Here is a 1,153,433-nt window from a genome sequence, read left to right on the forward strand (position 1 = left end):
TGCCAGTTTCCATATGTTACGACGTCTTCCACATTTTTGTCAAGGAGAAACATCGCCTACGTATTTTATTTCTACCAACATGTGTGTTGTGGAAGCTGCATAGTTTATACCATGTGATGTTGAGCTTTCTCTGAGAGCAAAACAATCGAAACATATTACTGTCACTTTAGCAGCTGACACAGACCTCGAAGTCATGGTAGAAAAACATAGTGTATGTCAGTATACAAAGCTGTACTTGTACAGTCCTTGGATGTGTTATAGCTTATAAACAATCTATTAAACAACTTTTGAAGGATCAGTATAGAAATCCTCTCTCGTGATTGATAGTCTGTTGGATATTTTTTCCTCCAGTTCAGACAATGAAACTTTATGCAGACCTGTGAAAGCAAGTTTGTGCACTGGCCATGTCCTCCAGTGGAGCGATATCTGTGCATGTAATATGCCCAAAGTCAACACACAGACGGTATTTGTTGGCTATATCAGAAGAGAGAGATGTGATAAAATCTTATAGGGCGTTGTATTACAAGGAATGGTATAACTAGTTAATGTCTGAATGGAGATAGAGCTCTAAAAACTACATCGATTTTGCTCAGGAAACTAATAGAAATCAGCCATATCTATTCTCATAGAATCATGACCTTCTATTAGTGTTTACAAAATAGGTATTACCTTAAGTACTGTCTTATTTCGTATTTCATAGCCTCTGTCGATAGAGGGCAGTTGTTGTTGTTGTGGTCTTCAGTCCTGAGACTGGTTTGATGCAGCTCTCCATGCTACTCTATCCTGTGCAAGCTTCTTCATCTCCCAGTACCTACTGCAACCTACATCCTTCTGAATCTGCTTAGTGTATTGATCTCTTGGTCTCCCTCTACGATTTTTACCCTCCACGCTGCCCTCCAATGCTAAATTTGTGATCCCTTGATGCCTCAAAACATGTCCTACCAACCGATCCCTTCTTCTAGTCAAGTTGTGCCACAAACTTCTCTTCTCCCCAATCCTATTCAATACTTCCTCATTAGTTACGTGATCTACCCACCTTATGTTCAGCATTCTTCTGTAGCACCACATTTCGAAAGCTTCTATTCTCTTCTGGTCCAAACTGGTTATCGTCCATGTTTCACATCCATAAATGGCTACACTCCATACAAATACTATCAGAAACGACTTCCTGACACTTATATCTATACTCGATGTTAACAAATTTCTCTTCTTCAGAAACGATTTCCTTGCCATTGCCAGTCTACATTTTATATCCTCTCTACTTCGACCATCATCAGTTATTTTACTCCCTAAATAGCAAAACTCCTTTACTACTTTAAGTGTCTCATTTCCTAATCTAATCCCCTCAGCATCACCCGATTTAATTTGACTACATTCCATTATCCTCGTTTTGCTTTTGTTGATGTTCATCTTATATCCTCCCTTCAAGACACCATGCATTCCATTCAACTGCTCTTCCAAGTCCTTTGCTGTCTCTGACAGAATTACAATGTCATCGGCGAACCTCAAAGTTTTTACTTCTTCTCCATGAATTTTAATTCCTACTCCGAATTTTTCTTTTGTTTCCTTTACTACTTGCTCAATATACAGATTGAATAACATCGGGGAGAGGCTACAAGCCTGTCTCACTCCTTTCCCAAACACTGCTTCCCTTTCATGCCCCTCGACTCTTATAATTGCCATCTGGTTTCTGTACAAATTGTAAATAGCCTTTCGCTCCCTGTATTTTACCCCTGCCACCTTCAGAATTTGAAAGAGAGTATTCCAGTTAACGTTGTCAAAAGCTTTCTCTAAGTCTACAAATGCTAGAAACGTAGGTTTGCCTTTTCTTAATCTTTCTTCTAAGATAAGTCGTAAGGTTAGTATTGCCTCAAGTGTTCCAACATTTCTACGGAATCCAAACTGATCTTCCCCGAGGTCCGCTTCTACCAGTTTTTCCATTCGTCTGTAAAGAATTCGCGTTAGTATTTTGCAGCTGTGATTTATTAAACTGATAGTTCGGTAATTTTCACATCTGTCAACACCTGCTTTCTTTGGGATTGGAATTATTATATTCTTCTTGAAGTCTGTGGGTATTTCGCCTGTCTCATACATCTTGCTCACCAGATGGTAGAGTTTTGTCATGACTGGCTCTCCCAAGGCCATCAGTAGTTCTAATGGAATGTTGTCTACTCCTGGGGCCTGGTTTCAACTCAGGTCTTTCAGTGCTCTGTCAAACTCTTCACGCAGTATCTTATCTCCCATTTCATCTTCATGTACATCCTCTTCCATTTCCATAATATTGTCCTCAAGTACATCGCCCTTGTATAAACCCTCTATACACTCCTTCCACCTTTCTGCCTTCCCTTCTTTGCTTAGAACTGGGTTGCCATCTGAGCTCTTGATATTCATACAAGTGGTTCTCTTCTCTCCAAAGGTCTCTTTAATTTTCCTGTAGGCAGTATCTATCTTACCCCTAGTGAGGCAAGCCTCTACATCCTTACATTTGTCCTCTAGCCATCCCTGCTTAGCCTTTTTGCACTTTCTGACGATCTCATTTTTGAGACGTTTGTATTCCCTTTTGCCTGCTTCATTTACTGCATTTTTATATTTTCTCCTTTCATCAACTGAATTGAATATTTCTTCTGTTACCCAACGATTTCTATTAGCCCTCGTCTTTTTACCTACTTGATCCTCTGCTGCCTTCACTACTTCATCCCTCAGAGCTACCCATTCTTCTTCTACTGTATTTCTTTCTCCCATTCCTGTCAGTTGTTCCCTTATGCTCTCCCTGAAACTCTCTACAACCTCTGGTTCTTTCAGTTTATCCAGGTCCCATCTCCTTAAATTCCCACCTTTTTGCAGTTTCTTCAGTTTCAATCTGCAGTTCATAACCAATAGATTGTGGTCAGAATCCACATCTGCACCTGGAAATGTCTTACAATTTAAAACCTGGTTCCTAAATCTCTGTCTTACCATTATATAATCTATCTGATACCTATTAGTATCTCCAGGATTCTTCCAGGTATACAACCTTCTTTTATGATTCTTGAACCAAGTGTTAGCTATGATTAAGTTATGCTCTGTCCAAAATTCTACAAGGCGGCTTCCTCTTTCATTTCTTCCCCCCAATCCATATTCACCTACTATGTTTCCTTCTCTCCCTTTTCCTACTGACGAATTCCAGTCACCCATGACTATTAAATTTTCGTCTCCCTTCACTACCTGAATAATTTCTTTTATCTCGTCATACATTTCATCAATTTCTTCATCATCTGCAGAGCTAGTTGGCATATAAACTTGTATTACTGTAGTAGGCATGGGCTTTGTGTTTATCTTGGCCACAATAATGCGTTCACTATGCTGTTTGTAGTAGCTAACCCGCACTCCTATTTTTTTATTCATTATTAAACCTACTCCTGCATTACCCCTATTTGATTTTGTATTTATAACCCTGTAATCACCTGACCAAAAGTCTTGTTCCTCCTGCCACCGAACTTCACTAATTCCCACTATATCTAACTTTAACCTATCCTTTTCCCTTTTAAAATTTTCTAACCTACCTGCCCGATTAAGGGATCTGACATTCCACGCTCCGATCCGTAGAATGTGCCAGTTTTCTTTCTCCTGATAACGACGTCCTCTTGATTAGTCCCCGCCCGGAGATACGAATGGGGGACTATTTTACCTCCGGAATATTTTACCCAAGAGGACGCCATCATCATTTAACCATACAGTAAAGCTGCATGTCCTCGGGAAAGTTTACGGCTGTAGTTTCCCCTTGCTTTCAGCCGTTCGCAGTAACAGCACAGCAAGGCCGTTTTGGTTAATGTTACAAGGCCAGATCAGTCAATCATCCAGACTGTTGCCCCTGCAACTACTGAAAAGGCTGCTGCCCCTCTTCAGGAACCACATGTTTGTCTGGCCTCTCAACAGATACCCCTCCGTTGTGGTTGCACCTACGGTGCGGCCATCTGTATCGCTGAGGCACGCAAGCCTCCCCACCAACGGCAAGGTCCATGGTTCATGGGCAGTTATGCAGCAAGAATTTCAAATGTTAACGCTCATGCGGTACTGGGTTTCGATGTAACAGAAGAAAGAGAGGGAGATAGATGTGGTAAAATGTCATAGGAGCTTGTATTACAAGACAGGCTGGGTTTCGATGTAACAGAAGAAAGAGAGAGAGAGAGATGTGGTAAAATGTCATAGGAGCTTCTATTACAAGACAGGCTCACGGGATTTGTTTCGTAATAGCAGGTTGTTAAAATGGGGATTGTCATAGAGTACTAAACAGCAATGTCCTCTTGAATTATAGCTTGTTGTTGTCAAATCTGAAATGATTGCGTTTTTCCGACGTTTGAGCTGATGGCCTGAAAGATTGTATTCTCTAATGTTACTTCACATGTATGTACAAATGTCTGTATTACACACGTGAGTGACTGGTTATTTACAAACACTTATTTGAACATAAGAAATGCTCTCAGGTCACGTAATTTGTCCTTCAAGATGAAAGAAATTGCTTAGTATAGAACCTCTTCTTCAGAGTTTTCATTCTCAATTTTTTTACTCCAATGACGGTTTTGAAGTAGCAAGGACATTCTGCAGTGATCGGTAGTTTTTGAAGGAAAATAGTGGAAGCTTTTTTTTTCCAATTTTACCTAGGGTGGACGTTTATAAGAGATGACCACTGAATTTTGCGGTGGTGCACTCCATTGGATTTCGCAATATGATGCGATAGAAATTGTATCCTGCACTTGAACGTAAAAACCATAGCCAGTGTGCTCATAGAATTAAAAGAAAATGTACAGTGCCTATTTTTGTGGAAAGAGGACGTTTAGTATCGTCACGATCGTGTTTTCCTTTTTAATACATACTTGACTATAAGAGAAGCGTTGATTTTAAATACAGTTGTTACAGCGACGTGTTTTCCCCCTCAGAACAGCGTGTGCTTGCTGGCACAGCTACTGGAAGCGTGGTGGGGGAGTTCCGAAGGAGGTGGCAGCTGTCCTTTTAGACAAACAAACCGTGGCCAGGATAGCATTCATTTATATTGGTTTTGTTCTGAGGAATGCCGGCATCGCCTTCTGTCGTGTGTGTAGCTTTTGTCGGCGTCGATAACGCTGACCAGCCACGTGCTCATTGGACCACATTGAACTGATTGCAACCAAATCTTTGGGGCGCTACTCTGGGGTCTGCCCTCGCTTTGAGTTTAGAGCTTCCTATTTTTCAAGCAGTGGACATCTGAAAAAGCGATTTGGAGTGTTCTCTGCAATTTCAATGTTGTCCCAGGAGGGTCCCCTATTTCCGAGAAATACGTGTAATAGATTGAATGAAGTGTCTTGTTCTGGTCTTTAGTCTATCTGTGATTGGTTGCGTCACACTGGAGACAGTATATCAACGCCATCGGAAAGATCTCCTTGTGGAGCACCAGCAGCAAGCGGCAAGATATCCCTGTTTTCAGCGAGGAGCGATAGGGCGCGCGGGAGGGGGTGGTGAGAGTAACTCTTAAGTTGGTTAGCTCATGAGCGCCTGTTGAGGAAGACACAGCTGCAACAGGTGCCCTTGTGGAATCTTCTGGGGTCGGTTTTTGCTATAGTTTTATTATTATGCTGATTTTATCCTATCTCCAGCACAAGTGTTGCATTATCCATTTCCTCATTGGCCCACAAGACCGTGTGGGTGTGGTTTTAAACTTACCGTGCCTCATACACATTACTTTTCCGCATCACTTTGCAATGCAACGACTACGTGGGCTCCCAGCTCGCGTTTGGCAGCAGTTCCGTTTCATAATACGACCTCGAGGGAGCAGCAAATGGCATCAAAGTTCGATGAGAAGACAGAGCCATTTGTCTGCGAAGAAAAATAAAGTGTATTTTCTTCCATTTCATTAATTTAAGGAAATACTGCATTATTGTAGAATGACAATGTTTAACTTAACATGCATAAGGTGTCTAAACAAGTGTATGAAGTGTCAGTTGGATTTTACAGATGTTTATATTTTGAATAGGTTGATCGTAAGTCTCATGTGTTAATAATACGAAGCCTTAATGCCAATCTCACTTTCACTTGCAGATGGTAGAGTAAATATTCGCACTAAGATCTGTGAAGAAATAGTACAGCTTTGGTTTTTATATATAAATTAATTATCCATTTGTCTTTTAATGTTAACAGGTGAAGGAATACTACAACTTATTTTGGAGGATTTCGATTTAAGTAACTCTTCAGTGAAGACAGTGACGACGATTTTCAGCCAAGTACGTCATTGTGCAATATTGTGGGCGACATGCTTGCGGTGGTGAAGATGATCACAAAAGGAAGGAAAAAGAACAGGAGGTGCAACAGAAATTAACTGTTCCCTCTCCAGGCATGAGGCTTCTTTTCTGCAGGCAGAAATTTGATCGAAATCACATCCTCCTCCAAAGGATTACATCGCAATTTAAGTTATTGCCGCTGATGATAGACTGTCAGACCATGCCCAAAATAATAGGCTGCATCAGTTCAGTTAGATTTAACCGCAATTAACTAAATTTGGGCTTGTAGACTTTATTTTCTTGTGCACTGTCAATTGGTGGTTGCAGGACAGAGAAGATTGCAGAGAAAACAAAGTCCCTAAAAGAGTATGTTCGTTTTGCTGAGGTTTAGGATTGCTATTGCATAGTCCCTGATATCAACACCATAGAAACAGATAAATCATGCAGAAAATGACGGTGATAATGAAAACGACCAACTTGAGAAAGAAAAAAGAAAAATTTACGCTCCAATAGCAAAACCAGTTGTAGACAAGCGTTACGATGTTACCATTGGCCCACGTGGATGACATATCTTCATCATCATATTTCGGCTATGAACACTGAAAAAGCAGGATGAAGTCACGTTGCATCAAGTGTGACCAATATTTGTGCATGTCTAAGGAAAAATCTTCTTTCGTTTACTCCGTATTAATTTTTTCAGTATTTTTACCTGATTCCACAGGTTATAGAGGATGAAACTGGCATATTTCAGATAAAGCTTTAAAAAATTTTCTCTCATGATGTAATGGGTTATGACCGACTGATTTTGAGTGCTGTTTCTTTTTGACAACAATTTCGATGTGGATTTAGAAGAGTGATGCATTTTCCACCAGTTGTGGTAGCATGTTTTGGTCTCGATTACCTGGCCTGCAGGGTGATTCTTGGGTAGGAATTTGTAGCGATCTCTGAAGTCAAATAGCGATAGATAGAGTAATCAGCTGTACGCTTACAGGTAAAACATAAACTAAACTTATCGTTGTCCAACACCAGCATATCGTCAGATGAATATCTTTCCCATTAAAAAGAATAATGATAGTACTTTACGCCCTAGCATTTCCTTCTGGCAGCTTGTTGGTGAGGGTAGAGTTTGAGTGCGTCTGCCACCAATTTCGAGCGGTATTGTGAAATATTTTCCCAGCGGGATAACACCGGCTGTACTACACAATCAATTTTTGAGCTGTATTTCGATTTTAGGCACTACTTGTGTAGCGCTATGCATATAGTTGTGTGATTTAGACCGACATTTATGATTAAGTACGTAATTGGGACCAATCTTCACTTCAGTTTCCCAACTAAAATATATAAAGCACGATACCCTAACCTTCTTCCCCCATGAACCATGGACCTTGCCGTTGGTGGGGAGGCTTGCGTGCCTCAGCGATACAGATGGCCGCACCGTAGGTGCAACCACAACGGAGGGGTATCTGTTGAGAGGCCAGACAAACATGTGGTTCCTGAAGAGGGGCAGCAGCCTTTTCAGTATTTGCAGGGGCAACAGTCTGGATGATTGACTGATCTGGCCTTGTAACATTAACCAAAACGGCCTTGCTGTGCTGGTACTGCGAACGGCTGAAAGCAAGGGGAAACTACAGCCGTAATTTTTCCCGAGGACATGCAGCTTTACTGTATGATTAAATGATGATGGCGTCGTCATGGGTAAAATATTCCGGAGGTAAAATATTCCCCCATTCGGATCTCCGGGCGGGGACTACTCAAGAGGACGTCGTTATCAGGAGAAAGAAAACTGGCACATTCTACGGATCGGAGCGTGGAATGTCAGATCACTTAATCGGGCAGGTAGGTTAGAAAATTTAAAAAGGGAAATGGATTGGTTAAAGTTAGATATAGTGGGAATTAGTGAAGTTCGGTGGCACGAGGAACAAGACTTTTGGTCAGGTGATTACAGGGTTATAAATACAAAATCAAATAGGGGTAATGCAGGAGTAGGTTTAATAATGAATAAAAAAATAGGAGTGCGGGTTAGCTACTACAAACAGCATAGTGAACGCATTATTGTGGCCAAGATAAACACAAAGCCCATGCCTACTACAGTAATACAAGTTTATATGCCAACTAGCTCTGCAGATGATGAAGAAATTGATGAAATGTATGACGAGATAAAAGAAATTATTCAGGTAGTGAAGGGAGACGAAAATTTAATAGTCATGGGTGACTGGAATTCGTCAGTAGGAAAAGGGAGAGAAGGAAACATAGTAGGTGAATATGGATTGGGGGGAAGAAATGAAAGAGGAAGCCGCCTTGTAGAATTTTGGACAGAGCGTAACTTAATCATAGCTAACACTTGGTTCAAGAATCATAAAAGAAGGTTGTATACCTGGAAGAATCCTGGAGATACTAATAGGTATCAGATAGATTATATAATGGTAAGACAGAGATTTAGGAACCAGGTTTTAAATTGTAAGACATTTCCAGGTGCAGATGTGGATTCTGACCACAATCTATTGGTTATGAACTGCAGATTGAAACTGAAGAAACTGCAAAAAGGTGGGAATTTAAGGAGATGGGACCTGGATAAACTGAAAGAACCAGAGGTTGTAGAGAGTTTCAGGGAGAGCATAAGGGAACAACTGACAGGAATGGGAGAAAGAAATACAGTAGAAGAAGAATGGGTAGCTCTGAGGGATGAAGTAGTGAAGGCAGCAGAGGATCAAGTAGGTAAAAAGACGAGGGCTAATAGAAATCGTTGGGTAACAGAAGAAATATTCAATTCAGTTGATGAAAGGAGAAAATATAAAAATGCAGTAAATGAAGCAGGCAAAAGGGAATACAAACGTCTCAAAAATGAGATCGTCAGAAAGTGCAAAAAGGCTAAGCAGGGATGGCTAGAGGACAAATGTAAGGATGTAGAGGCTTGTCTCACTAGGGGTAAGATAGATACTGCCTACAGGAAAATTAAAGAGACCTTTGGAGAGAAGAGAACCACTTGTATGAATATCAAGAGCTCAGATGGCAACCCAGTTCTAAGCAAAGAAGGGAAGGCAAAAGGGTGGAAGGAGTATATAGAGGGTTTATACAAGGGCGATGTACTTGAGGACAATATTATGGAAATGGAAGAGGATGTACATGAAGATGAAATGGGAGATAAGATACTGCGTGAAGAGTTTGACAGAGCACTGAAAGACCTGAGTCGAAACAAGGCCCCGGGAGTAGACAACATTCCATTAGAAATACTGATGGCCTTGGGAGAGCCAGTCATGACAAAACTCTACCATCTGGTGAGCAAGATGTATGAGACAGGCGAAATACCCACAGACTTCAAGAAGAATATAATAATTCCAATCCCAAAGAAAGCAGGTGTTGACAGATGTGAAAATTACCGAACTATCAGTTTAATAAATCACAGCTGCAAAATACTAACGCGAATTCTTTACAGACGAATGGAAAAACTGGTAGAAGCGGACCTCGGGGAAGATCAGTTTGGATTCCGTAGAAATGTTGGAACACTTGAGGCAATACTAACCTTACGACTTATCTTAGAAGAAAGATTAAGAAAAGGCAAACCTACGTTTCTAGCATTTGTAGACTTAGAGAAAGCTTTTGACAACGTTAACTGGAATACTCTCTTTCAAATTCTGAAGGTGGCAGGGGTAAAATACAGGGAGCGAAAGGCTATTTACAATTTGTACAGAAACCAGATGGCAATTATAAGAGTCGAGGGGCATGAAAGGGAAGCAGTGTTTGGGAAAGGAGTGAGACAGGCTTGTAGCCTCTCCCCGATGTTATTCAATCTGTATATTGAGCAAGTAGTAAAGGAAACAAAAGAAAAATTCGGAGTAGGAATTAAAATTCATGGAGAAGAAGTAAAAACTTTGAGGTTCGCCGATGACATTGTAATTCTGTCAGAGACAGCAAAGGACTTGGAAGAGCAGTTGAATGGAATGCATGGTGTCTTGAAGGGAGGATATAAGATGAACATCAACAAAAGCAAAACGAGGATAATGGAATGTAGTCAAATTAAATCGGGTGATGCTGAGGGGATTAGATTAGGAAATGAGACACTTAAAGTAGTAAAGGAGTTTTGCTATTTAGGGAGTAAAATAACTGATGATGGTCGAAGTAGAGAGGATATAAAATGTAGACTGGCAATGGCAAGGAAATCGTTTCTGAAGAAGAGAAATTTGTTAACATCGAGTATAGATATAAGTGTCAGGAAGTCGTTTCTGATAGTATTTGTATGGAGTGTAGCCATGTATGGAAGTGAAACATGGACGATAACCAGTTTGGACCAGAAGAGAATAGAAGCTTTCGAAATGTGGTGCTACAGAAGAATTCTGAAGATAAGGTGGGTAGATCACGTAACTAATGAGGAGGTATAGAATAGGATTGGGGAGAAGAGAAGTTTGTGGCACAACTTGACTAGAAGAAGGGATCGGTTGGTAGGACATGTTTTTGAGGCATCAAGGGATCACAAATTTAGCATTGGAGGGCAGCGTGGAGGGTAAAAATCGTAGAGGGAGTCCAAGAGATCAATACACTAAGCAGATTCAGAAGGATGTAGGTTGCAGTAGGTACTGGGAGATGAAGAAGCTTGCACAGGATAGAGTAGCATGGAGAGCTGCATCAAACCAGTCTCAGGACTGAAGACCACAACAACAACCTTAACCTTCTTCTCCTGCATCTGGGCGGTTTCCATGTGTTAGGGGTTGCATTTGGACTTTCCATCCGGACGGTCCTCGGTTCAAGTCCCAGAAAGGGGAGCGCCATTTTGAATTTCCCCCCAATTTCTGGGGGAGCCGTGAGGTTGGACGTCAGCACAGCTATGGGACAAAGAAATTCCAACCAAAATTAGAAATTCCAGCCAAAATTCGAATTTCCGCCAATAGGATAAGCGGGGTGGGGGTGGGGTAGGGGCGGGGTGGGCCTGGTCGTGGCGGTAATTATTTGATAAGTTTAATTAATTTGCATATCACTTTGATATCAAAAGTGTCCTATAAACACCCTTATTCTACTACTCTGAATGACATCGAAAACAAAGAATGGCACTTTCTTTCGTATTAGCGTGAGTTGTGGAAAGTGTATCATAATTATGATAAGCAAGTCCAAGTGACAATCATTAAAACAAAGGCGCTCCTTGTTGTGGGGATACCTTTTCACGGAAATATTTTGTTGTCTCGCTCTTACATAGGGGGAAATGACCGCGCTAAATATATAAGAGAATTTAGAGCCCACACGAAAAGAGTTAGTTGGACATTTTCCTCAAATCATATCCGAAAGTGCATCGGTAGGCAGATTTTTTTGAAAGTGATTCTATGAATCTTTTGGCAAACAGGTAAGTATCAATTGCAGAGTAGCCATGTAGATGTAGACATGTACGTTCTGCCCTCTTCTTTCGTATTACTAGTCCTAGGGAACATAGCCCTCTGTAGATCTATAACTCTCGCTGATACACTCACTTGCAGCCTGTGTTGACTTAATATTGACTTAACTAGTCTTTTACTAGGTACCCAATCACTTGAAATGTAACCTACTGTGGAAGGAAATATAAATCCGTGAGGCGCTCTGATGGACTAATGGAACTGAATACTCACAAACTGATTTTCTACACCATACGTTCTGCTTCGATATTTTGAATTAACCTAATACCATTTTAACTTAATCATACATTCCCTACACCTCAAATGGGAGACGTCAGGCTGTTATCACAGGTCACTGTCGCAGTAACAATCAGGTATAACTCTTCGCAAGCGCTGTAGACAGTATACGCATCGAACCTGAATATCTTCTTCATGTGAAGTCCCATTAAGTTTTCACCGGCAGATATGACGACATCAAGACTGTACATTGATTAAGACTAAACGTTCAACCTTGTCAATGCGTCATTACCTCTCAAACTGGCTTCCAATTGCCGCGGCAAGAATTTATCAGAAGACTTGTTGAACGTGGGGATCAATTTGCAGTGAAATTTCTACCTATCATTCTGAGTAATATATTGATACCTGCGTTTTTCAGAAACTGAGCACCACTGATGTGTGCTCCAGGATAGATGGGGCACTGCTGTACATAGCAGAACGTTGCACTGAATGAGATTCAGGCGCAGTTAATGCTAGCTTCGAAAGAAGAGGACACACGCCGAGCTCAATTTTATGCTTCCACCTCACAGTAGTGTGCAAATTAACTGGAGCAAGACGATTAAACTTTACTGTGACCATCTATTACTGTACGTATAATGGAGAATATTAATAATTAATGTATCCTCCTTTTGCTTTTATGAGCCTCTGAACACGTTGTGACATAGATAGACTCGACCAGTTGCAGGAAATGTTTCGTAGCTCATCGTTATGAAACCACACTTTTAGCACATTTATTAACATGCGTTCTTTTGTTGAACAGTCTGTCTTTCCAAGACGCCTCTTCACAGTATACCACCGATTGAGACTGAAGTCTGGTGAATTACCTGGTCACTGAAGCACTTTGATGTTTTCTTCCATGTTTTCGAAGTATGACACGGGTTGAGAGCATGTTGAAATCTTTCTCCACCATCTGAAAAAATCTTTACGAATAGCTGAGTCTTTCGCCTAAGGATTTGGTTGAGTTCATCATGCCATCAACTCGAACTATCGCCCCAGGGCCACTTGCAGTGAAGGAACTCCAAAACATTTTTTGAGTTCAAGATGCTGCTCAAGATTCTGCTCGAGATACTGTTCAAAATGCTCAGTTCTTACAGCCTCATGGGTGCTTGGCCTAAAAACCATTTATCATTATCCCTGAGCAATAAAATGTAAAGCATCACTGGACATTACACGTTTCCAGTCATTGGAGTTCTAACACTTTTGCCCGTGCCATCCTTTATTCCTTCATGGCACGTCTTAACAACTGCTTCTTTTATTGACTTTCATACCTTCCACCCACAATCGAGAAGCCTAAACTGTACCACTGAAGAGTCAGTTTCAGATCCTGTAGCTATTAAATCCCTCTGAACGTCCTTACTTATCTTCTGAGGATGAATCTTACAGTTTCGATGCACAGTGTTGTCAGCTCTAGTGGTGGTGTTTCGTTTCCGTCCTCATCTGCCTTTTCTCTTTTTGAGACAACGAGAATTTATCTTTAATAAGTCTAGAAACACTAGAATTTCTCACGCCAACAACAGAGGCAATGTGTGTTGACGACGAACAGCTATTTTTTCCAGCTTCATAGGTTAAACGTACATTTTAACGCAATCACAAACTTTCCTATAGAAAGCACATAAGTAACACACGCTATTGCTACACATACGAGCACTCAACTGCGCTGGAGAGGACCTACAATTATCGTCCATAGTCAAGGCAACAATAGTACGCCAAGAGTTCATCAACTGGGAGTATAAAATTGGGCCGGCCGGGGTGGTCGAGCGGTTCTAGGCTCTACAGCCTGGAGCCGCGCGACCGCTACGGACGCAGGTTCGAATCCTGCCTCGGGCATGGATGCGTGTGATGTCCTTAAGTTAGTTAGGTTTAAGTAGTTATAGGGGACTAATGACCTCCGAAGTTAAGTCCCATATTGCTCAGAGCCATTTTTCATACAATTGGTTACAGGTAACCAATTCCTTCTAATAACGAGTATGTCTTAATTAATTTGCACACCACTTCACATCAAACAAGTAGTTCCAAGGTGGACATCCATGAGCCACTCGCACGCTAACACACAGCTCCACTCAACCCGGTATGAGCACAGTACCTTTTAAGGCAGCATGAGTAGAGTGTCTCAGCGATTGCCGCACTCGTCTATAGTCTCCGCCAAGAAGAGCCGAACTGGTAATTTTCACTTGATCACACTCGGTATTCAGTCGAGTGAGAACTAAAGCAGTGTTTAAAGATTCAGCACTGCAAGTGACCATTGAAATACATTGATCCGCACAGTATTCAAATTCCAGCTGAGTATGGTACCGTTTCTGTTAATGAAGTATTGTAAACTTTTGGTAATCGATGTGGCATCACCCTTTGCCGTAATTTACCTTATATATAGTTGCTAGTTGTTGTGTGTAAGCAAGCACCTCGTAAGAGCAACTATTTTCGTTGGAAAGTGGTTCTCTTCCTGACACAGTTATGTTTGACGCCATGTGCATTTACTGAACAAGAATAGAACAGTCCGCCGAGCAGAGATGTGCGAATAGTTCTTTTGCACACGTTCGTTAGGGAGTTCCTGCTCTTCTCAAATCCTCTAAGAGATTACGTCGTTGACTTTCATATCGCAAAGCGAACACACTAATATAACGTGGTTGGGATCTGCGATCTTATTTGGATGTTCTACGTTCTCTCTACGAGTGTAGGATAACAGATGTACCCAACCTGACATGTTATAGTTGTAGTGTGCAGTCTGGATAGCTGTACCTGCGTAAACTACGTTTATGACGGAATGCTTGGCGGTATTGTTATGTAACATAATTCTTTCGACTGATGAGAAATTTGCCACAGCTCAGTCCACTTCTGAAGGTCTTACATTTTAAGGCAGAAACGAAAGCCTCATACAGAAGAAAGGTGTAGCAGATTTGACCATTAATCGCGCTATGGTTCGCCAGACTGATCACTACCTCGTTAGGTGAAATACCAGTGTGACCTTTGATCCATTGCAACTGGATACAGCGGTATATTAATTACCGTACATAGAGCACATTGTGGTTAGTTTTGGTATTTTATTTCGGTTTTCCTAGATTTCTCAAAACGCGTCCGCGTATCCGTGACTAAAAATTCGCCGGCCGCGGTGGTCTAGCGGTTCTAGGCGCTCAGTCCGGAACCGCGCGACTGCTCCGGTCGCAGGTTCGAATCCTGCCTCGGGCATGGATGTGTGTGATGTCCTTAGGTTAGTTAGGTTTAACTAGTTCTAAGTTCTAGGGGACTGATGACCACAGATGGTAAGTCCCATAGTGCTCAGAGCCATTTGAACCATTTTTTGACTAAAAATTCGAACAGAATTTCTGCGTATCGGAGGGCTCCCTGGACCGAAATAACTTCGGTAATGAAGACTGGCTGGATACCAGTTACTGAACGCTGGGTCATATTTTCAGTGGTCCAAAGATGAGAGGCCGGTCAGGGGCCTTAAGATGGCGCAATATATCACCGAAACTGGTAGACTAATAAAATAACAATCTGGAAATTTACACAGCTGAAAGGTGTTAGAGCCGCACGGGATTAGCCGAGCGGTCTATGGCGCTGCAGTCATGGACTGTGCAGCTGGTCCCGGCGGAGGTTCGAGTCCTCCCTCCGGCATGGGTGCGTGTGTTTGTCCTTACGATAATTTAGGTTAAGTAGTGTGTAACCTTAGGGACTGATGACCTTAGCAGTTAAGTCCCATAAGATTTCACAAACATTTGAACGTTTTTTTGAAAGGTGTTAAATTTGATATTTTGTGGTAAGTTCCTATGGGACCAAACTGCTGAGGTCACCGGTCCCTAGGCTTACACACTACTTAATCTTACTTAAACTAACTTACGCTGACGACAACACACACACACACACACCATGCCCGAGGCAGGACTCGAACCTCTGATGGGGGGAGCCGCGCCAACCGTGGCAAGGAGCCTCTGACCTAGCGCAGCTTCATTTGTTATTGTGAAAATGAGAATGTACTACAAAATCAAGCAACAGAAATAACGGATGAAGGAACGTACAGAATGCATATAGTCTCCCAGGCCAAAGTAAAAATAAAGAAGAGGACACCATATCAAGATACAATCCTGATAATGGCGTTAACAGATTTAGACTTTGCATTTAGCAATAATTATCTCAACAACAGCACTACCTATAAAAAATCGTCGAAAGGAGAGTTGATGGTAGCTACAACGTAAATGGTGACAACTTTCGGTGCGGAATGCACATGACTAAGAACGAGGTGTCCCACCAGATTCGCCAACACTTACAAGTCTACTGCCACCTAAATCCGATTATCCTCGTCCAGATGCAATCACTTGCACGCCAGGTTTGAAGGTGCTGTTCCATTCATTTTAGGGCCAAGACATGTGGACGGCGCCGCGTGTCCTTGCACCTTGAGAAGTGCAAAGACAGCGGCGCATTATATGAATATATGGCTCAATGCTGTTGCCCATTACTGTCGCATGGAAGTTAAAATTCCGTGCCGGCGCCACTGGAATGGTGACGTGTCCACCACAGCAAAACTGTATATGTTACACGTTATCAACCCAAAATAACTGATAGTTATGTGAGGTGCAATAGCAAAGCAAAGAACACTAAACATACTAGCACAAAATGCTGAAAAATTTAAGAGTAAATGAAATTTAAAGTAACTCAGTGTCCTGTCAGGTAAATTCTGTTTTTCTTGTTTGAAAGCCGGCCGTTGTTGCCGAGCGGTTCTAGGCGCTTCAGTCCGGAAACGCGCTGCTGCTACGGTCGCAGGTCCGAATCCTGCCTCGGGCATGGACGTCTCTGATGTCCTTAGGTTAGTTAGGTTTAAGTAGTTCTAAGTCTAGGGGACTGATGAGCTCAGATGTTAAGTCCCATAGTGCTCAGATCCATTTGAGCCATTTTTTTTCTTCGAAAATCTTTGGATACTGTAGTGGAAGACTGCTATCGACAGGTTACCTACATAAAGAGTATAATAAAAATCCTCAGAGGTTGTAAGGCATATTTTATTTAAAGTGTAAACGGAATATCATCTTTTGCATATCAAATGGTTCAAATGGCTCTGAGCTCTTTGCGACTTAACTTCTGAGGTCATCAGTCGCCTAGAACTTAGAACTAATAAAACATAACTAACCTAAGGACATCACACACATCCATGCCCGAGGCAGGATTCGAACCTGCGATCGTAGCGGTAGTCCGGTTCCAGACTGTAGCGCCTAGAACCTCACGGCCACTCCGGCCGGCCTTTTGCATATCTCTATATCAGACACACAAGTCATAAATATTCACTGTGAATGAAATACTTGAATAAAAACGTGCGTCATTGGACCAATCAAGGAACATGATTTCCTTCATTGCGCCAGGCCGTTTCGTGAATGAGTTGTAGTGTAAACAAATCTAAATAAGTGTCAATAGATTACATGTTTTCTATTTTTAGGACTTCTTGTTGGCATCTGAGACCAAATAACACGTATACAAAACCAAGGAGACAAAAGGTAGGGCGTCTTTGAAGGTAGAAAGAAATACACATTGCACAGATTATCAAAACAAAAACTAACACAAAACGTATAGGGCCTAACGAAAACTATTACTTAAATTTTATTCTCGATGTATATTTCTGTTAGATCACTGCTTACGATGCGCACCGTCGCATAACTTATCATTTCATTGGCTGTAGTACTGCATTTATGGACGTCAATTAGAGCTGAGAGAAGACAGAAATGATAATGTGGGCAGCGCATTCCTAAGAAACTGCTTTTAAGTAAAGACGGACTAGGAAGAGAGTTGTTGTGTTGGAAATATACTGCCCTGAGAGAGAACAGCGAAGAGGTGGTGATTTGCAAAGATGGAGGCCGCAGAACCCCCATAGTGCAGACAGTGTAGATGGGTTATTGCAGTATGATGGGCAGAAAAATTATTTCAGGAGAGCATCGGGGCAGAACAAGACGAAAGATATTCTTTTTAGTGCAATGTAATGCGCGCGGTCACAAACGATGGTCACACGCCTACCTCCGAAGAAACTTCTCATGGGAAGAGCTGGGGCACCTTTCTCACCTACAAGCAGAGACACTTATTTAATTAACGCTTTTCTAAGGATGTAGGAAGGGAGATGGGAACTTCCAGAAAATGTTCTGAAAGGAGTGTGAACTTCAGGCGATTGGCTGCCAGATTCGTGACCAATGTCATGAGAGGTAATGATTCTTGTAATGGCCGCTAGGATTCGTCCGCTGTGACAAACGTAGATGCCGCGTGTCCAGGAGGGAGCAGGTATATGGCGCGAAGGCAAACTTCCCACGGGGAATCGATGTACAGACTTCAGTGGCGAGACCCACCGCAGAGGATCTGGGGGCTAGATTTTGGGATGTGCAGATTTCACCACAACGTCGTTTCTCTGTGAAAAGAGTAGTTATTCTATTTACTCGAGTGACCATTATTTACCTCTCTGTCGAGTCTGACTCATATTGAGGAAAACTTCACTCGCATTTCCGTTCCTGACTAGTGAACAAACAGAAACCTTGATCCGTGTTCTGTATTGTATTGACGTAATTGTCCTAGGAGTTCGCGAACACCATATTGCGTCCACTGCGTAGGTAGAGAGTTATAGGTATACCAAGTAGATCATTTGCCCAGCGACCGACGCCTCGACGAACAGATCATCAGCGCAGTGTAACAACTGTCTGTACGTCAATAGGAGATATGCGCGCTTCGGTTTGGCGGAGAGGGAAACACTCACAGTAAACGTGTTGAGTTCCAGTTGTTTATCTACTGAAATTTCTCTGAGAGTGACATTAGGATGTAGGTCTTCTGTTTCTCACCGCTATTTTGTATCAATCACCGTTGTGTCCATCTAATAAAGGGGGAAGCGGTGTAAAGTAAGTTTAAGAGAATATGACATTGTGTACTTTATTTCTACAATTTTTGCACTATATATGCTTACTGAGAACAAATCATTTACTGTATAAAACATGTTTTCATTCTGGTAGCATCCTGATAGGCATAACTGGTTTGATTAGCATAACCGAAGTAAACCACAACACGATATTTCGTTTTATGGAAATCCCTAGTTGTAGGTTGTCAATTTCAAGATCGTTTTAATCATCTGAAGGTGTAAGACTTCCTACGTGCACTTTGTCAGTTTCAGGGTCATTTTAATCATCTGAAGGTGTGAGACTTCCATTGCAGTGACATTAGACAACAACACATACACACTATGTGTGTGGCAAACACAAGAGGCAATTACACGTTTGCAGTTCTCCTCCCGTAACCTGTTCAACCCTAAAAACATTCATTCACAGGGAAATGTGTCTGAATAAGCCACTGGCCTCTAATTAAGATGCTTTATTTCTTCATTAAAGTTTAACGGTGTATGCTTATTTTGAAACCATGTCATCTAGTTCACACATCATGATTCGTTTATTCCACGACATGTAACACTAATAGAAGAAGGTTTCTTCGTTACTAGCCTTAACCCTTTCTTTGTTGATTAGACACACACGTTTTGGATGTTGGGACACCTCCTATATCTTTCTGATGCAAACTAAGGAAAAATCGAAGACACCAATGGAGGATACATACAATGCTGTGAGAGATCAAGTGAGGCGGAATGTGTATAAAAACAATGCGCACTGCATCTGCTTTTTTAAACACAAATCAAATCACTACATTTATTCTCTACGTTTCTTTAGACGTTAGTGACACTGTTTTGAAAAATTTCTCCTCAGTATTTACTCAACTATTCATAACATGTAATTGGTGCGACGAATATGTCCCAGCAAAACTTTATTGTAACCATAAAACATCGTTATGTGACATATCAAAGCCACAATTAAATTTTATGTTCAAAAATTTGTACGGGATATTTCATGTGTTTATTGACTTGAGAATGAAAGTGTTTCGATCGTGTTTTGTTATACTTTTCCCGTATTGACCATTCTGATAAGCTCCTTCTACCAAAAAGTTGGAAAATACACACATGAAAAAAAGTTTTGCCCTCCCCCCCACCTGTTCTCAGAACTCCTGAAGATAGACGTTGACTGTAGATATTGTATCACAGACACAGCCACTTTGAATGTTCAGAGATATCACTAAACCCGCTCACAGATGTAAACAACCATGCATGAGCAGCGTCTACTAGACGGAGGGGTTCCGACAGCCGATCAATTCCACTCATTCCACCAGGAAGGAGGTACACGGCTCGTGTTGTCTGTAGTTCAACCACGCCTAGACGGACAATAACGCGGTTCGATCGCGTCCACACTGTTAATTTGTGCCAGGAAGGGCTCCCAACGAGGGAAGTATCCAGGCGTCTCGGAGTGAACAAAAGCGATGTTGTTCGGACATGAAGGAGATACAGAGAGAAATTAACTGTCGATGACATGCCTCGTTCAGGCAGACCAAGGGCTACTAGTGCAGTGGATGATCACTACCTATGGATTAGGACTCGAAGGAACCCTGACAGCAACGCCACCATGTTGAATAATCCTCTCCATGCAGCCACAGGACGTCGTGTTACGACTCAAACTGTGCGCAATAGGCTGCATGATGCGCAACATCATTCCCGAACTTCCATGGTGAGGTCCATCTTTCCTACCGACACCTTGCAGCGCGGTACATATGGGCCCAACAACATGCCGAATGGATCGCTCAGGGTTGGCATATGTCTTCAACCAGACCTTCGTCGGAGACGTGTTTCGAGGCAATCCGGTGAAGCTGAACCCCTTAGGCACACAGTCCAGCGAGTGCAGCAAGGTGGAGGTCCCCTGCTGTTTTGGGGTGGCATTATGTGGGGCCGATGTACGCCGCTGGTGGTCATGGAAGACGCCGTAACGGCTGTACGATAAGTGAATGCCATCTCCGACCGATAGTGCAACCATATCGGCAGCATACTGGCGAGACATTCGTCTACAAGAACGACATTTCGCTGCCCCATCGTACACATCTTGGGAATGACTTCCTTCACGATAACGACATCGCTCGACAAGAGTGGCCAGCGTGGTCTCCAGACATGAACCCTATCGAGTATGCCGGGGATGGATTGAAAAGGGGTGTTTATGTACGGCGTTACCCACCAACCACTCTGAGGGAGCTACACCGAATCGCCGTTGAGGAGTGGCACAATCAGTACCAACAGCACCTTGATTAGCCAATGGATAGTAGCCACGACGAATGTAGGCACGTACCAATGCAAGAGGACGTGCTACTGGGTATTAGAGGTACCGGTGTATACAGCAATCTGGACCACCACCTCCGAATGTCTCACTGTATGGTGGTAAAAAATGCAATACGTGGTTTTCATGAACAATAAAAAGGGTGGAAATGATATTTATGTTGATATCTATTCCAATTTTCTGTACAGGTTCCGGAACTCTCGGAACCGAGGTGATGCAAAACATTTTTGATGTGTGTTTAAGTTTCAAATGATAACTTGGGTTTAGCTACACTCATGAAATACGTGAATACTGAGTTCCATAATCGGTGAACTGAAAAAAAAACTTTGATACTCAAATTGTAATATTAATAATCACAGAAGTCTGTCTTTGATGTTTTATTTTTGAAACATGAGTAAAATGAAATTTAGCCACGGAACTGTTTAACACGATTTCTGTTCAACAAAAGCTGTGAAATCTTTGGAAAGTTGGTGCCCCTTGCGTTGCCCATAATGTCGCAGGAATTGCTGCCTTCTGTGATGTTTCTTCACTTAGTCAGTGGGATATGTAACAATTTTTGCGGTAGATGTTTGAATGCAATTCCGCTCAGCATGGTGTCTTTCCTGCTTACTCAAACATTTTTCTTGCTCGTTCCTTCACCTTTCCGTCAGTATTGACGCCACTTTCACTTCGTCATCGTCAGCAGACATAATTAGGTCAACAACAAGCCGTCGCTCCTATCTGCGAAGTACTTTCCCTCTACCGCTTTCTGTGCATGTACAGAGAAGTAACAAAGCATACTAGTTCCAACGGGGGAGTGGGTGTGTTTAGTAGCGTGACGATTCGTTTTGTCAAGTAATAATTATAGAGTAAGTTTCAAAATACGTTTACAAACTTTGGGGATAGGCTCCTTTCATCAAAAAAAGGAAAAACCATGTAAATTCATGTCCGAAATTAGACCAACAACGTCGCTTGTCTATCCACCCGCTTGTTTCATTGTATCCTGCATGAAGTTGTCTGCCAGAAAGACTTGTTTACATTTGTCATTCGTCTGTCTTCAATGTGTCCATTGTGAAAATGTATTGAAAAATAGAGATTTGGCTCAAAAGGCTCCTTTCAAACATAACAAGATATTGATTTCGTGAAGAGCCAGACGTGATTTTTATATGCGAGTCATCTAACTTTTGATATGTTGCGTTGCCCAAAAAGTATCCATACCACCATAGACTACTGACCGAGGAAGACCACGTGTTGCTCGTACATCTGATCAGGAAGAGAATTTTCCGTGGGCTGTCGAAGAAGAGCCAGATACCAGCGCAAGACAAGTGGTCCTCGCATATGGTACATCGCCAAGTTCCACATGGTGCGTATTTAAGAGCACCTCATGTATCTGTATCACCTTCAACGTGTGTAGGGCCTTACCCCTGACGATCACGCACCACGGGAAAACTTTCGTGGACGGTTTGTTGCACAAACATGTAGTTTACGCATGATGGTGGTCCAGCATACTTTGCCCCCAGTGTTGGCGATACACTGGCTGGTATCTATATGATAGATGGATGGGTAGAGGACCAGTTCCATCGCCTGCAAGTACCCTCGGCCTCAGTCCTTTGGATTATTATCTCTAGTAGCAGCTTAAACAATTGGACTGTGCAGCATACCACCCAGCTGCAGAAATTCTTCATCGAGGTGTCATGTAAGCCTGTGAAACAAATAGTCGACGTATGCATACTTGTTTAAAAGCAAGAGGAGGACATTTCGAGTATTTATTGTGAGTTTACATGTTGATGAATTCCTATCATCTAAATTTCAGTGTTCATTAAAAACTCGAAAATGAAGGATTTTCGGATGATTGTTTAGACATACTTATCTTCTTGCTTTGGTGAAAGAAACATTCCACAAAGTTTCTAAAACAATTTTTGAAACACCTGTATAATCTATCTACTGTGAGACAGATAGCGACCTCTCACAGCTGAGCCCTGAAATGCAGACCTTGATATGACGAGATTTTATTATATTGTTGACAGAACGCATACAGCGATTTCCCGTTGAATTCCCGCCATATTCCGCAAGCCGCATTCTTCGTGCGGCTAAGTACTCGTACGTCTCTTTCTGTCGGAATTCGAATTTATGCAAAATATGTTCAAATGTGTGAAATGGGACGAAACTCCGATTTCATCGGTCCCTGGACTTACACACTACTTAAACTAACTTAAACTAACCTATGCTAAAAACAACACACACAGCCATGCCCGAGTGAGGACTCGAGCCTCCGGCGGGAGGAGCCGCATAATCCGTGACATGGCGCCTCCAACAGCGCGGCCACCCCGCGTGGCCGAACTCATGCGATTTATAGTGTGCATCACTCGTCTGCGTCAGGCAATAATCAATTCGCAATAGAGTATTCGAGTATAAAACGCAACAACATATACGAGACGGTACCAAAAAAAAAAGAAATCACTTTTTAAAATCTATATATTTTCAAATTGTTTCCTGAACAACCGTATCCCCTTCAAAATACTCTCCATTACAACTAATACATTTTTGCTACCGGTGCTCCCACTTTTCGAAACACTTTTTGTAAATATCTTTAGAAATGGCTGACAGCTCCTCCCTAGCTTTTTCTTGACTTCTTAAATGATAGAAAATCGGTGTCCTTTCATGACCCTTTTCATGCGTGTAAATAAGAAAAATCGCACGCAGGCAGGTCAGACGAGTATGGTGCGTGGGGCAGCGCAATCGTGCCATTTCTAGTCAAAAGCTAACAGAGATGGCTGTTAATGATACTGCATTGTCGTGGTGGAAGAACTAGTCTCCTGTCTGCCATAAATCGGGTATTTTTTGATGAACACTGTTGCGCAATCTTCTTAAAACATCCAAATAAAAGTTCGATTGACGAAAAAAAAAGAAAGTCAGCATTGCTTTGCTGTTTGATTTGACTTGACGATATATTTTTGCAAGGGGTAATGATTACTTCTTCCATTAGTTTGACTCTTGCTTTATTTCTGGGTCGTAAGCATAGCACCATGACTCATCACCAGTAATGATCTTTGGAAGAAAATATGCATCTGTTTCAAGCTGTTATTTCAAATCACAAAATGTTTCAACTCGACTTTCCTTTTCAGAACCCGAATAACAAACTTGGCAGCAATCCTTTTTATTCCCAAATCTTGCACTAAAATTCGCTGAACTGAACTGCAAGACAATCAACTAAATCAGTTATCTGTCGACCGTCTGTGAGCACAGGCTCTCGAATGTTTTAAATTTTTCGCATGTTTGGGGAGTTGTTGGACGTCCAGAACGAGGTTCTTCATCAATTGAGATGTCGCCAATTTAAATCGAGCAAACCACACATACACTTAAACCTGCAACCGTATAAAACGAAACAAAAAGACCACAGCGCTTGCAGAAACAACCACTGCAGATGAACAGAACAGGCCAAGTCGACAGCGCAGGCGGCACTGGACTGGGCAATAAGTTGCGCTTTACACGTCTAGCGGCAAAAATGCGTACTACAGAAGCTCCGCCCACAACAATGTTATTCCGGATTTTTTCGGGTTCTCCCTCGTATTAGGAGCAGTGCTGAACTTCTGGTCGCTGTCATAACTTACAAAGCTCTAGAGTTAGCTCACTTGGGCAAAACTATAGAACAGAATCGGTCGTCACTTTGTCAAATTTGCCTGATATGACTTCTGCACCCTATATCCCTCCTCCTAGCGTCCTTAACAGTAACGCAGAGGTTTCCTGTCTAGGCACGTTTGAGTTGAAAATCCTATACAGGCGTAATGGTTTAGCTTTTCAGAATGAAAATATGGTCCAAATAGGATACATTCTTTTGATTATCTGTACAATCGTCCAATATCAACCGTGGGTTATTTTCAAGCCTGTTTCTTAAACTTCCAGCTTGATTTTAGATATGTGGCTGAAAACCACCCAAGGATGAAATTGCCAAACACACGAATAATGAAAAGAATACAGCCTACTTGGACCATGTTTTCATTCTCAAAGAGCATTGGGGCAGTGGACCTCAACAGAAATAAAAATTGAATGTGTTACAGATTTTTTCAAATAAAATAATTTCAGTATGGCTCTTTCAATAGGGACTTCGTTATTGTAACATCTGTATCGATCTAAGAGAATGATATCAACGTCTACAGGGCCATAAATTCTAAAATTCTTCCCTCTAGCCCATTTCTTCCACACGGTAATACACGTAGCTTCTAATTAGATCTGTACTGTAAAGCTCTGCGAACGTTAAACAGGCAAAGTGACTCTTACCACGGCTGAAGCAAACAAGGAGCACCCAACTCAGTTAGGGGCAGAACGGTGAAGATAAGCTGCCACTAATGAAGGCCATAACTACCAACCCGACGGGCACCTCGGGGATTTTTTTGTTTAATCTGCCGTCTTCCAGTCTTTGCCTTGTAATCAGCGAAACGACTTGAATACGCCGTGATTAAGTGGCCGGCGGAAATTAGTCGTGCCGGCGGCCGTCCCACGACGCGGCTTCATCATCGCCTTCTTCACTGTGGCCTAAAAACCGCTGCCAGTATTGCTCTGCGCAGCGTACCTGTATTTCGCCAGATAATTCAAAGACCGTGGCTGTGGACATAGCTTCGTGACACCATGACTGCAAATGAATGACGGAAAAATACTAGTGTTTAATATCCCGTCGACGACGTCGTTAGAACAGAGGACGCTTTTACGAGTCCATGTCATCTGCAAGAACATGATATTGCTTCAAATTTTATTGTGCTAATGGCAATTCGGTCAGAAAAATTCGTTTTATCGCCTCTAGATTGTCCCACTGCCCACACGTAAAGCTAATTAAACCAACCACTATTATATAGGGTGTTACAAAAAGGTACGGCCAAACTTTCAATAAACATTCCTCATACACAAAGAAAGAAAATATGTTATGTGGACATGTGTCCGGAAACGCTTACTTTCCATGTTACAGCTCATTTTATTACTTCTCTTCAAATCACATTAATCATGGAATGGAAACACACAGCAACAGAACGTACCAGCGTGACTTCAAACACTTTGTTACAGGAAATGTTCAAAATGTCCTCCGTTAGCGAGGATACATGCATCCACCCTCCGTCGCATGGAATCCCTGATGCGCTGATGCAGCCCTGGAGAATGGCGTATTGTATCACAGCCGTCCACAATACGAGCACGAAGAGTCTCTACATTTGGTACTGGTATTGCGTAGACAAGAGCTTTCAAATGCCCTCATAAATGAAAGTCAAGAGGGTTGAGGTCAGGAGAGCGTGGAGGCCATGGAATTGGTCCGCCTCTACCAATCCATCGGTCACCGAATCTGTTGTTGAGAAGCGTACGAACACTTCGACTGAAATCTGCAGGAGCTCCATCGTGCATGAACCACATGTTGTGTCGTACTTGTAAAGGCACATGTTTTAGCAGCACAGGTAGAGTATCCCGTATGAAATCATGATAAAGTGTTCCATTGAGCGTAGGTAGAAGAACATGGGGCCCAATCAAGACATCACCAACAATGTCTGCCCAAACGTTCACAGAAAATCTGTGTTGATGACGTGATTGCACAATTGCGTGCGGATTCTCGTCAGCCCACACATGTTGATTGTGAAAATTTACAATTTGATCACGTTGGAATGAAACCTCATCCGTAAAGGGAACATTTGCACTGAAATGAGGATTGACACATTGTTGGATGAACCATTCGCAGAAGTGTACCCGTGGAGGCCAATCAGCCGCTGATAGTGCCTGCACACGCTATACATGGTACGGAAACAACTGGTTCTCCCGTAGCACTCTCCATACAGTGACGTGGTCAACGTTAGCTTGGACAGCAGCAACTTCTCTGACGCTGACATAAGGGTTATCGTCAACTGCACGAAGAATTGCCTCGTCCATTGCAGGTGTCCTCGTCGTTCTAGGTATTCCCCAGTCCGTGCTCCCTAAGACGCCGATCAATTGCTTCGAACGTCTTCCTGTCGGGACACCCTCGTTCTGGAAATTTGTCTCGATACAAACGTACCGCGCTACGGCTATAGCCCCGTGCTAATGCATACATCAAATGGTCATCTGCCAACACCGCATTTGTAAACATTGCACTGACTGCAAAACCACGTTCGTGATGAACACTAACCTGTTGATGCTACGTACTGATGTGCTTGATGCTAGAACTTTAGAGCAATCAGTCGCATGTCAACACAAGCACCGAAGTCAACATTACCTTCCTTCAATTGTGCCGACTGGCGGTGAATCGAGGAAGTACAGTACATACTGACGAAACTAAATTGAGCTCTAACATGGAAATTAAGCGTTTCCGGACACATGTCCACATAACATATTTTCTTTATTTGTGTGTGAGGAATGTTTCCTGAAAGTTTGGCCGTACCTTTTTGTAACACCCTGTATATGACAATGTAGTTGATGAAATGTTGCCTCTATGACGTATGAAAACAATTACAATGTAGTTAACGTTAGTTTGTGGGTCGATTAATACAGCTTTTCTGAGTCAAGTATTACTTGTATCGAAGCTCTGAAGCCGAAAACAGTTATCAGACGACAGATTCGTGTAGGCCTATTTCAAAATTTTTGCCAATAAGTGTAGAATGTGATTTTAATCGCTCATAGGGATCGTGGAAATTTTCCTCGGGTTATTAATAGTGAGCTAGTGATGTGAGAGGTGGCACCTGATTCACAACAGGAGATAAATAATGACGTAGTTTTGGGTTCATCTTCGTACATTTGCAGTGACACTTAACACTAGTTAACAATGTTCTCCAAGCGCAAGTGATAAACTGATAAATACGTTTCGAATGCCAAATATTAGAAGTAAAACTACTCTAGTTTGTTGCTTCTTCCAAACGTAGAGTGTCCACGATGTTTCGGAAGTTCAAATGGTTCAAATGGCTCTGAGCACTATGGGACTTAACATCTGTGGTCATCAGTCCCCTAGAACTTAGAACTGCTTAAACCTAACTAACCTAAGGACATCACACACATCCATGCCCGAGGCAGGATTCGAACCTGCGACCGTAGCAGTCGCGCGGTTCCGGACTGAGCGCCTAGAACCGCAAGACCATGTTTCGGAAGGCACGTACGCTTGTTTCACCTTCTCCACTACAAGACAGGTGGAGATTATGTACCGCAAATGAAGGTGGTAAAGTAACCGAGAGGGGTTGTACTGCACTGACCCGTAGCGAAAAGATTGTTATGTAAATGATAGTAGTTACCGAACAATCCATGTGACCTATGTTGTTGGACGGTGTATACCTCTGCGAAGTAGAAGTAATGGACAGTCCAGCTTAGTGCTCCCCATCCCTAGACGCTGGTAAAAAAATCCACTCCGAAACATACGTCTGCAAGGACATCGATAATGTAACAAAGTTGTCTTTAGAGAATAATAATACATAAAATAATTATAGAATGAAACTTCATTCCATCTCTGATTTTCCGTAGAAATACAAACGTAAACATTGCGAGGGTTAATAATATAAAAAATTTTAATTTTGCAGAGATAGTGGTAAATGGTAGGTATTTCAAATCCATCTCCCAAACAGTGATCCAACTAGAGAAAGTAAAATTGAGATCTGCTAACGAAACGTATATGGAGGAAACATAATAAATCATTAACTGGGCGTAATTCAGAGAAAGAAAATGCAGTAAAGTGGAAAAATATAAGAGCAGAATAAATTACTCGTTTATTACCAGACAAAGTATCACAAAGGAATCACAATTCAGCCACTAATACTCAATTAAGAAGAGCTTAATCGAATATGGTCATCGGTTCTACTGGCTTGTCGTATTAAGGCACGATACCCAACGCACCCGTCCCTCTTTTTCAGGAATCGTGTAACACAGAACAACAAGCAGTGGCGGCTCGTGAGTATACATTTTGGGTGTTAAAAATTTTTAGACTCAGATCAACCTGAATGTGTAAAATAGCATCTGCTGTATAACAGTTGTGATTATGATAAATTTATACAACTCCAGCCACTGTCAATGATAATAGTAATAATAATAATAATAATAATAATAATATGCATAATTTGTCTGACGAAAAAAAGTGGCTTTTGTGAAATTTTATTGGTTTGTACGTAATTAAGTAGAGTTTAGGGCAAGAACGAAATAATGTGCAATCTTACACAACTCTCGGTCTCTTCAAATAAATATTAATACAACTACAGTTTTGTCGATCGCCAACTCTCAGTTTCTGAAGCAGGAAAACGGCATAATCTCTTCTTGAGAGGTGTCCTATCCTTCCGTAGAGTCCACACAAAAGTTACGCTGCCTTGTAAATAAACATTAAAAACAGAACACTGTAGTGTAGGATGACTGGTATTGCTTACTTACAAAGAAAATCCATGTGTCTATTTTTCAATCACGCACACATATCCATCATTCTATGATTGAAGTCTTTAGTATTATTCACCAACGTATTCTCAATTGCAAGCACTGCCATTGCGGAAAGCCTGTTGTCTTTGTGTTTCGAAGAAAAGTTTTTATCCTTTTCAGTGTTGAGAAACAACGTTCAGGTACAGCTGTTGTAAGAGGAGTTGTTATAATTATCCTCATTCGTTCACATACCTGAGCAAATATGTCTAGATCCAAGATGTTGTCTAGCAGAAGCTTCAGCGTTGCAAAAGCGCCACATGTGCGTTGAATGTCTTTTCCGCTCCAGAGTACTTCTAGCTCTGTTCTCAGTTGCGCCTTCGATAACCATGGGTTCATTCCAACAGTAATATCAAGTTTACTCTCAAGAAAATTTGTCGAAAATAGAGAAAATGAGCTCACATCTAACAATTTTGATGCTACAAGCCGATTCGTGAATGAAAATCTTTCGTTCATATGACTTATTTTGGCGTCACCAACTTCCTTCGCGTCTGCTATTTTATTTTCTGATTTTTCTTTCCTCCTGAATTTGTTCTTCACAAGATGACGAAATTTCGTCAGTGGCAGTATTTCTTATTCCTGCAATTACATCTTCAAACTCAAATAAATATTGTCTAGCAATTGTTGCGTCATGATTCCGATGTTGTAGATTCCTAAAGAGTATGTCTGGATGTGGCATGCACCTATGAAAAAATTTCTAACCAAAGTAAGAACTCAGGGTCTTTCAAATTGGAGAGGAGGCCATAACATTTTCGTCTGGGTTGGTCATATTCACGATCAGTGTGTGTCATTTCTTCTAAACGCTAGATCCGACTACTCTTGTTCTCTTTAACTGTGTTGAATGTCCGAATGTTAAACACCCGTTTTGTAGCTGCTATCCGTAATAGTGTAGTTTGCACGACTCTGTCTATCACACTTGTTACATGTGACGACCGGGAGCATAAAGCTGGAAGGCCGAAGATTATAAAAAAATATTTTACCAGATTTATTAATGGATGCAGCTTATTGCAGGAGCACATTAAATTGATGAGCATAGCAGTGAACATAATAAGCCCTACGACACACCTGCTTAATCCTTGCCAGAACACCGTTAATGCCTCCACTCATAACAGCAGCGCCATCACAGCATTGTGCGATACATTTTCCTTCATTCTATCGGCACGCTTTTACATTTCAGAATTTATCACTTTAAATAACTTCCAAGCATCCTGTGCATCAGGGTTAAAGAATCTCCAAAATCTCTCCACAACAAGGCCATGAAGTTTGTGTCCACAGTTAATCACGAATTATTGCATGCTAGACACGTCTGTTGCTTCGTTCGTCATTATAGCCAAATAATGCGACTTAAAATTTCTTGTTTATTTCTCTGCAAACAACATACAATCCAGAAGTTCATTTTGAAGTGGTTTGGATGTATCTTTAAACACATTTGCAGTTTCTAAGCTGTCAATAGCACTTCCTAAATTTACAAGAACACGAAACACTCCTGGGTTTTCTGAGTCTTACCTTTCATCGTAACCACGTAAAGCTAACTCAAAAACACCATAAAATTAATTCAGTCTGTTAACTTGGAGAGGCTATATCGATTCCTGACAGACTCTCTGCATACACTGTCAAGCCTTTTTCCGTAAGTGGGAGTTTTCGTGCTTTTTCATTTTTTCAGACATATGTACAGGATTCAAAACACATGTATTAGTCCATGAATTAACTTCCCAACTGAAAATCAGAGTTGGGAAACAATACAGTGCCTTTCTTACGTTGCACTCACACAACCACTAATGCTTGCTGACCACTTCTTTGTTAAATGTTCGCTTGTAGTCATTCTTATTTGATTTTGTCCCATTCTCAGTCAACAAATCTGGTCTGGGGGTCCTAGTACCTATGTTCGACATCTTGTCCTGGTAATTTAGTTTTCCGTTAGCTCTTAAAATCGATGCAACAGAGTTCATCTTGACACTGCGCCGGCCGCTGTGGCCGAGTGGTTCTAGGCGCTTCACTTCGGAACCGCGCTGCTGCTACGGTCGCAGGTTCGAATCCTGCTTCGGGCATGGATGTTTGTGATGTCCTTAAGTTAGTTAGGTTTAAGTAGTTCTAAGTTCTAGGGGACTGATGACCTTAGAAGTTAAGTCCCATAGTGCTCAGCGCCATTTTAACCATTTTTGACACTTCACACGGAAGCCGATTCACTGTTTTGGGTCCTTAATGTCACCCACACAACAGCCAACCAACTTCAAACACAAACAGACGTTTATGGAAATGATAAAATCAGGTAGTAATGTCTTAATGGTTACGAACATGTCACCTGACTACAGGTTAATGGAACCAAATAAACTGGTGCACTCTCCTGTTAGGAAAACAGAAAGATTAGTAACGATACATCTACATCTACATCTACATCTATACTCCGCGAGCCACCTTACGGTGTGTGGCGGAGGGTACTTATTGTACCACTATCTGATCCCCCCTTCCCTGTTCCATTCACGAATTGTGCGTGGGAAGAACGACTGCTTGTAAGTCTCCGTATTTGCTCTAATTTCTCGGATCTTTTCGTTGTGATCATTACGCGAGATATATGTGGGCGGTAGTAATATGTTGCCCATCTCTTCCCGGAATGTGCTCTCTCGTAATTTCGATAATAAACCTCTCCGTATTGCGTAACGCCTTTCTTGAAGTGTCCGCCACTGGAGCTTGTTCACCATCTCCGTAACGCTCTCGCGCTGACTAAATGTCCCCATGACGAATCGCGCTGCTTTTCGCTGGATCATGTCTATCTCTTCTATTAATCCAACCTGGTAAGGGTCCCATACTGATGAGCAATACTCAAGAATCGGACGAACAAGCGTTTTGTAAGCTACTTCTTTCGTCGATGAGTCACATTTTCTTAGAATTCTTCCTATGAATCTCAACCTGGCGCCTGCTTTTCCCACTATTTGTTTTATGTGATCATTCCACTTCAGATCGCTCCGGATAGTAACTCCTAAGTATTTTACGGTCGTTACCGCTTCCAATGATTTACCACCTATGGCATAATCGTACTGGAATGGATTTCTGCCCCTATGTATGCGCATTATATTACATTTATCTACGTTTAGGGAAAGCTGCCAGCTGTCGCACCATTCATTAATCCTCTGCAGGTCTTCCTGGAGTACGTACGAGTCTTCTGATGTTGCTACTTTCTTGTAGACAACCGTGTCATCTGCAAATAGGCTCACGGAGCTACCGATGTTGTCAACTAAGTCATTTATGTATATTGTAAACAATAAAGGTCCTATCACGCTTCCTTGCGGTACTCCCGAAATTACCTCTACATCTGCAGATTTTGAACCGTTAAGAATGACATGTTGTGTTCTTTCTTCTAGGAAATCCTGAATCCAATCACAAACCTGGTCCGATATTCCGTAAGCTCGTATTTTTTTCACTAAACGTAAGTGCGGAACCGTATCAAATGCCTTCCTGAAGTCCAGGAATACGGCATCAATCTGCTCGCCAGTGTCTACGGCACTGTGAATTTCTTGGACAAATAGGGCGAGCTGAGTTTCACATGATCTCTGTTTGCGGAATCCATGTTGGTTATGATGAAGGAGATTTGTATTATCTAAGAACGTCATAATACGAGAACATAAAACATGTTCCATTATTCTACAACAGATTGACGTAAGCGAAATAGGCCTATAATTATTCGCATCTGATTTATGACCCTTCTTGAAAATGGGAACGACCTGCGCTTTCTTCCAGTCGCTAGGTACTTTACGTTCTTCCAGAGATCTACGATAAATTGCTGATAGAAACGGGGCAAGTTCTTTAGCATAATCACTGTAGAATCTTACGGGTATCTTGTCTGGTCCGGATGCTTTTCCGCTACTAAGTGATAGCAGTTGTTTTTCAATTCCGATATCGTTTATTTCAATATTTTCCATTTTGGCGTCCGTGCGACGGCTGAAGTCAGGGACCGTGTTACGATTTTCCGCAGTGAAACAGTTTCGGAACACTGAATTCAGTATTTCTGCCTTTCTTCGGTCGTCCTCTGTTTCGGTGCCATCGTGGTCAACGAGTGACTGAATAGGGGATTTAGATCCGCTTACCGATTTTACATATGACCAAAACTTTTTAGGGTTCTTGGTTAGATTGTTTGCCAATGTTTTATGTTCGAATTCGTTGAATGCTTCTCTCATTGCTCTCTTTACGCTCTTTTTCGCTTCGTTCAGCTTTTCCTTATCAGCTATGATTCGATTACTCTTAAACCTATGATGAAGCTTTCGGGTACGAATCAGGCATAGTGCGGTAGATTTAAGTGCTGTATATTTCATGTTACTGCATCTATGAAACATTTAACAACGTACAACGAAAAATAAGCAATAAATCAGCATGGTGTCAAAAATTTGGGTGTTTATGTGCTCTAGTGCTCTTCCACAGTAGCTGCCACTGAAAACAAGTATTGGCATAAGACAAAGAAATAAGTTGCAAAAGAATTTTGCGGTAGGACTGATTCTCATAACATTCAAATAGAACGAAATTATAAAGCAACTGTGTATACTATAGTATACATTTTAGGGAATTTTTTGAATCGTTTAAAAGAAACATGGTACAAAAATAATTTTCTAAAATAAAGAGGGGGCGAGAAATGTTCTAAATTAAATAGCAAGAATAGTGTGAGCAGTGAAATTTTCTCATTGTTACCCATTGTTAAACGGGAAACCATTCTAGGTATATTCTTAGGATCCATATTTATCATGGGCAGTCAAAGTAAAACGAAACAGATGTAAAAAAGTAAGTATATTGATTAACTTAAACGTAATCGCTGTAATCCTTAATACATATATTCCACTATTCTTGAAAAAATGAGTGCTGTTGCCTTGGAACCATGATTATACCCATATGTACTTCTTCATCGCAAGCAAATCTACAGTCATAAATGTCTTTTTTCAAAGGTACAAAATTATGTAGTCCCATGGGGAGACATGACGGTTATTTGGAGGATGTGTAACGGCTTCCCAGCGGTTCTTCTGCAGCGTAGTCGAAACAACCTGGATAAAATGTGGATCCATATCACTGAAATGCATATTTGTACTCCTCCCGACATTCTCTATTTCTGCTATAGCTCTGAAGCCCCCATCAGGTATAACACAAATATGAAAAAGCTTCAGTTCATTAATGGTCAATTGATAATTAGTGATGAACAATAGGATTATTTAAAAAGGAGACTCGGTGGGTGGTGCAGGCTTTGGTTGTGATGGAAACACAATATCTGGAACCCATCTCGCAACGTGCGATACATTCTCGCGACACACGCGAAGAGCAAGATGGGTTAATCTTTTGAATTACGAACAAGGTGCAAAAGTTACGTTTTTATGTGTTTAAAAGCAGGTGGAAGCCGACCAACACACGCTGGTTATGAGTCTTATGACTGGTTTGTTGCGGCCCGCCACGAATTCCTCTCCAGTTCCAAACTTTTCATCTCTCAGTGGCAATGTCAACATACGTCCTCAATTTTTTGCTGGATGTAATCCAAACTCTGCATCCCTCTACAGTTTTTGCCCTCTACAGCACCCTCTTGTACCATGGAAGTCATTCCCTGATGTCTTCACGGATGTCCTATCATCATTAAATATAGAAAGACAAACAAAAAACTATATAAAAGTAAAACGTTAAGCTCTACTCCTTGTAAAGTTTTTCACTTATTCTTTTCCTCTCCGATTCTATGCAGAACCTCCTCATTCCTCACCTTATCAGTCCACCCAATTTTCAACGTTCGACTACAGCACCACATCTCAAATGCTTCGATTCTCTTCTGTTCGGGTTTTCCCACAGTACATGTTTCACTGACATAAAATGCTGTATTCCAGACGTACATTCTAGGCAATTTCTTACTCGAATAAAGGCCTATGTTTGATACTAGCAGACTCCTCTTGGCCAGAAATCCCCATTTTGCCAGTGCTAGTCTGCTTTTGATGTCCTCCTTGCTCCGTACATAATTCGTTATTCTGCTGCCTAGGCAGCAGAATTCCTTTAGAATGAGATTTTCACTCTGTTGCGGAGTGTGCACTGATATCAAACTTCATGGCAGACTAAAACTGTGTGCCACACCGAGTCTCGAACTCTGGACCTCTGCCTTTCGCGGGCATGTGCTCTACCATCTGAGCTACCCAAGCACGACTCACGCACCGTCCCCACAGCTTTACTTCTGCCAGTACCTTCATTCCTACCTTTCACACTTTACAGAAGCTCTCCTGCGAACCTTGCAGAACTAGTTTTAATCTGCTAGGAAGTTTCAGAATTCCTTAAGTTCGTCTACTTCATGACCATCAATCCTGACGTTAAGTTTCTCGCTTTTCTCATTTCTGCTAATTATTACTTTCGTATTTCTTCGATTTACTCTCATTCCATATTCTGTACTCATTAGAGTGCTCATTCCATTCAGCAGATCATGTAATTCTTCTTCACTGTCTCTCAGAAAAGCAATGTCATCAGCCAGTCGTATCATTGATATCCTTTCATCCTGAATTTTAATTACACTCCTGAACCTTCCTTTTATTACTATCATTGCTTCTTCGATGTACACATTCAACAGTAGAGGTAAAAGATTTCATCCCTACTTTACACCCTTTTTTATCTGAGCAATCCGTTCTTAGTCGTCCATTCTGATTATTCCCTCTCGGCTCTTGTACATATTGTATATTACTTATCTCTCCCTATAGCTTAGCCCTATTTTTCTCAGAATTTCAAACATCTTACACAATTTTACATTGTCGAAAGCTTTTTGCAGATCGACAGATCCTATGAGCGTGTCTTGATTTTTCTTTAGTCTTGCTTCCGTTATCAACGCAACATCAGAATTGCTTCTCTGGTGCGTTTGCCTTTCCTAAAGTCAAACTAATCGTCACCTAGCACATCCTCAATTTTCTTTTTCATTCGAGTGTACATTATTCTTGTCAGCAAGTTGAATGCTTGAGCTGTTAAGCTGATTATTCGATAATTCTCGCACTTGTCACTCTTGCAGTCTTCGGAATTGTGTGGATGATATTTTTCCGAAAGTCCGATGATATGTCGCCAGTCTCGTACATTCTACACACCAACGTGAATAGTCATTGTGTTGCCACTTCTCCCAATGATTTTAGAAATTCTGATGGTATCTGTCCCTTCTTCCTTATTTGATCTTAAGCCCTCCAAATCTCTTCTTTTACTTCTGATTCTAATACTGGATCCTCTATCTCTTCTAATTCAGTTCCTGTTTCTTCTTCTACCACATCAGAAAAAAATCATTCCCCTCCCCCTCCCCTCCAACCGCTCTCTCCTCTATATATGACAGTGGAATTCCCCTTGCACTCTTCGTGTTACCACCCTTGCTTATTGTGTCACCGGAAGTTGTTTTGACTTTCCTGTATGCTGAGTCATCGCACCTGAAAATCATTTCTTTTTCGAATTCTTCACATTTTTCATACAGCCATTTCATCTTAGCTTATATGCACTTCCTATTTATTTCATTTCTCAGCGACTAGCATTTCTGTATTATTGAATTTCCCTGAACTTCCCTCTTTCATCGATCAACTGAAGTATTTCTTCAGTTACCAGTAGTTTTTTCGCAGTTACCTTCTTTGTACCTAAGTTTTTCTTTCCAACTTCTATGACTGCCCTTTTTAGAGATGTCCATTCTTGTTCAACTGTTCTGCCTTCTGAGGTGTTCGTAATTGCTGTATCTTTAGCCTTAGAGAAATTCAGGGGTATCTCATCATCTCGTAGTATTTCTGTACCCTACTTCTTTGCTTATTGATTCTTCCTGACATATCTCTTGATCTTCAGCCTTCTCTTCATCACTACTGCATTTGAATATGAGTCAGTATCTTATCCTGGGTGCGCCTTACAATCCAGTATCTGATTTAGTAATCTCTCTCTTACCATGGTGTAAGCTAACTGATATCGTCCCATACCACCTCCTCTTTTAGAAGTATAACTTCTCCTCTTGCGATTCTGAAAGAAGAATTCGCTGTTACTAGCTGAAATTTACTATATATCTCACTTAGTCTTTCTCCTCTTACATTCCTTGTCCCAAACCTACATTCTCCTGTCAACTTTTCTTCTACTTCTTCCCCTACAACTGCATTCCAGTCTACCATAACTATTAGATTTTTATCTCACTTTATGTGATGTATTACTCTTTCAATATCCGCATATACTTTCTCTATCTCTTGATCCTCAGCTTGTGACGACGGTATGTATGCCTGAACTATCGTCGTTGGTGTTAGCTTACTGTCGATTCCGATAAGAACAACCCTATCACTGAACTCTTCTGACCAGAAGTCCTTGTCTTCTCTCCATTTCACATCACTGACCCCTACTATATCTACGTTGAGCCTTTGCATTTCCCTTTTCTTATTTTCTAGCTTCCCTACCACATTCAGTGTTGTGATACTTCACTTCCCGAAGCGTAGAACGTTATCGTTTCTTTGATTATTCTGTCTTTTCCCATGGTCACCTCCCCCTTTGCAGTCCCCTCCTGGAGATCGAAATGGCAGATTATTCCGGAATCTTTTACCAATGGAGAGATCATGATGACACTTTTCCAATTACAGGCCACATTTTCTGTAGATACACATTATGTTTCTTTAATGCAATGGTTTCCATTGCCTTCTGCATTCTGATGACATGGATCATTGCTCATGGACCTGTCTTTAGGGGCAGTTACACACCCTGGTTCTCTGTCCACTCCTCCACCCTCTTTGACAAGGCGCTGTCAGAATGAGGGTGAGTTCTTAGGCTGACTATTAATCAAAATTTAAGCGGTGGCGGGTTTCGAACCCAGGACCAAGAACATTTTGATTACTAATTAAAGACGCTACCCCTTTTTTATCAGAATGACTTGGTACTATCGTGACACTTCAGTAGACCATAGTCAAATCATTATGTAATATAAGCTGCAAATGGGAGAAAAAATTAATTGTGATAACATAATAATAAATAAAAAGAGAAAGAAAGGAAAACCGAGAACGTAGCCAACAAACCACCACCAAGTTCACATAATATGTTCTTACAATTATTTTCAATTATTTTTATATGTTTTTAGTAATTTTTAATTTTGTCGTTTTTATACATAAGTTTTGCAATACAATCTAAAAGTAGAGGGAAATGGAAACAAGATTACATTTGAAACAGCAAACTAAGAAAATTCCCACGCTGATTGCAAGGATTGTATACGCTCATGTGTATGTATACGTCACCTATGCACATTTACAATAGAAATGGAGCGATGCTGTATCAAAATAAAAAACAGAACGCACAGGGAAACCAGGAGAGGACAGGCCGAAGCATATCAAACGGGAACAGACATAACAAAGAAAATCACTTATCAGAAAAATTAAATTAACCAACACCCTGCCGACGGGAAACAAGATTCAACATGTTGGCGAAGAGGTCTCGATATCGAGGCATTTACAAGCATGTCCTATAGGCCGGGATCATATACTGCATGAAGTTCATGTGATCTTACCACTCGCCTTCTACAACATAATGAACGAAGTATCCCAGCAACCACATAACGATATGGGTTTTCGACCATGGAAAGAAAAGAAGAATCTGGGCGCAATATGATGTCCGTAGTGTAAGCATTCTCAGAAGATCGTGTAAGGAAGGCCAGTTGTGTCCTGATCCAAGACCAGTTTTCATCGTGACCTCCAAAAGTAAAATGATGTCGTATATTATCGAGAGACGTACAACGACTACATAAATCCGTGTCACTAAGCCCAATATGGAAAAGTCGTTCGTTCGTTGGAATCAAATTATTTACTACCTTATACCACGAGAACGCTACGCGCATCGGCAAAATGAGAAGTCTGATATTGGACTGTAATCCACGTTTGCGGCGATTCCCTTTCAACGAAGTTCGGCCAAGGGACTGCTTCCCAACGAGTCTTTAGGAATTTCATGGTGAGAACAGGTCTCCATAGGATGTCAGCCCCTAAATAGCTCAACACAAGACAGAAGTGACGAATGTGTTTTAACTTATAATTTATGCGACTAACATCAATAGGGGGTTCAAGAGTAGCAGGACGGATACGGAGAAATAAATGAAACGTGAATGTATAAGTTTCTTGAGACACCGTCAGAACAGTACGACGCACATACAGGATTTGATACAAAAGTTTCAAGACTTAACTTAGAACTACAAATTTGTTGGACATTTAAGTACAGCGGACTAAAATTCCTCAAAATATGACCCTTCAGCATTAACACAGCGCTGCCAGCGCGTCTTCCACTGTTCGTAGCCCTTCTGGAAGGCCTCGGGCGTCATGCTGTGAAGGGCTCTCGTCGAAGCCTGCGGGATGGCGTCGATGGAGTCGAATCGCTTCCCTTTTAGGCCTGTCTTGTTTCGGGGAAGAGGTAAATGTCACTTGGAGTCAAGTCGGGGCTGTAGGGTGGCTGCGGCAGTGCTGTCACGTTGAACTTGACCATAACTTCGGCGGTGGCGCGTGACGTGTGCGCTGGCGCGTTGTCCTGGTGGAGATTCCAGTAGCCCTTGATCGCCGGGCAGACGCGGCGAACTCGATCCCTCAAGTGGCGGACCACTCACGTTAAGACGACGGTCATTCTTTAAAAGTTCCCGCACTCTCTCCACACTGATCGGCTCGATGATGGCCTCCCAGAGCGGTCGTCGTCTTCAACATTCCCGCGGCCATCTTTGAAACGTTTGTGCCACGTGAAAACCATTGCATGGGACATGGATTCTTCCTTAAAGGCCTCTTCAGTCATCCCGCGATTCTCCATGGCCGTTTTGTTCAGTCGCCCGCAAAACTTAATCGCACAACGCTGCTCCATTTCCGCCTCTCCCATTTTGCGACCGAGGTCAGCGACACGCACTCACGCTGCAAGCGATGCGCACTCTCCAGGGTTCTGAAGGCAACTGCCGCAGCGTCAGTCCGTTCACTGAGACCCCCCACTACTTCCCTCACCCGGCGGAACCGATCTGCGTGCGCTCCCCTACTCAGAAATGAATCAGTCATGAAACTTCTGAATTACACCTTGTGTAGCGTCAGCAGCTTCCTTCGAATATCAGTCAGTTCCAGCCCTCGAAAGGAGCGAGACTTTGTGATCACCTCATACCGTAAGCGAAATATATGTACTTTCCATAAGAAACGACTAGACAATTGTTGTTGTTCCTTCCCCATTATCGAGGGAAGGGGATAAACTTGGGCCACGTAATAAGCTTTGCATAAGACATATGTACCCAGAATTCGAACTTTATGGAGCAGAATAAGAAAACGCCTTTTATGCTCTAGTATCGCTCCCTGAATTTTTTCCGTAACAGACTTCCAGTTGAGCGCCGCTATTTTGAGTGGACAATCATCAATGATGATACCGAGAGACGTATGCTGATCCACCCCAATAGCCCATGGAACGACCACGTCATCAAAACCTCACACGGGAAGAAGCTTGCATTTATCTTCATTAATTCTTGCACCTGAACTCCGACAAAAATCATGGATGACAACCTTCAGTCGAGTTATCTCAGCAGGATTGTGAAGTAGAACCATCACGTCATCCGCGTACTCACGAACAGCTATAGTCCCGGCGGAAATAGACCAACCTGTCAGCTGGGATGCTAGCATCCGTAGTAGGGGCTCCAGAGAATATACAAAGTCCCTTGAGGCACTCCCCTGCGGCTATTTATGGGGAGCGTCAGTTGGCCATTAACAACCACCGAAGCCGAAACACCCATAAACAGAATTGAGAGCACTCGCCGTGTGTCAACAGTTAAACCAACTGCCTCCAGAATCCGAAGCAGAAAGTCGTGATTAACATGATCAAATGTTTTGTCGAAGTCTACAGAAGCAAGGGCACAAGGGACGGATGTAACAGTAGCAACCCGAACCACGTCACGACACTCGACTATAGGGGTAAGAATTGTACGACCAGGTACGCAGCTTTGATGTTTTTCAACAATAATCTCCATTAGAGCCGCCATCCTACTATGAACTGGCCTCGCCACGGTCTTATAATCAAAGTTTAACAAAGTAAGTGGGTGAAAATTATCCGGGACAGCCGGTCCAGTGCATTTTGGGATTAAAACAAATCTTCCCTCTTTGAACGAGGTCGGGACTTCTCTACACCGTAAAACTTCATTCAAAAGGGAGGTGAAGGCAGCACCCAACAACGGCCAGAAGCGCACGTAAAAGCCCTTTGGAAGGCCTTCTAGACCTGGAGACTTTTGAGAAGGCGACCCCACAATAAGTTTATAAACTTCCTCAGGCTGAAAGGCAGCTAAGAGCGTTGCATTATGTTCAGGTGTAATTGTCGTATCCAAGATGCTCACAAGTGGGCCATAAAAGGTTTGATTGGACTGGTTGGTTCTGAGCACTATGGGACTTAACATCTTAGGTCATCAGTCCCCTAAAAACGTAGTACTTAAACCTAACTAACCAAGGACATCACACACATCCATGCCCGAGGCAGGATTCGAACCTGCGACCACAGCAGTCCCACGGTTCCGGACTGCAGCGCCTAGAACCGCACGGCCACCGCGGCCGGCTTCATTGGACTCATCGGTGTCGTAGATGTCTACATAGCACTGGTGCAAGATACGCACTACATCACAACCTTGCGCCATTACGATACGTCCATCGCGTCGGCGACGGGTCTGATGCTAACGCAAATGAAATAAAGAAGTCAGTTCTTCCGTCACCAATGAACGCGGCTTCGATTGGATTTTCAAATCTTCCATTAAAATTCTCTTCAAGGTCAACAATTCTGTCTTCACACGCCTAACATCCTCAATTCGCAGAGTGGTATGATCCGAGGCAGCATAAAGTTCACCCACAACGGAATAGTAATACCCATAAGTTCTCCGAAAGTCTCGCGCTTTAGCAGCACAGAAAAGTATCAAAGTTTGCCTGAAACTCGGTTTTGCTAGCTGTGTCCACCAGTCAAGGGTGGAAGAATATTTTCCAGTGGACCGTAGAGTACGCTCACACACGACTCGCATCATGTCTTCGAGAAAGGGGTCAGGTAGGTGAGCGACGTTTGGCATCCACGGAGGGCGAAACAATTTGACTGGTAGCCGTTCAAGAATTAGAGTTGCGGCTACAGGACAGTGAACCGTAAAGGAAGCTTCTTACTTCAACAGTAAGAATACTATCGCTCAGGCAGTCTGGTAAGTAAAACCTATCTAACCTGCTACAAGAAGTCGCAGTCAAGTGGGTAAATTTAACTAACGTCGGCTATTTACAAATCCAGACATCTTTTAGGCGTAAGGAGGCGACCTATTCATATAATTCATGAGAGAAGTTAAAATATGTAGATTGATCTTCAGGACGCAATACACAGTTAAAATCGCCACCCAACGGGATACCCCGAGGACTCGTAAGCAACAGATAAACGATATCCTATTTATAAAAACGCGAACGATCCACTGCACATGCATTTGCACGGAACGAATTCCACTATCTGAAATCTGTGTTGAGTAGACCAACGTTCATGACGGACTTTTTTCACGTTACCATAAGGAGTCAATATGACCTTTAGAAAGTTGTCATCCACCTCGGGTGGGAGGTTGAACACTCGAACATTGGTACAGTCAATTTCAGCATCTGCGAGTGACACCATACTAACGGAATTATCGCGATGCTTAAACAGGGCTTGAGAGCCATGCCGCGATAATAATCTTTCAACGTGAAGGGGATCCATAAATTTCACGTAAAACACGTACTCGTCTGCATCAAAGTAAGCGGTGTGCACCTGATCAGAGTTCACATGAATTGTATCGACAAGCCAATCATGGATTTCTAGAGACCCAGGCTGCACATGTCGCATTGTTTTATCGATTGTGAAGCTCACAGTACCTTTCCGTGGAATACACGCAGAAACCATGGTAGCCATAGGGGAGCGGCCAACGCCGCTGCAAGTAGACGAACATAAACAAACAGCAAGGCGGTGCGGAGGCGCTACAACTCACTTGGCAGACAGAACAACACTAACGGGGAAAACTTGACACAAGCGACGCTGCAGCAAGTGAAATAAACAAGAACCTTCCCGCTCGGCGCTCAAAACGGAACTGTGCGTACCTCTAGACCACTTTTTTTTTCAAGTTTCTGTACTTGTCACAACAGATTAGAGTATAATAGCACGTATTACGAAACTCTCAGTAGTGCGAAAGATACATATAAATTATTTCGCGGCCAAAATATAGCTAATTACAGTATTAAAATTCAGTCATTCATATATTACTCATTTTGTCTCTATGAATAATCACAATCGTCTAGTGGCACGTAACGGCTTCCTTAGGGGCACAGCAACACTGCAGCAATTCCAGGTAGTATAAGACCTACACACATAAGTTCACTTCATATTTTTGATGGCAGTCGCAGAGGTTGTTGCAGATGATACGCTGTGTGCCTAATAAATGGCAACTAAAAACACAGGAATCGTGCCGGAAACAATGGCAACAAAGGTAGGAACCATGCTGTGACTTATAGCAAATATACTATTGTGAATGCCGGCCGGATTGACCGTGCGGTTCTAGGCGCTCCAGTCTGGAGACGAGCGACCGCTGCGGTCGCAGGTTCGAATCCTCCCTCGGGCATGGATGTGTGTGATGTCCTTAGGTTAGTTAGGATTATTTAGTTCTACGTTCTAGGCGACTGATGACCTCAGAAGTTGAGTCGCATAGTGCTCAGACCATTTGAACCATTTGAACTATTATGAATCTATTCGCAGAATAAAATACTTCGATTCAAACAGTAAACATGTAATAATGTTTTATAATAATTAAAACGATGCCATTTTTGCATGTTTTAGAATAAAGGAAAAAACCTCTGATAATGGCGTCACTGTCATTGAAACTAGTTTGAGAATGAAAACAAAAAAAGAATAAATAAAAATTTAAGTGCTTCGCATCAAAGCAGACCCACAATCCCATGCTACTGGAAATAATTCCAAGTCATGTTCTGATATATCGAGCACTGGATCAAGAGAACTAGTCTGTTTACCATCTTTGTGATGTCGGTGGTGGATATAGTAGATTGACATTAGTGATTTTCACATTTTTAATTCAAGGAAGTTTATTGAAAATCCCGAATTCACCAAGTGTCTACAACGACGCCATTTATCCATGCTGTAGACTAAAGAAAAACCCACTGCAGATGACGATACTGTAGCTAAAATTAGTCTGGGAAATGAGATAAGATAAATAAAAACAAAAGTGTTTTGCATCAAGGCAGATCCACAATTGCATATTTCCGGAAACAGTGCCAAGTCAGGGATTATCCTTATCAAGACAGTGGATGTATGAATGATTCTCTTTTCAGTTCTTTCTTTCTTCTCTGGTTAACAGCAATACCTGTGTGACTTCTGCGTACCTTAGTTGTTTCTCCAAATGTTGTCGTGACTTTAACGCATCCACCACAAGCTCATAACCCGATCTCGCCAACCTGCATTAATACTTAATGAACGCAACAGTCCTCTGTCTTTGTGAACTTCTGTTTAATTTTAAATCTTCAGGAAACCGTAGTTAACAGGATTTTAAAGTGACCATTGTCTATTTCAGTAATTTGATAAAATCCCTATTTTCATCATCTTAGAACTTACCACCCATGCTTCACGTAAGCTAGGGCGAACCTGTTCAGTAAATTGAATTCATTACGTATTTAAGTTATTGGACACCTGTAGTACAATTCACGTGATCAAAAAAATTGTACATTTGGATTTAAGTATTATGGGACTTAACATCTGAGGTCATCAGTCCCCTGGACGTAGAACTACTTAAACCTAACTAACCTAAGGAGATCACACACATCCACGCCCGAGGCAGGATTTGAACCTGCGACCGTAGCAGCCGCGTGGTTCCGGACTGAAGCGCCAAGAACCGTTCGGCCACAGCAGCCGGCTCGTGATCATATGAGCAGCAATCTTGCTGTTGGTAAGATCACCCAGTACAGATTTTTCTGACATCCACATGGGTATGTCGATAGGTCTACCATAACCTCGCACTTGATATATTTTACCAGCAGCAGAGGTTAAGTCAGTACACAGACACGTGTCCTGATGTACCTCCCTACATGCTGGACTGGAAATCACATCAACATGGATGTGTGTGGTGTCCTTAGGTTAGTTAGGTTTAAGTAGTTCTAAGTTCTAGGGGACTGATGACCTCAGAAATTAAGTCCCATAGTGCTCAGAGTGACTAGAAGAAGGGATCGGTTGGTAGGACATGTTTTGAGGCATCAAGGGATCACAAATTTAGCATTGGAAGGCAGCGTGGAGGGTAAAAATCGTAGAGGGAGACCAAGAGATCAATACACTAAGCAGATTCAGAAGGATGTAGGTTGCAGTAGGTACTGGGAGATGAAGAAGCTTGCACAGGGCAGAGTAGCATGGAGAGCTGCATCAAACCAGTCTCAGGACTGAAGACCACAACAACAGTGCTCAGAGCCATTTGAACCATTTGATTTGTTAAAGTAAACCTGAATACATTTGAGATTACATAAAAATAAGGTGCATTTAGTGACAACATTTTCAGTATCTTTAAAACTACAGAAGTTAATGTTTCACAGTGAGTAAACGTTTTCAGAATGAACTTCTGAATTAACGACTTTTAGGCGCTTTATGCGATTTCAACAAACAATATCTCAGATGGTAGCATTGCACAACAGCCATCATTCCAGAAAACCACTCATCTGATCTGTTTTACGTGTTGACTTATGACGTCATCTATATCCTTTTTATTACACAGTTGTTTGTTAGAACATCGTATTCTCCACAACTACACAACAAATGAATACAATGTGAATATCTCACATGTTGTTATAGTTGTATAGTTATTTAATGAAAAGTTTAGAATTTTGCCAGTAACTTTACTTAAATGTTGATTTATGTACTATTAAAAAATGTGCTAATTTAAAACAGGTCAGCTGCATGTGTTAGCAGACACACGGTCGTCATAGTAAACATGTCCCTGCAGATGCTGCTCGCCGACCGTGGCCCGTGTTTGTTACAACACGCAACTGAACGTCGGTGGTTTCAAGCGTCAACTTTAGGATACAATATCTCCGGATGTAATTAACATTTTACAATGCAACAAACGGCACTGATTACGTATTTGCTTATCTGTTCAGATGTGCTAACAAAACTAACGTGGTTCTATTTAAAAAAAACGTAGGATTGTGTTAAAAAACATACTTCCGTTCATTTTTGTATGGTTTGTATTAAACAATTACACTAGCCCCTCTCCTCACGTTCGGTCTGTAACGTTAGGTGACTCACCCTGTATATTCCCACTTCTCCTAACATTCCTTGTAACACCCATAGTCATAGTTGCTATCATAACCTTATGACCACTGATACGTTCCGTGGGGTTAACTGATTCGATATACTGCTACTATTGCTGACTAACGTATCCCTATGTTAAATATTCCAATATGAACTTTGTCGTTGTTATTCATTTCCGGTATCAATCAACTTTCAGTTCCTAATACTATCTCGGCACTATGTAATTCAATAATTGTGGAACCTTTCGTTGGATGTTCCTGCAATTAAAAATATTATATTAACATTTTCGATATTTGATCTGTGATGAGGAGCACTCTCTGAGAACATTGTTACTCATGCACGATTTTGGCAGGCAAATCATCCCTGATGCCAATGGGAAGGGGGGCTCTCTAACCTAAAACGGCCCCATATGCACACCACATGTACTGTGACAGTCTAGTAGGCACTTCCTGCGTGTAGTGCACGCCTGAAATATTAAAAAGAATCCAAAAATTCTCCGCCCAGTAGCGGAGGTCAAGAAATTTTCTTTCGACTCTCTTCCAGAGTCGTCTGAGCCTCTGGTTTAGAGCTTCGACTCTGCTCCAAACGAGGGGGCCGCGATCGACCCTTGGTACTTTCCAACAAATAGACAGCTTACCCTGCACCCCATATGTGATGCTGCATGTCCTCACTAAATCAGCCATCTATGGGAAAGAGCTGGGGATGACCTCAGAACTCAAGCGGTAGTCGTCGTTCGTGTGGCACTGTTTGCAAGTGGTTGCACTGAGTGCGCCGAACGTCATAGACGTGCTCTCCCTCCCCTCACCCCCCCACCCTCTATTCACACGCAAACATACCGAGTGCACGAGAACATTCTTCTCTGTCCTGTATGCAATTTCCCCTGAGGGGCTATATCACTTGTCCAACGTTGGAGCTCCCACTGACTATCTGACGCTGGAAAGACGAGCCTGTCCTTGTGTCGAGATGGTGTAGTTTAGACAAAAATTTGTCATTCGTGCGGTTCCTAAGGGGGAGAGAATAGATCTTACCATTCTTGTTGATTTGTCCTTGCTGGTGGAGCCTGAAAAAGAGCTGAACACACTCTGATGGGGGATTAGTAAAACTTAATCCCTCAGCAGGTCAGGCCGACGTGTGGTTGGCCTTTGGTGAGGTTGTTGACCCTGTCCTCGGATGAGCCAGTTGTGGGAGTGGCCCACTTTCTCGTAGAACTTCTTGGCTATGGCTCGAATCCTATCTCGGAGAGGCAGGATCCCGGTGTCCTCTTGGATTTGGCACGTCGATTAACGCCTCGAATGATGCATGGCAGTCTTTAGGGAGCGATTCTGTATCCGCTGCAGAGTCACAATGTGATCATCTGCGGCTATCGCCCAGACCACGGTAGCGTACTCCAAGAGTTGGCGGACCAATGGTAGGTATAGCGTGATGCCGTGTTACGGTGGCAATGACGACTGAGGGTTTAACAGCGGATACAGGGCGCGAAGGCGGCCTATTGCTCTCGCTTTGATATCATGGATGTGATGCTTCCAGGTGAGGCTGCGGTCTAGGGTAACCCTTAGGTATTTGGCCGTCCCAGTCCATGGGATAGGTTCTCCCAGGATTTAGACTGGCGCAAGCCCTGACAGCAGAAGTCTTCAGGTGAAGACAACTGCCCCAGTGACTAGCAAATCCACCTTCTACACTTGTCCAGACTGGGCAGGAGAATTGACCGCTTGCCCAACAGTAGAGGCAGCCCATGCTAGCTCAGGAGTGCTGTATTATCAACATTGGGTAGCACCTCGCACATACTCCTAAGGTGTAAGTATCCAGCCATGGGTCCCCACCTCTCCTTCCCCTTCTGCCCAGTGATGCATTGACCCACCATTGTCCGTCACTCGCTTTCTATTGAGGATGGGCCGTCAGATGTTGCGCATTGGAAGACGCAGTGACACCAGGTCATCAGGGGAGTCCAACGCCACCAAAGGTGTCGCAGGTCTCGTCATCCGCACCCTGGTGTCGCCGCAGCTTTGAACATTAGACAGAAGCCACCATTTTTAGTATATTACTTACATACAACTAACGCTTTTCGTAACACAACTTGCAAACGGCTTCCACATACACTACTGTATGTACCTGCGAACTTGCGTCAGTGTAAGAGAAAGTTTATATCATGTTATGAGATTGAAAACTATCTTTTGGTTAAAATGGGACGCATTTTACTCAGGCTACACTCATCTAGCGTTATTAATACACTAGCCGGCCGGAGTGGCCGAGCGGTTCTAGGCGCAACAGTCTGGAACCGTGCGACCGCTACGGCCGCAGGTTTGAATCCTGCCTCGGGCATGGGTGTGTGTGATGTCCTTAGGTTAGTTAGGTTTAAGTAGTTCTAAGTTCTAGGGGACTGATGACCTCAGATGTTAAGTCCCATAGTGCTCAGAGCCATTTCTTTTATTAATACACTGAGGTGAGGAAATTTAGGGAATTCCTCCAAATATCCTGTAGGACCTCTTTTTGTCCGATGTAGTGCAGAACTCGACGTGGCATGGACTCAACAAATAATCAGAAGTCTCCTGTAGACATACTGAGCCATACTGCTCCTACAGCCGTCCATAATAATGGAAGTTTTGCCGGTGCAGAATTTTGTACGTGAGTGGACCTTTCGATTATGTCTCATAAATGTTCTTTGGGATTCATATCTAGCGATCTAGGTGGCCAAATCATTCTTTCAAATTGTCTAGAATGTTCTTCAAACCAGTCACGAACAATTGTGGCCCGGTGACATAGCGCATTGCCATCTATAAAAATTTCATCGTTGTTTGGGACAAATATAGTTCAGATTTGTCCTATTATAATATAGGGCTCATCATCTGGACATTTTTGTCCATGAATGGCTGAAATTGGCCCCAGGTAGCCCAACGTAACTATTTCCATTCAATAATCGGTTCAGTCGGACCAGAAGACCCAATCCATTGCATGTAATCACAGCTCAAACCATTACGAGGCCACCACCAGCTTGAATAGTGCCACGTTGACAACTTGGGTCCGTGGCTTCGTGGGATCTGCGCCCTACTAGAAACCTACTATCAGCTTTCACAAACTGAAATTGGAACCCATCTGACCAGGCCACTGTTTTTCAGTCTTCTAGGGTCCAACATATATCGTCACGAGCCTAGGAGAGGCACTGCATTCGATATCGTGCAGTTAGCAAAGTACTCGCTTCGGTCGTATGCAACCTTAGCCCATTAAGGCAAATTTCGCTACTCTGTCCTAACGGACACGTTCGTCGTACGCCCGACATTGTTTTCTGCCGTTATTTTACGCAGTTTTCCTTGTCTGTTATCACTGACAACTCTACGCTATCGTCGCTGCTCTAGGTCGTTAATTGAATGCCGTCGGCCATTGCATTGTCCGTGGTGAGAGGTAGTGTCGGAAATTTGGTATTCTAGGCATATGCATGACACTGTGGATCTCGAAATATTGAATTCGGCAACGATTTACGAAATGGAGTGTCCCATGTATCTAGCTTCAACTGCCATTCTTCATTCAAAGTCTGTCGATACTCGTCGTGAGATCATAAACACGTGGGAAACCTTTTCAAATGAATCATCTGAGTACAAAAGGCAGCTCTGCGAGTGCACAGCTTTTTGTACGTTGTGTACGTGATACTACCGCCATTTGTATATGGCACATCGCTGTCCTGTGACTTTTGTCCCCTCAGTGTAATGGCACTCAGTGACTTCCAACAAACTTCAAACATAATTTAAAACCTTTTCTAATCATCTTAACGTAGTAACTTATTAGCAAAAGTAATCAGACGTTGGACCTGTTTCATACACGGAAGTTCGATTGTTTAAAGAGTCTTGGTGGGGGTTACCGGTACAGTACTGAAATATAAATACATTCGACGTTTTGGACGTTCTATAGCGGATTTCTTCAGGATGGTGGCAGAGATGAATGTATTATGTGGACATTTGGTGCAGGTTTGCACTCATGCGCCTCTTAGCACACTTCCTCCTCAATTTCCTCGGTTCTGGCAACGGAGAAACAAAAAGGGGCTATAGAGGCCTGGGAAACGTGTTATCTCGGTAGGCGTATGTTGTATCTATGAGTGCGTTGTTGGTGCGAGACACAACGTTCATCATAGATCTTGAGGGAATATAATACGGTACTTGTGCACACGGTGTAGTGTGCAACACGGGAGGATTTCTGACGTTCTCCGGAAACTTCAGCTACATGCGCTGAGTTCTATGTTAGAGACAAAGGCTAGGTCGACTTGAAGGAAAACTGTCCCTTGCAGATACCCCAAAACAGACCAAGGCAAATTTGATTTCGGTCACAGTTCAACATGCATGAAGAAGATTCAGAAGCATTCTCACATCTTGGTTAGGCTGTTAGGCCTTACGGTATGTACCATTCTGGAGATGGTCCAGAACCGTCTCGGGACACGTGTGAAATGCCAGAGAAGTTATCACTACGGTATAAATCTTCTACATCCAAAAATGTGCTGCAGCGAATAGAGATTACCATTATATTTCATGGAGGATAATTACTTTGTTTTTGGGGTGTGTAGTATGCCTGTATCTTTGAATAAAGTGAGTATTTGGATGTGGTCATTATTTTATATCATTGGATGAATAACCACTTGGTTATTAAGGTCTTCTAAATGACAGGAAGTTTATGTAGATCCAGTGTCATAATTGAATATAGTTTGAATTACATTCGGTCTGAAATGTGCTACGTCACAAATTCCACCACTAAAGGTTCATTCTGCAGCGTGACTAGTAAAACCTTTACTGTTCATAGAAAAGTATTCCAAAGTAAGCATTTAAAATTATGCAAGTATGTGTCCCTTGTTGCGAAAACTGAAATTAATTCTTACCCTAAGGCTCAAATAAAGTTGCTAAAACATGTATAACCTGTACTTTGCCAGCCAAGAGGTGGATTTTCTCTGATTTTAAGAGAACACCTTAATAAGAGAAAGGCGAGGCAGGAACGCTTTGCGGAATAGCGACCATCTTTCGCTTGTAGAATGGCCCATTTACCATAGTCGCATTTGGCTTTCATTCCCAGCATGTTAAAGCAATTGTAGGAAATGAGAATTATTATTTATTTTCTCATTAAGCGCGACAGCATTTGCGCTGGATTCATAAGCAATAATCGTTAGCGCTGTACGCACAGTTGGGGCCGAATTATCTGCGCAACGATGCAGAATTCCAGCGGTCAATTAGTGGCTACACGCTCACCATATAGCCGGCATAATGACCCGGCGAATGGGGCGCACGTGACCATACTATTCGCAAGTTTCACACAGTCGTACTTCGCAAGACCCGAATTGAATATGCTTACCATTTCAGAGGATTCGTTTCACCACAAACTCAGGAAAAGCTCTGGAGATCTTTAGTGATGTAGAGGTGAGGATCCGAAGGTCCCATTCTGGCATACCACTTCATTCCTTCCGATCGCATTTCTGCTGTAGAGTACACTGTTCCCACTAGACGGCTGTATATGAATATCGTTAACTTAAAGCAATACATTTCATTGACCCTCTCGACAGAATAACTACGAGGGTAGTTGTACCGGCCTCCTTGGATGTTGTCTTTACGCGGGTTCAGAAATCCGATTACTTCATAGCCCTCTGGTACATGCGTCCTGTCTCAGTTGTACAACTCAAAAACATTTTGAAAAACTTTGGCGCTCTTTCACATTGGGTAACACTACACTCTGACAGCTCGGCTATACGAAATCCTTTCCGGAGCCTTGTGTTAAAATAGTGTTTTCTTTTTTGTCTTCTGCTTCCATACGCATACACGCAACACACGTATTCTTTCATTAATGACATAATATGCGACGTGAAATATACTATTTATTACACTTTCCACGATTACAGTTTCGACATTACGTGGATGGCATCCGGCCAACCTCTACCACTAACACCGCCAAATACGAAAACTGTCATACCGATCCCGTGAAGGTATGAGACAAAGGCCAAGAAAAATGACGCAAATACCAATACCATTTTTCCACATTTAAACACTATAGTGTCGAGTAGTTTCTTTTATCAGTTTTCGCTCAGTAGCTGCATCCAACTTCGAAAGGTGCAGTGGAAATGTGAATGTTCAACTTGTACTAGAGGGGGACAGGGTCATCCCCTCCCCTTAGACGACAACCTGACTTGTTCCCAACCTACATCAACTTTTACTGTATAAAATGGCTGAAAATACAACGACATCAATTGTAAATACGAATAATTTAAGTTAGAATACCGTGACTGTAATGAATATCAAGCTGCTGTAACCAACCCCAACATGGTTCATTTCCATAACGAATTTCAAAGGAATAAACCTCCATCTTCAGATAAACTTACGTCAATTAATAAGACAGGTATATATCGTATGTGTGACTCTTCCTTATCCTGTGAAAGTTTTTTCACTGGTCAGAGGCTCTTTCTCCTGTCGTGTTTTCATCACATACGACATCACATACACTTTTCATACAACACGTGCAGATTGTATACAACTTGTATACAACTTCGTATACAGCTAAGAGTACGCGATGTAAACCCAACAGGAAAAGAAGCCTGCGACCACTGGACGTATTTACGTTTATATTAGCTCTCATTTTGAGCCTTGTGTTAAAATAGTGTTTTCTTTTTTGTCTTCTGCTTCCATACGCATACACACAACACACGTATTATTTCATAAATGACATCATATGCGACGTGAAATATACTATTTATTACACTTTCCACGATTACAGTTTCGACATTACGTCATTTTGAAGTCATTATTGCTGCAATCAATATATACATGAAGACCATAAGACTGATAGAAGTACATAAGCGAGTAATCTGTGAAAACAAAAGATTACTCATTAACCAAAAATTACTTACATGTTTAAAACACAGCAGACGTCAACATTAATAAAATGAATAAACAGGATGTGAGCCTTTATGGCTCATGTCGCCATGAAACTAGTCCGCAAGGAATGTTTCGTTACGATTTCTTTGATGCACGCTGCGTATGCATCACGTTCATTTTCTTGTGGATTATTCAGTTTCTCCACAGACCACTAGTATATCGAGAAGAGATGGGTCGACTTTTTCATTTATGTAGTGGTACACGTTTCCGGTCTTGTAGACCCTTTCTGTTATCATGACTGAATGAAAACGGTTGTATTGGAAGTTGGAATGCTTACGCAGGAACCCATAGACGCATGAGTTCTTGGAGGTCGAGGGGCAACCTAGATTCTTAAGTACCCGTTTGGATAGCTGCAGGGTTAGCGCGGCAGATTGCTAACTAAAGGAGCGTGCGTTAGATTCTCAGCCGGTTCATGCCAGCCGGTGTGGCCGAGCGGTTCTAGGCGCTTCAGTCTGGAACCGAGCGACCGCTACGGTCGCAGGTTCGAATCCTGCCTCGGGCATGGATGTGTGTGATGTCCTTAGGTTGGTTAGGTTTAAGTAGTTCTAAGTTCTAGGGGACTGATGACCTCAGATATTGAGTCCCATAGTGCTCAGAGCCATTTGAACCATTTGAATTTCAGCCGGTTCAGAAATTTTCTCCGCTCAGGGATTGGCGTGTAGTGTTGTCCCTATTTTCGTATCGTCATAGTTGACATGAAAATCGCCTGCATGGCGTTACATTACGTAACTTCATACTAGGATACTTCTTGGCCGTAACGAATGGTCTTAAATAGTCAAAACACACTGCTGTATCTTCCAGTGTTGAGATGGCGGCATGGGAACGTCTCGAAAGCAATAAAATAAAGAAGCTTCGTGAGCAAGTGTACCAATGAACGGTGATTAGGGGATGATTCAAAGATAAACGGAAGGCTAAAACTTTGTCGTACTGTGGTTGGTCAAGCCCAACGGATTCCTTTCTCAGCTGTTTTTCAGTGTTTGCCTTATTTCTATATTCTATCCCCAGTGTGGTTCTTTTGAGAAACAGTCAAAATATGATGTGTCATAATCACTGATTGTTTTACAGGTCTTCTGCAATTCTGTTTGGGTAGCTGTACCAGTATTGACCAACAGCGTCCTTCTCATTTCACTCACTGTTGTGTGTTGTTCTTTTGGGTCAAGGTTTATTCATTTAAACGTGTTTAGGTACTTCTTGCTATCTAAAGACTTATCAGTCCTCAGTTGAGGTTTGATAGCAGCAATAAATATTTCTTCAACGTCATGTTAGGGTTAGAATATTAATATTCGGACCAGCAGCAAGTAAATATACGGAATGAATATTGCCTCGAGACCCGGATCGAAGAGTATTGTATTGTGAACATAGTAATGATTTTATAGAGATCGGGTAGGTCCAGAAGCTTACAGAGGCAGATGCAGCCACCCTTGGGGTGGAAATTATTAATGCAGGTGATAAGATTAAACTGTATGGGAGGTAGGAAAGCCAGGAAATATACAGTATTCCATTACAAACTAAATGACAATGTTGTGCCTGATAATTCAAAAGTTGGATTTACTTTTACCAATCACTTAAAAACATACACCCAATATAGGATTAAATGGTTGAATTGAAGAAGCAAGACAGTATGTAAAAATGTAATTCCACAAACATTAACCAACTAGAAGTAGAACCAACATCCTTCATTGAAATTAATTAAACTAAAAAAGAGGAACTCTAGTGGACTGATGGAATTTCAAAGAGAATTCTGAAAATTTGTTCGTAGTTTATAATTACTGTCCTCAGTGAGATAAGCAATGCATTTAATGGCTGGCACATCAACTGTTAGATCGCTTCGAAAGGAAGATGACAAACAGGCTGAAACAATTATAGTCAAATTTCCCTGCTGACATTATTCCGCAAAATATTCGAAAAAGTAATGTATTGTACTCAAGAGTAGTCGCAGTGTAAACAATTTACTTAGCATATCACATTATGTACTCCAGGAGGGTTGTGCCACTGAGAATGCTATTTATACATTCACTCATCAAATAGTACAAGCCTTAAGAAATAATGTATCGCCAGTTGGTAGTTTTGTAATGTTTCCGAGGCTTGTGAAGAACATGACACTCACTTAGAAAAACTCAAGTTTTATGGAACTGTTGGCTTTTTGAAAAATAATCCACATTATGTTAAAAGGTAAAAAATTTTTGTGACTGGGAAAAAAAATCTCAAAGGAAGTCCTGCAGGATTCAACTTTGGCTCCACTCCTATTCCTCATGCATGTGAAAGCTCTTCCAATTAACATTCAGCAAGTAAAATTGGTACCCTTTGCAGATGATACAAGAGTTATAATAAATTGCATTAGAGCGAAAGCAACATAAGAGTTCGTAAATGATATTTTCCAAAGAATTATGAAATATATCTCAGGAAATGAACTCTGCACATATTTTGGAAGAACGCATTACATTCAGTTCTGATACATCGAACAGAGTCATACCAACAACTGATGTAACACATGAGCAGTAGTCAGTAAGTAGGGTTAAATACTCAAAATTTTTGGGTGTACATATTGACGACAACGTGAGATGGAAGAATCATATTACTGCACTTCTCAAACAGCTAAGTTCAGCTACTTTTGCTCTACGTGTAATTGCTAGTCTTGGAAAAATCTCTTGACACATTTTGCACATTTCTACTGAGTAATGTCGTGCGGAATAAATTTTGGAGAAACTCATTACTTAGAAAGAAAGTACTGATTGCACAAAAGTGAGCAGTAACATACCTTTCAGAATTCTCTTTGAAATTCCATCAGTCCCACTAGAGTTCTTATTTTTTAGTTTAATTTCAACGAGGTAGGCATTTTCACTGCTGCCCTGACAATAGATATATTCGCTAATTATATTCTTTATAAGTAATCCATCACAGTTTGAGAACGGTGATGTCCATATCTACAACACTGGAGGGAAAAATAACCTTTACTGCCCATTGTTAAACCTGTCAGTGGCTCAGAATGGATTTGAATATGCAGCAACAAAAATCTGTAATCAAATACTCAATAACATAAAATATCTTACAGCCAGCAAAGCAGTTTTTAAATCTAGCTTGAAATTATTTCTGCTGGGCACCTCCTAATTTCTATTGATAAAAAACAAGAATTAATTGTTTTTGCGTAAGACTGAAAATAATAATGTGTTCGCTGACATTAGCACTAATCACGTCCACATATCCTCTAAATTGACTCATTCCACATCATTTCAATAAAAGAATCGTTCAAATGATCTGTAGAACATGTGAATACTGAAATAGCTGTCTAGCAGCAGGGGAAGACGTAAGCGAACTTGTTCAGCAGGCAGTTTCTTGATGCCTGAGGATAATTCCAGGACAGTTGGGAGGACCTCCTGAAGTCCTGGACTGCGCTAATAGAGGAGAACTGAACAGTTGTTTGCTACGATGGGGTCGCCGGACAGCGTTCATGCAGAGAGAACAACAATGTCCACTTCAACGCACACTGCGACAGATACATTCGTGCTGCTTTTGCAAAAGTTTAAAGAGGTCTCAAAGAACAGAATTAGAAACTAAACAAACACAAGAAGAGCATTAATAGAAGGTTCAAAAAGCGGAATGAAAGGTTAAACAAGACGGACAAAAAGTATGACGAGGTGTGGGCGAAAATTGATGCAATAGTTGCGGCATATCAGGCGACCACTGAGGTAATTCGGCAGGAGGTGGACAAGATACGTTAGTGTCTTTAAAAAGTGCAAAACAATTAACTGATGAGCTGTTTGATGGCGACTGATGATGGCGTGATGACATGTGTCGGGTTTGTTGAGGCATTAGTGGCGGAAGTTGGTGCGGAGTAACAAAACAGTCTTTGCCTCATTTATCAGCAGGTCCCCCCCATTAACCATGGACCTTGCCATTGGTTGGGTGGCTTGCGTGCCTCAGCGATACAGATAGCCGTACCGTAGGTGCAACCACAACGGAGGGGTATCTGTTGAGAGTCCAGACAAACGTGTGGTTCCTGAAGAGGGGCAGCAGCCTTTTCAGTAGTTGCAGGGGCAACAGTCTGGATGATTGACTGATCTGGCCTTGTAACATTAACCAAAACGGCCTTGCTGTGCTGGTACTGCGAACGACTGAAAGCAAGGGGAAATTACAGACGTAATTTTTCCCGAGGGCTAGCAGCTTTTCTGTATGATTAAATGATAATAACGTCCTCTTGGGTAAAATATTCCGAAGGTAAAATAGTCCCCTATTCGGATCTCCGGGCGGGGACTACTCAAGAGGACGTCGTTATCAGGAGAAAGAAAACAGACGTTCTACGGATCGGAGCGTGGAATGTCAGATCCCTTAATCGGGCAGGTAGGTTAGAAAATTTAAAAAGGGAATTGGATAGGTTAAAGTTAGATATAGTGGGAATTAGTGAAGTTCGGTGGCAGGAGGAACAAGACTTTTGGTCAGGTGATTACACGGTTATAAATACAAAATCAAATAGGGGTATTGCAGGAGTAGGTTTAGTAATGAATAAAAAAATAGGAGTGCGGGTAAGCTACTACAAACAGCATAGTGAACGCATTATTGAGGCCAAGATAGACACAAAGCCCACGCCTACTACAGTAGTACAAGTTTATATGCCAACTAGCTCTGCAGATGATGAAGAAATAGATGAAATGTATGATGAGATAAAAGAAATTATTGAGGTAGTGAAGGGAGACGAAAATTTAATAGTCATGGGTGACTGGAATTCGTCAGTAGGAAAAGGGAGAGAAGGAAACATAGTAGGTGAATATGGATTGGGGGGAAGAAATGAAAGAGGAAGCCGCCTTGTAGAATTTTGCACAGAGCATAACTTAATCATAGCTAACACTTGGTTCAAGAATCATAAAAGAAGGTTGTATACCTGGAAGAATCCTGGAGATACTAATAGGTATCAGATAGATTATATAATGGTAAGACAGAGATTTAGGAACCAGGTCTTAAATTGTAAGACATTTCCAGGGGCAGATGTGGACTCTGACCACAATTTATTGGTTATGAACTGTGGATTAAAACTGAAGAAACTACAAAAAGGTGCAAATTTAAGGAGATGGGACCTAGATAAACTGACTAAACCAGAGGTTGTAGAGAGTTTCAGGGAGAGAATAAGGGAACAATTGACAGGAATTGGGGAAAGAAATACAGTAGAAGAAGAATGGGTAGCTCTGAGGGATGAAGTAGTGAAGGCAGCAGACGATCAAGTAGGTAAAAAGACAAAGGCTAATAGAAATCGTTGGGTAACAGAAGAAATATTGACTTTAATTGATAAAAGGAGAAAATATAAAAATGCAGTAAATGAAGCAGGCAAAAAGGAATACAAACGTCTCAAAAATGAGATCGACAGGAAGTGCAAAATGGCTAAGCAGGGATGGCTAGAAGACAAATGTAAGGATGTAGAGGCTTATCTCACGAGGGGTAAGATAGATACTGCATACAGGAAAGTTAAAGAGACCTCTGGAGAGAAGAGAACCACTTGTATGAATATCAAGAGCTCAGATGGAAACACTGTTCTAAGCAAAGAAGGGAAGACAGAAAGGTGGAAGGAGTATATAGAGGGTTTATACAAGGGCGATGTACTTGAGGACAATATTATGAAAATGGAAGAGGATGTAGATGAAGATGAAATGGGAGATAAGATACAGCGTGAAGAGTTTGACAGAGCACTGAAAGACCAGAGTCGAAACAAGGCCCCGGGAGTAGACAACATTCCATTAGAACTACTGATGGCCTTGGGAGAGCCAGTCATGACAAAACTCTACCATCTGGTGAGCAAGATGAATGAGACACGCGAAATACCCTCAGACTTCAAGAAGAATATAATAATTCCAATCCCAAAGAAAGCAGGTGTTGACAGATGTGAAAATTACCGAACTATCAGTTTAATAAGTCACAGCTGCAAAATACTAACGCGAATTCTTTACAGAAGAATGTTAAAACTGGTAGAAGCGGACCTCGGGGAAGATCAGTTTGGATTCCGTAGAAATGTTGGAACACGTGAGGCAATACTAACCTTACAACTTATCTTAGAAGAAAGGTTAAGAAAAGGCAAACCTACGTTTCTAGCATTTGTAGACTTAGAGAAAGCTTTTGGCAACGTTAACTGGAATAATCTCTTTCAAATTCTGAAGGTGGCAGGTGTAAAATACAGGGAGCGAAAGGCTATTTACAATTTGTACAGAAACCATATGGCAGTTATAAGAGTGGAGGGGCATGAAACGGAAGCAGTGGTTGGGAAGGGAGTGAGACAGGGTTGTAGCCTCTCCCCGATGTTATTCAATCTGTATATTGAGCAAGCAGTAAAGGAAACAAAAGAAAAATTCGGAGTAGGTATTAAAATTCATGGAGAAGAAGTAAAAACTTTGAGGTTCGCCGATGACATTGTAATTCGGTCAGAGACAGCAAAGGACTTGGAAGAGCAGTTGAACGGAATGGACAGTGTCTTGAAAGGAGGATACAAGATGAACAGTCAACAAAAACAAAACGATGATAATGGAATGTAGTCGAATTAAATCGGGTGATGCTGAGGGAATTAGATTAGGAAATGAGACACTTAAAGTAGTAAAGGAGTTTTGCTATTTAGGGAGTAAAATAACTGATGATGGTCGAAGTAGAGAGGATATAAAATGTAGACTGGCAATGGCAAGGAAAGCGTTTCTGAAGAAGAGAAATTTGTTAACATCGAGTATAGATTTAAGTGTCACGAAGTCCTTTCTGAAAGTATTTGTATGGAGTGTAGCCATTCCATGTATGGAAGTGAAACATGGACGATAACTAGTGTCGACAAGAAGAGAATAGAAGCATTCGAAATGTGGTGCTACAGAAGAATGCTGAAGATAAGGTGGGTAGATCACGTAAATAATGAGGAAGTATTGAATAGGATTGGGGAGAAGAGAAGTTTGTGGCACAACTTGGCTAGAAGAAGGGACCGGTTGGTAGGAAATGTTTTGAGGCATCAAGGGATCACAAATTTAGCATTGGAGGGCAGCTTGGGGGGTAAAAATTGTAGAGGGAGACCAAGAGATGAATACACTAAGCAGATTCAGAAGGATGTAGGTTGCAGTAAGTACTGGGAGATGGAAAGCTTGCACAGGATAGAGTAGCATGGAGAGCTGCATCAAACCAGTCTCAGGACTGAAGACCACAACAACAACAATCAGCAGATAACACAACAAGAAGCTTTATTGCAGAAGTAGGGAGTTGAGGACAGCAAGAAGGCTGACATACTGAATGCTCTTGGCAGTTGGTCAGATTTCGCTATGGAGCAAGAGTGATTCAGACCGAACACAAGCAGCTCCCATGGGCTTCTGTGAAGAAGTACTTTCATCATTGCGATTTAACCAAGCACAAGTCGTAATTAACAAGGGAAATTGTGAAGTGTTTGCTGAGCGGCAATGGGCAAGTTCCTATGCTGGAGGCTCACTTGTAGGTACGGTCAATGAAATCGTATACATTAAATGAAGCCAAGAGAACATGGGCAAATATAGTGAATTCGAAGAACGATTATGGAGCATTGGCCAATTTGCAGAAACTGTGGCTACCGTTACTCATAGGAGGGATAAAGAAGATAACGGTGACGAGTGCAGGTGACACCCTATGTAGGTAAAAGACTATTATCTGTTCCAAGATTCGACAAATGACCAGTGTCGTAGGACGTGGGTTGTTCGATGTGATCATGCTCTTTCCTCGTTCTAGGGACTCTTATTAAAGCTGAAATATGTCTGCAGCCATTTGTCAGGAGAGGCGGTTATGAAGATGCAGATTCTGATACGCGAGTGTACTTAATATTATTATATTCGTAGGGCTTTTGTCAACGAGTATTGATAAAACAGGACAGAGACTAGGTGAAATTGAACGTTTTCGTGATAGAGGATTATAATGATACGGATCATCGTAGTCCCACTCCATTTTTAGGGACATGGTAAAACGTAACCAGTATCTGAAAGTCCTTATAATTTGACAGAACTAATCCACATCTGATCAAACAAATTTGAGCTCAAGTTGCTACGGGACACAATAATTGCAAGAAGCAGTAAGGAAGATGTAAACCGTTTCCAAGGTTTCTTGCAGGTGATCCAACATGATTGAGAGTGGAATAACTTCCATCCTGTGAGAAGGTCTGAGGCTACTCTTTTTCTAAACAAGACCTGTGAGTGAAGAAACTGGTAGCCAGATTTCTCAGGAGATAGGAATTTTTGCAGTTCGTAAGGAATCACGTTCGTGGATCACGGGGACAGCGATAATAATAGACAGCGTTTCAACGAAAATGGAACGCAGATGTACCGTAGGGCTTCTCCACAGGTAGAACAATTACGCCCAGTTGACCATCGTCAAAGTGACAACCACAGGCATGAGGTCAATAGTGAGTGACACTGACTAGAAGAAGGGGTAGTGAAATCCGAGTGTGGACTGGAGAAGGGAAAAGGAAAGAGAAGTACTGTATGTAGACAGTGATGATGTGACAATGTGTTTGCCTCTAGAGAATGAAGAGACATTCTCTCAGGTGCCTTATGGTTTGAGTATATATTAATATTATTGTTGTGTCATGTATCATCAATTCAACCAGTCAAGCGTCCATTAGTAAGGAAGAAATTATCCATTGCTATAGCATAAATGGAACATTGCCAGGAAGCAATAGGCTTAGTTGGATTTCACGTGGCAGTCACATACGTTTCAATGTTAACTGCCAAAGAGATTTTTGGTTTAGGTTTCTTAAATCACTACCACGCTATAACACATTTGGAACAAAGATCCATAGTGATGAAAGTAGATGGACGCACAAATTTTGACGAGTGTACGACTTATGAAGTAAAAATATTGAACAAATCAGGAATAAGGCAATGAAGAGGGAACATAGGCTGAAGGGACGGACCGGTACATCAGGTTTACCTGAAGTAGGAGACAAGGTATTAATCAGGTCACGTAGACTGTCGGTAAAATGCCGATTCCTGTGCAATAAATTTTTCAGTGTTTGTGTCGACCCTTCCTTCGTATGGAGAGTAATACATGAAAGCACTGTGAAGATTGAAAAAAAAATAACATCAAAGAAGTCTCGTTTGTGGAGCATCGACAAGAATGTGAAAATCTTAAAAAAATAAGTGATCGTTAGGAATGTGGGAAATAGTTGTGTCTTTAGCACTGTGTTTATGTATCAGAGTTTTTTTGGATGACTAGCACTCCCTTCCTTTTTGTGTGCATTGTTGTACGATAAGAATCTTAAAGTTAAATGTCATTTTGTTGTATGGTTAACTTTGACATAAGCTGATAATGTAAAGTCAAATGTTCAGGAATATGTGAAAGACTATTCAGAGTGAATTTCTTACGATGGGGATCGCTATTGTTAGGCATAACATATAATGTGTAGCTCCGAAAATACAAAGTGACTTGTAGATTGTGTGGTTTCTAACCAAGAGAGCACTGGATATGAGGCACCAGCAGCTTCTTTTTTTGTTGTCTAAGGAGTCTTTCCCATGCTGACAAAGTGCTGGAGACTTTTAGGGCATGTTCTGCTCATATAAATTACTTAAATTGAACAAGGAGATACTGAAGATGAGAGAACTTCAGGATTCTATATTTCAGAGGAGCGGAGTGTGCCACTGCCTCTACTGAGACAGGTTCTCAATAGAAAGAACAACAAAATTGGAATGGACCATAGGACAGGCGTCGTCAAAACAGCGGCGTGAGAGGGAGTATAAGCGATGATTTATTATTTGTCAACTTGAATACTAATTAAGAAGAACGCCATAAGAGGTACATACCTAAGTAAGTGATGTAAATCAGATGTTGTGATACAATAACGACTATTTATATCAACAGAATTATATCTTTTCCGACCAAATGACAGTTGTCTGTAGTTAATAAGCAAAGATTCTTGGTACTTAACTCCCTAGTAGTAAGCGAGGATAGTGGATGGGGAAGAGGAACTGTGAAATTGAGATACCTATTGTTCAAGTATTTTGTCCTACAACGACGAAGGAAATGGTTGCGTGAGAACCCATGAAGACAACTGTAAAAGCGGGAGATAAGGATCACTAATGGCATGGTAAAGTAAGGAAACTGTTTCATGTGTCGAGAAATGTGGTATATGCGAGGGAAACTAATCCTTTTTATTCATTTCTTGCTGTATTTAGAACGACGACTAGGGGTAATCATGTGTAGATTCGCCCACATGAGTAACTCAATCTGTGGAGCCAGTATGAGGTACTGTCCACTGATTTTACAGATATCAGGTAAACTAATGCGTCGCGATACAAGTAGTAGTGAAGGGGTACTAAATTAAAATGCCATCGTACAGGTGTGAAATGAGGTATACAGTTGGTCGCAAGACACCAAGTGCTCTCATTCTCAAATACTGCATACAATACAATACGGGCATTCGCGCATCATGGGCTGCACTGGTTTCTAGCCCACATCCCACCCGTTGGTCGGTATTACACTCACTGTGATTCTTTCCAGACAGCAACTGATATGTGTACCAAGTTTGGTTGAAACCGGTCCAGTGTTTTAGGAAGAGATGTGGAACATATACATACATAAATATACCGTATTTTACGGACTGTAAGACGCTACAAACTATAAGACGCACCTTAACTTCTAAGTAATCGTTCAAAACAACAGCATTTGTACCATTTTGTTAGTAGATTGCAAAGAAAGACTGAAAAGAAAATTATTATTTTAGAATACCCAACTGACCTGTAAAGTCCCTGAAAATCTTCACTTGCACTTTCATCTTCTTCTTATTCTTCGTCATCGTCGTTGTGCTCTTCATATATCTTGAAAGATTTGAAAATAATCTTTACTCTCAGTCTAGACCACTATTGTTTTATAAACTGACCGACTTATTTGACTGCAGATCGTTTAAAAGTTTCCTTCGGAGTGAATTCATGTTATGTTTCATCGACCATCCATTTGTTCCAATCCTCTCCCACACCCACTTTAAATGGTTTATTTATCGACACATCAAGAGGGTGCAATTATAAATACTCCCGGAATAACACCAAGCTCTGTATTACCCTGTCTCAATTACTCTTTCAGAAAACTTTTCAAACAACAACTAAACTGATCTACCACAAGAAAAAAGCCGTTCTTCAAAAAGTACCTTTCCTTCTCTCCCAAACTCTATTAACCCATATGATACCTTAACAAGGATTGCAATAATTTTAAAGAAAGGCACATGGAAGGTGAACCCATATATTTCGTCATTTGTATGTTATGCAATACACTTTATTGCTTAACAACAGTTACTGTAATTACAAATTTAAACCTTGTCAAAATAATAAGAAGGGCACAATAATTTAAAAATTTGAACAAGATAAATTCATTAATGACAAAAAACCTTAACAATCTATACCATTTAGAACAGGGCTTAAAACCAGGAATATGCAAAAGTTGGAAAATGCAAGTAAGAAGTCACACCAACTAGATGTGACTGCAAGCTGGTTCAAACAAACTGAGTTTACCAGTAAGATAAATTAGAAGCGAGTGCCACTAAAGGCACTACCGAGCGAGGTGGCTAGCACACTGGACTCGCATTCGGGAGGACGACGGTTCAATCCCGCGTCCGGCCATCCTGATTTAGGTTTTCCGTGATTTCCCTAAATCGCTCCAGGCAAATGCCGGGATGGTTCCTTTGAAAGGGCACGGCCGATTTCCTTCTCCGTCCTGCCGAAATCCGATGAGACCGATGACCTCGCTGTTTGGTCTCTTCCCTCAAACAATCCAACCCAACCCCACTAAAGGCACTAACAATTTCCAAGCATTGGTAAAACGTTAAAGAACAGTCAACACCCACCAAAAATACAATAATTCTAACATGTCACCCCACTGACTGTGGCTGCTGGAAAGCCCTTAACAACTTATAACCTTAACAAAATTCCTTTAGCAATATAATATAGTCCTCCAAAATACAAGAAAATTTTGAAAGGCATACAATTTAAATGAGTCTTCCAGCTAGTAGACACCAGCATAAACACTGACAATGTCAATATACAGTCCCCCAAAATACAAGATTATTTTGGAAGACATGCAATTTAGATATGACTCCCAACTGGTATACACAAGCAGAAACATTAAAAACGACCCTTAAATAACTATTCAGTCTCCAAAAATACAAGAAAAGGTGGAAAATTACAGCAGACAGCGATCAGAGCCAACAGACAACAAGCAGGCAAGTTGCGCAATGAAAAGAGCTAGCTAATGACTGTGGATAAAAAAGGAAAAACTTAATAATTCATACTCATAAATAAGGGCTTTAAAACTTAACGCACTCCAGAACTAGCTACGAGGGTGCAAGGTTTAAACGAGCAGTTAAAGAGCAGATATAGTGACAAGGAACATACTTTAAAGCTTATGTGCTTGCTGAACTCACATTATTGAACAGATGAATAGTTCCGGAACTAATGGGTGACACTCCGACTTGGCACGTATCAAACGATCAGGATTTACTTAACTTGAGCCAACATGAGGCGGCAGGCAGAGACGGAAGTGTCACCACAGCAGAAAGAAAACACGTTTCTGCTCCGGGCGCAGGAAACAGGAATGCGTCGTCCGCTGCCAGAACTATCCTGCCAGCGCACATCAGAAGCGAACAGTAATCTGCCCAAATAATACTACAAACGAGAATGTCTAGGATGTAGGCAATATTGACTTATTCTGCAAGTGATTACACATACAAGTTACAAGTTTAACACTCCTTAAAATTACTCGATGATTAACAATGTGAAATAACAGCGCTCGCAAGTCCAATTACTAGGGCAAATTCATCTACACTCCTGGAAATTGAAATAAGAACACCGTGAATTCATTGTCCCAGGAAGGGGAAACTTTATTGACACATTCCTGGGGTCAGATACATCACATGATCACACTGACAGAACCACAGGCACATAGACACAGGCAACAGAGCATGCACAATGTCGGCACTAGTACGGTGTATATCCACCTTTCGCAGCAATGCAGGCTGCTATTCTCTCATGGAGACGATCGTAGAGATGCTGGATGTAGTCCTGTGGAACGGCTTGCCATGCCATTTCCACCTGGCGCCTCAGTTGGACCAGCGTTCGTGCTGGACGTGCAGACCGCGTGAGAGGACGCTTCATCCAGTCCCAAACATGCTCAATGGGGGACAGATCCGGAGATCTTGCTGGCCAGGGTAGTTGACTTACACCTTCTAGAGCACGTTGGGTGGCACGGGATACATGCGGACGTGCATTGTCCTGTTGGAGCAGCAAGTTCCCTTGCCGGTCTAGGAATGGTAGAACGATGGGTTCGATGACGGTTTGGATGTACCGTGCACTATTCAGTGTCCCCTCGACGATCACCAGTGGTGTACGGCCAGTGTAGGAGATCGCTCCCTACACCCTGATGCCGGGTGTTGGCCCTGTGTGCCTCGGTCGTATGCAGTCCTGATTTTGGCGCTCACCTGCACGGCGCCAAACACGCATACGACCATCATTGGCACCAAGGCAGAAGCGACTCTCATCGCTGAAGACGACACGTCTCCATTCGTCCCTCCATTCACGCCTGTCGCGACACCACTGGAGGCGGGCTGCACGATGTTGGGGCGTGAGCGGAAGACGGCCTAACGGTGTGCGGGACCGTAGCCCAGCTTCATGGAGACGGTTGCGAATGGTCCTCGCCGATACCCCAGGAGCAACAGTGTCCCTAATTTGCTGGGAAGTGGCGGTGCGGTCCCCTACGGCACTGCGTAGGATCCTACGGTCTTGGCGTGCATCCGTGCGTCGCTGCGGTCCGGTCCCAGGTCGACGGGCACGTGCACCTTCCGCCGACCACTGGCGACAACATCGATGTACTGTGGAGACCTCACGCCCCACGTGTTGAGCAATTCGGCGGTACGTCCACCCGGCCTCCCGCATGCTCAAAGTCCGTCAACTGCACATACGGTTCACGTCCACGCTGTCGCGGCATGCTACCAGTGTTAAAGACTGCGATGGAGCTCCGTATGCCACGGCAAACTGGCTGACACTGACGGCGGCGGTGCACAAATGCTGCGCAGCTAGCGCCATTCGACGGCCAACACCGCGGTTCCTGGTGTGTCCGCTGTGCCGTACGTGTGATCATTGCTTGTACAGCCCTCTCGCAGTGTCTGGAGCAAGTATGGTTGGTCTGACACACCGGTGTCAATGTGTTCTTTTTTCCATTTCCTGGAGTGTATAAAAGGTGCCTTGCATTCGACGTGGACTATGTTGCAATTTAAACTCCATCAATTCAATTTAGAACAGAGAATGCTCATATGCTTGAGTGGAATACGGCCTAGAAAAAGAGATTATTGTCAGTTACACTGACCGATGACCACCCACACAGTCACTCGGAGGCGCGTTATATGACAGGTCAAATTCCACATTAATACGGAGATGGGCTTACGATAGTAAGTACCAATAAAAAACAACACTTAACTCCACTCAGGTGTGAAGGAGCAGTGACTTCCAGGATTTCAAGCAGGGGAGTTGTTGCCTCCAATCTGGGCAGGTGATTGTGCAGGCACCGTAAAATTTAAGCCTGCTGAGTTGGCCCGGAACTTGCAGACTGGGGTGCGAACGGCATCCGCTGATCTTCCCGCAACTCGCCGCTATCAGTCCTTAATGCAACCAGCAAGGCTTGCCTCCGACCGATTTAACCACTCGTGGCTTCTCAAGGCCCGTACCGGGCAGCAGGAGTCCCGCAAAAATAACAGCTTGGCAGAGACGTGCCCTCCAGCTAACTGGCAGTACCAGGGCCCACCAAAAACCAACAACACACACATCAATTAAGACCGTAACCCCCGACATATGATCATGATCGATATCGCAGCCCAAGTAGTTAGTGGAGCCAGCGGAGTGCCACGCCTGCCAAAATTAACGCCGCCACGACTCACCATAATTTCATACAAGCTTCGTCCATTCAACCCTTCTCATGTACATGAAAAACAACACGTGGTGGTATTTAAAAACGTTTTGACCTTGTACTGGGCTTGAAAATGATTACTGGATAAAGTTTACTACCGTCAGCACAACATGAAAGGACAACAGTGTATTGCAGATGGAAGGATGATATTTTCTCCATATACTCTCCTGGCATTTTCTGAGATATTTTGGTTTTGGTTCGCATGCTAAGTGCGTGACGCTTAATAACCTGTAGCAACAACCAACTCTACCCTTTAAGTCTGTTTAGGTCCACTGTAGCGCTAGTTAACGAACATGTATTTGAATTTGTTTTGTATTAATTCCACTGCCGTTTCGACGATGTCCTTGAATCCATTTCAGTACGTCATCTTATAGTTTTGGCCATGTTGCGTTCAGTTCTGCTTCACTAGGCCACTAATCACGACTGGTTTTCTTTTCTGTTAGTGGAGGGCGAAATGCTGCTCAGTTAGTCTGTTTCCATGTTCTTCTGCGTATGCTATAACTTTGAATTTATAGCCCACGTGATATGAAAACCTTTTATTTTTTATCGTTATGAAACTAGCTGCTAACAAAAATATTGTATTGTTGCAAATAACACAAGGCAGTTTCGGTTTAAGTTCACTATCACTGTTGACTGCAGTGACGCATCACAGACTAGACAGTGTTCTGGGCTTGTGATGGAGCGGGAGACAGTGTTAGCAAGCTTGTGAATGCCCGCAATTCATGATCGTCGCATCGGTGCACTGCTGCTGCCAGTTTAATCTGATGTTGCCAGATAGAGACAGATATCCCGCGGCATCGAATATAACTGACGGGAATTTCAATTCAAACAATGGAAATTTTTATATTAATTACAAGTGTAAGATGCACCTGAAATTTTTAGGAAATTTTTCGAAGAAAAAACTGCACATTAACGCTCTTTTTTTTTTTTTTTTTTTTTTTTTTTTGTCATCAGTCTACTGACTGGTTTGATGCGGCCCGCCATGAATTCCTTTCCTGTGCTAACCTCTTCATCTCAGAGTAGCACTTGCAACCTACGTCCTCAATTATTTGCTTGACGTATTCCAATCTCTTTCTTCCTCTACAGTTTTTGCCCTCTACAGCTCCCTCTAGTACCATGGAAGTCATTCCCTCATGTCTTAGCAGATGTCCTATCATCCTGTCCCTTCTCCTTATCAGTGTTTTCCACATATACCTTTCCTCTCCGATTCTGCGTAGAACCTCCTCATTCCTTACCTTATCAGTCCACCTAATTTTCAACATTCGTCTATAGCACCACATCTCAAATGCTTCGATTCTCTTCTGTTCCGGTTTTCCCACAGTCCATGTTTCACTACCATACAATGCTGTACTCCAGACGTACATCCTCAGAAATTTCTTCCTCAAATTAAGGCCGGTATTTGATATTAGCAGACTTCTCTTGGCCAGACATGCATTTTTTGCCATAGCGAGTCTGCTTTTGATGTCCCCCTTGCTCCGTCCGTCATTGGTTATTTTACTACCTAGTTAGCAGAATTCCTTAACGTCATTGACTTCGTGACCATCAAGCCTGATGTTAAGTTTCTCGCTGTTCTCATTTCTACTACTTCTCATTACCTTCGTCATTCTCCGATTTACTCTCAAACCATACTGTGTACTCATTAGACTGTTCATTCCATTCAGCAGATCGTTTAATTCTTCTTCACTTTCACTCAGGATAGCAATGTGATTAGCGAATCGTTTCATTGATATCCTTTCACCTTGTATTTTAATTCAATTCCTGAACCTTTCTTTTATTTCCATCACAGCTTCCTCGATGTACAGACTGAAGAGTAGGGGCGAAAGGCTGCAGCCTTGTCTTACACCCTTCTTAATACGAGCACTTCGTTCTTGATCGTCCACTCTTATTATTCCCTCTTGGTTGTTGTACATATTGTATATGACCCGTCTCTCCCTATAGCTTACCCCTACTTTTTTTTCAGAATCTCGAACAGCTTGCACCATTTTATATTGTCGAACGCTTTTTCCAGGTCGACAGAACCTATGAACGTGTCTTGATTTTTCTTTAGCCTTGCTTCCATTACTAGCCGTAACGTCAGAATTGCCTCTCTCGTCCCTTTACTTTTCCTAAAGCCAAACTGATCGTCACCTAGCGCATTCTCAATTTCCTTTTCCATTCTTCTGTATATTATTCTTGTACGCAGCTTCGATGCATGAGCTGTTAAGCTGATTGTGCGATAATTCTCGCACTTGTCAGCTCTTGACATCTTCGGAATTGTGTGGATGGTGCTTTTCCGAAAGTCAGATGGTATGTCGCCAGACTCATATATTCTACACACCAACGTGAATAGTCGTTTTGTTGCCACTTCCCCCAATGATTTTAGAAATTCTGATGGAATGTTATCCATCCATTCTGCCTTATTTGACCGTAAGTCCTCCAAAGCTCTTTTAGATTCCGATTCTAATACTGGATCCATCTCTTCTAAATCGACTCCTGTTTCTACGTCTATCACATCAGACAAATCTTCACCCTCATAGAGGCTTTCTATGTATTCTTTCCACCTATCTGCTCTCTCCTCTGCATTTAACAGTGGAATTCCCGTTGCACTCTTAATGTTACCACCGTTGCTCTTAATGTCACCAAAGGTTGTTTTGACTTTCCTGTATGCTGAGTCTGTCCTTCCGACAATCATACCTTTTTCGATGTCTTCACATTTTTCCTGTAGCCATTTCGTCTTAGCTTCCCTGCACTTCCTATTTATTTCATTCCTCAGCGACTTGTATTTCTGTATTCCTGATTTTCCCGAACATGTTAGTACTTCCTCCTTTTATCAATCAATTGAAGTATTTCTTCTGTTACCCATGGTTTCTTCGCAGCTACCTTCTTTGTACCTATGTTTTCCTTCCCAACTTCTGTGATGGCCCTTTTTAGAGATATCCATTCCTCTTCAACTGTACTGCCTACTGCGCTATTCCTTATTGCTGTATCTATAGCGTTAGAGAACTTCAAACGTATCTCGTCATTCCTTAGTACTTCCGTATCCCACTTCTTTGCGTATTGATTCTTCCTGACTAATGTCTTGAACTTCAGCCTACTCTTCATCACTACTATATTGTGATCTGAGTCTATATCTGCTCCTGGGTACGCCTTACAATCCAGTATCTGATTTCGGAATCTCTGTCTGACCATGATGTAATCCAATTGAAATCTCCCGGCCTTTTCCAAGTATACCTCCTCCTCTTGTGATTCTTGAACAGGGTATTCGCTATTACTAGCTGAAACGTGTTACAGAACTCAATTAGTCTTTCTCCTCTTTCATTCCTTGTCCCAAGCCCATATTCTCCTGTAACCTTTTCTTCTACCTCTTCCCCTACAACTGCATTCCAGTCGCCCATGACTATTAGATTTTCGTCCCCCTTTACATACTGCATTACCCTTTCAATATCCTCATACACTTTCTCTATCTGTTCATCTTCAGCTTACGACGTCGGCATGTATAACTGAACTATCGTTGTCGGTGTTGGTCTGCTGTCGATTCTGATTAGAACAACCCGGTCACTGAACTGTTCACAGAAACACACCCTCTGCCCTACCTTCCAATTCATAACGAATCCTACACCTGTTATACCATTTTCTGCTGCTGTAGATATTACCCGATACTCATCTGACCAGACCATGCTCTTAGAATACCGTGTACATAGGCAAATCCATTTTTATAATTTGTGTGGATGTTGCGCCACGCACAGTGGGTTCCCGTGCCCCGCTCGCCGCCGCCGCTATAGCGGGTGCAGAACGGACACCACACGCAGCTGCGACCGCAGGCGCGCCCTATAAATCCCGAGATAAAGCGACCCGCAGTCTGGCCCATGTAATCGCGCACTCCATAAAGCAATGGTCCGGCTGACAGCCCCCGCAGCGCCACTCGTTAAACACCCGCCACTGCGTCCAAATGCCAAGAAACGCTAGCGCAGAGCCCAGCAAGCCAACACTGGCCTTATGCGCAGTCCTAGTTCATACACAGAGGTGACAAAAGTCATGCGGTAGACATATGTACGCATACATACGCCGGTAGTATTTCGTACACAGGTATAACAGGGCAGTTCATTGGCATAGTTGCCATTTGCACTCAGGTGATTCATGTGAAAAGGTTTCCGACATGATTATGGCCACACGGAAGGAGTTAACAGACTTCGAATGTGTGACGGTAGTTGGAGCTCATCGCGTGAGACATTCAAATGGATGAAATGGCTCTGAGCGCTATGGGACTTAACATCTGAGGTCATCAGTCCCTTAGAACTTAGAACTACTTAAACCTAACTAACCTAAGGACATCACACACATCCATGCCCGAGGCAGGATTCGAACCTGCGACCGTAGCGGTCACGCGGTTCCAGACTGAAGCGCCTATAACCGCACGGCCACACCGGCCGGCGGGGCATTCAGTTTCGGAAATCGTTAGGAAATTCAGTACTCAGAAATCCACACTGTCAAGAGTGTGGCGAGAATCCCAAATTTCAGGCATTACAACGCAAAACGACCAAGACCAGCGTCTTTTTTCTTAAAGTTGTCAATGCTAACAGACGAGCAGCACTGCGTGAAACAATGTGGGACGTATCCGTTTGGACAGTGCGGCGAAATCAGACGTTCTCCTGCCGGAGGCTCGAGTCCTCAATCGGTCATGGCTGTGTATGCTGTTCTTAGCCTAAGTTAGTTTAAGTAGTGTGTGTAAGTCTAGGGACCGGTGACCTCAGCAGTTTGGTTCTTTACGAATTCACACTCTGAAACCTGTTAGTCAAGGAAGGTAGGATTTGGTTACCATTGTGGACGGGGCCGTAATTCGTTACGATTGGTTAGCCTTTTTTTATCACACACAATTTATTTAAAATCAATAACAAATTAAAGTAATGACAAAAATTTAAGAATTGTTTCACGGCTGAAAGCCTTAATGGGCATAAATTAAGAATGGTTTAAACTTGCTGTAACTTACAATTACAGTTATTAGAATACAAAAGACAAATCACCAACAAGCTTAAAGCTCACTGCTAAAATGCAATTACCAAATTAGGATTTTAAAACAAGTAACCATGCTCATTGCTGAGGGCCTTAAAGGCAATAAATTAAGAATTGTTTCACGGCTGAAGGCCTTAAACGCCAAGAATGTTAATTATTAAAAAATAATTTAACAAGCATACTGTCAAACCGCAATGCAATAGGGAAAGATAATTGAAAAGACAGGCAACTAATCTCCAAACAGGTGAGACAAAATGACAATAAACTTGGTAGCACAATCGTTTAACTTACTGTAACGCCAAGAGCGGCAATTACAAAAACAAATGGACAAATGGCTCTTAGCACTATGGGACTTAACATCTGTTGTCATCAGTCCCCTAGAACATAGAACTACTTAAACCTAACTAACATAAGGACAGCATACACATCCATGCCCGAGACAGGATTCGAACCTGCGAGCGTTGCGGTCACGCCCTTCCAGACTGAAGCGCCTAGAACCGCATGGCCACACTGGCCGGCGTGGCAATTACATTAAAAAATTTAGAAACATACAACAAAACAGCAAATATAATAACGAGGTTAATTCAAAAGAACAAGCAACTGATCCCCAAACAGGTCAGACACATGATGGTGATTTGGTAATACAATAATAAAATAATGACACAACAATAAAACACAAAGGCTAGTCACAGACGATGCTCCACGAACCGACTTCTGAGTAGATCAGACTAAAAACACTTTCTCGAGCAATGAGAAATGCAGCCAAGAGTTGCAATTACATCACAAGATGGTTACTCAGACTAGTGACAGTCTAACGAATGACTAATGATAATCTGCTGAAACTTCCTAACGTCCGATAACCAATGCAACGATGGAAAAACATGGCAAGGTCGAAACCGGTTGTCAGCACTACGTCCTCAGAATGCTGTGTTTAAGGCGTCCGAAAGGAGATAAGAACCACTACTACCAGAGTAGAAGAAACACCAACCGACCTACAAATCAAGGAAACTGTCACAACTACACGCCCTACCGGACAGCAGCGGCAAGGCGAGGAAACGTACACTGCCGTTACATACACCAACCTCCAGGGCAGGCAACTGGACAGTTAGCGGCCACCAGGCAGAAAAACTACGCTCGCTGAACTTCACAAACAGTGACACATAGAATGCAGCAACTAGTAACAAGAAGAGGAGGAAAGCTAATTAGATTCGCCTTCCCCAAGCACTCTACTCGCTGCTCTTCGTCTCGGCGACACTGCGAGCAGCAACACGAACTCAAGTCACTGGAGAATCGCGAGATCTCACAATGGTGGAGGTTTCACTATTCGGATTAAAATCGACTCATCTTAAAGCTTGTTGGATCCGGCTAACGACTAGGTCATGTACCCTCGCGACCACAGTCCTTCCATCCGGCAGTGCATGCGTGCCGCCAGCAGTCCCAGTGTTATCGCACTGCACTCACGGCTCGTGCAGAGTCCCCAACCGAACTACTCACTCACATGACCCGGAAGAGCAACCACGTCACCCCAAAGATATGGCCTCAGATACTACATATCGATAAGGCCGCTGCTGCCACTAGCGGACGGGCAACGCTTGCGAAACGAAGTGGCGCCAGTGGACACAAGAAGAAGACGAACAACCGCACCCATGTCAACTAAACGATACAGTCTGGCCTCCACCAGAGGACGGAAACCTACATCAGCACCAACGCGAGCCGCAGAACGGCTCACGCATATTTGAACATTTTGAACAAATCTGATGTAAACGACCTGTGCTAGCAGATGACCAAAGCGAGTGCCTTTACTAACAGCACTACATCGCCTGCAGTGCCTCTTCTGGGCTCGTGGCCGTATCGGCCACTCCTTAAACGACTGGAAAAGTGTGGTCTGGTCAGATGATTCAAGATTTCGGTTAGTAAGAGCTGATGGTAGCTTTCGAGTATGGCGTAGACCGAATGAAGCCATGGACCCAGGTTTTCAACAGGACACTGTGTAACCTGGTGGTGGCTTCATAATGGGGTGAGTTGTCCTGTGGTCCAACGGATCAGATCATTGAACATGGTTACGATCGGCTACTTCGAGATCATCTGCAGCCATTCAAGAACTTCATGTCCCCGGACAACTACGGAATATTTGTGAATCACAATGTGCAATATCATCGGACCACAACTGTTCGAAACTGGTTTGAAGAACGCTCTGGACTATTGGATGGGGTCGGTTGAAGTGGGGGAAGAGGCCAAACAGAGAGTTCGTCGGTCTCATCGGATTAGGGAAGGATGGGAAAGGCTGTCGGCCGTGCCCTGTCAAAGGAACCATACCGGCATTTGCCTGAAACGATTTAGGGAAATCACGGGAAACCTAAATTTGGATAGCCGGACGCGGGATTGAACCGTCGTCCTCCCGAATGCGAGTCCAATGCGCTAACCTCTGCACCAGCTCGTTTGGTCATTGGACCGTTGCAGCGGATGATTTGGCCACCCAGACCGCCCGACGTGAATCGCACTCAACATTTGTGGAACGTAATCGGGAGTTCTGTTCGTGCAAAATTTCTTCACTGTCGATACTTCCCCAATTTTGGTCGGCTGTAGAGGCAGCATGGCTTACAAGGGAACCTCCCCATCACACCCCCCTCAGATTTAGCTATAAGTTGGAACAGTGGATAGGCCTTGAAAAACTGAACACAGATCAATCGAGAAAACAGGAAGAAGTTGTGTGGAACTATGAAAAAAATTAGCAAAATATACGAACTGAGTAGTCCACGTGCAACATATGCAACTTCAAGGGCGACATGCAGCCAGGAGCGCCGTGGTCTTGTGGTTAGAGTGACTAGTTGCGGAATAAGAGGTCCACGGTTCAAGTCCTACCCCGAGTGAAAAATTTACTTTCTTTATTTTCGCAAAGTTATGATCTGTCCGTTCGTTCATTGACGTCTCTGTTCACTGTAATAAGTTTAGTTTCTGTGTTTTGCGACCCCACCGCAAAACCGTGTGATTAGTAGACGAAAGGACGTGCCTCTCCAATGGGAACTGAAAACATTTCATCGCAAGGTCATAGATCAACCGATTCCTCCACAGGAAAACACGTCTGATATATTCTATACGATACTGTTGACGGCATGTGCGTCACATGACAGTAATATGTTGTCAACCCACCTAACTTGCACGCTTGGCGAATGGGTAAAAAGATTCTTCTACCTTGCCCGATTTAGGTTTTCTTGTGGATGTGATTATCACTCCCAAAAAAGTGATCGCATCGGACGGACAGACGGACAGATAATAATTGTCTGAAAACAAAAAATTAAAATTCTCAGCCGCGGGAAGACTTGAACCGTAGACCTCTTCTTCCGCAGCTAGCCACGCTAACCACAAGACGACGGCACTCCTGGCTGCATCTCGCCCTTGTAGTTGCATATGTTGCACGGGGACTACTCAGTTCGTATATTTTGCTAATTTTTTTCATAGTTCCACACAACTTCTTCCTGTTTTCTCGATTGATCTGTGTTCAGTTTTTCAAGGCCTATCCACTCTGCCAACTTATAACTAAATCTGAGGGGGGTGCGATGGGGAGGTTCCCTTGTTAGTATTTCTTCAGGGTAATTCCAGCGACGTTTTGAGTCCAAGTCACATTGAGTTGCGGCACCACGCCGGACAAGAGGAGGTCTGACACGCAATAAGAAGGTATGCGATGACATTAGTCATCCTAGCGTATTCACCGCTTAACTATAGAAGGGAATAATATCCAGGTTGCCATGAGAACGGATATTCTCCAGCATTCATCTAACAATAAATGTGTGACAAAGTCACCTAGGAAGCTAACTACGATTCTAGTAAATCTGCTTATGCGTGTAGTTAAGCTGGTTAACCCTCTGTTACTCGAGCGAAAATTCGTGACATCGTCACTCACGCGGATGACTGGTGTCATCCACAAAGCAAGCGGTCTATTTGTACACTTTTAACGGTCTTTATGACTGGTTTTATGATTTTTTATTAAATCTAAATACAATACATTTAATATGTGTACATAGTATAATATATTCTAACGTTTGAAACAGCTTGACCATTCGAAGACTAATATCTTCATGTGAATTACTGACACTACATGGTCCCTCTTGTTGCTTACCGTCGTACGGTTGTAAATTCAAAGTGTAAGCTGTTTTTACGTCAACCAAAGCAACCACTTTTAACCCATACTTTGCTGGTTTACTGGGAGTATATTGCCTGAACGGGCAGTTTCCTCTAAATGCCAAAAGCTGTTAGTCAACAGTAAGATATTCAGTAGGTGAAAAATATTTTTGGCAATTGTTCGTGAATAGTACCTTTGTGATAGCTATGATAGCAGCCAACTTGTCACTCTCTTTGCGAACACCTCTACCACGGGTATTATCAAACTTCCGACATCTCAACAGAAACCTGAATCGGTTTTCACTCATGCGTAAATAACATGACTGAAGTGCGTTTCCCTTTGAGTTATCCCACGATTTCGATATACTCTTCCTACAACATCTCAAGGATCCACATGGATACAACAACCCAATGACAGCTCTGATCTCTATTGCATCTGTTACTTTAGCGTCCCTTTCCCTAGAGAAGTTACCGCGAACTTAATTGATGTATATATTAGTGCATGTTGTGATAATCCTTATTATGTAATCATCCAAGAACAAATACAGAATTTCTATTTCTGTCTTTTTTATACGAGCTCATTTTTTGGTCCAGGTAAATGCGTAACAAAATTATAAGATCTGCTTCTAACACTGGTAGGATATTTATTTTTCCTCCGTTTAGCTATTCTATCTTTCCCTAAAAAAATGCATACTCTTGAGTTACTTCTTCCTCTAATTCATATACATCATTTTCTGACACTTCTTGTTCTGTTTCTGAATCACAATCGCTTTCATGAACAGAATCGTGAGTCTCTGAGTCAGAGCTGGCACTGTGAGCATCTTCAGCACTCAGCTCATTGAACCATTCCAGCCATACATTAGGGTCTCTACTAAACTCTGTCCGAGGTTTATCGCCGTTGACATTTCTTCCACAATTTAAAAATAAAGAAAATACTAGGTAACACGGAAGGTAACCGCAATCAATTTCAATACGTCTATAATTTACTCACATGAAAGATTGATTGAATCTAGGAAAGCAATAAAGTAATACAGACTTACTTTGTTTCACATTATGGCAGCAGAGCTCGCGAGGATGACAAGTGTATTCCAGGCTATAATAATGTTTCATAAACAATGTATCTTTTGTAACTGAAAGGCAAAAATGATTGGAGCTAACAGCCGGAGAGTTAGGAGAAAGCTACTCAAACTGGCGTGAACTCAATCCAGCCCTGTCAGGCAAAATTAAGCGGGAAAGTCGTGTGGATGACGAGTGTCATCCGCGCGAGCAACGGAGGGTTAAGTGGCATAAAAAGACATACAGTAGGTAAGGAATACCTTTCGTAATTATTTCCACCGTCCGAAATCCAAGTGCAAAGATAACACAAGAACAAGAACTTTACCAGTTGTGTACGTAACATTATATGACAGATAGATTTCAAAAAATGGAAATAATTCCGAAATGCGTTATGCTTATTTTGTGATCAATGGCGTCATTCTTCACTTGCAGTACGACATTTTGTACTATATAACCAGCTTAACTACAGATTTTCGCACATTCAACGATCAATATTAAGCAGCGACAAGACGCCGAGGAACAGGATCCATTAGAGAATATTGTTTCCACTGTTTCGATAAATAACTCAAAACTCTAAATTAGGCTCTAACAAGCCTTTGGAAGCTGCCATAAGTTTTCCCCTATTACGAAACATTGCTTTATAATTTTGTAATGAGGTTTTATAAATGATGTACGTCCAGAAAATCTTTTGTCGTTTCTATCGACAGCAGCACTATAATCGCAATATGCGCATGCATAGTAGTGCTGTGTGTCAAGGATAAAGAAAATACACCATTTTGAGTTCTCTACGTGTTGTTTCTGCTGTGCTCGTTTAGAACCGTTACGGTGATTGAAAGTACTATTGCATCTCAGATTAGACACATAATTCGATTCCAGGATACAGAGAACACTAGACCAGTCGACATAAACCGACAGAGTTGCGAAGTTTACTGAAAATAGAAACAATCAGATATTCAGTGGTGAGGAGATGGATCAGTCACTTCAGTGGAGGACACGATGAATTGGACGACAACGATGGATATGGCTGTCCGTGTTAGGTTTACGAAAAAATGCTTCGTGCATTCCAGGAACTGGTCAATGGAAAACGTAGATTAAAATATACGATATAATCACTACAAATGTTTTCTGTGAGACGCTTGTGAAACTGTGTAAGTGCCGCGGAATTCTCGGAAACGGCATTGTTTCGCTTCATGTCAATTCCTCGCTGCACGCCTCCTGGCTCCACGCTTTTAACAAGACACAACGAATCTTACAGGACTTTGACCTCGATACAGCCCTGGCCTCACCCATAATGACCTTCTTTTCTTTTTGAATTTTAAAACTTTTCTTGCCAGCCAAAAATTCAACAACGATGACCAGATCAAAGAGGGTGACTGCCAGCAAAAACGGAAAAGTTCTGAGAGATAGGAATGTGAAAACTTGTACTCCTCTATGACAAGTATCTACATAATGTTGGGAGGTAAGTGGATAGATAATATTAATATTTGTAGTCTTGTAAGTAGGCTGTTTAGGTTTTTTTATTGGTAACGCCACCTCTGTATGAAAATCACTGGCTGTGCTGTGTGCAGTCTGTGGCTGCTTTGCATTGTTGTAATACTCGCCATTGTAGTGTTAGGCAGCTGGCTGTGAACAGCACGTAGCGTAGCGCAGTTGGAGGTGAGCCGCCAGCAGTGGTGGATGTGGGGAGAGAGATGGCGGAGTTTTGTAATTTGTCATGAACTGCTATATATATATATATATATATATATATATATATATATATATATATATATATATATATATATATATATGATATTAAGGTAACTACATTGTTTGTTCTCTATTAATATCTTTCATTTGCTAACTATCCCTATCAGTAGTTAGTGCCTTCCATAGTCTGAATCTTTTATTTAGCTGGCAGTAGTGGCGCTGGCTGTATTGCAGTAGTGGGAGTAACCAAGATATTTGTGAGGTAAGCGATTTGTGAAACGCATAGGTTAATGTTAGTCAGGGCCATTTTTTTTTTTTTGTAGAGATTTTTGAAAGTCAGATTGCGTTGCGCTAAAAAAAATATTGTGTGTCAGGTTAAGCCCAGTCACGTATATAATTGTTCTAAGGGGACGTTTCATATGTCGACCCATAGCCTAGGATACCTCACTGGAATCTTCTGATTTTTTTCTTGTAGTTTGCGTAATTAGTGTAGCTATTGTTTATTGCTAGCGCGTAATCATAGAGAGAATTTCCTTTGTAGTTGTAGTTTTTCATTGTTGTACAGTAAAACAGTTGTGGCATGCATGTAGATTTGCACCAAGTATTTCGCAGCTGCAATTAACTAGATATTATTTTCAGTGTTATGTTAATGTGTTCTCTTATTTTTGCTCTTCAAATTGTGCTTTTCTGTGTTGTCGTGTGAAATATTGTGACAATAATGGCGTGTGAAAAACGTAATACTAGGCTCCAAAGTAAACTGAGAAATGACAGTGAAAACGAAAGCAGTGTGTTAGCGCCACCGAGTAATGAATTAACTGATGTTCAAAGTAGTAATTGGGTAATTGTGCATAGGGAAATGGAGCGGGCGGCAAACAATGGCGTGGACAGTGAAACAATTAGTGAAGAGGGAAGCATTATCGATCGATCGGTCGGCAACAGCTCGCCTCCTGAATCGGGAATGACAGGACACAATTTTGCAAATACTGTAGACTCAGGTTTTGGGTTCTCACCGTTTTCTCAAATGAGTCAAGACACATTTTCCGCTTGTCAAAATGTGAATGTTGCCGGTGCAAATTCACTGCCGAAAAGCACTGAGGAACATGTTTCAGACACCAGTGCATTGTTATTACAATTAATGCAACAAATGGGACAAAAGCTTGAAAAATTAGACACAATGGAACAAAATCAGAGACAAACACAGCAACAGTTAGACACAATGGAACAAAATCTTCAAAAGTTAGACACAACGCTTGAACAAAATCAGAAACAAATGGGACAAAATCTTCATAAGTTAGACACAATGGAACAAAATCAGAGACAAACACAGCAAAAGCTTCAACAGTTAGACACCACAGTTGAAAAAACACGTGAAGATTTAACTACTGAGTTACATAACATTGAATCGAAATGTCAAAAAGTCTGCAATGACGTAAAAACACAAATTTGTGAGCATTTTCAGCCTATTTTTTCGCGGCATGAAAATGCATTACAGAATCACGAAGCAGCCATAAAAGAACTGCAAACCATTGTTCATGAAAATCATGAGACCTTGTCGGCTAAAATTGACTCAGTTGCATCTACCGATACGGTTATGCAACTTGCAAAAACTCAGGAAAACTTAAAGGACACAGTAGATACGATTTCAACAGAGATGGACACTCTGAAACTTGGTTCAGAAAAACATACAGAGGAAATAATTTCACTATCGGATAAAGTAGCCGAACTTTCAGATCAGATCACTTACTTATCTACAAAGGTAGATGATGATCTGAATGACACAACACCTGTAGCCTTCACTGACACTGAAGAGTATGAACAAATTAGAAAATTCAAACAAAATCAAAATCAAATCAATACACAGTACAAAAGAGAAATCCGGGAAGTGCAAGATCAGTTGGCACAAGTAGTACAAGAATTACGTATTTCAGGGGACACTCGCGCCCCAATATGGGAAGAGGGACATAGAAATACGGAACAGCCACAAAATAATAACACAGCGCATTTCGGAAATTATGAAACAAATTGGCAAGGTGCACCGAATTTTGAAATGGAACCGCCGAGACGACATAACAATGACCGATATGCGACTCGCCGACATGATGACTTTGACTATAAGCTGTTCATTACTACACGTAAATTCAAAACATTTAAGAATTCTGGCAACGACATTCATCCACAAGCATGGTTTCATCAATTCTCTCATTGTTTTCCTCCCAACTGGTCATTAGAGCACAGATTAGAATTTATGTGTGGCTACTTGGAGAATGAACCAGCTGTAAGAATGCGATCGGTAATTCACGATTGCCACAGTGAAGGAGAGTTTTACCATGCCTTCCTCTCAGCATATTGGTCTCAAGCCACACAAGACCGAGTAAAACATAGCATCATAATGATGAAACGTTTCGAACAATCTGAATTTTCCAGTCTTGTGAAATATTTTGAAGACATGTTACACATGAATCAGTATCTTTCAAACCCATACAGCCCCTCAGAACTCATCCGTATTTGCTTAATCAAATTACCTGAACATTTACGACATATTATTTTAGCAGGACGTTGCAAAGAAGACATTGAGGCTTTTCAGGGACTGTTACAAGAACTGGAAATTGACACTGACAATCGCGGAACGCACGAGCACAACAATTACAGATCACATCCGTCGCAATTCCGCGATGAAAGAAATAATAACTGGACGCGACAAGGCTATTCTCACAACACAAATCGTGACCGAAACAGACACCACCCGTATGACAACCGTTGGCAGAGTAGTAATAATTACAGGGAGAGATCACCTCTCCGCGGTAGTGACTATCACAGAGACAATCAGAGAAACAGACAATTTGGGAACCAAAATAATTATTATCAAGGGAGACAGAATAACTTTAGACGCAACGGTCCAGCGCACAGTTACGATTCAGGGATAAATTCTCCACCATGTGACCGACAAGAAAGAAACTATGGCATCTACCGACATGACGACAGACGATATGATCGTAACGACAGACCTGAATTGCATCAGAACTGGCGGGATTCAAACAGAGCATGGCCCTCTCGAGGAGGTGAATTTGTAGAAGTTAGGTCTCCAAATCCCAATAACGGCGCGCGCCAACAAAGAGACAGACAATGACTTGCACAGCAGGCAGCCGCGTGCTCCCGCTGGCTCCGAGAAAAATAACATAAGACGCTAGCCTTGAGAAAAATTCCAGTATTCTTAACAATGTATACCGCATGATAATTGCGCTCAAGTTGAAACTCTGTGTACTATGAAGAGTAAAGGATTGCACCACATTTCACATGTAAAACCATTTATTGAGAGATAATCTGCTTTTTAACTTTGTCTTTGCCATAAAACTTTTCACTTCACATTTCTAGTATACTTTGTCAGACTTAAGAAACTGTTAACATGCAACAATGTTTGAAGTTAAATATCCAGTCAAGAACCAAGAGAACTTATTTAAACAGAAATTACGAATGCATTGTTATAGTGAACAGACGACACAGTGTTGTTATTTGTACATTCTTGCTTATTAATTACATGATTACGTAACGACTATCAGGCTTACATACTTCGAACATGTACTGGTACTGCTAATGAGATTTTAATGCAACATTTTGGTTTACTTGGAAATACATTATGGATTCAAAGTGCTTTCTAAGAGATACCAGATGACACAGTGGTTAGTTTATTTGACAGCTACACGACTATATCACAACGCTAGTAATGTGTGACACAATTTAAATTGTTGCTTTTGCGGTGTATCTATTTTATATCTGCACAATTTTTCTGAATTCTTCTGGAAAGTAAAACATGTTTTAGTAGTAACTTTTGTGGTATAGCTACAATGAGACAGCGTTTTTCGTATCACAACAAAACGTTACATTCTAGTACCTTCTTGATCATGGTAAGGTACGTAATAACTACGATATCTATACGCAAAGCATTTCACTTTCGTTTATCATGAGGTAAGTACATTGACTTCTGGAGAACTTAGCTTTCGGAGGACGATAACTACGACACTTCCACAGAGATTATGTTGCGACAAGGCGCACAGTTTAGTGCTACAGTACACGCATTTGAGTGATTAATCTTATACTTAAAACATTTATTTTTAAAGATTTTTGAATTACAAAGAAAGTTTTCCGTGATACATTTCATTCCATTGCTGTAATTTGTAACACCTGAGGGTATAATTACATTAATCCTCAGGGGGGTACACGTTTACTTTGTGTACCATGTGTTTGGCAAGCACAAGGAGCCCTAGCTAATATGGTATTTGCTTATACAACTTTACACATCGGTACCATATTTCCCTAATACATAAATTACACAGCTATCTGATCATTTAACTGAGAAACAAACATTTTTTTATTACATCAGTGACAGATGTTTACGCAATTACACAGTTGGATAACTTCACACTTATGAAACTGTATTTTGTCTGTACTTTGTAAACTGTTCATATTTTTTCGGAACCATTGTGATACTATGAGAGCTTTGAATGATGTATTTGGTATGGGGTCATGATTTCTGAGGTGCGTTTGAGGCAGATGACACTTTTGACATGAGCAGTGAATTTTTTTAGGTTTTGAAATTATTGGAGGAAGCTACGACGATTTTGAGATTTGACTGAGGTGTTATGATGTTATTTTTACGACGACGATGTGTATTATGCTGTTGAGGTATGTTTATGATCAATAAGCTGATGCTATATGAGGAATTTGATTATGCTATGTATTTATTATGATAAAGTATTGAAGAAGTGTCGATGAATATGTACATGTGTAATAAGGTAAGGACTAAGGAGTAGTGGTTAGGGATTCTGATTTATGAAAAGAATGTTGGAAACCAAGAATCGTACTTTAAGAGATATAAAATGTGTGTATATGCGTGACTGTATCACAATGCCGGCGAAAATTTTTGGTCACTGTTATATTCATAAGATTTTGTTTCTACACATTTGTAAACAAATTCTCAACCTGTGAATTTTTTTATATGAGACTGCCACTGTAGCGGAAACTGCTGTCGTAAATATTTCAGTAAGAAAGGTAAGTGACCGTGACGTAATGCGTTGCAAGCGGCCAGGTGTGCCAGCCGCCTGGAGAAAAAGCCATTAGGTGGAAAAAAAGAGGCCATTAACCTTGCTTCTGCCATTCCTTTGTAGAAAGCATCGCAAAAACGACACGGTCGAACTTGAAAACATATGATTACACTGTGGAGCTCTTAATTTATGATATTTACAGAAATGCCTAATGAAATGACGAGAAATATTTTTACATCTGCACACCTGATTATGACAAGCGTCTTTCTACGAGAGTTGAGAGATTTTCTGTACTACCTTATGAAATGCCCTATGACTAATGAATGATGTTTCATGCCTTCCTTTGTACATATTTACTCATTTTGTTTAATATCTAGTTTCTAGCTGCACTGCAGCATTGGTTAAAATAAAATTTAATAGATGTACTAATATAAATATTTTATGCCTACAGATCCAGTAAATAATTTTATGATCTATTCAAAAAAAAAACGAAGGAGCATAAAAAGACATTTCCCTTCACAGGAATTGCATACGGAATTTTCTTTTCAACTACTTGGTCATTTTTTGGTAGAATAACTTCTTGTGGTACACCACTTTAATTACATAGACATTAAGATCTGAACAGACATTTCCCTTATCTGCATTGTTGTCTTTAGTGTACTATTTTTTCTGCTTGAGCTTTGTCATGTTTAGATGCTGCTGCTGTTTGCCATGCATAGTGCTACTAAATTTCACTTTGTATTATTCTTCTAAGCCAGTTTACTACTGATTTATTTTTCTTGTTTGCTGCACATTGCCTTATATTAGTTGTAATATTGCAATTGCTTTACTAATTTCTATAATGCTGCTTGGTTCGCAAATCTGCATTTTTTTCATTGCTGTTTGCGTTAATTGTTTTGTGCTGCTGCATTGCCTCGTCCCTTAGTTTAGCATCTGAGCTCAGTAGATTTAAGTTAGCTTAAGAGGGGGTAGAGTATATAAGAAACTGACTATGGAGAATAGGGAAAGAATGCATTGAGAAGTTATATGAAAAAGATTTGGGCCAAAATGAGTATTGTACAATGAGTAATAATTATTTTGAAAGAAATATGAATAGAATACCGGAAGGAGGTATAGATAGGACTTTTTGGGAATAATGATGAATGAAGGGAGATCTCCAAGAAGTAAAGAAAGTTTTGTTTGCAAAATACTGCAGTAAAACAAACCCTGTCCTTTCCTTGTGTTATCCAACTATGGTTTTGTGTACCCTTGCGTATTTGTCTTTTTCCTGTCTTTATGTGTTTAGCTAATAAGATTTATGTTGTAGAATTTTCTGATAATATGTTATTTACTTTGTAAAGATGTTTAGACATTATTTATTCTGTTTTGTTTTAATGCTCATGTGTGAAATTAATGTTTCGAAACTATTCTCATTATTTTATGTATTTACTTATTTCATAATTCCTGTAACACTGATGTATATGTTTATTTCGATTCTTTTGTAAAGCCTGTACTACAAATGTTATCTGTATTGTTATGTTCTTTAATGATGTATTTTGTACCTTTGTAATTCTATTCTTATGTTATAAAATTGTAATTGACACCAGTTCATCATATTATTAACTTGTAAGTTACATTTCACTGCACACGTTTCTGTTGGTCATAGTATATGGACAATATGTGAGAAGTAGGGACTGTTAGTGTTTGCACGGGTTCAGCAAGGGACTGGATAACAGCATTGCTGGTTGTAAGGACAATTCCAAAAACTTTGTGAGTGCACGAGTGGTGGTTTATGGACTTGCTATACTATCCGCAAGACTCTTCAATGGTGATTGTGCACCTGCACAGTCACAACAGATGGCTGCTGGCCATCTCTACAAGGACTGCAGTGGGTCTGCACCTCTGGTGGCCCACCAGTACCGTAATCTCTACAAGGACTACAGTGGGTCTGCATCTTTGATGACCCACCAGTACCGTAATCTCTACCAGGACTACAGTGGGTCTGCTCTGTGATGACCTACCTACCAATACTCTTCAAAACTTCGACTGACTCTGCTGTGGGTTTGCTCTGTTGTGGCCCATTACCTGTCAGCATGTCAAGAGTCAGCACTGTCTTTCCGTTGGAAGGACAACACTACTTCTTCAAGACTGCATGGAAATCCACTACTTCTGTGTGCAATTTCTTTTACTAATGAGACCTTGAGAAAAAAAAACTGTAATTACTATTATGATGAATGATCAGAACTATCTTTATGGACTGTTTGAAAATTTTAGCTTTTGACCAACATTGTGATAAGTGTGTGCATTTGATTTCTTTGTTATTGTAATTACGATTATGAAAAATATTAACAAATATGTATTGCCCAGTGCCCAAAACAATTTGTAAAATTTTTTGTGGGGAGCATGGGGGCTATGTAAGTAGGCTGTTTAGGTTTTTTTATTGGTAACGCCACCTCTGTATGAAAATCACTGGCTGTGCTGTGTGCAGTCTGTGGCTGCTTTGCATTTTTGTAATACTCGCCATTGTAGTGTTAGGCAGCTGGCTGTGAACAGCGCGTAGCGTAGCGCAGTTGGAGGTGAGCCACCAGCAGTGGTGGATGTGGGGAGAGAGATGGCGGAGTTTTGTAATTTTATATATATATATATATATATATATATATATATATATATATATATATATATATATATATAAAGGTAAATACATTGTTTGTTCTCTATTAATATCTTTCATTTGCTAACTATCCCTATCAGTAGTTAGTGCCTTCCATAGTTTGAATCTTTTATTTAGCTGGCAGTAGTGGCGCTGGCTGTATTGCAGTAGTGGGAGTAATCAAGATTTTTGTGACGTAAGCGATTTGTGAAACGCATAGGTTAATGTTAGTCAGGGCCATTTTTTTTGTAGAGATTTTTGAAAGTCAGATTGCGTTGCGCTAAAAAAAATATTGTGTGTCAGTTTAAGGACAGTCATGTATAATTGTTTAAAGGGGACGTTTCAGTCTTTTATAGTCAATATGTTTTTCTGTATCTCTAAACCTCACTACGAAACTTAACTTATTTCTGGTTACACCTCGCAATAACAACCATCACGGTGCACATTGTACAAGATTCACTACTAACGCACTGTAAATAACAGTATGGATTACAAAGAAAAACATTAGAATTTAACTTTTCGTCGAAGTATCAAATGGGTCACGTATGGCTGCATAGAAGGAAAATCTCTGATGTTACTCCCAAATAAACCTTCATGCAGCGTAGACATATCTTCAGGGATTGAATGGTAGAGGGGTTGTGGGCGGGAGGGGAAGAAGGTATCGAAATGGAAGATGTACTGTAGCTCATTTGTACAATGCCAAGATGGCAGTAATGCTGCACATGTCCACTGTAAAATCAGATATTGTATTTCTGTAACCAGAATTGATACGTAAAGTCAGAATATCTAGACACTACCTGTGGGGAATGGATGCAAAGAGGAGCACTTTTGTATCATTCATCTTCAGACAAGGCTTAAAACTTAACATAGAGGTGTTTCCTACGAGATTATAGGTCTTCAACCCAAATGTAGCATCTTTCCAAGGAATGCTACGTTTGTACTTGCTCGAGATGTTTGTGCACATGTGTTGTGTACGTAGTTCCGTGTAGTCAGCGCGTACACAACTTTCCCAATAGAGCGCGCCCCGCTAAGCACAACAGCGCAAGCGCAGCGCTCGTCCGTCTCCGCACTACGAGATGGTGCTGTCTTAGAGACGGACCAAATTCTGCTTCCGCCGATCCGCGTATTAATATGTAACGCAGCCAATGAGATTGCTGCTAACGTAGAACCCTTTCTCCTCGCGAATCACACTCGCGCAGTGATACCTGAACGCTCGAGGTATTATAACGAGTGTACAGAGCTCTGATTAGTCAGTCTGCATTAGTCTGCACCAGTCTGCATTTATCTGCACCAGTCTGCATTAGTCTGCAGTCAAGTTTCAGTCTGCGCCTAATAAGATTATCATATTCCTGTACATAGCCATCAAGAGAAACGTATAGACACTTTGTCAAGTAACAGAGATATGTGAGAATAAGATTAACGTACCAAGACCAAAGGAACTTCAGATTGTCAATTGTAAACGGCGTCCAGAATCAAGTTACGTAATGTCTATCCTCTTCATTATTTTAATAAATGTGTGTAAAAATTAATGAAGTTCTGTTTAAAGTTGGCCACCGTCAATCTGCTAATCTCAGCGTGCAAGTGGCATTTCTATCGTCTGACCTAACGGCAGAAGATAAACACGCCACAATAAGACCACGAGACATATTGCTGACACTCGCCTACTCTTAGAGAGACAAGTTAAATAATCTGATGGTGTGTGTACCGAAGGTCTTAATGGTTCTGAGCACTATGGGACTAAACATCTGTGGTCATCAGTCCCCTAGACTTTGAACTACTTAAACCTAAGGACATCACACACATCCATGCCCGAGGCAGGATTCGAACCTGCGACCGTAGCGGTCGCGCGGTTCCGCACTGAAGCGCTTAGAACCGCTCGGCCACCGCGACCGGCCCCGAAGGTCTTACAGTACACACACCACAACATGTATGATTTAACTTTTGCCTACAATGTTATTCGCATCTCAGAGGCTCAAGCCACATAGGCCGTAAATTTTAAAATATTTTTGCTGCTTCATTTTTCGTATATTTTGCAGACATCACGGAAGCATATTATTACTTCATAATTCGCATTACAGAAACGGAATTTAGAACTCCTTCTCCCTAATTCAGTCCTGTTTATACTACTTTTTATTAAATTATTTTTAATTTATTGTGAAATTACACGGCAGAACGTCACCATCGGAGAGTATCTTATGGCTACAGTATGATTGAATCACAACTGGGTTGTAACAGTATATTGGTACATGAAATGGAACGATCGCACAGTCTCAGTCATAGGTAAAGCGGTTGTTCACTAGTAGAATACTAACAAGGGAACCTCCCCATCGCACCCCCCTCAGATTTAGTTATAAGTTGGCACAGTGGATAGGCCTTGAAAAACTGAACACAGATCAATCGAGTAAACAGGAAGAAGTTGTGTGGAACTATGAAAAAATAAGCAAAATATACAAACTGAGTAATCCATGTGGAAGATCTGCAACATCAAGGACAATATCAGCTCAGCAGTGCTGTGGTCCCGTGGTTAGCGTGAGCAGCTGCGGAGCGAGAGGTCCTTGGTTCAAGGCTTCTCTCGAGTGAAAAATTTAATTTTTTTATTTTCAGTTTCTGTCACAAACTCTTATGTTTTCATCACTTTTTTGGGAGTGATTATCACATCCACAAGAAAACCTAAATAGGGCAAAGTAGAAGAATCTTTTTACCCATTCGCCAAGTGTACAAGTTAGGTGGGTCGACAACATATTCCTGTCATGTCACGCACATGCCGTCACCAGCGTCGTATAAAATATATCAGACATGTTTTCCTGTGGAGGAATCGGTTGACCTATGACCTTGCGATCAAATGTTTTCAGTTCCCATTGGAGAGGCACGTCCTTTCGTCTACTAATCGCACGGTTTTGCGGTGCGGTCGCAAAACACAGACACTAAACTTATTACAGTGAACAGAGACGTCAATGAACAAACTGACTGATCATAACTTTGCGAAAATAAAGAAAAAACATTTTTCACACGAGGGGAGACTTGAACTATGGACCATCCGTTCCGCAGCTGTTCACGCTAACCACGGGACCACGACGCTCCTGTGCTCAATGTCTCCTTGATGTTACCTATGTTGCACATGGACTACTCAGGTAGTATATTTTGCTTATTTTTCCATAGTTCCACACAACTTCTTCCTGTTTTCTCGATTGATCTGTGTTCAGTTTTTGAAGCCCTATCCACTGTGCCAACTTATAACTAAATCTGAGGGGGGTGCGATGGGGAGGTTCCCTTGTAAGGAAATTGAATCAGTCTGCAAAGAAGACTGCTTACAAAATACTTGTGCGACCCATCCTAGAATATTGCACAAGTGTGTGGGACCTGTATCAGCAGGTCTAACAGGGGGTATTGAACGAATGCAATAAAGAGTGCCCGATCGGCCATAGGTTTCTTAGATCCGTGGGTGAAATGATGAAAAAATTGAATTGGTGACCGCTTGAAGATACACGCAAGATATATATTTAATGAAACTCCACTCAGTGTTACAAGAACCAACTTCATGTGATGTACCTAGGAATACACGAGTTGGTTGTAATTAAAGTGCAGATAGTCACGGAGGGCCGGCCGTGGTGGCTGAGCGGTTCTAGGTGCTTCAGTCCGGAACCGCGCGACCGCTACGGTCGCAGGTTCGAATCCTGCCTGGTCATGGATGTGTTTGATGTCCTAACGTTAGTTAGGTTTAAGTAGTTCTAAGTTCTAGGGGACTGATGACCACAGATGTTAAGTCCCGTAGCGCTCAGAGCCATTTGAACCATAGTCACGGAGGTGCATTGTGGGCTGTGATTATAGTATGGCAACGAAACTTGGTAGGTATTATAATGCGTTAACACGGAATCGATTGACGCTTGAAGAAAAATTAGTTCCAGTTTTGACCATCAGATCAAAATCTGGTAATGTGAATGCAATAAAGACTATAGAAATGCTTCCATATGTAGTGAATAAGAAACTCGGTGTGGGTAGAAAAGGTAAAAAAAATGAGAAAGGCATACGGTTGATTTTATTCTCAACCCTCGAGCGGTCGAAGTTTTGTAACATCCTGTTTGCTTGGTTGACTTTGTCAGCCAGCTATCGCCTTACTATTCTCGGTATTGAAAAAAAAAAAAAAAAACTTTATTTTGTTTTTCAAAAACATAAACAAATATTTTTATGTTTGAACATTATTTCTTCTTAATAAGTCGATACAGAATGCAACAATAGTATCCTGCTCTTTTATTTAAAAACAGACGTAATAATTTCACATCACACTTGGCCTGCACTTACTTCGCGACGCACATTACTTCTACAGCACTTTCGGATGATTTAATAGATGTGTTGTTATTGTTATTATGAATACACAAAATTTACTCATACTGCTCATCCAGCTCATACATAGTGTTACATGTGCATTTTTCACGGTCAATTGAAGAATACTTTTCGCTTACAAACGTTTTACTCTGACAACAACGAGCTGAGGTGGCAACATTCTTTTTCCTGCCACACACAATGCAGCGACTCTTTATTCTGTTTTTAGTCTCTTTTATTTGTTGAGGATCTTCCATTGTGTAAGATGCCAAAAATATTAAGCGGTCATTCGGAAGCGTAGGAATGTGGGATCTTGCAACTAAATTAGCTTCCATATGCTGTTAATACGCCTGTTTCAAACATATCCCCTTTGGTTTTTCTTAGGTTTTCTGCACTGAACTAAATATTTGGGCATCGACACCAGCGTTATTTAGTATTTAGTTATATTTGTCATAGTGCAGTCCATGATAACATGTGGGTTATCGGTTCCTTCATCAATTGTGTCTTCAACGTGAATGGTGCGAAGCAGAACAACACTTTTTCTTTGAGAACATAGAATACCATTCCAAAATCTTTGTAGTATCCAAACAGCAAAGACCCAATTAGCCTGGAATTCAGTGGTGAGAATTCCGGACGTATTTCCATTTTATTTGTTTTCAGTGTTTCCAAGTGATTTTTTCTGTAAAAACGAGACTGCCCATATATAACCAGCACACCAGTCATCAAAAGTAATATTCCGAATGGATCCACTCAAAGTTTCTGTCAGTCGATGCTAAATATCATATGGTTTATCTGACCCCTTGCAAGGGCCACCTGGTTGTGTTCGACAATATAGCTTAACTGACGCTGTAGAGAATGTTTTACCGTCGCAAATAGCAAAGGATTTCAAGCCATACTTCGCTGGTGGTTTCGTTGCATACTGCAAAAACGAACACCTTCCCCTAAAAGGCGTCAGCATGTCATCTGTGGTTGCCAACTCTCCCGAACTCTAGGTTTCCTTAAAATTTGTATCAGATTTATCCAAACGTGGCCTAACTTATCTTTCTCACATTGCCATCAAACCTCAGACATCTGAGGAGAAATAAGAACCATTTGTATGACACACAAGCTCTGAGAATTATCATTTCAATGCCATCATTACTCCAAAGTCCTTCAACATTTGTTTTATTTCCATCTTTCAAGCCAGACAAAGTAAGGGTTTCAATACGAGTACAGATCTCTTCACTCGAAGTCTCCTTTACATCACACTCTACAGAATCGTTGTTTTGTGATAATGAGGTTTCTAATATTCAAGTTGGTGTATTCCACAAGTAAATCCATCATATTCTCACTAACAATCTTGTTGGATGCCGTCACTTCCTGTGCATCACCCTTAGCTGACCTCTTTGAGCCAAGAAGAATTTTCATTATATTTTTTGAGGGCGTAGACCCTTAGTTTTACAATATTTACCAACAAAACAACCACAAATAAAGTCAAAATCGTCGTCACCATCATCATCTTCATCATGACGTTGCATTTCCTGTTGACGCGCTTCTATTTCTGATTCACTGTCGTGATTGCTCGCTCACACTTATTCTTCCTCCCCCTTGGACCACTCGAATTCAGAACACACACTGACGTCGGAATCGTCATTAACAAGTTTCCCACTTTCCTCCCCTGACACCTCTTTTTGAAACGAGCGCTTAAAGTAAAAGCAAAAATGAAACTTACTTTATAATGAAAGATTTTCACCCTTAAAACGATTGTATAAATAAGTAATGTAATTTTTTTTTTTTAATTCCATCGCCTTTCGCATGGCTGAATATGTACACCAAACGGTGCGCGCACAAAAATTAACTGGAGTTATTACCAAAGCTTTCTCGCTACAACTCCAGTAACAATACAGATGACTAGCAGACGTGCAACTTGAAGATAGGTGGAAGCGCCTGAATTTGAACAATGTGTCATGAAAATTCAGAGGAAAAGCTTTGTTGATTCAGTCAATCAACGCAACCGCTCGAGCGATAACCGCAGCTTACACAAATTTTTCAATATGAGCACAGACGATATCGACGCGATAATGTGCAGCGCCAGATGTGCACCTGGTGACCAAGATTGGAACTAGCGTTTTTTTCCTGTATAAATCGGTTCCGCTTTAACGTTTTAGCATAATTCCGAAGTTTAGCTTCCGTAGGATAAGTGCAGCCCACACTGGCCGTCCGTGAGTAGCTGCAATTTAATTATAATCACTTGGTACCAAAAGCTCCTAACTAACGCTCTCATAAGTTCGCGAAGACAATATGAGGCTAATTACATTTTGCGCAGAGAAGTTTAAGCAGTCATTCCGCCGGCGCTCCATACGAGAATGGAACATCGAAACGTCCAAGTTGTTGGACCAATGGGAAGTAACCCGTGGCACGTATTTCACAGTGATTTAAGGAGTATGAATGTAGATGAAGATGTAGATCTTGATGTAGATGTAGAATGGCAGTCATTCTGTGGCAGTCTGCAACGTTCGAGGGATCATAAGCAGAGTTGAACAGGTCCGCACGTGGGGCGACTGCAATGAAACCGCAGAGGACAACTATCGGCGATGTAGGTCGTAAAGGAGACTGTAGATGGGGCCACGGACATGAAGATCATACAAGTTATATTTACATGGTGTTTCAGGTAAGGCGTTTCTCTCTGTAACTTACAAATTTATAAATGAATGGAATATTTATTTAGATAGGTTAACGTAAGAGACACTTCAGAATTACGAACATAAAGTTTAGTTATATTTTAGACGTTTATAGCACCGAGTCACATATTTTGAAACAGAACATATGTTTTTGGTGGTGTAGCCGACATCTTTAAACCTTTAAACCAAATGCGCAGGAATCAATTTAAATCAAAATCTATCAGTTTCAGTTAAGGAGCAGGAGACTGAAAAGGCCCTAAATTGTCTCTTTTGCTGCCTGCATCTATCACCACTTTTGCTGGTTAAGGCAGTTTTACAAAAATTTGAGGAGCTTGCAAACCGTCGAAGCACCTTACGGCAGCTCCGAATAAAATGAAATGAATTCCTTCGCCCCACACATACTATTCACTGAGCTGACAAGTCATGGGTCATGGTAGGGTGAGACACCGCTAAATATTGCGTCAGTGCAGCAGCTCCACGTAGCACGGACTCAACAAGTCGTTAAGAGTCCTCTGTGGAAATATTGAGCCAATGTGCCTCTGTAGGGGTTCCTAACTGCGAAAGTGTTCTGGTGTAGGATTTTGTGCACGAACTGACCTTGGGATTATAATTCATAAATGTTCGATGGATTCATGTCGAGCAATCTGGATGGCCAAATCGTTCGCTCGAACAGTCCAGAATGTTGTTCCAACCAATGGCAAGCAGTTGTGGGCCAGTGGCACAGCTCACGGTGATGGGAGCATAAAGTCCACGAACGGCTGCAAAAGCTCTCCAAGTAGCCGAACATTATCATTTCCAGCTAATGATACGTTAAGTTTGACCAGAGGACACAGTTCATTCAGTGTTAACGTAGCCCATACCGTTATGCAGTCAACACCAGCTTGTACACCGCCTTCTTGGCATTTTGCATCCATGGCCTCGTGGGGTGTGTGCCACACTCTAACGTTACCATCAGCTCTTACCAACTGATATCGCGATTTATCTGACCAGGCCACGGTTTTCCAGTCGTCTAGAGTCCGACCGGTACAGTCGTAAGCCCAGAAGACGCGCTGCAGGCGATGTCGTGCTGTTAGCAATGGCACTCGCGTTGGTCGTCTATTGCCAGAGCCTATTAACTCCTATTAACGTTCGTATTACGTCCCATTTTGAGTTCTGTGGTTGTTTCACGTAGTGTTGATTGTCTGTTACCGCTGACGACTCTACGCATACGTCGCTGCTCTCGGTCGTTAAGTGAAGGCCGTCAGCCACTGTGTTGTCTGTGCTGAGAGGCCATGCCTCTCGACACACGCTTGACAATGTGGATCTCGCCACATTAAATTCCCCAATGGTTCCGGAAACGGAACATCCCATGCGTCAAGCTCCACCTACCATTGCGCGTTCCAAGTTTGTTAATACCTGCTGTGCTACCACAATCAAGTCGGAAACCTTTTTACATCAGTCACCTGAGTACAAATGACAGCACCGCCCTTTTATACCTTGTGTACATCTACATCTACATCTACATCTATACTCCGCGAGCCACCTTACGGTGTGTGGCGGAGGGTACTTATTGTACCACTATCTGATCCCCCCTTCCCTGTTCCATTCACGAATTGTGCGTGGGAAGAACGACTGCTTGTAAGTCTCCGTATTTGCTCTAATTTCTCGGATCTTTTCGTTGTGATCATTACGCGAGATATATGTGGGCGGTAGTAATATGTTGCCCATCTCTTCCCGGAATGTGCTCTCTCGTAATTTCGATAATAAACCTCTCCGTATTGCGTAACGCCTTTCTTGAAGTGTCCGCCACTGGAGCTTGTTCAGCATCTCCGTAACGCTCTCGCGCTGACTAAATGTCCCCATGACGAATCGCGCTGCTTTTCGCTGGATCATGTCTATCTCTTCTATTAATCCAACCTGGTAAGGGTCCCATACTGATGAGCAATACTCAAGAATCGGACGAACAAGCGTTTTGTAAGCTACTTCTTTCGTCGATGAGTCACAATTTCTTAGAATTCTTCCTATGAATCTCAACCTGGCGCCTGCTTTTCCCACTATTTGTTTTATGTGATCATTTCACTTCAGATCGCTCCGGATAGTAACTCCTAAGTATTTTACGGTCGTTACCGCTTCCAATGATTTACCACCAATGGCATAATCGTACTGGAATGGATTTCTGCCCCTATGTATGCGCATTATATTACATTTATCTACGTTTAGGGAAAGCTGCCAGCTGTCGCACCATTCATTAATCCTCTGCAGGTCTTCCTGGAGTACGTACGAGTCTTCTGATGTTGCTACTTTCTTGTAGACAACCGTGTCATCTGCAAATAGCCTCACGGAGCTACCGATGTTGTCAACTAAGTCATTTATGTATATTGTAAACAATAAAGGTCCTATCACGCTTCCTTGCGGTACTCCCGAAATTACCTCTACATCTGCAGATTTTGAACCGTTAAGGATGACATGTTGTGTTCTTTCTTCTAGGAAATCCTGAATCCAATCACAAACCTGGTCCGATATTCCGTAAGCTCGTATTTTTTTCACTAAACGTAAGTGCGGAACCGTATCAAATGCCTTCCTGAAGTCCAGGAATACGGCATCAATATGCTCGCCAGTGTCTACGGCACTGTGAATTTCTTGGGCAAATAGGGCGAGCTGAGTTTCACATGATCTCTGTTTGCGGAATCCATGTTGGTTATGATGAAGGAGATTTGTATTATCTAAGAACGTCATAATACGAGAACACAAAACATGTTCCATTATTCTACAACAGATTGACGTAAGCGAAATAGGCCTATAATTATTCGCATCTGATTTATGACCCTTCTTGAAAATGGGAACGACCTGCGCTTTCTTCCAGTCGCTAGGTACTTTACGTTCTTCCAGAGATCTACGATAAATTGCTGATAGAAAGGGGGCAAGTTCTTTAGCATAATCACTGTAGAATCTTAAGGGTATTTTGCGCAATCGGCACATGGAAAAATGAGCGTTTGGCGTCATTGGCGGGGAGGTCCCTTGCGGGGCAGGTCTGGCCACCTTGGTGCAGGTCTCATTACATTCGACGCCACACTGGGCGATCTGCGCGCCAGATGAGGATGAAATGATGATGAAGACAACACAACACCCAGTCCCTGAGCGGAGAAAATCTCCGACCCAGCCGGGAATCGAACCAGGGCCCGTGGGACGGCAATCCGTCACGCTGACGACTCAGCATATGTGCATCACTGTCCTATAAAATTTATCACCTCGGTGTATATTACGATGTACTCTCACAGGTAACGTCTCAGTACACAAGGAAACGCGAAGACACCTCGCTGATCAAAATTTAACTCAAAGGGCCACGCTCTCCTTTCAGATTCGATTCAAGGCAAAATTTTTTTAATCGGAATGACAGCATCTATGAAATTATATGTCGCCTTTTTCTCTTGGTATCTGAGATGATCAATGCTGCACACACGTACGCATCTACAATCACTCTTACAAAACTTTTAATAGAATTCAGTACGTATGTAGGTAAGAATACATCCGTACTACTCAACGTACTAATGACTATGACTACTGTGTAGCTAATGGTTTGTTATTGTAAACCAATGTCTTCGATAGCTACATGTGTCTATTATACATTGAGAAAATAGACAGACTGACTTTTGCTGATGTGTGTTAAAAGATCGATGTAAATAAAGTCAGTTATATCATAATAATAAAATATTAATTATTGTCGGGATAGCAGTATGTATCTTAATTGGAGTTAAATTATTTGTAGTACTGTTCAGTCATAGGGTGGAGTGAATGTTTATTAGCATTTACTTCTTAAGTGTCAACAGTATGCTGTTATCACTTACACAAACTACTCTTCCTTTCGTTATGGTTTCAAACGAATTTACAACGCTCTTGAAATTTCACTCACATTTTCCTCATCACTGCTCAACTAAACTCTTCTTAATCGATCAGCACACCCCAATGCAAGAAATATTTCTTTTATTTCATACATGGACACTTAGGGTAACACCGCTTTCTTGTGTCATGTTATGATGAAGCACCTGCGAGAGAAATTTATGTACTGCAAATGTAATTAGCAGACTTTCGAATTCAGTTGCTTATTGTCTTCAGGGTTTCTAACAACGATCTTTCAATATTATACACTTCCATGTAATATTCCACAGGGAAATCCGTTTTAATATGACGCGCCAACGAAGCCGAGGGCTCATAGTTGACTGCTGAATTAATGATATTTACCTATCACGAGATGGAAGCCGGCGCTCTAACGGCTGAAAAATACACATATAGCACCCTGGGTACTAACATTCCTAACGAAATCGTCAAGAACTTACGGAACAATCACTCTTTTCCGGATAAATGCTGCGAACAAATTGAAATTAGATACGGTACTCAGTCTACCTTACGTCTTCGTGCTGCTTGAGGACTGGTTATAACGTAGTTGTTTCGCTACTAAGCGCAGTTTTCTAACTGGTAAGTTTAGTAATCAGTTTATTCAAGTGACAATTAAGAGGTGTTTCAAAACTTTTTACAGAGCGAGGAAACTTAGATTTATCATCGAATTTTGGGAGTACAGATACTGCTGAAAAATCTCTTTTACCACAGAATGTAATTTTGGGTAAGGTTAACGGAATGACGTTGCGAAATGAGTTTGTGATTGTGTTATAGTCATCAGTTGTCACTGATGCCAATGAGACTGGTATCATATTAGAAATGTACACTCCTGGAAATGGAAAAAAGAACACATTGACACCGATGTGTCAGACCCACCATACTTGCTCCGGACACTGCGAGAGGGCTGTACAAGCAATGATCACACGCACGGCACAGCGGGCACACCAGGAACCGCGGTGTTGGCCGTCGAATGGCGCTAGCTGCGCAGCATTTGTGCACCGCCGCCGTCAGTGTCAGCCACTTTGCCGTGGCATACGGAGCTCCATCGCAGTCTTTAACACTGGTAGCATGCCGCGACAGCGTAGACGTGAACCGTATGTGCAGTTGACGGACTTTGAGCGAGGGCGTATAGTGGGCATGCGGGAGGCCGGGTGGACGTACCGCCGAATTGCTCAACACGTGGGGCGTGAGGTCTCCACAGTACATCGATGTTGTCGCCAGTGGTCGGCGGAAGGTGCACGTGCCCGTCGACCTGGGACCGGACCGCAGCGACGCACGGATACACGCCAAGACCGTAGGATCCTACGCAGTGCCGTAGGGGACCGCACCGCCACTTCCCAGCAAATTAGGGACACTGTTGCTCCTGGGGTATCGGCGAGGACCATTCGCAACCGTCTCCATGAAGCTGGGCTACGGTCCCGCACACCGTTAGGCCGTCTTCCGCTCACGCCCCAACATCGTGCAGCCCGCCTCCAGTGGTGTCGCGACAGGCGTGAATGGAGGGACGAATGGAGACGTGTCGTCTTCAGCGATGAGAGCCGCTTCTGCCTTGGTGCCAATGATGGTCGTATGCGTGTTTGGCGCCGTGCAGGTGAGCGCCACAATCAGGACTGCATACGACCGAGGCACACAGGGCCAACACCCGGCATCATGGTGTGGGGAGCGATCTCCTACACTGGCCGTACACCACTGGTGATCGTCGAGGGGACACTGAATAGTGCACGGTACATCCAAACCGTCATCGAACCCATCGTTCTACCATTCCTAGACCGGCAAGGGAACTTGCTGTTCCAACAGGACAATGCACGTCCGCATGTATCCCGTGCCACCCAACGTGCTCTAGAAGGTGTAAGTCAACTACCCTGGCCAGCAAGATCTCCGGATCTGTCCCCCATTGAGCATGTTTGGGACTGGATGAAGCGTCGTCTCACGCGGTCTGCACGTCCAGCACGAACGCTGGTCCAACTGAGGCGCCAGGTGGAAATGGCATGGCAAGCCGTTCCACAGGACTACATCCAGCATCTCTACGATCGTCTCCATGGGAGAATAGCAGCCTGCATTGCTGCGAAAGGTGGATATACACTGTACTAGTGCCGACATTGTGCATGCTCTGTTGCCTGTGTCTATGTGCCTGTGGTTCTGACTGTGTGATCATGTGATGTATCTGACCCCAGGAATGTGTCAATAAAGTTTCCCCTTCCTGGGACAATGAATTCACGGTGTTCTTATTTCAATTTCCAGGAGTGTATCTTATTTTAGTAAATTGTGTTTAGAAGCGTTAACGGCAGGATCAGTGCTTTTAAGGTTTTCTCTGATATTTGTAGTATCGTGGATTTATTTAAAATCGGAATTATTGCTGTACAGAGGATTATTCTTTAATAATTCAAATGTTTCAAATGGCTCTGAGCACTATGGGACTTAACATCTGAGGTCATCAGTCATCAGTCCCCTAGAACTCAGAAATACTTAAACCTAACTAACCTAAGGACATCACACACATTCGTGCCTGAGGCAGGATTCTAACCTGCGACCGTAGCGGTCACGCGGTTCCAGACTGAAGCGCCTTGAAGCTGTCTGCCACACTGGCCGCCCTTCAATAGTTACTCGTATAGCAACCGACGGTACGGAATGGTGTTTATTCGACCTGCAACAATGTTACGTAACCTGGGCTGTATTCAAATGAGACCAAAAACAATTTACGTCGTGCGAATACTTCTGAGTATGTTAGCAACTTCATACTCAGCCTCCAAAGTTTGAAACCTAGTCTTAGTTGTTACAAAAAATATCACAGATAATTTATACAGTACCCACAAACAAGCAGCTGCATGTGGCAGCACTGCATAATTTTGGAGAAAGATATTCGTAATTCGTGTCTTTTAATGAAAGTGTGTATCGCGCAATTTGAAATTTTATTGTTTGAACACTTACCACAATTCAGAAACTGCACACGATGTCGAAGGCTGGCTGTGTCAATGAAACCAGCTGATAAACATATTGAGGATTATGGGGGTACACATATTCATTATTCTTAAATTTTCTTTGTTGTAGCCAATTTTCATATTTACTTTAATTTCTTTTAAATTTTTATCAGACTGTGTATTACATCATACAGCTATTATCGATATTCCATTGTGATTGACTCATAGCGCACATCGATATTATTGTTGTACTTCTATGACATTTTATTAAATGACTGCACATGTATTAGAACGCAGTGAGCAGATTCTACCAGTACGCGATGTGGTGGGGAAGACGGAAAACCAGTCAGAAGGCAGTACGGCGGGGGGCAGTTGTATCTGGGTTGTGTTCGTATGAAAGTTTTTAGTTTATTCAGATAGTGGTGAACATTTGATAGGTTTTTATGATAAGCAATTCTTAGTTCATTCTAAGGAATGCAGCATAAAATTTTCTATCAGATGTTACAAACACTAGTGTACTTGGAGAGGAATTCGTTAAGTGCAAGCTGATTCATGTCACTGCAGTTTAAAATTCTTTTCGGATTTAAACAATTGTATAAAAACTACAAACATTTATGAGTGAAACTATTTACAATGTAAAAATCTAAAAACTACATACCTGAGACATAATGTTACTTGTGGGTGAGACTGACCATAAAACAGAAGGCAGGGCAGAATTTTCATTTCAGATTGCACAGTATCCTGACTCTGAACCCATAAAAGAGTATTAATAACAGACGGTACCCCTGTGCCATAATCAGCACCTAACATCACAGTATTTACAACGCTCATGAAAAATCATGGAAAATATTCAGTGAATGTTACTATGGATACCAGACACCGAGATGACAAAAGTCATGTGATACCTCCATTTTTCTCAAGGTCGCCTCCCCCCTAGCAATCCCCTCTGAGAGATCTGAATGGATAGCAGAGTTTTTAGCCAACGGAGAGATGATCATTACTATTTTTCAGTTTCAGGCCGCATGTCCTGAGGATATACATTACATGTCTTTAATGCAGTGGTTTACATTGCCTTCTGCATCTCTATGCCACTGATCATTGCTAATTCTTCGCCTTTAGGAGCAGTTTCCTGAACCTTTGTCCACTCCTTTGCACTGTTTGACAGGGCCATTGGCACGATTAGGATGACTTCTTATACCAAACGTCTTCGGTTGCCAATGCTGATTTTTATTAAAAATGTAAGTGGTGGTGGGTTTCGACCCAGTAGTGAGGGCCAAGGAATGAGGACGTATTGGTTAGTAATCAAAGACGCCAAATTTATTCAAAATGGTGGCTGTCTCCCCATCTCCTCTCTGTAGGGGATACATACATGTGGCAATGTCACCACTCCCACACCTGACCACCCACTACTTCCTCTCCCATCCTTTACATGGCCACTCCCCTCCCCCACTTCCCCTTCTCTTACCCACTTGGAAATTGACGGGAGAATGACTCAGCCTTTGCTGAGCTGCTGGAGAAGAAGGACATAAAATACTGTATTCATCTGTGTATTACCCTGTTGTCCTACAACCGCCCCCACTTGCTGTCGCTACCTGTCCCCACTTGGGAATCTGTTGGGAAAAAGTGACAGTCTTTGCTGGAGAGAAAGGACATTAGGTATTTATTTATATATTTTTGGCGGAAAATGCGTTCAATTTGGGAGATGTTGGCGTTGAACAGAGACGAACTTAAAATACCGTACCTTTAATTACGCAGTTGAGGCCTGCACCTATAGCCTCCTACACAAGGAGTGAAAGGAGACAATAACTGACAACTGTTGGGGCGGGGAGGGGGGGGGGGAGGGGATACTTTTCAGCAAATAATGTTGATGCAGAGGGGTGGACTGAAGATACATTTTACAACTCATAGAGGCCATTGCCTGTGCTGGAGGTGTTCATGTTTTTTGAAATGGCCACACTGGAGAAGACTACTCCAGACTGAGTGAAGCAGAGGTCCTGACGTCGGTGTACAGAGCCCAAATGAGGGTGCTTGAAATGGGTTTTACGCCCTTTTCCGAACAAGTGTGTGTATACATTTGCCTCGAAGTTTGAAGAATGACTGCTCTTGTCTGCAATATCGCCACCAGACAGTGCTGGAAACTGTCCTACCGTCGCCCCCACCTTCCCCCACTTTCCGCCGCCATCACCCCCACTTTTGACGATCATATGTTATGTGTTCACCTTTCTGTGTGCTTTAATCGATAATACCACTCGACATTGGCAGGAGATTGCCAAAACGAAAAGTGGAGCAATGCTATAAACTGATCTAAAAATTTACGGAGTGTCAAAAATGAGAACCGCAGCGGTCGGGCTATACATACAAAAACCTCATACTGTTCACGACTTATAAATTGTCATATAAGGAAAAAACGTTTCTGATAATAATGCTGTTTTGAAACACAGGTGTTGAAATTCAATACACTGTGCTAAAAAGGAATGCATATCGCGAGCTGTACATATAAACACTTCGTGTGTAAATTACGGGTGTACCCACACCAAAGAAAAAAAAATTACTACGGAGGTTAACAGATATAAAGGGTCACGAAAAAAAAATATTGCAAATTATAGGGTGCTGCCTCACCGGAAATTAAAAGTGCTGGTGCTAACGCAATATACATAATCGCCCATAAACGCGATCGTGTATTTAAGGAAAAATAACGTGCGGTGTCCTGTCTGCTGGTCGCCACACAAGGCGCTGACATGTTTAGCTTGCTTCACGGACCACTAGCGACTACCGCCTCTTGTGACGGCGTCTGCTGGTCACTGCCCGAACTAACGCCCCGGGATCATTAAATCGTGTTCCCCCTAACTCTTGGCGCCTGTAGACTGCAACCCCTTCCCGCCCGAAGGAGCACCTATCGCGACTTCTCGATACTCACATTATCCATCGGCACGTGCATGTTTTCGATGCAGACGAACACCGCTACTGTATATATGTTACCAGGAAAAACAGCTCTGTCTGAAACAAAACAATATATTTCGATGTCAAAGATAATAACGACTCCTATCTAAGAAGGAGATATTTCCTCACGAAGAAGCCTTGTCCAGACAGGAAAAGTACCTAGTTACTTACTGCATGTGTTAGGACTCGCGGTTTTGTGTGAAAGTCGACAGTTTATCTCGCTGATGATCTTTCTCAAAGGTTTCCCAACCACTCAATAGATGAAACTAGATCAATAGATGTCTGCAGCACTCTGCTTGTCTAAGACGATGGTAACATCTGCACGTTGCCAGGTTCCTGCCTGTGGGCAGAGACATACAATGTGTGCGGTTCAGCATTCATCTGCTGACTTCTCACAACTTGTGTTTGCGTGAGGCTGATTTCCAAAACCACCCAGTTTTTGTGGATCGCTGTTCCTGTATTACTTTTGGCTACACAAGGACAGGGGGTGGAGCTTGGGTCTAAATAAGCTCTACCCCTATCACACTCATCTTCATTCTGCTCTTGTGTCTGACTACGTTCATTTGTCGTCGTCGTGATTGTTTGCGCCTCTGAGGCCAACGTCTTAAAGCGATCCTCATTCACCGAGAGTGTCAGCAGCAGTTATCTGAGTTCAGGTTTAGTATCTGCGCGTGTTTTTTCGCTCAGTACTGGTTAGTTCATACTTCTCGTTAAAACAACTGTGTTTCGTAGCTGTTCCCATGTTTTCCGTTAAAACGAATTTTATACCATGTCTACGTCGGGAATTAGGTTCAAATAGCTTATGTATTTTCGTTAACACGATCACTCTTTGTGAAAGACTGCTATTTGTTCATAGTCGTAAAAACAACTGCTGTGTGTAAACGACAGCTGTATGTTGGTTGTTGTTGAAACGAGTTTCTTACCAGGTTTGTGTCGGGAATTAGAAAGCCGCCTCCACCGCCACCGCAGTCCCTGTCGACTCCCGCCACCACAGCCCCTTCGGCCCCCACCACCCCCACCAAACCCACAGCAACCACCGCCCCCAATGCCCCGACCGACCGCATCGCCTCAACCTCCTCCGCAGTCCTGCCACCGCCGCCACAACTCACGCCACCCCTATCTGGTGTCCACAGATAACACCACCACTGCCAGATCAGACATTTGGAGCTGGTACATCCCGAAGGTCTGCATACCCCCCCAGACTGACTGCTCGCTTAGGAGCAACAACACCCCATCAGCTGGAGCAGGAACTGCTGGTGCAGCCCACCATTCTGCTTCGCCTGAGCCCAGGTGCTCGTGTTGGGGTAATGGAGACCAGCAACAGGCAACAATCAGTCACAGTGTTTCTGTGGTTGCGAGCAGTATTTTTCCCTGTCCTAACAGTGATGAGCACCAATTTAGTAACGCAATGTCAGAGGTGAACTACGTAATGATTGAGGACACTTTTGATAAATGAATCTCATTTTTGCGAATTGAGCATCTAGCAGAGGGGTACAAAGACCCATTAGGGTTCCTAAGAGCATGCCTCATCCAGTTCCTAAGAGCATGCTTCATCCTACTGAAGAGAGAGCTCACTTTCCATTATTAATCATCTGCATACGCCTACATTAACGGCAGCGCAGTGTTGTGCTGCGAGCACATCCACACCCACAAACAAAGTCGTGCTACAGAGGTGACTGGCATTGCGTTCCTTTAGGGGAGAAATGTAGTGGTACCGTGGAACGCCTCAGTTCAAGATTTTACGTTTTCCCAGATGGGTCTAGGGGCCCAGGTAAACCACTCCGCTGGGTAGCACACCTCTATATCCATTCGCATGTCCACAATCCAGTCAATCGGGGGGTCCAGCTACACTATGTGATCAAAAGTATCCGGGCACCTGGCTGAAAATGACTTACAAGTTTGTGGCACCCTCTATCGGTAATTCTGTATGGTGTTGGTCCATACATAGCCTTGATGACCTCTTCCACTCTCGCAGGCATTCGTTCAATCAGGTGTTGGAAGGTATCTTGGGGGAAAGGAGTGCAGCACTAAAGATATCGATGTCGATCGGTGAGGGGGCACGTAGTCAGCGTTCCAAAACATACCCAAGGGTTCTGTAGAATTCAGGTCAGGACGAGACGAGGCACTGGCAGAAGTAAAGCTGTGAGGAGGGGGCGTGAGTCGTGCTTGGGTAGCTCAGCTGGCAGAGCACCTGCCCGCGAAAAGCAAAGATCCCGAGTTCGAGTCTCGGTTCGGCACAAAATTTTAATCTGTCAGGAAGTTTCGTATCAGCGCACACTCCGCTGCAGCGTGAAAATCTCATTCTGGAAACATTACAGGGATGTTATTGTCTTGTAACCACTCCGCCACAGGCCGTGCATTTTGAACAGGTGCTCCATCATGTTGGAAGATGCAGTCGCCATCCCCGAAGTGCTCTTCAACAGTGCGGAGCAGGAAGGGGGAGCAGGAAGGTGCTTAAAACATCAATGTAGGCCTGTGCTGTGATAGTACCAAGCAAAACAAGAAGGGGTGCAAGCCCCCTCCATAAAAAACACGACCACAACCTAACACCACCGCCTCCCAATTTTGCTTTTGGCCCTACACATGTTGGCAGAAGATGTTCACGAGGCATTCGCCATACCCACATCCTACCATCGGATCGCCACATTGTGTACCCTGATTCGTCACTCCACACAACGTTTTCCACTGTTCAATCGTCCAATGTTTCCGCTTGTTACACCAAGCGAGGCGTCGTTTGATATTTACCGGCTTGAGTGTGTTGGTTATGAGCAGCCGCACGACCATGAAATCCAAGTTTTCTCACCTCTCGCCTAGCTATCATAATACTTGCAGTGGATCCTGATGCAGTTTGGAATTTCTGCGTGTTGCTCTGGATAAATGACTGTCTATTGCACATTACGACGCTCTTCAACTGTCGGCGGACTCTCTCAGTCAACAGACGAGGTCGGCCTGTACGCATTTGTGCTGTACGTATCCCTTCATGTTTCCACTTCACTATCACATCGGAAGCAGTGGACCTAGGGATTTTTATGTGTGTGGAAATCTCGCATACAGACGTATGACACAAGTGACTCCCAATCACTTTCGAATTCTTTCTGAGTTCCTCAGAGCGCTCCAGTCTGCCCTCTCACGATGTCTAATGACTACTGAGGTCGCTGATATGGAGTACCTGGCAGTAGGTGGCAGCAAAATGCACCTAATATGCAAAACGTAGGTTTTTGGGGTGGCCGGATACTTTTGATCACATAGTGTAAATCAAGCTTCCTGATGATGTCGCAGCCAAGTGGGCACGTACTAATGTCCAAACTGATGGTTAGTGTCATTATGAATGGCCAATCGTGGCTTTCAAAAGAAATCAGAAGGAAGATGCGCATCATACATCTTGATACAGTGAAGGTATTGACGTTTCTGGGTTTTATAACTCTGATGGTATCGTATTCCCCCTTATACGCCATGACACCCTAATCGGAGGCATGGAATACCGATATATCGGCTCATATGTATCCTTGATAAATCAGACGATGGTCAAGTTTCGAACAGAGTCGTCAGACCCATCCATTTCTCAGAATTTGCAGGTCAGCAGGAGATGCATGTGAACATCCTGTTACTCTCAGACGAGGAAAATAAGAAGGAAGGCAATAATCATTGAATTCACATGTCAGCGTAAGATGCATTTGATCATGCTGTTATTCTCATAAAGAAAATAAGAAGAAAAACAGTTATCGTCACTGACGTATCAAGAACAAGTACCACCTCCTTTCTTTTCAATTGTCAAAAAATTATCATGTACAACAGTTTTGTGTTAGGTGCCTAAATACTTCCTCTACAAGTGACTTTTTAGCACAGCATCAGGTTGATTGTTCTACTAGGAAACCGGTATGTATGCTAATGCCTACTGAGGAAAACGAATTCTTAAAGTTTAAGAATGTCCACCGACAGGAGCGATGTCCCTTTTGCAGTTGACACTGATTTCGAATACTTCCTCCCTCCTGTGACACGCTGTGAAGGCGACCCAACAGTCTCACATACTACTTCCACAGAAAAACACGTACCAATTGTGGAAACGTACCCAGATGCATCGTTTTATGATTCAAGTCTAAGCGATACATATCGTATGCTGGGGATAATTCCTGGGGTGTGGCTTCTCACTGATATTGAAAAACTTTCGTAGGAGGTTTATAAGCTTTACAGCACTAACATTTCCGGGACCAAGTCTAAAGAGAAGAATAGAATAATGATTTGTACATGAAGGCAGTTGACTACCATATTAGTGAACTGCTATTTGATAGAAAAACAGAAACTCTTCATTGGGACCATCTAACAGGTAAATTCCATGGCACAGCTCTCACTCAACACATGCAACTTCAAGTATCAATTACCACGACACATACCTGTCTTTTTCCATAATATAAGTTGGTATGATCCTCACTTCATCATCGATCATTTGGCTAAATACGGTATGGAGAAAGATCAGGTCAGTATCTTGACTGATAGGGTCGAGAAATGAATCTGATTCGCCCAATGAATGACGCCAAGAATTACACTCTGCTTCCTGGACTCGCTATGCTTTATGCACATAACATGAGGTGCATATCTCAATGACTCAAAGTTTCAGCTTGTGACAAGGAAGGGGCTATTCCCAAGTGAATATCTCGATTGTATGAGGAAACTCAGCGAAACCAGATTACCAGACATAGCTGTGTTCTCCAGTAACATTACAGGCTGTGCCATAAAGGATGAAGAGTATGAGCAACTGTGAATGTTTGGCGGAAGTTTATATGGACACATATGTGCTTTTCCAAGTGGATGATTTCGAGAAATTCCGGAGTGTATGCATGGCCGCAAATTCTCAGGACCCTGCCTTCTACTACACAGCACTGGGCTTGGTCAAGAAAACGAAAGCCAACATAGAGCTGTTGACCGATGCTCACATGAATCTTTTCTTTCAGCAAGGTATCCTTGGTAAACTTTGCCCGTGTGTGCACAGACACGTCAAGGGAATAATCCATTTATGAGTGAGAGTTTCAGTGCATCCCTTGATTTGATTAGCGCTACATAAAGCATCTAGATGTGAATAACTTGTACGACCATGCCATGCAACAATCTATGCCAGTTAGCTACTTCCGATGGCTGTTTGGGGAAAAATACATCGGATTAAATGTAGGTTATGTTGTGGGGAGGCAAACCTCACATACCTTAATAGTTCACATGACGCCAGATAGATTTTCCACTTTGTCCAGAGCGATTAGTTCTGCAGGGCCGATCCACCCCAAAGTTGATGACAAAAGCTGGGGAACAAGCAGAGATACATCATGCATTACAGAAATCTCCAGCAATGACTCAGATTAGGGATGGAGCTAATTGCAGTTAGGTATACTGTCTCCTTCAAGCAATCACTTTGGCTGAAGGATTATACTGAACTAAATACCAGAACGACATCACCCGTAAAAAAATATAAAAAAAAACTTTTATAAATTGATACGTAATGCAATTTTCGGCAGGATGGTGTAAAATCTGAGAAAACGTCGCGAAATTGTCATTAGGTTGTGTTGGGATGGATGTTTCGGCGTAATCAAGTGTATTTCCAGACCAAGTTTCAAATGGATCTCTGTCTTCAACAAGAAATTAGTTGCTGCTGAGATACTGAAGACTGCAACAGAGTTTATGAAACCTGTCTATGTGGGGATGTCCATACCAGACCTGTCCAAATTCCACATGTACTGATACCATTATGAGTTTGCGAAACATCATTTCGCTTATCCTAAGTTACTTTATATGGATACAGACGCTTCATCTATTGAGTGAAGAGCTGTTATCCATATGAAGTAATGAGGTACCACAGTGTAAAATTCGACACTTCTTCACGCCTGATAATCCTTATGATATTGTTCTACAGAACAGGAAGGTTGTCAGTCTGATGAAAACCGACGCGAATGGATCACTGACTGTCGAGTTTGTGGGTGTAAGATCCAATATGTATGCGTTTCACACTCTGTAAGATGCCACCCAGAGGTAGGCAAAGGGTGTGCGTCATCGTGTGCGTCAAATGGCATCAGTGGATCTCGGGATTGAACACTATTTACGATGTCTATATAGCGATGTTGGTTGTAACTGACCTACATGCTGCAGTAAACTAGCATTTAGTCCTGGTGGCATGAGATGTACGCTGTGCTGTAATCTAGAATCGCTTTGCCAGCTTAAGACGATAAATGAGTTATTTGTGATGACAGCATTGAAAGACGCCTAGAGGTGTGTGAATGAGAGAGAGAGAGAGAGAGTGGGACCCTGAATGTATGTATGTGGAATAATACGACTCCTCTATCATAGTATAAATATCTGTAATGTAAATACTGGTGGTTGGTGTTCTTGTGTGTGTATGTGTGTGTGTGTGTGTGTGTGTGTGTGTGTGTGTGTGTGTGTGTGCATGTTTGGATAATTTTTTTTTACAAAGCCTGTATGGTCTGAGCCCAAAACCTGTGTACAATGTAAATATAGTAATTTTTAAGTTTCAGTTGCTTAAAACCGTCCAGTCATTAATTTTTAAGGTAGATAGTTCCCAGTCCATCTAATTTTGTAAATATTCTCATCCTGTACTACTGTATTACTGCAAAGACAGTTGTCAATACTCTCAACCTGTGCCCTGGAAAATTGTCAAAAGTATTCTCAATTAACACTACTGAAAATTGCAAATAGTCTCAACCAGTGCTGCTGCTATTAGGTGGAATGTGGAGGAATTTTTTTCAAGTTGTGCTGTGTCAAAACGCACAGGGTACGGGCTTACTGGTGCTGAGCGTCCTGCGTGATAAATCAATGATAACACCTGGTGGTCACGATAGTATGCGTGTATGATGTGGTAAAACCAAAATCAAATTGTGTTCTAGATGATATGAGAGCGTCTATCACATGCGGGCATGCGCGACTGCAGCGATATGCCATATCGCCCTCGCTGCGTCCAGAGATGAGATGCTGCCTGAGCGACACGCAGCAGTTGGCCGCTATTGCGAAGAATCGACAGCATCGATGATTATTACATTAATTGTTAAAAGTTGGCGTGGCGTTGCGTGTTTGTTCGTTTTAAATGGTTCCTATTGTACAACGAAAAGGGTTAGTTAGTTGCCGGATTGACCTCTCACCGACCAAGTGGTGGTAGTGGTGTATATCAGGTCTGATCTTATAGCGTTCCACTGCGTGGTGTAGTGAGGCTACTCAGTTGACACCGATGTCTTGGGAGAGTGCACGGAATTTTGTTGATTATACACTGCTGGCCACCGTAAATGCAACACCAAGAAAGACAAGAGGTAGCACAACAAGATTTATTTTGTAGATAACATGTTGACCAAGTATCAAATGATTACGTTTACAGACGTCTGTGACATGTGGTTCCCGCCAGAATCAGTAGCCAGAGTAGCCGCCATTGTTGGAGATCACCGCTGCCACACGTCTCGGCATTGAGACGTTGGATGTGTTTCTGGGGTACAGCAGCCCAAGCAGCTTCCACACGTTGCCAAAGATCATCTGGTGTGGTAGCTGGGGATGTAATCTGGGTCACTCGTTGAGCAACCATGGACCACATGTTTTCTATCGGCGAAAGATCCGGAGAGCGAGCCGGCCAGGGAAGCAATTCAATCTGGTTATTGACGAAGAACCTTTGGACAATGCGTGCCACGTGTGGTCGCGCATTATCCTGTTGAAATATGGCTGTGGCCGAGCCCTGAAGGTAAGAAAGGACAACTGGCTCCAGCACCTCGGATATGTAGCGCCGGCTATTTAAAGTACCGGCAATGCGTACTAGAGGCGTATTATCCAATACCGCCCCATACCATAATACCCGGTGCAAGACCAGTGTGGCGGTGCATAATGCAGCTGTCCAGCATCCTCTCTTCACGGTGTCTCCAAATTCGAATCCGACCATCGTGGTGCTGCAGACAGAAGCGTGCCTCGTCAGTAAAGACAACGTCATTCCATTCTGCCGTCCACATCCGTCTGTCATCACACCATTGGCGACGGAGACGTCTGTGGTTCTGCGTCAATGGTAGACGAAGCAATGGACGTCTTGCGGACAGACCACTCTGCTGTATACGGCGTCGAATGGTACGCGCAGACACTGGATGATGCGTTACAGACGCAATGTGCTGTGCTATGGTTCGGGATGTCACTGAGCGATCCGTCACTGCCATGCGCACAATTTGCCTATCAGCACGTGCAGTGGTGCACCGAGGTGAATGCGATCGACCACGTCGGTCCGTCGTACCCTCCTGCATCCAACGGTCACATATCCGCATTACAGTTGTTTGGTTTCGTCCAACACGACTAGCGATTTCTCTGTATGGTAATCCACAATCTCGGTAAGCCACTATCCTTCCTCTGTCGAACTCGGATACTTGATCAAAAGATGTTCGCTGTTGTCTACGAGGCATAACTGATCGTCGTGTGAAACAACCGCAAGGTAAACACACGTGCCGAACGTACACTCGTCGAAATCGCCAAGCCTTAAATGGCGCTATGAGGTGGCGCCACAGGCGCGCGTGATGTGCGTCTGCGCTGAAATTCTAATCAGTTGCATATCTCATGGCTGCAAACCCATGGTGTAAATTTCACTTGATTCGGATGCTTCCTTCAGGGTGTTGCATTTACGGTGGCCAGCAGTGTAGTTGGGGGAACAGTTTCGTTCGTAAAATTTGCTGGGGTGAGCCCCGAGTGAGCCTGATTTAATTGAGAGATTGCTTTGTTAGGTGCTGAGTTTTGTGGAATCGGTGTGACCGATATCCCGTCTGCATTGTATGTTGAGTGGTCGCGACGCGCCCAGAGGTAACTTGGTTGCTTGTCGTTTTTATGGAGGTGGTTTGGGTATTGTGCGTGTGTGTAACGAGAAGGGAAGCTTCGAACACCTGTTGGTAGTTGTATTTTCAAGACCACTAGCTTGCAGCAGACAGCGAATTTGGTTATAGAACGACGAACTGTTTCACTATACGGTGATGGTGTGCACGTATCACTGAGTAGACAAGCGATAGTAAATTGAAGGAACCATTTAACGAGCTACACGTAGCTAAACCAAAACTTGATTCATCAAGGTGACGAGTGGCCGATTTAAATGTTAGGGAACTTAGCGGGTCGCGTGTGGTCAAGATTTGCTTTTAAATTGTAACTTAAGGTTAGTTGAAAAGTGGCGGTGACATTTAGGATTTTTGTTTGATATTTTTTATGACTTGTTTCCGTAGTGTGGGGACTGATAATATATTTGCTGGCATTCGTTCACTGGTGATAACCAAAGTGTATTGAGCTACCTAGAAGGAAAATAAATCCAATTTTATTGGGGTTAAAGGAAACTTCCCAGTCTATTCAATTGGTATCTAGTGTGAAAATATCTATATCATTTTCGGAACTATAAAAGAGTGTAATTTAGAGATATTGATACAGTGGAGTCGATATCACGCATAATGTGGTGTTTTTAAATGTGTTTGGTAAAAGGTTCTTGAACGACTGAAATTATAAATAAGCTACTGAAAGTAGATCTTCTCAATAATAAAGAAAAGATTTCAATAAAGGGAAAAAGTTTTCTAAATGATGAATAAGTTAATAATTGAATTATTTACGGAAAGCCCAAAGATTTTTCTACTAACAAAGATTCGTTATTCTGTGACGCATGCGAAGTCTCATGACTTACATATTATTGCTGCGTCGAGATGGAAAAATATTTAAGGCAGAATTAAAAATGTTTTAATTCCTAACAGTAGTGATGGAAGTGTCCATAAACAGAATAATCATTTCAAGACGGTAGACAGATTGGATGTCGCATTTATCAACACGCAAGATAATAAAAAAAAAAAAATGGCTCTGAGCACTATGGGACTCAACTGCTGAGGTCATTAGTCCCCTAGAACTTAGAACTACTTAAACCTAACTAACCGCAGGACATCACAAACATCCATGCCCGAGGCAGGATTCGAACCTGCGACCGTAGCGGTCTTGCGGTTCCAGACTGCAGCGCCTTTAACCGCACGGCCACTTCGGCCGGCGCAAGATAATCGGGTACTGAAATTAAAGTAATTTGTTGCTCTGACTCGTAGACAACGAGAGTGGTTCATTAAATATGCCCATTTATTCACTAGTGCTTAACTTCAGTAATCATTGGCGTGTGAATATTATTAGGCGATTATTCGCAGTTCTGTCGTGGCTTGGTACGATTTCGGCGTCGTCTCTAGGCAGGGTGTTGCTCCCATTATTTGGCAGACAGGCTGTTTGCATGGTCAGCGGTTAAGGTGGCTGCAATATTAATTGTACTAAGGCTGATTTCGTGTCCGATTGGTTCATTGCCAGTGTGAGTGCGGCGCGGGCTAGATTCTTGTCGTCATCAGAGGCTCCTCTCCACCTGGAATCTTCTGCAATTAGATATCGTTCTGCAGTCTTAACATCTAGTTAAAAATAAGAAACTGTACCTAATTAAAGGTGTGGTGGTCGACTGGTGGCCTAAGTACTTTGCGCAACAGGATACTCCGCAGTAACGGCATAGAGACGTTGGTACAGTACGATCCCTTGTCATTGTCACTCGATATTGGGTACTGCCAGTCACGGACCAGTACAAACTCATAGTTATTAGTAATAATAATGGTATGTATGTTTAAAGTATCTCTGCACTGAAAATATTAGTACCAACCTGTATCAAGTATTAGTTAATAGTATGTCTGCATTGAAATATTAGAACAAAATTATATTTTAAGAATCAAGAAATAAACAATGCCTCAAGAAGCAAATCATACCTGAAGAATCAAACTGTATCTGTGAGAATTGAATAAATGAAAAATTCGTTATCATATGCCTTTGTTGTTGTTATTTACAGAAAAGCTATTCCAACTACACACACATCTCAGGGCGGTTACTGGACCCGCAACCAACCGCCTCCACAGGTGGCGGATAGGGGAATGCCTCCTAGATATGGATGGTACCGAGGAAATGAAATATTCGGGGCGAACCAAAGCTACTAGTAGCGTCTGCTCTTACTGTGGGCGGCTTCAAAAGGCGTCTGCTCCACATGTCAGTGGTGGCCTCAACCAACCTCCTGATCTGGAAAGTAACGTTGTACTCGGCCGCATGCCATATATCTAAACTACTAAACATCATGATGGATCAACAAGAAAAATCTCATTACCCTGGGCCCCAGTCAATAGACTGGGATCGTCGTGAGCATCGGATTCCAGGGGCTCATGGACATCATGAGAAGAATCGGAGCTTCTCAAACTTCCTCAAGACCAGACACAAACACTACATCGGCACACTCAACGCGATCACACTGATGAAGACAGGAAAGATGAAACAACTCACAGACACTCTCGAAAAATTTCAAATCAAAATATGTGCACTGCAAGAAACTAGACTCACAGGCGAAGACCATTTCAACACGGAGAACTTTAGAATATACAAAGGAAAACCATCTAAACAACTGAAACACCTGCGGCTTTTTGGCACAGGTTTTGCAGTACACAGGTCCATCACGGACAGCGTAATCGCCTTTTCGTCACAAAATGGAAGAATCAGCACCACCACAATGAAATCAGCCAACAAATCCTACACAATAATCAACGCACATGCACGGACTAATAACTATAACAAGAAAAACCCGGACGAAATTGATGACTTCTGGAAGACAATGGAAGAAACTATCAGGAAAATTCCTGCACATGGTTGTTGTTGCTGTTGTAGTCTTCAGTCCTGAGAATTGTTTGCTGCAGCTCTCCACGCTACTCTATCCTGTGCAAGCTTCTTCATCTCCTAGTATCTACTGCAACCTACATCCGTCTGAGTGTGCTTAGTGTATTCATCTCTTGGTCTCCCTCTACGATTTTTACCCTCCACGCTGCTTTCCAACACTAAATTGGTGAGCCCGTGATGCCTCAGAACATGTCCTGCCAACCGATCCCTTCTTCTAGTCAGGTTATGCCAAAAACTCCTCTTTTCCCCAATTCTATTCAATACCTCCTCATTAGTTATGTGATCTACCCATCCAGTCTTCAGCATTCTTCTGTAGCACCACATTTCGAAAGCTTCAATTCTCTTCTTGTCCAAACTATTTATCGTCCATGTTTCACTTCCATACATGGCTACACTCCATACAAATACTTTCAGAAACGACTTCCTGACACTTAAATCTATACTCGATGTTAACAAATTTTTCTTCTTCAGAAACGCTTTCCTTGCTATTGCCAGTCTACATTTTATATCCTCACTACTTCGACGATCATGAGTTATTTTGCTCCCCAAATAGCAAAACTCTTTTACTAGTTTAAGTGTCTCATTCCCTAATCTAGTTCCCTCTGCATCACCCGACTTAATTCGACTAAATTCCATTATCCTCGTTTTGCTGTTGTTGATGTTCATCTTATATCCTCCTTTCAAGACACTGTCCATTCCGTACAACTGCTCTTCCAGGTCCTTTGCTTCTCTGACAGAATTACAATGTCATCGGCGAACCTCAATGTTTTTATTTCTTCTCCATGGATTTTAATACCTACTCCGAATTTTTCCATTGTTTCCTTTGCTGCTTGCTCAATATACAGACTGAATGACATCGGGGAGAGGCTACAACCCTGTCTCATTCCCTTCCCAACCACTGCTTCCCTTTCATGTCCCTCGACTCTTATAACTGCCATCCGGTTTCTGTACAAATTGTAAATAGCCTTTCGCTGCCAGTATTTTACCCCTGCCACCTTCAGAATTCGAAAGAGAGTATTCCAAGTCAACACTGTCAAAAGCTTTCTCTAAGTCTACAAGTGCTAGAAATGTGTTGTTTGCCTTACCTTAATTTATTTTCAAAGATAAGTCGTAGGGTCAATATTGCCTCACGTGTTCCAATATTTCTACGGAATCCAAACTTATCTTCCCCGAGGTCGGCTTCTACCAGTTTTTCCATTCGTCTGTAAAGAATTCGCGTTAGTATTTTGCAGCTGCGACTTATTAAACTGATAGTTCGGTAATTTTCACATCTGTCAACACCTGCCTTCTTTGGGATTGGAATTATTATATTCTTCTCGAAGTCTGACTCACATAGAGTCAAAATAATACTGGGAGACTTCAACGCTGAACTCGGAAAGAAACGATATACAGACATATCACAGGAAAACATACTCCACACAAGGACTCAAACAAAAATGGAAAACACCTGATAGACTTTTGAAAAAGCCACGACACCGCCATTATGTCAACAAAATTCAAGAAATCAACACGGAAAGCAAGAACAGCAAATAGACCATGTAATAGTCCAGAAAGACTCACAAAAAGTAATTTTGAACATAGACACACGTAAAGGCTACTTCGACTCATACCACCACTTACTACAGATCAGGATTCGTCTTTTATCCAAGAAAAAGCTCCATAAGAACAAAATTGTTAGACCAGATCCAGAATACCTTACTTTAAACCAGACATAAATATTAGACAAAATGGAGAAAATGACAGACTGGACACAGCTTTCAGGAAGAATCCGAGAGGCCATGAAATTAGCACACCGTTGCTGGAAGCACACATGTGGCCAAGCTATTGTCCAACGAATCAGTGCATGGAAAAAATTTAGTAGCCATAAATCCCCAGAGAATTGGATGAACTTCCTGAAAACAGAGAAACAATCAAGCAAAATCATTCGAGTGAGAAACGACAGTATGATAAACGGCAACTGACGGAGATCGAATAGGACTTCACGAAGAACAATACAAGAAACGTTCAGGGAAAATATGACTGTATATCAACCACCCAACTTGTGCTTCAGAAAACCGGATGGAACCCTAGAAACCAATACCAAAAACAATTGTGACATTGAGGCAAAGTACTTTGAAAGACGTCTCAACACGGACCCCCCTGTGGAAGAAATGATGACAGAAACGAGCATGTACAATCCAGATAGTGAACCTCCAACTCTAGAAGAAATTAAAGAAATGATCAAGTCACTTATGAATCGTAGAGCACCAAAGACATCCACAGGATCTTGGAAGATATCTGGGAGACCATGAAAATTCCTGACTGGAAAACTGCCCTGATACACCCACTACACAAAAAAGGTGACAAGACTGACCCGAACAACTACAGAGCAATATCTCTACCACCGGTCACTACAGGATCCTCTCTAAAACTTTACTAAACAGACTACCACTCAATTGGGGAATACAAAGTAGGATTCGGTAAAGGGCGGTCTTGTGCGGAACAAATGTGGTCCTCAGAATGATTTTATAACACAAACAGAACCTGATCATTACCTTTGTCGACTTCAAAAAGGCATACGACTCTATCGACCGGAAAACTCTCTTCAAAATTCTAGCTGAATACAAAGTAGACAACAAAACGAGCTCCAATGTAAAGTTATGTTGGGAACTATCAGAGCCCTTCGAAATTTGCACAGGTGTCCGACAAGGCGATGGCCTCTCACTTCTCCTTTTCAATCTAGTATTAGACAAGGTAATAAAAGAATGGGAAATATCACAACAGGGGATAACCTCAGGAAACCTACAGATTAAATGCCTGCTTTTGCAGACGATTTAGCGATTGTCACGAAAGGTATAAACGAAACAAAAGACGCTATTGAAAAACTACACGACATCGCTTCCAAAACCGGACTACAGATCTTTTACGAAAAGACACAGTTTATGAGAACAAAGAAACTCTCATCTCTGAATACAAAGTACGGCACGATTTACAAAACGGCAAACTTCAAATACCTCGGTGAAACACTACAAATGAGCGGATATAACAGAGACTCAAACGAAGAAAGAAAAACTAAACTGGACAAGGCATACAAAGTAGTGTGGAATCGTTATAACAAGAAGTCTATCTCACAAAAAGCCAAACTACGCCACTAATACACGGTGGTGCTCCACGAGGCACTATATGCAGCAGAGACCACACGAATCCGAGGGCATAGGCGAATCAGACAAATAGAAAAAGTAGAAAGGAAAATACTTAAGAAAATATTTGGCGCCACTAACAACAATGGAATATGGATCAAGAAACCTACAGAGGAACTATACAAACATACGGAGACAATCACAGAAAAGATTAGAAAACGCAGACTACAATTCTATGGACACCTATACAGAATGCCATCACACAGACTGACCAAACAGATCTTTGACTGGGTAACCACTAGAAACAACATATGGGTGGCAGAGGTAAAAATCGACCTGAACCAACTCAACATCACAGCAGACACAATAAACGACAGAATAAAATTCAGAAACATCATTAAGAAAAGTACACTACATGAGATGCACTATGACAAACGAACAGCGGTCCTGTGTGGCCGAGCGGTTCTAGGCGCTTCAGTCTGGAACCGCGCGACCGCTACGGTATGAGGTGCGAATCCTGTCTTGTGCATGAATGTGTGTGATTTCCTTAGGTTAGTTAGGTTTAAGTAGTTCGAAGTTCTAGGGGACTGATGACCTCAGATGTTAAGTCCCATACTGCTCAGAACCATTTGACAAACGAATAGGCGCAAAATGGACCGAAGAACGCAAGCAAAATCACAACCGGAAGATGAAAGAAATATGAGCAACCAAAAAGGCAATCAAGATGAAGTCACGAAGCCGACAAGAAGCATGGACAGATGACCGGAAACAGAAGCACAGCGAGCGAATGAGGGAATCTTGGGCAACAAGGAAGGCAGCAAAAGGGATTGCCCATGTAGTTTAGTTCAACATATATATATATATATATATATATATATATATATATATATATATATATATGGAATAGCATAGTCACGGATGTACTACAACACAAATGACATGTTGACATTTGTTTTAAACCTGAGTGCTATTAATGAGGTGAATTTAAGGTGAGGAATGAAGAACAACAAAATATATGAAATGGTTGCATTGGGTTATGCCTATCATACAACTTGTGTTTTGATACTGGAACAGGTAACACACGACCATCTCTGCTTCCAGAGACATAGCAAACATGTATTTAGTTGTACCTCCTGTGCTGGAGGAGAACCACAAACTTAGCATCTAGGCAAAAGTATATATTGTCAAGGTTGGAGCAGGGTGAAAAGAGATCATACACGGATTGCAAGGTAAAAATTCATTTACTTTTCATCCAAATTAAAACTAATTTTACATTCTCGTTAGCAGACGAAACACTATTTGCACATCTTCTTCTTGAATCAATGGAGAGAAGGGCCCCTGTGGAATCCCAGACCTTGAGTAGCAATATACATGAAGATTCAGCACATCCATGTGATCTTCTCCGCACCTTTGACATAGATGAGGCTATCTGTGTGGTCGAATAATCGACGCGACGTCATCATATCTTTATAAGGATTACCAGGATCATCTCAGTAAATTCCAAAGAGGAAACGTGTTAAACGCTTTGCACTCCTCCATGTTTTATTACACTTCACATCCTCGAAAGACCTCAGCGATGCAGTGTTTGCTGAGAATGATTCTATTATGCTGGCATCTCTTCTGTATGCTATGCATGCAACATCTTTAAATATGAACTGTCTACACTTATCAGCATTGGCACCCTGAACATCCGCAACGATGTTAACACCCTGAGATGCCATTGTGAAATGCTTTGGGTGAGGATCAGTACCTGTTGAGCTGTACAGCTCGTTGCACAACACAAGTGAGCGAACAGCAGTTAATCACATGGTCATGCAGAGCTAGGGCATACGATGAAGTGCGCGTTCTGGGAAATTTGACGAACATTCAAATTCTTTTCATACATCTACCGGTCCAGGTTTAAATATCTCGTTCTGATTTGAGCAGTCTCCTGTGATGAGTACACAAGCTCCTTGAATTTCTGTGGGCTGAGTAGATATCCATCCCCTTCATAGTATCAAGCATGGAACCTCACATGCATGTCATATATTAGACGTAATACATTTTCATTGCAGTACAGCTGTAAACTGTCAGATGGCTAGAATTTGGAGTTCAGGTAGAATATGGCATTAGTTAACCAGCAATTGTCAAAACTGGTGGAATCATTTGTTACATTCCCTCTTCTGTTGTTCTGAAATACAAGTGTGATGAACCTAAGCATCTCCAATTGAGCAGAGATTTTAATGCCCACGTTTGTCTGCTTGCACACAGTAGCCCTGGGTACTCGAAAACCCCCCATGAATCGAAAGATAATGGTAGAAATACACAGCCACTGAGAACTTCTAAAAGCTTCAAACATTGTTCAACCAATACAATGATATGTGTATTTTCCATATTATTTTATTGAGCTCCTTGAATATATCAGTAATTATCTGTTGCACTCTGCACCAGAATAAGTTCCTGTTTAGCACTTGGAACAATTTATTGCCTGTCTTCGAAGTATCCTACAAGGAGCTTTAGAGGTATACATGTAAATCTGTTGCACTCTTCCACTGTTCTACCCACTGGCTCGTCCATGTACCATTCAGAATTTTCTAAAACATTCATATCCGAGTCAGAAGCAGAGAGGTTCACTTCAAGAGTTGATGCTATGCCTACATTGCATGTCCAGTCATTCTGGACCCGGTTAAGTTCATATCGTATCTCATGAAACGGGAACGCTGAAGCATTTCATGTGCGTTTCGATGCCACTGTAGCAGGACCATCCTTTTTCGTAAATGATCCATCAAGACATATGGAACTCCTTCATAGGAGGCTTAAAGAGTCTTGGTGCTGGATGACAGTCTTATTTTCATCTTTCTTCTTAAATGTGGCTCATGCGAGAAGTATTCCTAGTGCATAATACACTCGTCATATTGCACTGTGCTAGTTACATTGAGTGACGCCATTGATATGTTTCAGACCTAATGATTTAAGAAGCTCATAGTTCTCACGTGTTATCATCTTGCTGCTCTGTTGTGAAGGGCCACATTGTGTGTTGCCAACGTTGGTTTTTTACCTTATGCCCATACAGTCTTTGTTGACAATATGAGGACGCTGGGAAGCAGCTGCAAGTCCCGGATAGATGAAGGTCGCCACTGCCGCTTCTGGTCTACCAATAAGGCGGGGGCTTTGCTCTTGGCGAGAGGTTGGGGTTGGGGTGGGTGCACAACGGACCCAGGCCAGTTGAAGGTCACCACTGCCTCCAGGTTTGTGCACATTCAAGGTCACTTCTGGTTCCGCTTTAGATGTAGTTTTACAATGATTTCCTCACCACAGAATGGGTTGGTTATCCTGGACCACAATATGGAGTTCCAGGTAGTCCAATATCTCAGAGGTTTCAGGGTAAATAGGTTTGCTAGGTGCCTCAACGATCTTATACTGTGTACCAACTGACGGAAAGAATGTGTAATTTGTATGAATCAGTCTATTGTTGAGATATGAGTTTGTTGCAATGTCACAGTCGACAGGGATCATGCTGACACTAAGTATATTCACTGACTGGTTGGACCTTTAAAATTTATTAGGGTCCTTCTTCAGTATCGACCATTTTGTGAAACCCAGTAGCCATCTTACTGAAACTTTTTGGTTAAAATCAGTCGCTACATTCTGTGTCTTTATTTTGGATTTAAGCATATTGATGTCTACATGTAGCATGCTACATTTTCCAGGTCGTTTTAAAATGTCATTTAAATCAACAGTATCGTATGCACCAGGGTCTAATTTCACATTTTTTTCTATGATTGATTTCCAGATGAGGTTTATTGTTAGCCTCTGTGATACTCGGAATGCTATTGTATGCCTCTAAGTCAACCAGCGCACTTCTCCACCGCCTATGGCTTAAATCAGTGTGTGGAAAGTAATTCGCGTGTAATACTGTTGATCGTTCAAGTCAGAGTGGTCAAGACTGCATGTGAACCTCAGCTGGTGACTGGATGTTTAATATACCTTCTTATACATCCTTCTTAATAAACGTTAGGAGGAACATGATGCACAGATGCCCACACAAGTAAGTATTGAAGTCTTGGTACTGATGCAAATTGAAGAACACAAGTCTTCCCTCGGTGTAGTATCGTTGTAACTCTTCTGGTGGATGCAGTCTCCAACTGAGTCGAAATAAGAGACTTTATTTGTTTTTTTCTTAACATACGCTACCCAGTGGGTTCCTGGTCCCGAGAAACATCTAAATTCACAATTCCACATTCTCTGGACTACCACATGGTCTTCGGAAATGCATCCCACATAAATACACTACGGAATTTTCAAATGCTGAATTATTTTCCTGAAGAAACGGGAGCAGATCCGTATTTGTAAGCGGTCTATCAGGTAGTATAGCAAAGGACCTTTTTCTTATTTATGAAGAGATTTAAACCTTTCTTTTATGGTTCCAGGTATAGTCATTTGCCAATGGTACTGCTTCCATCATATGGTTATGTCTTCTTGCTTCCTCTAGCTGCTTCTAGGAGTTCTGCTTTCTTTACTATTGTGGCAATACCCGCATCACCATCATCCAGTGAACCGATCGCTGCGAGACTTGCGAGAGCAGGAATTAGAAAGGAGTCAATTTCGTCTGATGTCTTAGGTATCAGCAGATCTCGGAGACCTTAAACCATTACAGCAAATTGTCAGCGTGAATCCAGGTGATTTGTGTTGAAAGAAAACCACGCTATTTAACTTTCTCTATGAGAAACTCATGTGGTTCAGAGCTCTTTTGCATTTCCTCTGTACAAAAGCATCCTGAAATTTCAGTGTCAAAAGTATCCTGTAAGACAAAAGTTCTGCAATTTGTTCTCTGCTCTCTAGAAACTGTGAATGCTTCACTCGACCAGTTTGGAAGCCGTGACTTCATAAACGCTGTCTTGTGCTTAGAAATACATACCATATTACCCACATTGAATTTCTGTTTACGATAGTATACAGTATCCGTGAGTCCATGTACATCGATTGGTTTCGTTTGTATTGGCTATGTTTGGTTCGATTATACTGCGCAATTGTTTCTGGAAGGATATCCATCCATGATTCCCACATATTAAAATGCATTCTCATTTGAGATTTTATTGTTCTATTCAAATGTTGCCTGTTACTCACTGTCAGGTGGGTGAACGTTGAGGAATCGGTACCACCGAATCACAGTTTGGGATTCCCATTGTAAAACACACCACTGTGGTTGGTTTTGAAATTGTCTGGGCACTGATTCGACCCTGTTTGCAACAAATGTTCAGACACCTCTGTAACATCTCTTTCCATTTTGGTTTGAACAGGTAATGCCCAGGCATATTTGGAGTATGCATCAATAACCATTAAAATATATTTTAATCCATTAATTGCGTCAATATTTTCACATACCAACAAGATCAGCCTGCCGTAACTCATCCAAATCAATAATCATAACATGCCTGGGCGGTATGTCTTGCATGCTGGTGTGTGGAGTTGTCGAACTACTCTCCCCAAACTTATTCGTGTATACCTCTGTCTCTACACTCAGAGATTATTGGAAAAACCTCACTCGAATGAGCAGTATAATGAGCAGCATCTGACGCCACAGGCAGTCGCAATCAATCTGTTACCTAAGCTTATTTTATTCCATATGACAGTACCATGATAATCTCAAAACTGTAAATTCTAACAACAATTGATGGGACATACATTTTTCTTGAACTTTGTCATTTTAGAGGAAAAAATAAGTCTGTAACCGATCTCCACTGTCAATTGATAGTCCCAAAAGTGTTGTTTTGGTCCTGTCCTTCAGAATTTCTTGTTGTAACTGTAGTTATAGCGAACAGTTTGTTAATAATTGTTGTAACATGTTTGCAGAACATTGTGGTTGAGTGGCACTATTGGGAAAACCATTAAATCAGTGTGTTCCATGTTGAGCCCTAACTTACGAGAAAATTGATTGTAGCTTCCCATTATGAGACCTATAATATTTGTTGAACAAACCAGAAACTATTTAGACCACAACGTGGGCACATTTCAACCTTGTTAATTCTTATTTACCTTACTTTTAACTAATTAATTTACTTGTAAAACTAAGTGATGCACGTGAGTTGTATCAACCCATGAGGTAATTTTAAATGGTTTTTAAATAACTAGGTGTGTTTTGTCTTTTGCTTCTCTGAGGTTTTCACTACTATTTGGCTGTATTGGCCATTTCGAATGATGTATCCAAGTTCAGGTAGTGACAGCACATCAGATGCTCTCGCTACTTTATGTTACAATATTTACAGAGTAATTTTGACCTAGGTGTAATATTTCACTGTCTTCTTCTCTTACTGTGTGTTCGTATGCATTCCAGTATGCCATGTTTTTAAGGTCGATTGCTCTATGAAGTGATTTAAGATAGTTTAAAGTGAGAAGGTCGCATTTTGGTACTAGATACTTGTCGGTTTTGATGTGTACCCTCTGTTATCCCCTGAATTCATCCGTAATTCCAGTATTTTACAAGAAAACTTTTGTACCTTGTACTTTAACATGAGTTAATGTGGTTAAAGGTCTTCATGTGATTTATGAAACGTTAGCCCTTCAGCTTGCTAACTCCATTTTCCAGTCTACTGAAACGTGTTAATATTTTGTAGCCTGTGAAGCTTTGCGCAACTATTACCTGGAACTAATATGCGGTGGATGTAGCACAATTTTCCGTTTGTTATCACTCTTTTTAAATGTACATCACCCAGTTCTTACCGAATTCATATGTTAACGATTGCATTAAGCTGATTTATTATGTTTTTTACCCAAATAATTTGATTATCCTAGAACCGAGTATTCTGTCATGTTGTTGATGCATTTTATTTTTGGTATTAGTTCCATTATCTAGCAGTGAGAATAATATTTTCCCAAAAAATACAAACAAAACCGAGACAGTTCTGTCCATTTAAAACCGCTGACAAGAGACTCCCTGAGCCCTCTGCTGAAACTGCTAGCGAGTTCACGTCATTGATTTTAGCCAATAGCGTGCGTGGGATACAGGTCATGTGTGAGGACGCTGGAGTGTTCTGCGGTGCAGCACACAGTTGCGTCTCTCTCTTGTAATCCAGACCTCAAGCAGAACAGACGTCTTTCCGGAAGGCAGAGCCTCTGGCTCTGCTTTTCACCACCGGCCACCAACATAAGTTCACACGAACCGCTTCCTCTTCTGCTGCCCATTTCAATTAATTGTTCGACCTCCTTGACTGGCCTAAGCCTGGTAACTTTCGAACCAAGGCGCGCCCCTTGTACACCTTACTTTGAAATATATCTTCTTTATTTTACCTGATTACCTGTTTTGTCATTTAATGGCAGCCCTGGATACCCATTCTCAAATCCTGACGGCTCGACATCATGCAGACTGTCGTGAAGAGGCATATGTAACAGCTCTCTCTCCCCTTCCCTGCCTGCATACATTAACATTGGTGACCAGAAGTGGGATCATCTACATTAACACTGTGGGGGTCGATTGCTGACTCTTTTAGTCTGGATATCAATACCATCAACAATGCTACATCAAGTATCTAATATGGGTTTTATATTGGTGCTGCATTTCGCACTCCGCTGATTTCGCACCTTTCTGTGTACACCTGTCAATTGCAGCATTTCACCATACATCTTCATTATTGGGTGAATAATATGTTTGTGCGATTTAGGAAAATAAGGTTCATTAGATCAGCTATTTTTTTGAAATTCCCTAGCACCTGTTGTTTTTCTTTTTAAACTTAAAGGCAGCGTGTCTAATATGCATGGTTTTTAACCAGTGACACGGCTTGTTTTGTCAGTCCTAGTATCGCTGTGACAGTTAATGAAATCAGCAATGCCATCATCGTTGTGGAATTTCGCTGAGTTCATCGACAGATTCAGTAATTGGTTTAAAGGTTTCGCTCAGTGTCTGCTCTCGATTCAAATGTTCGAACCTTAGCAGCTGTAACTATTCTTGAACAGCCTTCCAAGCCATGATGACCTTATGCTTAGTTGACATGTCGTTACATACTAAGCAGACTTCTTTGCAGGATGCACCTTACATATATTCTGTCCAAATCACTAGTTTTAACAGACAAGTCATGTACATTCTTTCTCAGAATGGTCCAGGAGTACGTGTCTAGTTCCTTGACCTTAGCACCTAAATAGTGGTCATTTATGTTCGAGATGATGAAATTTACCTTCAGAGTATAGACATTTTCTGTCTTTGCACAACTACAATCTCAGCCTGATTGCCAGACACACAGACGTGAACTTGTCCATCGTGTGATGTGTACCAAGGTACTTATCATTTCTTTCGCAGCTGTATATGCTGAAACTCCTGGAAATTCTGTTTGTACCTACTATCATTTTGTTTCCTTGCTTAATCAATAACAAGTAACCTATACTGTGTGGTTCCAACAATCTGTGCATATCTTTACAAAATCTTGAATGACGTATCAGTTCCTCCATGCACCAGGTAAATGTGTTTTCAATTTAAATTTGCTTGTGTGGAAACTATAATGCGATCTTTTTTATCCCCCAACATCTGTCTCGGGATTCTGGAACACATTGGTCAGCAATAACATGACCACTGACCTGCTATCGATATAAACCCATCCAGGCGATAGCAGAGTCACCTGCTGGGGAATGATTGCTAGTCAGACACACATGCATGGTGTTTGTTGTATTAGTAAGCGTGATGTATGTGTGGACAAGGGCTTTCACTGTGCAGATTATGGTGGCTCGGCATAAGCATTTCGACTTGCTGGGTGTTTGAGGAGTCTTGTGGTAAGTCTTCACCAGGGCAGAGCCAAAGTGAAACCATATCCAGAGGTAGGGCTGTAGAAACTGTCGTCTTGCAGGGGAACAGCTCCTTGGTGCCTGTACTGTGGGATGGAGACACGCAGCTGGCAGCTCCATTATGCTCTCGGAAGTATTCAAGTGGGAATCCAGAAGTCCATTGGAGCTCATGCATGTCACCACGATGGTGAAGTAGTAGCATACAATGGTTGCAGACCACATACACTACTTCAAGACGATCATGTTTAAATAGGATAATGCGCCATGTAACAAAGCCAAGAGTGTGAGGGGGTCGTTCAAGGAACGAAGTGGCAAGTTCCAGTTGGTGTGCTGGCGTCCCAATACAACAGATCTGAATACAATCGAACACATCAGGAATGTGAGCACTTGGAGGAATCAGTAGCCTCTCAATTCTCTGTCATTGTCGTAACACTGGAATGTTCTAGGAAAGTCCATTTGTTGGAGACCAGTACCAGCCTACAATGGGATCATGTAGGACCCCCATTACAATTGGGGGTACGACCCCCATTACAATTGGGGCCTCGCTGGTATCTTCTTTACACAAATCGCCAATTTTAATGGGTAACAACAGTTCATGGTGCTGCTTCAACACGCTGGTCAGTTGTGCTATAGGATCTCCCAGCGCTGCTGCCATCATGACAGCCTGGAAGTCGCTGCAGGTCCTGATGAGCCAGGAGCGGATCTTGCTGGCTGAGATTTGCAGGAGATCAGTGCCGGTCTGGACACACTGTAGGTTTCTGTCAGCTTAGACATGCCAGATGAACAAAGAAGAAGAAACAATAGGTATCCACAGACAAAGACATGGAGCTGAACAAAGACATATGCCACATGGGGCAGCCATGCAATCTGAGGCATCACAGTCTGTGAGGCTGCCCCCATCGGAGGTCTGAGTCCTCCCTGGGGCATAGGTGTGTATGTTGTCCATAGTGTGATTTGGTTTAACTTAAATTTAAGTAGTGTGTCGGCTTATGGACCGATGACCTCAGCAGTTTGGTCCCATAAGACCTTACCACAAATTTCCAATTTTCCAACAAAGACATGGAATTAAGCCACATGTACATATTTTACGCTTCTTCTGCGAGGTGGAATTGGATGACAATCTCAGTTGGTATAACTTTCCTGCTGTTTATGCCAGATGAGCTTGATAATGGTCACTGACCGAAATTAGTAGTGAACTGTGCAACATAAATCACAGCTGATTGTCTCACCATGAATTTTAATGATCTCGCTTGCTGTTGGCACTCCATGGTTCTTCCACTGACTGACTGTGACTGAGACTGTATCCTCCTTACATCCGCTCAGTTACATGATAATGTGACCAGATATAGCAATCCTGCATTCCTATTGGTTCCCACCTATTATTCACTCATAATGTCACACTTTTGGCCACCCTCTGGTGGCGGAATCGCCTACTAGATCTCTCAGTCTGAGGCTGCTGAAGAGAATGGGTCATTGCAGATCTATCTGTTTGGTTGCAATATTAACTGTTCTTACTTCAGCATATTACTACTACTGGTGTGGTGTAGCAAAAATGCAGAACATTGGATTGGTAGAAGTCGACCCTGGCCCAGTGGAAGAGGCGGTTGATGAGCCACTGGAAAAGAGAAGATCTGCCTTCCAACCACCAGGAACCTTCTTTGTCAGTTGCGAAATGCAACTTCACTCCATCCCACTGTATTGCCATTATATGGAGAAAAGTATTCTCTCCTCCATTATCTCATCTTTCCAACCATCAAGAAGAATGTTATGGATGCAGTACTTTACTGTATATTTACATGTAATATGGTTGTTGAACTCCGCAGCTCATCAAAATAACACATTGTGCACACACACATAGTATCTTCTTCGGCAACAGCTGAATGCAGACAGAGCTTTCCCAGCAGTTCACAAATGGGGGAAGGGAGGCAGCTGTAGGGAAATCCACGTTTGAATAAATAGAGGCAGTATGTATGTCTCTTCCCTCTCCAGCAGCTCAATGCAGATTGGTTCTTCATCCTGTCAATCCACAAGTAAAGATGGGGAGAGGAAGTGAGGGAGGGAAGTGGGGAAGTGAGTGAGGGATGTGGAAGTTGAGGGGGTGATAAGGGGGGGGTGATGTCATGCACCATGGCCACAACTTCCACCACAGAGAAGAAGGGGGGGGGAGAGGCAGCAGCCATATTGAATAAATTTGGCAACAATGGAGACTGTGCTGTAATGAACATTGTACTCCTACAGGCTTATTAGCATCAATATCTTATCCTTGGTTCCTTACTTCTCTCTCCATACTTCAAGTCGAAATAGTTCACATCGAAACTCAGTGTCCAACAGGCACCACATTTAGGCAAATGACCACATTGCTGTCATTAGGTACCTGATGATGACTATGTGATCCTTTGCTGAAATAGTGTGCACATTGGACACTGACACCCGGCAGGAACTATTTCATAATGTAGTATACCAGGAAAATCTGAAAAATCACATCACATATCTCTACAGGGACGAGATGTATCATAGCATGAAAAGACTTGACAAGCTGGTCCACTGTAGAACACTTATGATGGCAAAGTGAACGTTTGCTGAAATTTTGTCCCTGTTGGATACTGATATCTGGCAGTTTATCCGTGAACTATTTCGACAACTCATTTTTTTTCGAAATGAAATTGGTAAAAAAGGCTAGCAGGAAACATCTTATTGAATAGGTTGTTATTTCAGAAGTGTGGAAGATGAAACAAGAAGAAGAAGAAGAAGATGGGAATTACTTCTAACATTCTGATAAAGAGCAAAAATTGAATCTTATATGTTTGTTGAGGACCCTTATTCTTCCGTAGCCAGTGGTAGTCCCCAGCCTACAATAGATTTTGGAACACTACGATATTTAATGGATGATGGCAATAGTTTGGTTTTCTTGAACAGATATAAAACTGTAAAAAAAAACTTTTTCTTAAATATAATACCTATTTGCCAAGTTCTGCTCCTACTGAACGACTATTTTCTTTTAGTGGAATGATAATGAGACTATGAACGTGAAACATGAAAAGTGGAAGATTAGAACAATTACTGGTGTTAACACGAGTGAAATAAATGGCATGTAAGATGTTCATAGAGATATTGCAATTGATTAAATGTATTTTGAAAACACATATTTTGTATTTTGTACTCGAACACATTTGCTAAAACAATTTTGTAATTACATCTGAAACAGGAAAAGTAAGCAGGTATTTGCATTTTGAGTTTAAGTACTTTTAACAAACCGGCTTTCATAGCTTTGCTTTTCTGCTCAATAAGCAGAGGGCCCTTACAGTCGAAGAACAAGGCAGGATAAAGCCTGTCTCCACAGTGCCAATTGGACAAATGCTATGCTTCAGTGATCCGACTGAGAAACACTGTAACACCCTCCGTACAGCCTGGATGCTTCACATCTTTGGTGACCAAAGAAAGACATGCGTGGACATTGGTTTCAGTCGCATGAGAAAATGCAAGAGTGGTTGCGGTTGTGGATCCATCAGCACCCGACCTGTTGCTATGAAAAGGAAATTGAACGTCTCTTCTCCCAGTGAGATAAACGTCTTACACGTGTGGTGACTATTTTAGAATGGATCAACTCCATGGTCCCGTTGTGGCGGGACTTCAGTTTTCACGTGCCTGTCTCTTATATTGTATATTGGTTTGGAACGAAATACAAATGGAAAAATCGCAAGATATTTCTCTTAACGATAATATGCGCTCTAGAAGATCTCTGAAAAGCCACAGTAGATACAGAAAGCGAAAAAGGGATTATGGGTATGAATCGAGGAGATGAGGTCCCAAAAAAGAGAAGAAGAGGCTTGAAAAAAATGTGCTTTTTTGCCACAAGTGGCAAAATTCGCATTCTGATATTTTTCTGAAGAGCATTAATTTACCCCAGGAGGAAAGGTGTGCACCTAAAAATCCAAACCCTGGCGATATTATCTACAAGAAGAGAAGGCATGGCCATCCAAAGACAATGGATAAGGAGAAAAAACTTTCAATGATGTGTTAAAGGCGGAAGTCCAAGAAACAAGTCGCTAAGAGGAATAGAAGAAAGATTACGGAGGAAAGGACCGACATAGAGGTGTTGGGAAAATGGGAGAGGACGGAGAGGCTTGTGTTCCAGGCAGACCCTGCCAGTAGAGGGAAAGTGATCATCATGATGACAGATTAATTTAGCCATGACGATAAATCAAAAGAGCAATTTAGAGCCACCTTATTGTCTATTTCTCTTCTGTTTCTTCCCAAATTACGCAGTGAGTGGATGGTGAGAGAGGGGACTCGATTTGTGCTACGAGCGAAATGAACGAACATAAACTGGAAGGTGATATTCCACAATGCCAGCTGTTGATTCTTCTCCAACGTCTGCTCCACAGTTGGTGCATCCCAGTAGCTGTTGACTGAGAACAGAGCGTACGTCGCGTGTGCAGACAGAAAATGACGGGGAATCCGTCCCGCACGCCAGCCGCCGCATCACTGCCGGAGTTCGTCTTCTCCATATTGTTGTCACTCCTTCAGACAAAGCGCTGCCGGCGTCTCTTGAATTATTCATGAGCCCTGGAGGATCTGACTCCAGTGATACCCAGATAACTTCCTGAGGAGGTCGCTCCGGCGACCGTGACTGTATTAAGGGGGACGGAAATCCTGGCAGGGCAGTGGAGCCGACGCGTCAGGCGATGGGTCTCGACGCAAACAGATCTCCTTCAAACTTTTTTTCCGAGCTGAGACAAGTACGTCTGAAAGTAGGCCAACGGGGAACCTGAATAAGAAATCTACACACTCATCTCTATTCAAAGCGAAGTTTAAACGGGCACCGCACATCACACAACTTCTGTCCTTGACTGTAGCGTGGTCACTCTGGGTACTAGTTGAGTACTGGAATGTGATTCAATAAAGATTTAAGGCAGTTCTGTACCATGTCTAATAGTTGATTGCTTCCTCAACGATTTGATTTTTGTTTTGCCCATTTCTCTTGTTATAAACAAACACCGCCTGGTTCACAACTTTTTATTTGCCGACAGCTGGTTCCATTCTGCACAGCACATCGTCTTCAGGTCTAAGTTGGAACAAGAAGACAATGAAAATAATGATTTTACAGAAGTGTAATATTAATAACACTTGACTTATGAATAACAGGAAAAGCAACAAAATATTATGAACTCATACATACCTAGCGCTGCCAATTGTAGTTTGTCAACTTTATGTGCAACTAAAATAAAAATCAGGTAGGTGTTGGGAAAACCCCATTAAACAATATTTTACGATAGTAGCTTATTAGTTGTTGAGTGCAGCAATTACTTTTGAATGGGTGGTGATCATTCACATTGCCTTATCTGTCTAAGCCTTCCTAACCACCCAGCATCAGCTAACCAAGACACCGTCTACAATCACTGTTATACAAAACCGAGGCAAAATTAATAACAGTAATGGTGCTTTGGCAGCAGTGCAGCCACACATAGTTTGTTTCGATTACCAAGTGCTACATACTTTGATTTTGATTTTTCATACGAATCTGAAATAACACATACAGAATTGAATATAACCGTATAATGACACTTACGTTGGATTTGTACAGGCGACAAATTAACAAACTAAAAATATAGAGACAAAAAATTAAAAATCGGTGTGGGGAAGGAAAACATTGAGAAACAGAATAGGATTAAAATTAGCATTTCAAATAACGTATATAAGACTAACCTTCGTTCTTTAACAACGAAATTGTTTTGGTATAAGTAAGAATCTCTTCTGTTTCAAATACGAGTATAATATTCTGAAAGCATTTTAGAATGCCATAAAAGCCATTTAAAGAGGGGGATTGGAAGGGGAAGGGACTGGGACAAAGGGTGAAGGGAGAATGGGGTAGCGGAAACCGGATTAATGTCGAAACACACTGAAACATCGTTTAAACTGCCTGTTGTCCTAAGACTACAATTGTTGTATAAATTGACAACTACTAACTAAAATAACGTTAAAGCATGGATAGCTACAGTGGCACTGTTATATGAGCTTTCGACATTTCCCATGCAGCATCAAGCACTAAAGATCTTACAATAATCGGTCGGTGCGCAACACGAGCGTATGATACTATACATATAGTCAATAATTTAGGTTTATTCATCTTCAAGTAAAAACCAAAACACAGGGAAATGACCCTCAAAGATGCATAGCATTGAGGATAAGATACGGGATGGTACAGTGTTTAGAAAAAAACGAATACTGTGTGACGGCAAACTGTAGCGCACTGGCAAACTGTAGCGCACTGCCATCTCCTGAGATCCAGGCTAGCAGTAGAACTGTATCTACAACTGTTCATTGAATGAAATGAAAAACCACTTCTTAGAAAAATCTGTTCGTTCATTTATTATTTCTCGTGAAATTTTGTGTTACTCTGAAAGGTTTCAAATTACTCAATGTTATTAAGAGCTGTGCGTATTTTAAGATCATGTTTAGTTTCACAATGTATGGTTGTTTCGTACAAGAAGCATTTTCATGCAGCCTTCATTGCTTTCATGTATATGTTCTCTAAAATGCTTTTGATGGACCTAATAGTCTGTTCAAACTAATAATGTTTGCAATCACCAATCTTGTGTCTGTAAACAGCAATGCCGTCATATCTGCTGTTCCTGGGCTCAGTCTAATGTCGTAACTTTTTTCCCTATTTACTGTTCGTTTTTAAACAAAAAATCAATAGCACGCTTCCTAAATCTGTTTATTACCCCTTCATTATTAATCTTTGTAGCTTTCTTGAGAGCTGGGTATTTCTGCTACTTATGTTTATCATACTCAGACTTTATACGATTATCTGTACTTTGTAGCCAATAGTCCTTTCTGTTCTAGAATATCGATTTCTTTGTCAATGACATTCGCATTTAAGTGCAGCCTGATTGACCTATATAATATATCCTGAGAATTCTATAGGGTTGCATGATTCCTCTAGTATAAAGTCGTCACTAAACGTTGGCTTTCTGAAAATTCCAAATGACAGCCTATCAGTGGACCTATTTACTGTTAAAACAAGATAATTTATAATTTGTTCAACCACAATATTGAAACCCGGGTCTTCTGCTTACTACGCAAATGCGCTAGATGTTACACCACATTTGCACTACAACTACCACAGCTCCCTCCCAGTCACAAATTCCTACTCACACCTCAGCTCATTGCTGTTCCCTTCTAAAGTCGCATCAGTATTGCTTAGGCTCTCCAGTATTGGAATAGCACCGCAGCGATGAGCGGAAATGGTGTTAATTCTGCCTGTACCTTAGGCGGAGGTGATACATTATATACAGTTGATGTACATATTGTTTTACCTTTAACTATGGTAATGCTCTGGGCCGAAGCAATAAATTAAAATCTATATCGCTTTACTCATACGATCTACGATAATGAGGTATTCCAAAGTCATGAATCAAAAAGGCTGCAGCCTACTTCATTATCATAGATAAAGATGAGACTCATTATATCTCAGGAACATCAAGAGTATATGATTATTATGTCGCTTATCCCTGAGGTACAGGTTGGTTTAATCCAGTGCCACTCATTGCTAAGGAGCTATTGCAGCAATGGAGAGCCTTAGCATTACTGATGCGAGATCAGAATGGGAGCAGCAACTGGCTGAAGTGTGAGCTAGAATATGTATTGGGGAGGGAGACTTATATGGGAAGTTCATGCAGCAGCGATGGCTGCAGCACCAGCGTGGCGTAGTGCATGTGCTTAGTAATGTACAGGATGAGCCAGACAGTAAGAGATTTTACTTTATTATATGAGCTTTCAAACGGTAACTTCATTTTTCTACTACGGCCAAGCCACGGCCGGCAGTGTTAGCTGCCTGTAAATTCTTTCGTCCCACTGTTTAACAACAGGAAGTCAGCACCGATGAAGGACTCCTTGTTCACTCGCTTTTCTCATGTGCTTACGAGGTAACGCCGCCCCAGGCGTCGCTTATCAGGCAACGATCTCGGAAGTTCCTTGCCGCACACACGGATTTCTCGGTCCAGACCGATCAGGGCAGAGGAAGCCGCGTGGTGCGTCGAATATACCCGGCCGCCCGTCGCCGGGCCCCCTCTCTGGTATTCTTGCTCACCCGCGAGTCGGATGCGCGCCCTGTAGCAGTGAACATATCCCGCTTCTCCCGGTACTGCGGCACTGTGGACTTAGTTTCAGCAGACAACTACTTTCGGCAGCTTCGCGAACAATGTTTCGCCAAACTCTAAGCTCTGGCGCACCCCCCCCCCCCTCCCTAGGCATATGTAGCCCCTTTCAAGATGCTTTAGCCAATGAATGGCCTTTCTCTAAAAATAATCCTTATCGTTCCATAACGCCCACCGCCTGCCTATACGCCCGTCCTGTACACTAAGCAAGAGACCCAGGTTTTAATTTTAACTCATTGCTTTGGCCTACCTCACTGTCGCAGATAAAAGTGAGATTCAATATGTCTCTAGAACATCATGTATTTATGAAAAATCACAGTCGTTACATCGAAATCCCTTTTCAAGATTTCATCAGTTTGACTTTGTTGTCATTCTGTTTTTCATTCCATTGCCTTAATGTTTCTAATAGTACTGGGGATTTTTCTCTCCCTCCACCGTTTCTAATTATTTAATTCTTAATTTTAATTTTGCTAATTTATCATATATGTAACATCAGCATACACTGTTGTAAGTAAAGTCATGGGATACCGATATGCACATATACAGGTGGTGGTAGCTCCGCGTACACGAGTTATGAAAGGGCAGAGCGTTGGCGAAGCTGTCATTTGTACTCGGGTGATTCATGTGAAAAGAGCATCGATTCGGACGGGAGGGATTACGCCTAGTCGGTCACACAGGGAATTATGAAAACCGAAACGAGGTATCGTGAACAACATGATGAGAATACACTTAAATAAGGCATGTTTATTCCAGGAAGTTATACCAAAATATGCAAGAATTAAAGAACTTCAACTTCTCCAGACCAGCAGGAGAAATTGAAAAGCAATACGAAGGACCACTAATAAATGTGAAACAAAACATGCGTATAGATTAAGAGACATGTACAGCAGAGAATTTTTCCATCTAGAAACATTCTTTATTAACAATTTTATTGTGTTGATATGCACTACCTTGTTCAAAGCTAGTGGTGATTTGGAGCCGTATGAACAGCAATGTATTTTACAAAAGCATGAAAAGAAAATTTCCGAGCTAACTACACACTTTAGGCACGGGAATAACAATGAAGCTAGGCATGTGTTTGTTAGTAGGGAATCTAATTAGAGTAACATTATTTTAAATAATGATGAACTGACATCTTGGGTTGTCGGGTGTTCTGCCGGATATCAGCGTCGTACTTGCACGATATTTCGGTCACGTAGCTCGTAACCTTCATCAGGTGCGACCTGAGACTGCTCCTCGAGTGGACCTGGTCCAGTATTTATGCCTATGGCCTTCCCCCTCCACCAACGGCTGCAGGCGCTTCCTCTGTGGTCCGCGACCACCAACCCCGCTGCTGGGGGTTTCATCTACGGTCTGGGGTACCAAGCCTTCCCCCTGCGGTCCGTGCCCGCTCACCACGACCTGTTGGAGCGTTGCCGCTCCGTTTTTCGTCAACGCTCCAACAGGTCGTGGTGAGCGGGCGCGGACCGCAGGGGGAACGCTTGGTACCCCAGACCGTAGATGAAACCCCAGGAGCGGGGTTGGTGGGCGCGGACCGCAGAGGGAACACCTAGAACCGCAGCGGACGGAAAACGGAGCAAGTACGCTCCAGCAGTTCGCAGGGAATGGGCGCGGACCACAGAGGAAGCGCCTGCAGCCGTTGGTGGAGGGGGAAGGCCATAGGCATAAATACTGGACCAGATCCACTCGAGGAGCAGTCTCAGGTCGCACCTGATGAAGGTTACGAGCTACGTGACCGAAATATCGTGCAAGTACGACGCTGATATCCGGCAGAACACCCGACAACCCAAGATGTCATTAGATCGCCGGGAAAGCCTGAAGAGTTACAATGATGAACTGAATTTGACAGACACCGAGCGAGGTGGCGCAGTGGTTAGCACACTGGACTCGCATTCGATAGAACGACGGTTCAAACTGGCGTCCAGATATCCTGATTTAGATTTACCGTGATTTCCCTAATTCGCTTCGGGCAGTTGTCGGGATGGTTTCCTTGAAAGAGTACGGTCGACTTCCTTCCCCATCCTTCCCGAATCCGAGTTCGTGCTCCGTCTCTAATGACTTCACATATATGGCATGTTAAACACTAATCTCCTCCTCCTCAAATTGACGGTAAATGAATCAAAAGCACAATTGCTGAGTAAAATCAAATTGAGAATTAGCTAAACGAAACAAAAGTCAGCCGGTAGACATCGCCTTTAACCTAAACAGGGCAACAGGTAAAGCCAAACAAGACACCCATCTACATTATACTCCGAAAGCCACCAAATGGCAAGTGGCTGAGAGTACTTTCTGCACCACTGACTGAGCCTCCAACCATGTTCCGCACTCGAATAGCACGCAGGAAAAATAATTGTCAGTATACCTCTGTGTTGGCTCTAATTTCTCGAATTTCGTGCTTGTGGTCATTATGCGAGACGTATGTAGGTGGAAGCAATATGTTTTCCGACGCTTCCCGGAAAGTGCTCTCTCGAAATTTCAATAGTAGATCTCTCCAGTGGAGTTTGTTGAGCATTTCCGTAACACTTTCGCGCCTGCTAAACTATCCCGTGAGGAAACGTGCCGCTCTTCGTTGGATCTTCTGTATCTCTTCCATCAGTTCTACCTGGTAGGGATCCCAAACAAATGAACAACACTCAAGAATTGGTAGAACAAGCGCCTTATAAGCCACTTCCTTCGTTGATGACTTACATTTACTTATGATCCTTCCTATGAATCTGAGTTTGGCATCTGCTTTTCCCACTATTTGTTTTATGTGGTCACTTCATTTAAGGTCGCTTTGGATAGTTACTCCTAGATACTTCACGGTAGATACTGTTTCCACCGGTTTGGCGTCAATAGTGTAGCTCTAGAGTATTAGATTTCTTTTCATATGTATGCGCTAGGTTTCTTCTCCCATGTATGCGCAGCGTGTTACATTTATCTGCGTAGAGGGTGAACTTCCAGAGACTGTCCCATTTATCAACTCTCTGGAGGTCATTCTGCAAATCATCTCTACCTTCTGACGTTGCTACTTTGTTATAGACAACCACATCTTTTGCGAACAGCTTTAAAGAAGTTGCGTTGCTCAATAAGCTCATATTTTTTTCACTAACTGGCAGTGCGGGACCGTGTCAAATGCCTTCCTGAAGTCAAGGAACACGATATCAACCTGAGCGTCGCTTTCTAGGTGCTGCGAATCTCATGCAGGAACAGAGCGAGCTGAGTTGCACGGAATCCATGTTGATTTTTGAAACGTCCCCTTTGAACAATTATACAAGACTATGCTTGAACTGACGCACAATATTTTTAGCGCAACGCAATCTGACTTTCAATAATCTCTACAAGAGAATGGCCCTGACTAACATTAACCTGTACTTTTCACAAATCACTTACCTCACAAAAATCTTGGTTACTCCCACTACTGCAATACAGCGAGCGCCACTACTGCCAGCTAAATAAAAGATTCAAACTATGGTAGGCACTAACTACTGATAGGGATAGCAAATGAAAGATATTAATAGAGAACAAACAATGTATTTACCTTGATATATATATAGAGCAGTTCATGACAAATTTCAAAACTCCGCCATCTCTCTCCCCACATCCACCACTGCTGGCGGCTCACCTCCAACTGCGCAACTCTACGCGCTGTTCACAGCCAGCTGCCTAACACTACAATGGCGAGTATTACAAAAATGCAAAGCAGCCACAGACTGCACACAGCACAGCCAGTGATTTTCATACAGAGGCGGCGTTACCAATAAAAAAAACCTAAACAGCCTACTTACATAGCCCCCATGCTCCCCACAAAAAATTTTAAAAATTGTTTTGGGCACTGGGCAATACAAATTTGTTAAAATTTTTCATAATCGTAATTACAATAACAAAGGAATCAAATGCACACACTTATTGATACAATGTTGGTCAAAAGCTAAAATTTTCTCACAGTCCATAAAGACAGTCCTGATCATTCATCACATTGCAGTGTTTTTCTCAAAGTCTGAGCAGTAAAAGAAAATGCACACGGAAGTAGTGGATTTCCATGCAGTCTTGAAGAAGTAGCGTTGTCCTTCCAACGGAAAGACAGTGCTGACTCTTGACATGCTAACAGGTAATGGGCCACAACAGAGCAAACCCACAGCGGAGTCAGTCGAAGTTTTGAAGAGTATTGGTGGGTAGGTCATCACAGAGCAAACCCACTGTAGTCCTGGTAGAGATTACGGTATTGGTGGGCCACCAGAGGTGCAGACCCACTGCAGTCCTTGTAGAAATAATGGTATTGATGGATCATCAGTAGACCCACTGTAGTCCTTGTAGAGATAATGGTACTGGTGGGTCATCAAAGATACAGACGCACTGTAGTCCTTGTAGAGATGGCCAGCAGCCATCTGTTGTGACTGTGCAGGTGCACAATCACCATTGAAGAGTCTTGCGGATAATATAGCAAGTCCATAACCACCACTTGTGCACTCACAAAGTTTTTGGAATTGTCCTTAGAACCAGCAATGCTGTTATCCAGTCCCTTGCTGAATTATTAACACACGTGCAAACACTAACAGTCCCTACTTCTCACATATTGTCCATATACTATGACCAACAGAAATGTGTGCAGTGAAATGTAACTTACAAGTTAATAATATGATGAACTGGTGTCAATTACAATTTTATAACATAAGAATACAATTACAAAGGTACAAAATACATAATTAAAAACATAATAATACAGATAACATTTGTAGTACAGGCTTTAGAAAAGAATCAAAATAACATATACATCAGTGTTACAGGAATTATGACATAAGTAAACACATAAAGATCAGAAGAACTTTTGAAACATCACCTTCACATGTGAGCATTAAGCCGGTCGAAGTGGCCGTGCGGTTAAAGGCGCTGCAGTCTGGAACCGCAAGACCGCTACGGTCGCAGGTTCGAATCCTGCCTCGGGCATGGATGTTTGTGATGTCCTTAGGTTAGTTAGGTTTAACTAGTTCTAAGTTCTAGGGGACTAATGACCTCAGCAGTTGAGTCCCATAGTGCTCAGAGCCATTTGAACCATTTTGTGAGCATTAAAACAAAACAGAATAAATAATGTCTAAACATCTTTACAAAGAAAATAACATATTATTAATGCCAATTATAATTGAGGATAACAGTATTCCTCATCATAGTGAATGTAGCTTAGTATTAGAAGAAGAAAAAAATTCTATGAAACTACACAGAGACAGGAAGAAAACAAATACACAAGGGTACACAAACACAAAGCGGAATAATGCAAGGAAAGGACAGGGTTTGTTTTACTGCAGTATTTTGCAAACAAAACTTTCTTTACTTCTTGGAGATCTCCCTTCATTCATCATCATTCCCAAAAAGTCCTATCTATACCTCTTTTCTGTATTCTAACCATATTTCTTTCAAAATAATAATGGCTCATTGTACAATACTCATTTTGGCCCAAATCGTTTTCATATAACTTTCAATGCATTCTTTCCCTATTCTCCATAGTTAGGTTCTTATATAGTCTACCCCTCTTAAGCTAACTTAAATCTACTGAGCTCAGATGCTAAACTAAGGGACGAGGCAATGCAGCAGCACAAAACAATTAACACAAACAGCAATGATCAAAAATACAAATGGCGTAGCAAGCAGCATAAATTACAACTAATATAAGGCAATGAGCAGCAAACAAGAAAAATAAATCAGTAGTAAAACTGGCTTAACAGAGTAACACAAATTAAAATTCAGTAGCACTATGCCTGGCAAACAGCAGAAGCAATAAATTATATCTAAACATGACAAAGCGCAAGCTAGTACACTAAAGACAACAATGCAGATAAGGTAAATGTCTATTCACATCTTAATGTCTATGTAATTAAAGTGGTGCACCACAAAAGCTAATTATACAAAAAATTACTAAGTACTAGAAAAGAAAATTATGTATGCAGTTCCTGTGAAGATAAATGTCTTTTTGTGCTCCCTCATTTGTTTGAAAAAAATTATTATGTACTCGATCTGTAGACAGAAAATATTTATATTAGTACATCTATAAAATTTTATTTTAACCAATGCTGCAGTGCAGCTAGAAACTAGATATTAAACAAAATGAGTAAACAAATACATAAAGCAACCCATATGGCATTTCTCTCGATTAGCAAGACAATAGCTGTGAAATGTTTCTCATCGTTTCATTAGGCATTTTAGGAAATATCATAAATTAAGAGCTCCACAGTGTAATCATATGTTTTCAAGTTCGACCGTGTCGTTTTTGCGATGCTTTCTACAAAGGAATGTCAGAAGCGAGGTTAATGGCCTCTTTTTTCCTCCACCTAATGGCTTTTTCTCCGGGCGGCTGTCGCCCAGCTGGGTGCCCACGACGCATTACGTGCAGGTGGTCACTTAACTTTCTTACCGAAATATTTACGACACCAGTTTCCGCTACAGTGACAGTCTCATATAAAAAATTTCACAGTCCAAGAATTTACGTTGCAAATGTGTAGAAACAAAAATCCTATGAATATAACAGTGTTCAAAAAGTTTTCGTCGGCATTGTGATACATTCACGCATTTACACACATTTCAAAACTCTTAAAGTACGATTCTTGGTTTCGAACATCCTTTTCCACAAATCAGAGTCCCTAACCAGTACTCATTATTCCTTACCTTATTCGTCGACTCTTCTTCAATATTTTATGATAACAGATACGTAGCATACTCAAATAACTCATATAGCATCAGCTTACTGATCATAAACATACCGCAACAGCATAATACACATAGTCATCGTAATAATAACATCATAACACCTCAGTCAACTCTCAAAATCGTCGTAGCTTCCTCCAATAATTTCAAAACCTAAAAAATTTTCTGCTCATGTCAAAAGTGTCATCTGCCTCAAACGTACTTTAAAATCATGATCCCATACCAAATACATCATTCAAAGCTCTCATAGTCCCACAATGGCTCCGAAAAAATATGAACAGTTCACAAAGTACCGACAAAATGCAATTTCATAAGTGTGAAGTTATTCAACCGTGTAATTACGTAAATATCTGTCACTAATGTATTAAAAAAATGTTTGTTTCTTTTTTAAATAATCAGATATCTGTGTAATTTATGTGTTACAGAAATTTGGTACCAATGTGTAAAGTTGTATAAGCAAATACCATATTAGCTAGGGCTCCTTGTGCTTGCCAAACACATGATACACAAAGTAAGTGTGTACCCCCCTGAGGATAAATGTAATTATACCCTCAGGTGTTACAAATTACAGCAATGGAATGAAATGTATCACGGAAAACTTTCTTTGTAATAAAAAAATGTTTAAAAATAAGTGTTTTAAGTATAAGATTAATCACTCAAATGCGTGTACTGTAGCGCTAAACTGTGCGTCTTGTCGCAACATAATCTCTGTGGAAATGTCGTAGTTATCGTCCTCCGAAAGCTAAGTTCTGCAGAAGTCAATGCACTTACCTCATGATAAACAAAAGTGAAATGCTTTGCGTACAGATATCGTAGTTATTACGCTTATTGTTGTGATGAAGGAAGTACTGTACTGTAACGTATTGTTGTGCCACGAAAAAGGCTGTCTCATTGTTGCTATACCACAAAAGTTACTACTAAAACATGTTTTCTTTCCAAGAGAATTCAGAAAACTGTGCAGATATAAAACAGATACACCGCAAAAGCAACATTGTAAATTGTCACTCATTAGTAGCGTCGTGATAAAATCGTGTAGCTGTCACATAAACTAACCTCTGTATCATCTGGTATCTCACAGAAAGTGCTTTAAATCCAGAATGTATTTTCTAGTAAACCCAAATGTTGCATTAGAATCTCATTAGCAGTACCAGTAAGTGTCCTAAGTATGTAAGCCTGATAGTCGTTACGTAATCGTGCAGCTAACAAGCAAGAATGTACAAATACAACACTGTGTCGTCTGTTCACTATAACAATACATTCGTAATTTCTGTTTAAAAATGTTCCCTAGGTTCTAGACTGGATGTTTAACTTCAAACATTGTTGCATGTTAACAGCTTCTTAAGTCTGACAAAGCATACTAGAAATGTGAAGTGAAAAGTTTTATGGCAAAGACAAAGTTTAAAAGCAGATTATCTTTCAATAAACGGTTTTACATGTGAAATGTGGTGTAAACCTTTACTCTTCCTAGTACGCAGAGTTTCAACTTCAACGCAATTATCATGTGGTATACGTCGGATTCTGTAAGGTCCATTGTAAACTAGAAAGAATTTGTGACTCAAGTGTTTCTTCTTATGTGACAATGAATGAGCTTTAATGAGAACTTTCTGACCAATATATAATTTCTTTGCATTTGCTTTAGCGTGTAGTTTTCTCCTTTTGTCTGCTGCAGATTTTATATTTTTAATAGCCAAATCAATTATGTCTTTGTGTCGAAGTTTATGTGTATTCGGGAAAGGTACAAGCTGGTACAAGCTCTCTGATTCTGTTCGGTGGTTTTTCATTCTTCAGTACAAGAGTAGGTGGTAAAGCAGTGGAGTCATGAGGCATTTCATTCAGCACGTTTTGAAATAAGTGTAAATATCTGTCCCAATGCTGATGCTTTCTGTGACAATAAAGTCTGCAAAGCTTATTGATTTCTTTCATAATCCGTTCGGAGGGGTTACAATGTGGTGAGTACAATGAAATAAAAACCGGTTTGATTTTATGGTTGCGAAGCATGCGTGACCAAACAGCAGATCTGAATTGCGGTCCGTTATCTGAAATGACTTTGCTAACGTGTCCAACTTCACGTAAGAAATTTTTAACAAAGGCGTTGGATACAGACCGTCCAGTGGCTTTACGTAACGGTGTGAAAGAAACAAATTTTGAAGTAAGTTCAACAGCGACTAGAACGTACGAAAATCCATTAGATGTTCTGACAAGCGGTCCCAAGAGATCAACAGCAGCAAATTCTTTTAATTTAGAAGGAATGATAGGAAACAGCGGAGCACGATGGGAGATAGTAGATGGTTTCGCCTTTTGACAAACTTTACAAATAGACAAGACTCTTCGAATTCTCTTTTCCATTTTGCTAAAATAACAAGTCGTTCGAAGAATATGATAACATTTTCGTGGACCAAAATGTGCGTAGCTGAAATGAATGTACCAAATGAGCTTATTAACAAAATCGTCTGGAATGCAAAGTACCCATAGCTTGTCATCAACAGTGCAGCGTTTGAAGAGTATGTTGTTTCTAACCAGGTAATAATGCCGAATCTGAGTGTGTGTCTTTTCATGCCATTTACTTTTGATGTCTTTCCAAATCGGATCTTTATCTTGTTCATGAGCAATGTCCTTTAAAGATGTGGTGATGAAGTTTTCAAAGGCGACTTTCTGAATGTAAAGAATACTGAAATTTTTCTCGAGGTTGCCTTCTGTGTTACTTTTCTCAAGCCCAGCCGGTGCGAGTGACAGTGCGTCCGCAACAATGTTCTCCTTGCCGGGAATGTAGACTATTGTGAAGCGGAATTCTTGCAGAAACAATGCCCAACGTTTTAACCTGTCATGATTTAATTTTGAAGACATAAGAAATTGTAATGCACGATGATCACTGTATACTTTTACGTGCTTACCAGAAAGAAAGAAACGGAATTTGTTAAATGCCCAAACGATAGCTAAAGCTTCTAATACAGTAACGGAATAATTTTTTTCAGATTTTGTTAGCACTCGGCTAGCAAAAGCAATGGTTTTCTGAACAGTAATGTCATTTTCTATGGCTTCTTGAAATAAATGGGCACCAAGACCGACTTTAGAAGAATCCGTGCTAAGGCAGAAATCTTGTGACAGATCTGGATGAGCTAGTATTGGCGCGTTAAGTAGAGATTCTTTCAAAGAATTGAATTCCAACTGTGCTTCTTCGTCCCAGTTCCAAATAGTATTTTTTCCAGTGAGAGAACAAAGTTTTGGTGTAACAAGAATTTGCATATTCAGAAAACGACGGTAAAAATTTACGAGATCTAGAAAACTGCGGACTTGTCTTTTTGTGGATGGAACTGGAATGGCTCTGATTGCTTCTAACTTTTCAGGATCCGGTTGAATGCCTTCAGAAGAAATAATATGTCCCAAAAACCTCACCTTTGACCTACCGAATTCAGACTTTTCCAAGTTAACTGTAATTCCAGATTCTGCAAAAATACGTAACAAACTGTTGAGGATGCGATTATGTTGTTCCCATGAAGCTTCTGCTATTAGAATATCGTCCACATATAAGGTGATGTGACGTTTTAAGAACTCAGGTAATATGGAATTTAGCCTGCGAATGAATGCTGCTGAAGAAATGTTCAAACCAAAAGGAAGTTTCCGAAACTGATAACAAACACCGAAACAAAGGAAAGCTGTGTATTTTCTACATTCTGGATGAAGTTCGATCTGATAAAAGCTGGATCTGAGATCAATGGAAGACAACACGTTTACACCATTAAAATTTTGAATAAGTTCTTCCAACGTTTGCGGCCTGCCTGTTTCAGGAATAATGACAGTATTGATTTGTCTCGAATCTAAGACAAGCCTGATTGATCCATTTTTCTTCTCAACAACATGTAATGGATTGTTCTATGAGCTTACTGCAGGCTCAATAATGCCCTCGTCAAGCATAGATTGTATTTCTGTTCTAACACGGTCCCTATAATGCGCCGGAATTACGTATGGTCTAACACAAAATTTAGTATGCTCACGAACACGAAATTGGTATTGAAATCTCTTAATTGTTCCTGTTTTGTGAGTGAAAACTGTGGAATGTGCTTGTAAAATCTCAAAAAGGTCTTGCCTATCATTGTCATTACAATTCTGAATTGTTTGAATTTTATTCTGAATTAACTCATTAGTATCAAATGCGCCGTCGATATCACCCCTGTCAGTACGTGCAGAGTGATTGTTAGTGTCACGTTCCGTGGAAAATTCTGAACTGTTGTCTAACAGGAGGTAAAGCCGATTAATTTCTTCGTCATGGTTTGAGAGCCAATCTTCAAATTTCAAAGCTACTGACTTACCTTCTTTTTCTAAACTTATTTCAGCATCGTGAAAGCTTAAGATTGCTTTGTATTCATTCAAAAAGTCTACTCCCAGTATAATTTCCGTCGACAATAATGAAACAATAAGAAAGTTCATAGAGAAACTGTGGCTTTGACAAAAGAATTCTAAGTTGGTTTGTTGGCGTACACCTACACTTTTTCCAAAGATTGCACCTTGTAATTTAATCTTACGTAACGGAAGTGTGGGGCAATCGTTCGATTTGTTGCATTTGCTAAAGGCTGTTTCACTAATTACTGAAATGGGACTGCCAGAGTCAAGTACTGCCGTAAATTTTACGTCATTTACTGTAATGTGAATCACAGGATATGCAATGTTGTTATGTTTTACGTCGTGTTCTTGGAGTAAGATGTCCCTAATGTCTTCCATTTTTACGTAATTACTAGCTACGGCAGCTGCGTCGTTAGTCTCATACGAACGTTTTGTGGCTGCCTGCGGTATGAGTCATTGCCTATTGTCTCTTTGTTGGCGCGCGTCGTTATTGGGATTTGGAGACCTAACTTCTACAAATTCACCGTCACGAGAGGGCCCTGCCCTGTTTAAATCCCGCCAGTTCTGATGTAATTCAGGTCTGTCGTTACGATCATATCGTCTGTCGTCATGTCGGTAGATGCTGTAGTTTCTTTCTTGTCGGTTAAGTGGTGGAGAATTTCTCCCTGAATCGTAACTGCGCGCTGGACCGTTGCGTCTAAAGTTATTCTGTCTCCCGTAATAATAATTGTTTTGGTTCCCATATTGTCTGTTTCTCTGATTGTCTCTGTGATAGTCATTACCGCGGAGAGGTGATCTTTCCCTGTAATTATTACTACTCTGCCAACGGTTTTCATACGGGTGGTGTCTGTTTTGGTCACGATTTACGTTATAAGAATAGCCTTGTCGTGTATTATTTCTGTCATCGCGGAATTGTGACAGATGTGACCTGTAATTGTTGTGCTCCTGTTCTCGCGTTCCGCGATTGTCAGTGTCAATTTCCAGTTCTTGTAACAGTCCCTGAAAAGCTTCAATGTCGTCTTTGCAACGTCCTGCTAAAATAATATGCCGTAAATGTTCAGGTAATTTGATTAAGCAAATTCGGATGAGTTCTGAGGGGCTGTATAGGTTTGAAAGATACTGATTCTTATGCAACATGTCTTCAAAATATTTGACAAGACTGGAAAATTCAGATTGTTCGAAACGTTTCATCATTATGATGCTATGTTTTACTCGGTCTTGTGTGGCTTGAGACCAATATGCTGAGAGGAAGGCATGATAAAAATCGCCTTCACTGTGACAATCGTGAATGACCGATCGCATTCTTACAGCTGGTTCCTTCTCCAAATAGCCACACATAAATTCTAATCTGTGTTCTAACGAGCAGTTGGGAGGAAAACAATGAGAGAATCGATGGAGCCACGCTTGTGGATGAATGTCGTTGGCAGAATTCTTAAACGTTTTGAATTTACGTGTAGTAATGAACAGCTTATAGTCAAAATCATCATGTCGGCAAGTCGCATGTCGGTCACTGTTACGTCGTTTCGGCGGTTCCATCTCAAAATTCGGTGTACCTTGCCAATTTCTTTCATAATTTCCGAAGTGCCCTGTGTTGTTATTTTGTGGTTGTTCCGTATTTCTATGTCCCTCTTCCCGTATTGGGGCGCGAGTGTCCTCTGAAATACGTAATTCTTGTATTACCTGTGTCAGCTGATCTTGTACTTCGCGGATTTCTCTTTGGTGTTGCGTATTAATTTGATTCAGATTTTGTTTCCGTTTCCTAATTTGTTCGCTCTCTTCTGTGTCATTAAAGACTACCGGTTTGGTGTCATTCAGATTATCATCTACCTTCGTAGATAAGTTAGTGAACTGATCCGAAAGTTCGGCTACTTTCTCTGATAGTGAACACATTTCCTCAGTGTGTTTTTCTGAACCAAGTTTCAGAGTATCTACTGTGTCCTTTAAGTTTTCCTGAGTTTTTGCAAGTTGCGTAACCGAATTGGTAGAAGCAACTGAGTCAATTTTAGCCGACAAGGTCTCATGATTTTCATGAACAATGGTTTGCAGTTCTTTTATGGCTGCTTCGTGATTCTGTAATGCATTTTCATGCCGCGAAAAAATAGGTTGAAAATGCTCACAAATTTGTGTTTTTACGTCATTACAGACTTTTTGACATTTCGATTCAATGTTATGTAACTCAGTAGATAAAATCTTCACGTGTTTGTTCAAGAGTTTGTTCCAATGAGTCTAACTTTTGAAGCTTTTGCTGTGTTTGTCTCTGATTTTGTTCCATTGTGTCTAACTGTTGCTGTGTTTGTCTCTGGTGTTGTTCCATTGTGTCTAACTTTTCAAGCTTTTGTCCCATTTGTTGCATTAATTGTAATAACAATGCACTGGTGTCTGAAACATGTTCCTCAGTGCTTTTCGGCAGTGAATTTGCACCGGCAACATTCACATTTTGACAAGCGGAAAATGTGTCTTGACGTCGAGGATCCCAAACCTGAATCTACAGTATTTGCGAGATCGTGTCGTGTCATTTCGGATTCCTGAGCCGAGCTATTGCCGACCGATCGATCGATAATGCCTCCCTGCTCACTAATTGTTTCACTGCCTACGCCATTGTTTGCCGCCCGCTCCATTTCCCTATGCACAATTACCAAATTACTACTTTGAATATTAGTTAATTCATTACACGGTGGCGCTAACACGCTGCTTTCGTCTTCGCTGTCATTTCTCAATTTACTTTGGAGCCTAGTGTTACGTTTTTCACACGCCATTATTGTCACAATATTTCACACGACAACACAGAAAAACACAATTTTAAGAGCAAAAATAGGGGAACACATTAACATAGCACTGAAAATAATATCTAGTTAATTGCAGCTGCGAAATACTTGGTGCAAATCTACATGCGTGCCACACCTGTTTTACTGTACAACAATGAAAGACTGCAACTACAAAGGAGATTTTCTCTACAATTACGCGCTAGCAATAAACAAAATCTACACTAATTACACAAACTACAAGAAAAAATCAGAAGATTCCAGTGAGGTATCCTAGGCTAAGGGTCGACATATGAAACGTCCCCTTTGAAAAATTTATACAAGACTGTGCTTGAACTGACGCACAATATTTTTAGCGCAACGCAATCTGACTTTCAATAATCTCTACAAGAGAACGGCCCTGAATAACATTAACCTGTACTTTTCACAAATCACTTACCTCACAAAAATCTTGGTTACTCCCCCTACTGCAATACAGCTAGCGCCACTACTGCCAGCTAAATAAAAGATTCAAACTATGGAAGGCACTAACTACTGATAGGGATAGTTAGCAAATGAAAGATATTAATAGAGAACAATGTATTTACCTTGATATCATCATATATATATATATATATATATATAGCAGTTCATGACAAATTTCAAAATTCCGCCATCTCTCTCCCCACATCCACCACTGCTGGCGGCTCACCTCCAACTGCACAACGCTACGCGTTGTTCACAGCCAGCTGCCTAAAACTACAATGGCGAGTATTACAACAATGCAAAGCAGCCACAGACTGCACACAGCACAGCCAGTGATTTTCATACAGAGGTGGCGTTACTAATATAAAAAACCTAAACAGCCTCTTACATAGCCCTCATGCTCCCCACAAAAAATTTTAAAAATTTTTTTGGGCACTGGCCAATACATATTTGTTAAAATTTTTCATAATTATAATAACAAAGAAATCAAATGCACACACTTATTGATACAATGTTGGTCAAAAGCTAAACTTTCTCACAGTCCATAAAGACAGTCCTAATCATTCATCACAGTAAAATAGCAGTGTTTTTCTCAAAGTCTGAGCAGTAAAAGAAAATGCACACGGAAGTAGTCGATTTCCATGCAGTCTTGAAGAAGTAGCGTTGTCCTTCCAATGGAAAGACAGTGCTGACTCTCGACAGGCAGACAGGTCATGGGCCACAACAGAGCAAACCCACAGCGGACTCAGTCGAAGTTTTGAAGAGTATTGGTGGGTAGGTCATCACAGAGCAGACCCACTGTAGTCGTGGTCGAGATTACGGTATTGGTAGGCCACCAGAGGTGCAGACCCACTGCAGTCCTTGTAGAAATAATGGTATTGGTGGGCCATCAAAGTTGTAGACCCACCGTAGTCCTTGTAGAGACTGCCAGCAGCCATCTGTTGCAACTGTGCAGGTGCTCAATCACCATCGAAGAGTCTTGCGGAGAATATAGCAAGTCCATAACCACCACTTGTGCACTCACAAAGTTTTTTTAATTGTCCTTAGAACCAGCAATGCTGTTATCCAGTCCCTTGCTGAATTATTAACACACGTGCAAACACTAACAGTCCCTACTTCTCACATATTGTCCATATACGTACTATGACCAACAGAAACGTGTGCAGTGAAATGATACTTAATTTGAAGAACTGGTGTCAATTACAATATTATAACATAAGAATACAATTACAAAGGTACAAAATACTTTATTAAAGAACATAACAATACAGATAACATTTGTAGTAATAGGGGCTTTACAAAAGAATAAAAATAAACATATACATCAATGTTACAGGAATTATGAGATAAGTAGATACATAAAAGTTCAGAATAACTTTCGAAACATCAACTTCACACATGAGCATTAAAACAAAACAGAATAAATAATGTCTAAGCATATTTACAAGTTAAATAACATATTATTAATACCAATTATATTTGAGGATAACAGTATTCCTCATCATAGTGAATAGTATTAGAAAAGAAAAAATTCTATGAAACTACACAGAGACAGGAAGAAAACAAGTACACAAGGGTACACAAACACATAGGGGGATAACACAATGGAAAGGACAGGGTTCGTTTTCAGTGTAACTTTTCGTACTGCAGTATTTTGCGAACAAAACCTTTTTTGTTCTTGGAGATCTCCCTTCGTTCATCATTATTCCCAAAAAGTCCTATCTGTACCTCTTTTCTGTATTCTAACCAACTTCTTTCAAATTAAATATGGCTGATTGTACAATACTCATTTAGGCCCAAATCGTTTTCATATAACTTTCAAAGCATTCTTTCCCTATTCTCCATAGGTTCTTATATAGTCTACCCCCTCTTAAGCTAACTTAAATCTACTGAGCTCAGATATTAAACTAAGGGATGAGGCAATGCAGCAGCACAAAACAATTAACGCAAACAGCAATGACAAAAAAGTGCAGATTTGCAAAGGAAGCAGCATTTTAGAAATTAGCGAAGCAATTGCAATATTACGACTAATATAAGGCTATGTGCAGCAAACAAGAAAAATAAATCTGGCTTAGCAGAGTAACACAAATTAAAATTCAGTAGCACTATGCCTGGCAAACAGCATAACTTATACCTAAACATGACAAAGTTCAAGCAGAAAAAGTATTACACTAAAAATGGCCATGTCTAATACCTATGTCACATCTTAACACTAGAGTGATGCATCACGATAACTTACTCTACCAAAAAAATTACCAAGTAGTTGAAAAGAAAATTATGTATGCAGTTCCTGTTACTAGTCCCTTCTTATTGTTCTTTCCATTCCAAGAGCTCCTTTTTCGAAGAATGTGGATCATAAAGTAATTATTTAATAGATCTGTTGACAGAAAGTGTTCACACTAGCAAATGCATTTAACTTTATTTTATGAAACCAATGCTGCAAGACAGCTGGAAACCAGATATCAAATGAAATAAGCAACTATGTACAAAGTAAAGCATAAAATAATCATTCAGTAGTCATGAGGCATTTCATAAGTGAGTAGAAATTCTCTCAGTTCTCGTAGACACTTGTCCTAATCAGGTGTGCAGATGTAAGAATGTTTCCAAGTTATTATTAGCGTGTCGTATTTACGATACTTTCTACAAAGGAATGTCAATAGCGAGGATAATGGCCTCCCTTTTTTTTTCTACCACCTAATGGCTTTTTCTCAAGGCGGCTGGCACACCTGGCCGCTCACAACGAATTACGTCACGGTCACTTACCTTTCATACCGAAATATTTACGACAGCAGTTTTCGCTACAGTGACAGTCTCATATAAAAAAAATTCACAGGTTGAGAATTTGGTTACAAATGTGTAGAAACAAAATCCTATTGATATAACAGTGCCCAAAAAAATTTTCGTCGGCATTGTGATACATTCACCCATTTACACACATTTCATAACCTTAAAGTACGATTTCTCGGTTTCCAACATCCTTTTTCACAACCATAGTCCCTAACTTCTATTCATTATTCATATACATATAAACACGTAATCACATTACTTATATAGCATCAGCTTATTGATCATAAACATACCTCAACAGCATAATACACATAGTCGTCGTAAAAATAACATCATAACACCTCAGTCAAATCTCAAAAACGTCGTAGCTTTCTGCAATAATTTCAAAACCCTAAAACATATTCTCTGCTCATTTCAATAGTGTCATCTACCTCAAACGTACCTTAAAAATCATGATCTCATACCAAATACATCATTCAAAGCTCTCATAGTACCACAATGGCTCCGAAAAAAATATGAACAGTTCACAAAGTACTGACAAAATGCAATTTCATAAGTGTGAAGTTATTCAACTGTGTAATTACGTAAACATCTGTCACTGACGTAGTAAAAAAAAAATTTCTTTCTCTGTTAAATAATCAGATAGCTGTGTAATTTATGTGTTAGAGAAATATGGTACCGATGTGTAAAGTTGTATAAGCAAATACCATATTAGCTAGGGCTCCTTGTGCTTGCCAAACACATGATACACAAAGTGTGTACCCCCCTGAGGATTAATGTAATTATACCCTCAGGTGTTACAGATTACAGCAATGGAATGAATTGTATCACGGAAAACCTTTGTATCATTGTACTCCAAATATCTTTAAAAATAAATATTTTAAGTACAAAATCAATCACTCAAATACGTGTCCTGTAGCGCTAAATGTGCGTCTTGTTGCAACATAATCTCTGTGGAAGTGTCGTAGTTATCGTCCTCCGAAAGCTAAGTTCTGCAGAAGTCAATGTACTTACCTCATGATACACAAAAGTGAAATGCTTTGCGTATAGATATCGTAGTTATTATGCTTATTGGCGTGATGAAGAAAGTACTGTACTGTAACGTATTGTTGTGCTACGGAAAACCCTGTCGCATTGTAGCTATACTACAAAAGTTACTACTAAAACCTGTTTCAATTTCCAGAAGATTTCAGAAAAACTGTGCAGATATAAAACAGATACACCGTAAAAGCAACATTGTAAATTGTCACTCATTAGTAGCGTCGTGATAAAATCGTGTAGCTGTCACATAAACTAACCTCTGTGTCATCTGGTATCTCTCAGAAAGCACTTTAATTTCAGAATGTATTTTCAAATAAACCAAAATATTGCATTAAAATCTCATTAACAGTACTGGTAAATGTTCTAAGTATGTGAGCCTTATAGTCGTTACGTAATCGTGCAACAAAAAAGCAAGAATGCACACACACAATAACACTGTGTCGTCTGTTCACAATAACAAGGCATTCGTAATTTCTCTTTAAATAAGTTCTCTTGGTTCTTGACTGGGCCCGCATCTCGTGGTCGTGCGGTAGCGTTCTCGCTTCCCACGCCCGGGTTCCCGGGTTCGATTCCCGGCGGGGTCAGGGATTTTCTCTGCCTCGTGATGGCTGGGTGTTGTGTGCTGTCCTTAGGTTAGTTAGGTTTAAGTAGTTCTAAGTTCTAGGGGACTTATGACCACAGCAGTTGAGTCCCATAGTGCTCAGAGCCATTTGAACCATTTTTCTTGACTGGATATTTAACTTCAAACATTGTTGCATGGTAACAGTTTCTAAGTCTGACAATGCATACTAGAAATGTGAAGTAAAAAGTTTTATGGCAATGACAAAGTTAAAAAGCAGATTATCTTTCAATAAACGGTTTTACATGTCAAATGTGGTGTAACACTTTACTCTTCCTAGTGCACAGAGTTTCAACTTTAAAGCAATTATCATGTTATATACATCGGTAAAGAATGCTAAAATTTTTCTCAAGGCTAGCGTCTTATGTTATTTTTCTCGGAGCCAGCGGGCGCATGCGGCTGCCTGCTGTGCGAGTCATTGTCTGTCTCTTTGTTGGCGCGCGCCGTTATTGGGATTAGGAGACCTTACTTCTACAAATTCACGTTGTCGAAAGTACCCTGCTCGGTTTGAATCCCTCCAGTTCTGATGAAATTCAGGTCTGTCGTTATGATTATCTCGTCTGTCGTCATGTCGGTAGATTTCATAATTTCTTTCTTGTCGGTCATGTGGTGGAGAATTTCTTCCTGAATCGTAACTGCACGCTGAATTGTTGCGTCTGAAGTTATTCTGTCTCCCTTGATAATAATTGTTTTGGTTCCCATATTGTCTGTTTCTAAGGTAATCTCTGTCATATTCATTACTACGGAAATGCGATCTTTCTCTGTAACTATTATTACTCTGCCAGTGGTTGTCATATGGGTGGTGTCTGTTTTGGTCACGGTTTGCGTTGTGAGAGTAGCCTTGTCGTGTCAAGTTATTGTTTCTGTCGTCACGGAATTGTGACGTATGTGACCTGTAGTGATTGTTTTCCTGTTTTCGCATCCCGCGACTGTCTGTGTCAATTTCCAGTTCTTGTAACAGTCCCTGAAAAGCTTCAATGTCGTCTTTGCAACGTCCTGCTAAAATAATATGTCGTAAATGTTCAGGCAATTTGAGTAAGCAAATGCGGATGAGTTCTGAGGAGCTGTATGGGTTTGAAAGATACTGATTCTTATGCAACATGTCTTCAAAATATTTGACAAGACTGGAAAATTCAGATTGTTCGAAACGTTTCATCATTATGATGCTATGTTTTACTCGGTCTTGTGTAGCTTGAGACCAATACGCTGAGAGGAAGGCATGATAAAATTCTCCTTCACTGTGACAATCGTGAATGACCGATCGCATTCTTACAGCTGGTTCATTCTCTAAGTAGCCACACATAAATTCTAATCTGTGCTCCAATGACCAGTTGGGAGGAAAACAATGAGAGAATTGATGGAGCCACGCTTGTGGATGAATGTCGTTGGCAGAATTCTTAAACGTTCTGAATTTACGTGTAGTAATGAACAGCTTATAGTCAAAATCATCATGTCGGCAAGTCGCATGTCGGTCACTGTTACGTCGTTTCGGCGGTTCCATCTCAAAATTCGGTGTACCTTGCCAATTTCTTTCATAATTTCCGAAGTGCCCTGTGTTGTTATTTTGTGTCTGTTCCGTATTTCTATGTCCCTCTTCCCGTACTGGAGCGCGAGTGTCCTCTGAAATATGTAATTCTTGTATTACTTGTGCCAAATGATCTTGTACTTCCCGGATTTCTCTTTTGTACTGTGTATTGATTTGATTTTGATTTTGTTTGAATTTTTTAATTTGTTCATACTCTTCTGTGTCAGTGAAGGCTACAGGTCTTGTGTCATTCAGAACATCATCTACCTTTGTAGATAAGTTAGTGACCTGATCCGAAAGTTCGGCTACTTTCTCCGATAGTGAACACATTTCCTCAGTGTGTTTTTCTGAACCAAGTTTCAGAGTGTCCATTTGTGTTGAAATCGAATCTACTGTGTCCTTCAAGTTTTCCTGAGTTTTTGCAAGTTGCGTAACCGAATCGGTAGATGCAACTGAGTCAAATTTAGCTTGCAAGGTCTCATGATTTTGTTGAACAGTAGTTTGCAGTTCTTTTATGGCTGCTTCGTGATTCTGTAGTGCATTTTCATGACGCGAAAAAATAGGTTGGAAATGCTCACAAATTTGTGTTTTTACGTCATTACAGACTTTTTGACATTTCGATTCAATGTGATGTAACTCAGTAGTTAAATCCTCACGTGTTTGTTCAAGAGTTTGCTCCAATGAGTCTAACTTTTGAAGATTTTGTTCCATTGCGTCTAACTTTTTAAGATTTTGTTCCATTGTGTCTAACGTTTGAAGATTTTGTCCCATTTGTTGTATTAATTGCAATAATAATGTATTAGTGTCTGGAATCTGTTTCTCTATGCTTTTTTGCAGTGCATTTTCACCGGCAACATTCACATTTTGACAAGCAGAAAATGTGTCTTGACTCATTTGAGAAAACGGTGAGGACCCAAAACCTGAGTCTACAGTATTTGCGAGATCGTGTCGTGTCATTTCGGCTTCCTGAGGCGAGCTATTGCCGACCGATCGATCGATAATGCTTCCCTGTTCACTACTTGTTTCATTGTCTACGCCATTATTTGACGCCTGCTCCATTTCCCTATGCACAGTTACCAAATTACTACTTTGAATGTCTGTTAATTCATTACACAGTGGTGCTGATAAGCTACGCTCGTCGTCACTATTATTTCTCAGTTTACTTTGTAGCCTAGTGTTACGTTTTTCACACGCCATTATTGTCACAATATTTCACACGATAACACAGAAAAGCACAATTTGAAGAGCAAAAACAAGAGAACACATTAATATAGCACTGAAAATAATATCTAGTTAATTGCAGCTGCGAAATACTTGGTGCAAATCTACATGCATGCCACAACTGTTTTACTGTACAACAATGAAAAACTACAACTACAAAGGAGATTTTCTCTACAATTACACGCTAGCAATAAAAAAAAGCTACACTAATTACACAAACTACAAGAAAAAAAATCAGAAGATTCCAGTGAGGCATCCTGGCAGGGTCGCCATATGAAACTTCCCCTTTAGAAAAATTATACACGACTGTGCTTAAACTGACGCACAATATTTTTAGCGCAACGCAATCTGACTTTCAATAATCTCTACAAGAGAACGGCCCTGACTAACATTAACCTGTACTTTTCACAAATCACTTACCTCACAAAAATCTTGGTTACTTCCCCTACTGCAATACAGCAAGCGCCACTACTGCCAGCTAAATAAAAGATTCAAACTATGGAAGGCACTAACTACTGATAGGGATAGTTAGCAAATGAAAGATATTAATAGAGAACAATGTATTTACCTTGATATCATATATATATATATATATATATATATATATATATATATATATATATATATATATATATATATATATATATATATATAGCAGTTCATGACAAATTTCAAAATTCCGCCATCTCTCTCCCCACATCCACCACTGCTGGCGGCTCACCTCCAACTGCACAACGCTACGCGTTGTTCACAGCCAGCTGCCTAAAACTACAATGGCGAGTATTACAACAATGCAAAGCAGCCACAGACTGCACACAGCACAGCCAGTGATTTTCATACAGAGGTGGCGTTACCAATATAAAAAACCTAAACAGCCTACTTACAGTTTCTTCACCAGACAACCAGGATTTCGCGATTTGTGTCGTACATCATATTCATAGATGAGGCCATCTTTACGCGGAGTGTTATCTTCATCTTTCATAACAGTCATCTTAGCAGTAGTATGCAGAGCCCCCATGGTATGCTGACAGCGAAACATCAGCGTTGATGCAGCCGGAATGTGTGTCGACCGTATTTTGGGACCAGTCTTCTTTCTACGGCGACTAAAGCGACGGAACTATCGACATTTCTTGCGGGTGACTTTGCCTCCCCTGCCTGAAGAAGTGCCCCTGATCATTCGGAGGGTTATGTGCCTGCTACATAATGGTGCTCCAGCCCATTTCACCGTTAACGTCCGGTCGCATCTGAATCGTGTGTTCCCAGGTAGAAGCATCAGACGACGGGGTCCAGTTGAATGGCCTGCTCGATTCACCGAACCTAAACCCTTGCTGTTTCTGGTTATGTTGCAGTCTCAAAAGTATCGTGTACGCAGAGCCCATTCCAGATATGGAGACACTGGAGCAGTGTATTCATGCTGCGTTTGACACTCTTGGAGCCTGGCCGATGTTAACGTGTGAGACAGAACATGCTAAGGCGGGTACACACATGCGTTGAGGCACATGGAAACCATTTCCCACATTTACTGTAACTGTGGCTGCTTGGCACAGTGCGTATTAGACTGCAGCCTCTGTAAGAACATATGGCTGAATAAATGTTCTCTAGCATGGAAACCATGCGTTTCCAGGCATAAGTTCATTAAAAAATGGTTCAAATGGCTCGGAGCACTATGGGACTTAACATCTATGGTCATCAGTCCCCTAGAACTTAGAACCACTTAAACCTAACTAACCTAAGGACATCTCACACATCCATGCCCGCGGCGGGATTCGAACCTGCGACCGTAGCGGCCACGCGGTTCCAGACTGAAGGGCCTAGAACCGTAAGTTCAATAGACCTTGTTTGATCCGTATCTTCTCATCTATCAATCCCGAAAGTTTATACACAGTGGAAAAAATCACACTGTAAGTCATAATATAACCACAGAATTTCTTAGGGTCTTCCTAATTTCTTGTTTGCTTCTGATATTAAAACTCTATCAGTATTGCATCGTTTTATTCCTTTGTTAGTTGTTCTTCTTTAATGCTCGTTATACTAATACTCCACGCTACTATTTTAAAACTTTTCCAATGTCTTTTATTCTTAACGTTCTTCCTTCCTTTGGCCGTCAAAGGAAGATCAGTTCCATTTTATGTTTGATATTTATGAGCTATGATATGATTCCCATGTTGCACGATGCCATCCTGTAGCGAGGCTAGCTATGTAGTGGAGCTACAACATTTAGGTATCCCAGCGAACATGTCTTTGCCACGCGGAGTTGCCGTGCGGTTTGAGGCGCCATGTCACGGACTGCGTGGCCACTCCCGCCGGAGGTTCGAACCCTCCCTTGGGCATGTGTGTGTGTGTGTGTGTGTGTGTGTGTGTGTGTGTGTGTGGGTGGGTGTGTGTGTGTTGTTCTTAGCACAAGTTAGCTTAAGTAGTGTGTAAGTCTAGGAACCGACGCCCTCTGCACTTTGGTCGCTTAGGAATTCACACACTTTGAGCATTTGAACCTGTCTTTCTGTTTGGATTGCCTACCTTTGATGGTTGCTTTCACTACGACTATGGTTCCATATCTCCAGGTTTTGTAGCGTTTTTGTAATTTGGAGAATTTCAGTACACTTGTTTGACTTTCCTTAGACCATACCTGCCCGCTCCCCTCCCCTCCCCCCCTTTCCTTGCTCCACACACACACATACACACACACACACACACACACACACACACACACACACACATACACAAAGTTTTCTGATACTGATTAGCGATGAGAAACATAAGACCAACACCTTGATTGGCACTTTTAGAAAAAAATCCACTGGACAGAAAATGGACCAGGAATTCAGCTGGAGTGTGCATATCACCTAGTGAAGTGTGACAAGCAGTTGTATTGGGTCTGTGACCTGCTCGTTGAGGGCATTGGCCACAGTGCAGATGATGTTACGTGGTGTACCTGCAATTCTCTACCTACATAATTGGCGCAATATGTCTTCCGCTAATTCCTTGGGCTGAAATTACCTCAGTGCAAGACGGAACACGACTCACAAGTTCTGTTGGCTCACTACCGGGAAACAGATATCTGACTCAATTATTCTCCCACAACGGAGTATTTCAGCGTTTTCCAGACTCCACAAAAAGCTAAGCAATCGTCATACGCGAAAACAGAATAATAGGTTCTTTTCACAGAGAAACCACTTCAGGCATCCCTTGCATCGCAAGAAACATTTCTATTGATACCTAACCGCCAGTTCTTCACTGTCGTTATCACCAGCTAAGTCTCTAGGTCGATCCCCAGAGAGAACTGTCTTTGATCAGTGCCCTCAGGGGAGTGTCTGTCCACGTCATAACCTGTTTTCTTCTGGACATTTGCCGTCTACGTTCGTTCTAGGGCGAAGTATCCCAGCGGCCGTTATAAAAACATTACCCCCTACTAAATGGGTCATGGATCCTCCAGCCAGTCACTTAAAGTTCACACTCATTTCAGAAGATTTTCTGGAAGATTTCATTTCCCTGTACATCTTTAGTACTCCATCAATTTCATACTCATCTCTGCTTTTGGTGGTTAGCGTTTCCTGGAATTTCCCTAGAGAAGAAACCTCTGATTTTTGGTCGCGACCATCATTTGTGACCTCGTGCATTCCCTTGCACTAAAAAGATATTTTTTCGTCTTGTTCCGACACCGAATCTCTTTCTGCAGGTACGCTATTGTGAAACGTTTTTATTACACCAGAGCGCAACCTCCCACCTGCCCTGTGTACACTACGGGGCTTCTGCAGTTTCCAGCATTGTAAACCGTCACCTCCTCGCTTTGCCCTCCCTCTCACAGGTGAATAAACTCCCGCCCCTGCAAAACATGACTACTCTCTTCCCTGTCCTCTTCTGCCGATAGCGGCTTCTGAGGAACGTGAGACCTGCCTCGCTCTTCGTAAGTGCTCAGCTATAATTAAGTCTCAAACATGTAGTAATACAAAAATTGTTTGTATGTGGTGCTAGTCGGTATCAGCAACTGAAATGATTGGTAACCCGATTGTACATTGTGAACAACGATCTAATATAAATATAAATCGAAGAGAATATACACAATATTAAATAAATTTTGTAAAAATCCTGCTGCCTTACGGTTATAAGGCATATTATTGAGGAAAGGAACAATACAAATATGAAATGAGAAGCTCGTCCAAAACCAGTGTCAGGGAAGACAAATGGAAGAATTGGATAAGTTGGAGGTCTTCTGGGAACGTGTGGCGCATCTGCAAAGAAAATCGCATACGAAATGCTACCGAGACCAGTCACAGAACATTTTCCAAGTGTTTGGAGCCATTATGAAGTTGGAATTACAGAAGACATCGAACATTCGAAGACATCGAGCTAGGACTGTGACACGTCTGTATGGGAGAAATTCTGAGGGCATTAAAATGGGAATCCTTAGAAAAAGGATGATGTGTTTCTCGGGAATTTCTGTTTAGTAGGTTTAGAGAACTTGTATTCGAAGTAGTCTTTGTGAGCATCGTGCAAACACCATTGTAAATTCCACATAGCGATCATTAGAATAAGGAAAGAGAAATTAGGCGCCGGCCGCTGTGGCCGAGCGGTTCTAGGCGCTTCAGTCTGGAACCACGCTGCTGCGACGGTCTCAGATTCGAATCCTGCCTCGGGCATGGATGTGTGAGATGTCCTTAGGTTAGTTCTAAGTCTAGGGGACTGATGACCTCAGATGTTAAGTCCCATAGTGTTTAGAGCCATTTGAACCATTTGAAGAGAAATTAGGACCCGTGAAGAGACATGTAGACAGTTTCTCTCTGGCTTAATATGCGAACGTATTATGAAAGAAAACTGGTAATATTATTACGATGTATCCTCCGCCGAGCCCTGTAGAGTGGTTTGCGAAGTATTTATGTACTTGTGGGTCTCAGTATACAGGGAGCGTTTAGTAAGTAAAGCAATTTCTTTTTTTGTCGGTCAGTGTTGGTTCAAAATATAAATACTTTGTTGTGGAACGTAGAGGAATATTTCACATAAGCCTCTAAAGCTACATGAAGTTACGATGGTTGACGGCGCTATACGTGGCCTACAAATTGGCTTCTACAGTGGAGGTGCGTTACAAGCAGAGAGCTGTCACTGAGTGTATTTGGGGCGAAAACAAGAATACTACAGATATTCGTAGGCACTCGCTGAATTCTACGGAGACCTGGCAGTGAATAAAAGCACGGTCGGTCGTTGAGGAAGGTGTCTATTTTCGCAAACACATTGCTCAAACCTGTCTGATCTACCTCCTACCACCCGGCCGCACACAGCAATATCGCTTGCAATCTGAGGACGTGTGGACACTCTCATTCGAGGTGATCGACGGATCACAAACAAACACCTAGCTGCTGTACTGGACTCCTATGTTAGTAGTGCTGACATGATCGTCCACCTGTTGTGGTGCTCAGAGGTGTGTGTTCGTTGCGTTCGAAGCCGCCTATCAGAAGAGCATAAGGACCAACGAAGGACCATTTGTGCGGAATTGCTTGCGGAATACGGGGCTGCGGGTCAGAATTCTTTGTCGAACATCGTCGCAGGCGATGAAAAGTGGTTTCATCACTTCGAAACGGAAATAAAACGGCAGTCCATGGATTGATTCCACACCACAGCACAGCACACCACACCACACCGACGACAAAATGCAAAGCCGCACGCTCTGCTGATAAAGACATGGCGATGGTCCTCTGTGACTCTGAAGTGATTATTCTGTTTGAACTCCTTCCTCATGATGCAACCATCAAGTATGGAAACTGAAGAAATTCAGCGTGTTCGTCACCACAAAAATGCAAACGAACTTATCCTTCTCCATGACAACGTAAGGCCTCACCTACGTCCGCCCACCTGAGAGGAATTCACATAACTTCATTGACTGTTTTCCCTCATCCACCATACAGCCTGGATCTCGCTACTTCAGACTTAGATCTGTTGGGCGCACTGAAGGATGCACTTCGCTGGAAGCACTGCAGGCATACGGGCCCTGACAGTAAAGTGAGATTACGATGAAAAATAGTTTTCTAGCGGAAAGAATGAGGAATAAGTTTACAGGAATCGTGACGAAGCCAACCCTCATTCAGGAAGAAAAGTTTGGACTGCTTATTGAAACCCCCCCTCGTGTCACTGTTTCAGATCGATTTCCTAGATGAATCCTCGTGAAGGATATTGTAAATTTTTTTTCACCTACTTAAAGTACAACAGAGAGGTATCTTCGTGACAGAACATGAAATATTGATTGGCACGTAATCTTATAATGTGGTTTCTACTGCTTTAACGTTATGAAGACGAACGCAGTTGCTTCCAAGAACATTCCGTCTGCAATTCTGTTATTTTCTTGACCCGTCATGTGAAAGGCAGAATTACAATTTTCTTAGGCGCTTATGTAGAAGGCAATTTCTTCTAAAATAAAGGCAGTAGTTCTTGCATGTCCGGTACGCTCCATATCACACCAATTGTATATTAAAACCCCATTACATTGAGCTTAAATTGTATCTCCTGGAGATTTTATTATTGCGTCCTGCAAAAAATATCTAACATTATTTCTTTTTCAAAGGGTACCGAGAACGGAAAGAATTTAGTTCCACTACTCTTTAGTTCATTTTTATTCGAATATCACCGCCCATTCTTTTGACATTTACAGACAGCACGCTATTTTTATTCCGCGGCGGATGTCTCTCTCACCCAGCATCGTTTCCATTCTTCTTTACTGAACTTGCTACATTACGTATGGAAAACAGTCGGCAATGTTTGTGATGGACTTATGTCAGGTAAGAGAATATGCGTGTCAATATTGATTAATAAATGCGAAGAACAAAGCATTATATGAATTACAATTGAACCACTCTTTGCTCGTGCGAATTCTCCAATAAGTTTTAGTGATCGGAAAAATTAGGAAATTAGTTAGTTGAACTGTACTATATTTCACCCCACATGTTAGGACGCATTGGCGACAGCGAACCAAGCAAGTCGGTGGGTGTGGAACGTAGGACAGAGCTGCTGAGTAACCACCTGTCCTGTCAAAGCTGTGCGGGACCCCAAAAATTATAAAAGAAGAGGGTCCAGCTCCTTATCAAGTACACACACGCACACACACACACACACACACACACACACACACACACACACACACACTTGTTCACACATAAGCACGTTATAGAGCAATCAGTCACACACATCCGTGCGGCACAGTGGGCAATAAACTAAAAGCAAATTCAGCTTCCACCTCTGGGTTCCAACCACCGTTTACACAACGTTTCCCTTTTCTGTAAGGAAGATGCCAGAACTGGAAGTCCCCTCTCGTTTACTCCAATTTCGAAACTCCTTTGCCCCACAACCAGTCTGCCTATTAGGAGCACGAAAATAAAAAAGGAGATTCATAATAGGTTGGGTCAAATGGTTCAAATGGGTCTGAGCACTATGGGACACAACATCTGAGGTCATAAGTCCCCTAGAACTTGAAACTACTTAAACCTAAGTAACCTAAGGACATCACACACATCCATGTCTAAGGCAGGATTCGAACCGGTGACCCTAGCGGTCGCGCGGTACCTGACTGAAGCGCCTAGAACCACTCGACCACATCGGCTGGCCATAATAGGTTGGACCCCAAAGACTTCGCCCTACTCTTTACTGTAGATAATGATACGTACTGTAACAAGTGCTCAACATCTGTGCGAGAACGCGTCTCATGAGCACAGTTTATTTTTTTTATCCATTTAATTAACTTTAAAACTGTGTACTTGACCGGGATTCGACACCACAGCCTTCGACTTTCTGGAGTCTTATCTGGATGTCTCTACTGGCTGCGAAAAGCAAAACCTCTGGTTTCGAATATTGGTCCGGCATACTGTTTTAATCTGCCAAGAAGTTTCAGTTCAGCACACACTCCTCAGCAAAGGAAAAATTAATTTTAGAATTTTTTAAAAGGTTGGTATATGGAACCACAAGAATAAAACACGAAATTAATCACCGAAGTGTCATCCAGAACATTAAATAAGTGCAAAATGAGTACAAAGATCAGGAATCCAAGATCACCACGAAAAAATTTAAATTTAGTTCATCAACGTGGTTGATGATAACTCAGTCTAGAACGAAGATAATGAGAAAATATTATGCCAAGTGTTTGAATATTAAATACACAAACGTCGCACTTTATATATTTCCTGACTTTAACGGTCATGCCGAAAACTAAAAGCTTACAGTAGAGCACTCACCAGCGTGCTGAAAATTGTGAGCTACGCCAGACAACTTTCGTGGTCAAATCCACACATCTAATAGGACTACTTTTCTCCTCTCCTTCCTGATCTTGTTACTCTCATTATTAAAGGAAAAGATGAAAATTTAAAGTACGGCACTCCACTGAACCGCTTTACAAAACACCAAATTATCCTCTGTGTCCATTGTCAGTATACGTTACTCTAAGTGCCACTTCCCACTTACTCGTACTTCAGGTGCTACTCTGCCAGTGGTTGTGCATTTTTATGATTATTGTCAGTGAATTCTTTAGGTTGAATGGAGGCAGAATTTAGAGGAACTTTGTTACATGATATACAGCTAAATATAAAATGTGATATTAACACAGACAACTCATACAGCAGAGGAAATGTAGTGAGAGGGAGCACACAAAACAACTTACATGAGGAGGTGGCCACTGCTCGTTATGGAAGGAATTCGCTGGTGTCAGCACCAGCATTCCAGAAAATCGCTGTTATGAAACATCAGCATCCCCAGAATCTGGTTGATTGATTGGTTGATTTGGGGAAAGGGGCGAAACAGTGAGGTCATCCGTCCCATCGGGTTAGGGAAGGATGTGGGACGAAGCTGGCCGTGGCCTTTCAAAGGAACCATCCTGGCATTTGCCTGAAGAGATTTAGGGAAAGCACGGAAAACCTAATCAGGATGGCTGGACGCTGGTTGAACCGTCATCCTCGCATTCGGGACGACGACGGTTCCAACCCACATCTGGCCATTCTGATTTAGGTTTTCCGTGATTTCCTTAAATCTCTTAAGGCAAATGCCAGGATGGCTCCTTTGAAGGGACACGGCCAGCTTCGTTCCAGATCCTTTCCTAACCCCGTCCTTCTCTAACCCTGTGGGACCGATGACATCGCTGCGTGGTCCTCTTACCCAAATCAAACAATCAACAAACCAGAACACCTTCCCTATATCTCCACCCCCCCCTCTCTCTCCTCCCCCTCATGGGCAATGGCATTCCATAATGCCATCATGCGGTCAACCAATCCTTGTGAGGCTCTGGGTTACTAACGTTGCAGCCAATGGCGTACAAGCTCTTCCCCTTAACCTTCAACAGTTTTAATTTTTGTAATTCGACTGCGTGAGTGCCATCGTTTGCTGTTTGCACTTTGCAGTGCCAGCAGTGATCTGCCAAACACAAGAAGACCGACAGAAAATATTTGTCAGTTCCTTTTGTATTAACAATGTGGTTTTTATAAACAAAGTCAACCTATGTGAGAGCAGCAGCAGCTATCTTACTGATTCCATGCAAACCTTAGACAACTATTTGTCTTTTTGCATTGGCTGTGCGTTTTATCTGACATGCTAAATTAATGATGTCGTGGGATTTTCTGCATGCATTATATATTTAATGTGTTTATACGTAGGTGGTAGTATGCACACAAAATCAGTGCTGTGTTAATAAAATTAAGATCAGAAACTTGACAGGACTGGGTTGTTGGTGTTACTTATAGTACATTAATTTTTATTATCACTCTAATTATACGATGCAGTAGTGAGTATCGGGTTTAAGAAATGGCGATGTGAGATACTTGGTTAGCATAAAATGATGCCACCTTAGCACAGTCTTCAAAATGTTAGTCGTGTGCCAACAAATTCCGAAATTGGTAGTATTGCCTGCGCAAATTACAGATACGTAGGACACTGACTCCTGAAATTGATAAATTTGCCGGAACTGATAAACTGAGTGTGAAAGTGTTCAAATGGTAGGATACCAAATCCAGAAATTGCTAAAGCTGGCTGTGAGATCGGCAAATTATTAGGACACCAAATGTAGAAAGTAGCAAACCGGCAGGGAAAACATGTGGGTTAGGCCATACAATTGCTAAACTGGTAGGATGCCAAATCTCGAAACTGGCAACATGAATGCGATATTGATAATTTCTTATGACGTCATGTCTGATTATTGGAAAAATGGCAGTAAAAATAGTGAACTGGTAGAACAGCAAACTTGGAAATGAGTGAAATTGGTATGATAGGTGAAAATGCTGATGTACTAACCAAAATAAGTGAACGTTTTATGCATATACATAAATGGCTCCATTTTTGCAAATATGCATTTAAATTAAATATTCGAACGCTATGCATTAATGGAGAAACTTAAGATCAAAACTGGAAACCACGAAGTAGTTGAAGTTATGGAACTCTGCTGACAAGCCAGTAAAATAACCCAGAACGGAAGGAGCAAGGACGACATAAAAAGCAGACTAGCACTGCAGGGCCTTCCTGGCCACGCGAAGTTTACTAGTATCAAACACATGTCTTAATTTGAGAAAGAAATTGCTGAGAATGAATGTTTGGATCACGGTATTCTATGGTAGTGAGGCATGGACTTGGCGAAACCTGAAAAGAATAGATGCGTTCGAGACGTGATGCTACAGAAGGATGTTGAAAACTAGGTGGAATGATAAGGAATGAGACGTTTCTCCAGAGAATAGGCGAGGAAAAGAATAAATGGAATTCTCTGACAAGAAGAAGGGACAGGAGTGTAGGACATCTGCTAAGAGATCAAGAAATAACTTCTATGATTCTAGAGGGAGTTGTAGAGAGTAAAAACTGTAGAGGGAGGCACAGATTGGGATTCATCTAGTAAATAACTAAGGATGTAGGCTGCAAGTGCTAATTTGAGATGAAATGTTTGGGTCAGTAGAGGAATCCATAACAGGCCGCATCAAACTAGTCACAAGACAGATGATTAAAAAAATGCATTAATGATTGCTGCAGATAGGTTTAACTGTTGGCATCCATATGTTAGAGTATGACTTTGTATAATGTCTGTATGACATCCATGTCAAATAGGCAGCAGCAGCAGACCGAAACTCACATTTTTACAAGTCTCAGCCTGTCCTTACACACAAGAATTCATTTCTACCGAGGCAGTAGTTGCTAAATGTTTTGACTGAATACTTTTGCAAGCCCCATATTGTCAGGACTAGTCGCAGACGCACATTCTCTACCGTTCTTTGTAAACCGGTGCCTATGCCACTGCGCATATGTTGTATCACAGCAACAGGAGCAACATTTTTTCACCACAGTAGCGTCAAATAATGATATTAACTAATTATGCCTGAGTTGCTCAAGCAACGTTGTTTTGTAGATCTTAAGAGAAAGGACCAGCATGTCTAATGCAAACTGTTATCTATCTGTCTATTGTTTTAATTCTTCTTCTTCTTCTTCTTGTACTTCTATTTCTTCCTCCTTTTTCCTGTGCTGAAGTCTGTTTCCTTCTTTAGACGGTCTGTACTTGTTTTACCAGTTCATGATTTATTTCTTACGATTTTCACGATCTCCCATTCGTCCATCCTATCAGTATTCGTTGTGTTCATACATTCTCTTATGTTCCCACACAATAATGGCGTCTATCTTTCATCCTGTTCTAGTACTTCCACTTCTCTATCTGTCAGTGCATTCCCGGCAATCCTTCGCAGAATGTTTATTTCCGTAGATTCCAAAAAACATCTGTTTTTTATGTTTCAGCTCTTGTTTCAGCTGCGTATATCATAATTGGTCTTACTATTATTTTGTTTATTCTTATATCTTATCTTTTACTATACCTTTGTTCTTCCAAATTGTATTATTTGAACACGCTGCCATCGTTTTGTTCCTTTTGCTATATGCTGTAACTTCCGTTTCGACATTTGCATTGTCTGTCAGTTCAATACTGCTTCGATATTTTATTTCTTACACCTCTGATCTACGTTATTCTCTGCATTAATGGGGTTCTATTTTATTTTATGTGCTAATCGTTTCTGAAATAAAGCTCTTGTAGGTTTTATTCCATAGAGACTCTTTATTAAAATTTTATTCTTTTAAGGTTGGTTATTTAGCAGTCTTGTTCTTCCTACATGCAATCTGAGTTTTACTATTAGTGGGATGTGATCACTCCCTATGTTGGCAGACTTTACTGCCCTAACATCTAGGACTGAGTGAGATTGAGTATTCCTATTTGTAACAATGCAATCCATTGTATCTTCATAACCACTATAGTTACGAAAAGTGTATTCATACTGATCTATGAGGTCATACCAGTATTATTTACTGTTAGTTTGTTGCTTGCGCATAGGCTGATCATAGTCTCTCCATTATCATTTAGAAACTCTTCATTGAATCGTTGTTTAACTTCGGGAATGTCACTATTTCCATTAAGAGCATTGAAATCCCCCATTATGACTTTAAGATCGTTTGAAGGTATCAGATTGATAATTTCTTGTAACTGCTCATAGGACCTCTCTTTCTGCTCTGAGTGTATAATCCTCAGGGGTGTACAGAGAGATAATATTGAATTTGTTGTGAGCCAGTTCTTTCAGTGATGTGCAGGCACCTTTCAATAAGAAGTTTGTATTCTTTGTGGATTAGTATTCCTAATCCTACTTCAGCTCTTGTCCCCTTTGCAACTCCGCTATAAATGAATAGGAAATGGTCATATTCCTTGTACAATTTGTCTTTCTTTCTTGTCTCTTGGATACTATATATTAGGATTTCATGATGTTTCAATATCGCTGTAAGAAGTTCGTCTTTGTTGTTAAGGGTTTTATGTTCCGTGTTCCGTTTCTCAGAATATTTTTATTTTTCGACGTCTTCGACCTTGGTGGTAATATTTGTAGCCCGTCCTGTCTGAAATATAGTACTGCTACTCTGACCACAGAAATTACATCTTCACTAGGTGAACGACTGGCTGTTGGCGGGTTCGTTTTCTAGATTTTCCTTACCTTGACTGGCAGCTATCACCACAGCTTAAGAGTACAACCTGCGCCATGAGCCTTTCTTTTGGAGTTCTGGCATCTCGTAGACTTTGGTGTTCCCACAGAATTAATCCAAAAGGCAGCAGGATGTCCTGAAATTTTTCTTCAGGGTTTTCTTTCCTTATCTATAGAGATAACCATGACAAAAAGATTGAATAATCTACGAAAGGATAGCGTTCTACGAGTCGGGGCGTGGAATGTCAGAAGCTTGAACGTGGTAGGGAAACTAGAAAATCTGAAAAGGGAAATGCAAAGGCTCAATCTAGATATAGTAGGGGTCAGTGAAGTGAAGTGGAAGGAAGACAAGGATTTCTGGTCAGATGAGTATCGGGTAATATCAACAGCAGCAGAAAATGGTATAACAGGTGTAGGATTCGTTATGAATAGGAAGGTAGGGCAGAGAGTGTGTTACTGTGAACAGTTCAGTGACCGGGTTGTTCTAATCAGAATCGACAGCAGACCAACACCGACAACGATAGTTCAAGTATACATGCTGACGTCGCAAGCTGAAGATGAACAGATAGAGAAAGTGTATGAGGATATTGAAAGAGTAATGCAGTATGTAAAGGGGGACGAAAATCTAATAGTCATGGGCGACTGGAATGCAGTTGTAGGGGAAGGAGTAGAAGAAAAGGTTACAGGAGAATATGGGCTTGGGACGAGGAATGAAAGAGGGGAAAAACTAATTGAGTTCTGTAACAAGTTTCAGCTAGTAATAGCGAATACCCTGTTCAAGAATCACAAGAGGAGGAGGTATACTTGGAAAAGGCCGGGAGATACGGCAAGATTTCAATTAGATTACATCATGGTCAGACACAGATTCCGAAATCAGATACTGGATTTTAAGGCGTACGCAGGAGCAGATATAGTCTCAGATCACAATATAGTAGTGATGAAGAGTAGGCTGAAGTTCAAGACATTAGCCAGGAAGAATCAATACGCAAAGAAGTGGGATACGGAAGTACTAAGGAATGGAGAGATACGTTTGAAGTTCTCTAACGCTATAGATACAGCAATAAGGAATAGCGCAGTAGGCAGTACAGTTGAAGAGGAATGGACATCTCTAAAAAGGGCCATCACAGAAGTTGGGAAGGAAAACATAGGTACAAAGAAGGTAGCTGCGAAGAAACCATGGGTAACAGAAGATATACTTCAGTTGATTGACGAAAGGAGGAAGTACAAACATGTTCCGGGGAAATCAGAAATACAAGTCACTGAGGAATGAAATAAATAGGAAGTGCAGGGAAGCTAAGACGAAATGGCTGCAGGAAAAATGTGAAGACATCGAAAAAGATATGATTGTCGGAAGGACAGACTCAGCATACAGGAAAGTCAAAACAACCTTTGGTGACATTAAAAGCAACGGTGGTAACATTAAGAGTGCAACGGGAATTCCACTGTTAAATGCAGAGGAGAGAGCAGATAGGCGGAAAGAATACATTGAAAGCTTCTATGAGGGTGAAGATTTGTCTGATGTGATAGAAGAAGAAACAGGAGTCGATTTAGAAGAGATAGGGGATCCAGTATTAGAATCGGAATTTAAAAGAGCTTTAGAGGACATAGGTCAAATAAGGCAGAAGGGATAACATTCCATCAGAATTTCTAAAATCATTGGGGGAAGTGGCAACAAAACGACTATTGACGTTGGTGTGTAGAATATATGAGTCTGGCGACATACCATCTGACTTTCGGAAAAGCATCATCCACACAATTCCGAAGACGGCAAGAGCTGAAAAGTGCGAGAATTATCGCACAATCAGCTTAACAGCTCATGCATCGAAGCTGCTTACAAGAATAATATACAAAAGCATGCAAACGAAAATTGAGAATGCGCTAGGTGACGATCACTTTGGCTTTAGGAAAAGTAAAGGGACGAGAGAGGCAATTCTGACGTTACGGCTAATAATGGCAGCAAGGCTAAACAAAAATCAAGACACTTTAATAGGATTTGTCGACCTGGAAAAAGCGTTCGAGAATATAAAATGGTGCAAGCTGTTCGAGATTCTGAAAAAAGTAGGGGTAAGCTATAGGGAGAGACGGGTCATATACAATATGTACAACAACCAAGAGGGAATAATAAGAGTGGACGATCAAGAACGAAGTGCTCGTATTAAGAAGGGTGTAAGACAAGGCTGTAGCCTTTCGCCCCTACTCTTCAATCTGTACATCGAGGAAGCTGTGATGGAAATAAAAGAAAGGTTCAGGAGTGGAATTAAAATACAAGGTGAAAGGATATCAATGATACGATTCGCTGATGACATTGCTATCCTGAGTGAAAGTGAAGAAGAATTAAATGATCTGCTGAACGGAATGAACAGTCTAATGAGTACACAGTATGGTTTGAGAGTAAATTGAAGAAAGACGAAGGTTATGAGAAGTAGTAGAAATGAGAACAGCGAGAAACTTAACATCAGGATTGATGGTCACGAAGTCGATGAAGTTAAGGAATTCTGCTACCTAGGCAGTAAAATAACCAATGACGGACGGAGCAAGGAGGACATCAAAGGCAGACTCGCTATGGCAAAAAAGGCATTTCTGGCCAAGAGAAGTCTACTAATATCAAATACCGGCCTTAATTTGAGGAGGGAATTTCTGAGGATGTATGTCTGGAGTACAGCATTGAAAGGTGGTGAAACATGGACTGTGGGAAAACCGGAACAGATGAGAATCGAAGCATTTGAGATGTGTTGAAGATTAGGTGGACTGATAAGGTAAGGAATGAGGAGGTTCTACGTAGAATCGGAGAGGAAAGGAATATGTGCAAAACACTGATAAGGAGAAGGGACAGGATGATAGGACATCTGCTAAGACATGTGGGAACGACTTCCATGGTACTAGAGGGAGCTGTAGAGGGCAAAAACTGTAGAGGAAGACAGAGATTGGAATATGTCAAGCAAACAATTGAGGACGTAGGTTGCAAGTGCTACTCTGAGATGAAGAGGTTAGCACGGGAAAGGAATTCATGGCGGGCCGCATCAAACCAGTCAGTAGACTGATGACCAAAAAAAAATCTATTAGAGATCCAACACCCAGTTCTACAAGACAGAAGATTTGAACGTCTGAGTTGAGTACAGGAAAAGAACATTTCCTCCGGAACTCTAAACCTGAAACCGTTTGTGTCGAGAAAACAACAGATGGCTAGGAGAGGCTGATAGGAAGAAAAAAATAGGAGCTTCATACCAGTAAATGAAAGTAATGCCAAATTCATCTCAGCGCCACGGTCGTTAAGCCGAGTGCTTCCAAAATGGGAGACCTCTGTTTCAATTGTTTAATGAGGAAATCTAGATGCTGTTGTATAGAAGGTAATATCACGTCTTGCAGTGTATAGTTGATCTATTGCATGTTCTATCTTCGATTTGTATCTACAGTGTTAGTACTAGACATACGAAAAAGACATTAATCGGACACTGTTACCATTATGACATTTTTTAAACTGTACTCTGCAGCGCGTATTCACACTTTATCAAGTGCGTTCAGCCTTCAAAATTAGAGGCTGCATATAATAGAAGTGAGTGGACTGTGTCCACTAGAAAGAAAGACAAACTTTTTCTGCGTACGAAAGGTCGATGTGACATCCTGCGCTATGCAGGGCAGCCACTATATGAGTATTGAGAATGCTGATAAGAATATTTGTGTTTAAGGATGACATTTCTATTTCTAAATTATTTACTGCTACGTCTTTTCGCAACACATTTCTCAGAATTGATCACATATACCACTGGATTTATCTGTAAAACTATATTACTGTACGACAGATAGTTCAGGAGATACAACATTGTAAACAATGAGCGTGGTGAAAATGAAACTGCAGGGCGAAATTCGCTAGAGGCGCAGGTGAGATATGTGTACAAATATGTGTGAAACATGTTAACTATATGTGAAATATATTTGTTATTTTCCAACGTAGCAAAGACGTGGGCAAAAAGCTCATTCTAAGCCCCTGCAACGATATCAACAAAATTTGGTAGTAAGAATCGCAGGCTTTTATTTAGGTGAGGGTGATAATGCGGAGAGAGAAGGGGGCGAGGCAGATGGATAGAAAAAGAAGGGGAAGCAGAAGATGGATTCAGATACTGGGGGGAAGAGAAGATGGACTGAGAGAGAGGGCAAGGAGGCAATGGACAGAAATAGAGGATAGGAGGGGATAGACAGAGAAAGGAAAGAGGAGGAGATGGGTAGAGATAGGAGAAGGAAATGCTCTCTGCTGGTAGCCACGGAATAGTCTTCCAGCGTGCGCTGTGGACAATGACTGTGCTGCCGGAATCTCCTGCGGTTAAAAGCTGAATTAAATCACAGCAGTGGGTTGCGTCGTGTCATGAATCTGAAGTTCTTGTTTTTCTTGTTTTAATTCATGGCAGCCGGTGCTGTATTCCAGGCGGTGCTTCATTGAAAACTGCATTCCTGTTGATAAGATTGTGCATCTTACGGATATTTATGGTCTCCTTAACAGCACAGTCCCAGAAAGATGACACGTGATAAAATTTATGCATTTTCGTAAAACATGCGATGCCCCGTATCCAAGCAATTCTCCGCCGCCGCTGATTAATCAGGAAGTCCGTGGCATATATGACGATGGTGGTCGACGCAATGTTCTTGCACGGTTCAGCACATATATACCTAATTTAAGATTTTCCACATAGGATCTTAGATACACCACTTTTCCTAAGGGCAATCAATTTTTCTCTTGGCCGAAAACACTCTTGATGTCGTCTCTTTTGGGGATTCTTTCTATTCTTGAACAAATGCTGCGAAAACAGGGCAAGAATGACGTTGTAATGGGTGACCCGCATATTCACTTACATCCCTGCTTTCAATTTGCTTCGAACGGAAAGCATTGCACATTTGTCTATCGGAATAGCCAATCTGTTGGAATACCATTCTTAGGTGTTTTAGCTGAGCAGGTAGACTGTCGGCATCTGAGACCACATACACTCTAAGCACCAAAGAGCGTAATACAATACCGCTCTGTGCAGATTGATGACAACTTGTGGACTGCAAATAAAGCACTGTGTGAGTTGGTTTACGATAGGCGCTATGTTCCAGTATACCATCGACTTTTCGTCTGATCATGTGTAAGCATCGCAAATACGACACGCTCATTACTTGAAAACATAAGATTACACTGTGGAGCTCTTAATTTATGATATTTACTAAAATGCCTAATGACACGATGAGAAACATTTCACGGCTATTGTCTTGCTAATTGAGAGAAATGCCATATGGCTTGCTTTATGTATTTGTTTACTCATTTTGTTTAATATCTAGTTTCTAGCTGCACTGCAGCATTGGTTAAAATAAAATTTAATAGATGTACTAATATAGATATTTTATGCCTGCAGATCCAGTAAATAACCATTTCCTAATCTACTTCAAAAAAACGAGGGAGCACAAAAAGACATTTCCCTTCACAGGAATTGCATACATAATTTTTGTCAGTGACTGGGTAACTTGTTTAGTAGTGTAATTTAAGGTGATGCATCACCCTAGTGTTAAGATGTGACATAGGTATTAAACATGGCCATTTTACTGTAATATTTTTTCTGCTTGATCTTTGCCATGCTTAGGTATTAATTATAGCATTTGCTGCTGCTGTTTGCCATGCATAGTGCTACTAAATTTCACTTTGTATTATTCTTTTAAGCCAGTTTTACTACTGATTTATTTTTCTTGTTGCTGCACAATGGCTCATATTAGTTGTAATGTTGAATTGCTTGGTAATTTAGATTTACTGTAGGTTGCTTTGCAAATTTCCAGTTTTTTTGTCATTGCTGTTTGTGTTAATTGTTTTGTACTGCTGCATTGCCTCGTCCCTTAGTTTAGCATCTGAGCTCAGTAAGTTTAAGTTAGCTTAAGAGGGGTAGACTATATAAGAAACTGACTATGGAGAATAGGGAAAGAATGCATTGAGAAGTTATATGAAAAAGATTTGGGCCAAAATGAGTATTGTACAATGAGCCATAATTATTTTGAAAGAAATATGGTTAGAATACAGAAAAGAGGTATAGATAGGACTTTTTGGGAATAATGATGAATGACGGGAGATCTCCGAGAAGTAAAGAAAGTTTTGTTTGCAAAATACTGCAATAAAAGAAACCCTGGCCTTTCCTTGTGTTATTCCGCTATATGCTTGTGTACCCTTGGGTATTTATGTTTTTTTTCCTGTCTTTATATTTTTATCTTATAAGACTTATGTTTAGAATTTTTCAACTACTATGTTATTTTCTTTGTAAAGATGTTTAGACATTATTTATTCTGTTCTGTTTTAATGCTCATGTGTGAAGTTGATGTTTCAAAATTTATTCTGATCTTTTATGTATCTACTTATCTCATAATTCCTGTAACATTGATGTATATGTTTATTTCTATTCTGTTGTAAAGCGTGTACTACAAATGTTATCTGTATTGTTATGTTCTTTAATGATGTATTTTGTACCTTTGTAATTGTATTCTTATGTTATAAAATTGTAATTGACACCAGTTCATCATATTATTAACTTGTAAGTTACATTTCACTGCACACGTTTCTGTTGGCCATAGTATATGGACAATATGTGAGAAGTAGGGACTGTTAGTGTTTGCACGTGTGTTAATAATTCAGCAAGGGACTGGATAACAGCATTGCTGGTTCTAAGGACAATTCCAAAAACTTTGTGAGTGCACAAGTGGTGGTTATGGACTTGCTATATTATCCGCAAGACTCTTCAATGGTGATTGTGCACCTGCACAGTCACAACAGATGGCTGCTGGCCATCTCTACAAGGACTGCAGTGGGTCTGCACCTCTGGTGGCCCACCAGTACCGTAATCTCTACAAGGACTACAGTGGGTCTGCATCTTTGATGTCCCACCAGTACCATTATCTCTATAAGGACTACAGTGGGTCTGCATCTTTGCTGACTCACCAGTACCATTATTTCTACAAGGACTGCAGTGAGTCTGCGCCTCTGGTGGCCCACCAATAACGTAATCTCTATCAGGACTACAGTGGGTATGCTCTGTGATGACCTACCAAACGATATTCTTCAAAACTTCGACTGACTCCGCTGTGGGTTTGCTCTGTTGTGGCCCATTACCTGTCAGCATGTCAAGAGTCAGCACTGTCTTTCCATTGGAAGGACAACGCTACTTCTTCAAGACTGCATGGAAATCCACTACTTCCGTGTGCATTTTCTTTTACTGCTCAGACTTTGAGAAAAACACTGCAATATGATGAATGATCAGGACTATCTTTATGGACTGTGAGAAAATTTTAGCTTTTGACCAACATTGTATCAATAAGTGTGTGCATTTGATTTCTTTGTTATTGTAATTACGATTATGAAAAATTTTAACAAATATGTATTGCCCAGTGCCCAAAACAATTTGTAAAATTTTTTGTGGGGAGCATGGGGGCTATGTAAGTAGGCTGTTTAGGTTTTTTTATTGGTAACGCCACCTCTGTATGAAAATCACTGGCTGTGCTGTGTGCAGTCTGTGGCTGCTTTGCATTGTTGTAATACTCGCCATTGTAGTGTTAGGCAGCTGGATGTGAACAGCGCGTAGCGTTGCGCAGTTGGAGGTGAGCCGCCAGCAGTGGTGGATGTGGGGAGAGAGATGGCGGAGATTTGGGATTTGTCATGAACTGCTATATATATTATGACTATTTAGGTAAATATATTGTTTGTTCTCTATTAAAATCTTTCATTTGCTAACTAAGCCTATCAGTAGTTAGTACCTTCAGTAGTTTGAATCTTTTGTTTAGCTGGCAGTAGTGGCGCTCGCTTTATTGCAGTAGCTCGAGTAACCAAGATTTTTGTGAGGTAAGTGATTTGTGAAACGTATAGGTTAATGTTAGTCAGGGCCATTCTTTTGTATGGATTTTTGAAAGTCAGATTGCGTTGCGCTAAAAATATTGTGTTTCAGCTTAAGCACAGTCCTGTAAAATTTTTCTAAGGGGACGTTTCACATGGCATCTAAGAATGGTGTAATACCACTTTTTTCCAAATGGCTCTGAGCACTATGGGACTTAACATCTGAGGTCATCAGTCCCCTAGACTTAGTACTACTGAAACCTAACTAACCTAAGAACATCACACACATCCATGCCCGAGGCAGGATTCGAACCTGGGACCGCAGCAGCAACTCGGCCCCGGACTGAAGGGCCTAGAACCACTCCGCCACAGTGGCCGGCACCCCTTTCCACTTCTACTGCGAATTGCATATTCGAGTGCAGTGCTGCCACATCGCAAATGTATTCCATATCCGGAATTCAGAGGACTTCCTAGGCCGCCTGAAGACACTTAAGCTACAGCGGTCGAATCCTTTGGTTAGCTTTGACGCTGTAGCTTCATTTACGAAAATAACTCTGCAGCTTATTAGCAGTAAAGTTGAGAAAGACATTGTGGCAGTGTTTACACATGGGCTTATCTCAACTTCTTTCTTATTCAATGATAAGGATTTTGAACAAGTGGACGGTGTCGCCAGGGGAACTCCTCTGTGGTAAACTATCTTATGGAAGACTTTGAGGAAAAAGCACTGCAGTCGGTAACTTTCGAACCTTTCTGCTTCTGGTGGTACGTAGACGGTACAATTTTGGCCTGGGTACACGAAATAGAGACATTATCTGCTTTTTTTCCCCCGACATCTGAACTTACTCCGCCCGAATACATCCGAATATACAGTTCACAATGCAATTGGAAAAATATGGCATTTACCATTCTTGGCTGTGATGGCCAGAAAACATAAGGTGTATCCTAAACCATCTCAAGTGGGATTATATTTGCAGGCCAGAAGTTGTCATCACCCTGCACAACGTGGTAGTCAATTACGCTCTTTGGTGCTTACAGTAGATGTGGTCTCAGTTACCGACAGTCTACATGGTAAGCTGCAACTCCTAAAACTGGTATTCCAACAGAATGGCTATTTCGATAGACAGATGCTATAAGCATTCCGTTCAAGCAAATTCAAAACAGGGTCGTAAATGAAGATGCGAAGTCACCCATTACAACTGCGTTCTTGCCCTATTTTCGCAGCATTTGTTCAAGAATAGAAAGAATCCTCAAACGACACGACATAAAGTGTGTTTTCCGACCATCAGAAAAATTGATTACTTTATTGTGCGCGGTCAAAGACAAACTTGGCCTTAGGAAAAGTGGCGTGTCTAAGATCCCATGTGGAAAATCTTACATTGAACGGATATGCAGAACAATGCGAGAACGTTGCGTCGAACACAATCGTCATATACGCCAGGGGCAACCTAATAAATCAACGGCGGGGGAGCATTGCCTATATACGAGGCATCGCATATTTTACGAAAAGGCAGAAATTTTATCCCCAGTGTCATCTTTCTGGGGTCGTGTTGTTAAGGAGACCATACATATCCGTAAGAAGGAAAGTCTCATCAACTGGAATGCAGGTTTTCAATTAAGCACCGCCTTGTCTCCAGCAGCGGCTGCCATTAATTGAAACAGGGAAAACAAGAACTTTCGATTCATGACTCAACGCGACCCACTGCTGAGATTTAACTCTTCTTTTAACAGCAGGAGCGTCTGACAGCACAGTCATTGTCCACAGGGCATGGGCGGAAGGCCGGCCGTTGTGGCCGAGCGGTTCTAGGCGCTTCAGTTCGGAACCGCGCTGCTGCTACGGTCGCAGGTTCGAATCCTGCCTCGCGCTTGTATGTGTGTGATGTCCTTAGGTTAGTTAGGTTTAATTAGTTCTAAGTCCAGGGAACTGATGACCTCAGATACTAAGTCCCATAGTGCTTAGAGCCATTTGCACCATGTGCGCTATGCCTTTCTGTAGCTCTCAACAGGGGGCTCTAGGAGCGCCGCTTTCCGTCAACTGCGAGTGCCTTCACGTGCACGCGTATACCCTGGTGCTGGCCTGATAAATTTCGATGCCGCCGCGCGATAATCATCAGTCGCGCCTTGGCAGCAGTGACAGCAGCATATACCACCACCTGAAGATGACGAGAAATTGCATCGATGAAGTACTGTGGATTTACACAATACGATCCGGCGGCAGACCCGAGAAGTGTCTTTGCAGCAGATCCGTCGGAAAAGCCTGAAGAGTACAGCGAAGTACGGATTGTTTAAAATGATGTCTATTTTTGGTTCTTCTGTGGGTGGAACAGAGACGATTTCTACTGTTAAATGACATTTAGAGATTGGGCTATGACGCATTTCCGTAGATTACAAATACTCTGACCAATCCTGATACTACTAGGCATCAAACCATGTGGTGAAATATCGTCGGAGAAAGTATGTCTTTCCCCTATAGGATATAAACACAGAGACCAATAACTAGGTAACCTGGGTAGGTTCGAAGCCATTGGCAACTCCTTTTAAAATAAGAAAAACTTTGCTTATTTTTTTCCATGCGCTTCCCACGCCCGGGTTCCCGGGTTCGATTCCCGGCGGGATCAGGGATTTTCTCTGCCTCGTGATGGCTGGGTGTTGTGTGCTGTCCTTAGGTTAGTTAGGTTTAAGTAGTTCTAAGTTGTAGGGGACTTATGACCACAGCAGTTGAGTCCCATAGTGCTCAGAGCCTTTTTTTTTCATGTTTCTCGTTTTCATTTGACTGCAACTTAGGTATAGGATAGTTTAGTTAATAATTGAGATGTTTGAGAGTGTTGTACACCAACCTAACTCAACGTGGAGTTACATATCTAACTTCTTACTTTTGACAGTGTCTAATGGCATGGTATCTTAAAGTACATAGTACAACAGGACAATATAGACATAGTTTCACGATTGTCAGTTTATGTAGCATTTTAATGTTTTGATTTGTGTCTCCTTGTTTTATAGCGCTTCATAATGCGACAAAGTAGCTCCGACACATTTTGCAGTAAATATTTCACACGTTTTCGACAACTGTGCGTAACATTTTCAGCATCGTTTCTTATGGTGCCTTATTACGAATACCTGAATCAGAAACGAAATGTCCTACACGATTTTGTATACATTCGGAAACGATGCAGCAACCTCAGAGCAGTGTAAATGAGCAAGAGTAGTAACAAGGCACCTTACAAACCGACACTCCTCGATTTCATTCTGAAGGTCAGAGCGCGGACTTGAAAATTTATAGACTTCCGAGCGCAGTCAATTACAAAAAAGTTGTATGTAGCTGTGAGCATAGCATAAAAAACTTTTTAGACTTAAACTCATTGATTGTAGCCTTGTTGGTTGCAACTTATGTTTTAATTTTAAGTCCACTTTTATTAAAAAATGGAAATATTAATGAATCCATACATATTATATAAATTGTGTGCATGCACTCATATGTGTGTGTGTGTGTGTGCGTGTGCGTGTGTGTGTGTGTGTGTGTGTGTGCGTGTGTGTGCGTGTGTCACTTCTCTTCCTAAATCACTGCACCGATTTCATCAAACCTGGTACACTTATCTCTTACTGTCAGGCTTTCGTTATAAGAACTACCTACCTATCCTACCTATCCTAGTGCACTAGATATGACGTCACAAACAGTGAGATGCGCTAGCACTGCTACCACATCATGACGTTTAAATTCATAGCTTCTGTGCTACTAATACTATTCGTAACGTATTTCTCAGACAGTATCCAGACATACTGCTAAATGTACCTACACAAATACGTCACTGCACGACACGTAGCCTAGGTGAAGGTACATAGCGTCATAAACGTTCAGATGCGTGAAATAAGGCCGCATCATGCATGAAGTTTTAATACATTTTCTCTTTACTGGTGATACACTCCTACAGTCGAATCAACTTTAAAAAATCCCTGACACATGGAAGCGCCTTTTACAACTTGCAACAGCGAATAGCCATCTATAAAACTGTTACGATTTCTGCACCACTTGTTAGCAGCAGACACAGTGGCTGCACCAAAGACTAAGACGGGGTGGAGTTTTACAATTATTTATTGAACTTTCTTTACAATTTCTCCCTCGTCGTCGCTGCCCAGTCCTGCGGATCCCTCTCACTGGCTGCTGCTGTGTAGATTCTCCGACAATGCGCGAAACGCACGCCACTGATCGCACTCAGGCCACCAGTGCTCCGCTGAAAGCAGGATGCCCTGTGGTTGAGATCAACTCCTCTCTGCTCGGCGCCACCAGTACGGGCACGCCCACGGAGCCGCGTCACCGTGAGGTCAGCTGTACCGGTCAGTCGCGATGTCCGCGAGGTCCCATCATGGACGGACCAAGCGCCGTGGGGTCGGGTCGCCGCGAAGTCCGGGCGTCAGTCTCCGGCGGCGCCTGTGACCGAGAAGCCACTGCGGCCGGTCCTGCTGCAAGTTCTCGCTGTAGTTAGTCAGTCATGGTGCCGACGGAACTCGGGCCAACCCCCAGACCTGAAGTTGACCTCTGGCGGCGAACGGATGACTCCTGCGAGCTGGAACAGACTTCCGGAATCGTCACCTACGAAGATTGAACATTCGGACACGGACCACGTCCATCCTCAGATCCGAACTGCTTCCTAATGACTTCTGTCTGTTGCTGCCTGCGCTCCAATATTTACACTCCCGGAAATTGAAATAATAACACCGTGAATTCATTGTCCCAGGAAGGGGAAACTTTATTGACACATTCCTGGGGTCAGATACATCACATGACCACACTGACAGAACAACAGGCACATAGACACAGGCAACAGAGCATGCACAATGTCGGCACTAGTACAGTGTATATCCACCTTTCGCAGCAATGCAGGCTGCTATTCTCCCATGGAGACGATCGTAGAGATGCTGGATGTAGTCCTGTGGAACGGCTTGCCATGCCATTTCCACCTGGCGCCTCAGTTGGACCAGCGTTCGTGCTGGACGTGCAGACCGCGTGAGACGACGCTTCATCCAGTCCCAAACATGCTCAATGGGGGACAGATCCGGAGATCGTGCTGGCCAGGGTAGTTGACTTACACCTTCTAGAGCACGTTGGGTGGCACGGGATACATGCGGACGTGCATTGTCCTGTTGGAACAGCAAGTTCCCTTGCCGGTCTAGGAATGGTAGAACGATGGGTTCGATGACGGTTTGGATGTACCGTGCACTATTCAGTGTCCCCTCGACGATCACCAGTGGTGTACGGCCAGTGTAGGAGATCGCTCCCCACACCATGATGCCGGGTGTTGGCCCTGTGTGCCTCGGTCGTATGCAGTCCTGATTGTGGCGCTAACATGCACGGCGCCAAACACGCATACGACCATCATTGGCACCAAGGCAGAAGCGACTCTCATCGCTGAAGACGACACGTCTCCATTCGTCCCTCCATTCACGCCTGTCGCGACACCACTGGAGGCGGGCTGCACGATGTTGGGGCGTGAGCGGAAGACGGCCTAACGGTGTGCGGGACCGTAGCCCAGCTTCATGGAGACGGTTGCGAATGGTCCTCGCCGATACCCCAGGAGCAACAGTGTCCCTAATTTGCTGGGAAGTGTGGTCCCCTACGGCACTGCGTAGGATCCTACGGTCTTCGCGTGCATCCGTGCGTCGCTGCGGTCCGGTCCCAGGTCGACGGGCTCGTGCACCTTCCGCCGACCACTGGCGACAACATCGATGTACTGTGGAGACCTCACGCCCCACGTGTTGAGCAATTCGGCGGTACGTCCACCCGGCCTCCCACATGCCCACTATACACCCTCGCTCAAAGTCCGTCAACTGCACATACGGTTCACGTCCACGCTGTCGCGGCATGCTACCAGTGTTAAAGACTGCGATGGAGCTCCGTATGCCACGGTAAACTGGCTGACACTGACGGCGGCGGTGCACAAATGCTGCGCTGGTAGCGCCATTCGACGGCCAACACCGCGGTTCCTGGTGTGTCCGCTGTGCCTTGCGTGTGATCATTGCTTGTACAGCCCTCTCGCAGTGTCCGGAGCAAGTATGGTGGGTCTGACACACCGGTGTCAATGTGTTCTTTTTTCCATTTCCAGGAGTGTATATATGCGGCAGGAGGACGTTTCTTACCCTCGGTGGTAGTTTTTTGTTTTTACTCCTGCAGTATATTGCAGCATAACTTAGCGTACTGGCCTCACTTCCCCTTACTCAGCACTCTCCACGCTTCCCTCGGCTCTCGGTGTGTGTGCGTCCTTGCGTCAGCCGGTTGGTAGACTGCTGCTGTCAGCGAGATTATCTGTGCGTGCTTACTTCGCAACGCCTCGATCACCGGCGTGCCTCTGTTTTGCCATTCTCCACTGCGTTAAGCAACGCTTACTACATGTGGCCACAACAGAACTATGAGGAGGTGTTCTTTAGAGACATTCACGAAATCGCGTTGTAGCAGCTCCACCAGTTGTAGGGATGTGAAGGAGATCTACTCACACAATTGTAAATTATGCTTATTTTTTTGTACGACTGTTCAATATTTTGAAGATGTTTTCACGGATACATGGAAAAGAAATTTTTTCGATATTACGTTACAAACACTTTTCAATTTTTCTTTATTTATGTTCCAAATAAAGCCAATGGTCTTGCCGCAGTGTTAATACCGGTTCCCGTCAGATTACCGAAGTTAAGCACTGTCGGGCTGGGCTAACACTAGGATGGGCTACCATCCGGTCTGCCAAGCGCTGATGGTAAGCGGATTGCACTCAGCCCTTGTGAGGCAAACTGAGGAGCTACTTCATTGAGAAATAGCGGCCCCGGTTTCGTAAACTGACAGAAGTGCAGGGGAGCGATATGCTACCTACATGCCCCTGCATATCCGCATCGAGTGAAGCCGGTGGTCTGAGGATGACACGGCAGCCGGTCGGTACTGTTGGGCCTTCACGGCCTGTTCGGGCGGAGTTTCATTTGGCTTGGTTTCATATAGAAAGTTAGCGAGTTGAATGCTCAGGTAATGCTGGGTTTGTCAGCTAGTAAATAGTAAAAGAGAAGATTTTAAAAGAAAAATCTTCGTATTTTAACTTACGAATTGCATGAAAATGGCAATATTCACACCTATTTAAAATTTTGGTAAAAATTGCAAAACATCAAATATAAGGTAAGAAAATATTTTATTTCTAGAAACTGAACAGCAATATGGATGTGCACAACTTCTTCATTTCACAAAAAGGCATTCCACAGAGGCCACTTATCAAATTGTAATTTATTTTCATGCAATTAGTAATTACATATAGAAATAAGTTAACTTCACTAAAAATTATGAGTCAACATACATTAGCTTTTCGTTTGTTTACTTACGAGGAAAGTAAGTAGAAGTTATTACAAACTATCCTAGAATCAGTGTGATTATTAGACATCTACACTCCACAATAATAGCAAGGCATGAACCAACAGCTTCACGAGTACAACATTTTTAGGCAGCGCACTCATACCACACACTGATCAACTACCGAGAGATTCGATAGTTAATTGGAAGTATTTTGTACTTAACAGCGGTTGGAAGTCCTCAGATTTTCTGACGCGACTTTTTCAGAATTTTTTAAGTCTTTATCGTGCTGCTTTATTAAATCTATGTCCAGGTTCAAATAGTATTGGTATCTGTGCACTAACACCAACAATGTGCCTACTGTCCACAACCTGAACCTGCTGTAATGGTATAGAATGAAGTATCCGTGCATAACCAGGGGATTATGACTGTTATTTGTACGGGAGCTACCAGATCCGGCGCGTCGAGTCCAGACACGGCAGTAAAAGAGCATTTTTCTTTTCTTGGCCTGCTGCTACTCGGCAGCCTCGCAGAGGATATGAAGGCGCACTCTGAGGGCGGCGCCAGGAAGCAGAGCTGTAAACGCCGCCATTTCCTCGCCGTTTAGGACGGGCGAAAGGGTGGGGTGAGAGCGCAGCTGGATAGCGAATGGCGCACCTTGGACCCACGACTTACAGCATACTTTACAGGACTAGGGGCGCAACTCGCGGCTACGATGTTATTCATCTCAGAGGCGGCTCTTTTTTTACTAAAAACTGTTGCACTGTTCATTGCTAATTACGCGAACCCACCACATCTTCTGGAACCTCAGTATCTCGTGTATTTTATTAATAGCTGAATAATTAAACCTATGGTATGCATAAAGAAATCCACCCTTAGTTGTACCCCACTTGTTACGTACAAGTTTGCTAAAAATGCACCTGTAAAATAAGGAAATGTTGTCAAACAATATTGTAACTATTGGAATCGCGTTTTAAGACAGTTGGTACAATCGGCCGCGAGAAAGAGGTGCAACACCAAAACACGAAAACCGCGAGGTTGGGGAGACGGCAGCCTGGGTAACGATAGTACATAACAGTTCACAAAGGACAGTGGATCGATGAGAACTTGGTGAGCAAACTCAGGCAGCCTGTGGGATTGGACGTGAGAATGAATTCGGCTGATGATATGAGGGAGCTGTATACATATTCAGATATTCAGCAGTTTCAGAAGGAATATCGAGGGCATAAAATAGAAGTGACAGTTTTATAGGAAAATTATTAAACAAGTTTTATTTTTATGAAGTACTGAACGGAGAGAACGAATTTGGTGTAATCAAAGGTAAGGGCGTATGATTAAGGTTGATGCCAGGAACAACGACTGGGGAACAATAAGATATAAGTAAGAAACAAGGACTTGAAGGTCTACTATGTCAATGAAGCAGTTACGTACGAAATAAATGATAGAAAAAATCGATGCACTCAAGATGAGCTCACCATCATCTTAAAGGTGAAACTTCTTGATAAAAATGTTTTCTGCTTATATTGATGAGTGAAATTGACCATACTCTCACTCTCCTATTTCATCATTTCAACACTGACCCACAATATCCTGGCGCAACGCAATCTGATTGCTTTAAAATTGATAAATTGACTTCAGATAATTAGTACAGAAGAATATCCCTGAATTAGAATAAATCCTGACGATAACCTACGCACTTTGTAAGTCACTTACCTCACAAAAATCTTCATTACCCGATCTACAGCAATGCCTCAAGCACTAGTACTGCCAGCTACATAAAAGATTCAAACTACTGAAGGCTCTAACTTTTAATAGACATGTGGTTAGCAAAGGAAAGATTTTGTTGCAGAGCAAACAATGTATTTACCTTAAGAATGTGACAACCAGTTCAAAAATTATATAATCATGAGTAATAAATCTCACTGATGGACATACATTCAGACCGTCTGCTCGCGCTAATATTGCAAACCTTCAACACCGATAATTATCTGACTACTCACATCTAACTTCCATCTCTGCTGGCTGTTCACCTCCAACTGCCGGTCCGACCAGCCACAGAGTCTCTTACAGAGAGCACACAGCGCTGTCAGAGTTATTAATGCAGAACACTACATAGCACTGCCAACATGCAAAAACATAAACAGTCTACTTACAAAGGTAACACGAAGCAGATTATTTTAAGCATACGTTCCAAAGGAATTCTTCCGAGATACTCCAGAACACCTGATGAGAATTAAAAGTTAGCACGCAGCACATTCTTTCAATCACATTTCTGTGGCAGTCAGATAATATCACAAGGGAAAATATGAACAAATAATCATTAATAAAATTTTCTCATTAAATAATTGACATGTAAAAGTGCATAAACAGTTTAATAATCTATACTACTGGCCATTAAAATTGCTACACCGCGAAGATGACGTGCTACAGACGCGAAATTTAACCAACAGGAAGAAGATGCTGTGACATGAAAATGATTAGCTTTTCAGAGCATTCACACAAGGTTGGCGCCGGTGTCGACACCTGCAACGTGCTGACATGAGGAAAGTTTCCAACCGATTTCACGCACACAAACAGCAGTTGACCAGTGAAACGTTGTTGTGATGCGTCGTGTAAGGAGGAGAAATGCGTACCATCACATTTCCGACTTTGATAAAGGTCGGACTGTAGCCTATCGCGACTGCGGTTTATCGTGTCGCGACATTGCTGCTCGCGTTGGTCGAGATCCAATGACTCTTAGCAGAATATGGAATCGGTGGGTTCAGGAGGGTAATACGGAACGCCGTGCTGGATCCCAACGGCCTCGTATCACTAGCAGTCGAGATGACAGGCATCTTATCCGCCTGCCTATAACGAATCGTGCAGCCACGTCTCGATCCCTGAGTCAACAGATTGGGGACGTTTGCAAGACAACAACCATCTGCACGAACTGTTCGAGGACGTTTGCAGCAGCATGGACTATCAGCTAGGAGACCATAGCTGCGGTTACCCTTGACGCTGCATCACAGACAGGAGCGCCTGCGATGGTGTACTCAACGACGAACCTGGGTGCACGAATGGCAAAACATCATTTTTTCGGATGAATACAGGTTCTTTTTACAGCATCATGAAGGTCGCATCCGTATTTGGCGTCATCGCGGTTAACGCACATTGGAAGCGTGTATTCGTCATCGCCATACTGGAGTATCACCCGGCCTGATGGTATGGGGTGCCATTGGTTACACGTCTCGGTCACCTCTTGTTCGCGTTGACGGCACTTTGAACAGTGGACGTTACATTTCAGATATATTACGAGCCGTGGCTCTACCCTTCATTCGATCCCTGCAAAACCCTACATTTCATCAGGATAATGCACGACCGCATGTTGCAGATCCTGTACAGGTCATTCTGGATACAGAAAATTATCGACTGCTGCCCTGGCCAGCACATTCTCCAGATCTCTCACCAACTGAAATCATCCGGTCAATGGTGGCCGAGCAACTGGCTCGTCACAATACGCCAGTCATTAGTCTTGATGAACTGTGGTATCGTGTTGAAGCTGCGTGGCCAGCTGTACCTGTTCACGCCATCCAAGCTCTGTTTGACTCAATGCCCAGGCGCATCAAGGCCGTTATTACGGCCAGAGGTGGTTGTTCTAGGCACTGATTTCTCAGGGTCTATGCACTCAAATTGCGTGAAAATGTAATTATATATCAGTTCTAGTATAATACGAAGGCAGTTCAATAAGTAATGCAACACATTTTTTTTCTCGGCCAATTTTGGTTGAAAAAACCGGAAATTTCTTGTGGAATATTCCCGCTTCGTCTCGTATAGTTTCATTGACTTCCGTCAGGTGGCAGCGCTGTACGGAGCTGTTAAAATGGCGTCTGTAATGGATGTGCGTTGCAAACAACGGGCAGTGATCGAGTTTCTTTTGGCGGAAAACCAGGGCATCTCAGATATTCATAGGCGCTTGCAGAATGTCTACGGTGATCTGGCAGTGGACAAAATCACGGTGAGTCGTTGGGCAAAGCGTGTGTCGTCATAGCCGCAAGGTCAAGCAAGACTGTCTGATCTCCCGCGTGCGGGCCGGCCGTGCACAGCTGTGACTCCTGCAATGGCGGAGCGTGCGAACACACTCGTTCGAGATGATCGACGGATCACCATCAAACAACTCAGTGCTCAACTTGACATCTCTGTTGGTAGTACTGTCACAATTGTTCACCAGTTGGGATATTCAAAGGTTTGTTCCCGCTGGGTCCCTCGTTGTCTAACCGAACACCATAAAGAGCAAAGGAGAACCATGTGTGCGGAATTGCTTGCTCGTCATGTGGCTGAGGGAGACAATTTCTTGTCGAAGATTGTTACAGGCGATGAAACATGGGTTCATCACTTCGAACCTGAAAGAAAACGGCAATCAATGGAGTGGCGCCACACCCACTCCCCTACCAAGAAAAAGTTTAAAGCCATACCCTCAGCCGGTAAAGTCATGGTTACAGTCTTCTGGGACGCTGAAGGGGTTATTCTGTTCGATGTCCTTCCCCATGGTCAAACGATCAACTCTGAAGTGTATTGTGCTACTCTTCAGAAATTGAAGAAACGACCTCAGCATGTTCGTAGGCACAAAAATCTGAACGAACTTCTCCTTCTTCATGACAACGCAAGACCTCACACAAGTCTTCGCACCCGAGAGGAGCTCACAAAACTTCAGTGGACTGTTCTTCCTCATGCACCCTACAGCCCCGATCTCGCACCGTCGGATTTCCATATGTTTGGCCCAATGAAGGACGCAATCCGTGGGAGGCACTATGCGGATGATGAAGAAGTTATTGATGCAGTACGACGTTGGCTCCGACATCGACCAGTGGAATGGTACCGTGCAGGCATACAGGCCCTCATTTCAAGGTGGCGTAAGGCCGTAGCATTGAATGGAGATTACGTTGAAAAATAGTGTTGTGTAGCTAAAAGATTGGGGAATAACCTGGTGTATTTCAATGCTGAATAAAACAATCCCTGTTTCAGAAAAAAAAGTGTTGCATTACTTATTGAACTGCCCTCGTATATTTGTCCAATGAATACCCGTTTATCATCTGCATTTTTTCTTGGTGTAGCAATTTTAATGGCCAGTAGTGTAACACCACATAGCATCTGGCTACACAAGCCAAAATTGTAGCAGGCAGCAAAAGTAATGGCCCCTACACACGCACCAATATGAACGGGGAATTGCCTTGAATAACAAAGTAAAAAAAAAAAAATCGAGAAAATCTGTTGGCAGAGTAGTGGGTAATTCAAGGAAAGAAATTCACGACGTTCATGTGAACGTTATTTATTTATTCATGTGTGCACATAAAATATAACTTGTAAGTTTTAGAAACTTACTTCAGATTCGAAGCAGAAGGACTACACATTATTGTGGTGCATATCATGTAATAAATGAAACAACATATGCATAAGAAATTAAGCATTTAGCAACTGTTTAAGACCTGTAGAAAAAGTCCCACACTTTGCTATTCTGCTCTTCATAGGAGACAGGTTGGACACAGGCTGTAGCTTTTACACGTACAACAAAAAAGCAACTATATTTTATGAGTTAACCTTCATTGAATGTCGATATTTCTGTTTTTAGATTTCATTTCCGATAAGTATCCGATCAGTGACTTCTCTGGCTGGTCAGCTGTTGTTTTCTCCGTTCAAGGGAAGAGCTAGTGCGGGCTGCGTAGTGTGCCTCTAGCAGATGGACACCTAGCGTCGTTTCATGGTTGACAAAGTGCACCTTGGCGGGGACCGGCTATGCCAGCCGTTGTGTACGGTTACAGAGTACTGTCCGTTAATGGTGGTGCTATATGTGTGTGATCGTTCGGATCAGACGGAGCTGCGAGGCAGACTGTGGATGCTTCACCATACACGACCATTGGATTTTTATGGCAGAGAACAAGCAATACTTCCCTGCGTTACGTTCTTTTATAAACAGTTTTGGTTTGCGTTGAAACAAGTGACAGAATTATTTGCTCGATATTGCGGTGCGTTATTATTGTATATTCAGTGGGCACAAGGTGTCTGCATGCTTAGGAGGAGGAGGAGAACGAGATTAGTGTTTAACGTCCAATCGACATTGAGGTCATTAGAGACGGAGCACAAGATCGGACGGGAAGGGATGGAGAAGGAAACCGGCCGTGTCTGTTAGAAGGAATCATCCCGGCATTTGTCTTAAGCGATTTAGAGAAACCACGGAAAAACTGAATCCGAATGGCCGAACGCGGGTTTGAACCGTCGTCCTCCAGCATGCGAGTCCAATGTTCTAACCATTGTGCCATCTCGCTCCCTGCATGCTTAGGAATGTCAGGAAATCTGCTTCGTGTTTTATTATATGTTCTTCATAGTATAATGTTTGAAATTGTTCATTTGCTGGCTCAGTTATTCTTGTGGCGCTAATTTTTCTGTAACAGCCACTCAGGGCGGAAGCAATATGTTTTGAAATTAGTATTACAGACAGATTCTGGCTAAGCTAAAAATTCTGACTGGTTTGTAATGGCTGAATATTTTAAGCTGAGAACACAGGCTAAGAGGCTTTTACGTTTGTTTAACGATAATATTTTGTTGTTGTTGTTGTGGTCTTCAGTCCTGAGACTGGTTTGATGCAGCTCTCCATGCTACTCTATCCTGTGCAAGCTTCTTCATCTCCCAGTCTCTACTGCAACCTACATCCTTCTGAATCTGCTTGGTGTATTCATCCCTTGGTCTCCCTCTACGATTTTTACCCTCCACGCTGCCCTCCAATGCTAAATTTGTGATCCCTTGATGCCTCAAAACATGTCTTACCAACCGATCCCTTCTTCTAGTCAAGTTGTGCCACAAACTTCTCTTCTCCCCAATCCTATTCAATACCTCCTCATTAGTTACGTGATCTACCAACCTTCTCTTCAGTATTCTTCTGTAGCACCACATTTCGAAAGCTTCTATTCTCTTCTTGTCCACACTAGTTATCGTCCATGTTTCACTTCCACACATGGCTACACTCCATACAAATACTTTCAGAAACGACTTCCTGACACTTAATTCTATACTCGATGTTAACAAATTTCTCTTCTTCAGAAACGATTTCCTTGCCATTGCCAGTCTACATTTTATATCCTCTCAACTTCGACCATCATCAGTTATTTTACTCCCTAAATAGCAAAACTCCTTTACTACTTTAAGTGTCTCATTTCCTAATCTAATTCCCTCAGCATCACCCGATTTAATTTGACTACATTCCATTATCCTCGTTTTGCTTTTGTTGATGTTCATCTTATATCCTCCTTTCAAGACACTATCCATTCCGTTCAACTGCTCTTCCAAGTCTTTTGCTATCTCTGATAGAATTACAATGTCATCGGCGAACCTCAAAGTTTTTAATACTTCTCCATGAATTTTAATAGCTACTCCGATTTTTTTTTTTTTTGCTTCCTTTACTGCTTGCTCAATATACAGATTGAATAACATCGGGGAGAGGCTACAACCCTGTCTCACTCCTTTCCCAACCACTGCTTCCCTTTCATGCCCCTCGACTCTTATAACTGCCATCTGGTTTCTGTACAAATTGTAAATAGCCTTTCGCTCCCTGTATTTTACCCCTGCCACCTTCAGAATTTGAAAGAGAGTATTCCAGTTAACGTTGTCAAAAGCTTTCTCTAAGTCTACAAATGCTAGAAACGTAGGTTTGCCGTTTCTTAATCTTTCTTCTAAGATAAGTCGTAAGGTTAGTATTGCCTCACGTATTCAAACATTTCTACGGAATCCAGACTGATCTTCCCCGAGGTCCGCTTCTACCAGTTTTTCCATTCGTCTGTAAAGAATTCGCGTTAGTATTTTGCAGCTGTGACTTATTAAACTGATAGTTCGGTAATTTTCACATCTGTCAACACCTGCTTTCTTTGGGATTGGAATTATTATATTCTTCTTGAAGTCTGAGGGTATTTCGGCTGTCTCATACATCTTGCTCACCAGATGGTAGAGTTTTGTCATGACTGGCTCTCCCAAGGCCATCAGTAGTTCTAATGGAATGTTGTCTACTCCCGGGGCCTTGTTTCGGCTCAGGTCTTTCAGTGCTCTGTCAAACTCTTCACGCAGTATCGTATCTCCCGTTTCGTCTTCATCTACATCCTCTTCCATTTCCATAATATTGTCCTCAAGATTTAAGATCTGTTTTAAGGAAAGTTATCTTAGCATTTACCTATTTCAATAGTTTTAATTTTCTTTTAAAGTTAATGACACTTTTGCATGAAACCCTTTTGCTAAAGGTTATGTCGTTCATTTACTGATTGTAAGTTATGTTAATTGCAGTTTCTTTTTATTATGCCTACTCTGAATTTTTCTTTTGTTTCCTTTGCTGCTTGCTCAATATACAGATTGAATAACATCGGGGAGAGGCTACAACCCTGTCTCACTCCTCGGCGGGCTTGGCCGAGTAACTTTTGTTTAAAGCCGTTTTCTGGTTTCCGAATTGCAACGTAACGGGCCTTTTTTATGTGTAAGTGATAAGTTCTGTAATGATGTTAAATGTGAGTTTTGCTGAGCGTTGAATGTGTCACTTCATTTGTGAAGGAAGATGCTAGGAAGTCCGTAAGCAACGTTAGAGTGTGAATGCTACCCCGTCCGTTGCATCGGCAACGCTAGTCTGATTTGAACTTGTTGTAGACTGTCCATGCTTTGATGTGGTATATTTAAGTGTTGTATCTTACAGATTTATTTGTAATTTATTGTTAAATAAATTTGTGCAATTTGTTTTCCCTCTGCGCTGTGTGTCCGCGATCCTTCAACGTCCGAAGTGAGCGTAGCTGGCAATTTACTTCAGTGGTATTAATTACTATAGCTCATCGGTCGTCATGAAAAAGGGTGCGAGGGGGGGGGGGGTTCATATGCTCGGACCTCGGATCCGTCCATGTTGTGAGTACTGGTTGTTCTGTTACTGTTTCAGATCGGAGTCTGGACATCGGGCTGTACTGATGCGTATCGTATTTGATATACGAACTTCAGATCCGGGAAACCTCGGTTGAAGGTAACGTTTCCGAACTTGTCCAATGATTGTGGTGGCTCTTAGACCATCCGGTTAACATCCCCATAAACACCGTGGGAGAGATGATTACTGCTTGCGCTAAGCTGTTGTGTGATGCCCGAGAGAGTATCGAAATTATAGTGTAGTTGTGTCTTTCGCAGTCGCAGGTTCCGCATGTGTTGGTGTATTGTAACCTGATATATAACAGGGTCTTTGATTTGAGTCTTGTAAATACGAAAGTTGCTTGTTGTCAGCAGATTCAGCAACTGCAGGGTGATCTGTGTTCACTACTGTAGAGAGTGTCCGCCCCGATAGTTGAGTGGTCAGCGTGACGGATTGCCGTCCCACGGGCCCGGATTCGATTCCCGGCTGGGTCGGAGATTTTCCCCGCTCAGGGACTGGGTGTTGTGTTGTCTTTATCATCATTTCATCCCCATCCGGCCGCAGGTCGCCCAATGTGGCATCGAATGTAATAAGACCTGCACCAAGGCGGCCGGACCTGCCCCGCAAGGGGCCTCCTGGCCAATGACGCCAAACGCTCATTACATTTCCACTGTAGAGAGTGGGTTTATTGAATTCAGGGGAGATGAAATTTGACGTTCCACAGTTACATCTGCATGAGGTTTTTCAAAGTGATGGTCAGAAAACTAAGCTTTGGTAGGGTTATGTTAAGTTACCAAATCTATTATTGACAGTTATAAGTATGTGTTAAAATCTGATCTTGGAATACAGTATGGAAGACATGAAAGTTCTTTTGTTAACTGTCGAATTAGAGGAGTACGCGGCTGGTTTACAGCTGTCATACGGTTTTATAATTGCTTTGCATTTGTGGGTATCCATAGCCTCCAGATGTTCAATAAACGTAAACATTGTCCATAGTAGGGAGTAATGCGATGTTCAAATGGTTCAAATGGCTCTGAGCACTATGGGACTTAACAGCTGAGGTCATCAGTCCCCTAGAACTTAGAACTCCTTAAACCTACCTAACCTAAGGACATCACACACATCCATGCCCGAGGCAGGATTCGAACTTGCGACCGTAGCGGTTGCGCGGTTCCAGACTGAAGCGCATAGAACCGCTCGGCCACTCCGGCCGGCTTAATGCGATGTTTATTTAATCGTGCGAGTAGCTGATTTCGACTAAGAGTCATTCTCAAGCATATTTGTGACATCTACATTTCATGTCATTTTCAATTAGAGTGATTTGAAAATGACATGAAATACAGATGCTACAAATGTACTTGACAATGACGCTTAGCCCAAATTAGCTAATTGCACGATTAAATAAACATCGCCTCACAGCCTAGTATGGACCACGTTTACGTCTATTAAAATGGTTTTTTGTTCAAAAGTTTGCATCTAGTGGCTGTGCCGAAGATATAGAGAATGGAGCTTCAGTAGGGGATTTACGTAGCAGAATTGTTCAGGATAACATTGGTGTCATTATGAGAGGTGACTTGATCAATGAGGACGTTTTTCGAGTGTAAGATGCGCAAGATAGGTGGAGTACTTAGGTGGAAAGTATTCATGTGGCCGTTGTTGCTTTACCTGTTAAATTATGAGATAGTGAGAAGGTTTGCATGATCCTTGAAGGAATATGTCTGCACGATCGGTCCTGTATGGTTCGTTCGTTGATCTTCATCAAATGATTTCAGCAGTCCAGGACATCAATCCGCGATTCAAAAACCCAAATTACCAAAGGAAGAGGACCAGCGGGAAAGAGCTGAAACTGAGCTATCGTCTACACAAAAACGGTTTTGGAACGTTGCCGGTATTCGTTGCCATCAACCCGGTCATGTGGTCCGGGATTGCCAACAACCACGGCAGGCCTTTAGAAGCAAGCGGCGCAGTCGATTGGTGGCGCGGTGCCAGATGGGCTGCGAACCGCCATTTAGTGTTTTGAAAATTCATAGTTGCACGTCAATCCTTTACGCTTTGTGTGGTCCATTTTAAATCCTGTGCATTGGTCGAATCTGGCAGTTCAATCTCTTTATTAGACACCAAGTGCTGCTTTCGCTATTGTAGCCTTGGAAGGTTTGAGCCGATAACTCACGTGCGGAAGAAACATTTTACGGTCGTGACAGGTTGCTGTTTATAGCTGGTCAGTGTTATTGAATGGTTAAGATTGGTAAGGTTTTGTGTCCTCTCCGGTTTTTGGTGGTCTAAGAAACGACTCAGGTAATATTTGGGTGTGATTTTTTAATTAAGACTGAATGTGTGTCGACCTATGTTGACAAACTTTTTTATTTAAATTTAAGGAGGAGGTAAAGATTTCCTTTTGTTAGAACACCGTCGAGCAAAGGTCTTTTGAGGTCAGTGGTGTGGACAGCACATTCAGCCTGAGTGGAGTGATCTTAGGGAATATCAAGCTGAACAGATGTTTCGTGTTCCTGAAGATTTTCCCGTGATTCTCATTGATAATACGGTAGTCACTACCAAGGTCCAGTACTGCATCAGGTTGACTGGTTACATCGCTGTGGGTCTAATTCCATGTCGCTTATCACCGCCGAAATTGGAGGATTTACGTAAGATTCGGGATCAGCATCTGAAGGAAGGCTTAGGAGTTTTCTGTCTATGATGAGAATGGCAGAAAAGCTGCTTCGTGTTCCGTTACGTGGTTTGTTTGGTGTAATGTTTTAAACTGCTCATTTGATCGCTCACTTATCGAAGTAGCGTTAATATTTAGGTTACGGCTATCAGCACGACGACAAATTGTTCCTTCATACTGAAATATTTGCGTGCTGAAAGATAATGATCCCGAATTTTTGTGGGAAAACTCTTATAGGATTTTAAATAATACAAACGTTATTAATAACGAAATAAATCTTAGGTGAACAGCCTGGTATGAGTGTGCATAGGACACAATATTTCGGCAATCGACCACTTTGCCATCATCTGGTGCGCTGATTTACTGACCGGCGGTGGGCCGGGGCCATGTATATATAGGACAATCCTCCTCCCGCTCCTCCATCAGGCGCTTCCTATGAGTCGGTGTGGTCCGCGCCCCGCTCACGGTCCAGGTACAGCGTCCGTTCTCCCGCCGTCTGGGCGCTGCGTCCTAGATCTTCTCGTTCAGGAGGGCCTGCCGGCACCGCTCTCGTTATTCTTCCCTCCTCCCCCGAACTCGGTACACTTCGTCATAAAATACACCTGAATAAACTGAAGAATCACAAAGGTTATTAATATTTTATATCTGTATTCTTCATGAGTACATATTTATTAGAGTATTTTAATTTGTAAAATTGTAAGTACCAGTCGTCGTTCTCATATTTTTGCCACCTTCTGAAGAAGACAAATTTAAATTTGTTGAAACCTAGGTAAAGAATTCTTTATCCATTGCAACTGGTCGGCTGTTAATAATTTTTAATACATATTTATTTCTTAACATAATCACCCTGGTGACGAACACATTTCTCCCAACGTGAGCCCAGTTTCTTGATACCATCACTGTAGAATGTTTTACTTTTCTGACGGAGCCACAATCACACCTCTCCTAGCACAGCTTCATCAGTATCACCTCGAAGGTGTTCGCTGAGTTTTTCAAAGAGATGAGAATCGGATGAGGGGAATCGGATAGGGCGAATGGGTTGGGGACAGGTAGGGATCCTATGGAGGATTATCGTTGACAGTGAACCCAAGGCGTCAGATTATTGCAGATGTCGTAGCGCCCGTGTGTCGTACAGTTTTGTCATACAGAAGGAGAGGGTGTTCCTTTTGTGGATGAGCTTTTCGAGTTCGTAACTCGATTACAGCACGCTATTTCTCATGCATCGACGTAGTTAGGTTACACACGGCCGTGCTACACTCTACAGTTAGAAGCCCTGTAGCGGCAGAGGGCTGCAAATATGTGTACCCGGAGGATAAAGATTGATAATGTTAATAACGTTTCTGTTGTTCAAAAATCTTCCAGAGTTTTCACATTAAAAATTCGAAAGTATTGCTTTTCACTACGCTTTCTTAGCTAGTCTACCAATTTTAAAGGTTAGAATAGGCTGATTATTGTGAGCCAAGAATAAGAGCTAACAGGTTTCAAGTTTGCCTAACTTTAGTATTTTAAGATCTGTTTTGAAGAATACTTTCTTGGGATTTTACTGATTAAAGAATTTTTTTGTAAGTTATGGCCATTTTTGCCCCATTTCTTTTGGTAAAGATTACATGGTTTCTTAACTGATTACATTTACTAATTGTAGTTTTTTATTAAGGCATTTAAGACATTTTATCCTCTTACAGCAGTTCCCTGGTTTCTAAATTATTGATCGCTTCATCTGATAGTGATATGTTGTATAATGGTTTTGTGTGTGTATTTTAGATTTCTCCTGTGCCTTGAATTTGTCAGTGTATTTGTGAAGACAGCTGTCATGAAGGCCGAAGGCGCAGTGTGAATGTGAGGGCTACGCTGTCAGTTGCATCGGCAACGCCAACGTCATTTGAATTTGTTGTAAATTATGCAAACTATGACATGATACTTGTGGGTTGTAACTAAAATTATTATTTACTGTGTAATAAATATGTGCAGTCTATTTGTGTTTCCTCTGGGTTTGTGTGCATGATACTTCCACGACCGAATTGAGCGTAGTTGGCAATATAGTTAAAGGATATTAAATCTCACCGCTCAGTCACCTCCAAAATAGCAAATTTAGTATTAGTTATCTGTTTGTTTCCAGGTAATTTCTTCAGTGCAGGTGCACGTAGTAATCCCCGCTGCAGAGTATCACAGCACGCCCTCTAGAGAAGCCAAAACAAAATGCCGTAACCTGTTGCTAATGAGGAGCATCGTGTGGTAAATCATTATCTACATCTGAAGGTGAACTACGCTGCAACAGTCCATCTTGGTCTGCTGGAAGTACACGGCAACAATGCACCATTACAGAACAGTGTGGGTGGGTGAAGCAGAATACAGTGAGATCAGAGTACTCTCGATGACGCAGAACGAAGATGTAGACAACATCTCTGTATCAGTATTGGAGTAGTGGAACAGGGATCAGACTTCAGTGCCTTTCAAGACTATTTGAAAACTGCGAAGATCGTCAAAGTACTATGTAATCAATATAGAGAGGCTGTCTGTGCGTTACCGCGTCCTGTGTGGCAGCAACAAACAAAAACGTCCGCCATACTTCGTAGCGTCAGGCACACCTAACTTCTCAGCTCGACAGAGCCAACTTATTCTGGAAAATCATACTTGTTTTATCGAAAGATGGATTCAGAGTCTTCCGTTGATTGTAAATGATGCTCAGTGAATGTGCAGGGTACAGTTACAGGATCTATTAATGGTAGTAATGAGACGGTTGGAATGACGAACTAGATACCAGCACGTTTTCGTATGTAATATTTATTGCATATATCTGTCGTATTTTCCATATTTTTACGTCGTATTTTCTGGATCTTCTTGGGCATAAGGAGTGATTTTATTAAAGTACAGTCACTAGTGCATCAAGTGTGCCTTAGATACCGACAATACATCTATTAGCCCAGAGTAAAATTAACCTATAGTAGTTTTATGAACTATGGATATGTTGTTGTTGTTGTGGTCTTCAGTCCTGAGACTGGTTTGATGCAGCTCTCCATGCTACTCTATCCTGTGCAAGCTTCTTCATCTCCCAGTATCTACTGCAACCTACATCCTTCTCAATCTGCTTAGTGTATTCATCTCTTGGTCTCCCTCTACGATTTTTACCCTCCACGCTGTCCTCCAATGCTAAATTTGTGATCCCTTGATGCCTCAAAACATGTCCTACCAACCGATCCCTGCTTCTAGTCAAGTTGTGCCATAAACGTCTCTTCTCCCCAATCCTATTCAATACCTCCTCATTAGTTACGTGATCTACCCACCTTATCTTCAGCATTCTTCTGTAGCACCACATTTCGAAAGCTTCTATTCTCTTCTTCTCCAAACCGGTTATCGTCCATGTTTCACTTCCATACATGGCTACACTCCATACAAATACTTTCAGAAACGACTTCCTGACGCTTAAATCTATACTCGATGTTAACAAATTTCCCTTCTTCAGAAACGATTTCCTTGCCATTGCCAGTCTACATTTTATATCCTCTCAACTTCGACCATCATCAGTTATTTTACTCCCTAAATAGCAAAACTCCTTTACTACTTTAAGTGTCTCATTTCCTAATCTAATCCCCTCAGCATCACCCGATTTAATTTGACTACATTCCATTATCCTCGTTTTGCTTTTGTTGATGTTCATCTTATATCCTCCTTTCAAGACACTATCCATTCCGTTCAACTGCTCTTCCAAGTCCTTTGCTGTCTCTGACAGAATTACAATGTCATCGGCGAACCTCAAAGTTTTTAATACTTCTCCATGAATTTTAATACCTACTCCGATTTTTCTTTTGTTTCCTTTAGTGCTTGCTCAATATACAGATTGAATAACATCGGGGAGAGGCTACAACCCTGTCTCACTCCTTTCCCAACCACTGCTTCCCTTTCATGCCCCTCGACTCTTATAACTGCCATCTGGTTTCTGTACAAATTGTAAATAGCCTTTCGCTCCCTGTATTTTACCCCTGCCACCTTCAGAATTTGAAAGAGAGTATTCCAGTTAACGTTGTCAAAAGCTTTCTCTAAGTCTACAAATGCTAGAAACGTAGGTTTGCCTTTTCTTAATCTTTGTTCTAAGATAAGTCGTAAGGTTAGTATTGCCTCACGTGTTCCAACATTTCTACAGAATCCAAACTGATCTTCCCCGAGGTCCGCTTCTACTAGTTTTTCCATTCGTCTGTAAAGAATTCGCGTTAGTATTTTGCAGCTGTGACTTATTAAACTGATAGTTCGGTAATTTTCACATCTGTCAACACCTGCTTTCTTTGGGATTGGAATTATTATATTCTTCTTGAAGTCTGTGGGTATTTCGCCTGTCTCATACGTCTTGCTCACTATGGATATATATAAACTATAAGCTTGTCTTCACCTTTTGTACACACATCCTTCGAAAAACAACGAGCAAACACAAAAGTGTTTAAGGCGGGAACAAGCGCTCTACTAAGTACAGTTACATAGGCACGTCTTATCTTAGGGCTTCTTGTACTGGTGCCCAGAAGTACTGGTTTTGTGATATCTATCTTAAACGGGGGGAGAAATTATACTAAAACCCACTGTAGTGACATATTTACTGCAGAAAAGTACAGAATTACAGTTACGAACAGCGGACAACACACTGAAATCTGCTTTGATTCTTTAATTAAGGAAACTTTTGTTTTAAATAACGGAGCACAACCTCTCTACGGATGCGTGGCGTGAGGTGCCCTCAAATACAACACGTAAAATGTTTACGTGATCAGTCTAAATGCTAAACATCTCAGGGTATCTTTGATAAGCTTATGCACCAGAAAATATTATTATTCGTGGGTGTCGCGTGGCGAAATATTGTTGTCTTTTCGTACAGAAACGAAAATAATTTTTTCATCGAAATATTGTCTTTGAAACGGTATCCGATCACCGTGAAGAGGCATGTCTGAATCACTGAACTGATAGCCCAAAAATTACTATAAAGACTGCAAATGCCTTTAGGTTACTAATACAGTCATATAAGGCCTGCTAAAGAGAAGTTATTTATTCACTCTCAGGAGTTTACGCCTGAGAGAAGCTGTGAAAATATGAAAAGGAATGCTACGGCCGGTAATAGCGGCCAAAAATGACTTTTACTGGCGCCACATTTCCGCTCCGCTCCGTTGCGACCATTCCAGAACAAGAGAAACCTAGTAGGAATTCTTTGTCCTTGTACAATGCGTAACAAATATAATCTTTCCATTCTGATTGCACAGTACAAACAGTTTCTTCATTATCATACAAATTCTATGCCGATCTTATCTACATTATTTTTAAATCATATTTTCTTTACGCACCCCTCTGTCGAAGTCTTTCAGTATAGTCAAAAATATTTTAGCAAATAAAAATGTTCAGTTTATTTAATGTCATCACCAAGTATCGGTAAATTCTGGTGAATTCCCTTTTCATAGAAGCAAATCTCCTAACGTAATACGAGATGAAAGAAGACAGTCCTATCTTACATTAGAACTGCTGCAAGCCACACGGTAGATATGATCCAAAAGAGTCTAGACTACTATTTGGAATTGTCCTCAACAGCGAGGACGGTTAAAATATCTATTAACGACGACAGGCGTCTGCTTTCTCTATACATACCAACGATTAATGTAAATATATTTCTTGAATTGATATGTAAGACAGACCTTCCTAGCGGGAAACACTATAAACTTCATCCAAAGCAAAGGTGTAATAACTGTAGGAGTTGTACAAATATTCGTCATTAACTGTAGGGTAAGATACATTGGTAGTTACAGAAATACAGGTATTCACATAAGTCACCAGAATAACGCAGCAGCTCGCACATCGTAAACATCATGATTGAGATGTCGTAGTGCACGAGAAGCGCGTTTCATACTTGGGATTTATTTCTCGAAACACTTCGTGCTCCCACTAAATAACTAAATAAAGCAAAAAATCGTGACTAGCAGTGCCAAATGTTATTGAATGACAAACAAAACCGAAATGTCTGCTAGCAGAGGGCTGTATCGCTTAAAATGACGTCGCAAAGGGCGGCTAAGTTTTCAATTAGCTTCAAATATGGCGGTGCTTAGCCAGTCTGTCGTTTATATATGTCGTTGGGAAGAGTACAGCATAAGCGAATCTAAAAAAACTCTCCGTCGGAACAGGCCTCGGAAGGTCCAACGCCGCCGACCGACCGCCGTTTCATCCTCAGCCATAGGTGTCATCGGGTGTGGATATGGAGGGGCGGAAGGCATATGGTCAGCACACCGCTCTTGCGCTCATTGTCAGTTTTCATGACCAGGGCCGCTACTTCTAAGTTAAGCAGCTCCTCAGATGGCCTCACAAGAGCTGAGTACACCCCGCGTGCCAGTATCTCTCGGCAGACCCGGGCGGGCACCAAGCCAAATGCTATCCAAGCCCAGCCCGACAGCGCTTAACTTCCGTGAACCGTGAGAACTGGTGTCACCAATGGGCAAGGTCGTTCGCACATTATAAAAGATTAGATACAACTACATGTCCACGATAACTGTCAAGAGGTGCGTAGGTTAAAAAGTTCGTTCAGCTTGGAATATCACGTTAGCGGAAATTTGACGTGGCTGCGCCCTGCACGCAAGACGCATCCGGAATGTGCCTGGAGAGTTTCGAGCGCGACCTCTGGTCCTCCCATCATCCACCAGTGATCGGAATGTCTTAATGAAAGCAATCGATTCAGTCGTTTATTGGAAAGCAGTAGACACATTAGGCTGTAGTTTTACGTACCGGGATAACTATTCATTTATTCTTTTCAGTGACACCAGTCTGTGGGAGCAACATAATGAAAACAGTAGCTGCAGCCTGGCGCTGTCAGTTTTGAGCGAAATCATTCGATCGACCGTTTTCGCACTATTATATAATTGTTGCTGGCTTCGATTTCGTACTACTTACACTCATTGTTATTTCCTTTCTGGTTTTTTTTTAGTCCCAACAATCAACTTACAGTTCGCTTTTTCGTCAGTGTTGATGAATACGCACTTTCTTAACGGTGACTTTTGTCTGCCTCAGAATGCTGAAACGACCATTGTAACTGTAATGTAAGAAATTATATGTCTGGGTAAGAAGTAATCCTCAGAGAGATATAGAGTATCTGAAAGGACGTTTCATATCTTGAATTAAAGAAATTCAGAGGAAATTAAGGCATGACGACAAATAGTTCTCGAAAAAGAAATATTTCCGGAAAATGATAGTAAATGATTAAAAAGGAAGTCACTAGCCAACAAATGCGTCTTGTTTGATTCGGCAACTCTATTGATATTTAAGATAATTCTCATTTATTGCTCCGTTTCTGCTGCTCATTTTTATGTGAAATACGTGTTTCGATCACTCAGCATCATCTTCAGAACATAGTAGTTGCGTCGAAAACCTGTCTTGCCTACTCAGAACCATATATCAGAGTGCTCTGATATGTGCTTCTAATTAGATTAAACGGGTAGCTGACGCTACTACTAAGATATGAAGATAATACTGAGCGATCAAAAAATTAAATATAATTATAAGTGCCCCAACAGACGCGGAACAATAAATGAGAATTGTATGACGAAGGAAATGGTTACATCACCAAACATTTTTTTTAAAAAAAAGCAGCTCCTTATGATTGTGTTTTCTGTTTACTCATTTCAGCCTTTACTGAAACACCAACATCGGAACTGGGTGCAAACCATCGGGAAGACACAGATAGAATTCTAATAAAAGAAATAGTGATTGTTCATTTGTTTAAACATAAATTTACAATGTAGTACCAGCTATTAAACTTTCAAAACCAACCAAAAATCGATATTTAATGCCATATTTAAATATTTTGAAAATACCTTATTTTTGGGAATGTACTGTTTCTTCACCTCTCCTTGAAATAAGATTGTCTGTAACAAAACTGGTAATGTTCACAAGTAGCCAAAAACGCTGAAAAAGTATGTAAACGAAACCGGAGATTGAAAGCACTCATATAGCTGACGGAGCTGCAGCGCCTAATTTCGTTCAGTTGTTTCATTTGAATGAAAACAACCGATTGTAGAAAAAGTACAACAAACTAGCCAATTGGTTGTTAAAACAAGCCGGTTGTCCTGTCACTAAGATTGACCTGCTCACCCTACCACCTGTGCCCAACACCCGTCGCGACATCTCTGCTTCCCCACCACCCCATCACTCTCACGCGATTTTCTCCGCCAGTAGCACAGGACCTAGCCACCAATAACGAAGATGAACGGTGTAGCATTAGTCTAAAATATAACAACACACCTCGACACTTCTCCAGAAGATAATGACACTTGTCGAATCAACGCGATATTTTGACGCTGTCACCCTGCTGGAAACCCGAGATTCAACAGTTGTATACGCCGGAAGTCTACGTTCAAAGCTCGCATTCGGAAGGACGACGGTTCAAATCCGCGTCTGACTATCCTGTCGCAGCTTTTCCGTGATTTCTATAAATCGTTCCACACAATCGCCTTCGCAATCCTAGCTCTAATCTTTTACTCTAATCTTTTTTTTTTTCTACGGTCATACATTTACATATCCAGTCATCAAACCATGTAATACGCAATGAGGACGGTCACTTAGCACTAGATTTCTTCCAGTTTCACATGACCTCACCATACAATGACGCCCTAAGAGCACTCACAAGGGGAGGCCGCCAATTGTGAAATTCAGATTCGATTCATACTGCTCATAATAGAAGCTCATGGCCAAAGGTGTAATGTGGCAAAGCACCAAGATGCACTTCTAAATCGTTGTCGAGAAAATCGACAGTTAAAAGAAACCGTTGCTGTGAAATACTCTCTACGATTAACAGTTTTCTGCAGCGTCGTGGCGCAGCGGTAAGCGCTCGGGTTTATAATCCAAAGGTCAGTCGGCTCGCAGCCGTGCTAGCGTGCGGAGCTGCTCCGCGCGCCGTCCGACGCTCCGCTCTCGGCGGTGTTTACTTCCGCGTCGCGGTGTTTGTGTCTATCGAGTCCAGTACTAACGTACGCCATGGCGCACTCGTACCGCCGTGCAACGATCAAAGTAACGTTTCAGGCCGAACATCCAAGACCCAGAGCATTCGAAGTCGAACAGTTTATACGTAAGGATCTACGTTTGAACCCCCAGGACGTAATAGGCATACATTTTTCCATCACTGGAAGTGTTGTCTACATCAAGATGTCGACGGAGGAAATTTGCAATGACATAATTCACCGTCATGCCACCGGACTGAAATTTAAACACTCTGATGGACATATGGGTGCTGTGACAGTCGCCCATGCTGGATTCGGTCTCCGAACATTGCGGGTGTTTGAGCTCCCGTTCGAGGTGCCTCAGGATGTGGTCATTGCCGCTTTCCAACCATATGGCACCGTCTTGGGTCACGTCGCGGAGAAGTGGCAAACATTTACCACCTACCCCGTATTAAATGGCGTCCGGCAAATAAAAATTGAGCTGACGAAACATGTCCCATCGTACCTGCTGATTGGCGGTGTGAGGGCCATCGTCATGTATGATGGACAGCCACGAACGTGCGCAGGATGTGGACAGGAGGGACATGTACGTTTCGAATGCTTACACCGCCGTTTAATACAGACGCCGTTACGTGAAGAGACCCAGGCTTCGACGGTCACGTCCTTACCCATCACCTACGCCAAGGTTGCACAGGACCCCGTCGTACCATCTGGATTGCGTCAGCAGCTTCGTCAACGCCACCCGCCGCAGCACAACGCGCCGAGGACACAAGCACGGCGTCGCCTCCAGTGCTCGCTTCAGGACCGTCCGGTTTGCAGACCGAAACCGATGTTCGTGTAGGAACCATGGACGTCGACCTCGGTGTCGTGCCGACGTCTGCCTTTGTCCAGACGGGTTCGGCATCAGACGACGGGCGACCACATTCTGATTCAGAAGGCCACATCAGAAAACAGCGGTCGCCTCGCAAACACAGGAAACGTCGACGAACGCCTTCCGATGACGCCCTTTCTCAGACGGCCCCACGAGATGTCGACCTGATGTCTGACGGTGATCTCCCACATTGCGTCCAATCACGCGATGTGGCAGCAACAGGCGCCCCTCCTGTGACGCCTACTCTCCCAGCCAGGGACGTGTCCTCGCCGTTGTCAACGAATGATGCCGGCGGTCCCCCTGCCACGCATGTTGCGGAATCCACAACACCCGTTCCGGAAGTACGTGACCGTCACATGTCCACGTCGTCAGCTTCCTGGGCCGATGACGTTGAAGAAGAAGCGGAACAGACTGCCAGCGTGTCTGCACAGGAGTCCACCTCGGCGACACCGGGGCTGGCGCCCCGCCAGTAATTATCACCACTGCGGGACCACCGGCGGGTCTCCACCTGCCGGCTACTTCTACTGCACGTTCTGCAAATACTGAGGATGGCCGCACACAGCAATATCGTATCGCCACGATGAATCTTGCCACCATTCGTGCCCCCCATAAACTGGCCATGTTCAGAGACACTATTTACTCTGCGGATGTGGATATAGCACTCTTACAAGAGGTGTTTGTGGCTGACTTCCTAGTTCCCACCGAATACAACGCCCATGTTTCCCTCGCATCCGATACCGGTAGCGGCGTCGCCATCCTGCTACGCGACGGGCTCCCTGCAGAGGACGTCATCTACCTCCCCACTGCGCGAGGTATGGCCCTCACACTGTTCGGCGTGCGTATAATTAATATCTACGCTCCGTCCGGCACTGGCCGCCGTCATGACCGACAAACTTTTTTTGCCGAAAGCGTCACGCCCCTATTCACCGGTCCGCAGGACGATTTGGTACTCGGTGGGGATTTTAACTCGACACAAGAGCCCGCGGACCAACTCCCGCGACATTCCCCTTGTGCATCTCTCTCAGTGGTCATCGACCGTCTCCGACTTGTTGACACATGGAAAAAGCTCCACGGAATTCAACCGGGCTATACATTCTACACCTCTCACTCGTCCAGCCGCATAGATCGCATCTACGTTATCCGCTCCCTTGCTGATGGCACACGTCATGCGGAAGTCTGGCCCTTGGCCTTTTCAGACCATGATGCGTACCTCTGTGACGTCACTCTCGCCCGACAGCAAGTGTGGCATAGTCGTGGTCTGTGGAAACTCAATGTCGCTCACCTGACCTCCTCAGACTGTCGCCGTATGGTCGAAGAAGCGTGGGCACGCTGCCACCATCGTCGAGGAGCCTATGACTCCACCTTATCATGGTGGCTCTCCTGTGCAAAGCCGACCCTCAGGAAGACTGATGAGTTATGGGAAGGAATTAAAGGCGTGGCAAACTAATACCCAGCACTTCTATTACACCATTCTACGTGACTGTACGACGATGCCTTTCTCGCCAGCCCGGCAGTCGATGGTCCATCGCACGAAGGCGCAGATCTCCTTGATCATGCGGCGTAAAATGGAAAGCACTGTAGTCCGTTCTCGAGCTTCTAATCGAATCCCTCAAGAACGTCCGTCGATTACCACCTCCTTCAGGAAAGACAACGACGACGGCGAGCTCTGATCCAGGTCCTCACTGATGTGGAAGGGCGCCGGCACGACACCCAACAAAGCATCGGTCGTGCTCTCCATGCTCATTTTGCCGGGCTATACGCAGCCGTACCACATTCTGCAACACTGATCACAGAAGTCGCTCAGCTAACTACGAACACTCTTCCAGAGGTTGCAGTGCATGACCTCCAAGACGACGTAACCACCGATGAAGTGCTAAACGCTATCAAGGCGGGTTCCGATAACAGATCTCCTGGACCTGACGGTATCCCCATCGAATTTTATAAAAGTTTTCGCTATTTGTTGGCTTCCACGTGGACGGCAATCGCACAAGAGCTGATGTCACCGATGACAGTGGTCCCGAGCGCCTTTCTAGAAGGAATTATTATCCCCGTACATAAACCGCGCGGGTCATCGAGGGTCCAGGACTATCGACCAATTACTTTGCTCAACAGCGACATGAAAATATTCACACGGCTACTGGCATCGCGACTCAAGAAGGTCACCCGTTACGTCACATCCTGCGACCAGACTTCCCTAGGAGGCGACAACAACATCCGTACGGCCCTTTGCCGTTCCAGAGACATGATAGCATTAGCGCATCATCAGCGTCTCCCTGGCGTCTTGGCTTCACTGGACTTTAGCCAGGCTTTCGACCGTGTTGACCACTTCTATTTACGGACAGTTCTTCAGCATATGGGTTTTCCTGGCGGTATTGTAACGGTGATTATGCGCCTGTTGAGTAGTGCAACCTCTAAAATCATGTACAATGGTCGTCTTACACCGTCCCTGGTCATCGCACGATCTGTACGACAAGGATGCCCTCTTTCCACGATTTTGTATGCTTTCGCCTTGGAACCCCTGCCCCAGGGCATGCGCCAACGTTTGGAAGGCATGGCTGTGCAAGGCCACCGTTTTTGTTGTACAGCCTACGCAGACGACATAGTACTATATCTGCGCAGTGAAGATGAAGTACGAGCAGCACTGACATGGGTGGCGACTTACGGCGAAGCGTCGGGGAGCTGCCTCAACGTGTCAAAATCCAAGGTCCTGCTCATTGGTGAGGGCTTGCCGGAGAGATGCGCTGCCCCCCTTAGTGTCGCCGCCACCATACGGTGTCTTGGAATTGATTTCACAGCAGACCTGCGCCGCTCAGCGACTATCAATGGTAGACGCTTGCTACAGACAATCAGAGCAAATCTCGCAGATCACCGGATACGAGCTCTCGACGTTATCCAACGCGCGCAATACGTGAACATGTATCATGCTTCCCGTATACCACACGTGGCTCAAGTACTACCAGTCCCCAATCTCCTGGCGCGACGACTGTTGATGGCTTTCGGCTCCTTCGTCAGCTCGGGGATGTTATTCAAGGTGCAGTATGAATCCCTTGCACTGCCACGAGATCGTGGCGGGGTGGGACTCATCCACGTGCCGACTCGTGTCAAGGCATTATACGTCAGCTCCCAACTAAAACTTTGGCATCGTTGCCCGCAGAGCCTTACTAGCCTCCTGCTTCACAACTTTGCACCGGCCTCCTTGTCCGCCCCAGTACTGGTATCGACCATTCCAACCCCGTTTTATTACATCCAACGATTTTTCCTGGAGTTCAGTTATATCTACCGGTCCTTACCACTTACACGTTTGCACCTCACGAAAACAGTCTCCGAATTGTTACAACAGTGCCGCCCGTCCAACCCCATCGAACGTAAGTATCCACAGTGCGTGTGGCGACACATATAGAAGGCGATCCATGCGCGTTTTCTCGAATCAGACATTCAATCAGCGTGGTGCATTACCGTGAATGGCAAACAAGTTAATCGAGATCGTCTGCACCGCATCCATCTCGCCGACTCATCCCTCTGCACCCACTGTGGAGTGGATGACACGGATGTCCACCGGTTCCACTGTGGCACAGCGCTAGACGTCTGGACACTTGCGCGGCGAATTTTGGCGTTTCTTACTCGCCAGACACCGGCTCAGATCGACGTCCACATGCTATTGTACCCCGATAAGACTTTCTACCCCTCCGCCAAAACTAACTCTGTGAATTGGATCTGTGGCCACACGATCCGCTATCTTTTTACTTCTGGCGACAAATCTACGCTAGGATATTGGACTTATCTCAACGAACGACACTGCGTCCTGATACGCAACCCACGCTATAAACAATATTTTTCCAATTTCTTACGGAGCACTTTCGATGACCCACCTAGTAGCTGGAACGTCCAAGCCCTGAGAAGCTGAAAACTGTATAAAACGAACCGACCTTAATAGATCTGCTACCCAGAACCCACGCCTACGCCAGGAGAAGACACGTTTGGACGAGCTGGCATGCTGTAGGCGGATACACTTCAAGAGCTCCTGTAAGAACTGGACTTTAACTACAAGTCGCACGATGACTTAAAAAGCTTTTCCTTATTCATTCCTCATAGTTTGTTCTTACAGGAAAAAGAAATTTGATTTTGGCTTTGAGAAACATTTTTGTTCCAAAAGATTGCTTCTTCGCCAACAGGACGAAGGAGACTCATTTTTGTTTACTGGAAGGAGAAACCAGTATAATTGACGTCTTTGTTTTCTTTAAAAAAAACTTTTCCTTGTTTATTCCTTCCAATTTGTTCTTAAAGGGTAAAAAAATTTGAGTTTGGCTTTGAGAAACTTTTTTTGTTCCAAAAGATTGCTTCCTCGCCAACAAGGCGAAGGAGACTCATTTTTGTTTACTGGAAGGAGAAACCAGTAAGAGAGAGAGAGAGAAAAAAAAGAAAGGTCGCCGGATCGAATCTCGCGCCATACAATTTTTTTTATTAGTTTTTTGTAATTCAAATTATATATATACTATTAATGAATTGCTTATGCATGTTGGTGAAGGCGGATCGCTCTCCAATTGTACCGCTTCCATTTTTCCGTTTGTTTAACAGGGTGTACCAAAGCTCTCACGTCCGCACTGATTTTCGACGATGTTATAAGTGGCGCTAGGAACCGCATCTACCTTCTTTCGAAGTTAGCAGGCAACTACGTTCTTTTGCCTGTCTCTTCATTGCTTTTAGCACGAGTAAAGTGCAAGCTATTGAAGAAAAACTCTAGTTAACAGGCGTGACATACATCCTAGTCGAATCAATCAAAACTACATGACGAGGGGGGAATAATGAAGGAAGAGGAGTCCCAGAAGCAGTTCTACCGTTCAACACATAAGTTGTTTGATCTGACGAGGGCCATTTCATTTCCCAATCACACACACACAAGCAGGAGTTGGCACTAAGATCTGCTGACAAGTTCCCATACGTTTCTTGAGAACCTTCAGTCTCTCTACACCGGTGGGAATGAAGTTACTGCTTATGAAAATCCGTAAACGACCAACTGTCAATGCTCTTACTTGAAGTTTTCCTGGCAGATTGAATATTCTACCACTTTTCGCGAGTTCATCCGGGATAGTATTAACTCTTGTATCGATATTTTGGCTGACCACCTTTCAGCCATTCTCAAGGAGAGTCGCTTGCAAAATTTTTAAAGCAATTTACGCTCTGGAGTAAACGCGCATGCCTCAGACACAGCACTGATGATAACATGAGTGTCAGTATTAGATGAAACCTTATCTCTCACTGAATAAAACAAATCAAGCGCAGAGTCAATGAACCCTTAGCGGTTTTGAAGTATTTGGTTGATTATTATGGATGCCATATACTGGAACGCTTTTAAGTGAAGACTTATAACGATATTTGCTTTGAGAGTGCAGACATTAAGTGAGGGTTTTCGATTATATGTCGAGAGGGTGAGTCTCTCTTTTCGACTGAGCCGATTGTCTGCTAATTGTATTTTCACAGCTCCCTTGACCACTGAATCCCAGTAGGTTGAAGCGCTGGGCAGTGTTTTACTTTTCCCATAATCTATGTAATGGTCAGTGGAATTACAATTTTCAGCCACTGTAGATTTGTTGTCCTGAAGAAGGCGAGAGTATCGTTGGTGTTCTCAAAGGAAATACTAGGCTAAGTGTTTACTGCCTGGAATTACAACATATGCCATCCATACTAATCAACCATATAATTCGCAAGCATTGTGGATACGCTGCTTCGGAGCCTCCCAACCTGTGAGTATGTGAAAATAAAATCATATCTAGTTTTCATTTAGCCATGCTTGCCGGTACCAATTTCAGCTAGATTACAGCTGTTCTTTCCGTCTCTTCTTAGGAAGCCCGCCAGATATTTTCACTAGTGGTGTTTATTTGTATATTAATTTTGGTATTCGTTCACATGACATCCTTCCAATGCGCTCATGCAGTAACTTTCTGTGCCATTCTGTTTTCTGAAGTATGATTTTGTGGTTAATTTCATTTCTCATTTCACTGCCCTTTACATCCTTAGATATTACAAAAATACTCTTAGTTGTTCATAATACTTACGTATGTTCCAAATCTTCACCTAAACCACTTGGCCGATTTCGAGCAATCTTGGTATTCGTATCACTTACCGTCTGTAAATTATTACTTTGGAGGTAAGAATCATCTACCCATTATAGTTTTGGAGAGGGGGTGAAAAATCGGAGCAGCCCACGACGCGCAAACATACATACTTCAGTTATCCAGTTTTTGAGGATCAGAGCATTTAGGCACTTGAAACGAACTTTACACATAATTTCAAACCATTACGAAACATGAAACTTCCTTGCTGGACCGAGATTCGAACTCAGTCCAGCACACAATTTTAATCTGCCAGGAAGATTCATATCAGCGCAACTCCGCTTCAGAGTGAAAATCTCATTCTGGCTTTACGAAACGTTTTCTTGCTGACTACCCACATAAAATGATGAAAGGAGAAAGTTTATCGCGTACTACATTTTCGCTGTTTATTCAGTAAAACTGCCGCAGGAGGCATGATGTTTTATTTTCTTACTTCTTAGCTGCTAACTACATACCGATATGCTTTGCAGTGTTTAATGAGAAAAAAATATTTATTATGTAAAAAATGGTTGGAAAATGGGGAAGAAATGGCTTTAAATATTTTTGTTATTTACTCTTTCGGTACGAACTTTGTTGTAGAACCCCTTTTTTACGTATGGTAACAAAAATTCATTTAGACAGAATTAAGCACATTTAAAATTACGTGAACTTTAGCAACCCTCTCATGCTGATAAATTCAAACTAACTGATTAATAACACTTATGACTTTGAAAATTATTTAAATTTTTTACTTATTTCGGCCTTGGTACATATTTTCTAGATGCAGTGGGTTTTTAAATATTTACTGAATTCTTTCCCGGCGTTAGCAATGGAACACAAGACTGTCTCTGTTAGCATAAGATGGTTAAATATTGTCAAGCCGACTTGAACGTTTAATTATCATTGACAAAACTCACTTCACTATACGTTTAAGTTATTTGCTTTAGAGATTGAAAGAACCAACAGATTAACAACTTCAACGTTAATTATCCGCCTATGAATGCACAAATGTAAGATCAGTAATAAATTCAGTCAGCCTCAGGATCGCTGTAAAAGAAAAATATTTCGTAATTCACTGCTAATTTTACCTGATCCCGATTTACGGGTTTGGTTAATTTTATAGCGGAACAATTTTTTAAATGTGCCGCCACTGCAAATAGTTCGGTCGCGGCACAGCCCAGCAACACCAACGATAATCGCTAAAAGTGCTGAAAATTCTTTAAAGAAATATTATAGATGACATGGGGAAGCTAATTTACATTAGTAATACACAATTTTGATAAAATTATGATGTATTTAGACCATAACAATAATTAAAATTACACACCTCTATAATTTCTCCTCTAATGGCGGCTACAGATAGATACAGACAAAAGAAGTCTACTCATTCATATAATGCTACGTCACAGGTTCCTCTCTCTCTCAGCTCTCGAGGAAGACGACAAGAACGCACACCATGGAGTGCTATTTATATTATTGCTGAGCATTAACATCTCTTTGTAATCCTGCAACATTATTCTCCTCTGCGGCTATATTTTACATTTTTTTCATCGCAGATATTAACATATTTCGTAATCACATTATGAGTATAGAAATATTACAATCATAAATACATCGAGAATATTATTACAGAAAATATTACAATAATAACCAACGTCCTTTATACAAAATTAAATAATATTTTTTGTTAAACAATTACAGTACATACGAATTGCTTCATAGCGGCGTACATAGTAGAATTAAATGTCATTTCATTTTATTAATAGTGTGTGTGCTGCCAGGGAACGTTACAAGTGTTCACATGTACCACCGAATACACCAGTAAAATTATTTCTTTGTACGAGACATGATTCGGGAGATACGACGTTATAAACACTGAGATGCGTGAAAACCTGCCGATCATGGAAGTACATCGTTGCTACTAAACGTACCTCTATCGGCAACACTTTCCGCAGAAAATAGTCACCTAAGACTCTGAATGCACCTAAAAAAGTATCTATCCTTTTAATACACATAGTCCAGAATATATGACGTCAAATCTGTGGAAAACAGCGGCATCATGCACGACGTTTTAATTTATTACTTATTTACAACTACCTATCTTCCCAACACGTTTCGCAGACAGCGTCCATATATGCCGTGTAAAATACCAAGAGTACCAAGAAATACACTGGTTCCCAAAACTAAAACAATAAACGGAAATTTTGCAAGGTTGCATTTATTTTGCCACGAAAGAGTACAAACAGATCGTTGTAAACCTGAAACAATGAAAAGAACACATAAACAACTGCAACATTTCTAGTGGTAGGCAAAAATATTCTTCGTTTTTCCAACTTAACGGATTTGCACATAAATTCCGATAACTGGATAATGTTCTCATTATAGGGTGTGACAACCTCTCGCAGCAATACAGGCCTGACAACGACGGGGCATGCCAGGAATGATGTCTTCAATCTCATGTTGAGGCAATAGCGCCCATTCTTCCTCCAGAGCTGTTCGCAGTTTTGGAGAATGGTTGGTGGGTGCTGACGTGATGCAAGCCGTCTCCCTAGTGCATACCTGACTTGTTCTACGGGATTCAAATCGGGAGAGCGTGCACGCCACGCAATAGATGCAATACCTTCCGTTTCCAAGAAAAATTGCAGCGCGGAGAGGCCGCGCGGCTAGAGGCGATATGTCACGGATTGCGCGACCCCTCCCGCCGGAGGTTCGAGTCCTCCCTCGGGCCTGAGCGTGTGTGTTGTTCTTAGCGTAAGTTTAAGTAGTATGTAAGTCTAGAACCGACGCCCTCAGCAGTTTGGTTCCTTAGGAATTCACACACATTCGAACATGTGGACAAGAAAATTCAATAACCCGTGCTCTATAAGGTCGTGCATTATCATACGTCAGTCTGGGCCCACAGAATTTCGCAAAAACCGCAGATGAGGTCCCAAGATCTCGTCATGATATCTGACAGCAGTTAAACCTTGCCGATTCACCCCTATAATTTCATGAAGAAATGTTCGAATGGTATACATATTCGCAGGCTACATCGTTAGGGATCATTCTGGGTATCGATCTCTTTCCACAAGATTTGGGTCCCCGAAAACGTGTTCCACCTTCTCTCCATATGCGCATCCGTCGAGAATCAGTCTCCAGGATAAATGGGAACGCATCTGTGCAAACAACATTGGCCCACTATTCGACTGCCCAGTGGCATTTTAATGTCTCCACTCTAGACGTTCCCTTCTGTGAATGTGTAGATAGGGGGGAGGAGGAGATGTACAGAGAGAGGGGAAATGGTCAGAGAGAGAGGGGAGAGAGTAGTAGATGGACAATAATGGAAACAAGTGGCGATGGTCAGAGATAGATGAAGAGATAGACACAGTGAGGAGGAGGAGATGAATAGAGAGAGGGGAGGAGTAAATGGACAGGGAAATGGAAGAGGAGATAATGAACAGGCTGGGAAGAGAGGAGGAGGTGGACGAAGAGAGGGAGAGGCTAATGTGCAGATGTAGAGTAAGAAGAGGTGGACAGAGGGAGGGGGGACGAGTAGAAGAGGAGAAAGACAGAGGAAAAAAACAGATGGACAAAGATAGTGGGAGGAGGAGATGGGTAGATACAAGGAAAGGCGAGATGGACAGAGAGTAGGGGGGAGTGTAGTAAGTGGACAGAAAAGGGATGGAGAAGGAGACAGACAGAAAGAATGGGAAGAAGATGATGGACTAATCGGAATTTGGAATAAATACCCAGAAAACGCTGGGTACTCAGCTAGTTCTCTACCAATTTGTAACCAGATAGTGCTCTTGGCAGACTCATGTCTGCTGCTTCAGTCCTCTTGCTGTGAATGGCGGTTAGAGGCCAAGTCTCTGAACCATACATAAGAGCTGGCATTACTGTTCATGTTATAAAATTATAGTTCAGTCTCTTTTCAGGTTTTTCCGAGGAGAATCAATTTTTAGTACATAACAGGTGTTGGACTTTTTAGAATTTATATTACTGATCATTGGATGTAGCCATATATCACATGAAAGATGTTTAAAAGTGTTTATTTGTTCTAGGAGTTTATCATCAATTATTGTTTTTGCTTTTACATACTCCTTACCATGGAAAGCTATTATCTTTAAATATTGTCATACTGCAATAATTTGGTACTTTGTGAAAGTACCAGATACCTGTCTGTAAATGAGCTTCCTAGCATTTACAATTCTGTTATTCACTTATAATGCCGCACTCTGCAATGTCCTTGTAGTGCTGTTTATGTATTAAATGGTTCTGAGCACTATGGGACTTAACATCTGTGTCATCAGTCCCCTAGACTTAGAACTACTTAAACCTAACTAACCTAAGGACATCAGACACATCCATGCCCGAGGCAGGAAGTCTCAGGTACATAGATAACATCCATAAAAAAACACCGGAATTATATAAGATAATATTGCTTTATACAAATTTAGTAATAATCCTCCAAAAAGACTTGAGAATGACGACGCAGTTTCAGCAGACACTTGTGAAATCACAGCTACCAGGCTCTCTTTTTGTTGAATAACCCATTCATTCTCTGATATAAATACGTAGGCTTCCACGGACAGTGTCAAACACATTAAAATCGTTCTGGATATACCGCCACGTCGGTTTACAAAATATTTCAAATATTGAAACAACCGACCATTCGGTTGCATTCTAGTGGCTTTCCTCTAGATATAGACACTTCCTGTAACTAATGTTTAACCTAGGATCGTCTGTCAATGGCAGCATATATTTCGGATCCATATCAAGTAATTTTGGCCGCTAATGCGAAAACGTACGACTGTTTCAATTCACAAAATGATATTCCACTAATCATAAGGTGGTTTACTGGTATTTTTTTGAATATATTCGTACAGAAGGTAAACTGTTTGCTGTTTGGCGGACTGGATCGTCTTTTTGTGAGATAAGTGTAAAAACAGATTTATTTCAATAGATAATTTATAAAACTTACTATTATTATTTATTTACTGAATTAAATACCATCTTATTGGACACAGACTGTTTAATAGTTCAACCTGACACACATATATACATATATAGTTTATTTATTGTACTACTGTGTATTGTTTTCATGTTTCTTCCCAGATGCAACTTGATGTGGGATGGAACACCGACGTTTCTAGATGTCACAAGAGACCAAACAGTCTTCCTGTATCTTTTGGATATCTGTAAAACTGCGTTGATATTGTCCCTGTCTTTTTGTGTGTAGTTCAGGAGTCTCCACGCCACCTTACACATCTTTTATTTAACGGAGTTTCGTCTCGTCAGAAAATGTTCTTCATTCCATTGCAGTACTCTTTTTGGGTATCTTCAGACACTGTGACACGGAAGTTGGTGTACAGGTGTGAGCTGGGATGTCCTGCGTACTACACGAGCTCAAGCTCCATCTTATGCTGTTCTCTCAAGAGGTATATGTTTTGCAAAAGATCAGAGCTCGCTCCCGAAAATAATTCCTGTCCCGCAGTGAAGATTTAGAGTGAGAATTTTCCCGGAAGACTCGCCGAAGACAGGAACATGTGGAAAACACTGACGAAAAGAAGGGAAAGGGTAATAGGACATGTGTTACTACATCAGGAGTAACTTCCATGGTACTAAGCTAAAAACTATAGGGGAGACAGAGACTGTATTACACCTTGCAAAGGAATGAGAACATATAATGGATGTGCAACTCTGAGATTAAGAGGTTAGCGAAAGCGAGGATTTCGTAGTGGGCCACATGAAAGCAGCCACAAGATTGAAAAAAAAAGTAAAGAGAGAGTGCAGAAATCTTAAATTTTACCACAGCAGTCGAGGACAGCCATAATCGTATTCCTCCTGTGGATATAACTCATTGTAACTGTCCATCCGCTGCTCCCCCCTCTGTCGATCTTCTCCTTTCCCCTCTAGCTACCTCCTCCTGCCCTCTTTCTCTCAATTTCCTCCTCTCCTTTTCCTCTGGCCATCTCCTCCTCTTTCCTTATTGTCCAATTCACCATCCCCCTCTCTCACTCGGTTTCCTGTTACCCGCTGTCATCGTCCATCTCCTCCTTCCCCCTCTCTGTCAATTCCCTACTGCCCGTCCTCTCTCCGTGTTGTCTGTCTCACCCCAACAGGATATTTCTGGTTCTTACCGCCACAGTATTTCTTTCCAGATAGTAAATAATATGTGATACAAGTTTCGTTGAAATCGACCCAGTGGTTTAGGAGGACATGACAGAAATATGTGTGGATTCTTTCATTGATCGGCTCGGTAGTCGTGACGGAAAACCAGTAAGAGCATACTTGACTACTAAACTGATAAACTAGTGATTACATTGTCATATTTGATGATAATCACTTACCTTCGGACGGAAGTAAGGGTGAAAAAAAGGGTTTAAACTCCAGTCGAGATGATGATCGTTAGAGGCTGACCAAAACCTCGATAGGAAAAGAATAAAGAACCATCCTCACATTTCCCTTAGGAGTTTAGGGGAATCACTGAAAACCTAAATCATGATTACCGTATGGGGTTTGAAACGCTATCCCCTAGAACGTGAGTCCAGTGTGTCGCTACTAAAGTACTTCGTCACACCAACCATAGGATCCATGCTAGAACGATTAGTGGTTGGTGCATCGCCAGATTATATGGAGTCTGACCTACACCACATACTGTACTTCAGTTTACATCTCTCTTAATAAATGAGAAACCTAGGCTATGCATCATCTTGATCCGCAATACCCGCTTCTTACTATGACTCGAAAATTTCGTACACAGATAATTGGCTAAATTAAACAGTTGAATAGAATGGACTATTTAATTTGCAAGTAATGTAAAAATTGGTGCTAAAATGCGGTTTAAGAAAAGCGAAGTGTGCATCTGTATTCGATCATTTTCTAGTAGAGGATTATGTGCCAGATAATCGTCAGTTTCCAGGGCTTGCAAAAGGTCCATTTTTAATCGTTTCTGTGCCAAGTGGGGAACATAGGATTATAAGTATTAGCTGTGACTTTTTCATATTTAGTATTGAACACATTAGCAAAAATTTTGCATTAGCCCGGTGGGTCGTGTAGGTGTGTTGCTGTTATAATTGTTTCTGTACCTATTGGAAGGCAGCCTGCAACGATGTTTGTAAACATAGTCATAGTCATAGAAGAAGCGGGTATTGCGAACCAAGATGATGCCTAGCCTAGGTTTCTCATTTATTAAGAGAGATGTAAACTGACTCCATATAATCTGGAGATGCACTAACCAATAATCGTCCTCATTAGATCTACCTGCGGGTAGTACGCTTAACTCGAATGGTTTGCAGCATTTCATTTGAACTTGAATAGCCAATAGGGATGCATAAGCGACATCTCTGGTACAGTAGAGTCAGCATCCGTAATGCCACGAAGAAAAATTGCGACTGATCAAGGCCCACACCATCACGCTGCGTGCAGAAGACTGATCAGCCGCGGAAGTCGTTTGACGTGTGCAACGTAGTCAAGGTGATGACGGGGGGACATGGAATCGGATCCAGTTGATAGTAGTGTTGGAGACTTACACCTCACAGTCTCTCCACGCATGACAGGTGCACAGAACGATGGGTATACCGACTTTTAAGTCAAAAAAATCGTTGGATGTGTGCTCCAGAGCTGAGTTCTGCTTTCGAAGAGGCTACTGAATGCATCAAACTGTCATGCGACGATTACTTGAAGCGAATCTCCATTCCCGATATCGATGCCGAACATAGTTAAAAAAATGGCTCTGAGTACTATGGAACTTAACATCTGAGGTCATCAGTGCCCTAGAACTTAGAACTACTTAAACCTAACTAACCTAAGGACATCACACACATCCATGCCCGAGGCAGGATTCGAACCTGCGACCGTAGCGGTCGCGCGGTTCCAGACTGAAGCGCCTAGAACCGCTCGGCCACATCAGCCGACGCCAACGTAGTGTCTCCCACCACATCCCCATAGTATCCGTTAGAGATGGCCAAGAAATCAAGCGGAATGAAAGACTGAGGGCCGATGCTGAATGTTGTTATGAAGTAAACTCGGTGAGCCGTGGTCGAATCGCGTTAATGCCGTTTCTCATTTTGGGCGTTTGTCACCATCGAGTGGGCGCCTTATTCCTTCCTCAGTTACTATCTGAAGGAGTTGCTCACTTGCCTCCGTCAGTGGCAGCAGCAGCGTTCATCGATACTAGTATTGCTGTAACTTCTTCGGTGTGGCAGTTATATTTCCGTGTCATGGTGTGTGTGGCAGTTGATCGGTTGCGGCGGAGCAGCAAGGAAGTCTCTATGACGTATTATCAGGCCGGGGCCGCTGGTGGCGTGCTCGCGCTGTCGGAGTTCTGTGACACTAGCTGTGAGAACTGCTAAATTCGTCGCCCACTGCATACTGCATACTGGAGTTGAGTAATCAGTGAACCTGTCATGAAAGCTCAACCGTTGTGCCATCTCTCTGTTGATTGCTGGCTGTTGCATCCTGGGCTGGCCCCGCAATCAGAAATGTGATGGTGTGTTGGAGTCGGCAAAATTTTGCAGCCATCTCCGTGTATGGTGTGTAACCTTTGAAATGATTATAATTTATTAATGAAGTGCACCAGCGGTATCTTCTGCCCTGTGGCCGTTAACGTTCCGGTTACCTGCCCTGGACGTTATAGCGTAGTTTTGTGGCAATGTGTTTTCCTTTCTGTGTTGATGCTCTCCGGCAAGGCGTGTAGTTCGACAACTTGGATTTGTTCTCCTTTTCTCTTTGAGTGTTTATTGTGCCTTGGCCGTGTTTACACGCAAATTATTAAGACATAATCCTGCTGCGATCCTCGTCTTCAAAATGGTTCAAATGGCTCTGAGCACTATGGGACTTAACATCTGAGCTCATCAGACCCCTCGACTGCTGCGATCCTCGTCTTCAAAATGGTTCAAATGGCTATGAGCACTATGGGACTTAACATCTGAGCTCATCAGTCCCCTCGACTTAGAACTACTTAAACCTAACTAACCTAAGAACATCACACACATCCATGCCCTTCGCATGAGTCGAACCTGCAACCGTGGCAGCAGCCCGGTTCCGGACTGAAGCGCCTAGAACCACTCGGCCACAGCCGGCTCCTTGTCTTCGTTGGTACTTTTGGTTGTCATGCTGTTGATCAGGTGGAAGGGAATTGATTAGGCCGTTGGTTGGTCCGTCAGCCGTCCGTAGATCGTGCTGCAACCCGATTGTTTAGTGTTACGCTTGGCTGCCTGTCTCACCTAAACTGAGGTTAGAGTTTCCTCCCCAGGCCGACCCTTGGAACACTTCTGAGCACCATTGTTTGTTGTTTGTGATTGTCATTTTATTTGGCTGGAGGTGCTGTGCCAGGCCTTCAGCCATGTATTAATATTGTCTGTTTTATCTTTAGTATATGGCCTTCAGCAGGACTTCATAACAGCTTTAGATTTAGGCCTTCAGCCATGTTTCATTAAAAATTCTTGTTTCTCTGCATTTAGGCCTTCCGCCGAGTTTGTTTCAGAATCTGTGGCTTTAATATGTAAATCTTTGTCTGTAAGGTTTCTCTTTAATTATCTTGAATTCTTGAAACGGTCTTCAGCCATGTTCTGTAAATGTGAAACGTCCCCTTTTGAAAAATTATACATAGACTATGCTTAAACACAATATTTTTAGCGCAACGCAATCTGACTTTCAAAAATCCCTACAAAAATGGCCCTGACTAACATTAACCTATGCGTTTCACAAATCGCTTACCTCACAAAAATCTTGGTTACTCGAACTACTGCAATACAGCAAGCGCCAATACTGCCAGCTAAATAAAAGATTCAAACTACGGAAGGAACTAACTACTGATAGGCATAGTTAGCAAATGAAAGATTTTGATAGAGAACAAACAATGTATTTACCTTAATAGTCATCAAAAGTCATAATATATATAGGAGTTCATAACATCCATTCTTACAAATATCAAAACTCCGCCATTTCTCTCCCCACATCCACCACTGCTGGAGGCTCACCTCCAACTGCGCAACGCTACGCGCTGTTCACATCCAGCTGCCGCTGCCCAACACTACAATGGCAGACAACAATGCAAACTAGCCACAGACTGCACACTGCACACCCAGTGATTTTCATACAGAGCGCTACGTAACGTTGCCAATAAGAAAAACATAAACAGCCTACTTACAAATGTTTATCTTAAAGTTGTCTTTAATTAATTGCTTGGGCCTTTAGCCGACAAGATACTTCAAGTTTTCTTAAGATGTTTTTTAATTGAGCTTTCAGTCGAAGAATTAACTTGAATATTCCTTAATATGGTCACTAGCCGGAATTTGCAAATGCTTCGCTTTTAAAGAATTTGCTTGGCTTATACGAAATATTATTTCGGTCTTTAGCCAAGAAGATATTGTAATCTTACTTAAGTGAGGCCTTGAGCCGTTACTCTAAAACCTGGTGTTTTAGAAGCAATCATCCAAACTTATTCTGGAGAAGTTACTTGGGCCCTCAGCAGTGAACTGGTCTTTGTTGTTTTAAATAGAAAACTGTGCATTGGTATGAGGAATAAAGTTGTGCGTGTTCTTATATAACTAACAGTAATTGACCTTGGCCCCTTTCCACAACCTGATCCGCTCTGTCCTGCGAAACCAGATTTCCCTCGGATGCGTTTGTAGCCTGATAAGCTGAGACAACAACTTTGGGGGCAACATCGAATGCCTCCAACATTGTATCCAATGTGTGCTACAAGGCGGTGGGGGAGCGATATCCTGCGGTGTTGATACACTTTACCACCAAGTACCTCATGTCTTTGGTGAGTACAAGCTCACTGCTCTGCATTACAGGGAAGAGATTCTGCAACCAACAGTCGAACCATGCCGCCAACGTTTCTGAATGATAATGTGCGTGACCATCGGGCTGTTGTCTTGGGCATGTTCCTTCAACATTCTAATGTCACCAGAACGGGGTATCCTAACTGTTCCTTGGACATGAAAACAACAGAACATATGTGATGTCGATTAAATCTAGCTGTTTTTGATGTCGACAACGACCACATAGTCGGCGTGACTTACGCAGAATCGTCACTGAAGTGTGGGACAGTTTGGACCAGAACTGGCTTGGTGACCTCGTCGATGGTGTGCCACGATACCACGACAGATTTAAGCATGCATCCGAGTAATCGGACGTTCCAGCACGTATTCACTTTGCTCAGGAGCGTTGTGTAAACTCCCCTTGGGAAAGAGAAGTAAAAAAAAATTTTTTAAGTGATTTTTGTTTGGTAATCTGGACATATACAAATAAATGGACGTCTACATGAAGTGCTCACTAAGACTGCCGACCTACCTCATTAACGTCAGTTTTAGAATCGCCTAACGAAGTCGGCGCTTAAACATTATAAGTATGTGGTAGGGAAAGAGCACGTCTATATCACTCAGAAAGGCTTCCGAAAAGAAAACGCACCTCGTGCCTTTCTCAACGATATCCGGAATGATTGGATTACGGTCATCGTGTGGTTACAGTGTTCCTTGACATCCGAAAAGCATTTAAGATTATATCGAACCAGCGTTTAATAACTAAAATACGATTGTATAGGGTATCCAACGAGATTTGTGACTGAATTGAGAATTTCTTGCTAGGGAGAACGCAGTAATACTCCATGGAGAGTCGTCAATAGTTACAAATGTAACTCCTGGAATGTCCCAGCGAAATGGGCCTGAGCCCTTGCTGTTGAGGATGTGTATCTATGATCTGCAACTAATATTAAACGTACCCGCCTTTAGTGCCCGTTAAAGCGCCCGCTTCCGGTATGGTGAGACCCACGGAACTTAGTTCAAATACGCCCGGCGGATTAACGAGGAGGGTCGATATGTCGGCCAGACAGGATGTCGGTTTTAGGCTGTTTCCCACATCCCACAAGGTTAATATGGAGCTGCTACCCACTTTCTGTGTAAGATACACGATATGCGAACGTTTATAAAACTTTACTACATTTGCACACAGAATATACTCTACTTGCCGACAGGTGAATAGGAGACTGATGACCTTAGATATTTAGTCTTCTTTAATCCATAATGAGCAGCAGCAACATTAGTAGTAACCTCATACTTTATAGATGGTTTAGCTATAAGCAATGAAGTATTGTACGGAAAAAGTGTCAGATCATGATGTCTGGAAAGGGGTGCAAAGGTTGACAACCTGCTTTCTGTGTACAGAAATATAAAATTGTGAGTTGCACGGAACACACTAAAGTAATATATTATGACTACAATAACAATGAGTCAGACCTAGAATCGGTCAATCTATATAAAATCTTCTGTGTACCAACTGTTTAAAAAACATTTGCGCGCTACATCTTCGCATATTGCTTATGTGCGTGGGACCCACACCAAATAGTACTGACAGGGAAAATTTGAGGTATTTAAAAGTAAACATCAATACCAACAGGTTGTTTGAAGTCATGGGAGAGCGTCTCGGAGATTAGCCGGTCTTTTTGAAGATAAACGTCAATAAGCCCTACTAACGGGTTTAATAGTCAGACTCGAGTGCACGCATTTTTAACGGTGTGACCGATACCTGTCCCATGTGACGCAAGACATGACACCAAAAGTCCTCGTTCCCGGGTTCTAACCCAGCTACTGATTAAATTTTGGATAAAAATCTTCGCCAACGACGGCTGAAGACTTCCGGCATAAGAAGGCACCCTCGCTCTGCCAATGCCCTTGTAAAACAGTGCGAAGGAGCCGCCAGAGGTTCAGGGCACCCTCTTGGTTGGTTCAAATGGCTCTGAGCCCTATGGGACTTAACATCTATGGTCATCAGTCACCTAGAACTTAGAACTACTTAAACCTAACTAACCTAAGGACATCACACAACACCCAGTCATCACGAGGCAGAGAAAGCACCCTCTTGGCATTGGTTTAGGAAACTACCCGTAAATTGTGGTAGAATCAGCTATAATCATCTGCATAACGATACAGAAACTAGTGTGGACCACTGGATTAAATGTGGCCTGTAACTGAAAAAGTATCGTGATAATCTCTCCATTATTGGAAAAGATTTTGGATTAGCCCCATTTGGATCTAGTGACCATCAGAAAAAGATCTGTTAACCAAACAAGAAAGAACATGCAACGAGTTGGAGTATGGAATATCGGAAGTATGAACATATTCTGATAACTAGAAAATCGAAAAAGGGAAGTGCAAAGGATCTGTTTAGATATAGTAGGGGTCAGTCAAGTGGTCAGAAGAATATAGGGTAATATCAACTGCAGCAGAAAAGAGTATAATGGGAGTACAATTCGTTACGAACAGGGAAGAAAGGCAGAGAGTGAGCTAATGTGAACAATTTAGTGACAGGGCTGTTCTCATCAGATTCGACTGCAAACTAACGCCGAAAACTATAGTTCAGGTACGCATGCCGACGTTTCAAGCCGAAGATGAAGAGACAGAGAAAGTATATGAGGATATTTAACGTGTAATTCGGTACGTAAAGGGATATGAAAATTTGTCATGGTGGATTGAAATGCTGTTGTAGGGGAAGGAGTAGAAGAACGTGTTACGACGGAATATTGCCTTGGTACTAGGAATGGACGAGGAGAAAGATTAATTAAGGTCCATTGTATATTTTAGCAAATAATAACGAATACTCTGTTCAAGAATTACAAGCGGAAGAGGTATACTCGGAAAAGATACACAGTACGGGAATATTACATCTGGATTACATCATGGTGAGAAACAGGTTCCGAAATCAGACATTGGATTGTGTGTAACCAGGTGCAGACAAAGATTCGGATCACAATTTAAAAATAACGAAGAATGGACTGAACTTTAAAAGCATCGTCCGGGAGAATTAGCATCGAATGATGTGAGATACTGAAGTGCTGAGGAATGATGAGACACGTTTGGACTTCGCTACGGATATGGATACTGCGTGGATATCTCCAACAAGGGCAATGACAGACGCTGCACAGACAAAATTATGCACAGGAAACGTGACGGTGAAGAGACCGTTCGTAAGAGAAGAAATAGTTAAATTAATCGATGAAAGAAGGGAACATGAAAATTGTTCAGGTAAAGCTCGGAAAACAGCTATACAAACACTTTAGGAAAGAAGTATAGTGCTTCCAAGACAAATTGTCTCCTGGCAAAATGTGAAAAACATCAAGGAAGGGAAGATCATTGGGAAGACTGCCTCAATATATAGAAAAGTAAAAGTCAAAACAACCTTCGGTGAAATTAAAGGCAAAGGTGGCACAGTAGGAGAGGAGAGAGCGGATGGGTCAAAATAGTATACTGAAAGCCTCTATCACAGGGAGAAATTGTGTGATGATGTGAAAAACGAAAAAATTGGGAGTCAATGTGGAAGAAATAGGGGATCTGGTGTTAGAATTTGAAACAGCTCTGGACGGCTTGAGATAAAAAAAAGGCAGAAGGGATAGATGATATTCTATTGGAATTTCTAAAAACAGCAGGGACGTGGCAGCCCGATGCTTCCAGTTGATGTGCAGAAGCTAGGAGACTCCCGAAGTACTATCCGAATTTCGGAACAATACCATCCACACGATTCTGAAGACAGCAATAGGAAAACAGTGCGAGATTTATCGCGCATTCACGTAAACATTGATGCATTGCAGTTTCTGAGAAGAATAATACAGAGAAGAATGGAAAAGAAAATTGAGGTTCTGTTAGATGACGATCAGATTGGCTTTAAGAAATGCACATCTGACGTTGCGCCTGATAATGGAACGAAGACTGAACAAAAATTAAGACATGTTCATAGAATTTGTCGACCTGGACAAAGCGTTTCACAATGTAGAATAATGCAAGATGTTCTAAATTCTGGAGAAGATAGGAGTTAGTTATAAGGAAAGACGCGTAATTTACATAATTTACAAGAATCAAGAGGGAACATTAAAAATGGAAGACCAAATAGAAAGTATTCGGATTAAAAATGGGTGTAAGAAAGGGATGCAGTCTTTCACCCCTTCTGTTCAACCTAAACATCGAATAACCAGTGAGAGAAATAAATGAAAGGAACAAGAGTGGGAGTGAAATTGAGGATACAAAGAAATCAATGATATGATTTACTGACGGAATTGGTGACCTCAGTGAATGTGAATAAGTTTTACAGTATTTGTTGAATGGAACGAACAGATTAATGAGTACAGAATATGGATTGAAAGTAAACTGGAAAAAAGCCAAAACGAATGAGAAGTAGCAAAAATGAGAATAGTGAGGAACTTAGGATCAAAATAAATCATGAGGTATAGTAAGTTAAGAAATTCTGGTAAATTTGGAGCAAAATAACCCGCTACGAACGAAACGAGGCTGCATAAAATGCAGACTAGCACAGGGAAGAAGGGAATTTCTGACCAAGTTAGTTTACTGCTCTAAAAAATAGGCCTTAATATGAGGAAGAATTTCTTGATAATGAACTTTTGACGAAGATCAATAAAACTGTTCATCGAAAGTGATTACGGTATATAGGCATAGACAGTGGGAAAACCAGAACAGAAAAGGACAGAACCATTTGAAATGTGGTGTTACACAAGAATGTTTAAAATTAGGTGGACTGATGAGGCAAGGCCTAAGGAGTTTCTCCGCAGAATCGACGAAGAAAACACTGCAAGTAGTGAGGGCAGCATGATAGGACATATGTTAAGGCATCAGTGAATACCCTCTATCGTGCTAGAACGAGCTGTAGAGAGTAAATCTGTAGGGGAAGACAGAGATTGGAATACAGTCAACAAATAATTGAGAACATCGGTGCAAGCATTACTCTTGGGTGAACAGGTTAGTGCGAGAAAGGAATTCATAGTGGACTGCATCAGATTGTCTAAAGACTGATATCCCTCAAAAAATAAAGTACACTGAGGGGACAAAAGTCATGGAATCCCTACCAATGTAGGAGTAGGAGTGGGTACAATAATGAATAAAAAAATAGGAGTGCGGGTAGTCTACTACAAACAGCATAGTGAACGCATTATTGTGGCCAAGATAGTCACGAAGCCCACGCCTACTACAGGAGTACAAGTTTATATGCCAACTAGTTCCGCAGATGAAGAAGAGATTGATGAAAGGTATGATGAGATAAAAGAAATTATTCAGAAAGTGAAGGAAAACGAAAATGTAATAGTCATGGATGACTGGAATTCGACAGTAGGAAAAGGAAGAGAAGGAAACGTATTAGTTGAATATGGAATGGGGGTAAGAAATGAAAGAGGAAGCCGCCTGGTACAATTTTGCACAGAGCATAACTTAATCATAGCTAACACTTGGTTCAAGAATCATGAAAGAAGGTTGAATACATGGAAGAGGCCTGGAGATACTGGAACGTTTCAGATAGATTGTATAATGGTTAGACAGAGATTTAGGACCCGGGTTTTAAATTGTAAGACATTTCCAGGGGCAGATGTGGACTCTGACCACCATCTATTGGTTATGAACGGTAATTAAAACTGAATAAACTGCAAAAAGGTGGGAATTTAAGCATATGGGATCTGGATAAACTTAAAGAACCAGAGATTGTAGAATGTTTCAGAGAGAGGATTAGGGAAAGATTGACAGGAATGGGGGAACGAAATACAGGGGAAGAAGAATGGGTAGCTTTGAGGGATGAAATAGTGAAGGCATCAGAGGATCAAGTGGGTAAAAAGACGAGGGATAGTAAAAATCCTTTGGTAACAGAAGATATATTGAATTTAATTGATGAAAGGAGAAAATATAAAAGTACAATAAATGAAGCAGGCAAAAAGGAATACTAACGTCTAAAAAATGAGATCGACAGGAAGCGCAAAATGGCGATGCAGGGATGGTTAGAGGACAAATGAAGGCATGTAGAGGCATATCTCACTAGGAGTAAGATAGATACTGCCTACAGGAAAATTAAAGGGACCTTTGGAGAAAAGAGAACCACTTGTATGAATATCAAGAGCTCAGATGGAAACCCAGTTCTAAGAAAATAAGGGAAGGCAGAAAGGTGGAAGGAGTATATAGAGAGTCTACACAAGGGCGAAGTACTTAAGGAAAATATTATGGAAATGGAAGAGGATGTAGATGAAGATGAAATGATACTGCGTGAAGAATTTGACAGTGCACTGAAAGACCTAAGTCAAATGAGGCCTCGGGAGTAGACAACATTCCATTAGAATTACTGGCAGCCTTGAGAGAGCCAGTCCAGAGAAAACACTACCATCTGGTGGGTAAGATGTATGAGACAATCCCAAAGAAAGCAGGTATTGAAAGATGTGAAAATTACCGATCTTGACTCCAAGAAGGGATCGGTTGGTAGGACATGTTCTGAGGCATCAAGGGGTCACCGGTTTACTAAATGGTTCAAATGGCTCTGAGCACTATGGGACTCAACTGCTGTGGTCATTAGTCCCCTAGAACTTAGAACTACTTAAACCTAACTAACCTAAGGACATCACAAACATCCATGCCCGAGGCAGGATTCGAACCTGCGACCGTAGCAGTCGCACGGTTGCGGACTGTCACCGGTTTACTATTGGAGGGCAGCGTGGAGGGTAAAAATTGTAGAGGGAGACCAAGTGATGAATACATTAAGCAGATTCAGAAGCATGTAGGTTGCAGTAGGTACTGGGAGATGAAGAAACTTGCCCTGGCTAGAGTAGCATGGAGAGCTGCATCAACAACAACCACCTACCAATAACGTCTCGGACCACCTTTTGCCTGGCGCAGTGCATAGCTCGACGTGACGTGACTCAACAACTCGTTGGTAGGCCCCTGCAGAAATATTGAGCCTTGCTGCCTTTATAGCCGTCCATAACTGCGAAAGTTTTGCTGGTACAGGATTTTGTGCACGAAATGATGTCTCGGTTCTCTCCCACAAATGTTGGATGGGATTTATGTCGGGACAGCTGGATGACCAAATCATTCTGCCGGATTGTCCAGAATGTTCTTGAAACCAATCGCCGACAAATGTGGCCCAGTGACGTAGCGAATCGTTATCCACTGTATCGTTGTTTGGGATCCTGAGGCCCATGAATGGAGGCAAATGCTCTCCAAGTAGCCGAATATGACAATTTCTAGTCAATGATCATTTCAGTTTGACGAACACCCAGTCTACTCCATCTAAACACAGCCTACACCATCATGGAGTCACCATCAGTCTGCACCAACGAGTTAAAATTTCATAGAGTGGCTGAGATACTAGTTACAGCGCTCCTAGCGGCAACCAACGCTAACTCGGCCGCCATGTTCTCCTTAGTCAAAACATTAGGAAAGCGTTACTGTTGTTTGTGTTGGAAGTGTGTCAGCTGTTGTGATATTACTGCAATATTTAACTTTTCTAGTTGACTTTTTTGTTACAAAATATAAAGTCAACATGCCTACAGTGTGTTCAGCGTTCAACTGCACAAATCGCAGCGATAAAATAACAAATATTTTATATTATAAGTAAGTATATTAGTACCGAAATACGACACACGTTTTTTAATGTTTATTAAAGAGTCATTTGCATTGGAACTGTAATTATGCTTAAGACAAATGCAGGAAAGTAATTTATTTATCGTTGATTACAGATTTCCTTTAAAAGATAAGGAAATTACAAAAAGATGGGTTATAAATATGAAGCGAGAAAACTGGTTTCCTACTACAGCCAGTTACCTCTGTTCAGCTCATTTTGAAGAGAAATATATGTACCACACAAATGTCCAGAGGCGCCTTTTGTCAAAAGCAGTACCTACTATCTTTAACTTTCCACCACATTTACAAAAGCAAGATAAAGTATTACGACCACAACCCAGAAAGCGATCTTTCGACAATTTGCAAGATAGTGCTATTACAGTGACATCATTAGCACAAAGTAAGTCAATAATTTAATTTTACTCCGTGTTCATATTACTTTGAACTACATACTTTCTATTATAATCTTATGGTGTAACTCTGTTATAAACTTATGATGTAACTGCATTCTTTCAGTGCCTGTCGCACCCACATCTGTTTCTGCTGACCACAATTACTGTCTACCAAGCGCTAAGAAGTTGAAAACACAATATAACAGAGTACAAGCAGAGAATGTGCGACTAAAGAAGCGGATAAAGCAAATGAAGCAACTTAGTGTACGACACAAAAGAAGAATAGTGCAGTTACAGACTTTAGTTGCTGGTTTGAGAAGAAGGCTATGTAGTTCAGTTTCTGATATGTTAAACAGTGAACATGTAGTTGGTTTGTTGAAGGAGCTATTGTAACTTCAGTGCAGTGCTAAAGTATGCCATTATTCTCAGCAAATAAGGAAATTTGCCCTGACCCTACACTTTTATTCTGCCAAGGCATACAGCTACTTACGAAAATTTGTGAAATTACCCCACCCAAGAACGCTTCGCCGTTGGGCAATGTCAGTGGGTGGCCATCCAGGTTTTACTGAGGAGGGTTTCACTAAAATTGCCTCTGAAGTTGAGAATAGCACAACCAAAATTTTTGCAACATTGATGTTTGATGAGATGGCTATTAAGAAGGACCTTGTTTGGGATGGGGAAAAAATAAGAGGCTATGTTGATTTTGGGGAGGGTGGCATAGAAAGTGATGGTAGCGAGGCAGCAAAAGAGGCTCTTGTGTTCATGGTCACAGCGCTAAACAGAAATTGGAAAATTCCTGTGGGTTATTGTTTAGTTCACTCCCTATCTTCTACTGTAAAGCTAAATTTGGTACAACAGTATCTCCGAAAACTTGAAGACACTGGTGTTACTATAGTAACTTTGGTTTGCGATGGTACTGCCACAAATAGATCTTTAATGGCAAATTTAGGGATCAGATGTGATGAACAGGGAGCACAGTGTTGGTTTCCCCACCCTTCAAATAATGATATGAGGGTATTTTGCATGTTTGACACAGCTCACATGCTAAAGCTGGCACGTAATTTACTTGCAGAAAAGAATTTTTTGTTAGATGGTACCATTTCAGGCAGTGATAACATAATTAAATGGGAATATTTTAAAAAGTTAGTGGACTTGCATGAAAGGGAAGTTTTGCATGCTGCAGACAAACTTAGGAGGCAGCACATTCTGTACCATACTCAAAAAATGAAAGTGGCTTTGGCAGCACAAACCCTTAGCAATTCTGTTGCAAATGCCATGTTGTTCTGCAAAGATTTAGGCATTAAAGAATTTTATGGGTGTGAGGCAACAGTTAAATATATCAAAATGTTAGACAGTGCCTTTGATTTATTAAATTCTTGTCACACAATGGGCAAGGGCACTAAGGCACCAATTTTCAGAGGGAACAGAGAGACAGTCTGTAGAAGGATCAATGAATACATTAAGTATTTCAAGTCTTTAAAGCTTTCTGATGGATGTCCTGTTATTCTGTCTAACAGAAAAATGCCGTTGTATGGACTTATGCTGAATTTAATGAGCATAAGGCAAATTGCAGAATTGTATGTTTGGAAAGAAAATGCAGAGCTCAATTATATTTTGATCCGTAGAACAAGTCAAGATAACTTGGAATTATTTTTCTCCAGCATTTGTAGTAGAGGAGGAAACAAATAACCCAAATGCTGTGCAATTTAGATCAGCATACAGGAAATGCTTAACTGCACAGATAGAAGGTTCTCAAAATGGCAATTGCCAAGAATCAAATACTAGTATGCTACCTCCTGCTACCGTTCCATCACTTCCTTTTGCTAAGGTAAGCCCTGCAGCTGTAGACCATGATTATGTGCCAGATTTGGCTCACTGAGTATGTACTATGAATATGTCATTGAGTACATAGCTGGAAGTATGGTGAGACAGGTGACAAACAAAATTAACTGTACTGACTGCTTAGAAGTTATTTTTGCTTGTATTGAGGCTAAAAGAACTGGATTGATTGCAGTGAAAGATGTGAAAACCAGTTTAATCAATCCAGCTAATGATGTAGTTAAACTTTGTAATGTTGCTGAGAAGGTTTTCAGAAATAATGAGGACATAATCCTGAAATGTCAGAAAAACGTTTTGTTGAGGTTCCAGACAGAAGTGTTGCAATTGGTGAGAGGCTCCTTATTTATAAACAATGAACATCTTTTTACAGAAACTGAATTTGGTGAAGAAACCCATTATGTTAAACTGATAAAACTGCTGCTCAAACATTATTTTGTATGTCGAATAAATCACTTATGCAAATCAAAATCATCTGAGCAGAGAGCTAAAGTTGTGAGACAACTATACACGAAGCTTATTTTATTTAAAGGTCAGTGAAAAGACTGGAAAAATACGAATGTCAGTTAAAACATTGTAAAAATTAAATGTAAATAAATTATTTTACTTTTCTTGTAGATTATTATTATTATTGAATTACTATGCTTGTGTTAACTACTTGTAACACATATTTCAAATAAATTCTCGTTCACAGTGTACTGGTTTTTTGAGGCTTTGACTGTTTACTTTGAAATAGCGACAAAAATATCGCATTTCTGCGCCCGTTACTGTTTCTAATAGTTAACCACAGCATGTTTAGAAGTTTCACCGTAATATTCTGGTGGTACCTGCTCTAATTGCATTAATTTGTGGGCAACAAGTAACGTTATAGTGGATGAACAGACTTATTTGAGTTGTCTTGTAGTGTTATCTACATCGAAAAGTTTAGCCATATTTCGACAAAAACATCCCTTTTTGCTGTCAGTGTACACTGAAATCACTGCTGTCTATTGCTTTTCTTAGAAAAAATAAAGCTAGTATGGGCTATTTCAAGTAAGTCAAACGCAGTTACAAGGGGGCGGGACACAGCAGACGAATGCCTTGACTAAAGAAAACATGGCGGCCAGAACTTCAATTTGCTTCAAACATGACGGACCTATAGCCACTCTATGAAATTTTAACTCGTTGGTCTGCACCGTGTCTTGTTGATAACTTGGGTCCATGGCTTCGTAAGGTCTGTGCGACAGTCGAATGCCCATTACCTCTTACCAAATGAAATCGTGACTCACCTGACTAGGCCACGCTTTTCCACCCATGTAGGGTCCACCCATGTAGGGTCCAATCGATATGGTGGCGAGCCCAGGGGAGGCGCTGTAGGCGATGTCGTTCTTTTAGCAAAGGCACTCGCTCGGTCGTCTGCTGGCATTGCCCATTAATGAGAAATTCCGCTGCACTGTCCTAAAGATACGTCCTTCGTGTGTTGATTTCTAAGGTTATTTTAAGCAGTGTTGTTTGTGTGTGAGCCCTGAAAACTGTACACAAACGACGCTGCTCTTGGTCGATAAGTGAAGGCCGTCGACCACTGGGTCGTTCGTGGTGGAAGGTAATTCCTGAAATTTGGATGTTTTTGATACTGTTGACCTCGGAACATTGAATTCCCTAACGAGTGGAATTTCCCCTGCGTCTAACTCCAACAACCATTCCTCGTTCGAAATCTGATAATATCCGTCGTGCGGCTGTCATCAAGTCAGAACCATTTTCATATGAATCACCTGAGTACAAGTGACAGCTCGTCACTGCAGTGCCCTTTTACGGCCTGTGTAAGCCATATGTATATGTGCATATAGCAATCCGATGACCTTTTTTCATCTCAGTTTATATGGTGGTTTACTCTTGAATCTGACACATTCCGATTTGATGATGGTTCACACCCACCTGATACTGGTATCAGTTATAAAAGTGCATGCACACTAGACGAACAATAAAATGTGTTTAGAAACAATTTATTGCGCACAGCAAGCAAATTTTTGCAAAAATTCACTGAAGGCGTTCTTAAAATTTATTCAGTAACCAGTGTTAAGGGAGAATATAGAAATATTCTTCAGCCGCATTCGTATCGCTGCCGTAGGATCTGCGAAGAGTAGACTAATTACTGGCTGCAGTGGAGTCATTTAAGCGTTCAGTCTTCCAACACTCCACCCGCAGCTGAGACTGGAAGAACCGTAACCTGCGATGCGGTGGTTTGAGGAATGCGTATAAACACCTAGATCCCACACTCTCCAGTGACAGAAGAAACTATATGAGTGTTGGCCGTACTCCGACGGAGCGTAGACAGATGTGAACATCAGGGGTGGACTGAAGACTCACTAGCATGGTTAAGCGACGGTTTGATTACCCGTCCAAAGAGAGACTCCTGTAACTAAGAACCTAACATGGTCTGGGTCCCCTAATTTGATGATTCGTGACGAGAAAGTCGTCTTGGAAACGAAGACATTGGAATCCTACTTTCTTGTTCGGTTCAGTATGTGTTATTTTGCTTTCAAGGTAGCAGAATTTCCTCATCTCGTCCCTAAACTTCGTGTTATTTTTTGTGCTTTTTGGTTGACTTCCAATCCATACTACGTACTGAGTAAACTGTTCAGTGGATTCCGAAGCTCACGTAGAACTAAGCTAAAGATAGACTGAAACCCTGCCTTGTAGTCCTTTAATTCCAAGTAGTTGTCTTTTCGTCTTGGTGAACATTTCAGGCACACGATAGCTTTCGTTTATCGTTCTGCCAATTTGTTCACGGCTATGCGCCTGCTGATGTTCCGGAGGCATAGTGTTATAGAATTGCAGCACAGTAGAGAAATAAGTAACCGCTGATAACCATACCTTGTAACAATGCTGTCTGTGAGGATTCTTAGCTTATGCACAGTTTAGGGAACGCTATTGAGCTTATGAAAGAAATGCTGATGTTAAACTAATTAAAGTTGGTACTGGATATTTGTTAGGAAGTTACTCATAGTATGGCTCACAGTAATCTTGTATTTGTTGTTTTTTCAAAAAAGAAATTCACTGAGGTTGATCGTTTATTACACTAATATGGCTGCGACAAATTGACGTTCATCGTAGTAGGAGCACCGGTTTAGAGCCTTAATCCAGATCAAGATTTTCAATTAAAGCTTATTAAGTGATTATATTCAACTCAGAGTATCACAATAACAGTGAAACTAGCCACAGACTTACTTGTTAGACAAAAGAAAAGTTGAAAGGTCGAGAGAGGTACCCACCATCTTCCAGTTTTGCAGTTCGCTCTTGATATTGGATACATATTTTTCAGGGAATCTTGCACCTATTTATATTTTCGAATGGTGTTTATAGGTTCCACAGGCGCCCATGCCCGAGGGTCATGGAGGCCGCCTCCTTCCTCCACCTAGCTCTCAGGGGAAGGAGAAAAAGTATATTGTAGTCTGGTGTTTTTCTTCCAAGAAAATGATTTAAAATTCGGAGTTATGCAGGTTTTTAACCGGGTCAGAACTGAATTTCTTTATGGCTGCTTATAAGTCGCCATTTGTCTTCCAAAACATTAAAAATACTCCATACCCTCAGGTCTATCTGCCACCCTACCCCTCCCCCCTCCTCCCCCACCCGTTCCCCTACAAAGTATTGTATGGGTGTTTTTATTAGGTCACCAGTGTCTATAAAAGTGTTTCAGTTATCAACGGTGGCTACTGAACTGCCTCGCCTGCGACTTCGTCTTTGCTAAATCGAAACACATTAATGTATAATATGTCACGAGGTTCATTAACTATTATGTTTGTTAACAAATTGGGTGCCTAAGTTGTCAAGCTGATTGCGTCGTAGTTATCTCCCTTATCTACCAATGTTATCGTCGGCATTGTGTGGATAATATTCTTCTGCAACACCGTTGGCATATCTCTGATCTAATAGAGTCTACACACTAGCTTGAATAATGTTTCGTTGCCTCGTCTTCTAATGGGACGTGTCTTCTGTCTTGTTTGGTCGTAAATCTTCTAAAGTCTCGAAAACCTATCGACTGAACGCTGTATATAATCCAAATCTACCAACCATTTACTTTTAAATCTTTTGTCATGAAGTTCCTCTCCTTATAGATACCTTAAGAGCAGTAATTTAGACCTGTGCGCCTTTTTCTCTGCTGTTAACAATAGAATGAGCTTTCCACTTTTTACACTCCTGGAAATTGAAATAAGAACACCGTGAATTCATTGTCACAGGAAGGGGAAACTTTATTGACACATTCCTGGGGTCACATACATCACATGATCACACTGACAGAACCACAGGCATATAGACACAGGCAACAGAGCATGCACAATGTCGGCACTAGTACAGTGTATATCCACCTTTCGCAGCAATGCAGGCTGCTATTCTCCCATGGAGACGATCGTAGAGATGCTGGATGTAGTCCTGTGGAACGGCTTGCCATGCCATTTCCACCTGGCGCCTCAGTTGGGCCAGCGTTCGTGCTGGACGTGCAGACCGCGTGAGACGACGCTTCATCCAGTCCCAAACATGCTCAATGGGGGACAGATCCGGAGATCTTGCTGGCCAGGGTAGTTGACTTACACCTTCTAGAGCACGTTGGGTGGCACGGGATACATGCGGACGTGCATTGTCCTGTTGGAACAGCAAGTTCCCTTGCCGGTCTAGGAATGGTAGAACGATGGGTTCGATGACGGTTTGGATGTACCGTGCACTATTCAGTGTCCCCTCGACGATCACCAGTGGTGTACGGCCAGTGTAGGAGATCGCTCCCCACACCATGATGCCGGGTGTTGGCCCTGTGTGCCTCGGTCGTATGCAGTCCTGATTGTGGCGCTCACCTGCACGGCGCCAAACACGCATACGACTATCATTGGCACCAAGGCAGAAGCGACTCTCATCGCTGAAGACGACACGTCTCCATTCGTCCCTCCATTCACGCCTGTCGCGACACCACTGGAGGCGGGCTGCACGATGTTGGGGCGTGAGCGGAAGACGGCCTAACGGTGTGCGGGACCGTAGCCCAGCTTCATGGAGACGGTTGCGAATGGTCCTCGCCGATACCCCAGGAGCAACAGTGTCAATAATTTGCTGGGAAGTGGCGGTGCGGTCCCCTACGGCACTGCGTAGGATCCTACGGTCTTGGCGTGCATCCGTGCGTCGCTGCGGTCCGGTCCCAGGTCGACGGGCACGTGCACCTTCCGCCGACCACTGGCGACAACATCGATGTACTGTGGAGACCTCACGCCCCACGTGTTGAGCAATTCGGCGGTACGTCCACCCGGCCTCCCGGAGGAGGCGGGCTGCACGATGTTGGGGCGTGAGCGGAAGACGGCCTAACGGTGTGCGGGACCGTAGCCCAGCTTCATGGAGACGGTTGCGAATGGTCCTCGCCGATACCCCAGGAGCAACAGTGTCCCTAATTTGCTGGGAAGTGGCGGTGCGGTCCCCTACGGCACTGCGTAGGATCCTACGGTCTTGGCGTGCATCCGTGCGTCGCTGCGGTCCGGTCCCAGGTCGACGGGCACGTGCACCTTCCGTCGACCACTGGCGACAACATCGATGTACTGTGGAGACCTCACGCCCCACGTGTTGAGCAATTCGGCGGTACGTCCACCAGGCCTCCAGCATGCCCACTATACGCCCTCGCTCAAAGTCTGTCAACTGCACATACGGTTCACGTCCACGCTGTCGCGGCATGCTACCAGTGTTAAAGACTGCGATGGAGCTCCGTATGCCACGGCAAACTGGCTGACACTGACGGCGGCGGTGCACAAATGCTGCGCAGCTAGCGCCATTCGACGGCCAACACCGCGGTTCCTGGTGTGTCCGCTGTGCCGTGCGTGTGATCATTGCTTGTACAGCCCTCTCGCAGTGTCCGGAGCAAGTATGGTGGGTCAGCCACACCGGTGTCAATGTGTTCCTTTTTCCATTTCCAGGAGTGTATATTGACGCTTTATTTAGTTGGATGTATCTGACTTGAAATATTTTCCAATTTCACTAAGGGATTGTTCCGGTGGAGAAGAAGGGTTTTGCATTATTTTTTAAACGAAAATTTTTTCCATATCTTTCTAATTAACACCACTGTGATAATAAGAGGTTCATCGGTTAGTAGAGGAATTTTTTTCTTTTTCAGTTAGATGAAGCAATAACAAGAAAGTACTTAAGACAGATGATTATCACCCTGTGCTCTGAACACTAACATTCGTTGCAAATGTTACTCTGAGATCAAAAGTTTGGCTCAGGAGAGAAATTCGAATGCCTGCAGCATTCCGAAGTTCACACTAACAGTATTTGCTACAGTTCGGTAGAACCCAGAATTGACATTAGAATATTTTAAACGTCAAACAACAATGTGTCATGCATCCGTAACTTATTCACATTTACTGGAGCGAAATTTTATTTTGTTAATGCAGATTCCCCTAAAAAGTGTTGCTTGAAGTGTTAGTCGATCATACTAATTGCGCAAGTTATTACAATACCTCCAATTAAAACAAGCTCTCTGCAGAGTTACCAATATTGTTTGCATGAACGAATGATGTATGCATATGAATGATCTCCGCATTTACAGATTGACTGCGCGTTTCAAAAGGCAGTTGATTGTCATTCCAATCGGAAACAGAGTATACAGCTTTCAAATTCACATTTATTCCTTTAGTACATCTGTTTCGCGTCCCTGGAGCGCAGGAATAAATTTATATGTGTGTCGCCTAGCAATAAATACAACAAACCTGTCTAAACTCTGTCGCGGTTTATCGAAGTTCCATAGCTATTCGTGTTTTTCACTTGAGTTAACTTTTCACGAAGGAACAAAGCTTTATACAGGTTTTACAAGAATCTCATGATACTTGTATTATTCTTTCCAGAGATATTGAGTACGACGTTATAGTTTCCTAGTTTACTTAGGTATATGTGAGAAATATGGACTAGAAAAGACAGACTGCATGACGCTGAACATTCAGAAGCATTTGCAACGAAAAAAGTTCTTAACAGGAAATATTAACTTTACTGACGCATACCAATATGCTATATCAAATAATTAATTAATTAATTAATTTATTTATTTATTTCGCTGTTATTTCAGTAAGTATACTGGAGGGATGGGCTTGCAAGGGCAGACTGGCCCTCGCCCATTGGGGTAGAGAGGTCGCTAGAAACGTTTATGCGTCATCACTTGTCGGTAGAAGGCAGTCGGTGAATCTCATTAGGTGAAGAGGTGCTGCTACGGCCGTACGGGCAGTTTCTCGGAATTCGTAGGGAATCTCTCCACAACTTCTGAATGCCAGGCAGGTGCCTACAGCCCCTGTAGTCAGCGAATATTGCAGCCTGCTCACAGCCCCTCGTGAATAATTCAGCACGACATATTTGCCATTCTGCACGTACTTCAAAGTGTCAGGAGTCGCAGGAGCATCTGATCAGCGGAGGAGAGGCGCGTTCGTTCTAAAAATTGGTTCAGCCAATAGTAGTGTATGTCGTTGTAGGCAGTGTTCTTGGTGCGGAAGGCTGACCAATGATGAAGACTCTGCTTCGGTCCAGTACCAACTGTTTCGGTATGCCCGTCTACTACACAAAAAGAGGGAATTTATGTGTATTTTTCCCCGATTTGTCATTAATTTTACCACAGTTCTCAGCTAACACATTGGCAAAAGCATAGAATTGTCAAGTGGAGTTTTTGAGGTGGGGAGTCAGAAGGAGGTTACAATCAACTGGCGCTCGGCCACAGTCTGGAGAGGTGATTTTATGGGGTCGAATTCTAGCGGCTGTCTGATTGTGTTCAGCACGTTTTGCTGCTCCAGAGGAAACGTAAGTTTACAATCTGTGGCACCAAGGTCCATCTTCTGAGCAGCTTACGTACTTGTGTCTTTCTAATACGCAGCTTGTGTTGCTCGTTTTAAATATTGCAAATGATAATTTTGAATACGTAAGCAGCACTGGTTAGGATCATGGTACTTTATGTTCCATACAGCCTCCCTGATAAATCTTGGTACCTCCCACAGTGGTAGCATGATTATTGATCGCCGGCCGCTGGTGGCCGAGCGGTTCTGGCGCTACAGTCTGGAACCGCGCAACCGCTACGGTCGCAGGTTCGAATCCTGCCTCGGGCTTGGATGTGTGTGTTGTTCTTAGGTTAGTTAGGTTTAAGTAGTTCTAAGTTCTAGGGGACTTATGACTCAGCAGTTGAGTCCCATAGTGCTCAGAGCCATTTTTGATTATTGATCAATTGAAATGACCATTTATATGGTTTTGCTTTCTGTCAGTTTGTTGTTAATTTCAGAAACCCACAGAGCACACAGACCTCTATTACACACACACTTGAGTGAAATTAACTTCAACAGCTTTTCGTCATTAGGTGACACATGAAAGAATAAGTGTAATCTGTTGTATACGCAACTAGTTAACTTCACTGTGCCGGGATTTTCTTTGTGCCCGCTGGCCAAATAGAAGGATAATTTTGTGAAAGCAATGACCACTGCACACGATCCTCTTGTATCAGTACGATTTGAGTTTCATTAACTAAAAGGAGCAGAGAGTGTCATGGCGTAACGTTTAGTGGCAAGCCATGAGTGACGCAAAATAGCGTCATTGAGAGGGTACCTTGTCCATCGTTGAGGTTGTGTCCAAAGACTGATGAGAAACACAATTTTTTTCACTGACGAAATTTCTCACTTTAACACCAGTATGAGACCTGCATATTAAAACATGGATGGGACGATTTAAGGACAATCTGCCAGACTCCTCGTCAGTCCAAAGAAAGATAATACTTGTGAGTGGAAAGATTATCACGAAAATTTTACCTATCATCAGACACTGTACCAACCTACACAGAATTCAAATCAGTGAAAATGTTGAACTGGTAGGCTGCAGAGGAAAACACAGTACAGTTAAGTTCGTAAAATGCAGCTCCACTCGGAGCATCATTTTACCAATATTTTCTGCTGGCTATGTTCGTCATTAATACAACGAAACATGAGTCAGCAGGCCACCTCCGCCGAATTGTTCCACGGGTTTATGATTACAGCCCCACTGACATAATTGTCCATAGACAATCTGTTGCCGGAGCGTATTTCCCTCAAGAACCGATTATACAGTGGAGGCGAGCCAAAAATAATATCATTAAAGCCTATCACATGGACAAGCAGAGATATGGTCAAAACTGGCAGCCAAACCCCTGCCGCGTCGGTGATGGCATGATAGTGCAAACCCTGGGAGTAGCTAGTAAGGCAGACGTGAGTAAATTGTTACATGGATACACCGGACCTAGGAAGTCGTAGGAATTTTAACACTTGTCATCTTATTGTTTGATCCAAGGAGAAAGAAAATCTTTAGTGCTGATCTGTCCCTCAAGACGCTGGTGCCTACAGCCGTGAACAGTTAACACTATGGCATTCTTCTTTGGAGGTGAGGGACTCGACCTCCGCTTTTTTGAAGGGGTGTTGGGGTGGGGGAGAGTATGTGACGTACGTTGGTACATCTTGCTGGTGTAGGGAAGAGGGGTGGGGGAAATGGCACATTTTCGCAGTGTGCGGACTGGCCCGACATGAGCGCCGCCAGGAGATAGTGGCGGGAGAAGAGAAGGACGGGACAGCGTCAGTTGTAGCAAGCTGTTAGAATCACAGGTGCGACGACTTGCAGTGGTTGGTAGGACATGATGGACAACTGTTGAAAGGGTACCGCAAAGAGTTGTCCGACGGACGGTGCGCCCTGTGTGTTTGAAGCATTTAATAAAGCTGAAATCCGATGATGGTTTGGCCTATGGATATACTGAAGCTAATGCTTTAAATCTCTGATACTGCGTAATTTCGGTGTGTAGCTGGACGCTCAGTGTAAATGGTACGTTTGAGGTCGATTTGTTGGTGAACATTATCTTTATTTATTGTACATTGCGTGACGTTGTTAGACGATCGATGCAGAGCTGTTGCACATAATTTATGTTGAACGGCGGGTTGCCATTAATGACGTACGTCAGTGTTTGTTGTCAGTGCTTTAGACATTGGATTTAACTTCTGTACGTTCTTGTATTTCGCTAGTTTGTTGGGGCTAGCACATATTAGTGCTGTGGTCCTTGGGGCCCCATTGCCGGGCTGCTGTATGTGCGGACGCGAGCACTTGGATGTAGACAAGCTCCCATCAAGCCTGTCTCATTATTTGTAGTAATACTTAGTGAATTCATCGGATATTTTATTGGTTCTTTTGCTACTATACTGCAACTGGCTTTTGAGAACAGTCCCTAGAAGCTGAAATCTAATGCTGCCACTCCGCCTTAAGATACTATACTAATATACTATACTATACTATATACTAATAGTGCGTTTGGTAGATTAAATGAGATTTGTAACCATTCTTCCTTGGAATCTGAAGCGGAAAGTTTTGGCAGTGTTTGTCAACAGCATTGGCTTCTAAAAACGGGATTCAGAACCAATAAAGCTAAAATCAGGAGCTGATGGTACTAAGCGAACAAAAAAAGAGGTTCGGTGGGAAATACTACATCAGACTGAAAAAATATGATCAGTGTGTAGGTTGGACTGTAAGCAAAAATAAATGTAGACCAGCGTAAATGTAAGCTGGCAAACGGATGGGAGATTGGCCGGAGGTTTTCAATTGTGCAGTCTAAGATGTAAGATACGACCCACTCGAATGTAAGTTCATGGTTACAGAAAGCAGTATGCAAGAAAGACAGGGGCGCCTACGAGTGGAGACCATAATGCAGGGAATAGTCTGGAAGATTGTACCACACCGTGGGAATGAAGTGGTGCGGCAACTGGAAACGTACTCCGAAGATGTCGTACGAGGGAAAGCCCAACTCTTGTGGGGGAAAAAAATCTATATCGCACACAGAATCACCGTGAAATTACGGCGAAGTGTGGACGCAATGCAATGTCGCGTCCAGCCGGAGTGAAATGATGTTGATCGGATGGAAAGGTCCTCGAGATCAACCACAGGTGACAATCTTTGGGCAATAGAGCAAATCATTAGCGGAGACCGCAGATACTTCAGATATGGGGGTGATCTCACAGCGATTCTCAGACGCCTCAGTGACGAGGAAACAGATTTCTTTCGTCTTGGAACCAAACGACTGGTAGAAGTTCGGACCTTATCTTTACAGAGACTCTATTGAACAACTGAAAAATGTTAGTTGTTTTCGCACAGTAACATAGAAATTACTTTTGGAAACCCCCTCATAAACGAGTTAGCGGTAGGTTCCTTCAACACGGGAATATGACAGAAATACTCTGTGAACTCAAATGAGAATCCCCGGAGGAAAAATGAAGTTCTTTTTGCCAAACGCTGTTGAGATCTTTTAGACAATGTGAATTTTCTGCTGAATGCAGAATGATTCTGCTGCAACAAACGTACATTTCGAGTTAGGACTACGAAGACCAGAGAAATTAGAGTCCATACGGTGGCATGCCGCCCGTCGTTTCTTCCCTCGCTTCCTTTACGACCGTCTCTAACGATTTCGTTGCCTTCCTTCCTTTTTTAAGGGGATCAAGGGACGGAAAAGCTAGTATTGGTAGAAGGTAGCCTCCGTCATTCACGGTATGGTAGAGCGTATGTATGTAGATGTAAGCGTAGATGATGATGATGATGGTGGTGATGATGGTGATAATGCACATTACCTACTATCATTTATTTTCTTAGCAAATTGATATGTTTTTTCATATGTAATAATTTCTGAGTATGTTATAATGCATGTCAGAAATATGTGTGATTAATACTAGAGTCATACACTGGAGCGCCAAAGAAAGTGGTACAGGCATGAGTATTCAAATACTCAGAATCAAGAACTGAAGATTGCTAAGCGAGCAGCAAAGAGAGGTATGGTGGGAACTACTACATCACACTGAAGAAAAATGTCCAGGCAGAATACTGCGCTGCGTCGGAAACGCCTATATAAGACAACAACTGTTTTGCGCAGTTATTAGATCGGTTATTGCTGCTACAGTGGAAGATTATCAAGATTTAAGTGAGTTTGAACGTGCTATTATAGTCGGCGCACGAGCAATGGGACACAGTACCTCCGAGGTTGCGATGGAAATTTTTCCGTACGACCATTCCACAACCGTACTGTCAATATCAGGAATCCGATGAAACATCGAATCTCCGTTATCGCTGTGGCGGGAAAAAGATGCTACAAGAACGGGACCAAATTGCTGAAGATTTCAATGCTGGGCCAACAACAAGTTTCAGCGTGTGGACCTTCCAACGAAATATCATCGATATGGGCTTTCGGAGCCGAAGGCCCACTCGTCTACTCTTGATGACTGCACGACACAAAGCTGTACGCCTCGCCTGGACCTGTCAAACCCGACATTGGACTGTTCATGACTGGAAACATGTTATCTGCTCGGACGAAACTCCTTTCAAATTGTATCGAGAAGATGGACGTGTACAGGTATGGACACAGCCACATGAATCCATGGACCCTGCATGTCAGCATGAGACTGTTCAAGCTGATGAAAGCTCTGTAATGGTGTGGGGCGTATGCAGTTGGAGTGCTATGAGACTCCTTGTACGTCTAGATACGACTCTGACAGGTGACAAGTAGGTAAGCATCCTGTCTGATCACTCCTGTCTGATCACCTGCTACCATTCATGTCCATTGAGCATTCCGACGGACATGGGAAATTCCAGCCGGACAATGCGACACCCATACGTTCAAAATCGCTACACAGTGGCTCCAGAAACACTCTTCTCGGTTTAAACACTACTGCTGCCCACCGAACTCCCCAGACGTGAACATTATTGATCATAAATGGCATTCCTTGCAACGTGCTGTTCACAAGAGATCTCCACCCCTTCGTATCTTCGTACTCTTACGATTTATGGACTGGCCTGCATGGTTCGTGGTGTCATTTCCCTCCAGCACTACTTCTGATATTAGTCGAGAGCATGTGCACGTCGTGTTGCTGCACTTTTGCTCGCGGGGAGTCATACACGATATTAGGCAGATGTACCAGTTTCCTTGGAACTTCAGTGTCTATATTTAAAAAGAAGTAAATGAAACCAATTATTTGTTTTCTACACCACTGCCACTACACAGAAAGAAGTTCAGAAAGATTTTTTATAGGAATGAAATCAAAGTTCTAGCTTCAAAATGCTTTTACATTCTCAACCGGTTCTGATCAGTGACTGATGTTCTTCATAAAACATTCTGCACATAATGAGTTGTGCGACGTTTTTGTGCCACCGTATAACCATGTAACCATCAGACTTTGCACCCGTGGTCTTGGGGTAGTCTCTTTGATTCATAAAGAAAACGTCTTTAGTCTTTTGATTAATAATAAGCGTTGGCGGCCGAAGACTTCCGGTCTAAGAAGTCACCCTCATTCTGCCAACGACCTTGGCAAAGAGGGAGGAGGGGCGGACAGTGGTTCAGGGCACTCTCTTGCCCTAGGGGCGGGGATCTGCCCCTAAAGGCGGAAGAATCAGCAATCATCAACGGCATGAGGATGCACAAGACAATGGAAACCACTACATCAAAGACACGTAACGTGTATCCACACTACATATGGCCTGTAATTGAATAAGTGTCGTGATGATCTCTCCATTGGCAAAAGATTCCCGAATAGTCCCCCAGTTAGATCTCCAGGAGGGGACTGCCAAGGGGGAGGTTACCATGAGAAATAGATTGAAAAATCAACGGTAGGATAACGTTCTACGAGTCGGAGCCAGGAATGTCAGAAGCTTGAAAGTGGTAGGGAAACTAGAAAATCTGAAAAGGAAAATGCAAAGGCTCAATCTAGATATAGTAGGGGTCACTGAAGTGAAGTGGAAAGAAGAAGGATTTCTGGTCCGATGAGTATAGGGTAATATCAACAGGAGCAGAAAATGGTATAATGGGGATAGGGTTCATTACGAATAGGAAGGTAGGGAAGAGAGGTTGTTACTGTGAACAGTTCAGTGAAACGGTTATTCTTATCAGAATCGACAGCAAACACAGCCAACTACAGTTCAGGTATACATGCCGACGTCGCAAGCTAAAGATAAGGAGATAGAGTAAGTGTATGAGGATATTGAAAGGGTACATCTACATCTACATGATTACTCTGCAATTCACATTTAAGTGCTTGGCAGAGGATTCATCGAACCACAATCATACTATCTCTCTACCATTCCATTCCCGAACAGCGCGCGGGAAAAACGAACACCTAAACCTTTCTGTTCGAGCTCTGATTTCTCTTATTTTATTTTGATGATCATTCCTACCTATGTAGGTTGGGCTCAACAAAATATTTTCGCATTGGGAAGAGAAAGTTGGTGACTGAAATTTCGTAAATAGATCTCGCCGCGACGAAAAACGTCTTTGCTTTAATGACTTCCATCCCAACTCGCGTATCATATCTGCCACACTCTCTCCCCTATTACGTGATAATACAAAACGAGCTGCCCTTTTTTGCACCCTTTCGATGTCCTCCGTCAATCCCACCTGATAAGGATCCCACACCGCGCAGCAATATTCTAACAGAGGACGAACGAGTGTAGTGTAAGGTGACTCTTTAGTGGACTTGTTTCATCTTCTAAGTGTCCTGGCAATGAGACGCTACCTTTGGCTCACCTTCCCCACAATATTATCTATGTGGTGTTTCAAACTGAAGTTGTTCGTAATTTTAACACCCAGGTACTTAATTGAATTGACAGCCTTGAGAATTGTACTATTTATCGAGTAATCGAATTCCAACGAATTTCTTTTGGAACTCATGTGGATAACCTCACACTTTTCGTTATTTATCGTCAACTGCCACCTGCCACACCATACAGCAATCTTTTCTAAATCGCTTTGCAACTGATACTGGTCTTCGGACGACCTTACTAGACGGTAAATTACAGCTTCATCTGCGAACAACCTAAGAGAACTGCTCAGATTGTCACCCAGGTCATTTCTATAGATCAGGAACAGCAGAGGTCCCAGGACGCTTCCCTAGGGAACACCTGATAACACTTCAGTTTTACTCGATGATTTGCCGTCTATTACTACGAACTGCGACCTTCCTGACAGGAAATCACGAATCCAGTGGCACAACTGAGACGATACCCCATAGGCCCGCAGCTTGATTAGAAGTCGCTTGGGAGGAAGTCAGAAGCCTTCCGGAAATCCATAAACACGGAATCAACTTGAGATCCCCTGTCGATAGCGGCCATTACTTCGTGCGAATAAAGAGCCAGCTGCGTTGCACAAGAACGATGTTTTCTGAAACCATGCTGATTACGTATCAATAGGTCGTTCCCTTCGAGGTGATTCATAATATCTGAATACAGTGTATGCTCCAAAACCCTACTGCAAACCGACGTCAATGATATAGGTCTGTAGTTCGATGGATTACTCCTACTACCCTTCTTAAACATTGGTGCGACCTGCGCAATTTTCCAATCTGTAGGTACAGATCTATCGGTGAGCGAGCGGTTGTATATGATTGCTAAGTAGGGAACTATTATATCAGCGTAATCTGAAAGGAACCTAATCGGTATACAACCTGGACCTGAAGACTTACCCGTATCAAGCGATTTGAGTGCTTCGCAACCCCTAAGGTATCTACTTCTAAGAAACTCATGCTAGCAGCTGTTCGTGTTTCAAATTCTGGTATATTCCATTCGTCTTCCCTGGTGAAGGAATTTCGGAAAACTGCGTTCAATAACTCCGCTTTAGCGGCACAGTCCTCGGTAAGAGTACCATCGGCACTGCGCAGCGAAGGTATTGACTGCGTCTTGCCGCTTGTGTACTTCACATACGACCAGAATTTCTTCGGAGTTTCTACCAAATTTCGAGACAATGTTTCGTTGTGAAACCTATTAAAGGCATCTCGCATTGAAGTCCGTGCCAAATTTCGCTCGTCTGTAAATTTTAGCCAATCTTCGGGATTTCGCGTTCTTCTGAACTTCGCATGCTTTTTCCGTTGCCTCTGCAACAGCGTTCGGACCTGTTTTGTGGACCATGGGGGATCAGTTTCATCTCTTACCAATTTATGAGGTATGAATCTCTCAATTGCTGTTGCTACTATATCTTTGAATTTGAGCCACATCTCGTCTACATTTGCATAGTCAGTTCGAAAGGAATGGAGATTGTCTCTTAGGAAGGCTTCTAGTGACACTTTATCCGCTTTTTTAAATATAATTATTTTGCGTTTGTTTCTGGTGGATTTGGAAGAAACGGTATTGAGCCTGGCTACAATGACCTTGTGATCACTAATCCCTGTATCAGTCATGATGCTCTCTATTAGCTCTGGATTGTTTGTGGCTAAGAGGTCAAGTGTGTTTTCGCAAACGTTTACAATTCGCGTGGGTTCGTGGACTAACTGCTCGAAATAATTTTCGGAGAAAGCATTTAGGACAATCTCGGAAGATGTTTTCTGCCTACCACCGGTTTTGAACAAGTATTTTTGCCAACATATCGAGGGAAGGTTGAAGTCCCGTATGAGTGGGGTATTTATTTGTTACAGACTCAAAATTTCTCTGAACTGTTCAGCAACTATATCATCGGAGTCTGGGGTCAGTAGAAGGAGCCAATTATTAACTTAGTTCGGCTGTTAAGCATAACCTCCGCCCATACCAATTCGCACGGAATATCTACTTCGACTTCACTGCAAGATAAACCACTACTGACAGACGCAAACACTCCACCACCAATTCTGCCTAATATATCTTTCCTGAACACCGTCTGAGTTTTCGTATTTCAGGCTTTAGCCAGCTTTCTGTACCTATAACCATTTCGGCTTCTGTGCTTTCTATTAGCGCTTGAAGCTCAGGGACTTTCCCAGCACAACTACAACAATTTACAACTACAATTCCGACTGTTCCTTGATCCAAGCATGTCCTGTATTTGCCATGCACCGTTTGAGATTGCAGCCCACCCCGTACTTTCCCGAGGCCTTCTAAGCTAAAAAACCGCCCAGTCCACGCCACACAGCCTCCGCTACCCGTGTAGCCGCCAGCTGAGTGTAGTGAACTCCTGACCTATTCAGCGAAACCCGAAACCCCACCACCCTATGGCGCAAGTCAAAGAAGTATGTAAAGGGGTATGAAAATCTAATAGTCATGGGAGACTGGAATGCAGTTGTAGGGGAAGGAGCAGAAGAAAAGGTTACAGGAGAATATGGTCCTGGGACAAGGAGTGAGAGAGAAGAAAGACTAATAGAGTTATGTCACAAGTTTCAGCTGGTAATACCAAATACTCTGTCCAAAAATCATAAGAGGACGAGGTATACTTAGGAAAGGCCGGGTGATACGGGAAGATTTCAGTTAGATTACATCAAGGTCAGACTGACAATCCAAAATCAGATACTGGATTGTAAGGCGTACCCAGGAGGAGATATAGACTCAGATAACAATATAGCAGTGATGACGAGTAGGTTGAAGTTTAAGACCTTAGTCAGGAAGAATCAATAAACAAAGAAGGGAAGTACTAATGAGTGACGAGATACGCTTGAAGTTTTTTAAGTCTTTAGATAGAGCAGCAAGGAGTAGCTCAGTAGGCAGTACAGTTGAGGAGGAATGGACCTCTAAAGGGCCACCACATAAGTTGGGAAAGGAAAACATAGGTACAAAAAAGGTAACTGCGAAGAAACCGTGGGTAACAGAAGAAATACATCAATTCATCGAAGAAAGGAGGAAGTACAAAAATGTTCCGCGAAACTCAGGAATTGAGAAATACAAGTCGCTGAGGAATGGAAATAATAGGAACTGCAGGGAAGATAAGACGAAATGCGAAGACATCGAAAAAGAAATAACTGTCGGAAGGACAGACTTAGCGTAAAGGAAAGTCAAAACAATCTTCGGTGACATTAAAAGCAGGGGTGATAACATTAAGAGTGCAAATAGGTGGAAAAAATACATTGAAAGCCTCTATGGGAGGGAAGATTTGTCTGATGTGATAGAAGAAGAAACAGGAGTCGATTTAGAAGAGATAGGGAATCAGGTATTAGAATCAGAATTTAAAAAAGCTATGGAGGACTTAAGATCAAATAAGACAGAGGGGATACGTAACATTCCATCAGAATTTTTAAAATCACTGAGGAAAGTGGCAACAAAACGACTATTCACTATGGTGTGTAGAATGTATGAGTCTGGCGAAACACCATTTGACTTTCGGAAAAGCATCATCCACACCATTCCGAGCTGAAAAATGCGTGAACTACAGCACAATCAGCTTAATAGCTCATGCATCCAAGTTACTTCCAAGAAATACAGAAGAATGGAAAAGAAAATTGAGGATCAGTAAAGGCACGAGAGACGCAATTCTGACGTTGCGGTTAGTAATGGAAGCAAGACTAAAGGAAAATCAAGACACGTTCATAGGATCTGCATACCTGGAAACAGCGTTCGACAATGTAAAATGGTGCAAGATGTTCGAAATTCTAAGAAAAGTAGGGGTAAGGTATAGGGAGAGACGGGTCATATACAATATGTACAACAGCCAAGAAGGAATAATAAGAGTGGACGACCAAGAACGAAGTGCTCCTATTACAAAAGGTGTAAGACAAGGATGTAGGCTTTCACCCCTACTGTTCAATCTGTACATCGAGGAAGCAGTGATGGAAATAGAAGAATGGTTTGGGAGTGCAATTAAAATAGAAGGTGAAAGGATGTCAATGATACGATTCGCTGATGACATTGGAATCCTGAGTGAATGTGAAGAAGAATTACATGATCTGCTGAATTGAATAAACAGTCTAATGAGTACAGATTATGGATTGAGAATAAATCGAAGAAAGACGAAAGTAATGAGCAGTAGCAGAAATGAGAATATCGAGAAATTTAAAACCAGGATTGAAGTAGATGAAGTTAAGAAATTCTGCCAACTACGCAGTAAAATAACCAATGACGCACGGAGGAAGGAGGACATCAAAAGCAGACGAGCAATGGCAAGAAGGGCATTCCGGGCGAAGAGAAGTCTACTAATATCAAATACCGGCCTTAATTTGAGGAAGAAATATCTGAGAATGTAGTCTGGAGTACAACATTGTATGGTAGTGAAACATGGACTGTGGGAAAAACGGAACACAAGTGAATAGAAAGATTTGAGCTGTGGTGCTACAGACGAATGTTGAAAATTAGGTGGACTGATATGATAAGGAATGAGGCGGTTCTGTGCAGAATCTGGGAGGAAAGGATATGTGGAAAACACTGATAAATAGAAGGGACAGGGTGATAGGACATCTGTTAAGACATGAGGGAATGACTTCCATGGTACTAGAGGGAGCTGTAGAGGGAAAAAAATGTAGAGGAAGACAGAGATTAGAATACATCCAGCAAATAATTGAGGACGTAGGTTGCAAGTGCTAGTCTGAGACGAAGAGGTTACCACAGGAGAGGAATTCGTGGCGGCCCACATCGAACCAGTCAGAAGACTAATGAGCAAAAAAGAAAAATAACCGTCGACTTTAAAGCGTATATCGTAGTTGAGATAATCCTGCTATTCTCAGTCATTTACAACCACGATAGTTGAAGGGGTTCTGGTCGATATGCTCATACAAGAGTGTTAATGATGGTCTAAGGCAGGTCAGAATCTTCCCTTTGGCAACACAGTACGTTGAGGACGTCAATTAATATAATTTTCTCGTTTAATTAAAGTTCTTAGTCTTCGCAAAGAAATAATAAACAGCCAATTAGGTGCAAAATGGAAGGTTTTTTTCAAACTCCTTGACAATGGTTTCACCGCTTGTAAAAACATTTTCGGCAGAAGGATGTGAATGACAGCGGGGTTACATGTTGTAGCAGAGGTATATCAAAAATAGCTGAAAGGCATCAGTAATACATAAAATTTCTCCACCATGTTTTACTGACGTCATTCGGCTATTTTCTTAGCGCACCTCCGCTACAACATGTAAGTCGTTTCTAGAATACTTCTGACGAAAATGTTTTCATAAACGTTGAAACCATGGTCAAGAGGTTTAAATAAACCTTCCATTTAGCAACTGCTTGGCTGTTTACTATTTATTCGCGAATCCTTATGTCTCTCACGGTCGCCGGTTCGAATCCTACCTCGGGCATGGATGTGTGTGATGTCCTTAGGTTAGTTAGGTTTAATTAGTTCTAAGTTCTAGGCGACTAATGACCTCAGAAGTTAAGTCGCATAGTGCTCAGAGCCATTTGAACCTTATATCTCTGCTCCATCCATGTACAAAATTTTGAAGACATTAGTTTCCTATCCGAAACCAGTAGCCTATGCACTACTCATTCATTTATGTTTTCCTGGTTCCGTTGTGATAACTGAATCTGAGAACATTTGGTTTTGCAATTCTCAAAATACTAACAAATAATTTAAAAATTAGAAACTAAACGCAAGAAAAATTGGAATATTATTTTGATATGGCTACGTGTCTAACCGTTTAGAATATGCTTGCAGTGTCGTCGGATGAGTTTGAAGATTCATGACTCTTGCAGGTCGTTAAATGTACGTACAGAAAAAAATGGCCATTGCAAGTGCCGTAATAACGGTTATGTAATTCACGATAACAAGCGACGTTCGTTTTCTGTTCCCTGCGTTGTAGGAAACTGAAAGATAGTATATACATCTGATTTGTTATTAAATTGAAAACTAATTTCAGTATCCAGCGGTTTGCACTGAAGGTGGCCTTTGCTTGTGTTCATCCGACCACACAACCGATAACTACAATTACCTACTGGTAATTTCCCTAGTATCTAAACAGTGGTATTCCTCTTCCTCTGAATGTACAAAGCACTGGTATGTGAGAATGAGTGATTTATGAGAATGAAAAGGCTCTGCCACATCCCAGTCATTAAATTTTGTCTTCATTTAGGCAGATCTAAAATGTTTTCATTCTGGCCCGAAATGCTGGAGTTGGCAGTCACGTGTGCATGAGGTGTGCTTGACTGTATGTGTGAATGGTGTGTGTTTCTCTCTTGTTGATGAAGGCTGTGGCGAGAAAGCTTTATGTGTTTTTTAATTGTGTCTGCCTGCAACTTAACGTGACTTCTTTGTGGTAAGTAACAATGGTTCTTTTCCAACATAGTTGATATTCCTGCCTGGAGTTTCCATTGTTTGATTTTAAACAGCTTTCGACTTCTTCATGCAATGAATTATTCACGTGAAGATAGCAAGCTGATTTGTGCTGAAAAGCATGTGTTAAAACTTCCGTTCCAAGCTCATTAAAAGACCTGTGAATGGCGAGACGATACTACCACCAGAAGGAGCGAAGATATTAAGAGAGTGTGAGGTTCAAACTTTGCCTCAGAATGTCGGGTGTTTATTTCAAAGGAGAAAGGGAGGAGCATTTCTTTAGCAGGCTGATAATCCATGTAAAAATTTCTTATTATTTAAAATACTTTTTACAGCTTGTCAAAAATATCTTTGTACAATGAAACACAAGCATCTTTTCTCTAGGCTATGATATATTTGAAAGAAAAAATTTGTATGCATCTCATGACTTTAACTCACACAACGCATCTATTAAAATTTCTTTGAAGAATTAATGGAATACAAGTAAGTTGAGGATTGAAAGTACTCAACTAATTAACCTTTTCTAATTAACATTTTGTAAGTAAGTTGCATACAAATTGTCTCTTTGATTTGTATTTTGGAAAAAGTTTTAGAAGTCGACCAGTGTCCTCTGATACAGTTCTAGGAATGCGCACTCCGTGGTTCACAGGCGAGGCACCGTTTGCTGGAGCAGTAAACAATCACAAGTCGCAGAGATACACATATATCTGCGTAGAACATTTCTTGATTAGTCATGTTGAAGTATCCTCTTTTTTGACGAGTGCAGTGCAGTTCTGAAACATAAACTACTGGATATGCCAAGACATCTACATTTAACGCCAGTGAAACAGTCAGAGCTAAACAACAACAATATTCTATATTATGATCAGCAGAGACATGCATTAACCCTCAAACGTTTGTGAGTTATCATTATATATAAGTTTACTTGAACTGCTTCAGACTGAAATGGTATTTACAAGGGAAGAATAATAACGTACAATTACGTAACTGTGATACAAACCAGATTGTTCATTTTTATGACATCCAGGTATACAAGTACATAATACTCAATTAAACTTGAGTATGTGTGTTGCTGTGCAGCTGATCATTATCAATGCTGTTAATCTGGTGGGTTGGCGTGTAGTACTGAAAAGAGGAACACATAATTAAACGAGGATAAATTACTTGATTACTTGTTTCTTATAAGTTAATGATATCACCTATTTAGTGCCACTGCTGGACACGTATAGCCACAGTTCATGGTTAGCTGTGTTCCTTATTTTTGGTGATATGGGTTTATTACGGTTTTAACAATAAGAAAACTAAGTTTCCAAAGCTAACCGGCTGTCGAGATCAAAATTCACTGCCTGACAAAATGTTAAACACCCAGAAGGTGAGGAGGAAACGAAATCGAATCTCACAGGCTGAGAGGGTATGTGATGTTATTGCAGTTACAACATGAGTCAAAATTACAAAGAGATTAGCAGTCCTATCCTGCTTATCAGTATGACACTAAATCCTTTTTGGCTTCGAAGCATGAACTGTTTCGGTTGGGACGGGTATCGTAAGGCCGTTGTATTATTTCCTGTGCCAAGCTGACTAGAAGTGCTGTAGCTGGCCCTTGATATTGTGGACATTGGTGCTGGCACGGAGTTTACGTCCGTACTGATCCCACTCATGTCGATCTGGGAAGGTATCTGGGGATCGTACAGGTCACAGGAAAACCCAACACCGTGGCAACAGTTCATGGAGACCAGCATCATGTGTGGACGAGCATTGTCCTATAGCAGGGCTTAACAACTGGCCGGTTTTGAGCGCGAGTACTCGCGTTTGCTCAGGCACGTGCTCACGAGCAGCTGCAAGGTCGTGGAGTAGGGAGGGAGGGGAGGGATGGGAAATGCGCGCGCACGTTTGAATAGGGCCGCAGCGTGCCTATTGAATTCGCGCCGACTGTGTAACGTTTAAAGTACTACGACCAGCTCTTAACAGTCACTTCGCTGGTTAAGAATCATGTGAAGTCGCCGTTGTGTAACCCCAACCATGCTTTCGCAGTTCAACCCCCATTGGGGGGAATTGTACCTGTTTACAGAAAAATATGGTGTTGCAAAATGTTTAGTACGTCACAAAACGCTGAATTCTTTTACGAAATTTAATTTGCAGCGACATTATATGTCGTATCACGTGAAAGACTATGGACGTGGAAAATGTGGTTGACCAGATCGTGCACAGGAAGTTATTAAACTTAAAAGGAAGTTATCCAAAGAAGATCTGGACGACGAAGAAAAATCAACTGAGGCAGCTCTCAGAGTGGGTTACAAAATTGCTTTGCTTTTAGCAAAATCCCTGCGCCCCTTAACTGATGGCGATTTAATAAAAGAATGTTTGGTAGTTGTAGCGGAACATTTGTGTCCATCTCAAGTTGAACAGTTTCGGATTATGCCATTATCTAACATGACCATTATGCGTCGCATACAGGACATGGCAGACGACGTCCAGAGCCAGCTTGCAAATATCTGTAAAGATTTTATGGCGTATTCTCTAGCTGTGGACGAAAGTGTTGATATCACTGGAACAGCGGAGCTTGCCATATTTATTAGAGGTGTTAATAGAGATCTTCAGGTGAGGGAGGAGCACCTCGATGTAGTAGCCACGAAGAACACTACAACCGGAGGTGATATTTTAAGTAATGTTGAAGAAAGTGTTGAAAATATAGGATTGTCGTGGAATTCTTCAGTATCTACAGATGGTAGAGGCATACACTAAGCTAATAAAATTATGTGGCACGTGTACGTTCTCCTTTATTTGTTTCATTTGTCGCAGTAATAATTCGTGAGTGATATCCCTGCAGGTGGCCGCGGATTTACGTCGACTAGCGGCAGCTGTTGTGTGCCCCACGTGACTTTCCCCTCTCTCCGCTCTGGTCCGGGAGTGGGGGTAGCGTGCTCGCGCTGCTCCCTGCTCGCGCCTTGCTGCTCACAGCTTGCTCCGCGAACACGTATGTTGTGAAGCCTTGTCCTATAGTAAACTGGCATGACAGTACTGTCGTATGAGAGATAACACGCGAGGACACAGGAGTCCCGTAACGTACCGTTGAGCCGTTCAAGCTCCTGCAATCACTGCCACCCGTGACCTGAGGTTGTCCGCCATGTCTTCCGAATCCACGATGCCAGATTTAGCAGAGCTGTGCTTTTCCAAAACATTGGAAGTACGTAAAAATTCTCGCCGACGATGGCGAGCCTGATGACAACATTAAATACACGACGCTAACGTACTGTACTGGCCCTTCTGTCACAGAAAATTTTAATTTCTAATTATTTACAGACCCGTCGATGGTTTATAAATGTACGAAGTTACATTTACGTTAGACGATGAACTCCAAGGGCTTCACTTCTTCTATAGGACAGTGTATACTGATATCAGAAGCTCCAGAAACATCGATCTATTCAGAAGGTATATTCAGTGAATTCTATTTTACATTATCAATGTTAGAAGGTGGAACTCTGTATATTAATAGTGAAAAGCTACGATTCTCTTAGCTCCTGCACAATCTCATTCCCTAAACATGTATCATCTAACAACAACATTCTGTATTAATCTCAGTCAGCTTAGAACAATAGTTGGCTGCAGATACCATAATTTCCAGCCGTAATTTTCATCACTTATATTTTTCGCACACACGCGTATGCACATTGAGCTCGCATGCTCTACCTCGAGCCAGTCTTATATCTCTGGTCTTTACTCACTAAATTCTTTTTCACGGCAAAAGTTGTTTACTATGACATGAGTGCAGTCAGCTGTTGTTAGATTAGCAAGGATCAATTATGTCAATTTCCTACATATATAATTTTATGTAATTTCTTTTTTACCAAACGTAAGTGTTCTTTCTTAATTCAGTGTTATTCCCAACTATATCCACACAAATAAAATTAAAGTTAAATAGTGAGTAATTAAATCAAACGTTTCTCTTCAACGTAATGTGTGTTTTGCTGCCATTTTATTATTTTAGGATATGTTAACCACTTACTGAAGAGAAAAGTCCTGCCTTGAGCCATTTGGTGATACTGCAACATGAACAGAACCCAACCTACTTTATAATAGACATTTACGATATGGTAATTCACATTAAGGATACAGAAATGATACATACGCATAAAATTGACTATGTATTGTGATTCATTTGAATGAAAGACTTAAATAAGAACCTCAAAAACACAACTATTGTGTCTGCTGTGATAGTACAAAGAAAACATGCCCAAGGCAGAAACCCTTCTCCTACATAGCTTTCCCTAACTTTTTTCATCTGTTTAATCAGTAAGTAAGTAGTACTTTGGTATTTCAGCATCTTCTTTAACTCAACAACCATAGATGAAAATAATAATCTGAATTTTATACTCTGCGGACTCATGCAGAAACTACTGATGATGCGTTAACTGTTAGATACCTATAATGATGTAGAAGCAACATTTCTTCAAATTTACCGTCTTAACCTCTCGTGCCATCAATGGGCTACACACAAAACTAAAACACTAAATCTCCCTATAAGAGGTCGTTGCACCAAGCGTTTATATTCCTTGTAATGTATTACGAGCTTCACTGTATGAAGTACCACACACAAAAGGATCTAGCTAATCTTACCCTTTGATTATTAAAATCGATTCCTGCTCCAATTGTCAACCTTGCTTTCGCTTTCATGGCATCAGACAGTGACATCTGTAAAGAAAAAATGTTATCAAAAAACTTAAATATCATTTAACAGAAAAATGTACGTTTAAACACTTAACCAAATGCTCTATCCTGTGGGCAGCCACAGCTCTGGAAATACATTTTGATAAATGACGAACCACAACAGCTGTTAAATGATCTTTTATTGAAACGACCAGTTTCGCAGCTATAGCGTCAACCTCAGGTATTAATCTAGGAGAAAATGGGGAAAAAGTAATTTAAAAAGCGTTGCCTGTACCTCACAATAAAAAGAGATGTAGTTCCGCCGATTTTATTAACTGACTACCGTTCCTTCGTGATTTGACTGAGATCGTTGGGCCATTCGTTTAAACCCGGTCTGGACTTCATATGAATGGATCGTGAGTGCTCCTATCCGTTACATATTGCATCTTTTTCTAATTTGGGCTGCAGGCAATACAGTTTTTAATTTTTTCCCCATTTCGATACACAGATCTGTATCTGAACATGTTTCAATAAAGTATCATTTAACAGCTATTGTGGTTCTTCATTTATGAAGAATCAACTACACTCCTGGAAATGGAAAAAAGAACACATTGACACCGGTGTGTCAGACCCACCATACTTGCTCCGGACACTGCGAGAGGGCTGTACAAGCAATGATCACACGCACGGCACAGCGGACACACCAGGAACCGCGGTGTTGGCCGTCGAATGGCGCTAGCTGCGCAGCATTTGTGCACCGCCGCCGTCAGTGTCAGCTAGTTTGCCGTGGCATACGGAGCTCCATCGCAGTCTTTAACACTGGTAGCATGCCGCGACAGCGTGGACGTGAACCGTATGTGCAGTTGACGGACTTTGAGCGAGGGCGTATAGTGGGCATGCAGGAGGCCGGGTGGACGTACCGCCGAATTGCTCAACACGTGGGGCGTGAGGTCTCCACAGTACATCGATGTTGTCGCCAGTGGTCGGCGGAAGGTGCACGTGCCCGTCGACCTGGGACCGGACCGCAGCGACGCACGGATGCACGCCAAGACCGTAGGATCCTACGCAGTGCCGTAGGGGACCGCACCGCCACTTCCCAGCAAATTAGGGACACTGTTGCTCCTGGGGTATCGGCGAGGACCATTCGCAACCGTCTCCATGAAGCTGGGCTACGGTCCCGCACACCGTTAGGCCGTCTTCCGCTCACGCCCCAACATCGTGCAGCCCGCCTCCAGTGGTGTCGCGACAGGCGTGAATGGAGGGACGAATGGAGACGTGTCGTCTTCAGCGATGAGAGTCGCTTCTGCCTTGGTGCCAATGATGGTCGTATGCGTGTTTGGCGCCGTGCAGGTGAGCGCCACAATCAGGACTGCATACGACCGAGGCACACAGGGCCAACACCCGGCATCATGGTGTGGGGAGCGATCTCCTACACTGGCCGTACACCACTGGTGATCGTCGAGGGGACACTGAAAAGTGCAACCGTCATCGAACAAATCGTTCTACCATTCCTCGACCGGCAAGGGAACTTGCTGTTCCAACAGGACAATGCACGTCCGCATGTATCCCGTGCCACCCAACGTGCTCTAGAAGGTGTAAGTCAACTACCCTGGCCAGCAAGATCTCCGGATCTGTCCCCCATTGAGCATGTTTGGGACTGGATGAAGCGTCGTCTCACGCGGTCTGCACGTCCAGCACGAACGCTGGTCCAACTGAGGCGCCAGGTGGAAATGGCATGGCAAGCCGTTCCACAGGACTACATCCAGCATCTCTACGATCGTCTCCATGGGAGAATAGCAGCCTGCATTGCTGCGAAAGGTGGATATACACTGTACTAGTGCCGACATTGTGCACGCTCTGTTGCCTGTGTCTATGTGCCTGTGGTTCTGTCAGTGTGATCATGTGATGTATCTGACCCCAGGAATGTGTCAATAAAGTTTCCCCTTCCTGGGACAATGAATTCACGGTGTTCTTATTTCAATTTCCAGGAGTGTATATGACTACAAACACCTGCAGTTATTCAACAGCATGAAATATGGCACAGTCAAGACATGTTTTTAAGGCAGGACATAGACTTTCTTTCCATACTTTTTCCAGCTCTGACGGGGTTGGTTGGGTCACTGAAAGCGTCAGCTACAACGGAATGTACAATGAAGTAGCAAACTGTCACACACTAAAAAGAGAATTTTTCGTTTTAAGCTACATTTGGTGTGATATTTAATAGTGTTCCTTCCCCCTTCCCCACCACGTTAATTACGTGACCTGTCTAGGCTCAGGGCATAACAGTCTCAAGCACTTTCTCTGAAGATGGATAACAATTTCTTTCATACTGTCGCATGAGAAGGTCTGTTTCGTACGTTGCGGTGCACTCGGAATACCGCGATGCCAAAGAATTTTCTTAGCGTTCCAAAGCTATGCGTCTGACAACACAACCATCCTAAAAACTGCCCCAGACATTAAGTCAACATTTGGTAAGACTCTGGTAACGACACATCGCGTCAATCGGATACGCATGCTACAGGCGCCTGACAGCGCGAGGGTGACACAAATAGCTGCCTACCAGCAGCGAAGGGGTCAGCGAAGAATTCAACTACAGAACCCAGAACGTGTGTGTCGGGTTCTACGTCTACATGTACATACATAGTCCGAAAGCCATCGCATGGTGCGTGGCGGCAGGTACCCTGTACCATTACTAGATGGCCTCCTACAGCCGGCTGCCGGCCTTGATCTTCGCAGTCCGAGGTTTGACAACATAGAGACACGAAGGACTGCCAATGGAGTACAGAGAAGACCTCGCCATGCCGCCGCCACCTATGCGAATCTCTTTTGTCGCGGCCTCTTACCCAGCGCTGAGTAAGTGCGCTGCCTCAAAACAGCGAACGTGGTCTTCAGCAGGTCCACTCTACCAGCACGAAGGCAGACGAGGGCGCCCACCTGTATCTGACTTGATGAATAATAAAGAATGTTCCTTAATATCCCCTGCCTTGCTGCGATAACCGTTACCACCGACGGATTCCTGTATTCCATGGAAAAAATCGAACTTACAAGGCCAGAGTAAAGCAGTAACCTGGCAGATCAGAATGACAGCCCCACACCAGTCCGTCGCTTTCTTCACTTCAGTCCTATACTCGTAATTTCTCTTACAATTCAGTTGATCACTATATGTCTGCGTTAGTAATGAAATTTCCTCATCCTCCTAGTATAGATCCATTACAGAAGACTACACAGGTGGACCGTGTTCAAGAATGAGGTTATCCGGACACACGGTGTCACAGTTTCCTATTGACAATTATGTGATCGCCCTCTCTGATCTTTGTATAATTTCTGTCACCTTATTTATTATGACTTTCTGTACTGTACAGTCCCCAAAAGTTAGCGAGATGTCAGCTGTGATTGTAGGTGGACGACTGGACCGAGCGCAGTCAATAATTCCTAAACTTCCAACAGTGGGAACGTTGTTTATACTTCACAGATGTGGCAGTTTTTGTAAATTATTGCCGGCACAACCCCCTATCTATGGCTTCCTTATTCCGACTATCTCATAGGAAGTTTAGTTTCCTTAATCTTTGTGCGTGCGCGTCGTTGTAGCTGGCATGATCTGAATCATTGCTTGAAGTGATGATTTTAGTTGAAGAGGAAATTTACTAACATTACACCTGAAGGGAAAACAATTGTCTACTTCTTTCCTTACACTAGTATAATACACCTCCACTTCTGTAGGTTTCACTCTGTGACTCACAATTCACTTTCCTTCAAATGTGAGTGGTCATTACTACAAATGTTAAGTTTCTTTCATATTTACTCATTATGTCCTTCATGTGGCACAACTAACTGTACATAAAGACGTATCAGAACCCAGAGATTGTTCAGAATTGCGTTCTGAGTATTTTGGTACTAGGGACCCACGGCCAACGGCGGCTCATTGCAGAATTACACTTATCAGAAAAAGTTTAGCATCATTACGGTTCCCAGATCTCCTGAAGATAGACGTTGACTGTGGATTTTGTATCACAGACACAGTCCCTTTGACTGTTCAGAGATGTCACTAAACCTGCCTAAAGTTGTAAATAACCATGCATGAGCAGCGCCTATTAGACGGAGGAGGTCCTACAGTCGATCAGTACCAGTCATTCCACCATGAAGGAGGTACATGGCTCATGTAGTCTGTAGTTCAACCATACCTAGGAGGTCAGTACTGCAGTTCGATCGCGTCCGAATTGTTATTTTGTGCCAGGAAGGGCTCTCAACAGCCGAAGTGTTTAGGCTTATCGGAGTGAACCAAAGCGATGTTGTTTGGACATAGAGACAGAGACAAGAACTGTCGACGACATGCCTCGCTCAGGCTGCCCAAGGGCTACTACTGCAGTGGATGACCACTACATAAGGATTATGGCTCAGAGGAACCCTGACAGCAACACCACCATGTTGAACAATGCTCTTCGTGGAGCCATAGGACGTCTTGTTACGACTCAAACTGGTCGCAACTTCACTCACGACGTCCATGGCGAAGCCCATCTTCGCAACTACGACACCATGCAACGCGGTACAGATGGGCCCACAAACATGCCGAATGGACCGCTCAGGGTTGGCATCACGTTCTCTTCACCGATGAGTGTCGCATACGCCTTCAACCAGACAATCGTCGGAGACGTGTTTGGAGGCAACCTGGTCAGGCTGAACGCCTTAGACACACTGTCCAGAGAGTGCAGCAAGGTGGAAGTTCCCTGCTGTTTTGGGTCGACATTATGTGGGGCAACGTACGCCGCTAGTGATGATGGAAGGCGCCGTAACGGCTGTACGTGAATGCGATCGTCAGACCGATAGTGCAACCTTATCGGCAGCATATTGGCGAGGCATTCGTGTTCATGGAAGACATTTCGCGCCCTCAGCGTGCTCATCTTGTGAATGAATTCCTTCAGCATAACGACATCGCTCGACTAGAGTGGCCAGAATGTTCTCCTATCGAACTTGCCTGGGATAAATTGAAAAGGGCTGTTTATGGACGACGTGACTCACCAACCACTGTGAAGGATCTACGCCGTATCGCCGTTGAGGGGTGGAACAATCTGGACCAACAGTGCCATGATGAACTTGTGGATAGTATGCCACGACGAATATAGGCATGCATCAATGCAAGAGGCCGTGCTACTGGGTATTCGAAGTACCGGTGTGTACAGCAATCTGGACCACCACATCTGAGGGTCTCGCTGTATGGTCGTACAATAAGCAATGTGTGGTTTCCATGAGCAATAAAAAGAGCGGAAGTGATGTTCACGTTGATCTGTATTGCAATTTTCTGTACAGGTTCCGGATCTTTCGGAACCGAGGTGATGCTAACTTTTTATATGAGTATTTGGTTTCTTTCCTCAATTAGTTCTGTATTGTACTGCACTGAAAAAATCCACAACAGTGCAGATGCAGTCTGTATGAACTTTGTATCTTGTTTCCACTAGCTCACGGTACCTGCTATTGACAAGACTACTGCTCTCTCACTCGTTGTTCTCAACTTCGCATTCAGTGTAGCTCGGTTCTGTCTACGGTTTTACTCTCATTCAGAGTTAGTTGAGCGTTAACAGCGGCACACAACAGTACTATGGATAGGTTTACTCTGATACAGAGTTAAGCGATAAGCATCTTGTGTATGGGTCCACTAAAAGCAACTGAAGACTGGCACAACAACATCATGCCGAGCTGTTGGCATACAAACGGCAAACGCATCACAGCACTTTTTCGTCTGAAGTTTCTTGCACTACTTTGTTTCGTGCGTCCTAGGATTTGCTTATTGAGTATTACAGGCTTCTTCATTGTTTTGATTTTCACAGCAACAGGGCTATTGTGGTCACAAACCGTGTATGCTCTCTAAAGATCCGTTGGAGGCTGTGGGACCTTTGTAGCAAAACACTCAAAGGTTCCCTCTAAACAAATTTGACGGTGATGTTGTGATTCATCTTGTATTTTTAAATCTGTGCCGTTAATATGTGAAGTAAAACTTTCTCTTGTAGTATAAGGCAAAATGTGACGACTCACCTTCAATTTAGACGCTTCGACGTGAGATTTGTAACAAAACTCCAATAGAGCCACAGCCATGGCAAACAGCAACCCACCAATCAGGATGTAAAATATACCAGCGACGTTGCTCAGTGAAAGTTCATTTCGAGATGCATCCTACAAAAAAGACATTATAGGGGTATCACTTAACACAAAATCTTAACTCCACAAAAAAATCGAATGGGAAACCTATGTTATGTGCCATTGAAGCGACCTTACCTGCTTGTCACTATGCTTGCATTCCGTGCGATCGTACCACCAACGGTTTTTAAGTTTTGTCAGCTCACCATTTTCGGTCAGAGAAAGGACTGCTAAATTTATTTTCTCCCTACGATACAGACAGAAGACAGTTACAGTTGACTTCAAGCAGAGTTGGACAAAATTTATTCGAAGGACGAATAACAAATACGGATAAAAATTATAATTCACTGTTTGTGAAAAACAAATAAAATATTTTTCAAAGTATTATTCATTTACACGAATAAAAACATCACTTGTCATCATTGAATGAAAATGGTTACAAATTAATTACAAATCCAAAGATTCTTACTGCTCCAAACCAACAATTATAAAATATATTTTCATTTTGTTGTATCCAAACTATAAGAGCAATTCCCTTTAAAACACATCATGAATTTTTTTTATGTTTTTGTAGAATTATCATTAGGGCATATTAAGGCTATATATGAACTATATATATATTAAAACTATATAATTTAACGTATTATATACCAGAATGGTAACTCTTCAATATACATCAAAGAGAATCGGTGTATATTACTGCTCTAGAAATTCTATTTAAGAATAAAATTTTAAGATTTTCAAATCAAGTTTGTCTTCAGCAAAAGATTGAAAATCATTAGTTCCCATCGAGATTTTGGGCAATGATTCCGTTGTTGTTCCACATCATCTACACCTCAAATTCAATGCAATTCAAAATCTAAAAACTGTCTTCTTATGTCACAATTTTATTTGGAACTTTTCATTCAATTTATCCTTTTTTCGGTATTTTACATATGAATATCGCTTTAACTATTTTTTTTAATCATGGATTGGACAGTGGTGCAATAATTACATTTACTCCTTTCATTGTAGAAAGACGGAAAAGTCTTTAAAAGTCCATTTGATGTTTTCTCGATAGGAAACTGCCAATGTGCTGCACTATCTAAGCAGAATGCCCTCCGGTTTCCGACACAAATTTTTGCCTTGCACTGTTTCTACAGTTGCAGGAAATGTTATCAATTCTTTCACCTATTGACAGTGTTCATTACGAAATGTTTCGGTCCCAAAATTGTGCACTGACGTCTCTCGATATGACACAGTGTTCCATCTCACCTTGTAGTGCAAATCTTAATCAGAGTTCGTGCTTAATTACATTGTGTGACTTGGGACGACCGGCACTATTCGACGAACTGCCGCTTCGATAGTATAATCGCTAAGGCCACTTGGCATAAAAGCACTTTTGTTGTATATACTAAGATGGTATCTGTTCTTTCCCACACGTCCGAAAGAACAGATACCATCTTAGTATATCTATAGTTAAGGCTCACCGGCCACTTGACCATCTTCTTCTTCTGTGCGAATGCGCAAACAGTGCCAGAACTCTTACGGAAATCGGCAACGCGCCGCGAGTAATGAGTATAATGGGCGGGGGCACCACGAATGTAGTGCAGGACAATACGTTGAGAATGTGGGTTTAGTTGGAGGCGTACCAGAGATAAATCCCTGCAGCCGCGCTGTCCTCTGTGTCCTCGGTGGCTCAGATGGGCGCCGGCACGGTAGCTCAGCTTGCTCGGTCAGAGGGTTAGCTACTCTCCGTAATAAAAAAATGAGTGGACGGATCAACGAAGGATCCAAACGGCTGTCATTGGACGTCTGCCACGAACAAATTCAACGACCAAAATGAGATTTAAAAAAAAAATGGATAGAGCGTCTACAATGTAAGCAGGCGATCGCGGGTTCGAGTCCCTGTCGGGGCACACATTTTCATCCGTCCCCGTTGACGTATGTCAACGCCTGTAAGCACCTAAGGGTGTTCATTTCATTGTAACTTTTGTTGTACTTTTTACGTTTTAAATGAAGCAAACTGTTTTAGACCCAATGGTTGAATTAAACACTGTAGTACTTTACAAGACGTAGTTATGTTGTGGTGATATGCTTCACTTGCAATTATCTCATTTTTAGAAATGGAAGAAACAACAAGTGATTGGAAAGATCCTAAGACCAACAGAGCGTCGCAAACCAGACCCTTCGCTATGTGTTAGGGCTGTTCATTACATAATACCTTTATTATTTAAGTATTTATTTAGTCACTTTTTCACCTTCGCTGAAACACATATCTTCTACTTTGCAAGTGATCATAGCTTTAAGGGATGCATTTTAGAACCGGTTTTTTGCTTTGAACGATCGTTCCCGTCATATCCCTGAACCAGGCGCGGCTCTGGTTCAAGCCGTTTATTGCTTGTCACCTTGTCTTTACGGCACTGTCGCCTGTTTTCTTATTCAATTTACTGACGTGACTATGTTGCTGGTTTGCTTGCCCGTGAGTGGCAGCAGCATTGCTTATCGATAAGTGCACTCTCGCACTATCTGTGGAGCGACCGCTAGTGTTTCCGGGTCGTCGTCTGTCGGGAGTTCAGTGGGGACGGAGCCAGTACTAGCCGACCGTTGGCAACACACATGAACTGTCCGACGGAAGGAGACTGGAGCAGGAACCACCGTTGGTTGGTCGTTCGGTCGGTCGTCTCACCGGGTGACGTGTATTTGGCCTTTTGACCGTTTCTGGGGTTAGTCAGTTGGTCATCTTGCCAGACGTGGGTCGGTTCCTTCCCTGTGCAGAGATGTCGGGTCACCAATAGGCCGGTTTTCCCTCTGCATGTTTGGGTCCGAGCCAGTGTCTCCGGGTCGTCGTGTGTCCGAGTTGCGAACGGACATCAAAGGAGTCGGGGACGGAGCAGCAGTGACGTTCGGACAGCCATGCATGGCTTGGCCAACCGTTGCCGACAAACATGACTTGAGTGGGGACGACCGTTGGTTGGTCGTCTCATCGGACGACGTGTATTTGGACGCCGATCGCTTATGGAAACTCTGTGTGTGTCGACATGTCATTTATCCCTGTTGTTCCACGGTGACTGGTTTTAGGATTGTCGGAGTTCTTGGTGCAAGTGTTTACGTGGAACTGTGTGTATCTTCTGTGATTTCTACTGAGCAGATGAATGCTTTCTGCGTACTGGAGTAGTATACAGTCATTGTGAGACATTTCGCCATTATTAGTACTTGGTCATGACGATTTCTGAAGCATTTAAATAGACTTAATTTATGAAATTCCTTCTTACAAGTTATTTAGTAGTTAACAAGACCCAAGGAAACTGCTTTTTATTAAAGTCATTCTTAGTAACAATAAGCTTTAGCCGCTGCTGTTGCATGATGCTAAGAATTGCTGTAAGCCACATGGAAAAACGCAGTCATCTAAAGAGGCGAGTGCAAAAATTAGGACCAAAAAAGAGACACTGACACATCACAACATGTCATGTCCTCCAATCCAGTAAATTCCGTTGCACAAGTCAGATTCTGTATCACTTGTAAATTCTTATTCAAATACGCAATCATATAGCTTATCAAAATGTTAGTTTTAAGTTTTCCTTGTAACAATCTGTTGTGGGCTTAAACAACAGTGAAACTGACACTCATACAATACGCACCCAGTGTCATGCAGGTTAGATTCCGATTACTGAGAGTTCAGGTTGCTTATCGAGTCCTTTTGCAGAGACGAACACAGGCAATATTTGTTGTAGCTACATTACATATTAGGTGGCATATATGTTACAACAGTCATGTAAAATTTTATGAAGGACATCTATACATGCCGGAGAATTTTGAAGTCTGACATATACTGATACAAAATCTTTTGCTATACTACTTGAAAATGGCTCGAAACTGCAATGTTGCGAAATAAATAACCTTTAAGTCGATTGTGAATATAATGTGCTTCACAAATGAGTTGTCATACAGAAAATTGGACGTTCTACAGAAACCAAAAGTGAAACCAATCGATATGGTCAACAGCAGTCTCAGAGTCTTCGTTAATGGTAGTGTTAACCACAGGAACGTCGCACCGTTAGGAGATGCCAAGGAAATGGAATACGACTTGGATAATATTTCTAGTATTGATAAATTGAGTAGAAGTTCGACCTCCGTGCAGATAAATGCATGCTAATACAAAGAAATCAGAAAAAAGTTAAATTCGCAGGATTTAAATGTCCAATAGAGATACAGACAAGTCGCTGACACCGTAACAGGTCGATGGAGGCCGTAAGTGTTGACAGAGAATCTGGCGGATCTTCAAGGGGAATCTTTATAAAGGAAGACAATATTGTTCTTGAGAAATCCCGTTGGCTGATCGTGGAACACCTCTGTTTGAGGCAGACGAAGCATCTGCATATTTCGTGTGAGAACAGTCAGAATAATATGAGACTCTAAGATGTAAAGTCACATAGGGACATATAACCTTCTTCATACATCAATGGAAAAGGAATGGCAGTTGCCTGGTAGCACTGTACAGTGACTTGCAGGCTCTAAAGGGAGAAGAAGAACTCCGTCAAACTTTCAGAGGTTGTAGTATGGTACAAAATAAGAAAAAACATTTAGTAAACATCGAGTGTAGAATACATAACTCAAGAGCTTCGAGTACTTTGTCATCTTCCCTACTGGAGCACACACACACTGGACCGTTTATTTTCTCTGTTGTCGTCGTTACTACCACTTCTGACAGCTTTTCGACAGAGTTTTGGTTCACCATGTACATTTATGTAAATATGCACTCGTGATCATAAATTAAGGATGACGCTGATACATGGTGAAACAACGCTCTGGTGGGCACTTTGCGGGTTTAAATCACCTTGGGGTATGACCACGCGGTCGTCCCACGGTGGCGCTGGCAGCAGTCCACATACCCACAGGTGTGTTGGTGCACATCAGAGTACGGTGTAGCGAGTAAGTGTGCAGACGTTTCCAGACGTGCTAATGGTGACTGTGTGTTGAAAATGGCTCAAACAACACATATTGATGACGTTATGAGGGGTGGAATACTAGAGCGACTGGAGGCTGGTCAAACACAGCAGGTCTTAGGACGGGCGCTCCGTGTGCCCCAAAGTGTGATCTCAGTATTATGGCAACGATTCCAGCAGACAGGAAACGTGTCCAGGCGCTAGAGTACGGGACGTCCACAGTGTACAATATCACAAGAAGACCGATATCTTACCATCAGTGCCCGCAGACGGCCACGGAGTACTGCAGGTATCCTTGCTCGGGACCTTACCGCAGCCACTGGAACAGTTAGCTCCAGACACTCAGTCTACATACGACTGAACAGACGTAGTTTATTCGCCCGGAGACCTGCAAGGTGCATTCCACTAACCCGTGGTCACAGGAGAGCTCGTAAAGCCTGGTGTCAAGAACACAGTACATGGTCACTGGAACAGTGGTTATGTTCACGGACGAGTCTAGGTATAGTCTGAACAGTGATTTTCGCCGAGTTTTGATCTGGCGTCAACCAGGAACCAGACACCAAACCCTTGAAAAGGACATATATGGAGGTCGTCGTTTGATGGTGTGCGGTGACTGGTGCACGTACACCCCTGCATGTCTTTGACAGAGGAACTGTAACAGGTCAGGTGTATAGGGACGTCATTTTGCACCAGTATGACCGCCTTTTCAGGGGTGCAGTGGGTCCCACCTTCCTCCTGATAATGAACGGCCCCACCGAGCTGCCATCGTGGAGGAGTACCTTGAAGTAGAAGATATCAGGCGAATGGAGTGACCTGCCTGTTCTCCAGACCTAAACCCCATCGAGCACGTCTGGGATGCTCTCGGTCGACCTATCGCTGCACGTTTTCAAACCCCTAGGACACTTCAGGAGCTCCAACAGGCAATGGTGCAAGAATGGAAGGCTATACCCCAGCAGCTGCTCGACCACCTGCTCCAGAGTATGCCAACTCGTTGTGCTGCCATTGTATGTGTGTGCACGGTGATCATATCCATATTGATGTCGGGGTACATGCGCAGGAAACAGTGGCGTTTTTGTAGCACATGTGTTTCGGGACGGTTTTCTCAACTTATCATCAATACCGTGGACTTACAGATCTGGGTCGTGTGAACTCCTATGTGCCTATGCTATTAGCGCCAGTTTTGTGTAGTGCCATGTTGTGTGGCACCACATTCTGCTATTATCCTTAATTTATGAGCGTGAGTGTACATGGGACCAAGTGTGTGAAACATTGTATCAAGTAAATAAAATCCAGTAGAGGCCAGTATCAGAGTACTCATGGGCCTGCAAATTGCCGTGAGCTGTAGCTCCAGATGAGACACACGTGGAGTACCTGAGGGGCGAGCCTAGGGGCGTGGCGACCCCGAAGCCCTTGGCGTCCAGGTTGCGGCCGACCTTCATCGTGTCGCAAGGCTCCCGCTCGTTGGTGTAGTCGTTCTTTGGAGACTCGATGAGCAGCGCGTACTTGCCCTTGGACGTCCTCACCCGTCTAATGCCTTCGTCGTATGTGCGCACGAACACGTGCTTGCGTGAGTTCATGAACTCCCACATCTTGCTGTACAGCGTGATCTGTGACCGCTGCAACGAAAAACAGTGTAGTCCGTACACAGAACACTCCTATTTAACAGATGGCGCATTTATGCTCGTTACGTATTACAGTAATTTACAGTAAGGACAGTGGGGTAAAAATATTAATCGGTGCCATATTAAGGGAAAAGGGGGGGAGGGGGGGAATCAGTGAAAAGATAAAAGAACATTCGAATAACGGTGGTAACGAAATGGCACGTCGGTACTCTTCCAGACAAACTTAAACAATATATACAAAACGTAAATGAGATTTCTAGAGAGGATCAAGGGATTTTATTGGTTGTAGAGGAAAAGTAATCACGAATCACGAGCTGAAACAAATCTTTTAAAATACAGAGGAAAATACGAGAGTTGGAAACAAGTCAACATGATGGACAATACTAAATTACTGAGTACATGAACACAAACGTAAAAGATTAACAGAATTAGGAGAGCTCGAGAAATGTGCGAGCAGCTCTTGGGGTGATATCGCAAAAGTCGTTGTGATCATCGCGAGAAAAGGAAAGGAAGAATATAAATAGGAAAGTGAATGGAAGAATATAAATAGGAAAAGGACCTCTACATACAAGCCTCAAATGTAGGCCGTCATCCGGATATACTTTCACATTTTTGCACAGAGTGCTGAGAAAGAGTAACGATGGGTTCTATACAAGGTCCATAGGACTCTGTCCCAAAGTACTGAGAGACATGCGTGCTCTCTGAGAAGATGTTGTACTCCAATGACGTGTAACTTTAACAGGTGGGTACACGTGAAGATGTGTTTTCTTTCGTGAAAAAAAGTCACCTTTTGATGGCAAGCATTGGGCAGGGGTTGATAAAGAACGTTTCCGTAGCTCTATATTTGAAGCACGCGACTCTGGACTATGAAAATGGGCAGGGAGGAAAAAGCAAGAAAGAAATCGAAATTAAATTTTCATTGTTGAAACTTTCTGGCAAATTAAGTCCGTGTGACTAAAGAGACAGGATTCGAAGACTGAAGAGATACTGGCCGAGCGAAGCTGTGATGGCAGGTGGTGTGTAGTGCGCGTATTGCTTAAGACGGTAGAGCTCTTGCCCGCGAAAAACAAACACTCCAGAGCCGGCCGGGGGTGGCCGAGCAGTTCTAGGCGCTTCAGTCTGGAACCGCACGACCGCTACGGTGTTAGACTCGAATCCTGCCTCGGGCATAGATGTGTGTGATGTCCTTAGGTTAGTTAGGTTTAAGTAGTTCTAAGTTATAGGGGACCGATGACCTCAGAAGTTAAGTCCAATAGCGCTCAGAGCCATTTGAACCTTCGAAAGACTCCAGATCCGACTGCGGGTCAGTCACACAGTTTTAATCTGTCAGGAAGTTTCAGGTTCAAGAAGATGGTTCAGATGGCTCTGAGCACTATGGGACTCAACTTCTGAGGTCATTAGTCCCCTAGAATTTAGAACTAGTTAAACCTAACAAACCTAAGGACATCACAAACATCCATGCCCGAGGCAGGATTCGAACCTGCGACCGTAGCGGTCTCGTGGTTCCACACTGCAGCGCCTAGAACCGCACGGCCACTTCGGCTGGTGAAGTTTCAGGAAAGACCATATCAGAAGAATGGTATGCAAAGACACGTTTTTTAAGAGACCGATTGATGGTGAGAATTAATAATAATACTATCCAAATCGATATGTTTGCGGCACGGAACTGTGGACAATAGAAATGCGCGATCAATAAATAATTAATAGTTGAAAGTTAAAGCTGTATTAAAGCCGAAGTTTGTTTGAAGGCCGCAGTGTTTTATTAACGAAGGTCCAATTGAAAATGACATACCTTAATCTTCTTTCTGTGTTTCAACTGACTTACCAAGACAGACAGAGGGCAACATAGAGTTCAAACTGAACTCTGAATCGTGAAGAAACTCGGCATTTTTCATAAATAAAAATCAGTTTCAAGAGCGAAAGCAGCGACAAGTAACAGAAAAATCGCAGGAATGAGTACAGAGGACAGAAATCTGTGAATGAGTCTTATCACAAGAAGGGAAGAAGCATAGTAGGGCAAAATACAGGCGTACTTTGGTGTTTCAGGGTCGAAGAGAGAGTGAAGGCATGGCGATCTGAGTGGCACAAATGGCGAATTGCTGCATATATGTCAGGGATTGAAAGTATTGTCAAAACTCGTAATTGATAAATAAACTAGAAAAAAGAAGTGAGAGAATGAAAGCGAAAACGTGCTTCCATTAATATTTACTGTATTAGCATTAGGTTGCATTTTTTAAAAGTAGTCCATTTCAGGGGGGGGGGGGGGCGTAATCTGTGAGACGCATCACATAGATATTCTACAGAGAAGATTATTCATAAATTCCATATCGGTCATCTCAAGACTGCTTTGTAACAGGAAGCGATTACATCTGAAGTTTTTCTGCTGAAAGCTGAGAAATAACGTTATGTGGTATCGCGTTCTGACACACGACGCGATTTCGTACTCATTCACCAATATCATATTTCTAAGAAACACTAAGCAGTGTAGGTGGATAACTCGTGTCCTGGATTACCCTGAAGAAGTCCCAGGTGGAGCCGTGGTAGAGCGTGCCGTACTCGACCTCGGTCTGCGAGGCCAGGTCCTCGGGGCTGTTGATGGGCGCCACCATGCGCTCGACGGTGAGGAAGGCCGCCAGGTTGGCCGTGTAGGACGAGATGAGGATCAGCGTGAAGAACCACCACACGCTGCCCACGATGCGGCCCGAGATCGACCTGCGCACCACGCTGCAGAGCTCAAGATCCAAGTTTTCACACAAATTGGCACTCTGAGCTCCATCTAAGAGTAAAACTACCAACGTTCAAGAATGTCGTAGACGATGAAGCCCATGAAAATCTCTGGCAGATTAAAACTGTGTGCCGGACCGAGACTCGAACTCGGGTCCTTTGCATTTCGCGGGCAAGTGCTCTACCATCTGAGCTACCCAAGCACGACTCACGCCCCGTCCTCACAGCATCAGGTACTGGCAGAAGTAAGGCTGTGAGGACGGGGCGTGAGTCATGCTTGGGTAGCTCAGATGGTAGAGCACTTGCCCGTGCAATGCAAAGGACCCGAGTTCGAGTCTCGGTCCGGCACACAGTTTTAATCTGCCAGAAAATTTCATATCAGCGCACACGCCGTTGCAGAGTGAAAATCTCATTCTGGAATGAAGCCCATGTTATACTCAATCGTCCCTCCTCTCATAGTTCCGCCATCTGGCACATTTTTGAGAGTATTTCAAAATAGTTAATTCTGCTTGTCAAGACTGTATCAAGAAAGAAGGCGAAATTAGGGATGAAATTTAACTTACGCCTAGGATTACTCGGTTATTCCTTACAAAAGAATTATTAGATTTTACAAGTGCATGCGCTATACAGGGTGTTACAAAAATGGTACGGCCAAACTTTCAGGAAAAATTCCTCACACACAAAAAAGGAAAATATGTTATCTGGACATGTGTCCGGAACCGCTTACTTTCCATGTTAGAGCTCATTTTATTACTTCTCTTCAAATCACATTAATCATGGAATGGAAACACACAGCAACAGAACGTACCAGCGTGACTTCAAACACTTTGTTACAGGAAATGTTCTAAATGTCCTCCGTTAGCGAGGATACATGCATCCACCCTCCCTCGCATGGAATCCCTGATGCGCTGAAGCAGCCCTGGAGAATGGCGTATTGTATCACAGCCGTCCACAATACGAGCACGAGGAGTCTCTACATTTGGTACCGGAGTTGCGTAGACAAGAGCTTTCAAATGCCCCCATAAATGAAATTCAAGAAGGTTGAGGTCAGGCCATGGAATTGGTCCGCCTCTACCAATCCATCGGTCACCGAATCTGTTGTTGAGAAGCGTACGAACACTTCGACTGAAATGTGCAGGAGCTCCATCGTGCATGAACCACATGTTGTGCCGTACTTGTAAAGGCACATGTTCTAGCAGCACAGGTAGAGTATCCCGTATGAAATCATGATAACGTGCTCCATTGAGCGTAAGTGGAAGAACATGGTGCCCAATCGAGACATCACCAACAATGCCTGCCCAAACGTTCACAGAAAATCCGTGTTGATGACGTGATTGCACAATAGCCTGCGGATTCTCGTCAGCCCACACATGTTGATGGTGAAAATTTACAATTTGATCACGTTGGAATGAAGCCTCATCTGTAAAGAGAACATTTGCACTGAAATGAGGATTGACACATTGTTGGATGAACTATTCGCAGAAGTGTAACCGTGGAGATCAATCACCTGCTTATAGTGCCTGCACACGCTGTACGTGGAACGGAAACAACTGGTTCTCCCGTAGCGCACTCCATAGAGTGACGTGTTTAACGATACCTTGTACAGCAGCAACTTCTCTGACGCTGACATTAGGGTTATCGTCAACTGCACGAAGAATTGCCTCGTCCATTGCAGGTGTCCTCGTCATTAAAGGTCTTCCCCAGTCGCGAGTCATAGGCTGGAATGTTCCGTGCTCCCTAAGACGCTGATCAATTGCTTCGAACGTCTTCCTGTCGGGACACCTTCGTTCTGGAAATCTGTCTCGAGACAAACGTACCGCGCCACGGCTATTGCCCCGTGCTAATCCATACATCAAATGGGCATCTGCCAACTCCGCATTTGTAAACATTGCACTGAGTGCAAAACCACGTTCGTGATGAACACTAACCTGTTGATGCTACGTAGTGATGTGCTTGATGCTAGTACTGTAGAGCAATGAGTCGCATGTCAACACAAGCACCGAAGTCAACATTACCTTCCTTCAATTGGGCCAACTGGCGGTGAATCGACGAAGTAAAGTACATACTGACGAAACTAAAATGAGCTCTAACATGGAAATTAAGCGTTTCCGTACACATGTCCACATAACATCTTTTCTTTATTTGCGTGTGAGGAATGTTTCCTGAAAGTTCGGCCGTACCTTTTTGTAACACCCTGTATACGTCTAAAGGCAGAATTTTGGGTAAATTTTAACTAATGCATATGACTGCAAAAGTTTTGATCTCAAAAAAGCCATCCGATATTGCAAGCGTATGTCCTTTACAAGAGTGCACGGGAAGGCTTGGGGATCGTTTAACAGTAGCGTTTAGGATCCACTTTTCATTTATCTTCCACAAATGTTCAACGTGTTCTCCACTGAACACATGACAAAAAATGCGGACTGTAATCAAACTCATCCCATACATTTGCGAGCATGTAATTACTGCATTGCTACGTGTTGCTATGGGGCGCGGAAGTCCCCCAAAGTTGCTGGAAGGGGACGCACACCGGCGGATTCTTACACGAACGTTTAGCTAAGAGCCCCTGGAAGCTAATGTCGCAGTACAAGATCAGATGCATCGTTATATCGATCAAGGGCCCTTGGAAGCCAATGACGGAGCACTAGATCAGACTTACATAAAAAGCCATTAGAATATGCGAGCATTCTAGCAGCTCCCGAGACGCCTATCAGCAAACATACGAATTGACAACGTATTACTGGTACCACGATAATCTCTTACTTTCCTTACATAAGTTAAAATTCACCCCAGGTGAAGTCTTGTGAAACCAGACAAATCTTTTTTAATGACACTGAATATCTGGCATAATTTTTATGAATTAATGTTAGCAAAAAAATTATTCAAACGGCTCTGAGCACTATGGAACTTAACATCTGAGGTCATCGGTCCCTTAGACTTAGAACTACTTAAACCCAACTAACCTAAGGACATCACACACATCCATGCACGAGGCAGGATTCGAAACTGCGACCGTAGAAGCAGCGCGGTTCCGGATTGAAGTGCTAGAACCGCTCGGCCACAACGGCCGGCTAATGTTAGTATTTATTTATCTATGTCTTAACCACCATAATAAGATTACAACATATTTTATTTATTACTGATAAATTCTACTTCAGTTGCAGCAGGAGAGCTTGTCTGCAGTATATCCTCTATGTACTCAGTGACACCTATGAGTATTACTGCCCTTTCGCATATTTTCTATCAACGATGCCATTATACCAATGGCAATGCGAACGTAAGTATCTGCAGTTACTCTTCTAGTTCCAGTCACTTCAAAGTTTCCACTCTGAGCTAGACAGACAGTTGCGATGTGCAAATTCTTCTCAAAGCTTCCCCTACTTCTTAGCAGATCCGTGCGCTGTTACGAAAGAACGATATGGCCTCTTTGCCTGCAGCTAAGCAACGGTAGGTTTCGTCGATGGACATTCATGGGCATATGTTGGCAATTAAGTGCGACTTGGACGCAATGGGGAACTGCTCAAACTTAATACCATTTCCGGCAAGTCTGTGTTGTTAATCTATCAGCTTACATGCACAAAAAGCTCGCATTTGGTGGAAGGCGGCATTGGAGATTGATTTGTTACTTGTTTCTAGAGAAATCACGAGGAAAGTCGAATTGCTCAGACATACTGACTTATTTGGTGAGCTCCTTTATATGTATATCTTATGAGCTGCCACTTAAAGCTATATGCTGTGCAGTAAGGCTCTTAATAAAAAAATAAAAATAAAAAAATCTTATGCACCGCCGCACCAAGAAGGAATCATCTGAATGGGACGGAAATTTGTAGCTATGTCTTACATGTACGGAGAAAAAAATCATTAAAGTCTCAGAAAAATTGGATCATTTATTGAAAAGAAAGAGCTTCACAAATTGTTCAAGTCAATAAGGCATTGTTCCACCTCTAGCCCTTACGCAAGCAGTTATTCGGCTTGACGTGGATTGACAGATTCGTTGGATGTACTCCTGACGGATATCATTTCAAGGTCTGTCGAACTGGCGTCCTTAGATCATCAAAATTCCTAGTCGATTGGAAGGCCTTTCCTTAACGCTCCAGACGTTCTGAACTAGGGAGCGATCCGTCGAACTTGCCTGCCAAGGAAAGCAGGAAAACAAGGAGTAGGAACTCTCGCCGTGTGCGGGTGGGAAATATCTTGCCGGAATGTGTCCGGGATTGTTTGTCGAGAAGAGCAAAAAAAGGGAGTGTAGGATGTGGTCGAAGTACCGGTGTGCAGTAGGGTGCCGTGGATGACTGCAAAAAGGCATCTGCTATGAAAAGAATTGTAGCCCCGGACCAACATTCCTGGTTGTTGCACAGTACGGCGGGTGACTATCGGTTTTTCTATCCCACCACTGCCCGCGGCATCTCCAGACATGTCTTCGCTGGACACCAGGGCTAATGTCGAAGCAGAACTCACCACTGAAGGCAACTGTACTCCTGGCATTGAGATTCCAGGCCATATCCTACGCCCCCTTGTGTTATAAGCAATCCAGGACTTACATTTCAGTAAGATATTGCCCACCCGCATACGGCCAGAGTTTCTATACTTGTTTTCGTGCTTGCCTTGGCGAGCAATGTCGGCGGACCTCTCCCTAGTTCAGGAAGTTTGGAGCATTGTGGCAAGACCCTCCAATCGTCTCCGGATTTTGACGATCTAAGGGCGCCAGTTGGACAGAACTTGACACGATATCCCTCAGGAGGTTATCCAACAATAACGGCTTGCGTAAAGAAAAGTGATGGACCAGTGTGTTACTGAAAAACTCAACTTTTGAGTCTCTCTTTCTTGAATAAATGATCGAATATGTCTGAAATTGTAATCATTTGAAACTTAGATTAAAACTGTGTGCCGGACCGAGACTCGAAATCGGGACCTTTACTTTCGCGGGCAAGTGCTCTACCAATTGAGCTACCCAAGCACGACTCACGACCCGTCCTCACAGCTTCATATCAGCGCACACTCCGCTGCAGAGTGAAATTCTTATTCTAGAAACATCCCCTAGGCTGTGGGTAAGCCATGTCTCCGCAATATCCTTTCTTCCAGGAGTGCTAATTCTGCTAGGTTCGTAGAAGAGCATCTGAGAAGTTTTGAAGGTAGGAGCCGAGGTACTGGCAGAATTGAAGCTGTGAGGAGGGGTCGTGAGTCGGGCTTGGGTAGCTCAGTTGGTAGAGCACTTGTCCGCGAAAGGCAAAGGTCTCGAGTTCGAGTCTCGGTCCGGCACACCGTTTTAATCTGTCAGGAAGTTTCATATCAGCGCACACTCCGCTGCAGAGTAAAAATCTCATTTTGTAATCATTTGTTTGTACATATACATCACATCTATCTATTTCCTTGTCTATCGTATAATTCCTTATCTTGTCTCAAAGGGTACTAGGTGCTTTAGGTTTTAGTTAATACTGCTTTATTTAAGGGGTTTATCGGTGGTGCTAACTTACATTGGTGAAATACATGAAAGTTAAGGCCACCTTTCTAAATACACTATTCATTTTAATCGAGGGACACAGTGATCATCACTTATCTGTATCTAGACGATGATGATAAAATGAGCATGGGAATCCTTTGTAAATCCACTGCGCTGACTAATGATGTCATTATCCGTAAAGCCAATGCTAGTGCCCTATGTAGCTGATCCTCACCTTGTTCAAATTGTTATTTTCAAATGATCAGCAGTTTTTCTTTTTTGCTTTGAGGTCACTTAACTGAGAAATAATTTTCGCTACAGCGTTTTCGTAAAATTTCATGAACTGAACCAGTCAAGATTCAGGTTCTTTCTGTAAGCCCTCTCGATGGTTGGCGCACAAAAATTCATAACGTAAATGCCAGTCGGGATATCAGCTGTATGGTCGACAGTCACCTTCGATTGATTGAAGATCACTTTTGAATCTGGAATACCATTTAGAACACCAATAGCAACATCTCACAAATTTGTTTCAGAGAATGGAAATTATGAGTTTTATTATTTGAGCAGCAAAATTCAGACTGGCAATATCAAGAAAAGAATTTCTGAAAAAATAGAAGTTCATCACAGGTAAGCCTATCACTTCTGAAAATTTTCAACTCAGAAAAAGCGACATCTGCCAGGTTGTTAAAGTATTACATACCAATTGTGTCGGTCGCATCACGCTGCATTGTGCAGTCTGAGTTTGTAAATGCTATTTGGCTGCGCACTATTCGTGTCAAAAAATTGTCGTTCATGACGTTAATGAATGAACTTTTCTCAGAAAAAATACCAAATGGGATTTTTATTAAACTTGGAATTTCTTACCTTCTGGTAGGATCCGACGACCTATAAAAATTATTCGTTCACGCGATGTTTCAAAACCTCAGAAAAGTAGGTGTCTGCTGTAAAGAAAGAGTTTATGTAGAACTAAGAGAGGAATATAGGAACGATATTCACCGGATTGAATGGGGCTTAAGGGAAGGATGTAGTAATTCCCCTCTACTGTTCCATCTATATATCGAAGATGCACTGAAGGAGATAAAGCAATGTGGCATAAAAGTTGAGGATGAAATGATATGAATGTTAAGTTTCGCTGACGACATTGTTATTGTCTGTGACGATTTGAAAGATTTACAGCACGCTATGAAATGAGCATCCGCTAATTGATAACTACCATACACAGGAATAGACTTAAGAAACAATGTTAATCATTTATTGTGCGGAAGCCGGAAAAGCAGAGTATACGAAAGATTAAGATGTGGTGTTACAAAAGACTGCAGAAAATCAAGTGTAGTTACGAGAAATGAGAAGGGTCTCCGCAATACAGACGAGCAATTCATACATCGAAAATTTTAACTAATAGAAGGGACTGAATGACAGGAAAGTGTCAAAACGTCAGGGAATAACTTCTGAGCCATTACAGGAAGCTGTAGAGAGCGAAAATTGTAGGAGAGGACGAAGATTCCTTTGAGTCGCAGAAATCTTTTCCGAAGGCTGAAAAAAAAGGAGCTAGAAGAAGAAACCGTCAAAATTTGCGCTTATGGATTCAGAGACATTATTAATCAGAGCCTGATTGGGTGAAATGAGTGGAATGAGTGAAGCACTATTTCTCGACTTCTTGATAATACATTGTCAAGTTTTCTTTTTTTGCTTCATGCTTTCACATCTTTCTTAGACTATATAAGTTGTTGTTTTCTTAAAAAAGAAGTCTCAGCTAGGGATTTCCTGTACTTTAACAAATGTCTGTGTCACGAAAGCAGCAACAGCTCATCTCCGAAGATGTAAGCCGGACGTGAAACTTCTCGGAATTTTACAAGTGGGAGCAGTTTTTAGCCAGCCTTGTGCTTCTCCTGTTTTACATCTGTAAGTTGCACGCAAAGGCGAGAAGACTTTCACGAAATGTGTAAGTTGGAGAAAAGTTTTTTAATATCCCATCTGCCGCTGTTCTCGAGTGTAGCGACTTCAGGATTCATTGCTGCTGCCCTGAAGCAATGATAGAAGAGGTGATACTTGGTGTGTGTTACTTTACCGTTTACATTGGTCTGATAATTAGCGTCCGTGTATGTTCAAATCAATAACATAATGTGAATGCATAGATACACTGTCATTTTATTGTAAGAATTAAATGTAACCTCAAGTAAAGACCATACTCTGACATTTTTTTTAAACGTAAACAGCAATCACAAATCGGCAATTAGAATATTCTCGGTGTGGAGGGAGAGAATACACAGTTTTTTCTTTTGGTCATCAGTCTACCGACCGGTTTGATGCGGCCCGCCACGAATTCCTTTCCTGTGCTAACCTCTTCACCTCAGAGTAGCACTTGCAACCTACGTCCTCAATTATTTTCTTGACGTATTCCAATCGCTGTCTTCCTCTACAGTTTTTGCCCTCTACAGCTCCCTCTAGTACCATGGAAGTCATTCCCTCATGTCTTAGCAGATGTCCTATCATCCTGTCCCTTCTCCTTATCAGTGTTTTCCACATATTCCTTTCCTCTCCGATTCTGCGTAGAACCTCCTCATTGCTTACCTTATCAGTCCACCTAATTTTCAACATTCGTCTATAGCACCACATCTCAAATGCTTCGATTCTCTTCTGTTCCGGTTTTCCCACAGTCCATGTTTCACTACCATACAATGCTGTACTCCAGACGTACATCCTCAGAAATTTCTTCCTCAAATTAAGGCCGGTATTTGATATTAGTAGACTTCTCTTGGCCAGAAATGCCTTTTTTGCCATATCGAGTCTGCTTTTGATGTCCTCCTTGCTCCGTCCGTCATTGGTTATTTTACTGCCTAGGTAGCAGAATTCCTTAACTTCATTGACTTCGTGACCATCAATCCTGATGTTAAGTTTCTCGCTGTTCTCATTTGTACTACTTCTCATTACCTTCGTCTTTCTCCGAATTACTCTCAAACCATACTGTGTACTCATTAGACTGTTCATTCCGTTCAGCAGATCATTTAATTCTTCTTCACTTTCACTCAGGATAGCAATGTCATCAGCGAATCGTATCATTGATATCCTTTCACCTTGTATTTTAATTCCACTCCTGAACCTTTCTTTTATTTCCATCATTGCTTCCTCGATGTACAGATTGAAGAGTAAGGGCGAAAGGCTACAGCCTTGTCTTACACCCTTCTTAATACGAGCACTTCGTTCTTGATCGTCCACTCTTATTATTCCCTCTTGGTTGTTGTACATATTGTATATGACCCGTCTCTCCCTATAGCTTACCCCTACATTTTTCAGAATCTCGAACAGCTTGCACCATTTTATATTGTCGAATGTTTTTTCCTGGTCGACAAATCCTATGAAAGTGTCTTGATTTTTCTTTAGCCTTGCTTCCATTATTAGCCGTAACGTCAGAATTGCCTCCCTCGTCCCTTTACTTTTCCTAAAGCCAAACTGATCGTCACCTAGCGCATTCTCAATTTTCTTTTCCATCCTTCTGTTTATTATTCTTGTAAGCAGCTTCGATGCATGAGCTGTTAAGCTGATTGTGCGAAAATTCTCGCACTTGTCAGCTCTTGCCGTCTTCGGAATTGTGTGGATGATGCTTTTCCGAAAGTCAGATGGTATGTCGCCAGACTCATATATTCTACACACCAACGTGAATAGTCGTTTTTTTGCCACTTTCCCCAATGATTTTAGAAATTCTGATGGAATGTTATCTATTCCTTCTGCCTTATTTGACCGTAAGTCCTCCAAAGCTCTTTTAAATTCCGATTCTAATACTGGATCCCCTATCTCTTCTAAATCGACTCCTGTTTCTTCTTATATCACATGAGACAAATCTTCACCCTCATAGAGGCTTTCAATGTATTCTTTCCACCTATCTGCTCTCTCCTCTGCATTTAACAGTGAAATTCCCGTTGCACTCTTAATGTTACCACCGTTGCTTTTAATGTCACCAAAGGTTGTTTTTTTGACTTTCCTGTATGCTGATTCTGTCCTTCCGAAAATCATATCTTTTTCGATGTCTTCTCATTTTTCCTGCAGCCATTTCGTCTTAGCTTCCCTGCACTTCCTATTTATTTCATTCCTCAGCAACTTGTATTTCTGTATTCCTGATTTTCCCGGAACATGTTTGTACTTCCTCCTTTCATCAATCAACTGAAGTATTTCTTCTGTTACCCATGGTTTCTTCGCAGCTACCTTCTTTGTACCTATGTTTTCCTTCCCAACTTCTGTGATGTCCCTTTTTAGAGATGTCCACTCCTCTTCAACTGTATTGCCTACTGCGCTATTCCTTATTGCTGTATCTATAGCGTTATAGAACTTCAAACGTATCTCGTCATTCCTTAGTACTTCCGTATCCCACAGTACCTGTCGTTATAATAGTCTGCTACATTTGTTAGTCTTATTTTAGATGTGAAGCACGGAAATTGTTGCAAGCATTTACCGCAAGCAAAGTGCTGGCGTTCTATGAGAGATTATTCAAACCGATCATTACGAGACCTCTGGATTCTTTGTGCATCGACCGCACACGGATTAGAGGGACATACTAGTCACCGTAATGATAGTAGTGTCATTCCTTGCTGTGAAGTTTGATCGAGGAAGAAATTTTTCAGAGAACTGCAGTTTAACTGAATATTAACCCAGACGCATTTCACTTTTATTGACGAAGTTTGATCAGTAATGTTTGGAGCACAGCATTGTATGGTACTGTATCATGGACTGTGGGAACACAGGGGAAGAAAATCGAAAGGTTTCAGACGAGTTTCAATAAGAAGTATTGATAATTAGGTGGACTGTAGACTTATGAGGTAGGGAATATTAAGCATATGGAAAATAATGAAAATAAGACGGAGCAGGAAGATATGGCATAAATTAGGAAATAACTTCCGTGTTACTAGAGGTTAAAAACTGCAGTGGAATTCCTGTATTGGACCACAACGAACAAATAACTGAAGAAGTTCGTCTAATTGGTGCACTGGGATGAAAATGTTAATACAAGAACCAGTCAGAGGACTTATGACTAAAAAAAGTCGGTGTTGACGTATATTACTCCTTTTTACATATTCAAAAACAATTTCTCCCCTCCTTCCTAGGCTAGGCTGCAGTCGAAACAGTCCTGCTTTCACTTTGAAACTTAGCTTTTTTCGACATTTTTGGAATCCTGTTTTTCTTTGTCTGAATTTCATTTTGACTACTTCACTGGACTACTGTAAAGTTTCTCACAGATTGCCTTCATACAAATTCAAATTTGCCTTCGCATCCTAACGCATTGTAAATTTATGTTCAAGGTATACGAAAACGAAGTTCAAAATATACAGTCAAAACTCTATGACCGCTCTGTACACAATAACGCTTGCAAGACTTCGTACGTAAACTGGAGAAATTGTGCTATTTTGGAAGGAAAATAATTTACGATGGACGAAGCAAGAGGGTCAGAAGCAGCAGGGCATCTCGTAACAATATGACATTCCTCGCTAAAAGAAGTCTAATGTCAAACATAGGCCTCCATTTGAGGTAGAAATGAATGAAAAATGTGTAGATAAGACTCCTAGTCTAGATCGCTAAAACTCCTTTATTGATTAGCTGTTTCAACTCACTGACGACGCATCTTCAGATCAATAAAAATTACTGCTCAATTCCGTGTGTATCAGCCACGAGGCCTCATGCATCGTCATAATAGGTTCAGATGAATCGGTCTTGTTGTCGCGTACACATTAAAGTGGCTCGTCATGGTTACGTAATGTACAACGTTTACCATATACGTCTGCAGTGCTCATACTGCCACACTTGTGTTTAGATGCAAAGTGACTGACAATGTCAGCTGTATTACGGCTGTCAGAGCATTCAAAGAACTTTACTGTGTAAATTATAACCAGAGCGATTCAGCTCAACAGATTATGAAGATTGTATTACCTGGTGGCTGATACACACGAGAATAAGAAATAATTTTTATTGATATGAAGATAGCTCTTCGATGAGCTGAAACCAGTAATCAATAAACGAGTCTTAGCGACCTTGACGTAGGATTTTTATCCACACACATTAACATATCAAATCGCCTGTCTTCCGTGTTAGCCGAGTCAAGTGACAACATCAGTGTATGAGAATGTACGTTCGCAGGACAATTGTATAAAACAGCTTTTTTTCTCCCGATTTCTGCCTTGTCCATGATTGACTGACACATTATGTAATTCAATCATGGACAAAATGTTTACCGGAAATAACAGAGTCGAGGGGTTGGTTGAAACCTGGGTGCACTTACAAGAAACGAGGAGGCTCTTTGCCGAATCTTGCCACAGCAGGAACAGAGATTATTCACAGAGGTTATTCATTTTTTTGCCAAAATTAAAGGAACATACGTAAAAATAATTTGTGTGAGTAGTATTCCACAGCTTCAATGTTTTTGTCTGAGTTCAATGTATTCCGCCCAAAGCTGCTGAATTGTTTCAGTCACATGATTATCTTTATTCGAAGTTGTATTGTACTAGGAGACAATAGAGCACCTTTTGTTGGAATACGGTGACGATTTTTGAATAAACGCCATTTTTGGACTTACGGGCATCTATTACGAAATTATTCAAGCTTTGTGCGCAAGACTATAATGTCTAGAAGTTTTCGGAATTGAGTTATTACACTTGGCCTGAAGAAATGAAGTAAATCCTTTTGTCTTTACCTAAACGAAGCTAACTGGTCACTGCACTAAACTTTTCTTTGGAGATTGCTGATTGAGACCACTTTGCGGCCACTACAGATCACAAAGTCGTGTGGCATTTGCGACACTGAGACGCCTGGGGAAGTATTCAGTCGCCTACTTTTCGCACAACCACCCATTTATTTCATTCCTTATGATTATTAAGTGTATTCCTTTCAATTATGTGACCAATAAAATGAAATAAATTAAATAAAAAAGATAGCAATATGAAGGTACAAACTTATCACGAAGCTAACTTATAATGAAATACCATGCCACGAAAGTGTACCGTGTTTACCGTAACATTTTTGTACACAAGAAACTGACCTCTAACCTTTCTCTCGGCCTTGTTAAAACAAAATGCAGTTCCCTGGCTACAGCCAATGCAGCACACACTACTTCTGCGTATGATTCACTTGTCATCATAGCACGGTATTAGGTTCGAGTCCAGAGAATAAACTGGCAGTAACTTCCATGGTTCAAATGGCTCTGAGCACTATGCGACTTAACTTCTGAGGTCATCAGTCGCCTAGAACTTAGAACTAATTAAACCTAACTAACATAATGACATCACACACATCCATGCCCGAGGCAGGATTCGAACCTGCAACCGTAGCGGTCGCTCGGCTCCAGACTGTAGCGCCTAGAACCGCACGGCCACTCCGGCCAGCCAGAACAGTAACTTCTGCTAACGACTACATCAGTTATAGGATGTAGTGCAGAAAATTAGGATCTACTCTAGTGGAAATACGGAAATGTACGGTCTCTGTTTGTCAGGGCTACATCAGTCACACTGATTTGCCCATTGTATTAGACACGAGGAAATGCACGTCCAGTCGTTTCTATGGCAACAGTGGTGAAACTGGCTGGACAACTGGACTAGAACCCAGGTACTGCACACACTGAGGTTGTCACAACTGCAGTAGTGAGACATTCCTACCCATTAGGTTGATCGCCTCAACAGGCATGTTCTGAGCTCTTCAGAGCTGTCGCGATGAAACTGAGCTTTCACCTGAGTTGAATATCAGGATATATATGACCTAAGAGAGATTCTTCAGTAATTTTGACATCATAAAATGCACATTCTGTCCATTGAGTTGAGCGAGACGAAATGCTCGCTCTAATGTTGGTAGGACTACAGTGGAAAAATTGACCTTTCATCTGGGTTGGTAACTACGAAATTCACACTCTGAGTTTGCTACAGCTGCGGTGGTGAGACTGACCTGTCCATAGGGCTGGTATCGAGGAATTGCATGTTCTCTATTTTCAGGCTTGCGGCAATGATACTGACCTTTCAACTACATCTACGTTTACATACGTACGAAGCAAGCCACTGTACGTTGCGTCGCGAAGTGTACCCTGCCCCGCTACTAATGATTTCCTTTCCCGCGAATGAAAAACGTCTGTCTTTATGCCTCCACATGGACCCAAATTTCTCCTATTTTAACGTGAAATATACAGTTATCGATAGCACAATCATTCTTTAGTCAGCTTTACATGCCGATTCGCTGATTTTTCTCAATAGTGTTTCTCGAAAAAAATTTCGCATTCCCTCCAGGGATACCCATTGTTCTCGAAGCGTCTACGTAGCAATTTACTTGTACGTAGATAATCTGCAAGTCACGGTACGGGGCGTGGCGGAGGGAACCCTGTACTACTAGTCGTTTCCTTTCCCGTTCTACTCTCAAAGAGAGCGAGAGAAAAACGAATATCTGTATGCCTCCGTATCAATCGTAACTTCTCGTATCTCATCTTCGTGGTGCTATGGCGCAGTGTATGTTGGCGGCTGTAGAATCGTGTGGCAGTCAGCCTGAAATGCCGGTTCTCTAAATTTTCTCAACAGTGTTTCTCGAAAAGAACGTCGCCTTCCCTCCAGGGATACCCATTTCCGTTCCCGAAGCATCCGCGTAACACTTATTTTTTCGAACCTACCCGTAACAAATCTAGCAACCCGCCTCTGAACTGCACAAGAATGGGTCGACCAGCGTCCTATATGCTATCTCCTTTAAAGGTGAACCACTCTTTCCTAAAATTCTCCCAATAAACCGAAGTGTCCATTCGCCTTCCCTATCACAGTTCTCGCATGCTTTTTCCATTCATATCGCTTTGCAACGTTACGTCCAGATATTTGATGACTTGACTGCTCAAGTAGGACACTAGGAACACTGTATCCGAACATTACAGGTTCGTTCTTCTTACTCGTCCTCAAACTTACATTTTTCCACATTTAGAGCTAGCTGCCATTAATCACACGAACCAGAAATTTGTATGTCTTGTACACATCCTAAATCGCTCCAGGAAAATGGATGGTTCCTTTGAAAGGGCATGGCCGCCTTCCTTCCTCACCCTTCCTTATTCCGATGAGACCGATGACCTCGCTGTCCGGTCTTCTCCCACAAACAATCCAATCCAACCTTGTACACATATCAAAAAAAGTTTTGCATCACCTCGGTTCGGAGTGTTCCGGAACCTGCACATAAAATTCGAATAGAGATCAACATTAACACCATTTCCGCCCTTTTTTATTGCTCATGAACACCACACACTGCATGTTATACAATGAAACAGCGATATTTTCAGAGGTGGCGGTCCAGATTGCTGTGCACACCAGTACCTCTAATACCCAACAGCACGTCCTCTTGCATTGATGCATGGTTGTATTCGTCGTGGCATAGTATTCACAGATTCATCAAAACACTGCTGGTCCAGATTGTCCCATCCCTCAACGGCGATTGGACGTAGATCGCTCAGAGTGGTTGTTGGTTCACGTCGTCCATAAACAGCCCTTTTCAATCCATCCCAGGTAACTTGGATAGGGTTCATGTCTGGGGAACATGCTGGCCACTCTAGTCGAGCGATGTCGTTATCCTGAAGGATTCACAAGATGTGCACGATGGGGGCGCGCATTGTCGTCCATGAAAATGAATGCCTCGCCAATATGCTGCCGATATGGTTGCTATATCAGTTGGAGGATGGCATTCACGTACCGTACAACCGTTACTGCATCATCCGTGATCACGAACGGCGTACGTCGGCCCTACATAATGCCACCCTAAAACAGCAAGATAGTGTGTCTAAGACGTTCAGCCTGACCGGGTTGCTTCCAAACACGTCTCCGACGATTGTCTGTTTGAATGCATACCCATCGGTGAAGAGAACGTGATGCCAATCCTGAGCAATCCATTCGGCATGTAGTTGGGCCCGTCTGTACAGCGCTGCATGGTGTCGTGGTTGCAAAGATGGATCTCGCCATGGACGTCGGGAGTGAAGTTACGCATCAAGCAGCCTACTGCGCACGGTTTGAATCTAACACGACGTCCTGTGGCTGCACGAAAAGCATTGTTCAACATGGTGGCGTTGCTGACAGGGTTCCTCCTAGCCATAATCCGTAGGTAGCGGTCACCCAGTGCAATAGCAGCCATTGGGCGGCCTGAGCGAGGCATGTCATCGACAGTTCCCGTCCTTCTGTATCTCCACCATGTCCGAACAACATCGCTTTGCTTCACTTTGAGACGCCTGGACATTTCCCTTGTTGGAACCCTTCCTGGCGCAAAGTAAGCGATCGAACCGCGGTATGTACCTTCTAGGAATGATTGGACTACAGACAACATGAGCCATGTACGTCCTTCCCGGTGGAATGACTGGAACTGATCGGCTGTCGGGCCCCTCCGGCTAATAGGCGCTGCTCATGCATGGTTGTTTACATTTTTGGGCGGGTTTAGTGACATCCCTGAACAGTCAAAGGGACTGTGTCTGTGATACAATATCCACAGTCAACGTCTATCTTCAGGGTTTCTGGGAACCGGGATGATGCAAAACTTTTGCTGATGGGTGTACCTTACTACAGGCACTCATCTTCGACACCTTTCTTCGAGCGACTCCCATATCTGTTAACTTATTCCATACGCTCGCACCTTCGCTAACAGCCTGCAATGGGGCACCATGTAAAACGCCTTCCAGAAATCTAGAAATACGGCATCTGTCCGTTGCCCTTCATCTATAGTTCGCAGTATATCATGTGAGAAAAGGACAAACTGAGTTTCGCACAAGTGATGCTTCCTAAAACCATGCTGATTCAAGGACATGAGCTTCTTAGTTTCAAGATAGTTTCTTATATTCGAACTGAGAATATGTTCAATGAATGCGTGTTGTTCGAACCTACCTCTAACAAATCTGGAAATCAACCTCTGAGCTGCTTCGATGTCTTAATTTACTCCGACATGGTAGGTATCCCAAACATTCGACCGGTACTGAAGAATAAGTCTCACTAGCGTTATATATGCCATCTCCTTTACAGATGAACTACACTTTCCGCAAATTCTCCCAATAAACCAAAGTCGACGTTTCGCCAAGAAAATTCTCCAAATAAACATAAGTCGGCCATTGACCTTCCCAGCCACAATCGTCACATGCTCTTTCAGTTTCATATAACTTTGCAACGTTACTCCCAGATATTTAAACGACCTGCCTGTGTCAAACAGGATATTATTAATGCTGTATCCGAACATTACGGATTTGCGTTTCCTACTCATCCACATTAACTTCCTTTTTATACATTTAGAGCTAGCTGATATTCATGAGCCCGACTAGAAATTTTTTCTACCTGGTCTTGGATCCTCCTGCAGTGACTCAACTTCGATACCCTCCCGTACAGAGTAGCATCATCAGGAAACAACCGCAGACCACTGCCCATCCTGTCCGCCAGATCATTTACGAATTCAGAAAATAATACCGGTCGTATTACACTTCCCTGGAGCACTTCTGACGATAACCTTGTCTGTGATGAACGCTCGCCGTCGAGTACAACATACTGGGTTACGTCATTTACGAATTCTTCTAGCCACTCACGTGTCTGGGAAATATTCCTTATGCTCGTACCTCTGTTAGCAATATGCAGTGGGACACCATGTCAAATGCTTGCCTGAATGAGTTAGACACAGGGAAACGTACGTCGTGAGAGAGGTTCTTACAAGTAAACCTACGCAAGAGGTACTCTTCGCTTTCGATCGGCTTCGAATCTGTTGTAGTGTAGCACAAAATAAGAGAGTCATATTGATTTATACTTGCCTACAACGGTCGTTAAGGGAGTGGAACAACCTCTTGGGAAAAACAACAGAGTTTAATACTTCGGAATGCATACTGTTGAAACGGTAACAGATGTGAAAAAGAACTTTACGTAAAAGTTCTGTGGTTTTTAAAGTTACGTTACAACGACGCACCCAGATTTGCCGAAACACTACTTTGTTTTAAATCCCCTTTCAACCCCACTCCCCACCGCTATATTTTTTTTTTCATGAAAATATTTGACTAATAGCAAATCGCATTGCATCAGTAGTACCCTGAAGTGATATTCCAAAGACGCATCTGTCAGAGATAAGCTACAAAAATCTTTAAATTATAGTTGAGTACTCACACAATATGATCCGCTTGATGCTAGTTGTCTTGTTGGGATGTTAAATAATTCGTTCCCAGATAAATGTATGCTGAACGTTCTACATACATATTTAATTTTAATTTTTTGAAATCAATGATGTCTCGTGTTGCACTGAGTTTTTGTGATTGATGAATGTTTCAGTTTTCAAGTCGTAACCTCTCCAGATTTAATTATGTTTTATTGGAAACTATTTTTACATTACTGTTGTAGTATTATTGTAAATCCGTACAAAAATAAGAATGTTTAGCATTTTTTGAGTTAAAAAATTATGAATGAACTTTGAGTTTTCAAGGGGGGTGTTTCAACCCTTAGGGGATTACGACGGGCATGTTTAAAAATGTGTGACTTATTTTGCTCTACATTAAAACATATTCAAAGCCGATCAAAATCGAAGTTTATCACTTGGGTAGATTTATTTATTTGTGCTACAGCAATACAACTGACTTCCTCAATGAGTTGATCATCAGGAAACATACGGACTGAGGTCATTAGGGCTATAGTTGTCAGAGTGACATGTCCACTGTGGTGGACGCTCGGAACTTCATGATCTGATGTTACCGTGGCTGTAGTGGTGAGACTGATACGCCAACTGGATTATACGAGGTTTGTCCGGAAAATACGTATAAAAGTTGAATAATGTCTTTATGTTACAAGCTGTAGTCACCGCCAGGTGGGACTTCTGCTGTAATCAATCCCATCAACTCTCAGTTCGAGTCAGAGCACTCTGCGTGAAGGTGGGAGTGTGCGGCAGCTTGTTGACAGTTACCCTTTTTCACCTGCCGTCGGCACGTAGCTCTCTCTGATTGAGGAAGAGCGCGTCAGTATCAAGTTTCTTGCAAAGCTAGGCAAGAATAGCCGTGAGATTTTTGAGTGTTTGAAACAGGTTTACGGAGACAATTCTCTGAAGGAACCAACCGTGAACAATGGTTAAAAAGGTTCCGGGATGATAGAGAAGAAGTGAACGGTGACCCTCGCCCAGGCCGCCCGTCGACATCGAGTTCCGATGCAAATGTTGAACGAATTCGGGCTTGTGTTCTTAAAGACCGTAGATTGACAGTCAGAATGATTACTGACGAGCTGTCAATCCCCAAAACAATCGTTCACGAAATCCTGACACAAAAACTTGAAATGAAGAAATTGGATGCGAAAATCGTACCGAAGCTCTTGACGCCAGAACAGAAAGCAAAGAGGGTTCAGTGCTGTGAGGATTGGTTGAAAGCAGAGGAACGAGGGGACTTTCTCAACCGAGTCATTACTGGAGACGAGTCCTGGTTTAACGAATTCGATGTGGAGCTCAAATCTCAAAGCAAGGAGTGGAAACTAGCAGGAGAACCGAGAACAAAAAAGTTGCGAAAATCAAGATCCAATGTGAAGACAATATTGACTGTTTTCTTTGATTCGTCGTGTAGTCCGAGTTCGACCGGAGTTGGCAAAAGGCGGCAGGTGGATCCTTCATCACGACAATGCGCCCGCTCACACGTCACTCGTGCGCGAGTTTTTGGCCCGAAGCTCAATCACCGTGACAGACCACCCGCCTTATTCACCCGGTTTAGCTCCGTGTGACTTCTTCATGTTCCCGAAATGCAAAATGGTGCTTCGGGGGCGGCACTTGGGAGATGTGGAAGCCATCAAGGCGGAAACGACACAGCAAGTTAACAACGTCACAACTGAAGACTTTCAGCAATCCAGAATGAGATTTTCACTCTTCAGCGGAGTGTGCGCTGTTATGAAACTTCCTGGCAGATTAAAACTGTGTGCCGGACCGAGACTCGAACTCGGGACCTTTGCCTTTCGCGGGCAAGTGCTCTACCAACTGAGCTACACAAGGACGACTCACGCCCCGTCCTCACAGCTTTACTTCTGCCAGTACCTCGTCTCCTACATTCCAAACTTTACAGTCGCTCTCCTGCCAGGAAGTTTCATATCAGCGCACACTCCGCTGCAGAGTGAAAATCTCATTCTGGAAACATCCCCCAGGCTGTGGCTAAGCCATGTCTCCGCAATATCCTTTCTTTCAGGTGTGCTAGTTCTGCAAGGTTCGCAGGAGAGCTTCTGTAAGGTTCGGAAGGTAGGAAGTTAGGAAGGTAGGAGGCGAAGTACAGGCAGAAGTAAAGCTGTGAGGACGGGGCGTGAGTCGTGCTTGGGTAGCTCAGTTGTTAGAGCACTTGCCCGCGAAAGGCAAAGGTCCCGAGTTCGAGTCTCGGTCCGGCACACAGTTTTAATCTGCCAGGAAGTTTCACTTTCAGCAATGTTATCAACAGTGGAAACGGCGTTGGCAAAAGTGTATCGCGTCTCAGGGCGAGTATTTTGAAGGAGACCATATTGTAATACCTGAATAATTGTAAAATAAAGTTATTATTCAACTTTTATACGTATTTTCCGGACAAATCTCGTACACCAGAAAATGCACAGTCTGAGGTGACTAGGAGTTAAAGGATGAGGCTGACCTGGGCGCTATGTCACTGCCCTGCTGCATGAAGGCCCCGAGGGCGAACCACAGGCTGTTGAGGATGCTGAACTCGTTGGTGAGCGCGCCGCCGGCGGGATCCTTGCCGCCCCCGCCGCCCGCTCCTCCGCCCCCGCCGACCCCGACGGCGCCGATGCCGACGACGCCGTCGGCCGGGCAGGGTCCGGGCCCGCTGACGAATGCGAGCCCGGGGGGCTCTTGGAAGGCGGGCTGCAGCAGGCGCCACTCGTAGGGCGAGAAGCGCGACACGATGAAGAGCACGATGCTGACGCCCACGTACGAGAAGATGACGCACACCCAGATCTCCTTGCTGAGCGGGTTCAGGAAGCTGAACACGCCCGGCTTCTGCTTCACCGGCTTCTTGATCATGATGCTGATGCCCAGCGACATGAACGGCTTGCTGAAGTCGATCACGCGCTCCCGCTCCGACGTGATTGTCATCGACGCGATCGCGATGTCCGCCTCCTGGTGGCATACCGCAATGATTTCACGATGACTCGTGCTGCGATCGTAACACATAATCACTTTTGTAGCATCACATTGTTGCAGATTTCGATATCAACTACGCGGGTTGGAACTTTAATAGTGACAACTATCTATTTACAGCTCGTACAAAATAGATACGTTTTCAAAGTTTTAATTACCTTCAAATTAGAGTCACCAGCATTGTGCATAACCCGTTTCCAGCGATGTGGAAGTCGTAGGATACCCTTCGCAGCGCCAGTTGTGTTGGCAGTTCGAGCAGCTTGGTCTATTGCCCGACGAATTTGTAGCAGTTCTGAAGCGAGTTGAACTCACGAGCGCTTACGTCAGGGGAGTGCAGTAGATGGTATACACATACAACCATTACCACCGTCATACCTTAGCAAAAGATCTTGCTGAAAACCCAAGGACTCTGGGGGTTGGGTCGTTTGGGGAAGGAGACCAGACAGCGAGGTCATCGGTCTCATCGGATTAGGGAAGGACTGGGAAGGAAGTCGGCCGTGCCCTTTGAAAGGAACCATCCCGGCATTTGCCTGGAGAGATTTAGGGAAATCACGGAAAACCTAAATCAGGATGGCCGGACGCGGGATTGAACCGTCGTCCTCCCGAATGCTAGTCCAGTGTCTAACCACTGCGCCACCTCGCTCGGTGGAAATTCTGGTCTTACGTAAAATCGGTAAGCGGGTCGAAGGCTTCCATCAAATCACTCACTGATCATTCTGGCCTGGCAACGGAAGACAGCAAAACGAAAGCTGAAATTTTAAATTTAGCATTTGAGAAATTTTTCACGCAGGAGGATCGTACAAACATACCGTCGTTTGAGTCTCGTACAGATTCCAGTATGGAGGACATAGTGATAGACATCCCTGGGGTTGTGAAGCAGCTGAATGGGTTGGAAACAAATAAATCTCCAGGTCCTGATGGGATTCCAGTTCGGTTTTACAGAGAGTACACTACTACATTGATTCCTAACTTAGCTTGCATTTATCGCGAATCTCTTGCCCAACGTCAAGTTCCGAGCGACTGAAAAAAAGCGCAGGTGACGCCTGTATACAGGGTGTTACAAAAAGGTACGGCCAAACTTTCAGGAAACATTCTTCACACACAAAGAAAGAAAATATGGTATGTGGACATGTGTCCGGAAATGCTTACTTTCCATGTTGGAGCTAATTTTATTACTTCTCTTCAAATCACATTAACCACGGATGGAAACACACAGCAACAGAACGTACAAGCGTGACTTCAAACACTTGGTTAAAGGAAATGTTCAAAATGTCCTCCGTTAGCGAGGATACATCCATCCACCCTCCGTCGCATGGAATCCCTGATGCGCTAATGCAGCCCTGGAGAACGGCGTATTGTATCACAGCCGTCCACAATACGAGCACGAAGAGTCTCTACATTTGGTACCGTATACAAGAGCTTTCAAATGCCCCCGTAAATGAAAGTCAAGAGGGTTGAGGTCAGGAGAGCGTGGAGGCCATGGAATTGGTCCGCCTCTACCAATCCATCGGTCACCGAATCTGTTGTTGAGAAGCGTACGAACACTTCGACTGAAATGTGCAGGAGCTCCATCGCGCATGAACCACATGTTGTGTCGTACTTGTAAAGGCACATGTTCTAGCAGCACAGGTAGAGTATCCCGCATGAAATCATGATAGCGTGCTCCATTGAGCGTAGGTGGACGAAACTAAAATGACCTATTGCAAAAACAGACATAATGTCTTACGGGATAACAGCAAACAGTGATTTTATAATGTGACTTAAAATCCGTCTTGATTGCAATTTTTTTTTTTTTTTATTATTCATATGACCGGTTTCGGTTCATTCAGAACCATCTTCAGATCTGTAAAAGTAATTATACTAATTTACTATTTCACGAAAGCAAATCTTTTTCATCCTATCTAATCAACATCAAATGTACCAGAACGTACCTGATATTTCAGTTACAGGAGTAACCCGTCCAAATCCAGCAACTTTCACATGCTACGTCACATAAAATTGGTTGGCAGAGTGCACGTCATTTATATTAATTATAACACTATTACCGACAGGTGGCGTCTGGTACATTCGTTACATTCCATTTGCACATACTGTATTCAGTAGATCTTTTTTATATTAAAAATATTTAATTAAAATATGTAGATGTCAAAGCTAAAATTCTGTACTTGTCAGGATTAAAAACAGTAAAATTATCATTTTTATACGATCTAAAAGGCATAGGGCGATTTATATATCTATGGTGCTGGTGTGAACATGTTTTCTTCTACGGTCTGCTTCCGTGGTTCCCGCCACTTTGGTGTTGTGCCGCGGTCCGCTCAGTCGTCTGCTGTCCATCGCCGCGGGCAAGAGGGCCGCACAGGAGGGCCCCGTCAACGACGCCAGGCGTTGCACGCGTCTTCCGGCTTCTCCACCGCGCACCATCTCTCATCCCTCGGCCTGGATCTCCATACGCAACAGTTGTCATCTTAGTAGGTCGTCATAAATGCTAAAATAGGTGTTATGATTGAATTCGCTTTGTTCGTTGAGGATTAAATCTGGATCTTTATTTTTGTGGGTGTATATTTCGATCTCTTCTAAAATGTTAAGAAACCGTCCCTTGTGAGCTCTATGCAGGATGTCTAAGTTGTTTTCAATATTCGTGACTGAGTGCTTTGTCGCAGCCATATGCGCCCCAAAAGCTGTTTTGTTTTGAGAGTAGGTGTGCTCCCTGAATCTGGTTTCAAAGTTCCTACCAGTCTGCCCTATATATTGTTTACAGCAGTCATTACATTTGATTTTATATACACCTGAATCCTGAAATTTATTCCTACTATTACATATTCTATACCGGAGTTTCAATTTTAACGTGTTATTTGTTCGGAACCCTATTTTAACGTCAGATTTACGAAAGCATCTTTCAATTTTGTCTGCAATTCTTCCATTGTAAGTGAGAGCTACATATTTTTTCTTGTTGTTCCTCTTAACTGCTACTTGACTTCCTTCTGTTTGTTCCATTTGCCTCTTCTTTATCTTCCTATAAATATTCATCACCTGCTTACACGTATATCCGTTCGCTACGGCCACTTGTTTTAAAATATTTTACTCCTTTTCTACTTCGTGTTGGCTTAGTGGCAATCTTAATAGCCTGTATACCATCGAAGTAAAATATGCCCATTTGTATCGCGGTGGGTGACAAGAGCGCTCATTGATAACTAGATCCGTACACGTAGGTTTTCTGAATATGCTAAATTCATGCTTCCCATTTTTCTTTATTAGTGTTAAATCTAAGTCATCTATACGGTTGTTTTCTTCAAATTCCATGGTGAATCTAATTTTTCGGGTGTTGAGAGCTCATTTTTTGTGCTAAGTTTTCGATATCATTTTTATCTCCTTTGTATAATAAAATGGAGTCGTCCACATATCTCCTGTAATATACAATTTTCTCAGCGATATTAGGATTTTCATCAAAGAATTTGTTTTCTAAGTGATTTACAAAAATGTCAGCCAGCGTCCCAGCTAAACTGTTCCCCATTGCCAGCCCGTCTTTTTGTTGATAAATTTTAGCATTGAAAGTAAAGTAATTGAACGACAAGACTTGTTCCAACACTTCCACTAGTTCAATCACTTCCCCCAGTGCCAATTTACCATGAGTGAGGAGATTTTTCTTAATTATCTCAATCGTTTCTTTTACGGGAATGTTTGTGTACAGATTGGTGACATCCAATGAAGCTAGTGACGCATTCCGAGGTATAAGTACGTCTTTAATTTGCTCGGCAAATTCGTAGCTGTTGCTAATGTTGAAAGTCTGACGATATGTATATGCCGCCTTCAATCTGTTATTTAGCTCTTTATTTAATTTATAACTTGGGCTGCTGGTGTTATTAACGATTGGGCGAATCGATTTTTCAACTTTATGGAGCTTTATTTGTGGTTGTAATTCGGGGATTCGCGGATTCATTACTTTCAGTTTAAACTTTTCCTCCTCTGTGAATAGAAACACACTGTTATCTATTTGTTTCCTTATTTCTGTTTGAAATTTCTTGGTTGGATCTTTCTTGACTTCTACTATTCCGTTTTCCATAAAGAACTTTTCAGTTTTCTCTATATAGTCTGTATCATGTATTAAAACCATAGTGCCGCCCTTATCTGCCTTTGTGATGATAGCCTTACGTGATTCTGACTTCTTATTCAAGCCCTTAAGAGTTAGTAGTTCGTTTCTGTTCTTGTGATCTGAGTGCATTTCATCTACAATACAATACAATACAATAAAAAAGACTGTCGCAGAAGTGAAAATTGCATGTGATATCGCAAATATGAATAGATACGAACAGACGAACACGGCAAATAAAGTAAAGAAGTCGATTATAGATGAAATGCACTCAGATCACAAGAACAGAAACGAACTACTAACTCTTAAGGGCTTGAATAAGAAGTCAGAATCACGTAAGGCTATCATCACAAAGGCAGATAAGGGCGGCACTATGGTTTTAATACATGATACAGACTATATAGAGAAAACTGAAAAGTTCTTTATGGAAAACGGAATAGTAGAAGTCAAGAAAGATCCAACCAAGAAATTTCAAACAGAAATAAGGAAACAAATAGATAACAGTGTGTTTCTATTCACAGAGGAGGAAAAGTTTAAACTGAAAGTAATGAATCCGCGAATCCCCGAATTACAACCACAAATAAAGCTCCATAAAGTTGAAAAATCGATTCGCCCAATCGTTAATAACACCAGCAGCCCAAGTTATAAATTAAATAAAGAGCTAAATAACAGATTGAAGGCGGCATATACATATCGTCGGACTTTCAACATTAGCAACAGCTACGAATTTGCCGAGCAAATTAAAGACGTACTTATACCTCGGAATGCGTCACTAGCTTCATTGGATGTCACCAATCTGTACACAAACATTCCCGTAAAAGAAACGATTGAGATAATTAAGAAAAATCTCCTCACTCATGGTAAATTGGCACTGGGGGAAGTGATTGAACTAGTGGAAATGTTGGAACAAGTCTTGTCGTTCAATTACTTTACTTTCAATGGTAAAATTTATCAACAAAAAGACGGGCTGGCAATGGGGAACAGTTTAGCTGGGACGCTGGCTGACATTTTTGTAAATCACTTAGAAAACAAATTCTTTGATGAAAATCCTAATATCGCTGAGAAAATTGTATATTACAGGAGATATGTGGACGACTCCATTTTATTATACAAAGGAGATAAAAATGATATCGAAAACTTAGCACAAAAAATGAGCTCTCAACACCCGAAAGTTAGATTCACCATGGAATTTGAAGAAAACAACCGTACAGATTACTTAGATTTAACACTAATAAAGAAAAATGGGAAGCATGAATTTAGCATATTCAGAAAACCTACGTGTACGGATCTAGTTATCAATGAGCGCTCTTGTCACCCACCGCGATACAAATGGGCATATTTTACTTCGATGGTATACAGGCTACTAAGATTGCCACTAAGCCAACACGAAGTAGAAAAGGAGTTAAATATTTTAAAACAAGTGGCCGTAGCGAACGGATATACGTGTAAGCAGGTGATGAATATTTATAGGAAGATAAAGAAGAGGCAAATGGAACAAACAGAAGGAAGTCAAGTAGCAGTTAAGAGGAACAACAAGAAAAAATATGTAGCTCTCACTTACAATGGAAGAATTGCAGACAAAATTGAAAGATGCTTTCGTAAATCTGACGTTAAAATAGGGTTCCGAACAAATAACACGTTAAAATTGAAACTCCGGTATAGAATATGTAATAGTAGGAATAAATTTCAGGATTCAGGTGTATATAAAATCAAATGTAATGACTGCTGTAAACAATATATAGGGCAGACTGGTAGGAACTTTGAAACCAGATTCAGGGAGCACACCTACTCTCAAAACAAAACAGCTTTTGGGGCGCATATGGCTGCGACAAAGCACTCAGTCACGAATATTGAAAACAACTTAGACATCCTGCATAGAGCTCACAAGGGACGGTTTCTTAACATTTTAGAAGAGATCGAAATATACACCCACAAAAATAAAGATCCAGATTTAATCCTCAACGAACAAAGCGAATTCAATCATAACACCTATTTTAGCATTTATGACGACCTACTAAGATGACAACTGTTGCGTATGGAGATCCAGGCCGAGGGATGAGAGATGGTGCGCGGTGGAGAAGCCGGAAGACGCGTGCAACGCCTGGCGTCGTTGACGGGGCCCTCCTGTGCGGCCCTCTTGCCCGCGGCGATGGACAGCAGACGACTGAGCGGACCGCGGCACAACACCAAAGTGGCGGGAACCACGGAAGCAGACCGTAGAAGAAAACATGTTCACACCAGCACCATAGATATATAAATCGCCCTATGCCTTTTAGATCGAATAAAAATGATAATTTTACTGTTTTTAATCCTGACAAGTACAGAATTTTAGCTTTGACATCTACATATTTTAATTAAATATTTTTAATATAAAAAAGATCTACTGAATACAGTATGTGCAAATGGAATGTAACGAATGTACCAGACGCCACCTGTCGGTAATAGTGTTATAATTAATATAAATGACGTGCACTCTGCCAACCGATTTTATGTGACGTAGCATGTGAAAGTTGCTGGATTTGGACGGGTTACTCCTGTAACTGCAATATCAGGTACGTTCTGGTACATTTGATGTTGATTAGATAGGATGAAAAAGATTTGCTTTCGTGAAATAGTAAATTAGTATAATTACTTTTACAGATCTGAAGATGGTTCTGAATGAACCGAAACCGGTCATATGAATAATAAAAAAAAAAAATTGCAATCAAGACGGATTTTAAGTAACATTATAAAATGACCTATAACATGGAAATTAAGCGTTTCCGGACACATGTCCACATAACATCCTTTCTTTGTTTGTGTGAGGAATGTTTCCTGAAAGTTTGGCCGTACCTTTTTTTAACATCCTGTATAAGAAGGGTAGACGGACGGATCCTCAAAATTACAGACCAATATCCTTAACATCGGTTTGTTGCAGGATTCTCGAACATATTCTCAGTTCGAATATAATGAATTTTCTTGAGACAGATAAATTGCTGTCCATTAATCAGCACGGCTTTAGAAAGTTAGAAAGCATCGCTCCTGCGAAACGCAACTCGCCCTTTATTCACATGATATCTTGCGAACCGTGGATGAAGGGTATCAGACGGATGCTATATTCCTTGACTTCCGGAAAGTGTTTGACTCGGTGCCCCACTGCAGACTCCTAACTAAGGTACAAGCATATGGGATTGGTTCCCAAATATGTGAGTGACTCGAAGGCTTCTTAAGTAATAGAACCCACTACGTTCTCCTCGATGGTGAGTGTTCGCCGGAGGTGAGGGTATCATCTGGAGTGCTCCAGGGAAGTGTGGTGGGTCCGCTGTTGTTTTCTATCTACACAAATAATCTTTTGGATAGGGTGGATAAGAATGTGCGGCTGTTTGCTGATAATGCTGTGGTGCACGGGAAGGCGTCATCGTTGAGTGACTGTCGGAGGATACAAGATGTCTTGGACAGGATTTGTGATTGGTGTAAAGAATGGCAGCTAACTTTAAATATAGATAAATGTAAATTAATGCAGATGAATAGGAAAAAGAATCCCGTAATGTTTGAATACTCCATTAGTAGTGTAGCGCTTGACACAGTCACGTCGATTAAATACACTCCTGGAAATTGAAATAAGAACACCGTGAATTCATTGTCCCAGGAAGGGGAAACTTTATTGACACATTCCTGGGGTCAGATACATCACATGATCACACTGACAGAACCACAGGCACATAGACACAGGCAACAGAGCATGCACAATGTCGGCACTAGTACAGTGTATATCCACCTTTCGCAGCAATGCAGGCTGCTATTCTCCCATGGAGACGATCGTAGAGATGCTGGATGTAGTCCTGTGGAACGGCTTGCCATGCCATTTCCACCTGGCGCCTCAGTTGGACCAGCGTTCGTGCTGGACGTGCAGACCGCGTGAGACGACGCTTCATCCAGTCCCAAACATGCTCAATGGGGGACAGATCCGGAGATCGTGCTGGCCAGGGTAGTTGACTTACACCTTCTAGAGCGCGTTGGGTGGCACGGGATACATGCGGACGTGCATTGTCCTGTTGGAACAGCAAGTTCCCTTGCCGGTCTAGGAATGGTAGAACGATGGGTTCGATGAAGGTTTGGATGTACCGTGCACTATTCAGTGTCCCCTCGACGATCACCAGTGGTGTACGGCCAGTGTAGGAGATCGCTCCCCACACCATGATGCCGGGTGTTGGCCCTGTGTGCCTCGGTCGTATGCAGTCCTGATTGTGGCGCTCACCTGCACGGCGCCAAACACGCATACGACCATCATTGGCACCAAGGCAGAAGCGACTCTCATCGCTGAAGACGACACGTCTCCATTCGTCCCTCCATTCACGCCTGTCGCGACACCACTGGAGGCGGGCTGCACGATGTTGGGGCGTGAGCGGAAGACGGCCTAACGGTGTGCGGGACCGTAGCCCAGCTTCATGGAGACGGTTGCGAATGGTCCTCGCCGATACTCCAGGAGCAACAGTGTCCCTAATTTGCTGGGAAGTGGCGGTGCGGTCCCCTACGGCACTGCGTAGGATCCTACGGTCTTGGCGTGCATCCGTGCGTCGCTGCGGTCCGGTCCCAGGTCGACGGGCACGTGCACCTTCCGCCGACCACTGGCGACAACATCGATGTACTGTGGAGACCTCACGCCCCACGTGTTGAGCAATTCGGCGGTACTTCCACCCGGCCTCCCGCATGCCCACTATACGCCCTCGCTCAAAGTCCGTCAACTGCACATACGGTTCACGTCCACGCTGTCGCGGCATGCTACCAGTGTTAAAGACTGCGATGGAGCTCCGTATGCCACGGCAAACTGGCTGACACTGACGGCGGCGGTGCACAAATGCTGCGCAGCTAGCGCCATTCGACGGCCAACACCGCGGTTCCTGGTGTGTCCGCTGTGCCGTGCGTGTGATCATTGCTTGTACAGCCCTCTCGCAGTGTCCGGAGCAAGTATGGTGGGTCTGACACACCGGTGTCAATGTGTTCTTTTTTCCATTTCCAGGAGTGTATTTGGGCGTAACACTGCAGAGCGATATGAAGTGGGACAAGCATGTAATGGCAGTTGTGTGGAAGGCGGATAGTCGTCTTCGGTTCATTGGTAGAATTTTGGGAACATATGGTTCATCTGTAAAGGAGACCGCTTAGAAAACACTAATACGACCTATTCTTGAGTACGGCTCGAGCGTTTGGGATCCCTATCAGGTCGGATTGAGGGAGGACATAGAAGCAATTCAGAGGCGGGCTGCTAGGTTTGTTACTGGTAGGTTTGATCATCATGCGAGTGTTACGGAAATGCTTCAGGAACTCGGGTGGGAGTCTCTGGAGGAAAGGAGGCGTTCTTTTCGTGAATCGCTACTGAGGAAATTTAGAGAACCAGCATGTGAGGCTGACTGCAGTACAATTTTACTGCCGCCAACTTATATTTCGCGGAAAGACCACAAAGAAAAGATAAGAGAGATTAGGGCTCGTACAGAGGCATATAGGCAGTCATTTTTCCCTCTTTCTGTTTGGGAGTGGAACAGGGAGAGAAAATGCTATTTGTGGTACGAGGTACCCTCCGCCACGCACCGTATGGTGGATTGCGGAGTATGTATGTAGATGTAGATGTAGATGTATAGCACTTACCAGCCCCATCAGTCAAACAAATCAGTAACAGGTTGCACTGTACGTGCTTGAGCATTGTCCTGCAAAATGACGGTCAGGTCCTGCAGAAAGTGTCATCACTTCTTTCTCTATGCTGTTCACTTTTGGAACACAACCTGCGACCAGCTTAGAGACAGAAATGATGACACTTTCTGCAGGACCTGACCATCATTTTGCAGGACAATGCTCAAGCACGTACAGAGCAAGCTGTTACTGATTTGTTTGACTGATGGGGCTGGCAAGTGCTACACCACCTACTGCACTCCTCTGATTTAAGCCCTCGTGAGTTCAATTCGATTTATAAACTGAAGGAAACACTTCACGGCATTCGCTTCCGAACTGCTACAAATTCGTCGGGCAATAGACCAAGCCGCTCGAACTGTCAATACAACTGGCACTCCTAAGAGTATCCTACGACTTCCACATCGCTGGCAATAGGTTATACACAAAGGTGGTGGCTACTTTGAAGGTCAGTAAAACTTTGAAACACGTATATATTTTGTACGAGCTGTAAATAAAGTTCCAACCCTCGTACAACTACGACTACATCTGCTTGTACGTGATTACTCTGCAATTTAAGGGAATGGCTTAATAAGTCTGGTAAATTTCCGTGAAAGGGTGGAACATATTTGTTGCGCCTTCACGGTTGGTAAGCTTCATTATTCCAAGGGCAGTATAAAAAATTTCAACAATGTACAGCTTACAGTTCACTGCTGACAGCCGTCTGAATTGGTCAATGTGTCGACTGCGAATGACAATGGAGAAAACGGAGTTCCGTGCTACTAAGGAACCATTTTATTTGAAGGGTTGGACGGCCGCACAAATCAAAACAGAGCTGCGTGGAGTGGCTCGTTGCCGTCCACCTGAGGTCATCACAAAGGAAAACATTGTCAAAATCCATGATATGACAGTGCAAGACCGCCGAGTAAAAATTCGGAGTTGCTGAGACTGTAGGCATTCTACTGAGAGAGTATATAATATCTTGCACGGATAAAGGATTATGAACAAGCTGTATGCGAGGTGGCTTCTACGACTGCTCACAGTCGACCAAACGCGCATCCGTCACATTTCAACAGAAAGTCTAGCGTTGTTCAGTCGCAATTCGCAAGACTCTTTGCACCGATTTGTGACTGCTGATGAAACGTGAATCCATATTTACCAGAGAGAAAACATCAATCAAAACAATGGGCAAAGGCTGGAGAAAGTTCACCAAAAAGGCAAAGATCATTCAATGAGATGGTAAGATAATAGTTGCGGTTCTTTGGCATTCCCAAAGAACAGTCCTCGTAGATTACTTGGATGAAAGCAGAACCGTAACTGGACCAAATTAAGCTTAATTGCTGTATCGTCTGAAACTTCCGTTGGCCGCAGAATGATTAAGGTTGGCACAGAAGATTAGTTCTCTTTCACCAGGATAATGCACCATCCCAATCACCAGGAACAGGAATGGCAAAAGTGCACGAATTTGGCTTTGACTTGCTACCTCGTCAACTGTGTTCATCGGGTGACCTCTTCCTGTTCTCTAACTTGAAATTATGGCTTCCTGCGATGAAATTATCAATAAATGGGGAAGTAATGCAGTAAGCGAGTATTTTGCAGAGATCGACAGAACCTATTTTTATGATGGGATGAAAAAGCTGGAGGTTGTTGGACCAAGTGTATGTCCCTCAACAAATCGAGAACTTAAGTGAGTTGTTAATGAAACATTTCATCTTGCGTTTTTACCAGACTTATCAAAGCATTCTCTAACAGTTGAAAAGCACGTAGAAGAAATGAACACCTGTCATTCGAGGCGAGCTCTGACTGTTCTTATTGAATTATGATGGTTATTTCGTCCTTTGCAGGTGGGAGTAAACGAAATATTCGGACGAGAAAGTTGGTGACAAACATTTGGTTTGATTAAAAACGCCTTTCGTTTAATCATTGCTACCCTTATTATACAAGTGCACTCTCTCCCATATTTCGCATAATTCATAACGAGCTACACTTCTTTGAATTTCTTCCATATCCTCCCTCATTCCTGCCTGGTAAATATCCCATATTACATCCCATACTACATACTACCGCAGAAGAGGAAGGACAAGAAATCTGTTTAATAGCTTTGTTGTAACTTCTAAATATTCTACCAATAAACACTGTCATTCTTCTTCCCCATAACATCGTTCTATTTATTTGCATTACATATTTAATCTTTTATGGGATGTAGTATATGAGATCATTATTGTCGCAGCACCAAAATGCATTAGCTTATAATGGACATGTGATTCAGCGATACGACAGGTAACATTTGAAGCAACAATTTTTTATTCTGTAATCTATAACGATTAAAATTAAATTATTGATTAAGTAGAGCTTCTGGACAACTGTATTCCTTAAAGTATTTTACGGCTACAGACCACGTCCTCTCGTCGGTTATGCTATGCAGGAGGAGTTGAAATTGCCTGAAAAAACTGTTGTGCAGACAGAGACATCAGTTTCTTATTCGTTAGAATTTGTAAGGATATGACTCTCTCCAGTTGTTTAGAAGTACGACCCGAAGTGGCATTTCTCAATCCAGGAAATGAGCAGAAAATTTTATTCTTAAGATGTAAAATGACAGAAAGCTAACAGAACATTTTGTGTCTTATGCTGTGATCAACATTCCACTTCATGATTGATTTTAACTATTGTGATTTGCATCCTCAGTTCGACTACTGTGTTACGTTATTGTAGCATTTTTCCTTGTCAACAGGTGTACATTCCGTAACCGTCCACATTCATTCAACACCAATGTGCCCCTTGTTAAGGCTGTCTAACACGAAGTTCTTTTATTGGATTTTCCACGGTCCACGGGTAACCTCAACGGGTAAAAACAAAACTGTATAGACAAACTATCGCCTATCTACTGTTTGAACATCCCTTATATGAGGTGATTTTTCCACCGTCCCTTCTTATTAGGACTGCGCAGACCTTTGTTAAAACCTCGTAATAGCTTCTACATGCAGGGTGAAATATTTCCACAGCAATGATTAGAGATTTGTTTTCGTTAGACGGATTACGACACTAAATTAATGAAGCAGTTAACTCTATTTTGAAGCTCTATTCTTTCTGCCAAAGAAAACCTGAACAACTGTAAAATCATAGCAATAGGTTTATCATTCATCAGTCTCCTGTCTGGATTGATGCCATCGCCACGAATTTCTCTCCTATACCAACATCTTCATCCCATAGTAGCACTTGCAACCTACGTCCTCAATTATTTGCTGGATGTATTCCAATTTTTGTCTTCCTCTACAGTTTTGACCCTATATAGCTCTCTCCAGTACCACGGAAGAAATTCCCTCATGTTCTAAGAAATGTCCTACCACCCTGCCCCTTCTTCTTCTCAGTGTTTCCCATATATCCTTTCATGCCCGATTCTCCAGGGAACCTCCTCATTCCTTACCGTATCAGTCCACCTACTTTTCAACATTCTTCTGTTGCGCCACAACTCAAATGCTTCGATTCTCTTCTGTTACTGTTTTCCCACAGTACACGTTTCAGTGCAATACAATTCTTTGCTCCAAATGCACATTCTCAGGAATGTCTTTCTCAAATTAAATCCTACGTTTGATACAAGCAGACTTCTCTTGGCCAGGAATGCCATTTTTGGCAGTGCTCCGTCCGTCATGGGTTATTTTGTTGCCTAGGTAGACGAGTTCCTTAAAATCATCTACTTCGCGATTACCAATCTTTATGTTACGTTTTTCACTGTTCTCAATTCTGCAGCTTCTCAATACTTTGCTCTTTCCTCAGTTTACTCTCAATCCATATTGTCTACTCAACAGAATACTCATTCGATTGAACAGATACTGTAAATCTTCTTCATGTCATCAGCGAATCGTATCATCGATTATAAGCTACACAGTTTACAGGAGATATGACGTTAAATACTATTTCACTTACTGTCATAAACGGCGTAAAATTTAAACCATAATTTGAACAATAGTAATCTGCTCCTTTAAGCCCAACACATTACGTTAAAGTTTCTAACAATAATAATTGTGTACGATAATCTTAGTCAAGAAGTAAGTCCACATCGACAGCTAGTAACACACTGACAGATGTAACTAGGCCAAACAGTCAAAGATACAGTCAAAGACAATACCATGTCAGAGATAAAACTACAGTACATGCTAGCTTGCAGTATTCATTTACTAAGAGGTACATTATGATCTTTGGTTCCAGGTAAACCCTGAACGTTAGTGAACTAAATCGTGAAATTGCATATACACAAACGTAATACACGAAGAAATGCCACACTGCCGACGATTGCAATCTAAAATACATCGTAGCTGCCGAAAAGAAATCAACTTAAACCATAGTAAACCATTTAGTAACATCAATACACCAGGTAAACCCACAATGGCGAAATGTTGTGTATTACAAAACATCTCAGTTGCCGAAAAATAAGTTAGCTAAGACATATTACTGGGATAGCATGTTGCAATGTAAACAGATAAAATAAAAACAGTATATACTAGCAAGTAAACATCAGCTCACAAAATGATGCATTGTTAATATCCATACACAGTGTGAGTATAAAGAAAGCCAACCTAAACTACTGTAGTGTTGTAAATGAGCTACTTGTGCTAAAGAAAACATCTTTTACAAGCTCAGCAAGAATAGCAGAACACCTTCTCATCGTTTCTGAATTACTGCTACGTGAAAAATAGCTCGTTTTCTATTTATGTAAGTCTGTCGGTATTTATTTGACTATATTTAGTAACTGATATAATGCAATGCAAACCGCCAGCTGGAACTTCATCATTTTATTCCTCTAACGGTTTCGGTTCACAAAATTACCATCACTGGAGAGAAAGCTCGACGTTAGTGATATATATATATATATATATATATATATATATATATATATATATATATATATATATATACAACAGTACCTCACTACATACTTACCGCTGTCTTGGTTCACGCAACATTTGCTAATCATTACAGCAACTTCAGACTAGCACCATATTACAAGTTTGTGATCATGATTTTCTGACATAAGTTGCTGTACTGATTATCAAATACTGCGTAAGACAAAACAAAGACAAGTTCATAGTGAGGTGCGAGTATACTGGCATGCATGTGGAATTCATCAGTGTCCAGCTTTCCTTCCAGTGATGATATTTTATAAACCGAAACCGCTAAAGGAATAAAGTTATAACAGCCGTTTGCAATGCATTATTTCAAGTGACCTGGAAGCTGTTGAGCGTTTCATCAAATAAATTATAATGAATTTAGTACCTTGATATTCTGGATTCCAACTGACCTACAGTATATTAACAGAAAACCAGCCCGCCTGCACAACCGTTCGTGTTAAGCGCTCTTCCAGAACGGGGAGCAGCTCAGGCTCCGGATCGAAAGTTCCCGGAGGACTGACGACGAGGATCGGTATGCCGTCCAACATGGATGTGGTTTTTAGGCGGTTTTCCACAATCCACTAGGTAAATACCCATCTGGGACCCAAGTCCCGCCTCACACAGACTGTGGGGTGCAGATTTCCGTCCCAGGGGTAGTGGGGTGGCGACAGGAAGATCGTCTGGTCATCCGTTAAATTAACAATGCCACTTCCGTTAATAATCAAGCCGATGCAGAATAGAGTTTCAACAAAGTGAAGATGCTAATCAACAATGTTTTTTACATTTTATGTTTACAAGGCTGTTGCTTGTGATGAAGAGTAAGCTGAAATTTAAGAGCGTAGTTAGGAAAAATCTGCCCAGAAAGAACTGGGATACGGATGTACGAACCCAGATCGCGTAAGAAACAGATTGACCGTCGTTATGGCGGAACAGGCAACCGTAAAAATAGTTTTCCCGTCAGTCAACAGATGTCGCAGGCGACGCTACAATGCTAACTGACCTGTCCATGTTGCGGAACTGGCAACGCTGTATCTTCTGTGACGTGAATGATGCTGATTTTTGTTCGGCTAGAGCGCTGCGCGCGAAATGCTTTCGTCACACAGCTGACTGTAGACCATGATTGGCTATGGTTTTTCCCGAGTTCTCAATCGAAGAATGTAGATTAACTCCTGTAATTCTACAAACCAAGTTTATTTCTACTGTAGGGATACTTCTCACAATCATATACAAAATGAAATAAATGAAAAGTAACACACAAATATTTCTCGTAAGTTACTGTTTAAATGCAGACTGTATTGCAGTCGCATAGATTTTACACTCGCCTTCCATGCCGTCTATTTCCTCTTTGTTATACAGCTCTTCTGATACGGATTATGGTGGTAAAAAAGATCTCCATGTGCAGGTTAACACTAAAAAGTATTCAAAATCCTCTCAACATCTTTGAAATATAATCCGTTAATTTACTGACAAATATTGCAGTGAGCAGTGAGTTTCGCGTCCTGACATTACCGACATAATTATTTATTTTGCATAGAGTATGTATAGGGATTAGGTGAGTTATAACAACAATATATTTTTCTCATTGAGACTGTAAATAAGTTTAAGAAACAGATTTTGCTTCCTTTCTAAGTATTTCTGTAAGTGTTCTTAAGTATAACCACATTTTGATTTCGTTCTGTTAGTTGTAAACGAATATAATTTCATATACGCACTTAACAACGATATCTTCGAAAAAAATAAAGGAAGGGCTGCCACGTTATATCAGAATATGAGGTCGACAAATTTTAGATAGGATCGAATGCTTAGGGCTCTTTATTAATTCTTACTCATAACTAACTCATTGATTTACCTGGATTTAAAAGCCAGTTCCGTAACCTTTCTTTATCTTTTACGGGAAATCTGAACATTTTAAGTTCAGAATTTGTTCGTCTACTCCTTCCACAGTTGATATACTCGATGGCCCACGGCATGACGACTCGATCCACTACCACCGGTATGTCAGAAACAGCTGTTCTTCACAGACGCCAAATAGTGGAAAGCTGCACGCGTTCGGCCGATGTTGCCACATATTTCACAGAACGGAGTGCCATCTAGTGGTTGATTCCACAAGTAAGGGTGTGACGCTGTTGCCGCCTGGTGGCCGTTCCCTGACAAGGGTTGCCTGCTAGACCAAGCGATCGGGCAATCTGTTTCTTATGTGATCTGGGGTACGAAGGAACGAAGAGACACACTTGAAATCCTGTGAGGCTACAGATACTGCGATAATGATCAACTCTGTAGGCGATTCAGTTGAAGAAGAATGGTCATCGCTAAAAAGGGCAATCACAGGTGGTGGAAAGAAAAACATACGTACAAAGAAGGAAACTGCAAAGAAACCATGAGTAACGGAAGAAGCACTTCAGCTGATCGACCAAAGAGGGAAGTACAAGGATATTCAGGGAAATTCAGGAATACAAGTCACTTCGAAGTGAATTAAATAGGAAGTGCAGGGAAGCTAAGTCGAAACGGATGCATGAAAAATGTGAAAAATCGAAAACGCTGTTATGGTTGGAAGGACTGACTCAGTACATAGCGAAGTCAAAACAACTTTCTGTGAAATTAAAAGCAAGGATAGTAACATTAAGAATACAACGGGAATTCCACTCTTAAATGCAGAGGAGGGAGAGCATAGGTGGAAATAGTATAGTGAAGGCTTCCACATGGGGGAGAGACTTGTCTGGTGACGTGACAGAAGAACAAACAGGGGCCTACAGGGAAGGCATAGGGGGTCCAATATTAGATTCAGAATTTAAAAGAGCTTAGGAAGACATAAGAATGAGGCAAAAGGTATAGATAATATTTCATCAGAATTTCTAATATCATTGGGAAATGTGGCAAAAAACTGCTATTCACGTTGATGTTGAGACTGTATGAGTATGGCGGTATAATATCTGACTGTCGGAAAATAATCATTCACACAATCTCGATGATTGCAAGAGCCAAGAATTGCGAGAACTATCGCACAATCAGCTTAACAGCTCAGATATCCAAGTTGCTGACAAGAATAATATACATGGCGATTACAATTAAAGTTAAAATTTCAAAACGCTGTAGAAATAACACCCTGGTCAGAATGCTGTCAAACTGCAACGTAATCTTATCTGAGAAGGGGGAAAACGTACGGCAGAAGGAAAAAATAGTATGTAAATTGATCAATAGATGGCGCTGCGTGTGTCAGAATACGTAAATGAAAACACTTGTCATGCGTATGACCCATTGAAGCTGGTATAAGCACGCCGGGTACACGGTTTTTCCTCCTTTCGGTCTGCGGCGTTCGCCATTACGGTCTCAATGCAGGATCGCACTCTGCTTGTAAAGCTGTATTAAAGGAATGATGACTGTACACACGCCGCCCTTCAGAAGTTTCGGACACTGAAGGGTTTAAAGAAAGGCGTTGGTCCGATAATGGCCGTGGGTCTGGAGAAAATGATTCGGAAATTCTGAAAGACGGGTTCTTCTGGTGTGCAACCTGGTAGAGGGAGGAATCGAACTGATTCGACGTCCTTGGAAGCAGTTGCCTTAGCAATGCAGGAGGAGATGAGTGGTGGGGTGCAAACATGTAGTGCACGGAGAATTGTCCGAAAATTGGACATACCCGTACACACGGTGCGAAAAATCTTACGAAACGTTCTTCTTTGGTATCCATTTAGAATTACCCATGTGCACGAGTTGCTTCCTGTTGATCTGCCAGCGAGAAAGACCTCTGCTTTAGAATTTGTTGCTCGCATGGAAGTGGACAGTGACTGGCCGTGGAAGATTTTGTGGACAGACGAAGCCCACTTCTTTGTATGCGGTTTTTAGCCTCAGGACACTTAAAAACCGATGTGATTGATACATGTTGTGCGGTTTTTGGCCTCAGGGCAATTAAAAACCGGATATTCCCATCCAATGTCTTCTGACCTTGCCGTGGTGGATAGACTTACGAAACTAACAGTATCACACCCGTACACCCATGCACACAGTGTAGTACAGTTTGTTTAACGTCAAACGTACGCCTTAGGCATTGTTGTACGATTCATTTGTCATCTGTAGTGGACCACTATTAAATTCTGATGCTTAAAGCGCCATCTATTGCTACATTTTGTAACCATTTATTTTTCTTCTGCCATACGCTTTCCCCCTTCTCCGATAATATTCCGTTGCAGTTTGATGTCAATCTGACCAGCGGTGTTGTTTTTACAGTGGTTTGAAAGTTTAACTTTAATTATGACCACCCTGTTCATAAGAGTGGAAAAGAAAATTGAGGATGTGAGATGACGATTAGTTTGGTTTTAGGAAAGGTAAATGCACCAGAGAGCCATCTCTGTCAAGACACGTTCATAGAATTTGTTGATCTGGAAAAAGCGTTCAACAATATAAAATGGTGCAAGGCGTTTGAAATTATGAGAAAAATAGGGGTAATACGGATATTATACAATGTGTGCAAGAACCAAGACTGGGAGGCTTAGAACGAAAAGGTCGGACTAAAAAGGGTGTAACGCAGGGAAGTAGTCTTTCGCCCCCAGTCTTCAATACTGGCATCGAAGAAGCAATTACGGAAATAAAAACAAAGCTCAACAGCGGAATTAAATTTCAAGGTGCAAGGACATCGATGATACGATTCGCTGATGACATGAAGAAGATTTACAGTATCTGTTCAATCGAATGAGTATTCTGTTGAGTAGACAATATGGATTGAGAGTAAACTGAGGAAAGAGCAAAGTATTGAGAAGCTGCAGAATTGAGAACAGTGAAAAACGTAACATAAAGATTGGTAATCGCGAAGTAGATGATTTTAAGGAACTCGTCTACCTAGGCAACAAAATAACCCATGACGGACGGAGCACTGCCAAAAATGGCATTCCTGGCCAAGAGAAGTCTGCTTGTATCAAACGTAGGATTTAATTTGAGAAAGACATTCCTGAGAATGTGCATTTGGAGCAAAGAATTGTATTGCACTGAAACGTGTACTGTGGGAAAACAGTAACAGAAGAGAATCGAAGCATTTGAGTTGTGGCGCAACAGAAGAATGTTGAAAAGTAGGTGGACTGATACGGTAAGGAATGAGGAGGTTCCCTGGAGAATCGGGCATGAAAGGATATATGGGAAACACTGAGAAGAAGAAGGGGCAGGGTGGTAGGACATTTCTTAGAACATGAGGGAATTTCTTCCGTGGTACTGGAGAGAGCTATATAGGGTCAAAACTGTAGAGGAAGACAAAAATTGGAATACATCCAGCAAATAATTGAGGACGTAGGTTGCAAGTGCTACTATGGGATGAAGATGTTGGTATAGGAGAGAAATTCGTGGCGATGGCATCAATCCAGACAGGAGACTGATGAATGATAAACCTATTGCTATGATTTTACAGTTGTTCAGGTTTTCTTTGGCAGAAAGAATAGAGCTTCAAAATAGAGTTAACTGCTTCATTAATTTAGTGTCGTAATCCGTCTAACGAAAACAAATCTCTAATCATTGCTGTGGAAATATTTCACCCTGCATTTAGAAGCTATTACGAGGTTTTAACAAAGGTCTGCGCAGTCCTAATAAGAAGCGACGGTGGAAAAATCACCTCATATAAGGGATGTTCAAACAGTAGATAGGCGATAGTTTGTCTATACAGTTTTGTTTTTACCCGTTTAGGTTACCCGTGCACCGTGGAAAATCCAATAAAAGAACTTCGTGTTAGACAGCCTTAACAAGGGGCACATTGGTGTTGAATGAATGTGGACGGTTACGGAATGTACACCTGTTGACAAGGAACAATGCTACAATAACGTAACACAGTAGTCGAACTGAGGATGCAAATCACAATAGTTAAAATCAATCATGAAGTGGAATGTTGATCACAGCATAAGACACAAAATGTTCTGTTAGCTTTCTGTCATTTTACATCTTAAGAATAAAATTTTCTGCTCATTTCCTGGATTGAGAAATGCCACTTCGGGTCGTACTTCTAAACAACTGGAGAGAGTCATATCCTTACAAATTCTAACGAATAAGAAACTGATGTCTCTGTCTGCACAACAGTTTTTTCAGGCAATTTCAACTCCTCCTGCATAGCATAACCGACGAGAGGACGTGGTCTGTAGCCGTAAAATACTTTAAGGAATACAGTTGTCCAGAAGCTCTACTTAATCAATAATTTAATTTTAATCGTTATAGATTACAGAATAAAAAATTGTTGCTTCAAATGTTACCTGTCGTATCGCTGAATCACATGTCCATTATAAGCTAATGCATTTTGGTGCTGCGACAATAATGATCTCATATACTACATCCCATAAAAGATTAAATATGTAATGCAAATAAATAGAACGATGTTATGGGGAAGAAGAATGACAGTGTTTATTGGTAGAATATTTAGAAGTTACAACAAAGCTATTAAACAGATTTCTTGTCCTTCCTCTTCTGCGGTAGTATGTAGTATGGGATGTAATATGGGATATTTACCAGGCAGGAATGAGGGAGGATATGGAAGAAATTCAAAGAAGTGTAGCTCGTTATGAATTATGCGAAATATGGGAGAGAGTGCACTTGTATAATAAGGGTAGCAATGATTAAACGAAAGGCGTTTTTAATCAAACCAAATGTTTGTCACCAACTTTCTCGTCCGAATATTTCGTTTACTCCCACCTGCAAAGGACGAAATAACCATCATAATTCAATAAGAACAGTCAGAGCTCGCCTCGAATGACAGGTGTTCATTTCTTCTACGTGCTTTTCAACTGTTAGAGAATGCTTTGATAAGTCTGGTAAAAACGCAAGATGAAATGTTTCATTAACAACTCACTTAAGTTCTCGATTTGTTGAGGGACATACACTTGGTCCAACAACCTCCAGCTTTTTCATCCCATCATAAAAATAGGTTCTGTCGATCTCTGCAAAATACCCGTTTACTGCATTTATTACTTTCTCATTTAATGATAATTTCATCGCAGGAAGCCAGAATTTCAAGTTAGAGAACAGGAAGAGGTCGCCTGATGAACACAGTTGATGAGGTAGCAAGTCAAAGCCAAATTCATGCACTTTTGCCATTCTTGTTCCTGGTGATTGGGATGGTGCATTATCCTGGTGAAAGAGGACTAATCTTCTGTGCCAACCTTAATCATTCTGCGGCCAACGGAAGTTTCAGACGATACAGCAATTAAGCTTAATTTGGTCCAGCTACGGCTCTGCTTTTATCCAAGTAATCTACGAGGACTGTTCTTTGGGAATGCCAAAGAACCGCAACTATTATCTTACCATCTCATTGAATGGTCTTTGCCTTTTTGGTGAACTTTCTCCAACCTTTGTCCATTGTTTTGATTGATGTTTTCTCTCTGGTAAAGATGGATTCACGTTTCATCAGCAGTCACAAATCGGTGCAAAGAGTCTTGATAATGGTCACTGGCCGAAACTAGTAGCGAATTGCGCAAAATAAATGACAGCTGAAGATTTCACTATGACTTTTAATAATTTGCAAGACCAAAGGGATGCAAGGAGAGGAAGAAAAATTTTAAATGTCTAACAACGCTTTGATAAATGGATAGTAAAATAAGTCTCTGAATAAGTCACAATCTTTATGAAGTGTGCCACTTACGTGTCATAGAATATGCTTTGAGTGTATTTTCATTCAGTCCATCCAGCAGCATGCTGAGCCGGCTGCTTACCTTGCGGACGAGCTCCCCCACCATTCCATCCCAGCCTCCCTCCACATCCGGGTTCTCCGCTCCGTATTGGCCGTCCTTCACTATCCTCAGCTCGTCTGCAACAGGACACCACCTGTAAGAGGCTCTCCGCACAACGTAAACAGTTTATACATGCCTTTTATACATGCCTATGGTCTCTTTGAATTAACGTAATGTTCTCGGGTTTACAGCCACCTCATACATTACAACTTTTCAACACCTAACGCCATTTTAATCTTCCGGCCGAGTGTTGTAATACTTGCGAAATTCAAGCATTTCAACGGATCAGGGAAACCACGATCTCTGGCAGCATCACTAGACGTTTCCGTCGTCCAGGTTTCCACCATTCCATCCACAGCCAACCTATGCCTCTCACTAACACAATAACGACTAACTCCTGACAGGAAACTAACATAGAATGCACGTCTTCTTACCATCCAACATAACTGACTAAAGCTACTTTCTCTGATCTGTGTTCTCTACTGTTACTCTCACCTACAGAACACACAGCTACCCCATCCTAGTATATCTATATTCCCTGGATCTCCAGTTCTTCCATGTAATATGAATCCCTTGAAATCCTACGCGAACTGAGCCGTGTGCGACTCGCGTTGATGCCGTTCATAGCTTGGGGTCTTGTAATAGCGTTAGTGGCATCTCGTTTTCTTAGTGTGTTCACTGGTGCCACTAAGTTTGCTCCTCTTTTATGTCCGTGAGTGGCAGCACCACCGCTTATCGATAGCGCGTACTGTGGTACCGTCTACATCTACATCTACATCCATACTCCGCAAGCCACCTGACGGTGTGTGGCGGAGGGTACCATGAGTACCTCTATCGGTTCTCCCTTCTAATCCAGTCTCGTATTGTTCGTGGAAAGAAGGATTGTCTGTATGCTTCTGTGTTGGCTCTAATCTCTCTGATTTTATCCTCATGGTCTCTTCGCGAGATATACGTAGGAGGGAGCAATATACTGCTGGACTCTTCGGTGAAGGTATGTTCTCGAAACTTTAACAAAAGGCCGTACCAAGCTACTGAGCGTCTCTCTTGCAGAGTCTTCCACTGGAGTTTATCTATCATCTCCGTAACGCTTTAGCGATTACTAAATGATCCTGTAACGAAGCGCGCTGCTCTCCGATGGATCTTCTCTATCTCTTCTATCAACCCTATCTGGTACGGATCCCACACCGCTGAGCAGTATTCAAGCAGTGGGCGAACAAGCGTACTGTAACCTACTTCCTTTGTTTTCGGATTGCATTTCCTTAGGATTCTTCCAATGAATCTCAGTCTGGCATCTGCTTTACCGACGATCAACTTTATATGATCATTCCATTTTAAATCACTCCTAATGCGTAGTCCAAGGTAATTTATGGAATTAACTGATTCCAGTTGCTGACCTGCTATTTTGTAGCTAAATGATAAGGGATCTTTCTTTCTATGTATTCGCAGAACATTACACTTGTCTACATTGAGATTCAATTGCCATTCCCTGCACCATGCGTCAATTCGCTGCAGATTCTCCTGCATTTCAGTACAATTTTCCATTGTTACAACCTCTCGATACGCCACAGCATCATCTGCAAAAAGCCTCAGTGAACTTTCGATGTCATCCACCAGGTCATTTATGTATATTGTGAACAGCAACGGTCCCATGACACTCCCCTGTGGCACACCTGAAATCACTCTTACTTTGGAAGACTTCTCTCCATTGAGAATGACATGCTGCGTTCTGTTATCTAGGAACTCCTCAATCCAATCACACAATTGGTCTGATACTCCATATGCTCTTACTTTGTTCATTAAACGACTGTGGGGAACTGTATTGAACGCCTTGTGGAAGTCAAGAAACACAGCATCTACCTGGGAACCCGTGTCTATGGCTCCCTGAGTCTCGTGGACGAATAGCGCGAGCTGGGTTTCACACGACCGTCTTTTTCGGAACCCATGCTGATTCCTACAGAGTAGATTTCTAGTCTCCAGGAAATTCATTATACTCGAACATAATACGTGTTCCAAAATTCTACAACTGATCGACGTTAGAGATATAGGTCTATAGTTCTGCACATCTGTTCGACGTCCCTTCTTGAAAACGGGGATGACCTGTGCCCTTTTCCAATCCCTTGGAACGCAACGCTCTTGTAGAGACATACGGTGTACCGCTGCAAGAAGGGGGGAAAGTTCCTTCGCGTACTCTGTGTAAAATAGAACTGGTATCCCATCAGGTCCAGCGGCCTTTCCTCTTTTGAGCGATTTTAATTGTTTCTTTATCCCTCTGTCGTCTATTTCGATACCTACCATTTTGTCATCTGTGCGACAATCTAGAAAAGGGACTACCGTCTTTGGCGCGGACTCTAGTATTTCCGGGTCGTCGTGTCCCGAGCGAGGGGAGTTGTGACGTAAAAGCGCTGAGGTCCGGACAGCCAGTACACACCCGACCGCTGGCGACACACATGCACTGTCAGCCGGAAGCATGTAGTCGCGAGAGTGCACGACCACGTCAAGGACCGGATGCAGCGAGTTTTAGTTGAATGGACCGTGGTACTCGAGAAGCGCACTTTCACTTGTGTGTGTGTGTGTGTGTGTGTGTGTGTCCGCCGAAGTGCCCTCGTGGCAATAAGTTGTCAGTCGACGATTTATACTGGAATCATTCCTGTGCCTGACTTGAGTGGAGACGACCGTTGGTTGTTCGTTCGGTCGGTCGTCGCAACGAACGACGTGCGTTTAGTGTTCCGACCGCTTCTGGCTTCTCTGTGTTTGTACCGACTCATAATTCGTATGTGTCACAGTGACTGGTTTTAATATTGTGAGTTGTTGGTGGAATTGTTTTCCCAGATCCATGTGTATCTTGTGGTTTTGAATGAGCACTTATTTTAATGCTGTCTGCGTACTTTTGCGAACAGACATCAATTCGGCTTTGGACGGAGCAGCAAGGAGGTCCGCAGTGTGGAGGCAGGCCGGGACCCCTGGCGGCGTGCAAACACTGTCGATCTGAGGGGCTGTAGCCGACGACCGAACCCAGGAAGATGAGTGCACCGTGTCCAGGGCTGAAACCATTGTTTGAGATCTCACTGTTGTTTGCGTGTTGCTGTTCCCAGGGTCGGTGAGTCCAACCGCAATAAGTGGAGTCTGTCTGGTTGGTGGAAGCTATTAGCCGCCTTCTACCCCTTGATAATTGTTTGGATTTAGTATTACTCTTATTAGTGAAGTGCAACCAGCGGTATTTTCTACCTTGTGGCCGCTAACGCCCCAGTTACCTGCCCTGGAGGTTAGCATACTTTACCGGCAGTGTACCTTTCCTCGTCGTGTTGATGCTGTCCGACACGGCGTGTAGTTCGACAGCCTCTTGAATTGTAAAGTGCATATGTTTTAGGGAGGTCTACCTGGATTCTAATGTTTCCTTCGGCCTGGGGTGTGTTTCTGAGGATGTGGTGCTGTCTGTCTCTTCGCCCTTGCCTAAAAATATTCTATCGTTGTACTGGTGATCGGACGTTAGGCGGATTGGTTAGTCGGTTGGTCGGCGCTTAAGCTACCCCCAGTGTGAGTTGCCATCCTGTTACGTTTGTACGACTCTTGTCTGCCTGTCTCACCGCTTACACAGCTGTAGAAACCTTCCTCAGGGGGATCCAGGGAGCACTGTCTGTGGATCACTCCGTCGTATTTGGACAAGTTGTCATAATTCTTTAATATTTATCCTAATGTTTTAACATGTTATTGCCGTCCCCACCTGTAATACCGGCCTTCAGCCGTTGATTGCTTGTAACACTACTTGTGGCCTTCAGCCGACAATAACTTGCAATTCTTCTAATAAGGCTTTCAGCCACCAGTGTAGTAAAATCTTTGAAAAAAGATAGTTGAGAGTTTTGTTTTTTGAAAATAAAGTGTATTTTTTTTCTGTGCAACCAACGGTAAATGATTACGCCTCGTCCGCTCCTTTCCTACTTTCCCTACGTCCCACGTCTCGCGAACAAGCACCGTTCCAGTATCCATACATTTTCCCTCAACTCCCATCCTATGCCACATTTTCTTCTCTTTTGGGAACACCTTCTAATCCTATATTAATCCGAAAACGCAGCACCAGCATAAGATATCCTACCTACTGTATTAAGGGTGACTGCATCCATAGTCAACCTTCGATGCCTCATCCGTCCTCTCCCGCCGGAACCCGTGCCAATTTGCACTACGAAGCGATGAAATTCCTCCAGAGATACGCCCTTCTTCAAGCGCTAATCAACAACGTTCCACCTCAACCGATTTATCCATTGCTTCCCTTCTCCCTCCTCTCCCTCAATAACTTAGTTGTTCGCTGTAGTGCCAAAGGACTCTGTTGTGATATTCATCATTCCAAAAGAATGATGAATACTACAACGATACTTAAACAATACTATTACAACAAAACATCACGCGTATAAAATGATTCTTTTTTTCTTCAAATAATTGAAGTTTCCACAAAAGCGTATATTTTTAAAATAGTTCTTTGATCTGTTTTATGTATTCGAAACTTTTTTAAAGATGTTAGACATTTGTCTTAGCACGGTTTTACCCGCAGTCTTCCCGTGTCTCCTAGGAAACTCAACTACCTAAAAAAGTAAAACCAGATACGTACACAGGCCATCATATATCGACCTATCTCACTCCTGTCACCTTGTGGTGAAATATCGAAGAAGATGGCAAATGGTTCAAATGGCTCTGAGCACTAAGGGACTCAACTGCTGTGGTCATCAGTCCCCTAGAACTTAGAACTACTTAAACCTAACTAACCTAAGGACATCACACACATCCATGCCCGATTCCGGACTGCGCGCCTAGAACCGCGAGACCACCGCGGCCGGCTTTCGAAGAATAAATTGGGTCGTTTTCAAACAGGTGACGCCTAAGACCGGTCAGCTCTCTTTCACTGCCATAGGGCGAGTCTCGGCGTAGTCTGTCAGGCCCCACCTCGTGTGCCGTCTGGATTTGTCTCGGCTACGACAGCTCGCAGCCTATTTCGGCCAGTAGCTGCCTCCAACAAGATCTCACTTGGAAGCCACGGTCTCTGTTATAGGGTAATGTGCTAACTTGGATGACTTCCATTACTATGCTGTCCTGCACAGCACCCTGATTGTTCAAAATGAAGCATATTGCATTCCTCCTCCACTGACTATTTCTCTGTCAGCCTAATGCAGGGCTTAACAACTGGCCGGTTTTGAGCGCGAGTACTCGCGTCTGCTCAGGCACGAGCTCGCGAGCAGGTGCAAGGTCGCGGAGTAGGGAGGGAGGGGAGGGAGGGGAAATGCGCGCGCACGGTTGAATGTGATCTCGCGTTCTTAGCAGATTTAACTAGCCATCTGAATGCTTTGAACATTTTACTACAAGGTAAAAATCTGCTAATTACTCATTTCATAGATCGAATACGAGCTGTTAAAATGAAATTGACACTTTGGGCGAGTCAGCTGGAAACAGGAAACCTAGCTCATTTTCCTAAATTATCATCCATGCAAGATGTTCACAAAGACTGTGAACGTTATTCACATAGTTTAGTTGATCAGCGCTTTCAAGATCTGACAGCACTAGACAGTGATTTTGATCTGTTCTCTCCATATTCAGCAAATATTTAAAAGATTTGACCTGAGCTGCAGCAAGAAATTATTGACCTGCAGTGTGACAGAGAATACAGAGACAACTTTCAGAACAAGAAAAACATTTAGGAATTCTACAGACACTTCCATCAGGATAGATTTCCTCGTTTGCACAAACTGGCAGCTACAATAACATCAATGTTCGGTTCCACGTATGTTTGTGAACAACTGTTCTCTGCAATGAAATGTAACAAGACGCGCTTGAGAAACGAATTGTCTGATCGAAATTTAAACTGGACGCTGCGCCTAAAATGCACCAGAACAATTACTCCGAACATAGACGCAATTGTAAAGGGCAAAAAGTACAAGGTAACCGAGAATCCCACACTTCAGTGACACCTTTTATTGTGTAACAGTTCACAAATTAATGCGAATGTGTACATTCTCCTTTATTTGTTTCATTTGTCGCAGTAATAATTCGTGTGTGATATCCCTGCAGGTGGCCGCGGATTTACATTGACTGGCGGCAGCTGTTGTGTGCCCCACGTGACTTTCCCCACTCTCCGCTCTGGTCCGGTAGTGGGGGTAGCGTGCTCGCGCTGCTCTCTGTGCTCGCGCCTTGCTGCTCACAGCTTGCTCCGCGAGCACGTATGTTGTGAAGCCATGTCTCGCTACATGTACGTAGCGTTGTTCCCACCTTACCACTGTGGAACCGAATGTCACTGTCACGTACTCTGTCAGCGCCAAAACAACATGGAGTGAGCTCCAAAAGCAGGAAACTGAGCGGCGACCTGGAATTCAAATACCACCCAGGAGTGATGCAGGCTCTCGTAACAGGAAAACGTGATCACTGAGTCATGAAACCAGGACTGTAGAGCAATTGAAGAAGGTCATATGGTCGGATGAGTCTTGTTGAACACTATTTACAACTTCTGGCAAAGTTTACATGCCAAGAGTGAATGATGGCGGGGGTACGGTAATGAATTGGGCTCCCATATCATAGTATTCCATGGGCTCCATGGGTACTGTGCAAGTTCTCGTTGGTGCTAACGATTATGTGACCATTTTAAGTGTTCAGGTCCGTCCTTCGGTGCAGTGTTTGTTCTGCAAGACAGATACTGTGTTCCCAGACTACAGAGCCGCTGCTAACACAACTGGCACCGTCCAGGACTGGTTTTGTGAGCACGAGGACGAATTGCCGCTTCTCCTCTGGCCGCCACACTCATCAGATATCAATATTATCGCGCCTGTGTGGTCTACTATGGAGAGAAGGTGAGTGATCGCCATCCACCTTCATCATGAACACATGCAGTTGCTACTGTTTTTCAGGAAGAAATGGTATACGTTTGCCTTGAAAACCATACAGGGCCGTTCTTACCGTTCCGTTGTTCAGAATCCTAGTGATCTGGACTGTTGGTGGTGCCGCGTATGGTAGAGAAACCGGTCGTTTGTTTCTTTGCCGCCTTCTTTCGGTGGTAGAATTTTGGAACACGTATTATGTTCGAGTATAATGACTTTTCTGGAAACAACAAATCTACTCTGTAGGAATCAGCATGGGTTTCGAAAAAGACGACAGTGTGAAACCCAGCTTGCGCTATTCGCCCACGAGACTCAGAGGGCCATAGACACGGGTTCCCAGGTAGATGCCGTGTTTCTTGACTTCCGCAAGGCGTTCGATACAGTTCCCCACAGTCGTTTAATGAAAAAAGTAAGAGCATATGGACTATCAGGCCAATTGTGTGATTGGATTGAAGAGTTCCTAGATAACAGAACGCAGCATGTGGTGTCACCGCTAGACACCACACTTGCTAGGTGGTAACTTAAATCGGCCGCGGTCCTGTAGTACATGTCGGACCCGCGTGTCGCCACTGTGTACTCGCAATCCTAGCGCCATCACATGGCAGGTCACAAGACACGGACTTCACCTCGCCCCAGTTGTACGGACGACATAGCTTGCGACTAGACCTACCAAGTATTCCTCTCATTTGCCGAGAGACAGATTAAATAGCCTTCAGCTAGTCCATCGCTACTACCTAGCAAGGCGCCATGTGTATCATTGCTAATTGCTTACTACTATGCAAGAGATGTATTTCAACAAGAACAAGACTACATTAAAGTTAAGTATATTAAAATCTCTCTTTTTTTCTTTATAGTTTTTCATCCAGTCTCCTGTTTCAGAATTTACGCCCGTCTGCGTTAGTTTCGCGTGCACCTAGCCACTCATTGTGTCGAGACCTTAGGGAATCGACACAACACAGCATGTCATTCTCAATGGAGAGAAGTCTTCCGAAGTAAGAGTGATTTCAGGTGTGCCGCAGGGGAGTGTCGTAGGACCGTTGCTATTCACAATATACGTAAAAGACCTTGTGGATGACATCAGAAGTTCACTGAGGCTTTTTGCGGATGATGCTGTGGTATATCGAGAGGTTGTAAAAATGGAAAATTGTACTGAAATGCAGGAGGATCTGCAGCGAATAGACACATGGTGCAGGGAATGGCAATTGAATCTAAATGTAGACAAGTGTAATGTGCTGCGAATACATAGAAAGAAAGATCCCATACCATTTAGCTACAATATGGCAGGTCAGCAACTGGAAGCAGTTAATTCCATACATTATCTGGGAGTAAAGGAAACAAAAGAAAAATTCGGAGTAGGTATTAAAATCCATGGAGAAGAAATAAAAACTTTGAGGTTCGCCGATGACATTGTAATTCTGTCAGAGACAGCAAAGGACTTGGAAGAGCAGTTGAACGGAATGGATGGTGTCTTGAAGGGAGGATATAAGATGAACATCAACAAAAGCAAAACGAGGATAATGGAATGTAGTCGAATTAAGTCGTGTGATGTTGAGGGTATTAGATTAGGAAATGAGACACTTAAAGTAGTAAAGGAGTTTTGCTATTTGGGGAGCAAAATAACTGATGATGGTCGAAGTAGAGAGGATATAAAATGTAGACTGGCAATGGCAAGGAAAGCGTTTCTGAGGAAGAGAAATTTGTTAACATCGAGTATAGATTTAAGTGTCAGGAAGTCATTTCTGAAAGTATTTGTATGGAGTGTAGCCATGTATGGAAGTGAAACATGGACGGTAAATAGTTTGGACAAGAAGAGAATAGAAGCTTTCGAAATGTGGTGCTACAGAAGAATGCTGAAGATTAGATGGGTAGATCACATAACTAATGAGGAGGTATTGAATAGGATTGTGGAGAAGAGAAGTTTGTGGCACAACTTGATCAGAAGAAGGGATCGGTTGGTAGGACATGTTCTGAGGCATCAAGGGATCACCAATTTAGTATTGGAGGGCAGCGTGGAGGGTAAAAATCTTAGAGGGAGACCAAGAGATGAATACACTAAGCAGATTCAGAAGGATGTAGGTTGCAGTAGATGAAGAAGCTTGCACAGGATAGAGTAGCATGGAGAGCTGCATCAAACCAGTCTCAGGACTGAAGACCACAACAACAACAACATCTGGGAGTACGCATTAGGAGTGATTTAAAATGGAATGATCATATAAAGTTGATCGTCGGTAAAGGAGATTCCAGACTGAGATTCATTGGAGGAATCCCAAGGAAATGCAATCCGAAAACAAAGGAAGTAGGTTACAGTACGCTTGTTCACCCACTGCTCAGCAGTGTGGGATCCGTACCAGATGGGGTTGATAGAAGAGATAGAGAAGATCCAACGGAGAGCAGCGCGCTTCGTTACAGGATCTTTTAGTAATCGCGAAAGCGTTATGGAGATGATTGATAAACTCCAGTGGAAGACTCTGCAGGAGAGACGATCAGTAGCTCGGTAAGGGCTTTTGTTGAAGTTTCGAGAACATACCTTCACCGAGGAATCAAGCAGTATATTCCTACCTCCTACGCATATCTCGCGAAGAGACCATGAGGATAAAATCAGAGAGATTAGAGCCCACACAGAGGCCGACAATCCTTCTTTCCACGAACAATACGTGACTGGAATAGAAGGGAGAACCGATAGAGGTACTCAAGGTACCCTCCGCCACACACCGTCAGGTGGCATGCGGAGTATGGATGTAGATATAGATGTAGATGGAACACGTTGTTCGTATAGCCTTTTTAATTTGTGTGTCACAGGAGCCATTCCGACGCAAGACCTGCTTCAGGTGTTGTAGTTCAGCCAGCGGCCTGTGGCCCGAGAGTTCTCGAAACAATGCTTCGCTGGGCACATGTCAAGCAATAACATACAGCCACCATTTCGGTACTTTGCCGGAAGATGTGGAGAGTGATACTCGTCGACTTTTCGTGCAATGACGAAATCAACAAGCTGAAAACTGGAGAATATAACACTAGTCTGTACTTCTGTGGCATGTCGAGCACACGTCCGTGATGCATAAACTGCACTACATGTGATGTATACGACTAAAAGCCTATGTAATCGCTTCTGGTCGCTTACGCTATGAATACGAGCGTGTCTAAGCATACAGATATGTGACCCCTCAACACGTGTGCTTACAGTCAGAATAAGTGAACCGAGAAATCGTATATATGTATTGAATGTATGTGTCATCCATTTAACTTGGCACGTGCTCTTAGATGTACGACTTCCTCGAACTCTCAGAATCGTTGAGTGACCTGAGTACATACATCTTAAGCATATTCGTTATTTGTGACGGTGATAGCTCAAATATCATTAATTGAAATCCGCTCCACTTTCTTATACCATCTGTAACGGGAATTGGATGAACACCTCCAAGGTCCTTTCAGTGGAAATTCCGAGGGGTTGACCCTATGTTGTCAACGAACATATTCCTTCCTACAATATATATCTGGTGAAAAGGTCAAGAAAGTGAAATGAAACACATTAGAGATGATACAGAAATTTACCAACAGTAGTCCTTCCTGGGAACCATCCGTGACTTCAATAGGAAAAGTGTGAAGTAAGAGTTAGGAAGGATCTTCCGTCAGTGAAGGTGGCTCACGAAGTGTAAATATAGATATACATGAGTTAACATATTAAGTAGTGCAAAAAATGCATATAAAATGCAGCGTTTTATACTGAGAAAGACGTTTGCATTGTGTGAATTTGTGGGTTTTATTTTGTCAAGTTGCGCAATGAAATGATCCAACAAGTACCCTTTGGCTCCTGCAAGAAACAATTTCCACCTCACACTACTACAGAAGTCAGACAGATGCTCCTAATGTATCAACAAGAACTGCTTGAAAAACATTCAGCAACAAATATCTTCTGGAGTCGTCTGCTGTAAGCAAAAGACACAAAAATATTTTATATGCTTATGTAACTAGTGGAATACTTGGGCACTAGAGTACTGTTAGTTATTGTAAGAAAAACATTAAGCGAACGAAAAATGTTATTTATTGCAAAAAAATTCTGAGGAATAAAGTGAAACTTTTCTCATAAATTAATAAATTTCCAGGTTCTTTTTGGAACAGTAGATTGCCTCTTATGGATAGGAATGCTATTATTTTACAAATTATGGAAAGGTTCTTTTCTCCCTTTTCACTAAGAATGTTATTTACTTGGCAGAATGGCTGAGAGCCACGCCTACACGACTCGAATAACTTTTCTAGGTACGGTCAAGGCTGTCGCATGAGAAATGTAATGGAGTGTACTGTTATGAAGGACAGATGGGGCTCACATATGCTATAGCACACAATACCGTGAGCTGCGACAACTGCTGTCTGCGTCGCTCGCTGCTGACAAATAACACAACTATCAATTTCTATATGAATTGACCTTTGCCAGTCAAACTCTCCCTACACCTTGATAAAGTCTAGGACTCCTACCTGCCCCTAATCTAACTATTGGCGTGTTACACCGCTCATATAACCAGTCCACCGCGATGCCACTCAATATTCGCTCACAGGCTTTTAAATAGTACTCTGCATATGTTCAGACCGCACAATAAGTGTGGCGGCCAACACAGTGAACAATGCTTAATCACGAGCGACTCAATATAAAGTATCACTCCGATTCACTAACAAGAGAGGTGCTCTCCCAGTGAAGTCCTGAGGAGAGGCTTTGTTCCTCACTCTTTGCATAAACGTACGAGGGCACTCGCTCTCGTTACGTGTTCCCACTCCAAGAGCGACAACGGAACAGCTCCTTGTCCTGGAAAAACTGCAAGGGGATATCATAAACTGTCTTCCCTCACTCCTCTGGCTCTTTGCGTCAGAAATATTCCGCCAATCATCGTTGCTCTTTTAAACGGGAGAATGACGTTTCGTTTAAATCGACCAATGCAGAAAGATGTAGCATCTCCGTTAGGCATATACTGTCCTCCTGTGAGAACTCCGTAACTACGCAGTCGGTCCATCAAAAAATGCGTCTTCTGGGTGCTCCCACACAATGTAGTGTTATTTGCTTTTAAGTCGAAAATGGAGGTCGCTATCCCTTCGCTCTGGCAAAAGCTGTCCTCTCTCTGGGCAGTCGCTCCGGCCGAAATAAGTGTGTTGACTCACCCCTCTGAAGGGATGGGCCTCCCAGCGGGCTGGTTGCCTCTTTAGAACGAAAATTCCTGTGGCCGTCATGTTGTGTATGCCAGCCTCGACTTTTTCAACCCCGGTGTGCACTTGCGATTTACTTATTAGATTTGCATATCGCTTACATTAATTCATACAAAATTGGCTCTACCTTATCGAGTTTGGGTTCGAATGAAGCGTCTTGTTATGCAGAGTACGATTGTGAGGACGGGATATGTAAGAAAAGAAGGTCAGGAGACCACGCCACATTACAATTGTAAGCGAAACTTTTTGGAGGTTATCTGATGATGAGGAGCTCTTTTCTGTAATCAGGTTTTGGGTTATTACCTTTTATTGATGGTAAAAGCAGTGATCAAAGAAAAAGGTGTTAATTTCCTATATGAGCTGTGTGTGGCTCATGTTCGTAACATATCTCATTTGACATCCTGTTTTTACTGTACTACCACCCCGTTATGTTAATTTCAGTTACTGGTGTCATCGAGTTGCCACCTTGCCTATCCGTGAGCGCCATCAGCAGAGCTTATCGATATAAGCCCTGCTGTATTATCTTTGCTGACTGCTTTTTTCCCAGTTGTCATGTGTTTGGCGTTAGTTATGATCTGCCAGTTGGCTGGAACGTGCCAGCAGTTAGTTTGGACCTGCAGTGTATGAGTTGGCATGCGGCACAAGTTCAGTCGGGGGCGTGGCAGCAGTAAGGTCCGGAGCGCCATGACTCACCCGACGGTTGCCGACACACACGATTGGTGTGGGGACAGCTTTGGTTGGTCGACGGTCGGTCGTCTTGGCGGACGACGAAAATTTGGCTGGCACTCGCTTGTGGGTAGGTTGTGATTCGTCCCTGTTACTGTACAGTCATTTTAGCATTGTCTAGTTCTTCATGCAAGTGTTCGTGAAACTGTGTGTAGTTTGTGTGATTTTGACTGACAAGTTATTTTACTGGCTCTGGGCAGTTGGTCGATTGGTGTGGATCAGCCAGGAAATCTCCATGCAGCGCAGTAGGCTGGGCCCACAGGCAGTCTCTACGCAGTGTCGGAGTGTGTGGGAGCTGTTTCAATTGCTACGGGGTTCGTGACTCACCGACCCAGGACATCAAGGTTGAGTGGTGATTTAATACCGAAGCCAGACTGTTCACATTGTGCCGCTGGTTTTCATGGTTGGTTGTTGGGGGTATTCCTGTGAGCAGCAGCGATTGTTCTAGTTGGCGAAAGTTTGGAGATCATCCGGTGGACTTTAACTGTATTTTGGTTATTTGAAGTCCAAGTGCACCAGCGGAATTTTCTACCTTGTAGCCGTTAGCGTTCCGGTTACCTGCCCTGGCCGCTGACGTAAAATTGAGTCAGTGTCCTTTCCTCACCGTGTTGTCGCTGTCCAACACGTGTGTGTAGTTTTGACCGCTCATGCATACTTGGTTGAGGGCAGCTACGCCTCTTACGTTTTGGATTTGGAGTTCTTTGTGCATTGGTCGGGTGGAAAGCAAGTCGTCTTGTCGTTGGGTCCGTTGACTGTCTCTTGGTTGGGTTATCGGCGGATCGGCTATGGTTGGGCCCACTATCTGTCTCCCCTAAGCGAACGTTAATATTTCGAGTGCAGACCGACCCCCCGAAACTTCAAAGCGCCGCTGGCTGTACTGCCTTTTTTTATTGGTGTTTGATTGTGTGTTTTAATGGCTCATAGCCAATGGTTTGAATTTGTATACTTTTAGTTGGCTTTTAAATAATGGGCCTTCAGCCACTTTAAAATTTAAAGTTCCTTACTTGTCGAGTCTTGCATTGTTTGGGCCTTCAGCCTCATTTAAAATATGGTTTTGGGTAAAGCTTTGGGCCTTCTGTCTTTTGAAAATTTATTGTAGTTATGTTTTTTTAATAATGGGCCTTCAGCCGCTTTAAAATTTAAATTCCTTGCTTGTTAAATCTTAGGTTGTTCGGGCCTTCAGCCTGTGTAAAATATTGTTTAAAGATAAAGCTTTGGGTCTTCTGCCTACTAAAAATTATTTTAGTTGTTTTAAGTAATCGGCCTTCAGCCGTTTTTAAATTAAATTTCTTGTCTTTCAAGTATCAGACTGTGTGGAGCCTTCAGCCTAATTGAAGATAAGGCCTTCTACCTTGTGTGTGTGTTTTTTTTTAAATAATTTACCTGCAGTCTTAAATCATGGGCCTTCAGCCGCCTTTAAATTAAACATTTTTGCTTTTTAAGTATTAGATTTGTTGGGCCTTCAGCTAAGTTATAGAACTTACTTACGTGAGGCTTTCTGCCTGCTAAATATTCTGTTTTGAGTCTGAATTTTTAGTTAATGGCTTTCAGCCGTTGTTAAATTTAAGAGGTTGTGCCTTTAAGGCACAACCTAGTGTGGCCTATTCAGCCGATAACTAAGTTCAAAAATTTTTGTTGTATTGTTTGGACAACTAAATAAAGTTATATGTGTTGGAGTGTAACTGACAGCCCCTTTTTGGCACCTTTCCACAATTCCAACTATCTGTTCTGTCCTGCGGACTTAAGCAGGGCGTTTCACTAAACAGTGAGAGAATTTGGATTCGAACCTTGCCTATGTCGGCACTGTATTGTCGTGATTGAAGAAAGTATCCCCGGATGTGCCTCAAGTGATTAAGTGAAACTTTGAGCATAAGGTCATAGTTTAAATTTCTGTATTAGACTGCTCTAATGCCAGGGCAAAGGCGAACTGCACATTCGTCGAAACGAACGAATGTAGTGGCATATCTGTATTCCTGCAAACCTGGCAGCTACTATTTACCACAAATACACCCTTAACTGAGTTACAAATCCGAGAAAATTCGTCTCGAAAGTTGTACAACTGTAGCTCAAGGAGAAACAGTTTAGAGGCGACACTCACAGTTGATGCCGAGCTTCTGGGCGATGAGGTCTGCCAGGTCCTTGCAGTATCCCTCAAAGCGGTCGTTACCCGTCAGGTTCTCCCCTGGTTCCTCCGTCCGGATCATTACGTACGGCTCCTCCTGGAAACAACACATACATCACTGTGGACTGCTTCATGTGACCCCAAAACGAGTGGGCACTAAATGGTGGAAGTGATTTCCTAGTAAACGTCTGGCCATCTAGAAGGTCCATAAGGTTTCGCTTAGTAATTTCAAGTAACTCCTGGGGTACTTTCTTCAGTAACTCAACGGCTAGTTCATATCCCTCCACCGCTTCCGCTGTATTTGACAATGGACCATCGCTCTATGCTCTAATGTTTTCGATGTCTCTCACCACGGAATTATAGACACGAGGGCCATTTTTGTTAATAAATACCGGGAATACGCGGTCAACTATGTATGACTTTACCTGTATTTTCTAGATGGTGATCACTTACCTCTGGGGCAAGAAGTGTGGGCAGAACGTCCATTAACTACGAGGATAAAGCTTCAAAATTACTGTACACGTGTTTTTCGATAAACAGAGAGTTGTAGGTGCATATGTCTGCTAAGAATTGAAAGTAAAGTAGACAGCTGGTTCTGTATTTTTATGAAAAATCGTTACGGATAGAAATATGTAATCCTGACGCTGAAATAACCCAGAAAACAAGCTGTAATTGAGCCGGAATCTTGCTTCATCAGTGCGACTGAAGAAGGGAATACACGCATGTATTTGAAGTCATTATGGGTTCATAGGGATAGTCACTCATAAATTCATAAACCAAATTGTATTCTCGCCGCACTGAATACCAGATTATGTTCCGGGATTGTAGCTGGTCGTCATTTGTTATTATGCAAGATATTTCAAATATACACTTCTAGTTATCTTTTCGAGATCTGCAGAAGACATCTAGTTTCTCATTGAAGGACCAAATCTTTTATCGCGAATTTTTAGGGTGGAGCACTGGAAACGCCCTCAGACCACATTTTTTTCTGGAATAATGTTAACGCTGCTTTCATAGTGTGGCACTACGAAGAGGACAAAATAATGGAGTTTTTGTAACATCTGTCGGCCGGAGTGGTCCTGCGGTTCTGGGTGCTACAGTCTGGAACCGAGCGACCGCTACGGTCGCAGGTTCGAATCCTGCCTGGGGCCTGGATGTGTGTGATGTCCTTAGGTTAGTTAGGTTCAATTAGTTCTAAGTTCTAGGCGACTGATGACCTCAGAAGTTAAGTCGCATAGTGCTGAGAGCCATTCTGATTTTGTAACATCTAACCACCATTCGTAATAGTATCCAAATCACAATGGAAACAGAAAGGACAGTTTGCCATTCTTGGACAGTCAGGTTAGAGCGAAGTATGACAGCTCTCTAGGTTATTCAGGTTGCGCGCACACATTTGAACTTATCTTCAATTATCACTGTCTCATGCGTGTTGGTATGCAAATCGCTCACAGTTTCCGTAGACAGCTGGTCCATCCAAGAGCACGTTTCAGCTTAAATCCATTTCGTGTCTCGCAGATTAACAGGGCACTATCAGCGAAAAAGCCAGCAGTGGGATAAGGAGCATAGTGCACCAGTATGACTCACAGCTAGCTTTTCTTCCGTGTTTTGGCAACTTCTTAAGCAAGAGATGCAGAATCTTCCGGGAATTACAAGAAGTTGTTTTCCCGCTCACGATCTAAGACTTCTTACATCGGTGATGAATCAGCTAGCGTTGCGGAACATTGGAGTCTATAAAATGACCTACGGTTGTGGTATGACTTCATTGGGTAAAACTAAGGCTCCGTGGATGAGCATTGCGTGGAGTATCAATATTGCACGTCTTTTGCACCCCACTAAGACAGCAGTTGCGTAGCACTGTACCTCGTCGGACGTTAAATGGACCATGACGAAACGACAGCGACGGCCGCGGTGGCCAAGCGTTTCTAAGCGCTTCAGTCCGGAACCGCTCGGCTGCTACGGTTTTAGGCGCTTCAGTCTGGAATCGCGTGACCGCTACGGTCGCAGGTTCGAATCCTGCCTCGGGCATGGACGTGTGTGATGTCCTTAGGTTTGTTAGGTTTATGTAGTTCTAATTTCTAGGGGACTGATGACCTCAGATGTTAAGTCCCATAGTGCTCAGAGCCATTTGAACCATTTTTTTGAAACGACAGCTTTGGCTGCAGGTATGCCGTCTGGAGATTGTGGTGATACGCGTGGCTGTGGTTCTAAGTATCGGAACAGCAGCTCTCAGCTGGCCAGTGCATCCGTAGACTTCCACAATATGCTCTAACTGAATACGACACAATATACCGACGGCAGTGCAAACAGCAAAGCTGAGGCTGGCAGTTCTGCCATCGAGGGCCTTGGCCATTGGCAGAGTTGTCGGTCTTGCAGTAACAATCTCGTCGAAATTGTGAAATACTAGTAGCTCACTAACACGTGGTACGACGTGGGTAGTTGACGTCTTCGACGAATGATATCGAACGACGAGCAAACAGCACTCCCGGAACATCGACGAGCATCATTAATTTGCCGCTCAGACCCGCACCGTCAACGAGATTTATTGTCTTCAACAGCCTTCTGCAGGGCGAACTGTCCCCATAATGGCGTCAGGACGACTCTCCTTGTCAGGCAGCACTGAATGACAAGAGGATTTTGGCTAACAACAAAATGACTTGTTTCGTACTTACTCAGTTCGGTGGGTCCGGTCCCGTGTGACTTTTTCCTGTCACCTACAAATGAAAATCTTAAAACGGAACCGTTTCCAGGATACGGAACAGATGAACCGAAGTACCACTGAAGGCACTGCGCAAAATAAATTCGAATAATTTTGAAACCTATTTCGATCAGTGGGTGGATTTTTTGGGCCATTCCATTAGGTGTGTTGGAGTTTGTTTTTAAAGCTCATACAATTCTGTAAATGTTCAATGACCTACAGCGATGAGCCAAACCATTGTGACTCTGCTCATCACAAAACTGAATGCCACCTGGTGATGTTTCAGATACGTGATATCGTAAGGAAAACACAGTCTGAGGAGAAAAAAGTCATGGGATAGCGATATATATACATATAGATGTCGATAGTATCGCGTACACGGGGTAGAAAGGGGGAATTCATGTGTACTGTGCCGAAGGTATCATCGCCACATGTCCGACGCCTTTGATTATCGTGCACAAACTTCCCGCGCCGGTGCTACAGTGTGGCGTGACCAGCGCTATTCAGGTGTCTCCCTCTGCCGACTATCACGAGGAGCGGCCGAAACCAGCTGTGAGGAGGACGGTTGTAACGAGGGAGCGAGTCCCGTACTGCGTCAACCTGCTACACGACGTGATCCGGACAGAAGATGCCTTTGGTCGGTATCAGTGACACCGTGGATAGCACCGATCATTAACCTTTTTGAGTCATAGTGAACTGTGGTGATTGGAACGGTCGTCGCCCGGGTGGCTGAATACTGGGCGTGTTCTATCTGGATCAGCTGCGGCGTATATTTAACTAAGAGAACTCTGCAAATTCTATAAGTCCCTCCAGATCCTTGAGCGTCATGCACTCCGCCTCGCCTTCTGTGTACGCCTCCCGTCCCCCACGCGGATCCTCTATGACCTCATTCCTTTTCCCCATCTGCTCCTATTCCTCGAACATATCCGCATACTCTACACCTCCCGCCGCCTCTATCCCCCTCACCCCCTGGTTCCTCCTCTCCTCTCCTGTCCCCACCCCCCGCAACGCCTTCACTGTTGAGTCCCCCCAACCCTCCATCTCTAAACCTTTCATCTCCTTTCCCAAGGTGGCTTCCATCAACTCCCCCTCCCGGATGAAGCCCTCTCTCCCTCCATTTATCCCTCCTATCAACTCTGATCCTCACCCCCACCCTCCTTTCCTCCATCCTTTTCCCTGGGCTCCCTCTTCCCCCCCCTTCCATCCTGTTTTCTCCCTACCTAACCTCTCCCTCTGTCCCTCCCCCTCCCCCAAGTCCTTTTGTATTTCCCCTCATCTGCCTTCCCCACTCCCTGTCGCATCTGCCCAGCACCCCCACCCTTCTTATGGGTCCTCATCCTCCATCAGCTCCTTTCCCCCCTCCCCCCTTTTTTCCTCTCCTTCCCCACCTTTTTTTTCTCATCATCTGTCCAGTTTCCCACCACCTGCTCTCGGCTGTGGTGTGTCATATTTGCCAACTTTGTGAATGTTCAGTGTTGTTCATCTTTCCAAAGTGTTGCGAACAGAAACCATGCTGTCGCTGGGTGTGAATTTTATGTCTTTTGAGAACAGAAACCAGACTGTCGCTGTGTTTTTTAATTGTCTGTCTATTATTTTACCTATCTGCTTCATATGTATTTTATTAGCATCATCATCCCTTTGTTCTATGTTTTAAGTACCACGATTTATTCGCCATGTTACCATTTAAGTCTCCGATTTTATCGCCTGTTTTTGTTATTTACTATCTTCATCATTTTAAAACAAAGTCTGCAGGCTGAAGAGCAGCGTACTAAGCTGCTGCCAGCCTGCCCCTTCGGGGGGGGGGGGGGGGGAATCGAAACTCAATAAAGGAAAAAAAAAAAAAAAGAACAGGAAGGGGAGTCCGAAAACTTGTCATGTTATTCATATGTACTGTATTCAGATGGTTATTTTCGTGTCCCTTCAAGGGATAAATTCTGATAGTTGTGTTTGTCTTTTCTAACTGTTTGCATGAGCAAAGATAGACGAATGAGGAACTGCAGTAATTGTGATATGATGAGCGCATGTGTATATTCACTTCTGGTTGTAAAGTTTTCTTGGCCAATGTATCACATTAAATTAAATTTAACGTTACATTGTAAAGTTTTTTGGCATATTGCTTTAAATAAATTATTTTTTGTTGTTTTTAAAACTTTGGTTTTAAGAGTATCAGTGGATTTTACTGGATGGTTAGTTATAATAAAATTATGTTTAGAACTGTTGTATTACGCCTAATTCCTCATTCCCAACCCTTCCAGTTTATGATCTGTTACAGTACTCAGGTGATTCTGTGTGTAAACGTTTCCGACGTGGTTATGGCCCTAAGACGGGAAATAACATACTTTAAACGAGGTATGGTAGTTGGAGCTAGACGCACGGGACATACCATATCGGAAATCATTACGAAATTCAATAGTTAGAGATCCATATTGTCAGTCCCGAGAACAAAAGATGTCAGGTGTTATCTCTCACTACGGACAACGCCGTGGCCGATGGCCTTTCATTTAACGACCGAGAGCAATGGCATTTGTTTCCAGATTGAAGTGATGGACCGATGTTTCCTAGCCTGTGACGACGTCCGAGAAAAAAAATTGTCATGATCAGCCTCATAACGCCGAATGCATTCCGCGTATATGGTCCTTCGTTGCCCTTTAGGGTCTTCTGTTAGGCGGCGGGGAACCCAGCGGGCGCTGGTGGACGAGTTTTCGATTGTGATCCGTCGATCATCTCGAATGAGAGTGTTCGCACTTTCCATTATTTCAGTAGTCACAGCTGTGTGAGGCCGACCGGTGTGCGGGGAATGGACAGGCAAGCGCGTCCGAGTTGTGATGATGACACACACCTCGCCTAATCACTCACCGTCATTTTGTTCACTGCCAGGTCTCCGTAGACATTCTACAACCGCCTATGAACATGTACGATGCTCTGGTTTTCGGCCAAAGAAACTCAATGAAAGCTTTCTGCTTGGGATGTACCTCCGTTACAGAAGCCATGTTGACGGTTGCGTATAGTGCCGCCACCTATCAGAACTTCATGAAACTATAGGGACTGAAACGGGAATGTTCCACAATTTTCCACAACAAATTCTGCATTTTTTCAACCGAAACTGGCCGCGAAAAAAATGTGTTCCAGTATTTATCAAAAGCCTCTCGTTACAGTCAAAAGTGCATTGGGCGTCTTTGTGATGTTGAAATACTCACCACTATGGTGGTCACGATGTACGTCTTGTTCTTCTTGCTATCCGCACTCGTTCTGAGCCTCATGTACTTGGCAGCTACAGGAGTCAGACCCAGTTCGTCGGACCATTCAGCTACCTGAAATATAATTTCACAGGTAAGTTGAGTGAGAAACTAAACGAAAAATCGATGATTAAAATAATAAACAGTGTTCTTTCAAAACTGTTATTTATATTTATTTATTTAACCTGATCAGATTAGGGCCATCAGGTCCTCTCTTACATCGGACCAGTGTTCCACACATGCAACATTTCACACATCAGAGTTACATCATGATCATAGTTTAAATGAGAAAATTAGCTTACTCTAGTGACAATATGAATAAAGAGTAGTGACTAAGTCCTAATAAAGTAAATGCGGAAGTATTTTGACAACAGTTGCTATACATACAGATTATGATAAAAGCAATAATAATAACAGTAAAACAAAAAATCAAATAATAATGATAAACATGACTAAGACCTAATAAAGTAAATGCTGGCAGTATTTTTACATCAGGTGCTATACATACAGATTATGGTGAAAGCAATAATAATAACAGTAAAAAAATCAAATATTAATGACAAACATGAGAAAGATTGGCAATAGTAATGAAGGTTTGTGCAGATTTTCATTAATATCTTGTTGTGTAAAGTAGATGTTTACTAGTATAGCGAGTTTTGGGTAAGGGAGGTTTAAGGAGGGGGAAAGAGGGAACTAATGAGGTGAAGTGCACTCATGTGCAGAGGAAGGCATTACTGTTGCTTAAGTAGATACGTCATTAACTGTTTTTTTGAAGCTGGTCATGTTTTTAGGTTCTCTAACATAACGAGGGAGGTTATTCCAGAGTCGGGTTCCCGCTACTGTAAAGGACTTGTTGAAGGTGACTGAGCGATGCAGTGGAACGGAGAGGATTTTATTATGATGGGAACGTGTGTTTCTGTCATGTTGTTCCGACATGAGTGTTAGGGACGAGGAGAGATATGAGGGACAGTGTACATTTATAAGGCAGCAGATGAGACAGAGTGTATGGAAATCTCTGCGTTTGTCTGCACGCAGCCAGGACAATTTTGCATATGCTGGTGAAATGTGATCAAAAAGTCGAACGTCACAGATATATCGGACGCAGGCATTCGGGACCAGTTCTAGACGTCGGGAATTTTCCTGAGAGAGGCCTTGTAGGATAATATCGCTGTAGTCAATGATTGGGAGTATAAGCGTTTGTACTAATTTCGTTTTCAGATCGAAAGGGAAGAGTTTTTCATATTTTTGTAGGACATGAAGGGATGCTGATGCTTTTTTGCACACTGCAGTTACGTGCTCTGTCCAATTTAAATTTTCATCTATTATTACTCCCAAACTCTTTGCTGAGGGAGAGAAGTTAATATTTGTTCCATTTAGGATAAGAGGTGGTACGGATTCCCGATGTTTTGGGCTAATGAGCTTAGAGTGACCAACAAGTACCGCTTGGGTTTTAGATGGGTTTAGTTTTATACCTACGTCCTGTGCCCATTTTGACAGTGCATCGAGGTCAGTATTGAAATTTTCAATAGCTTTCTTGAGATTGCTTGGTTTCGCACTTAGATACAACTGAAGGTCATCAGCATACATATGGTATTTACAATAGGTCAGGACCGATGACACATCATTGACATAAAGAGAGAAGAGTATAGGACCTAATACTGAGCCTTGGGGAACGCCTGACACTACCTGCCGCCATTTTGATTTTATATTCCCAGACAGGACGCGTTGCTGACGAGACGTCATGTATGAGCGAAACCATTGCACTGCGCTTGGTGAGAAATTTAGACCGCTACGTTTGGCTAGTAAGATGTCGAAGTCGACAGTATCAAATGCTTTGCTGAAATCTAAGAAGCAAATGACAGTCGCTTCTTGTCTGTCCATGGCAAGTTTCGGGTCATCTGTCACCTTTATCAGACCGGATGTTGTGCTTCGATGTTTACGGAAACCTGATTGGTATTCGTCTATTAGGTTGTTAGTAGTTAGGTAGTTGGTGAGCTTGTCATGAACTACATATTCTAAGGCCTTTGATAGTGCAGGAAGAAGGCAGATGGGGCGGTAGTCAGAGGGTGCTGTGGCGATGTCCTTTTTAGGCAGTGGCTTAATTTGTCCCAGTTTCCAGGCCTCAGGGAAAACACTTGTGATTAATGGATCGTTGAAAATGTCTGTTATAGAGGGCAGTAGTTGATCAATAATAAGTTTTACCATCTGGATAGTGATACCATCATGTCCGGTAGATGCTGATCTAAACCGCATTATGGCTTTCTTGACAGCACTGCAAGTGACGTGCTGTAGATAGAATTTTTCTTTGCTGCAGTCGTTCATCCCCATGAAGTAATCAATGATTCTCTGTTTTTTTTTGCGGATCAATTTTGGTTGCAGGTAATGTGAAGAATCGGTTTAGTTCTTCAGCTGGGACCATGGGATTTTCTGCAACTTTTATTTTGCCTAAACCGAGACTACGGAGATTTTTCCACAGGATAGCTGGTCTACATCTATTGTCAGCTAATGTACGGGCATGTCTGAGCTTAGCGTTTCTCACCGCTTGACTGACTTTGTTTCGTTTCTGCTTTTATACAGCGTGATTTTCAGGTGTAGGGTGTATCTTGTATGCTCAATGTGCAGCATCTCTGAGATTCATGAGCTGTTTTAGTTCATCAGTTAGCCAAGGTGCAGGTTGCCTTTTTACTTTTCTGATCTTTATTGGAGCATATTTGTCGTATAGTTGAGTAATTTTGTTAGTGAAATCGTGGAGTTCGTCGTTTATGTCCATGAGGGGAGTAGAGGTCAACCCCCAAACTATTTCTTGTGCCTCAGTTTCGAGTTCAGGCAAATTTATGCGTTTGAGGTCTCGGTATGTAGACAGTTTTTGTTTCTTTCTAGGGCATTCTAGTGAATACGTCATGGAAATGATGTCATGGGCAGACATGCCAGGCGTAGATATTTGAGAGGTACGGATTATTCTGTTCGGAGATTTCGTTGCGAATATATCTATGAAAGTGTGACTGGTAGTCGTGTGATAAGTAGGTGCCAGCTGAAGTAGCGTCATATTTGAGGAAGAAAGCATCCTCTTAAATTTCCCAGTGGGAGGACTATTGCACAGAAAATTAATGTTAGTTGTACCAGCTATAATTACATGTTCATATGACGATTCGAGACTAGAGAGGGCAGTTTCGAAGCAGGCGAACCCACCTACTTTAGGAGGTTTGTAAAGGACACATATTAAGCACTTTCTGTTAAGTGATTTGATCTCTATGAACATATATTCCACTTGTTAATCTACATTGTTGTCGGATGTGTGTAGTACTGTAGGTGACAAATCAGAGCGTATTTACGCCCCTACTCCGCCCCCTCGTCTGTGGCATCTGTCGTGCCTGAGAAAGATATAGCCATCTAGGTTTGGAATACTTGGTTTGAGCCAAGTCTCTGACAAAAGTATTGGTTGTATATCAGCAGTTTGAAATATATGTTTGAACTCGTAGAAGTGAGCTGGCAGAGACTGGACATTTGCATGTGCAATATGCAGCTTGGTGCGTTCGGGTGTTGATTGCCCGAGGAGGCTGCCGATCGCTGTTTGCGGGTCGTGGTTGGCGGTGACAAGAGGGTCTGGCATGAGGAATGCGGAAGGCGTGTGAAGGAGAGGGGGGTGAGGGAGTGTCCTCCCAATTCTGTGCAGTGAAAGCGGCCGGGAGGGGGAGGGGGTAAGTCCCCAGGGAGACAACGGGATCTGCGGCCAAGGTCAGCGAGGTCTGCAACGGTTCTGGAAGTAGCCGTGGGCCGGCAGGGGAAGGAATTTCGCTAAACACAACGGGAGTAATCTGCACGTTATGACAGAGTGTGATATTAATTGCACTTATGAGGATAACAACTAAAGTATGATGGTGGGTTGCTAATTAAGGATGGAAGTGAGACTACCTTATGTAATAATTAACAAAATTACATGAGAAAAACAATTAAAAATGAAAATAGTTATGTGGAGAAACGAAAAGTTGATAATACAAATAATAACAAATATTATACGAGAAAAAATAATTAGAGATAAAAAAAATAGTTATGTAGAGAAACGAACAATTTGATAATACATTAGTTACGATATGGTTGACAGTGTAAACAATATAAACATACAGGTTAGTGGCAGCAAGGTTAGACACGATTTAGCTTCTAAAGCACAGGCTTTCGAGTTCATTAACACTGCAAATTGTTTTCTTTCCGTTTTCGGTCTTAACCATTATCCTGCCGTCATTTGTCCATACGTTAATGTAGCCCAAATTTCGAAATCGCGCTCTTCAAAATGTTTAGTCTTTCAGAGGTCAGATGCTCTCGTACTGTCAGACCCGACTTCGCGAGAATCTTCTTTGCTCTGAAGATTTTAGATCTTTTCCTATACGACATAAATTTCACTATTATAGGTCTCGGTTCTGTAGAACCTGGCGACTTACGACCCACTCTATGTCTTCTGTCAATGTCACTCAGAGTTACCTGCACGCCTAGCTTTTCTTGGACCAGGTTTATCACAAGTTCATCTGTGTTCTCTCTGCTGCTCTCTGGAATGCCGAACAGCCTGAGATTATTGCGTCTCTGATATTGTTCGTGCTCGTCCGTCTTCTCGATCAATTTCTGTTCGAGCAGTCGTGCTTTCTCCTCACTTGCTTTTAACGACGTGTCCAGTGCACGGATCTCGCTCGCATTCGCCTCCAGAGTTTTCTGTATTTTGTCCGTCACTGCTGCAGTGACGGCATCAGTGATGGTTTGAACAACCAGCCCGAGCGTCTCCTTAGCCTGCAGCGCGGCACTCACCTCAGCCTTCACGAGTGCGGCGATGTCAGCAATGCCGGGCGGAGCGGCCGCAGCTCCCGGTGTGGATTCCACGCCTGCGCTGTCGCCGGCCTGGCCGTTGGCTGCACTGCGCGTTGTTCGGCGATTTTCCATTGTAAGTGCGATTCCGTGTAGTTGGTGCTCAGTATGTGATGTAAAATACGACACTCGGCAGTAGATATACGGCTTTAGTATATGTAGACTAGCCTAACTGCTTAAAACACCTCCAGATTTCACGTAAACTTGCGAGCCAAGCTAACGCACGTCACTCACTCGCCGCCATAGTTCTCCGTCAGCTAGAAACGTCCTTCAGCAGAGGTCTGTACAACTGTCAGTTTAATAATCTGGTTAAAGCGTTGACTACGTCCCCATTTTCATCCCTCTGCAAATGCCCTATCTTAAGGAACTCAATGAAATGAAATTTTCTTAATGAAATTATTTTGTCAGAAACGACTTCTTCAATCCTGTTATTGCTAATTTTTATAATTCGATCGTTTCCTTTCTGAATTCTTCGAATATTTTCATTTCTTGGTCCTATTATACCATTCAAAAGTCTCATTTCATATTTCATTCAGAAGAGTTATCTATGATCGACATAGACAAGGCGACAGAAGTGCTAACATGTATCATGAACGAATTTTGAATTTTTGGGAATATCAGAAACAACAATGTGATTTGCGTAAAGTTTTGAAAGAATTCTTAAATACATATACGGCGTTTGGGAACCTTCTATAGCAAAAACGCCAGAATACGCATTGTAAGCCATGCTTCAACTCGGGATAAGAATCTTACAGGCCAATGGCACTTAACAGGAAACTTTATGGTACTCACCTTAGCGATTGCGCTGTTGACTGTCATTTCCACTACTTGTAACGTGTAGTTACGGCGACGACCGTCGTCGTTAAACCGCACTTCACCAGTCAGACCCTCCAGCTCCACCTGCGCATACGACAATATCGATTTTTTCCGAGAGTACTTGTTTAGTGCTAAAATAATTTCATCTCCACAGTGGGTAAGAGATAGTGACTTTCCAATATAACTGCTTCTAATAAATTTTTTGCGTAGTCTTACTACGTATTTATATACCCGTTAGGATGAAGGCTGACTTACTGACTTTGTATTTCCTCTACAATATGAAGCCCGAACACAAAAATAAAGCTAGTGTAGGCATAAATCCTCCACCCGCAACTGCTGTGGCGTTAATTTTTCTGATATGCCATCATCAAGGCAGAATATATTTAGCAGCTATATAACGTAGCTCTTCTGATTGCAGTAGCCGTTTCGTTTCCATCTAGTCGTGCTATTCACTTGGGCAAAATTTAGCGATTCCGACCTAAGCTTGCTTCACTTAATGCGATTACGCCGAGAGGACCTTACGCTGCTACAGTCCTCTTTTTCTGGATCCTATTTCTTTCTCGCTTTCGCCATCTTCTTTACCAATCTACAGCAACCATGGGTTCCATCTCTTCACTTTTGCTTTGGTCTGTTCAGTGATTTTTTTTTCTGCAGGGAGTAAACTTCATGGAATTCAAGGTTCCACCTGTGTTTGTTCGCCCGAGCGACAAGTCACCCCATACAAGCGGTGTGGTTCTCATCACGCCTGCAATATTAGGCCTATTCTAGATTTCATCCAGCTCACAATTACGTTTGATCTTCAATTTCGCTGTGACGTCATCTGTACCGGACCATAGATCTTCCTTAAGACTTTCCGCTCGGAAACGGAGGATTATTTGAGACTTTGTGACCTGGTAGTCAGGGAGAGGCAGGATAAGGCAACGATTGTGGATGGGGATGTAAACAGCTACTGTTGGCTACAGTAAACACATACACTTTATTTGAGGTATTAATTTTCGAGAATCAATTCAAAAGATTTTACAACAATGACAGCTGAAGGCTTTACTAAGAAAGAATTCAAAATTATTAGTCGGCTGACGGCCATAAGCAACTTCAGAATACTCAACAGCTGAAGGCCTGAATTACAAGTGAGGAAGACAGTTACACGTTAAAACATTAAGGTAAATTTTAAACAATTATGACAACTTGACCAAGTAAAACGGAGTGATTCACAGACTTGCTCCCTGGATCGAATTGAGGAAGGTGACCACAGCTGTGTAAGTGGTAGCCACGAATAATATTCACCTAAGGAGGGCAACAAACTAGAGACGGTTTAAACGCCGATTAACCTTCTTCGTAAATCTACCTAACGCCAGATAACCAGTACAACGATGGAATACTACAGGCGAGAGCGAAATGACAGATAGCACTGCGCCTCCAGAATACGGTGTTTAAAACTCCTAAAGGCAGAAGGAACCAATATAACCGAGGTAGACAAGGAAAACAACTATCCATACCCCAATCAAGGAAGCTGTCAAATTACACGCCATGCCGGACAGCATCGGCAAGACGAGGAAAAGTACACTGTCGCAAATTACGCTAACCTCCATGGCAGGTAACTGGGGCATTAGCGGCCACCAGGCAGTAAGATACCGCTGTCTGCACTTCACCAATAATAACACTAAATTGAAACTAATATCAAGCAGTAGAAGGCGGCTAATAGCATTCGCCAACCTGACAACAGACTCCACTTGCTGCAGTTGGTCTCACCGACCCTGGGAGCAGCAACACGCAAACAACAGCGAGATCTCAACAGTGAAGGTTTCAGTACTAGATAAGGTTCACTCAACTTGAAACGTCCTGGATTCGGTCGTCGGCTACAGCCCCTCGATCCGACATTGCCTGCACTCCGCCACCGGTCCCTACCTCCCCACGTGCTGCGGACCTCCTCGCTGGTCCATCCGCGGACAAACAATACCAGCGAGCTCAGTGGCGCCATTGACACAGGAAGGAAACAAGACGCCACTACCGCTATAATGAGGCGCAAAGTTATGAACGGCAAGAACGCGCGCCGCACACGGCTCCGACATCTTCTGGGACACTCCAAGTATCGTAAACTTATAGCTCTATCGATCTGATGAACGTTTTGTGTGGCTGGAGAACTCAGGCTATGACAGATTTACATTTGGATCCTTGCTTTGATTTCTGCCTCACACGATTCATCCGCTGTATATTTTCTCCCAGGTATTTAACATTATGGACTCTCATGTAGGATCGGTTTTTATTGGAGTGGGTTCCTTGAATAGCTATGAGACTGCTCACTACCAGATACACGGTCTTCGATTCAGTCACAAGGACACTTCCGCCTCCACGTTCCTGCCTTTGACCACAAGTACTTAGACACCTGTATTTAATGCGGAATTGACGACTCAATGTCACGAGAAGCGGACTCGGGTATGGAAGTCACTGGAGAAGCAGTGAAAACAGAATGGGTTGCCCAGAAGAGCTCACTTACATTGAACGTGGAGTAGTAATTGGATATCAACAGTGCAACAAATCACTCAGGGATTTTCAACCCTTACAAATCTGACCAAGTCAACTGCCGGTGATGTGATTGTGAAGCGGAAACCTAAGGAACCACGACAACTAAACGAAGACCCGGTAGACGTCATCTACTGAAGAACGGGAACTGTCGAGCATTACCAAGGGTGGTTGTAAAAACTAGCATGAAATCTGTAGAAGCCATCACTTGAGAGCTCCAGAGTGCTAACAGTTATCTACATTACAGGCCATTAAAATTGCTACACCAAGGAGAAATTCAGATGATAAACGGGTATTCATTGGGCAAATATACTAGAACTGACATGTGATTACATTTTCACGCAATTTGGGTGCACATATCCTGAGAAATCAGTACCCAGAACAACCACCTCTGGCCGTAATAACGGCCTTGATACGCATGGGCATTGAGTCAAACAAAGCTTGGATGGCGTGTACAGGTAAAGCTAACCATGCAGCTTCAACGCGAGACCACAGTTCATCAAGAGTAGTGACTGGCGTATTGTGACGAGTCAGTTGCTTGGCCACCATTGACTCGACGTTTTCAATTGGTGAGAGATCTGGAGAATGTTGGCCAAGGCAGCAGTCGAAGATTTTCTGTATCCAGAAAGGCCTGTACAGGACCTGCAAAGTGCGGTCGTGCATTATCCTGCTGAAATGTAGGGATACGCAGGGATCGAATGAAGGGTAGAGCCACGGGTCGTAACACATCTGAAATGTAACGTCCACTTTTCAAAGTGCTGTCAATGCGAACAAGAGGTGACCGAGACGTGAAACCAGTGGCACCGCATACCATCACGCCGGGTGATACGCCGGTATGACGATGACGTGTACACGCTTCCAATGTGCGTTCACCGCAGCGTCGCCAAACACGGATGCGACCATCATGATGCCGCAAACAGAACCAGGATTCATCCGAAAAAATGACGTTTTGCATTTGTGCACCCAGGTTCGTCGTTGAGTACACCATCGCAGGCGCTCCTGTCTGTGATGCAGCGTCAAGAGTAACCGCAGCCATGGTCTACGAGCTGATACTCCATGCTGCTGCAAACGTCGTCGAACTGTTCGTGCAGATGGTTGTTGTCTTGCAAACGTCCCCATCTGTTGACTCAGGGATCGAGAGGTGGCTGCACGATCCGTTACAGCCATGCGGATAAAATGAATGTCATCTCGACTGCTAGTGATACGGGGCCGTTGGGATCTAGCACGTATTTCCCTCCTGAACCCACCGATTCCATATTCTGGTAACAGTCATTGGATCTCGACCAACGCGAGCTGCAATGTCGCGATACGATAAACCGCAATCGCGATAGGCTACAATCTGACCTTTATCAAAGTCGGAAACCTGATGGCACGCATTTCTCTTCCTTACACGAAGCATCACAACAACGTTTCACCAGGCAACGCCTGTCAACTGCTGTTTGTGTATGAGAAATCGGTTGAAAACGTTCCTCATGTCAGCATATCGTAGGTGTCGCCACCGGCGCCAATCTAGTGTGAATGCTCTGATAAGCTAATCACTTGCATATCACAGCATCTTCTTCCTGTCGGTTAAATTTCGCGTCTGTAGCACGTCATCTTCGTGGTGTAGTAATTTTAATGTCCAGTAGTGTAGCCAACACAATGACTGTCCTTGGGGAAATAGAGAAAGCTGTATAATAGTCGAGCAGCACCTCATACGCCATGGCCTGGTCAGATGATCAGTTGGTAGAAGCTGATGGTGGAGATCGAGCGTGGCGCAGACCTTGTCAACAAAGCACTGGGCAAGCCGATGGTGACTCCATAAGGGTGCCGGCTGTGTTTACATGTAATGTACTGGGTATTCCAGCCAAACCAAACCAATCATGCGACTGGAAATGGCTACCTTCGACTACTCGGAGACTCTTTGCAGCCACTCATGGACCTACTGTTCCCACACTACGTTGGAATTTTTAAGGATGACAGTGCACCATGTCACGGGGCCACAATGGATCACGATTATTTGAAGACATTCGTAACAATTAGTGAATGATTTGGCCATCAGAATCGTCCAACATGAATCCCACCGAAAATACACAAGAGGTCAGTTCGTGCATAACTTCATGCATCGACAACACTTTTGCAGTAATCGACGGCTATAGATGCAGCATTGCTCACTTTCTGTAAGGTCTGCCAACGAATTTTTGAGTCGATATGAAGCAAATAGGACGTGCGAGATGATATTAAGAGGCATCCCACGACTTTTGTCATCTCTGTGTATATTACAGCACCGTGTACTGAGAACGCACACGTGCTCTAGGGGCCGTGTTGGGTCAGAGGGCTGCGTTCTCTCTGTAATACAGAAACTGAGTCAAGGAATCAACTTGAACGGATGTCTTGTGACGTCCGCCCAGACCAAATGCAACGAACTATATCGGACAAAACGAAAAAAAGGGGGTAGTGTCTTTGATCTGAAATCAAAACGTCCTCGGTCCTCTTTTCGAAACCCGCCACTGCTTAAAATTTCGATTAATAATCAGCATTCACGGCCGATGATTTCGGGCATAAGAAGTCATCCTCATTCTGCCAACGGCATTCTCAAAGAGGGCGGAGAAGAACACAGAGAATCGGGGCACTCTGTGGTTCTCGGGGTGCAAAAATGCACCTAAAGGAGCAACAATCAGCAATGATTAACAGCATGAGGATGCAGAAGGCAACGGAAATCAAAGACACATAAAGTGCATCCACAGACATGCCGCCGATAATTGAAAAAATGCCATGATGGTATTTCCATTGGCAAAATATTCCGGAATAGTCCCCATATATCTGGGAGGGGACTGCTAAGGGGCAAATGAACATGAGAAAAAGACGGAGTAACCAAGTCGGGGGCGGGGAGGGGGGGGGGATGGAATGAAAGAAGCTTGAACAGGGTACGGAAGCTAGAAAATCCGAAAAGAGAAATGCAATCCTTAGTCTAGATATAATAGGGGTCAGTGAAGTGAAATGGAAAGAAGACAAGGATTTCTTGTCTTCTTGTCAGATGAGTATAGGGTAATATCAACAGCAGCAGAAAATTCTATAACAGGAGTAGGATCGAAAGGTAGGGCAGAGAATGTGTTACTGTTCAGTGACAGGATTAGTCAGGAGGAATCAATACTAAAAGAAGTGGGATACAGAAGTACTAAGGAATGACGAGATACTCTTGAAGTTCTCTAAGGCTATTGCTACAGCAATAAAAAATAGCTCAGGAAGTGGACTGGACGTCACTATAAAGGACAATCATAGAAGTCGGAAAGAGTAACGTAGGTAGAAAGAAGGTAACTGCGAAGAAATCATGAACAACAGAGGACATTCCTCAGTTGCACGATGAAAGAAGGAAGTCCAAAAATGTTCAGGGAAATTCGGGAATACAGAAAGAAAAGTCGACGAGGAATGAAAAAATAGGAAGTGGAGGAAAGCTGAGACGAATTAGCTGCATGAAAAATGTGATAGGTGGAAAGAATACAGTGAAGGTCTCCATGGGGGAAGAGTTCTCTGATGTAATAGAAGAAGAAAGAGAAGTCGATTTAGAAGAGATAGGCGATCCACTATTAGAATCAGAAGGTAAGAGAGGACAGGAGGACTTAAGATCAAGTAAATCAGGAGTGATAGATAATATTCCATCTCAATTTCTAAAATCATTCGGGGAAGTGACGACAAAACGACTATTTACGTTTGTGTGTAGAATGTATCAATCTACGACGTACCATCTGACTTCCGGAAAAATATCATTCACAGAATTCCGAAGATGTAAAGAGCCGGCAAGTGCGAAAGATATCGAACAATTAGCTTAACAGCTCACGCATCAAAGTTGCTGACAAAAATAATACACAGAAGAATGGAAAACAAAATTGGAGATGTGTTAGATGACGATCAGTTTGGCTCTAGGATAGGTAAAGGCACCAAAGAAGCAATTATGACGATGCGGTTTATAATGGAAGCAACACTAAAAAAGAACCGAGACACCTTAATGGGATTTTTCGGCCTGGAAAAAGCATTGGACTGTGTAAAATGGTGCAAAATGTTCGAAATTCTGAGAAAAACAGGGGTAAGCTACAGGGAGAGACGGGTAATTTACAATGTGTATAAGAGGCAAGAAGGAACATTAAGGGCTAAGACAGGGATATAGTCTTTCGCCCCTTCTGTTCAATCTACATATCAATGAAGCACAGATGGAAATAAAAGAAAGGTTGAGGGGCGGAATTCAAATCCAAGGTGAAAGGATATTAATGATACGATTCGCTGATGACATTGCTATCCTGAGTGAAAGTGAAGAAAAATTAAATGATTTGTTGAATAGAATTAACAGTCTAATTGAGAGTAAATCCAAATAAGACAAAAGTAATGAGAAGAACCAGAAATGAGAACAGCATGCAACTCAACATCAGGATTGATGGTCACGAAGTAGGTGTAGTTACGTAGTTCTACTACCTCGGCAGAACGATACCCAATGGAAGCCATCAAAAACAGACTAGCACTGGCAAAAAGGGCATTCCTGACCAAGAGAAGCCTACTAGTATCAGATATAGACCTTCATTTGAGGAAGCAGGTTTGGAGAAGATACGTTTGGTGCACAGTACTGTAACGCAGTGAAACATGGACTGTGGGAAAACGGGAACAGAAGAGAATCGAAGCATTTTAGATGAGGTGCTACAGACGAATTTTGGAAATTAGGTGGACTGTTACGATGAGCAATAATGAGCTTCTGTGCACAATCGGAGAGGAAAGGGATATGTGGAAAACACTGACAAGGAGAAGAAACTGGATGACAGGACATCTGTTACGAAATCAGGGACAGACTACTATGGTACTAGACGGAGCTGTAGAGGGTAAAAACAGCAGAGGAAGATAGAGATTGCAATACATCCAACAAATAATTGAGGACGTAGGTTGCAAGGGTGACTCTGAGGTGAATAGGTTGGCTCAGGAGTCATGGCGGACCGCATCAAACCGGTCAAAACACTGACGACTCAAAAAAAAAAAAAAAGTCTACTGCGTACAGCAGAGGAAGAGTACGGGGAAGATGATTGTTTGCATCACCATGTCATAAACTGGTACCTGAGAGATCGGATTTTGCACAGTAACATTATTGATGCAGTGTGATATGTCCAGAATCCCGACCTCACCCAGATGGAAAATCTTTTTGATGAGTTAGAACTATGCAAATATTGACTTGAAGAACATATCCGCTATCAGTGGTTTTCAGACAGATTTATTATGTAATTTGATTTTATTAAATGACCGAATACGATTCAACATGAACCATTCTCAGATCTCAATGTATCGGTTACGTGAGTAATCCGTCCAACTATCAGAAAATTTATGTGATACGTCGCATATTATTAAGTGATGGTTCATATTGAACCGATATCGATCATTTAAAACGTTAACGGCTGGAGCCCCAGCGTCCAGTTTTGCTGGTTTCGGCCTTTGAGGAAGAATGGGATCCCATTTCTCTTCAGGTTTTCGGACACCTCATTGAATTTGGATATGACAAGTCGTCATAAAGCGCGCCTGACAGACACCATATTAATGCCCACAAGTAGGTGTCCGGACACTACTGATCATGTAGTGTATATCTTAATTTTAGGTTCGTGTCATTACTTGCGTAATTAATCTCATCAGGTGGACAAGCACTTCAGATGCAATATGTACCTTCACGTTGAAAACGATATGATGGAGATAAAAGAAAATTTTGGTATAGGATTCAAAGATCAAGAGCAATACGTAGCAGCGCTAAGGATAATTAAAACAAGGATCTTCTGACTGTATGTAAAATTAAATGATCTGTGATAGAGAATAGACACGAGACTTGATAAAGAATATGGCTTAAAGGTGGTGATGGTTGTGTGTCCTACAGATGAAAGAATAGAAATAGTAATTCAAAAGAAAAGGAGTGATAGAGGATATTCAGAATAAAGACCAAGGTGATGCAGTGTGGGCATGAATATCAACATCAAAACTATGAAAGACATGGTTGTGGAGGAGCTAAGCGTTGGAAGAATTCTTGTAGCTAGAAAGAAGCAGAGAAGCCATAGCTAGAAAGACGTCAGAAGCAGATTGGGTCAGATACGAAAGACTTATGGAAAGTGTTTGCATTTAACTGCTTTGACAAATCGAATGTAGTAACGCAATAGTTAAGGCAGTAGCCTCGTGTTCGAGAGAATCAGTTCAAAACTATTTCATGTTTCACATGTAGAGTCTTGAGAGTGATGGGGAGGCTACTAGTCAAAATATAAGCTGAATCAAACAATTCTGTCCGATCGCGTTCGTGTTAGCTGTTCGAACACACCCGCACTATTGCATGAAAAAATCTGAAACAACAGTAATACGTCCCATTATGATGATCATCATTTAAAAATGCTTCTCCCAGAAACTACTGGATACACTGCAAGTCATCAGCTACTCTTTATTTTTATTTTTCATTCAAATGACCATTTCTGGTGCCACTTTGACCTCTGATCTCGCCGTCAGAGGCGAAGAATGTATATTAAAACAAGCATATCAGGATGCGAGCATAAGTCTTCCACTTTTCTACGAACTAACTAGAAGGATCACCATTGATTACGTGAAGAAGACGATGAAAGCAACATCAAAGTTAATCGGAGCATGAGATGGTCATGCTGCACGGTCTTGAAAATTTGTGAAATATGTTTCATAATTTTTCTTCCAGTAAAGAAGACAAAGAGACTGAGCTACCTTATCATTGAAGGACGCTGAAGCGTTAGCAGCTAAAGGTAAATCTGTATCTACTCACGGGAAAGAGCCATTCAGTACCGTCCGTCATTCTCAAGAATTTTCCGGGTCGTAGGCTCAGCACATAGCTCTCACGGTCGCCGACAGCTTCCCAGACCATAGTGCCGGTACTTCTGACTCGAGTATCTCTCAACTGGGATCAAAAAGCTGAATTCAATCCGTTCTCCTTCTCCATCAAAGGAATAACCGCTCGCAGTACCCCGAATATCAGTGAGACATGATGGCCACTGACCTATGGGAGTATCCAAAGATTTCTATACTGATAAGAAACGTCCAAGTCACTAGAGAATACCAAAGAGGGCAAAACTGCAAAACTGTGTGGGAGCACAGGCCTCAGTATATATATATATATATATATATATATATATATTCTACAGCTCCCTCTGGTACAACGCACGTTGTTCTCTGCCGTCATGAAACATGTCCTATCATCCGGTCCCTTCTCGTTTTTAGTGTCTTCCATAACTTACTTTTTCACCGATTCCGCGAAGGACCTCCTCGTTCATTGTTGTCACATGAGCCCACCTAATTTTCAGTACCTTTCTGTGTTATCACATCTCAAGAGCTTCAGTACTATACATTTCGAGATATCCCTAAGGTTCACTGCCATACAAACGTACATTCTTAAAAAATTCTCAAATTAAGGCCTATGTTTAATACTAAAAGACTTCTTTGTGCGGTAAATGCTCTCGTTTCTCGTGCTAGTCTGCCTTTTATGTCTTTGCTTCGTCCGCCAAGAGTTATTTTGCTTTAAAAGAAGCAGAATTGCTTATAGTTCCCTGGTTCCTGGAAACCATTTTTGATGTCAGATTAATCGCTAATTTAAATTTAGCTTCTTCTCATTTCTTCCGCTTGCCTTCGGTTAAGTCTTAGTCCTTACTATACTTCTTCTTTGAACAAATTGTACATTAGGGACGAGAGGTTACATACTTGTCTTGCACCAGTCTTAATCATTCCGAGCACTTCTCTCGTAATTAGTCTTTCATTCTTATTTTTCTCTCTTGTTTCTGTGCGTATCGTATATTACACTTCTTCCCGTAGTACTTCCGTTTATCAGAATTTCGAGCATCCTCCACCATTTTACATAGCACTACGCTTCTTCTAGGACCACCAATCCTATGAACATATCCCGTTTTTTCTTCAGTCTTCAACCCATTATCAAGCGCAACGTCAGGACTCCATCTCTTGGGTCTTTACCTTTTCTAAAGCGAACTAATCGATATCTAACGAGAACCTCATTTTATTTCCGTTCTGCAGTTCTTGACACAAACTAAGGTGCGTCAGCTGGGAAACTGATTTTGAAATAATTCTACCGCTTATTTGCCCTTATTCGGGATTGCACAGGTGATTTTTCTGAAAGTCTGAGGGCTATTCGGAAAGTACGGAACGATAGGTCGCGAAATGGAAACCACAGTGAAAATCAAAACTGCTTTATTTGCAACAGTTAGCTACAACTTCCACCTGCTTATCTCCATAGTCGCCGATCCGACTTAGACGTTTGTCGTAGCGTTGTACCAACTTTCCAGTACCCTCTCTATAGAAGGCAGCCGCCAGTGCTTCCGCAAATTCTCTATGCTGGCCTGCAGCTCGTTGTCTGTGCCAAAAATGTTGTCTTCATAGTCGGCGGTTCATGTGATCGGAGATGTAACTCAAAGGGAGACAATTACGGGCTGTATTGTGGGTAATTAAACATTTCCAACTGAAAACGATGCAGGAGCATCTTCATTGCCCCTGCAGAATGCCGCTGAGAATTGTCTTGAAGATGAGAAGGTACGACAGTTATGTAATGTTAGCTGCATAGCTTCAGGCTAAATTTCTCACCTGGCCCTCGTACTTGGTGGGAGACGCTATTGTTCCAGGTAGCTTTATGTGCTCCCTGTGTGCTCAGAACTAAAAAGAACGACGTAATGCGATCGACGGTCATACTAAGGACACTGCCCAACACACCTGTGCAAAACTTTATCGGATTGTCACTGTGGTTTCCACTTCGCGACCGATCGCTCCTTACTTTCCGAATAACCCTCGTACGTACCAACAAGAATAGTTTTTTGGTTTCCATCGCCCGCATAGGTTTCTAAATTATAAAGCGGTCACTTCTGCCTTATATGATCGCACATTTTCCCACGCTGTGTTGTTGTACTACGCTAATACTAGATCTGCCATGTCCTCCATATAGACTCTCATTTCTTCTTCTATCATGTCGTCAGACGAGTCCTTGTCCTCACACACAAAATTTCTTCATTATTTCAATATCCCACTTCTTTCCACACTGATTCTTCCGTACCATTCTCTTAAATTTCCTGCTATTCTTCATCGTTGCTAAATTGCGATCAATCTGTATCTGCCCCTGGATAAAGCGTAGAATGCTATACCTGATTTCGAAATTTCTGCCAGACTCATTCCGTTTCTCACTATCTTTTACAAATATCCGTCCTCCTCTAGTGACTTTAACAGTATTTTCGCTATTACTGACTTAAACCTGTTGCAGAAATCAGTCTTTCTCCTCTCTCATTCGTGCTACTGAGCCAAGATTTTTCCTAAATCGGTCTTTTGTTCCTTCACCTGCTACCGCATTCCAGTCAACCATAATTATAACATTATTTTATCCCATTACATACTCCCTGTTCAACACCCTCACACACATTCAGTTTCTCTTCACATTCTTGCGAGGTACGTTTATTGGTGGTGTTCTGCTGTCGATGCTGATTAGAATATACACTCCTGGAAATGGAAAAAAGAACACATTCACACCGGTGTGTCAGACCCACCATACTTGCTCCGGACACTGCGAGAGGGCTGTACAAGCAATGATCACACGCACGGCACAGCGGACACACCAGGAACCGCGGTGTTGGCCGTCGAATGGCGCTAGCTGCGCAGCATTTGTGCACCGCCGCCGTCAGTGTCAGCCAGTTTGCCGTGGCATACGGAGCTCCATCGCAGTCTTTAACACTGGTAGCATGCCGCGACAGCGTGGACGTGAACCGTATGTGCAGTTGACGGACTTTGAGCGAGGGCGTGTAGTGGGCATGCGGGAGGCCGGGTGGACGTACCGCCGAATTGCTCAACACGTGGGGCGTGAGGTCTCCACAGTACATCGATGTTGTCGCCAGTGGTCGGCGGAAGGTGCACGTGCCCGTCGACCTGGGACCGGACCGCAGCGACGCACGGATGCACGCCAAGACCGTAGGATCCTACGCAGTGCCGTAGGGGACCGCACCGCCACTTCCCAGCAAATTAGGGACACTGTTGCTCCTGGGGTATCGGCGAGGACCATTCGCAACCGTCTCCATGAAGCTGGGCTACGGTCCCGCACGCCGTTAGGCCGTCTTCCGCTCACGCCCCAACATCGTGCAGCCCGCCTCCAGTGGTGTCGCGACAGGCGTGAATGGAGGGACGAATGGAGACGTGTCGTCTTCAGCGATGAGAGTCGCTTCTGCCTTGGTGCCAATGATGGTCGTATGCGTGTTTGGCGCCGTGCAGGTGAGCGCCACAATCAGGACTGCATACGACCGAGGCACACAGGGCCAACACCCGGCATCATGGTGTGGGGAGCGATCTCCTACACTGGCCGTACACCACTGGTGATCGTCGAGGGGACACTGAATAGTGCACGGTACATCCAAACCGTCATCGAACCCATCGTTCTACCATTCCTAGACCGGCAAGGGAACTTGCTGTTCCAACAGGACAATGCACGTCCGCATGTATCCCGTGCCACCCAACGTGCTCTAGAAGGTGTAAGGCAACTACCCTGGCCAGCAAGATCTCCGGATCTGTCCCCCATTGAGCATGTTTGGGACTGGATGAAGCGTCGTCTCACGCGGTCTGCACGTCCAGCACGAACGCTGGTCCAACTGAGGCGCCAGGTGGAAATGGCATGGCAAGCCGTTCCACAGGACTACATCCAGCATCTCTACGATCGTCTCCATGGGAGAATAGCAGCCTGCATTGCTGCGAAAGGTGGATATACACTGTACTAGTGCCGACATTGTGCATGCTCTGTTGCCTGTGTCTATGTGCCTGTGGTTCTGTCAGTGTGATCATGTGATGTATCTGACCCCAGGAATGTGTCAATAAAGTTTCCCCTTCCTGGGACAATGAATTCACGGTGTTCTTATTTCAATTTCCAGGAGTGTATCTACCACTTAACTGTTCATAGCAGCTATCTCTGCAATATAACCTAATTCATAAAGAATCCTGCTACCGTTATACCATTTGCTGCTTTTGTTGATATTGTGTTATAATCCTCTAACCATAAATCCTTGTCTTCTTTCCATTTCACTGCACTGATCCAACTACACACAGACTGAACCTTTCCATTTCCCTTTCCAGATTTTCTAGATCCTTTACTCCGCAATATCCTTTCTTCCAGGAGTGCTAGTTCTGCAAGTTTCGTAGGAGAGCTTGGAAGGTAGGAGACGAGATACTGGCTGAAGTAAAGCTGTGAGGACCAGCCTTGAGTCGTATATGTGTACCTCAGACGGTTTCGACCCCTCTCCACTTTGTTCCCTGAGCATCCACCAGTCCACTATCCTTTAAAAAAAAGTCGAAGGCAAAGAGATCGATTCTCGGTCCGGCACACATTCTGAATTTTCCAGGAAGTTTCATACCAGCGCTAACTCCGCTGCAGAGTGAAAAATCTAATTCTTTTTTTTTAAGTTTGCTGCGCTGTGTGAGTTACTAACAAGATAAATTGACGGAGGACATGGATAAATTCCATGCAAGGCTAGTTTGTGTTATATTATCACGAAATAGCGGACAAACCGTCATGGTTATGATAAGCGAATGGAAATGAAAATCATTAACAAAAAGAATTTTTCGTTGTGATAAGATATTTTCACGAAAATAGGGTTATGAACTTTCTCTTCTGAAGGCAAAACATTTCGTTCACTACCGACTACGCAGGAAGAAATATCGTGATATACAGCATAAGATTTCTAACAGAAAGATATTGATGTTTATTTTTTTCTGTGCTGTTCGAAAGTGGAACGATAAAGAGACTGAAAGTGATTGCATTTTTCCTTTGCCAAGCAAGTGTGTATTACACAGTAATCATATAGTTGTACATATAGATATTATTAACAGAAATGTATCTAACACTTTAACCGAAGCAACACAGTCCGCAGTCCGTAAAGTGAACTTGAATGTGAGACTCGCTGTGGACACAGGCAGACGTTTGAGTCCCCGCAGACAACGGGAGAGGTAACATCATCTGGTAAAGCTAAGCTGAAAACCATTACTGTTCTGGTATAGTTATAAAAACGTTCTGCATTTGATATTGTGCACAGTGAGGTAAGCTCTAGGAAGGCAGGTTGATCGAGGAAAATGTTTGAACTGATTTTATCTTCCACGCAGACGCAAAGAATTCCAACGAACCACCTTTGTTTCCTGTGCGTTATCGCTGCAGGGTGAAGGCATTTTGCGTCCACCTGACGTGAGCGCTACTGGGATGAGCGATTGTTCCACAAATTCTTACACAACATGCAAGAAATGGGCTAATCGGGCACTCTTTAAGGTGAGGTTGAGAATAGGAAGTTTGTTGGAGCCATCTTTCTGAAGAGTGCGAGAAGACTGCGCATTTGTGTCCTAAAAAGGAGAAATAGTGATGTAGGTTTCCGGCCACAATTTTTGAAAGAAGCGTAGGTGGAAAGCCGGCTGACTGGATAACGTATTTTACTCAGTTATTTCGTGGGAAAACAAAGACACTTAAAAATTACGGCATTGACCACTGCTGCGCATAGCTTTTTAGTTGGTAAATGTCACTTTTGGCGGGTGGAGGCAGTTATGGTAACCGTTCAAGAGTGGTTTAGCACCCGGTTTCAGTTCCCACTTGGACACAAATTTTCGGCCTTCACCACTGATTTATGTTTATGCCTTCAGCTGTACAATCGGAGGTGTGTGTTCTGTCGGACATGTTCGACAGGACACGAACCACTGAGGACGGTGCTATTGTAACCGGAACTGAGGACATATTCGAATATATATATATATATATATATATATATATATATATATATATATATATATATATATATCGTGTATCCACACTGAAAGTACCTCCAACACAGACACACACACACACACACACATATATATATATATATATATATATATATATATATATATATATATATATATATATGTGTGTGTGTGTGTGTGTGTGTGTGTGTGTGTGTGTGTGTGTGTGTGTGTGTGTGTGTGTGTGTGTGTGTGTCTGTGTCTGTGTTGGAGGTACTTTCAGTGTGGATACACGATATTTTCCGCACTCCTGCAGGACTTGGCAAATGCTATGAGCAGAGAGCTTAGTGGAAACGGGCGCTACATGTGCGTTACATTTCAAGAATTTGGGTTCGACAGGGAGCTTGTCCGAGTGTTGAGCCGACTAAGGAAACGGGTCTACACGTGGGGCGGAGTATCCAGGTCTGGCACAGATGATCAATTCTCACCACTGATTTAGTTCAATACCTAAATGCAACTGAATTCGTGATTTCTCGTAGTATAGTTCCTTTACGGCTGCTGTCCAACCAGTGGCACGAATTTTCAACCTTCACCACTGCTATATTTCAGTAACTGTAGTTGACTTAGGTCGTGATTTCACGTAGTATAGTTCTACACACAGCACTGAGGGTGGGGGTGATAGTAGCTGGAGAGAGGGGACACCCACCACATATCTATATACATAAATGTGGCTGGATAGCTCGAGGTACTTTCATTGTGGGTGTATCACATCTTCCAATTTCTTTAGGACTTTACGAATGCCATAAGCAGAGGGTCTAGTGGAAGTGGGCTTTACTTTTGTGTGACTGGTTCAGACTTTGGGTTGGACTGGAAGGGTATCCAAATGGCTTAGCCGTTTAAGAGAACTGTTCTAGTGATGTGCTGGAGCATCTGGACTCGAGTCCCAGTCTATCACAAATATTCAAACTTCACCATTGATTTATTTCAATACCTGTGGGCGACGGAATTCCTGATTTCACGTAACAGAGTTTTTTTACGGCTCCTGTACCAGAAGTTGCATGTGTTCTGTTGGACATGTCCGACAGAATATACACAACTGAGGACAGTGGGTTCGTACTTGGGAGCTGGGGCACCTTTGCACAGGACATACAACACGTACCTACATGACGACTGTAGATACTTTCACTGCAGATGCACCTCATCTTTCGAATTCCTGCAGCAATTTACGAATGCTACGAGCAAAGGGGCTAATGGAAGGGAGGCTACTTGCGCAAGACAGGTATAGAATTTGGGTTTGACAGGAAGCGTGTAATGGGTGACAACTATAAGGTTCCGAAAAATAGTGATCCTTTAATATTGATGCGCAGTGTAGAATGATATTTACCGTGACGGGTATTAACTACTAGTTTACGCCCGAGTTCACCCAAAGTAGTGGCTGGCGAGTGGTGGAGTTCCAGCCTTCCGGGAACCCATGACCAAACGTTTTAAATAGATGAGAGATATGGAGCACACATTGCCGAAGTCAACATTCTGACACCCTCTGTAACGGGGTAAGGCATGAAAGTATGTAGTCCTGATTATCTTGCGTGAAGTAGACGTTCAGGAGACTTCGAAAATAGGTAACAGCTGCTCGTCTTTGGACGTAAGAAATAACTGCGGCTTTCTGCATATATGAGCCAGTTGCGATTGTGTGGTGTACTCAGTAGCACCAGGTTCTCTGTCCATAAGACGGTAACGAATTCAGTTGAATGATTAACTGGGAGGTCAAGAGCATATAGCTGGAATTTACAGGACATTGATAACGTCCCTCGCTACATGGAGAATAATCGTGGCATAAAGACTGCAGCATGCAGTAAAACAGGAACGTGTCTTCCAGTTCCGGTGTCACACTTTACTGCTTGTTACTCAGTTAGTGTTTCCTCTGTCGCCTCTATGACTTCGGCACGTCGCTGACCAGATCTACGAGTAGAAGAAACAGTGGGCTTTTAGCGAGAACTCCGCTCTTTAGGTTAGGTATGAAGGACCACCGCGTAGCTGGTGGCTGCGCGCCACGTACCTTCCTGAGGATGCGCAGGATCTTGTCGCCGTGCTCCCAGGGCGTGACCCAGCCCTTGCTAGTGTTGCACTCGATGCCGCGGCTGCCGTTGTTGAAGACCTGGCCGCGACGGAAGTTGGCCCGGAAGACGTCTGGCTTCTTGCGCAGCAGCCGGTTGAACGCCTCCACCAGCACGAAGACGGCGTCGTACATCAGCGCCGCAGGGGCCTTCGTAAAGGAGAGCATTGGTCACACTGACATCTACCCACAGTTTATTAAGTTACGAAAAGGCGATCACCATCAGCAGATTCTCAAATCAACAACGCACATGGATATACACTATCCGTTCAAAAGTATCCAAACACTATTATTGGACATCAAAATGAGATGTGTCCACCCTTGACCCTTATGACGATCTCTGCTCGGGACACTTTCGGTGAGGTATGCCTGACCGGATTGACAAACCATTCCTCCAAAATCTCCGTAACTAGAGAAGGCCGTGAGATTTTACGCTGGAATCTGGAGAGAATTCGGCGTTCTAATTCATCCCGAAAATGTTCAGTTAGGCTTAGGTCGGGGCTCTGGGCAGGCCAGTCCATTTAAGAAACGGTACTGTGCACAAACTATTGCCTCAAATTTGCTGCTTTCTGACAGGGTTCACTGTCATCTCGATACAAACAGTCATCGACTCCGAACCGTTCTTCTTGGTGTAGCAATTTTAATGGCCAGTAGTGTAGAAGAGCTTATGTGAACAGCTTAGATGAACGAAATGTATATATTTCAGGAGGTGTCTGTTCTGTCGGACATTTCATCTCTGTAACAGTACGGCGACTCCTTGACGTTTGTCTCAGTGCGGATGCACTAATATCGTCCTAACACCTACGGGAATCAGTAATTTGCGAATAGCGGCTTAATGCGTGCGATCAGTTGGATGGCCGAAACGATTAAGGCTGCCGCTCGTTAGAAGCGGTAATTCCGGCTCCGACTCCTGGTCTCGTAGAAGGGTTGAATTTTCGCCATTGCATTACCACAATGCCCTGTGTGGCTGGAAGTCACGAATTCCCCACCCATACTTCTTTCTTTAGCCATGCTCCGTTTCACATAAATTGGATGAATGAACCTGTATTATGGTACTGGTTGCTCACCGAGATGTAGTCCCGGCCGGCGCCTGGAGACGTGCTGGGGTCGATCTTCCTCCAGCCTTCGAGGAAGTCGCGCACGAAGTTCCGACTGCCGTCCACGATCCGGAAGCCCGTGATGTTGACGGCGCCGTACTCCGTCACGTCTGTCTCCCAGTGGTCGTCCATTATCTGCAACATTTCGGTCCTTGTACTGTCTGTTCCAGCTTCTCCTGTATCTAAAGCTCGCCGTTGCCAGAACGTCGTTTAAGAAAGTTCAGTTCTCTGCGATATGTACGACGGTCACTACAATGCATTAGAGTTGTTCGTGTTTAGTGCTGTCAGTAGGTCCGGAAGGATATATGCGGGGCGTGAACAGCGTCAGATGTTGAGTAACCACTGTTAACGATACAGAGATACTACCTAATTGTGTGAGACACCACCTGACACAATTTGAAAGGAGGCCTCATTGTGGACTCCATTATGGTCAGCTAGTAGAGTTGTGCAGAATCTAGGCTCTCAGATTTGTGTAGCATACGGATGTGACAGCGGGAACGTGATGGTCGGCATGCTCATCGTCAAGGATTTTTTTTTTTTTTTTTTTTGTGGTAAGACCTTACTGGACCAAACTGTTGAGGTCAGGCGGCCGTGGTGGCCGAGCGGTTCTAGGCGCTTCAGTCTGGATCCGCGCGACCGCAACGGTCGCAGGTTCGAATCCTGCCTCGACATGGATGTGTGTGATGTCCTTAGGTTAGTTAGGTTTAAGTAGTTTTAAGTGCTAGGGAATGATGACCTCAGATGTTAAGTCCCATAGTGCTCAGAGCCATTTGGACCATTTTTGTTGAGGTCATCAGTCCCTAAGCTTACACACTATTTAATCTAACTTAAACTAACTTACGCTAAGGACAACACATACACCCATGCCCGAGGGAGGACTCGAACGTCCGACGGCGGCAGCTGCACGAACCGTGACATAGTGCCTTGGACCACGCGGCCCATCGTCAAGTTTCCAATCGACCACGTATGATAAACATAAGGGAGTATCGCCATGTTGTGTACCTAGCACATCTCAGCCTGCCGTACGAGATGGACGTCCTTTATCATTGTGTATAAACCTGCTGCACTGGTCGGAGACTAGTGGCATCTGGACAAGGGAATAACAGACCTAGGCGTAGGCTGCCGTTAATGCCACAGCGCAAACGGTTGAGTTTGGAGTGGTGCTGATGAATGACGTCTCACTGTGCTCAGCTATGACTCGTCGATCTGCACTACCCCCGACGATCATAGTCGGCGAGTAAGGTGGCAATATGGGGCAGTTCCCATCCTTTAAATGCTACGTAGAGGCACAGCGGTGTTACTCCTGCCGTTATAGTATCGGCAGTTATTGGGTATGACTTCAAATTACGCTTGGTAGGAACTGTGCCCAACAATGGTTTGTCATGAACTGCCTGCGCCCATGTGTGCTACGTCTCGTGCGACAGTGCCTTAGTGCCATTTCAACAGGAGAACGCTCGGCCACATAGGGCTAGTGTCCCCACGCACTCTCATTTGTCTTGAAAATTTTATAAAGAGAAGCTTTTGAAGCAGTGGGACTGGGAAATGTAATGACATTTTACTGCCGGCCGCGGTGGCGAAGCTGTTCTAGGCGCTTCAGTCCGGAACCGCGCGACTGCTACGGTAGCAGGTTCGAATCCTGCCTCGGGCATTGATGTGTGTGATATGCTTAGGTTAGTTAGGTTTAAGTAGTTCTAGGGGACTGATGACCTCAGACGTTAAGTCCCATAGTGCTCAGAGCCATTTGAACCATTTTTGACATTTTACTAAAATAAATAACTAAAGGCAAGATTTAACTTGCTTACGAACAAGCGGAGGTTATCTTTGATTTATAAAAAAATCTTACATCCATGGACAGCTGGATTTTGTTTATCTGACTGCTGATAAGAAATCAGTTCAAACTAATAATTGATACTGAAATATTTTTTAGAACTTTTTAAACAGTTCGGTGAAGTGTGAGCTGAAATTTAAATCCAGTTACACTGAAGCGCCAAAGAAACTGGTATAAGCAAGGTATTCAAATACACATATGTGTAAACAGGCAGAATACGGCACTGCGGTCGGCAGATAACAAGTGTCTGGCGCAGTTGTGAGTTTGTTTACTGCTGCTACAGTGGCAGGTTATCACGGTTTATGTGAATTTGAACATGGTGTTACAGTCGGCGCATAAGCGATGGACACAGCAAATCCGAGATTGCGATAAAGTGGAGATTTCACGAGTGTACCGTGAATATCAGGATTCCGGTAAAACATCAAATCTCCGATATCGCTGCAGCCGCAAAAAGATCCTGCATGAACGGCACCAACGACGACTGTAGAGTACCGTTCAACGTGACAGAAGTGGGAACCATCCGCAAATTGTTGCAGATTTCAGTGCTGGGCCATCAGCAACTGTCAACGTGCGAATCATTCAACGAAACATCATCAGTATGGGCTTTCGGAGCCGATGGCACACTCGTGTAACCTTGATTACTGCACGACACATTGCCTTGCGTCTCGCCTAGGCCCGTTAACACCGACATTGGACTGTTGATGATTGGAAACATGTTGACTGGTCGGAAGAGCCTCGTTTCAAATTGTATGGGATGAATGGACGTTTACGGGTGTGGAAGCAACCTAATTAATCCATGAACCCTGCATGTTAGCAAGGGACTACTCAAGCTGATGGAGGCTCTGTATTGATGCGGGGCGTGTGCAGTTGGAGTGATATGGGTTCGCTGATACTTCTAGATACGACTCTGACAGGTGACACTTGCGGAAGTAGCCTGTGTGATAACCTGCATCCATTCATGTCCATTGTGCGTTCCGACGGACTTTGGCAATTCCAGCTGGACGATGCGACATCCCACAAGTCCCAAATTGCCACAGAATGGCTCCAGAAACAGTCTTCTGAGTTTAAACCTTTCCGCTAGCTACCAAACTCCCCAGATGTGAACATTATTGAGCATATCTGGGATGCCTTTCAACGTGCTGTCCAACGTACTCTTACGGATTTATGGACAACCCTGCAGGATTCATGGCGTCCTTTCCCTGCAGCACTACTTCACACATTAGTCGAGTTCATGCCGCGTTGTGTTGAGGCTCTTCTGGGTGCTCGCCAGGAACCTACACGATATGAGGTAGGTGTACCAGTTTCTTTGGCTCTTTCGTGTGGTATTTAATTTTGGAGATGGACATTACGTATCAGAGACTACATCACTGAACTGCGCTGAAGTAGTTGTGGCCTATGGTGAAAACAATTTAACGAATTATAAACAAAAAGTGCAAATGTTTGAAATTTAATGAAATGATAAGTCTATACATCACCGATAAGTAAAGAATATTGCAAATTAAATAGTTAATGTGCTTAAAGAGGCTTGACGAGTTTTCCCTCGGCCCTGGGTGTGTGTGTTGATTTTACAAGTTAGTTTGAATTACGTTAAGTAGTGTATAAGTCTAGGGACCGATGACCTAAGCGGTTTTGTCCCTTATGAATTCACACACATTTGAACATTTGATACGCTAAGTGATTTCTAGATAGCAAAAGCATTGTGACCAGCCGAGAAGACGGATCGTAAAAATTCTGCAGTTTAGCGTGATTTCAGAGAAATAGAAGAATCCGATTGCAGCTGATCGCAAACCTGGGATCTGTAAATTACAGTGTCTATCTGGTAGCTAATAGAACGAAGGCCCACATTCCGACCGCGAGTGTGTGTAAGTATCTGTAATCATATAGTTTTCTTCGTATGCACGCGAGATACGATCTTCGTAGATATAACTCACGAATTGACGAATAATAACTATGATGTCTTACGTATATAGTGGTGGCGTAGTAATAATGTTAATCTTCATTAAGATGGTCTTTTCAGTATGTGCCGTGTGCTCCTGCGATTTGATTGTTCCGGTGTACTGTGTTACATCTCCTTCGATTCTCTTTTCAGTGCGCGGGTTGGTGCGCTCTCTGGGATTCCGTGCGGGGAGCCGAAAGGGAGTCTTGGGCAGTGAGAGAGAGAGAGAGAGAGAGAGACGAGCTGCCCTGGGCGGAGCGATGCCGGAAGATCGCGGAAGTCGCGTCGGCAAGTGGTATGAGTGTGGCAGCTGCATTGGGGCCGGCCGAGCAGCGGAACTGGAGGTGCTGCAGTGTCTCGCTGTCGTTCGTTCTGTTTACGAGTTCAACCTTCCTCACGCTGTGGCTACGGGCTGGTGTTATTCTGGCCATTACCTTATTAGCGGCATTTGGATTAATATTTTTAAAGTTGAGCTGTAAGTTTGGTGCATCTTCATCTGGTGGAGCTACAGCGACACTTCTTTCTGTCGTATTCTGGCTTGCGCTGCTGAGCAGTGAGTGTTCCCACGTCGCATGTCGAAATACTGACTTGTGCCCTGGTTGATGAACTGGAGTGCCTATGTGGGTGTGTTTGCTTAAATTGTTGATGAAGTGTTTCACAATACCCTTACTTGAGTGTCTTTAAATTGCATTTCAGTTTGCTACTGAACTTATGTCAGTTAAGGGACGCCCAAATTGTCACGCTAGTCAAGTAAAGTTTAAATCTACTGTGACACCACTGTTTACATGTTGGATTAAAATTAATTCAATCTTAGGAATAATTCAAGGCTAATTGTAAGTGCCGTGTGTGTGTTTTTTTTTTTTTTTGTCCTTTTCTCTTACTTACTACTGTTGAGTGTTAAACTGTTTTGGAAACCCCTTTGACGTCATTTCACGGTGTGGTTTTAGAAAGAGTTCTGTGGGTACTGTTGTTAATGGCTCCAGTTGCAACGGGGTTTCTGGCCCACACAGTTATCGCACGCCAGGGGTTTAGTGCCAACCGCCAACAGTGCAGTAACTTGTCATCAATCCTTTTCGAATCACCGTTTGGCCTACGACTATTGATGGATTTTTGTGGTATAATTCTAATGGACTGTCTTGTTAACTTGTCTGAACTGGATGTGCTTGCGTTGTAAAACAGTTCATTACTGATTCTGAGTAGTTTAATCAGTGGTAGGCACTCGTTATTCTGGACCATACTGTACTTGGCATTAATTGCATTGTCTTGGTAAACCTGTGTGCTACGTAAGATTGTAACGCAAGCGCCATTGTGGGTAATATTTACCATTTAACTATATGAGTTGGTTCTGTGAATCATTGTGGCACACAAGGCCACGTAAGACAGTGCTGTAGTAGGCAGATATTATTTCCTGTAAGCCATTGAGCCCATTAGGTTATGAAAGGCTTAAATACAGTGACCAGTTTGGTAATTTTCTGTGTTTCGTAATAACAACAAGCATTAAAATTTTGGGACAGGTTTAAAACTCATATTTGCAGATTGTTTGATGTTAGGTAATTTGTTGATTCATGTTAAATCAGATGATGTACATTTAAATTGAACAAGTTATATGTCAATATGTTGTTACCAGTACCTTTCATGAATTTTCTTGCGTAATAAATTAAATTTTATATTCTATCCTCAATTTGTTGCTCAGCCTTCCACTCCAGCAGCCCCTGTATCCTGCTCCCAACCATATCACAGTACTATGTCAGACACTAATTGCAACAGTTGGCGTCCAGCCTACCTCAGCTTTATGATACCCGTCCCACTAAATCAGTGCTTGCATCCAGACCAGCGGGGGTTATAACGGTACTTTGCGGGCAGGCGTCTCAATTAGCATCATATTAATTAACATCGGGGATAAATAGTCTTTATTTTGGAAGAATTAAAAAGGGGACAGTAATACGAAATTTTAATAACTGCACAGTATTACTAAGAAGCAATATAATGAAAAGTAATAAAGCAAAGTAGCAAAGACCAAGCGGGACAGAAATATATAGGGGCGCGGTTGTTTCTTAATACATATAAAAGAACATGTAAGACATTATTGAGCTCTCTACCTTCAGTTATCGCGATCGGGCTAGCCGATGAAAAAGTGGTACGCGACTGCGAAATTCGTTAAGGAGATTATTTAAAAACTCTTCAAGCACGTTTAAAATACATTACGTGTGACGAAGTGATCAGAGACGTTTATTGTCGGGTGAAGTGAAAATGATTCCGACAATATAATTCTAACTTTGTTTTAGCTGGGAAAAATACTCTTGGGAAACTATTATGGTTGTGGAACCCACGAAAGTTGTACGCAACGGAAAGCTATAGTTTACGTAATTCTGCATTTTATAAAATTGTGAAACGCGTCAGCGCGGAACATTAAGGGAATCTTATCCTTGGATGATTGCGGGGGTAACTGATACAAACAACGCGCCAGCGTAAAAATAGTTCGCTTATTAACTACCAGATATTAATTAACGGGGACCTAAAATACTAAGAACTGTGCATACACCGTTAAATTGAACCCTGCGTGCGAAAGACAATCACATCGAACATTTCGAGAGCGAAGAATAGACATTTAAGTGCCGACATGAGAGCCTGGGTCGTGTAAATTTTTGGACATTATGTGACACGCGTTATTCAGAAGACGATATCGACCATTCTAATACTGAAAAGAAGGATAGGATCATCACCTCCAATCCCGATTCATATTTCATATTTAGTTAGTGAAAAGAAAAGTGTTAATAAACAAAATCAATTTTATGCACGATTTTGGCTACATAACGAAGTCTTGACTACATGATAAACAATATCTGTGGAAGTTGTATACAACGTATCGTCATAATATTTAGCCAACCAATATTGTGGGACACCAAAAATGTAAATGCATGAAATTGTTCTTACAGTGGATGTATATGTGTGAGTGCGACGAACTATATTGAGAAACTGAACATCCATTACCTACTTGCATGTTTATCTGCGAAAATGGTCCTTGTCTGTACATCAGCATAGAGATCGAATAGAATCGCTGGAACATTGCAAACCATTCAGATTAATCGAACATCTAACTATACATAATGCTGGTAACACCAGGATGTGTTCTTTCTCCTCACCCCCGTGGCAGTAATTGAATTAAGAGCCAGCCGGGAATAACATTTAAATCAATTGACGACAATTGAGCTAGCATCATGAATTTTCAAACGTCCACTGTCATGTATGAAGGTGAGTGACACCACGAGTGCTGACGTCGATCGAGGGGTGTCATCGTGATCGTATTGCATGACATTGAGCGGTCACAGGGTGCAACATCATACTGCCAAGTGCGCTCATACTTTCTAGTTATTTATAAATTTGACTCCATTTTGTAATACAACAACACCACACTCCCGCTCAACTCGTGAAATTTCATTTGGCTTCCTCCTTTTCTTGTCGGTATTCCACTTTCTTTTGTTTTGTTAGGCAATGTGTTTGTAAAAAAGTCAGTGGATGATTACTAGAATAAAAGCGTATAAATATGTTACTCTGGACACCGAACAGCATGCACGATGATCGGTGGCCACCAGTGACGGCTCATGAGTAAATATGCTGGATGTTCACAAATTCCGAGATTCAGATAAATGTGAGAACGTGAAAATAACTGCATGTGCTATATAACAATCACGCATATCAACATATTTATACAACCACAGCCACGACTAATAATAATAATAACAATACGCACAACCTGTCTGAAAAAAGAAACAATGATTTTTGTTGAGTTTTGTTGTTTTGTACATAATTAAGTACAATTTAGGGCAACAACGAAATAATGTTTAATCTTTCGCTAATTCCTGTTTCGGATTTTTGGTAAGCGGGAGTTTTCGTGCTATTTTATTTTTTTGGACGAATGTGCAGACGCCTAACACAAGTATTAGTTAACGAATTAACTTATGGGCTGAAAATAAGATATTCTTATACTGCACCCACACAACAACTTACGCTTATTATGTACTTCTTTGTTAAATGTTCCCTTATAGTCAACCGTATTTCATTCCGTCGCTTTCTCAGTCAACAGATCTGGTCAGGGATGCCCTAGTTCTTTTGCGGCTTAGTTTCCCTGGATATTTTCGTTTTGACAGCACTTAAAACAGATTCATCAGAGTTCCTGTACAGTAAACAACCAGCTCCAAATACAAACTACCATTGGTGGAAATACTTTGAATACAAGTAGTACTGACTACCAATATTGAAACTTGACTAGAATTCAAATGAGGCTCTAAGAACCATCAGGACTAAAAGCACACTGTCTTCGATCCCACATCTAAGAGAATGTCAAAGGAACCAGTGTGACAGCTTTTCGTGAATTGTTTATGTTAGAACCTTACCCACCATAATATCAACAAATGTCAGAAGCATGAGTAAATGCTACAGTCTCACAATCGACGATTATTTGGTTTATCGTTCTCAATGCCTGAAATGGATTAATATATAAAAAATTCAAAACTTAATATAATACATCTCATTCAGAATCCCACAAAGTTTTCTATCAGTATAACTACAACATATGCTGATGTCTGATCTAATTTTACTATATAGTGAGTGAACTGGCATATCTGAGGAGCGTGCTACTGACTAGCAGGATTTATGCCAAGTGGAAGAGGATAAAAGTCTGCTGCAGTGTGCTAACACCTGGTGGCATTTACGTAAACTTGTAGTTGAATGGTAAGGGCTAGTTGTGAACTCTGTGAACCGTGCACATTGTTTATCAAATCTGGATGCATTTGGCCCATAAGGAAATTACGTCAGACCAATTGTGCATGCGCACATGCTCCATAAAACGTGCACAACTGAAGTTGTGCTCGTGACCCTGATGCCAATTTTCACAGAACCCAGAGGATGAGCAATGTAGCATAGCGCTGTAGAGTTAGTGCCGTGTATTTTAGATTACCGCATCTACATTACGTTAAAAAGAATTCAAAGAAAAATAACCAATAATTCCGCAAAGTGTCAAAAATTAGGGTGTTCACGTGCTCTTGTGGTCTTACAAAACACCCGCCACGGGTGGCAACATGAGAGGAAGTGGTTAGTTTGCTCTGGATCGTAATGCACATGTGACAAACCCACAACATACACTGGCGAGGGCTATAAATGGTATTCAGATAATGCATAACAGTATACAGATGTTACATGTAAAATTTTACAATCTGATAATCTCGCTGTAGCGTACACCACACTTTTGTCTCATACGTTCGAGAGTTCTTTGCAACCAGCGAGGTGGAATCTGATTGCAGCATTAACATTAGCAAATTATTCCATTGTTGACTGTGTAACTTTACTGGTGTGTCGCAGGATGACAGAGCACTGAATTACTTAAGTACAAACAAGTCCCCTTGAGTAGAAGACATTATCTCTGAATTAATTACCAGATGTGCACGATATATGATGCAGGGGAAATGAATCATACTTCAAGAAGAATGTAATTTCTGCAATACAAAACAAAGTAGGTGCTGACAAGTGTAATTACTGATGAACTGTCAGTCGAATAAGTCATAGATGCCAAATACTGATACTAATTATTTACAGTAGAATGTAAATACCTGTACTAGCCACCCTTATTGCAAACCAGTTTGAGTGTCGACAAAATGTAGGAGCACGCGCGGCAACACTACTACTACTACGAGTTAGAATATAGATTAAAGAAAAGCAGCCTACATTTATAGTACTTGTAGATTTAGAGAAAACCTTTGATAGTGTGAAAGGACTGTGTTCTTTGAAATGTTAAAGGTAACAGCGACAAATAACGGCGATAGAAAGTTATCTACCTCAAGGGCAGAAACCAGAATGCAACTAGGCCTATGGTAAGAAAAACATGAAAGGGAAGCAGTGGTTGAGAGATGTTACTCAGTGTGATCATAGAGCAAGTTGTGAAGAAACTCAAGCAGAAATTTAGATAGGGAATTAAGGTTGACAATGAAGAATTTAAAAATTTTGAGACTTGCTAATGACATTTTAATGCATCAGAGACGCAAATAACTGGAATGAGTAGTTGAATGGAAAGTATAATGTTTTGAAAATCCGTTATGACATGAAAACCAACAAAAGTAAAACAATGGTAATGACATATTGTTGAATTAAGTCAAACGATTCTGTCAGAATTAGATTAGGAAATGAAACACTGCAATTAATAGTTGACATTTGCTATTAGGGCACCAAATTGACTAATGGTGGGTGATGTAGATAGGACCTAAAATGTAGACTGACAATAGCCAATAGTGGTATTTGCTAACATAGAATACAAATTTAAGGACTAGAATAACTTCTTTGACGTGGTTTGTGTGAGGTTTAACATTGTATGGCGGGGAAATGTGGACGATAAGCAGTTCAGACAAGAAGAGAATAGAAGCATTTGAAACGTGGTACTTCAGAAGAAAGGTGAATAGAGGTAGATCGAATAACTAATATGGATGCAGTGAATCGAACTGTGTAAAAAATAAATTTATGACATAACTTGCCAAAAAGGATAGGTTGTTAGGACACTTGCTGATGCTTTTAGGAGTCGTAAATTTGCTAATGAAGGTAACTTTGAAGTGTAAAAATTTTAGCAGAGGACCAGCTGGTGAACAAAGTATGCAGGTACAAATTGATGTAGATCGCAGTAGTTACTCAGGCATGAAGAGAGATGTAGAGGATAGACACTCATGGAGATGTGCATCAAATTAGCCTTCGAAATGACGATAATATCAATATTCTATCCTAATTAGCGACTCCTCGTTACATAAAACCATCATGTATTGCGACCCATTAAAATCTTTATTCACGCCCTCCCTTTCATCTAAGTGACTATGTCACGTTCCGTCAATGGCGTTTGTAACTGAACTGCTACGGATAACTTCTACAATAAATGACAAGAATGTTTCAGAACGGTGGCCCATGCCAATAACTTTATTAAACTCATCCTGGACATTTTTAGATATATTGTTTCGTCAGGTCTCTCTCACATAACAATGGAGTGGGTGAACGCAGTTCTTGTCGGATTTTTCAGATCAGTCGTTTGAATCAGTCACAAGTTCGGTTATAGAATGTGAAACTGACATGTAAATACAATTGGGGGAGAACTGTACCAGAGAAATTTATCAGACTATACTAACCAAGAGTCACTTAGAAAACTGAATACTGGCTGGTTCTCGTGTGTTGTTAGTTAGAATGGAAATTTCGACATGTTAGGTTTGTGAAAGTGAAAGAAAGAAAAGAAAGAAAGAGGAGTATCATAACATTGCTACATCGTCAGTACAAGACGTCGTAGAAAGGCTAAGTAGTGCCCTGTAGTAACCATTAAAAGAAATGGTTTTTGCTTTGCTTTCACTTTTAAAATCTCAGGAGAATAAATTCCAAGGCTAGTCAAGAAACATACTAGTTCCTTCGACATACATCTAGAGCAATGATCATGGCGGTAGAATTAGAGAAATTCAGACGTTGTCATATTGTAGGGAAGCAGCCTACTCACGCTGTAGTAAATTCATATCAGTCTTTCCATTGTGTGCCAGCCAGTCTGCTGTAACTAGCTCTGACGTCACAAATGTTGCACAATACTTTAAAAATCAAGCAAATAACCTAAAACATTACTAGCATGTCAGGAGTAATACTAAATTAATGTGTGTTGAATATCAGTTCGATAACTTTAGCCATTTTCGAAATTTGGACGTTTCTCTGTAAAAATCATTGGCGCAACAGAAAAGAGCTAGAAAGTTAAAAATTTATAATTAGATTCATTTTTCATAATTATTTAATAAAAACAGTACTTTGGATTTCACAAATTAAAATGTTAGTGGAAATTCATGATTTTCTGGTTTTTGTCTTAAAACTTAAGGAAGCAAGATAGATTAAGTAGGCTAATAAACAAGGCTAGGATGTTTATATTTAAGTAGGTTGGAGATCCGCTATAACTATGAAGATGTGAGAAGTTTCATTTGAATACCTATAAAACTATAGCGATAGCGTATCTCCAAAGGGCCAGTTCAGAGCTCGTCTACTGCGTGCAGTGTAATTAAATTAATTCTCTCGCCCAAAATACTTAACTTAGCCACGTCAAAATTTTATTATCAATACTTACCTGTGTGTTAAATGCACATTTAAATTGAGAGCTTCATCGGCCATCAGCAAAAGAAGCTATAATTTATTCAATAACTTAATGTGGTGCATTACTAGCCCAGCAGCTAGTCGGGAGAGCCGATTTGATCAGGCGTTCCATTAGCCGTCCGCACCGTGGCTTTATATATAAGAACGCTGCGCGAGGAAGCAAGGCCCCAGTTCTCTCCAGACGCTGAACAACACGCCATCTGTGTCGGGAGTCGCGTCGCGTCGGTATCATTGCTACAAACAGCCTCGGATGCCGTATTAAGTTACTCGAGATATGCGTAACCATGAAATCATTTTCGAGTGAAGTGTTAATTCTGGGATGATTTTCATTATCTAGCTTCAGTTTGTGTATTGTCGTATTTTCACGTGCCGCCGCGGGACAGACATTCTACCATTATTTAGCGTGGCGTTTGATGAACCTTATCATCAAATTATGGCGAGCATTCATTTAAACATTTAATTTGGACATTTATAGTTGCATCAGTGCATTAGACTCTGAACTGCTCTGTTAGTTAGGTTGTGTGGATTCTTTTGTTTTTCATCTGTGACTTTCAGAATATACTCAACTATTTTAGAAAATCGTTTTTGATTATAAATCCCGGACAACCTCCTAAATTCCTCAGAGCTATAAGCTGTAACTATAAGTGTATTCTCAGACGAAGTGGGCACTAGGAATTCTAATTACAGGCTTCACGTTTTTCTAATCACTTTCTGGTTGCCAATATTGTAGTTAGAGAGCCAGTGTTGAGAACGGCGAAAGACAGCATAAGTAACATAATAGGAACACATTTAACAACAATAATTCCACCCGCCACCGCACATATGGTTAATCGGCCGGGAAATGCAGTGTTTCTACATTCAACATTCAAACTTTTATATAACAATTAATTCCATCCGCCGCCCCACAGGAGAGAAACTGAGTAAAAGTGAAAGTGATTTTCAAATTTTCGTATTCGCGAGTGAAATGCGACACGCAGCTGAGTAATAGAACAGTGAAAGTGTTACGTGTGTATGTGGACGACGCAATTGGATTAACAACGCATCTGGATTGACGGAGCTGGCACTGAATCTAGCGGTACTGCCGGCATCGCGAGAAGCCAGTTTCGCCGCACCGCAGTCATCCGCCGAAGCAGCCGGAGCCGCGCCTGCAGTTGCGGGCCACGCAAACACACAACAGCCGTCAGAGTGCCGTCTGCAATTCAGTGAGCTGCGTCGCATCAGTAATCCTGGTATACCACGCCGGCAACGCCATACGTCGTGCAGAAGGAACTAAGTTAAGTGAAAACTGTTAAAAATTTTACTAACCTGCACTAAAAGACTGTCGGCAATGGAACCGCCAAAAGAAACTGAGGTTAAACTTATATCAGAACCTATGTCTGTTGAGGGAACTGTAAATCCAGACAACGGTTCAAGTGTAAATATGCATGAAAGTAGTAATGTTAAAGTGAAATATGAAGTATTGTCTCCTGGCAGTAGTGTAAAAAGGGGCAATGGTTCAATAATAGAGACCCCTTAAAGCAGAAATTAGAAATTGTAAATTTATTGGATGATAGTTTATGTGATGAGTTAAAAACGAAGCAGTCATCAGAGGTAGTAGAGTTTAAAAAGGATAAGTGAGATATGACGGATCAATCAGAAGTTTCATTTAGTTTTGATGATTCTGGTGTTGGAGCTAGTTTTTCGTCACCTGAGTGTGAAAAGAAACCAGCTAGTGAGCAACTCAAAGATACTGGGGCTATTGATTTAAATGTTATATTACAAGCAATAGCTGCCAGTAATAGTCAAATGACAGCTGATTTAAAATCTGATATAATTGAGGTAAATAACAGGATTGTGGCCAGCCAAACAAATTTTAATAAACGGTTTGAGGCAATGGACAATAAATTAGAATCTAATAATGCTGAATTAAAGTCTGAAATAAGTGAACAGGTCAAAAACAGTAATTCTGAATTAAAGTCTGAGATTGTGGCCAGCCAAACAAATTTTAATAAACGATTGGAGGTAATGGACGATACCTTGAAGGCTGGTTGCAATAAGTTGAAGGAGAATCTGGACAGTTTGAATTATAAAATTGATTACATTCATGAGGATATTAAGAAAAAGGTTGCTCAACAATTTTCTGAAATGTATAAAACAGTAAAATCTGAAGTTGCTGAGGTTTGCAGAGACTTCCAAATGGAAGATGCGAAGCTGGAGCACAAGTTAACAGAAGAGATCGAGGCGTAATCTGAACTGTGCTCAGATAGATTTAAAGATGTTAATATAAAAGTAAACATATGTCAAGCAGAAGTAGACGCAATCAAAACTGATACTACTCATATTGTGCAAAGAGCAGATAATGTTGAAATGAAAGTAGAAAATATTAGTACTAACATTGCTAACATTGAGAGTAAAGTAGCTTCAGTAACGTCTGGTAATGGTAGTATACAACAAGTTGTAGCTGCAACCGCCGCTTTTATCGGGTGTCGGCAGTTCTTGCCGTTCGATCCAGATAAAAATATCCACCCGCTAGATTTCTGGAACGATTTTGAAGATGTGATTCCACCAACTTGGTCTGAACGAGAGAAAATCTCATTTATTAGAAGCCATTTAGCAGGTGACGCCATGCTTTGGTCAGCTGATGTTATGTTGAAGTGTAAAACATTAGCGGAGTTTAAAACAGCTTTCATTAATGAGTATTGGTCTAGCAATAAGCAAAATGAAGTGTTCAGAGAATTTTGGAGTGGAAAACGCTTCAATGCAGGCAAGGAATCTATTTAAGAGTTTGCTAGGTCATGGTTCTCATGTTTGTCACATTTGGGCGAAAAGCTAAAACCGGAAATGATTATACTAGGTCTTGAAGCAAAACTGCCATGGTATTGGCAAACTAGAATTATATCTGCCCCTAGAGACAGTCTGGATCGTTTCATTGAATATTTGGAACGTGTAGAACGTGTTGCTGCCAATGAGGAGCAAGCACGTAATAACAGAAATGCTAATAACAATAGTAGTAATTTTAGGAACGAGCAAAATGGCAATGTAAACATCAGAACAGTAGGTGTTCGCCATCCTAAGAGAGGTAGGAATTGGAGAAATGATTATCAGAACCAACAATGGCATCCAAATGATAATAATTTTGTTCCAAACAAAATTATGCAGGTAAACAACAGTACAGAAAGCAATGCTGTGCCAGTTAACTATAATAAAAATAAAGGAAACAGTAGTAGGCCGAGGCAGGAAAACTAGTTCCCGTCTATGAGGATACTGGCGCTCACCAGGCGGTTACTTTTCCTAAGCCAGTAGTTACGGTAATTGGTAAGACAGATCAGAATACTCAGACTGAACATGTGGATGAAGTGTCGGTAGCATCTAAAGATACAACAGAAATATTAGATCACTCACAGTATTTGATAGATACCGTGTTAGAGACGCTTTCTAAGTGGGAAGAGAAAGAGAAGGCGCAGCTGTGTAACGATAGGGAAGAGCTACAAAATATTGAATTGTCAGGTGAAGAAGCAGAGGAAATTCATGGTTATATTTACGATGAGAATGATGTGCTCTTATCTAAAGTGCCTGTGCAGGATGTTGATACTGTACCAATAGACTTAGGACAGGAGGTAAGTGATAATGTAGAGGGTAGCCTGTTGGGGGTCGATGAACCCAGTAGCTGTGACCAGTTGTCACTGGAGAAGGAACCCGACGATAATAGTAAAAGTGGTTTAGCTGTAACTAGTGTTATGCCCGGTCTGGAGGCGCAGAATCGCCCAGACTACAGTAATTTGGGTTATGTTCAGCAAACTAAATGTAATGAAGTCGTGCGGTGTTTCGATTTGAAATTAATAGACCGACTGGAAAAGGCAGCTGAAAATGTAATTCAGGAAACCCCTACACACTGTGACCTAAATGTCATGAAGACAGATGTCGATCACTTTAGTTGGAGAAAAATCCAAAAGGAGCTATTGGATGAGTTTGAGGAACCACCTGTACAACCTAGAATAAGCCACCCTATAATAATAGTGAATATGTTGGGTATCAATGTACGTTGTCTCTTAGACAGTGGAAGTGAGGTGAGTGCGATATCTCAGTCCTTCTTTGATGCATTACCTGGTAAAGACAACCTTACAGTAATGAGGGTATCAGGACTAAGAATAATTGGTGCTACTGGCAGGGTGCCAAAAACGGTAAAGCAAGAAGCTTTGCTGCCCTTTAATATTAATGGTAATTTAATTGATCATCCATGTTTAATTGTAAACAATCTCAGTATTGAGGTTTTAATTGGCATAGATTTCTTGTCAAAATATCAGAGTGTTGTTGACTTTGAAAGAAGCCAGTTAAAATGGTCTTGCCAATAACCGGAGTAATTACAGTTCCTTTTAGTGATAAACATGTAGTAACTGATGATGAAACTTGGGAGCTGCCTATACGAGTTCTGAAAAGTAGGAGGTATTGGGACGAAGGTGTTAATCTTAGTAAAAATAAGCTGAACACAGAAGAAGAAGAAGCAATTATTTTGGACAAAATAAAAGCTAAATTGCAGGAAATCGATAAAATTTTAGCTAATCAGAAGGAAAAAATGAGACAGGTTCTGAAAAGGCATCATAAAGTATTTTCAGATCGACGTGGCGTGGTCAAAGGTAGTGAATGAATGCTGTAGGGAGGAGGTTGTTCTGTAACCTCTACACAGTGTGGCAGCTGTGCAATCCCAGCTGTGTGAGATCTTCTTTCCTTTTCAGGTCTCATTCACTCTTCATCCTTCCTGTCCCCAAAAATTTCGACCTATTCTTTCCAACGCATTAAATTTTCCGTTATGGTTATCAAACCAGCATTAAACAATGAATGCTGTAGGGAGGAGGTTGTTTTGTAACCTCTACACTTTGTGGCAGCTGTGCAGTCCCAGCTGTGTGAGATCTTCTTTCTATTTCAGCTCTCACTTATTCTTCATCTTTCCTATCCACTAAAGTTTCGACTCCTTTGTAATACTAAAATTTTCCGTCATGACTATCAAGCCATGAGTTCTGGAACCATTCTATCCACCGATTAGTGAAAACTGTGACAAACCTAACTGTGACATAAAAAAACAGAGAAGTATGACGTAATTAAGATACAAATGTATATGAGTAACAATTATGTATAGAACCCAGGTAATATAGTAATTACAAAGTGTTGTTTTATTGGAAATGGTCCCACAATAATATTTTAAAAAGATGTACAAATTCGTGTTCAAGCAGGATCTGAAGTGGCAATGAGACCTGGTGTACGCATTAGACCTGACTAAATAATAGTAACAGAGATTGCTTAGCGTTATGGAAAATTATGCAGACAAGTTGTAAGAATAAACTCACCTTGTGTAGCAAGGAATGGCAGTGTAATAGAGTTGAGCAGTGTTTGTGGTTGAGACGTGAAGGACACGTCCCTGAAGTATTTATAAGGTTGGAGCTGGCCATTATTTTGGTGTAGTGTGTGACAGGACACACCTACATGTATTGAGGTTATGAGTTGGAGGCGTGAATGTGACCATAGGTACCCTTATGTTAGATGAGACAGAGCAGATCATGGTGTCCTATAGGTTTAAGGAATTTAGCATTACGCTCGTCCATAATTACTTGATGCACTTTAGTGGTAGGTCGAGAGGGACTACCTGTGCTTTCAGCGTCCGATCGAGTGGAAATGGATTGCCACGTGAGCAAACTAATCAGCTGCAATACACTATAGATATGAAATAAGTATGCTATCCTATGCTTTAAATTTTAATGGAGTGAGTATTACTTAAGTACATACACTAGCAACGTAATTGAGTAACCTAATGGCAGACGTGAAACATTATTTATAGCTCAGCATAAATACACTTCGATGAAATAAGTACATAATTGCAGATGTGGAACTGACACAGCAGCAGAGGACCAATAAGTGAATTTAGTAGTCAACTGAACGTAGTGTGTTTTGAACACGCAGAACTGTACTGTTACCAAAAGTTACTCACATGTACAAAGAAGCTGAGAAAACAACCACTAATCAAAAATACTCATACTATCTCTAAGAATAAGGTAATCAAAGATGAGTCAGTTAAGTAAATGAAATACAAATGTATCAAGAATGTACCGAGCATTGGTTCAGTGTTCCGGCCCAGAAATAATATATTGAAATGAAATAGGATTTATGATTGTATGCCTTGAGCATAAATTTTCTCTAGTATGTGACTAACGGCGTTTTGAGCCATTTGTTTACCGATTTTATGACAATTAAGTAACTGTGAGAGTAAAATTGAAAAAGTTCTGTTAACTTTGTTCCAGCAACATATTGAAGGATAAAATGTATATATCCCCATTTCATTGTGACCCACCCTTAGATGTTAAGTGAACAGAGTCTGAGGCACTCTTTTTGTTTGTTCTACAGGACAAACCAGATAATGGCAGCCTGGTAGCTGCGTGAAAGCGTGGAGTACCTTGGACACAACTCACAGTGACCCCTCCCCTTTCCCCATGTAATTTAGAGTGAACGTGAAGGACGCACACCATAACAACTTCCCCTCCTCTACCCTTGTGAATGGAAGTGTAGGACGCCAGCCAAAGCGGCTACAACCACGTGTGTAAAAATTATTTGTGAAATTTTCTTTCAGGTTTAGAAAACACTGCTAAGATGTAATCATCTGTTTATGTATCATGTTATTTTATTTGAATTTGTGTATGTAAAAATGTATTTAATGGATTTAAGATTTTCATAATTTTATATATTTTATGTGTTTGTTTGTCTAAGGCAATATGTATACCAAAGTGTTTCGCGGACTTTGCTTAAATTTTGAGTAATAATGTTGCTTAAGATGCAGTGAACATGCCTGCAATTTAAATAATTAATGTAGGTAATCAGTTTTCTTTTAATGTTTCTACATGTTTACATTTCAATTTTAATTTTCATAGGAAGTTAAGCTGTACTCTTGCTTCCCCTTTTGTAATTAATTTTTTTTCGTTCATTAACGTTCAAAAACAAAAAATTTAAGTAGAGGGTGATGTAGGGAAGCAGCCTACTCATGCTGTAGTAATTTCGTATCAGTTTTTCCATTGTGTGCCAGCCAGTCTGCTGTAACTATCTCTGACGTCACAAATGTTGCACAATACTTTAAAAATCAAGCACATAACCTAAAACATTACTAGCATGTCAGGAGTAATACTAAATTAATGTGTGTTGAATATCAGTTCGATAACTTTAGCCATTTTCGAAATTTGGACGTTTCTCTGTAAAAATCATTGGCGCAACAGAAAAGAGCTAGAAAGTTAAAAATTTATAATTAGATTCATTTTTCATAATTATTTAATAAAAACAGTACTTTGGATTTCACAAATTAAAATGTTAGTGGAAATTCATGATTTTCTGGTTTTTGTCTTAAAACTTAAGGAAGCAAGATAGATTAAGTAGGCTAATTAACAAGGCTAGGATGTTTATATTTAAGTAGGTTGGAGATCCGCTATAACTATGAAGATGTGAGAAGTTTCATTTGAATACCTATAAAACTATAGCGATAGCGTATCTCCAAAGGGCCAGTTCAGAGCTCGTCTACTGCGTGCAGTGTAATTAAATTAATTCTCTCGCCCAAAATACTTAACTTAGCCACGTCAAAATTTTATTATCAATACTTACCTGTGTGCTGAATGCACATTTAAATGGAGAGCTCCATCGGCCATCAGCAAAAGAAGCTATAATTTATTCAATAACTTAATGTGGTGCATTACTAGCCCAGTGGCTAGTCGGGAGAGCCGATTTGATCAGGCGTTCCCTTAGCCGTCCGCACCGCGGCTTTATATATAAGAACGCTGCGCGAGCAAGCAAGGCCCCAATTCTCTCCAGACGCTGAATAACACGCCATCTGTGTCGGGAGTCGCGTCGCGTCGGTATCGTTGCTACAAACAGCCTCGGATGCCGTATTAAGTTACTCGAGATACGCGTAACCATGAAATCATTTTCGAGTGAAGTGTTAATTCTGGGATGATTTTCATTATCTAGCTTCAGTTTGCGTATTGTCGTATTTTCACGTGCCGCCGCGGGACAGACATTCTACCATTATTTAGTGTGGCGTTTGATGAACCTTATCATCAAATTATGGCGAGCATTCATTTAAACATTTAATTTGGACATTTATAGTTGCATCAGCGCATTAGACTCTGAACTGCTCTGTTAGTTAGGTTGTGTGGATTCTTTTGTTTTTCATCTGTGACTTTCAGAATATACTCAACTATTTTAGAAATTGTTTTTGTTTATAAATCCCGGACAATCTCCTAAATTCCTCAGAGCTATAAGCTGTAACTATAAGTGTATTCTCAGACGAAGTGGGCACTAGGAATTCTAATTACAGGCTTCACGTTTTGCTAATCACTTTCTGGTTGCCAATATTGTAGTTAGAGAGCCAGTGTTGAGAATGGCGAAAGACAGCATAAATAACAATAGGTACACATTTAACAACAATAATTCCACCCGCCGCCGCACATATGGTTAATCGGCCGGGAAATGCAGTGTTTCTACATTCAACATTCAAACTTTTATATAACAATTAATTCCATCCGCCGCCCCACAATATGCTTACTGACAATAGACATTCCCACTTTCCACTCGCGAATAGATATTTGGGGGAGACTGTTCTCCACAGCTAAAGGCTGAAGTTCGTTTGGTTCATCGATACAAGAAGTCGGAAAAGAATTGTATAAACCACAACTACGGTCTCGTTTTTCATCATCCTAAACTTCTATTCCTACAGCTTATACACAATTTGTCTGAACGTTTTGAAATAACTGATGTAAACTATGTTTGGTATTGACAGCTATGGGCTGACTAACCCCTCTGCAGATGGATACAATGTTTAGAATAGAGTGAGGTGTTTCCTTTTATTCTTATTATCTTCATATTATATAACTGACGTTCATAATGATCTATTTTAAAAGGTGAGCAAAGTACCACTAAATAAAGCTGAAGAAATGTGTCATTATCTATAAATCTCTGAACATTTATTTCATTCCAGTTGATATTTACATTGGAAGACTTTTCCAGAACTGTAACACATGTTAAGGCAACGTTGCTAAGAAAAAAAGATAGAGACAATTTTACTTAATCCTCGCACTTTCATCGTGTATTTCCTTGTACGAAGCAGATGTACGAGTAAGTTGAGCGCAATTTCGCTGGTTTAATCATCACCTGTTTCACCATAATTAGTCGAATGTGTTATTTCAGGATGACAACCATACTGCCTGCATATCATGTAATTAATTTGTATTTTATCTATTAACTGAGTTTCAGCGAAAAAGAAGGAGATGCTGGCGGCGGATTGTTCAGTGTCGAACGATCGACCACTATCCCTGTTCTTTCGTTAACTGTATTACAACAGAAAGTCAGAAACGCCCCTGCATAATCTGACTTTCCCATCATTTCCCTCACTGTTCGTAATATATTAAGTTGAGAATGGCGTGGGTTTGATCGGTTATTGCTTTCGAACAATGACGCCGGGCATTTTGCTCACTGGACTTATCCAGTATCAATTAAAAGGAAACTTTCCAATGATGGACCATAATTAGGTAATCTCAATTAAAGCAACAGACGTTTTAATGAGCTGCATTGTTCTCCATCACTGTGGGTTGCCTCGATGTCGCAGCTGTTGAGTACGAAAAATGACATATTGTCTTGTTAGCTACTAATTAATCGGCCCGTCGAGAAATCTTTCCAGTGAATTTTTCATTTAGAGGCAAGAGGTAACTTGTAGGGAAGGACTTGTGGAACGATCTGAGAATGACTGAACGTAAGTACATACTACCTTTGTACAGCTTGTCGTTGTTTTTAAGAGTGCAATATTTTTTTATATTGCGATATTATAGCAAGTTTTTTCTCGCACCCTAACGTATAAGTCTCCTATATTTAGAATATTCCACCTGAAAACTCCTCTGTGACGAATCCCTTTCGACTCCCTCTTCCCATGTTGTTTATGGAAATCTTCTTTATTTGGTGGAACCCATCATTTCTCACCCAAACGGTATACATTCCCGTACCGTCTCAACCTATTTGATTCGATTTCATCCGTTACAGTCTTGATTAGTAAATTTGACACAAATGAGCACCAGAAATCGCATCCACAGCACCCTTTGGGCTGTCTGAATCAGAACGTCAGGTTTATTATTCTTACATACACACTCTGCCAAGACGAACGTGGAAGTCTCCGAATCAGGTAGCAAGACTTGAAGCCAAACCAATATAAGCAGCTAGATACCAGTTAGGCCGAAATACTCTCTACTAAAGATAGTTGCTATATTTATTTCCTACGTTTACTTCCACAGGTAGGATTTCCAATCATCATCAATGTTCTACGCAGCGTTTATAAGCTGGACCAAGTGTTTCAGTACAGAAACGATAACGAAGTTCCACGTAGAGAAGTTAAGCAGTGCACAATGCGACGTGTGTCGGCTGGCGCTTGACTCACCAGTCCGCTGAGCAGGTAGTGGTAGGTCCTCTTGCCCAGAGAAATGTCGCGTACGTGAGTCACGACGATCTCCTTCGCCATCTCCGTGGGGCAGTCCAAGACAACGTACTTGTTGGTCCACCTGCGACAAACAACTTTGTCAGGTATATTCCATAACACATTTTCGGTTACTTTTTAAATAATCAGCTTCTCGAGATTTTGAACTGAAGCTCAAGCAGAAGTGGACGAGTTAAACATCTGAACTGAATCGGTACGTTTCCGTACATGGGTACCTATTCAAAATATTTTGTACTCTCTCTCCTAGAAATTTGTAACAGGAATATCCGAAAACCCTGTATATAGACTGTCCCAAGAAACACCTACATCGCTTAGTATGTTTTGAGGGAAAGCATACTGATAGGTTTTCAAGTAGGGCGCTGGAGAGCGTCAGCGTCTGAGATGCTGAAATAGGTCTGCGTTCCACATTATCAATAAACCCAACATGAGAAGCACACCAAGCTGTCTACAATTCAAATGGACTTGGAAATGCGTACCCCCTACGCCAGTGCAGAGTCTACATCGGCGGTGCTGAGCCTCACCCACATGAGCCAATACGTACGGTTGTCTTTGAACTATGAGGGTTGTCCACAAAGTAAGGCTCTGGCTCTGAGCACTATGGGACTTAACTTCTGAGGTCATCAGTCCCCTAGAACTTAGAACTACTTAAACCTAACTAAACTAAGGACATCACACACATCCATGTCCGAGGCAGGATTCGAACCTGCGACCGTAGCGGTCGCGCGGTTCCAGACTGTAGCGCCTAGTACCGCTTGACCACACCGGCCGGCCCACAAAGTAAGTTCCGATCGGTGGCGAAATGGAAACCACAGTGAAAACTAGAAACGTTTTGTTTGCAACAGTTAGTTACACCTTTCACCTAATTCTCTACATAGTCGCCGCTCCAACTTCGAGTGTTGTCGTAGTGTTGTATCAACTTTCCAATATCCTCGTCATAGAAAGCAACTGCCTGTGCTTTCGGCCAGTTATCTGCACTGGTCTGCAGCTCGTTGTCTGTGGAAACATTTTATCTTCATAGCCAGCGGTTCTTGTGATCATAGATGAGACTCGGAGGGAGCCAATCACGGACTGTACTGGGGGTGATCAAACACTTCTCGTCGGAAACGCTGAGGGGCGTCTTCATTGCCCCTGCAGTGTGCGGCCGAGAATTGGCATGAAGAAGGTACTGCTCCACAGTTGTGTTATGTGGGCTGCATGACACAGGCGAAATCTCTAATCAGGCCCTCATACTTGTCGAGAGACGCTATTCCCTACGCATATTAACGAGCTCACTGTTTACTCAAAACTGAAAAGAGTGACTCGACACGATCGACCGGCATACTAGAGACATTGCCCAAAACATCTGTGAAAAGCTTTACCGGATTTTCCCAGTGGTTCCATTTCGCGACCGATCGGAACTTATTTTCTGGACAACCCTCGTATTTCAGTTGCTCTGTGGAGTCGAGCAGAAAGGTCCTCCGCTGAGGTTAAAGGTGTGCCATACACAATATTCTTCATACTACGCCATATATAATAGTCGAGAAATGTCAGATCTAGCGACTGTGCTCGTCATGGAACTAGTCCAGGGGCGGGCAGGAATCCTGCACGTGTGCGGTGCACTTGCACGCGTGCAGTTAACAGGTGTTCTGCGTGCACATGGGGGCAAGTTGGCCACCCGCTTATCTCCCCTCCCCACCACACCTTGTGTCCGCTCCTTGCTCTGCAATGCGTTTTGTTTCCTAGCTCGCTTTATCGAATGAAGGAATAAGATTAGTAGGAGTGCTTGAAAGATGTCGTGTTTTGAAAGAGTACCTATTACGTACGACACGTTTTATTTAATTATCACAGGTGGAGTGGAACAAAATTTCTACATACAGACAAACACAAACAGTTACTTAAATTTTCATCACTGATGTTTGCTGTTAACCGACACTTACTAATTCAGCAAATGGTTTTCCAGCTCTCGCTATATTAAGCGCAATCTTATAACTTGCACGTACCGCTGGGCTATTATTGTTGTCGTCCTGAAAAATTGAAAACAGTGCTCCATAAAATGTTAACTCAGTTAGATGAGAGATATGACGAAAGGAAGTCTCAGATCTCTCGTGACCACAGCAACTACGACAGATTCATCTAGTATCGTCAGGTCGCTCTTCTTAAGCTCAGTCAATTTCCCCATCCGCTCAGAATCCGACAATAAATTGTACTCGTCCTTGTGAAATTTGTTATAATGGCCTTCAATACTAAACTTCCGCTGACCAGCGAGAATACTGCCACATATTAAACATTTCGAATTTTCACGTTTTTGCACAGAGAAAAGATGATTCTCCCATTACTTTTGAAAAGATAGCAAATCTCCATTTCTCCGTTTCCTTGTTTCACTCTGCATTTTCCGGTTCTTGAAATACAACGTTCACTACGTAGTGGTCGCTTCGCTTCAACGTCCGCAGCTTAGCCTGGTACTACACTGCCGCAACCTGCAGGCTGTCGCCACTGCCCCAGTGGACGATTGCACGCGAGCAGCACACGTGCAGCGCTGTGTGCTCATGAGCCGCGTGCAACGTTTGCCCGCCCCGGAACTAGTCCATCTGTTTGGATATGCGGCGTTAAGATGATTCCGCATGTTACATCAAAATGTGCTGGAGTTCCGTCGTATTCCAGACGCAGGCCCATCCGGACATTTTGTGGGCATTACATCCAACGGGATGGCAAAATATCTCTAATAAATGTGACGTAGATCAGTCCTGTTTGTCTGGCAGTATATACGACCCAATGATATGATCACCAGTTATTCCGGCCCAGATGTTAACGACCCTGTGTTGGTGATTTTGAATCATTTGCACACACGGATTTTCGTCCACCCAAACATGCATGCTGTGAAACCTTTGTATGCTGTCTCTAGCAAAGATGCATTCATCCGTGGATAGTACCTAGATCGGGAATTGTGGCTGAAGTGTTCATAGTTGTAAACACCACTGCACAAACTATACCCCTTGACGGCAGTCCTCCTCCTGTAATATCTGGACTGGTATGGATGGAGCCGGTATTCATGGACGTCACACTACATGGCATGAGCATCGTTTGTGCCACCTATCGATTGCTGGTGGCTCGGTACACTTCGAACACTGTCAACACATCCTACTCCAACTGTTGTGTTCGGGCCAAGTACGTTTTGGCACCTCCCAGAAACAAGCAATACACTGGGGACAGTATTCGCAAGTGACGAGCACGAAGCGGTGCTGTTTTCCTGTGCAGTCGTCACCCCTCAGGCAGAACGTATCTGTGTGCAAGCTTCCGGATTCCCTGAGGCGTCTTTTGATGTCCGCGAACGTGGACTGATGTGGGGTACGTCTGTTTGGGAAGAGTTCCGCATACAATCTTGCACAGCTTTCCCACTGAAATCCGCTTTGGCGTATGCAAGCACCACGTCGGCCATTTGTGCAGCTGCAAGCTAGTACACGTTACTGAGCCATGGCTGGCTCGCGTTGATGCCATTTCTTCTTTGGCATTTTCCCACGATCGAGTGGTGTCTTATTGCTCCCTGAGTTACTACCGTAATGAGTTGCTGACTTGCCTCCATCAGTGGCAGCAGCAGCAGCGCGTATCGATACTAGTACTGTTGTACCATCTTTGGCGTGACCGCTACATTTCCGTTTGGTGATGTGTGTGAGGCGGTCGGTCGGTTGCAACAGAGGAGTGAGGAAGTCTCCGCGACGTGAGGTCAGGCCAGAGCCGCTGGCGGCATGCACGCGGGGTAGGATTTGTGAGAGACTAGCTACGAGAGCTGCAAAGATCGATGCCCACTGAACCTGGATACTGGAGTTGAGTAATCAGTTAACCTGTTATGAAATCTCAAAAGCTGTGACATCTCTTCGTTCATTGCCAGTTGCTGCTTCCTGGACCGTTCCGGAAAGCAGCAACATATGGTGTGCTGGAGTCGGCAAAATTATGCAGCCGTCTTCCTGTACGGTCTTTAACTATTGAATTGATTGTAACTTATTAGTGAAGTCCACCAGCGTTATCTTCTGCCTTGTGGCCGTTAATGTTCCGGTTACCTGCCCCGGTCGTTAGCATAGTTTTCCGGCAGTATGTTTTCCTCGCCGTGTTGTGCTGTCTGGAATGGCGTGTAGTTCGACATCCTTGGTGTTGTTCTTTTTTTGTGTATGTGGTTATTGTGCTTTGACTGTATTGAGACACCAATTGTCAAGACGTAGTGCTGCTGGTATCTTCGTCCTCGCTAATATTTTCGGTTGTCGTGCCGTTGGTCGGGTGGAAGGGAATTGATTAGGATGATGTTTGGTTCTTCAGCCGTCGCTAGGTCGTGTTGCATTCTATTATTTAGTATTTCGCTTGGCTACCAGTTTCACCTAAACTTATGTTAGAGTTTCCTCCCCAGGCCGACGCCTGCAACACTTCTGAGCACCACTACTTTGTTGGTTTGGATTGTGATTTTCTTTTAGTCTAAAGTACTGTACGAGGCCTTCAGCCGTGTATTAATGTAGTTGGTTTTAATGTTCAGTATGTGGCCTTCAGCCGAACTTCTACCTGAAATATTTTAAGATAAGGCCTTCGGCCGAATTAAATAAAATTGGAAAAATCATTTGAAAATTTGAGAATTTTCTTTCCTATCTTAATTTTGTTATGCAGGCTTTAAGCCTTGAGTTGTTCTATGTTCAGTATATGGCCTTCAGCCAAACTTTATATGAAATACTTGAAGACAAGGCCTTCATCCGTCTTAAATTGAAATTTGAGAGGTCATTTGTTTAAAACCTTTTAAAATTTTCTTCCTGAAATTCTTGTTACCCTGACCTTAAGCCCTCAGTTCTTCTACTTTGTAACTAAGGCCTTCAGCCGTGTGTATTACTTAAAGCAATTTTAATAACTTGTGTTCTGACCTTCAGCCGTATTGTTTCTCAAATCTTTCAAGGGCATGTGTGATTAAGTGTTTTAGAAAATGAAGTTTGTATGTTTGTGCAACTAACAGCAACTGATTTGAGCCCCTTTCCACAGTCTGATCCGCTCTATCCTGCGAAACCAGATTTCAATCACACTGCTGTCAACAACGTTACTGCACTGGCAAATCACACAAAGTTCGCAGTAGGATGTGCACAAGAGCTGTGTGGAGGAATGTAGCGCATACGCAGTAATGATACTAGGTTCAGGTCGACCATCAGCAATATGTAGTTGGCTAAATGGTTGCATACCTTGCTTATTCAAACACAAAAACGAATCGGAACAAACCGTCACAACCCTTCGTTCTCAGACTTCGACGATCTCCAGCGCCAAAGCCGTGGGTTTTCGGATACGGCTTCCTTTTTGAAAACCGATCAATCTGCCATCCCGAATAACGTGATGAGAATTGTCGGTCTTTTTTGGGACATCCTACATGCACAAATGGTGAACCATAACTGCACTGGCAAACTCTCAGAGATTATCTGGAGATTTATTTTGCATTTGTTGACAAAAGGGGCCCATGGCCTTCGGTGACTCGTTACATAGTTTCGTTTCTTTCCCCATTTGACTTTGTATCTGACTTACACTGAAAATACCGCGAATCATTGCAGATGCCGACGGTACACAATGTGTCTCGTTCCGATTCGCTCACAGTGGTTCCTGTCGGAAACAGTAACCCCCTGTTTAACTTATTGCCCTCACTTTTGAGGTCAGTATTGCGTCATTCTCTCTAGAGTTTTATTTTCATCAGCGTTAGTTGCGCATTCTCAGTGATACACAGCAATAGTGTGGATAGGTTTACTGATGAAGAGCTAGCCGATATGCAGCTCGTGTAAGGGTTCACTGAATGCATAAGGAAGCTATGCCGAGCCAGTCCCGAACAGAAGATAAGCACATCACAGTACTTTTGCAGTGTTGTGAGGGATGTTGTACTACTCTGCGTTTTGTATTGTAGTTTCGGCAACTCTCTTTTTCCTTGTTGCGAACGTATACTCACGGAAACTAGGGTAGTCACAGTAACAAACCGAATAAATCGTAATTACATTAGTAAAGAACGATCTACGAGACACTGCGGATCTCTGATGCCAAATTACTCAGAAGGTATTCCTGAACAGCCTCGAAAAGTTTGTTGGTGCGAGACGTGACAGTGGAATACTTTCCATTGAGCACGATCATCAACTCCTCACCAATAAGTTAATCAAGTGCAATCACATCTAGATGTATAGAAAATGTGATTAGAAAAAGTTTGTGAAAACAGTATCGCGAAAAAAATGGAGAATCAAGAGAGATTAGAAGTTTAATTCATCTCATTGATCTGAATTCACGGGAGACAGAGGCGAGTGTGGACCGCTATGGTTGCGTAACACTGTGGTGTTGGCCACGAAAAGGCAAGTCATTGGTGAAGTGGACTCTGATTACACCGTTTGGAATGCTCCAATGTTGGCGAGGTTTACTGTGTCCGGAGAAAAATAGCTGCGTAACTTGCAGAAATGCACACCCTTCAGTATGTCCTTGTAGCAAAGTCCATGGTAGCGTAGAATGGCAGAGGAAAAGTAGTACAGAAGAAATTTATAGTTAAGAGATAGGGTGGATTTCGTTAAATGTACACTCCTGGAAATGGAAAAAAGAACACATTGACACCGGTGTGTCAGACCCACCATACTTGCTCCGGACACTGCGAGAGGGCTGTACAAGCAATGATCACACGCACGGCACAGCGGACACACCAGGAACCGCGGTGTTGGCCGTCGAATGGCGCTAGCTGCGCAGCATTTGTGCACCGCCGCCGTCAGTGTCAGCCAGTTTGCCGTGGCATACGGAGCTCCATCGCAGTCTATAACACTGGTAGCATGCCGCGACAGCGTGGACGTGAACCGTATGTGCAGTTGACGGACTTTGAGCGAGGGCGTATAGTGGGCATGCGGGAGGCCGGGTGGACGTACCGCCGAATTGCTCAACACGTGGGGCGTGAGGTCTCCACAGTACATCGATGTTGTCGCCAGTGGTCGGCGGAAGGTGCACGTGCCCGTCGACCTGGGACCGGACCGCAGCGACGCACGGATGCACGCCAAGACCGTAGGATCCTACGCAGTGCCGTAGGGGACCGCACCGCCACTTCCCAGAAAATTAGGGACACTGTTGCTCCTGGGGTATCGGCGAGGACCATTCGCAACCGTCTCCATGAAGCTGGGCTACGGTCCCGCACACCGTTAGGCCGTCTTCCGCTCACGCCCCAACATCGTGCAGCCCGCCTCCAGTGGTGTCGCGACAGGCGTGAATGAGGGACGAATGGAGACGTGTCGTCTTCAGCGATGAGAGTCGCTTCTGCCTTGGTGCCAATGATGGTCGTATGCGTGTTTGGCGCCGTGCAGGTGAGCGCCACAATCAGGACTGCATACGACCGAGGCACACAGGGCCAACACCCGGCATCATGGTGTGGGGAGCGATCTCCTACACTGGCCGTACACCACTGGTGATCGTCGAGGGGACACTGAATAGTGCACGGTACATCCAAACCGTCATCGAACCCATCGTTCTACCATTCCTAGACCGGCAAGGGAACTTGCTGTTCCAACAGGACAATGCACGTCCGCATGTATCCCGTGCCACACAACGTGCTCTAGAAGGTGTAAGTCAACTACCCTGGCCAGCAATATCTCCGGATCTGTCCCCCATTGAGGATGTTTGGGACTGGATGAAGCGTCGTCTCACGCGGTCTGCACGTCCAGCACGAACGCTGGTCCAACTGAGGCGCCAGGTGGAAATGGCATGGCAAGCCGTTCCACAGGACTACATCCAGCATCTCTACGATCGTCTCCATGGGAGAATAGCAGCCTGCATTGCTGCGAAAGGTGGATATACACTGTACTAGTGCCGACATTGTGCATGCTCTGTTGCCTGTGTCTATGTGCCTGTGGTTCTGTCAGTGTGATCATGTGATGTATCTGACCCCAAGAATGTGTCAATAAAGTTTCCCCTTCCTGGGACAATGAATTCACGGTGTTCTTGTTTCAATTTCCAGGAGTGTAGTTCTGAAACTATGTAGCAAACTATAGAGCAATCGATGTAAGTCATTACAATGTAACATCACTGATGCTCAGGACGGGCAGCAGTGGGGAGTGATGGCCCATTGTTAGATAGAATGAATGATTAGACATGTGGCAACGTTTTGAATGATCAGGCAAGTGGGAACGTCACCTCGGCAGTTATGACATATTAACCTTTAGTTTGCGTATGGTAAGTTAACAACATCTCAGCAAGTAAAGTCACGTAGAAAGTGAATTTTTCTTGTGTTGCCGAAGTACATATTGATTTGTGACAACTTACACGATGTCAGAAAATGCGCAAAACTTTTGCCAGGCGCGACTCTATCACTGCAGTTCATTTCAGTGAGTCCGGAGAATGCATTGCAGGCTAGGACGGGAGGCATTTCACTCCACAGCAGAGCCTGCTTGTGTGACAGCAGACGACACGTCGCCAATTGCATCCATACCTAACCTCTCACAACTTTTAACAGCTATTGGACGTGTTAGACAAATTAGAAAAAAGATTAGCTGGTATTGACAGAGACCAGTAATTTCCACTTCACCAAGTGAAATAGAAGTATAATTGACATGGGTAGAATTAAGAGAGAATGGAACAGCACGAAATCTTAGTGCCCTGATATGTACTCAACAAGAGTTTTTTTGAGGAGGAAACAGGTTTAGCATCTCCCAGCAATGTATCGTTAGAACCAGTGAAAGTGGAACAACTAGAAATCAATCTGAGTGATTCTGTGCCCGCAGGTTTTGATGAAAGTCAAGAAATGATAGATGCGTAGTGGAGCAGCTGGATTCAGATGCAAAGTCACACAAGGAAAATGTGTTACTAATGTCACTAATTCAAAAGATAGGTAGTCTTAAGATGGAGTTTATGAATGAAATCAGCAATTTTTGTATGAAATCTGAATTGTACGAAGTTGACTCCCATGTGTCAATAGAAACGGTAAATATAATATCGGATATAGAGCATTCACTGAACAATCGTTTGCCTAAAATTAGAGCAAAAGCTTATGCTAAGCTGAAAAAGCGGGTTTCAAAAGTAGTTTCATATCTTAATGTGGTGCGCAAATGTCGTGAGGCACGAGGAATGATTCTGATATAGTGCTAAATTCGGGGGCTAACGAAACTACCTGTCGCACTTTTACTAAGCAATCTGAGCAGGCACTGGTCCAAGAACTAAGCAATTTGGTGATAACATTTGATCAAAATACAAATTATAAGGGGCGTGTAACAGAGATGTGTTGCGTGCTGGGCACTGAGTGAGCAGAACGCAAGCCCTTTCGAATAGAACAACTGGAACACAACGAAATAGTTGATAAAAATTAGTTAAATCAGAAGATGCAGCTGTAAGTGCTCTAAAACCAATACTGACTAACAATAAAAGAATTTAGCAGCCGTAGCAGTCCTATTTCTCAAAATGATTTATCGTGATTGTGGTGGTTCAGACTACGAAGTTTATCGAAATGTAATAATAGGGACAGTGAAACACCCAGAATAGAGTCTGAGCAGCATATGAACAGCTAATGGGCACGTAGAACTCTGGTTTAAAAATTATTTTATTTTAACGTGAAACTGACTGCCCTCTTTGTCGACACTGAAATCTGCATGATGGACGTGATCAGCAAAATTTATTTGGGCCAACTACAGCTACACGCAGCAAAAACTAAATTGCAAATATCTGTCAAAACACCAGACAAGAAGTGCAAAACAACTCACCTTTATTTATCCAGAAAAGACAGAACACCTTGAGCGACTAATTATAGGACGTTCATATTCAAAGGGTGTTCTGCAGAAGTGATTAGCATTTCAGTCACCTCGTTTCAGGATGTGTCCTGTTACCTAGAATGCACAGGCTCCACCATGGGCCCTGATAACTTGTTCAATGGGTGATGACATCGACCCGAATAAGGTATGAATGATGTCCTGTGGTATACCCATTCATGCTACATTCACCTTGTTCCAGTGTTCATCTGCAATTATTGGCATTAGGTCACAGAGTTGCACATGTCGTTTCACCATATCGCACACATTTTCGATTGAGGTAAGTCTGGTGATCTGGCGGGACAGGACCAAAGGCTGACTTCCTGTGACATGACACCAAGAAGGCACGTGTTAATGCATTGTGGTCATGCATTATCTTGCTTGAAAATAGCGTATGAGATGTTTCTGCGGAAAGGGTAATGTTACAGCTCGCAGGATGCCCTGGACACGAACGAGCTGTGGTTTGTAGTTGTACCCAATAGCATCCTACACAATAAGACCTTGAATGTAAGTGCCGTCTGTGTGATGCCACTCCCCCCTGTCTGCAGCAAACCAAAATGCTGCCATCCCTTTCAAACAAGCAGAACCCAGATTCGGCAGAAAACACTATCTGATGTCATTCCTGTCCCCATATACCATTGTCGTCTAGCATGTTTCTGCACATTCGTCGAAGGTAGGCGAGGAATGGACGACGCTCATGTAATGCAACCCCAGTAAACGGCGATGACCTCTCACCCCTAATAGAGTACGATGTGTTCCACTGTTCCATTGTTGCGCCAGTCGAGGATGAGGTGTCATTTGGATGAAGTATCGATCTTCTCGTGGTGGGAGGGGGGGGGGGCGACTTGAAACATTCTGCACACACCCGTTGCACTGCCGAAACACATTTCCCACACGAGCAGCAAATTCCCGTATACATACATCAGATTCTCTTACGCCATTAATGCACCTTCTTTCCGACTCACTGACTTGGTGGTACTGTTCGCGAGGCAGCCTGCTTGTTTGCTCAAGTCACGTTCATCCATTACCTTCGGTTCATAATGACAACGAGAGCAGCAGGCACATTTTACCGGTAGGAGGTGTTTCGCAGCATTATCGATGTTGATCTTGAACCCGCGGGCCGACGTGTTTCAAAGGCTAAGCATTTCTGCAGAATATGAACGTCCTACCTCTAGTCGTTCGAGGTTTTCTGTTTCATCTGAACATGCGTGTGAATGCGATATACTGAGGTGATGAAAGTCATGGATCTGTCCGGCGTAGTGGAGACACTCGACGTAGCATGAACTCAACAAGTAGTTGCAAGTCCCCTGCAGAAATACTGATGCATGCTGCCACTACAGCCACCGATAGTTGCGATAGCGTTGCTGGTGCAGGATTCTTTGCACGAACTGACCTCTCGATTATGTCCCCTAAATTTTCATTGGTGTCCATGTTTGGCAATCTGGGTGACCAATCATTGTCCAAAATGTTCTTCAAACAATTCACAAACAATTGTAGCCCAGTTACATTGAGCATTGTCATCCACAAAAATTCCATTGTTGCTGGGAATATGAATAGCTGCAATAGGGCTCCAAGTACACGAACGGAACAACTGCCAGTCAATGATCGGTTCAATTGGACCAGAGGACCCAGGAGCAAGGGATTAATATCTAATATCTTGTCGACTATGAGGTCATTAGAGACAGAGCACAAGCTCGAAGTATGGAACGAAGGAGAAGGACTTCTGCCATGCCCTTCTAAAGGAACCATCCCAAAAATTGTCTTAAGCGATTTAGAGAAATCACAGAAGACCTAAATCTGGCTGGCTGGATGCTGGTTTGAACTGTCATCCTCCCGAATGCGAATCCAGTGTGCTGACCACTGTCCTATCTCCCTCAGTCCTTGCAGGCACAGACCACACCATCAATGAGCCACCACCAGCTTACACAGTGACTTGCTGACAATTTAGGTTTATGGATTCGTGGGATATGCGCCACACTCGAACCCTACCGTCAGCTCTTCACAACTGAAATCTCTTATCAATTGAAATCGGGATTCATCCGACCAGACCACGGTCTCCCAGTCGTCTAGGGTCCAACTTATATAGTCACTAGCCCAGGACAGACGCTGCAGGCGATTTCATGTTGTTAGCAAAGGCACTCGCGTCGGTCGTCTGCTGCCACAGCCCATTAACGCCAGATTACGCCGCACTGTCCTAATGGATACGTTCGTCACATGTGTTATTTCATGCAGTGTCGCTTGTCTGTTGGCACTGACAACTCTACGCAAACACCGCTGTTCTCCGCCGTTAAGTGAAGGTTGATGGCGTTGTTCATGGTGCGAAGTAACGCCTGAGGCTTGGTATTCTACACACACTCTTGACACTGTGGATCTTGGATTACTGAATTCCCTAACGATTTACGAAATGGAATGTGTCATGTGTATAGCGTCAACTACCATCCCGCATTCAAAGTAGGTTAAATCTCGTCGTAAATATTTTCACATGAATCTCCCGAGTGACAGACTCAAGAATGCCCTGCGCTTTTATATCTTGTTTCCGTGATATTACCACCATCTGAAGGTGTGTATATCGCTATACCATGACTTTCTTCACCTCAGTATATATATATATATATATATATATATATATATATGTGTGTGTGTGTGTGTGTGTGTGTGTGTGTGTGTGTGTGTGGTTGAATATCAATGTAACATGACACATGTACACATTGCTGGTCCATGTGAAAATGAAAATGATTAGAATTGCGTTTTTGTCTAACAGGTTGAACGGCTAATAGAGTGCATTTATGCTGTTGCTGTGTAGTGTTACTGGCAGTCCTGGTAGACTGTATAGGGGCTGTGAAACCAATCAGACGTTAAGTGATAATGTGACACTGAGATATTGCATACTCCTGTAGCACAACGTTATCAACGCCTGACAGATTCCGAAAGAGTAGTCATTGTTAGTCTCCATTTGAATGGTTGAGTGTATCTTGCAATACCCAGATACTTCGGAAATTCGGATGTGATAGAGAACCGTTGTTGTACTATATGACAACTCATAAACGTTCTGGTAACTACAAGGGTGTAGATAGAGTGAGAGCATTCTGGTACAGAGTAGATCACTGATGATGTCATCGACGGGTCGTCAGATTTCTCCACCCATGCGCCCTCCAAACCTCTGACAAATGCTAATTGTCCTATGTAAAAAATGAAAAATTGGAAGAAAATTCATACATCCCAAATGGGATATTGTAATCACGCTTGTGGAATTGCGTTAAATTTTGTTCAATTTACATCACATATAACTCGTACTACATGTTTTTGGACCCCCACTTGGAACGAGTAGTTACAGGAAAATCGACACAAAATGACACTGCCGAATAAATGTAATCAAAATATAACTGCTATATTATGTATAACCCACAAGTGTTAAAAAAACACTGCTTCGAATTTAATGTAGGGTAAAGCTACATAGAAGCGCCAAAGAAACTGGTATCAGCATGTGTATTCGAACGCAGAGATATGTAAACAGGAAGAATACGGCGCTGCGGTCGGCAACAAGTGTCTGGCGCCGTTATTAGTTTAGTTACTGCTGCTACAATGGCAGGTTATCAAGATTTAAGTCAGTTTGAACTTGATGTTATAGTTGGCGCACGAGTGATAGGACACAGCATCTCCCAGGTAGCGATGAGGTGGGGATTTTCCCGTACGACCATTTCACAAGTGTATCGTCAATATCAGGAACCCGGTAAAACATCAAATGTTCGACATCGCTGCAGCCGCAAAAAGATCCTGCAATAACGGGACCAACGATGATTGAAGAGAATCGTTCAACGTGACAGAAATGCAATCCTTCGGCAAATTGCTGCCTATTTCAATGCTGGGCCACCAGTGTGCGAAGCATTCAACGAAACATCATCAACGTGGGCTTCCGGGGCCAAAGACATACTCGTGTAAACTTGATGACTGCACAACACAAAGCTTTACGCCCCGCCCGGACCGTCAACACCGACATTGGACTGTTGATGACTGAAAACACGTCTCCTGGTCTCCTTTCAAACGATATCGAGCGGATGGATATGTATGGGTATGGAGACAACCTCATGATTCCATGGACCCTGCATGTTAGCAGGGGAGTGTTCAATCTGGTGGAGGCTCTGTAATGGTGTGGGGCGTGTGCAGTTTGAATGATATGAACCCCTGATACGTCTAGGTACGAATCGGACACATGAGACGTACGTAATCATCCTTTCTTATCACCTGCATCCATTCATGTCCACTGTGCATTCCGCTGGACTTGGGCAATTCCAGCAGAACAGTGCAATACTCTACACGTCCAGAATTGCTACGTAGTGGCTCCAGCAGCACTCTTCTGAGTTTAAAAACTTCCGATGGCCACCAAACAGACATGAACATTATTGTGCATATCTAGGATGGCTTGCAGCGTGCTGTTCGGAAGAGATCTCCACCCTTTGTACTCTTACGGGTTTATGGAGAGCGCTGCAGGATTCATGCTGCCACTTCCCTCCAGCACTACTTCAGACAATAGTCAAGCCCATGTCACGTCATGTTGCGGCGCTTCTTCGAGCTAGCGGGAGCTCTACACGATATTAGGAAGGTGTACCATTTCCTTTGGCTCTTCAGTGAATAATTCTAAGAATTTTATCGGCCTATTGGTGGCCCTGTTATACTTCACACTCATATCTTCTGGATGACTCCATGGAAATCTGGGAATCACCTCCTGAATAATATTAGTTAATTTTTTAAAAGCAGTGACAGTTACAGGACGGCTGTATTTTCTTAATGTCAATGAAAATTGATTACGAGCCCCCTCTGAGTCTGTCCTTCACTTACAGTTTGTCACTATATTTGTATTACCTGCAGCCATTATAAGCTTAGCGTGTTACAAAGTAACTGCTGAAAGATTATTAGAAAACACGAGAAGCAGTGTCCCTAACATGTAAGTAGAAACTTAGGAACGCTGAATACTGGTGTATACTATGCTGGTATCCAAGGGTTGTCTACAGGTCACTAAAGAATAAAACTTGAACTATGCATATATAACTGCGTAGGAACGAGCGAGGTGCCTCACTATTTAGCGCACAGTACTCGCATTCCAAAGGACGACGGTTCAAACCCAAGTCCGGTCATCAAACCCGCGTCCGGCTATCCAGACTTAGGTTTTCCGTGATTTCCCTAAATAGCTTCACACAAATTCCGGCATGGTTCTTTTGAATGGGCACGCTGACTTTCTTCCTAACCATTCCCTAATCCGATGAGATCGATGGCCTCGCTGGTTGGTCCCCCCTCCCACAAACCAGCCAGCCAACGACCTGTGTAGGCCTCCGCGGCTAGAGTCAGTTGACGATAAAAATTTCTGAATATGGCGCCGCGTCATGATGTAAAAGACTGCACTGAAGAAACCAACGTTTCGGCCACGGCTACAGTGGCTTTCTTCTGGGCCTACTGGTAACCCAGAAGTTGGCCATTGTAACCGCGAATGAAACATTGCTTTATCCAGTATATTTTTTACATCATGATGTGGTAACATAATGAGAAATTATTTATGCCAATTGCACTGTGCAGTTAATCTGTAAGGCTTTTACCGGGGACTTATCCTAAAAGCCTATTTAAAAGGAACGCAGTGGACATTGCGGAACGGCAGCTAAAGAAAGGTCATTGTGACTTCCCTCTGCCGTTTGTCCTATCTTCCGGGTGAAGCTTTCCTTCAACCAACGACGGGAGAGGTTAAGCCACAGGCAAAAGCGACTAACAGCGTCACAAAGCACGCTCTTAACGAGCTCTGCCAGCACTGCGCTTATCAACTACCCAGTGCCTTTAGAAGCAAGAAAACTCTGCTTCTTTTCCTTCCTCTTAGCTCACTGCCTTCCGTTGTGATATCTATATAATTTGACAAGGAGAAAAAAAGCCAAAGGAAGGCACAGAAAAGAAATATACTCTTCAATTGCCATTGCTCAGTGCAGCTATAGGAATGACAACCCATTTCGTGCTCCACTTATCCAATTATCGTCTTTTCTTTTTGTAGGTTTAAACGCAGTTCTTCGTGAGATGCTGAATACGTTATTCGTTTTCCTTTCGTTTTCGTCTGTCATTGCTTTCACCTATGTGATTTTTGTTATGGTAATCCACTGCTCCAAGTACTAATAACAAAGGAATTTTTCCATGGATTCAAAATTTCTTTCCTTATAGTACCTGCATCTATTAACGCTGAGATTTGTCACCAGATATTAAGAGATAGTGCGATAGACCCTGACGAGATAACAATGAATACGCTTGCAGAAGAATAATGTGAGATGTTAGTTCTGGAGGAGCTTTGTTGAGTTTTGTCGACGTAAATATGAGGCGTCTTATAAAGTACTGAGTTTGTCGCCCTTCTGGATACCCCACTTTTCATGACCTATACACTCTCCGAGGAAGCTCGCTGGGTGACGAACTGAATATAACTTCAGCTCAAAAAAACACATATTATTACTCGTGGCTTCAGGAAGAGACTGACTGATGTTGCAGTAGAAATTAAATCTGATTAAGTTTTGTTTGATATTCATGTCACATAAATTCCTGTACGGCCAACAATACGATGAACTTAGCAGTATCCTAATGCTGTTTACGTTTCTACTTTCCATAAGCGGTAATTCACTGTTGTCACACCGAGCGAGGTGGCGCAGGTGGCGCAGTGGTTAGCACAATGGACGCGCATTCGGGACGACGACGGTTCAATTCCGCGCCCGGCCATCCTGAATTAGGTTTTCCTGTATTTCCCTAAATGGCTCCAGGCAAATGCCAGGATGGTTCCTTTGAAAGGGCTCGGCTGACTTCCTTACCCGTTCTTTCCTATGATGGGACCAGGGACCTCTCCGTTTTGACTCCTCCCTCAAACAACCCAACCCAACTGTTGTCACACCTATAATATGCCATGTGCAGTGCGGTATAGACAATGACAATTTCCGAACAAGGAAGTGCTTGATCCCATGTTCTCCAGAGTAAGGAAATCGACAGTTTTTCGAGTTGACCGTGTGACAGGTATAATTTTTGAACATCACATTTCCCTAGAACCATATAAAAATCAGCTCTAAACTCGCGAAGAAAGGTAAAGATGGTAAAAGCCAGCTGTCAGGTAATTAAATTGTGAAATAATTTCAAAATTACTATGCGAAAATATAATAGCTGTATGAGCCATGTTCTCCAGAGTAAGGAAATCAACAGAGATTTTCGAGTTGACCGTGTGACAGGTATAATTTTTAACATCATATTTCCATAGAACTAAATGAAAATCAGCTCTAAAGTCCCGAAGAAAGGTTGAAAACCAGCTCTCAGATTATTAAATCGTGAATCATCATCATCATCATCGTCATTTAAGACTGATTACGTCTTTCAGCGTTCAGTCTGGAGCATAGTCCCCTTTATAAAATTCCTCCATGATCCCCTATTCAGTGCTAACATTGGTGCCTCTTCTGATGTTAAGCCTATTACTTCAAAATCATTCTTAACCGAATCCACGTACCTTCTCCTTGGTCTGCTCCGACTCCTCCTACCCTCTACTGCTGAACCCATGAGTCTCTTGGGTAACCTTGCTTCTCCCATGCGTGTAACATGACCCCACCATCTAAGCCTGTTCGCCCTGACTGCTGCATCTATAGAGTTAATTCCCAGTTTTTCTTTGATTTCTTCATTGTGGACACCCTCCTGCCATTGTTCCCATCTACTAGTACCTGCAATCATCCTAGCTACTTTCATATCCGTAACCTCAACCTTATTGATAAGGTAACCTGAATCCACCCAGCTTTCGCTCCCATACAACAAAGTTGGTCGAAAGATTGAACGGTGCACAGACAACTTAGTCTTGGTACTGACTTCTTTCTTGCACAAGAGAGTAGATCGTAGCTGAGCGCTCACTGCATTAGCTTTGCTACACCTCGCTTCCAGTTCTTTCACTATGTTGCCATCCTGTGAGAATATGCATCCTAAGTACTTGAACCTGTTCTAACTTTGTTCCTGCTATTTGGCAGTCTTTACATTTCTGATCTAGCTCTGAAATATTACTTTGCAAACTTTCAATCGAATCTGCCATCACAACTAAGTCATCCGCATATGCGAGACTGCTTATTTTGTGTTCACGTATCTTAATCTCACCCAGCCAGTCTATTGTTTTCAACATATGATCCATAAATAATATGAACAACGGTGGAGACAGGTTGCAGCCTTGTCTTACCCCTGAAACTACTCTGAACCATGAACTCAATTTACCGTCAACTCTAACTGCTGCCTGACTATCCATGTAAAGACATTTAATTGCTTGCAAAAGTTTGCCTCCTATTCCATAATCTCGTGGAACAGACAATAACTTCCTCCTAGGAACCCGGTCATATGCCTTTTCTAGATCTATAAAGCATAGATACAGTTCCCTGTTCCCCTCATAGCACTTCTCCATTACTTGCCGTAAGCTAAAGATCTGGTCCTGACAACCTCTAAGAGGCCTAAACCCACACTGATTTTCATCCAATAGGTCCTCAACTAATACTCGCACTTTACTTTCAACCATACCTGAGAAGATTTTACCCACAACGCTGATTAAAGAAATAGCTCTGTAGTTGTTACAATCTTTTCTGTTTCCATGTTTAAAGATTGGTGTGATTACTGCTTTTGTCCAGTCTGATGGAACCTGTCCCGACACCCAGGCCATTTCAATTATCCTGTGTAGCCATTTAAGACCTGACATTCCACTGTATTTGATGAGTTCCGACTTAATTTCATCCACCCCAGCTGCTTTATTGCACTGCAATCTATTGACCATTTTCTCCGCTTCCTCAAATGTGATCCTATTTCCATCATCATTCCTATCCCATTGTACCTCGAAATCTGTCCTAGTTCATGAACCACGGGCAACGTATGAGTGGCCAAGTAAGTGGTCCCGACAGTCGGGATACCAGTTACTTTGGAATAAGGCTGGGCATCTCGGACATATTCTGAGGCGTGGTCACCTTTGTGCTCATACGGCAAAGACTACCAAATCCACCGGTTACTCCCTCAACCGTTAGGGGTAAAACTCAGTGGGACTCGGGGCAAGTAAGGCTAGCAACCTGCTTCCCTGGTACTTTAAATCGTGAAATAATTTCAAAATTACTCTGCGAAAATATAATTGCTATATGTTAGGTTAATATCTGTAGAAAGGGTTACTGGCAAAACTGATAAACACTAACAGCATAGCAGAAGCTGGAACGTTCGAAAATAAGTGCTGCAGTCAAGCGTCTGTAGCTATCTTTCAACCGTCCTCTAAGGGAGTACAGCACCAGAGGTCACAACAGCTGCAGAAACGCTACATGTTCAGTCTGTCCAGTTGATACAAAATATACCTAAGAAAGCGTGCTGAAAACAAGGCTCCGAATTTTTCGTATGTAAACTCTTCAGACATATTAAATAAATCAAACGTTATTAAAATTCTACCTTCTTCTTCGTGTCTACACATTTATTTCTCAATATATTCACTCTGGTGACAAATACTTTTCTCGCAACGAGAGACCAGTTTGTTGATACCGTCACTGCAGAATGTATAACTTTGTTGACGGGGCCACAATCTCATCTCTGCTTGCACCACTTCGTCATTATCAAACTGAAGTCCTGGAAAGTGTTTGGAAACAGATGAAAAAGGGCTGGGGAGAGGTCGAAACTGCATGAAAATTGATCAATGACAACGGTCCAAAGATGTCGGATTGTTGCAGATGTCTCAGCGCTCGTGTGTGGACTGTCACTGTTATGATGGACAGGTGCTCCATGTGGGGATGATCTCTTCGAATTCTAAAGTCGAATGCACCTCGCCGTTTCTCGCACGCCGACATGGTTACCAAACATAACACCATTTTACAATCTACGGTTCTGACTCCTCTGGAGTAAGATGTCTACACATACACTCCTGGAAATTGAAATAAGAACACCGTGAATTCATTGTCCCAGGAAGGGGAAACTTTATTGACACATTCCTGGGGTCAGATACATCACATGATCACACTGACAGAACCACAGGCACATAGACACAGGCAACAGAGCATGCACAATGTCGGCACTAGTACAGTGTATATCCACCTTTCGCAGCAATGCAGGCTGCTATTCTCCCATGGAGACGATCGTAGAGATGCTGGATGTAGTCCTGTGGAACGGCTTGCCATGCCATTTCCACCTGGCGCCTCAGTTGGACCAGCGTTCGTGCTGGACGTGCAGACCGCGTGAGACGACGCTTCATCCAGTCCCAAACATGCTCAATGGGGGACAGATCCGGAGATCTTGCTGGCCAGGGTAGTTGACTTGCACCTTCTAGAGCACGTTGTGTGGCACGGGATACATGCGGACATGCATTGTCCTGTTGGAACAGCAAGTTCCCTTGCCGGTCTAGGAATGGTAGAACGATGGGTTCGATGACGGTTTGGATGTACCGTACACTATTCAGTGTCCCCTCGACGATCACCAGTGGTGTACGGCCAGTGTAGGAGATCGCTCCCCACACCATGATGCCGGGTGTTGGCCCTGTGTGCCTCGGTCGTATGCAGTCCTGATTGTGGCGCTCACCTGCACGGCGCCAAACACGCATACGACCATCATTGGCACCAAGGCAGAAGCGACTCTCATCGCTGAAGACGACACGTCTCCATTCGTCCCTCCATTCACGCCTGTCGCGACACCACTGGAGGCGGGCTGCACGATGTTGGGGCGTGAGCGGAAGACGGCCTAACGGTGTGCGGGACCGTAGCCCAGCTTCATGGAGACGGTTGCGAATGGTCCTCGCCGATACCCCAGGAGCAACAGTGTCCCTAATTTGCTGGGAAGTGGCGGTGCGGTCCCCTACGGCACTGCGTAGGATCCTACGGTCTTGGCGTGCATCCGTGCATCGCTGCGGTCCGGTCCCAGGTCGACGGGCACGTGCACCTTCCGCCGACCACTGGCGACAACATCGATGTACTGTGGAGACCTCACGCCCCACGTGTTGAGCAATTCGGCGGTACGTCCACCCGGCCTCCCGCATGCCCACTATACGCCCTCGCTCAAAGTCCGTCAACTGCACATACGGTTCACGTCCACGCTGTCGCGGCATGCTACCAGTGTTAAAGACTGCGATGGAGCTCCGTATGCCACGGCAAACTGGCTGACACTGACGGCGGCGGTGCACAAATGCTGCGCAGCTAGCGCCATTCGACGGCCAACACCGCGGTTCCTGGTGTGTCCGCTGTGCCGTGCGTGTGATCATTGCTTGTACAGCCCTCTCGCAGTGTCCGGAGCAAGTATGGTGGGTCTGACACACCGGTGTCAATGTGTTCTTTTTTCCATTTCCAGGAGTGTATTATGTAGGTATGAAGAATAAAGATGTACAGGGCTATTACAAATGATTGAAGCGATTTCATAAATTCACTGTAGCTCCATTCATTGACATATGGTCACGACACACTACAGATACGTAGAAAAACTCATAAAGTTTTGTTCGGCTGAAGCCGCACATCAGGTTTCTGCCGCCAGAGCGGTCGAGAGCGCAGTGAGACAAAACGGCGACAGGAGCCGAGAAAGCGTATGTCGTGCTTGAAATTCACTCACATCAGTCAGTCATAACAGTGCAACGACACTTCAGGACGAAGTTCAACGAAATCAACGGGTCGGCCTGCAGTGAGCGAAGAAACGGTTGAACGCGTGCGGGCAAGTATCACGCGTAGCCCGCGGAAGTCGTCGAATAAAGCAAGCAGGGAGCTGAACGTACCACAGCCGACGGTTTGGAAAATCTTACGGAAAAGGCTAAAGCAGAAGCTTTACCGTTTACAATTGCTACAAGCCCTGACACCCGATGACAAAGTCAAACGCTTTGAATTTTCGGCGCGGTTGCAACAGCTCATGGAAGAGGATGCGTTCAGTGCGAAACTTGTTTTCAGTGATGAAGCAACATTTTTTCTTAATGGTGAAGTGAACAGACACAATGTGCGAATGTGGGTGGTAGAGAATCCTCACGCATTCGTGCAGCAAATTCGCAATTCACCAAAAGTTAACGTGTTTTGTGCAATCTCACGGTTTAAAGTTTACGGCCCCTTTTTCTTCTGCGAAAAAAACGTTACAGGACACGTGTATCTGGACATGCTGGAAAATTGGCTCATGCCACAACTGGAGACCGACAGCGCTGACTTCATCTTTCAACAGGATGGTGCTCCACCGCACTTCCATCATGATGTTCGGCATTTCTTAAACAGGAGATTGGAAAACCGATGGATCGATCGTGGTGGAGATCACGATCAGCAATTCATGTCATGGCCTCCACGCTCTCCCGATTTAACCCCATGCGATTTCTTTATGTGGGGTTATGTGAAAGATTCAGTGTTTAAACCTCCTCTACCATAAACGTGCCAGAACTGCGAGCTCGCATCAACGATGCTTTAGAACTCACTGATGGGGACATGCTGCGCCGAGTGTGGGAGGAAGTTGATTATTGGCTTGATGTCTGCCGAATCACTAAAGGGGCACATATCGAAAATTTGTGAATGCCTAAAAAAACTTTTTGAGTTTTTGTATGTGTGTGCAAAGCATTGTGAAAATATCTCAAATAATAAATTTATTGTAGAGCTGTGAAATCGCTTCAATCAGTTGTAATAACCCTGTTTCACTTAAAAACCCTTACGAATTTTTACACACAAGTTCGTAGGCATCACTTTTCAGCACGGCCTCGTATTTATAAATGTTGATATGTGTGTTATGTTCCCCACCTCCTTCTACAATCTTATACAGGTTGCATGTATAATCTGATATATGCCCGACTCATTTTTTGTATAAAATCAGAGTTGGAATAAGATAACCTTGCTACCTTTGCAGACGGGGATGGGGAACGGGATGAGAAGAGAGTTACGTGTAAAAACGTTGGAAAACCATCTGCGGATGTAACTTTCCTATATGTAGTTGGTTTTGAATAATTTAAATGTGTGAAGTGAAGTTCGTCCGTTATTTATGTGGTCACAAGAATAATTTTGCCAACTTGGTTTTGGACCTAGGACAATGCCACAGTAAATTTGACATGCGCTGTGGAGTCGTATGCAGTGAAACAGTAGCGAATAAATCACATATGTGTGCAAAATATATGAAAACACGAGTAAAATTCTAGTTCTAAAAAAAAGTTGTCAATGGAAATATGTAGGCTTGTAAAAACGATGTCAATCTCAAAAAAATCCTACTGGGTGTATAGTTGAGTCAACCTATAAAGTACTTTAAACACATTTTTAAAAATATTTTAGGTATTTAAAAATGGCATGACAGTACACACAAAAGGAGTTTCATGAGAAAACCTGTTAGTCCAAAAACCGGAACTGAATGAGCTGTAACTTCATGTTGCATGACAGTACATTTGAAACAAACTGTAAATTAGCGCCTATTGCTGTACCCCATAAGAAGTCGAAGTTTTGGAAATGAATGGCAAAGTTAAAAGTAAGTGTTTTAAAGTGCTCCAACTTGCAGCCAACGAGTACGTGGAAACGACGCGGCGTCCGGTGAACGCCCCTTCCATCATTTTCTAACGAAGTTTCCGTGTCTTGATAGGCCATGCAGTGTGGCACACAGCCCCTCTCTTGCCACAGGGCAAGTGGAAATTGTGGGAGGGGTGGGCCTTAAGCCGGTTTCACACAAACAACAGAAGGGTCGCCACAGCTAGTGGAATATTGCATTTGCACTGCAGTTGCATATGAGAACTCCCAATTTTTAGTGGCGCAACTTTAGACACGAAAGTTTTCTCAAACCACAAAAAGTTTTACTTGGCTGTACTCGGTCCCGCCACTTTCCTTCACCGAGCGAGGTGGCGCAGTGGTTAGCACACTGGACTCGCATTCGGGAGGACGACGGTTCAATCCCGTCTCCAGCCATCCTGATTTAGGTTTTCCGTGATTTCCCTAAATCGCTTCAGGCCAATGCCGGGATGGTTCCTTTGAAAGGGCACGGCCGATTTCCTTCCCAATCCTTCCCTAACACGAGCATGAGCTCCGTCTCTAATGACCTCGTTGTCGACGGGACGTTAAACACTAACCACCACCACCACCACCACCACTTTCCTTCCACTACTGCTCCCTGGTGGCAATATTTTGAAACACGAGCATTCTGTTGCAGTAATTGCTGGTGTCCTCCGTTCGATTTCAGTGTGTTTTCATTTTATTATTGAAAAACGTAAAAACAGAGGTCGGCAAGTAAGATTTCGCAGCTTATGGAACTACAGGAATGGCAACCTGTGTTTGATTTTCTGCAGCAGTGTGTGCATGTGAGGGGGAGGGGGGGGGGGGAATACTTGCAAACCACTAACGTGTCCTATGATTTTTGGATGAATAAATAAGTAAACTTAAAACAAGCAACGAAGAAAGCAAATCAAATAAACTTCGTGATTTTCGAGCTCTTGCATGGTATATAAAGAAAATAGCTCCAGAATGTGATGTAGCAGCTGTTAAACTAATTATTCTAAATGCCTATATCAACAAATACAATAAGATTCCAAAATCTTGAAAGAGTGACGTGTCTGAAGAAAATACTTACATGTCATTGCAGACAGCTTTTTCGTCTCCGAGAGTTATTTCCTTTATAAATGTGTTTCTGGCCCCTGATTTATACCTGTGCGAAATCTGTTTTAGGATCCAACGTTTGGATTTTGTCTTCCTTGTCTTTAGCTCGTATCACAGTCCTAATGCCATCAACTGCACTAAAACATTCACACGCGCCCATATGATTTCAATTGACGCCGGCCGCGGTGGTCTAGCGGTTCTGGCGCTGCAGTCCGGAACCGCGGGACTGCTACGGTCGCAGGTTCGAATCCTGCCTCGGGCATGGGTGTGTGTGATGTCCTTAGGTTAGTTAGGTTTAAGTAGTTCTAAGTTCTAGGGGACTTATGACCTAAGATGTTGAGTCCCATAGTGCTCAGAGCCATTTTTCAATTGACGCCATATTGAAAACTGTGCAAGTACGTAAAATTATTGGCGCTCTGTGTGAACGGCAACTTAGATGCTGCTACAGAATGCCACAAGTTGTGGCGCCACATTAGTTGCTTGTGTGAACCCGGCTTTAGTCCCGGTGTGCTCAGGCACCGTACAGCCTCGCGCTGCCCTCCCATCCGTCCGTTCTGAGTGGACGGTCTGCCTGCCATGCTGCATCTCCTATGCAGACACCATTTTGACACCTTCGCCAGAAGATGATGGAACTTTTTCTCATCGAAACAACGATTTCAACTTACTGACATGGCTCGAAGTACAAGAGCCTTATGTTACTTCAACTCGCCGAGAAAGTGAAGCCGGCCGGTGTGGCCGAGGGGTTCTAGGCGCTTCAATCTGGAACCGCGTTACCATAACGGTCGCAGGTTCGAATCCTGCCTCGGGCATGTATGTGTGTGATGTCCTTAGGTCAGTTAGGTTTAAGTAGTTCTAAGTTCTAGGGGACTGATGACCGTAGATGTTAAGTCCCGTAGTGCTCAGTGCTATTTTCTTAAGAAAGTGAACGAGCTTCAATAAAGATAAAGGCCACACAATGCGCTGTCACGACAATCTGAACCATATTTTTGGAATGCTGCAGTGGACATCTTACCCAGTCAAATAAAGAAGCATTCATAATACAGAGGATGCAGGGTGGAAACGGAGGCTGATCAAAAGTGGGTAGGCTGACCAGAAGGTACAGAAGTGATGGCATAAGCACTCAGTGTGTTGATAACCGCGCTATTGCCGACCGCCGGGAAACGGATGGTAAAATGTGTATAGGTATCACTGCTACTCGTTATTAACTGGACTATTCCAGGGTTGTTATTTATATTGCTTCTTGCTAGTGTTAATCGAAGAGAATAAAGAGGAAACGAATAGCGTTGTTCCACTTCTGAGATTCAGATTTACATAATGCTACTCAAAAAGAGCCAATTGCGCAATATTAAGATGATGTGAGGGACTACCTTCCGGAATAAGAACATTATGAAACTGTTAGCTGGAAAAGTAATAAAAAGTGAGTTCTATGTTCTTGAGGGAAGCAATTTTCTTGCGTAGGCTATTTTTATTTTTGAAATAAATACTTTATCTCATACTTTCGCTATTTGATAGTTTAGCCCCGTTGGGTAGTTTCAAGCTACCGCTATTATTCGTGTAACAGTGAATAGCTAATGTCACATAATATTTTAAGATATTATGTGACTACAGTTTTTTAATGTGACACAAATAATAGAACTGGCTTGAAAATGCCAAAGGATGTGAAATTAGCTAACAGCAAACGTGTTTATTTCAATAATAAAAACAGCTTACTTTCCTCAAGAAATTCTCGGCGGTTGTGGACCCATAACAGACTATTCAGTTCTACGTCTTGTATCATTACCCTAGTGGAAAGTACATCTCGTTTTAAGAACACGTAATGGGTAAAAATATTCAGCAGCCAAGATCGCATAAAAATTTCTTCATTTAAAACAACCGGTTTCGACAGACTATGCTGTCATCTTCAGGTCTTAAAGGGTAATGAAACACGCTCATGCTACGTTGGGCCTCAAGCCACCTTGCCATGTGTATAAAAATCAGCTCATTATGAAAGGTTTGTAATAACCACTATGTTATAACGCGTTGCGAAAATGCGTTTACCACCTCCCCTCCCCTCTCCGGAGTTCGTATGTCCGGTTCTGTTGATCTCGGGCATATATATATATATATATATATATATATATATATATATATATATATATATATATATATATATATATATATATATATATATCCAAAACACTTGACCCCTTACGCCCGCGATCAACAGAACCGGACATACGAACTCCGGAGAGGGGAATATATATATATATCGGAATAACGGGCACAATATAGCTGTCCTACAGTACAGAGCCTAAATTTAAACACACTTCCTCAAGCCCAGCCAAATGGAGCAAATCACTTGGTTCCATTGTATTAGGTATGTTATAGAGTGGCCCTTTGGCGGCTTACAAAAGCCCCATTAGTTTCTGGATGATGCCTCAGGAAAACTCCGAATGACAATGGTTATTAGGTACGAAAAGTACAAATTGTGGGGATGGCCACTACTATAATTTTTATTTATGGCAGACCAACGAAATTTTTACCATATATTTTTGATATGACGTTCTCCGCTCAATTTGACACTTTTTTGATATCATTATCCATTACCGGGAAGTAGTGGTTCAAAGTTGCCGTACTTATTCAGAAAACGGTGGAAATCGGTTTTTAGCCCTCTTTTCGTCGTGGGCTGCAGTTGTCTAAGTAAGTAACCATAGCAAGTGTCTCAAACTGTAACTGCCCATTTTTTGTACATTAGTCTAGAACAACTACCGTCTCATTTCCAAAAACTTGTATCTGTTTTTAAGATACACTCGAAAAACCATGATTTCGCGGTACCAAAAGCACTAGTTGTGCGGATGGCCACTTCTCTAATTTCTACTCATGAAAGAACGTCGAAATTGTTACCATATGTTCTTAAGACAATGTTCTCGGGAAACTTTGAAACTTTTCTCTATGATATTCAGTCTGCAGCAGAAATGTAGTATTAATTGGCGTTGTGAACACGTGGCAATGGTTCTAGAATCATCAGAAGGGTTCTGAAGTCACCAAACTGTATTTCAACAGCATTTCTTCACCAATAACAGTTAATGACTAGCTGTCTCTGATAATAAGCACTTCTCGGGAATACAGATATGCCCGAAACGGTACGACAGTGACAGAAATGGAATGGAGTCTTAGCATGCAGGGATTTAATGTAGAAAGGCCACAAAAATTATCTAATACTGAAAAGACTGCTAATAATAATAATAATAATAATAATAATAATAATAATGTAATATAGTATAAGATAGTGCAACTGCAGGGACTATCTAGCGCACACCTCCCGCGAGACCCACATCTTCACCTTATATGACCACACACTACATTTGTAGTGTCCCTACCCAACACAGTCATTACTCGGGGAAGACTTTCTACCAATTCCCGTAAGAGTTTGGGTAATATGCGTGCATCCGCACAGAAGAAGGAGGTCATGGTCGATATTGACAGAACTATATACTTATATGGCTACGGCGTTTGTTCTTTTCGACATCCCGTGTTCGCGTCCCGGTCGGGGTGCACATTTTCACCTGTCCCCGTTGATATATATCAACGCCCGTCAGCAGCTGAAGGTATTAATATATAATTATAATTTCGTTCAAGACGGCTGCAGGTCATCAAATGGTTCAAATGGCTCTGAGCACTATGGGACTCAACTTCTGAGGTCATTAGTCCCCTAGAACTTAGAACTAGTTAAACCTAACTAACCTAAGGACATCACAAACATCCATGCCCGAGGCAGGATTCGAACCTGCGACCGTAGCGGTCTCGCGGTTCCAGACTGCAGCGCCTTTAACCGCACGGCCACTTCGGCCGACGCTGCAGGTCATCAATGGTGTCTTCTTTCGGCCAAGTCCGAAAATACGGACACCATTTCCATATAAGTAAATAGTTCTGGTAATAGCGGCCTTGACCTTCTGCGCGGATGCACACATATTACCCGAACTCTTACGGGACTTTGTAGAATGTCTTCCATGAGTAATGAGTGTGTTGGGTAGGGACACTACGAATGTAGTGTGTGGACATATAAGGTGAGAATGTGGGTCTCGCGGGAGGCGTGCGTGAGATAGTCCCTGCGGTCGCACTATCCTCTGTGTCCTCGGTGGCTCAGCTGGATAGAGCGTCTACCATGTAAGCAGGAGATCCCAGGTTCGAGTCCCGGGTGTGGCACACATTTGATTATATCAACGCCTATCAGCAGCTGAAGGTATTAATATATAAGTCTAATTATATATCTGTGGTTAATTGTTGTTTGTATGTGTCAAAATGTATAGGGTGAGTCATGTAACGCCACTTTTTATTTCCTAAATGGTTCCAGGTATCTAAACGAGGTTTCCCACAATTTGTTTTGAAAACATACAATGTTTTGTGTAGATGAAGTCTGAGCTCTGGTTTCAACCGAGGTATTGAAACAAGTATGTTGTTTTTTTTTTTTTCATGGAATCGTATACGTTTCATACCTGCATTCAACAGCTCTTTGAAAGTGATGTTGCGCTTACTAGTATTGATGTTGCAACATTTCGCAAAAAGAGTCCTATAAATGCACTACAATTTGAAAGCAAGTCGGCCAGAGTCGGCTATTGAGGTATTAACATCGCCAAGGAGAGCTTTGATGCCAGGGTCCGTCGATATGTATAGCAAGACAGGATTGCGCTACTATAACGTTGATACAGGGTACAGGGTCAGTTGTGATGTCTGTACTACGGCATACATTAGAAATGCTAACTTCTGGTGCACCAGATGGGACATAGGAAAAATATTTCAAATGTGTGTACGTTTCCAGGTTTTGGTGGAAACTACTACTGCTTCGTCAGCAGTTTTCCATTACCAGTTCGACAGTATTTGTTTGACATTTTCCTTATAACTGTAGCACGTCTAACTTCTCTTCAAGGATGTATACATTGAGGTGATAGAAGTTATGGGATAGCGATATGCCTATGCACAGATGGCCGCAGTGTCATGTACACAAGGTATAAAGAGGCATTGCATTATCGGAGCTATCATGTCTACTCAGATGACTCATGCAAAAAACTTAACACTTCCGGGCTGAGATGCCTTGGTCCATACATATGACTCTCCCCTGAAGTTTCGCCTTCGACTGCGGAAAGCATCCTCCGAGGACAATCGGTGAACTTGAAACGTGTATGTACTCGGTAGCAGCGATGGTGAGGCATGATAAAATCTTTGACCAGACTTCCTAGTCTGCGCTTGACCGCGCGAGAGTGCAGTTCTGTTGCAGTCGAGTTACGAGACAGTTCAGTTGCGAGTTAGCAGTTCGAGAGTAGTAGCACATGCGAGATGACGTAGTCTGTGGTAGTAGCGCGCGAGAGATGGTTTAGTTGTGTGTGAGGAGTCGGCGGGCGTCGACATCGCACTCTGGTCATGATTCAGGACGAGGTATATTATTTTTTTTAAGGTAATGAAGCAGCATTGCGCTCAGCTAATAATGTAAATTAACTGTAACTAATTTGTGCAAGAATCGCCCCAATAATAATTTTGTTTTCAAAGCAATTTTTTAACAAAGAATCCTTTAATGAAAGAAATATTTCCCTTGCTATTCCTTAAAGAAAAGTTTCCCTTAAATTCAAAATTTTTGCAATGAATTTCCTCCAAGCTATGGCGAAAAATAAGAGCAGATGCAGTTTTACTAAGGTAAGAATTTCAGTTTAATTAGTGAACAGGGCCTAAGATGGACATTTCGGTCTATTTGTGTTTTCATTTTCACTGAGATTTTATTATCACTGAATTGACTTTCATTTTTTTTGTGAGGAACTTATACTTGGGTCAGATTGCTAATTTTTATTTAATTGTCATTGTCATTAAATTTCTCTGGGGAAGTTACATTAAGCTCTAGATCCATTTGCATTTCAAATATTAACTTTAAAATTTATTTGTGGGGAGGTTACAAACTCCAACGAGAGCGCGAGTGAGCGCCGTATATATAAGCCATCCAGAGGGCGCCGCTGTCAATCACGTGACGTCGGCTGTGCTATGATCTCTGATATTGCCAACTTTCTCAATTGAAATGAATCGATTGTCACGCTGTTGCTGCAATGTTGACATCCATATCTTATCCAGCTTAATGCCTTCATCTTTTCTATTCAAATTATTGCAGTGTTTGGCAATCTCAATGGCCTCTCTGTACATTCGCGCATAACAATGCGACGTCTTTGCTATGACAGTCGTCTCACTAAACTTTACTTCATGATCACCTTCCTTCCTATGTATGGACCACGGCATCTCAGGCCGGAAGTGTTAAGTGATGACAACACCTGCCGTGAAAGCCTTCATACTATGATCATGCAAAAAAGTTTCTGGCGCGATTGCGGCCGCACGACAAGAGTTAACAGGTCTTGAAAGCGGAATGGTAGTCAGAGATAGACGCATGGGTTTCGAAAATTGTTAGGGAATTCGACATTTCCACATTCACAGTGTCAATAACTGTCGGTAATAGCAAATTTCAGGAGTTACCTCTCACCATGGGGAACACAGTGGCCAGAGGCCTGTATTTAATGATCGAGAGCAGCAGCATTTGTCAGTGGCAACAGACAAGCAACACAACGTGAAATAACCGCAAAAATCAGTGTGGACACACGACGAACATATCCGTCAGGATAGTGCGACAAAATGTGGCGTTAATGAGATATGGCAGCAGATGACCGACGCGAGTGCCTATGCCAACAGCACGGCATCACTTTCAATAGAAATGGAAATTATCGTATGGCGTTAGTGGCCGGGAGTCCCCAGGCGGTAAGTTCGACCGCCAAGTGCAAGTATTATTGAGTGCGACGCCACATGTGTACGAAATGATGATGAGGACAGCACAACACTCATCCCTGAGGGGAGAAAATCTCCCTCCCCAGCAGGGAATCGAACCCTGGAAATTATCGTATGGCGTTAGTGGCCGGGAGTCCCCAGGCGGTAAGTTCGACCGCCAAGTGCAAGTCTTATTGAGTGCGACGCCACATGTGTACGAAATGATGATGAGGACAGCACAACACTCATCCCTGAGGGGAGAAAATCTCCCTCCCCAGCAGGGAATCGAACCCTGGAAATTATCGTATGGCGTTAGTGGCCGGGAGTCCCCAGGCGGTAAGTTCGACCGCCAAGTGCAAGTCTTATTGAGTGCGACGCCACATGTGTACGAAATGATGATGAGGACAGCACAACACTCATCCCTGAGGAGAGAAAATCTCCCTCCCCAGCAGGGAATCGAACCCTGGAAATTATCGTATGGCGTTAGCGGCCGGGAGTCCCCAGGCGGTAAGTTCGACCGCCAAGTGCAAGTATTATTGAGTGCGACGCCACATGTGTACGAAATGATGATGAGGACAGCACAACACTCATCCCTGAGGTGAGAAAATCTCCCTCCCCAGCAGGGAATCGAACCCTGGAAATTATCGTATGGCGTTAGTGGCCGGGAGTCCCCAGGCGGTAAGTTCGACCGCCAAGTGCAAGTATTATTGAGTGCGACGCCACATGTGTACGAAATGATGATGAGGACAGCACAACACTCATCCCTGAGGGGAGAAAATCTCCCTCCCCAGCAGGGAATCGAACCCGGGCCCACGTGAGTGGCATTCCAACGCGCTGACCGTTCAGATATTGGGGCGGCCATCACTTGCAATGCTTCATGTGGACTGGTGACCATACCGACTGGGCGATAGACGACTGGAAAACCGTGGCCTGGACAAATGCGGCCCGATTTCAGTTGTCAAAAGCTGATGATAGAGTTAGAGTGTGGTGCAAAACCACTAAACCGTGGACTGAAGTTGTCAACAAGGCATTTTGAAAGCTGGTGGTGGCATCACAATGGTATATCCACTATGGTGTTGGCTGCGTTTCACATGGAACTGACTGGGTGCTCTGGTCAAAGTGAGCCGATCACTGACTGGTAATGGTTATGTTCGTGGAGACAATTTTAAGTTGTTCTTGACTTCACATTCCCCAAACAACGATCCATCATGTCACCGGGCCACGAAAATTGTTCGCGATTGATTTGAAGAACATTATGGACTGCTCGATCGAATGATTTGACCAGATTGCCAAACATGAATCCCATCGAACACTTATAGGACATAATCCGAAGCCGGCCGCGGTGGCCGTGCGGTCCTGGCGCTGCAGTCGGGAACCGTGGGACTGCTACGGTCGCAGGTTCGAATCCTGCCTCGGGCTTGGGTGTGTGTGATGTCCTTAGGTTAGTTAGGTTTAAGTAGTTCAAAGTTCTAGGGCACTTATGACCTAAGATGTTGAGTCCCATAGCGCTCAGAGCCATTTGAACCATTTTCAACATAATCCGAGGTCAGTTCGTGTACAAACTTCTGCATCGGCAACATTTTCACAGTTATGGGCGGCTATAAAGGCAGCATGGCTCAATATTTCTACAGAGGAGCTTCAACGTCTTGTTGAGTCCAAGCTTCAGTACGCCGGACAAAATGAGGTCCAACACAATATTAGGAGATATCCCATGAGTTTTTTCACCTCTGTGTGTAGGAAATACTGGAGCAGAAATGAATTGCCGGTAAACAACACAATTCCCGCTAGTTATGCAATGCAGACAAGTAAACAGTCAAAATCCTTGACACAATGTAATGTTGCATGAGCCTACATATAAAGCAATAGACGATTTCATTAGACTATCTTTTGAATTTTAGAATATTTCTTGGAATCTTTCGCGAAGCGTCTCAATCTCAAAATTAACAGCCATTATATCACTGTTACCGTCTTTTCAAGCGCTTCCGTGTGCCGTTAAAGAAAGTACATCGTTCTATTAAAAAAATCATATTTGCTTCAATATCTCAATCGATACACGAATCAAGATTCTTTATTACATACCAAATTGCGTGCTTCTTGGCGTACTATAATTTGCGAAAACCTCGTTTCTATACATGAAACCGTTTACGGAATAAAAGGAATGCTACAATTTACGTGACTCGCCCTGTATCAACAACAGTCTTCCGAAACCTAGACAATTCCTTTCATGTAAGCAGCGCACCCTTCTGCAGCACAGGTAAAAATGGAACAGGCGGAAAAATTCCCCTGTCCTCTTTAAAAGGCTATGACAAGAAAGTGGGGAACTAGCTGCCTCAATCCTCATTCCGCGTTCCTCACCAAAATTTTTTGTGGATGAAATGAATTTGCATTTGCGAATAGGGAGAACCATCAGCTGTAGAATGGAATGACGACAATGAAAATTTGTGCCAGACCGGGACTCGGAACCTTCTCATTTGGTTACCCGTGCACGACTCAGCCAGGCACAAACTTCCATTTATCGTCAGCCATGCGTCTACGTTTTGTGCTTTTTTTTTCTAATGAAACAGTGTAGTAGAGACAGTGACAGTGGTAACCAGAGGAGACTGTGTCAGTAGGAGAGAAAGAGAGAGGAGACATGATGGAAGAGAAAAAGTGGCATGAATGAGAAAGAGAGGTAGATGAAGACAATCGTAGTGCGAGCCAAAGAGGAAGGAAATATTGATGGTCAGTGAGAAACAGTGACAGTAAAAGAGAAAGAGAGATGAATGGAGATAGAAGTATTGGGAACTAAACAGTATACTGTAGAAATAAAAAATACAGAACAGTGGAGACCGGGAACATCTACATCTACATTTATAATCCGCAAGCCACCCAACGGTGTGTGGCGGAGGGCACTTTACGTGCCACTGTCATTACCTCCCTTTTCTGTTCCAGTCGCGTATGGTTCGCGGGAAGAACGACTGTCTGAAAGCCTCCGTGCGCGCTCGAATCTCTCTAATTTTACATTCCTGATCTCCTCGGGAGGTATAAGTAGGGGGAAGCAATATATTCGATACCTCATCCAGAAACGCACCCTCTCGAAACCTGGCGAGCAAGCTACACCGCGATGCAGAGCGCCTCTAATGCAGAGTCTGCCACTTGAGTTTGCTAAACATCTCCGTAACGCTATCACGCTTACCAAATAACCCTGTGACGAAACGCGCCGCTCTTCTTTGGATCTTCTCTATCTCCTCCGTCAACCCGATCTGGTACGGATCCCACACTGATGAGCAATACTCAAGTATAGGTCGAACGAGTGTTTTGTAAGCCACCTCCTTTGTTGATGGACTACATTTTCTAAGGACTCTCCCAATGAATCTCAACCTGGTACCCGCCTTACCAACAATTAATTTTATATGATCATTCCACTTCAAATCGTTCCGCACGCATACTCCCAGATATTTTACAGAAGTAACTGCTACCAGTGTTTGTTCCGCTATCATATAATCATACAGTAAAGGATCCTTCTTTCTATGTATTCGCAATACATTACATTTGTCTAGGTTAAGGGTCGGTTGCCACTCCCTGCACCAAGTGCCTATCCGCCGCAGATCTTCCTGCATTTCGCTACAATTTTCTAATGCTGCAACTTCTCTGTATACTACAGCATCATCCGCGAAAAGCCACATGGAACTTCCGACACTGATATGACGTCTCTCCATTGATAACAACATGCTGCATTCTGTTTGCTAAAAACTCTTCAATCCAGCCACACAGCTGGTCTGATATTCCGTAGGCTCTTACTTTGTTTATCAGGTGACAGTGCGGAACTGTATCGAACGCCTTCCGGAAGTCAAGGAAAATAGCACCTACCTGGGAGCCTGTATCTAATATTTTCTGGGACTCGTGAACAAATAAAGCGAGTTGCGTCTCACACGATCGCTGTTTCCGGAATCCATGTTGATTCCTACAGAGTAGATTCTGGGTTTCCAAAAACGACATGATACGCGAGCAAAAAACATGTTCTAAAATTCTACAAGAGATCGACGTCAGAGATGTAGGTCTATAGTTTTGCGCATCTGCTCGACGACCCTTCTTGAAGACTGGGACTACCTGTGCTCTTTTCCAATCATTTTTAACCTTCCGTTCCTCTAGAGACTTGCGGTACACGGCTATTAGAAGGGGGGAACTTTAATATGTAGAAAAATGGAAGGGCTCTTTTTAGACCGAATTTTTAAATACACGAGTCTAGGGTAAAAAATATGTTGTACCTTCGGAATTTTTGAGAAGACTGAGGCAGTGAGAAAGATAGACAAAAGGAGAGAGTGGAAGTGAGGTAATAGACAGTGGTGGTGTGATATTAATTCATCGGGAGAAGGAGTCATTATGAGAGAGACCTATGTAGATGGTAGCAAAAGGGTTTAAGGAATTGGAATCTTATGTGTTAAAAGGGCCCGAATAAGTTAGCCAAGGTTTTTGGCGAAGAAGGCGGAATGATGAGTAAGGACTGAGGGAGTTGGTTCCCCACTTTTTTGTCAGAGTCTATCAGGGAGGAACGTACTAGTCTTTTTTCTGCTCCAACATGAGCCTTATTCCTTTGATATGGAATTATTCGACTGTTACGTCCACCGGCGTTCATTGGCCGATATCCCGGTGTATGGCGCAGTGTCACCGATTGCATAATCAGCAGATGCGGCTGTTCAACAAGACTGGTAGCCAGGCTGCCTTAAGGGGTCACCACTGCTGACGGAACTACAAGTCACGCATTCCATATACGCCAATCAAGAGCCGTAGGGCAACACATTGTGTGGGAAATCAATGAGCAGCGGGTTTCCTGAAGTCCACGATTGAAGATCACGCCAAGAAGCGAGCGAGTCACCTCCAACAGCAGTCATCAGTGAGCGGTACCACTGCCAGTACAGCGGACTTTCAGGAAATTTTCTCGGAATACAATGTGTTAGATAAAGCTTCTAAGAAGCGCTATAAGATTTTAATTTCGTTGTGAAGTTGTGGACTTGATTATTGGAAGTTGCCTGTCCTAGGAAGTTATTTGTGTACGTTTGTACTAGAGTTCTATTTCCTATTTGAGTGCTCTAACAAATACCGTTATGGTACTTGGATTATGTATTTATGTAGTTGTCTTCAACAGTATACTGGCGCAGTAGTCATATTGACGTGACATGCAACTACAAAGATAGCCACGTGCCATCATTGACTAAGCAACTCAAACTGCTGGTAATACATTATTTGTCGGTGATTGATAAACTAAGAATATTTGAGCGACATTTATCTAATTGAAACGCAAAACCTTCGGTTGCTGACGATTCTGAAAAATACGTGGGAGACACATTGACATCGAAGATATTACCATGGGCTCAATCAGTAGCGTAATTACGCAAGAAGCAGATAGAAACCGATTTACACTATGGAAAGGCAGCCAAACGTAGGTACTTGGACGCTAGATTTTGTTCTCTTCTCGTCTCGTTTCTGTTTTGGACATATTAACATTTTCGAAACAAATTAAAATTGTATCAAAAAGATTCGATACTTTAACATCCGAAAATATTTACAACTGACAGCTGTTTTATATTAGCTTCGGTTACCTTTTTGCCTTTTTCAGAACAGTCAGTGCCCAGTAAATTAATGAGGCAATGAGTGCGGACCTCTGCATAAAAGAAACGAGAGTTTAATTCAAGTGCTACAGTATTCTGCTTTCAACTTTTTAAGTTCATTAACGATCTGACAACGGTCTTCCATTAAACGACTCCGCCTGCCGCGAAAGTATAAAGGTACTTTACAGACTTCCCATCACGCTCCAGCTATGGAGATTTTGAAACGGAATTTGTGCCTCGGTAATTGCATTTCAAGTAACTAGATTACGTGAAAGAGTGGACGAAGAGAAATGTGTCTGTCAGCGCCGAAGAATGAAACTCGCGCGTCGCCTGCTGCTCAGTACTAAGTTTCGTGGCATTACCAACTTTGTAGTTTAATAGACATCGTTCGCGCCTGGCTTTTCGTAACAACTGCCTCACGACAGCAAGGGATTTTTCCATCAACTGTGAAAAGACAGAGTTATTTAAGGAAAAACCTGGAGTATTTTTTCATTCCTTCAACTGTTTGCTTCGTCAACTTCCAGATGTCAAAATCAACTGATGCAAAGGAAACGAGCTTATCAAAATAATGTGATATCCCGGCAAAAGTGTACTAACGCAGAGGAGCTTCAAATATTTTTGTGTAAAAGTGGCCCGATAGTTTAGTTGTTTCAAGAGAATATAGCATTCATGACGCTGCCTTGCGTATTTAAAGACATGTGGCAGTAGAATCAGGGTCTAGGAAGTGAATATAGGTAGTGCTGCTGGAATGATTCATATACTCACATGAATTTCTTTACTAGTTATCTACTGGGATACAGCACGGAAAAGAAAATCACATGAGAAAATACGAGTAATTACAGTTTTTATCTCGATATTTATTACGCAACCGCTGCATACAATAAATCACTGTGGAATAAAACGTCATGTGTGTAGCAGAAATATGCGCAGACACTAAACGAACGCTATTTGCAGCCATCTAACGTATACAGCTGTTTATGTGGTAGGACAGGAGGAGGACATAAATAAGCGAAAGCCAAAAACACATTATCATATTTAATAAGATGTAGGGCAGTCGTCTCGGAATGAGTAAATACAGGCCCTGTGCGGTTTTCCGGGGAATTTTATACCATTCTTCCTGCAATACAGTGGCAATTTCGAATACAATAAAGTTTCTTGAGGTTGAGAAGCTTATGTCCACGAATCAACATGGTTTCAGAAGGCACACACTCAGCTTGGCCTTTTCTTACTTGATATGGTACTAACTATGGAGGAAGGACAACAGGCAGATATATTTCTAGAATTTCGGAAAGCATCTGACACGGTGCCCCATTGCAGGCTTTAACCAAGGTTCGAGCACGTGCAATAAGTTCACAGATATGTGAATAGCTCGAAGACGCAGTACGTTGTCATCGACGGCAAGTGTTCTTTAGAGACAGCCGGCCGTTGTGTCCGAGCGGTTATAGGCACTTCAGTTCGGAAACGCGCTGCTGCTGCGATCACAGGTTCGAATCCTGTGATGTCCTTAGGTTAGTTAGCTTTAAGTAGTTCTAAGTCTAGGGGACTGATGACCTCAGATGTTAAGTCCCATAGTGCTCAGAGTCATTTGAACCATTTCAACCATTAGAGACAAGGGTACCGTCAGGAGTGGCCCGGGGAAGTGGGATAGGACCACTCTTGTTCTCTGTGTACATAAATGATTTGGCGAACAGGGTGGGCAACAATCTGCGGTTGTTTGCTGATGATTCCGTGGTATATGGTAAGGTATCGAATTTGAGTAACGATTTAGAAAAATTAACAGTTCGTGGGATGAATGGCAGCTAGCCCTAAATGTGGAAAATAAGTTGATACGGATGAGTAGGAAGATCAAACCTGTAATGTTCGGATAGAGAATTACTAGTGTTCTGCTTGACACAGTCACATCGTTGAAATATCTGGGCGTAACGTTGCAAAGACATGAGAGATGGAACGAGCTTGTGAAAACTGTGGTGGGGAAGGCGGAATGGTCGACTTCGGTTTATTGGGAGAATTTTAGGCAAGAGTAGTTCACCTGTAAAGGAGACTGCATATAGGACGCTGGTGAGACCTGTTCTTGTGTACTGTCCGAGTGTTTGAGATCAGTAACAGGTCGCACTGAAGGAAGACAATTCAGAGGCCGCCTGCTAAAATTATTACTGGTAGGTTCGAACAACACTTAAGTGTTACGAAGTTGCTTGAGAAGCTCAAATGGGAGTCCCTGGACCGAAGGCGACGTTCTTTTCGAGAAACACTATTGAGAAAATTTAGAGAAGTGGCGTTTGAATCTGATTGCCAAACGATTCTATTCCCACCAACATACATTGCGCTTAAGGACCACAGAGATACGAGAAATTGGGGCTCATACGGAGGCATATAGACAGTCGTTTTTCCCTCGCTCTAGTAGAACTAGTAGTGGTACAGGGTACTCTCCAATCAAACACCGTACGGTGGCTTGCGGTGCATCGATGTAGATGTAACGATGGTGGAGATATTCCCCCAAGTAAATAAACGCTGAATAATATTGATATCTGATGAGTGGTGGCCGTGGAAGATGCAACAGTCCATTAGTTCATCGTCGTGCTCACGGAAACAGTTCTGGACCATGCGAGATGTATGCACAGGGATCTTGTCGTCTTCGAACACAGCACCAACGTGGGGGAACAAGTGATCAACCTTGACACTAATACGACATTGTACGGTAACCTTGGTCTACATAGCTTCCCAAATCATGTTTCATTCTTATGATGTAAACTCGACCAGAAGTTGGAAAATTGTGAAACAGAACTAATCCGACCAAATGACATTCTTCCATTGCTTCGTAGTCTAGGTTTTATGGCTTCGGCGCCATGTTTTTCAGCTACGGGCATTTGCGTGACATGCGTGGTTATGGAATCCTAGCCCGCTTGCAATTCCCTGCTTATGGAGCTCATGATGTTTTGAGGACAAGGTTCGAGAGTACGACATTCATCTCAGCAGTGACTTTTGCACCTGTTGTTTTTTCTCTGCCTCGTGATGACTGGGAGTTGCGTGCTGTCCTTAGGTTAGTTCGGTTTAAGTAGTTCTAAGTTCTGGGGGACTGATGACCATAGATGTTAAGTCCCATAGTGCTCAGAGCCATTTTGCACCTGTTGTTCTATTATTTTTCGTCACAATCCTCTTCAATGACCATCTATCACGACCACTCAGTCGAGACTTCGGTCCGCGTTGTAACTTGGTGGATGATGCCTTCCGCTTTCCCTGTGTGCGGTATAAATCTTCCATATGGTGTCTCTTCAAACTCGAAACGCTTTCTTCGACTATCTTGGTTACGGAAGCGAACACCATACGAGCACCAACAATTTGCCTACGTTCGAATTCATTTGGTGTTAGCTCCGACATAATCCACTCACAACAACACCGAACGCTGTTCTGGACACAACTGACAGTTGCAAGGACAGAAACGTTGCAGAGGCGCTGTTGGTCGCCAAATACAACAGCGAAACCTGCAGGTTCGGCTAGAATCTACATTTATGTTCAAGAATGTATTCCTAGCGGTGTTTCCATATTAACGCCCAGCCGTTGCATATCAAGTCTGACTGTCAAATAAATAACTCAGGATTTACCCTTTACGACTCAGTCCTCAGTGTGAGACATTTCTTCCTGACAATGAGTTAGCCGAGTGGTCGATCCTGTCGTCCGAATCTGTCCTCCGTCTCGCAAGAAAGGCGGCACAATCTGGTCAATGAGGAGATTTCACTACCTCGCTGAACTGTTTGTTTGTCATTACTTCGTTACTTCCGCTAATTTTCTCGATCAGGTTTATATAGGGGAACCAGGGGTAGAACGGGGTACCGGGTCAGAATGAAGATGTACGTGTTTTCGTGTCAAGGAGGTGCTACCAACGATCGGCAGTAAGTATAACTAGTTCTGACAGTTTGTTTGGTTTTCGTAAGCGTTGGATCGTGAAGTTTTTGTTGTGCTAATTTTTGCTGCTGCCTTGTAACTTCTGGTGAAATGGAAGCAAGAAAAGGTATACCTAATTATTTACTATACGGCTATTGTCAAAAATATGTTTAATAATCTTTAGTTTCATGCAGTTAAATGTTTGTTTTCGTATCTTTGTTTAGTGGCCTTACCTCCATAACCTAAACCATGTACCTGGGCCGGAATGAGGAAGTCGCTTTTATTAGGCTCCTAATCTATTTTTATTTCAATTTCAGATGGTTAGAGTATATAAGAGAAAAGCAGGCCGGCCGAAGTGGCCGTGCGGTTAAAGGCGCTGCAGTCTGGAACCGCAAGACCGCTACGGTAGCAGGTTCGAATCCTGCCTCGGGCATGGATGTTTGTGATGTCCTTAGGTTAGTTAGGTTTAACTAGTTCTAAGTTCTAGGGGACTAATGACCTCAGCAGTTGAGTCCCATAGTGCTCAGAGCCAGCCAGAAAAGCAAATAGGCAGTCATTGTCTACTGAGGCCATGAACAATGCTGTGGAGGCAGTTAATTCTGGCCATTGTGGATATTTGAAGGCTTCAAACCAATTTGACGTTCCCAAGACTACTCTGGAAAGATAAGTTAAAAAAAAGGGAAAACCTTGACTACAAAGTTGATAAAATGACTGGAAATTTTAGAAACGTTTTTACAGAAGAACAGGAACTTGAGCTCCTTAAGTACTTAAAAAGAATGGAGGTTAGGTTATTCGGCTTAACAGTCAAAGGCTTGCGTAACCTAACTTATCAGTTGGCTGTAAGAAATGCCATTGTTCTTAGATTTAAAAATGAAATTGCAGGCGAAGATTGGGCCAACGGATTCCTTAAAAGACATTCTACTTTATCTGTTCGCAAACGCAAAGCAACATCTGGTGCAAGAGCCGTGGATTTTAATAAAGTAGCTGTCAATAGGTTTTTTTCGTTACTACCAAATGTAACTGAAAAACGCAAAGTAATGGCTTCTCAATTATTTAATTGTGGAGAAACAAGCGTTTCGGTTAATCCCAAAAACCAATCAAAGATCATATCTTGCAAGGGGAAGCGTCAAGTAGGATCGTTAACATCTGCAGGAAGGGGCGAAACTGTAACCTGCCTCATTTGTACGACAGCAAGCGGAGCTTACATGTCTCCAATGTCTATTTTTCCACTAAAGAAGAAGCAGAAAGAATTTGAGTTAGGACTGCCACCAGGAGGTTGAGCTGAGGTCCACAGCACCGGATGGATGACCACAGAGTCATTCTTTCTATGGTTTCGAAAATTTGTGAGATTTTCTACGGCATCAAAAGACTTCCCTGTTCTTCTTATATTAGATGGCCGCTCAACACCTACCAATAACATTGACTTTATAGAATATGTGAGGGATAGTGGCGTTTCGTTGCTATGTGTACCACCACATTGTTCTCACAGACTTTAGCCGCTTGATGTTTCTTTTATGAAGTCGTTAAGTCTTCATTATAGTGATGAACTTTGAAAATGACTACGAAGCAACCCAGGGAAAGTTGTTGTAACTCTCTTTCAAATTTTAACCCTCTTTGGTTCAGTTTTCATCAGAAGTGCAACGGTGAAAACCGCTATTGGAGGTTTCGAAGCTACTGGAATATGGCCCACGGACCCATCGGTATTCACCGATGCAGATTTACTCCCGCCAGACACAACTGACATCGGACTTGATAAGCCGTCAGATAAAGACGTTTTCAACTTTGTACCCCGTTCTGCCCCGGATTCCCCTACCTGCTGTTAATTTATGAATGCAGCAATGGTCAGAAATGCACTGCCTCTTTCTACTATCTTTTCTACATGTAAGTAATCAAGAGTGTACCTTTAATCGTAGTCTCGTTTTCTGGAACAGGCCGCAGGGGAAAATCTGTATCTACAGGACGGTTATAATTAAACCTGCCGACCTACTTGAGACAGTCCCATGAAAAACTATTCATCACAGGACAATGAAATTCTGTGGTAACATTAATGAAGGACATGCAGAGAAATAACGAATAAACCACTGAGAGAATCACATTTTTATTTCTGCAGGGGAGGGTAACATTTATTAATTGTGTACCATGCTTACGTTCCATGTTACAAAATTTGCTGACTGTGACGACCACATGTATCTTCGACAGGTTGGAACCGCACTATAGATTTCTCTACTGCTGCCGGAAACATCTTATCGAACAGTGGTCCGTGGAGTGTTGATGTGTCATGACACACCTCGTGCACTGCTTGTAGATAGCACGTTGTGTCCAGCGTTGTCAGACATGGCAACAGTATCTTCTTCAACAATTTGTGCGGCAGTTGGCTGTAGGCCACTCTCTGAAGCTATTCCCAAATCACCAGTTAACTGTAACTCCTCAAAAAATTCAAATGGCTCTGAGCACTATGGGACTTAACATCTGAGGTCATCAGTCCCCTAGACGTAGTACCACTTAAACCTAACTAACCTAAGGACATCACACACATCCATGCCCGAGGCACGATTCTAGCCTGCGTCCGTAGCAGCGGCGTGGTTCCGGACTGAAGCGCCCAGAACCGCTCGACCACAGCGGTCGGCTGTAACTCCTCAATTATGCGGAAAGAGGACGTCTCCGTATTTCTTTAATGTGCCGATACTCGCAAAGAGCAGCAGCGCTGTTACTGTTGTTTTGATGAAACAGCTTTACGAATAAAGTCCAGCTCACCTTGCCCTCACCCAATTTTTCGGTCGTCGTTCATACTGGATGCATAAGTACTGTACGCCCTCAGGAAGGCCTTAGTCGATGAGTGAGATGGGCGTGAGGTTCAACGCCGCGACCACCTCGTGCATAGCATTCCAATGACGACTGAAACGTCTGACAACCCAGTAGCAGGAGCTGGCATCGAGCGGATGAGGGAAGGACGGGGAAGGAAGTCGGCCGTGCCCTTTCAAAGGAATCTTTTTTGTAGGAAAATTATTGTAGTTAAATTTTGTACTGAGAAATATTTTTCTTTACACCCCGTGGTATTTTAGTTATTCATGAAAAATTTTAAGAAGTGACCCCGACGCTCTGACCACAAGGTCAGGAATTTTAGTATGTTGTTCATCGCACTCCTCTCTACCACTGCACAAAAATTCTGCGACTACTAAAAAAAAATGTTCAAATGTGTGTGAAATCTTATGGGACTTAACTGCTACGGTGATCAGTTCCTTATGGGACTTAACTGCTACGGTGATCAGTTCCTAAGCTTACACACTACTTAACCTAAATTATCCTAAGGACAAACACACACACCCATGCCCGAGGGAGGACTCGAACCTCCGCCGGGACCAGCGGCACAGTACATGATGCAGCGCCTAAGACCGCTCGGCTAATCCCGCGCAGCCACGACTACTCTATTTTTCTCCTTTGTCCAAAGGTGACTGTGCCTTTCCTTGCTGCAATGTATTTTCTTTCTTCCAGACTCGTTTCGTCTTTTACTCCAAGGCATTTTCAGTGGCATCTAGAAATATACAGTTTTTTTTATATATACGATATTTGTATATTGTAAAACAGCGTGTCTGTAAGTGGACAAAAGATGAAGCAATAGTGATGGCTTGAACACCAGTACTGTACACAAAAAATTGCTTTTCTGTCTACATTCATACATTTTTTTCGATTATGAGATGTCAAAAATTAAGATAAGGAAGTACGTCTGAATCCACTAGTATGTCGTCTGGTGGTAAGCCCACTGACATTTTGATAAAGTGTCCCGAAGTTTCAAACACTTTTAAATAACTTAATTTTTTTTACGTTAAAGATAATTACAAATGTTTCCTAACTGTCCCGCGAGTGAGTGTGTGTACAAAAAGGAAGATCACTGGTCAAGCGATTTCTTATTACTAATATTGGAATAAGATGTGTGTGGACTGTGTTACTGCTTACTTTAAATTAAATGGGAGCTACAGCGTCACTTTAATAAAAAGCTAAAAGCTTTACTGTAATTGTGTAGGAGTAACGTGCTCTTGCGGAAATTGAAATAACAAAGTATAATTTGAATATGTGTTTGTTTTCGTATATCGCTGTCATTGTTTACATAAATGAGAAGACCAACATTTCAGTGTAATCGTCATTATAATAGCTGAAGCGAAGGGTAAGTTTCTATACTAGGCACATGAGAAGCTGGGCTTGCAAACTCATTGGTCTAGCCTAAAATTATTCACACTCCCCATAAAAGCTGTAGTGAAGTAAACACTCATCACAAGCAGCTCTCTTCTGCACTTAAAGATAGACTTTACTTTATTTAGCCGGCCACTGTGGCCAAGCTGTTATATGCGCTTCTGCCTGGAACCGCGTGACCGCTACGGTCGCAGGTTTGAATCCTGCCTTTGGCATGGATGTGTGTGATGTCCTTACATTATTTAGGTTTAAGTAGTTCTAAGTTCTAGGGGACTGATGACAGATGTTAAGTCCCATAGTGCTCAGAGCCATTTGAACCTTTTTCTTTACTTTATTTAGATTCGCAAAATTTATTTAATCTTGGTACAAATTATTGACATTTTTTAGGCTGGTATTATTCTGCGGTTTCGGGTTCAATTTTCAAATTAAGACCTGTCCTCGCAGAGGCACAAGGACAGGATTATTGGCATGCAGGCTGTCGCTTTCCCCTTGCTTCATTTTCGAGTGGAAAATGGATGAGAATGACTACTAGGAGTACAATGTACCCTCCGACATGATGGCTTGTGGAGTAAGAATGTACATAGATGTAGAACTTTTGTTAGTAGTAAAATGTCCAGTTTGCCTATTATAGAAGAAGCACTCCTCTATTTCCTTCATCCTCAACCGACGTACTGGTTAATACAGTGTGCGGCAGAACAGACTAAGCAGTTTCTATCGATTACCGCTGGGGTTGTGTTGGTGATAGGTAGTTGCATCTGGTTTGGCTTTCTTCAGTAGGTGACCCCATTTCAGTAGCCAGCATGGTCTGGACCGGAGTACATCGTGGTTTTGCCGTTCGCGCTTATTATGAAAGCAACAGATCTGTGATCGGTACACAACGAGCTTTTCGGCGACATTTCAATATTCCACGCAACAACGGCGTTCCTAATGCAAACACAATTCTGTCCTGGGTTCGGCAGTTGGAGGAAACTGGTAGCACACTAAGAATAGATACACGTGGCCGGCGCAGATCCATCAGAACGCCATAAAACGTGCAGCGGGTGAGAACAGCAGCTCAACAATCGCCGCAACGTTCTGCTCGACGACATGCTGTTGCATTCGGAATTTCAGACCGCAGTTTGAGAAGGATTCTGCTATGCGATTTGAAGTTCCATCCTTTCAAAATTATGTTTCCAGAATGAGATTTTCACTCTGCAGCGGAGTACTGGCAGAAGTAAAGCTGTGAGTACCGGGCGTGAGTCGTGCTTCGGTAGCTCAGTTGGTAGAGCACTTGCCCGCGAAAGGCAAAGGTCCCGAGTTCGAGTCTCGGTCGGGCACACAGTTTTAATCTGCCAGGAAGTTTCATATCAGCGCACACTCCGCTGCAGAGTGAAAATCTCATTCTGGAAACATCCCCCAGGCTGTGGCTAAGCCATGTCTCCGCAATATCCTTTCTTTCAGGAGTGCTAGTACTGCAAGGTTCGCAGGAGAGCTTCTGTAAAGTTTGGAAGGTAGGAGACGAGGTACTGGCAGAAGTAAAGCTGTGAGTACCGGGCGTGAGTCGTGCTTCGGTAGCTCAGTTGGTAGAGCACTTGCCCGCGAAAGGCAAAGGTCCCGAGTTCGAGTCTCGGTCGGGCACACAGTTTTAATCTGCCAGGAAGTTTCATATCAGCGCACACTCCGCTGCAGAGTGAAAATCTCATTCTGGAAACATCCCCCAGGCTGTGTCTAAGCCATGTCTCCGCAATATCCTTTCTTTCAGGAGTGCTAGTTCTGCAAGGTTCGCAGGAGAGCTTCTGTAAAGTTTGGAAGGTAGGAGACGAGGTACTGGCAGAAGTAAATCTGTGAGTACCGGGCGTGAGTCGTGCTTCGGTAGCTCAGTTGGTAGAGCACTTGCCCGCGAAAGGCAAAGGTCCCGAGTTCGAGTTTCGGTCGGGCACACAGTTTTAATCTGCCAGGAAGTTTCATATCAGCGCACACTCCGCTGCAGAGTGAAAATCTCATTCTGGAAAAATCCCCCAGGCTGTGGCTAAGCCATGTATCCACAATATCCTTTGTTTCAGGAGTGCTAGTTCTGCAAGGTTCGCAGGAGAGCTTCTGTAAAGTTTGGAAGGTAGGAGACGAGGTACTGGCAGAAGTAAAGCTGTGAGTACCGGGCGTGAGTCGTGCTTCGGTAGCTCAGTTGGTAGAGCACTTGCCCGCGAAAGGCGAAAGTCCCGAGTTCGAGTCTCGGTCGAGCACACAGTTTTAATCTGGCAGGAAGTTTCGAAATTATGTTTGCTCAAGAATTACGCCCAGCAGACTACGCCAACTGTCAAAATCAGTGTGAGCAGATCCCTGCGAACGCAGTTACTTCAGAGTAGTGGCTGGGCACATTTTCATCTTACTGGGTGCGTGAATAAGCAAAACGTTCGCTACTGGGCTGCAAATAACCCCCGAATTAGTCATGAGAGATCGCAACTCCTAAAGTGACAGTGCGGTGTGCCATATCACAATTTGGCCTGGTAGGCCCTTACTTTTTTGAGGAGGAAGGAGTGACCGTGACAGTGACTTTCACACTTCATGTTTCAATGTTGAAAAATTTTGTGCAACCCACAATGGACGAGATTGTTGAAGGACATGGACAGGGGGGATTTGTGGTTCCGACCGGATGGAGCTACTGCTCACACAGCTCGAATTTCACTTGATGTTTTGCGAGAAATGTTTCCGGGACGCCACGTCTCTTTGAGGGATGATGTCGGGTGGCCTCCGCGATCACCGGATTTGAGCATTTGTGACTACTTTCTTTGGAGATATCTGAAGGAAAAGGTTTTAAAAAACCCCCTCATGCCCTACCATAGTCAAAAGAGCGGAATATTGACGACGTGGTGCCGTATACTGCGATATGTGTGCAAAACCTGCTCGAAACTTCAGGGATCGTCTACAACAATGTATTGATGCTAGCGGCCGCATCTTGAGGACATTATGTTCAAAACTAAATGAATGTAAAATTGTATATTGTACTAATTTAGAAAACAAAAAAATATTTTTTCTCAATACATCCAGATTTACTTTTTATTGCTCCTTAAAACTGCGTATTCGGTTCTGCCGCACTCTCTGTAAGCAGCCCAAGAGACGACCGCTATAGGCAGCAGTTTACAAAACAGAATAGCACACAAAAATGAAACTGATAGATGTGAAACTGTTTACTGATACGTTGACATTATTATAGTCGTACATGCTTCAGCCAGTGGAACTGTTTGGTTCCATCATCAGAGGGCTGCCACTACAACTCTGTCTGTTCAGTTGGTTCTGCATAGCATGCCAGAGCTTGGAGCACTTTCCACCAGGCTTTGCTAGCTGTCATGCAGTGGACGCGCAATGTCATTCCGTCACTTCAGTACATCAGCGAAGTAACAAGGGTGTTCCGTCGACGTTTGACGTAGCTGATGTTCGTATGTTCATATGTTCAACGAGCGGGAAAATGCTCCTGTCGGAGCAATCGTACCACACAAAAGGCGAATACAAACTCTGAAGGTAAGTGGGCAACCAGCTGCTTCAAACCTTATTCCAATTTCCTCGCCATTCATGGCCACTGTCTTCTTCTCTGCTAATTTCAGTCTCTGTCACGCTGTCATTGTCCTCGCCCCATTCTTTTTCTCTCCCATTGCCACTCTCCTCCGTCCTCGTTTACAGTCGGCAGTCTTCTCGTCAACCGCCGTAGACTCTTCTCCACACATGTCCTTGGAAATGGCTTGCTTGGTGTTCTAACCACTACACCACTAACGTCACCTCGTATGGATAGGGAATCAGGAGAAATTTTGTATGCTCTTCACTCATCTTTCTTGTTTCATTTCCACTGTCCCTTCTCCCCTTTACTCCCACTGCTATTATCACCATCCATCTCTCTTTCTCTTTTACTGCCACTGTGTCTCACCGGCGATCACTGTCTCTTCTCTGTTTGGCTCCCAACGCTATTGTCTTCATCCGTCTGTATTTCTCTTTCATTGCCAATTTCTCCCATCATCGAGGTCTCCTCCTCTAGCACTGGCACTGTGTTCTCTCTCTCTTCCATCGTCATTGTCTCGCTACCCTCTTCCAGCACGTTCGCGTACCGAAAGTTCTGATGAAGGAGACGAAATGAAAATTGAGGGCTGGCCGGGGCGGCCGAGCGGTTCTAGGCGCTACAGTCTGGAACCCCGCGACCGCTACGGTCGCAGGTTCGAATCCTGCCTCGGGCATGGATGTGTATGATGTCCTTAGGTTAGTTAGGTTTAAGTAGTTCTAAGTTATAGGAGAATGATGACCTCAGAAGTTAAGTCCCATAGTGCTCAGAGCCATTTGACCCATTTTTTTGAAGATTGAGGCAGCTGGTTCCCGATTTTCTGTGAGCCCCTTATAAAGAGAAGCATATTCCCACTTTTTTGTACTTCATTAGGAGCATTTTTGCGCTGGTTCCCTTACTCTCCTTGTTGCAGCAGTGTGACTGCTATATAAAACAAGTTTTGTACGTCTGAAATTTTTGTCATTTTATCTACATATTTCGACACATGTAGGCACTTCACTCATATAAAGAAGAAAGGTACACATAATACACTGAAGGGCCAAAGAAACCGTTATAAGCTTGCGTATTCAACTACATATATATGTAAACAGGTAGAATACGGCGCTGCGGTCGGCAACGATTACATACGACAAGTGTCTGGAGCAGTTGTTAGATAGCTTACTGCTGCTACAATGCCAGTTATCAAGATTTAAGTGCGTTCGAACGTGGTGTTATAGTCAGCGCACAAGCGATGGGACACAGCACCTCCGTGGTAGGGGTGAAGTGGGGATTTTCCCGTATAACCATTTCACGAGTGTCCCGTGAATATCAGGAATCCGGTAAAACATCAAATCTCCAAAATCGCTGCCACCGGAAAAAGATCCTGCAAGAACGGGACCAACGACGACTGAAGAGTATCGTTCAACGTGACAGAAGTGTAAACCTTCCGGAAATTGCTACAAATTTCAATGTTGTACCATCAACAAGTGTCAGCGTGCGAATCATTCAATGAAACGTTATCGATATGGACTTTCGGAGCCGAAGGCCCACTCGTGTACCCTTGATGACTGCACGACACAAGGTTTACGCCTCTCAACACCGACATTGGACTGTTGATGACTGGAAACATGTTGCCTGGTGGGACGAGTCTCGTTTCAAATGTATCGAGTGAATGGTGCATGAATACATGCACCCTGCATGTCATCAGGGGACTGTTCAAGCTGGTGGAGGCTCTGTAATGGTCTCGGGCGTGTACAGGTGGCGTGATAAGGGACCCCTGATACGTTTAGATATGACTCTGACAGGTAACACGTTCGTAAACATTGTCTGATCGCCTGCATCCATTCATGTCCATTGTGCATTCCGATGGACTGGTGCAGTTCCAACAGGACAATGCGCCTTCCCGCACGTTCAAAATTGCCATATGTGGCTCCAGGAACACTCTACTTCCGCTGGCCACCACACTCCTCAGATACGAATGTTATTGAGCACATTTGGGATGCCTTGCAATGTACTGTTCAGAAGACATTTTCACACCCTCATACTCTTACCGATTTATGGACAGCCCTGCAGGATTCACGGTGTCAGTTGCCTCCAGGACTACTTCAGACATTAGTCGAGTCCATGTCGCGTACTGTTGGGGCACTTCAGCGTACTCGCGGAGGCCCTACACGATATTAAGAAGGTGTTCCAGTTTCTTTGACTTTTCAGTCTATAAGGTTAACACACAATCGTATCACATCCTAGCAAACAGCTGTATATTACTTTGCGTAAAAATCCTTACATTTTAATTCATACCTACAGTATACAAAAAAAAAAAATACCGTGGTTCACTTGCAGTTAAAAAGAATTTAGTATGACAAAATAACATTTTGCAATTTGCTGACGCCGTCAGGTGGCACGATGCAATAATTTCCAAGTTGCGACAGCCTGCACAAGCGTGGAGTGCCCATCACGCAGACACAGCGCGTCATAAAGCTAAATTGGTGACTAAAAATATATTTTAGGGAACTCAGAACCCTTGCGATGATCCCAGACCTCTTGCCATGAGTTCACTACCTCAGTTAAAACTAAATTTTAGTCTCAGACCGGACACTACATGCTTTCTTTCGTGCATACGTACCGTGTTCGAAACCCGCTAGCGCTTAAATTTTGATTAATAATTAGCATCGGCGGCCGAAGACTTCCGACGTATGAAATCACTCTCATTCTGCCAAAGGCCTTGTCAAAGAGGGCGGTGGAGTAGACAGAGTTTCAATGCACTCTCTTGTCCTTCGGGAGGGAAGCTGCCTCTAAAGGCGGAAGAATGAGCAATGATCAACAGCGTTAGGATGCACAAGGCAATGGAAACCACTGCATTAAAGACACGTAACGTGTATCCACAGGACATGTGGCCTTTAATTGGAAAAAACTGTCATGATGATCCCTCCACAGGCAAAAGTTTCCGGAATAGTCCTCCACTGGAATCTCCGGGAGGGGACTACTAATGTGGAAGCGAACATGAGAAAAAGACTGAATAACCAACGAAAGGATAACGCTTTACAGTCAGGGTGTGGAATATCAGAGACTTGAACGTGGTAGGGGAGCTAGAAAATCTGAAAAGAGAAATGCAAAGGGCCCACTCTAAATATAGTATCTGTCAGAGAAGTGAAATGGAAAGAAGGCAAGTATGTCTGGTCTAATAAGTCTAGATTAATATCAAAAGCAGCAGAGAATGATGTGATTGGAGTGGGATACGATATGAATAAGGAGGTAGGGCAGAGTGTGTGTTACTGTGAACGGTTCAATGATAGAGTTGTTCTTGTTATAATCGACAGCAAATCATCACCTACAACGGTTGTTCAGATATACATACTGACGTCGCAAAACGAAGAGCTAGAGTAAGTATGTGAGGACATTGAAAGGATAATACAGTACGTAAAGGGTGATGAAAACAAATACTCATGGGGGACTGGAATGCAGTCGTAGGGGAAGGAGTAGAAGAACGGCTACAGAAGAATGTGGCATGGAACTGGGAATGACAAACGAGGAGATAGACTAATTGAGTTCAGAAGTAACAGCTAGTAACAGCGAATTCTCTGTTCAATAATCACAAGCGGTGGAGGTATACTTGGAAAATGCAGGCTGATACGGGAAGATTTCAGTTAGATTCCATCATGGTCGGACAGAGATTCCGATTCATATACAGGATTGTAAGGCATATCCAGGAGCCGAGATAGACTCAGATCACAATGTAGTAGTAGTAGTAGTAGTAGTAGTAGTAGTGAAGTTTAAGACATAAGTCAAAAGAATCAATAAGCTAGGAAGAGGGATACGAAAGTACTAAGGAATGAAGAGATACGTTTGAAGTTTTGTGAGGCTATAGATGGAACAATAAGTAGTAGCTCTGCAGGTAGTACAGTTGAAGAGAATTGGCCACTTCAAAAAAGGGAAATAACGAAAGTTAGAAAAAAAACATATGTACAAAAAGGTAACTATGAAGAAATACTTTAGTTGATCGACGAAAGAAGAACAAAAATGTACAGGGAAATTCAGGAATACAGAAGTGCAAGTCATTGAGGAATGAAATGGCTGCATGAAAAAGTGAAGAAATCGAAAAAGAATGATTGCCGCGAGGACTGACTTCGCATATAGGAAAGTCAAAACAACCTTTGGTGAAATTAAAAGCAAAGGTTGTAATGTTAAGAGTGCAGCGGAAATTCTACTCTTAAACGCAGAGGAGAGTGTGGACAAGTGGAAAGGGTACGTTGAAGGTATTTATGAATCGGAAAATTTGTCTGATGTGGTATTTGAAGAAACGGGAGTCGATTTGTAAGACATAGTGGCTCGAGTATCAGAATCAGAATTTAAAAGAGCTATGGCGGATTTGAGATCAAATAAGGCAGAAGGGATGGATAACATTCCATCAGAATTTCTAAAATCATTGGGGGAAGTGCAATAAAACGACTATTTCCGTTGGTTTCTGGAATGTACGAGGGTCGGTCAAAAAGTAATGCCTCCCATTTTTTTTCTACTTAAAGAAATTAAGTTAAGTGAAAAATTTGAATTTGGCGCCATTCCTCAAACCTTCTTCTGCAATCCACTGCAGTAGTAACTTTCTGTGTCAACAGGTGGCAGCACAGCAGAAGTTTGTAAGATGGCCGGCATCGATGTTCGTTTGAGACAGCGTTGTGTGATTGAATTCTTGAATGCAGAAGGTGAAACGCCCATACGCATTCATGAAAGACTGAAGAAGGTGTATGGTGTTGTGACAGTGGATGTCAGCACTGTTAGACGATGGGTTCGTCGTTGTAAGGAAGCTGAAGAGCAAACACCGTTGACTGACGAAAAGCGGAGCGGCAGGCCGGTGAGTGCAGTGACTCCACACAACATTCAGCAAGTTGATGACATCATTCGTGGTGACCGTCGGGTGACTGCAGATGAAGTGTGTCGCATTATTTCTCTTAGTAAAGGCAGTGTGATCACGATTATTAAACAATTGGGGTACTCAAAAGTTTGTGCACGGTGGGTTCCAAGAATGTTAACCGATCAGAATAAAGAGGCAAGGAAAACAATAGCCTCCCAACACTTGCAGCGCTTCCGTTTGGAGGGAGATGAGTTTCTGAAAAAAATTGTGACCGGGGACGAAACATGGGTGCATTTTTTTGAACCCGAATCAAAGAGGCAGTCAATGGAGTGGCGTCACACAAGCTCGCCGAGGAAGAAAAAATTCAAAACTGTGCGATCGGCAGGGAAAGTTATGACAACAGTTTTCTGGGATACAGAGGGTGTGATTCTGGTTGAGTTTTTGGAGCAGGGATGCACAATAAATTCTGTTCAATACCTCACAACCCTCAAAAAACTTAAAGCACGTCTTCAGCGAGTTCGCCCAACAAAATCAATGGCAGATGTTCTTCTTTTGCATGACAATGCAAGACCACACACCAGTCGTCACACCTCTGACGAGATTGTCAAAATTGGATGGGAAGTTTTGCCTCATCCCCCATACAGCCCTGACCTGGCACCATCAGACTTCCATCTGTTCGGGCCACTAAAAGAAGCTCATCGTGGGATTCATTTTGAAGATGAGGAGGCCGTCAAAACATCCGTGCGTCAGTGGCTTAGGAAGCAGAGCTGTGATTTTTACCGTGCTGGGATACATGCCCTTGTTCAAAGATGGACCAAAACTGTAGAGATGGGCGGAGATTACATTGAAAAATGACAAAATGATCCTCAATGTTGTGGTTTTCAACCTATGTAATTGCATTTAAATTTCCTGACAATTAAACGTAGAAAAAAAAATAGGAGGCATTACTTTTTGACTGACCCTCGTATGAGTATGGCGACATAGCATCTGACTTTCGGAAAAATACCGTCCACACAAATCCAAAGACTGCAAGAGCTGACAAGCGCGAGAATTATCGCACAATCAGCTTAACAGCCCATGCATCAAAGGTGCTTACAAGAATAATATACAGATGAATGGAAAAGAAAATTGAGGATGAGTTAAATGACGATCAGATTCTCTTTAGGAAAGGTAGAGGCAACAAATGGGAATTAACTTCTATGGTCATCAGTCCCCTAGAACTTAGAACTACTTAAACCTAACTAACCTAAGGACATCACACACATCCATGCCCGAGGCAGGATTCGAACCTGCGACCGTAGCGGTCGCGCGGTTCCAGACTGTAGCGCCCAGAACCGCTCGGTCATTGAGGCACCAGAGAGGCAATTCTGACGTTGCAGTTCGTACTGGAAGCAAGACTAAAGAAAAATCAAGGCACGTTCATTGGATTTGTCGACCTGGAAAAGCGTTCGACAGTGTCAAATGGTGCATGATGTTCGACATTCTGAGGAAAGCCGGGGTAATCTATAGAGAGAGATGGGTAAAATGCAACATGAACAAAAGCCAAGAGGGAATAAAAAGAGTGGAAGACTGAGAACGAAGTGCTCAGATTATAAAGGGTGTAAGACAGGGATATATACTTTTGCCCATAACGTTCAATCTCTATACCGAAGAATCAATAATGGAAGTAAAAGAAAGGTTCAGAAGTGGAATTAGTATTCGAAGTGAAAGCATATCAATGATACGATTCGCTGATGACAGTACTACCCTCAGCAGAAGAGAAGAAAAATTACATGATCTTCTGAATGGAATGAATAGTCTGATGAGTACAGTATATGGATTGAGAGTAAATGGCAGAAAGGCGAAAGTAAAGAAAAATCAAGGCACGTTCGTTGGATGAACAGAAGTGAGACCCGCGAGAAAACTAACATCAGGATTGATGGTCACGAAATACACTCCTGGAAATGGAAAAAAGAACACATTGACACCAGTGTGTCAGACCCACCATACTTGCTCCGGACACTGCGAGAGGGCTGTACAAGCAATGATCACACGCACGGCACAGCGGACACACCAGGAACCGCGGTGTTGGCCGTCGAATGGCGCTAGCTGCGCAGCATTTGTGCACCGCCGCCGTCAGTGTCAGCCAGTTTGCCGTGGCATACGGAGCTCCATCGCAGTCTTTAACACTGGTAGCATGCCGCGACAGCGTGGACGTGAACCGTATGTGCAGTTGACGGACTTTGAGCGAGGGCGTATAGTGGGCATGCGGGAGGCCGGGTGGACGTACCGCCGAATTGCTCAACACGTGGGGCGTGAGGTCTCCACAGTACATCGATGTTGTCGCCAGTGGTCGGCGGAAGGTGCACGTACCCGTCAACCTGGGACCGGACCGCAGCGACGCACGGATGCACGCCAAGACCGTAGGATCCTACGCAGTGCCGTAGGGGACCGCACCGCCACTTCCCACCAAATTAGGGACACTGTTGCTCCTGGGGTATCGGCGAGGACCATTCGCAACCGTCTCCATGAAGCTGGGCTACGGTCCCGCACACCGTTAGGCCGTCTTCCGCTCACGCCCCAACATCGTGCAGCCCGCCTCCAGTGGTGTAGCGACAGGCGTGAATGGAGGGACGAATGGAGACGTGTCATCTTCAGCGATGAGAGTCGCTTCTACCTTGGTGCCAATGATGGTCGTATGCGTGTTTGGCGCCGTGCAGGTGAGTGCCACAATCAGGACTGCATACGACCGAGGCACACAGGGCCAACACCCGGCATCATGGTGTGGGGAGCGATCTCCTACACTGGCTGTACACCACTGGTGATCGTCGAGGGGACACTGAATAGTGCACGGTACATCCAAACCGTCATCGAACCCATCGTTCTACCATTCCTAGACCGGCAAGGGAACTTGCTGTTCCAACAGGACAATGCACGTCCGCATGTATCCCGTGCCACCCAACGTGCTCTAGAAGGTGTAAGTCAACTACCCTGGCCAGCATGATCTCCGGATCTGTCCCCCATTGAGCATGTTTGGGACTGGATGAAGCGTCGTCTCACGCGGTCTGCACGTCCAGCACGAACGCTGGTCCAACTGAGGCGCCAGGTGGAAATGGCATGGCAAGCCGTTCCACAGGACTACATCCAGCATCTCTACGATCGTCTCCATGGGAGAATAGCAGCCTGCATTGCTGCGAAAGGTGGATATACACTGTACTAGTACCGACATTGTGCATGTTCTGTTGCCTGTGTCTATGTGCCTGTGGTTCTGTCAGTGTGATCATGTGATGTATCTGACCCCAGGAATGTGTCAATAAAGTTTCCCCTTCCTGGGACAATGAATTCACGGTGTTCTTATTTCAATTTCCAGGAGTGTAGATGAATTGGAATTCTGCTACGTAGCCAGCAAAATAACCAGTGACGTATCGAGGAGGACATAAAAAGTAGACTAGCACTGGCAAAAAGGGCTTCCCTTCGCAAGTGAAGTATGTTAGTATCAAACATAGTCCTTGGTTTGATGAGCAGATTTTTGGGAACGTACGTTCGGAGCACAGCCTTGTATGGAAACATGGGCTGTGGAAAACCGGAACAAAAGAGACTCGAACAATTTGAGATGTGGTGCTACAAACAAATGTTGAAAATTAGGTGGACTGATAACGTAAAGAATGTGGTGCTGAGCAGGATCAGAGACGAAAGGAATATGTGGAAAACCCAGAGGAGAAGAAGGGACAGGATGACAGGACATCTGTCAAGTCGTATGTCGTTAAAAGTATACAATTTTAATTAGTTCTGTCAAAATGTATTTACTGGCAGAGCCTATTCGAATTTGTGAGGGTCGATATACTAGCCGATTACTATTATCTGATAACGGTAACTGTGATTTTACGAAATATTGAAGGGTTTATCACCAGCCTGTCTCCATATTCATTTCAAATTTCAGATTGTCTAATTGAACTGCAAAAGAAAAGATAGCCAGGAAAGCTGCAGCTCGTGTCAGGTGCTTAGAGTTGACCAACATGGGTAACTTTTCGTGTCAATATTGCTCCTTTCATAGCTAATAACCGTGTACAGCTTCCCTAAACTTACTTTGTGAGGTGCCGTGGCTAATAATACGTTGGTGCATAAGTTCGTAGCATTTTTGTTTTGCGTGTTGGCATTCCCGCTGCTATGGGTTTATTTGTCAACTGTCATTTTTTTTTATTTGTCATCCACTGTTGCTGTTTGAGTTTACAAATTGTTACTTTGTCATTTGTATATAGTGAGTGGAGCTGTGGACACTAGTGGGCAAGTTGAAACATTTATCGGATATTCTTCTGTTTGTGTAATTTTTGAGAATGTCTCAAGGAGAGCAGCGGCTGGATTTGAGTACTTTAAAATGAACATAAACAGTATCGACAGCAAAAAAAACCCTTATCTTTTCGATTATCATTTTCGGTCAGTTTTTGACCTTATTCAGACCTGATACGGAATTTGGGCTTGAAATCAATTCTCCATCCCATTATTCACCTAATCTTGCGCACCCATTCACCTTTTCCATTCTCGAGCGAACAGTCTTCAGGCAGTTTCTTTTTCGGGTGAAAATGCGCTCCGAACATTTGTCGACGATTTCTTCGCCATGAAACCGTGGATTTCTACAGTTGCGGAATCGAAAAGTTACTCCAGATTTGGCAGGCTGGTGCAAATATTGACGTAAAATATATTATTCATGACTCAAACCTCTGTTATATGTATCTCTTGTAGTTATTAAACTTACGGAAAAACGCTGCGAACTTATGCACACGCCTAATAGGTGACGTTAATGATGGTTATGTTACACGCTGCTATGTGCAGGGATCATCAAAAACGTACAAACGCTCTCCGTTGTTCACGGTATCACCCGATCAATCTCCAATAGAAAATATGTGAAACGAAATTGGAAACGCTCCACTGCACGTGTCTCAGGTGAGGAATATTGTAGTAGTATGTGTGGCTATGTAAGCTGCCTGACTAGGGATCCAGAACCATGCACACAGGGAAATTTCTGGCCAGTTCTAAGGGAGAGGTTTTTTCACCTACCGGGAACAATAAGGTGTAATTGCAGACGCAATATGTTTCAGCGCTGCTCTCTCAAATGTTATCATTTCGAATTATTCTTCGTCGTATCTCTCACTCACTCATCTTGGAAACAATGCTCATGGTGCGACTGCTTTATTACTTCCTGACTGCCCAGATATCCATTTTGCCAGTCTTCGACAAGAAACGAGAACAAAAAAATTAAATATATTTGCAGTGTAATATCGAAAAAAATCGATATTTTCGTGAAAACTCATTTTAAATTATGAAACAGTCGTACAAAGAAACAGGAGTTGTATACAAATGTGTAAGTACAGTATACCGGTTTCTGTACGGTTACACCTGCTTCGCGTGTGTAGAACTCGAATTTTTAAACGTCACTACGGCAACGCCTTTTCGCCTGCACCCTTTGCTTCGCAGCTGAAAGCTGTCAAAAGCATTGCCAGCTGTAGGGATTTTTTAAATTTGACTCGACTGTAGGAGTGTATTAGTAGTAAAGAAAAAATGTTTTCAACCTTCATGCATGATGTGGCAGTTTCTCACGCAGCTTAGTGTTTATCACGCCGTATCTCCTGCCCTACGTGTCATACAATAATATAATTTTGTAGATTCATTCAGCGGCATATGTGGATAATTCGCGAATGAAATTTTCGCTCTGCAGCAGACCGTGTGCTGATATTTTTGTGTAGATACTGTCTGAAAAATTTATTGTGAATAGAGCTAGTAATAAATAAGTAACGAATTTAAACGTCTTACACAAGGCGGCCAATTTCAGGCGCATCAGTGTTTATGAAATGACATATCGTATGTGTGGTACCATGAGATAAATTCTTATGTGCATTTAGTGGTCTATTTGAATACTGTCTGTGAAATTTATTGCGAATAGAATTAGTAGCACAGAATTAATGAATTTCATCGTCAACGCTGAACTATGAGAGGCAAGTGATTCTTAACCGAATAGCGATTGTTATGTGACAGTAAGGGGTATGTGTACCAAGTGTGGTTAAAATCACTGCAGTGGTTTATAGCGAGATGTGGTACATACACAAACACATAAATCCATTTTTATAATAAAATAATAATTAAATCAAGACCCTAAGCTGTCGACAGGCTTGATATAAATCAACGGGGACACCTGAAAATGTGTGCCCCGACCGGGACTCGAACCCTGGATCTCCTGCTTATATGACAGATGCTCTATCCATCTTTTTTTTTCTTGTCATAGTTCGTTGCATCTCTTCCTGGTGGACGTCCCCTGACACCCGTTGAAGTTCTTAGTTGATCCATTTACTCTTTTTTTTTTTTTTTTTTTTTTGTTACAGAACGCAGCTAACCCTCTGACCGAACACACTGAGCTACCGTGCCGGCATCCATTTGAGCCACAGAGGGCACAGAGGATAGTGCGACTGCAGAGATTTATCCCTTGCACGCTCCCCGTGAGACCCACATTCCCAACTTAATGTTCACACACTACATACGTAGTGACCCTGCCCATTACACTCATTACTCGCGGCAGACAATCTTACCGATTCCCGTAAGAGTTCGGGCAATGTGTGTGCATCCGCACAGAAGAAGGTCAATGGCCGGTTAGCCTTAACTGTAAGAAGATGGTATCTGTTCTCTCGGACATGTCCGAAATGTGGGTCTCACGGGGACTGTGCAAGGGATAAATCACAGCAGTTGCACTATCCTCTGTGCCCTCGGTGGCTCAGATGGATAGAGCGTCTCCCATGTAAGCAGGAGATCCCGGGTTCGATTCGCGGTCAGGGCACACATTTTCAACCGTCCCCATTGATGTAATATCACCGCCTGTCGACAGCTTGATTTAATTATCGTTTCATTCCAAGGAAGCTGCATGGTCACCGATGGTATCTATTCTTTCGGACAGATACTACCTTATATAGTTAAGGCTAACTGGCCATTGACCTTCTTCTGTGCTGGATGTGCACGCATTGCCCGAACTCTTACGGGACTCGGTAAGATTGTCTGCCGCGAGTAATGAGTGTAACTTGCAGGGGCACTAAGAATGTAGTGTGTGGAGATTAAGTTGGGAATGTGGGTCTCACGGGGAGCGTGCAAGAGATAAATCCCAGCAGTCGCACTATCCTCTGTGTCCTCGGTGGCTCAGTTGGATAGTGTGTCTGCCATGTAAGCAGCAGATCCCGTGTTCGAGTCCTGGTCGGGGCACACATTTTCAGCTGTCCCCATTGATGTATATCAATGCCTGTCGACAGCTTAGGGTCTTGATTTAATTATCATTTCATTCTAAGAGAGCAGCATGGTCACTGATGGTAGCTGTTCTTTCGGACACCATATTCACACATTTTTATAATATGTATGGATTTGCGTGTTCCCTCAACGGCAGTTTCTCCAGTGAATAGTCAAGCATTTTACATACATGTGGCAAGGGTACACCCTGTAAAAGGCGATGGCTTTGCTGAGTAGTTCTGGCATGCCGCAGTACCTGCTGACCTCCTCCAGGCTGTGCAGGTAGTCGATTGCTTCCGACGCGTTCTGGACTCGCTTCACGGCCGCTACGTTCAGAGCCTTCGGACCAGGACGCAGGTTCTGGTAGATGTTCTGTAGCCTCAGCAGACCTGAAAACAGGAGAAAGATTCAGTTGTAGACTAGTAAATGTTACTGACAACTGATGTGCCTAGGGTATCCAACAGCAAACATGACATAATAAAATAATGAGGGAGAACGTTTACTTCAGCGGCTTCTGTATAATCGTCGCTGCTCATGTTTTAGCTCAGCTTCACGGTTGACCGTAAACGACTGAGCAGACTATGTTCCAGGCAATTCCCAGACAGAACATCCTAAGGTAGTTCCTGTGAATCGAACGTGGAACTTCAGTAGCCGTAGCTAATCGCTTAGTAATAAAGAGGCTTTAGCTTGCAAATACATTGGCTTATAAATAACTTAGTTTACAAATAGCTTGTAATATGTTTTATTCTTCTCAACAAGGCTAGAGTAAGCTATTAGAGATGTAACCAATTGTAAAACCAAGTTCTCATCTTTATTTTTTTTTATCCAAATATCAGGCGGGCTGGTTGACGGGCGGAGTGAATGCCAAATTGGATGGAATCCAGTACAGGGGATTTTCAGTTTTAGCATTTGCCTTACAATCGAAAAGAACCTTCTGCAATCCTTGATCAGAAATAGAGGACAGAGATACTGTTATTTCTGCGACAGTAAGGTCCAGACAGAAAATTGAAACCTAGAACGTGCTTGCGATTCTCTTTTTGTTTGCAACGGAAGTCGATGACCTGCTCACATTTAACTGAACCATGAAGCAGCGGTACCTTATTTATTGGAATCTTCTAAAATGCGCGTGAAGTGATCCACGAAAAGAAAATAGAAATCCTAATGTGAATTCATCATCATATTCATCATCATCATCAGCCAATTCGAGTACTTGGTGATGCGGCCTATTTGACAAGCAAATTAGGACCCCTACAGATTCTTCCATTTGTGCCGATCTTGGGCTTCCCGTTGTAAGTTCAGTCCAGCTGTCTTTCAGCACCATCTGTCCGGTGGCCTCCCCCTAAATCTTTTTTGGTTAACTGGGCACCAATCTAGTACATATTTTGACCACCCACCATCTTTTCACCGAGCGACTTCCTTTACAACACGGATGTTTGTGCCACAAGTCTGGTGCGGTGTTATTCCATAGCGTTAAAATCGGACAAATAGTGAACTGCAGCCACCGACGTCAATGTCTGTAGTAAATAGGTGAGCCGCTGTTATTTACGGTGGGCATACCGATTGACCTATATACTCATTTCCGATTTGACGGGGGATATACACACATCAAAATAAATAAAAAATTGTGTGTGAAATCTTATGGGACTTAAGTGCTAAAGTCATCAGTCCCTAAGCTTACACACTACTTAACCTAAATTATCCTAAGGACGAACACACACACCCATGCCCGAGGGAGGACTCGAACCTCCGCCGCGACCAGACGCACAGTCTATGACTGCAGTCCCCTAGACCGCTCGGCTAATCCCACGCGGCTACACACACACAAAAAAGTTTTACATCACCCCGGTTCCCTGAACTCTTAAAGACAGACGTTGACTGTGGATATTGTATCAAAGACAGTCCGTTTGACTGTTCAAAGGTATCACTAATCCCGCCCAAAGATGTAAACAACGATGCATGAGCTGCTCCTATTAGACGGAGGAGGACCAACAGCCGATCATTTCCAGTCATTCCACCAGGAAGGAGGTACACGGCTTGTGTTGTCTGTAGTTCAACCATGCCTAGACGGTCAAACCCGCAGTTCGATCGCATCCGTTGTTAATTTGTGCCAGGAAGCGCTCTCAACAAGGGAAGTGTCCAGGCGTCTCGGAGTGAACCAAAGCGATGTTGTTTTGACATGGAGAACATAAATACAGACGGAACTGTCGACGACATGCCCCTCTCAGGCCGTCCAAGGGCTACTACTACAGTGGATGACCGCTACCTACCTATGGCTCGGAGGAACCCTTACAGCAACGCTACCATGTTGAATAATGCTTTTCGTGCAGCCACAGGATGTGGTTTTACGACTCAAACTGTGCGCAATAGGCTGGAAGACGCGTAACTTCACACCTGACGTCCATGACGAGGTCCATCTTTGCAAGCACGACACCATGCAGCGCGGTACAGACGGGCCCAACAACATGCCGAATGGACCGCTCAGAATAGGTATCACGTTCTCTTCATCGATGAGTGTCGCGTATGCCTTCAACCAGACATTAGTCCGAGACATGTTTGGAGGCAAACCGTCAGGCTGAACGCCTTAGAAACACTGTCCAGCGAGTGCAGCAAGGTGGAGGTTCCCTGCTCTTTTGGGCTGGCGTAATGTGGGCCGTTGGTGGTCATGGTAACGGCTGTACGATACATGAATGTCATCCTCCGACTGATAGTGCAACCGTATCGGCATCATATTGGCGATGCATTCGTCTTCATGGACGACAACTCGCGCCCTCATCATGCACATCTTGTGAATGACTTCCTTCAGAATAACGACATCGCTCGACTAGAGTGGCCAGCATGTTCTCCAGACATGAACGCTATCGAACGTGCCTGGGATAGATTGAAAAGGTCTGTTCAAGGACGACGTGACTCACTCTGAGGGATCTAATCCGAATCGCCGTTGAGGCGTGGGACAATCTGGACCAACAGTACCTTGATGAACTTGTGGATAGTGTGCCACGTCTCATTCGTGTGCTAGTTCTAGTCCAGGATCATTCCAATAATTCGATAGAAGGGCAACGTACGGGATAGAGTCTGCGGTCACTTCTTTATCCTGTTCTTCTTCTCTCTGTCGTAGTGTTGTAGCGGAGCATAGGACTCGTCGGTTCTGTTATTCTGCATAACCATCCTCTCTTCTGGTAGATGGTTACAGATGGTCTGTTTCTCATGGGAGTTGTTCTATGCCCGAGAGATTATGAGCCCTGTGTACAAGGGTCTTGAGCACTCTGTTCCTCTCTGCCGGGTGGTGGCAGCTGTCCGTGTACAGGTATAAGTCCGTGTGTTTCTCTTACAATAAACTCTGTGGCTCGAAATGTCATCTTCTCTTGTTTCAAGCAGAACATGCAGTAAGGGGATTGCTCCAACATCCTCTACCTCCGCCGTAACTTAGATGATGTTGGGATGTCTCGAATCCATATGTGTGATCAACTCATTGTGTCCAAATAAAGATTGGCTCACCCAGGTAACGGAAAAAGCAAGTTTGTTTGCTCATGGCTAAATGTAGGGCTCTCTTCTCTAAATGCTCCATGTACAAGTTTGCGACTACTAGCGAGAACTGACTGCCTATGGCAACTCCTTCTACAAGTACAAAGTTCCATGGAGCAAGGGCTACGCCACTCGCACGCCTCCAGGATGTCAGATCGTCAGCGCACTTATTGGTGGAGACATGACTGCTCGCCGCAATATTTTGTCCGTTCGATACCGCGTACCGGCCATTCAGTAGTAGATCGTTCTGTCAATAAAAATGCTGCGAGAAGCTAATGTTTTGCATAAATTACTAAGGCAGATTTAAATACGTGGTCTACGTAGTTACAGCACAGATTAGAACGAGATGCCAAAAGAATTTTGCTGGGGCTGAAAGATCGCCGTGGCACGCCATTATTGGCGGGATGTTGAATAGACGAGTAGTAGCGTTTAGATATTGCATTACGTCGGGCGTGGCAGTGCTAGAGGATATTTTGAGACAAAAATTAACTAGTAATATGTTACATTGTTAACGCAGTCACCAAATGTCAATGTATGGTCCACCCATTCTCCGCAATACAGGACGCATGCTCAACCGAAGTAACACATCTAAGGGAAAAATTAAAACAAGAAGGCTATAAGGAAACTTTGATGACTTCCGAAGACATGAAAAGTCGTAGAACAAGAGCTAATGATATGATAAGCACAAGTGTAATATACTGCGTACGTCAGTGCTCAAAGTCAACGTTTTCGGTGGCTGATATTATTGTCATGTACTTTCTTACATTTCGGACAGCTGGCCTAACGTTTATGAGAGCTCCTATCGTGACGCCGAGACAGTGGTCATTACAATTTCATCAAATTTCACCCACATGATGTCCTCTTAAACTAAAGCCTGAAAAGTAAACAGTTAAAAAATGTGTAAATCAGCTGCCATAAACCTTATAATTACTTGCGTCGCCACAGAATTGTCCGTTAAAAATTAACGGAAATAGCACCTCGAAATATGTACCTCTCTGGATACGTAAGGAGTAGTGAAATGGAAACAATACAGATGGAAAAAGATAAGTATTATGTTTATGGCTTCAAAAATTATCACCGAAAATGTTAATACAGTGACTCCATTGTGAGACGAGATGGGCAGTGCCTTCATGAAAAAATGTTTTCATTTGCCAACTGAATAATGGTTGTACCCAGGAGTGCACCTCTTCGTCCGAAGCAAATTGACGGCCACGAATGTCGTTCTTAAGGGCTCCCAAAATAGTGAAATCGTATGGCGAGAGATCAGGGTTGTGTGGAGTATGTGTAAGGGCGGTCTACATCTACATCTACATCTACATGACTCTGCAATTCACATTTAACTGCTTGGAAGAGGGTTCATCGAACCACAATCATACTATCTCTCTACCATTCCCCTCCCGAACAGCGCGCAGGAAAAACGAACACCTAAACCTTTCTGTTAGAGCTCTGATTTCTCTTATTTTATTTTTATGATCATTCCTACCTATGTAGGTTGGGCTCAACAATATATTTTCGCATTCGTAAGAGAAAGTTGGTGACTGAAATTTCGTAAATAGATCTCGCCGCGACGAAAAACGTCTTTGCTTTAATGACTTCCATCCCAACTCGCGTATCATATCTGCCACACTCTCACCCCTATTACGTGATAATACAAAACGAGCTGCCTTTTTTGCACCCTTTCGATGTCCTCCGTCAATCCCACCTGGTAAGGATCCCACACCGCGCAGCAATATTCTAACAGAGGACGAACGAGTGTAGCGTAAGCTGTCTCTTTAGTGGACTTCTTGCATCTTCTAAGTGTCCTGCCAATGAAACGCAACCTTTGGCTCGTCTTCCCCACAATATTATCTATGTGCTCTTTCTAACTGAAGTTGTTCGTAATTTTAACACCCAGGTACTTGAATTGACAGCCTTAAGAATTGTACTATTTCTCGAGTAATCGAATTCCAACGGATTTCTTTTGGAACTCATGTGGATCACCCCACACTTTTCGTTATTTAGCGTCAAATGCCACCTGCCACACCATACGAAATCTTTTCTAAATCGCTTTGCAACTGATACTGGTCTTCGGGTGACCTTACTAGACGGTAAATTACAGCATCATCTGCGAACAACCTAAGAGAACTGCTCAGATTGTCACCCAGGTCATTTATATAGATCAGGAACAGCAGAGGTCCCAGGACGCTTCCCTGGGGAACACCTTATATCACTTCAGTTTTACTCGATGATTTGCCGTCTGTTACTACGAACTGCGACCTTCCTGACAGGAAATCACGAATCCAGTCGCACAACTGAGGCCGGCCGAAGTGGCCGTGTGGTTAAAGGCGCTGCAGTCTGGAACCGCAAGACCGCTACGGTCGCAGGTTCGAATCCTGCCTCGGGCATGGATGTTTGTGATGTCCTTAGGTTAGTTAGGTTTAACTAGTTCTAAGTTCTAGGGGACTAATGACCTCAGCAGTTGAGTCCCATAGTGCTCAGAGCCATTTGAACCATTTGAACCACAACTGAGACGATACCCCATAGGCCCGCAGCTTGATTAGAAGTCGCTTGTGAGGAACGGTGTCAAAAGCTTTCCGGAAATCTAGAAATACGGAATCAACTTGAGATCCCCTGTCGATAGCGGCCATTACTTCATGCGAATAAAGAGCTAGCTGCGTTGCACAAGAACGATGTTTTCTGAAACCATGCTGATTACGTATCAATAGATCGTTCCCTTCGAGGTGATTCATAATGTTTGAATACAGTATATGCTCCAAAACCCTACTGCAAACCGACGTCAATGATATAGGTCTGTTATTCGATGGATTACCCCTACTACCCTTCGTAAACACTGGTGCGACCTGCAAAACATGTTACAAACGTTGTCTCAGCTACGCAGCAGAAGTTTCGCTGGGAAGCCGTTATACATGCTCCATAGAGTCACGATCTCTCCCCACAGGAATTCCATACTATTGGAGACACGAAGCAAACATTCGTGGCCTCTGATAAGCTTCGAACGAAGAGGTGCACACCCGGATACAATATTGGTTGCGTAGGCAGCCACAAACAGATTTCCACAAAGCCACTGACCGTGTTGTCTCACAGTGGGATAAATACACGTACAGTTAAGGTGATTACTTTCGAAATAATAAAATGTTTGCTTACATGATCAGTCTTGGCTAACACGTGGTATGCATTCCGGCATTGGTCCATGGCCCAATTGTAGAATCTTTAGTACCACGCCAAATAAAAATTTTCGCATCAGAAAACAAATGTATATACCGGGTGACACAGAACTTCACCGACAATATTTAAAAAGTTATTAAGGGATATTTTTCGAGTATTTAGGTACACAGGGGCTAGGCAAAATAATGTGAACACCTGTACTACTTGGGAATGGTTTATTAATAAGGGGTTGGACACCGATTTGTCAGTAATATAGCACCGATTATTTTTGGAATAGAGGCATATAATTACTGTATAGTCTCCAACGGAATGTTATGCCACTCTTCGATCAGAACCTCTTCTAACTCCTGTAGTGACTGGGGAGGGGTAAATCTGCTCTGGAGTCTGCGCCCCAATACCGACTACAATGGCTCAATGCTGTTGAAGTTCGGGAACAGTGTTAGCCAGGGAAGACGCTGCAGTTCAGTTGCATGCTCCTCATACCACGATTGCACTGTCCTGGCTGTGAGAATGGGTACATTATCGTCCTGAATTATGGCATCATTGTTGGGAAACATTTGAATCACGGGGTGCACCTGACCACCTAAAATTTTCACATAATCGTTGGCTGTAACACAGCCTTTGAGAGTAATGATGGAACCAGCGGAATACCATGATATATCTGCCCACACCATCACACTTCCACACCGTTGGAATCAAGCAATCAGGATCGTAAGCTTCTTTTGGCGTTCTCCAGACGTAACCTCGGCCCGATGTTGAAAATAACGAAAACGTTAAGTCGTCGGACCATGAGAAGTGTTTCCACTGATCAGCCGTCCAGCATTTATGCTTCTGACACCATGTTTTAAGCTTCTTTGCGTTGATTGTCGCCGTGATTTCGATAGCAGCTCGTCCACGAATATCTGCTTTATGGAGTTCTGAGTGGCTAGTGTCGAAAGATACGGGGTCTCGAAGATGGCTATTGAGGTCCTCATTCACTTTAGCCGCCGTTGTTTTGTGTTGTTTTGACAGAATTCGTATTACCGTACGACGATCTCTGTCATTTACTTCTGATTTGCGCCCACATTATGTTTACACGATGATATTTTTCCATGTTTTATGTAGGCTGTCATGACTGTTGAACTACAGCGACTAATATTAATATTCGGACACTAAGAGATTTTCACTTTGCTGCATGATGACTGTATTCTGAATAAAAAATATATATCCTGGTATTATATGAAGGTAGATGTCTAGTAAATAATAGTATGAATGACGTTTACACAACGTATAACACTTGTTAAATAATACGATTGAAATAAAGCACTCTTCGATGGTCCCGTTACTTTAATATCCGGACTGATGGCAGTGCCACACTTGTTTTCACCGTTCAAACTGAGGTAAATACTTCTAGTCAGACAGCAATTGTATGTTTACAAGCGCGGTCGTCTGTCCAGATGCTATGATGCCACGCAAAGCTAATAATAGTTTTGAGATACGACAACAAATGGTTCAAATGGCTCTGAGCACTATGGGACTTAACGTCTGAGGTCATCAATCCCCTAGAACTTAGAGCTACTTAAATCTAACCAACCTAAGGACATCACACACATCTATGCCCGAGGCAGGATTCGAACATGAGACCGTAGCGGTCGTGCGGTTCCAGACTGAAGCCTCTAGAACGGCTCGGCCACTCCGTGAGATACGACAGCCTGCGATTTTTCACAACGCGAAAGGTAAATCGCAAAGAACAAATTGCTGCCACGCTCGACATAAGTAAGAGTACTGTGGCAGATATCGTCAGACGATTCAAAAATTGAGGACCGTATCGACTCTATACCGCAAAAGGGCCAGCCACCGAAACTGGATGCACGTGATAAGACGCAGCTAACATGGAAAATATAGAAGGATCCTACACTCAGTACACCAAGATTAGCAAGTGAGCTTCTAAACGAGACCGGCAAGAAGGTACATCCTCAAGCGATTCATTGAACGAAAGTGCCTACAATGGAAGAGTGGCCAGGAAGAAACCGTATGGGAATGTACAGAGTCGAAAGAACAGTACTTTGCCTGGGAGTTTATTACGAAGGATGTAATATGGTGGAACGACGTCATTTATGCCGACGAAAGTAAATTTAACGTTTTTGTGGCGGGTGGACGAAGGATGGTGTGGCGGAAGAAGAACGAAGAATTTACAGTCACAAATATTAAACCGACTGTAAAGCATGGAGGTGGCAGCGTTCTTGTCTGGGGCTGTATATTGATATTTGGACCGGGCGAATTGGTGTTCATCGTCAGTATTATGAACAAATATGTCTATCTGAACATATTAAACAACTATTTACGGAAAATTGCTGAAACCATGGGGATATCAAAAACGTTCAAGTTTTACCAGGACAATGACTCGAAACATAAGGCTCGCATTGCGCAGGAATATTTGTTGTACAATTACCCAAAGTCTTACGCATGTGGGGGCGAGGGGGTGGGGGGTGGGGGAACTGGAACGAGGTATTAGAAAAACACCAGTAACGACCAAGGAAACTATGAAGTGTCGATTAAAAGAAGTCACAATCTACATGCGGACTATTTAAAAAAGATCATTTGCGTATGCCACAGCGTTTGAAAGAAGTAATGAAAGAGAATGGCTACCCGTCAAGATATTCAAACAATGTTCCACAAACTCTTGTCTTGAAATGATTAGTTCTGGAAAGTGACGTGAACATAGGACCGAGTTGTAGTTAAATAGTATTCCAAAAGAAGTTATGTACGTTATCTTAATAACGTTTATGCTATTATTTACAAGACACATCACGCAATATAATACTTGGTTATATGTTTCGTTTGTTTTGTCACGAATAAAGTTATGATGCCAGAAGGTAAACATATCATAGTGTCCGAATATTAATGTGTTTCTCTGTAGTTGCTCTTGAAACATTCAATAAGTTGGCTGTCATGATTACTGACGCGCCAGTTTATCGAGCCCCCATAATCTGCCATCTTTGGAACACTGTTAGGTCTTTCATTGCACGTCTACCTCGGCCTCCAAATGCAGATACGAAGTGTGTACTACTCGTAAACAACGTGCAGTGATGCCTAGTCCGTACTGAACATGATCAGTCCATCGTGACACGTGCCTTCGTTGTTGACCGTCAAATACAACCATCCAAGTACTAGCACTGTTCACATTATTTTTCCTATCCCCTGTAAGTGACTCATGTTTTCACGTGTCCCATTACACTGAAATCACCTTGCGTGTACTTTCTTACGGCTTGTATCGGTATTGTAATGAAAATAGCTGTGCAATAGTGCAAATGTTGACGGTAAGCGCTGTGTGTTCTGTTTGGAAACAAGACTTGTTCCATTCACTCACGGTACTTCCTGTTGACAAGAGTAAGGCCTACTTTACTCTTGGTCCTCAAGCTTTCATTCAGGGTTGCGCTGCATTGTCTCCGTTTTTTTTTTTTTCTTGCAGTGTTAGTTGTACGTTAACAGAGATACACTTCATGCAAACAGAGGAGCACACGCTTGCGCAGGAGGGAAAATGCAAGGGAGGGAAAAAGCAAAGATGTTAGAGCCGGCACGAGCATACATAAGAAACTGTACCATGTGAAACGTATAACTTGGTCGTAAACAGTAACTTCACTGTTAAAAAGACGTTCCCTGATCTTTTGAGTAATAAAGTCACAAAGACACATTACAAACAATACAGTTCATCGTTTGACATAATATTACGCACATTTCACTGTGGCTATTTTCACACTGAAAGCATGGTAGGTTTCTTCATTTTCAATAGACGTATACGTTTCTCTTCAGCTGACGGTGTAAGTTCATTCACTTTCATTTCCACCTGCAAGTCAATATTGGTTCATCACTATGACCACTATTATTCGAGTCTGTACCTGTGGTCTAGGGGTAGCGTCTTTGATTGATAATCAAAACGTCTTCGGTCCTGGGTTCGATACCCGCCACTGCCTAAATTTTGATAAATAATCAGCATTGGCGGCCGAAGACTTCCGGTATAAGAAGTCAGCCTCATTCTGCCAACGGCATTGTCAAAGAGGGCGGGGAGCGGATAGAGGTTCAGGGCACTCTCTTGTCCTAGGGGTGGGAAATTGCCCCTAAAGGCGGAAGAATCAGGAATGATCAACGACATGAGGATGCAGAAGGCAATGGAAACCACTGCATTAAAGACACGTAACGTGTATCCACAGGAAATGTGGCCTGTTATTGAAGAAGTGTCATGATGATCTCTCCATTGGCAAAAGATTCCGGAATAGTCCCCCATTCGGATCTCCAGGAGGGGACTGCCAAGGGGGAGGTTACCATGAGAAAAAGATTGAATAATCAACGAAAGGATAACGTTCTACGAGTCGGGGCGTGGAATGTCAGAAGCTTGAACGTGGTAGGGAAACTAGAAAATCTGAAAAGGGAAATCTCAATCTAGATATAGTAGGGGACAGTGAAGTGAAGTGGAAGGAAGACAAGGATTTCTGGTCAGACGAGTATCGGGTAATATCAACAGCAGCAGAAAATGGTATAACAGGTGTAGGATTCGTTATGAATAGGAAGGTAGGGCAGAGGGTGTGTTACTTTGACCGGGTTGTTCTAATCAGAATCGACAGCGGACCAACACCGACAACAATAGCTCAGGTATACATGCCGACGTCGCAAGCTGAAGATGAACACATAGAGAAAGTGTATGAGGATATTGAAAGGGTAATGCAGTATGTAAAGGGGGACGAAAACCTAATAGTCATGGGTGACAGGCATGCAGTTGTAGGGGAAGGAGTAGAAGGAAAGGTTACAGGAGAATATGGGCTTGGGGCGAGAAATGAAAGAAGAGAAAGACTAATTGAGTTCTGTAACAAGTTTCAGCTAGTAATAGCGAATACCCTGTTCAAGAATCACAAGAGGAGGAGGTATACTTGGAAAAGGCCAGGAGATACGGGAAGATTTCAATTAGATTACATCATGGTCAGACAGAGATTCCGAAATCAGATACTGGATTGTAAGGCGTACCCAGGAGCAGATATAGACTCAGATCACAATATAGTAGTGATGAAGAGTAGGCTGAAGTTCAAGACATTAGTCAGGAAGAATCAATACGCAAAGAAGTGGGATACGGAAGTACTAAGGAATGACGAGATACGTTTAAAGTTCTCTAACGCTATAGATGCAGCAATAAGGAATAGCGCAGTAGGCAGTACAGTTGAAGAGGAATGGACATCTCTAAAAAGGGCCATCACAGAAGTTGGGAAGGAAAACATAGGTACAAAGAAGGTAGCTGCGAAGAAACCATGGGTAACAGAAGAAATACTTCCGTTGATTGATGAAAGGAGGAAGTACAAACATGTTCCGGGAAAATCAGGAATACAGACATACAAGTCGCTGAGGAATGAAATAAATAGGAAGTGCAGGGAAGCTAAGACTAAATGGCTGCAGGAAAAATGTGAAGACATCGAAAAAGATATGATTGTCGGAAGGACAGACTCAGCATACACAAAAGGCAAAGCAACCTTTGGTGACATTAAAAGCAACGGTGGTAACATTAAGAGTGCAACGGGAATTCCACTGTTAAATGCAGAGGAGAGAGCAGATAGGTGGAAAGAATACACTGAAAGCCTCTATGAGGGTGAAGATTTGTCTGATGTGATAGAAGAAGAAACAGGAGTCGATTTAGAAGAGATAGGGGATCCAGTATTAGAATCGGAATTTAAAAGAGCTTTGGAGGACTTACGGTCAAATAAGGCAGAAGGGATAGATAATATTCCATCAGAATTTCTAAAATCATTGGGGGAAGTGGCAACAAAACGACTACTCACGTTGGTGTGTAGAATATATGAGTCTGGCGACATACCATCTGACTTTCGGAAAAGCATCATCCACACAATTTCGAAGACGGTAAGAGCTGACAAGTGCGAGAATTATCGCACAATCAGGTTAACAGCTCATACATCGAAGCTGCTTACAAGAATAATATACAGAAGAATGGAAAAGAAAATTGAGAATGCGCTAGGTGACGATCAGTTTGGCTTTAGGAAAAGTAAAGGGACGAGAGAGGCAATTCTGACGTTACGGCTAATAATGGAAGCAAGGCTAAAGAAAAATCAAGACACTTTCATAGGATTTGTCGACCTGGAAAATGCGTTCGACAATAAAAATGGTGTAAGCTGTTCGAGATTCTGAAAAAAGTAGGGGTAAGCTATAGGGAGAGACGGGTCATATACAATATGTACAACAACCGAGAGGGAATAATAAGAGTGGACGATCAAGAACGAAGTGCTCGTATTAAGAAGGGTGTAAGACGAGGCTGTAGCCTTTCACCCCTACTCTTCAATCTGTACATCGAGGAAGCAATGATGGAAATAAAAGAAAGGTTCAGGAGTGGAATTAAAATACAAGGTGAAAGGATATCAATGATACGATTCGCTGATGACATTGCTATCCTGAGTGAAAGTGAAGAAGAATTAAATGATCTGCTGAACGGAATGAACAGTCTAATGAGTACTCAGTATGGGTTGAGAGTAAATCGGAGAAAGACGAAGGTAATGAGAAGTAGTAGAAATGAGAACAGCGAGAAACTTAACATCAGGATTGAGGGTCACGAAGTCAATGAAGTTAAGGAATTCTGCTACCTAGGCAGTAAAATAACCAATGACGGACGGAGCATGGAGGATCAAAAGCAGACTCGCTATGGCAAAAAAGGCATTTATGGCCAAGAGAAGTCTACTAATATCAAATACCGGCCTTAATTTGAGAAAGAAATTTCTGAGGATGTACGTCTGGAGTACAGCATTGTATGGTAGTGAAACATGGACTGTGGGAAAACCGGAACAGAAGAGAATCGAAGCATTTGAGATGTGGTGCTATAGACGAATGTTGAAAATTAGGTGGACTGATAAGGTAAGGAATGAGGAGGTTCTACGCAGCATCGGAGAGGAAAGGAATAAGTGGAAAACACTGATAAGGAGAAGGGACAGGATGATAGGACATCTGCTAAGACATGATGGAATGTCTTCCATGGTACTAGAGGGAGCTGTAGAGGGCAAAAACTGTAGAGGAATAGAGAGATTGGAATACGTCAAGCAAATAATTGAGGACGTATGTTGCAAGTGCTACTCTGAGATGAAGAGGTTAGCACAGGAAAGGAATTCGTGGCGGGCCGCATCAAACCAGTCAGTAGACTGATGACCAAAAAAAAAAAAAACCGCTTCCCACATTCATGGTCATCTACAGCACTTGGTGCAGTAAGCATTCACTTGAATTACACTGCTCTTCAATTTTATTTACGTACTAGAGCGTTCCTTCGTATCCTCTACTGTTATGGAAGTAGTTTGTTCATCTATTAGTGTTAATTCTGAATGCCACATTGCGTTCAGAAACACCGTTCTTGACTGTTGCCCGTATCAGCTATATTACAATTTAATTCTGCGTGGTATGCAGGAAAGTATGACCCTGCTCGGTTAAAATACTGTCTGTTTTATAAGTGATGGGGCCTGGTTTGTTCATTTTGATCAGTGCATACTGAGGTCTCAGCATGTCCTTGTGGAAAGAAATTTCCTCTTCCTTTAACCAACCTCTCCTCGTGGACCTTTATGTTGGAGCACGAGTCTGTTGCTTATTGCGGTAAGGGGCTTTATCTACAACGAGGGCAGTAGGACGTAGCAGATTAGGTATTAATCTCTCCCTGAGCCACTTTTAGTAATTAGAGAAGTTCAGGTTGTTGTCATAATCTCCCTTTTTCTGCCCAGATTTAAATATTACGTAGGCATTATCCACAAAATCGTCCTCCCTGCCCGCATCGATGATGAGAATAATGCTTCTTTTCGAAACACGTTTCAACAGATGCTGTAGTGAACTGTCACTCCATCCGTAAAATACTACGGGACAAGTATTAACATATGTTTCGTCCATACAGACAATTTGAAGATACTCGCGCCTGTGCTCTCGAATAATTTTTAAGCAAGCTATTCCTTGTGCTCTCATACTAATTTATTCTTGGTGAACTTTTGAATTATTTTCCGTCCTACTTCACCTAAAACCAAGGCTGTCAACAATTTTACGAACCTTGTATACACATCCAACAAAATCTGCTGAACTTTGTAATTTTCTACGATTTTCCTTTAGTGGGTCTTATTTTAAATGTAATGTATAAACTGTTCACCACGCGGAGAAAGACTTGCTTATTAAAACTATCCGAACTAGAGCCTTCTTTAAGCCAAGATGTTCTGAGTCTTTCGTTATCAGCTTGAAAATATCGTGAATTTACTCGCTTGGTCTCATTCCAGTCCCCTGTTGTTTGCCAAATGGATGTAACCGATGCACCATTTGCTTAGGCCTCTCGTTTCAATGTGGATTTTAGTTTCAGTGGAGCACCTAGTACAGTTTCTTTCGCCATAAACTGTTTCACATTTTCAACAACTTCTCGTGTTTTACTATAAATATCTTTGCCCTTTAACTTGTACCAGAGGAGCGCTCCGCTTGATTTGATGGCAACACGTCCCACGCTGGCGGTCGGCTGAACGATGCGTACTGCGTATCTCATTTACGGTGTTCACGTCTGTTTGCATCAACTGTACACACTGCAGTACGCGTGTATTTGCTGATGAAGAATCGGCTGATGTGTATCTCATCAGCGAGTTCAATGACTGCTATGGAAAAGCGTCATGACGACGTTGTGCTCAAATGTTCGCGCAGCGACTGCAAGCACATCACACTAGTTTTGTATCTGAGCATATGCACTCTAAATATCAGCACACTAAAAAATTTTGTTGATTGCGTACTACAACATGCTGTTCTACTGATATGAATATATTTTCACAGAAATGAAGATAATTGTGATAACAGAACTGAATAAATCATAATTACAATACTACTTCGTAACGAGCCACTGGAGACCACAGGCTACTTTTTACGAAATGTGCTGATACGTTCTTCAAAATTTATCAAGCTTTGTAGCTTTTCATGAAATTCCTTTAGTGAATCTCCTTTTACATGTAGTGTAGAAACTTATCACCCCGCGACGGACAACTTGCCTATTAAAATAGCCTAAACTGGCCTTCTAAAATCTTATAAGTCTGTCCAGTATATATATATATATATATATATATATATATATATATATATATATATATATATATATATATATGTGTGTGTGTGTGTGTGTGTGTGTGTTTGTATATATATACAGGGTGGTCCATTGATCGTGACCGGGCCAAATATCTCACGAAATAAGCTTCAAACGAGAAAACTACAAAGAACGAAACTTGTCTAGCTTGAAGGGGGAAACAAGATGGCGCTATGGTTGACCCTCTAGATGGCGCTGCCATAGGTCAATTAGGTCAAACGGATATCAAGTGCTTTTTTAAAAATAGGAACCCCGATTTTTATTACATATTCGTGTAGTACGTAAAGAAATATGAATCTTTTAGTTGGACCACATTTTTCGCTTTGTGATAGATGGCGCTATAATAGTCACAAACGTATAAGTACGTGGAATCACGTAATATTTCGCCAGTGTCGACGGTATTTGTTTCGTGATACGTTACCTATCTAGCGGGTCAACCTCAGCGCCATCTGGTTTCCCCCTTCAATCTAGACGAGTTTCGTTCTTTGTAGTTTTTTCGTTTGATGCTTATTTCGTGAGATATTTAGCCGGGTCCCTATCAATGGACCTACCCCCTGCGGGTCCGGGGTAAGAATAGGCCCGAGGTATTCCTGCCTGTCGTAAGAGGCGACTAAAAGGAGTTTCAACCGTTTCGGCCTTCCATGTGATGGTCCCCCTTGGGGTTTGACCTCCATTTTCAAAATTCTGCAGAAGTACGAGCCTTTTGGGGAAGGACGCCTTACATGGTGTACCATTGGTCTTCAGTGCACTAAGACCTTGGCACTCAGCATTGTACCGGCGTTGTAACCATACCCACTATTCCTCAAATTGGGCCTAAACGCCTGATGGGTTGTACAAGTTACGCCCATAGTGCGTCCCCATCTGCACTTACGATCATGATGGACTTTCCATGGCACCAGAAATCCAGCACGGTAGCCAGCCGGTGTGGTGGGGTCGTCATGTACCCTCTAGGTTGTAGCCCCCTGACAACACAGGGATCGTACTGCCGATACCTGAGCTGCACCCTCCCCACGTCGGCCAAGGAGTAGATGCCCGTCTCCTTGGGGCATCAGGACTCCCAGCAACGGTCATCCTGCCAGGTGGCTCTTGCTGAGGCTGGGTGGCGCCCGTGGGGAGAGCCCCTGGTCGGAGTGGGTGGTATCGGGGCGGACGTTTCGCAGATGAAATGTCAACACTTATCAGGTCGCTCTGCGGCCGAGTCTTTCAAAAGGAAAGGTACTGTCTCTGGTTCTGGTTCTCCTGCCCTTTCCCCCTTGGCCACTCCCTGGGAGGAGGGACAGGCCCGCCGGCTTGGGGCGAAGTACTTCCCCCGCTATTTGGTCTGTTCTAGAACCGATGGGGGGACGTTCGCCACCTCCTAGCCCATGTTCATTGTTCAGCACATTGAGGACATCTTCGGGGAAATCGAGGCTCTCAGTAAGATGCGTTCGGGGTCCGTTCTTATAAAGACCACCACCGCCACACAGTCGGCGGCGCTCCAGGCGTGCGACCGCCTAGGGGACATCCCAGTGTCCATTGTCCCACATCTGGCACTAAATAGGACACAGGGGGTTATTTTTCATTGGGACCTCCTGCTGCAATCTCAGGGCCAACCTGGAGCGCCGAGGCGTGCATTTCGTCCGGCGAGTCCAGCGCGGCCCCAAAGACCGTCGCATCGACACCGGGGCCTTTATCCTTGCCTTCGAGGGGGACGTTCTCCCGGAGAAGGTAAAGGTGATGTGCTACCGGTGCGACGTGCGACCTTACGTCCTGCCTCCTATGCGCTGTTTTCGGTGTTTGCGCTTCGGGCACATGTTGTCACGGTGTGAGGCTGAGCCCCTTTGTGGCGATTGTGGACGTCCTCTTCGTGAGGAACATACATGCACCCCACCACCTTGGTGCGTTAATTGTCCTGGCATCCACTCGCCTAGATCCTTAGACTGCCCCACGTATCAGAAGGAGAAGAAGATACAAGAACTCAAAACTTTGGATCGTCTCTCTTATTCTGAGGCCAGGAAGAAGTATGACCGCCTCCATCCCGTGCCGTTGACCACTTCGTTTGCCTCAGTTGTGTCCACTCCTTCCGCAGTATCCTCACCCCTATCCTGTCCCCCCTCCGCCTCCTCCCCCCATCCGGGGTCTATGCCTCCGCCTCCCAAATCCCTCCCTTCCAAATCCTCCTCCCTCATGGCGCCCGCCCCCTCTGCCCCAGGGGCCGCCCTTCCTCCTCCTCCTCCGCCCCCACCGCCTGAGAAGCGATCCTCTTCTCAGGCGTCCATCGGGGAAACGTTCCAGACCCCAGCTTCTGAGGTCCGGCGTTCCAAAACAGACCCCGCGCGTGAGGACCTACTTCAGGTCCAGCCCACCATCCCTGTGCCTCCTCGGACTTCCAAGAAGGCCTCCAAGGAGAAGTCTCTATCCCCCTCTCCACCCCGGCGCGTTTCGTCTGACGCTCCATCCGTCAGTCGCTGCTACCGGCCGTCCTCAGTTTCGCCGGGACGCTCTGCTGCCAGGCGCTCAGCTGGCCTCTCGTCGGCAAATGATGCTGCCCCTCCTACACAACCAGGGACAGCGGCCGCAGCTGGCGACGACTCGCTGGAACAGGATCCGCCTCCCGCCGGTTGTAGCGTTGTTCCCTCGAAACCTGGCCCTCCGCGGCCGTCGAGGTGACCAGCTCTTCCCCCGTCTCGTTCTCCCTCTTTTTTGACTAGCGATGGCCTTGTTACATTGGAACATAAGAGGTATTCGATCTAATCGGGAGGAATTACAACTGCTCCTCCGCTTGCACTGTCCGCTCGTCCTTGGTCTCCAGGAAACCAAGTTGCGCCCGACTGACCGTATTGCCTTTACCCACTATACCTCGGAGCGGTATGACCTCACCCCTGTGGACGGTATCCCAGCTCATGGTGGGGTCATGTTGCTCGTTCGGGCCGATGTCTATTACCATCCCATCCCATTGACCACCCCACTCCAAGCAATAGCTGTCCGTATTACTCTTTCTGCTTTTACTTTTTCAGTTTGTACCATCTACACTCCATCGTCATTCGCTGTTAGTCGGGCTGACATGATGCACCTGATTGTTCAGCTTCCCCCGCCGTTTTTATTGTTTGGCGACTTCAATGCCCATCATCCCGTTTGGGGCTCTCCTGCATCCTGTCAAAGAGGCTCACTCTTGGCGGATGTCTTCAACCATCTCAATCTTGTCTGCCTCAATACTGGCGCCCCGACTTTCCTCTCGGACTCTACTCATACCTACTCCCACTTGGACCTCTCGATCTGTTCTACCACTCCTGCCCGTCGGTTCGAGTGGTATGTCCTTTCTGACACCTATTCGAGCGACCACTTCCCCTGAGTCGTTCGTCTCCTGCACCACACCCCATCCCCACGTCCTTCGAGCTGGAACATACCGAAAGCTGACTGGGGACTTTACTCCTCCCTGGCGACCTTTCCGGACCACGATTTTCTCAGTTGTGACAGTCAGGTCGAATACCTCATGGCTGTTATCATCAATGCTGCCGAACGTTCCATTCCTCATACTACCTCTTCTTCACGTCGCGTTTCCGTCCCCTGGTGGAACGAGGCTTGTAGAGACGCTATCCGTGCTCGACGACGTGCTTTACGCACCTTTTGCCGCCATCCTACGTTGGCGAATTGTATTGGATACAAACGACTCCGAGCGCAATGCCGTAGAGTCATCAAAGACAGCAAAAAAGCTTGTTGGGCCTCTTTCACCAGCTCCTTTAACAGTTTTACTCCCTCTTCTGTCGTATGGGGTGGCCTGCGCCGGCTGTCGGGCATTAAGGCCCACTCCTCGGTACCTGGCCTGACCTCAGGTAATGAGGTCCTCGTTGATCCTGTGGCTGTCTCCAACGCCTTCGGCCGGTTTTTAGCGGAGGTTTCAAGCTCCGCCCATTACCACCCTGCCTTCCTTCCCAGGAAAGAGGCAGAAGAGGCTCGGCGACCTTCCTTCCACTCGCTGAATCTGGAAACTTATAATGCCCCCTTTACTATGCGAGAACTCGAACGTGCGCATGCACTGTCCCGGTCCTCTGCTCCGGGGCCAGATGCCATTCACGTTCAGATGCTGGCACACCTTTCTCCGGCGGGCAAAAGCTTCCTTCTTCGTACCTACAATCGCGTCTGGACCGAAGGTCAGGTCCCCATGCGTTGGCGTGACGCCGTCGTTGTTCCTATACCCAAACCCGGGAAGGATAGACACCTTCCTTCTAGTTACTGCCCCATTTCTCTTACAAGCTGTGTCTGTAAGGTGATGGAGCGCATGGTTCATGCTCGGTTAGTTTGGATTCTTGAATCTCGATGGCTACTTACCAATGTCCAATGCGGCTTTCGTCGCCGCCGCTCCGCTGTTGACCACCTTGTGACCTTGTCGACATTCATCATGAACACCTTTTTGCGAAGGCGCCAAACGGTAGCCGTGTTCTTCGATTTGGAGAAGGCTTATGATACCTGTTGGAGAGGAGGTATCCTCCGCACTATGCACAGGTCGGGCCTACGCGGTCTCCTGCCCCTTTTTATTGATTCCTTTTTAACGGATCGAAAGTTTAGGGTACGTGTGGGTTCCGTATTGTCCAACGTCTTCCTCCAGGAGAACGGAGTGCCTCAGGGCTCCGTCTGAGCGTAGCCCTTTTTGCCATCGCGATCAATCCAATTATGGATTTCATTCCACCTAATGTCTCAGGCTCTCTCTTTGTCGATGACTTCGCGATCTACTGCAGTGCCCAGAGAACGTGCCTCCTGGATCGCTGCCTTCAGCGTTGTCTAGACAGCCTATACTCATGGAGCGTGGCAAATGGCTTCCGGTTCTCTGAAGAGAAGACGGTTTGTATCAACTTTTGGCGATATAAAGCGTTCCTTCCGCCATCCTTACATCTCAGTCCCATTGTTCTCCCATTCGTGGAAACAACTAAGTTTCTAGGGCTCACGTTGGACAGGAAACTTTGTTGGTCTCCGCATGTCTCTTATTTGGTGGCCCGTTGTACACGTTCCCTTAATGTCCTCAGAGTTCTTAGTGGTTCATCTTGGGGAGCGGATCGCACTGTCCTGCTTCGCTTGTATCGGTCCATAGTCCGATCGAAGCTGGATTATGGGAGCTTCGTCTACTCGTCTGCTCGGCCATCCCTCTTAAGCCGTCTCAACTCCATCCACCATCGGGGGTTACATCTTGCGACCGGAGCCTTCTACACTAGTCCCGTCGAGAGTCTTTATGCTGAAGCTGCCGAATTACCATTGACCTACCGGCGCGACGTACTGCTGTGTCGGTATGATACCTGCCGGCTGTTGTCTATGCCTGACCACCCCTCTTACCAGTCCTTCTTCGCCGATTCTCTCGACCGTCAGTACGGGTTGTATGTGTCTGCCCTGCTGCCCCCCCCCCCCCCCCCCGGAGTCCACTTCCGTCGCCTGCTTCGACAATTGGATTTTGCCCTCCCTACCACCTTCAGAGAGGGTGAGAGCCCGACACCACCTTGGCTCCAGGCTCCGGTTCATTTTTATCTCAACCTCAGCTCACTCCCGAAGGAGGGTACTCCGGCTGCAGTGTATTGCTCACGGTTTGTCGAACTTCGTGCTCGACTTGCTGGTCACACCTTTATTTACACCAATGGCTCCAAAACTGACGATGGTGTCAGCTGTGCCTTTGTCGTCGGGGCCGCCACCTTTAAATACCGGCTCCTCGACCAATGTTCCAGCTTTACGGCCGAGCTTTTTGCTCTCCATCAGGCCGTTCAGTATGCCCGCCGCCACCGCCATTCATCGTATGTACTCTGCTCTGACTCACTCAGTGCTATTCAGAGCCTTGGAGCTCCCTATCCGGTCCATCCCTTGGTTCAACGGATACAGCAGTCCCTCCATTCTTTCGCTGATAATGGTTCTCCTGTCAGCTTTCTGTGGGTTCCCGGACATGTAGGAGTGCCTGGGAATGAGGCTGCAGATGCTGCAGCCAAGGCTGCAGTCCTCCTGCCTCGGCCAGCCTCCCATTGTGTCCCGTCATCTGACGTTCGTGGGGATGTTTGTAAGAGGCTTGTGTCGTTGTGGTGGGATGCTTGGTCATCCCTCCAAGGAAACAAGCTCCGGGCAGTAAAACCGCTCCCAACTGCTTGGACAACCTCCTCCCGACCATCTCGGCGAGAAGAGGTCCTTCTGACCAGGTTGCGGATTGGGCATTGCCGGTTTAGCCACCGCTACCTGCTCTCCGGTGACCCAGCCCCGCAGTGCCCTTGTGTGTTTTATTGTCGTGTCCCTGCTTTAGTCAATCTCGTGTTGTCCTGTCCCTGCCATCTACTTTACCGGATATTTTAGCTGATGACGCTCGAGCAGCTGCTCGTGTTCTGCGTTTTATAACTTTGACTGGCTTGTCCGAAGACATCTAACTTTTTTACTTATTTTATCTGCATCTTTGTCAAGCCTTTCTGGTGTCCCCCCCTCCCCTTGAGTTTTGCTAGATTCCATGTGCTCTAACAACTGTGACTGGGCGCTAATGACCTCAGTAGTTGAGCGCCCTTGAACACCACCAAAAAAAAAATCAATGGACCGTCCTGTATATATACAGGGTACAAATTTTAAGTTTACCAACCAGAAAACCTCTAAAAATAAGGTTCACAAGAAAAAATGTGTAGAATCCAAAGATGATTATTTTCGAGGGGGACATCTGCTAGTGCTAAAATTAGCCAACCACCCCAGCCCCCTGCGGGTGGGGCGGGAGACAACTTTAAATTTTCAAATGGGAATCTCCATTTTTTATTGTAAATTCTTCATAAAAAAACTATGTACATTTTGTCTTAAACATTTGTTTTGATTCTTGGTAGTTGGTGCTGTAATTCAAGAAATCCATGTTCTCATTTTTATTTGGAAAATGGTTACGGATAAATAAAAAATACTTAATTACTTCGAAAATCTTGATTCACTAAAACTGAAACTCTCCCTCTTTCCCCTTAGGGTGGGGTTTGAGAGAGAGGAATTAAGAGTTTTACACACGTTGACCCAAATATTGATTTTTTTCCGCAGATATCTTTTGTTCGTTTCGTGGGTCAAAATTTGTAAAATGTATGGACTCATACATACTGGTTGAGATGAGCAGATGTGGATACTTGAAAAAATACAGCAAGCAGCTAACTTTAATGTTACAGTATTTGTGCCAAGTTATGCTTCAGGTTTCCACCCGTCTTCAGTTGACACCATACGGTTATATCTTCATAATACAGCTTAATAATTATGAAGAAATAACTTTTACATGAAACACGCTTCGGATAAACATGATGCTGTATACAGAATTGTGCAGGTGCAATACTTTTTCAAGCAATAACTTCGTGTTTGTGACCTGATTGAATCCACCCAGTTTCTTTTCATTTCTTTTCACTACAGTATAAGCATCACGTTTTTAATTATAACTGGGTTTTGAGGAGCATTGGCCAACTTCAAAAAACATAAGCCATACGCAGCATATGGTGAAAGTGACTGACAAAGAACCCCATGAGTGCGAAGTCGCAAGTTCACCCTTCAGTAATGTTGTGTTAACAATCATGACAGGAAAAATATTAGCTGCCAATGAATCACCATGTGAATCAGGAGGGCAACAGAAAATGAGTGTCCATGAAGTGCAGAGATCAACCTTCTATGGGATGTATGTGTTACATTTAAAAAAATGGACATCGTCGATGTTCAATAAATGTTCAAAACAAACTATTAACGTGCACCATGTACACCGAATGAAAAACAGCACGCCGCAGTAATCACAAATGTTCGCACCATCAATATCGAAGGCGAACTCCTTGGGAGTTACAAACGGTGAAGGACGTTCAGCTAGGTATCCACTATTAAAGAATGGAATCGTAATGGTGTAACGGGGTGATGAGAAATGATGGCATGTGATGGCATGCAATCAAGTGCGAAAGTGTCGCGGAGCTCATCGTGATAGTGCCTATACCGGCCGTAACTGCAGATAATACGATAATATGCTTTATAAGCACGGAAAAAAAACAACCATCCAGTGGCTGAATTTGTCCAACGGTTCCATGTGGTATGAGCTGCAATGTCACACACTTTTCAGGATGGATAGTTTAAAAGAGTATGGTTTTTATATGCAGTCCAAGAATCGAGCAAAAGTAATTTATTTTGGCCAGCTATTATAAAAAAGCAGTGCTCATGCCATTGTTGCAGTTCTCTTGCGCCCATTTTCCCACTCTTGCAAGATCACACACCGAGATATTATCTCAGGGGACAGAGCACCTCTCAACTTCTCGCAGCACAATAAATAACCTTCCAGCCAATTTACCATCCAGATTAACAGTCGGCGTGATTGTATACGCTCCCGTCAAGGCATTGATGTTAGTTTATCTTGAGACAACTGTCTTGGTACCTCTGGTTTCCAGGATTTCTTTCATATGCATATCCTGTTCAAATCCCGATTGGTCGCAGTTGAAAAAAAATTCCATAGGATGCCGTTGTTTATCTCAAATACAAATTTTCGGGCCGATTACGCAGTTTGCCGTGAATCGTCTGCTTGACGCTTTGTGTGATATTTCGTTATCTTACGTCTTCCAAGGAGAAATTTCTGAGAATGTACGTTTGGAGCAAAGTACTGTACGGTAGTGAAACATGCACTGTGGGGAAACCGGAAGAAAAGAAAATTGAAGCGCTTGAGATGTGGTGGACTGATAAGCTAAGCAATAACCGAAACCGGTCATATGAATAAAAAATTTGCAAAAAAAAAAATTGCAATCAAGACGGATTTTAAGTAACATTATAAAATCATTGATTGCTGTTATCCCATAAGACATTATGTTTGTTTTTGCAAACATTAGTTAAGACATCAGGGAATGACTTCCATGGTACAAGAAGGTTCTGTAGATGGCAAAAACTGTAGAGGAAGGCAGAGATTGGAATACATCCAGCAAATAATTGATGTCGTAGGTTGGAAGTGCTACTCTGAGATGAAGAGGTTGGCACAGGAGAGGCCGCATCAAGCCAGTCAGGAGGCATGACTCAAGCAAAAATAAATAAATAAATAAATAAATACACGTCTTGCAACTTTGGAACACTGCTTAAAGTTATGCAACCATCCACCGCATCTCTTGAAATCATTGCAATAAATGTCCCGCGATTTAATGAGAATGACGTAGTAGGTCACAATCATACACATCCTGTAAATTGTATCGAACACCGTTGAAACTCACAAACAACAGTCTGTTAACAACTTTGCCTTCTCCTCCCTTAAATAGCCATAATTTTTCTTATGCAGTATACGGGCATATTCCTGAGGGCTTATTCGAAACGTGTTCGTAACTGCTGTTTTGCAATGACCTTTCATGTACGTAATTATGTTTAGTACTCGCTTCCTTGACAACGATTGTCCTTTACTACGTTTGATTGGAGACGGGATTTGTGGCTCTATCCTACAAGGATGGGGAACTACACGGCTAGACACTTGTCTTACTATCACTTTCACTTAATAAGCACATATCGTCTTCGTTGTAGCTCCTCATGTGCGTTATCGAGCGTATACGACTCAGCACATTCCACTGACTGATCTTGCAGAAAAGCTAATATTTCATCTGCCGCTTCTTTCTCACTCTGTGAAATTCGTTGGGTTTGTTTCTGACGAAATGTCAGCTTTGGCAAAAAATGTCTCTGAGCAGTATGGGACTTAACTTCTGAGGTCATCAGAACCCTAGAACACACATCCATGCCCGAGGCAGGATTCGAACCTGCGACCGTAGCGGTCGCACGGTTCCGGACTTTAGCGCCTAGAACCGCTCGGCCACTCCGGCCGTCTCAGCTTTGGCAACTGTTGTAGATATAACGCAATGTTTGCTTTGTTTATCGTTGTCATTGGTCTGCTTTGTGTCAACACCGTTAGTATTGTAGCACTGTTGTAAATTACTCGTCGATTAAGCAGTTCAACTACGCTCCGTCGCCTCACGCTGTGCTCACAATTGGACACCCCCCTGCTGTTGCCATTAGCAGGCAACATCGTAGCTGTTTGGTATGCAGTATGTGGGACGTCTAACGCTGTGAATATCATTGACCTTTTGCGACATTGCACACAAGGAGTCCCTTGTAAAAGAAGTTAGAAAAAATGTATAGGGAATGTCAATAAAGCTTCTCCATATAGGTTACGTGTTTATGTCAGTAATAATTGTATCTTCCTTTCTATCAGGCAACTGTACAAGATGAACCAGTACGCCATGACAAATTTCGGCTGTTGTTCATGGATATTTTCGGAGAAGGTAGGGCGGAGGGGGGAGTGGGGGAGGGTTCGAGGAGATGGACTGAGAGAGAGGGGTTGAGTACATTGACAGAAAAAGGGGAAAGGAGCAGATAGAGAAAGGGACAACGAGCAGATAAACGGAAGGGAAGGAGGAGATGGACCAATAGAGTACTGAAATAAGTACATACCCAGGCAACACTAGGTCCTCAGCTACTAAAGCAATAAATATGTTGCACTGTGAGTCTATTCAGTTTGCGGAATTTGATAAATGGTAGAGGTCTCTGGCGTTAGCAGCAAGTTTGATATCATAGGATTTTAACATTCAAGTTGACGGATTGAAACCGGAAAAATAATTGTTGGATGGGGTGGCGAGGAGGGGTGGTGGATGCGGTACGGGAGATAGATTCGTAGTGCGGGCTATCTACGTGTAATTGGTGGTTGGTCGACATGTAACAAATTTTTGTGGTAGCCATATCAATATATAACCCTTCATCAAGCGAAATATTTCATGCAGATGTTAATTAAACAGCCTTTCACCCAGAAAATTGGAATTCATTGACAGAGAGTCAGTTTTAATATAGGAAACCCCTGCGTGAAATTTTATCAGTTCTCTCAGCTAATAAGAGAAGGGAACGTGTTAATAATTTTACCGGGTGGAATTGATTGACATACGATGTACGGTATAAATTTCCGCCTACTTCAGTATTTCGCCTAACTCTGTTAGTACTCGTATGTTCTTCGTCATTTTAATCTACTTTAAAAGTATTGACCGTAAACTGTTTAAATTACGCACTGAATTTCACACCAACAATGCACTGCGAAATAAAAAGTATACATATAGATTTCTAATCAACATGTAGTGGTATTACTCATCGTTATTAACATAATCCCCTCCCCCCCCCCCCCACCGCCTCACCCTCTCATCACACGACAACAATATATTATATCTGTGCTAAGACAACAAAGTTACGGACCTTAAAAATTACCCATAATAGCTAAGTTTATTGCTATTTCATAACCTCGAACCACTGTTGTTGTTGTTGTGGTCTTCAGTCCTGAGACTGGTTTGATGCAGCTCTCCATGCTACTCTATCCTGTGCAAGCTTCTTCATCTCCCAGTACCTACTGCAACCTACATCCTTCTGAATCTGCTTAGTGTATTCATCTCTTGGTCTCCCCCTACGATTTTTACCCTCCACGCTGCCCTCCAATACTAAATTGGTGATCCCTTGATGCCTCAGAACATGTCCTACCAACCGATCCCTTCTTCTGGTCAAGTTGTGCCACAAACTCCTCTTCTCCCCAATCCTATTCAGTACCTCCTCATTAGTTATGTGATTTACCCATCTAATCTTCAGCATTCTTCTGTAGCACCACATTTCGAAAGCTTCTATTCTCTTCCTGTCCAAACTATTTACCGTCCATGTTTCACTTCCATACATGGCTACACTCCATACAAATACTTTCAGAAATGACTTCCTGACACTTAAATCTATACTCGATGTTAACAAATTTCTCTTCTTCAGAAACGCTTTCCTTGCCATTGCCAGTCTACATTTTATATCCTCTCTACTTCGACCATCATCAGTTATTTTGCTCCCCAAATAGCAAAACTCCTTTACTACTTTAAGTGTCTCATTTCCTAATGTAATACCCTCAACATCACCCGACTTAATTCGACTACATTCCATTATCCTCGTTTTGCTTTTGTTGATGTTCATCTTATATCCTCCCTTCAAGACACCATCCATTCCGTTCAACTGCTCTTCCAAGTCCTTTGCTGTCTCTGACAGAATTACAATGTCATCGGCGAACCTCAAAGTTTTTATTTCTTCTCCATGGATTTTAATACCTACTCCGAATTTTTCTTTTGTTTCCTTTACTGCTTGCTCAATATACAGATTGAATAACATCGCGGAGAGGCTACAACCCTGTCTTACTCCCTTCCCAACCACTGCTTCCCTTTCATGTCCCTCGACTCTTATAACTGCCATCTGGTTTCTGCACAAATTGTAAATAGCATTTCGCTCCCTGTATTTTACCCCTGCCACCTTTAGAATTTGAAAGAGAGTATTCCAGTCAAGATTGTCAAAAGCTTTCTCTAAGTCTACAAATGCTAGAAACGTAGGTTTGCCTTTCCTTAATCTTTCTTCTAAGATAAGTCGTAAGGTCAGTATTGCCTCACGTGTTCCAGTATTTCTACGGAATCCTAACTGATCTTCCCCGAGGTCGGCTCTCCTTCCACCTTTCTGCTTTCCCTTCTTTGCTTAGAACTGGGTTTCCATCTGATCTCTTGATGTTCATACAAGTGGTTCTCTTATCTCCAAAGGTCTCTTTAATTTTCCTGTAGGCCGTATCTATCTTACCCCTAGTGAGATAAGCTTCTACAACCTTACATTTGTCCTCTAGCCATCCCTGCTTAGCCATTTTGCACTTCCTGTCGATCTCATTTTTGAGGCGTTTGAGACCACTACATTGACAAAATCAGAATCGAAGGACTTCTACTGCTTTCTTTCGAACAGGCTCATATCACTAACGTCGATTTGCAGTAGGGTTTTGGATCATATACTGTATTCGAACATTATGAAGTTCCTTTGAAGAAAACGATTTATTGACACATAGTCAGCACAGATTCAGAAAATATCGTTCTTCCGAAAAACAAGTAGCTCTTTATACTCATGGACTAATGAGTGCTATCGACAGGGGATGTCAAATTGATTCCATATTTTTTGATTTCCAGAAGGCTTTCGACACCGTTCCTCACAAACCTCTTCTAACTAAACTGCGTGCCTATGGAATATCATCTCAGTTGTGCGACTGGATTTGTGATTTCCTGTCAGAAACGTCACAGTTCGTAGTAATAGACGGAAAGTCATCGAGTAAAACAGAAGTAATACCTGGTGTTCCCCAAGGAAGTCTTATAGAACTCTCTATTATTCCTAATCTATATTAACGACATAGGAGGCAATCTGACTAGCCGTAACCGCGCGACCGCTAGGTAGCAGGTTCGAATCCTGGCTCGGGCATGGATGTGTGTGATGTCCTTATGTTAAGTTAAAGTAGTTCTAAGTTCTAGGGGACTGATGACCTCATGACCTCATATGTTAAGTCCCATAGTGCTCAGAGCCATTTGAACCATTTGACTAGTCGTCTTAGTTTGTTTACGGACGATGCTGTCATCTACCGTCTTGTAAAGTTATCAGATGACCAAAGCGAATTGCAAAACGATTTAGATAAGATATCTGTATAGTGCGAAAAATGGCAATTGACTCTGGATAAAGAAAAGTGTAAAGTTATTGACATGAGTACTAAAAGAAATCCGCTAAATTTCGATTACACGATAAGTCACACAAATCGGAAGGCTGTAAATTTAACTAAATTTTTAGGGATTAAAATTACAAATAACCTAAACTGGAACGATCACATAGATAACGTTGTGAGTAGAGCAAACCAAAGACTGCGATTCGTTGACAGCGTCGCCTTGCGCGTGGAGCGAGCAGGTCGTAGTTAACTTTCGTCTGTGCCGCAGCGCCGCTTGTGTCGAAGCTACTCAGTCTTGTTAGTCTATCGGACAGAGTCACATCGTAGTAGCGTAGCGGAGTTCGTTGTCGTTTTTCTATCGGCCGCGGGGTTTTCTGCCCGCGTCATGGCGTCTCTCGTCTCCTCAGTCTGTTCATCGTCGAGCTACTGTTCGTTTCAGCTTTGACAAGAGTACGCGTCGTGTTCAACCTGGGTCCTTAGAAATTCACGATGGGTTGGCTGATGTTATCCGTGTTGTTACACCTGATCAGGTAGATACTGCTTACATTGACTCTGATTTGTATGCATTCTTTGTGAAGTTTCATGATCCTGTTCAAGTAGAACGGCTTCTCTCTCTGGTTGGTTCCAAATTGCTTGAAACACCTGGTTAAATCCGCAGGACAGAACAGGTGGTTGGAATTGAGGAAAAGGGCCAAAATGAGCGGCTGTCAGTTATACTCGAACACATATAACTTTATTTAGTTGCCCAAACATTACGCCGCAAATTCCCAAGCTTAATTATCGACTGAATATGTCACACAATCTTATGGCTTAAGGGCACAACCTCTTTAATTTTTAAAATTGCTGAAGGCCCAAGATTTAAAACACAACTACGATAAATTTTCAAAAGGCAGAAAGCGCAAAGTTTTATCCTTAAATGATATTTCAAATGAGGCTGAAGGTCCAAACAATCTAAGGCTTGACAAGTAAGGGATTTTAATTTTAAAACGCCTGAAGGCCCATGATTCAAAAACACAACTACAATAAATTTTTACAAGACAGAAAGCCCAAGACTTTATCCTTAATTTTTTTTAATGCGGCTGAAGGCCCAGACAGTCTAAGATTTAACAAGAAAGGAATTTAAATTTTAAGACGGCTGAAGGCCCATGATTGAAAAACACAACTACAGTGAATTTTCAAAAGGCAGAAGCCCCAAAGCTTTATCCAAAAAAACGTTATTTTAAATGAGGTGAAGGCCCAAGCAATGGAAGACTTGAGAAGTAAGGAACTTCCAATTTCAAAGTGGCTGAAGGCCCACTATTTAGAATCCAACTAAAATCAGACAAATTCAAACCATCGGCTATGTACCATTAAAATACACAATCAAACACCAATAAGAAAAGACAGTACAGCCCGCGGCGCTAAGAAGTTTCCGGGGGTCGGTCTGCACTTGAAATATTAACGTTCGATTAGGGGAGGCAGGTAGTCAGCCCGACTATATCCGATCCGCCGGCAACCCAACCAAGAGACAATCAACGGACCCACCTACAAGACGACTTGCTTTCCAACCGACGAGTACACAAGGAACTCCAAAGCCAAAATGTAAAACGCGTATCCGCCCACAACCATGTATGCATAAGCTGTCAAAACTATGGCGACAACACACTGAAGAAAGGACACTGCCTGAATTTTACGTCAGCGTCCAGGGCAGGTAACCGGAACGCTAACGGCCACAAAGCAGCAAATTCCGCTGGTGCACTTCAAATAACGAAAATACAGTCAAACTCCACCCGAAAGTGGCCAAACTTTCGCCAACTCGGTGTTGCTCAAGGGAATTCCCCCAACAGCCACCCACGGAAACCAACGGCACAATGTGAACAGACTGGCTTCGGTAATTAAATCACTACTCAACTTTGATGTCCTGTGTCGGTGAGCCACGAACCTCGTAGCAATCGGAACAGCTCCCACACACTCCGACACTGTGCAGACACCGCCAGCGGGCTCGGCCCACTGCGACGTGCAGAGATATCCCGGCTGGACCACACCAACCGACCGACTGCCGCACACCGACAAGCCGGAAACTATAAGCACCAGACCAAAGATAGTACAAGGTGCGAATATCAATACACACCGCTGCTGCCACACGTAGAAAGAGGAAGAACCACGGCTTAACTGCAATAGCCGTGGGAAACCAAACGCAGAGTAACAGTGAGGGTTTAAACCAACGCATAAGCCGTGGCCAGCACGCCTCAGTGTTGTTTACACATCGAGATGGTTCCGTTAGACAAGTCCTCCTTGAAATTGCGGCACTCGAGTAGACTCCGGTTAGAGTTTGTAACCTTCCTCCTGAGGCCGACGATTCGTTTCTTAAAACAGCTTTGCTTCCGTCTGCAGCAATACGGCATATCCGATGGGAACGCTGGCCAGCACAACATCGCTTCCAGTGTTATAATGGTATCCGGACTGTGCATATGTGCATTAAAAAGAATATTCCTTCCGCAACTTAACTGTTTGTGGTTACCGGATCCATGTTACGTACGCAGGGCAAGAAACGAAAGCGGTCAACTCAGATCCGGTTGTCCGCGCCGTTCTACTGTTCTGACATTCTCTTATCAAAAACGTCTTCCTTTAACATTAGCAGACATAGTGTCTTCGCAGTCTACTGACAGTCAATCTCCAGCTTTAGGCGATGTTGGGGCAACATTACCTCTACTCGTCGCGAATTTCCACCGTTACCGGCGCGCCCCGGTGCTGCCTCTGTCCAAGAGGGGACGACGGCCCCTGCAGCGCAAGTCAAACGTCACAGACTGAGGACGGTACAGATTTGGAGAGCGTCCCTCTCCAGTCTCGTTCATCTGATACGGCGTTCACAGAGGGTTTACATTCTGGCGGTAACGAGTTGTCCACTGACGTTAATTGTGATTCCAGTATTTATATTTTGGTCATCAGTCTACTGACTGGTTTGATGCGGCCCGCCACGAATTCCTTTCCTGTGCTAACCTCTTCATCTCAGAGAAGCACTTGCAACCTACGTCCTCATTTACTTGCTTGACGTATTCCAATCGCTGTCTTCCTCTACAGTTTTTGCCCTCTACAGCTCCCTCTAGTACCATGGAAGTCATTCCCTCATTTCCACATATTCCTTTCCTCTCCGATTCTGCGTAGAACCTCCGCATTACTTACCTTATCAGTCCACCTAATTTTCAACATTCGTCTACAGCACCACATCTCAAATGCTTCGATTCTCTTCTGTTCCGGTTTTCCCACAGTCCATGTTTCACTACCATACAATGCTGTACTCCAGACGTACATCCTCAGAAATTTCTTCCTCAAATTAAGGCCGGTATTTGATATTAGTAGACTTCTCTTGGCCAGAAATGCCTTTTTTGCCATAGCGAGTCTGCTTTTGATGTCCTCCTTGCTCCGTCCGTCATTGGTTATTTTACTGCCTAGGTAGCAGAATTCCTTAACTTCATTGACTTCGTGACCATCAATCCTGATGTTAAGTTTCTCGCTGTTCTCATTTCTACTACTTCTCATTACCTTCGTCTTTCTCCGATTTACTCTCAAACCATACTGTGTACTCATTAGACTGTTCATTGCGTTCAGCAGATCATTTCATTCTTCTTCACTTTCACTCAGGATAGCAATGTCATCAGCGAATCGTATCATTGATATCCTTTCACCTTGTATTTTAATTCTACTCCTGAACCTTTCTTTTATTTCCATCATTGCTTCCTCGATGTACAGATTGAAGAGTAGGGACGAAAGGCTACAGACTTGTCTTACACCCTTCTTAATACGAGCACTTCGATCTTGATCGTCCACTCTTATTATTCCCTCTCGGTTGTTGTACATATTGTATATGACCCGTCTCTCCCTATAGCTTACTCCTACTTTTTTCACAATCTCGAACAGCTTACACCATTTTATATTGTCGAACGCTTTTTCCAGGTCGACAAATCCTATGAAAGTGTCTTGATTTTTCTTTAGCCTTGCTTCCATTATTAGCCGTAACGTCAGAATTGCCTCTCTCGTCCCTTTACTTTTCCTAAAGCCAAACTGATCGTCACCTAGCGCATTCTCAATTTTCTTTTCCATTCTTCTATATATTATTCTTGTAAGCAGCTTCGATGCATGAGCTGTTAACCTGATTGTGCGATAATTCTCGCACTTGTCAGCTCTTGCCGTCTTCGGAATTGTGTGGATGATGCTTTTCCGAAAGTCAGATGGTATGTCGCCAGACTCATATATTCTACACACCAACGTAAATAGTCGTTTTGTTGCCACTTCCCCCTAATGATTTTAGAAATTCTGATGGAATTTTACCTGTCCCTTCTGCCTTATTTGACCGTAAGTCCTCCAAAGCTCTTTTAAATTCCGATTCTGATACTGGATCCCCTATCTCTTCTAAATCAACTCCTGTTTCTTCTTCTATCGCATCAGACAAATCTTCACCCTCATAGAGGCTTTCAATGTATTCTTTCCACCTATCTGCCCTCTCCTCTGCATTTAACAGTGGAATTCCCGTTGCGCTCTTCATGTTACCACCGTTGCTTTTAATGTCAGCAAAGGTTGTTTTGACTTTCCTGTATGCTGAGTCTGTCCTTCCGACAATCATATCTTTTTCGATGTCTTCACATTTTTCCTGCAGCCATTTAGTCTTAGCTTCCCTGCACTTCCTATTTATGTCTTTCCTCAGCGACTTGTATTTCTGTATTCCTGATTTTTCCGGAACATGTTTGTACTTCCTCCTTTCATCAATCAACTGAAGTATTACTTCTGTTACCCATGGTTTCTTCGCACCTACCTTCTTTGTACCTATGTTTTCCTTCCCAACTTCTGTGATGGCCCTTTTTAGAGATGTCCATTCCTCTTCAACTGTACTGCCTACTGCGGTATTCCTTATTGCTGTATCTATAGCGTTAGAGAACTTCAAACATATCTCGTCATTCCTTAGTACTTCCGTATCCCACTTCCTTGCGTATTGATTCTTCCTGACTAATGTCTTGAACTTCAGCCTACTCTTCATCACTACTATATTGTGATCTGAGTCTATATCTGCTCCTGGGTACGCCTTACAATCCAATATCTGATTTCGGAATCTCTGTCTGACCATGATGTAATCTAATTGAAATCTTCCCGTATCTCCCAGCCTTTTCCAAGTACTCCTCTTGTGATTCTTGAACAGGGTATTCGCTATTACTAGCTGAAACCTGTTACAGAACTCAATTAGTCTTTCTCCTCTTTCATTCCTTGTCCCAAGCCTATATTATCCTGTAACCTTTCCTTCTACTCCTTCCCCTACAACTCCATTCCAGTCGCCCATGACTATTAGATTTTCGTCCCCCTTTACATACTGAATTACCCTTTCAGTATCCTCATACACTTTCTCTATCTGTTCATCTTCAGCTTGCGACGTCGGCATGTATACCTGAACTATCGTTGTCGGTGTTGGTCTGCTGACAATTCTGTTTAGAACAACCCAGTCATTGAACTGTTCACAGTAACACACCCTCTGCCCTACCTTCCTATTCATAACGAATCCTACACCTGTTATACCATTTTCTGCTGCTGTTGATATTACCCGATACTCATCTGACCAGAAATCCTTGTCTTCCTTCCACTTCACTTCAGTGACCCCTACTACACTCCTGGAAATTGAAATAAGAACACCGTGAATTCATTGTCCCAGGAAGGGGAAACTTTATTGACACATTCCTGGGGTCAGATACATCACATGATCACACTGACAGAACCACAGGCACATAGACACAGGCAACAGAGCATGCACAATGTCGGCACTAGTACAGTGTATATCCACCTTTCGCAGCAATGCAGGCTGCTATTCTCCCATGGAGACGATCGTAGAGATGCTGGATGTAGTCCTGTGGAACGGCTTGCCATGCCATTTCCACCTGGCGCCTCAGTTGGACCAGCGTTCGTGCTGGACGTGCAGACCGCGTGAGACGACGCTTCATCCAGTCCAAACATGCTCAATGGGGGACAGATCCGGAGATCTTGCTGGCCAGGGTAGTTGACTTACACCTTCTAGAGAACGTTGGGTGGCACGGGATACATGCGGACGTGCATTGTCCTGTTGGAACAGCAAGTTCCCTTGCCGGTCTAGGAATGGTAGAACGATGGGTTCGATGACGGTTTGGATGTACCGTGCACTATTCAGTGTCCCCTCGACGATCACCAGTGGTGTACGGCCAGTGTAGGAGATCGCTCCCCACACCATGATGCCGGGTGTTGGCCCTGTGTGCCTCGGTCGTATGCAGTCCTGATTGTGGCGCTCACCTGCACGGCGCCAAACACGCATACGACCATCATTGGCACCAAGGCAGAAGCGACTCTCATCGCTGAAGACGACACGTCTCCATTCGTCCCTCCATTCACGCCTGTTGCGACACCACTGGAGGCGGGCTGCACGATGTTGGGCCGTGAGCGGAAGACGGCCTAACGGTGTGCGGGACCGTAGCCCAGCTTCATGGAGACGGTTGCGAATGGTCCTCGCCGATACCCCAGGAGCAACAGTGTCCCTAATTTGCTGGGAAGTGGCGGTGCGGTCCCCTATGGCACTGCGTAGGATCCTACAGCCTTGGCGTGCATCCGTGCATCGCTGCGGTCCGGTCCCAGGTCGACGGGCACGTGCACCTTCCGCCGACCACTGGCGACAACATCGATGTACTGTGGAGACCTCCCGCCTCACGTGTTGAGCAATTCGGCGGTACGTCCACCCGGCCTCCCGTATGCCCACTATACGCCCTCGCTCAAAGTCCGTCAACTGCACATACGGTTCACGTCCACGCTGTCGCGGCATGCTACCAGTGTTAAAGACTGCGATGGAGCTCCGTATGCCACGGCAAACTGGCTGACACTGACGGCGGCGGTGCACAAATGCTGCTCAGCTAGCGCCATTCGACGGCCAACACCGCGGTTCCTGGTGTGTCCGCTGTGCCGTGCGTGTGATCATTGCTTGTACAGCCCTCTCACAGTGTCCGGAGCAAGTATTGTGGGTCTGACACACCGGTGTCAATGTGTTCTTTTTTCCATTTCCAGGAGTGTATATCTAGATTGAGCCTTTGCATTTCCCTTTTCAGATTTTCTAGTTTCCCTACCACGTTCAAGCTTCTGACATTCCACGCCCCGACTCGTAGAACGTTATCCTTTCGTTGATTATTCAATTTTTTTCTCATGGTAACCTCCCCCTTGGCAGTCCCCTCCCAGAGATCCGAATGGGGGACTATTCCGTAATCTTTTGCCAATGGAGAGATCATCATGACACTTCTTCAATTACAGGCCACATTTCCTGTGGATACACGTTACGTGTCTTTAATGCAGTGGTTTCCATTGCCTTCTGCATCCTCATGTCGTTGATCATTGCTGATTCTTCCGCCTTTAGGGGCAATTTCCCACCCCTAGGACAAGAGAGTGCCCTGAACCTCTATCCGCTCCTCCGCCTCTTTGACAAGGCCGTTGGCAGAATGAGGCTGACTTCTTATGCCGGAAGTCTTCGGTCGCCAATGCTGATTATTATCAAAATTTAGGCAGTGGCGGGGATCGAACCCGGGACCGAAAACGTTTTTGATTGTGAATCAAAGACGCTACCCCTTGACCACGGGTACAGTTCTTATTCCAGTATTACCAGAGGTCATGTAGCTGCTTCTGTTGATGTTGAAATGTGTGTTGTATCTGCGTCTCCCATTTCACCTGTAGACGCGACGGTTCCCGCGAGTTCCGATGTTCCCGCAGAGACGTTGCTAGCTGGCCAGTCTTCACAGTGTTCCAGTGAAATACCACCCCTCCTCCACGCTGAGACGGTGGGTCAACGGGATTCTACGGGTTCTCATCCTGATGATCAGGTGATGGAATCCGACAATGGCACTGCATTACCAGTCTCTTCTCTACCCGCTGTTGCTGTAAGTCGTTCTGGGTTGTGCTCCCAGATTTCCGGTGAGTGCAAGGAGATGGCTCCTCTATCAAATCGGAGATCTACGTGCCCCCAACCCTACCACATCAAGAGCATTTGTTTTCACGGAGTGGTGTGAAACAGCGTTTTCAACCTGCACGTGCAGCGGCGCGTCGTAAAAAGAAAAACAAGGATCTCTCGGCTACCGGTGAAGAGGATTAGAAGTATACCTTCTTTCCACCGGCTCCGGACGTTGAGAAGGAGGTGATGAGTGCATTTTCCTTAGTGTTGTTTCATTGACCTTACATGTGCTAACGGATGCAGGCGTATAAGTTTCTAACCGTCAATGGTAATAGGATATGTTCCCAATCATGGTTTGCTGCGTTACGCCAGTTTATTTACGATTCCCAAGCTGATATCGTGTGTTTGCAAGAGGTGTTATTTGATGTGTTTTGTCTTCCTGAATACTCTGTTTTTCAATGTCGCGCCTTAAAATTCTACCCGTATGGCTTTGCTTTATCGAGATGGAATCCCGCTGACGGACGTCGAAACGCTAGATGATGGTCGCGGTACAGGCTGTAGTTTTTATGACGTCACCTTAATTTTTCGTAACGCTCCGTCTGGATCCGATCGTTCATCCGACCGCGCGCGGTTTTATAAGGAAGATGTTGTTTATTTACTCCGACGAAACCCACGGAAAGTTTCGTTGCGGGGGGGACGGGGTGGGGCGATTTTAACTGCGTCTTACGTCGTGTAGATCAAAAAATGTTCAAATGTGTGTCTGAAATCTTATGGGACTTAACTGCTAAGGTCATCAGTCCCTAAGCTTACACACCACTTAACATAAATTATCCTAAGGACAAACACACACACCTATACACGAGGGAGGACTCGAAGCTCCGCCGGGACCAGCCGTCCAGTCTATGACTGCAGCGCCCAAGACCGCTCGGCTAATCCCGCGCGGCGTGTAGATCAGACCTCCAATTATACACATTGTCGTGAATGGTTCAAATGGCTCTGAGCACTATGGGACTTAACATCTGAGGTCATATGTCCCCTAGAACTAAGAACTACTTAAACCTATCCTAAGGACATCACACACATCCATGCCCGAGGCAGGATTCGAACATGCGACCGTTGCGGTCGCACGGTTCCAGACTGAAGGGCCTAGAACCACTCGGTCACAGCGGCCGGCTCATTGTCGTGAACTTAATGATATGGTGACGTCTTTGCATCTCCAAGATGCTTGGGTTTGCAGATATCCTACATTGGTGCAGTTTACGTTTTTACATCTACTTCAAGTAGCCGATTGGACAGCTTCTTATTTATCTGCCCCCATCTGTAGTCAACTTCTATCGATTGATGTAATTCGTGCCAGTTTCACTGATCACTGTACTGTTTCAATGACTTTTAACCAGGTCCCGTAGCGAGTCCATCTTTCGCGCCCTTTATGGAAGCTAAACACTTTACATCTCACGGACTCCTGTCTGGAGGGCATCATGGCAGACGTATGGTGGCCGACAATCCAGTCCCAGGCGCATTATTCCTCACTTCTAGAATGGTATGTTACGCTTGTGAAACCTCGGATTCTAAATACACTCAAGCATTTTAGCGCTGAAAAAGCGGATGAAATAAGACGATCTAGGGAATTTTATCATGCTGTCCTTCGTGATCTTTACGATAATGCTCCTGATGCCACCTTGAGAGTCGTAGAGTCCACCGTGTGAAGGCAAAACTTCTACAACTCAAACGTAGGCAAATGTATGGTATACGCTTGCGTTCCCAGCCTCGTTCAATCGTACAGGTTGAGTTGAACTCTCTCTATCATCATCTTCGCTTTCACAGACGATCGCAAAGGACGTGTCTTACTACTATTCTTTCTTTAGATGGTCGTGAATGGTCCTCCCAATCTCATATCATGCGTGAACTTTACCGGTACTTTTCCGAACTTTACAATGAAGTGGATACAGACGGTCTATCGTGTGTTGATTCTACTTCCTCTTTGATAGTGTTGTTACGCCAGCTCTCCAGGAAGAGGTTTTCCTCTGTATTCCATCGCGATGATATACTTGATACTGTGGCTCCCACAAATCGTCTGGCTTCGATGGCCTTCGCAAAGAATTTCGTATTCGATTTTGGCCCCTGATAGGAGATACGATAACTTCTATGGTTCAAACGGCTCTGAGCACTACGGGACTTAACTTCTAAGGTCATCAGTCCCCTAGAACTTAGAACTACTTAAACCAAACTAACCTAAGGACATCAGACACGTCCATGCCCGAGGCACGATTCGAACCTGCGACCGTAGCGGTTGCGCGGTTCCAGACTGTAGCGCCTAGAACCGCTCGGCCACCCCGGCCACCTTAACTTCTATGGTAAATGAAGTATTCCACAGAGGCCTTATTCCGCCCAGCTTTAAGGTTACTGAAATTGTCCTGATGCGTGTGGATCAGGTCCGCCCGATAACCCTCTTCAACTACGATTATAAAATAGTGGAGCGAGCGGTCAATAGCAGACTATCGGTCTTATTGGCTACCGTCTTCGCTAGCCTTCAAAATTGTCTTCTGGTTCGTACTCTCCTGACTCCCGTTACTGAATGTCGTGATCTAATTTCGATTGCTTACACCATTTCCGTTCCAAGCGCTGTGCTTTTCATTGATTTTCACCATGAGTTCAATCACGTTAATCATGGATTTCTCATGTGAGTATTGACGATGTTGGTTTTAACGATACTGCATGACGGTTGTTAGCTCTCTAATTACTGGTATTCGGGTTGCCCATTGACTTAAATGGCCATCTTACTTCCCCCATAGCGGTGTGTCAGGTGTCCATTATCTATATCGCTCTACGTTCTGTTTCTGGAACCCTTATTGCGACCTATAACTGTTCGTTTGGGTGGCTGGTCGCTGTTGGGAGAAAGATTTACCGTTGGGGCATATGCTAACGACGTTATGGTTCGTCTCCGTACCCCTGATGATATACCGCTGCTGAAGGAAGTTTTGGATTCTTTCTGTCGTCTTACGGGAGCGTAGGTTAATGCCCAGAAATGTCGCTTACTTAGTTTGCGATGATTTGACGCTGTTGAAATTCCATGGGCTCTGAAGGTCAACCGACACCGATCGTTAGGAGTTATAATTGACAGTTGTCCGCTAAAGATGGTTACGATAAACTGGAAGTCTGTCACGGATAACATTCAGGGAGAAATAATTAAACACGTGCATCGCTCTCTCACTTCTTCATAAGGACCGGGCCATGGAAACGTATGTGTTAAGTAAGGCTCATTTTATTGCACAAATCTTTCCACTTCCTCCGTTGATGTACCGCAAGTTGCAAAGTTTAACTGGCTGGTTTATCTGGCGCAAATCTATATTTATTGTGCGTTATGGGGGTCACAGCGCGCCCCCGTCTGCTGGGAGGTTTGGGCCTCCCTGACATTAGAGTTAAGGCTTCTGCCTCATTATCCGTTGCACCGTTTCAACATGTCTACGCGCGCCCCCCACCCCAGTCATTACAGCTCGCCTTCATCACTGTATCCGACCGGCCATTTTGACACCTCCAGTAGATATTGGTAGGATTAGTTATAAACTAAGGCACGTTAAGGACTTTTTTCCTGAAGTCAGTTATTTAGGAGTAAATATCCTTTCCCAAGGGAATCTCCCCAAAAAAATGCTGTTATGCCGCTGACTAATTTCTCATAGCATTCCCTCTATGGAAGCCCTGTCACCAGAAACGAACTGGAAGATTGTTTCGTCTAACGTTAGCCTCCCGATTTTCACGATGGAAGTGACGTCCTCGTGGTACCAAGCTGTTCATGATATTTTACGTACCAACGTGTGATTTTTTTCGTATTGGCCTCAGTGTGACGGATACCTGCAATCGTTGCCATGAAACTAAAACATTATATCATCGATTGATCTCCTGCAGTCATGGCCATTGGCGATGGCTTCACCGACAACTGGCTCTTCTTCTCAGGACGCCGGAGGTGGCTATCTCGGGGGAGATTCTCGTGCGTCCCGATGCAACTTTCTTTCCCCGATCGAAGAACAATGCCATCATGTGGCTTGTTGGACATTATGTACACTACGTGATGGTGAGTGGATACGACGCAGATCCGAGTCCCTTTTCCCAATATATGGCCACTGCACATTGGACGTGGCTCAGGATGCCACGTTATAGAGCTTTTTCTAATATGCTGTATCTTATTTTTCATCGCCAAGGAGTAGGATGAGCTGAAATCCCCCCCCCCCCTTTTTTTTGTGGACACTGTTGTATGGATTTAAATGTTACACGATTTAGAAGTGACGGAGGAGAAAAGGTGAGGGCACGTTAAAATTAACTCCCTATTCCTTAACTTACTTTTTCTTATTTAACCCTTTTATGTCGAAATGATTTTTGTTCTATTTCTAATTGATTGCCTTAAATAAGAGCTTTGGAGGGAGAAAAAAAAGCAATTAGCGTTCGAGCCTCGTATGAAAAGCTTGTGTGAAGCGATGGTTCCACTCCCATCGCTCTTAATTTTTAATTTACATACTTTTCGTCACTGGTTATACTTAATTTAGGACGTTTTAGAGGTAATATAATATAAAAGTCACGTATGTTTCCATGAAGTCTTAGTGAATGTCATGTTATCTGAAAAAAAGTGGTTAGAAATTGCGCATAGCAAAAGGGTCGTAGATGAAGCGACTGTACGAATCCTGCCGACACTTACTTTTTTCGTCACTGTTCACGTTATTTAATTGATATGACATTTCAGAGGTAATATAATAAAAGAAAACCACGTGCGTTTTCAGGAAGTTGTAGTGAATTTCGTATGTTATTTGTAGAAAAAAATAATTGGCAGAACACTTAGAAGGTGCAACGAGTCTACTAGAGAGTGCTTACACCACGCTTGTCCGCCCTGTTCTGGAGTATCGTTGTGTGGTGTGGCATCCGCATCTGGTGGGACTGACGGATGACATCGAAAAAGTAGAAAGAAGGGCAGCTCGTTTCGTATTATCGCGAAATAGGGTAGATAGTGCCACAGACATGATACTTGAATTGAGTGGCAATCATTAAAACAAAGGCGTTTTTCGTTTGCGACGGAATCTTCTCAGGAAATTTCAATCACCAGTTTTGTCGTCTGATTGCGAAAATATGCTGTTGGCAACCACGTACATAGGGAGAAATGATCATCACGATAAAATAAGAGAAATCAGGGCTCGCACAGAAAAATTTAAGTGCTCGTTTTTCCCGCCCGCCGTTCGAGAGTGGAACGGCAGGGACAGCCTGAAGGTGGTTCATTGAACCCTCTGCCAGGCACTTTATTGTAAATAGCAGAGTAATCACGAATATGTAGATGTAGGTAGTGCCCGAAATGTTGATGGACTGCCTCAGGGGTCCGCGGAATAGAGAGATAAAGTATCACGGCCGTTGTCGGGTGCAAGGACGTGAGAAGGGCAATGTCTTCTTGTTTGTCTTCAAGTGTTGACAACTTAACGGGTGTGGGCGTCTCGTACCGATCTGATGCATTGGCGAATATTACACACGCAAGTAACGTGAGCTCGTGAATGTACATTATTCAGACAGTCGTCTTAAAGTGTGGCACTTGCTTATAACTACTTATGCAACGCAATTAGCAGACAGAGTGCAGATGACACGAACCGTCGACGCGATCATAGCTTCTGTCTCACTTCCGCATTTGTAAAACGAAAATCTCGTGCATATGTTAGTTGCGTGCGCTATATACGAAGGGCGGGACTTGTTCGCACGAGGTCGAATCAATTCCCTTAAAACTGATTACAAGAAAGAACACGATTCCGTAATTTATATAGTGTCAAAATTCTTTTATTTGTATAGGGGCTGGGAACTATTTTTAAAAATATACGGCTCTATTTACATCTGACTGCTTTCACTGTAATGCAATGTACAGTCGTGCTCAAAAGTATCCGAACGGCCTGAATCGCATTTCGCCTGATTCACATGTAACCTGCATAACGCAGCTGTCTAGCAGGTCCTCTAATCACTCCTTGGTACAGTCGTTTGACTATTGAAAATGGTTCCAACTAGTCACCACTAGAAAACTCTGCTCTAGCATGAGAACACCTATCTGCTGGTGGATAATAATATTGATTTTAATGCATTTTCATTCATTGTCAACACTAACGATATCTGACGTTTTTGACTCCCAGTGAGACATAGAACTATTTGCGAGATAACTGTAAGTTCAAGGGTGTTATTCCGAGCTGATGGTGGAGAAAAATTCTGTAGCTGACGTCTCTTTGTGTGTAGTCAACAACGATATGTGTGTGGTTCGATTCCCAGTCAGCACTGAACTCTTCGTCATATTATTTCTAGTTCAAAAATGCTCACATGTCGCTGCTGGTGTAACAAATCCATATTTAACCTTCGTTTTCTCTAGAATATAACAGCGATAGGTGCCGTGTTGGAGTCCTGGGAAGGAAAAAAGTAATGTTTCGTCACTTCATTTCAGTTAAAACATTTAGCTACAGCCGAGAAAATCCGATATGTCACAGCTGATTGTGCTTCGATAACAATCCGATTAGGTACTGGGTTGGAATCCCTGTCCAACACAATCCTTTACCTCACAGCATTTCAAGTACGTTACTAGTGAAGAAGCAATATTTAACATCTCTCGTAGTTCGTTAACAGGGACAATAGATGCTGGGTAGGAGTTCGTGTCCGTTAAATTTTTTTTTTTTTTTTTTTCATCAATCTACTGACTGGTTTGATGCGGCCCGCCACGAATTCCTTTCCTGTGCTAACCTCTTCATCTCAGAGTAGCTCTTGCAACCTACGTCCTCAATTATTTGCTTGACGTATTCCAATCTCTCTCTTCCTCTGCAGTTTTTGCCCTCTACACCTCCCTCTAGTACCATGGAAGTCATTCCCTCATGTCTTAGCAGATATCCTATTATCCTGTCCCTTCTCCTTATCAATGTTTTCCACATATTCCTTTCCTCTCCGATCCTGCGTAGAACCTCCTCATTCCTTTCCTTATCAGTCCACCTAATTTTCAATATTCGTCATCTCAAATGCTTCGATTCTCTTCTGTTCCGGTTTTCCCACACTCCATGTTTCACTACCATACAATGGTGTATTCCAGACGTACATCCTCAGAAATTTCTTCCTCAAATTAAGGCCAGTATATGATATTAGTAGATTTCTCTTGGCCAGAAAATCCTTTTTTGCCGTAGCGAGTCTGCTTTTGATGTCCTCCTTGCTCCGTCCGTCATTGGTTATTTTACTGTCTAGGTAGCAGAATTCCTTAACTTCATTGACTTCGTGACCATCAATCCTGATGTTAAGTTTCTCGCTGTTCTCATTTCTACTACTTCTCATTACCTTCGTCTTTCTCCGATTTACTCTCAAACCATACTGTGTACTCATTAGACTGTTCATTCCGTTCAGCAGATCATTTAATTCTTCTTCACTCTCACTCAGGATAGCAATGTCATCAGCGAATCGTATCACCGATATCCTTTCACATTGTATTTTAATTCCACTCCTGAACCTCTCCTTTATTTCCATCATTGCTTCCTCGATGTTCAGATTGAAGAGTAGGGGCGAAAGGCTACAGCCTTGTCTTACACCCTTCTTAATACGAGCACTTCGTTCTTGATCGTCCACTCTTATTATTCCCTCTTGGTTGTTGTACATATTGTATATGACCCGTCTCTCCCTATAGCTTACCCCCACTTTTTTCAGAATCTCGAACAGCTTGTACCAATTTATATTGTCGAACGCTCTTTCCAGGTCGACAAATCCTATGAAAGTGTCTTGATTTTTCTTTAACCTTGCTTCCATTATTAGACGTTACGTCAGAATTGCCCCTCTCGTCCCTTTACTTTTCCTAAAGCCAAACTGATCGTCACCTAGCGCATTCTCAATTTTCTTTTCCATTCTTCTGTATATTATTCATGTAAGCTGCTTCGATGCATGAGCTGTTAAGCTGATTGTACGATAATTCTCACACTTGTCAGCTCTTGCCGTCTTCGGAATTGTGTGGATGATGCTTTTCCGAAAGTCAGATGGTATGTCGCCAGACTCATATATTCTACACACCAACGTGAATAGTCGTTTTGTTGCCACGTCCCCCAATGATTTTAGAAATTCTGATGGAATGTTATCTATCCCTTCTGCCTTATTTGACCGCAAGTCCTCCAAAGCTCTTTTAAGTTCCGATTCTAATACTGGATCCCCTATCTCTTCTAAATCAACTCCTGTTTCCTCTTCTATCACATCAGACAAATCTTCATCCTCATAGAGGCTTTCAATGTATTCTTTCCACCTATCTGCTCTCTCTCTGCATTTAACAGTGGAATTCCCGTTGCACTCTTCATGTTACCACCGTTGCTTTTAATGTCAGCAAAGGTTGTTTTGACTTTCCTGTATGCTGAGTCTGTCCTTCCGACAATCATATCTTTTTCGATGTCATCACATTTTTCCTGCAGCCATTTCGTCTTAGCTTCCCTGCACTTCCTATTTATTTCATTCCTCAGCGACTTGTATTTCTGTATTCCTGATTTTCCCGGAACATGTTTGTACTTCCTCCTTTCATCTATCAACTGAAGTATTTCTTCTGTTACCCATGGTTTCTTCGCAGCTACCTTCTTTGTACCTATGTTTTCCTTCCCAGCTTCTGTGATGGTCCTTTTTAGAGATGTCCATTCCTCTTCAACTGTACTGCCTACTGCGCTATTCCTTATTACTGTATCTATAGCGTTAGAGAACTTCAAACGTATCTCGTCATTCCTTAGTACTTCCGTATCCCACTTCTTTGCGTATTGATTCTTCCTGACTAATGTCTTGAACTTCAGCCTACTCTTCATCACTACTATATTGTGATCTGAGTCTACATCTGCTCCTGGGTACGCCTTACAATCCAGTATCTGATTTCGGAATTTCTGTCTGACCATGACGTAATCTAATTGAAATCTTCCCGTACATCCCGGCCTTTTCCAAGTATACCTCCTTCTCTTGTGATTCTTGAACGGGGTATTCGCTATTACTAGCTGAAACTTGTTACAGAACTCAATTAGTCTTTCTCCTCTTTCATTCGTTGTCCCAAGCCCATATTCTCCTGTAACCTTTTCTTCTACTCCTTCCCCTACAACTGCATTCCAGTCGCCCATGACTATTAGATTTTCGTTCCCCTTTACATACTGCATTACCCTTTCAATATCCTCAGACACTTTCTCTATCTGTTCATCTTCAGCTTGCGACGTCGGCATGTATACCTGAACTATCGTTGTCGGTGTTGGTCTGCTGTCGATTCTGATTAGAACAACGCGGTCACTGAACTGTTCACAGAACACACCCTCTGCCCTACCTTCCTATTCATAACGAATCCTACACCTGTTATACCATTTTCTGCTGCTGTTGATATTACCCGATACTCATCTGACCAGAAATCCTTGTCTTCCTTCCACTTCACTTGTTTACGTTATGTAATTTAAAGTTGATATTTGCTAAGTGATACTGTCTAAAATTGAGATATATCACTCTCTGTATGCCTAGTCAGGAGCGACTGTTAGTTTCCGTCAATCACGAAATCTTAGTCTGCATGACCTGGGTTTGAATCCATATGCAGAACGCGACGGTTCGTCGTGTCATTTGAAGTTCATACATATTCTCAACTAGCTGTTCGTGAATAACTTAAATTTGTAATGTCATTTTGTGTTAAATAACAAGTACGGTATGTTACTTTGAAGAGTAAATCATGAATACGACGAACTTACTACGTGCATTACCTATCTGACGTAATGATGAAAGTTGTAACATTTCAGATATGACATTTATTGCAATAAATGTGGGCTTACAAGCCGTAAGGACAGTCTTATCTATGATAAGGTGTTCCTTGATATTTGTAGTACCGTGGTATTACTTTACATCTTGAGTTATTGCGATACAGAGCAGAGGTTTCTAGAGGTGACTAGTTGAAACCATTTTCAATAGTCAAACGACTGTACCAAGGAGTGATTAGAGGACCTGCTAGACTGCTGCGTTATGCAGGTTACATGAGAATCAGGCGACATGCAATTCAGGTCGCTCGGATACTTTTGAGCACGACTGTACATTCATAAGTAGTACTGCGGACGAAATGTAAATATATCAATAAGTGCAAATAAAAACCAATCTCTTCTACCTAGGAGTTTTTAAATAAAACTCATTGTACACTCTCATTTATAAGTGCATTACATCAGTATAAATGTGAACATTAAGTTTCTATTACTTTAAAATGTATTTTACTTTGCTTTCCTTAATTAATCAGTTTTGGAATTAATTTTTTTCTCCCTTTATATAAGTATTTCTCCATGCTCCTATAGAAAATTCGTAATGCTCTCCGATTGTAAGCTTTTCATTTCAGACATGTAGCAAAAAATTTCATCAAACTCCACTTAGTTTATGAAAAGTACATCCAGCCAACTTTCATTTCCTGCCGATTACATTTGCTATGCTTAGACTCGTTATCTCTGACTGCCTGATGTACGGAAATGCATCAATAGTTTCTATTACACCGTTCCTAATCTGTATTATTCGCTTTCTGATACGTTAATTTGATCTTATTCTTGCTGTATGTTCGTAGCCTACTTCAAACTCGATCTCATTCATTGTGGAAGACTGTGTACAGCTAACAGCTAACCAAATGTCGTGCAGACACAAACCATCAACATTATTCCTGCTTCCCTGCTCCAGTTTAAGCGTCTGAAAATTATTTTAAGCCTACTGAGGTATAACATTCTTGCCTCACTCCTCTTCCGGTTTTGAATTTATCATAATCCTTATGAAGTCCAACCTCACTTTAGCAGCGAAGTATACATTCATCAGATTCACATAGCTTGAATCAACACAATGAGCCGACAAGGAGTGATTAACTTACGCTGAAATGCTTCCTCGGAACTTATGAATCTCAACTATAAAGGTGATTCGCACTCGTTGTCATGATTCAACATTTCGTATGGTTTGGTAAGTTTCTTGACCACTTCTAAAACAGTATTGTTCCCGTTTTATAATTATAATTCAGCGTTATTTCTACGGGTTTGACGGTAATTTCAGTGAATATCTTGTTTTACAAAGAGGAGAATGATAGATTTACAATTTGTTTAGTCACTTGCATCTCCATACTTGTGGAGAAGAAGAGCTCCAGCACTGCTCAAGTACTGGGGCTTTGTCGGCGTAGTCAGTCATTCTGTAATTATAGTTTTACAAGATCATTATGTATTACATTACCACCAGCTTCCATCACTTCTATTAAGGCACCATTATCTCCTAGCTCCGGTTCTCTTTTTACACCTCAGCTTACACCATATGATTAAAATTATTAGTGAATGTTGAACTGGAAATGCCCTCCATTCGCCTGTATGATGGACTGAACTCTGCTACGAACACAGTGAATGAGGTGCCTGAATGTCAGTGGAGTAATGGCAGCGAATTCTTCCGTACGAGCCGAAACGAGAGAAGGTCGTGATGACTGACGATCGGATGAGAATCGAAGTCCACGTTCTAAATCTCAAAGGTGTTCCATTGGTTACATGTTGGGACCCCGGGCAGCCAAGTCCACTTCAGGAATGTCATTCTTCACAAATCATTACCTCACATATGCTCCTTTCTAACTGTTCACATTGTCTTGCTGACACAATCGTTGTCTTCGAACTGTTCCTCTACTGTACGCAGTACAGAATGCTGTAAAATTTGTTCTTATAATTCCACATTTATAGTTTTCTTCAGCGCAATAAGGGAACTTCTCCGTAACCACTAAAAATACTCCACAGCGTAACACTGCCTCCACCGCACTTCACTGTTGGCTCTACACACGTTGGCATTCGTTAACCCCACACTCTTCCGTTGGGCAGCCACTAGATATAGCGTCATTCATAATTCCAAATCACTAGTTTCCAGTCATCGATTGTCCTGTGGTGTCGGGCTACCTCACCCATCACTTAGTACTGACTGCTGAAAATTATGGTCTAAGAGGAGCTGCTTCACTATTGCACGACATTCTCTATAACAACCTACGCAGACCTAGTTGGACTGCTGGTGCCATTTTGCAGCTCACGCGTGAATCCTTCCGCTCATTTCGCGCTACATTTCAACCTCAGTCACGTTACCACTAGCCGACTACTCGACTTACACAGAAGAGTTAAAATGTGTGTGATGGATTTGTTAGGTGATACGAAGTGAATTGTGCAGGTACGAAGCCATTGAGCTCTCCTCACCAACCCAGTCGGTTATTGGTGCTCCCCTGGTCGAAGCCTCCGTTCATACTGATAGGTCTGCCTTTCGTCGCACCTAGTGGTCAATCCGTCAGTGAACACGCTATAGTTTTGACTTCATCGTTGCGTCACGTGAATACTCGGCTCATAAGCTTATATTAGTATGTGACTCACCCCAGGTGCCACCAAAGATTGCCCATGCCTGGATAGAGGATGATCGATGACAGTGAAACCAAGGTGTAGGATTGTTGCATATGTTACAGCACTCATGTATAGTCACGCATGATGTCCCTCACATTCTGCCGTAGTTACATCACACACCGGCAGAGGGCTGTAGATACTTAGACATGAATAAAGGTGCAGAATGTCAGTAACATTGGTTTTATTTAAAAAGTCTTAAGCGTCTTCACAAAAAAAAAAAAAATTCGGAGGAAATATTTTTCAGCACGCCCTCGTATATTACGCTTTATTAAAATCATAGAAATGCTGAAAGTGGTACAATTTGAAATTTTATTCCACTTGACTGTTAAAACGCCTGTGTGGAAGAATTCGACCAGTAGTGAAGAATAAAACATTTATGCAAATAACACAGCCTCAGCGTTGTCACGAAGGCTTTTCGTCAATAAATTACATATGTAAGTTATTGCAAACTTTCAATGTAATTCAGCATAAGTCTTGGAAGAGCAGCTGAACGGGATTGACTTGAAAGGAGAATATAAGGTGAACATCAAAGAAAGGAAAAACAAAGATAATGGAATGTAGTCGAATCAAATAGGGTGATGCTGACGGGATTAGATTAGGGCTCTGGCTCTGAGCACTATGGGACTTAACATCTGTGGTCATCAGTCCCCTAGAACTTAGAACTAATTAAACCTAACTAACCTAAGGACATCACACACATCCATGCCCGAGGCAGGATTCGAACCTGCGACCGTAGCGGTCACGCGGTTCCAAACTGAAGCGCCTAGAACCGCACGGCCACACCGGCCGGCTTAGATTACGGAACGAGACACTTTAACTAGTAGACAGGTTTTTCTATTCGGAAGGCAAAGTAACTGATGATGGCCGAAGTAGATAGGATATAAAATGCAGACTGGCAATGACAAGAAAAGGGTTTCTATAGAAGAGAAATCTTATAGCTTCGAATATAGATTTAAGTGTTAGGGAGTCTTTTCTGAAAGTGTTTGTAGGGAGTGTAACCATGTATGGAAGCGAAATGTGGACGATAGAGAAGAAGAAGAATGAAATGTGATCCTACAGAAGAATTCTGAAGATTAGATGGGTAGATCACGTAACTAAAGAGAAGGTACTGAAAAGGATTGGAGAGGAAAGAAAGGAAAGAAATAAGTGACACAACATGACTGGAAGAAGGGATTCGTTGATAAGAGACATCCTGACACATCAAAGGATCACCATTTTAGTACTGGAGGAATGCGTGGGAGGTAAAAATCGTAGCAAGAGACCAAGACATGAATACAGTAAGCAGATTGAGAATGATTTAAGTTGCAGTAGTTATTTAGAGATGGAGAAGCTTGCACAGGGGGAAGACCAAGGGATGAATCCAGTAAGCAGATTCAGAATGATTCAAGCTGCAGTAGTTATTGGGAGATGGAGAAGCTTGCACAGGACAGAGTAGCATGGAGAGCTCCACCACACTACGCTTTGGATTGGTGTCAACAACAACAACAACAACAACAACAACAGCAACAGCAACAACAAGCTTTAAATGGAAAATGATATCTTCCTCCCCCCCCCCCCTCAACCCGCCTCCCTCCCTGCTCGAATTTCTTGGAAAACCCACAGATTCTCCCTTAAATCATAGTCTATGTGCTTTGAACTAATGTGTTAAAGTGGGATGCAGCTCACCGTCGTTGGAGTCGTACAGGTAGACGACGCTAGTCCAGCCGTAGTACCTCACCACGTCGATGATGGCCTGGTGGTAGTCGGGCCGCATGCTGAGCGCGTAGTCCAGCAGGCCGGACGTAGGGGCCAGCGCCTGGAACAGAAAACGTGCAGTACGTTGTAGCATGGCAGTGGTCCCCAGGACAAAAACGAAAAGTATTCGACTGTGGTAGAGTCATGACCCTAAACCATTTTAGGGTAATAATCTCTATCATCAGTACCCGACCACATTTTAATGGTTATTAGATCAACGTCACCTTCACCAACATAATAACCGTACGCTGTGTTTGGAGAAAGGTATGGTAAACACTGTGAAGTTTTACAAGACACTTATTCACAACCACTTTTCGATCATTAATCATCTACACAGTGGAAAATATACTGCGGTAACTTGACATGTCATACATGCTAGCTAACATCCACTGCAGTACAGAGTTTTGAAGGCTTTCTGCATGTGAAGGCAATGTCAGAAGAAAGATGTAGACACAGCTTTGTTCTGAAAATTCTGAGCAGTTCACCAGATTCACTACAGTCAACTTTTACTTTTCTATTTAATTCTTTTTCTGCCAATCCAGTGTTTGCAGTCAGCACTTCCAATCTGTAGTAAATATGTGATACTCAGTTTCTTCTGCCTTATTTGTTGATCAAACAGTCCACGGGTACTGACGGTTTATAGTATCCAACGGGCACAATAATTAGCCATCTGACACGTCACCAACGTCAAGTGTTCTCCCTCTTGAGAGCGCGGGGCTGACTTATATCCCACCGGCCGACGTGGCCGATCGGTTCTGGGCGCTTCAGTCCGGAACCGCGAGACCGCTACGGTCTCAGGTTCGAATCCTGCCTCGGGTATGGATGTATGTGATGTCCTTAGGTTAGTTAGGTTTAGGTAGTTTAAGTTCTAGGGGACGGATGACCTGAGATGCTAAGTTCCATAGTACTCAGAGCCACTTGAACCATTCGACTTATATCCCATCCCCCGCGAGCAGCTCCCTCCGCGGTCCGCGCTCGCGGCCGCGAATCGGCGGTCAGGGAGACGCTAGCATCGGCGTCTGAGATAACACAGGTTTCATTTCTCTGTCCGCCCTGGTCTCCAGATACATTTGTTTTCTTAACTAAACTCAGTATTGGTTCCCAAATATTGCTAAGATTATAGCTACATTCTCGGTTGATAAGATTATCCCTCGTGCGAATTTATACGACCTCCCTAACGACACTGTCCACGTTTTTGGAAGTCTGTGCCAGGATCATGGTTGATTCGTACCCCATAGCGTCATTCTCAGACAAACAGTTCTCTGACACTGCTGACATGTCGGGATACGTTGGGTGTGCCTCTGGTGTTCTCGGCAACGATCTTAGACGGTGCTCACTGTCTGTCCAATATATGTCTTTACAGATTGGCACAGAATCTGGTTTACGCCGGCCAACCGCAAACCGAGATCATCTTTGACAGTTCAGAATAATGCCAGTGTTTCACTGGACGGGCACTCGGTGTTTCTTCAATATGTGTCCGTTTTTTTCGACAGTGCCCTACTGTACGGTATAAAGGTAGTGACTGCCTTTACCTCCGTGACTACTGTCTCCACAGGCTGTTCTGTTGTGGTGGGGCGGAGAGCGCGCCTAATCTGTCATTCTGCGTACCCACTTTTTTGGAACACAGTTCTGAGGTGTTCCAGCTCAGACTTTCTGAGTGTGGAACATTGCATCCCCTACATACTAGTTTTTTAGTACCCCATTTCTCTGCGTAGCGTAGTGGCAGCTGTCTGCATGAAAATACAGGTCAGTGAGAGTTTTCTTCCAATACACACCGTGTCCCAATATACCATCAGCTCCTCTCTTGAAGATCACGTCCAGGAATGGTAATCATCCTGCTAATTCGGTCAAAATAATGAATTCGATGCTAGAACATATGGAGTTCAAATGCGTAAGGAAGTCACTTGCATAAAAGGGAAAAAAGTGGATATGTTTTGGATGACGCCAGGACTTCATCCTCGAAGTACTCCATACACCGCAGGCACGAGTGGACTCCCCCTTGCGACTCCTTCCGTTTGAGCATGGTATTTACCATTAAACTAAAAATACTTTGAGGTCGGGACGCTAGGAAAGGTCGGTGATCTTCTCGTCGTTCTCACAACTAAGCCCTGGTGTCACTCAAACGAAACGACGAAAAAACTCACCACAATATCTGAGTCTTCCACACTGACGTTGTCGAAAAAACTTACAAAATCCACAGAATTGTTGACTTGATGACGGCATTTCCCTCGTAAGGGCTAAGTATTTCCGTCGGGTATTTTGCCAGCAAATATGTAGGTACCCTAATGTTGCTAACAGTGGGGCGGAACGGCACCCCTTCTTTGTGGAATGCTGGGCGTCCATAAAGTCTTAGCGGTACAGGTCCTCGCGGTAACATTTTCTTGGCTACACCCTCTGGTAAATCTGTGTTCTCGAGAAGAGTCCTAGTCTTATCTCCATCTTCTTTGTGGGGTCAGCGTTGATTTTTGTGTAGGAGTCGTCATATACACTCCTGGAAATTGAAATAAGAACACCGTGAATTCATTGTCCCAGGAAGGGGAAACTTTATTGACACATTCCTGGGGTCAGATACATCACATGATCACACTGACAGAACCACAGGCACATAGACACAGGCAACAGAGCATGCACAATGTCGGCACTAGTACAGTGTATATCCAGCTTTCGCAGCAATGCAGGCTGCTATTCTCCCATGGAGACGATCGTAGAGATGCTGGATGTAGGCCTGTGGAACGGCTTGCCATGCCATTTCCACCTGGCGCCTCAGTTGGACCAGCGTTCGTGCTGGACGTGCAGACCGCGTGAGACGACGCTTCATCCAGTCCCAAACATGCTCAATGGGGGACAGATCCGGAGATCTTGCTGGCCAGGGTAGTTGACTTACACCTTCTAGAGCACATTGGGTGGCACGGGATACATGCGGACGTCCATTGTCCTGTTGGAACAGCAAGTTCCCTTGCCGGTCTAGGAATGGTAGAACGATGGGTTCGATGACGGTTTGGATGTACCGTGCACTATTCAGTGTCCCCTCGACGATCACCAGTGGTGTACGGCCAGTGTAGGAGATCGCTCCCCACACCATGATGCCGGGTGTTGGCCCTGTGTGCCTCGGTCGTATGCAGTCCTGATTGTGGCGCTCATCTGCACGGCGCCAAACACGCATACGACCATCATTGGCACCAAGGCAGAAGCGACTCTCATCGCTGAAGACGACACGTCTCCATTCGTCCCTCCATTCACGCATGTCGCGACACCACTGGAGGCGGGCTGCACGATGTTGGGCCGTGAGCGGAAGACGGCCTAACGGTGTGCGGGACCGTAGCCCAGCTTCATGGAGACGGTTGCGAATGGTCCTCGCCGATACCCCAGGAGCAACAGTGTCCCTAATTTGCTGGGAAGTGGCGGTGCGGTCCCCTACGGCACTGCGTAGGATCCTACGGTCTTGGCGTGCATCCGTGCGTCGCTGCGGTCCGGTCCCAGGTCGACGGGCACGTGCACCTTCCGCCGACCACTGGCGACAACATCGATGTACTGTGGAGACCTCACGCCCCACGTGTTGAGCAATTCGGCGGTACGTCCACCCGGCCTCCCGCATGCCCACTATACGCCCTCGCTCAAAGTCCGTCAACTGCACATACGGTTCACGTCCACGCTGTCGCGGCATGCTACCAGTGTTAAAGACTGCGATGGAGCTCCGTATGCCACGGCAAACTGGCTGACACTGACGGCGGCGGTGCACAAATGCTGCGCAGCTAGCGCCATTCGACGGCCAACACCGCGGTTCCTGGTGTGTCCGCTGTGCCGTGCGTGTGATCATTGCTTGTACAGCCCTCTCGCAGTGTCCGGAGCAAGTATGGTGGGTCTGACACACCGGTGTCAATGTGTTCTTTTTTCCATTTCCAGGAGTGTAGCATGTTCTGCATCTTATCAATGTACTCCTTGCGGGAAAGGACAACACTAGTATAGCCTTGTTGCGTAAACAGAAAACCCGCCGCCAACCAGAAGAGCTGCAGAACAAGTTTCAACAATCGTTTCCTGAGTCATAATCCTAAGGGCTGCAAACTGCACAAAACCAGGGTTCCAGAAACTCAGCGATTAATCTGCGATCAGATGCTCAGTGACTCAGTTCGTTAGCGCATCTGACGACGGCGACATGTCTGACCACCGAAATACTGTTCCCATAGGACACCATGAATCTGCAGTAAACCCGTGGACTCTTCGGTCAGTAGTAAATTTAATCAGCAGCTGTATTCCTAATTTGGAAAGCCGACAAATGCATCATCGGCTTCTAAGACTATTTTCGGAGGAAAAAAAAATACTTTCGGAAAGTGACATTTCAGATAGAATACAATTTGTTTGGCTCCTTGGAGATAATTCGGCTGGAAATAGTTTTGTTGAATGACTGGTCCCGAGTATCAATCATCATTGGTGAAATATTTAAGATACCCATTCCGATTGCCGCAAGCTGCAGGTGTACGAAAGTAAGAAGGAACTTGAGCTTGACTTACAACGTGCATTGGTTGATATTAAACGAAATTCAAAAAAGATAGTGAGAAGCAGGCAGCACCAACCGCCTGACTCAACATTTCTTAGCTTCATAAAAAACAGGCAAAAATATACGGTTCTTATTTTATTGAATGATTGAAGCTTAACTAAAAAGTCGGGTATGTCAATAGGTATCAGTACTTTTGTTCTGATCATGTTTAGGACGTGTAGTTTAGTGTGCTGGAGAAATCTTATATGTTATGTTCTCTTGCACTGTTGCCGATCTCAGCTTTGTCACGTCATGAGAAGTAAACATAGCTGTGGCGTTCTCCATTTGTACCATTGAAGTATTGCGTTCTCTCATCCATTATTGATGCTCTGTAGGTGCATCACGACTCAAAATTCATGAGGGATATTCATTCACTGCCAGTGGATAGAACAATTATAAAGCGATCGAACAAGCGTGAAGGAAGACGAAACAGCAAGATGCTCCATCCACTACTTGTGCAAACACTGCGCAAGTCGGTGACCTAATTTTGAATGACCAAGGAGTAATTGTGCATGAAGCGGCAAACTAAAGCACATTAGCTTTGTTTCTTCGTGTACCAACGATAAGTGGCTCACCTTTCATTAAGTCCGCCAAGCTGGGACCTATAACGGCACCGTAAATTTTCGTTTTCCGCAATGTGATAAGGCTTTAAATTGAAAAGTATGGCGTATGGGCCCAGCAAAATTTCTCTCATTTATATCAGTGGGAATATGATTGCAACAATTTTATCAACTTCCCGGGTCCTTAAACTGATCAACAGACTTGAATGTGTTAACTGTGAAGTACTCTTGTGCATATTTAGTTCTCCTTCGCTTTTTCTGTTGAACTGATGACAAGTCCTGCTTTACTTACTAGCTTGTCAACACCTTTGTAAATCTTCCCAAGAGTTTTTTACTTTCCCTCTCCATCGCTATGTCATCTGTCACATACTAGCCGTAATCCATTACACTCTTCAACTTTATTCTGTCTTAAGACTCTCTTCAGGATCAGATTACACACCAGACACGAGAGTGCAGTTCCTTTTGTTAATCTAGATCTAACGTGGAAGGGTTTTCAGTGTAATCCTCCAGGACATGCTATTGTTCTTGATTCACCCACCACTGAATCATTTCAATGAGTTTATTCGGGATTCGTAATCAAATTGATCATCATTACTATTATTTGCCCGCTTCAGAAGGTACATGATTCATTGTAGCAATATATGCGTTTGGTGGGAGATTGGAGAAAAACCGACGTGAGTCGAAGGCAGTAAATACAGATTTTTAGTGCGCGTCGATGCCACTCCTCGAGGGTTGCGGCTCTCGTAATGTGTTCAAATCGCGTTTCCTAGAAAACACCTGAGAAGTGCATCATACTAGAATAGCATCTGTTAGATCTAAGTATTTACGACAATCGTGTGACAGACAAGCATAGTAGCTCACCTGTTACCTGTATACGTCCCTTGCAGGTGTACATGATTTGCCAATGTGACTGATCATTTGTACTGTAGAGAGCTGTGCCGACCACTTGTACTCAAAAGACAGGTTCTTGCTTCAAGTTGAAAGGATTCTGACGTAAGTTAAGCGTTCTCACTGTCACAAAGGGATTCAAGAGTCATTTGTGTCTGGGGTGAGACTTCTTGTTAGGAAGGGGGCGGCATCATTCGTTGGATGGAGAGTTATCGACAGACGTTGAAGTAAGTTAGGGAGTTCCCCATGGAAGTGTGTAGCGACTCTTGATATTCATGTTGTGTATTAATTAATTAGCAGACAATATTCATAGTCCCCTGCAGTTTTCGCACAATGATGCAGTTATCTGTAACGAAGTAATCTGTAGAACACAGAGCTCAAATACACTCCTGGAAATTGAAATAAGAACACCGTGAATTCATTGTCCCAGGAAGGGGAAACTTTATTGACACATTCCTGGGGTCAGATACATCACATGATCACACTGACAGAACCACAGGCACATAGACACAGGCAACAGAGCATGCACAATGTCGGCACTAGTACAGTGTATATCCACCTTTCGCAGCAATGCAGGCTGCTATTCTCCCATGGAGACGATCGTAGAGATGCTGGATGTAGTCCTGTGGAACGGCTTGCCATGCCATTTCCACCTGGCGCCTCAGTTGGACCAGCGTTCGTGCTGGACGTGCAGACCGCGTGAGACGACGCTTCATCCAGTCCCAAACATGCTCAATGGGGGACAGATCCGGAGATCTTGCTGGCCATGGTAGTTGACTTACACCTTCTAGAGCACGTTGGGTGGCACGGGATACATGCGGACGTGCATTGTCCTGTTGGAACAGCAAGTTCCCTTGCCGGTCTAGGAATGGTAGAACGATGGGTTCGATGACGGTTTGGATGTACCGTGCACTATTCAGTGTCCCCTCGACGATCTCCAGTGGTGTACGGCCAGTGTAGGAGATCGCTCCCCACACCATGATGCCGGGTGTTGGCCCTGTGTGCCTCGGTCGTATGCAGTCCTGATTGTGGCGCTCACCTGCACGGCGCCAAACACGCATACGACCATCATTGGCACCAAGGCAGAAGCGACTCTCATCACTGAAGACGACACGTCTCCATTCGTCCCTCCATTCACGCCTGTCGCGACACCACTGGAGGCGGGCTGCACGATGTTGGGGCGTGAGCGGAAGACGGCCTAACGGTGTGCGGGACCGTAGCCCAGCTTCATGGAGACGGTTGCGAATGGTCCTCGCCGATACCCCAGGAGCAACAGTGTCCCTAATTTGCTGGGAAGTGGCGGTGCGGTCCCCTACGGCACTGCGTAGGATCCTACGGTCTTGGCGTGCATCCGTGTGTCGCTGCGGTCCGGTCCCAGGTCTACGGGCACGTGCACCTTCCGCCGACCACTGGCGACAACATCGATATACTGTGGAGACCTCACGCCCCACGTGTTGAGCAATTCGGCGGTACGTCCACCCGGCCTCCCGCATGCCCACTATACGCCCTCGCTCAAAGTCCGTCAACTGCACATACGGTTCACGCCCACGCTGTCGCGGCATGCTACCAGTGTTAAAGACTGCGATGGAGCTCCGTATGCCACGGCAAACTGGCTGACACTGACGGCGGCGGTGCACAAATGCTGCGCAGCTAGCGCCATTCGACGGCCAACACCGCGGTTCCTGGTGTGTCCGCTGTGCCGTGCGTGTGATCATTGCTTGTACAGCCCTCTCGCAGTGTCCAGAGCAAGTATGGTGGGTCTGACACACCGGTGTCAATGTGTTCTTTTTTCCATTTCCAGGAGTGTATTTAGTCAGATATTGATAAAAGTTGAAGTGGTTAAAATATGGTAACTTAAATGTTTAAATATATAAAATTATTCCCTTCACAAAACGAGAAAACGACTTAGTATCCTGCGTGTAAAAATTTGCAGGGATACAAAATGGATCGATCATGTAGGCTTAGTTGTAGGTAGAGCCGGTGTAGATTTTGATTCTCTGGTAGGATATTAATAAAAGGCAGCCAGTCTACACACTTACGACCACACCCATAATACTGCTGAAGTTGTGCGAGCCGCACCAGATGGGACATCTAAGTGATACTTTAGTCAAACAAAGAAGGGCAACACGAACGGTCACAGTTTTGTAAATCCCCCGGTAGAGCGTTGAGGTGATTCTGGAAAATATGACCTGGTAGACCATTAGAGACCTAATACCGCGATAGTATGCTTAGAAAGTTACAAGGGAGAATTAAATGATGCATCTAGAGATATTCAACAAGCCCTGTATTTAGACTAGTGCAGACGTAGATGTAGAGGAAGAACGCCTCATGACGTTTATCACATCCATCTGGTGCCTGTGAGTTGCTGAATAAATACAGGGGATGTACAAAAACATGGAAACATCAAAAACACAACACATTTCCACGCTTAATACGTTGCAGAAAAACAGTTGGTATTAAGAACAGCTTCCAGTCTTTTCAGAATGGATAAATACAGAGTTTTTTTCTGGTTTTCAAGTAAATCTTACACCATTCTCTCTGCAAATTAGTAGCAAGTTGAGATAACGATGTTGGAGGTGGATTTTAAACGCTCCCTTACCTCCAAAGTAGACCACAAAGGCTCAGTAAGACTAGGTGTGGTGACGATAATGAACAGTGGAGATGCCACAATTCATTCTCAGCTCGCGAAACGTTTTCTGTACGATGCGAGCTGTGTGAAGAGGGTCTCTGTAGTCTTCGAACAAAGCATCACCATTGAGGATTAAACAATGTACCATGGGATGGATCGATTAGGGAAACTGGTCACATAATCCTTTGCAGCAATGCGCTGTAGAGTATCCATGGTGCCCGTGGAACACCACAGTATGGCTGCTCAAATTATAACCTAACTTCCGCCATGTTTCATTCTAGGTCGTTAGCTCTGCCAGAAGGTGAAAACAGTGTGAAACAAGACTCATCCGATCGAATGACCCTCTTCGATTGCTCCATAGTCCATGTTGTATGGTTTCGGGAGGTTTTCCCTTCACGAGAATTTGTATTACTGATGAGTGGGAGTGGCAGCTGTTCTGTAACTTCGTGGTGATGGAGATCCCTTCTTGTTGTTTTGGTGCTGACAAGATTGGCCCGCCCGAGATTCAGTTTGCAATTTTTGTTCTGTTATTTCTCGTCATAACCGTCTAGATTCACCACCTGTTACTATCACACAACATTTACTTTCGACCACGTTGTGACGTAGTGGATGACGTTCTTCCGCTTTCCCTGCATGCAGTATAAATCTTCGGCAAACTGCCTCTTGAAACCCCAAACATTTCGGCTGTTTTGGTTGCCGGAGCACCAGTCATACGAGAACCAATCACTAGTCTACGTTCGGAGTTACTTAACTCTAACGTAATGCACTCACATCTATATAGAGCATTCTTCTGATCACAGCTGATAGTTGCAACATATTGAGGGCATTGCACAGGCTCCGTTCGTGGTCAGACACAACAACCTTCCATTTGTGTTCAAGCATGCATTTTTCACTATATTTCCGTACATTTTACCTACTCGCTGTATATTCATAGTACCAAAATTTACTGATTCAAGTAATAGTTCATGGTCTAAATGTTGTTCTCGAACTCTATTGGCATATATCGCATATCACAAATTAAAAATCGTCTTATTCATTTATCGTCGTAATGTAGATAGTGACTCCGAGTTTAGACTAAGAAAGTAGCTTTGTATACGCGGACGGTTCTGTAACGTTTTTGATTGGCTTCCGCCTGTTGTATGCTTAAGGTCGGTGTAGTTCAGGAATAGCTATGGTACTTCTTGCAAGTACATCTAATCAATGTTGAATAAAAAACTGGTGTTGGATATATTTTAATAAGCAGTATAGTCAAGAAGCAATATGTGGCTGCGAATAATTTTTTCCTGTAGATATTGCATCAACACAGACCTGTAAAATTACGATAAATCTACTGATTGAAATAACAGCTAACATCAAAGTGATGTTGAACTGGTGAATTTTTGTTTAAATAGTTAGCTGTCTTTTCGAATCTATATTCCCCAACAAGAAACTGAATGCATTCGACTAAATACGAGGTGCGGCTAGAAAAAAAACCGGACTGATGCTGGAAAAAACATTTATTTACAATTATTTACAATTTCATGTTATCTCCTTCAATGTACTCTCCTCCTCGGTCTCAACACCGCTCCATACGAATTTTCCACTGTTCATAGCAATGCTGCAGATCATTTTCGGTAAGTCCATACATTACTTCCGTCGCTTTTTCTTTTACTGCTACAACAGTCTCAAATCTAGTTCCTTTCAAAGCTGACTTGACTTTAGGGAAAAGAAAAATTCACAGGGGGCCAAATCAGGTGAGTAGGGTGGATGATCTAAGATGGGAATGTTGTGTTTTGCCAAAAACGTCTTCACTGACAACGCACTGTGAGCTGGGGCATTGTCTTGGTGAAGGATCCATGACTTTTTTCTCCACAAATCGTTCCGTTTTCTCCGTACTCGCTCACGTAGGGTAGCCAGGACGCTAATGTAGTAATGCTGATTCACTGTTTGTCCGTCTGGTACCCAATCAATGTGCACAATCCCTTTGATGTCAAAAAAGACAATCATCATTGCCTTGAATTTCGATTTTGACATTCGTGCTTTTTTTTGTCGTGGAGAACGAGGAGTTTTCCAATGCATGGATTGGCGTTTAGTTTCGGGATCGTAAGTAAAAAGCCACGATTCATCGCAAGTAATAACATTTTGTAAGAAGGTGGGATCACTTTCAATGTTTTCTAGGATGTCAGAACAAATCATTCTTCGGCGTTCCTTCTGTTCAATTGTGAGACACTTTGGAACCATTTTTGAACACACTTTGTTCATGTTGAAACTTTAATGAAGAATCTGCCTAACACTTTCCTTGTCAACTCCTGTTAACTGAGACACTGCTCTGATTGTTAAACGGCGATCTTGTCGAACAAGTTTACCGATTTTTTCAATGTTTGCATCAGTTTTTGCTGACAATGGTCTGCCAGTGCGAGTGTCATCACTGGTGTCTTCGCGGCCATCTTTAAATCGTTTAAACCACTCAAACACTTGTGTTCGCGATAAACAATCATCGCCGTACACTTGTTGTAACATTACAAACGTTTCACTTGCAGATTTTCCTAGTTTGAAACAAAATTTGATGTTAACACGCTGTTCCTTCTGTACACTCAACATTTTCCGACGCACAGACAAAACGTCAACTACTTAAAACAGACGCCACGGGCAGACTGAGTGCAGGAGGCAGATGAAACTCGAGCAGTAGGCGGAGCGAGAGTCACGTGACAGGCCACGCGACTTTCAGCCTTATTGCATTCGTTTTATTGTTTCACCAGTACTAGTCCGGTTTTTTTCTAGCCACACCTCGTAGCATAGTTTGCTGCAGATGATCAAAAATGAATTCTGTCTTATGATTGCTCATCCCTCCAACAATGTTTAGAAGTTGGCGACTATAATTTAGTGCTGAGCTGTGCAACAGCAATATTTTCCTTCAGTCGTCCTTATCGATCTTGCCGCACCTTGATAACTCCATGGTTTGATCGACTGCAGTCTTAATTTTTCCTCCAGAGGGTAGCGAGGGCAGAGACGTAAGTTATTTAGCTGCTTGCTCGGTGTCGCCGGAAATTAGCCGGGGTGTAGAGAGTCAGGTGACCAGTGGCTGGACGGCGTGTTTCCGGCTGTTACGACCTCAAGTTTGCTACAGGCGCCGGTACGATCGGCCTACCGTGTGAGTTTGTAACAAGGAAACGGCGGCGCCTGCGGATATCAGTAGTTGTAGTAGTGAGGGCTGTCTTCACTCGTGACAGTGTTGGGGGTATCTTGATGGTGCCCTGTCAGTGCAGTGGCGAGCGTTTGTGAGGATCAGCCATCATTCTGGAACAGATGATGCATCAGAGGTGAATTCTGTCCAGTATCGTGGCACGTTCTCAGCATTGACAAGCTACAGTCCTAATAAATTTCTCGATAGTTGACGACAGTCACTTGCCGCTACAGTGTTGCCACACTGGCTGCCAACTTTCGCTCGGTTGTAGGGGACTCACAAACACTTAACAAATGATAAATGTTGGATGTAGCCGCCACGAGGTAAGTCGGAAGTGCGAGATTCTCTGTCGACAGCTGATTTTATGTGACCAATGACCTAAACTGCGGCGGACGACGCGTTCTATAGCCCTGAATTTAAGCTCGTGATGTGCAACGTCACTGAGAAAAAGGCGGCCAACAATCTGGGGCAGATCACTTTGTTCACGACGATTAAAGCTAACCGCCGACGGCCTTGAAGCGATGGTAACACTGGTTCTCGTCAGATATCACCGAAATAAAGCGCTGTCGGGATTCGCTTGCAACTGGATGGGTCACCGCCCGGGTCTGTCGAGTGCTGTTGGCAAGCGGGATGCACTCAGCCCTTGAGAGGCCAATTAAGGAGCTACTTGACGTAGCAGCACCGGTCACGCAAACTGATAACGGCCGGGAGAGCGGTATGTTGATCACATGCCTCTCCGTATCCACGTCCAGTGACGCCTAAGGGCTAAGGATGATACAGTGGCCGGTCGGTATAGCTGGGCCCTCAACGCCTGCTAGGATGGTGCTCTTTTTTCTTTTAATTAAAGCTAACCTCAGCGAGAAAACCCAAGGTGGAAAAATTTCAGTTCTAGCGCTAAAAGCGAAATGTTATTTCTCGCTATCATTGGTTGCCTGGAACTACAATCATGCTCATAAATTAAGGATAATGCTGATACATGGACAAACAACGCTCTGGTTGGCGGTTTGCGGGTTTAAGTCACCTCGGTGCATGACCACGCGGCGCGTTTGACCTGCGGTCGTCGTACGGTGGCGTTGGCAGCAGTCCACATACACAGAGGTGTGTTGGTGCATGTCAGAGAGCGGTGCAGCGAGTAGGGTGCAGACGTTTTCAGAGGTGCTAATGGTAACTGTCCGTTGAAAATGGCTCAAAGAACACATATTGATGACGTTATGAGAGGTAGAATACTAGGGCAACTGGAGGCTGGTCAAACACAGCAGGTCATAGGACGGGCCCACCGTGTGCCGCAAAGTGTGAACTCAAGATTATGCCAACGATTCCAGCAGACAGGAAACGTGTCCAGGCGCTACAGTAGGGAACGTTCACACTATTCAACACCACAAGAAGACCAGTATCTCACCATCAGTGCCCGAAGACGGCCACGGAGTATTCTACTGCAGGTAGCCTTGCTCCGGACCTTATCACAGCCACTGGAACAGTTGTCACCAGACAAATACAAACGACTGAACAGACTGGTTTATTCGCCCGGAGACCTGCAAGGTGCATTCCTCTGACCCCTGGACACAGGAGAGGCCGTAAAGCTAGTGTCAAGAACACAGTACATGGTCATTGGAACAGTCGTCCCAGGTTATGTTCACGGACGAGTCCAGGTATAGTCTGAATAGTGATTTCACCGGATTTTGATCTGGCGTGAACCAGGAACCAGATACCAACGCCTTAATGTCCTTGAAAGGGACGTATGGAAGTCGTTGTTTGATAGTGTGGGGTGGGATTATGATTGGTGCATGTACACCGCTGCATGCCTTTGACAGAGGAACTGTAACAGGTCAGGTGTATCGAGACGTCATTTTGCACCAGTATGTCCGCCTTTTCCTCCTGATGGATAATAACGCACGGCCCCACCGAGATACCATCGTGGAGGAGTACCTTAAAACAGAAAATATCAGGCAAATGTAGTGGCCTGCATGTTCTCCAGACCTAAACCCCATGGACCACGCGTGGGGGTCGCTCTCGGTCCACGTATCGCTGCACTTCTTCAAACCTCTAGGACACTTCAGGAGCACCGAGAGGCACTGGTGCAAGAATAGTAGGATATACCCCAGCAGCTGCTCGATCACCTGATCCAGAGTTTCGGGACCGTTTTCTCAAGTTATCACCCATGGACTTACAGATCTGTGTCGTGTGTATTCCGTATGTGCCTATGCTATTAGCACCAGTTTTGCGTAGTGCCACGTTGTGTGGCACCACATTCTGCAATTGTCCTTAATTTTTGAGCATGAGTGTATGATCACACACTGGATACACATGCTGCCGCGTTACCAACCGACGAGCAGCTTTCAATGGCACTTGGTTGCAGATTATAGGCGATACAAACAGATTTTAAACGAAAAATTAATAACCTACAAAAAAGTCATTACGATGGAGGAAATTATGTGGAAAAGAATCAGAAAAAAATACATTTAAATCGGTTAACCGAATAAAAATAATAATCAGACTCTTTCATCGTATTTAGAAATTAAAAAAAAAATATTTCTGTAGACACGTATATGGTGCTGAATCGCGTCTTGTGCGGAAGTATCCACTAGTGCAAGGCTGGGTATGAAACGTGTGTATTTCATTAGGATCGGTGTGTGTATGTGTGTGTGTGTGTGTGTGTGTGTGTGTGTGTGTGTGTGTGTGTGTGTGCGTGTGTTTGTGTGTGTGTGTGTGTGTGTGTGTGTGTGTGAGTTTGTTTGTGTGTGTTGTTGTTGTTGTTGTTGTTGACTTTGTGTGGTTATCATACGTGTCGAAATACGAAGTAATAGTGTGAGATCCGTGATTCGGGATCCAAACACATCAAGAAACTGACCAATTGTTGTGGCAGTTTAGCAACGGCGAAGGGTTCGTGCGAGACGTTGAGTACTCTGCTTGTCGAGTCTGTCGGGTCTGTCGACTACCAAGTAATTGTAATCGGACTATAATCACGGGAGTCATGATCGTACCACATGGCTCCGGCAGTCTGTAGCTAAAATGTTGTTATCGTTACAGTCGAGGAAACTGTAATATTTAAACCGTGCTCTGCAATATTTGGAGCCACCAAAAACTTGTGAGAAATTGTTCTACATTGATAGACTTGTGCTTAATGTCCTGATGAAAGAGTGTTTATCTATGTGAAACCTCAGAAAGGTTCATTAAGTAACAAAGTAACTTGCAGCATTCTAAGTAGAATGCTTAACATTACAGTGACCTGGCTGCCGGTCACATTATTTGTTGTTTTAGTATATACTGAACTGTTGTGAATACAGAAATACGGATAACTAAATATTCCGTTTTAAACTTGTGAGTTATGTACCTTGCGTGTTTTCGTATACGGTTAGCTGCTTGTAGTAATTGCTTTATGCTACAGGAGTTCGTTGCAGAGTTGTTTTACTCTGTTCAAAATTTTGCAAATTCATCCTGATCTACAGAAAAAGACAGACTCGTATGATGGTGAGCAGTTTGACACAGGGTTACTCGCGTACTATTAATGGCTGAGTACGACGTCATCTGCATAAGCTGAGTAATTAGTTAACTTCATCTGCTCTTTTGCGAGTTGCCTCACTTGTAATTACGTAACTGTGATCACCTTGTCTTAAACTACCTTCAGGCATTAAGTAGGCTTCGAGAAGCAGACATTTGTTACAGGCTGTGTAAGTTATTATGAGCTATTCTCAGAATCTTTTACTAGATTTTAAGCTGTGTATGGAAATTTAAATTTGGTACAGATGAACACCATGTTCCTCGAGTATCCCTGGTTTAGGATTTTATGAAAAAATGTAAAATCTAAAGATTTTAGGTGACTGCAGTTACAGCTAACAGCTATTGAATCATATTTCAGTTTTAAATGGATTACTGGATGAACTGATCATTCATTAGTTTTCCATGCTGTGGCCTTTACTCCCACTCTGACGTGGGCGACACTAATTTTCTTTTCAATTTACTTTCTTAAAACTTATCTTAGTTCAGAATACTGTGTCCAAGATTTACTTTGAAAAGAAAATAACTTGAATCTTCAGGTCAATGGCTTTAAACAGTATTTGAATTTTTCATCCATATGTTACAGCTATCGTCTAATCTATTTTCATAACTTCTTTATTCTATTTTGAACTGGTGTGTAATAAAATCTTTCTGAAAATGATTCATTTATTTTGGGCCCGGCAACTTACGTCTCTCTGGCCGCTCCCTATGACTACGCATACACTGGTGAATATTATGACTAGTGAATGTTAACTGTCGTCTTTTACTATTGCAAGTTACTGGTAAGATCAGCTAGGAAAAATATCTCTTTTCTGGTTTCCTAAATCAGAGAATAACTCTGCAAGTAGAGGCTATCAGGTGATGCTGCGGGAATTAGAATAGGAAATGACACACTTAAAGTAGTAAAGGAGATTTTCTATTTGGGGAGCAAAATAACTGATGATGGTCGAAGTAGAGAGGATATAAAATGCAATGGCAAGGAAAGCGATTCTGAAGAAGAGAAATTTGTTAACATCGAGTATAGATTTAAGTGTCAGGAAGTCGTTTCTGAAAGTGTATAGAGTGTAGGCTTGTATGAAAGTGAAGCATGGCCGATAAATAGTTTGGACAAGAAGAGAATAGAAGCTTTTGAAATGTGGTCCTACAGAAGAATGCTGAAGATTAGATGGGCAGATCACGTAACTAATGAGGAGGTATCGAATCTATAAAGATGTCTTAAACTTACGCCAGGCTTTTTATTCGATGAAGAGTTTTAATATGAAACTTCCCGGCAGGTTAAATCTGTGAGCGGGATCGGGATCCGAACTTGGACCGACGCGTTTCGTGGGAAACTGTGAAAGGGAAAGGTCCCATGTTCGAGCTCATGCGTGGCACACAGTGAAGTTTCAAATCAGAACACATACGGCAGCAGAGTGAAAATTGTTTATGTGGTCTAATCTATTACTAAATTTTCAAAATGAATTAAGTGAAAATGATTAATGGTTTTTGTTAAAGACTAGTAATGTATGTGTAGGTGCAAATCATCACTACATTGGTCACTTTCGTTAGTGATTTTTAGAGCTACGTCTACAAATATATATAAGGTCATTGTAAACCCTCAGAAAACTGTAGTGGGTGTCACATGGGAAGGATGGGAAGCTGGTTGGGGTGCTGGTTGTATAAGTTTCAGTAACAGTTTACTACCGCTTCTCACCTGCATCTCTTTGCCTATTCCGTGCGGGCCTTGCAAGCATAACGTCGGTATGGGCGTCGGATTTTATGTAATATTACAGTAATCGTGTTTACCCTAGAAGGAAGTTATACAGGTTGGTCCATTAATCGTGACCGGGCCAAATATCTCACGAAATAAAGGTCAAACGAAAAAACTACAAAGAACGAAACTTATCTAGCTTGAAGGGGGAAACCAGATGGCGCTATGGCTGGCCCGCTAGATGGCGCTGCCATAGGTCAAACGGATATCAACTGCGTTTCTTCAAATAGGAACCCCATTTTTATTACATATTCGTGTAGTACGTAAAGAAATGTGAATGTTTTAGTTGGACCACTTTTTTTCGCTTTGTGATAGATGGCGCTGTAATAGTCACAAACATATGGCTCACAATTTTAGACGAACTGTTGGTAACAGCTAGGTTTTTGTTTAAAATTAAAATAGAGAACGTAGGCACGTCTGAACATTTTATTTCGGTTGTTCCAATGTGACACATGTACCTTTGTGAACTTATCATTTCTGAGAACGCATGTGTTACAGCGTAATTACATGTAAATACCACATTAATGCAATAAATGTTCAAAATTTTGTCCGTCAGCCTCAGTGCATTCGGCAATACGTGTAACGACATTCCTCTCAACAGCGAGCAGTTCGCCTTCCGTAATGTTCCCACATGCATTGATAATGCGCTGACTCGTGTTGTCAGGCGTTGTCGGTGGATACGATAGCAAATATCCTTCAACTTTCCCCACAGAAAGAAATCCGGGGACGTCAGATCCGGTGAACGTGCGGGCCATGGTATGGTGCTTGGATGACCAATGCATCGGTCATGAAATATGCTATTCAATACCGCTTCAACCGCACGTGAGCTATATGCCGGACATGTTGGAAGTACATCGCCATTCTGTCATCTTGTGGTAACATCGATAGAACATTACGTACAAAATCAGCGTACATTGCACCAGTTAGATTGCCATCGATAAAATGGGGGCCAATTATCCTTCCTCCCATAATGCCGCACCATACATTAACCCGCCAAGGTCGCTGATGTTGCACTTGTCGTAGCCATCGTGGATTTTCTGTTGCGCAATAGTGCATATTATGCCGGTTAACGTTACCGCTTTTGGTGAATGGCGCTTCGTCGCTAAACATAACGCGTGTAAAAAAATCTGTCATCGTTCCGTAATTTCTCTTGTGTCCAGTGGCAGAACTGTACACGACGTTCAAAGTCGTCTCCATGCAATTCCTGGTGCATAGAAATATGGTACGGGTGCAATCGATCTTGGTTTATCATTCTCAACACCGACGTTTTTGAGATTCTCGATTCTCGCTCAATTTTTTTGCTACTGATGTGCGGATTAGCCGCAACAGTAACTAAAACACCTACTTGGGCATCATCATTTGTTGCAGGTCGTGGTTGACGTTTCACATGTGGCTGAACACTTCCTGTTTCCATAAATAACGTAACTATCCGGCGAACAGTCCGGACAATTCGATGATTTCGTCCAGGATACCGAGGAGCATACGTAACACACGCCCGTTGGGCATTTTGATCACAATAGCCGTACATCAACACGATATAGACCTTTTCCGCAATTGGTAAACGGTCCATTTTAACACGGGTAATGTATCAAGAAGCAAATACCGTCCGCACTGACGGAATGTTACGTGATACCGCGTATTTATACGTTTGTGACTATTACAGCGCCATGTATCACAAAGCGATACTAAACGATACTAAACTAAAACATTCATATTTCTTTACGTATTACACGAACATGTAATAAAAAATGTGGGTTCCTATATAAAAAACCAGTTGATATCCGTTTGACCTATGGCAGCGCCATCTAGCTGGCCAACCATAGCGCCATCTGGTTTCACCCTTCAAGCTAGACGAATTTCGTTCTTTGTAGTTTTTTCGTTTGATGCTTATTTCGTGAGATATTTGGCCAGGTCACTATCCATGGACGACTCTGTATAATGCTTCACTTGTGTTGACACTTTTCCATGATACGCAATGGCCCTCTTGTAGCAAGGTGGGCTGGAGACTGAAATGTGGGTATACTTATATAAGATTCTGAAAAACACCAAAAACAAATTAAAACTCCAATCAGTCTGCTCTTCTTCGAATCTTCTCAAGCACTTCTGCTAACAAAACTAATCAGGGCCCTCAAAATAACCTATGGTATCCCTGAATCATATTTGTCAGCTATAGGCCCTATGCAGGAGACTCGGTCTGCCACTCACTTTACGCACGTTTTCATTCCGCTGTCAGTTCCCTTTGACTAACGTTGAAGGAAATAAGTTTGGTGCTTGACGCCCCTCCGATGATTAAATAATGTGCTGCCTGCCAAAGACGGATCAGGAAATAGATTTGCCCATTTTTATTTTTTTGAAATCTAGAAATATATAGGGAAACTGCAGCTTGTACATAGATTTAACTGCCGCTCCTGTTTATGGACGGAGGGAAGGAAGTTCAGGGTTTAAGGACTCATTGACGAAGGTCGCTAGGAAGGAGAACACATATTTGTAAGTGAAAAGGATAGGCTATGAAAATGGATGTTGCTCTTTGGAAAGAATAGTTCCTTCTTTTTTTTCGTGTCGGTCAGAGAATTTATATGTCAATCTGCGTGACGCTTTCATGCTTTGTACGTGAAGCCATCACGATACTCGCATTCTGTACCTTCTCTATTAATCCCATCTGTTGAGGGTTCACACTATGCAGCAATACTCAAGAATAACCTAAACGAGTGTTTTTCACGCTATTCTTCCGTTAAGTCTCACCTTTGTAATGTACTGTTATTCCTCTTTAAATAACTCCGGATGCACACTTCTAGATATTGGAGAGTCATTTAGTGCTAGTGACTGTGTCTAGTAATTTTTCGGGCGTCGATAATCAAATACAGGGTCTCTGCACGTTTTGACACATGCCTATCATTAAATGCAAGTCCCTTCACCAAGCGTCGATTGCGTACACATTTTCCTTCGATTTTCGGCCATCTTGTCTTCCTTGCGTACAAACTACCTCATGGAGCTTGCTACGATGTCTTGATTACACTCACAATGCAAATCAGACAATTCCTGAAGTGGCACGTACATTCAGAAAAAACGGAATGATGATGGTAAGAGGGGGAGTTGGACCCTTCTCCCCAGAATTTAAATCCAAGTTCTTAATAATTGTGCCTGATTCCAGTGACTGATTGCCATTTAAATAACAGCTGGGCTCTCTACCTCCTGCATCATTTAAATGAGACTGAAGTTCAGCGCACACAGCAATAGATTGCAACGGAATGCCTATGCAGCCCATGTTAACTTATGAGTACGTGGTCATCACGATTTTTATATAACATTACTGCTCAGGGGTCAGTGGTGAGCCGGTACGTGGAATTTTGTGTGTGCTTATATGTACGGAAATGTTGCAGAAATCTATCACTTGATCGAGTCGCGACATCGCGACTCGATGTCTTCGACGTGGGCAGCGGACCCATACCAGCTGGACGCTTACAGTGTGCCCTACGACAGTCTCGTGATAATAAGGCGGCAGCCAAGAAGCGTCTGACTACGCTCGCTGAAGAAATTAAATAACTTACAATGAAGTTGTGTGCTCAGCCCAGGCTTATATAATACTTACTGAAATTGAAACTGAACTGAAAGCATTAAGTAGACAAGGGAATACGAGGGGGCACACATGATGTAATTATACTGATTCACAGTATATCATGATTTGTGACATAATTGGATTCTTCTGACTTTTAGATGGTGGCTATTGTTTATGTTTAGAAGCGATGAGTTTTAATAAAACCGGCTGCACAGCTGAATTACGTATGTGAAAAACAATAAATTAGGTGAACATAAGAATTATTAAAATAAATTAGTGTGGGTATAGTGACATAAGTGCAAAGACACAAGCGGTGTAGGCGTAAAGTTACCTGTATAAAGTATGAAACTGTTAAAACTTGCCTAACAATTTAACTCAAAATGACAGTAAAACATAACAAGTCAGAACATAAAAATTCAGTTAAAAGATAAAGGGAAGAATAAGATAGCATCACATTCACGATAAAGAAGTATTGCTAAGTGCTATATCTCGCACGGGGAGATGTTTAATAAGCAATAATGAGACTCAGGTAAACAAAAACAAAGGTTAATTACTATATTTGAGAGATCTAATAACAAATGAGAAACTCTTCTCAATTAAAAATGACACAACTTATGACACAAAAACAGGCACGCGCCTGGAACACGCAGGGAATAAACGTAGTAAGAGTTGAAGGCTACGCCACTGATAATGCCTAACAACGGAGGTAGAGTGTTCGGCATAGTTGTCGATAGATAGGTCTCAGAATATCGCTGGAAAGTCGTAGATCCCAAGCTCTGACTTACTGGCTGCTAAGAGCAGGAGCATGAATTAGCCCAGAGCTTCGGTGGAGCGAACTGCCGACGTGTTGGCTTGCAGTGCCCTATATAGCAAGGGCGCCGAGGAATATGTGGCGATTCAGTTACGTACACGTGTCAACGCGGAGGAATAGGTCCCCGACACGGAGGACCGCTAATGGTGCTTGCCCTGCCGTCTGCCGTTCTAGTTGTGATCGATGTATTATAGCGAGACAACGCCTGATCGATATGCAACCACGTGATGCTGCGGTATTGAGGAGTTGCCGACGCGTTTAGGCGAAAGTCGAGTACATGGAAGTAGGTTAGCGTAGTGGGTATCATAATATCATAATGAAACTGGTTTTGCTAAGCAGTTCATCATTCAGTAATCTAACTTTCTTAGCGGTGGAATCCTTAAGAAATTCCCTTTCCTCTAAAAGATTTAGCTTTTTTCCTTCGTGGGCCATACGGAGTACATGTAAATTCCTCAACTCTGGGGGCCGGTAGCCATTAGATTTTATGTGCTCAGCAAAAGCAGAATGCCGTTTAATCTGTTTCTTGTTACGCAAATGTTCAGTAAATCTTCTTCAAAATTTCCTACCAGTTTGTTCCACATATGAAACTTCACGGTCGACGAACTTAATTCTATAATCTATCTGTTCTTTAGAAGCAAATTTATCAGTCTGCTTACGTTCTCGGGGAACCACGGCGTGACGAAGGGCATCTGGAAGGTGTTGCTGTACGAGTGCAGCGTGTCGAACGAGTCTGGACTGACGGCTCCGAGTAGAGAAAATACTCCCCTCGAAAACTGGCTGCAGACTGAAACAAAAAGATATGCGTCTCGATTAAATCTAGGTACATCCAGCTACAACTCGGAAGTCATGCAAAATAATTGAAAATATTTTTAGTAGTTGCTGCCCCCAGGGCTTTCAGATACTTGTGGAATACCATCCATTACAGTATCTGAAATGACACATACATCCCATTACGTCCCATGGTACAAAAACGTCAAAACCTACGAGCTGTTGGAGAAAAATGTGTACATAGTGTGTGGGGTCATAAATTCACCAACTAAACTGCGGTGGTTGATCATCAGCATTTTCTGAGCTTTATGGCATGAAGAACATGAGGTATCTGGTGGCCTGTTACAGAGTAACTGCTTTTCTATTGATTTCTTAGCTCCCATATATGCATACTGAAAACATCTGCACTCCGGTGCGAATGTCGTCGATATACTGTGCGCTTTATTCCATTCACTCACAGTATTTGCCCTCGACAACAATAACAAACTCATTAATCTTTGCACTCAAGCTTGCATTCAGTTCTGCTCGGTTTTATCACAGATTTGTTTTTATGGACTAACAGTGCTGGGTTGATTTCCATCCTTTAGGACCTTTGAGAGCGCCAAAGAAGCCATAGTAATCATTTTTTGTTAGTTAAATGTCAACTTTCAGGCTATTCATTCTTCTGAATCGAAAGTTTTTCGCAGAGACATTCTGTACCTGGGTTATTGATTACTTGGCATACAACATTCTTTGACTAGTGAGGTGATGGTACGACTGACAAGCAACACTTAGGAGGCACAGAATACGACCCAATCAAGGGCCCGTGTGGATCGAGCCCTGTGATACCGTGCCCTTTTGAACACTAGATGTAGCACTTTTTCTCGTGCTGCGATCTGAGTTAGTCTGTTCTGTTTCTGCTTTCATCTTACTATGGATGACGGGTTCTAGCCTGTTTATGGAGGCTGAGTAAATTAACTGACAAGGGAACTAGACGATGTGGCTGCCCTAATTTTTTTTTAATACAGAAATAATTCACCGAAAGAAACACAATGTCAAAATATTACCTGCTAAGACGCAAAGGAAGTTTTTTAAGAAATGTTGGAATTTGCGAAATTTCTAGCTCTCCGGACCGCCGGAAAAATGTACAGCCCTACTGTGGGTGTAACACACAATATATGCGCAACACGATAGGTACATATCCTTGCTTGACGGCTCATCGGTAAATAGATAAAGTGGCGCAACGCGATCGTGATTTGTAATTTTAATTTCAGTTTCCGGTTATAGTTACTCTGACACAGTTGTTCACACTTTTTATTCGTTCGAATCTGCAATTCATTTAATACCCACAATAATTAGCAGTTGCTTTTGTGGTATTGCAAAGGGTTAGCAATGGAGATAAAACTGAATTAATTTTCTTTGAGACTTCTTGGCATATGCCAGCTCTGTGCAGGTTTCAGAATTTTATAATAGAGTGGAATCATATCAATGTTTTCAACCTTGAAATGATAAAATATGAAGAACATGGTATGCAATCCCGAAATCACCTACTTTTTCTTAAGACTTAAAAGTTAGAACACGTCATCCATAGTAAGATGAAAGCAGGAATAGAACAGACTAACTCAGAACGCAGCACAAGAAAAAGTGCTACATCTAGTGTTCAACAGGGCACGGTAACACAGGGCTCGAGCCACACGGGCCCTTGACTGGATCGTATTCTATGCCTCCTAAGCGTTGCTTGTCAGTCGTACCATCACCTCACTAGTCAAAGAACGTTTTTTGTTAAGTAATCAATAACCCAGGTACAGAAAGTCTTTGCAAAAAAACTCTCTATTCAGAAGACTGTGTGTTATTGTTAGTTAGTTTCTTGGTGGTTCATTCCAGTGATGTCAATATTTTGTTAGAAATTGTGTTAACTTCAGGAGAAACAGGAAATTTATCGGACAATTCTGTGAATTTTTCGAATGAAGGTTGTTGCGATTCCAGAACAAAAATAGAGTACCTCTCAAGCCCAAAGGAAACGTCAACAGTTGCAGCCTTCAGCGACAAAGAAAATGTTGTAAAGTATTTGGGTAAACGAAAGAAGAACAAAACCGTTAAATTTAAGCAGTGTGAAAAGCCATTTTGTTTCATACGATCTGAGCACGGGTTGTATAAATGGAAGAAAGATTTACACGCAGTACGAAATATGTGTCAAAGTGAAACTCGCAGACGTGTGAAACAAAAATCATTCGAAAGATTTAGAATTGATCGTAAGAGTCATGCTCTGTTACCGAGGGAGATTCATGTGACTGAACGACGACTCAGAAAATGATGAACATTACTGATTTCCAAGCTTCATCGACATGGTTAAACACATTCAGGAAATTATACGAAAAAGGAAATCGCAAAAATTACGAAGTTTAGATCAAGCAAATATTAGGGAAGATGTCATTAATAGGTATTACTATAGAGAAATCTGTAGTTGATGTGAAGAGAAGCTTCTTGTTATCCCCTAAAAGCTCCGTATAAAGCTAATCAGTCAGGATTTATGCAAACCTCTATCATTTTCAGTGAAAAAACATAGAGTTGCTTGTGTACTCGATGTATACTACGACACATTCGTATGCAACAATGCCAGTGATAAGTATCAGTGGATTGTTGTTTCTGCATCTTTATCTCCGTTTTCAGGACCACAGATTAAATGAAACTGTTTACTTGTCAAAGTCTTTGAATCGACGTAGAAAAATACGCAAAAAAGGGGGAGTATAACTTTGTGTTGCACCCGAAATGACTTCTTACAATTTACAGAGAATTATTTATTACTTTTGTTCGACTGTTGACCTGGACAGAAGGACATATCTGTCTTTACAAACACGATAAAAGGACCGTTAACATAATTTGGATTGCACCCGGAGGCAATAGCATGATTCAGACTTTCGAAAAACATTTTTTCAACACTGGCAAGCATTAAACGTCTTCTCGGGTTTTTTCCCGGATTCTAAAATCAACATGATACAGTAGTTCGGCGATCCAACAGTCCGCAGCCTTCAAGAGAACACTGCTGCAGCTGCTGCTGTTGAGCCCCGCCGATCCTATGGAATTTTATATATGTCATGCTTCATAAGCCCAAAATCGACTTACACAGAGCCGAGTTGTGATCTAATTTTGAATGGTGAACAAAACACTGTCAGGCGACTGTTGTAGAACTTTTCTTAAGAGAGGGACACGGGATGAAATTGAACAGACTATGATGGTTGCCAACACCTCCAGTTTCTGGAGCAGATTCTTTAAAAAGGCAACTGAAAGCAGGTTGTCAGACTATAGAGACAATGGTTTTCCTCTTAGCAGGACTAAGTACCCTGTACTACCTCACAACAGAACAGAATGTTCTTCGGTGCAACAGTCCCAGTGTTTTAACTAGTCTTTGAGTGCGATATATCGTTGCTGCCCGTGTTCTACTAGGACGGCGCCACCAGCCCAGGCAGCAACTGTGAGGGCAGACAGTAGTTCTGACAGCGTAATACGTAAACATATCCATTGTGGATAATCACGCCCGTAAAATTTTGTGTTTGATTTCTCATGTACCGATTGGTGGCAAGCAAGTCGTTTGTCGGTCGGTCCGTGGCTGTCCCTTGGTTGGGTTCTGACGGATCAAGTGCAGGTGGGCTCACCGTCTGTCTCACCTAAGTGAACGAGGGGAGACCGACCCCCTGGAGGCTTCTGAGTGCTGTTGTCTTTACTGTCTTTCGCACCGGTGTTTAATTGTCTGTTTATAATCTATCACAGCCAATGATAAAAGAAAAATCTTGGTTTTACTGTGTTTTATGTAAGTAAGTTTGAATTCCGGCAAGTGGATCTTTGCTGAAAAGTTATTGCCGTTATGTTGTCTTTTCCTTTAGTCCGGTTTCATCTACTTAAAACTTAAGGCTTATGATTGTATTTTTTTTAAATTTAGGAAAATTAATTGTGGGTCTTCAGCCTCGGAACCTTATTCTTAAAATTACCTTTAAAGCTTAAACATTGCAGGCTTCTGCCTTTGAAAGGTTACGGTAATTCATTTTAAAATCTTGAAATTTTTTTGTGGGCCTTCAGCAGTTTGTATTGCATCTTGTTTGTGTTTGTCTATCTATCTGCTTTCCACCTTTTTGTGACGTATATAAGAAATTGTTTTATTTGCTATTGTAACTGCATTTTTATGTTGTTGATTTTTAACGTTTCTTGTATGGAGGCCCTCAACTGTGAAAGAATTGCATTTTGAATCTCGTAGTTGTAAAGGTTCGTCTATGTGCCGCTTTGGTTGTAAATGTGTTGTTAAATTGCAATACATTACAATTTTGAGATGAAACAGACCCCAACCTGTTCTGCCTAACGGGTTAGCGGCGTTTCACATACAGTGGCTTTGAGGGTTTCATTTGATCAAGACCACTGAAACGATTTTATGTGACGAGATTCATTCATTCACGTGGGTAGTGCTTCCCGCTGACAATTCATCTTCCAAAATACATTACTTCACACAGGTTGCTGTAGAAGCCACGGATTGATTTTATGTGTATGAGGATGCCCTAAGACGTCTGGTCGTGTTTCAGTTTTTTCGGTTGCAATAACACTTAAGGGTCGTTTCTCCTCCTGCTACCTGCCTGTGGCAGCGTCGTTCGTCGGGCAACCAACATAAATAAATAGCAGTTGGGAAAGTATAGAAGTCTTTTTAAGTTGGGTTCGACAAGGAACTTTGATTTACTGATTACATTCATGCTTTTTACACTTTTTCTTCTTTATTTTTCTTATAAGGCAGTCTGAATGAGCGCAGTTTAGCTGTATGGACTCAAGACAAACAGAATCGTAAGAATGAGGAAAAAGTCCTTTGATGAATTTTCGATATAGTTTATGGTGAAAGTAGTAAATAAAAAACTTTTAACAGAAAAATCGAATTTAATGGGATATCTGGTAAGGAATACAGCGCCGGATGCATTACAAATTTATGTAGTTGCATGGAGAACCCACGATCACTCCTTATTTTAAACGTGTATAAATTAACTCTAGATATCACAATAGAGTTATTTTACTTTATCGATTTCATATTTTTTGCAAACAATCTCCACATCATTTCATCCTCAACGGCTGCAATAAGCATGTCGTATGTCATCCTACTGAATTCCATACCAAAAGCTCCTTGACTTGTCACATTACAGTCGTAATGGAAGGTGTTATCGGAAGATGGTTTGCTACTAAATCGGTACTGGTAATCATCAGATATTTCCATTGTGATTATTAATAAACGCTCCTATAAAAATATCTGACATATCAATGGAAAAAAACTGGTTGGCAAGATGACTGCAGGGGAATGCATTGTTTGAATATACTGTATGATGACGACGATGGTATGTCAGGTACGTAGCTACGAAGAGATTGTTGTGAAATAGAAACAAATGAAGAATAGTGTCAAAAATGTGTAATGAAAGATAATGTGATAGACGAGAAAATCATCGATTTACTTCTTAGTTGAATAACCAGTGAAACCCTTACCTCCGTTGACTAGTATGAAACAGCAGGTTGATGAAATATTAATGGCAATTATATAAAGTGTAACAGTCAAACGGAGACACACAACTTTTTTTAAAAAAATCACATTAACCAGATATCGATAGCTCTAAGACGATCTTCATCAGAATGGTAAAAGTTACATGAACTCAAATGACAACTTTTAAATTTTCAGCAACAGTGCCGCCGTCAACTGATATTGTTTTAGTCCTTGAGACAAGAGAAAGATTATTCTGACCTTTATTCTCGACTAATGGAACAAAACCATGTCTTCCCACATTAGCACTGTTCCTGAAAATTTTAAAGTTGTCATGTAAATTCATGTAACTTTCCCCGTTCTGATGAATGGTCATCACACATAAGCGCTAAATTGTAGTCATACATTCCTAACGTCAATCATTTTTGTAAATTGGAACAGATTTTCTGCTCGTGAACTATCAACTGGAAATATACGGAATAAACAGTAATCCTGTGAATGTGGTCTTTTATGAATCAATAAGGCAGGTCATAGTGGTCGACTAGCTGATGTATTCCTTGGTTGTCAGTGTTTTGGCGTAAAGTCAAGCGCCGGCACGGCAGTAGAGAAGGACAGAGCATAGGGGGCTGTGACAAGACGTCAGCCCATTCCACACTGACCGACCCATTTATTATTTTTTTTTTTTTTTAGTTTACACGTCAAATTCCGTAGTACCAAATTGAGGGGCAAATATCCAAGATCATGGAGCGTGTCAGTACATGAACTTACAACATAAAAGTAATAAACAGATAAAAATAAATATTCATGAACCCGAAAAAAGTCAGTCCATAACTTTAAGTAAACGCTATCAGCAATACATTAAGAATCAGCTTAATTTTTCAAGGAAATCCTTGACAGAATAGAAGGAGTGACCTATGAGGAAACTCTTCAATTTCGATTTGAAAGTGCGTGGATTATTGCTAAGATTTTTGAATTCGAGTGGCAGATTATTGAAAATAGATGCAGAAGTATACTGCACACCTTTTTGCACAAGAGTTAAGGAAGTCGGATCCAAATGGAGGTTTGATTTCTGCCGAGTATTAACCGAGTGAAAGCTGCTTATTCTTGGGAATAAACTAATATGGTAACAAGAAACGACAATAAGGAATATACATATTGAGAGGCCAATGTCAAAATACCCAGACTCGTGAAAAGAGGTCGCCAAGAGGTTCGTGAACTCACACCACTTATTGCCCGAACCCCCCGTTTCTGAGCTAAAAATATCCTTCTAGAATGGGAATAGTTACCCCAAAAATTAATACCACACAAGTGAATGAAAATAAGCATAGTAGACTAATTTACATGTCGAAGTACCACTCACTTTTGATACCGTTCGAACAGTAAAAATGGCAGTATTAAGTCTTTGAACAAGATCCTGAACGTGAGCTTTCCACGTCAGCTTACTACCTATCTGAACACATAGAAATTTGAACTGTTCAGTTTCATTAATCATATGCCCATTCTGTGAAATTAAAACGTCAGGTTTTGTTGAATTGTGTGTTAGAAACTGTAAAAACTGAGTCTTCTGTGATTTAACGTTAGTTGATTTTCTACAAGCCATGTACTGAGATCATGTACTTCACTATTTGAAACCGAGTCAAAGTTGCACACAACATCCTTTACTACCAAGCTATTGGAAAAAGACATTTAGTATTTCGGCCTTCAGTCTGTCATCCTCTGTTTCAGTACCATTTTGGTCACAGAGTGTCTGGACATTTTCTTTTGATCCACCTACCGCTTTGACAAAAGACCAAAATTTCTTAGGATTTTCTGCCAAGTCAGTACATAGAACTTTACTTTCGAATTCATTGAACGCCTCTCGCATAGCCCTCCTCACACGACATTTCGCTTCGCGTAATTTTTGTTTGTCTGCAAGGCTTTGGCTATGTTTATGTTTGCTGTGAAGTTCCCTTTGCTTCCGCAGCAGTTTTCTAACTCGGTTGTTGTACCACGGTGGCTCTTTTCCATCTCTTACGATATTGCTTGGCACATACTCATTTAACGCATATTGTACGATGGTTTTGAACTTTGTCCACTGATCCTCAACATTATCTGTACTTGAAACAAAACTTTTGTGTTGAGCCGTCAGGTACTCTGTAATCTGCTTTTTGTCACTTTTGCTAAACAGAAAAATCTTCCTACATTTTTTAATATTCGTATTTACGGCAGAAATCATCGATGCAGTAACCGCTTTATGATCGCTGATTCCCTGTTCTGCGTTAACTGTTTCAAATAGTTCGGGTCTGTTTGTCACCAGAAGGTCTAAAATGTTATCGCCACGAGTCGGTTCTCTGTTTAACTGCTCAAGGTAGTTTTCAGATAAAGCACTTAAAAAAAATTTACTGGATTCTTTGTTCCTGCCACCCGTTATGAACGTTTGAGTCTCCCAGTCTATATCTGGCAAATTAAAATCTCCACCCAGATATAACTTGGTGGGGAAATCTACTCGAAATATTTTCCAAATTATCCTTCGGGTGCTCAGCCACAACAGCTGCTGAGCCAGGGGGCCTATAGAGAATATTGTTAGTTAGGTCATCACAGAGCAGACCCACTGTAGTCCTGGTAGAGAGTATGGTTTTGGTGGGCCACCAGAGGTGCAGACCCACTGTAGTCCTTGTAGAAATAATGGTATTGGTGGGCCATCAAAGATGCAGACCGACTGTAGTCCTTATAGAGACGGCCAGCAGCCATCTGTTGCGACTGTGCAGGTGCACAATCACCATCGAAGAGTCTTGCGGACAATATAGCAAGTCAATAAACCACCACTTTTGCACTCACAAAGTTTTTGGAGTTGACCTTAGAACCAGCAATGCTGTTAACCAGTCCCTTGCTGAATTATTAACACACGTGCAAGCACTAACAGTCCCTACTTCTCACATATTGTCCATATACAATGACCAACAGAAACGAGTGCAGTGAAATGAAACTTAATTTGAATAACTGGTGTCCATAGAATTTTAAATTTACGAAATGAGAATACAATAACAAAGGTTCAAAATACATCATTAAAGAACATAACAACACAGATAACATTTGTAGTAATACAAGCTTTACAAAAGAACAGAAATAAACATATACATCAGCGTTACAGGAATTATGATATAAGTAAATATATAAAATAATGAGAATAGTTTTCGAAACATTAATTTCACACATGAGCATTGAAACAGAACAGAATAAATAATGTCTAAACATCTTTACAAAGAAAATAACATATTATAAATGCAAATTATATTTGAGGATAACAGTATTCCTCATCATAGTGAATGTAGCTTAGTACTAGAAAAATTCTACAACATAAATCGTTTTAGCTAAACACATAAAGACAGGAAAAACACAAAGACACAAGAGTACACAAACACATAGCAGAATAACACAGGAGGAAAAGACAGGGTTTGTTTTCAGTGTAACATATGGTACTGCAGTCCAACCTAAAACTTCATTCCATAGATATTTCGTCTTATTTCAACATTTGTTTCCACCAAAAAAATCCTATCCAAGCATGCTTTCTGTATTCTGTTCACATCCTCTTTCAAAAATAGTTTTTCTCCACTGTACACTACTTTTTTGGCCAAACCATTTTCTTAGAGCTTCTCAATGCATTTCTTCCAATTCATCACAACTCGTTCTCTTATATAGCCTACCCCATCTTAAGCTAACTTAAATCTACTGAGCTCAGATGCTAAACTAAGGGACGAGGCAATGCAGCAGCACAAAACAATTAACACAAACAGCAATGACAGAAAAATGGAAATTGGCAAAGCAAGCAGCATAAATTAGCAAAGCAAATGCAATATTACAACTAATATAAGGCAATGCACAGCAAACAAGAAAAATAAATAAGTAGTAAACCTGGCTTAACAGAGTAATACAAAGTGAAATTCAGTAGCACTATGCATGGCAATCAGCAGCAGCAAATGCAACAACTTACACCTAAACATGACAAAGCTCAAACAGAAAAAATATTACAGTAAAAATGGCCATGTCTAATACCTATGTCACATCTTAACACTAGAGTGATGCATCACCTTCACTTACTGTACCAAAAAAGTTACCAAGTCATTGACAAAAATTATCTCTGCAATTCCTGTGAAGGGAAATGTCTTTTTGTGCTCCCTCGTTTTTTTTGGAAGTAGATCATAAAATTATTATTTACTGGATCTGTAGCCATAAAATATATATATTAGTACATCTATAAAATTTTATTTTAACCAATGCTGCAGTGGAGCTAGATACTATATATTAAACAAAATGAGCAATCTCCCAACTACAAAGACAATAGTTATAAAATGTTTCTCATCATTTCATTAAGCATTTTAGTAAATATCATAAATTACAAGCTCCACAGTGTAATCATATGCTTTCAAGTTTGAGCGTGTCGTATTTGCGATGCTTTCTACAAAGAAATGTTAATAGCGAGTGTAATGGCCTCCTTTTTTTTTCCACCTGTGCCTCTGAAAGGCACACACTAATGGCTTTTTTCCAGGCGACTGTCACGCAGCTGGGTGCCCACGACACATTACGTGAAGGTGGTCAGTTAACTTTCTTACCGAAATATTTACACCAGTTTGCACTACAGTGACAGTCTCATATAAAATTTCACAGGTAGAGAATTTGCGTTACAAATGTGTAGAAACAAAATCCTTTAAATATAATAGTGTCCAAAAAAATTTCATCGGCATTGTGATACATTCACGCATTTACACACATTTCACAACTCTTTAAAGTACGATTCTTGGTTTCCATCATCCTTTTTCACAAGCCATAGTCCCTAACCACTACTCCTTATTCCTTACCTTATTACATATATACATATTCATCAACAAGTCTTCAATATTTCATCATAATAAATACATAGCATAATCAGATACCTCATATAGCATCATCTCATTGATCATAAACATACCTCAACAGCATAATACACATCGTCGTCGTAATAATATCATAAAGACTCAGCCAAATCTCAAATTTCTGCAAATGTCAAAACCTAAAAAACATTCTCTGCTCATTTCAATAGTGTCATCTACCTCAAACGTACTTTAAAACTCATGATCCCATACCAAATACGTCATACGAAGGTCTCATAGTATCACAATGGTTCCGAAAAAATATATGAACAGTTCACAAAGTACAGACAAAATACAATTTCACAAGTGTGAAGTTATCCAACTGTGTAGTTGCGTAAACATGTGTCACTGATGTAGTAAAAAAAAAAGTTTGTCTCTCTCAGTTAAAAGATCAGATAGCTGTGTAATTCTGTGTTAGAGAAACATGGTACGGATGTGTAAAGTTGTATAAGCAACTACCATATTAGCTAGGGCTCCTTGCGCTTGCCAAACACATGGTACACACAGTAAGCGTGTACCCCCTGGGGAATAATGTAATTATACCCTCAGGTGTTACAGATAACAGCAATGGAATGAAATGTATCACGGAAAACTTTGTAATTCAAAAATCTTTAAAAATAAATGTTTTAAGTACAAAATTAATCACTCAAATACGTGTACTGTAGCGCTAAATGTGCGTCTTGCTGTAAGATAATTATGTGGAAGTGTCATAGTTATCGTTCTCCGAAAGCTAAGTTCTGCTGAAGTCAATGTACTTACCTCATGATAAACAAAAGTGAAATGCTATGCATATAGATATCGTAGTTATTACGTACATTACCGTGATCAAGAAAGTACTATACTGTAACGTATTGTTGTGCTACAGAAAAGGCTGTCTCATTGTAGCTATACCACGAAAGTTACTACTAAATCATGTTTTCCTTTCCAGAAGAATTCAGAAAAACTGTGCAGATATAAAGCAGATATACCGCAAAAGCAACAATGTAAATTGTCACACATTAGTAGCGTCGTGATATAATCGTGTAGCTGTCAAAGAAACCAAATACTATGTCATCTTTAATCTCACAGAAAGTACTTCAAATAAAGAATGCCTTTTCAACTAAACAAAAATGTTGCATTAAAATCTCATTAGCAGTATATGTTCTAAGGATGTAAGCTTTATAGTAGTTACGTAATCGTGCAATTAACAGGCAAGAATGTACACACAAAATAACACTGTGGCGCCTTTTCACTCTAACAATGCAGTGGTAATTACTGTCTAAATATGTTCCCTAGGTTCTAGACTGGATAGTTAACTTCAAAACATTGTTGCATGATAACAGTTTCAAAGTCTGACAACGCATACTAGTACTGTAAAGTGAAAAGTTTTATGGCAAAGACAAAGTTAATAAGCAGATTATCTTTCAATAAACGATTTTACAAGTGAAATGTGGTGCAAACGTTTACCCTTCGTAGTACGCAGAGTTACAACTTAAACGCAATTATCATGTTGTATATGTCAGTAAGGAATGCTAAAATTTTTCTCGAGGTTAGCGTCTATGTTATTTTTCGCTGAGCCAGCCGGCGCACGTGGCTGCCTGCGGTGCGAATCATTGTCTGTCTCTTTGTTGGCGCGCGTCGTTATTGGGATTAGGAGACCTAACTTCTACAAATTCACCTTGCCGAGAGGGCCCTGCCCTGTTTGAATCACACCAGTTCTGATGGAATTCAGGTCTGTCGTTTTGTCGGTAGTTTACATAGTTTCTTGTTTGTCGGACATGTAGTGGAGAAGTTCTCCCGGAGTCGTAACTGCGCGGTGGACCGTTGCGTCTGAAGTTATTCTGTCTCCCTTGATAATAATTATTTTGGTTCCCATATTGTCTGTTTCTCTCATTGTCTCTGTGATATTTATTACTACGGAAGTGCGATCTTTCTCTGTAATTATTATTCTGCCAACGGTTGTCATAAGGGTGGTGCCTGGTTTGGTCACGATTTGCGTTGTAAGAATAGCCTTGTCGTGTCCAGTTGTTATTTCTTTCATCGCGGAATTGTGACGGATGTGACCTGTAATTGTTGTGCTCCTGTTTACGCGTTCCGCGATTGTCAGTGTCAATTTCCAATTCTTGTAACAGTCCCTGAAAAGCTTCAATGTCGTCTTTGCAACGTCCTGCCAAAATAATATGTCGTATATGTTCAGGCAATTTGATTAAGCAAATGCGGATGAGTTCTGAGGGGCTGTAAGGGTTTGACAGGTACTGATTCTTGTGCAACATGTCTTCAAAATATTTCACCAGACTGGAAAATTCAGATTGTTCGAAATGTTTCATCATTATGATGCTATGTTTTACTCGTTCTTGTGTGGCTTGAGACCAATATGCTGAGAGGAAGGCATGGTAAAATTTTCCTTCACTGTGGCAATCGTGAATGACCGATCGCATTCTTACAACTGGTTCATTCTCTAAGTAGCAACACATAAATTCTAATCTGTGCTCTAATGACCAGTTGGGAGGAGAACAATGAGAGAATTGATGACGCCGCGCTTGTGGATGAATGTCGTTGCCGGAATTCTTAAATGTTTTGAATTTACGTGTAGTAATAAACAGCTTATAGTCAAAATCATCGTGTCGGCGAGTCGCATATCGGTCATTGTTACGTCGTGTCGGCGGTTCCATCTCAAAATTCGGTGCACCTTGCCAATTTCTTTCATAATTTCCGAAATGCCCTGTGTTATTATTTTGCGGCTTTTCCGTATTTCTAAGTCCCTCTTCCCGTGTTGGCGCTCGAGTGTCCTCTGAAATATGTAATTTTTGTATTACTTGTGCCAACTGATCTTGTACTTCCCGGATTTCTCTTTTGTGTTGCGTATTAATTTGATTCTGATTTTGTTTGAATTTCTTAATTTGTTCATACTCTTCTGTGGCAGTGATGGCTACAGGTCTTGTGTCATTCAGATCATCATCTACCTTTGTAGATAAGTTAGTGAACTGATCCGAAAGTTCGGCTACTTTCTCCGATAGTGTACTTATATCCTCAGTGTGTTTCTCTGAACCAAGTTCCAGAGTGTCCATTTGTGTTGAAATCGTACCTACTGTGTCCTTCAAGTTTTCCTGAGCTTTTGCAACTTGCGTAACCGAATCGGTAGATGCAACTGAGTCAATTTTAGCTTTCAAGGTCTCATGATTTTCATGAACAATAGTTTGCAGTTCTTTTATGGCTGCTTCGTGATTCTGTAATGTATTTTCATGCCGAAAAAAAAATAGGTTGGAAATGCTCACAAATTTGTGTTTTTACGTCATTACATACTTTTTGACATTTCGGTTCGATTTTATGTAACTCAGTAGTTAAATCTTCACGTGTTTGTTCAAGCGTGGTGTGAAGATTTTGTTCCATTGCGTCTAACTTTTGAAGATTTTGTCCCATTTGTTTCTGATTTTGTTCAAGTGTTGTGTCTAACTTTTGTAGCATTTGTCCCATTTGTTGCATTAACTGTAATAACAATGCACTGATGTCTGAAACACGTTCCTCAGTGCTATTCGGCAGTGCATTTGAACCGGCAATATTCGCATTTTGAAAAGCAGAAAATGTGTCTTGACTTATTTGAGAAAACGGTGAGGACGCAAAACCTGAATCTACAGTATCTGCAAGATTGTGTCCTGCCATTTCAGATTCCTGAGGCGAGCTGTTGCCGACCGATCGATCGATAATGCTTCCCTGTTCACTAATTCTGTCACTGTCTACACCATTATTTGCAGCCCGCTCTATTTCCCTATGCACAATTGCCAAATTACTACTTTGAATGTCTGTTAATTCATTACACAGTGGTGCTGATAAGCTACGCTCTTCGTCAATATTATTTCTCAGTTTACTTTGTAGCCTAGTGTTACGTTTTTCACACGCTATTATTATCACGTTTTTCACACGATAACACAGAAAAGCACAATTTGAAGAGCAAAATAAGAAAACACATTAACATAGCACTGAAAATAATATCTACTTAATTGCAAGTGCAGCTGCGAAATACTTGGTGCAAATCTACATGCATGCCACAACTGTTTTACTGTACAACAATGAAAGACTGCAACTACAAAGGAGATTCTTTCTACAATTACGCGCTAGCAATAAACAAAAGCTACACTAATTACATAAACTACAAGAAAAAATCAGAAGATTCCAGTGAGGTATCCTAGGCTAAGGGTCGACATATGAAACGTCCCCTTGGAAAAATTATACATGACTGTGCTTAAACTGACACACGATATTTTTTAGCGCAACGCAATCTGACTTTCAATAATCCCTACAAGAGAATGGCCCTGACTAAATTAACCTATACCTTTCACAAATCACTTACCTCACAAAAATCTTCGTTACTCGAACTACTGCAATACAGCGAGCGCCAATACTGCCAGCTAAATAAAAGATCCAAACTACTGAAGGCACTAACTACTCATAGACATAGTTAGCAAATGAAAGATTTTCATAGAGAACAAACAATGTATTTACCTTAATAGTGCTCAAAAATCATAATATCTATATCAGTCCATGATATCCAATATTACAAATTTACTGTCTCTGTCCAGATCATCCGTTCTCAAAACTCCACCATCTCACTCCCCACATCCACCACTGCTGGCGGCTCACCTCCAACTGCACAACGCTACGCGCTGTTCACATCCAACAGCCCAACACTACAATAGCGAATATTACAACAATGCCACCCAATCACAGATTGCACACAGCACAGCCAGTGATTTTCATACAGAGCGCTACGTGGCGTTACCAATATAAAAACCTAATCAGCCTACTTACAACTTTAATAAAGATACGAATAAATAACCGCCCAGAACATCGCCCAGTACATTGTGTTTCCGTTCCAGCGAAGTCGGGGTGATGTACTGCTACAGCAAATGAATTACGCTCAACACATATCCTGCTTTATTCAGTGCCCTCTCCAAATGTGTTAGTTAACATAGCTACCTGTCTCAGTCATAAGACACACAGCATATATGGGAATTGAATCGACCGCTTTTGATGTGGGGCCCAGACCACCCGCAAAATTAGGCGTGCATTACATTTGCAAGTCGTTTACAACAGCGTCTCCCACGGTTTCATTTGCTCCTGTGTCACCCCCGGTAGCTGAATTACGAATGACGAGGTTTTTGATATACTCGAATCTTCACCTTCACCTAAGTCTCCAGGTCCAGACGGCCTGCCTGTGGAGTTTTATAGGACCTTTTGGCACCTAATAGGTTCCCAATTCACGGAAGTAGTTAATGACGTCTTGAGGGGAGAGGAAATTCCTGCTGCTTTCAAGGAAAGTGTAACTGTACTACTTCCAAAGGGAAGGAGAACGGACACGAAAGATATTACTAAAATGAGGCTGATCAGTCTAATGAACTCAGATTACAAGGTAGTCCACGTGTAATTAAAAAACTAATGGGACCGATTTTAGAAAAAGTCATTGGATGCTACCAGACGTGTCTCCCTCGACGTACCATTTTTAAGACTGTATGCGAATATCGAGACATCATTTCTATTTTCTCATCATCGTCAGCGAATGGAGGCATTGCCTTCATTGATTTTGCTAAAGCGTTTGACAGAGTCAACTACGGATATCTGTTCAGAACCTTGAAACACATAGGTTTCAATGATGGCAACATAGCGGTTTTAATGAACATCGTCAGAGGCATACGAACCAAAATCTCGATCAATGGACAATATACTAATGAAGTACTGATATCTAGTGAAGTTCCTCAGGGAAGTCCCCTGTCCATGTTGTTTTATGTGGTTTCCCTGGAACCCCTTTTACGGCTTTTGAACACAACCTTAGAAGGTATAACAATAGCTGGGCTGAAGACGGTTACAAATGCATACGCTGACGATGTGGGAGTTCTAGTAAGGAGCGATGATGACTGTGCCCAGCTAACAGACAAGTTATTGCTTTATAGCAGAGCAAGTGGTGTGAGGATGAATGAAACGAAAAGTTCCTTTTTAAATTTACAGGGTCTTGACAATGTGCAGCTACCGTGGGCAAACAGGGTGGAGCGTCACACTGCTTTGGGCATAACTTTTTACAGTTGCCCATTAAGAACAACGGCTGCTAATTGGAAGCAGGTGTTAGGAAAAATCAGAGGCAGCTTAATACTGCATGAAACGAGAGACTTAAATATCAAGCAAAGAATTAAACTAATTAACTGTGCAGTTCTTTCGAAAGCTGCATATGTCGCTCAGATTTTACCAACACCTCCAGACATAGTGAAATCTATAATGAGCTCAATCTGTCGATACGTATGGAAAGGCCATATTTTTAGAGTAGCAGTAGGAACGACTACATCGAGACCCGAAAACGGAGGCCTAGGGCTGACAGACCTTCGGAGGAAAAACACGTCCCTCTTCATTAAAAGATCGCTAAAACTTACAGAGACACAGCCGAACAGCATAACTGCCGCTCTATTTGACCTTCTCAAACCCGGAAGCATGCAGCCGCCAGTAGATGTTCACAACATAAATTACAACCTAAAGCATATTAAGGATTTTTATTTAGAATTAAGCTACTTGACATGCATTTTAACAGACAAAAATAAGAGGACAAGTAAATATATAGTAGAGAAGTTACAATCACGCGAAAACCAAAATAAAATGGAGCTGAAGTATCCCAACAAAAACTGGGAAAAAATATGGACTAATATAAATAACAAAACACTGGCTACAGAAGTGCAAGCGTCATGATACAGTGTTGTCAACAACATTATTAGTACCAATGAAAAACTATATTCAATAGGACTACAAACAACCAATGTGTGCCAAAAATGTCACAATTTGGACTCCTTAAAGCATCGCTTCATCTGTAAGGGATACAAGAATATTTGGAATGACATTGTATTGCAAGTCGCTTTTCTCAAACGGACCGATGGAAGAGAAATCACACTAAACGATATACTCTTCCCAGAAGAAATTTCCTTTCCACCACAAAAAACAATGTCATCTTGTGGCTATTCGGAAATTTTGTCAATTATGTTGTTAACAACAAAGACAATGACAATCTACAAGAATATCGAGAATATATGAAAGACGAATACTTCAAAATATACCGGAACAAAGACCATAAAAAGAAGTTCGGAAATATGATGCAAATTTTGTTTCAGAAACAAGGCATCGGTTAATACCTAAATAATATGAAATCGACCGAACAAGATAGACTGCCAAAGTAGGGGATTGCTGTTGAGGGTGTGCCCCGGGACCGGGACCGATACGGTAGCCATGAAGGCCTCAACAGAACCCCGAAAAAGCCACAGCACAAGAATAGTAGGGAAAAACTATTCTCATGCAAAAGACGTGCATCAGTGAAGAAGTTTAATTTCCTATCTTACTTTTTACTTTGCTTCTCTCTCACTTTTGTTTAAATTCTAATGGAAGAATATTTTGCGTTCCGTTAATGCAGTCAATAGTATTATAGAGAGAGTTATTTTCACCGTAATCGATTCGGATTACAATTTACAATTTTCTAACATAAAAAAAGAAAAAAAAAGTGGTCAGCGCAACAGAATGTCGATCCTAAGGACCCGGGTTCGATTCCCGGCTGGCGAGGAGATTTTCTCTGCTCAGGGACTGGGTGTTGTGTTGTCGTAATCATCATCATTTCATCCCCATCGACGCCGAAGTCGCCGAAGTGGCGTCCAATCGAAATACTTGCACCCGGCGAACGGTCTGCCATACGGGAGGCCCTAGTCACACATTTTTTTTTTTTTTAATTTGCTCCTGTACGTGTGTTTCAGAAGATGTTTCAAGCTTTGTCCCGGAAAAAACCTTACAGAAAAAGAATTCTCCAATAAGGCAATGAAGTCCGTATAACTGCACGGCCACCGAACTTCTACACAGGATCCGAACGAGCTATTCATACGTCATCGCCTCTGACAAAATAAGAGAGACAAGGTACTGCCATAGCTGATTAGCAAAACTTACAATAATAGAGAACAGTTCTTTTTAAAAACATACTCCATAGGAAGCCGGTTTAATTACGCTGCGGTTGTGAACTAAATGATTGTATTAAAAGACTGAATCCACCGTTATCACAACTTCCCATTCAACACATTTCAGTACAGACATATACCCTCATTTATATAATTAAATAACATCTCTTTATTTCTAATTTTTTATAATTTAATTACATGTTTATTAGACACTGCTACACTGTCCAACGCAGTGCAACCTTTGACTACTCATAAAAATTTCATTTCTTGAGCCTGAATAGACAAGAATCTTTTCTTCTTCATGCTCTAGGTTTCACTGCCTTACCCTAGAACAAGTATTGCAATCAACTTACAGAATTTAATTTCTGTGATTCTTCTTGTATGTTTTTAATGTTGTGCTTATGGAACCGAATCCACTCTGATATACACTCCTGGAAATGGAAAAAAGAACACATTGACACCGGTGTGTCAGACCCACCATACTTGCTCCGGACACTGCGAGAGGGCTGTACAAGCAATGATCACACGCACGGCACAGCGGACACACCAGGAACCGCGGTGTTGGCCGTCGAATGGCGCTAGCTGCGCAGCATTTGTGCACCGCCGCCGTCAGTGTCAGCCAGTTTGCCGTGGCATACGGAGCTCCATCGCAGTCTTTAACACTGGTAGCATGCCGCGACAGCGTGGACGTGAACCGTATGTGCAGTTGACGGACTTTGAGCGAGGGCGTATAGTGGGCATGCGGGAGGCCGGGTGGACGTACCGCCGAATTGCTCAACACGTGGGGCGTGAGGTCTCCACAGTACATCGATGTTGTCGCCAGTGGTCGGCGGAAGGTGCACGTGCCCGTCGACCTGGGACCGGACCGCAGCGACGCACGGATGCACGCCAAGACTGTAGGATCCTACGCAGTGCCGTAGGGGACCGCACCGCCACTTCCCAGCAAATTAGGGACACTGTTGCTCCTGGGGTATCGGCGAGGACCATTCGCAACCGTCTCCATGAAGCTGGGCTACGGTCCCGCACACCGTTAGGCCGTCTTCCGCTCACGCCCCAACATCGTGCAGCCCGCCTCCAGTGGTGTCGCGACAGGCGTGAATGGAGGGACGAATGGAGACGTGTCGTCTTCAGCGATGAGAGTCGCTTCTGCCTTGGTGCCAATGATGGTCGTATGCGTGTTTGGCGCCGTGCAGGTGAGTGCCACAATCAGGACTGCATACGACCGAGGCACACAGGGCCAATACCCGGCATCATGGTGTGGGGAGCGATCTCCTACACTGGCCGTACACCACTGGTGATCGTCGAGGGGACACTGAATAGTGCACGGTACATCCAAACCGTCATCGAACCAATCGTTCTACCATTCCTAGACCGGCAAGGGAACTTGCTGTTCCAACAGGACAATGCACGTCCGCATGTATCCCGTGCCACCCAACGTGCTCTAGAAGGTGTAAGTCAACTACCCTGGCCAGCAAGATCTCCGGATCTGTTCCCCATTGAGCATGTTTGGGACTGGATGAAGCGTCGTCTCACGCGGTCTGCACGTCCAGCACGAACGCTGGTCCAACTGAGGCGCCAGGTGGAAATGGCATGGCAAGCCGTTCCACAGGACTACATCCAGCATCTCTACGATCGTCTCCATGGGAGAATAGCAGCCTGCATTGCTGCGAAAGGTGGATATACACTGTACTAGTGCCGACATTGTGCATGCTCTGTTGCCTGTGTCTATGTGCCTGTGGTTCTGTCAGTGTGATCATGTGATGTATCTGACCCCAGGAATGTGTCAATAAAGTTTCCCCTTCCTGGGACAATGAATTCACGGTGTTCTTATTTCAATTTCCAGGAGTGTATCTGTAATTTAACACGTGCATTCTTATCTTAGTTGAAAGCGATATAACTCTCTAGGTAAAAATAAACGTTGCACTTCTTGCAAAATATCAACTTCAGTTACAATTCTGTTTCGTACTGGGTATTTCACATGAAACGCTATTGCCTTAGTCTTATGTAGTGTAGTCTAAAAATTAAGATGCTTTCCAATACATTTTGAAACATGGAATTTTACTGTTCGCCTTCAGAATATGCCATTAATACAGTGGCATCAGCATATAATACTATATTAATATACTTATTCTATGACTCCCTTCTGGCGCTCTTTCCTTTCATTTTCGAATGGCGTTAGGCCGGCCGCGGTGGTCTCGCGGTTCTAGGCGCGCAGTCCGGAACCGTGCGACTGCTACGGTCGCAGGTTCGAATCCTGCCTCGGGCATGGATGTTTGTGATGTCCTTAGGTTAGTTAGGTTTAAGTAGTTCTAAGTTCTAGGGGACTTATGGCCACAGCAGTTGAGTCCCATAGTGCTCAGAGCCATTTTTTTGAATGGCGTTATCTGCATAAATAATAAGAAGTATGCAATAAAGTAGACTCTTGCCTATTACCTTGGTTTATTCAATTATTTGCCCCTGTATGGCCTCTTATACTATTACAGTTTAGGAAATTTCCAATTTACAGACCCGGCTGAAGTAAAAAAGTAATCCATCATTACGATCTTCACATTATTTGTTGAAATTTCTCGATGTGCCTGTCCAGCTGCCTGCATTTGTTCAAGCCCAGTTATCGTTAATGTACTGGGTGTTTCACAATGTTTTTACGACTTCAAATTTTAAAAACTCATAATCTAATCCTGAAACATAGTTGAACATTTTACACAAGGCTCAACATGCATTGCCGGCCGAAGTGGCCGTGCGGTTAAAGGCGCTGCAGTCTGGAACCGCGAGACCGCTACGGTCGCAGGTTCGAATCCTGCCTCGGGCATGGATGTTTGTGATGTCCTTAGGTTAGTTAGGTTTAACTACTTCTAAGTTCTAGGGGACTAATGACCTCAGCAGTTGAGTCCCATAGTGCTCAGAGCCACTTTTTTTTCAACATGCATTCAAGTTTATTTATGAAATACTACGTCGGACAAATGACGACTATTCGTGGCTACACAATACTAGAGGCGTTTCATTGAAAGCATATTTCGTAACTGCTAGAGTAGTTCTGAAAATTTCATCGTGAATTCGTTCTTTCAAGAGTTAGAAGCTTCTCTGCCGATCGGAGTACACTCTCGCCTTCAGCCAACCCCATAGGTAAAACTCTGGCACTGTCATATCAGATAAATGATGTGGCCATTCTACACAAGCACGTTTGGAAATTGTGCGTTACCAAATGCAGACCACACTAGATTAGGGCCGATTTCCACATAGGGCACAGACCGGCCGATGTGGCCGAGCGGTTCTGTCCCTTCAGTCTAGAACCACGCGAACGCTACGGTGGCGCGTTGGAATCCTGCCTCGGGCATGGATGTTTGTGATGTCCTTAGGTTAGTTAGGTTTAAGTAGTTCTAAGTTCTAGCGGACTGATGACCTCAGATGTTAAGTCCCATAGTGCTCAGAGCCATTTGAACCATTTTTGAACATAGGGCACCTGTGCTCCTGCCGTGACACGTCCCCCACATTCCCACATGAAATGCCGTGTATGAGCTGAGTTCAGTCGCCAGTGGAGAAAATAGACGAGGAGGTTGTTGTGACTCTTGGGACTTAGTTCTGTTGAGAAGGAAATAGCAGCGGGAAAAAAAAGAAACGTCTATTCAGAGTTAGAGAAGTAGAGAGAGAATTCCACACGATATTTAACAGCGTTTCTGATCATCCTCTGAAATTCATGAAGTATTTTAGAGCGAGTATTACCAAAGTCAAAAATATGTTTTGAATTTCAGAATAGTCACAAACAATGGGGAAAAAGTCTATTGCATCCGAATAAAAACTGTCTGTAAAACTAAGTTAAAAACTTCCAATTGCACGTACCATTAGTTTTATACGTAATTACGAATTATTTACTTACGCATTTATCATTGATTGCTTATTGTTTTGTTTACTCTGCTCATTCGTTTCAATTTACTGTTTTGTAAATATTTTGTGGGAGTTTCTATGTACTTCAGTTACGTAATACCCCCTGCATCAGTTCACCGGAACATGATTTCCACCTGTAAGTTCGCCTGGAAATTTCTCTCGGCGATTGAAATGCCACAGCCAACAGAGTCAGCGTGGAAGAAGATTTCTGAGGATTTTGGCGATATGTTTCCTAACCGTGTAAGTGCTACCGACGGATAATAGTTGTTCATATAAGTTCAGCAAAACAGTGTATGTCTCTTGTATAATTATAAAGATTCGTTTTCTGTAGTTCCCTAGGTACCCGTGGACGCGAACTGTAAATTTAATTGCGTTAATGTTGGAGGATATGAGAAAGTCACTGATGGTGGACTCTCTGACAAACTTTCAGTGGGTACAATCTTTGACCGCAACTAAATTAACGTACCAGCTGCAGTATTACCTCCCTAGGGTAAAGAGAACTACCGTTCGGTACAATTAGAGATGCTGCATTTCCCCTGAGAAAATATTTGATGAGACCGTACACTCGAAATGTAGGCTCACAAAACACATCAAAGCCCATATGCAATTGCCGCCTCTCTAGTTCCAAACGAATTGTGCAGAATACCTCTGGAATCTTGGTTTAAGGATTTCGAAAGCAATAAGAGCCGACCACAAGTCCAAGCTAAAAGTGAGGATGTGATTCCTTTTTGTTCATCTTGCGTACACAACTTTTTCAGAAATGTTTCAGAAGGTCAACCGGCTAACGACACTTTTCCCGTACAAACCGTACTTGGACCTCTACATCGTGTTGGTATTCACGCCAGCTCTGACGATAGTGATTTCCGGCTAACTCCATGGCAGGAATTTATGGTCTCAAGGGGTAGGAAGTGGTGACACATTTTTGAACTGACTTGTAAAATACATTGAAATTAACGACTCTTTTTGTTTTGTACAAGTAAAAAGTGAAAATTAAATATTCTTTGAATACCAACACTGCCATATATTGATTTTACAGCACTAAAATTCTTTTTTATCGACTTAAGCTTCTTTATAATTAGGTCTACTTAATAGTTCTAACGCTCTAACAGAAACAGAAGATAAGAAAAGGAAACTAGCTCAGTTCAAAGTATCGATGTATTTATAGAGACACGTACTGACGCACTTACTAGTGTACGTAATACTTGAAATAATACCACTACTGCTACTAATAACAAAACATTAGCAGCAGCCACTTTTTACTGCTGTTGATTTTGCAATTTACAACTAGCAGCATAACAATTTTCGGCTGTTAGCCAAAATTTGTCCTTTTCGAAAATCGTGTTTCACTGCGTCTACATCATATGAATTGGCACACTGCGTTGTGCAAACTGAGAATGAAAGCGAACAAAATCTTTGACAAGACTACTGTCGTAATCTTTATGCGAAAAATCGTACAGTTCTTGATGCTCTTCAACGAGTGTAACGAGCTCCTCGTCCATGCTTACGAGGTCCATTCGACTTTCGATTCGATGCACTAATGTTCCATAAGCAGGAATTTGGCATCACAGGTGAATCTTGAAATGCTTATGAAAGCCACGTTACACGCGCACGACAGATTCACCGGAGCGAAAATAACACTCCACCGAGAATGCACGAAGTTGCTTCGACCAGTACGTCATGGTTACTGAACTTAATATGGGATGAAACTTGATACTCCGCACTACCAATTGACGGCGCAACCGTTGGTATATCTTGTTTCTGGGACTCGTTATTCAAATCTGAAATCGTCGAAACATTGTGAAACACTCTGTATATTCAGTTACATAGCCGTCTGTCTCAAGCACAAAGCTATGCACAACAACACAGGCCTTGACACAATCCATAGAAAAATGAGTAAATCCACTTTATTCTCCCATTCAAACGACGTTAAGTTAAAACTCACGCAAACATTCGTATACGTTTCATTTCATTGGAATCGTACAGAGAGGCGGGGAGGAATGAAATGAAGGGAGCTGTTGTGCCGCTCACAATAGCAGCCGCATAAAAAATGTGAAACAGCCGCAGCGACATGCAGTGTACGTGACACCGTTGGACAGCTGCCGAACAAGTGTGGCACATGGCTTGCAACCAGCTTGAAAGTCCAGGTCAAACACACTCAGCCTAAAGGGGCAGAGCCTGCCCGACTGACGTGACGTGACTACGTCGTGTGGCATTCCACATCGCTGAGAGATGAATGTGGCGTACTGCACTTAGCATCCTATACGTCAGCATTATATTATGACAATTTACGCCTTTCTTTCTTTGTTTTGCAATGAAGTTAGGGTATACAGCCATTTACTCACTTACAATAGGCCAGACGCTGTGGCCGAGCGGTTCTAGGCGCTTCACACCGGAACAGCGCGAGCGCTACAGTCGCAGGTTCGAATCCTGCCTCGGGCATGGATGTATGGGATGTATTTAGGTTAGTTAGGTTAAAGTAGTTCTAAGTCTAGGGGACTGATGACCTCAGATGTTAAGTCCCACACTGCTTAGAGCCATTTGAACCATATGAACTTACAATAGCCTTACGATTTCACACCTCCATCATGCTCCATCTCGACAATAATAAACATATGCCGTATGGCTTCTCGTATTGATATAACTAAGACTTTGTGGTATTGTATTGTACTGTATTAAACCAGGAGCCTAGAAACGACAGAAAGACTTCATCTCGCCGTAGCCCTCAATGCTCTACAACACCACAACAGGCCACAGCAATCCACCGACCCCACCACTGCCCTACACCGAACCCAGGGTTACTGTGCGGTTTCCCCCCTCCTGACACCATCCCGGGAACTTCTCATACCAGACGAGTGTAACGCCATATGTTTGCGTGGTAGAGTAATCGTGGGCCGCGCGGGATTAGCCGAGCGGTCTGGGACGCTGCAGTCATGGACTGTGCGGCTGTTCCCGGCGGAGGTTCGAGTCCTCCCTCGGGCATGGGTGTGTGTGTTTGTCCTTAGGATAATTTAGGTTAAGTAGTGTATAAGCTTAGGGACTGGTGACCTTAGAGCAGTTAAGTCCGACAAGATTTCACACACATTTGAACATTTGAGAGTAATCGTGGTGTGTATGTGTGTGTGTACAAGAAAACGGTGTTCAAACAGCAATCGACGACACAGTGTAACAGGCGGAATACGGGACCCAGCCTGCATTCGCCGAGGTAGGTAGAAAACCGCCTTAAAAACCATCCACAGGCTGGCTGGCACATCGGACCTAGACATTAATCCGCTGGGCGGATTCGTGCCGAAGACCAGCACCCATTCCCTCTCGGGAAGCATCGCGTTAGACCGCGCGGCTAGCTGGGCGGGCTATGACTTTGCTGTACTTAACTATGGAAGGCAACTATACCTCTTTTGAAGGATTGATTTGCATCTGTGACATCAACTATTGACGATCGAGGCTTCAAGTAACACTCCAGATTAATGTGTGAAAAATGGGGAAACGCGTGAAATATAAAGTATTGAGTCGAAAACTGTTCAAGTGTGTGTGACATTTTATGGGACCTAACTGCTAAGGGCATCAGTCCCTAAGCTTACACACTACGTAACCTAAATTATGCTAAGGACAAACACAAACACCCATGCCCGAGGGAGGACTCGAACCGCCGCCGGTACCAGCCACACAGTCCATGACTGCAGCACCTAAAACCGCTGGGCTAATCCCACGCGGCTAAAATATTGAGTCTTAACGCAAAATGGGAAGAACAGATTCATAGAAACTTTGCCTCGTAATTTCGATTTGATGTTAGAGACTGGTCACTGCACCGATATGCGGTAGGCGTAAGCAGTGACGGTTTAAGGCCCTAACGACATACGCCGCCGCTTTGGGCGCCAAACTGAGAGGGTGCCAGTTGCGTCCAGGTACAAGATTCGTATGTAGTGTCTGTTACAAATAGTAGCGAAATCTGACGCGGTTTTACAAGGAGAAAGGGAGGAGGATGGCGGTTCCAAATGATAAGTCGATTGTGTATGAGAAGGTTGTCGAAGAAGCCTTGTATGTAGGACATTATGAAGCGCAGCTGTTATAATACGCGAATAATAGATTCCTGAAGTAAGGTTAAGTTTACGTACTACACTTTGCCAGTACTGTATTTACGCACATAACATTACGAGGAGTCCCAGTTACATTTATGGCTGCTGTAAGCTTCTAGGCCGTCCGTCCGCCGGCAGGAGTAAGACAAACACGCCGCAGTAGGCAGGCTGGCGAGTAGCCGCCATTATCACGTGACGCGACAGGAAGCCGCGTCACTCGCAGCGGTGACAGCTGCCGGCGCCAGGCGCCTCTCCGCCCCACGTCTCCCTGTCGTCTGCACTCCCCCTCCCCCCCCCCCCCCCCCCAGCGCTGTTTCTTCCGACGAGCTAGGCAGAGCCCGCTCGGCTAGACTGTCTCACTGCTGGATTTAAAGCCGCTGCAGGTCCCATCAGTGTTGAAATGTATCTCATCATCGGCCTGTTGAGCCCCCTTGGCAGTTTTGAGCTACTGCTTGTTCCTTCCCATGAAAATATTTCTATTAGCAGTGACACACACTTTAAAAGGGTGGGTGTCTGTTAATAGAAATTCCAACGATTTTAATTATACACTACTGGACATTAAAATTGCTACACCAAGTAGAAATGCAGATGATAAACGGGTATTCGTTGGACAAATATATTATACAAGAACTGACATGTGGTTACATTTTCACGTAATTTGGGTGCATAGATCCTGAGAAATCAGTACAAAGAACAACCAACTCTGTCCATAATAACGGCCTTGATACGCCTGGGAATTGAGTCAAACAGAGATTGGATGGCGTGTACAGGTAGAGCTGCCCATTCAGCTTCAACACGATACCACAGTTCATCAAGAGTAGTGACTGGCGTATTGCGACTAGACAGTTGCTCGGCCACCATTGACCAGACGTTTCCAATTGGTGAGAGAATTGGAGAATGTGCTGGCCAGGGCAGCAGTCGAACATTTTCTGTATCCAGAAAGGCCTGTGTAGGACCTGCAACATGCGGTCGTGCATTATCCTGCTGAATGTAGGGTTTCTCTGGGATCGAATGAAGGGTAGAGCCACGGGTCGTAACACATCTGAAATTTAACGTCCACTGTTCAAAATGCCGTCAATGCGAACAAGAGGTGACCGAGACGTGTAACCAATGGCACCCCATACCATCATGCCAGGTGATAAGCCAGTTTGGCGATGACGAATACACGCTTCCAATGTGCGTTCACCGCGATTTCGCCAAACACGGATGCGACCATCATGATGCTGTAAACAGAACCTGGATTCGTCCGAAAAAATGACGTTTAGCCTTTCGTGCTCCCAGGTTCGTCGTTGAGTACACCATCGCTGGCGCCCCTGTCTGTGATGCAGCGTCAAGGGTAACCGCAGACATGGTCTCCGAGCTGATAGTCCATGCTGCTGCAAACGTCATAGAACTGTTCGTGCAGATGGTTGTTGTCTTGCAAATGTCCCCATCCGTTGACTCAGGGATCGAGACGTGGCTGCACGATCCGTTACAGCCATACGGATAAGATGCCTGTCATTTCGACTGCTAGTGATACGAGGCCGTTAGGATCCTGCACGGCGTTCCGTATTACCCTCCTGAACCTACCGATTCCATATTCTGCTAACAGTCATTGGATCTCGCCCAACGCGAGCAGCGATGTCGTAATATGATAAACCGTAATCGCGATAGGTTACAATCCGACATTTATCGAAGTGGAAACGTGATGTTACGCATTTCTCCTCCTTACACGAGGCATTACAACAACCTTTCACCAGGCAACGCCGGTCAACGGCTGTTTGTGTATGAGATATCCGTTGGAAACTTCCCTCATGTCAGCACGTTGTAGGTGTCGCCACCGGCGCCAACCTTTTGTGAATGCTCTGAAAAGTTAATCATTTGCGTGTTACAGAATCTTCTTCCTATCGGTTAAATTTCGCGTCTGTAGCATATCATCTTCGTGGTATGGCAATTTTAACGGCCAGTGGTGTAACAACAATAAAATAAATAAAATGTGTTGATATAATGGTTTTAATTTCATTACATCAGTACATCGCTCTTATACACGGTCTAGCCACATTAGTGCGACCAGCACCTATATTCGACGTCAGACTCACAGATGACAGCACTAGAAGTGGAGGCTATATTAAGTATGTCAGGGGAACGTGGAATACAGTGCAGTCGTTGCACTGCGGGAATCGACGAGTTAGCCGACGACCAGAACTGCATGATCATTGGCTTTCGGGCCAACAGTGAGAACATTTCCGAAACGGCTAAGTTTGTGAATTGTTCGCGTGCTGCCTTGGTTACAGTATACTGTGCATGACAAAATGGTGCTACCTAAACCGGGTCTGAGGTAGCTGTGGTGCACCTCGGGCCATACATGACAGGGCTGACCGGCGGCTGCAGAGATGTGTACGGCTCAAAAAAATGGCTCTGAGCACTATAGGACTTAACATCTGTGGTCATCAGTCCCATAGAACGTAGAACTACTTAAACCTAACTAACCTAAGGACATCACAGGATTCGAACCTGCATGTACGGCTCAATAGACGTGCAACTGTTGAGCAACTGACCGTCCAGATGAACCAAGGAATTGCCAACAGCTCAACCACCGTTCAGCGAAGGTTGCTCCTTAATGCCTCAGCAGCAGATGTGTGGTGTGCGTATTGTAAGACCTTCAGTACACACGCCATCAGATTATTTGACTTTGTCTCTCTAACGAAGTAGGAGAGTGTCAGCAATATGTCTCGTGGTCTTATCGTGGCGTGTTTATCTTCTGCCGTTAGGTCAGACGATAGAAATGCCGCTTGCACGCTTAGAGTAGCAGATTGACGGTGACCAACTTTAAACAGAATTTGATTAATTTTCACACACATTTATTAAAATAATAACAAGCATAAAAATTACTTAACTTGGTTCTGGATGCTATTTACAATTGACAATCTAAAGTTCCTGTGGTATTGGTACGTTAATCTTATTCTCACAGATATCTCAGTTACTTGACAAAAGTGTCTGGAAATGGTAATCTTATTAGGTGCAGACTGCAACTTGACTATAGATTGGTACAGACAAATGTAAAACTCGTACAGACCAGTACGGACTAACGCAGACTGGTACAGATTGTTGCAGACAAATGCAGACTGACTAATCGGAGGTCTGTACACTCTTTATAATACCTCGCCCGTTCATGGATCACTGCGCGAGTGTGATCCGCGACGAGAAAAGGTTCTACGTTAGCAGCAATCTCATTGGCTGTGTTACATATTAATACGCGGATCGGCGGAAGCAGAATCTGGTCTGTCTCTAAGGCAGCGCCATCTCGTAGTGTGGAGAGGGACGAGCGCTGCGCCTGCGCTGTTGTGCTTAGCAGGGCGCGCTCTAGTGGGAAAGTTGTGTACGTGCTGACTACGCAGAACTATGTACACGACAAGATGCCTGGTTCTCTGGTTCTTGCACCAATGTGGACTGCTGCTCATCGGCAACGAAGGCTGGAATCTGAACGCCAGGTCCGCAACTGGGCGTCCATTGAGTGAGGACAGGTGGCGTTTTCACACGAATCGCGTTTCTTGCTTCATTGGTGAATCTATTCCTGTGCGCCTCGTAGGGGTCTGCGCTGCAAATGCTGGTTATTGAGGCTTTTGACAGGCGGCCACATTAATGTGAGCAGACAGTGTATAATGCCCATGGAAATACAATTTACGGAAATATACTGTATGAAAAGCTTTGCCACATCCGAAAATATGAGAACATGCATCAACAATTTAATGTACTAACCATAAGAAACAGATGGCAGACGGCAGTTATAAGAATCGAGGGACACGAAAGGGAAGCAGTGGTTGGGAAGGGAGTGAGACAGGGTTGTAGCCTCTCCCCGATGTTATTCAATCTGTATATTGAGCAAGCAGTGAAGGAAACAAAATTTCGGAGTAGGTATTAAAATCTACGGAGAAGAAAAAAAACTTTGAGGTTCGCCAATGACATTGTAATTCTGTCAGAGACAGCAAAGGACTTGGAAGAGCAGTTGAACGGAATGGATAGTGTCTTGAAAGGAGGATATAAGGTGAACATCAACAAAAGCAAAACGAGGATAACGGAATGTAGTCGAATTAAGTCGTGTGATGCTGAGGGAATTAGATTAGGAAATGAGACACTTAAAGTAGTAAAAGAGCTTTGCAATTTGGGGAGCAAAATAACTGATGATGGTCGAAGTAGAGAGGATATAAAATGTAGACTGACAATGGCAACGAAATAGTTTTTGAAGAAGAGAAACTTGTTAACATCGAGTATGGATTTAAGTGTTGGGTAGTCTTCGCTGAAAGTATTTGTATGGAGTGTAGCCATGGAAGTGAAACATGGACGATGACTAGTTTAGACAAGAAGTGTATAGAAGCTTTTGAAATGTGGCGCTACAGAAGAATGCTGAAAGTTAGATCGGTAGATCACATAACTAATGAGGAGGTATTGAATAGGATTGGGGAGAAGTTTGTGGCACAACTTGACTAGAAGAAGGGATCGGTTGGTAGGACGTGTTCTGAGGCATCAAGGGATCACCAATTTAGTATTGGAGGGCAGCGTGGAGGGTAAAAATCGTAGAGGGAGACCAAGCGATGAATAGACTAAGCAGATTCAGAAGGATGTAGGTTGCAGGAGTTACTGGGAGATGAAGAAGCTTGCACAGGATAGAGTAGCATGGAGAGCTACATCAAACCAGTCCCAGGACTGAAGACCACAACAACAACAACAACCATAAGAAAAAACAAACTCTCGAAACTTTGACGTCATGAAGTTTAACTGTGCACTCATCATTATCAGTGTTACTATCACTTAGGATTGCGAGTATGAGCACCGTTTAATTTAAGTGAGACGAATGCTGTTTCTTTCAGCTGTTTCCCTAAGTTCGGTACGTCAGTTTCGTTGTTTATTTTTTCCTTATGCTGGGTTTTATATCCTTTATGTCGTCCCTTATTCAGCTTCCTGTGATTTGTCGTCGGTTCTGCATGTGCACCAACAAACCGTGACAGACTTTCTGTTGACAGCCGATAGGGTCAGCCTTCGAATGTGCGCATCTATCCGGCTGGAATGTAACCGATCAGTTCATAAGACCATCAGGTCATAAGACCATCCACCGGAAAGATCCTTACACAATGAATTGAAAAACATCCTTGCCATTTTCGAGAAGCGTTATTTTAAGGCTACATTTTCAAGGCCGTGCTTAAAAGTAATGACTCCGAACTTTTTACGTCAAAATCCTCAAATCTTTCCAAACGAAAGGTACTTGGTCGACATTTTGCTTCTTTATTCTTCATGTCTACATATCCATTTCTCGATATAGCCACCATTGCGACATACACATTTCTCTCAACGAGAGACCAGTTTGTTGATACCACCACTGTGGAATGCTTGACTTTGTTGACGGAGCCACAACCTCACCTCTGAACTGCTTCATCACTATCAAAGTGAAGTCCCCGAAGGTGTTCTGTGAGTCTTAGAAACAGCTGAAATCGGATGGGACATAGTCGGGACTATATAGAGGATGATCGGTGACAGTGAAACCAAGGCGTAGGATTGTTGCAGATGTCGCAGCACTCGTGGATGATCTGGCCTGTCATGCTGAAGAAGAGGGTGCTCCAACTGTGGATCAACCCTTTGAATTCGTGTTTGCAGTTTTCTGAAGTTCTCGCGGGTTATAGTGGTGCGTTCAGGCATTAAATCCAAATACACCACGGCTTGAACATCCCAGAACACTCTGAGCATGTCTTTTCCTGCTGATTCCTTGGCGCGGTACTCTATTCACGCTCTCTCCTTTTTTGGCTCAAAATGGTGAGCTCAGCTCTCATTATCAGTTACAACGCTGTTAAGAAACCCATCAACTTCACACTCGAAACGTCGAAGTAATTATTGTCACATAGGAGAAGAAGGACTTCTTAGCCGAGATCGCTAGAAAAACTTAATTGTAGATAAAAGGGTTCGATAAAACTAAGTTACCATCTTTAGATCTGTAATGAAATTACAAGAAGTGCCACTAGCTGCTATACAAGTAATGCAACTTTAACCCATGGAAGAAACAAATGACAACATAACTTCATAAAGGTTATTGCAAATGTCTCGTGCCACCTACACATAAAATCTTTCCATTGAATTTCCAGGTACATAAAACATGAAATGAGCGATGAGTGGGCACGTCAAAATTAAAATTACCATGTGCATCACAATTCGCCAAAACATCGTTCCCATAATATAACACGTCATGCCTACCAGGGAGCCACAAGACTATAACTGTCGACAACCAACGCATGAGACGAACTGAATACAAGCACAACAGGTGTCGCTGCAGAACATAGAGTGTATCAATAAAAGTCAAATACGTAATTTAAAAACAACTATGATTCCAAATATACACATATAAAAAGTTCTGCAATATTTATAAAATATTGAGCCAGAATACTGGAACGAAACTCTGCACACCATACTTACGATATCGCTATATAATTACAAAACTGCGAGTACCATTTTTGACAGTGTCGCAAAGTAAGCAACATAGTTACAAAAGAAAAAGAAGACTTTTAGAACTTATTATAAGAAACGTAAGTTACACTCTATGCTAAAAACTTTGTTAGTGAATTATTAAAATCAAAATACAGCAGTGGTCCACGCAGTATCTAAGCTAGCGCAACCAATCTGAAAATTATACCATTATACTGCAACGCATCATATTTAGTGCTCGTAGACCTCGAACTACGACGGTGTAATAAAACAGTCTGTTGCGTGAAGTTTCTAAGTAACTTTTTATTAATTATTTTTGCTTTTGCCGGGTATGTGGCGCATCGTAAAGGGTTATTCAAGTTTCTATCCACGTTGGATAGCCTTTTTGTAGGTTGATGTATGAAGACCGATGATTGGCTACATCATTATATTCCTTGGCATGAACTTATATGTAAGTCCATAACTTTTATTAGTATAATGTAACGAATGAGCTTTTGTAGGTTTGTGCGTCAGGATTGAGTTTTGGTTTCTCATGTTCAGTATCCTTTGGCTACAGAAGTCCATGCAGTGAGTCTAAGATGCGGAGTGCAATTATTTTTGACCGTTTTCCGTTGATATCATACGTAATATTCGTGGCACTGATATTGGTTATTGCATGACCTAATGTTTTTGGTCCACTAATCATGATGCGTTTCACTATAATAGTATAATTTTCAGACTGGTTGCGCTAGCTTCAGATATTGGATGAAAGAGCGCTGTATTTTGATTTTAATAACTTACTAAAAATTTTTTAGCCTAGATTCTGACTTCTGTTTCTTATGATAAGTTTCAAAAATCTTCTTTTTCCTTTGTTCCTTACTCTGCCAGAAAAGGTACTCGCAGTTTTGTAATGATATATCAGTACCGTAAATACGATGTACAGAATTTCGTACCAGTATTCATTCATGAAGAAATCATCGGATATATTTTATAAATATTTCAGAACTTTTTGTACATGGGTATTTGGAATCGTGTTTGTACTTAAATTACGTATTTGACTTCTACTGATAGATTCTATATTCTGCAACGACACCTGTTGCGATTGTAGTCATTTCATCTCATGCGTTGGTTTGTTGACAGAGTCTTGTGGCGCCTGGTAGGCATGACTTACGTTATGGGAACGATATTTTGGCGAATTGTGATGAGCATAGTAATATTAATCTAAAAGTGCCAACGCATCGCCCGTTTCATGTTTTATGTACATGGAAATTCAATGGACAGATTTTGTATGTATGGCACAAGATGTTTGTAATAACCTTTATGAAGGTATGTTGTCATTTGGTTCTTCTATGGGTTGACGTTGCATTACTTGCATAACAGTTTGTGGCAGTTCTTGTGATCTCATTAAACAGGTTATCTGCGATCTCGGCAAAAAAGTTCTTCTTCTCGTAAGTAATCACTACAGACCGTCCCTTCGAGCTCAACTTGCGTAAATTAATAAACTGTTGTCACACGTCCAGTCGTCTTCTTTTCATATCAGGAGTGAGCATTCGATCACCTACTGTGCACACCGTTTTCTGTACCGCGGGTCTGCAATGACGACCTGCACAATCTCTAGTGATGTGCCACACTTACGGAGGGTTGTATCTGTGTTAGCCAACGATTTTCTCTGCTGAGTTCATCAACCCTATTGCGATGAGTCTCCTCTGTTGCCGTACGAGTATGAACAACACAGCATCCCACATTACTGATTTGAGATACAACCATCACCGTTGAAAGCTTTCAAATTTCTATGGATTTTAGTTGGAGCCACATTTTATGCTCTATTAGAGCAGTTTGTTTCTCACGCACTGACATCGTTGCGTTACACACCGCCATGTTAAACGCTACAGCTCGGAGCCTTCTAACGGCAAGGGTTTACAACGATACCTTTACCGGTGATGAGAACAAAATAAAAATTTCGGAAGCATTACTTTTCAGTACGTCCTTGTATACTAGCTTCCCCCGTCACCTCCCAGCCACCATGGATCCGTACATGCTTTTTATATAGGTTAATGCAAATCCTTCTCTCGATTTGAATCTGTGTCTCGGTTTTTAGTCATCCTCCACCGCAATGATACACCCACTGCCATGCCACGTTTCGTAATATGGTGGGTGACGATCTGGGGAAAGACTGCGTACCGTTGGCTCAGGGACACGGAGGACACGAAAGACGAGGAGGTGAACTGAATTTGGAAGACTTCCCCAGGCCGTCATGGCTTATAGTATTATAGTTATTATTATTATTATTATTCCAGTGATATATCTTTGCACGTCCTTCTCTATTCATTATCTTCAGATATAAATAACGATTGTGCTATAAATTCTGTATTTTATTATCGACCATGTCTATCCTGCTGTGTTTCTACGAAATATCGTGTCTCAATTCTTGATCCTTGTGCTTTTTTTATGTTATAATCAGCTTTCAGTTCCGTACATTATACATTCTAATGTGTGTTTTGTACAACTTCGGAATTGTCTATTTTCTTACTATCCTCTGTAATGAATGTTTAATAGCATCATTTATTATGTTAAATTTTTTCACCCCATGTTGATTATATCAATCTGACACAGGAGAAATTACTGTATGTATATGTATGTCACCTGAAATGTTCCGAGAAATAACTAAGAACAATTGAGCTGTGCTATCCACCGACAACTGGAACAAAGGTAAGAACAGATGTTCATGTTTGTAGCTTACATACACGCACACGCACGCAGTTGACCTTCGCTCCGTGTGCACTCTCAAGGTAATCATGAGCTTCTTCGTGCAATAATTAGATCCTCAGCATTTAAAATAAGTTACTTAACTATTTCCCCGTTCATTACAATTCCGGTCTCTTGTCCTTTCCATTAAATACCACAACCACTACTTTGTTATCAGATAACAGCTAGTTCAGTGAAGCACAAATCCTTTCAAGATGATATGTTGCACTTACGTAGATTATACCAGCTGTTACTAATGATTACAGTCAATATCATTTTCAGTATAATTCCGAACTATCTTTACAAAAAAACACTTGTTGACAAACTGCCTGTTGGCTTCTGTCTCTGGTTCTTCAGCCGACAATCGTCTCATGATTTTTCTGACCTTTCGCCAGCACGAGTGGCTGACATTGTCGAAGTTTCACCCTCCATTGCTGGTGGTGGATTGGAGCCGAGGTTGCGGCCGCAGACTATATGTATCTGGCGCGTCAACGTCCAACGGCTTCTCCACAGTCATTTCCGGTGCGGTTCTCCTCTTGCTACCTGCAACAGTCTTTCGCCGTGATCCTAGTGTTAATTGATCGTCCGGTCATTCAAACATAAACTTTTCGACATTTGCATGGTATGCGGTATATTCCCGCCGTTGCAGTGGGTCCCTTTTATCCTTTGCTGATCTGAGACACTCTTTGATTATCTTTCTCGGCTTGTAAATAGTCTTTATGCCGTGTTTTCGCAATATGCGGCCGATTCTGTCCTATATACCCTGGGACTTCAAGGTAGAAAGGCCGTACCCGACATTTCTTTCTCTGATGTGTCACTTCGCCGTGTGTTTTACTCTGTTATACTTCTAATATCACTTGTGGAGTGCCAATTGCTCCTCAGAACACTTTCCAGGTGCTGAATTCCACGTCTGAATTATAGCGGCTCACATATTGGTCTTGCTCGCGTTTTGAGAGTATTAATCATGTTTTTTTCTGGTTCGGGTGGCGATTTGATAGTTTGTGCAGGTATCGGTTCGTGTGTGTCGGTTTTCGATACACTCTGTGTCTCAGATTTTCACTATGCCTTGTGACCAACATATCTAGGAAAGGTAGATTTTCTGTCCTTTTCTACTTTCATGGTAAATTTTATGTTGGCATGGAGGTTATTCAGTTGTCTTAGGAAGTCACCGAGCTGTTCCTCACCATGGCTCCAGACAACGAAGGTATCATCGACGTATCTCTACCACACCTTAGGTTTACAAGGTGCCAAATCCAGTGCCTGTGCTTCCAAATGTCCATGAAGAAATTGCCCACCACTGAACTAAGAGGACTATCCATGGCGACGCCTTCCGCCAGTTCGTAGACGTTGCCATTCCACGTGAAAGACATTGATTACTTTTGCCTGCAGTAGATACATGTGACTCTCAGTACATAAATTGTATGGCGACTATTGAAAGTTTAGAGAGTTCTGTTATATGGCTGGTGACTTATAATAAATTTTTGGGTACACACGTTTTGAAGTGTATCTGAGCTAATATTTTAGTTGCGATAGACTCCAATGCCACCACCAATCATCTCAACGATAACACACTGCCAGAGAAACTGTTACTGTATGGATTAAGGCAACCATCTTTTCCGCGTTCATTGCTCCAGAGTTTCGACTGTATAGCCATTTTGAAACGGTTTTTTTACTATAATTCCTCAAACGAACGTACTTAAGCTACAGACCAAGCATTGCCTTACCCGATAAATGTTTCGATTCGAGCTATACCTAACAGTCGTCCGAAACTGGCTACGCAACCAAAACAACGCTGTCTTGAAAGCAATATTAGCGGGTATTTTAATCCACCAAGAGGCAATATTTTCAAGGCTTGCTTTAAACCGTCTCAGAGTGCCCATGGACAGTAAGCTAAGGAAAGAAAAGACTGGTCAAAGGAAGCAGATCATGCACAGACCAAATCAACACTTTGAGGATCATTAATGAGCAGTCCATGGAATACTGGTCTCCTTTGTATCAGGCTTTTGTTGACTTTGAAAAAGCTTATGATAGGGTGCAGCTTGAAGCCATCTGAAAAACAATGCAGGGTTACGGAGTACCTCCAAAGATCATCAGTATCGTGATGATTGTGTACAGAGAATATACTTGCCAGGTGAAACATGATGGAAATCTCTCAGAACCATTCATTTTAAATTCTGGTGTAAGGCAGGGTTATTTGCTTTCATCACTGTTATTATTGCTGACATTAGATGGTATCATGAAGAAGGTAACCCGAGAGGAAAGAAGAGGTAGATAGTGGAAGATATGATCGCCTGGAGGACCTGAACTTAGCCGATGACATCTGCTTCTCTTCCATACTTTCAAGGATATGAGTGAGAAGTTTAAGGAACTGGAAACAGAAGCTCAGAGAGTTGAATTAAAAATAAACACGGCTTAGACTTAAGAGCTTAGAATGAACAGTAAGAGCAAGAATGAACTAGCTATGAAAGAAGAGGAGATTGAGCAGGTGGTGAGCTTTTGTTATCTGGAAGTATTGTTTCCAAAAATGGAGGAGAGACAGAAGACGTCGAAAGTAGGATCAAAAAGGCAAAAGGGGCCTTTGCCCAGCTCCAACCAGTTTGGACATCTCGTGAAATATTGTTGAAGCTAAAGCTTAAAATCTCTTTTACGGGTGTGAGACGTGGAAGGTGACGGCACAAATTAAAACAAGAGTAGACCATCAGCAATAAATGTCTGAGGACTGTACTGGGAGTACGCTGGCCAAATGTTATCTCAAACCAAGAACCATGGTAATGCACTCAACAATGGAAAGCCGAGATAACCGTAAAAGAAAGAAAATGGAGATGGACTGGACACACGCCCTCAGAAGAGGCCCGCAACATAATCCAAAGCAGGTTAGAATGGAACCCACAAGGAGCAAGAAGAAGAGGCAGACCGAGGTCGACCTGGCACAGGACTGTTGAAGCTGAGTTGGCAGCCTTTGGCCACTCCTGGAGTGACATCAAGGAGATGCAACGAGCAGGGAAAGATGGAGAGCTCTAATATGTGTCCTATGCTCCACATCGGAGTAAAAGGAATTAAGTCAAGTAAGTAAAGTGGCAGCAAGTGTAACAGAGCATTGTGATATGTCAGAGACTCGGAATAACATTACTCGTCACCCAAATCTTCTGTGCTCCACATACGGATTTACTTACCGGTACACATACTAGCTAGCATTCGCATTTTGATCTGGGACATTATTTCGGAGGTTTATTTTTGGGTTGTAAAGCGAAAAACTGTACTTAGAATCGTTCTCAAATTTCGTCATTTGGAATGCTGACTGACAGAGTTCCAGCCAACTGAATCCAGGCCGCAAAAGCGAACTTTGCAATGGGTCGGACTTCAGCCAACACCGAGAATCTTGTGAAGGGATGAACTATTAAGAAAACCTCAGTATTCTGAGCCCACTTATTGTACTATGGATCACTAAAATTATCAGTTATTTGGTAATAATTGATATCTTTTTTTTATAAACTGTAGGTTTGGTAGGTGGACTGATAAGGTAAGGGATGAGGAGTTCCTCCACAGACGCGGCGAAGAAAGGAATTTATGGAAAACATTGACAAGAAGAATTGGCAGGATGATAGGAGACCTGTTAAGACATCAGGGAATATCTTCCATAGTTCTAGAGGGAGCTGTAGAGGGTAAAAACTTTGGAGGAAGACAGAGATTCGAACACATCCAGCAAATAATTGAGGATGTAGGTTGCAAGTGCTATTCTGAGATGAAAAGTGTGGCACGAGAGAGGAATTTGTGGCGGGTCGCGTCAAACCTCTCAGAGAACTGATGACTCCAAAAAAGACATCTGACTTCTGAAGAAAACACTGAACGGTGTATGCGACTAAGGCTGCTGTCGCGGTGTCAGTGACAGACGGTCGTCAGATGGCGTCGCCAGAGGTCGCTAATAACATCAACTGACATCTTGGTCCGATCCCCTTCGTCAATTTTTGGCGGGATTAAGGAGGTTAGAATCTGTTCTATCAAGGGTGTTGGAATATATTCCCAACTCTTTCCTCAGTTATTGGAATAACCAGATAAGTATTATGAATGCATGAGAGGAAAAGAGAAACGTTCTACCAAACTTAAATGCAAGATTACATAACGGCTCCGAGCACTATGGGACTTAACTTCTGAGGTCATCAGCCCCATAGAACTTAGAACTACTTAAACCTAACTAACCTAAGGACATCACACACATCCATGCACGAGGCAGGATTCGAACCTGCGACCGTAACGGTCGCGCGGTTCCATACTGAAGCGCCTAGAACCACTCGGCCACTCCGGCCGGCGCAAGATTACAAACATTCCATACAAATTCAGACAAATTCTGCAAACAGACGTATGCAATTTACCTTTAATGACTGCCACCCAACACATTCGTGAGAGACAAATATAAATTTTAGAATAAGATACTACAAACACCTAAAGTACTGAATATTGGTAACACATACACCATATTTTAAAACAACTTTCTATATCAGAATCACTACACTACTGACATAAAAATACCAGCAAGCCCTAATTATAATTCGTAGACTGATCATGCCCATTTATCACGAAACAAAACACATTCACTACAGTAATCTTAGCAATAAACACTAATATACACCATCTTTTTCACCTGAACACACAATTTTCGAGGTTGTAATATTGGCCTGAAATATCCGATACACATTTTTTCTTTATGACACGAAACATTTTAAGTATAGACAGTTAGCTGAAGATGCTCAATATAAGATACCGTTCGGTTAGTTATTATTCCACTTTTAAGTTGTTCGAAACCTGTAATTTCCGATAAAATAGTTATTTTAGACCATATATTCCGAGACATAGCTCTGTCATTATATTTCTCATCCTCGATATGTGTCAAACTCCTTTGTTGTACTAAACTTAACGATTTCTTACAATGCACGTTGTGAGTTTGTGAATGTCACCCGATTCGGCCGAAGAAGCCGGCCGCTGTAGCCGAGCGGTTCTAGGGGCTTCAGTCCGGAATCGCACGACTGCTACGGTCGCATTGATGTGTGTGATGTCGTTAGCTTGGTTAGGTTTACGTAGTTCTAAGTTCTAGGGGACTGATGACCTCAGATGTTAAGTCCCATAGTGCTCAGAGCCATTTGAACCTTCGACCGAAAAAACTGACTAAATCCCCTCCCTCCGTCCTAAGTCTACATTTTCGGGCGTTGACATCGGTTGCACCTAGACTGTGCACTTAGTAAGATACTGATCTGAGACGAATGACCGTCTTGCCCAACGATGGTCTTCGGCGGAATGCCCCGGTATCGATGCTATTTTAGCACTACCTGCTTCAAACTCTTGGAGAGACTCTTGTATAATCGTATTGGGACGACTTTGAATGAAAGAATCCCCATCGAGCAGGCTGGTTTTCGACCGCAACTTAACTGTTGCGACCAAGTACTGGCTTTAACAACACATATCGAGAACGGTTATGAACGGAAACTTAAAACAGCTGTTGCATTTGTAGATTTAACCGCTACATACGATACTGTGTGGAGGCATGGTCTTCTTAGCAAGATACTTCAGATTATCCCTTGCCGGATCTTGTACAAATTACTAAGCGATATGCTCAGCAACAGAACCCTTGTAGTTCATCTAGAAGGAAAGAAGAGTCGAACCATTGTTTCAAACAACGGCTTACCACAAAGTTCTGTATTGGCACCATTACTTTTCAATGTGCACACAAGCGACATACCAACAACAAATGCGCGGAGGTTCTGTTACGCAGATGACATGGCCCTGGCTGTGCAACATGAAAGTTTTGAACAGTGTGAAAACTCCCTTAACCAAGACCTCGGAGTAATGGGTAAATATTTCATATCTTGGAGATTAATTCTTAACCCAATAAAGTCAGAAGCTACAGTGTTTCATTTAAACAACCAACAAGCAACCCGATCCCTTGACGTTACCTTTGCTGGTAGAAAGTTAAAGCATAAACCAAACCCAAAATATATTGGTATTAAATTAGATCGATCGCTTACATTCAAACCACACCTGATAGATACTGCTGCTAAGATACGTACAAGAAATAATATTATTCAAAAGCTCGCCAATACTAGCTGGGGAGCTGATGTACATACTCTGAAGATTTCTTCTGTAGCGCTAGTCTACTCTGTTGCGGAATATTGCAGCCCTGTTTTGCTTAACAGCAGCCACACGTCTAAAGTGGATACTCAACTAAACAATACCATGAGATCCATAACTGGGACCCTTAAATCCACCCCACTACCTTGGCTTCCTGTTCTCTGCAGTATAGCTCCACCACATCTTAGGCAGCAAATCACCTTAGTTAATAAATGGCGTAAAATCTCCTCCAATACCAACCTTCCAATCCATCAGGACATTGCCCCAAATCTTTTCCGACTAAGATCTAGAAGACCACCATGGAGAACAGCTCGAAACCTTATGGCTACGTCTTTCGATGCTATGGATTCATGGAAAAATGAATGGTCTCAGACTGGACTATCCAACAACTGCAATGAAATATCACCCGGTGGAAACCTACCTGGTACAGACCTGCCAAGAAGAACTTGGGTTATACGCAATAGACTCAGAACTGGTCATGGCAGAAGTGGCGAGTTGCTCTGTAGATGGAGCATACGAGATTCACGACAGTGCGATTGTGGACATCCAGAGCAAATGATCCAGCACATCATTCAGGAATGAACTAAACGTGCGTTTAAAGGATCCATTCGAGAACTTTATGCAGCCTCCCCTGCAGCCGTCGAGTGGATGGAAAACCTACATAGAACTTTAAAGAGACTCTACAGCTCCATATATGTGATTGCTGAATGACCTTATAGCAACAATTTCTGTTTGATAATTTTATTTTATCTCTGACAAGATACCTTATTGTAACAACCTGTGTATGCCTACTTTATCCTTAATTGAATGCACATAAGACGAGTCATTATTTATGTGTTATAATGTATGTTGATTTTATCTTTATCTGTATGTATGTATTTAAACATGAAACCATTTGTACTTGAAAACCACATACGCAAAATAAATAACTACATTGAGTCTGTGTTCAAACGGCACTATAGTTGTGGGGGTTCCTTTATTTTGCTGACGTGAAAAGACAGATGACGATGATGATGATTTGAGGGTGGGGACGCTAAACAGCAAGGTCATCAACGCCAATGTATGAATGATATACAGACAAGTTTGTTCAAAATATGTTAAAAAATAATAGTAAATCGGGAAACCAAGTTGCGCTCACACACAAGACGTGAAAAGACAACCCCGATTAGGCGCCATTAAAAAAGCCCTCAAAAAAATTCAGACGAAACACAGTAGGGTAACTGGATACAATCAACGACAAAATACACGATTAAAAGGGGATAAGTGTGTCTGGATGACTGTTTAGAAATAATGGATGACCAAACCACTCTGGGACGCACTAAAATCTCACAGTCAATACTTCAGGAAGAATTTCGGACATCACACAAAATTTTAAGACACGAACCACAGTCGCATCATTATCAGTTAAAAGAGAGGTCTGACAGTGCGAGAGATCCAGATGAGCCCTCAGGTTGTCCACAAAATACATTCAGTCAAAATATGGGGACAGCTGTATCCCAGATCTGTGAAACACTGGGGGCACCTCGCGACGTGAGAGGACACCATGAGTCCATGGGCAATGTCACACTCTGTGCCTTGTAAAGGCTATTCCTTGAGATCGTTGTGATCGAAGGAGGTAAGCCACGGTCGCTTATAATTCCTCACTTTCAGCCACTGAGTGTCCCATCAACACATGGTCTTCTTGATCACTAATGTGGTAACAGTGTGCAGTTGGACTGGGCAGCGAGAAGGAGACAGAAGGTAGGAAGCCTCCTTGGCAGCCGAGTTGGCGAGTTCGTTCGTCGAATCCCTATGCGCCCCAGGGCCCAGCAGAAAAATATTTCCTTGTCCCACCTTTGCAAATGAAGAAGACCGTCCCGGTCTTCTTGCATCTTCAGATCTGCTGTGTGCATCTGGTCAATAGCGAGAAGGCACTGTGAGTATCTGAGCAGATGAGGAATTTCTTGGCACGATGCCGTCTCATCAGTTCCAGAGTCCTCAGGGTGGCATACAGTTCCGCGCAATAAACTGAAAACTGCTGCGGGAGTCCTGTCCAGGGGCCACTGTTCGGGAGAAGGACAGAGCAGCCTGCTTAATCAGTGTAAACGGAGATAAAATCCGAGTCAGAAGACTGACATCTAAAAATAAGAAAAAAAGGTGCCGAAAGGATCAGGGTAGTTTATCAAGAAGGTGTGTGAGGATCTCACTGCCAACAGGCTCGTGAGATGGTAGCTACACAGAGCACAAGGTGACGACTACATAGGACACTATCCGTACAGCAAGTGCTTGTAGCGTTGTGGCTAAGAGCACAGGTTAGAAGTGGCATGTGTCCTACACGAACACTGATACCCCACATTTCGCCACGTCATCAGTTTCTGTAGAGCAGGCTGCAAACACAGGTGCGTCAGCCAAATGATCTTCTTGGAAACAGGCAAAAAATCTGTCCTGTACGAGGAGTCTCAATTCCTCCGGATGAGTCCTGTATCTACTCATATTCCACCGGAGTATCTAAGCCATTTCAGCGGTGTGGTTTTCATTCACCCCTGCCCCTTGCGCCGCGGTGTCAGGCACTTGTAGGGCGAGGAAGGGCTGACGGGATACGTGGGTCCAATGTCGAGACATCGAAATCCAAGATGTGCTCCACATCAGTCAGACATGCCAGAATGGCGACTTATGATACCCTGCGCAACTTTCAACCCGAACGTCGTGATCCTTTCCCTGCCTGTACCCTTTTCCTTCGGAGATGTTGAGGGAAAGGGAGCATTGAGAATCACACTACTTTTGGAGTGCCTTCTCGACCCTCACTGCAAAAAATGTGTCCGATTTCTTCTGTCGTAGCTGCTTGGATTGCTATGTCTTTTGTCACTTTGCTTTGGGATACACAGGTGCAAGTACAAGTGCTGGTGGTGGACGTCACCTGCGTCGAGGCGTGTACTTTGGGAATAGGTTCTTGCACTATGGAAACATACGAAGTGGCAGCTACAGGGTCTTCGTCATCTTATATATACACTCCTGGAAATGGAAAAAAGAACACATTGACACCGGTGTGTCAGACCCACCATACTTGCTCCGGACACTGCGAGAGGGCTGTACAAGCAATGATCACACGCACGGCACAGCGGACACACCAGGAACCGCGGTGTTGGCCGTCGAATGGCGCTAGCTGCGCAGCATTTGTGCACCGCCGCCGTCAGTGTCAGCCAGTTTGCCATGGCATACGGAGCTCCATCGCAGTCTTTAACACTGGTAGCATGCCGCGACAGCGTGGACGTGAACCGTATGTGCAGTTGACGGACTTTGAGCGAGGGCGTATAGTGGGCATGCGGGAGGCCGGGTGGACGAACCGCCGAATTGCTCAACACGTGGGGCGTGAGGTCTCCACAGTACATCGATGTTGTCGCCAGTGGTCGGCGGAAGGTGCACGTGCCCGTCGACCTGGGACCGGACCGCAGCGACGCACGGATGCACGCCAAGACCGTAGGATCCTACGCAGTGCCGTAGGGGACCGCACCGCCACTTCCCAGCAAATTAGGGACACTGTTGCTCCTGGGGTATCGGCGAGGACCATTCGCAACCGTCTCCATGAAGCTGGGCTACGGTCCCGCACACCGTTAGGCCGTCTTCCGCTCACGGCCCAACATCGTGCAGCCCGCCTCCAGTGGTGTCGCGACAGGCGTGAATGGAGGGACGAATGGAGACGTGTCGTCTTCAGCGATGAGAGTCGCTTCTGCCTTGGTGCCAATGATGGTCGTATGCGTGTTTGGCGCCGTGCAGGTGAGCGCCACAATCAGGACTGCATACGACCGAGGCACACAGGGCCAACACCCGGCATCATGGTGTGGGGAGCGATCTCCTACACTGGCCGTACACCACTGGTGATCGTCGAGGGGACACTGAATAGTGCACGGTACATCCAAACCGTCATCGAACCCATCGTTCTACCATTCCTAGACCGGCAAGGGAACTTGCTGTTCCAACAGGACAATGCACGTCCGCATGTATCCCGTGCCACCCAACGTGCTCTAGAAGGTGTAAGTCAACTACCCCGGCCAGCAAGATCTCCGGATCTGTCCCCCATTGAGCATGTTTGGGACTGGATGAAGCGTCGTCTCACGCGGTCTGCACGTCCAGCACGAACGCTGGTCCAACTGAGGCGCCAGGTGGAAATGGCATGGCAAGCCGTTCCACAGGACTACATCCAGCATCTCTACGATCGTCTCCATGGGAGAATAGCAGCCTGCATTGCTGCGAAAGGTGGATATACACTGTACTAGTGCCGACATTGTGCATGCTCTGTTGCCTGTGTCTATGTGCCTGTGGTTCTGTCAGTGTGATCATGTGATGTATCTGACCACAGGAATGTGTCAATAAAGTTTCCCCTTCCTGGGACAATGAATTCACGGTGTTCTTATTTCAATTTCCAGGAGTGTATATATGTTTTTGTTTTCTGCCTAGGTGACCTCGTTGGTCTACCTGAATTTTACGTTCCACAGCAAAAACAGTGCAGTCACGGCTCTAGACTGTGTGACTCCCAGAGCAATCAATTTATATTGATGGAGATGGGCAGACGGTCCCAGAAAGATTTCGTAATTTTGTATTGTTGAGTAAATACGCAATCTTATAGAACACCCTTTACGATGTGATCCTCACTACTTTATAAACAGTGCTGAGTCGCATGGTTCATGCGCGCCGGTGGCAGGGCACATCCATCTCTTCATGTTGACCAACTATGCAGTTCCACAGATGCCGCCTGATGTCACTTTCCAGCAGGATGGTGTCCCACCCCATTACCATGAGGATGTTACCACATTTCTCCGCGAGACGTTTCCTAAGTGTTGAATAGGAACGGTGAGGATGGGGGGTGGGGGGGGGGCACACTGTCTGGCCCCTGGTTGCTCCGGTCTGACTCCGTTTGATTTTAGTGCATGGTTGTTTATCAAGGACATTGTTTATAGGACAAAGGTTCGAGATCGGATACATCTGATAGAATGGATCTACGCTACAGAAAGATATTGTGCCAATAAAACAACTGACATAATATTTTGAACACGACTGCGCTTGAGCAACGATTAGAGATCAATAAATGAAAACAGTGCAGCCTACCAGTTGCAACAAAAAGTGGATTTACTCAACCTTTAACGATAATTTCGACAGATGTAAACAACTATTTTCAGAAATACATGTAACTAAAATTTCAAGTTAGAAAAACACGAAATAGCGAAGTAATCTGAAATTTGTCCAATGAAAATACGCTGTCATAGTACATTATTGTAATTCGGTAGGGAAGCTAGAATACCTGAAAGACAATTGCTAAGGCTCAGTTTAGATATAGTGGGGGTTACTGAAGTGAAAAAGAAAGATAACAAAGGTATCATCAACAGCAGAAAATGGTATAATGGAGAAAGATTAGTTATGAGTAGGAAGGAAGAGCGGAAAGTCAGCTACTGTGAACAGTTCAGTGACAAGATTGCTCTCATCAGAAACAACAGCAGACCAACAATGATAGTAATAGTTAAAGTATCCATGCCGAAGTTACAGTCAGAAGATGAAGAGATAGAGGAAGTATATGAGAACACTGAAAGAGTAATTCAGTACGTGTAGGGAGCTGAAAACCTAATAGACATGGATGATTGGAATGTGGTTGTAGGGGAGCGTATAGATGAAACTTATACGGGAGAATATGAGATTCATAGTTGGAATGAGAAATGAGGAAGATTAATTGAATTCTGCATTAAATTTGAGTTAGTAATAGCGAATATTTTGTTCAAAAATCAAAAGAGAAGAAGTAAACCTGGAAGAGGCAGGGAGATCCAGAAAAATTCCAATCATGTTACAGCATGGTCAGGCAATTATTCCGAAATCAGATAATAAACTGTAAGGTGTACCCAGGAGCAGTTATAGACTCAGATCACAAATTAATAATGATGAAGTGTACACTGAAGTTTAAGAGGCTAGTCAGTAACTACCATTGTGCAAAGAACTGTGATACGGAAGTACTAAGGATGAAAGAGATATGGTAAAGGTTCTGTGAGGCTATAGGTACTACGGTGGTGAATAGCTCAGTACTCAGTTCACTTGAAGAGGAATAGGAAATTTCCAAACCAGACAATCACAAAGAAGGTAACTGTGAAGAAAACATGGGTAACACAAGAAACACTTCTTTTGATCGATGAAAGAGGGAAGTACCAAACTGTTCAAGGAAATTCAGGAATATAGAACTACAAGTCACTTAGGAATGAAATAAATACGAAGTTAAAGGAAGCTAAAACGATAAGACTGCATGTAGAATTGTGATGAAATCGAAAAAAATGAATCTCGGAAAGACTGACTCAGACTATAGAAAACTCTAAACAGCCTTTGGTGAAATTAAAAGCAAGGGCGGTAACATTAAAAGTGCAATGGGAATTCCATTGTTAAATGTAGAAAAGAGAGCGGATAGGGGGTAAGAATACACTGAAACCCTCTATGATGGGGAGGAGTTGCCTGATGATGAGATAGAAGATGAAATAGGAGTCGGCAGGGAAGAAATAGAGGATCAGGCATTATAATTTAAAAGAACTTTGGACAGCTTTAGATAAAATAAGGCAGAAGGGATACATAATATTTCGTCGGAACTTTTAGAGTCATTGGAGCGTAAGTGGCAAGAAAACGACAATTCACGAAGATGTGTAGAATGTACGAGACTGCCGTTATGTCATCAGGTATTCGGGAAAACATCCACACAATGCTGCGCGAGGTAGCCGTACGGTCTCGGGAGCCTTGCCGCGGCTGTTCAAGGGCCTACCCACGTCGGATGTCCGAGTCCTCCCTCGGGTATGTGTGTGTGTGTGTGTGTGTGTGTGTGTGTGTGTGTGTGTGTGTGTGTGTTGTCCTTAGCGTTAGTTAGTTAAAGTCAGCTTAATTAATGTGTGGGCCTAGAGACCGATGACCTCAGCAATTTGGTCCCATAGAAACTTGTCAATGATTTCCAAAGTTCCTGTCCACTCAATTCCGAATACTGCAAGAGGCGATAAGTACGAGCATTATCGGACAATCAGCTGAACAGCTTATGCATCCATGTTGCTTAAAGAATAATAAACAGACGATTGGGAAAGAAAATTGAGTATATGTATAACGACAAATTTGTATTAGGAAAAAGTAAAAGCACCGAAGAGATGATTTTGTAGTCGCTCTTGATAATGGAAGGAAGACTGAAGAAAAACTCAAGACATATTCATAGCACTTTTTGACCTGGAAAAAGCGTTCGATAATGTACAATTATGCAGGATTTTCGAATATCCGATAAAACGCGGGGTAAGCTGTACGAAAAGACATGTATTATACAATATGTGCAAGAATGAAGAGGGAGCAATCAGATTGTAAGACAATGATGATGTGCTCGGATTAAAAAGGGCGTAAAACAGGAATGCAGTCTTCCGCTCTTTGTGTTCAGTCAATACAACAAAGAGGCAATGACGGATATAAAAGAAAGGTTCAATAGTGGAATTAAAATTCTGAGTGAAGCACATCAGGGATAATATTCGTTGATGATATTATCCTTTGTGGAAGCGAAGAAGATTACAGAACTCTGAGGAAGCACTTGGTATGTGGTGCTACAGAAGAATATTGAAAATTCGATAGACTGATAAAGAAAGGAATGAGGAGGTTCTCCAAGGAACCAGCGAGGAAAGGAATGTATGGAAAAGACTGACAAGAGGAAGGGGCAGGATGGAAGGACATCTGTGTCCTATTAAGGCGTCAGAGAATAACTTCCATGGTACTAGACGGAGCTGTAGAGGGTAAAATCAGAAGACAAAGACAGAGATTGTAATACATCCGGCAAATAATGTAAGTTCAAGATGTAGGTTGCAATTGCAAGGTTGGCGCAGTAAGTATCTAACGAGTCAAAAGGCTGGCGATAAGAAAATTGCCGTATTTGAGCAACAATAACATCGGTTTTTAATTCAAATCATCTGAGGTCATCAGTCCCGTAGAACTTAGAACTACTTAAACCTAACTAACCTAAGGAGATCACACACAACCATGCCCGAGGCAGGATTCGAACCTGCGACCGTAAAGGTCACGCGGTTCCAGACTGAAGCGCCTAGAGCCGCTCGGGCCACATCGGCCGGCGGTTTTTAATTATGCTATGGCAAACTGATGAACAGCCATAAACCCCACGTCTTTTAATTTGCATCATCTGCCGCTTACAGTACCATCTGATGGTGAAATTTTAATTTTTTATTTTCATACCGTTTATCCCGTCTTTCCTCCTGTTTTCAATCAAGTAAGATCCAACTGCAAACCCTATGCATTGCAGTCTCAGCATCAAGAAAGTAAGTCCTGTGGTCACTGTGGTAAATTTTACACGGGGACGGTCACTAAGAATAAGAAGTGTAACAAATTTTGAAACTGCCGTAAAAGTTAACAAATCAACTCATAACCAAAACACAAATTTGCTAATATATTAGTTAAAGCTTATCACCTTTGAAATAACTCATTGTATTTCTCACATTCGTGTTCTACTTCCTCTACATCTACACTGTCTTGCTTAGCTGGATGGTAATGTGCCAGCAAATAGTTCGAGGAAAGAACGACTTTTACATGCGTCCTTAGATGCCCTTGTTTCCCTTATTTTATCTTTGTAAAATAGTGCATTTTTTTACAGTGAAGGAAAGTGGAAAACCAGGAAAACTAAGTGAAACGTATTGCACAACCAGACATAAAAAGAAGACTTGAGACTAACCACGACTTTCCCAGTCGTAAAATTTCGAGTTAAATAACTTTTCTGCATCAAGTTCCATGTGGTGGCAAATGACAGACTGGAAAGGAAAGAACTGTAAAACATAAGAAAAACAGGAAACACACAGCGTGTGGTAACATGATGTGAATACAAAACCGTATCTGTTTTTCAAATTAGTAAATAATTTCCTCTAGGTTTTCAAGTAGTAAATAATTTCCTCTAGGTTTTCAAGTAGTAAATAGCATTAGTCCTGTTGTACAATATACAAAAATAAAATCCCACTGATAATGGTGAAGCTTCCGCTACACATTTTGGATAAAATAATTTTTATTATTGGACCGCGCCGTTGTAACTACCAAACCGACTGAGCAGCCGATGTTTCGACCGACTTGTTGCGGTCCTCTTCAAGGCCCTGAAGAGGGTCGCAAGAGGTAAATCGAAAAGTCTACAGTTCAGTGGGTTTAGTAGTTTGAAGTGACGCAGCTCAATACCCAAAATTATTTTATCCATAATGACAACGGTGGTAGATGCAAATGAAAAAAATGTGTTTTGCTCAAGGCGAACCTCTTCCAAAAGCAAATTAATTTGTAAGTAAGCAAAGACAGATGAGCTTCAACCTGAAGATGTTTTTATGAAACATTTTGGATCTGGACGTAACTGTCACAGATCACTCATACAAACCTATAATGAGACTGATACACATATTTTCAATCCCACAGTCACTACAATATTTTGCAGTTGCCTGAGGTACTTAATTTATTCATTACCCGACTTAATCTCTATATGCTGTCACATGGTTAAAGAGCAAAGAATAAAATGTTCACTATGAGATCAAAAGTATTTGGACAACCCCGAAAACATAGCTTTTACATATTAGGCGCATTGTTCTGCCACCTACTGCCAGGTATTCCATATCAGCAACCTCAGTAGTAATTAGAAATCATGAGAGAGCAGAATGGGGCGCTCTGAGGAACTCACGGACTTCGAACGTGGTCAGGTGTCACTTGGGTCATACGTCTGTACGCAAGATTTCCACACTCGTAAACATCCCTAGGTCCACTGTTTCCGATGTGGTAGTGAAGTGTAAAGGTGAAGGGACACGCACAGCACAAAAGCGTACAGGCCGACTTTGTTGACTGACAGATGCCGCCTACAGTTGAAGAGGGTCGTAATGTGTACTAGGCAGACATCTATCCAGACCATCACACAGGAATTCCAAACTGCATCAGGATTCACTACAAGTACTACGACAGTTAGGTGGCATGTGAGAAAACTTGGACAGTGGAAAAACGTTGTGTGGAATTACGAATCACGGTACACAATGTGGAGATCCGATGGCAGGGTGTGGGTATGGCGAATGCCCGGCGAACTTCATCTGCCAGCGTGTGTAGTGCCAACAGTATTCGGAGGCGGTGGTGTTATGATGTGGTCGTGTATTTTTATGGAGAGGGCTTGCAGTTCATAATGCACGGCCTGTGGTGGAGTGGTTATATGAGAGTAGCATCCCTGTAATAGACTGGCCTGCACAGAGTCCTGACCTGAATCCTACAGAACAGGCCTCACCGACCGACGTCGAAACCTTTCCTCAGTGCAGCATTTCGTGAAGAATGGGCTGCCATTCCCTAAGAAACCTTTCGGCACCTGATTGAACGTATGCCTGCGAGAAAGATGTCAAGGCTAAGAGTGGGCCCACACAATACTCTATTCCAGCAATAGCGATGGAGGGCGCCAGCATGGTGTCCGGATACTTTTGATCACATAGTGTATATTCTTTCAATGTACTGAAAAAGGAAAATTAGTCGTTAGCGCCCCGAGACTTGGGATCAAGGGCAAGTTTGGGTTCAGGAAGTTCGGGGACAGAAGTCATACTACTTCTTCTCGAAGATTTGCCCTAGGATTATCACGTTCAGCTTAGTGAAACCAAGGACAACCAATGAGAGGTTGAACTACCGTCCTCCCGAATGGTGGTAGTTGTATTACGACTACACCATATCACTCGGACGTATACACTTGCTTCCTGAAGAGCAGCCGGCCGGAGTGGCCGTGCGGTTCTAGGCGCTACAGTCTGGAACCGCGTGACCGCTACGGTCGCAAGTTCGAATCCTGCCTCGGGCATGGATGTGTGTGATGTCCTTAGGTTAGTTAGGTTTAAGTAGTTGTAAGTTCTAGGGGACTGATGACCACAGCAGTTGAGTCCCATGGTGCTCAGAGCCATTTGAACCATTTGAACCTGAAGAGCATGGCCGGCACAGGCTTTGTGGAATGACACGTAAGACCACTGCACTGTGCCACCAATCTCTTCACTAATTCCTTCGTTACTGATAGGCTATCGGGCCTGCCAGTCTGTCTGGTTGCGATCGGATACCCACCAGATGATGCAATGCTGCGTCGACGCATTGTAGGTGGAGTGTTGGCACAGGTTAACATAAAAGTGTGGGACGGTTTACAGACCGGCTGTGTAGTTAGTTGCTTGCCTTGAGGATGTTACGTGGTTCATTATGTCCCGAAATTCCTTTTCATTACAGTATTCCTTCTGCACCGCGATATTATTGATTTTCCTACAACTACACTGCGCAACATAATTAGCGTCACTCAGTCAAAATCTTGTTATTTTCCCCCACTGCGGTGCAGGTCTGAAATTTAGCCCAAAGGTACGTACAACCTTCCTCTGCATCGGTGGAAAAGCGTGGCATCCTATAACTCTAACCTCGGATTCTGTGATGCTTCAAACGCCAAGGTTTCGACTTATGCGAAAAAAATAGGTCGGAGTTCAGAAGTTCAAGCGACGTGTAAGGTGAGTTTATGATATCACCCTGACGCTAGATTTCACTATAATTCTGCCCACCGCCACCGTGGGCGTTTTACACGCTGGGAAGTTCGTCGCAAACCCATCTTATGCACATTTCACGCCTTCTAATCACGCCTCTGTTATGGAGGTCAGAATCACCGCAATGCCCAGCAGTTGAAACCGTGGGGTTTTCTTGTGTGAGGCTAGGTGTTTCGGACACACCGATGTTCAGAATCGAAATGAAAAGGCCTTAGTGTACAGCGTAAATGTCATCAATGAAACCATCCCTTATTTGGGGCATTGATTTCCACGCAATTCGCTGTCGAAAACTACAGTTCTCACCGCAATGAGCAGCATGACACTTTTCTTGATCATCCTTGAGAGCGCTGAAACGCCTTGGACGATTCAACCCTTCTATAAGAATCAAAGGTTCTCAAGAACGCAAGGCGAACTGCCGTTTACGATCGCGAAATGTGTGGGAATCAAAGACCAAGAAAAGGGTTGGGTTCATTGACGCCATGTGTGCCACCCCCTGAGGTCATTGCGTTACAGTTCTGAGCGTCGGTGCGTCTGAAATGGTTTCGTTGGCCACCCATTGCCAAATGAAACGATTTCAACGATAGACGTCGTGATCCTGACCTCCATCGCAGAGATATTAGAAGAAGGGTAGAAATGTTAGCAACAGGGGGTGCGACATGTTGTGATGACATTTGGTGCCAATGTGACAACATTATTCCACCTTACACCTCACATGACTTACTGAGTTCTGGCCTACTTTTCGCACGTGTCGAAACGTTGGTGTTGGAATCGTTGCCAAGCACGAGGTTATCGCCGCAGTGCGCCATGCTTTTTCGTCACTGCAGAAAAAGGTTGTAGACGCCTCTGAGCCCTATTTCAAACCTGCGTCAGAATGAGAGACAAAAATGGGGTTTCGAAAGAGTGAGCCTTTGATAGTGTTGCGCCGTGTAGGCCCGTACTTACCAAAGTTCATAAAACAGCTTTTTAATTTAAGTTACCACTGACTGTCACTGTCCTATTCTCAAGAAACATTTTTAGTGGTTGAGGTAGAACATGGTCGGGCGAACTTTGACATAATTTGACGTCCCTATTTATGCATTTTCACCCAAGGGAAAAAGGTTTATGCTACCTCCTAAACAAACGACAACGAAAACATGGTGCAGCATCTCGTTGTAGGGAAACACAGACTGTATAAAGATTTGATCTCGACGCTTCTATCTTTTCATCGCCTTGTCGACGAATTCACTCGACGCCATGATAAATAAATCTTTTTGAACTTGTGGTCATTCTCATTCCACTTTATAAATAATGCTGTTAGTTGAGACCAGTAAAGGCCTTGCAAACCTACGCACTGCTTATTAACTCATCCGACGATGCAGTACGCCAAAGAATAAACCAAGTCAGATAGTACTTCAGCTTATCACATTCAAACAACGGTGTAATTATTGTACTCCACACCTCTCTCTAGTTCCACTTGTTACTGTTACCATGCGGCAGACCAGAATTTTAACTTGACCCAAGTAAGTTATCTTATACCATATGTTAAATATACTTTGCTCTTCGTTTCTCTGCTGTATGATGAATGCAATTGTATTTATATCTAATTACGATTCTTCTTCTTTTAAATTCATAGCAGAATTGGTCCCTTTTTTCTAATTGGTTGATATGTAAATGAATTACGCTACTGGAAACACCACGTACGTCAGTGGGAGAAGGTATCTGATGTATCTGTTAGCAATCACGGTCCAATTTAATTTATCAGCGCCAGGCAGAGTTCATTAGGAACGGACGAATCGATAGCATATCCGCACGCCAACGACCAAGCCAGGAACGTTACATTAGTAAGCAGCTGTCTCTCATTCAACAATTCATGAGTGAATATTCCACACAAGTGTCTGCTGTTTACTTTCACGTTGCTTGTGTCGTAAGAGACATATCATAAATACACAAGATGAAGTGAGACGCGAAGTAAAATATCTGTATAATTTCGTCGTCTAGTTCTCGAAGGAAGTGAAATTTGCTTAGTATGCGCTGAATGTACAAGAGTACTTTAAGGACATGGTAAGCTGGTAACGGAAGATGCACAACACGATCACCAACTGGAGGTGACATTCCGCAAAAGTGGATGTCCAATGGTTGACGACGGTGAAGATGACAATCATGTTGTTGAAGATGACCTTGACTTTTGTAATTACGTAGTAGGTATAGAGGTAGAGGAAACGAAACAGAGTATTACCCAACAAAAAAGTATGTAGTGTACTACGCTTCCCTGGCGAGAAATCGACACAGAAATACCTCCATTACACTGACAGAGCCTATCCACGAAGCGGGAGCTGCCCAGTATTGTCATTACCAATCCACTCGGGAGATACTATATAAATTTTAGTGTTCGAGTCATCTATTACTGGTTTCAAACACTTAAATCGAATGAGCAACGCGTTGGTCCAGCTCTCGCCATTATGCAAGCAGTTATTCGGGTTATTCGCTTGGCAGTGCAGTGCAATGCAGTGCAGTCGTACGGATACAAACGTAAATGGAGGTAAGAAATTCAAATAAATGCTATTGCTCTGTAATACCAGGCCGTGTATTATATTACATCCAACCCAAATGGACGTCGTGAACTGCTTGATACTTAACACTTTATGCCTGAGTATATCAAGTTTACTGGTGATGAAACTCAAGTAAAAACCTTACAGATATCACGAGCAATCCTAAACAAAAAACCGTTAACGGCCACCATTAACTGGCAAAAAGTTACAAAACTAAATGTTCCTATGGAGACTAAACAATATTCTTCAGTTTACAAGACTTGACTTCGTAATGAAACGCAAGGCAAGGGAATATTAAATATACTCTGACAAGTGCAGAAGCCACGGTTTATTTTCACAAGCTGCATACATCGTTCACACAACCTCTTATTCTTAAGGTTTACCTTTCTTTGATAATCACCAGCTTATTTTACTTTGAATCATGAGGATCTGTCTAAAACATTTCGAGACAGTGCTTGCATATCGAAATTAGCGACGGAAAAGAATCCACAGAACATGTAAAATTAACGGTATGCTTTAAATGTTTTCTTGGATTGAGCTATAAATAATTAGCAAAACGTGTCACTAATTTGAACATGTGCATCATTCCCGTCGAGAAATAAGTGATGAAACGATGAACGCATTAAGCTGAGGTAAATTCCTTAGGCGAACCGAATACAATGTCTACGAAGGCCAAGTGTGGTGGAATGGAGAAACATGACGTTTTCTTACATAGTGCAAAAATCAGTGAGACGGGGACAAATAACCCCAGATATACGTGGTAAAACGTATTCATGGCAGTCTTTTGTTTATGATAGGTCTTAACGTTTCGAAGTTGCTAGAAAAACCGTTTACGATGTTTGAAATCTGGTTCTACATTCAATGACACGTAATCGATCAATGGTTAACGACGCTGTTACAAAACCGGAGCTGCCTCCGAGATTGGCAAGAAGAAGAGTGTTAATAGAGATTAGCAAAAACACTGTTAACGGAATTGTATGCGGTTTTGGAAAAGAAACTAAACTACAGTAAACGCCGCCCCAACAGGCCACGAAGACCCAACAGCACCGACCGGCCGCCGTGTCATCCTCAGCCCATAGGCGTCACCGGATGCGGATATGGAGGGGCATGTGGCACACCGTTTCCCCGCCCGTATGTCAGTTTACGAGACTGGAGCCGCTACTTCTCAAACAAGTAGCTTCTCAGTTTGCTTCACAAGGGCTGAGTGCACCCTGCCTGCCAACTGCGCTCGGCACCCATCCAAGCGCTATCCCAGCTCGACAGCGTTTAACTTCGGTAATCTGACTGGAACCGCTGTTACCATGCTCCAAGGTCGTTGGCCTCGGCTAACAAAGAAGCTCAAAATTTGACAGGTGTCTCGAGGGCACATGGATGGACGCTGAGAGCTACTCCAAGACAACAGTGAGTCAGATGCATCCGTTCTGCAAATTGTCATCACAGGGAATAGAACTTCCTGCTATTCGGAATGCGGTAGACAAACATCACGGACACAGTGAATAGCTTCCATATGTCTCTTTGACGAACAGCCAGAGAAGTAAGCCACCTCTTTTTCGTCACAAATTTCGACATACGATCTCGAAAAGTTTCAGACAGTTTCTTATGATTCAAAGTAAATTGAGCGGATGATTTTTCACAGAAAGATAAACCCGAAAGATAACAGATTGTGTGAACGATCTATGAAGGTTATTGAAATAAATCGTGGCTTCCGTGCCTGTCAGAATGAATTTAATCTTACCTTGCGTGCCATTACGAAGTGAAGACTTGTAGGCTGAACAATATTGTTCCTTCTCTGCAGGAACATTGAGTTTTATGACATTTTGAAACTTAAGGGTATCTCAATATCGATTTAAAGAGACTCCTCCACCGACACAGACCAGCAGGTTTATAAACGGCGTCAGAAGTTATTTTTCCTGAAATTACAATGTTTAGCTCGTATCTTACGTTTTATTTGTTTACCATAAAATGTACTTTCCCAATTCACCTTGCACTTCCCTGTAGCAAAGTATACTCACTAAGCCTGGACAGCTTGAAGGCGTCGGCAGTGTTGATAACGTCAACGAACGCCTGCAGCTCGAAGCGGCGGCTGTTAGAGCCGGTGACGTTCTGATTGTGGCTGAGCATCGCGTACTTGAACGCCGTCTGCACCTCGTCCGTCCCCTGCTCGAAGATGGCACCTGGAACGGGAAAATGAATAACGAAATTAAACAACAGGTTTTCTCATATTTGTACAATAGGACAAAAAATTGTGGAGCACCCAGAACACACAGTCGAATTCAATGCAGCTTCATAAACGTACACACGCCACCGGTAGGTATGTAAATGTTAATGGCTGCAATTCTCTCTATCTTGTATAACTGCCACCAGGGTGTATTAGTGTTTAATGTGTTACATGGCCTGGCAAGATGTATGAGAAGCGTGAGCACCATCAGATGCTGCGTGCTTATTGCGAAGGACATGGAGATGGGACGTACTCGTGTGAGACAGTGTTATCAGCACCTGACTGTGGGAGGTGCCACACTGTGGGTATTAGTCTGGTCAGCTGGTCTGACAGTGCTGTATCCAGATTTGTGGAGCATTCAGATGTGACGATGGCCCGATGTTAGACTGGGAACGTGAGTGCAGATATAGTCGTCGTGAAGGTTCTGGTCGACCACGTCTAACTACTGCAAAGAAGGATCGCCGTGCAATGCAACAAGCATATCGTAGCGCCTCTACATACAAACTTGCCATCTGAGAATTGAACTAGCAATTTAGAAATGCGGAAAACAAATCTGGAAACAATTTATTATACTCACCAAAAAGAAACAATAATACAATCTCAAAAAGAACAAACGAATCGATCCCAACTGCGGGTCGACACAAATACAAAATAACAAATAATAATAATAATAATAATAGAAAAGACCCGACTCTTCACCGGGAGCGAACACAAACTATTCTACAACGTCAAGAGGTTCATCGACTATACCAAGAGATCGGCCAGCTAGAAGAAGTGTCTGGTCGTGGCCGCAGCTCTGTATCCTTCAGTGCGGTGCGTCGAACTGCGTTTTGCCGGCAGTGTGCCGCCTTATAAAGCCCATTGGCCGATGTATCTGCCGAAACTATTTGCGATCACGTTAGCGGAGTAGCAAAGTAGTTCCTACGCTAGCTGCGATCTATGGTGAAGCTGTTCTGCAGGCTCCACGAACGTGTGGCGGTCCCTGGCGGCCGTTGGTGGAGACCTGGTGTTGTGTTGTGTTGTCGCCGTCGGTAAGTACACTCCTGGAAATGGAAAAAAGAACACATTGACACCGGTGTGTCAGACCCACCATACTTGCTCCGGACACTGCGAGAGGGCTGTACAAGCAATGATCACACGCACGGCACAGCGGACACACAGGAACCGCGGTGTTGGCCGTCGAATGGCGCTAGCTGCGCAGCATTTGTGCCCCGCCGCCGTCAGTGTCAGCCAGTTTGCCGTGGCATACGGAGCTCCATCACAGTCTTTAACACTGGTAGCATGCCGCGACAGCGTGGACGTGAACCGTATGTGCAGTTGACGGACTTTGAGCGAGGGCGTATAGTGGGCATGCGGGAGGCCGGGTGGACGTACCGCCGTATTGCTCAACACGTGGGGCGTGAGGTTTCCACAGTACATCGATGTTGTCGCCAGTGCTCGGCGGAAGGTGCACGTGCCCGTCGACCTGGGACCGGACCGCAGCGACGCACGGATGCACGCCAAGACCGTAGGATCCTACGCAGTGCCGTAGGGGACCGCACCGCCACTTCCCAGCAAATTAGGGACACTGTTGCTCCTGGGGTATCGGCGAGGACCATTCGCAACCGTCTCCATGAAGCTGGGCTACGGTCCCGCATACCGTTAGGCCGTCTTCCGCTCACGCCCCAACATCGTGCAGCCCGCCTCCAGTGGTGTCGCGACAGGCGTGAATGGAGGGACGAATGGAGACGTGTCGTCTTCAGCGATGAGAGTCGCTTCTGCCTTGGTGCCAATGATGGTCGTATGCGTGTTTGGCGCCGTGCAGGTGAGCGCCACAATCAGGACTGCATACGACCGAGGCACACACGGCCAACACCCGGCATCATGGTGTGGGGAGCGATCTCCTACACTGGCCGTACACCACTGGTGATCGTCGAGGGGACACTGAATAGTGCACGGTACATCCAAACCGTCATCGAACCCATCGTTCTACCATTCCTAGACCGGCAAGGGAACTTGCTGTTCCAACAGGACAATGCACGTCCGCATGTATCCCGTGCCACCCAACGTGCTCTAGAAGGTGTAAGTCAACTACCCTGGCCAGCAAGATCTCCGGATCTGTCCCCCATTGAGCATGTTTGGGACTGGATGCAGCGTCGTCTCACGCGGTCTGCACGTCCAGCACGAACGCTGGTCCAACTGAGGCGCCAGGTGGAAATGGCATGGCAAGCCGTTCCACAGGACTACATCCAGCATCTCTACGATCGTCTCCATGGGAGAATAGCAGCCTGCATTGCTGCGAAAGGTGGATATACACTGTACTAGTGCCGACATTGTGCATGCTCTGTTGCCTGTGTCTATGTGCCTGTGGTTCTGTCAGTGTGATCATGTGATGTATCTGACCCCAGGAATGTGTCAATAAAGTTTCCCCTTCCTGGGACAATGAATTCACGGTGTTCTTATTTCAATTTCCAGGAGTGTATTTGCTTTGACAACACAGACGATGTAGGTTGTCCTGATGAATATACACCCTGTGATGCAGGCATCTCGTGATAGTTGGACGTAAAGTGGGATGCCGATGCAGTAGGCGCTACGATTTCCTAAGTGGGCGGCCACAGCACAGAACAATAATGGATTCCCTGCGTCATTGGACAGAAACTACCAGTCGCTGGATTAGATAAATGCCGTCTTAGCCATAGGCTGCTGCTAACCTATAACATAGACGATTTCGTTTGGTGTGCTGTTGTGATCGAGAAAGGATGAACTACTGATGATTCACGTCGCATTGTGTTTGGTGATGAGTTGTCGTTCTGCACTACCTGGATGACGATTGTCCACGAGCACAACGACAATCTGGAGGGACAGTAGTGTTACTCATGACTTCACAGCGTTGACAGTCATCGGGATGTCGTCAGGTCACAGGGGGTAGTGATTAAGGCAACTCTGAGGGTATAATAGCACGTCACGGATATCGTGCATATTCATATGTTAACTCTCATGTGGCTATATCATGATGCTATTTTTCAACAGAAACATAATCTTGCACGCACGGCACGTAGCTATGTGGCTTGTAAGCTACGAGGAGAAAATGTGTGGATGGAGATTGCCGGGTCTCAGCCAGATGTTCGTGTCCTCATATCATCGCCTCAGAGTTCACTGCAACATCACAACGTACAGTGGCTCCAATGGTTGAAGACCGAGACTACGTCACTTGTTTAGCGTCAGAAACTGAGTGAGAGGAGTTTTAATATCGGTGCAGCTTTTCACAACAACGCTTGAGGGAAACATTATAGCAGAAACATAGAAATATGCTCTAAGTGGTAAGGAAATTTTCGGTAATCTTAAATATACAAGGTTACTGTAAATGACTGAAGCGATTTCACAGATTTTCTGTAGCTATATTGTTTGACAAAATGTCTCAGGGCTTTCCGCGGACATAGAAAAACTCAAAAACCTTTTCTTCTGACATTTTACTGGTACTCCATATTTGACCTCTACTGAATATGCAGACATCGATTTTTTATTTATCGTGTCAGAAGCAAACTAAAAAAAAAACAATATTAGATACATTACTACATACATTATGGTTTATAAATTAAAAAAGTCAAGAATGAAATAAATGATTAGACACAGATTGTGTTGTCAAACATAAGGTAATTTTAATCTATACAGTGGATGCCCAAAAATTTGCAACGTCCAGTGCACTTTGTGTAGCGTTTACGAGGTCCTCCATGGTACGCACAGTTGGAGGTAATGTGCATTGTAGTAGATGTGTTGATGTCTGCGCGGCAGCTCCGCAGTCACACTGGAGAGTCCACCTGGAAGCCCCACCTCTCCAGATTACTCTCAGATCTTGTGACAGAAGAGCGCAGGCGGTTGAGTGATTTCCATGTGGACCATTTCTCTGTGTGGCCTGGGGGAAGAACGTCTTGCGGGATCAGCCACTCCTCTAGATGCTGGCATCTAACCTGCCATCTCTTCTCCCGGTGTTGATGTGGAGTGTCAGCGAGTGGTTCTGTACTGTGAAGGAAGCTTTTTCTAGACACAAGTCTTTGCTGTGCCGGTTGGTGGCCATGTAGTGGGTGGGCTTCGGATGTTAATGCATTCTTCATCTCACTCAGTGCTGCTGTACCTCTTCGGATGTCCGGGGTGGGGGGGGGGGGGCTATGCCGGATAAGCAGTATAGTTTTTCCACAGGTGTGGCTCTTAGACAACCCGTAATGATACGACATGTCTCATTCAGAGCAACATCAACTTTCTTTGTATGTGTAGATCTGCACCATACTGGGCAAGCGTACTCAGCTGCAGAATAGCAGAGGGCTAATGCGGATGTGCGCACTGTGTCTGGCTGTGCTCCCCATGTTGTTCCAGTCAGCTTCCTAACCACATTGTTCCTGGCTGCCACTTTTTGCTTTGTTTTTAAGCAGTGTTCCTTGTATGTAAGAGCACGGTCCAGAGTGACTCCGAGGTATTTTGGAGTCTTACAGTGTTCTAAAGAGGTTCCTTCCCAATCTATCTGCAAGGTTCTACTAGCCTGTCTGTTTCGGAGGTGAAAAGCACAGGTCTGGATCTTAGAAGGATTTGGTTTCAATTGATTGTCACTGTAATAGGCAGTTAATTCTTTCAGAGCATCAGTTAGCTTCCGCTCCACCCTCTCAAAGCTGTGATCTTGTGCTGTGATTGCTCGGTCATCTGCATATATGAAGCTTTGTCTTCCTTCTGGTAACGGCTGGTCATTAGTGTATATATTGAAGAGGGTGGGTGCCAGTACACAGCCCTGTGGCAACCCATTTTTCTGCTGCCTCCATCTGCTTCTTTGTCCTTGATATTCCACAAAATATCTTCGGTTCTGCAGAAGATTTCTAATGAGACAGGTTAGTTTGTTGTCCTTGGTGAGGTTGTATAGCTTCAGCAACAAGAGTCTGTGGTTGACAGTGTCGTAGGCGGCTGAAAGATCTATAAACACCGCTCCTGTTATCTGCCTCTCCTCTATATGCTGTGTCAAATTCAACACCTGTGCTGTGCAGCTCTTCCCTTGTCTGAATTCTGCCTGTTGAGGGATCAGTAATGGTTCTATCATATCTGTAATTCTTTGGAGGATCAACCTTTCCAATACCTTATACAGGTGGATAGGAGGGAGATTGGCCTATAGCTTTTGGGGTCATCTCGGTCTTTCCCTGGTTTATGTATAGCTATAATTTTTGCTTTCCCCCGAGATTTTGGTATCTTGCCGCTCTTGACACAATTATTCATTAGCTCGAGTAGCCAGCACTTTGCGCCTGGACCAAAGTTCTTGATCTGTTCACTTCTTATGTCATCTACCCCTGCTGCTTTTCCGACTTTGCACTTATTTAGAGCTGAGTCGAGCTCATTCAAACTGAATGGTGCAGACAGAGTGTTTCCCTCTTGTTCGGGCTCCCTTTCCAGGGTTCGTCTCCCGATTTTACTGGTATGGTCAGGTTTACCATTTTTCAAAAGCTGGTGTGCGATCTGGTCTGCCTTCACATTTGTATGCGTATTGGGTTGGGAGGGATCATTGTTAAGGTGTCGTAACAATCTCCAGGCCTTTTGACTACTTCTGCTCATCTCACATTCTGTCATCAGTTTAATCCACTGTTCTCTCTTCGCTTCAGAGATTGAGGAGAGAGTATTTGCGCAGCCAGATAAGTCTCCTCGCTATAAAGGTTTTCTTCATATAGTCGATAGTATCCGTCCAGCAGAGCAGCTGTTTCAGGTGTCACACCCTGCAGATACAATGTCCTACACCCTCTTGGAATAGATGCCCAGGAGCAATGTTTGACAGTTTGAACAAAGCTGTCATACTCTTCAGGAACAGGTCGCACAGACTTAATCTCCTTGTCCAGCATCTTAGGAAATTTTTTCCAATCAGCTTTCTTGAAATTGTATCTCCGTTTGAAATTCACCTCCAGTGGCCTTATTGCTGGAAGAACTTGACACAGTAGTGGCCTGTGTTGCGTCTTTGGTATGGGCGAGCACACTGATTTGGAGCAAAGCTGTGTGATGTCTTCACTCACAAAGAGGAGGTCAGGGTTAAATCCACGTTGCCACCTGCCACTGTTGTAGGAAGGGGGTAGCTTGCTGTCATGTATAAGAGACAACTGGCAGGATTCAGCCCAGGAGAGGACTGCCTCCCCATTTTCGTCATCTTCAGAGTATCCCCACAAATGACTATGGCTGTTAAAGTCACCGATTACTACAGACATCATGCTGTTATGGAAGTTCCTGGGTGGTGTGAAGGAAAATGGAGCCGAAGGGGGCTTATACACAGAGGTAACCACGCAGTTAATCAGCTCCACTAAGATGACTTCGATTTTATTTTCTACGGTGCAGTGAGCACTGATTATCTGAAGCCCCGGTCTTACAAATGTAGCACTTCCATACTGAGAGTGCGGTGTTTCTGCAGCTAGTTTCATGCTCGGTATTTTTGGTCGTCTCTGTCGCTCATCTCTATGCGTCTCTTGTATACACAGGACGTCGCATTTTTTGTCGCGGCATAGGTTGGATAACAGATGTTCTTTGTTTGATGATATGCCTTCAATATTTATAGATATGATATTTAACGTTGGCTCTGATAAGGACCGTTTATTTACTCGCATGTTTGTTTGCTTCTGGTGTGAGAGAATCAGCCGTCTAGGTATACCTAGACGCCCAGGGGACGCCCGGATGTGTAAGGCTTAGTTGTCAGGACACACCCTTCGTGGAGGCTTCGATGACCAGCTTCTTCTCACGTTCAGTGCAGCACGTCGACAATAGACTGTTCAAAAGCTCTACTGATGCGAGCTCGTAGTACTGGTAGATTTGATGGTACAGGAAGCATAAACAATCAGTCTTTCACATAACCACACCCTCAAAATTCACAGAGGGTTAGGCCGGGAGAGCGTAAAGTATATGGTACGAATTAATGATCATCGAACCAATCACATCCAGTCCATCTGTTTCTTAAAAAAGACAAGTGTTGTTCTTATCCTATTCCCTTCCACTAGCTGTTCCAACTGTACCGAAAGCTCAAAGCTTCTTTCTCATCGGGAGTCAGCGCTTGTATCAAATGCAAGCGTAAACGCTTAACTTCAGTCCTTTCGTTAAGATCCTTGATAAGTTAAGCTCTCTGCTTGCTCTGTTCGTCGACTTCTCTGAGCTGTAGGCTGACCCCGCTGATTTTGCGTTGGAGGGGCATTCTGAAGCTTTAAACTACGCATTGCATCGCCGAATGCAGTTGGCAGTTGGTGGTTCTTTGTTGAACTCACTCCGCACTCTTACGGCAGAATTCTAAAGTGTGGCTATAACAATAGAAAATTTTTTGAGTTTTTATACATGGGTGTTGAGTTTTGTGACAATGTATCAATTAATGTATCCACAGTGAATTTATGAAGTCGCTTCAATTATTTATAATACGTAACTCACCATAGGCAATTTAATTAAATAAAAATTTATTTATCATGTAGTGTATTTATAACTCAGTTATCATATAATAATTCAGATGCAGAAGAATAATGACAGAATAACTAAACAGTTCCTTGACTTACTAAGCAATTACAAACGCAAAATATTATCCCTAAGAGAAGTAGGAAGTTACATCGAAAACAATAAGAAACAAAACACATGCTTTCAGAACAGAAAGAATGAAGAACTGGAAGAAAGTTGACACAAGAACAAAAGAAACTACATGAGAGAACTACATGAAAGAAGTGTAATCCCGAAGGAAGCTGCTTTGGGTTGCTACTGATTCTGAAATCATTCGAAAATTCCAACCAAACATCAGTAATGAAAAATACTGACTCCTGTAAAGAAAGCAGTGGCTGGAATACGGCTGCGCGCTCTGCAATGCGCACGATATTGTAGATCTCGCAGAATTTTATTCGAGACTCGCAGAATTAATTAATGAAAGTATACAGGCTCGCTCGCAGTCTTTGCCGCGCGGCTACCGCGCGCGGTCTGGGCCGTCTTGCCACAGTCTGTGCTGTTGTCCCCGTCGGAGGTTGGAGTCCTTCCTCGGGCATGGGTGTGAATGTTGTCAGTAGTGTAAGTTAGCTTAAGTTAAAATCAAGTAGTGTGTAGACTTAGGGACCGATAACCACAGCAGTTTGGTCCCATAAGACCACAAACTTCCAAAAATTCTTTTCGCAATCTCTTACCGAACTCTGTTTCTCCATACCAGAATAAATTCTTGAAATTTTGTAAGAACTGATTATAAATCATAAAGAGGCGTAAAGAATCTAGTTAAGCTTCGTTATCTGTTCGGAGAGACGTTCCTTAATGAATCTGCCATTATTAAATTCAGCAACTTGTTGTACTATAAGTAATGGTATCGATAACACTAAAGCCCGTTACACCTTCGTCTCTAGTACAGCTCAACTACCAGAGGTAATGGTATTAGATGGTACTTCTCGATAAGGAACAGAAACAACAGAAACAACAGAACATTGCATCGAGATTCAGCTCACGGATCGCAGCAGACTGCCACTGTATAGGCAATTCTAACTCTGGTCAGTAAATTGGCGCACTGTCAGTACACATACTTGATTTAAATACATAAGAGAATCATGATAAAGTAGTATATTATATCGTATAATCGCTTGACACCAAAGTGCTCAATATGACCCAACGGCAAAGTTGTGTCAGGTGGTGGCTATGGAGACTGGCACGGCTATGCCGAGAGCAGGGATTGCTGGCGACCTGCCCAACAGCCCCGATGAGAGAAGAGATGGCATCCAGGCAGCGAACGCTAGACCCGACACCTGGCTGCTGGCACTTGACGACGGAAGATGCCCTCTGGGTCGACGGCTAGAAGTGCCTTAGTTACACTCTCGAACAACTGGAGCTGTTGCTGGGTCATAAGACATGACAGGCGCTGATGGCTGCTCCAGTGTATGGTGACGGAGCGACGATGCTTCTTCAGACTGCACAGCGATAGACCGCTCCAGAGAGGTGTGCGATTCGATGTCTCTTGCTGGTTGGAAGACCAGTATTTATACCGCGTGGTTATAATTAAAGTGCTGCCGCTCATGGAGGTCCAGTGTGGGCTGTAGTTACCGTACTGAAGAGAAACTTGGGGGATATGCTAATGCGCTAATGCGGAACCGACTGCTCTGTAAGCAAATCGGTTCCATTTGTGGACACCAGCTGCAAATCTGGTGCTGTACGCTGTATGATGGTATGAGATCCACACTGTTATTTGACAACCTGTTATTTGATAAGCTGTAGCGTGAGTGTCGAGCAGAGAGACGTGAGTTATTACTGAAACTGTTTTATATGAACAGCAGCAATTACAGTACTACATTAAGGGAGTATCGCCTACTTAAAGGTCTGAGGGGACGCTCGATGACATTAAATGGTTTACTGAAGATGATAATGAAATCTGAAAACACGCGTGAGAGTTTGGTGTGGCACGTGGAAGAGGAACGCGTCCTACCTATCCAGGTGGGAGCTATTGACAAGGTTTCTGTTGTTATAACTGACCATGCAGCATATGACCCAGGTAGTGCTAGTGCTCTCGCAGTATCACGAGAATTGTTCATCCAAAGCTCAACAGTACGGAAAGGTTTACGGTCTGTATTAGCCATGCAAGATCCAGATGGTGTAGCAAATGAAATATCATCATTCGCACGAACGCTCTGAACTAGCTCTTCGGTTTCTAGCTCGAATCCAATTTGATAACATGTGGCCGTGCAATATTCTACCTAATTCCGATGCACATTTTGCGCTGTAGGATGCAGTGAATACTGTTAGACCCTGTGTAGTGCACGAAGAGCCCTTGCACTGTCTTCCTTTTTGATGAAAATACAGCCAGAGGACCTGTCACATGCATCGTGACGTCTGCACGTTATAGAGACCTCCTTGTATAGCATCTAATTGCTACTTTGGAGAGGCACAACTGAGTGAAAACCACTGATTTCATGCAAGGTTGAATCATAACCCATATCGCTTGCCCACTGATAGATAAACTTAGTGCAACTCTCCACGAACGTATTATCTCAAGTCGTTTTAAGGATACCTGGCCTGCAAGATCACCTGAGCTGAGTCCATGTTGCTTTTGGCTCTGGGGATATACACTCCTGGAAATGGAAAAAAGAACACATTGACACCGGTGTGTCAGACCCACCATACTTGCTCCGGACACTGCGAGAGGGCTGTACAAGCAATGATCACACGCACGGCACAGCGGACACACCAGGAACCGCGGTGTTGGCCGTCGAATGGCGCTAGCTGCGCAGCATTTGTGCACCGCCGCCGTCAGTGTCAGCCAGTTTGCCGTGGCATACGGAGCTCCATCGCAGTCTTTAACACTGGTAGCATGCCGCGACAGCGTGGACGTGAACCGTATGTGCAGTTGACGGACTTTGAGCGAGGGCGTATAGTGGGCATGCGGGAGGCCGGGTGGACGTGCCGTCGAATTGCTCAACACGTGGGGCGTGAGGTCTCCACAGTACATCGATGTTGTCGCCAGTGGTCGGCGGAAGGTGCACGTGCCCGTCGACCTGGGACCAGACCGCAGCAACGCACGGATGCACGCCAAGACCGTAGGATCCTACGCAGTGCCGTAGGGGACCGCACCGCCACTTCCCAGCAAATTAGGGACACTGTTGCTCCTGGGGTATCGGCGAGGACCATTCGCAACCGTCTCCATGAAGCTGGGCTACGGTCCCGCACACCGTTAGGCCGTCTTCCGCTCACGCCCCAACATCGTGCAGCCCGCCTCCAGTGGTGTCGCGAGAGGCGTGAATGGAGGGACGAATGGAGACGTGTCGTCTTCAGCGATGAGAGTCGCTTCTGCCTTGGTGCCAATGATGGTCGTATGCGTGTTTGGCGCCGTGCAGGTGAGCGCCACAATCAGGACTGCATACGACCGAGGCACACAGGGCCAACACCCGGCATCATGGTGTGGGGAGCGATTTCCTATACTGGCCGTACACCACTGGTGATCGTCGAGGGGACACTGAATAGTGCACGGTACATCCAAACCGTCATCGAACCCATCGTTCTACCATTCCTAGACCGGCAAGGGAACTTGCCGTTCCAACAGGACAATGCACGTCCGCATGTATCCCGTGCCACCCAACGTGCTCTAGAAGGTGTAAGTCAACTACCCTGGCCAGCAAGATCTCCGGATCTGTCCCCCATTGAGCATGTTTGGGACTAGATGAAGCGTCGTCTCACGCGGTCTGCACGTCCAGCACGAACGCTGGTCCAACTGAGGCGCCAGGTGGAAATGGCATGGCAAGCCGTTCCACAGGACTACATCCAGCATCTCTACGATCGTCTCCATGGGAGAATAGCAGCCTGCATTGCTGCGAAAGGTGGATATACACTGTACTAGTGCCGACATTGTGCATGCTCTGTTGCCTGTGTCTATGTGCCTGTGGTTCTGTCAGTGTGATCATGTGATGTATCTGACCCCAGGAATGTGTCAATAAAGTTTCCCCTTCGTGGGACAATGAATTCACGGTGTTCTTATTTCAATTTCCAGGAGTGTATAAAAGAACGCGTTTAGGAGGGACACTTTCGGTGACTGCCTGATCTGAAGGCCAGTATAAAGGAACACTTTGTACAGATTCTAACGGAACTACTGAGAGCGTCTGTTGATCACTTCATTTTACAGAAGCAGCAGCTCGTCGACCTCTCCGGTGCTCAAATTAAGAAAACTGTGTATGAGGCAATTAATAATAAAATCAACATAATGCCTTTCTCATTATTTGACCTTTTCTAAAATGTTTCAGATGGCTCTAAGCATTATAGGACTTAACATCTGAGGTCATCAGTGCCTTGACTTAAGAACTACTCAAACCTAACTAACCTTAGGACACCACAAACATCCATGCCCGAGGCAGGATTCGAAACTGCGACCGTAGCAGTAGCGCGATTTCGGACTGAAGCGCCTAGAACGGCTCGGGCACAGTAGCCGACTGACTTTTTCTTCCCACGTAGTATTCCTAATCCATTACTTATGGACACATCTCTGTAAGCCTGAATGCTCATGCTAATGTACCAAGGCGGACGTGATAGTGAAATGCTGTGTCGGCTAACTACTGAAAGGAATGTGATTATGGCAACGGATAGCCTTGTCCGGCCAGCGTTGCTACATTAGTGTAAGAATTGATGTTGTAATTTATCAAGAGATTAAGACAGCATAGCTGGACGGTATCCCTATTTTGTAGAGCTGAATATTCGTGCCATCAACTAAAAAATTGTACTTATAAGTGAAACATGACCTGCAATAGAATCTAGTCAGGAGGTAAAAATGTATTGTCAGTAAATAATAAGAAATAAAGAAACGTGATGAATATAATACATGGATAAGTGACCATTCATTATTTTTTAATATAATTGTGTTACCTATGAATATTAGAGACTGCTGACTCTCTGTTTAACTGGTCTTTCTTATAAACTTTATTTAAAGATAGCATTGCAATGTGCATATTAAATGAATTACAAATAATATTAACAGTAATAATAAATAATAATAATATAATTTGTTCGCTCCAACCCTGTAGGACTAAAGGTCATTAGTTCACTTTTTCTCTCTGGTTCAGTTGCGATACTATTGTCCCTGGTTTGTCCACTACATTCTTGTAACTGCACATGTGAAATGATAGACAATGTTAGTGAAACGTATTTTGAAAAGGAAAGGAATGGAGCCGCGAGGAAAAGAAGACAGAAGATGAAGTAGAGGCTGGGATAGTATTAACTGATTCGCTATTGATGACAGAACATTGTTGAGGATTTCGTGGCCTCCCGTTGTCGTATTGCCTGACGGATTTCGGTTTAGGATCTTCGGACGACGTTTGTTTAGTGATTTTTCTGTCGCTACGTCAGTCACGTTGTCGAGCATTCACATGGATTCAGTCTTGCGCCCCTGCTGTTCAGTCTATACATCGAAGAAGCGGTGCCGGAAACAAAATTTCAAGAGCGGTATTACAATTCAAAAGTGAAAGGATATCAGTGATACGATTAGCTGGTGATATTGCTAACCTCAGTGAAAGTGAAGAAGAATTACAGAATATGTATAATGGAACGAACAGTCTAATGTGTACATAATATACACTCCTGGAAATGGACATTGACACCGGTGTGTCAGACCCACAATACTTGCTCCGGACACTGCGAGAGGGCTGTACAAGCAATGATCACACGCACGGCACAGCGGACACACCAGGAACCGCGGTGTTGGCCGTCGAATGGCGCTAGCTGCGCAGCATTTGTGCACCGCCGCCGTCAGTGTCAGCCAGTTTGCCGTGGCATACGGAGCTCCATCGCAGTCTTTAACACTGGTAGCATGCCGCGACAGCGTGGACGTGAACCGTATGTGCAGTTGACGGACTTTGAGCGAGGGCGTATAGTGGGCATGCGGGAGGCCGGGTGGACGTACCGCCGAATTGCACAACACGTGGGGCGTGAGGTCTCCACAGTACATCGATGTTGTCGCCAGTGGTCGGCGGAAGGTGCACGTGCCCGTCGACCTGGGACCGGACCGCAGCGACGCACGGATGCACGCCAAGACCGTAGGATCCTACGCAGTGCCGTAGGGGACCGCACCGCCACTTCCCAGCAAATTAGGGACACTGTTGCTCCTGGGGTATCGGCGAGGACCATTCGCAACCGTCTCCATGAAGCTGCGCTACGGTCCCGCACACCGTTAGGCCGTCTTCCGCTCACGCCCCAACATCGTGCAGCCCGCCTTCAGTGGTGTCGCGACAGGCGTGAATGGAGGGACGAATGGAGACGTGTCGCCTTCAGCGATGAGAGTCGCTTCTGCCTTGGTGCCAATGATGGTCGTATGCGTGTTTGGCGCCGTGCAGGTGAGCGCCACAATCAGGACTGCATACGACCGAGGCACACAGGGCCAACACCCGGCATCATGGTGTGGGGAGCGATCTCCTACACTGGCCGTACACCACTGGTGATCGTCGAGGGGACACTGAATAGTGCACGGTACATCCAAACCGTCATCGAACCCATCGTTCTACCATTCCTAGACCGGCAAGGGAACTTGCTGTTCCAACAGGACAATGCACGTCCGCATGTATCCCGTGCCACCCAACGTGCTCTAGAAGGTGTAAGTCAACTACCCTGGCCAGCAAGATCTCCGGATCTGTCCCCCATTGAGCATGTTTGGGACTGGATGAAGCGTCGTCTCACGCGGTCTGCACGTCCAGCACGAACGCTGGTCCAACTGAGGCGCCAGGTGGAAAAGGCATGGCAAGCCGTTCCACAGGACTACATCCAGCATCTCTACGATCGTCTCCATGGGAGAATAGCAGCCTGCATTGCTGCGAAAGGTGGATATACACTGTACTAGTGCCGACATTGTGCATGCTCTGTTGCCTGTGTCTATGTGCCTGTGGTTCTGTCAGTGTGATCATGTGATGTATCTGACCCCAGGAATGTGTCAATAAAGTTTCACCTTCCTGGGACAATGAATTCACGGTGTTCTTATTTCAATTTCCAGGAGTGTAGATTGATAGCGTACCAGAAAACGACGAAAGAAAGTAGAAGAAGAAGAAATAAGAGAACTGAGAAGCTTCACTTCGAAACTGGTAATTAGGAGACAGACGAAGTTAAAGAATTCAGAAAGGAGAATAATGCATGATTGGCAAAGCAAGGACATAAAAAGGAGACGATGGCAGGCAAAGAGGGCATTGCTAGCCAAGAGAAGTTAACTGATGACGCGCATAGACCTCAACTGCAGAAACAAATTTCTGAGAGTGTACGTTTGGAGGATACAATTTTATGGTAATGAATATTGGGTAGTGGGTAAACCGTCGCAGAAGAGAATCAAAGCGTTTGATATGTGGTGTTACAGAAGTGTTGGAAATCAGGTAGACTGATAAAATAAATAATGAGGGGTTTCCCGCAGAATCGGCGAAGAAATTTTTCTGGCACAGCTCTGTGCAATGCTGCCCGATAGATTGGTCAGGTATAAAAAGAAACAACTGATTTTTCCTTTCAGTAATCGGGATGACTAAGGATTGGAGAAATTAGTAAATTCTTTAAATTGAAATGAATGATTGTCAAAAGTTACTTTTTATGAGAAAGATTATTATTAAAAGCTTTTTTTAAACGTTTACATGGGACTTGATATAACAATACGACATATGCGCGAGGCTGCTTTTACCTTATACTACAATGCTCAGGCTCCGCCATCGTTCCACCACGACCGGCCCAGCCAACACGATACACCAGACCGCTAGCAACTACTTACTGCTACTAACACACGGTTCCTACTGCAGTCAACACTGCTCTTTGGTCTGAGATTCTCTTATAGCTTACATATCGCAGGCAGCGCGTGAGCAATCCATCGAAATTACATCTGCTCGAGTGCGCTAACAACAAATTCCTTAATCATGGACCTCTTACATAACCCTCCACTGGGGGGGGGGGGGGGGGGGGCAAAAATTTGGCAGTGATGGTGAGTCAATTGGACTTGCCATGAGCAACAAATTTTTCTGTAACCTATATGGTTTACTAAGGCTACAGCACAGAGTATATACATTATTGATAAGTGCAGAACATATTAAGAAAAGACAAAATGTATACGCAATGAGTCCAAAATATATTAACAAATATCATAAAGTGCACACGTACTGTATAACTCTTTAGCAGTTTTACATGAACTAGACATATGAAGGAGTGAAATAAAGTGCACACGCACTGTAGAAGTCTTTAGCATATTGACATGAACTGAATATATTAACAAATGAAATAAAGTGCACACGCACTGTAAAAATCTTTAGCATATTTAGGACAACTGATCATATTAACAAATGAAATTTTCACACGCACCGTATAAGTCTTTGCATTTTTTTTACAAGAACTGAAAGCATTAAAAAAAGAATTAAAGTGCACACGCACTGTAAAAATCTTTACCATATTTAGGACAACTGATCTTATTAACAAATGAAATGAAGTGGACACGCACTGTATATGTCTTTATCATTTTACAAGAATTTAAACGCACTTTATAAGTCTTTACCATTTTACAAGAACTAGGAAAGAAATGGGGAGGATTGCATCATGGTTGTAGCGCAGTAGGCTGGACGTAGCTGCATTGAAAGTCCATATCTTTCTACAGAAGCAAAACACCAAGTGAGACAATCTGAATTTCTCTTCCTTGAAGTATTTATCAGTATAGCCAAGACACTGAAATGTTGTATCAATATTCTATGTTATTATTTTGGTAGTACATTACACTAGTGTATCAACCAACCTGAATAATTATTGGCACTCATTGGCTAGTTATTAAACATTTATGTGCTATGTACGGAGTATTACAAAACATTATTCATAAGTCATCTAATTACAGTAATTATTGGCGTCATAAGTCATCTCATTACAGTAATCATCAGTATTATTCAGAAGTCATCATTCAAAACAAGAGTTATTGCGTGTAGCATCAAGGTGCTAGTGTATATATATATATATATATATATATATATATATATATATATATATATATATATATATATATATATATATGATATCATGCAAGTGACATAAGACATATTTAAAATGTAAGACATTGTAACTGTTACTCAAGATCTACAGTCCAATAATATGTAGATATAATGGATTCAATATATCAGAGAAATTTGGGTTGTATTTAGGACTAGAAGTATATCTTAAACTGGTAGCATTATTTAGTTGTATACTGGTAATAGTTGGGGCTGATAATAAAATTTTTTTGTGCCAGCAATGCATTGTGTTGGGATCGATAATTGCTGGGGCATGAAAATATTTGCTTTTGACTTATTGCTGGAAATAAGGATTAATAATGTCATTCGTCATGAGTCAGCTCCAGCAAGATTATGAAACCAGTAGAGTATATGTGATCACATTCACGAATGATACACACAAATGGGTAAAAAATGCAAGTATTAGAACAGGTTTCACAACTATGTGTTTATAGCATATTAATATCATGAAAAGCTTCTCCTAGAAAAAATACAAAGTGGATTATTGAGCTGAAAGAAGAAATGTATTCATATTATGCTGAAAAGAAGTAAACTTCGAATTAACAGGTAACGAAATGTGTACTTAAGATGTATGTACTCTAGCTGTCTTTCCCAAAACTTTCAGTCATTATACTATGCGACATAAGACATACTGTCAAAAGGAACTGCAGCAAATACTTAAATAACTACATAGCATCTCCTAACTAATACAAAATATATAAACCTCATCATTATCATCATCTGCAAAGAAAAACTTCATTATTCATATTACCATATTCTTCATATATTCACCATTTATTATCATCTGCAAAAAATAGGCACTTCATTATCCATATTCATGTTACCATTTATTTCATACAACTATTCATTATCATTCATTACTTCATGTAGTATAAAGCTTCTTACTTCTAGCATATTTCATCACTATAATTAACATGTGTAGTTCTGTCTGACAGCCTGCATCAATTGCCTCGTATTCTGAAAGAAATATAATTAGTCAAGACTGCTATCATACGATGTGTATAGTATATTCTGGTTAATGCTTGTTAATTCTGATCCATTTACTCTTCACGACAAGATATTGCATTTTCTTTCGTTCATTCCGATGGTAAAATTTCCATTTCACCACCACTGTGGTTTTTTAACTTATTTCTTTTACACGTTATTGCTTTCTGAAAAAGATGAATAACGATTAATACGTTGCATTTAAATCATATCCCCATTAAATAAAAACTTGTTTCTAGTGATATAACTAAGCATACAGCATAGCATGACAGAAAACGCATTATGTCAAAAACATAGAAAGTTTTCGAGTGCAAAAAAATGTACACACAGTATCATAATGTAAGAGCAAAAAATGTGGAATAGTCAAGATGTTGAGATGTCATAAGACAAAATGTCAATGTCAACTGGTGTTTGTTACATCTTAAAGATTTTATAGTGCATAAAGAAAAAAAATCTACTTTCGATAGGAAAACAATCATACATACACAAAAAATGAAAAATGTGCACGGTCTGATGTCTAACGACAAGAAAAGCGACCTACTAACCTTACCTTGCCGGGCATGTGCCGAGAAAAAATATAATCATCATCAGTAAATAGCTACATAAATATAATTGCATAAGTAGTCACATAAATATCAGGAAATGACATTACAGTGTGACAAATCATAAAGTATGCTCATTCAATAAAAGGTTTAATATTGGAGACATGGTGATTGCCTTTGCTTTTTCTGGTTCTCAAAGTTTCGACACGTACTATATTGGGGTGAGGAATGCTGCGAATTCTATATGGACCAGTGTATAGAAGCTCAAATTTACTGCATCTACTCCTTCCTCTGTTGGATAAATAATGCGTGTGTACTAATATCTTCTGTCCAAGGTGAAAGTCACGGCGTGTACAAACCTGTTTTTGCTGTCTCCTCCGGCGCTCTGCGGCACGTTTGATGTTGTTCAGCGCAATGTCAATTATTTCATAGTGGCGTAGTCGACGAGATGTAGCAAAGGATACTAATTCTTTAATTTTGTTGGGTGGTTCAACATTTTTCAGTATAACAGTCGGAGATAGCATAGTAGATTCATTTGGTATGGAGTTAATTACATCCTGGAATGAGAGTATATGTGTATCCCTATCAATATGTTTTTTATGGCAGTATATTCTACATAGTTTACCAATTTCTTTCATTAGTCGTACACAAGGGTTCGAAGAAGCGTGATACTTGGATATATAGATCGGAGAAATGTTTCTAGCTCGTAACATACGGGTCCATATCGCTGATCGAAATTGTGGTCCATTGTCGGAAATTACTTTCAATACATGCCCTACATGAAATAAAAAATGTTTTACAAATGCATTCGAAACAGATTTAGCAGTAGCTTTGCGTAATGGAGTGAAGGTAACAAATTTCGAAGTGAGTTCAACAGCGACAAAGACGTAACAAAAACCTCTATCAGATCTGGGAATCGGACCAAAAGTGTCTACAGCGGCCATGTGTCTCAATTTAACGTGTACAGTTGGATGTAACGGAGGAATATGTGAAGTCGTGTCTGATTTAGCTTTCTGGCAGATTTTACATGACGCTAAAACTCGTCGAACAAGTTTCTCCATGTTCGCAAAATAACAGTTCTGTCTCAGTATAAGAAAACGTTTTCTGGCTCCATAATGTGCGTAACTTAAATGAGTATACCAAATTAATTTGTTAACAAGCTCGTCAGGAATACATAATAACCAGTTGTTGCTGTCAGGGTGAGAGGGCGAAACAGAATGTCATTGCGTACAGTATAATGGTTTCTAATGGCAACATTTTTCTTATCTTTCCAAAGGCGTTTAATTTCTTTCCACAGGTTGTCTTTGCTCTGCTCTTGTGCTATGTCTCGTAATGACGATGAAATGAAATTTTAAAATGCGACTTTTTGAATATACAGGACGCTAGAATTTGCTTGGCAGAAGTTGGTTGCGATGTCTTGCTGATTGTTGCTGAGAGAGCGGGATAGTGCGTATGCTACAATATTTTGTGTACCGGGAATGTGAATAATTGTAAAATTAAATTCGTGTAAATAAAGTTTCCATCTGCTTAACCTGTCGTGTGTAAATTCTGCGGAAAGTAAAAACTGTATAGCTCTATGATCTGTGTAAACGGTCGTATGTCTTCCATAAAGAAAATGCCTAAATCTCGTAAATGCCCATACAACACATAATGTTTCAAGTTCTGTGACAGAATAATTGCGTTCAGCAGGTGACAGAATGCGACTTGCAAAGGCGATGTTTTTAATTACTGAAGTACCGTCTTCTTCAATTTCCTGAAAAATGTGTACGCCCTAAGCGGTGTTAGAACTGTCGGTGGCAATGGAAAAATTTCTAGTAAGATCTGGGTGTGATAAAAGAGGTGCATTCAATAAGGCATGTTTCAGATTAACAAACTCAGAATGTGCTTGGCTATCCCAGGACCAAATAGCATTTTTACCCGTCAGTTGTCATAACCTAGGGGTGTCTACAGCAGAGTAATGAATAAATTTCCGGAAAAAGTTAATTAAACCCAGAAAGCTGCGTAATTGTTTCTTTGTCGTTGGAACAGTAATGTCACGTAAAGCTTGAAGTTTTTCCGGGTCAGGCGCTATGCCTTCTGCTGAAATTACATGTCCAAGAAATTTTATAGAAGTTTTGCCAAAGTGTGATTTGCTAAGATTAACTGTCAGTCCTTGTGCACGAAAAGTTTGCAACAGTTGTTCAAGAATCAGATTGTGTTCAGACCAGTTAGCTTCTGCAATAAGGATGTCGTCTACATATGTTGTGATTCGGTCTTTAAGTTCTGTCGGAAGTATAGTATTCAAACCGCGAATAAATGCTGCTGAAGAAATTGTTAAACCGAACGGTAATTTGCAAAATTGATAACAATCACCAAAACAGAGAAATGCTGTGTACTTTCTGCAGTTCGGATGGATTTCAAATCTAATGTGGAATAAATAGCAGTACCATGAAATTTCTGTAGAAGTTCTTCTAGTGTTTGTGGGCGATCTGTTTAATTAATAATAATGTCATTGATGTGACGCGAATCAAGTACGAGGCGAAGTGATCCATCCTTTTTCTTAACAATATGGAGCTGGTTTATGTACGGACTAACTGCCGGTTCAATAATTCCTTGGTCAAGCAAAGCTTGCAATTCTTTCTTAACTTGTTCTCTGTGAATATATGGAATGGGATAATGTTTGGCTTTAAACGTGTCGTGCTGTTTAACTTGAAATTCATACATAAAACCGGACATAGTACCAGGGACGTTGTCAAAAACTGGAGCTTGCTGTAAAAGAATTTTGCGTAGCTCTGTACGTTCGTCGTCTGTATTTGCACTGCTCTGTTTAACTTTATCAGAAATCATTTGCATAACGTCATAGTCGGCTTCGTCTGGTGTATTGTAGTTGTGAACATACGTATCTGTGAACAATGTGGAATGACAGTCTATGTTATGTGATGCAGAAATGACCTCTGTCCGATTAATTGTTTGTTCTTCTGCAGATAAAGAGTGCTTAAATTCTAATGCCAGTTGTATATTTTCATCCTTTAACATTAAATAGGAATTCTGAAAGTCAATAATTGCGTCTTGTTGTACCAAAAAATTCGTACCTAGAATAACGTCTGTTGTCAGTAAGGGAACAATCCAAAAATTTGAGTGGAACGTATGACCTGCAATACAAAACGATAAGTGTGTCTGTAATTTTACATCCACTCCTTTACCAGATACTGCTCCTTTTACTTTAGTTTTTCCTAATGGTAACGTAGGATAAATATTCTCTTTGTTACATTCGTTGAAGGTTTCTTCATTTATAACTGACATAGGTGATCCAGAATCGATTACTGCTGAAAATGTGGATGATCCAATCTTTACTTCAATAACAGGGTGGGAAATGGTTTTTTGAATAACTGGTTTTTCATGCAAAAGTGTGTCTCGGATGTCGTCAAAAGTAATAACATTTTCGTGAACAAGAGTCTGTGTATCAAAAGTATTGCTTACGTTTCTGGAAGATTCAATCTGTACTGTATCTAGTCAAATTCTATCTGACGCGCTATTTTTTGCCGGAGGATGCTGTGGCATTTCGACTATTTGTACTGTTCTGTTATTTCTTCCTGACGTATTAGGTTCGGGATGATATCTACTGTCTGGTTCATTCATGATAATCTGTTGTTGCGGATGATTCTGCTGTTGGTAAGACCGACTGTTACGCAGAAAACTGTGCTCATTACTTTTACGTCTGTCATGATAATCATTGCTATACGGCGCGTTGCGATAGGAATTAAATGATGTGTCTTCTGTATGTAGTGATTTCCTTGTTGTTGTGCATTACTATTTGGCGGAGCCGACGCTATATGTGTAGGCGGCGAAACATTAAAGCTTGGTTGACCTTGCAGACTACATTGTTGATTAGTTATGCGAACCGACTGGTTTTGTTGATGTTGTGGGGAAAAGCCTCTATTGTTTCCAAACTGCCTTTGCTGTTGCTGATAACTATGAGGATACTGATAATTAAAATTTTGTCTGTTATTAAAGTTTTGGTGGTTGTCATTCCTGGACCGTCTATCACCTTTGTTATTAAAATAGCGTGGCTGATCGTAATTGCCGTATGCTTGTCGGCCTTGGTTATGATGTGAAAAATTTCTGTTTATGAAAGAATAGTCTGAGTGCTGAACATCCAAAAGCTGTAACAGATCTCTAAATGCCGAAATATTTTCTTTCTGCTGTCCTGTTAAAAGAGATACTCTTAATGATCGTGGTAATTTAGAAATACACAATTGGATAAGTGCTGATTCACTGTATGTTGGACCATGTGATCAAAAAATTGCGTGACAGTGGGAAAATTTGAGTTCTCATAATTTGGTAAGCTAATTAACTGATCCTTGATTCCGCGCTGTGTCGCCTTCGACCAATACGCTGACAGAAAAGCATTCTGAAATTCTTCTACCGAATAGCATTGTCTCGCGATCGGTCTCATACGAGTTGCCGGTTCGCCTTCCAAAAAACTGCAAATAAATTCAAGTTTGTGTGTTACGGGCCAGGTTGGCGGAGAGCAAAGCTAAATTGTTGTATCCAATCCAAATGGTGGATCTGTGTTCTGTCATTTTTAAATACCTTAAATTTTCTAACGGGTAGAAAGTGCTTGTAATCAAAATTATCGTCTCTGAATGTCTGAACAGGTTCAGGATTGTATGAGAATCTATTTGTCTGTGTCTGTTCAGATTCTAAGTCACGTACTCTCTGTAAATTACCTAAATTATACTGGCTGTGTGAGTGTGAGAAATGTTCGGAAAGTTGCGTATGCTGTATCGTGTTAGAGGCTGAGACATTTTTCATCTGTCACTTCTTGCTGTAAAGATGACAATTTTCTACGTAATATATTATTGGATGAACCTATCTCGCTGATTGTTTGCTGTATGTTTTGGAATTTAGGTGTCTGATTAAACGAAACTGGTGACGTATCGTCTGATTTGGTGTCATTGTTATTTTCGATAACGTCAATGCGACTGGCCAATTCATCAAATTTTTCAATCAGTGCTTTTTCCAGATCGCCGTTTTTAGTGTCATAAGCATTAATTTGTTTCTGCATTTTACGTGTGGTTTTGTTTAATTTCTTAACGTCTGCTTTAATGGCATCGGGATCCTGTATTAATTCTAACTGTTCAAGTCTGTTGGTCATTGTCTGAAAGTCTACTGTATATTTATTTTCCAAAGTCTGAATATTAGTATCTGTTTTTGTTTTTAGATCGGATATTTCACCATGCATTTCAGTGTTAAACTGTTTGATAGTATTGATTTCGTCTGATACTGTAGCAATGTTGTTGTCTACGTATGTTTTTCCTTTCGTAAATAACTTACGCTTATCTTCCTGTCTCTGTACATTAATTGTTTCCATGACTTGTTTCTTCACTTTGTTTTCTTCCTGTATAAATTTACGGTAACGCGTTTCACTGTTTTGTAAGTGGTGATTAAAACGTTCGTCAATTTGGCTATTCTGTTGGTCAAATTTCGTGTCTACTTTCGCATCTAGTGTGCGTGAAAGTTCTGATGACATTAATTTAAACTCGTCGCGTAACTCTGTTGCGTTTTCAGAACATTGTTTAGCGACTGCACTAATTTCATCTCTAAGTAATTTAGTTGTGGCAGCATGTGTATTGCGTATCTCTTCACTATTATTGCTGGCGCATGCCTTAATTTCCTCACGTAATTGTTTTTTAGTTTCATTACATTGCTCCGCAACGGCTGTAATCTGTCCAGTAAGCTGTTCAATAGAGGTGTCAAGTTTTTCATTAATTTGTTTGAACGACCTGTCATGGTTTTCATTCGACTGTTTGAAACTTTCATTAAGTTGTTTGAAATTGTTGTCTTGTTTTTCATTCGACTGTTTGAGATTTTCATTAAGTTGTTTGTTCGATTCATTGAGTTGTTGTTCGAGACTTTCATTAAGTTGTTGTTTGAGATTTTCATTAAGTTGTTTGTTTGATTCATGAAGTTGTAGCAATAATGCCATAACTTGATCCATGCCAATATTACCTACTCTATTCTCTGTGCTGTTTAATGGCGTACCTGCAATTGTCACGTTTTGTGTAACCATTTGGTCATTCTCTGATTCTTGAAAAGGTTCGCCAATTAAACGTGCACTGTTGGTCACTACACGGGAATCAAATAAATCTGACATATTTTGAGTACATTGTTCACCTTCGTTAGAAACATTTGTCTGTTCACCGTGTAAATTTTTCCAATCATGTGTGTCAAACTGGACAGCGTTCATTGTAACGGATCGTGCCGCGTCATAATTTGCCGTTAAATTAAGTGTGTTTGTTCATCATCTGGATTAAAATAATTACTAGTGATCGGCACGCACTGATTATCTGTCATTAGAGGATTATCACTATTACACTGACTGTCGCTAGTATTATCCGTCAAATTATTCGAGTCAGCTTTTTCACTCATTGCAAACCGCGATGTACTGTTAGCAGTTTTTCGCGGCATTTTCACAAATCAAAGTTAAGCACAAAATGAAACAAAGACAAAGCAAAAATGGAACAAATACAATTACGACAAAGAGCAATAAATTGCCGATGATCTGTGAAAGAAAGAGTGACAAATTATCAAATGCGTTGCGCCAGATGCAAACTTAATTTAATATTAAGTAAATAAGAGCAGATATATAACTGACTACCTCTCAGAAATTCACAAAAATGCGATCCTGACCGGTTGTCGACAGGTGTAACCTCCCCACAATAACATAATATAAATAATATTCACATTTAGTGTAACCTCCCAACAGTAAAAGTTCCGAAACCCCCCAACAGTAAAAAATATAACCATAACATTGACATTTAGCGTAACCTACCAACAGATAATATCCTTAACCTTCCAATAATACAATGTGACTAACCTCTCAATAAAATTGTCGCTCAATTATAACCTTTCAATAATGACTGTGAATTTAAACTGGTAAATTTAGGACGTCAGCAGTGCTGCGTCATGGCCCTGAAAATTCATTCTGCAGAAACTGAAAAATCTTACCTCAATTAGGTCGCCGCATAACGCGTATATACCTGCTCCTATAAGAAATTTTTCTGGCACAGCTCTGTGCAATGCTGCCCGACAGATTTGTCATGTATAAAAAGAAACAACTGATTTTTCCTTTCAATAATCGGGATGACCAAGGATTGGAGAAATTAGTAAATTCTTTAAATTGAAATGAATGATTGTCAAAAGTTACTTTTTATGAGAAAGCTTATTACTAAGAGATCTTTTTTAAACATTTACATGGGACTTTGATGCAACAATACGACATATGCGCGAGGTTGCTTTTACCTTATACTACAACGCTCAGGCTCCGCCATCGCTCCACCACGACCGGCCCAGCCAACACGATACACCAGACTGCTAGCAGCTACTTACTGCTACTAACACACAGTTCCTACTGCAGTCAACACTGCTCTTTGGTCTGAGATTCTCTTATAGCTTACATATCGCAGGCAGCGCGTGAGCAATCCATCGAAATTACATCTGCTCGAGTGCGCTAACAACAAATTCCTTAATCATGGACCTCTTACAATATATATATATATATATATATATATATATATATATATATATATATATATATATATTCTGAGTATATATATATTCTGAGCCAAACATAGTCTTTTAGAATGGGAATAGTTACCCAAAATATAATACCATGTGACACAAGCGAATGAAAATAAGCAAAGTAGACTAATTTTCGTGTCGAACAATCACTTACTTCAGATACCGTTCGAGTAGTAAAAATGGCAGCATTAAGTCTTTGAACAAGTTCCTGAATGTGAGGTTTCCATGATAGTTTCCTATCTATCTGAACATCTTGAATTTTGAACTGTTCAGTTTCACTAATCATATGCCCATTCTGTGAAATTAAAAGGTCGGTTTTTGTTGAATTGTGTATTAGAAACTGTAAAAACTGTTTTTTTACTGTGATTTAGCTTTAGTTTATTTTCTACAAGCCATGAACTTATGTCATGATCTGCATTATGTGGAACAGAACCAATGTTGCACACAATACCCTTCACTACCAAGCTAGGGTCATCAGCAAACAGAAGTATTTTAGAATTACCCTTAATACTGTAGGGCATATCATTTATATAAATAAGGAACAGGAGTGGCTCCAACACTGATCCCTGGCACACTCCCCACTTGACAGTACCCCGCTCAGACCCCATATAACAGCCATTCTCGGCACCGCGAATAATGACATTTTACTGTCTGTTGGTAAAGTAGGAAGTGAACCAGTTGTGAGCTACTCCATGTATTCCGTAATGGTTCAACAATCTGGAGCAATATTTTGTGATCAACACAATCAAACACCTTAGTTAAATCAAAAATTATGCCTAGTGTTCGAAATCTCTTGTTCAATCCACCCAGTACCTCACAGAGAAAAGAGAATATAGCAATTGCAGTTGTTAAACGACTTCTAAAGCCGAACTGAACATTTGATGCCAAATTATGTGATATAAAATGATCAATTATCCTTACATACAAAGCCTTTTCACTAACTTTGGCAAACAATGATGGCATAGAAATAGGTCTAAATAATCTACATATTCCTTTCTCCCTTTTTATAAAGTGGCGTTACTACTGAATACTTTAATCGTTCAGGAAACTGACCATTCTTAAAGCAAAAATTAAAAATATGGCTAAGTGCAGGGCTAATATGAGCAGAACAGTATTTTAATATTCTGCTAGGGGCTCCATCATATCCATAAGAGTCTTCGCTCTTCGGTGATTTAATCTCCCCCTTGTCAGTATCACACAAGAGCATTTCAGATATCAGTCTCAGAAAGCCTGTTTTCAAGAGAGTTATATGATTCCCTGTAGGAATTAAAAAATGAAATCATCGGATGGCATTGTTGGCCGGGAGGCACCTTTCAACCGTTGGTTGAGGCCATTTCGGCGACTTGCGAGTCGATGATGATGAAAAACACACAACACGCAGTCCCTTGCCGGGAATCGAACCCGGGCCCCTGCTTGGTAGGCGGTAACGCTACCGCTACGCTACGGAGGCGGGCTGTAGAAACTAAGTTTTTCTTTAATTCACCAAGAATAATTCACCAGCAGTGCTCAGAAAATGATTGTTAAGTACTGTACACATATGACTTATCAGTAACAGAAATATTTTTACTACGAAATGACTTTATATCGTCGACCTTGTACTGCTGACCAGACACTTCCTTCACAACTGGCCTTATGGTTTTAATTTTATTCTGTGAATTAGCCATTCTATTTGCGTACGACATACTTTTTGCCTTCCTACTAGCATTTTTAAGCACCTTACAGTACTGTTTGTAATGGGCTACTGTAGCTTGATGGTGACTACTTCTGACATTTTGATATAATTCCCACTTTGTTCTACATGATATCCTTATCCCAGTAGTCAGCCACGCAGGCTGCCTTTTACTGCTAGTACCCCGTTTAGAACGATCTATTGGAAAGCAACTCTCAAAGAACATGACAAATGTGTTAACTGTTTTAGATATGTGTTAACTGTTTTAGACGATAATTTAAATCACGATATCTTCTTTTCTCCATGATCCGATTTGCATGAAATAAAGCTTGTACGGTATCGCAAGTTATCCTCAAGTTACCTGCGAAAATCTCATTTTGAAGATTAACTTCTTTAAACAGAGAAATAGCCGGATAAGACGGTTTTACCAAACTTTAAACCACCAGATCTTTTTCTTTCGTGATGCGACTCTGATGAAGTAAAGCCTATAATGTCCTGCAAGCTAAAACCCCACGAAAATTCGTAGTTTCGGAGAAGCTTGTTCAAACAGATAAACAGGTAGACGCGTCAGTTTTACAGATTTATTATTAATATGGAATATTGATTTTATGTAACGGGCCGTCACATCTGTTACTGTAGAAGGATTTATTAGACATAAGCGCGGATAAAAAATTCGGTAGCGTTGTGGGTAACTGGTATCATAGTTGTCTAGTGGCAGCAGTAATCAAGGCGAAGTGAGACTGGTCCAAGGTAAGTATAAGTATTCTTTGGCAGGATAAGCTTTTTAGTTATTGTTTCTGGTTATGGTAATGTACCCTACGTTATGGATTGTGTATTTTGTTGCCCAGTATCTTTTGTAGGACAAGACCGAATTTCCTCTTCGTTCGAGTTTGTTCTGCTATTGTCATAAGGATGATTATGCTGTTGATTATTGTAACTCTACTGAAGGCTCTTTCGGGCTACAGACTCATATAATGGGCTTTGTAGTAAGTAGTATACTATTTTGTCGTTTGGAATTTTGATGCTTAATAAAATAATGGTTACACTAAGCCTCATGTCTGCACATGTGCCAGCCTGAACCCCATGCCAACTGAATCCTACACTACACTTTCATGTGAAATACAGTTGAGAAATAAGAGCTACATTGATGATAACATTGTATAAAGGTTTTATTCACATATAGCCATGAGTGGTTTCAGATATTTAAAAAAACCATCATCAGATGGCGCTTGCAAACTTTCATTTTGGGGCCTCATTTTCTGCTAATCAAATATTTAGTGCTCTAAGATAAATAATAAATAAATAAATAAAATCTAGACAATGAATAGGAAACATTTACTATCGGTAACGAGTGATACAGGGTGTGACAATATGTTTTAAAAATGAGGGAGCTTGTGTTGGATGATATTCGGCACGTTTTTGTATAAGGGAGCTATAGCGCAAACGTGAAAATAACCATCTATGGCCACCACTGTGTTGTTGAAGTTACCTGGTGAAACTCTCAGGGATTACCTGGGCCGGAATTCTGGGAGATCACTTTACTGGAAGGTGAGTGCAGCACGGTATTTGAACTTTCTGGAGAACGTTCCCTTGCAATTACGCTGTGATTTATAGTTTCAGAAAGTCTATGCTCCAGCGCACTTCGATCGTCGAGTCAAGGCGTAGCTCACGGACAGCTACGGGCAGAGAGTCATCGGAAGGTCTGTTCGCTCGCTTGACTTCGTCCTTCTGGTTACCGAAAGTCCCTTGTGCACTCAGCATCACGAGGGATAGTACCTGACCTTCCTGAACGCATCTTTACAGCGTTTGATACTATCAGAAGAGAGCATAGAATCTTTCAGAGGATTAGAGAAAACAGTTTTCGTTGTTGCACATTATGTAACAAAACTGATGGCCGTCATATTGAAAATTGACTCTGTGGTAGTGGTGCCACGGATCCCGTTTACAGTATCTGATTGCATTCTACTGTCAGTAACCGTTTTCCAGGCTCCTGTATTCTAGTGCTATATGTAGCCTACCAAATGCATAGAAAGTGCTTCGTAAGGTAGAAACTTTTCTCATATTTCCGGCTGTTGATTCCTGATATCAAAACGTTCCTAATTTCATGGTCTACAATTGACATAATTTTTAAAACGTCGTTCCGCTACACTTTTTATGGTGTCCGCCTTCTCGCAGTTCTGCATTTTGTAGAATCTCAAATAATGTTTCATCGCAGTTGTCACATTTTCAAAGTTTTTTTATTCTTTTCTTGTTTCACCTGTGGTGCATGAGGATAAAGCAGATTGAAATTAAAGGTAAAAGAATACCAATGATACGATTCGCTAATGACATTGCTATCCTGAGTGAAAGTGAATGAGAATTACATGATCTTCTGAATGGAAAGAACAGTCTAATGAGTACAGAGTATGGATCGGGAGTAAATCGAAGGAAGACGAAGGCAATGAGATGTAGTAGAAATGAGAAGAGCGAGAAACTTAATGTCAGGATTTATGGTCCCGAAGCAGATGAAGTTAAGGAATTCTGCTACCTAGGCAGTAAAATAAAGAGTGACGGACGGAGCAAGGAGACATCAAAAGCAGACTAGCAATGGCAAACAGGGCATTCCTGGCCAAGAGAAGTCCACTAATATCAAATATCGGCCTTAATTTGAGGAAAAACTTTCTGAGAATGTACGTCTGGAGTACAGCATTGTATAGTAGTGAAACATGGACTGCGTGAAAACCGGAACAGAAGAAAATCGAAGCATTTGAGACGTGGTGCTACAGACAAATGTTGAAAATTAGGTGGAGTGATAAGGTAAGGAATGTGGAGGTTCTGTGCAGAATCGGAGAGGAAAGGAATATGTAGAAAACTCTGATTAGGAGAAGGGCCAGGATGATGGAATATCTGTTAAGACATAAGAGATGACTTCCATGGCAGTACATGGAGCTGTAGAAGGCAAAAACTGTAGAGGAAGACAGAAATTGGAATATATCGAGCAAATAATAGAGGACATGGGTTTAAAGTGCTACTCTGAGATGAAGAGGTTAGCACAGGAGAGAAATTCGAGGCGGCCCGCATCAAACCGCTCAAAAGGCTGAAGACACAAAATAAAACCTGTATGATCACATAGCCACTCAAAGACAATTTTTTCCTATACAGCATAAGATCATCAGAAAAAAGTCACCCTATCCGTGAGATCGTTTACCTCAGAGAGCGTGTTGAAAATGAATGCCTCCGAGCTTCCATGTAAAAACAATCAAAGCTTTTTCAAACGAAATAAAATTTATTAACATTATATACCTTTATTCTTCATGTTTATATTTTTACTTTTGAAGATAGTCACCGAAGCGGTGAACAAATTTTACCCAATGACAGAACAGTTTCTTCATAGTGCTACTCTAGAACGTTTGATTTTGTTGACAGAGCCACAACATCTTCTCTGCTTACACTGTTTCATTACTGTTAAACTGAAGCCTTCAAAGGAGTTCTGTAAGTTTTAGAAAGGGATGAAAATCGGTTGGGTCCAAGTTGGGACTGTATGGAAGATGATTGGTGACAGTGAACCCGAGGCGTTGGATTGCTGTATATGACGCAGTGCTCGTGTGCGGTCTGTGATTGTCATGCTAAAGGAGAGAGTGCTTCGAATTAGAAGCTAGATTACAACACGCTTTTTCGCACGCACTGCCATAGTTATGTTACACACCACTATGTTACACGCCACAATTCAGAACCCTCTAGCGGCAGAGGGCTGCAAATGTACAAGCGTGAAGAATAAAGATGTAGACTATTAAGAACGTTTATTTAATTTAAAGAGCTTTATATGCTTTCACGTAAGAAATCCAGAGTCTTTACTTTTCAGCACGCCTTGTATACACAGAAAAAGAGCGGTCCTGTCAGATATCCCCCTGGCACTCTAGACGACACACTTGTTTTCAAAATTTCAGAAAGCATTCTGTAATTGGAACAAAGAAGTGATCGGTACAAAATGCTACAAGTCAAATAAAAAAAAATCTAGAGTGCATTTTGTCTTCAGTGAAAACTCGCCGTCCAGGGCAACTCACTGAATTGTGTTACTAAAAAAGTCTTCGTGCCAATCACATGTCTGAGTACGTACTCCGTAAGATGAGACCTATGTTAACAGTCTGCATGGGGCACTGTGTCGAACGCTTTCCAGAAACCTAGATATATGCAATATGCATGTTGCCCATCATCCGTGGTTCGCAGGATGTTATCCGAGAAAAGAGCAATCTGAATTACTTACCCACGAATATTTCTAAATACATGTTGATTTATGGATAGAAGGTTTTCTCTGTCAAAGAAATGTATTACACTCAAACTCAGAATCATTGCACCAGATCAATGAATTTCAGCGTCATATTTCCTAAGTTGTGTCTGATAGGTTTCTTTACTACAACAGAAAACTGAGATTTATGTTTTTGTCCCTTATTTCAAGCTAATCGTCCCTCATAACATCTCACATTCACACAAGCGTATCTCATAGTTGATGCCTGAGTTAGTAAATACGTTTTCGTTTTTAAAGAAAACATCATGAAACAATTCCTCACAGAAAAATTTAGAGCAAACAGGACCTCTGAAGGGGTACACCATAGTGACACTCGATTTTGGAACTGATATTCATGATTTTTTCAATAAAATAACAAAAGATTTACAAAATTGACTTTAGACCTTTATTGTGCACTCTTAAGATTGTGTTGCTTGTTTTTTTTAAGTAAAAAAATTGCTCCTAGAAGACACTACGTGGCATCGACGGAAGGCTTTTTCGGAGTGAAAGGGCTGTTGGTGGGAGCTCTGGACGCCCCCATGTAGAACATAGAACAAAATTTGAGGAACTGCTTTGATATTGTATATCTACATCTACATCCATACTCCGCAAGCCACCTGACGGTGTGTGGCGGAGGGTACCTTGAGTATCTCTATCGGTTCTCCCTTCTATTCCAGTCTCGTATTGTTCGTGGAAAGAAAGATTGTCGGTATGCCTCTGTGTGGGCTCTAATCTCTGTGATTTTATCCTCATGGTCTCTTCGCGAAATATACGTAGGAGGGAGCAATATCCTGCTTGACTCATCGAAACTTCAACAAAAGCCCGTACAGAGCTACTGAGCGTCTCTCTTGCAGAGTCTTCCACTGGAGTTTATCTATCGTCTCCGTAACGCTTTCGCGATTACTAAATGATCCCGTAACGAAGCGCGCTGCTCTCCGTTGGATCTTCTCTATCTCTTCTAACAACCCTACCTGGTACGGATCCCACACCGGTGAGCAGTATTCAACAGTAAGCGACCAAGTGTACCGTAACACACTTCCTTTGTTTTCGGACTGCATTTCCTTAGGATTCTTCCAATTAATCTCCGTCTGGCATTTGCTTTACCAACGGTTAATTTTATATGGTCTTTCCATTTTAAATCACTCCTAATGCCTACTCCCAGATAATTTATGGAATTAACTGCTTCCAGTTTCTGACCTGCTATATTGTAGCTTAATGATACAAGATCTTTGTTTCTATGGATACGCAGCACAGTACACTTGTCTACATTAAGATTCATTTGCCATTCCCTGCACCATGCGTCAATTCGTTGCAGATCCTCCTGCATTTCAGTACAATTTTCCATTGTTAGAACCTCTCGACATACTACAGCATCATCCGCAAAAAGCCTCAGTGAACTTCCGATGCTATCCACAAGGTCATTTATATACAGGGTGTTACAAAAAGGTACGGCCAAACTTTCAGGAAACATTCCTCCCACACAAAGGAAGAAAATTTGTTATGTGGACATGTGTCCGGAAACGCTTACTTTCCATGTTAGAGCTTATTTTATTACTTCTCTTCAAAACACATTAATCATGGAATGGAAACACACAGCAACAGAACGTACCAGCGTTTTACAGGAAATGCATCCCCCCTCCGTCGCATGGAATCCCTGATGCGCTGATGCAGCCCTGGATTTGGCGTATTGTATCACAGCCGTCCACAATACGAGCACGAAAAGTCTCTACATTTTGTACCGGGGTTGCGTAGACAAGAGCTTTCAAACGCCCCCATAAATTAAAGAGGGTTGAGGTCAGGACAGAGTGGAGGCCATGGAATTGGTCCGCCTCTACCAATCCATCGGTCACCGAATCTGTTGTTGAGAAGCGTACGAACACTTCGACTGAAATGTGCAGGAGCTCCATCGTGCATGAATCACATGTTGTGTCGTAGGCACATGTTCTAGCAGCACAGGTAGAGTATCCCGTATGAAATCATGATAACGTGCTCCATTGAGCGTAGGTGGACGAAACTAAAGTGAGCTCTAACATGGAAATTAAGCGTTTTCGGACACATGTCCACATAAAGTCTTTTCTCTATTTGTGTGTGAGGATTGTTTCCTGAAAGTTTGGCCGTACCTTTTTGTAACACCCTGTATATTGTGAACAGCAACTGTCCTACGACACTCCCCTGCGGCACACCTGAAATCACTGTTAATTCGAAAGACTTCTCTCCATTCAGAATGACACGCTGTTATCTAGGAACTCTTCAATCCAATCACACAATTGGTGTGATAGTCCATATGCTCTTACTTTGTTCATTAAACGACTGTGGGGAACTGTATCAAACGCCTTGCGGAAGTCAAGAAGCACGGCATCTACCTGGGAACCCGTGTCTATGGCCCTCTGAGTCACGTGGACGAATAGGGCGAGCTGGGTTTCACAAGATCGTCTTTTTCGAAAACCATGCTGATTCCTACAGAGTAGATTTCTAGTCTCCAGAAAAGTCATTATATTCGAACATAATACGTGTTCCAAAATTCTATAGTTCTGCACATCTGTTCGACATCCCTTCTTGAAAGCGGGCATGACCTGTGCCCTTTTCCAATCTTTTGGGACGCTACGCTGTTCTAGAGACCTACAGTACGCCGCTGCAAGAAAGGGGGCAAGTTTCCTTCGCGTATTCTGTGTAAAATCGAACTGGTATCCCATCAGGTTAACCGACCTTTCCTCTTTTGAGTGATTTTCATTGTTTTTCTATCCCTCTGTCATCTATTTCGATATTTACCATTTTGTCATCTGTGCGACAACCTAGAGAAGGAACTATAGTGCAATCTTCCTCTATGTCTAATTTAGTACGTAGGTATATTTAAAAAATAATTTTTAACAAAATGTAGGCTTTCTGAAATACAAGTAAATATTTTCGACATGAGAGTCATTATAAAAACATAACATGCAATAAAACTCGAAATTAAAATATACCACAGAAGTTCTGCGTAGTGCAGTAAAAAGCCGCCGACTTACAAGTTACAAAAAGGTATAAAGTAATTGCTTATACATTTCATGAGTGACAGCTCCCGCCAACTTGAAAAATATTATGTTGAAAAAACAAGCGTTTAAAGTTTCAGCTTCTGTTTTGTAATAGTGACACCGAACAATAATCGGTAATGCCAGCAGCGTGTAGATGGCCTTAATTTCGCCGGTTTCAAAACATTCTCATTTTGACGAACTTAAATACACTCCTGGAAATTGAAATAAGAACACCGTGAATTCATTGTCCCAGGAAGGGGAAACTTTATTGACACATTCCTGGGGTCAGATACATCACATGATCACACTAACAGAACCACAGGCACATAGACACAGGCAACAGAGCATGCACAATGTCGGCACTAGTACAGTGTATATCCACCTTTCGCTGTAATGCAGGCTGCTATTCTCCCATGGAGACGATCGTAGAGATGCTGGATGTAGTCCTGTGGAACGGCTTGCCATGCTATTTCCACCTGGCGCCTCAGTTGGACCAGCGTTCGTGCAAGACGTGCAGACCGCGTGAGACGACGCTTCATCCAGTCCCAAACATGCTCAATGGGGGACAGATCCGGAGATCTTGCTGGCCAGGGTAGTTGACTTACACCTTCTAGAGCACGTTGGGTGGCACGGGATACATGCGGACGTGCATTGTCCTGTTGGAACAGCAAGTTCCCTTGCCGGTCTAGGAATGGTAGAACGATGGGTTCGATGACGGTTTGGATGTACCGTGCACTATTGAGTGTCCTCTCGACGATCACCAGTGGTGTACGGCCAGTGTAGGAGATCGCTCCCCACACCATGATGCCGGGTGTTGGCCCTGTGTGCCTCGGTCGTATGCAGTCCTGATTGTGGCGCTCACCTGCACGGCGCCAAACACGCATACGACCATCATTGGCACCAAGGCAGAAGCGACTCTCATCGCTGAAGACGACACGTCTCCATTCGTCCCTCCATTCACGCCTGTCGCGACACCACTGGAGGCGGGCTGCACGATGTTGGGGCGTGAGCGGAAGACGGCCTAACGGTGTGCGGGACCGTAGCCCAGCTTCATGGAGACGGTTGCGAATGGTCCTCGCCGATACCCTAGGAGCAACAGTGTCCCTAATTTGCTGGGAAGTGGCAGTGCGGTCCCCTGCGGCACTGCGTAGGATCCTACGGTCTTGGCGTGCATCCGTGCGTCGCTGCGGTCCGGTCCCATGTCGACGGGCACGTGCACCTTCCGCCGACCACTGGCGACAACATCGATGTACTGTGGAGACCTCACGCCCCACGTGTTGAGCAATTCGGCGGTACGTCCACCCGGCCTCCCGCATGCCCACTATACGCCCTCGCTCAAAGTCCGTCAACTGCACATACGGTTCACGTCCACGCTGTCGCGGCATGCTACCAGTGTTAAAGACTGCGATGGAGCTCCGTATGCCACGGCAAACTGGCTGACACTGACGGCGGCGGTGTACAAATGCTGCGCAGCTAGCGCCATTCGACGGCCAACACCGCGGTTCCTGGTGTGTCCGCTGTGCCGTGCGTGTGATCATTGCTTGTACAGCCCTCTCGCAGTGTCCGGAGCAAGTATGGTGGGTCTGACACACCGGCGTCAATGTGTTCTTTTTTCCATTTCCAGGAGTGTAGATTCCACTTACCAATCTAAGCGTTTTTGCATGACTGGGAGTACTATTAGAAATTTTCCTATCGACATAAATACATTTCTTTGTCATTTTCAAACACTCACGTTTTATTTCGTATAAAAATACAAGCGACATGACTAGTAAAGCACAAGCGAGAAACGACCATGCTTTTAGACTGGTTACTAGAATCATGTTACAGAAGGAATTGGATGATGCGCTAAGTACGGGTTGTGACCGCCTCTGGCAGGAATATAGGCTTTACAACTATGGAGCATACTGTGTATGATATCACCAGTCTCATGTTAAAGCAGTAACGCCCATTCTTCCTGCGGAACTGCTCTCAAGTCTTAGAGAATGATTGGTGAGTGATGACGTAATGGAACCCGTCTTCCTTGTGCGTCCCAGACGCGCTCTATTGGATTCAAAGGTGGGGGGGGGGGGGGGAGTGGGGCAGCAGGCCACGTCATGTTTTCAAGGAAACGTCAGCCTCCCGTGCTCTATGAGGTCGAGTATTATCGTCCATCAGTACCAAGTCTGGCCCCACAGCAGCCCGTGACAACCACACATGAGGTCCGATTATCTGGTCACGATACCTGACAGGAATTAAACCTTGCCGATTCATCCATACAATTTCACGAAGAGGTGTTCGACCTGTCAACATAGTCCCTGCCCACAACATTACGGATCCTCCTCGATATCGGTCTATGTCCACGATATTTAGCTCCCGAAGTCTTGCTGCTTCAGACGTGAATCCGTCGAGAATCACTCTCCAGACGAAATCGGGACTCATCTGTGAAAATATGTTCGATCGTCCAGGTGCGATATTGACGACTCCAGTCTAGACGTTCCCTTCTGTGAAAACGAGTCAGAGGTACACATACAGCAGGTCTCTGTCAATCTCGGTCACTCTGCCGAAGCCTTATCTACACCATTTGACTCGATATAACACGTCCGGTGCATGCTGTGGTCAGATGCCAGTTGCCTTGCAGATCTAAGGCGATACCGTAGTCCCTTTTCGGCCAAAGAATGGTCCTCTCCTTTTGATGTTACATGTGGTCGGCTCTGCTTTCGTCTTGGGGATATACTGTCGCCACATCCGAGAAACAACAGAACGATTCACATTAAACCATCGGACCACTTCAGTATGTGACTGTCCTTTTTCCACTCTTCTCAGGGCCTTCCACCGCAAAGCGTCTGGTAGGCGTCTTCTCTGTGGCATACTGCACCGTCTGTCACTCTTTCACAGCGATTGCGGATGTGAGACTACCTGGCAAACACTACCCTGTTTGATACGTGCCCGACGTCATCGTTGTCACGGTTGTACGTTGACCAGAATGGCATTTTCCGTGCAGAACACAATCATACTGACGTCTGTTGACAGTTTGTATAATTATATCGAGAATTAGACACAGAACGAGGAAACAGTGGTTTCTTGCTTTAATTTTGGACGTAAGTGTAAATATTTAAACATTTATGGCACACTTTATATAACTGAATTTAAAAATAGACTCCATAATAAATATTTTGAGCCAATAAGAAAAATTTGACTCTAAAAAGTTTGTAGCCTAGGCAAGCAATTGAAGGCGGATCTGCGCCTAGAATCGAAAACCACTATAAAAACAGGTACGAGGCAAAATGTTCTTCGGCGATTGGTAGGTTTCCTGACTGCTAGCGTTACAAACAATATAGTTGGCAGCACCTTACCATCATAAATGAAGTCCCTATTCGAAGTGGATAACAGAAAGGGCCTACGTCTGCCTTCATGAAAGCCATGTGGTACTTGATGGTGCAGTCAAACGTAGCCCACCTCCCCTTTGAATGCGAATGCAGTACCTCGACTTCTGAAATAAACAGCTACAACATTGGACAGTTTTATGCAATAATGATTGTTAACATTCATCTATCAACATTTCAAATGTTCAAATGTGTGTGAATTCCTAAGGGACCAAACTACTTAGGTCATCGGTCCACAGCCGGCCGCGGTGGTCTCGCGGTTCTAGGCGCGCAGTCCGGAACCGTGCGACTGCTACGGTCGCAGGTTCGAATCCTGCCTCGGGCATGGATGTGTGAGATGTCCTTAGGTTAGTTAGGTTTAAGTAGTTCTAAGTTCTAGGGGACTGATGACCACAGACTTACACACTACTTAAACTAAATTAAACTAACCAATGCAAAGAACAAGACGCACACTCACGCCAGAGGGAGGACTCGAACCTCCGGCGGGAGTGAACATTTCAGTTTATTTCATCAGTGTAGTCAGACGTTCCTCTTTGCGGTCTGGAAAATTACTTTCCTGGTAGAAGAATAATTGAAATTGTGGAAGTACATGTCAAAACAGGTTCGATTGTGAAAACTAGCGAGATTTTCATGGTCAAGTACGGGGACAGAGGACTACCACAAAGAGAGCTATACTGCGTTGGTATAAAAACTGACACACCTAGACGTTTCAGTGCGGAACCGCGCTGCTGCTACGGTCGCAGGTTCGAATCCTGCTTCGGGTCTGGATGTGTATCATGTCCTTAGGTTAGTAAGGTTTCAGTAATTCTAAGTCTAGGAGACTAATGACCTCACACGGTAAGTCCCATAGTGCTTACAAGGGAGCCTCCCCATCGCACCCCCCTCAGATTTAGTTATAAGTTGGCACAGGGATAGGCCATGAAAAACTGAACACAGATCAATCGAGAAAACAGGAAGAAGTTGTATGGAACTATGAAAAAAATAAGCAAAATATACAAACTGAGTAGTCCGTGTCCAAGATAAGCCAGATCAAGGTACGTGTACCCTGATGAGCACCGTGGTCCCGTGGTTACCGCGAGCAGCTACGGAACGGAAGGTCCATGGTTCAATCCTCCCTCGAGGGAAAGGTTTTAATTTTTTATTTTCAGACAATTATCAAAGTTCATGCACTCAGACATGATCAACTTCGCTCTCCAAAATTCCAGGACATGTTCAGATTTGCTTGGACACATGCAGGATTTGACGGTCTACACACGGAAAAACTTGAAAACGTTAAAAACATATGTTTTGACAGAGCACAGACAAAACTCTGCGACTGTGAAACTGTTGCATTCATTTGTTGCAGTTTATGTGACAAACTCTTATGTCTTCATCACTTCTTTGGGAGTGATTATCACATCCACAAGAAAACCTAAATCGGGCAAGGTAGAAGAAACTTTTTACCCATTCGCCAAGTGTGCAAGTTAGGTGGGTCGACAACATATTCCTGTAATGTGAAGCACATGCCGTCACCAGTGTCGTATAGAATATTTCAGACGCGTTTTCCTGTGGAGGAATCGGTTGACCTATGAATTTGCGATCAAATGTTTTCGGTTCCTATTGGAGAGGCACGTCCTTTCGTCTACTAATCGCACGGTTTTGCGGTGCGGTCGCAAAACACAGACACTAAACTTATTACAGTGAACAGAGACGTCAATGAATGAACGGTCAGATCGTAACTTTGCAAAAATAAAGTACGTAAACTTTTTACTCGAGGGAGGACTCGAACCAAGGACCTCTCGTTCCGCAGTTACTCACTCTAACCACGGGACCTCGGCGCTCCACAGCTTACACGGTCCTTGATGTTGCATATCTTACACTTGGACTACTCAGTTTGTATAATTTGCTTATTTTTTCATAGTTACACACAACTTCTTCCTGTTTTCTCGATTGATCTGTGTTCAGTTTTTCAAGGCCTATCCACTGTGTCAATTTATAACTAAATCTGAGGGGGGTGCGATGGGGAGGTTCCCTTGTTAGAGTCATCTGAACCATTTTTTGACGCATCTAAAAATCTGTGCAAACCCTAAAACGACAAAGAATTCCTTCAGTTCGCACACCAGAAGCTACTGCAGATATTCGCCGCCCAAAAAGTCTACGCGTAAATTGGGCCAACAGCCGCATGTAAGTAGCGGATACTGAAAATTCTTAATTTCAAGCCATATTGTGTGACGGTTGAGCAGCAGTTACGTGAGGATGACTATCAGAAAACGTGTTGATTACTGCACGTAGCTTTTGAATAACAACAACGATAGTTTGTCGACTCTTTCCATTATATCATGAGGGATAAAGCATAGCTTTATCTCTGCGGTCGTGTGAATTCACAGAGCCAGAGGTACTGGAACGGAGAACCCTAACATTGTGTATCAACAAACACTCCATGATGGAAAAATCAGCGTTTGGTGCGGTGTAACAGGAACGCTCGCCATTGGACCGATATTTTTTTACACTACGCTCAACACGGCTGCATATAAGGAAATTATCGATACCTTTTGTGCCCAACTCACTGAATATGAAAGACAATACTGGTTCTTCAGCCAGTTGGGGCAATATCCCATACGTCTAAGATATCCCTGAAACGACTCCATGATATCTTCACTGACGAACGAACTGTCAGCAAACATTTATCACTACCACTTCTTTGGATCTAACAACATGTGATTTTTTCCTGTAGGTTCATTTAATGAGCGAGGTCTATGAATCAAATCCACACACAGCAGAGGGGTTGAAAGACAACTGAAAGTCATAGAAAGAAGGATCCTTTATTGTGTGATTATATGATAGCGGAACAAACACTGGTAGCAGTTACTTCTATAAAATATCTGGGAGTATGCGTACCGAACGATCTGAAGTGGAATGATCATATAAATTGTTGGTAAGGCGGGGCCAGGTTGAGATTCATTGGGAGAGTCCTTAGAAAATGGCCGACCGTTGTGGCCGAGCGGTTCTAGGCGCTACAGTCTGGCACCGCACGACCGCTACGGTCGCAGGTTCGAATCCTGCCTCGGGCATGGATGTGTGTGATGTCCTTAGGTTAGTTAGTTTTGAGTGGTTCTAAGTTCTAGGGGACTGATGACCTCAGAAGTTAAGTCCCATAGCACTCAGAGCCATTTGAACCTTAGAAAATGTAGTCCATCAACAAAGGAGGCGGCTTACAAAACACTCGTTCAACCTATACTTGAGTATTGCTCATCAGTGTGGGATCCGTACCAGGTCGGGTTGACAGAGGAGATAGAGAAGATCCAAAGAAGAGCGGTGCGTTTCGCCACAGGGTTATTTGGTAAGCGTGATAGCGTTACGGAAATGTTTAGCAAACTCAAGTGGCAGACTCTGCAAGAGAGGCGCTCTGCATCGCGGTGTAGCTTGCTGTCCAGGTTTCGAGAGGGTGCGTTTCTGGACGACGTATCGAATATATTGCCTCCCCCTACTAAAACCTCCCGAGCAGATCACGAATGTAAAGTTAGAGAGATTCGAGTGCGCACGGTGGCTTTCCGACAGTCGTTCTTCCCGCGAACCATACGCGACTGGAATAGGAAAGGGAGGCAATGACAGTGGCACGTAAAGTGCCCTCCGCCACACACCGTTGGGTGGCTTGCAGAGTATAAATGTAGATGTAGATGTAGCAGTGAAGCTGTCGCCATCGATATCCGAACTTTACGCCGGGTACAGCCGATTACGCTTAGAAGTGCACAGCTGTGTGCTGTGGTTGCAGGCGGTCACTTCCAACATCTTCTATAAATGAATTTTTCACTTTTTTGTTCATTGCAACGAAATGGCAAATCCGTTTCAGCTCTTCGTTTCTGTAATTTCACTGCATTTACTGTATACTTATAAGGGCTACTTTCACCTGCGCCGCCCTGTATTTGTCTGAATTTAGAGTCACACGTGCGGTGGCTGTTTCACGTATGGAGGCTACAGTGTCGGCTGCTCAGTCTCTTTGCGGTCGGCATTCGCGGAACGCTTGTGCGCTGCCTAAGGCCCGCTGAGAGTGCGCACGAAGTAATTCCGTGGGGAGCAGAGGTTGCGCTGGTAGGACAGGGTGTAATGGCGGCTGTGTCAGCTGCAGCCCTCCCCAGCTGGCGACGCGCCAGGACTTCCTGCCAGGGCCGCCACCACCACCAACTCATATGGGCGACACGAGGCGCCAAAATCCCCCTGACATGAACACCAGACTCCAGCCGAGGCCAGCAACCAGTTAATCACAACTTGTACGACACATGGGACTCAGTATTCTGGCTTCTAACTAGGGGCGGCGGTTATCGCGGAGACAACAGTTTTCCGAGTCCATCGGTTTTTCTGTAAGCCAGTTTAACCGCGCAAAATTACCGATTTCTGAAAGAAATGCTGCGGAAGCAAAGGGAACTTCACAGCAAACATAAACATAGCCAAAGCCTTGCAGACCAACATAAATTACGCGAAGCGAAATGTAGTGTGAGGACAGCTATGCGAGAGGCGTTCATTGAATTCGAAACTAAAGTTAAATGTACTGAATTGGCAGAAAATCCTAAGAAATTCTGGTCTTACGTCAAAGCGGTTGGTGGTTCAAAACAAAATGTCCAGACACTCTGTGACCAAATCCTTGTGGATAACATCGGAAGTTCACTGAGGCTTTTTGCGGATGATGCTGTGATATATCGAGAGCTTGTAACAATGGAAAATTGTACTGAAATGTAGGAGGATCTGCAACGAATTGACGCGTGGTGTAGGGAATGGTAATTGAATCTCAATGTAGCAAGTGTAATGTGCTGCGAATAAATAGAAAGAAAGATCCTTTATCATTTAGCTACAATATAGCAGGTCAGCAACTGGAAGCAGTTAATTCCATAAATTATCTGGGAGCAGGCATTAGGAGTGATTTAAAATGGAATGATCATGTGAAGTTGATCGTTGGTAAAGCAGATGCCAGACTGAGATTCATTGGAATAATCCTAAGGAAATGCAATCCGAAAAAAAAAGGAAGTAGGGTACAGTACACTTGTTCGTCCACTGTTTGGATACCGCTCACCAGTGTGGGATCCGTACCAGATAGGGTTGATAGAAGAGATAGAGAAGATCCAACGGAGAGCTGCGCGCTTCGTTACAGGATCATTTAGTAATTGCGAAAGCGTTACCGAGATGATAAATAAACTCCAGAGTAAGACTTTGTAGCAGAGACGCTCAGTATCTCGGTATGGGCTTTTGTTGAAGTTTCGAGAACATACATTCACCTAGGAGTCAAGCAGTATATTGCTACCTCCTAGGTATATTTCGCTAAGAGACCATGAGGATAAAATCAGAGAGATTACAGCCCACACAGAGGCATACCGACAATCTTTCTTTCCACGAACAGTACGGGACTGGAATAGAAGGGAGAATCGATAGAGGTACTCAAGGTACCGTCCGCCACACACCGTCAGGTGGCTTGCGGAGTATGGATGTAGATGTACATGTAGAACCGATTTTGGGTTTTTTATTCCCATTATTTCCCGTACTGAACGTAGAAATCGAACGAAGATTGAAAAACTTTGACTCTGTCAGTTACAAGATAAATAGTCGAAATATTAAATGGGCAACTAGAAAACATAATTCGCTGCCTGTCTCGAAAAGTGATAAAAGTGATAAGCAGATGAATACCACAAAAAATTAACAGTATTTACCGCCCCCCGCCTCCCCGATCCCCCACCCCCGTTGAACCATGGACCTAGCCGCTGGAGAGGCGGCTTGCGTGCATCAACGATACAGTTAGCCGTACCGTAGGTGCATCAACAATGGAGGGGTGTCTGTTCAGAGGCAAGACAAACGTGTGGTTCCTGAAGAGGGGCAGCAGCCTTTCCAGTAATTTCAGGTACAACAGTCTGGATGATTGACTGATGTGGCCTTGTAACACTAACCAAAACGGCCTTGCTGTGCTGGTACTGCGAGCGGTTGATAGCTACAGCCGTAATTTTTCCCAAGGGCATGCAGCTTCACTGTATGGTTAAATGATGATGGCGTCCTCTTGCGTAAAATATTCCGGAGGTAAAATAGTCCCCCATTCGGATCTCCGGGAGGGGACTACTCAGGAGGACGTTATTATCAGGAGAAAGAAAACTGGCTTTCTACGGGTCGGAGCGTGGAATGTCAGATCCCTTAATCGGACAGGTAGGTTAGAAAATTTAAAAAGTGAAATGGATAGCTTAAAGTTATATATAGTGAGAATTAGTGAAGTTCGGTGGCAGGAAGAACAAGACTTCTGGTCAGGTGAATACAGGATTATAAATACAAAATCAAATAGGGGTAATGCAGGAGTCTGTTAAATAATGAATAAATAATTAGGAATACGGGTAAGCTACTACAAACATCATAGTGAATGCATTATTGTGGCCAAGATAGATACCAAGCATACGCCTACCACTGTAGTACAAGTTTATATGCCAACTAGATCCGCAGATGACAAAGAGATTGATGAACTGTATGGTGAGGTAAAAGAAATTATTCAGATAGTATAGGGAAAATAAAATTTAATAGTCATGGGTGACTGGAATTCGATAGTAGGAAAAGGAAGAAAAGGAAAAGTTGTAGGCGAATATGGAATATGCATAAGGAATGAAAGAGGAAGCCGCCTGGTAGAATTTTGCGCAGAGCATAATATAATCATCGTTAACATTTGGTTTGAAAATCATGTGAGAAGGATGTACACATGGAAGAGGCCAGGAGCCACTGGAAGGTTTCAGATAGATTATATAACAGTAAGAGAGAGATTTAGGTTCAAATGGCTCTGAGCACTATGGGACTTAACATCTATGGTCATCAGTTCCCTAGAACTTAGAACTACTTAAACCTAACTAACCTAAGGACAGCACACAACACCCAGCCATCACGAGGCAGAGAAAATCCCTGACCCCGCCGGGAATCGAACCCGGGAACACGGGCGTGGGAAGCGAGAACGCTACCGCACGATCACGAGATACGGACAGAGATTTAGGAACCAGGTATTAAATTGCAAGACATTTACAAGGGCAGATGTGGACTCTGACCACAATCTATTGGTTATGGATTGTAGATTAAAACTGAAGAAATTGGGAAAAGGTGGGAATTTAAAGAGATGGGATCTGGATAAACTGAAAGAACCAGAGGTTGTAGATAGTTTCAGAGAGAGCACTAGGGAACGATTGTCAAGAACGGTGGAAAACGCAGTAGAAGAAGAATGGGTAGCTTTGAAAGATGGAATTGTAAAGCCAGCAGAGGATCAAGTAGGTAAGAAGATGAGGGCTAATAAAAACCTTTGGGTAACAGAAGAGATATTGAATTTAATTGATGAAAGGAGAAAATACAAAAATGCACTATATAAAGCAGGCAAAAGGGAATACAGACGTCTCAAAAATGAGATCGACAGGAAGTGCAAAATGGCTAAGCAGGGATGGCTAGAGGACAAATGCAAGGATGTAGAGGCGCATATCACCAGAATTAAGATAGATACTGCAACAGGAACATTTAAGAGGCCTTTGGAGGAAATAGAACCACTTGCATGAATATCAAGAGCTCAGATGAAAACCCAGTTCTAAGCAAATAAGGGAAAGTAGAAATGTGGAAAGAGTGTATAGAGGGCCTATAAAGGGCGATGTTCTTGAGGACAATATTATGGAAATCGAAGAGAATGTAGATGAAGATCAAATAGGAGATATGATACTGCGTGAAGAGTTTGACAGAGCACTGAAAGACCTAAATCGAAACAAGGAGTAGAAAACATTCCATTAGAGCTGCTGATAGCCTTGGGAGAGCAAGCCCTAACAAAACTCTACCATTTGGTGAGCAAGATGTATGAGACAGGATAAATACCCTCAGACTTAAACAAGAACATAATAATTACAATCGCAAAGGAAACAGATGTTGACAAATGTGAAAATTACGGAAGTATCAGTTTAATGAATCACGGCGGCAAATTACTAACACGAATTCTTTACAGACGAATGGAAAAACTGGTAGTAGCCGACCTCTGAAAGGATCAGTTTGGATTCTGTAGAAATGTTGGAACACGTAAGGCAATACTAACCCTACGACTTATCTTAGAAGTTAGATTATGGAAAGGCAAACCTACGTTTCCAGCATTTGTAGACTTAGAGACGGCTTTTGACAATGTTGACTGGAATAGTTTCTTTCAAATTCTGAAGGTGGCAGGGGTAAAATACCGGGAGCGAAAGGCTATGTACGGAAACCAGATGGCAGTTATAAGGGTCGAGGGAGATGAAAGGGAAGCAGTGGTTGGGAAGGGAGTGAGACAGGGTTGTAGCCTATCCCCGATGTTATTCAATCTGTATGTTGAGCATGCAGTAAAGGAAACAAAAGAAAAATTCGGAGTAGGAATTAAAATCCGTGGAGAAGAAATTAAAACTTTGAAATATGCCGATGACATTGTAATTCTGTCAGAGACAGCGAAGGACCTGGAAGAGCAGTTGAACGGAATGGACAGTGTCTTGAAAGGAGGATATAAGATGAACATCAACAAAGCAAAACGAGGACAATGGAATGTAGTCGAATTAAGTCGGGTGATGCTGAGGGAATTAGATTAGGAAATGAGACACTTAAAGTAGTACATGATTTTTGCAATTTGGGGACAAAATAACTGATGATGGTCGAAGCAGAGAGGATAAAAAATGTAGAGTGGCAATGGCAAGGAAAGCGATTTTGAAGGAGAGAAATCACATCGAAAAAAATGTGTCAGGCTGTCTTTTCGGAACGTATTTGTATGGAGCGTAGCCATGGAAGTGAAACATTCACGATAACTAATTTAGACAAGAAGAGAATAAAAGCTTTCGAAATGTGGTGCTACAGAAGAATGCTGAAGATTAGATGGGTAGATCACGTAACTAATGAAGAGGTACGGGAGAAGAGGAATTTGTGGCACAACTTGACTAGAAGAAGGGGTCTTTTCGTAGGACATGTTTTAAGGCATCAAGGAATCACCAGTTCAGTATTGGAGGGCAGCGTGGAGGGTAAAAATCATAGAGAGAGAGACCAAGAGATGAAAACACTAAGCAGATTCATAAGAATGCAGGTTGCAATAGCTACTTGGAGATGTAAAAGCTTGCACAGGATAGAGTAGCATGGAGGGCTGCATCAGACCAGTCTCAGGACTGAAGACCACAGCACAACACACATTCTCCTGTTGATTCTAATCTTTTGAAACTCCGCTCGGAAACAATGTTGTAATCGGGGATCATAGCCTACTACTATTTGGGCGTTTCCAGTAGTAACTGTTAAATGGTGAGGTTGAAGAGCTATGATATTCGTGTTAATATGTCTGTTGTCAAGGGCTCCAAACGTATACAGGCACAATATGTAAACATAGGCAGCAACTCAGCTGTCTCCTAATTTTATCATATACTACCAACGAACTGTTACATTTTCTTTCACCCCTATTATTGACATTTACTACCTCTTTCATCTACTCCATAACAATGCTATTAAACTCCAGAAAATCACTACGTACTTTTTTTTATGGTATGTTACAATACAGCATCACCGGTCTATTGCGGTCTAACTGTGTTGGTGAGGCAGTAAATTTATACACAGGGCAGTGACTACGTCACTGCAATTCACTTTGGAGGTGTGGCGGTGGGACTTGTAGTCCAGTACCACCCTCTGACGGTGACAGTACGACATGAGTCAGGCAGAAAAATTTAGCCTAACATGGGCAGGTATGATTGGCAAGTATTGGACGTAGAATGGGGGCTAGTCCCGGCAAAGGATGCGTCCGTGGTGGGCGTGCCAGGCCTATCGTTAGCCATGGTCGGAATCCGATTCCTCTAGGATGGTTAGGGGAACCGGATGTCGATGCCAGCGGCGTGGAAGTGTGGTCCCAACGTGGCGTAACCCATGGACAGTGTCCCGCAAGGCATCCACTTTCTCATAGAGCCGCCGCGCGTTGTTGCGTATGGTCGTCTTTAGGGGGACGATATCCGCTTCCTCGTGGAAAGTCACAATTCTCGTGAGTGGTGGGGCGTGCAGGCTCCACCTGAGCACCTTGTTCTGCAGGCGCTGCAATGTCCGCATCCTGGTGACACTAATCGTGGCCCATGCAGCAGATCCATACGTGAGGGCAGGCAGGATAACTGTTCGGTAAATGCGGAGCTTGGTATGCAGGTTAAGTTCCCTACTGCGGAAGAGCGGGTACAAAGCCCTGGTTAGCTTTTGCCCCTTGTTGGTGACATACTCCGCATGACAGTGGAAGAGCAACTTGTGGTCCATCTGGACCCCGAGATAGGTGGTTGTCGGGGACCAGGGCACCTGCACACCTGCAATCGAGATATTGCGGCGGAGGACTGGGCGCCGTTTTGTGAAGTAAACTGCCGTAGTTTTGGCGGCATTTAGAGCTATTTTGTTTGTCCGGCACCAGGTGATAGTGGCGTCCACCTGTCGCTGGAGGCGGGCGACGACGGCGTCAGTAATGTGGCCAGTGGTGTATAGTGCTGTGTCGTCAGCGTATTGTGCAAGGTGGCACTCGGGGATGACCGGCATATCATTGACATAGATATTAAAAAGGATGGGAGATAGCACTGATCCTTGCGGAGTGCCTGCCGACAATTGGCGAATGCCAGAACGCATTCCCCATTGAGCCACTAGGAAAGTCCCACCACGGAGGAAGTCATCCACGATCTTGACATAAATATCTGGCATAGCGGTCTGTGTCAGCATCTTGTGTACGAGGTTGTCTTGCCAGATCTTGTCGTAGGCGTTTTTCAAGTCCAGAAAAACGGCAGCTGTCGACTTGGCAGTGTTAAAGCCTTTGCTGATGTGTTCAGTGATCTGTAGGACCTGAAGTTCAGCAGAGAGGTGCGTTGTGAATCCAAACTGTTCAGGACGGATTGTCCCAGCTGCCGCAAGAGGTTGGGAAAGTCGGTGAAGGATCACAGATTCAAGGACCTTCGCCATAGTGTTTAGGAGGCTGATGGGCCTGTTGTTGGTGGGGACTGTAGGGTCCTTGAAACTCTTGGGGATCGCAATCAGCTTGGCTTTTTTCCACTGAGGGGGGAAAAGGCCAGATGTGGTGAACAAGATGAGTGGTGTGCGGGGAAGGTGGCAAAGATGTTCATTTAAAATTCCGTCCAATCCAGGGGCCGACCGGCCACGTTTCCGTCGAAGGATGCGCTGAATTTCTGCCATGGACGTAAGAAGGGGAGCAGACTGGGGTGGGCGGTTGCGGAAAGCAGCAACAGCTGTCAGGACTTCATGTTCCTCCTGTAGTTCGTTCGGAGAAAGGTCCCGGACCAGAGGGCGGTTTTGGGCCTCGAACGCATCTGCCAGCGTTTCCACAATTTGCAGGGTATCACATGACAAGCCCGCTGCTGTGCGAATAGGATGGGCAGTCGCTGGCTTAGAACGCCGCAGGGTGCGAATGACAGCCCAGTCAGCGAGCCGGTGGCTGAATTCGCGTTGGAGGCGTCTCATTTGGCGTTTGTCCTGAGGGTCACGAAACTGCTTCCACCTCTGACGGTAGCGGTTCTTCTGCACCTTCAGCTCTCGTAACAGAGGTGGCAAGTCGTCCAGGTGTGTTAAATTTCGAGGTACAGTGGAGGTGGAGAGTTTCACTGCTTTCTGTATTTTGGCGGTAAGGTAATCCACAGCACGGACTATATTGGCCGGTGTTGTCAAATCGAGGTCGTGTCGAGTGGTGTTATTAAGTACCCTGGCAAACTTGTCCCAATTGGTGAGGGTCGCAGTGGAACGAACATCAAATGAAAGGGCAGCTTTGGTGAGGTGCAAGAGTACTGGCTCATGGTCAGAGGCCAGTTCGTGGAGAACTTCCAGTGAAAACTGAGCGGTGATGTTTTTGAAGATGGCCACATCCAGAACGTCTGGCTGGCAGTTAGTACGGACTGGGATATGAGTAGGTTCTTGGGGGTCATAGACTGATAGTGCTAAAGTATCCTCCAGGTCAAGGAGGAGACGGCCTTTGGGGTTAGACACGCGAGAATGCCAAGCTGGATGCTTCGCATTGAGATCTGCCCCAATGATGAGCCTGTCGCAGGATGACAATGTGCGGAGGTCTGCTTCCAGCAGTGGCTTGTTTGGGCTCAGATACGCTGCTGCAAAGGTAATGGCACAAAGGCGTGTGGAGATGGTAACCGCTGTGGCCTCTATGTGTTCCATTGGCTGGAGAGTCTCTTGGGTATGGACAAGAGCTTTGTTGAGGAATACAGCCGTGCCTCCACCACGGCGGTCGAGGCGGTCAGAGCGGTAACACACCATGTTGCGAAGGCGGAAATCGTCTGCCGGTTTGAGGTGTGTTTCTGTGACCAATAAAACATCCACACGATAGTCATGTTCAATTCCGTCATCATACGTTTAATGCCATTGGCATTAAAAATGCAAGTGACAAGATCCCGAGGGGGCTGGTGGTGGTGTAGAAGTCGATTCGCCATTACAACAATATTTGACTAAGCCCTTCCAGTAGGGCGATGAGCTTGGAGAGCCCGTCCTCCGACTGACGGATTTTTTGTGCAGTGTCACGAATAACAGCCCGGATGTGGGGTTTCGTGAAAAAGGAGATGACCTGGAGGATTTCGCGCATGTCCGCCCGAAAGGACGCATCAGTCTCCACCACTGGGGGAGGGTCCCGGGTGGTCTGCTTGCCCCTACGGCGTGCAGGTGCAAGTGTAGTAGTAGGCAGAGTGGGGGTAGGGGCAGAGGGCTGAGATAGAGCCACAGATGGACTGGAGGGAGCTGCAGCTGGCTCCTGTAGTTGGTGAGCAGTGAGAGCCGTCACGAAAGACAGACAATGAGGAGGAGACCGAGCTGCAGCAGCAAAGGATGTCGTGGGAGTCTGGGCAGGAAGGGGCACAGGAGCCACCGAACCATCTGGTGCCTGAGTGGCTGGTACCAGAGTGGCTGCTGAGGACAGTGCACCAGGCTGACACCGCAAAACATGATAGTTGGTCATGTCCCGTAGCGGTGGGGGAGGTCGATTTGTTCTTGGTTTCTTTTTGGGCGGAAGAGGAGACTTCACTGCCTTCTGGTAAACAGGGCACCCCCTCCAGGATGCCATGTGGTGGGGATCGTGCGTCGTTCCCAAACATCTGACACAGGTAGGTTTCTCCAAAGCAGGGAGTGTGCGGTTCTCCACTAAATGTGGGCCAGCACACTTAACACACCGCAACGGCAGGGAGCAGTAATTCCCAGTATGTCGTAAACGTTGGCATTTGCGACAGATGGCTGGCCCGTTGCGGCCCTCGTACGATTCAATCCGGACTTTCGTGTACAGAAGATACCGGATTTGGTAAATCCGCTCTATGTCCTCCCTCTGGGAAAGGGAGACGACGTGGGTAGGGCAGGGGATCAATGCCCTGGTCTCAGGATTCCTCTTGCTATACTGGTGGACCAAAGGATCCTCGAAATCGAGTCGAAGCAGTTCCTCCTTGACCTCCTCTGCCGTAACCTCTGGTGGCAAGTCCTTGATGACGATTTTGGTGCGGCGATTACCCGACGTCTGGTGGGTAAAGTAAGGCATCGCCTTTGATTTTACGAAATCGAGAATAGTAAGATAGTCGTCCCTACTGTCAAGCAGGTATTTCACATGATCTTTTTGGCAAACAGCTCTCAATTGGCCGACAATGAGCCGCTGGAGCTCAGTGTTCAGTTTCGTATAATTAGTGACATCATATACCACAATGGAGGGTATCTTCTCTTTCTTCAGAGGGCTTGACGGGATCTCTTGAGGGGGAGGGTCGGGAGCATGAGCCATTTCCTCATCCACAGGACCATCCGGTGCGGTGTCCCTCGGCGGGGGGTATCGGAGCACGATCCGCTGCCACCATGGCCCGCGTGGGCGGAGGGGCGTCTGGAGCGGCGGCCAGGGGGTGTGTTCGTCGCCTCAATACGAGGGGGGTCAGTTACTAAGTGGTCGGCTGAATCGTCGGACGACGGCGACGGCGCGGATGAGGGGCCCTGACGCGCACCAACGCGATTACATACACTTTCAGGGACCCAACCTGAAGCACCACGTACTTATTTGGATGCGACGACCTGATATTGTGGTGTATGGCGTACACCGACTGCGAGAGTCGGTCGTTCTGTACTATGAACGAATCTCTGTGTCTTACCGAGCCACAAATTGTCTTTAAGGGATTATTTGTGAAGGAAATGGGGAGATCGAACGTGTGAAAGGAGGAGAGAGAATATGGAAATTTGTGGTAAGGTCTTAAGGGACCAAATTGCAGAGGTCATCGGTCCCTAAGCTTACACACTATTTAACCAAACTTAAACTAACTTACGCTAAGGACGACATACGCACCCTTGCCCGAGAGGAGGAGAGATATTCTATTGTTGTGAGACGCAGTTACGGTGTATAGTAAACGTTCAAATAGTCTTTTATTCAAAATATAATCCAATAACTATCATCAAGTATTCAAGATGTGTGTATGCCTATACCGAAATTAGTTCATTATGTTGGTACAGATATTACGATATCTAGATCGCTCGGAGGTGAAGTTTGGAACGATAGTGCGAACCTACATTTTCCACGGTCAGAATTCGTCGAGAAATTATCTCCGAATTAATTAACTTAACTTTCAAAATTGTTGGATGTATCATCCAGACTCATCAAACAACATAGCACACAGTTGTGGCGAACGATCTGCGTAGCGAGTAAAGGTTCTAGAAATTTCAGGTGGAGCAGATAACGAAGAGGAATACCACGAGATCGCCCCTGCGGAATACATTTCTTGCTCTCCTGTGGTTTTTAAAACTAAATACACTCCTGGAAATTGAAATAAGAACACCGTGAATTCATTGTCCCACGAAGGGGAAACTTTATTGCCACATTCCTGGGGTCAGATACATCACATGATCACACTGACAGAACCACAGGCACATAGACACAGGCAACAGAGCATGCACAATGTCGGCACTAGTACAGTGTATATCCACCTTTCGCAGCAATGCAGGCTGCTATTCTCCCATGGAGACGATCGTAGAGATGCTGGATGTAGTCCTGTGGAACGGCTTGCCATGCCAAGTTCCCTTGCCGGTCTAGGAATGGTAGAACGATGGGTTCGATGACGGTTTGGATGTACCGTGCACTATTCAGTGTCCCCTCGACGATCACCAGTGGTGTACGGCCAGTGTAGGAGATCGCTCCCCACACCATGATGCCGGGTGTTGGCCCTGTGTGCCTCGGTCGTATGCAGTCCTTACTGTGGCGCTCACCTGCACGGCGCCAAACACGCATACGACCATCATTGGCACCAAGGCAGAAGCGACTCTCATCGCTGAAGACGACACGTCTCCATTCGTCCCTCCATTCACGCCTGTCGCGACACCACTGGAGGCGGGCTGCACGATGTTGGGGCGTGAGCGGAAGACGGCCTAACGGTGTGCGGGACCGTAGCCCAGCTTCATGGAGACGGTTGCGAATGGTCCTCGCCGATACCCCAGGAGCAACAGTGTCCCTAATTTGCTGGGAAGTGGCGGTGCGGTCCCCTACGGCACTGCGTAGGATCCTACGGTCTTGGCGTGCATCCGTGCGTCGCTGCGGTCCGGTCCCAGGTCGACGGGCACGTGCACCTTCCGCCGACCACTGGCGACAACATCGATGTACTGTGGAGACCTCACGCCCCACGTGTTCAGCAATTCGGCGGTACGTCCACCCGGCCTCCCGCATGCCCACTATACGCCCTCGCTCAAAGTCCGTCAACTGCACATACGGTTCACGTCCACGCTGTCGCGGCATGCTACCAGTGTTAAAGACTGCGATGGAGCTCCGTATGCCACGGCAAACTGGCTGACACTGACGGAGGCGGTGCACAAATGCTGCGCAGCTAGCGCCATTCGACGGCCAACACCGCGGTGCCTGGTGTGTCCGCTGTGCCGTGCGTGTGATCATTGCTTGTACAGCCCTCTCGCAGTGTCCGGAGCAAGTATGGTGGGTCTGACACACCGGTGTCAATGTGTTCTTTTTTCCATTTCCAGGAGTGTATTTATATTTTGCATGTTTTCAGGAGAGAAAAGCTAAAAGGAAAAAAGGAACTAAGCTGAACCAACTAACACCAATGACTAAACCAAATAATTGAAATAAAAACACACATAAAGAATATTTATTTATAATAATAAATAAATAAATAATATTAATTAAAAAACTCATAACAATATATTAAACAGGCGACGACAGCGACAAACTACCGTACAGACCACGTGGGGCTAAGTCTGGCACATTGCATGTACACGTTCACCTGAAGCCTCGACAATTGCAACAGGAACATTAATGCTGTAACAGTTCTTACGCCATGTGTTTGTTGCTCCTTTCTCTTGGCGTCGTTGTTGAAATATCAGTAATCTTATTTTCTATAATAGCGCATTATTCCAAACCAATCGAAATTTAACGAATAAAAATTACTGCATTTTTTAAAAATGTTTATTTAAAAACGAACAGTTTTAGCATTGCTGCTATGGAAAATTGATATTTCAATTGTTTGCTATGTTGCTAGTAAAAAATAAAAACCGCTGTTATAACCGAGGCTAAACGAACACCGAAATATATCGGTTATTCAGAACTAAAATTCCGGCATCGATTTCAAGGGGTCGGTTTTTTCATCTCTACTTATTAAAGGTGCGAAAAGTGGTGACACTGAATAATTTTTATAAAATTTAAGTCCTACACACGACCAATAAGAAGATTACATTAAACTTCATTTGCACAATAAATCATAGAAATTTAAACGTCGCCGATGGAAGTAAACAGTTGGGGATTGCAGCTACGGACTGGTCTGGGTGGCCGAGTGGTTCTAGGCGCTACAGTCTGGAACCGCGCGACCGCTACGGTCGCAGGTTCGAATCCTGCCACGGGCATAGATGTGTATGATGTCCTTAGGTTAGTTAGGTTTAAGTAGTTCTAAGTTCTAGGGGACTGATGACCTCAGAAGTTAAGTCCCATAGTGCTATGAGCCATTTGAACCATTTTTTATCAGTTTCGAGTTGGAGACGTCACGCAGAAAAAATGTGTGGAAGGCAAACCAAAGACCGTTTTATTATCAGAAACGTAAAATATGTCACGAATCTACTAAAAAGATTTCTACACTACTCTTTGCGTTAACATGGCCTGAATGAAAAGAGCTTACTCCAGTTAGCGGGTGAGATACATATTAATAATCATCGGGATCTTATATCTGCACCATCAGACGGTGGGAAGGCATAGACTACGACACTACTGGCAGGAGACCACTGACTTGAATGGATACTGGGAGAAGGGGTAGAAATCGCAACACACACAAAAAATTAGAAAGCAATACAAAGAGATTAAAATTAGGACACTGTGACGTACTGTTAACTGAGAACAGCCTCCACTGACATAAACACATTTAAAGAATGACATATAGAAATAGTATTCACCTGTAGCTGCACATGTTTAACTGATAACACTTCGGAGAGAGAATACTGAATCGTCCGCAGCTCGTGGTCGTGCGGTAGCGTTCACGCTTCCCGCGCCCGGGTTCCCGGGTTCGATTCACGGCGGGGCAGGGACTTTTCTCTGCCTCGTGATGACTGGGTGTTGTGTGATGTCCTTAGGTTAGTTAGGTTTAAGTAGTTCTAAGTTCTAGGGGATTGATGACCATAGATATTAAGTCCCATAGTGCTCAGAGCCATTTGAACCAATACTGAATCATAAGTACTAGGTTTCGACAACAAAGGGAGGGGGGGGGGGAGGAGGAGTTACGGAATTCGATGAACCTTACGGCGTGGCTGCGGTACTACTCTGACATAGTATAAGGTGATACTTGCGGTTAGTGAACGACTGAAACGGCGGTCGAATCCGAGCATCATTATTAGACTGGGCCCGAAGTCGCAGACCGTTAACCTTTACCCGCACACGACAGAGCGTACCTATGGTCAATAGGCGGTCGCGGGCGAGACTGCATCTGGTGGACCTTCCAGGAAAGCGTCACAGAATAGGCCGGACCGGCGATGCTAGCGGTTTTGTTATCTAGTCAGCACCTCACACTAGTGTGCCAACTTGCTGCGTGGTCAAGCGACTAGTTGTCGCCTGCTGGACCACAGAACTAGTCGCTTCGTGTTTGCAGCAGAGGTTTCCTAGCCTGGCGCAGTCTCGGCCTTTGGGACGGCGGGAAGTTCTCTTTTCGTGGGCGGCTCGGTACCAAGGAGGTGCTCGGTTTGAACTTTAATCATTTTAACTGCCGTCGCCATACTGAACAATTTATTAATTCTTGTCAAAATGATGGCTGCCGAAATATGTTTACAGATTTAGGTTTCTCTGTTTGTAGGGAATTGTTTTTATAAAGTTTGTTACGTTTCTGTAATTTTTCTTCTGAATGACAAAACATTCAAATGTTTCCCAGCTACATAGGGAGAAATAACCATCATAACAAAAGAAGAGAAATCGAGCTTACACTGAAAGATTTAGGTGCTCACTTTTAACATTAAAGGGTACGACAGTCTAGGAAGAGTCCAAAGCAGATCCATGAACTTTCTGCCAAACACTCAAGTGAGAATTCCAGACTAATGACGTAAATGTGGATGTAGGCCTCAAACGCATTTCAAGAAACTTTACCCGTTGGCTTACTTTGGGCGTCGCCAGATACTCTTTACATCGAGACTTATTTCCGATTTCCATTTTTTAATCGTAATAACGACATCAGATATACCTTTCAGCATAATAGCAGAGGTTGGAAATACCGCTTCAGTTGTAAATTTCTTTATTTTGACGGTCACTAGCGCTGCGTGTATCAGGCGCGATGTGCTGCCTGTAAGCACAGAACAGGGAGTGCTGATAGGCAGCACACCGCGCCTGATACACGCAGCGCTAGGGGACCATAGTACAGCTAAGATACCTGAAGATGGGCTTATAACAATCCGAAACTGGTCGTGTGAAAATAAAGAAATTTACAACTGAAGCGGTATTTCCAACCTCTGCTATAATGCTCAGTTGCGGATGTTCTTCCAACAGGATTGTTTTCAGCATAATAATGTTAATAATAACACTAATAATAATTTAATGTGACTCAAATGTCTCGACACATTAAGGATATTGATAACTGGTACTCATGCAGTCAAAAAATCTTCTTCTTCTTCTTCTTCATTAGCCTCCCTCAGTCAACTGCTCTATATAGGTCTCCTCCACACGTTTCCAATGTTTTTGTCCACCTGAAACCGTCATGTTCCAGCCAAAAGCTTCAGGTTATCAAGCCATCTATTTTGAGTTCTTCCATCGACACTCTTGCGGTCCCATGGTGTCCAGTGTACAGTCAAACAATCCAGGAAGGGCAAATAAAATACAGATTGATGTTTGCTTCGGAATCTTCGTAATGAAGATAAGGACGTCAACATTGTGTTCTATATTTCCTAAATAAAATTACGGATTTTTTTTAAATCTACGTTAAGAGTGCAAAGGCGTCTATCACGTAATGGTTCACCAACGACTGCCTGATATTCACCAGAATTCATTTTTTTCTCGGACGTATACGGCATTCGGATGTTTGCGTGTCTAAATGTCATTCTTTTCCTCGTGAAATACGTATCATCACAGGGCCCTTATTGCGTGGGTCATCACTGTGACGTATTCAATATTTCCTCCTGATCAACAATGAACACTAGCGAATCCATCGCTACACGTGAATGAATGGAGCCTTATTTGAGTTTAGACACTGCTTGGACCTGACTGTACATGTTGATCTCGTAGATGCCATAATTCATCACAGACGCAGTAGAGCTACATAGAATACGTAGTCGTATACCGCCACGAACGCTGTCGACATTCGCGAGTGCGCCTACGTGTCTGCAGGGCTAAAGTGTATGCCGTTGGTGGTATTTTCCGTGACTATTGGGGGTACAGATGAAGTTCCGCCCAGTTCAGGGGGGCTTATTTCTCGCTGTAGGCGAGAGGGTGTTGGAATGAAAGTAGACCGCGATTACGCCCATAAGTGTCCACGGGATAACGGTCGGGAGTGACCGTGTAGCTTGTATACGATAGCAGCAGAAACAGTTGGTCACCTAGTTAGCAAAAAGAAGAAGAAGCTTGGCGGCTAGTGGGCCTCATTGCCTCAGAGATAGTGCTTCAAGACGGGGTGCATTGATGTGCTGATACAGCACTCATCGTCTCCGAACTGTTTCTCTACGGTACGCAGTAAACAAAGCAGAAAAATCTGTTGTTACTCTGCTGCATTTATTGTTTTCTTAAGCGCAATAAGGAGACCACAATCTAATCTCGAAAATCGTCCTCGTACTGTAATGTAACATCACCTCGTGTCGGTATTTCTGAGCCACGGCGCCTCCTCTTTATCTCTGGTGCCAGACGTGTGTTGGCTCTTCGCTTAGCTTGCTTTGCTGTGGTACAGACGGCCACGTGAAGTATAAAAGGAGTGGGCTAAGACGGGCTGACGATCTCCTGCGGTAATCCGGAAGGATACCGCCCTTCGATTGGCCTTTCGGTTCTAATCGAAGTGTTAGGTGTATTGCAGGTGCCAGCGACGCTGCAGTGGTCCAGCCAGCAGCCAGCAGCGGTCCCAGCCAGCGTCCAGCAGCGGTCCCAGCCAGCGTCCAGCAGCCAGCAGCGTCCAGCAGCAGCAGCAGCAGCAATAGCATCCACACCAGCCGGCCAGCCAGGTCGCCTCCCCCGCCAGCAGCAACAGAGTGGGGATTCGGCCGTTGTCCCCTTCATAGTTTCTCCGTCCCTTCTACTCTGTGTTTCTCGTCGCCTTGTCCATCCCTCGCCGGCCGGTGTGGCCGTGCGGTTAAAGGCGCTTCAGTCTGGAACCGCGTGACCGCTACGGTCGCAGATTCGAATCCTGCCTCGGGCATGGATGTGTGTGATGTTCTTAGGTTAGTTCGGTTTAAGTAGTTCTAAGTTCTAGGGGACTTATGACCACAGTTGTTGAGTCCCATAGTGCTCAGAGCCATTTGAACCATTTTTTGTCTGTCTCTCGTTTGCTTCTTTGTCCTGTCCTGTGCTTTTCCCCTTCTCATAATGTCGACCCCCACCACCACCACTACTGCCACCACCACTGCCATCATATACACATCCCCCTCCACCGCCGCCACCACTATCACGTGGTGTGCGCATAACTACCCCCTCAGTCCATCCCCCCACTCCTCACTCTCCCATCTCCCTCATTATTTGTCGCCCCATCCCCGGCTCGTCCCTCCCGCGCCTCCTCTGATCCCTTCCCTCCACTCCCTCCCTCTGCTCCTTCCGTTTCTGCGGCCCCCGCTAGGGTGGTCGCCCGGCGGGCTACAGCCCACGCTCAACTCTCCCCTTCAGCTTCATCATCATCGTCTTCACCGTCGCCTTCGCCATCGCCCTCACCTCCAGCACCGGGACCTGCCACTCCCCGCCACATTCCAGTCGCTCCCATCCCCCACACCTCCTCCGCCACTGTCAAGTTCCCCAGTGGCACCCCTGCCTCCTCTACTCCCAAAAAGGCATCGCCTCGTCCCCCTTCCACAGCCCATGATGCCATGGATTTCTCCCCGCCTGTCCCTGCCCCTCCTCCTCCTCCTCCACCCCCTCCTACCACTACCTCCTCTCCCGTCCTGATCCCTCCCTTCTTGAGGCCTGGAACCTCACTCTCTTCCTTCGCCAGAATTTTCCTAGTGCCATCTCCCTCCTCACTCCTCGCTGTGATTCGGTGCTCATCTCCTCCCCTAGACCTACCCTCCACACAGATCTCCTTTCCTGCATCCCTGTCACCCGGTTTGGCCCTAATGCCTCCCTCACCCCTGCTCCTTCCCCACCTCCCTCCCGCCAACCCCAACCCCGGCGTCGCCCGTCGACCCTCACCGCCGTGATCACTCAGCTTAGTCCGGCGATCACGGAGGAGGAGGTGTTGGCGGAGCTCAAGGTGCATCCCCATCTGGAGGTGCGTGCAGTTTGCCGCATCCATAATTGAGCCGGCCCCACCAGCCTTATGCGGGTCTTTTCCGAACACGCCCCCTCCATCGACTGTCTCCTGAAGGAGGGTGCCCTTCTCTTTCACCAATGCTACCAAGTTGACCCTTCCCGTTCCCCTCCTCAATCCCTCCACTGCCAAAGGTGCTTGCGGTATAATGCACACCTGACCCCTGAGTGCCGCGAGGCCCCCACCTGCCCGCACTGTAGTCAAGCCCACTTTTTATGGCAGTGCCCAATCTCCAGTCCCCCCCTCCTGTAATACCTGTAACCTCTGTAACCTCCCTCATCCTACTTACTCCCAGAAATGTAAGGCCCGACCCCCTCCTACCACTCCTGAACTCACCGTTCCTGTCTGCCCTCTGGATTCCCCCACCCCTCCCAGCAATTCCCTTCGCCCACCCCCTACTGCTGAGGACATCATCAGATTCCTCACCATCGTCCTTCAGAATGTTCATCCTTTTCAGCACCCCCACACCCTCCAACAGATATCCTTCACCGCCCATTCCGTTTGCCAACTAAAAATGTACGCCACCTACTCCAACAACCAGGCCCATTTCACCTTCTCCCGTCTTGACACCCTCGTCTAAATCCCTGTCATGGCGCGACAGCACCATATCCTTTTCAACAATATCAACTCCCTTCCTGCCAACAAGAACCTCTTCCTACACACCCTTGCCACCCACCACGTGGATGCCTTCATCCTCAATGAAACCTTCCTCCAACCCCACCGGACCATCCACACTTCGCCCTACCTCCTCCACCGCTCCGATAATCCCCTCCCAATTGCGCGTGGTGGAGTTGCCATTGGTCACCACCGCCAGATCCCCGTTCGACTCCAACCTCTCCTTCACGACCCCATCAAACACCTGATCCTTAGTCTCTTCTTCCCCGGACTTACCGTTACCTGCGCCACCATCTATGCCTGCCCTAACGCCCCTATTCCCTTCGACTTCCTCTCCCACATTGACCGTACCTTCTCCTCCTACGTGATCGCCGCCGACCTTAACATCCATAGTCGTTCCGCCGCCCAGTTACGGCAGTGGCATCGGTTCCTCTCCTCCCTTCAAGGCGACCTCATCCCCATCCCCCAGCACACCTGTCCAAAATCCAACTCCACTCCCAATGTTATCCTTTCCTCCCCCAACCTCCTTGGCCGCATAACGGTGGATGTCCTGGAGCCTATTGGTAGCGACCATCTCCCTGTCCTCCTCACCGTTTCAGACGGTCGTCGCCCCCACCCCGACCCTCGTAATGACCCTCCCCCTAAGTACGTCCATGACTATTCCCATGCCAACTGGAATGCCTACCGGGGTACCCTCTCCACCCAGGTCGATAGCCACCCCTTCACCTACCACCACCCGGGCGATGTAACCGATGCCGCCTCCTTTCTCCAGCAGACCTTGTCTGAGGCTGTGGAGGCCCACGTCCCTACTGTCGCCATCCACCCCCACTGTCCTACCTTACCCCCACAGACTGTCCTCCTCCTCCATGAATCCCGCCGTCTCTACCGTGCCTTCTTCTGCACGCGTGACCCGGACACACTACGACACCACCGGCAACTCCAGCGACACATTCGTAATTTGCTCGAGGCTAAGAAACGCCGGGACTGGCGACAGACATGCACCTGTTTAAATGCTAGCCGACCTACCAACTCATCCACGTTCTGGTTAGCCTTCCGTCGCCTTACCCGAACTAAACCCTCCCCCCACTATCCTCTTCTCCATGATGATCACCCCTTCCCTCTCACCCTTAGTAAGGCCAATCACTTTGCCTCCTACCTCTCCGATGTATTTTCCATCCCCGATGATCCCCAGTTCGATTACTCCCTCTTCCCGGATGTTCGCGATCGAATTGACACCTCTGTCCCTCCCCTTGCACCTGGTTTCCAGTACTTGGACAACATTGCACACACGGAACTCAATGCCCCTATCACTACACAGGATCTCATTGCTACACTCCGCACAAAACGCAACACCGCTCCTGGTCACGATCGTGTCACCTACTGTCACCTTTGTGAAGCTCCTGTCTCTTTCCTCTCCATCCTGGCCAGGCTCTACAATGTAGTCCTGTCCACCGGTTACTACCCCGACCTGTGGAAAACCTCCCATATCCTGATGTTCCTTAAACATGGCAAACCGCCGTCCGCCGTCTCCTCCTACCATCCCATCAGCCTTACCTCGGTCTTCAGCAAGGTCCTGGAATCTATCCTCACCCGACGCATCCACCAGCATCTCTGCCAGCACCGCCTCCTTCCTGTTACCCATTGTGGCTTTCGGCCGTCCTTCTCTTCCGACAACCTTCTCCTTCACCTCACTCATCTCCTTTCCGACCAGCTTAAATCCCGTCGCTGCGCAATCTTCCTCTCCCTGGACCTCGAACGAGCTTATGACCACGTATGGCATTCCGGTCTCCTCTTCAAGCTCCAAACCTTCGCCCTTCCCATTAACTATGTCCATCTGATCGGATCCTTTCTCTCCCACCGTCCTTCCTACGTCACCATCACTAACACGGATTGCTACACCTTTCTTCCCTCCTCCGGTGTGCCCCAAGGCTCCGTCCTCTCCCCCCTCTTGTACCTTTTGTATACGGCGGACATGCCGCCGCCGTCACCCCCTGACCACCTTCTCCAGTTTGCCAATGACATCGCCTTCCTTGCCCTTGCCCCCACCCTGCAGCGCTCCCAACACATTCTCCAATCCCATCTTGACCGGTTCACCGCTTGGTGCAACCAGTGGTTGCTCAAGGTCAATCTCTCCAAAACCCAGGCGATCATTGTAGGCAAAATCACCCCTTCCTTCCGCCACCTTGATTTCTATCTCACCGTCTATGGCCGTCCTATCGCCCCCACCCCCACCCTCAAGCACCTTGGCGTCACCATCTACTGTCGCCTCTCCTGGACACCCCATCTCCGGACAATCAAAGCCAAGTCACACTCCCGACTGCATCTCCTCAAGCTCCTTTAGTGCCGTACGTGGGGTCTGGACCCTCCACCATCCTCCACACCTATAAATCCCTCATCTGCCCATCCGGCCTGAATCTCTGCCCCCCCTACCTTTTATAAATCCCTCCAAATCCTTGAACGCCATGCTCTCCGCCTCGCCTATCACACCGGTCTCCCCTCCCCCACGCCGATCCTGTATAGTCTCATTCCGTTCCCCTACCTCCTCCTTTTCGTTGAAAGGATACGCATCCTGTACACCTCCCGCAAACTCGATCCTCATCACCCGCTTGTCTCGCCCATCCTCTCCCACCCCCACCCGCTGCCGCACCTGTATTCCCACGTCCCACCCCGTCTCCATCTCTCCACCCTCCTTACCCTCTCCCAAGGTGGCTTCCACCAGCTCCCCCTCCCTGATGATGTCCTCTTCCCCTCCATCTACCCCTCCTATCAACTTTGATCCTTCCCCCTTTCCTGTGTCCTTTCCTTTCAGCACCCTCCCTGCCTTCTCTTTCTTTTTCCCCCATCCCCTTCCTCCACCCCTCTTCCCCCGGGCTTCCCCTCCCCCTTCCTCCCTTCACCCTATCTCACCTGCCCATGGCATCTGCTCACCCCTCTCCCTCTCCCACCCCCTCCTTCTCTCTTGGCAGGTCCCCGTACTCGTACACGGTTAGTGAACTCTCGCGCACTGGAGATCAACGCCTCATGTTTCTGTGTGTGCCGTCGTTTTGTGCTTAAGTGCTTCAGTGTTATCCGTTTTGTGCACCTACGTTCACGTGTGACAATTTTCACCTATGTATGGGTCCAAGTGTCTGAACAAATTTTATCTTGGACTCTACGCCCGTGAATGGCTCCATGTACACTCCTGGAAATGGAAAAAAGAACACATTGACACCGGTGTGTCAGACCCACCATACTTGCTCCGGACACTGCGAGAGGGCTGTACAAGCAATGATCACACGCACGGCACAGCAGACACACCAGGAACCGCGGTGTTGGCCGTCGAATGGCGCTAGCTGCGCAGCATTTGTGCACCGCCGCCGTCAGTGTCAGCCAGTTTGCCGTGGCATACGGAGCTCCACCGCAGTCTTTAACACTGGTAGCATGCCGCGACAGCGTGGACGTGAACCGTATGTGCAGTTGACGGACTTTGAGCGAGGGCGTATAGTGGGCATGCGGGAGGCCGGGTGGACGTACCGCCGAATTGCTGAACACGTGGGGCGTGAGGTCTCCACAGTACATCGATGTTGTCGCCAGTGGTCGGCGGAAGGTGCACGTGCCCGTCGACCTGGGACCGGACCGCAGCGACGCACGGATGCACGCCAAGACCGTAGGATCCTACGCAGTGCCGTAGGGGACCGCACCGCCACTTCCCAGCAAATTAGGAACACTGTTGCTCCTGGGGTATCGGCGAGGACCATTCGCAACCGTCTCCATGAAGCTGGGCTACGGTCCCGCACACCGTTAGGCCGTCTTCCGCTCACGCCCCATCATCGTGCAGCCCGCCTCTAGTGGTGTCGCGACAGGCGTGAATGGAGGGACAAATGGAGACGTGTCGTCTTCAGCGATGAGAGTCGCTTCTGCCTTGGTGCCAATGATGGTCGTATGCGTGTTTGGCGCCGTGCAGGTGAGGGCCACAATCAGGACTGCATACGACCGAGGCACACAGGGCCAACACCCGGCATCATGGTGTGGGGAGCGATCTCCAACATTGGCCGTACACCACTGGTGATCGTCGAGGGGACACTGAATAGTGCACGGTACATCCAAACCGTCATCGAACCCATCGTTCTACCATTCCTAGACCGGCAAGGGAACTTGCTGTTCCAACAGGACAATGCACGTCCGCATGTATCCCGTGCCACCCAACGTGCTCTAGAAGGTGTAAGTCAACTACCCTGGCCAACAAGACCTCCGGATCTGTCCCCCATTGAGCATGTTTGGGACTGGATGAAGCATCGTCTCACGCGGTCTGCACGTCCAGCACGAACGCTGGTCCAACTGAGGCGCCAGGTGGAAATGGCATGGCAAGCCGTTCCACAGGACTACATCCAGCATCTCTACGATCGTCTCCATGGGAGAATAGCAGCCTGCATTGCTGCGAAAGGTGGATATACACTGTACTAGTGCCGACATTGTGCATGCTCTGTTGCCTGTGTGCCTGTGGTTCTGTCAGTGTGATCATGTGATGTAGCTGACCCCAGGAATGTGTCAATAAAGTTTCCCCTTCCTGGGACAATGAATTCACGGTGTTCTTATTTCAATTTCCAGGAGTATATTTTAAAAAGTGTTTGTCTCCGTTTATATGTCCACCATATTTTTATCTCACATTGTCTTCATTTGTCTCTTTTGTGTTTCTCTGAGGCCAAAGAGCGGCGTAGTATGCTGCTGCTGGCCTGCCTGTAAACAGGTTAAAAAAAAAAAAACGGTCTGACAGGTCGGTTTCCAGGGAGGATCGAGGGAGTTACGAGCTCGTCCAGGAGAGGGCAGTAGGCTCGTGTGTCGAGCATGGTACAGCTACGCCATTTGCAGCGAGCATTCAATCCCGGAGCAGTGCAGCGCCACTGCTGGTTTTGGCTAAGGCCGTGTCGTACGTGAGCGACAGAAGGCAGCGACTGTTTCAGGCGACAAACCACAACCACAGGTGTAATTACGGAAGTGTCCTATAGGAGCGACATCTGTGCCGCTGCCTGTCTCCCACTGTAGCTAGCGACGTTTGAATTCAAACACGTTTGAATCTTGTTGGTGCAGCACGCGCGACAGAGAGCGACAGCTACATGTTTTCTCGGCAAAGCAGTGGAGCAGATGTGACGACAGCTATGAATTACTTAACATTCGATTTTAAGAAAACTATTAGGTGAAAAATTTGATTCTTCCACATCTTAGGTCATGTCTTACGTGAGTGACAGAAGCGAGTGACAGCGAGCGACTTCTGGATACGCGACACTCCAGCGGCAAGGAGCCTCATCAGGCGAAAAGCTTGGATGTCCTGCGTGCGAGTGACTATTTCGTGCTACAAGATGGCTGCTTAGAGGCAACCAGCTGTTTCAATAAAATGGCGTCCCTAACTTGTAGAATTCTGTAGCTGGAGAGTAAGGCTACAGAATTTGGTTTACTTAAGAAAATAAAGTGAAAAGTAATGCTGTACATGGAATTTACAAAGGGAGCAATCTCAATGGAGAATTTCATATATATCAACTATGAAGATCAGCAGACAAATTCTTCGAATACATGTGAATGAGCAGAGGAGCATTCGACTATCCCATCAATAAATTAAATACGAATGTGGTTTTTAGATGATCAAGAACTTTTAACAGCCAATAAGTGAAGAGGAATGACTACTACATGACTAACAAGCTAAATAAAAAAGGTGATAACAATATACCACATCTACCTGTGGTGTAGGGGTAGCGTTTACAGCTCCTGATTACGTTTTAGGAAAGGGTCCTGGGTTCGATTCAGGTTAGATTTTGTATATTTACTGACTCAGTTACTGTTCTGCATACTAGGTTTTATGTATACTGTTTACATTGCATCGTTAAATATGTTTTTAATGTCTTGCCAAAGAACTTGATCTTAACATCTATCCCAGTATATCACATACATTTAATTCGTAATAAATTACAATGAACCATGAAACTTTACAGACATTTGATGTTGCAAACGTAATTCATCAGCAGTCAGAGTTAAGGCCAAGCGTATCAATTACTCTAAATCGTCTGTAAAGGTAAAGCGTAGAAAATTTTTGAAAAGAGAGTCAAACGTTTGTGTAATCATGTGTCTAAAAGTATGAAATAAAAAATATTAGGGAAACTTTTGGTGCACATTTTCTGTTCATGATTTTGAGCATCATTCAAAGGCACATAGAATGTTTCTCTGATCTACTTATTTCTCTTACACGAAGCATTGCATAAAATATTTCACTGATGTTTTTCATTTTTGTTTCAAGTTTTACTCATAAAGCGTGATCTTACTGACTCCTCGTTTGCCTTCCTACTGTACTTGATTCGAAGTATGTCTTTTTGACATTTAAATACCGCACCAATGTATCTTTTTATGTGCAAAATAGCTAGGTCTTGAACAGATGAAATTTTTTACACTTCATTTACATAGCTTGGCAGCAGCGTTTAGTGAAATATTTCAATTTTTCCTCAGATTATTAATTAAGTTTTCGTTAATTACCGTGATAACTTTCAAGCAGTTAAATATATTCATGCCAAACTAGACCTCATGCTGGTCACTTTGATACCCCGTTTACCCATTTCTCTCACTTTGATTGGCTATGAAAGTTTGGACAATACCTATGGTGTAAGTTATAGGACGTCTTGTTTTGGCTCTGCTCACCCGTTTACAAATCGTATCGAGTGTTAAGCATATAATAAAATAGTCCTTTTTCAGTTTTGTCATTTCCAAACTCCATCTTTTCGCTATCTTGAATCGTTTATGAGATACAACGACTCTTACGACCACTTGATTCCCGAAGCGCAGGAAAGGTTCGGACGCGCCGCAGATATAACAACCAATATCTCAAGAATAAAAAGACATATCAAACCGGTCACAACTTTAAATACAATTTAGATATATTGGTTACATTTCATACGCAATAATGGATGACCTTAAATGAACTATACGGAAAGTCTATGCAGTGTGATTTTACCTCTGCAATTTCTTAAAATTTTCGTGTAGCCATGTACTCAATTTCGTGCAGCACAGTAACTATGACGAATAACGAAGATAAATTCAGACCTTTATCGTTTAGAGATATCAAGCTATAAAATGCGGAAGAATCAAATTTTTTCGCCTAATAGTTTTCTTAAAATCGGATGTTAACTAATTCATGGCTGCCGTCGCATCCACTCCACCGCTTTGCTGAGATGACACATAGCTGTCGCTCTGTGTCGCGCGTGCTGCAGCGACAAGATTCAAACGCGTTTGCTGCCAGTTGCAGCGGGAGACAGGCAGCGACACAGATGTCGCTCACGTAGGACACTTCCGTAACTACACCTGCGGTTGTGTTTTGTCGCCTGAAGCTGTCGCCCACTGTCGCTCGTTTCTGTCGCTCACGTAGGACACGGCCTACGCACAGGAGCGACACCTCTGAGAGAGTCGGCACGGCGAGACCACGTTAGCCTAGCGGGACTGTCAGCGTCCGCAGTAGAAGCCGTTGTTGTCCATGGGCGGTTAGACCTGGCGTCACACAGTATCTCCAACCCTCATTCTGCTTTTACAGACGCAGTCGTTTCTAGCGAGTGAGTCGTTTTAAGTTCTGTGCCTCAAAATACATACACTCCTGGAAATTGAAATAAGAACACCGTGAATTCATTGTCCCAGGAAGGGGAAACTTTATTGACACATTCCTGGGGTCAGATACATCACATGATCACACTGACAGAACCACAGGCACATAGACACAGGCAACAGAGCATGCACAATGTCGGCACTAGTACAGTGTATATCCACCTTTCGCAGCAATGCAGGCTGCTATTCTCCCATGGAGACGATCGTAGAGATGCTGGATGTAGTCCTGTGGAACGGCTTGCCATGCCATATCCACCTGGCGCCTCAGTTGGACCAGCGTTCGTGCTGGACGTGCAGACCGCGTGAGACGACGCTTCATCCAGTCCCAAACATGCTCAATGGGGGACAGATCCGGAGATCTTGCTGGCCAGGGTAGTTGACTTACACCTTCTAGAGCACGTTGGGTGGCACGGGATACATGCGGACGTGCATTGTCCTGTTGGAACAGCAAGTTCCCTTGCCGGTCTAGGAATGGTAGAACGATGGGTTCGATGACGGTTTGGATGTACCGTGCACTATTCAGTGTCCCCTCGACGATCACCAGTGGTGTACGGCCAGTGTAGGAGATCGCTCCCCACACCATGATGCCGGGTGTTGGCCCTGTGTGCCTCGGTCGTATGCAGTCCTGATTGTGGCGCTCACCTGCACGGCGCCAAACACGCATACGACCATCATTGGCACCAAGGCAGAAGCGACTCTCATCGCTGAAGACGACACGTCTCCATTCGTCCCTCCATTCACGCCTGTTGCGACACCACTGGAGGCGGGCTGCACGACGTTGGGGCGTGAGCGGAAGACGGCCTAACGGTGTGCGGGACCGTAGCCCAGCTTCATGGAGACGGTTGCGAATGGTCCTCGCCGATACCCCAGGAGCAACAGTGTCCCTAATTTGCTGGGAAGTGGCGGTGCGGTCCCCTACGGCACTGCGTAGGATCCTACGGTCTTGGCGTGCATCCGAGCGTCGCTGCGGTCCGGTCCCAGGTCGACGGGCACGTGCACCTTCCGCCGACCACTGGCGACAACATCGATGTACTGTGGAGACCTCACGCCCCACGTGTTGAGCAATTCGGCGGTACGTCCACCCGGCCTCCCGCATGCCCACTATACGCCCTCGCTCAAAGTCCGTCAACTGCCCATACGGTTCACGTCCACGCTGTCGCGGCATGCTACCAGTGTTAAAGACTGCGATGGAGCTCCGTATGCCATGGCAAACTGGCTGACACTGACGGCGGTGGTGCACAAATGCTGCGCAGCTAGCGCCATTCGACGGCCAACACCGCGGTTCCTGGTGTGTCCGCTGTGCCGTGCGTGTGATCATTGCTTGTACAGCCCTCTCGCAGTGTCCGGAGCAAGTATGGTGGGTCTGACACACCGGTGTCAATGTGTTCTTTTTTCCATTTCCAGGAGTGTAGTTGTTGGCAGTTATTTTTCTGTAGGAAACTATGCCATGTTGTGAGTGCACTACCTTACTTTCTGCCTCACCAGTGCCCGAGTTCTGCCCCTTCTATACTGCTACACATATTTAAATCACTTGGTTGTGCGTTTAGAATGAGTTTTCTATGGTCGTGCCAGGCACGTACCATGTAAAATGTTTTAACGTGGAGTCAGTGAAACACGCTAAGGTCCTGTAGTTTCTGTTAGTGATTCGTAAATAATTACCGCGAATTTCAAATCTGTTAGCTGCACGCTACTGGTATTTAGCGTTACTTACGTTACTTAAGCCTCTTAATTGCCCACTGTTTTTATAGCCTGAGTTGTGCTCTGTGGTTATGTGAAGACGAAAAGTAGAAGCCGAAAAAAAGAAAAAAAAACATCCGAACAGAATGTGAAGGCCCAACGGTACGGCCGGCCGCAGTGTCATCCTTAGACGTTAGACGCCACAGGCTTAACATAAAGAGAGACATGTGTTTAACACACTACTGTCCCTGCCGTTGTGACTTTTCGTGACCTGTGCCGCTACTTCTCAATCAAACAGCTCCTCAATTGGCCTCACAAGGGCTGACTGCAGCCCGCTTCCCAACAGCATTCGCAGGACCTGAACGGTGACCCATTCAAGTACTAGCCAAGCCGGACAGCGCTTCACTGACAGGAACCGGTATTACCACTGCGGCAATGCCATTATGAGTCAACTAGTCATAGTTACATTTCACCTCCTTTCCCGAAAATTTGTATGATCCACTATATGAACTGTGTGGTATTTAACGAAACAGTTGGTTCAAAAATGTTCAGATGGCTCTGAGAACTATGGGACTTAACTTCTGAGGTCATCAGTCCCCTAGAACTTAGAACTACTTAAACCTAACTAACCTAAGGACATCATACACATCCATCCCCGAGGCAGGATTCGAACCTGCAATCGTAGCGGTCGCGCGGTTCCAAACTGAAGCGCCTAGAACCCTTTCAGTCACATTGGCTGACGAAACAGTTGGTTCCCCTGATAGGTTGATTTAGTCTTTGCTGCGTTAGATTAGTGCTGAGTAACACGTTGACGGCTTCACAAGAGTCACAGCGCTTGGCTATAAATTTATTGGTTTTACCATATGTTGTGGAGCTCAGTTTGTTTGTCCGGGTCGTGTCCGAGGCTGCCTTACGTTCTGCTGCCGTCAGGGGCAGTCACTGGAACCCACGCTCTCTCAAGCAGCGTAGTGAAACACACAGCGTTGATGACAAAAAATTTTCGTTGTAAATCATGCTATTTTACTGATTGTACTGGACCCATGAGACTGCAGAATAAACAAGCTAAAATTATTGTTTGAAGCATTTTTTTCTGCTATCCTCTGAGATAAGTTCGGTTTAAATGTTGTCAAATTTTGTCGTGCTTAAAGCTCCCTTAACAAGGGACTGGTTGTCTCCTTCTGTTGGTCAGTTTGTTTTATGGAACTGTGATTTTTTAAAAGCTGAAGTATAAATTTAATTGAAGTACAATTTCACTAGACGTGCCTGTCTGTTCACGGTACAAGAGTGATTTTGTCTTACATTGAGGCATTCATATACAAATATCCTGTTTTTCTTAAGAATTTACGCTTTTAATTACTGTGTGTTACAAATCATGTGCTAATTGTTGGTGGCTTCGAACTATGAATTAAATATCTATGCTGAGACCAGTGCACGGTGGTATTATGCTAGTATGTTGTGGTGAGCAAAAGAAGTAGAAAGGGATTGTTATATTGTATCCTTAAATGGGTCTGATCTTTCTACTCCCGCTACCAGGTGCTCTAAAGCCACCTATCGACCTCACTGTAAGCAATATACATGATTGCAGGTAACGTTCTCCCAGCATTCGCCAAACCCGAACACTTCCACCGAATTGCATCCTTCTATGCTGGCGGGTCCACTTCTCCTGACATCTAGTGGCCAATCCCACATTACATTTTGGTATCTAGTTTTTTTACAGGGTATTTTCAGGCTTTTGCGGGTTGAAGCTTGGGGGGGGGGGGCTTAGTAGAAGTTTTGATAAGGAATCCATGTTCGGTTCAAAATGGCTCTAAGCATTATGGGACTTAACATCTGAGGTCATCAGTCCCCTAGACTTAGAACTACTTAAACCTAGCTAGCCTAACGACATCACACACACCCATACCCGAGGTAGGATTCGAACCTGCCACCGTAGCAGCAGCGCGGTTCCGTACTGAAGCGCGTAGAACCGCTCGGCCACAGCGGCCGGCCCCATGTTCGGACATAAACCTTTTGCATATAAAATAAATTTCAAGATTACTTCAATTTTCGATCTGCTCCTTCGTCTGTCTTTATTAGAAATACGACATCACATACAATTTTTATTCAGACACTACAGCGGCAGTGAGAAATTAGTGTGTTTGCAATTAGAAGGGCTGATTGTGGTAATCCACGGACGTACTGCGTTCTTTACTTTGAAGAGTACGTCCTTCCACACGTTGAACTGTACCCGACGACGTAGCACTCGAGACATTTTCCGTGCCATGCGTTCCTGTACCGCACACTGATCAGAGCTCATTGTCTACACTGTGTGCGTGCCTTGAAGCAGCATATCTGAAAGTGATCCGATCTTTAAACTTACTTTAAATTCAAACGGTACGAGCCTACCACCAAGAGCAGGAATGAAAAACACATCTTGCGTTGTTGCATAGAATTTACGTTGAGTGGTAATCGGGATGGGGGTTGGGCACATGTGCGGCTTAGTTTAACAATTGTATTATTAAACATAAAAGAAGCTTCTTGATATCAGAGCAGTAATACAGATGTAGTAAAGCAATATATCTCTCCGTAGTCCTTAAAGGTCCTTAATCCTCACACCTAACACAGAGGTCCTAGGAACTCTGGTGTATTTTTATTGTGTGAGACAAAGAATGTGTTGGCTACAGTTTATTGACACTTAATGAATATTATGTTGGTAACAGTGCCTACATGTATGCAATTTTAATACAAAGAGTTATGTTGTTGTAGTGGCAATGACAAATTGTTAAAATTGTCGATCGTCCATGGGATCTTCATATCCCCAGTGAGTTCCGTTTAGCGCATTTAAACAGACAGAAAATGTATAATTTAATAAGTAATGTAACACTGAAATACATAAAAAATTTGTGCTTTAGATGCATATTACACTACATGCTAATTCTTCCCAGTTTATACCTAAAAGCTCTATTACAAACTATATCTTTTTCAACTAAAATCTTCTGTTGTGTGGTAGCCCAGTGTAAAGTCCGTATTGATGATTTCTGCAGATCAGCTACAATGAGTAAAAGGCTCAGAACAGATGCAGATTTGCGTAATGCATTACACGTACGAAGAAATTAGTCACAAATGTTCTTCAGTCGAAAACCCGCCGCATTGCCATAATGCATTACACGTACGAAGAAATTAGTCACAAATGTTCTTCAGTCGAAAACCCGCCGCATTGCCATAATAGCACTAATATTGTACAAATAGGCACCGCCTTATCGTAGCACTGTCCGTGTGGGCGGGAGAGTTTGTGTGCTCCAAGGAAGCTGAGAGCTATATCGGCGGTAGCGTAGCTACTGGCAGGTCCAACCTAGCCGGGCAGGTCTCAGCAGAGGAGCCAGACAAAGTGTGCCTCACAACGACCCGTCTTATATCCTATATCCTATATATACTATTCCCTACCCTCTCCTCAGTTACCATTCCTTCACTTTCTCTAATTACCTTAACACATCACTGCCTTGTGGTTGGTCTCGGGAGGGATGAAGGCTAAGGGAGAAAACCCTGAAAGAAAATCTGGAGTGGGGCCCCAAAGGCGGTTGGAAGGCGTACTACGTCCCCTTTCGGCAGCTCCTGCAACCGAAGTGATACCAGACGTATTGGCTTGCCTTTCCTCTGGATATTATCATTTAGGTCGAGAGGGAGACCGTGATGATCGGGCAACTCACATGTCTTCATATTTATCGCTCAGGCTTGTAGCATCCTGGAGAGGACACTTCAGCGGCGTCCAAGGACTTCGGCACAACACGGGAAGAGGCAGTTACCGGTTATAAGCTCTGTCTGATTGGCGTAAGACTCGAGTGCCAGGGGCCACTTCCGACGGTGGGAGAGATCATTGCATCTCATTGGACAGCTACCGCCCGCCTCAAGCTGGGCAGCCCCCAGCCAATAAGGTGCTGTCCCGCCACTATCCGCCTGCTTCACGGGGTGTGTGAAGCTTAGAAGTAATCTGCGACAAGCGGGTTGATATAGTACACCTACCAACAACAAAAATGAAATAATAAAGAAATCACTATTTCGTATTGCCACCTGGAATGTTAGGACAATGTGTCCAAGGTACATTGACGATGCCCAAGAGGTTGATTTCATCCGTAAGACTGCCGTAATTGACAGAGAGCTCCATCGTTTGAATGTAGACATTGCGGGACTGCAGGAGACGCGGCTTCCAGATGCGGGCTCTATCAGGGAGGATAATTACACATTCTTCTGGCAGGGGAAGTCTCAAGACGAGCCAAGACTTCATGGCGTAGGATTTGCTGTTAAAAACGCCCTCATGGACTGTACTGTGCCACCATCCGGTGGAACAGAGCGAATTATTGATTTGAAAATATGCTCCTCAAGTGGCACTGTCAACATCCTAAATGTGTACGCTCCTACCTTATCATCCAGCATGGAAGAGAAGGATCTGTTTATGACTTACTCAGTGACAGAATAGCCAAGGTACCTAGCACCGAGACACTGTATATTCTAGGGGACTTTAATGCTAGAGTTGGATCAGATAACGACATATGGCCGAATTGCCTGGGACATCATGGGGTGGGAAAAATGAATGAAAATGGAATCTCAGTGTGGCTTCAGGCCCGGCCGATCAACCGTAGATATGATCTTCTCCTTAAGACAGCTACAAGAGAAATGTCGTGAGCAGCAGAGGACACTTTATGTTGCTTTCATTGACCTTGTTAAAGCGTTTGATTTAGTGAGCAGAAATGGGCTTTTCAAACTGTTGCAGAAGATTGGATGCCCACCTAAACTACTGCAGATAATTGTCTCTTTCCATGAGAAAACACAAGCAACAATTTGCTTCAACGGTAAAACATCAGAAGCATTCCCTGTTAATAGCGGTGTGAAACAGGGGTGTGTGTTAGCTCCAACATTGTTTGGGATTTTCTTTTCCCTTCTGCTCAGATTTGCCTTTGAAGACTGTGAGGAGGGAGTGTATCTACATACGAGGTCTGATGGAAATCTTTTCAACATTGCTCGCCTCAAGGCCAAGACCAAAGTAAATACAGTCGTTATCCGTGAGTTGTTATATGCGGACGATGCAGCTCTAGTAGCGAACACGGAAGATGAGCTGCAGTATATAATCAACAAATTATCAAATGCCTGTGAAAAGTTTGGTCTACTCATCAGCCTTCAAAAGACTAAGATCATGGCGCAGAGCACTACCAACCTTCCATCCATTAGCATTGATGGCAATCCTCTCCAGATAGTTGATGACTTTACCTACTTGGGATCCACAATATGTAGCAACTTGTCCATGGACACTGAACTTACTAACAGAATCGCAAAGGCATCATCTGTCATGGCTAGACTGAAAAACAGAGTATGGAACAACGGACTGCTTACCACAACAACTAAATTAAAAGTCTACAACGCTTGTGCTATAAGCACCCTTCTCTATAGCTGTGAGACATGGACAACTCTTTCTAGGCATGAATCTCGACTCAACAGCTTCCATCTCCGCTGTCTCCGGAAGATCCTTCAGATATCTTGGAGAGATAGAGTACCCAACACCGAAGTCTTTCATCGTGCAAGCACAACCAGCATCTTTGCACTCCTGAGTCATCGACGTCTAAGATGGTTGGGACATGTCAGGCGCATGGATCCTGAGCGGATACCGAAACAGCTGCTGTACGGCGAACTTCAGGAAGGTGTGAGGCCAGTGGGACGACCGCATCTTCGTTTCAAGGATGTCTGCAAGACAGACTTGACCAAGACCAGAATCAATCCAAGCCGCTGGGAAAGCATTGCAGATGACCGTGTCAAGTGGCGAGTAACTGTGCGCAACGGCGTCAAGCTCTCAGAGGACGAACGCACACAGGAACAAATCAGGAAGAGGACAAAGCGAAGAGACAGAGCGGCTTCTGTTCGAAGTCCCTCAAATTTCACATGTCCAAACTGCAGTAGGGACTGCCACTCTCGAGTGGGACTTTTTAGCCACAGCAGACGCTGCAGACTCTGAACCAAGCATGCTACACCATCATCCCTCAAGGATGGACGGATGCCATTATTATTATTGTTGTACAAATAGGAGCTGCCATTGGTCTCTTGTATCTCAGCGAAGTAAACAGTGTTTCTTAAGCAAATTTACGTGAAGTGTGGTCTCCTAAACTTTTACACTGCCCTATTTCGTGCCACAACTTCACAAAGGCGATTTGAATTACTGAATAGTTGTCTAAGATGATAATAAAGCAACTCGCATGCAAAGAAAACAAGAAGATCAGTTTGCATCCATTAGGGACGTCTGTACTAAATTTATTGGCAACACCAAATCCCCATACACTCCTTTAGAATACTGTACAACAGACGAGCACCCAATGGGTTTCCGCAGTAACTGCCCTTTCAGAATACATATAATCAAAGTGTGACAAAAATTGAATTAAGATTTTGACGTTGAATCAGTCCAAGAGTTATCACATGCTAAACGCCAGTCCATATATTGGCAAGGTAGTAACAGAAAAAAATGAAGCTGGCCCATCTTATTCTTTGGGGAAGTTATCAGAACCCTTTCATGCCACTAATAGAAACCAGAATGTTGTCAGATGGTTTTCATTACTCCCTCTTTATCGTACAATGATTGCAAACTTTGGTTTGATAACGCTGCGAACTGTGAGAGAGAAATAAGCCTGATATACCAGAGTCATTTTATTCTGAAAATGTCGGGAAAACACAATTTGCGTTTGATATGCATAAGTCGCTACTGTCATATGTCTCAAAGAACTATTAAGTTTTACTCTTGTTCCCTACCATGCACTACTCAAACGACATCGACAAAACAGCAGGAAGACCTGAAAGCCGGCCGCTGGGGGCCGAGCGGTTCTGGCGCTACAGTCTGGAACCGCGCGACCGCTACGGTCGCAGGTTCGAATCCTGCCTCGGGCATGGATGTGTGTGTTGTCCTTAGGTTAGTTAGGTTTAAGTAGTTCTAAGTTCTAGGGGACTTATGACCTCAGCAGTTGAGTCCCATAGTGCTCAGAGCCATTTGAACCATTTTTTGAAGACCTGAAATGAAAATTTCCCACAATAAAACAAAAGGTGGTACTGACACTTTTGATCAACTGTGCAAAACGTACACCACTGCACGTGCAACAAGAGTTTTCTGTGACATTTAGGATCAAAGAGAGATAAACACGATGGTTCTATTTAGCCTTTCCAATAATGAAGTAGGGAGACCACGACGAAAATTTCATGAAATGCCATGAAATTCGGTTGGACCATACCTAAGAGCAAGATTGAATGTATAAGAGAAATTTGGGATAAATATTGAAAGCAGACACTGTGTTTCCAGGTAGACCAGAATATCTAACAGTAAAGCGAGATGTTCACTATTTTAAAGAAAAATAAACAGAAAAACAAAAATGTGATACCAGAATTGTAAAAGGACGACATGTGATGAACACAGAGCACTAATCAGTTTAAAATTCAAGACCCTTGGCCATAAACACTTATTATAACAGATTCAACCTCCTGCATGTGAACATATAATTTCCAAAACAACTCTTAAGCTTGTCTGGGATCAGTTACTGATCTACTACTATTACCGTTACCGGATAACTACCTCAACAACTACCCACAATGCTCTATCAAACTATCTGTGTACATGTCTCAATAAACTATTGTACAATATCATATAAAATTGATCACTCACACAGAACGACTACCAAACTAAATGAATTACACTCAAGGTGTAGTTCAAACAATTTCACTTTCTAATTCAGTTAATTATGTGCGCAGAATGTAGATTGAGAACTTACTTGGCTATCGAGCACAGCGCACACGCACATCTATTAACAACCTCACCCCTCTGTCACACAACAACAATTACTTCTATGCAGAATGTTGTTTGTTAGCGAATGTACGCTAGTGGGTGACAAAATGCATAGTACCAGGCACTCAATGACCAGGTGGAACAGTCAGTTATTAAAGCACTTAATTCACGCTACGCCTGACGTGCAAAACCCCTTTCTCCACCTACATTAGGGTCGTTGCCCGTTCTGCAGGGAAAATGCACCTACCAATCCGTCAGGCTGTTGTGTCCGCACACTGACCACGCCCCGCGGTGACCTTTTGTGACATCGACCTGAGTGTACCACAGCATGTCAGTTTGTCGAGGCCCTTCCTCTTGGCCCCGCCCAGAACTCGCTTGTTGGTCTCAGTGCAGCAGCAGCCCACACACCTGCCCGTGCTTGCCACCAGCTCGGTGATGACAGCCATCAATGCAAACGTGTACCCACGCTGTCCGCTCTCTCGAGATTCCAATGCAACGCTTCGGAAAAACTGATCTATGAAGGTGGAGGAAACAGTGCTGCTCGAGGTGGCACATAATCAACCATCAAACCGCGTAGTGAATGTAACCTATATCTCTTCTCCCGCACTATTCAACAGCGACACGTCATTCCTGCTGAAAGAAAAATTATTTTTTGAGAACAATTCAGGTTATTGTAAGATTCTACCCGTGCTGGTTTTTTATTTCGATTTGGGAGTGCAGCAATAACGGAAGTGGAGGTAGTGTTTGTGTCAGGTCCACTGTGATCAGTGATGTGGATTTCTAGATCATTGAGAATACCTACAGACTGACACCATCAGTGTTTTTTCGGCAGACGTAGGCAGTGCAGTATATGATCGACTGTGATTATATAAAGTGTCTTCCAGAAATGTTGTAATGAACGTCGAGGATCTGTAGAGGGTGTCCGAGAACGTCATGTAAAGGCGCTGCGAAACGTCCAAGTTCTGGAGCCTGGCACATGTCTCTAGGTCACTACCTCAGCTACAAAAGTGACTTTGTACGTTGACGGACCGTAGGCGGAATGTCTCGCAATGATTGTTGTCAGCCGGCAGGGGCGACCGAGCGGTTCTAGGCGCTATAGTCTGGAACCGCGCGACCGCTATGGTCGCAGGTTCGAATCCTGCCTCGGGCATGGATGTGTGTGATGTCCTTAGGTTAGTTAGGTTTGAGTAGTTCTACGTTCTAGGAGACTGATGACCTCAGAAGTTAAGTCCCATAGTGCTCAGACCGAGCGAGGTGGCGCAGTGGTTAGCACACTGGACTCGCATTCGGGAGGACGACGGTTCAATCCCGTCTCCGGCCATCCTGATTTAGGTTTTCCGTGATTTCCCTAAATCGTTTCAGGCAAATGCCGGGATGGTTCCTTTGAAAGGGCACGGCCGATTTCCTTCCCAATCCTTCCCTAACCCGAGCTTGCGCTCCGTCTCTAATGACCTCGTTGTTGACGGGACGTTAAACACTAACCACCACCACCATAGTGCTCAGAACCATTTGATTTTTGATTGTTGTCATTCAGTGATCGATATTGAGTGCGACGATAGGCAGTGGAGAAGATGAGCTATCTACTGCGTAGCAAGGCAATGTCTGTGACGATTGTGATGCTTTGTTGGATGGTGGATGACGATGTTCGATGGGTATCAAAAAAAATGGCTCTGAGCACTATGGGACTTAACTGCTGTGGTCATCAGCCCCCTAGAATTTAGAACTACGTAAACCTAACTAACCTAAGGACATCACACACATCCATGCCCGAGGCAGGATTCGAACCCGCGACCGTAGCAGTCGCGCGGTTCCGGACTGAGCGCCTAGAACCGCTAGACCACCGCGGGATGGGTGTCTATCTGCAGTTTAATTTTCTCTTGGAACCGTCTAAAACCTCCAAGGAGAAAAAATAAACTGCAGATGGGAACCTGTGTTTGCAGCCGCCATCAAACAATGTAACGGAGCATCGAATTGTTAGGAGAAAAGACCATTCTACGTAGCAGCTAGCTCCAGCTTCCCCAATAACGATCATGACAATCAGTCGCTACCACTGTATAACAAACGTCATTGCGAGACGTTCTGCCTAAGATGCGTCAGAGTACAGAGCCGTCGACGCTGGTGAAGGAATGGGCTGGTGGCAGGCACCTCCACTTCTAACTACAACGCTCTGTGGCGTCGTTGTATGATTTTTCCAGGCACTGGTTCCTATCCTCAATTTCTTCCCCAAGACACTCTCTACAGCCCCTCGTAGCTTATTGCAACATTTCTGGGACATCCCACGTAAGGAGTACGACCGTTGGGCGGATGCAGGAAGTGGTAAAGCTCAGTATATATTTTGGGAGAGAGATGGTGAGCATGAGTTGCTCAGATGATCTAGTGGTAGTTGGGGCTATAAGGGGTATTTCGGAAGGAGAAAAGTGAGAGGAAGATGAGGAAGCGAAGACATAGAAAGGATGAGGTGTGTCTCTCAAAGCTGGAACAGGAAAGGGAGGTAATGACAGTGGCACGTAAAGTTCCCTCCGCTACACACCGTTTGGTGGCTTGCGGGGTATAAATGTAGATGTAGATGTAGATCAGTTGATGTGTGGCTGGATAGCGTTGGGCGGACGCAGGAAGTGGCAAGGCTCAGTATATGATTTGGGAGAGAGATGGTGAGCATGAGTTGCTCAGTTAGATCATTTAGTAGTAGTTGGGGCTATAAGGGGTATTTCGGAAGGAGAAAAGTGAGAGGGAGAGGAGGAAACGAAGACACGGAAAGGATGTAGGTTGTCTCTCAAAGCTGTGAGGAGGAGATTAAGTGTGGCTGGATTTCATGGGCGGATATGGAGAGACAACTGAAGTTTGGGATGTTGGAGACTGTAAGAGTAAGTCTGTGGTTGGGGGGGAGGGGGGTCTGTTGGTATAAGCGTGGCATAATATAAGGGCTGTAATCAAGGATGAAACGATAGAGTTGTTGGTGTCAAATTTGAGGCTGATGTAACAAATATTGAAATCAGATGGTGTTCTGCCAGAGAGATTGGAGAATGGAAATTCGGGATCATTGTAGGTGATGGAAGATGGTTACTGAAGGCGTGTCACTCATGGATTTGGAGGTAGCTGCAAAATTCTAGAGGAGTGAACATCCAGGAGACTTTGCCCGGTGAAGGATTTGTAGGTGTGAAGTATGGTGGAAGTACGCAGTCCCTATATTCCGCTGTTTAATAAGTTTTGTCTACTATAAGCCTTTCGTTGTGTGGTTCGCAGATGCGGTTTTCATATTACTTTCAAGTCAAGGGTTAGTTCGATGTATTTTAGTATATTAGTTAATGGAGTAGGACGCTTACTAACGCTATGGAAGTTGTGGAAGCTGCGACATGTTCTTGATACAAGTATTGTCTGCGATTTGGAAGGGAGTACATTGAGGAGTCGTTGTTTCTATCCAGACCGATTGAGTTGAATGGAGTGTTTGGATTCCTAACGGATGGGATAAAGGAGTAGGAAGGCCGTGCCGTCGGCGCACCTGGAGAGGAAGAGAGAAGGAAGCAGTTCTGGAAATTCTTGGAAATTTGCAGTAAGGTTTTATGGGACCTGCAGAGGTCGTCGGTCCCTAAGCTTACACACCACTTAAACCAATTTACGCTAAGGACAACAACATATACACCCATGTTCGAGGGAAGATTCGAACCTCCGACGGAGGGAGTCGGGTGAACCGCGACAAGACGCTTTAGACAGCGCGGCTCGGTTTTGGCATACCGGCAGAGCACAGGACAATATTTAAATGAAGAAGAATTTTTAGTATTTCTTCGTTCGCACGTAAGTAAGGCAGACTTAGTCACTAGAAAATGGCATAAAGGGCCGACACCTGGGTCATAATTAAATAAACAACACGGTCTTGTAGCGGTGTATTCATTTAATATTACTATATGACCGTTTCTCAGCAACATCAAAAACTGTTTAAGTAAGAGCCGTGGCGGGACCGGCGCCAGTTGTATCTCTGACATGAGTACGATAGATTTCCTAGTGCAGAGGTTTGTCTTTGGGCTTGGTCCGGCTCGAGATATAAGGGAGTGCCGACCCAAGTAGGAGGGGAGGACACAACGCTTGGGAACGTTACGCAGAAGTGCGCGAGTTGGTTGGTTCCCTGGCGGACAGAAGTGAAGACGGCGTACCTGAGGCCGGGCGGCGGTTGCCACGTGGTTGTACTAGAGTCGGCGGGAGTTGGCGGCGCTGTGTATTCTCCGGCAACCTCGTGAGCTGTGGATGTGCCCGCTTCCTAGGAGAAACACGCTTCTATGGTCTTGCGAAGCGATGGACTGACACCTACGCAAAGTCGCCCTAGCATCAAGACACCAAGTTAAGTACGCTGTTTACTGAGAGCGCTGTCGTTGTGATCGCTCTTGGTACAGTGAGATGTTGCAAGACGTGTGACATTATGTTTGTTCGTTTTCATTCGAGGCCTCTTCCTAGGCGTGTGCTCGGCTTCCGCGTAATATTGATGTATTTGCAGATATGTGTTATTAAGTTTTAGTGAGCATTGGTTTCCCTCAGTCAGTTCATTTCTCACTCCGTGTTGCTATCAAGTACTATTTCTCTTAAAGGAAGCACTTGCGAGTGAAATTAGTTATTGTTTAGCCTTGATTTTATAGGGTAATTTACTGGTCAATCTTAAATATTAAGGTTAAGATTTTTCAAATGTTCAAATGTGTGTGAAATCTATTGGGATTTAACTGGTAAGGTCATCAGTCCCTAAGCTTACACACTACTTAATCTGAATTATCCTAAGGACAAACACACACACCCATGCCCGAAGGAGCCGATGGTACTGTTGCCGACGACTGTGCCGCTAAAGCGGAGTTATTGAACGCAGTTTTCCGAAATTCGTTCACCAGGGAAGACGAATGGAATATTCCAGAATTTGAAATACGAACAGCTGCTAGCATGAGTTTCTTAGAAGTAGATACCTTAGGGGTATCGAGGCAACTCAAATTGCTTGATACGGGCAAGTCTTCAGGTTCAGATTCTATACCGATTAGGTTCCTTTCAGATTACGCTGATGCAATAGCTCCCTACTTAGCCATCATATACAACCGCTCGCCCACCGATAGATCTGTACCTACAGATTGGAAAACTGCGCAGGTCGCACCAGTGTTTAAGAAGGGTAGCGGGAGTAATCCATCAAACTACAGACCTATATCATTGACGTCGGTTTGCAGTAGGGTTTTGGAGCATATAATGTATTCAAACATTATGAATCACCTCGAAGGGAACGATCTATTGATACGCAATCAGCATGGTTTCAGAAAACATCGTTCTTGTGCAACGCACCTAGCTCATTATTCGCACGAAGTGATGGCCGATATCGACAGGGGATCTCAAGTTGATTTCGTATTTGTAGATTTCCGGAAAGCTTTTGACATCGTTCCTCACAAGCAACTTCTAATCAACCTGCGGGCCTATGGGGTATCGTCTCAGTTGTGCGACTGGATTCGTGATTTCCTGTCAGGAAGGTCGCAGTTCGTAGTAATAGACGGCAAATCATCGAGTAAAACTGAAGTGATATCAGGTGTTCCCCAGGGAAGCGTCCAGGGACCTCTGATGTTCCTGATCTATATAAATGACCTGGGTGACAATCTGAGCAGTTCTCTTAGGTTGTTCGCAGATGATGCTGTAATTTACCGTCTAGTAAGGTCATCCGAAGACCAGTATGAGTTGCAAAGCGATTTAGAGAAGATTTCTGTATGGTGTGGCAGGTGGCAGTTGACGCTAAATAACGAAAAGTGTGAGGTGATCCACATGAGTTCCAAAAGAAATCTGTTGGAATTCGATTACTCGATAAATAGTACAATTCTCAAGGCTGCCAATTCAACTAAGTACCTGGGTGTTAAAATTACGAACAACTTCAGTTGGAAAGACCACATAGATAATATTGTGGGGAAGGCGAGCCAAAGGTTGCGTTTCATTGGCAGGACACTTAGAAGATGCAACAAGTCCACTAAAGAGACAGCTTACACTACACTCGTTCGTCCTCTGTTAGAATATTGCTCCGCAGTGTGGGATCCTTACCAGGTGGGATTGACGGAGGATATCGAAAGGGTGCAGAAAAGGGCAGCTCGTTTTGTATTATCACGTAATAGGGGAGACAGTGTGGCAGATATGATACGCGAGTTGGGATGGGAGTCATTAAATCAAAGACGTTTTTCGTCGCGGCGAGATCTGTTTACGAAATTTCAGTCACCAACTTTCTCTTCCGAATGCGAAAATATTTTGTTGAGCCCAACCTACATAGGTAGGAATGATCATCAAAATACAATAAGAGAAATCAGAGCTCGAACAGAAAGTTTTAGGTGTTGGTTTTTCCCGCGCGCTGTTCGGGAGTGGAATGGTAGAGAGATAGTACGATTGTGGTTCGATGAACCCTCTGCCAAGCACTTAAATGTGAATTGCAGAGTAATCATGTAGATGTAGATGTAGATGAGGACTGGAACCTCCGCTGGGACCAGCCGCACAGTCCATGACTGCAGCGCCTTAGACTAAGATAAGATTTTCCCCTTCCTGTTGGGTGTGGTCTGTGTTTCAGTGAGCTGAGGCAGCGGGCAACCGAAGCACAGGGTTTCCCTTTAGATTACAAGTTTGGCTTACGGGCGGTGGACTTCGCCTGAGCTCGTGGTCCTCTTCGGTAGCGTTTCCTCGCTTCACAATTTGGTCTACTCGACATGGGGTTGCAAACGGAGCCGCGTCTTGTTTCGAAGTTAAGTATTACTTCTCTCAGTCGGTTCCACCGTTCGTGGTTAAACTTCTGCCTTATAAGCTTGGACCTTGCTTCCGTTGTTACACATTGATCGTTGTACAAAGTTGTAACTTTGTATGCCACAAAGGTTCATCTCACAAGTTGCTCGCTCTGGAAGATTGACAAGTTACGTCTAATATATATATGTGTTTTGAGAATTTCTGTAAAGCCGGGGCCCCGTGTCAACTGTTACTTTACCTGTACAGTTTAGAAATGAAGAGGGTTTTAAATAAAGTGTCTTAACTAGAGTTTTGTTAAAGTTATGGTTAAATTCAGCCTTATTGGCTTTTGTCAATTTTAGGTGGTAGATTGTGGGCTAATAACTTGCTAACCTGGTTATGATCTTATGTAATGAGTTTCTTAAATATTACGCCTGATTGGCGGTCCTTAATGTTTATGGGAAATGTTTTAGTAACTTATTATTTTATGTAATGAATGTCTCTTAAAAAAAATCTTGCCGAACTGGCGCCTGTTAAATCGTTTTGAGGAGTTAATAAACCCATTGGAATTGAAATGTTCACTTTATTGGGTCAGCCATTCCACTCCCTTTACATTTAAAGGTAAAATGAAACAGCTGTTAAATAATAACGTACCAAGCAAATTTACCGATAAACAGAGACAGACAACACACTAAAGAATTCAAAAACAGGAGGCAATGGAATATGCGGTGCAGCATCTTGCGTTTCGGGCGCTGGGTGCCACACAGCTAGCTTGACGTCAGGGGACGCCCTCATTCTCTGGCGCAGCGTGACGTGACGTCACAGACGAGGAGGAGGAGGCGGTGACAGGAGCATTTCTCACAGCAGGGAGCTCATCTAGAGCTAGTGGTTGGGCGGTCTGCACTGTGCCGCTCAGTGCCAGCGGCATTCCGTAACAAAGGCTGCTGTATCGGTTACTGTTAGGCCTACTTACTCCCAAAAGATCGTAAAATGAAAAGAGAAAGGAAGTGCAGAAACAGTGTGATTGTTAAATAATTATGTTGGAGTCTCGGCTTCTGTTTAGCAATCTGAGAGCGTTTGCAACCATTAGATCTGTATCTAAGTCATACAAAAGTTAGGTTCTTACGCAACGCAACAGACACTTTCGGCAACAACACAAAATACCGTAGCTTGAAATCATCCAAAGATTTTCGTAACTCTCTTTCTACTTATATTTTCTGTGTTATTCAGTTTTTCGCATTTGGTTTCTTTCTTCGAAATTGACCGCAACATTACTAACATTTATCGAAAATCAGAATCACCTCTTATTCGCATTGGTATAATAGGCTTTCCTATGAACTAATCCAATCAGCCTAATATATGAGTACTGCTCAAATTCTTTCTGATTTTTTCTCTAAATTTCACACCAACTGTAGTATCACACTCGAAGTCCTCGATACAGCTATTTATTTCACCCGAAAGTGTGGTTATTTCTATTTACAATTAAAACATCCATAAAATTTCATGTGTAACTGTCGAAATATCTCGAATTGGCTAAGTCAGTGTCTAGACTCAATTTTTTATACATTTGAACCACATTCTCTATAGTTTTTATTTTGTCATCTTTGTAGTGACTGTCATTCTGGGCCGGCCAGGGTGGCCGAGCGGTTCTAGGTGCTACGGTATCAGGTTCGAAGCCTGCCTCGGGCATGGATGTGTGTGATGTCCTTAGGTTAGTTAGGTTTAAGTAGTTCTAAGTTCTAGGGGGCTGATGACCTCAGAAGTTAAGTCCCATAGTGCTCAGAGCCATTTGAACTATCACTCTGATACGCTTTTAGCCTTTCTAGACCAGTATCAACCTAGTTCAGTTAACGTATCATGAAGATGACTTGCACGCAAAAATAATGGAAAATCTCTGAATATGTCCGAATTCGTTTTTTATCCACTTAAGCACGCTTGAAACTGGCCTTAAACGTCATCTCAAATCCTGTAAATCGTTATTTGCTTCAAAATACATTGTGTAAATCTCATGTACATCTTGCTTGACGCCATATCAATGACGTCATAAGTCATAACTACAAAAGTTACGAGCTCGGCAGTTATAGACAGTTTCGGCAGACAGTTACAGAATAATGAAAGGAAAAGGTGGTTATTTATCTTGACATCTTCTGATGATGATTCTCATTTCTACGTCCTATTAAAGGTATAGTACCAAAGCTGACGGCGGCCATATTGAGGTACAGCAGATACATGCTTTAACGGTTCCGTACCCCCAAACATAAAAACGGAACCCTTAAAGGATCGCTTTGTTGTCCTTCTGTCGGTCTGTCTATCCACCCGTCTATTAAAAACCCTTATTTCTCAGGAATGGCTAGGTCACATATTAACGCCTGTTGGCAATGTAATAAGCTGAAGCTTCTAAGCCAATGAAATAGAAAGATACGGCCATTTAAATCACAAATTTTGGTACTCCCAAACTTAGCGTATTTCCGGTTGTCCTAGAACCGGGAAATCTGGCAAGAAGCAAGGTTTCGCAGTACAAATAAAGGAAAAACAGTCCGAAAACTGTAAATTCGTAAGATTACCACATGGGAAAAAAATTGTCGGTTGTTATCCGACAGTATATCCATCTGATAAGACCCCTTTCTCTCGGGAACATGTAGACGAACATCTTGCCAGTATCGATACCGAGAAAAGGAACAATCCTTGAAATTCTCGATACCTATGATGAATGGACTATCTGTATATATAATTAAGTTCGTATGGAACATTTCGCAAGCCATTCTACTTGCACTTATCAAGAATTTTATTTGTGATGGCTGCCATTGCTAGTAAGCGAACGGCATAGCACTGTCTGACTTGGCTAGCACTTGTATGGGTCACTGTATGGGTCTTCCGAGTGCCGTTGGCAAGTGGGGTACACTCACCCGTTGCTACTTGACTGAAAAGTAGCGGCACAGGTGACGAAAACAGACAACGGCCCGAAGAGCTGTGTACTCAGCACATATCGCTCGGTATCCGCATCCGGTGACATCTAAGGGCTGAGGATGACACGGCTGCCGGTCGGACCTTGGGCTCTGAGCACTATGGGACTTAACATCTATGGTCATCAGTCCCCTAGAACTTAGAACTACTTAAACCTAACTAACCTAAGGACAGCACACAACACCCAGCCATCACGAGGCAGAGAAAATCCCTGACCCCGCCGGGAATCGAACCCGGGATCGGACCTTGGGTCTTCAAGGCCTGTTAGGACTTTGTTTGTTGTATTGCTAATAAACGTTATGTTAAGTGTTACTTACTCTTCAGACATGTGAAGCTGTGGACCTGTAACCCTGGACGAAATAGTAATAATAAATACAGTACAGTCACGGCGGTTGTGGATTTGATACACTTCTGAAGAGTGCTCCATTATATGCCACAGAGTAAACATTGGTAGATATCGTAGTAACTATCTTAATGAGTGCTGGCTTCATTTAAGAGATTATTATTATTACCCCTGCAGTTTTATGTTTCGTGTACACTAGGATATTTAGCGTAACAAGAGCAAAAAATTTGCAACACATACTAAAGGCATTAAGATGTTGGCGACGGAGCAGCACAATGACAACTACACAAGGTGTAGAATGCATACCGGAATGTCACGGGATTGTATCCCAGTCGGACCACAGAATATTTCAGACTACCATCAACCTAGCATTCATCTCTAAATGATGTGAAGATTTACCAGCAACAATACATGATTCAGATTCCTGGCTACACTAGGCCACCTTAAAAAAATGGCTCTGAGCACTATGGGACTTAATATCTGAGGTCATCACTCCCCTAGAACTTTGAACTACTTAAACTTAACTAACCTAAGGAAATCACACACATCCATCCCGAGGCAGGATTCGAACCTGTGACCGTAGCGATCGCACGGCTCCAGACTGAAGCGCCTAGAACCGATCGGTCACTCGGGTCGGCAGGCCACCTTCCCCCGATATGGTTACTGGTGTAGATTAGAGATACCTAAGTCGCCGAAGTGGCGTCCGATTGCATGACTTGCTTCAAGCAATTGAGAGGCGTGGAATTATTACAATCTAGGCTACATAAATGAAAAGGAAAGAACGTGAGATGGAGTACTGTGACAGAGAACTTAAATCTCGAATTCGAAACAAAGAACCTGGTACAAACGAATTCACTAGAAGCTATTAAGATGCTTGCATTAACCAACCACGATTAATGTTCCAAGTCATGTGCAAACTGTGAGAGTCGGGCGAAATACTCTTAGACGTCAAGAATAATCTAAAAATCACAACACCAAGGAATGTATACGCTGCCCGTTGTATTACTAAACAGTCAGTTTAATAATTCATGCTAGTGATAACTAACAATGGAACTGCTGATAGGAACCTACGTGGGGAGCATCAATTTCGATTCCGTAGCAATGTAGGAATACGAGAGCAACTACTGAAGCCATAGACAGGATGAAGAAACCGTAACCTACATTTATATCATTAAGAGACTGAGAAATAGATATTAAAAATTGGGACTGCAATACGCTTTTTAAAATTCTGAAGTTGTAAAGAGTAAAACATAGAGCGCTAAAGTCCGTCAGAAAAATGTGAAGGAACTAAAGTACAGTTTATTGTCCATACGGCCTGCAGCCTAGTATAAGTCAGTAACAGATGTGTTTGTAAGGAGTGTCCATACTCGCTGCTGTGTGATATTACTTTTTATTTCCTTTCCTTTCACTACAGATCTGTTTAGGCGAAATTACCATTATCGAGTTTCTTGTGGTATAATATGAGAGACATAATCATCGTTATACATTTTTATGCCCGCATCTCGTGGTCGTGCGGTAGCGTTCTCGCTTCCCACGCCCGGGTTCCCGGGTTCGATTCCCGGCGGGGTCAGGGATTTTCTCTGCCTCGTGATGGCTGGGTGTTGTGTGCTGTCCTTAGGTTAGTTAGGTTTAAGTAGTTCTAAGTTCTAGGGGACTTATGACCACAGCAGTTGAGTCCCATAGTGCTCAGAGCCATTTGAACCATTTGAACATTTTTATGTTGTAGTTGGACACAGAGTATGGATTGCTACTTACGTTTAGTTTGTCAAGGAATCCATGTTCAGTATTCTACTACAACACAAAAATGTATAATGAAAATAATGTCACCAACACAGTACCACAGGTCACTCGATAGCGGCAATTTATCCGAAACATATCTATAGTGAAAGCGAAAGAAATAAAAATTAATATCACACAGCAGCGAGTATGGACACTTCTTATAAATACCTGATTTGCGATCTAGACTGTATTTATTAGAAGAAAGAGAGGCAGTGGTGAATAAGAGGGCGGGTCAGTGATGGAGCATATCCATGATGTCATGAAATATTTCACAAAATATTCTATATTCTGGGCATCCGCAGCTGTAGAAGTGCTTGATGTTAGGAAGAATTCCGCTGACAGCTGGTAAAATTGTTGTTTTATTAATACACAACGGTTTCGTGGCCTTAAGCTGTTTCATCAAGTTGATGTTTAAAAAAAAAATGGTTCAAATGGCTCTGAGCACTATGGGACTTAACATCTATGATCATCAGTCCCCTAGAACTTAGAACTACTTAAACCTAACTAACCTAAGGACGTCACACAACACCCAGTCATCACGAGGCAGAGAAAATCCCTGACCCCGCCGGGAATCGAACCCGGGAACCCGGGCGTGGGAAGCGAGAACGCTACCGCACGACCACGAGCTGCGGACAAGTTGATGTTAAAAGGTCGTATGTGTATCCATTACTACTAGTCAAGATATATTATTCAGTGAATACATTCGCCAATATATCCTACCTTCGTCAATGTAATGCAGGTAATATTCTCCAAATAACATAATTTGACTAAGAGCGATGGGTACACATGTGACCTTTTAACGTTGTTGCGCCTGATAATGCAGCTTTAGACCGCGAAACAGATTGTGTACCAATTTTACCAGCAGTCAGAAAAATTCTACTCAACATCAATAAATATGCACATTAACCAGGTGGTAAAGCAAACCGAGAATTAAGGATTTGGAAGATGCCTTGAATGGAATGAATAGCGTCTCCAAAAGAATTTATAAGCTTATCATCAAACTAATTAAAACAAGGTAATGGAGGATAGCTGAAGTAAATCAGGGTATTAGATTATGAAATTAGACGCTGAACGTAGTAGACGCGTTTTGCTTATGTTCAACACTATAATGGAGGATGACCGAAGTAGAGAGAATGTGAAATGCAGATGAGCAACAGCAACAAAGCATTTCTGAAAGAGAGGGATTTGTTAATTCCAAAAATCTGCAGTTTATCACAAATCAGAGTTGCTATTATTCAACAGGCTCCCATGAGTAGCAAAGGACGTTAGGTCGCCACCACGTGCCCCTTCCAAATTCCAAAATTTTCGGGAGGGAAGTATATCCCTGCTCAAAATGGGAATGACAACGATGAACTCTTTTTGAAAACGGGTGCTTGCAGTCTTCATAAAACTTGTGATTCACGACATCTGAGAAGATATTGCGAAACAAGAGATAGTCCAGCTTGTAAGTAATAGCATGCTACATCTTTCGGTTCTCAATTCTTGTTGGAATAAATCGAAATTTCCTATTAAAATCTTTTTGAATTAAAGTTCTGTCATTTACTGTGTATATCGTTTATTCTAATACACAATGATGATTTTGGTCTTAGGCCACTTTCAAGTAACACAATATTGCGCATGATCGGACTTGTAAGAAAGAAATGACCGTCGATATATATTAAAGCTGATTACATAGCGGAGGTGTCACATCATGAAAACAACATATTCGTGTACGTATTCGTGTACGTGGTGAGACACCTCCATTACATAACCAAGCTTAGTATATTTTGAGGATGACTTCGTTTATACGAGAGTCATTTCATAAGTCATGGCAACTATGGCATATCCTGCTATAACGCAAGAACATGGTAATTCCACGAGATTCTTTAGACAGGTAACGCAGTGTGTATCTGAATGGCAAGATAACGTAGGATTCGAGTACAGAAGGTTAAGGCAAAAGTTGCAATGAAAGACATGCATTTTAACAAAATGAATCAAAATCAATTACGGTCCTCCAGAATAGTTCCCCAGTGTATCCACACAGAACAGCCAACGATGGGAAAGGTGTTGAAAGCTGTTGGCATTGCCATCAATGTGTGCCACCTGTCGCCGAAGTGCTGTGAGGATATCAACCATGTTTGCAAAATACCTCTCACGCAAACGTTTCTTCTGTTGTGTAATGAAGTCCAATACGCATAGACTAAGATCTGGTGGGTAGGATGGGTGTGGGAAGTTTTCCCATACCCACCGCAGTACACATCTATCTTGTAGCACGGCCGAGCTCACCTGAATGTTTCAGGCGCTGGTACCGAGCCATCCTCGAATAGTCAGAATCAGTTGATTGATTTCGGTACCGTTTGTCGCAGGCTTTCCGACTGTACTTACTGCGATTACAGGGTGCCACATGATCGCATGATATACCATACTTGGCATGACTTTCAGAATGACCCTCGCAGAAGTGCGATTATGCTCAACATTCCGGTATTTGAAAATGGCCAATGCCTGAAATCATGACTGTACGGTAGAATAAACGATCAAATAGTGGCACTTTCATTTGAAAAGCATTACATGACTATAGCCCCAAAATGTGGTAAAATTATCTGAAAATATATTTGTTGTTAAAACCTAAATTAAAACTTATACCTTGCTGCAAGATACACCAAATCCTGAGAGAGAAAAATATGGAGACGATTAATATACCCGAGAGAAACATTTGATAATCAGCGGTGTGAGTCACATGCTCGAAGACTGTCGCTTCGAGCTTGATCCCACAACATTAAGAAACAATAAACAGTCGTCTCTACATCTACATCTACATGGTTACTCTGCAATTCACACTTAAGTGCCTGGCAAAGGGTTCATCGCACCATTTTCATACTACTTCTCCACCATTCCAGTCTCGAATGGCGCGTGGGAAAAAGGAACACCTAAATCTTTTCGCTGGAGCTCTGATTGCTCTTATTTTATTATGGCGTCAGCTCGAAGGACTTGCATCAACCGGACGGTCTAGCCGACGGGAGGCCTCCCGTATTTCTTCTTATTTATTCTATAAAAGTGTAGCAGACGTATGGTATACGCAAACGATGAATATACGGAAATTCTTCCGGTCCTTGTTATATCTGATAATCGGACTGGTGTTGCCGTTCGTGAATAGGCTGCTAGATATTCTGGTCGACGTCACCCAGATATAAAGGTTTCGTGGTATGGAGCTTTGTCTTCTCTGCTTCCACCACCGCGCGATGAAGGTCGTCCATGGACTCGCCGTACTCCAGCCACTGAGGAAACTAATCTGGAGGTCATACACCAAGCACCCTGCGAAGTACGTCTAGCGTAGCAAGGCAGCTGAGTGTCCCGCAACGCACTGCCATTCACGTGCTGCACGGGCACTGGCTGCACTCCTGTCATGATTCTTTATTTCAACACCCGCATCCTGCAGACCACCCTCTGCGGATGCAGTTCTGTAAATGGCTCCAACAACAACAAGGATCAACGACGAGTGTATAAATACTGTAATATGGTCGGATGAAGTAGCATCCACTCGCGAGGATGTCTGCAACATTCACAATGCCCCAATTGGTGTGCCGCTCTTATCAGTTTTGCTTTGGCATCAACGTCTGGGCCGGAATACTGGGAGACATGAGCTCTAGTCGCAACCTGTTGCCTGACCGGCATACCTCTCAAACTATCTGCCTGACGCAGTCGAAGATGTTCAATTTCATGTTCTGAACAGGTTATGGTTCCAACACGATGGTGCACCTCAACCCATTGGAATTAATGCACGATGGTATTTAGACTGAACATTTCCAGGGAAATGGTTCGGTCAGGGAGGTCCAGTTGTATGGCCCCCACATTCACTTCACCTAAATCTCCTGGATTTATACCTGTGGGGACACTTGAAGGAGCAAGTGTACTCTATTCCGTCAACGCATGTGGAAGAAGTGATAGCGCATGATCATGCAGCTCGTGTATCTGTGGATGCAGCGATGTTGCAGAGTGTCCAGAGCTGTGTGATACAGCGGGTCGCGCTAAGTTTGGACGTGCAGGGAGGGTCGCTTTGAGCATCTGCTCTGAGGACAATGTATTCTTTTGTAAATGTCGTTCGGTCATTAATATGGAAATTATTATTGCCACTGGTCACTAATCAGAGCGGACCTAGTGCATGTAGTATAGATGACTATTAGATGTTGAGTTACGTAACTGTGGAATCATCTTTAGCATTTCGAAATTGATTTTGTTTCTGTATTTATTCTGTCCTATGACAGATGTTTTGTTTAAACTATCCATTTCTGACTTGTCTTCTGTTGTAGATACTGTTGCAAAACGCTGTACTATGTGTGGCTTATGAAATCGTGTGTATTAGAGTATTATATGGCAGACTGAAACTGGCAAATAAAACCAAATACACTTGCGCTCAAAATCGAACCCTCAACCTTCTGCATGCTAACAGGAAACACAGTCGAGTGTTCCAAATGCACGACATTACTCCTGAATGCTGACAGGTATAGTTACCGTACAAATTATTACAGTGTTGCCAGGTTGCCAACCTCTGACGTCCATTTACTGCCGGAAATATGCACTAGACGAAAGTTTGCGACGGACATTTTTGTACTGCAACTATATGAGGAATCGCGCTGCGAAATCCAAGTGCGCGAATTTTTCTTCACCCTCTGTAAATTCGTTTGAGAACGGTGCAGCCCTTTGTTGCATCATCCGGTAGGTTAGTGCCACCTTAATTCCAGCCGTAGTAAACTGGTTGTTGTAGCAACATTTCATCTTCGTTTCATTGCAGACCTACGAAGGAAGAAGCGAACGTGAATTGGACAGTACAGGTGAGTGGGTAAGTAATACGGTCGTAAACATATCCCTCTCTCACCATATGTCAGTTCGCTGACAACGTGTGGAACTTTACTAGCTGATAGTGCATGCAGACGCAAATTAATATATAGTGCAACAGGATTCAGTGCTCGGTGAGCCGAAACATAGTGCAGGCGATAATTTCGCAACAAATCCCTTATGTATAATCTTGTGAGAAAGGTAGATGGCCATACTTTTGACAAAGAATTGCTCCGTGAAGCACACAGTTCAAACAAAACAGAGTAATGATGGAGGAGCAGTTACATCCCCACCATAAAAAACGTGTGCCCGTCATGGGAAATAATGGTTTCAAACCCAGAATTGAGTTATGTCTGTCAATGGATCGAGCTCAATCAGACATGTATTTCTCAGCAGACGGAAGCAAAATAACATCTGAAATTCTAAATGAAACGTATTATTATCACTTTTACTATGTTTTACTTATTTTAATACTTCAAATGAAACGTATAGACAAATTGTCGAAAATATAAAAGAAAATTTTAACATCTATAGTTTGTCTTCGGTACAGACTACGTCACGATACTTGTATTTTCTTCACAATTGCTAACACTGACGTAATTTTTTTAGCTCGCTGGGCCACTTGTCACACGCAACGAACATTTCCATGCCAAGCCTTAGCTATATGATCACCGAAAGGTTTTCTTCACCCTCTAAATTCACTCAGCCGTTTCAGTTGCTTGCGAACTCACGTTACAGGGTCCGTTTTCTCCTTCCCTATCATATTCGCCAAACTTGTCTTTCTGCTTTGATTTCCTTCAATATGGATAACGGTATCATAACAGTCCTCTAAACGTAAAGAAACGCCACACTTTTTACAGTACCATGCACTTTCAGTTCTTTTTCCTCTTGAGTAGCACACATGACACCTTTCTGCGACCTTTTGTTCTTGTCAGCTAAGTGTATGGGCATCTGGAAAGGAGCCCATGTTTTCGTCTGTACTCATGTAGAAGTGGTACTCGCTGAGGCACTGTAAGACACAGAAAAGAAACATGCACGGGCGAACATCAGTAAACAATGTATGGTAGTGCGACTTACACTGTGTGTCAACCGACTCAGAAGAGAATCGAAGCATTTGAATGTGGTATTACAGAAGAATGTTGAAAATTCAGCAAACTGATTACGTACGTAATGAGAACGTTCTCCGCAGAATCGGCGAAGAAAGAAATGTATGGAGACTTACGCTGCAGTTGTCTAGTATTCTCTTGTCAGAAATCTTGCAGCCAGTCTTATTCACGTCCGGTTTGTCACTTTTAGAGGATCCAACTAGTTGCTGGCCGTAATTGGCTTAGCCAGCGGCGGTGGCTGAATAGCAATACGTTTACTACTAGCTACACTGTAGTAGCAGCCGAAGTTTTCAAATCAACCAACTAATCCTAGAGAATGTTTTTCCTTTCTTGCCTACATATTCGATAACTAGAGCTATGAGGGAGGGATTATGAAGCAGAGGAGCCGTCGTGGCTGAAGAATAAGGATACCGGCCTTACGCTCTACATGATGGGCTGTACAAGCCCCAGCCTTCGCAGAAGCCGACTCTGTTTGTCATAGCCTGTACTGTTACCGGGGCAAGCTCAACGTCCTGCACGGGGGAGCCGAAGGGCCATGCTGATGTACCAATGTGCAAGGGCGCTGATCATTTTCTGTCATGGCATACGACTTGAACCGTGGCGGCTGGCTCTAGGGTGTTCCACTTACTTCGCTGATATCGATATTCGGATGTCCTGCTATCTTTGACTGCTCCCACGGCGGGTTTCCGGTTGAACGTGTGACGAGTGAGTCTCCGGTCGGCGTTCAACGAGCCAACTTGTGTTGTAAACAAGCCCGCGTCCCTGACCGTGGTGCATGGGCCTCGCCGAGCTTGCCGCCAGTGTCTTTCGCCGCGCGCCAGATGTACGGTGCCGATCATTGGGAGCCTTGACTTGCAAAATTGCGTTTGGTTCGTCGTTTCACGCTGAACAGCTTCGCAGCTCGTAATTTGCAAGCTCGAAGTTACGTATGACTATTATTCTGTGTTTAACTAAGAAGATTGTTGAAACTTATTGTGGCATGGGTACTGCCGAAGATGGTTCTTAACTTGGTTCTTCAGTGTTTATTTTAAGGAGGCTGATGTTCCTTATTCCGTTTCTTATCATCCGTGGAGTGTGTGTTTTAAGTGGTTTTCATGCAAATTTTAACTTGTTTTAGGACATATTGTGCGCTTTGGGACTGGCTGTGGTTGTGTACGTGCCCGGCAGCGGTAGAGTTAATGTTTTAATCATGTGTCACGGCCGCATTTGGTATGTTTATTTAATGTTGAAAGTGTGTTAAGGCAACTGGAAGTGATCTCTAAGTTCTCTGCTAACTTACTGGCAGACGGGTAATGTTAGAGTATTTCTCCATAATAATTTGGGGGCGTGCTTATTATATATTCCAGTGTGGCTATGATTTGACCTTGTCTTCATTGCAATCTATTTGTGCTGCAGGCCATTTGTAAAGACTGCTCGTTCCATGGCGTCGGCGCGGTTATGGATTCTTGTCAGGACCGCTCATTGTGGGGTCGGTGGGATTATATATAAATATACACCGCCTGCTACGTGACCCTGTGCACAAGCCGTGGGGAGTGAACGCTCGTATTGCCTCCCTGCCGTAGGTTATTGCTTCCAAACACTGCTATGAGCCTTAACGCTGTTCCCTAAGGTTAAGTACAATTTGGGAATCATTCTGAGTCATTATGTCCGTTAGTTAAGTGAGGCCAATTTTTTAATGTTAGCGTTTCTGTATTACTAGCTATTTTATTTAACACTTATGTTAATCATTTGTGTATCTTTAATGAACGTGCAACTTACTACTCCTCTGTGCGAGTTTTGCAACCTAGGTTGGCCCACTTTGTATTTTTAGTATAAGCATGTTTCACTGTGGAGCTTTATGTGGGCAGTTCAGTTTTATTAAGCTTTACGATCTCTTTGTTCTTATGAAGTTGTGATATTATGTGGCTGTGTAACTTTGGTTGGAAGTGTGTAGTGTTATTATTCTCTTGAGATTGATTGATTTGTGATTGATTATTCACCGTGCCTACTATCAATGATTCTTGTTCGTGTTTATGTACAGGGCTATTACAAATGATTTCATAAATTCACTGTAGCTCCATTCATTGACATATGGTCACGACACACTACAGATACGTAGAAAAACTCATAAAGTTTTGTTCGGCTGATGCCGAACTTCAGGTTTCTGCCGCCAGAACGCTCGAGAGCGCAGTGAGACAAAATGGCGACAGGAGCCGAGAAAGCGTATGTCGTGCTTGAAATGCACTCACATCAGTCAGTCATAACAGTGCAACGACAATTCAGGACGAAGTTCAACAAAGATCCACCAACTGCTAACTCCATTCGGCGATGGTAGCCGCAGTTTAAAGCTTCTGGATGCCTCTGTAAGGGGAAATCAACGGGTCGGCCTGCATTGATCGAAGAAACGGTTGAAAGCGTGCGGGCAAGTTTCACGCGTAGCCCGCGGAAGTCGACTAATAAAGCAAGCAGGGAGCTAAACGTACCACAGCCGACGGTTTGGAAAATCTTACGGAAAAGGCTAAAGCAGAAGCCTTACCGTTTACAATTGCTACAAGCCCTGACACCCGAAGACAAAGTCTAACGCTTTGAATTTTCGGCGCGGTTGCAACAGCTCATGGAAGAGGATGCGTTCAGTGCGTAACTTGTTTTCAGTGACGAAGCAACATTTTTTCTTAATGGTGAAGTGAACAGACACAATGTGCGAATCTGGGCGGTAGAGAATCCTCACGCATTCGTGCAGCAAATTCGCAATTCACCAAAAGTTAACGTGTTTTGTGCAATCTCACGGTTTAAAGTTCTTCTGCGAAAAAAACGTTACAGGACACGTGTATCTGGACATGCTGGAAAATTGGCTCATGCCACAACTGGAGACCGACAGCGCTGACTTCATCTTTCAACAGGATGGTGCTCCACCGCACTTCCATCATGATGTTCGGCATTTCTTAAACAGGAGATTGGAAAACCGATGGATCGGTCGTGGTGGAGATCATGATCAGCAATTCATGTCATGGCCTCCACGCTCTCCCGACTTAACCCCATGCGATTTCTTTCTGTGGGGTTATGTGAAAGATTCAGTGTTTAAACCTCCTCTACCAAGAAACGTGCCAGAACTGCGAGCTCGCATCAACGATGCTTTCGAACTCATTGATGGGGACATGCTGCACCGAGTGTGGGAGGAACTTGATTATCGGCTTGATGTCTGCCGAATCACAAAGGGGCACATATCGAACATTTGTGAATGCCTAAAAAAACTTTTTGAGTTTTTGTATGTGTGTGCAAAGCATTGTGAAAATATCTCAAATAATAAAGTTATTGTAGAGCTGTGAAATCGCTTCAATCATTTGTAATAACCCTGTAATTCAATCAAAGTGAAGAATTGTATATTGCATGAGTAAGAGGGCAAATGTCCGAATTGAAGTTTATAATAAAGTCTGTTTTGAGTCAAATTAAAATTGCAAAACAATTACAAGCTTGTCCATCATGAGTGATCCCGGGCTTCCTATTTCCTTTGAATAACTGTTGTGAGATTGTAATTTTTATTTTCTAAAGCACTGAGGAGTACCACGGTACACGGCTACTCGCCGCACCAGGCTGACCCGAATATCGATGGCGCCTGTGGTGCTGCTGAGGATAGGGACACCGCTTCCTTGATGCCCTTGATGCCGATGCTTCTACCGTTGCAGCACAGCAGGCAGAGAACGAGGGAACCAACGGGCAGTCGTCGACACCGCCAGTTGCAGAAACGACAGACACGACGCTGCCAGCTGATGCACACTCTGACTTGCGAACTATTTTCGGCCAGTTGCTGGCCGCCATGTGTGCAAAACTAGATTATCAGAGACCTGAGATGAAGGTAATTATGGATACGAAATTAATTCCAATTTAGGTGAGTAAAGAAATAAATTAAACACAGAACTTAATACGAAGCTCTACCAGCACTCTCGACCTACAGAAGCTGTAAAATATTTTCTGCAGCTCTTCTGGGGCACAGCAATGTATTCTATTGTCGCTTAGATGCTCAGGCTAATTATAAATTAGGGAGAAGTCCTGGGCAAACTGCTTAAAGACAACGGGGAAGTGTGGGGTAATTTAGAAACTAACTCAAATATAGTAGATGAAAAATCTGTGGTGATGGACAAATAGAATATGTCTACTTCGAAGAATACACATCAATTTGACTGTGTATTACTGTACTTTTCTTGTGCACAATCTAGATTTCGGCTGTCTCGCCATTATGTAAAGTGGTAAAAATAGGAATATGTAAAGAATAAAATGCATAGCAATTTTTTTGAAAAAACATGTTTTATATGAAAGCTGACACAAAATTACGAGATACGCACTTACTTGTTAGACCATTAACATCATTTTGCTGTATACTGTGCAGGATGACAAATACACAGTTCAACACATTTGATTAGCATTAATATAAATTTCTTGTAGAAATGCTGCACATTGTTGTACAAGCACATCATATCTGGTAAAGTCGGTCCAAAGCAGACCTACTCAAGACCAGCACATGCCAATGTGATGTAAATATTAAAGTGACGTCAGAGAATGTAGACTCTAGAAGACCAGACATAATTCTACATTTTATTATGTCAGCATTTATGCCAATTTTCATGATGATACTAAAAATTCCGCAACACGGCTGCCTAAAAAGTTTGATCACAATATACTTTCAAGTTACCGTCGAAAAGGGGCTCTCAAAGACTGTAGTTTTTCCCGTGTCCATTTTCTGTTGATTCCATGCAACATGTAGAGCACTACAACCCTGCCAGGAGGAGAAGTATCCGACAGCCAAGAGGCAGAGCATTAACAAAATGGTTCAAATGGCTCTGAGCACTATGGGACTCAACTGCTGAGGTCATTAGTCCCCTAGAACTTAGAACTAATTAAACCTAACTAACCTAAGGACATCACAAACATCCATGCCCGAGGCAGGATTCGAACCTGCGACCGTAGCGGTCTTGTGGTTCCAGGCTGCAGCGCCTTTAACCGCACGGCCACTTCGGCCGGCAGAGCATTAACATCTGAGTGACTGGCTGACAGGTGAAAGTTGTGGGGACACTTATAAATCTTTCAACCCTGTCGCCACAGAGGCGCCGGTTGTTTGATCACTGTAACACTCCATCACGTATCAGTGATTAACCAAAATTCCTAGCCACTGTGGAGCGTTTAATAGATGAAATGAAACGACAGGACCAACAAAACGAGATAAATTCGCAGAAATATAGGGTCGTGTCACATAGACACATAGAGGAAATGTCTCACATTATTCGGAGAGATTATTAAACAACAAAGAAGTTAAAACTTCTTTCTGTTAGTGGGCTGCACTAGACACACAATACATCAGCGATTTTTTAGTCATCGATGTTTTCATTACTTTTACAGCATTGATTACCGTTGGTTATATGACCACCAGTTACTCTGGAGAAACCTGACGATGGTGGATTGTACCATCAAAACCGGTCGCAATTAAATAAATAGTACATACAGACATACTACTGACAGTGTTATTAATTACTTCACATGTAGAAATATACTTCTTTGCGTTTACATTTATATCATTGGAGGCACTGATGCATATTTAACAAGATATTACAATCTTAGACAGATGCGGAAATGGTATAACGGGAGTGGGATTCGCCCCCAACAGGAAGGCATCCATAACGATAGTTCAGGTATACATGCCGACGTCACAACCTGCAGATGAAGAGATAGAGAAAGTATACGAGAATATTGAAAGGGTGATACAGTATGTAAAGGGATATGAAAATCTAATAGTCATGGGAGTCTGTAATTCAGTTGCAGGGGAAGGAGTAGAAGAAAAGGTTACAGGAGAATATGGACCTGGGGTAAGGATGGGAGAGGAGAAAGACTAATTGAGTTATGTAATAAATTTCAGTAATAGGTAGCGAATGCTCTGTTCAAGAACCACAAGAGGAGGAGACGGAAAAAGCCTGGTGATACGGGACGTTTGATATACATTACATCATGGTCATACAGAGATTCCGAAATCGGGTACCGGATTGTAAGGAGTATCCAGGAGCAGATATAGGCTCCGATCACATTATAGTAGTGAGGCTGAAGTTCAGGAGATAATCAGGAAGAATCAATATACAAAAAGTGGGACACGGAAGACTAAGGAATGACGAGATACGCTTGAAGTTCTCTACAGCAAATCAGGAATACCTCAGTAGGCAGTACAGTTGAAGAGGAATCACAGAAGTTGGAAAGAAAAACGTAGGTGCAAAGAGGATAACTGCGAATAAATCATGAATAACACAATAAATATTTCAGTTGATCGATGAAAGCAGGAAGTACAAAAATGGTCAGGGAAATTCAGGAATACAGAAATACAAGTTTCTGATGAATTAAATAAACAGGAAGTGCAGGGAAGGTAAGACGTAATGGCTGCATGAAAAATGTGAAGCATTGAAAAGGAAATGATTGTAGGTAGGACTGATTTAGGATATAGGAAAATCAAAACAACCTTCGGCGAAATTGGCTCAAAAATGGTTCAAATTGCTCTGAGCACTATGGGACTCAACTTCTGAGGTCATTAGTCCCCTAGAACCTAGAACTAGTTAAACCTAACGAACCTAAGGACATCACACACATCCATGCCCGAGGCAGGATTCGAACCTGCGACCGTAGCGGTCTCGTGGTTCCAGACTGCAGCGCCTAGAACCGCACGGCCACTTCGGCCGGCTCGGTCAAATTAAAAGTAGGGATATTAACATTAAGAGGGCAAAGAAAGTTCCACTTTAAATGCAGAGGAGACAGTGGATAGATGGAGAGATTGCACTGATGGCCTCTATGAGGAGGAAGATTTGTTTGATGTGATAGAAGAAGAAACTGTAGTCGATTTACAAGAGATAGGGGGTCCAGTATTAGAATCAGAATTTAAGAGAACTTTGCCATGACTTAAGGTCAAGTAAGACAGAAGGGATAGAGAACATTTCATCAGAATTTCTAAAATCATTGGGAGAAGTGGCAACAAAACGACTATTCACGTTGGTGTGTGGAAAGTATGAGCCTGGCGACATAAAAGCTGACTTTCAGATAAATATAATCCACACAATTCCGAAGACTGCGAGAGCTGACAAGTGCGAAAATTACTGCGCAATCGGCTTAAAAGGTCATGCATTCAAGTTGCTGGCAAGAATTATATACAGAAGAATGGAAAAGATAATTGATGACGATCAGTCTGGCTTTAGGGAAGGAAAAGGCACCAGAGAGGCAATTCTGACCTTGCGGGTGATGGTGGAAGCAAGAGTAAAGAAAAATCAACACACGTTCATAGGATTTGTCGACCTGGAAAAAGCGTTCGATAATGTAGAATGAAATAAATTTGCTTTACTTTACGTCTATGATTACAAACTAATTGACCATTTTCAGATCCGTTTTATAAAAACAGAGTCCTAATGTACTGCAGCCGTAGTGCCATCGTCAAATGTTAAATGCAAAATTAGCACTAGCATCGTCACATATACAGGATTAGCCACTAACTATTGCCACCAAGAATAACTCCGAAAGTATGATAGGAGCTACCGGTGAATAACCACTCACTCACGCATTGCCGTCAGTTCAAATCGGTTACCGTATACAGTATAATGCCTTTTATCAGTTGGTTTACTACAACATTATGCTGCCAGTTTAGCCCTGTCTGCTTCTATTTTCTTTCAATCGATAGAAAATCAGTCCTCGGCCACTATTTTTAACAAATTAACCTCGTTTCGACACTACTAGGAGTTTCTTCCTCGGAAATTAAATCAAAGAATGGTCTATATTCTATAACATGGTCACAGAATTATGACTAAAAATGTATGATAGAGTATAAGTACGAAATCGTCGTAAAAGACTGGCAGTACTTACATGTCATTTATAAAATAATAAATATGCCAAAAGGGCATTAATCGCAAAATATTAAAGACAAAACTGTGATGGCGAGCCACTAAGGGCTGCTGGTGCAGGTTTGAAAACGGACTGAAGAAAAAAAGTGTCCTTTCAAGAGGAAGGTGCTTCAAAAGGTCGATGGATCCGTCTAAAATGGGAATTAAGAGCAAAATAGGATCTTCACCAGTGATTTGGAAAGCCACACCTTGGCCTAATATTAGGGCAGAAGAGGCTACAGTGGTTTGGCCACATCTTTGAATCTGATGGATCTCTCCCATACTGAGTCCTCCATTCTCCAACTGCTGGAAAATGCCCAAGAGGAGAAAACGCCGAATAGGATGCCCAAGGATGCGGCGGAAGGAGTAGGTATTAACAATCCTCTAACAGACGACCGCTGTAAAAGATGCAGTTAGACACAGGCAACGATGGTATATCATATGCAGGGCATTTCTTTTGTGTTGTGACTGACTTCCATCTTTATTGTGCTTCTTTAATGCATTTTTTCATAATTTTTTGCAATGTATGTTTTTTTTTGCATTTTCTAGTGTGGTTATTTCTTTTTCTTTTCCACTGTAGGCCTTACAGACCCATTAATTGAGCAAATAATTATGATGTGTGTAAATGTGTTAAAATTTTAAATAGGAAAATATAAAAACATTGTACAAAATGTATGTAGTAGTCTATGCTGAACAATGTATATAAATGTACGCAACACCCACGTGTGTATCTAAATTTATTTGGAATATGGCCCAGAAGATTTAGGTACTTTTGCAAAATAGTCTGTTAAACACGTTGATTGGCCTATTAAGCTTTAGGTAAAAATATTGTGCTTTCATTGTCTCTTTAATTTTAATGAACTCCAAGAATATTTTAAATTTTCCACCTTCGCCTTCTTCCATTTTAGTATTTGCCACCACCACCATCTTGCAGTTCTTAAACGTCCTGCCAATGCAATCTTGGATTTTTAAATTTCTAATAATCGCTATTTTATGGCATCATGCATTCAAGGTCATTAATTACATCATTGCCCCTGAAGTAGGCCATCTGTGCAGGTAACCTCGGGTGCTAGTCACATGGGAAATGCTCCACAATATACACAGCATCCCAAATTATGAATGTTACACCTTGGTATGTATGACGGGGAGTCTAATATGTCTGACAACGCATGTTTCTCACTTGCTTATTTTTGATAACACATAATGGCATAGTATCTTTAAAGTATGTAACACTACGTGGATATGCACACAATATTTAATTACATGTACGTTACTATGCAAAATAATACGAAGCAATGATATGTGTCTTCCCTGCTTACAGAAATTCATAATGAGATCATGTCTTCCTGAAACATGCTGAGTCCGTAAATAAATCACACATTAGGACAAAGGACAACTGGTGTATCATAATCTCCTTACTCATAAAAATACGGTAACCAAATCAAAATTTTATATGTTATTTCAAGTTCAGGAATAAGTTATAAACTGGATAGAATGTGCAAATTAGAATCAAATATTTAAAGTTCATGGATCTAATGCATACAATAGATATTCAGAAGGCGGTACTGTGAAATGAATAAACATATTATGAAAATAGAAGTAATGGCAAAGCAAAGATTAATAGTTTTCAGACAGATTCACTGAATGAGCGAAAGAAGTAATAGAAAAAAATATTACTTCATTTTTACTATAATAATCTTTGATCACAAAACTCAAGGAAGATTTGTAGTAAAACAGTACTCAAGAGATAAAATACACGCAACAGGACAGTACAGTAAAATACTCATATTTACGTGGTTACATACGCTGAGAACATAGAGAGACAGAGTGTTGAGGGAAGAAGATAGTGACTTGATTAAATTATATTTCGCACACGAAACAAACAAGAACTGGAAGTTCTGACGTCATACTCAGTGTTCAGTACGTAAGCAGACATTTATTGACGGAGAACTGAAACCATAACATAATAGTTTAGGTATCAGTTTTAAGCTCTGTAAAGGCACAAAAACTCGTATTAACCCATGCCACATTAAAAACCTTTGAAGATGAGTCTAACACTTTATCTTTATAAGGAAGATAATGAGTACTAACAACGAAACTGTCATAACACATTTTGTCGACTAAAAGTAGCGTGAACAACTCGCTCTAAAATATTAGCTGCCCACAATCCTATGGGTGAGACTGTATATGTAGCGCGCTTATTTGAACGTTGTTAACCGCGTTTGAACTAATTACGCTCTGTGTGCTTTGATTCCTTTTTCAGCACGCACACTGTGAAGCACTCCTCTTATTTGTTCTGTCGTTACACGCTCCACGGTCTGGGTGTTTGCCTGTGTCAGTTTATCGACATACAATAACGCCCTACAGCGACGCGTGCTTTTACTTTGTGAAGTGTTTACGCGATTTAGATGCCCAGGGGCGATTTAAATCGCGGACGCGAAGCAGAAATAAACAAAAACTGAATGTAAACTTTCCCGAAAAACCCTTGCAGACGGCCCGCATCTCGTGGTCGTGCGGTAGCGTTCTCGCTTCCCACGCCCGGGTTCCCGGGTTCGATTCCCGGCGGGGTCAGGGATTTTCTCTGCCTCGTGATGGCTGGGTGTTGTGTGATGTCCTTAGGTTAGTTAGGTTTAAGTAGTTCTAAGTTCTAGGGGACTGATGACCATAGATATTAAGTCCCATAGTGCTCAGAACCATTGAACCTTGTAGACGGTATCTTTCCGGCACATCTGTGCGATCTTTATTTACGAGGTCGATATTCCCTCTTGGTATTACAGCTCTGTTTGCCTGCTGCTGCTTTGCGGTTGCTATTAGCGTGGTAATAACTCCATTACCTACCGTACATTGAAACTTTCTTCTCGTTCATAAAGCTAACAACGGCTAGTACGCCTAGATGGTGGGGTACATTCCTTTTCAAAAGTTAACCACCATCCCTCCTATACCGTTGTGCACTTATGTATTAAACAACCATTCATAAACTTCCACGTCGTAGGCTGGGAAGGCTGGTAAAACCGGACAGGCGGGGAACTGTGGCGGAACTAATATCAGACCTTAATGTTGGGCAGCGTGCAAATGTGTCTGAACACACAGTGCACCGATCCATCCCTATCGATGGGCCTCCGCAGCTGACGTCCCATGCAGGTGCCAATGTTAACATCACAACATCGGCAAGTATGACTGGAATGGGCACATGACTATCGGCAATGGACGGTGTCGCAGTGGCAGAGCGTTGCATTGTCTGATGAATTCCGATACCTTCTTCATCATGCCGATCGGAGGACGCGAAACCATCGTCTTCCAGCGCAACAGCTCCTTCAGACAAGCTGGCGGCGGCTGCATTGTACTCAGGGTAACATTTACGGGGTGCACTAGGCCCTGTGGAGGTCGTGCAAGGCACTATGACGGCTAACGAATATCGTACGCTAGTTGCAGACCACATTCACCCTTTCATGGCGGTTTCCCGACGACAGTGCCATTTCTCAACGAGATAATGCGCAATACTACGAAACCTGGAGTGTGATGGAGATGTTCGAGGAACACAGTAGCGAGTTACAATTGACTCGCCAGATCGAAAATATCTGCGATGTGATTGAACGTGGCGTCAGTGCTTGTCGCCCCCATCCGGTAAATTTTCGAAAATTAGGACACTTGCGTGTGCAGATGTGCATTATTGCTTCCATGCCACGACGCGTCGCAACTGTTATCGGTCCCAAAGGTGATCATTGTATATGTGTGTGGACAGCTAAATGAGTAGCAATTTTTCTGGTGTAACCGATTCTTTACATTAATCCGGTCCAACACGGCTCGTGTTCATGCCATTTATTGTTTGTCATCTTCCATTACGGTACTGCCGCCTCGTTCTCTTATTCTACACTCCTGGAAATTGAAATAAGAACACCGTGAATTCATTGTCCCAGGAAGGGGAAACTTTATTGACACATTCCTGGGGTCAGATACATCACGTGATCACACTGACAGAACCACAGGCACATAGACACAGGCAACAGAGCATGCACAATGTCGGCACTAGTACAGTGTATATCCACCTTTCGCAGCAATGCAGGCTGCTATTCTCCCATGGAGACGATCGTAGAGATGCTGGATGTAGTCCTGTGGAACGGCTTGCCATGCCATTTCCACCTGGCGCCTCAGTTGGACCAGCGTTCGTGCTGGACGTGCAGACCGCGTGAGACGACGCTTCATCCAGTCCCAAACATACTCAATGGGGGACAGATCCGGAGATTTTGCTGGCCAGGGTAGTTGACTTACACCTTCTAGAGCACGTTGGGTGGCACGGGATACATGCGGACGTGCATTGTCCTGTTGGAACAGCAAGTTCCCTTGCCGGTCTAGGAATGGTAGAACGATGGGTTCGATGACGGTTTGGATGTACCGTGCACTATTCAGTGTCCCCTCGACGATCACCAGTGGTGTACGGCCAGTGTAGGAGATCGCTCCCCACACCATGATGCCGGGTGTTGGCCCTGTGTGCCTCGGTCGTATGCAGTCCTGATTGTGGCGCTCACCTGCACGGCGCCAAACACGCATACGACCATCATTGGCACCAAGGCAGAAGCGACTCTCATCGCTGAAGACGACACGTCTCCATTCGTCCCTCCATTCACGCCTGTCGCGACACCACTGGAGGCGGGCTGCACGATGTTGGGGCGTGAGCGGAAGACGGCCTAACGGTGTGCGGGACCGTAGCCCAGCTTCATGGAGACGGTTGCGAATGGTCCTCGCCGATACCCCAGGAGCAACAGTGTCCCTAATTTGCTGGGAAGTGGCGGTGCGGTCCCCTACGGCACTGCGTAGGATCCTACGGTCTTGGCGTGCATCCGTGCGTCGCTGCGGTCCGGTCCCAGGTCGACGGGCACGTGCACCTTCCGCCGACCACTGGCGACAACATCGATGTACTGTGGAGACCTCACGCCCCACGTGTTGAGCAATTCGGCGGTACGTCCACCCGGCCTCCCGCATGCCCACTATACGCCCTCGCTCAAAGTCCGTCAACTGCACATACGGTTCACGTCCACGCTGTCGCGGCATGCTACCAGTGTTAAAGACTGCGATGGAGCTCCGTATGCCACGGCAAACTGGCTGACACTGACGGCGGCGGTGCACAAATGCTGCGCAGCTAGCGCCATTCGACGGCCAACACCGCGGTTCCTGGTGTGTCCGCTGTGCCGTGCGTGTGATCATTGCTTGTACAGCCCTCTCGCAGTGTCCGGAGCAAGTATGGTGGGTCTGACACACCGGTGTCAATGTGTTCTTTTTTCCATTTCCAGGAGTGTATTTACTGGCGTCACTAACTTCCTGCCTTACTTGCCCGTTGAGCCAACAGCAGCGCGTATCGATAAGTGCACTGTCGTACCATCTCTGGGGCGACAGATAGTATTTCCGGGTCGTCGTGAGTCTGGCAGCCAGTTCGGAACCAACTAGCCCTGCAGTCGGGACACAACAGCAGTGAAATCGGGGGACGGAGCCCGGTGAGGCGCCGACAGTCAGTGGTCGCCGACCGCTGGCGACACACGTGAACTGTCCGGCGGATGGAGATCGGAGCGGGACGACCGTTGGCTGGTCGTTCGGTTGGTCGTCTCATCGGCCGACGTATACTTGGTCCTTTCACCTTTTCCGGGCCTGGGGAGTTGGTCGGTTGGAGTGGGGCAGCGAGGAAATTTCCTCGGCGCGTAGTTTGGCCGGGCCCGCTGGTGGCCTCTACGCGGTGTCGAGAGTATATGGTGCTGCTCCCATTATTACGAGGTTCGTGGCTCACCGATCCTGGACATGAAAGTTGAGTTTTGACTTAATCTACAAGCAAGTCACATTGTGTCGTTTGGAGTTTTTCGTCGGCTGTTGGGATATTCCTGCGAGCAACAACGTGTGTTTTCAAGTTTGCAAATTTTAGCCACCCTCTGGTGGAGTTTAACTGTACTTCGTTATTTGAATTGAAGTGCACAGCGGAACCTTCTGCCTTGTGGCCGTTAACGTTTTAGTTACCTGTCCTGGCCGTTGACGTAAATTCAGGCAATGTATTTCCCTCATCGTGTTGCCACTGTCCAGCACAGTGAGTAGTTTGACAGCTCAATGTATAATTGGTTATGGACGGCAATACCTTCTACGTTGTTCCATTGAACTCCCTGTTTTGTGCTGGTCGGGTGAAGTGGAGATCAGCTTGTCGGTGGGTCCGTTGACTGTCTGTCGGTTGGGTTGTCGTCAGATCGTCAATGTTTGGGCCGACTGCCTATCTCACCTAAGCGAGGATTAATGTTTGAATTCCAGGCCGACCCTCGGAACTTCTGATCACCGTTGGGTGTACTGCCTTTTCTTGTTTGTTCTTGTTGTTTGTACTTGTATGGCTTCTAGCCTACTTTTAGATTAAGGTTGTTTTGCCCTTAAGGTGTCAGATGGTTTGGGCCTTCAACCTAATTTAAGAATTGTTTTATGTGAAGCCTTTGGCATTTTTAAAAGTAATGTTATTGACTCTTAAGTGTTGGGCCTTCAGCCGATTTTGAATTTAAGTTGTTTGCTCTTAAAGTGTCAGATTCTTTGGGCCTTCAGCCTAATTAAGGAACTGTTTTAAGATAAGGATTTGCCTTTTAAATTTCTGATTTTGGTTGAGCTTTAAGTTATTGGCTTTCAGCCGTTTTTAAATTAAAGTTGCCTTGCCCTTAAGGCATGAGATTGTACGGCGCATTCAGCCGCTAATTAAGATTCCAAAACTAAAGCTGTGTTTTTTTTTAATTTTCTTGACTCTTGTAATGTTTGATCAAATAAAAGGTTGTACGTTCGAGTGTAACTGACAGCCGCTTATTTTTTCCCCTTTCCACAATTTAAACTACTTGACCTGTCCTGCGGGTTTAGCGGGGCGTCTCAGCGACCATTTAAGAGAAACAGTCAATAAGACACGACGGTGGGTGCCTCACATGGGCGTGTGTTATTCACAGTTGGCATTGACGGAGTAAGTTTAATGTTGTTTAATCTCTTAAGTTATTGTAGGTTGCTGTGGGTGCCTCACTCAACAACGCACAATAATCTAATAAACAGCATTAAACTTACTCTTCCAGTCTCACTCTTATTTACAAGAGAATCGACAAATCAGAAGATTAACGTAAGACTTACGATGCCCATGCCAGCTGAGTGACGATTCTTAAGTCAATAAATATTTGTACCAAACTGCGCCGTAGGCGTTCTTGTCCTGTTACAAGGATTCAAAATTTAGAATACACCAATGGCGCCCACTGTGCCGCCTCCCTGGCCAGTAATCGTCAGGGCCAGAAAGAATATCAGTTCGGTCGTCAGTCGTGTACCCTGGTTAATACTGTAACTTAAATAAAGAGAAATTACTTCATAAATCAATTATTAAGAAAATCAAAACACGAAATCCTTATTCCGACGCCACAGAGAGGGACAAGCAGACGTGCGCTTGTTCACCCACAGTCTTCGATTTTCAAAATACCGACAGCGCTCAACTATCACACGGACTCAGCAGTAACAGAAAAACCAGCAAGTACAGAACAGTTAGTCTTTGATTACTTATGTAGAAATGTTACTACTGCAATGTACACAGAACGGAACGTTACTCCACAAGTTCACGAAGTACAAAACTTTTGTACCACACTAATCTAAACGCTCGAGAGAACAAAATAATTACAAACAGATGTGGGATTCCTTTATCAACTGATCAAGCCTCAAGACCAGACAAAAATATCACTCTGACCTCCGGAACAGCAAAAATGTATAGATCAGAAGGTAAAGCGGAAAAGTCGTAGATAATTATCTGTAGTTGGTACTACGTCGAGAAGTACAACAGTCATCAAAAATGGAGGAGCTACCAAGTTATAGCACGCTCAAGTTGGTGGCTATGAATAACGGCCATTCTCAACGAAGAAAAAACAAGTTGTTTGCCTTCCACCGGACGGCTCAATCTTGAAACAATTACGACTGTACACAACCCTCCCACGTTGTACCTACGGTGCCCAACAGCTTCTTCTTCAAGCAGCCGCAGCGTCGCGACTCTTTTCAGCTTTTCCCTATTACGCTGCTCGTGGCTCTTTATAGCCGTTCTTCCCGATCTAACTTGCAATTTTTTGTCACCGTACTTCTGCCAAAGATGTATCTAGGGCGAGAGCAGAGAGTGGAGCGCACGGGATAGATTTGTAGTGGTTAGAATCACTGAAACAATAAAAAACGTTGAGAGACAGGTTATGCCTAGCGTCCTCTACACTGCGCGTATTTATATTTCGATATTAGTTGCAGAAACAAACATTCCAAATTTAAACAGACGCAAAATCCCCAAGATTGGCGATCTTCAGCAGAAGCTCGAAATTTAGCGCGGACTTCAATGCGAGATGCCTATAACAGTTTCCTCAACGAAACTTTGTCTCGAAACCTGGCAGAAAATCCAGATAGATTCTGGTCGTATGTGAAGTATGTTAGCTGGAAGCAACAATTAACGCCTTCTTTGTGCGATAGCAATGGACATACTATCTAAGACAGAGCTGCCAAAGCAGAGTTGCTATACACAGCCTTCCGAAATGCCTTCACAGAACAGCTGCCAACATGAGTAACGAAGGAGTAAATATCCTCAGAGTAGTGAAGCAACTTAAATCACTTAATAAAAGCAAGTCTTCTGGTCCAGACTGTATACCAATTAGGTTCCTTTCGGAGTATGCTGATGCGTTAGATCTACACTTAACAATCATATACAACCGTTCGCTCGACGAAAGATACGTACCTAAAGACCGGAAAGTTGCACAGGTCACGGAAATATTCAAGAAAGGTAGTAGGAGTAATCCACTTAATTACAGGCCCACATCGTTAACGTCGATATGCAGCAGGAGTTTAGAACATATATTGTGTTCGAACATTATGAATTACCTCGATTAAACAGTCTATTGACACACAATCAACATGGGTTTAGAAAACATCGTTCCTGTGAAAATCAACTAGCTCTTTATTCACACGAAGTGTTGAGTGCTATTGACAACGTATTTCAGATCGATTCCATATTTCTGGATTTCCGGAAGGCTTTTGACACTGTACCACGTAAGCGGCTCGTAGTGAAATTGCATGCTTATGGAATATCGTCTCAGTTATGTGACTGGATTTGTGATATCCTGTCAGAGAGGTCACAGTTCGTAGTAACTGACGGAAATTCATCGAGTAAAACAGAAGTTATTTCTGGCGTTCCCCAAGGTAGTATTACATACGAACGATTTGGGAGACAATCTGAGCACCCGTCTTCGGTTGTTTGCAGATGACGCTGTCGTTTATCGACTAATAAAGTCATGAGAAGATCAAAAGAAAGTGCAAAAACCACTTATAAAAAATATCTGAATGGTGCAAAAAGTGGCAGTTGACCCTAAATAACGAAAAGCGTGATCTCATCCACATGAGTGCTAAAAGGAACTCGTTAAACTTTGGTTACACGGTAAATCAGTCAAATCTGAAAGCCGTAAATTCGACTAGATTCCTAGGTATTACAATTAGGAGCAACTTAAATTGGAAGGAACACACAGAAAATGTTCTGGGGAAGGCTAATCAAAGACTGCGTTTCATTGGCAGGACATGTAGGAAATGTAACAGACCTACTATGGAGTCTGCCTAAACTACGCTTGTCCATCCACTTTTAGAATACTGCTGCGCGGTGTGGGATCCATACCAGATAGTACTGACGGAGTACATCGAAAAAGTTCATAGTTCTTGATTGAGAAGTAGCGACACCTGTCACGAAAATTTACAATAGCCGGGAGAGCGGTGTGCTGACCACATGCCCTCCGGATCCGCATCCAGTGACGCCTAAGGGTGTAGGAAAACAAAGCGGTCCGTTAGTACCGTTGGGTCTTCACGCCCTGTTCGGATGGTGTTTGTTTCTCGTTTGCGCAGTTATTCACTCGTTTCTTACGGTTTTCATTTATATCTCGAGATTTTGCCTCTCCTTTCATCAAATCAGTACTTATACTGAGATGGAAGAGAATGTCTATGCACAATTTTGGTAAACATTTTTGGAAAGCAGTGATCAATTAATTGTTATATTTTGACTAAAGTTCAGTCTTGATCACTCATGTATGTTTTAATGATGGTTTTGTAGAAAGAACCGAAACCGGTTACCTATATCATTAAAACATACATGAGTGATCAAGACTGAACTTTAGTCAAAATAGAATGTCTGTGTATTGTGGAATTATCGATCAGTGTGATTTTGTGTTTTAACTGCTTACTAGTTGAAGCGATAGTAGTGTGTGAAACAGTCTAAAAAAAAGATGGCTGACCTTTTGCCATACCAGTGGATTCGATCCACATGTGGTTCATCACCACTCGTGGCCGTGGCTTGCGGGTAAAAGTCACTATTGCCAACCTTTCGACGACTGCAATAAAGCAGAACACAGGGTGTAACAAACGGCGGAGATGGGGCCTGATACCTGCAACGTTGTCGGCCTCGCAGCGGAAGTGGCAGAACTGTTTAATGTAGCTCTCACGGGGAAGTTCCCCGGAGACAGGAACTGTGCATAACCAGGTTAGGCAAGCGAGGCGACGCACTTTCCCTTTACAGAACTGCTCAAAATGAGGTCGATACCTCATTTTAACCAGTTCTGTAAAGGGAAAGTGCGTTGCCTCCCCCCTTAACATGGGCACGTATCGAGGTCATCTTTAGTTAGTAGTATCTTTCGAAAGAACGCACAACATGTTTCAGACATATTGGCCTATTTCTTTGTGTCTGGCATTCGTGTGAATCAAGGAAGTCGAGTGATTGTCAGAAATGTACGAAAAAGAATTTAATGTGGTGATTAAACATTAGTTTATGAAAGGCAAAACGCCTCAGGAGACTGAAGAGAAGCGTGATCAACATTACGGTGACTCTGCACCTTCGATTAGAACAGTTTATAAGTGGTTTCAAGAATTTCTGAGTAACCATGTGGGCGCAAGTGAGGTGGACGTTCTGGACGCCCTGTGGAGATTACGTCTCCAGAAATCATTGATAAAATGCATCATATGGTGATGGATGGCAGTAGAGTTCAGTTGCGTGAGATTGCTAGTGCTGTGGGCATCTCGAATGAATGGGTACATAATATTTTGGATAATCATTTGAACATGAGAAAGCAATCCGCAAGATGGGTTCCGCGATTGCTCACGCTTGACCAAAAACGGAATCGTGTGAAGTGTTGCAAGGATGGTTTTCAGCTGTTCAGAAAGAATCCGCAGGACTTTAAGCGTCGTTTCGTCACTGTGCATGAAACATGGATACGTTACTATACTCCTGAGAGCAAACAACAATTCAAACAATGGGTTACCAAGAGAGAATCTGCACCAAAAAAGGCGAAGACCATTCCTTGGGCCGGAAAGGTTATGGCGACTGTCTTTTGGGATTCGCAAGGGATAATCATCAACTATCTGGGAAAGGGTAAAACTTATTACAGGTGCATATTATTCATCGTTATTGGACCGTTTGGAAACCGAGCTGCAAGAAAATCGTCGGCGATTGGACCGCAAAAAAGTCCTTTTCCATTACGACAATGCACCAGCACATACCTCAGAAGTTGTGGTCGCAAAATTAATGGAAATAGGATTCCAACTCGTTTCACATCCCCCCTATTCTCCAGACTTGGTTCCCTCGGACTACTATTTATTCCCCAATTTGAAGGAATGGCTGGTGGGCAAAGATTTTATTCAAACGAGGAGGTGATTGCAGCAGCTAATAGCTATTCTGCAGACTTGGACAATTCCTATTATTCGGAAACGATCAACAAATCAGAACGGCGTTGGACGAAGTGTATAAGTCTAAAAGGAGAATATGTCGAAAAATAAAAAAGGTTTACCCCACACATATAAGTAGTTTTTATTTTTGCACGGACTTTTCAAACACCCCTCGTATAAACCAGTGCCTTTAAACAACGACTTTGTAACGGATGAAATGAGATGCAATACGGAGCTGAAAACGCGAACAACATTTGCCAAGGAAGTATTTACTAAGTAGACTATGCTTCTAATGTGGATGAACGGACAGGGACCTGACGAAGAGGGTGGTGATATACACTCCTGGAAATGGAAAAAAGAACACATTGACACCGGTGTGTGATACCCACCATACTTGCTCCGGACACTGCGAGAGGGCTGTACAAGCAATGATCACACGCACGGCACAGCGGACACACCAGGAACCGCGGTGTTGGCCGTCGAATGGCGCTAGCTGCGCAGCATTTGTGCACCGCCGCCGTCAGTGTCAGCCAGTTTGCCGTGGCATACGGAGCTCCATCGCAGTCTTTAACACTGGTAGCATGCCGCGACAGCGTGGACGTGAACCGTATGTGCAGTTGACGGACTTTGAGCGAGGGCGTATAGTGGGCATGCGGGAGGCCGGGTGGACGTACCGCCGAATTGCTCAACACGTGGGGCGTGAGGTCTCCCAGTACATCGATGTTGTCGCCAGTGGTCGGCGGAAGGTGCACGTGCCCGTCGACCTGGGACCGGACCGCAGCGACGCACGGATGCACGCCAAGACCGTAGGATCCTACGCAGTGCCGTAGGGGACCGCACCGCCACTTCCCAGCAAATTAGGGACACTGTTGCTCCTGGGGTATCGGCGAGGACCATTCGCAACCGTCTCCATGAAGCTGGGCTACGGTCCCGCACACCGTTAGGCCGTCTTCCGCTCACGCCCCAACATCGTGCAGCCCGCCTCCAGTGGTGTCGCGACAGGCGTGAATGGAGGGACGAATGGAGACGTGTCGTCTTCAGCGATGAGAGTCGCTTCTGCCTTGGTGCCAATGATGGTCGTATGCGTGTTTGGCGCCGTGCAGGTGAGCGCCACAATCAGGACTGCATACGACCGAGGCACACAGGGCCAACACCCGGCATCATGGTGTGGGGAGCGATCTCCTACACTGGCCGTACACCACTGGTGATCGTCGAGGGGACACTGAATACTGCACGGTACATCCAAACCGTCATCGAACCCATCGTTCTACCATTCCTAGACCGGCAAGGGAACTTGCTGTTCCAACAGGACAATGCACCTCCGCATGTATCCCGTGCCACCAAACGTGCTCTAGAAGGTGTAAGTCAACTACCCTGGCCAGCAAGATCTCCGGATCTGTCCCCCATTGAGCATGTTTGGGACTGGATGAAGCGTCGTCTCACGCGGTCTGCACGTCCAGCACGAACGCTGGTCCAACTGAGGCGCCAGGTGGAAATGGCATGGCAAGCCGTTCCACAGGACTACATCCAGCATCTCTACGATCGTCTCCATGGGAGAATAGCAGCCTGCATTGCTGCGAAAGGTGGATATACACTGTACTAGTGCCGACATTGTGCATGCTCTGTTGCCTGTGTCTATGTGCCTGTGGTTCTGTCAGTGTGATCATGTGATGTATCTGACCCCAGGAATGTGTCAATAAAGTTTCCCCTTCCTGGGACAATGAATTCACGGTGTTCTTATTTCAATTTCCAGGAGTGTATTTTGTATGGGTAGTGGCATTTTTAACGAGCTGATTCATGAACACTGAGGAAAGAGGAAGAAGGAAGAATAGAAGCATTTGAGATGTGGATTTGGATGTGGATGAAAGAAATAAATGGGCAGACAAAGTAAAAGATGAGGTGCTGAGGAGAGTGAAGGAAGGGAGAGAAATTTTAGTCAGGAGGTGGAATTACGAATGACATACAGGGTGGCGTATGAAATGTGTTACCACTTGTTTCTTTCACAATCCCGCTGGGATTTCTACAGCAGTACTAGCAGAGCTTGGGGAAGTAAATGAGTTACGAAATGACGTTTAATTCACGATACTGCCGCTAGGAGACTAGTAAGCAGCAATGGCAGTCAATGGGAGACTTACGACACAGCAACGATCGGCAATTGTTACTTTTTCATGAAACGAAAAGCCTTGTTGTGACTCAGCGGCGTTTTCGACAACAGTTTTAACACACGATGGGTCCCTTGCAAGAAGACCATCCACAGGTTGTACGATAAATTTGTACAGGAAGGAACAGTATTGGAAGCGAAGCGACCTCGGCCTAAGTCTGTTTGTTCGCCGGGGAATACTGAAGCAGTACGAGTTGCTGTACAGAGAAGTCCAGGGAAATCGTGTAGAAAGGCAGCAGTGCAACTGGGAATATCCAGACGCTCCGTTCAACGTATTCTTAAAAGTGACCTCCATATGTAACCCCCCCCCCCCCCATACAAGATGACCTGTGCACAGAAGCTCACTGAAGAACACAAGCAGCGGAGACTACTGTTTGCTCAGTGGGCGGAGGATAGGGAAGAAACTCTCAACAACGTTTGGTTTTCAGACGACGCGCATTTTCATTTAGACGGTGTCGTTAACAAACAAAATGTACGTTTTTGGGCCACTGAAACCCCACAAGTGCTTCAGGAACGACATCATTATGCTCCGAGGATTACAGCGTGGGCAGCAATTTCCAGTCACTGACTTAATGGACCCTTTTTCTTTGAAGAAACTGTGAACAGCGAGCGTTATCTGAGCATGCTTCGCAATAGCTTCATTCCAAAGCTTCTTGCTACTGCCTTGAACTTCAACACGCAGTGGTTCATGCAAGAAGGAGCGAGGCCACATACTGCGAACACTGTGTTGGAGTTTTTATACGAGAATTTCGACATGCGGATCGTTTCACGCAGGTTTCCAGGTCACTTCAATGATGGATAAAATTGGCCCCCAAATAGTCCGGACCTCAATCCATGTGACTTTTTTCTTTGGGGGTACCTAAAGGAAAAATTTTCCAGAAACGTCCACATGATTTAATGGAGCTCAGAGGACTTATTCTTCAAGCTTGCAGTGAAATTAAGGAAGACATGTGCCGTAGGGTAATCACTAACTTCAGTGTTCGTTTGAAGGAAGTTAGTAAACGAAATGGTGGACACATTGAGCATGTGCTGAGTTATAACAAATCTCCATGGACGGCTCTTCATTGTAGTATATGTTCCTTTCAGACTGTATTGACAATAAAGTTTATATTCAAAAACAAAATGGTAACACATTTCGTGCGCCACCCTGTAGGTGAGAGTGGATTGTTTACTGAAAGGTGAATGCTGGAATAAGACGCAGAAGAAACCAGATTGTGGATAGAGTAAGGGTGGAAAAAAATAACGAGAGAACGAAGAGGGTAGCAAGTGACAGGACTGCATGGAGAGCTACATGTGAAGATCTGTGCTAGAGCCGAACACTCATGGTGATGGTTACAACTACGTATGGACTTCGCCGTGCGTGTATTGTAAGACTGTAAGCATACTATGCATCCCACGAAATCTCCCCACAGGATTTCATAAACACTATGCTTAGCCATACCTCGCGCAAAAGCGTTAAGCATTAACTTGTGTGTCATATAATGGGTTGTATCTAACATGTACCGCAACTAAGCAGTATAGTCGATCTTTCTAAATACGTTCAGCGTCCGGTACCAATGCCCGGTACCTAAGCCTATGTGCGTGCCCATATGAGTGTAATAAGACTATGTTTGCTTCTACCTCTACATCCATATTTACATGGTTCATCTCTGATTCTTTGGTAGAATATTCAACTGCTACTATCAGACAATTTATCTACTATTCTTCTCTCTAATAGCATGGGCGGTTACTGATTTCTCTTACTTTATTGTGATGGTCATGTCTTCCTATATAGGTCGGGGTCATTTAAATTTGGAAATTAAGAGGAGAATGTTGATTACAGAGAATTAGTGAAAATATTTGGCCGCATGAAAAACGGCTATGTTTTATTGAAAATGTTCTTTATTCCAGTCTTTGATCACAATATCAATTCCTTTGACGATGACCGGTTTCAGTCAGTAATGACCATCTTGAGAACTGTGCTACACCATGTCCTAATGTGATAAGGCCGTAATGGTATCGTCAGAACATACAAATATACTCAGCACAGCATCGTCAAATAGATCTAAAATATGGTGTAAAATGGGCCACATCGTCCACACAGTTACTTTGCAACATTTTATTGGTTGCCACCCCAAGTCTTGTATCACATCTGTGACACATTCTCCCCTATTATGCGAAATATAATACGAGCTGTACTTCTTTCAGCTTTTTCGACCTTCTCCGTCATTCCTGTATTATAGGGAAATCATACAACGCAGCATCATTGCAGAAGAGGACGGACAAGCGTAATGCAGACTGCCTATTTTGTAGATTTGTTACATCTTCTAGGTGTTTTTTCCATTAAAACGCAGTCTTTTGTTCGCCTTAACCACAACATTTTATGTGTGGTTATTCCATTTTAGTTGTATATAATACCAGTTCTCAGATATTTGGTTGAATCTACAATCTTAAAAATTATATGATTTATCGTGCAAGAGAAATTTAACCCATTCTTTTAGCAGTCATGTGAAGACTCTACTGTTGCTTTCCACACGGCGCAAAAATCAAATAGTTCAAATGATTATAAGCACTATGGGACTTAACATCTGAGGTCATCAGTCTCCTACAACTAAGAACTACTTACACCTAACTAACCTAAGGACATCACACACATCCATGCCCGAGGAAGGACTCGAACCTGCGATCGTAGCAGTAGCGCGGTACCGGACTGAAGCGCCTAGAACCACTCTGCCACAGCGGCCGGCCACACGGTGCAGATATCCGGTCTAAATCATTTGTTTATTCATTTTGATCTTCTGGTGACTGTATAGGATGGTAAACAATAGCATCATCTGAAGAAAACTTAAGACTGCTGCAGAGGTTCTCTCCTCATTCGATAATATAGATTAAAAACTAGGGACATATACCACATTCTTGGGGAACCTCAGATTTCACTTCAGTTTTACTGATCGATCTGACAGGAAATCACGGATCCCCAATCCAAAACCCCCACCTTCATCATGATTCCGGGATATAGGTTTGGGTTTCATGAATCGCTGCTCCTGTGACCTTCAAACAGCTCATCTACAAACATATTAGAGTTGACCTAACCACCAGAAACTGATTCGAGAGTCATCGCCGAGAACCACAGTATGACACACGGTGCCTCTGTTTACTCTGGCTCTGCGTAATATAAATCTGTGTTCCGTATCTGATGTCAGTGGTACGCGATGCAATGCAACTCGACAACTCAACCCAGCGTCCGGTAATATGTTCACGATGGTGCGCCGTAACTTCTGTCCGGATTTCAGTTGTGCGCATGCACCTACTCGTCGGAGCCAGTGCAACACTCCTACGATACATTCACGATATAGTCAATGTATAACGAAACGTTCCATGTTCTTGCTAGGTTGTTGTTCTGAGTCCATCCTACAAGACATCGCTGATTCCAGTCATTGTATTGCAGCCAACTGTCTCTGGTATCTGTCGATATGATGCTCCAACAGATGGGGTATCTGTCGATATGACGCTCCAGCAGATCTCACTCTAATGTTTCGACCTCTAGAAAATTCTGAAAGACGGTGATAAACTGCAGTTGTGCTTCCACTTGGAATTAAGTGTTGCGATCTCCATACGAAAATTTATGACGATAAGTTGTCTGGTCCTAGAACCCTGTACTTTTGTCAGAGCGCAATAGAAACACAGCACCACCCTCGTTTCAGCCTCTAGACCATGAACTATCACGTTAAGCGCTGTTAGACACTAGACACGCTGCTCGACTTCAAAATGTCTAGACAATATGTTTTATAACTTCATATTAAAATAGTTTGTGAGGTCATTCGTCGATCCTGTGACCAATGTTGCATCGTGAAATTACTTATAATATGTTTCGACTGAAAAACGTTTCCACCATCGGGAATAAATACCCATTGTGCTACACGCTTCAAAATTATGTTTTCAACCACAAAACCTGCCAGTTTCCATAACTTCTGCTGGTACACACAGTTTTCCTCGGGAGTAAACAGTCCAAAAACGAATTCACTGAATCCAGATACAATGGCTCCAGTTATGCAAGTACCGATGTATCTGACAGTCAATACAGGGAGTTAAGGTGGCATTAATAAGATGCCGAAACTGGTCGTCTAAATAAAATAAATTCTAAAAACACGGTTGTCTGGCGATTTTTCTTTAGTAAATTACTAGTTATTTCATCCCACACGTCGATTTGGGAAACTTTCCCTACAGGCCACTTCCAATCCTGTGACGAAGAGCAACTGCAGAAGGAATTGATACCAGGTGTCTTGCAGGTAATTGAGGCCGTCATGGGTTTCATCATGTCTAACAGATTGGTAGACGCCTAGCCAGTGGTACCTCTTTCACAAATTACAGGTGACCTGAACTTTGAGGGTGGTAGAAATACTTCATTGTTAATAAGCTGCGATAAAGATCAGTTATTGCCATCTCATTGGTTCATAATTCCGTTTAACACATGTTCCTTTCATCTACCTGAAATCTTATTTGACAGTTCGTTTCTTATTTATGATCTTTATGGTCTTCGGTAACAGTGGATCGCTAGTTTGTTCAGTTGCAGTGTCCCAATGACTGAAATTTTATCTGAGCTATGTTCCTTCAATGGATTCCGTGACAGACAATCGTCATCCTTGTGTTTTCTATCGTTTTTGTATATTACTGTGACGCCATATTCCTGAAGCTTAAGAACCAGTCTTTACAATGATCATGGTGGATCCTTCGGGCTTGCCAGATAGCATAGTGTTACAACAGTGAATGGGGCATCACAACAATAAGGTAGGAAAGTACTAATTGTCCAGCCAACTACAAGGCTTGCTTTCTCAGTTATGGAGTAATTCTGCTGACTTTGTGAGTGTTCCAGTTGCATAAGTAATTACCCAGGGCTGTTGAAAGTGTCAGTGCTTCCTTAGCAATACAAAAGGATTGTTTTTAATTCGGATTCTAAAAAAATGGCGTTTCCCTGTTAATTATGAAAGTTCGGTAGTAAGAGGGCATTTCGACAAAGCCTCTCACATCACGTATGTGCAGAGGAATTGGAAAGTCTGTTATAGTTCCTAAATTCTTCACCATCAGTCAGGACTCAGGTAGCGTTAGCTGTGTGCCTCAGTAGCTATTTCGTTATATATTAGGCGATGAAAAAGCATTCAGATTAAGTCTTGCGTCATGGAGACATTTCATTACAAGTTTGGAGGAACTAAGTTGCTCTTCAAATGGGTTAAAGAAAACAACTTATCAGCTAGCAAACGTACTTCGTGCATTTAAGAAATTGAAGCAGGTTGCCATTAGTTCAGAGATGGCTTGGAAGTTGCACAGAACAAACGGCACTCATTTGAACTCGCAGCGGGACTCGAGTTGTGTGAAACTTTTCCTGGTAAGTGTTGTACACCTTGATCTGCATGTAACCAGTACGAATATCCATAATGGAGAAATTCTTCGCATTCTTCTGACAGTGCAAGTTGTCATCAATTTGCTACGAAAGGACGATCGTTAACAAAATGTAACACTTTACACTGAAGGCTCATTTATGTAACTCACATGAAAATAAAGACGGAGTTGAACTGCCTGTTCCTGCTGCTATTTGTAAGCTCACAGAATCTTCTAGAAAATTACAGTATTCCATTAATCAGTTAATCCCATAAGATTCCAGAAATTGCAAATGGTAAATAACTGCTCAAGACGGGAATGAGATCAGTGACCTCCTGATCGCCAAACACCGATTACAACCACTAAACCTTGACTTTCGACGAACAGCACAGGAAATATGCAGAAGTCCTTTTTTGCGTGAAAGTGTTGGGGCCATTGTCGGTTTCAATTTTTTTTATGTATGTTACTGTCAGTGTTAGACAACAGAAAAATCTCAAAAAAAAAAGAGATGATAGTCTTTCAGTACGACATAATTTTTTTCAACTACTTCACAGCAGATAACGTTGAGTTGCATAATGAATTCGTCTAAATTCAATGCTAAGGAATAAATAATTATCTTAGTCGTACTCCATTTATTTTAAGGAAATTTTTTTTTCAGTTGAAACTTTTCTTTTTATGAGTGTCTACAGCATCAACGTGCTTTGACAATGAAAACATTATCCAAGTAGACTGTATTCCATTTATTTTCCGTGCAATTAGCCAGTAATAACCGTGGGTTATTTTCAAGCACATATATTAAGCTTCCAGCTTCATTGCGCTTCATAATACATCGCTAGTCTAACTTATTGGACTGATGACCCTGTAGTTTGGTCCCTTTATACACCAAACCAACCAACCAACTAACCAACTTATTAGAATGTGAAATGAAGCAGGAAGCTTAAGAGACGTGTTTGAAGATGAACGACGGCTGAAACTGACAAGCTGCAGGGAAAGTAAAAAAATGCAGCCTTCTTGGATCATGTTTTCATTCTCAAAATATTTTGTAGTGCTACGTACGTAATTTTGAATCCTTACGAAACCTCTCAGAAAAATCGTACAACGCAGGTAGTTATAATCGACGCATTTGTCTGAAAATTTGAGCATAAGCTTTAGAAGGATGACACTGGCCGATAGTCTTACTGCGTAGTAATATTTCAAATTATTTGCTAAGGATTTACAGTATTTACGACCGCTAGTGGTACAACAAGCTTCTAGTCGGAACCGTATCGCCTACCTAACAGCCAAAATAAAGCGTCTGATTTCTCATTAACTTTAGCTTGTTACTGTAAAAAGATAAACTCGTAGTGGAGATAGGATGAGAGAAAAATAGTAGTGGTCCGAACGTGGAAGTGAAAGATCGAGGGAGAGGCGATACGGCTTGCCAGAAACATAAAAACTAATGTTCTGATTTCGAGTAGCAGGATAGGCCACTACACCACTGATTCATGTGTGTTACGACGCTACTGCGCTACCTACATGGGTTCCTAACGCCTGGACGCGTTCCAAGTGCAGTGTCAAAATATCGATGGTACGTCTGGCCGGAGAGGCTTACATGTACAGCACCCGAAACATTTAATTTTTTGTAGCACCAATTTTTGGTGCCTCGAAATTGTTTTATAATTGAATCTCTCATCACTTTGAGTCGCGGTTCATATACACTCCTGGAAATGGAAAAAAGAACACATTGACACCGGTGTGTCAGACCCACCATACTTGCTCCGGACACTGCGAGAGGGCTGCACAAGCAATGATCACACGCACGGCACAGCGGACACACCAGGAACCACGGTGTTGGCCGTCGAATGGCGCTAGCTGCGCAGCATTTGTGCACCGCCGCCGTCAGTGTCAGCCAGTTTGCCGTGGCATACGGAGCTCCATCGCAGTCTTTAACACTGGTAGCATGCCGCGACAGCGTGGACGTGAACCGTATGTGCAGTTGACGGACTTTGAGCGAGGGCGTATAGTGGGCAGGCGGGAGGCCGGGTGGACGTACCGCAGAATTGCTCAACACGTGGGGCGTGAGGTCTCCACAGTACATCGGTGTTGTCGCCAGTGGTCGGCGGAAGGTGCACGTGCCCGTCGACCTGGGACCGGACCGCAGCGACGCACGGATCCACGCCAAGACCGTAGGATCCTACGCAGTGCCGTAGGGGACCGCACCGCCACTTCCCAGCAAATTAGGGACACTGTTGCTCCTGGGGTATCGGCGAGGACCATTCGCAACCGTCTCCATGAAGCTGGGCTACGGTCCCGCACACCGTTAGGCCGTCTTCCGCTCACGCCCCAACATCGTGCAGCCCGCCTCCAGTGGTGTCGCGACAGGCGTGAATGGAGGGACGAATGGAGACGTGTCGTCTTCAGCGATGAGAGTCGCTTCTGCCTTGGTGCCAATGATGGTCGTATGCGTGTTTGGCGCCGTGCAGGTGAGCGCCACAATCAGGACTGCATACGACCGAGGCACACAGGGCCAACACCCGGCATCATGGTGTGGGGAGCGATCTCCTACACTGGCCGTACACCAATGGTGATCGTCGAGGGGACACTGAATAGTGCACGGTACATCCAAACCGTCATCGAACCCATCGTTCTACCATTCCTAGACCGGCAAGGGAACTTGCTGTTCCAACAGGACAATGCACGTCCGCATGTATCCCGTGCCACCCAACGTGCTCTAGAAGGTGTAAGTCAACTACCCTGGCCAGCAAGATCTCCGGATCTGTCCCCCATTGAGCATGTTTGGGACTGGATGGAGCGTCGTCTCACGCGGTCTGCACGTCCAGCACGAACGCTGGTCCAACTGAGGCGCCAGGTGGAAATGGCATGGCAAGCCGTTCCACAGGACTACATCCAGCATCTCTACGATCGTCTCCATGGGAGAATAGCAGCCTGCATTGCTGCGAAAGGTGGATATACACTGTACTAGTGCCGACATTGTGCATGCTCTGTTGCCTGTGTCTATGTGCCTGTGGTTCTGTCAGTGTGATCATGTGATGTATCTGACCCCAGGAATGTGTCAATAAAGTTTCCCCTTCCTGGGACAATGAATTCACGGTGTTCTTATTTCAATTTCCAGGAGTGTATAAACCTCAGTCTGATGGAAGCCATCAACATTCCTGAAAATTCGGTGTCAACAGTTTTAAAAGCAAAACCTGTTGGTCTAAGACATACGCTGTTGGCCACTAGAACACATGTACTTCAAAGACAAAGAGGTGAAATTAAATATCAGATTCGAGAATATGGTTAAAAATCTGTTACAGAAACAACAAAGTAGTACTCAACCAATATGTCAAAAACTAAATTGTACAATTTTACAAGAAGTGTACTGACCCGTAAAAACGTTGACCTAGGTTTTCGCGTAGGCACCTTTTTTACAGCAATAAAATTTATCAGCTAACGCGGTGGCTAAAGTGAAGCAGTTGGAAATGTAAATACATTCCTGTGCACTAAAACTGAAACAACAGAAAGGGCAGAGTATTCAGAAACTTCACTTATTGTGCCTATTCGGCATAATAGGAATAATTCATGATTGTAGGTGGTTTGGAGCCAACGAGAGTACAAAATTTATGCAGATACATTAGCTCTGGTAACAAGAACGTTTCTAGCCCGGTTGGACAATAAGTCGAGGTGAGACTGCATGACTGATGAGGGAATGTCATTCCACATAGTTTCAACTGTATGCCAGATTTAATTAACCGTATTGGCTGGCGGGTGATGGAGTGCCATTCCCTGGGCAAGGGCAGTATATGACGGTATCAAAAATGGAAACGGAAAACGCTGTCATCGCACTTTTTTTTTTAAAAAAAAAGGAAGAAAACATGCGATTGCAGTTCTGTTGTATTCTCGGTACTCTATTGCATCTCCTTAGACTTGATCCATGTGCTAAACCACTGAAAAAGTCTTTCAAACATGTATTAACAGGCGGTGCATGGTTTTTGTGCCAAGGAGCCCTTCCTGTGGAGTTCTAAATTTAAAAGATATGAAAAGTGGCATTTGTTTAGTGCAGTTGGAATAAAAACTTTCTTCCCACTGTTTTTCCGAAAATACATATTTTTGAAACTGTGACTGCGTACAAAATACAAGATGAACCTTGCAAAGAAGAGAACAACAGTCAGTCTCCATTAATTTTGCTATTTATGTACACAAATATCGCCGATATCGGTTGCTGACAGATAGTTTCATCTTCAGATGGCTGTTGACGTTTATGTTACGTTTGTTTTTGTTTACATTAGTTGTTGGCTGTTTTTTTTTTTTCAAACAATTAATGTAAATGATTGAGCTATTTGGGTAGTAAATAAATAGCACTACTAATCCTCGCAATACGAAGGGAGGAAGGGGCAGGAGGGTACTTTACACCCATTCTTTGAAAATACTGTAATGTGGATAGTTTCTTTACATTTTAAGATTTAAAAAAATATTTTAAAAAATAAAAGATTAAAAAAATTAAAAATATAAAAATTTAAAAAATATTAAAAATATTTCATTCATAAATTTCTATTGAGCCCCTGGATAATCATTTACTCTTCTCGGATATTGACACTGAAGTGTACTTGAGTTAAGGTTAAATATTCCTACCAACCCATATTACAATATCTGAATGCCAGTCAGCTCATTCTCTGTAGTCGTGGTTTTCAGGTACGTTCAGTTCCCATACGACAGCCAGTGGACACATGGGAATCGAATCATTCTATACCTCTACCATTACTGAAGATCAATATTGTAGTTCATTCTTAGGAGTAACACTTGGTACCACGTATCAGAACCACTCCAAGGCGTCACAGTTGACAATGGAAGTCCACGTTTCCGTCAGATGCCGATAGCACTCGAGCGGGATTTGGCGGACCCAATGGCGCATGCCCACAGAGCCACGCCTCCTGTAGCTAGGTACCTCGAGCGCCCTCTGCTGTCGCAACAAAGGAGATGGCGGTAGCCAGATAGCCATTCGCAAGAATGCGCGACGCACTTGGAGCATCTTCGCTACATGAAGCTACGCACATGTCACCTAGTCACAACAGCAGTGCTTCATCCTTGTTGACGTTGAGAGCTTTATTCCTTGTAGCATTGTTTGTAATGAGTCGTCATACACTTGGAGAAAAAGCATTTAAATTAATCTTTAGTGTACTGTGTTTACTTGTTCGACAATCGCTTCTGCTCATGTTTTTCTATGACAGTTGATGCTACAATCTATAGCCCACCTCTTCCCACCGTTCGGTACGAAGTCATACACAACATAACAAGTGCTACTCCACCACAATGCACTTCTCTAGGGTCCTCGAGAAATATTGTTCCCAACTTTTAAAATACTGAATACGATACAAGGCGTTAGTGTTATCGGAAATGTCTAAGGTGGCGGACCGAAGTCTGCTTTTACTGCATTCTAGTATCAACAGTTTTTACCGCTCTGCCACCACATGTATTTTCTTAGAAAGCATACGTTTCTATTAAATGTAGTCGAGATACAACAGGGAATAGTAATGGAGATTTCTTGGTATATTCATGCAGGCATGACTGTGAAGTCAAATGTGGCTGCACCTACATCTGATAATATATACAGTACTTACACTGAAGCTGTGTAGCCTACTGATGGAATGGATTGATTTAAAAAAAATGGTTCAAATGGCTCCGAGCACTGTGGGACTTAACATCTGTGGTCATCAGTCCCCTAGAACTTAGAACTACTTAAGCCGAACTAACCTAAGGACATCACACACATCCATGCCCGAGGCAGGATCCGAACCTGCGACCATAGCGGTCACCCGGTTCCAGACTGAAGCGCCTAGAACCGCTGCGCCACACCGGCCGGCAGTGGATTGATTTCCTATGATCTTGAAGACCGTTCTTTTCGTTACTACGCATGATCGAGTTGTTAGCACTTCATAAACGCACTGGACGCTTGCTCTATGGTGTACACAACAAAATTAACTATATTTTTCAAATGCATACGTAGCAAGGGTCGTCACCGGCGATTGAAGGATGATAAAATGCGTGTGCATTGGAGGAAAATATGGATGACGAGCCTCGAACGCTGTATGAGCGCCGGCCAGGGTGGCCGAGCGGTTCGAATCCTGCCTCGGGCATGGATGTGCGTGATTTCCTTAGGTTCTATCTATCTACCTATCTACATCCATACTCCGCAAGCCACCTGACGGTTCTCCCTGATATACCAGTCTCGTATTGTTCGTGGAAAGAAGGATTGTCGGTATGCCTCTGTGTGGGCTCTAATCTCTCTGATTTTATCCTCATGGTCTCTTCGAGAGATATACGTAGGTGGGAGCAATATACTGCTTGACTCCTCGGTGAAGGCATGTTCTCCAAACTTCAACAAAAGCCCGTACCGAGCTACTGAGCGTCTCTCCTGCAGAGTCTCCCACTGGAGTTTATCTATCATCTCCGTAACGCTTTCGCGATTACTAAATGATCCTGTAACGAAGCGCGCTACTCTCCGTTGGATCTTCTCCATCTATTCTATCAAACATATCTGGTACGGATCCCACACTGGTGAGCGATATTCAAGCAGTGGGCGAACAAGTGTACTGTAACCTACTTCCTTTGTTTTCGGATTGCATTTCCTTAGGATTCTTCCAATGAATCTCAGTCTGGCATCTGCTTTACCGACGATCAACTTTATAAGATAATTCCATTTTAAATCACTCCTAATGCTTACTCCCAGATAATTTATGGAATTAACTGCTTCCAGTTTCTGACCTCCTATATTTTAGCTAAATGATAAGGGATCTTTCTTTCTATGTATTCGCAGCACATTACACTTGCCTACATTGAGATTCAATTGCCATTCCCCGCACCATGCGTCAATTCGCTGCAGATCCTCCTGCATTTCAGTACAATTTTCCATTGTTACACCCTCTCGATATACCACAGCATCATCCGCAAAAATCCTCTGTGAACTTCCGATGTTATCCACAAGGTCATTTATGTATATTGTGAATAGCAACGGTCAACGACACTCCCCTGCGGCACATCTGAAATCACTCTTACTTCGGAAGACTTCTCGCCATTGAGAATTACATGCTGCGTTCTGTTATCCAGGAACTCCTCAATCCATTCACACAATTGGTCTGATAGTCCATATGCTCTTACTTTGTTCATTAAACGACTGTGGGGAACAGTATCGAACGCCTTGCGGAAGTCAAGAAACCAGGTATCTACCTGGGAACCCGTGTCTATGGCCTTCTGAGTCTCGTGGACGAATAGCGCGAGCTGGGTTTCACACGATCGTCTTTTTCGAAACCCATGTTGATTCCTACAGAGTAGATTTCTAATTTCCAGAAAAGTGATTATACTCGAACATAACACGTGTTCCAAAATCCAAGAAGGGGGGGGGGGGGGGGAGTTCCTTCGCGTTCTCTGTGTAAAATCGAACTGGTCCCGCGGTCCCACGGCCTTTCCTCTTTTGAGCGATTTTAATTGTTTCTCTATCCCTCTGTCATCTATTTCGATATCTACCATTTTGTCATCTGTGCAACAATCTAGAGTAGGAACTACAGTGCAGTCTACAGTGCAGGAAGAGACATTCAGTATTTCGGCCTTTAGTCTATCATCCTCTGTTTCAGTACCATTTTGGTCACAGTGTCTGGACATCTTGTTTTGATCCACCTGCCGCTTTGACATAAGACCAAAATTTCTTAGGATTTTCTGCCAAGCCAGTACATAGAACTTTACTTTCGAATTCATTGAACGCCTCTCGCATAGCCCTCCTCACACTACATTTCGCTTCGCGTAATTTTTGTTTGTCTGCAAAGCTTTGGCTATATTTATGTTTGCTGTGAAGTTCCCTTTGCTTCCGCAGCAGTTTTCTAACTCGGTTGTTGTACCACGGTGGCTATTTTCCATCTCTTACGATCTTTCTTGGCACATGCTCATCTAGGTTAGTTCAGTTTAAGTAGTTCTAAGTTCTAGGGGACTGATGACCTCAGATGTTAAGTCCCATAGTGCTCAGAGCCACTGGAACCAATTGCTGTACGAGCAGACACTTAGTTGGTCGATTTAGCCAGTTACGCTAACAACGCTGCTTTATAGTAGGCGCTCTCGCTACTGGTACAAAGATTTCTAAAAAAACGCTTGGCGTGTGCATCATTTGTTAGATCAAAGTACGGACTATAGTCATGCAGAAAATGAGCAGACTAGATGACAGTTCAGTTGTTCGCTCTTCTTGTAGGTAACGGCTATGACGTCAATTGAAAATGTGTATAATACTTATTCATGAATAATCCCTAAGGTTCAGCTTCGAAATTTTAAAGGTGTGCAAACTTTGGTTTCCTTTACTGTTGTCATCTGTAGTAAAACGTCGCCGGATATGTGACTGCATCGTTGTTTTATTCATCAAGACTATTCTGTAAGTATAGAAAGCTGATGAAGGCCATTTGCTACTATGACCGAAACGGTGATCTAAAAAACCAAGAAGATCACACGGTTGCATATCTGGATACATTGCTATTAAAAGTTATTGGAAGGCACTAAATCGGGGGGACAAAATTTGCACCTTTCCACCGTAATTCTATCGCTGTCTCTAAATTCTCGATTGCCGTGCACTTTGCGTCCTTTTCCGGAACTGTCGACCTTACACCTTTTGAACGCAGTTTCTGCTTACGAAAAGATTTGTCACGTAACTTCAACTTTATTAACAAATAATGTTCATTTGCCGTCGAACGACTTTGGAAGGCTACTTCACGAATTATTTTGTGCACGTGAGAAGTGAATAAGCTACCTCAGTGTGAGTTGCGAGGAGTGAATAATTGAGTGATACATTACTGATGGCAGAGAAGCATCACGCCGAAGTTCGACGGCTAGGCCGAACCGGGCTCCGGTCTTGTCTGGCGTGCACGGAGGCGAAACTGATACAGTCCGAAGGAGGCAGTGCAGGAAGTTTGGCGGCGCGGCTGCCTCGGCTGTTTACTCCGGTCGGCGTCGTCGGTATAAGGGGCATGGTGGCAGGTACGTAATCCTCCGTCTAGCTATCTCACGTGCAAAACGCTGTCGACTGGTTTTGCCTGGAGAACCTAGCTGAAAGACGGCAAAACTGACGGTTTCGTCGACTTTCCATTATCGATATGTGAGATGCAAATTATACGTAGTGATATGTTGATCAAATTAACTTGATTTGAAAGTAGCGTAACTTTTTATTTCTATTAAGGATTATCCAGTAGTGATTATCAATACATGAAATACTTGTAGGCATTTTCTTTTATGAGAATCATGTTTGGCTGGGCTGGTAGTATCACAGACAGCAATCAAAGTGGGCCGATGGGCATTAACGCTGGTTGCAAAGATAAAGCCGACAGCAAGTAGGAAAGCGTTCGGCGAAGGCTGCTGTGTGCACTGCACAGTTCGAGCGGACATCCGTCGCGAGCCGACAAAATGCTGACAGCAGGTAACGCCATAGTTGTAATCCTGCACGACGTGACCGCCGCTCCTTCCTAAGACGTTTTTCTGGGGTGAAGGCGTTGTAAAGTACAATCACAAATTGTGATTTTTAGCTGACATTCGAACATTTTGTACCCCTATTCTATGTCGAATACTTTTTCTATGTCGACAAAACGTTTGTAGATGGCTTGATTTTTCTTAAGTCTTGCTTCCATTATCAGTCACAACGTCAGAGATACCTCTCTGGTGCCTTTACCACTCCTAAAGCCAAACAAATCATCGTACAACAAATTCTAAGTTATCTTTTCCATGTTTCCGCATATTATTCTTTTCAGCAACTTGGATGTGAGAGCCGTTAAATTGACTGCGTATTCGTTTTCATACTTGCTGTCCTCGAGATTGTGTGGATGCTATTTTTACAAAAGCTTGATGATATGCCTCCTGTGTCATTGATTCTACACACCAGTTTCAAATCTTGTTCGTTTGCAGCTTGCGTCAATGATCTATTCCTTATGTCTTATTTGCTCGCAAGTCTTCAAAAACTTGGTTAAATTCCGGCACTAATTCTGGATCCCCTGTGACTTCCCCTTTGAGTTCCAATTTTTCGATCATGTTTTGAGACCAATCTTCCCCTCAAAGAGGCGTTCAATACACTACTTCTATATATATATATATATATATATATATATATATATATATATATATATATATATATATATATATACTATCTCCTCGCCGTTTATCAGTAGAATGTTCATTTCACCCTTGATGTTGCCGTATTTACTTTTAACTCCACTAAAGATTGTTTTGACTTTTATCTTAGATCATACTGTCCTTCCTACGACTATTGTCATAGACAACAGTACAGTGTTATTCAGTATGTCGAAACTCAGAGAGAGGTGGAAACTATCAATTATCAATCTGAAGTATATATATGTGCGCTGAAAATACATACTTTCTGTATAAGCATTTGATGTGGACAGAAGTAAACCATAAAGAGAAATATTTTATAATAATCGTCAAGTTGCAATTGACACTACTCTCAAAACAGGAAAAATCTTGCTCATGGGAGATTTCTGTAGACGTGTTGGCGATTCGATGATTCCAGGCATTAAACGAAGATTTAATGAAACAGAATTAAAGGGAAGTGAGAAGACCTAATTCATTATGTTGCATTGGACGACTTACGAATTTATGACGCATACTTTGACTATTAGCTGTAGCATAAATGCATCTGGAGTTACAGAAGAGGTCAGCGCGCGGTTATCGATTTCATCACAACCTAGACTACAGCCAATAATCTGTAAGAAGCTATGTATAAACGAACAAGACGTGGAAGCTAGATGGAGTACTATGAGTTCGAATATACAAGAAGTAGCACGAGAAGCTTTAGGTATGAAAAGTGTGACTGTGATAGTAGGCAGCACAACATATAAAACACCATGGCTTAACCAAGATGTTAAAGAATTTACTACTTAGAAGAAGAAAGAATTCCTAAATTAGAAAGCTAGTTAAACTAAAGAAGGTTATACGGAGTATAAGACCATTCGTAGAAGGATGAACGCTGATATTTCGAAAATAAAACAGGATTTTTGAGAGCGATATACAAAGGTATGGAAAGAGACCTTTGTGGATCACAAAAGAAATTATGCTGGATGCCCCAGGGTAAAAGAAGGATATTAATGAACATGATGTAAGTAAAGTACAGTGGGAAACTTATTTTAAATTACGTTTTTTATATCAACAGCTTCAGATTTTGTTTAATAATATCATGAAGAAAGGCAGGATACCAAGAGAATAGAGAGAAAGTACTACAACTGCAGTGTGCAAAAAAGGAGATAAGAAACTAGTAGACAATTACGGCGAAATTATGCTCCGTGATACAACCTTAAAACTGTTAACATCAATAATTACAGACAGAGTGCATAGTTATATAGAAACAGCAGAAGAACAGCAAGGATTCAGGAAAAAGACGATCATAATAGATGCTTTTTTTCACTTTAGGACAGACTGTGAAGAAATCCATGAAATTTAATGACCCAGCCTACATGTGCTTCCTTGACTTGTCATAAGCCTTTGACAAGATTAGCAAAAAGGATATAAATCAAACCTTAATCGACAAGAGAAGATTTATATACAGGTAACAAAACGAAAAGATAAACGAATTAGACAAAGAGTCTCATTAAGTCCACTCCTGTCCAAATTAGTAATGGACCACATCGTTGATGACGCAAGAAGGTAACTGGCCTATAAAACGAGAAATAAAGAGGTGACCAAATAGAGCTTTGGGTGGGAATTGCAGAGAAGATGTTGCCAGCTTGCCCATAGGAGAACAATACACCTGTGGACTACGCAGGCCCTGTTAGAAGCTACAGGTATTTATAGTTCTATGCTTTCCGCAGAATATGGCAGGCAAAATGTGAGGCTTCTATAAGTACGATACTGCAAGTTTCTCGTCCCAAACAAAAAAAAAAAAAAAAGTAGCTGGAATTTCATATACGTGGGCTATTCGGAAAGTAAGTTCCGATCGGTCACGAAATGGAAACCACTGTAAAAAACAAAAAAGAAGTAATTTGCAATCCTTAGCTACACCTTACAGATGCTTCTCTATATCGTGGCCGCTCCAGTTTAGGCATTCTTCGTAGGGAGACTGCCTACACTTGTCCGTCCTCTTTTAGATTACTGCTGCGCGGTGTGGGATCCTTACCAGATAGGACTGACGGAGTACATCGAAAAAGTTCAAAGAAGGGCAGCACATTTTGTATTATCGCGAAATATGGGAGAGAGTGTCACAGAAATAATACGGGATTTGGGCTAGACATAATTAAAAGAAAGGCGTTTTTCGTTGCGACGGAATCTTCTCACGAAATTCCAATCACCAAATTTCTCCTCCGAATGCGAAAATATTTTGTTGACACCGACCTACATAGGGAGCAACGATCACCACGTTAAAAAAGGGAAATCAGAGCTCGTACGGAAAGATATTTGTGTTCATTCTTTCCACGCGCTGTACGAGATTCGAATAACAGAGAATTGTCAAGGTGCTTCGATGAACCCTCTGCCAGGCACTTAAATGTAATTTGCAGAGTGTCCATGTAGATGTAGGTGTCTGTGGTTTCCGCACATTCTCTACGCTCGTCTACACCTCGTTGTCTGTGCTAAAATATTGTCTTCATAGCCAGCGCCTCATGTAAGCAGAGATGAAAGGAAGAGCCAATTACGGGCTGTGATGTGGATGATGAAACGCTTCCCAGAGAAAACTCTGCAAGAGCATCTTCATTGCCCTTGCAGAGTGCGGCCGAGAATTGTCATGAAGAACGAAACGCATAACAGTTATGTTGGCTGCCTATCTTCAGGCAAAATCTCTCACGAGGCTCTCGTACATGGAGGGAGACACTGTTTTCTAAACATCTTTAAGTGCTCACTGTGCGAAAGGAACGATATGTCGCGATCGACGGGTATACTAGCGACAGTATCCAACACATGTGTGGAAAATTTCATCGCATTTTCACAGTAGTCTCCATTTCATGACCGTTGGAACATACTTTCCTAATAGCCCTTGCATACACTACTGGCCATTAAAATTACAACACCAAGAAGAAATGCAGGTGATAAACCGGTATTCACTGGACGAATATATTATACTAGAACTGACGTGTGATTACATTTTCACGCAAATTGGGTGCATTGATCCTGAGAAATCAGTACCCAAATCAACCTCCTTTGGCCGTAATAACGGTCTTCATAGCCTGGGAATGAATCAAACAGAGCTTGGATGGCGTGTACAGGTACAGCTGCCCATGCAGCTTCAACACGATACCACAGTTCATCAAGAGTAGAGACTGACGTATTGTGATGAACCAGTTGCTCGGCCACCATTGTCCAGATGTTTTCAATTGGTGAGAGGTCTGGAGAATGTGCTGGCCAGGGCAGTTGTCGAACATTTTCTGTATCTAAAAAGGCCCGTACAGGACCTGCAAAATGCTGTCGTGCATTATCCTGCTGAAATGTAGGGCTTCGCAGGGATCGAATGAAGGATAGAGCCACGGGTCGTAACACATCTGAAATGTAACGTCCACTGTTCAAAGTGCCGTCAATGCGAACAAGAGTGAACGAGACGTGTAACCAGTGGCAACCCATACCATCACGCCGGGTGATAACCCAGTATGGCGATGACGAATACACGCTTCCAATGTGCGTTCACCGCAATGTCGCCAAACACGGATGCGACCATCATGATGCTGTAAACAGAACCTCGATTCATCCGAAAAAATGACGTATTGCCATTCGTGTACCCAGGTTCGTCGTTGAGTACACCATCGCCGGCGCTCCTGTCTGTGATGCAGCGTGAAGGGTAACCGCAGCCATGGTGTCCGAGCTGATAGTCCATGCTGCTACAAACGTCGTCGAAGTGTTCGTGCAGATGGTGATTGTCTTGCAAACGTCCCCATCTGTTAGGGATCGAGACGTGGCTGCACGATACGTTACAGCCATGCAGATAAGATGCCTGTCATCTCCACTGCTAATGATACGAGGCCGTTGGATTCCTGCACGGCGTTCCGTATTACCCTCCTGAACCCACCGATTCCATAGTCTGCTAACAGTCATCGGATCTCGACCAACGCGAGCAGCAATGTCGCGATACGATAAACTACAATCGCGATGGGCTACAATCCGACCTTTATCAAAGTCGGAAACGTGATGGTACGCATTTCTCCTCCTTACACGAGGCATCACAACAACGTTTCACCAGGTAGCGCCGGTCAACAGTTGTTTGTGTATGAGAAATCGGTTGGAAACTTTCCTCATGCCAGCACGTTGTAGGTGTCGCCACCGGCACCAACATTGTGTGAATGCTCTGAAAAGTTAATGATTTGCATATCACTGCATGTTCTTCTTGTCGGTTAAATTTCGCGTCTGTAGCACGTCATCTTCGTGGTGTAGCAATTTTAATGGCCAGTAGTGTATAAAGAAGACAGGAACCTTTGGTCTGTCGTCATAGGAAACAAATTGTTAACGCGCTGCTTGAAAGCACCGGCAGGACAGAGCCAAAACACAATTCTTTCTTTAGCGGTAGGTCTCTCAGCACGAAAATGTGGGAATTACATTGGTTAGCCTGGTCTGACGTCATAGTTTTAGAAGATTATTGGGTAGTGGGAGGACGCTTCACAAGAACTGAGTCATGTGATTGGATGACTGCTCGCAAGAGGCTAGCATTGGCTCTCAAACAAGGGTGAATGTTACGAGGGAAGAGAGCAGCAACTAGGGTGGCTCATCGTCCTCTGCTAGTGTCAGAACTTCTTCGAGTTCTGCTCGCAGAATTCGGTGTGAGAACTAGTCAGTTCACTTCCCAGCTCCTACTGGAGCATGATGAAAGTTCGCGTTATGTGACTTTTCGAGATTCACAGGGATCGTCCGACACAGCGGCCGCCGACAGCACCACTGTCGGACAACACAACGACGCTGTTAAATAAATGATAAGATCTGCAATTGCCTTCGACTTGTATAGGTCGCAATGTACCCAGCAAACGTTATAGTGATAATGAGTCGGAGCAAGAGGCCCTTCTGGCATGCAAATTTTGGCAGTTACTGTCTTCAGATCGCGGAAACGGATCAGTGCGCTGCGCAGGAGAGGGTATGCCTGCCCATATTACATCTTTCGTTGAAGATGTGGTGCTGGAAACAGTCGAACGCTCTCGAGGGATCTCGACAAGGAGACTTTCCACACTAACTACTGCAATGAGCCACAGTAGCGTTTGGAGAATATTGCATCCCAAGGGAATGTACTCATACCACCTCCAAAGAGGTCAGTGTATTTATTAATGAGGCGGACTCTGGTCCTAGGCTTATCTGTCAGTGCCCGCACAGGCTGTACAAGGAACGGTTACCGGCGGTTCTCATGTAGCACTCTAGAGACAGCCATGTGATGAACATTACATGTTGCAGCTTATTGTCTTACGCTGACACCAGGACTGTCGTCCCTCACACGAAGAAGTTCCTCTCCCCAACTCGCAAGTAATGCACTTAAACGTCCCACGCTCCCTAAGAGGACGATCGACTATTTTAAACGGCATCCTGTAGGGGCGCCTTCGTTCTGGAATTGACTCCCGATACAAAAGGTGAGCCCGCGGCCGTTGCCACCTGTTAATTCATACAGCAAAGGACCTTCTACATAAATAACTGTGTTGAAAGGATTAATGCTAATTAAACGGCATGAGGAAGAGGTTGGAAGGATATAGCGACTTCCAGCAGCATAGAGCATTGTGGGATAGCGACGGCGAGAGATGAAAATTTGTGCTGAAATGTGACTCGAACCCAGATGCTCCGCTCCTCTACACTGGCTGACTTAACACCATCGGCCATCTGGACACGCTTTTCTTCAGATCCAAATCCCCAACTTCTCGCTCGTCGCACTGCAATCACTCCCGCCCGTTAACCCCTACTCACAGTTTTCCAATTCCCGTAGGATTTCAGGTACAACATCGTATCCATACGATATTCGTCTAGATCGTATCGCCACTCTTACCTATAAATCTACGGGCGCGAAATCTGTATGATGAAGAAGCTTCCATGTGTATGCGTAACCAAGGCAAGGAAATAGTACGGGAATCAGAAATGTGAAATTAGGGCTTAGTGGGAGGAATGAGGGGGGGGGGGGGCTGTACGGCGAGGAGGAAGTCTGACAGAAAGCATGTCCAGATGGGCGGTTTAGGCAACTGTTTTATAGAAGCGGAGCATCTGGGTTCACGTCCCGGTCTGAAATAAATTTCAGCTCTTGCCGTTGCACTGCCGCTATCCCTTGTGCAGCTAGAAATAACTATTTACTTCCTATCTCTTTCCAATCCCATTTCTTTTCTATTCCTCCAGTTATTATATGTCCCAGATGCCACTGCAAGAGATGTCTGATCTGTTGGACATGTCCGTCAGAAAATGTACTACACTTATCTATAATTAAAAGGGCATCTACCACCGTGGCATCTGAGTATACTTCCATTGCACTGTACGGTAAACAATTTTCGTGATGAATACTAAACAGCTGATATACGTGCTTGACGATAGTAGACCAACGACGTTAATCGCATGTCAACATTACCTTCGTTGAATCAGAACATTGGCCGTGAGCCTAAGACTGACAACTTGCTGTAAATTCTAACCAAATATAATTAAGGAGGGGAGTCTAAACGTTGCAGATAAGAAAACGTCTCATGTAATGCAGCAACGTTCTGTTTCTCTCTATTTCCCACGATAAGCAAATGGTTCAAATGGCTCTAAGCACTATGGGACTTAACATCTGATGTCATCAGTCCCCTAGACATAGAACTACTTAAACCTAACTAACCTAAGGACATCACACACAGCCATGCCCGAGGAAGGATTCGAAACTGCGACCGTAGCAGCAGCGCGGTTCCGGACTGAAGCGCCACAGAGGTCGGCCCACGATAAGCATCATTATAAGAGAAGTAGGAAATAAGGTATAATGTGAAAATAAAGCGTTTCCTGATCCATGGCCATATAACATATTTTATTCCTCAGGGTATGTGAGGAACGTTTTCTGTAAGTCTGTAGCCGGCTTGTGTGGCCGAGCGGTTCTAGGCGCTACAGTCTGGAACCGCGCGACCGCTAGGGTCGCAGGTTCGAATCCTGCCTCGGGTATGGATATGTGTGATGTCTTCAGGATACTTAGGTTTAAGTAGTTCTAAGTTCTAGGGAACTGATGACCTCATAAGTTAAGTCCCATAGTGCTCAGAGCCATTTGAACCATTTGGAAGTTTGTACGGTAGGAGATGAACTGGCGGAAGTAAGGCTGTGGAGGGGGTCGTGAGTCGTGCAAACCACTTGCCCGCGGAAGGCAGATATCCAGAATTTGAGGCTTGGTCTGGCGCGCTGTTTTAATCTGCCTTGAAGTTTCACATTTCGTGACAGTTTCACCATATCTTTCGTTACACCCTCTATTTCGTACAACGAGTGGTATCCTCTTCAATGCCCTTCAGAGAGAATTACAGCCGGCAGTTGTGGCCGAGTGGCTCTAGGCGCTTCAGTCCGGAACCGTGCTGCTGCTACGGTCGCAGGTTCGAATCCTGCCTCGGGCATGTGTGATGTCCTTAGGTTAGTTAGGTTTAAGTAGTTCTATGTCTAGGGGACTGATGATCTCAGGTATTACGTCCCATTGTACTTATAGCCTTTTGAACCATTTGAAGAGAATTACGTAGAGTTGATTAAACTGAGGTGACAAAAGTTATGGAATACTTCCTAATGTCGTGCCGGACCTCCTTTTGCCCTGCGTATTGCCAGAAACTTGACATGACATGGACTCAACAAGTCGTTCGAAGTACCCAGCAGCAATAATGAGTATTGCTGCCTCTATAGCCGTCCATAATTGCGAAAATGTTAGAGCTGCAGGATTTTTTTCACGAACTGTTCTCTCGATTCTATCATTCTGAATGACCAAATGATTCGCTCGAAATGTCCAGAATGTTCTTCAACCTGTCACGAACATTTTTTGTGCGATGACGTAAGCATTGTCACCCATAAAATTCTATCGAAGTTTGGGGAGGTGAAGTCAGTGAATGGCGCAAATTGTCTCCAAGTAACCGATCATTACCATTTCCATCAATGATAGATTCAATTGTACCAGACGACCCCGTTCATTGCATGAGAATCCTGATCACACCACTGTGGAGCGGTCGCCTCCTTGCACAGTGCCTTGTGGACAACTTGGGCCATGGCTTCGTGGGGTCTGCGCCTCACTCGAACCCTACCATCAGCTATTAGCAACTCAAATTGGGACTCAGCTGGCAGGCCACTGTATTCACGAGCCCAGGTGCGGCGCTGCAGGCCATGAGGTGGTGTTAGCTAAGGCACTCGCGTCGGTCGTCTGCTGCCGAAGCCCATTAACGCCAAATTTTGCCTCGATGTCCTAACGGATATGTTGCCACATTGATTTACGCGGTTATTTCACGAGTTTTGCTTGTCTATTAATACTGGCAACTCTACGCAAACACCGCTGCTCTCGCCGGTCGTGGTGGCCGTGCGGTTCTAGGCGCTCCAGTCCGGAGCCGCGTTGCTGCTACGGTCGCAGGTTCGAATCCTGCCTCGGGCATGGGTGTGTGTGATGTCCTTCGGTTAGTTAGGTTTAAGTAGTTCTAACAAGGGAACCTCCCCATCGCACCCCCCTCAGATTTAGTTTTAAGTTGGCACAGTGGACAGGCCTTGAAAAACTAAACACAGATCAATCGAGAAAACAGGAAGAAGTTGTGTGGAACCATGAAAAAAATTAGCAAAATATACGAACTGAGTAGTCCATGGGCTATGTCACATCAAAGTCAATATGAGCTCAGGAGCGCCGTCGTCCCGTGGTTACCGTGAGCAGCTGCGGAACGAGAGATCCTTGGTTCAAGTCTTCCCTCGAGTGAATAATTTTTTTTTCAGACAATTATCAGAGTTCAGGCACTCACACATAATCAACTTCGCTCTCCAAAATTCCAGGACATGTTCAGATTTGCTTGGACGTATGCAGGATTTGACGGTCTACACACGGAAAAATTTGAAAACGTTAAAAACATATATTTTGACAGAGCACAGAGAAAACTGTGCGACTGTGAAACTGTTGCATTCATTTGTTGGAGTTTACGTGACACTCTTATGTTTTCATCACTTTTTTAGGAGTGATTATCACATCCATAAGAAAACCTAAATCGGGCAAGGTAGAAGAATCTTTTTACCCATTCGCCAAGTGTGCAGGTTAGGTGGGTCGACAACATATTCCTGTCATGTGACGCACATGCCGTCACCAGTGTCGTATAGAATATATCAGACGTGTTTTGCTGGATCGAATGTTTTCGGTTCCCATTGGAGAGGCACGTCCTTTCGTCTACTAAACGCACGGTTTTGCGGTGCGGTCGCTAAACACAGACACTAAACTTATTACAGTGAACAGAGACGTCCATGAACGATAGACAGATCATAATTTTGCAAAAATAAAGTCAGTACACTTTTTGCTTGGGGGAATATTTGAACCAAGGACCTCTCACTCCGCAGCTGCTCACGCTAACCACGGGACCGCGGCGCTACCGTACTCACATTGTCCTTGATGTTGACTATGTTACCCATGGACTCCTCAGTTTGTATATTTTGCTTATTTTTTCATAGTTCCACACAACTTCTTCCTGTTTTCTCGATTGAACTGTGTTCAGTTTTTCAAGTCCTATCCACTGTGCCAAATTATAACTAAATCTGAGGGGGGTGCTATTGGAAGGTTCCCTTGTAAGTTCTAGGGGACTGATGACCACAGCAGTTGAGTCCCATAGTGCTCAGATCCATTTGAACCATTTGAACCGCTGCTCTCGGTCGTTAACTGAAGGCTGTCGCCCCTGGGTGTCAGTGGTGAGAGTTAATGCCCTAAATTTGCTATTCCCGGGTGACTACTGACACTGTTGATCGCGGAATACAACAATTTCCGAAATGGAATGTCCCTCGTGACTAGCTCCAATTACCATTCCGAGTTCAAAGTCTGTTAACTCCCGCCGTGCGGTCATGGTCACGTCGGAACCGTTTTCACCCGAATATAAATGATAACTCCCCCAGTGCAATGCCCTTTTATACCTCGTCTACGCTATACTTTCGCCGTCTGTGTGTGTGCACATCGCTGTCCCACGACTTTTGTCACCTCAGTGTATGTTTTTCTTTTGATAGTTTTTGTGTGCTTCAAACTCTAATCTGGTGTTAACGCACGGTAGATCTTCACTCGTCATACAACTATATTGCGAGCACGAATGTTTAATCTGCAGAGCTAGCGTAAGAAGATAATATTCAGTAAGTACCGCTTTCGTCGAGGGCGTCCGAGCCGCAGAAAAAGCGCCACAGGAGCAATTCATGCGGGCTGGGGTCCATTGAGAACTGCGAAGGATTATTTGGGGCCGGTCTATCTCTGCTGCCCAACTAGAGCGCTATTTCTGCGAAATGGAGAGCAAATTAAAAAGGCAGCGGCGGCCGGAGGGAGGGACGCCTCATTGTTTGCTGCGCCGCAAGTTGGCCGGAGTCCGCTGGCGCCTCTCCAGGCTACAACTCCGCCCTCCAGCTCTGGAGCTGGAGCTGGGCCGGCCGCGCGCCCTCCAGCTCAACGCTTCACCGCACAGGGTCCCGACCGGTCCTACACGCCGTGTTACACTTGCATCATAGATTTATAATCAGACCCACAGGGGGAAAAAAAAAGAGGAACTGGAAAGTACGGGTTGCCGAAGCTATAGTTTTCCCAGCTCTTGACACTGCTGGCGTCGATCCTAGAAAAAGTCAAAGACAAATATTCCCCTAATTTCGCGCATACGAGGAAACAGCAGAGCGTGAAAAGCAGATGGGGGGTGAGATAGCACAAGGACGAAGAGGGATGAAGTAGCTCATCTTGATGTACGAATGTGTATTCTGACTGTTGCTGTAATTATACGCTTGTTCTAAACTAACCGGAGCAACTCACTTCCTTTTGTTGCCTTGACAAGCATTAAAGACGAAAAAGAGGATGTAATGTGAACATCCACATTATGGAAAGATGAAGGCACTGGAGTATAACAGGCGTGTGATAAAGACACTATTTAATATGAGTGTCATTTCAGAGGATCTGCACACGGTATGATAGAACAAAAAAATTACTTTATAAGACACCGTTACATGCCTTCAACATAATCTCGATTGACACCTTCCCAGCGTTTTGGCAACTTCTGTATTCCGTGTAGCCCACCTTCATTTTAGGGCTGTGTGATTACGCGAGTCACCTCACTGAAGATTCAGCACTTCCGTCAAATCGTTTTACACGGAATTGTTCCTTAAATTTGGGTAACATCTACATCTACGTAGGTACTCCGCAAGCCACCGTAAAGCGCGTGGCGGAGGAATCCCTGAATCACTACTTGTCATTTCCTTTCCTGTTCTACTCTCAAATAGAACGAGGAAAAAAAATAACTGTCTATGTGCCTCCATATAAGCTCTCATTTCTCGTATCTTATCTTCATGGTCCTTTTCTCAATGGTGTTCCTGGGAAAGAACGTCGCTTTCCCTCCAGGGATTCCCATTTCAGTTCCCCAAGCACCTCCGCAACACTTGTAAGTAGGCTGTTTAGGTTTTTATGTTGGTAACGTCACCTAGCGCTCCCTATGAAAATCACTGGCTGTGCTGTGTGCAGTCTGTGGCTGGTAGGTATTGTTGGAATATTCACCATTGTAGTGTTGGGCAGTTGGATATGAACAGCGCGTAGCGTTCCACAGTTGGAGGTCAGCCGCCAGCCGTGGTGGATGTGGGGAGAGAAATAGCAGAATTTTGAGAGCGGACGATCTGGACGTGTGTCCATCAGAAAGAGTAAATTTGTAATATTGGATATCATGAACTGATATATACAGGGTGAGTCATCTAACGTTAGCGCTGGATATATTTCGTAATCATCGAGTGCAATTCTGTCAATGGCCATTAACAGAGAATGCGTTGCAGTTCTACCTGTTTACCGATGAAGCGGGTTTCACAAACCACGGGGCAGTGAATCTACGGAACATGCATTACTGGTCCGTGGACAATCCACGGTGGCTCAGACAGGTAGAGCGACAGCGACTGTGGAATGTAAATGTATGGTGCAGAATCATTGGCGACCACCTCATTGGTCCTCACTTCATTGCAGGGGCCCAAACATGCAACATACATCGCGTTTCTACAGAATGATCTGCCAACGTTGCTCGAAAATGTCCCACTGGAAACGCGTCGACGTATGTGGTATCAGCATGATGGTGCACCTGCACATTCCGCAATTAACACTACGCTGACCCTTGACAGCATGTTCGACGGGCGTTTCAAAGGACGTGGAGGACGCATAAATTGGCCAGCCCGTTCTCCTGATCTTACACCTCTGGACTTCTTTCTGTGGGGTACGTTAAAGGAGACTGTGTACCGTGATGTGCCTACAACCCCAGAGGATATGAAACAACGTATTGTGGCAGTCTGCGGCGACATTACACCAGATGTACTGCGGCGTGTACGACATTCATTACGCCAGAGATTGCAATTGTGTGCAGCAAATGATGGCCACCACATTGAACATCTATTGGCCTAACATGTCGGGACACACTCTATTCCACTCCGTAATTGAAAACGGAACCCACGTGTGTACGTGTACCTCACCCCTCATGGTAATGTACATGTGCGTCAGTGAAAAAGACCAATAAAAGGGTGTTAGCATGTGGACGTAGTGTGCTGTTCCAGTCTCTTCTGTATCTAAGGTCCATCACCGTTCCCTTTGGATCCCTACGTAATTCGGTGCTCTCCGATACACACGATCGAACAGCGGAGGAGTGGTACTCAAGCGTCAACTTTAGGTTACAATATCTCCGGATGTAATTAACATTTTACAATGCAACAAACGGCACTGATTACGTATTTGATTACGTATTTGTTTATAGATGTGCTAACAAAACTAACGGGGTTTCATTTAAAAAACGTAGGTTTGTGTTAAAAAACATACTTCTGTGCATTTTTTTTATGGTTTGTACTAACCGATTACACTAGCCCCTCTCCTCATGTTCGGTCTGTGGAATCGATTCGTTAGTATTTGATGTGGTTTAAGAAATATATCCAGCGGTAATGTTAGGTGACTCACCCCGTATATGATGACTTTGGAACATTATTAAGGTAAATCCATTGTTTGTTCTCTATCAAAATCTTTCATTTGCTGACTATGCGTATCAGTAGTTAGTGCCTTCAGTAGTTAGAATCTTTTATTTAGCTGGCAGTAGTGGCGCTCGCTGTATTGCAGTAGTTCGAGTAACGAAGATTTTTGTGAGGTAAGTGATTCATTAAAGGTATAGGTTATTGTCAGTCAGGGCCATTCTTTTGTAGGGATTATTGAAAGTCAGATTGCGTTGCGCTGAAAATATTGTGTCAGTTTAGTGTTGATCAGAATAAGTAAAGAGAGAAATATCTGAGTACGTTCAGTTCTGCTCAGCTGTTTGAAAATCAAATAACGTAAGAGGTTTATCAGCACAGTAATACATAAATTTTCCTAAGGGGACGTTTCACACTTGCGTGTTTCTCAGACCTATCAGTATCAAAATTTAGAAGCCCGCCTTTGAATTGCTTCGATGTCTTTCATTAATGCGACCTACGGGTCCAAACACTCAAGAATAGGTCGCACAAACGTCATATCTGCGGTCTCCCTTACAAATGAACCACGCTTTCTTAAAATTATCCCAGTAAACCAAAGTCGACCATTTTCTCTCTCTCTACCACACTCCCTACATGCTCGTTCCATCTCACATCGCTTTGATTCGTTACACCCAGACATTTAAGCGACGTGATTGTGTCAAGCAGGACACTTCTAATGTTGTATTCGAACATTACGGGTTTGTTTTTCCTACTCGTCGGCTTTAATTTACATTTCTCTGCACTTAGATCTAGGTGACATTCATCACACCAACTAAAAATTTTGTCTATGTCATTTTTTATCTTCGACAGTCCATCAACTTCGTTATCTTACCGTACACTGCAGCATCATCAGCAATCAACCGCATATCGCTGCCCACTCTGTCCTCCAAATCATTTAAGTATACAGAGAACAAATGCAGTCCTATCACCCTTCCATGGGGCATTACTGAAGATACCGTTGTCTCTGAAGAACATTTGGCTTCGAAGACAACATACTGCATTCTGCAACTTACGAAGTCTTCGAACCACTCACATAGCTGTGAATTTGTTACACACCTTCGTTAATGGACTGCAGTGGGGAACCGTGTCAAATGCTTTCTGGAAACCAAAAAAATATGCAGTGCCCTTCATCTATATTTCGCAGAATATCATATGAGAAAAGGAGAAGCTGAGTTCTGCACTAACGATGCTGTCTAAAACCATGCTGATTCGTGGACGTAAGCTTCTCGATCTCTAGAAAATGTCTTATATTCCAACTGATTTCCGATGGACTCATATTTGTTTGATGGATGGGAAAGCCGAGCGTTTCTCTCACTGGTAGGGCATAAGCTGTCTTGCATTATCGTGCAAAATGAGGTTACCAACTGCATGCATATCAGGCCTTCTTTGACAAATTTTCGGCTGGAAAACATTTTGAACAAACAGCTTGTACCACGAAGCACTTACAGACGGCCAGTCGGGCATTCTGTTTATAGGTATGACTTCTAGCATGTCATATACAAAGATCGGCGTCATTTTCACCTTTGAATGTTGGCGGTAGAATTTTTTCTGGCGTGGACAGTCGAACTTTTCTACTCTGACGACTGAGACTTCCGGCTTAAAATCTGTATCGAGGTTTTATTAAGTGCAACAATCCTTTCCAGAAACTGTTCTCCTTCAGTTCGATAACGAAGCAATTCTACTGTGATTTTTTTGCGACCTGCTTTCTGCTCTTCACGCAGATCATAGTGAACCCATCTGGCAGCAACTTTCCTCGTCTTTAACTTTTCAGTTGTGAGTCTTCAAACTGAAGTGACAGACATTCTGGCCTCAAATGCAGTTTCTTCTCATTTCTTTCTCTCTCAAAATGTCGTTAACAGTAAAGTGAGACGTGTAGTCTTTTTCACGTGGCCTTCCATTTTTAGGGAGTCCTCTGTGCTTAACCGACCTTCACGTAAACAGACAGACAACCGTGATATTGTGCTACGATCCACTACACTGTTCCCACACACCTCACTCAAAGCGTCGTAAAATTCCGTTGAGTTCTTTCAACGAAGTTATTCGATTTTGTTGTAGCAACCCCGGTCAATGCGTTTAATCCCACCTGACCCACTTTCATCTTCTCTTTTAATATTGAATTATTCACGAGACAGCCATACGAATCAGCAAACACGTATACTACAGTCACCCTTAAAGTCTCGCTCACAACCGACATGAATTTCAAATTGCTCACGCACCCGTAATGATCACCCATGTGCAGTATACATGACTTTTGAAATATTAATACACTTTTGTTAATTGCATTTTTCAGACGATACAGCGAGATGCATAACGAGGGCAAGAAAATCGTCTGGGCGTTATGTGTATCGAAGCATTGAAGGTAGCTGATACAAGTAAAAAATTAAAAGTAATAGGAGCTGAGCTAAGGTGAACTTTCATCTGGCAAACTGGATGGAAAGGAGATGAAATGCTGATCAAGCTTTCGAAATGTATGGTTGTGGTTTGATGCAGCCGGCCACGAATTACTGTGCCATCCTTTTCATCTGATGGTTGCACTTGCATCCTACACCCTGAACTATTGATTGTCGCATGAATTCAAGCCTCAGTTTTTCCCTGCTGATTTTACCCTCCGTATCTACCTCTAGCTGTATCCTGATTCCCTAACGTCATATAATCCTGTCCCTTAATCTTGTCGGTAATTTCCAAATGCACCTTTTTTCAATGATTTTGCGAAGCACCTCCTCATTCCTTCAGTCCACCTGATTTTAAGTATTCTTCTGCAGTTCAACACCTCCAACGCTTCGATTCTCTTCTGTTCCAGTTTGCCCATAGTCCATGATTCACTACCGTACAACGCTGTGCTACAAACCTACGTTCTAAGAATAACCTTGAAATAACGCCTATGTTTGATACTAGTAGACGTCTCTTGGCCAGGAATTCACTTTTTGCCCCTGCTGGAGTGCTTATTGTGTTGTTCTTGCCTCGCCCGTCAAGTGCTAATTGAGGTCATCAGATTTTATACTTTTATCACTAGTCTCACACTATCATCATTACTTGCCTTTACATTCTGTTCACCCTTAATCAATAGCGTGCTCTTATTACAATTTTCATTCCACTCTAAAGGTCTTGCATTCTTCCTTAGTTTCACTGAGGACGTCAGTGCCACAAGCGATACTCTTTCATCCCGAATTTTAATCCCAAATCTGAAACTTTCTTTTATTTCCATAATTGCTTCTTCGACAAAAAGATTGAACATTAGGCGCGAAAATTTCATCTTTGCCTTGTATCCTTTTTAATCCGAGCACTTCGTTCTTGGTCTTACATTCTTATTTTTTTTCTCTTGGTTCACGTACATACCATATATTGTAATATTTTCCTATAGCTTATTGTGATTTTTCGCTGACATTCGAACATTTTGCACCCCTATTCTATGTCGAATACTTTTTCTATGTCGACAGAATGTTTGTAGATGGTTTGATTTTTCTTAAGTCTTGCTTCCATTATCAGTCACAACGTCAGAGATACCTCTCTGGTGCCTTTACCACTCCTAAAGCCAAACAAATCATCGTACAACAAATTCTAAGTTATCTTTTCCATGTTTCCGCATATTATTCTTTTCAGCATCTTGGATGCGAGAATCGTTAAACTGACTGCGTATTCGTCTTCATACTTGCTGTCCTCGAGATTGTGTGGATGCTATTTTTACAAAAGCTTGATGATATGCCTCCTGTGTCATTGATTCTACACACCAGTTTCAAATCTTGTTCGTTTGCAGCTTGCGTCAATGATCTATTCCTTATGTCTTATTTGCTCGCAAGTCTTCAAAAACTTGGTTAAATTCCGACACTAATTCTGGATCCCCTGTGACTCCCCCTTAGAGTTCCAATTTTTCTATCATGTTTTGAGACCAATCTTCCCCTCGAAGAGGCGTTCAATACATTACTTCCATATATATATATACTCTCTCCTCGCCGTTTATCAGTAGAATTTTCATTTCATCCTTGATGTTGCCGTATTTACTTTTAACTCCACTAAAGGTTGTTTTGACTTTTATCTTAGATCATACTGTCCTTCCTACGACTATTGTCATAGACAACAGTACAGTGTTATTCAGTATGTCGAAACTCAGAGGGAGGAGGAAACTATCAATTATCAATCTGAAGTATATATACGTGCGCTGAAAATACATACTTTCTGTATAAGCATTTGATGTGGACAGAAGTAAACCATAAAGAGAAATCTTTTATAATAATCGTCAAGCTGCAATTGACACTACTCTCAAAACAGGAAAAATCTTGCTCATGGGAGATTTCTGTAGACGTGTTGGCGATTCGGTGATTCCAGGCATTAAACGAAGATTTAATGAAACAGAATTAAATGGAAGTGAGAAGACCTAATTCATTATGTTGCATTGGACGACTTACGAATTAATGACGCATACTTCGACCTTAGCTGTAGCATAAATGCATCTGGAGTTACAGAAGAGATCAGCGCGCGGTTATCGATTTCATCACAACCTAGACTACAGTCAATAATCTGTAAGAAGCTATGTATAAACGAACAAGACGTGGAAGCTAGATGGAGTACTAAGAGTTCGAATATACAAGAGGTGGCACGAGAAGCTTTAGGTATGAAAAGTGTGAGTGTGATAGTAGGCAGCACAACATACAAAACACCATGGCTTAACCAAGATGTTAAAGAATATACTACTTAGAAGAAGAAAGAATTCCTAAATTAGAAAGCTAGTTAAACTAAAGAAGGTTATACAGAGTATACGACCATTCGTAGAAGGATGAACGCTGATATTTGGAAAATAATACAGGATTTTTGGGAGCGATATACATAGGTATGGAATGAGACCTTTGTGGATCACAAAAGAAATTATGCTGGATGCCCCAGGGTAAAAGAAGGATATTAATGAACATAATTTAAGTAAAGTATAGTGGGAAACTTATTTTAAGTTACGTTTTTTTTTATATCAACAGCTTCAGATTTTGTTTAATAATATCATGAAGGAAGGCAGGATACCAAGAGAATAGAGAGAAAGTACTACAATTGCAGTATGCAAAAAAGGAGATAAGAAACTAGTCGACAATTACGGCGAAATTATGCTCCGTGATACAACCTTAAAACTGTTAACATCAGTAATTACAGACAGAGTGCATAGTTATATAGAAATACCAGAAGAACAGCAAGGATTCAGGTAAAACACGATCATAATAGATGCTTTTTTTCACTTTAGGACAGACTGTGAAGAAATCCATGAAATTTAATGACCCAGCCTACACGTGCCTCCTTGACTTGTCATAAGCCTTTGACAAGATTAGCAAAAAGGATATAAATCAAACCTTAATCGACAAGAGAAGATTTATATACAAGTAACAAAACGATAAGATAAACGAATTAGACAAAAAGTCTCATTAAGTCCACTCCTGTTCAACTTAGTAATGGACCACATCATTGATGAAGCAAGAAGGTAACTGGCCTATAAAACGAGAAATAAAGAGGTAATTATTATATGCTATGCTGATGATGCCGCACTGATAGCAAATAATGATGGTAATTTAGAAATTTAACTTCACAAGTTTAATAAAGCAGCTAAGCAATATAACATGGAAATCTCATCTAAAAAAGTTTAGAGCATGGTAACTTTAGAATCACCTGTACGATGTAAATTAAAAGTAGATGGTGTGTCAGCTGAACAGGTGAAGAGCTTTAATTACCTAGGGACTGTCACCAAGAACTATAAAGACTTAACCATGTAAGAGAAAAGTCAAGTAACAAAGGCAGTAAGCGTAGCCGAACGGCTGCAACATACGGTAGGGAGAAACAAATTTATGACAAATGAGGGAAAAATAAAAACTTATAAAATAACCGTTCATTCTGTTTTGACATATGCAGTGGTGGTGAAAGTGAAGGTACTAAGACAGATCCAAGGAGTAATCATGTGGGACAAAAGAACAAATGTGTCGATAAGGAAACAATGTGGAGTACAGAATATAAATTAAATAAACAAAAATCGCAAGTATCATGTGGAAAGGATGGACCCTTCAACACTAGGCAAAATTTGTAAAAGTGGATGACCGCAAGGGAAACGAGTAACTGGACGACCACCCAAGAGATGGGACAGCAGTCGATCTAGTACATCCACGGAATGAGGCAGACACGGGGGCAACCATAGTCAGCAGCAGAAGAAAAAGAAGAAGAAGAAACTGCATGAAGGATGGTTTCTGGAGACAAAACAGACTGCTCAAAAACCTTCTCGACGCGATTACCGGTGTGAAAAAGGGCGTTAAACGATTTTTTTATAGCTGATATGCACGTCAGGAGAGGTTGGTACAGAAGGGGAATTCGTATCGGACCGCAGCAAACCATTCAGAGGATACCTTCAAATATAAATTATATTCGTAATTAGTATTGCAAAGTTATCAAATAAACATACCACATTTCTTAACCAATTTCAGTGAACGTTTGTATGTACTTCGTCAGCAGATGTTTTACAAAAACATAATTACAAGCTGTTTAAAATATGTATAAAAATCGCTGAACCTGTATCAACAGTGTCACTGAAACAATTGAGACAGTTAAGTGTTAACGAATCACACGCTGTAATGTTTGCGGTACCACGAAGAGTAACGAAATCTCATACGATGCGGTTTGGAGTTCTCCTTGTCACACATGCCCACAGAGATGCTTCGCCGATCATTTTTGACGCAGTCCTAACTGAAGCTCATGCATGGGAAGTTGGTTGTGAAGCTAGTTGGATAACAGAAATTCTTTTACTAGCGACGTAATGATAAACCTGTTCTAAACCTAAAAGCAAGTTTAGATGACGCAGTTCACCATGTGTGCTATTTGCGATGGCACACCCTGTCCTTTCCTTTCTCCCTAAACATTTCAGCTGAATCATAAAGCACATCTGGAATTTAACGTTTACCCCGAACCACAGCACCTTTTAGCATACCACAAGGGTAATTTTTTCAGAGCCCTTTAGAATGACTTTCAACTTTATTTTTACAGTAGTGATAACCAGTGAAATCATACATTTCCTTTGTTTCTAACAATAATGACTCATACCCAGCCTACACTTGGTGAGGTATCGGGTTGCTTGAGTGAACGCTTCTCTATTGGGTGATATGACTTTCCACGATATTGTGAATGTCTCTATCCGTCTAACAAGGACTTGACTAATAATTCTGAGCGCAATATAGTTTATCGCTAGGTAACATCAAAACAGTGTCGTATCTGAGTACATCTGCTATTGCACGTATTTGAAATTCAAGACGTAAACAACGTTGCGAAATGGGTAAAGATCTGTTGAGGGTATATCTGAAGATAAAACTCATGCAGTTTAGGTAGTGAATAATTGTTAAGGTCAGATAATAACGAAACTGCGCCAGTTTTAAAACGAATTTTGTGCTGAGATCCTGAAATATGAAGCTCAGATTCATTCACCTCTACCAGTACGGACCTAGGACTTTTGCGACCAAATCCGTCTACTTCGTTGGTAAATCTTCATTAAATAAGACGTTTCGGCTACTGCAGCCATCATATCAAAACATAAACTCTTAAAGCGTGGTTTAGTGACACATGCTACGAAACATACTCCTAAGCGGGGAATTAACACCAAGCTTTAGCATAATTTTATTGCAATCTACACTTAGTTTTACGAGTTCCAAAATTTGATCTGATCTTGGTTATTGCAAAAACAATGGTGAAAATGTGGAAGACATCGTTTGTAAATATGGGAATGATTTCCAGGATCTGAAAGACAAATTCGGGCCCACGTTTTCGAGCTTATCCTGGAATTACGGATCACTAAAAAATTTAGAACCTGCTCATTCCTTACCTCATCAATCCACCTAATTTTCAATATTCGTCTCTGGCACAATATCTTAAATGCTTCGATTCTCTTCTATCCCAGATTCCCCAAAGTCTATGTTTCATTACCATACAATGATGTGCTCCAAGGGCACATTCTCAAGCAATTTCTTCCTTAAATTAAGACCTATGTTTGATACTCGTAGACTTCTCTGGGCCAGGAATGCCCTTTTAGCCAGTGCTAGTCAGATTTTTGATGTCCTCCTTGCTCCGTCCCTCATTATTTATTTTGCTACCTAGGAGGTCGAATTCCTTAACTTCAACTACTTCCTGACCATCACTCCTGATGTTAAGTTCCTCGCTGTTCTCATTTCTTCTGCTTCTCATTACTTTCATCTTTCCTCGATTTACTCGCAGTCGATTCTCTGTATTCATCGGCCTGCTCAACCACTTCAACAAATCATCTAATTCTTCTTTACTTTCACTGAGGATAATAATGTCATCAGCGATTCGTATCATTGATATCCTTTCACCTTGAATTTCAATTCCACTCCTGAACCTTTACTTTTATCATTCCTTCTTCTATGTACAGATTGAAAAATACGAGCGAAAGATTACATGCCTGTCTTATACCTTTTTTTTAATCTGAGCACTTCGTTTTTGGTCGTCCACTGTTATTACTCCCTCTTGGCTCTTGTACATATTGTATATTACCCGTCTATCCGTATAGCTTACCCCTATTTTTCTCAGAATTTCGAACACTTTGCACCATTTTACAATGTCGTACACTTTATCCACGTCGACAAATCCTATGAACATGTATTGATTTTTCTTTTGTACTACTTTCATTATCAACCACAACATCACAAATTCCTCTCTGGTGCCTCCTACAGCCAAACTAGTCGTCAATTAACATCTCTTCTTTTTCTTTCTTCTGTACATTATTCTTGTCAGCAACTTGGAAGCATGAGCTGTTAAGCTGATTGTGCGACAATTCTCGCACTTACCAGCTCTTGCAGTCATCGTAACTGTGTGGATGATGTTTTTCCGAAAGTCAAATGGTATGTCGCCAGACTAATACATTCTACACACCAACGTGAATAGTCGTTTTGTTGCTACTTCCCCCAATGATTAGAGAAATTGTGATGGAATGTAATCAATCCCTTCTGCCTTATTTGAATTTAGGTCCTCCAAAGCTCTTCTTAATTCTGATTCTAACATTGTGTCCCATATCTCCTTTAAATCGACTCCTGTTTCTTCTTCTATCATATCAGACAGACCTTACCCCTCATAGAGGCCTTTAATTTACTCTTCCCACCTATGCGCTCTCTCCTCTGCATTTAACACTGGAATTTCTTGCTTTTAATTTCACCGAAGGCCGTTTTAACTTTCTTACATTCTGAGTCAGTCCTTCCCACAGTCATTTCTGTTCCGATTCCTTCACATCTTTCATGCACCCGTTTCGTATTAGCCTCCTTACACTGCCTGTTTATTTCATTCGTCAGCGACTTGCATTTCTGTATTCCTGGATTCACCGGAATTTTTGTGCTTCATTCTTTCACCGATCAACTGAAGTATTTCTTCCGTTGCCCAAGGTTTCTTCGCAGTTACCTAATCTCTACATATGTTTTTCTTTCCAACTTCTATGACTGCCTTTTCTAGAGATGTCCATTCTTCTTAAACTGTACTGCCTGCTGAGATATTCCTTATTGCTTTATCTATATCCTTAGAGTACTTCAAGCGTACCTTGTCATTCTTTAGTACTTCCGTATGCAACTTCTATGCGTATTGATTCTTCCTGACTAATCACTTAATCTTCATCATACTCTTCATTACTACTACGCTGTGATCTGAGCCTATATCTTCTCATGGGTACGCCTTACAATCCACTGTCTTACTTCGGAATCTCTGCCTGACTAAGATGTAATCTAACTGAAATCTTCCAGCATCATCCGACCTTTTCAAAGTATACCTCCTCCTGTTGTGATTCTTGACAAGAGTATTCGCTGTTACTAGCTGAAATTTATTACAGAACTCAATTACTCTTTCTCCTTGCTCATTACGTGTCACAAGCCCATAACTCCTGTAACCCTTTCTACCACTCCTTCCTCTACAACCGTATTCCAGTCCTCCATGACTATTAGATTTTCATCTCCCTTTACGTACTGTATTACACTTTCAATACATTCATATATTTTCTCTACTTCTTCATCCTCAGCTTGCGACGTCGGTAAGTATACCTGAATTACCGTTGTTGTCGTTGGCTTGTTGTCGATTGTGATGAGAATAACTCCATCACTGAAGTGTTCACAGTAACACACTCTCTGCCCTACCTTCATATTCGTAACGAATCTTCTCCAGTTGTACCATTTTCTTCTACTGTTGATATTACCCTATACTCATCTGACTAGAAAACTTTGTTTCCAGAATGAGATTTTCACTCTGCAGCGGAGTGTGCGCTGATATGAAACTTCCTGGCAGATTAAAACTGTATGCCCGACTGAGATTCGAACTCGGGACCTTTGCCTTTCGCGGTCAAGTGCTCTACCATCTTTTAATTTTCATTTTTTTTTTTTTTGGGTCTCCTTCCTCCCCTTCAACCCATCCTTGCACTCGCCAATTTCTGCCTTCTCGGCCTGGCTTCTATGCCATGAAAAGAACGTTTAACACAAAGGACGCTTCTTTGAATCAAGAGAGGAAAACGTGTTGTCACTGCAGTGGAAAGTTCAAGGTGCGGTGCTTCTGCAACAAAGGAAACGTTTCATTCCTTGTTGATGACTCTTTGCTGCAACACTTTTATTTTCATCGAGTTTTTTGTTTTTTTTTGTTTTTTAACTTTTTAATATACAAAAAAGGTTTCTTTTAATTGTTTGTTTCCACTATTCTTTACGTGAGACATTTCGGCTTGTTGATGGCACTCAACGCTCGTCTTCTCGAGGGTTGCCTATTATGGTATACCCCAAGCATATAGCTTGGCCTCGTTTCTTTTTCCCCGTTTGTATGTGATCTCCTATGTCGCCAGTTGTCTTCTCTTAGCACTGAGTGCCCAATTGCCGGACGCCACACACTGGTTATGACGTGAAAAAAAAAAACACTGCCATCAACGTTATTAACAGTCGGACGCAGTGCATATATCTACTTCGTCGTTTCTTGTTCGTTCTTTTTCATCGTCTTTGTCGTTCATAGAGTCGTTATTCTCAATGCTGGTATATAGTTCGCGAACTTTTGTCTGTATTTGTCATCCTTCATCAGCAGTTGCGCTTGTGTGGTTAGATATACTCTGTAGCCCTGGTAAGATGGCGCATCTTCGGCTTGAATTAGGTAATGCAGAGTATGTCCTGTCAGCCTTGTCCATATATTTTTCTTTGGAGATGGGGTAGTAAGTGCCATCGGGTTTGCAACACCGATGTGATGGAGATTGTCTGTCTAACTGTCCTGCAGATAGAGGCAAGGTTCATTCTGCACCATTCCCAGACCAATTTATTTTCTCCGCAGAAACATCTGTGTAGCAAGTTGTCTATGAGGGCACACTCCCCACATCTGTCAGTTGCCGACAATAGTATTCTGTGTAATTTTTCTTTCGTAGGTATGGTCTCATTAACTACTTTATACCACGTTGATCTGATATTTGTTCCGAGCACTTTGTTGTGGACGTTCTTCCAGATTTGAGCCCAATCCTGTAGGGGACATTTCGTTTCCGTGCGGTTTACTCTTCCACTAGTATTCATTATCCGGTATAGTTGGGCGGTTGTAAGGTCCTGTATTGGTGCGCTCAGTTTCGCTCGGAGGTAACTAACTTCGAGCAGAAACATCCTGATGTGGTTGGCTTTGTAGTGGGTTTCCCCCAGATTTATCATCGGTATTGCCATATTAGTAGGTGTATACATCCGTAGGGCCATATGGAGCGCGCTGTCTGGGTAGTCTTGAAACAGCTGAATAGTTCTCCGTATAAGAAGAGCCTTGCATTTAATTTTAACATATATTAGCCCTAGGCCCCCTTTCTCTGGTGGGAGAGTAATAACATTAATCCCCACTTTGAATATTTCGCCCCTCCAAATATACTAACCAATTGCCGTCATTATTTGCTTGGAAATGCTGTTGACCACAGGGATTGTCTGCCCTACATACCAGATTTTCGAAAGTATCATTTTATTGATAAACTGCCCTCTTTGTATGAGGTCCTGTTCTCTGCCTTTATTTTGCTGGAGACAACCTCTCGTCATAGCCAGAAGCTCTTGCCAGTTGTCCGTAGTAGTTTTCAGAGGGCAGCGGTTCATTCGTATTCCCAAGAGCTTGATACCCTCGTGTACTACATATGGGCAGTTATCATCGATTCTAAACCCTCTACCGATCGGCATTAGTTTAGTCTTTCGATAGTTGAGCTTTGAGCATGAGGCTCGTTAAATCTGAGCTACCGAAACACGACTCACGCCCGGTACTCACAGCTTTACTTCTGCCAGTATCTTGTCTCCAACCTTCCAGACTTGACAGAAGCTCTCCTGCGAAACCATGCTGAACTAGCACTCCTGAAAGAAAGGATATTGCGGAGACATGGCTTAGCCACAGCCTGGGGGATGTTTCCAGAATGAGATTTTTACTCTGCAGCGGAGTGTGCGCTGATATGAAACTTCCTGGCAGATTAAAACTGTGTGCCCGACCGAGACTCGAACTCGGGACCTTTGCCTTTCGCGGGCAAGTGCTCTACCATCTGAGCTACCAAAGCACGACTCACGCCCGGTACTCACAGCTTTACTTCTGCCAGTAGCTTCTCTCCTACCTTCCAAACTTTACAGAAGCTCTCCTGCGAACCATGAGTCGTGCTTCGGTAGCTTAGTTGGTAGAGCACTTGCCCGCGAAAGGCAAAGGTCCCGAGTTCGAGTCTCGGTCGGGCACACAGTTTTAATCTGCCAGGTAGTTTCAGAAAACTTAGTATTCTTTCCATTTTATTTCACTGACTAATTTATATCTAGATTGAGCCTTTTCACTTCCCTTTTCGGATTTTCTAGCTTCCCTACCACGTTTAAGCTTCTGACATTCCACGCCCAGAGTCCTAGAACGTCATCTTTTGATTGGTTATTGAGTCATTTTCTCATGTTCATCTCTCCCTTGGAGCCCCTCTCCGAGATTCAGATGGGAAAACATACCAGATTCCTTTGGAAATGGAGAGATCATCATTACACTTATTTCGGTCACAGACCAAATGTTCAGTTGACACGAGTTATGTGCCTTTAATACAGTGGTTTCTATTGACATCTGCAGCTTCATACTGTTGATCATTGCTGATTGTTCCGCCTTTAGAGGCATTTTCCCACCCCAAGGACAAGAGAGTGCCTTGAACCTCTACATGCTCCTGCGACCGCTTTGACAAGGCCGTTGGCAGACTTCTTACGCCGGAAATCTTCGGCCGGCAGTGCTGATTGTTAATCTAAATGTAAGCCGTGGCGGGTTTCGACTAATCACTCAAACTGAATCTCCCCTTCGGAGAAGAGCATGCGACCGTCCTCCTAGTCTCTCTGGCTCTACGATCTTGCCACCATCGTAAGGGCTACCGCCGATATACGGGTGTCTACGAAACATAAGATACTGGTCGTCGGACAAACAGGTCAACACTCTGCTGTCACCACACCACTGTGGAGATTGAGATTAAGTGTCTTCCAGCCCTGTCAAATGTGTCTCCAACAATATCCGCTGTTTGCAGACTGTACTGTACATCAGGTGTATTCTTGACCAACTTCAATTCTTCGTGAAGCAGTGTCTTTCAGTTCGGAACACTCGTCGTAGGCGTGAAACAGTGATATAAGCAACGCCAAACTTCTGGGATGCATTCGTCACACTTCGTCCTTCTGACAGTTTCCTGATGATTCTTCCCCGCATGAAGTTATCCAGATGCGGTCTCCGGGCCACCACCAAAGTGCACCACTGACTGACGTATACTCTCTCCTCTCGTTTCTTCAAAAGCCTCGTTTTGCAGGGTCAGCCCCATTCTGGACTATAATCACGCTGACCTGACACCATGCGACGTCCAAATGCGCCCGAGTAGGAGACCACTGGAAACACGCTCCAGCACTTTCATTAATTTTCACCAAGTTGTTAATGTGCTATACTACATTACCTCGCTCTCTCTACCTTAATTTTTGCATAGCAGTGCATATATGCTCTGGGGGACTTTAGTTCAAGCGCTACAGCGTCTGCAAACGTTCAGTTTGTCCGTCCGTTCAGCAAACAATTTCAAACGAATATATGCACACTATTTTAAAAGAAATCTAGCTCGGTTTCCCAGCTTATCCTGTCCAGTTCGTGCTTATGATGTGTCCCTAAATCTTTCTTAGTTTCTTTGAAACTGAAAATACACTGCAGACAGCCTTGTAGGTGAGGAAACCACAGCTATGAGTATTCACCTTGGATATTAATAATAGTTTCAGCTGTATTTTGGTCCTTTATTACTGTACCACTACCGGTTTAGTGACGGTAAAGCCACATCTTCATGTGGCATATGATTAAAACATTAGAGCAGAAAATCTCGTAAGATTTTTCCCTACATTCGTCCTCTGTCAAATACAAAACACCGCTAAAAGACGGGATGTCATGGAATTCCATAACGGAGTTGCAGGTCACCTCCACAGCGTCTGGGGACGCCAACCTCACCAACAGGCAGCATGAATATCGAAGCAGAGAGCTACGGCAGGTTACGCGCCCTCGCTGCGCCTACTACTTTGGATACCACCGGATCGTGCGAACTCAGCTACGCCCTACACCTCGAGTCGGCAGTACCAGCAGCTCCATCCTGCCTTACATCTGAGCTTCAAGTTGGCAACCCTAGCAGTTTCGTCTCATTGCTAAAAGCCGGGACACCCTGCCCAGTTCGTCCTGGTCTGAAACAGCAGCACGTCATCAGCTGTCACACGCTGACAGCTCAGGCCCAGTAATATACCATGTCTTCATGCCACCACCTACCAGACCTAGGGTTCTTCAGGTGGACATACGACAGACATCATGCCAGAGAGATTTCTGTTGTATACTGTTGTGAGGATATTCATTCAATGACATTATTATTGAGTTTTGGTTTTGTTAATGAAGTTATTCTTTCAAAGTATCTTCGATCACTCCTCTGCACGAGAACAGTACAATGTTGTCAGAAGTCGGGCAGATTCATTAACGAATCGCGGTTTCATATCAGATAAGACGATCTCCATGTAGGTGAGAGAGAGAATTCCTTGAAATTATTGCCGTGAGGGGTAGCCGCGTGATCTGAGGCGTCTTGTCACGGTCCTCGCAGCTCTCTCGGTCGGAGGTTCGATCCCTGCCTCGGGCACGGGTGTGTGTGTTGTCCATAGCGTAAGTTAGACTAAGTAGTGTGTAAGCTTAGGGACCGATGACCTTAGCATTTTGGTCCCACAAGATCTTACCATAAATTTACAATTTTTTTTAAATTATTCGTAGGAGTTGCATTTGAATAAAACAATTTTACCTTACGCTGTTACTCAGTAGATTGAACACGTACCTTACGCTGTTACCCAGTAGATTGAACACGAACTATTTTCTTTTGAATTACCAGGCTTCGTTAAAAGAATTCTATGGCTGCGAAATTAAATATTATTGGTGTACCAATATGTGCTCGCACTGGGAGATTTCGTAAAGAAAAATTATGACTACATTGACAACTAAACAAATCGCTACCAATCCGCATAATTCTGTTCACAGAAAACTCAGTCCCACTTTAAGATGAGCAATTTAAAAACAATAAAAAGATAGAAATGATGTACGAGAACACAATACATCGTCTTCATCGCAACTTATTATCTAACTTAAGTTATATGGACTACGTGTCCGTTCATTTACAGGCCTGAGGTAAAACTCACGACATATCACACGAAAGCCATATAAGCAACTGATTCAAAACGATAGATGTTATTTTCTCTTATACATGGAGATAATAAATCACCGTTACTACGATTTAAGTCCAAAGCAACGGAGTCCTTTGCTCTTAATACACTGATGCTCATAAATTAAAGATAATTGCAGAATGTGGTGCTACACAACGTGACATACACAAAACTGGTGCTAATAGCATAAGCACATACGGAACACACACGACACAGACCTGTAAGTCCACGGTAATGGTGATAAATTCAGACAACCGTCCCGAAACACATGTGCTACAAAACGCCACTGTTTCCTGCGCATGTACCCCGACATCAATATGGGATATGATCACCATGCACACGTACACAGGCCGCACAACGGGTTGGAATACTCTGGATCAGGGGGTCGAGCAGCTTCTGGGATATAGCCTCCCGTTCTTGCACCAGTGCCTGTCGGAGATCCTGAAGTGTCGTAGGGGTTTGAAGACGTGCAGCGATATGTCGACCGAGAGCATCCCAGACATGCTCGATGGGGTTTAGGTCTGAAGTACAGGCAGGCCACTCCATTAACCTAATATCTTCTGTTTCAAGGTACTCCTCCACTATTGCAGCTCGGTGCGGCCGTGCGCTATCATCCGTCAAGAGGAAGGTGGGACCCACTGCCCCACTGAAGAGGCGGACATAGTGGTGCAGAATAACGTCCCGATACACCTGGCCTGTTACGATTCCTCTGTCAAAGACATGCAGGAGTGTACGTACACCAATTATAATCCCACCCACACCATCAAACCACGACTCCCATACAGTCCCTTTCAAGGACATTAAGGGGTTGGTATCTGGTTCCTGGTTCACGCCAGATGAATACTTCGCGAGAATCACTGTTCAGGCTATACCTGGACACGTCCGTGAACGTAACCTGGGACCATTGTTCCAATGACCATGTACTGTGTTCTTGACACCAGTCGTTAATGGGCTCTCCTGTGACCAGGGGTCAGTGGATTGCACCTTCCAGGTCTCCGAGCGAATAAACCATCTCTGTTCGGTCGTCTGTAGACTGTGTGTCTGGAGACAACTGTTCCAGTGCCTGCGGTAAGGTCCCGAGCAAGGCTAACTGCAGTACTCCGTGGGCGTCTGCGGGCACTGATGGTGAGATACCGGTGTTCTTGTGGTGTTGCCCACTGTGGACGTTCCGTACTGTAGCGCCTGGACACGTTTTCTGTCTACTGGAATCGTTGCCATAATCTTGAGATCACACTTTGTGGCACACGGAGGGCCCATGCTGCAACCTGCTGTGTTTGACTGGCCTCGAGTCGCCCTAGTATTCTACCCCTCATAACGTCATCAATATGTGTTGTTTGAGTCATTTTCAAAACACGGTCACCATTAGTACGTCTGAAAACGTCTGCACACTTATTCGCTGCACCGTACTCTGACCTGCACCAAAGCATCTCTGCGTAAGTGGACTGCTGCCAGCGCCACCGTGCGACGACCGCAGGTCAAATGCATCGCATGGTCATACCCCGAGGTGATTTAAACCCGCAAACCGCCCACCAGAGAGTTTTTTCACCCTGTATCAGCATTATCCTTAATTTATGAGCATGAGTGTAGTAGCATTATTTACTCTTTTGTAAAATATCACTGTCTTTTCAAATGAAGTTTTACAACCAAGAAAAAAAAGGAAAAATCGTCATGGATTCCTTCCATGTCCTACATGACAAAAGTAATAACATGCAAATATAAATGAGAGTGTTTAATTGTTAATTGACACTGGCGGAAAAAATCACAATACAAACAATAATTAATGCTGAGGAATGAGATTTCGAGAATACACTTGCGTAGGTAACATTTTTAAGTGATAAAAACTGCAAGACTACAGGTTAATATAAGCACGAGATAAACTATTCCAAATTCGAAATGCTGGTACATTAATAACGGGTGTAACTGCCAGAATATTGAATTACAGCATGCAAACGTGAGGAAAGTTTGTTATAACGGTGCCAGATGTCAGTTTGTGGGATGGAGTTCCACGCCTGTTGCACTTGCCCCGCCCAATGCACGGCTGGTTAATGCTGTTTGTGGATGATACTGGAACTGTTGTCTGATGATGTCCCGTAAGTGCTCGATCAGACAGATCTGGTGATACAGCAGGCAAGGAAACATGTCGACACTCTGTAGAGCATGTTGGGTTACAACAGCTGTGTGTGGGCGAGCGTTATCTTGTTGGAAAATACCCTATGGAATGCTGTCCATGAGTGGCAGCACAATTTGGTACAAATTAGCAATCAGGGTGCATGCGATAACCACGAGAATGCTCTTGCTGTCATACAGAATCGCACTCCATTCCAGGTGTAAGTCCAGTGTGTCCAGCACACAGATAATTTGGTTGCAGCCCCTCAACTGGCCTCCTTCTAACCAACACAGGCCATCAGTGGCACCGACGCGGAAAAAGCTTTCATCAGAAATCACAACCCTGCAGCCCGCCCTACAGTGAGTTCCCGCTTGACGCCACAGAAGTCCATGAAGAAACCGATATGAAACAACTGCTCAAATTGCTTCTGCAGATGCAGTACGATGCACCACAGCCAAATACCAAACACAATGGTCTTCCCTCTTGGTAGTGCAGCGTGGCCGTTCAGAGCCCTGTCTTCTAGCGACCGTACCCTCTTGTGACTATCGTTGCCAGGAATAATTTAGAGTGGCTACATTTCTGTCGTCTTGGTGCAATAATGCGGAAGGAACGCCGAGCTTTTCGTAGCCCTAGTACAAGAACTCGTTCAAATTCAGTGTTGATAATTGCGTCTTGTCGCCTTAAAGGCATTTTTGACTAACATCAACTCACCACGTTCAATCTCAAAGATAACTAAAGTTCACAACCGTTACAGCGTGTATTTTAGGCAAATCTCGTTTGAATCCTAGCGCCATTCTTATGCGACTGACGCGACATTTTAACAGGCATCTTCGTTTAGGTGTAGAAACACACCCACCATCTTTCGTTTATGTCGCACAACTCCTTCTTGATCTTGAGATTTTTTTCTGTCAGTGTATATTAATTACAGTTAATGAAAGTAAATTATCTATGACAATAAGGAATCAGCTGTATGTTAAACGCTTGTAAAATTTCGATAACAGTCGTGTATAACGTGATCAACTGGAGCATCCAGTATCCGAAAATTTTTGGAAGTCCGAACACTGTCAACGTTCATCGTCAGTAAAAGATTGCCAGTAGCAAGAGTGGTGTAGCTGGAATTCCCAGCCTGTATGTATGAATGAGTCTATAACTTGTGAACAACACATGTTTTAGTACCAGGTCTACAACTTCGCTTCCACCGTTTCTTCTCGAAGTTCGGGGCTTTATTGTGAAAAACTTACAAAAAAATTATGTTTCATAGTATTGCACATCGCTGGCCATTACATTCTCCCATCTTTCGGATAGCATATGAATCCCGTGGCGGAAGAACTGGTCGCCTTTCGTGGGCATCCATGAATCGATTCAGTTTTGCACTTGTATTTATGATCGGAAGTGCTGGTCAGCCAGACTGTATGCCACTGATCGCAAAAGGTGGTAGTCAAAGAGAGAAATGTATGGTGAATACGGCGGGAAAGATAGAACTTCTCATTTCAACGTTTCCATGTATATTTAGAATGGTTTTGCGACATGGGGTCGAGCAATACCAGCTGCAACATTACCTTTACGTGTCTATCGCTGTATTGTGGCCGTTTGTGTTTCAGTGCTGGGCTCGAACGCATCAATTGCTTTAGATAATGATGTCCTGTGACCGTCTTCGTCTGTTTCGGTAGCTACGAAAACGTTCTGTGTTCCACCGCCATGCCTGTCTTCGACTTCAAAATCACCGTTCTTAAGGCTCTGAAAACAATCTCTGCACTTTCTTCCACTAATAGATCCCTCACCATTGGTCTTACCCAGCATTTTAAGCACCACAGCCGCAGACTTCTTCATGTTAAAGCAGAAAATTAAAACTTCCCACACATGGCGAGAAATGGGTACGTAAGTTGACGTACTTAATCGAGAATAACCTTATGATGCAATCACAAATCGATTAATAATTTTATGTCATTATGTTTACAGATGCCTAAGCTTATTACATTACACCTATGTCCTACCACCTGAACCCCACTTGCCGCTACTGTCGTCTATTGCAAAACGGCGGAAGCAAAGTTGTAGATCTAATAATTGAAAACAGAAAACAAGATATTATTATTATTAAGATTTCTTTTTCGAGGCGTCAGTCTTTCGGTTGGTTTGATGCAGCTTGCCACGAATTCACGTCTCGTGCCAAGCTCTACCGCTCAGAATACCACTCGAATTCAACGTCATTTATTCTGTTGGATTCGTCCCAACCTCTGTCTTCCCCCACTGTTTTTATCCTGCGCAGCTGCATTTAGTACGATGGAAGATGTTCTCTGATGTCTTAATACCTGTCCTATCAACTTTTCCCGTCTTCTTGTCAGCATTCTCCACATAATTGTGTCTTCATCGATACCACGGAGACTCTCCGCAGTCCTCCTAAGTACTAAGTAAACCTACATAAGTCAAGTAACTGTTGAAGAAGCGAAGCCCAAGGAAAACGCAATATGATGTCTGATTTAAATTTTAATAATCACTTACGTTCATTAATTTCGTGCCTTCACACACACACACACACACACACACACACACACACACACACACATACACGCACACACACACACATGTGACTGCATGCACATCATCATCATTAACTGTCCAGAATGAAGCGCCAACAGCAGCAGCGATGATCTGAGATGAACCATGATATCAGCATGTATTATGTCAATCCGTTTCTAATTCTTAATATTATTACTAAGTGTGTATGTTTCATTACACTTAATTTTTTCCTACAATTGTTACAGACGCACATCAGCAGCTGCAGCTCACAGAATGTTCCGCGTTGTTAGACGATGCTGTAGAACGAGCAGAGCAGCTGCAACGAGCGCCTGATCCAGTGCTGAACGAGGGGACTCAGTTGCATCACGCATGATGTCTTCCGACATTTCGAACCTGGTGTCGTTCGACTATGCCAACCACAGCAGTCAATTCCCAATGAGTACTGTTACTCACTAACGTAGGAAATGTAACAGTAGGTACTTCTAAATGTGTAAATGTAGTTCTGGCATCCCAAAAATGAAGTAAATATGGAGGTAGAAAATGCGCAAAGTTCCGGTGCTGAAGCACAATACTCATGCTGTGAGTGGGACTATCGATGCAGCATGATGGACTATACCGGTAGGAAGATGGAAAATAATGAGACATCTCACTCCCCTACTAACATTCATACGTTTGCGCAAAGTGTCTATAGAAAATATGTATTGAGGCAATGCTATAATTAACTTCATGAAACACGAAAATATATATAAAATATCCAGGTGTTGTTAAACTAAAAGACTTTTATTGTGCATTATCCATTGCCACTGATACATAGTGTCGTTGGCACCAGTATGTGAGAGGAGCATACTATGAATTTGTTGCGTATTTGTGTACTAACAGTGTAAATATCGATCAGGTGGAGCAATGCACCAATACCTGTATTCCACAGTTTGGAAAGTTTGTAAGTGTTGAGCCTGCAGATATAAAATTAGTGGAGTGCGAATGTCCATGTATGTACGACTCGAGCTGAATTCAAAACATATAAAAAACAAATTTGTGGATGTTTTCGTTCAGCTGAATGACTGTATGTGAATCAATAAAAAATGTTTTATAATTTATATCTTATTAGCTTGCACCCTGCAATACCTTTACTTGTGGAAGTATCAAATTATAATAATAACAGAGGTATATGGCTTATTAACTCATGGTTTATTATTAGATACAATATACCTTCTTCAGAAAAAAATGACCACATAGCTGGAGAAAGATTTCTAATCACATGACAGCTACTGACAAGCGTTGCGAGGTGGATAGGTCGAGCCACGTCTCCTGGAACACGATCTTTGGCGTGAAGGGGCCGTGGCAGGTTCACCTGGAATTGCGTTGAGGCCGTTTTCCGGTAGAGGCGGTGAATGAAGTAGCACAGATATCACAGGTCTGCGGAGCAACGGGCTGGCTGTTTGTTCTACCGCCCGTGTGACTTCCAAACTTATGTCTGGCTGAGCATCTTTCGGACACGAGGAACATGCACCGGAAACGAGAGTGGACACATTATTCCTTAGGGTCTGGAGGCGAGCGGCAGGTCGTCGTTGACCACACATCTCCTGGAAGTCCCTCGTTTTTTCCACTGTTTGTCATCGCAGCCGGCCGAAGTGGCCGAGCGGTTCTAGGCGCTACAGTCTGGAACCGCGCGACCGCTACGGTCGCAGGTTCGAATCCTGCCTCGGGCATGAATGTGTGTGATGTCCTTAGGTTAGTTAGGTTTAAGTAGTTCTAAGTTGTAAGGGACCGATGACCTCAGAAGTTAAGTCCCATAGTGCTCAGAGCCATTTGTCATCGCACAGTGGCTTTGCAAGGTCGCTGAGCTACTTTTAGTTCGTTGATTCGGTGCCGAGACCACGCGAAATTCGTAAAAACTGATCTTGCTTCTCGCTGTGAGCGTGATACTTGTGCGCGCCGGCCGCTGTGACCCAGTGGTTCTAGGCGCTTCAGTCCGGAACCGCGCTGCTACTACGCCTCCGATGTTAAGTCCCGTAGTGCTAGAGCCATTTGAACCATTCCCACGCATATAAATATTTGGGTTTCGTCATTCTGTTGTGTTTCATTGCTATTATTATGGCTTTGTTTTGTCATTAAAAAGCACATATATATAATTGTTAGCTTTAGCCTCCTTGTTCTTCTTGTATTACTAAAAATTCATCATCCTGTCACTATAAGTCTATTGTCGCTCTATTGTCCGTGCTCTTTTTAGTTTCGAGCTGGCTTCTAACAGTTGTTAGTAGGTGAATTTCTGAGTATCGTACTCCTTCCTGTATATAGTACATGTAGTAGCGTTTGTGTCAACGGTGACTTCCTTGAGGTTGCTATACATCGTACTTAAGTTTTTCTGGTCCTGTTTAAGACGTTGGTTACCTCCGTTGATCTTGAGTAGTCCGTTTGTGACAACCATTTATAAACTTAACACCATTGAGTAGTTGCTTTGTGCTGTAAATATTTTTGTACGTGTTAAACTCTTGTCCGCCCGCATCTCGTGGTCGTGCGGTAGCGTTCTCGCTTCCCACGCCCGGGTTCCCGGGTTCGATTCCCGGCGGGGTCAGAGATTTTCTCTGCCTCGTGATGGCTGGGTGTTGTGTGCTGTCCTTAGGTTAGTTAGGTTTAAGTAGTTCTAAGTTCTAGGGGACTGATGACCATAGATGTTAAATCCCATAGTGCTCAGAGCCATTTGAACCATTTTGAAACTCTTGTCCATTGCCGGCCGCGGTGGTCTCGCGGTTCTAGGCGCGCAGTCCGGAACCGTGCGACTGCTACAGTAGCAGGTTCGAATCCTGCCTCGGGCATGGATGTGTGTGATGTCCTTAGGTTAGTTAGGTTTAAGTAGTTCTAAGTTCTAGGGGACTTATGACCACAGCAGTTGAGTCCCATAGTGCTCAGAGCCATTTGAACCATTTTGTCTTGTCCATTGGAAGAGGGAACATGGACCTAATGTGGTCATTTTAATTACTTTTTTTGTCAACAGTGCTGTGTATTGTTCTATGCCGCCCGCCATGACGTCCTTTCCTGTGCCGACTTTTCCATCTCAGAGTAGCCCTAACATAAATAGTTACAAAAAAAGGGAAGTGATGAGTATTGTAAGCCACTTTTACCTTCTTGTGCAAGGATTCTTTCCCTTTGAAATCCCTTAGAACCAATGGCGTATTTCAGTGATGTGATATATTATACACTGCAGCCCAATAAATACAAATAAAATACAGATACATGTAAATAGGCAGAATATGGCGCTGAGGTCGGTAGCGCCTATGACAACAAGTAGCTGGCGCCGTTTTTAGATCGGTTACTGCTTCTACAATGGCAGGTTATCAATATTTAAGTGAGTTTGAACGTGATGTTGTAATTGGCGCACGAGTGATGGGTCATAGTATGTCGGAGGTAGCGATGAAGTGGGGATTTTACCGTACGACCACTTCACGAGTATTCCGTGAATGTCAGGAATCGGGTAAAACATCAATTCTCTGACATCGCTGCGACTGGAGAAAGACCCTGCAAGAACGGGACCAACGACGACTGAATTGAATCCTTCAACGTGACAGAAGTGCAGCTTTTCCGCAAATTGTTGCAGATTTCATTTCTGGGCAAACCACAAGTGTCAGCGTGCGAATCTTTCAACGAAACATCATCGATATGCGCTTTCGGAGCCCTTGATGACTGCACTACACAAAGTTTTACGCCTCGCCTGGGCCTGTCAACCGCGACATTGGACTGCTGATATGTGGAAACATTATCTTGGTCGGACGAGTCTCGTTTCAAATTGTAACGAGTGGATAGATGTGTACGGGTATAGAGACAACGTTATGAATCCATAGATCCTGCATGTCAGGAGGGGACTTTACAAGCCAGTGGGGACTCCGCAATGGTGTGGGGCGTGTGCAATTGGAGTGATATGGGATGCCTGATACCTCTAGATAGGACTCTGACAGGTGACACATTCGTAAGCATCCTGTCTGATCACTTTCATCCATTCATGTCCACTGTGCATTCCGACGGATTTGGGAAATTCCAGCACGACATTGTGACACCCCACACGTCCAGAATTGCTACAGAGTGGCTTCAGGAATACTTTTCTTAGTTTAAACGCTTCCGCTGGCCACCAAATTCACCAGAAATGAACATTATTGAGCATATCTGGGATGCCTTGCAACGTGTTGTTCAGAAGAGATCTCCAAACTCTCGTACTCTTACGGATTTATGGACCACCGTGCAGAATTGATGTTATCAGTTCCCTCCAGCACTACTTCAGACATTAGTCGTGTCCATGAGACGTCATGTAGCAGTGTTACTACTTGCTCGCGGGGGTCCTACATCAGTTTCTTTGGCACTTCAGTGTTTATTAAGAGCTACAATTATTCCTTACATTACATCTTTTACATAACATTAATTTTGATATGAACTCCTTCCACGCGATTGAACCATCTAACGGCTGATTATACCTAGGATTTTAGACTGCATCTACAGTTCATGACAGTGTTTTCTGTCAGACCGTAGCAAATAAAATTAACAAATATTGTTAATGGATATGAAAAGTCATCAGATTAAACGGTTCTCTGATCTGTTAATTCTTCCCAAGAGGAGAATAAATAAGTTATTGTGAAAAACACTTTAGAGACGAAGATATGCGTTAATCCAATGCTTTTCGTACCATAGGTTTGTAAGCCCTCGCACAGTGCAGTCGGACACTCTAAACGTCTTACACATCCAAGTGGCCTAGTTATGAAATACTGGAATAGAATTCGACAATAACACGATTCAGGTCACCGTCGGGCGATCCAGATTTAGGTTTTCCGTGATTTTTCTAGATCATTTACGAGGAATGCCAACATGAGACATGTTGGATTCAAACATGCGTCGCTCGGGATTAGCCGAGCGGTCTCAGGCGCTGCAGTCATGGATTGTCAGGTTGGTCCCGGCGGAGGTTCGAGTCCTCCCTCGGGCATGGGTGTGTGTGTTTGTCCTTAGGATAATTTAGGTTAAGTAGCGTGTAACCTTAGGGACTGATGACATTAGCAGTTAAGTCCCATAAGATTTCACACACATTTTTTTGAACAAAACATGTCACACCAGAGACAACACTGTTCTCCGGAGGAGCCCAGCATATCCATCGCGATTTGTGGCTTAACATTTTTCTGTTGATACATGTCGTGTCGAGTTGCCAGAATTAGACATTAGGGGCGATATCTCTCTCAAAGTAAACGTCCTGATGTATCGATTGCTCATCAGTTTGTTCTCTACTGGTGGAGTCGAGTGTGATGCTGGGTCTAATCAGAACCAGAATTATCAGAACTGGCGAGTGTTCACTTAGTTGCACAGCAATGCTAGCCGCTAGAATGCGGTCAGTACGATAGCATCAAACCCGTATTTCGTCGGCACTGAAGGGCATGATGAAACTGTGTACTTCAGAAAATACTACGTACAACTTCGTAGGTATGTGGGCATCCGCTATACGCTGAGATCACAATGCGGCATCTAGCAACCATCATCACTTACGCAGCCTCCGCTTATGTCCACTGATGGATCAACACAAACCATCGGTGAAGCGCGTGATGCCTAAACCGAAGTGTCATAGAACGATCGACCCACTTCCTGGAGGCAGAGAATTCTAGTGCTTAGCAGCTAACCAACGTGTCCTTTGATGTCGCCGGGGACGACTGGCAACTGCTCTCACCTTTGCACTTCGTGTATCGCTATTCGCAGCCTGCTCGTGGCTTCACATCGGCATGCCTAACTGCACAAGAGATAGAGTGGTTTGAGGTTTGAGCTGTTCACACGCCATCTCCGCACTCCACTAATTACTAACTCTTGAAACATTTCTCTGCTCACTGTCAGTTATTTCAGTCAGCTCTTCGCCGGACGAGCTCCAAGCTGAAACGTTACCATCCGTCTGTACAGCCTTGAACATGAATCTGTACTTGCTATTTTAGTAATGGCGAGGATGAATAATTAATGCACGAGCTCGATCAGATGGAGAGGCTGTTTCTGATTTATAGGTATGTAACCTTCTCAGTCATTAATGTCCCAAATCAGAATTTAGTTTAACATTACACTCGTCGTCGTATTATGACCAAGGCAGTGATTACATGAGATACTTTTCTTAAATCTACGAATGAAGAAACTTGATGAAGTCGTTCTGAAATGGAGGAAAACTTGCGTTTTCGAGAATAAAGTAGCTGGCTTGTTGTCGCAGAGATCTGTTTATTTGATATACTATGCCACTGGCTGCCCGTCTAACCTCCTTAGATGAATGTGTATACCTAGCGATTTAATTAATGGCGTTTACATTAAATTTCCACTTTTAATATACAGCCAACTATGAATGTATGATTTGTCCTGCGTAGAACAGAAATACTTTCGTAAAGCCATGTCATACGAGGAGTGAAGGATCGAGCTCCTCGCCCAGGCCTAGGACGGTGAAGGGATCTTAAGGGTGTCATAATCTGCCTTACGTCATCATACGGATACGGTGTGGAGGGGCATGTGGTCAGCACAGCCCTCTCGAGGCCGTGTTGCCGATTTTCCAGGTCGTCGACCCGTTGCCTCTCATTCAAATAGATCATCAACTGGCATCACGCGGCTGACTGCATCACGTACCAGACCTCCCACCAACGAAAAGATTTTGGGAATGCAAGGAATCGAACCAGATCCTCAGATCCTCTGCATCTCAGTCATCTTCGCTGATCCATTCGCCACGGAGGCGGACTTCACATCTTACATCCATTTCTAAACCTTGCAGTATGAGTAGGAAGGTACTTTCTGCACCGCTATCACTTCGTACTTTCCCCAAAACAGGCTCTAACTTCTCTGATTTCACCTATATGATTATTTCACAAGTAAACGTGTGAGGAAGGAACGTGATTTATAATTCTTGTTGCAATGTACATTCTCAGATCTCCAAAAGTAAACATCTACATAATGCGTACTACATACACTATTGGCCATTAAAATTGCTATACCACGAAGATGACGTGCTGCAGGAGCAAATTTAACCGACAGGAAGAAGATGCTGTGACATGCAAATGATTAGCTTTTCAGAGCATTCACACAAGGTTGGCGCCGGTGGCGACACCTACAACGTGCTGCAATGAGGAACGTTTCCAACCTATTTCTCACACACAAACAGCAGTTGACAGGCGTTGCCTGGTGAAACGTTGTTGTGATGCCTCGTGTAAGAAGGAGAAATAGGTACCATCACGTTTCCGACTTTGATAAAGGTCGGATTATAGCCTATCGCGATTGCAGTTTATCGTATCGCGATATTGCTCCTCGCGTTGGTCAAGATCCAATGACTGTTAGCAGAATATGGATTCAGTGGGCACAGGAGGGTAATACGGAACGCCGTGCTGGATTCCAACGGCCTCGTATCACTAGCAGTCGAGATAACAGGCATCTTATTCGCGTAGCTGTAACGGATCGTGCACCCATGTCTCGATCCCTAACAGATGGGGACGTCTGCAAGACAACAACCATCTGCACGAACAGTTCGACGACGTTCGCAGCAGTAGGGACTATCAGCTCGGAGACCATGGCTGCGGTTACCCTTGACGCTGCATCACAGACGAGAGCACCTGCGATGGTGTACTCAACGACGAACCTGGGTGCACGAACGGCAAAACGTCATTTTTTCGGATGAATTCATGTTCTGTTTGCAGCATCATGATGGTCGCATCCGTGTTTGGCGACATCGCGGTGAACGCACATTGGAAGTGTGTATTCGTCATCGCCATACTGGCGTATCACCCGGCGTAATGGTATGGCATGCCATTGGTTACACGTCTCGGTCACCTCTTGTTCGCATTGACGGCAGTTTGAACACTGGACGTTACATTTCAGATGTGTTACGACCCTTGGCTCTACCCTTCATTCGATCCCTGTGAAACACTACATTTCAGCAGGATAATGCACGACCGCATGTTGCAGGTTCTGTACAGGCCTTTTTGGATACAGAAAACGTTCGACTGCTCCCTTGGCCAGCACATTCTCTAGATCTCGCACCAATTGAAAACGTCTGGTCAATGGTGGCCGTGCAACTCGCTCGTCACAATTCGCCAGTCACTACCCATGATGAACTGTGGTATCGTGTTGAAGCTGCATGGGCAGCTGTACCTGTACACGCCATCTAAGCTCTGCTTGACTCAATGCCCAAGCGTATCAAGGCCGTTATTACGGCCAGAGGTGGTTGTTCTGGGTACTGATTTCTCAGGATCTATGCACCCAACTTGCGTGAAAATGTAATCACATATCAGTTCTAGTATAATATATTTGTCCCATGAATACCCGTTTATCATCTGCATTTCTTCTCGATGTAGCAATTTTGATTCCCCGTAGTGTATCTTGTATCATCGGCCACAGGAGGCGTGTATCTTTCGTACTGCTGTGGTTCCTAGACGATCCCTTGACGAGTAGTGGTGGTGTCCTTAGATTTCTTCTATATCTCCATTGCTCGTAACTTCTATGTGTCCCATACAACCGAGTAGTTTTCATGAAACTATCAAATGAGAGTATTCGAAGCTACCTCAGGTTTGGGGAACCAAGTTTCTGTAGGATCTCCCCAAAGAATCTCAGAGTGGTATGCAACTTCCATAGTACAATTTTAAGTTTATTGTAGTCACATTAAATCAATCTGGATCCATACTTATACATACTTTACATTGTTTCGTTGTTTTCACAAAAATTGAGTAACTGAACTATTGTAGAGGATTTTCGGGAAGTAAACACGAAAACTGAAGTGCTGTGGAACATAATAAATTTACTGAAAATGTAACTTTTTCACAAAGACATTGACTTACGTCTCCCATTTATATATGAAAAATTATGTCCACCATGTGACCATCCAAGGGCGTGTACCAAATAGCAATGCGTTCATTACATTTCTTGATGACGCATTCACAAACATGGAATGCCATTAGTAACCCTTTGAATTTCATTCTTCAGTTGGTGTGTTGTTTGTGGTTTGTTTATGAACACTTTTGATTGCACAAATGTCCACGAAAAAGGTCACAATGCGTAAGTAAGATCAATTGGTCTGGCAGGAATTCCTAGTTGCCACACAAAGCGATAATTTTTTGAGGAAACTTTTCATTCAGCAGAGGAACCGTTTCACGGGATGTGTGACATGTCGCACCGTCTTGTTGAAATCAAAAATCGTCATTTTCATCAATAACGGGGAAACGCCATTCATAAAGCCAGTTTCAGTAATAGTCGCCGTTCACAGTGACGGCAGCTCCCTCGTCATTTTCAAAAATGTACCGGCCGATCATTTCTCCCGCCCAGAACCCACACAACACGGCCTTGCGTTGTGGATGCATCTCATCTTCCACAGTCACTCTCGGATTTTCGTTATCCCAAACTCTGCATTTCTGCTTATTGAGGTTCCCGTTGAGGTAGAAGTGCGCGTCATCTGAGAAAATTATTCTTTTTGTTAAGTTCTCGTTCTCCGCTTGTCAAGCCAAGACCCACTGAGCAAATCTATGTCTCTTTCCATTATCTACAGGGTTCAACTCTTGTGTAAGTTGAATCTCGTACGCATGTATTTTCAGACCTTCTGCAGGGATTTCATACAGTGAAATTTAGTTAAGCTCGTCGGTAAATCGATTTTCTGGGGCTTACGGTCACATTGTCACGTATGAGAGCAATGTTTTCTTACGTTGGAACAGAACCCGGTTGTCTTGTTTTCTTAATGTTTGAAACAGAACCCGTGGTCTCAAACTTCTAGATCAACTTCGGAACTGATGATTCGGTTCGAACAGCATTACTTCAGAGTGCCAAACGCAGTTCACGAACGGTTGCCGTGGGATATCTACTATTTTTGTGATAAATTTAAATCACTTCAATACGTTGCTCAGTTGTCATCTGCTCCATGACGAAAGTAAACACCAAACACCAATGTTCACCACGCAAAAGCTATCAGGCTACTAATGGGAAGGATCGGAGATAGCAACCATGATAAAACCACGGCTGCCAACTGTCATATAACAAAATGACGCAAATTCAAATTCGTCCTTACTTCCCGGACACCCGTTACGTCTTACCATCCATTTGTGGTAACGCATGAGATTTCATTTAGAGGGTGCACCAAGTATCGATTCCCCAGCCCCCCCCTCCCTCCATGTCTCTCTCATTCTCTATCCCTCTCTTATCTAAATATATCTTACCTGATGATGCTTAGATTGCTCTTCTAGTCTTTGTTAAATCAGTGATTTCATAGTAAACAAGTCGCTTGGGCTTTAAACTTATTAAACTTTTACGTTTTGTTCTCTTTATTTGCAATACAGAATTTTATATTTTGAAATCTGTAATGAAATAAAGAGGGAATCATAGAACCAGGCCGGCCGAAGTGGCCGTGCGGTTAAAGGCACTGCAGTCTGGAACCGCACGACCGCTACGGTCGCAGGTTCGAATCCTGCCTCGGGCATGGATGTTTGTGATGTCCTTAGGTTAGTTAGATTTAACTAGTTCTAAGTTCTAGGGGACTAATGACCTCAGCAGTCGAGTCCCATAGTGCTCAGAGCCATTTGAACCATAGAACCAGCAGCAATTAAAAATCAAACATTAAATATGCTGTATATTAAGATCGAAAACAAGATGGAAAGTTTAATCACATATATTCACGTGACTAGACCACATTGTTCATTTGAGTCTTTTGGAACACACAGTATAGTTTCCGACAGTAAGATGTCTGTTGTGGTCAGATTTGATGTTAGTCTATCAAGTGAGCAGTAATGAAGAAAAGAAAACAATACAGGTTGCTGACCATCTGATTTAGCTCAACTGCTTGTTGCTCGGAACGAATGTGAAATCAGTATAAAGTTATTACATTTTGCGCGTGCCATCATCTCTCACTCTTGTACGGATGAAATACACACACATCGTTGATAAGTCAGTAATTTGGTTATCCATGGATCACATTCGCCGTTAACTCTTTTTAGCAAAGATGGACCCAGTGATTAAATTGGTGGAAGCAGCTCCGTGTGCGATAATAAACAATGCACCAGAGTACGATGCAGCAGGTTACTGCGGTAACTACTCTCTTGAAAATAAGCAAGTGCCGAGAAGGAAAATACATTCAGTACCAACTAAGAACTAGAAAGAGGTCTTAGAAAGGTGATGGGACAGCATCTTTCATATGAATGGTCAGGAAGCACATGCAGAAAAAAATGTGCAGTTAGTCAGTAAAGACTTTGCAAATCGTAAAATGAAATATGTTTTGAAGTACTACGATTATTTTTCTGTTTATGCACATTCGTCCCTTATTGTGAACCGATTCAGGTTTGGTTATCGTATTCATCTTATGAGCTTATGCTTTCTCTTATTCACATCTAATTGCTTCTGTTCCCGTGAACAAATGCTAACTAATTTGTTACAGAAAAGATTTAAACGGTTGGCTTTATACCTATACATGTATTTAAACGCTCTCGTGTCCGCAGCTATTGGCGTCTGTAGAGCTACTATTATTTTAGGCTGGAAATTTCTGCACAAGCTCTCATGTGAAACCACCCACGACAAGTAAAAACAAGTTACCTATAAAATTAACGCAAACACTTAAAATTTTGATTACGTGGGTGATTATCTTATATTACAACACCATGATAATTGTTCGTGGAGAATTTCTACATGAGTGTTGTTTATTTTGAAATGCTGACATTCTAAACAATCTTCTGCTTATTGCTTTACACTTAATATGTTATTTCATGATTATTTCATTGATATTCGTACACACGTTGGAGAGGTAAATGTGTGACTTCTTAAGCACTGTGCTTCGTATAATGCTATATCTACATGGGTGAGGTATGACCACGACAGTTTGTCGTATACTGCTGAGAAAAACCTCATCATCTCCAAATAGGTTACTTTGCACAAAGTTCCCTAGATTGTATTAGCCTGTCCCCTACAGCCGAATGTACGACTAAGATAATACTGTAAACTATAGCGGGAGTATATGTGAGTACGGTATGGAAGCAAGATTATGGTCTAGTACGCCACCAATGACGAGGTCATCAGAGACTGAATACCAATTCAGTAGGAAAAGATAAGCAAAGAAGTAGCCCGAATACTTCAGCCTAGCGTAAATACACGGACTTTAAGTGAACAGTGAAAAATCACCGTCTGTCAGTGGCTCCAAATACGAGTACACAATATATCCCTTTTTACCAATGAAGACCACATTCCGCCCATTATTTAAGATTCAGTTCAGATATTTCTGCATATATAGCATTGGACGATTTCCACATTGTCTTAAGTTGGACAGACTATGGGCTCTTTGCCAGAAAGACTTATAGGACAGCATCACCAATACGCAGTTTGTCGAGGGACTAAAAAACCCTAAAGCAATCGTATGTTCATTAGACAACCGAGGATTCTTGTGTGAGAGGGTGCATACATATATATAATGAATTTTGGACTGTTTGGATAGCTCGTCCCAGCTGTTAACAAGCCTTAAAATCGCTGTCAAGTGGTGTATCCCGTCTACAGTGCATAATTATTTATCAAAAGATACTCGTTGGTAAACCCTAAACAAAATCGTTACTTGAGGTTTCGAGATATTTAGCTTAAATTACATTACATTAAAAAGTAAACTGCTTGTTACCTTTCCTTGGTGTGCACAGTATTTTAGAGCTTAGTACTTATAATATAACAATAATATAGCCTTAATCATGTCGTTTTCATAATGAAAAAAACTTTTCGTAGATTAGAGTACATAACGTGGACGCTCATATGAATAGAAAGTGGGGCAAATCGTTACAGCCAGTATTGGGGGAAATATAGTTGGAAATAGCAGTCTTAGAAAAAACGCCTACCAAACTGCAACAAAAACATGAGTATGTAGCTCAGAAATAAAAAAAGTGTAGATTTATTCAAATAGATGCCTGGAAGGAGACGCAAATATTGAAGAGATCCTACAGGTCTATCTGCATACAATAACTTACCTGATAGCTCAGCTATTACCATTGTTCTCCGAAGAAAGAGTATTTGTTTACTGAATCTACTGATTCTACCGTACAGGAGATCTTTCTTACCACTCCTTACCATTCTTTTGAAGATGGTCTGCATTAGCAACAATGCACGTTCCAATGAATATGCCACGGAAATTTTTCATGGAAATGTTATTGGTGTATTTCAAATATATCAACAGGTTTGATTGTCTTTCTTTGAAAATACTTATTTGCAACACTGTCCACTCTTAAAAGCAAATGTTTTATTTAAAATAAGTAGAACGTTGTTCATTATTTTACGTTGTCATGCAATATATTTAGCTATCCCGAATATGTGCAAGACAAGTTTGTATTAGAAAAACTGAGTAACAATATAACGCATTTTTCGCAGTAACAATTTCTACAAAACTTTACTTTTCTCAGGTGTAATCGCATGTGCATTCCTACGTCTGTCACTATGTTCCTCAATTATTGTCTTGAAGTAATTACACAATGCCTGTATCATTTAGCACAGCTGTGGACGTTATTGTTGAGTCTGGCAGTACAATGGAACCATCATCATAATCTTTGCGTGATACTTCAGGAATATTCAGTGTTGGTGAGACTGCAGTCCTCACAGCGTCTAACGGTTTTCTTTAGTATTATGTTTTCTTTGTGGCACTACGTCCTAAATTTTCGCATGAGAAATGTTGAAGTTGGGCATTAGTAAAATCTGGGAGGACGACTGTTCGATTATCCTCCCGGACATGCTGATTAAGCTTTTAGGGTGTTTCCTGAGATTGTTTGTTGCAAATGCCTATAATGATACCCTGACAAGAACACGGCTGGACGTAAATCCTCCTCCTGTCGTCCTTTTCTTCAGCACGGGACTATGATCACAGCGAAAGTGCAGACATGTTAGTGAGTTAATGTGGGTCTGCTGGTAATCTTTTCACATTATTAGGGATTCCGTTCCTCTATCGCTAAAATGGAAGGAACTCCTATACGTACACTTTGCTGTCCGACTACTAAAAATATTTCTTCTCAGGAACGAGTAGATTGATGAAGTTGAAATTTATGTCACATGTTATTTAATGATCCTAGATGACGTAATAAATTGAAGCTTCTAATGAAACAATAAGCAACACGTTGCGTAAAAGAAATTTAATTTCTTTACCTGTTTCGGACATTTAGTGCCCTTCTTCGGAACGTTATCCCTATCGCATTATTTGCGTGTGTCAACAAGTTGACTCCCGCAAATAATGCTTCAGGTACAACCTTCTGAAGAAGGGCAGTAAGTGTCGGAAACGGATAAAGGAATTAAATTTCCTTTATACAATTATTGCTTACTACACCATATATACGACTACAGTTGTTGAGGATGGATAAGATATTGAAGCTTCTATGTCAACGTAATCAAAAGACGCAGCAATTTATGGCACATATTTTCATACCCGAAAACTAAGTCATCAAAACCTACAGGGTGTTTTGCACTGACAATCGTGAATTTTGGGAAGAGGAAAGAAGTAAAATAAAGAAAGCGTAAACTGTTAATTTGTAAGTATACACACGAGAAAAATATTTTTGTGGTCATTTCTTAGTCGACTGTCCGTGCGTCCTTCTGTTAGGACACCTTTCTCTCAGATGTTATCTTCCCTATGTCGGTATCAATAACAAACGAAGCTCGTTGAGTTTCTTTTATACATTGCTGAAGTGGATATTACCCCAACAGTAATTCCACGAAAATGTGAACTTGGACTAAGTAAAATGAGTTTATTGCAACGGAAAACAGTAGATATTCAGCAAATTTTGCCCCTTGTACTATTTGAAATAGGTGGGTGGCGTCGACCAAGTTATCCGGACAGATTGATCGTGTCTTTAAAAGAAGAGGTTAACATGCCCTGGCTTTGAAAGTGGTGTTTATCGCCAGTTTTAGCACATAAAGCTTTGCTGCTAAGTGCATGTAAGTGAAGTAGAGCAACGCAGTTCCTTCATCAGTTAATTTAGTTTTAATGTAATCTACGAATATTTGAAAATGTCCGATATCAACTTGAAAAGTATTTCCTACGTATGGAAACAACTAAATAAATATTCAGTACGCTCCTCTTGCCACAGAATGCCGCAGACACTCGCTTCGAACTAAATGTTTACCTGCTTTAGGGCAACTGCTTCTAAAAATGACAAAGAAGCATTAAATGATTCCTTCATGCACGCATGTAGCAGTAGCTGGATGAGGAAGTTACTAGCGATCATGGTAGTAATAAACGAAGTACTTCCCAACTTCACACTCTGCTATGGTATTTCTCGAACTAAGGAATTTCTTAAAATAGTGAAAATTTCTAAACGTATTTGAATCAAAGCTATGACGGCATAAATTTCTTTACGTTCCGTTGGCATGAGACCAGCATAAATTCCGTGTCAAAAGTCTGCTGATAATTAACTAGTTGATTGAGAACTGAACTTTTTTCACAATGTCTAATTTGTAAGCTAAGCGCATCATACATTACGGCACACTCATTAATGTATTAAATCCGGGTTTCACTGGTCTTGTGGACTGATCCTAGTTTCGTAATTGCTAGGTATGGCTTCAATTTCCAAATCCGTCAAGTAACTTAAACACACACTAACAGATCTCCTTTACCTCCAGTAATGCCAAGTGAAGAACATCAGGCTGCATCGTAGTCAGAACAAGCATTATAAACATCATATACCTTCGCTACCTGCTGGGACAGAGACGGAAATCGCGGTAGACAGAAACTCTGCCGTCAGCGAACTTCCTTATGCCAGAAACTTTATTTTATATAATGAACCAATGATCACATCAGGTTTCTTGTTTTATTTGAATACTGGGGACGTTGAAAAATTTGTTGCTTCATTGGGATTCGAATTCGGATCTCCTTTTACATGCTGTCTGGCCCACAAGTTACGACATAGTTCGGTTATTTCGTTGTTTTTCCCAAGATTGCAAGCTCCTGTAAGTCCCCACGAAACCCACATATGTGGTTGAATCCCGGTCCAGCACAAAAATATTAATGGTTTCTTTCATTTCTAGTCTTGCACATGCGCACCGAATAACTGGTGATAAATAATTTTCATTTTTAAGGTCTCTTCATGCGTCGTCAACAGTAACAATAGGTGCCTTTATTGCTCGTCAAACATGCACACATGTCACTGCTAGAGAACAAACAATTCTTGGATAGAAAACAACGGTGGTAGGTGCTGGGTTCCATATTCGGTCAAGCAAAATATTGTATACTCACTTCAAATTACAATATCTCTCTGCTGGTGCAAAAATTCGATATCTAACAACACATTTTACTTAGTTAACAATCTCATTACGTACTAGGTTCGAGTCCCATCACAAAACTTTACACCATAGCGCTCTGTTTTAAACAGGCGCAAGCTTTGTGACTTGAAACTATATTAAATGTTTTCCGTTGTTAGTTAAAAGGAGCGTGAGGGTCTTAACAAGATTCCATGCAGAGCACAGAAATATTCAAGTTCAGGTCTTTTAACTGGTGATGGTGAAAAGTTCGATATTCGACAACTCTTTACGCCTAGGTCGCAATGACGAACATTACTATGTTGTAGTGTCGGTCAGGCCCGAAAGCTTTGCTTAGTTCCAATGGCTATAGGTGCTTGGTTTCAATACAGATCCAGAACAAAAATATTCGTCATGTTGTTTAAGCTTTAGACATAGCGGGATAGCCGAGCGGTCTGGGGCGCCTTGTCACAGTCCGCGCGGTTCTTTCCGTCGGAGGTTAGAGTACTTCCTCGGGCATGGGTGTGTGTGTCGTCTTTAGCGTAAGTTAGTTGAAGTTAGATTACGTAGTGTGTAGGGGAAGGTGGGGGAATTACACGCATGTGGGTAATCCCACGCAGGCTGATTTACGCAGTTTGAATGGCGCAAGCTATTCCCAGTTGGTGCTACACCCTGCCGGCAGAAGTAACAACTACTATGCAGCTTACGTCAGCCATTTTCCAGTGGCATTGTTGGAGCAGTGAAGTATTGTTTATTTTCGGCGTGTCTCATGTAATTTTGGTCAGCTGTATTTTGCAAGGTAAGTGCTACTATAAGTTGCTTTAATGTAATTCTTGCATATCAACTACTAACCCTAGATGAAACCTTTAATTTAATTGTAGATTTGTCCTGCTATTTGAATTAGGTGCCGAGTTATGCTTAGGTTAGTCATCGAACTTACAGTGGGGTAATGCCACGCAGGTTATATTTTCGATACTAACGAGGTTTCTTATTAAATTTCAGATAGGTAGATATTATAAAAGAAAATCCCAGAAACCAAAATGGACGCAAGAGGAACTTTGTAAGGCTCTTGATGCCATCAAATCTGGAAGAAAAATAAGAGAAGTATCAAGAGCTTTCGGGATTCATGAAGCTACTCTGCGAACGAGAATGAATGTTAAAAATACCGAGGGTCCAAAACTTGGAAGAAACCCAACATTTTCGACAGAACAGGAAAATGAGATTAGGGATCTACAATGTCCAAGCTGTTCTATGGCATTACATGCATCCAGCTGCGAAATATTGCATTTGAGTATGCAGAGGCTAACAACATTGCAAACAATTTTGATAAGTCATGTAGGTTAGCTGGAAAGGATTGGCTAGCTATTTTTAAAAAGAAACCCAAGTATTAGCATGAGAAAACCTGAAGCAACTAGCATTAACAGAATACAGGCATTTAATGAAGAAGAGGTTAATGCATATTTTAAAAACTTAGAACATGTCTTTGAAAAATATAAATTTAAAGAGGAGCGAGTGTTCAACGTTGATGAAAGGGGCTTAAATACTGTACAAAAGTCCGAGAGAATTTTGACTCCTAAAGGTGTTAAACAAATAGGTGGGGCCACGTCTTGGGAAAGGGGGAAAAACGTGACTGTGATATGTTGTTCCAGTGTTTTTGGTACCTACATCCCCCCTATGTTTATCTTCCCCAGGAAGAGGATGTCAAATCTCTTTAGTAAAGGTGGACCAGTGGGAGCAATGTATAGTTGTTCCATCAATGGCTGGTCCAATGAGTCATTATTTTTCAAATGGATCCAACATTTTCAGAACAATGTAAAATCAACTATTGATTACCCTGTGCTGCTGATTTTAGATAATCACAGCAGCCACATTTCACTTGAATTTTTTGAATTTTGTAAAAAAAACACTCTATTGTCATGGTAACCATACCTCCACACACTTCTCACAAGCTTCAACCAATCGATGTTACATTCTTTTCTTCTTTGAAATCAGACTTCAATCGTGAATGTGACATGTATATGAAGTCACAGGTGCATCAAAAAATTACACCATATGAGTTAGCAGAACTTTTTAATAAGGCATATATTAAGGTCGCTACCATGGACAAAGGGCATCAGGGTTTAAGGCAGGTGGGATTTGCTCTTTCAATCCAAACAAATTTCTGCATGACGACTTACAACAATGTGAGATCTTCAGAGATGTTTTCCTTGAATATGAATAGGTTCTGAAGGCAACAAATGGAAATGAAGTGGTTGAATCTACAAACGAGCCACATATCCCCAAAAGGTGTCAAGAACAGATTCCTGGATCTCCAGCAGAAGATGTTGCACATCTAGTAGGCCTAGAAGAGGACACAATATCAACTAGTGTATTTGACATATCTCGTGTTCCTAAACAAAAACAACTTTTTCGTAGGACGAAACAAGCCAAGAGAAAGCCTAAGGGAAAGTCAGTGATCCTTACAGCAAAACCAGAGAAGAATAAACTGATAACAGAGTCAGCAATAAAGAAAGAAAAAGAAGCCATGAAAAAGAAATCTGAGGGAAACAAGAAAAGAAATATTAAGGATAAAGCAGATAAGAGCAGAAATCGGCAACTTACAAAAGTCTCGAAGAAGCAACAGACACTATATAAGAAGAAACACCACAAAGAAAGTGAAAGTAGCAGCGAGGATGAGCTAAATCTGGACTTGCAGAACATTTGTGATGGCGATGAAATGGACGATATTGATCCATTGGCGATTTCAGAAGATGTCTGTTTGGTTTGTGGAGAGTTTGGGAACGATGGAGAACTATGGTATCGATGTATTTCTTGTAGCAGATGGAGTCATGAAGAATGTAGTGGCTGGAACACTCCAAAAGGTTACAAGTGTGATCTCTTGCTATATGAGAAAATGAACTCTTTTCACGTCAATAAAAATGTAAAAAACGAAAATTATAAGAGATGTTTGTAGAATTACATTATTTCGTTCTTAAATATACTGTTTACTACTTGTAGTAACCAATAAGCAAATAAAAATAGCAAGTATTGTACATTTTTATGGTTTGTTTGTTTTGTGTGTTATTACCCAGTACTTTGCGTGCCATTACCCTCAGGGGTGGGGAATACCACGTATTTGCACTTTTTTTATTTTAATGTTCAAAATTAAGGTACTGTTTATAACTATTTACAGACGATTGGAATATGTGGAGAAATGTCCATTGTATGGTATGTACTTATTTTCGTAGGTTTTAATGATGTATCGAATGGTTTACATCGATTTTTCCTTAGGTGCGTGTATTTCCCCCGCTCTCCCCTAAGCTTAAGGACCGATGACCTCAGCAGTTTTGTCCCATAAGACCTTACCACAAATTTCCCATTTGCCATATGCACAAATAATTGCTCAGCCAAGGGTACAGAGAAATTACTGCAGATACGATGTTAATTTTGAGGTTTTCATCGAGCCCTTGCCGCTGTTAACAGCTGCTTTGTTCAAAATACAGTTTATGACAAACCACTCATATCAGGAACGACGTTTCACAGGTGTGGGATAACATTTTAAACACCAAAATTCTTCCAATAATTAGAGAAGCTTGACTCAAAATGTCATGTTATCAAAAATATTTCATTTTGCCCAAATATTGGTGGGATGACCTGTGATGGAGTTTTTCAGCTTGGATTCTAGTGTGGGTGTAATGATTTAGAAATGTGACTTTCTGTAATAAAATTGAGTTCATAAGCGTTAAGACCGTCTCATCTCCAATGACACGGTTCCTAGTATTTGCAACATCGTGGTATTGACTTTCACGTGGATTGATTACCTTAGAGAAAAGTGTTCTCTCGTGATCTCTTGTGATATCCAATGTGTATAGTCAGACGACTGTACTGCAAAGAGGTCACAGGATCTGCAAGACAGCTATGTTATTTGGGCTGAATGCGAGTCAGACGATATGCGATTCATGTCGTTCAGGTAGTTTTGGGTATGACCTCCTGAGCAATTTAACTCATTTGTAATACTGCCGAGATGACGATCCCCCGATGCTATTAATATTTAGTTGAAGATTTTGTCTCTGTGCAGCTGAGTAAATGCAATTTACGTTAGACTATATTGTATTCTGAGCTGGTATAGCGTTACGCTGCTGGTAGTAGTGTAGTTTCACCATCAGAAAAGCAAGCGAACACGTGGTGTATATAATCTTAATAAACTGAAGCGAAACATTAACAAATTTAATCCTTTAAACATATGTATAATATTACTCCAGTTCTCATTAATCCCTTTTGATCAGTCAGAATGCGACATGAGCCTACTTGCCCAAGGTTGGAAGATAGATCTAAGGCACAGCGTCGTTAAATGAAATACTTCTATAGGCTATAGGTAAATATTTGTGCATCACTAGAGAGAGATATGTAAGTTTTAAATTAAAAATCGGATGAATAAATACATGGTTGAGATCTAATGTACAAACACTGTGAATGGTTTCTGATTGCATACAAAAACGGTGTCAAGCGTCTGGTGGGTTAAGGGATCCGTTGCAATTCCTATGAATATAACGACAAGTACTGACATTTATTGCCAGCAACGCAAACGCGTTATTACCGTCTCTGATGAAAAACGACCGGGCGGGCAGCATAAAGTGCTGCAACTATACGACACTGCATGAACGCTCGCCAATAACATGACGAAAGCAGTTATCCAAGTTACTGGTAACTTGGTTAGGGGGGTTTCACATATCGCGATGTTCCACGCCCATGTTTCCACATTTTCAGCTATTCTGCACTTTATCGTCCTAAAAGGACAATCAATTATCCTTAATGTATGAAATAATTTTTTTTTCTGTGTAGTAAAATGGTACACTTACGGCAGTCCTTACGATGTTGTTTAGTACATGGCTACAAGTACACTATTTTCAGGCCCCAACTGACGCTGAGGAGGGGTTATCTCCTATCGTGTACACGATTCCATCTGTGGCTATCATCTGTGAACTGGCTTTGGCAGCCTAGCTGTAACAACGATGTTGTGAGTCCAACCTTCACACAACATCGTTGTAGCAGGTAGTTTGCGAAAAGGAATTCATAGATGTTGGTCACTGATGGAATCGTGTATACGATTGCAGATAACCCCCACAGCCTCGATTAAGGCCTGAAGATAGTGTACAGATACACCGAAACTGGTAGCCATATAATAAATAACATTTTAAGGACGTCTGTAGGTGCTCCATTTTATTACATAAGTGAACGGCCGAAGTCTCTCAAACCTCCAATCAGAAGGATGGACCTCCATTTTTTTTTCTGTGGTACTACGTCGTCCTTCCTTCCGGGAAGGTCGGTTTCGCCATCCGCCATATTTTAAGCATATTTTAAAAATTTGTGTCTATTTTTCAAGTGGTGACGGGAGACTACCTGAGGACCCACCACGTAATTTGCCTACTCCGCCTAAAACCTGTTATCAGACTAACCGCTGTGTTAGGAGAAACGATTAGCTAAAGACTCATCCCACTTTTTCGCGAGATAGCGAGCTATAGTTGATGATATAAACATAGTAATCTCTTCTGTTATCTGTCCAAGGTAGTTCCACTGAATGCGACGCCCGCCGCTTGAACTTCTCTTACATACGAAATGCAGACGGACTAGCTCCTAGGTGATGCAACTTCTACTCATGCAACTAGACTATTTCTTATATGACCGTCAACCTGTGAAATTACCGTCTACAGCCTGGTTTGCTCACGGCGCTGTTTTCAGCTACCTACTGTTATTGTTTTATTACCTACGAATGCCTGTTGTTGCATCACTACAGCTAATGATGCTTTCCAGTGCTTATTCGCCGCCTTTTCACATTCTGAACGCTCTGAAGATGGTTGCAAACAGCAACCGAAACTCGTTATCAAACTTTTACTGTGATACGAAAATAGGGGTCTAGGCATTAAAAGATTCTACTTTCAAAAAATTATTTGATAAAATGGTGATAATTTCCAAATCCGGGGTTGTAGTACGCTTCTTGCCTGTTCCAGGTTTGTCGCATGCCGCCAGTGGTATAAACATCCTCAGAGTACTCACTAAATAAATGTAAATACATTCAACTTTCATTCAAACTAGGAAAGTGTAAAGAGAGCTGTAAATTAATAGAACCGAGGATCACCGTTTTTATCAGTGTAAAATGAGTCTGCTTGAGCCCTCTTTCATTTTTCACCATTTATCTTTCCTTGTTAATTATTTACGAGTTAAACAGATGTTTTAAGTTCTGTTTAAAAGAGTTATTGTACAGATAACACCTATGGACTTCGCATGTTTAATTTATTTAGTTGCCCATCAGGGCGCTGATAACCTCATCCCTGAGCGCCCATAGACTCCAAACGCCGGCCGGAGTGGCCGAGCGGTTCTGTGCGCTACAGTCTGGAACCGCGCGACCGCTACGGTCGCAGGTTCGAAACCTGCCTCGGGCATGGATGTGTGTGATGTCCTTAGGTTAGATAGGTTTAAGTAGTTCTAAGTTCTATGGGACTGATGACCTCAGAAGTTAAGTCCCATAGTGCTCAGAGCCATTTGAATCATTTTAGACTCCCACCACACACGCGCATAACCGGTAAACTGTTTCCATCTCCTTCTAACCCCTGAAGGGTATCTGTCAGTCTAAATCTGTTGAGTGAATACGTCAATTGTGGAACGGAGAGTGTCTTTTTACGCGCGTGGCGTAGTACCAACTTTTTAACGCTCCTCCAAAGATGCAGGCAAAGTAATTGCTTATTGTTCCCGAGCTTGTCCGTTCTCTTCGTCCATGCAGTTGGCTATCCTGCTCTTTTTTAACTTTTTCTGAGATCCGTCGCTGTGCTGTGAGTTGCGCTTTGTTCTGACTGGACACAGCCAAGTGCCTTCAAAACTTCTGTCTATTGACTTGAATATCTTAGTTTTTGTGTCTCTCACCTATGGAGCATTATATTTCGTTAGACCAAGTACTTCAATTCTGAATTTCGGGGTGGGAGTAAGTTAGTGACGTCAACGGCCTTGAAGCAGAGGTAACACCGGTTCCCTTCAGATCACCGAAGTTGAGCGCTCTCGGGCTTGGCTAGCACTTGGATGGGTCACCGTGTGGGTTTGTCGGGTGCAGTTGGCAAGCGTGGTGCATTCAGACCTTGTGAGACTAATTGTGGAACTATCTGACTGAGAAGTAGCGACACCTTTCACGAAAACTGACGGCAGAAGGGAAGCAGTGTGCTTATTACACGCACCTCCGTATCCGCATTCGATACCGCTTTAGGGCTGAGGATGCACACGACTGGTCGGTACCGTTGTATCTTTGGGGCCTATTCGGACGTTGTTTGTTTCTTTGTAGCAACTTCGTGACCTTCAGTGATGAATTTCTACGTCATGGTTGCACTATGTAAACTACGCAACAGTGAACGCCTCAACGATCCGCCTATGGTTCTCGTGAGTGTTTCTGTTAATTTATCGTGAATTTTGTAACCATTTTGTTAATGTTTCATCCTTTGTGTCGCATCATCGCCATGTATGATGAAAGTAATGATTTCGCGGTCAAAGGAAGCACCAGTCAGTAGATCAAAAACGAACCCGTGCTTGGGTAACATTAACGCAGTTTAAAGGGAGCTACTGAATTTATTGTCTTTCGTGGGAAATCTATTCACAGGCACGAAAAGGTGTGTTCTGATTCCGGAGTTAACAACGCAAGCGCCAGTGGGAAGTTCCTAGAACTAGCCACATTTACAAGCGGTAACAATGCCCATGTATTATAAGTGATAGAAAGCTGGCGGAAACATGTCAACAGCTATGAAATTACAAATTCCTTTTCGTATGTTTATCGCAAAGATAGGTTGAACGCTTGTAGTGGAGACTTGTTTACAGCTATAAAAAATACGATAATATCTAGTGAAATTAGCACAGACTCAGGATGCGAAGTAATTTGTAAGAAGACATGAGGTGGATCAATTATTATCATCGGGGTCTTTTATAGACCCATTATATCAGGGGCAGTAGCGGCGTAACATTTGAGGGGAAGCTTGGAGAATGTTTCAAGTAAATTACCCGGTCTTGAGTGACCGACTTGGAGACTCAAGTGGTTACGGCGGTAGTAGGCACCAAAAATCCTGTGAAATTGTTTTAAATTCCTCATCCGAAAATTACCTCGAACAGTTAATCAGGGAACCAATTCATGATGATAATATCATAGAACTGCTATTGACAAGCAGACTCCAACTTTCGACTGAATTACCGTAGAACGTGAAATCAGTGTAAGGCCGTTACAGCGTCGCTAAATACGGCTGCAAATCGGAATACAAAGAAAGGCAGGAAGATCTTTGCAACAGCGGCAAGGAACAGATTTCCGATTAAGCCAGAGCGAAAATTTCATCTCCAGCACTAACAACGTTGTGTATCAATGGATGAAGCTCAGCAGCGTTGAATAAAGCGCTTTAGAGAGAATGTGCAAACAAAGTTGTGGGGGAGGGAAAAGACCCGTCGTGGTTCTACAATGATGTTGGAAAGCTGTTACGAAAGCAAAGAGAATTTCACTGCAAATTTAAACGTAGCCAAATCCTCACAGACAAACATACATGAAACAGAGCAGAAATTAGCGTAAGGAGAGCCATGAGTGAACCATTCAACAAATTCGACAGTAAAATTCTGTCTACCGACTTAACAGCAAATCATAACAGGTTTCGGCCTTATGTTAAATCCGTAAAAGGATCGACGCCATTTGTCCATACACTCTGTGAGCATTACAGCACTGAAACTAAGGATAACACAGAAAAAGCCGATGTAGTAAATGCCTTTTTTCAGAAATTGTTTCGCAGAGGAAGATCGCACTATAGTACCTCCTTTAAATAGTCGCACGATCACCAAATAGACTGATATGAATTTAAGTGCCCATAGGCTAATTTGTATAGAAACCAAATGGCAGTTATAAGAGTTGAGGGGCATGAAAGGGAAGCAGTGGTTGGGAAGGGAGTGAGACAGGGTTGTAGCCTCTCCCCGATGTTATTCAATCTGTATATTGAGCAAGGAGTGAAGGAAACAAAAGAAAAATTCGGAGTAGGTATTAAAGTCCATGGAGAAGAAATAAAAACTTTGAGGTTCGCCGATGAAATTGTAATTCTGTCAGAGACAGCAAAGGACTTGGAAGAGCAGTTGAACGGAATGGATAGTGTCTTGAAGGGAGGATATGAGACGAAAATCATCAAAAGCAAAAAGTCGAATTAAGTCGGGTGGTGTTGAGGGTATTAGATTAGGAAATGAGACACTTAAAGTAGTAAAGGAGTTTTACTATTTGGGGAGCAGATTAAATGATGATGGTCGAAGTAGAGAGGATATAAAATGTAGACTGGCAATGGGAAGGAAAGCGTTTCTGAAGAAGAGAAATTTGTTAACATAGAGTATAAATTTAAGTGTCAGCAAGTCGTTTCAGAAAGTATTTTTATGGAGTGTTGCCATGTATGGAAGTGAAACATGGATGATAAATAATTTAGATAAGAAGAGTATAGAAGCTTTCGAAATGTGGTGCTACAGAAGAATGCTGAAGATTAGATGGGTAGATCACATAACTAATGAGGATGTGTTGAATAGAATTGGGGAGAAGTTTGTGGCACAACTTGATTAGAAGAAGGGATCGGTTGGTAGGACATGTGTTGAGGCATCAAGGGATCACCAATTTAGTATTGGAGGGCAGCGTGGAGGGTAAAAGTCGTAGAGGGAGACCAAGAGATGAATACACCATGCAGATTCAGAACGAGGTAGGTTGCAGTAGGTACTGGGAGATGAAGAAGCTTGCACAGGATAGAGTAGCATGGAGAGCTGCATAAAACCAGTCTCAGGACTGAAGACCACAACAACAACAGGTTAGCAAAGAAGTAAGGAGAGGTACACAGCATTCAGTCGCAATCCCGTTAGTATTTATTATTCTTGAAAATCTAGATTTCGGGTATAAATAGTTATCTTCAGTGTATCTGAGTTACAATTCAACAGACTCGTGACAATGCGTGTCACCGTATGTTCTTATAGGTGTTAAGCTTAAGGAGTTTCTTTCTGCCTATACTTCTGTATAGGGAGATGGAGTTTCCCTTTGACTATGCACCTGTAAGAGCATATGGTGACAAGTACTGCCACAAGTCCGTTGAACTATAACTCAAATGCACCGAAGATGGCTATTTATAACCGAAACTTAAATTTGCAAGAATACTAAAAATTATTGGGACTGCCACTGATTGCTGTGTGCCTCTCTTTCCTTATACTCTACGGCCCCTGTGCACATCAGTTCCTTATGGAATCAAACCAGGACAGTAAAGAAACTGAAATCGCTAAAAAGAGTGAAGAGGACCGAACGTGACCGGATAACAATACGATTCCACACAGAATAAGCGAAAGAACTTGAGACCGTAGGTCTTTGGAGGAGCAAATTGTACCTGATGATTATAAAAGAACAACGGTTGCTCTAAGTTGTTGAACAGAGCCACAAAACTATAGGCTTATATCTTTTACATCTATCTACATCTACAACTACATGGATACTCGGCAAATCACATTTATGTACCTGGCAGAGGGTTCATCAAACAACCTTCACAATTCTCTATTATTCCAATCTCGTATAGCGCGCGGAAAGAATGGATACCTATATCTTTCCGTACGATCTCTGATTTCCCTTATTTTATCGTGGTTATCGTTCCTCCCTATGTAGGTCGGTGTCAACGAAATATTTACGCATTCGGAGGAATATGTTTGTAATTAGAATGTCGTGAGTAGATTCCGTCACAACGAAAAACGTCTTTTTGTTAATGATTTCCAGTCCAAATCCTGTATCATTTCTGTGAGATTCTCTCCCGTATTTCGCGATAGTAGAAAACGTGCTGCCTTTCTTTGAACTTCTTCGATGTACTCCGTCAGTCCTATTTGGTAAGTATCCCATACCGTCCAGCAGTATTCTAAAAGAGGACGGATAAGCGTAGTGTAGGCAGTGTCTTCGTAGGTCTGTAACATTTTCTAAGTGTCCTGCCAATAACATTCAGTCTTTGGTTAGCCTTCCCCACAACATTTTCTGTGTGTTCCTTCCAATTTAAGTTGTTCGTAATTGTAATACCTAGGTACTTAGTTGAATTTATGGCTTTTAGATTTGACTTATTTATCGTGTAACCGAAGTTTAACGAGTTCCTTTTAACAGTCAAGTGGATGACCTCACACTTTCCGTTATTTAGGATCAACTGCCACTTTCCGCACAATATTTTTTTCTAAATCGTTTTGCTGTTTGTTTTGATCCTCTGATGGCTTTATTAGCCCTTAAACGACAGTGTCATCTGCATACAACCTAAGACGGCTTCTCAGATTGTCTTCCAAATCGTTTATATAGATAAGGAACAGCAAAAGGCCTGTAACACTACCTCGGGGAACGCCAGAAATCATTTCTGTTTTACTCGATGACTTTCCGTCAATTACTACGAACTGTGACCTCTCTGACAGGAAATCACAAATCCAGTCACATAACTGAGACGATATTCCATGAGCAAGCAATTTCACTACGAGCCGCTTGTTTGGTACAGTGCCAAAAGCCTTCCGGCTTCGGATTCGATCTGAAATCCCTTGTCAATAACACTCAACACGTCATGTGAATAAAGAGATAATCGTGTTTCAAAGGAACGATGTTTTCTAAACTTACGTTGACTGTGGGTCAATAGATCGTTTCCTTCGAGGTAATTCATAATGTTCGAACACAATATATGTTCTAAAATCCTGCTGCATATCGACGTTAACGATATGGGCCTGCAATTTAGTGGATTACTCCTACTACCTTTCTTGAATATTGGTGTGATCTGTGCAACTTTCCAGTCTTTGGATACGGATCTGACGTCGAGCGGACGGTTGTATATGATTGTTAAGTATGGAGCTAATGCATTAGCATACTCCGAAAGGAACCTAATTGGTATACAGTCTGGACCAGAAGACTTGCTTTCATTAAGCGATTTAAGTTGCTTCACAACTACGAGGATATTTACTCCTTCGTTACTCATGTTTGCAGCTGTTCTCGATTCGAATTTTGGAATATTTACTTCGTATTCTTTTGTGAAGGCATTTCGGAAGGCTGTGTTTAGAACTCTGCTATGGCAGCCTCAGAATTTTGAAACATGTTTTATTTCGTGTATTATGACATTTCTGGAGGCCAAAAATCTACTCCGCAACAATCAGAATGGGTTAAGAAAATAACGATTGTGTGAAATTCAGCTCTTTCTGTTCGTCTACGAGATTTAAAAGGCTGAAGATATCGGCGCCCAGGTGGTTGCCATGTTCCTTCACTTCCGGAAGCCATTCGATACTGTCCCATGCTGCCGTCTAATGAACAAGATAGAAGTGTACGGAATTTCGGAGCAACTGTGTGAAGAAATTCTAACAGACAGAAAGCAGCAAGTCATTCTCAATGGAGGGACGTTATCAGACGTAACAGTAGCCTCTGGCATACCCCACGAGAGTATTTTAGGTACATTACTTTTCACAATAGATATAAATGACGTAGTACCCAACAGCATAAGTTCCGGGTGACTTTTCGTGGACGATGTTGCCGTATATAGAGAAGAAGAAGCGTTAGGATATGGTAGCGCAATAGAGGAAGACCTACAAGGCGTCGACGCGTGGTGCAAGGGGTAGCAATTGCCCATCAGCGTAAATGTAACGTAGTGCGTATACAGAGACAGGATGGCCCATTATTTTATTATTACACCAATGGAGCACAATTATTGAAAGCAGATACTTCCATAAAATGTCTATGAGTGTGCATACGAAGCGATTTAAAGTGGAATAACCACGTAAAACTAATCGAAGAAAAGGTAGCCAGGTTGTTGCGTTGGAAGAATCCACAGAAAAGTAGTCCGTCAACATCGGAGGTTGATGAAAAGCTCTCGGGTTTTCAGGCGGGCGGCAGTATTATAAAGCTGCGATGTTTTCACGAGTGACAAACTCATTAACCTCTGCCTTCGTCAGAAGATGATGAGTATGTCACTCCGAAACGTCATGGCTTTATAATACTGCCACACGGCTGGAATCCCGAGAACTTTTCATCACCTGTGTACGCCAGGGAAGCTTTCAGTCATATAAACATAGGAGGTACTTTACAATTCCCTCGTTGGAGCAGCACTCTAATATTCCTCGACGTTACGGGATTCGTACCAAATATGTTTGATAGAGTAAATAGGGAAGATCGAAAGAGCAGCAGTGCGTTTCGTTACAGGTTCATTTCCTAAGCACGAAAGCGTCACAGAGAAGATCAATCAACACTAATGGCAGAGGCTGCTAGAGAGACGTTCTGCATCACTCTGTGATTCATTATTAAAGGACCGAGAGCGGGCGTTCACAGAAGAATCAACAAATATGTTGCTTTCTCCCACGTACTACTCGCGAGAAGACCATGGAGATAAAATTGGAGGGATTCGAACCAACACGGAGGATTACTGTCAATCGTTCTTCCCGCAAACCATCCGAGACTGGAACAGGAAAGTGGGTAAGTGACAGTGATACACAAAGTACCCTCCACCGCACACCGCAAGGCGGCTTGTGAAGTATAGACTTAGATACAGAATGCTCCGATGTCGAATTATATCCCCCTGTAGTTCATCCCTCATTTTCATTTGTCTGTAAGGTTTCATGGAACTGGAATGAGGTGCTAAAGCCCTTAGAACTATTCTCCATTTTTATGAAATTTCCAAATTTTCGTATCCACACCCTCACAAGTGATGTATGCCAATGTTCCCACTGAGTCTTGACTGGATGTAATTATTGTGTACAGTAAGAGAAGAATTTTTCTTTGTTTACTGATTCAATAATGTTTCATGTGCTTAGTGTGGTTAATCAGATTATTGCAATAAACTCTCATTTTGATTGTAATTGACTTGCAGATGTTCAAACCCAACGCGTATTGCCGTATCCTACGAAATCCCCCTAATGACCAGTGGCTCATGCTTCTCAAGAGACAGCCGGCCGAAGTGGCCGTGCGGTTAAAGGCGCTGCAGTCTGGAACCGCAAGACCGCTACGGTCGCAGGTTCGAATCCTGCCTCGGGCATGGATGTTTGTGATGTACTTAGGTTAGTTCGGTTTAACTAGTTCTAAGTTCTAGGGGACTAATGACCTCAGAAGTTGAGTCCCATAGTGCTCAGAGCCATTTGAACCATTTTTCTCAAGAGACAGGGCTACAGATATTCCTCAGCAAGAGTAAAACAGTCATCTGACGTATTTTTCGTCTTTACGTGTTCGTATTTTATACGTTGCAAACCTCTATTGCCCTTTCTACATTCAGCATTTAATAAATAACGTATGCTACCAGAGACTGTCAGTATACAACAGTGATAGTGAAGAAGAAAGTAAAGTACTATCATCCTCCTTTCGGGTTCAGGGAAAGCAGAAACTCCGTGCTGATATGACCAAAAATGAGTCTACTAAGGTAATAGCAAATTAGACAACTGTAACTGGTAGAATACGTAATCCGAAAGAGATGAAGGCGGCTTACGCAATAACCGGCCCAGCCCAGGATTACTTGAAATAAAAAAGTAGTAGGCTGCTTTTAAAAATAACGGCTTTCCTTCAATTCAGGGTTATTCATAACTACCTGCGGGGTTTCAGAAGATTTCTGCGCGAAATCTAGAACTCATACAGAACATGTCGCATATCAGTGGATACATCACTTGTTTAAGTTTCGATTCGTTAACACGCTGTTGTAGCATTATCGCATTAGAGGGCAGAGATGTCAGAACACGTAGACGAATCATCGCTCTATTTTTTTCGCATTGAATCAGTTCACTCCGCCAAATAGGCAACCCAGTAAACATTTTTCCAAAGCCAGCTTCTGTGTCTTTCCGGGTAATTCGTATCAGCAACGTCAGTGACACATTGAGGTTTACCGCATCACGAAAGACGTCCGTATTGTGAATTAAAAACGAGAGGAAAGTATCTACATCCTGATAAAGAATTTGTGTATTGGAATGGAGGAAAGAAATACAGTAGAAGAAGAATGGGTAGCTTTGAGGGATGAAGAAGTGAAGGCAGCAGAGGATCGAGTAGGTAAAAAGACGAGGGCTAATAGAAATCCTTGGGTAACAGAAGAAATATTGAATTTAATTGATGAAAGGAGAAAATATAAAAATGCAGTAAATGAAGCAGGCAAAAAGGAATACAAAAGTCTCAAAAATGAGATCGACAGGAAGTGCAAAATGGCTAAGCAGGGATGGCTAGAGGACAAATGTAAGGATGTAGAGGCTTGTCTCACTAGGGGTAAGATAGATACTGCCTACAGGAAAATTAAAGAGACCTTTGGAGAGAAGAGAACCACTTATATGAATACCAAGAGCTCAGATGGCAACACAGTTCTAAGCAAAGAAGGGAAGGCAGAAAGGTGGAAGGAGTATATAGAGGGTCTATACAAGGGCGATGTACTTGAGGACAATATTATGGAAATGGAAGAGGATGGAGATGGAGATGAAATGGGAGATACGATACTGCGTGAAGAGTTTGACATAGCACTGAAAGACCTGAGTCGAAACAAGGCCCCCGGAGTAGACAACATTCCATTGGAACTACTGACGGCCTTGGGAGAGCCAGTCCTGACAAAACTCTACCATCTGGTGAGCAAGATGTATGAAACAGGCGAAATACCCTCAGACTTCAAGAAGAATATAATAATTCCAATCCCAAAGAAAGCAGGTGTTGACAGATGTGAGAATTACCGAACAATCAGTTTATTAAGCCACAGCTGCAAAATACTAACACGAATTCTTTACAGACGAATGGAAAAACTAGTAGAAGCCGACCTCGGGGAAGATCAGTTTGGATTCCGTAGAAATACTGGAACATGTGAGGCAATACTGACCTTACGACTTATCTTAGAAGAAAGATTAAGGAAAGGCAAACCTACGTTTCTAGCATTTGTAGACTTAGAGAAAGCTTTTGACAATGTTGACTGGAATACTCTCTTTCAAATTCTAAAGGTGGGAGGGGTAAAATACAGGGACCGAAAGGCTATTTACAATTTGTACAGAAACCAGATGGCAGTTATAAGAGTCGAGGGACATGAAAGGGAAGCAGTGGTTGGTAAGGGAGTAAGACAGGGTTGTAGCCTCTCCCCGATGTTATTCAATCTGTATATTGAGCAAGCAGTAAAGGAAACAAAAGAAAAATTCGGAGTAGGTATTAAAATCCATGGAGAAGAAAAAAAAACTTTGAGGTTCGCCGATGACATTGTAATTCTGTCAGAGACAGCAAAGGACTTGGAAGAGCAGTTGAACGGAATGGATTGTGTCTTGAAGGGAGGATATAAGATGAACATCAACAAAAACAAAACGAGGATACTGGAATGTAGTCGAATTAAGTCGGGTGATGTTGAGGGTATTGGATTAGGAAATGAGACACTTAAAGTAGTAAAGGAGTTTTGCTATTTGGGGAGCAAAATAACTGATGATGGTCAAAGTAGAGAGGATATAAAATGTAGACTGGCAATGGCAAGGAAAGCGTTTCTGAAGAAGAGAAATTTGTTAACATCGAGTATAGATTTAAGTGTCAGGAAGTCATTTCTGAAAGTATTTGTATGGAGTGTAGCCATGTATGGAAGTGAAACATGGACGGTAAATAGTTTGGACAAGAAGAGAATAGAAGCTTTCGAAATGTGGTGCCACAGAAGAATGCTGAAGATTAGATGGGTAGATCACATAACTAATGAGGAGGTACTGAATAGGATTGGGGAGAAGAGGAGTTTGTGGCACAATTTGACCAGAAGAAGGGATCGGTTGGTAGGACATGTTCTGAGGCATCAAGGGATCACCAATTTAGTATTGGAGGGCAGCGTGGAGGGTAAAAATCGTAGGGGGAGACCGAGAGATGAATACCCTAAGCAGATTCAGAAGGATGTAGGTTGCAGTAGGTACTGGGAGATGAAGAAGCTTGCACAGGATAGAGTAGCATGGAGAGCTGCATCAAACCAGTCTCAGGACTGAAGACCACAACAACAACAACAACATGAATGTCTTGAAGTTTTATCGTAATCGTCTTCTGCAACCCTGGAGGTACATTTCAGTAACACTGTGTGCTAGGCTACATCCAGATGCCGTTAGTGCAAATAATATAGAGCAGTTCAGTGGTCCAGACTATATTTTAAGTCTCTAAAACTTGCTTCTTTTTCGTAGCTATGTAGCTTGACTTGCTCCACAGTCCTCGTTCTCAATGACTCACCCCACGTCACGTATGAATGAGTGCAGAAGTCGTGTGAGACCTTGAGACTCACAACATCAACATTACGACAACGCTGTGTGGAACATCAAGAACATATCACAAATTTCGTATTCAGTCCACATCGAACTAGAAATCAGAAAGGGCCTTCTCACTCAAGTTCTAACCAGATCCAGTCTCAAAGGGCCAATAGTAAGACTGGATACAGACTGCCAATCTACTGCGGACCACTATATGATCTTGGTGGCTTTGTTGAATGACAGTAGCTGAAAAAATAGCAGCTGAACAACAGTTCGAAGATGCATGCAATAAAGCGGCGAAACTGCATCTCAGCTGAAATAAAAGAAAATTCTAGTTCAACAAAGAGACAAGCTGAATGGGCTAAGAAATAACTTAGAATGACCTTTTTGCAGCCAAAAATTTTCAAATAGGTGTGACACTGTGGACAAAAGGATTCGAAGAATACGTCAAACGATATCTAAACACTATAATACTCTTTAAAGTTTGTGAAGGATTAGGCAAAAATGTTAGGAACTGCTGCAAGAGGAGTATGGGAAACACGTAATTAAGTGGGACAGTTAATGCCCGATCTCAGGAAACAACAATTGCCTTTCTGCGGCCAAGTTTTCATGATAGAGGGCAGCATAAGTTGCATTACACGAAAACAAATTTTGGCGTATGTCTGGGTCAGTCTTCTAACTGGTCCGCTGCGACCCGTCAGGAGTTCCTCTCTTCTGTCAACCTCTACATCGCTGAGTAGCACTTGCAATCTACGTCCTACGTTACACGTTGGATGCGTTCCAATCTCCTTCTGTACCCTATTGTTTTATCCTGTACAGTTCACTCTAATACCATGAACGTCATTCCCTGACGTCTTAACACATGTCCTGTCAACCTGTCCCTTCTTCTTGTTAGTGTTTTCCGCATGTTCCATCCTTCGCCGATACTTTGGAAAACCTCTCCATTTATTACCTTACCAGACCACCCACTTTTCAACATCCTTTTAAGGGACCACATCTCAAAACGCTTAGATTCTCTTCTTTCCTGGTTTCCCCATAGTCTACGATTTACTACATGGGCGTGTTCCAAAACTTCATTCACAGAAATATCTTCCTTAGATTAAGACCGATTTTTGATAATAACCGAGTTCTCTTGGCCAGGAATGCCTCCTTTATCTGTGCTAGTCTCGTTTTTATTCCCACCTTACGTCATTAGTCATGTGTTGTTGTTATTCCAAGGTAGTAGGCTTCATGGACGTCAATTTTAATGATACATTTATCGCTAATCTCGTTTCTGCTACTCCAGATTACTTCTCTTTATTCTCACTTCATATTAGACTTTCGATTCCATTCAACACATCTTGTAGTTCTTATCCACTTCAAATGAAAATGCCAATGTCATCACGTCTGATGAAGATGCCAATGTCATCAACGAATTACTCTGAATTTTAATTCCACTTTTGAACCTTTCCTCTACTTCTATCACTGCGTCTTTGACCTATAGAGTGAACAGTAGTAACGAATACTACATATCTTACATCCTTTTGAATCTCATTATTTTGTTCTTATTCTTCGATATTCCCTCTGAATTCTCGTATATAATGTGTACTGTTGGTCTTTCCTTATAGCCTACTCGTATTTTTCTCACATGTTCGAAAATCTTCCAGTGTCGAACGCTTTTCAGGCCGACAAATCTCTTGAGTATTGCTTCCATTACGCTCAGAAACAGATCAGCCACTTTTGTGTCTTTAATTTTAGAAAACCAGTGGCAGTCATCAAACGGAACCTGAATATTCTTTTCTATTTTTCTGTGTACTGTTCTTGTCAACTGTTCGGATGCACGGGCTGTTAATATCATTGTCCGATAGTTCTTGTATGTCTCTACCCCCGCTATTCTCAGGATGGTGTGTATAATATTTTTGCGGCAGTATGATCTTATCTCCCAAGACTCATAAATTCTGCTCATAACTTGAATAGCAGCTAACAAGGGGAGGCCGCCAATTGTGAAATTCAGATTCGATTCATACTGCGCATAATAAAAGCTCATGGCCAGAGGTGTAATGTGGCAAAGCACCAAGATGCACTTCTCAGCCGTTGTAGAGAAAATCTACAGTTAAAAGAAACCGTTGCGGTTAAATGCTCTCTACGTTTAATAGTTTTCTACAGCGTCGTGGCGCAGCGGTAAGCGCTCGGGTTCGTAATCCGAAGGTCACCGGATCGAATCTCGCGCCATGCAACCTTCTTTTTTTTTTAGTATTTGTTTTTTGCAATTCAAATGTGTATACACACACACACACATATATATATATATATATATATATATATATATATATATATAAAATTCCCGGCAATCAGTTGCAACAATTATGCATATAATAAGTTGTTGAAAGTCGTTTGTCGTAGAAAAACTGGCGACTTCGAACATCATTATGTTTTCCGCAAACAAAGTTGTATTTCACAAATGTTGTTAATTGTCTTCATAATGTTAACCATGTATAGTTAACGGAAGACATAGAAACGATATTCCGAAACGAATACGTATAGCGTAAGTCAAACGCTCTAATTAGAATAGAGACCCCACGAACACAAATTTGCTGTGGCAGGTATGAAATATAAACTCCGTTACTCGCTACTTACACTTGAAGGACAGATGTTGAATGGGCCGAAATGAGCCGCCGCATAACAGCGTAGTTGACTGCTAACTTCGAAAGAAGGTAGATGCGGTCCCTAGCGCAACTTATAACATCGTCGAAAATCAGTGCGGACGTGAGAGCTTTGGTACACCCTGTTAAACAAACGGAAAAATGGAGGCGGTACAATTGGAGAGCGATCCGCCTTCACCAACATGCATAAGCAATTCATTAATAGTTTATATATATATATATATATATATATATATATATATATGAATTACAAAAAACTAATAATAAAAGAAATTGTATTGCGCGAGATTAGATCCGGCGACCTTTGCATTACAAACCCGAGCGCTTACCGCTGCGCCACGACGCTGTAGAAAATTATTAATCGTAGAGAGTATTTCACCGTAACGGTTTCTTTTAACTGTCGATTTTCTCGACAACGGTTGAGAAGTGCATCTTGGTGCTTTGCCACATCACACCTCTGGCCATGAGCTTTTATTATGCGCAGTATGAATCGAATCTGAATTTCTCAATTGGCGGCCTCCCCTTGTAAGTTGCCCCCCCCCCCGCCCCCCTCCGATTTTTAGAAATTCTGAAGACATGCTATCTATACTTCCTGCCTTACTTAATCATGAGTTTTCCAAAGCACTTGCAAAGAATCACCTATGCCTCAAATATAGACTTCCATTACTTCCTCCATCACGTCATGAGTCACGTCCTCCATATCGTAGAGGCCTTAAATGCACTCTTTCCACTTATTCTATCTCTCTTCTGCGCTTAACACTGGAAACCCTTTTCACACTTAATGCTCACGTTCTTATTTTTAATTTTACCGAACGTTTCTAAGTGACTTAAACAGGGTGAATAATCTAAAACTTGCACAGAAATGGAAAGTGCTATTGATGTGCGGTTTTCATAGAATTGGTTAGTAGTCAGGGGCTCGTATTATTAGCCAATAAACAGATTGTAATAATACTTATAAATTATGCTTTTTGTGCAAACATACGCTTTCTAAATGAAACAGTTCAAATGGTTCAAATGGCTCTAAGCACTATGAGACTTAACATCTGAGGTCACCTAAGAACAAGCCGGCCGCGGTGACCGATCGGTTCTAGGCGCTTCAGTCCGGAACCGCGCGACTGCTACAATCGCAGGTTCGAATCCTGCCTCGGGCATGGATGTGTGTGGTGTCCTTAGGTTAGTTAGGTTTAAGTAGTTCTAAGTTCTAGGGGACTGATGACATACTGATGACATACAGTCCCATAGTGCTCAGAGCCATTTGAATTTGAACCTAAGAACAACACAAACTTCTATGCCCGAGGCAGGATTCGAACCTGCGACCGTAGCAGCAGCGTGGTTCCGGACTGAAGAGCCTTGAAGCGCTCGGCCACGGCGGTCGGCTAATGAAACAGTGCCTGCTAGCACTAAAAAAATTAAAAGTACTGTAAACGGGAGTATAAGTGGGGTCTCTTGCAGGATTCTAGAGCGAGTAATTTACGAGGTAGCGTATTTTGAAAAGTTTCCACACCGACACTTGTGCCACTCTGCCTGCGTAGGGCTACATTGTTATGTTTGCTTGCAGTGTGCTTGTTGGTTCTTTGAGTGCACAGCAGCTTGATAGTAAGTGTGTGACAGTTCAAGTAGAAAAAAGTGGCATGCTCATATTGTATAGAGAGGAAGAATACAGTTCGTTCTCGTGCCGTGTATGAGGCAAGATATCCCAATAGACGTCAACTATCTGGGCAACTATTTATCAATCTCCTCAAATAACTATGTGAAAGTGCGTTAGTGTAACACCTAGATAACGTAACTGAAGGAAACAAGTGATGACAGAAGAGCGGGAAATTAATGTTCTTGCTGCAGCTGCAAACTGATCCGCACGTTAGGCCCCACAGAATCACACGAGGAAGTGGCATGGGTCATGCAAGTTACCTAGCATTCTCCACATGTTACACCTCTATCCATCAACAGCGGCATGGAAAGGATTATCAGATTTGAGCATTATGACAGGATATTTCAGATGTATCATATATATTGTTTAGTGATGAAGCCACATTTACCAATCATGGCCAGGTAAACCACAGAGACATGCACTACTGATCTGTTGACAGTCCCCTTTGGCTTGGTGAGGTGGAATGTCAGCGTCCATGGAGTGTAAATGTGTGGTGTAGGCGAATGAACCACCAGCTCATAGGCCCGTATTTCAAAGACTGGGCACTGAACGTGTACTGGTACCGCAGCCTACATACAGACCATCATCCACAGATGCTACAAAACGTTCCTCTGCAGACTAGGAGGAACCTGTGGTAGCAACGTGTAGGCTGTATAGCCCACAGTGCACAAAGTATTACAGTATGCCTTCACGAATCGTTTCCTTACCGTTGGGGTCTGTTCCTCGGCCAGCCCGTTCCTTGGATTCGGACTTCACGCCTGTAGACTTTCTTTTGTTTTTTTTTTTTTGGGGGGGGGGGGGAGGAGCTGAAAGACGCTGTCTACAAGACATACCAACTACAACCGGTGACATGGAGAGACCTATTACTGCAGCCTGATGGGTCATCTCCGCTGAAATGCTAGCACGTGTGCCACAGTTATTCAGTACCAGACTGGAAACTTGTATTCCCGTGCCGGTGGTCATTTCGAACACAACCTGTGATGGTCAGTTGCCTCGTTACTGGTCAGAATCCACATAACCAGTGTATGCACTTTTTTTGTTCTTTAGTGTGTGCTACCAGGGATATTATACAAGTGCTGGTGTGGGAACTTTTCAAAATACGACATCTCGTAAACGACATGCACTAGAATCCTGCTACAAACACCACTGACATTCTCATTTACCCAGCTTCACTTTGTTAATGTCAATAGGCATTTTTCCACTTAAAAAGTTCACGTTTGCGCGAAAAATACACTTTCGAAGTATTATTACATTTGTTGTTTGGCTAATCATACGAGCCCCTGGCTACCAATCCATTCAGTGAAAACGGCATGCAATAGCACTTTCCATTTCCGCAAGATTTGGGTACAAGTTTTAGGTGATTCGCCCTGCAAATTCGTATTTCTGAATTTTCCTGCCGGCCTGGTGGCCGATCGGTTCTAGGCGCTACAGTCTGGAACCGCGCGACCGCTATGGTCGCAGGTTTGAATCCTGCCTCGGGCATGTATGTGTGTGATGTCCTTAGGTTAGTTAGGTTTAAGTAGTTCTAAGTTCTAGAGGACTGATGACCTCAGTAGTTAAGTCCCATAGTGCTCAGAGCCATTTGAACCATGTTTTTTTTTTTTATTTTCTGAAATATTTATTTGTTTCATTACTTCGTTGAGTAATTAGTTTTGTTCTGAATACCTAAGATTTTCTTCAGCTACTTTCCTTGTACCTGTCTTAGTGTCTACTTTCTCTATTGCCCTTGTTAGTGATGTTCATTCATCTTCAGCTATACTGCCAACTGTAGTTTTTATTATCGCAGCCATAGAGAATTCCAAACGCGCCTCTTCATTCCTTAGTACTTCAGTATCAGGCTTCTAACAAGGGAACCTCCCTATCGCACCCCCCTCAGATTTAGTTATAAATTGACACAGTGGATAGGCCTTGAAAAACTAAACACAGGTCAATCGAGAAAACAGGAAGAAGTTGTGTGGAACTATGAAAAAAATAAGCAAAATATACAAACTGAGTAGTCCATGTGCAAGATAGGCAACATCAAGGACAAAATAAGATGAGGAGCTCCGTGGTCCCGTGGTTAGCGTGAGCAACTGCGGAACGAGAAGTCCTTGGTTCGAGTCCTCCCTCGAGTGAAAAATTCTTTCTTTATTTTCGCGAAGTTACGATCTGTCCGTTCATTCCTTGACGTCTCTGTTCACTGTAATAAGTTTAGTGTCAGTGTTTTGCGACCGCACCGTAAAACCCTGCGATTAGTAGACGAAAGGACGTGCCTCTCCAATAGGAACCGAAAACATTTGATCGCAAGGTCATAGGTCAACCGATTCCTCCACAGGAAAAGACGTCTGATATATTCTTTACGACACTGGTGACGGCATGTGCGTCACATGACAGGAATATGTTGTCGACCCATCTAACTTGCACACTTGGCGTATGGGTGAAAAGATTCTTCTACCTTGCCCGATTTCGGTTTTCTTGTGGACGTGATAATCACTCCCAAAAAAGTGATGAAAATATAAGAATTTGTCACATAAACTGCAACAAATGAATGCACCAGTTTCACAGTCGCACAGTTTTCCCTGTGCTCTGTCAAAACATATGTTTTTTTTTACGTTTTCAAATGTTTCCGTGCGTAGACCGTCAAATCCTGCATATGTCCAAGCAAATCTGAACATGTCCTGGAATTTTGGAGAGCTAAGTTGATTACGTGTGAGTGCCTGGACTTTGGTAATTATCTGAAAATAAAAAATCAAACTTTTCACTCGAGAGAAGATTTGAACCAAGGACCTCTCGTTCCGCAGCTTCTCACGCTAACCACGGGACCACGGCGCTCGTAAGCTGACACCTTCCTTGATGTTGGCTAGGTTGCACATGGACTACTCAGTTTGTATAATTTGCTTATTTTCTTCATAGTTCCACACAACTTCTACCTGTTTTCTCGATTGATCTGTGTTCAGTTTTTCAAGGCCTATCCCTGTGCCAACTTATAACTAAATCTGAGGGTGGTGCGATGGGGAGGTTCCCTTGTAAGTACATTAATTCCTCCGGAAGCGTCTCTTAAACTTCATCTCTCTCTCATGAATGCCACATTTTGATCGGAGACTATATCTGGTCCTGAAATCATCTTCCAATATACCTGATTTCAAAATTTCTGTCTGACCATGATGTGGTAGCTGGAATCTTCCAGTATCTTCTGACCTTTTCCAGGTATACCCATCCTTTCACGATTTTTGAATACTACATTGGTTATTTCCATCTGAGATTTTCTGCAGAACTCAACAATTCTTTGTCCTCTCGTATTCACACTGAGAAGCCAATATTCTCCCGTAACTTTTTTTTCATTCCTTCAACTAATACTGCGTTCCAGTCCTCCAGTTACTATATCTCCATTTACTTACCGAATTACCTGTTTAGTATCGTCATTCTCTGTATCTCCACCTTCTGCTTGTGACGTCGGCCTGTACTGTCACTGGCATTTGTTTGCTGTATATTGTAATGAGAACAACTCTAACACTGAGCAGTTCCAGTAACTCACCCCCTGGCATACTTTTCTGTTCGTAACAAATTCTGTTCCTGTAGTACCGTTTTCTACTGTTGTTGATTTTATAGTATATTCGTCCGACAGAAAATCAACAAATTCTGTTCCTGTAGTACCGTTTTCTACTGTTGTTGATTTTGTAGTATATTCGTCCGACAGAAAATCTTCTTTCTATTTCTCTTCACAGACCCTCTACATGTTAAAACCGAGCCTTTTTATTTCCCCCTACGATTTTCTTGCCTCCACACCACATTCAGACGTCTCACACTCCACGTCCCGACACGCAGTACCTTAATACTTCTTTTCTTCACGGTCGCCTCCCCCTTGGCAGTCCTCTGCTAGAGATTCGAATGGGGTTACTAATCCGGAATCTTTTGTTAGTGGAGACAATATTTCGGCGGTATACTACGCCATATTCAGGCCCCCTGACCGACGTGTAGGTAGACTCAGACCTCGGTTCAGGTCAGAATAGGGACCAGCATTCGGAGACTGGTATCTGCAAATTTTGGGACATCAATCACTTCAAACATCAACTACCGGCAGGATATCATACTTCACCTGGCAGCAGGATACCAGTCTTCGAATGCTGGCCCCGGTTTTGACCGGAAAATATGTTGGATCTTCCTACGCGTCGGTCAGCAAGCCTGAAGATAGCGAAATATATCGCTGAAACTGGTAGCCCAATAAAATAACAATTTGGAAATTTAGACGGCTGAAATGCAGCCTAGATCCCGCAACCATCGCTGAAAAGATGAATACAGAGACACATTTATATATTTATTTCTCAGTGTTACAGCACTGATATCTGAAAAGGTAAAATAGGCCATACAAATCACATTTCCAAGGATAATAATAAATTATATTTTAAATGTTTATTTCTAATAATAAATTTGTAAAATACTACACTGAAGAGCCAAAGAAACTGGTACACTTGCCCAATATTGTGTAGGGCCCCCGCGGGCACTCAAAAGTGCCGCAGCACGACGTGGCATGGACTCTACTATGTCTGAAGTAATGCTGGAGGGAACTGACACCACCAATCCTGAACAGCACTAGCAAAGCATCCCAGATTTGCTCAATAATATTCATATCTGGGGAGTTTGGTGGCAAGTGGAAGTGTTTAAATACGGAAGAGTGTTCCTGAAGCCAGTCTGTAGCAATTCTTGATGTGTGGGTTGTGGCATTATCCTGCTGGAATTACCCAATTTCGTCGGAATGCAGAATGGACCTGAATGGCTGCAGATGATCAGACAGAATGCTTACGTAAGTGTCACCTGTCAGAGCCGTATGTAGACGTATTAGGGGTCCCATATCACTCCAATTGCACACGCCCCACACCACTACAGACCCTCCACTAGCTTGAACAGTCCCCTGCTGATGTGCAGGGTCCATGGATTCGTGAGGTTGTCCCCAAACTCGTACACGTCCATCCGCTAGACAAAGTATGAAACGACCACGCAACATGTTTACAGACATCAAGAGTCTAATGTTGGTGTCGACTGGCCGAGGCGAGGTGTAAAGCTTTGTGTCGTGCAGTCTTCAGGAGTACTCGAGTGGGCCTTCGGCTCCAGAAGTCCTTATCGATGATGTTTCGTTGAATGGTTCGCACGCTGACACTTTTTGGTGGCCCAGCAGTGAAATCTGCAACAATCTGAGGAAGGGTCGCGCTTCTGCTACTCTGAACGATTCTCTTCAGTCATCGTTGGTATCATTGTTGCAGGGTCTCCATCCGGCCGCAGCGATGTCGGAGATTCGATGTTTTATTGGATTCCTCACATTCACGGTACACTCGTGAAATTGTCGTACGGGAAGTTCCCCACATTGGTGCTACCTCGGAGATGCTGTGTCCCATCGCTCGTGCGCAAAATGCAACACCACACTGAAACTCACTTAAATCTTAATAACGTGCCACTATAGCAGCAGTAATATACCTAACGACTGCGCTAGACACTTATTGTCTTATAAAGGTGTTGCAGACAGCAGCGCCGTGTTCTTCCTGTTTGGATATCGTCCTATTTTGATACGGATGCCCATACCAGTTTCTTTGGCACTCTACTACTGCAAAACTGCAATAAAACCCTTAACCAGTTACCCAAATAGTATTACTAGTACAAGTACTACAGAATCTGTCTTCTGTTTGTTCATTTATTTTGGTGCATTTAACTTGTTGGCTATACCCGCTACTGCACACGCCCTCGTACTACCCCAGTCATCTGTCTTTCTCTGCTGGATTTCATGGGTGTCGGGCGGCGCGTCAGCAGCATTTCCACTATAGCAAGTAATTCCACCCATCACTGATTCGTCTTAAACACTTCCACGATCACTTGAACCAGCGCAATGTAGATTCTTTGGACAGTATTTCATTCGGTGGTCGCCGACCTCCGTTATCTTCTCTCCATCTGCAGACTATGTTGTCTAGCCTGGATGGCAGCATGCTCGAAGGGTTAAGAGAGCTCATTTTTAATCTGTCCCTGATGTTAGGGAGAAATTCGTATGTTCTCCTGCCTGCGCCTGAAGTGTCGCATTAATATTGTCACAGTTTTAATGCGACCTTTTACTGCCTTCTTCGAACTGGCTTCAGATCCAAGCACCCTTCGTACTTCCATTTGATTGCCCTATTTTTAATCATAAAAGGCTCCCCTTTTCCTAATTTCCAACTCCAATGGGAATATTCCTAGAATTACTAACGAAACATCATAGCGCTATAGGCACACTTTAATCTTAGTAGCACTCCTCGCTAAACTCTTCTCACTAATAAGGCTGGATTCGGTTGCTGCAATCTATGAGCCTAACGCTCTCACCATATCCTACGACTAATGCTAATACAGATTGGTGGTCTACTCTGATTGTTTTCAAGGACGGCCAAAATTGCCTATCTGCAATGATTAAAATTATATTCATCATGTTTGTATCTTTTCTGCCTGCTTCTTCTATATGATGTGCAAACTTAAAATGTTCGTCCAGAAAGATCCCTTGATAACCTGCTACTGCGCTTCTCATAATTGTTACATCATTTCATTTTATTTTAGCGTTACTTAGTAGGTTTCCTTTCAACAAGAGGTACGCTGTTTTATGAGATTTTAGTGACAATTTAACACTTAAACACCAGCCCTCAAGTTCGTGGCGCGGCGCATTACGTTTGTCTGCAATTGTTGTTCTGAAGTCAAGCACGTCATCTGAAAACCAGTCCGCTTATGCTACCACTGTCATGTATCTTCCGTAGTATGGGCCCCAGTGCTACATCCTATAACTCTGGACCACACAGTAACCCATGCGGACAGTCTTTTGTTATTTGTTATTTTCTTTCCTGGGCATGTTAAAGAAGCATGTCGCCTGTAGTAATAATCTCTCAGCCAGACGTACAGCGCTTCTGGAGGCTCCATATCTCTAAGCTATTAGAGAAAGACGGCCAATATAGGTTATCGAAAGCGCCAGCAATATCAATCATCATCGCTAGAGCGTACTCAGTATGGATATCTGCCGCTAGCGAGATCGCCTTATTAATTGCGTCTTCAGGTGAGATGCCTCGACTAAACCCGTACTGGTGAGGGCTCTCTCTTTCTTTCTCTCTCTCTCTCTCTCTCACACACACACACCGAACTGTTACATTCGAGGACACCTCCAAGCCAGACGCCCTGTAGCGTGCATTCCACTGACCCCAAACCACCGTCATTTGCGACTTCAATGGTGTCAAGCGGCAGCTCATTAGAGTTTAGGGTGGATGTCTGTTACGCTTTCTGATGAAAGGTGGTTCTGCCTCCGTGCCATTGATGGCATATGTTGGTTAGAAGGAGGCCAGCTGAGGGCCTGCAACCAACCCGTCTGCATGCTTAACACACTGGACTTATATCTGGAGTTATGGTCTGTGGTATCGTTTCGTATGACAACAGGAGCACTCTCACGATTATTCCACGCACCATGACTGCAAATTTGTGCATCAATCTGCTGATTCAACTTCTTGTACTGCCATTGATGAACAGCATTCCAGCGAATGTTTTCCAACAGGATAACGCTCCCAGCTGTTGTAACACAGCATGCTCTACAGACTGCTGACATGTTACCTTGTCCCTCTCGATGGCCAGATCTGCCTCCAATCGAGTACATATGGGACACCAGCGGACCACAACTCCACATTCATCCACATCCAGAATCAACCATCCCTGCACTGACATACGGTCTTGCGTTAACTTGTTAAAATGTAATATAAGAGAAACCTCGAAGATAGAACAGAGCCACTCAAATTAAAACATCGAAAATCTATTTGCTGCTCTCCAAAATATCGACATTGCACGCTGGAGGTGGTCATGTTGTGTACAAAATGGCACCCCATAACATCAGCCCGTTACTGCGCTGACGATGACGAATGCAATCTGACTCCACAACGGATACGTCCTTTATGGTGCTGAGCACAGAACAGGGATAGCTCTAAGAAGATGAGGTGATGTCCAGTGTTGTAATCGGCCACACTAATGCTGGCGTGTCACTCCAAGGCAAGCCGCAGCAATGACCACCGTGCTGCCTATCTGTGGTGTTTATAATCCATGTCGATACATGTCTCGCTGTATGCTAGCGTGTTATCTGACTCACCGTACGTGACGTGACTGTGCAATCCGAGTGGACATTATTTCCCTAAATCGCTTTAGGCAAATTTCGTGTTAATTCCTTCGATAGCCCTCTACCGAGTCCCCTACACATCCTTCCCTAATGCGAACTTGTGCTCCGTCTCTAATTGCCATCCTCCTTTTCTTCCGAGCAAACAATTAGTCTATCCTCTCGGGCGCTAGTAACATGGATCACTTTTTATCAAGCGCATGGTTGAATAAGATCCCACTGAGACCATCGATTCCATATTAACGTGACCAACAAGAGAAGCAATATCACGGAGAAATATAAGGCGCTCTCTAAAAGCCTTCATTTGGTCTGTGTAGAATTCTGACACATGTCCTTACACGAAGCATAACGTGATCTTCTAGCAAACAAACAAGATTCAAATGCGATTTCTGATTGAGAACCAGACTTGTCTTCTTCATACAGAAAGGAGGTGACATTTGTTCAAAAATGGCTCTGAGCACTATGGGACTCAACTGCTGAGGTCATTAGTCCCCTAGAACTTAGAACTAGTTAAACCTAACTAACCTAAGGACATCACAAACATCCATGCCCGAGGCAGGATTCGAACCTGCGACCGTATCGGTCTTGCGGCTCCAGACTGCAGCGCCTTTAACCGCACGGCCACTTCGGCCGGCGGTGACATTTGTGCTTCCTATGTTCACGGTAGAGTGAAATTAGCATTTTTTGTAGCTATGTATACAGGATGTTTCAAAAAAACTTTTATAACTTTTGGGGCCAGGTTTCTTACACCAAAACAAGAGAAAAGTTGGTATAAAATTACGTCTAAAGATCCCTCATTTCCGTATTATTAATTGCACCTCACAATTGCGTGGTTGGGGTTAGTCAAGACTACCAGTAGCAAGAAATGGTCGAAACCGTCTTCTCTTTAGTGCAAATACGCAGGCGCTGGTCGAATCATGGACTCTCGCACCCCTCCAAGAAATCTCCGATTGTTTAAAACGGTTTCACAGGCGTCCATGACACGACAGTGTAGTGCTTTGCATGCAGATGGTCTACTACATTGATCAACTGGTCAAGGTCTCTACCTATTCGATTTGTCGTGGTAGGAATGAGCCAGTGTATCTCGAACACTGTGCGGGTGCTCCATCATGCATAAACCACGTGTTTCTTCTTATTTGAAAGGGTACATCTTCTGTTAGGTTTTGGAGGGTCTTCTGAATAAAGAATCCCTGTATAAAGCACCTGTAGAGTTGTGCTGGGAGAACATATGACCTACCAGGAGGTCGCCTACAATTCCAGCCCACACATTGATCTTAAACTGATACTGACGTTAAAGTGTTAGTTGTGGAAGTTTCCAAACGTGCCTCGTCTCTTAACAAAACTGAAGAGACAAACAATGAATGGTCAGTTGGTGCAACAAACCATCGGAAAAACTACCGTGGTGGGTGATCGGCAGGCATAAGACGCTGCATTCACATAAGATGCTGCGGTTCGTGAGTTGCTCGTGAAGATTCCTCCACGCTGAGTACATGCCAATACTACTAGTCTTTGGCTCATACCTGGCTATCTTTCGACAGCCCGCAGAACTTGCTCTTCCTGGTCGGATGTACAAACAACACTGGTCTTCCTCGGTCAACAATCTGTGTTGCTACGGATGCCCTCCCGGCAACGCGACGATACACAACACCAAAGATTAGATGACTCGGGTGTCTTCAGTGTGGAAACGCCATTTGATACAGTCGTGCATCTCCTTGCCCTTTACCATTCTCGCGATCATACACAAAAATCATATGTCGTTGCTCACGAAATGTATATCCTGCCATGTTTGAACGGAGAACTTCCAGTTAACTCACTGCCTGTAAAACATTTACAAACGGTAACACGTTGAAGACAGACGAATGAATGTCTCCCTAGCAAGATAACTCCATCTAGGATACAATGAGTCAAACGTTCGCGCAGATGAGTTGCACCTGGAGAGCAGTTCAACGTCAACTTTCATTAATAAGTCGTAGACGAATTGTTTTCCTAAATATGAATTGTTTTCCTTGTTTTACTGTACGGAATCAGAGCCCAAAGTTTGTAAACGTATTCATGAAGCATTCTGTATAGTACACTTCCAGCCTAACTGAAGATAGTTGCATACTGCCTTCATGATGTTGTAATTTCAAATAGTTCACGCTACGGCTGTGTGTACGGTCCGCTTCGTCGCCTAGTACAAAGTTTGACATTTAGAAAGGGAACTCGTGAACTCTCTTCCAGGTAGCGGAAAAATAACACCGCCGATAATGGTATAATTTTTTAATCTGGTTATAGTGAAATGTCAAGTCGTTATTAACAACAGCCTCCAGCGTCACGACACGTGGGCGTGGCAACCTGCCCGCGAATAACCATAATGACCGCGGACGCACGTGCGTGCGGCCACGCAACACGCAGCACTCCCGAAATACGCGCTGGGCTGTGGCGAGATTGTACCCGGAACGCATTTACAACGAGCGCGAAGGAGCTGTGCTCTGGTGAGACGACCGAGGAATAAAATGACAGAGAGAGAGGGAGATCGGTGCTTCACCTCTCCCATTTGCCTTGACTCTCGGCCAATCAGCGAAGCCCTTTGGGCGACCCCGCCGCTAGCTTCGCCTCGGCCCGACTGTCGCAAATAAAATTACTCGCCCCCTGACATTGGCTGCGCCGCTCCGCCCCGACGAAAGAGCCGCCGGCCGCGTCTTTAGCCGCAGTTCTGCTCCCGCCGGCTCGTCACAGTCAACTCTCCCTCGCGCCTTTGTGGCGACCGACAAGGAGGACTTCATTCGAACCGGCAGTTCCTCCACCCTTAATAGAGACACGAAAACGGATGACCTCAAAGGGGGGGAACACGCTGGCCCTACATGTTTTCGTTACACGTGACGAGTAATTATCAAATCTACTCCCATCTACTAAATCAGATCATGCCTATAAAATTGTCTGTAACGGGGTATGGAAAATAAGACCAAATTATTTTATTGGGATTTGTAAGTATTCCATTCAAACTTCGAGTTTAGAAACAATGAGTGTTCTTTAAATTGCAATGATCAGTAATATATACCTGTTATATACTGTACATAAAGAAGGGTGTATGTTCAAATAACTTACGGGTTTGCTGCCGGGTGACGTCGTCGAACACCGCCGATATTTTTACAGGAGCACACCCTGCCATTCTCAAGGCACAAATGCAAGGACCAAAAAATGTGCAAGCAAATTTAATACCTCGGTTCACAGAGGAGAAACAAGGAAGACACCACACACAGAACAAGTGTCAACACAAGCAAAAATAACCATCAGAAATATCGATAGTTGCTATTAATCAACAGTTGAGGTAGCACTAATTCTGTCCCTCTGTTTTTTTGATGAGAGACAGAGCCGGATTCCAAGCAGCATTTAAACAAAATCCTGATTGTCTGACCAATATATGACATGCCACAAAGGAATGCGATAGACCCCAGCCTTACGCAAACCAAGATAATCTTTTACGGACGCCAACAGGGCCTTAATCATAGAAGATCAGGACTGTGGAAGACCGGTGTATTGAACATAAGCGTCACACACGCTTACAACAGCCGAGCAAATCCGCTATTGCAGAACATTGCCTTGACACCGGTCATCCTATGGAATACAACAACACGGAGACTCTGGCTTGCACGTCCAGCTATTGGGAGAGTGTTATTAAGGAAGCTGTTGAAATCAGACTATCAAGCAACCTTATTAACAGAGATGGTGGATTTTGTTTAAATGCTGCTTGGAATCCGGCTCTGTCTCTCATCAAAAAACAGAAGGACAGAATTAGTACTACCTCACCTGTTGATTAATAGTAACTATCGATATTTCTGATGTTGGTTATCTTTGGTTATGTTGACATTTGTGTTGTGTGTGGTGTCTTCCTTGTTTCTCCTCTGTGAACCGAGGTATTAAATTTGCCTGCACATTTTTTCTTCCTTGCATTTGTGCCTTGAGAATGGCAGGGTGTGCTCCTGTCGAAATATCGGCGGTGTTCGACGACGTCACCCGGCAGCAAACCCGTAAGTTATTTGAACATTCGATTCGCCGGGAAAAGTTAAGGTCTCACAAGGGTGTATGTGTTTACATCCAGGATTTACTACCAAATCCCTGCATCGATTTTGACCAAACTTTTCACGGAAACAACAGGCCACACGAATATCATCACTGTGGGGTTTATAACGGCCTAACTCCAATATGAACGGAAATGGGGCAAAACTTTATGTTTTCCTCGACCTTGTGTAGAGGCTCCTCTGCAGAACAAGCTTTTGTGGGAACATTACGAGCCTGCCAAACCAACCTGTCAAGTAGTGCACATGGGCCCTGCCATGTAGGCTGCTTTTCATGACAGACGTGTTGTGTTCTAGTACTGTTGGTCTGGTTACCCGCATTCCATGGCGACCTGTATGAGAGTGGCAATAAACGACTTTCGAGACCTTGACGTGAAGCCTTCCTTGCATGGCAAGCATGTTGTAGGAGCAGTATAATTCTGCTTTATTAAACTTGTATAGCAGCGGCTACACATATTGATGAACACAGCAGAGGAGAGATTGAGATGGATAGAGGAGAGTATCGACAGAGTGTGAGGGAGAAGGAAATGGATAGAGATTGGGGTGGAGGGGAGAGGCATATGGCAGGGGGGCTATGTAGATGGGTAGTGGGCAGGTTGAAAGAGAAAACGGGGAACTGGAAATGAAAAAAAGAGAGGGAGGAGAGAGAGGGAGGAGGGAGGAAGATATGGTCAGAGATGGACGAAGCGAGGTGGAGGTGGAGATGAAGAGATAGAGAGAGTGGGGAGGAGGGGTTAGCGATAGGATGATGAGGACATAGAGAGAGAGAGAGAAAGAGATGGACAGAGAGATGGTGTAGGAGATGTGTCTAACACATATGAGGGCGAAGCATTGGGGAAAGGGCTAGCGAGTTAAGAAATTAAAGTCTCCTGCGACCTTTTTCATTTTATCTGTGAAGGTTAATCTGAGGAAGTACTGTAGAGACTTCGATACAGTTTTCGCTTGGAAAGAGAATGACTCACAAGGAAATTTGGTGTATACAATTTATTGTTTATAGTAACGATCAGTATGTGATATATGTACTATCATCTGTTCAACATTTAGCTGGTGTTGGGAGTAACATCTCGTGGCAATGATGGGAGCTATGGACTAGTCAACTAGAGAGCAGGCGGCGTCCAGTGGGTGCAGCAATACGTTAATAACCGCTGAAACACCCGAGAACTGTGAATCTTGACCAGAAGCCGTAAATATATTCTGTGCATACTGTAAACTCAAGCCCCCAGCTGAATTTTTCTGTCTGTATGTGAAGGTTAATCTCAGGAAGTACTATAAGGATCTCAGTATGGTTTTCACCAGTAGAACGATTGATTGACGTGGAAACTTGATGTAAAAGTTTACAGCGGTGTTGTTCTATCTGCATACGAAGGCCAGTCTCAGAAACCACCGTAGGATATTCGATACGCTCTTCACTAACATATAAATTGGTTCATGAAGAAGTTTTGTGTATGTAGGTCGCGTGTAAATTATAAAATAAATATTATTCGTGTCATCCAGGCGCAACAATTTTCATTTAAGAAGTCAGTGTGGAAACGAGGGAAAAAATTTGTCAGAACGTTGATCCGAAAGTGAAGTGAGGGAAACGAGTCTGTTTCGAAGATAAGGGAGACCAGGACGACTAGAAAGAAAAACCAATGAGGATGTTGTGATAGAAACCATAAAGGAAATGAGTCTCATGAGTGCTACTAACAAAGAACGAAAGTAGTTCTTGGTAGTTTACTGAAACGAAAAACGAGAAGGATTGAAGAGTCACCGAAAAAAGTCAGTTTATTATTTCGCATTTTGAATTAATTCACTGGACAAAGTTCTAAATATGTGAACAGATCATGTGACGAGTATCTGACAACGAGCAATGTAGTATTTAAGGAGAAAAAAGCTTGGTTTTAAACGTCACATTGACATCATCGCACTCTTAAAGACTGGGTTCTACCTCAATTCGACAAAAGTGGGTAGAAGTGTGTGTGTGTGTGTGTGTGTGTCACAGAGAGAGAGAGAGAGAATGGGCCGCTGAGAATTGGGTGAGCTTTCACCTGAAACCAAAAACGCGGTGGGCAGACAGACTCGTCGTGAGCCTCTCTTCTGCCTCCCTTGTCCAAAAGACCCACCTAATGGCCTGCGAAGCTGGAAGCTATTACATTTGAAATTTAATAACTAATGTGTGGACAATACTCATTGGCAAGTGATACTGCAGCACGTCTCGCAGAAGGCGTAGCAAGTTTTTACTATAATTAGTACATATTATGCAGTAAAATCTAGAGGGGCTTCTTGCCGCAAGAAAGATTTTATCGCATTAACATCCCGCGAAAAAAATTAATACACAGTACACATTACGCTTGTCTCTTACAGTAGGTACGACATTCATTATCTTCTCACTGCTTAGGATAAGTATTTTATTTGTTAGGCAGCTTTTTAAGTTCAGAAAGTCAATATTCTCATTTGATCCATTTTTCATCATTTTGGCCTAAATAACAGAGGTTATAATCTTCAGCTGTGCGTTACATCCTTCAGATCTATTTGATTTTACACTTTCAACAGTCATTACGGGTTTTGTGGCTTCTGTAGACTATTCGTCAGGCAATCTACTTTACTCACAGTCTTGTTATCAAGCACCATTACATCTTTATCAAATTTAATCTACGTCACTACCTCTGAAACTGATGTTTTACTTTATATGCCTATGTGAATTTACTTGGAACTGAATTAAAGAGGTAGAAGTGCATAGTACCCATAATAAAGGCCATGATATGATGTCCTCAACACGTCGTATCCTGTGGGAGAGCAACTTGATCATTTCCTTTAAACTGGCTTCGCATATGTGATAAAACATTTCTACGTATATCATCAGGAGGTATTTAAAGTTTCTAATGCTCCACTGATGGGCTGTACCGTATTTTGCAGCGATAAACTCAAGTATCGCTGCCACTTCACTCAGGTTGTAAGTGTAATAAGAAAGAAAACTAGCGAATTAATATACCTCTTTCATTCTGAGTAGATGGAAAGGTGGGAGACTGATCTGTTCCATACCACAGATTCCAGTACAGCTCTGGATTATATTTCTGCCCAAATCATTATCTACGTGTTAACGTTTACGTTTGTTAGCGGATTGTGTGGGTATTTTAGAAGACCCATGTGAAGAGCAATATAGACGGTTATTGTTGTCGAGGGCTCCGGTGCGTACAACGGCATTCCTTGGGGCATGGGAACTCACGCTAGGATCATCACATTCAGCACGATAAATCTACAGCTTGCTATTCTGCATTTATGCACACGAGGTGATTTGGAATCCGTGACCTCCTGGCGTTTCCGACGCACTGACGGAGTTATCTTCATGCAGAAGTCTCCGATAAATAGGCACATGCCCGGGATTTTGTGCTCCCTCACCTCCCTAATAATTTTAGTCGACAATCGAGTACTCGACTTTTAGTAAATGATTTTCGTTACTTGAATGGCTACACGTTTCCTCAATGACAAAATAACAGCGCATTAGTTCGTTGCATATACCGTGCATGTACATCAGTATGCAAATATCCCCAACATTCGGAGAATTTGTGAAACATTGCTAAATAGGTTGCTACTAGGACGGTACGTTATGCAATCCATTTGCATAGAATAAAAGTTAAGGATTCTTAATGCCCCGAAGAAGCTTTCCAAATAGCTGGCCTGAAGAACATAATTGTGGCACAAAAACCCTACAGGAAAGAGCAGGAAGATTTACAAAGGGAAAACAAGAAATAAATATAGCACTCTGTCTTTAGTATATATTCTCTTGCTTGGAAACAGTTACACAATTTACAAAACTTTAGTATTCTCTTTGCTTCAGGCCAACACATTTTTCTTCTTTTGCTAATGCCTGTATCCCGCATGTTGTGCAGGGTCGGCATGGTTAGGTCAGGTTTGGCATGGGTAATTTTAAGGGGTGGTCATATGCTCTTCCTGCTGCCACCCCATACCCCTTAGGACAGAATTAGTGGACCCACCTGTCTGAGTCTATGTAAACTATGAAAGACTGCAAACGTGTTGCAAATGTTTGCGAAGCGTGTAACTGAGGCGGGGCGTGGGGACCAGCCCGGTATTTACCTAGTGGGATGTGGAAAACCGCCTAAAAACCACATCCAGGCTGGCTGGCACACCGGCCATTCTTGTTAATTTGCCGGGCGGATTCGATCCAGGGCCGGCGTGCCCACCCAAGTACAGGAAGCAGCGCATTAGCGCTCTCGGCTAAACTGGCGGGTCAGGCCAACATATTTTTCATAAATTAATAAATAATCCCGACCCATTCAAACAAAAAAAGCAAGTGTATACAAACTCTACAGTTTGTTGTTGATAGAGTAGAACTACCAGTAAATATGCAGCGTTGATGTAATGATACATTTTATACTTTCACTATCAGTGTTGTTAAATACGCTAGTTCTATAGTTGGATTAACCGAGGCCAAGAAATATGGCATACATTTTAGTTACACGAAGAGGTATTGTCATTAAAGAGTAGAAAGTCTGTCCTCATTTGTTAATTGGTGAAACTATGAAGACACTGTCAGATAAATAAGATTTGATTTATCTAATGGTTATTGATAAGCTGTACATTAAGTACATAATTCTTGTAAGATAAAATGAAAGTTCATCCAGAATCTGCCGAGCTCTAGGCATACGTAATTCTTATTTATTTATGTAGCGTGGAACCAGTTAATTCAAAGCTACATCCGTGTGGAACGGATCGTGTTGCAGGGATTGGAGCTCACTGTAATTAACAGAAAAGTAGAAATATATTTTTAACACACGACTACTTAAACCGAGCGAGGCTACGCAGTGGTCAGCGCACGTGACTTGTATTCTGGAAGACGATGATTCGAAACCCCGTCTGACCATTGACATTTAGGTTACAGTGGATTTCTAAATCCCTTAACGCAAATTCCGGGATGGTTCCTTCTGCATTCTTCCCTCTTCCGGGCCGTTGTCTAATGCCGACGTCTTTGACGAGACGTTAAACACTAGTCTTCTTTCTACGAATGCTCAATAGTCATCTGTAGGAAAATGTTACGTGCGAATGAATAATTCATCTCCACTTGATCGTGTGGGGAAGCTACTGATGCAAAGAGGAGTCACGTTTTCTTCAGTGACCGAGTATTTTTTATATTATCTATGGTTTCCCTAAATCATTCCAAACTAATGACTGCGTGATCCTCACTAATTTGGCCCAGCGACGTGTTTTCTTTGGTTGTTCTTATCCAGATTTCTGAAATCAAGTAACGTATGACAGTCATTTAATATCATCATCATCATCATCATCATTTAAGACTGACTATGCCTTTCAGCGTTCAGTCTGGAGAATAGTCCCCCTTATAAAATTCCTCCATGATCACCTATTCAGTGCTAATATTGGTGCCTCTTCTGATGTTAAGCCTATTACTTCAAAATCATTCTTAACCTAATCCAGGTACCTTCTCCTTGGTCTGCCCCGACTCCTCCTACCCTCTACTGCTGAACCCATGAGTCCCTTGGGTAACCTTGCTTCTCACATGCGTGTAACATGACCCCACCATCTAAGCCAGTTCGCCCAGTTTTTCTTTGATTTCCTCATTGTGGACACCCTCCTACCATTGTTCCCATCTACTAGTACCTGCAATCATCCTAGCTACTTTCATATCCGTAACCTCAACCTTATTGAAAAGGTAACCTGAATCCACCCAGCTTTCGCTCCCATACAACAAAGTTGGTCGAAAGATTGAACGGTGCACAGATAACTTAGTCTTGGTACTGACTTCCTTCTTGCAGAAGAGAGTAGATCGTAGCTGAGCACTCACTGCATTATCTTTGCTACACCTCGCATTTTATTTAATATTATTAATATAAATTTAATTTTAATTTTGGTACTTTATAATCTACTGCTTTTTACTTTAAATGCCTGTATATGCAGTGACATCCATTGGATCATGTTTTTTGGCGTACTAATACTGGTAAAACTAAATTAAGTTTCTGAAAAGCATCACAGATAGTATATCCAGAACCGGTTCATATATAGAAAAGAACGGTTCAAACACTGAAATAGATGTTTAGGTTTGTAAAGGCGCGAGAACATAATTGTACAACAACTTCTCAGAGCATTTGCAGATAACAGTCTTATGATGCAACTTGAGTTTCGAAAAACAGAACTGTATTTGAACATTATAAGAAGAATATTTTGATATGTTTGTTGCCGTTTCCCGTGGGGCACTGAGCCAGAAAATCGGCGTTTGTTCATGTAAACATTAAATAAAGTGATGTTTGTTTGGAGCCCCAGCATATTTAAATTATTCTTTCAATTTTCATAGAAGTCAGGAGTAATGAATTAAGTTGGTGGCACGATACAACATGCTCATGGCATCAGATGCCAGCGTTTATGTTTCCACCGCGAGTAGTGCGTGTGCATCGTCAAAAGCAACAGAATAGTACCGAACCAGAATATCTGTCCCATCAATTTGGATCGGCGTTGCAACCTTTGTACAGGAAGCTACGCTGTATAAAATGTAACTGATGACTGTATGACACTTTTGTTAGGGAATATCTCTGATGACCTACACGACGACGTCACAAACAATTATCGTTGTGGCTTCCATCTTTTGCTAAAATACATTGATGCAAGCTAGCTTGACGAAAGCGAGGGTGTTGTTTTGTAATAAACATCAACGCAATTCACTCATTTGATTCCGCTCAGAAAAGTTACGATGATTACCGACGAAAAATCAAATGACAGGAGTTGCTGTAACACGCAGTGCGTGGTTGCAAGATAACTCCTTTAAGATCACAAGAGAGCAGTAGCTTGATGTAGGTTCGTCTCATCGCCTCGAAATGCCGCAAAAGACTCTCCACTAGCATCTCCGGCAGAACGGATACAGCAGGAAGACTGACTTTATCACAACCTCAAGAGTATTACCGAGATCGGATTTCCTTGCTCGTGAGTGGAGCATACTGTGCGTTTTCGATCAGTGTCACTTTGTTTTATGAAACGAATCGCTCTCCGTTGCCAGAAACACAGCAATTTGTCACGATATTCATTGAGCGTGCAGCATGCAGACATATGATCTGCCAGATGATAAGTAAATAATTGGACATCGGTAAGAAATGAGGCAGCACTGCAGTGTATCCCCCACGTATAGTGAGCACACGGTATGGGAAACCAGGGATAAATTAGGAGAAAGAATCAAAATTTAGGGAGAAAGAATAAAAATTTAACGTTTTACGCTGAAATTGTAATTCAGTCAAAGACGGCAAAGAATGTAATGTATCCGTTCAACACGATGGACATTGTCTTGCAACGAGGTTTTAAGATGAGTATCAAAAGAATTACTCAGGCGATGCTGAAAATATTCATCAGGAAATGAAACAGTACAAACAGTAAGCGAATCTTGCTATTCTGACACCGAAGCAGTGTGTTTCCTGGAAGTATATGAAGTGTATCCTGATGAGGAGTGAGGCATGTGCAATAAACATAAAAGAAGTTAATAGATGGTTTGTAAAGCAAAGAGAACATAAAATTTAGTCTGGTGACAGAGAAAAACTGTTTCAAATACAGAGATATTTGTTAATACCGAATATAAATTTTAATATTGGGAAGCATTTTCTGATATTTGCAGTCTAGTATGAGACCGAAAGATGGATGATAAAGAGATTAGCAGAAGGTTTGGAAACTTGGTGTTACGGAGTAATACTTAACATTAAATTGTCATATGGAGTAATTGATGAAGAGGAGAATATCGGGGAAAGAGCGCTATGTACAGTTGACCAAAAGATGAGACAGGCTGACAGCATACATTATGAAGCATGACGTAATAGCTGCTTTCGTAATGGGTAGTCAGGAGGGGCGTGGGTTGGGGGTGGGGGCAGTGTGAGTGTTAAAGCTGCTTTTTGAAGACAAAAGCTTGAGTACAATATGCAGGTTAAAGTAGTGATGGAGATATGAAGGAAACTACGTAAACCGGCTTCGTGGTTGAAGACCGCAACAACAACAATAACAACAACAATAACATCCACTCATATCTCCATAGTTTCATATTACAGGCGGCTATTCGCTGCTTGCAAGTAGTCCGACAACTAGTCCCAAGACAGTGACAAGACAGTGCATTTGGAAAATGATTGTTATTTAGCGAAATCTTTCCCATCTTTATGCTAAGGAATTGGCGTTATCTCTGATTAACGTTCATTCTGGAAGAAACGAGCTGTAGTTTAGTATAAAATTTTGTGTAATTCTACACCGAGCAGCGAAATGTAACGAGTGCCGAAAATTGTTATAATTAAAGCCCAGCAGCACTCAAGTAAGCCGTTAACCGCTGCACGTGTACAGAGGAAACTCGACGCAGCATTACATCCCGAGAGCAAGCGCAGGCATACTCACCGATTGGGATCTTCTCGGCAGGCGTGTGCTCCGAGAGGACGAGCAGGCAGAGCAGCGCGGGCGCGTGGCGGGCGCCGAGGAACGCCATGGCTGGCGCCGCGACGTGCTGGCGTCGGCGTCGGTGTGCCGCCCCGGCGGCGACTCGCTCAGCGGACACTCGCGCGGCTAGCCACTGCCTGACGTCATCCGCGGCCGCACAGCGGGATCTGCGCGCCCCTCGTCCCAGCAGCAGCGGCGGCCGCTGGACCGGCCGCCGACCACTTCCGAGAACATCCGAGCGCTTCCGACATGCCCCCGTAGCGCCGCTGCCGATAGAGGACGATCTGACGAGTAAAGGGAGATGCCTCGTTGCAGCCGGCGGCTAACTGCTAAAAGACTTTCCCACTTTCGACCCGAACGCGGCAGAAAATGGGTTAGGGAATTTTTTATTCCTTCATCGATAGCTGCCTGAATAACAACTAATTGAATCAATTTGTTTTGTTGCTGCACTGATAAACAAAACCACGAGCAGCAATTTCACACCTTCGTACTCGCCACGATAACTGTGCCGTACCAAACGTGGAAAGGAGTGCACGAACTGAAGCTCAATGAATTTCTACTTCACTTACCTTGTGATAAGTATAAGGGACGATAAAAAAGCTTCTGTTTGCGGACGTTCCTGAATAGAGTTTATGCAGTGTACCACGGCGCCGATGCGGCTATACATGATGTCTCAAACTGCTTGGGTCAAAATGAAACGGAGGACAGCGGGTCCATGACCGGTTGTACTGAGGTAGGGGACCAATGGTGGGAAATGTGTATTTATTGTGTTATGGCCATAAGCAGCGTACACATCGTAACAACAATGTAGCTCACAGTAATTTTTCAAAGGTACGACCGCCAGTCTCAGTGCTTGCATGGCAACATTGCAGCCCTGTCTGGAGTGAGGACAGTCTCACAACCACCTACATCGGTGGCCACCAGCATCGATTCTCTGTCAACATTTCCAAGCTCACATAATCCCCTCCTCGTTTGACTGGTACACGTTACCTGGTGTTCCTGCCGGATGTGCTGGCACAGTTCTTGGAGACTGTATCCCTAATTGTTCACGAAAGTATGTGGTTTCAAGACGACTGCGCACCAGCCCACTTCGATGTTAATGTCCGCGACCACCCGGACAGCACATTCTCTCATGGTCGGATTGAAAGGGGCCGGGCGGTGTGGCCGTGCGGTTCTAGGCGCTTCAGTCTGGAACCGCGTGACCGCTACGGTCGCAGGTTCGAATCCTGTCTCGGGCATGGATGTGTGTGATGTGCTTAGGTTAGTTAGGTTTAATTAGTTCTAAGTTCTAGACGACTGATGACCTCAGAAGTTAAGTCGCATAGTGCTCAGAGCCATTCGAACCATTTTCATTGTAAGGGAAGATCCTGTCCCGTGGTCAGCGCGATCGCCGGAACTCACTCCTCTGGGGTTACGTCAAGACGTTGGTATGTGAAACTCCTGTAGAAACAGATGAAGATCTGTTTGCAGGTGACCAATCTGCCTGTCTCCTGGCACAACAGACGCCACGGCCCTTTGAGAGATTGCGGCAGAACTTCATGTGACGTTGCCATCCATGTGTTCATTGAGACTGGCGATCATCACTTTGAACAATTACTATGAACTACGTTGTTGCTAAGCTGTTGTAGCACCGAAAATGCAGATAAAACACCTTCTGTACCATTTAAAATTTTCGCCTTTTAATATTCGTTGATAATTTGCACTGTACATTCGATTCTGAAGCTGTAATTGTATTACAGAAACTTTGACTGTATAGAACTGATTGTAATTATAATGAAAATATTGTAAATTGCTGGGAAACTTTATTGAAAAGGATCGATAGCAACGATGAAATGGTAGTAGTTGTGCCATTATCTTTTGATGTGGAAGCTTCTGTCCCGTTGCGAGTGGAGAGGAAGCAACACAGCTTGAGTCATGAAAGAGTGCGGAAGTGTTTGTTGGGCGTTCCCGCCGACGCGGTGTGCAGCTATGCTCGCCCCTGTGCAGATGCGTCTGATTCGTTAACCTGCGAGTATTAAGAGCACGGTAGGAGTGGACAGGCGGAGGAAGCTGCAATTACTACTATTGCCTGTCCCATTATTATCAGTGACTCTGGTGGCGACTCGAGAGTCTTCTCATCGAACAGCAGCAGCAACAACAACGTATATGACATGTTTACGTAATGTGTATACATAAACATACAGTTATAAACGTCCCCGTTCGTAGTCGCTAATTATAACAATATGTTTACTTTTGTGCTGTGACATATAGCTATAATCAGCGGTGGAAATATATTTGCGAACGTCGACCGTGTGAGGCTGTTTCTTGTTGGATCGTCTGGTTCAAATGGCTCTGAGCGCCGGCCGCGGTGGTCTAGCGGTTCTAGGCGCTCAGTCCGGAACCGCGCGACTGCTACGGTCGCAGGTTCGAATCCTGCCTCGGGCATGGATGTGTGTGATGTCCTTAGGTTAGTTAGGTTTAAGTAGTTCTAAGTTCTAGTGGACTGATGACCACGGATGTTAAGTCCCACAGTGCTCAGAGCCATTTGAACCATTTGAATTTTTGGCTCTGAGCACTATGGGACTTAACATCTATGGTCGTCACTCCCCTAGAACTTAAAACTACTTAAACCTAACTAACCTAAGGACATCACACAACACCTAGTCATCACGAGGCAGAGAAAATCCCTGACCCCGCCGGGAATCGAACACGGGAACCCGGGCGTGGGAAGCGAGAACGCTACCGCACGACCACGAGCTGCGTTCAAGGATCGTCTGCTCAGTCGGAAGTTGCATTGCAGAGGAGAGTAAATACCTGTTCAAAATATAATTATTTTAGGATAGCTCAACATGAACTTCCTAAGGGACCGTATTTTATCATGCATTTACCAGTAGAATATGGCGCGGAGAAAATATTTCGCCGCATACAACTTCCGTCCGATTTCGACGAAAGAATTCGTGACTGTGAACTCTCTATTTGGCAGAAACATAAAGAATATTAAATAACGTCATGAAGGAGTGAGACATAGATTCTATATTAAATAAATAGTCCACACACCAATTCCATTTAAATCTGAATTTATGGCAATTAATAGATGAACTTACACTGCAATGAAAGATTTAACATGGATGCCGTTTTGGCTGGCACTTCTCTTCTCGTAATAAAAATAATTCCTTTGACGTTTTCACATACACGTCGCACAATAAATCTACTGCTATGCAGTATTGCACTTTTAGTATTGCACTTTTACTTTACACTAAAATAATATTATTTTTAACGATAATAATACGGCGACAAGACATGCGCGTCCGACACAAGTTACAAGAGACAACAGAAGAATGAGTAACTGTTCATCGAGAATATCTCGTACATAAAAAAAAATGTGTAAAAGTGTTCTTCTTCTGTCCGTTTTTCGCGCCGCGGATTTCAAAGTCAATAACTCACTGCATCTCTGACGGCGCTTCGACAATAAACAAGTTACGTCACAGGTCGTTCACCTTTTACATTCTCGCAACATTATTTGCTAACTGTAGCTGTTGCCGAGCGACTGCTCGATTAGTAAATGATTTAAAATGATAAGGCAATCACATAATGTTACAAACGGCAGATCAGCATTGTAGTCGACTACATTCTTCGGCGCCCGCACAGCTACAACATCGGAGACTTTTAACTGATAAATATATTAATATAAAGTCTTTGCCCAAGCACATTTCTTTCACAAAGTATGAATAACTTGAACAGCAAATTGCAATAGTTAAAACTTGTAGGGCACCTGTGTTGTCATTGTCCTCACGAGTTGACCGGCGTTGCCCTAGTGAAACGTTGTTGTGATGCCTCGTGTAAGGAGGAGAAATGCGTACCATCACGTTTCCGACTTTGATGAAGGTCGGATTGTAGCCTATCGCTATTGTGGTTTATCGTATTGCGACATTGCTGCTCGCGTTGGTCGAGATCCAATGACAGAATATGGAATCGGTGGGTTCAGGAGGGTAATACGGAACGCCGTGCTGGATCCCAACGCCCTCGTATCACTAGCAGTCGAGATGACATGCATCTTATTCGCATGGCTGTAACGGATCGTGCAGCCACGTCTCGATACCTGAGTCAACATATGGGGACGTTTGCAAGACAAGAACCATCTGCACGAACAATTCAACGACGTTTGCAGCAGCATGGACTATCAGCTCGGACACCATGGCTGCGTTTACCCTTGACGCTGCATCACAGACAGGAGCGCCTGCGATGGTGTACTTCACGACGAACATGGGTGCACGAATGGCAAAACGTCATTTTTTCGGATGAATCCAAGCTCTGTTTCCAGCATCATGATGGTCGCATCCGTGTTTGGAGACATCGCGGTGAACGCACATTGGAAGCGTGTATTCGTCATCGCCATACTGGCGTATCACCCAACGTGATGGTATGGGGTGCCATTGGTTACACTTCTCGGTCACCTCTTGTTCGCACTGACGGCACTTTTAACAGTGGACGTTACATTTCAGATGTGTTACAACCTTTTGCTCAACCCTTCATTCGATCCCTGCGAAACCCTACATTTCAGCAGGATAATGCATGACCGCATGTTGCAGGTGCTGTACAGGCCTTTCTGGATACAGAAAATGTTCGACTGCTGCCCTGGCCACCACATTCTCCAGATCACTCACCAATTGAAAACATCTGGTCAATGGTGGCCGAGCAACTGGCTCGTCACAATACTCCAGTCACTACTCTTTATGAACTGTGGTATCGTGTAGAAGCGGCATGGGCAGCTGTAGCTGTACACGCCATCCAAGCTCTGTTTGACTCAATGTCCAGGCGTATCAAGGCCGTTATTATGGACAGAGGTGGTTGTTCTGTGTACTGATTTCTCATGATCTATGCAACCAAATTGCGTGAAAATGTAATCACATGTCAGTTATAGTATAATATATTTGTCCAATGAATACCCGTTTATCATCTGCATTTCTTCTCGGTGTAGCAATTTTAATGCCCAGTAGTGTAGTTTGTTGTGTCAGCTGTGGTGCGAAGCCCTTCCCAGCCTGCTTGCTGCAGTTGCAGTGCAATGCGCCGAAGCATACGCCGAACGCGATGGTATTCCCTCTCGCTAGTGCCACGTGGCCGCCCGGAGCTCGGTCTTCTTGCAATGGTAAATTCGATAGATCACCGCTGCCATCGATCCTGGTCATTGACTATGTTCCTGCCTACAGTTTTTGCAGTATCGCAGAAGTAACATCCAGCTTCTTGTAGCCCTATTGAACGACCAGTTAGGTGTTGATCATGACGTCCTTGTCGTCTTAAAGGTTTCTTGTCTAACGTCAACTCACCACGTCCAGTCTCAATGGTAACTAGCACTCATGACTGTATTTGAATCAAACCTAATTTGCCTAATAGCGCCACTCTTAAACTCCCTCTTGGTGCTGCGATTTTTTTTGTCAGTGTACTTCCACGTATTAAAGCTTCTTTTTTTATTCTGAAGATAAGTATTAGTAATGATGACATAATCTCTTGGCAAAGAGTGAACCCAACACCTTCCACTATCATTCCTTTCCCCGAGTCCATGCTTTATCGCTTGTCGTCCTTTTTCCAACCGTCGAATTCCAGTCCCTCATCAGAAGTAAATTTTCTTATCCCTCAATGTTCTGAACAAATTCCATCATTCTTTAAACATTCTTTGAACTCGCCTAGATATCCTCTCGTGTTTCCACTGCGCTTCCGGGAATCGCGGAGGTACCCCGACCCCGGATCGAAATCGCCCGACGGGTCAACGACGAAGTCCCATGTGCCGGCAACCTTAGATGTGGTTTTTAGACGGCCTCGCTAAATACGATTGGGTTAATACTGGGTAGGGATTCATTTCCTATCTTGGGTATATGAGTCGTAAGCATTTCGGAAACATTCTCTCATTTTCACATAAATAACACTAGACACAAACTGTTGCGGTAAATGATATCCGCCGCGCGGGATTAGCCGAGCGGTCTAGGGCGCTGCAGTCATTGACTGTGCGGCTGGTCTCGGTGGAGATTCGAGTCCTCCCTCGGGCATGTGTGCGTGTTTGTCCATAGGATAATTTAGGTTAAGTAGAGTGTAAGCTTAGGTTCAGAATGGTTCAAATGGCTCTGAGCACTATGGGACTCAACTTCTGAGGTCATTAGTCCCCTAGAACTTAGAACTAGTTAAACCTAACTAACCTAAGGACATCACAAACATCCATGCCCGAGGCAGAATTCGAACCTGCGACCGTAGCGGTCTTGCGGTTCCAGACTGCAGCGCATTTAACCGCATTTCCACTTCGGCCGGCTGTAAGCTTAGGGACTGATGACATTAGCAGTTAAGTCCCATAAGATTTCACACACATTTGAACATTTTTTGAAATGATATACATTGTCTGGGTGGTGGCTGAGGGAGGGCGGGGGCGATGGCGTCACGGAGGGCATCCAGCTACCATCTACAACTAAGATTGCGAAGTTCAGTTTAAGATGCTGACTCCGTGAAGCTACGCGATTTCTGTTTGATGAAATGAAAGACAGAAAATCTATTTCTCTGTGGAGCTACTAGGAATGTAAATCTGTACTGCTGTGGTAGGTGTTGACCTTATTTCTACACTGGCAGTGATACTGCCATCACTAAACTGTTCATAATACCTGATGCACATTCCCATTTTATTATTCATTAGTAGACCTCCTATATTATTCACATTTTATTTTGGTAAACCTTTACTCAGTTGACCAGAGGTCTTGGTCCTCCTGCTTCTGCCCTTCGTATTTCCGACCAAATCTAGCTTGAAAATAATTCCCACCAAATCTAACTCCAACCTAATTCCCACCAAATCTAACTTCAACCTAATTCCCACCAAATCTAACCTCAACCTATCCACACCTCTTTCCAAATTCTCTGACCTCCCCAACGATTAAGATATCTAATAACAGACGCTTCAACAGACAGAACTCTAGTTTCCTTTACGACAGTAACCTTGTGAGCAGTCCCAGCACGGAGAACCGAATGCAGGATTATTTGACTTCCGGATCACTTAAATGAGGACAGATTCGCCATTATACCATCCAGTATAGCGTTATGTTCTGGAGAAACATAACGACTGTACCTTCCCCTTGATTTTAGCCGTTCACGGTGTCAACATAGTAGTACATGTCAGCTAGTGTTAAGAGGTCAGATTAGTCAGTCATTTGATATTTCCCTTGGAACTATTGAAAAGGCTGCTGCCCCACTTTCGGAACTGCATGTCTGACCCTTTCTCAGATACCCATCCGTTGTGGTTGTACCTGCGGTGTGGCTACCTGCATCTTTAAGTCACTAATGTCACCCCACCACGACAAAATTCGTCGTTCGTCGTGCGTACTTATTCAAAATGGTAACTGTATGTATATTGATATGCAGCGGATAATTTCGACTCTTGAGCTTTTAATTTCCCTTCTCCTCCTGCAGTTCTATTTGCATAAACCAAAATTTTCTGCCTCTTTAATTATAATCATTTTAATTCCATGCCTATCGTTATTAAATACATGTATTACACTGAAAGTCCGCCCCTCGTGGTCTCGCGGTAGCGTTCTCGCTTCCCGAGCACGGGGTCCCGGGTTCGATTCCCGGCGGGGTCACGGATTTTTCCTGCCTCGAGATGACTGGGTGTTGTTGTGTCGTCTTCATCATCATCATTCATCCCCATTACGGTCGGAGGAAGGCAACGGCAAACCACCTCCATTAGGACCTTGCCTAGTAAGGCGATGCGGGTCTCCCGCATCGTTCTCCTACGCTCTGTAAAGAAGCATGGGACTTCATTTCATTTAATTACACTGAAATGTCAGCCGCAATGTAAAGTCACATACAGACGCATTACTACAAAAATACATAATCACATAAGATATAAAACTTTATCAATAGTCACCGCCCATAAAACAGAATATCCCTGCGAGAATCGACGTTCGGTAATTTATATGTGTCCAGAGACGCGTACTTGCAGTTGCAGGTGCACCAGACTACATAATACCTTAATATAATATTCCCTAGGGCCTAGACGAACACGTTAGCAGTCAGTTATCTGTATACAACGCGATCATCAAACGGCGAGAAACATTGATTTCTATAGGCTTTTCAGAATAAACGTTTTCATCGCAAAAACGTTACATAATAGAGAAAAACGTGTCACTGTTTGTAGTTGAAAATAAATAAGCTTGCATGTTCTATATTTCAAGACTTAATGTGTTTCTATAAAATTATACATCACCAATGGTATGGGAAAAATTTTTCGTTACTTTTTATCAAGTACAAAAATTAGACGTCGTTAACAGAGTACATCTGAATCCTCTGCACATATAAAATACACATGAATCTCGAGGTAAATTGGATGATTATTTTAAAAATGTGTGCGTGTAAGTGCTTCAAGTGGCTTTGAGCAAATTTAGTAATGATTATGTGCGATATACAGATGCACAGACGATTAAATCGTCCCTGTAGTTGTTCACAAATAACAATCATGAATTTAATACAGTTGTTTTTCTAAAAGAGTCTTATAATAAGAGAATAAAAGTGTTCTCCATTTTAATTCTGAATGCTTTTGTGTAATGATTCATAAAACGTGTTAGTATGTGATATTGATTTAGTATTTCATGGATTTACTACTTAATTTATAGTATGTTTTCATTTCTTATAACTCACAGAATTATTAAAATTAAACATTGAACTCGGCGTGGAAAAGTAATAACATAGCCTCTAAAACACATTTTATCCATACGTATGATTCTACTGCTACTCATTACATATGGTAAGTTTCTACTTTATTACACATATTGAGAAATTCCCAATAGGTATTTCTAAACATTAGCAGAAGCCTTCTACTGAATTTAAATTAATTTAAAACTTTATTTTCTAACGTAAATGATCTTATCTGACCACTTAATGAAATGATCACTTTCACCCCACAATATAACTGCTTTGCTAGACTTGAAACTTTATTGCCTTGGGGCATGTTACAAGCGATAAAATCATTTAAAGAATTTTCATTAGTGAGTAAACAATCCCTAACGTTTATACACTTAATCATAGAAACAGCGAACGAAGTATAGACTATTACGTTTAATCCTCACTCTCTACCTGCATAATAGCTTCCCACGAGTACCAACAACTATTATCTACAGCGACAATATTTTATTCTTCTGTTTAGGAACAGCGGTTTTCACAATTTCTAGGTTTCATTTGCTTTTTTCGACCATCTGCTGCAAAATACAAATTTTTAATTTTACGATACAAGACTTTTAAACGACACGTTATAAAAAATGTTCTTTAATTACCTACTGAATGAAGTCTTCAATGCAGGAAAAGTCTACTTTTAAAATTATATTTCTCAAAATTTCACACTTTTGCAAACAACGTGACTGAAATTTTCATGTAGAATTCGTATTATTAACGCAATATACCTGATCTGTAAATTCATATAAGTCATGAACTAAAGAGAGTTTTATGATTTTAGATCATATGTACAAATAAAAAGTAAATGAAGTACTGTAGAGGAACGGTAGAGTTCATAGAAGTAGGTCGTAGAAGAAGAAATGTGATATTAGTGGCTGGAAGCACGTTAGGCAACATGGTGGGATTAGTGTTTCAATTATTGCTAAAAACCTGATTATCGTGCAGTTACTCGTTGGAGGATTGTCTAAAGGTTGACACGAAACGAAAACACAGCATATGCCACTCCTATGCTTCTTTGAATTACGTATTACATTTATTAATCCAGTAGAGAAAAAAAGGTCAGCATCGATCGTAATGTCATCTATCTTTTTTATTGCATTTCAGCTCATGATTCCAACTGACAGTGCAGCTGTCATCAATGCGAGATAAGTATTCATGTAGACCTAATCTAATTAATACAGCATAATCCAATCTAACTCAGGCATGTACAAGCATTAGTTTGACTAATTAATTGGCGCTTTCTCTCTCTCTCTCTCTCTCTCTCTCTCTCTCTCTCTCTGTGTGTGTGTGTGTGTGTGTGTGTGTGTGTGTGTGTGAGAGAGAGAGAGAGAGAGAGAGAGAGAGAGAGAGAGAAAGTTACATCGCTGTGAGTTTGTTGTATTAATGTGTGTGTTCTGATGGTATAATTATTCTTTGAGAAATTAAGAGACAATACTGCTGAATGAAAAAGGCACTTGGATGTAATCGTGAGCTATTTAGTATGTCATTCAGTTACAAAATCTGTTGCCCATATACTTCTAGTGCACCTTGCACTCTTAGCTTTCTCTTCTGTCTGTGGCAGATAATATCCAGGAACCTTAAACATTTCCTTTGAATGCCGGTAGAGCTCCAGTATGCATTCGCCTCCAATAAAAGTCTGAAAACCGTACGAGGTGCGACAAGATGTGTCAACTCTGCATGCTTGCGTAGGCACAATATCTCTGACCTTGGTCTATAAGCTGCTTCTAGTCTAAGCGGCACATCGATGCAACTGCTCAGTCGTGAGTTGTGCTGTAATAAGTTAACACGTTTTTGTGTCCCTCGTCACGGAAATGCAACCGCATAATATTGTGCAACGCTATGCCATTTCTTTTTGCGATAAATTGGGTGAAAACGCGACAACAACTTATCGTAAGCTTCAGAAAGCTTTTGGAGAGGAGGATATGTCAAGAGTTCAAGTTTTTCGTTGGCATAAAATGTTTAGTGAAGGCAGAACGAATGCTGATGATAAAGACCGCAGTGAACGGCCGTAAATCTCACGGACAGTTGTCAGCTTGGCCAGGGTGCGTGAACTCGTACGACCTGATCGAAGATTATCAGTGAAAATGATTGCAGAAGAACTGAAAATGAATCAAGAAACGGTTCGTCTATTAACTGAAGATCTTGGTATGAGAAAGATTTGTGCAAAAATGGTCCCCGAAAATCTAACATCACAACAGCGAGAAATACGGAAAAATGCGACAGCCGATCTGTTAGAGCAAATGGAAATCAATCCAGAATTGTTGAGCGTGTTATCACTGGTGATGAATGTTGGTTTTTTCAGTACGATCCAGAGACAAAATGCCGAAGTTCGCAGTGGTGCTCAAAGGGATCACCAGGACCTTCCCACTTGGAAGGCGTCGCGTGGGTCTGCTCTTGTAAACTAAAGGGTAGGCCGAATGTATGAAGGGAGCAGGAGCAGGAAAAGGTGAAATGCTTCGGTACTGCGTGTGGATTATAAATCATTTACTTAACTTTGTCTGAGATGAGCACTTAGGTGCGAAGCTGTACATCAGGTAACATAGGCGAAATATGTAGTGGCTCGCCCACTATGAAATAGAAACAATGTTGCTTGGTCGAATGCTCGGCATCAAATGGGCTGAATCTGGAGCGGCGCTCGTAGAGCTGCACAGCGCCTGCAAGAGGGCACTGTCGTCGGTGACGGTGACGTAGTGCCAACCTACGCCGTGGCATCGTAGCTATCGATACCACAAAAAGGTCGCATGTCGAAGTCAAAAGTGAAATGCATGCTTGTGTGCTTCTTTGATTCCAAGGGAATTGTTCATAAAGAGTGGGTGCCTCCTGGACAAACAGTTAACCAATATTACTACAATTAAATTTTAGAAAGACCTCGTAAAAGAGTTCTTCGTTTCCGTGTCAACATTGCTGATAATTGGGTTCTGCATCACGATAATGCGCCCTTCCATACTGCTCTGTCAGTACAGCAATTTTTAAAATCAAAACAAATTTCAGTACTACCACAGCCACCTTACTCACCAGATATCGCTCTGTGCGACTTTTTTCTACTTCCAAGAGTCAAAACAGCGGTCAAGGGACGCCTTTTTCCAACAACACAAGATGTCCAAAAAGCTGTGACGAGGGTCTTGAAGGATATTACAGAAGGTGAGTTCCAGAAATGTTACCATCAATGGCAGAAGCACTGGAAAAAGTGTCTGCAAACAGAAGGGAACTACTTTGAAGGATACAACACTAAACTTGACTAAAACGGTAAGCAACATTTTTTTCACATCCGTTTCATTACTTTATTGTGGCACCCCGTATATAACTGTCAAAGTTTTCCTAACTTAAACTAAAATAAGCATAATCCTAAAATATGATAGGTCTGTTGCTAATGTAGTCTAATAAGTAATGAAAAAGAAAGGTGACCAATGCTGCAGGCACCAGCTTATATATTCATATGTACTTAGTGTGCACATACATACTGTTTAGTAATTTTTATTGCTTTTACGATTGTATTTCACGTTCTTGTAATGGTATTCTATGACAGTCGCTTCTAAATTAACGGAATCCCAACATTTCTCTTCTGTTGCCTGATCAATTTCTACGTTTTACATCCGTCCCAGCAATTCTGAAACCGTGACGCTCAGTTATTTATTGTGTAAGTGTCTGTATGTCAATATTGACATTACAGATTATTGATGATCCTGTACTCAATAATTGTATTTATATGCTTGAAACTACTTAATGCTGAATTTGTACGACAGTTCGAAAAATAAACAAAAATCGACAGATGCAGGCTGTGTGTACTCATTCAAAATTCTGTACGCGTGTTGAAACAAAATCATCCAATAAACGATTTTTACTTTTCTGTCATTTAATCGTGCTTCTGAACACCAACACATGTCTCTTGTTATCCCTGACAGGAATGTCTTCCGGTTTAATACTACGGTATGTCCAAGCAATTTCCGTTCTGTTAAATTGTGCTAGAGAGATGATTGCGTTGAGTACCACCCTAAAATTTCCACTGTGTTATAGTATTGACACCACTGGATAGGGGTCCATGTACTCCTGTGATATTTGTCATAAGTTGCGAAATAGTGTTTCCGAACAAAAAAGTTGTCTGTACAAAATACTTCTTCATTTGTGTAACTTGTTATAGACATCCTCACGTCAGTGCATTCATCTACGTTATCCCATTCCAGCTCCATCATGCAGAAACAGTGGACGTCGGGCTGCTTTCTGTCAAAATGACATGGCCGGTTTTCTTCCCTGTTGGTCTGAAATTCGAGATATCACAAGTGTCTCGTTTACTCGCCGCTAACGTTAGGTACTAGTCTTCCATTGTCCCACTAATCTAATATAATGTTATAAATACTTCACATATTCTACATTTTCTGTCTCTAAAATTTAAGTATAGATTAACGTACTTATTCCAGAAAGCTGTGAGGACCGGGAGTGAGTCGTGCTTCGGTAGCTCAGATGGTAGAGCACTTGCCCGCGAAAGGCAAAGGTCCAGAGTTCGAGTCTCGGTCGGGCACACAGTTTTAATCCCCCAGGAAGTTTCATATCAGCGCACACTCCGCTGCAGAGTGAATATCTCATTCTGGAAACATCCCCCAGGCTGTGGCTAAGCCATGTCTCCGCTATATCCTTTCTTTCAGGAGTGCTAGTTCTGCATGGTTCGCAGGAGAGCTGCTGTAAAGTTTGGAAGGTAGGAGACGAGATACTGGCGGAAGTAAAGCTGTGAGGACCGGGCGTGAGTCGTGCTTCGGTAGCTCAGATGGTAGAGCACTTGCCCGCGAAAGGCAAAGGTCCCGAGTTCGAGTCTCGGTCGGGCACACAGTTTTAATCCGCCAAGAAGTTTCATATCAGCGCACGCTCAGCTGCAGAGTGAATATCTCATTCTGGAAACATCCCCCAGGCTGTGGCTAAGCCATCTCTCCGCAATATCCTTTCTTTCAGGAGTGCTAGTTCTGCATGGTTCGCAGGAGAGCTTTTGTAAAGTTTGGAAGGTAGGAGACGAGACACTGGCGGAAGTAAAGCTGTGAGGACCGGGCGTGAGCCGTGCTTCGGTAGCTCAGATGGTAGGGCACTTGCCCGCGAAAGGCAAAGGTCCCGAGTTCGAGTCTCGGTCGGGCACACAGTTTTAATCCGCCAGGAAGTTTCAACGTACTTCTTGTCTAATATTTAAACTTTCATACTTTTAGCCGACTCTTCACATCACAAATTAAACATCATTATCGATTCATGTAGCAAACGCAAATGAACTACGAAAATTATGAAAGATTAACATAGTATAAACTAATTAGTGCACTCTGCAGTCCATTAACGCCCAGTTAGACTACCACGAATTTCCGGTTTTCCGCTTAGTCACTCTGGGATTACGTACAATCATTACGCAGAGCGCACGCAGGAGAGGTAAACTAGCTGAAACTCCGGACACACAACATTTTTTCGTAAACTACAGACATCCGTACACCAAAATATAGTTGGAGTAGAGTAATGAAATTTCGGGAATACATTTGTGTAAGCGACATATTTAAGTGTTTAACATTGCAAGATAACAGCTTAACGTATGTGCGAGATAAGCCATTCATCATCATCATCATTTATGACTGATTATGCCTTTCAGCGTTCAGTCTGGAGCATAGTCCCCCTTATAAAATTCCTCCATGATTCAGTGGTAACATTGGTGCCTCTTCTGATGTAAAACCTATTACTTCAAAACCATTCTTAATCGAATCCAGGTACCTTCTCCTTGGTGTACCCCGACTCCTCCTACCCTCTACTGCTGAACCCACGAGTCTCTTGGGCAACCTTGCTTCTCCCAAGCGTGTAACATGACCCCACAATCTAAGCCTGTTCGCCCTGACTGCTACATCTATAGAGTTCATTCCCAGTTTTTCTTTGATTTCCTCATTGTGGACACCCTCCTGCCATTGTTCTAATCTACTAGTACCTGCAGGCATCCTAGCTACTTTCATATCCGTAACCTCAACCTTATTGAAAAGGTAACCTGAATCCACCCAGCTTTCGCTCCCATACAACAAAGTTGGTCGAAAGATTGAACGGTACAGATAACTTAGTCTTGGTACTGACTTCCTTCTTGCAGAAGAGAGTAGATCGTAGCTGAGCGCTCACTGCATTAGCTTTGCTACACCTCGCTTCCAGTTCTTTCACTACGTTGCCATCCTGTGAGAATATGCATCCTCAGTACTTGAAACCGTCCACCTGTTCTAACTTTGTTCCTACTATGTGGCACTCAATCCGTTTATATCTCTTTCCCACTGACATTACTTTCGTTTTGGAGATGCTAATCTTCATACCATAAGTCCTTGCATTTCTGATCTAGCTCTGAAACATTACTTTGCAAACTTTGAATCGAATCTGCCATCACAACTAAGTCGTCCGCATATGCGAGACTGCTTATTTTGTGTTCACATATCTTAATCTCTCCCAGCCAGTCTATTGTTTTCAACATATGATCCATAAATAATATGAACAACAGTGGAGAGAGGTTGCAGCCTTGTCTTACCCTTATCTACTCTGAACCACAAACTCAAATAAGCCATTGCAAATGTGAAATGAATGTACATTAATAACCGGTGTAATCGCCAGAATGTTGAATCCAAACACGAAAACGTACATGCATTGAGTTGTACAGGTGCCGGATGTCAGTTTGTGCGACGGAGTCCCAAATGTGTTGCACTTGATCAGTGAGTACAGGGACGGTTAACGGTATTTGTGGACGACACCGGAGTTGTCGTTCGATCATGTCCCGTATCTGCTCAATTGGAGACAAATCTGGTGATCTAGCATGCCAAGGCAATATGTGGATACTGTGCAGAGCACGCTGGGTTAAAACAGCGGAATGTGAGTGAGCGTTATGCTATTGGAAAACAACATCTGGAAAGCTGTTCATGAATGGCAGCACAACAGGTCGAATCACAGGCCAGAGGTGTAAATTTGCAGTCAGTGTTCGTGGGGTAACCGAGAGAGTGCCACTGCTACCATTCGAAATCACTGCCCAGACCATAACTACAAGTGAAAGTACACTGTTTCTGTGTGTGTGTGTGTGTCATGCACACATTCTGGTTGCAGTCCCTGAAATGGCCTCCTCCTAAGATACACAAGGACATCACTGGCACCGAGGCAGAACCATATTTCATCAGAAAACACACCACTTGCCACTCAATGAGCTCTCACCTGATATCACTGATGTGGGAAGTGGCTGTGATTTGGGGTCAGTGGAATCAACGCTACAGGGCATCGTGCTCGGAGCTGTCCTTGAAGTAACAGATTTTTAACAGATCGTTGTCTCACTGTGGTGCCAACTGCTCCTCAAATTGCTGCTGCAGATGCAGTACAATGCCTCAGAGCCATACGCCAAACGTGATGGTCTTCCTTCCCAGTATTGCCAATTGATCGAAAGTACCCAGGTCTTCTTGCGACCCTACATTCTCGTGACCACCACTCCCAGCAGTCATGTACACTGGCAACGTTTCTGCTAACTCTTTCTGCAGTATCGCAGAAGGAATATCTAGTTTCTTGTAGCCCTATTAAACGACCTCTTTAAAACTTACAAGGGAACGTCCCCGTCGCACCCCCCTCAGATTTAGTTATAAGTTGGCACAGTGGATAGGCCTTGAAAAACTGAACACAGATTAATCGAGAAAACAGGAAGAAGTTGTGTGAAACTATGAAAAAAATTAATAAAATATACAAACTGAGTACTCCACGTGTAACATATGCAACATCAAGGATCATGTGAGCTCAGGAGCGCCGTGGTCCCGTGGTTAGCGTGGGTAGTTGCGGAAAGAGAGGTCCTTGGTTCAAGTCTTCCCTCGACTGAAAATTTTAATTTCTTTATTTTCGCGAATTTATGATCTGTCCGTTCGTTCATTGACGTCACTGTTTACTGTAATAAGTTTAGTGTCTGTGTTTTGCGACCGCACCGCAAAACCGTGCGATTAGTAGACGAAAGGACGTGCCTCTCCAATGGGAACCGAAAACATTTGATCGCAAGGTCATAGGTCAACCGATTCCTCCACAGGAAAACACGTCTGACATATTCTATACGACACCGGTGACGGCATGTGCGTCACATGACAGGAATATGTTGTCAGCCCACGTAACTTGCACACTTAGCGAATGGGTAAAAAGATTCTTCTACCTTGCCAGATTTAGGTTTTCTTGTGGATGTGATAATCACTCCCAAACAAGTGGTGAAAACATAAAAGTTTGTCACATAAACTGAAAATAAAAAATTAAACTTTTTCACTCGAGAGAAGACTTGAACCTAGGCCCTCTCGTTCCGTAGCTGCTCTCGCTAACCACGGGACCACGACGCTACTTGTTTCCCATCGTCCTTGATGTTGCGTATCTTCGCATGGACTACTCAGTTTGTATATTTTACTAATTTTTGTTCATAGTTCCACACAACTTCTTCCTGTTTTCCCGATTTATCTGTGTTCAGTTTTTCAAGGCCTAACTACTGCGCCAACTTATAACTAAATCTGAGGTGGGTGCGACGGGGAGGTTCCCTTGTTAGTGAGGAGTTGATAATGCCGTATTTGCCGCCTCAAAGACATCCGTGACTAACATTAACTAACGCTTGCTGAGCCGTGCTGAGGTTCGCGATGGTGCCGTGTGCAGGTTTCTGCCAGACCGTATCGTTTAGTTGGCATGGTTGTATTGTTTGTCTTCTCGTGTTCACTGGCGCCACTCGGTTTCGTAAGCGTTGCCTGTCCGCTAGTGGCATCTGCGGCGCTTATCGATATGTAGTTCTGTTGCCCTATCTTTGGAGCGACCTCGTTCCTTTTCCGGGTGGTGTGAGTGTGGAGTTCGGTTGCGGACGGAGGAGCACCGAGGTCCGTGCAGAGCGACAACACGCCGGGACCGCCTTGCGGCGTGTATGGACTGCCGGATGGAAGGGCAGTGGTCGCGAGGGTGCACGACCTCGTCGAAACCCGATCCTGCATGTTTAAGTTGACTGCATTGCAATTCGCGCAGAGCAACCTCCACCATTGTGAAATCTCGTGATTCTCCAGTGACTTGGGTTCGTGTTGCTGCTCATAGAGTCGCCAAGGCGAAAAGCAGTGAGTGCAGTACCTGGGGAAGGCGGATCTGATTAGCCTTCCTGAGCTTCTAATTACTATTTAATATTTTTACCTTCTTAAACTGTTAGGTTCAACCAGCTGCATTTTTCTGTCTTGTGGCCGCTAACGCCCCAGTTACCTGCCTTGGTGGTTAGTGTATGTAACGGCTGTGTACATTGCCTCACCTTGCCGCCGCTGTCCGGTCAGGCGTGTAAGTTTGACAGCTTCTTGATTGTAGGCTGGGTGGCGTTCTTCGACCTTAGTGGTAATCATTCCTTCTTGTTCCGGGCGCTCTAAGCACAGTATACTGCGGGTGGAGCCCAGACTGCCGGTTCCGGCTTTGGCGTAATTTAACATCTTGCATTTGTTTTGTTGGATGTCAGGTAGCCTCACTAAGATTATCGTTAGTCGCTCATTAGACTACCACTAGTCCGAGTTACCATCTTGTGATCTGAATGCAACTCTTGGCTGCATTTCTCTTCACTGGCTAAAGTGTTTTTGGTGTGACCTACTCCTGGAGCTCTGTCTGTAACTGGCCCTTGTGTTTTATTTGACTATTGTATTACTGAGTTAGCATCATTTGTCTCAACTGTTTGATGATTTGTTTTTTTTTACTAACTCTTGCTGTGGCATTCTCCTTTTGACAGTATATTTGTTATTTTTTTTTTTTTTACAATTTCTATTTTGACGTTAAAGGCCTTCGGCTGTGATAGTGGTTGCTTGCCTTAAAATTCTGATGGCAACCACATTGGGTTGTTTCCAAAAAAAAAAAATTTCTGTCTGTATTTTATGTATATTTACTAATTTTTGTTAATAAATGCCATTCTGGGCGTTAAAGGTCTTCAGCCGTGATTGTGGTTACTTGCCTTAAAATTCTGATTGCGACCACATTGGCTTGTCTTCAAAATTATTGGCTGTATGTATTTTATTTATTCGTTAAATTTTAATTAATTGCCATTTTTCGCGTTAAAGGCCTTCAGCCGTGATTGTGGTTACGTGCCTTAAAATTCTGATAGCGACCTCATTAGCTTGTTTTCAAAAATTATTTATTAAAATAAATGAGTGAAATTGCAAAGCAAACGAATAGTAATTGATTCGGGCCCCGTCCACAATCGTAACCCATCCTGCTTTCCTTAATTACCAGGTTTCACTTACGGTCGTGTCAGCGTTTATTTAAATCAAACCTGATTTCATCCTCATAAGCGACCGGTGCGAAATTTCAGATCTAGAAACACATCTAGCAAACTTCCGTTTGCCACACAACTCGTTCTTGGTGTTTTTCTATCAGTGTATACACACAACTGCGCGCGTGAGCGCGCATACAGACAAGCGCACATACGATCGCACCAGGAACTAAACTGACGTGTGTCTGGATTGTTTAACGCGACATCTTTCAAGATTGATCCAAAAATTTACTTTTTTCACCTGATGTACATTAATGTATTGCTTTGGAATGTGTTGTAAGGTTCCACAGATTTTTTTAGATGATAAGAGCGTTACTGTTACGAATTAATTTTATAATATGACTATCGGACACAGTTGCCCCTTCTTTCTTGTAAGGTGTAAGACCTTCAGTATTGACTGGGACGATGGTCTGAAAGAGGATAAAGTTAGTAAATACACCTCAAAGGTGAGAGCCGGAAATAATATCCTCAAGGTCACTGATAGCACGTGGGGTCTTGACCACAACTTTGAGAACGATGTTGCAGCCAAAGTAGCTGCCAAAACGGAGAGAACAGATCATGCTCATTAGTAAACAGATCCATTATATGGCTAATTTCCAGCAGCTCCACGTTCGAAACCCACATGCATTCTATTCGATTCCATATCAGCCTTGCAAACAGGAACAGCTGCACTAAGGATACAACTATGGGTTTCTCAACTTCACAGCAACTCTACACGGCCGTTCCTTGCGAAAACCCGCCTACTTGGAAAGCAACGGAATTGAATCGTGTGGATATCATTTAGCTGTCCTTATTCTGGAGCTGAAAGATCCAAGAGTAATCATCATAAATAGCACTTCCTTTTGGAAACCCTCAACTGTGACTGCGAAGAAGCACAGGCCACTGAAAAACTACTGAATATTCAACTATGCCGTGCATCTTGCGTAGAAGGAGATGATCTTATTGCAACTTATAATAGAACAATATACACTGAAGCGCCAAAAAGAATTGGTATAGGTATGCGTATTCAAATACAGAGAGATGTAAACAGGCAGAATACGGCGTTGCGGTCGCCGACGCCTATATAAGACAACCGGTGTCTGGCGCAGTTAGATCGGTTACTGTTGCTACATAGCATGTTATCAAGATTTAAGTGAGTTTGAACTTGGTGTTACAGTCGGCGCACGAGCGATGGGAAACAGCATCTCCGAGGTAGCGATCAGGTGCGGATTTTCCCGCACGAACATTTCACTTGTGTACTGTGAAAATCAAATCTCAAACATCGGTGTGGTCAGAAAAAGATCCTGCAAGAACGAGACCAATGACGACTGAAGTGACGACGAAAGTGCAACCTTCGTGCAAATTGCTTCAGATTTCAATGCTGGTGTGCAGTGTCAGCGTGCGAACCACTTAACGAAACATCATCGATTTGGGTTTCTGGAGCTGAAGGCCCACTCGCGTACCATTGATGACTGCACGACACAAAGCTTTACGTCTTATCTGGGCCCCTCAACACCGACATTGGACTGTTGACGACTGGAAACACGTTGCCTGGTCAGACGAGTCTCGTTTCAGATTGTATCGAATGGATGGACTTCTTCCGGTATGGAAACAACCCCATAAATCCATGGAACCTGCATGTCAGCAGGGGACTGTTCATTTTGGTCTGGGGCGTGTGCAGGTGGAGTGGTATCGGACCCTTGAGATGTCTAGAAACGACTCTCACAGGTGACACGTACGTACGCATCCTGTCTGATCACTTGCAACCTTTCATGTCCATTGTGCATTCCGACGGACTTGGGCATATCCAGCAGGACAATGCGACACCCACACGTCCAGAATTGCAACAGAGTGGCTTCAGCAACACTCTTCTGTGCTTAAATACCAACGTGCTGTTCAAAAGAGACATTCTCCCCCTCCCCCCCTCATACTATTACGCATTTATGGACAGCCCTGCAGGATGAATGGTATCAATTCCCTCCAGCACTACTTCAGACATTAGTCGAGTCCATGCCACGTCATGTTTCGGCACTTCTGCGTGTCACGGGGACCCTACACGATATTAGGCAGGTGTACCAGTTTCATTGGCTCTTCACTGTATATAAATCTACACACGCTTACGAATGCTCAGATAATATCACAAACATTTGTGAAGTCAGACAACTCTGGTTAATCGTTGGTATTTTGTTGAAAGACAAGTGATGGATAAAACTTAGCTTTCTGTATAAATATCTATTTCGCACGCTTCTTGTCATAACAAGTAGTTTAACGTGGTTGCTTTCAGTTTGTGTACTTCATAAACTGATATTAGTTTGGACAAGAAGAGAATAGAAGCTTTCGAAATGTGGTGCTACAGAAGAATGCTGAAGATTAGATGGGTAGATCACATAACTAATGAGGAGGTATCGAATAGGATCGGGGAGAAGAGAAGTTTGTAGACCAACTTGACTAGCAGGAGGGATCGGTTGGTAGGACATGTTCTGAGGCATCAAGGGATCTCCAATTTAGTATTGGAGGGCAGAGTGGAGGGTAAAAGTCGTAGAGGGAGACCAAGAGATGACTACACCAAGCAGATTCAGAAGGATGGTAGGTTGCAGTAGGTACTGGGAGATGAAGAAGCTTGCACAGGATAGAGTAGCATGGAGAGCTACATCAAAGCAGTCTTAGGACTGAAGACCACAACAACAACAACAAATTAATAGCATCATATTGAGAGAGATGACGTTTTTTATTTAATATTCTCACAATTCCTTGTCCAATTATTGAATTTTCAGTACTTTGGCTGATTTTTGAGATGACGAGCAGCGAGTTGATGCTAAAATGGAGATGCCACTGATCGACCGTCATTACAGCAGTGTTAAATACATATTGCGTGGTAATAAAAGAACAAGCATTTATTTTAAATTTTTCACACGAAGTCCGATACTTTAAGAGGAATCACTCACTACATTACAAAATCCATACACTGATTCACCCTACCAGCAACAAATCAGCGATCACTGATTAAACCGTTTTCTACCTTAGCTCACGTCATTAAGATAATTCCGGTTTCTCTTCAAATAATTGGTCTTTAATATTTTGTCTGAAGTGAAAGAGGAGTTATGAACTAAGAGCGGTATTGAAGCTGCAACGTTTTGGTCAAAAGTGGTGTAATTTGACTATTCTTTCTTTACTTTTGATTTTAATCGTGGTTGCCATGTAATGCTTCTGACGCAATTGCCTTCAAAAATGTATTTTTGAATTTCAGTCCTGAACACAAACTTCTCACTTACATCCGTCGATACATTATGAGATTAACGTTTTCTTAGTGAGAAAGTCGCGTTATGTAAAATGTAAATGTGTGAATAAACACCAAAAATCCCGCTCTAACAACAGCTTTAACAGAGAGAAACTTCCCGAGAGCGTCACGTGTCTCTCATGAGAAAACCTGGAATATAGTATCCCACAACCCCCCCCCCCCCCCCCCGCCCTTGCCACCGCCCTCATACTTTCTAATGATTGCCAACCATATCTCATACCAAACGGAGCACCATAAGAGATCAGATTCCCTTCCCTTCACCATACGAGACACACGCAAAAAATTTTGCCACTCTTTCCACATTAAAAGATTTACCACACTAGCACTTTCTCAAACTGTACCGTAATGCCATCACCATTGCAGGGGTCATCACGAAATGTAAGTGGACGCACGACAACACAGTACACAAGTAGAGCTGGAGGAAGGTCTCTGTAACCTTGTCGAAATGTCGATTTGATTCAAACAAAGGCAATCGTTTTACAATTTGATGCAGTTCTGTATCAGAAAACATTCACGTCTACTGGTTGGTCGTAGACTGCCACACACTTGCAACGTTTCACATAGCGTTTACCAACATATTTTTTTCTCTACACATAGTTACTAAAATAAATTTCCGTACGTGCCTCATGCACGCATGATTTCCGGGACAGAGGATAGAGAAAATACTCTCGTTAGATGCGCATTTCACCATGTCTTGTGGAAGCTGATTGCAACTAACGTTACGATTAGATCATTTCTTGCAGCACTACTGACATAGGAAATTGGATATCGATATAGTACTGTCGACGACTTCATTAGCGATAGAGCCCAATCTGCAATTAGATGACGAATGGAGAATCAAATCGTACCTAATCATTTGAAAGGTATAACACAGGTATTTGCATAAACAGGTTACGAGAAACCGTGATTAACTGTATATGGCTAACGGGAATCACCCTCTTCCTACATGTTAGCCTAGTGTCTTACAGCACTTGTTTCTTTGCTTCCTCTTTCCCTTGCTCTGATGTAGTAGAATATTTGGATAGAAAGAATATTCTTAAACCAGACCACTCGTAGACTGCGAACATGATCCTGGTCTGTGATTAAGACAATGGGACTTTTTACACTGACATTACAGTGTTTCTAAATGGTGATGAAAACTGTTGTGAAGAAATGAACTGATTGAAGAACGTAAACAGCAATCACAGCGTGTACCGAAGGCAAGTTTATGTGGCAAGGCTATGGTTAAAAATGCTTGCAGAACCTACAACTTATTTTTTAACTAGATTTAAATAGGATTTAAGTTCAAATAGGCTTAACAGAGTTAGTCCGAAACTGCAAGCATCCAATCAAAAACTGAAATTCTTTCATTTCAGACAGTCTTAGTCTATGCAGGAACGCTTTAGGTTTTGTAATGACAATGCTGGAATTTACTGACATGTATGAAATAACTAATAACACACTTTATCTATTGTGAAACCTTCGTGCAATTGTCTCATGAATCAGTACTGAGAATGTCAATCCCTAGTTGTCAAATTTGTGATGTATTTACCCCAAAATGTTTCGGGAATACGTCATCCCATTATCAAGCGCTGTAAAACAAGGTAACGAATCAATACATCGCAACACTACATGTACTGACAACCACATGAATACCCATATTGTCCTGTTGTATAACATACCTTAAATTCTCTGTGCATTAAGAACCGTCAAAAGAAAAAGCCATGACAAAATATGCAATGCCAAACCTAAAACTATTCAGTGAACATCTCAAGTTGGTGCATGAGTAGTGTGTATAATGTAACGCTTATGTCACAGTCCCAACGATGCTGCTGTCTACTGTAAAATCTTTTAACACTGTGTCAGTTCCTAGTAAACCCAAAAACTAATTTTGCAGTTACGTTGCAACGCGTGCGTCTATATTATGGAATAACAAACGTAAGTGCATTATTGGTTCTCGGACTTGTGTAACACCTCGATTGAGTTGTATCGTATTGTATGTTAACCCGGGGCCTAGAAACGACAGAGAGGCTCCGTCCCCGCCACAGCCGCAGTGGTCCACAACACAACGACGACTACCGCAGTCCACTTCACTCTTCCGCCGCCCCACACCAAACCACTCTTTCAGTGTTAAACACCTCGATTACTCATTGGGATATGTTGTTAGGTTATATACACTCCTGGAAATGGAAAAAAGAACACATTGACACCGGTGTGTCAGACCGACCATACTTGCTCCGGACACTGCGAGAGGGCTGTACAAGCAATGATCACACGCACGGCACAGCCGACACACCAGGAACCGCGGTGTTTTCCGTCGAATGGCGCTAGCTGCGCAGCATTTGTGCACCGCCGCCGTCAGTGTCAGCCAGTTTGCCGTGGCATACGGAGCTCCATCGCAGTCTTTAACACTGGTAGCTTGCCGCGACAGCGTGGACGTGAACCGTATGTGCAGTTGACGGACTTTGAGCGAGGGCGTATAGTGGGCATGCGGGAGGCCGGGTGGACGTACCGCCGAATTGCTCAACACGTGGGGCGTGAGGTCTCCACAGTACATCGATGTTGTCGCCAGTGGTCGGCGGAAGGTGCACGTGCCCGTCGACCTGGGACCGGACCGCAGCGACGCACGGATGCACGCCAAGACCGTAGGATCCTACGCGGTGACGTAGGGGACCGCACCACCACCGCAGGAAATTAGGGACACTGTTGCTCCTGGGGTATCGGCGAGGACCATTCGCAACCGTCTCCATGAAGCTGGGCTACGGTCCCGCACACCGTTAGGCCGTCTTCCGCTCACGCCCCAACATCGTGCAGCCCGCCTCCAGTGGTGTCGCGACAGGCGTGAATGGAGGGACGAATGGAGACGTGTCGTCTTCAGCGATGAGAGTCGCTTCTGCCTTGGTGCCAATGATGACGTTTGCGTGTTTGGCACCGTGCAGGTGAGCGCCACAATCAGGACTGCATACGACCGAGGCACACAGGGCCAACACCCGGCATCATGGTGTGGGGAGCGATCTCCTACACTGGCCGTACACCACTGGTGATCGTCGAGGGGACACTGAATAGTGCACGGTACATCCAAACCGTCATCGAACCCATCGTTCTACGATTCCTAGACCGGCAAGGGAACTTGCTGTCGTGAATCACAGTAGAGCAGCGATTTGCAGTCTAACAACCCTTTATTCCATAGTCACAGAACATACAATATAACAAGTCAAAGATACATTGTACAATATAACAAGTCAAAGATACATTGTCCTAAGAGTAAACAAACAGTCTCTCACTTGCGAGAAGTACATCACTCTGCGACATCCTCCCCACCCTGGTCGACCTCCAAAGGTACGGCCAGCTGCACAGGACGACTTATGATGTGACCTTCTGGTGTTCGGAGTATTATCGTCCTTACCCTGCCGTCTCTTCCTGGTAGTACCTTTTCTATCCTGGCCTTCTTCCACATATGTCGCGGACGAAGGTCCTCTTGGATCAGCACGATGTCGCCAGGGCGAAAGGGGATGACTCGTCCCGATGGGCGTTTAACTTCATGGTAGTTCCGGAGCTCCAATAGGTATTCTTTAACCCAACGGTTCCAAAAACTGTCACAGAGTTGCTGTCTCAGTCGGAATTCCTTTGTTAAATTCGTGCTCGCTGAAGGCTCTGGTCCCGTCGGAATAGTCGTAAGTTTTTCTCCCGTCAGAAAATGGGATGGTGTGAGTGCATCACAATCATCTCCTGGTGTGATGGGCCTGGAGTTCACCGCGGCTTCAATACTGATCAAGGTGGTGTTCAGTTGTTCCTCAGTGAGCTTTGCGAGTCCCAGTACCTTCCGTAGGCAACGCTTTATAGTGCCCACCATTCTTTCCCACCATCCTCCCCACCAAGCCGCCCGGGAGACAATGAATTTCCAAGTAATACCGTGGTGGGCGAGGAATTGATAAGATTTTGTGGTGGTTAATGCCTTCCAAAGTTGGGCTAGTTCCATATTCGTGGCGTGGAATGTTTTCGCGTTATCTGTATATATCGTGTGGGGTAGTCCGCGTCTTCCGGCGAATCGCTCAAGTGCCATAAGAAACTTGTCCGTTGACAAGTCTGTACAGAGTTCGAGGTGTACAGCTCGTGTGGTAGCACATGTGAAAAGAGTGATATATGACTTGTGCGTTTCCTTCCCCACTTTGATGAATAGTGGGCCAGCAAAGTCTATTCCGGTTACAGCAAATGGTTTGGCAGGTGAAACTCGTTCAGGTGGCAGCGGTGCTTCGATCTGTTGCCCTCGTGGATTCTTCAAGATCTTGCATGCGAGGCATGAGTGTAGGATTCTTTTGATGGCCTGACGAGCTCTAAGGATCCAAAATTCGGTTCGCAGTTCGGATAGTACAGAACGAACACCAAAGTGATGAAGGCGGATGTGTGTCTCTCGAATAACCAATTGTGTGAAGTGGTGGGAACCGTCAAGGAGTACAGGATGTTTTTGTTCCCTATTTAGGCTAGTGCACTGCAGTCGACCTCCTAGACGTATCAGTCCATCTTCTAGGAAAGGATTGTATCGTGCGATTTTTGACTCTCTTGGCAGTGGTAAGTTATTCTGAAGTGCATGTAATTCGTTGGGGAAGGAATCTCTCTGGCCCACTTGAATCCAATACATTTTGGCAGCTGATAATTCGGTGGCAGTAAGTTCTCCTGAAGATTTATTCTTCTGACGAATGTTGTGTAGGAAACGGAGAGTCCATGCTGTGATACGAATGAGCTTCCAGTATGAGCTGAATTTAAGTAAGTTCAAAAGGCTGGTTGGCGTAGATATCGACAAAACTTGGCTCTGCGTTTTCTTCCTCTTTTCTTCGGCAGGAAGTCGTACCATCGTTGGAGTATCGTTGTTTGGCCAGCATTCAGGGGGGCGTGTAAGCCAAGGCGGCCCATGCCACCAAATGTCCAAAGAATTCATTTGGTAGCCGAGGAGTCCACGTGAGAGGTGGTCAGCAGGATTGTCTGGTCCTGGGCAGTGTTTCCATTGCGTGGGAGTCGTGTGTGTTTGTACCTCAGTTACACGATTACAAACGAAGGTCTTCCATTTGTTAGGATCACAGCGAATCCAACTTAGTGTTATTGTAGAATCCGTCCACAGTATTGCACGGGCAATTTTAAAGTCTGTTGCGCGGCAAAAGTAACACAATAGTCTGGTCCCAACTACTGCTGCTAAAAGTTCGAGTCGAGGCAATGTCACCTTCTTAATAGGAGCAAGTCTGTTCTTGCTACAGACTAAATGGGTTACGACGTCATCATCTAAGACAGTACGAATGTACAAAGCTGCTCCATATGCCTTTTCCGAGGCGTCACAGAATACGTGCAGCTGAGAGTCTCTTCCATGAGCTGTAGCTATCCATCTAGGGACACGTATATGTGACAATGAAGGTAAGCTAGATATCCAAGTGCGCCATCGTGCCCCTAAGTCCCAGGGCATAAGTTCATCCCAGCCAATTCCTCGGCACCATGTGTCCTGGAATAGCAATTTCCCAACAAGAGAAACTGGGGAAAACAGTCCGAGTGGGTCATAGAATTTAGCCGTACATTGTAAAAGGAGTCGTTTGGTGGCTGGCTCTTCTGACGACCTTCTGATGATTTCGCTAGGGTCGATACAGAAGTAGTCACCTGCGGTGTTCCAGTCTACACCTAAAACTTGAGTCTGGGTGTGGAGTTCTCGCCCTTCTGCCCTCCAGATAGTGTGGAGTTGTTCACAGTTGGTAGCCCATTTTGATAAGGGGAGACTGATCAATTTCATTAGGGTTACAAGTTCATAGTATATAGTTATCACCAAATTATCACCTTCTACTGAGATCACAAAATCGTCCATGTATGCGGTCTTGTTTATAAGTGGCGCTACGGTGGGAAATGCTGTCATACACTTGTCGGCAAGTTCTCTTAGTGTTGCAGAAAGTAAAAATGGGCTGCAGATCAGGCCGAATGGGAGTCTGTTAAAACGGTATTCTGTTAGTTCGTCCGTCGTTTGAAGATTTCCTGTTTGATCCTGGCTAATTTTGAACCAGAAGAATCTGGTCAAGTCTTTGTCCTTTTCGTTCAAGGTTAATTGAAGGAAAGCTTGTGTGATGTCTGCGACGATAGCCGTAGAATATAATCTGAAACGCAGTAAAATTTCCAGAATCTCTGGTAATAGGTTCGGTCCTACTTCTAATACCTCATTCAGAGAAGGTGCATTGTTTTCGTGAGATGAGGCGTCAAAGACTATTCTCCACTTAGTGGTTCCGTATTTCTCCTTCCTCACTGCATGATGAGGGAGATAAAATAGCTCCTTTCCTGAGAGTGGGGTGGGAGCGACCTCTACTTGCCCCTTCGTAATGTAGTCTAGCATAAGATCGAAATACATTTGCTTAAATGTCTCTTGACGTTGAAATCTTTCCCTGAGGTGCTTGAATCGTTTTTCCGCGATAGGTCTGTTACTCGAAAGCACTTTATGTTGCATTCTGGGAAGTGTAACGACTGCTCGATGATCCTTTATAGAGAAAGATGCTCTAAACTCTTCAAGAAGTCTCGTATCCTTGTTGTTCACAGGTAGATCCTGATCGGCAGTAATCCCTATAGTTTCCAAGTCCCAAAAGCGTCTGAAATCATTGTCAGAGTGCAGAGGAGATCGGTCAGTCTGAGCAAAATTTACCACGGTTGTATGCACACAGGCTTGTGACTTGTTACCACTAAGTATCCAGCCAAACAGAGAAGGAACTAACACTAAGGTTTCAGAGATGCGTATGGGCGAATTGTGCTTCACTATCTTCCAATAAAAATCGCCTCCTACAAGAATCTCCACGGGAAGATCTTCTGTTGAATCGGTTTTCGGATCTGCTAGCGTAATCTTACGGGCATCTGGTAAACTCTTTATATGGTGTGGAACTGAAGGCTGGTGAGAAATAACGTGAGTACTTTCGAAGGCAGTAAGTGGCACTGAAGAATTCTGCCAAAGCCCCTTCATATTAAACTGAACAAGCCTGCGGTGGCGTGGGCGTGTAGGGTTTGATTCAAAGGAACAAACGGTTAGTTCTTGTCGGTCTACCGTTTGCAGTTTCAGATCATCAATCAGCGATTTTGCTATGAAGCTGGACTGACTGCCTGCGTCCAGTAGACATCGCGTTGTCCTGCTCAATCCTGTAGGTCCTGAGACGCATACTTGGGCTGTCTGAAGGTACGTGTAACCGTGGGGAGCGACAGATACCTTTCCAACGGAAGTAACGTTTGTCTGACCCGCAGGACCCCTAATATCCTTTCGTTCCTCACAAATGGACTTATGATGCAGTCTTTTACAGTTAACACACCGAGCCTTTTCTTTCTTTTTGCAATTTGACACTTTGTGCCCACGTTGAAGACAAAGAAAGCATCTGTTTGCTAGTTTCAATTTCTCTATTCGATCATTAACGCGTACGATCTTCTTACAGTCTTGCGCCCAATGACCGTCGGATTCACAAAAGACGCAGAATGGTTCCTTTACGCTGGTATCCTTCGGAGTCGATCTTTTAGATTTCGCGTGTACGTGAAGTGTGGACGCTGTGGGAAGGTTACTAAAAGTGCTTGAAAATTCACCGCGTATCTTCTGCGTGGTAAGCGCCCCGTCGACTTCCTCGTTCAGAAACTCCATCAGTTGCAAAATGTCCCCTTCGGATATTCCTGTACGCTTGGCGTGAATTATCCAGCGGCGGCATATGTCATCCGGAAAAGCGCGTAAAATTTTCGGCGCGAGGACTCGACCGTATCCGTTCACGTCTTCCCCAAGTGCCCGGAGAGCTTGAATACGTCGCTGGCATTCAATGAATGTTGAATTAAGTTCCTCTGGGGTGGACAGCTTAATTGGTCTTATGGCTTCGAGATAATCTAAGTGGGCTTGAATTATTCGATCCTTGTTGCCATAACGCGCTCGGAGAATCCTCTTCGTTTCTGCGTACGTCTCGGCCGTCACCGCAATACCGTCCACTAAATGCTTTGGTTCTCCCGAGAGATAGCCGCGAAGAAAAATGTGTTTATTGATTGTAGTTACCGTCGGATCTTTGTCAACCGACTGCTCAAACTGCTCCCAGAATCGCGCCCATGTCTCAATATCGCCTGAAAAAGGCTCAAGTTTGATCGGCGGAAGTTTTACTGAAGCTGTGGGAACACTCATTGTTACAGATTGTGCCGGCGGATTGTCGGGAATCTTTATGTCTGCTACCGATTTCGCAAGCTGTTTCTCTATTTCGTGAGACAATCGGGAAATTGTGAGTTTCGCGGTGTCTATATAATCTTCACATTTAGGAACATCTTCTTCGTATTCGCCATCGTCTAACAACTCGTGAATATCTTCATCTAATTTAACGAGGCGGTCCAGAACGCTTCCCAATCTGTCATTGTAATATTTATAATCCGCGATTTCCGATGTGTCGGGCAACCTTGCAACTTCCGCCACGAGTCGCGTAATGTTTGCTCTTTCTCTCGTACGTTTTCTCTTTAGAGAGTGTAATTGCGCTTCTGGTTTGTGGTCTGGCACGTCCATTCCGTCAGATTACTCGAAAGTTTAAAGCAGTGTCGGCTAGCGATCAGCTGGTCCTAGTAAGGCGTTATCTTTGGATCGCTAGTCGAAGTAGTTCAATTGATGGTCGCTAGATGGCAGCACTAGTCAAAAACAATCTACAGGCGTAGCGTAGGATCTGATAATTCGTTAAAGCGCTAATCGAACAGCTACAATAGCAGTACACAGCGGCAATAATGTAATCAGTTGCCTTTACAAATGGCACTACAAAACATGTTGCGTGATAATTCAGTTGAACTTAGCTGTGTATGATGGCGGTTGTCGTCGAAGAGCTTGTTGCGTGGTGTAACAAATCGCTGCAGTAAACCCCGTCGTAGTATTGCCGCGTGACGTGCGTCCAGAATTCTGTTCACTACGACAATCGTGGAATTGTCTCGGGCAAAGTCTGTCTCCCGGGTTTCGGCACCAAAAACTCTTGTGTCGTGAATCACAGTAGAGCAGCGATTTGCAGTCTAACAACCCTTTATTCCATAGTCACAGAACATACAATATAACAAGTCAAAGATACATTGTACAATATAACAAGTCAAAGATACATTGTCCTAAGAGTAAACAAACAGTCTCTCACTTGCGAGAAGTACATCACTCTGCGACACTTGCTGTTCCAACAGGACAATGCACGTCCGCATGTATCCCGTGCCACCCAACGTGCTCTAGAAGGTGTAAGTCAACTACCCTGGCCAGCAAGATCTCCGGATCTGTCCCCCATTGAGCATGTTTGGGACTGGATGAAGCGTCGTCTCACGCGGTCTGCACGTCCAGCACGAACGCTGGTCCAACTGAGGCGCCAGGTGGAAATGGCATGGCAAGCCGTTCCACAGGACTACATCCAGCATCTCTACGATCGTCTCCATGGGAGAATAGCAGCCTGCATTGCTGCGAAAGGTGGATATACACTGTACTAGTGCCGACATTGTGCATGCTCTGTTGCCTGTGTCTATGTGCCTGTGGTTCTGTCAGTGTGATCATGTGATGTATCTGACCCCAGGAATGTGTCAATAAAGTTTCCCCTTCCTGGGACAATGAATTGACGGTGTTCTTATTTCAATTTCCAGGAGTGTAGTTACGTTACGTCTTTAATTCTTTTTCAAATGTTATTTGAACCGTCCTGGAGAGACTGTAAGAATCATACTCTTTTCTGACCTAGTACCCCATATAATCTAAGTGAAATATAGGCCCACGGATATAAATGTAGCAATCTACGATTGACTGAAATTAGTAGTTCGTACTAAAAGTTCCTGACTGAAATTTTAAACACGCATCGGATAACGAAAAGGTATACTGCTGTCGTTAGAGAAAGAAGCGTGATAATTTAACTGGACTGGTCTTGGCATTTGGTCTTCAGATAATGCACATACCGGTTCCTACCAGATTACGGCTACCTATAGTTTGAATTTTTTAATGATTATTTTCGTTCAGGCATTTTGAGTTTGGGATGAGTAAACGACACTAATGCATTTGAATTTAAATGACAAAGTAATTTATTTAACTTGGAAAAAGACAAATGATATCACGAATTAGCAAAACTTGCTGGAGGCACACTATTTGCCCTAGTATTTTACATTGTTACGGTTCCTAGTATTTAAACGTATTTTCGAAAGAAACTGAGTAGGAGAAGGAATAGAAAATTGGTGGCAGCATGTGGTCTGTATGCTAGGACTCACTAACGTTCATACACATGCACTACGAAATGTGAACAAGGCCGAGAACTTTAATGAGAAACAACCAGATTGAAAACATAGTTCAGGCAATGAACAAAATACAACGGCTGTTGTTGTATGCGTGACGTCGTTTAAAGTGATCAATGATTTGACTACGGCTTCCATATTCGTGTTCCACAGAAGTTATGGAGGGAAATAGCAGCAGACTACTACGCTTGATAGCGTTCAGAGACGATATGCGCCTGGGTGAAGACCAAGCTATACACGCACGTCTACCGAAAGGAAGATTCTCGGAAGTGTTGAATAAACACGTTTCATGTCCGTTAAACTGATCATACACTGCAATAATTTTGTAATGTGGGTTGGCGATAGTCCTGTATTGAACTGTAACGCGAAAATATTGTCCGTTACACGTCCGATTTCCCGCCGTGTGGACTGGATACTGCATAAATTCACACACACGAGAGGTACCAAAATTTCAGGCAGGGGTTTACCGTGGTGTGGCTTAAATCACACACGATCAAATTTATTACGCATCAACTGATCATGGCGAAGTTAGACGTTAAGTGTGTGAAACACAGGTACACTCACTGTAACGCACAAAACAGATCATGTTGTAAATGAAGCAAGGTTCATCAAATCTATACAGACCGTCTTCGAAATTCGGAACACAATAACTAACATTAATTACACGCAAGATAATGATAGAAAGGAACAGCTGGATGAATTTACAGAGGAGAAACTACCGCAACTGAACACCACATGGTTTCGCATAATGGAAGACGCAACACTTCAATTGCGAACTCCGTAATTCAAAAACCTTATAAAATTACTACGCCTCTCCTACTATATCGATAGTTGAAAACCCGGTAAGGGAGGATATAATTAAATTTAGCCACTACGTAAACCGTTATAATAATTTTAAGAGATAATTCGACAGAGGCGTTCTGAGGGAACGTCTGATCGCTTACCAGTCTTCTGGAAAATGCCCAAGATGGCAAGCCTAGAGGACGTCTCCCTGTCTAGCAAAAGTGGTGAGGGGAAAGCGAACCATGACGCTATGACCAACCTCTGCAGACCAGGCTGTTATCTTTTAGTTCATCTTTGACCTCACCACCCTGTCCCTGTTCCTTACCGTACCTACACTGACATTCCCTCTACACTTTCGGTTTGTCTACCACTGCATCAAAACCATTAAAGACTGACCGAACACTATAGGAAAATACGGAGAGAAGAAGAAAGGACACAGGACGTGCGGAATAGCAAATGAGAGAAAATGTTCAACCACGTTTAATTCACAGGGATATTTATGTACCTCCCACTGTGATCTGGTGGGGTTGAAATTCCAGGGCACAAGCGGTTAACCTTCCACAAAACTGATTTTACAGTAGTAACACCGAAAATCCGAGTATGCAGCATAACAAAGAACAAAAATGCCGTTCTGAACTATGGGATGGCACCGATTGCGCCGTTCTACTATCTAGGACATAATATCCTGTTCAGAGATTTACGGAAACTGGCATCGTTGGGGGGGGGGGGGGGGGGGAGGCTATGATACACGCTTTACATGATAATACTGTTTGGTTGTTGAAGCCATCCTTCTTTAGTTTTTGACTGAGCATTATGGGAGTATTATGGGCCAACACGAGATGTTAAAGGAAGAGTTTTGTGTTTGACAATGCACCTTTGGTGCTGGTTTCTTACACTTCATGGCACCTAATGGCAATGAAACTGTAGGGTTCGCTATACCGCAGGACAACATGGATATTCACATGGTTGTCAGTTTGTGTAGTGTTGCAATTTATTGATTTTTCCTTATTTTGTGGCACTTGAGCCGTGGCTAGCTCGAGTTATGCTTTGCATTAAATCTTGGTTTGCTATTCTGTGATTACTCTCCCGTGGTTATAGCGATTATGCTGTTATCCTCTCTCTCTCTCTCTCTCTCTCTCTGCGAGTCGCAGCAGCAGCGGATATTTGCATCCTTGTACTATCTAGATATAATAGGGGTCAGTGAAGTGAAGTGGAAGGAAGACAAGGATTTCTGGTCAGATGAGTATCGGGTAATATCAACAGCAGCAGAAAATGGTATGACAGGTGTAGGATTCGTTATGAATAGGAAGGTAGGGCAGAGGGTGTGTTACTGTGAACAGTTCAGTGACCGGGTTGTTCTAATCAGAATCGACAGCAGACCAACAGCGACAACGATAGTTCAGGTATACATGCCGACGTCGCAAGCTGAAGATGAACAGATAGAGAAAGTGTATGAGGATATTGAAAGGGTAATGCAGTATGTAAAGGGGGAAGAAAATCTAATAGTCATGGGCGACTGGAATGCAGTTGTAGGGGAAGGAGTAGAAGAAAAGGTTACTGGAGAATATAGGCTTGGGACAAGGAATGAAAGAGGAGAAAGACTAATTGAGTTCTGTAACAAGTTTCAGCTAGTAATAGCGAATACCCTGTTCAAGAATCACAAGAGGAGGAGGTATACTTGGAAAAGGCCGGGAGATACGGGAAGATTTCAATTACATTACATCATGGTCAGACAGAGATTCCGAAATCAGATACTGGACTGTAAGGCGTACCCAGGAGCAGATATAGACTCAGATCACAATATAGTAGTGATGAAGAGTAGGCTGAAGTTCAAGACATTAGTCAGGAAGAATCAATACGCAAAGAAGTGGGATACGGAAGTACTAAGGAATGACGAGATACGTTTGAAGTTCTCTAACGCTATAGATACAGCAATAAGGAATAGCGCAGTAGGCAGTACAGTTGAAGAGGAATGGACATCTCTAAAAAGGGCCATCACAGAAGTTGGGAAGGAAAACATAGGTACAAAGAAGGTAGCTGCGAAGAAACCATGGGTAACAGAAGAAATACTTCAGTTGATTGATGAAAGGAGGAAGTACAAACATGTTCCGGGAAAATCAGGAATACAGAAATACAAGTCGCTGAGGAATGAAATAAATAGGAAGTGCAGGGAAGCTAAGACGAAATGGCTGCAGGAAAATGTGAAGACATCGAAAAAGATATGATTGTCGGAAGGACAGACTCAGCATACAGGAAAGTCAAAACAACCTTTGGTGACATTAAAAGCAACGGTGGTAACATTAAGAGTGCAACGGGAATTCCACTGTTAAATACAGAGGAGAGAGCAGATAGGTGGAAAGAATACATTGAAAGCCTCTATGAGGGTGAAGATTTGTCTGATGTGATAGAAGAAGAAACAGGAGTCGATTTAGAAGAGATAGGGGATCCAGTATTAAAATCGGAATTTAAAAGAGCTTTGGAGGACTTACGGTCAAATAAGGCAGAAGGGATAGATAACATTCCATCAGAATTTCTAAAATCATTGGGGGAAGTGGCAACAAAACGACTATTCACGTTGGTGTGTAGAATATATGAGTCTGGCGATATACCATCTGACTTTCGGAAAAGCATCATCCACACAATTCCGAAGACGGCAAGAGCTGACAAGTGCGAGAATTATCGCACAATCAGCTTAACAGCTCATGCATCGAAGCTGCTTACAAGAATAATATACAGAAGAATGGAAAAGAAAATAGAGAATGCGCTAGGTGACGATCAGTTTGGCTTTAGGAAAAGTAAAGGAACGAGAGAGGCAATTCTGACGTTACGGCTAATAATGGAAGCAAGGTTAAAGAAAAATCAAGACACTTTCATAGGATTTGTCGACCTGGAAAAAGCTTTCGACAATATAAAATGGTGCAAGCTGTTCGAGATTCTGAAAAAAGTAGGGGTAAGCTATAGGGAGAGACGGGTCATATACAATATGTACAACAACCAAGAGGGAATAATAAGAGTGGACGATCAAGAACGAAGTGCTCGTATTAAGAAGGGTGTAAGACAAGGCTGTAGCCTTTCGCCCCTACTCTTCAAACTGTACATCGAGGAAGCAATTATGGAAATAAAAGAAAGGTTCAGGAGTGGAATTAAAATACAAGGTGAAAGGATATCAATGATACGATTCGCCGATGACATTGCTATCCTGAGTGAAAGTGAAGAAGAATTAAATGATCTGCTGAACGGAATGAACAGTCTAATGAGTACACAGTATGGTTTGAGAGTAAATCGGAGAAAGACGAAGGTAATGAGAAGTAGTAGAAATGAGAACAGCGAGAAACTTAACATCAGGATTGATGGTCACGAAGTCAATGAAGTTAACGAATTCTGCTACCTAGGCAGTAAAATAACCAATGACGGACGGAGCAAGGAGGACATCAAAAGCAGACTCGCTATGGAAAAAAAGGCATTTCTGGCCAAGAGAAGTCTACTAATATCAAATACCGGCCTTAATTTGAGGAAGAAATTTCTGAGGATCTACGTCTGGAGTACAGCATTGTATGGTAGTGAAACATGGACTGTGGGAAAACCGGAACAGAAGAGAATCGAAGCATTTGAGATGTGGTGCTATAGACGAATGTTGAAAATTAGTTGGTCTGATAAAGGTAAGGAATGAGGAGGTTCTACGCAGAATCGGAGAGGAAAGGAGTATGTGGAATACAATGATAAGGAGAAGGGACAGGATGATAGGACATCTGCTAAGACATGAGGGAATGACTTCCATGGTACTAGAGGGAGCTGTAGAGGGCAAAAACTGTAGAGGAAGACAGAGATTGGAATACGTCAAGCAAATAATTGAGGACGTAGGTTGCAAGTGCTACTCTGAGATGAAGAGGTTAGCACAGGAAAGGAATTCGTGGCGGGCCGCATCAAACCAGTCAGTAGACTGATGACCAAAAAAAAAAAAACTACCTTTGGCCTCGCGCTTATAGTTTCCGGCTGTGCCGTGTGCAGACAGTTGGTCGGTTGGCGTGAAGCAGCCAGGATGTCTCCGTGGCGCGTGTCTGGACGGGGCCGCTGGCGGCCTCCACCCACGGTTGGAGTGTGAGCGGCTGTTCCCATTGCTACGAGGTCCGTGGCTCACCGATCCTGGACACGAATGTTGAGTCTTTACTTAATCTACCAGCCAGCCCCAACTGTTCACATTGTGTCGTTTGAATTTCGTTGTGGGCTGTTGGGACATTCCCGCGAGCAACAACGTGTGTTTTCAAGTTGGCGAAAATCTAGCCGCCCTGCTGTGGAGTTTAACTTGATTATTTTGGAATTGAAGTGAACCAGCGGAATCTTGTGCCTTGTGGCCGTTAACGTTCCAGTTACCTGTCCTGTCCGTTGACATAAATTCAGGCAGTGTATTTTCCTCATTGTGTTGTCGCTGTCCAGCAGGGTGAGTAGTTGGACACCTCAATGTATAATTGGTTGTGGGCGCCAATACCTTCTATGTTGTTCCATTGAACTCCCTGTTGTGTGAAGGTCAGGTGAATCGGAGGTTACCTTGTCGGTGGGTCCGTTGACTGTCTGTCGGTTGGGTTGTCGTCGGATCGACAATGGTTGGGCCGACTGCCGCTGGTTCACTTCAATTCCAAAATAATCAAGTTAAACTCCACAGGAGTGCGGCTGGATTTTCGCCAACTTGAAAACACACGTTGTTGCTCGCGGTAATGTCCCAACAGCCCACAACGAAATTCAAACGACACAATGTGAACAGTTGGGGCTGGCTGGTAGATTAAGTAAAGACTCAACATTCGAGTCCAGGATCGGTGAGCCACGGACCTCGTAGCAATGGGAACAGCCGCTCACACTCCGACCGTGCGTGGAGGCCGTCTGGCCATTGACGTAAATTCAGGCAGCGTATGTTCCTCGTCGTGTTGTGGCTGTCCAGCACGGCGTTTACTTTGGCAGCCGAATGTGTAATTCGTGGTGGGCGCCGATATCTTCTCCGTTGTTCCATTTAACTCCCTGTTGTGTACTGGTCGGGTAGAGCGGAAGTTATCTAGTCGCTTGACTGTCGGTTGGGTTGCGAGGTCGGATTGTGATTTGTCGGGCCGGCTGCCTGTCTCACCTAAGCAAGCGTTAATGTTTGAATTCCAGGCCGACCCTTGGGAACTTCTTGGCACCATATTATGTGCTGCCTTTTCTTATTTGTCCTGGTTGTTTGTTTATGTATGGCTTCTAGCCGATTTTAAATTAGAGTTGTTTTGCCCTTGAGGCGTGAGATTGAATGACGCATTTAGCCAGGAATTAAGTTCTAAAATTAATGTTTGGCTTGCTCTGTTTCATTTTTTTCTTTACTCTTGTAATGTTTTTAAAATGAATAAAGTAGTATGTTCGAGTTCAACTGACAGCCACTAATTTTGGCCCCTTTCCACAATCTGTCCTGTCGGTACAGCAGGGGATCTCATATGTCACGACTTTTGATAACTGGCGCATAATATTCTCAGTAGTGATAATGCAGTTCATACGTTAACCACTTATCAGCTTAGTTACTTTATTATTTTTTTTAAATCAATAAAATGCCGTCGGAGTTACTAAAACTGTCCATATAAAGATGACTAAGCACTTTATATTTGCAATTTTTTGTGTTAGACCTATCTGTAAGCGTTATGAATATCAAATGAAAACAGTAATTTCTGAAGCCATTCACACCAACTGTTCTTTCAAATGTGTATCCTGGAGTATTATACCTAAATTGTGAGATGGATTTAGTTCAGTTAATAAGTCATAAACAGTTTGTGTGGAGGGTGAACCCAAACTCCACAGACAATATTTCAGAAGCTATTTACGGATATTTCCTGAGAATTGTGGCTCGGTAAAAGGTGGAAGTGGAAAGTGGCTGCGTAATTTTTGAGCTTAAAGCCTAGGCATATGCAATTCCGTAGATATAACATACCAGAGCGCACACAGTGCAAGAAACAATCAATGAACTCAGCATTCAGTTTTTAAAAAAGGGGGTTGAGGCTAGGAATTTGGTTGGGGACATCGTGTAATATTCTCGCTTCAGCCTCTATAGTTTCACGAAGTTCCGATTGGTGGCGGCGCTATACGCAACCGTCAAAATGGCGTCTGTAACGGAGATGTGTTCCAAGCAGAGACTTGTTATTGAGTTTCTTTTGGCGGAAAACCACAGCATCGTTGACACCCTCGTCCACAAGTTGGGTACTCAGTGGTGTGTGCCCTCTGAATTCCTCGTCGCCTAAGACCATAAAGACCAACGAAGGACCACTTGTGCTGAATTGCTGCGCTTTACGAGTCTGGTGGTGACAGCTTCTTGTCGAACATCGCCCACCGCTATGAAACATGTCCTCCGGAGAAAAAGGTCAAAGCCGCACCCTGAGCTGGTAGTCATGGCGTCGATCTCCTGAGAATCTGAAGGGGTTATTCTGATGTTCTCCCTCATGTTACAATAATCAGCTTGGAAGGATATTGTGCTACCATTGAGAAATCGAAGCAAAGACTTCAGTGTGTTCGTTGGCACAAAAATGCAAACGTCTCATTCTCCAAGAAAAAGCAAGGCCTCAAACAACTACGTGCGCCCGAGAGGAGCTCGCAGAACTTCTTCCTCTTCCACCCTACACCCCGGGTCTCGCGGCTTCCATCTGTTTGCTCCAATGAAGGATGCACTCCACGGGAGGCAATACGTCAGCACGCGGATGATGGGGAGGTTTCTGATGCGGAAAGACGTTGGCTTCAACTCAACCAGTAGAGTGGTACCATGTGGCGTAGAGGTCCTCCCTGTAAGGTGGCGCAAAACCGTCTCATTGGATGGAGATTATTTTGAAAAGTAGGGTTTGTAACCGAAAGAGAGAGCTTTAGTATGATGTATTGGATTGCTGAACAAAACCAACCTTTTTTCAGAAGAAAAATGTGTTGCACTGCTTATTGAACGCCCCTCATGCAAAACTGTGGATAAGTGTTCTGATGACATGTCACTGAAGACCTAATACAAGCTTAGCCACCGGTAAATACCATCTACCACTACATTCAATCAACCCTATAATAATGGGGCCAGAGATTAATTTACCAAAATAGCAACACACCATTACATAATGCAACAGCAGAAAACATAAATAAATCAGATTCTCTGAATTTATCGGCCTTACAACCAAAGAGACATGAGTCATTATACGCAAATAATAAGACGGAAAAAGGAGCATACCAAAATATCCCAGAAAAGATTTCACCTAGAACCAGATCCATAAATTTACCCAGCCAGTGTCGACACCTTATTTAACACCCGACAGCTAACACAAGGGAGACAATATCCACAACAGAAACACAATAGCACTGATAACACCGTAAGTATTGCTGCAAACGAGGGAGACTCCAGCATTGGTCATACAAATTTGAAAGCCTTATTATTATTGCATATCGATTTAAATCACTGCGTGATCGTCTTTAGTGCAAGACTGCAGTGGACTCATAAAATCAAGCAAAAAAAGAAATGACTCCGCTGGACTTAATCTTGCACTGGAGACGATTACTCCGTGACTGCAATCGCTATGCAATAATAAAATATGGTTTGAAATTTACATGGCCAATGCTCTTGACCAATGCTGGAGTTTCCCTTCTTTGCACCGAGCGAGGTGGCGCAGTGGTTAGCACAGTGGACTCGCATTCGGGAGGACGACGGTTCAATCCCGTCTCCGGCCATCCTGATTTAGGTTTTCCGTGATTTTCCTAAATCGTTTCAGGCAAATGCCGGGATGGTTCCTTTGAAAGGGCACGGCCGATTTCCTTCCCAATCCTTCCCTAACCCGAGCTTGCGCTCCGTCTCTAATGACCTCGTTGTCGACGGGACGTAAAAACACTAACCACCACCACCTCCCTTCTTTGCAGTGTTTGTTGTGTGTTTGTGCTGCATAGATTTCCTAATGGAATCCAATCTTAAACAGACACACTCGCCTCTGTCGTATCCGAAACCAAACTTTCCCTCGCGCTGTGTTCCCACGATTCGAATCACCGTCCGCCGCTCCGGCTGACAAGTACTGATACAAAACCACCACCACCCTCGGCCATCGGTCCACAAGGCCACTTCACTGCACTGCCCCAATCTTCAGGTTTCGCCTTTCCAGGTGACTGTCCTCGTACTACACTGTCTGGTCACATTGATGTGGTCAGATCACCACCTTCGATCGATGTCAACGTGCAGCAGCACTCAGAAACGGCAAGTGGCAGCCGCAGCGTTGAAGGCTATGTAAAATTTGTCGGGGGGACAAGCGTTGTCGTAATGCGGACACGAAGCGATTTATCTGACATCCAAAATTGAATGATTGATGGCTCTTGGGCCAAGAGTAGACGCATTCGCGAAACGGATAAGTTTGTAAACTGTTCAAGCCTTGCCATGGTTGAAGTATACCGTGCACGGGCAATACTGAGCCCCCAAAAACAGGCGCTGAGGCAACTGTGGTATATCACGGGCTATACATGACAGGGGTGAGCGATGGCAAAGGAGACGTGTAACAGACGAACAGACGTGCAACTTTTGAGCATCCGACCGCCAACATGAACCACAAGACTACCAGTAGTGTCTTCTCAGCGACCTTACAGTGAACGTTTTTGCATATGGGCCTCCACAGGCATCAATGCTGACTCCTGCTCATCGTTGACGTTGCACTCGAGTACCGCAAATGGGGTCCACAGAATGGCGACACATGGCTTTTTTGACGATTAATCACGTTTTATACACTATTAGATTGCCGTTGCCGTGTATGGCGTAAAATGTCTGAAAGCGAACACCTCACAACAATCGGCGGAAGGGTCCAGGCCGGAGGAGAGAGCATTATGGTGTGTGGAATGTTTTTGTGGCATTTCCTGGGTGACCTCGTCATCCAGTGTGTTGTCGTCAGTCATACGACCACACCGCCTCCTGAGAGATCGATCCACTGGATGCGATTCTCTCGATAAACGGAACAAAAGAACGGCATTGCTAGCCGAAGAGTACACAGCCAGTCGCAGTACTTATGCTCGCCGCGAGGCGCCGCTAGGCCACTTCATGTGCAGCAGGAGAGTAGTGCAGTTGTGCCAGTCTACAGTTCGTAGCCGCGCTCAGTGGTCAGCCAGCGCCGTGTTAGTCATCGTTTGCTGCTCAGTCATTGCTGCCATCAAGTCTTTGTAGCTCCGTTCCAAGTTAGTCTTCGAATTCACCGGATTCGACATTCAAGATTGCGAAAGATTAGTTCGTCACTGCAAGATTTGTGACTTGTAAATTATGTCATTCTACAGACGCTTAGTCTAGTCGCATCTTCTATAATTGTCAACCAGTTGATCATTGACTACAGCAAAGTTAAGTAATAAATATGTTCTTATTTTGTACTCCTGCTAATTGATTGTGTTTTCCTGTTGTAGCTAACATGCAGTCTTGGCATAGTAGAACCCATGTTTCTACCTACTTGACTACCTCATATTTGCCACCTCATGTTTATGGACTCGATTATGGCGGAAGATCAAGAGCCATCATCCAGGAAGGCATAATGGATCAACGTAAGTATCCGTCTCTCATTGGGGAATATGCTCACCCCTACATGCAGTTTGTTTTTCCTCGGCACGATGACATTTACCATCAGGACTGTCCAACGAATCACATATCTTGCAGCGAAGAGCACTGTCATGAATACACCGTACTCCCCTCGCTGCCAGATTAATAAACAATCGAGAATTTGTGTGATCACCTCGATCGGGCTGTTCGTGCCAAGGATCGTCAATCGACAAACTTTTTGCATCTGGCTACCGCACTGCGGTTGGCTTGGCTCCACACCCCTGTCGGTGCCTTCCAAAACCTCATTGTTTCCCTTCCTGTATATCTCCCAGCGGTCAGCGCCGAAAAATACTGTTGATCACGTTTTTCATAGTTCGGCACATTAATGTGATCATACAATGAAGGCTTTCACGATCGGATGTTTCAGCTGCCGAGAATTCTTTCGGGTTGTATGGCGTTACGTCTAAAGCTACTTGGACATCTTCGGAGGTGTTTCTGGATGTGCAAGACTCAGCACAGCCAGGAGCACCTCCGAAGATTTCCAGCGTAGCTTTGAACGAAACGTCAGGGATAGAAGAGTTCCATGGGCCACGGCCATACAACCCAGAAGAATTCTCGGCAACATTAATGTGATTGGTAAATGTATAAGCTTGTGGTATTGTGTTGCTTGGCTGGCTTCTGCGAACTCCTTCCACTCCAACGTGGCTGCCGATATGATGGCGACAACGGCGCAATGTCCTCCGTCCACATGGAGCCGTGCTGACGTGGGCAACTCTCTCGGCCAGCCATGCCTATGCACAAACTCGAATATTATTCTATGCACGATGACTTGTCTGCCAAATTCCAAGCCCCCCCCCCTCCCCCGCCCACAAGGCAGGTCAAAAATGTTTTTTCTGCCACAGTTCCGATCACCAGACTCCCCTCTGCTGTCCCAGGCAGTCACGTATCACCTCGAGGTGGAGCTGCTCATGTAAAACTGGCCAATACTCACATTCCTAGCGGCGATACAAACACTTGTGCCTTGACAACACCGTCACCAAGTGGCTATGGAAATCAACCATGCAGTGAGTATCTAAACTACTGCATAGTAGTTTAGTAAAAATGACCCATTGTCTGCGGCAGCTACTTACAAACGATGTAAAACGACTTTATTCAATCTTTTACTCCAGTTACCCTTGGTTCTGTGAAAACACGATAGTGCGAAACTCTACAATAAGCAATCACCAAAAATTTACGCCACCAAACAGAGTTAGTCAAGAGCTGTCAGATGCTAAAATATTGTTGTGTAGTTTGCCCAGTGATCTTGGGATAGTGTCTTTGATTAGTCCTCGGTCCCGGGTTTGAATCCCATCACTGCTTAAATTTTCATTAATAATCAGCATTGGCAGCCGAAGACTTACGGCATAAGAAATCACCCTTGTTCTGTCAACGGACTCGTCAAAGAGGGCAGAGGAGCGTACAGAGTTTCAGGGCACTCTAGTCCTAGTGCTGGGAAACTGCCCCTAAAGGCGGTAGGACATGCAATGATCAACGGCATAAGGATGCAGAAGGCAATGGAACCCACTGCATTAAAGACACATAAATTGTATTCACTGGATATGTGGCCTGTAATTGAAAAGCGTCATGATGATCTCTCCATTGGCGAATGATTCTGGAATAGTCCACCATTCGGATCTCCGGGAGGGGACTGCCAAGAGTAACGTTACCATGAGAAGAAGACTGAATAATCAATGAAAGGATAACATTCTACGAGTCGGGGCGTGGAATGACAGAAGCTTGAACGTGGTACGGAAACTAGAAAATCTGAAAAGAGACATGCAAAGGCTCAGTCTCGATATAGTAGGGGTCAGTGAAATGAGGTGGTTAGAAGACAAGGATTTCTGGTCAGATGAGCACAGGGTAATATCAACAGCAGCAGAAAATGGTATAACGGGAGTAGGATTCGTTATGAATAGGAAGGTAGGGCAGAGTGTGTGTTACTGTGAACAGTCAATGATAGGGTTATTCTTATCATAATCAATAGCAAACCAACACCGACAACGATAGTTCAGTTATACATGCGGACGTCGCAAACTGAAGATGAGGCGGTAGAGAAAGTATATGACGATATTGAAAGAATAATACAGTATGTAAAAGGATTTGAAAATGTAATAGTCATGGTAGACTGAAATGCAGTTGTAGCGGAAAGAGTACAAGAAAAGGTTACAGGAGAATATGAGCTTGGAACAAGGAATTAGAGAGGAGAAAGACTTGTAACAAATTTCAGCTAGTAATACACTGTTCAAGAATCACAAGAGGAGCAGATATACCTGGAAGAGGCGGATGTTACGGGAACATTTTAGTTCGTTTACACCATGGTCAGACAGAGATTCCGAAATCAGGCACTGGACTGTAAGGCGTATCCAGGAGCAGATATAGACTCAGATCACAATATAGTAGGCTGAAATTTAAGACAGACGGGAACAATGAACACGCAAAGAAGTGGGATACGGAAGCACCGGTACTAAGGAATGACAAGATACGCTTCAAGTACTCTACGGCTATAGATACAGAAATAAGATAGCTCAGTAGGCAGTACAGTTAAAGAGAGATGGACATCTCTAAAAAGGGCCATCACAGATGCTGGAAAGAAAAACATTGGTACAAAGAAGAAATACTTGAGTTGATCGATGACCAGGAAGTACATTCAGGCAACTTCCCCCATGAACCATGGACCTTGCCGTTGGTGGGGAGGCTTGCGTGCCTCAGTGATACAGATGGCCGTACCGTAGGTGCAACCACAACGGAGGGGTATCTGTTGAGAGGCCAGACAAACATGTGGTTCCTGAAGAGGGGCAGCAGCCTTTTCAGTAGTTGCAGGGGCAACAGTCTGGATGATTGACTGATCTGGCCTTGTAACATTAACCAAAACGGCCTTGCTGTGCTGGTACTGCGAACGGCTGAAAGCAAGGGGAAACTACAGCCGTAATTTTTCCCGAGGACATGTAGCTTTACTGTATGATTAAATGATGATGGCGTCCTCTTGGGTAAAATATTCCGGAGGTAAAATAGTCCCCTATTCGGATCTCCGGGCGGGGACTACTCAAGAGGACGTCGTTATGAGGAGAAAGAAAACTGGCGTTCTACGGATCGGAGCGTGGAATGTCAGATCCCTTAATCGGGCAAGTATGTTAGAAAATTTAAAAAGGGAATGGATAGGTTAAAGTTAGATGTTGTGGGAATTAGTGAAGTTCGGTGGCAGGAGGAACAAGACTTTTGGTCAGGTGATTACAGGGTTATAAATACAAAATCAAATAGGGGTAATGCAGGAGTAGGTTTAATAATGAATAAAAAATAGGATTGCGGGTTATCTACTACAAACAGCATTTTGAACGCATTATTGTGGCCAAGATAGACACAAAGCCCATGCCTACTACAGTAGTACAAGTTTATATGCCAACTAGCTCTGCAGATGATGAAGAAATTGATGAAATGTATGACGAGATAAAAGAAATTATTCAGGTAGTGAAGGGAGACGAAAATTTAATAGTCATGGGTGACTGGAATTCGTCAGCAGGAAAAGGGAGAGAAGGAAACATAGTAGGTGAATATGGATTGGGGGAAGAAATGAAAGAGGATGCCGCCTTGTAGAATTTTGCACAGAGCATAACCTAATCATAGCTAACACTTGGTTCAAGAATCATAAAAGAAGGTTGTATACCTGGAAGAATCCTGGAGATACTAAAAGGTATCAGATAGATTATATAATGGTAAGACAGAGATTTAGGAACCAGGTTTTAAATTGTAAGACATTTCCAGGGGCAGATGTGGACTCTGACCACAATCTATTGGTTATGATCTGCAGATTGAAACTGAAGAAACTGCAAAAAGGTGGGAATTTAAGGAGATGGGACCTGGATAAACTGAAAGAACCAGAGGTTGTACAGAGTTTCAGGGAGAGCATCAGGGAACAATTGACAGGAGTGGGGGAAAGAAATACAGTAGAAGAAGAATGGGTAGCTCTGAGGGATGAAGTAGTGAAGGCAGCAGAGGATCAAGTAGGTAAAAAGACGACGGCTAATAGAAATCCTTGGGTAACAGAAGAAATATTGAATTTAATTGATGCAAGGAGAAAATATAAAAATGCAGTAAATGAAGCAGGCAAAAAGGAATACAAACGTCTCAAAAATGAGATCGACAGGAAGTGCAAAATGGCTAAGCAGGGATGGCTAGAGGACAAATGTAAGGATTACAGGCTTGTCTCACTAGGGGTAAGAAAGATACTGCCTACAGGAAAATTAAAGAGACCTTTGTAGAGAAGAGAACCACTTGTATGAATATCAAGAGCTCAGATGGCAACCCAGTTCTAAGCAAAGAAGGGAAGGCAGAAAGGTGGAAGGAGTATAAAGAGGGTTTATACTAGGGCGAAGTACTTGAGGACAATATTATGGAAATGGAAGAGGATGTAGATGAAGACAAAATGGGAGATAAGATACTGCGTGAAGAGTCTGACAGAGCACTGAAAGACCTGAGTGGAAACAAGGCCCCGAGAGTAGACAACATTCCATTATAACTACTGATGGCCTTGGGAGAGCCAGTCATGACAAAACTCTACCATCTGGTGAGCAAGATGTATGAGACAGGCGAAATACCCACAGACTTCAAGAAGAATATAATAATTCCAATCCCAAAGAAAGCAGGTGTTGACAGATGTGAGAATTACCGAACAATCAGTTTATTAAGCCACAGCTGCAAAATACTAACACGAATTATTTACAGACGAATGGAAAAACTAGTAGAAGCCGACCTCGGGGAAGATCAGTTTGGATTCCGTAGAAATTTTGGAACATGTGAGGCAATACTGACCTTACGACTTATCTTAGAAGAAAGATTAAGAAAAGGCAAACCTACGTTTCTAGCATTTGTAGACTTAGAGAAAGCTTTTGACAACGTTAACTGGAATACTCTCTTTCAAATTCTGAAGGTGGCAGGGGTAAAATACAAGGAGCGAAAGGCTATTTACAATTTCTACAGAAACCAGATGGCAGTTATAAGAGTCGAGGGGATTGAAAGGGAAGCAGTGGTTGGGAAAGGAGTGAGACAGGGTTGTAGCCTCTCCCCGATGTTATTCAATCTGTATATTGAGCAAGCACTAAAGGAAACAAAAGAAAAATTCGGAGTAGGCATTAAAATTCATGGAGAAGAAGTAAAAACTTTGAGGTTCGCCGATGACATTGTAATTCTGTCAGAGACAGCAAAAGACTTGGAAGAGCAGTTGAACGGAATGGACAGTGTCTTGAAAGGAGGATATAAGATGAACATCAACAAAAGCAAAACGAGGATAATGGAATGTAGTCGAATTAAATCGGGTGATGCTGAGGGAATTAGATTAGGAAATGAGACACTTAAAGTAGTAAAGGAGTTTTGCTATTTAGGGAGTAAAATAACTGATGATGGTCGAAGTAGAGAGGATATAAAATGTAGACTGGCAATGGCAAGGAAGTCGTTTCTGAAGAAGAGAAATTTGTTAACATCGAGTATAGATTTAAGTGTCAGGAAGTCGTTACTGAAAGTATTTGTATGGAGTGTAGCCATGTATGGAAGTGGAACATGGACGATAACTAGTGTTGACATGAAGAGAATAGAAGCATTCGAAATGTTGTGCTACAGAAGAATGCTGAAGATAAGGTGGGTATATCACGTAACTAATGAGGAGGTATTGAATAGGATCGGGGAGAAGAGAAGTTTGTGGCACAACTTGACTAGAAGAAGGGATCGGTTGGTAGGACATGTTTTGAGGCATCAAGGGATCACAAATTTAGCATTGGAGGGCAGCGTGGAGGGTAAAAATCGTAGAGGGAGACCAAGAGATCAATACACTAAGCAGATTCAGAAGGATGTAGGTTGCAGTAGGTACTGGGAGATGAAGAAGCTTGCACAGGATAGATTAGCATGGAGAGCTGCATCAAACCAGTCTCAGGACTGAAGACCACAACAACACAATTCAGGCAAACAAATGTTCACTTCTAATTTTCCACAAAGGTTCGTGGTAACACACTTACACACTAGTAACAGCCCAATTCCGAGACGAAGACGTAATCTTCAACGGTCACAGTGCACGAGATCGGCATCCAGCATAAACTGAACTTCGGGCCTGGTTCTAACCCCTAAATAGCTGTCTCCACCCAATAAGGTTTTGGCGTAGTGATACTTCCTGCAGACCGTGGCTCAAGCTCCCACTGAAGGAAGTAGTGTACGCCATGCCTGTTTCCATTATCTTGTATGTAAATAGCTGGTGTTTACCATGGTGCTTTTGGGTACTCCTTGGGAATAGACAACCTCGTCCTTTGTAGTGTTATATGGGTTCCCGGGCATCAGGGGCAACCTTGGCTCCGGTATAATACCTTAACAGCTGGAAGCCGGAACATGCGAGATCCAGGCAGTAGGGTTGATGAGGAAGAGCAGTCTAATAGGTTTTGTGAGCTCTTATCAGGTGCACATAATTGTCTGAGGCCTTACGTTATCTTGGAGAGAAAGAAGTTCGTTTGCATTATTATGGCGACGAACACGCTGAAGTCATTGCTTGAGTTTTCTGAGGGTAGCACAGTACACTTCTGAGTTGATTACTGCGGCATGAGGGAGAACATCAAACAGAATATCTGTTTCAGATTCCTAGGAGACAGTCGCCATGATTTTACCGACTTAGTGTGCAACTTTTTAACCTTTTCTCCAGAGGAGAGCAGCTCGTGGTCATGCGGTAGCGTTCTCGCTTCCCACGCCCGGGTTCCCGGGTTCGATTCCCGGCAGGGTCAGGGATTTTCTCTGCCTCGTGATGACTGGGTGTTGTGTGCTGTCCTTAGGTTAGTTAGGTTTAAGTAGTTCTAAGTTCTAGGGGACTGGTGACCGTAGATGTCAAGTCCCATAGTGCTCAGAGCCACTCCAGAGGAGAGGTGGTGTAGTATTGTTCCATAGATTACCATTTGGTTTCCGGTTCGAAGAGATTTCCCAATATTTCATTGCTTGTGGCGATGTTCGACAAGAAATTGTCACGACCAGCCTCGCAACTGGCAAACAATTTCGCACTGATGGTCTTTGGTTGTTGTTTGTGGTCTTATGCTAGGCGGAGAGGAACGCATATGGCCTACACCATTGGGTACCCCAATTGGTGGACGAGTATCAGCGATACTGTGGTATTCCAACAAAAGAAACTCACTCACACCTCTCTGCTTGGAACGCATATCCGCTACAGACGCCAATAGGAAGACTACGTACAGTGTCGTCACCTATCAGAGCAACATGAAACTATAGAGGCTGACGCCGGAATATTCCACGATGTTCCACACTTAATTCTACACTTTTTTTAACTGGGATAGGTCTAGAATAAAATGCGTTAGATTGGTTATTGAATGACTCTCGTATTTTAACGTACAAGAAACAATGTAGGATAAACATATCCAAAAATGAACGACCAATGATGAGTAATAGAATGAAGGCGAAGAGCAAATTGTTGACAACGCCAACCATGTTGTTCATAACTAGGTAAGCCGTAATGGACATAGACTGGGAAAGCTGATGGTGTGGTTAAAAGTCTCGGTAAGAACCACAGTTTTCATCTGTGTCGGAGTTTGATATCAGCGTGCACTTTGTTGCACAATGGAAGATTTCTTCTGAATAGTGGTATATATAATTTTCGATGTTAGAGAGTTGTATTTTGAAACGAAAGTGTTGCGTATTTGACAAATAATTTCTTTACAAATTACCAAACTGGAATTTTCTGATAGCTCAAGGACATGGTGTCACTGTAACTGAAATAGCATAGCAAGTGGGGAGCTGGCAGTGGTAATGTATCACGTCACAGAAACGTAACATTTGAACCAGAAAAGACAATTTAATTTCAAAGAAAGGTTATGTGTTAATTTAATACTGAGAACCTCAAATGAGCGATGCTTTCAAAAACCATGCTGATTCGCGGACATAGGCTTCCGGGTCTCAATAAAATTTGTTATACTCCAATTGAGAATATGTTCAAGCATTCTGCCGTAAACCGAAGCTGGCGATACCAGTCTGTAATTTTGTAGATCCGTTCTTTTACCCTTCTTATATACAGGAATCACCTACGCTCTATTCCAGTCGCTTGTGACTTTGCGCTGGGCGAGAGGTTCGCAATAAATGCCAGATACTTCAGGGGAAAATGTCGTAGAGTACTCTTTGTAAAATCTCACTGGGATTCCATAGGGGCCTGGTGCCATATTTGCTTTCAAATCTTTCAGTTATGTCTCTGCGCCAGGGATGCTTATTACCATCTCATCCCTACGGGAGTCTGCCCGATGATCAAATGAAGGTATGTTTGTACCATTTTCCTGAGTGAAAGATTTCTTGAACACGAAATTAGAACTTCTGCTTTCGTTTTGCTATATTCAACTGCTACACAAGGGTAGTAAACAAGGGACTAGACCCGCTAGAACTTAGACACGCACTGTAGTTATACATGGGACCGTTTTTTATTTTTTTTTAATTCTCTGTCAGATCTTTGATAAGGTATGACGGTGGTTGTTGGTATGTTTGCTCATAAATCCCTTTACAGACGCACGAATATCTACAAACCTTTTCCTGTCCTCATTTGTGCGTTCTCTTTTGAGCCGAATGTGCAACAGCCTCTGCATCCTCAGCGTTTTCCGAGTTTCATTATTAAATCATGTTGGGTCTTTTCCATCCTTAATCCACTTACTACTCAGATAACTCTCCATAATTCATGGACGTCCATTTCACTGGGACTAAGTGATGTCAGTCTGAAACGTAAGTGTAAAAAGTTCTTAACTAGTGTTTGCGTGTGTCTGGTTGGTGTCTGATAAATGTATTAAACTTATTTTCATATTAAAATACGTAACAGAACTGTGTTAAAATTAAATTCTGAACGGACGTATGTGAAGCACACGCTACACCATGTGAAATCAGGACTAGTCCGTACATTAAACAACTCGTCTGCGGAGAGTAATCCGTTTTCAGTGAGATTTACAAATCCCATATGACTGCAAAACAAAATGATTCAATCGAAAATGTTGGCTCAGAATACTGTTAATCAGCAAGCAATGACTTTACCAGAACTGTTAATTTAACTATACAGCAAATGAACATAAAATTTAACGCATCTGACTTTCTGATAACACTTTACTGAGATCTTCTACTCTGAACTAATATTTTATTTTCATAAATAATATTTTGACAATCACTGTACCTTACAAGGGACATGGATTTTATTGATAATTTAATTTGTTAGCTTACCTGTGCGCACGGAAGGCTAGGCTATTCTGCAAGTTGCTACTATTAGGAATCTTGATTTGACTGTCCAAAACCAAATCTCATTTGCTGTACTTGGGATGTGCAATGCAAGACGGTATCTTATCACTTTTCATAAAAATGCTTCCGCAGCACACAACTCGCGATGTGCGATGCGCGTATATTCACATTCAGAAAGGTAAAGAATGAAAAGTGAGGAACTAATCTCTAGCTATACATATAAAAACTGGGTTACCTTGAAATTTCTCTTTTTAACTTTCTACTGATACAATCTCGTTTTCTTTTCTCAAAACATATTAGTACAAAAAATGGTTCAAATGGCTCTGAGCACTATGGGACTCAACATCTTAGGTCATAAGTCCCCTAGAACTTAGAACTACTTAAACCTAACTAACCTAAGGACATCACACACACCCATGCCCGAGGCAGGATTCGAACCTGCGACCGTAGCAGTCCCGCGGTTCCGGACTGCAGCGCCAGAACCGCACGGCCACCGCGGCCGGCCATATTAGTACAAAGTCCTTCTCAAACAAAGCTGGCTCCACTACACGGCGGCCCAGCTTCAATCCTTTTCAAAGTGGCTACATTGCAAGACTGTCCAACACACACTACTTGCTACTCTCTTCAAAAGAAGTAACCTCTCTGACCAACATCGGTGGTCTCAGGAACAGACAAAGAATATGATTGTATTGATATTACAGAGGTCGAGTACTTTCATCAAATACACAGTTTCATTCAGATTTATGGGCAAAACTACCTGAAAATTGTCATGGCAAATGAAACAGCCTCCTTTCATATTCACTGTCTAAACGAGATGCTAACAACTGCTTATCTACTCTTCCCAGCAGAAACACTCCCCTAGGCTACTTGACTGATTTATTTTCATAACCATAGTTGCTGTAATGATACCATGATCGTTAATCACTGTTTTTATACTGACATTGTCGATAAGGTGCGACCTATTTGTAGCTACAAGGTCTAAGATATTTCCATTGCGTGTATGTTGCCAACCTAGCTGCTCAAGACAGCATTCAAAAAACATGTTCAAAACTACTTAACACAACTTTCTGGCTGTACCAGCGCAATGAATCCATTGACAACCTAATCTACACTCAGTAGGTTAAAGCCGTCTCCAACTATTATTGTTTGATATGGGTATATACGAGCTACAAACAGTATACTTTCTTTAAATGGCTCTAGAACTGTCACAGCGAAATCGGATGGCCGGTAAAAGCGTCCAACAATTAACGTAGTTTAGTCTACACCTGTTATATGTGACCAGATACATAGCTTCACTGCCACACTCAACTTCGACCTCAATAGGGACAATATTTTTGTGCACTGCAATGAACACTGCCCCTTGTAACACCATGGCTCTAATGCTCTACTGATCTATTTTATCTTTGTTTCATTTAATGTTACATCATTGAGCTTTTGTAAATGTGTTTGATTGAATAGATAACAGAAAATTGTATACTCTTTTCTTTGTTAAAACTTTGATGTCGTAGTTTGTTTCAATGCAAAGTAGTGTATCTGTACTGTAAATACTTTGTCCCATTTGGAGGGAACAAAACTTACTGTATATAATTGTAATTCTGTGTGAATAATTTTTTGTAGAAGTGTCAATATGTGAAAATGTTCTGTTTTATTTAATGTGTTTGTTTGCTATTATGTAAACTGCTGACCTTCACTTAGGGCTCTTAGTTATTCTGTATGTAAAAGGTGTAGTGGTTCCCCTCGGGAACGGAACTGTGTAGCGCGCGCAAATTGTGGTTGGCCCAGGAACTGATAGTCAGTCGGGGACGAGCCAGCAGTCGGAGATGAGCTACGAGTCCGGGCACTGCCATGTAAAAGACGCATATGGTGCTGGTTCCGAGAGAGGTTTTTTCTGCTACTTTCCAAGGCCTCGGATGGATGGATAAATAGCTGGAACTATTCTGGAATTTGTATCTATCATCGCCACCAAGAAATGACAGAGTCCAGCAATTCTGCCTGCAATTCCACCTACCAACATGCAGTTGCCACCACATTGCGCAATCACTGTAACGTAATACTATAATGATGTACAGTGAAGGATCAGCTTAATGGATGTGTTATTGTGCTAAAATATAAGGTAATTTATATCTGAATTTATGTACCTACCTTGACTTTTCTCCTCATCATAACACCTCTCAGGGTCCTCTCCGTTTGAACTAAAGTGATTACCGAGTGTCCTTACTGAAAGTACGTTAAAAATCCAGTTTTCTAATTAATGCCTCTTGAAAATAGTAAAGTGAAAGTTGAAGTTAATGTGACAAGAGAGTGAGTTAGAGTTAATGATGCTTGCTGAAATAATTTTCCTAGTAAAACTGCTTATTAATGTGTTGTTGCCAACTTCTAATTAAAATCTCTCAAAACTGAGGCTTATAGAGTTTTGCTTAGTAAATGATCACATTACTGCCTGTTGTTAATCTCAGAAAGTGGGTCAGTATCTTACATTAATGTTAATTTTATGTCTCACGGTAGTAAAAGTAGAAAACTGCATAGTAGGAAATTATATGCTCATGATTACTAAGTGTTTGTCTCTCTTGTGTGCATATTAACAGTATAAAGACCACTCAGTTTGTGTAAGCCCTGAAAGTGATAGTGTTTTTCTGTACATGTTACAATTTTGCAAATAGCTTTTGTGCAGCTCCAGCTGTTAGCTTCAATCTTAAAACATATGTGTGTCAGAGTTCATTGCACTCGCCTGTAGCCAAGTCTAGGTTGTGTTTGTCCGTTATAGTTACTTATACCTACTTTCTTAAACGAGAATGTTAATCATTCTCTTGCCTAGTTAGGCTGGCGGCCGTTTTCTTTATCCGTTGAACAGTGCAGATAGGCAAAATTTTGTTTAATATTGTTCAAATATTTACGTAATTCTGACTTTCATTTCCGATAAGCCACTTCCGTTAGGTACAACACGGTCAACTTAACAAAATTCCTCCCAGAGGGTAACACTGCTCTGCTGCTTTGTACCATAATTGCTTTTACAAAATAGTTTTATGTTACAACCTGTTTCTGGCATTGAGGTTATGGTGCAGTAATAACAGCAGACAGGAGTGTTATAACATGTCTTTTCGATATACATTCCACGACCCGCTAAATGTGTCAGAGGTTTCCACTTTAGGTTTGAGCCACCTCTCGGCCGCAGAACAATTTGAGATTAACATCCTTTCTAGAGGACAATAAATTCGCAAACTTTCTTACGAATACTTCGACAATTTTATGATTAAATTTTGACAGTCGAAGTGTCTTTACTCTGAACGCTGTCTGACTTCCCTTGCTGTCTATCGACTGGCGACTGTTGAGTACCTCAAACTACCGCCTAGGCTCCAAATTCTCATGTGCACTCTACAAGTGGTCTGTTACCCGAGTAGCTACTTCCTTTGCATAGTGCACCACTGATCTATGAAATGGAGTCCTACAAATACGCACACGATAACGCAGGTCTAGAAATTTGCAGCGAGAACCGTAACAAAGACGACGAAGCCTTTGGTTAAGACCCTTTCCTCATCTCCAAACCAAAGGACACAGATCTACTCTGGAGACAATGCTACAAATTCCGAACTCTGCTTGAACCACACGCGCGATGCGAGCAGTGTATCACCTCTGCCAGCCGAATGTATGAAATGAAGACGACTGTAGAACCTATGCGACACACGTCTTTGGTGCCATGTCTGCAACATAGAGAGAGAAATCTTCAACAGTGTACATAGATGTACATAGCTTGACTTCAAATTGAGATTACAGAGGATAGTCTAAAAAAATAGTGTATAAACAGAATTTGAAGGAGAACGCTCACATTGCTTCTGCTAAGACCAGAAAATGGAATTTATTCCGTGTGTAGACTGGTTTATTGAAACGACTTATATAATATTCATTAATTGCCAACAGGGCTACAAGCCAATAGACAGAAAAAACTGAGATAAAAACTACCAATAATAAGTTAGAGCAACCACTAAACTTCTAAGTAGCATCACGGTGAACTGAAGACTAACACACACAATAAAAGAAACTTTACGAGACAATGGATAGTCCAGAATAACAGTTTACACATTGAGGTGCCCACCAGGACGGTCCATACAGTTTGGAACTTCCCCTTTGAATGTAAAGAATGACAATGCTGGAAAAACTCTTACGTTATTTGATTTTCAAACAGCTGAGCAAAACTCTACGTACTCAGTTTTCTCTTCATTTACTCGGATCATCACTAAACTGACACACAATATTTTAGTGCAACGCAATCTGACTTTCAATAATCGCTACAAAAGAATGGCCCTGACTAACGATGTGACATCCAATTAAACAAATTTCTTTCTTCTGACGGACACACGTCCAGATCATCCGCTCATAGTAACCTCTCAAAACCCTGGCATCTCTCTCTCGCCACATCCACCACTGCTGGCGGCTCATCTCCAACCGCCCAATGCTACGCGCTGTTCACATCCAACTGCCCAACACTACACAAGCGAATACTCCAACAATGAGTCCAACCAGCCACAGACTGCACACAGCGCAGTCAGCGGTTTTCATACAGAGCACTACGTAACACTTCCAACATAAAAATCTAAACAGCCTACTTACAAGTTCATCATTCGGTTTTGCCAATTATTTCTGTAGGTGACAAACAGCACACGCAGTACCATGCCCTCGTATAACAAATCCGATCGACGTTTTTGTAAGGCGTGTAAATTGATAGAAGAATGTCACACACCGTCGCTCAAACTAATGTTCAATTTCGGCAATTGCTTGCAGCGTCCTCGTCCTACATTGATAGAAGAATGTCACACACCGTCGCTCAAATTAATGTTCAATTTCGGCAATTGCTTGCAGCGTCCTCGTCCTACATAAATGCACCCACTTGCTGTTCGATATCCATCCTCCAGTTATCGGTGGTCACCGACCGACAGCGAGACCATCTGGGACGGCGGTCTGTCGACGTGATAGAGAGAGCGCCAGCACAGTGGCGAGATGCGAAGAAGGCTTTTGCTTAACTATGGGCAAATACGTTGTCTCGCGCATTCGGTTACTCATCTGGAAAACGCACAGGTAAGTAAACAAATTCAGCAACATGACCGTGCACTTTTGAAATAACCTTTTGCTGATGAGTCTGTAGCTCAGTTATTTCAGATTACACAGAAGGCAGGTGGAGGCACAGTGTGTGATAAAAAGTATCAGGGCACCCGAATGTCGTGCACATATCACCACCAGATGTCACGATAGGTGGAAACACCATTATAAAAGGATGCGGGAGTATTGTATTGTTAGAGAAGCAATAACCGTAGAATGGGTCAGTCAGGAGAGCTCAGCAACATCGAACGTTGGCTAGTCATTGGAGTTCACCTAGGTAGCAAATTATCATGGAATATCAACCCCTCTAATGGTACCTACGTCCACTGTTGGTGACGTGATTGTGACGTGGAAACGCGAAGGAACAACCATAGCTAAACCAAGACCAGGTAGACCCTATTTGCCGATGGACAGCAGCCATCAAGCATTGCGGAGGGTGGTTGTAGAAAACAGCATAAAACATACACAGGAAACCGCTCGTGAGTTTTAAAGTGCTACTTGCTGTCGAGCTAGTACAATCACTGTGTGTAGGAAGTCAAAAGCAATGGGACACAATGATCGAATATTTCTTCACAAGGGCTGATATACACGTCAGAGTTATTGCTTTCATACACTCTGGAACTGTCAGAGAATGTTCGTAGAATTGGTTACAATTGGGGAAAATTTCGCATTTAGTTACTGTCTGATCGTTACTTGCGAGTACTCTCTGTAAGTGTCTGAGGGTATTGCTAGAGCAGGTGTCGTAAGCGTTTACACACAGCAGGGTGACAGAGCCTGTGAGAGCTGACAGATCACTCTCAGAGAGATTTTTGAGTCGCAGTTCCGTGCGTGAAGGAAGACGCTGCGGCGGAAGAGCGTCGTGCCGAAGCTGCACTTTTAATACTTTTAGCAGCAAGGAGAGAACATAAGCGACGATGTTTGTTTTAGCTGAGAGAATGAATTAGGCGGCGGGATGACTCTGGAGCATACAAGAATCTTATGGTAGAGCCTGTGATGGAAGATCAACAACGTCGAAATTTTACGAGAATGTCAGCGATGGGCCTAGGGGAGTTACTCGTTATATTTGGACCCAAAGCTGTCACGCAAGATCTTATTAGGCGTAAATCCATTATTCTTGGAAACAGATTGCCTTCTAGCATTAGGTACGTTTATTTTCTTTCACATTCGGTAATGTAACAATTACGATGAAATAGAATGACACAAAATTTCATCTTGATATCCATACTATTTCAAAAGCCAATTAGAATGGATGTCTGATGAATGAAGCATTTCTGGAGGTAAAATTATTTGGGCGTTTTTTCCTTATATTGACTCAACGAACTACCAGCTTAATTCCTCAAGGTCTGTTCATGAACACCCAATATAGTAAATGATCGATAAATACGTCATAACAATTATAGGAACCAGTTTATCACCTGAAATTAAACGGCGATTTTCCGACCGAGTTCCAGGACATTACTTTCAAATATAACTTCGTTTGGTTCTCTATATTAATTAATCTAAGTTGTAAAAATAATTTGCGTGTTTCTTTGCCTTAAATTTTGGGATATTTCGTAAATTCCTTCTGTAGAGGTATTAAATTGTGTAACCATTTCAGTCAACAATTGTTGTTCAGTAACTGTATATTCCACAACGCTGGCCGTTCCTTGTGCACACACCAAAAAAAGTTTTGCATCACCCTGATTTCCACAAGTCCTGAAGACAGACGTTGACTGTGGATATTGTATCACAGACACAGTTCCTTTGACTAAAACCGCCTTAAGATGTAAACAACTATGCCGGAGCACCGCCTATTAGACGGTGTCCGACAGTCTACCAGTTCCTGTTCTTCCACCAGAAAGAAGGTACACGGCTCCTGTTGTCTGTAGTTCAGCCAATCCTAGACGGTCGATATCTCCTTTCGATCGCGTCCGCATTGTTACTTTGTGCCAGGAAGGGCTCTCAACAAGGTAAGTGTCCAGGCGTTTCGGAGTGAACCAAAGAAATGTTGTTCGGTCATGGAGGTGATACAGAGAGAAAGGAACTGTTGATGCCATTCCTCACTGAGACCGCCCAATGGATACTACTGCAATGGATGACCGCTACCTACGGATTGTGGCTCGGAGGAACCCTGACAGAGACGCCACCATATTGAATAATGCTTTTCGTGCAATCACAGGACGTCGTGCAGTAGGCTGCATGATGCGCAACTTCACTTCCGACGTCCAAGGCGAGATTCACCTTTGCAACCATAACACCATGCAGCGCGGTACAAATGAGCGCAACAACACGCCGAATGGACTGCTCAGGATTGGCATGACGTTCTCTTCACCGATGAGTGTCGCATATGCCTTCGACCAGACTGTCGTCGAAGACGTGTTTGGAGGGAACATGGTCAGGCTGAAAGCCTTGGACACACTGACCAGCGAGTGCAGCAAGGTGGAGGTTCCCTGCTGTTTTGGGGTGGCATTATGTGGGGCCATCGTACGCCGCTGGTGGTCATGGAAGGAGCCTTAACTGCTGTACGATACGTGTAACCATGTCGGCAGCATATTGGCGAAGCATTCGACTTCTTGGAGGGCAATTCGCGCCCCCATCGTGCACATCTCGTGAATAACGTCCTTCAGGATAACGACATCGCTCGACTAGAGTGGCCAGCATGTTCTCCAGACATGAACCCTATCGAACATGTCTGGAATAGATTGAAAAGGGCTGTTTATGGACGACGTGACCCGCCAACCACCCTGAGGGATCTACACTGAGTCGCCGTTGAGGAGTGGGACAATCTGGACAAACAGTGCTTTGATGAACCTGTGGATAGTATGCCACGACTAATACAGGCACGCATCAATGCAAGAGGACGTGTAACTGGCCCTAGAGGTACCGGTGTGTACAGCAATTTGGACAACCACCTCTGAAGGTCTCACTTTATGATGGTACAAGGTTCAATGTGTGGTTTTAATGAGCAATAAAAAGGGCGGAAATGATGTTTATGCTGATCTCTATTCCAATTTTCTGTACAGGTACCGGAAGTCTCGGAACCGACTTGATGCAAAACATTTTTTATGTGTGTAGAAATTAATCGCATTTTTCCCGACATATCGCTGACATTCACTTCACTGTGTGTATCACGGCAGAAGTATCGACTGTTCCGACATTGCTGCTACATTTTATAGAGCACTTAGTTGCAGTGTCTGTGCGGCCCAATGTGTAAGGCACTAGTCTCACATTCATGTTAATGTAGGATCCGATCTTCTCAACGACAATGTTTTTCGATTGTTCCTTCTATGTGATACATCTATGACTTTTTATAAGTTCTTTGCTGCGTTGTATTGTTTAAGTAAAAAACTTTCGAGGTGGGCTCAATGCTAGTGCTATTCGTGCCGATTTCTTCCCTCTTAAACATGCCACGGCCACAAATTATGCCTTAAAGCTGTCTTTTAGTGAATCTTTTCATGTAATGTGCGCATAACTACGGCAAAATATATTACCAAAGTGCGGTGGCGTAAAACCCGTTCAATATAGCACACATCCTGGACGCAATATGACCGCTCAGCAGTTACCGAGTACAATCACGCGGTATATATATGTATTTTTTTTTTTTTTGCCTGAGAGCTACCGCGAACAGCTCCTGATAGATGAAGTATTACGCCTACACGAGAGGTCTAAACTCGCTGAGTGCGACTAAGTGGTATCTTGCCCCGCTCTTGGACACTGCTGGCGAACTGACTCTGGGCGTTGATTACACGGCTCGTATTGCTCTCAAAACTCTCCGAGCGTGAAAAGCTCTCACGTGTACATAACTAGCTTAAGCCACACTCTTCTGAGTCAGTGCTAAAGGGCACAGGTGGTGGTACAAAGAGTGGCGCGAGTAGACAGTGGATGACTGGCAACGGTTGATTTGGAAGGACGAATGGTGCTATACACGGTGCCCATGCGGTGGAAGGGTTTGATTTCGGCGGATACTTGGAAAATGTTAACTGCTATCACGAACAGTGCCAAAAGCGAAGTACTGAAGAAGTGTGATGCGGAATGGGGATGTCTTTCGTGGTTAGTATGTGGTCCTTTTATTGCGATTAAGAAAACACTGAATGTGAAAGGATGTGAACACATTTTACTGGGTACTACATAAGCCTGCTGTTAAATATCGATACATCGATAATTATTGGCTATACCCTGTTCACCGATATATTGGCATCTAAATGGCTGTGTCGTGTGGCGATATTTCTATTTTATATTACAAATTTTTCGCAATATTTGTAAGATATTTGAAATCGTACTTTTGAAATTGTAGTAGAACGTAATATTACTTTCATTTTGTGAGGAGTCTCAAGGCGTTATGAGCTCTGTCACATCCTGTTTTTCTCTTTGACTGTGCGAAGTAAGTTAAAAACAATTTTTTACGTAACTGGCATGCTATTTCTTCATATCGGCAGTCTTCAAAAACAGTTGCTGAAAATGATGAATAAAAATCTAGATGACTACTAGATTGGTCTTTGACGTGGGCGGAAACGTGTGAGGGAAATGCTGAGGTAATCAGCACTCGCCGCTACCAACAGAAACTGCAACGTTTAACTTCACTGCGCAATTTTGAAACTACAACTTCTACTTCGCTGGCGTTTGCAGAAATGAAAAAACAGAGAGGTCGGCATGAAGTGTCCCGGACAAATCCGATATGTGACGAAACCGAATGAAGGACCCTTCTGACACCTTTTACTTGGTCACTAATAGTCAAATTGGTTATCGCAAAACGTGAACGTGCAGTTATTGCTCTGACGGGTATAAGCAGGCTGCTAGCTTGTTGATGTACAGAATATGTAATAATAAATCAATAATTAAATGTGCAGCTCTAAAACCGACAGTATTTTACAATGTGTAGCCGGTGGTTTTATAGGCCGGTACGTCGATATTTTTTCAGTGAATATATCGATACTTCGGTACTTGCTGGCTATATCGAGGGCTAGTGATACATTTTTTAAATATCGATGTATATGATTCCCGATATTTTTAAATATATCAACAATCCTAGTACTGCGTACAGCAGAGAAACAGTTCAGAGATGATAACAATCTCAGAATGTACTTGCACTCTGTAACAAAGCAGCATCTATCAGGCCACGGTTTGTGGAGAATAACACCTCTGAAATGAACACACCTGCCCAGAATCTTGAGCTGAAAACAAATGTACAACAGCTGGCTGCGATTACTCCAAAGAAATTCAGACACCTCATTGGCAGTGTCGCCAAAAGCGTTTACACCCCGTGTTAATGTGCACTAATAGGAGTTCGGATACTTTTGATGAATTATTGTAACAACATGCCATTATGTGTTTTTTCATAATTTTAATTATAAGTAACGTCTATTTACGTTGTTGTGACAAAATATCCTTTTAGTAATTCCGACTGATTTATTTTGTACATGTAAACACACGAAGTATTCCGAGGAATGTAGCATGTATACTGTCATCTAAATGGCAACGATATACTTATTAAGGAAGAGGACAGCTGTTTTTGTATGTAAGATATCTAATCTAGAGCAGAAACTGTGAAGCTACGTTTTGTGTTAACAGCGATTTAGAATGTTTCGATATGTAATAAACTATGAAAGTTGCCCATAAGAACACATCGTCATAACATTATATCATACACTGAGAACTGAGTTGCGCTGAACATCGATTAACACCACTCTCTGCGGAAGTGAAATATAAACGTACAACAGCACTTCGTAACTTCCATTTTATGTGGAATAATTTTATAACGCTGCAGACACCTTCTACTAATATTTTATTAGTACAATGCATTTCGGCAGCATGCTGCCATCATCAGGTGAATTATACAGTTACTTGTTGACAGGTTATGTACATTAGCTCTGTGTGCCAGTGGGGTTAAGAATCGAAAAATAAATCTGTGTGGAAGGATAAATCTGTTACAGTGTGTACACTATATGAATAGCATGATTAGGTAATATATATTAATACATTTACTAACAATGTTGTTGGCGATTTCATTTTATGGCACACAGAGCACAGTATCAGGTAAATCACAACTTAGCATTTCTACAAACCTCTGTTTACAACTTTCCGAAGAGTTTTAAAATCTAACATAATAAACTTGCAATTTCAAAGACTGTTTACAACTTTCAAGAGGGTTATGAAATCTAAGTGAAACTACATACAGTTTCAAAGACATTAATATATACCAGTAGTGAAGGTGAAAACTTTTATCTACATGTATTGGCAAGATGGAGAATGTTACATGGATACATAATGAAAGCTATTCTGTCAATGAAGTAAACATTTAATTTTGGAGAAGTTAACATTATTACTTTCAAGCTTATCATTTAATAATACAACTCCATGTGCTGTGCCATGAATGAAGATTTCCAGTTCTTCATATGATTTCATCTATAATTATTAACAGGGTGTAGTTGTTAAAATAATTAGCTACTTCTAGGTGTATGTTCATAAGTTTCCTGTTGAGCACGTCTTTCTTTCTGTGAAGAAGCTTGATTCCAGATTCCGCTAGTATTTCTCAGCTTTCTGTTTTGCTTTTTGGCCAGTTGTGAGGTGCTGTTTCCATTGTTAATCGTCATGTATCCAGGAGCGATGTTTAGTTGTTTGCATTCCTTGTTGAAACGTAAGTTAGCTGTAGTTTTGAAGAGCTTCATTTTCATGCTTTTGTATTTCTTTGCCTCCCTTTGCGTGTTAAATTTGAATTTATCCACGTTTTATGGATGGTGTTTGGGGTCTGCGACTGTATTATGAGACCAAGTGGAATAATTTTATAGTGTTGCAATCACTTTTTACTAATATTTTATTAGCACAATGCATTTCGGCAGCATTCTGCTGCCATCATCTGGTGCATTATACAATTACTTGCACATCAGCTGAAGGGCCAGTGGGGTTAAGAGCCGAAAAATAAACCTGTGTCGAAGAATAAATCTGTTACAGTGTGTACATTATGTGAATAGCAAGATTAGGTAATATATATTAATACGTTTACTTACATTGTTGTTGGCGATTTCGTTTTATGGCACACATAGCACAGTAACAGGTAGAGTACAACTTAGCATTTTCACAAACTACTGTTACAACTTTCGAAGGAGTTATAAAATCTAACATAAACAACTTACAATTGCAAAGACTGTTTACATCTTTCAAGTGTATATTGGAACAACGAAAAGAAGTGTAAACACCCGCTTAGCCAAACGTAAAAGAAACTGTCGCTTAGGACATATCGAAAAATCGGCCGTAGCTGAGCATGTTTTCCGAAATTCGAATCACGAAATTAAATTTAATGAGACAAGCGTTCTAGCACGAACATCCCATTATCATGCGCACATGTACAGAGAAGCAATAGAGCTTCACAAACAGGATAACAATTTTAATAGAAAAGGGGAAGTTTTAAAGTTAGACAAAATATAGATGTGGACGTTGCGCCAGCAGAATGACAATCGATTACTCTTAATCGAGAACGATGACGCCTTCCAGAGATGGGCATACCGTCGGCATCACGTGACGAATGGTGGTGCCCTCTATGCGCACCGTCGGGTGGCAATTTTATACATTGCCCACGGCCTCTCAGCCCGGAAGTTTCAACTGAAAACTTTCAAGCGGGTTGTAAAATCTTTGCGAAACTACTTACAATTTCAAAGTCAGTAATAGATACCTTTAGTGAAGATGAAAAGTTTTGTCTAGACGTATTGGCAATATGGAGAATGTTACATGGATACTTAACGAAAACTATTCTTTCAATGAAATAAACATTTAATGTTGGAGAAGTTTTTGAAGAAGTTAACATTATTACTTTCAAGCTTATAATTTAATACTGCAGCTAACTTACGTTTCAACAAGGAATGCAAACAACAGACCATCACTGCCAGATACATGAGGATTAATATTGGTAACAGCAGCTCTACAATAGACTGGAAAGCAAATATCAGAGGAATACTGGATGGACTCTGAAATCAAGCGTCTTCACAAAAAGAAAGACCTGCTCAACAGGAAATTTACGAACATACACCTAGAATTAGCTAATTATTTTAATAACTACACCCTGTTAATAATGATAGATGAAATCATATGAAGAACTGGAAATCTTCATTCATGGCACAGCACATGTAGATGTGTTAAGCTTGAAAGTAATAATGTTAACTTGTTCAAAAACTTCTCCAAAATTAAATGTTTATTTCATTGACAGAATAGTTTTCATTAAGTACCCATACAACATTCTCCTTATTGCCAAGACATCTAGATAAAAATTTTCATCTTCACTACAGGTATATATTACTGTCTATCAAGTTGTAAGTAGTTTCGCTTAGATTTTATAACCCTCTTGAAAGTTGTAAACCGTCTTTGAAATTGTATGTTGCTTATCTTAGATTTTAAAACACTTTGGAAAGTTGTAAACAGACGTTTGTGAAAATGCTAAGTTGTGATTTACCTGTTACTGTGCTCTGTATACCAGAAAATGAAATCGCCTACAAAAATGTAAGTAAACGTATTAATATATATTACCTGATCATGCTACTCACATAATGTACACACTGTAACAGATTTATCCTTGCACACAGGTTTATTTTTCGAGTCTTAACCCCACTGGCACACACGCAGCTAATGTACATAACCTATCAGCTGATGTACAAATAACTGTATAAAGCACCTGATGATGGCAGCATGCTGCCGAAATGCATTGTGCTAATAAAATATTAGTGAAAAGTGACTGCAGCAGTATAAAATATTCCACCTAATCTTATAATACAGTGGCAGACCTCAAACAACATCCAAATAACATGGATTAATTTAAATTTACATTTTGTGGACGCCGAAAAGCCGCTGCCGGCTGCTCCGTGAAGAGCTGCCAGTAATTCCGGCCATTGTCAGCAGTATGCAAAAGGCTGGAACGTGATATGATGCTGACTGCTGGGGAGGCTTTTGTCAACCTTATAGACAAAGCAAGCTTGCTGGGGAACAAGGGGGATTATAATTTCACGCGAAGCAGAGATACGAGAGCTCTCCGTATAAATGGAATCTCTGTCAGTGGCCAGTGGGAGCTCGTTGTGTAAGCCTCACCAACTGTGAAAGTCGGCGATTGCAGCCGCGGCACGGGAAATTGGAATGGAGAGAAACAACGAATTAACATGCTCCGATGAGGGGTTGAACTGGAAAAAACACACTGAGGATCTGCTGAAACGTTTGAGTTCAGCTACTTATGCTATTAGGGTCATTGCAAATTTTGGCGATATATATCTGAGTACATTAGCTTACCACGCCTATTTTCATTCACTGCTTTTGTATGGCATCATATTCTGGGGTAACCCATCATTGAGTGAAAGAGTGTTCATTGCACAAAAGCGTGTAATCAGAATAATTGCTGGAGCTCATCCAAGATCCTCCTGCAGACACTTATTTAAAGAGCTAGAAATCTTCACTGTAGCCTCACAATATATATATATATATATATATATATATATATATATATATATATATATATTCACTTATGAAATTTGTTATTAACAATCCGAACGAATTCAAAAGTAATAGCAGTGTACATGGCTGCAACACTAGGAGAAAGGATGATCCTCACTACTCAAGGTTAAATCTAACTTTGGCTCAGAAGGGGGTAAATTATGCTGCCACGAAAGTCTTTGGTCACTTACCTAATAGCATCAAAAGTCTGACAGGTAGCCATATAGCATTTAAAAGGGACTTAAAAGAATATCTTAATGGCAACTCCTTCTACTCATTAGATGAATTTTTGGATATAGTAAGTGGGTAATTTCCCAACCCACACAAAAAAATTAGAAATATTGAGTGTCATGTAACATTTTGTCTAATGTAATATCTTGTATAGACACCTTTTATTAACCTGACACGTTCCACATCATTACGAAGCGTCGTGTTCATGATCTATGGAACAAGTACTAAGCTAACCTAATCCGCGCTTAACTTATTTCATTAACCGTTAAACTCGTAGTTTTCCATACAATGATAGCTACTGATATTTGAAGCAGAAAATCTGTCTAGTCTTCGGTCCTTTAAATTCATGGCTACCGTACTGGGTTGAGCAGGTGCTATCGAAAAAGGAACAGAAGTGCGAATGTTTGAGTACACCATTTCACTAGTAGTATTTGTAGAGAAGGGAAGGACAGCGATTTTAGCTATGTACCTGATTCTAGAGTGACATATAGCAACATAATTTGGCAAACCAACATTTATCTATACGCTTAATGACGAACATTCGTTTATAATTCCATATTGTTTGTTCTAGGTGACGTTTTGTATCTTACTGGTTGTAAAATACAATAAGGCCACAGTATTTCTGTCTAGCCACGTGATTTATTTTCAATTACAGCTTTTAAAATACACTGTTCAAAGGAATTAGTGGAACGCGTGAATCAATGACGGGTACGTTAAATCTATTTTGATACAGGCTGTACCTACGATCTTATTGCATGGCTGAGAGCTTCATTGTCAATGTAGACAACAATTAATATTATGCGTCAACTATTGGCTGTGTTACTCATTACAGTGTCCGATGAACCCTCAGAAGGGAGTGGGTACCGGTATCCCAGTGTTTTCTACTGTAGTACGCAGACGGGATTTGTGGATTTGGGATTTGTTGTATTCAATCAAGCACATGCTTTGCGACATTTTAATACAATGGAAATTGCAAGAGCAGTCTGTTTGATCCAAAAAGGATCGATTTTCTGTCGTGCTGTTGCAGATACCAATGCCTCTCCTTAAGTCATCTATAGGATGTGAACACACCACACACGGTCAGTACCCAATGCGAGTTCCTCAAGGCCGCCGATGCATTACAACCCCACTTGAAGACCGATATCTGACCACCTCTGCATTGCGGCATTGTTCGGATACCGCCAGAAGATTACAAGACGGTCTCAGAAATGTCACTGGAGCTGCTGTACCCGATCAAACTGTAATGAATAGGTTACGAAAAAGGACCTTGCGACCAAGGATGTCCTGTTCGAGTAGCCCGATTGACACGACATCCTTCAGCTCGCCCTCAGTTCTGTCGTTCCCATGTCAACTGGGAACTTCGTCACTGACGAAACGTGTTATTCAAAGACGACTTCAAATATCGCAACGTGATAGCCATGGGACACGCAGAATGCGGTACACGCCAAGTGTTGTCCAGGAAATCGACAGATTTCCAAGGCTCTGTGATGTTGTTCGGAGGCCTCAGTTCCTGACAATCTGTTCGCAGTATAAAACAAATCCACAAAACGCTATCACTGAATAAAAACTTCTACTTTTCTTCTCTAGGAGCCTGAGAATTTGGCGTTTGTCTATAGTATCATTATCTGGAATCTCAGTAAAAATAAACAAAGATTTGCTGCCTTGAAATAGACGCAGAAGTCTAACTTCCACTTCTTTTGCACCCACTTCTGTTATGATTCTGACAAACTGCCCACTTAGCTATTTTCTTCAAATCATGTGTTTATTCTCTAATATTGAACATTGCATGTTAAAATTTCTTGGTGGCCCCTGTACAACAATTATCCTAATCTCATAACAGCAACCGCTTTTTCGGAATTTTTAAGGTCATAAGTGTGCTTCGGAAGAGCACAAATCCTTCTTTAATAACTCCGCAACATTTTCCGATATTCCATAAAGTTTGTAGAAACTTGTGAATAGTTTGAAATTGACATTAGAGCAAGTGAGATACGCTGACAACCGACAACCACGTTTCCTCCTGAACATTAAATAAGTAAATCATAAGCAAATTTTGTTCTTCAAGTAAAATGACAAAAGTATTCACATGAAAATAACTAACAAGTGTTCACTGCACTGAAAACTGCCGTACACCACAGTTGAGACTTCCAAATGCTTACAATGTATGTCCGAATCGGCTTCAGAATATGTAAGGTGTTGTAACCTCCCAATACATAAATTACGCTACCTCCCACATCTGCTCGAGTGCGCTAGCAGTAAATTCCTTAATCATGGATCTCTTACAGTGTAAACAACCAAACGCACTCGCGAGATAACAGCTTACATTCACTGATACTAGCATAAAAGGAGAAATATACTGTTCCCATCAGTATTTATCCCTATGTCCGTTATTTTCCCTTCTTACGGTACAACTATATCCTCTTTCAAATTTACTCTCAGATTCTCTTCAATTATCACAAAATTATAGTTTTTCTTCATGTTTACAGGTTTTCCACAGTAGCACAGCAAACGGACTGAAATATTACTTAACTTTTTCTTTTCGACAGCATGGTGAGACGTAATTGTTAATCCATCCGTAAATCTCTTCCAGCGCTGGTATAGTTTATGGGTCACCGCGACATCCACGCTCCGCCACCCCCCCCCACCCCACCCCCCGCCCACACCCTCGTCCCGAGTACATCTGGCACTCGCAGACTGAAATCGGGAAACGGACACATGACATTCCTTGCTCACTACTTTTGAGCCGTCAGGTTGGATTCATCACATTTCGGTTGTTTTCGTGTTATAGCTTACGTGTTACGACAGTTATGGCACAATGAAGATGTATTACACTAGGTGCGATTTATTATAATTGAACGTCAGTTATTGAGACAACGTCCGTAACAGCCCTAACAAAAGTTCTTATCAACAGTTATAAAGCAGTACTTGATGTATATTTCTTGTGGTCGTGTGGTAGAAGACGTGCTTCTGTGGAGCAGAAGAAAGTAGATTTGACACTAGGAATGTGCAGTTATACTTTTTTTTTCATTTTCGCATTTGTAACACGTTATGGCAGTTTCTTATTCATCTAACAGATGTATGTTCCGTCATATTCAACGTTATTTATATACAAGAGCGTGCTCTCCCAGTAATGGGTTCCCTCCATTTTATGGTTTCGCATTGATTGAGAAACGAAAGAGGAAACTGCTGCAAATGAAAGAACCAGTGATTACATTAATATTCCTTTTAACACAAATGTTTGACTGTTTCTTTTTCAAATACTTCGGAATTTCAGAAGATGTAGTTAAGCAGGAACCCAAGCGTACAGCTTAAGTTGCTGCAGGTAAAACGACAGATTTATTGTGAAAATACTTGTTATTTGGAAAGCGTTGCGATTTTCGAGGGTGTGATTAGGTAGGTACCTAAGACTACAAGTTACATTGAAGTAAATGAAACAAGGAGCAGTCATATTTTTAACCTTACTTGTCACAAATATTTGGCTGCGATCAAATCCTTACCAAAGATTTAGTAAGTCTATCGATCAAGACAAAGATAGCACCACACTTATGACAGACGTCACGTAGCCGTTTCCAATTTCGGCCGAGTGTCAGATGTACTTAAGATTTATGGTCACTTGTCCCTCTGCGGATGTCTCGGCCCGCTGCTTCTTAACACGCCACTAATATGATCTCTGTTCAACGAATCTGCTTAGATTTTACGTTCCTTTAGCTTTCTAGTTCGCAAATCTTTCTACACACGTGTTGGTCTTTCTTTCTCGACTTTTCCACAGCTGCTTTTGAAGTCCAGGGTCACTTGCATTTTACTGTTCCCAGACGCTAAATGCACATAAGCGGTAGGGCGTGTTGTTCCCTCAAACCTCCTGCATCTACTTCAGATTAAATTTCCGCATATAAATCCACGTTTTTAGTTTCGGTGTAGAAATTTCAGTCCACCTACCTTGATAGGCTTCTTGAGGTCCATCCACTCTATGTTACTAGATGCTTGTTCTGTAAAGAAAAACAGCATGAAGAAACACCGTCAAAATACTTACGAAACGAAACTGTTTAACTCAATCTTGGAGGCAGTATGCGTAAGTTGGTAAGAACGTATCGGACGTTCGGGATTCTACCTACTCGTAAAAAACATTTATAGTGCATTTAATTTAGCTTTATTGCCTCTGAAACATATTTCAAGTGGCTGTTAAGTCCAGGTTTACTACCGAAAACTATCATCATTCCTACTTTTTTTCTTAAATTACAATGAAATGAATACCCCTAGCTGCATACAAGAGTTGATATAAGTCAACGGGGACAGGTGAAAGTGTGTGGCCCGACCGGGACTCGAATCCGGGATCTGCTGCTTACATGGCAGATGCTCTATCCATCTGAGCCACCGAGGACATCGACGACAGTGTGACCGCAGGGACTTATCTCTGGCACACAACGGGCGTGTGCTATGTATACTGCTCGGTATCCTGGACGACATCATCCAAGTGTCCGGACCGTTCGCCGGATAGTTACGATATTTAAGGAAACAGGAAGTGTTCAGCCACATGTGAAACGTCACCCACGACCTGCAACAAATGATGATGCCCAAGTAGATGTTTTAGCTGTTGTCGCGACTAGTCCGCACATCAGTAGCAGACAAATTGCGCGAGAATCGGGAATCTCAAAAACGTCGGTGTTAAGAATGCTACATCAACATTGATTGCACCCGTACCATATTTCTATGCACCAAGAATTCCATGGCGACGACTTTGAACGTCGTGTACATTTCTGCCACGGGACGATGACAGATTTTTTGCACGCGTTCTATTTAGCGACGAAGCGTCATTCACCAACAGCGGTAACATAAACCGGCATAATATGCGCTATTGGACAACGGAAAATCCACGATGGCTGCGACAAGTGGAACATCAGCGACCTTGGCGGGTTAATGTATAGTGCGGCATTAAGGGAGGAAGGATAATTGGCTCCAATTTTATCGATGGCAATCTAAATGGTGCAATGTATGCTGATTTCCTACGTAATGTTCTACCGATGTTACTACAAGATGTTTCACTGCATGACAGAATGGCAGTGTACTTCCTATATGATGGATGTCCGGCACATAGCTCGCGTGCGGTTGAAGCGGTATTGAATTGCATATTTCATGACAGGTGGATTGGTCGTCGAAGCACCATACCATGGCCCACACGTTCACCGGATATGACGTCTTTCTGTGAGGAAAATTGAAGGATATTTGCCATCGTGATCCACCGACAACGCCTGACAACATGTGTCAGCGCATTGTCAATGCATGTGCGAACATTAAGGAAGGCGAACTACTCTCTGTTGAGAGGAATGTCGTTACACGTATTGCCAATGCATTGAGGTTGACGCACATCATTTTGAGCATTTACTGCATTAATGTGGTATTTACAGGTAATCACGCAGTAACAGCATACGTTCTCAGAAATGATAAGTTCGCAAAGGTACATGTATCACATTGGAACAACCGAAATATAATGTTCAAACGTACCTACGTTCTGTATTTTAATTTAAAAAACCTACGTGTTACCAACTGTTCGTCTAAAATTGTTATCCATATGTTTGTGACTATTACAGCGCCATCTATCACAAAGCGAAAAAAGTGGTCCAACTAAAACATTCATATTTATATACGCACTACACTAATATGTAATATAAATGGGGCTTCCTATTTTAAACAACGCAGTTGATATCCGTTTGACCTATGGCAGCACCACCTAGCCGGCCAACCATAGAGCCATCTGGTATCCCCCTTCAAGCTAGACGAGTTTCGTTCTTTGTAGTTTTTTCGTTTGACGCTTATTTCGTGAGATATTTCGTCCGGTCACGACCAGTGGACCACCCTGTATATCTACACTCCTGGAAATGGAAAAAAGAACACATTGACACCGGTGTGTCAGACCCACCATACTTGCTCCGGACACTGCGAGAGGGCTGTACAAGCAATGATCACACGCACGGCACAGCGGACACACCAGGAACCGCGGTGTTGGACGTCGAATGGCGCTAGCTGCGCAGCGTTTGTGCACCGCCGCCGTCACTGTCAGCCAGTTTGCCGTGGCATACGGAGCTCCATCGCAGTCTGTAACACTGGTAGCATGCCGCGACAGCGTGGACGTGAACCGTATGTGCAGTTGACGGACTTTGAGCGAGGGCGTATAGTGGGCATGCGGGAGGCCGGGTGGACGTACCGCCGAATTGCTCAACACGTGGGGCGTGAGGTCTCCACAGTACATCGATGTTGTCGCCAGTGGTCGGCGGAAGGTGCACGTGCCCGTCGACCTGGCACCGGACCGCAGCGACGCACGGATGCACGCCAAGACCGTAGGATCCTACGCAGTGCCGTAGGGGACCGCACCGCCACTTCCCAGCAAATTAGGGACACTGTTGCTCCTGGGGTATCGGCGAGGACCATTCGCAACCGTCTCCATGAAGCTGGGCTACGGTCCCGCACACCGTTAGGCCGTCTTCCGCTCACGCCCCAACATCGTGCAGCCCGCCTCCAGTGGTGTCGCGACAGGCGTGAATGGAGGGACGAATGGAGACGTGTCGTCTTCAGCGATGAGAGTCGCTTCTGCCTTGGTGCCAATGATGGTCGTATGCGTGTTTGGCGCCGTGCAGGTGAACGCCACAATCAGGACTGCATACGACCGAGGCACACAGGGCCAACACCCGGCATCATGGTGTGGGGAGCGATCTCCTACACTGGCCGTACACCACTGGTGATCGTCGAGGGGACACTGAATAGTGCACGGTACATCCAAACCGTCATCGAACCCATCGTTCTACCATTCCTAGACCGGCAAGGGAACTTGCTGTTCCAACAGGACAATGCACGTCCGCATGTATCCCGTGCCACCCAACGTGCTCTAGAAGGTGTAAGTCAACTACCCTGGCCAGCAAGATCTCCGGATATGTCCTCCATTGAGCATGTTTGGGACTGGATGAAGCGTCGTCTCACGCGGTCTGCACGTCCGGCACGAACGCTGGTCCAACTGAGGCGCCAGGTGGAAATGGCATGGCAAGCCGTTCCACAGGACTACATCCAGCATCTCTACGATCGTCTCCATGGGAGAATAGCAGCCTGCATTGCTGCGAAAGGTGGATATACACTGTACTAGTGCCGACATTGTGCATGCTCTGTTGCCTGTGTCTATGTGCCTGTGGTTCTGTCAGTGTGATCATGTGATGTATGTGACCCCAGGAATGTGTCAATAAAGTTTCCCCTTCCTGGGACAATGAATTCACGGTGTTCTTATTTCAATTTCCAGGAGTGTATATGAAGATGAAATCTGTTCTTTCAGGCATGTCCGAATATTTCAGATCTCCAAGAATATTAAATATAATGAACCTAGGTTTTAACTGTACAGACGTAGTAGCAAATAAAGAGACATTATGGAGCACGACAGAGATCAAAAGATCCAATAAACACTAATAATATTGCTTCAGATTCGTAAAGAGTGAGAATACACTTTTCGAATGTACGGCTGGCCGGTTCACAAATACGAGAGTATGCAGGTATGTGTCGCTATGAGGCTCCCGTTGAACTCATACCAATTATTCGACCTCACATAAAATATCGAAGGCTGCACTAAGCTGAGTATGCTGTGTTGAGACCTCCTTCTGAAGAGTTCCAGTTACGCTAGACGTACCAATAACCACCATGTATTCACACCATTCTTCATTTATAGGAATGGCAGTGTTCTCTGCTGTCAAGGAAAGGGCTAACAGGGTTCAAATGGTTCAAATGGCTCTGAGCACTATGGGACTTAATATCTGATGTCATCAGTCCCCTAGAACGTAGAACTACTTAAACCGAACAAACGTAAGGACATCACACACATCCATTTCGCAGGCAGGTTTCGAACCTGCGACCGCAGAAGTCGTGCGGTTCCGCACTGAAGCGCCAGGCGGCTAACAGGGAGATGAAATTCTAATCAACGTACTCCCCAGACAAGGAAGTACTGGAGTCAAGCGTCGCGCCAAGATGTCCATCTTGTGACACTTCCCGTTTATATACTTTTTCAAGGTAGGTAGTAACCGTGTAAGATGTAGGTAATTTTGTCATATAAGATCGAGTTTTCTCCCATTTGCACTTGTAGATGGAAAGATGGATGCGTTGAGACGAAGTTACGAAGTTAGCAACACACTGTGAAATGATACCACAGCAAATGAGATTTGATTTTGGCCAACGCGTGTTGACTGTGATCCAGCGGCCGTACGCAACAGATGGTCAATAGAAGAAAAGAGGAACGAAGATATGCCGTAACGAGGGATGATAATAAGGTACAATGGAAAGATGTGTTTAGTGGACCCGTGTGATTAATATTGCAGATATAGAAGTCGCACTTTATAATAGCACTTTTCTGTCTATTTAGATTGAACTTTTTTCGGACAGCTGTTGTTGAGTAGTTACAAGGCTCGTTGCGCAAAGGAGAACATGGCAATGCTTTGGTTCAAAATGTAGATAGAAATGCAGTGATTCGCTTTAAAAAAGATAGAAATAATTAGAATCCAAGAAAAGTGGGAAGACACAGTCTGGAGGTGGTAGCGGAGGAAACTGAGAAAATAAAGGTCTGGTTTTAAAGGTATTAATGATTGTATTTCGGTGGATATTTTTCAGTTTTAAAGTCCAAGGTATTACATGTAAACTGATATATTTAAATGAGTTTGTGTCTGACAACTGTTTGGCAGCTGACTTTAATTGCACATACGTCAAAGCGGCGGCGTATTATTTGCCATTCTGTATGTTGATATTAACAGAGTAAAAATTTATTAATTCAAGGTTGCCTTCAGTTTTATGTCGTTTGTTTATTTCCAAACAAATGTGTAACGAAAAATGTAGCCTCTATGTAACTTTGCTCAGCGCAACACGCGATTTCCTCGTAGTAAGTTTTGATATTGTGTTTTTTGGTCCTCTCCTCAAGAACAGGGGAGAGGACCACTTTATATGTATCCGTAAACAGTGCTGTAGTCAGTAAAGTCGCACATGTTGTCGAACATGAGGCCGACACTGCTCATAAGGAACATTTCTGGTCCAAGTGGAATGTCTTACTGGATTGTGTGGCGATCGGTTACTACCAGTATACGGGGTAACACAAAAAAGAACATGAAGAGACTGTTGGTGAAATTCCTATGTAGGCGCCTTTCGACTAGAATTGTCGTAAGTCGTTGCCGCTATGTAACATACCACAAGAGCCGTAATAGGCTCATGTAACTCGCGATTTCATCAAGGATCATGTAACGAAAGTGCATAGGTAAATCCCTACGTTGATAATGTGATTCTATTTTAAGAATCTACTTCCTCTAGTCTTGAAATCATCATAGTGAAAGAATATCTCCTCTGTAGCTTTCCGCAAACTGTGACCCTTTGAATCTCACATCGTTCGTTTCGCCCAAGAAGTTATAAACGCTATAGAAAGCCGCTTACAGGTTCACGACGTATTCTTTATCTTCCTGAAGGTATGCCAATAGGTTCTGAATTGTCGATGACTGAAATGAAATGAGAACATTCACATTAACGTATAAGAGTTACGGTGTGACTGAAGACTTGCCAGCATACCATATTCAATAAGTCTTTCTCAATTGTGGGGAAACATCAGATATGAAAAAGGTAACAGCATTCCAGAAGGGAGTGTTACGGGCCACTTCTGTTTGTGACATGTGTACACTGTTAGTAACGCCGGGCGTTAAATGATGCTCTTTGTGAGTGACAATGATTACAAAGAAGCTGCAACATCAGGTAATTATAGCCACCTACAAGAACGCCTGCAAAGGAACCGAAGCACGTAATGTCGCTTGTCCTGGCAAATGGTCGACTTCAGTTTTTTGGGAGAATTCAAGGAATATAATGCCCGTCTATAAAGGAAACGGCGACTTATCCATGATTACTGGTGAAGGTGTGGGATCCGCACCAGGCCGGATAAAAGAAAAATATCGAAGCAATTCTGCAGCGGCTGTTAGATTTGTTCAGGCAAATGTTCAAATGTTTGTGAATTCTTAAGGGGCCAAACTGCTGAGGTCATCGGTCCCTAGACTTACACACTACTTATACTAACTTATGCTACGAACAACACACTCACCCGTGCCCGAGGGAGGACTTAAACCTCCGGCGAGAGGGACTGCGCTATTTATGACATAACGCCTCTAACCGCGCGGCCATTCCGTGCGGCTTTGTTAAGGAATTCTCGATCAATACGTACTATGGAAATGTTTCGTGAACTCAAAAGGGAATCCCCGTACGGGAGAAGACATTTTTTTCGCTAAACAGTTTGAAAAAGTGATAGAACTGGCATTTGCGAGAGTCTGCAGAACGATTGCCACCAACACACGTCTCGCGTAAGAAGACAACACCAGATGAAACAGGGCTCGTACTGAAATATATATTTGGGTTTTCCCTCAATCCATTTGCGACTGGGAAGAATACCACTACCATGGACTGTAATTTGGCTTGCTGAGAATGTATGTAGAAGTAGATCGTCAGTCAGTGCAGGGGCTGGTAGTTAACCCCCATCACAAACAAAATTACAGTGTATATATTGGCTGTAAATTAGTTTTTGACACGATTGATGAAAAATCGCTCGAAACAGCCACTACAGTAAAATATCGTTTTTGAAAATCCTGAGCCCAACGACTACGCGAGACACACAGCCTCAAATACATATTTTCGAGAATCAGTTGAATGTAATTCGCCAAGGAATAACCTGAAGATATTTCAGGAAACCTACAGAAGTAGTATACAGAGTTGGAAGTTCCAGTTACGAGAGTACAGTGGTTAATAAGAGCTACCAAATCACACCGAAAGCACTTTTTATGTGTACACGCGATGGTGATTTACCTGCATCAGCAGAGAAGAGCTAATATTTGTACATACATGGTACATTCTAGAATTTTCAAATATTCCATAACTAAGTCCCAAAACCTTCCTGAATGAAATAGGTCCAGCACATCGCCAGATCAAGTCTCTAACCGCTACGCTACGGCGAACGAAGGACAGCAAGCGCCAGGGTAAATAGAGAAAATACAGCAGAGCAGCATATACCGTTCGGTTTAAGTAGTTCTAAGTTATAGGGGACTGATTACCACACAGATGTTAAGTCCCATAATGCTCAGAGCCATCGAAATTATATAGACAGAGACCATTTGTCTCCATCGCTCGCAGACGTTCCTGTGTCATAATTACATTCCAAGTTCTTCGAATATGTTGACAGATTTACGGTTGATTGTTGGTGAATTTTATAATGGACGCGTCTGGAGTGTTGAATCCCTCAAGTATCACGCGACTGAGCTCTCAATGAGATAGTCAACATGTTAAACCAAGTAGCAGATCGTCACAAGGACGTGAGCGATTCGATCTGCGATAAGAAAATGGAACTAAAATAAAATAAAAAACTTAACTGACACAGCAAGAGTTGCCTGGGGTCGTATTAGCTAAAGTTCCGGAAGATGCGGGAAACTAGTGTTAGAGTGAAAGGACAGAATCAGTGAAGCTACTCATAATCCAAATACAAATAAGAATAATAAATTTCAAGCTAAAATGACTAGTAAAATGGTTTGCCAATACATTATTATTAATCACACAAATATCATTCAAAAATTAGTAGATGGATCAGAGACCGGCTCTCATCTCGAGATACTGACGAGCACTGTAGTTAAAGAAACTGCAGCTTTCAGGCGTTTCATTTAATGTGATGCTTATTCACGGTACATGTCCTGGACAGTGGGATGGGGCAGAATTACTCCAGGAATAAATAAAAAATGTTAGCGATCTCCCATTCCGACCAATGTTTCCACGGAATTTTCCTCGGCTACAACGCAAATATCGGAAATGGTAATCCAGTTTAGTTTATTTCCAGTTTGCAAAAGTAATCGAGGCTCTATAATTAATCTCGCTATCTCTTGAAGTTAATAACGAAAAATAAAAATAAAAAAAGTGACGACTGGCAGAACAATTATCGACGGTAAATCACGGCGAGCCTGTATTGGCTCGTATAGTTATTCGAAGTGAACTTGTACAGATATGAAATTCTAGCTGAAACTATGGCAGCCAAACATGTCATATTTCAGTTTAATACATTCCTTTTTGAGAGACGTACAGCAAAATAAAATCATCGACCTCATACGAGGAATTTTTTTTGATTGTGTCAAGGCCTGACCAGTCGCGAAATGGAAATCGTAGTGAAAGTAAAAAGTGTTTAATATGGAACATTTAGCAACACCTTAGAACTATTTCTCTGTATAGTAGCCGCACCGACTAAGACAGTTGTTGTAGAGTTGTATGAGCATTCCAAAACTCTCGTCATAAAAGGTAGCTGCCTGTGCTTTCCACCAATTTTGGTCTGCAGCTCTTTGCGTGTGCTCAAATGCCGTCCTCAAAGGCAACGATTCATGTGGGCAAAGAGATGAAAATCAGAGGTAGCCAGGTCCAGGCTGTAAGGTGTCGATTGAAAACGGTGCATGAACGTAATGTTTGAGGTGCAGTGTACGCCCGAGTTCCGCCTGATGTCATTCCTCTTCGCTTATTCTGATTTTCCAGTCGTAAACGATTTTCTCAATCCCCGGATCCACTCGCTGATGGAGTGTCACGCATGACAATCACGTTATGTGCGCTGCATGAAGTCAAGCTGCAACCCGTCTGCCCCCCCCCCCCCCTCCCTATCCCTCCCCGCCACGCACAGCGTGAAGTAATCGAATCTCATTGGCACTTCACACTTGGCGGGAGACTCTATTGTTCTAGACAACTTTACATGTTCACTGTGCACTCGGAATGTAAAAAAGTGCGACGTGATACGATCGGCAGGTATACTACTAATATTGCGCAATACATCAACGCAAAGGTTCATCAGATTTTCGCTGTGGTTTTAATTTATCCACTCACTGGACACTGTGACGTCATCGTTATTATCCACATTCTTCAACTTTAAATATTTTATGTGCCATTTGCAGGCAAAAAGTGTATCGCACACTGAAGAGCCAAAGAAATTGGTACACCTGCCTAATATCGTATAGGGCCATCGCTAGCTCGCACGACGTGACACGGACTCGACTACTGTATTTTTAGTAATGGAGGAAATTGACACCATGGATCCTGTAGGGCTGTCCATAAATCCGTAAGAGTACGAGGAATGGAGATCTCTTCTGAACAGCACGTTTGAGGGCGTCCCAGATATGCTCAATAGTGCTCATGTTTTGAGACTTTGGTGGCCAGGAAAGGGCATACATTCAGAAGAGTGTTCCTGGGCCCACTGCGTAGCAATTCTGGAATAGGGGTGCCGCACTGTCTTGCTGGAATTGTCCAAGTCCGTCGGAATGCACAATAAATAGATCCAGGTGATCAGACAGGATTCTTACGTACGTATCACCTGTCAGAGTCGTATCTAGACGTATTAGGGGTCCTATATCGCTCCAACTGCTCGCGCCCCACACCATTACAGAGACTCCATCAGCTTGATAGTCCTCTGCTGATATGCAGGGTCCATGGTTCAAAATGGTTCAAGTGGCTCTGACCACTATGGAACTTAACTACTGTGGTCATCAGTCCCCTAGAACTTAGAACTACTTAAACCTAACTAACCTAAGGACATCCATGCCCGAGGCAGGATTCGAACCTGCGACCGTAGCAGCCTCACGGTTCCGGACTGCGCGACTAGAACCGCGAGACCACCGCGGACGGCAGGCTCTTCCAGAAACGAGTTTATCGCAGGTCAAATTATATACCGCATGTACTAAAATAACGAGTTTCCGTAAGAACGTGAAAGCGAATATGGCCTGCGTATCTAAAAAAAAGTTATTATGTCAAGACACTGGAAGAGCTTGTCTTTCGAGGTATATAAAAAACGTCATTGGCAATCAGTAAATATTTATGTTATTGGTCCCTGGTATGCTCGGCCTGTCATCAATTCCGTACTACACTGGATAGGTACTCATATTGTATTCCACTGGAACAGATGTTTAAATAGCGTATCCAAAGAGTTTCAGAATTTATGCTATGTACATGCACGTGAAAGAAGCAAGTGTCTTATCTTATAATCACTGATATCAGATGAGATCAAGAATTTTCCAGTTACCTCAGTGAAGTCTTTGGCAAGGTAATGGATTATCGTTAGTAAAAAGTTAAATAAATAAAATCCATACAGTAACATAAATATTAGTACGTATTGCCTTCCTTTGCTTTCTTATTTAGCTTCCAATGGTATTCAGTTCTTATTTTCGCAAGAGACCTATCTACAAAGCTTTATTATTCCTAGAATTATTACACGCCAGAGTCAATAAGTAAAATGTATACTCAGTTTAGATATCGACTTACTTTGTGACTGAGCTCTTAGAGAGCTTTTGGAAACGTATACTAATCGACAGATCTTACATCATAACTTTCTAAATCCCAAAGGTCCAGCAGCTGACCATTCGTGGGAGAAAACTGCATACCCTCGCAAAAGAAAATCCCGAATATCTCGGCATGGGTATCTTCTTTTTTCCGCTTTCGTTTCAAGACCTTAAAGAAAGTAGGCACGAGAGAAAAACTCTTTTCATCTTTCTCGCCCCTTAGTGTGCCGGGCACGTTTCGGATTTATGGTCTGTTTCGGCGTAGCGGCGACCACAGCACGCGACAAACTGCACACAGCCGTCTTCGCGACGCTACGCCTACTACGACCTCTGTCCGCAGTACATCTTGGCCGAGATCAGAAACTGGGTTTTCCTGGCCCGCAACTCTTGTTCGTCCTATGAAACTCTTGTGTCTGAAGGATTTCGAAAACGTGATGCCTCCTTTTCGCTGATTACCAGTTTCAGACTATCTTACCCGTTCTGTTTCCTAGCAGTTCATTCTCATTTGCGGTATGATCAAATATGATAGAATATGTGGAAAAAGAAAGTTTGAAACTTCCTTTTTCCACATATTCTGTGTAATCAGCTGTACGATGAGGTATTTGTTAGAATTACAAAAGAAGAGATGCCATATTTTTAGTATTGATGAAATAATCACACGTAGTTTATACAGCCATTAATACTTTATTTACAAGGTTTGAAGTAAATTAGCTCTTGAAGTGAATCAAGAAATCGACTTTCGATAAGACTGTAGTAGCCTGAAATCGCTAGAATTTTCCCTCTACGTCAAGATATGTTACAGAACGTAAAGACTAACAGTAACCACAGCTGTCATTCAGAACTACAGGATGGGGCAAAAAAAGTGGTCCGGAGAACAGAGTATCAGGGTACAAAGAAACAGAGGGAAAGAAATACAGTACTTACCTGCTAGAGCAGATATTGAAAGTGACCACCATTCATGTGATGGTACTTTTGGGCCCTGATCAGCAAGCTGCTGAAGGCGGATGGAACCTGCACTGCTGGAATTGCTGCAAACTCATCCGAAATGTTCTGCTGCAGTTCTTGGAAACTGGGAGAGATGTTGCGGTACACTTGAGGGCTCCCCACACAAAGGAATCGCACAGTGACAAATCAGGTGACCTGGGTGGTTGCTAGGGCTGCAAACAGACTGACTTCTGCTAAAAACTCTGTCAGACGTGAGGACTGTTTAAACGTGCTCCAAGGTTTGCCCAGTTGTATGGATAGTTTGTTACCTGTAGGTCTTTTCCTCCTCCTTTAATGCAGACATTCACGTCCAAAAGGATCCATTCGTCCTGCCTACTTTTATCTGTCCCACCCTATATTGGCAAATAAAGTCAGATAACGAACATTTGGATGAAAATACAGATTGAATCTGTTGAGAAGATGTGAGACCTGAATACAAAGGTTCCTGGCATTCGACTGACAATATCTAAGGCTGTGGAACTGTATCACATTTATCATTCTACAAATTTAAATGACACGAAATTCTTCATATTGTTTCATAAAAATAATCACACATATGCCTGATGCAGCACTGTTTCTACACAACATTATTAACCAATAGTTAGGTACAGAAGCTTGCGAAAAGGTAACTATGTGAAGTGGAATCGCATCGTCCTGATATGGTTCTCAATAGTGATTGTATTTATGTTCATACATGCCTAAGTTCAAGGAAGAACACTTTTGAGTACCAATGCTCCAAAGTAAACAGCTAACCATTTAAGGGGCTCCGGAAAGGCTCAAAATCATGAAAAGTTCAATTTTTACTTTTTTGCGTTTTCTGAATCTGCAGACTATTACCTTTTAATAGATATATAATTTATTCAATTCCGAAGACTACAACTATTTTTAAATTTTTTTTGAAATGTGTTCTACATGGGCGTGACCTACTGTGGCGCTGTTAAACTGCTGTCAAATGGTGTTATTATTAACGTCCGTGTTCATCAGGTACATTTTAGTGATGTGAGATAAAGTATGTGTTGTGGCTAACCTGTGATGGTTCAATATATATCGCTGGTGTGATTGTCGATTGTTTCATGTTTATTAACTCTGTCGTTATCTCGAAAATATTCGTAATTAATTCTGTTTCTTGAGTCTCTGTTTTGTTGAAGTATAATAATGAGTAAAAGTAAAGTTATTAGAAATCCTCTGAAGGCTTTTAAGAAAAGGAGAAATGTTGGAAAGCCAAAGGTATGTGTTATTACTGTAAACAATAAAGACGATGAAAATCCCCAACATAGCTTGTGTCCCAAAGAAGAAGACAGTTGGTGTAAATATAACAAAGGATTGCTAACTGGTGAAGTGTACACTCATAAGCATAGTCTGCCTCATGCAATAATGGAGGTGATAAAACCTATTTTCAGAGACTTAGCAGCACCTGAACTGTTGAAAAAGTGTATTCACGGAAAAACTCAAAACCCCAATGAAAGTGTAAATAGTGTTATATGGTCGAGAATCCCCAAGACTGTATTTGTTGGAATAGAAACACTTCACTTTGGTGTGTATGATGCTGTTGCGACTTTCAATGATGGCAACATTGTAAGGTGCAAGGTATTTAGAAATATGGGAATGAAGATAGTTTCTAACATGGTACGAGTGATGCTTGCTTTAGACAAGGAACGCCTTCGGGCTGCAGACAGGGCTGTAAAGAGTCTAGAAATACAAGCAAGAGTAAACAGGAGGAGGAACAAGAGGAAGCTGGAGGAGTAGTTTGCAGAGGATGAAGATAATCCATCCTATGGACCTGGAATGCACTAAAAAGTTAATCCAATCTTTGTCGCTCGATTCCCAAAACTTTTATTTTCTCATACTAATTACATGTTTTCTAAGGATCTTCCAAACATATTTGTTTCAAACTTTCAGTAAATGTTACACAGTACCTTCTGCATAATTTAACACAGCCTTTTTCCAAAAAACTGTATATTTTTGAATATATAAATAAAAAATTGCAAAAAAATGTTGTGAATTTTCATTACAATTGAAAAAAAATCATCTTTAATAACTGAACTAAAATTTTGTAAAATCCCTGTGTTAAGTTGTGCCCATATTCCAATAAATAATCTGTAAAAAGTTCAACTTCCTACCTCAAATACTTTGTGAGGAAAGGTGTAAGTTATAAGCGTTATTTTAACATTGCAAGTATAGGGCGTTCCGGAGCCCCTTAAAGATCGGCATGTTCTCTTAACTCATTTGTAAAATTAGCCTGTAGGCCCTTATATTGTTTCATATTACACTTCAATATACACCGATCACCCAGAACGTTACGACCAGCGACCTACTATCAATATGACCCGTTCAGGCGATAGCAGCGTCTCCTGTCGAGGAATGGCTGCTAGCCAGACATACGCACGGTCCATATAGTATCAGTGACGGTGCTGTCGGCGTGTAGAATGGGTGTAATCTCCCAAGAAATAAAAGACAATGATAATGTGAGCCAAATGTTAACTCCCCACAAAATATCGTTAAATTGAAATGGAGCCAAGTGTAACCTCCCCAGAGTAATTTAGTTAAATATTAATGCAAAATGGAGCCAAGCTTAAACTCGCCACAAAATTAAGGAATGATTATTGACCATAAACCCACAATAATATTAATTAACTAATGAACCATGTAGGAAATGTAACTTCCTAACAGAAATAATAATATCTGGTAAATTTTATAAGAACAGCAGCGCTGACCTTCGGCCCTGTATTCTGAATAAAACAAGCAAAAATTCTTACCTCAACAAAAAAACTGCATCTATATGTGCTCTTATGTTGCAATTTTTTGACACAGCTTCGTGCAATGCTTGCGTATACATATATATTGCATTCTTGGATGCAATGATAATGGATTGGAAATTCTTTAAATTGAAATGACTGGTTTTCATTAAAAGAGTTGCTTTATAAAAGAAATTATTATTGGGGCATTTTGTGAACAAATTAATTACAATTAACATACATTATTAAATATGCGCAATGCTGCTTCATTACCTTCTACAACAATACTCATCGTCCTCCACAATCCTGACCAGAGTCACAAAAAGAGCACGCCGCCGACGCATGCCGACGCCCGCTCAGTACAACCGTCCACTCGCTACTACTGTCGACTGACTACTACTACAGACAGAGTACAACTGAACACTCGCGCGGTCAAGCGCAGACTAGCAACAGCTAACGATAAACTACTCTCTGGTCAGAGATTCTGTCATGCTTCGCCCATCGCCGGCGAAGCATACGCCTTACATAACCCTCCACTGGGGAGGCAAAAATTTGGCAGCGATGGTGAGTCAATTGGACTTGCCATGAGCAACAAATTTTTCATAATTAATTAACTTTACAATCACAGAATATATACAGATATATAAATGCAGAACATGAAGTAAATATAGTGCACATGTACTGAGTACAGACATATCAAGTAATGATAAAAAATATATACATACAATGAGTACAAAACATATTCACAAATGGCAAAAGTGCACACGCACAGTAGTACAGAACATATCAGCAAATTACAAAAAATGTATATGCAATGAGTAGAAATCATGTTAAGAAAATGACAAAAGTGCACATGCACTGTAGTTCAGAACATATCAGCAAATCACAAAATGTACAGGCCATGAATACAAATCATGATAACAAAATGATTTTTACTATGTTACAAGAATTAGGATAGGAAAGGGAAGGATTGCGTCATGGTTGTAGCACTTTAAGTTGCACGCAGCTGCACTGAAAGTCCATATCTTTCTACAGAAGCACAACACCAAGTGAGGCAATCTAAAGTTCTTTTCCCAGAAGTATTAATCAGCGTAGCCAAGACACTGAAATGCCGTAGTAATATTCCATGTTATCCATTTGGTAGTACATTAGGTACACCAAACAGTGAGAGCATAATAGCATCTCCATCGCTCATGGTGGTGGACAGCATGTCGTGTCAACACCACGTTCTTGTCTGGTACACCAACGTAGAATTAGTGCAAAAACCAAATATAGTGCTCCATGATCATGAGGATATACAGGACAAACGGATATTGCAGTAATTCCAGGTAATTAGGTTAAAAGGTGAAGGACATTAAGTCACATAGTAGTCTTCATTGAGAATTACACTAGTAATGGGTGGCACTCATTGCCCAGTTATTGAACATTTCTGTACCATGTATGTAGTATTACAGAATAATGTTCATGAGTAGTTTTACAGAGAACATTGGCATTCATTGTCTAATTACAAACCATCAGAAGTCATCATTGAAAACAGGAGCTAATAAATGACATAGTATTACAGAATAATGTACATAAATCGTTTTACAGAGAACATTGGCACTCATTGCCTAATTACAAACCATCAGAAGTCATCATTGAAAACAGGAGTTAATAAGTGACGTAGTATTACAGAATAATGCACATTATTAATCTAATTATAGTAATCATTGGCAGACATTGGCCAGTTACAAAGCATTATTTTTTTTATTTTTTATAATTTTATAAAATAAATGCAACTTGTTGAATGTACGTACATGACGCTGAAATTTGCCTTGCAGAAGTTGGTTGCGATGTCTTGCTGATTGTTGCTGAGAGAACGAGATAGTGCGCCTGCTACAACATTTTGTGTGCCGGGAATGTGAACAATTGTGAAATTAAATTCCTGCAAATAAAGTTTCCATCTGCTTAGTCTGTCGTGTGTAAATTTAGTGGAAAGTAAAAACTGCATCGCTCTGTGGTCTGTGTAAACGGTGGTATGTCTTCCATAAAGAAAATGCCGAAATCTAGTAAAAGCCCAAACAACACATAATGTTTTAAGTTGTGTAACGGAATATTTTCGTTCAGCAGGTGACAGAATGCAACTTGCAAAAGCGAAGTTTTTTATTACTGTACAACCATCTTCTTCAATTTCCTGGAAAATATGTACGCCTAAAGCCGTGTTAGAACTGTCTGTGGCAATGGAAAAATTCCTGGTAAGATCTGGGTGCGATAAAAGTGATGCATTCAACAAAGCATGTTTCAAATAACATTCTCGTGAACAAGATTCTGCGTGTCAAAATTATTGCTTGCGTTCCTGGAATATGCAACCTGTACTGTATCTAGTCAAATTCTATCTGACGTGCTATTACTTTCAGGAGGATGCTGTGGCATTTCCACTATTTGTACTGTTCTATTATTTCTTCCTGACGTATTACGCTCTGGATGATACCTACTGTCTGGTTCATACGTGATAATATGTTGTTGCTGATCTTCTTGCTGCTGATGAGATCGACTGTTATTAAATGTACGCTGAAAATTGTGCTCATTGTTTTCACGTCTGTCGTGATAATCATTTCTATATGGAGCATTGCGATAGGAATTGAAATACTGTGTTTTCTTTACGTACTTATTTCCTTGTTGTTGTGCGTTACTGTTAGAGCTGATGCTATACGTGCACGCGGCGAAACATTAAAGCTTGGTTGACCTTGTACATTACATTGTTGGTTAGGTATGCTAACCGGCTGACTTTCATGCTGTTGCGGTGAAAAACGTCTATTGTTACCAAAATGCGTTCGCCGTTGATTAAAATTTTGTACATACTGATGATTAAAATTTTCTCTGTTATTAAAATTACGCTGGTAGTTGTCATTTCTGGAGCGTCTAATGAAAACTGTCACTTTCGGTAAAATTTGTCATATCGGGTTTTCTTTACTCATTCTTAATTCTAGATAGAGCGATAGTTAAAGAGCTGTTTTGATAGATATAAAGGATAGTAGAAGAGAAGGCAGCAGTGCAGAAAACTAAAGATGAAACAGCACTACTACGGCTCGGGGTCCTGTGCACGCTACGGCACATATTCATTAAAGCGTAATGAATCCCCTGAGGTCAATTACGCGCTGCAAATAAATTTTAGCTTTTGCGTTACAGGAAATGCCAGTGAAAATTCAAAAATAAATTGCTGTATCCTTGCTAATTCAAGTTTCTGCATTACAGGTAATAGCGGTGAAAGTACAAAAATAAATTGACGTATCCAGTTCAAAGCGTGTACCTGTGTTCTCTCATTATTAAGTACCTTAGATTTTCTTACGGATAAAAATTACTCGTAATCAACGTTATCGTTTCTGAATTTGAGAACACGTTCAGGTTTGTGTGAGAATCTGTTTGTCTGTAGCTTTTCGGATTTTAAGTCGCGTAGTCTCTGTAAATTGCTTAAGTTACACTGACTGTGTGATGTGAGTGTGAGAAATGTTCGGAATGTGCCGTATGCTGTGCCGTGTTATTAAGTGAAACATTTTTCATCTCTGTCACTTTAATACGTTCGTCAATTTGATTGATCTGTTGTTCACATTTCTTATCGACTTCCGTATCCACAGTGTGTGAAAGTTCTGGTGACTTTAAATTAAACTCGTCGTGTATCTGTGTTGCGTTTTCTGAACATTGTTCAGTGACTGCATTAATTTCATCTTTAAGTGATTCTGTTATGCATACACGTGTACTACTTAATTCCTGTACAAAAAATGTAATTTCTTCATTACTGTTCCTATCATGAGCCTTACTTTCTTCACATGATTGTTCTTTCGTGTCGTGACGTTGCACGGCAACAGCTGTAATCTGTTCACTAACTTGTTTGTTCTGTTCGTTAAGGTTGTCGTGTTTTTCGTTCGATAGTTTGAGACTTTCATTAATTATTTCGATCGACCTGTCATTTTTTATTGAGTTGTTTGCACGTTTCATTAAGGTTGTCGTATCCTTCATTAAGCTGTTTGAAAAGGTTGTCGAAACTTTCATTACGTTGTTTGTACGATTCATTAAGTTGTTTGAAATAGTTATCTATCATTTCATTCCGCTGTTTGAAACTTTCATTAAGTATTTGTTTACAGTTTTCACCAAATTGTATCAATAATGCCATAACTTGATCCAAGCTAAAATTAGCAACTCTATTCTCTGTACTGTGTGATGGTGTATATGCATTTGTCACGTTTTCTGTAACCATTTGCTCATTCTGTAATTTTTGAAAAGGTTTACCAATCGGATGTGCACTGTTAGTCACTACACCGGAATTAAATAAATCCGACGCATTCTGATTACACTGTTCGTTTTCATTAAAAAAATCTGTCCGTTCGTCAAGAAAATCCTGCAAACCGGGTTTGTTAAGCTGGGCAGCGCTCATAGCAACAGAACGCCCCGCGTCATCAATTGTCGTTAAATTAACAGAGGACACAATTAAGTTCGTCTGTTCATCACTAGGATCAAAATCAACATTAGTGGTCGGTACACACTGATTGTCCGTAAATGGAGGATTGTCATCATTACACTGCGTGTCGCAAGTACTATCGGTCAAGTTGTTTAAGTTGGTTATTTCACTCATTATACATCGCGATGTACTGTTAACAGTTTTTCGCGGCATTTTTACACAAATCATAATTATTCACAAATGAAACAAAGACAATGCAAAATCCAACAAACACTATTACAACAAAGAGCAACAAATTGCCGATGATCTGTGGAAGAAAGATTGACAAATTAGAAAAATGCGTTGCGACAAATTGTAATTATATTTAAGTAAATAAGAGCAGATATATGACTACTTCTCAGAAGATTCACAAAGAAATACGATCCTGGCCGGATGTCGCCAAGTGTAATCTCCCAAGACATAAAAGGCAATGATAATGTGAGCCAAATGTTAACTCCCCACAAAATATCGTTAAATTGAAATGGAGCCAAGTGTAACCTCCCCAGAGTAATTTAGTTAAATGTTAATGCAAAATGGAGCCAAGCTTAAACTCGCCACAAAATTAAGGAATGATTATTGACCATAAACTCACAATAATATTAATTAACTAATGAACCATGTAGGAAATGTAACTTCCTAACAGAAATAATATCTGGTAAATTTTATAAGAACAGCAGCGCTGACCTTCGGCCCTGTATTCTGAATAAAACAAGCAAAAATTCTTACCTCAATAAAAAACTGCATCTATATCTGCTCTTATGTTGCAATTTTTTGACACAGCTTCGTGCAATGCTTGCGTATACATATATATTGCATTCTTGGATGCAATGATAATGGATTGGAAATTCTTTAAATTGAAATGACTGGTTTTCATTAAAAGAGTTGCTTTATAAAAGAAATTATTATTGGGGCATTTTGTGAACAAATTAATTACAATTAACATACATTATTAAATATGCGCAATGCTGCTTCATTACCTTCTACAACAGTACTCATCGTGCACCACAATCCTGACCAGAGTCGCAAGAAGAGCACGCCGTCGACGCATGCCGACGCCCGCTCAGTACAACCGTCCACTCGCTACTACTGTCGACTGACTACTACTACAGACAGAGTACAACTGAACACTCGCGCGGTCAAGCGCAGACTAGCAACAGCTAACGATAAACTACTCTCTGGTCAGAGATTCTGTCATGCTTCGCCCATCGCCGGCGAAGCATACGCCTTACATGGGGAAGACTTTAAAATCACGTCCAGACGTCGTGGGGTCGGGCGGCCACCCTCATTACAGATGTCGGACGTCGTAGGCTGGGCAGACTGATAAAATAGGACAGGCGGCGAACTACGATGGGACTAACATCAGACTCTGATGCTGGGCAGAGAACAAGTGTGCCTGAACACACAGTGCACCGAACACTGCTAACGATTGGCCTCTGCAGTCGACAACCCATTCACGTGCCAATGTTGACATCATGATGTTGGCAAGTACGACTGAAATGAGCACGTGACTATCGGCACTGGACGTTGGCGCAAGGGTAGTATTTCATGGGATAATGAATCCCGATACCTTCTTCATCAATCCTATGGAAGGACGCGAATCCGTCGTCTTCCAGGGAACAGTTCCCCAACACCTGTACATCGGGACGGAGACGACCTGACGGCGGCTGGATTATGCTCTTCGGAACGCATCCATAGGTTCAGTTGAGCTCGTGCAAGGCACCATGACGGCCAAGGAGTATTGTATACTGGTTACTGAACATGTACACCCCTTCATGACGATCATGTTTTCGAACAATAGTGGCATTTTTCAACAAGATAATACGCATTTCACAAGGGGCCAAGACTGATGGAGTGATTCGAGGTACACAGTCGCGAGTTCCAGTCTATGTTCTGGCAACACACGCATTTCACAAGGAGCCAAGACTGATGGAGTGATTCGAGGAACACAGTCGCGAGTTCCAGTCTATGTTCTGGCAACACAACTCGCCAGATCTGAACTAGATCGAACACACCTGGGATGTGATTGAACGTGGCGTCAGAGCTCGTCGCCATCCTCCACGAAATTTACAGGGGTTAGGTGACTTTGCATGCAGATGTGATGCCAGCTTCATCCACAGACCTACCAAGGCCTAAGTGCTTCCATGCCACGAAGCGTCGCCAGTTTTGTCAGTGCCAAAGTTGGTTGTCGGGTTGAAGGGACCAGACTGCTATGGTCATCGGTCCAGTCCGTGCCAAAGTTGCTGTTAAGTAGGTGGTCATAATGTTCTGGTCGATCAGTGTATAGTTATAACTGTTAACTTTTGCAGTCATAAAAAAGCTTGTGATGTCTTCTTCCCGCCAAATTACTGGTGCCGCTGCTGGTGACATGCCAGACGCTGTTTTGAAGTTGGCATGTGGAAAAGTAAGGCCCGTTCCGTTAGCCGTAGACTCTTCTACCGGACAGGCTAAATTGTCTTTTTGGTTCATTCTTACTTACTCGTATCACGACCTCCTGTGTCATCGATCAAATAGTACCCCGTGGGAATAGATCTATTCTACGATTAGCAATACAGTGGTCTGATGTTACAAACAGAATATTTGCTACAAACAGAAAATACTTTTTTCTTGAATAGCGGGATGCAGAATCTGGTAATCTGACGACTATTATAGTATTATTACACCTATAAGTGGAGTAAATGTAGTTGCAGAAACTAGGATACAACTTAATAAATCGAAAGAGTAAGTTTATCGTTTATCACCTTGCTTATTTTCTATCCCTTTTCGAATTGTTGTAACGCAGAGCCACAGCCGTCGATCATCAGACGCACCTTGGTGTCGGAACATCTTGACGTTTGCAGATTCCCAGTGTGTAATCAAATATTGAACCTAAAAATCTCTGTCCGCTAGCCCACTCTCTAATACCCAATGTTATCTTCATTAGCGACACCTAATAAAGAATAAGAAGTCTACATATCTCAATCAGACTCACTTCCCCATTTGTTCCTAGGGACTGGTGCTAATTTTTATATTTCTGTGTATCGCCATTATTCGCTAGAACGAAAATATATGTGTAGGGTCGTGTTCTCTATCTTCTTATGTGGAATTTCTGTTTCTTTCTATAGTCCGAGCCGGAAACGTTCCTACTGTGAAGCAGAGATTCCGGTACGAGTGTTTCAACTACCATGGACATTTACACTCAAACACAATGCTGATTTGTATGGTAAACAAAACTTTTACGTAGGATACTACCAGCTTTATAGTAACTGATTCACTTTCATTTTGCAATTGGGGTATCACATTGCACGCATCCTCTTCCAGTAATTATCTGCTCGCAGTCCTAATTCACTGGTGACACTAGTTGGCTTACATCTCGCTATAAATGAGACAAGCCGCTAGACGACACACGCGTCGCTTCTCAGTTAGCATTCATGACGTGAAGTGGCAAGGAGTATGTTTCAATACACAGCATATCACAAACCTTAACTCTGATTATTGTAAAGAAGATAATAATTTTTAAACTAAGAAAACAACGTTTAAAAATTAATTTTAAAATTCTGCCAACTCTTCAGTCACCACTGCGTGCGATTCACGTATGTTACGTAACAATCACCTACCTGCCGCGTAAGCGATTGTTTCGCAACTTTCAAAACAATATTCAACTTTGTGAGATACTGCCGCTGTAAACCTCATATTTAGTGACTCGTTGTTGGTGATGTACCAAGTAAACCATGGCCTGAGGGACAGGCAGTTTTGGGCCTCGTGTAGGATGGCTGTAAAAAATCGCCTAAAGTCAGCCGAAGGAACCACGCCTTAGTTCCAAACTGCTACCACCAGTACAACTAGATTACCGATTGCACGTAGGAAGTTCGAAAGAAAGGGTACGAGTTCGAACAGCAAATGGGTTGAGGTCTGGAAAAACTTACTGCAAGGCAATGCTGCAGATCGATTTGAAATGTGCAATGCTTACCTTGATGCACGATGTTTGAAATATTGTGCTTGCACAAGAATAATGGAAACTTCTAGACAACATAGCGTATAACATCTCCAGAGCGAATGAAAGGATTAATAAATGTCAGCTCTCTATAAAACAATGTGCAGGTTGTGTAAACAGTCACTATGACGTAGTAGAAACTCACGATTGTGGAACAGAGACGACAACAACAGCAGATTCGTCTGGGTTCGACTGCGAGCGGGACGTCATCCTCTTGGCAGTTTCTGTCTCCAGGATGTCAAACTCTGATGCATCTGGACGGCAGTCGAAAGGCGAATCCAGCGCTGCTCATCGGAAATGCGCTACATCGAATCTCCACTTTGGCTCCCGACATCAGTGTTTGCTGGTAACTATGAATACAGATGTATTCGGGTTCAACAAAATATTCCCAATTGTTACATCAATGTTCAAAGCTTTTGCGTGAAACATTTAAACACTTCAACTTTAAATTCATATTCGGAATAGCGTGCTGAAGTTACCTATGATACAGGGTATGTAGCGTGAGGAACATAAGATATAATAAAATTAATGCATGAATTCGTCGTACACTCTTCGTCTAGCTGAATCAACAGCAACTGTTCAATCTTTGACTCTTGCTAGTAAATTAAATATGTGTGGTGGACCGGGACTCGAAACTGGGTCTCTTCAGTTTCTCAGACAAGTGCTACACTGTCATTTTTTTGTTAACTCTCTCTTCCTTTCTATCTGCTGCTTCATCGTTTTTCTTCACAAGTTCTGTGCGGATGCAGCTTGATATACGTCAAATTCCATCGATGAAAACTTTGTTTTTTAATTACAGAGAGAGTTGGCCACTCCTCTGACCAAACACACAGAGCTACCGTGCGGGCACCGATGTATCCATGCACGACTCAAGATCCCCTCCTCGCAGCCTTAAATCCACCATTTTCTCTCAAGTACAACAAAATTCGTACCAAAGCTACGGGGGAGATTATTAGCGAGATGAGATTTTTTTGTCGTCTTCTGACACCTTTGATGCCTGGTACCACGACTTCCTCATCTTATCCGTAGAGCACTTATGACCAACATCTTTGACTAATCGTTGTCTCTATGAGGGCTATCGACTGGGAGAGGGGTCTTGGACTAGTGAACGGAACTTCTCGGGTCATGGGATCGAGAACCATTTTTTGAATAAAAGTCATGTGCACTGGCGACGAAAAACTTCTGTTATAAGGAGTAACCCTCGTTCTGCCGACGGCCTTCTCAGAGGGGGAGAAGGATCGTACAGAGATTCCTGGAATCCCGTTGTCGTTGGGGACAAAACTTCACCTAAAGAGCGGGGAATCCACAAAAATCAACAGCATGAGTATAAGTGTACAGAATACAATGGAGACAACTGCATTTAAGACACACAGTGTGTATCTGCACGACATGAATATTCAGAAATGGGGTAACCATGACACGAAGATTTAGTAATCATCGAGATGGTAACACTGTATGTATCGGAGCGTATGAAGTCAGAAATCTGAATGTGGCAGGGGTGTTAGAAAGTCTGAAAAGGGAAATGCAGAGGTTCAGTCTGGACATACTGGGCGGCAGTGAAATGAAACAGAAGGCAGATAAAGATTTCAGGTCCAACGAATATCGAGTAATATTAGTAGGGCAGGTGCGGCTGGTCTCGGCGGAGGTTCGTCCTCCCTCGGGCATGGGTGTGTGTGTTTGCCCTTAGGATAATTTAGGTTAAGTAGTATGTAAGCTTAGGGACTGATGACCTTAGCAGTTAAGTCCCATAAGATTTCACACACATCTGAACATTTTTTGAGGTAGGGCAGAGAGTGCGTAACTGTGAACAGTTCAGCGATAAGGTTGTTCTCATCAGTATCAAGAACAAACCAACGCTTAAACATTAAGTTCAGGAACATAGAGAGGTCAGACAAATATTTGGAAACACCGCGCAAGATACATACTTGAGCTTAAGTGTAGATGCTAAGCAGGCCAGCAGGTTGCGCTGTTGTATTTGACCATGAGCCGCACCTCTGCAATGCCATCAACCTATTGCAAGTGTACGTCATGATCGGAACATTGAATCTGTGTAGTAGTGGGTGCATTATGTAGGAACTAAGTGAATGCGAACATGGGCCAATGGTTGATGCTCGTGTGTTGGGTACTTCCGCAACCAAGGTAGCCGAAGTGTTTGACGTTTAAAGAGGAACCGTATGTATATCGCACACAGGCACAGCGTGAAACATCATCCGCTATCTCACAACGCGATGGAAAATAAGTATTGAGTAACCGTAACGATGGTCATTAAAGACGATTGTGAACAAAATTATTAGACAACGGCTGTAAGAGTCGCTGCTGAAATGAATGTCACACTAGCAAAACCTACCAGCACCAAAACTCCACGAACTGCAGAGCAAGCTGGAATTCCCAAACCACTTATCCATCATGCAAAAGCCTTAAACAGGAAAACGTGGTATCAAAGCCATCAGACCAGGACTGTGGAGCTAATTCAGGCCAACTTTACGTCCCAAGAGTGAAATATGGCGAAGTATTTGGGTGCTATTGATAAGGGATTCCAAATTGATTCCTTACTTCTGGATTCCCAGATGGATTTTAACACTCACAAGTGGCATGTAATCAAATTGCGGGCTTGTGGAATATCATCTCAGTTATGAGACTGGATTCCTGATTTCCTATCAGAGACCGGCCGTTGTGGCCGAGCGGTTCTAGGCGCTTCAGTCTGGAATCGCGCGACCGCTACGTTCGCAGGTTCGAATCCTACCTCGGGCATGGATGTGTGTGATGTCGAGGTTTAAGTAGTTCTACGTTCTATGGGACTGATGACCTCAGATGTTAAGTCCCATAGTGCTCAGAGCCACTTGAACCATTTTTCCTATCAGAGAGGTCGCAGCTCGTAGCAATTGACAGAAAGTCATCGAGTAAAACACGAATGATTTCTGACGTTCCCAAGGGTAATGTTATAGGCCCTCTGGTGTTCCTTATCTGTATAAACGTCTTAGGAGACACTCTGAGCAGGCGTCTTACAATGTTTGCAGATGATGCTGTCGTTTGTCGTCTAGTAAAGTAATCAGAAGATCAAAACCAGTTGAAAAACTATTTAGCAAAGGTATCTGTATGGTGCGAAAATTGGCAGTTGACCCTAAATAATAAGAAGTAAGAAGTCGTCCATATGAGTACCAAAATTACTCCGTTAAACTTCGGTTACACGATAAATTAATCAAATCTAAAGGCCGCAAATTCAACTACATACCTTGGAATTAAGATTGAACAACTTAAATTGGAAAGAACACATAGGAAATGCTATGGGGAAGGCGAACCAAAGACTGCGATTTATTGGCAGAACATTTAGAAGATGCAAAAGATCTACAAAAAAAACTGCTGCCTACACTATGCTTGTCCGTCCTGCTTTGGAGTACGAGCAGCACGTTTTATATTATCGAGTAATAGGGGAGAGAGGTGACTGGCATGATACAGTAATTAGGTGAATATAATTAAAAGAAGGCGTTTCTCGTTGCGACGGGATATTCTCACGAAATTTCAGTCACCAACTTTCTCCTCTGAACGCGAAAATATTTTATTGACACCAACCTAAATAGGGAGAAACTATCACCGTAATAAAATAAGGGAAATCAGAGCTCACGTCGACAGATATAGGCATTAGTTTTTTCCACGCACTGTTAGAGAGTGGAATAAAAGGGAATTATTGCGAAGGTGATTCGATGAACCCTCCGCCAGACATTTAAGTGTGATTTGCAGAGTACCCATGTAGATGTAGATGTAGGTTCGGTGATGATTTGGGCAGCCACATCATGGTACTCCATGGACCGCAGGGTTACTGTAAGATTGCATTACTGCCAGGGATTATGCGATCATTTTCGCTGGTCAGGTCCACCCATGGTAAAAATTGAAAATTTGTGGTAAGGACTATGGGACCCAACTGCTGAGGTCATCGGTCCCTACGCTTACACACTAATTAGACTAACTTAAACTAACATACGCCAAGGACAACACACACACCCATGCCCGAGGGAGGACTCGAACCTCCGACGGGGGCAGCCGCACGAACCGCGACAAGACGCCTTCAGACCGCGCGGTATTCCCGTGCGGTCCACCCATGGTGGAACGTTTGTTTTCCAATGGTGATGATGTGCTGTGTTCAAAGAAGATAGTGGTGCTGTTCACACAGCTCGCATGATTCAGGACTGGGATTTTCAGGGCCATCACAGATGCCAAATCTCAACATTATTGACCTTTTGTGGTGTAAGTTGTAGATAAGGTCGAGTGATCGCTATGTACCTCCATAATGTTACCTGAACTTGACACTGTTTTGCAAGAAAAATTTTATAATATTCCCTAGAAAACCACAGAGGAACTCTATATAATCACTCCGAGACAAATGAAAGCTGTTTTGAATGCCAGCTGTTTTCCTACAGCGCATTAGGCGTTTTATTGTGTTGCGTTTGTGGCGCGTCGTTGTGTTGTGTTTCCACATTTTTGTTCGCCGTGTACGATAACGGCTAACTGAGTATGTATAGAACCATGATAATATCACGAATGATTCGAACGCAGTATTAGGAGCAGGAACTGAAGAAGAATTATGGAAGAATATGAGCTTGGCAGAAGGAATGAGAGAGGAGAAGAACTAATTGAATATATTACAGCCAATAATAGCGAAAAGGCGGACCAAAAACCACAAGAACAACAGCTATACTTGGAAAAACCCTAGAAGCACTGGAAGATTCCAGCTGTATTACATCACTGTCAGGCAGAGATTCCATAAACCGATACTGGATTGTAAAGAGTATGCAGAAGCATATATAGAAAGAACAGAATTCAGTAACGATGAAGAGCCGACTGAAGTTTAAGAGACTGGTTCGAAAGAATCAATGGGAAAATATTGGTCTTCTGAAGTACTGGGAAATGAAGAGATGGAATTCTAAGTCTGTCGACGCTGCGATATTGAATTCCTTCAAGAAGAATGGAAATCTCTATAAAGAGCAATCTTTGAAGAAGGTACTAGGAAGGTAGCTACGAAGAAACCTTCGGTAATAGAAGCAATACTTCAACTGAACTGAACTCTCGAAGTACTAAACATCTCGGTGAAAGGCAGAAATACAGGAAAATAAGTCACTAAGGAATGAAATAAATGGAAAGTGTACGGAAGACAAAGCTAAAAATGTGAAAAAAATCGAAAAAGAAAATATAGTCGTTTGAAGGAGAGATTAAGAATATAGAAAAGTCAAAATAACGGTCTGTTAAATTGAAAGCAAAGGAAGCAGCAATAAGACTGCAAGGGGAATTCCGTTATCTAACGCAGATGAAAGAGCGAATAGGTAGAAAGATGTATCCACGATAGTAGAAGAAACGGGAGTCGATGTGGAAGATACTTGATTCAGTGTCGAAGTCAGGGTTTAACAGAAAGGATAGATAATATTCCTTCGAAATATCTAACCACTGGACGCCGTGACACCTAAACTACAATTCAAGTTAATGTGAAAAATGTGTGAGACTTGAGAAAAAGCTCCAACTTTGGAAAATGTCGTCCACACAATCCTGCAGACAGCTTGATCCGATAAGCGCCAGACCTATTGCACAATCGGCTTAACATTTGATGCATCCAAATTGCTGAGAAGAAAAATATACTAATAGAAAAGAAATTTGAGGTTCAGATGGATAAAAATTTGTTTAGCTTTCGGAAATGTAAAGGCTTCTGAGAACAGTTGTGACACGCTTGATAACGAAGTAAGACTTAAAGGACAATCGAGACACCTTCACAGTAGTAGAAAAAAGTTCCAATATGTAAAATGATGCGAGATGTCAGAAATTATAAGGAAAGGAAACGTAAGCTACAGGCAAAGTCGAGTCGTGTACGGCATGTACATGAAACATGAAGGGAAATAAGAGATCAAAAATGAAATGTTCGAATCGAGACGGTGTAAGACATGGATGTAGTCTTTGTCTCCTACTGCTGAAACAAAACACGAAGATGCTATGACGAAAACAACAGAAAAGCTCTTGAGAGGGACTAAAATTTAAAGTGAAAGTATCTCAGTACTCATTGAAAGTGAACAATAATCACAGTATCACCGCTGCTGTCGACAGTTAGGTGGCGCTATTTGTTTCGTATTTAGTCGGGCGCGTTTTGCTAACGGTTGGCGCCAAGTGATGAGTGTGTGTGATTGGCTGTCTAACGCGACGAAACCGCGAAAATCTTGCGTCGCAAAAATTTTGTAGAAACTGTGACAGAAGTATAATTATCGATGTGCACTCGTTCGTGCGCATCTCCAATACCGCACCGCGTCATGTCAGAAATGGAGTAACACATTGCGACGGACATTGCCTTGACGGATTGCAGTGAATGGATGTGAATGTAGCCTCGAGAATAAAATGTTTAGATTGTGCAATGAAGCCGTGTAAAGTGCACAATATTAATAGCAATCAGAGTTCTACCAGACTCATGTGACGCCACTCAGTAGTGAAGTACCCCGCCCTCCCTCCCCCATTCCCCGCTATAATTATTCGAATATTGCAGGGACGTTCCAATCTCGTTGCAATGCAGTACTGCAAGGGAACATGCGAACGTGGTCTGAACAGCACAAGTTGAGTGGGAATTGAAAAGGTACACGGTCGTTAAACATCATCATACATACATATCCTCTCACACCAACCGAAAGTACGTTTGCGTAGATGGTGACCACGTTTTGGGACTTGTAATATTCGGATTAGAGTTGCCGATTGCAGCGACTGTAAAATTACTCCCAAGTGTTTGTGACGTAACAAATAGCGTGTGTGTGACAGGCTAGAAACCTGAGGGGCCCAGTAACTCCTGTCGCAACAATAGCAGGCTGAGTGCAAGCAAAGAACTTCTGGTAAAAGAAGTGGTAATAACACCGTACCACCTTCCCACCATACCAGACGGACAAGTCACGATCTGAGCCGTTGGCAATGATTGATACTGCGGTGCCACAGAAGAGTTGATCTCTCCACCACTGACGGAACCTGGAAGATGGCATCTTAAGTTCGTAGCAGATCAGCTTCAGTTCACGCCGCGACGCAGCAGTATAGCTGATATCAAGCTAACGGAGCGTCAAGAGTAGCATCCGTCACCATCTAGTCCAGGGGCGGGCAAACGTTGCACGCGGCTCATGAGCGCACAGCGCTGCACGTGTGCTGCTCGCGTGCAGCCGTCGACCGGGGCTGTGGCGACAGCCGGCAGGTTGCGGCAGTGTAGTGCCAGCCTAAGCTGCGGACGTTGATGTGAAGCGAGCACTATGTAGTGAACGTTGTATTTCAAGAAACGGAGAAGTGGAGATTTGCTATCTTTTAAAAAGTAACGGGAGAATCATTTTTTTCTTTGTGCAAAAACGTAAAAATTCGAAATGTTTAATATGTGGCAGTATTCTCGCTGGTCAACGGAGGTTTAGTATTGAAGGCCATTATAATAAATTTCACAAGGACGAATACAATATATTGTCGGATTCTGAGCGGATGGGGAATTGAATGAGCTTAAGAAGACCGATCTGACGATACCAGATGAATCTGTCGTAGTTGGCCGGCCGGAGTGGCCGAGCGGTTCTAGGCACTACAGTCTGGAACCGCCCGACCGCCTTGGTCGCAGGTTCGAATCCTGCCTCGGGCATGGATGTGTGTGATGTCCTTAGCTTAGTTAGGTTTAAGTAGTTCTAAGTTCTAGGGGACTGATGACCACAGTAGTTAAGTCCCATAGTGCTCAGAGCCATTTGAATTTGTCGTAGTTGCTGTTGTCACGAGAGATGTGCGACTTTCTCTCGTCATGTCTCTCATCTAACTGATCTAACATTTTATGGAGCACTGTTTTCAAGTTTTCAGGACGACAACAATAATAGCCCAGCGGTATGTGCAAGTTATAAGACTGCGATAATATAGCGAGAGCTGGAAAACCATTTGCTAAATTAATAAGTCTCCGTTAAGAGCAAACATCAGTGATGAAAATTTACGTAACTGTTTGTGTTTGTCTGTATGTAGAAATTTTGTTCCAGATATTAAACGTATTGTAAACTCCACCTGTGATAATTAAATAAACCGTATCGTAGGTAATAGGTACTCTTTCAAACCATAATTTCTTTCAAGTACTCCTACTAACCTTACTGATTCAATCAACAAAGCAAGCTAGGAAACAAAACGCATTACAGAGGAAGGAGCGGACAGAAGGTATGGTGGGGATGGGAGATAAGAGGGTGGCCAGCTTGCCCCTGTGTGCACGCGAAACACCTGTTAACTGCACGCGTGCAAGTGCACCGCACATGTGCAGGATTCCTGCCCGCCCCTGATCTAGTACCTACCCCACCGAACGGCAGCAGAGCTGAAGCCACACATCAAGACGCAGCCGGCGCACTCTACAAGTTAGCAAACCTATCGAGGAACCTGCGTAACAATATTAATAACAGAAACGCGTCCTGTGTTGTATTAACACTAATAAGGCGACCAATAAGTATATTGTATCATGCTGCATAACGAAACTAATTAACAGTTGTCGTTATCACAAAACACACCTAATGTGACACCTGTTAGTTACTTCTGAGCAACTAACGAGTAATAAAGATTACTGCTGTGCATTGATGAACTGAAAGCGTATTTGGTGTTGGGTTCCGGCATTGTCAGTGTGAAGTGCTGTTGATTTGTATTATTTTTCTTCCGTGAGGGATAGGTTCCATAACTGTTATCAATGTGAACCAAAAATATAAGTAATGCAGTAATGGCAACTGACGTGAATACAGATAAGGACGGTGTAGCAAGGTTAAAATGGTTCAAATGACTCTGAGCACTATGGGACTCAACTGCTGTGGTCATCAGTCCCCTAGAACTTAGAACTACTTAAACCTAACTAACCTAAGGACATCACACACATCCATGCCCGAGGCAGGATTCGAACCTGCGACCGTAGCAGTCGCACGGTTCCGGACTGCGCGCCTAGAACCGCGAGACCACCGCGGCCGGCGTAGCAAGGTTACTTAACTGCAAAACTGACTTCTGAACAGTCGGCTTTAGGACGTTAAAAGTGCACGCTTGGCCATGGGGTATTATGGGAATTAGTGTGGTTTGTTTTAGCGACGAAGCACACTTTCAATTGGATCAGTTCGTCAATAAGCAAAACTGGCGCATTTGGGGTATTGAGAATCCGCATTTCGGGACCGGAAAGTCTCTTCAGCCTCAATGGGTGACTGTGTGGTGTGCAATGTCCAGTCACGGAATAATCGGTGTGACATCCTTAATGGCACGGTGATAACCGAACGCTGCGTGAAGAAGATTTCATCCCCATTATCCAACGTGACCTTGATTTCGACAAGAGCTAGTTCATGCAAGACCGATCTTAACCTCATCGAAACAGGAGAGTGTTTGATGTCCTGGAGGAGCACTTTAGGAATCGCATTCTGGCTCTGGGGCACACAGATTCCACTGAGATGGGTCTCGATTGGCCTTCATATTCTCCGGGTCTTAACACATGCGACTCTTTTTGTGGGGCTATATTAAAGACAAAGTGAACAGCAATAACCACAGAACAATTGCTAAGGAGAAAACAGCCATTCCGGGTGTCATCGACAGCATCGATGTTCCGACACTTCAGCAAGTCATCCAGAATTTCGCTACTCGCCTGCGCCACACCATCGTCAAGAATAGCAGGCATATCGAACATGTCATAACCTGCATCTGAATATCTGTAATGACGTTGAATAAGGTATGTGCATGCTTTAGTTTGCAACTAATTCATGTTTTTTTTTTTTTCATGTAGTTCAATAACCGTCACCCTGTAGATTCAAGAGGAGTAAACACAGAAAAGGTTGACGATGAGGCTTCAACTGATTCCAGCTCAGACATATATGTTAAGCAGGATGTTGACAAAGAAGAACTGCTGAGGGAAACGACGGAAGTAATAGACGACGAGAGTTTAAAAGTCTACAATTATGAGGCAATGTCTAAGCATGAAACTGTGATGGTTTACAGGAATGTGTTACATGATGGCAGTGTGAGTAGTACTTGCATGGTCAGTGACGTGGGAACCTCAGGTGTAGGTTTCTCTACAACTTGTGCTTTTATTAAACAAGAAGAAAGGAATCATAGCCTGGACTTATTTGCTATGATGAAGCAGCTTTTCAAGACAACGCACACCAGAAGGAAAAAAAATTAGAAGAGTATGTCAATAAAATATAAAAAGAGATATTAAACAAATTAAGAAGGAGATTAGGGATGAGATAGGAGCAAGTAAAAGGGCTCAAGAAGCTGTCATAAAAAAGTTTGATGATAGACTAAAAATCAAGTTCAAAGGCTGGATAAAGTGACGAACAGAAGGAAGAGATCCAGAAGGTGGAAGAATATTACTGATTATACGTAAACTGCCAATGAAAATAAAGGAGAAACAATTAGCCATTCCAAAAGGTCATATAGAAGGGTTCAAGGCTGCGTTAGGGCAGCCATAAAGAGACAACAAAATACGTAAACACTATAAGAACAGACGTGAGTGGACGGACTGAGTCTGATAGAAAACAATTAAAGAAACTAGGTGAAGATGTTTTGCATATTTATTCAGAACGGAGACAATGTATGGATCACGTAGATGCCGTATGTGCTGATGTGGGAACAGTGAAGCAAGAAGAAGGACAACAGATAGAGAATAACATTAAATAGTTGTTGCATGATTGTGGCATAAATGGAAATAATCTTATAGGAGTACAGAGCGAGGAAGTGCTTGTCAACATGGCAAACTTACGAAAGCTTCTATCAATTGGAAAATGACATCTACGTAGTTCCCTAGTTCAGTTCAAGAAAGCACTATCAGCGTTGTGGAATTACCAACGTAAAATAAGATTTGTGGTTTCACGAATGTAGAACGAGTATTGGTAAAAAATGTGCAACATATTTACCATTTCTGGAGGAATTCTTAAATCATTGCTGGTCAGCGAGAATGCGAAACGAGTTTGGTAACGGCCTATATCAAAACACGCACGTGAGAGACGTGTGGAGAAGTTTTTCGAAGATCTTCATGAGAAAAACTTAGATGAGTCAATAAGAAATGAAGCAATGATATCACTGATTATATGTAAACTGCCAATGAAAATAAAGGAGAAACAATTAGCCATTCCAAAAGGTCATATAGAAGGGTTCAAGGCTGCGTTAGGGCAGCTGGATTCATTAGAAGAAATCAGACGTGAGATGAAATTCTATCGAGGTAGAGGATAGCCAAGGAACCTTGGAAAAACTTGAGAAGAACAAATAAATGATGGCGGGAGATAAAATAACCAAAGATGGAATTCTAATAACATAGCATCGCGTGGTAGAGAATTTCGAGGTTAGCGTCAGCTACCACAATGCTGGACAGGATATGGTAGAGGTGAATGAACCACTTGAAGCAGAGTAACATGTAAACAATGAGTATCATCGGCCACAACACGAACGAATTGAGGAAAGCTATTCCTGATGAAGTACGAGTAGGAGTTGAAGTAACAGGACAAGAATACTGACGATTCGGAAAGTGGTGCAGTGAAACGAATTTAACGGATGACTTACTAAAAGAAGAAGAAACTGTGACTGAAGAAGCTGTGTAACTATTTACAGAAGGCGAGATGTCTGGCATTACATATTACGTTCTTTTCGATTCAGGGAATCATGTAAACGTGATATCGCGAAAGTTATACACAAGATGGACAGAGCAAGGGAAGCAAATACCGAATTTTCTTCTGAAGGGTTTATGCATTGTGGGTGCTATAGTTACAAAACGTTTGGCTGTAAAGGAGCAGATTTTGATCGCTGTAAAGATTAATGACAGGATTTATGAGGTTTCGACACTAGTGCATGGGCCGGGACTGCCATGATGTTGGATGCAGATCGGTTAGCAAAGCAGCAAGCTCGCTTAAACTTTCGTGATGGCAATTTAAGAGTGTTTAATGAAGAAAGCGAGGATGTTATTGTCTTTAAGGTTGCCATGGTAGTTCGTGAAGTTATAGGAGCAACAGGACATGCTTCACGGAATCACAAAATATACCGCAGCGTATGCACAAAAGTGATACTGCAGGATTACACCAGAGTCAATGGAAATCGTAGAAACAGGTTAAGGCGGAGGACTCTGAACATTCGTTTAGAAGAAACATAACCTCAATACAGTAAGATGAGTGTGCCGAAATTAAGAACCTTGTGGACATATTGAGGTAGCACAGTCAAGTTTTTGCAGACCAACTGGGTATAATCAAAATAGCAGAAATGCAAGTTAATTGTCAGGTAACATGAATCCTTCTTCGCAAAACCATATGCTATTCCACAGGCAAAACGAAAGCCTGTGAGCAAAGAAATAACAAAAATATTGAAGATGGAAGTCAGCGCGAGAATAACACGTCAATACAACGACCCACTGCTTGTCACGGAGAAATGGAATGGCGATATCAGTAATGTGTTGGATTCCAGAGCTGTGAACAAGATCATATTACCACAGAGAGACAGACCCCAGAATCTAGAGGAACTACTTCAAAAATTCCATGGAGCAAAGGTATTTAGTAGTATCGACTTGAGATATGGCTACTGGCAATTATGGGACAAGTAGTCAAAACATTGTAACAGATGCATTATCCAGAATGCCACCAGGTTTTCAAGATATTAATGTGAATGTCCCTCAAGGGATTGAGATGAGAGTCAATTTAATGAAATGAGTTCCACATAAAGCTTGTATGAAACATCCTGTGAAGAATATATGGTGTTAACAGAACATGGACCGATCATTGAACACTGTAAAGACCAAATATGGTTGTGCAGATCAAGAGCATCTTTGTAAATATTACGTGATACATAACAACACTTTATATAAGTGTACAGATGAATCTAAGCAAGAAAGATGTGTATGCATTCCATACACATGCTTCTGAGAAGTAGATTTGAGACACCCATTTTAGCATTGCACGCATTGTTGCTGATAAATGCATAGATGAACTGTATTCTTTAGTATGAGGAAATTGGTGAAGCAGGTGCTGCAGACATGTGATGCCTGCCAAAAGGCAAAGACTGAGACAGTTTAACATTAAGCGCCAATGCATCTGGTTATACCAGTTGACATTAAGGGCGTCGCTGAATTTGATCTTCTGGGCCCTATTACAAGGTCACAAGGGAATTTTACACACATTATGGTCGCGTGTCAGGAAGTCGTTTCTGAAAGTATTTGTATGGAGTGTAGCCATGTATGGAAGCGAAACGTGGACGATAAATAGTTTGGACAAGAAGAGAATAGAAGCTTTCGAAATGTGGTGCTACAGAAGAATGCTGAAGATTAGATGTGTAGATCACATAATTAATGAGGATGTATTGAATAGGATTGGGGAGAAGAGGAGTTTGTGGCACAGCTTGACTAGAAGAGGGGATCGGTTGGTAGGACATGTTCTGAGGCGTCAAGGGATCACCAATTTAGTATTGGAGGGCAGCGTGGAGGGTACAAATCGTAGAGGGAGACCAAGAGATGAATACACTAAACAGATACAGAAGGATGTAGGTTGCAGTAGGTACTGGGAGGTGAAGAAGCTTGCACAGGATAGAGTAGCATGGAGAGCTGCATCAAATCAGTCTCAGGACTGAAGACCACAACAACAACATGGTCGCATTGGAAGTAGGGTCCAAATATGTGAAGTTTTATCCTCTGCAAAGAGCTGTCAATAAAGTAATGGTGGTAAAGAGGGTCAATCATTATGTTGTCAATATTTGAAAACCAAAGATACTCCTCACAGATAAAGGTCCCCAATGTCTCTCCAAAGAATGAGAAAAGATGTTCCATCAGCATAATAATGAGCAAATACCAATTGCCAAATACAGTCTTCTTTCGAACACTGCAGATTATGTACTGAAGGAAATCAACTGCTTGTCTCGGACCTATTTTCATCACAAGCATAGTCACTGGAAGGGATACCTTCAAGATTTTCAGAGTGTGTTCAACAAACTGACACATGTATCCACTGGTTTTGCACACTGTGAACATTTACTAAACCAGGAACCTGAAACCATTTTAGCTGAACTCATAATAGATGTTCCAAGAACTATTATGTCATGGGAAGACAAACTACACATGGCAATGCAAACATTGGAGAGTAAGGTTAGTCCACGAAAAGATGTTGGTGAGAAAATCGTTCGTCCAATTACATATTCATTTGGCGACTTGAGTTGATTAAGATTCATACGAAATCGTCTAAGATGATAGACGAGATAAGGATATTTAATTTGGAGTATAAGGGTACGTACAAAACCACTATCATTGAGTATCCTAATATAGAAGTAAATGATGTTGTAAAGTAGGAAAATAAGAAGGAAAGCATCTGGCCTGCAAAAGGATTTAATCGGGCCCTTACTTGAGCTAAAGCTTTTGAAGTGGTACACGATTTGTTCGCTTAACTCTGAAGCTTCATTTACACCGATGCGACCATAAGCGAAGGTACAAAAGCGAACAATAACTCTTTCTCTCATGTAAACGCTAGGTGCGCATGTGCAATCGGCGTTGTGTCGCATGGTTCACATTGGCAGTTGTTCGCTCGTTTTCCGTTGGGTGTCGATTTTTCTGCTAACCCTCAAAGAAAGTTAGCATCTTCTCCGCTTCGGCGTTGGCAGTACAGAATTCTTTCGTCTATTTATCTTGACTACTTTTGTTGTTGCTGACAGGAACTGCTTGAGCGATGGAGTGGTCTCAAGAGAATGTAATGTTACCGATACCATACTTGCTTCTGGGATTTAAGAGATCCACAGTACAATGGCGAGAGAAATGAAATATCAGTGGTTCAAAATTGACGAAGCACTCGAAGATCCTACCTGTCACGTGATAAAGAGAATAAAACTTCTTGATGCTTGCCGCAATCACAAACGTAGTGACTGAACACAAGTTTCCTAATTTTTTTCATAAAAAAGAAAAGCGCACTAAATTTCCTTGAAAGTAAACATGTACAAATATCACGCTGATTAAAATTAAAAATTCATTACATGGCTGCTGCGTCACTTTTATCTTATATCTGTACCACCATATAAAGAGAAGTCGTTGTTTAATGTTGTTATCAAAAAGCTCCAAAAGTTCTTAACGGATTTGTTCCAAATTTTTACACCAAATGCTAATTAATGTTCGGACAGTCTTAGGCTACATATTTTTTAATATATATCTAAAGAGGAAAAGTTTTTAGTAAAAACCTCGGAAATGTTTTGACCAATTTACTTCAGAGGTTTACACGATGCTCTAATAAAGATTTGGGTGGATATAGGACACATATCTTTTAACATGTGACGTATGTAAGGCTGTGCTGTGATTTGCTGAAAAAGAAGTACGGGTTAGTTTTTTTTCTCGCAGTCAGATTTAACGCAATAACAGCACATTTCAAGATTAGACAAGTTATTTCTGACTTATATATTCTTTCTCCTTATGTTTGACACTGAACAAACAACAATTATACATGCAACTATATACTGGTTTGTATTCTTTGTCACTATGTTTTAGCAGAGCGCAGGAAAGTCGTATTTATGGTTTATCGGCTTATGATTAGAATAATACTGCGGAGTCTGAACCATCCGAAGCTTTTTAATCCAGTCCGTTTGCAGATCAAAATTATGTGAAATACTGTCGCTGAAGCAACTATCCTCACAGATCCAGCAACAGAAGAGGTTTCTCAGATCTCGTGTATTGATGATCCCAAGCAGTTCACGCCTCCATTTCAAGCGACTTCAATTCCCGATCAACGTTTCATTAGCAATAACAATAACAATGGTTCAAGGTCAGAGAGGGGGGGAGGGGGGGGGGAAAGAGGGGAGGACCGAGATAGGGAGAGGAGAAGATGGACAGAGCGAGAGCGGAAAGGGACATTAGGACGCAAATAAAACTCCCATACATACACTCCTGGAAATTGAAATAAGAACACCGTGAATTCATTGTCCCAGGAAGGGGAAACTTTATTGACACATTCCTGGGGTCACATACATCACATGATCACACTGACAGAACCACAGGCACATGACACAGGCAACAGAGCATGCACAATGTCGGCACTAGTACAGTGTATATCCACCTTTCGCAGCAATGCAGGCTGCTATTCTCCCATGGAGACGATCGTAGAGATGCTGGATGTAGTCCTGTGGAACGGCTTGCCATGCCATTTCCACCTTGCGCCTCAGTTGGACCAGCGTTCGTGCTCGACGTGCAGACCGCGTAAGACGACGCTTCATCCAGTCCCAAACATGCTCAATGGGGGACAGATCCGGAGATCTTGCTGGCCAGGGTAGTTGACTTACACCTTCTAGAGCACGTTGGGTGGCACGGGATACATGCGGACGTCCATTGTCCTATTGGAACAGCAAGTTCCCTTGCCGGTCTAGGAATGGTAGAACGATGGGTTCGATGACGGTTTGGATGTACCGTGCACTATTCAGTGTCCCCTCGACGATCACCAGTGGTGTACGGCCAGTGTAGGAGATCGCTCCCCACACCATGATGCCGGGTGTTGGCCCTGTGTGCCTCGGTCGTATGCAGTCCTGATTGTGGCGCTCACCTGCACGGCGCCAAACACGCATACGACCATCATTGGCACCAAGGCAGAAGCGACTCTCATCGCTGAAGACGACACGTCTCCATTCGTCCCTCCATTCACGCCTGTCGCGACACCACTGGAGGCGGGCTGCACGATGTTGGGGCGTGAGCGGAAGACGGCCTAACGGTGTGCGGGACCGTAGCCCAGCTTCATGGAGGCGGTTGCGAATGGTCCTCGCCGATACCCCAGGAGCAACAGTGTCCCTAATTTGCTGGGAAGTGGCGGTGCGGTCCCCTACGGCACTGCGTAGGATCCTACGGTCTTGGCGTGCATCCGTGCGTCGCTGCGGTCCGGTCCCAGGACGACGGGCACGTGCACCTTCCGCCGACCACTGGCGACAACATCGATGTACTGTGGAGACCACACGCCCCACGTGTTGAGCAATTCGGCGGTACGTCCACCCGGCCTCCCGCATGCCCACTATACGCCCTCGCTCAAAGTCCGTCCACGCTGTCGCGGCATGCTACCAGTGTTAAAGACTGCGATGGAGCTCCTTATGCCACGGCAAACTGGCTGACACTGACGGCGGCGGTGCACAAATGCTGCGCAGCTAGCGCCATTCGACGGCCAACACCGCGGTTCCTGGTGTGTCCGCTGTGCCGTGCGTGTGATCATTGCTTGTACAGCCCTCTCGCAGTGTCCGGAGCAAGTATGGTGGGTCTGATACACCGGTGTCAATGTGTTCTTTTTTCCATTTACAGGAGTGTATTTAGCAATTGCAAGTTCGTTAGTATAACAAAAATCCGAAAGTTTATGTGTGTGTGTGTGTGTGTGTGTGTGTGTGTGTGTGTGTGTGTGTGTGTGTGTGTGTGTGTGTGTGTGTGTTCGTGTGTATGTTATTGCTTCACGATGAACGATTGGACGGATCTGAATTAAATTTGAAAAGAAGATTGCGTATATCCTCACTTAACAGGTAGGCTATCTTACATATATATGCCAATCAAAGAGATGCGGTTGGGGGTGAAAAGCAGTGTAGCCGTAATTTCTTCATCCAGTATTTAAGATCGAGAGACTAGTAACTTACACAAGACCTTTCTCTCGCTGAAAACCCCAAAAAGTGATGAAAACATTAATCGCTTACTACATTTTCGCTGCCGCATGAAGCATGACGTTTTAATTTGTTACTACTTTACTACCAGATGTATTCGGGGCGACACATTCTGCAGTGTCCCCAAGTGCCACTGAATGTACCACCATAATTACATCGTGGTACGACACACAGTTCAGGAAATATGGCGATATAAACACCGAGATGCGTGAAAAATTGCCGCATTATGAATGCCGCTTTTATTTATTACTTCTTTACTGTTAGCTCTATGCACAACACATTTACCAGACAGAAGACACATATACCATGCATGTACACATAGTTCAGAAGATACGGCACCATAAACACTGAGCTGCGTGAAAACGAAACAGCGGGGTGAAATATACAGGTGAAATACGTGTACAAATACTTGTGAAATATATGAAATAGATTTGACGTGTGCATAAGTGGTGGGCGTGTTATACGTGGCGGTTTCCGTTTGAGGGTCTTGCTGCGGCGAATATGCAACGTAGCGCGACCCCGATGTGGGTATATGAACGCCAACTTGTAGGCAAGTGATTAGTGCGGTATTCGCGTCTTTCTGACGCACATGCGGTAAATACAGGAACTACGTGGACATCATTACCAAATGCATCCAAACAGGACCAACGTACTGTTATTCTTTTCTTAGCTGCCGAAGGAAAAACACCGGTAGACATCCATCGAAGAATAAAGAATGTGTATCGGGTTGCATATCTATCACTGAGTTCTTACCGGGGTAGGACACGGTATTTTACGAAAATATTATACCTGTTGGGTGGGTGGGACGATTGCTTCAAGGCTCGAGGCGATATTCGCTGGTTGGCATACAGATTCTGCACTGTAAGGCCTTCGAACGGAAACTTTTTGATCGCCCTGATATGTGGGACTTAGGGAAGGCAGTAAAAGGTGTGGACGGGGCCTAATCAGTTTCCGTTGGTTGCACAGTAAATACGTACACGTTATTTAAAGAAATAATTTTTTAAAAACAATCATTTAAATAACGGACTGTAACACAAACTACACTAACGGCTGAAGGCCTCATTATGAAAGAATTCAAAATTATTTGTCGGCTGAAGGCCACAAACAATACTTCAGAACGATTAGTGGCTGAAAGCCTGAATTACAAATGAGGAAGACAATTACAAGTTAAAAGTACCATAATAATTTTGAAACAATCATTAAAAAAGTTGACTGTAGCCCAAGCTACACTGACGGCTGAAGGCCTTATTAAGAAAGAATTCAAATTATTTGTCGGCTGAAGGCCACGAGCAATACTTCAGAACAATTAATGGCTGAAGGCCTGACTTATAAATGAGGAAGACAATTACACGTTGAAAATACCAAAATCATTTTTAAAAAATCATAGGTCGCTCCAATGATAGTACCACAATACTCGCTATCGATAAACGCCGCCGCTGCCACTCACGAACAGACAAAGCGAGCAACGTACTGACGCCAGTGAACGCACTAAGAAAAGGAGAGGTCACAATCCGAATACACAACGCCAACCTGTCAAACGGTACAAACGCGAGCCGGAGTACAGCTCACGCCCCTTATGGTTACGACCTCCAAAGAAGTACACTGGGGGTAAGAATCATCAACCTCCTATTTAGATGGGGTGATAACGTAGAGGCAGAAGTGTGGAGGAGGAGAGGGGAGAGCTGAGGGAGGAGGTGATGGGCAGAGGTGGAGTGGGAAGAAATGGACAAAGGAAGGGAGGAGGGAGAAGTGGATAACTAGAGGGGGTAGGAAGAGATGGACAGGGAGAGGGGGCAGAAGGGGATCCACAGAGAGGGGGAAGAAGGAACTGGTTAGAGAGAGCAGGTGGAGAAGATGGTGAGGGGGGGGGGGAGGCGGAGATTGACAGGGACGGAGATTTAAAAATCTGGAATACGTGCATACCCGGAGAAGGCCAACTACCTCTGCAAGTACGTAGAGAACAAGTCTTGGAACTTTGTGTACAGAGACGTATTGCAGTAGATTTCTGGCTCTCCATACCCACCGAGACAATTATGATCTTTCCCGTGCTAGGCATGTATCAAACTTGGTAGGATCAATGTCCAAGGCGTGGGATGCATGATTTTCACGCGTCATAACGCCACCGTCCAATTCCAACTGTTGCCACCAGGTGTCGTAATAAGTCATCGTCATTCACAGTCTCACACACCTGATGTGACGTCCCTTCCCTCTTTCCTCACTCGCCGGCATGAGACGCGACTCGTAACGATGTTCGTCCCCGTCGGTATGACGTGGAACAGCACCTGCAGCTCTCGTAAGAACACAATTTAGAAATATTCTGTTATCTGTCCGCTACAGTCTTCTTAGCTTGTGCGAACGGGTAAACTGCAATCGTTTACATTTAATTTTATGCCCGGTTAGTTCCGTCATGATATAAAATCTTGATTCTTGATTTCATCATTACGGTCGTTTTTCACATCATACATAGCGAGGATGAAATTTGCTTTCTACTATTCAGTTGCTATGCCGTTGCTACGTCAAGTTAACAACGGTCCGACGTAACTCCAGAGATAACTTATTCTGGAGTAAATCTACGAGTATTTTCAGTGCGCCGTAATACTGGTTTAAACTAATCACTTTCCAGTGTCCATTATTCATGTACTCACTTAGTCACATAAAATGTTTAAAGACTCAATCAACTTGCATTAATACACATTGTATTGTCCGTTTAATGAGTTAGGCTGGACGGCCGCGGTGGTCTAGCGGTTCTAGGCGCTCAGTCCGGAGCCGCGCGACTGCTACGGTCGCAGGTTCGAATCCTGCCTCGGGCATGGATGTGTGTGATGTCCTTAGGTTAGTTAGGTGTAAGTAGTTCTAAGTTCTAGGGGACTGATGACCACAGATGTTAAGTCCCATAGAGCTCAGAGCCATTTGAACCATTTGAGTTAGGCGGCCCGTAAGATTTATCTTTTGACTCAGATCATATTGATCTTTCTGTAATTAATTATTTGTCCCTACAACACACGCACCCCGATATATCATTCAGGATTAACTTCTGTTCAGTTCAGTAATCGTGACGCTGACAACTTTTGACTAATCGGCGTACTTGTCTTTCTTCGTATCTTCATTTTATTGTGTCCTACTCCAGACTACGAATTGTTTTCCTTCGTTGGTCCATTGCTCTCAAGGTTTGAAACTGTTCATCAGTACGAAGGCTAAGTCCGATAAACCAATATCACTCAACTGAAGTCTAACACTCGTCTTACTATACCGCCGCGTTGAGAACGGTAAATATTAACTTTCATCCGTCGAATGACTGAGCAATACTTCAGTCTCTACCCCACGAATTATCAAACTTCCAAAATTGAAACACTCTAATAGCGTCTGCGTCCAGACAACTATCGCAAAAGTAGTCTAGAGCGACTCAAGAGCAGCTAACTAACTGAACATTGCCATAACCGAGTTGCATTGTAGTCACATTGAATTTCCTTTTCGAGACGGCTACAACTCTCTTACGTGGTAAATGTTGTCTTTGGCTGAATTGCTTTCTTGGATTTAACTTTCGTTCATATGATTCTGAATTTATTCTATAGATGTTTGATAAAAAATCTATCATAATCCTTTCCTTTTATCTCCCCTTTTTGTAAGCTATTATCACTATGTGAATGATATAGGTGTTAATCAAAATATTACCAGTGTAGATTTTATCGTCAATAGTTGCCGTCACTGTCAAGATGACTCACTTCCCTACTTTAAGTTTCCACAAAGTTTGTTAATTGGGGTTTTCTGCTCTTGGGGCGTTACACTGACCCGTTGAAGTGCACTTGTTAACGTGTCGACATGACCTTGGACAAAAGTAGCAAGGTATTTTTTATGAAGCTGTATTATCAAAACAACAGTAATGCTGCAGCTCCACTTCGAGAATATCGCCGCCTGAAAGGATTACAGGAAGGTCCTTTTTCTCCACCTGCTGTATAGAGTATGATGAAGAAGTTAAAGTCAACCAGGAAACAGCTTGTCGTTCCGGAAGGAGGCTGACAACCGGTTGCACCACAGGTGGTTCATGAAATCACTGTTGCTATGGCAGACAACGCTGCTCGCAATTTCCGTGCTGTGTCACGACTGTTGAACATCACGTGGTCCTCTGTACGGCAGGTGCTTCGAACCACTCTCAAATGGTATCCGTACGAGATCCATATCGTACAGCAGTCTGCACCACAGGACTCAACAACGGCGTGTTCGCTCTCCACTTTCTCGCAAGAATTGAAGTTGGCGCGGGATGGCCCTGGACCATCCTATGGACAGAAGCAGCTTATTTTCCTCTGACGGGTGAATTGAACACACAGAACTGCCTAGTGCAGGGATCTTCACCTCCAATCACTATACATGAAGTTACTGTGTATGGTGAACGTGTCACCGTAGGCTGTGATTTGACGGCTACGTTCATTATTGGCCCATTCTTCTTTTAACAGGTTGGCGCTCGAGGGTCAAAGATGTGCACTGTGACTGGCCAGCGTTACTGTGATATGCTTCCCCTGCATGTCATATCCACCCTACAGGAGAGAGACGCCTTGAACTCAACAGTTTTCACGCAAGATGGAGCCCCACCGCTCGCTCGTGAAGTTCACCTGTTCCTCCGAAACACACTGGAACGATCGGATTATCAGCCGATCGTTTCCAAATGCTTGGCCGGCACGATCACCTGATATCACTCCCATTGCTGTGAGTTCTCTTTGTGGGGCTACCTGAAGAACAGGATTTAGCATGGGAACATTCACAAATGTGCTGATCTGAGGCGCAGCGTACCAAGAGAGGTAGCCAGCATACCTAGGGGCATGCCTCGTTCTGCTGTGCAGAATGCATCGTGCGCTGTCGGCCTCTACTGGGCACTGACGGGCGCCAACGGATCCCCTTTTTTAGCAGTAATATGACCGGTATCTAATGGTATGGGGTACCGTAGCAACACATTAAAAGCGTTTCAATTGTATTGATTCTGCATTACTTCTCTTCCCCATGTCCTTGGCATTAGCGAAACCAAGTTTGATCCTCGTACAGTAATTATTTTCCGTTTATATTGTGTTAAACAGAAAAAGTTTAATTATGACCACTCGGTACAACAGAAGATAAATAAAAATAGTTTACTAACAAGGGAACCTCCCCATCGCACCCCCCTCAGATTTGGTTATAAATTGACACAGTGGATAGGTCTTGAAAAACTGAACACAGATCAATCGAGAAAACAGGAAGAAGTTGTGTGGAACTATGAAAAAATAAGCAAAATATACAAACTGAGTAGTCCATGTGCAAGATAGGCAACATAAAGGACAATAATAGCTGATGAGCGCCGTGGTCTCGTGGTTAGAGTCAGCAACTGCGGAGCGAAAGGTTCTTGGGTCGAATCCGTCCTCGACTGAAAATTTTACTTTCTTTATTTTCGCAAAGTTACGATCTGTCCGTTCATTCATTGACGTCTCTGTTCACTGTAATAAGTTTAGTGTCAGTGTCTTGCGACCGCACCGTAGACGAAAGGACTTACCTCTCCAATAGGAACCGAGAACATTTGATCGCAAGGTCATAGGTCAACCGATTCCTCCACAGGAAAACACGTCTGATATATTCTATACGACACTGGTGACGGCATGTGCGTCACATGACAGGAATGTGTTGTCGACCCACCTAACTTGCACACTTCGCGAATGGGTAAAAAGATTCTTCTACCTTGCCCGATTTAGGTTTTCTTGTGGATGTGATAATCACTCCAAAACAAGTGATGGAAACATAAGAGTGTCACATAAACTGCATCAAATGAATGCAACAGTTTCAGAGTCGCACAGTTTTCCCAGTGCTCTGTCAAAACATATGTTTTTTTACGTTTTCAAATGTTTCCGTGCGTAGACCGTCAAATTCTGTATATGTCCAAGCAAATCTGAACATGTCCTGGAATTTTGGAGAGCGAAGTTGATTATGTGTGAGTGCCTGAACTTTGATAATTATCTGAAAATAAAAAATTAAAACTTTCACCCGAGAGAAGATTTGAACCAAGGACCTTTCGCTCCGCAGTTGCTGACTAACCACGAGACCACGGCGCTCATCAGCTATTAGTGTCCTTTATGTTGCCTATCTTACACATGGACTACTCAGTTTGTATATTTTGCTTATTTTTTCATAGTTCCACACAACTTCTTCCTGTTTTCTCGATTGATCTGTGTTCAGTTTTTCAAGGCCTATCCCTGTGCCAAGTTATAACTAAATCTGAGGGGGGTGCGATGGGGAGGTTCCCTTGTAAGGATTCGGCTATTTGCACTCTAACAAACTATGTAGCATATTTTATCAAATGTCCTTGGTGATATATAGTATGTGTACCTCACATTTCGCTAATCATACGTTACTGATATTGTCTTTATTATTCGTAATTTTATAAAATCCATGAAGTGCTTCACATATGTCACATCAGAAACTATATGATTTGAAGTAGCAACTGAAATCAATCATTAACGCAAATGTCTGGCTGCCTACAACCAGACAGTAAAAGCTACCGTTTCTTCAGGTTATGTTTGTCGGCGGTGGTTAGTGTTCTGCGTCTAAATTTCGTCTGCAGTGTTAGTGAGAAGCTAGCGACGAGCTTCAACAAACATGTGAGCAATATTTGGACTAGTGCTAAGGAAAATTGTAGCTGCAGTTCAGTGTTAAATGCACTTCCTCCACGAATTTCATTTTACGTACGAACAGAGACACCTAAATTTTTCTTTTCCTGTGCTAAGCTGTATGGTTCTATTTTCCTTTGCGATTATAACACATTCTGCAGAATATATTTTAAGCTCTTTGACGCAAAAACATTAGCGCAAGAAATACGTAGCATACTCATCCACTTGATTCCGCTAGGTACGTTGCCTTCACTTGTTAATAAATAACGAATGCCACCTGCAGCGGTCTGCATGTAGTTGACAGTGACTCCCTGGCTGTGTACGCTACGTTCAGGTTTTCTTTCTTACGGATCCGTGAGCTCTATTGAAACTAAAAAGTGAAATGTGGATACTGAGTGGCGTATCTTGAGTACGATGTGGGCCCTAAAATATTTGGTTATAGAAAAAAACAAAACATTGAACTGTTGTCTTGAGAAGTGGACGATGTTCGCGGAGCACTGTAAATGAAAATCACTGTCTGCGAGCAGATGGCAACTTAACGACAAGTTTAAAGGCCTGAACCTTGCTCAGTTTTGCAATTGTCTTCTGTAAGACAACTACGCAAGACAAAGACATTGCATGAGATATGTTATCTGTGTTTTGCGCTTCCTACAGGTGAGAACAATCATTTTATTCTATGAAATTTACAAAATCTAAATATAGAAGTAACCTTAGTGACGAACATTTCCGAGGTATTGTACTCTTAAAGCAGACTGATTGACATTTTGAGAGAATTTTTTATTCAAACGATAAATTTCTTCCCTCTCCCTAAATGTGCTGAAAAGTAGTAAGACTTACTTGAGGTTTTTACTGTATACCGTTTTTATGTTAAACAACAATAAATTTTCGTCATAATTTTCTTCTTTATTTTCTGAGAAAATGTGTTATCCAGGCACCCAGGGAGATTCAAAACTTGATATGTGGCTCCCAAGATCTAATAATTTGAAGACCCCCCGGTAGGGGCTAAAAATTGTTGGGGAAGGCCGAGTTTGTAATACAGGGAGACTATAATTAAAGTTTCAGTTTGGAAACCGTGTAAAAAAAGAACCACTCTTCATAATGACGACCAATTTGAGCGGAATATTATCGAAGAAGGGGGAAATGATATAAAAAAAACGGAACTCATTCAACTTGATGGCGTTGTAAGCATCAAAATGTGAATGGATTTTTGGAGAAATGACAGATGAATCGCAATACGACGGCCATCGTGTGACATGTGTATTAAACCAAACGTACTGTGTAATGTACATGACCGAGCGAGGTGGCGCAGTGGTTAGACACTGGACTCGCATTCGGGAGGACGACGGTTCAATCCCGCGTCCGGCCATCGTGATTTAGGTTTTCCGTGATTTCCCTAAATCGCTCCAGGCAAATGCCGGGATGGTTCCTTTCAAAGGGCACGGCCGACTTCCTTCCCCGTCCTTCCCTAATCCGATGAGACCGATGACCTCGCTGTCTGGTCTCCTTCCCCAAACCAACCAACCTAATGTACATGACCGCGGAAGTTTGGCCGTCAATAGTAAGTGGTAATGTCAGTTAAGCTCGCTCACCACGACAAGCTCATATCCTATCGGTTGGACAATCACGTCTTTAATCGTCCTGAAGCCAAAAACTGCATAAAAAGCAACAATGACGTTGGTTTTTGATTGTCTCGAGGCCAAAAACCACAAAAAACCACATGAAATCGGTATTCATTTATCGTGAAGCCAATAATCGCATGAAAAGCAACAAAGAAAACGGTTCAGAACTGTCGTGTGAATGGGGCAAGACATGTTCAATATGCTGTCCAGTGTTTTCTTAATATTAGCAGACTTCGTTTATCATGTTTTGATAACTTCTGCGCTAACCTCACATCTGTTACTCTTCACTTTCATTCTTATTTAGTTTAATTACAATCCGTATTATGTGCTGATTAAACCATACATTCCATTCAGCTGCTCCCTTGATTTTTTCTCACATTCTCTGAGGATGGCAATATTATTAGCTAAGGTTATGAGCAACATTTTTTCAGCGAGTACTGGAACTCCACTTTCGAACGTTTCTTTCATAAACTCCACTCATTCTTCTGTTCATTCGATGGCTGATTCATGCCTAGATGATGTTACAAATCACTGGAATACTCTAGAATTGGAAGCAGAAGCACCTTCTCCGCCATTTTGCATTATAGATGGGCTGCATTTTTCTGGAATTCTCTCAGAAATTGAGTCTTGCTTTCGACTTCGCTAATACTGGTTTTATGAGATCATCCCATTTCATATTAATACTATCACAAATAGTTACATAATGATCTGCTACGTTTATCCACATTTAAAGAGACCTGACACACTCATTACACTAAATGGAAATTTTGTCCAAATCTTTCTACAGTTCCTTACAGTCGTCCAACAATGATTTTTACTGTACACAACAACATCGTCATCGAGCAATCTTATTGCAGTGCTGATACTATCGGCTATCTCGTTCAAATACACTAACGCCCGTTGAGGTCTTATTACCATTTCCTCAAGAACACTCAGTGTTACTTTCGTTTCCGTATAACTTTCTTTCTACAATATAACGAACTGGGTTCTATTGGTCAAGTATTTCTCAGCTCAGTCACCTATTTCAGGAAATGTAGCGTGCTTAAAAAGCGCATCGGTTTTGACGTATCAAATTTTGAACTTTACTTTAGCAAAACACATTAAAAACATATGAAAATGTTCATCACGCCTTCCTATTTAAGGTATGGAAAATGATTCTGCTTTATGATCTCCTCTACTGTTCTTACATGCAAGAGCTCTGGCCGTCAAATTCGCTTTGATTGCCTCACAAGACCTTACTACCAGGTCGCCAACAACAAGTTTAATTTCCTCCGTCGCCGATGTTTAGAGGTTTATTGACATATACTAATGTTATAAGATAACCTTAAGGAAAAAATCGCATGACCTTGATGGATATTGTTTCTCACAGTTGCGCGAGCTGAGGCGATCCGGAAACCGCCTTTGGAGCAACTCTGTTCCTTTCCGCAAAGGCTGAATAAAAAACTCTTGATTCTCTGGACCTCCATCTTTATTGTTGAGGTACTTCGGATAGTTAAAATAAAATGTAAAGTTAAAAACAGCTTCAGTCGTTTATATATTGGATATCACTGAAAATATAGACGACTGAAGGTGTTTTAACTTTATATTTTACGACTAGTGAAATTCAATCCCACTGTACTGAAGTCACAAAAAATCCCTTATCATCGCACGGTATTGGTTTTAACAAACTGTCACCGACAGTCCTGACTCATCTTCAAAAGATTAGTGGCTCATGATGCCGTACATCGAAACCAACCCCAAACTGTCACTCGCCCTGGATCATTTGCCTCCCTTGAAGCATGTAAGGATTTTCTGACCCCAGACGCTGTAGTTCTGTTTATTTGCAACTCTCTGAAATGGAAGTGCGCCTCATCAATAAATGTGATGTTACTCGCAAAACCATTCGTCTTCCTATCACCTTCTCGGATACCATTCAACAAAATTTCGCCATGCCCATTGATTAGCTTCTTTCAGATGTTGCGTTAACTAAACTATGTAAGGCTGATAACGCTTATCGTATAACCACCGCTGTGTTTAGCGCAGATCGGCCCGAACGAGGGCGCGTGTAATTCTAAATGTTCACGGTCGAACATGTTTCATTGAAAATTACAGTAAGTATTGGAAGTATCGATCCATTCGCTGCTTCACTGCTTCCAAGTATCGTGCGCAGTCATGTCACACTTGCAACATAGCTTCGTCCTTTCTGGGAAAATTTCATTATAGTTAGCACACGCTGCGCAGTAATGGACTGCTCCATCGTTAGACACACAACGAAGGAAGTCGATGAATTTAGAATGGCACAAAACTCGGAATGTTAAATCAAATGATACACGACAATAGGGTATGCCGACAAACAAAAATACGCAATACAAATCAAACTCGGGTTGATCACTGAAGGGCTCTTTACCTCGTCATCTTGGTTAGTACGCGAAAATATTAGTGACAAACGCCTTTCGGAAATCTGTGAAGATGAAATCTAACTGTTTACCTGCCAATATTGTTTGCCATGTGTCAATAAAGCAAACATCTATCTTTCAGTACAGGTCTTTGTGGCGCTATCACTCAAAAACGTTACGCAATAAAACTTCCTGGCAGATTGAAACTGTGCGATGCTGCCTTAAGACAATCATACCGTGCCCGCGAAACGCAAAGGTCGCGAGTTCGAGTCTCGGTCCGGCACACAATTTTAATCTGCCAGGAAGTTTCATATCAGCGCACACTCCGCTGTAGACTGAAAACTTCATTCTACGTTACGCAATACATCGGAAGTTGTCGTGCCGCAGAATAGAGGGTATACGGTATGGAAAGTCAGCTGCAATCCATGCCCCAAAATTCATTGCGCATGCATGAAGTCGTCCCATATTGAAACTGAGTGAACAGTCAAAGGTGAACGGATGCGTTCTGTTAAGTTTATGAATTGTGCAGCTGCTAGGCTTACCTACAAGCTAAAGTTAGAAACATAAAATGAACAGAAGTAAGTGATAGAAGAGACCATACAGAAAAGTGAAGAGCAATTACCACAAAGCGGCTGATAACGTACATAAGCAAAAACAAGTTTTGCGATTTTCTTACTCTAAACAAAAAACCTAATTAATCAGTCAAATATACCGTATGAAAATGAAGCAAAGCCTTATCAGCTTTTGCAGTTAGTTTTTCGATAGAGATTCTCCTTGCCCTTCAAAAAATTAAAAACGAATTTTTTTGCATTTGCGCGTTTTCTTCACTGCTGTATATCATATTTATCATTCAATTGTGAAGGAAATAACTGGAGCACACAACTGATTGACTTCTTTCGTATCTTATTGTTTTATACAACAGCTCGAAGACGAAGTGTCAGTTTGTTCGATATAGCTCACAGTTACTGTGAGTTCCTAGTACTCAGCACTATAAAATTTGGATGTTATGCAGTGAAAAATGTGTTCAATGGCGATTTTACATCTGATTAATCTTAGGTGATAAGTTGCTGTCTAATAAATGTAGCTAACAATCGAAATTGTTTTTAAAGCTGGAAGGAAAAGCAGTACCCCACTACAGTATGGAGAAAATAAAAGTTAAAGAAACTTTATTTGGGCTCGCTGCCTGACTGCGCCACGTGCAAGTAACCTGCAGGTCAGTCGTGAACAGTTCGAACATGTTAATTCACGTTTGTCAAATTAGTGATCGAGAATTAGGCCCTGCTTACTGGTGGAAGAAAATGATGATGAAGACATTCCACATCAACAGTTACTTAATGGAACAGCTGGAGCACACCTTATATTCAGAACAAAGTTTGGCAAAGTTTCTTTGCGAGATTTATCATCATTTATTTAACGAATATGATTCTTATCACATGATATGTTACAGTGAATTTATAGGTCTAGGTCTGATTTAAAATATTTGCACAAATTAAACTTTAATACAGCCTACTGTCTTTATTTAAAGTTATACCTTTGTTAATTCGAAATAAGTTCACTGACTTTGAATATCTTGGCATCAGTTGCGTTAGGTATAGATATGCTGTCCATTAACGATATATAAAAAATTTGTGCCGGACCGAAAATCCAAACCAGATTTCCGCGTATTACGTAGTAGCATAAACCAATTCGGCTATCAGCGCACGCCAGTTTATTTCGAATTAATTTCGGGTGGTTGTCAATCGTCATCAATGGCTGTTCAGCCAGATATGCAAGTAAGTGTGTCACTTTAAGGCAGAAAACATGAGTGAAAACTGCAGCACTGATATAAACACTGAAATTCCTATAGAGTGCCGCGTAACCCCTGTTTCTTTTGGAAATCAGCTCACACTCCCACAAAAGAAAAGCTGATAAGTAAAATAAAATTTCTGCAAAGAAAAATCTGATATTTACAAAGCATAGTAGCTTAATTGTCATCTGAAGCTAAAAGAATTGGCAGTTTACAACTTGCACATGCGAACGGTAATCAGTTTGATAGCTTATGTGATAAGTTTCTAACTAAATATTTATCAAGACATGTTTCATTAGCGTTTCCTTTCGTAAACGTTTTCATTTATACTGGTATATTACTTTGGTTACTTAATGTCCATTTCGAGGAGTAGTAGTAAGCAGCTATCGTTTTACGCTTACCCAGTTTCAGTATGGCGTCCAACGCAACGTTTGACTTCACACAAATCAAAGGGGGCGTCTTTCTGTATACTGTCTATTCCGTGCCCGTGCTGTCCTGCCCTATCTCGATACGAACAGTGTTCTACTGCTGCTCTGGCTAACACGTTCTCTAGACCTTACACTCGTGCAGAACATATGCGTCTGGAATATCAAAGAGTCTAGACTGCCACCAATCACCAGACACTACGATTGGTGAAATTCGACATTCAAGTTCAAAATGGTTCAAATGGCTCTGCCGACTATGGGACTTAACATCTGAGGTCCTCAGTCCCCTAGAACTTAGAACTACTAAGATCTAACTAACTGCTCGACAGTTGGACGTCTATTCGGCCGTACATATCTCTGCAGCCGTCGTCCACCACTGTCATCTACGGCAGTGGTGCACCACAGCTGCCTCTGTGCCGGTTTGCCGGCCGATGTGGCCGAGCGGTTCTAGGCGCTACAGTCTGCTACTGTCGCAGAAGATTCGAATTCTGCCTCGGACATGGATGTGTGTGATGTCCTTAGGTTAGTTAGGTTTAAGTAGTTCTAAGTTCTAGGGGACTGATGACCTCAGAAGTGCTCATAGTGCTCAGAGCCATTTGAACCATCTGTGCCGGTTTTGGATATCGATTTTGCCATGGTGGCTTAAGCCGTTTCGGAAATGCCTAGCCCCGTTGTCCAAAACCAATGATTACGCCATTTAGAACGTCAGATAAATCGCTCCGTTCCAGAGAGAACGACTGCACTGTTACCGCATCCGCCCCCCCCCCCCTCCCCCTTCCCCCTTCCGGACATGCTATTCGTACCTGAGTGCTGGTTTCTCAGGATGGGACAGGATAAGGTTACGATTGTGGATGGGGCCATAATCAGTTATTCTAGGTTACACAACAAATACGTAAACTTCATTTGAAGAAATTTAAATTTTAAAACAATCTCATAAAAAAAACACAGTTGACCGTATGATGGCTGAAGGCCTTAACACAAGACAAAAATTGCACAATTTTGTGGCCGACGGCCACCAACAATGATCTCAAACAACAAACGGCTGAATGCCTGGATTAGAAGTCAGAAGAACAATTCCAAATAGCACATATTAAGATAAATACTTCGTTTTAAAACAAACTGTAACACGGCTCAGGCCTTATTACAAAAGAAGTGAAATAATTACTCCGCAAGGCCACAGACAATTTCAAATAACAAACGGCTGAAGGCCTAAATTAGAAGCCGGGAAAACAATTCCAAATAGTACTTTTAAAATTTTTAAAATGTATCCTTTGCTTTTACAATAAGTTTGCTTGGGAAAAAAACCTTACTGCAACACGGTAAAAGGCCTTATTACCACAGAAGTGAAATTTTTGCTCGCCTGAAGGCCACACCAACAATAGTTAGAAAGTTACAAATACCCTTAAACAAAGGTATCTAAAGAACCAGGACAGCGGTTCTCAGCAAGTGTTTCAAGGGTCAGCCTGGGAAGGTAGCTCGAACATAAGGTAAGGTGAGACAAGTAGCCAAGAGTTGTACTCACATAGCAGAAAGGTGCCTCAAACTAGGGGCAGCTTAAGAGCCGACTGACTGACTAACCAATCCACTAACGTCCGATCACCGGTAGAACGATGGAATATTTTTAGGCAAGAGCGAAGAGACAGACAGCACTACGTCTTCAGAAAACACCCAAGGCAAATGGAAATAACAGAACCAAGGTATACCTCCAAAAAAAAAATGTGCACAGTACAATACAAGAGGCTGTCGAACTACACGCCGTGTCGGACAGCTTCAACACGACAAGGAAAGGTACACTGCCGGAAAAGTGCGCTAACCTGCAGGGTAGGTAACTGGGGCGTTATTGGCCACAAGGCAGAAAATACCGCTGGTTGCACTTCACTAATAAGAATCATACTAAATTCAATGATGAATAACAAGTGGAGAAAGGCCGTTGCAATATTTCACCGCGGCGAAACATTTCACTCGTTGCTGCCAGACTCAGCGGCCCTGGGGGGCAACAACCCGCTGACCAAAGGCGAGACCTCAGAATAGTCGAGGTTGCACTAGCAGTTAACTCTTCACTCAACTTAAACTTCCAGGGTTCGGTGTGCAACGAAGTCGTCAGTTTCGCAACTACCCCACCTCGATGCTGCAGTGGCAGCGGCCCCGGCTTGCCCGCGCGCTGCACGGACCTGCTTGCTGCTGCGCCCCAACCGAACTGACGTCCGTTCGCAACTCGCCCAATCCAGTACGCAGAGAGCATTAAAATAACTGCTCATTCAAAACCACAAGATACACTTGGATGCGGGAAAACAATTCCACCAAAAACTCACGATACTAAAATCAGTCACTGTAAAACAACACTGACGAATTATAAGTCGACACAAACACAGAGAAGCCAGAAGCAGTCGGAAGACCAAATGCACGTCGTCCGCTGCGACGACCGAACGAACGACCAACCAATGGTCGTCCCCACTCAAGTCAGGCATGGGAAAGATCCCAGTATCAATGGTCGACTGACAACTTATTTCCATGAGGTCACTTCGACAGGTGGACACACACACACATTTGTGAAAGCTGCACTACTCAAATATCACGGTCCATTCAACTAAAACTCGCTGAAGCCGGTCCTTGACGTGGTTGTGCACTCTCGCGACCACATCCTTCCGTCGGGCAGTGCATGTGTGTCGCCAGCAGTCGGATACTCGCCCGACTGTCCGGACCTCACTGTTGCTCCGTCCCAGCTCAACTAGCTCGTCACGCCACCAACCGGAAATACAAGAGGCCGCTCCAAAAATGGTACCACAGTACGCACTATCGATATGCGCTCTTGCTGCCACTCACAGACAGATAAAGCGAGCAAACGTAGTGGCCATAGTGAACACACTACATCTACATCTACATCTACATTTATACTCCGCAAGCCACCCAACGGTGTGTGGCGGAGGGCACTTTACGTGCCACTGTCATTACCTCTCTTTCCTGTTCCAGTCGCGTATGGTTCGCGGGAAGAACGACTGTCTGAAAGCCTCCGTGCGCGCTCTAATCTCTCTAATTTTGCATTCGTGATCTCCTCGGAAGGTATAAGTAGGGGGAAGCAATATATTCGATACCTCATCCAGAAACGCACCCTCTCGAAACCTGGACAGCAAGCTACACCTCGATGCAGAGCGCCTCTCTTGCAGAGTCTGCCACATGAGTTTGTTAAACATCTCCGTAACGCTATCACGGTTACCACATAACCCTGTGACGATACGCGCCGCTCTTCTTTGGATCTTCTCTATCTCCTCCGTCAACCCGATCTGGTACGGATCCCACACTGATGAGCAATACTCAAGTATAGGTCGAACGAGTGTTTTGTAAGCCACCTCCTTTGTTGATGGACTACATTTTCTAAGGACTCTCCCAATGAATCTCAACCTGGTACCCGCCTTACCAACAATTAATTTTCTATGACCATTCCACTTCAAATCGTTCCGTACGCATACTCCCAGATATTTTACAGAAGTAACTGCTACCAGTGTTTGTTCCGCTATCATATAATCATACAATAAAGGATCCTTCTTTCTATGTATTCGCAATACATTACATTTGTCTATGTTAAGGGTCAGTTGCCACTCCCTGCACCAAGTGCCTATCCGCTGCAGATCTTCCTGCATTTCGCTACAATTTTCTAATGCTGCAACTTCTCTGTATACTACAGCATCATCCGTGAAAAGCCGCATGGAACTTCCGACCCTATCTACTAGGTCATTTATATATATTGTGAAAAGCAATGGTCCCATAACACGCCCCTGTGGCACGCCAGAAGTTACTTTAACGTCTGTAGACGTCTCTCCATTGATAACAACATGCTGTGTTCTGTTTGCTAAAAACTCTTCAATCCAGCCACACAGCTGGTCTGATATTCCGTAGGCTCTTACTTTGTTTATCAGGCGACAGTGCGGAACTGTATCGAACGCCTTCCGGAAGTCAAGAAAAATAGCATCTACCTGGGAGCCTGTATCTAATATTTTCTGGGTCTCGTGAACAAATAAAGCGAGTTGGGTCTCACACGATCGCTGTTTCCGGAATCCATGTTGATTCCTATATAGTAGATTCTGGGTTTCCAAAAACGACATAATACTCGAGCAAAAAACATGTTCTAAAATTCTACAACAGATCGACGTCAGAGATATAGGTCTATAGTTTTGCGCATCTGCTCGACGACCCTTCTTGAAGACTGGGACCACCTGTGCTCTTTTCCAATCATTTGGAACCTTCCGTTCCTCTAGAGACTTGCGGTACACGGCTGTTAGAAGGGGGGCAAGTTCTTTCGCGTATTCTGTGTTGAATCGAATTGGTATCCCGTCAGGTCCAGTGGACTTTCCTCTGTTGAGTGATTCCAGTTGCTTTTCTATTCCTTGGACACCTATTTCGATGTCAGCCATTTCTTCGTTTGTGCGAGGATTTAGAGAAGGAACTGCAGTGCGGTCTTCCTCTGTGAAACAGCTTTGGAAAAAGGTGTTTAGTATTTCAGGTTTACGCGTGTCATCCTCTGTTTCAATGCCATCATCATCCCGGAGTGTCTGGATATGCTGTTTCGAGCCACTTACTGATTTAACGTAAGACCAGAACTTCCGAGGATTTTCTGTCAAGTCGGTACATAGAATTTTAATTTCGAATGCACTGAACGCTTCACGCATAGCCCTCCTTACGCTAACTCTGACGTCGTTTAGCTTCTGTTTGTCTGAGAGGTTATGGCTGCGTTTAAACTTGGAGTGAAGCTCTCTTTGCTTTCGCAGTAGTTTCCTAACTTTGTTGTTGTACCACGGTGGGTTTTTCCCGTCCCTCACAGTTTTACTCGGCATGTACCTGTCTAAAACGCATTTTACGATTGCCTTGAACTTTTTCCATAAACACTCAACATTGTCAGTGTCGGAACAGAAATTTTCATTTTGATCTGTTAGGTAGTCTGAAATCTGCCTTCCATTACTCTTGCTAAACAGATAAGCCTTCCTCCCTTTTTTATATTCCTATTAACTTCCATATTCAGGGATGCTGCAACGGCCTTATGTTCACTGATTCCCTGTTCTGCACATACAGAGTCGAAAAGTTCGGGTCTGTTTGTTATCAGTAGGTCCAAGATGTTATCTCCACGAGTCGGTTCTCTGTTTAATTGCTCGAGGTAATTTTCGGATAGTGCACTCAGTATAATGTCACTCTATGCTCTGTCCCTACCACCCGTCCTAAACATCCGAGTGTCCCAGTCTATATCTGGTAAATTGAAATCTCCACCTAAGACTATAACATGCTGAGAAAATTTATGTGAAATGTATTCCAAATTTTCTCTCAGCTGTTCTGCCACTAATGCTGCTGAGTAGGGAGGTCGGTAAAAGGAGCCAATTATTAACCTAGCTCGGTTGTTGAGTGTAACCTCCACCCATAATAATTGACAGGAACTATCCACTTCTACTTCACTACAGGATAAACTACTACTAACAGCGACGAACACTCCACCACCGGTTGCATGCAATCTATCCTTTCTAAACACCGTCTGTACCTTTGTAAAAATTTCGGCAGAATTTATCTCTGGCTTCAGCCAGCTTTCTGTATCTATAACGATTTCAGCTTCGGTGCTTCCTATCAGCGCTTGAAGTTCCGGTACTTTACCAACGCAGCTTCGACAGTTTACAATTACAATACCGATTGCTGCTTGGTCCCCGCATGTCCTGACTTTGCCCCGCACCCGTTGAGGCTGTTGCCCTTTCTGTACTTGCCCAAGGCCATCTAACCTAAAAAAACCGCCCAGCCCACGCCACACAACCCCTGCTACCCGTGTAGCCGCTTGTTGCGTGTAGTGGACTCCTGACCTATCCAGCGGAACCCGAAACCCCACCACCCTATAGCGCAAGTCGAGGAATCTGCAGCCCACACTGTCGCAGAACCGTCTCAGCCTCTGATTCAGACCCTCCACTCGGCTCTGTACCAAAGGTCCGCAGTCAGTCCTGTCGACGATGCTGCAGATGGTGAGCTCTACTTTCATCCCGCTAGCGAGACTGGCAGTCTTCACGAAATCAGATAGCCGCCGGAAGCCAGAGAGGATTTCCTCCGATCCATAGCGACACACTTCATTGGTGCCGACATGAGCGACCACCTGCAGATGGGTGCACCCTGTACCCTTCATGGCATCCGGAAGGACCCTTTCCACATCTGGAATGACTCCCCCCGGTATACACACGGAGTGCACATTGGTTTTCTTCCCCTCTCTTGCTGCCATATCCCTAAGGGGCCCCATTACGCGCCTGACGTTGGAGCTCCCAACTACCAGTAAGCCCACCCTCTGCGACCGCCCGGATCTTGCAGACTGAGGGGCAACCTCTGGAACAGGACAAGCAGCCATGTCAGGCCGAAGATCAGTATCAGCCTGAGACAGAGCCTGAAACCGGTTCGTCAGACAAACTGGAGAGGCCTTCCATTCAGCCCTCCTGAATGTCTTTCGCCCCCTGCCAGACCTTGAGACGATCTCCCACTCTACCACAGGTGAGGGATCAGCCTCAATGCGGGCAGTATCACGGGCAACCACAGTCGTAGTCCGATCGGGGGATGCGTGGGACGAGCTGGCCGTCCCCGACAAACCCCCATCCGGACCCCCACAGTGATGCCCATTGGCAACAGCCTCAAGCTGTGTGACCGAAGCCAACACTGCCTGAAGCTGGGCGCGAAGGGATGCCAACTCAGCCTGCATCCGAACACAGCAGTTGCAGTCCCTATCCATGCTAAAAACTGTTGTGCAAAGAACGTCTGAACTAATCTTCAGAGAGCGCAAACAAATCGACACAAAATTTAAACGGTTATTAAAATACAAGATTGCCTAGTAAATGCAGTAATGCTGCTACTTGCGCACTGCTGACACACTGCTCGGCGGCGGAAGGAGACTACGCGATTTTACACTATTCAGGTACTAAAACGCGATGCTACAACTCTCAAATACTATAATACACCCGAAATTTATGGATTAAACAATACAAGTACCAAAAACACGCAAAGAAATTAAGAATTAAACTATGTAACAAATGAGTGAGCTAGGAGTATACGACTTGCTGCTGCAGCTGCTTATCCAACGGCGGCAGGGAGTACACTGACTGTGACCAACCGACACAGGCCGTTCAAAACAAAAACAGAAGACAGACGACTACGCGAATTTACACTATTCAGGCACTAAAACGCGATGCTACAACTCTCAAATACTATAATACGCCCGAAATTTATGAATTAAACAATGTAAGTACCAAAAACACGCAACTAAGGAAACGAGACGCCACTGTCGCTATTACAAGATGCCAAGCTATGAACGGCAACAACGCGAGCCGCACACGGCTCAGTACCCTCCACTGCTAGTGCTGCCACCTGCTGTCTCTGAGTAGTTATTGCACGTTGACGTCGAATATACGCAGTGTTCACGTTATTGTTACTAGACAGTGTATTACACTCTATACGCATGATAGCTACCTACACTGATGTGCAAAGCTTGACGAAATAAACCTTGGCAAGGTGTATTACTGTCGAGTAACATAACTCGATGAAACTTGTGCTACAGATGGAAAGAACTGCTACAGTACGTATAACACAGAAAAAACCGAAAGAAATACTCGGTGAGACGAACAGAATTCTAGTCAAAGACAATAACTGCATTGAACACACGGGGACTCATGATGGTCCTCTAGAGACTACAAGAGGTGAAACATGGTTCTTAATAAGGTGTGGGATCATCACGCAGAGCAGTGTGTGCCCTGAAATGTGCTGCCATGATGGCCATAAGGGTGGTAAGACATTCTTGTGGTACGGAGTTCCGTTCCGCCACCAGTGCGGTTGACAACTGCTAGATGGTAAGTAGTGCATATGGATGTGCCGCAATATGTCTACCCAACACACCCCACAGGACTCTACGGGATTTAAGTCAGGAGTACAGGCAGACCAGTCCATTCACGTAATATCATATCGTGGCAAGTGCTTCTCCGCCAGCGAGGTATGATGCGGTGACTCATCGCTATCCAAAAAATGAAATCAGCTCCCAATGCATTCTATAAAAGACGCCACGCTAAAGGACTACAAATTACAATAACATTGGCTGGTCAGTGCACTGAGTTCAAAGATTTGGTGATCTGTATGCCAACGCAACATTTTGCTTCCCCACACCATAACACCTAGAGCACCAAAACGATCATGTTCGACATTGGTGGACGTATATGGAGACAGGAGGAAGCAAGTAATCCTCGCAGGAAAACTGTCGAAAATGATCGTTTTGGTGGTGCCGCTGTTACTGCGCTGGGAGTCATATCGCTGCATGGGCATACTGATCTCTAACAGCGTCAGTGTTATTACGACATTGAACTCCTTCGGTGGTGCATTGGGCCAGACTTCATTTTTAAGGATGACTGTGCGTGACCCCATCGAACCGAGCAGGTGGAGTAATTCTCAAAACTGGCGAATGGGCTGGCCCGTCTATTCCCGCGACTAAAATCCCGTCGACTACGTGCAATATGCGTTGGGGAGACGTTTTGTAACACGTCCGCCTACATGAAGAACCATCCACCAGTTTTCACTCGCGTTGTTGGCGGTATGGAACGCTCTACCTTGAGAACTCCTCACCAACTTTGTGGCCAGCATAGGTGCACGTTGCAGAGCATGCATGGTGATCACACATCCTGTTAAGAATCATGTCCCGTTTTTTAGTAATGTGCAGGAGATCATCATGAATTGTGGTGACTTCACTGTAACTGTCATTTCTGGTCGTCTCATTGCATATTCCTTCACTTATGTACTATACTGTAGCACTTCTTCCAATCTATGGTCCAACTTTTATTGAGTTATGTTATTTGGGAATTAGATACAGGCAAAAGTTACTTCCGACCTTAAGTCCTGCTTGTTGTTGTTGTGATCTTCAGTCCTGAGACTGGTTTGATGCAGCTCTCCATGCTACTCTATCCTGTGCAAGCTTCTTCACCTCCCAGCACTTACTGCAATCTACATCCTTCTGAATCTGCTTAGTCTATTCATCTCTTGGTCTCCCTCTACGATTTTTACCCTCCACGCTGCCCTCCAATGCTAAATTTGTGATCCTTTGATGCCTCAGAACATGTCCTACCAACCGGTCCCTTCTTCTTGTTAAGTTGTGCCACAAACTCCTCCCCAATTCTATTCAATACCTCCTCATTAGTTATGTGATCTACCCATCTAAACTTCAGTCTCGCTTACCACCGTAAAGTTTCATAATTTTCTACCCTTCCTAATGTTGCAATTTTAGTGGTAGTTAGCATGAAAGTGGATCAGGCAACAAATCGATCTCATTTGTGTGGCCAAGAATTAATGAATTTAAGGTGATGCCCTCAGTCACACTCGGCTAGGCGTCTTCATCTTGTAGAGAGCTACGTAGGGTGTAATTTTTCTGGCTATATAGGCATCATATTCGACTACAAGAAGTTCTTCTTAGAGAAGGCAGCGGTGGCAAGATAAGGTAATGTGGTGTGAAGTACCGATGACAGATGGTTTGTTCAGTACAAGTCTCGTGGGAACTACCTTCTAAATTGTGGTCTTTCTCCGAATTGGCTCCTGCGTTCGGAAGTTGCGTGCCAAAATAATAATATTCTATTGTTAAAGCAAGAAAATATAAAACTGTATTTACTTGCATTTCATGTAAAATCATCTCTCAATAGCGGGCTACCATTCCATTATTTAATAAGTTTTAACTACCCGCAGTGTAGTAAACAGTTGCTAAACGAAAAGGCAGACGAAGCACTTCGGAGAGCGGATCACTCCTAACTTGGATCGCGGGAGAAGACTCTAAGATCAGAGCTGGTTCGGCTATCTCTTTATTATTTTTTTTCATTTTGTTCGTTATTGTTCGTTATATTTTGTCGTAGCGGACGTCTCATGACATCTGGTGAAGTTTGTTGTTGCTCCCTTCACTCAGCTTTTATATAACTGAGACCTGTCAGTTTTCTGACCGCACACGGTGAGCTACCGTGCCGGCTGTGACTCGGAGAACAGACGTGTTGTCTTTCGCGCTCGGTACGCTTTAATTAGTAATGTCTAGGTTGTAAATCAGGACTGGTTCGGCAGTCTCGGAAGACAGACATGCTGGCTGCCTTAGACGCTATCGGTTAAGGACTCATGTAGCACTCGCTGCTTATTTGGGTGCGTAATTGAAAAAAATTTGATGGCAACCACGCAGATACGCGGTTCATTGTCTTGTTTATATTCTGTGGACGTGGGAAGAATGCTAATTATTTGTGATTCATAAAGTGGAATCTACTTGTGGTATTCTGCTAATAAAAAGCGGATGGTATCCCGTAGAAACAAACTAATTAAAGATTTAATTATTTTTTCAATATCAGTTACTCACTAAGAGTTCATTTTAGCCACAATATAACATATTCACGACCTACGTGCTGTTTTCCATGGAGGCAACCACAACTATAGAAGAAAGAACTTGCCCCCCTTCTAACAGCCGTGTACCGCAAGACTCTAGAGGAACGGAAGGCCACAAATGATTGGAAAAGAGCACAGGTAGTTCCAATTTTCAAAAAGGGTCGTCGAGCAGATGCGCAAAACTATAGGCATCTCTGACATCGATCTGTTGTAGAAGTTTTGAACATGTTTTTTGCTCGTGAATCATGTCATTTCTGGAAACCCAGAATCTACTCTGTAGGAATCAACATGGATTGCGGAAACAGCGATCGTGTGAAACCCAATTCGCTTTATTTGTTCATGAGACCTAAAAAATATTAGATACAGGCTCCCAGGTAGATGACATATTCCGTGACTTCCGGAAGGCGTTCGATACAGTTCCGCAGTGTCGCCTGATAAACAAAGTAAGAGCCTACGGAATATCAGACCAGCTGTGTGGCTGGATTGAAGAGTTTTTAGCAAGCAGAACACAGCATGTTCTCAATGGAGAGACGGCTACAGACGTTAAAGTAACCTCTGGCGTGCCACAGCGGAGTGTTATGGGACCATTGCTTTTCACAATATACATAAATTACCTAGTAGATAGTGTCGGAAGTTCCATGCGGCTTTTCGCGGATGATGCTGTAATATACAGAGAAGTTGCAGCATTAGAAAATTGCAGCGAAATGTAGGAACATCTGCAGCGGATAGGCACTTGGTGCAGTGAGTGGCAAGTGACCCTTCACATAGACAAATGTAATGTATTGCAAATACATAGAAAGAAGGATCCTTTATTGTATGATTATATGATAGCGGAACAAACACTGGTAGCAGTTACTTCTGTAAAATATCTGGGAGTATGCGTACGGAACGATTTGAAGTGGAATGGTCATAGAAAATTAATTGTTGGTAAGGCGGGTACCAGGTTAAGATTCATTTGGAGAGTCCTTAGAAAATGTAGTCCATCGACAAAGGAGGTGGCTTACAAAACACTCGTTCGACCTATACTTGAGTATTGCTCATCAGTGTGGGATCCGTACCAGGTCGGGTTGACAGAGGAGACAGAGAATATCCAAAGAAGAGTGGCGCGTTTCGTCACAGGGTTATTTGGTAACCGTGATAGCGTTACGAAGATGTTTAGCAAACTCAGGTGGCAGACTTTGTAAAAGGGGCGAGCGCCTCGCAGCGTAACTTGCTGTCCAGGTTCAGAGAGGGTGCGTTTCTGGATGAGGTATCGAATATATTGCTTCCCCCTACTTATACCTCCCGAGGAGATCACGAATGTAAAATTAGAGAGATTCGAGCGCGCAAGGAGGGTTTCCGGCAGTCGTTCTTCCCGCGAACCATACGCGACTGGAGCCGGTAAGGGAGGTAACGACAGTGGCACGTAAAGTGCCCTCCGCCACACACCGTTGGCGTGCGGAGTATAAATGTCGATATAAATGTAGAAAGGCTCCTCGAGTTTACTGCAGTCTTAGTGCAAAAGAGATCAGTGACACATCGTCTATTGTGACACAGAGGGGGTATGAAGGAGGGCAATTTTCAAGGGAAGATCTTTACAGTACTCTCGTATTTCTCTCTCTCCTTCTCTTTGTCAACTTGCCGCGAGGCTGCTACGTCTCACATGTTCGTGTACTCATTGTCCCCGCTGTTCCGAAGCTCGCGTTATCGGCAGCATACGCTCCGGCAGGTGGCGACTGGAGAAGGGCAGAGCTGGCGTGGAGAGGCTGTAAGCAGCGCGGCCGGCACTCGTGCTGAGCTGGCGGCCGCTTAAGCCGCTCGGGGGCCTTGGCTTTGGCCGCCTCCACTGCCCGCGGCCGCAGCCACCAGCAGCCAGCCACGTCGATACCCGCGCCCACTCCCTGACGCCGCCGCCTCCTACGCACCTCACTTTTTGAGGTGAGGCACACTACCTCTGGCGTAAGCTCTGCAGTCTCTGCAGAGACCTGCTGAAACTTAATGTGGTACCTTCCATGCGGGATGATGAATATTAAGTGGCGTCACAAGTAACGAGGTTCGTCTCAAAATCTGTAACGAAAGGACTCTATGGAAAACAGTAACTGTAAGAACTGGCCGTAATCTGTGGCTGTCTGCTGATGGTGCTATGGTGTACGAGAAGGTATCGAAGATGAGTCACTGTAGGAGGGTACAACATGACTTAGACAAAATTTCTAGTTGGAGTTATGAAGGGCAGCACAGCGGCAACGCAGAAAAGTATAAGTTAATACTGTTGAACAAACCCGTAATGTTCGGATTTGTGGTAAGTTCCTATGGGACGAAACTGCTGAGGTCATCGGTGCCTAGGGTTACACACTACTTAATCTAACTTAAATTTATGCTAAGGACAACACACACACCCATGCCCGAAGCAGGCCTAGGACCGCGCGGCTACCCCGCTTAGCGTAATACACTACTGGCCATTGAAATTGCTACACCACGAAGATGTGCTACAGACGCGAAATCTAACCGACAGGAAGAAGATGCTGTGATATGCAAATGATTAGCTTTTCAGAGCATTCACACAAGGTTGGCGCCGGTGGCGACACCTGCAACGTGCTCACATGAGGAAAGTTTCCTATCGATTTCTCATACACAAAATGCAGTTGACCGGCGTTGCCTGCTGAAACGTTGTTGTGATGCCTCGTGCAAGGAGGAGAAATGCGTACCACCACGTTTCCGTCTTTGATAAAGGTCGCTTTGTAGCCTGTCGCGATTGCGGTTTATCGCATCGCGGCATTGGTGTTCGCGTTGGTCGATATCCAGCGACTGTTAGCAGAATATGGAATCGGTGGGTTCAGGAGGGTAATACGGAACGCCGTGCTGGATCCCAACGGCCTCGTATCACTAGCAGTCGAGATGACAGGCATCTTATCCGCATGACTGTAACGGATCGTGCAGCCACGTCTCGATGCCTCAGTAAACATATGGGGACGTTTGCAAGACAACAACCATCTACACGAACAGTTCGACGACGTTTGCAGCAGCATGGACTATCAGCTAAGAGACCATGGCTCCGGTTACCCTTGACGCTGGATCACAGACAGGAGCGCCTTCGATGGTGTACTCAACGACGATCCTGGGTGAACGAATGGCAAAACGTCATTTTTTCCGATGAATCCAGGTTCTGTTTACAGCATCATGATGGTCGCACCCGTGTTTGGCGACATCGCGATGAACGAAGCGTGTATTCGTCATCGACTTACTGGCGTATCACCCGGCGTGATGGTATGGGGTGCATTGTTTACACGTCTCTGTCACCTCTTGTTCGCATTCACAGCACTTTGAACAGTGTACGTTACATTTCAGATATGTTACGACCCGTGGCTCTACCCTTCATTCGATTGCTGCGAAACCCTACATTTTAGCAGGATAATGCACATCCGCATGTTGCAGGTCCTGTACGGGCGTGGCCAGCACATTCTCTTGATCTCTCACCAATTGAAAACGTCTGATCAACGGTGGCCGGGCAACTGGCTCGTCACATTACGCCAGTCACTGCTCTTGATGAACTGTGGTATCGTGTTGAAGGTGCATGGGCAGCTGTATCTGTAACACGCCATCCAAGTTCTGTTTGACTCAATGCCCAGGCGTATCAAGGCCGTTATTATGGCCAGAGGTGGTTGTTCTAGGTACTGATTTCTCAGGATCAATACACCCATATTGCGTGAAAATGTGATCACATGTCAGTTCCAGTATAATATATCTGTCCAATGAGTACCCGTTTATCATCTGCATTTATTCTTGGTCTAGCAATTTTAATGGCCACTAATGTACTTGGATGTAGCATTAGCAGTGCCCCGCTTGACATAGTCACGTCGTTTAACCCTCCGTTGCTGGCGCGGATGGCACTGGTCATCCACCTGACTTTCCCGTTCAATTTAGTCTGACAGCGGTGGATTGAGATCACGCCATTTTCAATACCTTTCTGTTAACTCTCCGGCTGTTAGCTCCAATCATTGTTGCCTTTCAGTTACGAAAGATACATTGTCTATGAAACATTATTATAGTCTGGAGGACACTTTTCATACTCGCGAGCTCTACTGCCACAATCTGAAACAAAGTAAGTCTGTATTACTTTACTGCTTTCCTAGATTCAGTCGATCTTTCATGTGCGTAAATTTAGACGTATTGAAAGTGACTGCAGTTACCTTCCGTGTTACCTAGTATTCTCTTTAATTTTAAATTGTAGAAGAAACGTCAAAGGTAATCAACCTCGGACAGAGTTTAGTAGAGATCCTAATGTATGGCTGGAAAGGTTCAATGAGCTGAGTGATGAAGATGCTCACAGTGATAGCGCTGACTCAGAAAGCGGTCTTGATTCAGGAACAGAACAAGAAGCGTCACAAAATGATGAATATGAATCACTGGGAGAAGTAACTGAAGAGAATGCATTCTTTAGGGAAAGATGGAATAACTAAACGGAGAAAAAAAATCTTACCAGTCTTAGAAGCAGATCTTCTAATTTTATTACGCATTTGCCTGGACCAAAAACCAGCTCGTGTAAAAAAGACATAAATAGAAATTCTGAATTTGTTCTTGGATGAAAAGATAATAAGCACTATTGCAACATGCACTAATATATACGGGCATGGATGTGCGTGATGTCCTTAGGTTAGTTAGGTTTAAGTAGTTCTAAGTTCTAGGGGACTGATGACCTGAGATGTTAAGTCGCATAGTGCTCAGAGCCATTTGAGCCATTTGACCTAATATATACATCAATGAAGTTGGTGGTAACGTCTCTAGGGAAAAGGGCGCTAAAGAAAAAGTTGCGGTAGAGATCAGTGCTTTCATTGGCTTGTTTATCTATGTGGATCTTTGAGATGTTCTAGGAAGAGTGTACCGAAGTTGTACGATAATTCAAAGGGAAACGGACTTGAATCATGTTATTTATGCATAAGTGAAAACCGATTCAGGTTTCTGTTGAGATATCGGAAGTTTGATAATATCCGTGATAGAGATGTTCGCAGAGAGACTAACAATTTGACTGCTACCGTAGCTATCACAGAGGTACTTGAACTATTCACGAACAATTGCCAAAAATATTTTTCACCTACTGAATATCTTACTGTTGACGAACAGCTTTTCGCATTTAGAGGAAACAGCCCATTGAGGCAATATATTCCTAGCAAACCAGCAAAGTATGGGTTGATGTAAAAACAGCTTACACTTTGAATTTAGAACCGTACGTCGGTAAGCAAGGACAGGGACGATGTAACGTCACTAATTCAGCTGAAGATAGTGGTATTCGAATGGTCAAAATGTATCAAACGTCAGAATATATTATACTGTGTACAAATATTAAATGTATTGTATTTAGCTTTAATAAAAAATCATAAAACCAGTCATAAAGACCGTTCAAAGTGTAGAACTAGACAGCTTGCTTTGTGGATGACACCAGTGATCCACGCGAGTGACGATGTCACGAATTCTCGCGCGAGTAACGGAGGGTTAAACGTTTGGGGGTATAGTTACAAAGCGACGTCAGACGAAATAAGCTTCTGAGGTTTGTGACAGGGAAGGTGACTGGTCGTCTTCGGTTTACTTGGAGACCCTTGAGGAACTGTGGTTCATCTGTACACGGGACGGCATGTAGGACGTTAGTGCGCCCTATTCGTGACTACTGCTCGAATGTTTGCGATTAATACCAGGTCGGATTAAAGGAAGATATCGAAGTAGTCCAGAGACGGACTAGTAGATTTGTTACCGGTAGGTTTCAGCAACATGCAAACATTATGGAGATGCTTGGTAAATTCTAATGGGAATTCCTGGAGGGAAGACGACGTAGTTTTGGGGGAACATCATTGATGAAATTTAGAGAATCGGCATTTTGAGCTGACTGCTGAACGATTCTACTACCATCAACGTATTTTTCGCTTAAGGGCAAAGAAGACTATATATGAGAAACAAGGGCTCATACGGAGGGATATAGACAGTCGCGTTTCCCTCGCTCTGCTCGCGAGTGGGACTGTAAAGGAATTGTCTAGTAGTGATGAAGGGTTCCTCCGCTACACATGTTGCGGTCAATTGCTGAGTGTGTACGTACAACTAGAACGAAAAGATGTGTGTTAGCAGACGAGATTAAAATAATCCATTCTTTGTAACAGAGATGACTTGAAAGTGACGTCTTTTCCCAAAATATTCGAAAAACTAACATGCTCAATGCTAGCCTCGCATTTAGGTAGAAACAATTAACTTCACAAATCACTGTTTGGATTCAAGAAACCTTGCTCTACTTGGAATGCTATTTATACATTCATTCCCCAGATACTGCCATCATTAAATAACAAAATATCTCCGCTTGGTATTTACCAAGGAGTTTGATTGCGTAGATCGTGTTACTTTCGTTGAATAAATCAAGCTTCATGGAAATGATGGCTTTACCAATGATGATTTCATTGATAATTCACAAACAGAATTTAAAATCTGTCCTGCATGATTCAGTCAATGTTGGAAAATTTTTGCAAAAACAGACATAATGTCTTATGGGATAACAGCAATCAGTGATTTTATAATGTTACTTAAAATCCGTCTTGATTGCAAATTTTTTTATTCATATGACCGGTTTCGGTTCATTCAGAACCATCTTCAGATCTGTAAAAATAATGATACTAATTTACTATTTCACGGAAGCAAATCTTTTTCATCCTATCTAATCAACATCAAATGTAACAGAACGTACCTGATATTTCAGTTACAGGAGTAACCCACTGGAAGAAGAGGGAATATTAGTGACTGAGGAGATGGGACTAACTGCAGGTCCATTACTATTCCTTACACACTCAAAAAAACGATTCACTACTAAGTATGAGCCGTGGCTGACTCGCGTTGACGCCTTGTACTTTGGCATTTGTCACAATCGAGTGGCGTGTTATTTCTACCTGAGTCACTGTCATAACGAGTTGCTGACTTCTCTCAATCAGTGGCGGCTGCAGCGCGTATCGATACTAGTACTGCTGTACCATATTTGGTGTGACCGCTATATTTCCGTGTGGTGGTGTGCGTGGCAGTCGGTCGGTTGGGACAGAGCTGTGAGGAAGTCTCTGTGGTGAAAGGTCAGGCCGGGACCGCTGGAGGCGCGCACGCGCGGTCGGATTGTGAGGCGCTAGCTGCGTGAGCTACAAAGGTCGTTGCCCACCGAACCTGGATAATGAAGTTGAGTGATCAGACAACCTGTTACGAAACCTCAACTGCTGTGACATCTCTTCGTTCATTGCCGGTTGTTGCTTTCTGGGCCATTCCCGCAAGCAGCATCGTATGGTGTGTTGGAGTCGGCGGAATTTTGCAGCCCTCTTCCTGTATGGTGTTTAACTACTGAATTGGTTGATACTTATTAGTGAAGTGCATCAGTAGTATCTTCTGCCTTGTGGCCGTTAATGTTCCAGATACCAGCCCTGGTCGTTAGCATAGTTTTCCGGCAGTGTGTTTTTCCCTTGTCGTGTCGATTCTGTCCAGAACGGCGTGTAGTTCGACAGCCATTGGTGTTGTTTATACACTCCTGGAAATTGAAATATGAACACCGTGAATTCATTCTCCCAGGAAGGGGAAACTTTATTGACACATTCCTGGGGTCAGATACATCACATGATCACACTGTCAGAACCACAGGCACTTAGACACAGGCTACAGAGCATGCACAATGTCGGCACTAGTACAGTGTATATCCACCTTTCGCAGCAATGCAGGCTGCTATTCTCCCATGGAGACGATCGTAGAGATGCTGGATGTAGTCCTGTGGAACGGCTTGCCATGCCATTTCCACCTGGCGCCTCAGTTGGACCAGCGTTCGTGCTGGACGTGCAGACCGCGTGAGACGACGCTTCATCCAGTCCCAAACATGCTCAATGGGGGACAGATCCGGAGATCTTGCTGGCCATGGTAGTTGACTTACACCTTCTAGAGCACGTTGGGTGGCACGGGATACATGCGGACGTGCATTGTCCTGTTGGAACAGCAAGTTCCCTTGCCGGTCTAGGAATGGTAGAACGATGGGTTCGATGACGGTTTGGATGTACCGTGCACTATTCAGTGTCCCCTCGACGATCACCAGTGGTGTACGGCCAGTGTAGGAGATCGCTCCCCACACCATGATGCCGGGTGTTGGCCCTGTGTGCCTCGGTCGTATGCAGTCCTGATTGTGGCGCTCACCTGCACGGCGCCAAACACGCATACGACCATCATTGGCACCAAGGCAGAAGCGACTCTCATCGCTGAACACGACACGTCTCCATTCGTCCCTCCATTCACGCCTGTCGCGACACCACTGGAGGCGGGCTGCACGATGTTGGGGCGTGAGCGGAAGACGGCCTAACGGTGTGCGGGACCGTAGCCCAGCTTCATGGAGACGGTTGCGAATGGTCCTCGCCGATACCCCAGGAGCAACAGTGTCCCTAATTTGCTGGGAAGTGGCGGTGCGGTCCCCTACGGCACTGCGTAGGATCCTACGGTCTTGGCGTGCATCCGTGCGTCGCTGCGGTCCGGTCCCAGGTCGACGGGCACGTGCACCTTCCGCCGACCACTGGCGACAACATCGATGTACTGTGGAGACCTCACGCCCCACGTGTTGAGCAATTCGGCGATACGTCCACCCGGCCTCCCGCATGCCCACTATACGCCCTCGCTCAAAGTCCGTCAACTGCACATACGGTTCACGTCCACGCTGTCGCGGCATGCTACCAGTGTTAAAGACTGCGATGGAGCTCCGTATGCCACGGCAAACTGGCTGACACTGACGGCGGCGGTGCACAAATGCTGCGCAGCTAGCGCCATTCGACGGCCAACACCGCGGTTCCTGGTGTGTCCGCTGTGCCGTGCGTGTGATCATTGCTTGTACAGCCCTCTCGCAGTGTCCGGAGCAAGTATGGTGGGTCTGACACACCGGTGTCAATGTGTTCTTTTTTCCGTTTCCAGGAGTGTATTTTTGAGTGGTTGTAGCGTCTTGACTGTATTTAGACGCCAAGTTTCAAGATGTAGTGCTGCTGGTATCTTCGTACTCACTGATGTTTCCCTTGTCGTGCTGTTGGTCGGGCAGAAGGGAATTGATTAGGTTGTTGGTCACTCCTTCAGCCGTCCCTGGGTCGCGTTGCCATCCGATTGTTTAGTATTACGCTTGGCAGCCTGTCTCACTTAAACTTATGTCAGAGTTACCACCTCAGGCCGACTCTTGGAGCACTTTTGAGCACCAATGTTCTGTTGTTTTGGATTGTGATTTTCTTTTAGTCTCAAGTATTGTGCTTGGCCTTCAGCCATCTATTAATTTAGTTTGTTTTGCTGTTAAGGTAAGGCTTTCAGCAGTCTTAAATTAAAATTGGAAAGTCACTAGTTTAAAACCTTTTTAAAAATTTTCTTCCCTATCTGAAATTCTTGTTATCCAGGCCTTAAGGTCTCACTTCTTCTATCTCCAGTATGTGGTCTTCAACCGATGTAAAATTTTGTAACTAGGCCTTCAGCAGTGTCTATTCCTTAAGGCAATTCTAATAATTTGTGCTCGGGCCTTCAGCCATATTCTTTTTGAATGCTTTTAAGGTCATGTGCAATTAAATGTTTTTGGAAAAGGAAGTTTTTATGTTTTGTGCAACTGATGGTAACTGATTTTGGCCCCTTTCCACAGCTATAACCTGATCCACCCTGTCCTAAGAAACCAGATTTCAAACGGGTTACGCAAATGGGATGGACATTGACGGTAGATACGTTACACATGTACAGACAAACAAAAATGATTACTGTAGTGGACTGACAAGGCAGCCAGTCCACAGTGACGGGTAGCCGAAAGGGCACACGTACACACACGCCGACTGGCGCGAAGTCTGGAACAGGATTCGTAATGAATGTGATAAAGAAAAGAACGTAGCTACTAGAACACTTAACTTTTATATCGTCCTTTGGTATACAGCATTCTTGATGACACAAGTGAGACTATCTTGAGATACATGCAATGGTACAAATGGCGCCTTGCTAGGTCGTAGCCATTAACTTAGCTGAAGGCTATTCTAACTGTCTCTCGGCAAATGAGAGAAAGGCTTCGTCAGTGTAGTCGCTAGCAACGTCGTCGTACAACTGGGGCGAGTGCTCGTATGTCTCTCTAGACCTGCCGTGTGGTGGCGCTCGGTCTGCGATCACACAGTGGCGACACGCGGGTCCGACATGTACTAATGGACCGCGGCCGATTTAAGCTACCACCTAGCAAGTGTGGTGTCTGGCGGTGACACCACAATTACAATTTCAGAAAAACTGGATCATTTGTTTAAGAGAAAGAGCTTCATAAACTGAGCAAGTCACAGCGCCTTTCGTGCGGTTCTAGGCGCTACAGTCTGGAACAGAGGGACCGCTACGGTCGCAGGTTAGAATCCTGCCTCGGGCATGGATGTGTGTGATGTCCTTAGGTTAGTTAGTTTTAATTAGTTCTAAGTTCTAGGCGACTGATGACCTCAGAAGTTATGTCGCATAGTGCTCAGAGCCATTTGAGCCACAACGCTTTTGTCCACCTCTGGCCTTTGTGTAAGCAGTTAGTCGGCTTGACATTGATTGACAGGGTAGTTGTATTTCATCCTGAGGAACACTGTGCTAAGTTCTGTCCGACTGGTGTGTTACATCGTCAAAATCCCTAGCTGGTTGGAGGGCCCTGCCATAAATGCTCCAAGCGTTCTCAATTTGAGAGAGATACGGTGACCTTGCTGGCCAACGTAGTCTTTGGGAAGCTCTGTGACAAGTTAGGTACTCTTGACGTTAGAGGGCATTATCTTACTGAAACGTAAGTCATGTGCGTAGAGTATCATCGAATTACTTCTACGTTGTAATGGTGTCGTGGATAACAACCAAAGGGGTCCCATAATGATAAGAAAATGCACCCCAGACCATCGCTCCTCACTCCCGGGCCGTATCTCGTGAGACAGTCAGGATGGTCTCCCACTGCTGTCCAGAGCGTTTCTAGACAACTCTTCGCTGATCACCGGGACTCAGTTCGAAGCCTGACTCAAACTCCAGTCACTGAGGTTCCAGGCTGAATGAGCCCGAGGCCACTGTAAACGGGCCTGTTGGTGTACAAAGGTCAATGGCAGTCAGCGCAAGGGGCACTGTGAGCTCAGTCCCCTTTCTGTGAGCCACCTGTTAATGGTCCTTGTGGTCACCGGAAAATGTTGCACTTTGGATCGATGATGTGGTGAATCCAGGGTTCTGAGTGCCTTTCTGACGACTGCTCGGTCCTCTAGTTCTGTCGTCTCTATTTGTCTACAGTTTCTTTCTTCGCCCTGGGTTAGGACATGGCTCACTCATTCCTGCAGACAAAATCGAATAGTGGTATCGCTCCTATTCAAATATGGAGCGATTCGCCAATTACTCCAACCGGCTTCTTTGAGTCCAACTACATGTTCTCTCTCAAATGATGACATCTGCATATATTGTTCACGCACCTCTCTGCGACACATACTTACTGTCCAACTGATTACAGTACTTTGTGCCCTGATATCGTCATGTCCCTTATTTAAAATCCTTACTAGCTGCGTGGTAAAACTGCGCTGCAGCGTCAGACATTCACTAATCAGCTGCCAAAGTTACTAATGTTGTAATAGATGTAATTAGAGAGAAAGTAACAGAAGAAAATGTTGATGATGTTTCTCAAAGATTGAGTAAGTCACGCCACCAGCAATGGAGGGCGAACCTTTGCAAATACAACCCAATTGTTCTGGAGAAATCTGAGAAAAACGCAAACAAAAGCCAGCAAGAGATCATGAACGCCTCAACCATTTTGATCCTTATTCGGCTCTGAAAGTGCGCTGGTCTCAATTAAATTTGATGTTCCATTTTAGGTCGTCCTGGATGATAAGTCTCGACGTTTTACGGTTGTTATTGTTTCCAGTATTTTATAGACGATAGCATAATCAAATTGTAAGGGATATCTTCCCCTATTTCTGGGCAATGATTTTATTTACGTTCACTGCAAACTGCCAGGCCTTCCACTAATAATCGATACCCTGGATGTCTTCCTGCATTTCGCTGGAATATTCTGGAGTTGCAAACTTCCAGATCGTCTGTGAATAGCTTCCTGGAGAATGCTGAGTTATCCACTAAGTCACACTTAGAAATTGTGGAGTTTTCGCCTATTGCTAATTCTTTTTGTCGTTAGCTATATTAGATATGGAAATATTACTATTGGAGACCCTCAAGAATTTTTTGCCAGACCGAGAGTCGAACTCGGGTATCTCAATTACCGTAATCGGTCGCCATAAAAAGTTCGGCTATCCGTGCACGCTTCTCAGACTAATCCACACCTCCGTATGCCACACTGTCTACGCTCGTAACATTACTTGGATTGCCATAACAGTGCTAATGAAACAAACGTGTTCAAGATTAGTGCTATTATCGTCATTTCGCCCCTCTAGGCTTGTAATACTTAACAATGTCTGTTACTAGAGTCATGCATGCATAGCTGAGATGGTTTTGTCGACGGCTTCGAGATCCTTGTCAGGCACACACTTTCGAGTGTTACCAATAGGTAATATTCTACATCTACATATACATCCATACTCCGCAAGCCACCTGACGGTTTGTGGCGGAGGGTACCTTGAGTACCTTTATCAGTTCTCCCTTCTATTCCAGTCTCGTATTGTTCGCGGAAAGAAATAGTGTCTGTATACCTCCGTGTGGGCTCTAATTTCTCTGCGTTTATCCTCATGGTCTCTTAGCGAGATATACGTAGGAGGGAACAATATACTGTTTGACTCCTCGGTGAAGGTATGTTCTCGAAACTTCAACAAAAGCCCGTACAGAGCTACTGAGCGTCTCTCTTGCAGAGTATTCTACTGGAGTTTATCTATCATCTCCGTAACGCTTTCGTGAATACTAAATGATCCTGTAACGAAGTGCGCTGCTCTCCGTTGGATCTTTCTGTTCTATCAACGCTATCTGGTACGGTTCCCGCACCGATGATCAGTATTCAAGCAGTGGGCGAACAAGTGTACTGTAAACTACTTCCTTTCTTTTCGGATTACATTTCCTTAGGATTCTTCCAATGAATCTCAGTCTGGCATCTGCTTTACCGACGATTAAATTTATATCGTCATTCCATTTTAAATCACTGCTACTGCCTACTCCCAGATAATTTATGGAATTAACTGCTTCCAGTTACTGACCTGCTATATTGTAGCTAACTGATAAAGTATCTTTCTTTCTGTGTATTCGCAGCACATTACACCTGTCTACATTGAGATTCAGTTGCCATTCCCTGCACTATGCGTCAATTCGTTGCAGATCCTTCTGTATTTCTGTACAATTTTCAATTATTACAACCTCTCGATATACTACAACATCATCCGCAAATAGCCTCCGTGAATTTCCGATGTTATCCACAAGGTCATTTATATACAGGGTGGTCCATTGATCGTGACCAGGACCAATGTCTCACGAAATAAGCGTCAAACTACAAAGAACGAAACTTGACTAGCTTGAAAGGGGAAACCAGATGGCGCTATCGTTGGCTCCCTAGATGGCGCTGCCATAGGTCAAACGGGTATCAACTGCGTTTTTTAAAGAGGAATACCCATTTTTATTACATATTAGTGTATTACGTAAAATAATATGAATGTTTTAGTTGGGCCACTTTTTTCGCTTTGTGATAGATGGCGCTGTAATAGTCGCAAACATATGGCTCACAATTTTAGGCGAACAGTTGGTAAGAGAAAGGTTTTTTAAATTAAAATACAGAACGTAGGTGCATTTGAACATTTTATTTCGGTTGTTCCAATGTGATATATGTACCTTTGTGAACTTATCATTTCCGAGAACGCATGCCGTTACAGCGTGACTACCTGTAAATACCACATTAATGCAATAAATGTTCGAAATTATGTCCGTCAACATCCATGCATTTGGCAATACGTGTAACGACATTCCTCTCAACAGCAAGTAGTTGCCTTCCGTAATGTTCACATATGCATTGACAATGCGCTGACGCATGTTGTCAGGCGTTGTCGGTGGATCACGATAGCAAATATTCTTCAACTTTCCCTACAGAAAGAAATCCGGAGACGTCAGATCCGGTGAACGAGCGGGCCATGGTACGGTGCTTCGACAACCAATCCACCTGTCATGAAATATGCTATTCAATACCGCTTCAACCGCACGCGAGCTATGTGCCGGACATCCATCATGTTGAAAGTACATTGATATTCTGTCATGCAGCGAAACATCTTGTAGTAACATCGGTTGAACATTACGTAGGAAATCAGCATACATTGGACCATTTAGATTGCCATCGATAAAATGGGGGCCAATTATCCTTCTTCCCATAATGCCGCACCATACATTAACCCGCCAAAGTCGCTGATGTTCGACTTGGCGTAACCACCGTGCGCTTTCCGTTCCCCAATAGTGCATATTATGCCGGTTTGCGTTACCGCTGTTGGTGAATGACGCCTCGTCGCTAAACAGAACGCGTGCAAAAAAATCTGTCATCGTCCCGTAATTTTTCTTGTGCCCAGTGGCAGTACTGTACACGACGGTCAAAGTCGTCGCCATGCAATTCATAGTGCATATAAATATGGTACGGGTGCAATTGTTGTTGATGTAGCATTCTCAACACCGACGTTTTTGAGATTCCCGATTCTGGCGCAATTTGTCTGCTAATTATGTGCGGATTATCCGCTACAGCAGCTGAAACACCTACATGGGCATCATCATTTGTTGCAGGTCGTGGCTGACGTTTCACATGTGGCTGCACATACTTAAATAACGTAACTATCCGGCGAACGGTCCGGAAATTTGGATGATGTCGTCCAGGATACCGATCAGCATCCATAGGACCGCCCGTTGGGCATTTAGATCACAATAAGCCATACATCAACACTTCAATAATTGGTAAACGGTCCATTTTAATACAGGTAATGTATCACGAAGCAAATACTGTCGGCACTGGCCGAATGTTACGTCATATCACGTACTTATACGTTTGTGGCTATTACAGCGCCATCTATCACAAAGCGAAAAAAGTGGTCCTACCAAAACATTCATATTTCTTTACGTACTACACGAATATGTAATAAAATGGGGGTTCCTATTTAAAAAGCCGCAGTTGATATCCGTTTGACTTATGGCAGCGCCGTCTAGCGGGCCAACAATAGCACCATCTGGTTTCTCCCGTGAAGCTAGACGTTTCGTTCTTTCTAGTTTTTTTTTCGTTTGATTCTTATTTCGTGAGATATTTGGCCCGGCCACTATCAATGGTCCACCCTGTATATTGTGAATAGCAACGGTGCTACGACACTCCCCTGCGGCACACCACAAATCACTCTTACTTCGGAAGACTTCTCTCCACTGAGAATGACATGCTGCGTACTTTTATCTAGGAACTCTTCAATCCAATCACACAATTGGTCTCAGTCCATATGCTCTTACTTTGTTCATTAACGACTGTGGGGAACTGTATCAATCTTGCAGAACTAGCACTCCTGAAAGAAAGGATATTGCGGAGACATGGCTTAGCCACAGCCTAGGGGATGTTTCCAGAATGAGATTTTCACTCTGCAGCGGAGTGTGCGCTGATATGAAACTTCCTGGTAGATTAAAACTGTGTGCCCGACCGAGACTCGAAATCGGGACCTTTGCCTTTCGCGGGCAAGTATTCTACCATCTGAGCTACCGAAGCACGACTCACGCCCGGTCCTCACAATCTAGAGAAGGAACTACAGTGCAGTCTTCCTCTGTGAAATAGCTTTGGAAAAAGACATTTAGTATTTCGGCCTTTAGTCTGTCATCCTCTGTTTCAGTATCATTTTGCTCACAGTGGACATTTTGTTTTGACCCACCTACCGCTTTGACATAAGACTAAAATTTGTTACGATTTTTTGGCAAATCAGTACATAGAACTTTACTTTCGAATTGGTTGAACGCCTCTCGCATAACCCTCCTCACACTACATTTCGCTTCGTGTTAAGTTTTGTTTGTCTGCAAGGCTATGGCTGTGTTTACGTTTGCTGTGAAGTTCCCTTTACTTCCGTAGCAGCTTCCTAACAGGGTTGTCGTACCTCGGTGGCTCTTGTCCATCTCTTACGATCTTTCTTGGCACATATTCATCTAATGCATATTGTACGATGGTTTTGAACTTTGTCCACTGATCCTCAACACTATCTATACTTGATATAAAAACTTTCGTGGTGAGTTGTCAAGTACTCTGAAAACTGCTTTTTGTCACTTTTGCTAAACAGAAAAATCTTCCTACCTTCTTTAATATTTGCCGGCCGGGGTGGCCGAGCGGTTCTAGGCGCTACAGTCTGGAACCGCGCGACCGCTGTGGTCGCAGGTTCGAATCCTGCCTCGGGCATGGATGTGTGTGGTGTCCTTAGGTTAGTTAGGTTTAAGTAGTTCTAAGTTCTAGGGGACTGATGAACTCAGAAGTTAAGTCCCATAGTGCTCAGAGCCATTTGAACCATTTTCTTTAATATTTCGATTTACGGATCAAATCACCGATGCTGTAACCGCTTTATGATCTCTGATGCCCTGTTCTGCGTTAACTGTTTCAAATACTTCGGGTCTGTTTATCACTAGAGGTCTAGTATGTTACAGCCACGAGTCGGTTCTCTGTTTAACTGTTTCAAATAGTTTGGGTCTGTTTGTCACCAGAGGGTCTAGTATGTTATCGCCAAGAGTCGGCTCTCTGTTTAACTGTTTCAAATAGTTCGGGTCTGTTTGTCACCGGAGGGTCTAGTATGTTATCGCCACGAATCAGTTCTCTGTTTAACTGCTCAAGGTTGGTTTCAGATAATGCACCTAAAAAATTTTCATTGGATTCTTTGTCCCAGCCATCCGTTATAATTACCGTGCAAAAATACAACTCATGTCAGGGAATTCGCAATTGGTGTATAAATTTCGTATTATTAATAAAGTTACAGATTGATACTAATGTCTAGTCCTTCAGACACGAAAGGCATAATACCTTTTCCATAATATAACAATAAATTGACGAAAACTATACCATCCTATAATTATTTGCATCTGTCCGATCTTTCTTTAAAACGAGAATCTTTCTTTGCAGTAGTAATCTACGATTGACTGCTGGTAGAAGGGGAGTAAGTTCTTTTGTATTACCTCAGTAGAACACCTCAAGTATCTCGTATACTTCAGATACCTTTCCACTGGTAAACGACTTCACCTTTTTTTCTCCATTCTGTGATCACTAAACTAAATACATCCCATTTTGACGTTCCTGTGATAATTCAAAGGAGGAATGGTACGATCTTCCGCGGTTGAACGATTTCGGAAGATCAAATTCAGTATTTCGACCTTGCTTCTGAGATTTTCTACTTCGGTGCCAGTATGGTCCCTCAGCAGAGGTGTACACATTACGTTTACAGCCCGCCCGTGCACCTCTGATAGCAAGGCAGGCAAGCTGCCGCACTTTACGAGCCATTTGGGCAGGCTGCTTGCGCCGTGCGGGGCTCGTGTTCCTGCCGTTTATTGCTTGACATCTTGTCTTTGCGGTACTGCCGTCCCGTTTCTTATTCCATTTACTGGCGTCACTGAATTGCTGGCTTGCCTGCCCGTGAGTGGCAGCAGCAGCGCTTATCGATAAGAGCTCTGCCGTACTCTCTTTGAAACGACAGCTAGTATTTCCGGGTTGTCGCGTGTAGGAACTCAGTTGGGTTGGAGCGCCAGGGAGGTTCCGGCAGCCAGTATTCGCCGACCGCTGGCGACACACGTTCACTGTCCGACGGAAGGAGACGAGCGGGGAAGACCACTGGTTAGTCGTCGGTCAATCGTCTCATCAGCCGACATGTATTTGGTCTTCCGATCGCTTCTGGTCCCCTTCAATTGATCATCGTGCGGGACTTCGGTCGGTTCCTTCCTTGTGCAGAGATGTCGGGTGTCCAATGCGCCGGTGTTCCCTCTGCATGGTTGAGTCAGAGCCAGTGTCTCCGGGACGTCGTCCGTCCGAAGGGAATCGGGATGGAGCTTCAGGGAGGTCTGCACAGCCAGTACTCGCTCGACCGCTGGAGACACACATGCACTGTCTGACGGAAGGAAACTTGAGCAGGGACGACCGTTGGTAGGCCGTTCGGTCCGTCGTCTCATGGGGCGATGTGTATTTGGTTGTTTGACCGTTTCTGGGCCTCGTCAGTTGGTCATCTTGCCGGACGTGGGTCGATTCCTTCCTTGCGCAGAGATTTCGGTTGGAAAATGGGCAAGTGTTCCCTCTGCACGGTTGGCACAGAGCCGGGTCGTCGTGTCTCCAAGTTCCGAACTGGCATCGAGCAGTCGGGATGGAGCTGCAGTGAGGTCCGGACAGCCAAGACTCGCCCGACCGTTGGCGACATACATGACTTGAGTGGGGACGTTTTTGGTTCTCGTTCGGTCGGTCTTCTCATCGGACGACGTGTATTTGGTCGCTGACCGCTTATGGGTTCTCTGTCTCAACATGTGATTCGTACTTGTTGTTCCTCAGTGATTGCTTTTAGGATTGTTAGAGTTCTTGTAGAAGTGTTTTCGTGCAACCGTGTCTTGCTTGTGTGATGTCGACTGAGCTGTTACGCTAATACTGCCTGCGCAGTGGAGTTGTCAGTCGGTCGGTTGAGGCAGAGTCCGGCACGGCGTGTAGTTCGGCAGCCTTTGCTGTTGTTCATATTTTTGAGTGGTTATTACGCCTTGGCTGTATTTAGACACCAATATTTGAAGACGTAGAGTTTCTGGTATCTTCGTCCTCGCTGACACTTTCCGTTGTCGTGCCGTTGGTCGGGTGGAAGGGAATTGGTTAGGTTCTTGGTCGCTCCTTCAGCCGCCCCTGGGTCGGTTTGCCATCTGATTACTTAGTCTTATTCTTGGCTGCCTATCCCACCTAACCTTACGTTAGAGCTACCTCCTTAGGCCGATCCTTGGAACACTTCTGAGCACCATTGTTCTGTTGTTTTTAGATTGTGATTTTCCTTTAGTGTCAAGTACTGTGCAAGGCCTTCAGCCGTCTATTAAGTTAGTTCCTTCAATTTTAAAATAAGGCCTTCATCCGGCTTATATTAAGGTTTGAAGATTGAATTCTTCAAAACTTATTTTAAAGAAGGATATTTTTCTCTATTTTAAATCTTTCTTATTCGGGTCTTAAGCCTTCACTTATTCAATGTTCAGTATGTGGCCTTCAGCCGAGCTTTTATGTATGTTTTTTTCTTTTTCTTAACTAAGGCCTTCAGCCGTGTGTATTCCTTACAGCAATTTTAATAACTTGTGTTCGGGCCTTCAGGCGTATTGTTTTTGAATCCTTTTAAGGGCATGTGTGATTAAGTGTCTTTAGGGAAATAAAGTTTGCGTGTTTTGTGTAGCTGATTTTGGCCCCTTTCCACAATCACAACCAGAATCGCTCTATACTGCGAATCCAGATTTCACTGCTTTATTCCCATAAAAGCCAGGTTATGACCAACCAAAGGAGTCTAAAGGAATTTTGCTTGCCTTCTCGTGTTCCCACGGAGCTACGCTACGTAGCAGTTCACTATGCACACTTTCATTGTAGTGTTGTGAGTAGGGTTCGGAAATTAATGAAAAAGTCTTTCTTCATCCGAATATCACAAGACGAGGCTCAAATAGAATATGTATTCAATTTAGACAATTGTGGATAGAAAATTGTGGATTTTATTTGTCCTTTATTCGTACATTTTGGAATACACATTTTTCCCTTTACGATGTATTTCTGTTTTAATTCTGATACGGTTTTCTCTGCAACCTCGCCTTCTTTCGACTAGTTCTGACGGTCCTCAATTCGAGCCATCATCAGGTCACTTTTAATACATGTTTGCTGCAGCAGCTGAATCATCTCTTGAAAGCAGAGGCAGAAGACCATTCAGATTTTTCACAACTTTGAAACATGGATACGTCAGATCACACAATTCTATATTGTAAGATTTCAAAAGTCTAGTTTTTGTAACTTTTGTATGTTTCAGCAAATTATGACTCAAATGATACCAATTCTAATTATTTTTTCCAGGATGTGTATCGCAGGTTCGCTGAATATTCTAAGTGGCCTAAGTAGTTCATTGTAAATTCTGTAGAAGCATTTTAGGAAACGCGTAGTTCGTTTTTCATATTATGTCAATACAAAAACTACATGTCTGAAAGAAGAAGCTTTTCTTTCATACTAAGATTTCTTTGCACTAGGTTGCGAACATCGGAATGTCTTCTTTAATATCCACTGAGCCATATTTTTTCCTTATTTCAATCAACGTTTGCCCTAAATTTTGAGAGCCTATATGCTGTCAAATGGCCTCAAGTCTTTAGCTCACATTTCCACTCACTTGTGAGCCATTCAGTCTATTTTTTGTTTCAGAATACTTACGGAGTGAGGAAACTACAGGTCAAATTTACAAACGTACTCAAGGTTCCTGAATTAGTGCTATAAACGTTCTTTTAACTGAGAACAAAATTGTCTGGCTTATTCTCGTATAGGGGAGAGGTGATCGATAATATCGGAAATAACTGATAGCATTGGAAAAGTTTTAATTGAAATTACCGATATATAATCTCTTATCAGAATAACGCTCGCAGAAAAGTAGTGCTTCAAGTAAATCACAGAGGGTTTGTTTCTAAATTCTGCTATACAAACCATGCTCGGTTGTTGTTAGTTCTCTTGTCTTGTTTTCTCTGCTCTGAGCAAGTCTAGCCGGCCGAAGTGGTCGTGTGGTTAAAGGCGCTGCAGTCTGGAACCGCAAGACCGCTACGGTCGCAGGTTCGAATCCTGCCTCGGGCATGGATGTTTGTGATGTCCTTAGGTTAGTTAGGTTTAACTAGTTCTAAGTTCTAGGGGACTAATGACCTCAGCAGTTTAGTCCCATAGTGCTCAGAGCCATTTTTTTGAGCAAGTCTACGTAGCTGCGGCATTTCCGCATGATATGCTGCGGAAGGGATCAGGGCACTTTTGTTAAACTGCAAGAAAATTGACTATAGTTAATTTATACGGGACAGACTTTTGCCGTAAGGTCACGGACTAAGAATACCTGAGTTGTGTGCGCGAGAAAAAGTAGCACTCAGTACTAAATTCCATTACATGCAAGATAATCGATAATAGGATCTGCGAACTATACGAAGGGGCGTTAAATTTAATATAAGAATGGAATTGGGCACTTAGCTTTTTGAACGTAAAGGCGTACGATGTTTGAATGACTGTATCGAAATATAGTAATTTACCATAGTCCTTGCTATAACATCGTTGTGTGACGAAGTATAAAAGTCACGGACATTTTTGCTGTCGTAATTGTTGAGAGTAATTGTAGGATTAACCCTCTTTTTCCGTATATACAAAATGCAATCATTTATGATCATATAATTATTATAAACTTTCTTAATAAATAAACTAAAGTGACTTCCACAATAGCGTGTTTATTATTCAACGATAATCGTAGACAAGCTGCAAAATGTATCTCTGGATGAAGGAAGGTTCGATTATGAAATACTACGAAGCGTAAATTGTGACTTATAAGCTATTTAACTTTTCATATCCAATCGGACAGAAGCAATACAAAATCAGAAACAGTGCGGATAAGTAGTAACGTCGTAAATAGGAAGTTGAAATAATAACTAAAATCCAAACACGTTATTTGCTATCTTGTTTTCGGTAACGCAGCATCAAATGAAGGGTAATCGACTCTGCAAAAAATCAACATTAATTATGATTATGAAAACCCGAAATTTGGTCGCCGTTACAGTGAAGATGTTTGTGGCTGCTCCCTCTGATGTGTAGATATAACGAAATGTCGGACATATACAGTAGATAACAACATCAACATCTTACGCCAGAGAAGTCGACGATAGCAGATCGACTGAGGGCGTCTACAGTGTTTAGTAACTTTTTTACAGAATTTCATTACGAGACACCTACCGATTTATCTGAAGCTGCCTCATAAACACACGATAACTATTCCCCTTCTAGACTCCAGCCCCGTTTTGTGACTGCTATGTATTTCCCAATTCGCAGTCTCGCCTCTGTCTCGTTTAAGTGTGGTTCGTTCTTTTGCCTGCTCCTATCAATCTGATAAATGAGCTATAGTGAAACTACTTAGCCATACATATACCTGGCTGACCACGTTGGATTGATAGTGCAACTGTTATAAGGTGCAGTAGGCTAGTCTTGTGAAACTTGCCTGACTTGTGGAAACCCAAGGTGGCATGCTTCAACCACTGTGCTTCAGTACTCTTGAACACTTGCGTCTCCGTTGCGGCAAGTTGAGCTGCTTTAATGTTTGCGGCGGAGATATTGGCAGCCAGGCTGGAAGGAGAATCTGTACAGCTCATTCCCAGAGTGACTGAATAAATACACTACTGGCCATTAAAATTGCTACACCATGAATATGACGTGCACAGATGCGAAATTTAACCGACAGGAAGAAGAAGCTGTGATATGCAAATGATTAGCTTTTCAGAGCATTCACACAAGGTTGGCGCCGGTGGCGACACCTTCAACGTGCTGACATGAGGAAATCGTCCAACCGATTTCTCATACACAAACATCAGTTGACAGGCGTTGCCTGGTGAAACGTTGTTGTGATGCCTCGTGTAAGAAGGAGAAATGCGTACCATCATGTTTCCGCCTTTGATAAAGGTCCGATTGTAGCCTATCGCGATTGCGGTTTATCGTATCGCGACGTTGCTGCTCGCGTTGGTCGAGATCCATTGACTGTTACCAGAATATGGAATCGTTGGGTTCAGGAGGGTAATTCGAACGGCGTGCTGGATCCCAACGGCCTCGTATCAGTAGCAGTCGAGATGACAGGCATCTTAATCCGCATGGCTGTAGCGGATCGTGCAGGCACGTCTCGATCCCTGAGTCAACAGAAGGGGACGTTTGCAAGACAACAACCATCTGCACGAACAGTTCGACTATCAGCTCGGAGACCATGGCTGCGTTTACCCTTGACGCTGCATCACAGACGGGAGCGCCTTCGATGGTGCACTCAACGACGAACCTGAGTGAGCGAATGGTAAAACGTCATTTTTTCGGATGAATCCAGGTTCTGTTTACAGCATCATGATGCTCGCATCCCTGTTTGGCGACATCGCGGTGAACGCACATTGGAAGCGTGTATTCGTCATCGCCATACTGGCGTATCACCCGGCGTGATGGTATGGAGTGCCATTGGTTACACGTCTCGGTCACCTCTTGTTCGCATTGACGGCACTTTGAACAGTGGATGTAACATTTCAGATGTGTTACGACCCGTGGTTCTACCCTTCATTCGAACCCTGCGAAACCCTTCATTTTAGCAGGATGATGCACGACCGCATGTTGCAGGTCCTGTATGGGACGTTCTGGATACAGAAAATGTTCAACTGCTGGCCTGGCCAGCACATTCTCCTATCTCTCACCAATTGAAAATGTCTGGTCAATGGTGGCCGAGCAACTGGCTCGTCACAATACGCCAGTCACTACTCTTGATGAACTGTGGTATCGTGTTGAAGCTGCATGGGCAGCTGTACCTGTACACGCCATCCATTAGGTTTTCACCCACCTTAACATTTCTCATTGCATTGCTTATTTCTTCGTATATTTCGTCAACGAGAGCATCTTCTTCTTTGGATGTTGGCGTATATACTTGTATAATCACAGTGCCCAAAAGTTTGACTAGTGTTATTCGAGAGCTATATTGCACATATCCCTTGACACGCGAGCCAAAGCTTTTCCTCAAAATTATTCCAACTCGTCCCATTCCTCGTCTACTTTGGTCAGTTCCGGTGTGAATGTCACTGTGTGCTTCAGACTAGAAATCACCTGGTTGAGGCCATCTCATCTCCGATACGCCTAGGTTTTCTAGTTTGATACATTGAAGCAGTGTTCTCACATTTCAAGTTGCTATATTAAAATTAGGATTCTTTTCCTTCACCTTGTCTGTATCTTTTGCAGTCCCCACCCAGAGATCCGATTGCAGGACTATTTTATCTCCAGAAAATTGTACAGAAGATACTGACATGGTTTATTGCTGGTGCTTGGGATAACCATAGTTCTTTAATATGGGTTTCTGTTGCCGTCTACCTGATATGCCGTTAACCAAAAGCTGGTTCTTCGGCCTTTGAAAATGATTTCACATTTTCAGGGCAAGAGGGTGCCGTGCCCAGCAAATGCTGGGGTGATGACTCATCCCTGTCATCCCTCGGTTCCCGTCTACGTTAGCCATCACATGAAGTGACGCTGCCCACTCTCTACCGAGTGGAGGTGTAGATCAAGAGCTTCCCTTCATCGAGTCTAGGACCTTAACGGCATTTCCTAGTCCCCTCAAGTACTTTAGAGAGAGAGTGGAGTTTAAGAGTGAATAAATGAAGATTTCAGTCAGCTTTGGAATAGTGAGAAAGGCTGATCACTGTTGAATGGAATTATGTCTCTCAACGTATTCCATGCTATTCTGAGAGCTGCTGGTAAACTTTTCGGGATGTGATGTGGAGGTCCTAGAAACTCCACACCTCACATGCCGAAAAGTTTACCAGAAGTTATGTCATTCGGTCCTGAAAGCCTACATTCTATTCTGGGAATGTTGAGCTTTGACAGTGCAGCATCCTGATGTGAACATAGACATAGGTCAAGTGACAAGCTGGAACCAATCAGAGAAGTCCTTGAGATGCGGTAACATACGCTTAGGGATGCTTACATTTCAGGATGGTGCATGATGTGGACGAACAGTGGTCAGGTTTCGTGGTCGCTGTCCACTTCGACAATACGTCCCATCAAAACCTGGTAGATATGGAATAAAGTTCTGGGTACTTTGTGACAGTTTAACAAACTACTGCTGATACATCTACCAGCAATTTGAGGAATGATTAGGAAACCAGAGCCGTGCCACTTGGAAAGAATGTTGTGAGAACCCTAGTAGCTGAACGTGAAAACTCTGGACGTAATATCACCTGTGACCTTTTTTTACGTCTCTCGGTTTAGCTCATTATTTGCTATCAAAAAATCTGACACTACTTCGTACTATCCGAAAAAACAAAGTTGAAGCGCTTGCCTATTAAAATACACCCAAAGGACGCGAAGTAGACTCCATATTATTTGGTTTCCAACCAGATGTGATAACAAGCCTTCATGTTCCTAAGAAAACAAAGTTGTTACCGTCCCTAGCTCTCTTCATGACCAACCAACGGTGTCATCATCATAAGTAGAAAAGCCTGAGGTTATAATTATATACAATGCTACAAAAGCAGAGTTGACTCCATGGACTGGAAGACCCGATGCTACAATGTGAAGAGAAAAACAAGGTGCTGGTCATTGGTGTTTACTTCAGCATGATCGATGTAAGTATACTGAATGCATAATTTGAATCATGCTGACTATCAATAAGAAAATGAGACGTCCAACTTTCATCACCAATTTGGGAAAGCCACTACCAGGGGGGAAGAAGTCAATGAATTCTTTAATAGCACCGGATCCAGGAAGGAAGTGAAAACACCAACGAGGACAAGGAGAAGATGTGCATATTGTTTAGACAACAAACATACAAAAAACTGTTACAACGACACCAAACTTTCATGCTCGGAACATTCTGCTATTGTCTGTAGACCTTACGGAAATCTTTAATAAGATTAAAAGTCAGCAGAAAAATTATACAGGGAAAATGATATCTACTACTCATATTTTAATTTTTGGTTTAAGTTTTACAGCAAACTTGTGAAACGTATGGAATCTGAAGGAATCATTAAAAAGATTTTTTTTTATTTTATAATATATTGAAACTGACTAGATCGCAATACTTCCAAAAGGTCGGCATAAATCCTCCCCTTGGTATAGCGATGTTTAAGAGAATCACAGTCATTCATTGACCAGAGAGGAGGGTCAGCACAATGATATAGGAGGAAAAATACATACGACTATTGAGACATTTCGGAACATGAGGCACCAGTAGAGAGTATTGTAGAATGGACTCGGAAAATTAATATTAACAGATATGAGCTGACTGAGGATGATAATGTCAATAAGTATTACAGGAAACCAAGCAAAGTGCTCTTACTACATTTTTGCAGGATTTACCAGGCAAATGTCACGTAGGGTACGCATAGATCTCTCATAGACTACGAGATAAGTGGCACGTAGTGCGGCTACACTAGCTTAAGTTGTGTAAGTAGGCTGTTTAGGTCTTTTTATTGGTAACGCCACCTCTGTATGAAAATCACTGGCTGTGCTGTGTGCAGTCTGTGGCTGCTTTGCATTGTTGTAATACTCGCCATTGTAGTGCTAGGCAGCTGGCTGTGAACAGCGCGTAGCGTTGCGCAGTTGTAGGTGAGCCGCCAGCAGTGGTGGATGTGGGGAGAGAGATAGCGGAGTTTTGAAATTTGTCATGAACTGCTATATATATATATATGATGACTATTAAGGTAAATACAACGTTTGTTCTCTATTAATATCTTTCATTTGCTAACTATCCCTATCAGTAGTTAGTGCCTTCCATAGTTTGAATCTTTTATTTAGCTGGCAGTAGTGGCGCTTTCTGTATCGCAGTAGTGGGAGTAACCAAGATTTTTGTGAGGTAAGTGATTTGTGAAAAGTACAGGTTAATGTTAGTCAGGGCCATTCTCTTGTAGAGATTATTGAAAGTCAGATTGCGTTGCGCTAAAAATATTGTGCGTCAGTTTAAGCACAGTCGTGTATAAATTGTTTAAAGGGGACGTTTCATATGTCGACCCTTAGCCTAGGATACCTCACTGGAATCTTCTGATTTTTTCTTGTAGTTTGTGTAATTAGTGTAGCTTTTGTTTATTGCTAGCGCGTAATTGTAGAGAAAATCTCCTTTGTAGTTGCAGTCTTTCATTGTTGTACAGTAAAACAGTTGTGGCATGTATGTAGATTTGCACCAAGTATTTCGCAGCTGCAATTAACTAGATATTATTTTCAGTGTTAATGTGTTCTCTTATTTTTGGTTTTCAAATTGTGTTTTTCTGTGTTGTCGTGTGAAATACTATGACAATAATGGCGTGTGAAAAACGTAACACTAGGCTCCAAAGTAAACTGAGAAATAATAGTGACGACGAGCGTAGCTTGCCAGCACCACTGTGTAATGAATTAACAGACATTCAAAGTAGTAATTTGGTAACTGTGCATAGGGAAATGGAGCGGGCGTCAAACAATGGCGTGGACAGTGAAACAATTAGTGCAGAGGGAAGCATTATCGATCGATCGGTCGGCAACAGCTCGCCTCAGGAATCCGAAATGACAGAACACAATATTGCAACTACTGCAGATTCAGGTTTTGGGTCCACACCGTTCTCTCAAATAAGTCAAGACACAGTTTCTGCTAGTCAAAATGTAAATGTTGTCGGTGCAAATTCAGTGCCGAAAAGCATAGAGGAACCGATTCCAGACACTAACACATTATTATTGCAATTAATGCAGCAAATGGAACAAAATCAGAGACAAACACAGCAAAAGCTTCAAAAGTTAGACACAATGGAACAAAATCTTCAAAAGTTAGACACCATGGAACAACACCAGAGACAAACACAGCAACAGTTAGACACAATGGAACAACACCAGAGACAAACACAGCAACAGCTTCAAAAGTTAGACTCATTGGAACAAACTCTTGAACAAACACGTTAAGATTTAACTACTGAGTTACATCACATTGAATCGAAATGTCAAAAAGTCTGTAATGTAAAAACACAAATTTGTGAGCATTTCCAACCTATTTTTTCGCGGCATGAAAATGCATTACAGAATCACGAAGCAGCCATAAAAGAACTGCAAATCATTGTTCATGAAAATCACGACACCCTGCAAGCTAAAATTGATTCCGTTGCATCTACCGATTCGGTTACGCAACTTGCAAAAACTCAAGAAAACTTAATGGACACAGTAGATACTCTGAAACTTGGTTCAGAAAAATACACTGAGGAAATGAGTACACTATCGGAGAAAGTAGCCGAACTTTCAGATCAGTTCATTAACTTATCTACAAAAGTAGATGATAATCTGAATGACACAAAACCGGTAGTCTTTAATGACACAGAAGAGAGCGAACAAATTAGGAAACTGAAACAAAATCTGAATCAAATTAATACGCAACACCAAAGAGAAATCCGGGAAGTACAAGATCAGCTGACACAGGTAATACAAGAATTACGTATTTCAGAGGACACTCGCGCTCCAACACGGGAAGAGGGACTTAGAAATACGGAAAAGCCGCAAAAAAATAACACAGGGCATTTCGGAAATTATTAAAGAAATTGGCAAGGTGCACCGAATTTTGATATGGAACCGCCGACACGACGTAACAATGACCGATATGCGACTCGCCGACACGATGATTTTGACTATAAGCTGTTTATTACTACACGTAAATTCAAAACATTTAAGAATTCCGGCAACGACATTCATCCACAAGCGTGGCTCCATCAATTCTCTCATTGTTTTCCTCCCAACTGGTCGTTAGAACACAGATTAGAATTTATGTGTGGCTATTTAGAGAATGAACCAGCTGTAAGAATGCGTTCGGTCATTCACGATTGTCATAGTGAAGGAGAATTTTACCATGCCTTCCTCTCAGCACATTGGTCTCAAGCCACACAAGACTGAGTAAAACATGGCATCATAATGATGAAACATTTCGAACAATCTGAATTCTCCAGTCTTGTGAAATATTTTGAAGACATGTTGCACAAGAATCAGTACCTGTCAAACCCATACAGCCCCTCAGAACTAGTCCGCATTTGCTTAATCAAACTGCGTGAACCTTTACGACATATTATTTTGGCAGGACGTTGCAAAGACGACATTGAAGCTTTTCAAGGTCTGCTACAAGAATTGGAAATTGACACTGACAATCGCGGAACGCGGAAACAGGAACATAACAATTACAGGTCACATCCGTCACAATTCCGTGACGACAGAAACAATAACTGGACACGACAAGGCTATTCTCACAACACATATCGTGACAAAAAAAGACACCACCCGTATGACAACCACTGGCAGAGTAATAATAGTTACAGAGAAAGATCGCATTTCCATAGTAATGAATATGACAGAGACAATCATAGAAACAGACAATATGGTAACCAGAACTATTATTATCAAGGGAGACAGAATACTTTCAGAAGCAAAAGTTCAGCGCGCAGTTACGATTCAGGAAGAAACTCTCCACCACATGACCGACAAGAAAGAAACTATGTAAACTACCGACATAACGACAGACCTGAATTTCATCAGAACTGGCGGGATTATAACAGAGCTGGGCCCTATCGGCAAGGCGAATTTGTAGAAGTTCGGTCTCCTAATCCCAATAACGACGCGCGCCAACAAAGAGACAGACAATGACTCGCACAGCAGGCAGCCGCGTGCGCCCGCTGGCTCCGAGAAAAATAACATAAGACGCTAGCCTTGAGAATAATTTTAGCATTCTTTACCGACGTATACCGCATGATAATTGCGTTGAAGTTGAAACTCTGCGTACTAGGAAGAGTAAAGGTTTACACCACATTTCACATGTAAAACCGTTTATTGAAAAATAATCTGCTTTTTAACTTTGTCTTTGCCATATAACTTTTCACTTTACATTACTAGTATGCTTTGTAAGACTTAAGAAACTGTTAACATGCAACAATGTTTGAAGTTAAATATCCAGTCAAGAACCAAGAGAACTTATTTAAACAGAAATTACGAATGCATTGTTATTGTGGACAGACGACACAGTGTTATTGTGTGTGTGCATTCTTGCTTGTTTGTTGCACGATTACGTAACGACTATAAGGCTCACATACTTAGAACATTTACCAGTACTGCTAATGAGATTTTAATGCAACATTTTGGTTTACTTGAAAATACATTCTCGATTTAAAGTACTTTCTGTGAGATACCAGATCACACAGTGGTTAGTTTATTTGACAGCTACACGACTATATCACGACGCTACTAATGTGTGACACAATTTACCTTGTTGCTTTTGCGGTGTATCTGTTTTATATCTGCACAGTTTTTCTGAATTCTTCTGGAAAGTAAAACATGTTTTAGTAGTAACTTTTGTGGTATAGCTACAAGGAGGCAGCCTTTTCCGTAGCACAACAATACGTTACAACACAATACTTTCCTCATCACGGCAATAAGCGTAATAACTAAGATATCTATACGCAAAGCATTTCACTTTTGTATATCATGAGGTAAGTACATTGACTTCTGCAGAACTTAGCTTTCGGAGGACGATAACTACGACACTTCCACAGAATTATCTTACAGCAGGACGCACATTTAGCGCTACAGGACACGCATTTGAGTGATCAATTTTGTACTTAAACCATTTATTTTTCAAGATTTTTGAATTACAAAGAAAGTTTTCCGTGATACATTTCATTCCATTGCTGTAATCTGTAACTCCTGAGGGTATAATTACATTGATCCTCAGGGGGGTACATGCTTACTTTGTGTACCATGTGTTTGGCGAGCACAAGGAGCCCTAGCTAATATGGTATTCGCTTATACAACTTTACACATCGGTACCATATTTCTCCAACACAGAATTACACAGCTAATTGATTACTTAACTGAGAGAGACAAACATTTTTTTTACTACATCAGTGACAGATGTTTACGTAATTTCACAGTTGGGTAACTTCACACTTATGAAATTGTATTTTGTCTGTACTTTGTGAACTGTTCATATTTTTTCGGAACCATTGTGATACTATGAGAGCTTTGAATGATGTATTTGGTAAGGGAGCATGATTTTAAAGTACATTTGAGGTAGATGACACTTTTGACATGAGCAGAGAATTTTTTTAGGTTTTGAAATTATTGGAGGAAGCTACGACGTTTTTGAGATTTGACTGAGGTTTTATGATGTTATTATTACGGCGACGATGTGTATTATGTTGTTGAGGTATGTTTATTATCAATGAGATGATGCTATATGAGGAATCTGATTATGCTACGTATGTTAAGATGAAATATTGAAGTGTCGACGAATATGTATATGTATAATAAGGTAAGGAGTAATGAATAGTGTTTAGGGACTGTGGTTTGTGAAAAAGGATGTTGGAAACAGAGAAATCGTACTTTAAGGTTATGAAATGTGTGTAAATGGGTGAATGTATCACAATGCCGACGAAAATTTTTTGGACGCTGTTACATTTATAGGATTTTGTTTCTACAGATTTGTAACCCAAATTCTTGAGCTGTGAAATATATTTATATGAGACTGTCACTGTAGCGGAAACTGGTGTCATAAATATTTCGGTAAGAAAGTTCAGTGACCACCTGCACGTAATGCGTCGTGGGCACCCAGCTGAGCGGCCAGGTGTGTCAGACGCCTGGAGAAAAAGCCATTATTGCGAGCCCTTTTCAACGGCACAGGTAGAAAAAAAAAGGGAGGCCATTATCCTCGCAATTGACGTTTCTTTGTAGAGAGCATCGCAAAAACGACACGGTCGAACTTGAAAACATGTGTTGACACTGTGGAGCTCTTAATTTATCATATTTACAGAAATGCCGAATGAAATGACGAGAAATATTCTTACATCTGCAAACCTGATAATGACAAGTGTCTTTCTACGAGAGTTGAGAGCTACTGACTTACGAAATGCCACATAGCTATTGAATGATGTTTTTATGCTTTGGTTTGCGTAATTGCTTATTTCATTTGACATCTGTTTTCCAGCTGTGTTGCAGCATTCGTTTTATAAAATAAAATTAAATGCATTTGCTAATGTGAACACTTTCTGTCAACAGATCTATTAAATAATTACTTTATGATCCACATTCTTAAAAAAAAAAAAGGAGCACTGGGAAAGGAAAGAACAATAAGAAGGGACTAGTAACAGTAACTGCACACATAATTTTCTTTTCAAGTACATGGTAATATTTTTTTTACAATAAGTTGTTGTGGTGCACCACTTTAATTACATAGTTATTAAGATGTAAATAGACATTTCCCTTATCTGCATTGTTGTCTTTAGTGTACTAGCTTGTGCTTTGTCATGTTTAGATATAATTTATTGCTTCTGCTGTTTGCCAGGCATAGTGCTACTGAATTTTAATTTGTGTTACTCTGTTAAGCTAGTGTTACTACTGATTTATTTTTCTTGTTGCTGCACAGTGCCTTATATTAGTTGTAATTTTACATTTTATCTGTTAACTTAGATTTACTGTAGCTTGCTTTGCAATTTTCCATTTTTTTGTCATTGCTGTTTGTGTTAATATGTTATGTGCTGCTGCATTGCCTCGTCCCTTAGTTTAGCATCTGAGCTCAGTAGATTTAAGTTAGCTTAAGAGGGGGTAGACTACATAAGAAACTGACTATGGACAATAGGGAAAGAATGCTTTGAAAGTTATATGAAAACGATTTGGGCCTAAATGAGTATTGTACAATGAGCCATATTTATTTTGAAAGAAATATGGTTAGAATACAGAAAAGAGGTACAGATAGGACTTTTTGGGAATAATGATGAACGAAGGGAGATCTCCAAGAACAAAAAAGGTTTTGTTCGCAAAATACTGCAGTACCAAAAGTTACACTGAAAACGAACCCTGTCCTTTCCATTGTGTTATCCCCCCATGTGTTTGTGCACCCTTGTGTATTTGTTTTCTTCCTGTCTCTGTGTACTGTTTCATAGAATTTTTTTTCTCTTCTAATACTAAGCTACATTCACTATGATGAGGAATACTGTTATCCTCAAATATAATTTGCGTTAATAATATGTTATTTTCTTTGTAAAGATGTTTAGACATTATTTATTCTGTTTTGTTTTAATGCTCTTGTGTAAAGTTGATGTTTCAAAAGTTATTATGATCTTTTATGTATGTACTCATGTCATAATTCCTGTAACACTGACGTATATGTTATTTCGATTCTTTTGTAAAGCCTGTATTACAAATGTTCTCTGTATTGTTATGTTCTTTAATGATGTATTGCGTACCTTTGTAACTGTATTCTTATGTTATATAATTGTATAGACACCAGTTCTTCAAATTAAGTATCATTTCACTGCACACGTTTTTGTTGGTCATAGTATATGGACAATATGTGAGAAGTAGGGACTGTTAGTTTTTGCACGTGTGTTAATAATTCAGCAAGGGATTGGATAACAGCATTGCTGGTTCTAAGGACATTTCAAAAAAAAAATTGTGAGTGCACGAGTGGTGGTTTATGGACTTGCTATATTATCCGCAAGACTCTTCAGTGGTGATTGTGCACCTGCACAGTCACAACAGATAGCTGCTGGTCATCTCTACAAGGACTGCAGTGGGTCTGCACCTCTGGTGGCCCACCAGTACCGTAATCTCTACAAGGACTACAGTGGGTCTGCATCTTTGATGACCCACCAGTACCATTATCTCTACAAAGATTACAGTGGGTCTGCGTCTTTGCTGACTCACCAGTACCATTATTTCTACAAGGACTGCAGTGGGTCTGCGCCTCTGGTGGCCCACCAATACCGTAATCTCTACCAGGACTACAGTGGGTCTACTCTGTGATGACCTACCAAACGATATTCTTCAAAACTTCGATTGACTCTGCTGTGGGTTTGCTCTGTTGTGGCCCATTACCTGTCTGCATGTCAAGAGTCAGCACTGTCTTTCCGTTGGAAGGACAACACTACTTCTTCAAGACTGCATGGAAATCCACTACTTCTATGTGCAATTTCTTTTACTAATGAGACTTTGTGAAAAAAAACTGTAATTACTATTATGATGAATGATCAGGACTATCTTTATGGACTGTGAGAAAATTTTAGCTTTTGACCAACATTGTATCAATAAGTGTGTGCATTTGATTTCTTTGTTATTGTAATCACGATTATGAAAAATTTTAACAAATATGTATTGCCCAGTGCCCAAAACAATTTTTAAAATTTTTTGTGGGGAGCATGGGGGCTATGTAAGTAGGCTGTTCAGGTCTTTTTATTGGTAACGCCAACTCTGTATGAACATCACTGGCTGTTCTGTGTGCAGTCTGTGGCTGCTTTGCATTGTTGTAATACTCGCCATTGTAGTGCTAGGCAGCTGGCTGTGAACAGCGCGTAGCGTTGCGCAGTTGGAGGTGAGCCGCCAGCAGTGGTGGATGTGGGGAGAGAGATGGCGGAGTTTTGAAATGTGTCATGAACTGCTATATATATATATATATATATATATATATATATATATATATATATATATATATATATATGATGACTATTAAGGTAAATACAACGTTTGTTCTCTATTAACATCTTTCATTTGCTAACTATCCCTATCAGTAGTTAGTGCCTTCCATAGTTTGAATCTTTTATTTAGCTGGCAGTAGTGGCGCTTGCTATATTGTAGTAGTGGGAGTAACCAAGATTTTTGTGAGGTAAGTGATTTGTGAAAAGTACAGGTTAATGTTAGTCAGGGCCATTCTCTTGTAGAGATTATTGACAGTCAGATTGCGTTGCGCTAAAAATATTGTGCGTCAGTTTAAGCACAGTCGTGTATAAATTGTTTAAAGGGGACGTTTCAGTTGATGTGGTCACCAAACGACAGGAAAAGAAAGTGGTATTTAATACGATTGTCAGGTGTTTTAAATATGATGGTCTAAGTGTAATTTTTGGGATCAACCATGTCAAACATGTAAACGATTTGGGAACTGAACGGAATTGTACATACATGCGAAGGTTTACGGAAACAAAGAAGATGGGCATTGTGTCAACATCGTAATCCTCCATTAAATTACAATTTTGTTCGTTATGATCATTAACAATCAGCATGCTTTATTATTACCATTCCTCATCATTATTCTTCAATGAGCATTTGTGTTGTGCTGAATCTGATGATTTTTCAGAATGCAATAAATTACTGCGTCCAACTAAATGCATTCATCCATTATTTTGAGAATATCAAGTGGGATAAGTGCGAGCCATGTTTCACATGGCCAATGTTTATGGAATCAACGCTGGTTGGCATGAAGGAAAACATTTTGTAAAATTATAACTGGCGAGGGCCTAGGAGCGATAAGAGGCTGGATAGTTAATTAGATAATATGTGTTCGAGAAAAGACATTTACTCATGAACATTATATCTGTACTCATTCATTCATATCCCTTTACAGGTATGAGAGTTTGAACACATACAATTAAACTGATAAAAAAATTTCTCCGTTTTAAATCGTACAGTTTAACATTAGCTGGTTTTAAGCTTTCCACACCCTCTATTTCGATCATTATTAGCCAATCAAATACAAACTAAAAAAAAAAAAAAGAGAGAAACATCTTTATTTGAAAAATTACCTGCTAATAAAGCTACAAAAATGGACATTTGACCGTCGGCTCAGTATACCACATTGCAAACACTATTTCAACAGTGGACTAGAATTAAAATAAGTACAAGTAAAATTCACAAGACACAGGGATTAATAATTAAGTTAAAACAGAGTGCTGAGACTATAAGAGAAGAGGGTCAATGACGAAATTATGAAGAAATGGCCTGCAATAAATAACTTAAAACTGAACCATCACATTAAAGGAGAGGTGGACATTGATAAAAAATATGTGGAGGTGGGCACCAACAACAAACTAGAGCAAGAAAGGCCATCCTCACGCCTACCTGATCTCAATGGCAAGTCCTATGCAACCAGAATTAACTAGGAGCAGAAACTCACGCAGTTCCAATTAAGAAGGAACATTAATAAATAAACTGACAATGATAAAAATACTGTCATATCAATAAATCCAGAAAAACGTCCACCCTACTTCCACTAACGTAAAATTTCTAAAATACACGTATGGAACTCTTAGAAAAATATACCACTCGCGCTTTTGGGTAATTTAAATAAAGACATATGAATACATTTACAACCAGAACGCTGCAATAGACTCAGTTAAGATAAGGAAATTTAGCTGGCCGGGGTGGCCGAACGGTTCTAGACGCTACAGTCTGGAACCGCGCGACCGCTACGGTCGCAGGTTCGAATCCTGCCTTGGGCATGGATGTGTGTGATGTCCTTAGGTTAGTTAGGTTTAAGTAGTTCTAAGTTCTAGGGGACTGATGATCATAGAAGTTAAGTCCCATAGTACTCAGAGCCATTTGAATTTGAAGGAAATTTAACCTGTCTTCTCACTACCTCTGTGTTACAAGCACAATTCACAAACTTCAGAAATTATCCAAATGTACTAGGCGCAATGGCCACAAGCCCACATAGGCATAGGGTAAGCATACAATGAAGGCTTTCACGACCGGTTGTTTCAGCTGCCGAGAATTCTTCCGGGTTGTATGGCCGTGGTCCATGGAACTCTTCCATCCCTGACGTCTCGTCCAAAGCTACGTTGGACATCTTAGGAGGTGCTCCTGTTTGTGCTGAGTCTTGCCGACTGACTGTCATACTGACGGCCATACAACCCGGAAGAATTATCGGCATAAGATAAGCACACATTAATATGTAGGTCACTTGAACCATAGAGTACAAGCGCCGCACAGTACGGAATCAGATGCTCACAAAACAAGTCCATATAAGTCTGCCGCACCAGTCTGCCTGTGTAGCTGCAGGTAACCAACAGCAGGGTGAAACCAAGGCCGTCCCGCAATTCGACCGCTGTGTTTCCCACCCAAGTGAATCTGACAGTCCAGACTTTCGTTCCAAATACGATTCGATTTTGGCAGGTGCTTCCAAACATCAGGTCCGACATGACTGCCAGTTGGAGCTGCTCGACGGCCTTCCTCCTGCTGTCGGTAACCCGCGATTGGGACAGAGCTGGTCCGTGAAGCACTACGTCAACACACCAGAATGCGTATGAGCCTCCTTATGTGACACTGAGCAGATTGCCAGGCGACCGGCAGAGAGATTACAATGTGCTTTCGATTATATTTCGAAAGCGTGCTTAGCTTTCTAGACAGTTCATTACAGCTGAGGTATGAATATCTAAGATTCTGTAACAGTCGGATGTCACCGCTTCGAGCCAATAATCCTCTGATTCGCTTGTGTTATCTTTACAAGCGGTGGATATGATTTGTTTGTTCTTTGTTCCAACTATTGGCTGCTGTTTTTCGTTATACTGATCAATCTTAAAATATAGTTTAAAAATGAGATAATTCAGCCCCAAATTCTGTTTGAATGTAATAGGGATTCAGTTGGACACAGCAATCTTCTTCAATTACAGATGTCTCTCGATCCCATAGACGATATTGTCTACACACATCCAAAAAACGTTTTGCATCACTCCGGTTCCCAGAACTCCTGAAGATAGACGATGACTGTGGATATTGTACCACAGACATAGTCCCATTGAATGTTCAGAGATATCACTAAACCCGCCCAAAGATGCAAACAACCAAGCATGAGCACCGCCTGTTAGACGGAGGGGGTCCGACAGACAATCAGTTCTAGTTATTCCATCAGGAAGGAGGTACACGGCTCGTGTTGCCTGTAGTTCAACCATGCATAGACGGTCAATGCCTGCGTTGTTACTTTGTGCCACGAAGTGATTTCATCAAGGGAAGTGTCCAGGCGTCTCGGAGTGAACCAAAGCGATGTGGTTCGGACATGGAGGAGATACAGAGAGACAGGAACTGTCGATGACATGCCTCGCTCAGGTCACCCAAGGGCTAATCCTGCAGTGGATGACCGCTACCTACGCATTATGGCTCGGAGGAACCCTGACAGCTACGCCACCACGTTGAATAATGCTTTTCGTGCAGCCACAGTGTAACGTCTACGCTCGGGCGTACGTTAACTCTTTAAAGCCTGTACTATGGTAAGTTGACGGGCTTCACCTTATAAGAAAGGATTTCATTAAATATGTTGACCGCGTGTACCTGAATGGAGGCCAAATCAGACTTACACCCACTCAGTAACAACAATGATACGTCAAGCAAGTCTAAAGTGCAACTACACGTTAAGACGGGCAATAAACATACACAGCAGATGCTACCAATTGTTAATAATACGGTCGCCAGCCTAATTAGGCATTAAGTGAGTTTTTCCCTTGTACAAGTGGATGTACGTACAAGCATAACAACACGTAGTAATACTGCATTATATGGTAAATTTTAGAACCAGAAAAATCTACTGAACTAATATTTTCCCTTTCTGTACTAATTTGGACAAGCTATAAAATACACAACATTACACTATAATGATTACTACAAACTGCGTTTTGTCTATTGATCCGACTGAAATCGGGCATAGGTTACCCTAGAAATAGCACTTTTGAAACACACATACAAGGTCAATTTTAATAAGGGTAAAACACTGATAAATTTAGGTTTTATACTGACTTTAACTTTGCTGGTCAAATCAGTTCAGTACACTTCAGAATTTAAATGGATAGAAAAGAAAAGAGTGGCGGGGGGACCCTGAAACTGTTATGATCACTGTGTTGAAACTATTAACTATTGGAAACATTAAGCATTCAAGATTTACAATTTATGAGTTACTACTCTTTTTGTCTTATTACTTCCTCATTTAACTACCATTATTTTTGTCTCAAATTAATTAAGCTTCATTACTAAACCAATTCCAAAATTATCTTCCAACCTTGTCAGACCTTTTTTCTTTGCTTATATTTTCATTAACAATAAAGCTCCTTAAACATCTTTCTAGCTTAGATAGGTTTGCTGGTAATTCTTATTAACATAAACTTTAAATCTTCATTTCGGGACACTCGGATTGCACAACATGTGGAGAGGACCCTGTCTAGGTTAGTGATGAGGATAATTAATTGATAGGACAATTCTGGTAAAAGTTAAGTTGTTATTGAACCGTCAAGAACAAAATTAACACTGGTCCACACGAATACAATTCTAAAGATTCAACCTGTTCGTGTCGGTGCGGCGGTTGGCGGGCGGCGAGATGGCGAGGCGCACAGCACACATACAATCACAGCTATGGCTCTTGGTGTATCGGCACTTTGCATCTTCTTAGCGTCGCAATCCTTTTCAATTTAGTGCCTATAGAATATAGCCATGCTGTGTAGTCGTCGGAAACAGCACATCCGAGGCTCAATGAAATCACGTTTTCCAGGAGAGCCTCCTCGATCCAGAGCGTGTTTCTCAGACCGATGCCCAACTCCGACTATATGTTGAGCCCGTTATGCCGTGCCGCGCCCGTGTGCATTTTCCCGCGCTCACCTGCCATCCACCTTTTACCGCTCCCCTACAGACAGGGTATTCACCAAAGGTTTTACATTCCACATATCCTAATACATTGCCTACGTATGGACCAGACGCACAATTACAATTTCAAACATGTTACAATACATTCAACATGGGTTACACTTCAATTCTGTTATAGCATTGCTTGAAATTTGACATAAATATTAATATTCACATCGAAAGTTGCTTACAGTTTCTTTAACATAATGACACGAAAAGAAAAAGAAATGAAATCAAAACATTGCTTACACTAATTTATCGAAAATCAGAAGAAAAAATTATTATATGTACAGTTGTTGTTGTTACAACAGGACGTTGTGTTACGACTCAAACAGTGCGCAGTAGGCTGCATGATGGGCAACTTGACTCCCGATGTCGATAGCCAGGTCCATCTATGCAACCGCGACAGCATGCAACGCGGTACAGATGGGCCCAACAACATGCCAAATGGACAGCTCAGGATTGGCATCATGTTCTCTTCACCGATGAGTGTCGCATATGCGTTCAACGAGACAATCGACGGAGGTGTGTTGTGGATTGGCAAGACAGCCAATCCACAATGGACGGGAGACCGAAAGGCACGCGTTTAAACTCACGCAGGCTGGCGTGAGGTCTGGAAAATGACAAGGAAATTTGAACTTAGAAAAACGGACGCAGATGGTGAAATACTTAACTTTAATCCATAATTGGTGAACATCGGTCTGACGGTACATGCATCACAAGATAAATAGCAATTGATAATGGCGCCTTGCTAGGTCGTAGCAAATGACGTAGCTGAAGGCTATGCTAACTATCGTCTCGGCTAATGAGAGCATAATTTGTCAGTGAACCTTCGCTAGCAAAGTCGGCTGTACAACTGGGCCGGGTACTATGAATTCTCTCTAGACCTGCCGTGTGACGGCGCTCGGTCTGCAATCACTGACAGTGGCGACACGCGGGTCCGACGTATACTAACGGACCGCGGCCGATTTAAAGGCTACCACCTAGCAAGTGTGGTGTCTGGCGGTGACACCGCACGGTGAGGCTGAACGCCTTAGACACACTGTCCAGTGAGTGTAGCAAGGTGGAGGTTCCCTGCTGTTTTGGGGTGGCATTGTGTGGAACCGATGTACGCCGCTGGTGGTCATGGAAGGCGCCGTAACGGCTGCAAGATACGTGAATGCCATTCTCCGACCGATAGTGCAATTATATCGACTCCATATTGGCTAGGCATTCGTCTTTATAGACGACAATTCGCGCCCCCATCGTGCATATCTTGTGAATGACTTCCTTCAGGATAACATCCCTCGACTAGAGTGGCCAGCATGTTCTCCAGACATTAACCCTATCGAACGTACCTGGGATAAATTGGAAAGACCTGTTTATGGACGACGTGACCCACCAACCACTCTGAGGGTTCTAAGCCTAATCTCCGTTGAGGAATGGGACAATGTGGACCAACAGTGCCTTGATGAACTTGCGGGTACAATGCCACGACGAATACAGGCATGCATCATTGCAAGGAGGACGTGCTGCTGGGTATTAGAGGAACCAGTATGTACAGCAATCTGGACCACCAATTCTGAAAGTCTCGCTGTATGGTGTACAACACGCAATGTGTGTTTTTCTTTATCAATAAAAAGGGCGGAAATGATGTTTATGTTGATCTCTATTCCAATTTTCTGTACAGGTTCCGGAACTCTCGGAACAGAGGTGATGCAAAAGTTTATTTGATGTGTGTATATCACTCATGTTTGGGAGAATTAAACTGACTGTGCACCAGTATTCTCCCTCGTAAAAGACATTAGGATACAGAATTAAGCATTTCTGTTTTTGCCTTGCAACACTCAATTTCAGTTCTTGAGAGACTGGACAGTAGCTTTGGTGCCAATGGCAGCGTATACATGTGACCAGAATTTCCATATGTTTTGTAAGAGGTCTATCGATAAATTTGTGTTACGGTTGTTATCGGCCTTCTAACTGCAAAACGCGTTTTAATTAGCATGTATCTGTAGCAATAGGTTTTTGTTTGGATCTACTGTGAAATTGATTATGTTCCTATGGCAATTTGTTGATTGTGCACCATAGAGAGACCCTCACGTAACTAATTATTCTTCTGCGAGCATACCTATCCAGTGTTTGGTCAATCATCCTTTTGAAAGTGAGCATATTCTCCCGTCCTCAATTAAATGTTTCTATTTGTGATATCACACCAATGGTTCTTTATCTACTTTTTAGAACGACTGTTTATTTCTGATGCCATTTGTGCTTTGGTAATCAGCGTCACTGCAGTTACCTGCTTGTAAAATGTCTTGTCAAGTTCACAACTTACAAAACTGTTTATCTCGATCAACTTTCGGATGATTTAAGTCTCAGGCAATTATGACAGTGCAACTGTGCATTGTGAGCGATACAATGTAGTTATAGTACTCGGTAACAAACTGCTATTTTCGACTTCTGGGTATCAGAGTTTAATCTGCTGCATATACTTGTGTAGCTTAGACCATCTTACATCAGCACTGTTTCTCTGTGCATGCTTGCGTAGAAAACGAACAAAATTTCAGTCTACGGAAACAAATTGATTATTTTTTTAATATTAGTGATAACATTTCATGTTGAAGTGAGCTACAAACTTGCGATAGCGCTGCCTATGAACTGAAAACAGAAAACATTCCCAATTATTTGCCTACAGAGAGACACTTGCCGTGTTATGACTCAGAACCATTGCAATAAGAAGGGCTCCCGTACAGAATAGTTGTTTAGGAGGACCATAAAGATTTATGTTCACATTGTGACACCAATAAGTCTTGGAAGCGCAGTCTCCCGACTTGAGAATACGAAATCAAGCCTTATTTGCATTTAGATGCCATTTTGCTGCGCAAAGTGTAGGGCTTCTCTCATTTATCACTGTTTATTAAACTGCAGACCTCTTCTGTACCGTCCTCACTGGGCGGCCTGAGAAATGTCGTTATAATTCTAACTTCACGGCACTCGCTGTTCACATTCTTTGGGACGTGAATTTTAGAATGCTGTTTATAAAAACTCCATTACCTGTGACGATATTTATGTGTCTCAGATTTGAATTAAAGATATCAATACATCTACATGTATTTCGACGTTGTGGCAACAGCAGAAACGTGCTAAGCACCACAAAATATAGATGAATGTATAAGATAGGCTAATGAGTGGTGCAACCTAGTGTTAGGATAGTGTTTACTGGTTTTAGAAATTTCCATAGTAACGCACTTATTAGCACTCAAACCGGAACAAACACTTAACAAATATCTTAGTGGTTTTGTAACCTAGCGTGAATCTGTATATAGATAATACTTTGCGCCAACCATAATTTCGTCGACAAACATGCAAGGGTTGTTCAAGGGTACGTTCTGAGTGCTTTGCGACAAGGGACACACGTCTCCGTAAGCTCGCCACAGAGTAATAACGTAATAATTATTTACTCTTTTGGATACAGCGTATCCCTATTTCTGTGAAAATAACTTCACTATAGCGAAAAGCACTGTCCCATACAATCAACCACTGCGATGCTGTGGCTGTGTATACACGTCCTCCTACGTCGTTCCACAGGCTCTGAGGAGATGTTTACCTGCGCCACTAGGGTTTTCCTACAGTGCTGCGGACGTCTCTATGCGTCGTGAGGCACGGACCTCTCTCTGCCGCGGAAGAGCTTTTCCCATTTATCGGTGAATAAGAAAGATTCCAGTATCTACGACCTCATTACGAGCTATCATGAGCAAAAAATCTCATTTCGTTATCATGAATCATTTATAAGATATGACGATTGTTATGACCACATGATTCCGTTGCTCAAGGATGTGAGTGGGTGTTTCGCGCGTTACACTTCTTCCGATATAAAACCCTATAGCTCCACAACTAAATGATGTATGGTTATGCTCCACATTTTAAATAAAATTTCGATACCTTATCTGCATTCCATTTCCTGCAATGTATGAGATAAAATCAACCACGCGCCAAGGTTACGCGATGCCTTTTTTTACTCTATTTCTCTTCAAGAATACACATCCATTTGACAGCATATTACTGTATTTTTATTCTGTCCAATCTAGACTTCGGCGTTTACGCAGTTACCAAGTGCAGTGCTAAAAGTTCTTAGATTATTAACACGTCGAATCTGGTAAAGTCAGCCCAAAGCAGGTAAACAAGTATTTTTGTTTATTTCATTAAATAGTGAGCATGCTAGTAGGCGCTATTCTTCAGCTACTACAAGGTTAGTTATTCAGTTCTTAGTCACACTAGTGAAACATTATGACCATTGACTACTATTGTTAGGCGGGGGAAGCAACATTAGCTACACCAGTGTTACAAATAATTCAGTAAACCTGACTCTAATTCCTACAAAAGAAAAAGGAGCATTACATGATCTTGCCTGACCGAAACGATTGCATTTTGGCACTGATTACGTCTCCAGAGAAATCATTGATCACTTGGACTGACATATTGTCTGCTTTCGTTGCCGTTTCATATCCTTACAGTTATTCACTCCTCATTTATTATTAGCTGATATGAACAAATGCTTTTTTGTTACGAATATAGAGAATCTACATCTGCATACGTACTCAGCCAGCAATCGTATGTTTCGTGGCAGAGGGTATCATGTGGCTTGATGGAGACTTTACATTCAGCACCAAGTTAAAATATACTCCTGGCTAGCCTAGACCCTCGAAAGAGTAACAATGCACACTTTAAGTACCATATTGCACAGATATAATCGTGACGAATCTAGTTATGTATGCCATTATTTTAGGAAACATACAAGTGTCATCGTACGTTGCAGCGGTCAGCAGCTAGGTTACGAGCACCGGGAAATAAATATGTAAACATTCTAAAAAATACTTTGCTGAAATAACTAACAGAATTTTCCCGATGGCGATATTACAACAAAGAGACTCAGATTCCAACCACTGTATCTCATTCTTACCCGTAACATCTAAATGATTCACATATGTGGATCACTTCACACAAAAACGCGAAACCTCTCCTGTTTGTGCTCACAACGCAGATCTTGATGCCCTTAAACAGTATCCAGACGAACAGTCTCAATGGAAATGTCCAGTTTCAATACGTCCTGGAACTGATCTCATGCAAAGCCAAATCGTTTCTCACCACAACTAAAAGGACTATCCCCGTTTATCTTAAGATACTCCACTCCGTCCTGAACAAAAGCTTTTGCTCATCCACCAATTGCCAAGGTTATTAATTTCATGAAACGGGCTCCTGAAACGCCTACACATCCTGAACTTTGTACTGTTTTCTTTTCAATCCATTCCATCTTAATGCCACAGCAACGTATGGTCGATTCCGTGTTAATATTGTCACTGCGACACTCTAGCTCCTGCTCTTTTTTCCGCAACCTAACAGTACCATGGCACTACAAAAACACGAGACAACCCTCGACAATATCATAGACTACCATCCACCTCCTTCCTGATTCTCACAAAGTATCTCCGCCAGCCAAGTACCCCTAGACGATTCCTGCTCCTCCTCCTTCTCCTTGGAGAACACAAGCGGTTTGGACGCTACCTGTTCGTACAGAGACCATTCTGTAACCTCTTACAACCAATAACACGACACAAGTGGCAACAGACGCGTTCGAAATTCGACATTATATATTACAAAATTAAAATGTACTAATACTGTTACGGTTGTTATACTTAAGCTGTCATTACGTGATAAATTTATTTTATGGGCTTCATCGGTATACATTTTGCTGTACAGTAACTAAACATTACCTAACAACGACAATAAATCTATCACTATGACTTATTACCTTGAACGATCGAGACATTGACCTCTTCGTAACCTTCTGTATCCATTTACGCACCGGTATTAAGTTATGAGACCTAGAATCCCGTTTCCAAAACTTATACACTATTGTGTAAGCAACAGCCTCAGTTTGAAAGCTATTTTTGTACAGATAACGTTTTTCACTGGGTTAAGGCTTCATCAGATATTATCTAAAAAGGAAAGGAAAACAAGGGCATACGTAAGACACCAATAGGAATAAACCAGGGGTAAATGTATGAAGGTAAAGGAGAGGTCTTAACAAACTAATCAAAGTAAAGGAGAATTACCTTGGAAATCCTGAATACCACCCGCCGTCACATAAACCTGTTGATCAGGTAAGAGAACCATCTACAAGGCGGCCCCTTTGGAACTGGAAAACGAAATAAACACATCGCGACAGTAGAGCGGGACGACCACGGAGAATGAGCGTCGGCAAATCGTTGACTAAGCAGGGGCTAGAGCTATAGAAGAAAGTGGCTAAAAGTGAAAGTAAAATTCATTAAAATACACATTATCATATAACGAGAAATACGCAAAAACACACAAAAGTTAAGTTAAATATATATGAATGGATAGTACCACTTCAAAAGGTACAGAGTATTAGAAAACGTTAAAATTAACAAACATGACAAAACAAATGTTGGTTTAAAAAGAGCAGTAAAGCTCATAAAAGGCTAAAAATTGCGTATACACGAATAAATATAATGAAAAAAGGTTTATGGAATAAAGCTACAGAAAAGCAGATGATACGTATTATGGAGGGGAACCAGCTGGTAAGTTATGACATCGATTTTTTAACGGGTAATATGAGATCACAGAAAGCCCGGCTCTCACTGAACATCTTATCACTCAGAAGCCTACCATTATTACCACCTAAATGTAGGGTAACTTCAATTTCTCCTATTTTCCCCATTTTTTTCCAAATGAAGTGTTTTCAAAGGGGAAAACTGAACTTACTCGAAGAAATGGAAATCACTCTAATGATTCTAACGTCCTAAATGATCACCTGGTCAGTAAAAATCGGGCTGTTCAGTATCTCATGTTAACTGTTATAAAATTGCTCGCATAAGTTACTAGCTTGTTCCTTCCACTTATTCCTGTTATCCACTACTCTGTCACTTTCTTCCCTATCCCAATTCCAGCTGCAAGAGGCGACAGGTGTCGAGAATTATTGCACAATCAGATTAAAAGCTGATGCATCCAAGTTGCCGAAAAGAATAACACAGGTGCACTGAGGAATGAAAAAGAAAATTGTGGGTGTGTTTGATGATTGCAGACTGGAATGCAGGGCTCGACTGAGCTAGTGCATAATGCACAATGCACAATGCCACCACGAGGGACGTCCCACCCCCCACCTCCACTCTCACCAACCCTCCCATAAAAAATTGGCGGGAAAATTATTTATTCTATGCTAAAAGGTATCAGATAGATTATATAATGGTAAGACAGAGATTTAGGAACCAGGTTTTAAATTGTAAGACATTTCCAGGGGCGGATGTGGACTCTGACCACAATCTATTGATTATGAACTGTAGATTAAAACTGAAGAAACTGAAAAAAGGTGGGAATTTAAGGAGATGGGACCTGGATAAACTAACTAAACCAGAGGTTGTACAGAGTTTCAGGGAGAGCGTAAGGGAACAAATGGCAGAAATGGGGGAAAGAAATACAGTAGAAGAAGAATGGGTAGCTTTGAGGGATGAAGTAGTGAAGGCAGCATAGGATCAAGTAGGTAAAAACACGAGGGCTAGTAGAAATCCTTGGGTAACAGAAGAAATATTGAATTTAATTGATGAAAGGAGAAAATATACAAATGCAGTAAATGAAGCAGGCAAAAAGGAATACAAACGTCTCAAAAATGAGATCGACAGGAAGTGCAACATGGCTAAGCAGGCATGGCTAGAGGACAAATGTAAGGATGTGGAGGCTTATCTCACTAGGGATAAGATGGATACAGCCTACAGGAAAATTAAAGAGACCTTTGGAGAAAAGAGAGCCACTTGTATGAATATCAAGAGCTCAGATGGAAACCCAGTTCGAAGCAAAGAAGGGAAAGCAGAAAGGTGGAAGGTCTATACAAGGACAATGTACATGAGCACAATATTATGGAAATAGAAGAGGATGTAGATGAAATGGGAGATATGATACTGCGTGAAGAATTCGACAGAGTACTGAAAGACCTGAGAAGAAACAAGGCCACCGGAGTAGACAACATTCCATTAGAACTACTGACGGCCTTGGGAGAGCCAGTCCTGACAAAACTCTACCATCTGGTGAGCAAGATATATGAGACAGGCGAAATACCCACAGACTTCAAGAAGAATATAATAATCCCAATCCCAAAGAAAGCAGGTGTTGACAGATGTGAAAATTACCGAACTATCAGTTTAATAAGTCACAGCTGCAAAATACTAACGCGAATTCTTTACAGACGAATGGAAAAACTGATAGAAGCCGACCTCGGGGAAGATCAATTTGGATTCCGTCGAAATATTGGAACACGTGAAGCAATGCTGACCCTAGGGCTTATCTTAGAAGCTAGATTAAGGAAAGGCAAACCTACGTTTCTAGCATTTGTAGACTTAGAGAAAGCTTTTGACAATGTTGACTGGAATACTCTCTTTCAAATTCTGAAGTGGCAGGCGTAAAGTATAGGGAGCGAAAGGCTATTTACAATTTGTATAGAAACCAAATGGCAGTTATAAGAGTTGAGGGGCATGAAAGGGAAGCAGTGGTTGGGGAAGGGAGTGAGACAGGGTTGTAGCCTGTCCCCGATGTTATTCAATCTGTATATTGAGCAAGCAGTAAAGGAAACAAAAGAAAAAATCGGCGTAGGTATTAAAATCCGTGGAGAAGAAATAAAAACTTTGAGGTTCGCCGATGACATTGTAATTCTGTCAGAGTCTGCGAAGGACTTGGAAGAGCAGTTGAACGGAATGGATGGCGTCCTGAAGGCAGGATATAAGATGAACATCAACAAAAGCAAAACGAGGATAATGGAATGTAGTCGAACTAAGTCGGGTGATGTTGAGGGTATTAGATTAGGAAATGAGACAAAGTAGTAACGGAGTTTTGCTATTTGGGGAGCAAAATAACTGATGATGGTCGAAGTAGAGAGGATATAAAATGTAGACTGGCAATGGCAAGGAAAGCGTTTCTGAAGAAGAGAAATTTGTTGACATCGAATATAGATTTAAGAGTCAGAAAGTCGTTTCTGAAAGTATTTGTATGGAGTGTAGCCATGTATGGAAGTGAAACATGGACGGTAAATAGTTTAGACAAGAAGAGAATAGAAGCTTTCGAAATGCGGTGCTACAGAAGAATGCTGAAGATTAGATGGGTAGATCACATAACTAATGAGGAGGTACTGAATAGGATTGGGGAGAAGAGGAGTTTGTGGCACAACTTGACCAGAAGAAGGGATCGGTTGGTAGGACATGTTCTGAGGCATCAAAGGATCACCAATTTAGTACTGGAGGGCATCGTGGAGGGTAAAAATCGTAGGGGGAGACCAAGAGATGAATACACTAAGCAGATTCAGAAGGATGTAGGTTGCAGTAGGTACTGGGAGTTGAAGATGCTTGCACAGTATAGAGTAGCATGGAGAGCTGCATCAAACCAGTCTCAGGACTGAAGACCACAACAACAACTATGCTGGAGAGGAAGGGTCTCACGTCTCTCCCACTTAGGTAGAGCTCTTTTCTGCCCCCCTCCATCCCACGCTTCCCATGGCGTAATAACTGTAAGCACCGAGGAATGGAATGTTGTGCGGTGTAGTAGTGCCCACAGTAGGGGTTGTCCCGCGCATGTGTTTGTCGTCGGGACGCTACCACATACGTGAAAAACGGCCAAAGGTCCTGATTACAGATCACGATACTAAATACCACCGACCACGACCAGATGTCGGCCTCGTTTGATCTCAAAGCATCAAGTGGCCGCATTGTGTTGATCGGGAAATTGCAGACTTGCTTCCCTTTTCCTTTTTCTCTCAAGAGCCTACTTCCTGTTTGTGTGTGTGTGTGCGCTCCAAACATGCGGACTGAGGTTGTCATCTCCCATCAGAACTTTGTGTTCCTATTGGTTAATACTGGGGAAGAAGATAGAGCAAATGCAATTTGGATATCAAAAACAGGGTGGAATAATTCATTTGCACTACCCTATCAAATTAATTCATTAACAATTTACAGCAGTCAAATAAAACGCTTAGAACACTCGCTTCCAACTTGCGATGATTTTTCTTCATATTAAAATATATTTACAACGTTTGAGTCTCACACGCAAACATTATGCAGATCAAGTAATGAAATTTCCGCCACAGACAGATCGTAGCGCCAAATATATACGAGGTCTTGTATGCACTGATATTTGACAACAAAAACACAGTTTTCCACCACAATGTTTGGTGAAAAACATCCTAGCTATCACATAAACTCGCGATCGCAAAACGCGCGTCATCGGCTGACTGAAGTGTAACGCCTTCCGCGCCATCTCGGGCAGACCCGCACCTGCGCCGGCCACGTTGGCAGCTGCACGGCCATCCCCCTGCATCCACACACCCACCGTACTAAACACGCAGAGGTCGGAGAGACTGTCACCAAGCAATCAACCAATCAAATTACATCTACTTCTACATCCATACTCCGCAAGCCACCTGACGGTGTGTGGCGGAGGGTACCCTGAGTACCTCTATCGGTTCTCCCTTCTATTCCAGTCTCGTATTGTTCGTGGAAAGAAGGATTGTCTGTATGCTTCTGTGTGGGCTCTAATTTCTCCGATTTTATCCTCATGGTCTCTTCGCGAGATATACGTAGGAGGGAGCAATATACTGCTGGACTCTTCGGTGAAGGTATGTTCTCGAAACTTTAACAAAAGCCCGTACCGAGCTACTGAGCGTCTCTCCTGCAGAGTCTTCCACTGGAGTTTATCTATCATCTCCGTAACGCTTTCGCGATTACTAAATGATACTGTAACGAAGCGCACTGCTCTCCGCTGGATCTTCTCTATCTCTTCTATCAACCCTATCTGGTACGGATCCCACACTGCTGAGCAGTATTCAAGCAGTGGGCGAACAATCGTACTGTAACCCACTTCCTTTGTTTTCGGATTGCATTTCCTTAGGATTCTTCCAATGAATCTCAGTCTGGCATCTGCTTTACCGACGATCAACTTTATATGATCATTCCATTTTAAATCACTCCTAATGCGTACTCCCAGATAATTTATGGAATTAACTGCTTCCAATTGCTGACCTGCTATATTGTACCTAAATGATAAGGGATCTATCTTTCTATGTATTCGCAGCACATTACACTTGTCTACATTGAGATTCAATTGCCATTCCCTGCATCATGCGTCAATTCGCTGCAGATCCTCCTGCATTTCAGTACAATTTTCCATTGTTACAACCTCTCGATACACCACAGCATCATCTGCAAAAAGCCTTAGTGAACTTCCGATGTCATCCACAATGTCATTTATGTATATTGTGAACAGCAACGGTCCCATGACACTCGCCTCTGGCACACATGAAATCACTCTTACTTCGGAAGACTTCTCTCCATTGAGAATGACATGCTGCGTTCTGTTATCTAGGAACTCTTCAATCCAATCACACAATTGTTCTGATAGTCCATATGCTCTTACTTTGTTCATTAAACGACTGTGGGGAAATGTATCGAACACCTTGCGGAAGTCAAGAAACACGGCATCTACCTGTGAACCCGTGTCTATGGCCCTCTGAGTCTCGTGGACGAATAGCGCGAGCTGGGTTTCACACGACCGTCTTTTCCGAAACCCACGCTGATTCCTACGGAGTAGATTTCTTGTCTCCAGGAAAGTCATTATACTCGAACAATATACGTGTTCCAAGATTCTACAACTGATCGACGTTAGAGATATAGGTCTATAGTTCTGCACATCTGTTCGACGTCCCTTCTTGAAAACGGGTATGACCTGTGCCCTTTTCCAATCCTTTGGAACGCTACGCTCTTCTAGAGACCTACGGTACACCGCTGCAAGAAGGGGGCAAGTTCCTTCGCGTACTCTGTGTAAAATAGAACTGGTATCCCATCAGGTCCAGCGGCCTTTCCTCTTTTGAGCGATTTTAATTGTTTCTCTATCCCTCTGTCGTCTATTTCGATATCTACCATTTTGTCATCTGTGCGACAATCTAGAGAAGGAACTACAGTGCAGTCGTCCTCTGTGAAACAGCTTTGGTAAAAGACATTTAGTATTTCGCCCTTTAGTCAGTCATCCTCTGTTTCAGTACCATTTTGGTCACAGAGTGTCTGGACATTTTGTTTTGATCCACCTACCGCTTTGACATAAGACCAGAATTTCTTAGGATTTTCTGCCAAGTCAGTACATAGAACTTTACTTTCGAATTCATTGAACGCCTCTCGCATAGCCCTCCTCACACTACATTTCGCTTCGCGTAATTACATGGGAGGAATGATCATCCAGTGCATAGACCCGTCATATTGAGTCTCCTCATGCAACAAACACGTCCGCTTCTGTTGCTACTTACCCAACACACTGGTCACTTCACCAGCTCCCACTACTGCAGGTAAGAGCAGACAGAATGGCACATTCTTTGTACCTAACTGCACTAATTGGGCCAGGCTATCTGCGACTTCTGGTAGCCGAAGTCTCATGACACCTCTTCTCACCAGATGCAATGCACTGTGAGACAAACAGCTGCAGCTTGTATGTATACAGTAGTTCTAACGAATTCCTCTCCGACACACACCACCCAGTTTAAAAAATCCACTTTACGCAATCCGAGATAGTATGGTTGTTGACCGCACACCTCGAATTTCTTACGCAAATCGTAGATTTTTCCATTTTATACGAGTTATTTTCGAAGACAGAGGAAATCGAGGTGTACACGCGTTTCCACATCGTTAAAGTATCGTTACTTGTGACAATCTTGTAACGGTATGGCATAGGCTGTATTTCCGCTAAGTATTCTCTCACCCAGTAAAACATCTGTTCTAATCAGCTTAATATCTGCTACATCCTGCATCACAGAACTAGAATATTAAATCGATTTTTTGCTCATGACGGAATGCTAAGATCTATCTTTGTCGCAGGATGCCTCCTCACTTCCGAATTCCCTTCAAGTAAGCAAACACTTCGCCACATACGAAGTCGCATAAAGTCACAGCACAGAGAAGTTGAAAACATCAGGTTTATACTACTTACCACTTTATAAATTCCGTAATTCATCTGATTTTATTAAGATGGTCATCTCTCCCTGTGTAGGTGAGAGATTGAAATTTCGTTAAAAGATATTGCCATGGGAAGGAAATGTCTGATTATTGCTGCCACTCCCAAATCACACGCGTGGTACCCTAGCCCTCGCTTCCAACCGCCTGGCGGCATGACATTGATATCAAATTTAGAGGCTAATTAATTAAATTGATCCTGAGACTCATTGTGCATGGCGAGAAATTCTTTTTATCAGTTGATTACATTCACCAGGTAGCTGAAATGGGAATCCTAGGAGAGAAGACGATGTTCTGTCACTATTCAGAACCGATATTTGACGCTGACCACAGAAGGATCTACCGCCGCCATTTCGCTTAAGGACCGCGAAGGCAAGGTAACAGAAATTAGCGCGCATCAGGAGGTATATAGGCAGTCTTTATCCCTCACTCTATTTGCGAGTGGTACAGGAAAGGGAATGACTAGTAGTGGTACAAGGTACCTCCCCCACCACACACTTAATGATGGCATTTTAAGTAAGCATATAGATGTAGAAGAAGCAGTATCGGGCTCACCTCTGAAACCCTCTTTCGTTGGAGTATCGCTTACATACTGCATTCTCATGAATCTTCGGTATTTGTATACAGGATTTGAATTGACATTATTTCCATGAGTAAGAGATGTCCCTGGTCATGACACAGACCCACGATAATTCTCTCTAACTCTCATCACATTTTGACAGCACTGTTCCAGTAGTTGGAAGACTGACAGGTAGAGAACTATCACAACGAAAATAGCGCCCCAACCGTGCATTTGCGAACTGCAAAACAAATTCTGATGCATAAAAACTACAATTCATCGATATCGAATGAGGTCTGTATATATCACCCTATCATGTCATGATTTGGACAACGGCCTTGGCACAGTGGATACAACGGTTTCTGTCAGATCACCGAAGTTAAGCAGTTGGATGGATGACCATCTGCGCCTCCATGTGATATTCCCATTTTATGAGCACTTGGATGGGTGACCATCTGTGCCACCATGCGCTATTGACATTTTTAGGCGTGTACTTCGCCTTCTGATGGCAATTGAGGAACTACCCGACTGAATAGTAGTGGCTATGGTCAAAGAAAACCATAATAACGACTGGGAGAGCGGCGTGCTGACCCTCCTATCCGCATCCTCAGCTGAGGATGACACGGTGGTCAAATGGTCCTGATGGGCCACTTGTGGCCTGAAGACGGAGTGCTTATGTCATTATTTCCTTTATCATATTCCTATGATTACTATGTTACAAATACGACAGTGTAAAGGAATCAGAGACTTCCTTGACAGCATAATGTCTCCTTCTCTCTCTCTCTCCTCAATATTTTTATAAAATACAACAGAGTAAAACTACAAACTATAAAAACTTCTCTAATATCATATGTTAGAGAACTCAATGAGATATTACTGTGCGCTTCTCTTCCGACATATCGAAATCAAGTACCGTCTGCATGCTGACATCAAGCTTATGTGGCGATCCTATTAAATATATATTGGAGCATTGGAGCAAGTGCTCAGTGACGAAGTTGCTTGCGCAGACGAGTGTAAAGTTTTGTCACCCATACTAGATGAGGGCAAGATTGACTATAAGTCACAAGGAGAGGGTTATTGTGTTATTCTTTCATAAGCAGTTTGATGCATTGTTTCTCTGCTGTAACACATCCAAGCAGTGCATAACTACAGATTTGTATATATTTTTGTTTTTCACCATGAGTTTGAGGTCTGTATCAAATACTAAATTGATGTTAATAATTTTTAATCCATTGGCTCTCACAGAAAGTTGGACATTTCATGCTGTAAACTGTGTTGTTCTCACAGCATACATGTAGGGTGAAATAAGACAGATGCGGCATTCCTTATTGAGAAAAATGTGGACGACATTGCAACATATGGAAACTGGAAGAGTTTCCGGCTTTGTGGATCGTTTGCAAACGGCTGTCTGAAGGTGAGATCTCTACATTCAATCTCATTTTCCATAGTGACAGTGTAGCAGATGACTCGGTGTTTTGTTTTTAAGAAAGCAAGAGCACAGATTCCTCATATTCCAGCCATGTATGCAATCAATATCAAATGTCAATATTTTTGTTTGATATTATATTATATTTTTTACGATTTGAGGTAAATATTTGATACTTTTCTTTTGAAATAGCAGTAGAACATAATTTTACTTTCACTGTGTGAAGAAGGGTTTACTGCTTTTCGAGCGTTCATCATGTCCACTGTTTGTGTTTGACTGTGTGAAGAAAGTATAGGTGGACAAAAGAAGAATTCCGATTGCACTGGGTTGGGGTGGGGGGAGGAGTAGCAGTGTGAATGGAATAACAAGATTTCTGATGTGAAGAAATAGCACTCCAGCTGCGTAAAAAAACAATTTTAATGCAACTTGTGTGCTGTTTGTTCACATCACCATTCTTCGAAAACATTTGCTGAAAATGATGAAAAATATTTAAATGACATGATTGGACTTTACGGATGGTGGAGACGTGTGGGGGGGAATTATGACATAATAGGTACTTGACACTACCAACAGAAACTGCAAAGTTTATCTTCATCATGCAACTTTCTTACATCAGGATGAAAAAAGGTTTATTTTTACATGTAGGTAATTACAAATTAAGAAAGTAAGGTATGAGAGATTAACTGGTATGAAATACTGCATGACAATGCACAGTTATTAATTAACAACAGAACATTCGATCAAAAAAGTATTCTAATATAAGATTTTCATTTGCACAACGTTTCATTATTCACTTCTAAATTTTCAAATTGTGTTTCTTTCTTTCACTTCTTGCTTTATTGGGGGTAGTCAGGCTGCTAGCTTTTTTATGTGCAGAATATCTAATAATAAATCAAAACATAAATATACAGTTGTAAAACTGGCATTGTATTTACAACGTACACTCAATACTTTTGTAGGCCGATATGCCGATATTTTTCCATCTATTTATCGATACTTTTTGTCGACTTGTCGAGGGCTGTTAATGCTATTTTTTCAATATCAATAAACTGGATTCCCGACATTTTGGAAACAGTCCTAACTTAGACTCTCGTCTCAGTGCAGTGCCGTCTGTAGCCTCGTTGTGATGTGACAGTAGTCTGACAATAATCTGAGGACAATTTGAATATAGTCTGAGTACAGCAGCTTCAAAAGACGCGCTGACCGATCACAGTTGCAGCCACTGAGGTGGTGTGAATTAGGCGGCCTCTGGAGGAGAGTGTAGCGCCACCTGGCGGCGTCCGGCGAACCCTCTGTAGCAGCGGCCCACGGCGGCAGATTTAAAAGCTTCTTGAAGGAAGATGAGGGCTGGTACTGGAGACACCCTCCCCATTCCCTCCACAAAATAATGTGCACGCAGTCGTCGCATAGTGTGGATACGATTTATGACGTAGAGAAGGTCTGTGCCATTGCGCTGCTGATGGGGTTGACGTTTTGGCGGATGACGGCAAACAAGCCGTGTCCCCTGGTTGGCGTTTTGGTGGATGGCGCCAACGGAAGCGTGTCCCGAAATCTGGCTTGCGAAACACAGGGAAGAAACCGGGGATAGAACGCCCATCCACTTGCACTGGTGGGCGCTAAGGGCACCAAACGCTGTCACCGAAGGCTGTGCGACCGACGCAGGATCGATGTCTGTGGTTGACGTCGACTGGAATGGTGGCGGATGCCGAAGTGCCGTGTAACGACCACTCCGACCCTGCGTCACGCATTGTCAAGGGCCATTCGGTGGTAGCGCTCTAGGATGCAGGCAGTGATCCTGAAACATGAAAATCTATGGCAGGATCACAAAATTCATGAAAACGTATTTGATTCTGGTGGCGTCTATGGGCACCTGATGGCGTCGGACAGTATGACAAACTTGGTTGTCGTCTCTGTGATGAGACTAGTTAATGACACCATTAGAAAACCTACTTCGTGTGAGGCTTCACTGTGAAGTTAGCATTTGACCTAGGTGGTCGAGAGTGAATAGATTCATGTAATAATTCTTGTGACAAAGCGTTGTTAAAAGGCAGAGTTCCATAGATGCTGAGAAACAAAACGTATTTTGTCAAGTGTGAAGCGTGAAGTTCAGGCAAAGCGAACCACACGTTCGGCTTGACCGTTCAATTGAGAAGAGAACAATGCCACTCGGATACCTTCAATCACACTGAGACCTGGAGGTCAAGGAAGTCAGGATTCGGCTACGATTGTGGATGGGCTCGTAATCAGTTTCTATTGGTTGACTTTTATTTTAATCACACAAAAAATTTGTTTAAAATCAACAACAAATTAAAATAATGGCTATAATTTAAGAACTGTTTCACGGCTGAAGACCTTAATGGCAATAAATTAAGAATTATTTAACTTGTTGCAACCTACAAACTACAGTTTTTAAAATACTAAAAACAAATTATCAAGGTCTTAAAGGTTAAATGCTAAAATATAATTGCCACATTAGAATTTTAAGACAAGTAGCGACAGTCACGGCTGAAGGCCTTTAATGCCAAGAATGGGAATTGTTTAAAAATATCAACAAACATACTGTCAACAGCAAGGGAATAGCAAAAGTTAATTTAAAAGACAGGCAACTGATCACCAAACAGGTGAGACAAATGATGGTAACTTGGTAATACAATAATAAAATAATAACACAATAATAAAACACAAGGACTAGTCACAGACGGTGCTCCAGGAATAGACCTCTGAATAGATCAGGCCAAAAACACTTTCGCGAGCGATGAGAAAGGCAGCCAAGAGTTGCATTCACTTCACAAGATGGTAACTCAGACTAGTGGCAGTGTTACGAATAACTAATGATAATCTGCTGAAGCTACCTATCGTCCGATAACCAATGCAACGATGGAACACCCTGGGGCGTTAGTGGCCACCAGGCAGGAAAAATACCGCTGGTTGAACTTAACAAATAGTAACACGTAGAATGCAGCAATTAGTAACAAGAAGACGAGGAAAGCTAATTAGATCCGCCTTCCCAAAGCAATCCACTCGTTGCTCTTCATCTCGGTGACACTGCGAGTAGCAACACAAACCCAAGTCACTGGAGAATGGCGAGATCTCACTGTGGTGGAGGTTTCACTGCTAGGATTAAAATCCACTCACCTTAAACCTTGTTGGATCCGGTTGACGAATTGGTCGTACACCCTCGCGACCACAGCCCTTCCATCCGGCAGTGTATGTCTCTCGGCGTGTTCTCGCACTGCCCTCTTGGCTCCTCCAGAGTCCCCAACCGAGCTGCTCACTCACACGACCCGGAAGATCGGTGACGTCAGCCCAAAGTTAGGGCCACAGTAACTACATATCGATAACGCCGCTGCTGCCACTAGCGGGCAGGCTACGCTTGCGAAACCAAGTGGCGCCAGTTAACACAAGAAGAAGACAAACAACTGCAACCATGTCAACTAAACGATACAGCCTGGCCTCCAACAGAGAACGGAAACCTACAGCAGCATCAACGCGAGCCACCGTACGGCTCATCCATTTTGTTGGAAAAATTATTGAAATTCCATAGAAGTAGACCGTAGATCAAATTTGACAAGCCTTCTCAATAAAAGACAGAAGCAAGTGCTTTTACAGTGCTAGCGCCAGATGTCGAATTTATGGGAATGACATATGCTGGACGTACACTCATATGGCGAGCGATGGGAACACGTAACGCACCTATGAACATTGACTAACATAGTGGTTTTCGTGTTCCAGGTCTTAAACACAATGTTGCACGGACGTACTGAGCTCCCAACTGACATGTTCGTAGTAGTATATATTTGTAGGTAAACTGGTGGCGATGTTGTGACTTGGAGTTCCTTGACAAGCCAAGAGCGTATGCTGTTTCTGGACAGGCAGCCTGGAGACGCCGAACATTCACAGCAGAGACAGAGACAGACAAACAGATAGTACAGAAGGGTATGGTATGTTTGGAGCATATAATACAGTACATAGGAGTGGTTCCTGTTCTATTGGGTAAGTCCGACGAACAGGTGCCACTCATAATTCTCTGACCATGAAGGCTTTTTGATGAAAAAGTTCCAGTGTGGAAGCTCAACAAACATGCGAATTACAACAGAATCAGAAGTCCGCCTGTAGGCGGTTGAAGGACGAGAGGCACCGTGGTGCGGCGAGCGGTAAGTTGAGACTTTCGGTCTGACGGAAAGCATGTACGGATGGTCGAGGCGGTTAAGAAACCCATCGAGGCGGTTACGAAACCCATCCAGTACAAACTTTCGACTCCCGCCGTTCTATTGCCGCAGCTCTCTGTGCAACTGGAGCCATTCTTTCCTCAATGTCGCCATCCAGTCCCGTGTTCTTTCCATATCTTTCACCCCAACGATCATGAGACTGTCCAGGGCAGGGGTGAGTGGCCTACCTTTTAAGAGCCGAAAGTTTCCTAATTGGTGGTATCCGTGTAAGGGGTACTCACGTATGAAACTGTCGGTTGCTCAGGCGCATATTAAACGGGGAAGGTTGCTTCTAATTCCCCTGCGAAATTACTTCTGTGAGAAGTCCTTGCTGCGAGACCATTGTGGTGTGTATTGTCATACTCGTTCTACGGAAATGATTGGTGAGCTCCCGTCTACCGTATTACATCATAGTCCGGGACAAAGTGAATGAACGTATGTTGCTGGGATTCATTGTTGACAGTGCTCACGGGAGTTACCTACCTCAGCATTTAAGTGTTCCTTTGTTTACAATTTTCCAAAATATAGTGCCAGTGGTAACCTGTGTGTGCCTTGGGTGTTCTCAATAAATCCAACTACACAGTCTGGGCGGCAACCTACATTAGACTATTTTAGTGCTTAATTCTTTTAGTTAACAATGGATTTATTTCATGAATTAATCTCCGTTCTTAAATGGTAAACGGGAAAGGGGGCAAAACTGGTACCTTATCTGAGATCGTATATATACAATGAAGACACTGTTTTATGTATGTCAACGTCGCTGTTTTTCTGTTTTAGAGCTCTAAAACCTAACTTTAATCTAGCTACGTAAAATTCGTGCAACTACCTGTGACTCCAAATGCCAAATTTAAATACCAGCTTCTGACAAAGTTTTCATGCCGAGCCCTGGCGTTCTTCGTTAGTTAACCCTTGGGTATCATTTAAACAGCTAAAGACCTTGCCACAGCGGTAACACCGGTTCCCGACGAGTCACCGAAGTTAAGCTCTGTCGGTCTTTCCTAGCTCTTGTATAGATCGCCGTCCGCATCTGCCGACTGCTGTAGACAAGTGCGGTGCACTGAGCCCTTGTGAGACCAGTTGAGGAGCTACGTGACCGAGAAATAGCGGCATAGGTCGCGAAAACTAACAACGGACTGGAGAGTGGTGTGCTCACCAACTGCCACTCCGTATCCGCATCCGGTGCCGTCTAAGGGCTGAGGACTACACGGCTGCCGGTCGGTACCGTTGGGTCTCCAAGGCATGTTCGGACTGTGGTTGTTTCTTTTCCTTTTTTTTTTGTAATGTAAACTACTTTGAAAACGGCTCTTTCTAGAATATTTTCTGACAATTGGCCTGAGCAGCTTGTGTGTGGCACATGTAAATAATTGTTGGTATCGTTACTTAATGGCACCAATGAAACTATTTTGTACTACTGATGCCACTAAGATAATTTTCATATATGGTCTAATAGCTTTTGAACGTATTCAGATAATCATTTAATATTGTTACTTAGTGGCACCAATGAAACTGTTTTACCTCTGGTGTTTTTAAAATAATTTTGATACATGGTCTAATTTATTTTGGGCGTATTTAAATAACTCTTGGTAATGTTACTTATCGGCACCTCTGAAACCACCTTTGTAGTATTTTGATTCTGGAGTCGTTAAAGTGTAATAAGTATATTACTTCAACAAAGGTGCTAAGGTTACCAGTGTGTGCTTGATGTAAATTTAGGGTACTGAACTAAATTTGTTTAATTTTTCGGAAGAGTCTGGGAAAATGTCTACCACTCCGAATCCCCACATTCTTACTGCTTTTCACATGTGTTTGAACATGATACAATCTCGGGTCAACGTTGTTGCGACACATTATTTCTTCTCCATGTGCGTCCTTTGCGGGTTGCATTCGGCGATGACTTCATTTTTATGGATAACATTGCGGACAGTGGAGGAACTCTTGGAATGAGAGGATATTCAGCGATTTACATCCCATCGAGCACGTGTGGTATGCATTGACGACTGGTAATGCAGCACGTGCACACGCAGCAACGACCATCCAACAAGCCGGCCGAGGTGGCCGAGCGGTTCTAGGCGCTTCAGTCTGGAACCGCGCTACCGCTACGGTCGCAGGTTCGAATACTGACTCGGGCATGGATGTGTGTGATGTCCTTAGATTAGTTAGGTTTAAGTAGTTCTAAGTTCTAGGGGATTGATGACCTCATATGTTAAGTCCCATAGTGCTCAGAGCCATTTAGAACCATCCAACAGTTGCCAACAGCACTGGTGGAGGAATGGAACGCCATACCCTCCCTGTGGCCAACATTTGAGATGTTTCAGAGAATGCACTGCCGTCCGTGGCGATCACACACCGTATTAAGAACCATGTCCGACCTTTTGCAATATCCAAGGGACCATCATAAATCGGGGTAACTTCAGTGTAACTGTAGTCTTTCGACAGAAGCTTCATTTCTGTTCGTCTTATTGTGTACTTCTTTCAGCTATATTCTGTACTATTATTTAACAATTTTTTGTATGTGTGGTCCATGTTTCATCGAGCGTTTTTTACTTGGCAGTAAACATCATGTGAAAGTTACTTTCATCATTAAGTCCGTTTACAGTTGTAAACAGTTACTCTCGGAACATACCAGTTGATGAAGTAAAATCTTAATTTCGTTAGGGAATAATATAACACTACTACAAAACGACTTTCCATGATTGCTATCCGCAATATGGTTCCATGATACTGCCCAGGGGGAAACAGCGTTGATAGTTAAATCACTGAGAACTGAGGACTCTTGGTGTGTTGAGGTATCTAGCACACTAAAGCACAGTGCTATATACAGTAGCCCAGAACTTAGTCACTTTTACAGTTTTTTCTTTAGGAATGGTCAGTTTTCTGAACGATTAAATTGCTCAGTAGTGTCCTTTATTAAAAAGAGACAAAGGAATAATGTAGGTGGTTGTACACCTGGAATGAATTTATCGTTCTGCATTGGAGTGTGCACTGATATGAAACTTCTAGCAAATTAAAACTGTATGTCAAACCGAGACTCGATCTCGGGACTTGCCTTTCATAGGCAACAGCTCTATCATCTGAGATACCCAAGCGCCATTTAGTATCCCTCCTCACAGCTTAAACCTATTTTTATGCAATCGGTGTTTATAAATGTTATTAAAAGACTGTTTATATAGGGCTAATTGATCATTTCATTTCAAATAATTTCCTGTCAAACATACAGTTCAGTTTTACAATTAGAAGTAGTTTAACAACTGAAAATGCTTTATTCTCTTTCCTCTGTGAGACACTGGATTGACTAAAGAAGTGCATGAACTGGGGAAATATCTAAATGTCGTGTGACTAGAGCCTCCCGTCGGATAGACCGTTCGCCGGGTGCAATTCTTTCGATTTGACGCCACGTCGGAGACTTGCGCGTCGTTCGGGATGAAATGATGATGATGAAAACACAACACCCAGTCCCTGAGCTGAGAAAATCTCCAACACAGCCGGGAATCGAACCCAGGCCCTCAGGATTGACATTCTGTCGCGCTGACCACTCAGTTACACAGGCCAGACGACTAGAGAAATGAAGTGATGTTAAAACACTGTAAGAACGTATATAGTTTTAAAAACAAATCAGGCATATGATTATTGAGTGTGAGCAGTTCAAATTCCTCGGTGTTCAGATAAGTGGTAAGCAGTCATGGGAAGATTATGCTCAGGAATTTATCATTATAACAGTACCTGCAGTAAGGGTAAGTCCTACAGGAAAATTAATCAACGTTAGTCATTTTCATTCGCTTATACGTACTGCATTATATATTTTGGGTGATCTTTACAATTTACGAATGCTGGTTTTGGCTCAAAATCTGATGGTACGAGTAATATGTGGTGTAAGTTTGCGAAACTCTTGTTGACCCATGTTCATTTGTCTGAGGTTTCTGACATTGGCCTTTAATGTCGTTTGTGAGTAACAATATGAGAATTCCCAACAATCAGCAACTTTCAGCCATTTCATAATACGCAGAGACCAGCAATTTCATAATACGGAGAAATCCAATCTTAATTTGGATGGAACATCCTTAATTCTTGTGCTTAAAGGCGTGCACTGTTCCGCTGTATCCATTTTCAATAAGCTACCATAAGAATTAAACATCTTTGCAGTAATCCTCGACACTCAAGAACAAACTGAACATTATCCTCATGGCTCGCGCCTTCTATGCTCTTCGACAGGCATTGGCAACCTTTGGTGAGCCGCGGGAGGACTCACACACTTAAGCTCGAGGGCCTGATTAGAGACGGGCCAACTCGAGTTACCAAACCGTGTTATCTCCGGTTGAGTGGATTTCAGGCCAACCCAAGTTACATTGTTGCTAACTCGAGTGGTGTTCACTCGTTGCACGGCGGCAGCCGCTATCGATCATGGTTTAGTGCGATGTTATAGTTTACTGCCGTCGCGCCACCGGACCCGTGTTGAAAAGAGTCCAGTCGCACAGTCCGTGTTTCACTGCTGAACAATGCTGTGCTCGAAACGTACAGTTGCAGAAATTTCTTCCTCAAATTAAGGCCAGTGTTTGATAGTAGTAGGCTTCTCTTGGTCAGGAATGCCCTTTTTGCCACTCCTAGTCTGCTTTTTATATCCTAGGTCCATTCATCGTGCATTAATTTGGCTGCCTAGGTAGCAGAATTTCGTAACTTCATGACCGCCAATTCTGATTTTAAATTTTCGCTCTATGCCTTTTTGCTACTTATCGTTACTTTCATCTTCCTTCAAACTGCAATCCACATTCTGTACCCATTAGATAGTTCACTCCATTCCACGCACCCTGTAATTCTTCTTCATTTTCGCTGAGGACAGCAACGCCTTCATAGAATCTTATCATTGATATCCTTTTACCTTATATTTTAATGCTACTCTGGACCTTTCTTTTATTTTTGTCATTGGTTCTTCGATGTACAGATTGTGCAGTAAGGACACATCGCCAGTCTCATACATTCTAAACATCAACCTGAACAGACGTTTTATTGTCACTTCCTCCAATGATTTTGGAAAGTCCGGCGTAACGTTATCCATCCTTCCTGCCTTATTTGATCCAAAGTAGTGCAAAGCTGTTTAAATTTTGATTCTAGTACTGTATGTCATATCTCTTCACGGTTGACTGCTCTTTCTTCGTTCATCACGTCATCAGACAATTCCTGCCCCCCATAGAGTGGTCTTTCCACCTACCCGCTCCCTCCACTAACAGTGGAATGCCCATTGTACCCTTAATGTTGCCGCCCTTGCTTTTAATTAAAAAAAAAGGTTTGTTTTGACTTTCCTGCATGATGCGTTAGTTCTTCCGACAGTCACTTCCTTTTCGAGATCTTAAGCTGTCATGTCGTGTTAGCTTCCCTGCACTTTCTATGTCCTTCCTAAGTGACTCGAATTTTCCAATTCTTTAGTTTCCCTGAACGCTTTTGTACTTCCTCCTTTCACCAATTAACTGAAGAATCTCTTCTGGTACCTTCCTTCAACCTATATTTTTTTCGAGCTCCTGTGATTGTCCTTTTCAGAGATGTCCGTTCCTCTTCAATAGAACTGTCTGCTGAGAAATTCATTATCGCACTAGCTATACATTCGAAGAACTTCAACTATATCGCAGCATTCCTTAACAGTTACCTATCGCACTTCCTTACGCATTCATTCTTTTTCCGCAATCTTTTGCCAGTGTAGAGATCACCATGACACCCTTTCAATTAATGGCCACATATCTTAATGCACTGGTTTCCATTTCCTTCTGCATCATCATGCCGTTGATTATTGGTGATTCTTCCGCCGTTTAAGGGCAGTTCCCCCTCTCCCTCAAGGGCAGGAGAGTGCACTTATCCTCTTTCCACTGACCATCGTTCCGCTCCTCAGCCTTCTTTAATAAGGCCGTTAGGAGAACAAGGTTGACTTCTTATACCAGAAGTCTTCGACCGCCATTGCTGATCACTTATTCAAAATCCAAGCAATTGGGAGGTTCGAAACTGAGAACCAGAAGGTTGTGATTCCTAATCCTTCACGCTACCTTTTTTTAAATGTTCTAATATGTTCTAATGTGTGTGAAATCTTATGGGCCTTAACTGCTATGTTCATCAGTCCCTAAGCTTACACACTACTTCACCTAAATTATCCTAAGGAGAAACACACTCACCCATGCCCGAGGGAGGACTCGAACCTCCGCCGGGACCAGCCGCACAGTCCCTGACTGCAGCGCCTTAGACCGCTCGGCTAAGCTTTTTTTTTTATGTCAAAGCACCAGCGACGGAAGTAACAGCGGGTCAGAATAGTACAACCAGAAATATTTGATGGTCAGCGACAATTTCCCCCAGCAACGCAGACAACCTTCTATTCACCGCCATCGTCAAGGTCTTTTAATTAAAATCTGATAAGGTAATCGGACGAAATTTATCAGTCGCTGCTTGACCAGAACTTTTAGGAATGAATACAATTTTTCCAATTATAAACGAGTCAGCACAACCCCTCCCCCCCCACACACACACACAAACACACAAAACACTTCGTCCAAAGCAACACAACAGTGCCAAAAACGATAGAAGGATCTCATTTAGTAAAAAACTTTTCTGGAAATTTATTTCCAGAGACCTCAGCATTGTTTCGAGTTATTTGCTGCGTAGGCAACGTAAAAGATTGAAAATAAGAAAAAAGTCCGCTTAGGGACTCGACCTCAAGATCCTTCCACTGGTGTTCTTTACTCCTTCTGCGCGAACCACTGTCTGAAAACCACCATAACAAAAATAGCGCATTCGTCGCCGGACTGGGGCCAGAACTGCTATTTCTTCTAAATGTTTGACCATATGGAGTTCACACCCACGTTACTTTCATTTCTGGCCTCGATACAATAGTTTTGGACGAAACTGAAGATGAATAATAGAAGCGGTACCCTTCTGAGTTACTGAGAATCGTAAGTAATATTAATGAACAGTACTACTTTTTTGTGTACAAAGATGAAACTTCCATACAAGTTAAAACTGTGTGCCGGACCGAGACTCGAACTCTGCATTTTTGCCTTTCGGGGGCAAGCGCTCTATTGCCTTTTATCCTTTTTTTTTTAGGTATTGTTGGTTTCTTTTGGTCCGGTCGGACGTCACATGAACTCCGTTCAAGTGGATCGTTGATTCCTTTACTCAGTTTTGTTTTTATTACAGAGGACAAGCTACCCTCTGACCGAACACGCTGAGCTACCGTGCCCGCACCGACTGAGCTACCCAAACATGACTCACGACCCAACCTCACAGCTTCAGTTATGCCAGTACCTCGTCTTCTACCGTCCAGACGTCACAGAAGCTCTTCTGTGCACCTTGCAGACCTAACACTCCGGGAAGAAAGGATATGCTTGTTCTGCGAGGTTCGCAGAAGAACTTCTGTGAAGTTTGGGTTTAAAGAAAAAATGAAAACTAAATATTACGATAAATTTTATAAATAATCGACAAGTACGCCAAAGAAGAAAAGATAGAACTGCAATGGACATGTTATTCCATGGACCCTTGCGCTTCTAGGCAGGAACTATCTTTCCTTTGTCATTCGCTTATCTTATTTGCTTGGATTCGGACCTAAGAGGACGTTCTTGTGTAAAGCTCATCTTGCTGTACCAGCTGAAAATGTAAGTTGTAATTAAAACCGGAAAAATATAATGGTTATTTTGTCAAAAGAATTTTGTGTATATGGTCAATCTATTGTTAGTCTGATAACTAGACTGCCTTAAGTAGATACGGGCCTTAGCAAAGAATTTTCATTGTTAGGTGCCATCTTAGGAAAATCTTTAACATTTTTCTTTTAGCTCATCTACTAGACGTGCCTTCGTTTAGGACAATTAACTTTATTTCAGATCCCACGAGATCGGAGGCAGCTACTAATAATTTAACAATTTTCCTTACAGATTTTCTTTATATAACGAGATAACATCCCAGGCAGAAAAGGTCTGGTCACAGGATTCAAGTTCCATTATAGGATTTCATTTGAAGATGCTACTCTTGTTATCTTATATTGGGGAATCGAGACGAAACCACGACATTAAGTTACGTACTACAGTAGTGTACATCGAACAGACTTGGCAAATATTCTCTGGTGCAATAAGCACACGACTTCTCACGAGCCTAGTGTTGGATGAATAAGAAAAGGACAATTAATTATAGGCGATTACGTAACAGCCCTGAGAACTGAGCTAGTTTACTGAGTGCTTCTTGGTCATGAGAAAATTCTGAACTTATTCGTACAATAATAAACAATAAAGAAACAGTTACGGCTGCACATGTTGTAAGAGGTCCGAACAGACGTAATTTCGATGTACTGCTCATGCGCTGCCTGCGATATGCAAGGTCTCTGACCAGAGAGCAGTGTTAACTGCAGTAGGAATTGTGTAGCTGTAGCAGTAAGTTGTGGCTAGTCTGGAGTCTGCTCTGGTCTGGTATGGTGTACCGTGTTGGCTGGCCCGGTCGCGGTGCAGCGATGTCGGAGCCTGAGTATAATTGTATAAGGTAAAAAGCAGCCTCGCGCATATGTAGTAATGTTATCTCAAGTCCCATGTAAATGTTTTAAAACTCTCGTAATAATAATCTTCCTCATAAAAAGTAACTTTTAACAATCATTCATTTCAATTTAAAGAATTTACTAATTTCTCCCATCCATGATCATCCCGATTATTGCAATAGAAGAATCAGTTGCTTCCTTTCATAAATGACAAATCTATCGGCCAGCATTGCACAGAGCTGTGCCGGAAAAATTTATTGTAAGAGCAGATATATCCGGCGACTTCATTGAGGTAAGAATTTTTCCTTTTTTTATTCAGAATGATCTTTCAGGGCCATGACGCAGCACTGCTGTCGTCCAAAATTTACCAGGTTAAATTCACAGTGAATTATTGAAAAGTTATAAGTGAGCGACAATTTAATTGAGAGGTTAGTTACATTGTTTTATTACCAGGTTACTGAATTCAGTTTTTATTGGGACGTTACACTGAATGTGAACGACATAATTATAATTTTTAGTGTTGAGAGGTTTAGGAATTTTTCTGTTTTGAGGTTACGCTAAATGTGAATGAATTTTGAGCTTGGATTAAATCAGAAAGAATTTTGTGGGCAGGTTACACTGAATGACGATATTTATTTATATTAATGATTTAAAATTATTGTGGGGAGGTTACAATGTACGATTAACAATTATCAAAAGTAAACTGCAGTTCGTTGTTTTCACTGAAGGACTTTCAGAACAGAAGCGAGTATATTAACGAGTTAGTGGCACTTTAGTCTAAACTCATCTCTCTATGGTAAGAACGGTTGCACACAGAAGACAGTGAACGGTTGCAGTGTACGTACCATCGAAATGTCTAACTGATGCTAACTGCGCACTGCTCTGGTTGTACTACAGTGAACATGTAAAGGACAGCCGATAAAAACGCAACAGATTGAAGAAAACTAAGTAAACTGTTTATTACTTCAAAAGTAATCGCAGTAAGCGTTAATACATTTATCCTACTGCAAGACAAGACGGCGAATGCCTTCATGGAGAAAGGTTTGCGTTTGCCTACTGAAACATGATTCTACCCAGGCCTGCAACATTTCTTCCGAATCAAATGTCTTTTCCCAGAAAAACCTCTGCAACTTAGGAGAATAACGTCGACAACACATTGCCCGCCCACATGCTGCGAAGGTTGTTTCTACTTCACCGCAGAGGTTTCGCTGGGAAGCAGTTACATATCCCCCGTATAATTCCAATCTCTCCCTATATGATTTCCGTACTACTAGACTCCTGCAGAAAGACGTTCGTGGCTATCATAATGATTCGGGAGAAGAAGTGTACACCTGGGTAGAATCGTAGTTCTGCTGGCAATAGCAAAGATTTTTTCGTGTTGGCATTCATCGTCTTGCCCCACAGAGGAATAAATGAAATGACAGTTATGAAGATCACTTTTTAAATAATAAACACTTTACAAAAAAAGAAAAAGACCTCGAGCAATCCCTACTGTTTATTTCGCAAGTAATGAACAATGTTCATTGAGACGAAACATAAATGTCAAACGCAACTTCAGCACTAAAACTGTAGATGAAATATCATCATAGTTTGACAGCTATCGTAAATAGCACTTGTAAAATTTGCAGTATAAGTATATGTTATTTCTTCAGTAATGAATATAATGTAAATAGATATATAATTACGGTCACCAATGTCCAATGCGAGTCCTGAACAAAGAAACTCTCTGCCCCGACACTAAATCTTGGACATAGATTTAGTCACGGTCTTGGGTATATTTTCGTTTCATAAAGCATGTGGAAGCTGCTATGTGTGGTAAAGTTTGCGAAGCGCTATAAAATTAACGTCACTGGAAAACAAACATATGTTTTCCAGAGAAATGCGGAGTAATGTGCACACCAAGAACAAATCATCAGATACCAATAACTCTAATTGATGCATTTTAATCAGAGGTGGAAATTTGCTTTAGCTTGGGCGTCACATCGTGGAAGCGGAGGTTAGCAGAGGGCCGCACCTTTTAAAATGATTGTATTCATTACTCAACGTTACATTTCAGAAAATATATAAATTTTCCAAAAAAAGCAATTAATCTAAATAAAATAAAATAGTGGCAGTGTAACTCAATTTGCTTATTGTGCTAATTTGATATCATCTATAGCTAAAAGGACAGTTATTTTTGAAATCAGTTTAATTAGACAAATGTATTCTGTTACCCTTTTCTGCAATATTTTTTAAAATAAATAGTGAGACTGCCGGTTGAGATTCTCATCACAGGCTGCACGTTAATGTCTTTCAAAGGTCATCTAGATGCCTATTTTACTCTTGTTGTTCCACAAGCCAGAAAATTTTGCTCAAAAATACATGTTGACCCAAAAACAAAGAATATTTCTCGGCAAATTTCTTCACACATAGAAATTTTTCCGCCTACAAGCACTTGTAAAAGTCATATAATGTCACAGAATTAAAATATGCCTCTCACAGTGTAACATTACTGCATCTCAGTAAGTGAATGGAAAATGCTTTTACAGTCGTTCACATCAGCCGCAGTGCACTGCGCATGCGTACCGATGTGGTCGCGCTATTGGAAATTATTAAATCTCGATTCAATGCTAATTTTTCTGACGGTCATAGCTGGCCATACAAAATTAGCGAGCTGTCTGTGGGTCGCTGTTTCCCCACCCCTGGTCGAAATCTATCTCATAATCCAAATAATTGTCTCCACATTTAGTGCTTACATGTTTCGTTTGTTCAATTTGCCACAGATAAAGGACCTCATAATGCTGCTAAAATCCAGTAAATAAAGACTGACAATTATTGAACTATATGAAATAAAGTCGTCATAGCTTCTGAAAGGTTTGCATTAGGACGTTCAAACTTCACAGCTGGCCACGGGTATGAAAAGAATTAGTATGCACTAATGACGAAGCCCAATTTCATCTGAATGGATTCGTCAGTAAGCAAATTTGGCACATTTTGGGGACTGAAAACCCGCATTTCGCGATAGAGAAGTCTCTTCACCCTCATCAGGTAACTTCTTGGTATGCGGTATCCAGTCATGGAATAACTGGAACATTATTCCTTGATGGCTCGGTGAGTACCGAACGGTAGTGAAGGTTTTACAAGATGATTTCATCTCCATTATCCTAAGTGACCCTCATTTCGACAAGAAGTGGTCCGTGCGAGACGGGGCTCCACCCCATCGAAGCAGGAGAGTGTTCGATGTCCTGGAGGAGCACTTCGGAGACCGCATTCTGGCACTAGGGTACCGAGAGGCCACTGGCCTTGGCCTCGACTGGCCGCCATATTCTCCAGATCCGAACACATGTGACTCCTTTTTGTCCGTCTATATTAAAGACAAGGCGGACAGCAGTAACCCCAAAACCATTACTGAGCTGAAAACAGCCGGTCGGGAGGTCATCGATAGTATCGAAGTTCCGACACTTCAGCGGGCCATTCAGAATTTCGCTATTCGTCTGCGCCACATCATCGCCAATGATGGCAGGCATATCAAACACGTCATAACCTACATCCTAATATCTGTAGTAACGTTCAGATGTTGAATAAAGTGTGTGCACGCTATAGTTTCCAACTAAGTTTTCTTTCATATAGTTCAATAATTGTCACACTGTATATATCATCTGATGATGATCGGTAGGCGATTCGAAACAAACAAAGGAAAATAAAAACAGAAAAATCAAACAAAAGGCAAATGGTTACAGTAATTTCTGGAGAGCTTTTCTTACTTTTTTCCTTGTGTCTCGCTTTCAATAGACTTCCGCTTCTAGAAATGCATGATGCCTCTTTTATTTCCTAATGCACCATGCACAGGTTATATCGGTATATCTATCTATTTATGTACATCTACATCTACATCTACATCTATACTCCGCGAGCCACCTTACGGTGTGTGGCGGAGGGTACTTATTGTACCACTATCTGATCCCCCCTTCCCTGTTCCATTCACGAATTGTGCGTGGGAGGAACGACTGCTTGTAAGTCTCCGTATTTGCTCTAATTTCTCGGATCTTTTCGTTGTGATCATTACGCGAGATATATGTGGGCGGTAGTAATATGTTGCCCATCTCTTCCCGGAATGTGCTCTCTCGTAATTTCGATAATAAACCTCTCCGTATTGCGTAACGTCTTTCTTGAAGTGTCCGCCACTGGAGCTTGTTCAGCATCTCCGTAACGCTCTCGCGCTGACTAAATGTCCCCATGACGAATCGCGCTGCTTTTCGCTGGATCATGTCTATCTCTTCTATTAATCCAACCTGGTAAGGGTCCCATACTGATGAGCAATACTCAAGAATCGGACGAACAAGCGTTTTGTAAGCTACTTCTTTCGTCGATGAGTCACATTTTCTTAGAATTCTTCCTATGAATCTCAACCTGGCGCCTGCTTTTCCCACTATTTGTTTTATGTGATCATTCCACTTCAGATCGCTCCGGATAGTAACTCCTAAGTATTTTACGGTCGTTACCGCTTCCAATGATTTACCACCTATGGCATAATCGTACTGGAATGGATTTCTGCCCCTATGTATGCGCATTATATTACATTTATCTACGTTTAGGGAAAGCTGCCAGCTGTCGCACCATTCATTAATCCTCTGCAGGTCTTCCTGGAGTACGTACGAGTCTTCTGATGTTGCTACTTTCTTGTAGACAACCGTGTCATCTGCAAATAGCCTCACGGAGCTACCGATGTTGTCAACTAAGTCATTTATGTATATTGTAAACAATAAAGGTCCTATCACGCTTCCTTGCGGTACTCCCGAAATTACCTCTACATCTGCAGATTTTGAACCGTTAAGAATGACATGTTGTGTTCTTTCTTCTAGGAAATCCTGAATCCAATCACAAACCTGGTCCGATATTCCGTAAGCTCGTATTTTTTTTCACTAAACGTAAGTGCGGAACCGTATCAAATGCCTTCCTGAAGTCCAGGAATACGGCATCAATCTGCTCGCCAGTGTCTACGGCACTGTGAATTTCTTGGACAAATAGGGCGAGCTGAGTTTCACATGATCTCTGTTTGCGGAATCCATGTTGGTTATGATGAAGGAGATTTGTATTATCTAAGAACGTCATAATACGAGAACATAAAACATGTTCCATTATTCTACAACAGATTGACGTAAGCGAAATAGGCCTATAATTATTCGCATCTGATTTATGACCCTTCTTGAAAATGGGAACGACCTGCGCTTTCTTCCAGTCGCTAGGTACTTTACGTTCTTCCAGAGATCTACGATAAATTGCTGATAGAAAGGGGGCAAGTTCTTTAGCATAATCACTGTAGAATCTTACGGGTATCTCGTCTGGTCCGGATGCTTTTCCGCTACTAAGTGATAGCAGTTGTTTTTCAATTCCGATATCGTTTATTTCAATATTTTCCATTTTGGCGTCCGTGCGACGGCTGAAGTCAGGGACCGTGTTACGATTTTCCGCAGTGAAACAGTTTCGGAACACTGAATTCAGTATTTCTGCCTTTCTTCGGTCGTCCTCTGTTTCGGTGCCATCGTGGTCAACGAGTGACTGAATAGGGGATTTAGATCCGCTTACCGATTTTACATATGACCAAAACTTTTTAGGGTTCTTGTTTAGATTGTTTGCCAATGTTTTATGTTCGAATTCGTTGAATGCTTCTCTCATTGCTCTCTTTACGCTCTTTTTCGCTTCGTTCAGCTTTTCCTTATCAGCTATGATTCGACTACTCTTAAACCTATGATGAAGCTTTCTTTGTTTCCGTAGTACCTTTCGTACATGACTGTTATACCACGGTGGATCTTTCCCCTCGCTTTGGACCTTAGTCGGTACGAACTTATCTAAGGCGTACTGGACGATGTTTCTGAATTTTTTCCATTTTTGTTCCACATCCTCTTCCTCAGAAATGAACGTTTGATGGTGGTCACTCAGATATTCTGCGATTTGTGCCCTATCACTCTTGTTAAGCAAATATATTTTCCTTCCTTTCTTGGCATTTCTTATTACACTTGTAGTCATTGATGCAACCACTGACTTATGATCACTGATACCCTCTTCTACATTCACGGAGTCGAAAAGTTCCGGTCTATTTGTTGCTATGAGGTCTAAAACGTTAGCTTCACGAGTTGGTTCTCTAACTATCTGCTCGAAGTAATTCTCGGACAAGGCAGTCAGGATAATGTCACAAGAGTCTCTGTCCCTGGGCACTTATCACGGGATAATTACATATTTTTATTTTTATAATTATGTATTTTATGATTTTGGTTGAAGTGTGGCTAGAATGAGACTTTTAATTAACTTATACCGCGATAACACTCGTACGGACATCGGCTGCCCCGAAGTACGTACGATATAGTATTTTTTAAACACAACGTGCGATTCACCGCCTTCTAATAAATAGTTTGCGTGAGCGTTGTTATTTAGAAAAGAAAATATGCGTATTCTTACGCAAACTGTAATTTTAATATGGGTCTCAGGGGCAACTGGTTATTTATGCGCCAAATGTCACAAAGATTAACTGAGATATTGCGGAGCTTATCGAATGGAATGATTTTCAATATTTCTTTTTCATTATTTGCAAGGCAAAACTGGAGAGAATGTCACTTGCCGTTAAGCGGCGAACATGAAACATACTGAACTCATTCAGTGCTCTGAATTTTAGTAAATGAAATCTATCACTACTCTTTTTAACTTTGAAATTAATGAAAGATCAAAATTGAGAAGTCTCTCGCATTTACATTTAATATTATGACATGAAATTTTAATTAAATAATACAGTCAGCGTACTGGCCGACTAAATCCTGCTAGGGTGGATGAGCTCCCTGCACTACGAAGTTCTGTAAAAACTTGGTTAATGAGAATTAATGGTTGCTATCATGAGAGGTGACAACTAATGCAATAATGCACACTTTCTAATAACAATTATAAGTATATTTTACTAAATTACAACCAAACTTGCATTAAATACCGTCCTGCTATACAATGGCTGCCTACGTCTAGAGGAAACGAAAACAGGAGACAGAGTTCAAATCAAAGCATTGTCTCTGATCTTCATGGCCTATGTTACACAGAGATTATATAAAAAACTGTGTTTTGTTAATTACATCGATATTTGTGTTTTTATAATAATAATTTACAATCCTTATTACACTACTGGCCATTAAAGTTGCTACACCAAGAAGAAATGCAGATGATAAACGGGTATTCATTGGATAAATATATTATACGATAACTGACATGTGATTACATTTTCACAACATTTCGGTGCATAGATCCTGAGAAATCAGTACCCAGAACAACCACCTCTGGCCGTAATAATGGCCTTGTTACGCCTAGGCATTGAGTCAAACACAGCCTGGATGACGTGTACAGGTACAGCTGCCCATTCAGCTTCAACACGATACCACAGTTCATCAAGAGTAGTGACTGGCGTATTGTGACGAGCCAGTTGCTCGGCCACCATTGACCAGACGTTTTCAATTGGTGAGAGATCTGCAGAATGTGCTGGCCAGGGCAGCAGTCGAACATTTTCTGTATCCAGAAAGGCCCGTACAGGACCTGCAACATGCGGTCGTGCATTATCCTGCTGAAATGTAAGGTTTCACGGGTATCGAATGAAGGGTAGAGCCACGGGTCGTAACACATCTGAAATGTAGCGTCCACTGATCAAAGTGCTGTCAATGTGAACAAGAGGTGACCGAGACGTGTAACCAATGGCACCCCATACCGTCACACTGGGTGATACGCCAGTATGGCGATGACGAATACACGCTTCCAATGTGCGTTCACCGCGATGTCCCCAAACACGGTTGCGACCATCATGATGCTGTAAACAGAACGTGGATTCATCCGAGAAAATGACGTTTTGCCATTCGTGCACCCAGGTTCGTCGTTGAGTACAACATCGAAGGCGCTCCTGTCTGTGATGCAGCGTCAAGGGTAATCGCAACCATGATCTCCGAGCTGATAGTCCATGCTGCTGCAGACGTCGTCAAACTTTTCGTGCAGATGGTTGTTGTCTTGGAAACGTCCCTATCTGTTGAGTCAGGGATTGAGACGTGGCTGCACGATTCGTTACAGCCATGTGGTTAAGATGCCTGTCATCTCGACTGCTAGAGATACGAGGCCGTTGGTATCCAGCACGGCGTTCCTTATTACCCTCCTGAACCCACCGATTCCATATTCTGCTAACAGTCATTGGTTCTCAACCAACACGAGCAGCAATGTCGCGATACGATAAACCGCTATCGCGATACGCTACAAACCGACCTTTATCAAAGTCGGAAACGTGATGGTACGCATTTCTCCTCCTCACATGAGGCATCACAACAACGTTTCATCAGGCAGAAACCGGTTGGAAACTTTCCTCATGTCAGCACGTTGTAGGTGTCGCCACCGGCCCCAACCTTGTGTGAATGCTCCGAAAAGCTGATAATTTGCAGCATCTTCTTCCTATCGGTTAAATTTCGCGTCTGTAGCACGTCATATTCATGTTGTAGCTATTTTAATGGCCAGTAGTGTATTTGTTATACATCGCGCAGACGTACTTAGTGTTTAAATAATTTATGGTTCACAAGTCTCACAACAGAACTTCCTTTCCCTTTCTCCAAATGTCCCTTTATGTGACGTACCGTGACAAGGTATAGGCAACACGCCCAAATATCATAATAAAAGCAGTACCGCTATACCGATGAAATGTACGAGAGACGCTTACGAATTACTTTCGACATTGGATTTCTCAATTCTCGTTGCTAAATACACTCCCCAGACATTTCTGCTGTGCTCGTATACAGTTCTTACAGTAACACCGGCCCCCAACGCCATCATACGGCTTTCTGTACAGCACTGGGCAGTGATCAACAATTTTTGACTCATCCGTTTGACTGCACTATGCATCTCATCCATACCAGTTAACCGTCCGACTTTCATAACACGAAGTTCCTGTTCTGTGACAGGTTACGTTTTAGAAAGAAATAGGAGCAGATACGGTGATTATACACTGCCCATGATCGGAGACGCCCTACGTCAGCGGCGTGGCAGATGTCCGGCCTGAGTGGAATACGTGATGGCCGCTCGCCGCTCGCCTCCCTGAGGAAGATTAATGGCGCAGGCGGCGAACGTGGCCAGCAGATGGCCGCCCGTCGCCTTCTCCCAAAGCTGGCGGCGGAATGGCGCCTGTCGCACCAGCGGCACACACAATGCCGGCACGTTGCCCTTGTTTTATTGCCTCTCTCGTCAAATAAAAGCGGAGCTTACGTGACTGGCCAATTACTCTTCTTAATTGTCATATTCCGTGCGCCACTGCGACGTGGAAAGAATACCTCATCTCGTTTACTTCTGCATCACGTAGGAGATATTCAGGCTTCCAACAAAAAAGTTGAGCAAAATGGCGATGCTATCCAAAAGATGCGACATTAGCGATGTAAATACAGTACTAAGGCAAGTCTGTCAGATGTTATTGTCAATACGATCTGAAACTGAAAGTAAAATCTTTTGGGTGATTAGACCCAGCCATGTTCGTATTCAGACTTCTGCTATACGTTTCGAGTTCTATGCTGGGATCCTCTACAGGAGATCCTGGTTTATTGTCTCTGAGCACTGTCTGACTTAACTTCTGAGGTCATCAGTCCCCTAGAACTTAGAACTGCTTAAACCAAACTAATCTAAGGACATCACACACGGCCGACCGGAGTGGCCGAGCGGTTCTAGGCGCTACAGTCTGGAACCGCGCGACCGCTACGGTCGCAGGTTCGAATCCTGCCTCGGGTATGGATGTGTGTGATGTCCTTAGGTTAGTTAGGTTTCAGTAGTTCTATGTTCTAGGGGACTGATGACCTCAGGAGTTAAGTCCCATAGTGCTCAGAGCCATTTGAACCATTTGAACCACATCACACACACCCATGCCCGAGGCAGGATTCGAACCTGCTATCGTAGCGGTCGTGCGGTTCCAGACTGTAGCGCCTGGAACCGCTCCGCCATCCCGGCCGGCGCTCCTGGTTGACTTCGTCTTCAACGATGTATGAGAATGATTCTGTTTGTAATCATGCTGACATGTTAAACTATTGTATGGGTCCTGTAATCATGTCGAAGATGTGTTCTGAATTTTGTGTTGATGTGGCAGCCTAGTGTATTCCTGTTGTTTGTATCAGTAGTGAGTAGCTGGTAGAGATTATTGGCAGAAGAACGGTCTCCTCTTACGAATTTTTTCATTTGTTATACTGTCCTACTACGATTGCCCGATTATAACGTACAGTGGACTTAAATTGTGAAGATGTGATTTTTATTCTTTTGTTGTTGGATGGCGTCAAGTTCACATATAAAAGGATGTTTCCCACAGTTGGTGCAAAGATGTAGAATCATTCGATAAAATTCTTTAGCCATCCATTTGCGGAGTATCCTCATTGGACAGGTAGCGATATAAATGTTTCAAATACCTCTGAGCACTGTGGGACTTAACGTCTGAGGTCATCAGTGCCCTAGAAATTAGAACTACTTTAACCTAACTAACCTCAGAAGATCACACACATCCATGCCCGAGGCAGGATTAGAACCTGCTACCGTAGCGGTCGCGCGGTTCCAGACTGAAGCGCCTAGAACCGTTCGGCCACTCCGGCTGACCAGTTAGCGATAACCGAGAGTGAAGGAGAGGAAGAACTTTTGCTAAAATTTTATTGTAGTCCCGCCACTGAGGTTCCTTCCTGATAGTTGTTTCTATATCTCGTGCTTTGTGGTTTGCTGCTGACATCCTCGACAGTGGGTAGCTGGCGGCCTTTTGGCGTAGTCTCTATTGCTGTTACACTCTTGGTGAGGTAACTTAGCTGCTTATTTGACTGGGACCCAAGTAGGACATGCAGAAGAAATAATATCAAAAGAAGAATGACGCCTTTCATCGTAGCAACACTAAGCAAGCGCGAGAGCAATACGGACATGGGCAACAAACTCCAGTTGCAGACACTTCAAGAGAGGCGTTAGCCATCGCGGAGTAGGATGCTGTTGAAATTACGAAAGCGAACGTTTGATGAAGAACCGGGTAGCATATGACTTCATCCCGCATGTGGCACGCAGAGTGGCCACGACGAAAGGATCAGTGAAATTAGCGTTCATATGGTACGTTATCGGCAGTCGTTCTTTCCACCGACCATTAGCGAATGGAACAGAAGAAAGAGCAAAGTAACAGTGATGACGAGGGTACCCCCCCAACACACATTGTAAGGTAGCTTTTGAAATATAGATTGAGGTCTGAATGTATCCACTCCTCCTATAAATGTCCACTATACAATTAGTGACGCAGGATCTGCATGGAGTGTGATTTGGGTTGGAGGTTGTGTAAGCAAGAGCTTATTTTACAATAGCATTTATTTAACAACAAATAGATGAACATACAGTGTCACTAATACAAATTATTGGTAATTAACAAAATTCAACAATATTTTTCTCAGAAATATGTGTAATATGAAATTAAGAGACGCATGGTAAGAATAACAAAATAGGAAACTTATTCTAAGCAAAGGTATAACGAGCGATCAAAAAGTTTCCTTTCGATCGCCACACCAACCCTTTCCTACATGGTATTCCTTATACACTAATGGCCATTAAAATTTCTACACCACGAAGATGACGTGCTACAGACGCGAAATTTAACCGACAGGAAGAAGATGCTGTGATATGCAAATGATTAGCTTTTCAGAGCATTCAAAGAAGGTTGGTGCCGGTGGCGACACCTACAACGTGCTGACATGAGGAAAGTTTCCAACCGATTTCTCGTACACAAACAGCAGTTGACCAACGTTGCCTGGTGAAACGTTGTTGTGATGCCTCGTGTAAGGAGGAGAAATGCGTAGCATCACGTTTCCGACATTGATAAAGGTCGGATTGTAGCCTATCGCGATTGCGGTTTATCGTATCGCGACATTGCTGCTCGCGTTGGTCGAGATCCATTGACTATTAGCAGAATGTGGAATCGGTGGGTTCAGAAGTGTAATACGGAACGCCGTGCTCGATCCCAACGGCCTCGTATCACTAGCAGTCGAGATCACAGGCATCTTATCCGTATGGCTGTAACGGATCGTGCAGCCACGTCTCTATTCCTGAGTGAACAGATGGGGACGTTTGCAAGACAACAACCATCTGCACGATCAGTTCCACGACGCTGCATTACAGACAGGCGCGCCTGCGATGGTGTACTCAAAGACGATCCTGGGTGCACGAATGGCAAAACGTCATTTTTTCGGATGAATCCAGGTTCTGTTTAAAGAATCATGATGGTCGCATCCGTGTTTGGGGACATCGCGGTGAACGCGATGTGTTACGACACGTGGCTCTACCCTTCATTCGATCATTTCAGCCTGGTAATGCACGACCGCATGTTGCAGGTCCTGCACGGGCCTTTCTGGATACGGAAAATGTTCAACTGCTGCCCTGGCCAACATATTCTCCAGATCTCTCACCAATTGAAAACGTCTGGTCAGTGGTGGCCGAGCACCTGGATCGTGAGAATACGCTAGTCACTGCTCTTGATGAACTGTGGTATCGTGTTGAAGCTGCATGGGCAGTTGTACCTGTACACGCCATCCAAGCTCTGTTTGACTCAATGCCAAGGCGAATCAAGTCCGCTATTACGGCCAGAGGTTGTTGTTCTGAGTACTGATGTCTCAGGATCTAGGCACCCAAATTGCGTGAAAATGTAATCACATGTCAGTTATAGTATAATATATCTGTCCAGTGAATACTCGTTTATCATCTGCATTTCTTCTTGGTGTAGCAGTTTCAATGGACAGTAGTTTATATCCGCATCACAGTCACACTTAGTTGCATACGCGCTGCAGCAAAGCCTTCAAACGGAAACTTTACGATGACGTGTACAACCATTGTTTGATTCAGCCCTTGTGACCCACAAGTAGGCACCAACGAGCAACAAAACAATTTAAATCACAATCTTCACAATTTTAGCCCCTAGTGCATTATAACCTGCAAATCATAATTATACAATACAAAAAATGAGAAACTCGTGAGAGGAGGTAGTTCTTCTACCACCCCCAGCTACTTTCTCCAACTGAGCGACCCAAACTGCTTTTTTCGCTATTATCGATCTTCGTTCAGACTCTTTTCCCCCAGGACGAAGACCGTTACGATTATATTGCTCTAAGGAGATTACCTTCACTATATAGCGAGAGGAGAGTATCTTAAGGTCTGTTGCATGTTACTAAATCTGCTATTTCTGTCACCATTAAACGTTTTCGAATATATTTTCATTACCATAACAGATATATGGCTCAAATGGCTCTGAGCACTATGGGACTCAACTGCTGTGGTCATCAGTCCCCTAGAACTTAGAACTACTTAAACCTAACTAACCTAAGGACATCACACACAGCCATGCCCGAGGCAGGATTCGAACCTGCGACCGTAGCAGTCGCACGGTTCCGGACTGCGCGCCTAGAACCGCGAGACCACCGCGGCCGGCCCATAACAGAAATATGATGTGTTCAAAATGTCTCTTTCCACGATAAGAGACAAACTTTTCAAATATGTAACTATCAAGAGAAATGCATCAGTTTTATCGTCCAATGAAACAGAAAAGTTTCCGAAGAAGAACATAAAAATAAAATGTGGGAAAATAGCATAACTTGCAGTGTCCTCTCTTGCGAGACATTGAGAAGAATCGACACAGACCTTTAACGTCATACCTGAGTACGGTATTTAGATTGTTTTCCTTAGGCTAATGCTAGGCTGATCCCCAATCTATGCCTCCTAAACAGCATATTGGGGCAGTTAAAATACAGTGAAGAGCCTAAGAAACTGGTACACCTGCCTGATATCGGGTAGGGCTCCCGCGAGCACGCAGAGGTGCCGCAACACAACGTGGAATGCACTCGACTAATGTCTGATTTACTGCTGGAGGGTTCAAAAATGGCTCTGAGCACTATGGGACTTAACGTCTGAGGTCATCAGTCCCCTAGAACTTAGAACGATTGAAACCTAACTAACCTAAAGACATCACACACATTCACGCCCGAGGCAGGATTCGAACCTCTGACTTAGGGTAGTGCTGGAGGGAATTTACACCATGAACCCTGCAGGGCTATCCATAAATCCGTAAGAGTGCGAATGGGTATAGATCTCTTCCGAGCAACATGTTGCTAGGCATCCCAGATACGCTAAATAATATTCATGTCTGGTGAGTTTGGTGGCCAGCGGATGTGTTTGAATTCAGAGGAGTGTTTCTGGAGTCACTCCATACCAATTCTGGACGTGTGGGGTGTCGCATTGTCCTTCTGGGATTGCCCTAGTCTGTCAGAATGCACAATGGGCATGAATGGATGCAGGTGATCAGACAGGATGCTTACGTACGTCTGATCTGTCAGATTCGTATCTAGACGTATCAAGGGTCCCATATCACTCCAACTGCACACACGCCCCACACCATTACCGAGCCACCACCAGCTTGAACAGTTCCCTGTAGACATACTGGGTCCATGGATTCATGAGGTTGTCTCCATACCAGTACACGTCCATGCGCTCAATGAGACTCGTCCGACCATGCAACATGTTTCCAGTCATCAACAGTCCAATGTAGGTGTCGACGTGCCACGGCGAGGCGTAAAGCTTTGTGTCGTGTAGTCATCAAGGGTACACAAGTGGGCTTTCGGCTCCGATGTGATGTTTCGTTGAATGGTTCGCACACTTTTTGATGGTCCGGCATTGAATTCTGCAGCAATTTGTGAAAGGGTTGCACTTCCATCGCGTTGAAAGATTCTCTTCAGTCGTCGTTGGTCCAGTGCTTGCACGAACTTTTTCCGGCCGCAGCAACGTCGGAGATCCGATATTTTACCGGAGTCCTTATATTCACGGTACACTCGTGAAACGGTCGTACGGAAAAATCCCCACTTCATCACTACCTCGGAGATGCGTGTCCCATCGCTCGTGCACCAACTATGACATCACGTTCAAACTCACTTAAATCTTGATAACCTGCCATTGTAGGAGCAGTAACCTATCTATCAACTGCGCCAGACTTTTTTGTCTTACATAGGCGTTGCCGACCGCGGTGCGCTATTCTGTCTGTTTACATATCTCTGTATTTGAATACCAGGTTCTTCGGCGCTTCAGTGTATAATAAAACACAGGACGGAGCTGACACAAGCCACGAACAGATGGCACAAAGAACTTCATTTTCTTAGGTTGACTGTGACGACAGGAAGGGTGTTCGGCCATAGCGCCGACAGCAAAATTAATTTATCAGATACACGAAACCGAGGACCCGATACGAAGGAATAAAAGCAAATATGGAAAAATTCCATGCTTTTCTTGTTGTTGCTGCAGAAGGAAGAGGAAGACAACGAGTTCACCACCGTCTCTCGCCGGGCTGTCTAAAATATCTATCATTCTTTGTCCAGGAGTATTTTATGATCTTTTATAAATGTGTGGTGTCACCGCCAGACACCACACTTGCTAGGTGGTAGCCTTTAAATCGGCCGCGGTCCATTAGTATACGTTGGACCCGCGTGTCGCCACTGTCAGTGATCGCAGACCGAGCGCCGCCACACGGCAGGTCTAGAGAGACTTACTAGCACTCGCCCCAGTTGTACAGCCGACGTTCATAGCAGTGGTTCACTGACAAATTACGTTCTCATTTGCCGAGACGATAGTTAGCATAGCCTCCAGCTACATCATTTGCTACGACCTAGCAAGGCGCCGTATTCAATTGATATTTATATTGAAGCATGTACAGTCAAGAGCGATGTACACCAGTTATGGATTAAAGTTAAGTATTCCAAGAACTACGTTCTTTTCTTGTTCGACTCAACTCCTTTAATTGTTCCAGACCTCATGCCAGTCTGCGAGTAATTAAACGCGTGCATTTCGGCCTCCTCTAGCAACACGGTGTTGGCTCTTCTGCCAACACTACATAATTAATATAAAATTAGTTTTCGGCACTTAAGAGAACTGGGGACAGCAGAAGACTCCTTAAGACGAATGAAAACGTCGAGTACTGAAGAAGAAGATGTAGAGGAATATGAAGTGCAAAAACACTAAAATGATTTTTACCATCAGTGACTTCGGGCACGAAAGACCGCCTACGTAAAAGTACTAAAACCGTTCTCATGAATCTCAAACGATAATACTGCATGTTCACATATGTACAGAATACCTAACCCAGAAACGTTCATTGCAAATTAGAGAAAACGTCAGATGCTGTATCCCCAAAAACTGACATATTCAGTCAATGTAGCTAAATAGCAGTATTTTATAAACGAAATTATGGTGCGTTGTAGGCTATAATGTACATTACACACTACAAAGAATCACGTTATCTTTTATAAAGTACTAACTAACCGCCTGCTGCTTCGCTCGCGTAGAGTGTATGGTCTGATTTTTTCCCCTTTAATCGAATTTGTATGTTGTTACACTAATTGCTCCGTTGTAAATCTACATACCCATAACAGAGTTAGTAAACCTTTACATGGATGCCAGTCTTTGCGTAATATGTGTTCGAATGAGTTTAATATAATTTCATAAAGTGAGTTAAAAAAGAAAGATACAAGTCGGGTATATGGTTCTACAGTTATTAACACCATTCTTACAATCTGTACTGAATTCTCTCATCTCTAACAGTTATTCCAGTACATCGAATCGCTTTTAAATGTGGTACCTATTTTGTCATGTGTAATAATTAGTTTGCATAGTAATTACAAGATAACTAATTTTATAGAGCATATATAAGGCGTAGTGAAAAATTAAAGCTCGGTTTTATTTTTTCTGTGTAATTTCGACGAAGCCAATTTGTCGTGGTGATTTACTTCACAAATTTCAGAACCCTCTAATGAACCGAAGTAGCACCGTAAAAATTCCAAAAATTCACCGATGTATGAAACTACATTTTCTAAACTTCGTTTCAACTTAGACGCCACTCTGCAGCAGCACTTGCCCTGGTTAAAAAACGATTGTGCTTTAATAAAGAGCATTTTCATAAAGCGTTTCATCCGATATTTCACGCCCTTATGGGCTGAATTTCGAAGAACACTGGAACACGTATTTTTCTTTTTTTTTTATTTCTGATCGAGTAACCAAACACCAATTTTCATAGTTACAGCTTTAAAATGCTATAGTACTTACTTAATAATTTTTTTACTCTCAAAAATATGTCTCCAACAGTTTCATTCTTTAGGTGTTTAATTACCAAATTTTCTGAAACACGTATTTATTTTATTTCTGACGGAGAAACCAAATACCAATTTTTGTAGCTCTAGCTTCAAAGTCGTCTTGGTAGCAACATGTTTTCAAAAATCAGTTCATCTCTTGTTTCACCTACTTACGGGAGGAATTTCAAAAAATCCCTTGTTCAACGATGCATACAGTATAAGATCAACACCCTCTCCAAATTTCAAGTTTCTATCCTTAGCGGTTTGGGCTGAGCGATGATGAGTCGTGAATCAGGAAGCACATTTCTTTTTATACACGGTGGTGATAAAGCTCCAGAAAAGCTTGTAAGTATGTTGTAGGGAGAGAAATAATTGTTAAGGAAAAAATATATGTACGTTGCGCCGTTTTCGAGTTATTTAGCATTTACGTTAGCCGATCAGGTCGTTTACGAGCAGATTCAAGCACTTGCACACGCTAAAGTGCTGTGACTCACAGGTATCTGTGGATCCGTAGGTTTTCACTTGTTCAGATGCTCATTACCATTTAAAATGTACCTTCTTCGGAAGTGACGAATTTAAGCTAGTTGGGCAGAGGCTTCGTTTGATGTGTTTGAGGAAACAACACGAAGAACAGGTTTGGGGACACTGTCTCTGTCAGGATGCTTGAACCTACGAGCAGGACGACTTGATGGGGTAACTTCAATGTTAAATAACTCGCAAACAGTGCAACGTATCGAACACTTATTTCACAGCACACACTTCCCTGCAACATCCCTACAAGCTTTTTGGACCGTTTCTGAGCAGCCTATATGTAGAAAGAGGCTATAGGTCATCACAGAAACAAAATTTTAAGCAGCACTCAGAGGTAATTTCATACGAAAGAAATATAACCAAATGTTATGTTTAAGACGTGCTAGGCGTAGATGCTCGCGGATGGAATGCAGTTTTCTGGCTGACTCGTTTACTTTTGTATTGATTTCCAAGTCTCATCGATTACGAGTACTTACGAACTAACAAATAAGTATTATGACAAGTAGTTAGCTTCCATAAATAAAATTCAGTTCTGGGTAATTAAGTGCATTTCTTGCACAGGCAATGTTTCAGAGAATTTGAAGTCCCAACCATGACGTAAGGATAGGAATCCAAGTTCATCTTTGGTATGTCTTTTCGAGTTTCTCTGCGCAGATGAATTCGCGAGTTCAGTCTCATCTCTTGTGTATAGAATGGCTCCAGGCCTCGTGCCTTGAGTGACTGTTACAAATTTAACCGCGATTATTTCGGGTGGTGGTGCCCTGACGACAGAGGCAGGAATCGCCACTTCTATGGTTATCAATGTGGAGTCCACACCAAACCAGGGCATGTGGAGCTTCGGTCCGACGGTTTACCTGAAACCATGTTGAGAACATACAGTTCCAATCTGGCATCGGTTGATTTTTTGAATTTTTGCGGTGGTACTTCAGTAGACTAGAGGTGTGGAAATTTGTGAACTAAATCACCAAGACAAATCGGCTTTATATCGGAGTTACAGGGAAAAATAAAACGGAACACTAATTTTGCTGCACAATTAATATATCAATTGAAGACATAAAGCCTGAATATGAGTCCGTGATCATATTTTGGTACTTCATTTTATAGGTACGTCTTGATCACACAAACTATTACACTTCACTATTACCGATTTCGGCTACTGCTATTTTCATAAATGATTAACAGCCATGTATACCAGCCACACATATAAAATATCCTGTTGCAACATCGACGTCAAACTAAACATGTAGGTAAAGAGTAAGTATACATGATTACAAAACTACGTTTTGTTGTAATTACTTCGCAAATTTATCTTTACTGATGACGAAATAGATAATTAAGTGAATTCCGTGTACAGTAATATCCATCTGAGATGAGAGAATTCAATACGGTATGAAAGACTGGCTTCCGCATCCCGATTTGTCTCCTTCATTTTTTAACTCGTTCTACAAAATTAAATTAAACTCGCTGGAATACATTAACTATGCAAAGACTGGCAATCATGTAAGGGGCCACAATTCTATTACAGTGTGTGGATTTATACGTGTACAATTGGCATAACAACATGTTGTTGTTGTTGTTGTTGTGGTCTTCAGTCCTGAGACTGGTTTGATGCAGCTCTCCATGCTACTCTGTCCTGTGCAAGCTTGCTCAACTCCCAGTACCTACTGCAGCCTACATCCTTCTGAATCTGCTTAGTGTATTCATCTCTTGGTCTCCCTCTACGATTTTTACACTCCACGCTGCCCTCCAGTACTAAATTGGTGATACTTTGATGCCTCAGAACATGTACTACCAACCGTACCCATCTTCTAGTCAAGTTGTGCCACAAAGTCCTCTTTTCCTCAATTCTGTTCAATACCTCCTCATTAGTTATATGATCTACCCATCTAACCTTCAGCATTCTTCTGTACCACCACATTTCCAAAGCTTCTATTCTCTTCTTGTCTAAACTATTTATCGTCCATGTTTCACTTTCATACATGGCTACACTCCAAACAAATAATTTCAGAAACGACTTCCTGACATTTAAATCTATACTCGATGTTAACAAATTTCTCTTCTTCAGAAACGCTTTCCTTGCCATTGCCAGTCTACATTTTATATCCTCTCTACTTCGACCATCATCAGTTATTTTGCTCCCCAAATAGCAAAACTCCTTTACTACTTTAAGTGTCTCATTTCCTAATCTAATTCCCTCAGCATCACCCGACTTAGTTCGACTACATTCCATTATCCTCGTTTTGCTTTTGTTGATGTTCATCTTATGCCCTCCTTTCAAGACACTGTCCATTCCGTTCAACTGCTCTTCCAAGTCCTTTGCTGTCGCTGACAGAATTACAATGTCATCGGCGATCCTCAAAGTTTTTATTTCTTCTCCATGGATTTAATACCTACTCCGAACTTTTCGTTTCCTTTACTGCTTGCTCAATATACAGACTGAATAGCATCGGGGAGAGGCTACAACCCTGTCTCACTCCCTTCCCAACCGCTGCTTCCCTTTCATGTCCCTCGACTCTTATAACTGCCATCTGCTTTCTGTACAAATTGTAAATAGCCTTTCGCTCCCTATATTTTACCCCTGCCACCTTCAGAATTTGAAAGAGAGTATTCCAATCAACATTGTCAAAAGCTTTCTCTAAGTCTACAAATGCTAGAAACGTAGGTTTGCCTTTCCTTAATCTAGCTTCTAAGATAAGCCGTAGGGTCAGTATTGCCTCACGTGTTCCAATATTTCTACGGAATCCAAACTGATCTTCCCCGAGGTTGGCTTCTACCAGTTTCTCCATTCGTCTGTAAAGAACTCGCGTTAATATTTTGCAGCTGTGACTTATTTAACTTATAGTTCGGTTATTTTCACATCTGTCAACACCTGCTTTCTTTGGGATTGGAATTCTTATATTCTTCTTGAAGTCTGAGGGATTTTCGCCTGTCTCATACATCTTGCTCACCAGATGGTAGAGTTTTGTCAGGACTGGCTCTCCCAAGGCTATCAGTAGTTCTAATGGAATGTTGTCTACTCCCGGGACCTTGTTTCGACTCGGGTCTTTCAGTGCTCTGTCGAACTCTTCACGCAGTATCTTATCTCCCATTTCATCTTCATCTACATCCTCTTCCATTTCCATAATATTGTCCTCAAGAACATCTCCCCTGTAATAGACCCTCTATATACTCCTTCCACCTTTCTGCTTTCCCTTCTTTGCGTAGAACTGGGTTTCCATCTAAGCTCTTGTTATTCATGCAAGTGGTTCTCTTTTCTCCAAAGGTCTCTTTAATTTTCCTGTAGGCAGTATCTATGTTACCCCTCGTGAGATAAGCCTCTACATCCTTACATTTGTCCTCGAGCCATCCCTGCTTAGCCATTTTGCACTTCCTGTCGATCTCATTTTTTAGACGTTTGTATTCCTTTTTTCCTGCTTCATTTACTGCATTTTTATATTTTCTCCTTTCATCAATTAATCTCAGTATTACCCATGGATTTCTACTAGCCCTCGTATTTTTACCTACTAGATCCTCTGCTGCCTTCACTATTTCATCCCTCAAAGCTACCCATTCTTCTTCTACTGTATTTATTTCCCCCATTCCTGTCAATTGATCCCTCATGCTCTCCCTGAAACTCAGCACAAGCTCTGGTTCTTTCGCTTTATCCGGGTCCCTTCTCCTTAAATTCCCACCTTTTTGCAGTTTCTTCAGTTTTAATCTACAGTTCATAACCAATAGATTGTGGTCAGAGTCCACATTTGCTCGTGGAAATGTCTTACAATTTAAAACCTGGTTCCTAAATCTCTGTCTTACCATTATATAATCCATCTGATACCTTCTAGTATCTCCAGGGTTCTTCCATGTATTCTACCTTCTTTCATGATTCTTGAACCAAGTGTTAGCTATGATTAAGTTATGCTGTGTGCAAAATTCTACCAGGCGGCTTCCTCTTTCATTTCTTAGCCCGAATCCATATTCACTTACTACGTTTCTTTCTCTTCCTTTTCCTACTGTCGAATTCCAGTCACCCATGACTATTAAATTTTCGTCTCTCTTAACTACCTGAATAATTTCTTTTATCTCATCATACATTTCATCAATTTCTTCATCATCTGCAGAGCTAGTTGGCATATAAACTTGTACTACTGTAGTAGGTGTGGGCTTCGTGTCTATCTTGGCCACAATAATGCGTTCACTATGCTGTTAGTATTAGCTTACCCGCACTCCTATTTTCCTATTCATTATTAAAGCTAATCCTGCATTACCCCTATTTGATTTTGTATTTGTAACTCTGTACTCACCTGACCAAAAGTCTTGTTCCCGAATTTCACTAATTACCAATACATCTAACTTTTACCTATCCATTTCCCTTTTAAAATTTTCTAATCTATTTGCCCTATTAAGGGATCTGACATTCCACGCTCCGATCCGTAGAACGCCAGTTTTCTTTCTCCTGATAACGACGTCCTCTTGAGTAGTCCCCGCCCGGAGATCCGAATGGGGGACTATTTTACCTCAGGAATATTTTACCCAAGAGGACGCCATCATCATTTAATCATACAGTAAAGCTGCATGCCCTCGGGAAAAATTACGGCTGTAGTTTCCCCTTGCTTTCAGCCGTTCACAGTACCACAACAGCAAGGCCGTTTTGGTTAGTGTTACAAGGCTAGATCAGTCAATCATCCAGACTGTTGCCCCTGCAACTACTGAAAAGGCTGCTGCCCCTCTTCAGGAACCACACGTTTGCCGCAGACGCTAAGCGAGCACTTTATAAAATTTTTATAGTGGCACTCCAGTTGTTTAATACACTCAATTAAATGACGTCGATTCACGAATGAATTTTACCACAGTCTCTAGATATGTCTCTGTGTACTTCTACAGAGGCAGAACTATGTTACTACCAGGCACACGGAGTACTCCTCACCCGGTGTTTTCATAGAGTTAAAGTTTGTATTTCATTTTAAACTCATCGACGCGTTATTTTTTGTGCGGTATTAGATTTCTCTTTGTGTCGATTTCACACTAGCGTGAGGCGGGGTTCTTCAACTTATCTTGTTAATTCCGCTGTTTCAACGTAACTTTCTATCAGTCATAATTATTGTTTTGGTGAGCGCTACCCGCTCCAGTAATTTTTGTTCGAGTAAATTTAGAATTAATGAATTGCATGCACACATGGTATTGACTAATGTTTCACAATCGCTCATGTTTGCTTGTAAATTGAAGTAACTTTGAAGTAGTTAACTGATTTGGGTTTTTAACGCACATATTTTGTGAATTTCCTTGCATTTCTTCGTGCATCCAGAATGCATGGAGCAATCTACACACATCAAAAAGAAGTTTTGCATCAACCCGGTTACCAGAACTCCTGAAGACAGACGTTGACTGTGGATATTGTATCACAGACACTGTCCCTTTGACTATTCAGAGATGTCACTAAACCCGCTCAAAGATATAAACAACCATGCATGAGGAGCAGAGGGGGTCCGAAGGCCGATCAGTTCCTGTCATTCCACTAGGAAGGAAGTACACGGCTCGTGTTGTCTGTAATTCAACAATACCTAGACGGTCAAAACCGCGGTTCGATCGCGTCTGCATTGTTACTATGTGCCAGGAAGGGCTCTCAACAAGGGAAGCGTTCAGACGTCGATGTTGTTCCGACATGGGAGAGATACACAGAGACAGGAACTGTCGATGACATGCCTCGCTCAGGCCACCCAAGGGCTACTACTGCAGTCGATAGCCGCTACCTACTAATTATGGCTCCAAGGATTCCTGACAGCAAACCGCCATGTTGAATAATACTTTTCGTGCAGGGACAGGATGATTCAAACAGTGTGCAATACGCTGCATAATGCGCAACTTCACTCCCGACGTCCATGGCGAGGTCCATCTTTGCAACCGCGATACCATGCAGCGGGGTACAGATGGGCCCAACAAAATGCCCAATAGACCGCTCAGGATTGGCATCACGTTCTCTTCACCGATGAGTGTCGCATATGCCTTCAACCAGACAATCGTCGGAGAAATATCTGGAGGCAACCCGGTCAGGCTGAACGCCTTAGACGCACTTTGCAGCGCGTGTAGCAAGGAGGAGGTTCCCTTATGTTTTGTGGTGGCATTATGTGGAGACGTACGCCGCTGGTGCTCATGGAAGGCGCCGTAACAGCTGTGCGATAAGTGAATGCCATCCTCCTACCGATAGTGCAACCATATCGGTAGCATATTGGCGAGGCACTCGTCTTCATGGACAAGAATTCGCGCCCCCATCGTGAACATCTTGTGAATGACTTCCTTCAGGATAACGACATCGCTCGACTAGAGTGGCCAGCACGTTCTCTATGCCTGAACCCTATTGAACATGCCTGGGATATATTGAAAAGGGCTGTTTATGCACTACGTGATCCACCAACCACTCTGAGTACGAATCGCCGTTGAGGAGTGGGACAATCTGGACCAATAGTGCCTTGATAAACTTGTGGATAGTATGCCACAACGAATACCGGCATGCATCAATGCAAGAGGACGTGTTATTGGGTATTAGAGGCACCGATGTGTATAGCTATCTGGACCACCACCCCTGAAGGTCTCGTTGTATGGTGGTACAACATGCAATGTGTGGTTTTCATGAGCAATAAAAAGGGCGGAAATGATGCTTATGTTGATATCTATTCCAATTTTTAGTACAGGTTCCGGAACCCACGAAACCGAGGTGCTGCTTTTTTTATGTGTGTATATTCTTGCGTAGTATGGCATTGAAAGATCAGGTCGATGTTATGCAACCATTTTCGAACTTCTTGTCGTTGCTATGGATGTTAGTCAAGTGAGTTTGCAAACGATTTAATGGACACTGTGATGTCGCTCTTTTGTTATGCCGTGACTACCTTGTGTTGATTGGACGAAGCGATAGACTGCTAATAGCTTTCATGCGAGAGGACATGCGTGAGTTGAGAAAACTTGTCACCTTGAATCGCTAGTAATCGCTGGACGTCCTGGCAATCAGAACACTTCTCACTCATTCAGATATGTGATTTATAATCAAAGTTATGAAATGGATTAGCGAATGGATGATACCATCCTATGTGAATAATGGATTCTGGCTTTACAAAATCAATAATTATAATAAATTAGGCAGACTGATTACTTACCTGCCGATCTGAGGGCAGAAAACCTCCATTTCATTCACGACTTAATTTTTATAGTGCTTACACTCGTAGAAATTGCACATAAACAAAATATGTAAACAAAAGGAAAATGTTTTGTATGAATCGGAACTATGGGACTCATGGAGAAGGGGTAATCCGGCTGAGTCACACAATTTGACTCTTAGTCTGATCACAAGGGATGGCCATTATTGCACGCGTTGATCACGTAGGCTGACGTGAGGATCAATGAGCTATACTTGGTGGGATGTATCTGGTGATTAGAAGTTAGTAGACAGGAATACAATTAAATACTTAGCTTTAATTCAGCATCAGCGGTGCACGTCGATCCAGCCTTTGTAGAATAATATTTACAAGTGCAGTTATAGACTGATCTGCGAATACTTCTTTACAATTCTAATTGCTTCACACACATAGATCAATTGTCAATGCATAAACTGTATGTGGCGCCTGGCTAGGTCGTAGGTACTGACTTAGCTGAAGGCTATGCTAACTAGCGTCTCTGCAAATGAGATCTCTGAAGCTATAACAAGTGAACCATTCCTATTAAAGTCGGCTGCATAACTAGCCAGTGCGCTAGCTTGATTCGTAAGACCAGCCGAGTGGCGGCGCTCGGTCTGCCAGCGTCGACAGTGGCGACTCGCGGGTCCGATGTGTACTGACGTACCCCTGCCGATTTGAAGCCTACAACCTAGCTAGTATGCCTTACGGTGACACCACAGAAGAAATATATATTGAATATCATTTAAGATGGACGAAACAGACTTCAAATCTACGGTCAACCCACAAACTGTAAATGATACTTATCCATTGCCACGCCCAAAGTATCTTATGGACAGATTTGGCGCTGGACGCTATTTTTCAAAAACTGATTTGCGCGACGCGTATCTTCAAATACCACTTGATGAAGAATCTCAAAAAGTGTGTGTAGTAAATACTCATATAGGCTAGTTTAAATATTTGCGTTTGTCTTTTGTAAGTGCTTCCGCACCCACCATTTTCCAACGGTATTTGGAACAGCTGACTGCACAAGTGCCAAACTGTTCAAACTATTTGGATGATATTGTCGTAGCAGGTCGTACACCTGAAGAACACATTGCAAATTTGCGTGCTTTATTTCGTGTGTTATCTGATGCAGGACTTAAGTGTAAACTGGAGAAATGTGATTTTTTTAAACCCGAGATGCAGTATCTTGGTCATGTCATAAACGGTCAAGGTGTACATCCTCTTGAGTCGCATTTGTTAACCATACGAGACTTGCCAGTTCCTCGCAAAGTCAGAGAACTGCAGTCAGACTTAGGGAAAATGAACTATTATGTTCGGTTTATACCGAATGCTGCACAAATCGCAGCTCCATTGCATTTCTTGCGTCGCAAGAATGTCCCCTTTGTTTGGACAGATGAGTGCCAAGTAGCTCTTCAAAAACTTAAGGATGCATTGCTCAGTGATCGATGCTTATTTCACTTTGATCCTGACAAAAATGTTGTACTGCAAATTGATGCTTCCTCTTACAGAATCGGTGCAGTATTTCCGGACAGAAAATGTGATAAAGACAGGCCTATTGCTTTCGCATCAAAAGTTTTCTCTAAAGCCCAGTGTAAATATTAACAAATTGGAACAGAGGCTTTCGCTGATATGTATGGTGTCATCAAATTCCGACACTATTTGTATGGCAGAAAATTCTACTTAGTAATGGATCACAAGCCTTTGCAATCCTTGTTTCATCCGACGAAACCGCTTCCTGTACGAACTGCCCAACAATTGCAAAGATGGGCTTTGTTGATGTCTCAACACCAGTAGTAGATTTTGTATCGTCCGACGGGTTGACATGGTAATGCGGACGCACTTTCACGCCTTCCATTTGGCCCGGACACAGACTTCAACGCTTCTGCTACTTGTTGTTGTCAAAACGGGTGCTTGGGAGTCTGAATTGCTTCAGCCTTTTCAGATGAATCGCAATAAAATTGCACTGGGCACGGAAGCTGATCCAGACTTGAACACTTAGCTAACACACATTCGCACATCTTGGCCTTGTTCCTTGCATAGCATAAAGAACTCTGTAGTGCGCTGATACTTTGCACGTCGGCATAGCCTCGCTGTACAGAAACGTGTGATTCTTGTTCAAAATGACAGTGGACAGTCACGTGTGTTGATCCCTAAAGCTTTGCAAAAAGAAGTGTTGCAGTTACTTCACAAAGGTCGCTGGCGGATTGTTCGTACGAAACAGTTAGCGCGTCGACACTGTACATGGCAGGGTATGGACGCAAAAAGTAACACAGATGACGTCACAGTGTCACGCATGTGTGGAAAATCAGTCCGCTCCACCACAAAAATTCTCTGCTTGGCCTAAGCCGCGATCGCCATTGCAACGTGTGCATATAGACTTCGCGGGAGCTTTTTGGAACGCTGCTTGGTTGATTTTGGTTGACTCGTATAGCATGTTTCCTTTTGCTGTGGCAATGAACTTGACAACGTCACGTAGTACAGTTCAGGTTTGTCCTCTATCTGTTGCTAGAAGGTTTACCTGAAGTGATAGTGCCAGACAATGGATCTCATTTCACGTCAAATGAATTTGAAACATTCTGTGAACGAAATGTCATACAGCCGTTCCATCCACAGTCAGACGGCGAAGCGGAACGTTTTGTCTGAACCTTCAAGCAGCAGATGGCCAAACGTCGCTCAGCACACACCAGAGATCATTACAACGGTTTCTCGCTTCATATCGTTCGTACCCAAGAGATGGACCACTGCCGGCGGAATTGCTTCACGACCGCCGCCATCGGACACTGCTCCATCTGCTCCACCCTCCTCAGCGTCCGGCACCGAAGGAATGCCGCAAGTACCCCTTGACGCCGCATGATATAATCCTTTTCAGGGTTTTTAGCGGTTGCAAACCTTGGGAGTGAGGCGAGATCGTCCGTCGACTTGGCGCTCGCATGTATCTTATTTCAGGTCCAGATGGCTTGCAGCGCCGACATCAACATCAGCCTAGCCTCTGTCATGTGCACGATGTTCTTGCAGTGTCCCTTTCACAAGATTCGCGGGTCCAGAGAACAGCGCGGCCACAACAGCCGACAGAGAGTGTTCTCACGACACCGCGGGACGACCCAATGGAGACGGACCCTTCTCCTCCGCCTCCTCTTGTCCTACTCATGGCGCTGGATCCGTCCACATCGCAGCAGTCGCCGCCTTCTTCATCTGGTTTCTAGCACTCAGGAAGTGGATGCGTACCCTTCGGGTCGTTTTCCAGGAGGACATTTCAGCCAGAGCGCAGGCCTAATGGCGGGGTACGACCGGTAGCTTGACGTCCCCTGTAGCCACAGCTTCCAGTCCCGCGAGGCGCCCACGCTCCTCCCTCCCACACCGTGGTCGTACTCCCTCCACGACGATGGTCCATCGCTTTTGGGTGGCGGGGGGGGGGGGGGCGGGGGGTGGGGTGGGGGGAATGTTCCTGCGTAACGAAAAACGCCGGCACGAAGACGAAGGTCGCAAGAGCAGAGAAGGCGGTGACACGATGTGAGCCAATAGCCCACTGACTAGGGCCGCACCACGACATGCGGCTTCTACAAGAAGGGGATATAAGCGCCGCTCCTACCAGCCTCGGCCGCTCAGTACTGCCAGCAGAGCAGACTAGCACGGTACTAGATCGGCACAGCACTAGACGGCACAGTATTAGCATAGTACCAGATCATGCCTAGCGGAGAGCAATGCAATAGCAGTGACGTGTGATCCATATGAAATACTTATATGGTTATTGTCTACAGCAAAGGACATTCCTTGATTGCGTGCTGGCCATCGATTGCGACACCGTTGTAAATACAAAGGTAAGTATTGTTGATCTGCTTTATTGAAACTAAAACTATTAACGTGATTTGCTTGAATTATTGCATAGCTACCCGAGAAAGCAGCATCTTTTAGGCACCCTATAAACGACGAGTGCGCAGGACCCCACAAGACACTCTTCAGCACAACATGTACACATATCACAAATAAACGATAGTGAAAATCGATGTAACTCAAACAGAGATACTGGAGGTGGTATTGCTCACCAAAAGAAGAATTTTGATTGATAGGAAGTTGAGATGAAATAACAAGAAAGTTTGGAGAACTCTATCTTACATATGTGCACCTTCATCACAAAAATAGAAATATGATACCGAACAAAAATGTAACATACGGATAGAAATACAAATACTGATTGGATTATAATCCGCAAGTATTAAGCATTTTTTCAGTCCAATCATAACAAAAAGATTGTACAAGCCTATCCAAGCATGTATAAGGAAATACACATGACACATCCAGAAACCGAAGTAAAATTCACTCACTAAGCACCAAAAATTCCTAACGCCGTACTAATCATTCGAACAACTACTATAAGAACTGTGTAAATCTACCAATTAACCATTGAAGCTAATTCTTCAACATCGGAGAGAAGCAATACTTGTTTTTGCTAGGTGGGGAACCTATCTAATTAATCTCGAAAATGAAGATATCTGTACTGTCCTTGTGGGACCCCAATTGAGAAACAGTTCACCTAAACTAGTAAGAAGAAAATGAGGCATATGACCTGATGTCACCCTGTGTGCATCAGGGAAGACGACCATCTTGCTTTCCTCTGCCCACAGAAACTCAAAGAAAGACCAGTGATGGTCATGAGTTCTCCTCCTCATTACATGGCAGGACTTTAAAATTGCTCATACTCTGACAGTGCAAGAGACGCATTTGATTGCCGTTATATGGATGGGATACAATGGATTGGATTGGATTGGATTGTTTGGGGGAAGAGACCAAACAGTGAGGTCATCGGTCTCATCGGATTAGGGAAGGGCGGGGAAGAACGTTGGCCGTGCCCTTTCAAAGGAACCATCCTGGCAATTGCCTGCAGTGATTTAGGGAAATCACGGGAAACCTAAATCAGAATGGCCGGACGCGGGATTGAACCGTCGTCCTCCCAAATGCGAGTCCGATATAATGGAGCTCACTATTTGTCTTTACTGTTATTTCTGTTATTCTTTCAACTTCTTGATTTCTTATGTAATCAAAGTTATGGAAAGTAACATAAAAAGAAACGGATCAGCCAGAAAATAGACGGATGCATTTCATCACCTCTTACCCTGGGGAAAAGAATGTGCAGGGGATGTCATACTAAGGAAGGCATAGCGTGACATTACAAAGAGTTATTTTATTTGCAGTCATTTGATTAGATTCTCATGGTAATGGGAATGGAGTAGTTGGTAAAGGGATTATTTATTCTTTATAAACCATTTCATATTTAGAAATTCACTGGTTTGTAACTTTATTACCATCACACTGAGCTCATGCATAGCTCTCATGTGTGTGAAATTTTATTACAACGACAGAAAAAACATCAATATGTGGTCCTTGTTTATCCTCTAAATTTTCCAGTTTTAATTTAATTTCCCAATATCCATTCATTCATTTATTCATTCTCATAAAATTCTCATGATACGATCCATACAATTTTTATTATGGTGTTGCTAAGATTTTATTTAACAAACAAGAAGGAAACCCCCCTTCCATAAATCCAGAACCCATTCCAGAAATCAAAAAGTCTTCCACACATTAATCTTACAACTGCCTTATCAGTAATCACCCATGCCTTCATTCATACCTCAAGATCCCCGAAAACCCATTCATATATTCATGTTACATAGAAATCACATTGTACAACCAAACCAACATCAGCAATCATGCCACATACATTAAAAAAACAGAGTTTTGTCACACACAGTAACACAACAGAATATTGTTGAACTTTTAAATACCTTAGAATCTAGTTTTTATATGAATTCCTGAATGAGTGTGGGGATTAATATACATTCCACCTAAAAACACAATGAAAGATATTAGCGTTGGATTTATTTATTTCCCTATTCAATAAATGTCCTTATCATTTTACAGCAAGAGAAAAAAACTTAAAATGTTTAAAATTAATTAGCTTCTTATGCAAAAGATCTGTCATGCCAATTCGATATACTATTGAGACAGCTTCTTGGACAAGAACCGGTTTTCGTCTCAGCACCAGATTTGTTTTCACATTGACAACAAAGCAGAAGAAGCGGTGGACAGCTTTCCTTTGCAGTCAGCAGTTAGCGCCAATTGATCTCCAGATGTTTCAGTCATCTGGAAAATTATGAGACTAGTGAACCGAAATTGTCCAGGAGATCACAAAACTCTGGACTATGTGCAATATTACTGGTATCTTCAAGACAAGACAACTCTCAACAGTATCTTATTGCTTCAATTGGACAATGGTCGCATTTCGGTGGTCATTTCACAACCTGTTCATTCCACAAGCCCTTACACATACCTCCTCGACGAAAATCAGAGGAGAATAGTCTTCACCAAACTTCTAGTCAGCCCAGTTACTGGTGAGAGACTGACAACGATATTGTGCAAATGGTATCAACATATGCCTCTTGTCACAGAAAATAGGCATTTTCCCTAGCCTCATATATCATCATTGTGGTCGCACCTCCATCTGAATTTTACAGGCTCCTCTTTGGGTTACTCTTGACTAGTTGTCATTGTTGCAGGCATCACTTTCTCGTATGTGCTACAAATAACTTCGACATTATCATAAAAAACAATTTAAGCACTTTCTCCCTTGAAGGGCTAGCAAAAACCATCAGAACATGTAACAGCCCCAATTCACCGTAACTGTATTTGGCATCATCTGTTCATATTGTCATTGTTCCAAACTGCTACTGATCGTCTCATGGAGAGGTCTGTCCATATATTTAAAACGCAACTGGCGTTGATGAGGCACTCACATCATTCTTGGTTTCCTTCCTTCCATTCTTCCCAAGACAGCTCTAGTCTGGCTGAGAATCTACACAACAGGCCACATATCTCACAACTGTCTATAGGTCAACCAACTACTCCCTACTGCCACCTTCCTGGCGTCCAAGCTGATAGTGATACTCTCCATGGGATTTTCCCAGGGCATGTAACACTGGATGCCTTCTTGTATTACACAACTGTTGTGTAGGGTCATGTATATGAAGTACTATTTCAGGATGACTCCAAAAACTGAAAACGTATCAACCAAGTGTGCCTTCACAGCGGATCAACCTCCTCTGGAAATCTTGCACCTCTTTTTGTTAGACACTTTTGCAATACAGTTTGAGCAGCAGGCTGCAGCTTGTTGCTGAACTGTCACAGATGGATTTTGCTACATGCTGTACCTCACTGTAGCATTTGCACAGCTCATTATCTGACAGATATATATCATAGGCTGCTATGCAGCCAGCAGAAGCAGAAGAAACCACACCTCTCATGACCCTGGTGCCCATACCCATGGTCTCTTGACAGCAGCTATTCGTGTTCACTGATCTTGTAGGCTGCCAGTAGGGAGACTCTGAGGTCTAACACTTCATTTCGTCCATTAGGGGCAGGGGGAATGCTTTGTCGGCACTCTTCACCCTCTGACACATCAACTAGTCACACACCATTCAGTGGATGACCTACACAACAAGGCACATCGGCCACCTCAGCATATGACAACCACCCACCTGGCTGGCAGATAGCGCCAAAGGTGCCACAAGGGATCGATGGCCTCATGGAGGCAGACGGACGAAAGTAAATTTTGTGGGATCCACCCAACTCCACAGTATATAGGCTAGTGTCCAGACATTGGCAAGCTAGTTCATTCCCAAAGAGATCTTTGGGCCAGGCACTGATGACAGTAGTGGTTCATCCATCAGTCTCGCTTAGGAATCATTGAGCTGTCAGGTCCTTTGATGTCTGCTGGAAACCTCTGCTATGTGTCATCACCAATACCGCCGCCAGACCTTGTAGAGATGTGGCCTCAGCAGTGTGGAATATATGGGCACTGGTATTGGGCCATCAACGTGTTGCGATAGTAAAATTTTATTTCATTGTGTTTCCTGGACTCAGTTTTGCCTTCAATTTCGCCTTCAGCGAATCAAGACTATACTGTGACTTTTGGTGAGAACCTGACTTAATAAAACGCTGTCATATTTTTGATGTAATGCTAACTTCGGGAAGGAGACTAAAGTTAAGGGTTTATGAATGAACTTTCTAATCATTGTCTACCTGGGTTTTACTCCAGTGGCTCCTCCATTAGCGCAGCAAACGTCAGTTATTGTTCAAATAATAGATGTAGGACTATTTAGTATCGAAGAGGATATAGCTTGATGATGATGATGATGGATAATTATGAAGGTCATACCCACTTTATTATTTTCGGAAATTTTTCCGGTGGCAGCCATGTTAGGGCAATGAAATTAATCAATTCTGAGTTAAAAATTTGTACCAAATTGGGACTCGAATCCGCATGCTTCTCTTCTCTACAACAGTTGCCTCAGCTGCCTGGACTCAAACCCAGATGCTCTACTTCTCTAGAACGGTTTCCTTGATCGGCTTGGCCATTTGGTCACATTTTCCATACGAACTAAACATCCATCTCATCTTACGCCAATGCGGCGTCCCCGTACACGACCGTTTCGCTCAGAGCGCGCCCCACATGACAGAACAGGCACCACACCCACTCGAATGTAATATTTCTATAAGCTTGCCAGCCATACATGATTCCTTTAGTGTGGATACACGCACGGTTTGGTTTCCTCTCCTGAGTAAACAGGTCGTGCTGCACGTGAGAGGTACTTGGACATGGATGCCACGTTGACGTATGACGAGTTGGGCCAGAAAGCGTATCCAGATGGCCTAGCCAGTTAAGAAAATCGTTCTAGAGAAGTAGACCATCTCGTCTCGAATTCAACAAAAATTTTCAATTCGAGTGATTGATCAATCTCAATGCTCTAATGCAGGTGCCATCGGAGAAATTTCCCTGAATGTTGATGTCGACGACTGCTGAATCATAACAATGTGCCATGTCTTTTCGGTTGGACATCGCTGACAGAATAAACACCACGTGAATATACGTGTAATACATATCAATTTGTTGCTGCATCAGCTTCAAGTCGACCTGTGCATCCAGTCCAGTAGTAAGCCAACAGCCACGAAAATAATTCTGGATCTGGGCAATAGTGTTTGGGCAGCAGGTGGCAGCTTGGTGCTGAAATGTCAGGGATGGGCTTTGCTACACGCTGTAGCACGACATATCTATTCATAGCTCACTATGTGACAAGAGATTACCTCCTGTCATCAAACACATTGCTGGAGCCAATATACACTCCTGGAAATGGAAAAAAGAACACATTGACACCGGTGTGTCAGACCCACCATACTTGCTCCGGACACTGCGAGAGGGCTGTACAAGCAATGATCACACGCACGGCACAGCGGACACACCAGGAACCGCGGCGTTGGCCGTCGAATGGCGCTAGCTGCGCAGCATTTGTGCACCGCCGCCGTCAGTGTCAGCCAGTTTGCCGTGGCATACGGAGCTCCATCGCAGTCTTTAACACTGGTAGCATGCCGCGACAGCGTGGACGTGAACCGTATGTGCAGTTGACGGACTTTGAGCGAGGGCGTATAGTGGGCATGCGGGAGGCCGGGTGGACGTACCGCCGAATTGCTCAACACGTGGGGCGTGAGGTCTCCACAGTACATCGATGTTGTCGCCAGTGGTCGGCGGAAGGTGCACGTGCCCGTCGACCTGGGACCGGACCGCAGCGACGCACGGATGCACGCCAAGACCGTAGGATCCTACGCAGTGCCGTAGGGGACCGCACCGCCACTTCCCAGCAAATTAGGGACACTGTTGCTCCTGCGGTATCGGCGAGGACCATTCGCAACCGTCTCCATGAAGCTGGGCTACGGTCCCGCACACCGTTAGGCCGTCTTCCGCTCACGCCCCAACATCGTGCAGCCCGCCTCCAGTGGTGTCGCGACAGGCGTGAATGGAGGGACGAATGGAGACGTGTCGTCTTCAGCGATGAGAGTCGCTTCTGCCTTGGTGCCAATGATGGTCGTATGCGTGTTTGGCGCCGTGCAGGTGAGCGCCACAATCAGGACTGCATACGACCGAGGCACACAGGGCCAACACCCGGCATCATGGTGTGGGGGGCGATCTCCTACACTGGCCGTACACCACTGGTGATCGTCGAGGGGACACTGAATAGTGCACGGTACATCCAAACCGTCATCGAACCCATCGTTCTACCATTCCTAGACCGGCAAGGGAACTTTCTGTTCCAACAGGACAATGCACGTCCGCATGTATCCCGTGCCACCCAACGTGCTCTAGAAGGTGTAAGTCAACTACCCTGGCCAGCAAGATCTCTGGATCTGTCCCCCATTGAGCATGTTTGGGACTGGATGAAGCGTCGTCTCACGCGGTCTGCACGTCCAGCACGAACGCTGGTCCAACTGAGGCGCCAGGTGGAAATGTCATAGCAAGCCGTTCCACAGGACTACATCCAGCATCTCTACGATCGTCTCCATGGGAGAATAGCAGCCTGCATTGCTGCGAAAGGTGGATATACACTGTACTAGTGCCGACATTGTGCATGCTCTGTTGCCTGTGTCTATGTGCCTGTGGTTCTGTCAGTGTGATCATGTGATGTATCTAACCCCAGGAATGTGTCAATAAAGTTTCCCCTTCCTGGGACAATGAATTCACGGTGTTCTTATTTCAATTTCCAGGAGTGTATATGTACTCAGCTCTCAGCTAGTCGCAGCATCGCTTTGGCGCACGGTCTCCACGCCAGTCGTCAGTCGAACATACACCTGAGACACTGCAGCCTCATCGAGCAGCCTCATCAAATAGGCGAAGTCACTGAAGCCGCCAACTAGTCCTGATGGCTCTGGGCTTCGAACTGGATCCACCTACGTGCTGCCGTCCATTGGGTGCCTTCATCTATCTTTTGTACTAGTCTGTGAGCGTTCTTGGTTAAACTCAGGGTGTCTTCACATTCTCGCCAGCTAACCTCGGGTAGTGTGGGGAGTATGCTAGCCCAGATGCTAAGACTCGCTGAGTTGTGGAGCTGATACCTGACTTGCATGCGTAAGCAAGAACACTGTCGACGCTGGCCACTGTCGATGCCAGCCTGTGATATGCTGCTGCAGCAGTGTGCTGTCTCTAAGCATTTCACTTGCTGGCCACTAGCTACGGGTAGAACAGCATTCGCCGCAGTCGAATAATAAAGAATGATTTTGTTGAGTAAGAATTCATAAGTCCGCATTTACAGCGGTACAGGAAACCCCATCCATAGCTCCCCACACACCCCACACTGAGGTCAGAAGTAGTCATCCTTCAACACTGGTAACACCCAATTGTAACACGTTAATTTGAGACAAGGTAGACTAGTCCTGGACTAAAATCGTAATTCACTAGCAAAGTGGATAAAATTTCAAATTTTACGTTGGTCCGCAAGTATCAGCTGTTTTTCTGTATATTTGTTTCTTTATCATATCATATGTCACATCCTAAACCCTTGAAATTTGCCACCTGTTCTACTGGTTTATTATTGATGATTATTTTTGTTCATACTGAGTGAATACCTAAAAAGGTCATGTTTTTAGTTTTATTTATAAATGTATTCAGGCAGTAGTTCCCACGTATCTCACTTAGTTTACGTAATGCTGTTTCTAATTTATCGTCACTTTCTTGATCATCCGCAAATAACTTTGTGTCAATACATTTATTCCTCGCAATATTTATGCGTTATGATGTTCTATTGCTTTTCCATTCCCTGGTTATGTCATCTGTAGAGATACTGAGTAGTGTTGATGACAAGATGCATCCTTGTTTTAATCCTTTATTTGTGTTATTTCAGGTGTTACCTATTTATCTGCATCAATTCTAATTCTGGTGTTCATAGATAGATTTTTTGCAACTTTGTTTGAATGAAATGTTGGTTTTTTTGCGACTTGAATCAGATCTTTAGGGTTATCTCTTCTTCATGTTATGGCCCACAGCCTACCTCTGTGAAATTTGCCCAATGGCTTTTCGTAACAGACAGGCATTGCCTGCTGGGCAATCGACTGTTAAAAGTAAGTTCTTGAAAACTGCAACGAGTCGCTGTTTGTAGCTTTTTATTTACCGTTTTCACTCTGTAAATGAACAAGAGCATCATCAGTATCTATTGCACTGTCAATGTCATCATTGACTAACGTAATTTACACGTAATTAAAACCAAAGTTCAAATACAATGGCACATGCAGTATAATCTTTCGTGCTGTCAGCCCATTTAAGCTGTATATCCTGAAGATACTCCTATTCATTTGAAGAGAAAAATCAGTAATTAAAAAGTACTAAGTGCGCGTTGTGGCTGCTTTCAGAAACTTAGCTTTTTCATTATACAACAATGCTTGGTAAGTTTCCAAATTAAATTGTCGTCTCTTTTGAATTATCTGTTCCCGGGCAAAAATCTCATCTAATACGATCTCCCCGTTTGGATTCTGGTACCTGATTGTTTCTGCGTTAAAGCTGAATCCGAGATCTTTCGCAGTCTTTCACCTATTATTCTGCTTTAGATTTCGTAAGCATAATTCAGAATACTTATACCCCTGCAGTTACATGTATTAGTTCTTTCGCTTTTCTTCTACACTGAAATACATGTATATGTGGTACAATAAGAAGAATTCTAAAGGGTAAAACAAGGAAAAACAGGCAACTGAAATTCTGTGACGTCATGGCAGTTCTTACACTATTACATGGCGTAGAATGTTGGACGCCGAGAAATAAAGATTTACGGCAATTAGAAGCACCAGAAATGAAATTTCTAAGATCTGTGAAAGGCTGCACTAGGGAAGACAAAATTAGAAACGAAGTCATAAGGGAAGAGTTTGCAATCCAACCAATAACCCAAAAGGTAATCCTAGCAAAGAATAATGGCAAGAATATATATTTCGTGGATCACCACAAAGAATTCCCAGACTAACAATTGATTATTAAGCACGGGGCAAGGAAAAGTGTGTGAAGACCGAAGATGATGGTGAGACCAGAGCAGGCCATAGACTAACCCTGGACTGCCAGAAGAAGACGTTGATCCGCTACGATGAAAATCTTCATATATTTTTTTTTATTTGTTCATTTTCCCAAAGATGCTATATTCACAATATTTGTTCAATGTGGAGCTGAAAATAGTTATACACTTCACAAGCATCCACGTTGTTCACAAAGCATTAAATGAAAGGTCATCATCTAAGCTACTAATCATAATGCCGATAGATCAGTTTCACTGAACGTTTGGATAAATACAGTTCGAACCCAATGGAAACAATGCTCTGACAAGCAGCAACAAGGAAATTGCATCCCTGTGCACATTTTCTGTTGATATAATAGCATCATTCTTTAATTTGGCCTCCCCTTCGTCATCGGCACCATCAATCATCATAGTACCACCATTTCTTAATTATGTAGTGCCTATCTGAATAGGCACTTGAATATTCCCCACTACCCTTGGTTGATGGAATTAGTCAGCCTCATATTTCACAACCAAAACTGTGGCACAGTAGTCGGAGTCGGCTGGCATGGTAACTATAAGGGAAAGTCAAATAAAAACGAAACATGTGGAAAAAAAGTGAGTAAACTGTTTATTATTTCAAAAGTAGTCGACGGAGTTGTTAACACATTAATCTCAATATGAAACAAGTCGATCATTTCTTTCATGGAAAGATGTTTGCAGTTGCCTAAAATAGTACTATTGTTTTCAGGAGTGCAGCTTTTCGTCTGAAGCAAATCTATGGCCACAAATGGCTTTCTTCAGGGCTCCAAAAATACATAAATTGCATGGGGAGACATCGGGACTGTACGCTGGATACGTAAGGGCTTCTCAGCCGAATTTCTGCAGTGTAGTAACGCTCACATTTTACCAAGGTTGTTTTGAGTAAACTCTAGCGCCACCCCTAGGCGAGTCACATTTTCTGTGTAACCTTTACCCGCTTTTCCCGGTGTAACATCCCTCCAAAAGACTCTCATACACTCAAGACCAGTAGGATGCACACACTGTTACTAAACATTGCTAAGAAGCAGCCTATGACATGTAACATTAGTACGAAGAGCCCTCTGCAAAGCGACATTAGTACCAAGCACCCATGCAAAATTGGTACACAGCACCATTCCCCGTCCACAACATGTTCCACCTCACAAGGTGCCAGCCTGCAGAGCCATAACACCGCTATCCATAAGACCACAATGTTGTTCGGCACGAGTTTGGGTCTCTTACTCACCACTTGACCACAGCACCAGTTCAGATTGTCTACAATTTTTGTGTGATCTTTTCCCATTTATCTCCATATAACAGCTGTACGGCCTCCTCTGACAGGCAACATACGTACACAGAACCTTCTGCCATGCAACAGTGGTACAAAGCACCATCTACCACGTACCTTTGGTAGGATCCACGCTCTACCAAGCAACATTAGTATGAAGCAGCCTCTGTTTCTCAATAGTAGTTTGAAACACTCTTAGCCTACAACACTGGCATGAAGCACCCTCTGCCACATAATATAAGAAGCACTACCCACCGCTCAACATTCGCACGAAGCACCCTCTGCAACGTAAAGTAGCTATGAAGCACCTTCTGCCATATAACACTGGTATAAATCATCCTTTGTCACACAATATGATAGAGTGTACTCTCCGCAGCATAACGTAGATGTAAAGTGCCCTCTGCCATGGAACTTCATTAAGAAGAAGCAATGTTTGTCATACCAAATTGATGCAAAGCACTCTCTGTCACATAATCGGCGCGGAACACCCTCTGTCATAGAAAGTGGTAAGCAGAACCATCTCGCACGAAACATTGGTACGAAGTAACCTCTGCCACAGAACATCATTACGAAGCAATGTGCCATGTGCCAGGTAAAATTGTTAAGAAGCACCCTCTGCCACTCATAATTGTTACAAAGCATCCTCTGCCACGCAACGTTGGTACGAAGCATCCTTCTTCACATAACAGACGTACAAAGCATTCTCGCCAGTTACCACTGGTATGGAACGTGGTGCGAACTGTGCTTCCAAGGATTTCTGTCATTCGCTGCTAGATGGCAATGTCATCGTTCTGACAGTGGCAAGACACTTTTTAATTCATCATAGCTCAGAAAGTTTGTCATAATATTTATAATTATCTCCTTGTCAATCAATCTTTTTCCTGAACACTATTTCAAAATCCCTGCAGTAGATTAGCTAGACCGTACAGACAGAATCACAGCGTGAGATTAGTTTATACATGTGCAGAAGGTACAAACAAAACAGAGAAAAAGAATACAGGTAGATGACAGAAAAAGAAGATAAAAAGAAAAAAGTCAGTGTTAACAAATTTCTCTTTTTCAAGAATATTTATCTTGCTACTGCCAGTTTGTATTTTATATCGTCTGTAATTTAGCCATCATCAGTTATTTTGCTAGCGAAATAACAAAAGTCATTTACTGTGTCTAGTGTTTAATTTGCTATTCTACACTCCTGGAAATGGAAAAAAGAACACATTGACACCGGTGTGTCAGACCCACCATACTTGCTCCGGACACTGCGAGAGGGCTGTACAAGCAATGATCACACGCACGGCACAGCGGACACACCAGGAACCGCGGTGTTGGCCGTCGAATGGCGCTAGCTGCGCAGCATTTGTGCACCGCCGCCCTCAGTGTCAGCCAGTTTGCCGTGGCATACGGAGCTCCATCGCAGTCTTTAACACTGGTAGCATGCCGCGACAGCGAGGACGTGAACCGTATGTGCAGTTGACGGACTTTGAGCGAGGGCGTATAGTGGGCATGCGGGAGGCCGGGTGGACGTACCGCCGAATTGCTCAACACGTGGGGCGTGAGGTCTCCACAGTACATCGATGTTGTCGCCAGTGGTCGGCGGAAGGTGCACGTGCCCGTCGACCTGGGACCGGACCGCAGCGACGCACGGATGCACGCCAAGACCGTAGGATCCTACGCAGTGCCGTAGGGGACCGCACCGCCACTTCCCAGCAAATTAGGGACACTGTTGCTCCTGGGGTATCGGCGAGGACCATTCGCAACCGTCTCCATGAAGCTGGGCTACGGTCCCGCACACCGTTAGGCCGTCTTCCGCTCACGCCCCAACATCGTGCAGCCCGCCTCCAGTGGTGTCGCGACAGGCGTGAATGGAGGGACGAATGGAGACGTGTCGTCTTCAGCGATGAGAGTCGCTTCTGCCTTGGTGCCAATGATGGTCGTATGCGTGTTTGGCGCCGTGCAGGTGAGCGCCACAATCAGGACTGCATACGACCGAGTCACACAGGGCCAACACCCGGCATCATGGTGTGGGGAGCGATCTCCTACACTGGCCGTACACCACTGGTGATCGCGGAGGGGACACTGAATAGTGCACGGTACATCCAAACCGTCATCGAACCCATCGTTCTACCATTCCTAGACCGGCAAGGGAACTTGCTGTTCCAACAGGACAATGCACGTCCGCATGTATCCCGTGCCACCCAACGTGCTCTAGAAGGTGTAAGTCAACTACCCTGGCCAGCAAGATCTCCGGATCTGTCCCCCATTGAGCATGTTTGGGACTGGATGAAGCGTCGTCTCACGCGGTCTGCACGTCCAGCACGAACGCTGGTCCAACTGAGGCGCCAGGTGGAAATGGCATGGCAAGCCGTTCCACAGGACTACATCCAGCATCTCTACGATCGTCTCCATGGGAGAATAGCAGCCTGCATTGCTGCGAAAGGTGGATATACACTGTACTAGTGCCGACATTGTGCATGCTCTGTTGCCTGTGTCTATGTGCCTGTGGTTCTGTCAGTGTGATCATGTGATATATCTGACCCCAGGAATGTGTCAATAAAGTTTCCCCTTCCTGGGACAATGAATTCACGGTGTTCTTATTTCAATTTCCAGGAGTGTAAATACTTCAAAATAGTCTGACTTACTTCGATTACGTTCCATTATCCTTGTTCATTCCGTTCTTCCAAGTCCATTGCTGCCTCTGACCAAATTACCTCGACACTGGCTAACTTCAATGTTTTTATTTCATCTTCCTAAACATTTAGTCCTTTCCCAATTTTCTTCTTCATTTCCTTCAGAGAATGCTGAATGCATGGATTGAATAACATTGAGAATAGGCTAAAATCCTGTCACTAATAACATCGGGGAAAAGCTAAAATCCTTCCTCACTACTTTCTCAATTCCTGCTTCCCATTCACGTCCTTCGGCTCTTATAATTGCAGTCTTCCTTGTGTACAAGCTGTAAATAACCTTTCGCTCTCTGTTTTGTATTCCAGTAACTTCAAAATTTCAAAGAATGAAATCCAGTCATTACTGTCGAAAAACTTCTTGAAATCTACAAATTCTACAAACGTAGGTTTGTTTTTCTTCAACCTACACCCTGAAAGACTTAGATTGAATAACGCCTCGTGCGCTCCTACATTTCTGTGGAAGCAAACTGATCTTCCTCGAGGTCAGCTTCTACCAAATTTTCCATTCTTCTGCATATAATTTGTGTCAATATTTTTCAACCATGACTTATGAAACTAGTGGTTCGGTAAAAATAACACCAGTCAGCGCCTGGAATCATTATATTCCTCTTGAAGTTTGAGGGTATTTCGCCCACCTCAGACATATTGCACAGGCCATGAAATAATTTTGTCGTGGCTGGTTCTCGCAAGGATTTCAATAATTACGAAGGAATGTCGACTATTCCAAAGACCCTGTTTCCATTTCGGGCTTTCAAACATTATTCTCGCGTTATCATTGCTGCCGTCTCATCTTCACCTACTTCCTCTTCTGATTCTATTATATTGTCTTGAAGTTTGTTACCCATAATTAGATCTTCTGTTCATTCCTTCCACCTTTCAACTTCCATTTGTTGCATAGCACTGACTTCCCATATGAGCTCTTGATATGTATAAACCTGACTTTCTTCTAAAGGCCTCTTTAATTTCCTAAGGTGGCATCCGTCCGTGTCCTAGTGATGCATGCTTCTACAGCCTGGCATTTGTCCTGTAGCCATTCCTGCTTAACCATCAAGCACTTTGTGTGACTCTATTTTAGAAGTCTGTATTTTATTTTCTGCACATTCATATTTCCTTATTCACTCAATGGAATTCAATATTTACAATTTTAGACAATTACATTCAGTATCTTCTGTGTTAAACAGGGACATCTACTAGACCTTATCATTTTGCTTATTCGGTCCTCTGTTGTAAACTCTATTTGATTCCTCAAGGCTACCCATTCTTCTCCTATAGTATTTCTTTCCCCTGTTTGAGTCCATCGTTGCCTTATGCTCCGTCAGAAACTATCAACAATCTCTTTATCGTTCACTTTATTTAGCTCATATCTCCTAAATTTCCTATCTTTCTTATACCCTCTCGAGCTTTTACTGCAGTTCATAACAAAGAAACTACAATCAGCGTCTACACATGCCCCTGGAAACGTAGTTTATAATTGGGCTTCGAAATCTCTGTCTTGTCATTTTGTAATCAGTCTGATTCCTCTGAGTGTCCCTAGCTCTCTTCCACGTACACGCCCTTTTTTCGTGACTCTTAGACCAGCTGTTGGCTATAATTAAGTTATGATCTGTACAAAATTTTCTATTTTCTATCTACTCCAGGGGAAAAATTGAAATGGATGGACACCAAAACAAATAAACAGGAGTTTAAAAACTGTATGTGGACCATTTGAGGAAGTTAAATAGCTCACTGGAAGAGAATCGTAAACAACACCGTGTATATATATTCGGAGACTTAATCAGCAAAAATTCAGTAACTGCTCGAAATAACAATTTAGAGAATGACACGAACGAAACGTTATTAATATATTAAAGTAAATTTCGACAGTTAAAACTGCCTTATGACTGAGGAAGATAATTTCATCACACATTTAGCGTTTGACACCTTACTGAAGTAGAACGTAAGTGACCAGAAACAAAAGGAATATAATTTGCTACATTTAAATGTAGTATTGTAGAAGATACGAAATATTTCGTGAAGATGCAAAATTAAAAGTAAATACGAATAAGGAGAACGACCCAAAAGATATTAAGTGCAAAAAAAGTACCTTATGAACGCAGCTTTGCAATTTATTGTACACCATGTTATACGAAAGTGTCAGGAATGTAACAGTCTCACATTCTTTATTGATTTGTGAAAGTCGCTGCATTCATATTTTGTCACGTATCGTATTCCTATATTTATCTGAAAGCTCTCCAATAAACAGATACTGTGAGGTTGCCGTAAAAAAATTCCATCCGAAGTCGCTTATCGGCAACTCTCGCACAGATATTCGAGCCAGTGCTGATGCAATGAAGGTTGTATCTGGCGAAGTTCCAAAGTTACGTCATAGCCTCTTTGCGTGGTTTGCATTATGAAACATTGTTCCATTTTTCCGTAGCAGTATTATTCTACATCGCCATTTGATAGAGCACAGAATTCCTTATCGCAATAATTACCCTTAATGTGGTTATGAAGCACGACCAGAGAGAAAATGTTAGGTAAGAATCGTCCTCAAAGACAGAAAAAATTTGGGAACATTAAGCATTAGTGAAATCTGCAGTCCGTGATCTGATGGGATACTTGTTTCAGAAATAGTGAGAACCGTTTATTTGTACCAGTTAAATCTTTGTCGTGTTCCCATTTCCATTAAACGCAAAATATATGCGTTCAGTAAAGATTCTTGTGCCCCATCCTTGGAGCGATTGATATAGAAAGTTGTGGAATGAGCTTTATGAAGGCAGCGCTATCGTTGAAAAAGTTTTCCTAGTATGCCAGTGCAAAGAGCTATAATATGTTGTCTACTTGTTTCGTCGATATTTACCTCATTTTTTGATTTCGTATGGAAATCATACAACAGACTTGGTGTTTTTATCTGATAAACAAATGTAGCAACCACTTTTAACATACTATACATGCAAAACTCTGGAAGCGATCTACATGTAAAGGTATTATAGCGGCGTTAATATTTCTGAAATAAGAGAGCAAAATATAGCGAATATCATTGTGTTAGTGATTGTACTTCAGCTTATTCGGGAAAACGACATGCGCCATTGATGTAAAATACCAGAAATGTATTGATTTTAACTGTGAGATATTAAATGCATTGTGGAAAAAACAATTTAACTGAAATAGTAAATAAGATGACATTGTACAAAAACTGCAACTTTCATTTGTAAGACTGATCGAAATTGTTTCGAATGAAACACACCTTAGTTCAACGATAAGAACAAAAACGAACATCAAGGTAATATTACACAACAGTTTTCGTACACAATGGCTACGTCTAACTACAATAGCCATGTGTAACTGTTATATTTAACCCTATCATTTACAAAAAAATGACTTGTTGTTGACATGCTTATGGACAAAATTCTGTGTTAAGATTTGTGTCTACATTTAAGGTGTACTGCAGTCCTCTTGTTGACCGTAAGTACAATGAAAGTTTTGACTGTCCTGCAAGATTACATCAGTTGCTGTGCTACCCTCCGGTGAGTGTAGTCCATATTTTGGGGTGTTCCGCTCATCATGGCCTCTGTTAAATATAATCTAAGGATAAAGAAGTTCGCGTCTACAGAGAGTTCGAAAATGTCCCATACTCTTACCGGAAATGGTACTGGTGAAAACTACAAACAAGTTTATATAATCCGATATCCGAAAACAAGATTCGGAAAATTTTGCTGGTTTCCAGAAGGAAATTTTTCAAGCGCAGAGTGCACTGATATGAAACTTCCTGGCAGATTAAAACTGTGTGCCGGACTGAGACTCGAATTCGGGACCCTTGCCTTTCGCGAGCTAGTGCTCTACCAACTCAGTTACCGAGAGCAACTGACGACACATCGTTACACTTCACTTCAGCCAGTACCTCGTCTCCTACCTTCCAAACTCCCCAGAAACTCTCCCGCGAGAGAGGAGAACTTCAGTGAAGTTTGTAAGGTAGGAGACGAGATATTGGCGGAAGTGAAGCTGTGAGGAGAGGTTGTTACTCGTGCTTGGGTAGCACAGTTGGTAGAGCATTTTTCCCGCGGAAAGCAAAGCCCCGAATTCCAGTCTCGGTCCGGCACACAGTTTTAATCTGCCAGGAAGTTTCAATTTTAATGGTGCATCGTCAGTTATCAGTGGTGTTGGCTGTCTCCCTGTTCACGTTCATTACTTGTTTGGCTTTGAATTCATGTGATGCCGTCATCAAACATCAATTTTCAGCTGTCTCCTACATCAAGCTACTTCTTTTGTATTACTCTGCGGCTGTGCTGGCTTCTGTGATTTTGTGGAGTGTGAGCCAAAGCAAGCAGTGTAATGGGAAGCTGATATTCTGAGTAGGAAGTGACATTCCGCTGAGGTTTAGCATCGTTTGATAGCGTCCTCGTTGTGCGACTGGGTTCGTGACTTCCTGTCGGAAAGGTCACAGTCAGTAGTAACTGACGGAAAGTCATCGAGTACAGTAGAAGTGATACCTCGTATTCCCCAAGAAAGTATTGTAGGCTCTCTGCTGTTACTAATCTATATAAACGATTTAGGAGACAATGTGACCTCTTAGGTTGTTTGCGGATGATGCTGCCATTTGTCGTCTCATAAAGTCAGATGATCAAAACCAACTGCAAAATTTAGACATGATATCTATACGGTGTGAAAAGTGGCAATTGAATTTAAATACGCAAAGAAACATAGAAGACGGCTATCGAACAACAACCTACGATTTGGAATGTGAAACATTAGGACTTCGCCAACACCTTGAGCTCTCAATGTTCTGTCAGAAGAACTCGACAGTGGTTTTTGTAGGACTGCAAGAAGTTAGATATCGAGGAATAGAAAAACGGAAAATGGACAGGAACGTATTATACTATAGTCGATCGGAAGGTGGAAAGTTCCAGATGGGAAAAGGTTTTATGCCCAGCAAAAGTTTAGCGTCGGCAGTAACTGATTTCCAACCGACTGATTATAGAATAGCTGTCATGAGATTACAAGGTGGACTCACAAACGTAAGATTAGTTACACTATATACCCCGACCGAGTAAGCGGGAGACGAAAAGAAAGACAGTTTTTATGAAATTCTCGGAGAGGTAATTCGTAAGACACCAGGATATGATATGAAGTTCATTATGGGCGATGCCAATGTTCAAGTTAGAAGAGAGACCATCTGGAAAGGAATAGCTGGGACTGAAACCCTACATGTTGAAAGTAGTGATAATAAAGTGAGACTACTAGGCTGTGCAAGTGCAGCCAACTTACGGATTATGAGCACACACATTGCTCTCGGAAGTTGGTAACTTTGTTTTGGTAGAACAAGTTGTTGTGGTGCACCACATTAGTATTAAGATGTGACATAGAACCATTGCATTTCACATGGGAGATAGTATAGATCTTGTTCCTTGTGCTGGCGCTTTGCATAATTTTGGCTGATTACAGATGCACACAGGCTATTGTAAGCTTACACATATTTCTGTTGTCTGCATTGCTGTCTATACTGTAATATTTTTTTCTTTTTGTGCTTCGTAGTGTTTAGGTTAAGTTATTGCATTTGCTGCTGCTATTTGTTATTACTGTGCTAAGCCAGCTTTATCACTGATTTATTTTTCTTGTTTGCTGCATATTGCTTTATATTAGGTGTAATTTTGCATTTGCTTTGCTAACTAAGATATGCTGCTAGCTTGCTTTGCTAATTTGCGTTTTTTTGTGTTAATTTTTTGTATGTTGCTGCATTACCTGGTTCTCTGGTTTATGTCTCTGAGTTCAGTAGATTTAAGTTAGCTTAAGAGGGGTATGCTACATAAGAAAATGAGTTGTGATGAGTTGGGAAGAAATGCATTGAGAAGCTATAAGGAAAAGGTTTGGCCAAAGAGTATTGTATAATGAGGGACACATATTTTGAAAGAGGAAATGAACAGATGTAATTAGGGTATAGTGACAACTGGTTTAGGTAGGATTTTCTTGGAAACGAATGATGATGTAAGAAAAATATGGAAGTATAACCACTAGTTGAAAGTACAATTACAGATAGCATGCTTAGATAGGATTTTAGTGGAAACAAATTTGAAGTAAGAGAGGTCTGAGAGAATTAAATGAAATTTTGGTTGGAAATGAAGTAGTTGTGGTTGAAAGTAAAGGAGCTGTGAGCATGAAGTATATGAAAGAGAGGTATGAAATGCACACCACAAGTACTGCAGTACCAAATTTTACACTTTGACACGTTTACACTTGAAAACAGATCCAGTTCTTTCCTTTTGTGTTATTCCGATATGTTTACCCTTGTGTCTCATCTCTTCACCTGATAAGATAAATTTGGTAGATTTTTTTTCCTTCTAATACGGGGATGCATTCACTATGATGAGGAATACTGTTATTCTCAAACCCAGCCTCTGTTTTTGTACCATGTTCTTTAGTTTAGGAAGATGTTCAGACATTATTTATTCTGTTGTTTTCTTTTAATATTCATGTGTCAAGTTAATCTTTCTACCGATATTCTCATATTTCGCCGGCCGAAGTGGCCGTGCGGTTGAAGGCGCTGCAGTCTGGAACCGCAAGACCGCTACGGTCGCAGGTTCGAATCCTGCCTCGGGCATGGATGTTTGTGATGTCCTTAGGTTAGTTAGGTTTAACTAGTTCTAAGTTCTAGGGGACTAATAACCTCAGCAGTTGAGTCCCATAGTGCTCAGAGCCATTTGAACCATTCTCATATTTCATTTACTTACTTGTATATGCTTATTTCTACTCTTTTTGTTAAGCCTGTACTACAAAAAATGTTATTTGCATTATCATGTTCTTTACTACAATGATATTTTCTTTACATTTGTAATTTTATTCTTATGCTGTAAAATTGTAATTATATAGACAACAGTTCTGCAAGTTAAGTAAATAGTAGGGATTTTTTGTGCTGCACACATTTGACTGTTGGTCATACTATATGCATCAAATCTCAGAGATTATATGACTGTGTCAGTGCTTGCACGTGTGCTCATAATTCAGCAAGGGACTGGTTAACAGCATTGCTGGTTCTTAGGATATTGCAACAAAAATTTGTGAGTGCACAAGTGGTGGTTCATGGACTTGAAATATTATCCTCAATACTCTTCAATTGTGATTGTGCTTCTACACAGTCGCAACGGTTGGCTGCTGGCCTTCTATACAAGGATTACAGTTGGTCTGCACCTTTGGTAGCCCATTACTACCATAAACTCTACAAGGAATACTGTGGGTCTGCCCTGTTGTGGCCCATTACCAATCTTCATGTCTTCATGTCAAGAGTCGGCACTGTGATTCCAGTGGGAGGACAACACTGCTTCTTCGAGACTGAATGGCTGTGCACTGCTTATTTGTGCATTTTTATATACTGCTCAGCCTTTGTGCGTAAAACCGGCGTACGCTTCTCTTCTGATGAATTATTATGAATGTCTTTAGGGACTCTGAGGAGCATATTTACTTTATTGACCAACAGCATATTACTTAACCTTTGTGTGCATCTGCTCTATTTGATATTGTTAATATAAACATTTTAACAACTTAGTCTTGGCCACTGCTCAAAACGCTTTGTAAAATTTTTTGAGGGGAGCACGTGGGCTTTTTAAGTAGCCCGTTCCTATGTTGGCAGCGCTGTAGACTGTGTTAATATCGTTGACAGCGCTATGCGCTCTCAGTAAGAGATTCTGTGGTTGGACGGACCAGTACATATCGAATGGATGGGGGAGGGGATGGGGAAGTGTATGGAAATGATATTCTTAGTGGAGACTCTGTTTTGGTAGGACATGCATTATAAAGCAAAATAAAATTCTGTGTTTATAAGAAAATATGCAAGGAAATGTATGACGATGGATGTATGGTTGATAATGTTTAGGAAGTGGAATTATTGACAACTATATAATGTTTGGAACTGTATGTCACATGAATAAGGTAAAATTTTCCAAATACATTGTTTTCTCTTCAACAAATCTTTGTTTTTGCTAACCATATGCCTCCTAGTAGTTACAGACTTTTTATTTAGCTGGCCGTTGTTGGTACTTGCTGTAATTAATGTAGTTCATGTTATGATGATTTTCTGTGAGGTAAGTGATTTACGAAAAAAAATATGGGATTTGCACTATCAGGATCCGTGACTGAAATGAGTTTAGGCAATTAACAGATTTGGGGTTAGTTTCAAATTTCTTCAATTTCATATTTTTTGGATTTGTGTTACTGTTAGGATTTCTTGCAATTCAGGGGCATTCCTTTGTGTTGATTTTTGGAATTTATGTTGTCAATGTATAGCAGTCAGATTGCGTTGGGCTTGTATATTGTGGGTAATAAATGAATAGGTTAAGTCTGAGTTGTCTTTGTCAGGGAAAATTCTGTAGGTCGGTGTTTAGTAAAAAAATAATTAAAGAGGTAATTTCAAGTTTCCTGAGCACCTATCGCTTCACGCCTATGGGGGAGCGGAGCCTGACTGAATAGCTTCACGGCCGGTAGCCACTTACGCTCCTCCACCTTTTGCGTCCTGCAGCCCACCTGCTGCGGTCGGGTTCCTCCGGACACTTCGTGCCGGGATCGTCGGTGAGGGAACGAGGGTTTGGTCGCCGCCCCAAGTGGATACCGGCCCCTGTTGTGCGCCGCCAGGGACACCGTCTTTGTGACGTACGTACGGCGCGCCACTTTGATCAGTTGCTCCCCCACTCGCCGCCGGAAGCTACCGGTTTGCGGATGCGGCATCCGTCACCGCAGCCTGCCCCCCTCCCCCCAACCCTCCCCTCCCCACCGACCACGAACCTGTCACCTGCTCTGGAGGCACTCCCATCCCATTGGCTGCCTTCTCCACTTGCGGTGTCCTGAGGATCCAGATTCCCAGCACAGGGCCCCAGTCAGCCTTCACTTCGGATCCGTTGCCGCAGCCTGCTTTTACGCCTCCACTGAACGCCCCTCCCCCTCGCCCTCCCGCCTTAGCCATCGTAACCGTTGGGTCCAGTCCATCTCCGTCGCACTAGGCGCGGCCTAATGATGACGACACAGATAAGGCAAAAGCACCCTCCTCTCCGGTGTCGTCGTCAGGAAATGTGGGGGCTGCTAAGAAAGCAGACGCTGTTGCAATCTCTGTTCAAAAGAGAACGCAGAAATTATGAGAAGCAAGGTTAGTAGAGATTCCTGCGTCTGTGAAAACGTCTGTGTGCGAAGCATACAGCACTACCACCATCATATCTTAGCAAAAGATCTGGCAGAGAACCTGAGAAAATGCTGCTCCTATGTAAAATCGCTAAGTGGGTATAAGACTTGCATCCAGTTCCTTGTTGACCAGTCTGGTGTGGCAGCTGAAGACAGCAAAGTGAAAGCCGAAGTTTTAAATTTCGCATTCCAGAATAGGTTCACGCAGGAGACTCGTACAAACCTAGCGTTATTTAACCATCGGATGGACTCCCGTATGGACGACGTAGTAATGAGCATCCGGGGTGCAGAGAAACAACTGAAAGAATTGAAAAAAATAAGTTGTCAGGTCCTGACGGAATCTCAGTTCAGTTTTACAAAGAGTACAGTACGGAGTCGGCCCCTCACCTCGCATGCGTTTATCGCAAATCTCACCCAGCGCAAAGTCCCAATCGACTTGAGAAAAGCACAGGTGACACCTGAGAATAAGAAGTGTAAGAGAACGGATCCCCAAAATTCCAAACCAATTCCCTAACTTCGGTTTGCTGCAGAATCCTTGAACATATTCTCAGTGAGAATATAATAAATTTGCTCGAGACTGAAGATCTTATGTCCACGAATCAGAATGGATTTAGAAAGTATCACTCTTGCGAAACTCAGCTTGCCCTTTTCTCACAGCCGGCCCGGTGACCGAGCGGTTCTAGGCGCTTCAGTCCGGAACCGCGATGCTGCTACGGTTGCAGGTTCGAATCCTGCCTCGGGTATGGATGTGTGTGATGTGCTTCCTGAATATTTTGCGTTTCCATCGACATCTTCAATAGCAGCTGTGAAGTCTTTGCATCACACAAGTCTGAATGTATTGTTTAGTAAATGAATTTCTTAAGCTCGTTGTTGTATGCGTATGACATCTACCAGGAAAGAAGTGCGCCATTTGTACACATACGCATTTTTTATTACATGATTGTTTCAGTACTTTCGGTTTGAAAATTGACGCTGCGTTCGAGAGTAGTGCTAAACGACACACTTTCGTACTGAAAAGTCCGTAAATCAAAATTATACGAAGGATGTTACCGATTCGTTTGGCACTAAGCATGAGACCACAACCAAATGCTGGAGAGACTGGATAAATACGCTGCTGATAGGAGTTTTGGTTCAAATGGCTCTGAGCACTATGCGACTTAACTTCTGAGGTCATCAGTCGCCTAGAACTTAGAACTAATTAAACCTAACTAACCTAAGGACATCACACACATCCATGCCCGAGGCAGGATTCGAACCTGCGACCGTAACGGTCACGCGGTTCCAGACTGAAGCGCCTTTAACCGCACGGCCACACCGGCCGTCGATAGGAGTTTTACTCACTGTTGTTACAACACCAAAGAGAGCAATTCGACACGCGCTTTTCACTTCCTCGGTGACGGTGTAGCGGTGAGTGCGTAATCGGATTACGCAGCAGCCACTTAGCTTAATGTCTGCCCAGCCGGACGTCAATAATCCGCTTACGCCAGCTGACTTAACAGCTACTGAAACGCCCACTCCCTGTCAACCAGCAGCCGCCACTGTTCAAAGAATTACTTTGTATGAACCTAATTAAAGGATTTCTTAATCAACCGAGGAAAAAAGAATACGCTATTTTCCAGATTTTTAGCTGAAACTGGGGTGCTGGGCATATCCTAAACTATGGTTGACCACGTGGCGAATTACAGTCACATCCATAAAAATGAACCTCAGCATTATGGGACTTAACATTTAAGGTCATCAGTCCCCTAGAACTTAGAACTACTTAAACCTAACTAATCTAAGGACATCACACAAATCCATGCCCGAGGCAGGATTCGAACCTGGGACCGTAGCGGTCGCGCGGTTCCAGACTGAAGCGCCTAGAACCGCTGGGCCAACTTTCAAACAACAAGCGTTATATGTAGTTTGTTCGCAGTACAGGGACGTGTTAAAAAGTTGTGCCCCCGAATTTTTTTTTCTGTTCTCAATATCGGTTGGGGTATTATTGTACATGTCTTGCATATTACTCAGTCGACTTTCCCGCTTCGCTGATGCTAATGGCAACATTGCCACTAGAGAGCTCCGAATTGTAGTGTCTAACGTGGCGGCGTGTAACCTGTTGGCTTGTTGTGAGACCCTCAGGAAAATGAAAGCTCGACTTAGGAGACACACTAATTTAGATGAGAAACAACCGCTGGCATAAGTGGACATCTTGAATGATATCCTCTTGGATGCTCTTGTAAACAATGTATTTAACGATCGGTTTCGTAGCCTAGAAGCCACAGCATTAGGTTAAACGCGGTGAATCATGACATTAAAGTTGCAGCATGGACGGAACCAAACATTTCTTGTCTCCGAATAAGCGGCACAATTCGCGCATTGTAAGGTATGCTGAAAGTATGGATCCACGGTGCCTTAAGAGTGTCATCAATCCAAACACACTACAGCAGACTGAACATAACCGGTTAACCATTAGATATAGGGGAACAATGCATCCAGAGTGACATAAATACAGCAGACCGCTATGTTCCGTAGCTAGCCACTTTCCTGTCTGCATTTGTATACATTGCGGTCTGCAATATTTGTGTCCGGATTGATTGTGGCCGTATATCTGATGGTTAACCGATTACGATCGGATTACTGTCGTCCATTTGGATCAATGGTACGCTTGAGGAACCGTGGAACCATACTGAAACGCCCTGCTTAAGTCCGCGGGACAGAATGAGTAGTTGGAATTGTGAAAAGGGGCCAAAAGGGGGCTGTCAGCTACACTCAAACACATATAACTTTATTTAGTTGTTTACACAATGCAGCAAACATTTTTGAACTTAGTTGTCGGCTGAACAGGCCATACTATCTTATGCCTTAAGGGCACAACCACTAAAATTTAAAAACAGCTGAAAGCCATTAACTTAAAATTCAGACTCAAAACAGAATATTTAGAAGGCAGAAGTTCTCACGTAAGTATGTTGCATGACTTGGCTGAAGGCCCAACAAATCTAACACTTGAAAAGCAAACAAGTTTAATTTAAAGACGGCTGAAGGCCCATGATTTAGGACTGCAGGTAAAATTAATTAAAAAAAAAGAGAACACAAGGCAGAAGACCTTACCTTCAATTAGGCTGAAGGCCCCACACAGCCTGGTACCTGAAAGACAAGAACTTTAATTTAAAAACGGCTTAAGGCCGATAACTTAAAACAACTAAAATAAGTTTTAGTAGGCAGATGGCCCAAAGCTTTATCCAAAATCAAACATATTTTAAATGCGGCTGAAGGCCCAAACAATACAAGACTTCACAAGTAAGAAACTTTCAATTTTAATGCGCCTGAAGGTGCAATATTTAAAATCTAAATAAAAACATACAAATTCAAACCATCTGCTATAATCCATTAAAATACACAAGCAAACACCAATAAAAAAAGGCAGTACAGCCAGCAGCGCTCAGAAGTTTCCCGGGGTCGGTCTGCACTTGAAATACTAACGTTCGCTTAGGGGAGACAGGTAGTCGCCACAACTATATCCGATCCGCCGGCAACCCAACCAAGAGACAGTCAACGGACCCACCAAGACGACTTGCTTTCCACCCGACCAGTCCACAAGCAACTCCAAAGCCAAAACGTAAAAGGCGTAGCCGCCCACAACCAAGTGTGCATAAACTGTCAAAACTACAAACACGCGTTGAACAGCGACAAAACTGTGAGGAAAGGACACTGCATGAATTTTACGTCGGCGGCCAGGGCAGGTAACCGGAACGCTAACGGCCACAGGGCAGAAAAATCCGCTGGTGCACTTGGACTTCAAATAACCAAAATACAGTTAAATTCCACCAGGTGGTTGCCAAACCTTCGCCAACTCGAACACTGGCTGTTGCTCACGGGAATACCCCCAGCAGACAACCATGAAAACCAACGACACAATGTCAATAGTTTGGCTATGGTAATTAAATCATCACTCAACTTTGATGTCCTGGATCGGTGAGCCATGAACCCCATAGCAATCGGAACAGCTCCCACACACTCCGACACTGCGTAGAGACCGCCAGCGATCCCGGCCCTCTGTGCCGCGCGGCGATTTCATCGCTGATCCATACCAACCGACCGTATGCCGCACACACCGGCTAGCCGGAAACTATAAGCATCAGAACAAAGATAGTACTAGGTGCGAATATCGATACACACCGCTGCTGCCACGCGTAGAAAGTAGAGGGACCACAGCATAACTGCAATAACCCCGAGAAACCAAACGCAGAGTAACAGTCAAGGTTTAAACCAACGCACAAGCCGGGGCCAGCACGACTCACATACTTTCCGCTGATTGCGTCATTTATACGTAGACAAGGAATGTTCGCTCCGTCCATGTTGCAATTTCAATATGGTGATTCATCGTATGTACCCTGATTTTACGAGAGCAACCTAGCGTTTATTATTCATGATGACGAATTAGAAGAGTTCGTCCACACATGGAACACCCTCTCATTCACCATGACAATGCCAGACGAAACACGAACGCTGCGACACCTGCAGTATTCCAACACCTTGGCTTCACTGTCATTGATCGTGCTCCATACAGTCCCGACGTGGCCCCATTGATTTTCGTTTGTTTCCAAAACTCAAATGCACCTTCGAGAATTTCTCTTTGATAGTGAGATGTGGTGGAAGCAGAAGTGAGGTTGTGGCTCCTTCAACAAAGTCAAACATTGGACAGTGAAGGTATCAAGAAATTGGTCTGTCGTTCGGAGAAATGTGTTCTTCGCCAGGATGACTAGTTGAGAAATAAATATGTAGACATGAAGAAGAAAGATGTTGATTAGTAATAAAGTTTATTTTAAAATATCTAAGAGTTTCTAAACAAAGATTTCGAAAGCCATTACTTTTCAGCACCCCCTGGTACAATCTCTGGTAGCATACCAGATGAGTACGGTGGCTGTAGTTAATACACTCCTGGAAATGGAAAAAAGAACACATTGACACCGGTGTGTCAGACCCACCATACTTGCTCCGGACACTGCGAGAGGGCTGTACAAGCAGTGATCACACGCACGGCACAGCGGACACACCAGGAACCGCGGTGTTGGCCGTCGAATGGCGCTAGCTGCGCAGCATTTGTGCATCGCCGCCGTCAGTGTCAGCCAGTTTGCCGTGGCATACGGAGCTCCATCGCAGGCTTTAACACTGGTAGCATGCCGCGACAGCGTGGACGTGAACCGCATGTGCAGTTGACGGACTTTGAGCGAGGGTGTATAGTGGGCATGCGGGAGGCCGGCTGGACGTACCGCAAATTGCTCAACACGTGGGGCGTGAGGTCTCCACAGTACATCGATGTTGTCGCCAGTGATCGGCGGAAGGTGCACGTGCCCGTCGACCTGGGACCGGACCGCAGCGACGCACGGATGCACGCCAAGACCGTAGGATCCTACGCAGTGCCGTAGGGGACCGCACCGCCACTTCGCAGCAAATTAGGGACACTGTTGCTCCTGGGGTATCGGCGAGGACCATTCGCAACCGTCTCCATGAAGCTGGGCTACGGTCCCGCACACCGTTAGGCCGTCTTCCGCTCACGCCCCAACATCGTGCAGCCCGCCTCCAGTGGTGTCGCGACAGGCGTGAATGGAGGGACGAATGGAGACGTGTCGTCTTCAGCGATGAGAGTCGCTTCTGCCTTGGTGCCAATGATGGTCGTATGCGTGTTTGGCGCCGTGCAGGTGAGCGCCACAATCAGGACTGCATACGACCGAGGCACACAGGGCCAACACCCGGCATCATGGTGTGGGGAGCGATCTCCTACACTGGCCGTACACCACTGGTGATCGTGCCACCCAACGTGCTCTAGAAGGTGTAAGTCAACTACCCTGGCCAGCAAGATCTCCGGATCTGTCCCCCATTGAGCATGTTTGGGACTGGATGAAGCGTCGTCTCACGCGGTCTGCACGTCCAGCACGAACGCTGGTCCAACTGAGGCGCCAGGTGGAAATGGCATGGCAAGCCGTTCCACAGGACTACATCCAGCATCTCTACGATCGTCTCCATGGGAGAATAGCAGCCTGCATTGCTGCGAAAGGTGGATATACACTGTACTAGTGCCGACATTGTGCATGCTCTGTTGCCTGTGTCTATGTGCCTGTGGTTCTGTCAGTGTGATCATGTGATGTATCTGACCCCAGGAATGTGTCAATAAAGTTTCCCCTTCCTGGGACAATGAATTCGCGGTGTTCTTATTTCAATTTCCAGGAGTGTATTTTGAAGGCAAGTGTATTCCAATACTGGCTCAGAGATAATCGAGTAACTGTTCTGCCGCCTAAGTAGATGGCCTGTCCTTCCTCAGTGCACCCTGTTTTGTCGAAGAGTGAGTCTGTGTCTGTCCAGTGTAGGCGATTGTGGGTTGTGTGCAGAGTTAAGCGTCTTGTTTGTATCGTTGGTGACGATGAGAGAGTCAGAGAGAGAGAGAGAGAGAGAGAATCGGGATAGAATCAAACTCGGTGCCGCAACACAACCTACTTGTGTAAATGGTTCAAATGGCTCTGAGCACTATGGGACTTAACATCTTAGGTCATCAGTCCCCTAGAACTTAGAACTACTTAAACCTAACTAACATAAGAACATCACACACATCCATGCCCGAGGCAGGATTCGAACCTGCGATCGTAGCAGCAGCGCGGTTCCTGACTGAAGCGCCTAGAACCGCTCCGCCACACTGGCCGGCTTACTTGTGTAAGACGAGATAATAAGCAACCAGTTGCATAAAAGAAATTTGATTCCTTTCACCGCTTTCTCGCACTTATTTCCCTTCTTCAGAAGGTTATTCCTATCGCATTATTTGCAGCCATCCGATGTGACCGAGCGGTTCTAGGCGCTACAGTCTGCTACGGTTGCACGTTCGAATCCTGCCTCGGGCATAGATGTGTGTGATGTCCTTAGGTTAGTTAGGTTTAAGTAGTTCTAAGTTCTAGCGGACTGATGACCTCAGAAATTAAGTCCCATAGTGCTCAGAGCCATTCGAACCATTTGAACCACTATTGGCGACCGTCAATAATACGAGGGTAATCCCAAAAGTAAGATCTCCGGCTTTTTTATAAGTACATTGACCTGTTTATTTCTACAATTGTTTACATCAGTTTACAGCTTGAACATTTAGCTATTTTTCGACATAATCCCCATTTCTGTCGATGCATTTTTTGTAGACGCTGTGGCAGTTTTACTATGTCCGTGTCATACTAGCTCGCCGCCATGCTGTTCAGAAAGTTATGAACCTCTTCTTTCACCTCGTCGTCGGAGCTGAATCGCTGGGACCACAATTAACGCTGACAGGTACTGTGAGACTCAGAAAAAACTCAAACGCGCAATTCAAAACCGGAGAAAACGTATGTTGAGCTAGGGCGTAAACATTCTCCATGGGAACGCTCATCCATACATCGCTTGGCAAACCTTTGCTCTCCTGCAACAGTTTCAGTGGAACATAATCACCCACCCACCCTATAGTCCCGACTTAGTGCCCAGTGACTATCACCTGTTACCTAGGTTAAAAGAACATTTGGCCGGAAAGCGATTCAGCTCCGACGACGAGGTGAAAGATGAGGTTCATAACTTTCTGAACAGCATTTCGGCGAGCTGATATGACATGGGCATACAAAAACTGCTACAGCGTCTACAAAAAATTTATCGACAGAAATGGCGATTATATCGAAAAATAGCTAAATGCTCAAGCTGTAAACTGATGTAAACCTTGTAGAAATATACAGGTGTACGTACTTATAAAAATATAGGAGACCTTACTTTTGGGATTACCCTCGTGTGATGAATACAGCAAAATTCCGTGGTCGTGTTGTTCATAGTGTCTGTACAAAACTAGTATACATAACCATGGTATTTTGCTGTATGCATCTTAATGTCGACACTCGCAAGTAGTCCGATAGATATAACCTTCCGAAGAAGACACTAAGTGCCCGAAACCGGCGAAGAAATTAAATTTCCCTTTATGCAGCTCGCTGCTTATTATTTCGTTGTATACGGCTACAGTTGCTGAGGATGGCCAAAATACTATACAACCTACTTCTCCCGAATAGCAACAAAAATGCTGCCGATCGTTAATTTTTCACCCGAGGGACACAGCACTGCCGATAGCGTCACACGCACCCGCTTCCCTATACACTGCAGGTAAGCTTTTGAAATGGTGAGCGACGGGGACATAAAGAAAGAGATGAGGTACAAGATTGCAGTAGTGCTTCTCCTTCTGGAGTCTTTGAACAGCAGACCATGTATATACGATTCAGCGTAAACATCTTCTCCTTTATTAATCCGACAGCAGCAGCCTTACTTTCACTATTCAGATTCACCAACAATTAAATAATTTCGTTTTTCTTATTTTACTTCCTTGTTTAAATGAAATAATTAGTTTCAGAATACTTTGGTTTATTCCAGACAAACATGTGGTTGTTTACAATACGCTGGTCTCTCCCCAGTAGGGCCCATACCATAAATCATATGGCCAACTGTTAACAGCTTTCAGTTTCTAAACTCGGTATTTATACAGAGTGTTTGACTATCATACTTATAATCGAAAGGGAAGATTAGAGCATAATGATAAAAAGCAAATGATCCTAATAAACATAGGTCAGAAACCCAATGGTTTCCCGTTGTGAAGGGTCCACAAATGCAGTCCTGCCAGTGATACAACGCTGTTGATGTCTAAGGCTACGTTTTGTACGATGACGCTTACGGTGAAAGGATGCGTGTGTGGTGCATGCGTGATGCTGCACTGGCAGGCTTTCATGTGCCTGTTTGCGAATACGTAGTATGAATCTCCGATAACAAGTGTATTTGTCATGGCCCACCAACACCAAGGGCTTCTAGGTCGTCGGATTGACCAGCATGGATCTCTTAATGCTGGAATAATTAGAGGCTTTGGTGCACTCCATCCCTGTAGACAATGTCGACGAACTCCTATAACGTATTTTGAATGGCTGACTGTGCATTCGTAACAGGCCTGGGATACTTGAGCGTGTACGAGAATCGATGAGATGACATGATTATGCCTGCCTTCCCATGAACGGCGGGCGTGTGGAACATTTGTTTTAATGTTTTACTACTCAGGTGCACAGCTAAAGTCTGGATTCTATGGGACTACAGTGTAAGATGCTCGCGTCTCTCTTCTCTTTATTCATTTATAGATTCCGAGACTCCGTGACGCTATGAACTAAGGCACGTCAGTTTCTTTTAAATTGCACGTTCTGCCGCAGACTTGGCAGGCTACATCCATAATTTCTGTGATGCCGTCGATCCTTCTCATCCTTTGCCGCCCTCTTCTGCTTGTGCCTTCAATCTTCCCCAGTATTAACGTCTTTTCCAGAGAAACATGTTTTTCCATAATGTGCTGAAACTAGGCCAGTTCTCGTTTCAGTATCAAATCTTCCAACCTGCTATCTGGTTTTATTTAGTGAAATATTGACGTCATCTTTCTCCTTGCGCTAAAACACCACAATACAATGTTGTCTATTCAAAGCCGTTCAGTCTTTCTTATGGTTCAGGACTCACATCCGTACTTCGTAGCTGGATATACTATAGTCCTTACTATACTATTCTTTGTTGTTAACGTTATGTCACTATTCCTCAAAACATTGCCAAGGTTGGAAATTGCCTTTCTCCCAAGAAAAACGCGTATCTTGATTTCCTGGCTGCAGTCGCCACCGGCATAATTCTCGGAGTCTAGATAATTGAACATAGAAATTGCCTCCTCTGTACCATGAAAGGAGTAGCTAAAAATGGTTCAAATGGCTCTGACACTATGGGACTTAACATCTATGATCATCAGTCCTCTAGAACTTAGAACTACTTAAACCTAACTAACCAAAGGACATCACAGAACACGCAGTCATCACGAGTCAGAGAAAATCCCTGACCCCGCCGGGAATCGAACCCGGGAACCCGAGCGCGGAAAGCGATAACGCTACCGCACGACCACGAGCTGCGGACGAAAGGAGTAGCTGCATAATTTTCGTTTTCATTACATTCAGCATTAGACTAGCATTCGCACTTGTACCTTCAGTAAGAGGATCTTTATCTCTTCTTTCTGTCATTAGTGTGGTTTCATCTACATATGTTCTGCATACATACTGAACGTACTATATGCAGCGTTGCCGTACTCTTTTCTGATTCTTGACGTATTAAGTTGCTGTCGATGTGGTTCTCACGGTGGCTCCCTCGTCAAAGTATAAATTCCGTATAAGGTAAATCAGGTGATCTGATATTCCCATGTTTTTTTAATAATTCCTGTAATTTTTCGTCAACGACACAGTCAAAGGCTATATCATAATTACACTTCTTCCTGTAATTCTCTTGCCTTATTCACAATACGTCGGATGTCGTCTCTGGTTCGTCTTCCTTTACAAAATGCAACTTCAGGTGCCTCTCGGCCCCATACTGCTGATGACTGTTTTGTAAGGTTTGCAGCATGACTTTGCTATCATGTGAGGTAAGTGTAATTTTTCGGTGAGCTGATCAGTATTTTGAGACATTTTCTTTGGAATCTGGATGAATATTGCGGTTTTCCCGTCTTTTGGATACTGTTAGCATCTTCATATTTTCTGACGCACTGAATGCAACACTTTCACAGCATTCTTTCCAATGATTTTGAACAATTCTGCTTGAATTCCATCTTGTCCACTGGATTTGTTTTTAGCAATGTTTTGTATGCCTTGACTTCTGTCTACAGAGTATCTGTCACTGTTTCTGAAATCACATAAACTTCACCATCATCATCGTCATCAGTTTGGAGTTCTTTCTTATGTAGATACTGCACGTATTCTGTCCATATCTCTTTGACGTCCTCTTCTTCTGTTACATCTCTGTCATTTCTGCCTTTTATCCCTCGAAGTTTTGCCTGGAATTTTTCTTTCACGTTTAAGGGGCTCCGGAAAGGCTCAAAATCATGAAAAGTTCAATTTTTACTTTTTTGCGTTTTCTGAATCTGCAGACTATTACCTTTTAATAGATATATAATTTATTCAATTCCGAAGACTACAACTATTTTTAAATTTTTTTTTGAAATGTGTTCTACATGGGCGTGACCCACTGTGGCGCTGTTAAACTGCTGTCAAATGGTGTTATTATTAACGTCCGTGTTCATCAGGTACATTTTAGTGATGTGAGATAAAGTATGTGTTGTGGCTAACCTGTGATGGTTCAATATATATCGCTGGTGTGATTGTCGATTGTTTCATGTTTATTTACTCTGTCGTTATCTCGAAAATATTCGTAATTAATTCTGTTTCTTGAGTCTCTGTTTAGTTGAAGTATAATAATGAGTAAAAGTAAAGTTATTAGAAATCCTCTGAAGGCTTTTAAGAAAAGGAGAAATGTTGGAAAGCCAAAGGTATGTGTTATTACTGTAAACAATAAAGACGATGAAAATCCCCAGCATAGCTTGTGTCCCAAAGAAGAAGACAGTTGGTGTAAATATAACAAAGGATTGCTAACTGGTGAAGTGTACACTCATAAGCATAGTCTGCGTCATGCAATAATGGAGGTGATAAAACCTATTTTCAGAGACTTAGCAGCACCTGAACTATTGAAAAAGTGTATTCACGGAAAAACTTAAAACACCAATGAAAGTGTAAATAGTGTTATATGGTCGAGAATCCCCAAGACTGTATTTGTTGGAATAGAAACACTTCACTTTGGTGTGTATGATGCTGTTGCGACTTTCCATGATGGCAACATTGTAAGGTGCAAGGTATTTAGAAATATGGGAATGAAGATAGGTTCTAACATGATACGAGCGATGCTTGCTTTAGACAAGGAACGCCTTCGGGCTGCAGACAGGGCTGTAAAGAGTCTAGAAATACAAGCAAGAGTAAACAGGAGGAGAAGCAAGAGGAAGCTGGAGGAGGAGTTTGCAGAGGATGAAGATAATCCATCCTATGGACCTGGAATGCACTAAAAAGTTAATCCAATCTTTGTCGCTCGATTCCCAAAACTTTTATTTTCTCATACTAATTACATGTTTTCTAAGGATCTTCCAAACATATTTGTTTCAAACTTTCAGTAAATGTTACACAGTACCTTCTGCATAATTTAACACAGCCTTTTTCCAAAAAACTGTATATTTTTGAATATATAAATAAAAAATTGCAAAAATATGTTGTGAATTTTCATTACAATTGAAAAAAAAATCATCTTTAATAACTGAACTAAAATTTTGTAAAATCCCTGTGTTAAGTTGTAGCCCATATTCAAATAAATAATCTGTAAAAAGTTCAACTTCCTACCTCAAATACTTTGTGAGGAAAGATGTAATTTATAAGCGTTATTTTAACATTGCAAGTATAGGGCGTTCCGGAGCCCCTTAATATTCACGTAAAAGTCTCTCTCTTACCCAATGTGTTATTCTCTTCAACTTCTTCGCATTGTTTACTTAAAAGGATGTTCCTGTGTCTTCTAGCTATCTTCATTATTGTTACTCACCCCTTTTTTTAAATTATAATGGTCAAACGACTTGTATAACTGTTGTCTTTGACGTCAATAGAAGTGTAGTGGGATGGAGTGCATTTAGAACCCCCTTGGCACTCAGTACGCCTATTGCAGTTCCATGCAGTACCTTTTGTGGTGTTTGGATTTCTGCTCAGTAATTCTGCCTGAAGAGAAAATATTATAATACAAAAATTATTATCCATTTATAAAAACAGAGCTTCTAGGAATAGTTCAATATTTTTGTCCATCCAATTATTACTTGATTAGTCAATACAATTTCTGTAACACACGTGCGGTCAGTTATAGACGACTAGGGTCCATAAATTTTCGCACCTATGATTCACATCGAAATGTTTGCAAATTTAAATTTCTACTGAATTCTGTTCACTCTCAGTTGGAATTTAGCTCAGGAATGGTGTCCAGGAATCTGACGTTACAAGTTGTCCTACACTTGCAGGCGGAGAGCTGGGGATAAAGAATTTCTTGCTTTACGAAGTTTAGAGCCGGGTATATCCTAGTCGGATGCCATTGCCAAAGAGTTCTTTAGTGATCTTAACTATTAAGTAAAATTCTTGATATTGCACTACTTGCTAAAGGATAACACAACTGAATGTGCTTGCAAGTTATCCAAGTACTCTGTCGACCATATATGATACAAAGATGGAAGTATAGTGCAAACTGGGAAGTACACTCATGCTCATAAATTAAGGATAATACTGATGAATGGTGAAACAACCCTCTGTTGGGCGGTTTGCAGGTTTAAATCACATCGGGGTGTGACCATGCGGTGCATTTGACCTGCGGTCGTCGCACGGTGGCGCTGGAAGCAGTCCACATACACAGAGGTGTGTTGGTGCATGTCAGAGCACGGTGCAGTGAATAAGTGTTCAGACATTTTCAGACTTGCTAATGGTGACTGTGTGTTGAAAATGTCTCAAAGAACACATGTTGATGACGTTATGAGGGGTAGAATACTAGGTCGACTGGAGGCTGGTCAAGCACATCAGGTAGTAGCACGGGCTCTCCGTGTGATCTCAAGATTGTGGCAACGATTGCAGCAGACGGGAAACGTGTCCAGGTGCAACAGTACACAATGTCCACAGTATACAACAACACAGGAAGACCGATATCTCACCATCAGTGCCCGCAGACGGCCACGTACACCCCTGATTGTCTTTGACAGAGGAACTGTAATAGGCCAGGTGTATCGAGACGTCATTTTGCACCAGTATGTCCGCCTTTTCAGGGGTGCAGTGGGTCTCACCTTCCCCCTGATGGATGACAACGCACGGGCCCACCGAGCTGACATCGTGGAGAAGTACCTTGAAACAGGAGATATCAGGCGAATGGAGTGGCCTGCCTGTTCTGCAGGCCTGGGCACGTCTGGGATGCCCTCGGTCGACGTATCGCTGCACGTCTTTAAAGCCCTACGACACTTCAGGAGCTCCTACAGGCACTGGTGCAAGAATGGGAAGCTATACCCCAGCAGCTGCTCGATCACCTGGTTCAGATTACGCCAATCCGTTGTGTGGCCTGTGTACGTGTGCATGGTGATCATATCCCATATTGATGTCGGGGTACATGCGCAGGAAACAGTGGCGTTTTGTAACACATGTGTTTCGGGACGGTTTTCTCAATTTATCATCAATACCGTGGACTTACAGATCTGCGTCGTGTGTGTTCCGTATGTGACTATGCTATTAGCTTCAGTTGTGTGTAGTGCCACGTTGTGTGGTACCACATTGTGCAATTATCCTTAATTTATGCGCATGGGTGTAGAAGTCGAATAGATTTTCTAGGGAATTAGAAAACGTGTTCAGCTATTCTGTCGGCGCAGTATACAGGGTGTGCAAGAAATATTAATTCCTAAATAAGTAAACACATCGGGGTGCTATTTTCACTCAATTATAACGAGCAGTATTATGAATTTTAGGACGTAATAGGTAATTTTAACACTGTAGCTGCTACATTGTGGCACGAAATATTTTTTTGTTTGAACTAAAGACGGTACGCTACAGCGTGAACAGCGCTTGTGGAGCTGTTGGCGAGAAAGGCTATTTGGCGAATGTACCGACCTGCACGTTCCCCGAAATTCCGTCGAGCCGTGTGGGATGGGTTGGGAACACGTACTGTAACACGCCCTTCCATAAGAAGTCCTTGACAGTCTTGTGGCCAGAATAGGAACACGATGCAGAGCATGTATTGCCGTCTATGTTGGTTACAAACGCTATTTAAAAACATGTCCCGACTCTTGTAATGTCCACGAGGGCTGTCGTCAGTCGCGGTAACTTTAGTGAATTACTGTCTTAGGATAAAAGTGTCTTTTTCGTTCGTTTCAATGGGCATTTCTTTTTGTCACTTTCTGTAATATGCTGTTGGAGCTCTTTCTGGAAATGGTCCATATTTTACAGAGCAGTATTTCTTGTCGATGCTACATCATGCGACATTTATTTTCGTTCTTTCGTTTTCCACACCAGTACAGTTTCGGTAGAGCCACGAAGGGTTGCTGACGCAGCTACTTTTAAAGATGATCCATGGAGATCGAAGCTGGTGATATCGTAAAAATTTAAAATAGGACTGAACGATAAACGATAGATAGCAATTACAGTTGTTGATTTCTCTTGCGATGAATGTGTAGGGTTTAGTCAAAAATTTCTGCTGTAGGATAAGAATGAGCCTTCGAAGAGGATTTCAGCTAACTGACGTGTGTGTAACTTGAGCAAATGCTGTCACGTAAACAGCGCTGCGATCTACTGTCCAGTCCTTGGAAGCCCCGTCCTGCAGCACCAAATGTAGTGAGACTTGTAGCTCAGGCTTGGTTCGTGTGTTCGTTATTAAGCCATATCAAGTGCTAAAAAAGTTGAAACTCTGATGGATACGTGCTATGAACTGTTTCAGCCAGAAAGCACTGCACGTTTAACGTCAGCTGGACTTTTCGCAGTACAGGTTTGTGTTATGCGGCATATATCTTCCTTGGGGACTTCTTACATTAAATTTCCCTACACGTAAAACTCCACTGTTGAGTATGGAGACCACTTTTTGATTTCCGTATGACCGAGCCACCGGCAGCTGTGGACGAGAGGTTCTAGGCGCTTCAGTCTGGAACCGCGCTGCTGCCACGGTCGCAGGTTCGAATCCTGCCTCGGGCATGGTGGGTGTGTGATGTCCTTAGGTTAGTTAGGTTTAAGTAGTTATAAGTCTAGGGGACTGATGCCGTCAGATGTTAAGTCCCATAGTGCTTAGAGCCGTTTCAACCATTTGAATGACCGAGCCAACGATCTACAAAAGTTCTTCTGAGAGTATGCAGAGTATATGTAATTATATGTGGGGAACCAGAGTTACGTGTCAGGTTATGTCTGGTAGAGCAGGTTCGACCCCTGAGTGACCTTTATTCCTGACAGCGGGAGATAGGCTTGCTGCGTTGTCTTGTCTGTACAAGTTGCACAAGTAGTATGTCACCGAATTCCTCTTCGAAGTCTGATTCGGATGGCACAGAAAAATGTATAGTTATACTTTTAAAAATCTTGGTGTCTTTCTTTGACAGCTACAGATATTAACAATTACTTGCATAAGTAAGAAAGCATGTCAGATTCATCGCTATATTTCAGCAAAAATCTCACCTCGGTGTATTTAATCTTCTTGAGTTTGAAGATCTTCTGTCCGTGTTTGCTTACAAGAAAATTCGTACCTAGGAGGGGTCCGCCAGAAGCAAAAGTCAATTTTTTCTTTGTTTCTAGTACCCAGGAAGGTTTCGATGAAGTTTCAGCACCATCAGAGGCTTTTATCTTCTTTTTTCTTTAAACAGGAGGAAAAATACTTTTACTGCCTGTGCACATACAACTTCGGGTTTTTAAGAAATTATTTAGAAATTTGAAAAAATAAAGATTTTTCTGTGTACCTTGTTACCACCTGCTATGGTTTTCATGTTTTTTTTTTTTATATATTGTAGTACAGTTGTTTTGCTTTCACAGTTTGCCATCTGCAGACATATGGAACTTAATGTAGAAAATTTGTTTACTGTAATGAGAAATTTTACATCTGGCTGTGTTGTACTATGAAACGTCCCCTTTGAACAATTATACATGACTGTGCTTAAACTGGCACACAATATTTTTTACCGCAACGCTATCTGACTTTCAAAAATCTCTACAAAAGAACGGCCCTGACTAACTTTAACCTATACCTTTCACAAATCACTTACCTCACAAAAAATCTTCGTTACTCGAACTACTGCAATACAGCGAGCGCCACTACTGCCAGCTAAATAAAAGATTCAAACTACTGAAGGCACTAACTACTGATAGGCATAGTTAGCAAATGAAAGATTTTGATAGAGAACAAACAATGTATTTACCTTAATAGTCATAATATATATAGCAGTTCATGACATCCAGTCTTACAAATTTCAAAACTCTGCCATCTCTCTCCCCACATCCACCACTGCTGGCGGCTCACCTCCAACTGCGCAATGCTAGACGCTGTTAACAGCCAACAGCCCAACGCTACAATGGCGAGTATTCCAACAATGCCAACCAGCCACAGACTGCACACAGCACAGCCAGTGATTTTCTTACAGAGCGCTACGTGGCGTTACCAATAAGAAAACCTAAACAGCCTACTTACGTAGCCCCCATGCTCCCCACAAAAAAAATTTTACAAATTGTTTTGGGCACTGGCCAATACATATTTGTTAAAAAATTTTTTTTCACAATTACAATAACAAACAAATCATATACACACACTTATTGATACAATGTTGGTCAAAAGCTAAAATTTTCTTACAGTCCATAAAGACAGTCCTGAATATTCATCACAGTAAGATTGCTGTGTTTTTCTCAAAGTCTGAGCAGTAAAAGAAAATGCACAGGGAAGTAGTGGATTTCCATGCAGTCTTGAAGAAGTAGTGTTGTCCTTCCAACGGAAAGACAGTGCTGACTCTTGACATGCTGACAGGTAATGGGCCACAACAGAGCAAACCCACAGCAGAGTCATTCGACGTTTTGAAGAATATTGGTAGGCAGGTCATCACAGAGTAGACCCACTGTAGTCCTTGCAGAGATTACAGTATTGGTGGGCCACCAGAGGTGCAGACCCACTGCAGTCCTTGTAGAAATAATGGTATTGATGGGTCATCAAAGGTGTAGACCCACTGTAGTCCTTGTAGAGATGGCCAGCAGCCATCTGCTGCGACTGTGCAGGTGCACAATCACCATCGAAGAGTCTTGTGGAGAATATAGCAAGTCCATAAACCACCACTTGTCCACTCACAAAAAATTTGTTTGAAATGTCCTTAGAACCAGCAATGCTGTTATCCAGTCTCTTGCTGAATTATTAACACACGTGCAAACACTAACAGTCCCTACTTCTCACATACTGTGCATATATTATGACCAACAGAAACGTGTGCAGTGAAATGATACTTAATTTGAAGAACTGGTAACAATTACAATTTGATAACATAAAAACACAATAACAAAGGTACAAAATACATCATTAAAGAACATAACAATACAGATAACATTTGTAGTAACACAGGCTTTACAAAAGAATAGAAATAAACATATACATCAGTGTTACAAAAATAATGACATATGTACATACATAAAGATCAGAATAACTTTTGAAACATCACCTTTACATATGAGCAACAAAACAGAATAAATAATGTCTAAACATCTTTACAAAGTAAATAACATAGTATTAGAAAAATTCTACAACATAGCTCTCATCAGCTAAACACATAAAGACAGGAAAAACACAAATACACAAGGGTACACAAACACATAGAGGGATGACACAAAAGGAAAGGACAGTGTTTGTTTTACTGCAGTATTTTGTATGGAGATCTCCCTTCGTTCATCATTATTCCCAAAAGTCCTATCTAAGCCTGCTTTCTGTATTCTGTTCACATCCTCTCTCAAAAATAGTTTTTCTCCACTGTACACTACTTTTTTTTGGCCAAACCATTTTCTTATAGCTTCTCAATGTATTTCTTCCAATTCATCATAGTTAGTTTCTTATATAGTCTACCCCCTCTTAAGCTAACTTAAATCTACTGAGCTCAGATATATATACCAAGGGACGAGGCAATGCAGCAGCACATAACAAATTAACACAAACAGCAATGACAAAAATTCAAATTGGCAAAGCAAGCAGCAGTAAAATAAATTAGCAGAGCAATTGCAATATTACAACTAATATAAGGCAATGTGCAGCAAACAATAAAAATAAATCAGTAGTAAAACTGGCTTAACAGAGTGACACAAAGTCAAATTCAGTAACACTATGCCTGGCAAACAGCAGCAGCAAATGAAATAGCTTATACCTAAACATGACAGAGCTCAAGCAGAAGAAATATTACAGTAAAAATGGTCATGTTTAATACCTATGTCACATCTTAACACTAGTGTGATGCATCACGAGAACTTACTCTACCAAAAAAAAATTACCAAGTAGTTGAAAAGAAAATTATTTATGCAGTTCCTGTGAAGGGAAATGTCTTTTTGTGCTCCCTCATTTTTTTGGAAGTATCACAAAATTATTATTTACTGGATCTGTAGACAGAAAATATCTATATTAGTACATCTATAAAATGTTATTTTAACCAATGCTGCAGTGCAGCTAGAAACTAGATATCAAATGAAATAAGCAACTATGTACAAAGTGAAGCATAAAAATATCATTCAATAGTCATGTGACATTTCATAAGTTAGTAGAAATTCTCTCAACTCTCGTAGAAAGACGCTTGTCATAATCAGATGTGCAGATGTAAGTATCTTTCCAAGTAATGAGCGTGTCATATTTGCGATGCTTTCTAGAAAGGAATGTCAATAGCGAGGTTAATGGCCTCTCCCTTTTTTTTCGCCTGTGCCTCTGAAAGGCACACACTAATGGCTTTTTTCCAGGCGACTGTCGCGCAGTTGGGTGCCCATGACGCATTACGTGCAGGTGGTCACTTAACTTTCTTACCGAAATATTTACGACAGCAGTTTCTGCTACAGTGGCAGTCTCATATAAAAAAATTTCACAGGCTGAGAATTTGCATTACAAATGTGTAGAAACAAAATCCTATGAATATAACAGTGTTCAAAAAGTTTTCGTCGGCATTGTGATACATTCGCGCATTTACACACATTTCATAACTCTTAAAGTATGATTCTTGGTTTCCAACATCCTTGTCCACAAATCAGAGTCCCTAACCACTACTCATTATTCCTTACCTTATTATACATATACAGATTCGTCGACACTTCTTCAATATTTCATCATAAGAAATACGTAGCATAATCAAATTCCTCATACACGGTAGCATCATCTTATTGATCATAAACATACCTCAACAGTATAATGCACATCGTCGTCGTAAAAATAACATCATAACACCTCAGTCAAATCTCAAAAACGTCGTAGCTTTCTGCAATAATGTCAAAACCTAAAAAAAATTCTCTGCTCATTTCAATAGTGTCATCTACCTCAATCATACTTTAAAATGATGCTCCCTTACCAAATACATCATTCAAAGCTCTCATAGTATCACAATGGTTCCAAAAAAATATGAACAGTTCACAAAGTACAGACAAAATACAATTTCATAAGTGTGAAGTTACCCAACTGTGTAATTGCGTAAACATGTGTCACTGATGTAGTAAAAAAAATGTTTATCTCTCAGTTAAATGATCAGATAGCTGTGTAATTTGTGTGTTAGAGAAATATGGTACCGATGTGTAAAGTTGTATAAGCAAATACAATATTAGCTAGGGCTCCTTGTGCTTGCCAAACACATGGCACACAAAGTAAGCATGTACCACGCTGAGGATTAATGTAATTATACCCCCAGGTGTTACAGATTATTGCAATGGAATGAAATGTATCACGGAAAAACTTTGTATCATTGTACTTCAAATATCTTTAAAAATAAATGTTTTAAGTACAAAATTAATCACTCAAATACATGTACTGTAGCGCTAAACTGTGCATCTGGTTGTAAGATAATCTCTGTGGAAGTGTCGTAGTTATCGTCCTCCGAAAGCTAAGTTCTGCAGAAGTCAATGTACTTACCTCATGATAAACAAAAGTGAAATGCTTTGCGTATAGGTATCTTAGTTATTACGCTTATTGCCATGATGAAGAAAGTACTCTGTTGTAACGTATTGTTGTGCTACGGAAAAGACAGTCTCATTGTAGCTATACCACAAAAGTTACTACTAAAACATGTTTTACTTTCCAGAATAATACAGAAAAACTGGGCAGAAATGAAACAGAAACACTGCAAAAGCAACATAGTAAATTGTCACTCATTAGTAGCGTAGTGATAAAATCGTGTAGCTGTCACATAAACTAACCACTGTCTCATCTGGTATCTCACAGAAAGTACTTTAAATCCAGAATGTATATTCAAGTAATCCAAAATGTTGCATTAAAATCTCATTAGCAGTACCAGTATATGTTCTAAGTATGTAAGCCTTATAGTCGTTACGTAATCGTGCAATTAACAAACAAGAATGTACAAATAACAACACTGTGTCGTCTGTTCACTATAACAATGCATTCGTAATTTCTGTTTAAAAATGTTCCCTAGGTTCTAGGCTGGATAGTTAACTTCAAAACATTGTTGCATGTTAACAGTTTCTCAGTGTGACAAATTGTACTAGTAGCGTGAAGTGAAAAGTTTTATGGCAAAGACTAAGTTAAAAAGCAGATTATCTTTCAATAAACGGTTTTACATTTGAAATGTGGTACAATCTTTTACTCTTCATAGTACTCAGAGTTTCAACATCATCCCAGTTATAGAGCGGTATACGTCGGTAAAGAATACTGCAATTTTTCTCAAGGTTAGCGTCTATGTTATTTTTCTCTGAGCCAGCCGGCGCACGCGGGGCTGCCTGCGGTGCGAGTCATTGTCTGTCACTTTTTTGGCGCGCGCCGTTATTGGGATTAGGAGACCGAACTTCTATAAATTCACCTTGTCGAGAGGGCCCTGCCCTGTTTGAATCCCGCCAGTTCTGATGCAATTCAGGTCTGTCGTTACTATCATATCGTATGTCGTCATGTCGGTAGATTCCATAGTTACTTTCTTGTCGATCACGTGGTGGAGAACTTCTCCCTGAATAGTAACTGCGCGCTGGTCCGTTGCGTCTAAAGTTATTCTGTCTCCCTTGATAATAATAGTTCTGATTGCCATATTGTCTGTTTCTATGATTGTCTGTGTCATATTCATTACTACAGAAATGAGATCTTTCTCTGTAACTATTACTCTGCCAATGGTTGTCATATGGGAGGTGTCTGTTTTGATCACGATTTCCGTTGTAAGAATAGCCTTGTCGTGTCCAGTTATTATTTCTTTCATCGCGGAATTGTGACGGATGTGACCTTTAATTGTTGTGTTGCTGTTTTCGCGTCCCGCGATTGTCAGTGTCAATTTCCAGTTCTTGTAAGAGTCCCTGAAAAGCTTCAATGTCGCCTTTGCAAAGTCCTGCCAAAATGATATGTCGTAAATGTTCAGGTAATTTGATTAAGCAAATGCGGATGAGTTCTGAGGTGCTGTATGGGTTTGACAGGTACTGATTCTTGTGTAACATGTGTTCAAACTATTTCACAAGACTGGAAAATTCAGATTGGTCGAAATGTTTCATCATTATGATGCTATGTTTTACTCGGTCTTGTGTAGTTTGAGACCAATATGCTGAGAGAAAGGTATGATAAAATTCTCCTTCACTGTGACAATCATGAATGACCGATCGCATTCTTACAGCTGGTTCATTCTCCAAGTAGCCACAAATAAATTCTAATCTGTGTTCTAACGACCAGTTAGGAGGAAAACAATGAGAGAATTGATGGAGCCATGCTTGTGGATGAATGTCGTTGTCAGAATTCTTAAATGTTTTGAATTTACGTGTAGTAATGAACAGCTTATAGTCAAAATCATCATGTTGGCGAGTCGCACATCGCTCATTGTTACTTCGTTTCGGCGGTTCCATCTCAAAATTCAATGCGCCTTGCTAATTTCTTTCATAATTTCCGAAGTTTCCTGTGTTATTATTTTGTGGTTGCTCCGTATTTCTATGTCCCTCTTCCCTTACTGGAGCCCGAGTTTCCTCTGAAATATGTAATTCTTGTATTAATTGTGCAAACTGATCTTGTACTTCCCGGATTTCTCTTTTGTACTGTGTATTGATTTGATTTTGATTTTGTTTGAATTTTCTAATTTATTCATACTCTTCAGTGTCAGTGAAGGCTAAAGGGCTTGTGTCATTCAGATCATAATCTACCTTTGTAGATAAGTTAGTGAACTGATCTGAAAGTTCGGCTACTTTATCCAATAGTGAAATTATTTCCTCTGTGTGTTTTTCTGAACCAACTTTCAGAGTATCCATTTGTGTTGAAATCGTATCTACTGTGTCCTTTAAGTTTTCCTGAGTTTTTGCAAGTTGCGTAACCATATCGGTAGATGCAACTGAGTCAATTTTAGCTTGCAAGGTCTCATGATTTTCATGATCAATAATTTGCAGTTCTTTTATGGCTGCTTCGTGATTCTGTAATGCATTTTCATGCCGCGAAAACATAGGTTGGAAATGCTCACAAATTTGTGTTTTTACGTCGTTACAGACTTTTTGACATTTCGATTCGATTTTATGTAACTCAGTAGTTAAATATTCACGTGCTTGTTCAAGAGTTTGTTCCAATGAGTCTAACTTTTGAAGCTGTTGCTGTGTTTGTCTCTGGTGTTGTTCCATCGTGTCTAACTTTTGAAGATTTTGTTCCATTGTGTCTAACTGTTGCTGTGTTTGTCTCTGATTTTGTTTCATTTGCTGCATTAATTGCAATAATAATGTATTAGTGTCTGGAATCTGTTCCTCTATGCTTTTTGGCAGTGCATTTGCACCGGCAACATTTACATTTTGACGAGCAGAAAATGTGTCTTGACTTATTTGAGAAAACGGTGAGGACCCAGAACCTGAGTCTACAGTATTTGCAGTATTGTGTTCTGTCATTTCGGATTCCTGAGGCGAGCTGTTGCCGACCGATCGATCGATAATGCTTCCCTCTTCACTACTTGTTTCACTGTCTACACCATTATTTGCTGCCCGCTCCATTTCCCTATGCACTATTACCAAATTACTACTTTGAATGTCTGTTAATTCATTACACAGTGGTGCTGATAAGCTACGCTCATCGCCACTATTATTTCTCAGTTTACTTTGGAGCCTAGTTTTACGTTTTTCACACGCCATTATTGTCACAATTTTCACACGATAACACAGAAAAGCACAATTTGAAGAGCAAAAATAAGAGAACACATTAACATAGCACTGAAAATAATATCTAATTAATTGCAGCAGCGAATTACTTGGTGCAAATCTACATGCGTGCCACAACTGTTTTACTGTACAACAATGAAAGACTGCAACTACAAAGGAGATTTTCTCTACAATTACGCTCTAGCAATAAACAAAAGCTACACTAATTACACAAACTACAAGACAAAATCAGAAGATTCCAGTGAGGTATCCTCGGCTAAGGGTCGACATATGAAACGTCCACTTTGAACAATTATACATGACTGTGCTTAAACTGACACACAATATTTTTTACCGCAACGCTATCTGACTTTCAAAAATCTCTACAAAAGAATACCCCTGACTAACTTTAACCTATACCTTTCACAAATCACTTACCTCACAAAAAATCTTCGTTACTCGAACTACTGCAATACAGCGAGCGCCACTACTGCCAGCTAAATAAAAGATTCAAACTACTGAAGGCACTAACTACTGATAGGCATAGTTAGCAAATGAAAGATTTTGATAGAGAACAAACAATGTATTTACCTAAATAGTCATAATGTATATAGCAGTTCATGACATCCAGTCTTACAAATTTCAAAACTCCGCCATCTCTCTCGCCACATCCACCACTGCTGGCGGCTCACCTCCAACTGCGCAATGCTACGCGCTGTTAACAGCCAACAGCCCAACGCTACAATGGCGAGTATTCCAACAATGCCAACCAGCCACAGACTGCACACAGCACAGCCAGTGATTTTCTTACAGAGCGCTACGTGGCGTTACCAATAAGAAAACCTAAACAGCCTACTTACAGTATTTAGAACTAATATTTATTAATTCCTTATGGAATATGGTGTGTATGTGTGTGTGTGTGTGTGTGTGTGTGTGTGTGTGTGTGTAAATGTTTTTCTTACTTTTCTGGTCCGTTATATTTCATATTTCGAGGTAACCTTGATGTAACGGTTTGTCGAATGTTGGGCACTATGAAGTGCCTCCAAGTTCCGGGTGTCTCCACTTAGTGCAGAGCTATGCATGAAAGCTAAACACAAACAATCGAATCACTCAGTCAGTTTATAGGATCTAGTATCATGAATCTCTGGAACAGTTATATTTGCAGAAAATGTATAACAATCGAATAAGTGGACAAGTAACACTCTATTATCCAATGGATAAGAGTTCACGGAAACTATATTCGAGGCGCGGTGAAAAGTAGTGCCTCAGAATTTTTTATGTGAAGCTTCTTAAGGATTTTTTAAAATAAAACAGACTTATTATCATTCTCTATCATTATTCCTCTGAGAGATTCTCAGAAAACTCAAAGCATGAATGGGGAAGAGTTCGTTCACACATGGAGTATCATATTCTTCAATAAAATAATGCTAGACCACACACGAATGCTGCGACATCTGCAGGAGGTAACGCCTTGGGTTCAGTTTTGTCGATCAGCCTCCACACCCTCCTATCTTGGCCCAATCCGATTTTCATCTGTTCCAAAACTTAAAATACGCCTTCGAGGACATCACTTTGATAGTGATGAAGTGGTGCAAGCAAAAGAGTGGTTGTCACTCCTCCAACAGCGTCATACATTCTACAGTGATAGTATCAACTGGTTGACAGAAATGTGTTCGTCGCCAGAGTGACTATGTTCAGAAATAAATATGTAGACAAGATGAATAAAAATGTATAATGTTAACAATGTTTCTTTTATTTAAATAGCTGTAAAAGCTTTTAGAAACAAAATTTGGAAGCATTACGTTTCAGCACGTCCTTTTGAAATGTCATAGAAACAAGCGGATCAATAAATCATTTGAGGACACAGGTTAGTCAAAACTGGTTCAAATGGTTCTTAGCACAATGGGACTTAACATCTGAGGTCATCAGTCCCCTAGAACGTAGAACTACTTAAACCTAACTAACCTAAGGACATCACACACATGCATGCCCGAGGCAGGATTCGAACCTGCGACCGTAGCGGTCGTGCGGTTCCAGACTGTAGCGCCTAGAACCGCTCGGCCACACAGGCCGGCACAGGTTAGTCTTTGGGGTCCATGTTATATGGGAATCAGCACTGTTTCTTCAACGTGCAATTCAGCCCGAATCTGTTACAATTTTGAATTTTACGGCATTTAATGCTAAATACGCTCTAAGGAATTTAGAGAAATTTTGAATAACTTCCGGCATATTGATGTTTATCAAAAACCAAAACAAAAAATTTTTGCGCACAATTTTTTAAAATACTTCCTCAAATTCAGGTAGCATTTAATCCCATTAGACACATGTGTTTATTTGGTTTTTTTTTTAATTTATTTCACATTTCCAGTTCCGTAGGACCAAACTGAGGAGCAAATTTCCACGCTCATTGAACGTATCAGCACATGAAATTACGACAGAAAAGTAATAGTAGATAAGATCAAATGTTTATGAATCTTAAAAGGCGAAAATCTGTAAGTTTATATAGATGCAATGAACATTGTGACACAGGAATTAGTTTAATTTTTTAAGGAACCCGTCGACAGAGTAGAAGGAGTGAGCGATGAAGAACTCTCCAGCTTGGTGTAAAAGCGCTTAGATTACTGCTAAGCTTTTTGAATTTTTGAGGTATCTAATTGAAAATGGATACAGCAGAATACTGCACGCCTTCCTGCAGAAGAGTCAAAGAGGTGCGATCCAAATCCAGATTGGATTTCTGACAAGTATTATCCAAGTGAAAGCAGCTAATTCTTTCGAATAAGATAACACTGTTATCAAGAAACGACGTTAAAGAATACATATATTGAGAGGCCAATGTCTCAATATTCAGACTAATGAACACGGATCGGCAAGAGGTTCGCGAAATTACACCACTTATTGCCCGAACCGCCCGTATCTGAGCCAAAAGTACCCTTGATAATGGTAAGAGCTACCCCTAAAATATAAAACCATAAGACATAATCGAATGAAAATGAGCAGGATAGACTACTTTTCTTGTCTATTGAGCCGTACATGCAGGTTCGAATCCTGCCTCGGGCATGCATGTGTGTGATGTCCTTAGGTTAGTTAGGTTTAAGTAGTTCTACGTTCTAGGGGACTAATAGAACTTTATGAAATTACAGAAAAATGTAATTCTTCGATTTTTCAAAACTACCAGGTGTCCTTAAGTATCCTGAGAATCTAGCGTATTGCCGGCCGCGGTGGTCTAGCGGTTCCGGCGCTCAGTCCGGAACCGCGCGACTGCTACGGTCGCAGGTTCGAATCCTGCCTCGGGCATGGATGTGTGTGATGTCCTTAGGATAGTTAGGTTTAAGTAGTTCTAAGTTCTAGGGGACTGATGACCACAGATGTTAAGTCCCATAGTGCTCAGAGCCAATCTAGCGTATTAAATATCTGTAGAGAAAGTATGACTTCTTCCCGTCTTCTGAAAGTTTGTTGCCTAAGTGCCGCATATATTTACGGAAGAAGATGTTCTTTTGTGTGGGATGCTTTCAGTGATGGAGATAGCTAGGTGGGAAGTAATGGGAAACTTAGGGATGAAATGTAGGTCTAATACGAAATACCAGTTAGTTGCTAGCCTGTGATAGACTACAAGCGCTGGAAACTGAAATATTCTGTCTTCGGGTTAACAAAGAAGCGAGAAATGTAAAGTGTTGATGTATCACTTACCTCAGGTACTGTTCTTATAGTAAAAATGGCAGTACTGAGTCTTCGAGCAGGACCCTGAACAGGGGCTTTCCACGAGAGTTTACTATCTGTCTGAATATCTAGAAATTTGAACTGTTCAGTCTCACTCATCATATGTCAATTCTGTGTAATTAAAATGCCAGGTTTTCTTGAATTGTATGTTGTAAACTGTAAAATCTGAGTGTTACTGTGATTTAGCGTTAGTTTTTGTTCTAGAAGCCATGAACTTATGTCTTGAACAGCACTATTTCAAACAGTGCCGACGCTGCACACAACATCTTTTACTGCTAAGCTAGTGTCATCAGCAAATAGAAAAATTGTAGAATCACCTGTAGTACTAGAATGCATATCATTCGTTTAAATAAGAAATAGGAGAGACCGCAGGACCGATGCCTGAAGAACTCCCGATTTAACTGAGTCCCACTCAGACCTCATATCATAGCCATAGATGAATAGGTAGACAAGTAACACTGTATCATTCAAAGCATATTAGCTCTGAAAAACTAATAGAAATCGGACCTGTACCAGAAGTGAAACTGGCTACCGAACTGCACTTAAAGCGCAGAAGGAGATATTGCGGATGAATGCCAACCATGCTTCTTTTCGGACAAGAAGACACGTGCTGCAACAGAGAACAAAGATTAGAAGTTGCCCAATCGAACATGTTCGAAACTCGTAAAAGGAAACCGCTCACGGGGACGGGACTACACTGTCAGGACTACGTATTCTCATCGGCCGCATCGACCGACACACGGCTACTCTCAAAGTGGGTTTGGGGTGGCAATTAACGCACTGTTGGCAGGACGTAATTGCCGAGCTCGGCAATTTCACTGCTTCTCGATGTCAAAGGCAGACCATGAATTAGCCGAGAATTTTATCATCCGCCGAAGGACGTAATTTTGCGCTTGTTTCGCTCTCGATGTCACAATGTTGCAGCCATTACCCAGCTCTTCCGATTGTGCTGTATCAGATTGCTCGGGCTGTCCATTTTCAAAGTAGTTCAGATACCGTAAACGATCTGGTGTAATAGTTCGTACGGTGTTTTCAGAGATACTGCGATTGTTTTGAAAAGCGCGTGGTGTGCCTTTTTATGAACTACGGGAAGCGAATTTTGTTATCTTGATGACGATTTTCATGTGTTCAAAAATGGTTCAAATGGCTCTGAGCACTATGGGACTTAACTGCTGACGTCATCAGTCCCCTAGAATTTAGAACTACTTAAACCTAACTAACGTAAGGACATCACACACACCCATGCCCGAGGCAGGATTCGAACCTGCGGCCGTAGCGGTCACGTGGTTCCAGACTGTAGCGCCTAGAACCGCTCGGCCACTACGGCCGGCTTTTCAAGTGTAATCCCTTCATCAGTCACTAGTTATATCACAAACCACACAATTTGTGGTAAAAAATTACTGAAGCTATTGTAACCACAAAGATTGCCATGTTTATACATAGTGACTTTTCATACCTTATCGCTGGATCTATAGCAAAGCCTAGAAATTTGAATGACGGCAACAGTTTGTTAAACTGCTGTGGCGTAACATGTCATCTACAAGCTTAAGAGCGAGTATGCTCTAGTAATATGTGGTGTCGTGCCCACTCGTATTTTATATAGTGTCTAGCATGCTGCTTTGTCGTGTAGCTAAACAACAATTCAAGCTAATTGCGGCGGCGCGGTTCTTTCCTTCCCTTTACGACGGACCTGCACCTACCTGTGAACATTGTCTCAGCAGATCATCAGTAGGAAAGCCGAGTGAAACCTACGGTACTTCGACGTGAACCAGGCTGCAATTGAGTCACTAATCAACGTTTCGGGAGAAAGTTTTCACACAAATGAAAGGTTGGAAATTTTTTCCTGAATTAATATATTCTGAAACTTAGGTGAACAAGTATCACTGCCAAGCCCGTGTTAGCCTCAAGTTATCAAGTTTATGGTGTTGCATTTCCCGAAAACGTAATAGATACAAAAATACTGATTGTTTTTTATTGTGAATGCTCGCCAAATATTAAGTCTGTCGGTACCAAATGCGGTCACAGTTTTTAGCCACCGACCTGCACAATACGCCACGCGGAATATATGTCTTTTCTCGTCACAAAATTCACTTAAAAATTCCGAAATTTCTACACGCCCATCGGAATAATTATGCCGTCACTTTACCACACTTTTGATGTATGAAATACTGCTAGATCCGGCAACTTATCGTTTCCATCGGAACTACTACTACACACGTCCGAATTGTTTCGTGGCTAGGTTCCCACTCTTCTCTAGAATACTTTAACAAGGGAACCTCCCCATCGCACCCCCCTCAGATTTAGTTATAAGTTGGCACAGTGGATAGGCCTTGAAAAACTGAACACAGATCAATCGAGAAAACAGGAAGAAGTTGTGTGGAACTATGAAAAAAATTAATAAAATATACAAACTGAGTAGTCCATGCGAACATAGGCAACATCAAGGAGAATGTGAGCTTTGGAGCGTCGTGGTCACGTGGTTAGCGTGAGTGGCTACAAAACGAGAGGCCCTTGGATCAAGTCTTCCCTCGACGGAAAATTTTACTTTCTTTATTTTCGCAAAGTTATGATCCGTCCGTTCGTTCATTGACGTTTCTGTTCACTGTAATAAGTTTAGTGTCTGTGTTTTGCGACCGCGCCGCAAAACAGTGCGATTAGTAGACGAAAGAACGTGCCTCTCCAATGGGAACCGAAAACATTTCATCGCAAGGTCATAGGTCAACCTATTGCTCCACAGGAAAACACGTCTGATATATTCTATACGACACTGGTGACGGCATGTGCGTCACATGACAGGAATATGTTGTCGGCCCACCTAACTTGTACACTTAGCGAATGGGTAAAAAGATTCTTCTACCTTGCCCGATTTAGGTTTTCTTGTGGATGTGATAATCACTCCCAAAAAAGTGATGAAAACATAAGAGTTTGTCACATAAACTGAAAATAAACTTTTCGCTCGAGGAAAGACTTGAACCTACGACCTCTCGTTCCGTAGCTGCTCTCGCTACCCACGGGACCACGGCGCTCCTTGACTCCCATTGTCCTTGATGTTGCCTATCTTCGAATGGACTACTCAGTTTGTATATTTTACTAATTTTTTTCATAGTTCCACATAATTTCTTCCTGTTTTCTCGATTGATCTGTGTTCAGTTTTTCAAGACCTATCCACTGTGCCAACTTATAACTAAATCTGAGGGGGGTGCGATGGGGAGGTTCCCTTAAGTCTTCTCTTCCAGCAGGGAAAGGCGCGCGAAGAATATTGCTTTACCATTGATCAGTGTACTCAACAACATTCTCCCTCGTCAGTCCGCGCTTTTCATCAATAACCAATCGAAAAATAGTAAACCTAACGACTGCACTTTTTACTGACGTAATTATCTAATACGCTGATGTTATGCTTATTCATAAAGTTATTTACTATTGGTATTTATACTTGAATTAACTTTCCCTTTACCATAAACTTACTTTACAAATCTATACTACAAAAATCCCCTTTGTCCACATCCATACTTCTTCGAAATATTCCCACACTAAATCCTACTACATAACTCGTTAAGCAATTATCTTCATATTAACCTTAAACCACACTCACGCATCATTTATACTGCTAAAACACATTTATAACATATTACATACAGAAAAAGAAATAACAATACTTTATGAAAATACTAAAACAGTTTATGAAAAACATTCTATTACTTTGGTGCACTCTAGTGGGCACAATCGAAACTTAAATCACAGTCCCCCTATCCAATATTGCCCTCTATCGGCTGATACATAAACTACGTGCGCGTCCAGTCCCGCGTCACCCTCTGTCACTATCCAGCTCTGGGACACATCTCCCACTTAACCGCCTCCATGGCAGGATCGTTATACGGCGCTACGCCTCAAAATCACATAAATGTTTTTTTTTTTTTTTACAATAAATTAGATTGACAATACTTAACTTCGGGTCGCAAGCGACTGGCGACATGCAAATAATCAATGTCCTTCGATATACACAATGTTCATACAAGTAATTCACACAAGTTCATATGGACTACTGATAACGGCTGTTCTAGTGCCTCTCTTCTATTCTGGGTCTGCTATTGTCCGTTTCTGTCACTGCGCGTCTTCTACTGCCTTGCCGAGGGCTGGCAGCAGCGGTGCTTATACTCTCTTCCGATAGAGGCCGCTTCTGTCGTGGTGCAGTCGTAGTCAGCACACGATGTAAAGTTAGGGGAAGTTTACGAGGGACTTCTGCAACCGATGTTAATGTATAGCTTGGCAGGGAATGGGGAAGATGGCTGTTCAATATGCCTCGTGGCGGCAGTGTGCAGGAAGTCGAGCGGTCAGGATTTGATAGTGGGCATCCAGGGCTGCCGTTAAATGACAAAACAGGAAATTAAGTACAATGAACAGGATATATTTCAATATACGGAGTACAAAGGACGCACCTAGGGTCGGAAGTTAGCAGGTTTAGGCCAGTCTAGGAGGTCGAATAATTAAACGAATTGGGCAATGGAAGTGGAAGTGCTTCATGTTAACTTACGTGGTGGCCGGTCGCGAAAGGCAGACCGGAGGCTCTGCTTTACAAAACGACGTCTACTCTGCTCGAGGTCTGGATTACAAGAGGGAGAAGCAAGTGTGTTCTGCACCGCAGGACGCTCCGGCATCCACACACGTGATCGGTATCCCGCGCACGCTACTGGCTAAAACCAATGGCGTGAATTCGCTAGCATTTTCAGCAGAGGGCTCAGGGCGTCTCCTGTCAGCAGCTTTAACTGGACAAAAGTGCCTCGGTTTCGAAAGGCAAGCGACTTTGTGTCACGTAGACAGGGCGTGAATTACTCTGGGAGAAAACTTGTAAAGATTCCACTGGGCCTTTGAAATAAATTTCTTAAACCAGTACCCTGAAATATTCCTTGACTGGCTGCCATCCTGTACAACACTATTGGAAACCTTCTCTGCGTTACACTCTTGACCTTCGTGTTGGCGCTTGTCGTTATGCTGTAACACAATAAGCAATATTCTATGTAATGTCATTTTAGAAACTGATCATCCCACTGCATTTTAACAATGTATTGTTAACATAGATTGTGAGCATAACTCAAGAGTGTCCGTTTCACAGTTTCTACTACAACGGTTAAAAATAGCTACATAGCAGAAACTGCAATGGTGTCCAAAAGTAAAGCAACAAACCCGGGTCTCCTGCTTAAAAAGCAGATGCTCTGATCACTGAATCATGCGGCCCAGTGGGCATCGGAGCTCCACGGACTACCCTAGCACGCCACCCGTCAGAATAAATTCTCAGATCAGTGGTTACTAGCAACTACATATCAAAATTGCTTTTTCGCGTAAAATCTTATTTACTGATATGGTAGTAACTCTTTTATACATATCAACTAATGCTGATAATGACAAAATACAACCAGTGATTGCGAGTGAGTCGTTATTTGGACATTTACTAATGATTATCTATAGTGTGAACGTTCTGTATTGACTCTTCTTCCAGCTTTCTGAAATCAGCTGCCAGGTTTCTTCATTGTGAGAGTAATTAGATTTATGAAGGTCATCACGTTATACACTCCTGGAAATTGAAATAAGAACACCGTGAATTCATTGTCCCAGGAAGGGGAAACTTTATTGACACATTCCTGGGGTCAGATACATCACATGATCACACTGACAGAACCACAGGCACATAGACACAGGCAACAGAGCATGCACAATGTCGGCACTAGTACAGTGTATATCCACCTTTCGCAGCAATGCAGGCTGCTATTCTCCCATGGAGACGATCGTAGAGATGCTGGATGTAGTCCTGTGGAACGGCTTGCCATGCCATTTCCACCTGGCGCCTCAGTTGGACCAGCGTTCGTGCTGGACGTGCAGACCGCGTGAGACGACGCTTCATCCAGTCCCAAACATGCTCAATGGGGGACACATCCGGAGATCTTGCTGGCCAGGGTAGTTGACTTACACCTTCTAGAGCACGTTGGGTGGCACGGGATACATGCGGACGTGCATTGTCCTGTTGGAACAGCAAGTTCCCTTGCCGGTCTAGGAATGGTAGAACGATGGGTTCGATGACGGTTTGGATGTACCGTGCACTATTCAGTGTCCCCTCGACGATCACCAGTGGTGTACGGCCAGTGTAGGAGATCGCTCCCCACACCATGATGCCGGGTGTTGCGCCTGTGTGCCTCGGTCGTATGCAGTCCTGATTGTGGCGCTCACCTGCACGGCGCCAAACACACATACGTCATCATTGGCACCAAGGCAGAAGCGACTCTCATCGCTGAAGACGACACGTCTCCATTCGTCCCTCCATTCACGCCTGTCGCGACACCACTGGAGGCGGGCTGCACGATGTTGGGGCGTGAGCGGAAGACGTCCTAACGGTGTGCGGGACCGTAGCCCAGCTTCATGGAGACGGTTGCGAATGGTCCTCGCCGATACCCCAGGAGCAACAGTGTCCCTAATTTGCTGGGAAGTGGCGGTGCGGTCCCCTACGGCACTGCGTAGGATCCTACGGTCTTGGCGTGCATCCGTGCGTCGCTGCGGTCCGGTCCCAGGTCGACGGGCACGTGCACCTTCCGCCGACCACTGGCGACAACATCGATGTACTGTGGAGACCTCACGCCCCATGTGTTGAGCAATTCGGCGGTACGTCCTTCCGGCCTCCCGCATGCCCACTATACGCCCTCGCTCAAAGTCCGTCAACTGCACATACGGTTCACGTCCACGCTGTCGCGGCATGCTACCAGTGTTAAAGACTGCGATGGAGCTCCGTATGCCACGGCAAACTGGCTGACACTGACGGCGGCGGTGCACAAATGCTGCGCAGCTAGCGCCATTCGACGGCCAACACCGCGGTTCCTGGTGTGTCCGCTGTGCCGTGCGTGTGATCATTGCTTGTACAGCCCTCTCGCAGTGTCCGGAGCAAGTATGGTGGGTCTGACACACCGGTTTCAATGTGTTCTTTTTTCCATTTCCAGGAGTGTACATCTTGGATACACGGAACCCCACACGAACGTTTTATTCCAGCAGCACATTCCAGAACAATTACCTGACTTCCCCAGTGAATTATACCCGGCAAATAATGGCAAATGAGTTCAGCCAAATGATGAAGAGGCTCATCTGCGGAACTAGTAGTTCCTTAATTACCCAAAGGAAGACGTAAAATTATGCAAACTGCTAGGTTGTCGCTGATATAAATGGCACGGCGCCAGTGGAGAAAGGTGCCCTGGCGTAAAGCAGTCTCTCCCGGGAATGACGATTCTGCAGAGGAATTAATAGACACAGAAGGTCATAAAAAGTTCTCACTTAAGGTATATGTAATACTACCAAACGTATAGAAGAATGTGCGACTCATGAGGAACGCTGCTGCCTGATCACATTCCCAAGACCCCAGTACGTCAATAGTTGCTTGAACCAGACCTACTAACAATTCTACTAATTCTAATAAATGCTAACATTTATAATGCAATCGTTGAATAGTGGAAAACTTAAAAGAGCTAAACTGCCTAGGCATCTACGTAACCGTGTATCGGCATTTACATAGAACACTATCGATATTTGCGCAAATCCCATGGCCGATCCACCGTCCAAGACTGCAATAGGAGCATGGCGTAAACAGTAAGAGGACTATTATTTTCTAGAAGATACTAAACTCATCAAGAGAGGTGCAGCATTCTCCCGTAGGAGGGACATTATACGAGAGCTTGCCGAAATATAATGCCTCCGAATTTTTAATGCGAAAATTATTAACAATTTTTAAGTAAAACAAAGTGTATTAGTATTCTACAGGGTGAGCACAAAGTCTTTCCCTGATTATAAAAATTTATAACAGTATAACCGTTTGACGGGCAACGGCCTTGCCACAGTGGATACACCGGTTCCCGTGAGATCACCGAAGTTAAGCGCTGTCGGGCGTGGCCGGCGCTTGGATGGGTCACCATCCCGCCGCCACGTGCTGTTGCCATTTTTCGGGGTGCACTCAGCCTCGTGATGCCAATTGAGGAGCTACTCGACCGAATAGTAGCGGCTCCGGTCAAAGAAAACCGTCATAACGACCGGGAGAGCGGTGTGCTGACCCCATGCCCCTCCTATCCGCATCCTCACCTGGGGATGATACGGCGGTCGGATGGTCCCGATGGGTCGCTTGCGGCCTGTAGACGGAGTTAGTATAACCGTTTGACATAAGAAGTTACATTTGATGCCGTTCCATAGGTTAGTGTTACTAGTTGTTGTGACCAATAGATGGCGCTAGTGCTCCACAACACTGACGCGGTCTGTTAGGTCACGTAAGTTGCTGGCGCCATGGCGTCGTAGCAGGAGAAAGCGCAATGTGTGCTTTGGTTTCACCAAACGAAATCGCCCATCAGTGTTCAGCTTAAATTTCGGGCTTCTTATGGACGCAGCCCTCCTGATGTTAAATTAATAAAACGATGGTATGCAAAGTTTAACGAAACAGGCAGCGTTGAAGATCGTCCTCGAAGTAGCAGGCCTCGTGTGAGTGATGCAACTGTTGATCGTGTTCGGCAATCGTTGCGACGGAGTCCGTCTAAATCAACAGGTCAAGCATCACGTGAACTTCAAATACGGCAAGCAAGTGTGGTGAAGATTCTTCATGAAAGGCTTAGGTTGCACGCTTACAAAGTGCAAATCGTGCACACCTTGCAACCGAATGATTTGCGCGTGCTGAATTTGCAACTGAGATTCTCAACAGGATTGATGGCGCTAACGATTACTTAAATCGCATATGCTTCACCGATGAACCCACCTTGCGTGTCAGTCGAATGGTAAATAGGCGTAACGTCCGTATATGAGGTTCAGAGTCTCCACATGCTACTGTACAGTTACAGCGAAAAAGTGAGTGTTTGAGGCGGCCTCATCAATAACAAGGTTATTGGACCGTTTTTCTTCGCGGAAAAATCCATTACTGCTAACATTTACTTAGACGTTTTGCAACAGTTCATTGCCCCACAGCTAGGAGGATATCAACCATGGATAATTTTCCAGAAAGATGGAGCACCCCCCTCCCATCGGTCTTTGATAGTGCGTGATTTCCTGGACGAAACATTTCCGGATCGGTGGATTGGAAGGAACGGTCCAACACCCTGGCCATCCCGCTCTCCAGACTTTTTTTTTCTGTGGCTACGTCAAGGACAAAGTCTTGGTCACACCTGTTGCTGACGTTGACGAACTGAAGCCCAGGATACAAGCTGCTGTGGGTACTGTGACAGAACACATGTTACGAAACATCTGGCGGGAACTGGAATACCGCCTCGACATTCTCCGAGCTACCAAGGGAGCACACGTTGAGGTCTACTAACGTAAGTGGCCTTAAAAGAAACTAGTAACAGTAACCTATGTAACGGCATCAAATGTAAATTATTATGTCGAACCGTTATCCTGTAATAAATTGTTATAATCAGGGCAAGACTTTGTGCTCACCCTGTATATTTCTCATCTTCACGTCCACATACTTCTCAAATTAGTCAAACTGACAACGAGCACATTTCTCCCAACGAGAGACCAATTTGTTGATGGCACTGATGAATGTGTGACTGTTGATGGAGTCACAACCTGACCTCTGTTTCCACCGATTCATGAATATTAAAGTGAAATTCTCCAATGTGTTCTTTAAGCTTTGGTAACAGATAAAAATGCGATGGGGCCAAGTCGGGACTGTACGGAGGATGATCGATGACAGTGAACTCAAGGCGTCCGATTTTTGCAAATGTCGCAGCTCTCGTGCGTGGTCTGGCATTTTCATGTTGAATGAGAGGATGTTCCATGAGTGGAAGAACATTTAGAATCCGTGCTTTCACTTTTCTGACGGTCGTATAGCGATGCCATCAGACATGAATTCCAAATGCACCACGTCGTTAAGATTCCAGAACACTGAGAGCAGGACCTTGCCCGCTGACGGCATGTTCTTGAACTTTTTAGCCTCGATGATCCTCTGTGGCGGAACTCCACTGATGCTGTCTTGCATTTGGGTTCAGGGTGGTAAACAGAATCTCTCATCGATTTCACAATATTGTTGAGGAAACCATCATTCTCACACTTTAAACGCACAAAATGTTGTTGACTTATTTCCAGTGTCCTCTGTTTCATGACAGGAGTGATAATTCGAGACACCCACCATGAACACCGTTTCCTGTACCGTAGTTCTGTAATGTTATCCTATACACTCTCTCGTTATATGCCACACTTACCTGTTTCTGTGTTATCCGACAACTATCTCTGATGAGTCCATCAGCTCCATTCCGATGAGCATCTTCGGTTGCAGTATGCAGTCCGGAACCGCGGGACTGCTACGGTCGCAGGTTCGAATCCTGCCTCGGGCATGGGTGTGTTTGATGTCCTTAGGTTAGTTAGGTTTAAGTAGTTCTAAGTTCTAGGGGACTTATGACCTAAGATGTTGAGTCCCATAGTGCTCAGAGCCACTTGAACCATTTGAATCTTCGGTTGCAGTACATGATCGTCCACTCCGAGCTTTGTCACACAGGTTGAGATTAGCACCACCGTTTCGTTCATTCCGAGCACGAACAACCCAACGTCGCCCATTGTTGATGTCGATACAATCATCAGCGTACACGGCTTTCTATATTCGCTTATTTCAGGCAGACATTTTTTCTGCGGTTAGAACCAGTATTACAGTACGATGTTTCTCATCACCGACATAGTTACGCTACACGCCTCCATGTTACACGCTGCATTTCGGAGTCCTGAAGTGTCGGAGGGTGGCAACTTGCGTCAGGAAAGTGGGTAAGTCGTCCGAGCAATACACATGACCGAAGTCGGTGTTGAGAATAGAATAAAAGATTCCGAGGCATTAATCAGAAAGAACTTGTATTTACCGTGCCAACGGCCTTGCCGCAATGGTAAGACCGGTTCCCGTCAGATTACCAAAGTCAAACGCTGCCGAGCGCTGTTGGCACGCGGGGTGTACTCACCCTCGAGGGGCAAAGTGAGGGTCTACTTTACTGGGAAGTAGCGGCTCCGATCTTGTAAACTGACATACGGCTTGGAGAGCGGTGAACTGACCGAATGCCCCTCCATAGCCATACCCAGTGACGCCTGTGGGCCGAGGATGGCACGGCGGCCGGTTGGTATCGTTGGCCCTCCATGGCCTGTTCGGGCGGAGTTAAGTTGTTTGGTTTTACTTATATTTACCGATCTGCTGGAAATGAGTCTTTGTGGACCTACCATCTCAAAGGAACAAATTACGGGGAATAGCACGGCGTCTATGTCAAAATCGCTGGAGATTATGCAAATCTCGTTGTAGGAAGAGAATGAGAAGGCATTTCATCGTGTGTTTCTCAAAGGAACCATTTCAAACTTTCACATTAAGCGATTCTGTCAAAGCACTGAAATTTTTGTCTGGATGGGCAGGGGAATGAGTGGTCATAATTTTTAATTCTACTTCCAGATAAATGTCCAACACCTGAATAATTGACGGCAGATGCAGCCATCATTCTGTACGAATGACAAAGTGATATTGGTAAATGAACGTCGCGGAGTACTACACTTAGGTTGCAGGGGAATCGTGGGCAGTCGAGCAAATCCTACGAAAGGACGAACTGCAGTCATTTGCAAACTGATAATTCTACCGATGCCATAAGTTACATCGGCAGTTTAGGCTCAGAATGAATTGGTGTGAAGATGCATGAGACAAACACTATGCAAAAATATCCTCGGTACTTAGCCAAGCATACAAATGGTTGACCTCCATGATTGATGTCCATCTGATTAAAAGCATTTTGAGTTTACTACGGGTCATATGATAAAATATTTAAAAGTACTAAAATATGCCGACGTTCTCGCTGAGTTTCGGAGGCCTTCCTGAAGGTAAACGTGGCCGGAACATTGGTGCACTTCAGTATTTTAATTATTTCACAAGATGCCGCGGTAACATAACCGGAGTTCTTTTAACGAGACAGCCAAGGTTGTCTGATCGAGACGCGAGTTATGACAACGTAACCTAACAAATAAGGAAATCGAGCGATGATAACGAAAAGGAAGCGAGAAAGGAGCGCTCGAGTTCAACGTCCTCTCAACATTAGGCACATTAAGGAGACACAACGGTAATTCGGCAGCTCATATTAGTGAATGAAATTAACAAATGCCTTGTGATGTTTAAAGCTTTCCCGGCGTACTGATTGTTCCATAAAAACACGGGAGAACTGCAGGATATCAGTAACGTCCTGCCACGATGTTTCGGCGCAGAGTCTTCTGGCCATCTTCAGGTGAGTGCCACTGTAGTAGTACTGGCGAGTACGCTTTTTTTTTCTTTATTGATTTTCAATTCCCCCCCGAAGGGGGCGGGCTGGCAGCAGCTTACTACGCTGCTCTACAGCCTACAGACTTTTTTTTAAATAAAGGAAGAAGAAAGAAACAAGGTAAAACAGGCGATAAAATGGTGAGTTATAGTGTAAAATGACGTAAAAATGCGGAAAGTTAAAACAGAAAGCAAAAGGGGTTGGCAATGTAGATAAAATACACAGGAATCAGACAAGTAACATAGTAGACACACAATTAAAAAACACGGCGACAGTCTGGTTTCTGTTCGCAAGAGATAAAAGGCACACCCAGCGACAGTATGATGGCCGTTCGCAACAAGTCCCAAAAAACACAACACGGAACACTCACTGTAAAACACGCACTGTAGAACACTCACTGGAGAACACTGCACGATAGTGGCAGCACAAAGATGACACTCCCGAGCCAAAGGCAGATGGGGGGGGGGGGACCTGCAGGAGGGGGAAAAACAAGGAGGGAGGAGAGGAAAAAAAACCAAAAGGGGTGGGGGGGAACCAAGGAGGGAGGGGACTAATAAAGGGGGAGAAGGGGGAGATGGAATGAGAGGAGGGAAATGTAAAAGGACGCGGGGGAGAGTAGGGGGCAAAGAGAGGGGAGGCGGGGAAGAAAGAGGATGGAATGGGGGGAGAGGGAGCCCGGGAAAAGGACAGAGGAAAGGAGGGGGAGTGAGGATCAGAGTTGATAGGAAGGATGGAAGGATAAATGGAGGGAGAGAGGGCATCATCCGGGAGGGGGAGTTGATGGAAGCCACCTTGGGAAAGGAGATGTAGGGTGTAGAGATGGAGGGTAGGGGGCACACAATGGTGAAGACGTGGCAGGGGGCGGGGATCGGAGAGGAGAGGAGCAACCAGGGGGTGAGGGGGATCAAGACTGCGGGAGGTGTAGAGGATGTGGATAAGTTTGAGGAATAGGAGCAGATGGGGGAAAGGAATGAGATCATAGAGGATCTGCGTGGGGGACGGGAGGCGTATACAGAAGGCGAGGCGGTGTGCATGATGCTCAAGGATCTGAAGGGACTTATAGAATTTGGGGGGGGGGGCAGATATCCAGGCAGGACTGGCATAACAGAGGATGGGACGGATTAAGGATTTGTAGGTGTGGAGGATGATAGAGGGGTGCAACCCCCAAGTCCGGCTGGAGAGGAGTTTGAGAAGTCAGAGGCGGTTGTGGGCTTTGGATTGGATGGAGCAGAGATGAGGGATCCATATGAGGTGACAGTCAATGGTGAGGCCAAGGTAGGTGAGGGTGGGGGTGAGGCGGACAGGACGGGCGCAGACAGTAAGGGAGAAATCCAGGAGCCGGAAGGAGCGAGTGGTACGACCTACGATGATTGCCTGGGTCTTGGAAGGGTTGAGTTTCAGGAGCCACTGGTTACACCATGCAGCAAAAAGGTCAAGGTGATTCTGGAGAAGGCGTTGGGTCCGTTGGAGGGTAGGAGCGAGGGCGAGGAATGCGGTGTCATCAGCATATTGCAAGAGGTGTACTGGAGGGGGGGGGGGGTTGGGGCATATCTGCCGTGTACAGGAGGTAGAGGAGAGGGGAGAGGACAGAGCCCTGGGGCACACCTACAGAGGGGTAGAAGGTGTAGAAAGTGGCATTATGGATGGTAACATAGGAGGGGCGGTGGGAGAGGAAGGAGGCCACCAGACGGATGTAGACGATAGGAAGGGCGTAGGTCTGGAGTTTAAACAGCAGACCGGGATGCCAGACACGGTCGTAGGCCTTTTCGAGGTCAAGGGAGACAAAAATGGCGGAGCGACGGGAGTTAAGCTGGAGGGAGAGGAGATGAGTGAGGCGGAGGAGTTGGTCATCAGCAGAGAAGGAAGATCGAAAGCCACAGTGGGTGTTTGGGAGGAGGTGGTGTTGGCGGAGGTGGTGATGGATGCGCCGGGAAAGGATGGATTCCAAGAGCTTGCTGAACACCGATGTGAGACAGATAGGACAATAGGAAGGGGCATCAGATGGAGGCTTGTTGGGTTTGGAGAACATCAGGATATGGGAGGTTTTCCACAGGCCGGGATAGAAGCCAGTGGCAAGGATGACATTGTAGAGGGTGGCAAGGATTGAAAGGAACGAGGGAGGGGCGAGTACGCGCTGAGCTCCGCTATTTAAAGCCTTCTGAGGTGACATTGCGCATGCGCCGCTCGGCGTGCGCGTTCATAACGGCTCCGTGCGCTGCGCCTCGCGCCCTCCACTGTGAAAGCCTGGCGTATCGGTGTCAGGTCGATTTCCATCTTTATGCAGATAACTACGTCGACTACGAAGTTTCTCTATAACAGGATTCCAAGCACAGTTTAGCTGATAACCGCTATCTCGATTGATGAGAGTCTCGTTGTCAGACAATCTTATTTCCACAGATTCATTGATAATCGAGCTCCAAAAGTTTGATGTATGGGCCAAAATTTTGTGTCGTTGTAATTCATGGAATGGTCTTTGGAAATACAATGTTCGGCGTTTGCGGACTTGGTGGGTTGGAGAAGACGAGTATGCCGTTGATGTTCCACAATGCGTTTATAAAGGCACATTTGCATGCCGAGCGTGAGTTTCCGCGGAAACGCGAAATATTAATTAAATAAATAATCAGTGACAAATAAATAAAGCCTATGGCACACAACTGCAGCGCTGTGTCGCTGATAAAACAAAAGCATAATTACGTTACTCTTATGTTTGATTAAGATGAGAGAGCTCTGGTAGAAGTGGTGCGAGAAGCACGTATTTTGTTTTATTGTCTGGCACACCGCCATATTTTCATGTTATAGAAGAATACTGCGAGTTGCAACCACACTAGGCACTCGATTCTGAAAAGAATTTGTATTTGTAAAAGTAAGTAGGATTATGAACTGTAGGCAATTTCATTGAATATATCTGATTTAACTAACTATGTAACTTTTTTATGTTCAGTAGACAATCACCTCTGTACGACGTATTGGCATGGCTGGCAAATCATTGTAATATTGAGATTAGATTATGAGTCCGTACCTACCGCAGCAGTCTTTGGAAACGATTTAATTACGAAGTCCGATTACTTCAGTTTTATTTCACGGTCAACTACGAGTAACATTGCCTTTACCAAATAGCCATTGTCAAGCGTCTGATTCCGAATAATTAAACGTCCACGTTCCAGATAAGGAAATATCAATTACAACCAATCACAATCATATACATCACAAATAGTGAATAATTGAAATATTTTATTTATTATATTTTATTTTATTTATTTTATATTGGCGACTGCGTGTCGGACTTGTTATTTTGTCATTTGTTACATTGTTCTTTTTGTTTCATGTCAAAAATCAACTTTCTGGACCTGGACGTGAATGTATTAGAGATAACAAAAATCTGAAGATATTTTCCAATTCTAAAGTTTTGCCGGAAGACGCAATGAAACTTCCAGCAAAATAAGGTAAGACGCAGCATCTTTGCATTAGCAGGCTTGACCAGACATATAAATTCAGTGTATTAGCTTTTCAGTAAATTCTGTAGTGTTTCTTTCGCGCATAACAGTTTTCAGTAATAAATTCCATTCTCAGTACTTTTCCCTAAACAATAACGTATGCAACAATACCAATACACGAGTGTACAATATGGCCGACTTCTGTACGATATGATGTAACATGGCCAGCAGCCATTACCAATAATCCCATATTCAGTTTATATTTTTAAATTAACGGACAGCCATTGTTGCTACGAGCGATTCATGCTCAACTGCATCTTATTTTAAAATCAGTGTCAAATATTTTCTTGAAACATATATCACGTGTGGCATGGTAATAACTAGAAATCAATACGCAAAAATGGAACAGCAAAGACGTACTATTCAGACACAATCCGACTCGGACGAGAGACAAATGTTAGAAAATGACTTTACGACAGCAAACGGTAGTGACGATTTATCAAACATTGACGCAAGTGTTGACGGAAATTTTGACAATAGCCCGTCCACCACAAAAATTTCAAAGTCTCAGTCAGAGCCCATGTTAATGCATGACGTCACGTCTAATGACGCGGCGGGGGCACAGACCTTGCAAACGGTAAACATTGCCGACATGTTACAAATGTTAATGAAACAGAACGCGGAGAACATGGCAACCTTAAAGACACAAAATGACGAAATTAAATCTGACCTCATAGCACTCAAGACAGGTAATGACACTTTATGTAAACGTGTGGAACTTACAGACGCCACACTGACCAAACAGATGAATGAACTCAGTACTAAATTTTCCCAGCTTAATACGAGACAAGAAAAGACTACAACTGACGTAGCACTTTTACAGACACAAGTAAAAAACCTTAATGTCACCTGTGAAGTTCTTACTGAACAAATTCAAACATATCCTTTAGTGCACGACAACCTTGAAAGACGAATTACTGACGTGCAGAATAAATTTGACAATGTTGAGCAACACCTGACTGACATCTTACAATCTGATGCCACAGCTCATTTTCAAAACATTAATAAAGAATTTCATGATTGGGTAGTGAACAAAGACAAACATTTTGATAGATGCTTACGTGAAAATTTACCAACAATTGTGCACGACTCCGTAGCGGAATACATGACTAATAACAAACAGCTGATCAGTGATGCAGTACAATCCGTCACTGCACCCATGAGAGAATTCACCGATCGACCACAGACTGAATGTAACGAAAATATCAGTCAAAATGCACAGTTCAGGAACCAATATACATTCGAGTATGACACACACATACCGCACACGACAAACACACAAGAACAAAACACACCACGACTACAATACATACCACGATGTGCAAACACAAACACAAGCTATTATCATGGTAAACCACAGCAACATTATCGTAATTACTCGCCAGCTGAACATAGCAGTAATTACAGTGGAATAAATCCATATCACAATGCGAAGGAAGAAGAAAGCTTAATGAAACACAGGCAATTTCAGATTTTTATCCCAGAAAAACGAACCATTCATCCGGTGATTTTTCTTAAATCTTTTAGTAACGCATTTCCACGCACTTGGAGTGACCGGAAAAAGATTTCATATATTGTCGGTTACATCCAAGGCGATGGAGCTGTCTGGGCATACAGTCAAGCTGACGTATGTACCACGTACAGTGAGTTTGAGCGTGCTTTTCTGAACAAATTCTGGTCGCAATCCGTCCAGGAGCGACTCAGAAGACAAATTCTAGAACCTGAAATTTTTAACAGTAAAAATGGCAACTTACGCAGATATTTTGAAAAATACTTGAACATGGGACATTTTTTAGACGAACCAGTCGCAACACGCGATATACTCCGTGCGTTGAAGGCCAAATTGCCTTTCAACATTAAAGAAAAACTCCTACATATCCCGGATGACGATTCAGATTATTTCTTAACAGCTTTAGATTCGGTTGACATGTTACTTGAAGATCAGCGCTTCGCGCGGCAAAACAGCAGCCACAATGTTTACACTAGTGGAATGCAAAACATGCAGGCTTGCCAACTCAATTCTGGCGCGCCCACAGTTGGATACGCGGTACAGCAAAAACAGCAAACTCACATGCCGTCTCAATACGGAAATCAAAATCAACACGCGTATTCCAATACAAACAATAGTTACAACAGTAATAACACTTCATGCGGCAATCCATACAAAAGGCACCGCGGTAATAACTACAACGGTAACAACGGATACAAAGGGAACGACAAAAGCACAAACAGAAATAGAAATAATAATAACTACGAGCCAAGACAGCGTCAAGGGTGGACTCGTAACGATCAGTACTTTCATTCAAACACTGCTTTACCACAGCAGCCACCAGGACAAAATTGGAGCATACCTTACGACCGACAGGTAAGTTATAATGCGCAACAGCAACAACAACCGCAAAAGTTTGGAGATCACAATAGGCAATATCCGAATGTGAATATAATAGAAATGACACCTGATACACAACCTCAATCTGTGTCAGTACCTAGTACAAATGCTAATCCGACAAACTAGAAACAGTCACTTCTATGCCCCAGGTCGTGGCTGAAGAATTCTTGGGGGGCGACTTCAATGTTAATCAGTTATTTGACACCACACTTGAACAACAGAATAATGATATGCCGAATAACTCTAAACAAAAATTACCTGTTTTATTTATAAGATACAACCACAATAACAATATATCAGATGAACTTTTGCAAGACAGTACACAATGTCGTTCAAATACAAATGAAATTGTTTTAGCATCTACTGCTGGTGTAGTAGGTGGGATTCCAACTACTATTATCCTAGATACAGGTGCAGCTGTGAGCGTTTTGTCTTTTAATTTCTATAAAAAGATGTGTGAATTGGAACCCGTGCCTGAGTTTCCTGCCCAAAACTGTAAAATAACTACTGCACTAGGTAATAAGTCATGTAGGGTTACGAAGCAAGTTTTTGTAAACATTAAAATAGGTAATGGAACCGTACAATGGCCATTCCTGGTTGTTCAAAACCTTGTGACAAATTGCATATTAGGAATAGATATTATGCGCGAGAAGGACTGCATTATAGATTTCTCCGAAGGTAAATGTATTTTAAAGGATAAAGGCAGTGTAATTATTATTGATTTGGACAGGAGAACTCTAAAGCATGACAAACACTGTACAGGGTACAAGGTTCAGTTAGTACTTGACAATGACATTCAAGACACGCACACACACTCATCTGACACAGAGCTAATGGACTTGAAAACATTGCTTGATCATAAGATAAATGAAGCTACAGCTCTCAGTGCACATGAACGTATAAAACTACAGGAAGTGTTATCCAAATATTTACAAGTTTTTACCAAACGAATAGGTGTTATCAACACGTATGTGTACAAGATTGAAGTTAAGCCTTACAAGATCTTCTACCACAAGACATATAACGTACCGTTATCTCAACGACCTGCTGTGTGGCAAGAACTAAAACAATCACAACATAGATAATAAGTAGTATAGAAATTTTCATTTCAGCGGTTCCAGTGACGCAGTTGAAGACAGAAGAACTTTTCTTTCAACGCCGCGGCACCACCGAGAAGACTGAATATTAAAGTAAAATTTATGATTACGTAGCAGTGAATGATATATTAATTTTTCACGAAACATTTGTTACTGTAGGTACCACTGACTTGGTATGACACCTGACGAACCGACAGACGTCATCTGTGAAGCGATCTTTTACTTCGAAAAATAGATTAGACGCACATCTCTCAACACGAAAAGCATCTATCAGTAGTCAAGGCCACACAGACACTATACACACACGCACAAAACGCGAGGAATCGAACAGTTTTCCGTCTCTTATTATTTTGAATATTTATTGAGTAGTGAAAATGCCTGGTCTTGCCTACTGATGTAATGAATGTTGTGTCTAACCTATCTTAATTTCAGATGACATCACAAAAAACATCGATAAAATCCCAGCAAAACCGTTAAAGAGGACGTAAATATCTGCAATTCATGTAATCAAATGTGACACAATGTAATAACCCATAGCTATGTAATGATGATGTAAAAATGTTTATGTGCAACTGAATTATGTTTATGCTAAGAAAATATGTGACGTGTATATGTACGATTACTCATGTTTATTTTTCTTTCAATGATGTATAATGTAACTGTTACTATGTAAAAAATTGGAACAAAACGAGTGCCAAAAAGACATTGCATAGTGAACCACTGTTCACGGACATTAACGAACATTACTAACTCTGCAACCACGCAGAAACCTATGTGAAAGAAACGGTTAATGCCATTCATTATGCATCGTACCTATGTAAACGCGATGAACCATTTCTTTGATTAATAACTACGAACATTTAGGTGAGCTATATTCAGCAAAAAAAAAAAAACTGAAAATGTGAAGTGCATAACTCGTGCATCGTCTAGTGACATTACTACAGTACCTAACTTCAAGATGTTAACTGGATTAAATAGACACAAAGTGCCTGTCCAGAAAACAACACGACGGGTGGAAGAATTTTGGTTGGAACTTCAGGGAATGAAATGTTCTCGAAATGTGACGGACACTCTTACCTGGACTGTCCAAGGATCGACGCCAGCTATGTGCCGTCCGAGGTTCTGCAACCAAGCTTCCACGGAATGTAAAAAAAAAAAAAACGAACTGCACGTGGACCAATTACTCGACGGGTCACGTCAGATCTGTAATAAACAATGCTTTTTGTCACAACGAACTGTAGCACAACGACTATAATGGAAATGGGAAATGGACACGCTTATGTATTAATCACGTTGTTATACAACGATGTTACTGTGATCAAAAAACTTTACCACGACGACACTAACCTGTAAAAAATTATTGTGCAGCAGGTGAATATGAACTGAAATAACATCACGATGTGTATAGGTCAACGCACCTGATACATACGGACATTTTTCTTTGAAGTATTTCAAAACAATACTATGTAACTAAGAAACATTCAACAATCTAAGTTGTATTGTGTTATAACAAATATTGTAAATTTAAAACTAAGTTACCTGTCATAGAATGTAGTCTTCATATGAAATCTTGCTTGAATATTTTCTTTGTGCAACGATTTAGAAACGCGCGCACACGAACAATATGAACTGCAATACTGTGCCGCGTGATCTAACTGTACACTATAACGGCAGTGCCGGAGTCACACAGACGCTTCTGCGGATGCGCGCACTCTACCTGCCAAATAAGAACTTTTACGGCGCACCCGCGTCATTCAAATTTTGTACATAATGTGTATAATGTGTGTAATGTAAGTCATGTAAATAGTTGTAGATAACTTAGATTTTCTTGTGCCTTTAGGTGAATTGCTCGCCTGCAGGTGTGTCCTTTCGCCTCGCAATTCAGGGGGCAATATAAAGGCACATTTGCATGCCGAGCGTGAGTTTCCGCGGAAACGCGAAATATTAATTAAATAAATAATCAGTGACAAATAAATAAAGCCTATGGCACACAACTGCAGCGCTGTGTCGCTGATAAAACAAAAGCATAATTACGTTACTCTTATGTTTGATTAAGATGAGAGAGCTCTGGTAGAAGTGGTGCGAGAAGCACGTATTTTGTTTTATTGTCTGGCACACCGCCATATTTTCATGTTATAGAAGAATACTGCGAGTTGCAACCACACTAGGCACTCGATTCTGAAAAGAATTTGTATTTGTAAAAGTAAGTAGGATTATGAACTGTAGGCAATTTCATTGAATATATCTGATTTAACTATGTAACTTTTTTATGTTCAGTAGACAATCACCTCTGTACGACGTATTGGCATGGCTGGCAAATCATTGTAATATTGAGATTAGATTATGAGTCCGTACCTACCGCAGCAGTCTTTGGAAACGATTTAATTACGAAGTCCGATTATTTCAGTTTTATTTCACGGTCAACTACGAGTAACATTGCCTTTACCAAATAGCCATTGTCAAGCGTCTGATTCCGAATAATTAAACGTCCACGTTCCAGATAAGGAAATATCAATTACAACCAATCACAATCATATACATCACAAATAGTGAATAATTGAAATATTTTATTTATTATATTTTATTTTATTTATTTTATACGTTCCTGCACAGATCGTGTTGTTTGCCCTACATATGATTTGCCGCATTCACACGGAATTTTGTAAACACCTGATTTACGCAGGCCCAGGTCGTCTTTAACGGATCCCACCAATGATTAAATTTTGGAAGGAGGGCGAAAGATGACTCTCACTTGATACTTTCTCAATATTCTGCCTATCTGTGAAGAAATATTCCCAATAAATGGTAGATAAACAGTCGACCTGAAGGCCTCTTCCTCTTTCTTCTTCCGTCGTTTGTAGGTCTTCATCAGTCTGTTCACTTGCCTACGTGAAAAGCCATTCTTCAAAAATACTTTTTGCAGGTGTTCCAGTTCCGCTTGAAGGCTGTCGGCGTCAGAGATAGTATGGGCACGGTGGATCAAGGTTTTGAGAACGCCCATTGTTTGTGCTGGATGGTGGCAACTAGTAGCTTGTAGATACAGGTCTGTATGAGTGGGCTTTCTGTATACCGAGTGACCAAGTGTGCCATCACTCTTCCGTCGCACCACGACGTCTAAAAATGGCAGACAACCATCTTTCTCTATATCCATGGTAAACTTTATGTTTTCATGTATGGAGTTCATGTGAAGTAAAAATTCTTGGGGACGGTCCAGACCATGAGGCCACATTATAAAAGTGTCGTCAACGTACCGCCAAAATACTGTCGGTTTAAAAGTGGCAGAGTCGAGTGCTCTCTCTTCAAAATCCTCCATAAAAAGATTGGCCACCAGAGGAGACAAAGGACTCCCCATGGCGACACCGTCAGATTGTTCGTAAAATTCGCTGTTAAATATAAAATATGTAGAGGAGAAAGTGTGCTCAAACAACGCTGTAATGTTTGCACCAAACATATTGCCAATGAGGTGAGTCCACCAGAGGCACCTTTGTGAAAAGTGAAACCACATCAAGACTGACCAATAAGTCGTTACTTTGCAGTTGTAGTGACTGAAGTCGACTGATAAAATCACAGAAAGGATTCGTAATGAGAGACTGCAGTTCTGTAACAGGAAAATAAAGTGAAAGGAACAGAAGTAGAAATCCACAGGGGGTAAGAGGAATGCAAGCCACATGGTGGAACCATTCACAAAGCACACTTTGATTATTGCAGACATCTACTAAACCTAGAAGGTTTCGTATTGTGTAATGGTAAGACAGACATTTAAAAATCAAGTTTTAAATTGCTAAAAATTCCAGTAACATACGTGAACACTGGCATATATTTTGACCACAATTAAATCTGTAAAATCTGAAGAACGTAGGTAATACACTGAGTCCAAACACACCGTGTTCGTAAAAAGTTTCAAGGAAAGTAATAGATAATGGGTTACTAAAAAGGCGAAAGTGGTACTACAGAAGACGCATGGTTAGCTGTGAGAGACGATGTAGTAGAAGGTGCCTTGGAACAGCTAGTCAAAGAGACAAACTCCAGTAAAATCTTAGGTAACTCAGGAGACATAATATTTGTCTGGTGAAGAAACAAAACACCAAAAATGCAGCAAATCAAGTAGGCAAAACTGAATACAGGCGTCTTAAAGTTGTATTGTAGAAAGCGAGAAAAGCAGGTTTGATTAGTGGAGAAGTGTAAAACTGTAAGATCATGCATGACAATAACCTTATTGGTCTGGATCTAACGTAAGAATTTGACAGTATTTTTTTAACTAAGAGAAGATGTGTTACTGTCTAACATCAAACCTCGACTTTGTGCAAGTGTACTATCAAAGAAAGTGCAGTCTGATTACGCACTCAAGTCTCCATTACTTGATGGAGAAATACATCCGTGGTACAGGCAAGCGATCATTCACATTTGGCACAACTTTGAAATATACAAAGGTCTTGATCGCACAATTCCTTTTCAGGCGTTACGCGCTTCAAAATTTCATCATCAGACTGAACCTGCGGAAGGACGTGTACAAGAAAATTAATGATAGCAAATGTATACATAAGTATGTACCTAAGTATTCCAATGTACAGAAATTTCAATTATTTTCGTACTTACCTAAAATCAAACTTTAATACAAAGTTCTCGAAAATGAGCACATCGACTGAATACAATACAAATCTCATCTCATGTAGGCATGGCGTATAATAGAACCGTCGTCTATTCGAATAGAACCGATTGAACTATCAAAGAATTAAACGAAGATCGGTATGTGGCGCTAGCATTAAGCACAGAAAGCAAGTCAAATAGTAGCTTTACGAGCTTCTACGCACTACGTTTAAGTACATGTCACGTTACCTAACGACACGCTTTTCATATGTTAGTATATCGATTTCTCTTCCATAAAAGTATCATAAAAGTATTTTGTCAAGTGGTTCACGAGGTGCTGACATGTACTTAAGCACAGTGCATAGAAGTTCCTAAAGTTACTCTTTGACTTGCTTTTTGTGGTTACTGTAAGCACCACCTAGCCTTCGTTTGCCTCTTTGATAGTTTAACCGCCACACTCAGTTTGGCACTCGTTCTATTGAATAGACAACAGCACTGGCATTTGCCATGCCTACATGAGATGAGATTTGTATTGTATTCAGTCGATATGCTCACTTTCGTGAGCTTTGTACTCAAGTTTTATTTTATGTAAGTACAATACTATCTGCAATTCCTTGTATATTGGAGTACATAGATAATGCTTATGTATACATTTTCTATCATTAATTTTCTTGTGCATGTTATTCCACAGCTTCAGCCTGATGAAGAAATTTTTAAACGCTTAACGGTTAATAAAGAACTGTATGATCAAAACCTTTCTATATTTGAAAGTAGTGGTCTCCAGTCTGTTGGAATCAGTGGAGGCTTTTCTGGAACGTCTGTATACTTCAATAATTTTGCGCAGAAGTCAATGGTTTCGACTCAAGACTCCGCTGATTTCACTCTAAAATTCGATGATTTCAACAAAAAATTCATTGATTTCGATGGACAATTTAATTTGAGTTCATCCTTAATTGATATGAAGTCGTGATTGTAAAATAATAAAACACTAGTCTTTTTTTGCTCTGTAAACAGGTAGTTGAGTCGACATTTTAACCTGGAAAACTGACCTATTTTAACACAAGTTTGCTGATTTTGGCACAAAATTCATTGCTGTCAACCCACGGTTTACATGGTTTAAAACCTACGCAATGACAGCATTTAATTATCGTTCGTTTGTTAAATATCTATACTTACTTTTCGACGTAAAATTGATGTTTGCACAAATTCATTGCTATCGGCATAAGTTCACTAATCTCAAACCACAGTTTTCATGGAGTAAAACCAATCGAACAAGTGGGTTTAACGGTCGCTCGCTTGGTTAAGTGGTAAACTTACCTGTAGGCTATATTGACGGCATCACACAGACGCAAACATAAGTATTATACGGAAGTATTTAAGTCTGCAGACTGTTCAGGCTCTGAGGGTATGGGGGGGGGGGAGGGGGGAAGGGGGATTGGGGGATTGTAGCCTTGTCTCCTCCCTTTTCAATCAGGAGCATACCACTCCTGAAATTACTAGATTCTTTTGGAATCTTATAAGTTATATGCAAGAATATTTCTTTTCTTGTTCGTTCAAAAAAGAGAGAAATCTGATGTCCAGTAACAAAACTTAAAGGAACGACTTATAACATTCCTTTGTTACATTTGAAACGTAGAATGCAGCAGCCAGCGATCTGACACGGCATACATCGATCGTCCAAAGTAAGCCATACCACAGCTCAACCAGTCTATCCGGTAGTTTCCGTTCCTACCGGATTAAATTTCGCTTTCCAATACCAGATCGTAGAGCGAGTTCATTACGGCTTGCTTGCGTCCATTTTATTCTGTCAGTGGCGGTTTAATGTTCATAGTTGGGTACTGACTGCTGCGCACTCATCAACAGTTAGTAGCTATCCCGTGTTTCACGTCTACATTACAAACGAAATTTTTGCTCAGGTAAACATTTTCTTCTACAGAGGTTTCATTATACAGCATTTATAGTATTTCTTTTACGGTACATAAATAGTAAAGTCAAATGTTAATAATACCATTGGTATTATCCAAACGATAAAACCGTTTCAAATATCCAATGTAGGCTGTCTTTATAGAAGTTGGCCATTATTGCATCATATATTACGCTGGCTAAAAGGGGAAAATTGTAATGCTCGTATTAAGAAAAATCTGAGACTGAGAATATTCCATCCGCTTTTGGCACGTATCTGAGACAAAACAGCCTCTCCATATTAGATACAAACAATACACACAAATTCCATGTAGAGGTAATAATGAAAAAAAAAAAGGTGAAGACTATGGAGAAGATATAAATATAAAAGCACAGCCATCAAAAATATTGAAAGAGTGACATATTCGCGTAACAGTATGTTTTATGATAACTTTAGTCATATTCTAGGTACCATCTGAACTAACACACACACATTATCCGTCCTAAAAGTTTGAGACTGATTTTGTTCCCGGCGTATTAAGGACGCCTACTCAGCTACTACCGAGGTAGCTTCAACTAACAATTTTGCAAACAACAGATGTGCATTCGAGCAGTCAGTTGTGAGCATGTAGTGTGTCAACAATGTCGTGGCACAAATCGCAATGTAGAGAAACTATAAACCAAGTGTTCAAGGCATTCTCCAGAATGTTTTGAAGAACAAAAAAGTGTGTGCAAGTTAGTCCCGCTCACCTTGACTCCTGCAAAAACCAAGAAAAGGCGTGCGGACGTTTGCTGTGACCTGATTAAAAACGCTAAACGTGAACAATTGTTTTCTAGAAAAAAAACATCAGGCGTGACGAGACTTGTTGTAATAAGAAACTATCATAATAGGACGAAGTGCGGGAATTCACATGAAGGGTCCGTGCCTGAAAGGAATTACAGATACGCAAGCCAGTGTGACCAACATCCCAAAGAAGAACTTTTCTGCGAGTTTCATACGGTTTTATGAACGTTCTATGCGTTTTATGCAATGGAGGGGAGACGATGTAGGACATCTGCAACCTTAAAACCACCATCTAAACTTTTCTCCAGTTTCAAAACTTTTTTGACTGACGGCGTAAGGAATGTTACAAAACTACACTATGTTTAATCTAGTAACAACCATTGTTGATCCTTACGCTGAAGACAGTATTCTGAATATTTTCAGTAGCTTCCAAAATAATGAATACGAGAGACCACTTTTACAACTGGCACCAAGCCTCGACATCCAAGTATTTTATCCAGCAATTGCGAATGTACTTGGTTTTACTACGAACGTTACTTTAAGCAATTTTAACTTCTACTACGTAATGTTTTGCCCTTTAACAATAATATAGAGGCACATAATGTACGGGGGCAACGGCCTTGCCGCAGTGCATACACCAGTTCCCGTCAGATTACCGAAATTAACCGCTGTCGGCCATGGACGACACTTTTGGATGGGTGACTATCCGGGCCGTCATGCGCTGTTGCCATTTTTCAGGGTGCACTCAACCTCGTGATGCCAATTGAGGTACTCGACCGAATAGTAGTGGCTCTGGTCAAAGAAAACAATCATAACGACTGGGAGAGCAGTGTGCTGACCACACTCCCCTCCTATCCTCATCCTCAGCTGAGAATGACACGGCGGTCGAATGGTCCCGATGGGCCACTTGTGGCCTGAAGACGGAGTGCTTAATGTACGAGGCTGTACTGAAAAATAATGCCTCCGCATTTATAACTCTGTTCTCGATATTGGCTGAGGTATTACATATCATGCATATACTCGATCGACTTTCCCGCTTCGCTGAGGCAAGTTGCAAACCTTTGCCTCCCGATGGCTCCAAATTGTAGCGAAATGCATGGCGATGTGTAAGGTAACGTGTATCAGTGCACGAGGAAGAGCATGCTGTAATCCCACTGAAAGCTGAAAGCACGAATTTGAAGAGTTCGTCCATACATGTAGCATTCTCTCCTTCAGCATGGCAATGCCGGATCACAGATGAGCACTGCAGCATCTGCAACAATTCGGAGGGTTGGGTTCACTGTCATCGATCATCCACACAGTGCCGACTTGGCCCCATCCGATTTTCATACGTTTCCAAAACGTGAACAACACCTTAGAAGGCCGTGCGGGGTAGCCGTGCGGTCTTGGGCGCATTGTCACGGTCCGAGCGGCTCCCCCCGTCGGGGGTTCGAGTCCTCCCGCGGGCATGGGTGTGAGTGCTGTCCTTAGCGTTAGTTATTTTAAGTTATATTAAGTAGTGTGTAGTGTGTAAGTCTAGGGACCGATGACCTCAGCAGTTTGGTCCCTTACAATTCACACACACACACACACACACACACACCTTCGAGGACTTCGATATTGGTGAAACATTGCAATCAGAGGTGAGGTTGTGGCTCCGTAAACAACGTGAAACATTCTAAAGTGACGGTTTAAATAAATCTGGTCTCTATCTGGGAGTAACGAGTTCGTTGCCATAGACATGAAGAATAAAGATGTAGAATGTTAATAAAGTTTCTTTCATCACATCTGTGACGCAGCATGTGAAGGTTGCTGCGTGTGGACGGGTTATTCCTGTAACCGAAATATCAGATCTGAAGATGGTTCTAGAGAAACCGAAACCCGTCATATGAATAAACATTTTGCAATCAAGACGGATTATAAGAAACATTGTAAAACCACTGATTTCGGCTATCCCGTCAGATATTACACTACCGGCTATTAAGATTGCTACAACAAGAAGAAATGCAGATGATAAACGGGTATTCATTGGACAAATATATTATACTAGAACTGACATGTGATTACATTTCCACGCAATTTGGGTGCATAGATCCTGAGAAATCCGTACCCAGAACAAACCACCTCTGGCCGTAATAACGGCCTTGATACGCCTGGGCATTGGGTCACACAGAGCTTGGATGGCGTGTACAACACAGCTGCCCATGCAGCTTCAACACGATACCACCTGTGATCAATAGTAGTGACTGGCGTATTGTGACGAGTCAGTTGCTCGGCCACCATTGACCAGACGTTTTCAATTGATGAGCGATCTGGAGAATGTGCTGGCCAGGGCAGCAGTCGAACATTTTCTGTATACAGAAAGAACCTGCAACATGCGGTCGTTCATTATCCTGCTTAAATGTAGGGTTTCGCAGGGATCGGATGAAGGATAGAGCCACGGGTCGTAACACATCCGAAATGTAACGTCCACTGTTCAAAGTGCCGTAAATGCCAACAAGAGGTGACCGAGACGTGTAACCACCACACCAGACCATCACGCCGGGTGATACGCCAGTATGGCGATGACGAATACACGCTTCCAATGTGCGTTCACTGCGATGTCGCCAAACACGAATGCGACCATCATGATGCTGTAAACAGAACCTGGATTCATCCGAAAAAATGACGTTTTGCCATTCGTGCACCCAGGTTCGTCGTTGAGTACACCATCGCTGGCGCTCCTGCGTGTGATGCAGTGTCGACGGTAACCGCAGCCATGGTCTCCGAACTGATAGTCCATGCTGCTGCAAACGTCGTCGAACTGTTCCTGCAGATGGTTGTTGTATTGCAAACGTCCCCATCTGTTGACTCAGGGATCGAGAAAAGATGCCTGTCATCTCGACTGCTAGTGATACGAGGCCGTTGGGATCCAGCACGGCGTTCCGTATTACCCTCCTGAACCCAACGATTCCATATTCTGCTAACAGTCATAGGATCTCGACCAACGCGAGCAGCAATGGCGCGATACGATAAACCCTAATCGCGATAGGCTACAATCCGACCTTTATCAAAGTCGGGAACGTGATGGTACGCGTTCCTCCTCCGTACACGAGGCATCACAACAACGTTTCACCAGGCAACGCCGGTCAACTGCTATGTGTGTATGAGAAATCAATTGGAAACTTTCCTCATGTCAGCAGGTTGTAGGTGTCGCCACCGGCGCCAACCTTGTGTGAATGCCCTGAAAAGCTAATCATTTGCATATCACAGCATCTTCTTCCTGTCGGTTAAATTTCGCGTCTGTAACACGGTATCTTCGTGTTGTAGCATTTTTAATGGCCAGTAGTATATGTCTGTTTTTGTAAATGCACCTGAATTCACATTCTTAGCAAGTGTATTGGAGAGCACACAGATTTCAGTAACTAAAAAAATACATTAGTTTGAAACTCTATGTCCGTATGATCCTTAACGTATACTTCAATAAATATTATCCACCACCATTCCCTCCGTTGCGTAGTACAAGCTTCATCATCCTTTGTTACAGGCAGTGGAACTTCTAAGAATAGTGTTTCTAATATCTTCTTTTTTGTATCTGTCACATCTAGTACGTCGGCTTCATTCAACGGCGCTACGAATTTCTGTGAATATTTTTGGAGCAGTTTCATGAACACGAATTTTTGGAGGCGTCGTAACAGCTATATTGTACCCCTTTTTTATTGCGGGGAGCAGTGCAGCGTCTTATTCTGCTTACTCATATCCTCCACCTACCTCACATTCACCACACGAGAACATTGCATGATTCATATTAAACCTCGGCATATCGTGTGGCACAAACGATTCTCGACGTGATTAATACTAGATACTTGAAGCATTTGGATTGTGCTTCCGAATTCTGACGTAAGAACCGGAAGCTTTTATCGTAATCGTGCAACAGATTGCAAACCGTGTTTCCGTAAGGGCTACGCATTTCAGCACGAACAGTAACAGTTTTGCAGACTAATTATCTTACTCTCAAACATTATGGATGACGACAACAATGGTTATAATGATGAAGGGATATACTTGCATAAATGGAAATTACTGTTCCGGATTGGTCAGTGCTTAGCACATGCGGCGTACACATACTTTAAAGGACCTGAAAATGTGTCGTAGTATATCCTGTTAGCCCGATCAGGTATAACTAAATTTTGGTATATCTGTTTTCGAACGCATGTGAAGTTAAAGTTGAAGTTAATCTCTGAATCTGACTTATGTCAGAAGTGCAGGCTATAATGCAGCTATATGAAAGAATAATTAAGGCTCATAAAAATAACTTATTACAGATAGAATACTAACTCAGGACACACTACAAATTTAACTATTCCTTCAAAGTGAATGGTAGGGGTTAAATCACTCCACAAAACCTCTTAAATATTACGTAGATCAAGACTGAGAACTTAGGTTGTAAAACAACCTGAACACTCTTAACGAACGTTTTATTAATACACGATAGTTACATAGGCGTACCTTCTCTCTTAACACTAAAGACGGTGCGCCGGAGCACAGAGTGCACCAAACTTTAAAAAAAAATGGTATTCGTCATATTGCTAACACTGGAGACACTTGACACTGTTCCTCTATGCGTATCCTGACTGGTGTTGCGTGCACACTAGCAAATCTTGGTACTACAGAATTTGTTTAACAGAAAAATTTGTGTTATGTGGTCACAGTTGGAGCATTTAGTGCGCCGTGCTGCTAGTCAAGCAAGTATTTTGTTATTTCCTCTAACATAGTGTTTTATTTTAGTAACACTATTCTTATGATCCGAGTTCATTATAATTTTTTATTTTAGGGTAAGAATGCGCTTAACTACTGAGGAACTCGAGGGCCTCGCGTATGAAGGTCCAGATTTTATGAAACATGCATACATTATATCGGTCAGTGGTGCTGCCGACGAAGAGAAACTAATTACTCATAATGATCATGAAACTGACAGTGAACTAGGCACGAGTTGGATGAAACTGAAGATTTTAATTGTCAAACAGGTTCTAATGATGATTGGTTTGTGGGTAGGGACAAAAATTCTAAAAAAAGCAATTAGCTCAGGCAGAAGCGAAGGTAGAAGTAAAAATGATTTTAGTAATGAAAACTGCACCAGTTGTATATTTTTTGCTGTTTATCATAATGTATTTCGAGAGTTTATCATCATTTTCAAGTGCATTTGTGCGTTTGTTTACGTAAATCTGTTTGGTGATTTTGTATGTGTGCTTTTCCGCAAATATCACCAAACATATTCATGTGAAGAAATGCGCTTGAAAATGGGACTAAATTCTCGAAACACGTTGTGCTAAGTAGCAAAGTAAGTAAGTGGTGCAGTTTTCATTATTTAAATCATGAGTGACACAGTTTCAGCATTGTCCAAACCATCTAATATTATGAACGAAATGAAGAAGTAAAGGTATTGTAGAAAAATTTCTAAGGTCTTACCGGGGTGTAACAATTGAGATTTCTGGATTCAGTGAGGTAAATGGCATGGATAAAAGTAATAACACTGTAAAATATACAAGCAAATACATTCAATTCAAACCAGAATTTCCTATATTACACAAAAACGGTATTAGAAAAGGAACTACCAGAAGTGAGATACTGGCACTCCTCGGTTTCTTTAACTTTCTGGAATGAAAAAAGCTAACCACACGCATATAATGGACCTGCGCAATACTGACGGATCAGGAATCGAGACTGCAAAACCTATAATGAGCTATAGGTGATGCCTTTCCCTGTTTTCTTATAATCGTCCGACGATAAAACAACCAGAGAGGAAAGAAGGACATCTGATAAATCTGCAGCAGTACGTTCAGTTTTGAATCATTCTGTAGCCAATTGCTATTGCTTAGTTCTGATTACTTATCATATATTTAGCTTGTTTGTTGGTTATAAATGATGACTATTGTGAACGAACTTAAGTGACATTTACGCTATTTGACAGCCAACATTGCTACACGTTACCAGGTGTAGATTTCTTTAACAAAATAACGTTTATTTGCAGGGAAAGTCAGTGATTAATTAAAACCTGATGTTTCATTGATAATAAGCAACTGATTTTATTGTAATCTTGCTGAACTTGTGCAACACAATACACTCACAATTACACCACGCGTTACGAGTGTGCTGTAGAGAGCAAAAACTGTAGAAGAAGACAGCGACTGGAATACATACTGCAAATAATTGAGGCCGTAAGTGCAAATGCTAGTCTGAGATAAAGAAGATGGCACAGGAGAGGAATTCGTGGCGAACCGCATCAAACAGTCAGAAGACTGATGATTCAAAAAAAAATTCTTTACACTCTTTCCACTTTCTTATCACGTGTTTATACTGCTTTGCGGCGAGATAAATGCAATCTTGCAAAATCTTCGTTTATTGGTTTGATAATGGACACCAGTGTATTTTATAGACGAAGACTGACAAACTAGGTGATACAGCACCATCAATAATCTTTACGGGCGTTTTATTAACAGAAGATAGTGACACAAGCATCTCTTAATCAGATCAGCATACACTACGGACAAACGACAGAAAAAAATCGTGGGTGATAGCTCAGTTTAATGCGTACAGTCGCGACACGCTGGGGTGCGAAAATGGTTAACGTCCAACAACGTAGCAACAATAGCCCACCAAGCAGTGAGAAATCAGTCACCTGCATCTTGAGGACAGTGTTCGCTTTTAATTATTTTTTTACTTAATTAACGAAATAGTCCTTACGTTTAGCGTAGCATGTGCTAGTAGATTACCAAAAAACACAAATTATCGTGAAATAAGTGCAAAAACAGCCGATTCTCACTGGTTCAGTGACATAAGCTGCAACTTGCTCACGAAGAAATACTTTCGAATATGTGTATAATTGTAGCTTACTCCACTAAAACCAAGTGAATATAAACACCCATGTCATGTGTGAGAAGCTTATATTTCGACTGTTGTCTCTTCTTATTACGACAGGCACTTGCCTTGACACGTAAAAATTTTGTTATGGAGTCGAATGGTTCCCCCATTCTTATACTACACTGAACTTCATAATAATGAATATTTTTGTAAATGCAATTAATTTTGCTTAAAAAGCGAATATATTGAAGATTCTTGCCGTCTGTTGCTCAGATGTAGCAACTATTGTGAAACTGATTTCTTCTCTGCCGAGAAGCAATTTTACTGCATGTGACGTTTCATTATCTCGTCTGTGTGGTTTTCCGGTCAGCTACAGGTGTGGTGGCTTATTTTTTTACTTTAAATAATATAACTATAGCATTTTGTACGTGTTTCGCACATTGTAAATTCGATGATTTGGCTGAAAGCATAGCTAATAAAACTTGGCTTTGCTCTGTAGATATGCGACGTCTTTCTGCAACAGGTCAAGTCTTTAGGTGTTTACCAGCATTTTTTCGTTTTTAAAGCAGAATGACATTCTTCAGCAAAAATCTGTGCGTTACAAGAGAGTCGGAAATAAAATGTCCTTTAAGGTGCCGTTTCATAGCTTCAGGGCCCTTAGAAAACCAAAGACTGAGAAATGGTCGTCTTTTTTAGTTATTGTCGATTTTTATGGCACTACATCACTCCCTATGGCATACGCCATGCTACAAATCAGTATAAGCTACTGCAGTGACTGAGTGTAGTGACTGTTATTTTAGACTGCAATGTATTTTATTACTTCGTGATAACCAGCGAGTGGAGATGAGAGTAGGAAAGAGTCCTAAAATGTCATTGACATATAGTTACTCTGTATTCGGATGCTCCATGCAGAGAGAAACTTACAGCGCGAAGTGTGTACTCCTAAATGTGATACTACACACACTCACAGAATTGAAGTATGAGTTTTAAAAAAATTGTTTCGAGTTTAGCCTCATATTAAAGACAAACAGTACAGTGAAGAAGAAATGTTGTGCTGCAGAAGATCAGATGAGTGAATCAGGTAAGTAATGCAGAGCTTTTGAAATGAATGTGAGAGAAAAATGTATGGCACAACGCTCCAAGAGGATCGATAGATTGTTAGGATAAATCCTGAGAGATCGCAAAAACGTTAACTTGATGACTGATGTAAGTGTGGGGAGTTGAGGAGAAGCGAAATTGTAGTGGGAGACCAAGACATCACTTTAGCAAGCGGCTGCAAACAGACGTAACCTTTCTCATCTCCTGTTCAACCTATACATCAAAAGCCATGACGGAAATAAAGGGAAGACTCAGGTAAGGAATTAAATTAAGACTTAAAGAACAAAAACGATTCGATTCGCTGACTAAGTCCTCAGTGAAAGCAAGGAATAATTAGCGAACGTGCTGGACGACGTGCATGGGCTACCGCGCAGGCGGAAATGAATGGTCTATTGAGTTCCAGAAATTAGATTAGTGATGAAGCTGACATTAAGATTAGGAACGAAGGAATTCCGCTAATTTAGGAAGCAAAATAAAGTATGACGAAGAGGTAAGGAGGACCAAAAAAGCAGACTAGCACAAGCAGAGAGGGCATTCCTGGACAAAATAACTCTGCTGGTATCAAACCTTGGTCTTAATTTGGGGAAGAAACTTCTGAGAATGTACTTCTGGAGGAAAGCATTAAATAAAGGTGAATCATGGACTGTGGTGAAAGCTGAGAAGAAGAGAACCGAGGCGTGAAACGTAGTCCTGTGGAAGGATGCTAAATGTTAGGTATACTGAAGAAATGAGAAGGTTGTCTTTAGAATAGTTTAGGGTAGAAATATGACGAAAAGTTGATTTGAGAAAGGGACAGGGTGAGAGGACATGGATAAAGACATGAGGGAATAACTTTCATTGCACCAGAGGGAGACGTACAGTGTAAAAAGGATACAGGAAGACAAAGATTGAGGTATGTCCTACAGTTGTTGGGTGTAAGTTTCACTCTGAGATTAAAAGGTATTCACAGGAGATCAAGTTCTGGCGGGTCGAATACGACCAGTGAAATAACTAATGACCCAGAAAAAAGCGTTCTCTTCGAGAAAGGTACTTCAGTTTGCGAACGTGTTTTTAAAGCAGCCTACTGCCAACTAAACAGTGTCAAAGCGTATTTTTTGTCCTGGAGAACTATTCCGACGCGTTACGTAGAAGTCTTCTGTAATGTTGGAAAAATGAAGGTCTGCAAAATGGGATTCAATGCTGGGGTCTAAGTCTTTCTTTATCACTTCTCAAGATACATTGGATTTTAGTTAACACCTTAAGTATTTTATTGGAGAAACAGAAAAGTCCCCATCATAATTAACTTGAAATTCGTAGTCTGAATGATCGTCCGCTGGCAGAAATATAATCACTGGCTATTGTAAAATCATTGAGTTTTTCGTCTATTTCTTTATCTATATCATTCACGTCTTCCTCCATCCACTGATTTATAATTTCATCACTCTTCGGTCTGATCCAAATGAAAGATTTTGTGTTACTCTGAAGAAGAGGAGGACTTAGTTAGGGTAGCTTTCCTGTACTTAATAATAAAGACTTTTACGTTGTTTCAGGTAGATGTTCTCTTTACGTTATATGAGGAATGAAACACCCCCACGTGACAATGCTTGATTTCACAAGGTTTGATTTTTTCTTGCATTCATTTTAAGATATCATTTAAATAGAAGAAAAGTAGCCGCAATTTTGTTTATAGCCTATCGACTGAGTAACTGAACCACGGATGGAGTACTCATTTTTGGAAGTAACCTAACTACAAATATCATTGTTATCACTGTAAGAGCTTCTTGTCAAGGTTTCAATCGAGAAAGAGTGAGGAACCGTTAATTTCATATTCTTTGCTAGTAGTACAGATCATGGGTCTACAAGACAATGCGAAGTAAATAAACATCATCCTCTGTGGATTTTTTACTTTGCAATAAGATATCCAACAGCCTCTAATGTATCAACACCAATCGCAGCATTTCGTTTCCTTACGAGACGACTGCTGACAACGATGGTGATCTACTAGTTGTGGCACTACTGTAGCGTGGAGACACTTGTGTTTTGTGTTTCAATTAGTTTTTTGTGAGTTAAATTGAACGTAATGAAATTTGAATACTCGGTTTTATAGCTTTATACTGATTACGCCCTGTACACTTACATAACGTGATCTTCAATGTGAAAGAATTAAAACAGATAGTGAATGCATTACATCGAAAAATGCGCGAAAATGACTGATACGACGGTACAGGAGACAAACAGTTTTGCAAAAGTATAGATGTCAAGGAGAATCGAACATGGTGCTTGGTTAACTAATGATACACGGAGCAAATGTAATGGGGAATGCAAATCATGTGGCGTCACATTTACTGTAGTTTCGACTGGAATAGGACAGATGAGTAGAAAAAAACTTTTGTGTGTGCATATTTTTTGTTCAGTGTGTGTACAACTTGCTGTGATTAAGATGTTGGCTGGACTGGTGGTTAGTGTGGAAGAACTGACTGTTCTTGTTATTTTCAAGTAAATAACACCTGGAATGAAAATATCATAAATCTAATTCTACAGGAAAAAAAGAAAAAAATACTTGACTGCTGCAGGCATTTCTGGGTTCTGCTTCTAGGCCCACGTTTAAAACTTCATCTTGCAGTGATCAGACACATTTTACTGCAGCTAAACTAGCCTGAACTGATCACACATAATTTGTCCTGCATCAGTATGGACTGTATTGAACACTGAATACTGTTGTTGTTGTGGTCTTCAGTCCAGAGACTAGTTTCATGCAGCTCTCCATGCTACTCTATCCTGTGCAAGCTTCATCATCTCCCAGTACCTACTGCAACCTACATCATTCTAAATCTGTTAAGTGTATTCATCTCTTGGTCTCACTGTACGAATTTCACCCTCCACGCTGCCCTCCAATACTACATTGGTGATCCCTTGATGCCTCAGAATATGCCCTACCAACCGATCCCCTCTTCTAGTCAAGTTGTGGCACAAATTTCTCTTCTCTCCCATTCTACTCAATACCTTCTCATTAGTAATGTGATATACCCATTCTTCTGTAGCACTACATTTCGATAGCTTCTATTCTCTTCTTCTCTAAACTATTTATCGTCCACGTTTCACTTCCATACGTGGCTACACTCCATACAAATACTTTCAGAAACTACTTACTGACACTGAAATCTACACTCGATGTTAACAAATTTCTCTTCTTCAGAAACGCTTTCCTTGCCACTGCCAGTCTACATTTTATATTCTCTCTACTTCGACCATCATCAGTTATTTTGCTCCCAAAGTAGCAAAACTACTTTATACTTTAATCGTCTCATTTCCTAATCTAATACCCGCAGCATCTCCCGATTTAATTCGACTGCATTCCATTATCCTCATTTTGCTTTTGTTGATGTTCATCTTATATCCTCCTTTCAAGACACTGTCCATTCCGTTCAGCTGCTCCTCCTGGTCCTTTGCTGTCTCTGACAGAATTACAATGTCATCGGCGGACTTCAAAGTTTTTACTTCTTCTCCATTAATTTTAATTCCTACTCGGAATTTTTCTTTTGTTTCCTTTAGTCCTTGCTCAATATACAGATTGAATAACATCGGGGAGACGCCACAACCCTGTCTCACTCCCTTCCCAACCACTGCTTCCCTTTCATGCCCCTCGACTCCTATAACTGCCTTCTGGTTGCTGTACAAATTGTAAATAGCCTTTCGCTTCCTGTATTTTACCCCTGCCACCTTCAGAATTTGAAAGAGAGTATTCTTGTCGACATTGTCAGAAGCTTTCTCTAAGTCTACAAATGCTAGAAACGTATGTTTGCCTTTCCTTAATCTATTTTCTAAGATAAGTCGTAGGGGCAGTATTGCCTCACGTGTTCCAACATTTCTACGGAATCCAAACTAGTACGATGATTTATGTTAATTCAAATACGACTTCTTCTTTGGCAAGAACCAAAATGAAGGCTCCAGTTACGGAAGTGTTCGGCCATACATTATTAAAAATGCAATACCCTTAATGTTAGTGGCCTTGTTTTTAATTTCTGTGAATGTTGTTTTAAATTTTCTAAATGCTGAGTCAGTCCTGCCGACGATAAATCCTTCTTCGATTTCGTCACATTTCTTCGTGTAGCCATTTCCGCTAAGCTTCCCTGCACTTCTTATTTATTTCGTTCCTAAGTGACTTGTATTTCTGTATTCATGAGTTTCGCTGCACATTTTTGTATTTCCTTCTTTCGTCTATCAACTTAAATGTTATCCCGTTACCTATGGTTCCTGCGCAGTTTCCTTCCTTGTATCTAAATTTCTGTTTCCAGCTTTTCTGATTGCCCTTTATAGATATGTTCATTGCTCTTCAACTGAGCTGCTTTCTGAACTATTCATTATCGCACTATTCATTTATAGCCACAGGCCAATTTAAGCCTATCTCTTAATTCATTCATATTTCTGTATCCCACTTGTTTGGGTATTGGTTCTTCTTGACTAGTCTCTTAACCTCCAGCCTCCTTTTCACTATTAGTAACTAGTGATCCGAATCTATATCTGCTCTTCGTTACGTCTTACAATCCAATATTTGGTTTCACAATGTCTGTCTGACCATGATGCAATCTGACTGGAAACTACGGGTATCTCCCTGCGTTTTCCAAGTATACCTCCTCCCATTGTGATTCTCGAACAGAGTGTCCGCTATTAGTAGCAGAAATTTATCGTAGGACTCGTTTAGTCATTGTCCTCCCTCACGCTAACTACCAAGCCCATACTTTTTTGCAACCCTTTCTTCTATCTCGTACAACCGCATTCCAGTCCCTCATGACTAGCAGTTTCTCATCTCCCTTTACCTAATGAATTATCAATTACATATCCTCACATACTTTCTCTGTATTATCATCTTCTACTTGCAACATCTGCAAGTATACCTTAACTATTGTTGTTTGTGTTGGTTTACTGCCAGTTCCGATGAGAACAACGCCATCGCTGGACTGTTCATATTAACTCACGCTTTGCCCTAACTTCTTACTCATAACAACTCCTATTCCCGTTATACCATTTCTACTGCTGTTGATGTTATCCTTTGGCTCTGGCTCTGAGCGCTACGGGACTTAACATCTATGGTTATCAGTCCCCTAGAACTTAGAACTACTTAAACCTAAGTAACCTTAGGACATCACACAACACCCAGTCATCACGAGGCAGAGAAAATCCCTGCCCCGCCGGGAATCGAACCCGGGAACCCGGGATGTTATCTTATACTCGCCTGACCAGAAATCTTTGCGTTCTTTTCATTTCACTTCGCAGACCTCCAGTATATCTACATTGAACCTCAGCAATTTCCTTTTCAGATTTTGTTGCTTGCCTACCATGTGCAAACTTCTGACATTGCATATCTAATTCGTAGAATGTTACCCTTTCGTTGGTTGCCAGTTGAACTTATTATTTCAGAATGGTGGCGTATAGCACAGGTGAAGTCATAACACTATCCCGCAGTACCCGGATAATATCTAGAGAGGGATCCTTGTCACATTAAGCATCCCTGGTCATCAAAACAACGTCACTGGCTCTCGCGCTTTATTTAAAGTAGAAGTCATTGCACAGTGGTCATGAAGCTGTTGGGTATGACTTCGACAGCTAAAATCCTAACAAATAAATAAAAGTTGCGAACCTACTACTAAAAGTAGCAATAAAATAGTTATATATGAAAAGAGCCTAATATTTACAGACACAAATGTCTTGCAGTTTCAAGGACAGGAATTAAAGCAGGGAGACTGTTCTACAGGACCAAACACACATATAAAATACCCACCTGTCAAAATTCTCTGTGGCCTTTTCCATAACAAATAAACCACCGCTTCCTTATAAAATGGGGAAGTATGCCCAGTACCAGACGGTGCATAAATGAATATCAATTTTATATAAAGAAAAGTACATCCTGTTCTCTGCCATTATTAAGAACTTCAATCATTTCAACGGGCATGCCCATCCTAAGAATGAAGGCAGCAAAATGGAACATTTTGGAGCCACATTACACACAGCGCAAAAACAGGGAACAGGAAAGTGAATAAACTGTACTTCTTATAGAAATACGACGTACACACAGAAATCGTAGATAAACGGATTCCACATAGCGAACTGCAGGTCTGATTCTACCGTATTAAAATTAAGAAAGAAAGGCGTAAACCTGCGTACTTAAACAATAAGAAACGAAATTCAATTCGCTGACCAACTTAAATACGTTATCACAGTGTGTCAAGGAGCATTTCCGAGTTAATTGACGAGTTAGAGTGTGGGAGGCTTGTACCCCCACCTCTGGAATTTTATGTTTTTTTCTTTTTTGGAGCCATTGGACGCTCGGGCTATACTCGTTGTTTACAGCACCTACGAAGTAGTACAGCATCTGCAGGCCTAGGCGGTTCTTGAACATGTGAATATACAGTCAAATTCAAATTGTAGTGCCTAAAGATTTTTTTATTTACTTAAACAATATCGAGCGAAAACCGACCGAGTAGAATTATCCATCTTATACAAAAGGTTAGTGTTAAGGAAACCTCTGTAACTATGTCAGTAATAAATGTTCGTTGGAAGGAGAGAGTATTTTGTGATAAATTGGTACTTTTATAAAAAATAAAAAACAGAAATTAATGTAAGATATAAATGTACTGACTAACATTCTAAGGGTATCAAGACATGTAATTCATTCAAACAAAATGAAATCATAATGGTAGGGAATCCACTATGAGTTTTCGACCGCAGTCTTTTGGATGACCTTGGTGCGAGCACGCAAAGGAGGAAAAGAACGGAAAACCAGAGGCAGGTGCAGTCAAGCCTTGACAGTGTACAACATATCGTGGTATGCCATGTCTGGCGACGTGGCCCTTAAGCCATAATGATTTGGAGTGGAAGTGTTTAATATTTGTGTGACAGTGGTTTCTAGTTCCCGAAGTCCGACTTGTTTTATGTGAGGGAATATGGAACCGATAATAGAGCAAGTTAACATGTTTACCGCAAATGTGTGATAGTAGTAAATTAATTCCATCACTGGAGACGTGATGAGCCTATCCAAACTTTCATACAGCACGCATCAACTTTAACTCCGTTGCGACTGCAACGTACCAGGCAAAGATTTTCGTATTAACAGTCCTTAGCAGTTGTGGCGTGTCGTAGAGTATCGCGTTATTTCAGCAAGACTACAAAAAAACCAGTTACTTATTATAACCGTAGAATGAGTTTTTATTTAATCACTGCTTTTGCCGGTAGTGACCGTTATTTTGCTAAGGAAATCTCCATCTGGGAACGTTTAGCAAATGTTGTCTGTCAAGCAGTGTAAATGGCACTAAGTTAATATACCAAAGTGATCATATATAACCAGAAAACAAGCTAAATGTATGATAAGTAATCTCAACTATACAAGAGTAATGATTTTTAGCAATCTTCAGTGCTGTTGCATAATAATCTCATTACTAGTTGCAGATCGTCTACCGAATTTACCGCTACTGTTATTCGAGTTGGCAACGCTTTTATTTAAGCCAAATGAACAGTTTTGTCACACAATACCTCACGCACGCAACGCTAATGTATTTTTTCCTGTCAAAATATCTCATAAAAGTTGTTACGAAATAAAGGGCTTCATACATCAGCATATTATAATTAGTATCACGTAAGATGCTGTTCGATATATTTAGAGATTATTAACAATCAAAGTGGAATTTATTACCTCAGAGTGGGTTCTGCGGCACCAATACACACTTATCGTAATAATGAGCAACAACATTTATGTCTGTTTAAAAATTGAATTTAAAACTGTCGCTGTAGTATTTCACTAAGATGGCGGCTAACATAAGACAATCACTTATCGATTTTCCTTCATGCACTGTTTTAGTACTAACAAATAATATACATTAAATCTTTTTTATCTTTACTATATGCATCAATATTAAAAAATATTTCTCAACTTATTATTCAGCATTTACCAATAAACCGCGCTGCAGATCAGTAGCGCTAATGGCTGCGCCCCATTGTACTTGATCATAAAACTTAACAACCAAATAAACAAGACTCATTTCAATAACACATGAACTCTATTTTTCAAATATTAAATTAATAACATAATACAGTTTTTTACAGAACTCTATGTTACGAGACATCAATCACATCCGATCAGTACAACAGTTCGAACAAGAAGAAGGATTATTCTAGAAGAATCATAGATATCAAAAGATTGAGATTTTCATTATCTTTTTCCATGGATATTATCTGAGATATAATTTCTTAAAGAATATTTAATTATGTCGTTGACAATAATTATTTATTATTTTATTATCTATGAAGTCACTTTTATTAATATCATGAGAATGTTCATTCGCACTCCACGCACAACTCTGTCGCGAATATTATTCTGAATAAAATATAGGCGTGGATGTTACACCGTGTATCAGAATGCTACAGTCAACCCCTTGGTGTGCCAAAGTTCTAATATAGCTTTGTCAAAAGTATTTGCTAGAATTATTGTCCCATTGTCATAGACCGATCCAAAGTTCCCTGTCCATTTTGTTAAACGTTAATTTTATGTCATTCTATACTGTCAAAAGATTGTAGTTAATTAATTTTGGTGTTACGACAATCGTGCAGTGTCACGTGAAAGTAACTTCCAAGAATAATTGACTACTTTCAATCTGAAGAGACAAGAAGTGTCTCGTTTTGATATGCCATTGTACAGTTCAAGTTAATGAGATATCTTACTTTTAAATTTGCTTCATCGGAATATTATCTTTACATACTTACTGAAGTAAAAATGGCATACATGAAGCCACGTAAGAATATCTAAATCTGCATCTGTTTTGTTTCCATGTAAAACTGTTGCCACAAAACTCATTAATGTAAATTTACTTCTGGCACAATTAAGGAAATGTAAACTGAAATAAAGTTTTCAGTTGCTCCTTCAGAGCTGGCGACAAAAACAGTCTTCGTAGATATAGTTTTCCTTTACTGGATCTGTCGTAAGCTAAGGCCACATAGCTGCAAGCTGTTTGCTACAGGGGTGCAGATAAAACCAGTATCAGAAAGGCCATCGTGTGTAACAATTTGTGTGGTGTACTACTCCTGAAAATCAAACACCACTGTCCATACCTCGCTTTGGAGAGGAGGTTAAAAAATAAATAGGTGCTTTGCTAATAATAGTATTCTGTAGGGTAACACGTGTCAATATTTGTATTCGAGATTGTTGTCACTGTAAGTAAAATCAGTAGAATGTTGTGCAGTTTTAGTAAAAATGATTTTTTGGGCGAACTAAAAGACGTATTTTTCTGAGAAGCGGCACATAGTCAGCGCTGAACGGAGGAAGGCTCTTCTCCTTTTGTAAGGCAGTCCCGGCAAGTAGCAGTACGCGCGCGAGGTGCCGTAAACGCGATCGTTAAAGGAATTCACTTTCCCTACCACGGCTAACGTCACAGAACGATGCAGAAATATTTCTGCACATTATGACTTCCATTTTAAGCAATACTAGTGGGTCATACAACTAGATATTGTCGACCCGATAGGTTGGCCGAGAGCGCTAATGCGATGCTTCCTGGACTCGGATAGGCGCGCCGGGACCGGATCGAACCCGCCCGGCGGATTAACGACGTGGGCCGGTGTGTCGGCCAGCCTGGATGTGGTTTTTAGGCGGTTTTCCACATACCGCTACGTGAATACCGTGCTGGTCCCCACAGTTACACGACACTCGGATATTTGTAACACTTCCGCACTATTTCATTGTTTACACTAGACGCAGACAGCTGGGGTACACTGGTTCCGTCCTGGGGAGTATGGGGTGGTGGCAGGAAGGGCATCAGGCCACCCCTTTAAATTAACCTTGCCAAATACGTTGTAACCACGCCGACCCTGCGCACATTGCGGGACAAAGACACAAGTGAAAGAAGAAGAAAGAAAAATACAACTAAATATTGTCACATTAGTAGTTAAAAAGCATTCCTTTCTCTGCTACATAACATTAAAAAAGGTTTGATTACACTCGATTCGGACATTTAAAGTACAAAGGTGAATCGGTCATACGTGGAATCGGAGTGTTCGGTTACAAACATTAACAAAAAATGGTTCAAATGGCTCTGAGCACTATGGGACTCAACTGCTGAGGTCATTAGTCACCTAGAACTTACAAGGGAACCTCCTTATCGCACACCCCTCAGATTTAGTTATAAGTTGGCACAGTGGATAGGCCTTGAAAAACTGAACACAGATCAATCGAGAAAACAGGAAGAAGTTGTGTGGAACTATGAAAAAATCAATAAAATATACAAACTGAGTAGTCCATGCGAACATAGGCACCATCAAGGAAAATGCGAGCTGAGGAGCGTCGTGGTCCCGTGGTTAGCGTGAGTAGCTGCGGAACGAGAGGCACTTGGATCAAGTCTTCCCTCGACGGAAAATTTTACTTTCCTTATTTTCCCAAAGTTATGATCCGTCCGTTCGTTCATTGACGTCTCTGTTCACTGTAATAACTTTAGTGTCTGTGTTTTTCGACCGCACCGCAAAACAGTGCGATTAGTAGACGAAAGAACGTACCTCTCCAGTGTTAACCGAAAACATTTGATCGCAAGGTCATAGGTCAACCGATTCCTCCACAGGAAAACACGTCTGATATATTCTATACGACACTGGTGACGGCATGTGCGTCACATGACAGGAATATGTTGTCGGCCCACCTAACTTGTACACTTAGCGAATGGGTAAAAAGATTCTTCTACATTGCCCGATTTAGGTTTTCTTGTGGATGTGATAATCACTCCCAAAAAAGTGATGAAAACATAAGAGTTTGTCACATAAACTGAAAATAAACTTTTCGCTCGAGGGAAGACTTGAACCTATGACCTCTCGTTCCGTAGCTGCTCTCGCTACCCACGGGACCACGGCGCTCCTTGACTCCCATTGTCCTTGATGTTGCCTATCTTCGAATGGACTTCTCAGTTTGTATATTTTACTAATTTTTTTCATAGTTCCACATAATTTCTTCCTGTTTTCTCGATTGATCTGTGTTCAGTTTTTCAAGGCCTATCCACTGTGCCAACTTATAACTAAATCTGAGGGGGGTGCGATGGGGAGGTTCCCTTGTTAGAACTAGTTAAACCTAACTAACCTAAGGACATCACACATATCCATGCCCGAGGCAGGATTCGAACCTGCGACCGTAGCGGTCACGGGGTTCCGGACTGCAGCGCCTAGAACCGCACGGCCACTTCGGCCGGCAAACATTAACCAAAGTAGGTGACAAACAAGGAGAATCCCTCCGCAGGAGTTGTTTTCGCACCATCGACCCAATCAGGACTGCACCACGAAGCACTACAAGGTACATCAATCGGCAAACTCACTTCAGGATAGGGGAGGGGAGTAGATATGCAACTCCTTACCATGCTGCATATCTCCCTGTTATGCTTCACTGCGGATACTTAAGTCTTGGCAACAACAATTACAAGACCGTATTGCGAGAGTAAAGGTGGAATGTCGGGAGCACAAACCTACGTTACATTCTCTTGTTCCACTGCACATGGGGAAGATGGGACAGCAAGCTCCTGAGCAGTAGACATGAGATCTGCTAGCGTAAATTTTCGACGCTGTTCAGATGAGGGCTTCAGTTCAATTAAATCAACGATAGTCACGTTAAATGCAGAGTGAGTACGTAGCCACTTGATCACAACACGTTTTATGAGTGAGGTAACCACAGACCTGTAGATGGGAAGGAATGTTACTTTTTACTACCAACTCCATTGAATGGATTCCACTATAACATTGCAACCAGCGTTGAGTGGGCCAGAGTTTGCATCTTACCACTCTCATCACCTCAAAGGAGTAAAAACCACCAGAAGTAAACTGTATGAACTTCCAGTGGAAGACAGAACCCTCATACACTTTTATAATCGAGTTCACGTTACCAAGGGCACCATTCTTACGGAACTTACGTATCGGATCCAAAAACTTAATGAAAAAGACGTAGTCAGATTCAAAACAGGCAGTAAGAACCTGATCACATGTTACCTGGCTGGTATCAATCAGCCAGTCATGAATCACCAAAGATCCAGGCTGATTGAGCCTTTTCTCGGAACACACTTGGACAGCATTGCCGACATTACGAGCGGACTACGCTGCTACCAACGGACACACACAACAACTAACTCTACGAAAGGCGCCGGCCGCGGTGGTCTCGCGGTTCTAGGTGCGCAGTCCAGAACCGTGGGACTGCTACGGTCGCAGGTTCGAATCCTGCCTCGGGCATGGATGTGTGTGATGTCCTTAGGTTAGTTAGGTTTAAGTAGTTCTAAGTTCTAGGGGACTGATAACCACAGCAGTTGAGTCCCATAGTGCTCAGAGCCATTTGAACCATCTACGAAAGGCAATGTGACACGCGCGACGACACACTGAGGAAAATCTGTCTAGATGCGCACGACACTGCGGTGAGTTGGTAAATTAGCGATCTCCTCGCTCAATGCTCGAGGGGGAACTGCCTCTAGTCCACCTGTGCGTATCTAAATAAAAATTAAATGCAGCAGGACATTCTTGTCCAAGGCCATGGATTGACTCAGTTTATGTTGTGCAAACTAGAATTCTGATAGTAATTTTCTCGTAAATAATTTCTATTATTCTCACCTAGAGGTTGTGGAAGCCCTTTGTTCACTTTTACTTGAAATGGTTTTACTCTGTTTACACACTCAAATACTTTTTCGTAATCAGTATTGGTAAACTGTATTCTCTGTGTTTTACTATCAACTGTGACATAGTGAAGAAACAGTCTTTGCAAAGTCCACCTTTGAAAAAGCCATTTTGAGGTTTATAGGTTTGATCGCCGGACTATACGCTCATATATTTGCATTTTTAGTAGTGTTAGTGCCATAATTTTCCATTAGGTGCCAATAATGGTACGGCGATGTAGGGCTGCAACACAGGCATAAGTAAGCGTTAAAGTTGCAGACAGATAATATTGTTCTGGACAAAGGGAGCAGAGCTTGATTCGTAAAACTGTCTTATTGAAGGAATGTGGAGTAGTCTTCCTTATGCACCAGGATTGAAGACCATGATTCACAAGCTAGAATTAACGTTCAACTTTGGTATTGCTCTGGGGAGGGCCTACGAACAATTGCGCCACAAATTGTTGAAGAAGTTACTGTTGTCACGGCTAACAATGCTGGACACAGTGTTCGACCTTTAATCAGTGCAGGAGCTGTGTCGACAGCTGATCATTCCATGCTGAACCACCTGAAAAATGCTGCGAACATTGTGAAATTGTAATCGCACAAACTTCATATCCTCACCAAATTTTGCCACGTGGCATAGACATTCGAGAAGAATTTGCTCTTTGTTGTTGACGACATGTGGTCATGGAACAATTTGTGGAGAAATGAAGCACATACAGTACGACTCCCTAAGGCAGTGAACACTCCCAACTGTCGGATTTCGGGATTCATCGCCAGAGAACATTCACGAAATTTCCGTGCATAGTGAATGAGTCACTGTGTGGTGTGGCTTCTTATAGACTTCATGATTGGTTCATTTTTCATTCAGGAACATCAAGGACATGCAGCGTGAGCGGCACTCGTTACTGTGATCTGACTTGACAACATGTGATCCTTGCTATACGGCACAGAATTGCTTCGGACTCAACTGTTTTGATGCACGGTGGATCTCCACCTCACTTTGCTGGTGAGGTCACTTGATTACCCCGTAACGCATTTTGAAAAAACCGGTTCATTGGCCTATGGTTCAAATGGCTCTGAGCACTATGGGACTCAACTGCTGAGGTCATTAGTCCCCTAGAACTTAGAACTAGTTAAACCTAACTAACCTAAGGACATCACAAACATCCATGCCCGAGGCAGGATTCGAACCTGCGACCGTAGCGGTCTCGCGGTTCCAGACTGCAGCGCCTTTAACCGCACGGCCACTTCGGCCGGCTCATTGGCCTATGTTCCAAGCTGTGTGGCCACCAAGATCACCAGATTCGAAATGGTGTGATTGATGGCTGTGTGACTGCGTGAAGGACAGGGTTTATCAACGGAATACTAACACACGTTTGACGTTGAACATGGGCATACCGACTGAGGCAGCCAACATCACACCTAAGATGTTTCAGGAAAAAGTAGAGCAATCTCTAATGCGGCTCCAGGATGTCGTGGATGCAGATGGTCATCACAATGAGCAACGTTTGTAACGTCGAACGTAGATACGGTAAGCAATTAACAAATGTTACTTTCTCTTGTGTATATTAAACTGTGTGTCTTTCAGTGGTTTATTTCTTTTTCGCATGTTCTTGCAAATGTTTCCACTACGTTTCATTGCCGTACGATCGCTCGTCTTTCGTGGGGGCCCTTTCAGGTAGCAAAAGTATAATTATAACCACACTGTTTATATGTATTATTTCCTCATAAATAAATCAGTGTGCATTGCTTTCCAGCCGGCCTCCTGTATTCCGCTCAACTTTACATCTAAGAACGGTAGCTTGTTATCCTTCTCCATTTCTACAGTAAATTTAATGGTGGGATGGACACCTTTCATATAATCGACGAACTGCTGCTGGCACTTCTATTGATAGTGACTTCCAAATGGGCATACAAGTTGAAACAGAGAAGTCGCTTATTGTGCTAAAATGTATGGTAGGTGTCGTCGTAATTATCCATTGCACCAGGAACTAACTTACCTTTAACGGTATGTTCAGATTCCACCAGTGGCAACAACTGTGTTTTATTTATGAACACTTCGGAGCTTATGAGCTATACTATACTCAACTGTTTGTGCACGTAGAAAATGCTCCAAGCAAATTTTCTCCTAGAACTGAGATGGAGATTACAGAAAGTTTGGGAAATAAGGTTCGATTTCAAACAATGAGCATGGTAAAAAGTGCCAAATATTTCGTTATTATGTTTAATGGTGTTACAGACACACCGCATTTAGAGATGAGTCAAATCGTTAGTATGTCTACATAAAGGAAAGGAAATCAGTAGATGAAAATTTTGATGATATCATCCAAAGTAATGAAGAAAGCTGAAGGGGATTATCGAAAGGAACATTCCCAAAACTGAGAAGTGATGCGCTGGAGACTGAAGGAGATCGTGACCAAGGCTTCGATAATCCTTTGAACTTGGCAGGAAGACGTGAAGTGGTTCAAGAACATGTATAGCAAAAAACCAACCTTGCTAAATTTGTGTCTTGTGCTGCACACTGTCCAGATCTTGTCATCGATCATGTCGTGGAAGTGTCAGTTCTAATTATCACTTTTTTGGAAAAACTGCAACTTTTCATATATTTCAGTAGGTTTACTACGAAGGGAAAGATTTTACTCCATCTTCTTAAAAATGACTGTCAAGATGCACTGCGATACGAGATGTGAGGCGTAGCGCCGTATAACGATCCTGCCTTGGAGGCGGTTAAGTGGGAGATGTGTTTCAGAGCTGGAGAGTGACAGATGGTGACGCGAGGCTGGACGCGCATGTAGTTTATGTATCAGCCGATAGAGGACAGTATTGGATAGGGGACTGTGAATTTATTTTTGATTGTGCCCACTAGAGTGCACTAAAGTAATAGAATGTTTTTCATAAACTGTTCTAGTATTTTCATAAAGTGTTATTATATCTTTTTGTGTATGCAAAATGTTATAAATGTGTTTTAGCAGTATGAATGATGCGTGAGTGTGGAATAATGTTAATATGAAGATAATTTTTTAACGATTTATGTAGTAGGATTTAGTGTGGAAACATTTCGAAGAAGTATGGGTATGGACAAAGGGGATTTTTGCAGAATAAATTTGTAAACTAAGTTTATGGTTAAGGGAAAGTTAATTCAGGTATAAGTAACAATAGTAACTAACTTTATGCATAAGCAAAACTTCAGCATATTAGATAATTACGTCGGTAAAAGGTGCAGTCGTTAGGTTTACTATTTTGCGATTGGTTATTGATGAAAAGCGCGGACTGACGAGGGAGAATGTTGTTTTGCTATTGGCTATTGAGTAAACTGACTGTTGCTACACACTAGTGAAATCAAGGACACAGTAAAACTTCTGCTCACACACACCTTTATTCTCACACGTCCATTTTACAGTTACAGTTGAAATATATCCGCTGCAGAGGGCAGCACAATATACAGACTTAACACAACACCAACAGATGGCGTAGGAGTCTTCATTCCCCGACATCCTCCCCACCCTGGTCCATCTCGAGGGGGATGACCAGCTGGACCAGTCGACAGATCTTCATACCATCTGGCTGGCGGAGGATGATGCACCGTATTTTACAGTCTCTGCCATGCCGCACTTCTTCTACCACAGCCCTCTTCCACAAGTGTCGTGGTTTGCTGTCTTCTTGGAGCAGAACAACCTCTCCAATTCTCGGTTTCCTCTGCGAAGGGTATCCCTTCACCTCATGATACTGTCTTAGCAGCAGGAGGTATTGTCTTCCACCTGCGCCAGACGTCGTCATTGACCTTTTGTCTGAGTCGGAACTCCTTGGCAAGGTCCTTTCTAGTTGCTGGCTTTGGCCCACATGGAATTGTTCCTAATTTCCCACCATTTAGGAAGTGGGCTGGCGTCAGTGCAGTGTCGCTCTCTCCTTGAGTGATGGGTCGTGAGTTTATTGCGGCTTCTATGCTGATCAAGGTGGTGTTTAAGCTCTCTTCATCCAACTGGGAGCGACCAAGAACTTTCCTCAGGCAGCGCTTGTCTGAGCCTATCATGCGTTCCCACCAGCCTCCCCACCAAGCCGCACTTGGTGGTATGAATTTCCAAGTGATTCCATGGTGCGCACAGTAGAGCTGTACGTCAGTATGCTGCATAGTTTTGAAAAGCTCTGCCAGTTCTGAGTTGGCTGCATGGAATGTTGTAGCATTGTCTGAGTAGACAGTGACTGGTAGGCTCCTACATCCTGCAAAGCGTTGCACGGCCATCAAAAATCTATCAGTGGACATGTCAGTTGCAAGTTCAATATGAATGGCCCGTGTTGTTGCACATGTGAATAGGACCATGTAGGACATTTTTGTTTGATGTCCAGATTTGACATATAATGGTCCGGCAAAATCGATGCCTGTTACTGCAAATGGTCTTGAAGGCTGAACTCTGTCCAGTGGTAGTGGGGCCTCCATCTCTTCATACCGGCGACTGTGTATTATCTTGCATGGTAGGCAAGAGTGAAGAACTCTCCTAACAGCTTGTCGTAAGGCGCGAAGACGCGCTTCAGCAGTTGTGCGGTTGCAGGAGAGAGGCATATCCTTCTTTCGAGGCAGAGATACAACTCTGCGGCCATATTCCACACAGTATGATTCTCGGAATTCCTGATAAATAGGGTGGTCCATGGGTTTTAATGCTCGCTCTTGATTTCCTGTTATCCCGATTGTCTCCAGGTCCCAAAATCGGCGCACTGACTCATCAGATATATCACTGCAGCTGCCCTGAATAAAGTTGACAGTTGCTCTGTTGATGGTGGTGCTAGATCTGTTTCCACTGAGAACATATCCAAAGATTGTTGGGAGAAGAACCAATGATGGTGATACCTTGATTGGTTGTTCCAAAGTCACGATTCTCCAGTAATAATCAGCTCCAATCAGGATCTCAATAGGTAGATCTCCAGTGTCTCCTTTAGGATCTGCGAGTGGTGTACTACCCCTCAAGGCCATATCTCCTACATCTTGTGGCACTGTTGGTTGCAGTGAAAAATTATTTGTGGTTTCAAAGGCTGTTACTGATATGCAGGAATTAGTGGAGCACCCAATCATATTAAACTGCACCTTCTTCCTTGAGAGTGATGAACTGTAACTGGATTCGAAAGTAGTTATCTCGAGAGTAGCGCTTCCAATGACACTTAGTTGGAGAGATTCGATCAGTGAATGGTGAATGAAACTCGATTGACTCCCTGTGTCCAGGATGGCACGTGTCTGTTTGCTCTTACCAGTGGGTCCTGTGATACTCACACGAGCAGTCTGCAGGTATGTGAAGTTAGAAGTCATAGTTTCAATTTTATTTACTGTTGTGATATGGCTACTGCAGATAGAAATGTGATGCTCCCCCTTACATTTCGCACAGGACGCCTTTCCCCGTTTGAAACACTGACTTCTGTTGTGGCCCCGTCTCAGGCACAGAAAGCAACGGTTCATTGTCTTGAGGGCGTCGATTCTTGCCTGCAAGCTTACAATCTTTTGGCAGTCTTGGCCCCAGTGCCCTCTTTCGCCGCAATACACACAGAAGGGCTCTGAATTCTGTTGTTTCTTCTTGTCCCTCTTCGTTTTAACCTTTACATGGAAGGCAGATGCTGTTGGTACGTAATTTTCGTGTGGTACAGTTTCTCCACGAATTTTGCGTGTGTTGATAGCTCCTTCCACCTCTTCATTTAAGAACTCCATAAGGTGGGTGAGGTTCCCTTCTTCAATCTTTTGTCTTCGGGCATGAACAAGCCAATTTTTGCAAATTTCTTCAGGAAAGGCTCGAAGAAGTTTGGGTGCAAGCACTCTCCCATAAGAGTCCACATTTTCTCCTAGTGCTCGTAGTGCTTGGATGCGCTTATGGCACTCAATGTAGGTGGAATTGAGAGCCTCTGGACTGCCTGAAGTCGAAGTGTTAAGATTCTCCAAGAAATTCAGGTGACTTTGGATAATTCTGTTCTTATCCCCATATTTGGATTTCAAAATTTGCTTAGTCTGCTCATATGTATCAGCTGTAACAGCAATCCCATCGACCAAGTCCTTAGGTTCCCCATCGAGGTAACCATGGAGGAATACATGCTTGTTCATTGTTGACACCATCGGATTCCCGTCTATGGAAGCTGTGAATTGCTCCCAAAATCGAGGCCAAGCTTCTATATCCCCTGAGAATGCGTGCAGTTTGATGGTAGGCAATTTTATGTCCATACAGGCGTGTTGTTGAGCCGCTGACGTCACGTTTCTGTCTCCTGAGCGCGCTCCTCCTAGAAGGCCTTTCGCCTTTCGGAGGGCGCGTTTGCATTTATCAGTATATTCCTCACAAGCTTCCGTGTCGGCTTCGTATTCAGAGTCATCCAGCAAGTCCTGTATTGTATCGTTGAGTCGGGTCAACTCTTCTAATGTTTCTTGTAGGCGTTCCTGGAAGTGTTCTACTTCTTCTGCAGCTGTAGAACCATCGAAGGCGTTTATTTGGCTGACGAAACGCGTCGCATTCGATCGCAAGGTCGTCCGCTTCCGGAGCAGCCTCCCCAAGTTCGTAGCTACTGCTTCTGCCATGGTTCGTTGGTGGTTTTGCTTTCTGTCGCGAGAGTGCGTTCGAGGTCAAGATACCCCGTCAGTTGGATGCTATCGCTAAGGGATGGCGCTGTCCTGGAGTGTGAACCGTATCAACCCCTAGTGATGTTTGTAGTTCTCAAGAGATGGCGCGGCGGTGCAGTTTCCAACTTCCACGACCTTTAGTAGTGGTCGCTGTTGCTAACAGATGGCGCTGCAGTCTACCAAGTCCCCTTTGTGCTTTGCAAATAATACGCCAACTGCCCTCTATTGCTCTGCCACCAACAAACATGCACCAAGTAACATCACATACAAATCAATCGCCCCGCAGTGTCCTTTGCTACAGTTTCAGAGCAATACCGCAACTTATCTGTGTGAGCTGAACGTGGCGTGACGTGACCGGATTTTGAGACTGAAGTCGCTCAAAACCTTCTCCGCCGGCGTCGAGTCCTCTTTATTGTGTAGTAGCACTCTATCTCTTCATGTTTTCCCGGGTTTCGGCACCAAAATGTTGCTACACACTAGTGAAATCAAGGACACAGTAAAACTTCCGCTCACACATACCTTTATTCTCACACGTCCATTTTACAGTTACAGTTGAAATATATCCGCTGCAGAGGGCAGCACAATATACAGACTTAACACAACACCAACAGATGGCGTAGGAGTCTTCATTCACCGACACTGACCAATGGTAAAGCAATATCCTTCGCACGCTTTTCTCTGCTGGTAGAGAAATTAAGTCATTTATGGGGGGGGGGAAGGTATCAGTCAAGAAGACGTGTAAAAATCAAATTTTTTGGCCAAATAGTTTTTGTGAAATCGAATGATAAGTGTGTCAAAGCAGTGGGAACACCATGTGTCTGCACAGGCGAGAAGTGCAGTGATGACAAAATCGCGCACAGCGCGGAATGCGGGGAGCACGTGTCTGCAGCAGCGAAAAAGTTAATGAAGAGGCAAAGCACTAGAAATTTCATTCAAACGAATAAAATTCGTTAAGTAAGGCACTCCAATATTGTTTTTAAATAAAGAAAATATTAAGCACGGCACAAGGGTTGAACTCGTAACCTTTCATGGTGCAGCCGAACACCTTACGCGTTCCGCTACATCGGCTCATCGAACAGTGTAACTCCATAAGGACTCTAACACCTCACGCAAATACTTATAAACACTGTTGGTATGACTATGAATTACTCACGCTTCGTCGAAGTACAATAGGAAATAAACAATTACCGCTGTTCTTTATTGCGAAAAAGCAGTTCGTGAGATTCAAACAAACCCCTTTCCTTGCTATCGCCTGAATTAGGAGTCTTATTGCTTGTTTGGTTTAATTAATTAATAGAATTTGAAGCAATTGGTATAAAGAATGCTTTTTCCAAACTTTCTATAAAAGAAAGTCTGCTATCAAGACATTGCTTTTGTTCTATTACTTTATTTATGACTGAACGTTTCTAAAACTGAAGACACTCGTCCGTGCTCTGCACTGCAGTCGAGATCTGGCAACGTCGTTCTCTGTTCATTGGCTGACTGTGTTTTGTGACGTCAGATGCGCAGAACGAACCTAAACTCGGCCGCCAAGATATATGACGCGCACTTTAGAAGACAATTTAAGATCGAGTATGGATGAAATCAGACAATCGAATTCGGCAATGTCGTCGATAGAATACGATATATGTCTTAAACTGATTTCATTGAGACAATAAATGACTTTGCTACCCTCAGGGCAAGGAAATGCAGAAAAAAATTAAAATGGTTCAAATGGCTCTGAGCACTATGGGACCTAACATCTGAGGTCATCAGTCCCCTAGAACTTAGAACTACTTAAACCTAACTAACCTAAGGACATCACACACATCCATGCCCAAGGCAGGATTCGAACCTGCGACCGTAGCAGTCGCGCGGTTCCGGACTGAAGCGCCTAGAACCGCTCAGCCACCGCGGCCGGCAAAATTAAAATAATAACACAGTTCCTGAAAGGTATGTTTTATGAACCCTTCATTACTCCAGCGGAGCTTGAAAATACCGCTGCAGTTGTAAACTATTTTATTTACACACGACCGGTTTCGGACTGTTATAAGCCCATCCTCAGGTGTCGTAGCTGTGCTGTGGTCCCCGACCGCAGAACTCCCTGTTCTGCGCTCATAGGCAGCACACCGCGCCTGGTATACGCGGCGGTCGGGGACCACAGCACAGCTAGGACACCTGAGGATGGGCTTATAACAGTCCGAAACCGGTCGTGTGTAAATAAAATAATTTACAACTGTAGCGGTATTTTCAACCTCTGCTCTAATGCTCAGTTGCCAATGTTCTGCCAACAGGATTGTTTGGCTTAATTACTCGTCTTACAGCTCCTTTTCTTTTCTTTCTAGTTACTAGTTTATCGAAAGTCAATAATTTATTAGGAACAAATAAAATCATTTCTTTATGATACATCGTAATAAATTAAGTGTATAATTCTAGCCATGAACAAATGGGTATACATTTTGTTTTACTTTAGATTTTTCAATTCATGTTCTACAGCGATATATGTAATTTGTTGAGTGTAATACTTTTCATCAGTATTGATCGTCTGAATAAAATTTTTGAACAATTAATTTTTTACCAAAACTACCTACTAAATTACAAAATTTGCTAAATCAACGTAGAAATAATTGTAGAAGGAGAAAGGTAATTTTACGGGAGGGGTAGGGGAGTGGGAGAGGCAAGCGGATTGCTTTTCTGCTATGGGTGCACGACCACCTCGTTACGGCTCTGACGACGAAAGCAAGGTTTCGTCTTCCGGTCCCAAACAGCCACAAACGTCCAATCTGCAAATCACATTTCAGAATTTGTTGTTGTCTGTCATGAACCCCGATTTCCATTTGGTCTTTATTTTGGAACATTGAGAGCAAGCCAGAGTCTCCCACAGATTTATCTTCCTGTTCATATTGAAGGCTCTATACCGGTAAAATAAACGGAATATCACCCTGTCTACAGATGTACCCTAAAAATGGAGAAATTGACGAAAACGCTTACTTGTTGCAAAACCAAAAAAGGTTTTTCCACTAATATAGTAATGCTCATTACATGTTGACGCACTGCATCTCTTTATATCTTCAAAGACAACGCTGCAGCCACACAACATATACCACAACATCAAAAGCTTCTAACGAAGTAAACATTCAGCTGAGTAAATGTGTTTCCCTAGAGTTCAGAGTGGGACATGAAGAGCCGTTGATTAAGGAATGGCGGTGCAGCGTGGGCACGAGAATGACGTCATAATGAATACCAACCAACTTTCTTGTAATGACGCTAATAGGCTTGATATGCAATTTACTGCGAAGTGTGAACATGGTCATTATCACTCGCTTGTTATGAGGGAAAAAGTAGGACGGTCAGGGAATTGCACCGACTAAGTACAGGAAATTACCTTAACAAATAATCCCCTACCAATCTGCAGAAAGTGATAATAGCGTTAGAGCTTTAGAAAGTAATGTAAAAAGAGTTTGATGAAGTAACGGATATTTTTTGGATCTTTAGAGAACAGGGTGTACTTTAAGACAAGCAAGATGTCGAGAACTATAGTAAACTGAAGAATTTTTTTGTAAATAAAGTTTGTCATATTTTGTGTTCCACTCCATCAAAGAATTACTCTTTATTATTTGATTGTTATACGCAACTATGATAATGCGAAATTAATATTGTGATGATCTGTATGTAGACATTAAATTATGAATTCATTTGCGTCTACCCAGATTCTCAGTGTACAACTTGATGTATAAGAACGTTTAGAATTCATCCTCATTAACCTCTGAAACATTGGCTGCCGATGTCCACTCAAAAAAATATTTTGGTTAGAAGACGCTTGTGAGGAACGGTGTCGAAAGCCTTCTGGAAATCTAAAAATATGCAATCAATCTGACATCCCCTGTCGATAGCACTCATTACTTCATGAGTATAAAGAGCTAGTTGTGTTTCACAAGAACGATATTTTCTGAAACCGTGCTGATTATGTATCAATAAATCGTTTTCCTCGAGGTACTTCATAATGTACGAAAACAGTATATGTTCCAAAACCCTACTGCGCAACGACGTTAGTGATATAGGCCTGTAATTAAGCGGATTACTCCTACTTCCCATTTTGGATATTGGTGTGACTTGAGCAATTTTCCAGTCTTTAGGTACGGATATTTCGGTGAGCGAGTGTTTGTATATAATTGCTAAATATGGAGCTACTTTATCAGCATACTGGCATACCGACTGGTATACAATCTGGACCGGAAGCCTTGCCTTTATTAAGAGATTTAAGCTGCTTCGTTACTCCGAGAATATCTATTTTTATGTTTCTCATCTTGGCAGTTGTTCTTGATTGGAATTCAGGAATATTTATTTCGTCTTCTTTGGTGAAGGAGTTTGGGAAAACCGTGTTTAAAAACTCTGCTTTAGTGGCACTGTCATCAGTGACTTCACCGTTGTTATCGCGCAGTGAAGGTATTGATTGCGTCTTGCCACTGGTGTGCTTTATGTATGACCAGAATCTCTTTGGGTTTTCTGCAGGTTTCGAGACAGAATTTCGTTGTGGAAATTATTAAAAGCATCTCGCATTGAAGTACGCGCCGTATTTCAAACTTCTGTAAGACTTTGCCAATCTTGGGGATTTTGCGTTCTTTTAAAATTAGCATGCTTTCTTCGTTGCTTCTGCGACAACGATCTGACCCGTTTTGTGTAGCATGGGGAATAGTACCATCACTTATTAATTTATGTGATATATATCTCTCAGTTGCTGTCGATACTATCTCTTTGAAAACATTCTATAACTTTTCTACACTTACATGATCAGGTCGGAAGGAGTGAAGACTGTCTCTTAAAATGGTGTTAAGAGCACTTTTATCGGCTTTTAAATAGATATACTTTGCGTTTCTTTTTGATGGTTATAGGTGTTATGGTATTCAGCCTACCTGCAACTGCCTTGTGGTCGCTAATCCCTGTATTCGTCACAATACTCACTATTTGTCCAGGATTATTTGTTGCCAGAAGGTCAAGTATGCTTTTTCAACCATTTACGCTTCGAGTGGGCTCATGAACTAATTGCCCAAAATAATTTTCTGAGAAAGCATTCAGTAGAATTTCGGATGTCGTTTTATGCCTGCCGCCGGCTTTAAACGTATAATTTTTCCAGCATATCGAGGGTAGATTAAAGTCACCACCGACTATAATTGTATGAGCGGGGTACTTATTTGAAATGAGACTCAAGTTTTCTTTGAACTGTTCAGCAACTATATCTTCTGAGTCGGGGGGTTGGTAAAACGATCCAATTAATAGTTTAGTCCGATTGTCAGGTATAACCTCTACCCATACTATTTCACACGAACTATCTACTTCAATTCCGCTACAAGGCAAACTGCCTCTGACAGCAATAAATGCTCCACGACCAACTGTATTTAATCTATCCTTTGTGAATACTATTAGATCGTTTGAAAAAATTTCGGCTGAACGTATTTCCGGCTTTAGCCAGCTCTCTGCACCTACAACTATTTGAGCTTCAGTGCTTTCTATTAGGGCTTGGAGCTCTGGTTCTTCCCCAACACAGCTACGACAATTTACAACTACAATACCAATCGTTTCTACAACTACCTTGCTGTGTTTTACCTGCCCACGTTTAGACGGACGTCCCATCTGTGGGTCCCTGATACCTTCTAACCTAAAAAACCGCCCAGTCCCTTCCACACAGCCCCTGCTACCCGTGTCGCCGCCTCCTGTGTGTATTCGACTCCAGACCTATTAAGCGGAACCCACATAAATCATTCGGTGTTAAGGGTGGGCAGCAATCTGCGGTTGTTTAGTGACGATACTGTGGTGAACGTAAGGTCCGAAATTGAGTGACTTCAGGAAGATACAAGACGACTTACAGAACATTTCTAGATGGTATGATGAACGAAAGGCTAACCGTAATGTGGAAAAATATAAATTAATGCGCATGAGTAGGAAGAACAAACCTGTAGTGTTCTGATACAGTATTCCTAGTGTTCTGTTTGACACAGTGAAGTCGCCGGCCGGAGTGTCCTTAGGTTAGTTAGGTTTAAGTAGTTCTAAGTTCTAGGGGACTTATGACCACAGCAGTTGAGTCCCATAGTGCTCAGAGCCATTTGAACCATTTGAACCAACACAGTGATGTTTAAATATCAGGGCGTAACGTGTAAAACCGATACGAAATGGAATGAACATATGAGGACTGTAGTAGGGCAGGCGAATGGTCGACTTTGGGTTACTGGACGAATTTTAGGATAGTGGATTTCAAATTTAAAGGAGACCGCATATAGGACGCTGGTGCGACATCTTCTTGAGTACTGCTCGATTGTTTGGGATCCGCACCAGATTGGATTGAAGGAAGACATCATAGCAGTTTAGAGGCGGGAAGTTGGAAATTTTTGGTAAGTTTTATGGGACCAAACTGCTGAGGTCATCGGTCCCTAGGCTTACACACTACTTAATCTACACTACTGGCCATTAAAATTGCTACACCACGAAGATGACGTGCTAAGGACGCGGAAATTTAACCGGTAGGAAGAAGATGCTGTGATATGCAAATGATAATTTTTTCAGAGCATTCACACAAGGTTGGCGCCGGTGGCGACATCTACAACGTGCTGACATAAGGAAAGTTTTCAACCGATTTCTCCTACACAAACAGCAGTTGACCGGCGTTGCCTGGTGAAACGTCGTTGTGATGCCTCGTGTAAGGAGGAGAAATGTGTACCATCACGTTTCAGACTTTGATAAATGTCGGATTGTAGCCTATCGAGATTGCTGTTCATCGTATCGAGACATTGCTGTTCGCCTTGGTCGGGATCCAATGACTGTTAGCAGAATATGGAATCGGTGGGTTCAGGAGGGTAATACGGAACGCCGTGTTGGATTCCAACGGCCTCGTATCACTAGCAGTCGAGATGGCAGGCATCTTATCCCCATGGCTGTAACGGATCGTGCAGCCACGTCCCGATCCCTGAGTCAACAGATGGGGACGTTTGCAAGACAACAACTACCTGCACGAATAGTTCGAAGACGTTTGCAGCAGCATGGACTGTCAGCTCGGAGACCATGGCTGCGGTTACCCTTGACACTGCATCACAGACAGGGGCGCACAATGGCAAAACGTCATTTTTTCAGATGAATCCAGGTTATGTTTACAGCATCATGATGGTCGCAATCCGTGTTTGTCGACGACGCAGTGAACGCACTTTGGAAGCGTGTATTCGTCATCGCCACACTGGCGTATCACCAGGCGTGATGGTATGGGGTGCCATTGGTTACACGTCTCGGTCACCTCTTGTTCGCATTGATGACACTTTGAACAGTATACGTTACATTTCAGATGTGTTACGACCCGTGGCTCTACCCTTCATTCTATCCCTGTGAAACCCTACATTTCAGCAGCATAATGCACGACCGCTTGTTGCAGGTCCTGTACGGGCCTTTCTGTGTACAGAAAATGTTCGACTGCTGTCCTGGCTAGCACATTCTCCAGATCTCTCACCAACTGAAAACGTCTGGTGAATGGTGGCCGAGCAACTGGCTCGTCACAATACGCCAGCCACTACTCTTGATGAACTGTGGTATCGTGTTGAAGCTGCATGGGCAGCTGTACCTGTACCCGCTATCCAAGCTCTGTTTGACTCAATGCCCAGGCGTATCAAGGCCGTTATTACGGCCAGGGGTGGTTGTTCTGCGTACTGATTTCTCAGGATATATGCACCCAAATTGCGTGAAAATGAAATCACATGTCAGTTCTAGTATAATATATTTGTCCAACGAATACCCGTTTATCATCTGCATTTCTTGGTGTAGCAATTTTAATGGCCAGTAGTGTAACTTAAACTAATTTACGTTAAGGACAACACACACACCCATGCCCAAGGGAGGACTCCAACCTCCGACGGGGAAGCCGTACGAACCGTGGCAAGGCGCCTGAGACCGCACGGCTACCCCGCGCGACTTAGAGGTGGGCTGCTGGGTTTGTTACCGGTAGGCTCGAACAACTCCTAGGTGATACGATGATGTTTTGGGAACTCAGATGGGAATACCTGGAGGGAAGGCGACATTCTTCTCGAGGAATACTACTGAGAGATTTAGAGAAGCGGCATTTGCAACTGACTGCCGAATGATTCTACTGCCGCCAACACACATTGCGAGTAACGGCCATGAAGATAAGATACGAGACTTTACGGCTCATACGGAGGCATATAGATAGTGTTTTTCCGCTCGCTCTATTGGCAAATGGAACGAGAAAGGAAATGACAAGTAGTGGTACAGGGTACTCTCCACCACGCTCTCCACCACTACGTAGGATTGAGTGGTATTTGTGTAGATAAAGATGTAGATGTAGGGCAAAATATAACGTCTAAGAGGTAAGAAATACATAAAATAATAAAAGTCACACAGTAAGGTGAAGTTTGTAATTTTCGATAACAATATTAGTGTTACCAGAAATGCATATTAACATTAAGCCTCAATGTATGAAATAACTGGACATGTACGATGCGTACTGTGAGGCAAGTAAGCCACAGTGACAGGTTGTAAGCCGAATTTAAAACACAAGGGAGATGTACGTAGGAGAGTGAACTCGTATGACTGATGACAGACCAGTGCCATTGGTGATAGCTGCCAGCTGATGCAAAGTCTCAGACCAAGCTGCAGGTACGCACTTTAAAAAAGAGAATGACTTTTGCACATCGTATTTAGATTGTAAGGTCAAGTGACAGTAATTGAAAGACATTTCATTGGTTTACGTAATGAGATAACGGAGATGTTAGTGGACAAACGTAATAACGGAATTTATAGTAATTTATTTCGCGTCTATAATTTTTTTACGTAAATTAAGTAACTAATTTAGGGTGACCAGATGTCCCAAATTTATGAACTAATGTAGTGGGAAATGTTAAGGAAATAAGTATAATTAAGATTCATTTTCAGGATAATTCATGTGTGGGCTTTTATAAAATTCCGTTTGAAAATATCAAACTGCAGCAGGACATACATTCTTTTGCAAAATTTAACAAAAAATATTTTTCAGAAAATACCAACGGTGAAATTTCCAGCCCTGTTGAGAATGAAAAATAAATAACCTACGTAAATAACAATCATTCTTTACCCCAGTTAAAGATTTCATTTTATGAAAGTATTTTAATGTGTGTGCATGTGACAACAGTAAAACAATAAAATAATTACTCGATTACTAATGCAAGGCATTTTTATATACTTTTAGTGAGATTTTTACAGACTGGTACGATGATCTGCGTAGCTTTAGCATAAACCAAGTCGTTGAACACATATGTACTACATAGGAACAGTGTTAAAAAAAGTTTCCAGAAAATGTCTGTTCATTTCGACTACTAATTTAGATGACATATTTTGATTTTGCGAATGTGGTCACCCTATACTAATTGAAACTATCTTATATTTTTCATGTAACTATGGACGAGTGCTGTACGCTTACGTTGGAGTTGAGAATAATGAGTCAGAATGACCAATCTGGCTGCAGCCTGGGAAAAACCGACATCAATCAGTGCTACGCGACGATACATATGACAGGGTCACGTGTTGTACACCAGTCTCGCTGGTGTGTACGCGCCAGTTCCCAGATGCTGTGTGAGTTACAGAGATCCCTTATCTCCAAGTCAATGAAAAATTATTATGTGTAAAGTTGACTGAAAATGGAGGTTAAAGGAACGTCTGAAAAATTTTTAATAATATGTTTAAGGATAGTTTTTGAAAAATACTTCGAATACAAAATGGCGGAAATATTTCATGATAACGTTAAAAGGACAGCACTGCTGACGAGATGTTTTGTAACAATCTGTTTAGATGCTGTATTTTACAAAAATCACTGAAGTGACAAAATATTTAATGACAATTTAAAAGTACTGTAGTGTACTGATAGATAAATGATTTATAATTAATACACTTGTTAATGTTCTATTCTTTAGCGTAGTACCAAGATTGCTAACAACTTAATTTCGGCAGAAAAAAACTGAAGTTTAAAAGTCTGCAAAACAAATTAACAGGTTGATGAAGTAAGCATCAAAGTTTCTTCAATTAAAAATTAAGATGTTGTTCTTTAGAAATTCTAATATTGCTGCAGAAGCTCAGAAAAACTAATTTTAAAAAATTTCTTTCAGGAATTACATAATTTATCAAATAATTAAAGAGAGACATTTCAAATTGGTAAAGATATATTAACTATCTATTTGTTATCGTTTTCCAATACTGTTCTCTAACATTTGGAATGATAGAAAAACCAAAATCTTAATGGTATGTAACTGCTGTTGATACGCCCTTGTTCGCTTCGTTACGTTTGTTCACAACTGTATGATCGTAACAATTTTCAAGATTATCCGTTGTCAATGAGAATTATCCAATTTTTAAAATCTCACATGGGAGGGGATGTGTGATATTTCTGGCTTTGGAGCCATATGATTCTTTCCCAAGATGCATTCCATATAATTTGGCACAGATCACAACAGGTGAGACAGAAAGTAAGATGCAGGATGAGAGGAAGACAGCAGATGGTATAATGAGTACAAGTTCCGTGAGAGATTGCGCCAGTTTAGCAGGAGGAGTGATTGCCTGATTGGCTGTCGATACATGAGCCAGCGTGCCAAATTTTTTTAGATCGTTTATTAATGTTTGTTAAAGGATAGTACAACTTTTACTCGTATGCTCTCAATAGCAAGCCTTAATCCGACATTTTTCAGATTACAGTTTTATAATAAATTTCTTTAATATTAGAACAACGATATTCAGAGGAAGCTCTTCGTACGCTTTCGGCTCCCGCCAAAAGTGCGCACCGAAACGAATTGGGCTGTCTGGTCAGCCTAGAGCGAGGGGCTGCACGGTACGGTTGGAGTTACTGGCGACGCAATTGAGTTCTCGGATGTGTGTCACATAATATTGTATTCAAATAACGCGACTCTGCGTGCAAAACAGAGGAGGCAGCATAACAAGAGTGTATAACCCTGCGAACATGTTTTCCACAAGACTTAATGTAATGCTACTGTGATTGATTCCAATATGAATAATGAAACGCATAACATTGTGATGGAAAATGGGCAAAACATTTTGCTGGCAGCTTACAGCTTTATCTGTTTCGTGTGCTGTATATAAAACAGAAAAGCTATTGGCATCCCTAATTTGGAACTTATCAGATCGTTTACGAGGGGCCTTCAATAAGTAATGCAACATATATATATATATATATATATATATATATATATATATATATATATATATATATATATATATATATGAAAGCAGGTTGGTTTTATTCAGGATTCCAATACATCATATTATGCTCCACACTTTTGGCTACAAAAACATATTTTTCAACGTTATCTCCGTTCACTGCGACGGCGTTACGTCACCTTAAAGGGAGGAACTGTATCCCTACATGGTACCACTCTACTGGTCAATTTCGGAGCCAAAGTATTGTCGCATTAGTAACCTCTCTATCAAATGGTTCAAATGGCTCTGAGCACTATGGGACTCAACTTCTGAGGTCATTAGTCCCCTAGAACTTAGAACTAGTTAAACCTAACTAACCTAAGGACATCACAAACATCCATGCCCGAGGCAGGATTCGAACCTGCGACCGTAGCGGTCCTGCGGTTCCAGACTGCAGCGCCTTTAACCGCACGGCCACTTCGGCCGGCTAACCTCTCTATCATCCACGTACTTCATCCATGTATCTTCTACCAGAAACGTTTCTTCCGTGTCCATGTTAATAGTGCTTATGTGTGCAGCATGAGCAGAAAAAATTGTCGGCTGAACATCGAAGTGTAGGATTTGGGTTGTCAATTGTTCCGAGTCACATTTTCTGACCAGCCGACTGGCAGAATGGCTTCTTACATATGTGAAACCACGGACCGTACCATACATGTGTTCCCATGTATCAGATAAACGCATTTTGTGAACGATACGTTCCAGTTCTACAGATTTATTAAAGTTACTGAGTTCAAATGTCTCTAAGCACTAGGGGACTTAACATCTGAGGTCATCAGTCCCCTAGACTCAGAACTGGGTAAACCTAACTAACGTAAGGACATCACACACATCCATGCCGAGGCAGAATTCGAACCTGCGACCGTAGCAGCAGCGTGCTTCCGGACTGAAACGCCTAGAACCGTTCGGCCACAGCGGCCGGCTTATTAAAGTTAGTCTTCTGGTCTGCCTCCTTTTCATCAGGATCCAGTGTCGACTGGTTTGTCGATGTCAAATCCTCTGTATAGGCCATGTCTGTCCCACCCTGGATCCTGGTAGAGTAAATTTCATGGAGAACATCAGCTTGCTCGTTTTTGGAGGAGCTACCTTTGGGATCTTCCTTCATATGAGCATTCGGTTTCTACTGGTTTGTCGAGTTCCACTCCTGTATAGAAGCATTATCTATCCCGTCTTGGGTCCTGGTGACTTGAAATTTTTAGAGAACATCATTCTGCTCTTGGTGGGTCACGATTGGCACAGCATTATCATCACAATGTCATAGTGTCCATCGTTATTTATGTACAAAGGTAATGTGTCTCTACAGATCACTCTTGACCTGTATCGCACCACTCAGTACTGGGAATTCATGTACTTTCGACGACCCTCCCGCAAAATTATTGATCACCCTGCCGTAAGGCGTTAACACAGAATTTATTTCATCTGCTGTAATTGGAAAGGGAAGTTTCAAAAGCTGCACTGTGCAGGTGCCAAGTCCCAAATGCATAAATATAACTTTAAAATTCAAAATTTCTCTGGTAGATTCTGTTGGTTTGTCACACATGGTAGAGCTGGTAAGTTTAACGTCAACTGCACTACTCACTATAGGGAAGTTAATTCCCACAAGAGCGTCGAAAGTGATCTTGGCAGTTTCTTCCAACCATGACTCTACTTCAAATGAATTTGGTCTAGGATATTTCGTATCAGATGTAAATTTCACCGAGTCTTTTCTGTTAGTCTGAGTCATTATTCCTTGTTAGTCTTCAAGTTGGAATGCCACAAATTCAGATAAGAGAACTCTGTACGCTCGTGCTTGTCACTTCTGGCCACAGCGCGCTGCACTCAAGTAGGTCCGCGCTCCGTTGCTCTCGCAGGCAGACCGTCTACTAGACCACGAGCAGGTACGTTTCCACAACAAGAGATCGAGAAGACTGATACAACTTCCCCTATACACGTCTGCAACCTGTAGTGTTGCCAGGTAGTGCATAGTGATTTCTTTTTCATCGAAAACGTTTGACATCTTAGAGGACATCTGACAATTTCAAAGTTCTGTTTAGGTGGCCGTTACAATTGCGTAGTGGTTACGGTAGTCAGTCACTAATCTACAGGGACTTATAACCTTATCAGTTAAGTCCCATAAGATTTCACACACGCTGCAGTCTGGAACCGCAAGACCGCTACGGTCGCAGGTTCGAATCCTGCCTCGGGCATGGATGTTTGTGATGTCCTTAGGTTAGTTAGGTTTAACTAGTTCTAAGTTCTAGGGGAATAATGACCTCAGAAGTTGAGTCCCATAGTGCTCAGAGCCATTTGAACCATTTTTGATTTCACACACATTTGAAGATGTAAAAAATCACACTAGTCTAGTCCACACTTAATTCCTGCCCCAGATAACACACGAAACAGAGCACGTAAATTTGCAATTGTGTTCATCAGGCGTTCGACCTGCTACTGCAAATACTGTCCAAATAGTTTGAACAGTTTGGTAGTTACTCATTCAGCTGTTCCAAATACGTTGGAAAATAGCAGGTGCGTAAGTACTGCCAAAAGGCAATCTCAAATATTTAAACAAGCAGAGTGAGTATTTACTACATACACTTTTTTAGATTGTTCATCGAGCGGTATTTGATGATAAGCGTCACACAAATCAATTTTTGAAAAACAGCGTCCAGCGCGTTATCTGTCCATCAGATCCTATGTACGTGGCAATGGATAAGAATCAGTCACAATCTGTGGGTTGACCGTAGACTTAAAGTCAACACAGACGCAAACGTGGGGAGGAAAACCAGCAGACTTGGCCACTGAGTAGCTGAAACGGTCGCAATAACTCCGCTACCTTACAATTCTACACTCCTGGAAATGGAAAAAAGAACACATTGACACCGGTGTGTCAGACCCACCATACTTGCTCCGGACACTGCGAGAGGGCTGTACAAGCAATGATCACACGCACGGCACAGCGGACACACCAGGAACCGCGGTGTTGGCCGTCGAATGGCGCTAGCTGCGCAGCATTTGTGCACCGCCGCCGTCAGTGTCAGCCAGTTTGCCGTGGCATACGGAGCTCCATCGCAGTCTTTAACACTGGTAGCATGCCGCGACAGCGTGGACGTGAACCGTATGTGCAGTTGACGGACTTTGAGCGAGGGCGTATAGTGGGCATGCGGGAGGCCGGGTGGACGTACCGCCGAATTGCTCAACACGTGGGGCGTGAGGTCTCCACAGTACATCGATGTTGTCGCCAGTGGTCGGCGGAAGGTGCACGTGCCCGTCGACCTGGGACCGGACCGCAGCGACGCACGGATGCACGCCAAGACCGTAGGATCCTACGCAGTGCCGTAGGGGACCGCACCGCCACTTCCCAGCAAATTAGGGACACTGTTGCTCCTGGGGTATCGGCGAGGACCATTCGCAACCGTCTCCATGAAGCTGGGCTACGGTCCCGCACACCGTTAGGCCGTCTTCCGCTCACGCCCCAACATCGTGCAGCCCGCCTCCAGTGGTGTCGCGACAGGCGTGAATGGAGGGACGAATGGAGACGTGTCGTCTTCAGCGATGAGAGTCGCTTCTGCCTTGGTGCCAATGATGGTCGTATGCGTGTTTGGCGCCGTGCAAGTGAGCGCCACAATCAGGACTGCATACGACCGAGGCACACAGGGCCAACACCCGGCATCATGGTGTGGGGAGCGATCTCCTACACTGGCCGTACACCACTGGTGATCGTCGAGGGGACACTGAATAGTGCACGGTACATCCAAACCGTCATCGAACCCATCGTTCTACCATTCCTAGACCGGCAAGGGAACTTGCTGTTCCAACAGGACAATGCACGTCCGCATGTATCCCGTGCCACACAACGTGCTCTAGAAGGTGTAAGTCAACTACCCTGGCCAGCAAGATCTCCGGATGTGTCCCCCATTGAGCATGTTTGGGACTGGATGAAGCGTCGTCTCACGCGGTCTGCACGTCCAGCACGAACGCTGGTCCAACTGAGGCGCCAGGTGGAAATGGCATGGCAAGCCGTTCCACAGGACTACATCCAGCATCTCTACGATCGTCTCCATGGGAGAATAGCAGCCTGCATTGCTGCGAAAGGTGGATATACACTGTACTAGTGCCGACATTGTGCATGCTCTGTTGCCTGTGTCTATGTGCCTGTGGTTCTGTCAGTGTGATCATGTGATGTATCTGACCCCAGGAATGTGTCAATAAAGTTTCCCCTTCCTGGGACAATGAATTCACGGTGTTCTTATTTCAATTTCCAGGAGTGTATAAGTTCAGCAGCGACTTTGTCCCGTAATGCAACGCGAACAGTTCTGGCATGGCAAAATTTCGGCTGACCACTGTCTTTCAGCGTAATATGTGCAACAAAACTGTTAGCTTTGAATAAACCTTCAGTTCATGTTTCCGGGAATTCTTTTGCATGGAATGCAGACACTGACATCACGTTGTCCTGAATGTTAAAGCCAAACAAATCAAAAGAATCAAGACCAAATTTGTCCTCACCGTCACTTGATTGTAACACCGTAAGAGTCACTATTCGCATATCTGAGCGATAGATAGCAGGCAAAGTACATGTTACGAGAACAGGAATGTCTTGTCCATTATAAGCCGTCAGTTACGTGCTAGTTTTAGACAGGCGTGGGGAGCCTAACGGTTCATATGTGCAATTATTTAGCAATGCGACAGAGGCATCTGTGTCCAACTGAAATTTCCCACGTTTCCCCCAAAGACGTAATAGAACAAAAAGTTTGTTCAGCTGGCGTATCACTGAAGAAATCACTCACGAACCAATTTTGCAAATGCCTGTTGCAGACTTTGAATATACTGCACTAACGAAATGGGCCTTTTGACTAGAGTTTTGTGAGTGTGTCGAATTTTTATGTTTGTTCCTTTACAAACACATAGATTGTAAATGTCCTTTCCTACCATAAGCGTAACACTGAGCTTGTCGGGAGGGGTAGTCTTGGCGTTTGTACCGTGAATAACACCGATGGCAAGACTTAATTCTCTTCGCCTGTGTAGCCGCCTGCGTAGTGAACTGTTTACGTGGCTAGGAAGGTTGTTCACTCGGCGTGGCGAGCTGCTGTCACCGCCGGATGAGCCGATCGCAACTAATAAATAAAATGTGTGTGAAATCTTATGGGAGTTAACTGCTAAGGTCATCACTCCCTAAGCTTACACACTACTTAACCTGAATTATCCTAAGGACAAACACACACACCCATGCCCGAGGGAGGACTCGAACCTCCGCCGGGACCAGCCGCACCCAACTAAGGGACTCAAATGTATGAGCCGACAAGGCACCTGAATCGTACTGATCAAGCATTTGCACTACCTGCTGAAATGATGGATCGAACTGTTTCAAAATCTGTTGTCTGAGTTTGACATCTCGGCACATTGTACACGGTCACATCAAGCAACATGAAATCTGAATATAAAGCGCCGCAAGCACATTTGAATTTGCATTTCCTTGTCATACCCTGCACATCTGTTACCCACACGTGATAAGTTTGTTCTGACCGTTATTGGCAATTAAAGAATTGATACCTAGCTGCTATCACATTTCCTTGTTGGTATAGTAGATAGCGACTCGATAATTTGGTCATAATTGAGTTCACTCGGAGTGGCGTTAGGAAATAACTTGGTGACGAGGCGGAACACTGCACTTCCTACCGTCAATAAGAAATAATGGCCTTTCACAGTACTGGGCACGTTGTGAGCTAGGAGGTGCGCTTCAACTGGGACAACCACTAGAGCCATTCCTCGTCTTGTTCACGAAACGGTCGAAAAGGCGGTATAGCAGTGGATGTTGCTGTAGGTGATGCATCTCCCGTTGGGCGCGCAGCGTTGGCCAGTAGCTGCAGCACCGTGTTGAGTAGTGCAGAAATCTGTTGCTTCTGGAACTGAAGCAGCTGCATTAGCTGTTTGGCATCGAACGCTTGCGGCTGTGGCGCCTAAGCAGGGGATGGGATAAGCAGGGTGTGCATTTTGGAAGAGACGAATGCAAGAAACAGATAAGGCAAGTCAGCAAAATAAGGACAAAAGCAAAAAAATTTTTTGCAACGCCCACCTGAAAACACTAATTAGCAAAAACGACAAGAAACTGTTAAGCCAAATAAGTAGCCCTGCGCCGCGCGGGGTAGCCGCGCGGTCTGCAGCGCCTTGTCACAGTCGGAAGTTCGAGTCCTCCCTCGGTCATGGGTCTGTGTGTTGTTCTTAGCATAAGTTAGTGTAATTTAGATTAAGTAGTGGGTAAGCTTAGGGACCGATGACCTCAGCAGTTTGGTCATGAGACCTTACCACAAATTTCCAAGCGCCCCTGCAAAGGAAAGACTAGAGAGACTAAAGGCGCCAGCAAACAAAAAATTCTGTGGCCACCAGACGCGGGGTTTGTTTGTAAGTCCTCATCTCAAAGTGAGGTTCTGCCCACTCGTCTTGCATAGGGTGCCCGAATGATGCTACGTTCTCGCGGAATGCTACACAACATTTCAAGAAAATCACATTAATAATTTTTATTACAATAAAGAAGATTGGCAATACGTATCTTCGTATTTATAAGAACGTGTCGCAGGTGTTGGGCGACATGCAAACAGTGTCCGTCGCTATATACAGTGTCCATGTAAGCAATGGATATAGATCACTAGTAACTGCTATCATGGTGCTCTCTTCTAGAGCTGGTCTACAAACTGTGCGGCCGAGGCTGGCAGAGCGGCGCTTATATTCTCTTCTTCTTCTTGTAGAGGCCGCTCCTATCGTGGTGCGGTCCTAGACAGCAGGCTATTGGCTGACGTTGTCTCACAGCCTTCTCTGCTCTTGTGTCCTTCATCTTCGTACCGGCGCTTGTCGAAACGCCGGAACAAACATGGGTATTTATGTAATGAGGAGGTGATAACAGAATAGGAGAGAAAAGAAATTTGTGGCACTACTTGAGTAAAAGAAGTGATCAGTTAACTGGACACGTTCTGAGACTTCAAGTGATCAGCACTATAGTATTGGAGTGATGTGTGTGTGTGTGTGTGTGTGTGTGTGTGTGTGTGTGTGTGTGTGTGTGTGTAGGGGGAAGGACGAGGAGGAGAGATATCTACAAAAATCACATAGAAAGGAGTCTTGGTGGCAATAGTTACTAGAAAATGAACGGATTTGCACAGGATAGAGTAACATGGAGAGCTGCAAGAAACCAGCCTTTGGAATGAATAACACAACAACACAACAAACGTACCTTGTCATAAGGTCTTCGTATATCAGAATCAACGATGGAAAGGAGAAAGAGCAAAGGACATTAATAATATCAAGTTTTACAGCTTCATAATGACCAGCGAATGGAAGTGATAGCAGCCAGGAGTTCTTTTATTTCATTGGGATGTAATCACTTTGGGTTCATATACACTCCGAACGAAGATAGCCTCCGGCGCAGAGCGCGCATTCGTAAACGTGGTAGTATAATAGTGCCGGTGAAAACTATAGTTAAATGTCTCTTAAACATTTACTGGTAAACAAAAGTTTGCTAACTAACGAGCCTTTTTAATTTTTCTGCGATCGCTCAGTTCACGATGGAGTATGCTGTCATTCTCTTGACGTTCATTTCTCAACTCTTATTGGTCTCTATCTTACATCAACCATTCCGTAAGTTTCATTTTGAGGTTGTGCTGGCACCAGAAAAAGCTGAGCCATTCCGCGGTTATGAGCAATTCTAACACTGAAATTGAGTTCAATTACTCCACTCGAGAAATTACTTAAAGATCAGCCAACGGTGATAATAGACAATTTGTTAAGCAGAGTATTGTTGAGACCAATGTTATGTGTAGAGATCAAGCGAAATTTTTACTCTGCCCTTTTGAATACACACAGCATTCTAAAACCGTTGTCTTGGAATGTCATTTCCTACGAATAGTTCATCTCCCCATTCCACCGTTTGAATGAGATTCATCACGACGCACTGCTACGTTGCACCGCATGGTATGCAACAGACTGAATATTTAGTTAGAAGTAGCAATCTAGCTTAGCCGCTGTGTGCTTGTGTTCGCTGTTGTGTTTTCGAGAAATCTGCAGCAATGTTACCAAGACGCGAGGTAAGTGGAAATTTTGATTGGCCCAGAAATTGTTTTACTTCAGCTGCGCATTTAATATAAAGGACGTTGTATTTAGACCATTTCTGGCTCAATTCAAATTAGGTTCTGTTTAGTCAATGGTTAGCGCACGAGTTTAAATAATATAACAGTTTGTGGGTACATAGTTCTGATAATATGTAGAATTTTTATAGAGTGGGAAGTAAATTCTGGGCTAAATTTCATGCAGAAACATATAATGTGAATATGAAGATGGTAATCGTTCTTTCGGTCTATGACTAACCGGCCATTGACCTTCTTCTTCTGTGCTGGATGCACACGCATTCCCCGAGCTCTTACGGGATTCCGTAAGATTGTCTGCCGCTAGTAATGAGTGTATTGGACGGGCACTACGAATATAGTGTGTGGACATTAAGTTCGGAATGTTGGTCTTACGGGGAGCGTGCAAGGGATAAATCCCTGCGGTCGCACTACCCTCTGTGCCCTCGGTGGCTCAGATGGGTAGAGAGTCTGCCATGAAAGCAGGAGATCCCGGGTTCGAGTCCCGGTCGGGGCACACAATTTCAACTGTCCCCGTTGATGTATATCAACGCCTGTCGATAGCTTGTGGTCTTGATTTAATTATCATTTCATATAATGAGACGGTTACAGGGTGTCGGAATGTCTGTAGAGGAATGATGGCCTAATGTTCCCTAAGAGCCGAAACCAAATGTTGTGATGTTGAACGCAGGGGTCGAAGTTCTAAATCATCCCAAATGCGTTCCATCCCGTTAGATGCAGGAACACTATGGTCCAAAAGCTACTGACGGCCTCACAGATGCTGCTTTATGGCTGTCCGTTGATGTAGGCATTGTCCAGGTCCAGCACCTGCCTT

The 1,153,433-nt window shown here is 42.9% G+C and overlaps 1 protein-coding gene and 1 non-coding gene across 2 annotated transcripts; one reads left to right on the forward strand and one right to left on the reverse strand.

Annotated features, from left to right (window-relative positions):
- Positions 1-255,318: 255,318 nt before the first annotated feature.
- Positions 255,319-800,691, reverse strand: LOC126259554 (glutamate receptor 1-like). The gene is made up of 21 exons (XM_049956439.1): positions 800,583-800,691; positions 576,501-576,662; positions 518,767-518,894; positions 496,656-496,785; positions 445,682-445,814; positions 385,067-385,187; positions 362,699-362,863; positions 361,575-361,781; positions 344,243-344,350; positions 338,561-338,674; positions 332,645-332,765; positions 317,762-317,856; positions 295,151-295,457; positions 294,973-295,093; positions 274,750-274,948; positions 271,986-272,230; positions 265,828-265,936; positions 265,588-265,725; positions 259,531-259,605; positions 255,917-256,041; positions 255,319-255,689 (listed from the first exon to the last, which is right to left on the reverse strand). Exons 1-20 carry the CDS (start codon positions 800,668-800,670, stop codon positions 255,967-255,969), a joined length of 2,841 nt encoding a protein of 946 aa, XP_049812396.1. The 5' UTR covers positions 800,671-800,691; the 3' UTR covers positions 255,319-255,689; positions 255,917-255,966.
- A 352,349-nt stretch (positions 800,692-1,153,040) lies between these two features.
- On the forward strand, positions 1,153,041-1,153,115 carry Trnas-uga (transfer RNA serine (anticodon UGA)). The gene has a single exon. It is a non-coding gene; the product is annotated as a tRNA-Ser (tRNA).
- The last annotated feature ends 318 nt before the right edge of the window (positions 1,153,116-1,153,433 follow it).

This window comes from Schistocerca nitens, chromosome 5 (genome assembly GCF_023898315.1).
Source record: "Schistocerca nitens isolate TAMUIC-IGC-003100 chromosome 5, iqSchNite1.1, whole genome shotgun sequence".
Lineage (NCBI taxonomy): Eukaryota > Metazoa > Arthropoda > Insecta > Orthoptera > Acrididae > Schistocerca > Schistocerca nitens.

Coding starts and splice junctions, on each gene's coding strand:
- LOC126259554 (XM_049956439.1), bottom strand. CDS start 800,670: ATGGCGTTCCTCGGCGCCCGCCACGCGCCCGCGCTGCTCTGCCTGCTC. Junction 272,231..274,749: donor CCACCTGGGACTTCTTCAGG/GTAATCCAGGAC, acceptor TTTTCGTTGCAG/CGGTCACAGATCACGCTGTA. Junction 259,606..265,587: donor TCGAAGCGTCTAAATTGAAG/GTGAGTCGTCAC, acceptor TTTTCTTTACAG/ATGTCACTGTCTGATGCCAT.